Here is a 965600-nt window from a genome sequence, read left to right as displayed (position 1 = left end):
TGTGCACACCCCTCCACCGTAGAATCCGTGAGGTTGCCCCATTGTTCAAGGACGTGGCCTTTGCATTGAGCTCACAGGGTAGCACAGTGTCTCAGGCACCATGATTCGCCAGTGTTGTTATGCCACATTACCATACAATCTCACTCATAGTAATACCAAGCGCCTGTAGAGGACTTTTCACCAGTAGGTCTCAAAGCACTTTATAAAGAACGTCAGTATCTCTATTTTACAGATAAGGAAACTGAGCCTCAGGAAGCAACTTGCCTGGGCTAGTGGTGAAGCTGGGATTAGAACCTAGGTCTCCTGAATCCCAGTCCGCTGCTCGATCCACTAGGGGACATGATGAAAAGTAGCCATGCTATCTCGTGCAAGGGCTCCATTCTTCCCCTGTGAGCTCTGACTCCAATGGGAGGTACTCATATCCGACTGGGTAAAGGGTAATAATTGGAGATATACCAATCTCCTAGAACTGGAAGGGACCTCGAAAGGTCGAGTCCAGCCCCCTGCCTTCACTAGCAGGACCAGTTTTTGCCCCAGATCCCTAAGTGGCCTCCTCAAGGATTGAACTCACAACCCTGGGTTTAACAGGCCAAGTGCTAACTTCTCACCCTAGAGGAAGAGAGACATAGGGCTAGATTTTCAAGGGCTCAGCCCTCCAACCCTTGCAGCTGGGGCGAGGTTCTCACAAGAGCTCAGCCCCCATTGTGCGACACCTAAATTAGCAACCAGCCTGCACAGCTCTTCTGGGGTGGACGTTTCAAGAGCACTCAGCTTTGGCCCAAACTCCCACCCTTGGGGCCTAAATGGGAGCTGAGCTCTTGAGATACTCTGGCCCTCCATGCACCCACGTCCCCGCTGGCTCCTGCCTTGCGCCCGTCTCCACAAAGCGGGCATGTGAAGCAGGCTACCGGATCAGCATTCGCGCTGCGTTCATTGTGCACAGGTGCAAATGACTCCATGAGGGGCCAGGCAGGGGAGAACCAGAGCGGCCAGCTCCTGCGGCGCTTCCAGTGAATGCTGCAAATGTCACGAGCACATAAAATAGATTGGCCCGAGCCGGTGGCAGTTCCTGCCCAGCAGAGCAGCGCTGAGGCCAGCTGACTCCTACGCTGCAAAGCAAAAACCTTCCCAAGGGAACAGAGAGCACAGATCCCACAGGGGAATGTAACCTTATCCCCCTGCATTCATTGCATTCCACAAGCCAAATCGCTGTACATCCTGCCTGTGTGATCCTCCCAGGCAGCTAGGGCTGCGCTGCCCCATTTCCACATTAGATGGCAGCAGGAAACCACAGTCTGGCCGATGGACCCGTATGGCTCATCTTTCCTGGGTCTGATTAATTGTTTGTATTACAGTAGCAGCTACAGGTCCCAGCCAAGATCACTGTGTCCCATCGTGTTAGGAGCTGTATAGACACATAGTGAGAGTCAATCCCTGTCCCAAAATTGCTTACAGGCAAGACAACAAGTGGGAGGGGAAACAGACAGAAAGAGGGGATGTGCTTGCCCCAGGTCAAGCTAGGAACAGAACACAGGTCTTCTGAGTCCCAGTCCAGTGCTCCATCCACGGGACCACACTGCTTCTGTTTTTTAAAAAAAAGATTTAATTTTGCCTTTTTATGGAGTGTATTTCATCTGAGGCTCTCGTTAACAAGTTAAGCCTCACAGCCCCTCTGGGGGCAGCTCAGGGTCATTACCCCCATTTTTCAGATGTGGAAACTGAGGCCTGGAGAAGGGCAATAACTTTCTGAAGGTCTCATCACGCAGCAAGTCAGTGGCACAGCTGGATGCAGGTAAAATTAAAAACACAAAGCTCAGAAACCTTTGACTCCAAACTCAACCTGATTATTGTTGATGATTTGCTGCATGCTGGTAGCATGCACAGTGCCATACAGAGGATAGGAACATGGGCTGCCAGACTGGATCAACTCTTGCTGTCAGTGATCTCATGTGGCAATGAGTTCCACAGGCTAACTGTGCTGCATGTAAAAAGTAGAGAAAGTCATGGTCAGAGGAAGAATGAGCAACATAGAAAATTAGAATCAGCTCTTTAAAAGCCTGTGCATCCCTTAGGCTCTTTGCTTTTGTGTCAGTGCCTGCGTTGCCAGTGCTAGTAGGAGTTCAAGCTGCACATGAGTTAGGTCAATATTGGTATTCCCCTTTTGCTGGGCGTGGGGAGGGACAGACACAGGGGGATGAAGTGACTTGCCCCGGGAAACAGAGTGAGTCAGTCACAGATCCGGCATGGAACTTAAGGGCTCTTCTTCTGATTCACATTCCTGCAGACCACACCATCCTTAGTCCTCTGCTCGAAGGCTCTTGACAAATTTACACACACGCACGCACGCACACATGCTCACGCACACAATATCTGGGATATAGCAAGGATGGCAAGTCAAGCACTTGCTTAAATATATTGGGCCAGACCAGGGGCGGCTCCAGGCACCAGCACACCAAGCGCATGCCTGGGGCAGCAAGCTACAAGGGGCGGCCTGCCGGTCGCTGTGAGGGCGGCAGTCAGGCAGCCTTCGGCGGCGCACCTGCGGGAAGTCCCCTAGTCCCACAGGTTTGGCGGTGATTCGGCAGCAGTGACGCCGAATCTGGGTTACCAGCAGACCTCCTGCAGGCATGCTGCCGAAGGCCGCCTGACTGCCGTGCTTGGGGCAGCAAAATACATAGAGCCACCCCTGGGCCAGACACTCAGCTGGTGTAAATGAGCACATTTCCCTTGAAATCAATGGTGTTACACTGATTTACACAGCCTGAAAGCAGCCCTGATCTTGTCATGCACTTACCCACTGGGGCGTGCTGAATTGGCACAAAGCAATGCCATAATATCAGTAGAAATTAGAACAGGCTGAAATTTTTCCAATGGAATGTTTTTCTGTCAGAAAACGCCAATTCAAACTGGGAACATTCTACGGCAACATGTCAATTTCAAGGTAATTTCATTTAGAACAAAAATCCAAATGGAGCATTTCAATCAATCCAAAATGTTCCAAATTGACCTTCTCAGAATGGATTGTTTTGAATTTTCATTTCAAAATGCCTTTTTGTTTCCAGGGTTATTGTATATTTTTTAATTTTCTGTTTACATTATACCAATCACAATACCAATTACCAATTAGAGAACAAATTACAAATGACCAGTGACAATGAAAATTACTAAACTGATTAGAATACCAAATACCAAACCAATTGCCAAATTATACAATCAAATAAAAAATCAAATCAAATGGAAAACTAATAAAAATCATATATTAAAAGGTAAAAATTGAAACATTTCAACTGAATTTTATTGGAAATTTTATGTGGCAGAAACTTTTGAATGTTCAACTTTTCATTCTGATCCAGAACTTTATTTTCCCCCAAAATGCTGATATTTCCCCTGGCATGGAAATTCCAAGTTTCAAACAGCTCAAGTGGCAATGTTTGAATAATGCCACATGGAGTGGGAGTATTTTTTAAATTATCCCACATATCTATTTCTTTTTCTCCCTTCTGTCTCTGTTTTGGTCTTTATATTATTAATTAAAGGTCAAATCTCTATCACCAATGATCGGATGAAACCTGCTGAAAGCGACCCAAACTAATTCAAATGCATGGTGGAAGCTATGTTTTTTATCATATGATTCCTGAGTTTTCAATCATTTCAAATGGAGGTACTGCATGAAGGAGAAGTAACAGCACAGTAAATATGGGGGGGGGGGGTGATGAACATTTTAGACATATAGCGGCAGCTTAAGCCTTATTAATTATTTGCAGTGTGGTAGCACCTAGGGACCCCAGTCAAGGATCAGAACTCCAGTATGCTAAGCATGGGCCTGTCTTTCTTTTCTCTTTAAAATAAATGTCAGTGAATTTGAGTGTGGGTGAAAAGCACTAAAAGCTGTACGTACAGCACCTAGCACCATGGGGCCTTGATCTCACATGAGGCTTCTGGGTACCCCTGGAATACAAATAATAATACATCAGGTGTCAAGTTTACACCTCCTTAAGGGCAGAGCGATGTAAAGGGGCCTTGGTGTAAACCAAAATCAGGCCCTGGTGTCTTTTATTTGAAGTAAAGCAGCAGAGTTAGCAATTACAGGGGAGTTCAGTCTCTTCGGCCACTCTGCTGCAGCTGCTGAAAAAGAGACCACATAGCACTAGGGCGACCAGATGTCCCGATTTTATAGGGACAGTCCTGATACTCGGGACTCTTTCTTATATAGGCACCTATTGCCACCCACCCCCGTCCCAATTTTTCACATTTTCTACGTGGTCACCCTATATAGCACCAATTGCAGGTTTTTCTGATGTAGAAACTTGTCCCAGTAGCAAATTGGACTGAAATCTTCACTTCCCCCCACCCCAGCTTATTTCACACAGTGAGACTAGCCCCTCACTACTGTTGTGGGCTGGACTCAGGTCAGCAGCCTAGAAGCAAGTGGTTCTGCAAGCCATCACCCAGATGATGAGATGCTGGGTCCCTGCTCTTAGCCTTTTCTTTGCTCCCAGGGCAGAAATAATGATTAATCCTTTCAGAGGCCGGAGGAGCCTTGGAAGAGTTGTAACTCTGAGCAGTGTCTGCAGCAGGTTAGCTTATGCCATAGAGCATCAGTGATTCCCAGCTGATCGATGGCGCTTTGTACAATGTGCAAAAAGAGATGGACTCCTGGGTCAGACCATGGGCTTTGAAACGCTGGGCCCAACTTGACTTCCTTTGACTGCACTGTGGGCTTGTCCCAGGGCTGGCTCTGGCCAGCTGAGTCCGTGGTAGTTTGTATCTGAGCAGATGTGCAGCGCCTCAAGAGAGTGTGGCTTAGGTAAAGCCATAGAATCAGCTGGCATAGGGCCCCTATGCTGGGGGACCAAGAAGAGGGGGGTCGCACTGGTGCAGCAGATGTCTGCTAGTGTATTACCAGTGTAACGACATCACTATACATTTCTCCCGTCTAGACAAGCCATAGCAAACTAATTTAGTTGGGTGCTTGTTTTTACTTCCTGGTTCTCCATCCCTGCCTCTTCCTCGTCTTTTCGTCTGTCTCACTTTTCCCTTTGTTCCCACCTGTCTCTCGCTTCCATCTCTCCTCGCTCGCTCGCTGGTGTAAATCAGTGTCACCCTGTGGGATGGGCACGAGCTGAGGATCTGGCCCCGTCGTCCATCTCCTTTTCTTTGTTCGTTTTCCTTTTCCGTGCTGTAGTAGCCGGGGGGAGAGGCAAATTCTCTGCGGGTGTAAACAGGCACAGCAGCTCCACTGACATCAGTGGAGTTTATCCATTTACATCCTCAGAGAATTTGGCTCCTTTGGTCTCTTTTTAATCCCCCTTGCTCATTCTCTTACCCTGGCATTAGCTCCATCTCTCAGGCCACCCGCTTCTTGCCTATCGCCTGTAATTCCCACACACACACACACACATACACACACACACCCGCCACCTCCATTCCCGCCTCGCCTCCCCTTAGCATTTGTTCTCCAGTCGCCTTCCCTCCAGTTTCCTGCAGGAGTCCCATTCCAGTGGCTGGCCTCGTGTCCGAATGCTGAGTCACCCCTCATGACCAAGGGGTGACTCACAGAAGGGAAGTCCCTCCACCAGGGTACTTTTCAAACCGGAGCTGAGTAAAAGGGAAAGTGTCAAGGAATTTGGCCTGAAAGAATGTTTTCTTGGCGCTGGGACAAGCTCGCTGTTTGCCTGAGTTATTCCCCTTTGCCACAGTGAACTTGTGTGACTAGCAGAGACCAAAAGCCCCGGGGAGCGGGGGGGAGATGAGGGGGCACTGACCCAAAACAGAGCAGCTGCAGAAATCCAGCTAGAAGCTGAATATGCTTCACAGAAACACAAGCAGCTGCTCAAATATTCCACAAGCTTTTTTCTATTGCTATTGCCAGCGGGTCTGATTCTCCACTGCTTTGCACCCAGGTGTAATTTACAAGGGGTGCAAAACCATCCCACCACCATGACTGGAGAATGCGTTTTACACCTACTTTGCACAGGTAAGAATGACTTCCCATAACGCATGGCAGGGGAGAATCAGACCAGGAAGTGCCATCATTTGATCTTTTCATTGCAAGCTCCTTAAAGCAGGAGCCTTGTTTCTCTGTTTACCTCTTCAGCACTAACAAATGTTAGGTGCTGGATAAATAAAAATGTTGCACAGCTTGTTGGAAACTGTAAAATTTAATTGCATACTTGAATGTGATGACAGATAAGGAGCTGGCTAGCGTGTGCATGTGTGTGTCTCTTGCCCTCTACTGGATGGAGTCAGAACTGCTCAACTATGTATCATAGGCCTTATACTGGTAATAGCTAATGGAGATTCTCCATCAGCACAAAGGGTAGAGGCCAGTGCTCTCAGACCAGGACTATTTGTGCAGTATCCCTGCTGCTGCAAAGTTCCCTGTGGCTGTGGCAAGCAGCACTATGAGAGACATGATGTTGTAGGCACTCATGGAATTGCTACAATATTTTTCCTGCAGCTTAGTTTTGATGCTCCATTTGCAAGAGACCACCTCTGGGCCAAGCACTGAGTCCTCAATTAATTGTCCCTTTGCATTCCTCCATAGCAGCCATTTCCCAAGTTAATCATTTTCCTCTCTGGCCTTTTTACAACTCTTTGTTAGTATCCCTCCTGCCAGCTGGCTGGAGCTGGGGAGGATATGTTCAGTGGGAGGAGGCTGGCAGATACACTCTTGTGTACAGTCTCCAAGCTCTGTCCTCCCACCCCGCATCCTCTTGCTGGAGCACTTTGCTCCCCAGAGCAGATTCAGTCTCCCCCATGCTGCCTTTGTGACTCATGCTGCTGTTAACCCCACGAGGAACCAAGGGCTCAGGTTGACAGGCCAATCTCAGTATCAGGAGTAGGAGGCCATAATGCAACTTATCAGCTCACTAGCCTCCAAGCACATGGCAGCAGCCTCAGATACAGACTCCAGAGGGGGTGAACATCTTCACTGAGCCAAAGGTGAGACTCACTGTTCATGAGCCTCACCCCCCTACGTCCTTACTACCCCTGCTTTGTCAGACTGGTCTGCTCCAGAGCCACGTGTTGGGTAATGCACACGCAAGCACCAATATGCATGCGCGCACACACACCCCAAACATACATGTGCCCACACATCATGCCTCGACATACCTGCGGGCGCATCTCAAACTTTGGGAAAGTTCAGCTCCGCAATCCATCATCCGCATTTACAATGCTGAGCAGCAGGTTCATCGCGACCACCAGCCTGTGCTTTGTGGTCAAGAAGGCTGCTCAACAAAGGTTCCATGTGAGCGGGAGACAAGAGTGAATCTATCTCGGAGCAGGCCGAGAGATGGGAATATAAAGGTTGTTCCATTTTGGGGAGGAGCTTGATATTTCAAAATTTGGTTTCATTACGGTTTGGAACAAAACCCAAAATTCTCTGCAAATGGGAATGGAGCCCTGGTTCTTGGGGAGCACACCCAGCGGGCTACTGCAGAGCCCTGGATTTGAAAGCCTTGGTGCCCCTTGCCCCAGAGCACTCTGAATGCCAGGGCTGACCCACAGCTCTGCATCTGGAAGCCCTGGCATCCCTACAGCCCAGCAGGCAGGCTGCCCTGGAGATGCGCAGGCAAGCTGGCCGGTTTCTGTTGGAACGTCATAAAAATTGAACTGACTCTGCAAACTATTTCCATTTCAATGAATTGGAAAATTCCAATGAAAAATGGTTCATTAGAATGTTTCCGGTCAGCTCTACCGATAAAGCTAGAGCTCTGATACTTTCTCTGACTGGAAACCACATTTTAACAGAGGGATAATCTCACGGATGCCTCCCATCCCATTTCCAATTGTGTAACATCATTGTGAACAATACAACAATTGCTCTGGATGGAATAGTGAAGTACTGCCTGTCCCAGGCATTCAAAGATCATTAGTCAGGCCCCAAAAACCATGAGACTGAGTTAAAAAACTTGCTTCAAAAACTAATTAAATCTGGAGTTCTTTTGAGTTGTCTTCTAGTTTCTGACCCTTCCCAGGTCATGTTCTTCTCCACAACCGCACAATCTGGAAACTTTATGAAAGATAAAAGGAAAGAAAGAAAAAAGAAAAGAAAGAGAGAGAGAATTTTTCATGTAATCCAGTGACTAACAAAAACACCACCTGTTGCGAGCACAGGTAACACTGTAATATCAGAAGAGTAGCTGTTTTTAATGGAATTTTGCAGCTGGAAGAAAAGGGGAGGGTCCAGCCAGCACCTTGTGACCAATCAGCTCTCTGCAGACCACCACATGCACCCTGGACCAAGGTTTGAGAAACACTGGTGCAAAGGAACAAGGGGACAGCATCCAGAGGAAGCATTTCTGCAGCTCAGCTATACCTGTTTCTCTTATTAGTACTGCTAACAACAGAACGGATAGAAATTGATTTTAAAAAACAATAAATAAAAATCAGATTTTTTAAAATTTAAATAAAATACATTTTTCTTTTTTAAAAATGCACTTGCTTAAAATTAAGTTTGCCAACCTATGGGAAGGCCTAAATTTACTGTACTCTCTTAGAATGATCTAAATAAATAAATGCTGCATCAATGAGCATGCCTTAATATTTAACAAGTTAAAGCATGCTACTTTTTAAATTATATACAGAATCAGGGGAAAAACATCTTTAACTTTTGAGGTCAACTCGAGCTCTAAGAATATGTCACAATGTCATGTGCTGCATTAACTATCGCTGTGATTTTCAGTCTTCACAATGGAGCAAATGCTGGCATTTAGATTTATTCAAATGTAAGTACTTTCAGTTTCTGGTGGGCTGAAAAGCTTTTGCCTTAATTACTCAGGCTTTCAGTTTAACTAGCAGGTGGAGGGAGAAAACTTTCTTCCTTTGGACTAGTTGAATGGAAAAAGCAGGAAAGCTTGTTTTCCTCTTCCAGTCTATGAATAAAAACCAGGTGGGTGAGGATGAGATCTACTAATTCTAAAAACCTGAAGGACATGGAGCCAGGTTTTCAAAGGACTTTAGTCATCTAAAGCTATAGAGAGGTGCCATTTTCAGAAGCACATAAGCAAATTAGATTTCAGTGGAGTTAGGCACCTAACCTGGTAGCCACTTTTGAAAATTACACCAGGCATCTATCTGCATCTTTAAGCATCTAAATACTTTTGAAATTCTAACCCTTGGGGAACAGAAGCAATCCATCCATTCACCAGCTGCAATTAATATTTCCTTTGTTTAATAAATGAGTTTTAAATGTAAAACATGTTCTGATAAACTTACTTTTTTCTCCTCATGTATCCAGTATATAACAGGTAGTTTTATTTAACTAACAAATGATCAGGGAGGAGTATAAAAATATTGCTCAGGCATGCAGGAGTGAAATCAGGAAGGCCAAATCACACTTGGAGTTGCAGCCAGCAAGAGATGTTAAGAGTAACAAGAAGGGTTTCTTCAGGTATGTTAGCAACAAGAAGAAAGTCAAGGGAAGTGTGGGCCCCTTACTGAATGAGGGAGGCAACCTAGTGACAGAGGATGTGGAAAAAGCTAATGTACTCAATGATTTTTTTGCCTCTGTCTTCACAAACAAGGTCAGCTCCCACACTGCTGCACTGGGCAGCACAGTATGGGGAGAAGGTGACCAGCCCTCTGTGGAGAAAGAAGTAGTTCAGGACTATTTAGAAAAACTGGACGAGCACAAGTTCATGGGGCCAGATGCGCTGCATCCAAGGGTGCTAAAGGAGTTGGCAGATAATTTTGCAGAGCCATTGGCCATTATCTTTGAAAACTCATGGCAAACGGGGGAGGTCCCGGATGACTGGAAAAAGACTACTGTAGTGCCCATCTTTAAAAAAGGGAAGAAGGAGGATCTGGGGAACTACAGGCCAGTCAGCCTCACCTCAGTCCCTGGAAAAATCATGGAGCAGGTCCTCAAGGAATCAATTCTGAAGCACTTAGAGGAGAGGAAAGTGATCAGGAACAGTCAGCATGGATTCACCAAGGGCAAGTCATGCCTAACTAACCGAATTGCCTTCTGTGAGGAGATAACTGGGTCTGTGGATGAGGGGAAAGCAGTGGATGTGTTATTCCTTGACTTTAGCAAAGCTTTTGATATGGTCTCCCAAAGTATTCTTGCCAGCAAGTTAAAGAAGTATGGGCTGGATGATTGGACTATAAGGTGGATAGAAAGCTGGCTAGATCGTCGGGCTCAATGGGTAGTGATCAACAGCTCCATGTCTAGTTGGCAGCCGGTTTGAAGTGGAGTGCCCCAAGGGTCGGTCCCGGGGCCGGTTTTGTACAATATCTTCATTAATGATCTGGAGGATGGCATGGACTGCACTCTCAGCAAGTCTGCAGATAACACAAAACTTGGAGGAGTGGTAGATACGCTGGAGGGTAGGGATAGGATACAGAGGGACCTAGACAAATTAGAGGACTGGGCCAAAAGAAACCTGATGAGATTCAACAAGGATAAGTGCAGAGTCCTGCACTTAGGATGGAAGAATCCCATTCACTGTTACAAACTAGGGACCGAATGGCTAGGAAGCAGTTCTGCAGAAAAGGACCTAGAGGTTACAGTGGATGAGAAGCTGGATATGAGTCAACAGTGTGCCCTTGTTGCCAAGAAGGCTAATGGCATTTTGGGATGTATAAGTAAGGGCATTGCCAGCAGATTGAGGGATGTGATAATTTCCCTCTATTCAACATTGGTGAGACCTCATCTGGAGTACTGTGTCCAGTTTTGGGCCACACACTACAAGAAGGATGTGGAAAAATTGGAAAGAGTCCAGCAGAGGGCAACAAAAATGATTAGGGGGCTGGAGCACATGACTTATGAGGAGAGGCTGAGGGAACTGGGATTGTTTAGTCTTCAGAAGAGAAGAATGAGGGGGGATTTGATAGCTGCTTTCAACTACCTGAAAGGGGGTTCCAAAGAGGATGGATCTAGACTGTTCTCAGTGGTACCTGATGACAGAACAAGGAGTAATGGTCTCAAGTTGCAGTGGGGGAGGTTTAGGTTGGATATTAGGAAAAACTTTTTCACTCAGAGAGTGGTGAAGCACTGGAATGGGTTACCTAGGGAGGTGGTGGAATCTCCTTCCTTAGAGGTTTTTAAGGTCAGGCTTGACGAAGCCCTGGCTGGGATGATTTAGTTGGGAATTGGTCCTGCTTTGAGCAGGGGGTTGGACTAGATGCAGGGGCGGCTCTAGAAATTCCGCCACCCCAAGCAGGGCAGCGCGCCGCGCCGCTCGCACCACCCTTCCCCGGTCCCGCGGCCGGGGCAGAAGTGCCTGCGGACGGTCCCGTGGTCCCGCGGCTCCGGTGGAGTATCCGCAGGCATGCCTGCGGGAGCTCCGTCCGAGCCGCGGGACCAGCGCACCCGCCGCAGTGATGCCTGCGGGAGCTCAAGCGGAGCCGCGGGAAGAGGGGACCCTCCGCAGTCATGCCTGTGGCAGGTACGCTCGTCCCGGGGCTCCGGTGGACCTCCCGCAGGCATGACCTCCCGGAAGGTCCGCCAGAGCCAAATGCCGCCCTGCCAGGACAATGCCGCCCCACGCGCCTGCTTGGCGCACTGGGGTCTGGAGCCAGCCCTGACTAGATGACCTCCTGAGGTCCCTTCCAACCCTGATATTCTATGATTCTATAATTCTATGATTACCACTGAATTCTCATTTCCATCCATATACTGCTTGACACAAATCCCAAGTAAAAAAATCATCATACAAAATGCGTCATTCACTATTTTCTAACATCATAAAAATAAGAATTTGTCCACACACGTTAAACTATATAAATTCTTAAATAAATGTATACAGATATAGCGTTTGCTCCTGCTTAGCAAAAAGTAGTCCCAAATTTAGTCCAAAGTTAATTGCAAATCAGCATCTATCTAGATATACTTGGTCCTGCTTAAATGCAGGGGATTGGACTAAATGACCTCCCCAAAGTCCTTTTCAGCCCTACATGTCTATGATTCTATGTTTTAGTGATTATACCAACCAATCAGAATGAACATTTCCCTAGGAAAATAAAAAGTGCAATGTAAAATTAGATTAAAATCAACTATTTAAATCAAGGGTTTCTGCTTGCTGAGTTAAATCATAATTTAAATGGCTAATTTAAATCAATCCACCCTGACTAACAATGAGATTTATGGAGCATTTTCATCTGAAGGTTTCATAACGCTTCATAGATTAGACATGCAGAACTCACTTAATATCTGAAATGCAGACACCTCTTGGATGGAAAAAAATGCACAGGAGCAATTGAGTGGGAGAAAAGAGAAGTTGTGTTGTGGGCAGAAGGGTGAGGACAGATTTGGGGAAACAAAGGCTCAGGAGTAGGCAAGGTCCAGAGACAAAGAGTGGGAGGGGCAAAAGAGATGGTGTGGGCGGGACCCATGGTACAGAGTGGGCGGGGCATAGGGATTTTTAAAACGAACTATCACTTAGTTGCTCCGAGAAATATCAAGTGATACCTTCAGCATGAACAGATTTCTTTTTTTTATTTAAAGAGATGGACCCCAGCTACACAATTTGGATCAGAACCTGGATTCAAACTTCCCCTGCATCCTAGCCTGCTGCATTTAGTATTTTGGTTCAGCCTATTATGGGGATTCGAGCTCTGGGATGTTTGGATACAAAATTTCAGATCAAACCAGACTCATCTCTAAATCTTTTACTTTTAAATCCTGGGCACATCGATGCTGAGATTTCAGGGAGAGGAAGACAGTGGCAGCTAAACTGTACAAGCTGGGCTGGGCCTTTTCCTAGCATCCCCTGCCCCTTCCCCCACCCCCACCCCCACATGCTTCAGAAATGTTTCTTTCCTCCTCCTCCTCCAGGAAAACCGCAGCTCAGCGAACTGGCAGGTGTTAAGTGGCAAAGTGCAGCTCTTGGGTAAACAAGCATGGAGGCCAGCCGCAGCTCCCAGCAGAATAGACACCCCAGAGCCTGGGGGTGGAGGGCGGGGATTTTTATGGGTTAGTACCTAGCGTGTTTGAGCACGCATGGGAGGAGGAAGAGATAGACAAACACTCATAGGTGCGGCAAGGTAAATAGATTGTCTCTGGATTCCTACTGCCAACTCCCTTTTAGGCCTGGCTGTACAATTCAGGCCCATCTTATGCATCAGAAATTATTTCCAGCACCCCTGTCTCTTCCCACTGACCCTGTGCCCCATTGGTACAATTAGGGTCGGATTTGCAGGGCACTTCTTGCCCCCATTCAAGTCAACTGGAGTTGCAATTGTTCAACACTCCTGGAAGCCCAGGTCCTTCGAGCCCTGGTGATTTAATCATGTGCATTACGGCACTGCCTAAGGGCCAACCAAGAATGGGGCCCCATTGTGCCAGGCGCTGTGCATACACAGAGTAGTAGACAGTCTCTGCCCCGAAGAGGGGTGAAGCTGGGATGCTACATCTTCTGGGCCTGAACGCAATTCTATTTCCCAAGGAGGCAAATCCATTGGACAGCCTCCGTGAGCCAAATTCCCCCACAGTGTAATGCAGCGTTGCCACCTCTTGGGATTCTACGGTAACTCTTGTGCTATTTGGTGAGTCTCTTAAAGACCCCAGCTCCTGGAGTCATGGGATTAAGTAATTTTTTTTTAAAAAGTACATTCCTCACCCTTGTATTTTGGTGGCAAAGTCTGAAAATGTGAATGCTAAAGGTTCAGAAACCAGCAGGCACATAAAAAGAACCAACTTTTAAAATAAATAAAAAATACTCTTGATTTTGAAGCCAATCGGATGATTTTTAGGGGGGCCTGACTAGCTATTTTTGAATGCTTAGTGTTGGCAATATTGTAACTGACACTGATGGAGTCATGCCAGCAGAGAACTTGGCCCAGCGATACCAAGCCAGAGTTCCAACAGAGCTCAGGAAAGGATTTTCAAATGCTGAGTAGCACCCAGAGTTGGGGTCAGAATTTCTGAAGTCCCACATGCTGAGCTCTTTTTCACAATCGTGTCTCCCATGTGGGAAAATTCTGGCCAACCTGGCTCAGACAATATAAATGCTTCCTGAGCAAGGCAGACTATGGGGTATAAAGCAGAAACGGGGTATCAGTCCCACCAGGCTCAGCTTCTCCCAAAGCTTGGGCCCAACGCATCCCTGCTGCAGAACAGCTGAGGGCCAGGAGATGGCTGGGGAAGTGACACAGAAGTATTCTGTAAGCAGACAGTACATTTGTAAGTATAAAATTCCCACATTCCTCTTGAATCAAATTCCCACCTGCAATGCCACCGCATGGGGCTTAGTTGCAACCATAGCTTATCCAAGAAACAAGCAACCGGGGATAGCTGTGTCATCATCAGGGCTCATCAGCAGGACCCAGGAGCAGATTTAGCTGGTGGAAAGAGAATAGATACAAAACAGGACTCATAATTCCTCACCAGAGCAGCTCCACCTCTGGGAGTGCTAGTGTAGACAGGGCACAGGGGAGTCACCTAACTTAGTGGTTAAAAGACGGAGCCCTGTCTACACTACAGCCTCCACCACCGATAGAGTTGCACCGCTGAGGGACTGTGGGTCCCATTTCTACCTGTGTAGAAGCAACCTCAATGCATGCAGAGGGAGGGATGGCCCAATTGACTGTCAGCCCCTCAGACATGTCTATCTGTCTCTCCTGAGTCCCCCAGTGACACAGCTATTTCCGGTAAAAACCCCAGCAGTGCCAACAGAAGAGTCATTCAGGGAAGGGGCTGGTGGGCTCTGCCAGCGTAGCTCTATGGGCAAAGCATTTATAGTGTAGACGAGGCCTCTGACTGTTCCAAAGTCCTGGCCACAGATTTTGCAGAGATGTTCCCCAGGACACCACAGAAAACCCAGGCTAGTCATACTGGGGCGAGCTTAAGGGAAGAGCTGATGAGCCAGTCACAACTATTATAGGTACCACTGGGTGTAGGAGGTGAGCTAGTGGGCGCTATAGGGCCGGGGTGGGTACAGTGTAGCAGGGAGGTGCATGCGCTGACGCTCTTTCATTCAAATACACCTTAGATTGTAGTGCTGAAGAACCCTTCCTCCCACCTCTATCTTAACAACAGTCCAAGGTGAGACTCCCACATGCTCCTCTGATACATCCCCCGTAGTCAGCACACAAAAGCTCACAGAGAAACACATGACTCACCTGCCTGTCGGGATATCTAGGCTCCATCAGCAAGGCTGCGTTAGAGAGCTGCACTCTAGCTCAGTGGCTCTCAACCTTTCCAGACTACTGTACCCCTTTCAGGAGTTTGATTTGTCTTGCACACACCCCAAGTTACACCTCACTTAAAAACCACTGGCTTACAAAGTCAGACATCAACATACAAAAGTGTCACACAGTCACAGGACACTGTTACTGAAAAATGGCTGATTTTCTCATTTTTACCATATAATTATAAAACAAATAATTTGGATTATAAATCTTGTACTTACATCTTGTACTATGTACTTACAGGATATAGGGCAGTATAAACTCATTGTCTGTATGAAAGTTTCATTTGTACTGACTTCGCTAGTGCTTTTTATGTAGCCTGTTGTAAAACTAGGCAAATATCTAGATGAGTTCCCCCCTGGAAGACCTTGGCATACCCCCAGGGGTATGTGTACCCAGTGGTGAGCTGGAGCCGGTTCCCACAGGTTCCCAAGAACCGATTGCTAAAATTAGACCTCTGTGGAACATAAGAACATAAGAACGGCCGTACCGGGTCAGACCAAAGGTCCATCTAGCCCAGTATCTGTCTACCGACAGTGGCCAATGCCAGGTGCCCCAGAGGGAGTGAATCTAACAGGCAATGATCAAGTGATCTCTCTCCTGCCATCCATCTCCATCCTCTGACGAACAGAGCCTAGGGACACCATTCTTACCCATCCTGGCTAATAGCCATTTATGGACTTAGCCACCATGAATTTATCCAGTCCCCTTTTAAACATTGTTATAGTCCTAGCCTTCACAACCTCCTCAGGTAAGGAGTTCCACAAGTTGACTGTGCGCTGCGTGAAGAAGAATTTCCTTTTATTTGTTTTAAACCTGCTGCCTAATAATTTCATTTGGTGACCCCTAGTTCTTGTATTATGGGAGAACCGGTTGTTAAAGGGCCAGGGGTGGGCAAAGAACTGTTGTTCCCAGGAGTCCCAGCTGGGGAGGCTGAGGCTCCCCCGGCCCTTCCCCCGCTTCCCCCCAGGCTGCAGCGTGGCCAGCCACCGTCACCAGCTGGGCAGCTGAGCTCGGGAGTCGTCCTGCTGCCGCTTTTTGAGCGGCCCGGCAAGGTGTGTGGGGGGGGGGTCCTGCTGCAAGCTCCAGGGCTGGCCAGAGGGGAAAGGGCAAGTGGGGCAATTGGCCCAGGCCCTGCAGGGGCCCCTGGCCCCACGAGGATGTCTCCCCCGGGCCCTCCTCCACTTCCCCCACCCCAAAGAGCTGCAGCATGGCCAGCAGCTGGGCAGCTCAGCTGAGTTCTGGGCTGCCGGCAAGGTAAGGGGGCTGCAAGCTCCAGGGCTGTGAGAGGGGGGTAAGTGGGACAATTTGCCCCAGGCCCCTGGCCCCATGAGGATGTCTCCTCCCAGCCCCGCCCCCGCAGAGCTGCAGCATGGCCAGCAGCTGGGCAGCTCAGCTGAGCTCCTGAGTCGTCCTGCTGCTTTGAGCTGCCGTCAAGGTAAGGGGGAAGGGGGCTGGAAGCTCTAGGGTTGCCGGGGAGGCAAGTGGGGCAATTTGCCCCAGGCCCTGCAGGGGCTCCTGGCCCCATGGGTATGTCTCCCCCTGCCCTGGCCCCTCCCCCGTTCCCCTCTCTTAAATCAGAACTTTTTATAGAGAACCGGTTGTTAAGATTTTGGCAGCTCATCACTGTGTGTACCACTGCTCGAGAACCACTGCAAGCTAGCTGGCTCAGCACGGGAATCACAGAGAGAGGTTCTCTGCCCTATGTTGTGCAGCAGGTCAGATCCCAGTGGTCCCTTCTGTCCTTAAGATCTATATAAGCGGGACAAAACAACGATTCAAGCGACGCAACATAGGGCAGCAAATTGCCTAACAACAATGCAGGGAGTACGGCATTACTGTTATTTACCTGAGTAGTCCTGACAAAGCACTTGGAGCTGTACAAGACACAAAGATAAAAGCAATCCTTGCCCCAATGAACTTACATTCTGAGAGAGGCGGTGAGCCCGATCCTGCCCCTATGTTAAGGGCACAATGCCAGCTCACTCCCTCCCTGGGGAAGGGCACATCAGCAGGCATCCCTGCACCCCCGAAATCCCTAGCGGCTTGAAGAGCTCCTTTCTACAGTGCTTTGAGATCCTTAGATGAAAGGTTCCATTTATTATATTACTATCATTTATATTGCAGCAGCGCACAGAGACCTCGGCCAAGATCAGGGCCGCATCATGCAGGTATTTAACAGTTAAGCACGTGCCAGGGCTGGCTCCAGGCACCAGCTTATCAAGCAGGTGCTTGGGGCGGCAACTCGGGAGTGGGGCGGCACTTTCAGGGATTCGGCAGTAATTCGGTGGAGGGTCCATCACTCCCGCTCGGAGCGAAGGACCTCCCGCTGAATTGCCGCAGATCACGATCGCGGCTTTTTTTTTTTTTTGGCTGCTTGGGGCGGCAAAACCCCTGGAGCCAGCCCTGGCACGTGCTGATGCGTTTTGCTGGATTGAAGTTGTAGTGTCCATGAAGCCCGGACGAGGTGGTCATTTCCCGGAAGCGGCATGGGAGAGGTTGATTCAGGTACCTGTAATAGTTCTGACTGTGCCTCTGCGGTTTTCACACGGTGGGACTTGTCCAGCCTCCAAAATGATATTGACAAGTGACTATGTTTTTCCACCGGTGCTAGCTTTCTGAATCAGCCTGGCAGCAGCTGGTTCAATCAATGACACTGTTACAGCAAGCGTGCCTTGTACATGGTAGCATGGCTGAGATCCGGTCTAATTCAAGGTGCAGAATAAGGTTGTTCTAGGTAAACAAAGAACAACATTATATGTGTCTCCATCATAAACACCAGATTCACTGTGGTTGGCTGGACCCGCCACATAAACATTAACAAACGTTGAACACATCCTGTGTGACCAATATTGGTCAGCCAAGCTTTTCCATGAATACTGGGACGCCAAACCAGCACGTACATTTCAATCATGTTTTCTCTTCCAGAGATGGACATTCTGAAAACACATCAAAGGCCTTAAGCAAGACCTGGATAAAGTGATTCATTAGTTCACATCTGCTTTGTAACTATGCTGACTGACACCAGCTGAGCATCTGGCCTGGAGAACATTACCACCCGAGGAGCTAATTATTTATTATAGCTGAGAAAGCACATACCTGAACTGCAACAGCAGAGGAGGTAATGAATGTCATTTCTCAGTTAGTTAGTGACCTTGTGGAATGATTGCTACCCTGGGAAATCAGGAAGGCTGGGTTCTAATCATGACACTGACCTGGAAAATTGCTCTCTGTGCCTCAGTTTCCCCATGCCTCTAAAATGGAGACAATGATGCTGCCCCACCTTTGTGATTTATGGCTAAAAGCCACTATGCCATGAAGGATTATTAATCCTGATTGTAAATGCAACTTATTATTAAGAACATAGACACATTGGGGATAATGCTACTACTGACCTCCCTTGTAAAGCATTGGGAGATCTAGGGATGAAAATAAGGGCATGAGAACTAGGTAGCATTAATTATTATTGTTGTTATTATTGCATTCCTTTAAGGAAGGCTGGCCTTGGGGTTAAGTCACTGGCCTAGCACTCAGGAAACCTGCGTCCAATTCCCATCTCTACTGAATACTCCCTGTACGACCTGGGGAGAATCATTTCATCTCTCTGGCTCAGTACAGTCCTTCTGGGCTCGGCCATCCTCTCTAAGGCCTGGTCTACACTAGGACTTTAAATCGAATTTAGCAGCGTTAATTCGAACTAACCGCTCAACCGTCCACACCAGGAAGCCATTTAATTCGAACTAGAGGGCTCTTTAGTTCGAATTTGGTACTCCACCCCGACAGGTGGAGTAACGCTAAATTCGACATGGCTAGTTCGAATTAGGCTAGGTGTGGATGGAAATCGAACTTAGTAGCTCCGGGAGCTATCCCACAGTGCACCACTCTGTTGATGCTCTGGACAGCAGTCCGAGCTTCGATGCTCTGACCAGCCACACAGGAAACGACCCGGGAAAATTTGAATTCCTTTTCCTTTCTGGACAGTTAGAATCTCATTTTGTGGTTGGACATCGGGGCGAGCTCAGCAGCACCGGCAGCAATGCAGAGCTCTCCAGCAGAGGAGTTCATGTAATCTCTGAATAGAAAGAGGGACCCGGCATAGACTGACCGGGAACTCTTCGATCTGATCGGTGTGTGGGGCGAGGAGTCTGTGCTTTCGGAGCTGCGCTCCAACAAACGGAATGCAAAGACCTACGAGAAGGTCTCCAAAGCCATGATACAGACAGAGGATACAGCCGTCATGCAACGCAGTGCCGCGTGAAAATCAAGGACCCCAGACAAGCCTACCAAAAAATCAAAGCGGCCAACGGGTGCTACGGAGCCTGCCACCACTGCCCCACCAGTGACCATGGACTCTGATGATGGGACAGTGTCGACGGACAGTTCCTCGACAATGTTCACGGACGGGGAAGATGAGGAAGGGTTTGTGGCGGACGAGGCAGGCAACAGCGCTTACAACGCTGGTGTCCCTGACAGCCAGGATCTCTTCATCACCGTCACGGAGATCCCCTACCAACCCTCCCCGGTCATGAACCCGGATCCTGAATCAGGGGTAAGAGCAGTCGGTAAGTGCTTTAACCATGTTAACTTTTATTCTTAATATAACAGCAATCTGAAGTGTGTGAAAAGGAGGGCTCTGTATATATGGTGATAGAACAGAAATCCTCCTGGGAGATCTCCATGAAGCTCTCCTGCCGTTAATTGATAAGCATCAGCAGGAGGTTCCTGGGGAGAGCTGCCTTATTGGGTGCTCCGTGATAGCACACTTTTCCGCGCGAGGCTTTCATGCGGTATTCAGGGAGCACTGCCTCCCAGAGCACGGCTGCATAGGTCCGTGGTTCGTGCTAGATTTCACGCAGCATGCGCTCTCTTTCTCCTTCAGTGCCCGTCCTCACGGTTATCTCGCTCAGAGACTCCTGCATCTAAGTAGGGGAATTACTGTAATGTTACGCCTGGTCCAAAGTATTTTTAAAAAATCTCCGGACAGACGGCATAGCACAGACTCAGCACGCAGCTGCGTGACGAGCGTAACGGAAAGCCAAAGAATCAAATGGACGCTCATGGAGGGAGGGGGGAATGAGGACGCAAGGTATCCCACAGTTCCTGCTGTCTCCGAAAAGCATTTGCATTCTTGGCTGATCTCCAAATGCTTCTAGGGTCAAACACAGTGTCCGCGGTGGGTCAGGGCATAGCTCGGCAATTTACGCACCCCGACCCCCAGAAGTTAAAGGGAAAACAATCCTCTGTTGACTCTTTTACATGTCACCGTATCTGTACTGAATACTGCAGATAGACGCGCTGCTGCAGCACTCAACAACAACATCCTTCCTCCCATCCCGCCATGGGTGGCTGATGGTACAATAGGACTGCTACCCGTCCTCATCATCAGCCTATTGGCACATGGGGCAGTGCAAAAGGACTGGTAACCATACCAACTTGCTTGGGACAGGTCGATCAAGGTCGCCTGGTCCTAATTTTTCATGGTAGATGGTACAGTATGGCTGGTAACCGTCCTCATCATTGCAACAGGGGGCTGAGCTCCATCAGCCCCCACCCTTCATTGTAAAGAAAAGATTCAATTGCCCCTGGACTAGCAGAGGGATGATTGGCTCCCTCCTCCACACCCCTTAATGTCATCTCTGGACTATCATTGCAGCTGGAGGCTTCCTTCCACTCATTTCTCACAAACGACTACCTGTGTCTTATTCATGCATTCTATATTACTTCATCACACAAGTGGGGGGACAATGGTATTGGAACCCAGGAAGGCTGGGGGAAGAACGGAATGAACAGCTGGGGTTGTTTCAGGAGCACACCCTGTGAATAGCATTCAGCTCAAAATTTATGCATGATTGGCCAGAGAGCAGCTGTGCTCTCTGGTTCTATGATACAGTGGTTCTCTAGTACAGTTGCCCATATTCTAGGCAGGACTGATTCTATTTTTAGATACCCAAAAAGGAGGGATTGACTCGGGGAGTCATTCCCAAATTTTGCTTTTGCGCCCCTGGCTGATCGGCCAGGGGCACTTATGACAGCACCAAATGGCGCAGTGCAAAAGGACAGGTAACCATGACCATCTTATTACCGTCTTCTTACCAGTTCATGGTATGGTAGACGGTACAGTATGCCTGGTAACCATCGCTGCTGTCATGCAAAAGCAAAAGCATGCTGCTGTGTAGCGCTGCTGGTCCGCCTCTGTCAGCGGCATCTAGTACACATACGGTGACATACACAAAAGGCAAAATAGGGTCCATTGTTGCCACGCTATGGCGTGTGCCAGGGCATTTCATGGAAAACGTGCTCGAAATGATTGTCTGCCGTTGCTTTCCCGGAGGAAGGAATGACTGGCGACATTTACCCAGAATCCACCGCGCAAATGATTTGTGCAACAGCAGGCACAGGGGTCTCAACAAAAAATTCACAGAGACAGCCTAGACTCAGTTAATTGTTCGCAAAAAAGTATCTTTGCAAGGAATTCACTAACTGTTTCCCATCTCACAGCTTCCACTGTCTCCAGACCTTCCACAGCATCCCCCTCGCAGAGGCTGGCGAAGATTAGGCGGCGAAAGAAAAAGACAAGGGACACGATTTTCGATGAATGTGTGGGCTGCTACCTAGCCGAGGCGGACCAGCAGAGGCAGTGGAGGGAGAAAGTCTCTCTGTACCAGCACTCACACAGCGAATGGGAGGAGAGGTGGCGTGAGGAACACAAGCAGGCGACTCAAGCAATGCTTGTACTAGTGAGGGAGCAAACGGACACGCTCCGGCGACTTGTGTATGTTCTGCAGGACCGCTGCAGGACAGAGCCCCCGGCAGTATCTCTGCAACCGCCCTCCCCCGCCACAAAGTCACATACCCCCCTCACCCTAAATAACCAGGAGGATGCCCGCCCTGGGCCGTGAATACTGTCACTGCACCCCAGCAGAGTGCTCAAGTAACCAAAAGCTCTCATACCCTACGTTTGCATAAGTCCTTCCCTTCTGGACTCAAACAAGTCCCAATCCCAGTCCCATCCCATAACTGTGTTCTTAAGTAATAAAAATACTTTGCTGTTAAGTACTGTTTCCGTCATGTTTTTTCACTGAAGACTGTGTTTGAATGGGGTGCGTGGGGAAGTGCGTTGCTAATTGCATAGGACAGGCACCTTTCCCAGGGTACAGACACGGGGGCCGGATCAGCAGCGGGTCACACACACAGTGCAGTCAGTAGGCACCGTGGTCGGTATGGGAGGTGGTTTCCAGGATCTGTGTGGGCGGGGGAGATGTGACTTTGCAGCGGGGGAGGGCGGTTACAGATCTTATACAGCGGTCCTTGTCCTGGACCGCTGAGTCACGCAGCAGAGGAATCTGTATCCGTCCTCCTCCGCCACAAGGCCACATAGCCCCCCGCACACAGAATCCCAAAAAGGAGGGATGGCAGGCTCCGTTGAAACAAGCAGTCCGGCAATGCGGACCGCTGTAGGAGCAGGAGCCTGTCATTCCTTGAGTTTAGAGGCGGTCTTTACATCAGCGCACACCCTACCCACCACAGTCTGCGTTCCAGTTTCAACCCTTTAACGAAAAGTCATGAATAAAGAAACCTCTCCTCAGTAACAGTGTGACATGTATTTTATTTTTACACGTGTCTTGGAAGTGGGGGAAACGGGGAGAACGGGGTATTTAACCGAAGAGGAGAGTCAACAATAACTGGGTAAAGAAACAGGGGCAGGTTCAGCTTCTCTGTAAAGAAACTGAACAGTCACAGGTCACGCTGCTCGCTGCTCGCTGGTATTTGAAGAGTTCCTTGTCGCTGTCCCAGGCGCCTGTATAGGGCTTCATGAGCAAGTGCATTAGCGGGCAGGCTGGGTCACCAAGGATCACTATAGGCAAATGCACATCCACAACAGTTATTTCGTGGTACGGGAAGAAACTACCTTCCAGCAGGCGTCTGAGCAGCCCACAGTTCCTGAGAACACACGCATCAGGAACCTTGCCCGGCCATCCGACGTTCATGTTGGTAAAACGTCCCCTATGGTCCCCCAGTGCTTGCAGAACCATTGAAAAGTAGCCCAATTTCTCAGCAGCTGAATGTGGAAGAGGTGGACGATAAAGTGCGAGGAGGAGAAAACGGCGAGGATCGCAGCGGGCTCCATGCTTGCAATGCTGTGGCGTCCACGCTGTCACTGACTAGAAAAGTGCACGAACAGATTGCCCGCAGGCGCTTTCAGGGAGGGAGGGAAGGAGGGAGGGCGTGATTGACGGTTCAATGACGACAGTTACCCAAAACCACCCTCGACACATTTTTTTCCCCCAGCAGGCATTGGGGGCTCTACCCAGCATTCCAATGGGCAGCGGGGACTGCGGGAACTGTGGGATAGCTTCCCACAGTGCACCGCTTCCAAAGTCGATGCTGGCCCCGTGAATGTGGACTCAGAAATTTGAATTAGTGTATTTAGTATGGATACACAAATTCGACTTCATAAGGTCGAATCCACAAATTCGAACTAAGTTGATTCGAAATAGTCTTGTAGTGTAGACAAGGCCTAAGTCTCTTGGCCCGGGTCCCCTCCATTGCCTGCATTCCTGGACAAGCTCACTGTTCCCTTCAGGAGCTGAGCTCACTCCTGGGATCCTTTCTGAGTCTAATTACATCCAGTCCCCGGCACTGCTCCTCAGACTAACAGACAGCCGACATCCAGAGCCCCTCTCAGAGCTACAGGGACTGTCTGCCCTAAAACGGAGCGGTGGAGAGGAGGCTAGTCACTGCCTTGATCTGGCTAGAAGGTTCCTTACCAGCCAGGGCCAGTGCTACCATTGAGGCAAACTAGGCGGTTGCCTAGGGCGCCAAGATTTGGGAGCACCAAAAAGCGGTGCCCCCAATTTTTTTTTTTACAGCGGTTCCTCCCTGAGCGCACGGTTGCTGCTCCACTTCTCCCGCCTCCCAGGCTTGCAGCACCAATCAGCTGTTTGGCGCCTCAGGGCAGGGGGAGGAGCTGCCATGGGGGGGGGTGCCTCAGGGCAGAGAGCGGGGCGGGGAACTGCCACAGGGCTGGGGAGGAGGTGCAAGGTGGAAGTTTCGCCTAGGGCACGAAACTTCCTTGCACAGGCCCTGCTACCAGCCTCTCTTCTTGGGCAAATTTCCCCCTAATAATCTGTGGCCTGCGTCACCCTTTTAAGCTTGTCTTCTCCTGCTGCAGCATGCTCCACAGGTGCACCTAAATGGGATGCTTGCTTGGCTTGGTGTAGAATATTTGGTCAGTCATTCTGTTGTGACATTAAGATTATATATATATATATATATAAACAGTAAACAATGAATTCACACAACTGTGGCCCTTCTGGGTAATTTTGGCTGCTAATTTGGCTCTGAAGCACTGAGGTCTGAGGAGCACTGCTGTAGGTGTTACTGTAATATACATAATAACAGCACCTTGCTCCTCAAAGAATTTAAAACCAAGATTCTTCAAAATCCCAAATTGTCAAACTCGGGGGCCTAAAGTTAGGCACCTATTTAAGCACCGAATAACAGATTTAGATGCATAACTTAAGGCGCCCACATTCAACGGTTTTGGCCATTGTATATATAGATCACCTCATAGACTCATAGACTTTAAGGTCAGAAGGGACCATTATGATCATCTAGTCTGACCTCTGCACAATGCAGGCCACAGAATCTCACCCACCCACACAGCTTCACACAACAAAACTATAGGAATAACGTATGAATTCATAGCACCACACTGCTAAAATCTGTAAACTATGCAGGTAAAAATTCTGATGTACAGAAGAGATTATTTTGCTAGAGGAAAAAAATTAATCTTTAATACAAGAAATCGTGTTATGGCTTCCTGGTATTTACAATACAGTTTTAAATCCACATATTTAAATGTTCAGTACTAACTCAATTTTTTACCTAGGATCTTAATTCTAAAGCATTTATCATCCTCTCTTAAAACAGCATTAGCTCACTCACTATCTAAACTCAACGTCCCCTGGAGTGAAACACAGCAGCTCTCTAACAGCACAAAGCTACAACAGCTTAGTGGGGAGAGAGAGCAAAGGAGAATACCGTATCCAGAAACTGCAGGGAAGATTTAACCAGGTTATCACGCCTAACTCCTGCAGAAAGTGCTAAGGACTCTGTATTGGCTAGAGCTGGACTGAAAATTTCACTCAAATTTGGATGAAAAACAAAGGGAATTTGGTGAAAATGCTTTGGAATGTTTGTTTCCCAGCCAATTCTGCGTTTTAACAGCTACAGCCAAGCAGCAGCGTAACAGCTCCTAGCTCCCTCGCGAGGCACTGACTCAGAGGGAATATCCAAGAAGGGATCTAGCCAAACCCTGCTGAGATTGGAAGCCCTACCAGGTCTGAAGTCTATGTTAGCGTGGCTCTCTGTCTGCCACAGTCAGCTTGACTCTCTTCTTATTGCTTCACTGGCTTGGCATCCTTCCAGATGGCATCTCCAAATCAAGCAGAAATGGAATTCGACGGATTTTGCCATTTCTGAAAGAACGTGGTGGTGGGTTCCATGCAGTGTTCCCACCCCTTGGGCATGACATCTCTCCAACTCACAAGCACACGTGTTAGCTCTTTGCTGAACGCATTCAGTCTGGGTAGCTGCATCCTCCACCTCACACTTTCCCAGCAGCAGGTGGTGTGACAGCACGCAGGAGGCAAGGGTCCCAGCTGTTCACTTTCAAACAAAGCATCCACTTTTGTTGGCCGTTTCCTTCATTTTTATCAATAATGAATTCCTCCTGATAGCAAAACCCTAAGCATTTCCGTAGCTGCATTTAGCACAGGTTGACGTGCCCAGAAGCTGGGTAGTTACGGTGCATTAAGTGTCACTCTTCAAGAGCTTCCCTTTTGATCCATCCCGTCATTTTATGTAATTCCCAAGAGAGTACCTCATGACCATCCCCTCTCACATACCCTGCTGTAAATACGCAGCACATCTGCTAAAGCCAGCGAAATTGTCCTGCTGTAAAATCAGTGTGAGTGAGAGCAGAATCAGGCCTGCTGAACCAAATTCTAAGCAGTTGCACCAAGGTAAATCCAGAGCAGCTTCATCAAAGTCAACGGCAGGATTTTCTGAAAGAAACCCACAAATACCACGTCTTCCATCATGAATATTCAGGAATTATCCCTTAGGGGAACAAGTCTGTCTAATGGTTAGCGCAGTGAAAAATGAGTCCAGAGACCTGGGTTCTTTTCCTGGCTCTGTGGTTAAGGCAGTGGATCAGGAGTCAAGAAATTTGGCTTCAACCCCGCCGCACCCCCCTACACACACAATTCTGAGTGACACTGGGCAAGTCACTGAGGGACAGATTCTGATACCTTTATTCTAGTAGTAAGGGCACTGGGCTGGAACTCAGGACACTTGGGTTCTATTCCTGACTCAGCTACTGGATGGCCTTGGGCAAGTCACTCGACTGCCTGATGCCTCCGTTTTCCCTTCTATACAATGGGGATAATGATAGTGACCTCCTTTGTAAAGCACTTTGAGATCTACTGATGGAAAGTGCTAGATAAGAGCTAGGTGTGATTGTGGCTCTGCCGCTGGCCTGCTGGGTGACCTTGAGCAAGTCATTTCCCCCTCCCACCATTTTTCAGTCTTGTCTATGTAGACAGTAAGCTCTCCGGAGTAGGGACTGTCTCTCACTGTGTCTATGTACAGCACCTAGCGTAAAGCGGCCCTGAGCTCTGTTAGGGCCTGCCAGCACTATTCGTAAAATGGGGATAACAATGCTTCGTCAGCCTTGTCTATTTACATTGTAAGCTCTAGGGGGGCGGGACTATCTCTAATTATGTGTTTGTAAAGCTCCTAGCACAACTGGGCCCTGAGCTCTGTTAGGGCCTGCCAGTGTGACCAAAAATCCATAATAATGACCCCAGGCATGTCCCTTCCCTGTGCCTCAGTTTGCCCATCATCAAATGGAGAGATCATCAGTAATATTTACCTGCCTCACCAGAGGGCCGAGAGGCTGAATTAATGTTTGCACCTTGAGTTTGTCAGCTGAGCAGCTCTGGAGAAAAGCAAATTATTATTGTGTCAAGCTATAGCTTTCTGCTGCACCCATTAACGATCGTTATGTGCCGTAAGCACAACAGTGTTGCCTTGCCTCTGATAACTGGCCGGCTGTGCCTTCGCCCATCACGTCAGCACGCCGTGGAGGAGGCGTCTCGTCACAAGAGTTTTTTTCTCCCAGCTTGGACATTTAATTGTTTTAACCACTCGGACAAGCCTCCTCCGCATGGGATGTATAAGAGCCAATCGGGTCTCAGTGCTGGTGCAATAGGCAACAGCCAAACAGCGGCTGAGTTTTAGCATGGACGAGGAGTTTAGTCTCTGAACTACAGCAGATCTTGCCTTAGAAGAGCAATACAGTGCAAAGCTGATGTGGCACCTGGCCTTTTAAACTGTGTTAGAATGAAAGACACATGTAATTAATTATTCTGAATAATCAAGTCCCCGGTGAGGGAAGAGGGACCTTTTGCTCGGCTTCCAGAGAAAGGATGGGCTTGTGGTTACGGCCATAGGCGGCAGGTTTGTATAATTTTTGGTGGGGCCCAAAATGGTGGTGCCCCCCCCCACTCCCGCCCTGTAAGCCGATATAAAATGAAGCTACAACGCCTCAGTGCCACAAGATTACAAGGTTGGAGAAGGGGTAGGGGGTTCCAGGGGCCAGTCAAGGGACAAGGAGCAGGGGGGGTTGGATGGGGCAGAGGTTCGGAGGGGCAGTCAGGGGACAGGCAGCAATTGGATAGGCATGGGAGTCCAGGGGGTTTATCAGGGGACAGGTAGGTGGTGGGGTCCTGGGGGGAAGTTGGGTGGGGTCTCAGGAGGGTGCAGTTGGGGACAAGGAGAAGGGAGGCTTAGATAGGGGCTGGGATCCCAAGGGGCAGTTAGGGGCAGTGGTCTCGGGAGTGGGTAACGGGGGACAAGGACCAGTGGTGCTTAGATAGGGGGTGGGGGTCCTGGGGGGCAGTTGGGGCAGAGGTCTGGGGAGGGAGCAATCAGCAGCCAGGGGCTGGGATTCAAAGGGCTCTGAGCTGCTGGCAGCCGCGGGGAGCCCTGAGCCCTTTAAATCCCAGCCGCCGCGGCTGAGATATAAAGGGCTCTGGGCTCCCCGCGGTTGCAGGCAGCCCGGAGCCCTCCGATTCCCAGCCGCGGCTAAGATTTAAAGGGCTCTGGGCTCCCCGCGGTTGCAGGCAGCCCAGAGCCCTCTGATTCCCGGCTGCGGCTGGGATTTAAAAGGCTCTGGGCTCCCCGCTGCTGCCGGCAGCCCAGAGCCCTCTGATTCCCAGCCGTGGCTGAGATTTAAAGGGCTCTGGGCTCCCCACTGCTGCCGGCAGCCCAGAGCCCTCTGATTCCCAGCCACGGCTGAGATTTAAAGGGCTCTGGGCTCCCTGCCGCAGCGGGCAGCCCAGAGCCCTCTGATTCCCGGCCGCGGCTGAGATTTAAAGGGCTCTGGGCTCCCCGCTGCTGCCGGCAGCCCAGAACCCTCTGATTCCCAGCCGAGGCTGGGATTTAAAGGGCTCTGGGCTCCCTGCCGCAGCGGGCAGCCCAGAGCCCTCTGATTCCCGGCCACGGCTGGGATTTAAAGGGCTCTGGGCTCCCCGCGGTTGCAGGCAGCCCAGAGCCCTCTGATTCCCAGCTGCGGCTGGGATTTAAAAGGCTCTGGGCTCCCCGCCGCAGCGGGCAGCCCAGAGCCCTCTGATTCCCAGCCGCGGCTGAGATTTAAAGGGCTCTGGGCTCCCCGCGGTTGCAGGCAGCCCAGAGCCCTCTGATTCCCGGCCGCGGCTGGGATTTAAAGGGCTCTGGGCTCCCCACGGTTGCAGGCAGCCCAGAGCCCTCTGATTCCCAGCCGCGGCTGAGATTTAAAGGGCTCTGGGCTCCCCGCAGCAGCGGGCAGCCCAGAGCCCTCTGATTCCCGGCCGCGGCTGGGATTTAAAGGGGCGAAACCTAGCTCCAAATATTGGTGGAGCAGAGCCCCTGATTTTTTATATTCCTGGGGCTTTAGCTCCACGAGCCCATATAAGTTGGCGCCCATGGTTACGGCGTTGGACTGGTGCTCAAGAGAGATAGGTTTGAATCATGGCTCTGTCAGAGATTTCCTGCACAACCTCTGGCTCATCTGTCCTTGTTCTAGTACCAGAGATCGGGGCCCCATTGTGCTCGGCTCTATACGCACATATAATGAAAAGAGGAGCTCTGCGTCAAAGAGCTGGGTAGCCTCTCAATCTCTCTATATCCCAGTTGTACATTGAGGCTAACACCCCCTGCCACTGATTTCCTGGGTGACCGTGGGCAAGTCACTTAATTGTTCCATGCCTCAGTTTGCCCATCTGTTAAATAGAGATGCAAATCTTAGAAATGCGGGGCTGGCAGGGACCTCAAGAGGTCACCTAGTCCATCCCCTCCACACTAGGGCAGGATTAAGTATACTTACACCATCCTGGACAGGTGTTTGTTCTTAAAAACCTCCAATGACAGGAATTCCACAACTGCCCTAGGTAACCGGCTCCCATCCTTAACTGTCCTTGTTAGCAGTAACACTTCCCTACCACACAGAGGTGTTGTGAGCATACGATCATTAACATTTCTGAGGTTCTCAGATAGTACAGGGATGGGGGGCCGCATAAGAACCTAGCTAGACAGACTCACCACAGGAAGCATAATCTCAATAAATGCTGCCTTCACTTGGATGCAAACAACAACAGACTCCCAGCACCCCACTGCAATTGACAAGCAGGCTCACCCTCAGAATAACCACCGTCTTTACTGGGTGGGAGCTTGAGCTTTTCATTCTGCAAACCACTTCACAGGAGAAAAACGTTCTCATGGACCGTCACCAATCAACCACTGCTTGGTTCTCAAGACTACTCATTCTATGGAGCCCCACGAAGGGTTGGCCAGGTCACTGGTGACCCATTGGCTACTGCTTCAGAAGCACGGCCTTATAAAACCCATCTGCAAGGTTGGTTATGACAGTTATAGCCTGAACCGGCACATCTGGGAAGGGTTTTTTCTGAGCTACTGCAGACCCAGGGAGAACGACTATCAAAATCCAGAGCCAAAAAAATGTCACCAGTTTCACACAACTGAAAAACTAATAGATCAACTCTTTGGAGTAAAGTACACAGGCTCTGAAAAGCACTTCCAAAGCAGTCAGAGAAACAGATCCAGATGCGTCACACCATCCATCCAGAGAGCCTGGATGGCTTGAGTGCCTTCCATTAATCCAGCTTTGAAAAAACAAGACAACCACCAGCCTGGAATGAGTCTCAAACTCAAGAATCGGTATCTAGGACCAACATGTTTCTTCTTCAGGCCAACCGTCCCACCTCTCCATCTAAATCAGGGGTAGACAACCTACGGCACATGTGCCGAAGGCGGCACGCGAGCTTATTTTCAGTGGCATTCACATTGCCCGGGTCCAGGCCACCGGTCCGGGGGGCTCTGAATTTTAATTTAATTTTAAATGGAGCTTCTTAAACATTTTAAAAACCTTATTTACTTTACATACAATAGTTTAGTTATATATGATAGACTTAGAGAAATAGACCTTCTAAAAATGTTAAAATGGCATGCAAAACCTGAAATTAGACTGAACAAATTAAGTCTTGGCACACCACTTCAGACAGGTTGATCTAAATCAATATGAGGTTTGGTCCTTCTTAGGCTTTTGAAAGCCTCAGCAATAATTGTAGTGGTTGAATAATTACGTTCATAGATTCATAGGGTGAAATCCTGGCCCCAGTGAACTCAACTAGAATTTTGCCATTGACATCAGTAGAGCCAGGACCTCCTCCATTGCAGGGAGGTAGTCATCTAGTCCGGACTCTTGTATAGCACAAGTGTTGAGATTTCTCCCAACAGAAAGAAATGTTCCTGGGCATTTTGGAAAGAGCTTTGGCCTAAATGTTCCAAAAATGACCAGTGATTCTGAGTGCCTACCCTGAGATAGCAGATTTTCCAGTGGGGTTGGGCGCTCAGCACTTTCTGAAAATCAGGCCCTTTTCAAGGTCTCTCAAGTTGGGTCTCCAAAATCACTAGTCACTTCTGACAATTTAGGCCTTGCAAATTTTTTTCCCCCGGAGCCACAGCCAGGATGGGAGCTGATCTACTGAGAGGGTTCCGAATGGCAGTCTCACTTTTCAGTCCCCAAGAGCATCTCTATCTAGCGGCTAGACAATTGCAGGCTCTCTCAGACTATGGGGCCAGCCCCACTGGTGAAATCCAGACGGGGTCTGCATGGGACCTGAAACTCTCATCTTATTTTTTTGTTATTACTTACAGTCTTGTGTGTATTTTTGATTGGCACGGTCTCTCACCACGGCACGCGCACGTGCAGCACCAAGCACAGTGGGACCCGGACCTCACTCAGTACACATAATATCACTACGACTAACTGGGTCTTTGTCCCAGCTCCGGCTGAAGGTTCTGACATACATCCAGCAGGGCTGCAGGCACTGCCCAGCTGCTGTACAGGGTTGCCCTGGCCACTCCCCACCACTGCAGCACTGAGGAGCAGGGAGCCTGTCTCGTCTCTGTTCTCAGTTCTCCCCCTGGGGGTGCCCAGACAGTGGGCAGCACCTGGGGCTGAAGAATGCCCCAGCAGCTGGTGTCTGCTTCTGGGCCCTGTCAGCAGGGGGCTGGGTAAGGAGAGTGGCTCAGGTGTCCAAGGGGCTCAGTGGAGGGGAGAGACAAAGTCTCCATGGAGCGTGAACAGAATCAGGGGGATGGGCTCATTGGGGGCAAGAGGCTTAGAGGGGGTGCACAATGGGGGGGATGGTCTTGATGGGTGGCAAGAGGCTTATAGTGGGATGTACAATGGGGGAAAGGGGCTCATCATGGCAGAGGGTGGGATAGGTGGCTCCAGGGGGGTAATGGGAGGCAGGGATACAATAGGTAAATTTCACCAGAATCTCCCACACACACACACAATCTCCAAGTTTTCAGGCTCCCACTCCCCACAAACCAGCCCTCACCATCAGGCTGGCTCCCTCCTCCAGTTCCTACTCCCCCGTACTCCCCAGGCTGCTCTAAGTTTCTATAGTTAATTAAGACAGATCACCGTAAGGCTTTTCTCACGCTATGTCTCATAGTTGATCTATGTGAATATGGTCTCCAGCATGAGCCAAGGTGGGGTCTGAACTCCTTTGCAATGATTAAAAGTAGGGGCCTGCCAGTAAAAAACAAGAGAAAAAGGAGGATGACGGGACTCTGAGTTAGAACTCCTGGGTTCTACCCCTGGGGGCTTGTCTCATCACCGCTGTGTGCCTCAGTTTGTCTATCTATAACATGGGAACATCATTGCTCACCTAATTCCAACCCAGAGGCGGCTGCGTTTTAATGATGGATGAATGATCCACTGTATATCTACACAGTATATCCACTGGAACATACATGGCTAATTCCCAGGGCTGTTTGGTTTCATTAGTGTTTGGAAACTCCTCCAATAAAAGGCACCAAAGCAGAACCAAGTGTTATTAACCTGGTTTATTGGCCTTGAGAATGAACCATCCACCGGATAACCAGTTCAGCCAGGAGCACCATGCCCAAATTGTTTCTGAAATGCTTGAGCACCTATTTCAAAGGGCAGACGACAGTATTTTCACCCATGTGAACACATGAAGGAAGAGGATGGAGGCAGTGTTCCCAGAGGGTCTGGCTGAACAGAGAGTCAAAGCCTCCTACTGGAAATAGGTGTGGGCTGAGCACCAGACTGGGAGCCAGGAACTGTGATTCACACTCTGCTACTGATTTATTATGTGACCTTGAACAAGTCACTTCACTTGTGTGCCCCAGGTTATCCACCTGTAAAATGGGCATAATCAGAGTCTATTTCACAATGCAGTTGTGGGGATTAACTATTGTCCCATAAGACTTTGAAGATGACAAACACTATACTTATGTTCATGTCCTGTATTATTACATCCTCACTCCAGTGTCAGTGCACAGGGCAGAAACCAGTCTCTTCCATCCCTCTCAATCACTAGCTGCTGCTTCGACCTGCTCTCTGTGCTGAGATCGACTGTTCTGCCCTTCCTGCTAAGGGTACTTCGTAAGGTTTCTCTTGGGCACCCTTGTTTCCTCACACCAGTTGGTTTCCACTTGACAGCTTCATGTGGGAATTTGTGTGCTGGCCTCAGGAGTATATGTCCCAACTGTGTCCTTCTAATTGTGATGGAGATGAGCTGCCGGTTGGTGATTCCTCAGATCTCTTCGGTGGTGGCAAAGTATCTCCAGCCAATGCCCAGAATCACGGGCACTTATTTTCCACACACGTCTAACTTTCTATCTAATATTTTAATAGCTCTCCAGTGGTCACAACCATGGGTTGGCACTGAAGTTACAGCTACACCGAAAATTCTCCATTTTATCTCTTGGTATTATAGATCTGTGGTTTCATGCATTGTAGAGTTTAGTGAATACTGGGACTGTCTTTCCTAGCCTTGGCATCACTTCTTTTTTGAGATCTCTGCTGGCTAGTATGGTGCTGCCCAGGTAAACGCTGTTCTACTTTATTGATGCTTTCGCCTTCTAATATGATGTTACGGCTTGATGTGTGAATTTCAAGGATGTGTGTTTTGGCTTAACTACATTTGAGCCCTGCGTGGCCTGCAGTTGTTGCCAAGTCATCTATGTAGCTTTTGGGGGGTGTAATATTAATAGCTATCAATCGATATCAATCATAATGTATCAATAGCCCCTCAACAGTGCAAAATCCCCTATGCATCTTTGCAAATATCTGCCTTAATCACCAAGAAGGGGAGAGTGGAGCTGTAGTCTTCCAAGTGATGCTCAACAGGATTGCAACAATTCTGCCTCCCTAAATTCTCTCCGTCATCTGAACTGAATATGGTACATTCTTCATTTTTGTTTCGTGTTGCAAACCCAGAGCAGCTGCCACATTCCAACCCAGAGGCGGCTGCGTTTTAATGATGGATGAATGATCCACTGTATATCGACACAGTATATCCACTGGAATATACACAGCTAAGATTTTTAAAACCAACTAGTTTTTTAGAAACTGCAGAGCACCCGTCCCTCTGAAAACTAGGCTCCTTTAATGTCTCAGGCTGGGCACTCCAAACCACTAGTTAGTTTGGAAAATCTTTCATAAATGATAGCCAACTAGCTAACCTGGGTCTATAAATACACACACACAGATCCCCATTAGTGCTATATAAAAATACAATATTACTAGTAATAAATGAACAATAGCTTTGTCAGTTGCAATGGAAGAGGAGCTGCTCCATAAAAGTTCAGGAATACTGGGAGTTGGCCAGGTTATTGGGAATTTTACTGTAGAAAGAAAAACGATTCAAGGGAAGCCATCTCCACTCCCAGTAAACACTTTGGTGTTAAGAGACAATACCCAAGATATTAGCTGTGAAGATTCTATCTCCTGCCTCTAGCCAAGTTGCAAAACTTGTTTTGCCGTGTGGAGCCAGGGGTGATAACCAGAAGATGGGACTGTCACTGGAGAAGAAAGAACTCTCTTTTCCAGGAGAGGCAGTTGTTGGGAAGCTGTTCAGACTCACAGACACCTGGTGGGTGTCCGAAGAAGCTAGGCTTGCTTAGGTCAGCATCACAGGATGGCAGGGCTTTAAGTGAGATAGACGTGTGTGTAGATGGTGTGTTGTTTTAAAATCTTGTTTCTCTAAATGCTGCGTTCCTACTGTTGAAATTCAACAATACGTTGGTCACCACTGGTCACAGACTCCCGAAGGGAAGAACCACAGGTGCCAAACGCAGTTGGACCTGCTGGGTAAGCCCGGTTGATACACTGGGTGTTGTAGCCCAAGGCTCGGTCTACGAGTGGGAGAACTGTGATGTTCCACCCCAGGAGAGAGAATGGCACAAGGCCCGATACCCGAAGGTATGCACTCAGAGAGACCAGGAAGGGGACACAAGGGCAGACAGCCCTGTCATCTTGACAGCAGCATACCCCACAAACCCTCCTATGTTGCATCTACCCAACAATTTTAGAGCAATCTCTCACTGTTGCACTAGTGTTGGTGCCGTTCCACCAGCGGGATCTACAGTGTGGGGTGCTAGTATGCACAGGGCTAAGTCATTTTTACCACCATGCCCTGCCTGCTCAGAGTAGATCTTCTAGACAATACAGTCATATAAAACTGCCAGCATTCGGTCTAACGCTTCCACTGGCATTAGAACCAGTTGAGTTACACTGTTAGTGCAGCGGTGAAAGACCTCCTTAAAACTGTCCATTTAAACAGGGCCCCTGAAGGGTCCTCTGCCTCCCAGGTCTAACTCTCACTTTCGCCTGTCTTGGAGCACCAGCCTTTTCCCCCTCTTCTGTTGGGGATAAATGGAATAGGAAAATGATCAGGATTGCTCTGTGTCTGTGCCCACATTCACTCATTAGCTACAGTGTTTGATACGAAAGCTGGATCAAAGTATGGAACACTCACATAAAATGCATCGCCTCCAGTTTCCGTTCCATTATGTAAGGCTACACAACATTGCCAGCTTTAAAGAGCGACTCAAAACTTCACCTACTTTAATAAACCAACGGGGGGGGGGGGGGGGGGAATCTGCTAGATTCTTAAAGCCAAGTTCTGCTCATTCACATCCAAGTAGTTCCATCAGAATGACTCCAGACTGGCACCAGTTTATCCAAGAATAGAATTTCCCCTTGAATATTCTTTTTTTTTTTAATCGCCAGTTTCAAAACATAGCTACTATTTTGTAGGACCCACTGAAAAACAAAATTCTGTGCTTCCCTCTGTTGGCTGTGCAGTAGAAATTCCTTTCCATACGACCCTGAGCCAATCTCCAACTGCCTCTGTTCCGCATCTGTAAAATGAGGGTACTAATCCTTCCTTTGTCAGTCTTGCCTATTTAGGCTGTAAAGTCTGTAGAGCAGCGACCGTCTTCTCCCATGGCAGCAGACAGTGCTCAGCACAATGGGGCCCTGATCTCTGCCTCTGGGGCCTCTGGATGCTGCAATACAAATAATTAATAAATCATACTCTCTGACAAAAACTCCTCCCACAGTCATGGTGAATGATGAGGCACATGAACCAGAGTGCTTTGGCATGATGAGTCACAGTGTCATCTGAAGCTATTTATGAAAGAATCCCCTTACAATTTCACCTCTGCTACATAGTCAGGGACACAATCAGGTTAAAAATATTGCCTAACAAACAGTTCCTTACCTGCATTAGCAGGAGTGCCTAGAAATTATTAAAACGAAGTTTTTTTACAAAATACCTTTAATACTGTATGCTGCTCAGTTACTTTCTGCCTTTCACTCAGCTGGGACTATGGAAAAGTGGGTCACTTTTAGCTTTGTTTCTAGGCAGCTTCACTTTCTGGTTTTGCAATAGCCCAGGGCTGCAATTTAAGGACTGGAAACTCTCGAGGTAAATGTTTTACATCCATATTTGTAAATGTTGCTTTATGGAGCCAGGTTCTCCAAAGAGCTCATTTTTGTTATAATCAGGTTTGTAAGCTCTTCTATTTTTCCCTTATAAATCTTACACCTACAGCCTATCAATGCAGTGTCTTTTTGGTTTTAGCTCAGGAAAGAGGAAAACCAGATGGCAAAAATAATAGTGAAAAATATATTTTGGACTATACAATGCTTTGGCTTTTAAGCATTGGTTCTAGCAGGGAGTTCTGCTTAAAACCAGACAGCAAGATATGGCTTTTTTATTTTCAATCTTCCATATGGATGTTGTCAATATAGAGAATTTTTTAACATTGTGTTAAGTAGTTGACATTGTCACGTATAATCTACAGGTCTCTTAACGAGCACCCTATGAATTCCTCCATGATCCTGTATTTTCCACAGGACATCACTATAATTAAAAACATATATAGAAAAACACTGCATGATGCATTACAGAGCAGTCTCCATTTGATGAATTCATTGAGGGACTATAGAGGTGAGTAAAAAATCATCACACACACCCCCCATAATCACATTCCTGGATCTAAAAAGAGTGCCTGAAAGGACACATTTTAAAAAAAAAAATCTCCAGTCAGAATGGCAGCATTTTAAACTCACTTTGCACAGGTGTAAATGATAACACAAATTGCAAAGCAACAGAGAATCAGAGCTGGTACTTCTATTGTGATTTTATTATTTACTGTTGCATAGCACCAGGTGTATTTTTTTAAGTTCCTTACCTGTGTTACTAAAGCTTTATATTATTAAAAAGTAGATTTAAAACAAAAAGCACATCAGAGTGGGCTTGCTTCTCGTCTCATCTGCATTGGTGTAAATTGAGATAAACCCCATTATATGCGCTTGATTCTTCTCTCAAATCAGTGTAAATCAGGAGTAACCCCACTGAACTCAGTGGAGTTACCTAGTGTAAAACTGGTCTGAGAGGAGAAACACCCCAATATTTACTTTTTTCCATTTGTCCCATTTGTTTAATTTTTTTCCCTGCATTTTTCTAAACATTAAAAATAGACTAATCAGTTTCCCTTTCATTTTTAGTCTGTTTCACTTTCCAGCAGCCAGGAACAATATTGTGTGTTTAAATTGGGAACATACAGGGGAATTTGCAAGGGATTTTTTAAATCAAGCCAGGATATGCTTGTTTACATTACATATATGTATTTGTTTCTTAAGGTCATGAAAAATATCCTATTCAGAAGATAAGAGCAACTTACAATTTGGTATAACATGTTAAAATGCTTTTATTAAAAACATACTACTCAAATTAAAAAATGTCAGACGTCCGTGCCTAAAGTTAGGCGCCTAAATCTACATTCAGGGCTGTAAGGGTGACGAACTGAGAAACAAGGTTACTGACGTCCAGTATGACTTGTGATTGGAATTTTCAAAGGAGTCAGAGAGTTAAGCACCCAACTCCCATTTAATTGCAATGGGAGCTCAGTACCTAACTCCTTTAGGTTTAAAAAAAAAAACCCTGCTCTGTGTCCCTAAAGGGTTTATGTGCTTTTGAAAAGTACTACTACTAGTAGTAGTTGTATTGCATTAGTTCCTAGGAGCCCTAGTCAGGGACCAGGACTCCACTGTGCTAGGCGCTGGCCAAAAATCCTATCCCTCCTATAAGAGTGGCCTGATTTCCAGAGATACTGAGAATCTCAGCTCCCATCCAGATCCATAGCCCCAATCCTGCACTGAATTCTGCATAGGTGAACCTCTGTAGCCACACTGAGCTCATTGCAGGCTCAGACCTGGTGAGAGCTGCAGCTACTCAGCACGTCTGAAAATCCAGCTACTTCGATTTAGGTTCCTAAATCTTTATTTAGGAACTTAACCGTAGGCATGCAGATTTGAAAACTTTGGCTCTCAGAAATAGCTCAGCCGTTTCAAAATAACAGGACAACGAAATAACTTTAAACTAACTGCAGAGTTTGAAACACAAAGACGGAGTAAGAGCCTGGATGGGAAAATGACCCTCAGAAAAAGAGAAACCGATTCAATTCATTTTCATTATCCAAGCTGGGAGAAATGCAAAACAAACAGACCATAAAGAGGGACAAGTGAATTGGATTGTAAAAATTCTTTCACTTTTAATAGACTGATGCTATAATATTCTAGGTAAAGAAATGGGTGTTTTTTACAACAATGGTTCTGGAAAAAAATGTGGGGGGCTGGTGGTCGGGGCTGGTCATATGGTGCTGGCTTTTCATTATTTCCAGCCATTAAATCACATTAAAATAAGCTAAAAATACATTAAATACACTCTTACTGTACCATAAAAGCAATTGCCATAGCTACTATAAGCATGTCATGAAGTGGCAAACATGGGTCAGAGGTGGGCCTGAACAATCACAAATAGAAGGGAAGATGGCCACAAGACCATCTATTGATATGCAGTCCATACTGTGAACGAGTTCCCTACATTACAGTATATTGCCCTGATTCTTCGTTCATGTACACTGGTGCAAATCAGGAGTAACTGCAGTAAGGGATCCCTAGCAGGTCAAAGTTGACTGTATCCCTTTCATAATTATTTCTATTACAGCAGAGCCTAGGAACACCAATCAAGGATCAGTCCCAACTGTGCGGCACAAGCAGGTAACAAAACCAGGTCCTGCCCCAGCTCACGATCAAAGTGATTTTGTATATTTGAAAAAAACAGGAAATGTGTTTTTAAAACTGAGGGCTCAAAGCTACCTGCGAGCATCTCTCTAAAAAATAATAAACAGCACCAGGGTCTCAGAACGACAAGGTTCCCACGCTACCTTTCCCCCCAGCAGGATGCCCAACTACACAGGAATTGTTTCTCCTTTAAACAAAAGAACAATGGGGGGGGTTCTACCCTCTTTTAATATTTATATGTATAAATGACAGCTCTGAAAAATAGTTCTCTTCTTGTCTCCTCCATCTGACCAGGTTTGTTTTGTTAAGGGCGGGGGGGGGGGGAGAGGAGGAGGCGGTTCTTGCTGCTTTTTTGCTACCGCTGTTTTTTTTCCTCTTACCCACTTTGGCTTTAACCACAGCAGCCCTTTTAAATCACCCTTCCCATCCCCTTCTTTGCATCTTCCCCACCCACTGGTGATGGCGTAGCGTAGCCTCTGCTGGGCTCCACCCCTCAACTGGAAGGGTTTAAAGCTCCCTTTAGCTTAGCCTGCCTGCCCTTATTTAATTTGGAGTGTGATTTTGCTATTTTTAGCAACTGGATTCCCTCCAGTAAGGCTTGGAGGGTGGGTTTTTTGGGTTTCTTTTTTTTGGTCCCTTTCCTATTTCCCCCTCCCCACCCCCCCTCCCCGTGCAAATGATTTTGACCCAGCTTCCTTCCTCTTGGAACAATTTTTTTTTATTTATATAAATAAGAGAGCCCTGGCTGGTCTGTATATGTATGTGAGTGAGTCTCTCTTTGCCTGCCTTCTTGTTTCAGATCCGCATTTGCAATCAGCAGCAACCAGAAGGGGGGTTTTGGTTTAATTTGATCACAACACAGACACACAAGGAAAAAAAAAACACACACCACACAGATCCGAGATCGGGAGCAATTGTGAGTGTCTGGCCTTTTTTTTTTTTTTAGTTTTATTTTGGGTGGAGGTGGGGGGGGCGGGTTAGTAAGTTGGTGTTTTGTTTATTTTGATGGTTATTTTGTAGTCGAATGGGCACCTTTGGGGGGGCAAAAAAACATTTTCAAATTGCAAATACTAATAATGAAGCCTGGTTTTTCGAATGTGCAGAGAGAAGCAAGCAAGGCATGCGGAATAGATATGCCCTTTGCTTTCCTTCTCACCATGCATTGCAGAATGGAAGTGGGGAGGGCTTTTGCTGGGCTTGGGGTGGGCACAATCTGCAGTGCTACCTTCCCCCCTCCTCCTCCTTTATTTTTTTTATTATCATTATTAAGGCACCTGATTGGGGAGGGGGAGGGGACTGCTATTTCTTCAGCAGGTCTCCGAGCTGATGGATGGAAGCCCCTCCGGAGACAACAGCTGAGCTCTGGGGAGGAGGAGGAGGAGCAGCGACGGGGGGTGCCCTGCTAGAGAGCTCAGAGCTTGCAATCGGCTCCGGGTTGCTAGCGGAGTTCGCTCCTGCAGGGCTCGGGTGATGGTGGCTGGCTTGGGTGATGGTGCTGCTCCTGGTTGCCCTGTCCCCCCGCCGCCCCCTTGCGATCTTTGCAAATACGCACACTCCGAGCCGGTTTCATTTTCAAATCGCGCGACAGCACTTTCCTCCACTTATTCATTTTTTTTGCATTGCATTTCTGCCAATAGCCAGGCAGAGCTGGGGTGGGTTCCCCCCCTTCATTTATTTTGCAAAGAGCAGGTAGTGCATTGGGCTCGCAAGAAACCCCGCCTCCTCCCGGCCCTTTAAAGGGGCAGATCCCAGAGCCATGTCTCCCCCTCTCCAACCAAGAAGAGACTGTGGTAAATCCACTGCTGTGTTTTGGGGGTGCCTGGGGCGGGGGCGGACGCTTTCCTGTGGCTCTGTGCTGTTCGTTATGTAAAGGGGTTGCTTGGTCTGCTTGTGTGCTTGGCCGGTGTGCAACGTTCCCGGCATGCTGTGGTGGGCTGATCATACGGCAAGGGGGGGCTTTTTATTTCTGCAGGGCTGGGGCTCTTTGATTTGCCCATCGGGGGGGGGGGTGGCTTGTTAAGGGGGAAATAGAGAGCCGGCAGGGAGAAGCTAAGGTGTGTCTCTCTCTATAGAGGTGCTTTGGGGGGGGGGAGGGGGGAGAGTCTCTACCAGGAACAATTTGTATAGTGGGGGTGCTGAGAGCTATTGAACCAAACTGTAAACCCTGTATGTGATGGAAACCACTTCAAGCCAGGGGGTGCAGCAGCACCCCCAGTTCCAGCAGCTCTGGGCTCTCCCTGGCTCCCAAACTTCCCTTCCAGCTGCGGGCCAGGGCTTGGTTTCATTATGGGTCCAGAGAGGAAGAGATCTGTTGGTCTTTCCTTCTGTCCCGTTTAGGCTCAGGCTAGACTCAATTGCAATCCAAAGGTGTGATGATGGGGTGGGGGAGATACACCATGGCCTTCCCCACCGTAAACCTTACAAGGTTTCTTTCCACTCCCACTCCCTCCTGAGGAGGGGTCTAGACCCTACTCCTGAAGTCAAGCCATTCTCGCTGTGGGTGGTTTTAATTATAACCTCGACACACAGATTTTCAAAGGGTTTATGGTGTTGTCCCTTCCGGGGGTCCCCCGCTTTTTATCATGCTTGTTTTAAGGGATGGCTGCTCTAATAGAGCGGAGGTCTTAAAAGCAGCCCCTTGGAATGTTAGTAAAGTTAATAGGGAGGGAATTGCATGCGCCTCTTGTCCTGAGCCCCTCCTGTGCTCGTCAATAAAACCGGTTTTTATTTATTTTATCCCCTTGCTGTTGGGACTGCCCTGCTCTGTCTTCTGGGTGGTGTCCCTGCGACACTGCTCTGACAGGACTTCTTGGGCACGTGGCATCTGAGATCTAAGCAAGCGATTGTCCCCTGTGGATATTGCTTTTCTCTCCTTGTTAATCTGCGAGCTGATGACTGGGCTTGGATTGGTGGGGCTAGTGCCTGGTGCAAAGGAACTGTGAAATCAGTCCTAAGTGTGGAGATTGGGGAGAGAAGCAAACATTAAGGGTATGGAACAGCTTCCAAAGGAGGAGATATTAATAAAACTGGGACTTTTCAGCTTGGAAAAGAGAGGACTAAAAGGAGATATGATAGAGGTCTAAAAAATCATGACTGGTGTGGAGAAAGTAAATAAGGACGTGTTATTTACTCCTTTTCATAACACGAGAACTAGGGGCCACCAAATGAAATTAATAGGCAGCAGGTTTAAAACAAACAAGGAAGTTTTTTTTTTTCCCCACACAGCGCACAGTCAACCTGTGTCACTCCTTGCCAGAGGATGCTGTGAAGGCCAAGACTATAACAGGGTTCAAAAAAGAACTAGATAAGTTCATGGAGGACAGGTCCATCAATACCCATTAGCCAGGATGGGCAGGGATGGTGTCCCTAGCCTTTGTTTGCCAGAAACTAGGAATGAGCGACAGGGGATGGATCACTTGATGATTACCTGTTCTGTTCATTCCCTTTGGGACACCTGGCACTGGCCACTGTCAGATGACAGGATACTAGGCTGGATGGACCTTTGGTCTGACCCAGTATGGCCGTTCTTACGAATGCCATGTCCCTTCCTCAGGTGCCAGCCAGTTATGTGTGTCTGCTGTGCTTTAACTTCCTGCTCTCCTGGCTGCTGAGGTTTAGGCCAGAGGACAGAGACACAACCAGGTGATCTGACTAGATCCTCCCACACCCCTGAAGTCTTCTCTTCATAAGCTTGAGGCCTGGTCTGCACCTAAAACTTAGGTTGACCTATTTCACTCGGGGCTGTGAAAAACTCTGTGCCCAGAGCACTGTGTGTAGTTAGGTTAACCTAACCCCTGGTGGGGATATGGATGTAGACAGGATTCATCCCTCAACCTAGCTACTGCCTCTTGGGGAGGTGGATGAACTATGCTGATGGGAAAAACTCTTCCGTCGACACAGGCAACATCTACTCTACATCACTACAGTGACGTGGCTGTAGTGTAGACTCTGCCTGAGACAAGGAAGAGACTAATCACATCCCTGCACAGATATAGGGCCATTTCCCAATGCAGCATAATCTTGCAATGAGGTTGCCTGTTAGGGCCCCTGCAAAAACTGGCAGGGGGTTCAGCCCAGAGAACCTGCAAATCTCTTCCGCACAGGTCCATGCAGCTCTTGAAGTGGTCCTCTGGAGGGTAGGGCCATCTACTGAGAGGTTTGTGTCTCTAGGATACTTCCTGGCTCTTTTCCCTCCATGCAGGGGCAGCTCCAGGCCCCAGCACGTGCTTGGGGCGGCTTGCTGCGGGGGGCGCTCTGCCGGTCGCCGGGAGGGCGGCAGGCAGGCAGCCTTCGGAGGCATGCCTGCGGAGGGTCCGCTGGTCCCACGGTTTCGGTGGCGCCACGGGACCGGTGGACCCTCTGCAGGCACGCCTGCGGGAGGTCCACAGGAGCCGCGGGACCGGCGACCGCCCCCCACGGCATGCCGCCGTGCTTGGGGCGGCGAAATGTCTAGAGCCGCCCCTGCCTCCATGGTAACACAGCTCTGCCAAAAACCTCTCTACAGGGTCAGAATGGGGACCAGGAACCCTGAGTTAGCACAGTGGGCTGTTTGCTACAGGGCTGAGCCCTGCCCCATGCAGCCCCAGATGAGGGGCTTTTCCAGAGGGTGGAGGGAACTAGGTTGTGGGTCCAGCGCTCCCCACGCCTGCATGCCCAGGTTGTTAGAGATGGAAGGGAGTGCTCGGAGGATGTATCACATTTGACAAGCGTCCTGACTTCTTAACTGGATACCCAAGTGGCCAAGAATTTTACTTAAAAACAAACCCAACCCAAAACATTGGGACCATGTTTCTGAGGGAGAGAATCCTTGAAGGGCTTTTGGCTGTAGTGAGTAATACATAGGGGTGTTTACATGAGGCTGTGGCTTCTGAGGTTTACTTACTTGTGAGTCACTTCCACAGCTGAACATGAGCCCATATGTACTGTTTTAAAAACCTAGAAGGTCTGTGCATTCAGGATGTGTGTGTGGTTTCCTTGGGCTTTCATCACACTATGCAACTTGTTTAGAAATCTGAACTTCCCAGCTTGGCCATTTCAGGCCATAGCAGTGAAGCCCTGCTGAGGATGGCTACATGCCCATCACCGTGGGACAAAAACTGTTGGTGTGAATTTGAGCAAACCGGCCGTTGCTGAGGGCAATTGTCTGCAAAAGGGACCTTGTTCGGTTGCTACAGCTGGGAGGGTAGATGAGACTGACCATTGCTTGTCTTAGGCATGCAACGGTGTTGGATAGAGATTTGTCCTCTCCTAACACAACTTTCAACATCATTTGAATGGGACCCAGTTGCTGACAACTAATATCATTAAGCACCTGTTTTCCTGGGTTCTCCCTTGGGGGATTGTGAACAGGTTTCAGGGGGTTGCAAACACCCCTTCTTTATAGATGGGAGGAGGGTCCTTGAAACTTTTTTTACTACTCTAAAGTATCCGGATTAACCTTTACCAAGGTGTTAGCTTCCTCGAGCTGGATGGGAGTCCATTAACTCTAGATGGTCTCGCATGGACTACGTTAAGGCTTCCCTTGTGATCAGTTGGGGATGAGTTTGCCGACTGCTCTGCCACAGATTTATTCAGACAAAGTAATTTAGACACTGGTGTCACTTGTTTTAGTGAACCCGAAGGCATTTTGCTGGGCGTGGGTTTTGTTTCCTGAATGTTGCTGATCCTTTTGGAATTGGACCCATTCTAGTCACTGCTGACTTGGAGGAGACGTTATTCTGAGCACTGGTGGTTAGTGGCTTAACTGCTAGAAAAATGGACTTCTTTTGTTGCGTGTGGTTGGGGGCACACAGAGAATTTAGAGTTGCAGGGAGTCTCTGGTGCGTGCAATGTGTGTGAAGGGCACTGCACGGCGGGGGGGAGGGAATTCAGGGGAGCAGCGGCTGTGGAGGGCAGGGGAATCCCAGCTCCACCCCCAGTGCTAGGAGTCACAGCTGGAGACAAGGAGCATGAGAACTCAACAAGGGAGCCAGCTGGGGGTGCCCAGGGGCACTTCCTTCTGACTGGCTTTAACAGCTGCCCCAAGGTGACCTTTGCACCACTTCTCCCACCCACGGCTCCTCCACAGAAGGTACAGTTTGGCTCCAGTGCTGCAGGGAATTAATTCAGACTAAATATTTTGGGGCAGGGACGGTCTCTGTACAGCACCTAGCAACATGACAGGTTGGAACGTACTCCCCCTTCCATCCATGTCTCAACCTGGCAGGATGCGACAACGGCTAGTGCAGGATGCATTTTGCTCTGTATGCCTAAGATCTGCCTGTGACTTTGAGAGGGACAGTACAGAGCTGCGGGATAGCATCAAAAGAGCCAGGCACTCTGACTGGGTCAAGGTGTGGATCCTGTTGGGGTATTCTTGGGATCAGCATGAGATACACTGGAGCTAAAGGCAGGTCTTATAGCAAAGGCACTGGGCTGGGATTTAGAAAATTTGATCCCTGACTACTCAGTGAGCAATCCAGGGCAAGTTTCTTCATCTTTCTACACCTCAGTTGCCCATCTGCCAAGCAGGGGTAAATAATCGTCCTTTTCTCCGTCTTATCTTAGGCTGTAAGACAAGGCAGGGCGGGGACTCCCTCTTACTATTGCACATGTACAACACCTAGGACAGTGGGGACCCTGAACTCAGCAATACAAACAACAGAAGCATAAATGCCAACTGGAGTATCTTCTCCAGCAGCCTTAGGGAAGACAAGAAAGGGGAGCATTGTACAGACCATGGGTTAAAAACCCGATAGGAAGAGGATCAGCCTGGAAGACAGAATTGGTAGCTAGAAAAGCCCTTTGAGGTCCTACCTTGACCATCTCCTACCAAAGCAGGATTATTCCCTGGTGGAGTACTCTGTGCAGCTGCTTTTAAGTTCCCTAAGCAATGGGGCTCCTGCCACTTTCCATGGGGAGACTGTTCCATAGCCCTCATGCATCTTGCTCTTTTCCTGGTAGCTCTGTCCAAGTGTGCCTTTACACTCCTCTGCCTGTGTAAATAACCAGAGGGTGCATGCAGTGAAGGGTTGCTGGTTAGCACCAGGCATAGCAGGAAGCGACTGTATATAATTCACTCCCTCCTTCACTGAGCACTCCTAACACCCCTGCCGTTCCACCCCACCCTGACCTAAGCAGTGGGGTGTGTGGACAACTACATGCAACAGCGGGGCCCAGGCTTTCAAAAGGGGCCTCTGATTTTGGGTACTTGCAGACAGGTGGGCAAAGGGTGAGGCACAAAAACCTTCATGTTCTGAAGGAAACACCAAGACTCCTTGCACTGTTGCGCCCCAAGAAACTTATTGCTGACAGATCCAACACAGGTCATTGTGGGGAAAGAAGGGTGAGAACTGGGGGAGGGGAGTGCAAGATTCTGATTGGACATGGCAGATGCACTGACCAGTGACCTCCCCCAGTTTGTAATTCTGACTGCCAGGACCTGGGTGGCTTTCCCTAGGACACCATAGAATCTCAGGGTTGGAAGGGACCTCAGGAGGTCATCTAGTCCCACCCCCTGCTCAAAGCAGGGCCAACACCAACTAAATCAACCACGCACATGACCCTTCCCTTCTTTGTGCCCCCATTTCCCCATCAGTATCATGGGGCTGATCGTGACCTATATAACAGGGGTCATCTAGACAAGTGTTCTGTACTTACCCTTTCTTCTTCTTCTTTTGTCCTCTGGAAGAAAGACGATGAGTGAATCTAGTGCAAAATCCAGCCAGCCCTTGGCTTCCAAACAGGAGGAGGACGTGTCTGAGAAGAGAGGACGGGGACGACCCAGGAAGAAGCCTCAGGTATGGAGAATTGCTTTCTTCCATGTTCCATGCAAACAGGAGGTCTATGGGGAGGAAAGGAAAAATGAGGCATCTCCATGACTGACTTGCCACCTGGGAGGCATCACCCATCTAGCACCCTCTGGTGGTTACAGCAAAGGACTGGGAGTCAGGGCTCCTGGGTTCTCTCCCAGCTCCACCACTGCCTTACAATGTGTGGCAGCCTTGGGCAAGTTTCTTAACTTGTGATCTGCAAAATGAGGCTACTCCCAACATCAGAGAGGGCTGAATCTATTCTTATTGAGATTTCATCCCAAGATCTAGCATGGGGCAAAGCAATAGGTAAGATTAAATTCTGGCTTCCAAGCTGGGGCCAGAAGGACTTAGGAGGCAAGGTGAAAAGGCAGCAGGAAAGCACAAACAGAAGGAACTTTCAGTGAAGAGTAACATTTACCCTAGGGATGAACAGAACAAAACAAATGGGGTTCCACATAAGGTACTTACTGGCATTAGGAATCATGCCATATGTCCAATTTCTAGACATGGGGCTCACCACCATGGAAGCAAACACATGCATAGCTTGTCTCCTGATACAAACTTATAAACCCCAACACTTTGCTACTTGTGGACAGCAGATATACTCTATAAGAAGTTCCAGGGGGTGAGTTTGGCAGGATATGTTCTCTGCCAAAATATCCTCCTCTCAGCTGCTCTCCTCTGCCCCAGTGGTGGCCGCATTTCTGTAGGTGTCGTTTTTGAGTCACTTAGTTATATAAACATCATGGTCTTCTCCTTGCTATGCCCAAAGGTCCTCAGGAAACTCCAGCTAAGTAAAGGCTATGGTAACAAGATGACCTTAGAGGCTTTAGCTATAGCAGGGAAACTTACCAAAAAAAAAATTCCACCAGTTCTACCTCTAGTTCAGTTGAACTGAGGGGAGTCATAATACATACAAGACTTCTGCAGCTGAACCAAGTTTTATGATCATGGTAGTTAAACCTGCTGTAAAGCAGGTTTCATTGACTAACACTGATTAAAAAACACCAGAGCTGCCTTGTCTGTACTGGTCAGTCCTGCTGAACCAGTGGGAATTTTGTTTGTATAAATTTCTGTCATGTAAGGCCCAGGCACTAACTCTGATTTCTCTGCTCGCTGTCATGCAGCCAATACAATTAGTTGCCAACTATTTATAACTCATAGCAGAACCTGAAACATGACAGGCTACACCTGCGGGGAAGGGAGAATTCCCCTGCCCATCACCTGGAACTCCAGCAGTTAACTAGCAATCTATGATCCCCTCAAACTTTAGGACCAATTGGGTTCAGCTGAGGATGGTCTGGTGCCTATGCAGATGAGGCTCTCAAAGCATTTTGCTAAGCAGGCATGTTACATGACAACCACAGGGCATACAGCATGTCAGTGGCAAAGCTAGAAAGGGAATCCAGGTGTCCCAATTCCCACTTAGTGTTCTAACCACTGGAGAGTGTCATTCCTCTGTTCCCTTTATTGTTGCATTATTACCTTAAGCATAAACCCAGGGAGCTGGGGAAGCACAGGAAATTGTGAGCACATCTCATTTGGGAGCTTAACTCTGCTCTCAGCCATTGCAGTTTCTCTACATTAACACCAGCCTAACCAAGATCAGCAACTGGCCCTTGGTATCAATCTTTTAACTGCCATGAGCCAGCTGATCCCACCTCCTTCCTCTTCCGGCTGGTGGAATATCTGCCTAGCAGGGCTCGGATTGGTGGGGGAGGCAGTCACTCAGTGGAGGTGGGGGCAGGGCTGCGGGTGTTGGATTACTGGTTTGCTAATAGCTGCAGCTATAAACGGAAAGTGCCTGGGTATTAGAAACTGTAGCGGTGACACCGGAATAATGCATAATTCACGAGATTGTTTTTTGTAGGAGTCTCCAGGTGTTGAAATTTCAGGGTGCTCTTTCCTGGGCTTTGGGCTATTGGGTTAACTGTTTTATTGTTAAAGGGAGACATCCCAGGGCCCACTCCAGAAATGAGTCCCATGGCGTTCTCTCTTACGTCTCCAAATCTGGGAGGAAAAGCAGCCTCTTCTCGGAAGGTTCATGCCTTTCCTCCCCCCCTCACCAATGGCCTGTTCCATCAGAAGTCCAGGTAGCCCCCGTCTGCTTTGTCCCACATCCCTCCCGGGCGCAGCAGGACAGGTGCATTCTGTCCACAGCAGAGTGCGTCACCTGAAAGCAGAGCTAGTCTAAGTGCAGGCCCTCTGTGGCCATCAGTTCTCTTCGAATTCCCACAGCCCTTGGAAACTACAGGTCCCAGCATGCATTGTTCGCTCTTGAGCTGCCTCTGCAGCAATGCAAACACTAGCCAGGTGTTTTGGTTGGCATCTGTGTATTAAGATTGAGGGGGGCGGGTGCAGTGCCGTGCTGTGGGCATTTCCATAACAGAGGCCCTGTGGTATGCATGCTTCTCCAGTGCCGGGACTCTGATTTATTTTGTTTTGCTGGGATTCCTTCCTGCTCTTGGGTGCAGTGGGATCCCACTTGGATGGGCAGGTGGGCTGTGAACGGACTGTGCTTGCCCCAGCCCTGCCTCTCGGCGCTGATCACTGCAGATCTGGGTGTCTGCTGACGAGTCCTGTCCCCTGTCTCCAGCAGGAACCCAGCGAGGCACCAACCCCCAAGAGACCACGTGGCAGACCAAAGGGGAGCAAAAACAAGGCCACTTCTAAAGGCAGGGTAGGTACGGGGTAGGAGAGGGAAACCCACATGACCTTCCCCATCCACTGCTTCTTAATGGCCATTTAAGATTGAAGTGACTCCTTGGCATTTGGGCACTGGGAGCCTGGGGGTGTCGGGTCACAAGATGTCCCTCTCCCTTGGATTTCTTGGCATCCACAGGATTTCTGTTCTGGGAAGCTGGAGGTGACAGAACTTCCTGCACGCACACAGTGGGCTCAGTGGTGAGATTTCTAGCCCAGCTGTGCAGACAGACGGGGTTTGGACCAGACAAATGGGCATCCCGATTTTTGCAGGGAGGAACCTAGGTGGCCTCTCCCCCGCCCCTGCCATCACCAATACAGACCCCATGAACTCCTCATTAAAGGAAGTCAATGCTCACTGATGCTTGTGTGGAGAGGTGGCGGGTGGAGGAACATGAGGGACCCTTGGACTCGTCACGTGAAGCCGTTTGCATCCAAGTGGGACAGCTGGTGACATTTTGTTTCTCGGTGTCGGCGTGAGCAGCATCGAGGCAGCTGGGGTTTGGATGGCCGAGGATGGGCAGGGAAAGATCAGGACCTTTTGCAGGGAGGAAAGTGGGGGCAGAGCAGGGAAATCTCTTACCATAGACTCTGGGCTGCGATCAGCTGGACGAGAGGAGGGCTCACACCCCATCTTCTGTTTAACGGCAGCCTTGAGCATCCCACCATTATTCTAGCCAGCTGCAAACGGCGGATGGGCCCCAAAGGAATTGTGTGGGGCAGAGGATAGAAGGAGGCTCCTTTCTGAGCACATCCATCCAGACCCAGACTCTGTAGCCTCTGCCAGTCACGTGCTTGCTCCCAGCCGTTGCTGTGCACGTGCTCCCTGGCTCTCAGCCCCTGACAGTGAAGGAGTTCAAGAGGGGAGTGGTTCCAGAGGGATATTTTTCCCCCAGTAAATGGGAAGGTTACATTGGAAGGGGGAGGCGAGAGTTGGGACACCTGGGTTCTATTCCTGCTGTGTGGGACCTTGGACAAGTCACGTTCTCCTGTGCCTCAGTTTGCCCACCTGTAAGATGGGAATAAGGATACTCATCACATAGGACTGGCGGGAGGTGAGTGGATGGTTTTGAGATCCTTGCTTCATAGAAAGACAAAGTCTTATAGGTAAGGTGATACTTGGGGAGGAATCTGTGGCAGCAGTGACCTAGCAGCAGCGTGCTGGTTCTCCCAGGGTCATGTGTGTATTAGGGAGGTGGATGAGGTTTCCAGCTCCCTTCAGCCCCCCCAGGAAGTCTTTGAGGACAGACTGTATAAATGACAGAGTATGAGACATCGCTGGGAAGGGAGGGGTAGAGATATACAGAGGGTTCGTGTGATATGTGTGTGTTTGTGTTTTAAAGCTGTTTTGAAAACATGCGACTCATATCCTGCAAATTTCTCTGAGTCATGGGGCTGGGGCCTGGTCATTGAATGCTGGAAAATAACCCTGGGGGGGGGAGGGTGCGGGGGGGAGGGATCTAGCCCCGTGGGGCCATCTTTGTGTCCAGCAGCCAAAGGGCAGCCTGGGAACTGCCACTCGTGTGATGAGTTTGACAAGGTGAGCTAGAAGACACCTGAGCTAGAAGACAATAGAAGTCAAAGATTTCCAGGGAAGGAGGTGACGAGGGGGTGTTTCTTCAGTCCTCTCTGTGGATTTAAAAGTTCTCTCTGTGTTTAGAAAGCTGCAGTAACACCTGGGAGGAAACCTCGAGGCCGGCCCAAAAAATCGGTAAGTGGAACCTTCCTATCCTAATTGTTCTCCGGGGCCCGATTCTGCCAGGTGCTGAGCCCCCTCTGCTCCCAGTGAATGGAGAGCATGCAGCGCCCCACAGGATCAGGCCCTTGCACAAATGCAAGGTGAGGAAAGAGGCCTGCTTCTTGCAGGGAGGAAGCCAGTCTCAAGAGGGGTGGGATCAAGAGTAGCAGCATGAAACTCAGCTGAGCCTCTTGTGTCCTGGAGGAATCACAGTGACTGCAGTCTGGGTATACCACACTGCAGATGGATGGCTTGGCCTCTGCGCTGTAATAAGAGCTGGTTTCTGTTCTTGGGGCTTTCCAGGTGGTGGTGGGCTAATGAACGTACTGACCCTGGCTAGTTTGCATGGATATCAGTGCTCACAAACTGCTGCACTCCATGCCATAGCCCTTGTACTGCTGATGGGAATTCTCCCTTTGCACCGAAAGCTGGGCCTGAGATCTGTCTCTTCTGTCGTTGTGAATTTGCATGAGAACCATGTGGTTCGACGTGATCCCAGGCTCGTTTGACTACTTTGCAACCACAGCAGCATCACAGAGAGTGGAAGGGGCTGAGGTGCAAGGAGCTGCATCTCTGTGCTGGACATTGGCAGCACACGCCGTGCTCTGATCGAGCAGAGGGCATGCGGTTGTGTCTTGGTACTGGAAGCTCCTCAGGATCTGTGCTAAAATAGAGCATGGGGGATGCAACCAAATCTAGGGGCTGGAAGTTCCTAGGGCTGCGGCATCGAAGTAGCAGGGTTGCAGTCCTACGTCAATGCCAGATGTCCTTGGAAACCGCACTGTGATACACCTTAGGGGTGTGATGCAATGTACTGTGGTCGAGGGGACACAGTCACATCCTGGTGCTGGATGACGCCCGGGGGACTACAGCAAGGGGACGGGTGTCTCAGTGTCAGAGGGGATCCTGGTGGGTAAACTGTAATACAGTAGGTGGCAATCCACCTCTCTGTGGTCCATGACAATTCTAAATGGCTGTAATTAGCTCCGTGTTCTTTCCCTGCTCCCCGGAGTGACTAACAGGAAGTGGCTTGTTCTCTTCAGTTAGCTGGCACAGGCCTGCCCAAGGCTTTGTGGTGCGTTACCAGGGTGGCATTCCTGCAGAGTGAGTGTGCAGCAAATTCCCTCTGCCCCCATACATTGCTCCTCTTTCTTCCCTTTCCCAGCCACTGAGGTTCTCTGGCTGTCACAGACCCTCCTGCAGTGCCTGGCAGTCTGAGCTTCCCCCAGCAGCACCTCTCCCCACCCCCGCAGCGATAAGCTACTGCAGCCGCCCCACCCTTCCCCTGCTGCAAGCTGCTATCTGCTGCCCTAGGGAGCTCTCTGCTGGCTCCCCGAGCTCTGCAGAACCGTGGTTTTCTTGCTTCTCTCCAAGTTAAGGCGGCACTGCCTGCCTCTTCCGCTGGATCCCCTTGTACAGCCAGCTTGGATAGCCTGGCAACTTGGGGCATCCTGTAAACAGTACTTGGATTCCTCCCATCTTCCCCTAACTGCATCCCACCAGCCCCCTGAGGATTTCAGTCTTTGCTGTCTCCAGCCACCACCTTCAGTTTTCCCTTTCTTTGTACACTCCCTAAATTCCTCCCTGGTGTAATTCCATTCAAGCTAAGCATTATGTTGCTGTCAGGGTCACATTGCATAGCAGACCCCCCACCCACTTGCAACTTCAGCCCTTGGCAAAAGCATCCTTGCTAAACGTGCCCTGCTCACCCGCTGCTGGTTGGCTGTAGTCACCCCACATCCAGAGAAGGGGAGGGAGCCTGGATAGTTGGTTTCCAATATCCTGCACCAATGCTGCAAGATGTCACCGCTTGCCACCAGATTTGGAGGGGTCTCCTAAATGCAGCTTTGAAGGGAGTTTGTCTGGAAACTCAGACAAGGGATAACAACATACATGGTGCGCAGTGCACTTGGCCGCTCGCTCTTCAAGACGTAGGTTCCAATCCCAGCTTGGATAGCAAGAGGGGAAGACTTGCTCTAGGCCTGACTGGTAGAAAAATGCCTGTCTTGCCACATTCTAGAACCATCCCTGGCTGAATGAGGCCAGAGATGGGAACAGCAAAGATCTAGAGTGAGGTGCATTCATAAAAACCACAAGGGACTGTTATGATCTAGTCTGGGCTCCTGCACAACGCAGAACACAAGCGTCCCCAGCATTCCTGTGTGGTGAAGGGAGGGGATTGGGGTGCTTTGCCCTAGCACGTGCAGACCCCTGTCACTGCAGGAGTCTAGTGCAAAGCTGCATTGCTGAAACGTGCACAATCCCTGATTCACTACTGTTCTAGAACAAACATAAGAATGGCCACACTGGGTCAGACCAAAGGTCCATCTAGTCCAGGATCCTGTTTTCCAGTGCCAGGTGCTTCAGAGGGAAGGAACAGAACAGGTAATCGTCACGTGATCCACCAAGCTCACCTCAAATTATTTTTACAGTGTCTTTGGCTTTGAAATCTGGAAATTCCTTTGCAGGCTCCCCTGGGGAGCTGTTACCTAAACACCTGAAATTCTCCAAGCGAAACCAATGTCTAAACTGAAAACGACTTGGCCTGCAAGCAGGGCCTTGGGTTCGTACAGCTTCAGGATTTTCTAGCCAGCTTCTTCACTCCCCAGGTGGGGCTGCCAAACCCCTTTTTCTATTCTGGGTTATCCTGGCATGCTGGTTAACCACAATCCGCTTCCCAGGAGCGGAGAAGGGTTAACCAGGGCCCATCCCTCACTTCCTTCCTTCGCTAAGTGAGAAGGTCTGTGTCACTGGAACACTTTGTATGGAATTGGCAGCTGCTTTCTGTGCCGGCTTCAATGGTTTATTTTTTTATGAATGAAACGCGAGGAAGTGGAGGTTGCTGACTCACAGCTGAGTGTGAGGGTGACTCAGACTGTTTTGAGAGCGTGCGTGTCTCTTTAAAGAGAGCCAGGCGGAAGCGTGCGTTTCAAGGAATGCCTTCGCTCCGGTTCATGCCATCGCTGTGGCACTCAGCCCAGGGGTTCCTGCCAGCAGTGCTGACGCCTGCCCCCTGCCTTGCAAGGTTGGGAGGTGGGGTGAGCAAGGGAGGGTGCTGCACTCCCGAGTGGGCGAACAGAGGTCCATTGCAAAAGTGGGAGGAAGAGCACAGTTGGTCTTACCAGGCATGTTGAGATTCCAGCTGCTGCTGTGGTCCCCTCTTGTGGGCTCTGGGAAGCACTGCATCTAGCCACTGGATATGGTTTTTGTTGGGCTATTCATGTCCATGAAAGTTACTAGTGTTGAGTATTTCTGCTATGGCCGAGGCTAAAGACCAACTCAGGACCAGGGCCCCAGGGTGCACACTGCCACATTAATACCTGAGACTGGCCCTGCCACCATCAGCCAGTGCAGGTGCTTCTCCCTGAGGACAGGAACTAGAACCCATTACAGGGGCCCGTTGGAGGCACAGAAGTTGGAGTGTCTCCTTGGCAGAGGCGCTACGGTCCAATGCTAAGAGCAGGGCGCCAAGCGTCAGGATTCTTCCATGTTCACCTTGGTTACGTGCCTCTGTCGCTAACTCACTTTTTAATCTGTGGCTCTCAAAGCACTTTCCAAAGTCGGGCAAGTGCCCTTATCCCCGTTTCCCAGGTACGGCAACCCGGGCGAAGAGGCGGCATGACTTCCCCAAAGTCACCGTGGCAATGCTGGGATTAGTTTGGATCTGTGCCTTGGAGTGGATCGAGTTCCAAGCACCGGCCGGGCCTGGCGGTGCTTGGGAGCTTGATGTGAAGTTAAATCTGGTTAGGGCTCCACTCAAAGACTGTTGGGTGTGAGTATTTTAAACATACAGAGTCGTCAAGGGGCATGTCTAAAGAGGGCTGTGTCTTTAACGGTGCACTAGACACGGCGTAGGTTCCTACGCTGACCTGGAGCTACCTCACTCCTCCCTTCTCTTACAGCAGAAGGACGAAGAGGAGGTGAATGTTTCGCAGGAGTCATCCGAAGAGGAGCAGTGAAAACGCTTGAACCCGGCACTACCTCATCATTCAACTTACCAATTTCTCGTCAAGTTCTTGGACTGAGGAAGGAACGAAACAAAAACAAAACAAAAATCCTCGGTGGGTTTTTTTTTCTCCTCCGCCCCCCCTGCACAACTTTCTCACACTCACACAGCAGCAGCACTGGAGTACAGATCAAACTGACGGAGCGGCCGTCGCACTCGCTGACGGACGCTGTTAACTCGAAGGGGGAGAACGGGCTCTGTTGTTTCTCTCTTAGCGGACAGGGTTAAAATTTAGCCTACTGGTTTGTGTAGTTTCTTTTGTTCCTAGTGAAATTTACTGAGGGAAGGCTCCTGTAGAACAGTTGCTTTAATGTTTTGTGATTTTTTTTCCAACACATTTCTTGGTAGGGAAAGGAGGGGAGGGGGCTGCTTATGGCTGTCTATATTTTAGTTTTCTTTTTTAAACTACAGTAGTTGGGGACAGATCTGTCAAAGCCCCCCAGCCCCCACACACACCCATTTTCCCTGCTGCACCCCTCATCTCCACTTTGCACAGAAGCTGCCACCAGCATGTAATTGAGAGGGGCTTCTCCCTGCAGCTCTGAGAGGGGAGCCAAAGTCCATGGAGAGGTTAATCTGACAGGTGGCTGAGCACCGCTCCTCCCATCATCTCAAACTCCCTTGTCACGCACAGCCGCAGAACTGCCTGCCTGATGCTTCCCCAGCTTCCTCCCATTTCCCTTGGCTCTGATGTTCTGGCCCACCCTCCTCAGCTGCTGGCCTTGTGGGGAAGATTTGAAAGTGGAGGCCTCGAGGCTGCCCTTCCGGCTCCTAGATCCCCTAATTGAGAGAGCTTGAAGGGAGCTCCCTCTCCTGTTCTGATCCAGCTCCGGCTGAGCTCCCTAAAGCCCCATGCTGGCCTAGGGGAACCATCACCCTTGTCGTTTTCCCCTTTGGGCCCAGCAGCAGAGAAGAACTATGCATTAAAATCATTTTGGGGGTAGGCCAACAGTAGCGCTTCCATGGCTGGCTGCACGAGGGATTGTGAGCCACAGCTACATGTTAACAGTTTGTTTCAGTTCAGCCAAGGCATGTTCTGTTAGGACTGACGTGTGATCACACCCAGCAGGTAGAGCCCCGCTGTGGGAATATGCCACGAGATAGGGCTCTAGAGCAATGGCCAGGGATTCAGGAGACCTGAGTTTTATTCTTGACTCTGCCACTGGCCTGCTGGCTGACCCACGGCAAGTCACATCACCTGTGTGCCTCAGTTTTCCCCATCTGTAAAAGGGGGATAATGATACCAACTGCCTTTGTAAAGTGCTGGGAGAGCTACAGATGAAAAGTGCTAGGCAAGAGCTAGGTGTTACCATCACATGCATTTTGAAGGACTCCTAGACATGCCTACAGCGCATCCTACTGGTGATAGAGCAGTCCCCTCCTTGCAGTCAGAACGGTGGCACAGCTGGGGCTTGATGCTGGAGCACAGAGCAGACACGCGGTACAGGGACCACCTGACAATCAGATCCACCCCTGCCCCCACAGGTGACCAGTGCACAATCACAAGCCTGGAAGCAGGGCACAGCCAGATTTGTCTGCATTACTCTGGGGCAGAGATTAAAACTGACCTGCTGCCATCTTGAGAGAACCTTTAAGACTCAGTGCTCAAGAACAATTGCCCTTTTGTTTTAAGTTACAAAGTCCAGCCATCCCTTGCTCTCTTATCACGGAAGCACTAATGCTTTTTGCATCCCTCCTTCCAGCTTACAACAGCAGACTTCCCTCTCGCACAATAGACGTAACACTGCACCGTTAGCTGCCTTTTCACTTCAGATCCCCCCCACCCCGTGTAAGGCTCCCAAGGCCACTCCAGCCCTCTGATTGCAGGAGGACGGTGGGATCCGCCCCAGAGGGGTGTCTGCCATTTAAAGGGGAATTTGCCTTTCACAGGCAGCGTTGCTGATTCTCTCTTTCCCACCAGCTCTGCAGAGTTCTCCATCAGGAATAGCATAGTGGGCTTTTTAGTGACACACATACTTCCAGGCCAGATTTTAGTGGATTTTTTTTTTTTAAGGTTTGTTTTTGTTGGTTTGTTTTTTCCTCCTCCATTCACAACTACCTCTGGATAATTTAAGTTCCATTCTCTTAACCATAGATATGCTGCTGCTGTTACTGCTGCTGTACTGGTTACAACATTTATTATTCCAACGTGGTCTTTCTGGTTTTTATTCCCCCCTCCCCCAGGAACGATTCATTTACGGTAGAGAGCCAAAGTCGGGTGGATTGGAGGGGGGGGGTATTTTAGAGCATTAGGCTGTTCTACTATAGAAAGGGACAGAGCCTTTCAAAGGGGTGTGGTGAAGGCATCCCATCAACCCTCTCCCCCGGGCTTTCCAGCCAGTTAGTAAAACGAGAGAAAATGGTACAGCAGCAACCCATGGCCTATTCCCCACCAGCCCTTAGCGCTCGCAGGTGGGGACAACACCCCTCCCTGTCCCTCTGCCCCCTTGGGATTAGCGCTCTACTGCCGTGGCCTGGAAACATTCCCCGGCTGCGCGACATCACTGAACTGGAGATGTTGCTCTCTAGAGAGAGAAGCAGCCCAGGTCGGGCGCTGGACTGGGCCTGAATAACGGCACTGGCAGCCCCGGCGTCTGTTTCCCCACCTGCCTCCGGAGGGGACGATGTTTGTGAGGTGACTCAGCAAGCTCGCGGGAAGGCACCTCAGCACAACAGCGCTGCGTGCGGCAGCCAAAGGAGGGGCAGGGGCGAGATAGCGGTTGCTCATGAATCCACACCAGGTACTCTTCCCATACTCCATGCCTCAGGCTGGGGGATGAGACTCAGCAGGAAAGTACACAGCATGAGCGTCTGCCTCCAATGAGCTATGGGCCAGAGATCCCTTCGCCACACCACACTCCATCCCTTAGCTACGACCAACTGCAGCGGAGCTGGAGGTTATTACTATGGGGAAGGCCAAGGGGGTGAAAGCAGTTTGGGGTTTTACGTTGAGAGTTTTTACTGGGTGTTCAAGTCACCTGTCCAGCAGGGCTGGGGGGACCACGTGAGCGTAAGCCGCGGCTGGAGAAAGCAGGCAGGTGGCTGACCGTTAGCAGGAAGTGGAGGTTTTTTGGCCCATTGTTAAAGACCTTTTGGTTTCCTAATTGCAGTTACTTGAATAAAACATTTTACGGATGTTTCCAGCCTCCCTGTCTCTCCCACCTGGTGGGTTGGTTTTAGAGCAGCACCCAGCCCCTGCCATGGAACAACCAACTCTCTCCCTAGCAGGCAGACCTCTGCCTTTCAATCTACATACAGACAGCACACAACAGAGGCTGCTGGTGGCCACTCACCTTCCACCGAAACCTCAGAGAACTCAGGTGAGAACAGCACCGGACACAAGGTCCCTCTTCTAGCCTGGAGCCACAAGGGGGACAGGAGCGTAAGCATATATGACAGGTGAGAGCAGCAGCTCCTATTCTCTGCAATAATGGTTCACTCCTGAGCTAAATAGCACCTCTGGCTATATCCCCAGCACCTAGGGATATTCCTTACAGACCTCTCCTCAGGGCAGGGAGAACATCTGGCACTTCCCCCTCGTCTGTTGGCTCAGGCAACAATGGCGTAAGCATAATAGGATTTCTGGCAGCAAACAGATCCTCGGTATAGTTTTTGGCTAAGGTTGCAGGGCACATACAACTCCACACAGGGCACGTTCTGTGCACTGACCTTGGGATTCCAGAAATACACCCGATGGAAGCAGTGGGACCTTCAAGTCAAAGTCGATTTGGAGGCAGTTTGTCCCAAGGTAAAAGAAAAGACAAGTCAACCCAGCCCAGGCAACTGAATTCCCAGGCTAGAAACCCAGACACTGCCGAGTAAAGGCTGCCCTTCTCCAACAAGGCACCCAAAACCACACCCATCATGTAGATTTTCACTCATGCCCAGCGCAAGCACCTCAGTGAGTAAAGAACTGCAAGTCTGCACACACAGAGCTGCATAGAAGGTTAGAAACTTACCGCCCTTACAAGTTTCATTTGGTCAATGGCCACAAATGCTTCATGCTCATCTCAACTGCTTAGCTCATAGGCTGCTGTCCACATTTCGTTATGGTCACCCAAAGCGCGCGCACTCCTGTTACACATTCCCTATTAAACTGATTTTGCTACATTATCATTCCCCACTCCTCCATGAGAGCCCGATCCTGCCAGGGGCTGAAGGCTCTTCCCAGGTGCTCAGCACTTTCACAGGATTGAGCACTACAATTCCATATGGCACCCCTGTTGCTATCATGTCTCCAGACAGGCCTCACAGGCACTAATCACGACAGAGAACCGCTGTGAAAACAGCAAAGGCTACTGTAGGAATGAGGCAGCATATTCAGAGACACCTATCTAACGGAACAAACTGCAAGGCCAGTTTTCAAACAAAAGAAGATGGTGAGGAGGCATCGAAAGGGTCAGAATTAAGGTGATATAGGCACCTTAGTTGAGCATGCAGCCCTAACTCTGCATTTTCTGGGTTTCTAACGTTTGAGGGATTTTTTTAAATTAATGTTTGGAATGGTTACCAATTTGAATGACTAATGTATGCCTGTAACTTCAGCATCATTATAACCACGAATGGTTTTAGCAGTCAAGAGCTATGCCATGTAGATTTTTTTCCCCCCTAAGCTCCCTGTCACCCAGTTTGAAGGAGGCAAACAAAAACAGCTTTTTTACTCTAGGAGCTCCTGGTGCAGAAGATGATTTCTCACTGGGTCACAGCCACATGCAACCTGCTTGCATGAAGCACTCAGCATCAGCACCCGTCTCTACTGCATTCAGTGCAGGGATAGTGGAGTGTGAGGAGAGTCCTGGACATAAGGGATTCTCTAAAGAGCGAGCAGACAGGACTGAGCCAAGGCCCCACCTTCCCCCCTACACACACTCCGTGCCATAGTCCGGAGAGATCAGTGGACCTGACTACAAGGCAGGTGGTGGTGAGGTTTCTGTTCTGCTCAGAGGACACATTACCTTTTCAGTCAGGACGTCCCCGGCCCAGCTCTGCAGTTGACAAAGGGTTAACACAACACAAGCTGCACTTCACTGCTCTAAGCAGAAAGATAGGAACTGCAGATTACCAAAAAAAAAAAAAAAAAAAAAATGAGATCTTGCCAGAGACACTCACATTCACGGTGCCTTTTTATTTACAAAATATAGAGATGAGCTACTATTGAATACAAAAATCATCCACGTAGAAAGATCCACCTTGCTGAACTATTACAGAGTGCGGTTGTTTTACTATCCAGTAGCTTTTGTGCCAGGAAGACTTTTCTCCTCCTTGGCAAATACATAAGGCCTCTTGGCTGAATGCAAAGACAGACAGTTTTGCTCTGCTAAGCTCACCCGGTTTTTACTGCATAGCCAAACTGGACCCATCCCTGCCCTGGGGTGACTGGAATCAAAGGACTGTTTCAAATGCACCCATCTGAATGGCCTTTTGCAGGGCTGACGGAAACATGCTTGCTGTCAGCTATTTCAAGATCGCAGCAAAGGCTCCATTAAACTAGGTCCCCATACAGGTGAGCAAGAGATACAATAATCAGATTTGTGCATGGGACTGCCCCATGCAAAGGAACACGCTCAGCATGTGCGTCGATAGATAGGCAGCATGGCAGGAGGTTTGTTCTCTGTGCAGTCAGCAGATGCACCTGCAATACCACAACTGCGTTGGTTTTAAATGGCTTATACCGAAGGGGAGGCTGTGATAAACCAGGTTTCTTGGGGCTGAGTCTCTGAGCCACCCAGCGATGGAGTTTCACCAACACACTCTCAGGATCGACAGCCTCTCTTCTGGGCCCAAGTGAAAAGGCTCAGAGGGTTTTATATCCGCAACCAAGAGGAGGAAAGAGCTGTTCCTGGTCAAAACGTGCAAACCCAAGACTCAGCCCATGCCTTCAGTGCTTCACCGGCGGGAACGTTCCGGGGCAGCACGGGCTGACAGCGCTCGGGAGCTAAAGCCAGCAGGGACTACGCCCACCCGCCGTACCTTGTAAAGGGCAGAATGGGAAGGGGGGGCAGAAGTCAAGCAAAACGGAGGGTGGAGCTTTAAACAATTAACTCCATGTGGGAGAACTTGACGTTAGCACAGAAATCAACAAGAAGGGAGAGGGGTGGAGGTGGTTAGTACATCGCCTGGACACTGGTTGCCGAGCTGCGTTACGCTTTCATGTCCATGAGCGGAGTCCGATGGGGCTGGTATCCACCCCAGCCTCGCATCACCTGCAACAAACAATACATGCTTATTTGCCTTCAAAGTGCCAGGCACACACACCCCCTTCAACCTCCTGTGGGCACAAAAGCAACGTCAGGGTTAACCTCTCGGTCAGATAAGGAAACCAAGGCACAGAGATTAAGAACATAAGAACGGCCGTACTGGGTCAGACCAAAGGTCCATCTAGCCCAGCATCCTGTCTACCGACAGTGGCCAATGCCAGGTGCCCCAGAGGGAGTGAACCTAACAGGCAATGATCAAGTGATCTCTCTCCTGCCATCCATCTCCATCCTCTAACAAACAGAGGCTAGGGACACCATTCTTTACCCATCCTGGCTAATAGCCATTTATGGACTTAACCACCATGAATTTATCCAGTTCTCTTTTAAACACTGTTATAGTCCTAGCCTTCACAACCTCCTCAGGTAAGGAGTTCCACAAGTTGACTGTGCGCTGCGTGAAGAAGAACTTCCTTTTATTTGTTTTAAACCTGCTGCCTATTAATTTCATTTGGTGACCCCTAGTTCTTGTATTATGGGAATAAGTAAATAACTTTTCCTTATCCACTTTCTCAACATCACTCATGATTTTATATACCTCTATCATATCCCCCCTTAGATTAAGCAACTTTCCAGAGGCATGGAAGGCATCAGCATTAGAACTCGGGAATTCCCAGTGTCCATTGAGGCGGTGAAAAGAAACAAACGCAGTCTGGATCATGAGGGGCTGGTTTTCCTTCCCCCTCTCCACGCGTCATGACCTGAAAATGAGCTGATGCACTGGAAATCCTATGCATCAGTCCAAGCCACAGAGGAGAAACTCTGGATGCTGTCTGGCTAGCAAGGAGATAGCAGCAAACAGCATTCCTCAACTGCATGTAATAAGAGGCAGCTCTTGAGATGCTGGAGAAGCCAGATCAGCTGGAGTGGTCAGTTTCTCTCGTGGAACGTGCGTTCAAGTTCAGTTGAAGCCCAATATCACAGGCCCCATTGCCTGCCCAAACCAGTTATTTTCATGAATTCGTTTCCACCACCCTGTAAAACCTACACAACCCTGCAGACCCAAGCCTTCGGTTTGTGCCCAGAACAGGCAGAACATGGGCAAGCACAGGGGAAATGTCCCCAGCACCTTCCCCTGGCCAAAGGATTGTCTCTCTGAGCCAGTCAAATCATGGCCTCTGCGGAGTCTGCTTGCCCCAAATTAGCACCACTTGCAGCACAAGTTTGTGCAGCGTGTGCACTAGCCCACTTGGAATGGAACTGAGTCTAAACCACTTCATTTCACCAGGGGGCACCACAGTGCTGCCGGAGAGTAAATGCACAGCTTGCTGCTGAGCCAGGCGGGATTTGAATCAGCAATCTAGCTCAGAAAAGTGCTATAGGCTGGTTTACATTATGAAGTTAGGTCAATCTAGTTACGTCACTCAGAGGTGTGAGCATAGTTAAGCCGAACTAAACCCCAGTGTAGAATTCTTCCGTCAACTTAGTGCCGTGTACACCGGGAGATAGATCGGCTTAACCGTGTCACCCAGCGCGTGGATTTGCCACACCCCTTAGCGACATAGCTGGCTTGACAATGTTTTAGTGTAGACTTACTTACTAAGAAGGCGAGTAGAAACAGGCAAGGATTAAACCCTTTTGATCTAAATTTCCCTCTAGTTCTGATCTAGTGCATTAGGCTCATGCCTAGGACAGTTGGCCTGAACAAGATCACGCAGCTTTGTTGGTGATCATCTCAGCGCTAACACGGCCCCAGCAATCAGCCACACCACACTCAGGCTGAGTCACTGACCTAATTTCCACACGGCCGATGTTGTTTATCTACAGCGCTTGGCCTCTTCTCAACTCCCCGTCCATCACACCCTTTAAATTAGAGCTTGAGGCCCCACATTTAGGTTTTGTGAAAGCCAGGGTTTTTTAAAAAAAAAAATTCAATATAATTAAAGTTAAAAATTCCCCTGCTGTATTTGCAACCCAAACACTGCAGCCTTGGGCTAACACATGAGAACTACAATGGGAAACTGACCTGTTTTCATCATCCAAGTGGAATGAAATGCAAAGCAGTACAAATAATGGAAAGTCAGATCTGAACTTTTGTACAGTTTTTGTAATCTACAGTATTATTCATTCATTTAATTTAAGATGTGATTTTTAAACGGTATATGCCCACTTTATTCTGGAGAGTTTACATTAAATAGTTATGGATTCAGAATGTTCTACATATTTAAAGTGCATCATCATCATAATAAATGCTTAATTCTTATATAGGGTTTTTAAACCAGAGATCTCAAAGCACATTACAAAGCCTGATATTATCCCCATTTCACAGATGGGGAAACAGAGCGAAGCGAAGGACACCCAAGCAGGTCAGTTACAGAGCTGAGAACAGAACTCAGCTTTCCTGACCCACAATTCAATGCCTTATTCCCTCAGCTGTGCAGCCTCCTTTCACCCAGGGGTCATGTCACTACAGGCATATTCTAAAAGGACAGGATGATCAATATGAGGAAGGGGGAAAATCTTGTACAGATTTTTATTGATCCTGGTAATTGACGTATTACGGGTTAAAGCTCTAGTTACAGCAGAGGAAGTTTTCAAAACCACATTTTTGAGAGGCAAGTGGGTATTTCTTAGTATTTTTTTCTGATGCCAGATTTTTTTTAAATATCCCTCCATTTCCATTCAATGGTTCCTGTTGAGTAACAGCAGTGATATTTAAAGGAACACAGTCAATGTGAATTTTTTTTTTTTAAATGGACCAAGTGCAAAAAAAAATCCTATTTCTGACAGAGCCCCTTTAAAAAGAACATCTGGTTAAAACCCTTTCAAAAGCAAATGACACAGTTTTTCTGCTCTCTCGTTAAACTTTACGGCTCTTTTCAGCAGAGGAAATACCAGTGCTGCAAACACAAAGGTAACTCTACCTGGGAATAGACCCAGTGAGTTACATGGTAAAACGTTTGCAAGGTTGGAGCCTGACAATACCAAGGAAATCCTTTGAAGTGACTACACGGAATGAGCTGCCAGAGAAAGGACTGTTCATTTCATATATTCATAGGTTCCAACGCAAAAAGAAGCCATTGTGATTATCGCCTCCTGTGTAACCCAGGCCAGAGAACTTCCCCAGAATAATTCCTAGAGCAGATCTTGTAGAAAAACATCCCGGCTTCACTGAAAAATGATCAGTGCTGGAGAATCCCCCATGACCCTTGGGAAACTGTTCCAATGGTTAATTACTCTCACGGTTAAAAATGTACACCTTATTTCCAATCTGAATGCGTCTAGCTTCAACTTCCAGCCCTTGGATCGTGTTAAACCTTTATCTGCTAGAGTGAAGAGCTCATTGTTAACTATTTGTTCCTCCTGTAGGTACTTATAGACTGTAATCAAGTCAGTGATTCCTTGACCTTCTCTTTGTTGAGCTAAATAGACTGCGCTTCTTGAGTCTGACTATAACGCAGGTTTTCTGTTCCTTTGATCATTCTCATGGCCCGTCTGAAGCCTCTCCAACTGATCAACATCCTTCTTGAATTGTGGGCACTGGAGCTGGACACAGGATTCCAGCAGCAGTCGCACCAGTGCCAAATCCAGAGGTAAAACAACCTCTCTGCTCCTACTTAAAATTCCCATTTCTGCATCCCAAGATCGCATTAACCCTTTTGGCCACAGCGTCACTCATGTCGAGCTGATTCTCCACCACAACCCCCAACTTGTGCTGCTAAAACGCTGGTGACAGTGATCTCCACTGTTACCATTAACAATACTAGATACAAAGTTTCCAGACCAAAAATGTGGTTTGCCAAGTTGACGGTGGCCCTTTGAAACGTAGCATTTACAACAGCCCTTAGGACTTCACCTGCAGGAGCAAACTCCCTGGGAGACTACACAGAAACCTGAATCACCCTGTGATTACAGGCCAACAGTGGCACCAAAAGGTTGTTACTTGCCCACATAACTAGCCACTCAAGCACTGATTCTGGTCCTGTGCTCAGACCCCATCCCCCGTGTCTCTTGTACAACACTGCTGAATGCACAGTGCTCTCCTGGGCAGATCTTCTACAGCAGATGATTTAGGATGAGGAACATTGGCCGGAGCAGCCTGGATGCTCGGTAAAGTGCCTCCCCACGTTCCTCTCCGGCAAGCACGTTACCCCAAAACCAAACGTGACCTGCGCTGGGGACGACCGGCTCCAAGTGGCATCACGCCCACTCATGCCGCCCGCCCACAGCCGCCCTCACGCGTGGCCTCTGGACCTGAGCAGCTCACCTTGGTGTCGTCTGGATCCCCCAGCAGCTCCTGTTCAGCCTCGTGCAAGTCCTCTGCGGGGTCGTAGCTGTACATCGGTAACAGGTGGTGACGTAACCTGTCAAACCTGACACACGCAGAGACAGGGGACTGTGAGGCTGCTCTGGGAACCCGCAGCCCCGCCAATGACCCAAGGGTGACGCTGACGATAGGATCACATGGCCAGTGGGGGGAGGGGGGGAGATAGTCACGGGGGCTGAGATTTCCAGAGCCGCCTAGGGGATGTAGACACGTTCCTTGCCTTAATTTGAATGCCTAAACAGCTTTGAAAATCTCACCCCAGGTCTAGAGCCCATGGGCCAAAGCCAGCACTCCTTCCTCATTCAAAGCTACCATCTCGCTGTTACCCCGCTCTCCTCCTCCGTCTCTTTGTTCAATCCACCTGCTGGCTCCTCTTACACTCAGGTCTAAGCTCCTCGGGGCAGCGGAGTGCCTAGCACACTGGGACCGAGCACAATGATGAGTCAATGGGAGTTTGGCCTGTGCAAGGACTGCAGCATTTGAGCCCACAGCTATTGCCACCACAGGTCACAGCCGCACACAAAGGATCTGGCGTCACAGAGCCGAGGATCCAAGTCAGCTGGAAGGTGTTCACTGCCACAGAAGGTGGACGTGGACAGACCCAGGGGACAGAGGTTAATTCTCACTGCACACCCTCCCTTCCCTTAGCACCATTCCTGATCTAAGGGGAAGGCCCTAAATCTAAAGGGACCGAGTGAGGACAGCCAGTGAGTTCTCTCCCAGACACACAAAGGCCCCCGTGGCTCCCCCAAGTGAGTCTGGATCTACTCCAGCTAGGCCAGTGCTGCAGATGCCATATGACCACCCCTCTTCTCCAGCCAAAGCAAAAACAGACATCCTCTCCCCAACATACCAGCAGCCCCCAAACTTAGCACTTACCTCCTCTTCTTCTGAATGTACATCATCTGCAATGGGGGGGGGAAAAGCATGTAGTGAGCAACCACACAGCCCATGGGTTGGCGTTATCATATTTAAAGTGAGTTTGGCGCTAATGAAAGGGGCTGGCCAGACCTGGAGACTTCCATTTGGATGGCGGCAGGACTATCTTTCCCCCCATAGCATCCCCTGTCAATGGGCCTGGCCGGAGATCTCCAGACACCTGACGCCGGATTTTCAGGACAGCTCCACATGCTGGAGGCTGAGCTCTTTGGAGACACTGGCCCTAGGTGTTGGCGAGGAGTTGGCCACCTGGGAAGAGCCTGTTCCAAAGAAGCTCAGTCCATACCACTGCCATCAAGCTGCCAGCGCTGGCATCTGATTTGTGACCCGGACACACATTCAGCAGGAAGCGGATAAATCCGCTCATTTCACAGACAGCTGCTGGGTGGCCTGCAAGCAGTACCCATCCAGCTGGCAGAGACGAAAGGCTCTGGACCCCATCACCATCGGCCAGGAAGGACCATTAGAACCATCTGCTCTCTAGGACCTCCTGCACAGGACAGGCCAGAGAACCTCACCCAATGATTCCTGCATTGAGTCCATGCCTTGTGATCAAGCTAGAGCACACGTCCTTTAAAAATTTTTAAAAGGCCATCCGATCCCCTCACCCCATTTATAGTCTACAAGACACTACCCCAGGGATGGTGCCCACTTACAATGAATCCTCCCTTCACATGCAACCCCACCGCAGGTCTCCCCGCCTCGATTCGAACAAAACTGTTTGGGGCGCGAGGGTCTCTCGGGTTTTGGTTTTAGATCTGAGCTCTTTGACTGAGCAAGCTGCCTGGGCCAGCCCGGCTCTCAGGAGCCAGATGTAGCCAGGTGTTTGTGGAGGCCTCTAACAACTGAGAAAGAGTCGAGGCACTTCTGTGGTTGTATTTGAATGCCCAGTGCCCTCCCAGCGGGAGTGCAATCAGCCAAAGGTCAGAGACAAGAAGCCACCAGGCACTGTACCAACAGTGCAGATTCTGCCAGGCCAGCAGAGAACCGCACCCTCCCGGATCGCACTCTCCCCAACTCTTTGGGGACGTCAGTGCTGGGGAAAGGCCTCACATGGCCACCCCTCGGGTGGTCTGACATCCTCTAGCCACAGAGCAGGGACAGCCCAGGCAGCAGCAACTCCAGCTCAACACACACCGGCATAGGTCAGCCCCAACCTGGAGAGACCACGTCTAGGGGCGAGAGAAGAGTGTGGTCTCCATGGGGCCCATTCAGCCCTTGGTCTCTGCCAGAGCTCCCAACGTGATCTGCATTGGGACCAGCAGCCACCGAGGCGGTTACAACTTTTGGTCAATGCCTGGATTTGAACCAGCGACCTAGAGGATCGCACCATGGGGGCTCCCAAACAAAAACAAGTCTCTTACCACCACCACAACGATGCCGATGACGGTGATGAGGAAGAAGGGCACCAGGACGTACCCTACTAAGGAGTCACTGGAGGTCCCGGCGGAGGTGGGAGTGGTCGTGTTACTCATTGCGTCGGAAGCAGCTGCTTGAGGGGAGACAGAGGGGTGGCTCCGATCTTCATCAGGAAGACAACGTCTTGGCTAACCCTCTCGGCCGTAAACAAACAATCAGAACAAGATCGTAGATTTTAGATTTAAGTTTAAGATTCAAATCAATTTCTCCCATTCAGCTGCCAAATTCCAGCCGGGGGGGAAGGATGTGAAGCCCCCAAATTGGTACCACGGCGTATAACATGAGTCATGAGACTGACCGTGACATCCAATTCAAGCCGAGGAAACATATTCAAGCCATTGGTATGTAGCCTAGCAGGCTGCTTCAGGCCCCACCCAATGCCCATTAGGGTCAAGGGAAGGCGTAACAGGTAAGGGATCGGATCCTTAGCGTTTAAACCGATGAGCATGAATAATGGGTAATGCACTCAGGAGGGGGATACTTTAAAAAGCTACCCATGCTGCATAGGGAAACTGCGCATTTAAAAACAAGCCTGGGTGCATCTATTAGGCACTCGCTGAGCATCTGCTTTCCAACGCATCGCTGCGCTCAGAGAGCGCGGCCCAGCCACAGAGCCCAAAGCGCCCTGCAGCAATAACTTCACCCCCATTTTTGACAGATGGGGAAAAACGGAAGCACAAAAAAGGGGGAAGCGATTTGCCCAAGACAGAGTCATGGCCCCAGTGCAAATGTGGGCCAGTCCCCTCTCTCAGTTTCCCCATCTGTTAAAACAGGGATGATGCGCCTCCCTTCACCCTCCTAAGTCCCCGGGCGTGAGGCAGACATCTTGGTAATGTTTGTGAGGCGCTGAGACAAAAGGTGCCAGAGAAGGACACAGCCCCCTGCAGTGCTAGGTAATACCTGCCTGCAACCTGGGCAGGGATTAAAGCCCACACACCTCGCCACTGCCCTGTCGTGTTGTTGCATCTACTAGAGAGAGAGAGAGAGAGAGAGAGAGAGAGAGACGGGCCTGTGGTTTAGGCACTGGCCTTCGGGACCTGGATTCAGTTCCCTGTCTTGCCACTGACTCCTGTATGACCTTAGGCAAGTCACCCTCTTTGTGCCTCCATCCCCCACCTACAAGATGGGGATGGTAATGCTTTGTTTCTCCTCCCCTTTGTCTGTCTCACCGATTTAGATAGTAAGCATCGTTCCTCACTACATGCACGTACAGCTCCTAGCACACTGGGGCCCTGATCTCACCTGGAACCCTAGGCATTAGCCTGACACCAATAAGAGTACTAGGCTCAAGGAAATGCCAACACATCTTCACGGCCACGCTGCTGCCACAGAAACGCCCAGATGAGGACGTCGCTTCAGAGACGGCTCACGGCCCCTAGCACAATGAGCCCTGGGTGCAGCGGTAACACGAATAATAATTAACATTGCGCCATTTGGGGATGTGAGAAAAAACAGCCCAGCTCTGTCTCAAATCTCTCCTCTGTGACGCTGGCACAGAGACCTCCCCCAGCAGCTTAATCCATGAAAGAATCTCTGCCGTAGACAAGTATCTCAGAGCACGAGTTTGCAATACGCAGCACATACAAAAACTCTCTTGAGATGGATAAAGACACACATTGAAATCAACAGCAAAGGCCAGATCTTGGCTCGGGAGCAGACCCCCGAGCTTTCTGGAGTCAGGAAACGCCCTGGAAGCCCTTAGCCAGGAGGATGCATCTCAGATGAGCACAATGGGCCTTTATCGGCTACAGGGAATTACCCAAAGACCCATAGCCACAGGGAGCAGCTTGACAGAGTCCTGTGCAGGACTCATCCCAGGCCCCACCACTGTTTACTGTTTGTATTACCGTCGCACCTCGTGATGGCCCACGAGCCCATTGCGTTAGGTGTTACACATCAACAAAAATGGTCCGCGCCCCAAAGAGCTACCAATCCACTATCAGGTCTCTCCTCCTTTGAAGGGATGTTGGCAGCCAGTCGAGAGCCAGGTTTGGGGGAAAGGAGGCAGAATGGTCCTAGGAAATACTGTCGTGCTTGGATGCAAACATTCCCCACCGGCAGCCCAAACCCCACAGTATTAGTCTAGGCCATGGCATCATTAATCCTGGTATCCATGATTTATTTATCCCTGCCCCAGCGTGGGGGGATGGAACAGGAAGCCTCTTGAGGGCCTTTCCATCCCTACATTTCTGTGGTTCTGTCTGTATCCTCCAGACAGAGCACAGATGGCTTACAAACCTTGAAGGCTTATTTCGGATTCGGGGTGGGAAAGCCCAACAAAGAAAGAACAAATGTAAAGTCTGCATGAGGGACAGCACTCAGACTCGTCCTTAAAGCCCATCTGGAACGGACACCGTAGCAGACAGGCATGGAGTCTCCTTGCGCTCAAAGGCCAAAAAAAAAAAATTAGAATTGTAACATCTATCTTATGTACGCACTAGACTCATAGAAGTCAGCCTGCATTGTCCAAGCAGAAAAGAAATGCAATGAATAAGGCTCTAAAATCCTGCAACAGGCTCAGCACAGGTATCGGCCTATTGACCCCCTATAGCAGGGATCTGCCTGCAGGGAGCCCATTGCAGGATCAGGGCCTGCACGCATAGTGAGAAATTAGCACTTCGTTGTCTATAGGGTTATTGCTAGAGGCACTTATTGTTTTTAACCTGGTGCCAGCGTCCCCCTTTACCCGCAGAGTTCTCCATCCGCGTACACATAACACCCCCTCCCAGGTCCCCCATTGTTAGTGCATGGCCCTGCTCACCACCAAAAACTCCACAGCGCTTGGGCAGTGTGTGCAATGGCTGCTGCTGGTGAGGCGTCACTCCCGAGACGTGTTCATCACCCTCTCAGGAGGCTTTGCGAAGCCCTACAGCTAGGTCCTGAGGAAGGACAAGCACAGGCTCAAACTCAAGCCCTGCAAGAAAACCCTGCGGGCTAGCGTACAATCCCTGCAGCTTGCTGGGCTTTGCTTGCTACGCTTTCCCCTAACCCACCCCCCTGCAGTCCTGCTGCAGGCCCCAGAGAGACTCCTGACTTCCCCTAGTCTGGCCACCCTTCCCTTTCCAGTACCTCCCCTGCCAGCTTCCACTTCTTCTTTACCCTGCTGCACCCCACCCCACCCCTTTACCCCGCTGCACCCCCTTACCCCACTGCACCCCCCGCCCTCTCTCCCTTTACCCCACTGCATCCCCCGCCCCCTCTCCCCTTACCCCACTGCACCCCCCGCCCTCTCTCCCTTTACCCCACTGCATCCCCCCGCCCCCTCTCCCCTTACCCCACTGCACCCCCCTTACCTCGCTGCGCCCCCTCTCCCTTTGCCGCCACCCCAGACCCTCCCTTTGCCCTGCTGCATCCCCCCTCCCCAAACCTGCCGGCTCTCCCTTTGCCCTGCTGCATCTCCCCGGCCTGTCCCCTCCCGCCCCCACCTTTGCATGCCACGAGCTCCGGGCAGCGCCAGCCCCCTTACCTGCCGCCCGGCCCAGCGCACCCCCTCCTCGCCCCACCCATCCGGAAGGGCCCAGAGGCGCGTGACTGACAGCCGGCTGCGGCGGGGCGGGGCCTCAGCCGGTGCCGGGCAGGGGGCGGAGCCGGTGCCGGCCCGTCCAGGCGGGGGCTGCTGGTGCAGCGGAGAGCCGGCAGGGGGCAGCAGCTTCTCGCATCCGTGGCCAGGGCCAGCCGGGGCGGAGGGAGCAGGGGCAGAGGCAGGGGCAAGGAGGAGGAGGAGGGAAGGGATGAAGGTCCGGGTGGGGGGCTGTTACCCCAGTAGCCCTGCAGGGGATGGGAAGGGTTTGCAGTGGGGCAGCCCACCCAGGAGGTGCTGTCAGGGTCACACCAGCTGGGAGCGCCCCATCCGCAGGGGTGCTGCCCTCCCCCAAGCCGGCTGCATCTTTGGGGGTGCTGGGGGGTCTTGCCATGGGGAGAAGGGGCAGCATGTAGCTATGGCAGTGGGACAGGCACTGTCTGCCCAGGGCCCTGGCAGCAGCCAGCTGGCCCTGTCGCCATGGCAGGGGGCATTGAGGGTGCCGTTTGGCTCACCGTGCCATTCAGGCTTCTCCAGGGCAGGGCCCCTCATTCCACCAGGGCTGCCGCTGCCTAGCCCGGGCCAAAGGTCCCATCCACCACCTCATGAACCCAGGGCCACGGGAGTGCTGTAGGCACCGGCACTGATGGTTGCAGCGCAGACGTCAATAGGTCTTGCTCCCACATCCTTGCTTCTGCACTCAGGCTCAGACACTGCTGCGGGTCCACTGGCGCGCCACTGACACCCAGCTCGGGTCAGCATCCTGAGACTGCTCCACAGGAGGTATGAGGGGAGATAACTCACCCCGCAATAGCTGGAAGACATCTGAGATACCTCTATGGCCACAAGGAGGAGAAAACCAGGGATCTTCTGGGAGGAGCTGAACTTTCCTATTTGTGGGAAGGATGGGTAGAATCCAACAAAGACTTCAGGGCAGACATAATGGAGATGCTTTAAACATCCCTCAACTGCAGGTCTTCCACCCCATCCTCAGCCAACTGGCAAAGGCCATAGGGCAGTAGGGTACCCCCAGCAGGCTCAGAGGTCCCATCCTGTGTCCTAACAAATGGTCTCTAAGGTCCCATGCCACATATGGCCCAATAGTCCATGAGGCTCCATGTATCATGTCTCCAAAGCCCCGTAGCACATATCACCTCGGTGCTCTGTGCCCACCTCCAAGCCTCCTCGCTACAGAAATATGAAGAGCAATTGTGGAATGGGAATAAGCCTAGTCTCAAGGTTAATGCACAGGAGAAGTGGGTTAAAGTCAGGGCACCTGGGTTCCACCTCCCCAGCTCTGCCAGTGACTGCCTGTGTGACACGGCGTCGCTGTGCCTCGGTTTCCCTATGTGTTAAATAGGGATGATACCTCCCTTGCTTTGGGGTGTCCACGGTGGTGGCATGGTCTGAGAGTCTGTCTCAGTCCTACCTACTTTGCAAAGCAAACCAAGTTTATCCATGTGGGAGGACTACCGTGTTATAGAGTCTAGACAGAGATTACAGTGTAGACAGGACCGTGTCAGTGGATTACTCTGACCTGAACGTGCATGTCAAGAAGGCAAACACAGCACTAACAGGTCTGAATGGAAATGCCACGCGTCTTCTCAAGCAGGTTCAAATGGAGGAGCATGCACCCACCATAGACTATCAGGGTTGGAAGAGACCACAGAAGGTCATCTAGTCCAACCTCCTGCTCAAAGCAGAACCAATCCCCACAGGCACACACGAGCAGGGCTTATGAGCTCAGACACCCACACAGGGCTGCGTGCAACCTATGGGGAACTCAGCCTGAGGCCCAGGCTCCTTGAAAAGTCTGCATGCTCCACAACCTATGCACCCGTGGCTTAAACCTGTCCAGACCAGCATGGGTCTCTGTTCTTCTGAGCTCTGTTGATCCTCTCTCATTCGCCAGGCCAGACCCTCAGCGGGCATAAATCCAGTCCCATGGAACGCCACAGATTAATGAGGCGCATGCTTTGTCAGGCCTGATGTGCTTAAAGTACTGTGTGGATGGGATGATAACTGACATTTAAATACATGCATGGACCCAAATTCAGTGTCAAACTTAAGATGCGGAAGTGGAAAATGCTGACACACTGTTATGGAGGAGGAGGGTTTAAGAGTAAGAAGAGAATTATCATTATACATGAAAACAGCAACAGCTAGGAAAGGATTCTAAAAGGACCATATACCTAGGCTTGGCAGAATTAGATTTTTATTTTCTTATAATTTTGACAGATACAATGGATGTTTATTTTTAAGCATTTTCTTATCAAATTTACATTTTCACAGTTACATGAAATTATGGGGGGAGAGGCAATATTTATTTAATGACAATAGGCACTGCAAGTCAAAGTTAAAGCTTTATAACCATTAAAAGCACAAATTATCAACATCACAGGTCAAAATATACCAAGTAAATATCCTGACATCAATCCCTACTAAGTTCCAGAGCAGCATTTTCCTTACTTTGCCTCGCTGTACATTGTGATTATGGTGGATGGAAATATTGTTTCATGGGTTTGTGTGTGTAGGGTGAAATCAACCTTTACCAACACTGATCAATAAAATCTAATCCTTCCAAGCTTACATATAGCTATTTCAGACACCGCATCGTTAGCCTGGGGAACTCACTGCTGCAGGGTATGAGAGAGGCAAATGCAGGAGAATACAAAAAAAATGAGGCAGAAGGAGCCTGACTCTCCATTGCCCTGCTACCATTCAGATTGGCTAGTGCCTTTCAGTCACTTCCCACTAGCCTGAATTAACAGCACTAGAATAACAACAGCATCTGCAGGCACCATAGCCAAGATGACCAGACCTTCCGTTCTCATGCTTCAAGGCATGAGCTGTTCTCCAGCTGGGGTCAGGGTTCCCTTTGGGATACAGTATATTGGACCACTGGTCTGGTGCCTTGTGTTTATTTCCCCCCCCCACACACACACCTTCCTTTGAAATATCTGGGAGATGCTGCTGCTAGGGACAGGAGAGCAGACTGGAGGAGCTGTTGAGCTGCTCTGAACGTTACTGGAAACTGTCCCTGCAACACATATCGCACCCTGCATCAGCCCTCACGCCCTCCCTCCAGCTGTCTTCAGGGCATGTTGCAGAGACTGGCTGCTTCTACCAGCAGCTGCCGAGTTTGCATGGTTCTTGCAAACTGTTGCGTTCCTTAACACGCACCCAACCTTGCAATCTTTCCCCGGCTCCTGCAGCGTCACAGGTAACCAAGGGGGAAATGGACAAGACTAGCTGGAGAGATCTCAGCTAGTTCCATCGCAGGCTCCAGTCCTGTTTGATTTCACAAGGGTGGGCCAAGGCTGCAGTCAGATGCCCTCCAGGGAAAGCTCAGGTGCTGCCAGAGGTGGTGTTGGCAATTACGGCAAATAAGTCAGAATGAATCATTTAATCAGAAACTTTGGCTAAATGCCCTGGCCCGTTGTCCATGAGAGTCTCAAATTCATTAGCTAACCGCCGTGATTTGCAAATTTCTTCAGGGACTCGGAGTTGGACTGCCTGTTGCTCACAAATGCCTTGCTGCAGAGAGTCCCACCTGGCACTGCATTGGTTAGTGATCGGAATGACACGGGGTACGGTTTCCATTCCTGGAGCGGATGATTTATGTAACTGACCAACAGCACATAAGCGGCAAATGTTACCAGTGAATCTACAATGCGCCTCTGGCAAATATTCAAGCTGTATATCCATCTTTTGTGAGCATCTTATTCTTATTCATTGTGTTACCACCCTAGAGCTTAGATCAGGGCTCTACTGTGCTAGGTGTTGTACAAACAGATACTAAGAGAGAATCTCTGCCCCCAAAGCGAAGGGAGGGAGAAAGGAAGCATTACCCCTATTTTAGACACAGAGAGAAAGTGACGTGCCCAAGGTCACCCAGAAAGTCGGTGGCAGTATCAGAATCATGAGTCTCCTGAGTGCAGTGCCTTAAACACAGGTCCAGACGGGTCATCTCCTTGCACACGCGCGAGTAAAGCTTAAGCACTGAAGGACACGAATAAAAAATCACAAAGGCGGACAAACGCCAGAGTGCATTGGCATCCAAGCAGAACCGCGCGGAGAGTATCTCCGGCCAATTCACGCAGCTCTAGCGCGTCTCCCAGTGCGTGTCATTAGGGAGGGCCACCCTGTTACCAGGTGCCACCTTTCAAAGGAGACAGAAACCCAAGCTCCTGCTCGCCTGGGACTGGGAGCATTCATAATGCAACCGCACTGTTTGCAAGAGCCGAAGCGTCCTGACAGTGCATCTCTTCTGCCTTCTTAAAATCCCGAGGCCGTTTCACTGGCTCTGGCATTCTCCACTTCCTGTCCTGTTCTGCACGGTTGCTATGCTCTGTCAAACAGCTGCTGCCTTCCACACTAGTGGCTGTGCTGAAGTAGTGAATCAAGCTCTCTGTAGGGAGGAATTGTTGACTAGTGGACTCAGTGGCTCACTCCGTGATCTGGGGCAGGACGCTTAAAACAAACCAACCTCTCCGTGCCTCAGTTTCCCCTGTAAAACCGAGCTAGCGGAACTGATACTCCCCCAGCTCCCAGGGTGGGGGTCGAGCTTGGGTAATGAACGCCGGGTGGGAAGGGCACAGGGTTTCTCTACAGCTGGCCTGGCAGAGCTTGGGTAGCCCTCTGCGCTGCGGAGATGCACAAAACGGGCCAGCTGATTATCTTCGCCTTCTCGCACGTGGCTAGGGGAGCCCAAGCCTGGACCCTCCCCGCTGCACCCAACCCCCACCTCGGCTTAGCCAGGGGAGGAGGGCGAGTCTCTTTGCGCCAGTTCCCTTCCCTCCTGCCGGCTGCTGCGTAATCCTCTTTGCGTGCGCGGAGGCACCAGATGGCACCGCTAACTGGGTCAAATGAGAAATGGATCCATAAAGCAAAAGGCGAGGGGGCGGCGGCTGCTGTTGCAGCCGGCGTGGGTGGGGCCGGGGGAGCTGACAGCATCCTAGTCTCAGAAAGCCAGCGGGCCTGCTGGGAGCCCCGCAGGCTGCTTTCGAGGGAAGGACGAGGGAGGAGAGCATGAGGCGCAGAGAACCCAGCCCTCCCCAGAGCATGCAGGCATTTCAAAGCAGGGGGGTCTTTGCAAAGAAATAGCTGGGCACTGGGGAAACCAGACAAGCGCCCCTCCCGTGCCCAGTGAGGAATAACCGAGCTGGCCTGGAGGAGAATCGCTACCACCCTGCGATGAGAATGGGAGCCAGGCAGCAACCCTGCTACAGCAAGCCCACTGCTGCAGTGGGAGAAGGCGGGTGGTTGGGCTTGGGGGAGCGGGTTGAAAAGGGTTGAAAGGCCCAGGTTGCAGGACGGTCCTGGGAGGAGCCAGGCAGTGCGCTGGAGGGGGCTGCAGATATCAGCGCACCCAGCGCGACAACCCGGTCTCCGTTCAACTGACACTGTAAGAAATTCGCTCCTCCGCTACCCCCGCCTGCCTAGGCGATTTCTAGGGCACAGGGCCACTGAGCAAACGTTAGCACGCTGGGCTTGCCCACACCCTGGCAGGGAGGCCAGTATCACCCCCATTTTACAGATGGGGAAACTGAGGCACGGAGGGTCAGGCTAACCCTTTCAGAACGGGCCCCTGAGTTCGGGTGCCCTGCGTAGGCGGCCCCTCGGGCCCGCTCTTCCAGAGGCTTTGAGCAGCTGCAGTTCCCATCGACTCCCACTGACCTCGTGGCAGTTCAGCTCAGGGCGGGCTCCCGAGGCACCCAGAATCAGCCGCCATCTCCGAAAACTTCGCCCTTAGTGACTTAGGCAAGGCCGCAGGGCAAGGCCCTGGCAGAGGTGGGACTAGAACTCAGCTTCCCAACTCTCTTCAGCCACTAGCCTTCTGACGCCCTCCCCCCACAGCCATCCGGCGTGAGCCAAGGTGACCTGAAGAGCTCCTCCCCCTTTGCAGAATGTCTGTGGTGGAGCTGGGAAGGGCACCCAGATGTCCTGTCTCAGAGTCCCTTTCAGTGGAGCTGTATGGGGGTAGCAGGGCAGAATTTCCCCTCCTCTTGTGCCTAGGGGGCTGTATTCTGTGTTAGAAGCATCTCACTTGCTGTGCAAGTAGTGCATGCATAACCGGTAGCCTTAGGTATGAGCTCTACCCTGTGAGGGCCCCAGCCCACACCCCCAGGCAGCCTGAACTCCTGGCTCCAAGATGGGGGCAGGGGGGTGTTTGCATTTTATTTGAAATCCTCCACAGCTTGGAGATCACACGGTTAAAAACAGACAAACTGGCGGCAAACCAAATAAACCCCAGCGCTGGCCCTACTCCCCCAGCTGCCAAGTCACTCCCACTTGGATTTCCAAATGGAAACCCTTGGGGTGAGCCAGGGGACCATGCCAGGTTCATCGCCTGGCTCTCTCTCCCTGCGTCACCCAGGGAACCAGTCACTTATAGAGCCCTGGCTGAGGGGCTTCTATGCAGTCCCAGGGAGCAGGACACTGGACCCAGCCTCTCCCCCCATTCTCTACTCTTCCCAGAAGAGACTCCCTGGAACTCAGTCCCCTCATGAAAGCAGAGGGGTGCACCTGGGTTTAAGTGATTTGCCCAAGGTCACACAGGGAGTCTGTGGCAGAGCTGGGAACAGAGCCCAGCTCTCCTGGCTCCAGCCTCTGCCTTTCCCCATGGTACTAAGTGCACAGGCTTGAGGGACAAGGTTTCCTCCTAAGTACCATTATTATTTATGACAGGTTTGCACCCAGAAGTTCCAGTCATAGAATATCAGGGTTGGAAGGGACCACAGGAGGTCATCTAGTCCAACCCCCTACTCAAAACAGGACCAATCCCCAGACAGATTTTTGCCCCAGATCCCTAAATGGTCCCCTCAAGGATTGAACTGGCAACCCTGGGTTTAGCAGGCCAATGCTCAAACCACTGAGCTATCTCTTCCCCCAGAGCAGAGCCTGATTGTGCTTGGTGCTGTACAAATCACAAAACAAAACAACCGTCCCCTGCCCTGAAGAATGTAGCGCTGCTGGGGCGCCGACATAAGATGAGGAATAAACCAACCTGCCTCCCTCAGAGAGGGAGAGCGCGATGGCCACGGGCGGCCCCTCATTCAAGTGTTTCAGCAGCTCCGCGGGAAGCAAATCCAGAATCTGAGCTCCGAAAGAGGAAACAATAAACCAGGCACCAAGCTGCTCCTGACATGCAGCGACTACAAACCCGCGGCAGGCAATTCCAAAGGGCGGCTCATCCTCCCTGCACAGATTCAACCGAAACGCATCAGCTTCCAAGAACTGCGCTGGGCTAACATATTTGCTCTCCCCCTCTCTCGCTGGCAGAACGATAAGCAGATGTGCCTGTTATCACGCTTTCCTAGAAAAGCCGGCGAGAGGCTCTAAGCCTCCTGCAGAGGCTCAGGGTTTGCACGGGGAAAGGCTGTTAAAACCCCACACGGTCTAGGCTTGGACAGACACACACGCACACCACCCACCCAAGCCCCACGAGGTTGTGAATCCACGTTCGCACCGTTGGCTTGTTTAAAAGGAAACAGGAGAATGTTTGGTGCTTTACAGACACTGTCCCTAGCCCCAGTTGAGAAAGGCAGCAGGGTTGGGGTAGGGACCATCTAAGCTACTGCTCCCAAATTGTTTTTTTAAATAGAACTACCCAGCTGCAAAAACGCACCGACGCTTACCCCAAATGCAGTGGTTACGCCCACACATCTGGACCTAGAGGTTACTGACCTGGAAGTTCAGCCCTTTGCAGGATACATGAGCACTTAGCCTGTGTGCTGGCCCTCTGCACGGGGGTGAATTTCATCCTGCCTTGGGAACATGGTAGATTCCACACACAGCATGAGTAATACATCCCACCGCCCCACCCTCCCACATGAATAGGAATCACGGCTCAGTCGTGTTTCAAAGCAGGGCTTCAAAACTGTCAGGGTTGTAACATAGGACTTGTGGAGAAGGAGCTGATGGGGTCTGTGAAACAGGGTGAGCAAGTCCTCCTACCTCCCAAGGACATTGCACCATGTGGGGGAGAAGCCACCCACCAGCCTCCTTGTGGTAGGAACAGCTAAGGCCTTATGGGAGTGGGGAAAGTTTTCCCCGGATGCACCAGTATACATCTGGCTGTGCACTGTGGACAGACCAAGAACTGCTTCTGGGAAGGGGAGCCTGTGTTAGCTGCAGCAGCAGCAATTGAGCTTGGTTTTACTTGGGCCTCATGCAACCAGGAAAACACTGGAACAAAGAACCACATGCTGCTAGAGAAAGGAGTCTGCCTGTTTCACTTGGGCACGTCCAGAGAAGCCAGCCAAACAATCCTGTCCTAGGTGAGCTTTTAAAACTCCCAGTGGAGCAATTGCTGGGGTGCAAAGAGCATCATAGGGTGAGCTTCACTGCGTTGTAGCCCGAGCTGCTTCCACCGTAGAGATGCCTGGAGATCTAGTCCCGCCCTAGGGAAACCCAGGTCAAGATTTTCCCATAGTGACCAGTGATTCTGGGTGCACAGCTGGAGACGCCTTAAAAGAGGCCTGATTTCCAGGCAGCGCCAAGCACCCACCCTCTATCAGGCCCCTTTACGGTGTCTCAAGTTGGGCCCTAAAAAATCATCAGTCGCTTCTGGAAAAAAAAAATCACAGCCCCAGATGTGTATCAGGACTTGGTTATATTAAAGAAACCCCAACAAATCCTACTCAAACCAACCCACCCTCTCCCCTTAACAGCCAGAATGGAAGCCCTGCCCAAGTGAAGCAAGCAGTGAAGCAAGCCGAAGTCAGTGCAAAGATGTAGCCATGGGAGAACAAAAATAGTACAATTAATTTTTATTAGCGTCCCTAGCTAGGGACGACAGAGCCTGAAAAAACCCCAAAACACGCTTTCTGCCCCCGGCCTGCTTCGATCTGAGCTCCGGAGACCCCTGCCTTTCGCTCAGCCCCTCACACTTGTACCTGACCCCGAGGCCACGCACTGCAGCACTCCAGCTGAGCAACGCCAGGGACCCTTTGGAGTCCATCAGCGCTGGTGCCGGAGCGGAGTGGGTTGTGGGGAAAGCACCATGTTTTGCCAGAGTAGGATGGAAAGGTGAGCAAGGTGTCGGGGGGGGGTCTCTCAGAGCACATATGGGTACTTCAGCAGGTAGTCCTTGAGCCTCACAGGCAAAGGCAGGGCCGAGACCTGCCGGGTGCTCCTGTTGATAATGAGCCTGCACAGGTGCTGCAAAGCCGGCACAGAGACGTACAGGGGCTTGATCAGTTTCAGGTGGATGGCCGGATCCTTGGACACGGACGTGGTCTCCTGCTCCGGCGGCCCCAGCCGCTCGGCTTGCTTCAGCGAGGCCAGGGAGTAGAACTGGACCAAGGCCATGGCGTCCTTGAAGCTCTGGAGCTTGGGCTTGGCCAGGACGGACGAGTCGAAGCCGAAGCGGCCGGCGCTGTAGCAGATCCGGATGTGGGTGGGCCCAACAGAGGTTTTGACCGACAGGGTGAGCAGGTTGTCTGGGCTGGAACTGTCACGCATCAAGAAGGAGCCTTCCAGGGCAGGGCAGAGAACGCGTCTGGCCTCTGCTGCTGTGAGGGGACCCCAGTACCAACCTGCCCAAGAGAGAAAGCACCATCACATGCAAGTCAGCCCTAGCGCTTCACCCAACAAAGCTGGCCCTGGGGGACCCAGAGAGGGGAAGAGCCAAGGTGGCAGGAGCATGCTGGCTGTCCCATGCAAGAGATTTCCAGGGGAGCTGGGGGACAAGGGAATGGAAGGGGCAGAGGCAGAAGGCCAATGGGTAGGCAGCTGGTGTGCTGTGACTGATGTTTTCATGCTGACCAGTATCACCTCATTGCTTCCTCACGTTCCCCCCAGCTGTTTGCTTTCTCCACCTGTTGTCTATAGTCTGAGAGCTCTTCAGGGCTCTGAGTGCAGTGGGGCCCTGACCCCTAGGGCCGGGGCCATCACAAGATTCAAATAACAGAGGCCCATTTCCCCATCCCCTGGTGCAGATTTCTCCAGAAGCAAAGACGGCTCTAGGGGTCTATCCCCGCCAGTGTGAGCTGACACATCGGGATTTAATTAGAGTAATGAGTTGCCAGACTGACATCCCCGGAGGCTGATGGCTCCTGTTTAACCCAGGGTGAGGCCATGCTGCCCAGCCTGTGTTTTCTGACCCAGAGGAAAGCTTCTAAGGAGGAGAAGGGAATTCAGGTCTCTGTGACCCAGCCAGTCAGTGATCTGTCTGCTGAGGCTACTGGCAAGCTGTGTGTGTGCAGGTCTCAGAGCATGACTGAGGTTGCATTAGAAGCCCTAGAGAAGTGCTCAGCACTTGTCCTCTGGAAATCAGACACATTTAAGGCGTCTCAAGCCGGACACCCAAAAATCACTAGCTGCTTTTGGCTTGAGATCTGGTTGGCTGGAAACCAAATGACCAGAACCAAGGGAAGCTGTTTCTAGGGATATCTACGACCTGGCCTGGACGGAGCTCTGGAGAATAGTCTCTAGCGAACAGCCTTGGGCTGGAGAGGGCTGAGGCTAGAGGATCTAACAGCTTTGCCCATGTCTAGTGTCTACAGTAATAGGTTTCAGCTTCTTGGACCAACATCCATTCTCCCTTACCAGCTTGCTCCAGGTGGCTTATGGTGCAGTTGATCTGGGCCGAGTTCACGTCCTGATCCCTGGCCTCTTCCCAGCCACCCTGCCCAGAGCCATAAGGGTAAACGCTCAGAGCCGGCTTCTCCCTGCAGATCACAGCATTGGGGGACTTCATGGTCCAGCGTTGTTCCGTTGGCCACGGGGGCTCAGGGAGGGCATCTCAAGGTGCGATCAAGGGGAGGTCGCTCAGGGAAGGGAGTGCTGCCGGCATCACTGGGGGCATCTCATTTGGCATCGCAACACCTAAAAAGTAACGCAGAAGAGTAAAGAAAGGAGAAACCAGCGCGAGGAGGTCCAACCTGTACAAAGCCATTCACCCAGGAGCTTAGCTTCACCAGAGACTATCGCTACCGACACTGCCAACTGCCGCAGGGCGTTCCTTACAAGACTGCTACGCTGAAGGCACCAAATCCAACGACGGTGATGAAAAGCAAAAGACAACAGGAAGGGACAAGAGCAGACAAGGTGGCTGCTGCAGCTTCATAAGAGAATGGGGTAGAGCTGGTCAAAACGATCCAACTTTCAACCAAGGGCTTTGGGGGTCAAAATTTCAATATTCGACCCAAACAAATTTTGGATTCAATCTGTAAATTTGACCAGTTCTAGATCGCGGGGCAGCATTTTGATGTTTCAATGAAATTTCAGGATTTAGGGGAAGAAAAAAGTAAACAAAAAAAAACCGACCCAAAAAACCATGAATGTTTATTTCTGTTCAATTCTATACGTGTGAGGAAATACAGAAGCCGCTTCTGAGTTATATTGGGAAGAGTTCGTAACATGGAACCATCTCTGGAGAGGAAGTGGTAGAAACGTCCAGGAGTGGACAGAGCCCTGGAAACCATACCTAGGCTGATGGAACCTGACAGGTTCTTATGTCTGTCTCCTAACATTTCAGATAGACAAGACCACCTTAAGAATGGGATGGACAGGATGAAACCCACCAAGCCCTCCGTCACCATGTTATTTGCTCTGTTTAAATGAAAGGCGATGAAGGGATAGACTCTATCCTGCCACCCTCACTGAGGTATCAGGTAACAAACCAGATTTCCCTGGGGGCTAGGAGGTGTGGTGACCCATGCCATTAATATGAATCAATAGCCAGCTCTAACTTTTGGTGCTCAAGGCGGAAGTGGGTTAAGCAACGGCCATGCTGGTTCACACCCTTGCTTCGTTAAGCATGTTCTGAGATCCCTTGAGCCTGGGAGGAGTGAAGCCCTGATGAGGGGATCCTTGAATGAGAGGGAGCCCCGGGTTTTATCCCATCTAATCGTTAGGGGAGCAAGGTATCATGATACCTCCCCACCCTTTTCCGGGCAGATTAAGTGAGTTGCCCAAGGTCATGCAGCAAGTCACTGTTGAAGCCAGGATTAGAACTCAAGAGTCCTGCCACCCAGTCCCTGCTCTAACCACTAGGCCACAATATCTCAAATACCAGCCAAAGCCACTTGGGCAAACACCAGACGCTGAGAGATGGCACCATGATGCCTAGCACCAAGCCGAACGGAGAGGAGCTTGGTTTAAAGAGACAGCTAACTCCTGAGTTTATCTGCTCTGAACATGCGAAACGCTCCGTCAGCCCCGCCAGCACGCAAACTGATGAGTCTTAGTGTTTCAAACCTGATGACCTTTCAGGGCCCTGAATTTAAGCCCTAGAAGTGCCCCTGCAACAGCCCTCTCCTGGTGGAGGTGACAGCACCCAAAGCTTGGTAGGAGTGGGACTGAGCCCACCCCACGCAGCTCACGGGCTCTCGAGTGGAGATGTTTTCAGGAGGCCCAAAGGGCAGTTCAGAGTCCGCCAGCTGGTGGGGCACTCTCATCGGCCAGGACAGGGAAGAAAGCTCCCACCAGCGGCAGAATCTCAGTCCCTGCCTTCAGGGGGGAGTTTATTTCTCCAAACTAAAACAATCCCATATAAGTTATTAGACAGACAAACCAGGTCCTGCCGCCTGTTCCCTTTCCAGATGATCTGCAGGCTCTCACCTGATCCCCAGCCCCTGACCCATCACCAGGGAGGCAGATAATTAGCCACAAAGGGCTAAGCTCATCTCCCTTAACAGACAATCGCCCTCCCCTCATAACAGAACCCAACTCCCATGGGAAACCAATGGGAATTTGGTGCCTAACTCCCAGCTGTGCCTATGAAAGTCCTCCCCCCGCCACAGCAAATTGGGAAGCACAGACAAGGAGGAAGGATATGGTGCAAGGGGACACGGGTGCAGGGAAAGGACCTGCATACAAGGGAAGGCGAACAAGACTAATGATGGTGGATTTGTGCAGTCCGGCACCAGAGCCACCTGCAGCAGGTACCTGCCTGCAAACCCCCCGCCCCTCCCCCCACCCAGGCTCTCTCCCCACCTCGAGCTGCTGCAGCGACTCCACCACGCATAGGTTACACAGTGCAGCCGGTGCCCCCAGTGCTGGAGCATAAAACAAACACAGAGTTTGGCTAATTAAATCCACCAACCCCCTGCACCTTGGCTCCAGCCTCTGTCCAACTGCTGCATTCAACTCATCTGACAGCAGCTGTCACCCTGGATAACCCTCTAACGAGAGCAGGTCTCTGGGACGCTGGCTGCCACCCTCGCCAAGGTAATTAAAGTAGGGTGACCGGATAGCAAGGGTGAAAAATCAGGACAGGGAGTTGGGAGTAATAGACATCTCTATAAGAAAAAGCCCCAAATATCGGGACTGTCCCTATAAAATTGGGACATCCGGTCACCCTATGATTAAAGCCTTCGCTTCCCCTCTGCCTGCCAGAGCTCCCCACAGGCCAAGTGAATTAATTCCCATCTAACCAGGGACAGGTAGGGGTCAAGCGAGCTCGTTTGTCCAGGCAAGAGCATTTCAGGGGCAGACGGCTGCCAGGAGAGGGCTGCTCTAGAATCCTAATGAGGGTGGATTTATATCGAGCTATACAGAGAGGGATTTGCTGTCTGAGGAATGAACTGACGCTTGGTAAAAGAGACAAATGTGCCAGAGATCTGACACTTGGGGGGAAGGGGAGAAATCAGGGGGGTGCAGAGCTGAGGCTCAACTCAGGCAGACTCCCCGGCTTCCCCATGCCGAGATCAAGGGCCAATTCCAAACCCCTTTGCCATGGTGGGTTTGTGAGATTTGACTGAAGTTTTCAAACCTAGGGTGTCGAAAATTAGCTCCCTAAATTCACCTAGCCCCACTCGGTCAGATTTGCTGAGCCCCCCAAAATTCCACTGAAGTCAACAGGAGCTGCAGGGGCTTGGCACCTCTGCCACCCAGTGCACTTCCCCTCTCCCACACTGCGTGGCCTATTCAGATATCAAGCTCTCTGGAGCAGGAACTGTCTCTTACTGTGTTACTGTGTTGTACAGCACCCTGCACAGCAGGGCCCTTAGGTGCTACTAGAATCCAAATAGCGAGTGTTTCTATTTAGGAGCCTAATGATGAGTTAAAAAGCTTTGCTTTCGGTACCCAGGACCGAAAACTTCAGCCTCTATTCTGATCAGGATTATTTCCACCATCTGAATGTGAGGGTCTCTTCAGAGAGCTAACACCTACATGGATCGCATGAATAAAAATGTAGCACAGTTCTAACATTTCTTCCACGCGCACACGCGCGCACCATCTTCAAGGAGCTGTACTGACATCCACTCTTTAATCTACACAACGTCCCTGAAGGATTTCAGATGGGGAAACTTAGGCAAAGGGAGGGTCACGGATTTGCCCAAGGTCTCACAGAGGTAGTCAGTAAGCTGGAAGGAAGAGAAGATTCAAGGCTATGAGGTTTCTATCCCCCACTCCGCCAGCAGAACATCAGATAACAAGGTTAGAAGGTTTTATCTAGCAGCATGCTCCCTCTCTGGTGGGCATTTTAGAGCACCTCAGTTCCAGGCTCTGGGTAAAGGGTGGAACAGTGTTGCCTGTAATTGACCAGGAGAAATTGTCAGAGCTTTGTACAAAACACAATGGTGCAGGTGCCGATCAAGTGTATTCTCCCCAGACTCTGCTAAAATAACCCCCCACTGCACTAAGGCTCTGACCCTGCTGGTAAAACATTTCACCCTCCATGGTTTGTCATTTACCTCACTCCTTATTGTCTGTAAAACCCACCTTAGCTGGAAAAATAATCGGAACACTGAGTGCTGGATCCAGAACCCTCTCCCCAGTGAGTGCTGGATCCAGAACCCTCTCCCCACTGACTGCTGGATCCATTGGCTGGAGCACCTCTCTCTAATGGGCCCTATTCAAACACCATCCAAATTTGGGACAGCCAAGATCTAAACTCCATGCCTTGAGTTCATTGCTGGTTTCTAGCCCCAGTATGATATCTGACCTTCAAACTGATACGGGTTCTGCCGCACTGGAGTTCTGATCCCTACCCGCGTCTTTGTTCTCTCTTATGCAGGGTCCATTTTTGGCTTAAGCTACTCCTTAAAACATCAGCCTTTCAGTCCCTGACTGTAGTTTAATGGTTTATGCAGCCACAAGAGCACTTTAAAAATAAAATGAGACAATTGCTAAATAGAATTGGCAGTGTACACACCACTGCCTTCTAACTATTCAGTTGCATGTCATAGACTCTATAGTGTTAACAGCCAGTTAAGATTCTCCTGCAGCTCATGTAACAGGGGTCTGTGTCTCTGAGCACAAGGATCCGAGGTCTGTCCTTGTTGTTCCCATGAACTTGTGTCACAGTGGGCATAGCGACAGCTGTGAAGTCCTTGGGGGCCCAGAGTCTCAGTTACACTCTTTTCAAATACATAAGGCAATCAGGATGCAAGGCAACAAACATGGTATTGTTCTGCAGCCTTTACTAGCTGGAGTGGAAAATAACATCTGCTTGGAGGAGGGCAGCCCATCCCACATGCTGGGGCTTGAGGAATGGAATGTAAATACTGAAAACTCACCTTCTCTGGATCATCTCCAAAGACTGTAAGAAAAGAAAAAAAAAAAAAGAAGTGATCTTGGGGAAAAAGAAAGAAATAATAGAAGGAAGGAAGAAGGATGCCTTGGAAAGTCAGATTCCTCCCTCTCCAGCTGGAAAGTAATCTCCCCAGGACAATAAAACAATAACAGAGCTTGCTGCTTCGTGACACTGACATGCTTGCATCCTAAAGGAGTGCTGAAAAACTGCCAGGACATACATTGCAACATACTTGACAATCATCATCAAACATTAACGGAGAGCTACCAAGCCATGTCCCCAGCCAAATCCCTCCCCTCTCCCTGCATTTTCAAGTGGATACGATCTCTTTCGTTAGCCCGGCTCAAGGAAATGAACTTCCTGCAGGTGGAAGATGCCTCCAGCTGCAATGTCTTCTAGGCTTTTTTATTTATTTATTTGAAATCACATCCACCCATTTCCATCACCTGCACGGCAGAGAAGTCGCTGCATTCGGGCATTTGGTCTACACTGGAAATAACATGGGATAGCCCTCAGGAGGTCACACACAGCTTAGCACTCAGCACAGGCCAAAGGACTGTCCTGCTTGACAGAGTCAGTGGGCCCTGGTGAACCAGGGCAACACGTCCTCCTTCACACATTTACAATCACGTGACTCAACATGTGTCCTGACACCACCTCGTTTCGCAGCCAAGAAGAGGCTGCGGGGCCCAGCTCATAAGCGGGTGAAAGCATGACTGACTTCAGCAGAGTTTCACGGGCTGGCACCAAGTCTGAATATGTCCCTGTGACTCCTCTCCCTGCCTCATGGGCCAGCCTAGCCATGTGGGCACAGAATGGGCAACGGCCCATGACCGGGAAAGAGAGGTTTTAGAAAGGAGACTCCTCTAGGTTGCTCTTTTGATTAAACCATTGGGAGCAGGCTTGCTACATTTCCTCCAAATATTTGTCTCCCTCCTTTAGTATAGTCTGTTTTAAGGAGCTTCTGGTCATTTCTCCCTGTGAATCATCACTCTATCCTATGGTTTAACGCTCTCCCCAGCGCTAAGCCTGCTGCCCCCCTGTCTGTTCACAGGTTCTCTGTTACCATCTCTCCATGGCTCCCCAAACCCAAGCCTTTCCGATAGGCAGTTTTATGAAGACGCGTGTGACTATTCCCACTAGGATAAAGGTGATGGATGCTCCTGGCACAGGGCTTCAGCCAATTGCTTGAGGGAGGTCAAGAACTCCACTTATGAATATACCGCCTGGGACAACGGGTTACGCACATCATTTGCCTTCATGTGGAGCATCAAATATGGGCTTACCAGTCCTGATGCACCAATGGTCTGTGCAGCATGAAAGCTGGCCAAGGAGCGTGGGAGAGGGTGAGAGCAAGATGCCTGTCAATCAGACCATGAGGCTGCGGCCCCCCTAGGCAGCTAGGCTGGGGAAATCTGCAGTCAGATGAGTCCCGCTTTCCTCTCTATCAGTGAGTGAGTGACACTAGAGCCCCGGCCCAGGGTTATTAAAAACAGCTTGGGCCACACTGCACCTCAGTGGGTTTCTTCTGTCACGCTGGAGAAAAGAACTTGCAAGGGGAGGGGAGAACCTGCAGGCAACCGACCCACACTGGAATCACGACCCAGACCCTATCTTCTGGGCTCTTCCTGGGGCAAGAGAACTTACACTGACCAGCCAGCGAGCCAGGACTCAGCAGAAAGCCAAGGAACCAACACCTCCCTCCCCCATTCCACCTCTCCCAGGGCCGCCTCCCTGTTGTCCAACAGGCTAATGCTTTAAGCCAGGTTTGGGCTCCTGCCACCTCAAATGCCCAGAAACAAAGAGAGGGGCATGCACCCCTCTGCACCTCGGCAGAAACAGCTTGGTATTGAGGATTGACTTACAAAGGCTCCCCAGTCCCCTTAGTTTGCCCAGAACCCCCCAGACGGGGGTGCTGGAACCATGGGGGGGGGAGAGGGGGCTGAGAGCCATTGAACCAAACTGTAAACCCTGCATATGATGGAAATCACTTCAAGCCTGGGGGTGCAGCAGCGCCCCTACTTCCAGCCCCTCTGGCCACAGAACCCACTGCCCACCCTCCCAGGGCTGTGCTTAGCTGGAATCATTGCTGCAGACTTTGCAATGCGCTGCAGCCAGGCAGGATCAGCAGCCTCGGAAAGAATCTCTCTCTCTGCTGCTGTCACCACCCCCCGCCCCATCTCGCCAACCCCCCTGCCCCTCCTTCCCACACACGGTGTTGTTGTGCGGTTGTTTTAGGGGAAGGGGCAGCTAAGGGGGGGGGGGCGCGAAGGGGAAGGAGAGTTTGGTAATAAGTGATCAATAATTCACTCCCCCTTCTCTGGGAAAGAAACGACCGGGCGGCATTACAGACCCTGGAACTGGGGGGGTGGGGGCTCTGCTCACCGAACAAAAGGAGACGCTTTCCCCAAAAGGGGGTGGGGGGACGGATCGCGGAATGCCCAGCTGCTGCTCTTTGTTTGCTGATCACAGACACAACCCACCCCCCACCCCACCAGCCTTTGTGCAAAAATCAGCCCAAGGGAGGCACGAGCCACCCTGCGAGGGGACCTCCCTGCAAGACCCCCGTGTCCTTTATCCAAACCACCACCCGTCACCGCCCCCCTCCCAGGTGCAGCCCGGGCACACACCTGGGCATCGCCTCCCCGCCCGGGGCGCTCGCCTGCAGCAGCGGTCGGTACCTGTCTCAAGGTCGCCGGGCCGGGGATGAGTGAGCGCAGGAGGCGCCCTCCGGCCGGGAGCTCAGCGCGCCCAGGTGTGACAATCCCGGCCGAGCAGCCCCGGGGAGCTCCGCTGCAGGGCTGGGGGGGTCACCGGCTGCTGGGGGAGACAAGGCGGGTCCCTCCCCTGCTTGCTCAGCTGGGGGAAGGAATCTGCAGGTAACGCCCCCCGGCCCGTGCCAAATGCACCAGGGGCCACTGGCTGGCGCCCCCCTGCCCCAAGCACCGTGCAGGTATCCGGGCAAGTGGCACCGCATGGGGGGGACTCGCTGCAGCCTCCTCCCTGGGGGTGGGACTCCAGGCCCCGCCCCGCCAGCTCCGGACAGTGCCTGGCAGAGGGGGGGGGGCTCCTCCCCGGGGAGCTGGGGGAGGAGTTTCGTGCAGCCACCCCCCTGCAGGCTGTAGCGGGGGGCGCCCGGGAGCGGAGGGGGATCCAGGCAGTGTCTTAGGGGAGCGGGGGGAGATACACCACGAGACACGTGTATGGTCCCTGGGGGAGCGACCAGGATCAACCGACAGGCAGCCAGATCGCTGCGGCTTCCTGCCCGGAGCAAGGAGCGGGGCTGAAGCCCCCCCCCCCCCCGCCTTCCCCCAAGCAGCCCCAGGGAGCCACCCGCTGGGCAGAGCCTTTATGGGGCTGCATGGCATGGGTGGCCCAGCCACACGCTGTATTGCAGAGGGAGCCCCACCTTTCCTATACTTATAGTGTAAAGAAAGGCAGAGGGGACAGCTCCTGCTTTCTTGCACCTCTAGCTCAGCCCTGGATTTGATATCACTTCTGTCTCCCCAGTCCCCTCCCACGACCAGGCCCAGTTGTGAGCACGTTCCCAGCTAACATCGCACTGAGGAGCCCGCTAGAAATAGGTCCGTGCAGCCTCGCCGGGGATCGGGCTACCTGGGTATCTTTGCAGGACATTTTGGAGGAAAACCTCCCCTCCCCGACCCTGGCTCCCCAGCCAATGGGCTACAGCAGAGATGATCTCACTCCTTCCCCGCCCACCCCACACCCTCTTACCTAGCTCTTCCCAGCATTGGGGTTGCTGCTAGACCTGCCCAGCAAACCCTAAGGCGCAGTCACAGCTTGTGCCTGGGATCTGGGCAAACCCAAAGTTCCCGTGACTGTAGGCCTGGGCCCAGAGCAAGGTTGAACTTCACCCCAGAATAAGAACCTGGATGGATGGATGGAGAGCTCAGCCTAAGTTAGAGTTTCCTGGTGCTGGTTAGAGCCAAAAGCCAGCCAGAGTCTCCTGCTGCAGCTATCGGTGTATCCCTGGAGCAAAGCCTATTTTAAGGGCACCTGAAAGCCATCTTTAGTTCATTCTCTAAAGCAGAGACCCTGCACACACCTCCTCCCTCTCTCCCCATCTCCTTTGTTTCATCCCAGGGAATGAAGAGTTAATACGGCACAAAAACCAGCAAAAAAAGGGGCAGGGGGTGGGATCAGCTTTGAGCCCCGGGGAAAGTGAACCATGTAGCACTGTGAGGTTAGCCATGCCGGGCAGGGCCGGCTTTAGGCCAATTCAACCAATTCCCCCGAATTGGGCCCCGCGCCTAAGAGGGCCCCGCACACAAGCCCTGACAGTGCGCTGTACCGGGGTGGCCCAGCTTCCCCAGGGGGCAATTTAAAGGGCCTGGGGCTCCCAGCAGGGACTGGAGCCTCAGGCCCTTTAAATTGCCACCAGAGCCCCACTGCTAGAGCTCTGGGGGCTATTTAAAAAGTCTGGGGCTCCCCTTGCTTCTACTGCCCCAGCCCTTTAAATAGCCCCTGGAACCCCACTGCTTTGCCAAGGCTCCCGTGGCTATTTAAAGGGCCGGGGCTGTAGAAGCAGGGGAGCCCCAGGCCCTTTAAATAGCCCCCGAACCCCGGGCTGCTGCTGCTGCTACCCTGGTGGGGGAGGGAGGAGGAGGCACTTACCGTACAGGGTGGGCGGTACCCCCTGTACCCGCACCCCCTGCCTGCACCCAGCGCCGCACTCCCTGCCCTGCCTGCAGCCAGCCCCTGCCAGCACCAGCCCCGCACCTCCTGCCCTGTCTCCAGACAACCCCTGCCGCACGCCCCTGCCTGAAGCCAGCCAGTCCCGCACTCCTCTGTGTCCAGCGCTGCCAACCCTTGCCACACCCCCCTGCAGCCCTACCTGAAGCCAGTCAGCCCACCCCACACACCCCTGCCTCCAGCCAGCCCCACACCCCTTGCCCTGCTTGCAGCCAGACCCTACCTCCAGTCAGCCCCTGCCCTGCCTCCAGCCAGCCCCATGTCCACTGCTGCCCTGCAGTTCCCAGGGCAGTAACCCTGCTTCAATGAGGGGGGGCAGGGAGCAGCTGGGACCCACACATGGGCACACCCTAGGGTGTCCAGAGAGCAAATGTGAAAAATTGGAACAGGGGTGGGGGGTAACAGGAGCCTATATAAGAAAAAGAACCCCAAATCGGGACTGTCCCTATAAAATCTGGACATCTGGACACCCTAGCACACCCCCAGGGAGTGGCGGGGATCCACACACATGAAACGGAGCTCAGTTCTAGTTCAGGCTCATCTTTTTAAAAAAGAACTTTAGGTCTGGTTAACGTACATCTGTATTTTCCCAGACATGTCCAGCTTTTTGGTTCTTAAATCGCCATCCGGGAGGAATTTTTTAAAATACGGACGTATGGTAACCCTATTGGTACAAAAAATACATACTGTGGCACATCCCTTAAAGCAGAACTTTTTACAGGGAACCGGTTGCTAAGAAATGAAAGGCTTTTTTTTACATGTTTTTTTTTTTTAGTCATCCCTGCCGGGGCCCCGCCAAAAATGTTCGAATTGGGCCCCGCACTTCCTAAAGCCGGCCCTGATGCCGGGAGCCGAACACAAGTTCTGCACCGATGCCTTGCTTCTTCCTACAGTCTGCCTTCCCCAGCAGCCCTGCCAGAGGAGCTATGGCCTTTGCGGAGGTGCTTTGGCCTTCTCTAGCCCCTTGCATTGGAGGATCTCACAGCACGTTACACACATTCATTTAACTAAACACAACGCCCTGGTGAGACTGAGTGCTAAGGCCCATTTGCCAGACTGGGGGAAACTGAGGCACAGAGGCATAAAAGCAACTTGCCTACAGCTAGTTGGCAAGTCATTGGCACAACCAGGAAGAGAGCCCCAGGCTCTATCTACTGTCTCTATTCGTTTTTTGTAAGTCACAATTTCATAGCCCATCTCTGCCCCCATCCATTGGTTACCTCAGAGGTGACCTGGATTTGAAGGCAGCTGCCTCCCAGAGGATGATCCACTTGTCCTCCGGCAAGTTCTCCACCCATAGCACTGACTCCCCTGCTCAGAAAGATCAAAGCCACCCTGCTGAGATACAGCACAGATTTCACACACTTGGTCACCATTTGTAGCACAGAACACTCAGAGTCTCCACTCAGAACCAGGGTCACGTTGTGCTGAAGAGACATAGGAAGACTCAGCCCCTGTTCTGAGGTGCTTAAAACTGACGGGATTATGGGCACCCAGCAGCTCCAAAAAAGATCCAACCCTACATCTCTACCATTGTGCACCCAGAAATGGTAACACCCAAAATTACCAGCTCCTCTAGAGAATTTTGGGTGTAACGTGTGTGTGTCCCACATTCCTGTCCACTCAGAGAAAAAAAGGAGAGGGGTTGATGGGACTGTGAGGCTTGGCTAATGTGCATTAGAGGTTGAAAGGCTTTGTAGCAATGCAGCCCTTTAAATCCCTTGATTTGCGATTTGCTCCTCACTAACAACCTAACGCATTCAAATCAGGAGAACAGTCGCAAGAAATGCCGAGGTGGGCGTGTGTTGCAATTTTCCACTTACAGACTATTTGTCATAGGGAGGACCCTGCCCCCTGACCCTATGGGATATAAGGCAAAGAAGCCAGATGCTCACATCCCCCTGAAAGTCAGTGGAAGTTTGGCACTTCACTCCATTAGGCAGCTTGGAAAATCTCAGGTTAAATCCACTCCAGCCTGTCTAAGGCATTAGCCGAAAGCTACAGAGATGGAATATTTGCATGGTGTAACCTTTGACCACGCACTTCACTAGTCTCTGCTTCCTGCATGAGAAATGCTGGGCAGAATAGAATAGAGAGGTGATGGGTAGTTCCCCCTCCCCTTCCATGGCGCAGTTAAAAATAAACCAAGAATTTCTAGGAAATTTCCTTAGAGAGAGAGAGATACATGCAGAGTGGGCGCCCTCTGGAGGTGAAGAGGGGTCTTGTTGCTGCATAAAAGAAACTGGGTCATTCTGGCATATTATCGCCCCATGAAAGAGGCCTTTGAGCTTTTCCGGGAATCTGTTATTATATAGGAGCAGCCTTCAGGGTAGCTTGGAACGGTGGTTGAAATAAGTTTCAGGCTGGGTGTTGTCTGACCTAGGAAAATTAGGATCTGTATTTCACCACAAGTACAAGCAATGCCATAGAAAGGGCTTTGCTGTTTTTACTACCTCACTGCAGAACCCTCTGCCTTAGGCTCTAGAGCACGTTCTCATCAGCATAATAGAACTAACTCATCTTTGCCTGGCATGAAAGTAGAAAGATCCCAAGTCACTTTGCAAGCCCCACATGCCACATGGTAACCAGCTCTGGGGTGGAGGGCAGCACCCAGCCCTGTACAATAGGTCGGTGCTGAGGGCTGAAACCACTTACTCTGAAAGTGCTCACAGAAGCCTTAATATCGGCCTCAAACCCTTATAATTTAAGGGCTCATTCCCATAGGTGTCAACTCCCTGCAACTCACTTTATCGATCAGAGAATGATGACAGGCTGAGGCAGCCCTACTGGGATTTGAACATGGGGTAATAGGATGACTAGGCATTGCCAACCCAGTGTTGCTGTACCGTTGCGATGAATGCATCTTGCAATTCTGCGTAGGAAGGTTTGCTCTTCCGCCGCCCCAGCGCTTGGGAACGAAAACAGATCTCTGACCCCCGGCGCAGTCACTCTCATCTACCGCTGAAGGGCCATTTAGCACTCTGCAGCCAATCACACTGGACCAAACCCCACGGGTAGCTAACAATTGAGAGCTGCAGGCACTCAGCCCCTCTTGGGAGTTGGCATTTCCCATACAAGAATCACTTACCTTCATCACCTCCCTCATTCATCAAACCCACGGCTGCAGCTTGCGGGAGTGAATAGCTGCCACAGTGTCAGAGAGGGTAGTCAGCTCCCAGGAAACAAACGGGGTTTGCACATGCCCTGAAACACACTAGACCCTGACTGTAATGACCCACAGAGGGGAGTGTTACAGGGTCAGTCTCCTAGGGAACCCCCTAGGGGCAGGACACAGCTCTAGCCTGACCCAGACTTTGGTTTTCAATGTCTAGGAAGGCAGCAGCCCAAGTGAGGTGGTGGGAGACTCAGCCCTCCCTCCAACTTAGCCTCTGGGCACACCCCCTTTCTGGGGCTACCAGTGCAAATGGACCCAAGAACATGGCAGACTGGAGCTCCCCCAGCTGAGTCTCTAGCAATAGCCCCAAAGTAATGGTTCAGCACTGGGCCCTCCTTGTCCCTTCAAGGGAGCCCAGACCAGCAGTAGTTGCTGGAGCATGTCCTGTCTTCCACAAAGCCCTCCCCCGGAGTTGAAATCTCTCTCTTCCCAGGTCTGCCAGCATCTGAGCTGGGCTTCTCCCTTTCACGCCCGCCCTCCTCACCGGACTTAGATGGTGGTGGGGGCAAGGCCACTTGAGCCTAGAGTGGTTCATTGGCCCTCGCCTGGTTAGCATGGGGTTCGAACACCCCATCACAGTGTGCAACTTCCACAATGCAGGAGGATGGGCCTCACCCAAGAAAGCCCTGCCTCTGGCCACTCACTCCCAGCCAGCTGCACAACGGGAGGGGGAGAAGAATCCAAAAAAAAAAAAAGAATCAGGTAAGTTTCCGGAGGGCAGGTCTATCAACGGCTATTAGCTAAGGTGGTCAGGGACACAACCCCATACTTGGGTGTCCCTAAACCTCCCACGGCCAGAAGCTAGGACTGGACGACTGGGGATGGATCACTTGAAATTGCTACATTCTGTTCATTCCCTCTGACACATCTGTCATTAGCCACTCTCAGAGACAAGATACTGGGCAACATGGACTATTGGTCTGACCCAGTATGGACGTTCTTATCTTATGAGAGGCTGTCTCAGGGCTTGTCTACAGGGGGGACACTCTGGAAAGATAAGACAAATCAGCTAAAGATGTGAAGTTCTTGTGTGTAAGTTAACCGAACTCTCGTTCAGGAGTAAAGTGGCCTTAGTTACCAGCTAGTGGGCTTAGCTACAGTAAACTGAGGCCACTTTATCCCTGAATGAGAGCACTTTAACTTCACTCCTTTAACTGATTTGTCTGAACTTTTCTGAGTGTCACCTGTAGCTGAGTCCTCAGATAACCAGCTTCTAGGCCATTCAGGTACTGAAATATTACAGGGAGTGGGGCCATACAAGAGCCTAGATACTCAGGAATTTTGAGACTACAGGTGGTGGTAGTGATGAGGCAGAGGAAGATAAGGACTGTCACCCCAGGGTCCACCACCAGCAGTTGTGCATGGTGCCAGTCAGAGCACTCAATACTTTGCGCTATCTGGTACCGTATCTGTGTTTGTGGGATTGTTTGTGTGCTTAGTGGGTGTGTTAAATAAAGGGACGTGATGATTTGACATTGTTTCTCATGGGTATCAAGAGTCTCTTATTCTAATGATACTGATAATATTCCTGGTGCTGTGGCCCACAGCAGCCTAAGACATTAATTAGTGTGAATTAATTCAAACACCAATTCATCAGTAAGGACACAAGATCCCAGTTTACATGGGAGGCATAGAGCCCTCCCCTCCAAAAAAAAACAAAAACAAAACATTAGAGCCCTTTCTACAGTAGTTGTACTACTCAGGGCACATTTCCCAAAAGTCTAAAACCCCCTTGACAGAAGTGGATAGTGCAACATGCCTACAGATGATACTCCAATTCCTGCCAAGGAAAGGGTTTGAACTTACATTGCGGAGATCAGTTCAATAGCCACAGCCTGCCTCTTGAGCCAACGGACTGCCTGCGACCCCTTGTTTCAACAGAGCTCAAATCTCACTGCACATGCACGTTTCATTCCGTTTGATGCTAGCTACTTTCCTAACCTAACTTTAAATAATTTATCTGGTATAATTCCTCCCTCTCCAAGCGACAATCAGTGCCAGGCGCTGGCTGAGACAAATCCCAAGCAACTCAAGAGTTTGGGGAGGATCCGAACCATAGTTTGAGCCCCAAGTGCGGGCAAAGAATATTAGAAGAATTTTAGATTTTGTAAGATATAAGGGGGCTAGATCTAGAGAAGACCTTGCTTGAATGACCCAAATTATGGACCACTATCTAGCGCCCTATCAAGGCACAGCAAATGTCAAGACCACCTGAGTTAACAGGCAGATTTTAGAGTGCTCAGAAGAGTCCATCCTTAAACAAAGCGATGATCAAGCTTCATTATATACATTATGCATAACACACATACACACACACTATAAGTGCTACACACAAGCGTGAATAATCCTGGTCTTACTGATAGTTGATATTTGGAAAGCATGACGACAGATACTGCAACCGCATGCAATATCTTTGGGGACCATGTGGCAGTCTACGAATGGTTTCCGTATCACTGTGGGCCCAAGACTGCATGTAGCACCAGGGGCAGAGATAGCACAGCTCGGCCAGGAACTAAGACCAGTGGAAGGTGATTAAGGGGACTCAGTCAGCTTGTAAACCCCTCCAGAGAGGCACCACGCCCCTGAGAGGGCTTCCAGATACTGGTTCAAACTAGCTTTTTCAGAAATAGATAGACAAAAGAAAGGGCTTTGGATAGAAAAAGACTGGGTTTAAATTGGTTCAGGGCCTTGCTTCTGATCCAGCAGACAGGGCCTTCTGTTCACGGGTGACCCCCTACCCTTGTGGAAGGGTTGCAAAGACGTTAGCCTACCAGGGCATTAAGACTAAGGGGTGACTCCTGGTATGTTGAGTGCATGTTTAAATCTATTGTTTTGATGTTTTCTCTGTAATTATTTTACCTTAAGAATAAATGTGCTTGCTTAGAAGGAACCAGTGGTAACTATACTGTGCATAGCCCCTGGAGAGAAAGCAACCACCCATGCTGGGCTTTAGGCAGCCTGGTTTGCTGGGGATATCACAGCACAAGGCAGGGAGCTTGGCAGCTTTAAAGCCCTCAGGCAGAAGGGGGTAGGATGAGGGTCCCTGCCCAGAGACATATAATGGCTTAAGACCTGAGGGCAGATACAGGTGCACTTACCCTGAAACTGTGACAAGTGCTTGCGGAGATCCTCTGCTAAAAGGCAATATGTAAGTGCAATGTTAAATTACAATCTGGTTACTGATGTGCCATCATGCTGTGACATTAGGCAGGCAGGCACTGTGGGGTTTTTCTTCTATCAGCTCCCCAGGTATAGCTACAATCCGAGATAGGGAACCTGACATTAAGTGTAATGCCTGAACTCTAGGAAAGCAGGGCCACCTGAGAGGAGGCTGCCATACCCCTCCCTTCTTCCCATGCCTAACATTAGAGGGATACAGTTACACATGGGGCATGCAGTCACATTGACACTCGTGCTCTTGTCTCGAAGCCAATTCTCCTTCAAGCCTTGCCTTTCATGTTTGCTCTCTTTCCCTTCAGGATCTAAATGACCATCTCCATAAAGCTTTTTGCCATCCTCTTGCTGGTTGCAGCACCATCAAATGGCACAAAGATGGAAACCATTAATTAATGCAGCAGCACAGGATAAAAGGTAACCAACTTTGCCAGGCATGAAGTACTACTACAAGTGGTGCAATGGTTATTTCTATCCAGCCACATACAGTGCTTGGCACAAGTCAGTGAAATAGATCTCTCTGCTGTAACATCTCTAACCCCCCCTCTCTTAAGGCTGTTTTGGCGCCAGAAAATTTACATTATTCAGACAGGGTTCTCTTTTCCCCCCGATAGATTGCTTTGAAATCATCTCTAAACCTACAGTGTGAGTTTTAAGTTCTATTAATTCTCAGCTTTGGTAAAGTCTGTGGATAAGAAGCTTTAACATCACTGGTTAGAGAACGTAGAGGATTACCCACACACCCAAACACTGCATTAGTGTGAGGGAAGGAAAACGACTGGTAACACTGATACCTCTATATAGAGTATCTGAGCCAGCTTTCTATTTTAGAGGAAGATGGCACTTGGGATTTGGATCAGCATGCAACTTCTTTTCTGGAAAAGGTGATTCGTTTCTTTACAGTGGGGCACGAAGCCAGGTAGTCTCAGGCTGTGGGATCTTGTAAGTTAAGCAGGCTCAGGTATAGTCAGTATTCAGAGAGAAACTCCAGCGATAGCGCAATGGAGTGCAAAGATTTGTACTAATAATTCAGTAGATGGCACTCTTCCTTCTGGGTCAATAAGGACCCAATGGCACGGCGTGATTTTGTGGAGTTCCTATATTTCAGATGAGACCTAAATAAAATTGAGGTTTTAACCATTTCTGATTAGAGATTATTCTAGACTGAAGTTTGTCCCAAAGAAGATATTACCTCACGTACCTTGTCGCTATTATAGATTGTGGCATTTTTTAAAAATAACATGGGGTGGGGAGTTTGGCCCCACAGTCCTAAGTCAGTTCCAATTTGAGTAACGCATTCTGTGCAGCTAAATTTCCCCAGCAGTTTGGACTGCTTAAGGTATTCTTTGCTGCCTGCCACACTGTAGGGTTGCTTTTTATTATTAAATTGCCAAATGCAGAATGAGGAGAAGACTGCAGTTCTGCAGTAGGTGAAGTCAAACCGCGATTGGAGAACTCTTCATTGCTCCTTTACCTCAGCCCGGTTCGCTGATGCTTAGGGTGCAGTTCCAGGTAGTGGAAAAGGTGCAAGTGTAAAGAGTCTTACGGGTGTTACAATGTACCAGTGACACGTCTGGTTTTTTAAAATGGAGCTTGCAAGCATGTGATTTGTCACAGTGAAAAGAGATTGCCATCCACTTGAACTATCGCACTTCTCCTCTGGCCATTTCGTTACTTGACAAAAATCACTGCAGCAGAAAAAATAGACGAAACAGCTTTCAAGTGTTTACTTTGTGGATTTATTGGCAAGCTACTTCACTATTCTGCTGTTTGGGGGCACTTCGTGCCACTCTAGAAAGAGCTCATTTCCATGCTCTTCCCACTCACCAAAACATTTGCTAAAGGATGTTTTGCAGCATACTTAGTGGTGAGGTCCTGGTCCGGTGCTATTACAATACAAACACAAACCACCACCAGCAAATCTGAAACCAAAGAGGCAAGAGCACAAATATCTGCATAGAGAGAAGAGGGAGGAGGGTGGAGCTGGGCATGTGGTGGTGTTGCTCTTGGGTGCATCCAGATGATCCTAAACACAAGCAAAGGAGCAGAGGGACACTTCAATTTTAGGATATACCATTCAGAAAAGGGCTTTAGTTAGGGCTTGTCTACATGGGGAAGTTGACTGGAACAGCTTTTGCAGAATAGCTTCCCATGTAGACACTTTTCTTCCATTATAAAAGTGCCTTTTTCTAGTTTAGCATAATCCACTTCCAAAGTTTGATGAAGCTACATCATAAAAAAAAAACACTCCTACTAGAAAAAGTGTGTCTACACAGGGAGTCATTCTGCAATAGCTATCGCGCTTTAAATTCACACCCTACCTTATTCTGGAATAGCTTCCCCACATAGACAAGTCCTTAGTCAAGATGAAGGCCTTCGAGATAGCAGTGCCCCTTAAATTTAGCATCCTTCTCCTGACTGCCAACTTACCTGGCAAATTCACAGAGGCAACTTGCTCCTTCAAGCAGGTTTTTCTTTTTCATCCTTCCACAATGTGTTTAAAGTTCACAGTGTCTGGGAACAACATTAGGAAGAAGAAACACCACACAGTAAGCACAGTTTGTGTGAAATACTGGTGCGTTTATTGGTTGGCACTAGATTACAACCTACACTCTCGTCAAAACTTGTGTTCACCGTTTTTTAAAAGACAGTGGTGCCCTCCCCCTCACACACCACTCAAATTGAGAGACATCTTTTAAAAAGGGAAAGGAACAGCACTCAGATGCCAGGGGCCAGATCATCAACTGATGTAAGCCAATCTACCTCCCTGGGCTTCAGTGAAGCGGTGCTGCTTTACATCAGCTCAGGATCTGGCTCAACCCGTACATGGATTTCTTTAAAAAGTGAATTTAGTAATGGTACCACTGATGAACCTAGAGCAAACTCCTCCGTGCCTTGTCTCTGGAAACAGTGAAGGATGAAAGTCCAAAATTATCCAGCTATCTACTGAACCTGCCCAGCCTGGAGCGAACAAGAACGAAAAGGTGTGTGTCTGAATTATTCACTGGCTTAAGCTAAGATCTGGCCCTTGAAGAAAAACATGTTTTCCATTCAACAAATTATAATTTGTTTATAATTATAATTTCCATTGAACAAAACAAGAGAAGTCACAAATGAGAGAATCCAAGACAAGGGATGAATAAAACAGGGACCTCTGCTGAAATACTAGATTTCGGAAGTGTCCCCACAATCCTCTTATTTTTAAGAACCATTTTGATTTCAGAGACGATTACAGAAAGAAGTGTCAAGTTTACCCAAAGATCAAAGAAACACACAAAGTAATGGGTTAGGAGCACATCGTGTGGGGGGAAAAAAAGCTTAAGGGAGTTAGATGCCCAAATCCCATTGAAATTCACTGAACTGGGTACTTAACTCCCTTCAGCTCCTTTGAAAATACCAGCCTTAGTTTCACTTCTGACAAACTGGCTTGCTTGGAGGAGGGAAAACTGATTAAACTAATCCAACAATTTCCTTTGAAAACTGAATTACTCATCAGCAGTAACATAACAGCCAACATTGATTTTTCAAGTCAAGAACATCCATTTCTAGCATTAGCAGGAAGACTTGGGGGCTTACAACATAGCAGGCATTACCAATCACACAAACCATTACTGTTCTTGTTTGCTGTCCTCCCAGTACATTTCAAGTGACTTAATGTGTTTACTACTTGCAGCTCCCAGAAAGACAGCTTCTCTTGGTAGTTTCAGTTTGTTTTGCCAATTGCAGAAGTACTCAGCAGAAGAGGTAAAGTGTCAGTCAGAACCTGGACTGACCTCACAAAGTCCTGTCCTTGGTCATAAGGATAAGTTCAAATGTCCCATCTCAGGCAAGGCCACACAGAAACACAAGTGAATAAATGTAACTAATGTTTGTAGCGTTAGTGTGACCCCATTTGGTCTTGAGGTATCGAGATTAGGTAAGGAATAATAGCAAGTTGTGCTCAGACTTACTGAAGTCAAATTTTGCTGTTTTACTATAAATACCTATTCAGAGAGAATTTTGATCAGAACTGGGATTCTGTACTCCGTGCTGGGGTACAGATTTTAGGATTTTGCTGATGTGTTTTTGTGACAAGACCAGGCAGAGAATGCAAGGTGGAGTGCCTGTAGATTTTTGGCTTTTTACAAAAGCTAATACAGTATATACTATGACACACAGGAAGCTTAGTAAATGCCTCTGGAATCTGGGTAGCAGAAGAAATACCATCATGTCCAAAGTACAGTTCCAAAGCTCTCTTTTCAGCTAAAAAGTCACAAAAAGAAGGTCTTTTCACACCGGGGAGGGATAATATGGGGGAGGGAGCACTGGCCTGCTAAACCCAGGGTTGTGAGTTCAATCCTTGAGGGGGCCACTTAGGGATCTGGGGCAAAAATCAGTAGTTGGTCCTGCTAGCTAGTGAAGGCAGGGGGCTGGACTTGATGACCTTTCAAGGTCCCTTCCAGTTCTAGGAGATAAGTAATAATTGGAGATATACCTAAGTGAAAAAATATGCTAATAAATGTACTTCATCTAGTTAAAGTGTTCCCTCCCAGCCCATCTACTCCTCTTCCTTGATTAGGTAAAGGTATAATGACACTATAGCTAACACATCAGTGTACATTTATATACCACCTTCCATGAGAGGATCTGAAAGCACTCTACAAAGGTGGATGAGTTTTTAAACCTATTTTACAGAGGGCAAATGGGGACGCAGGGAGGTGAAATGAGTTGTGTCAAGTAAAAGTGAGTCCTTGGCAAACAGAGTAGAAGCAAGGTCTCCTGAATCCCAAATCCTGTTGTAATCACTAGATGATGCTGTCTAGTTAGCAGGAGGGGCCAGCTGAGTTGTGAGGGGAAAATAACACATTATCTGCAAGAGAATTGTAGAAAATTGTTAATGTAAATAGCTTTATGCAGAAGTGTTTTTTAAACACAGCCAGCCTCAAAGTTTACTGCAGCGTGAAAGTCCTTCTAAAGGTGTCTCTGCACTGCAACAACAGACCTGTGGCACCAAGTCTCAGCCCGGGTCAATTGACTCAGGCTGTGGGGCTAAAAATTGCAAAATTCCAGCTCAGGCTGGAGCTCGGGCTCTGACATGCAGTGAGCGGGAAGGATCTCACAGCCCGGGCTCGACCCCAACCTAGCACATCGACACTGCTATTTTTAGCCCCACAGGTGCTCAGACTCTGTGCTGTGGGGTTTTCTTTGTAGAGCAGACATCAGATGACAGAAGACAATACACATGAACTAAAGAACTAGATTGGCCTTTCTCGGTCATGCTATTGTCACTCATCTGTTCTAACTGCCTCTCTTTAATTGACACAAGTTGTGTGCAAGGGGCTGTGACTTGCTCAGCACTTTAGTTCTAAAACAGCTCTCCAGCTCCTGAAATGTAACATTTACTTCCTCTTCTAATCCAAAGGAGCTCTGCAGAAATGAGCATTTCCATCTCTTTCAAAGTACGTGCTAGATATGAACATTTGCTTTAGGATTTTAAAGTTACTGATGACAGCAATCACTGAGGCTCACATCCCCTGTATGGAGAGTGAACCTAAAGAGATCCATCTCATGAAAATAACGACTTCCTTAAGCCCTATTTGTACTAGGATTTGCGGATGTCATTAAATCCATGCTGAAAATATTTACCTGCTATTGCACTTTTCAGCACAGTTACAGACAGCCTGACTGAGATTAGGGGAAAGAGAGGCTTAGCACGCTTTCTGTAATGGCAATGGAAACAGTTTAACCTTGTATACATTAGCCTACATATGCTGTTTTCAGCAGCAGTTCAGGACCACAAGCTGCTATCAGTTTTCAGCAATAGGTCAGTTTCATGGTATAGATGGGGCCAGAGAGACCAAAAGATCCCAAGCAATCATCTCTCCTCAGTCACCTGCCACAGTATTGTTTTTAATCACCAGCCATGACTTCCACTCAAGGAAAAGTGAAACAAACAAACATAGCACTTGCAAAACAACAGATCATCCACTTCCTTCTCAGCAAGAGATAGTTGTTGCAGACATAATGCATTTAGAATTGCTGCTTTAAAAGAAGGAACTAATGAGACGTGTATGTTAGAGCAAGAGATGAGATACGGTCATGTTCTTAATAATTAAGGACACTAAACGCTCTTCTGTTTAAGCTCTGTCCAGCATGTATCAAAACATACCTGACTTCGCACTTTTATAGCAATCTCAAAGCACTTCACAAAAGGTGAGCAAATATCCTTGTATTTTTTGCAAAAGGGGAAACTTAGGCAGAGAGCGGTTGAGTGACTTGCCCAAAGTCAACTTAGAGAGTCAGTGGTGCAGTTGGGACTAGAACCCAGACTGCGTGGCAATCCGGACCCAAGCTTTAATGACTAAACACTACCCCATACATTGCATGATTTAAAAGATGACATTGTGATAAACGGGAATTCCAAGAGCTTTGGCGTGATCTCTCTCAGGTGAAGTTTGGTTTACAGTTTGTTCAAGTGTTTGCCTGATCAGAAGAGAACTAGTAAAAGTAATGTAACATTCCTCCATACAGCAACTGAAGCGGACAAGCTCTCACTATATTTCAGTTGAGTTCCCTCTCTTCCCCTAGTCCAATGATACCATTTCTTACCTCCCATGACAACAGTCCTCCTCACTGAGGACTGGTCACAATGCTCTCTAGGCAGGACATTTTGGAGCAGATTCCCACACTAGTCTTTGCTGATCTAGAAGCGAAAGATCTTGAATGTCAATCCCCACCATAGCAGCACATTGTGCTACTCCAGCATTGGCCCCAGCGTAGCTGTTTCATCTTGCAGCACAGCTGCTGCAGGGGGTACACCCAAACTCAGTATCTGCCTTTCCAGCACTCGTGTTACAATTACAGTCAAAACCCACTTAAGACAGAGGAACCAATTCCTCCTCCTAAAAAGGAAAGCAAATCCCAAAGGGCCCATTTTGACAGAAGCAAAAGAAAGCAGTGGATGCAAATGCAAGCTTCCATCTGGCTATAAAATAAACCACCTTCAAGCTGCAAAGAGAACTACATGGACCTCATTAAGGACTTTCCTCAAATAAAACCCCCAGAGCCATATATCCAATAGTTTCACATAATGTAAGAGTATACATGGACCAACCTCTCTAGGCAAGAAGTGGCATATTAGCAATGCTTTCAGTCAAGAACTTAAGCATGATCTCCCAATGTTTTATTTCTCAGATGCGCATCTAATATAGTTAGAGACGCAAAACACAGCATCAACTCCCATGATTGAGGTTTTACTTTTCCATCCCCTCCAAACAGTAGTGTTAAAAGACCTTATTGAGTCACCAATATCCCTTCGCTAGATTCAACATATTTATCCCCGCTCATTAGGTTTAAACTAAATTGGTCAACGCAATTCATCACTAATATTAACCCATTACTTCAACACTGTCTAGCAGGCTAGATCTTCAGCAGCTCCAGATATACCTTCCTTTCACAGGAGATGATCACAGACTTATGCCAACCATGTCGTCTAATTTCAAGAGAAACGTCTTCTATAGCTTCACCTTGGGATTTTACAGTTGTGAAGCTGTGCTGAGGTTGAGTATTTTAGCTAAATTAAGACTCCAATCTTAATTATGAGAGCGTAGTCCCATCACTGCAACTCATGAATAAAGACTTCGCAGGGGCGGGAGGGAGGAAGGAGATCAGGCCCTCAGCATCCACATCTTTCAGGATCCCAATCCCTATACTCACATGAGTTGTCATACTATCAGCCCCATTCAGTCTTATTAATTTAATCCAATTAAGGTGTTTTGAATTCTTTAAAGTTTTACACTCCAGTTTTTACTTTACAAAGTAGATTTTAATCAAGTCAAGGTTTTGCCACACAATACACTTAGAGATGCACACGCCAAACTCATATTTCGTAAGATCTTCCAACACGGAAGAAAGCAGCAAGGATACTGTGGTCTCAGAGGCAGTATTTTGGGCTTCAGTTGCTAGATGGTATGTAAATGTGACAACAGGAATAAAATAGTTTTTCCAGTGATGATAGGAAGTAGTTCCTCTATACAAAGCTGCCATAAAGCAAGATGAAAAAAGCATGAATTCCCCCCTCATCCCCCTGCTGTGTAAAATAGTGGATTTTGCACATCTCCAGTAAGCCATGGGTCTAAAACAAAACAACAAAAACAAGCAAAAATTCATCTTTGTGGGGAGTTCAGAAGATACTTAGCTTTATTCTTGGCAACACCACCTGCCAGTTTGCAGGATCATCAGCCCCCACAAAAATCCATTAATTCTCCTCTTCCTGTCTCCAAGGAAAACGTACCACTTGCTGGGGCTTGAGACTGCGAAGATCTTCAGTTTCATCATAACACGTGTCTTCCAAAAGGTACTTATAAGTACGTACAATAATTTATGTAGGACACTTCTAATCCAAATGCAGATAATTTGAACAAATTTAAAATCCCCCACAAAAGATAAAACCATTAAATCTACACCAGAAGCTCCAATAAGAACACTTTTAAATCTGGCAGGTAGATTCCCCTTCCCCTCCACATTTTAATCTTTAGAAGAACTAATGTGTTGGGTAACTGATTTTCCAGCAGCTCAACCATTTTTATTCTATTATCCTGATGCACAAATACCTGCTGGTTTCAAGTAGACAATCACAGCAGCCAAATCAAACTAAAGCTCGCACCTGGGAAAATACTGCCTGAAGGAAAGCATCGATATTCTGGCATTGCTAGGGGTAAACTGTTCTAATGTCTGAGTTCTAAGTCTAATTATTCACAAGAATATCTTCCTTCAAAGACACTTTCCCCACCCCACACTCACAAAGGAGACCCAAATATGAACATGCTTGCTCCTCAAGCTAGCAACAGCCCAGTGCCCCAAACTATGAAGCTCGAACAGTCGATCTGAAACCTCTCACGGGCATGGGGACTTCAGCATCCTCATCAAGCAAAGAGGGTCATGCTGTACTCAGGCAATACTCAGAACTAAAGTCTCAGCTGAAAACCCTTTATGTTCAGATTCCAGAAGGCAAGACATCCTAATAAAGTCTGCCATGATGAGATAAGGGAAACCATTCACACAGAAAGGCCTGAGCAGAGTATTACCACTCCAGTGGAAAGCTGGTATATAGCTCACCACATGTTTTCCCCCCATGACTGATAAACAATGTGACTTGGGGACATTTATGTTTGACAGATGGCCAAAACCAAGCGAGCAGAGAGAGCATGGCTGCATTTTATTTTTTAAAATCAGTTACTGAATGTTTTACTGGGAGGTGTTTTTACCATCAGCAGTAACTCCCCAGTCACTGCCACCCATGATTTCCTTGAATTTTGACTAGTATGGGAGTGCTAACTTCCCGTGTGCTTCAATGGTTGATTTTCAGGCGGCTTTTAAAACAGGCTCAGTGGCAGATGTGGGAAACCATTTACACTTTTACCCTGATTAAAAAATACCAAAAAAATCCCAAACACATAGGTAACTGTTTTCTCTAGGGATCACATTCTAAATCTGCCCCGTGTCAGGTTTGAAATAACCAGAAAGCTACTGAGATGACATATTGCTGTGGCACTCACCATTGTGGTTGGCAAATTTATTTCAGAAGTAAAAATGGCCAAGGACAATACATTTTTGGGAATGGAGATGGGGAGGGGGATAAGATGAGAAATTGCTAGCCATAGTGGCATACAGATTAATAGGGAAAAAATAAAATTATGGCTAAGTGTGTAAGAAACTTAGATATATAGAGAGTATGTGGGGAGAATAATGACAGACTGTCCTGTATTTAAAAAAAAACAACATGGGGGGGAGAGAGAGAGAAATCAAGCGAATTACTTTATACAAGGATTATGCAGTTTTGTTTACTGCTAAGATGGACTTGTTTCTTTTTAAAAAGTCCTAATATGAGTGAGTTAACTCAAGGTTAAAGCCAAAAAAGATTTACAATAACTAATTCCAAAGACTCCAAGATACCGTATTTCACTCACACAGACTTTCTAAATGGTGATACTAAAGCACAAAAATGCCACAGCAGTCACTGTTCCACTGTACCAAAACAGGGTTTGAGAAATAACTCCAAGAGCCTGAAGCATACTTCCTCCTTCTAAGAGATGGGCTATTCTCTGTTCAAGCCTCTTCTACACTGGTGCTAACACTACTTCAGCTCCGCCAGGGTTAGTTACGTTTAGCACCATAATGCAGAGGACCCTCTCGCTGCCACTAGCATTTTAAGCCTGGTGTCAGTTAAAACTGCTCTGAGCAAGGTTAAGCAACATGGAGCCAGATTTTTAGGTGTCTAAAGATGGAGACAGGCTCCCAGGGAGATTTTTGACAATCTAGCCCATGTGCTTAAAATGCAGGTGGGCAGCTTGCGGCCCATCCAGACTAGGGCTCCCAACTTGGCTAATTTTGCTGGAGCTGAATCAGCCTGTGTGACAGTGGGAAATGTTTGCCAAGTTTCCTAATGTAGACAAGCCCTATGTCTCCATGCCCATGTGCACTGGGTCACTGTCACCCTCTAACCCTGAGCCCTACTGTAGGATGCAAAAGGAAAACCATTATTTCAAGATCTCAATATCCACAAATTTCTCCTCTCTCCTCCCTTGTAAGAGTCTTGCCTCCCAGTACCCCAGTATCTTCTCCTTATATATGTACAGAATAAAGGTGCAGCTGGCAAAACACTGGGAAAAATTATCAGGTGAGTGAATTTACTATACTGCACTGAATTCCAGGCCTCTGATTCTCATTAGAATCCTGGGTTCAGGGGTGCTGAAGAAAACCTAATACTTACACACAATAATGAACCCCTGGTGTCTGTGAGAGGTGGAAAATTTTGACCCAAAACAAACACATCAAAACCTTCCTAGTTGTGGCTAGAGCTTTGTAGTGCCAGACTTCCCAGACTGCTACAACCTCAAAAGATTTCTTAAACCAAATCTAGAAATTTCTCCCTTATTCTGTTTTGAGAGCACCCAAGATCATATTGGCTAATATCCAATGCCAATGAAGAAGGAACTACACTGCAGGACATGTCTGCACCAGACGGTTAAACCAGCATCTGCCCTGGCTAAGTCTGAAGGTCTGAGACACATCCTAGCTCTAGATTTAGGGTCAATACACAACACTGTTTTGGGAAGTAACAATTTCCACCCTTGCTAGCATGGTCAGAAGCACCAGTCTTAGCAATGCTGGAAGTCCTAGTCTAGTTCAGAAGCCATTTTGTGCACTGGGTCAGTCAGACTTGCTCTGGAGAGGTTTAACTGACATCATGCTGACAACAGCTACCAGAACCCCCCATCTTAAAATCCTGATGTGTTTGCATATGAAAGGTAGCTCAATTATGAGTCCCAAATCAATCTCGTGTCATTATGGACAAGATTACTTACGCTGATATTCCACATGGCTATACGAATTGTTACAGAAGAACCTCAGACATTGGGAAGATGCAAACTCTAGGTGGTGGTAAGGGGGAAAGATTTATGTAAGTCAGGAACAAGGCTTGTTTTAAGTACACAGCTTTTGAATAAAGACTACTTCCACCCCAGAGCTCAATCTTCTATTTCCAGTTAATAAGGCATAACACCAGCCACTCAATGTAATTGCATTAACAGCATCAATTCATGCCACATTAAAATACTTTCTTGGCACAATTTATTTTTCTGACCCAAACAAAGAAGCCACTAACAAGTCATTAACAATATACTACCCTAAAGTGTCAGTTTAACAGCCCTATAAAAACATTTTTAGAATTAAGGAAACAAAAATGTGCATGCTATTGATATTAAAACTGCAGTTACTCTTTCAGGAGTACCAGCTGCTTTTTTGCAAAGCATTTGTAATGTATTAATCTATACAGTGAAGGACAAAAACTCAACTGAAGGCAGTAGATGGCTGTGTTGTTAGGCGCCGCTAACGGCTCAGAAAGAGCAGATTCTTTTACTTTCTTGTCCATTTCTTGATATATTATTCAAGCCCTTTTTAAAGTTATGTTCAGGCTGATCAACAAAGACTAAGAAGGGACTGTACATTTGTTTCTAAGTTGAAGTGAACAGAACTGGTGTAATTTAGGCTGAATTCCAGATGCTCAGTTTCAAACTACTTCTTGAATAATGCCCCTCAGCCTTTTCATGTTGGCGATCACTGGCACCGCTTTTGGCCTTGCTATCCCATACTGATGAAAGTAGGGAGAACAAGTAAAGGAACGGAATGGGATCTCAAATTGAACAGCCTCTTGCCAAAGTAGTGAAAATATCAATTCCCATTACCCCAGCTCCATTGATATGTCTATCAGAATTTTATATTGTAAGTGCTTAATGGGAAGAAAGAATGCTCTTGAAAAGTATGAGTATTTATTAGAATAATTTCTGTTAAATATAAGGAAGAGTACTGCAGATTTAATTTCACATCTTGGCTATGCTCTGACAAAGGAGAAGTTACCAAATGCAGCAACTAGCTCCTGTCCCAAGCCAGGGATTAACTAATGCCCCTCCCAAACCTTTCCCTACCCCTCCCACCCTCCAGCCCCAACCCTTTCCATTTTATTTCCCAACTAGACAACACTGTTGGCAAATCAAGACAGCATGAAACTTACATCAGTAAAAAACAAACAAACAAAAAAAAAAAACCATGAACTGTGCCAATGCATCAGGGCAACTATCCTATTAAATGATGTACTTCTCCACACTAGCATTTCTGCTTGGGAGCCAGCTGTACCTTTGTCACAGAGGATGATAGTTTTAACATTCTGAGTATGCTCTGTGGTACAATTATAAGTGCTGCAACGCCACATACAAGAGAGATTCAACACCTGATTTTTCCCCCCTCCCCCCAAGACTTCTTTTCAGGGACACGACAGGGACATCCCCCAAGGGTTTGTGCAATGACACTCAATAAGTACAATCCAATACTTTAGCACAAATTACAATACCCAGTTGAGCACAGTATAAGGCATGTGGACAGGAACATCAGCAATATGCAGCAAGACGGGAAAGAATTCCAAAAACAGCAGGGCAGCATTGGTGCTTGAAGCTCCCGTTGGTTAGATTTTAACCACACTTTGAATCCCTGATTCCTACCATTGAGGCCAAAAATCAGTTTCTATCATAGTGTTTCTGAGGCTGTTTGCTTTTGACTGGGCGGTAAAGACCAATTCCTTGTGTTTCATTCTAATACAAAAGCAGAAATGTTGGCTAAATCTGTAGAAGGAACTGAGCACCAGGGATGCCTGAAGGTGATCAAAACTTTGCTCTGACCATAAAATGTCACTGCACTAAGTTTCGGGGGTTTATGGGGGAGTAAACTGGCCCAGCCATTAGCATGGTCACAAAAAGTTTTGTATTTAAAAAAACAAGGCAAACTGATTAATTATGAAACCCTCTTTTCACAAGTAGCCCAGGTTTAAAAAAATTCCCATAAAATTAAAAGTTAGATTCCTCCATCTAAAAAAAATAGTTTATACATATGCGCTGAAAGTGACCACCACAGGTCTGAACAGCACCTTACAGTACAGACTAAGACTTAAAGAATTGATCTCACATTTGCAGTCTTTAATTAAAAAAAAAAAAGAAAAATGTCTGGCTATGGCTGGGTTGACACATATGGGAACACTTCAGAACACAAGGCAGAGGCGAAACGAGCAGCGTCGCTCTCCAGGCCAGGGTAGCGGTGTAAAGGGAAAGGGGCACTTCATGCACAAAATGTATTTTACAAAATACATATCCAAAAAAGCAAAAAACCCCACCTTGCACTAAACTGCACCACTCTTAACACTTGCTTTACCATAGGCTGCTGCCCATGCCTTGTTCAACAGAGGAGGCATGTGAAAGGGGGTGGGAGAGGGAGGAGGAGGGAAATCCATGTTTCAGTCTATTTTCCAAAACTTTCTTTTATAGGGACATCTTCAGTCATCTGATGTCAGAGACAGAGCTCTCATTAGAGTCAGTGTATGAAGTGGTCATGACAGGAGTGCCGTTGTTTGCCAAACAGCCTTGTCTCAAGGTTTCAAAGTATGAGGCCTGCACTGGTTTGTGAGACTTCAGAACTTCTTTAGCATCTTCTATCTTAAACCATTCCCTTTTCCTTCCTGTGGGTAGAGGAATAAATTAGTAAACGCAGTAAGAGGACTAAAGATAGACATTTATCCCTTCTGTGAAGTTTTTGCTGTTGACTAGCATTCTGTCCATGTCAACTGTGATTAAAGTGGAACAATGAAGTGGGCTTGCAGCCCAATGCCAATTCAAAAATCCCACGAGACTTCTCTCATTAGTCTTTTGATCTCATAGCGACTGAAGGGTCCCCCTAGCCAAGTGTAACACAGATGCCTCCAACCTTCCACAAAAGATGTTCATTAGGGTAGTAAGTCCAGCATCCAATTGATAGTGGTTTGGGATTCTGAGATTTATTTTTTTAGATGTTATTTCCATGATTTCTGCGTGGGATAGAAAAATATAAAAACACCACTGATTTTAAGGGAATTCATAACAAATTTTGAACTCCATCTATCATTTAACAATTTTCTCTTTTTAAATGACATGCTCCTGAAAAGGAGGAAATGATGGCACTCTCTGAAACCTGGCATGGCATGAGGAAGTGCTTTTTCCCCAAGGCATCTCAATCCTCTTGTACAGCATGTGTCTCTTTGTACTAAGACCTCTCCTGAGGAGAGCCTGCAAGATGAGCCCAATTATATGCGGGTTTTTAAGAGTGTTGACAAGCATCCTGCAGGAATTAAACTGACAAACTCATTTTCGTTTGGGGATCTGATAAGGATTTAAATGCACAGCTTTCAGGAGTGAGTGGTGAAACAGAAGTGCAAGAATTACACAAAACACGAGTCTCTATATAAACCCACTGAGACTACACTTGAAGGACCAGGGAAGGAAGAAAGAATCAACATGATATTTTTGCTTTCAAAGGACAAGTCAATAGAATTCAACTATTCTAACAATCACTTACAGTAAAGGGCGGGGAGTTGGCATGCTTCTGTATGAGAGGGACAATGTACACCAGTAATGCTAACAAGCAAGAAAGTCTTACCAATATTGACAGAGTCCTCCCAGTCTTCCAACACGTCTGTGACAATAAGTACATAAACATATGTTCTGTGTTTCCTGTCCCGATTCTGAAAGGCAAAATGGACAGGATTATGGCAGAGCAGGCAAAAAGACAATACCTAAATAAAATCCTAAACCTTTTATTTTATTTGGGGGGGGGGGGTGAGGGAGACGGGACTACTTAAAGCACCCTCAAGCCTTCCTTTAAGTAGTGACCTTATTTAGTCTACAAAACTACAATCAGTGGTCTCTCATTTCAAGATCAAGGAAGTTGTTCAGAAAGGGTTAGTGTGTATAAAATCAAGGGACTACAATAAGTGGCATTAGGATGAAGTAGCGTACAATAGTCCACACACAATAAAGAGGCCCCACACTATTCCATGAAGTCTTGCTCTGTACTGCCGGTGAATGGCATTATTTAATATGAGATATGATTTTGATTGCGGCTGATCACCAGCTATCCCACCTGAAGTGGAAACTGAGCACTCAGTACCTCTGAGGGAAAAAAATAAAAATAAAAGTGCTTTTCCTCCAAATCTGGTTGTCTAGTTTGGTCAACATGCATACTGCTGCAAGCTTAGAAAGAAGTTTCACTAAAATGACATTTTTGCAGCAAGACTTTACAACCTGAACAGATATTTCAATAAACTTACCTCAAAAATTCCTACTAATCTTCCTAATGTCCCTTTCACTCCAGCCTACAGAAAGCACAAGCAGAAGAAGGTTTAATGTTTTTAACTACAGCTCAGCTCATTTCCTTATTTCCAGTGTGACAGCAAGGTTTGTAAAAACAGGAAGCAAATGTTGCAAGCAGTCAATTCACATGAAAACAGTGTAATCACCAGAGGGATGATGTAACTGTAGCATGAGCCCCAAAAGCCTGGGATCCATCTTAGAGAGAAAAATCAGTTTGACACCTGCATATCAAGATACCCTCAATGATCCAACAGCTCTTATACGGCAAATTGAACAGAATTAATTTAATTTGGGGGGGGGGGATAAAACTTGCTTAAAATAAAGGGGAAACGGTTGAAGATCTCTAAGATCAGCAGGCTTGGGTTTCAAAGCTGAAAATAAGTTTGTGTCAGATGCAAAAAGCAGTCTGCAGCAACACCACTTGTTCGACAGAAAGCTTTTATTTCGTTGCAGCTGAGCTGAAGAAAATGTAGGTTGGAATTTCAGTTGTTTTACTTTGTTCTACTTGGGTTCAAAGGCTGAGTCCACACTAGAAAATTTTAGGGTGAGAAACCTCAGGTAAAAATCAATTGAATCCTATCTACAATACAGCTTCCATCACAAATACTGGTGGTGAATTACAAGATATGAAGTTTGCTATTTTAGACAGGGGCCAAATACATCCTTAAGGGCTTTTTGGGCAAAATGTTTGTTTTACCCTTTCCTTTACTCACATTGTTGGGTATGTAAGTCTGTGGACTTAATTCTCTGCTATCTTATAACTACCACCGTACTGTGGATAATCAAATTTATAGATTTAAAAAAATCAGACATGTATATAAATTGGATTTTTTATTTAAATTCAGTAAAATTTTAAATATATATATTTAAATTAAATTTAAAATATCAACGTATTATATGGCCTAACCTTACAATATCTATTACAATAATTTTAATTCAATTAGCACAAACAATTAAAAATAATCGCAATTAATCACAAGACTAAAATAGTTGCGATTAATCAGTTTTATTTTTACTGTTAAACAATAATAGAATACCCATTCAAATTATGTCTGACGAAGTGGGTATTCAGCAACAAAAACTTATGCTCCAATACATTTGTTAGTCTATAAGGTGCCATAGGACTCTGTTGCTTTTTACAGATCCAGACTAACATGGCTACCCCTCTGATACTTGACATTCAAATTACAAATATTTTGCATGTTTTTCTACATTTTCAAATATATAAAAGTACTGTAGTGCAATCCCTGGCATGAAAGTGCAACTTACAAATGTAGAATTATTTTTGTTTTGTTTGAGTGCAGTTATGTTTTAAAAAAAAAAAAGGTAAAACTTTAGAGCCCACAAATCAAAGCATGAAGGGGCATATGAATGTTGATGTGACAGATGTGCTAAATACCTTGTAATCCCAGCTTTAAAGTACACAGGATTAGTTAGGGTAGTTAAAATTTAGGGTTCCCCATTACTATTTAACCTTCCTACCCTACCCTTCATTAGCAATTAATTTTGCTAGCAATGAAGGTTACAGCAGATGAAAAGTACCTGCAGGTTCAAATCAGTTCTTATAAACACATGGGATCCTTACAGCTTCAGTTCAACAGCCTGGGAATCTTTCTAGTCACACGCAATATTTAAAGTCTGAGTACTTGTATTTTTGTATATCCGGCGCATAAGGCATTTACATACCACGATGTTGACTGTGATAAGCTAATTATAATTCAAGGTTAATTGTACTACAATGGAACTGGAGACATGTGAAATTCAAATGCATCTGTGCAGACAGCAAATTATTTTCTAATTCTTCATATGCTCTATTCTTATATGTAGAACCAGTGTTGGAATTCACATCAAATATTTAATTAGCTGATGCAACATAAAACAACCTCTCACAAACCAATACATTCAAATAGTGAGAGAAAAAAGTGAAAATGGCTGCACAACACTATTATATTTAAATGTAGAACTGTGTAGAAACCAGAGAGTTTCTTTCCTGTAGGAAATTTCACATTTCATTCTGGATCTGAACAAAAAGTCAGAAATACACTTTCCTATGGAATGGAAACAATTGAAAAAGTTCATTTCACTGAAATATTTCCAACATTTCCAGCCAGTTCCCTTGCACCCTACGACGCCTGCCCATCAGGTTGGCAGCCCAGAAAGCTGGGTAGCCAGCCACCTGGGAAGACTCACTACCAGGTGGGAAGCCCAGGGAACTAGGTGGGGAGATAGCCAGCCAAGGTCCTGAAATCCTGGGGAACCTGTCAGGCGGGCTGCCAAAGTTCCTGCAGGCCCAGGGAGCCAGAAATCCACAGCAGCCCATGAGGTGGGCTGCAAAGGAGCCAGCTGGGTCTACCTGCTCAGCCAATCTACCACCTCCCTATATGTAGGAGGTGGATGCAGTTGTCCCAAGAATGTCTGGGGATCAATTCTCATCAGAAAGGAGCTCCTACTAGTGCCCCCATAACACAACAATCCAATTACTGCCCTTCAAAAACTTCTGAAATCAAGCGATGGGATGAATTATTTTAAGGCTTACACAATAGTCCTGAGTTCCAGGAAAAACTGATACCCTGATAAGACATCACTTTGGACCACTGCCTCTGCCAAATTAGCATTCCAAACTGGGCACCTCAGCTTCTCAAGTCCAGTAACAGATTATGCCCATCATATGACAGGTCCCCAGGCTAGCATTTTAGCACATACAAAGATCGTAAGACTGAGATTTCATATTTTCTGTAATTCTGTGCAAGTGTTATACATTGCACAATTATAACTGGTATACTGAAATTTGATTTGCAGACTATCTAAACAAATACAGCTAAGTAGCATTTAATGGTTACATTCACTGGATTAAGAAGTTATGATCACTGCAGCAGCTGATTATATGGTCCTCTACCAGGTAACTACACGCAATACATCGCTCTTCCGAAGTTCATTCGAGAGGAGTCTTCATGATGTCAACATCTGATAGCTTGAGGGCAGAGGTGGAATCTGAAATCACTAGAAATACGACTGGGTGTTGCAGTGGTCAGCTGTTCCTGTAACCCTGCTCTTTTTGGCACTTTTGATATTTATTGTTTGTTGAGCAGCATTTGAGCAGGCAGGTACTTCACTCAGAGCAACTCAACCCTGCTAGGCTGCCACAGTTTGAATTACAGTCTCATTCGGCAGCAATATATGTGAGCAAGCAAACACCAGCTGAGCAAGAGGGGATTATCTCAGCCAGCCCAAACCAGTTTCTTCACTGCAAATGGAGTCCATGCCAAGGCTTCCTTTCAACCACTAAGCTGTCATGGAAAGAGAGCAGCTTCTCCAAGGCTCTCAGCTGCCAGAGAAAGGGAGGGTCAATGCAGATTTATTTTAGGATTTGAAAGGTGAAGCCATGGATTTGCTCAATGAACCTTTGACTTCAATATCAAATAGCTTAATTATTAATAGTGATTTGTTCATAAAGCAGGGCTGTGTCTCCAAGTAGAACATTTTTCACTAGCCCGGTTAAACTAATCATTTGTCTTTTGCCAGCATTATATTTTGCTATAGTCTTGATTATTAGTAGCTCAAGTTCAGTGTGCCATGTTACAGCTTGGGAACAAGAAAACTGAGTAGTTTCTCCTCAATTTCAAAGATATGAGCGGATGGAAAATGCTATCTTCATAGGAAAAAACCAAAACCAAAAACACACTCCAACAAAAACAGACCTCAGAAGAACTAGTGGGCTCTGGGAAGACAGGTTCTTTTAAAAACATAACCATTTTATTCTTTCCATGGTATGCAAGCAAATAATTGCTATGAGACACAGCTGGGTGCTGCCAACGATTTTCACAAGCACAATTAACCCCACCTGCATTTGAAACCGAATGCCATGGGCCTAGTTATACAATGGAGGTGAACAAAGTACAAAGTTCAATACCCAGCCCCACAATCCTCCTCACTACACAACTCGGGGAGGAAGACAATGTCAGCTCTAACCTTATCTGACTTTCAGCACAAAGCATAATATGAGGGGAAGCAAGAGTGGAAATTTTTGAAAAAACCCTCAAGCATTCTTCAAATACTTGCAATATTTTAGTTGAGTTTTAAATACTTCAGAGGTACATGAACCCGCTTCTTTTACAGGAATAAAGTAGGGTGCCAATGTGCGGTTAGTTAATTTAAAAATGGCAGTTACTTCCTAATACAAATTTTTATGGAAGAGTTAAAAAGGAAAGACATTTTGATATTAAGAGGCTTAGAGTGTATACAGCAGGTGGTATACATAAGGATTTTTAATTCTGATATGTAGATTTTGAGGACCTCTGAATAGATACACAGAACACAGGAACTGCTGTATTAGACCAGACCACGGGACCACTTAGTCCAGCATCTTGTCTGACAGCAGTCATTTCCAGATGCTTCAGCGGACAATGCAAGAAATTCCATAGTTGACAAATATGAAATAATTTGCCTGTGGGGGAAGTTTCCTCCAAACTCTTATCAGTTAGCTGTTGACTTATGCCCTGTAGCCTGATGGTTTAAAATCCTCATAAAAACATTTTAAGTGTTATTTTATGCAACTGTGGACCTCCTTGTTATCTATATGAACATCTACTCCTTCCCAAATCCCTGAACAGCTCATGTCTTCAGTTAATCTGTGGAACTCACTGTTAGATATGCATGTTATGTAAAATAATATTATTTTATCAGTTTTCAATGTGTTGCCTTTTAAATTAATTGAAGTACCTCATTCTTCTAACTGAAGAAGCGTCTACTGGAGTGCTCAATTTACTTTCTCTATATAATTCTGTATACCTGTCACTTCTCCTTCCAGAACAGTCCCGTAGGAGGAGAGAGCTAAATGATAAGAAGTCTTTCCATGCCTCCAATTATTTTCATGGCCAGTCTCTGGATAGCCACACAGGATTTAAAAAACCAAAACAAGACCTGGGGGGAGGGATAGGTCAGTGGTTTGAGAATTGGCCTGCTAAACCCAGGGTTGTGAGTTCAATCCTTGAGGGGGCCACTTGGGGATCTGGGGCAAAAATCAGTACTTGGTCCTGCTAGTGAAGGCAGTGGGCTGGACTCAATGACCTTTCAAGGTCCCTTCCAGTTCTAGGAGATAGGATATCTCCATTAATTTTTTATTTATTACTGGGCCAAAACTCTATTTTAATTTGTTCCCCAATAAATGGACCTCAAATGATTTGAAAGGTACCATTAAAATCTTCTATACCAACTCATGGACAATTCTGTAAGGACATGTCTTTTCTGAAGCTCTGATTTTTTAAGAAACTGCCTTTTATTAACTATACAGTGTAAAATTCAACTTAACACAATACAGCTTCATTTTAACTTCTTTCAATTAACGGTCTCGGACAAAAGGCAGCCTTTTTAAAACAACTGTACTACTTTTCTTCTCATTTCCTATTTTCTTCCACTGTCTGTAACTTTGGCATCATGCATGACCCTTCCCCTTCCTTCTCCTCCCACAACTATCTTGTCTTCAAACCTATTGTTTCGTTGTCTTCACATCACACCTTCATTTCCTCCCACCTAACACTAACAAAACATTTTCTTATTTTAAAAAAAACAGGATACCTGCATTATATTTGGGGTGTTTGAAAAGACATTTTAAAGTCTAGTAACAGTAGCCAGGAATTGTATCACTCTATTAGATACAAAACAAACAGGACACAAAAGACTACTGAAAGTGCAGGCTGTACGGGGAATGGAAGATTTTCTCTTCACAGCAAGAAATGAGATGGGACAGTCAAACGTAAATCATTGTTTAGCTTTTTTGGGACCTATGAGACATACCATGCACATATTACTGAAGAGAATTTATGTATTTTTCACAGTTAGATGAAGGAAAAAGATCATTAGACATATATTTGTAAGTTTCTTAAATAGATACCAAGACCCCCATTCAATCTTAATTCCATTTGTGATGAGAATATTCTGTTCTGCGCCCAACATATATCCTGTAGTGTTCAATTTAGAAGTTATACACTTATAGAACTGTAATCAGTTCTCTATTATACATGAACTTTGCACTTGACTTTAAATGATTTTTACCCTTAAGGGTATGAAGATAGAAAAGTACAGTAACAGACACTGTCACTAACAATGCAAGCACTCTAATAAATTGCAGGTATACTGAAAAATGAACCAACAGGCTGAAAATATTTTTCACAACATGCAGATTATTTTGGCAGCAGGGGAAGGGAAGGAAAAACAAGAATGGAAAAGAATAAGAAAACAGAGCCAACTATCGACCATAGAGTGATTCCAGGTGTTCTGTTCTTGTTGACTACATACCTCTTCACAGACTTCCCGCACAGCAGCCACGTTGGGCTCCTCCTCAGGCTCCATGCCACCTCCTGGGACAATCCATCTGTCTGGATGGCGACTACTGCTCACCAAGAGCACCTGCCAATGAAAAGGGTTATATTTCAAAGCAAAACAGAGTGCAACTGATATGTGTACTCTCATGGTAGTATGCTTTTGTGGGACCTGGCTTAAAAAAAATATAAGTTCTCATATAGGACCCCTAAGACAGGTCAAATTGGGGTTCTGAAAAATATTCTGCTTCTTCCTTCTGAGGCCCAGCCTTCCTTAACCCTGTCCTATTTAGACTGTTGCACATACTCTATTTAGTAAGCTACTCCAAGTTCTCCAAACTACTCCAACTACTACTACTCTGGAACAGGGATACTCAATCTTGAAAAGACAAAATAAACGGAGGCTGAGCACCACAAAATTAAGGTTAGCAATTTGACATGGAATCACAAAGCACATCATTGCAAGTCAATGTCATATACTGTTTAAACTTCAAGACACATCACAATACAGTATCCAATAGTCAAGACACTTTACCACTACTTTGCACCTGTCCACACCTACATTACATGAAATGAGACTTTTTTTTTTGTAAATTGGTTGGGCACAGAATTAAGGTAACTTGCCCTTGTAAAATATTAATTTTGATAGTTTAATGGAAAGATTTTCAAGTTGGTTGCCCAACTTCCCTTTTGCCTTTGAAAAGTTTCCCGCTGAATGTACATTCTCTGCAGTACTGCACTAAGAGAATAAACACATAAGGCAAGTAATTGCACACCTTTTATTTAAAATTACATGCATGTCCCAACTCTTATACCCCTTTCTGGCTGCTGAAAAGAAGAGATGTTTCTCATCCATCACACTTCTTCTGACCCTTGGGACTGACAGGAAGGGATCCTAGCTAATCCTGTCCATTCTCTCCCCGCTGCCTTGTGTATAAGGCACCATAAGAAGCAGTCATGTGATCAGCACTCAGTTTCCTCTGCCTCAGATAAGGTAGAATACAAAAAATAAATAAATCACCAATTAGATCTGTGAAAAGCAATATCTGAAATGTCTGAGTTTCATCAGCCTAGAAAGAGTTAAAAAAAAACCCCACACATTCCCATTTCAACAGAGTTGAGTTTGTGAACCAGCAAAATAGGTTTGAATATATCTAAGTAGGAGCAATTCAAGTTTTCCCCTAAATATGTATTTTTGAGGTGATTCTTTGGAGCACCTTTAATGTTCTGCTATGAAATATAATGTGGTTTTATTTGTTTGCTTATCCTCTCCCATAAACAAATGCTCACTGTTAATCCCAGCTGGCTGAAAGTTCCCCCAAGGAATACCTGGACATTGTGTTTACTGAATCTGGCTGTGATTCATCCACAAGGAGAAAGACAAGCAAAAACAAAACCTGTGATGTTTTCCCAAGTTTTTAAGTGATGTTTATTCACTCAATCCACTCAGAGCTGTCATGTTATATATCTCTATTTCACTGGCACAATTACCAAAGTAGCTCTGAACTAATGCAACCGTTCCACAAACTTTCCAACATAACAGTCCAATTAGGTTACAGGCCAACTGTAATAGTTTCACTCAAACATTTCAGAGCTAACCTGCAGAAAAGACTACGCCTATGCCTTACTGTGTAAATACTGATTTATATATATTTAGTATTGAAAGATTAGAACAAATTAGCATGAGAAATTCTACATGCACATGACTGTACATTCAAAAGTCACATTTGTGTGGAAAGCAAACTTAAGACTTAGAGTTCCCTCCACTTTTGACACTTTATATAGTCTTGTCTAACAATAGATCAATTTGCAAAATAATGTTCTTTTTCTGTTAGCTAGAAAACTTACTCACAAGTTACACTATGTTAAAAGAACATTAAGATTGCAAAATCAAGCACTCAAAAGTTCAGGAATGCCAGAATTATGGTTGCCTGTGAGATCTTAATTCAGCCCTCTTGTGTGTTTGCACTATTATACAATCTTTAAATGTGTGATCATATACCATTTTTTCCAGAGGACTCTTGCCTCGTTTCAGTGCACACTTATTAAGCAGTCAGTCAATATTTTCAAAAGCTCCCTGATCTCAGTTCCAGTAACCTGACCCAGAACCAGCACCACCCACAGCAACCCAGCGCGGCAATTACAGGTAAAGTCCTGGTCAGCCCCAAGCTGGAATGTGCCCAGTGCAGATAGAATCTTTCTGGAATTTAGCTGCTAAAATCTAAAGTCTATACTGAGCATAAGCAAACTCCAGTTTGTAAAAAGCTTATAACCTAGCCAAATTCAGGCAGACTTTCACAAGGGTGGCAAAAAGAACACTCCTGACACACAAACCACCAGCCCCCCGTGAAATTTCTAGTCCCTACTGCAAAGCATGGGGCAACAGAGTGTCTAAGAAATGGTCACCACAATTTAACAAGGGCAAAACATTGTCCCCTAGCCTTGTTCCCAGAAACAGTGAAACTATTCTGGCTGAATTTTCTAAAATACTTCAGCATGAGGCAGACACCCAGAAGGGAAAATTTCAGCCCAAACAGTTAAGACAAAGTTACAAACAACTGAAAACAGGGTCATGATGGGAAGCATCAGGCAATCTTAATAATAGTTGGTGAAACAGATATAGTAAACCCATTTTTTAAATTTGTTCAAATAGTGAATACAAAGACTGTGTATTCTCTTAGTATTGAAACCTCCTCGTCAATTATTGGGAGTGGACCACATCCATCCTGACTGAATTGTTAACACTGGTTCTCCACTTGTAAGGTAACTCCCTTCTCTTCATATGTCAGTATATTTATGTCTCCTCCTCCATTTCAAAGAGAAAGTTGTCATGATCTACCCAAAATTAAAGAGGAGCAATGGGAAGAAAGAAGGGAATATCTATTTTCTAGTCAGGGTAAAGTATACTTGTCCTCAGTAGCTACTAATTTCAATTCGTAGTGCCATCTCCAAAACAAAACCGGAGGCAGACCCCTGGAAAATCAACAGAGCATACTCACTTGTAGTCAATTTGCAGTTGTAGCTTTTTATTTGAATTTCCTCACTTTATCTGCTAATAAATCACAGTACTAAAGCTTTTTTTAAAAACAAACAGTTTGATGGTGCAGAACAAGGCAGTGCCCTAATTAACACCCAACTCCTAATGCTGACCTTTTAGATGTGAACAATTTTACAGCACTTAGTTAGCCTCGCTCTTTAATGCAACTCAGAATATCATTAGTAATGGAACAACTGGACAACTCTCAGTGAGAAGCAAAGTCCTGTCATTCTCATAATCTAGCACAGTTTGAATGCATACTTGAAAGAAAGAGGAAATACCCTCACAGGAGGAGGAAACATGCTCTACAGGGGCAACATTTTTGACTGCTTTAAACAGGATATTGCCACTAATCAGCTCTTACCAGACAAAAACCTAGATCAAAGTGAAGTTGTGACATTGTTGTGTTCTTCGAAAGCAAACAGGATGTACACAGGGAAATTCATACATCTAAAAAGCTGTACTCCCCAGTATAAGCATGGAGCTCAAAGGTCTCAAGTAAACTGGATAGTATGATCCAAGACTGCATATAAACAGAGAAATAAAGACAACTTTAAAGTTTTACAGTCTGCTTAGTAACCAGTAAAAATAAGTAAATAAATCACACCTACTGTAAAGTAACATTTTTCTGTAAATCATTAAGAAATACTTGGGAGGAAGGATAGGAATGCCACATACAAGATTGAAACTTGAAAAATCCACCTCTGAGTGGAAAGCTTTGCCAGGCAAGTGCAGAAGACGAAGCCATCAATTTCTACAGAATTCAGTTTTTAAACAATTACGTTTCTAGTCATTATAGTAGGAGGATAAGCTTCAAACCATGTACTACATTAATTTAATTATTTGGTAGTGTAAATGGGACCCAAATGTGCAGGTGAAAAGTGGTTTTTTTTGTGAAAGATGCAGGTGCCTCAATGGAGATTCTGTCCTCTCTTGCCCCACCTTCACATGGTTTTAAAATGTACAAACTTGTGCAAAGCTCTGAAGGGAATATTTATACTTCAACACTGGTGTCCCTGAACAAAGGATTCAGAAATGAATTAGTACATGTCTCTTCCCCATCCTAAACAGCAGCACTGAAAAGCCTCTGATATCTTCCCAGAACCGAGTATTTTTGTGTTAACTCTCCTGGTCTGTAGAGAAAGCAATGGTAAAAAAAGTCTCAACATTATTTCTGTGCTATATTAGTTACTGGCCCACTCAGCTGAAGTGCAATCTTTCATCTACAGTCCTATACTCATTTTTGGCTTGCTGTGGCCTTCATTCTGTACTTCTAAGATCAAGACTAAGAAAATTTAACTCCTGGTCCTTCTGCCACTGGTCAAAATGTCAACTGAAGTCCAATATATATTTCAAGTAACATGATGTAGTTTTTACAGCATTTTTTCTTTCCTCAAAAATAAAAAATTAAATGCTCCTGATAGTGCAATGCACAGCCAAGAGGCCAACAGTTATTATCCACCTTATCTTTCAGAACACCCTGCTTTTGTGTTTGAGATAGTAAAATCTATAGCCTCAGTTTTATAGTGAAGTTTACAAGGGAGTACGGAGGCTTGTAGATTAGACCCACTGAGCAGCCAACTAGCACTTCTCCTTTTCTATTGCCCAGACAGCCCTGCAGGGAAGGGGGCCTCACGTGGCTTTAGGAGAAAGCCTGGCTGTCTTTCCATTCACTGTCAAAAAGCAGCTATAATTAAAACAAAATCCCTCCTCTGTTCCCCTCTCCCCATTCTCTAACACAGTTCTTTAAAAAGCATAAGCATTTCAAGTAGTTACTAAAATATGGAGGTTTGCTAACAAACATCTGTATTACAAGAAATAAATATATAATTCTATAAAGAACTAAGGCTTCTCCCAGCTTGATTTATCAAAACCAATAGGGATTACAAAGAAAATGCCTGGCATTAATATTCCTATAACTCTTCCTTCCCCCACCCGCACCCTCACTTCCTGGCAGTATTCCTTTTCTGCAGTGAGATCATGGGGGTGGGGAACAGTACTTCTTGCATGCAATCTGGCTAAACAGTAGGGTTGCTGTAGAAAGGTCTCTCCTCTATGCAGCAGACCCAACCGTAGCACATGATTGACACACCAAAATGAAGATCTTTGCCCTTTATAGAACCATAGAAAATAAAACTTTAGCAGAAGAATGAACCTGGTACCAATGACAGCCTGGTATTTAAGATGTAGCTTTGCTGGTAAGAAAGGAGTGAAAGAAGACTCATCAAGCTTAACCGATCTCATGACAAATCAAAGGACTCCATTAGCAGCTATGTATGTCCTTGCACTACTTAAACACTGCTTAAAATTCTGAAGTTTGTATTTCTTAAGAAAATAGCACAAGTGTTTTTAAATTTTTCCCCTCCTCTAAGAAATCTGAAAGTAAGAGCTCTATCCCTACAATTTGTCATTTTCTATTTTTACCACAGTTTCTAATGCAATTAAAATTAACAATTTTGAAACAAACTCTGACATTAGCACAGTTCTGGGAATAAGACTGGTTAATGAACTGCTGTTGCAGAGGCAGGAGAGAGAAAGCAGGAACACAAATATAATACAGTATCACTTCGCTCTCCCTCTCAAAAAAAACCCACCACCCCAATGGCTACAGTTTTTTTCCTCTAATTTGTTATTAATCAAAACAGGCAGATATGAGGATTATTACAAGAATCAAAAGGTGAGTAAGGAAGAGTTAAAATGGGAGGCTACAACAGGTCATACTGAAAGATCAACTGTCAGGCTGAAAGGAAGTTACTACTGGAGTTCTACAAGGATCAGTCTAGGGACCAATCTTATTCAACATCTTTCATTAATTACCTTGGCACAAAAAGTGGGAGTGTGCTAACAAAATCTGCAGATGACACAAAGTTGAGAGGTATTGCCAATATGGAAGAGGACTGGAATATCACAAAAAGATTTGGATGACCTTGAAAACTAGAGTAATAGAAATGGGATGAAATTTAATAGTTCCAAATGCAAGATCATGCACTTAGGGACTGACAACAAGAATTCTTGCTATAAACCAGGGACGTATCAGTTGGAACCAACCGAGGAGAAGAAAGTTCAGGACATATTAGCCGATCACAGGATGACTATGAGCCGCTAATGTGAAACGGCCGTGAAAAAATCCTATGCAATCCTAAGATGCATCAAGCAAAATATTTCCAGTAGAGATAGGGAGATGGTATTACCATTAGACAAGGCACTGATGAGATCTTATCTGGAATACTGTGTGCAATTCTGGTCTCCCATGTTTAAGAAAAATGAACTCAAACTGGAACAGGTTCAGATAAGGGCTACCAGGATGATCAGACGAATGGAGAACCCACCTTAGGAGAAGAGCCTGGCTTGTTTAGATAACAAAATGAAGGCTGAGGGGAGATATGATTGCTCTCTATAAATATATCAGAGGGATTAAACACCAGGGAGGGAGAAGAGTTATTTAAGTTAAGGGTCAAGGTTGGCATAAAAACAAATGGATACAAATTGGCCATCTACAAGTCTCTAACCATCAGAGTGAAGTTCTGAATCAGCCTTCCAAGGGGAGTAATGGGGGTAAAAATCCTAATTGGCTGCAAGACTGAGCTTGATACATCTATGGAGGGGATGGTATGATGAGATTACCTACAATGGCATATGGCCCATCTGTGACTGCTATAAACAAGTATCTCAAAGGGCCAGAGATGGGACACTAGAGGGGGAGGGATCTGAGTTACTACAGATAGTGCTTTCCCAGGTGGTTGGCAGGTGGGTCTTGCCACATGCTCAGGGTCTAAATGATTGCCATATTTGGGGCTGAGAAGGAATCTTCCCCCAGGTCAGACTGGCAGAGCCCTACGCAGTTTTCACCTTCCTCAGCAGCATGGAGCACAAGTCACTTTCTGGTCTGAACTAGAGTAAATGGTGAACTCTCTAACTTGAAGACTTTAAATCAAGAATTGAGGACATCAATATCTTAACCAGAGGTTATGTGCCTAGTACAGGAGTGGGTAGGTGAGGTTCCATGGCCTGCAATATGTAGGAGATTAGACTACATGACCATGATGGTCCCATCTGGCCTTAAAGTCTATGAGATATTTTCTAAACAAAACAAACCCTCTCACCCATCAGCCAGGAAAGGCAGGCCAAATGTTTGATCTAAACTACTTGACAACATCCTAATAGATTTAATCATTACCTTCCTCAGAAATACATTAATGAATGGCAAAAACATCCTGGTACCACCATGCCATGGTGTCCTAAATAATGTGGGAATCTCAGTGCATAAGTGGAATTAAGAGGGAAATTCTAGCCTTCTATCATCTGTGGTTAACTCCCTATTATAGTCAGTGCAATTTAAAGATGTAATCTAGATTAATCTAATCTATATCAACTACAGAAATGCTATCCACCCATACAAGTATTTATATGGCCCAATATCTAAGCTGTGTTACTAATTTTATGGATGTTCTAAACCTAAATGAAAAAAAGAGACAAAAAACTTTGTTGGGCTTAAGTTGACATGCGTCTTATTTCACTGTCTTTACATGTCTTTGTAATATCAAAAGGAATGACCAATAAACTGTCACAGTCAGAAGCAGTTTTATTACATAATACAACAAACTGACTTTCATACTGCATACCTTTTGAAATGTGCACCATTTTAGAAGATAGGCCAGTTCTAGAACAAACAAAATATTACATATGCACACAGAGAAACAGTACTTGATCAGTCTAGCACAGTGGTCCCCAAACAGTGGAGCGGAACCCCTTAGGGGGCCATGGAGGAACATTCGGGGGGGAGCGCAGCAGGGCCTGGGCCAGTCCCCACCCAGCCCCACCCTGCTCTCAGCTTTGTTCCAGCCCAGTTCCTGGCCGCAGCTCCGCTCCCGGCCCCACCCCCAGCTGCAGCCCTGGCTCCCTGCTTCCAACAGTGGCATGGGGAGTGGAGGTGCAGGAGGTAAAAAGTCTGAGGACCACTAATCTAGCAAGTGGATTTTGTAGCATTATTTTCCAACTATCATTTTCCACTATCAACTCTTAATCTGGCCTTAATGTTGAATTTGTTTAAAAATATATCATTCTAAGTCCTTTTTGTTATAAATATTTTCAGTCTCCCTTAAAAAAAAAATCAGACTTTCACAAGAACTGTTCTATTCTGCTCATGAAAATTATCTTATGTCTATAACTATTATGCATCCAGAATGTTCCTTAAGTGCTTTACAAATTTTACTAAGTGGATATAAGGATCATAACACACACACGCCTGGTCTTTGCGCCCATCACACAAGTATGGCCACCTCTGGTCAAATGGTTAACCCAGTGCACAATAATTTAGTGCAAGAAGTCAACACAACATCCATTTGCAATTATAATATAATACACTGAAATAGGAAAAATATAATCATCAAAGTTTGCATTTGGTCAGGCTGGTGCAGCTAATGCCTTCGCCTGCCAAGCTTGTAATCCAGTAATATACTATCACTAAATGTCTTACTCCACTGTGTCTCGTTACACTGGTGGTTTCTGTTATTCAGATTTTTTTTTCAAATTAATCTTATGAGAAAGTATTATACTTACTTCACAAAAAAAAATAATAATACAGAGGCAGAGAAGTGAAGTGAGCTCCATAGCACACAGCAAGCCAGTGGCAAAGGTGGAAACAGAACCCAGGAGTCCTGACTCCCCAGATTCCTACTCTAACCACAGCATGTTTTAGAAGCAATAGTCATGAAGTACTAGCATCAGTCAAAAGTACCTTTTGGAAACATCCTAAAATTCACCAAGCATTTTAGTATACCTCTAACAGTGTCATGAAAATTATTCCCATTGTTGCATTATATTTAAAAACACTGAAATATATTTGAAATCTACAAAAAGAAGAGAATGTTTATTTCAAAAAAGTTTATAATAGCTATGCAGCCATTACACATGCTAATTTTACTAGCAAAGTTCATTAGTGTTTCTGCCACAGAGACTAGGTGAGATTTTCACCAAGTTCAGCTAAAAATAGAATAGAATGTTTAAAAAAAAAAATACACCGAGCCTCTGAAATCCGCCTGAAAGCAGTGACAAAGACAGGGCACTGTTTCTCAGAAATACAGCAAAAACTGAAGAGAAGATGAATAGTTCAGTTATTTCAATCGCAGCACTGTCTCTGTGTTTGTATAGGGACTCATACAATGTGCCTTATATCTTGCTTGGAGCCTCTGGGACTACCGCAAGAACAATCCAAAATAATTTCTTTCCTTGTACCCCAGCGTTTCTTCCTGCTCCTCTACGTCCCTTACCTACTGCAATGAACCTTGGCTCCATCACTGGTGAAACATATTTCAATGGTTCCTTATAGGGTACCTTTAAAAGAGAGCAACCACCTTCTCAGCCAAGCATTTTGTATTAGGCTTAAGCACTGTGGATGTTAATCTTTCCTCACTATTCTTGCCAATAAGACATCTGTAAGGAAATGATCACTTACTAGAACCTCTTGCCAGGGGCACATCCTGGAGACGGTCCTTATGGTTCCTTTTGGAGAAGACCTTGCAGGCATCACAGCTCATAATAAAGTGTCCTTCTCTGAAGCATAAAAAGGTACTTATGCAAATCCAAAGAAGGGAAAATAGCAAGACAAACATCTTAGGCAAGGTCCAAGGCAATTCAAAACCAGCAAAAATTCAAACAAGTGAAATCTACTAAATTAAACTAAAATTAAAGCATGCACAATACTCAAATTACAATTACTTAACGTACTACTTACAACTTCCCTATGCAAAACTAACATGACTGAAAAGGAGAGGCTGGTTTCCATGACTACTTTGGCAGGCAAAAACAGAGGAATTGAGAGATTTAGAGAGGTGAAGGATCAATCCTCAGTTTATACATTGCAGCTATCAAGGAAGTTCCAGGCCCCTCTCAACTATAGCTCAAAACAAAAAACCCACTGTTTACTGCTTAGTCACAGCTAAGCATGTGACTTCTACAGTGTGGCTTCATGGAGGCAACTTTATGAAGGATAACTGGGAGTTATCAGCATGGAGATTTAGTTAAAGCTATGTGAGTAGATAGTAACCCAAAGATATTTTAGTGATGCACTTTCCAGGCATTCAAGAAAAGCTAGTCCCCCTGTGGAGCTCACAGTCTAAGGACAGACAGGCAAGTAGACATACTTGATGAGACATGACAGAGGGAGAGCAGACAGGATATCAAGCAGCAGGATTTATTACCAAATTGATGAAATGCACTCAAAATCTAATTCAGTTCCCCTCCACATTGGCTACCTCCACTATTTCTATTAGAACTTGCCATGAAATGTAAAGTCTTGAGATCAGTTTGGTGTTTCTCAATGACTGGTCCATGGACCAGCACCAGTCCCCAAGAGCTTGTCTATACTACCCGCCTGATCATGATACTATACTACCCGCTGGATCAGATTAGACACAATAAATCATCTGCCGAGCACTCTCCCGTCAACTCCGGAGCAAGAAGTGCAGGCAGAGACAACGGGGTGGAAAGCTCTAGTCGGGTGGAAATTCAAATTCAATTAAAATACTACATTTCAAAGAATTTTAAAATTAGTTAAATAAAGCTATCTTACATGTGTTGGATAAAGAAGAAGAAAGTTTATCAAAACATGTTCTCCGTTTAAAACTAACTGTTGTATGCAGAAAAGAAAGTATCATCTGTAGTCAGTGAATTGAACTCTTTCTGGTCATGATGTCCTTCAAGATTTTAGAACTAGTAGATCTCATCCTCTCAAACCTAGTTATTATTTATAGATTGGAAGAAAGCTCTTCTGTTTTTTTCAATGCCCACTGGTTTCTCAACTCTTTACTAACTTTTTTTTCCCCAAACAGAAATTGTAAAGTCTACACTGGACATAGATATTTGCCTATATGTGCAAGAAGAAACATGAGCCAACTTATTAGGAATTAGAAAATACACCAAAGGCCTGTAATTTGTTTTTTTAACTATGCCCACATAGGAGTCTCTTATCCCACTGAATTCTGCAACTTCACATAATATTCTCAAAACAGGTTCAGAGTGCTTATTCTCTGTAACTCAAAGACAATTACAAAGGGCCAAACGATATTATAAATACATACAGAATTTTAAAAGTTTACAAGACACCTACTAGCCTGAGGATTAAACCTACCAACCAGTGTGAGAAAGACCTGCAATTTAAATAAATACAATTGTTTTGTCTATTTACTATATACTGTATTTAGTTGCAACATTACAATTTTCTGTTCAATAAAGTTTAAAATATTGCTGTTTTTCTTGGGGTTTTCATACCCTTCTTTCCCTTCCTGGCTTCACTTCCACTTTCTTCCCTGTATTCAATTAAAGTTCATCCTTCCCTACATTGCTTTCAGTGTCTATTTCGTCTTTACTTCCTCTCCATGCACTCTGCAACCTCCCTTATATTTTCTGTCTTCCACAAGTTTTCTGCCAATCTCTTACTTTACACATATCCCACTAATCTTACCCTTCCTCTTTTTCTCCCACACAAACTTCCCATATTCACACCCACCAGCATTTCCGCAATTTCAAGAAGACAATGTTGCATCAGTTCACACACAGTTCAATTTAAGAAGGTAATCTTACAATCTAGAAACCATTTTTTGTTTTTTTCAAGATGAAAGCTTATATTTTCTTGGAAACTTGCTACATGACATGGGGAAGTGGATTAAGGATGGATGGATGGATGCAATACTGTATTTGCAAAATATGGTGGGTATTTTTATTTTGCTTTCACAGAAACCTTTTATGTAGCCGAAGGAAATATAAACAATAGTCAAGTTAAGCCTTTAGAGCAATGATTCTCAGACTGCGGTCTGTGGAAAGCTGGCTGATCACATGATGCTGGCTTTCCTTATTTCCAGCTATTGAATCACATTAAAGATAGCTGAACATACATTAAATACATGGAAAAGTAATATTAGAAAGTAAGCAATTGCTATAAGGATACCACAGGGATGTTATGTGATCATCAGTAAGCAGGGAGATGTTCATATATATCTCTTACAACATAGTTCACCTTGTTAAGTTTGAGAACCTCTGTGTTAAGAGTGCTTACCTGGCACTCTCATTAGAAATGTTCTCTATAGACCGGGTATACTTCCATAGTTTTCCTCATCCAGTTTTATTCCTCATTCAATAGTAAACTGGAGAGCAGTAATGCCCTGCTCTTTAAAAAACAAGTATTTCCTCCAAAATTCCCTCAAACCATTAACTTGTTAATGAGCAACCTGTCAGCCATTAGATATGTCTCGCTATAGCCACTCTAAGCCAAGGCTTTAAAAAAAACCCACTAAAACTAAACATTTATAATTGGTATATTTATTAAAATATAGCACATAAAGTTCCAGTAAGTGGTTTTCCATTCTACCTAAGTGAACTTGTGAAATTTTCTGGACCTCTGCCTCAAATCCTTACTGAAAAAACAGTCTATAAAAAATGTTTTGTTTTGTTTTTTTAAATACAACCAGCAGCAAAATTTAAAAAACCCTTAAGAGATCACAGGTGCTAAAATGCAGTACTTCAAAGTTCTAAAATTTGGTTATAAACTAAATTCAGGATTATAGTGCTTCCTTTAAACAGTTACTTAAATTTCTAAACTAGTCTGTTCTTCTCTCACACACAGGCACCAATTATCACAAGAATTTACTCCCCCTAGTTTTTTTATCCTTTTCAGAGTACTTTTATGCTAACTATTGCTAGAAGGCTCTCTGAAACTGTTCAAAATCTCTTTGAAATAGCCACGTTGCCTTTTTTTTGGGGGGGGGGGGGGAATGGGAGGGAAGCATGCCAGACTTTCTTTTAAGGGGGATCGATTGTTTCACAAACAATAAGAATACAATAAAAGGTTTTCTGTGCACTGAGCCAATTTAGAAGTTTATTCTTTTTTGTGTGTACTTCAGGTTTTCTTTTAAAATTAATTATTCCTTTACTAATTCTAGAGTAATTTTTGTAGCAGAAATGTGTTATCTAAAATTTGGGTATGGAAAACATAATATATGGAGAAAGAATGTCTTCGATTTCTAGCACAACCTCATTTAAGTATTCTGTCCTAACACTGTCTTTTCAATAATAGATCTTTTAAAAAAAGAAGATACCCAGTGTGTAGACAATTTATTGAAAAATGGTTTGTTTCAAAATAGGCCACTTAAAGTAATATACTAGGGATGTGAGATTCTGTTTCATCTATCCATTAGACCAGGGGTTCTCAACTTTATGAAAACACCTTAGAGGGGTGTTTTTCCACCCTCATGCCCTCCCCACAACATACACACTTGGAGCCACTCATCACCCCTTACAATAGTGAGAAGGATACTGCCTGGTACACCACTCAAATTTGGTCCAGCTGTACCTCCATTATGACAGACAGGCACAGGTGTGCATAGAGATACCCTCAAAGCAGAGGTATGGTGAGGTTGCAAAGTAGGACAGAACAGGTGTGGGGGGAGCAGGACCTAAACTCTTCCTCTGTAACTGACTAGATGTCAAGTTGGAAGCAAACCAGTGGCATCCCATTCAATAATGGCTGGATACCCAACCCCACTCCTCCAATCCCCAGGGTGGGGTGGGAAGGGCCAGTCCCCTGGGCCTTAGAACTGGTCCCAACTCAGAGACCTCTGTAAGCCCTATGGAGGGCTGGCATCGCCAGCCCCCAATCATGCAGCAAGGCAGCCAAGGAAAGCAAAGTCCTCAAGGCTGTGCAAGAGCTACTGCTGTGCAGCAGGCCTGGCCTGCACCACCTGCCAGAGGTGCAACTGCACCTGCGTAAAGAGTGAGGCCAGCAGGACCAAGTGCAAGCAGCAGCAATTGGCATGAAGCTGGTGCAGTGAGTGGGGTGAGACCACCAGGGAGCCCTGCCGTGACCCACATAGGTTCTCAGCCCTGTTGTCCTCCTCATCCATTTTCACAACTCCCTCCCACCCCCCTAGGCCTGACAGGGGGCCAACCAGGTCAAATCTGAGTGGTGTTACGACCTCACGTGCCAGGTTGCAATGCCATTCGCTCAAATTTGCCCTGGCTACCCCACTATTGGTGATGGGGTGGGAAGGCCAGGCCAAATGTCAGTGAATGGCATTATTGAAACCTTGTTGTGCCCCCCCACAGCTGAGAACTTCCATGCTAACTGATTTTCCTGTTGTGATCACACACACTTCCTATATATTAATAGTGGTTGGAATGAAATCCATAAAAGAAAGGACATTGAGAATACAGGTTCTCATTTCTCCAGAGACCCACACACTGCCTTCTGTAACACAACTATTACAAGAGACAATCAGGCATGGGTTCAGTAGCCAGTCCTGAACTCTAAATTTGTTTTATTTTTGAAAGCTGGACCTTATCTACAGGGAGAAGTTGCATCAGTTTAACTTAAATGGGGTTTTCAACCTCTTATTTTGGTGTAAGAGTAGCTTATTTCAGTTTAGCCTAAGTTGATTCCTCATCAACTTAAACTACACTGAAAAAAGCCTGGTTTTAAACAAAACAGTGAGTGTCCACACAACCATTAGCATCAGTATACTAAACCAGTTTTAAAAATAAATAATCAAACCTTAAATCAAGTCAGTTCAACTTTCTCAGGCTGTCAAACCCATACTTTAAAGTATAGTCATTTGTGTAACCAAGACCAAAACAGCTGTGAACAGATCAGTAACAGGAAAGAAGTTCCATCTATGGTGGTATTGCAAATTCAACTGTAGTAATGTACACACTGACAACCTGTCAAAAGCTGACAGATCATATGCTTGCCATAGACAAATATGTGTGCATATTTAGTCATATTACAATCCAGACACTACAATGAAAATGTACCTAAACACACCTGTCTAGAAATGCTTATGAAAATGTCACCAAATATGCCTAATCAATTGTGTAGAACTGCTCCAGGAAGTGTTATTTTCTTAATTAGGCCCAGCATCACTGCACCACAAAGCAACCTCTGAAACCACAAGGCTACATTTTTCCTTATACAGTTGAACCCTGTTATGTCGCCGGCCTAGGGGTTTGCCAAAAAGCGTCGAGATAACCGATGATCGAGATAAACCCCTATCCACCCCCCCACCCCTGAACTCCCCTGCCCTCTCTCCAACACCCCCTCCCTGCCCCCTTACCGCGGTGCCTGCACGTGGCTGGATCCGGCGAAGCGGGACGGGGAAGCGGGGCCGGGCGGCCATGGACGGGGACCCGGAGCCGGGCAGCCAAAGAAGCGGGACCCGGTAAGCGGGCCGGGCGGCAGGCGAAGCCGGATCAGGTAAGCGGGGCCGGGCGGGCGGCGAAGCGGGGGCTGGGTAAGCGGGGCCGGGCGGGCGGGCGGCAGGCGAAGCCGGGACCGGGTAAGCGGGGCCGGGCGGGCGGCAGGCGAAGCGGGGACCGGGTAAGCGGGGCCGGGCGGGCGGGCGGCGGGCGGCAGGCGAAGCGGGGACCGGGTAAGCGGGGCGGGGCGGGCGGCAGGCGAAGCGGGGACCGGCGAAGCGGGGCCGGGCGGGCACGCTGGGAACCGCGGGGCTGGGGAGCCGGGGAGCGGGCGGCCGGGGACGTGGGGAGCCGGGCGGCCAGGGACGCGGGGAGCCGGGCGTCTGGGGAACAGCGCGGCTGGGGAGCCGGGGAGCGGGCGGCTGGGGACACGGTGGGTCGGGGACGCGGGGAGCCGGGCGGCTGGGGAACCGCGCGGCTGGGGAGCCGGGGCCAGGGCAGGAGTCGCGTGGCCGGGGAGGGATGCGGCAGGAGCCGGGCAGGGCCGCCGCCGGAGTTACAGTCGAACCCATTTATCTCGACCTCGGTTAGTGGCAAATTCGGCGCTCTTCTGTGCTCGAGATATTAGGGTTCGGTGAGATTAAAGAATCGACATAACCGATGAGAAACCGATAAGACAAAGAGGGAGTTTGGCGGTTCCACTTCTAAAACGTCGACTTAATAGGATTGGCAAGTTAACCGAGGTCGAGATAAATGGGTTCGACTGTACTTATTTAAAAATTGCAAAATAGTTTCATAGAAATTGGTAAGAAAGGCCTTTTTTTTTTTTGTCTAGACAAGTTTTTACAAGGAAGTTTTAGATCAGTGGTTCTCAAACTTTTGTACTGGTGACCCCTTTCACAAAGCAAGCCTCTGAGTGCGACCTCCCTTATAAATATATAAAAAAGTGTTTTTAATTTAACATTATATATGCTGGAGGCAAAGCAGGGTTTGGGGTGGAGGCTAACAGCTCACGCCCCCCCACCCCGTAATAACCTCGCGACCCCCTGAGGGGTCCCAACCCCAGTTTGAGAACCTGTTTTAAATCCTTCAGACCATTTATAACTGAAATGCTGACACTGCACAATGACAACACAGCTATAATAAAGGCTCCTTCGCCACATTAAATAATAACCAAATGGCATGCTAATTAACTTTCCAGTGAACTGTCTGCATTCCCTTCAGATTTCCTCTGGCTACAACTATGATAATCAGGAGAACAAAGACTTTGGTACAGCCACCAAGGAACCAGTAAATCAGATCTAGTCAATATGATTCTATTACACTCACATAGGGGTATCTCTTGGTTTGTTTTAAATATTGTACCCCAAATAGGAAGGTTTTTTTTTTTGTAAATTCACTCCCTTTAGTCTTACAGACACAAATATCCTCTACAATATAATTGTTTTTAGGCAAACCAGTTTACCTTTAATTCCCACTTCCTCCCAAGCCTCTCTGGACAGTGGTTTCTGGCAATGCATCAGTCCCTTTTATCCCAGTTTCTTTTTATAATCCAGGGTCATGTTTCCTTTCCCATCTCATGTGATGTGCTGGACTGAAGCTCTGCCACTGTGGTTAGTGCAGCCCACTGCCAAATCCTATCCCATACCATGCCATGCCAAGCCATAAGAGATCATTGCACCCTTCAGTGTTTTAAACCTTTCATTCTGCACCTTTCTTTGATTTGCAGAGAAATCATACCATCACTCAAGAAAATGCAAGATACAATTTTAAATATGCTCTGCAAAATTTTTCTGCTACATTATGAAATGCAATATAAACACTTTCAGAAGGCTAAATTTTGCACAAGGAGAAAAAGAAAATGATTTGTGATGGCTTTATCTTTTCAGTTGTCCTTACTCTCAGAATCCTACATCTCTCTCAGCCAAAATCTATTGTACCTTCCCACACCTCCAGTTTGCAAGACTGCAGAGTAGAGAGCTAGCTATTTGACTGGCAAAATTAAAACCCCATACACATCTCAAGCTATAGGAATAAAATAGTGTTTACTCTTTCCAACCATGTCAAGGACCTTAAATATCTTGGCTTCTTTGAGCCCGACTCTCTGGGAACCCCCAATTCTTACTTTCCAAAACTGCAAGCACTACTCCCCCTAGATGTCTCACTCACAACTCCATGTATCTTACCCTCCTGAGTTTCTGACGCTTCTTAAGGTCTTTCAGCCTCTGCTCCTGGGGAACCCAATATGTTTCCACTGGCTTAACATTCAGCCTCCCCCGATCACACTGGTAACAGCACGCCACCCTTCACCCTTTTCTTCCCATAATGAGCCACCCAGACGATACCTCCCCTCTGGCTCCCTAATTCTCTCACCAGACCTCTTACCACTCTGCTCCCAAGCACACACCTCGCCCCAATGCACTACTGCCTCTGTCTCCCAGTGCCCCCACTTCCCGCCCGCAACCCACCACTCACTCTTAACCCAGGCCAGCCCCTCCCCCCTTCTACTTTCTCCCCATCCCCCGCCTACTTCCGACCGCCCCCATTTAGCCCCTCTCACCCGCCCCCCCCTTTTAGCGCCCCCCCAACACCGCTCACCTCCTCCTCGCTCTCGTTGCGGAAGCACAGGCAGGCCGCCCGCTTCTTGTACCCGTCCCCGTCGTAGGTGCGAGTCTGGTTGGACTTGAGCTTCATCATCCTCCGTTCTGGGGAAGGGGGGGCAGCGAGGGGGCTGAGTGGGGGGCTCGGCGCGGAGGGGCTCGGCGCTAAAGGGGGTAGGCCCAGGCGCGGGGAGGACACCGAGGATGGGGCGTTGTGGGGGGAGCAAGGCCTGGGCTCCAAGAGGCCCAGTGGGGAATAAGGCGGGGGGGGGGGAGGCGGCCCTGAGGGGGGTGGGACCCGCCGGTCTCCGGCAGCGGGGACTGAGGGGACCCGCCTCCCAGGAGAGTCTCTCACACGCCGGGAGCCTCCGCTACACGCTGCTGCCGCTGCCGCCTTTCGCCCGCCTCATCTCCCCCGTCAGCTCCACCAGCGCTGCCGCCGCCGCCAGCTCTCCAGCCGCCGCCAACGACGACCGCAACGCCATCTTGGGGCACGCTACGCAAACGGCGTAAAGGCAGCGGGCGGGGGCGGCTGATCCGGCTGCAACGGCCGCTGCGTAACCGGCGTGAAGAATCAGCCCCCGTTAGTACGCAGCACGAGCTCTACTATAAGCACGCGGGGTAGACCAACGCCAGGAATAGGGACGGCCCTACGCACTTTCCGGCTGCGGTAGGGGGGCGGAAGCTGACACTTACGCAAGTTGTGCAGGTACGAGGGGCAGACAAACGCTAGGTGCTCGGCGTAACTTTTTGCCCATGGGTGGCGGCTTGACGCAAAACACCTGGTTTACCCAGAAAGAATACCTGTCTTGTAGAGAGAGCGCTACGCTAGTAGCGTAGCAGTGGAGAGCTGCGATAGTTCCATTGTAGTAGCCCTGAGCACTGGGAGAGGGAGGGACAAAGGTGGCTTCAGCCAGCTGGGCTGGGGGAAGGGAACAGGCCCTGGGGCTGATTCCTCGGGGGGGGACGGGGGACTGCCTCCTGCAGTGCTAGTCCATTGGGGCTCTTAACCAGAAATATCCCCCCCCTCAAAAAAAAGCAAAAGGGGACCCCCTTGAGCTGCTCAGGAGCCCCTGCCCACTTGTTTAGTCTGTTTATGCCAAGCACTGGTTCTGCTGTTCGGTATCTCCTGTTTGCCTGGGAAATTACCAGGAGGGAGTCAGCTGCTGGCCCGCCCCCTATACCTCGTGTGGGTGGGTGGGTGTAGGGATATGAGGATGAAACAACCTGCTTTCAAGGGGAGAGGAAGAAGAACTGGTGCTGGGTGGTATGTGAAGAAAGGTGCCCAAAGCCAGTAACTCAAGAGCCAGCTGAATTCCTAGCCCATACATTGCTGCTTTCCACCCTAGAAGCTCAAAGTACTGCACCCAGACCTTAATGAATTACAGGTGGAGCACAGGCAAGCCACCATACAATGGGGCTGGTTGCATATGTAGTTAGATATTTATAGCACACCAATCACCACTGAAACACGTGTCTCCTACCTGCAGCTCCAACAGAGGCTTCCCTAGCAACATCCATATTAGATGCCCTGTGCAACTGCAACTTAAAGGGGGTTGTTTAGACCTATTGCGGGTTAAGTCAATGTACTAGGCCTAATTTATGGTAGAAAAATATTTGTGGGCCCCCTGACCAAATGCCAATTTTGGAACTACCACACCAGCTGCCCTTAGAGATCACAAAACCCAGCATGAAGCACATGACAGCTGGGTAGGGGCAAAGTATTCTTAATGGAAGGGATCCAGCAACACAACAAGCTTCCTGATCTTAAGGAGAATCTAGAGTCCAACCACTTTGGAAAGCTGAAATCCCTCCCTCTGGAAAAACCTTTCTGTCATGAGAATAACACTCAGAAGACTAGGTGGGTGAGATAATATCTTCGGACCCATAGCCTACAACTACACTGCATAACTCAGAGCACTGACACACCCATCTAGCAAATTAACCCTCTACTTACAAAACAAATACAGAGAAAAGGAGGAATTAAAGAAATCTGAAAAGTTCCCAAGACTCCACAAAGTCCACTAAGGATTTTGATATTGATTTTACATGGAAAACAGCTAGCTAGTGTGTGGATGGGTGGCAGCATAAATCCCTAAAATAGATCATGGGCAGTAGAGGCAGCTAAATGTATGCTGAACATGGTGTGAGTACAAGGACAAAACACATTTCAATAACATTGGTTAAAACTCAAATCGAGGCAATTTTCCTCCTGTAGAGAACATTTCTCTCACTGCTTCAGTAAAAATTGAACTACACTTAACTGGAAGTAAAGGGGCTTAAGCTAGCAGGGCCCCTGCTTTAAATAAGTGGGTCCTGCTAGCAACACACTTTCAGCAAAAAGTCCTTCTCTCTGGTCTGGCTGAAGCTTTTGCTCAACTCCCATAACAGAGCAGGAGTTTGACCACTTTCAGGGCAGACTACAAGGCTCATCTGTTTATGGAGAGTGCTGGAGGAGGGGTGGGGGGAAAAGCTAGTTATACTATTGCTGTTTAAGGAATAATTATTAGTGTTACTAAAATATTTTGGTATGTATTTTTGTAATTTGTTTGTCCATGGGCTAAAAGCACAGGCTAGGTTAAACACAAGAGCGCTTATTTTTGAATAGTTTGTCATCTATCGTCTAATTCACTTGTATATCCTTTGACTATAAAGCTAACTTGGTGCAGTTCACTGTTTTGGCTGGTATGTTTCTCACAATTCTGTAAATTGTTTTACAAACAAAACACTCAGTTAAAAAGGTGTTTTCATAACAAGTTAACACACCTTGTGATTTTACTGGAATAGGGCTTAGGACCCCATTGTGGTAGGTATTAACTATAAAGACAGTTCTTGTCCCACACTATTTACAATCTTAGAAAAAGAAGAAACATTTACACTTTCCTGAGGGTGGGATCCATTCATTTGAAAGCTTCCCTGGCTAACTATCAGCATGACTTGATAGTGTACAGGAAGCTAGCACAGACAACAGAAGACAGGGGTGATGTGTTCTCATGAGCTGATTTACTGAGACAACAGAACGCTGGAGCACAAGTTAGAATTTCCTATTGTCTTTACAATCCCCGTGCATTTCTGTAGCCTAGACAGAGTGACAAAGGTGTGTATGAGTGGGGGCAGGTCATGGTCTGCTAGGATAGGATGGAGTCTCCCAGCCAACTGGAGATAATAGAAAGTGTTACTTGTGTCACTTGAGAGTTTAGGGTCCCCGAGAAATCTAGAAGCCTTCTACTAACCTCCAATTGACTGACTGTGGGTATTTGCCTGTAACTGCAACAGGAGGTTTGTCATAGTACAGAACTATTTCACAGTACAGAAAAGTTCCAGATGGATTGGTGGCTCAGGGCAGAAGAGGTCCACCAAGAATAGTTTGGTTTTTTTGGGGGGGTGGGGGGGGGGAGGTATTGAACAAACCACCTGCACAGCAACAGCTCCTATACCCCTACTCTTTCACGTTTAACTATGCCCCTCCTCCATGACAACTTGTACGTTTTGTGACAGTGCAGTGAGTTTTAAAATGTCATGACAAATCAATGCCCCCACTAGAGCTGGAGGAGGCTGAAGTATTACAGCCCCCTTGCAAAGAGCTTTCCTATGCCCACCCCACTCTTACTGAGATGCAGCTCTAACCAGCTTGTAGCTCTCCAGTAAACCTCTCATATCTGAACACTAAATGAAAATCTCAATTACAAGTCTGCTGAGCCCCTCCAATGTCCCAAGGTGGACTTTTTATGACTATCACTATCAGGAGAAAGACTGACGGGAAGATTGCTAGCTAGAAGAGGTGACAGCACAGTACCAGGAAGTTCAATTTTAATTGTCAGAGTGTTGAATCACTTCTAGTACCGTACTTCAAGGTCAGCCTTCACTAGTGCATTCTGCTTTTTATCAGTATTGGTTTCGTACTGAGACATTCACAAGCATTGGGATTTTGTACACCGGGAAATCTCACAAAGTGACGCCGATGAGGGTTTAGATTATAAACAGTGGTTCTCAAACCGTCAGTCACACCCTGTTATAACAGGGTTGCTAGGACCAGTGTTAGACTTTCTGGGGGTCTGGGGCTGAAGCCCTCAGGCTACTGCTTCAGTCTCACTTAAGGTCATGTAGCAATTTTTGTTGTCAGGAGGAGGTCCCGGTGCAATGAAGTTTGAGAACCACTGGATTAGGAGAATCCCTTGAAATGGATTCAAGTGCAATTAAGTCTGTCACATGCAGCTAATGAAACAAGACAAAAGCTAGCTCTGGAAAAGACAAAAGGTGCATCTCTGATTAAGTGCAGCCCAGACTAATGCTCAAGTTACCATTTGTGAAGTTACATTCCAGCCATCAGCATCTCACAAGTTAGTGGTACGTTTAGATGAAGCAGAGAACACATGATGTGAACAGGCAAAAAAAAGTGCATCAGTTAAATAAGCATATGCATCTATCTAGTCAGTCTACAATTACAGAGAATGAGGTATCACAAACTAAGATGGGCATAGCTTAGAGAGTTGATAAGATTCATTTTACATCTGCTGCCATGTACCACGATTTTAATATACACTAAAAAAGGCAGACAATAACTATGTCCGCTACTGACTCAGAAGAGAAAACAAGCAGGACAATCATGTTAAACTACAGTAGTTACATAGGATCAGTAATCAATCCAGAAATATTAACCCACACAGTTATTCATTATGCAACACCACGACTGGCTAAAAAACAAACAAGGAAAGATCAAATGCAACTATAATGACTGGAAATGTTTGTTTGCTAGGCAGGTATCTAGGCTATAAAGTGTATCATTAGACCCGGGGTTAGGGAATCCATACGTTAGTTGTAATTCAATAGCAGTAACTTGGCTACATTGTGATCTACAGGCTTCAGTTAATGCAGCTGGAACTCTGATCTTTTTTAAATCAAATGAAAATTAGAGATGGCTGCATTTGAATTAACCTTCCACAAGTGAAAATGACCACCTGCTATGACACCAATATACTCGAGTTTTATAAAACACACTGCTCCATCTCATTTCACCCCCCATCTCTAAAAATACCTTCTTCACTGGGGTGTTTGTGGGGATTAATTTCTTAGTGTCTAACTTCTGCAGTGTTAAGACCACTTTATAATACACACACACACACAATCAAAGCCATTCAGGTAAGCATTCTATTACAGTATGTGACTATCATATAAATTTGCATTAGAATGACATCTACTGGTGTGACTCTGTATTGCATACAGGCCTAACTCCAACTATCAATTGATCCAAACCATCAGAATCAATCTAGAAAGTAGTAGATGCAAGTCTTTCAAGGAAACTCTTGAAGTGTTCTCGGGCTAAGACAGGTAAACTCTGCTAAAATACAGGAACTTGGGTTTCCTCCCCACTGTTCAACTTTGTATGAGCATAACACAGCTACACTTCTTTACAAATTGTTTGATTTACCTGCAAGTAGCAGCTCATGAATTTGTTGATGGCTCCAGTCGGTTAATCAGACCCTCGATTTGCTCTGCACCTGAAAAACTTGCCCTTAACTGTGGTATTTGCAACACAAAATTATGCAGCACATCATATTGGGGAATACTGGGGAAGTAAATTAACTTCCAAACACAAGAAATACTGTAGTGATTGTGGGGTCATTCATATCTATTTTAATAAAAGCTGCTACCTGAGAAAGATTTTTCAGTTTGCAGCACAAGACTGTCACAGAATCCAGACCTCTTGCTACAGAATCTAGTTTATACTTGCCAGAGTAGACATCTATAGCCAGGCAGCCAATTCAGATCACAAACTAAAAACAGACATGAAATAATTAAGGGAACAGATCCTGGGTGCATAAGCAAAATTGCCTTGGAGAAATGGCTGCTTGTCCCCCATATCTGGCACAAAACTAGGACAACTCAATTTTTCTATTTTTTGCTAAGCAACATCAGAGGCCAGAGACCATCCTGTTTTACTGTAAATGATTACCTACCTACACACTAGGATCTGAAACAAGAAAGAGTACATTGACCTTATGAGAACTTTGTACTTTAGGGAGCAGCTATGGATATCCCATATTTTATTGTCCTGCTGGAGAATTCCCCATGAGTATTGCAAACCATGCCAAGCTGGTGCAGAGTGCTTGCCACTGGGGTTAAAAAAAAAAAAAAAAAAGAGCATCAATAATCATGAAGGGCTGGGTCCTCCAACCTTTTTAATATAGTTATTTCAGTCTCACACCACATGATTCTTCCTAGACTAGGTGCATTTTAGCTGCTTCAACTTCATATTACCCATAATGCAAGATCAAGTTCTATAGGTGAGTCAAACCAAGTTGTCTTAATGAAAGGGAGGCCCCATATTACCAGAAACCTACTATGGGTGCGCCCTTACTGAAAGCATAAAGGGTACCAGTGGTACTTCCAAGCTGCCATGGAACCCAAAAGGCCATGTTCTCCTCCGGAAAGAACCATCAGCCTCGCTACCAAATCCTGCAGCAGCAATCACCTCTCCCATCACTTCTGTGAAGTCAGACTGATTTCTTAGGACCTAGTCTACTTCCCATAACCCATTTTCTAATCAGGATTATCTTCAAATCTGTCATAGCAGGAGCCAGAAGGCTTAGTGGTATAAGTTGTTGCTTTGCGTCTCTCTGATATTAGCTTCCACACATTCAAATGATACAAGGAAGCAAACACAATGAGATTTTCACCTATTTTATTATACACAAAAACATGACCAGAGAATTCTACTGAGGAGGCTGACCACGTCCACGACCGAATCCACCTCTCTGCAAAACAAACAAAAAACCAAACACACAGCATTAGAAGTTTGGCCACATCAGCAATTGAAAGTAGCACACAGCTACCAAACCAAATATTAAGTACATTCCAAGTGCACTGAATCATTGTTTCCCCGATGTGGAATTCTGTACTTGAATCACAAGAACCATTCATTTTGCCTGCCTTTCCTATCAAGTTCATTGAATGAAGACTAAAGGACTTGTTTTTGAAGTTAGTTACCATGTGTACTGAGAGAAAGATGGAACTCTCGCTTGTCAAAACACAGCTCCTGGCTTTATAATCTATGGTGTGGCCCAAGCCCCGCTGACCCAAAGTCTGACAGACTAGGAATTCAACCCACTTCTCTACTGTGAGTTTAGTGCAGTGGTTCTTAACCTGCGGCCCATGTAACACCCTCAGGGCTGTACAGGTTGTCTATATATTGTGTGGATGTGGCCCACAACACAGAGAACTGTGCATGCAGCCCACAGTGGTAAATAGGCTAAGAAACACTCATGTATTACCTCCAAGCTAGTCTGCCTAAACTAATGCTCTATCAAAGTGCAAAGCAACCCCTTCATCAGGAGCTCCCACAGTGCTTCACAAATACTAAGCCTCCATCTCACTTCTGAGATGAGGTAAGGGATATAGAGGTTGACATATTAATACAATTTAGCAGCACCTCAAATGAGAGGCATTAAGTGAATTACCGTACACCTTCAAATTTAAGATAGATGGGGAGGATAACAGATCAAGTTGAAAACCGAAGGAAAATTTAGCATGACAAATTCCAATTGCAACTTGAGTATTGTGGCAGATCAACAAAGCTACTACTTTTCCAAAAAGGGTGCCATAGAAGAATCAATCACAGATGATCATGGCCTCTGTAGTTTTCTTTCACCTGAAAGATCAGACAGATACTGGGGGCTCTCTACCCAGTACTGATCAAATGATCAATATCACATCAGAAGACCTTCAAGGAACACTCATGTGTTGCCTAGCCAAGTAATTACCTCAACCAATGCTGTTTAGCATGTGAAGTCTGATATGATTGTTGTTTAAGTGGTGTGACTCCAGGCTCAAAAGGAGCTCCATCGATAGGTAGTGCCGTATGCCGTTGGAACGGCAACTGCCAGCCATTTAAGGTAGTGAATAAGTGATGAATGCATTGTGAAAATATACCATCTCTTCCAGGTACAGCTTTAGTTAAAGCATTTCTAAAGCTTTAACGTAGGGAACCAAAAAAAACAAAACCAAAAACCCACCACCCTCTCTCAAATGCAGATACTTACAAATTGGAATTCAGTAGCTGCTCCTGCACCAGCCTCAGCCTTTTTGTCAGCACCAACTGGGAAGAGAGAGAAAGAGCTATTCTAGAAAACTACAAAACAGAGAATCTACTGCCTGGGCTTTGAGTACAAACTCTTATTTAGGATAAACTGTCTTTAGCACTATCAAATGTTTAAAACCTTGGAATGTGCACACCATAGGCTACAGATAACTTCCACAATGCCATCTTTTTACTGCAGTTTCAAGTTATGGCAATAGGAAACATTATGCACACAGGAAAAAAATGCACCAACCCAGCTTACCATGTAAGCATAACTGCAGTGCAGTGAGAGCATATTGATAAAGAGACCCTAGAATCACCAGGGAAGTGGAGGCTTGAGACCTCAGACATTCATCACAGAAATTAGCATGTTGCACATCTAAACACTGAAGACATTTCTATAGAAGAAATGTAAACTGCACAAATGACAAGCTCTGTCTGATTAACTCATACTTGAGCTCGACAGGATACTTACGTGGAGCAGTACTGCGTCTGTAGGTATCTCTGTCAGCCTCTCCCCGAGTAAGACGAGCAGGGCGTTCACCTTCCAGACCTGAGAGTCACAACAGCATTGTCAATCCAAGGAATCCAATCTAAAGAGGCCTCAATTATGCTACAAGTGAGATGGTGTGGGGAGCAGGGCCAGCTCCAGACCCCAGCGCGCCAAGCGCGCGCTTGGGGCGGCGTGCCACGGGAGGGCGGCAGGCGGCTCCGGCAGACCTCCCGCAGACCTGCCTGCGGAGGGGCCGCTGGTCCCGCGGCTCCGGTGGAGCATCCGCAGACATGCCTGCGGGAGGTCCCCCGGAGCCGCGGGACCAGCGGACCCTCCACAGGCACGTCTGCAGGCGGTCCACCGGAGCCGCGGGACTGGCGACCACCAGAGCGCCCCCCGCGGCGTGCTGCCCTGCTTGGGGCGGCGCAAATCCTAGAGCCGCCCCTGGTGGGGAGGCTTTGATACAGGATCAAAGGGACATATTATATGCTCAGGCCTTATCAGGCCACAAATGCAGGCAACTAAATTTTAAATGCAGTTCTCCATCATGGCCACGCTAATAGACAGTCTTATAGATCAGTATCTCTCAAAATTTCAGGAGTCTGATTTGTCTTGCATACCCCAAGTTTCACCTCCCTTAAAAATGACTTGCTTACAAAAAACAGACAAAAATATTTCCTCATTTTTACCATATAATTATAAAACAAAACAACTGAAATATAAATATTGTACTTACATTTCAGTGTATAGTATATAGAGCAGTATAAACAAGTAATTGTATGAAATTTTAGTTTATACTGACTTTGCTAGTGCTTTTTATGTAGCCTGTTGTAAAACTAGGCAAATATCTAGATGAGTTAATGTACCTCCTAGAAGATCACTGGGGGATACGTGTACCCCTGGTTGAGAACCACTGTCCTACACCATCAAGCACCAATGCTTTATTGTTGTGCCAGTAAAACTCTGAGTAAAGGCTGGTGGGTGGATGGCTCACCACAAACTGACATACAGTTTCAAGCATATTGAGAAATGCACAGCTCCCTTATTGCTCCTTTCTGGAGGAAGAAAATTGCCTATTAGAATTCATGAAAAAACTAATCATCATGTTTAGGTGAAGGGAAAACAAACGATTCTACCATAGCGAGGTATCCTAGTGACACTTCTATAGGGCACAACCTCTGAACCGGCCTTCTGCTACCATCCACTTCTTCTCACTCCTCTGAGCAAAAAGGGCTACGATTTGGGTAGTTATGTTCTCTAGGAAGCCATGGGCACTATGGCACTGAATCCTGGCCCCTCTCTACCCTGAAACTTGCAATCAAACACTATTATACACATAACATGGTTACAAACACTTGAGACTGTGGTATCAAATACACAGCAGTACTCTAGAGCACAATTAGCACACTTTAAAATACCATTTTCCTTGAACAGAGAAAGCATATTATAACCACACTAGCTATTACACCTGGACAATGGGTATAGCTCTATCAGTGTTGTAGTTACCATTTACGTTGTAGAGTGTATAGGGATTAAGACTTCTGCGCTATACACACACACTGAGGTAAATATGGCAATAGCCAATTTACCTTCACTAGAGGAACTCAAAAGCAAATTTTAGCCTGCAAGTTTCACACACACTTCTGTAAATCACAGTATCTCACAGGAAAGATGAAAGACAAACCTGGGATCTTACGCTATGTCTACACTACACAGCTTTTAATGCCACAGCCATGCGGCTAAAAGTCACACAGTGTAGCTGCTGGTTGTCAGCTCTCCTGCCAACAATGCGCTGTTCACACTGGCACTTGTTGCAGCAAAACTTATGTCTTTGAGGGGGTAGGAGGAGGAGGTGCTAAACACCTCTGAAAGACAAACATTTTGTTGTTCAATTGCAAGTGTAGACATAGCCTTAGAGACCCAGTAACAAGTGGCATTAAAAACACATTTAAATCCTGTCAACACTGGTCAAGGCATCTTCCTGGCAAGAATTTAAACAGTTTGCTCAAAAGGCACTACAGTTTCTCTGGCTAACATAGAAAGGTCTTAAAGAGTTACATAGCTCAGTGGTTTGAGCATTGGCCTGCTAAATCCAGAGTTGTGAGTTCAATCTTTGAGGGGGCCATTTAGGGATCGGGGCAAAATCAGTACTTGGTCCTGCTAGTGAAGGCAGGGGGCTGGACTCAATGACCTTTCAGGGTCCCTTCCAGCTCTAGGAGACAGGTATATCTCACACACATTTGGGGCTGAGCATGTAGTTCAGCAGTAGTCAAATGAGCTACAATGCAACTTAAAATCAGTGAGGCACTTCCCATCTCAAGAATAAAACTGTAGTACAGGCACTTCTAAGTGGTAGGGATGAGGGTATTCTTGTTTGAGGGCAGATTACTCTTACTGTGGACAAGTGGCAGCCCCCCCATGCAGAAGTCCCACTTTCTCCCACCTCAAGGGAGAGCCAAAATTGAGAGTCGCTGCAGGCCTTGCAATATCAACTTTTGCAGCAGTTTCTCTCCTCCATCCAGGAGCTATTCTCAAATTTATTGCCACACCCAGATACCAAGTTGGGCCTTCAGAAGTTTAGCTGAGTTTGCAGCAACAAGTCAAGGTACATCACACTGAAATATAGTCAACTTAAAATAAAATGGTATTTCAGGAAATACACCTGCCCCCTGTTCCCTGGGTAACTTGTGATTGTAAAAGCACATTTTTTTATGTTTTAATGTTTCTTCCCCCTGTTACTGTGTTACATAAATGAACAGGGGAAACTGACTAGACAGAGACAATAGCAAGGAAGTCAGAGTGCTTCCAAATGCACAAAGCAAACAAGTCAAAGAAAGAGAATTATTCACTTTCAGTTTTTGTAATCTTCAGTGTTACAAACACCTAAAGGCATGTTCAGCAGTATAAACTGAGGGAGGGTGTCAGAGTTTAAGGCCAGTAAAGGCTACTAGATCTGGTCAAACCTCCTGTTGATGGCCTGTGATATACACTACCCAGCACCCACAAACTAACCCAACAACCAAAATCAGACTCAAGTGTCCTTTAATCTTCCGCACAGTGGCAGAAAAGAGTGTGGCGGTGATGTGTGGGGTTTGGCCATAGCTGTCTAACATTATGCTTTATTTTTACTATAGCACCTTTTCACCACAGAGAATCCCAAAAAGTTTTGCAAGCCATTCATACAGCTCCAATGAAACACTGCTACCTAAGAAGATGAAGTGGCAGGCCACCAGCTAGTGTGCAGCACACTGCATAACAGGGGTGAAATTTTAATCAACCCCAATTTTGTTCTTTGCATGTCATATTAGCCATCCTAAAATAAGCCTCTTGGAAGTACATGAATGGACTAGATTTCAGGGGTCTGTAGGAACCATTAATATATTTTGTATTTATGTACTGCCTTTGAATATTTCAGATAGACAAGAGCAATCAATGTGTATAGCGTAAATGTGTATTTTCATTTTGCAAGTACATCCCTATCTAGAAGGATACTTTTAGCTTCGAAAAAAAGAAGCTAAGTGGTTTGCAACGATTTAATAGACAAGGCCAGAAGGGACTTTGGTGATCATCTAGTCTAACTTTCTGTGTAACACAGGCCACAAGACTTCCTTGAGTTAATTCCTGGTTGAACTAGAGCGTCTCCCCTCCCCCCTTGATTTAAAAGTTACTACAGATGGAGAGTCCACCACAACTCTTGGTAAGTTGTTCCAATGCAAGTTACTGTCAAAAAGTTGCAACTTACTTTAGTATGACTTGGCCTAGTTTCAACTTCCAACCATTATATCTTGTTTCACCTTGACCTCTGTCTGCCAAACTCAAGTCAAATTTCTGTTCCCCATCTAAGTGCTTCTAAACTAATCAAGTCACTCTGTAACCCTTGTTAAGATAAACAGATATAGTGAAAGATTCAATGAACTCAAAGACATGTTTTCTAATCTTTTTATCATTCTTGTGGCTCCTCTCTGAACCCTCTCAAAACTTCCTTTTTGATCTGTGGCCACCAGAACTGGACACAATATCAAGTACCTGTCACACCAGTGTCAAACGCAGAGGTAACAGAACCGCCCTACTCGATATTTTCCTTTATATAGCAAAAGATCGCATTTGCCCTTTTGGCCACTGCACGGCACTGGGAGCTCACATTCAGCTGATTATCCACTATGCCCATACAGTCCAGCAACCTCAACTTTAATTTACACTGTTATTCGCCCCCACCCTGTATCACCCATCCAAGAATCCCACAGTAGCTTACCTTTGGGCCGCGGTCTGCCAGTCTCGGGGCGGCTACGGCGCAGGGTGGCAGGCACAATTTCAGGGGGTAGATGAAGATAATCACGCAAATACTGGATACCCTCATTGGTCAGATACCAGTAAAAGTGCCTCCAAGCAAACTGCTCCTTCACATAGCCACGTGATTTCAGTGACTAAGGAGAGAAATTATGGTTAACCTTAGTTGCAGTTGCAAGTGGATTATTACATGAGCATTTGATTGTGACCACCTAACATCTTTAAATACTACCAGCCAGACCACTGCAGTAGTTTATTGGGGGTGGGTGGAGAACGGACAACTAGACATAGCTCAGAAATACATGTGAATGCACAGGAAGACGCAGTATCTTCAACATATTAACTATTCACATTCCATGAGACTAATAATTCAAGGGTCATTATGCAAATCTGAACTAAAATGATGCTAAAATCATAGGTTCAGAGAGAGGATTATGAATTTTATGCTTCACAATACAAAAGCTTTCTATGCAGTTTGTGTATGACCGATGAAGTTAGCATGAAAAAACTAGCAGTCTGGAAAAAAGGCAAATTCCATTGGAGCTTCTGTTTCTCTCTTTAAACAAAATTAAGTAATGTCAGGATTACTCAGGTGGTGCTCAATGCACCAGCTTCATGAGGTCCCAAAACATTAATTAAAGTTGTTTTTACAGCCCAGTCCATAAATTAATTCTTCATACCTGCATGGCTTTCATGACATGGAGGTTGGGCACATTCTTGTCTGCCAGCTCTGGGTGTTTAGGCATGTGAACATCTTTCTTGGCCACCATCACTCCCTCCTTAAAAAGGAGTTCGTAGATGGCAATCCGGTTCTTCTTGGGCATCAACATCTGGACAGAGAAATCAATAGTTAGTAGACTAGCAGTAATATATTAGTGTGTTGCTAGATCTAATAACTAGGTCTGTGTTTTATTTTAAGCCATCTGATTCCATGCTGGACCTGCAGTAACTCACTGAACTAAGCACTACCACCTTTAACCATATTAGAAATTATGGGAATCCTTACTGCACCTTAACTGGCAAGATACATATAAGTTTGCTACAAGATCACATAGTTAAGCTGCTCAGAAGCCCATATTATGATCCACAAGGAAGAGCAAGCAGAGTAAACTTTTTGATGACAGTTATCTTTGTAGTGTAGATGGACCCTAAAACAGCATCTCTGCAAGTACACCTTTAGCTGTCTCCACAGACTATTTCTATTGCATTTAATTCAGTTTTCCCAATAATAAATGCTACAGACAATTCCTTCACACACTGAAGCCAGTCAAGGGACACAGGGAGAATAGTCTTTATTTTAATTCTTAACAGGAGCAATTTTGAACTGTGCTCTGCAACCACACTTAGGCAAACATCTGCTATAGTCTTTGTCAGCTAGTGCAGAAGGCAACAGCAAGACCAAGAGACAGTAACACGTGTAGTGGAATGACTTAGTAATATTTGTACAATATGCATCCTACATGTTGGACACCTAACAGAACTCCCACATAACTACATAGTGTGGATTATAGGCACTGCAATTGGAATAACTTTCAAAGATTAGGAACCCCTGGATGCTTCACTTCTAAACTGATAGATGGGGGAAGAAAATCCAATAAAGTGGGTATGCTATCAGGATAGCACCTAACATGTATTTTCTTATGGTAATCCCACAGTTAAGGTGGCCCAGAAAACAGTAACTGCCCACCACTGGACACAGTGACCCAAAAAACCCCCAAACAAACCATTTTGGCTTGGGCTACTTCTTTCTGATTAAGATTTGCACAGCTACAAAACCAAAGCTTGTAAGTGTTAACTTTTTAAGACCGGAAGCACTCAACAGCAAAAATCATCATACATTCACAGAACATCTATATAAAGAGGAAACAGGTCCCACATGCATGGGAGCCATGAAGAACCCATCACTAAGCAACAGGAAAATAGCTCTTCAGCACTTTGGTACAGAGCAGCATGTGGAGGTGCTCAACTTGCTACCCAGTCTCAATCGAAGACTAAAGTCAAACTAGACCTTTCCATCCCCTCCCTGCAGTCCAAAGAAAGCAGGACCTTCTTCCATACCAGCAGGATTAAAGGTGCTCAGTTTAGAAGGGGGTAGAAAATGGAAATCGGATTTCCCAGTTTAGCCTTTACTAATCCCCCTCCCTCCAGTTTAGCCCATACTAACCCACCCCATCCCCTCTATCCCCACACCTGGGCCCTACCAAGGGCACAGCATAGCTTCTCCCACCCTCCCCAACAGCAGCCCAGGCCCTCCTTCCCCCCCCCCCATATACAACCAGCCTTCCAGGCCCCGATCTCCCCCCTCCCCCTTTCTGAGGGCCAACGGCCGCCCCTAGGCCGCAAGCTCCCCCGCCCAATTTGCGGCCTAGCTCCCGTCACCGCCCAGGGGCCCTCCCGCGAAATACCCCCGTGGGCGTGTGGCGCAGGGGGCCCGCCCGCCGCCGAGAGCCAAGCCGGGGCCCCCGGCCGCAGGATGGCGGCGATGCGAGGGAGATGAAGCGGCCGGAGCCCGGACTTACCGTGGCGGTAACAGTAAGCCCGAGAGCTGGAAAGGAAAGAGCATGCGCGGGGCGCCCTCTTCCGGCTTGCCACGAAGGACCCCACGCAGCTGCGGCATAAGCGACTAATCGAGTGCCGGAGGGAAATCGCCTTAGGACCCCTCTCCCCGAGCAAAGCACGTGGATGACCTGCAAGCGCCTGAGTGGAAATGCCACTTATGTTCTTGTAGAGGCCGGGGAGGGAAGAGGTTTAAGTGGCTTTTGATGTTGGGTGCTTCACTTTTTTTTAATATACCTAGTTTAAAAGAACAGGGTCCTGATTTCCAGAGCTGCTGCTCTATTGAATCCAAGGAGAATTCAGCCCCTCTGACAGTCTAGCCAAGTCTGTACCTCACGCTGGGCACTCAAATCCAGAGACCCGTTAGGCCATATTGAATTAATAACGACATCGGTCCCCCCAGCAAAATGACCTGCCCTGCTACTCTCAGATCCCATCCATGTGTAAGGAGACTGTTGCCCCCTTACTAACATTCAGTGGGGGTGTTTGGTTGCTAGCTCCCAGCACTAAAAAGGGAGCGGTCGATGGGAAATCAGGAGCCTGAGACTGACAGTCTCCAGGAACAATGTGGAGAGGCCAGTGCTTCAGGTCAGCCTGATTGACAGGGCGGGCAGGCTAATCAAGGAGTCAGGAGGGGTCCCGTCCTCCGTTGGAATTGTCTGAGTCAGATGGAGTGGGGCCGAGCTAAGGAGAGAGCAGGGGCCCAAGCTAAGCTGATGGGAGAGGAGCTGCAGCCCAAAAAAAAGCCAGAGCACAGCCCAGAGAGAGCAGCCGTGCCCTGGGAGGAGAGCTGCAGCAACCAGAGCCAGAGGGGCCAGACAAGCAGCCCAGGAAGCAGATGAGAGCTCAGAGCAGAGTCACAGAAGCAGCCTGCAGAGCAGCCCTGCCCTGGGAGCAGAGCGGTAGCAACTGGAGCCAGAGAGGCCAGAGAAGCAGCCCAGGGAGCTGAAGTCAGAGCAGCAGCAGCAGCCATGCTGAGGCGGAGTGGAGCTGGAGCTGGGGCAGTCCAGAGCCAGGTGCGGTGAGCAGCTAGGGAGAGCGAGGGGGACCCCGGGCAGTGGGCCCAGCGCAGGGAGATACCTCAGCCAAGAGGCCCTGCAGGCCAGACTGGGAGGGGGATCGTAACCCTGACAGGGCGGGGGTGATGCTGGAGAGAAGGGTCTTGCCACCCAGAGCCTGAGAGTGTGTGGCCACCGCCAGAGCAAGTGTCCGACCCGCAGCATCTCTGCAGCACAGCCAGGACCTGAGAAGGAGGCCTGGGACCTACAAGGAACAGACTGTGAACTGCCCTGACGTTTCAGAGACACTGTTTGTGATGTTCCCTGCCACAGAGCAGGGTGATGTGTTTTCCTGTAACCTTTCCCATTTTTCCTTATTCTTTTTTTAAATTAAGTGTTAATTAAATAACTTGTATTTGCTTTAAATTGTATGATGTGATCAGTGGGTCAGGGATGTGCGCAGTGCAGAGGGAGTACCCCGGAGTGGGGACACCCTAGCCCCTGTCCTAGGTGACCACAGCAGGGTTGGGAGTCGAGCCCCCTAGGAATCCTGGGCCCAGCCTTGTTGGGGTTACGAGGACTCTGCCAGACAGGAGAGTGGAAGGGGAGTCCTCAAGGGCAGGGAGGCCTCTGGGTAAAGGAAGTGGGAGCGAGGACTCAGATCCTTTCACTAGCCCACTTCACCAGGGTAGTGCAGAAGCCAGGAAAGTTCCCCACAATAGCGGGACCATTCCCCCGCTTACACATGGTAACAAAGCACTGTCATCTGCGGCATGGAGCCAGACAAGTCATCTCCTGCCCCCAATCCTGCAACTGGACCCCTGCACCCACGAAGCCCCATTTAAAATCAGTGGAGCTCCATGCAGACACAGAATAGCCCACCCTTGCTTATCCAGTTACAGGATCGGGGCCAGTGTTAACACAGATGTCACCTGTCTTCTTTGTAACCGGCCTAAATCAGACCCCTCTCTGATCCTCTGGTCTAGTCAACAGAAATTCCTGAGATTTCGGGTATGTCAAAGGCGATATGGGGGCTATAGCAGCATAACTATGTTGCTGTAGCTCTGCTGGCATAATACCGTAGTGTAGACGTAGCCTATGCCAATCATAGAATCATAGAATATCAGGGTTGGAAGGGACCTCAGGAGGTCATCTAGTCCAACCCCTGCTCAAAGCAGGACCAATCCCCAACTAAAAGGTTTTTCTATCAGTGTATGAATGCCATCTCACCGAGCAGCAGTAGCTAGGTCAATGGAAGCAGTCTTCTATTGATCTAGCTGCATCTACACTGGGGGTTAGGTTGACACAGCTATGTTAGACAGAGGTATGGATTGACCGATATAGCTATGTTGACCTAAATTTTAAGTGTAGACGAGGCCTTAGGAGGCAAGTTTGAGGCCCTGAGAAATCTGAGTGAAGGGTACGTCCATTATAGCAGCACAGCTACGCCACTGCAGTTGTGCTGCTGTAGCACCATAGTGTAGGTGCATCCTACGTCGACAGAAGGGATTTTTCCACCTCTCTAGGAGACAGTAGCTAGATTGTTGGCAGAATTCTTCCATTGGGCTAGCTGCATCTACACCAGGAACTAGTTAAACTTAGCTACAGTGCTCAGGACGCAAAACTTTTCAGAGCCTAGAGCAATGTAGCTAAGTTGATCTATTTTTTTAAGTATCAGAGGGGTAGCCATGTTAGTCTGGATCTGTAAAAGCAGCAAAGAGTCCTGTGGCACTTTATAGATGTATTGCAGCATGAGCTTTCCTGAGTGAATACCCACTTCGTCGGATTCCACGAAAGCTCATGCTCCAATACGTCTGTTAGTCTATAAGGTGCCACAGGACTCTTTGCTATTTTTTAAGCGTAGACCAGGCCTGAATTGCAAGCCAACAGCCTGAGGTTAGGCAGATATGGTATGTCATTAAGATAATGGGGGCGGGGGGAATTGGATCAGTGTTCACGTTGCATCCCCCATCAGTACCTGGCTAACTCCTGGGAAGCTAATGATCCAACCTAGCAGACCAAATTCAATTAAGTCACCGAATCCCAGTCACTTGCCAGCCATCATCCCATCGCGGTGCCGTCCCTGGCTTTCTAGTCATCAGTCTGGCTTTTCATTCTCCAACTAAATGTTGAGGGTTTGTTGGCATCCAAGCACAACGTAATCAGCAACATTAAGATAACTAATTTCTCCATATAAACCTTGTAAAGGAGCCCAGAGCCAATGATGACTGGTGCTCTATAAATGCTCAGAATAATAAACAAGAATAAGTTTTGCAATTACACAGATTAAAATCATGGTGACCATGTACCATATTTTAAAGGAGATGCCTTAGCTGAGAAGGGCTGAGTGTCTCTTCAGAGGTACTGAGCAGATGACAATCAGAACCTCAACAGATCTAGCTTTTGGCACCCAAAACATACCACATCCTCTAACATACTTTGCCTGGTATTTCACTGAAGCATCGTACCCTGTGCACAAACGTACGACTTTGTACCGTGAATAAAACAGTCAAGATACTGACCCTTAAAAAGAAATGCTGATGCTGTCCTGTATTCTTCATACAGATGTTCTTTCCTTCCTTGAAACATAGACGGATGCCCTAATTTAAATTCAAATTAGAGGGGGCATTTGCAAAAATCTAAGAGAAATCAACAACCAATCAAACATTAAACAAAATATATGGGTCTTACATCATGGCCTCAACTGGCTGCTAGACTCTGGATTTTATGAGTTGCTAAGGGAAATGAATTCTCATCAACTTACAAAAAACTACTGAAGCATTCCACAGTAAAAGCATTAAACAACATCACTAATGGAGTGATTACTGGAAACCAAATCACAATTGTACATTGGAGCCTTTGGACCTTTGCTATACAATATTGCAGCTTGTATACATTTATATATGAGAAGAGCAGGGAACCCACCACTGAGAAAGCAGGGAAATTGATATACCTATGGGATAAATAGAGGCAAGAAGTCTTTATTATATTCTTTTTGGCATTGTTATTTCATAACACAGATAAATAAAATAAATCATTCTGCTCCCACAAGAGGGCAGAAGGTTCCTCATCCCAGTTTGCATTATCACTCAGAAATCTTAAAAAGCTTGCATCAAAGAACATATTTATTTAGCTATCCACAGGTCTGCATGAAGAGGGTTTTGTCTTTTATTATGGTAACAAACAATATAAGAACCACATACAAATACTTTGGTGATTGAATCTGTGTCTTAGGGCTGGTCCACACTAGCTCTTTAAATCGAGTTTAGCAGCGTTAAATCGAATTAAGCGTGCACCTGTCCACACCAGGAAGCCATTTAATTCGACATAGAGGGCTCCTTAGTTCGACTTCGGTACTCCACCTCGACAAGGGGAGTAGCGCTAAATTCAACATGGCTATGTCGAATTAGGCTAGGTGTGGATGCTAATCGATCTTAGTAGCTCCGGGAGCTATCCCACAGTGCAACACTCTGTTGACGCTCTGGACGCCAGTCGGAGCTTGGATGCTCTGACCAGCCACACAGGAAATGCCCCGGGAAAATTTGAATTCCTTTTCCTGTCTGGACAGTTTGAATCCCATTTCCTGGTTGCTCATCGGGGCGAGCTCAGCAGCACCGGCAACGATGCAGAGCTCTCCAGCAGAGGAGTCCAGGCAATCTCAGACTAGAAAGAGGTCCCCAGCATGGACTGACCGGGAAGTCTCAGATCTGATTGTTGTGTGGGACGATGTGTCTGTGCTTTCGGAGCTGCGCTCCAGCAAACGGAATGCAAAGACCTTCGAGAAGGTCTCCAAAGCCATGAGAGACAGAGGATACAGCCGGGATGCAATGCAGTGCCACGTGAAAGTCAAAGAGCTGAGACAAGGCTACCAGAAACTCAGAGTGGCAAACGGACGCTCCGGAGCCCAGCCCCAGACATGCCGCTTCTACGAGGCACTGCATGCCATTCTCGGTGGGTCTGCCACCACTGCCCCACCAGTGTGCGTGGACTCTGAGGATGGGATAGTGTCGACGGACTGTTCCTCGGAGATGTTCGCGGACGGGGAAGATGAGGAGGACGAGGCAGTCGACGGCGCTTTCCCCGACAGCCAGGATCTCTTCCTCACCCTCTCTGAGATCCCCTACCAACCCTCCCCAGCCGTTACCACGGACCCTGAATCGGGAGAAGGATCAGTCCGTAAGTGCTTTAAACAAGTTAACATTTATTTATTAAAAGCAGCTAAGACCAACGAGTTAACATTTTTTAAGTAATTAAAACAGGGAGAGACATTAGGAGAACAGAAGGTCTACATACAGGGGGATGGAACTTTTATCTTCATAAGATATCTCCAGGAAACTCTCCTGGAGGTAATCTAAAAGTCTATGCAGGAGGTTCCTTGGCAGAGCTAGCTTATCGTGTGCCCCGAGGTAGCACACTTTGCCTTTCCATGCTACAAGCTGGAACTCCGGGACCATTGCCCTCACGAGCATGGCAGAGTAGGCCCCTGGGTGGTGGTGGCTTTCTTCCAGCATGCGCGCTCTCTCTGCCCGTGAGACTCTCCTCAGGGTGATCTCTCTCGCACACTCCTGCATGAAATTAGAGTAATTGGGGTACTATTAGTAATGGGAGCGCTTAACTGTTCCTTTGCATAACAAGAAGCCTCACTTAACAGCCATGTGCTGCAGTCTACAGAGTGGCAGCATACAGGGATCTTTCCCAGTGAACAGCCGCGAGGGGGTGCAACAGGGGCCGAGTTTATGCTTTCAGGATTGCCTGCATCAAGAGGACAGAGCTGTACATTCACTTCTATGAATCCAAAAGTGTTTGGCTTACCATGCCTTGCTGCTACACGAATTCTTCTTTCCTGCAAAGGTTCTCTGATCTGCAGCCCAATACCCCAGGCAATGAAAGCGCATTCAGAGAAATCGAACTTTCCATTAGTGAGTGCGCATGAGACAGGTGCTGTGCATACTCTTGTTCACAGACACCGAGTAGACTATGTTTCTTTGTTTAAAAAATGTATCATTGTAAGAAATTCACTACCTTTTTGACATCACACAGGTGCAACTGTATCACGACCTGATGCACCATGCCCCTCACAGATGATGGCGTAAACTAGAAGGCGTAAGAAAAAGACAAGGGACGAGATGTTTGCTGAACTTATGGGCTGCTCCAGAGCCGAGGCGGACCAGCAGAGCCAGTGGAGGGAGAACCTCAGTCAGCAGCACCGCTCACTCTGCAAACAGGAGGACAGGTGGCGTCAGGAGGACCAGCAGGCGACTCAAACGCTGCTTGGACTAATGAGGGAGCAAACGGACATGCTCAGGCGCCTTGTCGATGTTCTGCAGGACCGCAGGCAGGAAGACAGAGCCCCCCTGCACTGTATCTGCAACCGCCCACCCCCGCCTCAAACTCCAATCCCCCCCTCATCAAAAACAACAAGAAGGAGGGTCACCAGGGGCCGTGAAAACTGTCACTGCACCACAGGACAGTGTTAAATTACCCAAAAGCTATCAGTTACTACATTTTGAAAAGTCCTTCCCTTACTGTGTTCTTGATTATTAAAAGTAGTTTTCTGTTACTTACTTTTTCCGTCATGGTTTTTTACACAACGCTGTGTTAGATGTCTTGAGTGAGTCGTTGGGTGGTTGAGGGGGTAGTGTAATGCATAGGACAGTCACCTTTAGCAGGGTACAGACGGGGGCTGGATCAGCAGCATGTCACACACACAGTGCAGTCAGTAGGCGGTTAGCTGGTATGGGAGGTGGTTTGCAGGTTTTCTGTCGTTGGGGGTGGTACGTGCATTTGTAGCGGGGGAGGGGGGTTACAGATGTCATGCAACGGTCCCTGTAATGGACCGCAGAGCCACGCAGCAGAGGAATCTGTATCCGTCCTCCCCCGCAACAAGGCCACATAGCCCCCGCACACAGAGTCCAAAAAAGGAGGGATGGCAGGATCCGTTGAAACAACCAGTCCGGCACTGCTGACCGGTCTGGGAGCGGGAGCATGTCAAACCTCGACTTTAGAGGCGGTCTTTACATGACCACACACCCTACCCAGCACAGTGTGCATCCCAGTTTCAACCCTTTAACGCAAAGTCATCAATAAAGACACAGTTGTAAAGCTACAGTGGAGCACGTACTTTAATTTTTAAATGTGTGTTAGAAGTTGGGGAAGCGGGGTGGACGGGGTATGTAACTGCAGAGGCTAGTCAACAGTAACTTGGTAAAGAAACGGGCAGGTTCAGCTTCTCTGTGAAGAAACTGAACAGTCACAGTTCACGCTGCTCGCTGGTACTTGAAGAGTTCCTTGTCGCTGTGCAAGGTGCTTGCATAGGGCGTGACGAGCCAGGGCATTAGCGGGTACGCTGGGTCCCCTAAGATCAGTATGGGCATCTGCACTTCCCAAGCGTTATTTTGTGGTCCGGGAAGAAACTACCTTCCTGCAGGCGTCTAAGCAGACCAGAGTTCCTGAAAACACGCGCGTCATGAACTTTGCCTGGCCACCCGACGTTGATGTTGGTAAAACGTCCCCCATGGTCCACCACTGCTCGCAGCACCATTGAAAATTAGCCAAATTTCTCAGCAGCTGACTGCGGAAGAGGTGGACGATAAGTTGCGAGGAGCTGACAGCGGCCACAACTGCAGCGGGATCCGTGCTCGCAGTGCTGTGGCGCCCGCGCTGTCACTGAGAAGAAAAGTGCATGAACAGATTGCCAGCTGGCGCTTTCAGGGAGGGATGCTGGGCGTGATTGACGGTTCAATGATGACAGTTACCCAAAACCACCCTCCGCACAATTTCCCCCCCCCCCAGCATGCATTGGTGGGAAATCCCAGCATTCCAATGGGCGGCGGGGAGTGCGGGAACTGTGGGATAGCTTCCCACAGTGCACCGCTTCCAAAGTCGACGCTTCGCCCGTTACTGTGGACTCACACAGTCGAATTAGTGTATTTATTGTGGATACACAACTTCGACTTCATTAGGTCGATTCCAGAAATTCGAATTAAGATGAATCTAAATAGTCTTGTAGTGTAGACGTACCCTTAGAGTGAAAAACCAGAGGATTAATCCAATAAGCCATTCCCTCCCATTTGCAGAGAGTCATTCCTATGCATTATTGTCACTCATTAAAGTCTCTTCACAGCGTACAGTCTCTGGCCTTGATCCTGCAGCAAGCTCTTTGTGGGCTGCCTGCATGGAGCTCCTGGTAAGATCAGGGCCTGTGTGGTGAACAGCTAATAAACCAAAGTCCAAACCAATAATTTGTGGAAAAATAAATAAATACACAGCCCACTACTATTAAATTAATTTTGAGGTTTCACAGGTCCACTGGTTTCAAGATGGAGCCTTGCACAGTGAGGCTTGTAGTCTCCATAGGCTGCATCACTGCGTGGAAGATGAGGACAGATGCAACCAGATTCTTTTTTGGCTACTTATGTCTGTCAGATTGTCTCTCATGTGCTCCTGGCCTGTTACTTCTCTGCGGTCCCTCACTTGGGAAAAATTGGGCGCCACCACTGAAATGGAATCATGAGCTGAACAGAAAAAAAAAAAATAAAGCCATCAAGCTGACCCTGCATTTCCTCAGCACATCAAAGCAGCTGCTGCCTCCCAAGGAGGCTGCCCTTTCCAGCTGGCTGAACATGCTGAGAGAGAGTTTGCTCTCTGCAACACAATAAAGGTCACGTAGTCTTTAATACAGAAAGGCTGGGGTGAATGTAGCTCATGTTCCCATGTGGAAGAGAATACAGCACATTATCTGAGACATGCAGCCCCAGGGAACTCATCCTTCTCTTTAGAGCCTCAAAATAATACCAGACATGCCACTGCGAGAATCGCAGTTTTGGTGGTAGAAGGTGTACACAGCTGTCAGACAGGAGCAGTGTAAGAGCCAGTTGCAACCATAATATGGATTGATTGATTCCATCAGCAATCCCAAAGTGACTGTGTATATTATACCAGACCCATTTTCTCCCTAAAATCCTTTCCTAATATGTGGGTCAAGTATTTATTTAACTGCTAATATTGGGCCAAAATCACATTTCAGCAGTCATAGATCTTCCCTGCAGACTTTGAAATAGCAACAGAGTTGGCTTGGCCTGCCAGTCCCACTTAAATAATCAACCTTTGCGATAATAAAACAACAATACTTTTGTTTATATACAATCTACTGCTCCAAAACACTCAGGATTTTACACCGGAAATACAGCCATTACAATTATGCATAATTAGTCCATGCCCAGAGTGTTTTCCAGCCAGACAAATTCAACACAGTCCCTGCCCTGAAGAGCTTCCAGTCCAAGGCACCTGTCTTGAATGGTGTTCGGCATGAGCAGATTCTTAGCCCAGTGGGGAGCCCCTGCTAAAGTCAATGGGGCTCCATAGGGATGCAGGAACCTGAACACATGGAGCACCTTCCAGGATAGTAGCTAATTCTAAAAATAAGGTAACACATGGGAGACAAAGGGAGAAAGGTTACACACACACACACACACACACAATTTTTTGCACTCATAACAATGATATTGCTTTAAACCCACTATTACTTCTTTGGGTTCATTGCATTAAACCCCCACTTCCTACCTCTAATTGGAGTAGGGTGACCAGATAGCAACTGTGAAAAAACGGGACAGGAGGTGGTGGGGTAATAGGCACCTATATAAGAAAAAGTCCCCAAAAATGGGACTGTCACTTTAAAAATGGGACATCTGGTCACCCTAAATGGGAGCCCCCCCCCCAGCCTCTCTTCCTGCATCCTCTCTTCAGCTCCCTTCCCTCTGCACACATGCAATAAGCTAATGGCTAACAATCTCTGCAGAAGTGCGGTGTCCCCCTTCTGAAAGCTTTCTCGAGCAATGGTTCTGTTCAGCCAATTGCACTAGAGGGCACTGCAGTTATCGGAATGAAGGGCTGCTGCATTCACTGCAGTGCATAGGGAGGATTCTTCACAAAGTGTCCATTCCTTTCCCCACAATTTGCCCTACTCTTGTTTCATCCAGCAAAAACAGTTGCTTTCAGTAGGCTCAGCCCAGCAGTTTCCCTCTCTAACCAGCTGATTCCTCCTGGTTTTTGCATCTCTGCTATTTAACAGTCCCTCCAGGATGAGCAAGAGGAAGCAGGAGCATGTTGTTTACCAGCGAGGATCAGGATCAGCCTCTCCCTTTATGCATGCACCTCCTCACTTCAAGCACAAGCATGACAAATGAAAACTTGCATGTTTCTAGGACCACCTCCACTCTAGCCTCAGTAATTCAAAGACAGGAGCCCTTTTGTGGGTCCCTGCAGATCCCAAGGCTATTCTTAGATGCTGAATTTCTGCTTCATAGAATCATGGAATATCAGGGTTGGAAGGGATCTCAGAAGGTCATCTAGTCCAACCCCCTGCTCAAAGCAGGACCAATCCCCAGACAGATTTTTGCCCCAGATCCCTAAATGGCCCCCTCAAGGATTAAACTCACAACCCTGGGCTTAGCAGATCAATACTCAAATCACTGAGCTATCCCCCCCTTCCTTCCCCTCTTGGTGCACCTTCATGAGGGCTGAGGCCTATCTCTCAGCTAGATTGGCCAGGAGGACTAGCTCCCATTGGGTAGCTGGTTGCTCCTTGCGCTAGCAGAGATGCTACAGAGAGTAGATGCTCATTTGCTTGTAATGAGTTTTTCCCTGGGAACCAGGACCTCAGATTCCACTCTCAGCATTCACTGACATACACATTCAAGCCATGCTTAACTAAGTTACAGCACAACTTGGATCAGCCTTAGCATTTCTCAATTATTAACTGCTATTGTCGTCATCATCTCTTCTGGACTGCCATCCAGCTCTGATGCGTCTGTTCATTTACCCTGCAGCCTCATGATTTCTGCTCTGTACTTCCCCATGGGACGGCAGCTGGGTTCAATTCTGCATCCTAGTCACCTGCTCACCAGGGTGGAAGCAGGGCATGTTCCATCCTGTCACAGAGCAGGAGGGCCTGGTCTGGTTCAACAACATCCTCAGTAAGACACACTAAGCAGAGATTGCTGGAGCATTAAGGGCTGGCTCCAAAGTCCACTGAAGTCAGGGAATCTTTCTGTTGACTTCAGGGGGGTTGGATCAGGCCATACGTGGGCTTTTAATCTATCCGTAGTTGGAAGGATTGTATCTATGCCTCAGGGCTTCAAGTCCACAAGCATGGCCAATGGTATTTTTTTTTTAAAATGACTTACATTTTTGTGTGCTTCATCAAAAGACAACACTGTGTCCGCCGCCCTCCGTGCTGGTATTGCAAGAGTAGTGTTAGCTAACTCCCAGCTGTGCTGGCATCAGGCAACATAACAGTGTACAAAGGAAAGTCATATATAGAAGGCAGCTATTCCAGACACTGAGGTTTTGGAGAATTGTGGTTCGTTAATCCAATTAAATGTGTAATGAACTGTGCATACGACTGCCCTCTACAAGTTGGAGTCAGAACTGCTCAACTGTGTGCCATAGGACTAATACTGTTTACTAGTGGAGATTCTCCTTTAGCATAAGTGGCATCAGCTGAGCTATTTTGTTGGTTTTTGAGCAGGAGGATCAGATTTGTGTCTCTGTGACGTTCTGAGTGGCCACGGTGCATATCCTAGTGATGAATGACATTCCCACTGTAGATAGCTGTGTAGCATACACAATAGGATTGATCATGTATACCTTATCCTTCATATTACTTTGCCATTGTGTCTGCTTCCATCCTGTTAATTGAAACTGATGGAGCCAGTATAGTTCTATACATTATTATAACATCATGGGCCCAGTTTACAAGGGTGCGGGTACAATCCAGTCCAACAGATTCAGTGTGCTAATTCTGGGTGGGAGGATGGCATGTAGTTACGGAAGAGCTGGGTTCTGTTCCCAACTGTGTAACAGAACTCCTACGAACAGGGCCGGCTCCAGACCCCAGCGCCCCAAGCACGCGCGTGGGGCGGCCCTTTCCCGGGGGGGCGGCATTTGGCTCCGGCGGACCTTCCGCAGTCATGCCTGCGGGAGGTCCACCGGAGCCCAGGACGAGCGGACCTGCCGCAGGCATGACTGCGGCGGGTCCCCTCTTCCCGCGGCTCCGGTTGAGCTCCCGCAGGCATGCCTGCGGCGGGTGCGCTGGTCCCGCGGCTCGGACGGAGCTCCCGCAGGCATGCCTGCGGAAGCTCCACCGGAGCCGCGGGACCACCGCACCCGCTGCAGACACTTCTGCCCCGGCCTGCTTGGGGCGCTCTAATTTATAGAGCCGCCCCTGCCTACGAAGCCTCAGAAAGCCACTACACCTCTCTGTACTCCAGTGGGGATAATGAACTGAGTACCATCACAAGGAGTCCGCTTACTCAATGTGTGCAGAGAGCTGAGCTTCCTCCAAATGTGGAAGTGTCCAGCCCTGGGATTTTGGTTTGAGCCCATCGCTATTATAATGATTAAGACTATTATTCTACATTTCTTTATGCATTTGTCAAAACAAAAATGCAAATTGAAAATAAAGGAAACAATTTCTGCTGGACAGGTTTTGCCCATCTGTCTGCATTCTATTTGCCGATCTGCCCAACACTCTGTTACAAGCACTCAGTGTAGACCTAACTCCGCTGGCATGGGAGCAGTCTTAGGCCAGGGCTGAGCCCCTTCGAAAAGCCTTTGCTCAGCCTGATTTTCCAGATGGCCATCTTGGTTGTCAGGCCACAGTCCTGACTCTTTTGAGCAAATATTTGCCACCTTTCCCTCATTTTGTAGGAGTCTTTCTTTTCACAGCAGGATGGGCTAGTGGCTAGAGCCCTAGACTCGCAGTCTAGAATCCACAGTTCTACTCCCTGCTCTGCTACTAACCTGTTGGGCAAGTCACTTCCCTGCTTCGTGACTCACCTTTTCCATCTGTTAAATGGGTTTTAATGATATTTACCTCCTTTGTAAAACGCTTTGAGCTCTACCAATTATCCTGCCAGGTCATGCACACAAGTGAAAGAGGAACGAGGATTTAGCCCACATTATTCCTCACAGCCCTAGTGCCCAAAATGAAACAAATCAGAAATAGACCAATTCAGGGACAAAAGCTGTGCTGGATGCAGAAAAGGTGAAATGTTAAGTTCCCTCTCCACACAGTATCACAGGGTCAGCGCTCAAAGCAGAAAGAACCACCCTCCCTGTTGGTCCTCCCCCCCCCCAGCAAAATGAAATGGGACTTCATTTGATGGAGCTTTTAAATATTTTATAAAGAGAGTAAGAAAATACAGGCAGTCTCATGGGGCTTCTTCAAGGTCTTAGTGCCAACCACCTGTTTTTTTTAACAGATAGTTAATGTGATCATGGCTAGCTGACTGACATACATTTAGATAGATAGCATTTGCAATCCAGAGAGACTGAGGGACTAGATAAATTATGAGCCAAACCCTGCTGCCTTTTCTCACGTGGGCAGTCTATCTACAACAACGGATAGTGTTACAACACAGAGGCTGCATCCGGCAAATGGTGAGCCCTCTGGTCCTGATCCAGCAAAGTGCTTAACATGAAGCACGTGAATAGCCCCACTCACAAGGCCCCTGCAGGACTGAAATCTAAAACTCTCACAGATGGAGGCCCTCAAGCTAGAACCTTCCTCCCTTACCTCTGTCAGGTGCTAAGTTTGCCTAATTTAGGCCTTGATCCTGCAACCACACGGTTCTCCGAGTACACATGAAGCTGCATTGACTTCATGTGGGTAGGCCCTTAAGATCACACAGAATCCTATTTGAGTCAGAGGGGCTCCACATAGGCACAGGGTGTCTATTTGCATGGATAAAATTACAGGATTGGGGGGCTTAAATTGTAAATCCTTCTGAGCAGGGGCTGGGTTTATTTTAATCTCTATAGACAGCCATGCATAGTTATGGCACTACAATGAGGAGCTACTACCATTAATAAACAATATATTAAATACTATAAAAATCAATAGCTGTATTCACACACTGGGAATTTGAACCTGTTGCTCCAGGGAGGTGCTGGCCCTTCAAACCCAGTACAAATCTAACCGCTGGAAGTGAGAAGAGTGGGGTTGTTTCATGTCCAAGCGCAACAGATTCAGTGAAGAGAAGACACAGATTTCAGTGCTATGATGAAAACGGAATCCAGTGTAGACTCTGCGGGGGATTTTTAGATTAAAATGGTTTGTCAAAATCCTCAGACTCTTTTAATCAGGTCAATGCAAAATGATGTGCTTCAAAGGGTTTATTGTTTGGAGCCTCATTTCTATGCAGTTTTCTGGGCGGGAGATATCTCTGGATCCCCTTCTGTCAGCTCAGAGTCTGCAGCACTCCCCAGAGCCAGCCATTCAAACAGCTCGAGATGGGACAATGGCCATTGTAGCTGTGCAGGATACGTCCACATTTATGCCTGCAGTCCTGCCTGCCTCGGCTGCAGTAGCACACACGACACAGTCACATAAACCCTCCTCGTGTTCTGTGGGAAGGACACCCCGTCTTTCACACTCTGTCTCGGCAGGTGTTTACAACCCAGACACTTTTCTCACTGTGGGGGCAGATTTCCTTGGCACCCTCATAGGCTCACAGTCCTTGTGGCAGAGCAGTACTGTGATCCATGCCCACCCACCCACAGGCCCCCTGCAGACAAAAAGAAGGCATCTGGTACTGTAGGAAATGTGGATCAAATTCTAAAGGCCAATTAATACTGAGGAGGCGATGGATGCTGCCCACAAAACCGTTTACAGGCCAGCCTGACTTACAAAGCCAAGCAACACAGGGTGAGATTTTCCAAAGCTCTCGGTGCTGGCCTAACTCCTCCACTCCTTTTGCAGTCAAGGATGAACTCTCTCATTGATGCCAGTGGGAACTGAGTTAGGCTAGTGCGAGACACTTGAAACCCCACCACCACCTGGCCCTGGGTATCCAGAGGTGAGACAGAGAGCCCAATATCATCACCAGTTCAGCACTGCCTATGTGAGGGTCTCAAAGCACTTTACTAGTGTTAATAAGCTCAGCCTCACAACCTCCATGAGAGATGGGAAAGTACTATCCCTATTTCACAGATAAGAGAAACTGAGGCAGAAAGAAGGGAAGTGACTTGACCCAGTGTCACCCAAGATGTCTATGGCAGAGCTGGGCATAGAACTTCAGATTCATAGACTGGACTGCAGACACCACCGACAGTCTCAACTCAGAGCCGACCCTGCGTTCTCTTCATTTATCTCCTCTCCCTCCTGCTCTTTCCCTGTATTTGCATCCTCAGCAAAACATAATTAGGGTGTATGTAGATGTGCTCAGGTTTTTTTTATTGGGCATGATTGAATCTTCTTTTTCCTCCTGCATTTTAATACAGCTAAATGCAAAGTTAAATGTCAAGGAACAAGGAATGCAGGTCACACTTTACAGAACGGGTGACTACTGGATCTTGGAAAGCAGTGCCTCTGGAAAGGATGTAGGGGTCACAGTGGACAAGCAATTGAACATGCACTCCCAGTGCAACGCTGGGGCAGAAAGAGCTAATATGAACTTTGAGTGTATAAACAGGGGAGTAAGCGAGTCGGAGAAGAGCGATGATTTTACCTCTCTATACAGCATTGGTGAGACCGATACTGGATACTGTGTCCAGTCCTGGTGCCCATATTTCTTAAAGCATGTTGAACAGTTGGAGAGGGTGTAGAACAAAAGCCGGAAAAACGACGTAAAGGCTGGAGAAAATGCCTGACAGCATGTGATTTAAACAGCTCGGTCTGTTTAGCTTGTCAAAAAGAAGATTGAGAGGTGACTTGATTACAGTGTATAAGTACCTTCCTGCGGAGAAAATAGTAGGCACTAAAGGGCCCTCTAATCTAGCCGAGGAAGGCAGAACAAGAACCGATGGCTGGAAGCTGAAGCCAGACACATTCAGACTGGGAATAAAGCACGCATTTTTAACAGTGTGGGCGATGAACCATGGGACCAAACAACCAAGGGAAGGGGTGGATTCTCCATCTCTTGATGCCTTTGTATCAGGACTGGAGGCCTTTCTGGAAGAGCCTCTGTAGCCAAGCACAAGTTACTGGTCTCAATACAGGGGTAAATGGGTGGAATTCAGTGGCCTGCACTGTGCAGGAGGTCAGACTAGAATAGATGATCTAACTGTTCCCTCTGGCCTTAAACGCTCTGAATCCTCCTCTTCTGCTAAACATCCCCTCTCCTTTCCCAGTTCTGCTGGTGAATGAGTGTCCCTCTGACTCCCTGCCAAGCAAAGGGAGAATGCTCCGGGCTGGAAACAACCAACTGAAGCACCATTCACTCCAAGACTCCTTCCTCAGCAGACTCTCTACTCCTGCCTTTCTGCTCCTCCTCCTTCATCAGAGGAAGGCCTGCAGGCCACCACAGTGGGGAGAGCTGCTGCGGTGGGTGAGTCGATAACACTGCTGCAAATTCTCAGGTTGCACTTGCACTGCAGTCCTGCTCAGGAGCAGATTTACATGGCATGAGACCCCCAACGACAGGGGGGCCCCCCAAAATGCAGGACAAATATCTGACAACCTGCCCCCGAGTCCCAGCCGGCAGCACAGCAGGGCTCAGGCAGGCAGGCTGCCTGCATGCTGTGGCCTGTGGCCCCGTGCCACTCTTGGAAGCAGCCAGCTGCTGGCACATCTCTGCGCATCCCTGGAGGGGAGGGGGTGTCTCCACGTGCTGCCCCCGCCCCAAGCACCGACTCCGCAGCTCCCATTGGCTGGGAATTGTGGCCAATGGGAGCTGTGGGGGTGGCGCCTGCAGACAGTGGCGCACAGAGACCTCCTGGTCCTCCCGCCTAGGAGCCGCTGCCAGAGGGGTATGTGTGCTGGTCGCTTTGGGAGCCATGCTGCTCCCCCAACCCCCTCCCTCACCCCAAACCCCTGCCCCAGCCCAGAGCCTACACCCCACACACTAACTTCCTCCCAGACCCCGCACCCCTCACCCCCTCCCACAGGGGAGATAAGAAAGAATGTTTTTCTTGGCTGGGTCCCAAGCGGGGGCCCCCACAAAAAATGAAGCTGCACCCAGGGCCCCACTATCTATAAATCCACCACTGGTCCTGCTGCATCCTGGGGACTTTCCCCTGCCATTCACAGGTGAGACAGCCGATCCTCCCAGACTCCTGGGGGAAACAGGGCAGCGGGTGAGAAGGGGAAGGAACTGGGACTGACTAACAGCGAGGTTGACCAGTACAGTTCCCTGGCTATGGTTTAATATGCGATCCCCTTACAGTGCTGAGAGTTTCTGCCCTGAGAGTTGCTTATTTTGGTTCATGCTTGTGCCACAAGACAGACAGAACCTTGTTGCTTTCAGCATAGACAGAGATTGATCAAACTCCAAGGCTCAGCATGAGGTAGGTGAGAAAAAACATAAGCATGCATTACACACTGCAACTGCAGCAGGATGGGCGTCTGCTGTCAGGCATGCAGGTTATAAATGCGTGCAATGGGAAGGCCTTCCCCTGCAGTGTAGCCATGCCTTCCCTGTCAGCAATTTGGGGCACATTTCATGCACTAAGCAAGGCTGGGCCCTCTTGGTGCTCAGAGGGGAGACCTAGAAGGAGAACACAGGTGCTGCAGGAAGCTGCACTGCCAATTCAGTTCTGTCATTCAGGTCAGAACCTGTCCCTGCCCCTGCCCCAGCGTAGCATTAAGGGGGACCAGCGTTTCTAGAACCGCAGCCTTGAAGACGAGATGCAAAACTAGGGCCCTGACTGCTTGCCAGGCCCACGGGCCTTATCCCAGGGGCTAGCTCATATGTCCCAACATTTCAAGGGGCTAAGGCAAGACACAGTTGGTCACCACCAATTCCTGCGGAGCCAAGCCTGCTGCAGCCGCTGGTCCCCATGCCTCGCCCACTGAGTCTGTGCCATGATCAGCTCCCACCCCTCCAGCCAGGCCCACCCAGGTTCAGCATCACTCCCCATCTGGAGCTCCCCTGCAGCCACTGAGCATGCCTGGTGGTGGGACTGAACATGCGCAGGAACGGGTGAAGCGGCTGCTCTCCCTGGCTCTGCCCCTGCCAATGGTCCGCACTGGGCGTAACATGCGTCTGGCTGCAAGCAGCACCAAATGCAGGAAATGTTCTACTTCAAGCAGGACAGGAGGCCAAAGCGGAACAGGCCTGTGAAACCAGGGACTGCAGAGTTGCCAACACTGTATTTCAAAAATAAGGGACTGTTTTCTTAGCACCCCCACCCCACCCCTCCTCCTGATTTAATTATTATTATTATTATTATTATCATCATAATCATTTTGGAATCTCCTGGAGGGACAGAGTCACCAGCACTGAGGTGCTCAAATGGGCCAATATACCCAGCATGCAAACACTCCTCAAACAGAGACGCCTCCGCTGGCTTGGGCACGTGTGCTGAATGAACGATGGGCGCATCCCAAAGGATATTCTCTACGGTGATATGGCATCTGGAAAAAGACCCAAACATTGCGTTTCAAGGATGTGTGCAAGCGAGACCTCAGAGAAATGGACATGGATGTAGACAAATGGGAAGATCACACTCAAGACTGCAGCCTTTGGAAACAAGAGCTAAACAAAGGTCTCTGGAGTTACGAGAGGAAACCGTCCAGCTTCTCAGAGGAGAAGGCAGAGGCAAAAGGCAGAGCCCAAAGGGTCGAAACATCACCTTTAAATGTGACAGATGCAGCAGAGATTGTCTCTCTCAAGTGGGTCTCTTCAGCCACGTTCGCAGATGTCATAAAACCAACTGAGTAAATTCTTTACCACTCGGGGCGCATACCTATGGTCTCTTGAGACTGAAGGATGTCTACTAGTGCATCATTTATAATAATGCTAAGCAGTACTCACCTACATTCGCCAGGGGTATTTCTGCTGCTTTCTGCAACTCCCGTTCTTGTTGTACAGAGATGAAAAAGCAAGGGACATCCCTTGTAATAAGGGCCTATTGGCAACCCAAGGCGAGAGGTGTGGGAGCTCATCACATAGCAAACTTCATCGCCCCTTCGTCTGCTGGTTACACTACAGAACTTCATGGATGTTGTTTTATATTGGCCATGCATGGGATTTGCGGGGGTTTTGAGTACAGACGCTGGGTCAGCTTCTGCTCTTGGCTACTGCGGTGTATTGAAAACTATGTCCAAATTACAAGCTGTCACTTTATGTTTCAGGGTTTTTCCTGCTCCTGCTTCCTGGATAGGGGGCTCTGTGGGGAAGTGTGCAATCTAGGCCAAACAGCAGTCTGTTTGCAGGCAGACAGCTTTGAATAAGGTGGGATGAGTTGTTCCTCTCTGGCTGTCTCTCTAGGTTTTATCCTTCCGAATGGTAAGAAATAAAGTTGCATTATGTTGCAAACTTCCAGCAAGAGTATTTATATTTTTCTCTAACTTATCTGTTTGTGTGATGTGAACATAGCAGTTACCTCGGCATAAAACCGTAGCAATGCCACTGACTTCACTGGATTTATATTGGGGAGAGAACAGAATTCTCCCTACAGACTTTAAGAGGTTCTGCTAACCATTTTGTAGGCTTTACTTTCTATTCTCCAAATGCAGCTACACCCATCTTCCTGTTAAGTATTCAGAGTAATGCAGGCCAACAGGTCTCTCCCGTACTAGGGAGAATTATAATCAAAACTACCACTAGAGGGCATTAAAATACTATTGTCCAGATCAGGGGTCAGCAACCTTTCAGAAGTGGTGTGCTGAGTCTTCATTTATTCACTCTAATTTAAGGTTTTGTGTGCCAGTAATACATTTTAACGTTTTTAGAAGGTCTCTTTCTATAAGTCTATATTATATAACTAAACTATCATTGTATGTAAAGTAAATAAGGTTTTAAAAATGTTTAAGAATCTTCATTTAAAATTAAATTAAAACGCAGAGTCCCCCAGACTGGTGGCCAGGACACGGGCAGTGTGAGTGCCACTGAAAATCAGCTCGAGTGCCACCTTCGGCACGCGTGCCATAGGTTGCCTACCCCTGGTCCAGATTCTCCTCTCACAGTGGGTTTACAGCTGTGGAGCTGTTGCTTGCAATCAACACCAGCAGAATGATTTCCTCATGTTTAGTGTAGTTGTAGCCATGCCAATCCCAGGATATTAGAGAGACAAGATGGGTGAGGTAATATCTTTTATTGGACCAACTTCTGTTGGTGAGAGAGAGAAGCCTTCGAGCACACAGAGCTCTGAAGAAGAAGAGCTCCGTGTGGCTCAAAAGCTCGTCTCTCTCTCTCACCAACAGAAGTTGGCCCAATAAAAGATATTACCTCACCCACCTTGTCTTCCTGATATTTAGTCATCTACAGGAAATGCCCATTTGCATAGTCAGTCACCCAGTTTGCGCACATATCATGGGTGGCTGAAGCCTGGCTGTTCACTGCCCTGCATCGAGCACAGTTATTTATACATATGCAAAGACAGAGTAAAACGCTGCTCTGGCACTTTGGTAGCTTTTCACACCCTCTTTGAACAGGTGTAGGGGGCTCCACAAGACGCAAGTCCACAGAGCCAGGCCCTGCACACGCAGGTGTAGGCGTGTATGCATTTTTGCACGTTGACCTTGGAGCTATGCGTGTAAATACCTGGCCCCCAGAATGTAACACTGCACCTAGTTGCATAGTAGTTGATTTCACAGGGTGAACAGCAAGATTGATTTTCCTTCCTGGTCAATACTGAGCTCACCTAAGTCATTATTTACTGCTCAGGCCAATAAATATTGCAGTTCCCCTCACCCGAAGACAAAAGGACCCATTGTGCACTCTGTCGGCTAGCACAACCCTATTGATTTCCCTGGGCTGCATCGGAGTAAGAGCAGAATTTGGCCTAGCCCCTGCTTATTGTCCATTACATTTGACTCATGGTCCAGAATTCCTGACCCAAACAACTGACAATGATGCAAGGGAGATAACACCAGGTCCAGGTGTGACAGAGCGAGGTCTGACCCCAGGGGATGAAGGGAGGATGAGAGCTGCTCTCTGGCTCTGTATCCACCACCCCTACAAGGCAGAATAGCACTAGGAGGGAACAGGGTCTATTTACACTGTATATGTTACAGTAGCCCCAGGAACAGAGAAATGTATCTAAGCAAGGGAGAGAACTGTGCATGGCTCGGAAAGCAGGATAGTGGGGATAAGAGGGCCAGCCTTAAGGATGAGAAATGACAGCAAATGTTTGGGGTCCCAAGTTTTAGCCCCAAGCTGGGCCCCCCAGCAGAATGAGTGGAACTAGAAGGAGTGGCCACATCCCACCCATTCTCCCTCTGCCTGCACAGAGGGGACTGGAGGGAGGCTAGTGAAAGCTGGTCTGGGAGCTGAGACCCTGACCATGAGGGGGAGGGAGCGAGAGGTGTGGGAGAGGGAGCAGGGTGGGGTGATGGGGAATAAGGAAATGGGAGGGGAAAGGAGAGACAGTGATGGGGAAGGAGAGGGAAAGAGTGTGAGCGAGACAATGAGGGGAGGGCAATGGGAAAAGAAGGAAAGTAAAAGTACGTGAGGACGAGGAGAGCGAGGGAAAAGGGAGCAGCAGGACGGAGAGAGCGGGAGAGATAGCGAAAGGGAACTGTATGTGAGAGGGAGAAAAGGAGGGAGGGGGGACCGTCCCTCCCAGGAAAGGCAGAGCGCGGCTCTAAGCATATTCACTGCCATTTCTGCAGTACTGTTTTCACCTTGTGCTGCCGGGCGAGTCATCATGCAGGGCCCAGGCGGGGATTGGCTGGCTAAAAATGCCTCTCTAATCTCCGTGCTGATCTTTACCCCCCTCCTCCCCATCTGCTGTGACCTTCCTGCCAATGTGCAGAGCGAGAGAAGGACCCAGTAGGCGTCCCTGGCAGCTGGATCCTATACAGTAGGGGAGGCAGCCAGCCTGCAGGGGCTTCTGCCTGACAGGTGCTGGGACCTCGCCTTTCCACCAGCCTCCCATGGTCTCCGCTGTCACTCCTCAAAGGTACGTCATGGGCATAGGCGCCGACTTATATGGGGCTCTGGGGCTTTAGCCCCATGAATAAATCCCAAGCAGGGGCTCTGCCCCACCAATGTTTTTTCTCCCCTGCTTGGAGCGCCCCCCCGCCGCTGCCGCCGCCGCCAGGGCTGCCCAGAGCCCTTTAAATCCCAGCCGCGGCTGGGAATCAGAGGGCTCTGGGCTGCCTGCTGCAGCGGGAAGCCCAGAGCCCTCTGATTCCCGGCTGCGGCTGGGATTTAAAAGGCTCTGGGCTCCCCGCGGTTGCAGGCAGCCCAGAGCCCTTTAAATCCCAGCAGCGGCTGAGATTTAAAAGGCTCTGGGCTCCCCGCGGTTGCAGGCAGCCCAGAGCCCTCTGATTCCCGGCGGCGGCTGGGATTTAAAAGGCTCTGGGCTGCCCGCCGCAGCAGACAGCCCAGAGCCCTCTGATTCCCGGCCGCGGCTGGGATTTAAAGGGCTCTGGGCTGCCTGCAAACGCGGGGAGCGCAGAGCCTTTTAAATCCCAGCCGCGGCTGGGATTTAAAGGGCTCTGGGCTGCCTGCAAACGCGGGGAGCGCAGAGCCTTTTAAATCCCAGCCGCGGCTGGGATTTAAAGGGCTCTGGGCTGCCTGCAAACGCGGGGAGCCCAGAGCCCTTTAAATCCCAGCCGCGGCCGGGAATCAGAGGGCTCTGGGCTGTCTGCTGCGGCGGGCAGCCCAGAGCCTTTTAAATCCCAGCCGCGGCCGGGAATCAGAGGGCTCTGGGCTGTCTGCTGCGGCGGGCAGCCCAGAGCCTTTTAAATCCCAGCCGCGGCCGGGAATCAGAGGGCGCTGGGCTTCCCGCTGCAGCAGGCAGCCCAGAGCCCTCTGATTCCCGGCCGCGGCTGGGATTTAAAGGGCTCTGGGCTGCCTGCAAACGCGGGGAGCGCAGAGCCTTTTAAATCTCAGCCGCGGCGGGGATTTAAAGGGCTCTGGGCTGCCTGCAAACGCGGGGAGCCCAGAGCCCTTTAAATCCCAGCCGCGCCCGGGAAGCAGCGGGCTCTGGGCTGTCTGCTGCGGCGGGCAGCCCAGAGCCTTTTAAATCCCAGCCGCGGCCGGTATTCAGAGGGCTCTGGGCTTCCCGCTGCAGCAGGCAGCCCAGAGCCCTCTGATTCCCGGCCGCGGCTGGGATTTAAAGGGCTCTGGGCTGCCTGCAAACGCGGGGAGCGCAGAGCCTTTTAAATCCCAGCCGCGGCTGGGATTTAAAGGGCTCTGGGCTGCCTGCAAACGCGGGGAGCGCAGAGCCTTTTAAATCTCAGCCGCGGCTGGGATTTAAAGGGCTCTGGGCTGCCTGCAAACGCGGGGAGCCCAGAGCCCTTTAAATCCCAGCCGCGGCCGGGAATCAGAGGGCTCTGGGCTGTCTGCTGCAGCAGGCAGCCCAGAGCCCTCTGATTCCCGGCCGCGGCTGGGATTTAAAGGGCTCTGGGCTGCCTGCAAACGCGGGGAGCGCAGAGCCTTTTAAATCCCAGCCGCGGCTGGGATTTAAAGGGCTCTGGGCTGCCTGCAAACGCGGGGAGCGCAGAGCCTTTTAAATCCCAGCCGCGGCTGGGAGTTAAAGGGCTCTGGGCTGCCTGCAAACGCGGGGAGCGCAGAGCCTTTTAAATCTCAGCCGCGGCTGGGATTTAAAGGGCTCTGGGCTGCCTGCAAACGCGGGGAGCCCAGAGCCCTTTAAATCCCAGCCGCGGCGGGGAATCAGAGGGCGCGGGGCTGTCTGCTGCGGCGGGCAGCCCAGAGCCTTTTAAAACCCAGCCGCGGCCGGGAATCAGAGGGCTCTGGGCTTCCCGCTGCAGCAGGCAGCCCAGAGCCCTCTGATTCCCGGCCGCGGCTGGGATTTAAAGGGCTCTGGGCTGCCTGCCAACGCGGGGAGCGCAGAGCCTTTTAAATCCCAGCCGCGGCTGGGATTTAAAGGGCTATGGGCTGCCTGCAAACGCGGGGAGCGCAGAGCCTTTTAAATCCCAGCCGCGGCTGGGATTTAACGGGCTCTGGGCTGCCTGCAAACGCGGGGAGCGCAGAGCCCTTTAAATCCCAGCCGCGGCCGGGAATCAGAGGGCTCTGGGCTGTCTGCTGCGGCGGGCAGCCCAGAGCCTTTTAAATCCCAGCCGCGGCCGGGACTCAGTGGGCTCTGGGCTGTCTGCTGCGGCGGGCAGCCCAGAGCCTTTTAAATCCCAGCCGCGGCCGGGAATCAGAGGGCTCTGGGCTTCCCGCTGCAGCAGGCAGCCCAGAGCCCGCTGCTTCCCCGCCGCGGCGGGGATTTAAAGGGCTCTGGGCTGCCTGCAACCGCGGGGAGCCCAGAGCCTTTTAAATCCGAGCCGCGGCCGGGAATCAGAGGGCTCTGGGCTCCCCGCCGCGGCTGGCAGCCCAGAGCCTTTTAAATCCCAGCCGCGGCCGGGAATCAGAGGGCTCTGGGCTGCCTGCGGCGGCGGGGAGCCCAGAGCCCTCTGATTCCCGGCCGCGGCTGGGATTTTAAAAGCTCTGTGCTCCCCGCGGGTGCAGGCAGCCCAGAGCCCTTTAAATCCCAGCAGCGGCTGAGATTTAAAGGGTTCTGGGCTCCCCGCCGCAGCGGGCAGCCCAGAGCCCTCTGATTCCCGCCGCTGGGATTTAAAAGGCTCTGGGCTCCCTGCGGTTGCAGGCAGCCCAGAGTCCTCTGACTCCCAGCCGGGGCTGGGATTCAAAGGGCTCTGGGATCCCCGCGGCTGCCAGCAGCCCAGAGCCCTTTGAATCCCAGCCTCTGTCCGCTGATTGCCCCCTCCCCAGACCCCTGCCCCAACTGCCCCCCAGAACCTCCACCCCCTATCTAAGCCCCACTGGTCCTTGTTCCCCAATTACCCCCTCCCGAGACCCCTGCCCCTAACTGCCCCTTGGGACCTCAGCCCCTATCTAAGCCTCCCTTCTCCTTGTCCCCAACTGCCCCCTCCTGAGACCCCACCCAACTTCCCCCCCGCAGGACCGCACCCCCTACCTGTCCCCTGATAAACCTCTTAGACTCCCATGCCTATCCAATTGCTGCCTGTCCCCTGACTGCCCCTTCGAACCTCTGCCCCATCCAACTCCCCCTGCTCCTTGTCCCTTGACTGCCCCCCGGAACTCCCTACCTCTTCTCCAACCCCCAAACCGCTTACTGTGCCACTCAGACCAGCGTATCTGGCTCCATGCAGCTCCAGACAGTTGCTGCCATGCTCCCCCATGGAGCCCACAGCCCTCTCCCACCCCCAGCACCTGCCTTCCAGATTTGAACACCTCAAAATTCAGGAGTGCTCAAGCTCGGTTTGGGCAGCTTTTACTTCATTTCTCCCAAATCAGTTTCCCCTGCAAGGTGCCAACTGAAGGTGTTGGAGAACAGAGAGATCAGGTGGCCTCCTAATGCCTGGAAAAGAGACAAAGGCCGGAGGAGGGAGTGTCAGTGCCTGTGCGGACTTCTGGGAAGTGCACGGTGTGGAAGGGGATGCTGTGATGCTTTGGAACATCTCCATACAAAGCCAGTCAGGACTCTGGGGGAGCCTCCTCTCTCGGAGCATACTGTCTCCAGGGCAAGAAGCTTACACCTTCCTGGGTCTGACCTCGGAGCATTCAGCATGCCCTTCCACGTCATGCACTTTCCAAAGTGAGTCTGCCCAGGCTGGTCCTGGGGCAACCAGAGGTCGCTGCACCCCAACTCTGCAGTCAGATGTGACTCTCAGCCAGACAGTAAAACAGAAGGTTTATTAGATGACGGGAACACAGTTTAAACAGAGCTTGTTGGTACAGAAAACAGAACCCCTCTGTCAGGTCCATCTTGGGGGGTGGGGAGCCCAGAACCAAGTTCTGGGTCTCTCCCAATTTCCCCAGCCAGCTCCAAACTGACACTCCCTCCTCTGGCCTCTGTGTCTCTTCTGGACAAGGAGGCCACCTGATCTCTTTGTCCCCAACACCTTCAGTTGGCATCTTGCAGGGGAAACTGAGGCACCCACACAGTATTCAGAGAAAATATTAAGAACATTCCCACTTCATCACAACAGATGCAACAAAATATAATACCGTATATTGAAGTAGGCAAGTGCTGCTTCTGACTTTCCACTTTTAATTGACCCTTGTAATCTTGTGGCGCTGACGCGTTGTAGCTTCATTTTATATCGGCTTACAGGGCGGGAGCGGGGGGGCACCACCATTTTGGGCCCCACCAAAAATTATACAAACCTGCCGCCTATGGTCATGGGCTGCGCTCTGATCCCTTGTGGGCAGCGGGACCATGGTTTGGGGCTGGCATGTCGGGCTTTTTAACCGGTGACTACACCGGCATGCCACGCTAACCGTGACTGGGATGAGGGGCCAGGACTGGCGGGGGGGCGTGTGGCTCGCACATTCCTCCAGTCGACCTGCTCTGCGACTCATCCTAGAAAACGCCTGGGAAGGGAGAGAGGAGGCTAAGGGAGGCCTGTAACTTTCCACTAGGATGGGCTGGTGTCAGGTGGCTGTGGAGAGCCGTTAAACAGGGTGAGGTCCTGCTCCTAATTAAGGGGCAGCTGGCATTTCATTCCTGTCCACACAGATGAGTACAGGAGTAAGACACACCGGGGCAGCTCCACTTGTGTTTCCACTACACACGCCTGTGCAGCAGGGAATTTCCTGCTCTGTTATCTGAAATTGCTTGGGGCTGCTCAGCTCAGAGGCCATTTACCTTACCCCCTTTGTGGCCTCCCAGAGTCTTTGCTGGCCTCAAAATGATCTAAGGCCCCAAGGCTCAGATATATGTGGAGCATTGTAACACTTCAATAAAGGGGCCAAAGACAGAAAATGACAATGAGGGATGTGTTGTCATAGGGGCTACATCTATAAGTCACTTACAGGACTCCAGTAGGAGCTGTGTGCACTCAGCATCTGGCAGCATCAGGCCTATAATGATTGTAGAAGGAGTAGAGAGCTTATAACGTATGTAGTATGTAATATCTACCATGGACAGTATTCTATAGTACAGGGGTAGGCAACCTATGGCACAGGTGCCGAAGGCGGCACGCGAGGTGATTTTCCGTGGCGCACACACTGCCTGGGTCCTGGCCACTGGTCCGGGGGGCTCTGCATTTTAATTTAATTTTAAATGAAGCTTCTTAAACATTTTTAAAACCTTATTTACTTTACATACAACAATAGTTTGGTTATATATTATAGACTTATAGAAAGAGACCTTGTAAAAACGTTAAAATGTATTACTGGCACACGAAACCTTAAATTAGAGTGAATAAATGAAGACTCGGCACAGCACTTCTGAAAGGTTGCCAACCCCTGATATAGTGTGTACTAAGAACACTGGGCTGTATATTATGCACCAAGAATCACACATTGAGCCTGTAAGATGTTACCTAAAGTCAAATCCTGGAAGATGCTGGTTAGAAAACCCCACACACCAACCTCGGGGACTCAAGGATGGGATGGGAGTGTCCCTATTACGGCTTCCCCTGCAGAGACCCCTCTGCACACCCCCACCATGACAAGAGCAGAAGGGCAGGACCTTGGGATCACAGGGAAGGATCTGCATATTTATGGGACTATGCCCCGGATCCATCAACAGCCCATGCAAACAGATTATTCCAGGGGAAAGAAGCTGTTGCTGGCTGGGATACACGCACCCCCAAATGTTGATCTTGCAGCAGACACATGCACTTGTTATGGGGCCATTTTCCATAGAACCAGAATTTGGTCCATAGAGCTACACAGGTGGCAGCCAAACCCCCACCTTTTTGGATGGCTGTGATTATGGTTTGCTCTCTCCCTTCTCCTGGGTGCCATCTCAGAGGTGAAAACCTGGCCCCGTTTTGAGATCAGCTGTTCTACAGTTAGGAAGTAGGCACCTGTGAGCATTCCAGCATCTGGCGCTCTCAGGTTGCTGCCTCTTTACATTCCCAGCCATTTCTGATGGGGTCACACAGAACATAGGAAACAGACTAGAAACAAAAATGTAAAACTGACCAGGCCGGGTTCCTGTCCCAGCTGAGTGAAGCACACAGGAAACAAACAGCACCAGTGGTGATGAGTATCTAGATTTTTAAAGTTCCTTCAGTTTGCATTAGGCCTTGCTGGCATCTGGTCTGCACTTGATTTGCGTGCCTGCTTCATGCCAGATCAGTTCAAGCTACATGACTTTGCCACTTACACCCTGGTGTAAATTATACAGCCAGGGCTTAGTCCTCAATCGCACCAACTTTCTGCCTCCCAGGATTCTGGGGCTGCCCAGAGGCTAAACCAGCCCCTAATATACATTAGTGTAGCCCCAGGGCTGCACTAAATTCTGCACAACATTGCCGCAATCCAGCCCTGCTTGCATCCGTTTGATGCTCTGTCCCTTCCCTGGCCTGCCCCCTAGGTGGATTGGAGGAAGTGGACTTCATGAAGCTGGAGCCACACAGAGGGGATTCAACCTGAATGGAGGCTCTGGCACTAGGTGTAAGAGACCATTGAATTGGGCCCCTGATTTCTGAACCAGACAGAAAGTCCCATATTAAGGCTTTTGGGAGCCTAAAATTAGCCCTTCCCAAAATCTGGATTCGGACTGGTATTCTAAATGTAGAATTTAGGCACCTTTCTCTGTAGCCTGAGTTTGAGGCCTGGACCCAGTGGGTTGAACTGTGCTCTCTCTTTCACTAGTGCAAACCAACAGTAACTCCACTGGAGTCACTGGGGTTACACTGGAGGAAGAATAGGCATGAGATGGGAATCAGGCTCAGTGCCTCTGATCAGCTACGGATGGTGCAGCAGAGCTTATTTTGTGCCAGGGCTTGGCAGGGCTGAGCCCCGCCACCTCTAGGCTTGGCAGGTCAGAGCCCCGGCACCTTTGGGCTTGCTGCATGTGTTATGAATTGCTTGAGCCCTGGCACCTCTTTCATCACAGATTAAGCACTGCGGTTAAGTGAGCAGAATTGAAAGATCCAGGGCAGAACAGTTCGCTGAGGCAAACAACTGGAAGACATTAAACAACCCAATAGACTAGGAAATTCCCCAGCTATGCCGGCAGTGGAGGGAGATGACACAAAAGAGATCAGCAGAAAATCCCCATCACTCCTTACCCTAGGCAGCTGTAGCAGGTATGATCATCCCAGGTCAGGCTGCCTTTGGCTGGCTGGTCTCCCTAGGCTGGCTTTGGTATTCGATCTGCGTTTCCAGTGTCAGAAAACCCCATCCCCTGACAATTGTTGTCTAGAGACTCTATGGCCTAGACATGTCAGCTGAATGCAGGTGCAGGCTCTGGCTGTAATCTGAACTGGCTTCTCCAGTGACACATTAGGCTCCGTCTTCAGGCTGCAGCCTGTATCAGAGACTCCAGGGTGCATTACTGCCTGCTGCTTAGTATCCATGGGCTCTCACTGGGCCTGTATCACATATCCCAGCTCAGTGCTGCTGACTCATGCTTAACATACACAGGCTGCAAGTGCAGGTAGTATTAGCAGCTGTCCTCTGTGGCAGGTGTAACCAAGGGGAGCCATTATCACTCTCCTTTCACACCAATACCGCTGCAGCATTGATCTGGGATATTTGTGTGGAGCAGGAGCTGGTAGGGGAGTCATCAGGGTCTCTCCGTGCACACACAGCAGGTGCATGGAGTGAGGAGAGCTCTCTGTGCCACTGCACTGGGAGCTCTGCTTCCTCGCTGGCCAATGGCAGTGCTGCTTGGCCTTTACGTTCTCCAGTCACTGGCCACACACAGTGCTACCCATTCACTTTCTCTGCCCTGTCTGTAAGAGGCTGGGCAGTGATTGCCTGCAATACCCTCCCCAGGTAACATGCCTATTGGGAAAGGGCTAAGCAGGTTCTACTGACTCACTATTGCAGGTAGTTACCTCCTTAGATACAAGGGAGGTGGGTGTGGCTCTCTGAGGAGAGAACAGGATCTAGGGTGCGGGCTGAGCCATCCAAATGGAGGAGCCCTGGGAGCAGGCAGGCCTGGGGAGAAGGTCTGAGCTGATCTTGATATTCTATTACTGTTACTTCCTTCATGAATAAAGCCAAAAGCCCAGGCAGGGGGTGCGTGGGCTGTGTTTATAGAGCAGGTCGGGAAAGGCACCTGCACGCACTCTTCTTAATGGTACAGACTCCTTTAGCTACTTTGCTTCACGAATGCAGGTCACTTCCACCTATTCATGGCACTTGCTCTGTTATTGATGCTATCACTGCGGCTATAGAAATGTGATAGCTCTCAAATAGAGAGATGCTAGTGGAGTCTGAGGACACTACCTGGACTGGCCTTTGTGGTTAAGACTTTACCAAGTCATCCTGGTTAAAATTCACCGCCTCTCTACCTCTGGTACTGACCTGGCCCCCATTGTTGGAGTATCTGAGCACCTTCCAGCCTCTAGGATAATTATGATCCTTACTCCTGCAAGCAGAGCAGGGCTATTGTCTGCATAGTACAGATGGGGAACTGAGGCACAGAGACTGAATGACTTGCCCAAGGTCACACAGGGGGCCTATAAACTGGGTCTTCCCAAATCTAAGCAATTACCCGAACACCCCCCCCCCCCCGCCCACACACACACTTGCACGCAGACTCCAAGCAAATGGGCTTTGTACAGGGAAATTCGATGGAGCTGGGCAGAGACAGGCAGGATTCAGTGCAGCCATAGACAGTTGTCTGAAATAGTAGCCACGCCCCATTTACATTGCCTTCATCTGAGTTTCCAGGCACTGGATCCATCTTGAGTGTAGCTTGAGTGAACACTGGGTCAGCCGATTCAGGCCCCACCTCCCTGCTGCCCAAGGAGATGGCTTGCTCAGGCAGTCCCATGGCTGGGAACTGGAAAAGGGAGCAAGAAGAGGTCTCTGAGGAAGATTAAAGCAACAAGATCATCAGCTCAGCCATATCAGCTGCCTGGTGAAATGGTGCTGACCACCCTGCTGGGCTGGGACCTTCCTGTCCCTTATCTGAGCTGTCTCCTCCAGTTGACAAGTGACTGTCACAACCGGTCAGGCCAGCCGACCTGATCTTTTTCAACCACGTTTGCTTTGGCCTTGTTTCCTGGAGGACTGGTGATTAATAGGTAGCTAGTGCTGATAAAGCTGCCCAGGGAGGCAGGAGAGACTTAATAGTGAAAGCATTGTGAAATGCAGGCTAGGTGGTTGCTGTGCATTGTGGGAAACTATCAATTAGCTACGGGTGAGAGAGAGAAAGAATGAGTGAGTAACAGAAGAAGAGAGAAAGGCAGGGGGAGAGCAGCAGAGAAATAAAGAGAATGAGAAAGACACAGAGAAAATGTGTCTACAATAAGACCCTGGAATTGCACCAGGTCTGAATTTAGCCCTAGGTGGAAACCGTTGCTGAAATGTTAATGGCCCTAAGTGGCTGGTTCCTGAACCTCTCCAGCTCGTCCCTCACAGAATCATTTTGGCACATCCATGCACCATGCACCCGCCAGCCATAGCTGTTCCCAGTGCATTTTCAGACTCCCGAAGCACCTCTCCCACAGCACCTAGTGTTGCTTCGGAGCGGTGTTTCTCAAGGGCCAGTCTGGGGACTGGCACCGGTCCCTGAGATCTCCCTGACTCCGATTAGGAAGGCCGCAGGCTGGTTCCTTGTATCAAAAAGCTTGAGAAACACTGGCGTAGAGCAAGGGATTGGATGTAGTTTCCAGGTGGAAGACAAGACGTTGTAGGATGGAGCTGGGAGAACTGGCTGATCCAGGGCAACTGGAATGCGCCTAGCTCCTTGTGCACACTAGGAAGAAAATTTTGCAGACAGCACTGTCTGTGCCAGATCTAATCTAAAGACTTTGTCCCAGGTGTTGCAACCAGCAAATACAATTGACGTTTGTGAAATGCCTAGGACAGCTGTTGAGTGCCGATACAAGGGTCAGGCACAGAGATCAAGGTGCTCCAGTGGTTTGCTGCTGTGCCTTTTTAAATAACACAGACAGGCCCAGAAGAAGAAAGAAAGGCTCAATTTTCACTCCAAGCAGCACGACCCTTGCATGCTTAGCATCTTGGAGCAGAGTTTTCTGCTCAGCAGTGCTCTCTGAAAGCCCTAAGGGCATCTGGGTATGAGAAGAATCACTAACCAACTCTCCGCAGTATAGGCTACCTTTGGGTTTCTCCTGTGTGTGGAAAGGTGGCTAGTGAACCATGCTAGCTGGGAAAGGCATGACGTCTGCAGCACAGTGCCCGGCTATGCCATGGACACAGATCTGGGAGCAACCAAGCGAGGTTCTCTGCTCCTCAGGAGGGTGGGCGGTGCAGCACCCCCTGTATGTCTCAGTGAACAGCAGGGGCGGCTCTAGGCATTTTGCTGCCCCAAGCACAGCAGGCAGGCTGCCTTCGGCGGCTTGCCTGCGGAGGGTCCGTGGGACCAGTGGACCCTCCGCAGGCACGCCTGCGGGAGGTCCGCCGATGCCGCGGGACCAGCGGACCCGCCGCAGGCAAGCTGCCAAGGGCAGCCTGCCTGCCGCCCTCACGGCGCCGGCAGAGCACCCACGCGGCTTGCCGCCCCAAGCACGCGCTTGGCGTGCTGGGGCCTGGAGCCGCCCCTGGTGAACAGAGCAATATTTCAGCAGCTTCGCAGGATGCTAAGTGCTCCTTTGCCTGCATGGAAGGGGCACACTGTAAGGTCAGGTGCAAGCAATGCAGGCAGAGCTGGGATTTGTTTGATCCCAGAATTGGCTTGTCCCAGCCTGGAAGGAAACACTTTCCAGACCAACCTGGCGACCTGCAGGCCACACAGCAGACAGCCAGGGCTCAGAGTGTGCGAATTTTAAGGCCTTCTTCCTGCCCCATTCAAGCCAATGGGAGCTTTGCTGAGAGCAGGATGAAGCACTTAGTGCTGGTGAAATGGGCCAGATTAGCAGCCCTGAAGATCAGAGTCCTCTGCCCACAGAGCTGATACAGCACAGCCCACAGAGCTGATACAGAATCTGTCCAGGTTAGTGGCTGGACAGATTCCTCTATGCTGACTCCACTACTTAGCTGTTATCCCTGTGCTGTCCGCGCTGGGTATTGACTGCACCTCACGCTTCACTTGCAATAGACACACAGCTTAGAGCAGCCAAGCATCTTGGTGGCCAGCACGCTGCCGGCGCTGCATAAATCATGCATCATAAATAGCAACCTGCCCCATGTGCCAGGGGAGCGGTGGGACATGGAGAGGTCTCATGGTTACAGTTGCCGAGGAACCACCTCCTCCGCTTGCTTGATAGCCAGAGACCAGCAGGGACCTACGCGGGAGAGAGGGTGGAGAAGAAGGAGCTGAAAACCAGCCCTGTGATTCCCATGATAATCTGGGGATTTCTTCAAACTGGAATGTACTGCCCCTGTGCGTGTCCCTCTGTCCACCGCCACTTTTCTTTCCTTCGTGAAAATAAATCACAGCTCTGGATCAGCTGTGGCAGTCAAGCGCAGCATGCAATTGCGTGGGGTGGCCTGAGGGAAATAGGTCTGGGGAGTCTCTGTCCAGCTCTGAGTGGGACAAAAGTTCCCGTGGCTAAAAACGTCTCTGCCTTCGGGACTGACTGACCTCTTTGTTGGCAGTCCCAGCAGACAGGTCAAGGAAGGGGGCTGACCTGCCCTCTAGCATTGGTCCTTCCAGATCAGGGTTGAGGCCCATTGCCCTGAAATAAGCTCACCAAGCCTGACCTGCAAGCATAGGCATAGTTTGACTTCTCTTTGGGGAGGGGGGGCAGCTCCAGCCAAGCCAGTGGGGCATGCGTGGGGGGGGCAAGTTCCACGCCTGCCCGAGCCTTCCATTCCCCCACACACACCCCAACTATGCCCAGGCCTGCAAGCATCCCCAGCTCGGCATTCCCAGCTCTGGGCCTTTGCACCTGACTTTCAGAAGTACCAAGCACTTAACTCCACTGGGCATCAAGGGGAGCTGTGGGCGCTCCGTGCCGCCACTGAGAACTATGCCCAAAGTGCCTCCCATTGGGCACTCAAAAACTCAGCACCCAAATTCAGAGGCCACTTTCAGCCACGCTTAGCCTTAGTCCTCTGGGAAAACACAAGAGGAGCTGGAAGAAATCTTGCTTCCTAACATCACTAACATGAGGGGCCCTGGATTTTGGCCCAGGCATTTGACCAAGAGTCCCTTCGGAACAAAGGAGAAGCTGTACCCAGCTGTAAGGCCTTCTATATGCAGGGCCCATTGTCTCACTGACGGGCGCTGCGAGGATCTGCATTGCACTGGCATGCTGCGCTTTGCATGTATAAACACTGCTGGAGCGTGATGGAGTTCATTTTATTCCTGTCAGCAGTGTGACACACAGGCCGTGGGATGCCAGGGCAGGATGGTTTGTGGTACTGGGGAGATAACGTTTACAATCTCGCTCCAGACTGAGACCTCCAAACTCATTGCACGTGTGATCTAACCCAGGCTTTGACGGCTGAAAAGTTAGCACTGTGCCTCAGCACCCCTCTGCGTCCCACCACTTTACCCCGCAGGGATATTTGCCTTCCTTGAGTTTTCTCTCCCCTCGCTTCTGCCAGTAGCAGCGGGGCCTTAGTTCACAGGAAACTTCAAGCTGGGAAATCCAACTGCAGCCATGTTGGCAGCATTTTTTGCAAAGCGAGGCTGGAACCTGTCGGTTTGTGGGAGGGCAACACTGTGGCGCTGTAAGACAGGCATTGGCGAATCTGCCAGCCCCTTTCCTCTTTGGATCGGGACTGAACTAGGTCAGCCTCGTGCTAGGAGCTGCTTTTGGACAACACATAAAACAGTGTCATGACTACTCATGATCATTACTGATCCCGTGGCACTTTCTGCAGGAGTAGGAGTGCTAATCCCAGCATGCCACTCAAATTCCAGTTCAGGCCATCCCGCTCTGCTTTTCTTAATGATCTCCCTGTATGTCCCTGTATGCAATCGAGGGAGGTCCCGGATGACTGGAAAAAAGCTAATGTAGTGCCCATCTTTAAAAAAGGGAAGAAGGAAGATCCAGGGAACTACAGGCCAGTCAGTCTCACCTCAGTCCCTGGAAAAATCATGGAACAGGTCCTCAAGGAATCAATTCTGAACCACTTAAAGGAGGGGAAAGTGATCAGGAACAGTCAGCATGGATTCACCAAGGGCAAGTCATGCCTGACTAACCTAATTGCCTTCTATGATGAGATAACCGGCTCTGTGGATGAGGGGAAAGCAGTGGATGTGCTATTTCTGGACTTTAGCAAAGCTTTTGATACAGTCTCCCACAGTATTCTTGCCAGCAAGTTAAAGAAGTATGGGCTGGATGAATGGACGGTAAAGTGGATAGAAAACTGGCTAGATGGTCGGGCTCAACGGGTAGTGATCAATGGTTCCATGTTTAGTTGGCAGCCGGTATCAAGTGGAGTGCCCCAAGGGTTGGTGCTGGGGCCGGTTTTGTTCAATATCTTCATTAACGATCTGGAGGATGGTGTGGACTGCACCCTTAGCAAGTTTGCAGATGACACTAAACTGGGAGGAGTGGTTGATACGCTGGAGGGTAGGGATAGGATACAGAGGGACCTAGACAAATTAGAGGATTGGGCCAAAAGAAATATGATGAGGTTCAACAAGGACAAGTGCAGAGTCCTGCATTTAGGACGGAAAAATCCCATGCACTGCTATAGACTAGGGACCGAATGGCTGGGCAGCAGTTCTGCAGAAAGGGACCTAGGGGTTACAGTGGACGAAAAGCTGAATATGAGTCAACAGTGTGCCCTTGTTGCCAAGAAGGCTAATGGCATTTTGGATTGTATAAGTAGGGGCATTTCCAGCAGATCGAGGGATGTGATCATTCCCCTCTATTCGGCACTGGTGAGGCCTCATTTGGAGTACTGTGTCCAGTTTTGGGCCCCACACTACAAGAAGGATGTGGATAAATTGGAGAGAGTCCAGCGGAGGGCAACAAAAATGATTAGGGGGCTGGAGCACGTGACTTATGAGGAGAGGCTGAGGGAACTGAGATTGTTTAGCCTGCAGAAGAGAAGAATGAGGGGGGATTTGATAGCTGCTTTCAACTACCTGAAAGGGGGTTCCAAAGAGGATGGATCTAGACTGTTCTCAGTGGTAGAAGATGACAGAACAAGGAGTAATGGTCTCAAGTTGCAGAGGGAGAGGTTTAGGCTGGACATTAGGAAAAACTTTTTCACTAGTAGGGTGGTGAAGCACTGGAATGGGTTACCTAGGGAGATGGTGGATTCTCCTTCCTTAGAGGTTTTTAAGGTCAGGTTTGACAAAGCCCTGGCTGGGATGATTTAGTTGGGGTTGGTCCTGCTTTGAGCAGGGGGTTGGACTAGATGACCTCCTGAGGTCCCTTCCAACCCTGAGATTCTATGATTCTATGATATGTCCTAAACTGGTGAGCTGCATTGCTATATGTTGTTAAAAAGCCTCTGCATCCCACCTGGGAGGTGGCTGCATTTCGGTGGGGAATGAAGTACCTCCTATATCCCTTACCTGTTTCACAAGGGAGTTATGAGACTAAACTGCTAAGTGCTTTGAGATCCTTGGAAGAGAGATGTTATAAAATGTGCTAAAAACTTTCATTATAATCACAGCTCAGCAGCAAGCTATCCTGCTCATCCTCATACATAGGACAGACACCCCTACCTTCCCCCACCCTATGTGCCTGCTGCTCAATTGCCATATATGGGCCAGGAGGGGAGGTGGAAGTTATTACTTATGATTTATTTGTATTGTGGTACTGCCTAGGAGTCCCAGTGTTGGACCAGGACCCCATTGCGGTAGGCGCTGTACAAAAAGACAGTCTCTGGCCCCAAGAGCGTCCGATCTGAGTATTGTACAGTATGGGTAAAGGGACAGAGTTTATCTTGGTGTGGAAATGGGAGTGGGCAGACTGGGGCAGCAGTCTAGTGAATAGTGCATAAACCCAGAAGTCAGGAAACCCAGATCTGGCCCTGCTACACTGTGTGGTGCTGGGTGAGTTCTTTTACCTCAGTGCCTATATTTCTCCTTCTGTGCTTTCTGATCTACAGCTAGAAAGCACCCATAGAAGTGCTACGTATTATTACTGAGGGCACAATTAAGTTTGACAGGGCAAGAATGGCAGCCTGTTATAGAACACAGATAGGAGATGGGGGTAAGGGGCAGAGTTAAGGTTAACTGAGAATGCCCTGCTGCTTCTGTGATTAATTTCGCTGTGCTAATTTTGCATTGAAAAGATTTAAAAAAAATACTTTTGCTGGAAATAAACACATGCAAGCTTCAAATGGGAGTCAGGCCCCTAACCTGCTTTGGCACTTTTGGGAATCCCATGAGACACCAACTTGCATCTTTAGGTGCCTAAATACCTTTGTCAACCCGACCCCTTAAGAAGCAAGCAGTTTGCAAATCAAGGGCTTGGTTTACCATTTCCCTGCACCTTAGGCCATCATTTTCACCACTGCAAAGTGCAGGGCCGGCTCCAGGTTTTTTGCCACCCCAAGCAAAAAAAAAAAAAAGCCAGAATGGCGCCGCCGAAGCAAAAAAAAAAAAGAATGCCACCCCTTGAGAAGTGCCGCCCCAAGCACATGCTTGGGACACTGGTGCCTAGAGCTGGCGCTGGCAAAGTGCGTGCAAAACGCAGCCGTTCCAGTGGACATCACTGCACAAGTCCCAGGCCAACAGAACCCGAGCCTAGCTACCCCCAGCGGGAATCGGTAGCAGAGCTGAGATCTTGGGCAATAAGCGAGTTTCCTTTCCAGCCCTCACAAACACAGAGCATTCCACAGAGCATTGTGCAGCCAGCCGGTTTGCAGAAAAATCGAGTCCTTTATGTCCAGGCCGTGCCCCGGAAGGAGCTCTGGAGGATGCCTTTAGGGCTGGTTATTAGCAAACAAAAGGCAGATTGTTTTGGTGGGAGCCAGGCTTCTGGCAGCACCTGCACAGCGCCGGAGCCCTTCACAATGTCTCGCTTTCTGAGTAATCACTGCAGAGGGCCCAATTATCCACTGTTCCTAATTAGAGATGCAAATAGCCCTGCGTTTGCATTTTTGCTGCAAGAGGGAGAGGGCTCTTGGGATCAGCAGCTGGCTGTGCACATCCTTGGCTGGAAGATGGAGGCAGCTCAGGGAGAAGGGCAGCAATGTCCCAGAATAACCCCAGGGGCCCTAGAGTCACCCACAGTGTGATCTGCCCCTGACCTGGGTGCAGTACGGAGCATGCGCAGCCTTTGCCCTGGATTTATGGCAAGCCCTGGGCTGTGTTCTCTTGTCTCCTGCTTGCAGGATCAAATGCGAGCCAGACCTGAGGGTAGCAGAGATGGGAAAAGAGTCAGCCCAGATCATCTGTCGCTGATGTCCATATCATGCATCTTTTAAACGTTCTAGGATGGCACGTTTGAAGAATAAATCAGACGGGTGTTAGAGGAGACCATGCAAAGTTCATTATTTAGGGTGGAGCCTGCCTCCTCATCACGCCTTCCCTTCCTCTTTGACCCATGCACCCAGACAGCAGCAGAGCCTGAACACCCATGTTAAACTGGGGACTGCCTTACAGATCAGGGCCTGCCACTGGGCTGGCATTCCCTGTGGGCCACGGGTCTCAGAATCCGGAGTATGACCCTCCCCCTCCCCCTCTCCTATCCTGCCCTCTTGGGAAGCTGACCCAGTGACTGGGCTAAGGAGGAAGTTGTGCGTGAGTCACTGTTGGCAAACAAAGCAAACCTGTCCCCACTCCTCTGGTGTCTGAATTCCACCTTCATTAAGTAGGTTCCATTATGTGGCAGCTCCTGACCCAGCCAGTCATATGGTGGTAACCTGAGCACCCCAAGAGGAGCTAGTTTTGCCTGAGCTTTGGCAAGGTGTGGAGTCAGTTGCTGAAGCTCTGACAATACAGCAGGGCTGGACCCGTGCCTGTGTGGACACCAGGATTTACTCATACAATTCAACGGGTGCAGTGAAGGCTTCCCATACAGTTCTGTGCTGTCTGTCTTGAGCTGAGGTGCCCCTGCAATGCCAGTTCCAGTATCCCCTCCCCAACAGATCTACCAACGCACCTCCTGCTCTGCAGCTCCCCCTCCTAAGCCAGTCTTGGGCCCTACCACAAGCATGTGCCGAAGGTTGTAGACTGGGAAGGCATCCTCCGGGAGAAGGGAACCAGGCCACAGCAATAGCCAGGAGAGGAAAGCCTGCTCTGAGAAGACTCATCACCCATTCCTAAGTTCTCCTCCTGCTTCCTGGTGACGTGACACACTTCTGCTGCAAGCCCTCGGTCCTCCTCATCACAGAAAGTTAAATCCATGAAGCCAGAGTCACCTAACAGCAAGGTGCAGTCTCCCAAGCCAGAGGCTGTGGAACGAAGCGGTGGCTGTATGGCCAAATGGCACTGTGGTGCGCAGCCCCTACAGGGCCGGCTCTAGACCCCAGCACGGCAAGCACGCGCATGGGGCGGCCCTTTCTCAGGGGGGCGGCAGGCTGGGCCGGCGGACCTGCCGCAGTCATGACTGCGGAGGGGGCACTCGTCCTGCGGCTCCAGTGGACCTCCCGCAGGCATGACTGCGGACGGTTCGCTGGTCCCGCGGCTCAGCTGGACCTCCCGCAGGCATGCCTGCGGCAGCTCCAGCAAAGCCGCCGGACCTGCGAACCGTCCGCAGCTGCGGGAGGTCCAGCCGAGCCGCGCGACCAGCGGACCCTCCGCAGTCATGCCCGCAGGAGGTCCGCTGCTCCCGCGGCTCCGGGGCGCCTCCCCGGCATGACTGCTTGGGGCGGCCAAAAACGTAGAGCCGCCCCTGAGCCCCTAGCCCTGACAGTTCCAAGTGGAGACATTGAGAGTGAATACAAAGAGAATAGCGCAGGGAGATGGACTGAGGAGCCAATCAGTGAGGAGAAAGCTCAGAGCAAACCCTGCGTGGCCTGAGCAGTGACATTCCCCAGGAAAGTGATGGTGTACAAGTAGCCTCTTCTGCTCAGCACTGCTCTTTGTCGTGTATCTTCATCTCAGATCTTCTGGCACTACTGATCAAATGGGGCCTTTGCTGGCCATAGCAACCCACCTACGGGAAAGGGAACTCCATTCTACTCTGCCTCCTGTGTCGAACTGGCCGATAACTTCTCATTTCAGAATCTCCGTGGCTGGCGATGGCGGGAGTGGCAAATAGAACCCAGTGGAGTTTGTTAAAGAATTTGTTAACTCTCGCTAATCCTGAGACTCTAACCCAGATCTATAATTAACCAACAAAGCTACACGCTGTCAGGTTTTCAACCAGGGCCAGCTTTAAGCCGATTCACCTGATTCCCCAGAATCAGGCCCCACGCCGAAGAGGGCCCCGCACCCGTGCCTAAGAGGGCCCCACTCTGGGGGTCTTCGGCAGCATTTTGGCAGCAGGGGGGTCCTTCAGTGCCGCGGAAAACCCAGAGCAGACGCCCCGCCGCCGAGTATTCTAATGGGGCCCGGCAGGTCATAAAGCTGGCCCTGTTTGCAACATCACCTCATGCTCACTAGGGACTTCACTATTGCTGTAGACCAGGAGTAGGCAACCTATGGCACGCGTAGGCACACGAGCAACCTATGGCACACAAGCTGATTTTCAGTGGCACTCACACTGCCCGGGTCCTGGCCACCAGTCCAGGGGTCTGCATTTTAATTTAATTTTAAATGAAGCGTCTTAAACATTTAAAAAACCTTATTTACGTTACATACAACAATAGTTTAGTTATATATTATAGACGTATAGAAAGAGACCTTCTAAAATGTTAAAATGTACACGAAACCTTAAATTAAAGTGAATAAATGAAGACTCGGCACACCACTTCTGAAAGGTTGCTGACCCCTGCTGTACACTTTACGTGGAAGGTGCCCAGATACTACAATGATGGGCAGCAGTATAAAACCCTAAGCTAAATAGATTCTTTGGGATAATGGTATTTTACATTTCTAAAACCTTTCATCCTGAAAGATCCTCAAGCACTTGATATACGCTATATGCCTAGTGCTGCTGAAATGCAACCACCTCTGAGGAGGAGAGTAGCCACCCAAGGAAAGAGGGAAGTGCAAGTCAAGGACACTGGCTTATATGCATTTAGTGTTGTGTGTGTGTGTTGAGTGAATGACAACCTGAAATGAGGAGGCTGGGAAACAGGAGGCCAGCTGAAGGGTGCTGACGACAGGGAGGCCCACTCATTAGGAAGTCAAATGTGCTCTTCGGAAGAAAGATGAGACTGCGACTGAGAAAGGAGCCACACAGGACCGGGTTTATGTTCTCAGAACAACTTGATCTTCAAGCTCCTGAACAACACAACAACCCTGGCCATCTGAACAGCTTCCCTATTGCAGCTGCTTCCTGGGGCAGGTTCTAGTACTTAGCCTAAAACACCAGCCTCATATTAGCTTTAATGTCCTGTGTGCCTCCCGTTAGCCAGGCTGGAACATGAGAGAGAGGCATTAAAGCAGCTTTAGAGCAGAGGGGACATTGTCCCAGCTCCTGTCTCCAGCTCCAGCAGAACATCTTCCCTCCATGGGTCTCAGCCCCTCTCACCAGGATTCACCCTGCCACTAGGGCTAGCCCCTATGGCCCAATCCCAGCCTGGTGTATTGTCTCCTTGTTTGGAAGGTGGATTCCGTAGGCTTCCGGTGGAGTCTCCTTGCTTTGTTCTCTTTTGTGCCTCTCGGTCCCCGCTCCTTTGGCTGGTGAAGTGAGCTGACTTGACATCCCTGGATGCCTCTGCACATCCACAGAGCAGGTTCAGCATGGGCAGCAGCAGGGCAAGCTTCCCCAGTGGCACCCCCTGCTCGAGTGCTGGCCTGAAGGAACCATCTCTAGAGCTCATCACCATCATCTCAGAGACTGGCTAGAGGACCGGATGTGATGATGGGGGCACCCGTGCATTGGGATCAGGACTCAGACCCACCAAGCTCACTTCACACAGGCTACCAAGCAGTGATCAGATGGTCATAAAATTTCCTCAATACCAGCTTGATCTGGATTCACACTTGCGATTTAAAGAGACAAAATTCTCTCTAGCCTATTGCCAATCCCCTGAGCTACGCACAGGGGCGGCTCTAGGTTTTTGGCCGCCCCAAGCAGTCATGCCCGGGAGGCGCCCCCGAGCCGCGGGAGCAGCGGACCTCCCGCGGGCATGACTGCAGAGGGTCCACTGGTTGCGCGGCTCGGCTGGACCTCCCGCAGCTGCGGGCGGTTCGCAGGTCCGGCGGCTCCGGTTGAGCTGCCGCAGGCATGCCTGCGGGAGGTCCAGCCGAGCCGCGGGACCAGCGAACCGTCCACAGTCATGCCTGCGGGAGGTCCACTGGAGCTGCCGGCCGAGCGTCCCCTCCGCAGTCATGCCTGCGGCAGGTCCGCTGCTCCCGGGGCTCTGGTGGACCTCCCGCAGGCATGACTGCGGCAGGTCCGCCGGCCCAGCCTGCCGCCCCCCCGGGAAAGGGCCGCCCCAGGCAGGTGCTTGCCCCGCTGGGCTCTGGAGCCGGCCCTGGCTACGCAGGCCCCTTTTCACTGTGCCCTTGCCTGGGGGAAGAGGAACCAGCGTCACTTTCTCTGGCACATGTACCAGGTTATTCACAGGAGGGGCTGTTGTTTCCTGCATACATTTGCATGTCTTAAGACAGATAAGTGACATCAGTGATGAGGCTGCATATCAGATTATCCCAACAGATGGCTCTGGTTTGGGTCTCCCTCAGTAGCGTTTAAAGGCATCTGATGGGTCTTTCTATCTGCAGCAGACACAGGGCTGCCCGCTGAATAAGGCTCCTCCTGCAGCCTGGCTGCCGATTCCCATGCAGTATGTGATATGATCCCTATTTACACTGTAACAGGAACCATGCTGGATCTGCTTGGAGAAAACAAGAGAGAGAGAACGCATGCACTATAGGGAGTGGAGGGTGCTAAGGGAGCACCAGGAATGCTGCTTCTGGGACATTGGCTCTCCTGGGAACAGAATACATGCTAGCTGGCCCATGCTGCTGTTCTGATGGGATGTAATGCTGGGATCTAATAGGTCTGCTAGATGCAAACCTCAGTGGCCCAGAACCCATTCCTGTCTTTCCTAGGTGCTTTGGAGGGAGGGCACAATGGGGATTGAAGGTAAAGAAGAGAGAAACAAGCAAGGTGAGGATCCTCAGTCACTCAGACATAGGGCCCTGGGGTTCCACCGTGACTCTATATTAAGCTTCTCTAGGCTGGGGAGGGAAAACTCCCTGCAGCACAGTTCAGGGAAGAAAGGAACATGGTTTTCTCTGGTTCCCGTTCCAGTAATATAAAGAAATGCAGCCCCAATGCACTCAGCAACCAGTCTCCAGACAGGATTGGAGACGGGCCCCCAACTCAGACACCCGTGCACTTTGGGGAAGCTTGAATCCAGGCCCAGCTCTGTTTAGAGCTGATTTTATTTACTGAGGGAGGGCTCCCTCTCCAAATATTGCCACTGGCCCTTTCGCTCCAATCTGGGTAGCCGCAGAGGAACGAACAGGCAGAGAGGATGTCACCTGCTGATAATGAGACTACACGGCTTGATGCTCCATTTCCACTCGTCTGGCTTCCTACATGGAAGACTTTAAGATGAAATCCCTACCCCCGGAGAGAGTTTATCCCTCTCTGCTCCCTTCCCGGCAAGATCTGATTAGAACTGCAAGTCAGACATGGAAGCAGGGCAGATTGTCACTGAGCGAGCTCTCTGGAGAGAAGAGAGTTCTGGCCTACCAGCATTAAACAAGGAGCCCTGATGCCTGTTCAGACCTATAGCTTGGTGCCTAGCACATGTGCGCTTGGGATTCCTGGCACCCATTGTAAATAGGGCACGAGCAATGCTTGCACTCTCCCTGGAGAACGTGCGTCTGGGACAAAACTAATCTGATGTTGCAGTGCGTTCAAACAGCAGAGGCCGTACACTAGGTCGTACCGTGAACAGCCACGGTCAGGCAGAGATGGGGAGCTAGGAGTCCCAGACCTCCCAAAATGCTGAGGAACACACAAGGGTTTCTAAATCATCTCACTGGTGTGAGGTCCAAGCTCCCCCCTTTTTAAGGCCGATCGCTAGGTATATTTAGCAATGCTGATGCACCATGAGGATCATGAAATAAAGTGATGACCAGGGGTCAGACGGGGCACTGGATCAGTTCACTGTGATTTCTCCATGGAGACATGTGTTAAAATGCCTTAGGTCAGAGGTGAAAGGCGTTTGGTGGGTCTCAGCCTAGCCCTTCATGAGCCTTTGGCTAGATCACAAGAACTACGATGCCCGCTGGGATAACTGGGCAAAGCCGTCAGTCTCTGGGCAGGATAGGCCCAGGGCTGGAATAGCAGAGGATGCTGAGAGTCAACATTAAGGTGCATTTGTAGAGCTGTGTGGGCACAAGACTGGTACAGCAGATCAGGACTGAAGTTGAGTTGGGAGGCCAGGACTAGACTGTCAGGGGGTAGCACAGGTCATGAATAATGTGCATAGGCAGAGCTCCATGTCTGTGCAGATGTTCAAGGCGGTGAATTGATAGAGCTGCATAAAGGGAACTGTTCCGCGTGCATAATCTGTCTATGCCTAGCAGTACCCGGTGATCGAGTCATCCCTTCCTTATCAGGGCTTGAAAATTCATCTGATTAGTGCAACCCAATAAACCCAAACAGGTCAGAACCTATCATTCCATTCCCCTCCATTTGCAGCTGTGGATTGCCTGAGTGCGTTTTTCATTTTTAACTACTGTGTTTGCACACATACAAGTCAACGGGAGTGTGAAGGTGGCTCATGGGTGCACGGCAGGGTGAGCATGGTCACACGGACAGACACACACACCAGTGCAAGCATGAAGGCTGTGCATTTACATGTGCTCATGTGAGCATAAACTTCACACATGCATGAGCAGGAGGGTCACACACGCCCGTGTGAGGGTCACGCGTGTGCACACACGCCCATGTGAGGGTCTCAGCAGCACTGATGCGGGGGCGCACGGCGGATGGCACCTGTGCTCGCGGGGGGGCTGGAGGGGCGAGAGCCCGCGCGTGGCCGGGGCTCGCTGGAGGTACTGAGCATTACCCAGTTGCCATGGAAACCAGCAGAAGGAGGTGGGCGGCTGCGGGAGGAGGCAGGCGGGGAGGGAGCGCGCGCCTCGCCTGCAGTCCTGGCGCGGCTGCTTCATTGCGAGCTCGGCCGGCCGGCGGACGCAGGAGCCTGGCGCCCCGCACCCTCCCTCTGCTCAGCTCCCCCCGGCCTTGCTCCCGCCTTGCACCCTCCAGCAGGGGGCGGCTGCTCTACGCACGGACGGGGACGCCCCAGGTAAGCGTCTCGCCTCCGGCAGGGAAATGCACCGGGGGGGGGGGCCCCTCTCCGCGCACCGGGCTGCTGGCCAAGGGAGCAAAGGTCCCTGTGGTGCTCGCTGCAGCCGGAAAGGGGGGGGGGGCTGTTCAGCTGTCCCAGCAGCGAGCAGGCAGGACCCGCTGTGCTGCAGCTGGGCACCTTTCTCCCCCCACCCCCATCTGGAGGAGGGGCAAGGATTGGGCTTTCTCCTGTAGCGACCTCGCTGCTTGGCCGGTAATTTTGCAAAAGGGATGCTGCATCCCCGTCCCCCACTCCCCCCCTACAGCTGGAGACACACGGGTCTGGTTCCCACCTGCCAGTTTCTACCTGCAGCACCGGAGCGGTGGCCAGGCTGCGGTTCATGCATCGCGGGGGGAAGGGCGGGGGAGGAAATCTGCTAAAGCCAGGCCCCGCCCTCCCCCTCTCAGCTTCCCAAAAGCGGGTTGCCGGGGAAGGGATGGGGAAGAGCGGGTCCTAAGAGGCGATGGAGCAGCTTGCAGCCCTGGGGAGGGGGATGTGGTCTGGCACTTGGCAGGCAGGTTGCAGAAAGGGCTCCTGGTTTCTTTCCCTGGGGGTGGGTGGTGCAGTGGCTTGTATTCCTAATTATAATGATAAATATTTCGCTCTGATACTGATCTTTCTACTCAGGCTCTCTCTGCACTATCTTCTGTAGAAGACACCTCCCTTCATCATTTCCACCCCCCTCCCCACACACACCGGTTACCCCCATCCCTTACAGCTCCCCCTGCACCCTGCTCTCCTTTTAACCAGGCCCCTCAATCCTCTCTGAACCAATCCCAGCCAGCAGCCTCTGGCCAAGGTGGTGGGAGCCTTTCTGAGCTGGTCATCACCCCTCAAGCAGCCAGCAGGGGTTGCCAGTGAGTAGTGAGGTCTCCTGCCAGGGCAGAACGGGCTGTCTCTGCAAACAGCAGTTCCCAGCCCTTGCCAGTCTGGCCCAGGAAGCAAGAGGCCACATTTGGGAAGGGGAAGTGGTTTGGAGCCCAGAGGGCAGGACACAATGTTACCCAGAAAGCCCTGGGTGTTCAGCATGCTGCACTGAAGCTGAACAGATGGAAGATCCCAGTGTCAGTGACCACGTTCGTTCCTATGCCGCACAGAGAAGGGAAAGCCATGGTATGGACTAGTCAGAACAGGGGCCTGTCCCGACTGCTGTGTCCTACAGAGGAGGGAATAGGCCAGGTGCTTACAGAGGGGGTGTCCAGGCTCCAATTCACAGGTCTGAGAGCAAGTTGGGATCCTCAAAATCTGCTTATCGCTCTGTCATTGACTCGTTGTGTGACCACGGGCCCATCATGTCACTGCTCAGTGCCTCAGTTTCCCCATCTATAAAACAGAGATACTCCCCCCTCTGTCACAGGGTTTGTGAGGATTAACCGAACCCTGGGCCCCTAAACCTGCCCCTCCTTCCCCATCTCTACTAGCAAAGCTACCATCATCCCTGCTCCTGCAGACTCTCAGCACCCTTCACCCCTCCCCCTCCTTCCCCTCCCACATTAACACCATCAGCACCAGATTCCTACACAAAATCCCTTCCTGCCCAGGCTTTGTCCAACAAAACCCTAGTCCAAGCCCTGATCTGTCTTTCACCTCCACTACTGCAGCCTTCTCCCTGCCCCGGCTTTCCCAACCCCAGCCCATCTGGAAGACAGTTCTGACAACTTCCAACTCCATCTCAAATCCTTACACTGCTTTCCCCTCACTGTGGTCCTTGTCCTCACCTGCAAAGCCCAACAGAATGCATCCCCTTCTCTCTCCCCAGCCTTGTCTCCTTTGACTCCCCATTCAATCCTTTCACTCCACAGAAAAGCAGCTAAATTAACCACCGCTCTGTATTCTCCTCCCACCACCTCAGCACCATCTTCCACCTGTCCTCCTGCTCCTGGGCACACCCCCGCCCTTCCTGACCTGATCTGCTGTGCCTCCAATCTCTCTTTGGAACAGTGAGCCTGATTCCCCTCACCCTTACGGTGGTGTAAATGAGGAGTGAGTCCACAGAGCTCCACTGGGGGCACTGAGAGCAGAGTCAGGCACACTTTTCCTGTGAGGACACCAAACCCTCTGAGTCTGTGTGCATGAAGGAAGGTAAAAAGAGACTCTCCATGCTGTGATAATGTGGCCTGGGGGTAGAGCATTGGACTGGGCCTCAGACGACCTGTACTCTATTCCTTGGTCTGCCACTGACCTGCTGGGTGACCTTGAGCAAGTTCCATCCTTGTGCCTCAGTTTCCCTCTCTGTAAAAGGGGAAACTGATCATTTGTATAGTGCTTTGAGATTTACTAATAAAAACACAGTGTAAGAGCTAGGTATTATTATTATACATCCAGAACCACCACAGTGCTGCCAACTCTCAATTTTATCACAAGACTCACGGTATTTGGTGATTGATTTAAAAACCCCAGCTCCTGGAGTCATATGATTTATTGAAACCCTTAGCTTATTTTAGAATGAAAAGTAAGTTTTTAGACCTCCTGGTTGCCGAGAAAAGCTTGAAGTCTCAGAAACCAGAAGACAAATAACCAGAACCCACATATTTGTTTTTCTAAATCTTGTGATTTTTAAGTCAATCTCATTTTGTGGGGGCCTGACTCATGTTTGGATTTAGCAATACTACTTCATTTCTCTACAGCCTTCATCCCTGGTAGTGTCTATGCACATCCCTGGTGCATCTCATCATCACTTAGACTGTAAATTCCTCTGGACAGAGACCTTGTCTTTCTTTGATCTGTGAAGTGCCATGCACATTTATGGAAAGATTGCAAAGAGCTCTGAGATCCCTGGAAGAAAGTGTTGGTGGGTCTCCTGTATTCAGAACAATAATGCTTAACCCTGGGGAGAGCAAGGAGAAGATGGATCTTCTTTTAGAGTGTGCAAAAAGTAAAAACGTTTTGTGGCCAGGAGTTGAAGAAAATGCTTGTTGTTACCATGCTGAGTTTGTGGCATTGCTTCCAGAGATGCAGAGTGTGGGGTGGGTGTATGTGAACGCACACACACTAGATCTAATGTCACAATAATCCCACCTGGAACTAGGGTACATGGATCTCTGAAGGAATCTCTTTAGAGGGTGCTCTAGCTTAGGGAATTCTCTGTGCCTCACAAACCCTGCCATCATGAAAGTGATCACCTAGGATAGGGACACAATGAAGTTCCCATGGTGAAGACGTGGTCCTTGGTGCAATACTAGTGGGTCCTATCAGACTGCCGTGGGTCCATTTAAGAGACACACCTGGATTGGGCTTGTTTGTTTGCTTTAAAGAGGTAGCGGATGTAGTTGTCCCAGCACCACTGGTATTAATTAGCCTCTCTGTCAGCAGATTGCCCCGGTGATCTTAGGGGAGATCCCTTTCAAGTCAAAGGGCATTGGCAAGGCCGCACTGGGGAAGCTTGCCCTGATGCCACCCATGCTGTACCTGGTTCTGTGATGGGAGAACTCCACCTGACAGGCTTTCACCAGCATAAAAAGGAAAAACACACCTGGTCTGGCCATTGAAATTAATTTAGGGTGACAGGGAAGCAGGGATGCTCTGGGGATGCTGGTGAATTAATCCCATTAACAGAAAAGCTGCACCTAAAGTGGGGGCCCCTTCCCTGCCGGTCCATGTTGATCACTCCGGTGGTTATAAATCTGCCCTTCTCCCTGTAGGTTTTTTATTTAGCTAATCAAACTGAGAGCCCTGGCCTGGAGAACAAAGCCCAACCCTGCCTTTGCCAAGTCTCCCACATGCAGTGCCATGTAAATCAGGCATATTTTCACTGGACTTTGCTGATATCTGCATAGCTTCCTTGGGACACATTCCCAGCTGGTGTAAGTCAGCCTAGCTCCATTGACTTCTGTGGAATGATGGTGATTTGCACCACCCCAGAATCTGGCCCTATGTATTTTCACTCTCTTCAGAGAAATGCATGGCACATAAGTGGATTTCCACACCGTTCTTCTCCCCTGCCCCGTCCCTAACATTGGGACAGTTTTCACCAGTGTGCACATATAGTAATAATGGGGCCAAATCCTGCCTTTAGTGAAGGTAGGGGAAGTTTTGCCATTAACTCCAAAAGGAGCGGTTTGGGTCCCAGAGATACAACTGTGAGCAGGCCCTTTTCTCAACCTGCTCAGAAGCAAAGCCTCCATGGTGCGTAGCGTCCAAACTCACCTCCTTCCCAGGCTTTGGCTTAATTAGCAGTAATTAGCTCTGATCAAACCTTCACCCAGGCTTGGTTGCTTCTCTCTTGAGGTTACTCAGCCCACATCCTAGGTCCCCTTTCTCTCAGAGATCCTCTTCTACCTGCCTTATATACAAGTGGCATATAGAGCCACCTGCCTCTGTGTCAGCCAAACCCACTAAATCTTTCCCCAACACGATCAATGCCTGCTAAAAGGATGAGATGTCTCAGCCAGCCTGTTATAAACCCCTCTATATTTTATACAGCACCCTTCACCAGAAGGATCCCCAGGACCTGGGCAACCACAATCCCAATCCTGAAATTGTACACACAGAATTCCTATAGGCTCAGAGAAGATCAGCTGCAGGAATGACGATATGCATAGGAATCTGTCACCCACCTCTGGGTTGGGGTACAGCAGCTGTTTAACAGCACACAGCAACACCACACAACAGTGCATAGGGAGGTGCCAAGAATGATCTGCCCATTTGAAACTGGAGGGAGAATGTAGATCATCGAACACACTGGAAGGTGACCAGGGCGCCAGGTTAACCCTGCTCTTGAAAATGGCGCAGAGACAAGGGGCAAGGACTTGTTTTTGGGATGCCTCCAGCAGCTCTGTATCCCCAAGGACGTTGCGGAGCCCTGGGATCAGAATGAACTCCGGGCAGCACAGCACCGTGCTGGGGCAGCGGGCTCACTACTGACTCTGTGCACAGAGTGCTGGGTGTTGTTTCTAGTCCACATTGAAGCCAATGGCTCTCTGCTCAGCCTGGCAGTTTCAGAGCAGGCTCTGAGCAGTAGAAGCAGAAGCAGATGGCCAGAGGTGGGGGAGGGAGAATGGGACAGTGGGGTTGACTTATCCTTTAACTCCCAGCCTCCATCTTCCTCTCTCTGTATTTTATTCTCCTCTGCCCCCTTGGGATCTCTCCTATTCCTTTCCTATGTTCTCTCTCCCCCACTCCCATTGCTCGTACCATTTCGCTGCTCAGATTTATGTTTCGTCTTGCGGAAGTCACCACACATAGGGCCATTTAGCTCATTTGCCAGCTGTCTGCCAGCATGACGGAACCACTGACACACAGCTCTTCCCTGGCTTCGTGAGCCTGGGCGGGGCGTTCTGAGAAAGGCAGAGATGCTGGTGTGGGAAGTCTCCCCCACAAGAGTCTTTGGAGGGGATGAGAACGGGCAGTGCATCTCCTTGCTCCTAAAGGACCCGCATCACAGCCATTGATTTCGTTAGGCTGTGGCTCATGCCTTAAGACTGAAGAGTCCCACCCTAAAATATGAAAATAGAGGGCCAAAGCCAGTGCTGAGCAAACCTCCTGTGGGTTTAGATGAGCTCCTAACTGTTCCTGATCCAGAGTCCACGGGCTTGGGCTCCAGGCCACCGGATACACAGCGCCAGTGGGGAGCTGAACAGACAGGGTGGCCATGGTAAGTGGGGAAGGGAACACGACTGTAATTCCAACCTACCTGGTTTACCAGGCAGGTCATTCAGAGCAGGATACAGAAAAGCAGCTGTGAACCACAGTGATACTCCTCAAGGGAAGGGTGCTCTGAGGGGAGAGCCCAGCAGGAATCCCAGAACCCAGAGGAGTCCTGGACAGCAAACTAAGAGATAGGTTGTGCCCCTGGCCCTGCTGTACACCCAATGTCTAGGAATGCTGGATGATGGACTCTGGCATGACTCCATACTCCCTAGGGCATGAGCCCAGGGCTGATGGCTTCAAGCCCTGCTGCCAGCAGATGCCTCTGCACTGGCTGCCAGTGTCTCCCCTTCTCAGGGCTGGCATTGCCTCTCTGTGCCACAGTCACAGCAGATTCTAGCCCAGGCCTCTGCATTTATGCCTTTTCTCCTCTCCTGACCTGACTGGGTGATAGGACCCAGGTGTTTAATGGGAATCTCCAGGGTCTGCAACACTGGGTCAAGAAGTCCCATGAGAACCAGGAAGGGAGCAGCAGCAGGGGAAATAGCAAGGACTGACCCAACCTTTCCCACCATCAAGTGAGTCATTTTTAATTTTAGGTGGAGAATGGAGCTGCTGCTACTTCAGTCTGAATCGGCCCATCCCTAGTCAAAATCCTTCACTGTTGAGCACCTTCTGTGTGCCTACAAACCCTGCCACCACCATCGTTAGTGTCATTATCTCGCCCACCGATGCCTTTCCATCTGTTGACACAGAGCAACAAGAAACGCAGGAGTGTGCACCCACACAGTTGGGGTTAATCCATGTTGTATGTTTGCACATGTACAACATGAGTTGGAAGTGGGTTCTATTCATGAATACGCCCGCTGGTTTCTTTCTGAGACAGCCTTTATTTAAACAGGATAAAAATCATGCTTAGAGCTACAGGGTACAGTTTTCCAGAGTGCCATAGCAACTTTCACCCTGCCCTGTGTTACCAAAAATCCCTGAGTGTTCAAGGAGGCCAGTGGACTTTTTAACCAGTTCTGCTGTTCACTTGTTTTCTGCACCTCTCTGTTTGAATCATTAAACTCAGCTGATCAGTTTCTCCTTTGTTCCTAGTCAATTTCATTTTCTTTCAGTATTGTTTGTATTACAGTAGTATCTAGAGGCCACACAACTGAGATCAGGACCTCGTGGCGCTAGGTTCTGAACATACACATAGTGAAACAGTCCCTGACTGAAGAGTTTCCAGTCTAAGTGGACAAAACAGACAGCGGGTGGGAGAAAGGAAATATTATCCCAATTTTAAAGATGGGGAACTGGCACAAAGAGATTTAGGCACAGATTTCCACTTGCTTAGCACCCAGCATGCTGCACTCTTTTGAAAATCCAGCCCCAAATAATTTGCCCAGGGAGGCTGTGGCAGAGCTAGGAATTAAACCTAGAACTCCTGAGTCCCAATCCAGTGCTTTAACCACAAAGCTCAGCCTTCCTCTCTGCTGCTTGGAGGCTAGCCCAATGCCGGAGTGTATGTATGTATATGTGTACACAGGTTTCAGTGAAAGTAATTCAAATATGTCTATTTAATATTAAAGCCCAACAAAATGATATCATTTTACAAAGCTGAAATCCAAGACAAACTATCTGGAAAGGACCATTTTTCACTTGTTCTTTAAGACAATTGTTTGTTTCTAATTTCTAAAGCTCTTAATGATGATCCTGCTGGGAACCACCAAGTAACTAAAAGGCAACAGCATGGAGCAAATTAGCATTTCTTCTTGAGTTCATATATTTAACTAACAAATGAAGTATTTGGAGCCCATGTAGCCAAGTCGCAGGCACTGGGGTCATCACCACATTTTGTCTAAGTGATGTTTTGAGTTTAACCAGTGGGTAAAACTAAAGGGTTTATTTAAGTTTTCAACAAGGAAGCCTCATTAGTAGAGGTTCTCTGTGGTCTCTATTGTGTGTTTATGTGCAATTATATATGGAAGCCACTAGATGTCACCATGTGCTGGCTAGAGCACCACATGGAGTGCAGATTCTAGTAAACAACACAGACTAAGCAGGAGCTCAAGCTGTGTGGAAGCCTGTTCACTTCCATGGAAGTTTTCTCTAATAAACACCTCCTACTTAAGAAGATCTGCTACTCCAGATATCATGAGTCTGTGGAGGCTTTGCTAGTGATACACAGGATTAAATATTGTGAGGACCAAGCAACGGGGGCCTGGGGTGATGGGAAGGGAAACTAGGGTACTGACACAGGGGACTGTAATGCACTAATTTCATATATAAATGTATGATGATGGTTTCTAGTGACTGGGTGGACCATGTGGTACCATCTAAGATCTCAGATGGCACAGGCTTGTGTTATTGGAGCAGAAGGACCGGGTTCTACACCCATGTCCACATGTAGTTGTGGCTTATGTAGCAGTTTGTTACAGTGGGTGTCGGTGACTGAGACATAGGCAGCCATGCCTAAGGTTTACAGTCAGAAGTCCAGTATTACAGTCAAGGGTCTAATACAGAGTCAGATGCCAGAGCCAAAGTCAGGAATCAGAGCCAAGGGTCAAGACTACGTTACCTGGAGTGAAGCAAGGCTGAACATGCACCTACAGGCACTATCGCAGATAGATGCTTTAAACAACCAGGGCACTACTGCTGGGCTAGGGCTTAAGAGATGGGCTGCTGACTCTTCCAACCAATCAGGCGGGTTAGCCAATCAGGCAGCCTACTACTGGCCAGCTGTGTTCAGTAGCAATTGGCTGTGCTGCAGGTGCTGATTCCTGACAGTGGCCCTTACCCATACTTATCTGGGGAACCGCCATCATGCTCACTCTCCATTGCTTGCCCTGCCTCCCCCGCCAGTTACAAGGGTCAGACGTTCCTCCATGTCCCTACTTTTGGTTCACAAGTTACTACTTCCCATTCTGCCCTTCCCAATGTAATAGTCACATAGTCAGGTAGAACTAGAGATGGGCCTGAGCTAAATCCCATGTCTATTTGCCGTCTCTTGTTTTATACTTAGATCGTAAGCTCTGTGGTGCAGGGGGACATCTTTTTGTTCTGCGTTTGGACAGTGCCTAGCACAGTGGGGTCCTGGGCCAAGACTGGGGCTCCTAGGCGCTACAGGACATAATAAATAATAGTAATAATCCCAACACTGAACGTTGGGGTGCTTATAGCTACTTGTGATTTGATGGAGTCAGTGCCCTGCTGCTGGGCTGCTGCTGCCCATCTCACCCTGCAGCACGGACTGTGGTCCATGCACATCTATCTTCCCTTGCTCAGTGATACCTGCCAATTCTGTGGGCTGAGCCCATCTCTAGCGGGAACTCAAAACCTATCCATCTGTTCTTACCTCCCAGACAGAGCCAGAGAAAAGCATAAGCTCCCCAGAGTGCCTGGAGAGGGTGGGAGTTTCTTCCTGACCCTTGTCAGTGATCATCTTGGGCCCTGAAGCATGAGGACTGGTGTGGGGAAGAGCTCAGATCCAGATTGCATTGCATTAGAACCCTCATACACAGGTTGAAGGGTGTCTGGGCCTGTGGTGGCTTCTCCCCAGGCAGAAAGCTTGGCCCCATGCTTCTGCCCCACTCCATCCAGGCTCATGGCTCCTCCCTGCACAGCAGTGGCAAAGTACTTTCCTTGCAGTAGGCTGGGTTGAGACTTTTTCCTAGGAGCCAGTCGGAGGCTGGTGCTACCCCATTCCACTCAGGCGAGTGCCTCCTGTGTTTCCTCTCTTCCAGCTGGGAAGCTGGGCCCAGTAGCATAGGCTTGATCTGCACTCTTCCCCCTGTCTGCATGCGTTCCCCTCCATTGGGGCCGGGGGAGGGGAGGGGCAAGCCCCATGGCACAATCTCTTATGCACTGTTCTGGCTGGCAGAGCGCTTTGCAGGAGGAGGGTCTTCACTTTGCCCTTGGAAGGCTCTGCAGCCCCTTCAGCCCAGCGTGTGCCAGAAGGTTAATAGCGGTTGAATTTCACTGATTTGGGAGTGGAAGTCTCAGCAGAATTGCCCGGGGGTTTCTGCTAATCTCAGCTGAGGCTGCAGTTAGAGCATCAGAAGCAAGATCTGATTGTTCCGTCAGACATCAGAGACAGGCAGAGAGGTGGCATCTCTGAACTGAGGGAAATGCCCCACCATTTGCCTCCCGGGGGTTTATTTATCCCTGGTTCTGGCCCATCCCACCCACCCTGTTACATAGGAAATGGAGCTGGAAGAGCTGTCACTGCTGGGATAGGAGCCAGTGCATTTGAGAGAGGGGGAGCATGACCTAGTGTTCTAATCACAGCTCCGATAGTGATTCAGGGCTAAACCATGGCCTCTGGGCATGTCACAGCCTCTCCATGCCTCAGTTTCCCTAGCTGTAAGACAGCGATAACAGATGGGGAAACTGAGGCACCAAGCAGCCCTAAATCAGCTCAGTGGTAAAGCAGCTGCTTGGGTTCCCATGATTATGGCCATTCCCTACCATCTTGGCAATTCACAGGGCAGCTTTACTGTCCCCCTCGGGCCAGAGGCTAAAAATCCCTCCCCCACCCTCGGACCCTGCATTTCCCCTCACTGATAGGGAGACCTAGAGGAAACATACACTTGCTTCCCTGAGAGGGGAAGAAATCTCTTCCCAGGGCTGACTGTCTCCCTTCAGCACCTGGGTATAGATGGGAAGGGGACTCTCTGGCCAGGCCTGATCTCCCATTCAACAGCAGGCCCTAGAGGGAGGGAGAACTCGATGCCCTATTGCCCTCCTCCCCTATGGCAGCTTGGGGCCTTGCCGGTGATAAGCCCAGCCCTGCCCTATCCCTGGTGCCTAGGTGTGTCTGGGTCAGGGTCTCAGACTCTGCCACACAACAGGAAGAGTACGCTCCCTCCCTGCCCCTCAAAGGGGGTCAGTAGCCTTCACCCAGGGATCTGTGTGGGGGCTGTTAATACCTTAAACACCTCCTCCTGCCAGTCCCTTTCCCCACTAGCTCTGGGTACCTCCCTCCCTGGCCTGCCAACCCCCTGACCTGGGAGGAAACCCCATTTTCCAGTGTGGATCCCGCCCCCATAATATGAACTCCATCCCACCCCAGCAGGATCGCCCATAGACCGCTGGGGACCAGTCACTCCAAGCGCTTCTTCCGCCAGAAATGAGAGGATCCAGAATTCCCACACCCTCTGCAACAGCAGCCATGGGGACCTCAAGCAGGCACCTCCCCAGGCATCCCCAAGGCTGGTTCTTTGCTAACCGAGGTGGGTGTCTCCACTCCCCGGTTCAACTAGCACAACCCGCCCCTGGGAGTGCCTGGCTCATCCACAGGGACAAGTCCTTCCATGTGTGATACAGACAACACAAGGGCTCTGCAGGAAGGGCACATCTTCACCTGGGTGGTGCCAGGCCAGCCTTGCAAACATCCCCCCCTGAAGCACAGCTGTGCCCGCAGGCAGGAGAGAGGTGTAGGCTTAGGGGAGGGTATAAGGGTGATGGGGAAGTGTGGGTGGAAGGGATTTACTCCTTCTTTGCCATTTCCCAGCAGCACCCACTGCCTCTTCCATTCAGTCCTCTACCACATTCATTTGCTTGTAAAGCCTCTCGCTGAAGCTGCTGACTGTGCTCCATCCCTGAGACTCAGCCACACAGTCACATGCAGAAGATGCAGCACCAGGATCCTTCCAGCTAAACCGCACTCACTCTTCAGTGATAGCACTGGCAAGCTGACATTTGCGCACGCACACACACACACACACACACACACAAACACACACACACCCTGTAGCGCTGCTATGTCTCAATAGCAACACATTATAACCACAGTGCTGATGATAACCCTTTAATGAAGACAGGGTAAATCACAGGCTCAGTAACGACCCAGCAGTGAATGCTAAATCACAGACCCAATGGTGAATGCATGGTCCTCACAGACCCTGATGGCAAACCAGTAACGTACGTGCTATGATCACAAACCCACTAGCAAACGCATTTCAGTCACAGACCCACTAGCAAACGAGCTGGCCCCAGACCTGGTAGCGAACATGCTATGATCTCAAATCCAGTGGGTGCATTTAACTAGTGATCAAGCAGGGGATTAAAAGGCTTGAAGAGCTTAAAAACCTGCCAGTCCCTATAAGCAACATCTCTGCCCTGCCCCCCTCCTCAAGGCATTAAAATGGTGCACCCGCCTGTGCACTGTGTCTACGTGTCTGCTTCCAACCCAGGGGCCCAAGCAATAACCATCCTCCATCCATGCAGCCCTCTTCTCCGTTCTTTCCTCATTCCCCTACAGGGTACACGGCCCATGGGTGAGACAGACTCATTCTTCCAGAGCTTGGTTCCTCCTTGGTGCCTCACCACTGCAGGGGTTTTTGTAATGAGCTTCTCTCCCATTGTGCCCTAAGACAAGGTGGTGGAGTCACCCCTGTCCTGCTGCCTCCCTGCAACAGCATAGAGAGGAGGCCCAGGCATTCCTGTGCCGCAGCTTCTGGAGCCAGGCAGGAAAACCCAACTTCCCACCTGCGATCCCATTCAGATTACCCTGCTTGGCACATCAAGGCTGAGCTCCCTCTCCTGGCTTCCCAGTCCATCTGGAGGCTGGGGGAACCCGTGTTATGGAGTTGGAGAGGGTGGCAGGCAGGACTCGGGGGCAGGGCACAAGGTGTGCAGAGGAGGCTGGCGCTGGATAGGCAGGGAAGGACTGGATGGGCCTCTGCACTGGTTATTCCTTGTAGGGCCCCATGAATCTTGGAGGCAGCCTGGCCCTCAAGGTTTGGAGAAGACTCGGGAGAGCAGCCTGGCTGAATCTCTGCCCCATGGAGTATCACAACCGCCCACAGGCCCAATGCACTAACACCCGCTTTCCCCCAGAGCCAGGTGAGAGTGGATCTGTAGGCCCAGAGGGGGCTGGGTTTGGGGGGCACCATGGCACTGAGCTCTGTGCAGCCCCCCATCCCAATCCCCTCAGCCCCTAGGGAACTTTTTTCTTTCCAACACAAAGTCCCCCTCCAAACCTGGTGTGAGCTTTGCCTCTCTAATACGTGGCCCTGAGGTGTCTATCTTGGAGGCCGTACCCCCTCCTCCTAGCCCAGCTGAGTGGGGTGAAAAAGGGGCTGAATGCAGAGTGGCTGGAGTGCAGGCTGGACTCTGGTCCTGTGAGCTGCGGGGACGCTAATCTCACACAGAGATTCTGCCCCAGTTCCCTAAACGGATGATTCGATTAAAGAATTGGCAGCGCGGGAAGAGCCAAGAGGGAGAGAAATTGCAGCTCCCCCATGAGAGCTGGGAGCAGATCCTGCTCCCACATACACCAATGTGAACCCCCAGTAACCCCATTGCCATCCATGCAATCCCTCCAGGGGTGTGCTGGTGTCGCTGACAGCTGGATATGGCCACTGGTCACCACCCCTTTGGTGTTTATGAATTTTGATATATTCTGGTTGAGACTTGTGCCTAGAGCAGGGGCCGGCCACCTTTCAGAAGTGGTGTGCCAAGTGCACTGTAATTTAAGGCTTCGCGTGCCAGTAATACATTTTAACATTTGTAGAAGGTCTCTCTCTCTGTCTGTATTATATAAATAAATTATTGTTGTATTTAAAGTAAACAAGGTTTTAAAAATATTTAAGAAGCTTCATTTAAAATAAAATTAAAATGCAGATCTTATCAATTTAGTGTGATCCTTGCTTGGGATCCTTGTCTGGGGTTCCAGCCACCAGCCCTGCTCAGCCTGCTGCTGGTCTGGGGTGCCAGTAGCACTCGGCCTGCTGCCGGTCTGGGGTTCCGGCTGCCGGCCCCTTACCAGTCGAGGTCCCAGCTGCCGGCCCCGCTCAGTCTCCTGGCGGCCTGGGTAAGCAGAACCCCAGGCTGGTAGCGGGCTGAGGGGGGCTGGCGGCCGGGATCCCAGCTGGCAGACAGAACCCCAGATCTGCAGTGTGCTGAGTGGCTCAGCCCGCTGTCGGTCTGGGGTCCTGGCCACCGGCCCCGCTCAGCCCACTGCCAGCTGAGTGAATGGAACCCCAGACCAGCAGCGGGCAGAGCAGGGCCAACGGCTGGACCCCAGACCGGCAGCGGGCTGAGTGGGGCTGGTGACTGGAACCCCAGACCCTGCTCAGCCCGCTCCCAGTCTGGACTGAGTGGGCTGAGCGGGGCCAGTGGCCGGGACCCCAGACCGGCAGCAGGCTGAGCCGCTCAGCCCACTGCCAGTCTGGGGTTCCGTCCGCCAGCTCCTGCCAGCTGGGATCCCGGCCGCCGGCCCCCCTCATGGTGAGAGGGAGTCAGGACAGCTAGGTGAAACCACTTTGCAGAAGGGGCAGTTTCTTTAGATTTGATGACCCCATCCCAGGCGTTGCAGCCAGCACTTGTAAAATGCTGGCAGCAGCTGTGGTGCGTGGATGCAAAGCACTGAACGGGTGATGCAAGTTCAGAGGGGGACGAGCAATAGCTGTCACATCCCCTTGGGGCCATGGTTGTGCTTCTGGCCATGGGACACCGGGATAGAGCAGCCACACAACCTGTCTGCAGGGAAACACCCCCAGCAAAGAGCCTCCAGTTGCAGGGGGCATTCCAGGCTGTGTGTGGGGTGGAGGGAGCTACCCAGGTGGGAAGGGATATGGTCAGCGGATCCTGAGCCCCTGCTATAACCTGGTTGCTGCAGGATCCTGGGGCAGTTGAATGCAATTGCACAAGGAGAGGAAGCTGGTGTGCCCACACATTCGTGTACACACCAGGTCAGGGCTCAGGCAGGCCCTGGCAGCTGCAGGATCCGGGGTGGGGGTGGGGGGGAGGAATCCATCTTTCCCCTCCCTCCATCCCCACACCAGGCTTTGCGCCAGCGAAGGGATGCAAAGTGAAGTGTCTGCGTGGAGCTGCTCTCTTGTGAGTGGAGTGTGCCAGGCCCACTCACACACACACCCCGCCTTCCTTATGCTGGGGAGCTACCCCTTGAGGGCTCTGAGGGGGAGGGAGAGGCTGTATCCAAGCATGGGAGCTGTGGTACCCATGCATCTCCCATGGCAAGCTGGGTGCTGCACAGCCTGGGTAAGCACGGGGCTCATTAGAGTGTATGTGCCAACACCCCCCCGCACACACACAAAAACACATACACACAGGAGCCCCACAGACCAGCTTGGGCAGAGCCCCTTCCACAAACCTCTCCCCTCCCCCCACCGGCAGCGAGCACTGCTGCAGCAGGAATGCTAGCGCCCCTCGAGTGATGTCTGCCACGCCGCGACCTGACAGCGCTCGGCCCGTGTTCCCCTCAAGGCTGCCCTGGCGGAGAACGCAGCCTGCAAAGCCGCATCCGCCGCAGCAACACAGGCCGTCGGTTTGAATAAAGGGAGCTCTGCTTGATCCTCCGCGTCGTCTGCGGATGAATAATTCATAGAGATCGGAAACGGAGACGCCTTACAGAGCTGCCAGCTCTCACGGCCACCCTGAGACAAGTGCATAGAGATCCCTCTCCTATAAGGCCAGGTTCCTCATAGACTCCCTCTTTCTAACACCAAACCTTCACCCAGATCCCCGGTCTGCTACAGCCTCCCATTGCGGCCTTGGGCTCTCTGAGCCTCAGCTCCCCATCTGTAAAGTGGGGGTGGCTACTCTTCTTGTCTCTTTAGCCTGTAAATTCTTCAGTCTCTCACTGCACACAGCACCTAACATAATGGGGCCCTGATCTGGGCTGGGACCTCTGGATGCTACCGTAATATGCATAATAGCAATAGCAACTGCAGCCTCGGGCCCTGGGGTGCAGCTCTGGGAGAAGATACATGCACCAATGACAGCAGGAGATAGAATAGAGAAATAAAGGCAGGAAATATGGTGAGGTTCAACTTGGAAAATGTGGGGTGATAAACGGAGGCAGTAGTGGGATCGGGATCGGGGTCCCATTGTGCCAGGCACTGTACAAATACAGAAAGGAGACGAAGGAGGAGGGAGAAGCAGAGAGGCTGAAGGAGACATAGGGGTGATAGTGGACAGTGTATTAGACATGATCTTGTAATGAAACATGGCAACAGGGACTCCAGAGCTCCTGTGGGCTGCATATGCAGAGAGGTCATACCAGGGGACAGAAGGTACCAAAGTAGCTCCTTGGTATATGTCTCTGATGAGGCTGCCCCTGTAATGTTGTGTTCAGTTACCAAGTTGCAATACCAGCCAAGATGAAAGTGAGTTCAGAGAAGAGCAACCAACTGGGGGGGGGGAGGGAATCGTGATGAGCAGAGATTAAGGGCCAGGTCCTCAGCTGATGTAAATCGGTGTAGTAGCTCTGTTAAAGTCAGTGGAGTTTTGCTGATTCACACCAGCCAAGGATCTGTCCCTCTGAAGCTAAATGGGCCAAATTCATCCCTGGTGCAGCTCTAATGGGCTTACACCAGGCATGGATTTGACTCAGTATGTACAGCTTGGCTAATGGGGAAACATAACCATCTATAGGAAACGGGTCAACGGTGGGGAGGGGAGACGTTTAGGATTAAAGGGCGAGTCACTAGATCTTAGAAGAGAAAGATCTGGCGCCCTAGGCAGAATTCAGGGGGCGGCATTTTGTGCGCTCCCCACGGGCGCGCGGGAGCTTCCGGTTCCACTCCCATCGCGCCGCCGAAGAAGGACCCTCCGCCGAAATGCCGCAGGCAACAGCGGCAGTCATTGAGCTGCTCAATTGCCTGCCGCTGTTTTCCGCGGCACGTCGGCGGAGGGTCCTTCTTTGGCGGTGTGATGGGAGCGGAACCGGAAGCTCCCGCGCGCCCCGTGGGGAGCGCACAAAATGCCGCCCCCCGCGAATCCTGGCGCCCTAGGCGACCGCCTAGGGTCGCCTAATGGAAGCGCTGGCCCTGCCCCCAGCCTGGGTATAAATAGCAGTGTTGGTGGTGAGGCTTAGGTGAGTAAAGACATGCCTGAAGCCAGTGGGTATGTACCCAGGTATATACCCTACATGGCTTTCTACTCACCCGAGCCGAGCCTTCCCAGCCTTGTAGGGTCCTGCTGCCTCCCCACTGCTGGAGCCTTTCCCCGCTGCCTCTCCCCACCAGAGCCTTTCACTGACACATGTCGCTACACACCGCACAGTGGACACAGCCTGCTTTTCCCTGCAGCGTGTAGCTATACCTGCCCTGCAGTGTAGGCGTAGCCGGTCTGTCTCCTGGTTCCTTCCCATCTCTCCTGGTACATTTCCCTTCTCCCTCTCTGTGTTTCCTCGCCCTTTTGTTTCTTCACTCCTTCCTGCTGGCAAAGGGGCTAATGTTGAGTGTAGCAGGCAGGGATGTAGTCACACGATTCCCCTGGCCTCCCTCACTTCCTCCTCTTCCTCTCCTGCCCTGCTGCTTCTCTCTCTCCCTCCCTCCTCCTTCATCTCACTTGCAGATGAATCACATTGCCATAAAGATTGCACCCGGCAGCCAGCACACAGCAAATTGGTGCTGACTGGGGCATCGTTCCACAGGGGAGAAACTTGTGCACCGAATGTGCAGACGCTAAGGAGGATAACACATCAAATTAACAGCTCCTCCTGCGTTCCTTCCCAAAGAAAATAACGCAGAGGAGAACAGAGGGAGGAGGGAGAGAATGAACCATGAATGCACTCAGCCTTCATTGCAATGGCAAAACCCCCATTAACTTCAGGCGGGGGCTGGCCAGAGATCCATTGTGGGGCAAAGTTTATGGCAGCTCAGGCCAGCTCAGGCCTTAGTCAGCTTGTGCCACAGAAGCAAAAAGGATGGTAGCAAGACCCAGTGGTTAGTGCACTAGCCGGGGGCTAAGGCTTCCTTGCTCTGGCACAGATTCCCTGTGTGCCCTTGGCCAGGTCTACAGAGGGAAGTAGGTGCCTAATGATGCAGACTGGTGCCTCGTGGGGTTTTAAAAGTGCCGATGCAGGTTAGGCATCTAACTCCTGCTGATTTCAAAGCCCCTTTGAAATTCCTGCTTGGGCCCAACATGCATCTTTAGGTGCCTAAATATCTTAAGAACTCTGGCCCTTAGTTTCTCTGGACCTGAGTTCCCCACCTGTAAAATGGGGGGAAGAATTCTGCTGTGTCTGTCTAGGCTGTAAGCTCATAGGAGCAGGGGCTGTCTCTTCCCAGGTGTTTGTACAGCACCTAGCACAATGGGGCCTGGGCTCAGTTGGGGCCTCTAGGTGCTACTGTAAAATAACTATGATGTACCAGATAGCCCCCATAACTCATGTCTGCTTGGAAGCAGGGGGGCTGTTGCTCAGCTGCCTGTGGTGTTTCTGTAATGACCTGGTGCTGGGGAAAGGCACTGCATTGGCAGCTCCAGTGCCCGACACTCTCCCTCTGCAGAGCAGGTACTGCTTGGGCAGTGGTAGGATAAGCTTCACCTCCAACATGCTTCCCCCTGCACTGGGGAGACCACGGCTAGGTACGACGGGAGCTCAGGCGCTGTCTGTGGCTTCTCTGCTGCAAAGGGGCCAGATTCTCCAGTGCCCTGTGCTGGCAGCACCAGTGCAAAGGGAGTGGTACCGCCTCAGACTGGCAGCACTGAATCACCCCTTTGCACTGGTGTAAATGACTGCACCTGGGGCAGGGCGATGGAAGGTCAGGCCCCTGGGATGCAATCAATGTCAACCGTGCTAGGGTTTTTTTTGGGGGGGGGGGGCAAGTGCGCCAGTTGACTCTGAAATAGGCTGACACCCAACAAGCAGAGCTGCATGAATGGGGCATTGCTCAGGACTTCCTCCAGTATCTCAATGGCACCTCAGCTGGCACAGCTGGGGCTGCCACAGCCTCCCAGGGACCACTGATTTGGGCAGAGGGCAAGAGGGAATGGGGAGCGAGAAAGCAGGCTGCAGAGAAGCAGCAGCAGCAGGTACTCACCAGTCAACTCACCACTGGAGAAACTCAGCACTGAATGCACAAGGAAGCAAGCTGCTCTGTAACCAGGGCTGAGGACTCCTGGTGGAGGAAGGCTGGAGAAGCCTGAGACTGAACAGACACACGGCCAGCGTTGCCTTTCCTTCTCACCTCGGAAGAGGGACAGTCGCTGTAACTCAGGGAGAGCCCAGACTCAGGACTAGAGAAAGAAGGAAGACACTGTGATGACAGCTCGGCACTGAAATGCATTTCCAGGGAAGACAAGGCTGGTTTATAGCATGCACGTGTGTGCGCATTCACAGACCGGGGAATAGATGGCCATGTTAACAGCAATAGAATTCAGAGACAAAAACCCCGGACTCGCCGTGCTACACAAGACAAGAGAGAGAGGTGCAGCCGGGAGCTAGTTATTACATCAGGCCCCTCTGTGCCTGATTCTCCGAGCCTTTTGCCTGGTCTGGGTCTCCTTGCAGAGATCAATTGCTAACAAAGCCAATCCACGCAGAGGGTTTCTAAAATGACACCCTCCCGCTGCCTGCTGTTCGCTGGCTCAGCAACATGGCATGGGGCAGTCAGAGGGAGCTAACCGGTTCATTGATCACCAGCTCCTGTGGATAACGCTTGGCCACAAACATGGCATTTCTTCCCACGCTGCCTCCTTGCTGGGCAGGGCTGGAATAGCAAGGGGGGGCTGCAGGTCAGGCTGGAGGTGCATTGGCAGAGCTGTGGGGAGCCCAAGGATATCTCTCCAGTACAAAGGTTTGATGGGCAGAAGCTTTTCTGACAGCCCTCCTGGTACCTGTTCTGGGGCTGCTCCAAGCCATGGTTCAGAGCTAGGCATCCCAGGGAAGGCTAAATCTCCCCATGGCAGCACTGGCCAGTTTGCAAGCAGCGGTGGCACTGCAGATACCTGGCAGCTAAAGGAAGTGCACCACGGGCAGTCATTAAAATGCAGGCTGCAGATTAACCCTGGGCCTGCCAATGAGTCAGCGCAGTCCTCTCTGGCAGCTTGCACTGTGTGCTGTAATGAGGCGTGACTGGCAGCCGCTAAGGAGAGGCCCTGGACTGGACTGGTGAGGGGCACAATTGCCAACTTCCACGTGGTCAATAAGCACAATAAGCCAAAAATCAAGCTAATCCCATTTCAAAACAAGGCCAAAGCAAGATAATCCCTAAGAACCCCAACACTCTATGTGGCCAGATCCCCGCAGCGTGCACTCTGGGACGGTGGTGGGCCTGCTGTGCACCCGACTCTCTCCCCTCTTCCTGCTTGCCAGGAGCCAATCAAAAAAAAAAAAGAAGCAACAAGCTACAAGCCAAAAACTAGCCAAAAAAACAACTCACAAACCAATTAAGCCAAAACCAAGCCCAATTTCTGCATTTTTTTCACAGGTTTGGCATGTCTGGTGAGGGGTTGCTGAAAGTCAGGACTGAGGTGCATTGGCAGAGGTTTAAAAGGGTCCAGGACTGGAGTAGCAAGCAGGGCCGGCTCTAGGTTTTTTGCCACCCCAAGCAAAAATAAATAAATAAACAAACAAAGAGTGCAACTGCCAAAGCAAAACAACAAAACTAAAAATACCACCGAGAGCGCAAGTGCCGCCCCTGGAATTGTGCCACCCCAAGCACGTGCTTGGTTTGCTGGTGCCTAGAGCCGGTCCTGGTAGCAAGGGGTGCTGCTCAGGTGTTTAGCAGACTTGTATGTGCAAAGGCTCAAGACTGGGATAGCAGCGGCCATTACAGGTCAGGGACAAGCATCTGCAGAGCAATTAGTGGCCCCAAGAGTGAGAGCAGTGGATGCTACAGGTCAGGATTGTGATGCAGTAGCAGCAGCAGGGTCTAAAGGCCAAGGATCAAAACAGCAGAGGGTGCAGCATGGCACGATCGTGGTGCACAGGCAGAGCTGCCAGAACTGGAACAGCAGAGGGACTGCAGAGCAGGATGGGATTGGAGGGGACTCAGAGCTGTGTGTGCAGAGCCCAGGACTGGAATGGGGGTGGGGGAGGGCTGCAGGTCAGAACTGGTTCCAATCACATAACTGAGGCAATAAAGAGTTACCCGCCTTCCCCACACCTGCCATTTTCACTACCATAGTGGAAAGAGAAGACAGCCCATTGCAAGATCATCACACAGAACATGGGCTGCTGGACCCTGCTGGATTCCCACGTTCTCCTCCTCTCTCCATCCATCCAACACAGTGCAGCAAGCCGCAGTGGTGGTGTCAGGGCTTGGCTACACTTGAAAGTTGCAGCGCTGGGAGTTACAGCGCTGGTCGTGCAGCTGTGCAGGGCCAGCGCTGGTGTGTGGCCACACTCACAGCTACCAGCGCTGGTGTGTGGCCACATTTGCAGCATTTACAGCGCTGTTGGGAGTGCTGCATTATGGGCAGCTATCCCAGCATTCAAGTGGCAACAACGTGCTTTTCAAAAGAGGGGGGTGGAGGGTGGTGTACTGTGACAGGGAGCGGGGAAGATAAAGAGAGTGGATTTTTGGAGCCAACACTGTGTGTTAGCTTCCCTGGATTGAAAAATCACAAAATGTTCACGAACCCTTAGTCTTAATTGCAAACAGCCTGCGTCCAACGCTGTTTCTCTGTCAAGCAAACTGCTTGCCTCTCATTTGATCGTTCACAGCCAGGTACAGATAGCTCCTGTTTGCTGTGATCAGTGTTTGTTTTTTAGATAAGCAGTTCAACGGAGCTCCGATCGGAGTTCACAACAAAACAAAGAGAGGCTGCATAACAAAACAAAGAGAGTAATTTAGTTAAAAGCTTTCTGGGATATCTCCTTATTCCCTGGAGGCCAATAAAAGCGCTGGTGTGTGTCCACACTTGATGAGCAGCGCTGGATCACCAGCGCTGCAATCGCTACACCCCAACCTGGCCAGGTGTACAGCCAGCGCTGCAGCCAGGGAGTTGCAGCGCTGGATGTGCCTTGCAGGTGTGGACGGTTACTAATTCCAGCGCTGGAAAGCCTCTACCAGCGCTGCAACTTGCAAGTGTAGCCAAGCCCACAGGCTCTGAAAGCAGCTGTTCTGCCCGGGCCTGTCTTTATAACAGGACACGTTCAAACAGCATCGGTGGTGACACAAAACCAGGCGGCAACACCTCTGAAAATAAATTAACATGGATTAAAAAAACCCTGCATGCCATGGAAACCTGTTTAACAAATATCCTCATTACATGCGACACGTGTCTGCACGCAACAGGTCAGGCACTGCCTTCACAGGACTCCTGGCTGTTGTTCTACAAACTACGGCTGTCACCCCAGGACTGCAAAGTACTGTATGCCCTGGGCTTCCCTTAGGCAAGTCACATCCCCTCTCCATGCCTCAGTTTCCCCAGGTGTAAAATGCGGGTAATGATACTGACCTTCCTGTGTAAAACGCATGGATAAGTGCCTGCATAAGAGCTAAGTACAGTATCATTAGCACAGCTTTCCATCATAGCCTCTCATCAACAGCAGCCCTCCCTGTTCATCCCAGGAAGGAATTTGGCCTAGGTGGGTCTGAGCAGCTAAAGTTGGGTAGGATCTGGATCTGGCCATTCCCAAAGCTCAGGGGTGTTTCAAGTCAGGCTCATCTGTAATACAAGAATCACTTCATTCACTCTTACTAAAAACAGGGGAGGGATGGTCTTCCAGCTAAAGCCCAGCTCTAGGAGTGAAGAGGCCTTGTATTGCTGGCTGTGCTGCTGACCCTCTGCCTGACGCTTCCCCTGTCTGTGTCTCAGTTTCCCCTTCTGTAAAATGGGGATAAGGACACCTCCCTCATAGGGTATGGAGGGGAACTAAGAGGCTGAATTTGGAAGTGCTTGGATGGAAAGTGCTATAGAGGTACAAACAGTTCATCTTCACAACCCTGCGGGACTCTATGTAATAGTTCACCTTGCTCTGGACACTGTAACCACACTATTGCTATGACCTAAAATCCTGCAGTGACACAAAACTAATTGCTAGTGTTTTGGACAGTAGGTGCAGAGTGATGCAGCATTTTGTAGCCACTTCTGGGGGGAAGCACAGCAGCACACAGCAACACTCAAGTGTTTCGGACAGGACGTGAAGAGTGGGGGGACATGTGGACAGCACTTGGCACATTGTGGGTGTTACTGGAATGCAGACAATAATAATTGTCCATGTGGCAGGGTGGCCAGTACACCAGAGTTAACCCACCCCTATATTTCTTGAACAGGTTCTCTTTTAAAAAGAAGCTCAGTAGGGATCTATGTGGAGTGCGGAGGATTGCATGTCTCTTGCATTCATTTCACTTCATTAACCGATAGGTGAGCCTAAACACAACTGCGGTGAAGTTGTAACCACACCCGCACTAGAAGCCAGGGGGTTTACTTGTCGGCCCCTGCCCAGAGAACAGTCTCCACCCACAGGATTCCAGTCCCTTTCCTTCAAGGCTTTGGTTTTAGTTCTTCAAAAGAAAACTACTTAACACCAGTCCAACAGATCAATCGTATCCTTTCCTTCTCCCGGACCTCAGGTCTTCTGGCATGACTGCAGGAATACTCCCGGGCTGGGTTTGCACTGGTACCGTGCTCTCACTCCCCATGCCCTAGCACTGGGCTACAGTGTGCCTGGGTCTAAGCCACGGGGACACCACCATTCTCCCCTCCATGGCACTGCTAACCACTGCAGTGTGGCAAAGGCAGAGTTTCACGAGGGTCTCAGCGTTCCTCCATTCACCCCTTTGACACAGCGCCTCCTCCTGCCCATCCTCTGTGGCTGGTGGAGAGAAACTTGACTCACAGGCAGAGGTGTCACTAAAGCTGTTTCGTTTCCTCCCCTTGATGTTTTTTTAACCCCAGCACAATAGGGTGTAAAATTGGCTTGATAACACACAAACTTTTCCCCTTTCAGCCCCTCATCTTATTGCCTTGCTGATCTCTTAGGAGCTGGGGGAACTTGATAAGGGAGCGAGTGTTCTGCATGAAGCTGGGAGTGCAGGCCGCATGGGGGGCGAGGGAGAGAGTGTGTGTGTGTGGGGGGGAAGGTTTAGCACAAAAACCAACAGACAGCAACAAGCACAACAAACAGCAGGGAATGTGTGTGGGTGCATAGCCCCACAACAAAACAACTGACAGCAATATACACAACCAAGTGTGTGTGTGTGTCTGTCTGTCTGTCTGTGTCTATAAAGCTCTACAACAAAGCAGCTGACAGCAGTGGACAGTAACACACATGGCAACATATGTCAGGGAGTATTTGTGTGTGTGTAGACAACGCTGTTGGTCTGAGTGCATACACTTGTGGGTAGAATATACATTTGTGTGAATGTGTATTTCAATGTATATTTGGGAATGTGAGCATGCAGTGTGTGTTTGTGTGTATGCATATATGTGCACACATTGTGGTGACATGATGTTTGGTTTTGTGGGTGTGTGTTTGCACAGCTATGTGCGTTACTGTGAGTGTGGTGCTCTGGTGTTATGCAGATTCTGCATGTTGTCTGTATGCATGTGTCTCTCTGTGTTGTTGTATGTGTTGTGCATGTGTGTGTTGCTCTGTGCGTGTGTTGTGTATGTGTGCATTACTCTGTGTATTGCTGTCCACTGCTATGCATGTGGCTGTTTGTTACAGTGTATATCTGTGTGTTGTGTGTGATTTGTGTATATGCTGTATGCTTTGTGTTACATTGTGTATGTGCATACATACATACATCCCTTGGACTGCATGTGAGGGACAGAGTCATGCATTTATTTATAGCCAGCCCTAAAACACGGGGCAGGATTGGTGGGTTCCTTGGTTATATCACTAAATCCCTTCTAGGCTCTGTTAGTTCCACTGCACTGAGCCCTAGAACTCCGCCTCTTAATGATGAGCTTAGGCATCGCTCCAGTAACCCTTTCAGCACAGAGGGCTGCGGCTAGCGATGGTCCCCACCGCTGCACCTTCCAGTGGAAAAGCCCCCTCAGCTCCTGTTCCTAAGCTGCCGTCTCTCTCACAGGACAACCAGGCTATAGCACTGAATCATATTCAGCCTTGGTACAGAGCGAGTCCTTACCAGCCTCTCTGCTGGCTACCTCCCCTCCCAGCTGCTGGGACCCTGCACAGCGAGATAGGCCCTGGTCACCGCTCGGCTGGATTGCTGTAGTGCGCACGTGAGGTTGCACTTTGCAAACACTTGGGCCTCCCCTAATGCCCAGTGCAGCAGCCTGTGCGTTAAGGCGCCAGAAGCCACAGTAGCTGCCTGTTCCCTTCCAGCTGCTCGTTTACACTCATAAATCCCTAAAAGGTGCGGCTCATGGGTTCCTCAGGGCATTCTCTGCCGGGCATTCAGGGCAATGCCCCAAAGGTTTACTCGCAAGGGGCCAGAGGAGAGGGCATATTTGGAGAGGGCTCCTTGGCTGGAGAATTTACTTTAGGCTTCAGTTTGGCAGAATCTGAGTTTGTGGGACTGCAGGTCAAGTTACAAGGCCTGTTGGTTCCCCCGGCTTTCCTGAAGGAGGGATGAGTAGCTGGAGGTGGGGAGGCTGGGGAAGAGCCAGGAGTCGTTGGGGGAAATTTGTTATTGGATTCACACACTTGGTCCAAAATGTTGCTTTAATTTTTTTTTTTTACACTTTCATCCATGTGGCTAGAGGACTGGATGGACGCACATAAAATAGCACAGAATGTAGCCCCTTCCCATCCATCGATCTCAAAGCGCTGCACAGTGGAGAATCCAGATCACGATCCTCGTTTTACAGACAGGGAACAACACAAAGCACAGAGAAGGGAAGCAATTTGCAAAGGTCAGCCAGTGAGAAGTGATGAAACTAGAATGCAGTTCACCCCACTAGGACCGAGAGTCCCACTAGATCACACTCCCTCTAAGGCCTGGTCTACATTGGGGGGGGGGGGTCGAACTAAGGTACGCAAGTTCAGCTACGCAAACAGCGTAGCTGAACTCGAACTACCTTAGTTCGAACTACTCACCCATCCAGACGCCGCGGGATCGAAGTCCGCGGCTCCCCCGTCGACTCCACCACCGCCGTTCGCAGTGGTGGAGTTCCGGAGTCGACGGGAGCGCGTTCGGAGTTCGACATATCGCGTCTAGATGAGACGCAATATGTCGAACTCCGAGAAGTCGAACGCTACCCGCCGACCCGGGCAGGTAGTATAGACGTACCCTTAGAGACCTGGGAGATGAACCCTGGAATCTTGAGTAACAACCCTATTCTGGTTCCGGCTCAGCCTTTGCCAGAGTCAAGCTAAGGGCCAGAGACATTCATCTGATGAATTCTGTTGCATATCCTGTTACCTGCGGTGGAGTTTCCAGCCTTTGCAGAGAGCTTCCCATGCCCAAGTGCTGCAGACAATCCAGGAGCAAGATCACTCCCTGTTAATAATTAACTCCGCTGAGATACTTCGCCTGCCCCTGAGGCTGGCTCCGGGAGGTGAGGGGTTACCGTCACCTGGAGGAGATAATCCATCAGCTAATTGGGAAGGTCAGCATGCTAAGAACAAACTAACAAGAGTTGGTGCTGCCTCCACAAACAGCAGGGCTTTCCGGTCACTGCTGCCAGGCGGAAGCTTTGCTGAGACGAGACCATGAGCAACCTGACTAGTTTGGAGAGAGTGCAGGCAAAACAACTGCTTACTGTCAAGCAGCAGAATTTGGGTCCAGATCTGTCCCTTCAGTACCCAGAGTTCTAGGGCTTTGCTTTGGCCCTTTAGAAAACTGGGATCTGGGTCCAGATTTCAAACCACAGATGTCTCAGACCCAGGGGTTGGGGTCAGCCCCAGCTCCGATGCTTTAGTTATAGCTGATGAGATTTTTCAGGGATTTGATGGAAAAGTTTCCTAAAAACAGTTTGCCTGAGAAGCAAAAGATCCTGGAATCTTCTCTAAGGCTGCATCTCTGGCCAGGGAGAGCCCCGAAGGCACTGCATGCCTCACCTTTTTCCCCTCTAGTTCAGACCTGTAAAGGCTAGTTGTCCTCCTCTGTGCTGTGTAAGCTGTATCAATACTATTTTAGAGGGAGCTCACTGCCACTCCACTCCCAGTTTCTCCCAGCAGGAGGCACCATAGAGAACAGGTACAAGAGAGCTGACCATGGGCAAGTTCACAGCCTCTCCAGTTCCATCTTCCATTTGGAAGCACCTGGTGCAGATGAGTGTTCTGCTGGGCACCAGCTGGGCATTCCCTGGCCAGGGCTGCCTCTCAGCCTTGTTCTAATGCCAGCTCTTCCCTCCTTTAGCAAAGCGGCAAAGGGTTAAGTGGCTTGGCCAGCTCACGTGATTCTCCGGGGATGCCGTTTTTCAGAAGATCAGAAGGGATTAGGTTGAAATATCAGGATGAGAATTTCCTGTTGCTCGGCTCCCCCTGTCCCCCATCCTCCCCAACAACACCTGCAATCCAGCCTCCTATCCTCCTCCAGCCTCCCCTCGTGTGCCACTCAGTCCAGCAGGGATGTGCAGCAGGGCATGAAGAAATCTGGGTAAGGGTACAATTCTTCTGCTAAGCAGTCCATGGGTTATTTCCTCCTTGTTGCCCGGCGCTTTGTGTGGGCTATTCATAGAGCATTTGGGATCTGCAACGGGGATGTCTTTCCAGATCGCAAACCCTTGGAATGGAGCAGAGCTCCTCTTGGGAGTACAGATTTAAGTACGGTGCAGAGGGTGGCATGGAGTGGTTATAATGGATGGAGGGGATGCACATAACCTAGTGCTATTGGTATCTGAATGTACTGGAGGACAGAGGGAGCCATTAGGCGGTGGGCATTATCCCCCCCTCCCCCCCCGCTGAGATATGAAGAAGCCTCCAACCACTTCCGAAATCTCTCTCAACGGATTTTATTCTCCCTCTGTTTAAATGCAGCCAGGATCTGAATGCAGAAGGGAAGGGTAGCGTAGCTGGGACCAGGGGAGGCCAGGCTCCCGAGGCGCCTCATCCCATCCCATCCCTCTGCAGTGGTTTCTAGTACAGACACCTCTCATTTTAGAATATATTGACTTTAATAACATTGCTTAACCGCTCATGTGACCTGAGACTGTGACAGCAGCAGCGAGACACCAAGCTGGCCAGCTCTTGCTCTCTGCATGTGCGAGATTTACACACAGGGCTGCAAGGGGGCTGAGCTGGCCCTGAACTCGTCCCAAGGTCAAGGCAGGATCTTGCTTCTGGACCAGTGTCAGAGAGGCCAAAGAATGGATAGACATATAAATTCCTCTCTCATTGCAGGAGAGGAGCCCTTTAATACAGGAGTGTGATCTAAAAGGTTCTGTCTCTATGGCTGTATAATGAAGCTAGTGCACACCCCTAGTGTACGTGGGCTGCACCAGTGTAATATGGAACTTGTACTAGTCCGACTTACTTATGGTTTATTTTAGTCCAGTATGTAAAGGGTTATTTACTTCACAATATACACAAACAAGGACTACACTAGACTCTCTGGAAGCTACTGCATTCCCATGGCTTTCAAAGACCTGGGAACTTGCAAAATAAGTAACATTGTTTCAACCAGTGTTCTTGCCTTCACCTGCTAGTCTAATTAAATTTGAGTATGGCTGAGTCTGAAGCTGGAGCTGTGGAAAGAAATGGCTTTTCTGACCTGTTCAGAGGAGAGAGCTGGCTGCTGAGCCGGTCAAGCAGCTGTTTTGATCTGTCAGTCCATGCACGTCTTGTCTTTGCTTTAATACATGCTGAGGGGTTTTGGTGTACAAAAGCCAAGTGAGCGCTTTGTGATTCTTCAGTACATGGCTGCCAGGTTCAGGGCTATCCTAGGAAAAGATGGTGTAGTAAAGATGAGTATTTTTAGGCTCATGAATTCAGCATTCCAAAGCTCACCGTTGGCCCTGGCTGAATTGGGGACTTAGACCCTACCTGGCAAAACTCCCTTTTCCATTTCAACTGGATGCATTTTCATTCCCCTCTCCCCCACCCAAAACCCCAACTTTTCTGCAGTGTTGCTGTAGTCTGTTAAGTGGCTGTTACATTCCCCCTGCCCCGCCCCTGAAATGGCCACCTTTTATATATGGAACAGCCTCCCTGACTGACCTGTAGGGGCACTATTCTCTCCTCTTTCAAATCCCTCTAGGTCTTGATACCTGTGAGAAACCAGCCAATTAATGATGGCTGGCAGGGCAGGCAGGATTAACTGGCACCGTCTTTCTTCATAATTATTTCTAAAAATGACAAATGTATTCTTAAAAATTGGTCTCTGTTCGATTGGGTCCTTCTCCCCATCCTTCATACGTCACTTGGCTTCTCAAATTGTAAACTCTTTGGGGCAGGGACCATCACTTTGTTTTGTGTACGGTATCTAGTACATCTAGGCAGTGTGGCCTAGTTGGATAGCATTGGACTAAGACTTTCCTGGCTGTCTGGGTGACCTTAGGCAAGTGACTTTCCCACTCTGTGCCTCAGTTTACCATCTGTAAAATGGAGTAATGATAGTGACCTCCTCCTCCTCTCTCCTCTGAGATCTACTGACAAAAAGTGCCATATAGGAGCTGAGTATTATTACAACGGGAACACGACCTCAGTGGGGTTTCTGTGGGTTACTGTAATCTAATTATTGCATAATGATCATTTCACTTGTGGGAAAAATGATTCCTGTGGGGTGTGGTTTGGAAAAGCGGAATTGGGCTTTTCCCGCTAAACATGTTTTTTATGGAAAAATGGACTTTTAATCCAATTTGTTGTGTGTGTGGAAAAGTTGAGTTTCACTATAAATTTTCAGGAAAAAAACCTGAATATTTTTACCCAAGACCAAATATTTTACAGGGTTGATTTATTTATATATTTTTAAAAAGGTGGAGATCAGTTTTCTATTGGCTTTTGTAACTGGAAAATTTTCAGCGGGGGCTATAACGGGCTTTGGCAAAGTCTGACAGCAGCTGGCAGGGCTGGGCTCTGAATGATGCATTCTCCCCTGCTGAACCTTGTCATTCTTCCGACCAGTGCATGAGGTCTGGTGCTTCCCGGAGAGCAGCTGAGCGTGTGCATTAAACCCTGAGGAACGGGAACCATGTCAGGCTCCTACGATGAGTCTGCGGCGGCTGCAGAGGAAATAACCGACAGCTTCTGGGAGGTGAGTTCCCCCCTAGACCCTCTGAGAGACATTGAGCAAGCAGGGAGGAGCAACAGATTGTACCTGATGCCTCCCCTGGTGCCTAGGTGGGCTCTGCTGGTGGATAGTCAGGTGCTCCCACAGCCCTGGAGGTGGCATCTCTGCTCTCTAGGGTTTGCTCTGCACTTTTTTTCTGAGCAAACTCTTACCAACCTAGAGGGCGCCATCGGCCTCCTCAAGCAGCCACATTTGCAAACCGAGGTGGCAAAACTATACAAATAGGAAGCTCCCCCTGCTGGCTGGGCCAAGCAGAGACCCTCATCCGCAACGCCTGACCACCCCTGCAAGAGGCTGAACTCCCCATGATCATCAGAGCCAGGGACAACCCTGTCGGCTTGACATCTCGCTGGAACCCGGTCTCCTGCCCAAGGCGGCGCAAACCGTCAAGGAGCATCGAATGCCGGCTGCGTTCAAATTGCAGATGCAGGCGCTGCGCTCTCAGGGCCTGAGCAGCAGAAGCACTGTGTGTTCCCAGCTCAGCCGTCGTCAGTGCTCAGCCGTTCAGCATCCAGCTCAGGGCTCGGCACACGCTATAGGGTGCTTAGAGAGCTCCGTGACCTTGCACGGGGGAATGAGTTATGGAGAGAATGCGGTGTTCTTTCTGTCTTTTGAATGTGACCCTCTGAAATGCAGCCTTGCAGCGCACGGGCCTCTTCTCTCGGGATAGCAGCGTTTCAGTCCTGTCGCAAGTCACGCGTGAAAAGAAACTACCTGGTTTTGTCCTAGTCCCATCCAGCCACAGTGTGAGACAACGGCAGAGAGGGCTCCTGGGTTGAATTAAAATAGACCCGCTTCAGCCTCCAACCTCTCACACAGCCTCCCCTCCTCTACTCTCCTGAGCCAGTCTAGCACCACTCACTCCAGAAATGGCTGATTTCACCCCCAGCCCTCTCCTCCCACCCGGTTCGATTTGGCCTGGTGCCAGCACTCACCATTCCCTCCTGTCTCCAGAGTGGGCATTGTTCCTGCTGTTGTTCCCAGCCAGCTGTCCATCTCTCCGGCAGGTGGGGAACTACAAACGGACGGTGAAACGGATCGACGACGGGCACCGGCTCTGCAATGACCTGATGAACTGCGTCCACGAGCGGGCCAAGATCGAGAAGGCCTATGCCCAGCAGCTGACCGACTGGTCCAAGAGGTGGAGGCAGCTGATCGAGAAAGGTATCGCGGCCCTGCCTCTGTCCGCAGCCCTTCATGGTTTGAGGGCACTGCAGCATTCATCCCCCAGAATGGGCCCTTGGGGATGGCGCTCGTACATTTCCCCCTGCAAATTCTTTAGATCTATACTTTGATGTCCTCTAATAACTAGATCGAGTTGGCTGGTAGTGCATGCGCCACTGCTCTCTTCTGGATGGAATCAGAACTGCTCGATTGTGTGGCATAGGTCCCGCACTGCTAATGGAGAGTCTCCTCTCACTCGTGTGGCAGGGGCCTGGTTTCTTGGAGCTGGAGGATCTCAATTCTCTCCCCACCCCCTGTTGCTGTGAAGTCCCATCAGGTAACAACTGTGGGCTTCCTGCCTGGCCCCGAATTATCCAATTCAGCAGGCCGTCCAGATTCAAAGAATTGACTTGTTTGATTTTAACCCCACCAGTCTCCCAGTGAGCAATATGTCAGACAGGGGCATTGGCAGCAGCATGGCTTTTGGGCTAGAACCAGGGACAAGGAAACAGGACTCCTGGGTTCCATTCCTGACTTGACCCCTGATTTGCTGTGCTTCCTTGAACAAATCACCCCCCTCCACACTTTCTGTGCCTCAGTTTTCCCAGCCATGAAATGGGCACTTTGCGGGTCTCACAGACAGGAGCCACTAGAGAAGGGCTGGGCATTGCCATGATGTTGATTGCTTACCTGAGCCCTGTCCTGCAGGCCCGCAGTATGGCAGCTTGGAGAAGGCGTGGGGAGCCATGATGACAGAGGCAGACAAGGTGAGCGAGTTGCATCAGGATGTGAAGAACAGCCTGCTGAATGAGGACTTTGAGAAGGTGAAGAACTGGCAGAAGGACGCCTACCACAAGCAGATCATGGGAGGCTTCAAGGAGGCCAAGGAGGCAGACGACGGCTTCCGGAAAGCGCAGAAACCCTGGGCCAAGAAAATGAAGGAGGTAGGAGGCAGGGCAGGGTGGAGCGGGCCTGCTGACCGAGAGGTGAACCACTGAGAGCCTCACGAGGTCAGGTAGGAAAGAGCCCATCTACTGTACCCACAGGGCACTGGGATGGGGGCCAGGTGCCCAAGCCACTCACACAGGCACCAGAACATGTGGCAAGGTGGAGGAGAAGGTGCGGCTTTATGGCCTGAGGTATTGGTTGTACCTTGGGAGCAGTTAGGAGGAAGATGCCTGTTGTAACCACAAAGGCACCAGTCACAGCTTGCAGGGGGTCTGGGGGGCATAGTGTCCAAAGAATCCCCGTCTCTGGTGAGGCACCAGGGCTGGTACCTGCTGTGCCACTGGAAGAACCAGTCATTCCTCAAGGGGCCGCAGACAGGTGCCTGTTTTGCCCATGGAGTTCCCCATTCAACACCTCTTGTGCTGTGCCTGAGAGAAGCCAGCCAAGTCCCCAAGGGCTGAATGTAGGAGGCAGGAACAGGATCAGGGGACCATCTTTTTGTTCGATGTCTGTACAGTGCCTAGCACAAGGGGGTCCTGGCCCAGGACTGGGGCTCCTAGGTGCTACTGCAGTACACACCATAATAACGAGTACTTGCCCATTCTTCTGCCGCCAACCCCAGAGGAACTCGGTTCCAAGCACACCATTGCCCTTGGGCGAAGGTGGAATGAGACAAAACCATGCCCAAGTCTCCATTCGCAGGGACGGGGAGACACAGCACAAAGGCAGGGTGGAAGTCCAATTGCAGTGCAGAGGTGTTTAGGGGAAGGGATAAGGGTTACAGGTAGAACATCTGCAAACATCTGTCCTGGGTTCCTTCCCTCCCTCATCCCACCTCCCGGCAACAGGTGGAGACGGCCAAGAAAGCATATCACCTGGCGTGCAAAGAGGAGAAGCTGGCAATGACCCGGGAAGCCAACAGCAAGGCAGAGCAGTCCATCACTGCAGACCAGCAGAAGAAGCTCCAGGACAAGGTGGAAAAGTGCAAGCAAGATGTGCAAAAGGTGCGAGCTGCTGCCCTTGAGGGAAGGGGAAGGGTGCCCAGACATACACCCAGCTCCCTACGGGTCCGTGGTGAGTCATGCTGGTGAAGCAGCCTGCGGGAAGCTTGCCATGATGCCAGGGCTCTGTGGATACATAGCTCCAGTCTCCAGGGAAGCCAGGACACAATGCACTGGCCCTTAGAACCAGGCGAGATGGGAGAACCCGCCTGGAACCCCACTCTCTGTCTCCTTCAGGAAGGGGCCTTACTAGGTTACCAGAGGCTACTGGCCTTTTTTGTCCTTGAAAGAGGGGCTCTGGTGATATAGTGGCTTCTCCCACTCCCCTTCCACAAAGGATCTCAGCCCCTGAGCCAACCCCAAACAACTACAGTCTGGGTGCAGCAGGTCCAGCTGGTGGGATTGCAAGTGCAGCAGAAGCAACAGTTAGGGGAGAGAAGGTCCACTCCCCTGCTGGCATAAAGCAGCATCACTCCAATGGCATCATACCCCCACCCGGTGTAAATCATTGTCTCTCCAAGGGAGTCAGGTCCCCGGCTGGTATAAATCACAGCTCCATTGACTTCAGGGCTTGCTGATTTGTCCCAGCTGAAGGTCCAGGTTCTCTGCCCTCACAAAAATGAAGATGGGTTCATCACAAGCTGGATGTGGGGTGGGGAGAGACTCTGTCAGGGCCCAGGCAAGGAGCTCTGGGGGCCTGGGCTTTAACCTTGGCCCCGGGTTGTGCCCGCAGACCCAAGAGAAGTACGAGAAGGTGCTGGAGGAGCTGAACAAGTGCACCCCGCAGTACATGGAGAGCATGGAGCAGGTGTTCGAGCAGTGCCAGCAGTTCGAGGAGAAGAGGCTCATCTTCCTGAAGGAGGTGCTGTTGGACATCAAGCGGCACCTGAACCTGGCTGAGAGTAGCAGGTAACCACGCCCACGGGGGTGCTGGGGAGGGACGGGAGAGCGAGAGCAGCAGCCTGTAGGAACTACAGGGGTCTCCAGGGACTTGACTGGCCGGGCTGCCATGAACCAGGCCCCAGAGGATGCTAGATGAGCTCAGGTCCCCAGCAGAGGCTCCCAAAGCCCAGTCAGACCCAATCACTCTAAGGGCAGATGGAGAGCACAGGGCTGGAAGCAGTGGCTCCAGCCGCATCTAGGGATATCCCATGATCAATGGCCACGCCAGGTGGATTTGTGCAGCGGCCTGGCTCCCTCCTGTGGCCAGCAGGAGGAATGCCAGTTCTGAGTTCTCTTGGGAGTTCCGCTTGCCCCATAGTTCCAATCCATCCTCCCATAACCGCCCCCGACCGCCACCTTCTCTGCCAGTAAGTGTCCGCAGACCTTCCCCGGCTCGTCTCGAAGGAGCTTCAGTTGTCCGTGAACGCAGGGGGGCACCCGGGCTTCCTCACTTCTGCTTTGCTTGTGACCTCCCTCAGCTACACCAATGTCTATCGCGAGCTGGAGCAAACCATCCGTGTGGCGGACGCGCAGGAGGACCTCAGGTGGTTCCGCAGCACCAGCGGCCCGGGAATGCCTATGAACTGGCCCCAGTTTGAGGTGAGGCTCCCGCCCGCCCCGCTCCAGAGGTGGCTGCCGTAAATGGGGAGGGGGCAGGGTGGGGAACGTGGCGGGCAGGCAGGTGAAGAGAGCCCGGCAGGCGCACAGGGGCACGTGTTGCTTTGTGTCTCCAGGAGTGGAACCCGGACCTCACACACACGATAACGAGGCGAGAGAAGATTAAGAAGAACGAAGGGGTGACCCTGACCAATGCCACTACCCCGGGCGAGTCAGCAGCAGTGGCCGGAGACCGCGGCAGGTGACAACGCCCAAGCTGCGAGAGGGGCCCCTCCAATTTCCAGTCCACAGGGAGGGATAGGGAAGGCTGCAGAGGCACAGTGGAGGTGGGAGGCAGGGAGCAGGAATGTACATGTTATCCTTTGTTTAGAAGCCCTCTCGTGCAATTTCGTTTCACTGCGGGCAGTTCCTGGGGGATACGCTGTGATACAGCAGAGGGGACGTGGTCGTGTCTCAGGGCAGGAGGTTTCTGGGGGATACGCTGTGATACAGCAGAGGGGACGTGGTCGTGTCTCAGGGCAGGAGGTTTCTGGGGGATACGCTGTGATACAGCAAAGGGTCTTTGCTGCCAGTCCTGTAACTTCCGGCTCTGGGGCAGCGATCTGAGTGCCCGTGTGACTCCACCCCTTGTCAGGTGAATCTAGCTGGTGAGGCCCCAGCTCTTTCTGTGTCTGGGGAAGGCCCTGGCAGCTGCCCTTCTTACATTCCCTCTTCTGCCGGGACCCACACTCTCCTGCCCCCCGGGTCCGTGCCTCCCTCCCGCCCTCCCTCTCTTCACGGCACTGTCTACCCGCTTTGCGTTCCCAGCGTGAGCAGCTACGACCGCAGCCAGCCCTACACCACTGAGTGGTCGGACGATGAGGGTGGCAACTCCTTCAGTGCCAGCGAGGCCAACGGCGGCGCCAACCCCTTTGAGGAGGAGCCGGCGGGGAAGGGAATGCGCGTGCGGGCTCTGTATGACTACGATGGGCAGGAGCAGGATGAGCTGAGTTTCAAAGCAGGTATGGCACAGGGCACGTCCGGCAGCTGGCACTAGCCCCCTGGCACAGCAGAGGTTGTGGCAGGGGAACTGTGGAGGAGGTGGGGGGAGGAAGGGGAGAGCTGATCCTTTTAAGAGGCGTCTACCCAGCCAGGAGTCTACATGAGAGGTTTTTTGTTGTTTTGTGAAAGTTTGAGTTAACTCAGCGGCACCATGTCTGACTTATCCAAGCCCCCACAGTGTTTACCCTGAACATACGGGGAAGAGGGGAGGTTTCTGGCTCCTCATACACTTATACAACACAAACAAGGCATGGCCGATTTTGCACCAACTTTGCAGAAACCCCTCACCCATGGCCTGAGCCTGGAACATGTCCATCCAGTGTAGGGGTGGCTCCAGGCACCAGCACACCAAGCGCGTGCCTGGGACAGCAAGCCACGGGGGGGCGCTCTGCCGGTCGCCGCGAGGGCGGCAGGCAGGTTGCCTTCAGCGGCATGCCTGCGGAGGGCGTCCTGGTCCCGCGGCTTCGGTGGACCTCCCGCAGGCTGCCGCCGAATTCGCGGGACCGGGGACCTCCTGCAGGCAAGCCACCGAAGGCAGCCTGCCTGCCGTGCTTGGGGCGGCAAAATCCCTAGAGCCACCCCTGATCCAGTGGGAGTCACTTTGGGAACATTATGAGTTAACTCAGGTGGTACAGAACGGAAGTTGGGACACACCACACACATCCATAGAATCCACTTTTTCAATCTCTATTACATGTCCCCTTCCAGTAGCTGGATAAGTACCTTCCACTGCTGTCAGCCAATGGAGTTACTCCTTCAGCTCGAGTGGCAGAATGCCAGACTGGAAATTCAAGGCTCAGGCCGCTCTACCCACCCATGGCGTGTGCATTCAGGGTAAGAGAGCCACAGGCGACTGGCAATGAATTCTTTATTTCTGCTTTTTGCCTCAGGCGATGAATTAACCAAATTAGGTGAAGAAGATGAACAAGGATGGTGCAAAGGGCGTCTAGACAATGGGCAACTCGGCCTTTACCCAGCCAACTATGTGGAGTCTATCTAACCTCGTGGTGTTCTCGTCATTGCCGTCAGAAAATAAACAAACCCTCCGTCGTCTTCATTTCTCTACACCAGCCAACCAGCCATCTTGCTGTCTGGTCACTCACGCTGCACCATTAGAGATTCAAACATATTTTCCAACCAAGCTTTTATTTTTTTAAGAGCCGTCTCAGAAGAGTATTTTGCATACTGGCTTTTCTTCCTCTTCTTCTTCTAAGATAATGTGAAGTGAAAGGTCGACGTTGTCTGTCATTTTTTTTTTTCAAAGCAAAAAGCCAATACCTCAAGATTTTAAAGCCCAACCAATGAGGGCATTTCCAGGGCTTCTGATTGGTTGGTTTTTAAGGTTATTGTAATCATAAGCCCACCTTCCCATTGGCTGGAACTGTTCCGAAACACACAGCATGTCAACTGCTGGGACCGGTCAAATTTGCCCTATTTGAACATAACCAAATTAAAATGGGAGGAAATGGAATTTATCCCCTTTTATTTATGTATAGATTTTTATACTCACCCTCCCTAATCATTGTCTTTCCAGTTTCTCCATCTTTGCAGGAGGGTGGGGGGGGGGAAATCTCCCTACCTATCCGTGCCCTCTCCCATTCATCTCAAACCACATCCATGCACCATACATCTCCCATCCAGCTGAACACACCGAGTCTTCAAGTTGGGCAAGGATTAGGGCTCATTGATGTCTTGCAAGCAGGATTGATTTCCTGTAAATTAAAGGAAGATTCCTCATCCCAGTGAAAGCTTTGGGGACCTTCCCTTTTTAGAGTATGGTCTTCCCCTCTTCCTCCTCTAATCAGACATCACCATGGTGTGGTCGCTGGTATCATATTGTCATCCTGGACTCAGCAAAGGCTTCCTTCCAATGCTCTTCAGTGACATTTCATCACTTCCTCAGTCCAGCTTCCTAGCAAGGCTGTACAAGTTCTCCAGTCCGAGACAGGAATGCCTCTGGCAGCACCTGGGCACACTGGAGCAAAGGCACCTGTGGACCCTGAACCACAATGTGGACTCCTGCTCCCTTTTCAGGGGATGCTTGGTACACCGCTGTGGTGTGGAGAGCAGTGTAGGCCTGTGAAAGCTAATGGAGGCCTGCACTCTGGGAGGGAGCGAACTGGGCCTTGAAATGCATCACCTCTTGTTTGGAGATTTGCAATGCTACTTCACCACTGTTGGAAACCTCTTTGTAACAGTGACAGGTGCTGGGGTGATTCAGGGTGCCAGGCTGGGATGAATCTTAGGCCTGGATCAAGACCTCCTTCCTGGGAAAGGAATCTCACCAGGGACCATCAGAGGGACTATTTTTCTGCCACTGAACTAAGGTGGGACCAGACTTCACTGTCCCGTTCTTTGCACTGGAATGTGGTGGAGATTTATGTTGATTCCAACCGGATGTGGATGGGTCCAGGATATTCCCTTTACACGTGCAGGCTTTCTCCCCCAGCCACCTGATGGAGGAGGCAGGGGGCATGGAGAGGAGTCGCCTGGCATTCTGACTGGGTGCGTAGCATGGGAGATGCTTCAGGCCACCACCCTGCCTAGGACGCATGTGGAAGAGTCACAGGTGAGAAGCAGTTAGTAAATGAAGCCTGCACTTCAGACAGGAGAGGGTCCCTCCTTTAGGTTAGGCTAAGGAACAACTCATCTGCATAGCTTTGTGCACCTGGTGTGGGCTCTGGACACAGCTTCCAAGAGGAGAGAACATGGGACTGGATTGGTGTGTATGGAATGGATTCCGAGCCTGGATCCCAACCGGTGTAAGAGTGGGGATAGGTGCTGATGCTGCAACACAGAGGAAAGACAGCTATAAAGCAAGCTGCTGTGTCCCTTCCCCAATGAGAATGGGTGTCCTCCAGCCCCATTCATGGCCCCAAGTCCTGTCATGAGCTCCCTGGAGGGACTGTGAATAGGATTCCCCAGCAGCTGCTCTGCACCTTCCTCATGAAAGGCATTTTCACCACATAGGCCCTGCTGATCACACATGACCTGTCCCCTGACTTCCAAGCCAAGCCTGCACTTCTGCTTGCCAGCAGTATAGCTGTGGGTGCTCCATTGTAGCCAGCAACCAATTCACCCCTGTGCAACTCCATTGACCTCAGTGAGCTTAAGCGGGGGTGGATTGGACCCTGAGACTTTCCTAAGCCATGATAATACCAGAGGGGCGTTCTGCATCAGCTGGAAATGTGGCAGAACCAGGCCCTCGGCCCCGAGAGAAGGAAGTAAAGCATGTGGGGCCCAATTCCAATCTCAGTTTCACTGGTGTAAATCTGGAGTAACTCTGCCCAAGTACCAGAGGTTTTACTCTGGATTTAGATCAGCATCAGACCTAAAGGCAGTGGTGTGGGAACCAAAGAGTAAATGCCAAATGGAAGAGAACGTCAAAGCAAAATCTGTCTGGCCTGATACACCAGGGTCTCCTCGCGGAGAATAAAAGAGGATGGGGATTGGTGTTTACTCTGATCCATGGAGGAAAGGGGCCATTACATCGCTTGCCAAGCCCAGCCTTTCTAGCGCTAATCATGCCTGGGGAATGCCTGTGGCTTCTCCCATCAGTGGCAGGTGGAAAGTCCCCACGAGGGCACAAAGGTGGCATCCCAGGGCTATAAAAAAAACAATCCTTTTGTCAAACGCTACATGGAGCTGCAGCATCTCAGCCTTTTAACCCCCTACAAGCCAGGATAGCAAAGTGAGGACTGTGGGAGAAAGGGACACTTGCTTTTACTTCTGCTTCAGTCAGGTAGGGGATGTGAATACTGGCTGGCATCCCATGGCAAATAGAACCTCTGTTAGAACGTCTTCCTTGGAAGGTTTTGCCAGAGACAAGCAGGCAGGAGCTGTTCAAAGGGTCAAGCGTCCCCTGGAAAACAGGGATGGCTGTTCCCCTGTGGTTTTAGCCTGAAGACTGAGATAACGCCAACAACCCGTTGCCCGTGGGAGAGGTCACCAGAAGACTAAACCACCACACAGCTACTTATGTTGTCATCACTCTCTGTTGCACTAGAGACACGCCTGAGCCCATAACCCTACGTCCAAACAATGCAGGTCTGAGTTCCATCTGTATTTGTTATTTCATAGCCCTGGGATGCTTTGTAAGTGGGGCCTACCAGCAAGCCCATGCGGGAAGGAGCAGTGAGAGGGTGTTGCTCAGTAGGTTCACAACATAACCCAACCCAAAACCTTCCCAGGAGAGAAGCTGGCAAAAGCAAACCTAGTTATCCAAGCTGTTTCCTCCTACTGGCAGTGAAGTTGGGTCACTTGTCATCCAACCACATTTCCTTTCCTAATCTCTGGGTGAGCCTCAGGCTGGTTCCATCGATGCTGAATGCAAAGACGAGCCATTCAGGAGATTCCTAGCCAGAATTTAGCAAGACATCATCTCCCCGGCCTCCCCCCTATTCAGGACAAAAAGATATTGACTGGTAGAGATACATATGACAACTCCCATGGGGCAGGTCTTGAGAAGCCTCTTCCTGCCCTGAGTGTAAGTGAATGGGGCTAAATACTCCATTGCCCCTGCGCAGCAAGAGCAGCCCTTCATGAGTCACAGCTGAGTCATGGCTCACCCTGCCCGCCCCTTTTCCAGCAGGCTCCGCCTCCTCTCAGCATCTGGCTACCATGCTCCTTAAGCAGCCTCCACCGGGGCAGCTTGTGTCTTGGAGGTGCAGAAAAACAACAAAGAACATTTATATAGCGGATTCAAATTTCATATGGCCCACGGGTGCATATGGGTAACAGGTTATCTGCCATTCCTTGAGCAGTTCAGGAGAAAAGGTCCCCCTGATTTTTCCACAGGAAGCCACAGATGATTGCTTATTTATCCCCCATCATCTTCAAATTCATCAGCTGCCTCCCCTCCACCTCCTCCTCCTCCTCAGTCTGTTTAGTTCATGAATTATTGACTCCAGCGACCAAGTGTTCTTCCCGCCCGAATAAATGTGCTGCATCCTGGATAACATAGACAAGACCTCTCCAACCTTCAGCTCTATTTCTTCCATTAGTTAACAACAACAACAACAAGTCAAGGAAATGCTGTTGTCTCAGCACTGCACCTGTTTTTTGTACATTGATTGTGTAATTTAAAAAAGATCTATCTATCTACATATATATATATATAGTGATTGTATTACTGTGGATATGACAAAAACAACAAAAAGAGTAACTGAGCTATGTAATTGTTATATGGATTTTAACCCTCCTTTGAGTCTTGTGCTCGAATATCACCTGGTGTAGATGTAACTGTCACCTTTACCAGATGAGCATTACTTTGGGGTTTGGTTTGTAGCAGGCAATGGGTATAGGGAGTAAGAGCAGGGATATTTCTCAAGTGCCAGTGTGGCGGGGTTGGGGGGGGCACTTCCTGCACAGGAAGTATGATGCCTCCCACCTCCACCCATTGCACGCTGAATTATCGCTGCGCCTGAACCAGGTGTAAAAGGACCTGTTGTGTTCATCCAGAGAAGCTCGAGAACCCGGGGGCCTGGTTTTCAGAAGCCTTGGGTGCTTGCAGACTTCATCATCTAGAGTTGGGGAGGTTCAGTCCCTCTGACCACCAGGACTTGAGTGTTCTGAAAACACGTCCCTCCAAGATGCTGAGAAGCTGAGCCTGTTGCAGGAGCAGGCCAGAGCTGGGGTGGGAAACAGGTGGAAAAGGCCCTTTGCAGCAAAGACCAGCTCTCTTATCACTCCTCATAGGAGATGAGCCAGGACCTCTGCCATGAAGCCTTTGTTGATGGGGAGGAGGGATTGGCTCAAATCCCTGATGCTGCCATGAGGGCTTTGCTTCCAAGTCAGATCCAAAGCCAGATCGGGGGGAGTGGTCTAAAGTTTTGCTGTCAGGATGAAGCCAAGATCCTTGCAAGATTTTGAGTCTCCCCAGATCAAGTTGGGGGTGCGTGTTTGCCTCCCACTTAGCCTGTGGTCGTGCAGCACTGGATTTTAGCATTGTCCAACCTAAAGCCCAAGCCTAGTTCCAATTCAGCTCCAAGCCTGAAAGGACGAGGGAAACCCAATCCTCATAACCACCCCCTTGGCCCATCTCGCTTCCTGATGTTTGGTTCCAGGAACGTTTGGCAGACGCTTTTCCACGCTGCAGCTCCAGGTCAGAGGAGCTTTGAGTTTGGAATGGCAGGAGAGGGACACTTAGGCTTTATTTTGTTTTTGCCAAGCTCAGAACAGCAATAATGAAGTGACTGCAGGGCCTTGATCCAGCTGGGACAGAAGAAATAGCCCTTACGTCAAGTGGGTGAAAGTTTTCACTGTGGGTAAAGTGATGGGAGTTGGCCATGTCCTGCATGGAAGGCACTGAAACTTCCGCTCTGCTTTAGGGCAATGGGGATGGGAAACATGGAACTGAGTGGACGGTGCACAGGGGAAATCTTTTATGTTGCTCCAGTGAAGTCAGCAGAGCCACGTCCATGAGGAATTTGGCCCATTCTCTTTAGAAAAAGACGCGTGACCTGTCTCCCAAGCCGGCCAGCACAGCCAGCAATAACCAGAGGCGGACACTTCTTCTCTCAGTAAAGGTCCTTTGCAGGAGACTTTCCCCTGATGCCAAGACTCCCTAAGGAGCAAGCAAGGCCCAAACCAAATGCTAGGGTGAATCACAACATAAGAGCGCAGTCCTGGGAGGTCCTGAGCTCTCTGAATTCAGACCAGGCTCAGACGGGGTTTGGAGGCTCCTCTGCGGGAGTGGTCCCTACATTATCCAATAGCTTCCTGGAGTGGGTTGTAACCCAATAGGACTGAGCTGAGACACTTTTAGGACAGGCTCTCAGGCACAGTTTAAGAATATTTAATCCGCCACATGGAGCAGGTCCTCTGCTTCCTCCCCTTGACTGCTCCACTGAATGTGTTAGCTCCTAAATCCATTGAACTCGCCGTTGGTCACCCTATCCATCACTGAGGCTCAGAAAGAGTTTCGTAGTGGGCGAGCAAACAGCTCCCAGGAGAATAATTCTGTATTTAGATGGAGGGTCATGGGACAGGCAGAGCACGAAGGGCCAAGCCTTTACCCTGGCAAAAGAATGTCGCAAGCACTCCACCCTCCCCCTTTCCCCAAAGGACCCAACCGCGCCGGAAAATAGCGGGGTTAAGAGAAGGCAAATCTGACCTATGAGGCTTTAAAATGGGAGGCTGCCCGTTTATGGCCTGGGGGGAACTTCAAGGGCTCAAATAGAAGGGAACAGAGTTTCCAGTGGTTGAGGTAATGCCATTAACTGTCTGTCTAGCTCTATACTCATCTCTCGAGGGAGAGGACAGAAATGGGGGCATGGCCGTTGCTTAACATTTCCCATTAGAGCCCTGGAGGCTTGGGGGGCAATCTTGAGGCTGTAATTAACAGTGTTACTGCGAGCAAAGCTACACTAGGAGAAGGAGCGTGTGTATCTGGCACGCAAGGCTGCCTCTTCTTCTATAAAGGGAAAAAAATAGGTAATACTTAAAAAATACAGTAATAAAGAAAAAGGATTATTTTATTCATGCATGGTGTGTTTTGCCTGGTTATTGGGGGTATTGAGCACCACTGGGTCACCTCTTTAGGCAGTGTCCTTACCTGCTCCCTTAAAGGCACAGTAGTCCAGGGGGACAGGAGGTCTGATTGTGCAAAAGCAGCACCTAGACGTGAGTGCACATTTTCACACACAGCCTCATGCAAGAACGTGCCACTGTGCCCTAGCAATAAGGGAAAGGGGTGGGGGGAAGCATAGGAGGATCTAGGGACCACATTGGCGCGTGATTATGGGTTCCCAACCTGAGACACCACCAAAGGCTGCAGGGCTGGGGTCACAGAGATGGCAGAAAGGCAGCTTTGTTTGCCTTTGATGTGTTGCTATAGCAAAAATCGAGGTGGACAGCAGCAGCTGCTCCCTCCACGTAGCGTTTATTACCACTGCCCCGCAGCGTTCACACACACGCGCTCTTGGACCGTGCACACGTGAACACAAACACACGTGCATGTTCCCTGCACACACATAGGGACGCACACACGTTCTCATACACAGAGGCAAGGAAACACTTACTTTGCACATCTCCGCATACACCCTTTCCACCGCAAACTGAAAAAAACCAGCCCCAAAACAGACTAGACCATTGTTCATTGTAATAGAGAGGAGGTTACTGGACCGATCCTCGGCTAGGGGAGGGGTCTGTTAGCCACGTGGTTCACATCAATTTTTCCCCTTTTCATTATACACACAAATAATCACATGGCACAACTTTCATGGTTTTTCAGAAGATACAAAGCTGTCTCCCCGCCCCCCGCAAGGCATCAGAACTTCAAGGCAATGAGATACAACATATGCTGGGAATCTAAGAAGCACTTGAGCTCCTGCTCTGACATGTAAACAATACAAAATTATCAGAAGGAAATACAAAGGCAGCAGCCAACACAGGCAGCTCTTTTAAGTTAAAAAACAAAAACCAAAATAAAACACGTATGTATATTTTTCTTTAAACTCTTCCAAAGGCTTTTACACATATCCTTGTCTCCCTTCTAAACTCTTCATTTGAACTTGAACCACAACGTCTCATCAGCCAAAACCAAAAGAAAACAAATAAAAAACTATAATATAAAAGATCAACATTACTAGGTAACTTGGCCTGTTATGAAATGTACAGTTTAAACAACTCTCTACCCTAGTTCTATTGTACTATAATCTTGTCAGCTTCTGTTGATTTGTTTCCCTGTGGGAGTAAACTGCAGAGGTGTAAAAAAACAAATAATAATCCCTTTAAAAACAGGTACAAGAATAAGGCAGTCAAGAAAGTCCTGTGCGCTGGTAGGAAATGAGTTTAGTGGGTCTCTGTCTAGTTCTTAGTAAACAGGTGTCCATACACCACATGAACAGCCATCACAACTGGTTCATAGTTGGCAATCTGAGCAGAAAGACTGACTGGGGCAGAGAGAGCACATACAGGAGAACCAAAGTGCTGGCTATTTTGCAGGTGGAAGTTGGAATCCAAACCTTCATCTGAATTTTGCAAATGGCTCCATTCTTTATAATGCGCTGAATCAAAAAGCCCAGATTCAAACACCTTGGGGACTTTGAAATCTGGATCCAAAGTCTGCAGCTTGAGCCCATATCAGATGGAGAATGACTTCCTTAGTCAACGCTAGTAGTGGGACTGCCAGATCAGGACTGAAGCTGGAAGTATGGGGGTAAGAAAGTTACTAATTTTCTTGTTAGTACCCAGGCTATAATATTAGTCTTCAGGCTTTCTGCCCCAGCCCCTTTCAACACCAGCGAATCCCCTTAATCACCAGTCGAATTAAGGAGGCAGCCTTACTAGAAAACAAGCTCAACCTCTGGTCACCAAAAGCCAACCCAGTTGTCGTGCTGCACCCTACCCACCTTTGATCACTCTGTGCTCCAAGAGCAGGTTGGCTCTTTCTCCAGTCTTGGTTTGCCCAGGATAGGCAGCAGATTTCTCACAAACAGGATGGTGGTGTCACTAGGAAACTAACTAACACAACTGGGGCATAAACGCCACACGTTGTGGTGAAGAAGGGAAACCTGCCCAGTGGCCTTCATTTTGTCCCCAGTGGGGCAGCACTGAAGGGATGCAAGATATACTGCTCCCACTCTGTTTGCAATCTACTCTTGCTTAGGAGATTGGCCAATGAGCAGAAAGATAGTACAGCAACCTGTCCAGCAGGCAAAGCAACATACTACACAGCCTGCTGGCTCCATGCTTCCCAGAAGAGCTTTTTGGTGTTACCCTGCTGCTCAGCCAGATGGCCTTCTCATGCCTCTAAGTGCCAGAGTGTCCCAGCTTTGGGTCAGCGTGAGCCCTGGCAGAAGGCTGCTGTGTATGATCCTATTGTCTTTCCTTTCAAATGAGCCTCTCTCACATCCTGCGCATGGGTGACTTTGTCCTTTCACACACAATGCCCGAAAATGGTCACCGCACCCATTCAAGTGTGCACCAGAAACTGGCTAGTTCAGTCGCTTCAGAGCCGAGTCGAGTGCCCGAGGTTTGGCCCAGTTAGGCAATCCCCGAGTTAGAGCCCACCCCACGATCAGCCAGGCTTGTCTGGTTTACAGCTGGTGCTGCTCTTGCCAAAGGCAACGGGAGACGAACTGGGATAGGTAGTAGCAGAACTTGACTCCAAAACAACATTTGGGCCAGATTCTGATCTCATTTACACCAGTGTGAATCCAGAGTAACCCGCTGAAGCTCAGAGAGTTAGGCTGGTATAAACCGGCTGGTATAAGTTCAGAATCTAGTCCTGACGTATTAAAATGATGCTAAGGAATAATGGCACCCAGAAAAAGGGAAGCTGCCCACTGCACGTCTCAGAGGGCCAGTCGGACACGATGAACGTGTTGAAGTGATTTTCCAGATACAGCAAGGCACGTGCTTCAGAACTGCTTCTCCGTAAGGAAGAGAAGCAGGACACTTGAGAGGTTCTTGGACACACCAGCCAGTTATGCAGCTGCTAACCCAGCATCACACGCTACTGGACAATTCCACTGCTTCCTACTGCCTACCCACCTCCAAACAAGCCAACAAGGGAGGCAAACGCTTCAGCTGCAGCATCTCCAGCCGATAACCCTCAGTCCTTCTGGCAGTCGTCTACACCAGAGCATTGCTGCTCTCTGCCGGCTCGCAGAGCCCTTCCACACTGGGGCATCCCTACACTGCCACACAAGGCTGGGGGCATTGCCTAGTTGATCGCATGCGTATAGCAAGTGTTGGGGGAGGGGAGACTGCCTTAGTGGCAAGCACTTTCTGGCTATCATTCTATCCTTGCCCCCACCAAGAAGAGGCACCGCCAGTTAATGATTGGACTGATCAGCTACTTTTCTAGCTCAGGGAAGGATAGAAGATCGCCCCTTTAAGGAACAGATTTCAGTTAGGGTATTGGTGAGGGAGTTGTCCCATTAAAGAAAGGTTCTGGACTGGCTGGGGCGCGGGGGGAAATTACCTCTTCTCCATGCCCAGAGAATGGCTTCAGACCAGGAAAAAGCAAGACTGGTAGAATTGCCATGACAATCTCCTTGGGATATTTCAGGACAACTCAAGCTCCCCACCTGGAAGGGGAAAGCATTGACGAAGAGAGGCCGAATCTGATTATCACTAGATGTTGTGGGGTATGTGGGTGGGTGGAGCTCTTATCAATCTTCAGGGCACACGACCATCTCTAACTGATGGGGATCAGGAAGAAACTTCCCCTGGGGGCAAGTTACCATCACTGCAGGGGTACCAGCACCTTTCACTAAAGCAGGGGTGGCTGGCCAGGGTCAGAAACAAGGCCCAATGGTCTGATGCAGTATGATAATTCCTATGTTCCCACGTGTGGGCAGGACTCCTGGGTTCTACACCCAGCTGCTTTGCTGCATGACCTCCAACGTGCCATAAATCTCTGCTAAGTGGCATCTGGTCTAGTGGTGCCTCTCGCACAGCCAAAGACTTGAAAAGCTGGGTGGGGGGGGGTAGAAATGAACCTCATCCACAACAGTCATATGTAACTTCTATTGGTTCAACATTGCTTCCAGGCAGCATCCCCTCGGCCCCACCTCACCCAATTGTTGTGCCCCCCTCACTTGGTTCCCTCACACCGCAGCTTTAGAGGGAGAAGGGGGCTTTCTACACAAACTCATTGGCCCCAGAATTAAATGTATACACTCTATTTCACAGGCAGTCCATTGCTAGGTGGGGGTTCTTCCCCCAACACACATGCTTTGTAGCCTGGGGGAGGTTGGAAGCTCTGAAGTTCATCCGGCAAGTTTGATGAATTTCCAGCCTCTTGCACAACCCTAGACTTCATCTTTATTATCAAAGGTGGATCTCTTTTTGGAAGGGGGTGGGAGGTGCTGTGGTTACAGGGATCCCACCGGGAGGTCAGTCCGTTCCCCTGCTCCTGCCCCCTTCTCAGACAGGGTGTACAAACTGGTAGACCAGGCGCTGGGAGATGTCAGGTTTCCGGATGATCCCTTTCTTGTAATACTGCCGGATGGAGCGGCTCAGCTTGTCATAGTTCATGGCAGGCCGGTTCTTCCGGATTCCCCATAAACGAGCCACCTGGGCAGAGTCCTCGATCTTGAATATGCCTGAGAGGGGAACATGCAGAGAAAAAGGAGGCAATAATATAGGATGGGGTTTGAATCATAGAATCTCAGGGTTGGAAGGGACCTCAGGAGGTCATCCAGTCCAACCCCCTGCCCAAAGCAGGACCAATCCCAGGGCCACTGAGAGGCAGCATAGTCTAGTGGCCAGAGCGCAGGACTCGGGGAAACTTGGGTTCTAGTCCCAGTTCTGACACGGCTCTGCTGGGTGGACACTGACAAGTGACTCCCACTTTCCATGTGGCCATTTCCCCTCTCACCCTTCATCTGCCTCATAAAGTCTTTGGGGCAGGGACTCTGTGGACGTGTCTAACACAGGCAGTGGCAGTGAACCTCCAAGCCCAGCTTGGCAAACTCAGGATCACCTGGTTTACGCTAAGAACAGCTGTGAAGACGTTCAGCATAGAATCATGGAAGATCAGGGTTGGAAGGGACCTCAGGAGGTCATCTAGTCCCACCCCCTGCTCAAAGCAGGACCAATCCCCAACTGAATCAAAAGCATTGGGCTCGGAAGCCTAGGGCAGGGGGCATGGGACTCACAGCCTAGGCTGCAACATCTACATATCTACATGTCTACAGTAGGGTGAGCCCCAGGAGCCTACGCCTGTCGACCTGAGCTCAGGAGGCTTGCTGCCATGCGCTGGGTAGACACACCCGCAACATGCAGAGCCTAGCGCACTCGGGCTTTGATCTAGGCACTACAGGAATCCAGGATCAGGAGCCCAGTTTCACCAGGAAGGAAGTTTAGGGAATGGAAAATAGAGCTTTGGGTCCCACAAACGCACTGAGGGATGGAGTTTGGGGAAAGATAATGAGAGACTCAGATTTGTGTCCATGGCAATGAGTACCTTAGTCATACAGACAGGGAGACACCCAGGCATAGCGCCTCATTCTGATCTCACTCACACCAGTGTAAACTGGGAGTCACTGGGCTTCATTTTCTAGGTGCAAAGAGAAGAGCAGGGCAGAAAATCTGGCCCTGTGGATTGACGGAATGACAGCAGCAGAATCTGGCCCAGAGAGCTTTGGGTTCGAGCACCTGCCTGGGTGAATACTCGTGCTATGAGACTCAATACTGTGGGGTCTAGGGGGGTTATGGCGTAGATACAAAAAGTGGCTTTGAGTTCCCCAGAAGGAGTCAACGGCCCCCACCTTTCTCCTTATTGAGCCAGCGAATGAACCGTCCATAGTGATGAGGCTTCAGCAAAAGCTCTTTGAGGAACTGCCATAGGTGGATGGGCTGGCCTGAGCAGGAGGAGTCCACCTCGCTATCCGTCCAGCTCTCGTCACCTGCTGCGGCAGAAAGGAAGCACACGCCAGCTGTTAGTCAGTCGCTACCAGCAGAGGAGCGAGTGGTTCTGGGGACTAGGAACAGAGGGAGTCTTTCCTCTTCAGCTTGCCCAGGTCATCATGACTCATCAGTGGCCAAAAATGGCTGCCATCTGATGAGAGGAAGGCTGGTTCAGTGGGCAGGGCAATAGCCTGCGACTTGGGAATCCCAGGCTGAGTTTCCTACTCTGCCACAGTCTCCCAGTGTGACCCTGGGCAAGTCACTTAGCCTTTCTGTGCCTCAGTTCCCCAGCTGTAATGTGGGGATAATAGCCCTGCCCTGCCTCCCAGAAGTGTTGTAAAGACTGAGATTGTCAGCTCTTTGGGACTGGGACCATCTTTTTGTTCTGTCTTTGCTAGTCTGTGGCTGGGACTCCTGAGTGCTATAGTAATAATACATTAATAATAAATACACACCAGATTGTGAGGCACTCCGATATCAGGGTAATGAGGGCTATATAAGTATCTGGGATAGATCTGATAGCCATTTCCCCTTTGGGCTTGTTATTAACCAGAGGCATTATTGACTAATTAACCAGGCTATTATTGACTAATAAATAGTGTATTATAATTACCACTCTGAGAATTAATGATGATTAACATATTGGTCCTGATTAAGAGAGAAGCAACCCCTGAAATAACTGGGGGCCCAGTCACTGAATTGTAAGAGGGAAACAGGTTCATTGACCCTCCTGCTGCACTCCCAGCTTCCCTCCTACCCCTCTTTGCTTCCTGTCCTTGGCAAAGCTGGGAACTCACCACAGTACCGCATTTCTCCAGGTGCCGCCTTCTCCTTCATCCAGGCAGCTGGAAGGGAAGCGCGGTCAGTGTCAGAGAGGGCACGAGCGTCAGGCAAGGGGAGCAGAATCCACCCGCTACAAAGCACACCGTTCCCACAGGCAACACGGTTAAGGAAACTTTGCTGTGCTCACCCCACCTCCTCCAACTCTGCCGGCGTGTACCTGATTTCCAGATGTCCAGGTGGGCGTGCAGCACGTCCCCGCACACCAAGGAGCGCTGACGGAACTGCTCCTCTGACATGGCACACAGATCCTTCCCAGACAGGTCCTGGAAAGATTTCCCGATCTGGGGCAGTCGGTACTGGTGCTCGGTCCATAGGATCCACTTCTGGACATTTCCTGGACTCCAGTCTGCTGGATCTGTAGAAGAGAAACAGAACGCCCCGCCCGGTCCTGGTGAGCAGGGTCGGGGGACACTTCCCCTCCAGAGAACACTCTGCAAGGATTACAGTAACAGAGAACACTGCACCCCTCCCATGCTAAAAGGACAAGGGAGCTGCTTCGGCTTGGAGGAGCAGTACTTCCTGCCTGTTCCCCCCTCCTGCATGGCTGGGTTCAATCTACTTCAACTACTGGAAACATGGATCTTTGATCCTCTCCTGGGTTCCCTGCCTCCTTCTTTGTCCCATCCCCCTGGGAACCAGCTCCCTTTCCTGCCAGGGGAACGCCCCACCCGCAGAATGTCCCTGCCTCTACTGGGAGAGAATTCAACGCCAATCAACGGATCTCAAAACCCACAGATCATGGGGGCGTGGGGGCAGGGGAAGGGAGCACCCTTCACCTACAGCACAGGGGAGCCTCCCCGGTGCAGGCCTGGCCTTGCTGTAAGGAGCGAGTCTCTTTGCACCAAGCCCAGCAAGCGCACTTTCAAATGAACAATCCACTCAGGAGAAGAAGACGGACCGCGTGCCCATGGTGGAAGCAACAGCAGCATGACCTGTCCGAAGGGCTGGTTCTCCTAAAGGGGCACATTTATCCCCCGCGTGCCAAATCACTTTGTTCCCCATCGCCACTGTTTGTGAAATAGCAACTCCCTCTGGAAGAGCACCTGGCTTGGGGCGCCCAGCAGGGCTATGCACCCAGCAAGTGGCTACTGCATGCACCCACATAATAGGGCAAATCACCTTCCCACATGCTGCAAGATTCAAGACTTCAGTGGACGGAAATCAGCATAGCCACGCTGACTGCCAATTGGACCAGTGTAAGAACCAGTCCAATGTTCTTAATGTCTCAGTGCAATGGCTTTATAGATGCTTAAGAAACTCCACAGGATACAAAATATTTCAAATGCAGCGAGAGACCGGCCAGAGTTCTGTGGTGGTTCTGAGCTTCTAAGCCCCGAGAGTTTGGATCTGGGATTCTGGTTCAGGCCCTGCTCCAGCATTAGAGGTAGAAACCCTGTGAGCTATTTTAGACACTGCTCCCCCCAAATATATGGGGAGATCCTCAAAGTGTGTAAATTCACACAGCGCCATTGATTTACACCAGCTAAGGAGCTGGCCCGAAGTTCGTCCTGCCAGAGGAACTCAGCCTAGTAAACCAAACATACCTGCCCCCAGGGGCTGTGCATTACTACTGGCGACTTTGCCACCTTTGCTCTCTGTCCCAGTGCACCTTGCAGAGTCCTTTACAATCAGCGCAAAGCAGGGGTTAAAATGCTCAGCATGGTTTTCATGATCTAGCTGGGACTCTGTTTCTGGCTCCAGCCATTTCTCCTACAGACCCCGGCTCCCAAACCCCATCACTGACAGCGCTGTCGGCTCTGGAGCTGGGACAACGAGGTGCTGTTTGCAGGGTCCGAGCTCGCTGCTGGGTTTGGATCTTCAGAGAGGACGTGCACGGTGCACTTTTGCACCATTGCAGCGAGAAGGCCCTGCTCCTGCTCCCACTGAATTCAGTGAGAAAATGCCCATTGATTCAGACAGGAGCCAGCTCAGGCTCCTCTGAAGATCAGATTGCTCATTCTGGTTCATTCTAAATCCCGTCAGGACTGGGGCCAGATGGCCGCAACCCTGCTGTAGGCTGCTTGTAACTCAAGGCACTTCCCCAGCTATCCTATGCCATTGCATAAACACGTGTGCCAGATGATTTTAGAGGCAGGTAAGAACCACAATGCAACATTTGGGTCCAAATTCTCAGCCCCCACACCATGAATCAAGGGTATTCGCATCAGGGGGGGTTGGTCCCTTCCCACCAAGCCACGATTCCTTGGCATGACTTTTTTTTCCCTCTGTGGTGCATGTGGTACTTTAAGGTTTCACTTTCACACCCCTGCAGCCCAACCCTGCTCCCTGTTGGCGTCACTAGCAGTTTTACCATTGATGTCAACAAAAAGCAGGCTCCATCCCCCTCCCCACCACCAGTCCAGAAGAATCACCTGAGAGGACAGTTCTGTTAGACACTCAACATTCCACCACCAGCTCTCAAAAGAAAGAAAGAAAGAAAGAAAGAAAGAAAGAAAGACAGACAGACAGACAGACAGACCCATCCGGCTGCTCTCTTCATCACCCACCATCCACTTGCTTAACACACGTGACTTCAAAGACACTTTTCACCCCTGGGGAAGAGATTCCCCCTGTAACCTAGTCAAAATATATTTCACATTGTCATAGACATGGGAGATGGGGAAAACCTGCTAGTCCCTATAAATCCAGCTGCCCTGGCCTCTGGGGAGACCAGAATATTCTGCTAGTGGGAAGCATCTAGAAGACTGATTTATGAACTATGAGGCCACATTTACACTATTGCTACTACAGCAGCAGAGTTACGGCGCTGCCACACTGCAGTGTAGATGCTTCCTACATCGACAGAAGGGGATGTTCTGTTGATGTAGGTCATCCGCCTTTCCAGTGGTCATCAGAAGAATCCTACACTGGGGGTTAAGTCGACGCAACTACAGTGCTCAGGGTGTGACATTTTTCACAGCCTTGGGCAATGCAGCTAGACCGACGTAAGTTTTAGGTTGAGGTCTGAGGCCTGATCTCAACCTAAAACTTCCACCCCCAGCCCCTACCTGTTTGAAAACTTTTGGCGCTGCTGGAATCCAAATGTGCCAGATGCTGCCCCCTCGGGGCCTCACTCACACCCCACTCACTCTGTCACAACCCAGCAGAATGGTTTGATTAGTTAAATTTCTGTCAAATAAAAGCGTTTGAACAGAATAAAAGGAATCTGCGTGGCTGGTTTTGGTTGAGGAGTGTTGTGCCCGGAAAGTCCACAGAGGCCAGCGGGGGTGTCTTTCCTTCGACATCCCCGGCCCCTGGAAACGTGACTCGGCCTGCCTTGGAGGAATCCCAGTGAGGGGTGAGGAAGGAGCCCAGCCTCCATGGCCCAGTCAGTCTTTGGCCTCTCTGCTGAGAGTGCCCACAAGGGGGACAATGAGGACCTGACCCAAAGCTCACTGAGGACAACAGAAACACTCCCATTGCCTTCCAAGGGCTTTGGGTCCAGCCGTTAATGCCAGCTGCCCTGTGGATACTAACGTACACAGCACATCCTGGTGCTCTCCGGTAACTGTGGAGGGCCCGGAACTCTCGAGCTATTCCACGGACATCCTGGACCAAGAGCCAACAATGCTTTTTGCCTGCTGCCGAACCTAATCCGAGCCAGCAAGCAAGAGGTGACAAGCTCCACTGGAGCCCCCTGAGCCTCCGGTCTCCCCACAACAAGGCGCTGAGTTCTCCTTGGCCCCCTAAATCGCCTCCCTCCCCCCCCCACACACACACAGAGCAAAAGTGGAGAGACAGAAGGGGCACTCACCTGCTGCAATGTTGAGGAGCTTGCAAGCCGTCTCGATGTCCTTTAGCACTTCGCCCACCACCATGCTCTGCACCTGCTCCAGCGAGTGCTCCTCCAAGTGGAGGCTCTCCTGGTAGTCCATGTCGGGGCTCAGCCCCAAGCCCTGGCTGTCGATGATGGGGCACTGCTCTGGCTCCTTCTGCCCTTCGCCCCTGCCCCCTTGGCCGCTGCCCTGAGGAGTCTCCCCCAGGCCCTTGGGCACCCAGCTGGTGTCCTCTGAGTAGAGCATATCGAAGTAGTGGAGGTAGAAAGTGGGCAGGGTCTGCTCGGGTGTGGCAGGGGGGCTGGGGCTGTCCAGGGAGCTCCAGCTCCGGGTATCAGGGTCTTGTGCAGCAGGGGGCTTCTCCAGGCTGGTCAGCAGCAGGGCGTCCTGCGGGGCGATCCGGCCGTGAGGCAGAGCGGTCAGCCCCTGGCCTGCGCTGCCCATCACTCTGCCCGGGTGCGTCTCCAAGTCTGTCAGCCACCAAGGGGTGGAGAGAGAAACAAACCAACACGCACCAGTCAGAAAAGGCTGGGGCTTGATAAAAATTCCTGCCTTTCTGCCCAGTGGTCAGGCACAAAGGGGAAAAGCTAAGCCTGTTAGTGGGAAAGAAGCCTCCAAAGAGCCACTCGACGCCCGAAGAGACCCCCGGATGAAAACAGGTTAAATAGCTCTTCACAGGCCTGGGTGACTCCTTCGCTTCTGGGTCATTTGGCAATCAGGGGGCAGGAGGGGAGCGGGGAAAAGCCGATCCGCCTGGGACAATCAGATACCAAACATGAGGGAGAGTCATTCCTGATCAGGGTGGTAACTTTCTGGAGGGGGTAGGAAGGAAAATGGTGTGGGGTAAATAAGCCCCTTCCCGCAGTCGGCTGGGGTGGGCGGGTGAGCTGAAGCCTGTTTGGGACAATGAAGCCATCAGCCTTGGGTGGGGAACTGCGCATTCCTCGGGCAGAAATGGACACACAACCAGAGACGGGTGTGTGCCTGGGAAATCTGGTTTCTGAGCACCCTGACTTGGACAGGGAGAGCATCTCTGCCAAGAACCTGAACATTAGCGGGCACAGCCGTTCCCCATCACTGGGTAATGCAGGGCAGGAGAGATGCTGCTTGTGGCAGGGTTAGACAGAGCCCTGCATCTCAGGCAGAGGTTGGAATCTAGAACTTTCCCCCTCATTACATCTGCTCCAAGCTGGGCCTCCGAGCGCCTATCAGTTAAAATAACAGAGACAAGGCCCATCCAAGTGGGGCAGGGACCATCGTTTTGTTCTGTGTGTGTACAGCACCTAGCACGGTGGGCTCCTGGTCTGGGACTAGGAGTCAAAGGCACTGCAATAATACAAATCAACCACAATCATAATAAATAATAAAAAAATGATCCAAGTGTAACCAACGGAGCAGCCCTTTACATGGGCTTCACGTCACCAGCAGGCCCAGGGCACATCTACACCAAGCGAGGAAACTGTTGCAGGGCCGCTGGACTCCACGAAACGGTTGGTTCTCTCTTGACTTTGCTATGGCTCAGAGCCTCGTAAAGCCCCTAGCATGGCTGCTGGGTGGATTCGAGGCATTGCAAGGGATTCCAAATCCTGGCTTGCTGCAATATCTTTTCACCTAGGGCCAGGTTTACAAAGGGATTTAGGCATGTAATGATGGCACCTAGCGAGATTTATATAAAAGCACCCAAGCAGGTTCGGCACAGAAATCCCATTTGATGTCACTGGGAGTTAGCCATGTAACCTGCTTAGGTGTTTTTCACTAGGTGCCTAAACCCCTTTGTAAGCCCGGTCCCTATCGTAGGTAGGGGCTGAGAATGTTCTCCTGAAGGACACTGCTCTCCCCATGGGGATTCTCTAACAAGATCTAGGCCTCAGTGTATCCACTACTATTGCACCGGAGGGCAGCCCACACGATTACTATGCCATCGTCATGCGATCGCCAATCATTAGGGGCTTGATCTGAAACCCAGGGACACCAACAGTAGTTCAGACCCTAAATGGGTGAGGCACTGGCATTTCTGGCAGCACAGATCCCACAGGGATGAGCATGGTATAAAAACCCTGCACAGAGTGGCTGGAGATTAGACTGAGCACCAGTTATAAGGCAGGCATCCCATTGCTCATGTCACTTCCATGAGGAGACCCTCTGATTTCAGAATCCCTGGCACTGTCTCCATCAGACTGGAAATGCGGCATAAACATTTTTAATGTGAGAGTAATTTAGCCCTGGAACAATTTCCTAAGGGTCATGGTGGATTCTCCATTGCCAACAATTTTTAAATCAAGATTGGCTGTTTTTCTAACAGATCTGCCCTGGGAATTATTATGGGGGCAGTTCTTTGGTCTGTTATATGGGCGATCAGCTAGATGATCGCATTGGTCCCTTCTGGCCTTGGAAATCTATGAATCAGATGACAGGGCACATGGCAGCTGATATCTCCTGGCCATGAACCCCTTCAACCTCCGTTGGCATGAACTTTTTGCACTTGTTCTTTTCTTTCCAGAGCACATGTTTAAAAGCCCAGTTCCATCTGTCTCCTGCATGCAGGGAGCCCTGGACTCTGCAGAGAAGAGGAGGAGCCTGCTGAATTTCCATGGCAACCGCGGGAAATGTTTCCATCAAAAGAGAAAGCCTGATAGTTCCCTGAGAGGAGTCCTGAGGCTTTAAAGAAAAGAGCCCTCTGAAATGAGTGTGCCATTAAAAGGGCACCGTCAGGGTCAATTGTATAGCTGTTTGCACAGCCCGTGCCTTTCTTTGTATGGGGATTTTCCACCTTTCCCCCTCCCCCCCCCAACAAATGATTCCCTGCTCTTTTTCTCAAAATACAGCAACTCAGTGCTCGTAAGGGACCCTACAATAACAAAGCAGCGTACACAGCCGGGTATCGCCAATCAATCCTACCATAATAAACCAGACCATCCAGCTCAACACACAAGTGATCCCACAAAAACAAACCAGTGCACACAGATCACAGACTGTAAGCGCTTTGGGGGCAGGGACCGTCTTTTTGTTCTGTGTTTGTACAGCACCTAGCACACTGGTGCCATGGCGGTCACTCCTGTAATACAAATAATGAACAGTAATAACGGCACACCCAAGTGACCCTACAATAACAAAGCAGCGTGTGTACTTGTGGGCCATTGCTCCAAAGAGACCCTACAGAAACAAATCAGTCCACGCAGCAGGCCAGCACACAAGCGACCCTGCAATAAACAAACCAATGTACAATGGAGAACGGGAAAATGTCGGTGGGTAAGCAGATTTCAGTGCGATGTTTCCCAGTGGGTATTATATAAAAAAAAAAAGCAGCAAGAAAAAAATAGCAATGAAGATACTTCATTGGGTTCCTTTAACACGAAGGATGAAACGGTGAATCCCCTGAGTTTATTCAAGCCCTTCTAGCCAAATAAACGTATCCTTTGTGTAGGAGAGATGTTATTTACCAAAGTGTTCTGTACTGCATGTTACTATCTCTGTACATTTTTCAACGTGCCAAGAAAATTTCATTTCCATTCTGCTGCTTCTAGAAAATGGGCTGGTCCCATGTCTGCTCCCTGCAGTCAGTGATGGTTGGTAAATAAGAGATAATTAAATGTCATTAATAGCCGCAAGCTAGACTCCCATTAACCACAGATCTGCCAGTGGAAGGGGTGGGGGTGGGAGGAAGGATTAGACATCTGGAAGATTTACATTGTTACAGTTAAACTCATCCTTCAGACAAAGCCAGGAACAAAGTCTGCAAGGATTTTAACAGCAGCAATGCTTAACACTTCCCCAGGGCCTTGCATCGCCAGTGTGCTTCACAAAGGTTCCCCAGTTATCCCCGGGAGGGAAGTTTTATTATCCTTGGGCCAGGGCCTCCACTACTGTAAGTCACCGTTTCTCCATTGAAGTCAAGTCCTGGCCCCCTGCAGTGAATATAGGGAAACTGAGGCACAAGGAGATTAAATGTCTTGCCCAAGGCCATGCAAAATAAGTGGCAGAGTTGGGGTTAGACCACAGGAGGTCTTGGTGCCAAATCCTGTGCACTGACCACTGTGTCATCTCGCTGCTCCTTTCTGGCCTCAGAATCCCAAAAGGCCAACATTTCCCAAGGGCTTTTTGCGGCACATAACTGAAAGCCCCATTTTTTAAAACAAACCTCTTCCTACACCATGTGCAAGGGAGGCATTCCACAGCAATGGCTGGATTTTCCAAAGACTCAGTGTTCAAGGGGCCCCCCAGCCTGCTGGGCTTTTCTGAAAAACCTGGCTCCAAATGCTTCAGTGCTTGTATTGGAAAAAAGAAAAAACATATACAGCCTGGTCCGCTCGCAAGCAACCCTACGATAACAAGCCAGTGTGTGGATCCCACTGCTCACAAGAAACCCTGTCTACAGTACGAAACCCAGTGCATGCAACCCTAGCCTTCACACGCAATGCTGCAACCATCATTCAAGGACAGCCCTACTAAACAGCTACCATCAAACCCTTGAAGGCAGTAACTACTTTTGTGCACAGGTCTCAGATGCTGCATTGTAACAGTGCTGAACCAACGAACAAGCAGGAAGAGGCTGACTATACAAAGAGCTTCTGCTCCTGTGCATACCATATACACACATTCAGGTTTGTGAGGTGCTTGCGTATTATGGTCATAGGGGCCCAGGTAAGTCCCTAGCACATATAGATAAGAACATAAGAAAGGCCGTCCCGGGTCAGACCAAAGGTCCATCTAGCCCAGTATCTGTCTACCGACAGCGGCCAATGCCAGGTGCCCCAGAGGGAGTGAATCTAACAGGCAATGATCAAGTGATCTCTCTCCTGCCATCCATCTCCATCCTCTGACGAACAGAGGCTAGGGACACCATTCTTACCCATTCTGGCTAATAGCCATTTATGGACTTAGCCACCATGAATTTATGCAGTCCCCTTTTAAACATTGTTATAGTCCTAGCCTTCACAACCTCTTCAGGTAAGGAGTTCCACAAGTTGACTGTGCGCTGCGTGAAGAAGAACTTCCTTTTATTTGTTTTAAACCTGCTGCCTATTAATTTCATTTGGTGACCCCTAGTTCTTGTATTATGGGAATAAGTAAATAACTTTTCCTTATCCACTTTCTCAACATCACTCATGATTTTATATACCTCTATCATGTCCCCCCTTAGTCTTCTCTTTTCCAAGCTGAAGAGTCCTAGCCTCTTTAATCTTTCCTCATATGGGACCCTCTCTAAACCCCTAATCATTTTAGTTGCCCTTTTCTGAACCTTTTCTAGTGCTAGAATATCTTTTTTGAGGTGAGGAGACCACATCTGTACACAGTATTCGAGATGTGGGCGTACCATGGATTTATATAAGGGCAATAATATATTCTCAGTCTTATTCTCTATCCCCTTTTTAAACACACACACACACACACACCATGCAAATATCCCCACACACATATTTACACAGTGCAATCACATACCAACACAGAATTAGATCCCCAGCTGGCATCAATTGCCCTGGCTCATGGACGGGCAATGGAGCTATGCTGATTTGTTTCAGGTGGGGATCTGGACCTATAGACTTTAATAATCAATAGCCCTGAGGAATACAGAAATACTAGGCTGTCCTTAAGTGTCGAATTTTGCTCAGAAAGGAGACTTTTAGAAACATGACGGAATGTCACAGCGGCCCCGGAAACAGGCTTGGCCTTTCCGATCAGGCACCCAGTAAGGTGATCCTCCGCAGAGCAGCGGCTAACCCCCCTGCTGCCCAGCAAATACTGCATTTTTTCTGATGCTCCGGAGGCCAGAACTGGGGAGTCCCTAGCTAGGGGGCCCCATGCCTCCCAAGAGGCAGCAGGTTTCCCTGAGAGATGCTGCTCAGTTCCAAACCTCTGGTTTATTTGCTCTGGATTAGATTAAGACTTTAAGAGATCAGCCTTAAATCCACCCCCATGCTGCTCCCTGCACAAAAGGGAAGCTGGTAACAGCTTGCGAAGCCCTAGCCCTGAGAAAGCCCTTTGCAAACCTGAGATGGTGTGGTGCTCCTTGGAAGTGGGATTAGATCCCGGCACCACCTTCCCCACAAGCAGAGGGCTAAAGAAAGAAAGAAAGTGCAGTTATGTCCCTGGGCTCTGGAACAATGGCAGACCAGACTCCTTTGGCCTGTGTGTCTCTTGGGACCTTCCCCTGGATCTCTATCTTCCCCTTCCTAATTCCAAGCTTCTCTGCCCAAGTTCTCTCCAGGCCCTCAGCAAAACAGCGTTTGGTGCACTCGGCGCCTGCAACAACTTGCATTCACGCACAGCAGCTGTCCCAGACATCTTGCAAGCCTGGGTTGCCACAACCAGGGCAAAGTCTATCCCTCAGGTCTGGCTAAACTGGTTGCAGTCTGCAGCAGTTCTCACTCCTTCATGTACACAAAGCATGTGCAGCTGCAGCAGCTCAGCCATACCCGCCCCCATTCTATCCCATAATGCAGTTTTACTTACTACCCCAAAGTCACTGGGGCCAGATCTCCAGCTGGTGTATCTCCATTGAAGTCAATGGCATGATGCTGATTGACACCAGCAGAGGATCTGGCCAACTGATCCCAGTAACAGTGCTGGGTGCTACAAGAACGGAGATCAGGAGTGCTAGGAGGGACATGTACCTACATCTGTGTATGTAAGGGAGGTGCGGGGAGCCCTGTTCTCTGCACCATTATGAAGTCTCTGATGCAAGAGCCACTGCAGAAACGCACACCTAATTACTGCCCAGTAGTCACGATATTCACGCTAGCAGCCGCACATCAAACAGACAGACAGATTGAGGCAAAACCAGCACAGCTGGTGCCAAATGGAGGCTCTAGGGCCCAAGGGGCATTGCCAAGTTTGGGGACAGAGGACAAAGAAAGAAGGTGAAACTTCTAACTAATCAGCCCTGCCCTTTCCTTCCACCCCACCCCACCACCCCTGGCTGGGAAATTGTAGGCCAGAGCCCCTGGGAAACAGAACCTAGCCAGGAGCAGAACCTCTGGGCTGTGGGAGAGAAAAGCCTGAGTAATCATCTGACAAAATGTGCTGTACTCTAAGGGTGGGGACCTTTGTTTGATTTTCTCTGGCTTTGGCACCCAGGAGGCTGCTGCTGAGGCCTTTATGGGCTAGGTGGGGATGTATTTACTCTGAGAAGCCGCTTTAAGCAAGAGAGAAACAACAGGAGAAGGAGGGACCGACTGCGGGGAAAGCTCAACTTTCCTCTCGCACGTCCACTCCTAAACAGCATCTACCCAAGAGGTCAAACCGCAGCCCTGCTTCCAAGGCCCGGGTGTCACACGGAGCTGGGTTTGCAGATCAGGGCTCCTCGGTCAGCTTGTATATACTGATACAAGGGTGAAGAACGCCCCCCCCCAACTGGACTACATCAGCGAAGCTCCTTCGGGGGTCAATGACAGGCGCCCAGCTGGTGTACAATGGAGTCAATGCTAATGTAGTCTATAAAGCTATGTCCAGTTATGCCCCGTGTCTGAAAATTGGGCCCAGGATTTGTAATTTAAGGCCATGCTCTCTCTTTCCTTGGCTTGTCTGCTTCCCTTTCCTCTCATCTCACATCCCCTCTGTCCCTTACTGCCTTTTCCCCCTTGCATTTATTCACTCTTTGCTCCTCCCTCATTTGCATTATCCCTTTCCCCTTCCTCCAGCCTCACACATCTCTTTAGCCTTGGAGACCTCCACCCCTATTTAATGCTAGCAGTTAGCTCTGCAGCTAATGTGGGGTGGTTGTTTTTTTCTCCACCCCTCTAATTTCTCCCAGCCAAGCAGCTGCAGAGACAGCACTCAAGCACAGGGCATGAGCAAACAGTTGTTAATCGCAAAAAGGGTGTGGTTCTTTCTGCTTCCTTGTCCTCTGCCCCAGCACCTTGGAGAGATCTTTAGATCAGTGCCAAGTCTGTCCCCCACCCACCCAGCCACTGGTGTCAAAGGCAATTCTGGGGTTTGGCCCAGAGTTCATGGAGCAAAAGACTATGGTAGGGAACCCAAAGGCCACTGCACTCCCTAGATAAAATCCAGTGTAAATTCTAACAAACTTGGAGAGAGCAGAATCCGCCCAGGACCACCCCCCTCAGCTACGTCTGGTAATTATCTGTCTCCTGTCACCGTAGTATCTGAGTGCCTCACAGCGCAGTTAGCTCGCTGAGCTAAAAGAGGTGTATGGTTGTCATTGCAAGGCACAGATTAGCTGTCAGAGTCCAACCCTCCTGAAACCAGCAGCATATAGCCATGACTCTGCTGCCATGACCCATGCTACCACAGCTACTTATGCTCGCAGTAGCTCCATGAGAACCAGTGCTAGTATGCGGGGGTTTGCCTCCTGAGCCGGGCGTGCACACAGGATGGCTCAGCCAAAACTGGGGAGCTGGTAGATATGTTTGGGGAAGGGAAGCTGAGCCCCCCTCTAGCCTAGCCACCTGCCCCCTATGTGTAGCAGTGTCCACAGGGGATCTGATGACAGATTCACACCCTGGCTTGCTGGGCAAGTCATTGTCCAAGTAGACAAACCCTGTGACAACAAATGGACATCAGGGCTCGGTGCATAGGGCAGCTGTAGTAACAGTTTAAAGAGAGTCTCAGCTGGGACCATTCCTTTGACCAAATGGTTCCAGCACGTTAATTACAGAGGTCACCATGACCCCATCGGGGAGCACTGGTATGTGGCACTCAAATATGTCTCTGTTTTAACTCTCTCTTTTCTATTTCCTTTTCCTCTTCTTCTGCTCCTCTTTCCCTTACGGTTATACTCTCTAGTCTCTAGGAGAAGAACTTTGCCACGGCTGATTCAAGTATCCAGGCAAGAAAGGAAACAATTAAGGCATTAACTCTTACAACCTTTAAAAACAAACAACTGTCACCAAGTTATAAAAACCCTTCAAGGCCTGAGGGTTTCTGAGCTCGAGCTGCTGCCCTGACAACAATTTTTGGTTTCTTTCCCTAGCGCAGAAAGCTTGAAGCAAGCGGAAAGCCCTAACGTACCACCGTAGCGTTTTAAGGGTAGGCATAGCCTCAGTTGCATCTAATGATCCCTTTTACTACCCTAAACAATTCCCCTGACTCTTTAGTATTTCCTTCCTTTATTACCTGCAGACAGTTAGGTTCCACCTCAGCTGTTTGCCAAACTCCACAAGAGCTGGGGGGAGATCAGAACCACAACTTAAAGTGTCACTGTAAAAAAACCAGTCAGTGTAAAAATTGCATCACAGGGCTTCTGACTTGCTTCTCAGTATCTCCAGACCAACTGGACTCCATTTACAAGTAGAAAGTCCTGGGCCAGATCTCCAGCTGGTATAAACCAGCATAGTTCTCTTGGCTACAGGAACCTACACTGATCTGCATCTGTCCCATTGTTTGCAACTGCCAGCCCTTGGATCTGAGAGTCAAGCTGGGGTATTTCCTTCTCATGCATCACAAGCAGGCATGAAGGGTCTGCAGATTAAATTCTGCTTTCTCTCACATCAGTGCAAACCTCTTTGCCATCATTGGGTGTGCACAGGTGCGCCAATTAACTCTAATACAGGAATTTTGCAAACGGGAGATGAAGGTGCATGAGGAGTTGACTCCAGCTTGCTCACTCTTAGCTGTGCCAGTGTGGCAGGGCTAACAGGTGTTTAATATGGTAAAGTAGGTTCATCATCTCTGGCTCTACATATATACCAAGAGCTGATCTGTGGGAAAGGAGGGGCCATTTTTCCACAGTCATTTGACAAACAGAATCTCACCTTAACGTGTGAAATAGATTTTAAATGGTGTTAAAAGAAAAACCTGCAAGCTGTTTATCATGTTGATGACATCAGCCTACCCATGTGCAGGTGAGTTCCAGCTGTACTCTCATTCTCCTCTGATATGCCCATGTAATTCCCATTAACTGTAATGTGATGTGTGCCTTTGATAGGAAGAAAGATGCCACATGACAACTGCATACAGCTTAAAACACAGGCCTCCATTTTTTCCAAACCATTGCAGAAAAAATTCAGTAGAAAGCTCTTGCAACAAAAAGTGTCTCTCTCTCTCACACACACACACACACCCTCAGTCACTCACCCCCCATCACCTTCAATCCACCCTCCATCAGTATGGAGGGAGTGGAAGGTCTCTGCCAGCAGAGAAAAGCTGTAGCAAGACTGAGAATAAGAGATTCCCCCTTCTCCTTGACTTCATTGGGAGTTTTGCCTGCGTAAGGACTTTGGGATGGGGTGGGACCCTTTTACCCTTCTATAGCACCTTCCAACTAAGGAGCTCACTATATAAAAGCATTAAATGAATAACTAACTAAAGAAAGAATGAGGCAACGGTGGGATATTCCAGTTGATGCGATACCACTGGAAATGTCAGCGCGCTAAGATTCTAGATGCAAAGTTTAGCTCTGCTAGCCCAGGAGCAGGGATGGTTCCTAAACCAAATCCTACAGCAGGGACTAATGCTGTGCAAAATGTTTGCAAAGACAAAGCTCCAAAGCAGGGGAAACTAATCTGGTTTGGAGGCTACAAACACCAAACTCACTCACAAGGCTCAGAGAGCTTTGCTGAGACTCTTGAGCATGCAGAGAGAACCCAGGTGCAGCCCCCTACTAAGCAAAACCCAGCTAGATGAGAATGTACAACAGCTGGCATGTCATACATCCATGGGGCTACTAATCAAGGCCACGCAAGCATGGCTGCTTCGACGAAGGGCACCAGCCAATTGCAGTGTGGGAGGCAACAAAGCCAAAGAAAAATCATGTGATTTTTGCATGTAATGCTCAGCCTGACTTTGCTGGGACACCAGCAACACTCTGCTTCTCGTTCAGCTGGCTGGAAACCCACAAGGAATGAACACTTCACTCTCGCTCACTCAGCTCTCCCGCTCAAATAGGGAATGGCTCCTCCAGGAGGCAGGGGGACTTGCATTGTGACACAGCTAGTGCCAAATCGTTCCCAAACATTTTGCCTGATCGCTTTTGGAAGCGTCTGCTGAATGAGCCAATGGGAGTTTTAGCATTCACTTTAACAAAAGCTGGACTGTGGCTCTTAGAGATACACCCGAACCTCAGCTCTAATAATCTTTTGAGGGAAATTTGGATCTGAACAGTGCGCTGCAGGTCCAACTCCATGCAGAACATTAATACACATAAGGCCTAGGGGAGGTAATGTGACCTAGTGGACAGAGCACTAGACTGGGACTCAGTAGACCTGGGTTCTGTTCACAGCACAGCCACTTGGGCAAGTCACTTCACCCCGGGGGCTTCTGTTTCTCCCTCTGTGAAGTGGGGAGAATGGTACAGACCGTCTTTGTAAAGTGCTTTGAGATCTCTGTATGACTAAGAGGTAGGTATTATTTGTATTATGATGATCCTCCTCCGATGAGTCAATGGGATCTTTGATATTGACTTCAACAGACTTGGGATCAAGCCCTTTGAAAGCAAAGAACAAACCTACTTTAAACAATGAGCTCATTAATTAAAATTAAATCCGCAGCAGAACAGGTTGGGTTAGGGCAAGCTCAGATAGCACTCCCAACGGTTGTCGACTGCATGCAAACAGGCAGAAGCGTTAAGCAGGGGAGCGGGAGGCCTGGGAAGATGTGGGATTGTAGGAAACCTCGACAATCCTTGGGGTTTCACAAAACACTCGTTGGTTTCCCTAGGCTCTCTCTCACCTTCATTGAAGCTGGCCCCAAACTAACAACAGCCCAGAAATCGGAGAATGTTCCAAAGCCAGGTTCCAGTTCTGTGTCTCCGACCCTCCTGTAGCAGGAAGTTTTAGAGCCCTCGACAATGAAAGAGAAGAGAAGAGACCGCACACTGGAGAAGAACCTGGAGTATTTTAGCAGCCCATGTGGGACTAAGGGAGCCAAAGTGGTCTTTAACGCCGCTGCCTCTTTCCAGCATCCATAAATGCTTTTGGAAGGAGCAGGTTTATGCCACTGTCAGGCAAACCAAAGTGAATAAAATCAGATTGAACCTGAACCTTTGACCAAACTACATTTCTTCCTCCCCCGCCCACCTCCCAGTTCTTTCATCCCTATGCTGGCTCTGTATTTTGGGTTCCAGTCAGGAACATAAGCTGACCCCCTGGAAAATCATGAGGAAGAAAGCAAGAAAGAGTCCTGCGGCACCTTATAGACTAAAGGCTGTTTCCTCTGCATTTTGAGCCCCAGCAAGAGGGAAGATCCCCAGAAATTTCACAAGGGAGCCCATTCTTCCTAGTTTTCCAGCCCAATCCTGCAGACCCGGTGGGTACAGAGAAGCTTTGGATTAAACCATCCAAATTTATGGATGTTGTTGGACCATGTCTGAAGCCCCCATAGGATAGGAGAGTGTTAATAGGCTGCTCCTATGGAGGGTTTTTTTGTTTTTTTAAAACTATGAGGAGACTTTGGAAAGGAACTCAGCAAACACATCACAAAGGCTAAAAATAATATTTAACAATTGGTGGCACCTTTCATCTATGGATCTCAAAGCACTTGGCAAAGGTTGTTATGTCCATTTTGCAGAAGGGGAAACTGAGGCACAGAACATTTAAGTGACTCGCCCAAAGTCACACACGGAGTGAATGCCAAAGTCAGGAACCCAGGAGTCCGGCTTTTCGGTCTGATGGTTTAAGCAGAAGACAACACTGCCTCCCACTAAAAAAAAAACAAAACAATTATATATGAAAAAAATATTACTAGCTCCTTCTTTCTCTCTGTGCCCAAAGGGAGCAGGACAAAATTACCAGCCCCCCTAATGTGGCCCTTTGGAGATCCAGCCTACCTTCCTGCGTCCTCAGTGCTGGCCCGAGGGCTCAGCTCTGGAGAGCACCCAACACTTCATCCTCAGAGGGATAAAGGGAGACGGAGGAACAACTGCCTGCGGGAGGCAGGCCAGTGAGAGCACGAGGTAGGTAACTGTATCAATGGGGAGGATGCCTCAAGGCATCAGGCTCCAAAGAACATCAGCTGAACTGCTTTGCATAGTAAGAATATGGGTGATGGGGCAGCTGGAGCTTTCTCTCCTTGTGCCAAGTTTCTGGTGCTGCCTGGAAAAGGCCACATGACAAAGGCAGGTTCCGGGCATGTTTTCTCCTGTACCCAGAGGCTAATGGTCCAATTTATGACCTAGTTGCAGCAGGGAGCGAGGAAGCAGCCCTGCCAGCAGGGGGATTCCAAGCCCCATTCTCCAGCTGATCCCCTCCATGAGCTGTTCCCACAGGGCAGGAGAGAGGCAGGGCTGGGACCCCATAGCCCCATTAAGGCACAGCCCTTCATTGGCGCCAGTGCAGGGCTGCAGCAGGGGGAGCGCCGGGTGGCACCGAGGCTCTCTGGGTGAGCACACGTACTGCACCGTGCACTTCCCAAAGCAGCCAGCTTACTCTGCAGAGCCATGCAGAAGAGGCAGTGCAGCTCTCTGCCACCTCTAGGAGGCACTAGGAGGGAGTGGTCCCTGCACTCTAGAGAGCCCACCATGCCCACCCCCCTGCACAGGGAGGAGGACTCTTCACCTTCTCCATCTGGTGCACCCTCTCTCTGGCAAGGCACCCATCTCCCTTAGCCCTGGAGCCAACTAATGCATCTTGCAGTGCCTACATACTGCCCAAGCTTCAGCCAGCTTGGGGGGCATTGGCGGAGAGATTAGGAGGCCTAGCAGGTGCCAGCTGTAACAACCTGGCCCTATGGGTGCGTAATGTCACCCTCTAGTGTCTGGGCTGATCGAGGGCCTGTCACTAACCCCCAGCTCAGACGAGACCTGCTGCAGCTCAAGAGGCTGAGGGCTGTGCTGAAGGACCAGGGTTTTAGCCCCAGCACCCCAAGAATTAGTGCGCCCCAGTGGAGATGTCAGGGTTCATGAGGGCCTGACAGTTCTCCTCTTGTCCGCCCCCCACCCCCGGGGGAGACATTTGAGGCCATGCCCATGGAGTGGAGCATTTGGCTGGGGGGCTGGCGGAGGGCAGAGGGAGCCTAGGGTTGCCACCAGACCTGAATTATAAGGGACATCCCTTCTTTAAATAAAAGATTGCCTGTCCCTTACTAAATCAGGCCGGGACACCTTTTATCCCAGGCCACTCCAGTGGCTCTTACCCCCAGCTGCAATATGGGATCAAAGGCATCCCAGACCAATTTAGAATGTGACAAGGAGGCTGCTGGTGGTGTGACCTGGCATGCAAGGTTGTGACGCCACTCAAAGTTGGCCCAGAGCCCCTGCCCCCAGCAGGCACATCCCGGATTTTTGAAAGACAACATTGGCAACGCTGGAGGACCCAATTTCAAGACTCTCTGCATATCACATAGGCCAGTGCCCCAGCTCTCTGAGCCTGCACCGTGCCATGAGCCCAAGGGATCTGGCGGGCCGCAGAGATCTCAACGATTCCCAATTGCAGGGATGGATTTGCAGGTGTCACCATTGGTAACTGGTTCAGCAGCCCCCAAGGCTGGCCTTACACCCAGTCGTAAGAGTCCCAGGGGGAGAGAGCTGAGGGCTGAGCTGCTTGGCTCTGCCTGCTTCTCCCACACATTCCCTCCCCAGTTGGGACCAGCTGGTCAGAGAAGCAAAAGCATCTAACCTGGGAGCAATGACACAAGGCCTCTGAAGCCCAGAGACTCAGGTCAGCTAAGGACCAAGAGAGGCAGAAGCTTTTGCAAAACTCGCCTGCAACTCTTGAGCCTGCAAACCTTGGCCTGGAAAGATTTGCAAATGAGCATCCCAGGGAAGACTCAAATTTCCACCCATTGTGCAAGTTCTCCCCATGTCCACGTTCACCTCCCAAAGCTCACCTGTTAAATTATCCCTCCCCACTCCTGACCCTCCCTCCCCCGACCTCTCAGCAGGAGTTCTCCGAAGACCCAGTGGCTGGCTCAACTGTCCTCTCTACAGCAGCCTTTGCTCTTCAAAACTGCTGCAAAGACAGCCAGCCTTAGCTCTCCCCAACCTCAGGCCTTGGCTCTGGTCCTGTGGTGGCTATGCCACCTCCACAGGAGGCTGCACTACAGCGCCCCTAGTGGGCAAGGTCCTCGGGTGCATCAGCAATCACACCCCTGCTGTCTGTGAAACGTCCTGCTTGGATCCAGGGTTTTGGTTCAGCTGCTCAGTATGGATTCAATGTGCCCTCCGAGTCTGGATTTGTTTGGAACTTAAGTCTTTGTTTGGATCCATCCCGGCTCTTCAGCTTCCCCTTTCTACACAGCTCCCTCCAGCCACCCAGAAAGAGGACCCCACCTCTTCCACAGCCTCCATCCTCATCCCAGATAAACCCTCTCTCCCAAATAAGGGTGACAAGTCGCCAAAGCGCCCGTGTGGGAGAATCAGCTGGAGACCCCTCCACATTTTACCTGACACTGGCTCCCACGAATCCAAGGGCCAGGAAAGCTCAGTCAGGCCAGATCACCATTCCCAATGGAGTACAATAATCTCTGCTTTATCCTGCCGCTCCTCAACAACTGACTTTGAGGTTATGTCTCAGTCCCTTTCTTCTCACCTTGTGCTGGACACATGTGCTCCAGACCCCTGTCTGACTAGAGCGTGGGGTTACCAGAAGGATGGGGGGAGCTCACTGGTTTGAGCATTGGCCTGCTAAACCCAGGGTTGTGAGTTCAATCCTTGAGGGGACCTTTTAGGGATCCCAGCAGGGGGAATCTGCCAGGGACAGTACTTGGTCCTGCTAGTGAAGGCAGAAGACTGGACTGGACTCAATGACCTTTCAAAGTCCCTTCCAGCTCTGTGAGATAGGTATATCTCCATCTTATCTTACCACTGGCCCTGACGTCCCAAGGAGACAGGCACTCTAGAAATACTACGGGTTATCTCAGATTCACTGGAATCAGCCTGTGGACAGAGTCAGCTTCATCTGATTGTGAATGGGGAGCACCTGGAAATGAAGGCTGTCAAAGTCCAGCAGGTTGGGTACGAAATGATTACCAGCCTGTTTGCTCTGCCAGCCAGACATCTGGTGGCAACAAGGAAATGAGATGGTTTTATTGGGGACCATCAGATTAACTATGAAAGTGGATTCTAGGTGTTCCTGTAACCAAACAGGGCTAAGGGAGAAGAGGCCACAGTAAACCAACACAGGACAACCTCACAGAAGGCAGCTCAGAGCCAAGGTTTTCACAAGTGATTAGTGATTCCAGGTGCCTCCATTTTGGGGTGCTTATCTTGAAATACCTTCAAGGGACCTGGGTGTCAGAGGGTTCAGCACAGTCTGTAAAAATCCATCCGTATCTCTCACACACATGGACAAACTCCCTCTCTTTGAGGCTGCTTGAGGGGGGGACCCAGGGCAGAATTTGGCCCGTGATGTTCAGAGCAAGGACTCAGAAGCTCTTCATTTGAGAGCTGTCCCTGGTTCTGGATCCAGGGAGGTTCTGAGCATGCTGAATTGAGAACAGGGGTGCGAGGCATGCTAGGCCTGGCTTTTTGCTCTGGGGTGGAATGAGCTGCATACACGATCAAACAGCATCCTATACCCTCAGGGCTGTGGGGTCATCACCTCCCAGAGAGCAGAAAACTGACATGGCCCAGTACCACACCAACAATGTACTGTGAGGTTTGGGGGTCCCTCAAACACTGTAGCCTCACAGACTTAAGTGATCCAGACCTGTCCTATTCATTCAGTGCATCTCCTGGACATGGGAAGAGCCTGGACGACAGACATGCCGATGGGACTGATTTCAGCAGTGGAGTACTGTCACTGTATGTCTTGTCTAGGTTTCCTCCACTTCAGGGGGGTGGGGAGGATGGGAATCTCAGGATATAGAATCCAGTCTAGTTCCCTCCCATTCTCTCTTTTTCCTAAGAAACGGTCACAGCTGCATCCCCCCTTTGTGCCCTGAAAGCTTTGGTGTCAATGTGCCATATTGATCTCTGATGCAAACTCCACTGACTGACAGGGAGGTACATGGCCTGTTAAGGATGGTAGGGAACTATGTCTGGGTGCTGTTGCATTTCGGACTTTGAGGAAAGATTTTTCTTTTCTCTTCTGTCCTATCTTTCACTGAACCTTGCTGACAACCTTCCTCCTGGGCAATTCTCTTCCTAGCTGACTTTTCTACAAGTTATCGTTGGGATATTAAAAAGAGAGCACAGATCAGTGTTCCTGCCCCGCCCCCTCCAACGACAGCAAATACACAGATCCCCGCTCATTTACCTGCACCTGATGCAGAGATTCTTGGGTGACGGAGCCCCTGTTCGGTGCCGTCTTTGATGTTCACACAGATCTCTGCGGCCCAGGTCAAGCTGCCCTCCCCGCCAGCCGTCTCTCCATTCCCACTGGGAGATGAACAGCAGAGAGGGGAGGGAAGTGGCGAGCTGACCGTCTTAATTAAGCACCGACCTGTGTGTGTGTGTGTGTGTGTGTGTGTCCCAGGGGAGCGGTGGAGCTTGGTGATCCCCATCAAAATCCGGAGACCCCCTATTTATATCAGCACACGCCTCCCCCTGCAAGTCGCTTGCCCCGCAGAGACGCCTGCCCATGAGAAAGCCGGCATTGTAAGGGATTTGGCATCAGAGGTGTCATTTGTGTTTCACTAACCGAGCATAACCATAAAAATCAGACACCGAGCCAATTTGCCTTTGGCACTGAAAAACATGAAGGGCAGGCCTGAAACACAGGCGGTCTCAATAAAAGGGTTAACAGCACCCACTGTCCTTTTACAAATACACCCCCAGCCCTTTGCATGCCCAGCTTAGCTAAGCCAGTCACTGAAACCTGGCGATCTGTATACCAACAATTGTCATTATTTATATAGCCGGGTATCTAACAATATTTAACGGTTCTATAGACCATCTACCCAAGGTTCTCCAAGGGCACTTATTTAATCAGTGCACATAATTATATCAATTAAGCCCTCGCATACTCCCAGACGCAATCGTTATTGTCTAAATTTCATAGCTGGGTAAACTGAGTCACGGTTGTTTTTTTAAGTCAGTGGTCATATAGCAATGCAGCTAGATACAGAACCCAGGAGTCCTGACCCCCACCCCCCAGTCCCTCATTCTAAGTTCTAGGGGGCGGATTTCCAATGGCACCAACTGAGAGTTAGGTGCCGACTCCCATCGACTTTCAGTACCCAACTCCTTCTAATTCCCATTTGTGGTTTTGGATATTTCCCCCCTAGGATTATAGGAGTCATCTACTGGCTCAATCTCTTTTCCCGAGGAGTGGCTGATCCCAGCTGCTTCAGAGGAAGGTGCAAGAAATCCTGAAGTAGGAAGTTTTGGGATAACCTGGAAATATCTCAACCACCCCAGATATTTCACCAGGTCATTCAAAACAAGGGGGAGAAAAAGCCAGGTGACCACATCACAGAATCAGCCAGCTGACCTCAGATGACACAGGACAGGAGACGAGAGAGCAATGGCTGGATCAGAGCAGAGATGAAACAGACCTAGGAGACCTTAGGGTCCAGGGTGTACCCCCCAACACCATGGAGGGTAAGTCAGACATAACACGGAAGAGAGACTATCTTAGCCGGACTTACTCGTTAGGTGTGCAGAGCTGTGCTGGTTCTCAGCTGTAGCATCGATCCAGAAAGGTTAGAAAAGTTCTTCCCCTTCCCTTCAGCGTCTCAGGCAGGCATGGGGAGGGGACAGAGAGGCGGATTGGGGGTGCAGGATTTGGCTCGTGGGGAGTGCTGGGCAGGGAGGTGGGATGAGAGCCCTGTCCCTGCGTCACTCACCCGGACACTGTTTGCAGGAGGCCAAGTGTGCCGAGAAGCATCAGCCCTCTGAGAAGTGCCACCAGGAGAGACCTCCACGGGATGGAGGAGGCGTGGGAAAGAAGCGGTGGGCTATGGAGAAATGCACTCAGCTAAAGGCTCCTGCCTCTAGGTACGTACCCTGACGCTGAGCGCTAGAATGCAAAGTGTTCAGCAAATGCCTCCTTTGCCCATTATATCTAATTCCTTCCTTATTTACCTGAACAAACAAGCAGTGTGCTTACCTCAGCTGGAGGTGTTTGAATATCCTAGCCCAGGGTTAACCCTTTAGAGGGATGAGCCTTCATGCACGTGCCCTTGTTGGGACTCAGAGCCGGGAATCTTTCCCCGTCTCCCCTTGCCCACAACACCACTGCCTTGCCCATCTAACCTTTAACCCCTTCAGAACCGCTGCCGGTACGATGGACCCTGGCTGCCGGCACTGTTCAAGAGAGGAGACCCAGGGTCCTGGTAGGCTGGCATGGAAGGGGGATAAGAAGGTTCCTTGCTACTTACCCCCAGATTACGTGGGCAGCTTGGAAGGGAGGCCATGCACTGTTGTGAGGGCACCAACACCCCACTGGTGCCATGGGGTCAGTGCTGCCCAGCTGGGTGAGATACAGATCCCCTTCTCCTGACTCGACTGGAGCCTCTAACCCTAAAAGTCTCCTCTAGCTCTGTTGCACTCTTTGGTGCAGAACCATCTCCTCCGATTCTGTTGGCTCCTCTCCACATAGATCCACTCCCTTTCTGGTCTCACGGGACCAGTTCTTTCTCTGGAACATGAGCTACAAATGGCGATAAATCTATCCCCACGCAACAGATGCTGAGGGGCCCAAGCTGAATGGCAGGAAATTCAGAATTAAGGCTGCTCCAGCCACCTCTTAATCAACTCAAGTGTCCCCAGCACTACAGAGCCCTGCTCCGGTGTGTGACATGACCGGGCCCGCCGCTAAGGGGTAAATGGTAATCAGCAATCATACACTGCATGTCTATAGTATCATCCCTCCTTAGCTCTTCACCCACTTAAATGCTGCTGCATATGGGACAGAGTTTGGCAGCTGATTGAAAGGATAGGGCCGGGGAGCGAAGACGAATACTGGGTCTGAGTCTCCCACACCAGGGCGAGTCAAAAGTAACTCTGTGAAAGCCAGAGGAATCAAGCCAAGTGGCGAGAGGTAGCTCAGGCCCACTGCATCCAGCTGAAACCACAAGGAAAAATTAGCTTGGCAGGACGTACGTAGCTATATCGCAATTCAGCCCAGACACCAGGGGGCAGAGATGTCTGGATTGGCATCGGCCCTTCTATTGCACTTACCGGCAGCATCCCACATCCTTCTAACCAGTTCTCAGGATCATGAGTGCAGAAGTCTTAGCCCCCTGCTCCCGCTCACCCAAGCTTTTATCGGAGCCCTGTTTTCCAAGCATGGCTCCATCTTTGCTTCTTCAGGCTGATGCAAGTCCCATCCCTAGTAACTGTCCAGCCAGCCAGCCAGCGCGGAGGCTCTGCGAATGATAAGCACTGCAGGGCACACACAGTTGATAGGCTCACAGATGTTTGTTTACATCCTTGAACACACACCTCCCCTCGTCCTAGTCACAAGAAGCGCTCGCCTCGTGGGCTGTCACATCAAACAAAGGTATGCATGGCACACGCCAGGTGAGCACAAATTATTTGCACATGCACGGACACCCAGTGTACCCAGACACAGAGGCTATGCACGCAGACCTACAAGAGCCGTACAGACACTTAGAGCTGCTACACACAGACCCAAGTACAACTGCATGTGTAAACAGGTCCACGTGTGCAAAAGCTCAGGCCACATATCAAGGGCCAGATACAGACAAATCCTTACATACTCTTACAAGCAAGTGTAGACCTATACTTGGATTCACACAAGCAAGCAAGTCCATCTATAACCAACCCCAGGGTTCCATATACACAGACAGGCCCACATATTCATGCACATGCAAAGGTTATACACAGCACATTCATATGCACATGGAGAGATGCATAAGGACACAAACAGAGACGTCCATAGAATATATAAATATGCAGATCCATATAAACTACAGATCGGTGCGTATGTGAGAACAATGAGACACAGATCCAAATCTATGTAAGAACAGGCCCATATGTGCAAACACCAAGGTTTATATACAAAGTGCAAGTACATACACACGTGTACACACACACACACACACACACGTGTAGAGACAGACCAACATCCAGGAAAATAAAAGCAAGCCCAGATGTAGGCACCAACACATGTGGTTAGGGTGACCAGATGTCCCAATTTTATAAGGACAGTCCCAATTTTTGGGTCTTTTTCTTATATAGGCTCCTATTACCTCCCACCCCGTCCTGATTTTTCACATTTGCTGTCTGGTCACCCTACGTGTGGTCCATATACACAGCGGTGAATCCTTCTGTACACACCTGTACACACGTCTAGCCATGCTGAGCACAGTTCCCAGCATCCCTCCACCCACCCGCTCCCCACAACCACCACCATGGTTATGTAGGAAGCAAATATTCCCAAGACCTTAACAAGGCAATTGCTCTAGGCCCTTCATCAACAGATAACGCTTCTCAAAAGAACAGGGCTGTCCCCTTGGATCCCCTCCCCTTTCAAGCTCTCAGAAGAGTTTAGCTGCCTGATGGTTAAACCAGCCTGAACAGCCAGGGCTGGCATAGCAGGGGCTGAGGCGTGGCTGCCCTGTGGTGCTGGGGCCAACACTTCCAACAGTAGCAGCTAGCAGGCGCTCCCACTCAGCCAGCCGCATTCCAAGGAGCTCTCGTCCCTTTAGTCAATCTTTTCCTTCCCAGCAGCAATGCCAGCCTGCCCCATTCTTCCCTTCTGAGCTCTATTTTTCTTTCCTCTGCCTTTTCCTTTGCTTCTTGTCTCCTTTCCCGTTATGCACCCACTTTGCACGGGGATAAAAGGCTGCAAGGTGGGAGGCAGCGGAGGGAGAATCAGGCCCACTGTGCCTTTAAGAACACGCTGCCCAAGCTCTCAATCCACACCTAACTAAACTTCCTATAGACTAGAGAGATGCGTAGATGCTCTTTAGCCCCTGCCTAGAGCAAATCTCTGATCTCCACTGAAAACAGCCAGCATCGAACAAATGTTCCTTTGTTATCCCAGAAGGAACTGTGCAAACTTGTCACTGCTTTTCGGAATACGTTAAAGTGCCACTTAGCAGCCTGGGACGCACGCACCAGACTCGCTCCCCCAGCAACAGCTCAGGCTGCGGTTGACCCATGGGTCCCGGAGGGGAAAGGGCATCAATTTTCTCCATCAGGCCTGTGCCAACAGAAATGGGTTTTAAAACCCACAGCCCAGATAAGCGCACAATCAAAAAGCTATTTTGCTAGTAAAAATAAAGGAAGGCTGTGCATTAAAGTGCCACAAGCAAGCGGCGGCAACGTTGGCACACAGACCCCTTGCACATTCCCACACTATCGCCAACTCAGGGGGCTCAGCCTCCCTTTTGAAATGCATCAATGTTATCTTATCAGGGGGAGACCATTTCCCCTAGATTACAGCATTGGCTGCTGCAGGCGAGCGTTCTTTGTTCATTTCGATGAACGCTTTGTAATTAGAGTCCAGCCCATAACACGTGGCAGGCAGCATGGGCAGCTGGGTGTGTACCCACACTGGGGACAAGCTCCCTGGGACAGTTGCAGCTATACTGCTAGCGATTCCCCCTTGGGCAGAAATATCCTGCATGCCCTTGGCTCACCCCAGCCTGCCCACATGGGCACCCTCGTGATCGGCAGCAGATGTTTGTTAAGTAGATTTTATGAGTGAGATATGCACATATTCCACTTCTCCCTAGGGTTTCAGTCTAGCCTCCAGCTGATCCAATGACAGCATCTAAGGTAGGTAGTAGGCCCCAGTTACGGTAGTACCAGAGCATCTCACCATATGTCGTGTCCTCAACATGCTGGAGGTTGTAGGAAATGGTCTCATTTTACGGATAGGGGACCGAAGCCGAGAGAGAAAACGACGTGCCCAAGATCACACAGGAAGTCTGGGAGAGCAGGGAATTGAACCTAGGTTTCCCAAGTCCAGGCTAGCACTGTGACTCTGGGCCATCCTCCTATATGGTGATACGGACACCTGCCCACTAAGGAGGTAGGCTGAGAACCATCAGCTCACTTCACACAGGCCACCAAGCAACCTTTAGATGTCAACAAGCAGAGACAGGCCAAGATGCATGCTGGCCTAATATCCAGGGATGTAGGCTCAAGCTGTCAGAGAGAGAGACATGCCACCTGCAAAATTTGGGTTCAGAGTCCATGTGTCTCCCTAAAAGTATCAGGGATGTTTGGTTCTGGGGGTTGGGAATGGATCCCTCTCTAGTAGAAACTTTCATTCAGTACTCATTACCACGCTGAAATGGTCTATCGCCCATTAGCCATCCTGTTCCCAGGATATTTCTATTTGGATATGAACCTTTTCCCCACCTGGCCCTGTTTCTCCTTTCTGACACCCCCCTCCACCCAGGAATTCCCATAATCTGGTGGTTAGGATGCCATGAAATTAACTATGCTGGGACCAACCCAGCATTCATTTACAACTTCACTGCAGGACGCATTGGGGCTTTGAACCAGGAAGCAACCACTGTTGAAACACAAGCGCCATCTTTGATCACTAGCGAACGTAGAGTAACTAGGTCAATCGAGGAGTCCCAGGTGCACACATGGATTTCATCAGTATGGCTTGCAAAGGGTATGACCGTAAGAGATGCTCAGCAGTTGCAGCTCCAGTGGGATCTGAGCACCTCAATGTCAGAGCCAAATTTCTCTTGGTTGCTCATGGACTTTCTCGCCTTCCAGGATAGTAAGGAATTATGGGCCTTCTAGTGTCAATGGCAAGACCCTCACTGACCTAAAGGAGCTTTGGATCAGAACCCAGTTCTGAGCGCCTCCTTTCTCCCCATCTCCTAAGCCAATGGCATGGCTTTGTCCACCCAGCCATACAAAACAGGAGGATTATGCAGTCCTTCCTGGGGGACTATCCTATTCCATAGGAAGTGGAACAGCTTCAGTGGAGAGACAGAGAGCCCCATCCTAAAGTAGCCTAGCTGTCAGGGCACTCACATGGCGGGGTTGGGAAGGGGAGAACTTGAGTTACAGTCCCTGCTCCAGAGTTGGAATTCCAACCTGGCTCTCCCAGCTGAGTGCCCTAATCCCCAGGCTAACGCAAGGGATGGTACTAGCAGTTCTGGGGAGAGTGTCTAGCAGGAGAAAGCAAATGAGATGTTTCTGAAGACTCTAACTGGTCTCTTGAGGCACTTCCAACACAATCCTAGCTCTTTGCTTGTTTCAACCACCCCAGTTTATCAAAATAGACACGAATTTGCAAATTGTTTCAGTCGACCCAAAGCTGCCTTTTTTGGAGGCAACAAATTCATGCGAAAAACATGGCCCAGCTGGACTCACGGCTACTTCAGTCCTTGCTTGCTTTCAGCTCACAGCTAGTCCCGCTGCACCCTCTCCAAGCAGTGATAACTTTATCATAGTTTATGAATAGAAACACAGGTATGTCTCAAATGTGGAAACTTAAGATAGGGCATAAAATAGCCACACAAACACACCAGCCGACATAAACTGCTACTGACATTCTCCACTTCTCTGTTTCTTGATTATTTAGTTATTGTTGTAAAGCCAATTCACAGCGAGTGGAGAGGTTCAGAGAGCTGTTTGCCTGAGCAGGGCAGCCTGTTTACCTTCTTTACTATGAGAGTGCATGTGATATAGAGCAGTGCAAAAAACAATTCCCCTGATTTGCCTAAACCATTATTCAGAGTTTTCTCAGGAACTGTGATGTTGATGACCAGGACTTTGACACACACACCCCAGAGACAGCAAGAAAGAGACAAACATCCACAGATAAACAATTTACTGCTCTTTTCCTACCCAAATGGCATCTTGTTTCTGTGAATCCCAAAAAGATGAGGGCTCAGAGGGGAAGAAATTCAGGACCATCAAACATGGGTAACTTCCATTAGCCTCCACAACAGCCTTGGATGTCTGGAATTTAGCCTCTGCAGGGATATAGTGGATCCCAGTCCTTGCGAAAGACATGGTGGCTTCTTTGTACGTACGAGAGAGTCATATGAGTCAACATGGCCATCTCATTGCGGATATAGCACTTCTAATATTCTCAGCAGATGGTAGCCCTTGGCCCAGGAGGAATGAGTAATACTGGGAGAGCAACGTGATCCACCGGACACCACTGGCTCAGATCTGAGGGATAATAAAGCCAAAATGAAAGTCTAACCCACTGGTGAGTGTGTTATGTGTCTCCCCTGCCCCCAAGGATATATATCTGTTACAACTTCAACTATAGTGCCTTCACTCTTGAGTTCAAGCCCTAGCAGTTCAAGCTTGTAGCTCTGGAAGTCCCGGGTTCACTCCCCAGGCCAAGATGGTGGCTGTCACAACCCAGACAGGAAAGGACTGCTGTGCTCCAATCAGCCAGTCCTCCCACTGAGGAGACTGGTTGGGCCCGAGTGGGACAAGGGGGTCCTGGCTGAGATGACTGTCGAGATCAGCAGAGGCAAATTCTAGCCTCATTCCGACGTGCCCCATTTCCCTGAGGGAACCGTCCCTTCTGCAGACCTTGCTGACCTAGGAGAGGAACAGGGAACACTTGCCCTGTTTCTGCGTGTGAAAGTACACAGCACAAACGCTCACTGCACTAAATGTGCAGGGTCAGGCTATGGTTCCAGGCTTTAAAATGATTCAGTTCTGTGGCAGTTTAATTAATCCCAGGGGGCTGTTTACCTCCCCTTCGTGCCTGAAGGGGAACGGTAGCAGAAACATTTAGGGAGTATCAAGACAGGAACTCCTTTGGGAACCAGCCAACCTGCTGCAGCTTCACCGTGAGGCAGGGCAATACTGAAGCAACACTAGCGATAGACCTGGGCCACAAGGATCCAGATCTGAATCTCCCCCGCCCTCAACTTGGACCCCAGAGCTTTGGTTTGGGCTCATCTCCAATTTGCGCTCCACAAACTGGAACCAGTCCAGCCTCTGAAAAGCAGCAGCCAGGGATGGGGGGAGGATCCCAGCCCCTGACCCCCCCCCCACCCCACCCCCGCGAGGAACGGCTGGTTTTTTGGAGCTAACTCAATTTGTTTAAGAGGTTTCCCTTATTTTCACAAAACTGACTGAATTTCCGTGCTCATGACAGGGAAGGGAAATTGCAATCCACAGCGCAAGCCAGGCATAGTGGAGGCAGGGCCGGACGTGCTCCTTCGGTGCTATGCCAACCCCCTCCGCTATTGCTGAGCCAGGCGCTCCGACAGCTCTGCAGGTAGCACCATTGGACAGACATAGGATCTATGGTCCTCAAAGTCCAGCATCCTGCCAGGGTCCAGCCTGCTCTCAGCACAGCTTCACAGCAGAGTCTATTCTTTATTCCCTAACCTGTCACTAATGCTCTTACTTTGCTCGTTTGCATTGACTATTACAGATCTATATAGCCGTTCCAAGCGCACTGCTCATTCTAGCATAAGTTGCAGCTCCCAAGAGCTATTTTTTTTAACATTGTGCCCCAGGTGCATTCTCACTGTTTGGCTGTACCACAGAAAGAGCACATGATCCACACTCAGCACAAGTCAGCTCATGTGCTACACACTAAAGTCACTCCAGCCTCACACATACCTTAAGGTCATGTCAGCTTCACATGGCCCACCCATGCTACGCACTAAGGTCACATCAGCCACACACACTAATTACATGCCTGCTCTCCACTTGATATAGTCTAAGGTTATGGAATGAAAGCCTCAGACTCACCGTACGATCTCCAGACACTGCAGATACAATGCACACGGAAAGGTCTATGAACCACAAAAGCGTCATGCGAGCAACATGCTGCCGTGCCTGAGCAGTAACCAGCCTTTCAGCAGGAGGGAGGAGGCTAATAGAAAGTTTTGTGAGGAGGGGGCTCTTGCTTGTGCTAGCTGAATTGGCTACTCTTTACTGTCGCCATTGATGGGACTCCCTGTCTTCCTCAGTTTCATTACCGCCTTTGTACCAGGACCAACACCAGAGCAGCCAACCCTGCCTCAGCCACCAGCCAACCAGAGAAGAGAAGGGTCTGGTCATGCCAAGCAAGCAGCCAGTTTGGGGCTACAGGGCAAATGGGATGGAGCTGGAAGCAGCCCGTGCGGGACCATGGCGGGGTTGGGAAGGGGAGAACTTGAGTTACGGTCCCTGCTCCAGAGTTGGAGCTGCATCCCAACCCCCATTCATCCTGGCCTTTCAGGGACTCTCTCAATGTAAAGATCGCGCTTTGGTCTGAAAATGTTTTCCCTGCTCTTGCTATCACTAACACCGGAGATTTCGATAAGCAAGAGATTAGAAAAAACACCATGGTCTGCTTTGCAGGCTGTTGGCTTTGTGAACTTAGCAGCGCTATGGCGTTGCCTTCTTTGCTTCCCCTGTTTGTTTGGGGCAGCAACACAGAGCAAGAAAAATATATAAAAGCCCCAAAACAGGCAAAAGGATGCAGGAGCTGGGTCTGAAACTGCCATTAACTCGGTTTGGAAATTAGCTACAAGCTGACTGGGTCCCTTTCCTGAAGCCATCTGAGACACAAAGGGAGCAATGAAGAGCAGCGGTAGGCAGAGCCGTCTTCCTGTGACAGGCTTGGTTTAATTCAGCCACCACATCTGGCCTCTGGCAGCTCAGGGACCCTCTTTTTGTTCTGTGTTTGTAGGGCACTTAGCACCATGGGGTCCCAGGTCACGACTCAGGCTGCTACGTGCTATGGAAACACAACTGATAAATAACAAACATACTAGTAGCTCAGAGCAATCTTTATTGGTGTGGCCTGACCCCATTTCCAAGCACTGTGCTCTCCAGGGAGTATTGCGCTTGCTCTAAGCACAGCATCCAACTGGGGCTCTGTTCTTAACTCCCCGCTGGCCCAACTCTGCTCCCATCGGAGTCAACGGGAGTTGAGCTAGGCCAGTGCTTTTGACAAGCTCACCCAACAGGTTTATAGTGAGACAAGGTGACTCCCCTCCCACCCATCCCTAGGAAGGAGTTCATGAAGCTTACACCATGAGAGGCCCAGACCTGCCAGACGCCAAGCCACATGGGCGATTGCAGGATGGGCTAATGATTCGGCCACTCCTTGAGGACTTGGGAGCCCCAGCTTCAATTCTCTTCTCTGCCATAGACTCCTTGGGCAAGTCATGCAGTCCCGTCCATAAAACAGGGAGAAGACCATGGGTATGGTGAGGATAAATACATTAAAAAAGTGTGAGCTGCTTGGATGCTATGGCAATGTGGTGGTGGTGGGGGAGATAGAGACCCACAGATTGGCTAAGGGTCTTCAGCCAAGCCCACGTATACATGTCATGGTGGCCAAACTTACCAGCCCTGCAAGCTGCATACAGCAATCTTCAGACATTTGAGAGCCGGGCCACATCTGCCAGGGTCTGGAGCTTCTGCCTTGCAGGATGCGTCTGACAGGGCTCAGAGCTTCAGCCCCACTCCTGCTGAAGACCTGAGACCCAGCAGGTGAGACTCCCCTCCCTGCTGGGCAGAAGACCCTACCCCACCATCCCTCTGCAATAGAGAGGTCCTGAGCTCCCCCACCCCAGTCTGGTAGCTGGAGAATAGGGGGGGTTGGGGGGCTCCACGACCCACACTTGAACGGTAAAAGAGGCACATGTGGCTCACAAGCCAGTTTGGCCACCCTGATAGATATTTTATATATATATATATATATATATATTCTCTCTCTCTCTCTCATATATATATATATGCTGGTTTGCCTACACTTTGGCCTGTCCAGGCCTCTCAGAAGTTCCCTCCCATGATCAGGTTTAGCTGATCCAGGGCCCCGCTATAACCGGCTCCCCGGCCTGCAAATCTGGCTGAATGAGAAAGCCCTGCCTTTCGCAACCCCAGTGCGGTCACAACTGCTATTCAAAACAGCTCTGGTTACACATGCAAAACAGCAAAATTAAAAGAGTAGCTTGCAACACCAGAGCCACAAAGGCTGATTTTTAAACTTTTCCTGGTCCCTTTTGTGAAGGCAGCAACTCCGATTCAGGTGCGCTTGTCACACCTTAACTCTTAGGAATGTGAGAATTAGGAAAGCGACATGAATCAGTCTGGAGGAATCTCTCTGGGCTTATCTTTGGTTTCATCACAAGACTAAGAGATAAGCAACCAAATAACATATGGATATAATAAAAAACACTTAGGAGTACTGATGTCATCGCATAAACCACAGACATCAACCTTCAGGGATTTGGCACCAGAACCCAATGGAACTTCCCAGTGCTCCAATGCTGCGAGATTTCTTCATTTTATCTGTTGTGTAGACCAGGGTGCGAAGTAAGATGGCCCCTAAGTGACAGGAGTCTGGGTGAAGGTCAGAGCAGGTCCCTCCTGACACAGCATCCCATCATATCACCCACCACTGCAACTGGCACTAATGGGTCCCATCATTAACAGCCTCAACAGAAAAGGCCAATGGCTGAAAGGGTCACCCAATGGGAAATTAGCTCTGCTTTTCCCCTGAACAATGTCCCTCCAGATCCCATGGGAGGCACATGTAGCCAGGTAGTGCATGACAATGCTAAGCAGGCACAGGCAGCACTGGTCAATCTGGGAGAACCACAGGGTCAGTCCGTGTCCAGCAGCCTCCATAGAGAATCCCCTTTACATTCACTACAGCCACAGCAAGTCTTTTCCTACCATGCGTGACCCACTGGCATGTCTCTTTATGCCCTAAAAAATCCAGTAGCAAAGCAGCCGGGGAAGCAAGGAAATGCTTCCAGACTGAGTGCACCTCGGCTAGGAGGGGCAGCCCAGCGCTTCTGCAAGGAGACCAACTCTGTCACCTTAGAAACAAGGTAATTACATGAGTGAGCTGCTGGTGTTTGTCCTGGAAGCTGCTCACCTCCCCACCCCCTTCACTGCTCGTAATCTTAATTGCTCTGCAGTCTACGTTTGCTTATACTAGTCCACTTCCTCCCAGCACGCTGATGGGGGTTATTGCTGGCTCTGTTACATTATTGCAGGCTAATGCATACTTAGAAGGTCAGAACCTTTAGCGCGCTCTGGCATCCTGAGAAAGGAGGTTCTTGAAATCACTGCAGAAATACTTTGGGATAAAACACAGGAATTGCCAGACCAACCAGATCTAACCCATAGTCCAATTAGCCCAGAATCCTGGCTTCAGAAGAAGGTTCAAGAAAGGCTGCATGAGACAGCTCTGGGCTATTCTGACCCAAACCATTTCTTCCTAACCCCGCTCCATTACAGACTGGTTTATGCCCTGGAGCATGCCCGCCCTTGCCCCTCTGTCAATCCTCAGTAACTGACATATCCAGCTAGCAGGCAGCTCCAAAGCATTAAGCCCCTTGAAGTAGATTAACCATTGCTAAGCAATCACCAGCAGCAAGATGGGGGAGGCAGTGCCCAATGTGGAGTTTTAAGCAGGTTCACTTACCCAAGTTGGCAAACTGCTGGTGGGTCGATTACGTCCCCATGTGCACAGGGTGCAGAAAGCTCGTACCAGTCTCTAGCACTACCTCCCGCTCCCCTTACATCCTATTACCATGGCAGAGCTGTGCCAGTAAGTGCACTGACCAGCGACCACCCTGATATTTCGTGACTGGGTGTCCGCACAGCTCTGCTGATCCAGGCTTGATTCACGGTGCAGCCCTGACATACAGTCACACCTATGCGCATGCTTCACCAGTGCATCCCAGTCCTTACTGGGAGCGCCCCTTATCATTCCAGGGCAGGAGTCTCAGACAGCTGTGCCAAGGCACCTCAATCTTGCCTTGATGTGCCCGAGTCCTCTCTTAAGCAGCCTGCCAGTCATATCCAATTGGGTCAGACCATGGAGTGATTAAGGACAGGAATAAACCACCCCACAAACACATTTCCATCTATAGCCCAAGCCAAGATTCAAACCGAGGCTGGTCATGGTGAAAGGCCAGTGAGTGACCTAACTGCATCTGCTCATTGAGGACCATAGCAGGGGGGCTTTTCTCCTGCCTTTTTGCACCCCAGAAACGTGCTCAGACTCCACCGGCTGGGTATCCAGACCACACCGTTCATTTATGTTCCCACCTCCAACACCTTGACAGTCCCATGCAGCAACGCCGTTTGCAGCGTCCCCTGTGCTTCCAGCCTCTTCTCTAGGGCAGGAGGGGAGCAGAAGTCTCCCTTATTTGAGCTCTCTGAGACGGGGCTTAACTAGACCTGTTCCTCTCACTTTCACTTCCTGGAGCTGATGGATTCTTTAGCTCACTCAGCCCCCTTTCCCCCATCAGCTGATTAAATAATTAACTTCAGCTACCCCAATCAGCCTCCTCCAGGGGACCCAACTGATGTCCGAGTGATCAGAGTGCAGGCGCCCTGTGAATGCCCTGCACTCTGCCACAGGAACCTTCCTGCATGGTTCTGCTTTGTGCGGGGCACTGCATTTGTTACCTCTCAGACCCTACCATCATTTGTAAAAATAAAATAATAAAAAGGTTTTCTCATTACCAGCCCTGCAATCTCAGCCTGGCATCCGACAGGGGCCCTTTCCGATACATCAGTCATCAGTAGTAAGAGAGATTCTGCAGGCAAGGCTTGCCCTCAGTGCAACCCCCCCGGTGATCACATTAGATCCTCTGCTATTCCCGTCGCCTTCAGGGAGGGATGCAGAGAGAGTGGAGGTCCTGGGAGCAGGGGCTGCACTGCTAGCCCTACAATGAGAACCTGACCAGCCAGCTAGAACTCAGCTCCCTCTCCCAGAGCTGGACTGACGCCGCAGGCTTAGAAGTGAAGTGAAGCCTGAGCCTTTCACACTCTCAAGCGAGCAGCCTTGGCTACAAACACACACCGTGACCTGACTTCACAGGTTCTTCTCCAAGGAGCCCCACTCTTAAAGGAAGGGGACGGGTGGCACACTCACTCCACAGCTCCCCTGAGTTGCAAGGTGTTTACGTTTCTCAGCGCCTGACGCGCTCTGCACTGAGGCCAGCTACACTGCACAGCGCTACCCATGGGTATTTGAGGCTGGGAAGAGACTGCCGGCTGTATACATAACCACCTTGATCCCATGGCAGCTTCTTAACGCCTGCCAACCACATGCAAACAGAAGAAACAACAGCACAGGGGCCCTTCATTCAACTCGCTGCCCAGGGGGGGTTGCTTTTAAGAGGGCTGAGCTGTTTATTTTAAGCAGTTTAAGCTGTTTTTTCCCATGGGTGAATGAAGCAGATAAGAGTCCGTAGCTTTGTACAAGCTGGCACTGAGAGTCCCCGTTCCCCCATGGGCCCCACCACCGGGGCTCACATTGAAGAACAAAACACCCATCCCCCTATGCTGGAGGGGTGGGGTGCTTGAAATTGGCATCAGGCGGCTGCCTACAGCTGTTTGCTAAGGGGGGTACCTGTCCCCATTGTCAGAGGGAAATAGCAATCACTCCCCATCCCCCCCTAACTCACTCGGAAGCACTGTCCATGGGAGAGGCAGCTCAAAGATTCTCTCATTGGCAGATATTTTCCTGGAGCTTCTTGCCCAACCCCCCACACCCCTTCTCGGGGAGGGTTAGGGCCTCGCCTGTGCTGGGGATTTGCCTCCATTACTTCCATGGGTGGGGCTGCACAGCTGCTATTCCCCATGTTTCACTCCAGTGCAGCATCCAGGAGCGAGCTCCACCAGCTCAAGTCACCACTTCGCCTGACTGCACTGGGGCTCTGCACAACCACGCAGAGAACTGGAACAGGCCTGAAGTGGTCTAAGCAGCCCCCTTAGCAATAGGACTCAGGGGAAGCCAGGGGAGGGCTGTTGTCCCTTCTCCAGAAGTCCTCTCACAAATATTGAGGGGTGTAGTCTAAACTACATAGGAATGGGCGCATACATGCTGGAACTAGGGGTGGTGCCGCACCCCCCAGCTTGAAGTGGTTTCCATTATTTATAGGGTTTACAGTTTGTTTCAGGCCCGCTGACAAGGGGGGCAAAGGGGGCAATGGCCCAGGGCCCTGGTTGATTTAAAATGGCCCAGGGGCCCCCAGCTGGGAGCCCCAGGCCCTTTTAAATTGCCCGGGTGGGCCACAGGGCTCCTAGGCACACGTGACTGCTCTGGGCCCCATGCTTTGAGGGGCCCCACGGGCCAGTGCGAATGGCCAGCATGATCGGTCCCGGAAGTGGTGGATTTATCACTTCCGTCCCTGGCCCTGTTCCGCCCCTCAGAGACAGCCCTGCGGCCCTGAATTGTCGTCGGTGGGCCTGGTTTGGTTCAATGGCTCTCAGCACCCCTGAATGGGAGTGTTGACTACTGATCAGAGCTAAGGAACGGAAGTCAGGACACCTGCATATTGATCTGTCACTGACTCACTGTGTGACCCTGGACAGGTCACTTCCCTTCTCTAATCCCATGTTTTACAGATAAGGTACAGACCACCCACATTGTGTGTGTGCGCGTGTGCGCATGCATCAGTTAATGAACATAAAGCGCCATGAGCTTCTCAGATCAGAAGTGTTATGGCAGGACAAAGTCTTCTAAGAGAGCTACATGTGTCCAGGACCCCATGAGTATCCAAGATTGCACATCAGTCAACATCACCTCTGCTCTGTTGCAATATTGTAAATGTCATGTATGTGATCACCGGTTCCTTTGCAGGCTGGGAAGTCACTGCGCACTAGGCTCCGTAACCTGAGGAGAGCTGGCACGGTTGCTGCAATGATCGAAACACGCTTCCAAACTGGCACAGCCAGCAGGATGCAGAAGCCAGGCCTGTGTGTTTTTCTGAGCTGCTTCTTGTACCATCCTCACCTCCCTCCAAGTTAGCCAAGCCTTCCCAGTGTCTGATGGACTCTGCCATCCCCGGAAGCAAGAAGAGGCATCTTTAATAGCAACAGCAAAGTTAGGTGCGGACTGAGATGTGCTGAGCTGATGGGTCGCTGCCAGCTGCACGTTCAGGAGACGTCTGAGCACCATTATCCCAGGTCATTAACCACCAACTGAGCAGCAGCTAAGGAGAAACACAGCATCTGAATTGCCCTTAGTCATAACTGAGAAGATCTGGAAAGGGAACTGTAGCCAGAGAGGAAACAGGCCATGGATCAGCTGTTTGGGAATCTCTGTTTAATTACAAGGAGGGGATTGGTCACAAGGCTCTTTTGGAGAAGAGAAAGTTTTAGCAATTATGTGGCTCTCAGGCAAGGAATAGCCAGATCCTGATTTTCAACAGGGATATTTGCAAAAGAAAAAAGTGCTGCAAAAATCATTAAAAAAATCTGTCCCAGCAGCAGCTGGTATGAAATAGACCAGTGGCTCTCAAACTTTTGTACTGATGACCCCTTTCACATAGCAAGTCTGTGTGTGTGACACCCCCCCCATAGATTAAAAACATTTTTTTATATTTAACACTATTATAAATGCTGGAAACAAAGCAGGTCTTAGGGGTGGAAGCTAATTCAGCAGAGCTAGAAGTTACATACCCCTCTATACTTCAGAGGAAGCAGGAATGCAAAGGGAAGATTACTCAGGATGACTAAATGCTAAGGTGCAAGAGGTTACCTCAACAAGACAGGAATCCTTCATCTTGTGGAAATCCAGCCTACACACTAAAGGTTAAACATCAGAGGAAAATGAGGAGGGTTAAGACAGAATTTGACAGACAGAAACACAAAAAAGAAATTCAAAACTCCACCTCCAATGGCTGGCCTAGGTGTATGTTTCTGCCAATGTAACTGGTATTTAAACAATCTTCATTAGGCTTCAGAATACACTCAGGGCATTCCCAGCACTTCAATGGCATCCAAACTGGACTTGGGGAATAGGTATCTTGGATCCAACCCACCACCAAACAAAATGTTAGAGTACATCGAGAGTGGAAGAGAAAATAACAGAAGGGCAGCACATTTAAAACCAATACAACACTTACTTAACCCATGGAAGTCTCTGCCACTAGATATATCAACAAGCCAGAAGCATGGTGCGATTAGTTGGAAAATGATTTACGTGACTATGATCCACAGCAGGGACCAATTGAGTCACAATAAATTTGCCTCCGTCAACACTACCAGCTTTTAGCCAGTCACAGCTCCTGAATCGGGATGACTTGACTGAGATAGGGGTCACTCCCTTTTATTACTTCCATTTGGCCTTCTGCCCCATCTCCCAGATGCTGCCATAAAGGGGTTTATGGGGGTGCCAGAGGCAAACAGAGCAGTCATAGCTGGCAGCCGCATGCTGGGCCCACCCTGTGGGGTTGGCACAAGCTCACAGACATAGCCTGCTGCATAGGAAAACAGGTGCACAGGACTTCCCTCACCTTCCTACTCCTTTTTATTTTCAGTATTGAAGTGAGTTGTTGGTGCTCCTGAGTGAATAGGATCAGCAGCACCTGCTAGTGCCAAGCACGGCACGGGTAAAGCTGCCTTACCCATCTGCTGCTGCCCAGGAGTGCAAGTGTGGGGCTGGAGATAATGTAAGCGGTTCTCAGGCTCCATCCACAATTCCCAGCTCCACCCCACCAAGGGCTGGAGTTGCTGTATGGTCAGGGCCGGCTTTAGAAATTGCGGGGCCCAATTTGAATACCCGGCAGGGGTCCGAGTCTTCGGCAGCACTTCGGCGGTGGGGGGTCCTTCCCTCGCTCCAGGTCTTCTGTGGATCCCCCGCCGTCGAAATGCTGCCAAAGACCCAGAGCGAGGGAAGGACCCCCCGTCCGCCCCGCCACCGAAGTGCCGCCAAAGACCCAGACCACCGCCAGGTGAGTAAAAAAGATTTAAAAATCAAAAAGGTGCTTAAGGCACGGGGCCCTCTTAGGCGCGGGGCCCAATTCTGGGGAATCGGGGGAATCGGCCTAAAGCCAGCCTTGTGTATGGTTCTGCTCAAACGATCAGCAGTGAAAGACTAAACGTAATACCAATATCGGATTTGTCATCATGTTTCAGAGTGACTGCTAGAAATTCCCAAGAATTTGGTTGCAGCCAAACTAGAACTGGAAAATAGGCCCTTCCTGGCTCCTTGAATCCTAAAACAAACCCAGAAGGGGACAGTTTAGCGACAACAAATCCTGCATCTTGGCAGGGGTTAGACTAGATGGTCCTTAGGGTCCCTTCTAACCCTGCTTGTCCAGGAATTCACTCTAAAATTTTAGTGAGAGTCAGGGGAGCATTAAGGTTCCATTTCTAATACAGGGTCTGAAGTTCCAGTCACTCCACTAATACACACGTATGCCACCTTGTTAATGCACCTTCAGTGCTTGCTTTGGAAATGTGCACATTCTCTCTGGGTTTGAATGCACCCCAAACCAGAGTGCCAGTGCCAGAATTCCCAAGTTTAGTTTGAAGACCTTGAACTTTGCAGGCTTTCCAGCCAGCCGCAGCAGTCAGGAGTGATTAGAACTCGACTGGAGAGGAGATGTTAGATTAAACCAGATGGGATCAGTAGATTAGACGAAAACAACTGGGACCGCATGGAGTGGGTTGGATGATATTACTGTTTATTGTGTGTATTGCAGTTGTAGTATTTGTATTGGACCTAAAATGTCCCCAGTCATGGATCAGGGCCCCACAGTGCTAGTTGTTGTACAAACACAAAACAGAAACAGAGAACTATGGATTAGATTGTACTGGCCTGGAACTATGGATTAGATTGTACTGGCCTGGAACAATAGATGTAGTTTGGACTAGACTGAGATGAGAGTTTAAATTGGATTTGATGCAGATAGTAGATTAAGTTATACAGGACTGGGATAATGGATTAGGTTGGACTGCTTGAGGATAGCAGATTAGATTATACCTGACGTAGGCCATGTCTACACTACAGACCTATATCAGTATAATTACTTCACTCGGGTGTGAAAAATCCCCACTCCTCAGTGACATAGTTATACCGACATAACCCCTGGTGTAGACAGCGCTACATTGACAGAAGAGCTTCTCCCATTGACATACCTACCGCCTCTTGGGCAGGTGGATTAACTACGCTGACAGGAGAAGCTCTCTTAGGAGCATCTTCACTTAAGTGCTGCAGCTGCGCCAATGCAGTGTTTTAAGTGTAAACCTACCTCTAGACACAAAAACTACCAGCAATTTTTTTTTAAAAGTACATCAGAAGCAGGAAGCCTGCCCAGTGGGGGTGCTGAAAGCCAGCGCCCTTACCCCTGTCTGCCCCCACCCCGGTGAGGCTGGAAGCAGGGCGTGTCTTTAGGAGGGGGGGACCTGGACAGGGGTAAGTGGGGGGCGAGACAGCAGCTGGGACCCTGGGTGCAGGGCTGGCAGCAGAGCCCCACGTAAAACCAGAAGGGGCTGCAGCACACACACACACCCCCTGCACCCCTAGTTCCAGTGCCTATGAGCCTGACCAACTGGACCACAGAGGTGCTAACACAGCACTCAGTGAAGACAAAGTCATTGCAAAGAAGCGAAATGAATTCTTTGCATCGGTCTTCACTGAAGAGGATGTGAGGGAGATTCCCATACCTCAGCCATTTTTTTTTTAGGGGACAAATCTGAGGAACTGTCACAGGTTGAGGTGTCAAAGGCAGTTATGGAACAAACTGATAAATTAAATAGTAATAAGTCACTAAGACCACATGGTATTCACCCAAGATTTCTGAAGTAAATCAAATATAAAATAGCAGAACTACTAACTGTGGTATGTGACCTATAGCTTAAATCAACCTTCACACCAGATGACTGGAGGATAGATAATGCACACCGATTTTTCAGAAAAAGGCTCCAGAATTGATCCTGGCAATTACAGGCCAGGAAGCCTAACTTCAGTGCCAGGCAAATTAGTTGAAACTATAGTAAAGAACAGAATTATCAGACACATAAATGAACATGATATATTGAGGAAGAATCAACACTGCTTTTGTAAAGGGAAATCATGCCTCACTAATCTATTAGAATTCTCTGAGGGCATCAACAAGCATGCAGACCTTGTACTTGGACTTTCAGGAAACCTTTGACAAGGTCCCTCACCAAAGGATCTGTACTGGGACCAGTGCTGTTCAACATATTCATAAATGGTCTGGAAAAGGGGGTAAACGGTGAGGTTGCAAAGTTTACCAATGATACAAAATTACTCATGATAGTTAAGTCCAAAGCTGACTGTGAGGAGCTCCAGAGGGATCTCACTGAACTGGGTGACTGAGCAACAAAATGGCAAATGAGATTCAATGTTGATAAATGCAGAGTTATGCACATTGGAAAATATAATCCAGCAGCAGTCAAAAAAGCTAACAGTTTTTGGAAATAATTAGGAAAGGGATAGATAAGAACACAGAAAATATCATAATTCTACTATATAGGATCCATTGTTGATCCACACCTTGAATACTGTGTGCAGTTCTGATGGCCCCATCTCAAAAAAGATAGATTAGAATTGGAAAAAAATACAGAGAAGGGCAACAGAAATTATTAGGGGTATGGAACAGCTTCCATATGAAAAGAGATTAAAAGACGGACTGTTCAATCATAGAATCATAGAATCTCAGGGTTGGAAGGGACCTCAGGAGGTCATCTAGTCCAACCCCCTGCTCAAAGCAGGACCAAACCCAACTAAATCATCCCAGCCAGGGCTTTGTCAAGCCTGACCTTAAAAACCTCTAAGGAAGGAGATTCCACTACCTCCCTAGGTAACCCATTCCAGTTCTTCACCACCCTACTAGTGAAAAAGTTTTTCCTAATATCCAGCCTAAACCTCCCCCTCTGCAACTTGAGACCATTACTCCTTGTTCTGTCATCTTCTACCACTGAGAACAGTCTAGATCCATCCTCTTTGGAACCCCCTTTCAGGTAGTTGAAAGCAGCTATCAAATCCCCCCTCATTCTTCTCTTCTGCAGACTAAACAATCCCAGTTCCCTCAGCCTCTCCTCATAAGTCATGTGCTCCAGCCCCCTAATCATTTTTGTTGCCCTCCGCAGGACTCTCTCCAATTTATCCACATCCTTCTTGTAGTGTGGGGCCCAAAACTGGACACAGTACTTCCAACTGAGGCCTCACCAGTGCTGAGTAGAGGGGAATGATCACATCCCTCGATCTGCTGGAAATGCCCCTACTTATACAACCCAAAATGCCATTAGCCTTCTTGGCAACAAGGGCACACTGTTGACTCATATTCAGCTTTTCGTCCACCGTAACCCCTAGGTCCTTTTCTGCAGAACTGCTGCCCAGCCATTCGGTCCCTAGTCTATAGCAGTGCATGGGATTCTTCCGTCCTAAGTGCAGGACTCTGCACTTGTCCTTGTTGAACCTCATCATATTTCTTTTGGCCCAATCCTCTAATTTGTCTAGGTCCCTCTGTATCCTAGCCCTACCCTCCAGCGTATCAACCACTCCTCCCAGTTTAGTGTCATCTGCAAACTTGCTAAGGGTGCAGTCCACACCATCCTCCAGATCGTTAATGAAGATATTGAACAAAACCGGCCCCAGCACCGACCCTTGGGGCACTCCACTTGATACCGGCTGCCAACTAGACATGGAACCATTGATCACTACCCGTTGAGCCCGACCATCTAGCCAGTTTTCTATCCACCTTACCATCCATTCATCCAGCCCATACTTCTTTAACTTGCTGGCAAGAATACTGTGGGAGACTGTATCAAAAGCTTTGCTAAAGTCCAGAAATAGCACATCCACTGCTTTCCCCTCATCCACAGAGCCGGTTATCTCATCATAGAAGGCAATTAGGTTAGTCAGGCATGACTTGCCCTTGGTGAATCCATGCTGACTGTTCCTGATCACTTTCTCTTCCTTTAAGTGGTTCAGGATTGATTCCTTGAGGACCTGTTCCATGATTTTTCCAGGGACTGAGGTGAGACTGACTGGCCTGTAGTTCCCTGGATCTTCCTTCTTCCCTTTTTTAAAGATGGGCACTACATTAGCTTTTTTCCAGTCATCCGGGACCTCCCCCGATCGCCATGATTTTTCAACTTGGAAAAGAGATGACATGGGGGATATGATAGAGAGAAAATAAGGAATGGTGTGGGGAAGTATTATTTACCCCTTCAGATAACAAGAACTAGGGGCCACCTGATTAAATTAATAGGCAGCAGCAGGTTTAAAACAAACGTAAGTGCTACTTCTTCACACAATACACAGTCAACCTGTGAAACTCTGCAACAAGGGATGTTATGAAGGCAAAAAAGGATAAAGAAGAATTAGGTAAATTCCTGAAAGATAGGTCCATCAATGGCTACTAGCCAAGATGGTCAGGGACACAAATCCATACTCCGGGTGCTCCTAAAGCTCTGACTGCCAGAAGCTGGAACTGAACGACAGGGGATGGATTACTCCATGAATGTCCTGTTCTGTTCATTCCTTCTGAAACACCTGGCACTGGCCACTGTCGGAAGACAGGATACTGGGCTAGATGGACCATTGGTCTGAACCAGTCTGGCCATTCTTATGATCTAGGGTTGCCAACTCTCCAGGAAGTAAAGCTTAATCTTTAATTAAAGATGGTCATGCGGTGAAACCTCCAGGAATACATACAACCCAAATTGGCAACCCTATTATTAACTGGGATGAGGTCTTAGATCAGATTGGGATGATAAAGTAGACAGACACATCCCATGACATCATTGCCTCTCCTCACCGTACCAGAGCCTGCTGTGCACTCAAGGCGCTCCAGGTAGGTCCACACTGCAATCAAACCCCCGCAGCAGGGCCATGTTAGCTGACTCAGGCTGCAGGGCTATTAAATTTCAGTGGAGACAGTTGGGCTCGGGCTGGAGCCTGGGCTCAGAGATCCTCCACCCTTTGCGGGGTCCCAGAGCCTGGGCTGCTGCTCGAGCTGGAATGCCTACACTGTGATTTAAGCACATAGGAGCAGCTATACTGGCTTAGACCAAAGGTCCATCTAGCCCCATATCCTGTCTTCCGACAGTGGCCAATGCCAGGTGCCCCAAAGGGAACGAACAGAACAGGGAATCATCAAGTGATCCATCCCGTGTCGCCCATTCCCAGCTTCTGGCAAACAGAGGCTAGGGACACCCTCCCTGCCCATCCTGGCTAATAGCCGCTATTGGACCCATCCTCCAGGAACTTATCTAGTTCTTTTTTGGACTCTTCAGTCCCATAGCCCAAGCCCCGAAGTCAACTAACATGGGCCAGCCACAGGTATTACATTGCAGTGTAGACATTCCCTCCCTGCCTGCAGCAGGAGGCAATCCTGTCAGAGATCAGTGAAGCAGGGAGGAACATAAATACCATTACATGCTAGTCCCTCCCTTCCAAGGTAACCACAGCGCTGACATACATGCTTTTTTCAGTGGGGCGAGACACTGGGTGGGGCTCCCTGCAGGTGACAGGTCCCGATGAGAGACGAATGGATGCATGGCTGGGAGGAAGGAGCCAGGCAATGGAGGTGCTGGGATGGCCCTGCCTCGCACGGTCAGGCACTCCCAGCATGCCAGCTGTTTTTTTATGTCCTTGAAGGAAATGATGCTGCTTCTGCCATTGATCAGTAGCCACTGGCTGAAGGAAGAGAGTGGCCTGAAACGTCACTTGGTGGCTGGCGTCTGACAGGGGTGCCCAGAGAGAAGAGTCCAATGCCAGCAGATCCTACAGGAGAGCGGGCCCCCCCCCCATCTCAGCCTTCACTCCCAGCACCCTGTCGTCTTCCATGCAGCCACCTGTGTGTATGGACCAGAGGAGGAGGCAGTTCTAGGGAGAAGGGGGATCTCTGCCCCCAAGTTAAAGAGGAAGAGCCCAGTAAGTGGGTCCTCCCAATCCACAGCGATGACTGAGAAGATGTCATGGGGAGAAGGGGACATGTGATGAGAGCGAGAGCACACTACCTGGGTAGGCTAGGCACATGCCCCATAGGATATAAGGTGTGCTTCCCCGTGGGCAGCACAAGCTCTTCATTGGTATTAATTAGGGGTATTGTGGGAACACCTTGGAGCCCGTCACGGTCCAGGACACCACCATGCTAAGCATTGTGCAGATGCAGACCAAGAAGATGGTTCCTTCCCCAAAGAGCTGACAATCTGAGGCCTCAGCCTCTCACCCTCCTCCCAGGGGGACACTGCCAGTGTTTTAACAAGAGCTCCCGCAACACACACTTATGCCCATTTTAGCCTGGGATAAGCCCTGTCCGCAGGGGCGCGTGACCAAGGAGAGCAGGAGGGGAGTGGGGACACAGGCACTAGGGCAAGGCAACAGTGGTGGCAGGTCCCCCTGGGGTGGCCGCCAAGCACTGCTGAGGTTAGGGATACAGGCCTCAAGGTGCGGAACAGACTCCAGCTGGGCTGGAGCAACAGAGCCCCTGGGGTTACAGATGAGGCCGGTCGCAATGGATTCGTACATAACAGGTGATCTGTTGACGTTACTGACTGCGCACACACATTGCAGCCTTTCCACTGCTTGTTACAGCTTGCCATGCACTTCCAATCCTGCAGCCCCAGGACAGGCAGGATAAAGCCAGGCAGCCCCCAATGCAAGACCTTCCTTCCTCCGGCCCCAACCTGCCCTGCCTTAGCCAGTCTCTCCTTGGTGCATTTCAGGTGTGTCCTCGCTCCCCTCCAGGCTCTCTCAGGCCACCGGCCTGCCCTGTCCTTGCTCTCCCCTTCTTTGGCTGCCGTTGCCTCGTTCAGGCTGTTTTGTCTCTGTCACTCTCAGCACTGCCAGTTCAAATCCTTAATGACGCAGAACAAAGTGGAAAGATCTCAGCCTGTACCAACCCAAACGGCACAGCTGGCAAGCACAGTCCAGGGCACAGAATCCACCTGCATGTTTGTTGTTCTGTGGTTAATGCCCTGAGCCTGTTCTTCCTCTGGGTTCTGTAAATTACGGCTTTTGTTTCTTGGGATTAAGCCTTGGAAGTCACTGTGTGCAGCCCATCCATGCTGGGGCTGGCATCGCTGCCAGCAATGGGCATCTCAGTGCAGAGCGGGTGTGACCCACCTGAAGTGGTGAGGTGAGGACAAACAGTGCTTGTTGCCTTTGTTTTGGAGAATTGCTGAAGTTCAGTGCTCAGAAGAGACAGACCGACCCCGAGTGTCAGAAATGAAGCTTTTGCCGAAGTTTCCCAGCACAGCTCTGCCCCGGCCCCTCAAACCCACCCTGCAGCACCCGCTGCAGTTCCAGTCGTGGGCCCCCCTCCCCACAGCTCTATTAATCCCCTGTGATCGTGACCTCCTCCCCCCCCCGATATTCCAGTCCTGAACCCCATCTTCCCAACCTTTCCCAATTGCACTCAGTGATGACTCTAGTGCCTCCTGCTGTTCCAGGCCCGAGTTCCCATGTAGTTCTGCCAGTGCATCCTCCATCAGGTGCTACCCCACCTCCTTGCTATTCTCTCTGAAGCAGAAGCTGCTAGTGGTGTGCTGAACATCATGCTAATGTGCCCCCAGCGGCTATGCTCAGCCAGATTAGACCTAGTGCAGTGCATTGAAATGAGCATGTCCCCGGTCATAAAAATCAGCACCACATACCCCGTTGGCTCGATTAACCCCTTCCTTCCTGCTCCCCTAGCAAACCGACCCATCAGGGATCACCTTTGCACACCCATGTCCTCATAGTGGGTGCAATCTTCCCCCAGTCACCATGCCCACGTCTTACTGTGGCAGAGAGTCCAGCATTCAGTAGAAGAGGAAGCCCCAGGGCTGAGAACCGCACAAGGAAATTCAACAGCGTCATCCTGAGACAGGATGTGCAGTGCCTTAAATGGCTACCGGCTGGAGGATGCCAACCCTGCCTGCCACTTGACTGGCTGGAGAAAGGCCTCAGCTGTCCAGGGCCGTCACCTGAACATCTTGGAGGGGTGCTACACCCTCTTTGCAAATGGATGGTTGGATCAGCCTCAAGGATAGCATGAGCCAATGGCACCCCAACCCGCAAGCCCCTTCCCAGTTAGCAATCTGGGAAAGGCAGGGTGGTCCCAACCCCACCACACCCGGAGAAGCCCTGTGGTATCGATACAATTAGCCCACGTTCATGGTAATGTCAATCAATTTTCAGCTTGTTGCACCCAACCTGCCTACAGGGAAAATGTCAGCGTGGGGCTGTAATCCCCTTTGCTCTCCCTCCTCGGCACATTAGCTACCATTGGGAGGGTCATTTCTGGGACAGGTAACCCATACTCAAGCCCTCCCCGCCCCTCACTCTCCGCCAGCCACAATAGATCAAGCCATTCTCTGCCAGTTGTTCCCAGGCATACACAGCCAGCCAGGTGAAACCAGCAGTGACAAAGTGCCAAAAGAAGGGATGTTGTCTTTTCACACAGTGCCCAGCGTGTATCTAGGCTGCAGCACAGCCTGACTCATTGGCTGCTTCGGTTCCCACACTAGCTGCCACGAAGAAATGCAAATTCTTTCTTTTGTGCATGCAAATGATCCTTGGGCATAACGGCCTCAAGGAGCAAAGCTCCCTGGCCAGCATCGTGGGAGGTGGGTGGTGAGCCCTCTTCCTGAGAACGCCTCACAGGCTTGAGAGCAAGCAGTACCCACGGCTGCAAGGACCTGAAGTCCAGAAGAGCTACCAGGACAAGGAAGTGCCACAAGAGAATGGGATGGATCTTGATTTGGGTTCTCGGGAGCGATGCCTGTCTGGGTTCTACAGTATCCCTGACCACCATTGTCTAGATAAAAGATTTCTGCAGTTTTGTCCCATGGCAAAACTGGGGTGATTTGTATTTTGCCAGTTTCAGGTTCGCAAAGGCAAACCCAGAGCGGGTTGGGTCAGTTCAGATCCCAGTCCCATCTCACCCCAAAAGATGGAGCCTGAGAGGCTGGAATGAGGGAGGGAGAGTTAGATAATGAGCCCTGGCTTGGGTTCATCTCTCATTGTCCCCTTTGGGGAGATCTGGATGGTCGTTAAGTTCAGAAGTTAGAAAGAACACAATGTCCAGCGTGCCTATCCAAACCAGGGCTCCATTAAATCTGGTCTTCTGCTTCTGGCGGTGAGTAGCCCCTGGTACGTCAGGGAAGGTGAAGATATCCATGACACACCTGGGTAATTGTTTAATGCTACACATAGGAGTTAGAAACCCTGCCTGATCCATGGCAATCAGCTCATGCCCTGAAGCATGAGAATTGACTAGCCTTATCTTGAAGTCCTGGAGCTTGAAACTCCCTTTTACTGGGTGACTGCCACTGCATAATACTGAAATCATGTTGGGGCGGGGGGGGAAGGATACCCCATTCCTTCAGAACTAATGGATACAAAGAGTTAAAGGGTTGTTACTAGCCATAAGTTGATCCAGTCCCTTTTACACTCAGCCACAGCATTTGACTCTGACTTATGAGGCAAAGAGTTCCAAAGGTCAGTCTCATGCTGCGGGAGGAAGCATTTAAGATTTTACTTGCCCTTGGACAGAGTAAAGGTGTTCAGTTAGGATAAGCAACCACCTATAACCTCACTTCAGTGAGCAACATTAGTCTGTCAGAAGAGACAGAGCCGGGGAGGTCACTGAAGATGCCATGGCATTTTAAGGCAACGTTTGAAGCGTTCATGCCCCTGTCCTCAATTCCAGCTGGATAGGTTCTCCCTCCTCCAATTACTCTTCGTGGTTTAGCCTGGTTATAAATCCACCTCTACTTCTCCCTGATCTTAAAAAAAAATTGCTGTGCTGTTGTAACCCACCCACCTTCTGGGTGTGGTGTTCTGTCCCATCTAGTGGCGGGAGGGGGGGAAGGGGGTGTGTACGTACGCACACGCGCACGCACGCACACACACACACCTCTGCAGCCTTAGCCAACAGCCAGTTGGCTTTTAGCTCATGCGGTAGAGGCACATGCACTAAGTTCCAGAGGATCCCTGATTCAATCCCGCCCACCGACGACCGCGGGTCTGTCGGCGTTACATAATCATGCTCTGTGATGATCAATAGCTGTCATGTCCACTACCAAGGTGGCTGCACTTCAGTGATGGGTGAAATGATCCCTGCCTATAAAGTTAATAATAAAACTGGGCTCCTATAGCTCACCTTTCATCTGTAGATCTCACAGTGCTTCCTAAAGTGGGGGCAATATCATTATCCTCATTTTGCAGATGGGGACACTGAGGCACAGAGCGTGGACGTGTTACACAGTGGGCCATTGGCAAGGCCCGGAACAAGACCCAGATCTCCTGAGGGTGAAGCAGCAGCAGAATAGGGTTAATATCAGGGTTTTAACCCTGACTCCGGGGAGAGGCAACAGGAAAATATAGCGCAAAGGACTGAAGTCTCTCTAGCAGGCCTGAAACAAATACCCTCTGCCTCAGAGAACAGCTCTGCAGCATCCTTCCCCCCCCACACACACCCCCTACCACCTCAGAGCTCATCCCTGCATGCTAATTTGTACCATCATCCCTGCCTAAGGGCTAGTCTACACTTACCTGCCGGGTCGACGTGGTGAGTTCGACTTCTCGGAGTTCGAACTATCGCGTCTAATCTGGACGCGATAGTTCGAACTCCGGAAGCGCCGCGGTCGACTCCGGTACTCCACCACTGCAAACGGCGGTGGCGGAGTCGACCTTGGAGCCGCGGACTTCGATTCCGCAGCGTCTGGACAGGTGAGTAGTTCGAACTAGGGTACTTCGAATTCAGCTACGCTATTCATGTAGCTGAATTTGCGTACCCTAGTTCGACCCCGCTTCTTAGTGTGGACCAGCCCTAAGAGATTAACTGTCCCTGAGTCCTCTCAGATGCTGCTCAAGGGGGACTGAGCCCAGGGCAGATTGGCTCCTTTAATGGGGGGGGGGGCAGGACACACCCTGTCAGAAATAAAGTGCAGCCAGTTCTCATGCTGCAACAACCTGCAGCAAGATTCCCCTCTGCACACCTACCGGCGCTGACAACAGGTGCTGAGGAAGTTGGGCAAGAGCCTTCTAGCCTCTATAATCCAAGGCCAGCAGACAAACAAGGAAAGACCAAGGCAGAGGTGATGCAGGCTGAGCGCTGACTCAGATGTGAGTCATGGAGCTGCTAAGGAAACGTGTCATTCCAGACTAACGAAGAACTGGGCTCAGAGACACCCTCCTCCCCCCCTCCGCCCCGGATAACTCACTGCTGAGCCCAAGACACAGGTAACTTTGTCTTCTGAGCGCAGAGCCAGACTCAGCAGCACCTGTTACCCTGCAGGTATAACGTTCTCCCTAGGTGCAGCAGGTGCTGGGAGAGGAATTAACGCATGCTGAAGCCAGAGGGCCCTCTGACACCCCAGAGAATGCCCCAGACATACACTGCACTACCCAGTACAGAAGCCCATAGAGGGCAGTGGGTGGGCTGGCCCTACATGTCCAGTGTCTGCAATGCCCCATGGGGCCACTGCAGCCAGGGGGCAAATTAGGGCTGTCCCCAGCATCAGGGTCCCAATCAAACCCCAGAGGCCCTAGGGTGACCAGACAGCAAGTGTGAAAAATCGGGATGGGGGTGGGGGGATAATACGTGCATATATAAGAAAAAGCCCCAAAAATCGGGACATCTGGTCACCCTAGCTGGGGCCATGTATTGCTCCGCCTCCAACCCATCTCTGCACAGCGTACCAGAATAACTAGGGTCCTGAGGGCCCACTTTAGAGAGCTAGGTGCCCGAGCCCCCTGCAGGTCACCCTGACTGCCATGCTCTGAAGTTGCATTCTCCCTCCTGCAGCTCAAGAGCTGGCTCTGGGTTTGACGCATTGATTTTTAAATGGAAGAATAACCATTTCCCCCACAACCCAAGCTGCTGTAGAGCAAACTAGTGGGAACGCAAGCTGCCGGCTCCAGCCGAACAGGTGCAAACAACACCTGCCCTCCCTGAGCCAGGCCAGCCTCCCTGCAGACACTTAAAGCAAAGGGTTTATAAAAGGAAATACAGGCAGGCTTGGACAGCCAGAACTGGGGCTTAGAGCTACAGTTTCTAAGCACCTGCACCAGGAAGGAGTTTTAATTTTGAGCCAGCAACTTAACGATTAAATACTTTGCATTATTGATTATTGAAACCTCACCAAGCCCTGGGGAGGATGGGCTCATTCAGTCTATTTTGAGGATGGAAAAACGAAGGCATAGAGAGGTTAACTACCCGGACAACGTGAATCAGTGACACAGTTGGGAACAGAACTCAGGAGCCGAGGTGCCCACTCCCCTGCTCAAAGCATATCCCTTCCCTGGGCTGGAAGCAGAACCCAGAAGTCCTGCCTCTCAGAGGACCCTGCCTTCCCTTTGGAAAGATGGCCTCATCTTCCAGGCTGGGACTCCTTGTATTCGTCAGTCAGTGCGCGAAAGCCAAGGCGCAGTGAAGTTTCTGCTTTCAGTGGCAGAATGAGGGCAGAAAAATGTTTGCTCTGTCAACACATAACTAATCCCCAACCAAGAGACTATTAAACTAGCATGAGGGATGGGAATACGCTGCCCTTTAAAGCAAGACTAACAGATTATTATATAGTAGCTCTTCAGGGCGAGGACCACATCTTCCCGTGTGTTTGTGCAGCGCACAATGGGGCCCCAATTCTGGCTGCTGCTATTGGAATATAAATATTAAATCAATACGCCACAGACATGCTTGGGTGGGCAGAGTGCCACGGTGACTGAACCAGTGACCACTGGATCTAAAAGCATAAATCTCTCCTGCCTGAGCTGCAAGAGCTCGTGCAGTTTACACCGACTGTAGTGGCCTCAAACGAGGTGCCACTAGAAGGAGACAGTCACACTGTGTCAGCGTGAGTTACAAATACATACATTTAATAAATAGGGTTTTTTAGTCCTCTGAATACCAGAAGCTCAAGACATTTGCATGGAGGGAAAGGGGCAAATGAAGGAGTCTCTGAGGAGGCCAGGAGCTGGTATTCGAAGTGGGAATTCTGGTAGCTCTGGAGGTACATTTACAGGCGCAAGCTCAAATGATACAACCAATTCTAAAACAATATAAAGGGAGGCCCATAGACAAAAGCGGTACCAGCTTAATTGAAGCTATTTCTTTGTAGACACGCCCCAAGTCTGCTCAGGCCTCTGGAGGTCCAGTGATGCCACTGATTTTATCCCAAGTTTCATGATATTTGATGCATGTCTTGAAGCCCAAGCTCCACAAGCCATATGATTAGGTAAGAACTTTCATTTTAAGAAGAATTTCTAGTCCTCATGGCAGCAGAGAAAACATTGCAAATGTGACCCAATCGCACCCTCAAGGCACAAAGCAGAAAGCAAGAACCCCTAATTTTTTTTTTAATCTCATGATTTTGGGGGGCCCATCTGATTATTTTTAACCCTGACTCTACAACATCCATACTCAGAAGTATTAGCATAGTCACTTCCATACTGATATGTCTCAAAGCCACACCTCAGCTAGTAACCCAAGGCCTGATTTTCAACTCTGAGCACCTACAGCTCCTTTTTATTTCATTTGTAGGATGGCTGCTCAGTTTTTCTGAAAAAACAAAACAAAAAAAACAGGTCCATAACACCTAGATACAGAGGATCAGAACTGGGATTCTAATGGAAACTCCTACAGAGCCCTAGGGGATGGACTTATTCCATTCTGGAATGGACATCCCTGCGCCCCAGCACAAAGGGATAGTGCCAGGGTGTTGCAGGATTCACCGGGAGCTCTCCTAACTGGAGAGTCAACAAAAAAATGTTCATCTCAGTCAGGGAGTGTCAGCGCAGCGATGGAGAGCAAAAACACAGAGCATATGCTGCTTAGTTATTGGAACAGCAAACCCATCATGCAAAGAACAGTATAGGAAAAGACGGTTACTCACCGTTGTAACTGTTGTTCTTCGAGATGTGTTGCTCCTATCCATTCCATGTAGGTGTGTGCGCGCCGCGCGTGCACGGCTCTTCGGAACATTTTTAGCCTAGCAACACCGGCGGGCCGGCTGGGCGCCCCCTGGAGTGGCGCCGCTATAGCGCTAGTTATATACCCCAGCCGGCCCGTCCGCTCCTCAGTTCCTTCTTGCCGGCTACTCCGACAGTGGGGAAGGAGGGCGGGTCTGGAATGGATAGGAGCAACACATCTCGAAGAACAACAGTTACAACGGTGAGTAACCGTCTTTTCTTCTTCGAGTGATTGCTCCTATGCATTCCATGTAGGTGACTCCCAAGCCTTACCTAGGCGGTGGGGTCGGAGTGAGACGTGGCAGAGTGCAAGACTGCGAAGCCGAAGGCTGCATCGTCTCTGGATTGCTGCACCAACGCGTAGTGGGAAGCGAAGGTGTGGACAGAAGACCAGGTGGCCGCTCTACAGATGTCCTGAATGGGGATATGGGCCAGGAAGGCTGCAGATGAGGCATGCGCTCTCGTAGAGTGAGCGGTAAGACGGTCAGCTGGCACCCCAGCCAGCTCATAGCAAGTTTTGATGCATGCGGTGATCCATGAGGATATCCTCTGAGAGGAGACCGGCTTGCCTTTCATACGTTCCGCCACCGCTATGAACAGTTGTGGCGATTGCCGGAAGGATTTTGTCCGATGTATGTAGAACGCAAGGGCCCGTCGGACATCTAGGGTGTGCAGCTGTTGATCCCGACCCGAGACATGAGGTTTCGGGAAAAAAACGGGAAGGAAAATGTCCTGATTTACATGGAAGGCTGACACCACCTTAGGGAGGAAGGCCGGGTGAGGCCGAAGCTGGACCTTGTCCGCATGAAAGACGGTGTACGGAGGACCGGCCGTTAGGGCCTGGAGCTCGGAAACTCGCCTTGCTGAGGTTATTGCGACGAGAAATGCCGTTTTCCACGACAGGTGGAGCAGGGAACACGTAGCCATGGGCTCGAAGGGGGGCGCCATGAGCCTGCCCAAGACCAGATTCAGGTCCCAGGGCGGAGTCGGGGCCCGCACTGGTGGGAACAAACGCTCAAGACCCTTGAGGAAGCGAGAGACCGTAGGATCAGAGAAGATGGATCGGTGACTGACGGGTGGCCTGAAGGCCGATATCACTGCCAGGTGCACCCTTAACGATGAGAGCACAAGACCCTGCTCTTTAAGCGACCAGAGGTAGTCCAGTATCGTTGGGATAGGGACGACGAATGGATTTAGATCTCTCTGATCGCACCATATGGCGAATCGCTTCCATTTGGAGAGGTAGGTCGAGCGAGTGGAGGGCTTTCTGCTCTCCAGCAGGACCCGCTGAACCGCCGCCGAACAGGTCCGCTCCGCGTGGGTTAACCACTCAGGTACCAGGCTGTCAGATGGAGGGACTGCAGGTCCGGATGGCGGAGCCTGCCGAAGTCCTGCGTTATCAGGTCCGGCCGTAAGGGCAGAGGGATGGGATCTCGTACCGATAGCTCGAGCAGCAGAGTGTACCAGTGCTGTCTCGGCCAGGCCGGAGCGACGAGTATGAGGCGGGCTCTGTCCCTCCGAAGCTTGAGAAGCACCCGATGTACGAGCGGGAACGGAGGGAAGGCATACATTAGGTGATCCGTCCAGGGATAGAGGAAGGCGTCCGACAGGGAGCCCGTGGCGCGACCCTGGAACGAGCAGAATTGGTGGCATTTCCTGTTCTCCCTGGAGGCGAACAGGTCTATCCGGGGAAACCCCCACCTCCGGAAAAGCGTGTAAACCACATCTGGGCGGAGGGACCACTCGTGGGACAGGAACGACCTGCTCAGGCGGTCGGCCAGCGTGTTCTGCACCCCTGGAAGATAGGACGCCACCAGGTGAATGGAGTGGGCTATACAGAAGTCCCACAGTAGCATCGCCTCCGTGCACAGCGGGGAAGATCGGGCTCCACCCTGCTTGTTGACATAAAACATCGCCGTTGTGTTGTCCGTCAACACCGCGATGCAACGCCCCTGGAGAGTGGGGCAAAATGCTTGACAGGCAAGTCGAATGGCTCGGAGCTCTCTGACATTGATATGGAGGGCGAGCTCCCAGGGCGACCAGAGGCCTTGGGTGTGCAGGTCGGCTAGGTGCGCTCCCCACCCCAGCTCTGACGCATCTGTGGTCAGAGTGGCGGATGGTTGAAGGGGGCGGAACGAGATCCCGGCACACACGACTGCTGGGTCCAACCACCAAGTGAGGGAAGCGAGCGCTGGCTTCGTGGGCGTGACCACCATATCGATGGAGTCGCGGTGGGGCCGGTACACTGACGCGAGCCAAGTTTGAAATGGGCGAAGGTGCAACCTCGCGTACTGGGTGACGAACGTACACGACGCCATGTGGCCTAGAAGGCGGAGCCAGGAACGTACTGTTGTCCTTGGGAAAGCTTGTAGGTCTCGAACTAGAGAGACCAGAGACTGATGCCGAGGTTGGGGCAGGCAGGCCCTGGCCAAATTGGAATCCAGGACCGCTCCGATGAATTCCACTCTTTGCGAGGGGGTCAACATCGACTTCTCGGCATTGATCATAAGCCCTAGACGCTGAAACAGGGCTAGGACTGTGGCCATGTGGGACGCCACCAGTTGGCGGGATGGTCCTCGGATTAGCCAGTCGTCGAGATAGGGGTAGACATGTATCCGACGACGGCGGATGGCCGCGGCCACCACTGCCATGCACTTGGTGAATACCCTCGGCGCTGTAGAGAGGCCGAAGGGCAGCACTGCGAACTGGTAGTGTACATTGTTGACAACGAAGCGCAGGTAGCGCCGATGAGGAGGGTAAATGGAGACATGAAAATACGCGTCCTTCATGTCGAGGGCGGCAAACCAGTCTCCCGGATCCAGGGAGGGAATGATAGTCCCCAGGGTCACCATGCGAAACTTGAGCTTGACCAGGTATTTGTTGAGCTCTCGGAGGTCTAGTATGGGTCGTAGGCCTCCCTTCGCCTTGGGGATTAAGAAATATCGGGAGTAAAATCCCCTGCCTCGCATGTCGCTCGGCACCTCCTCTATAGCACCCAATCTCAGTAGAGACTCGACCTCTTGCAGGAGGACTTGCTCGTGAGAGGGGTCCCTGAAGAGGGACGGGGTGGGAGGGTGGGAGGGAGGGGGCGAAACAAACTGGAGATGGTAACCAGACTCTACCATGCGTAGCACCCAGCTGTCTGATGTAATCTGGGACCACGCCGGGAGGAAGTGGGAAAGACGATTGAAAAAGAACGGGGAAGGATCCGGAGGAGAGACTGATGGGCCGTCCTCGGGCGTCCCATCAAAACGCCTGCTTCGGGCCTTGGGGGCCCTTGGAAGGCGCCTGGGATTGGTTACGGTGATTGCCCGATGGGCGACGACGATTCAGTCTGCCCTTGCGTGTATTGTCCTGCCGAGACCTGGCCTGGTTGAACGGCCGAAAGGGCTGCTGCCTGAAAGGCCTCCGTTGTGTCGCAGGCGTATGCATGCCCAGCGTACGGATGGCAATGCGCCCATCCTTAAGGGTCTGTATCCTGGAGTCCGTTTTCTCCGAGAATAAGCCCTTCGTATCAAAAGGCAAGTCTTGCAGAGTATACTGGACCTCTGGCGGCAAGGTGGACGATTGCAGCCAGGAGATCCTTCTCATTGTCACCCCTGATGCTAAGGTCCTGGCTCCGGAGTCAGCAGAGTCCAGTGAGCCCTGAATAGAGGACCTGGTAGCTTTCTTGCCCTCTTCCAGCAAAGCTGAGAATTCCTGCCTGGAGGATGTTGGAACCAACTCCGTAAATTTAGAGAGGGCTACAAAGTTATCGTAAGCATAGCGGGCCAGAAGAACCAACTGGTTCGCTATGCGTAATTGGAGGCCGCCAGCCGAATATATCTTCCGGCCCAACAGGTCCATCCTGCGTGCGTCTTTAGATTTAGGAGCAGGCGCAGGTTGTCCATTCCGCTCCCTGTCATTCACAGACTGCACCACTAGGGAGTCCGGGGCCGGGTGGGTGTATAGGTACTCGTACTCAGTCGGGGGTACCGAGTACTTCCGCTCCACCCCACGGGCAGTGGGAGGGATGGACGCTGGGGACTGCCATAGCGTGGTGGCATTTCTCTGGATGGTCCTAACAAATGGTAGGGCCACTCGCATGGGGGCCTCCGTTCCGACCACATTCGTGATCGGGTCCTCGTCCTCAATGACCTCCGCTACCGGGAGGTTAACAGCTTGTGCCACCCTGCGCAGGAGGTCCTGATGGGCACACAAGTCAATGGGTGGTGGATCGGATGACGAGGATCCTGCCACCGCCTCGTCTGGCGAGGAGGACGAGGAATGGGCCTGACCAAGGGGAAGTGACTGAGGCTCGTCCATGGGGTGCGCAGCCGTCGCCTCCCCGGGATGCTCCGTCTGCACCGGCGGCGGTGGAACCTCAACTGGAGGCGATGGAGGGGGCCTGCTGACAGTGGCTTCTGGCACCCCTTGGACCGAAGTCCCCTGTCGCGGGAGGAAGGGGGCACCCTGAGTCTCGTGGGCGGCCCAGGGGGTCCAGAAACCCCATTGCTGGGGACCCGGGTCTTGACCTTGCGGGTCCGCGCGGTAGTCTGCGCCGGCGTCGTCGTGAGAAGCGACCGACGGCTGCCGGGAAGGCCACGGGGGGGCAGAGGCGCTCAAAGACTGCGCCGTCGATGCCACTAGTCTGTCCGTGGACGGTGCCGGGTACCGGTGCCGATCGTCGCGGTGCCGGGAGCGGGAGCGGGACCTGCGACCGCGAGAGTAGCGGGAGGTCGACCGCGATCTCGATCGTCTTCGATGGGAGCGGCTTCGAGACCGGCGTCGGGAGTGGTGCCGGGAGCCGGACCTCCCTCGGTGCCGACGGTCCGGAGAGCGGGACCGGGACCTGGAACGCCTCCGGGAGTACGACCGGTACCGCGATGGCGAGCGGTACCGGGACTGCGACCGGCGCCGAGAAGGAGAGCGGTACCGGGATGGTGACCGGTGCCGTGACCTAGAACAGCGGGAAGGTGACCGTCTCCGGGATCGGGACCGGGAGCGGGACCTGGATCGCCTTCTATCCCGTGAGTCAGGGGTGGCCGGTCGTACCATGGCCGGTTTGCCCACTGACAGAACGGCCCGCACCGGCGGTGCCGGGGGCCGGAGGCTCGGTGCCTCTGTGAGCTCTATGAGCTCCCTCGCCGTCGAGAACGTCTCGGGCGTGGACGGGAGAGGCAGCTCTACCACGGCTTGCACCGGGGAGCGCGGAGGTACCGGACTCGACGGCCCAGCCGGTGCCGGAGTCGACGGTACCGCGCACGGTCCGTGCGCTGTCTTGGACGGTGCCGAAGGCGCCGCTGCTGGCTGCTGGACCGCTGGTCTCGCTGGAGCAGTCTCTACAGCCTTGGGCTTAGGCTTCCGTTTCCCCGATGGTGAATGGGAACGGTGCCGGGGCTTCGGTGCCTGCTGCTTCTTAACAGTCTCGGTACCGGACCGGCCGGGGACCGCTGGAGCACTCCGCACCGAGGACGACGCCGGAGCCGGAGGAGTCGGCACCGCAGGGGTAAGCGCCGACTCCATAAGGAGCTGCCGCAACCTAATGTCCCGCTCCTTTTTAGTCCGCGGCTTGAAGGACCTGCAAATGAGGCACTTGTCAGGTCGATGTCCCTCGCCGAGACACCGAAGGCAGGCGTCGTGGGGGTCCCCAACGGGCATAGGCCGCTGGCAAGCCGCACAGGGCTTGAATCCCGGTGTCTTGGGCATACGCCCGCACCGGACGGGAAAAGAGGGGCTAAGCCCCCCTAATTCCCCTTAATCTAACTACTAACTACTGAATTAACTCAATTTAACAACTAACTATATACACTAAATACAAACTAGAACCAAGGTGAGCTAGGTACGTGGAGGACTACAAGCACTCCACAGTTCCAACTGCCGTCACGGGCGGGAAGAAGGAACTGAGGAGCGGACGGGCCGGCTGGGGTATATAACTAGCGCTATAGCGGCGCCACTCCAGGGGGCGCCCAGCCGGCCCGCCGGTGTTGCTAGGCTAAAAATGTTCCGAAGAGCCGTGCACGCGCGGCGCGCACACACCTACATGGAATGCATAGGAGCAATCACTCGAAGAAGAACCCTAAAAATCAGGGCAATTCTGGGCAATTTCTGACCGCTATGAAAATCACCACCAAGCCAGTTCCAACGGGAACAGTCATTTTCAAAGTACCTTTGTAACCCACACACCTCCTGAGTGTGATGTTCTGTCCCATCTAGTGGCACCGAGACCACTTAGAGAAAGAGATTAATGAGTCTCTTAGCTGAGGGGCATATGGCTTTTAGCTCATGTAGTAGAGGCTCATGCATTTAGCTCCCCAGATCCCAGGTTCAATCCCGCCCGTCGACAACTGGCCTCTGTCTGCATTACACCTTCTCTGCAGATTGGCATCTATTCAGAGGAGATGGAAGACTGCAGCTCCTGACCACATTAATCTATTTACAGTTCAGTATTATCAACTGAAAAAGAACCCCCTAGGCCCGGTTCTGGGTACCCTTGACAAAAAAAAGTCAAACACACAATTACTGGAAACCAAACCAGTAGCCATTAAAGGCCATGACCATTTGAGCAGAAGTACACGAGCACTAGTGTTCCTGGGGTTCTGATCAATTCCAACTCACCTGCCTACTTAAAATTCTCCATGGTGGTTCCAGGGCAGACTTCATTTCTTATCCTACTAAACTGTCGTGTGGGGTGTTCTGTTAAACGGCTTCTACCTCAGTGATAACAGTATCCCTGTGCTACGTGAAATGGTGCATATATAGGCACTCTTTACACCTGTGCAGATCCTTTGCTCAGGGGAACCCAACTTTTGTTTTTTTTTTAAACAAACATTTAAGCCTCAAATGCCCCTCCCCCTTCACCCCATCCTGGGAGTTTTTATTATCACCTCAGTTTTACCCAAGGGGAAGAAGAGAAGATACAGGGAGGTTAGGGTTTAGTATAGGAAATTGCCTGTTGGACTTTTAATACCTAGCATCCTTAACAGAAAGTTTGATGCCTTTGTTTCCAGTGCATGAAAACTCAATTATGGTAGATGAGTCAATCGTGTCTCAAGGGCTGTATCTCTTCCTTACAGAAACAAATTCCCAGGTGTGTACAACACGGTGCATTAGGGTATAGAGGAAGCTTACATTTTCCATTGCATCAGACATTGGTCAGTTTCTCTATATCTACTACTGGTGACCCAGTACTGGTGAGTAACTTGCATGAAACGTTTTAAACCTGCCAAGACACTGGCTCTTGGGCTTATGTTCAGATTGGCATTTTCAGATGAGGCATCAACATTTCCTGGTGAGTCAGGAAACTGGTCAATCAGACCTTTTGTGTAGCTGCTTTTAGCCAATCTGGCAACTATTCCAGGCCAACAATCCGACACAGTCTTGGCAGATAGATAACTTCCCCCTGGCCCACATCCTTGAGATTGGCCCATCTCCCACTGTGATCCTTCCACCACTGGGACATCCAGAAGAAACTGGTACCAGCCCAAAAATACATTAACTTTCCTGATTTTAAGGACGTACCTTCCTAGGTACTGAGATACCATAGTAACGTGTGTGATATAAAAACGAAGACAGTACTTAAAGTAGGGGTGTGGTGGGAATTCCTTCCTTCAGATGCCAGCACCCAAACAAAACCTACCCTTCCCACCCCCCAACCACCAAAAACAAACACCTAGAATTGCAGGCACCCATTTATTTGCTCTTGAAATAATTGCTTCCTTATAGTTATTTATTTAGATCCCTTTAAAAGTTCTGAGAAACCTGCTTCTCAGGCACCTCAACCTGTTTACTTCCAACCCTTCTTTGTCAGTCATCCCTAAGCAGAAGCCAGATCAGATATCCCAAGGCAGACAGCTCATTGATTGTCCAAGTGCTAAGATTTGGGAGGCAGAGTGGCTAGGAATTTGTCAGTTTCTAGCTCTCTTCCTCCACCTCCCCAGCACCTATAATTCTTCCCACCCTGCCAGTGGGTAATTCTGTACCAGATGCCCACAAATCTAATTGCTTGAAACAAAGGCGAGACTCCCCCAACTTTAGCATATTTGCGAAGCCATGATACAAGTGGATTTATCAGCAGGGCTACTGCAGATACCTTTCCCCTTCTCGCCGCACCAGAAAGATTAAACTGGGTCTTGTTCCTTCCTTTCTCTGAGCACTGTCGATTTTTGCTGCCCCTCTGGCTGGATAAACAGGATTCTCTAACCTGGGCTTTTGGGAGAAAACACAGTTACTTCCTGGACAATGTTATCAAACAGCCATCGCCAGTTTCTTGCAGCCTGTCAGACAAGTTCAGCTCTGTGCACGGATTCTCTGGGGGTGGAGGGGGAACGGCAATCTTGCCAGGCTTGGCATTTCTGCTGCGGAAAATAAAGCTTACGTCTATTTATTTAGCTTTGGGAGCCAATTTAGTGCTGATGAAAGGTGCTGGACTGACAATCTGGGCAAGGAAGTTCCCTCCATCCACAGACCAGGAACAGTGCAAGCAACAGCAGAGAAAACTACCCTGCGTTGCCACACCAGTATGACTCAATGCAGACCTGCAAAGACCATCTCTAAGGTTGAGAGGAAAGTACAGCTTCTACGGCCCATTCAGGCCTGGGCCTTTCTGCTGAGGCACCAAGCGAGCACTCAGGGTAGGATGACCAGACGTCCTGATAAAATCAGGACTGTCCCGATTTTGAGGCGTTTGTCCCGCGTCCCGACCAGAGTACGGTCGGGCTGCCATTTGCCCTGATATTTTGTTTCTTGGTCTTCAGCAGCGAGTCCTTCAGTTGCGGACGATCTTCGGCGGCAGGTGCTTCTGTCTTTGGCGGCAAGGTTTATTACCCACCACCGAAATACCGCCAAAGACCATCCGCAACTGAAGGGCTCTCTGCCGAATTGCCGCCGAACTCCTGGATGGGTGAGTTTAAAAAAAAACAAAAAACAACGATCCCCCTGCGACAGTCCCGATATTTTCCCCTTAACGTCTGGTCACCCTAACTCAAGGCCAGTGGTGAGGGGGTTAATGATCACCTGTTAGAGACACCTGTTTGCTTTTAACTGATAGCTGCCAGATCCTTTCACACAGAGGCCCCAAAAACAGTCAAAAAGATGGTAACTGTTTCTGGACACTGACCTGGGCTGGATTTCATCCCATGAGCTAGAGCTGAAAGGGTCCTTTATCTAGACACCTACATTTCATTGGAGAAAAATAACGTTGACATTTAAAGCCATTTACTTACCCTACTGACTCCATCAGTGGCCTCAGATGTGACCCGGAAGGATCACCACCAGAAGCACAAGGAGAATTCAATATTCAGCCCCAACCAAGGTGACTGTCCATAGCTTGCAGTACAAGCCTTTGACGGACAGAAGCTGGGAGTGGATGATAGGGGATGGATCACTCCATGATTGCCTGTTCTGTTCACTCCCTCTGAAGCACCTGGCATTGGCTACTGCCAGGAGACAGGATACTGGGCTAGATGGACCATTGGTCTGACCCAGTCTGGCCATTCTTATGGGAGACTCTGAGGCTGGAGCTTCATCATGCCAGACACAGGGTTTCTTGCATGCACCAGGGAAGCAGAAAAGGAGCGGAAGGGGATGGGAAGAAAGCATATAGTGTCTTAACTGACTCATGTGGTGAAGTGTTGGAATTAGATTGCCTTGGAGGACCATCATTGCTCCCCGAGACCCTGACATGTGACTGATCCCAGACAGGACCACCTTGGAAAGAGGCCGTTACAATTGAACATGGTAGCATTCACTTTTTGCTGCATGCCTTTAAACTGCTGCTGTGTTCCACCCCAGAGCTGGATGAAGCAATGTACTCTGGGATCTATTAGCCCGACAGACATGAAATTAACCTAAAATATCACGACCATCTACCACCACTGAGCTGAGCCAGCCAAGTTCTACTTCAACCCTCCCCCAGCCTAGCCACCCAGGCTGCAACTTTATAATAAATAGTATTAACTGTTCTCATTTAAACATCTTTTTTACTTCAATATTGCAGCTTGACGTCACAGCCCAGCCTGCAGCTGTCAGAATTATTGAGGAAACTTGGCCACGGTAAACAGAGGGGAAGGAAAATGGGGCAGATTAGATAACAAGGAAATGTTTTTATTGTGGCCAGACTTACACTTGGAGCCATATCACACATGCACAGCCTCCAGCCTGGCTATGCAGGAAAGGCACAGAGCCACTCACTCCAAGCTTTTCACAATCAGGGCTCCTACTTTCCAGAGGCAGATGGCATCCTGCCTCTCCAGCAGCCTCTTCAAAACGAGAGTGATCAGGATTCTTCCTTCCAGCTCACACACTGGTGTATTGGTGAAGTTCGCCAGAGCAAGCGCTTCCCTGCCAGCTGGATTCCAGGTGAACAGAGATCTGCCATTATTCATTTCTGTGCAATGCCCTCATCCACTCAGAGGCTTTCCAGAGAAGCCACCACCATCGGCTCTGCTAGTGTCAGATTTATGGGGAGCGCAGATGGACACGCTTGCTTTAGCTCATGTGCTTTAAGAAGACGACACCCACTAGAACCAGTTTAACAGCCTGTTGGCCCCCAGCTTTGGGGCTTCCATTCCCTGCTAACAGATAATGCACTGATGGAAATGGAATTACTGGTAGCTGCTGCTCACTGGCTGTTGGGAGGAATAGCACTGGCCTTCCCTTTACTGACGGAGCAGCAGGAGATAGTTTTGGCAGGCAGATATAGAGCAGTTTATAGCATGCATGGTTTACGGCAGTAGTTCTCAACCAGAGGCCCCCCCGGGGGGTTGCAAGCAGGTCCCAGGGGATCCACCAAGCATGGCTCGTGTTAGATTCACTGGGGCCCCGGGCAGAAAGCCAACCTTTCGTGTTAGATTCACTGGGGCTGAAGCCTGGGTCACTGAGCCCTGGCACCCAGGACTGAAGCCAAAGCAACTTAGCATCGCTGGGGCCCTTGTGGCATGGGGCCCCAGGCAACTGCCCTACTTGCTACCCGCTAACACCAGCCCTGGCTTTTATATGCAAAAAACCAGTTGTTATGGCACAGCTGGGCCATGGAGGTTTTATAGCGTGTTGGGGGGGAGGAGGGGGCTCAGAAAGAAAAAGGTTGAGAACCCCTGGTTTATGGCTCCACCATTTATATCCCCCTGGCAGTCAGGGTAACAGCAGACATGTGGGAGATAGGAAGAGACCAAAGTCAACTGGAAGGAAGACGAGAAGAGGCCCTAGCAATGGAATCAACTTTCACAATTTTATTGGGAGTCCCCGATATCTGGGCCTGGAGTCACCCAATTAGGAGAAGGTCTCAGCTTTCACACAGAGAAACTCGAAAACGTGACCCCCTAAAAGCTCAAAACCCGAGAGCAGAGAAAGAACCCAACACAAGTTTAAATCTATGATTTTTAAACTAATTTTAAGAGGGGCATGATCCATGATTTTCAACGTTTTCATTTTACTTTGAGTATAGCCAACCTCAGCAGACCAGCCACGCCTGGAAAGCCAGGGAAGGGAATGTTACCTACCTAACAGAGTGGGTGTTAAAAACACATTGCACTCGAGGAAGGCTCCTCTCCTAAAGAACACTGGCGTTCCCATCTCCCCACGCTAGAGCTTTTGGAACCCCACACCCCTACAGCACCTGCCCTCGCTGTAGAAAGAGAGAGTTAAGGGCTCAAGGTTGGCCAGATCCAGAGACAGAAGGGGGTAACCCCAAATCCCTTCCTGCAGCATACCCATAAAACTTCTACAACGCAGGAGGTTTGAAACACAAGCTGGACCATTTCCCTGCTCTCCCAATGTGATGGTGATAAATCATTGAGTGATGCAGCTGTTTGCAGACTCCTCTAACACTTCATAAAATTTACAACGCCGGGGCCAAAGTAGCAGAATCTCGTTTCCAAGGGAGCACGAGCCCCCTCCTGGAATAGTCACATGAGATCAACCCAGGCCCTGCTCACCATGTTCTCTTGCCCTACCCTAAAATACTTGTAGGCAACAGATTCCACTGCTGTTAGACCAAGTGATACAAAATCTCTCCCCCATTTCCAACTTGGAGAAGTAGGGATCAGGACACAGGACCGAAGTTCATACACAATCCCGCCCATTTCAGGAGTGGCAGGCTGAGCATCAGAGACTTCAGTGCACATGGATGGCAACAGCAGCTGGAATATACAAGCCAGGATTTAGAAACTGCTGGAAATTCTGCTAATCTGTCCGGGGCCAGCTTGCAACCGGTCACTTATTTAAAAGTATAAAGGTGGGGGGCCTTTGTCCATCCATCCCCACCCTGCCTTGGGCAAGCAGGATTCTGCAGCAATATGGAGCATAGGTTTGTCACCTCTGTGTAACGCTTCTGCCAGTTGTTGTTGGCAGCAAAAGGGGGCTGGTTCAAAGATCTAGGGGGTCTTCTAACAATGAACACCAGGGCTCTAGTCCCACCCAGAAATTTGGAAAAAACTAAATTATTTCCCCTGGGTGCCCTTGACAGGCAATACTTCGCCCCCGGGGCTCCAGGCCACAGAGCTTGTTCCATCTGTAAGAAAATGACGTCGCCATCCCACCTCAAGGGAAAAATAAATCCTCAAATGTAGCAGAGCCAGTTTCGCAATGCAATGTAGGGTCTAGATGTTTTCCCAGACTGACAAATGCATTCAGCTCCCTCTACTGGCTGCTCTGACACACTGCTGATGGTTCAATTCTTAATTCCTGCTACAAGAAAACTGGTTACAATAAATATTCCACTCTCACTTCCCTAGCCAACCACCCCCTCCAGGTTCCGCGCCCCAAATCGCTAAAAGGTCTTGATTTCCTAGATTGCAAGCTCTTCAGGGCAAGGATTTTGTCTTCCTTTGTCTGAGGACAGAGCCCTGCATACTGTAGGTGGTATCAGAATACAAATAATGCTTTTTGTATTAACAAAGCACTATCACAACTGAGCTTTAAGGTTAAGAATTATCCCCATTTTAAGAGATGGGGCAAGCGACCTTCCAAGGGTCATACAGAACAGCAACAGCAGAGCCAGGAAAAGGAGAACAGAGGTCTCCTGCAGCCCAGTCTTACGTTTTAAGCACTACACCATGCCCCCAGTGTAGGCCCAGCAATCAGCAATTGAGCCTACAAAGAGTGTTGGGGGCGACAGGGGGGCATGCGAACACCACTCCTTAGTCTCAGAAGTCCTAGGAAAATGTCTTTAGAGACAGAAATTCAGTTAAATGAGCCTGTGAGAAGGATGTCAGAGGAATAAAAAAGAAACCCACAAGCCCAGTTGTGGATATGCTAAAAGCCGTTTGAAGATACATTTGTGCGAGGGAAGATTTCCCCTTACTGATTTGAGATGCCTTTTAAAATTTACATTACAGCTCTAGACAGAAAAAAACTAACTTAAGAGGCAGCCCTGGACAGGGACATAGGAGAACTCAATGCTATTCCCAGGCAGTTCTTTGCCATTCCCCCCATACAAGCTACCTTGTGTTGTAAGTAAATCCCAACTCCCTCTCTTCACAGCTCAGCCCTTCCTTAACTTTAGCCGTCAGTTCAGAAGTGATCATTGACATCTTGAGCCTGAGCACCCCAAAATTTCACCAAGCATCAACGGGAGCTACAAGTGCTCAACACCTGCTTCCTGTTAGCTTGTCTCCCTGCTATGCCTGGCATCACCCTCCCACTGCCAGGGGCCCCAGCTCCATTTAGAAGGTAACTGAACGCACCCTCCCACCTTCTTTCACTTTACCTTAATATGGAAATAAGTCACATCAAATATTGGGCCACGGGCCTCCAGCTTCAGATCAGTCTTGACTCCTACCCCATGCCCCTCTCTTGAGGTTTGGAACAATTACCCCCCAAAACCAAACGCAAGGGGCAGTGGGGAGACCCGTGCTAAATATTTTCTCTGAGAGCAAGCGACCAGAGCTTAACACTTAAGTCATTTCATGTTGCTGTGCTGCACTTTCCCCATCTATAGAGTGGGGAATAACAAGAGTGTCCTTTTTAAACGGCTTTGAGATTTATGAGGAGTGATAGAAGAATATAAAGTATTGTGGTAACAGGACGACATGTACTTCCATCTGCATTACATTATTTTAATTACAGCTTTTAAACCAGCCTCACTTAACTTTGCCTTTTGCCGACAAGTTACCCAGGGATGAAACAGATCACACCACTCTTCAGTGTTAAGAACTGATGCCATAATAGATGCACTATGAATAATGATGCTACTTCCTTACCCTTGGGTGCCATATGGTTCCCCTGTTGTGTCAGGATTCTTTCCATTACTAAGCCCAGCAGTTGTATGAGCACAATATGGAACATTTAACATTAGATTTCCACAAATCACTTCTATTTAACTGAGGGGTTTTTTTCCCCAGCTGATCCCCTTCGTTCAAGAAACAAATGGATCACACAAGTAGTAAGGCGCTATAGACAACTATATACATACATACACTCTCACACGCACAGCATCTAAAATACAAAAGTTAAAAGAAAGTTACGGTCAGAGAATCAAGCATTAAAAAGTTAGATACCAACATTAAGGTGGTCTGTGTAATCTTAATGTTGCCCCCTTGTGCATATCCATTACGATCAAGTGATTAGGAACCATCACATACTCTATTTCCCACAGGATCCCTGACTCAGGAAATGACATGAGATTGACAAAATGGGAACTTAACCAAAGAAACCCCAGTGGGCATGAAACTGAAGGAACAATAGCACTTGCTGGACACATGTACACAACAAGTGTATCCACAGGCGGTCAGTCGCTTCACTCCTGACCTGGCAAAGCCCATAGATCTTCCACTTGTGGACCTCTCTTGAATATGCATCAAGGAGTAGATCCTCAGCTGGAGCAAGTTGTCATAGGCTGTTGATCATTTACACTAGCTCAGAATCTGCCCCCAAAATGTGACCTAGCTTTGTGATGAGAACAAACAATAGGGACCTAGGATGACAACCCCATCAACTTTAGTTTTCACTTGTGACCCCAGGCAGCCTTTCAGTCCACTAAGCCATTGCCGCTTCTAGCCTCAGGGAGGGATTTTGGTAGAGTTTACCTTGGCTGAGCAGATCCCACGGCTGCTGTGTAACAAAGCACTGCGACAAAACTTGTGTGTTCACTCTGCAATCATTCCATAATGGCAATGACCCTTCCCTGCCAAAGTTTTTTTTGCAAAGAGTAACGTTTCGAGTGATTGAAGCCAGAGACACACAAGAATTTGCCATGCTGGAATAACAATTTGATCCTTCAATTCCCATACTTTACCCCCTAGCAATAACTAATGCTTCCTCAAGCTAACAGTCCCCTTTCCCCCACAGTAACGCAGCAGGAAGTACCATACCTAGAGATGGGGGATTTCCCTCCTGACCACTACAGCTATCAATTCATTCCCTGAATCACAGAGGTTGGATTAACCCTATTTTAAAAAGTGCATAAAGTGAATGTTAGTTTTGATGATAAAATAATATCTGGGTCCCTTTTTAAAAATTCAATTTATACTTGATTCTATTGCAACTGTTTGCCTTGGCCACTAGCCTTGCCCACACACGCAGCACAGATCCACCATGCATGCGTCATGGCATACTGCTTCATTAAAATGACCTGTGTTAGAGTAATCACCAAAGTTACTTGTCCTGCTCCAAAGACAGTGCGTTAATGAAGGTGTGATCTGATTGCCTTGCCCTGATGAACTCCTGACAGGTTGCAGCCCTAAAGACAAACAGATTATTTCAAGCAAATAACTAGTAAAGAAAAGTAAGGGGGGGGGGGGATCTCAAACTATCCAAACACAGAGTGAGTTTAAAAACACCTGGGAGCACCAAGGAGTCAAGGGGTGCGTTCATTTCCAGGCACAGAACAAACAGCAATGGGCATACGCAGCAGGATGTCTGTTCCCAGCAAAATTTTCAAACAAGGTTAAACGGCATATAAAAGCTCCAGGCACTTATTCAAATGTAAAAATCACACTGACACTTCTCACAGGGATTAATAATGAAACCACACGTAAGCAAGTGAATAGCTCCAACTAAACTGCTCCATATAGGCAGAGCATTAGACTCAACTGGGTGAGATTCTCTGGCCTGCCTGATGCAGGTCAGCTTAGACAGTCATATCTGTCCATATTCCCAGACCAGAAGTGCTGTGAATGGCTCAAAAGCTTGTTTCTTTCATGAACAGAAGTTGGCCCAATGAAAGATATTACCTCATCCACCTTGTCTCTCTAATTGTCCATAGGCCTTAACAATACATGAATTTCACACACACTTCCCTCTCCCAGTGACAAGCCAAAATACCGACTGATGGGTCAGATCCTCAGGTGCTATAAATCAGTGCATCTCCTTTGGAGTCAATGCATCAGCCGAGGTAACTGGGGTCATTGGGAGAAGATGGAGGAATGCTAGTTGGAAGGGGAAGAACGCAACTAGAACTGGTTGAGTTTGTGACTGCTCTATCTGCTGGTGGAGTATATCCCACCTCTTACGAAAGAGGCTCATCAACTTGGGACTTCTGCACCTCTTCCAGGGCCGACTCCAGGCACCAGCTAAAGAAGCAGGTGCTTGGGGCGGCCGATACAAAGGGCCGGCATGCCGTCCGCTATTGGGGCAGCCCATCCGGATCTTCAGCAGGAATTTGGCAGCGGGTCCCTCAATCCCTCTCTCTCTCTTTGGGATGCCACCGAAGAGGAAGCGAGGGAGTGAAGGACCCGCTGCCAAAGTGCCGCCAAAAAATGGAGTGGTGTGATTGGGCTGCCGCTGAAGTGCCACCGATCGCTTTTTTTTTTTTTTTTTTTTGATGCTTGGGGCGGCAGAAAACCTGGAGCCAACCCTGACCTCTTCCATGACTACTTTCGGATTGCCAGCTAGTGGCTCATGCTGCTTCCCTTCCCTCCCCACTTCACCTCCCTCTGCAATGACCCAAGAGGCTGGATGTATTTGCTGTAAGAGTACTTACCACTGTCAGCTGTGCTGGGCCATCAAAGCATGATTTGCTTGGGGCTAACCCTTGACGATCACTCAAAGACTTCAGCTTAAGACTGGTGTAACCAAAAGACATCACCTTTGCCAGGAAAAGGCCACCAACCCTTTGTAACATGGAGCCCCCCCTCGTGGGCTTGTTTGTGGCAACATCTAGCCACAAACCACTTCATTACACTAGCAGATCGATTGTGAGGACCCCAACTATGGGGGTGTGGGGTGTATGTGTGTGTCTATTGTAGCTCTGTCACACCATGCCTGGTGACCCTGTGCCAGTACTCGGAGAGGTTAAGAACATGCCTTCAGCAATCCATCCTTCAGCAGGCTTTGCATTAAATATTACCATAGGCTTTTGGAAATACGTATCTCCATGCACTTCAAGACAAGTTGCTCACCATAATTTTGCCACCATCTTAGCCATGTCTTGACATCTGTTGCAGTCTCCATTTACCCAACAATGAAAACCTGATCTATGGTAAGAATTTGGGAAGGATCTCTACTTCCTAAAGCCACAGGCAGAGACTAGTGATGGCCCAAGTCCAACCTTGCCTCTGAAGGCACTGTTTGCCGGAGCTTTTACTCTCTCGGCCCCTAAGACAAGGTACTTTCCCCTGAACATCTGTCTCAGCACTCAAAAAAAAAAAAGAGTGGCCCAAATGCTGTAAACTGTCCCATATAGGCACCCTGTATCCATGTGGAGCCCTAATGGGGATTTACCTGCATGAAAAAGATTGCAGTATCAGGGCTCCTTTCTAGCAGGTCATTTTTCATGTCAACTCCTATGTGAAGCCATCTGTTTTTCAAATGATCCCTCCTCCAGTGTTTAGTCTTGTTGGCATTTATATCTGGACTGGAAAAGTGCTTTGTTTTATTTCATGCAGCCAATGCACCCTGAATTTATTTCCTTTAAAATTTTCTCCTTACATTTATTCATGGGGAAAGAAGAGGTAATGTTGAGTTTTACGGCACACTTGTGATGTCTGCCCGGCAATCTCAATGATCTGGGGATGGAAGCAAAGGAGGTGCATTTAACAAACACTGCACAGGTCACAGGAGACTAGAAACCATTCGCGCCTTCAATAAAAAAAACTCTATAGACAGCTGAAGGTAATTTTTTCTGTGTTAATTTAATCATACAAATATTCATTTATACATTAAAGGAAAAAGCTTCCTTTTTTTGTATTATACCCAATGTGCTATCATCAGACTTCTCCCAGACTCAATGAGGCAACACGCCATCCTGTTCTACACATGCACTCCCCCCAGAGGGAATAACAACAGGCTGCAGAACCAACCACTCACTCACACAAGAAAAAAAAACAGAAACAGGGGACAGTGTGTATTTCCTAGCCCTGCAGATTCCGATTATGCTCACACCCATGAGGTCTGGGATTGCACTTGCATCCCCAGTTGTGGGATCCCAGACATCTCCCAAACCCTGGAGGTTTCAGGATGCACTCTTTCTCCCCACCCCACACGCACACACACCCCTCAAGACATAGGGCAGCAGATACTCCCTACCATGCCAAAGCAGGCTAGACACCCCTTCCCAGGTACAGAGCGCATTTCCAGCCAGAGGGGCGCAAAGCTTACCCAGGCTTTCCCAGCCATGGGACAGGATATATATGCAACCCAGACGTGAGTCACATAGTGAGACACAGGGGTTACCAGGCATTTCCAGACTCAACAGCTCACACCACGCTCGAGGTTCCATTTAAAAAACAAATATGTATTGGAAGTTTAAATTTCCTTTTTTGAAGAGATCTCCATTTGCTGTGCCCTCTCAGGACTCCAAGACCCTCCTCCCCACAACAGCAGCAGCCAAAGAAAAGCAGGGACCAGAGCCAACTGCAGCCCCTCCATAGCTACAGCCTGTCTCAGACCAGTGGGTACCAGTCCCTTTGTTCCCAAAGTCAGGGACACCAGTCTGGCTTGGGTAACACAGCATAGGGCAAGCTTTGTTGGGCCTCTTCCCTTGCCCAGCAGTCTCAAACAGGTAACCATTTGCTGAGGCTCTGATTCCTAGATCACATTTTAAAATGTGAGTGCCTGAAATTAGGTATGTGTTTCAGTCTGGTTTTCAGAGGTTCTCCCTGCTGAGATCAATGAGAAACTTGGGTGCTCAGCACGTCTGAAAAATATCTGGCTATTTTTGGTTTAGGTGCCTAACGTTAGCCCCCCTCCCGCCTTGAAAATGTTGCCCCAGGAAAGCAGTGCAATTTCAGCCCCAACGATGACTAGCTGAGACCTTTGCTGAGCACCCCTGAAATCCTCTTTTGAAAATGTTGCAGACTTAAGAGTAGCTTAAATTTGGGACTGGGTGCGTCGCTGATTACCAGGGGACTCAGTTTTCACTGGAGAGAAGAAACAAGAAGCAGATTAATTACCAGTTTAAACATCTTCCCTTCGTTATCACACGAGTATTATCACACTAACCGACACCTTGAAACAGTTATGAGCCTTTTGCCGTTATTTATAGAGAGATCATGCCCACTGATAAGGGTTGTGTTTATGCTCCTGACCGATTTCCTAGGAAACAGCTGTAATATGCTAGCGTTGACAGGCTGACTTATTGCAACTGCAGCTCAAATCAGGCCTTGCCTTTCTTCACTCTGTGAACGACCCAATCGCAAGGGCACGGTAGACTTAGACACGCTCAGGAGAGGAGACAACATTGAGATCTGTGCAGAATGGACTGAGAAGGCACAGGAACAACTGGGGGTGTATGATAGCTTTCTTTAGAGAAAGGAACAAAACTCAATCTTTGTATTGGTGACAGGTGGATGTGAACATGGCCATCAGTTTGCTCAGGTGAACCCTACCTGCCTGGGAACAGCAGAAGAGAAAACCAGAGTCAGGCAAGCTGGCTTTGAGGGTCGCCCAGTGGCCCCTGCCAGTACAAGGTTTGCAGAGTTCTGGGCCCAGTGATGGCAGCAGTCAGAAACCCAGAACTCCTTGTTCCTCCTCCTCTACACAACAGACGGATGAAGCTGCTGTGAAGAGACCAATGAGCAGCCTTGTCACCTCAACTAACAGCAACACTTCCAGAAGGGACGCCCGGGAGTGGGGGATGCAACATGCTGGGTACTGGATGTGCATGTGGTCGTGCCTTGCATGCTTGTCATGACAGTTCAAACCTTGCCCACACTTCACCATGACGGTTTACACACTTGCTTCCTTGTGACTTGTGAATAACATATCTCGCCCACAGCAAGAGGGATTTTACAAGACATATACAGGGTCTTACAACTACAGCTAACCAAATGCAGCCTCCACCTCCTAAACTGCATTCAAAGCATAAACGTGGATCTGCACCCCCTTCTCCAAGTCTAGCAGGCAGCCATCCCACCACAAGCCTTCAGGTTAACTCCCCAACCAGAGCTGTGTAAGCCAGGCAGGATCTTCCTCCAAACACCCTGACCTTCTTCATCCAAGGAGCGATCCATTACAACCCTGTCCCCAGCCCCATCTGTGTGTTTAGAGGGAGACGAAAGGGAAACTTCCAATCTTAAAAGGGAACATGGCCTTCGAAATCCAGTGTCCAACAGAAACTAAAATATCAAACACCCATTAATGGAGTAACACCAGGGTAGCTGTTCACTGGGTTCTAGAGACTACAAGTATCCAAATGCCTCACCAACGGTCTAATTCTTCCTTGGCAGGATACCAACAATTCCCACTAGCCTCAACAGGAGCTACCCATATGCCTGGGAGAATAAGGCCCATGGAAACTGCACTGAAAATGAAACTCTGCTTAAGTCAACCAAGCAAACACTGGTGCTTAGGTGCAGACTAGGCCAGCCCAAAGCCTTGCATCGCTCTCGCCAGCAGGCATACCATGCACTCAGCTCCCAACATGAATGGGTAGTTTGGGATGGGGGGAGGGGAGTTGGAGGAGGAGGAGGATGGGGGACGTTGCATATTATTGTATCTTTGGCAGATGGCTGTTACGGCCTGGTTCAAGTTTCTGAATTAGTGCCTCCTCTCCAAAAAACCCATTCTCTTCCCAAGTACCTGGGCTGCTTGTCTCTCAGTGACCCGCAGAGTCTGAAACATAACTCCGCCACTCTCTGCAATTGCTCTGCACGGTCTCATTTGCACATGGCTATCATTCCTCCAAGGACGCTCACAGGTAAGTGACCCTCATGTCCAGAAAAGCTCTTCCTCTTCTGAACAGGAGGCTTGATGAGACCCATCTAGAAAGCTAGAGCCTCAAAGAAGCTACAGGCCAGTAAAAAGGCGAAAGAATACAAGGCGCTACTGTGGAATCCAGCTGATGATTCAACTTCTTGCTCTACATTCAAAAACAATTGGCCTATACCTCCTAAGCTAGTACTTTAATCACAGGAGAGCGGAATTAAAATTATACTTATATAAAAAGGGTAGGGATGCGAGGTTTAAACCTAAAGGGGCATGACTTTTGTATAACTTTATAATTACTGTTTGGTGAACTACAGCTACAGAAAGTTAATTTCCTCTTGGCACAAGACAGATACACTTGCCTGGCTGTCCTAGGCACAGCTACTGGACATCAATATTTGACAAACAAAACCGCATTTTAAAATACCCATCATTTAGGACCAGCTTTGGAACTCTAGTAAATCTGTTTCTTACTGAAATATGTGTATGTATATTTCAAGTTCCAAGAGAAAAATGAACCTCCCAGGTTAACTCAATGCTGGAGTCCTCCCATCCTAATGCAACAGTTTGGTCTTCACTGAGGTTTCCAATAACACTAAGGTCAAAAGGGAAACATACACAAACTGAAGATTAAAAGTTTGATAACTAAAAATGGCTGATACCACTGAAATTCACAGAGCTGGGTGCTAGCCCAATCACACATTAAAAACATCCAATACACAAAGAGAAGTCACTGCATGAACCCCAGAAGATGCTAAGCAAGCTCCCGTTCTGTAGCAAGCAAACACGACAGTTCCATAAAAATGCACTCTGTCCCTTATTAAAAAAATTATGAACAGGAAACAAACAAAAAAATTAAACATTTGCTCAAACTACAACCGCTCTGTAGGCAAAATAATTATTTTTTTTTCTTTTAAAAAGATGGCTTTCATTTTAATTTTTTTAAACTTTTTCAGCTACCTAATTAATTGTGATAATGACTTCTAAAAAAAAAAAAAAAAAAACATGGTGTTGGTGTATTTTCTCTCTCTCGTAGCACTGAACAGCACTCCTAAAATTCAGCATTCACACATGCATACTTTAGTTTTGTTTTCCTCTGGAAACCACTAGTCTTAAGTTATTGGTTTTTGTTTGTTTTCTTCTTTATCCAGGTTGCGGAGGCAGAGAAGGGGATCCATGCCGTGTCTTCTAGAAGCCATAAGAACCCCTCTCTGTCCCCCATGAGTCAGTTCTTTGTTAAATTCTCCTCGACGGTACCCGTTTTTTTGTTTGTTTTTAAGACTGTCCAAAGGGATAAGGACCGTGGAAACCCTGAAAGAAAGTTGGAGACAAAATCAGTTTCAATAGACAAGAGACTAAACCAGCTGATCATCATCAGCTTGCAAAAAGCATACCTACCCTCTCCACCCTATCCCACTGCTTGCATTTACCTCCTGCATTCTTCACCCCACATCAACTGACCACCTACTCCACATCCATGTGTAATCCATGCTAAAACTCCACCTCTGCCTCCCTCTAGCACAGGGGTCGGCAACCTACAGTACGCGTGCCAGAGCCGATTTTTAATGGCACACTGCTGCCAGCCGAGGTCCCGGCCGCCGGCCCCGCTCAGCCCGCTGCCAGCCTCGGTGAAAGAAACCCCAGGCCGGCAGTGGGCTGAGTGGGGCCGCCCACTGCTGCTCTGGGGTCCCGGCTGCCGGCCCCACTCAGCCCGCTGCTTTCCGACAGGGAGTTCCTCCAAGAAGGGCAGGCAGCCACCAGCCAGGGATTCTTCCCCAAGGGGCAGCGGAAAGGCACCTCGGTTATCTTGGATGCGAGTTCCGAAGCCCCTGCCCACAGGGCTCAGGAAGCACTGGGAAGCAGCCGCGTTAAGGCTCTCAGATGCTGCATGAGCGGCTTGTGTGATTCTCTCCTGGCCCCAGGACTTTAAAGGGGGAGCCTGGACTGGTGCAAGGTGCCGCGAGTCGCAACTGGCAGCCCTCTTTGTATGGCCCCACTGCCACCTCATGCTCCTACTCTCCTCTCCCCTTCTCTGGCACTGCATCTGCCCAGGAGGGGGCCGCAACCCCAGCGCCCCTGAGCCGGCCAGGCAGTGCTGGGGTTGGAGGGGTTTTTTAGCCTCTGGAAAGAGCAGATGGAGACAGGGTGGCTCTTGCCATGTCTATGCATCCTAACACAGTGACACTTCAGCTCGGGCGAGAGTGACCCCCCATCTGGGCAGCTTTCAGCCCCCAAGAGAGCTCAGGTTTAAAATGCGCAAACTGCGGAGTGATCTGGGTAGGTCTTGCATCGCAGGGGATCTGCATCTCAAAGGGGAAGGCAGTGGGGAGCACAGTGGTCCCTAGAAGCAGCCATATGAGTTTTTTGGGCAGCAGGGACCCGGGACTTAAGGGCCGCTTCTGAAAGCTCCAGTCCCTGCTGTGTCAGTTTCATGTCAAGAGTTGCAGCTGAGCTGCTTCTCAGCCATTGGCATCACCGAAAGGGAGAAGCTGAAACTCCCGTAGGCACTGTCAATAAGAGTAATCAGAGCAAAGGTTCATTTGAAAGAACCTCCTAATGCTTCTTTATGTGGTAGCAGTGTCCCCCCACCCGCTGCTGGTACTGTCGTTGCATTACCTCTTAAATGCACATGCTACTGTCTTCTGAACTTGAAAAGTATGTGAGGTGTTCGTGAGACTCCATATTGCAGGGAGAGATGGGAGCCAGAAAGGGCAAAACCTATATGGATCGTCCATTTAGACCAGGGGTAGGCAACCTATGGCACATGTGCCAAAGGCAGCACGCGAGCTGATTTTCAGTGGCACTTGCCCTGCCTGGGTCCTGGCCACTGGTCTGGGGGGCTCTTCATTTAAAATTAAATTAAAATGCAGTTTCTTAAACACTTTTAAAACCTTATTTACTTTACATACAACGATAGTTTAGTTATATATTATAGACTTATGGAAAGAGACCTTCTAAAAGGTTAAAATGTATTACTGGCACGCGAAACCTTAAACTAGAGTGAATAAATGAAGACTCAGCACACTGACCCCTGCTCTAGCACCTAGATCAGATATAGATGCCTTTAAGCTAATGGGTCTGGTCCTGCTTTTAAGATCCACAGATGAACCCAGGGGGCATCATTACACATGCTTCCAGCAACTCACCTCTGCCCCGTCATTTAGCCCTGACAATAGTCAGTTAACATGACTGTATGTTCTTCTGCTGAAGGCCACTTTTTGACCTTCTCTATACTGGGGATTTCAGTTACTGGTGAAAAAGACCCTGTAAACCCCATTTGTGCCCAAGCAGCTTCCCTCTGCTTGAAACCAGGGTAAAGCTGCACCAGTAAAATTCATCGTTTCTCTAGTCTATACTAGGGTATCACAGGGCAAATTCTCAATATACATATGGCCTTTGTCTCCTTCTATAAACACTGCCACTGCTTCCCACCTGCTATGAGGAAGCTTTTCCTCTCTGACAATTTTAATTCCCACAAGACTATGAGACTTGACATTTCTAGAATACACATTTTTCTTCAACGGAAACCAGCTGCCTCCAAAAATGGGAAAACGTTTAATAGCTTGTTTTCCTCCTGAACCATGAAGTGAAGTTATTTAACGTATCAGATCTAGCAGCAGGAGGTCTGAAACTAACAAGGACACTAGTTCTGAATCTCCCATGCTCTAATCAAGCCAACTTTCATGCATTTTATCATACACCAAAATGAAAGAGACTCAACAGTGTTGAGACTTCTCTATAAATCAGAGGTGCAGAGTTTACTGAAATAGCTGCACCAATTAAATTCAATTTTTTTTTAAAGGAACATGAAACAATGCCAAGGAAAAATAAGAAAAAATGCATTATCCTCGGTTACCCAGAGACAGAAGGTAGGTCTTCTGGCATTCTTTATACAGCCCTGCTGTTACCCATTGTGTGGATGATGTAAAAAGATGGCCAATGACCTAATTAAACATCAACTCCATTGCCTGCCTTTTCAAGCAAGGTGTAAGACTGCTTTACCACTTCATTTCATGCAGGACAACGGGCCAGAGCAGCAAAAGAAACATTGTCTCCAACGTATTTTGCTGTAACTCCATAACCAGCTTGCTCTGCGACCCATAAGTACTGGAGTTGGCTGTGAAGCACTGAGATGTTTTTGTATGACACATATCAAAAAGCCCTGATCATATTGGTCCAAGTCTGGTAGGATGGGCTGGGTCAACCCGCAAATACACCTGAAGTCAAAAACCCTATTGTATCTTAAAAACTAACATCATCTTAGAATGTAATGATCAAGTGCTGATCGGAGTTTAACCACAGTTAACCAGGCAAGAGTAATTCCCTGGGCTATGCAGTGTCAGGGAACATGTGACATGCATAAAGCAAAGTAAAGTATCTTTCAGTGACTCAAAATTATTGCTGAGTCCAGCATCTACCAGGGGAGAATGGCTAGTTAGTGGAACATTAGGCAAGAGCAGCATCTCGTAACTTCAGATTAGTCTGTAAGGGCCAGATTTTCAAATGAGCCTTGCAACCAACATCTTTTCTTCATGTGTTGGCAAACAAGGCCACTTGTGATATAACGTAGGAGCGGACTGCTGCAGCTCATTTGATAAAGATGCATTGAAAAACTGAACTGAAAAGCTTTCAGCTGCCAAGATCTCAACGTTGTCCACACCAAATGGCAATATTAACACCTAAAGTAGTGTAAGTAAAGCACAGCACCCTCTGCTACCTCGAGATAATAGTAGTCAGAAATGGATACAGCCTAATAGCACATCCTCCTGTAAGCACAGAAACAGTCCCTGAAGAGATTAGTATATATATATAAACAGTTGCAAGACAAAGAATTCTGTCCTTAGATCTTTTCAAGTATGTTGAAAAAAAAAAGTCAAATCTTGCTTTCAGCAGTGTCTAATTTAAATATAAACAATTCTGTTAATGATTTGGGGTCTCAAACAAAACTAGATTTCAGTTCACTTTAGAGTGTGAGAAAACCACCCTACTTTTGCAGTACTTTAACCCTATGATTGACTCATTTCACCGATGTGAATAGAGCGGGTCATTAACAGTTCCAGAATGGTTTCCAAATGTGTTTCTCTTGCAACTGCAAATTTGATCAGAATTGAAAGATTAATTCTTCTAGTCAAATTAATCTTTGCTCTTATGATTACCATAACAGAACCCTGAGCATACACACGACACTTCACTATAGCTCATACTTACGCGTGAAGGGTATGTTTTATACATGAACTCACTTGCACCTATTAATGATCCAAAGAGAAAACTCTCCCCTCTCCCACAGCAGTTTATTCACTACTTCCCACTGTTGCATCTTGTCCTTTTGGCTAAGGTCAAGCAAAGTACTGGTTTAACATCGGATATAAACCCTGATAAGGAATGTATCCCACATCTGCAGGGAATGACCCAAGTTAATAGGTCTATTTAATCTTTTATATTATTTCATGTCAATGTTTCCAGCGAAAGCAACTAAGTTTGATGCAGACAATGTAATTTAAAAGTCAAAACTGTGGACGCACAGAAAGGCTTTGATTTTTTCATTAAGTCAACCAGTGTTTGAGTACGGAGAAAGGATAATACTCCAGGACTCAGATCTGAATCATATCCCTGGCTCTGCACACACCCTTGCCATGATCTCTAGACCACTCAAACATTCTGTGCCTCAATTCTCCATCTGTCATCTTTCTTCTAACTTTTAGCTAATCTGTTCAGATGGTAAGTGCTTTGGGGCAGGGACTGTGTGTGTTTTCACAGGAATATAATGTAATGGTGCCTTGATCTCTACTGGGAACTCTAGAAATTAGTATAATACAAATAATAGCAGTGATCCAAAAAAGTCACAGCATCAAAAAATGTTGAAAGTGATTGGTTTAAACTAAAAGGTAACAGAGCTGTGTGAAAGCCATGATGTTTGAGAAACATGGTGCGAACATTTTCAGTTAGTGAGCATTCATTTTGCAACTCATTTTGTTTTCCATCACACTTCCATGAATAGACAATTTTCCCACCAGAAACACACAACAAGAAATGTCATATTTCCTGTACATTTGTAAAAATTTTTGAAACATTTCAACTGAAGAAACTTCTATTTGAATCTTGTTTGCAAAATGAGACCCATCTACAAAACAAAATGTGACAAGCTCGTGTTCTGCTTTGCAAATTTAGTTTTCAGTTCTTTTTCTTGTCTCCCCCCAGAGGTAAAAGTTAGTAACTCTGCGCTGAAATACCTTTGTCCAGATATTTACACAAATGAAGTGAATAATGAAATCTAAGGGCCAGATTTAAAAAAAAAAAAAAAAAGCTGCTCCCATACTGAATATCTGGCCACTTTATTTAGGTGCCTAAATTGGAGGTCAGCACTTTTGGAAATCTAGCCCTACTGAGAAGTGCTCAGCACCCACAAGAGTCTGCATTTTGATCCATGCACCTAAACTAGCACAGCCACTTTTGCAACATATGAGATCAAATGAGCCCAGCTGGGACCCTAAATACATTCCACCTGTGAAACTAAAATAGGGGTTGTGAAGAAGGAAAGGGTACATGCTCTAGTGATTACTCAGAGCAGCATGATCATTGTAAAAGCAGCATTCCTAAAGTTAAATCAAAATCCCACTTTCATCTCGGAGAGTTAATCTTTTATAAACCATCACAACACAGAAACTTTCCACACAACTATCTTTATTTCACCTTTGTTTCTGGTTGAATTTAGATCAATAAAAGGTACACTTGAGTTTAAAAAAAAAAGACGAGCTTTTTGATGCACGGCAGCAACGCAACACAGAAGTCTCCCAGTGTACACTGATGGCAGCATCAGATAACACTACAAGTCCCTCTCTCTTCCTCATCACTTCCTGGGCCGTTCCTGATCAGTGCTTCTCCAAACTATCCTGAGTTCTTTTGACTCATTTACGTAAACTGAATACAAACAGAAGAACAGAGTGTTGAGTTTTATTTTTGTTCCACGCATGCTATGCAAATATGATGAGACAGCTACTACCACTGGGAAAGATAATCTTCCTACAATGCAGCTGCCCTCCAAGTTGATTTAACTAAACCAGTTAATTGCATCTATATTAGTCTTTCAACAGCCACGTAAGACAACTCCTGGGTCCACAGAGGAGAGGGTTAAAACAGTTTAACCTGCTGACACTAATAAGCAGCAGTGTGATTGTCCCAGGAAGGTGGCTAATAGCAATGCTGAGCTTGTGGCTTCTCCACACTTGATCTAAGTCAGTTCAACTATAATGGCTGTCAACTAACCCAGTTTGGAGAATAAATATCTAATCCAGGCTCAAAGTTTGTGAACAATGGGAACAAACCCTCTCTCCAAAGGGGAGGGCTCAAGAATTTAGGACAGCGGTTCTCAAACTCTGGGTCGGGACCCCAAAATGGGGGGCTTAGACTTGCTGGGGTCCAGGGCTGAAGCAGAAGCCTCACCACCCAGGGCCAAAGCCCAAACCTCAGCGTTTTAGCCCTAGCAACGGGGCTCAGGTTACAGGCCCCGTGCCTGAGGCTGAAGCCCTTGGTCTTTGGTACCCCCAGGGTGACAGAGCTTGAAGGGGCTCAGACTTCGGTCCCCCCTCCTGGGGTCATGTGGTAATTTTTGTTGTCAGAAGGGTGTTGCAGTGCTATGAAGTTTGAGAACCTCTGATATAGGAGATACGAGAGAGAAACAAGGTGCTATTCCTTCCCCACCATAACGCTGGGACCAAGTAAGCTGCCTACATAATTTCAGTCTTTGACAGTCCAAGAACCAAGGTACCCATCTGGAACTCATAGGGATGGCCCTGTTACCACCAAACTGGAGCATAAAGGTTAGGCAGGAGCTGATCAAATCATTGGGGGTAGAGGGAGGGAGACATACTACAGAAGTAGTACAGAGTGCTTCTATTTAGTGTTTTAATAAATCATATTGGCATTTTATTAAATTCTACTGACGTTTTTAGAGAAAGTGAGTCTCCTTACACATGATTTTGGTACTCCAAAGATCATTATACATCCACACTCCATGGCCTGCACTGCCACACAACAGTGTTCCAAATGCTGTGTGCGTGAAATGCTTGCCTGCCTCAGTGGCAGATGGTATGTCAAGTTGGCACTAGGGCCTTATCTACACTAGGGAATTTTAGAAGAATTTACACCTGTTCAGTTGCACTACAGGGAGTTTTAGCACAGACAAGACTCTGGCAGCTTCTGACACTTTTTACACCAGCAGGTTTAATCACAATCTCAGTTATAATCTGGAACCTGCCAGAGCTTTGGCTAAAGAGATACTTCCACTGGTACTGCTGAACTGGTTGGAATTATCCACAACATTTTCTAGTGTAGAGAATGCCTCAGTGACAATCTGACATTGACTTTCAATTAAACTTCGGTTCTTAAGTGACTGCATCAATTTTAAAAAGTGGACGTAGGTGCTTTTGAAAATTTTATCCAAACCCTAACTATCTCACCCATCCCTTCCTCCACTGATCTCAAAGAACTTAATTAAACATGGCAATGAATTCACTCCATTTTATGAGTTGAGAAAAACTGAGGCACAAGCTCATTAAGGGACTCAACAGGTGACATGGCAAGTTTGTGGCAGACCAGGAAATAAAACCCAGGTCTCCTGCCCTCTAACCTCATGCTCAAACCATTAGAACACAGCTCTCCCATTTTGTTCTACAGTGTTATGTCACTGCCACCTGGGATAAAGCCTTCTCTGTTAAGAACATGAGAGCACAAGAACCTAGCAATTTTAAAGTATCCATGTACACCTCTACCCCGATATAACATGACCCAATATAATACAAATTCAGATATAACGCAGTAAAGCAGCACTCGGGGGGGAGGGGGAGAAGAGCTGGGCACTCCAGCAGATCAAAGCAAGTTCGATATAATGCGGTAAGATTTTTTTGGCTCCCGAGGACAGTATTATATCAGGGTACAGGTGTAGTTTCCCCTTTTCCCCAAAAAACTACTCAGACACGCAGAACAGAGTCCAACCCCACCAGAGGAAAAGAACAGACAGATGGTGAGGCAGAGTGACTGCCATCAAGTACATGCACACCCTGTGCTGGTGAGGTGGTTTAATACTTCTGAAGTTTCCCTAAGGAGCCCTCCACCTCCCTTTAAACAGGAACCCAAGTGCAGGACGAATCTTTTACATGTTATTCCTCCCTAGGGAAAAACCCTTTTTAAAGAAAGACTTCCAGCTTGCAAGAAGAGGGTGATAGCACTGGATCTAAGGCAATTTTAAATGTAGGTCCAGAAACTCGTGGTGTCAAAGCTTCTGCTTTACTTGACACTCTGTCTACAGAAACCATTCACCGAGAGGAACTGTGATCATGTGAATCCAGGGACACTGGATGAATGGAGAAGTTTCCTGATGATTTCTGGGAATGGAAACCCAGTTCTGAACTCCTTTCTCCCTAGGGCAGAAGTAGTAAGGCAGCTTTTCAAGGCAAAGTGCTTAGTCTAGCAGCCTTGGGCATTGGCTGGTCTTCAGAACACTCCAGGCTCTGGAGGAAACTAGTTGCCTATTTTACTGAGCCCTAGATAAAAGTGCAGGGCATAAGGCACCTCAGTAAGTGAATGAATCCACACACACCAAACCTTCCACCCCCATTCCAAAAGCACCAGCAAGATCTCTTCTTAACCAACAGACAATGGGGCTGTAATAACAAAACTTCTGCCACAGATTTGGGGTGCTTTGCTTCAAAATCAGTCACGAAATTTTTTTTGTTTTTTTTTTTTTATTTCCACAATTACCCTATTTAGGACCACAAAATGGTATGGCAGTTGCTCCCCAGTTGGAGCTTTCAGATCTTCAACCGGATCTTACACCAGTTTAGTCCAAACCTGAACAGCAGAATGGAAAAGGAAACAGAGGAAGAGTTCAGTAGATGTGATTTTTGAAGACCGCTTTTGGAAAACTGGAATCCTTCTGGCAATGAGAACTGGAGCTAGGACATTTGTCTGGGTAGGAAAAGATCAGCCTTGCAACAACAGGAGTGAGTATTTGGCACTAACATGCTTGCAGGAATTCTGAAGCCAAGAGGTTAAAACTAGTTTGTACCTTTCACTAATATTTGATCAGAGCATTCACTTGGGATAGGCAGGTTACTATTGAGCTGACAATCAGCCCAGTGTATTCCAAACAAAAGTAACAAGCCAGATTTATGACTTCAAGCAAAGCAGGTCAGCATATACCTGCTTGGCTACTACGGGAAGTTCTCAAACAGAGGTGGGAACTTCAAGGATATGAGATGCAAAAGGATTGGCCATTCTCTCCTACTGCTTCTTACTTGGCACATCCCAGAGTCTCACAGAGCTTTTGATTGTGAACGTAGTGTGCCTCCCCAGCAAAAACCACCATGCAGTGTAGGTGTTCAATTCCTGATGGTGATAGATCACATATCCATCCAGCTTTCACAAGGTAGTGTGTGTGAAGCAGTCTTAGATTGTTCTGCCAACCCAATAATAAATTCTGGATGTGACAAAAAATACTCCACCTGCATTCCCAAAATGCTGTCAACACGCAACAGACTCTGCCAGGAGCTTCCCACCAGCTTTGTCAGCCATTTCAACACACAACAAGCTGTCATTTTTGCTTCCTTTAGAAAAGGTACCAAATACATTGACACAGGCATAGATCGGTTCCTGCTATTGACAGTCTCCTGTTGGAAAGTCACCTTTTAAAGTGTCGAGGTAGTGTTTAGATACCAATTTACCATGGAAAGAACAGCACATGATCAATAGCACAGAAACTCTTCAAGGGCCCTGTATTCTAAGCAGGAGGTAATCAAATTAAATAATATTAAGGCCCAGTCCACTTCAGCTTCTGTCAAAAGACAGTGGAAATCTCTTGGCAGCCTGAAACAAAACTCTGAGCTTTGTGCACAAGCACTACAAGACAAGACCAGATTAGTGGGGCTGTGATCTTTTTCCATGTCGGGAAAAGAAACCACGATTGTTGGCTAGCCCACTGAACTATTATTAGTTACCTTTTGGCTGAAAGCAGATGAGGGATCTTTTGTGATGGGTATCACAACAAGTTAGAAGCAATGGATAAGCTAAACTCCAGTCAGTCAGAAGAAGGAATCACTAGAAGACAGGTTGACCACCCTACACCTGCCTCCTGGGTCTAGACTGACTCATGTCAAAACAGATCATGATCCAAATGGATAGCAATGACAAACTAGCCCAGATTGTTAAAATGAATGTAACTCTTGCCCATGGAATTAGCCCCTTCTTCCTTTAGCTTTGCTCATCCAAGGTGTAGCTCCTGTCTGTTTCTATCTCTGTACCACCATGCTAGCTGTCACTGCCTTCCAGACAGTTAGGCAATATGGGAAAGAGATTATCCTTAAATAGCTACACCACATTTATCCCAGCATACCTAGTATTTCAGTTGGGTTTCCAACACAGCTCATCAATACACTAATTTAAATCTTAAAACATCTACACTGTTCTAGTCTGGGCTTCTTAATGAGTAGCAACTCAGTTGTGCTATACTGTATCAAAAGATATGGTTGTTTTGACTTGTGGGAAGATGCATAGCAGAGACTAAAGAATACATTTTAATAGCCCTGCCTCTCTTTTCACAGCACAATTTGTTTCCACCAAAAACCCCACACCCAGATTTTTTGCACCTGTACTTTATGGCAGGTGCAAATCTTAGTAGTTACATGCCTACTCAACTGAAGGTGCCAATCAAGTAGACATATGTAATAACCAAATTCTGCAACCAAAATGTGCAGGCACAAAATACTCAAAGCTCATCTGAAAATTTATTCCCAAGGGTCTGTCTATACTGCAAGTGAAAGCATGACTGGTCACAGGTATACCTACCTAGCTTTAATCTAGCTAGCATAGGTAACAACAACATACATGTGGTAGCATGGACAAGCACCTGGAATACATACCCAGGGACTCTGCAGGACTTGAACTCGGCTGCTGACCCATGCCTAAGCCCACGACACCACATATACTCTTCTACTGTTACCCATGCTAGCTAGATTAAAGCTAGCATAGCTCTGCCTACCTTCACTTGGAAATGTGGACATATTCTAAGACTAGGACGACAAAGTTGTCATGTGTTACGTAAACTAGACTTGATTCCATCTGTAGCTGTGAAAAACTGGTAGATGAGTCCAGTATCTCAGCTGAATTATGAGTTTTTATTTCAGTTCTTTGCATGTACTTAAAACACTTCTGAAAGGTGTCCATTTATCAATCCTGGAAATGCAGCCCTCCAGATACAGAACATATACATCACACAAATAACGACAGGTCAACTTCCCCCACATTATCCCACCGATGTGCCTCAGCCTTTTACAGAGGGACCACTTATGGGGATAAGCAGAGTTCAGTCGACAGGTACATTAGTTCTTGGCATCTCCATAGGGACTGAGCAGTGATTTGTGATAAGGCCACTGTCCACCAGGGCCTGGACCAAAGCACAGTAAGCAATCATCAGACGGTAAGAGCTTTCAGTCACTACTGATCGAGGCTGGATTTGACTTGGAATCTAGAGATGAAAAGCTTTATATCATTCCCAATTCCCTGAGCAATCGAGCTCCAACTTTAAAAGGTTGTTGAGTCCCATCTTGAAGCAGGAACCAATAAGTCTCATACAACTGTTGGTCTGAGGTGTATAATATGAAGAGGGCAATTGATAGTTTGCTATACAGTTGCATCTCTCCTATTTTGGTACCTGCTGTAAGTAAAAGTTAAACAAAGATGTAACCTCAGTACAAAGTGGGGTACTATAGAATGGATCCATTTGTACATTACAAGCAATTTAACCAGTTCTTCTACAGCACTGTAGTTCCTAACATTAGGACTTTATTAAAGCAAACAGCAACTGAGTGTTCTTGTCCTACATAGCCTGTGTAAAGTACAGTTAAGCATGTTTAAAGGATTTTAAAATCAACTATTCTGGACATAGGACAATACACACCTAGACATGCCTCTTGCAATAATAGGATTCTGAAGTGTAAATAATCCTGCAATTCATTTTTCACGTATTTGTACACACAAGCATCTAAAAAAAAGTTAAAATATCACTCAAACTTATTTGTATAGCATCCATCAAGCAAGCTTCTTAAGGAGATTTTAAAACATGATTATAGAGACAAGAAAAGATGACAAACAGAAATGGTCCTAGGACTGACTATTCCTGAACAGTGGCTCCTGAGACCAAAAGGTTGAACTAGGCATCCCCCTGCCCATTTGTTAGAGCAAAAAAATTCTTTGGATGAATCCCAAGATGTGTAGGGTATATTTTTTTTAAATCACCTATATTTGAGTCTGAAGATATTGTGACTTTTTTCTTAACCATACTGGAGTTTGGAGAGGGCTCCAACCACTATCAGTTACAGCACCCAGCCAAGATTAGGTTAACATCAAGAAGCATTTTTAAAATGTGGACCTAGTAGAATCTATTGGATGAAAAGGGTGTTTTATTTTGTTTAATATAAAGGTGAGGAGCTGGCAGAGTTAGACGGTTTTATATTCAAACCCTTCCTTAGCAGGTCAGGCAGAGACGGAAGGGAGGGCTTCACAGTTTGTAACGAAGAAGGACTATCACGATACACACCATGGTCTTGTCACCTACCCATTTTCCTGTTCTCCCAGGGCACCTACCTTACTGTACGTCACTACCGACAAGTTGTTCGAGTGACTGCTGGGGGAGAGATTTACAGAGTTTTGTGACAGTCCGTTCTGATCTTGTTCAATTTGGTCAGGAGCAGGCCCCCACGTGTTTTTGCTGATTGTGCCTAGCTCAGAACCCCCAGGGTCTTTTAGGTTGTTTTCATCTGGTTGCCTGTTCTTCTGCGGAGAGGCGAAGGGGTTAAAGTTTCCTTCTACCTTGCGATGTGGTTGTGTGTTGAATTCCGTTTCGAAGGATGACAACTGCTGCGTTACTCCTAAAAGTCCTCCAACCTCCACGCTGAGGATCACCCAGATGACATCTGTGAAAAGGGAAGGTCATTTAAGTCACTATTAGATGTAGCTTACAGGGGAACAGGGAGACCACTCCTGCCCCGTAATACAATAATAGTATTTTTAACTTACTTAGCATTTTTCAACCATACATTTTTACTGTGTTTTACAAGCATCAGGTAAGTCTACCACCTCTGAGAAGAAGGCAAGTGTTCTGCCAAGTAAGCAACAGTATATGCTACTCAGGACAGTAGCCAAATACTAAACAAAAAAAGTAATTATTGGCCTCACAACATAAAGGTCCACATGCAGTCTAGTTTCCTATAGACTGAAATCACCAAGAAAGTAAGACTTGCCCGAAGCCAGACCAAGAGTGAGTGGCAGACTGAAAGAACCCAGAAGACTACTCCCAGTCCTTCACTTTTCTGCTGCAGAATATGCTCATTTACACCAGCTTCGCTTACATCTTTATGTGAGCAATGTGGCTGAGTTATGTAAATGAATTTCCTGATTTTTACATTAGTGGGTTACAGATTGTTGTAATAAGCCATAAATCTAGTGTGTCTGTTCAGTTCATGATTTTTAGTGTCTAGTAGAGTTATGAATTTAAACTCCAAGGGTCAACATTTGGAAGTGTTGTGAAGGTTTTCTTTAATGAGGAGGACTGAGAGGTCAGATACAGAGTGATCACTTTGCAAAAAGCATTCACCCAGAGGTGATAGAGAGTTTTTCGTTTCATTTTCCTGTGTCAGTTTGAGTGTGTAGTGATTGTCCGATTTCACCCACATAGTTGCTATTGGGGCATTTAGTGCACTGCATGAGGTATACCGCAGGTTGTGATAGGCAACCCAACAAGGACCAAAATGGTGGAGCATCCTTGTTTGGTGAAGGTGATTTTAAGCGTTCAGGGGTACATACAGGGATTGAACAAAGACACTGAATTTATGGTTTATTACAAACATCTGTAACCCACCAACGACCCCTTTTTGTCCTATAACTGCAGAGGTGTTAACCAGCCACTCTATCTTGAATGGTCCCTTAGAAGAGTGGTGCCAAACTTATTACACAGGACAGCCAGAGAAACCTAAGCACAACATTGTGTGGGCTAAACAAATTCTACCTATTTTACTAAGATTAAAAGTCACCTGTCTTGATTTATATTTTAAGTTCAGCTTGTTTCATATGTATTTAGATAGGTGGCTTCTGTGTACAGTATTGTTTATTTACACACTGGTGTAAACTAAAATGATGTAAGCATGATGACAAAACACTAATGAATCAGCCTTTAGTATATTGCGTTGAAGCAGGCTGCAGCGTTATGAAATGCTCTGGTGGATAAGACGTACGGCCCACGAGCTGTCTGTTGGGCACCTCCTGCCTTAGAATATGGGCTAACCACTTATGCTGAACAATCTGTTCCACCTTGCATTTAGCTGTGAAGCTCAGAGTACCTTTCCCAGATCTGAAGAAGAGCTGTGTGGATTGAAAGCTTGTCTCTCTAACCAACAGAAGTTGGTCCAATAGAAGATATTACCTCAGCCACCTTGTCTCTCTAATCACCTGCTGGTTTCCCCCCCAGATAAAGTTAATCTGCAAGCAGCCCAGCTGCTTGCAACATGGTGCCAGTGGCAGGCTGGGAAAAAGAGGACAGCAGGTTCCTTTACAGGTTAGTGAGGCTACCAGTGCTTCTCAAACATCCTAACTCATAGCATGTCTCTTCTCAACTGGCCACCATGCTTAGTTTGACAGGGTTTAGCTGCCTCTACTTTACTAAGCGAGACTAAGGTGATTCACTAGCGCCTTTTCTGCTCCCAATATTCTTTTTCGTAGCCATCTTAATTCATCTATGAATGTATCAGTGACCAACACCCCCATATCCTACCTATGTTTAAATCTTTTATGAAAGATCAATTAGGATACTGAAAAGCACAAGAAAGTATACTAAATCCAATTACTTCCACTGAGGAGTCTTCTCTCGGTTATACCAAATGGTCGGCAGCTTTCCGCAAAAAGGTCTGGCAAGTAGTGAAGTGGTGCCATCTGCTGTTAATCTCTGGCAACTCCTCAAGTCTTATCCCAGCATTAGAGGACATGTCAATTCAGGAAAGGCCAGAATGATTAACATGTAATGTTTTTTTAAGGCTTTTTTCCCCTTCCCTATTTGAAAAGGAACTGCAAAGTTTGGATCTGAAACTTTCTCACATGCCCCCATCATTAGTGGACATCTGTAGACTGAAAATTATACGCAAAGTAGCCCAAAAATTATTTCCTTTACCCACCTGCCAAGCTCACAATTTAGCCGTTTGACCTGAAACAGCTAATGAAATAAATGCTCCCTAACACAACAGTTCCTCGCCGGAGTCTGAGCCTGGCATGTTGTGCCACATAGCTACAAGAGGCCACGTGTCCTAGAAGTTTCAGGCAATTCCTTGCTGTTGTGGTTGAAAATGCCCAAGACTTCAAATAATGTTGCCCAGCGCCAAAATCTCGCTTGCAGAAGGTATGCCCTGGCATGTGTCGAGTCCAGCACTGCCTCTATGAACTCTATCCACTGAACAAGGGAGAGCGCTGATTTCCCCACGTTCAGGATAAGGCCCAGTTCATCGAATGTCTTTCTTATGAAGTCGACTTGTGGCTCCACTTGAGCCCTGGAATGGCCCTTGATCAGCCAGCCATCGAGGAACGAAAACACCTGTATCTGCCGCCTGCACAAGAGCACAGCCACGACTGCCATGCATTTGGTAAAGACACGAGGCACCGCTGACAGGCCAAAGGGGAGGACTGTGAACTGGTAGTGTTTGCTTCTCACCACAAACCTGAGGTACCTTCTGTGGGACGGTGTAATTGCTATATGAAAATACGCATCCTTCAAGTCGAGGGTGGAATACCAGTCCCCTGGATCCAAGGAAGGGATGATGGAAGCCAAAGAGGCCATGCAGAACTTCAGTTTCCTCATAAACTTGTTGAGCTCTTGCAGGTCTAGGATGGGCCTTAGCCCACCTTTGGCTTTTGTTATGAGGAAATACCGGGAACAGAAACCTTTGCCCTTCAGTCCTGAGGAACCTCTTCCACTGCTCCTAGCGATAGGAGTGCACCTCCTGTATGAGGAGCTGCTCGTGAGAAGGGTCCCTGAAGAGGGACAGGGAAGGGTGATGGAAGGGCAGAGAATTGGAGGGAGTATCTCCTCTCTACTATGCAGAGCACCCAGCGGTCCGATATGATATGGGCCCACACAGGGTAGAAAGGGGATAGTCGGGATGAGAAGGTAAGGTGGGTTGGATCCAGTCCAACCAAGTTCTGGTGAGTCTTCCTTGTTCACACCTTCAAAAGGCCTGCTTCTGACCTGCTGCAGATCCTAGAGCAATCCTTTTGATCAGTGGTACCCAATCTTTTCGTCTGGCGGGTGCCAGACGAAGAATCATGGTGGCGGTGGAGCACCCACCGAAATGCCGCCGAATTTCGGCGGCATTTCGGCGGCGACGCCTCTCGCTGACGTCACTTGTCGGCGACAAGCGGCATCATCGAGAGGCGGCGACGCCAAAATGCTGCAGGAATTCAGTGGCATTTCGGCGGGTGCTCCACAGCCGGCCAGGACGCAGGTGCATTTAGATGGCGCCTGTGGGCACCACACTGGGGACCCCTGCTTTTGATGGCTCTCCTCCAAACACTTCAAACACAAAGTGCGAGGATTACTTCTGGGCATACACTTGCTGCAGACCTTTGAAGCCAGGAGACCACAGGATGCCCTAGCGCTGGGATAGCACAGGAGGGGAAAACCCTCCAAAGGAAACTTAAGAACTAAGTAAAGTACCTACTAACTACTTAACACTAACTACCATACAGACTGCCAAATGCACTTATCACGACAAGAGCAAGGGGAAGTTCCAGCTAATCCTCGCTGGCAGTAAGAAGGAACTGAGGGGGTGGTGGGTCGGAAGGGCCCTGTATTGAGCGTCATGATGGCACCACTCCAGGGGGTGCCCGGACCAACCCGATGGATACTGCTAGGGGAAGAATCTTCTGGCTGCCGTGCACCTGACTGGAACTGACATGCACAAGCACTTGAAGAACTAATCATTATTTCCATTACTCCAGCTTTCATTGCCTTTCCCAACCCAACTGGCATCATTTATTTGCAATTATTATGGCTTTGTATTAGCATTAATACAGTTTCATTCATGGATTAAGAGTCTCCGGCATGTGACTTGCAAGTTAGATAGCCAAAAAATTCAGAAACTCAATGCCAGCCCAGTGGTTTAGGATCATCTGAATTCAAATTTGGAGCTCCCTAGATCCTGAGGGGCTGGGAGAGCTGTGGAAGTAGCATATTTAGTCCCAGGAGAAGCACTTTGTGTTATTTTCAAAACACACCTCTGATTAATGCTCTTAAGTAGCACTGCACTCCAGAGGAAGCCACTTCCAGTCCTCTTGGGGGAGGAATGATTGTTTTAATAACTTGGGGGTGGGTTGAGGGAGGGAGGGAAACTAAGGGATGGCAAAATTATCCTCCCAATGGACACACATTCAGAGCTAGTCAAAATTAGGTATGCTGCACATATCTGGAAGGACACCTACCGGTAACAGCCAGTTCCATTACCACCATTTAAGAAAGGGAATTAAAGCACCATATCATTTCAAAATTCGAACAGGGAAGAAACTAATACATGAGTAGGGAGCTAAAAAATATGGTATATGCAGAAGATCACAGGAAAGCAAATTTCCTCTCTAGATGCCCCACAGTTGGAAAAACAAAGACAAAAGAATGCTTCTACAAATAAAATTACTCCCACATTCCAAGCATTAGTAATTTTATGACCAACATCATCTGTAGTTATCCCAGCTAAAATAGAGGTAATCAAACCATGCTTCAGAGCACCATCCCATCCTGCACAGGGATCAGGAAAGAATTCCACACACTGTGTACAACATTGAACTGGCTATAAATTATGGGGAGGGATCTTCCTTGGAATCAAGCTATCACTCTTTATGGATCTGATTTGATATGACACCACTTGTGTTTCTGAGGAATGTAAATATCAGAAAGAGCTATGTTTCTGAGGAATGTAAATATCAGAAAGAGCTATAGATGAAAAAAGCAAATAAAGAAGATTTATAACCTTTACCCTACACTATACTTCTAATGACCTTTAAAAATAAAAATCACATGCTCTTACATAGCTCTGCAACAACAAAGACAACTGCAGTTATGCAGACATCCTGAACTGAAATAAAAGCAGAAGAGAAAGCTGTCCTCTCATTTCAGGTATAAATTACATCCCCCTCAAAGAAAGCTCAGATCTGCTGACAGTTCTCAATAAGCATGTACTTTTTGAAGAGGATAATTATTTTGTCCCATGGTGCTAATATTTCTCATTTGACCCCATGCATTTAGGGAACTCTAACTGTCAAAAAAAACTTTAAAAAAAAATCATGAAAATCTTGTTAGCAATGTTCTTGCTAGCCGTTAGTATCAGTGAATGTTCGGTGCAAATCTCAAAAGAGTGAAGTGCCCTGCAGAAGAGGACAGTGGGTTATTTATTATTTAGGTGGGGCCCAAACTATTTTAGGTACTTTCCAAATACAGGCCATGTTTTCCAAAACTAGGTGCATGAGGTTAGGGCTGGTTTACATTTAGGTTTTACTGGGCTAACTATTTTGGTTAAGGATATGATTTTTTCCCTCCATTTATTTATTTTTTACCAACTTAAGTTTTGCCAGTATATCTGCAATGTAGCCCAGCCTTAAATCACAGAATCATAGAACTGGAATGGACCTTGAGAGATCATCTAGTCCAGTCCCCTGCACTCATGGCAGGACTAAGTATTATCTAGACCATTCCTGACAGGCATTTGTCTAACCTGCTCTTAAAAAATCTCCAGTGATGGAGATTCCACAACCTCCTTAGGCAATTTATTCCAGTGCTTAACCACCCTGACAGTTAAGAAGTTTTTCCTAATGTCCAACCTAAACCGCCCTTACTGCAATTTAAGCCCTTACTTGTCCTATCCTCAGAAGTTAGGAAAAACAATTTTTCTCCCTCCTCCTAACAACCTTTTACATATTTGAAACCTGTTATGTTCCCCCTCAATCTTCTCTTTTCCAGATTAAACAAATCCCATTTTTTTAAATCTTCCCTCCTAGGTCATGTTTTCTAGACCTTTAATAATTTTTGTTGCTCTTCTCTGGACTCTCTCCAATTTGTCCACATCCTTCCTGAAATATGGTGCTCAGAACTGGACACAATACTCCTTAATCAGCACAGAGTATAGCAGAAGAATTACTTTTCGTGTCTTGCTTAAACACTTCGGCTAATACATCCCAGAATGATGTTTGCTTTTTTTGCAACAGGGTTACACTGTTGACTCACTAGGACCCCCAGATCCCTTTCCACAATACTCCTTCCTAGGCAGTCATTTCCCATTTTGTATGTGTGCACCTGATTGTTCCTTCCTAAACGGAATACTTCGCATTTGTCCTTATTGAATTTCACCCTATTTACTTCAGATCATTTCTCCAGCTTGTCCAGATCATTTTGAATCAGTATAGTTGGGAATAGCCATGCAGTGTAAAATATTTCTATGCTATTATAACTGCACCCAAACTAGGGGAAGGAGGGCAGGATTTGAGCAACTTTAATTATACCAGTATAGTAAAATCAGCACAACTTCCTAGTCTAGATAAACCCTTAGACTTCAAAGTCCATAATTAGGTGCCTAGCTAAGCTGCATGATTTTCAAAAGTGCTGAGCACTGAACAGCTCTCACTTGAGCAAAAAAATTCCTGATATGGCCAATTAGACTGTAAAATAGTCTTCCATGAAAACTGGTGAAAACTCTTTTGTTCCACTCTTAAAACTGAACTGGAAAAAACCTGAAGGATCCAGTATAGAGAACAGTCCAGCATTGGCCCCAAGGGAATAATCTAGATCAACTCATAGGTCTTAACCATTTCATTTTCTATGTTTAGTTTCCTGGATCTGATAGATCTCCATCTTCCTACTCCTAGTACAAACATGGGGAATGCAATCTGAATATACTTCAGGGTTAACATACTGGACACACTGGCCTTCTGGGATGCTGAAGACAGCACTTATCACAGGACATATACCAAGAACTATCACAATAAAATGCCCAGTACTCCTCACACCTTGCCAGAGGGAGGTGCTGTATTGGCAGCTATTCCATTAACACACACAGGAATAAAAGTTACGTACCTCTAGATTATCATTTGGATATTAGGAGGGTGATTGGGATACCAGCAAGTATTTGGCCAACAGCAATACAAGGATGAAGGCTCCTACCTTGTATGCTTTGGGAGCATTACAAATAAGAGAGAACTGCAAAGAGAGGAATAACTTACCTCCATAATAGAGTCCTGTAGCAGTGCACATGCGCCACTGTCCCTGATACATTCCCGCTGTGCTGGGGCTACACATCTGAACGCTGACATCTGCAATCTCCTGGGGCTCTAGCGACCTGACCATCACCATGTTTACATGGCCAAACTGGTCTCCCCCGACGTACTTAAGACAAACCCCTGGGGGCCATGCTTCTGTCCCTAATTGAGCAGAAAAAGGTATTAAAGTATCAGTGACAATGCAACTGTAGCGACTTTGCATCCGCTTCTTTTCTGGCAAGTGCCTGATCAAGTAGATAAACATTTTATTAAATTAGTTACACTGCTCTGTTGAACAGTCAAGGAGATTTCAAGGTGGCTAACAGATACCAACCTAGTCAAATTTTCTACTTCTCATAGAACAGCAAGGGGAGAGAAAGATTTTCATATAAAACATAACTGTTCCAGCACATGATCAAATGAAAGGAAAGATCTGTAGAATATGCACAAGTCCTTTAAAAATTGAGAAACCCAGAGCCGTGGTTTAACAAAGTCCAACAATAATTAACATATCTGAGCGAGACTTTGTGATGACACATTCAGTTGCACTTTAGCCATGCTGGGGACACATGTAGCACTCAATGAAGATAACCAGCTAGTTTTTCCATCTTAATTTTACTGTTCTGGTTTCTTCCCCCTCTCCCCCCAATCTCATAACTGAAAATATTTTAACAAGACATTTTCCTCCAGGGTGTCATGTTCCTTTTTCAGTTTGTTGGCAGTCTTGGGGAAGAGCAAATGCTCTTGTGCTCTCCGTTTGTAAACTTGTCAACTAGAAATAACATCTTCTATATTGTTTTATTTCTCCTTCCTGCAGTGAGCCCCTCCCAGCTCCATGATGGTGTGGCTGAACTCTGACAGCGTATTCTGAGATCTAAGTTTAGATTGACATTCTAGGGGCTGATGTTGTATACCATGAAGGAATGGCACAAAGTAGTATTTGGTGCACATGCAACAGCTCATTTGAGGGCAGACGCAGCAGTTTCATGCAACAGCAAAAGAGGAGAGGATGGTGAGATGGAAAAACTGGAGAATGGCTTTGAAAGAGTTGTAGAGCATGGCTCTAGTGGGTGTGTGAAGATCAGTGTCAACATGACATTTGGATACTCTCTTGCTCTGAGAATGTGATATGAGCTGGAATGAGAAATTTGGACTTTGAGCTGTAGGGATTGCATTCTGCCTGCTCTAAGTTAATGGGAGCAGTTTAGCGAAGTCCATGGGCTGCAGAGAAATTTGGACAGATATATATGATTACTGCAAGACTGTGCTGAGATGGCAACTCTGGATAGGTATTAGTGACCAAGGGACACCTTGTAGGAGCATTCCTTGAGATAGACTCTTCCATAAAGTCGGCTATTCTCTGGAGGTACTGCAGCGAGGCATGGCAGTGAATCATGATTTGTGGGGATTGGATCTAGAGAGAAAACCATCAACTGAGGAAGTATCAGTGCGGGATAGTTGGAATGGGATCAGAGCAGCTATCTTTGGACCAAGATACAGTTAGAAACAGCACGAAGGTTGGGGACCCTTGGAAAAGGAAGATCTGAGTGGTTAGCAGGCCTTATGCTGTGATGTGTGGGAGTTATGGAGTGTGACAACTTTTGTGTGAAAGGGTGTGCAGCCTGGCAACATGGTTTTGGTTTAAATAAATACATGTGATTTTTATCAGTTTTAATAGCTTTAAGTTTGCCATGTGCTTCGAGTGCTATAGCTGATATGCGCCATTAAAACAAAATGATGCTTGTGTCATTCTATTTCAGTACATGCATTTCTCAGGAGATGACAGATTGCAGTAACTGTCCAAAGGAGCTTGCAGCAGTTAGAGGTAGACTGGGAGATGAAAGTAAGTCTGTTGAATTGGGGTGATTCTTTAGTGCTATTATACAAGATTGGCTAGCCTGCAAAAAGACTATCACACTGCAAGAGGACTGGACCTTGGTTTTTGATAACAGGCAAAAAGCCCCTGCCTGAAACCAGTTTATCCATAAACAGAACTACATGCTTACAGAACTCTAACTGACCTGTTCAACCAATTGAGTACACAACAACTCCGCTCTCTGCATCAGACAGAATGCAGCTCTGCCACACCAAATCCCTCAAAGCGATGCCTCGGTTTGTTTTTTTCATGTTTTAGAACTGAAGTCATTTAATCAAGGGTTGCTGCAGGATCATTAAGAATCTTGGCTTCACTTCAGCATCTACCTAGCAAGATCTAATCTTGAACATTCCAGTCCTTGGATATTAAATATTAATTAAAATATTTTTAAAATGTAAGACACTGGCCTAATCTGCACAGTAACACCACCACCACAAAAACGGTAGTTAACCCAGACTGAAGCTAAACCAAGTTGTAACAGTGTAGTCTGGCCTTTGTGGATAAGGCAAAGTATTGTTATAGCCAAAATTTACAAAAGAAGGTAATGCTTTAGCCCTGGTGGAAGCCAAAACAAAGTTTGGTTTTGACAGGAAGCCACAAAAACCAAGGAATTCTAAGTTGAAACTGTTTCCTTCAACTCCCTACCCACATCCTACAAGACCCAAGGACTTTAGGAAGGGAAACAAATTTTAAAGACAAGATAAAATTCACTGCATCTAACAATTAATCTAGAATTTTTTTTAAAAAACTGAAAATCCACATTTTCATGAAGGCACATCTGTCATTTATGGAGCTAATATTTTCCATTAAAGGTTCTGAAGCTTAGACAGGACCTGGACTTTTAGGAAACTGCACCTCAACTGCTGAGAAGATTATAGTGCCTTTGCCGTGGGGGCTGCTAAGGTGAAAAACTTGTTCCCCCTGGATCTATCCCACATCGCTTGTCAAGAATGTCTCATATTTGACACTAAGGGCTGGTCTACACTACAGGGGGAAATCGATCTAAGATACGCAACTTCAGCTACGTGAATAACGTAGCTGAAGTCCAAGTATCTTGGATCAAATTACCTACCGTCCTCACGGTGCGGGATCGATGTCCGCGGCTCCCCATGTCAACTCCACTACCGCCGTTCGGGTTGGTGGAGTTCCGGAGTCGACAGGAGCTCATTCGGGGATCGATATATCGTGTATAGATGAGACGCAATATATCGATCCCCGAGAAATCGATTGCTACCCGCCGATACGGCGGGTAGTGAAGACGTAGCCTAACCGTCCATATATTATATACATAGTAAACGTACAGATTTGCCAAATAGTTTTGCACCTTAGAAATAAAGTGCTCAACAGTCACCTTTACATTTTATCCAAACAGCCACCAAATACACACCGGAAAGTCCAATATGACACCTAAACCCTCTCTCTGCAATAGGTGTTTTTCCATAGGATCGCCAGCTTACAAAGTGTTGAGTCTATCTTTACCTCACTTCTTGTCCTTATGTCCTGTATCCAAATCTAAGTTTTTAGGATGATGGGTTTTTAAAACGTTTGTTTTATAATGCTTAGCTTATTACTATACAGTGCTCCAAGTTCTGTGGCAAGAAGAGTCATTTATGATTTTTAACACAGCTGTAATTTGCTCACACACAATCAAGAACTTTAGTCCTTGTTATGCTATCATTCTGCACAGAAGCAGCAAAAGCATGACAATTAAATTCAGATACATAGGTTAACTACTCATACGACAGCCGGTCATTGCAGCACTCGAGGACAAAGTATTATCTCCCTTTGAATCCACGGATCTCATTTTCCTCCCGTAATTACATCTCAGTAGATAAGCGCTGAGAGTTTATTTTGCCTGGCCTCACTTCAGACTCACACGGAGATGACTGTTTTGGCTCACCTCACGCTGGAATGTTGTCTCCACAAACTTGCATCACATCCTCTCCTCTAGGAACTAGCACAAGATTACTCTGTTCCTAATTTCACACAATTCACACAGTTTTAATAGAATTGCAACTGTCACAGCCTTGCAATGAGAGTAATTTAGTCTGAGCTTACACCATCTCTTCTCAGAGTTGCATCACCTGCACTGATTTCTTGACACTTTCATGGGTTCTATAAAGTGTCCCACATTTAATTGAAGGGACAGTGTACAGACCACACAAAAAAACCGAATGAAATGCAGTTCTAACATACTGGCTGCTCGTGAGTTTCAAGGAGTTCAGAATTGTTTTATTTAATTTTAAATGAGCTGAGTTAATTTGCTGAAAAATATCCCTTTTTAAAGGTAAACTGTTTCCATCTGGAAGAGATTCTGATTAGAAGACCCTTTAAGTGAGAGAAAAGATTGAAAATAAGAAATCCCGTACTGAATGCATACCTAAGAAAAGAACTTCCTTTGGATTTCATCTTTACTTGGCAAATTCTGTAGTAAGAGATGGGAACTCAAAAGACCACTGAACACCGTAGCTGGTCACGTGCATCTGTCTGAATCAGAATTTTGGATAACACTGTCCCCAGGGCTAATCGTGCTCCAATTGGAGTCTGTGGCAAAGCTACTGATTTCAGTGGTGTACGATCTGGCTCCAAAGCACCACTCATTCTATTCAGTATAGTAAGGCTAAATCTGTTCCTAGAGAGTTGTTCCAATACAACTATCATCCCAATTAAATATCCCTTCCTAAGTGAAGTATACAGCACAGGGATAGAAGAACTAGAAGAATAAAGAATTCCATCAACAGAAACAACTGAACAATTTTAGGACCACTTCTAGGTCACACGGTTTTACTTTCAGACTGAGAATTTGCATCACAAATTCCTTGTCTTCCGAGTTTGAAATGTTCAGGATACCCAACAGTCAAAACAGAAGGTCTGAACAGGAAAACGAACATCCCCATAAATACAATGGTACTACCAGGCTACTGATAGTACACAGAGCTCAAAGTAAATACACCCAATAAACTACTGTATTAATGAAGGGAACAGAAAACATCAACCCAGTTCAGAGGGATAGAAACTGCTGAAGTGATTGAGCCTGGGACTGAAAAAAAAGAGGTTGTAAGGTCCTTGTAAACCCATATAGACCCCATCTGGCTCTATCCCATCATGTTACCTCCAACACAAAAGAACCCTCCTGGGAAAGGCGAAGAGGAAGGGGCTGGGAAGCAGATATCACATCACATTTGTTTTCTTTTCTTTCTAACCTATATAAAGGCCTTGGCATTACAACGTCTCCAGACTAATCTACCTTAACTCCTCAAGGAAGCTAAGACAAATTACAGCTCCCCACTTGTCAACGTAACATGCTTCCCTTTTGCCCAAACGTCAGTGTCCAAAAAGGTGAACATTTTCAAAGGCACCAAAAAGGTAGGCACCTAACTACCACTGACTTTCAATGGTATTTGGGCACTTAGCTGCCCCTTGTGTCTTTGAAAGCCTCCCCCTTCATTAACACCTCGATATGAAATAACTTTATTACTGCGGAACAAAAGATCATTTTAAACAAGTGGGTCTTTGTTTCAATGAAGTTTCCAGCTCAGTTCAATGAAAAAGGAAAGATTTACCCCCATTTACCTGTGTTTTGTATCCTCCATGTTTTTGTAAATTGTGTATCAGGAGGGATTGACTCCCCTTCTCCTATGGTAACATCTTCAACAAAGGACATGGAGGGCACATTGATGTTCGGACTCTCAAAGTCATAATAGGCTCCAATGGCTGCTTGTAGGTTCCTGGAAAGCAAAACAGAATGCAGTCTTAAGTACAGACCAGTTAAATCAGGTCACTCTCAAAGGCTTATATACTCCCATCTCTTAAAGGTAAACAAAAAAATTAAAGAGCATTAGTTCCGTTGGTTAATTTTGGAGTACAGGCGAGTCTCCTCTTACGCTGGGGTTATGCTCCGCTGTCAGCACATAAAGCGAAAATCGCGTATAGTCAAAATGACATTGAGTGTAATGGCAGGCAGAATCGCCCGCACTACAGGTACAGTATTTAAATTGTTATTTTTCTCTTTGTTTTTGCCGACCACGCAAAGCTGAATTCGCGCATGTTAAATGCGCATAAGATGAGACTCGTCTGTACAAGGTCTTCTGATCCTCTTGCTGTGTGGGATGGATGAAGCACAAAAAACACATGCGTGATTACTTAATTGCTGGATCGCTATGATTCAGGCCCTGCTGCCTTCAAGATACATGGTTATACATAGAATGGCAGGAATTCCAATCAAGGAGCCTATTTATTTACTGCTGAGAGCATACTCAGTCCTGAACGCAGTCCCAGCTCCACGCTGCTTATAATCTATTTCAGACAGAGTGTACTTAAGATGCAACAGATCAGATGACGGTAGAAGCCTGCAGCAGTACACACATCTTGGAGCACCATTCAATGTTATGGCCTCTAGAGCCATAGTGAATACTTTAGAAATTAAGTCATTTGATCAGCAATTTCAAAAGAAAGGACATAGGATGGGATGAGGATTCAGAACTCCTAGCTTCAATTCCAGGCTACACTATTAACTCACTATGTGAGCTTCAGGCAAGTCACTTAACCTCTCAGTTTACACATCTAAAACAGAGATAATACCTCGTGGGCACACTGAGTTTTCAGTGGGTAAAAGGTACTGTTGCAATGGAGGCTGGGTGAAGCTTTATTGAAAATACTGGGTGTAACAGCTGCCCCTCGTTCAGGATACAGGTAAGAAGCAGTTAAGCTTCTCTTTAGATTAAAATAAACGAGTCCATAGGAGCAACCACTCAAAAAAAACAGGCCATATACAAGGCCTGTCAGAAGCTGACCTATGCAAGTAGAGAGGTTTCACTGGGAGCAGAATGCAAACGCATGGGGGCTGGATATTGTTTGGTGTAGAATGTGTGGGTCTGTAAGCAGAACCACCCAGAGAACAGGTAAACAGAAGCTTGTCAGAAAGCCAAAGAAACAGAAAGAAAACCACTTGCAGCATGACCCTGACAGAAAGCAAAGAGGGCTTTTTGGGTAGGGTGACTGAAGAGAGGCTAGGAGCAGCAAGCAAAGAAACTGCCTCCTGTTTGATTTCTGATGTTTTCAGGAAAGCAGGAGTTTGTGTACATTCATCACCAAAAAAAAAAAAAGTATATTAGAATTGGCAAAGATGCAAAAAAGGCCAACAGAAATGATCAGGAGTATGGAACGGCTTCCATATGAAGAGAGATTGAGGCTATGACTACATCAGAGAGCTTACAGTGGCACAGCTGCACCTGCTCTAAGCTGACAGAGAGCTGTTCTATCAACTTAATTAATTCACTTCCAATGAGCGCCAACATAGCACTGTCCACATCAGTGCTTAGGTCACTCAGGGGGGTGGCTTATTCACATCCCTGAGTGACACAGTTAGTTATACCAAACTAAGTGGTAGTGTAGACAGAGCTTAAAAAGGCTGGAACCATTCACCTTAGAAAAGAGATGACTAAGAGATTGATAGATGTCTGTAAAATCATGAATGGTGTAGAGAAAGTGAATGATAAATTGTTATTTACCCCTTTGCACAACACAAGAACTAGGGGTCACACAATGACGTTAATAGACAGCAGGTTTAAAACAAACAAATGGAAGTACTTCTTCACATAATGCACAACCAATCTGTGGAACTCTTTGTCATGGAACATTTGAAGGCCTAAAGGATAGCTGGGTTCAAAGAAGAATTACCGAAGTTCATGGACGATAACTTCATCAATGGCTATTAGCCAAAATGGTCAGGGACACAACCCCATGCTCTGGGTGTCCCTAAACCTCCAACTGCCAGAAGCACCTGATACTGGCCACTGATGGAAAATAGGACAATTGAGCTAGATGGACTATTGGTCTGACTCAGTATGGCTGTTTTGATGCTCTTTTTAAATAAACAGGGTTGCAAAGAGTTACCTATCATCAATCTCCCCTCATAATGGAAACAGCCCACTAGACACAGCCCCCCCCCCCCCCAAATACTAGCTAACTGCTTAAGGCAAAAGGAGTAACTATCTTACAAGAAAATGAAGTATGTCTATAGAAGCTATCAGGACTGGGGGAAGAGGGGATAGAGAGCTTAGGTTTAAATACATGTTAGCCACAATCATGGTTGCATTAACTTGCATCATGTTTAAGTCATGGAGAACGTACCCAATGCATCAGGTGACACTGGAGGAATGTCCCGCAGGACATAATGGGTAGTTTTAGGCAGTCAAACAGGTTAAGGATTTTTTTTTTTAAATTACTGTTAGGCTTTACCTAGCACAAAGCAGACTCTGATCATAATAGCCACCATGCAAGATTTTCATTGACACACAATCAATGCATTTTACACTATAAGCCATTATTCCACTCTAGGCATTTTCTACTTAGGAAAGATAGGACTATATTTAAAACAGTCAGCTCAGTCAAATGCTACAGGAAGGGTACATGTCACATTAGCTAATAAATGAAGACAAATGCTTAGTTTTACATCATCAGATGCCTGTTGCTTATACACCGAACAAGATCTACATAACTCATGCTGGAGCTATGCCAAAAGGTTACTGTTCACTCAACCGGTTAACACCATGATCCAGATGTCAGTCTTCACTGAAATTTCTTCCCCACATTACCCTGACATAAGGTTAAAGATATTACTGTAGCCAGACATGGTACTACTGCACACAGCTCTTCCTCCTCTCCATCCATAAACAGAGATAAATCTCCAGACATCCTAAAATGTCTGATCCTAAGTGTGCAGCACACAAGCAATAAAACCATTGCACCAAGGTGAAAAAAACAAGGAAACAAAAGACAGATTTTGAAGGAAAATTCTGCAGCAATTCTGAAAGCAGTCTGTAGTATTTTGTTTTCTGTTTGCTTGGCTCTAAGCATACTTCAGAGGGTAGTGGGCTATTTGTGCATCAAGGCCCTCTGCCAAGTCTTTTCCCATCCCTGTGTCATATTTCATCAGCTTGCTTTGCCACTGGGAAACAATTCAGAGTCTGCTGCAGCATTTAATAAAAAACCTACTGAACAAGATGCAAGCTGAAAAGCAGACTAGCTGTCCCAGTGTGTCCAGGTATCACACCCCCTCCCTCCCTGCCTGTAGGGTGACCAGATGTCCCGATTTTATAGGGACAGTCCCAATTTTTGCGTCGTTTTCTTATATAGGCTCCTATTACCCCCCACCCCATCCTGATTTTTCACACTTGTTGTCTGGTCACCCTACCTGCCTGCCAGCCCCCACTCCACACAGAGTTGGGTTTTGCTTTGTCTTTTTTAATGCTTGGGCCCTCACAATGGAGGAGTCAAGGAAATTTCTAGAGACTAAACAGAAAATGAAAGTAACAACATAGAACAGTAGCAAGAGAATGACAAAGCAAATCTCCAAAGTTCAAGCAAGAGAACACTTCGACACTGAACTGCTTTAAGAGATTCTACTGTGAGGCAGTATGGCATAAGTCATGCACTGCCTGGTTATACAACCAACAGACACATTAGACATCAACATTTCCTTGTTATCTTTGCCTTCTGGCAGACATCAAATGGAGTATGGGCTTAAACATGATACCTCTTCTTTTGGGAAATCACACCTTGCACCAGCAGATGGACACACTAGTAAACCATCTGAACCTTGAACTACAAAACCACAGGCAACCCTGATTCAGTTCCCCACCAATAATTCCATACCTCCAATTCAGTACCAGAGACATGTACAAGTGCAAAGTTTGAAAATTAGAAAAATACTTAAAAGCAGAGATCTGCAGATATCCGCGGACCATGTCTGCAGATCGGATGTGGATAAAAAAAATTTGTATCCACATAGGGCTCTACTTAAAAGTTGATTTTCATCTCTTCTCAAAAATCCCTTCATTGGTTTCAAGTCCAAACAAGCACATTTGAGGCCCTGCATGGTGCCACCTCTTGTCTAAGTTTCTGTCCTCCCTCCCTATTGCTATTTACGTGTATCACACCAGTGTGTGAAGCACTTTAGAGACGGGTACAAAAACAAGGCCCCCTCTCTGAAGGATTCATGATCTTACAAACTCCTGATTTATGCATGAGATCCTGTTATCCCCTCCCACTTCCACAAACCCTTTGACTTCATTCCTTCAGCTATGCTGCCCTATATCTGGAGCAGCAGCCCTCTTCCAGTATGACAGCCCACCTCACTCTTCACTAAACCTCTCCTCAAAACTCACTATTCACCCAGGCCTTCTCCTCCCTACATGACAAAGCTATAATAAAAAATCTGGAGCTATTAGGACAAGTGCCAAACTTAACTAACATAATAAAATAATAAATAATAATAATAATAATTGGAGATATGCCAATCTCCTAGAACTGGAAGGGACCTTGAAAGGTCATTGAGTCCAGCCCCCTGCCTTCACTAGCAGGACCAGTTTTTGCCCCAGATCCCTAAGTGGCCCCCTCAAGGATTGAACTCACAACGCTGGGTTTAGCAGGCCAATGCTCAAACCACTGAGCTATCCCTCCCCACATGAGTAATCTGTCACAGTTCCAGGGTTAATTGCTCCTTTGTCTGCTTTCTGGTCTCACTGAGTGCAGTCCCTGGGCCTTGTGCCTTTACATGTCTCAGGTGGAATCACACCATTCACCCACTCTTAGATGGGGCCCAAGGCTACAGTACCCCATGTGCTGACTGTGCTTACTTTGCCAATCCAATTGGGTTCAGCACCTGCAATTCTTTCCTTCAGGAGCCTGTAACCCATGGTGAAAAGAATGACCAGACAGCCTTCTTAAATTCCAAGTATTGTTGAACAATAGAAACAAAGCATTTTGAGAAAAAGAATTTTAAAATAGAACACTCTACACAAATCTATCTTGCACAAAAGTTTACCATCCCCTGATGGTAACTTAGGCTGGACTAACTTCTTCAGAAACCCCCAGGCAGTGTCTGTGTCATAGTTCCCCGAACAACTATACGCTCTCAAGAGAATATTTTTTTTAAACCTGCCAGGAATTCTTTTCATCTGTCCTGGTTCATACCAGTTTTGTGGGCTAGCTAGAGAGGAGGCAAAAGCTAATAGACCTGGCATTGTCCCTTAACTTCCAAATGTTGCAAAGAAGTGGCTTATCTTGAACCATTCTTTCCCTTCCTGCCCGTTTTTTCAAACAATCTTCTGTTTAGCTCAGGGGTAGGCAACCTATGGCACACGTGACAAAGGCAGCATGTGAGCTGATTTTCACGACACCTGTCCAGGGGGCTCTGCATTTTAATTCAATTTTAAATGAAACTTCTTAAACATTTTAAAAACCTTATTTACTTTACATACAACAATAGTTTAGTTATATATTATAGACTTATAGAAAGAGGCCTTGTAAAAATGTTAAAATGTATTAGTGGCATGCGAAACCTTAAATTAAAGTGAATAAAAGAAGACTCGGCACAGCATTTCTGAAAGGTTGCCGACCCCTGGTTTAGTTAAATCTATTCATACAGAAAACAAACCAGTCAACATACAGTACTCATAAATTATTTCAGAGCAGCTCCAAATTAGTCACGAAAGCTAAATGCCTTCCTTCTCACACCCACCTCTTTTGTCCAGACTTTGGTTTAGACTGTAAGCAGCTCTTATCTTCTGTCATTTCAGGCAAATCTATATGAAGTATGCATTTATAGGGTACTTTTCAAAGCACATTTACAGATGTTAATTGAGCCTCATTCTCCCTTACAAGGTAGGCTACTATGATCCCTCTTTTCCACATGGAGAAAAAAAGAGGCAGAAGAGGTAACTTGCTTAAGGCCACACAGAATGGGTAGCAAAGCAGGGAACGTAAATGTCATGATAACCAGTCCCCTGTTGTAAACACTATGCTATTTTCTCACTTGAGTCTCTGTCTTCACTACCAGGCTCATTTCTAACATAGCGAGTGCCCTCCAGAGAAGAAAAGAAAGGAACGTTACAACTGTAGTGTAAGAGAGAACATAGATAATCTGGATATCAGTGTCAACCTTCGCAGCTTCAAACTAGTCACGGGCAAGTGGAATGGGAATGAACTGTGTAATCTGTAAATTGTGGGCTTCCAATAATACACCTCTCCAGTCACCAAGCGAGGTCAATATGCGGAAAGGCACTTTGTTTGCCATAAACTCAGCTTCTGAACTAGGGGTATGAACTGAACTGCAGGACAGTACACACCCTATGGGTGAGTTTTACTCAAATGCATTCTGTCATGTTTTAAGACTTCATAAGGCAAACGTTCACAATGGGGAATAAAATATATTACTGCTTAAGTGACTTGTGAGATTAAATCTGGTCTGTAAAGTGCTCTGAAATCCTTTGATGAAAGATACTATGTAAGTACAGATCAGAGCACAAAGATACTGTTCAAAGTTAGTGATTCATCTCCATAATAGTTCGGTAATTACAGAAATTTACATACTGATCTTTTATTGGCTTCTCCCCATCCCTATAGCCACACCACCATCTAGTTACATCTACCTAACAAGAGTATGAAAAACAAGTAAATCACAACCCTTGCGCCTCCCACAGAAAAGCAGAACAGAAGAGTGATGCAAGAAAAAATCAAGAGCTACAGCATGGAATATTAGATGCAAAACAATGTTATACAGAGGCATTTTTGCAGCCTTTTCGAATTCTTCAATAATATAGCTGCTATGAATTTTCTTTTCTTTTATTCTTTGCAGATCCTTGCACAAAACAACCCTGGGAACTGCAATGCTCAGCTAGGTGCTTTATGTGAAAACAGTTAAGAGAAAACATGCAAAAGAAAGAAACAGCATAGAATCATACAACAAGGGACCTCAAGAGGTCATCTAGTTCAATCCTCTGCACTCATGGCAGGACTAAGTAGCATCTAAACTATTCCTGACCAGTCCTTTCTGCAGAAAAGGACCTAGGGGTTACAGTGGATGAGAAGCTGGATATGAGTCAACAGCGTGCCCTTGTTGCCAAGAAGGCTAACGGCATTTTGGGCTCTATAAATTGGGGCACTGCTAGCATATCGAGGGATATGATCATTCCCCTCTATTCGACATTGGTGAGGCCTCATCTGGAGTACTGTGTCCAGTTTTGGGCCCCACACTACAAGAAGGATGTGGAAAAATTGGAAAGAGTCCAGCGGAGGGCAACAAAAATGATTAGGGGGCTGGAACACATGACTTATGAGGAGAGGCTGAGTGAACTGGGATTGTTTAGTCTGCAGAAGAGAAGAATGAGGGGGGATTTGATAGCTGCTTTCAACTACTTGAAAGGGGGTTCCAAAGAGGATAGATCTAGACTGTTCTCAGTGGTACCAGATGACAGAACAAGGAGTCATGGTCTCAAGTTGCAGTGGGGGAGGTTTAGGTTGGATATTAGGGAAAACTTTTTCACTAGGAGGGTGGTGAAGCACTGGAATGGGTTACCTAGGGAGGTGGTGGAATCTCCTTCCTTAGAGGTTTTTAAGGGGAGGCTTGACAAAGCCCTGGCTGGTATGATTTAGTTGGGAATTGGTCCTGAGCAGGGTGTTGGATTAGATGACCTCCTGAGGTCCCTTCCAACCCTGATATTCTATGACAGGTATTTTTCTAACCTGCTCTTAAAAATCTCCAATGATGGATATTCTACAACTTCCCTAGGCAATTTATTCCAATGCTTAACCACCTTGACAGTTGGGAAGTTTTTCCTAATGTCCAACCTAAACCTCCCTTGCTGAAATTTAAGCCCATTGCTTCTTGTGCTATCCTCAGAGGTTAAGAAAAACAATGTTTCTCCCTCCTCCTAACAACCTTTTACATACTTGAAAACTGTTATGTCCCCTCTCAGTCTTCTTTTTTCCAGACTAAACAAACCCAGTTTTTTCAATCTTCCCTCATAGATGATGTTTTCTAGACCTTTAATCATTTTTGTTGCTCTTCTCTGGACTTTCTCAAATTTGTCCACATTTTTCCTGAAATGTGGCGCCCAGAACTGGACACAGTAAGTTGAGGCCTAATTATCACAGAGTAGAGTGGAATTACTTCTTGTGTTTTGTTTACAACACTCCTGCTACATCCCAGAATGATGTTTGCTTTTTTTGCAACAGTGTTACACTGCTGACTCATATTTAGCTTGTGGTCCACTATGACACCCAGATCCCATTCTGCAGTACTCCTTCCTGGGCAGTCATTTCCCATTTTCTATGTGTACAACTGATTGTTCCTTCCTAAGTGAAGTACTTTGCATTTGTCCTTATTGAATTTCATCATATTTACTTCAGACCATTTCTCCAGTTTGTCCAGATCATTTTGAATTTTAATCCTATCCACCAAAGCACTTGCAACACCTCCCTGTTTGGTATCATCTGCAAACTTTATAAACAGAACTGATCCCTGCTCATTATACCCTTCTAGCAAGGCTGTGAACAACTGATGATTACTCTCTGGGAATGGTTTTCCAACCAGTTATGCACCCACCTTATAGTAGGGTGCGCCATCTAGGTTGCATTTCCCTAGTTTGTTTATGAGAAGGTCATGTGAGACAGTATCAAAAGTAGATGAACTATTTCTCCCTCCTTGGTAATGGAACTTTATAACAAGTTACCTGAGGTTGTTCTGCTCCTTCCCACTAACCTGCTGATATGCAACACCTGCTGTTTACTTTATTTGCTCCAGCTGCTGGAAAACTGGAGTGGTACTACTGAGACTATGGTCCAAATAAGAAAACTCACACAACTATCGTGCTGGTTCTCAAACAGCAGACTCCTCAATGGGATATCCTTGAGAGAGGGCCAAGGAATTGGAAAGAAAGCATTAGAAAATCCCAAGTGAGATAAAGCTAACACTAAATGTTTTTAGCAGGCATGAGACGTAGTGGCTAAGTGAAAAGACAAAAGATGTTTTACAACACTAGATGTGTTAATCCATCACCAACTGGCTTGTGATAGACATTCTCTAAACCCACATTTTGACATGAGTTACAGAAATTTTCACTCTTGACTCCTCTTTCAAAAAAATCTATAGGAATTTGTGATTTATGGGAATTTGGATGATCCACGACACACACACACACACTCACTCTGAGGGAAGCCGCAGTTTTTAGTTCAACTATTTCACATTCCCTGATTAACAGTCTCCCAAGAATTCTTATCAGAAAAGCAAAATCTTTCAAGGTCTCTGCTGCAAATAGCTGTTTCCAAATACCAAACTGGGTTTTCCAAGAAGGGCAGAGAAATCTACACTGATTCTCTGCAGAATGAATGGCCCAGCTAATAGGCAATATACACATCTACCCCGATAACGCTGTCCTCAGGAGTCAAAAAATCTTACCGCATTATAGGTGAAACTGCATTTTATCGAACTTGCTTTGATCCGCCGGAGTGTGCAACCCTGCCCCCCCAGAGCGCTGCTTTACCGTGTTATATCCGAATTCGTGTTATATCGTGTCACGTTATATCAGGGTAGAGATATATATGCTGTACCCTACGCAGAGACAGTGCAAGGGAGGGAAACAGACTCTGTGTAAGATTTTATATAATTGTCACTGCTTTCCACATATGAAAAGTGACAATCACTTTTCTTCAAGGTAGATAAAAATGGATTTTTAAAATCTAAATTACATACATTTTTTCTTTTTAAAAATAAACCTATTTAAAATGATGACAACCCTATATGAAGACCTACACGTACTATACTAAAATCATTTAAATCAATTTTTTAAAAAAATCAATATTAAGCAAAAAGGTTTGCTGCCAAAGCTGTAAATAAAGTCTAACCACTGATCTGGTGGAAGTCACTGGCTAAGCAGCTGAAACTAGAGTTTTTTAAAGTGCCAAACCAGCTTTTGACAGCAGCCAGACTCTTTTGCAGATGCAGAGAAAGTATTTTCTTCATTTCAGTTCATTCAACTAGTTCAGTTCAATGAATACTTCATTCAAAGTTGAGAAACCGATTAGAAATTGAAGGGAAGAGTAAAGCAATCTACGAATAGACTCATAGACTTTAAGGTCAGAAGGGACCATTATGATCATCTAGTCTGACCTCCTGCACAATGCAGGCCATACAATCTCACCCATCCACTTCTATAACAAACCCCTAACCTATGTCTGAGTTACTGAAGTCCTCAAATTGTGGTTTGAAGACCTCAAGCTGCAGAGAATCCTCCAGCAAGTGACCCATGCCCCATGCTGCAGAGGAAGGTGAAAAACCTCCAGGGCCTCTGCCAATCTGCCCTGGAGGAAAATTCCTTCCCAACCCCAAATATGGCCATCAGTTACCGTAAACCCTGAGCATGTGGGCAAGACTCACCAGCCAGCACCCAGGAAAGAATTCTCTGTAGTAACTCAGATTCCATCCCATCTAACATCCCATCACAGACCACTGGGCATACTTACCTGCTGATAATTTGGCAACTGATCTTTCATTAATTGCCAAAATTAGGCTATCCCATCATACCATCCCCTCCATAAACTTATCAAGCTTAGTCTTAAAGCCAGATATGTCTTTTGCCCCCACTACTCCCCTTGGAAGGCTGGGTGAGACAGGATGTGATCTACTAGTTATAAAATCATTGAAGCATATGGTGACAAGAAATAACACTACGGTTTTGACAGGGAAATCCGTGACTTCCAAAGACCTCCGTGACTTCAGCCCCGGCCACTGGGAGCTGAAGGGTCCCGCCACCTCCCGCAGCAGCAGGGAGTTATGAGGTACGCCCACCACCTGAGGCAGCAGGCCCTCAAGCTCAAAGCCACCATGGGCCGCAGGGGTACCCCAGCAGCTCCCCGGCTGCCATGGCGGGGCAGGGGAGGGATCCAGGAGGGGGTGCAGAGCTCCCAGCCACCTCGCAGACGCCCAGGCCCTTCCCATTTTCTAAGGGATATTTCAGGTCGAGGGCTTCCGTGAATTTTTTCTTTATTGCCCGTGACCTGTCCCTAACTTTTACTAAAAATATCCATGGCAAAATCTTAGCCTTAACCAGAAACAATCCATTCAATATATTAACTACAAGAACTAATGCCTTTGTTTAATATATGTTTTTAAATGCAAAACATGTCTTGATATACTCATTTTTTCCCTAAATATCAGCATATTGTGGTAGTTTTAAGTGAAAAAACAATTTCAAAATGATATTTGTCAATTTTTAACTGAATTCCAATTTCCATCCAAATGCAGTTTGATATAAGTCACAAGTTAAAAATTAAGCCAGTAAATAAGAACCGAATCATCCACCACTTTCTACCACTAAAAAAAAATGTAAAAGTCAAGAATGTGAATAAATGCATATTAAACTATATAATGGCTTAAATGTGTAAACATATAATATATCCTGGTTAACAAACAGTAATACCAAGTTTAGTGTAAAGGCTATATTAAGTTGCAAATTAACATGTTTTAATGGTTACCAACAAATGAGAATCAACCTTTTTAAGAAAATAACTGAAGTACAAATGAAAAACAAGAATAAAATTGATTATCTGAATCAAGGTTTTCTGCTTGCTGATTTAAATCATGATTAACATGAGTGATTTAAATCAATCCATGCTGCTTTCCTTTAAGTCTGTCTAAAAGTACTAATGAACACATGCATAGTTTAAACATTATCTACCACCCTACCTGCACCAGGTTGAGCATTTTATCTTGCCAAACAACAGAAAGCAGGCTCAGTGACAGAATCAATACCATGACATTATGAAAAAAGACACAAAAACCCACACAGCCATCCCTAGCAGCTGAACCGTCCTAAGCAGGTGCTCAGAAGCTTTAAGTGTGGGGGGAAAGTATTTTGAGAATGTCACAGTGGGAGTCATTAGCTACTTGCGGCCATTAGAAATAGGCAATAGCATCAGAAGAGCAATACACTTCACAGCATGACAAAGATATATCAAAGCCCACAAGTGTGCAAAAGATTCTAGTAACACTAGCAACTCCTCAGTTATGCCTCCCATCTATAATTGTCTGCATTAAAATGAAGTAGTATAAGCTGCAGAAACAGAACAAGTTCAGGCATGTATTGCATCTCAGATGGACTAAAAGGATTATATCCTCAATTCCTTCCACTACAGTTGTCTGCCTCCACTTCCATTTGACACCCACCCGATTTTTGAGAGGTCCACAGCTCAACAAGTAAAATTATATGGTATGTCAATCACCAGCTGGAAGTTTATTTTTTTTTAAATGGCAAATTATTAGGTCAACTCCCTGAGCTATGAGGGAGGAAAGTAAGTTTGATGGTTTGGGATCTTTTGTACTCTACAAGTAAAAATTGCTTACGATGGCATTTTGAGTAATCTAACCTATAGTCTCATGATTTTTACTAATTTCAGGGTGTGTGGGTGTAGAGCAGAGGTGGGCAAACTACGGCCCACGGGACCCTCCTGCCCGGCCCCTGAGCTCCTGGCCCAGGAGGCTAGCTTCCGGCCCCTCCCCCGCTGTTCCCCCTCCTCCACAGCCTCAGCTCACTGCGCTGCTGGCGCAATGCTCTGGGCAGCGGGGGGGCAGCGCAGCTGCAGAGCCCAGCCTGACCCAGTGCTCTGTGCTGCACAGCGGCTGCAACGCAGCCAGCCACTAGTGCTCCACACAGCGCGGTAAGGAGGCAGGGGGGTTTGGATAGGGTTCGGGGTGGTGGTGGTCATGGTCGGGGACGGGGCTGTGGATAGGGGTTGAGGTGGTCAGATGGCATGGAACAGGGGGGTTGAATGGGGGTAGGGGTCACAGGGGGGCAGTCAGGAAGGCAAGGGGTTGGATGGGGTGGCAGGGGGCAGTCAGGGGCAGGGGTTCCGGGGGCGGTCAGGGGACAGGGAGAAGGGGTGGTTGGATGGGGGCAGGGGTCCCGGGGAGGGGGCTGTCAGGGGGTGAGAAGCAGGGGGGTGGATTGGATAGGAGGCAGGGGATGGGCCACACCTGGCTGTTTGGGGATGCACAGCCTCCCCTAACCGGCCCACCATACAATTTCAGAAACCCAATGCAGCCCTCAGGCCAAAAAGTCTGCCCACCCCTGGTGAAGGGTTGTGTGGAACCATTGATACAGAGATATTAAACTAGAAAACGGGCTATGCAGTAAATATGAAACAGTCTAACTCAAAATAAAGGACTCAATAGTTGAAATATTTTCTATTCCATATATTGACAATAGAACTGACATTATACTTACACACTGACATCCTGTTATCTATAGCTGAAAACTGCTGTGACGTTTTGGTGATAACACTTCAAGAGCTATCAGGCCGATTACAGGCAGAAAAGTGACTGTGTAGAAATAACTGTAGCTTATCAACAGCTTCCAAATAACTATACTGAGGTTAAGTCACACAACAAGAGTTTTCTGACAGCATCTGCAAGCTCAGCCAGCATTCTGGAAAAAATAAATACTAATCTTGTGGCTTCATGAACCAATCGACAATAAATGTTCTTAAATAAAAATGTGTTCAGCAGCTTATCGACCTGGCCAGAGTCAAGAGAAAATAAAGTTTGCTCAAACAGGTACCATATATTGATTCTGCGTGTCAGACAGTAATAAGAATATGGCTTTGGTCACTATATTACTCAGAGGAATCTGAAGACACAGGGAGCAGAGGTGGTGCGCACAGTAAGAAAGTGATTGTTTTTATCCTATCACTTCTTTAACAAAACTCTGAAGAATGGCTGACTTGTGGGAAATTTTTCAGAGGGTGGAGAGAAAGGGAAGCATTTGGAAAGTTATTCTGCCTCATATTTCTTGCCTCTTGCTCTTTATTGCAAACAATACTAGCATGGAAATTAGGTCTGAGCATCCTGAAAGACAAGAAGGGAGAAGAGTCAGTAAAGGTGCTACACAAGGACAATAACTAGGAGTGATAGGATGAAATTATTAGAAATTTACATTGAATATTGGGGAAAAAGTTCCTAACAGAAGTATTAGGTCGTGGAATATTTCAACAGTTGGTGGGATTCCCACTGAGAGAGAGAGTCTGGACAAAGAATTGAGAGCAGGGGTCTTCAAACTTTTTCACAGCTTGAAAAATAAACTACCACAACTGACCATGTGAACGTGACATACGGTAACTGAGTGATGTGAGTGAGGTAATATTTTTTATTGGACCAACTTCTGTCAACCACAAGCTGCAAGTTTATTTGTTTTAAATGATCAGGGGATCAATATGGCTACAACAACATTTCAAGCAACAATTAGGCAGGTGTATATTTGTAACTGCCTTGATTTCAATTTGCATTTATCTTTTTGGAAAAGGGGAAATCACAGTCAACTTCATTTCATCCCTTCCTTTCACCTGATCTCTCTCAGGTGGGACAGGAGAGCTACCAGATTGTAATCAGCTAGCTCTCCACAGACCTGCTAGCAAGTATTCCAAATCAATTTTGGAACCTCTACATTATACTATTTACTCTAGTGAACAACCTTGATTGGTTCAACAGCCAGTGGGGAGAACAGTGGGAATGGACTAGATGACCCAATAGGTCTTTTCAATCTCTAATTTCTAGTGTCCTATGAGAAGAACTCATTTGCTCCCAATGCTTATTTCTCATGTAATGTCATTGACTCTTGTATAAACGATCATGATCATCATACACCAAGGTCTCTCACCTCGTATGGTGCAGGAAGCATCCAAAACCAAGTACTTGGATCATGTTTCATGCAAATAACCTGATTAAAAAAACTAGACAAGAGATATAACATGATACCTTAAGAAGTGTCTGCAAGTCATTTTTCCATAAGCATTTAGAACACTTACTAATTAAATATCTTACACAATAGATACAAGCTCTCAAAGTAGATTGTATCACATCTTGCACACTTGCATCTGAAGATTATTTTATCATTTTTAAAGACTACCACAGAAAAGGATAAAGGAAATTTAACAATCTCCTTTGACAAAAGAGTGATTTCAGTTGTTATCAAAAACAAGAACACAAAACTTAAAATGAAAACTCAGGTATTTATATAGCACCAGTCGTAAGAGGCCACGATCTTCCACTAACCCAAAGCTGTGTCGAGCTGACTGCAGTCAAGAAAACTGTAGGCTTGACTAAGTATCTGAGCACAAAGACTGCTATAATGCAGAGGCACAAACAGAGGTAAAGCCATATATTCAATCTCACTTTTCACATTTTCTGACAGAGTTTTGTATATGGAATTTCCGTGTTTTTTCTCTTGGGGGGGAAACATTTTCCCTCTAAATGTATTCTTTCCACTTACACACACATTCAAGTAACAGGATATAAAGTTCCATCACTGAGGCAAAAAACCAGCTATACACCACGGACATGGGCGGCAGGTTATATATTTGTGTGGGGCCCGGGCCCCAGCAATATTCAGGCTGGGCGCCCTGCTCCAGCAATAGTTGGAGCTGGGTCTCTTCCCGCCTCCCCCCCCCGGTCCTGCCTGGATCGGCCCCGGCCACCGCAGGTCTCCCCCCGCCACCGCGACCCTGCCTGGAGCAGGTCCCAGCCCCCGCCTGCCACCCCCCCTCCGCGTGTTCCCCCCCCTCCGCCGCGTTGTGTTGCATCCATGCCTGACAGAACGCAGCGCGCCTCTCCCCTGCCTGCTGCCAGGAGGGCTCCCAGCAGATTTGCTGTCTGCTGCCGCAGGGTCCTAGTGCCTGCCCTCCGCCAGTACTGGCAAGGCAGGCTGCCCTTACCCTGAGCCTCTCCAACCCCAAACCCTCAGCCCCAGCCAGAGCCCTCATTCCCCCCGCACCCTAATCCTCAGCCCCAGCCCTGAGTGCCCCCACATCATGAACCCCTCATCCACAGCCCTCACCCCACACTCCAAACCTCTGCCTAGCCCTGAGCCCCCTCCTGCATCATAAACCCCTCATCCACAGCCCTCACCCACAGCCCAACCCTCTTCCCTAGCCCTGAGCCCCCTCCTGCATCATGTACCCCTCATCCTCAGCCCCACAGTCCTCACCCTGCACTCCCTCCTATCCCCAAACTCCCTCCCCCTTCCCACACACCCCTTCCCAACCCCAAACTCCATCCCAAAGCCTGCACCCTTCACCTCCTCCTGCACACCCACCCCCTGCCCCAGCCCAGAGCTTGCACCCAGCACCCTTCCGGCACCCTAATCCCCAGCCCAGGATCTGCACCCCAGACCTCCCCCGCCGAGCCCCCTCCCAGAGCCTTAGGCAGGTGGGGGCGGAGTTGGGGGGGCGGAGTTGGGGGCGGGTTCTGGGCCCCACCAAAATTTTTACAAACTTGCCACCCATGACCACGGACACATCCTAACCAATTTCCTAGAGTGGGCACTTCCTCTCAGAGTGCCATTTTTGTCAAGCATGCATCTGTCCTAGGAATGCAGCCTAAGGACCTATGTTAAGAGGCAGCATTGGACTCTCATCTTAATGTATCCTGACAAGTAGTTTTAGTGTCTAAGATAACAGCCGCAGTAGGATAAAACTAGATTCTCACTCTGAATGTACTAAAACTTTGGGGTGTGATGCAGTATGTGAAGACAGAGCACTTGGGCTGCGCCTGACCAATGCCATCTAACCATTTTCCAACGGAGAGTACCTCTGATACTCTGAACACAAGGGCATAGCAACATATCTACAGCCCACAGTAGGGGGTGACTGAGTTGGTTTGGAGATTCATCTGCTTTTCTTTCCAGAAGGCTGTACTAGGCAATTGCTTATCTGTGTTGAGGTCTCTCTTGTATAGGATATTGTGGGCTTCTACCATGCTACCCCTCCTTTTCAATAAACACACGAGTTAGTGAGTTGGAAAGTACAGCAACTTCTTTAGTAAATTCATCACATTTACCTCCCTCTTTTTCACTCTCTCACTTGACTGGGCTGGAGCAGCTAGGAGCAACTGACCCCAATACCTGGATAGGTGCTAGATGACTATGGTGCAATGTACATAAGGGAAACAACCTCAAATAGTGATGGACACATCCCTTTCACTGACACAATGTCTGCCTTTTATTGCTCAGGTTCACAACAGGGGAGCCTTGTTAGATCCCAAGCTGCCCTGGAATGCCCAGGTATTAATAAGAACCTACAGTAGGAGCAGTCATCAGGACCATGGTGTCATCTACACCTGGCAAAAAAGAACACGACTTTCTTTCCACTACAGACCTTGCTACAATCAACTATAGCTTTGTCACAGTGAGCAGATATTACCACAATGTGCTACATCTTACAGTCATTTGAAGGCTTAATCGGGCGCATAAACCCGCTGACCTTCACGCAGGGAACCCATCTCATTAGTGCTCAGAGGTCCGCACTGGCTTTCAGTCAGCTTCCAGGTGGAATTTAAGTTGTTGATTTTTAACCCATAAAGCTCTGAAAAGTATGGGTCCAGATGATTAATCATTGCCACTCTCTCTGAACATACCATGGTAGATGTAATTTTTGGAAGTGCTTGAGATGACATACACCCACCCACCCCAGTTTAACAGAGGAATGCTAGCAGAGCATTCTCTGTGAAAGAGTCTTCTCCTCAGCCCAGATTAGTAAACTTTCAGGACACAATGCAAAGCACATTGTCTGTGTATTTTCTGAGAAGGGCTGAGGGATTTGGAAGTGCTTGGTGGGAATCTTCTTTCCTATAATGGGCTTTATTTCACATGGGCACACTATGTGCGACTTATGTGCTGAGTAGGGGCAAATTATGTTACATTCTTTTATTGTGTTGTTAGAGACACTAACTGTGTAAGGTAATATCTTTACTGGACCAATTTCTAACTTTATTTTGTGGTGGTATTTCTTCTATTGTGACCTGGCTAAGTGACCTTGTTTTTGCATTTTAACTTTACAAAGCATGTTTATCTTTGTGTTTTTAATTCTGCAGACAGGGAACAGATACCAATATTAGCATTTATAACGGTACTTTTCATCCAAAGATCTCAAAGCGCTTTACCAAGCTGGATATCACTATCCTTATTTTACAGAGGACAAAACAGGCATGCAGTCACTTGCCCAAGCTCATACAGCAAATGAATGGCAAAGCTAAAGCTAGCATCTGGGTATCCTGACTCCCAGTCCAGAGCCCTATCTGCACTTCCTCCCTGGATAGGTGGTGTATTAAATGGACAAAATAAAAATTTGCTAGGACTGTTTGGAAGAGAACCCTTGTGAGTTAAAATATTCACCTACACATTCTCGTTAGACAATTTCAAAATGCTGACTTTTTACAACCAATATTTTTCCACCAGACAATGACTCTGCCACAGATTTACCCTCCCTGCATCTCAATTCCCCACTTGTAAAACAAGAATATTTATCGCACATTAAAGGGGAGAGGTTTGAGAAGCAAAAATAGATTACAAATCTTTGGAGAGGAGATACTATAAACAAAAGCGAAGTTATTCAAAACTACTTTGTTCCATGCCAAATTTGAGCATCACAATGTTGATCCAAACACCCTCAAAACAGATTTTTTTTAAGTATTTCTGTTCATATACATATTTCAATTCCTTCAAAGCAGATTTCATTCTACCTTTAAAAAAAAATCAATCTCAGGAAAAAGACATACATAGAAAGTCTTAACACAAAAAAGATTTTTCTTACAGAAAGCTAAGAACAAAACAAATTAAGGTTTACTACAATAACACTGGTATTTATAATGGACACCATCTGGCAACCAGTTTTCACAACTGCCAAACCTAAATTAATTGCTACATTTATTAGGCTAATATAAAAAAAATACTTCAACGGAAGTAAAAAGCAAATATGTCAATAAATACTGCAGGTATAAGTTATTGTATTATTTAAATGCTAAATTAAAAGGACTCACCATGAAATCCCAACATCTAGTTGTATTAAGGATTTAAAATTAAAGAACACCATCTATTTGAAATCTAGTCCATTTTAAAAGTAAATTAAGAGTAGTTTCAGGTCCTACAACTGCCACTTTAATCCCTCCCCTAGCTAATTTTTGTGGTTTTACAAATCACATTTTTCGATTTAAACAAGTATTTCTCTTTCCCCTATTGCAATCTGATATCCACATAAACAAAAGGGGAAACTAACTACACAAGGGGAACAGTGCAACTGACTCCACACAAAGAGATAAAGAAAAAAAATGCCATTTTCCTAGTCTCTCAGGTTATCTAAAAGTAAATTACCTGTAACAAAAGTGAAATCTTCTGATAGACTGATGATTTTTTTTTAAAAATCAGCAGTGCTCATGACCAACAACTGTACTTCACCCAAAAAATATTTTACTGTATTAACTTTATTCTGCAAGAATTTTCCTGTGGCCAAATAACATGGCTTTACCTGTCCTGAGCACTGATCAATACACCTCTACCCTGATATAACGCGGTCCTTGGGATACAAAAAAATCTCACCGCATATTGGTGAGACCACATTATATCAAACTTGCTTCCCCTCCCCGTTTCTTGTTCCCTGACCGCCCCTCCAGAGACCCCCCATCCCTAATCACTCCCAGGACCCCATCCCCTGCCCAGCCCCCGTCCCCTCACTGCTCCAACCCCTATCCACCCCCACCCTTACCCCGCCCCCTGACCGGCACTCACCGGCAGCAGCGGGAAGCCGAGCAGCCCGGCCCCAGTCCGCTCCACTCCGCCAGCTCCCAGCCGCGGCGCTCCGCTTCCCGCCATCGGTGAGTGCGGAGAGGTTGGGGAAAGGATGCCCCCCCCCTGCACTCACCTGCGGCGGGAAGTGGAGCGACGCAGCCCCAGCCTGCTCCACTTTCCTTTCCCCAGCCCCAGCCAAGTCGCTGGGGGGTGGCTGGGGAAAGATCCTGCACTCACCTGCGGCAGGAAGTGGAGCACCACGGCTGGGAGCTGGCACAGTGGAGCTGGCTGGGGATGGGCTGCTCCGCTTCCCGCCGCCAGTGAGTGCGGGGAGGTTGGGGAAAGGACACCCTCCCGTACTCACCTGCGGCGGGAAGTGGAGCACTGTGGCTGGGAGCTGGCGGAGTGGAGCGGGCTGGGGCTGGGCTGCTCCTTTTCCGTCACTGATGGGGAGTGCGGGGGGAGGGGGGGATTCCTTCCCCCAAGCCCTCTCCCCTGAGCGACACGGCTGGGGCCGGGGCAAGGGAAGCAGAGCAGGCTGCTCCCGGCCCCCCGCTAATCCCCCAGGCCACTCTGGGACTGCGAGGCCACCAAAAGTGCCCTCCCACAGCTCCTGCTCCTCAGACCCTGGGGGGGAGCCCCTGACCACCCCCGAGACCCTCTGCCCCTTATCGAACCCCTCGGCCCCAGCCTAGCCCAGCACCCTTAACACGCTGCTCAGAGCAGCACGTCAGAGCTTTACCACATTGTATGCGAACCCACATTATATTGGGGCCATTATATCAGGGTAGAGGTGTAGTTGTCCTAATGCAAGAATAGCAATAAAAGTTCCAATGTATGCACACTACACAGAAGGGATTTTCATACAAATTTCTAATGTAGATACAATTATACATTACTAGGGATTTTGAGGGAAAGATGGGAACAAGCTCAGACATGTTACCAGTCATACCATACAACACTTAAAGTTCCTCTGGACACCTGAAACTTAACTTTACCACAAAAATCATTTGACCTGAACACTTTTCCCAGTGCTTAAACTCAAGATGCCAGATGCATTTCAGTGTCAGTTAGCCAGTTTTCTGGATTACGTAACATCTGGAGGGGAGATGGGAACACGCAGCGTGATCGTTAAATAGCCTATTTAATGAAGGGCAGATTTTATCCCAGATGTGTTGGCCATAAAATGCACACTGACTACACTACCCGTGTAATTTCCAACATTAAGTGATAATTTAGTACCAAAGTGACATTGATAGAACTCAACTTTCAGTACATGGCAAGAGTATCAAGTATGACAAGAAGCTAACCCCATCACACACCTTTTCCTCCCTCAATCACAAAAAACTGCTCACCAAAACACATGTTGCAGTGGTGTCGTTTTCAGAGAACACACACCGAGCTCCGAAAATAAAGCCCAAAAAAAGGAACAATTTGGATTTTGTGGTCCAAGGGGCAATACTGAGAATACTGAGAAATTGGAACAATCCAAAAAGAACGGAATGGCAAAGCTCTAAAGAACTGATTTAGAAAAATGGAAAGAAAGTAGATACAGTTCAATTAAATATTGAATTTATAGCTTTTGATCATTAAGGGAAAAAAATCTCTGCAATCTCAAGATGTACTCTACCTGCAGTGTTTTCACTATATTCCTAATAAGGCAGGAGGCTGTTTCTTAAAGCAGTGATTCTCAACCCGGGGTATATATATCCCTGGGAGTACTCAGAGGTCTTCCAGTGGGTACATGAACACATCTAGATATTTGTCTAGTTTTTCAACAGGCTACAAGAAAAAAAAAAAACTGTAGCCCAGTCATTACAAACTAAAATTTCAGACAATTATTTGCTTATATAGCTCTGTATACTATACATTGAAATGTAAGTACAATATTTATATTCCACGTTGATTTATTTTATATTATATTGATATGGTAAAAATGAGAAAGTAAGCAATTTTTCAGTAATAGTGTGGTGCGACACTTGTATTTTTATGTCTGATTTTGTAAGTTTTTAAGTGACATGAAACTTGGGGGTAACAAGACAAATCAGACTCTTGAAAGGGATACAGTATTCTGTAAAGGTTGAGAGCCACTGTCTTAAAGTACCTTTAATTTTAAGTTTACAACAAGCTACAATGTGCCCTCTCTGCTGCTTGGTATATTGAACTGGAAAAATCAGAAGTTTAAAGGTTACATAAAGTTATTCACTAGTTGTCCAGATTTTTCTGACAACTGCCAAAATATTTTCAAAATATCTTCCCATCTCCACCCCCGGCTTGCAAATTTATAATAAATTCATTTATCAGCATGTCCAGTAAGTTTACAAATGAAATACCATTGGACGTGCCCTCCCAAAACACTTCATAGCTCCGATTTGTTACAGCATAGTACTTTATCCAAATGCAGGCAAGCAACTTCAGGTCTGGTCATAGCGTAAATGCAAATTATCCTTAAAGAGCGGCTTTCACTACTATTGTGAAGGAAACAGTTTTCACTACAATATAGCTAGTTGGTTTCTTTGTTTTTTAAATTTGTGCATGTGTGCAAGAAGAGGGGAGGTGAAGTCCTTGGTCTTCCACATGAGTGCACTTCCCCTACAATCTGCTGTAGATGTACATTAATCATAAGCTGGTAAGAATGGGAAATTGAAGAACCATCTCTAAGGCTGAGGTGAGTTTTTTGTCTTCCTAAGAGAAGAACAAGCAACTTGGTTGTGAAACCAACCAACTGTTTTCAGGACAGATTGAACACACTCTTCCCACACACCACCCAGATCTAGAGGGCCACTGTCTTACGTTCCCTTGGGACTGCTTGTATGTATTATACAGCTATAAGTTCCACGTTGCCTCAACATATTAAAGAGCAAGGATTTCCTTTAAGGAAATCTGGTTCAAATTATGGCCTAGATCACAAGCAAAAAGGTTCCACGCTAGTACCCCAGATACCTACATTAGGCTGTATTTGCCCATTATAGGTTCATGACCAATAGTCAGGGTGCTGCAGATTTGGACTGAGGTGCACTGGCAGAGCTGTGTGGTGTCCTGGGTTTGGCATAGCTAACGATGCTGCAGGATTGTAGCACACTGGTAAGCCTACACAAGGGAAGTTTTCACAGCACCTATCAGCACACTTGGCTCAAGGCAATGCTGTTAAAATCCCTCACTTTCATGGCCACTAAATTCACTTAAAGGGAGATACACAAGAAACTGGAGCCATATTCCATGGATCGGTTGTACTACGTTCAAATTAATGGACATTTTCCACCTTACATTTTCCAATCGATAAGACCCCACCAGCATCAGTTCCAATCCCTTTTTACTAAATTCACATATTAGAAACAACATTAAAGATGTGAATTTAGGCACACAAATTTGAAAATGTCAGCCTAAATGTTGACCAATTTAAAATTTCTTTCAGTACTCTCAAAACCATTTGACTACATGCAGAATGTGTTACTTATATTATTTATATTTACATAACTTCTTTCTTACAAAGATGAAACAGTCTGAGCTGAGTACAAGCCAGCATCCAAAAAAACATTTATAACTCAAACTCATGGCAAAAATGCTTGACTAAATGTGTTGAAAATTCATTGATAAAAACAGGTGCCCGAACTGCAGACATAACATGTTTCACCCAAGAGCTAGTTTTATGACTGATTTATTCATGCCTGAAAACAGGATTTTATAAAGGAAGCAGTGACAAGTATTAAGTGGCCATGTAATATTTCTGAAGACAAAAGAGTGTTTTCCTAACAGAAAATCAAAATTATTACAGGAGCACAAAAAAATCCCTTTATGTCATCCCTGGTAATTTCTGAATTCACACTGTTGCCCTATGAAGTTATTCTTCCATAAGAAATACAATGTACAGGGAAAAGCCAATATTACTCTGAAACAAACCCCACACATACTGCAGACAGTTTGTATTTATGTTACTGTCCCAAAAAATTTGGATAGGAAATATTTTGTCATGAACACACTTGTCCCAAAGAAACTCACCACTTCCTTGCATGATACCTTCCCTGGATTCAGGAGACTAGCTTAAGATGGATCCAGCATTTGCTGATCATTCACCCTTTCTTCACTTCCCAAAAAGGCAATCTCCAGTGTCATGTGAAACAGGGCTCTAGACAAATGTGTGACTAAATAATAACACTGTTTTCAGGTTTATCCTTTCAACGATTCCAAAAAAAGTGTGCTCACTTTGTAAGAGGGATTTTTTTTTCTAACTGCCACCTGGATCTGTAAGTCAAACTTGATCTTTCCGCCACTGATATTTTAACTGTGACCAGGAGTCTAACAACTGAAATTCAGCCAATCACTTGGTTGTGATAGTTCAGACAGGACTCCAGCTCACTTTCCCTTAGCCTTGTGAGCTCTGCAAGGCACATAGGAGTAATTTCTCTTACCAAAGTCAGTAAACATGCTGGGAAAGATGCAGGGGAAACAAGAGGGTGCCGCATTTTTTTATTATAATTGCCTACCCTAGGAAAGCCTGCAGGACTGTGAGAGATGATGTCGGCAGGACCGGGTGCTAATGCCTCGTTGGTCCTTCCATACTAGTGCTGCATCCAGTCTCAGATGGAAGGGGAAAACCGAGCTCCCCAAGGTCCTATCCCATCCAAATGTAGACACGCTCCCCAGAGAGAAGAGGGACCCACATACACCAAATATTGTATATCCTCAAGAGACAGGAGAAACAACCTGGGGGGGGAGGAGGCGACACCAGAGGACCACTCCCCCTGCAGACTGCCTGGTGGTGCGAGAGAGACTTTCCTCCTGATCTCAAGGAAACTAAGAGCCATGGCCAAGTTAGAAGCTTCTGTGTCTCTCTCTGTGTTTACTGGCTGGGAAAAGGCTGCCCAGGTGCTTCTCCCACACTGGAACTTGTCTTCCAGGCTTATCATGGCCAGGAAAAAGGTGCAGACAGACTACACAACCACAGCTGGCCTGCCCTCTCCTTTCCCTCCCCACAGCGCCCTGTTTACCCCCTCCCCATCCCTCCCTACAGGGCCCTGCTTACCCCCTCCCCCGGCCTGCTCTCCCCACAAGGCCCTGCTTACCCCCTCCCCACAGGGCCCTGCTCTCCCCACAAGGCCCTGTTTACCCCCTCCCCACAGGGCCCTGCTTACCCCCTCCCCACAGGGCCCTGCTCTCCCCACAAGGCCCTGCTTACCCCCTCCCCACAGGGCCCTGCTCTCCCCACAGGGCCCTGCTTACCCTCCCTCCCCCGACCTACCCTCCCCACAGGGCCCTCTCACCGCCCGCTCTCCCGCGCAGCCGTCAGTCCCCCCAGGGCTTGGCTGCCACCCCCCCGGCCCGGCCCCTCACCAGTTGGTCATGTCCAGGAAGAAGGCGCAGCCGGCCGGGCTCAGCTGGAAGCCCAGCAGCCGCTGGAACTCGCCGATCAGCACGTCCTTGTCGGTGGTGCCCAGGCAGCTGAACTTCTGCATCAGCTCGGCGTCCAGGTCCACGTCCATCCCCTCCATGGCGCCGGGGACGCCGCTCCAGCCCGCTCCGCTAGGCCCCGGGCCTCCCCTGCTCCGCTCCGCCGCCCGTCTCCTCAGCGCTGCATGGAGGGGGAGGGGACGAGGGGAGCGAGTCCCGAAACTCTGCGCACGCTCCGTCCCGCCCACACGCGGGGCACGCCACCTGTAACGTCATCGCGTTGCGTGACCGCACAGACGTGGTGACGTCACCCAAAGGAAAAATACAAACAGAGCCCCACCCGGGAACCCTCTCCACGGCGGCAGAAGGAGATCCGCAAGGGCACGTTATTTACGTATGCAAATGAATTATGTCATATGCCAATAATTAATTTGCATATTTTATGTATGCAGGTTAATATGGAAATCAGCTTTCACATATGCAAAGTATTCACATTATTAAAATAGGCATGTGATCAATAAATGATTCTCCTTTACATATGTACATGCAACAGATGAACATGGCATAGAGAAATATTTTTACATTTGCATAGGGAAATTAAGCACGTTTATTCAAATAATGAGATCACAGCAAATGATATGAATGAATATGGTTTACATAGACAAATGACACCCGATCAAGCACAGACGCATATTGATATAATATCTACTTCATTTACATATGCAAATTAATCCTATTGCTAAGCACAGATGACATTTTATTTGTTTATATATGTAAATCACTCACATGGCTGTTCCACTGTACAAGGGTATATGCTTCTCATCTGTTAACATGCAAATCAATCTAATGATGGTGAAAGAAAATCCCATAATATAAAAGAGTCACCTCCATGTAATGTACATTGTAGATGCAGGTTAACCACAAATTTGATTTAAAATAGAGGCATATATAACTGATCTGTATATGAATATGGAAAATACCCTAATAAATAAAGTATAATAATAATAAGAGTAATAGTGTCACAATCCAACAGGGTAGGTCAGTATTATTATCCACATTTTCTAGATAGTGAAAAATGTTAATGGGCTGATTTTAGAAGTGCTAGGTAACTATCTCATGAGATCTGTGCCTGCTCAGCCCCTTCCACAATCAGGTCCTAAATGATCCATTAAATCACACAAAAACCAGAAAGTGAAAATGACTAACCAGACTAATTTAGTTTCACAGTCCAAACTGAGTGAATGGGAAACTGTCAACTTGACTATTTTTAAACTATCTAATGATAGTTTAGAGTGCCCTTTTAAACAGTATAACTTGGCTATTAAAAAAAAATCCTGTAAAAATTGTAAGGACTTTTCTGTTCCTCTGTTGATGTTTTTAAGCATCTGTTCAGCAAGGAATCAATTTCATAAGGCTTCAGTCCTAACAGATGATATATTCAAGCAGGCCCCTGAGTTTGCTGGAAGCCCCACTGAAATCAAAGGCTACAATCCTGTAAGCCAGGCCTGCAGAACTCGTAAAGCTGCGAGGGCCATATTACTCCAAAGAAAATAGCTGAGGGCCAAAACCTCCTGGCTGCACTGAAACACCCCCCACCCCCAGCACACCCCAGCCCCGCTGAACCCCCCGCCAGCCCTGACCCCTAGCTCCGAGCCCAGCCCCTCTGAGCTGGACACCCCCCTGACCCCAGCCCCCCCCAGCCCTGACCCACAGCTCCGAGCCCAGCCCCTCTGAGCTGGACACCCCCCTGACCCCAGCCCCCGCGAGCTGCGGCTCGAGCCCAGGCTGGGTGCCCTCCCTTCACTCGCACTTACTGGCTCTGCCTCGTGCCCAGCGCTTCCCGCCTCAGCAGCCCCGGAAGTGATGTACCCGCTATATGCCAGGCGGGGGGAGCGGGAGACTGTCGGGGCAGTCAGAGCGCAGTACGCGCACGAAGGGATATGAGGTTGCCCCCGACCTCACAGCCCCACGCTCCGACTGCCTGGACGGTCAGAACCGCAGAGCTGTGAGGTTGTTCCCCTCCCCCCGGGCAGGGGGCGAACCCGGCAGCTGCGCTTCTGACCGTCAGGGCGGTCGGAGTGCAGTGCGTGGGGCTGTGAAGTTGGGCCCCCCCCCGGGCAGGGAGTGAACCCAGCAGCTCCCCCTGCCGCTTGCCCGCGGGCCGCACAGTGGGCCCACGCGGGCCGCGTGTTGTGCAGGCCTGCTGTAAGCACTTTAATATACATAAGTTATTCACATGCTGAAATGTTTGCAGAATTGGGGCATGAATGATACTTTACAAGAAATAGTGATTATGTGGGATAGTAGCGAGTCGCTCAGGGATTATTTTAAGAAGTTAGTTAAAAAAAAAGTTTCCCTAGTTTTTTTCAGCTTGCCCTGTTCTATTCACTCCCTCTGAAGCACCTGGCATTGGCCACTGTCAGAAGACAGGATACTGGGCTAGATGATGGGCCACTGATATGACCCAATATGGCTGTTCTTATGTTCTTAACTTACTATACACCAAGTGCTGTCAGGTGTACTAAGGGCTTGATCCAGTACTCATTTATATAAATTAAAAACTCCCATTGTCTTAAATTAACATTGGATCTGACTCTAAGCAAGCAAACTGAAAAAATAAAAAACAAGGGAAACAATTTTTTGTACTAACTTCTTACAGTAATCCCTGGGCAACTCATTACTATCCTACAAAGCACGGAGAAAATGTCCCAAAAGGTATTGCACCAGAAAGCACTGCAGGTCACACTAGGATACTGTTGAGTCTGAACTTTTGATGAGCTTAAACTTAACCCAGACTTGATGTCTCTATCTGAAACTTTTAATCAAAGCTCTGACCTGCGAACTACTCATGACACCCCCCTCCCCTTAAGTAGCCATCTCCCCCTTTGTCTTTTTAAATTTACATTTTAACCTGTTTTATCCTGTAGAATCTTGTTTGATTATGCATGACCATTATAATCTGTTAATCACTTTGTTTGCTTCTGTGTATAAATATTGATGCTCACCCCTAATAAACTTGCCACACTTACTCCAAAGCCTTTTAAGCTAAGGATAGTGTGAGCCCGTTGATCAACGAAATGTTGTCTGGTCTCTGACAGATTGTGAGCCCCATACCAACTCCGCACGAACTCGGGTGCTGGGGAGGTGAGTAAGGACTTGCTTTTTACCTAACAATTTGGGGGCTCGTCCGGGATATCCTTCTGGTGCGGTGCCTCTGTCCACTGGTCAGACCACGCATATACGAATTGGCAGGCGCCACGGGAGATTTCTCCCAGCCAATTCAATATTGAGGGGTCGTGTACTGGACAGCAGGATAAACGCCAGTTGGAGGGCTCCTGTCAGACACCATGGGTCAAGGGACTAGCGTGCCTCTTGAGAGTCCGCTGGGGATTGTAAATAAGTTATGGAACGAAGGGAAACTCCCAGTACAGACAGGAATGTCTAGGAGGAAGTTGTACACACTGTGTGTAAGGAATTGGACTGGGTATACCGCAGTATTGGCCGACCCGGAGATGAGGTGGCCTTCGTATGGCTCTTTCGAACAGGCTGCCTTAAGAGGAGTAAGGAGCCAGATCGAAAAAGACCATCCGGGACAGTTATGTTACTGGTTTTGTTGGGACACAGCAGCAGAGCTGTGGAAATCTTTAAAAATTATGGCAGTCAAGTATTCTCCCGAGAGTGAATCCCCTCCATGTTATTTCAATAAAGGGTGTAAACCACGGCGTGTTTTAACTCGTCAGTTGGTCCCCACTGCACCTGCCCCTATTCCTCCACAGGGGGACTCTCTCCAGAGCGCAGAGGGGAATCTGCAGGACTCCAGATTGGAATCTCTGCAGAGGGATAAGGAGGAAATGGAGGGGCACACCTCGGGAGGAGTTTTGCATGGGAGAAAGAAAGGGAAAGTAGTCAAAAGAAAGAGAAAAAGGAAAAATATAAGTTGATGGCTTTAGCTTTTCGCGGTGGTATTCGAGGCAGAAGCCGTGGCCGTGGCAGGGGATTTCAGGGTGCTCGGGGAAGAGGGTCTTGGCAACCCCAGCCACCAGGAAATTGTTTTCAGTGCGGACAGCCCGGTCACTTTAAACGTGAATGCCCCTGGGGACGCCCAGAGGGTCCGGTCGCATCCGCAGATACTTACACCAGGGACAAATACACCCCTGCACCACCAGCCCAGCCCGTTCCTCAGGCCTGGATCAACTACGGGCAACAGCAGCAGCTGCAGCAAACTCAGCCTTCTCAATTACGGTACCCCGGGGGCGAAGGCAAACAATGTGATGGTCTTATTTCCTTAATGTCTTTAGCCGGCTCCTTCCTCACTTTCTCCCCTCCCAGCAAAGAGCCTCGTCTAACCCTTTCAGTCCAAGGACTGCCTGTCTCTTTCCTCATTGATACTGGAGCTACTGTCTCTCTTTTAAATCATGCCCCCTCTCCCTGGCTATCCTCTGAGGTTAAAACTGCAACTGGGGTGGAGGGCAACCCACAGTCTCTGGGACTCACTTTGCCTCTAAATGTTATTTATGCTGATAAATGTTTTTCTCACCGTTTACTTTTTTCCCCAGCTTGTCCGATCCCTTTGATGGGCCGGGATTTACTCTGTAAGCTTAAGGCTACTTTAACCTGCACTCCTGAAGGGGTAGGATTATTGATGACAGTGTTAGGAGATTCAGCCCCAACTCAGGGTAATTGGGAACCCCCCCCCCTCTCTCCCCTGACCTCACTGACTTGCCTTTAACCCTCTGGGGAATTTCTGACACTGATGTTGGCCTGCTCCTTTCGGCAGAGACAGTAAGGATTCAAGTAAAGCCCTCCTTAGCCCCCCCCCCCATCAGTCCCCCAATACCCCCTGTCGCTGGAAGCCCGGGAGGGCATCCGCCCCATTATCAAGGGATTCATTGCACAAAAGTTAGTCCGCCCTCAGCGCACTCCCTGTAACACCCCTATACTGCCTGTCAAAAAGCATCCTAAAAAGGACGAAAACGCTATTCGTTGGCACTTTGTACAGGATCTACGGGTTGTTAATCAGTATGTGGTCCCTCTTCATGCAGTAGTTCCTGATCCAGCTACTATCATCAGCCAAATCCCCTGGGATGCTGAGTGGTTCACTGTTATTGACTTAAAATCAGCCTTTTTCAGCATTCCTGTGCACCCAGACTCTCAGTATCTCTTTGGTTTCACCTGGGAGGGACAAAGTTATGTCTGGCAACGACTTCCTCAAGGCTACAGAGACAGCCCCACGATTTTCAGCCAATGCCTCCGCCACGACTTGAAAGGCTTCACCAGTCCGCAGTAATCCACATTAGTCCTATACGTAGATAACATCCTACTAGGTAACCGCAAAGAAGCCGCCCTCCGCATCAATGGTAAGGCACTTTTATTATACCTACACACCAGAGGCCACAAGGTAGACCCTAACAAGATTCAGTGGGTCTCACAAAAGGTCCGATATCTGGGCTTCCTGTTAACCCCAGAGGGGAAACAAATGGACCCAGTCCACATAAAAACTATCCAAAACTGCCCTCTGCCAAACACCAACAAGCATCTTCGAGGTTTCTTAGGATTAATTGGCTTCTGTCGCCCCTGGTTGCCGTCCTGCGGGGAGTTCAGCAAACCGCTCCACCGACTCACTGCTAACCTTGCTCCTGACCCTTTGCAGTGGTCCCCAGACACGATCCAAGCCTTTCAGTTACTCAAGCACAGTGTGGCCTCCTCCATGTCTCTCCGCCCCCCCAATTACAACAAACCCTTTCACCTTTTTGTCCACGAGAGGGGCGGAATTGCTAGTGGTGTCCTTACCCAACTGAGCGGGCCCCACCATTTCCCGCTTGCTTTTTACTCCCAGCAAATCGACCCTGTCGCTCAGGGAACCCCATCCTGCACCCGGACTCTGGCAGCAGCTGCCCTGCTGATCACAAAGGCAAAGAGCCTGACCCTGGGTCATTTTACCACGGTTTGGACCTCTCATGCCTTGTCAGCCCTTCTGCATAGGGGCACAACCCAGGTCTTTTCGGCCCATCGTCAGCAACAGCTAGAGGCCGAACTCTTAGAAGACACTAACCTAATTTTTGAAAGGTGTGGGCCTCTTAATCCAGCTACCTTGCTTCCTGACCTGCCAGTCCTCCAGGATCAGCACGACTGTGTGAAAGTAGTTTATAGCGTCTTACAGATAAGGAACAACCTGTTTGACGTGCCACTGGACAACCCTCATTGCATCCTCTTCTCGGACGCAAGCTCCTTCTATGTTCATGGCAAGCGTTTCACCGGTTATGCAGTCACCTCTGAATGGGACATTCAAGAGGCTGCCTCACTGCCAGGCAACTGGGGAGCCCAGGCCGCCGAACTCTATGCCCTGGCCCGAGCTTGCCAGTTGGCCGCTGGTAAGACCGTTACCATTTTTACTGATAGCAAGTATGCTTTTACCCCATACCAGTACCCGCTGCTGAACTACAGTCGTGGGAGAGCCTCGGAGCCACTCTGGTCAAAGGGACCTGGCTTATGCCGGATGGCCGAGCCTGCCTCCCTCGCTCCACATACCCCGTGGCAGTTCGCTGGCACCATGATAAGGGGGGTCACTACGGCACACACGCCCTTGTGGACACCATCGCTCGCTTTTGGTATGCTCCAGGCATTCAACCCTACTGCCTGTCAATAGTAAAAGCATGCAGCACATGTCAGCGTAATGGACCTGCTCCGCCTCTTAACAAAATTAAGGGTGAAAGACCTCCGCCCGCTGTTCCATTTCAACATCTTCAAATTGACTTTGCAGATATGCCAAAGGCTTTTGGGAAAAAGCACCTCCTTGTTTTGGTTTGCCCTCTGACTTCATGGGTCGAAGCTTTTCCTACTGCTAATTGTACTGCTGCCACAGTGGCAAAGATTCTCCTTAGAGACATTGTACCCCGTTTTGGCATCCCTCTCATGCTTGACTCAGATCGCGGACCCCACTTTACTGGTCATGTCCTTGGCCGTTTAGAACAAGGACTGGGCATTTCACACTCCTTTCATACACCCTACCAGCCCCAGTCTAGCGGTAAAGTTGAGCGTATGAATAGGCAGCTTAAGCTTACATTGGCTAAATACTGTCAGGAAACAGGGTTAAAGTGGCCTCAGGTACTTCCCTTGGTCCTGTTTCACCTTCGTACTCGCCCAACCCGCGTATTGGGATTATCCCCCTTTGAACTGCTCTATGGACACCCCCCTTTCAAAGGCGGGGCGCTACCATGTGCTGATGTTTCACTATTGGGAGGGGATCATATGACCGCGTGCCAGTTTCTCTCCCTACAGGCTCGCCTCCGTACCCTTTGGAAAGCCTCGCAGTTTTCCCAGACCGTGCCACTAGAAGAACAGATCCACCCGTTCCAACCAGGGGACTTCGTCTGGGCCAAAAAGTTCGTTCGTGGCGACACCCTCCAGCCGAGGTTTACTGAACCCCACCAGGTTCTTTTAACAACCCAGACTGCAGTGTTCCTGGAAGGACGCAAATCCTGGATCCACCACTCCCATGTCAAGCCAGCCGTAGTGGACCACAGTGACGGACCAGCAGCTCTTGCCACCACTGAGGACACTGCCTCTGACCAGTGGACCAGCTTACCTCTTTCAGACATCAGACTTAAATTGACTCGAAAAAAATGAGAGGACCTTTTATTCTGACAACTGTATGTTTTTTATTATGCCTTTTTAGTTTATTTTCTGCTTATGAAGATAATGCTTTTATTAAATATTCCCACGAGGTTAAAACTCGTATTTTAGGAAATAGAAGTAATTGCTGGGTATGTACTCAATTTCCAGTAAATGCAGAACAGGGACTCCCCTTCACACCCATTCCCCTGACTACTGCTAATATGACTTGGATGCCACCGGCTAGAGTAAAAGATCCAGTCCAACACAATCTTACATGGGACAAAACAGGAGTGCCAATTAACAAATATCTCAGGGTAACCAATCAGACAGGATCACTGTGTTTTGTTAAAGAAAAGGGGTCAACTTTTGTGGGAACAAGTAAATGCAACATGTATTTTAATGGCACCGCCTTTAGTAAAAATCTTGGCTTCAAGCCTTGCGCATCCCACTTATCCCATATGTGGATCCCTCACCCCGATACAACTTTTTCATGGGTGGGCAAGCCTTCAGAGTCAGCTTTTAAGAAGCCCTGCTCAGATCACGAGGGTGTCCAACTAATTGTTAAGGAATATACGATTGCCTTCTACAACTGCTCAAGCAGTACTACACTGCACTTTGAAAACACCACTACCAAATTGTGCCTCTGCAGTTCGCACAACGACCCCTCTGCGTTACCAGGGAAACAGTGGTCCAACGGGTGGTGGGTTACCTCCTACTTTGAGAAATGGAATACCCGAAACGCACTGTATGGAACATACTGGGTGTGTGGGCCCAAAGCTTATTACTTCCTCTTCCCTGATTGGGCAGGGTCATGTTATTTAGCGTGGCTAACACCGCCTTCTCGCATCTCCCTCACTCCCCCTCATTTTCCCCACGTTCGTAACATCCGTGAAACTTTCAGAGATATTAATATCCGTGATGGTTTGTCGTGGCAGCAGTGGGCTGGTCTCATTAGCTTGAGGGGTGGTGTCATCCGTCTACAGGGACTACTAGAATCTTTAACCAATGAAACTGTGACTCTGTTTGAGAATCAGGCCGGGGAAATGTCCCAGCTGCGCCAGTTAGCTTTGCAAAACCGAATGGCTTTAGACATAATGTTAGCAGCCCAAGGAGAAACTTGCGCCCTCATAAATGAAAAATGCTGTAAATGACACCTACCCTGACACTTTTCAACGTACCAAACATCTAAGGGAAATGGCTAAGAACTACTCCTCTGGCCAGCCACCTTATAATTGGTGGGGAGCCTTATGGAATTGGCTGCCTGAATTTGGGTGGGTTAAAAAACTCTTGGTGGGTATTGTTGGGGCCATAGTAATCCTTATAATACTGTGTTGCTGTATTCAGTGTGTCCCCTCCCTCATAGACTCATGTGGGTCAGTTTATTCTTTTCCTACTTCAGCCAAAGGCCTTACTCTCTTCGAGTTGGCCCAGGCTGAAATTGCCAAGCGGCCCTTGGCTCCTTAAAATGGGGTGTAGCTTTTGGTAAATAGTTATCCCAAAGCTACAAATGGAGGAATGTTGAGTCTGAACTTTTGATGAGCTTAAACTTAACCCAGACTTGATGTCTCTATCTGAAACTTTTAATCAAAGCTCTGACCTGCGAACTACTCATGACACCCCCCTCCCCTTAAGTAGCCATCTCCCCCTTTGTCTTTTTAAATTTACATTTTAACCTGTTTTATCCTGTAGAATCTTGTTTGATTATGCATGACCATTATAATCTGTTAATCACTTTGTTTGCTTCTGTGTATAAATATTGATGCTCACCCCTAATAAACTTGCCACACTTACTCCGAAGCCTTTTAAGCTAAGGATAGTGTGAGCCCGTTGATCAACGAAATGTTGTCTGGTCTCTGACAGATTGTGAGCCCCATACCAACTCCGCACGAACTCGGGTGCTGGGGAGGTGAGTAAGGACTTGCTTTTTACCTAACAATACCTACGTACAGGGCCGGCTCCAGACCCCAGCGCGCCAAGCACGCGCTTGGGGCAGCATTTTGCCGGGAGGGCGGCAGGCGGCTCCGGCAGACCTCCCGCAGGCATGCCTGCGGAGGGTCCGCTGGTCCCGGAGCTCTGGTGGACCTCCTGCAGAAATGCCTGCGGAGGGTCCGCTGGTCCCGTGGCTCCGGTGGAGCATCCGCAGGCATGCCTGCAGGAGGTCCACCGGAGCCACGGGACCAGCGGACCCTCCGCAGGCACGTCTGCAAGAGGTCCCCCGGAACTGCGGGACCGGCGACCGCCAGAGCGCGCCCTGCGGCGCGCCGTCCTGCTTGGGGCGGCGGAATTCCTAGAGACACCCCTGCCTACATAAGGTGCACTGCACTTTTCATTGACACAAGCACTCCTTGTGATTATGCACAGTACTGATGCAAGTAGCCAAGCATGCACGCGTCTGACAGATACACAAATTGCAGCCGCTGTACACCGATGTAACTTGTGTTGACTGAACTTTGTTGTGTAAACATGGCCACAGTAATCATGTTACTTGAAACTACAGTAGGTACACCATTTTTGGACAGAAATATCATTTTTAACTGACATCGTCTCTTGAAGTATTTGTTTATCTGTCATTAATATTTAACTATTTGTTTACCTAAGGATCTAAGGTAATCTGTCAAACCATTGGAGTCTGTCTTTAAATTATCATTTTACAATGGAGTACTCTTAGGTTTTGAGTACTTGTCCTCCTTCATAATCCTAAACCACCACTTCTCTCTCCCACACATACACACGCATGTTTTTAAACAAAGCAGAACATAACTTGCCTCTTTTGAGATGGCATTACTTGTTTCCTTTGACAGAAAGAAACCTGAAACAAATGTCAGACCATACCCAGACACCAGCAGTGAGAATACAAAGAAACCTAATAGGTTGTTGTTTTTCTGCATATTAAAGGTAATAGTTCTAAGGATCACTGAGAGGAAGTTTCCTGTTGCAATATTTATATAGTAAACATTACAACACAACTTCATGAGAAAATCAGCACAAATGAAAAGCAAAACAAACTACAAAGTACAAGCAATATGGGGAGAGAAGTGACTTTCCACAAACACCAGATTTAGGATATTTAATTCTGAGAATTCAGAGGATTCTCTTTGTGGTTTGTGGCTGGGAAAAACTGCTGTTTCTTGCTGATGTGTCAGAAAAGGTGACTAACCGAGAACACAGGACTTGACTTTATTGCTAAAAAAATTAGCAATTAAAAGGTAACTGTTGTTGAAAAATATCATAGGAGAAATAAACAAGCATATCCAACCCTCAGGTTAAACACATCATAGGAAGATACTTTAATGCATGTTATAAATAGACTAATCATATAATTAGTAGTTGTGTCAATACATTAATCAATGATGCCCAACCTAGCAATCTTGGCATTTCCACTGGTTTTGTTTTCCTTTGCTATATTGTCAGCTCTTAATATTATTCAACATGCTACTGTCACGCCGTCCGAGATACTATATACTATTATGTCTTTTGGATTAGTCAAAATTGACATCCTGATTGCTCACAGTCATTCATTATTAATTAGTATTATCCTTCCGTATTACATCATGGAGATTTTTTTAAACAAATGTCCTTCACAACATACAAGATCTTTATGCATAACAAAAGAAAAACTACTGTTTAAAATGTATCTCCATGAGTCACCAATAAATCCTGACAATGAACGACTCTGTGGGTTTGGATACTCAGGAGTTTTGTTAAACCCTCTGCAGAATTCCTGGATACTTAAATGCACTCATTCTCCTTTGACTTTCCTTTAAATGCTTGCAGTGCCTAAGAGTGCTGTCTTCTGGAGCACACTGTGTTTTTGAGCTGCTCATTCATACCCTTAAGGATCATCCACTCCAAGTTCTCCAATAATCACTTTTGTTCTAGTTTTCCATAATCTTTTCACTTTGGGCCAGAGTTCTTCATACTTCTTATCTTGTCTTCTTGTTTCTTTTTTATGTTTCTGTCTGCTGGTATGACAGTATCAATGAACACATGTGACTCAAGAACTCTTTAATGCTTACTGGCAAGGGGTTTACAGCAATATCCTGATCCTGGTCCATACATTCGGGTTCACCAAAGAATGTCACATGAGGTCTCAAATGAAAGAGGGTCACATGGTCATTAATATTGTTGTGAAAGCTATGCACAGATGCTATGTAAGGAGTTATGTATATATAATGAAAATATGTTCTTAGAGTTTGTGTCAAGGTCTGAGGGCTTGGCTACACTTGCAAGTTGCAGCGCTGGTAGAGGCTTTCCAGCGCTGCAATTAGTAACTGTCCACACCTGCAAGGCACATCCAGCGCTGCAACTCCCTGGCTGCAGCGCTGGCTGTACACCTGGCCAGGTTGGGGTGTAGCGATTGCAGCGCTGGTGATCCAGCGCTGCTCATCAAGTGTGGACACACACCAGCGCTTTTATTGGCCTCCAGGGAATAAGGAGATATCCCAGAATGCTTTAAACTAAATTACTCCCTTTGTTTTGTTATGCAGCCTCTCTTTGTTTTGTTGTGAACCTCCGGAGCTCCCCGTTTCTACCGGAGCTGCTTATCAGCTCCTGTTTGCTGTGATCAATCTGTGAACAATCAAATGAGATCCTCCTCCCTGTTGTGAATGAGCTCTGTGGAGCTCCTCCGTTGCTGCTGCTATCTAAAAAACAAACACAGCTCCTGTTTGCTGTGATCATCTGTACCTGGCTGTAAACAATCAAATGAGAGGCAGGCAGGGAAACAGCGGGGAGTCGTGTTGCCTGCAGGCTGTTTGCAATTAAGAGTTAAGACTAAGGGGTCGGAAAAATGTTCTGATTTTTCAAGTCAGGAAGCTAAACACACAGTGTTGGCTCCAAAAATCCACTCTCTCTTTCCCCCCGCTCCCTGTCACACTAGACCCCACTCCACCCCCCTCTTTTGAAAAGCACGTTGCGGCCACTTGAATGCTGGGATAGCTGCCCATAATGCATCACTCCCAACAGTGCTGGAAATGCTGCAAATGTGGCCACACACCAGCGCTGGTAGCTGTGAGTGTGGCCACACACCAGCGCTGCTCCTACACAGCTGGATGACCAGCGCTGCAAACTGTAAGTGTAGCCAAGCCCTGAGTCACCAGCAGAGGAGACAAAGCAGGTTTTTTGTCACATAAGAGATGTGTATTCACCTGTCTCTCTGTGGGGATGTAAATTGAGCAGTGTATACTACAACAATGGCTACACATTTACATAAAAAGTCAACAAAGAGATGTGAAGTCAACAGGAAAGGAACACACAGAAAAAATAAGCCTCAGGTGATTATCTTATCTCTGAGTACAGACAATGAACTTTAGGAGTACAAGTAGAAGGCAAAGACAACACCCCCTTATCCTATAATGAGGAAGTAAACAGACAGTGCATTTACATTTCTGAAAGCGGGATCTCAGCCAGCAGTAGCTGAAACACTGTAGAGGACTTTGGGGATAAACTTCTTTAGACAGGAAGTTAACTTGCTAGTTAAGTTTAGTCTGTGATTTTGTTTCCAGTATTCTTACTCACTATCACATTAATATTGAATTTTGGATAATAAACGTATTCTTGTTTCCGCTATAAATATATCTAAGTGCTGTGATATTAAGCAAGATGCTGATTCTGAGCTGAATCATACAAGGCTGTATGTATCCTGTTCCTTTGGGGATAGCAGACCTGGTATTTCTGTGAGCATACAGTAGATAAGGGGCAGAACAGAAGAGGGAATGCTTCAAATGCACTCAGGAACTGGGGTGCACCGAATGTTAGCCTTCAAGGAAAAGTAAGGGCTGGCACAGCCCAGAGGAGAGTACTTGAGTGGCTAACAGGCTGGTTGTGTCAGGGAGCTGACACCCAATTAATCACAAGCAGGACTCCCTCATGCTGGAGGAAGTGGGGTAACAAGGTGACTCAGAGTCCTACTCCTGGGTATCCCGAGAACGATCACAACATAGTCTTGTTTTGTCTTCTTTCCTACAGCAATTATGTCTGACCTGTTTGCCTACACCAATTGGTCTGGGACAATTGTGGCCGCTGTGTATCCTGTATCATTGCTTCTACCAATATATTTGCATGTGGATCAACACCACTAATCTCCCTTTTCAGGCTTTCAATCTGCATTAGTATAAATTCTCCTCTTTGGAATAAAGCTATCTGGCAAGTCTATGCTCGGTAATTTCTTTCTCCGTGTGTTATGTCCCTCCTTCCAATGCTGAAGCATTCATTTCCTCCAGCCTCTCCAGGTTTTGCCAAAATCCAATACTGGATCACTTGTGGATTTCCACTGCGAGTCCATTTCACTCTTTTATTAACAATGATCTCTGATTTTCTTGGATTGTTTGGAGAGTTGCATGATATCATCCCGGGGTTGTCCGCCCCAGGGCTGGCTCCAGGCACCAGCGAAGGAAGCAGGTGCTTGGGGCGGCCAATGGAAAGAGGCGGCACGTCCGGGTCTTCGGCTGCAATCCGGTGGCGGGTCCCTCAGTCCCTCTCTTCCTCTTAGAGACGCTGCTTTTTTTTTTTTGCTTCGCTGCTTGGGGTGGCAAAAAAGCTGGAACCGGCCCTAGTCCGCCCTCCCACAATACACCCTCACAGGTGAGGAGCGTCCAGTCCAGCTAAGCTCTTCTGTGGCCCCATTTACTACCCCCCTTACACCATTCATAATAATATATCAATTTGCCTGTATCCTCCATATTCGGTTGAGTTGGCAGGTTATACCCCGCTGGATGCCAAACCAGTATTTCTAGGCCTTGGAGGTTTATTATTCATTACTATTATTATGACTGGAGCAGCAAAGGAGGGGGGCGGGAAACCAACCTGCCAGCCAGCTGGAGCAGCAAAGGGGGGGGAACCAACCTGCTGCCCGGCTGGAGCAGCAATGGAGGGCGGGGGAACCAACCTGCCACCTGGCTGGAGCAGTAAAGGTGTGGGGGGGAATTCCAGGAAACCTGCTGGCCAGTCGGAGCGACGAAGTGGGGGTGCGTGAAACAAACCTGCCGGACGGAGCAGTGAAGGGGAGGAGGCACAAAACAAACCTGCCTGCTGGCCAGCCGGAACAATGAAGGGAAGAAAAAACAAATAAACCAAAAAGAAATATACCTGCGGGGCAGCGGGAGCGCGGGTGCAGGGGGACTCCCAGACCTGCAGACCCCGGGCAGCGGTGTGCACATCCCAGCTAGCGGGGGGGGGGGCGGGGGAGAGAAGAGGGCGGCCAGGGCTTCCTTAAGCAGGGCGCTCGCCATGCTGCCCCTCCCGCCGCACTGCCAGCTGGGAGGGCTCCGCCCCACTCCGGTGGGCAGGCAGGGAAGGACACGGCTGCTGTGCCGGGCTTGCTGCAGACCTGGCACCGCTACCAGCAGCTCCCTTCCTCCGCACCGCCGCCCCCTACAGGGTGGCAGGAGCAGCAAACCAAAAGAAAAAAACCTGCAGGGGCGGCAGAAGCAGCGAAGCGCAAAAAAAAAAGAAAAAAAAGGTTTGGACGGAATGCCGCCCCTTGGAATCTACCGCCCCAAGCACCAGCTTGCTCGGCTGGTGCCCGGAGCCGGCCCTGTTCACAGGTCAATCTACAATCCATGCTCTGCTGAATGTTATTGAAAAACAACTAGTGAGATAAAAGGAAGTTAGTGTTTACAGACTTTGCAGCTACTTTTGACTCAGTACATCAGTCAGCACTGTAGATAATGCTACATCAGTATGGGGTGCCTGAGGATTTAGTGTGTCAAACTGCACCACAGTGCATTTATCTGTGTGAGGGTCAACGGTTGTGTTACAGACTGGTTTTCAGTTGAATCAGGAGGATACCAGGGATGCATTCTTTCAACTGTATTATTTAATGTTCTAATAGTCTATCTGATGACAAAGCTGACTGAGGCCAAATTAGGAGTTTTGAAATGTAAAGATTAATCTTTAAAGCATTGTTTCTCCCTGGGGCTACGCAGAGGTCTTCCAGAGGGTACATCAACTCATCTAGTTGCCTAGTTTTACAACAGGCTACATACAAAGCACTAGTGAAGGCAACACAAACTAAAATTTCATACAAACAATGGCTTGTTTATACTGCTCTAGATACTAAACACTGAAATGTAAGTATAATATTTATATTCCAATTGATTTATTTTATGATTATATAGTAAAAATGAAAAAGTCAGCAATTTTTCAGTACTAGTGGCTATGACACTTGTATTTTTATGTCTGAGTTTGTAAGCAAGTAGTTTTTAAGTGAGGTGAAACTGGGGCTACACAAGACAAATCCTGAATGTCTGGAAAGGTTGACAGCCACTGATCTAGAAGGAGCAGCATGGAGGAGCTTAAGAGAAGGGGAATTTTGAAGGAACAGTATGGGGGCAGTATAGACAGGGTAGCAGAGGGGCAATGTGGGGATGTTTATCCCAGAGACACGCTGTCCCTCCTCTCCACGCACTCTGAGAGTCACTTTCCGCAGGGAAAAGCGAATCGCGGAGAGAGGATTGCGTTTGACCCTCGCGAGGCACCATCGGCGGCTGGGACGGGAGAAAAACTACAAGTCCCGGCCTGCAATGCGTCCGTGATGGTTGAGATAGTAGTAGAGCGTTGCAGGCTCTACTACGGGTGCCGAGGGAGGGTCAAGCCAAAGCGCTCAGAAGGCGGGAAGCAGTCGCGTAGCGATTGTCTCACTTCCTGCTAACGGCGCCTGGGCCCCGGAGCAACATGCCCAAGTGAGTGAGCCTGGGCCCGGGCCCCCGCGGGATGGTGGGGAGGTGCCTGGGGACTCCCGCCCCCGCTCAGTCACCCCCCCCCCCGGCCTTCAGAGTCTGCTGCTGCCCCGACTCCGGGAGCTGCGGGGGCCCCCGGGGGAGCAGGGAGGTGAGGGCTGGGCCCGGAGCGGCGAGAGACGGGGAGGGGCTGTGGCCGTTGAGGGGGGCATTGGCTTAGTGATGGGGGACGGGTGGGGGGGGGGTCTCTGGGGTAGGGGGCAGTGAGGGAGGGGGGAGGAGGGTAGAACTGTACAAAGCAAACTAGTTACAGCCCCAGTCCTGAAAAAGGAGGCCCGCGACGCCCGTGGAATTCTGCGTGCTGGAAGGGCACCACGAGTGGGGTCACGCAGGGGTCAGGTCTGGGTCCAGTTCTGTTCAATATCTTCATCAGTGATGTAGACAATGGTATAGAGAGTACACTTCTTAAGTTTGTGGATGATACCAAGCTGGGAGGGGTTGCAAGTGCTTTGGAGAGTAGGATTAAAATTCAAAATGATCTGGACAAACTGGAGAAATAGTCTGATGTAAATAGGATGAAATTCAGTAAGAACAAATGCGAAGTACTCCACTTAGGAAGGAACAATCAGTTGGACACGTACAAAATGGGAAATGACTGCATAGGAAGAAGTACTGTGGAAAGGGATCTGGGGGTCATAGTGGACCATAAGCTAAATATGAGTCAACAGAGTAACCCTGTTGCAAAAAAAGCGAACGTAATTTTGGGAAGCATTAGCACGAGTGGTGTCAGCAAGACACGAGAAGTAATGCTTTCTCTCTACTCTGTGCTGATTAGGCCTCAACTGGAGCGTTGTGTCCAGTTCTGGGCGCCACATTTCAGGAAATATGTGGACAAATTGGAGACAGTCCAGAGAAGAGCGAAAAAAAAAAAAAGATTAAAGGTCTAGAAAACATGACCTGTGAGGGAAGATTGAAAAAATTGGGTTTGCTTATTCTGGAAAAGAGAAGACTGAGAGGGGACATGATAACCATTTTCAAGTACATAAAAGGTTGTTACAAGGAGGAGGGAGAAGAATTGTTAACCTCTGAGGATAAGACAAGAAGCAATGGGCTTAAATTGTAGCAAGGGAGGTTTAGGTTGGACATAAGGAAAAACTTCCTAACTGTCAGGTTGGTTAAGCACTGAAACAAATTGCCTAGGGAGGTTGTGGAATCTCCATCATTGGAGATTTTTCAGGGCAGTTTAGACAAACACCTGTCAGGAATAGTCTAGATAATATTTAGTCCTGCCATGAGTGCAGGGGTCTGGACTAGATGACCTCTCGAGGTACCTTCAAGTCCTATGATTCTATGAGCAGAAGGGTCTGCCCATACAGGTCTCCTTGTCGGATTGGGGCCCCAATGAATTTTTTAGATTTGAGACAAAGAAATATTGGGGTTAAGTGAAGATAAAACTAACAGGTTCAGGTTTTTTCCTGTCAAAGTAAATGACTATTGATTGACTTCTAGAAATAACAGGTTCTAACTGAAAATGTATATTTTTAATCTTGTACAGATCTTAAATATTGGACATAAGTAATAATTCCCCCAGCTTCTAAAACAGTTTGTTTTCTTTTCTCCAGGTTTTATTGTGACTATTGTGACACATACCTCACCCATGACTCCGTAAGTACCAAACTCTGTGTATTCATACTTTTCGAGTATCCAGTTAGAGGTCAATTTTTGCTTTGAAAAGATAGTACTGGGTACATTGTTACATAAATATATATTTACTTTAGGGATAATATATCTGAGAGATTTTCTTAAACATAACATTGTAGCTTGGAGAGGAGAGACACCATTATCCTTGAGACTGAATGGTACAGTTTTAGCAGGTTTGATTATTTAAAAGGAAGAATACCTGTGAAAAGAAGAGGGGGCTGGCCCAACGTGAAGTGGTGTGACAGTATTGATTTGGGGAAAGCTATTACCCTGTCAAATGTCTGTCAGCATTCATCCAACAGTAACATAAAAAAGTTGGAACATTTATCGTTCCCTCTCAGAAACAATAGATTTAATCTAAATTCTATTTTGGAACTGGATGATAAGTCAAACATCTTTCCTTCTATTAAAATGAAGATACCAGGCTTGAAAAGAACATTTCCTTACCAAAATGAAACCTCCTCAAAATATTAAATTGTAAATTTTATGTGAGATCTGTTTCTTCATATAAGCTGTACCTCTCATATGATGTTTCATGGGTCCTTATAGATTTGCTAGTGTCATGCAAGTTAATATATCCAGTTGGTGTCACAATGAGCATATTGGGGACAACTACATTTGTTCACATCATGGGAAACAAACTTATAAAAAATTAAACTAGATGTAGAGATCTGTAGCTTCCAAACACAGATATTGGACTGTATCGGTCATTTGACTGTATATGCCAATGGTTCTCAACCAGGGGTACACAGAGGTCTTCCATGGGTATATCAACTCTTCTAGATATTTCTCACATTTAACAATAATAAAAGCACTAGTGAAGTCAGTACAAACTAAAATTAAATGCAGACAATGACTTGTTTATGCTGCTTTATATACTATACCGAGGTGGCCAAACTTACTGACCCTCCGAGCCACATATGACAATCTTCAGAAGTTTGAGAGCTGGGGCGCACTTGCTGGGGCTTCGGGCTTCAGTCATACTTCTGCTGAAGCTTCAGGCCCAGATAGTGTGCTGTGACACCTTTTTGTATTTTTATGTCTGATTTTTGTAAGCAAGTGACTTTTAAGTTAGGTGAAATTTGTGGGTACACAAGACAAATCAGACTCCTGAAAGGGGTACAGTAGTCCGGAAAGGTTGAGAACCACTGGTGTATGCCACTCAACCTGTGTGTGTGTTTCTTGACTGCAAGTTGTGGTGGTTTTATATAAACTTGAAATAAATCTTTGGCTCATGTGTGCTTAGTGCATGGACAACAGCATCTCTTCATTTTGCAGCCATCTGTGAGAAAGACTCACTGCAGTGGTCGGAAACACAAAGAGAATGTGAAAGATTACTATCAGAAATGGATGGAAGAACAAGCTCAGAGCCTGATTGATAAAACAAGTAAGAAAAATCACCCCATGATCTAGATCATTTCACTTAAAAGGTTCCCTCCTACCTCTTTCCTGTTGCATTGGATAGATATAAATTATAATATTGAAGGTCCTGACTTGTGGGTCTGAACAGGAAAGTAATATAGAACCTTGTTGTTGATGGGGTTTCACATGAGGGGTGGCCGCATTAGTAGGCCCTTAGTTTAAGGGTCATCTTCAGCTCAGGTTTTTACGCATGACTCTCCACCTATGTCATTGGAGATCCCTTTTGAAAGCTAATGGCCTATTATCCTAAATTACCAAGTCCCAACCCCTTATTGTGAAACAGCTTCCTATATCAGCGACTTCTAATAGTCCTTTTGCCGCAGATCTGAAGGACATCTTTTGAGCTCCGTATTGTGGGAGAGCCAAGACACTGTTCCCTTTCTCTAGGGCTTGGTCTATGCTACCAACTTAAGTCAGTATAACTACATAGCTCAGCGGTGTGGAAAATCCACACCCCTGAGCGACATAGTTGCATTGACCTGACACTGGTGTAGACAGTGCTATGTTGATGGGAGGGCTTCTTCCATCAGCATAGCTACTGCTTCTCAAGGAGATGGAGTACCTATGCTGACCGAAGAAGCTCTCCCATACGTAGCATTTTCACTAATCACTACCGCGGTGCAGCTGTGCCACTGCAGAACTGTAAGCCCTGGTCTACACTACGAGTTTAGGTCAAATTTAGCAGCGTTAGATCAATTTAACCCTGCACCCATCCACACAACGAAGCCATTTTTGTCAACTCAAAGGGCTCTTAAAATCGATTTCTGTACTCCTCCCTGACGAGGGGATTAGTGCTGAAATCGAAATTGCCGGGTCAAATTTGGGGTAGTGTGGACGCAATTCGATGGTATTGGTCTCCAGGAGCTATCCCAGAGTGCTCCATTGTGACCACTCTGGACAGCACTTTGAACTCAGATGCACTAGCCAGGTACACAGGAAAAGCCCTGGGAACTTTTGAGTTTCATTTCCTGTTTGGCCAGCGTGGCGAACTCAGCAGCACAGGTGACCATGCAGTCCCCCAAGAATGTTTCTACGCTCTCCCTATCATCTTCGTCCCTGAGGTTATCGCAGATTAGAAGGCGAAAAAAACGCACTCGCGATGACGTATTTTCCGAGCTCATGCAGTCCTTCTGCACTGATAGGGCACAGCGTAATGCATGGAGGCATTCAGTGGCAGAGGCCAGGAAAGAATTGCTGTGTTTGCTTAATGGCAAAAGTACCATGCCTGGCTAGCGATCCTGCCTAAGCTAAGTCGCTGTGTCACATGCACTCCGTGCTGTGTCAGCCTTGGGCGGGGTTATGACCGCTTTGTGAGCAGGAAGGCCATAGATATAGACATTGCATTAGGTAGCTTCTGTAGCTAGAGAAAACATTCCTGTGCATTCAGCAAAGTCTGTGGCAAAAAGAGAGATGCCCCTAGTGTAGTGGTTATCGTGTTCACCTAACACACAAAAGCCCCTTAGTGTAGTGGTGATCACATTCACCTAACACACGAAACATCTCCGGTTCGAAACTGGGCGGAAACAGGTCACTGTTCCTTTTTCTGACTAACCTCCTGCATTTTTAGTCTTAGAATAGACCACTCTGTGAAATTTTACTTGGAATTATATCAATTATGAGTTAAATAATATGGAAGCTCTCTCTAAGTTATAGTCCCGGGTTCCTTACCCTTTCAGCTGCTCTGATAAATTAACGTTTTTGTTAGGGGCGGGGGAAAGTTTTCATGAAGCCTTTTATAGAGACTAAATGCTATCTAGGACTCTGAAATAATCTTAATGTGGCCCATAGAGTGCAAACCTTTGTTCTGGATTTGTCATTCCACAAGTTGAACTGCTCCTTACTACTGTCCAGGCTTCATGAGCCATGGAAGCAAGGGGCAGGCTGGGGTAGGTGCTACCGCGTGGTAATACCAGCTGGGAGAGCAGCCTGAGGCAGAAGCCTCCAGCTCGCATGATATTCCAGGCAGGACTCAATCTCCATGAGATGAAACTTAAAGAAGAGAATGACCTGGAGTCACTCCCATTTGGTGCTCTAAGAGGAGGATAGCCATGTCTGTCCAGGCACCCTTGATCGACCTCACTAAGGTCTGCCAGCTGAGCGGGGCTGAGCGGGACCCCAGCTGGCAGGAGCCGGCAGACGGAGCCCCAGACTGGCAGCGGGTTGAGCCGCTCAGCCTGCTGCTGGTCTGGGGCTCCGTCCATCGGCCCCGCTCAGCCCACTGCCTGCCTGGAGTTCCGATCATCCAGGCAGGCAGCGGGCTGAGTGGGTCTGGCGGATGGGACCCCAGAAAAAAGATGTGAAACGATTGTCTGCTGTTGCTTTCATGGAAGGAGGGAGGGAGTGGGGCCTGATGATATGTACTCAAAACCACCTGCGATAAAGTTTTTGCCCCATCAGGCATGGGGAGCTTAACCCAGAATTCCAATGGGCAGCGGAGACTGCGGGAACTGTGGGATAGCTACCCACAGTGCACCGCTCTGTAAGTCGATGCTAGCCGGGGTATTGAGGACGCACTTCGCCAATTTAATGCACTTAGTGTGGACATACGCAATAGCCTGTATAAAATGGAATTCTAAAAAATTCGATTATATAAAATCGACCTAATTTCGTAGTGTAGACATATCCTAAGTGTGCACAAGCCCTAGGATAGAAGGGATTTATTTGGTTCATCTTTCATATGGATTTGATTGTTCCCCATGATTGTTGCCTTTCTAAGGACTTAATCCTGCAAGTTGCCTAGCACCCTCTACTCCCATTAATTGCAACAGGAGTTAATGGTTTTGAGCATTTTATGCAGTTAGTGGTTAGCTTGTGCTCTTAAATATGAGGGTTTATATTCCTGTGTTTTGTCCGATCTAATGTAACTGTAAAAGTTTACTTATGTAACTGTCGAATCTGGCTTTTGAAACATACTGGTCTCTTGGCCTCATTTATATATTAAATGGCAATGAATTCCACGGGCTAATTGTGTATTGAGATTAAAAAAAAAAAGTGTTTCCTTTTATTACTTTTAAATATGTTGCCATTGATGGTCCCTTTTGTTTTTGTATTTTGGGAGTAAATAAAAGTGCTAAATTTCACTTCTCAATGCCATTAATAATTTTGCTACTTCTGTTATGTTCCTCTCGTTTGTCTCCGCTCTAAACAATCTGTCTCTTCAGTCTTCTCTCATATGGAAGTGTATCTATGCCTTTCATTGCCTGTTTCTGAACAATCTCTTTCAGCTATATCCATTTTGAGATAAGGTCACTAGAACTGAACACAGTATTCCAAATGGGTGTGTTTAATTGATTTTAAGAGGCATAATACTGTCAGTATTTTCTGTTCCATTCTTTATATCCTTTGTAGCCCTTTGTCTGATATTTTTGACCATCGCTGCACATTGGCCAGAGGTGTTCATGTAGTTATCTGCAGTGATGCCCGTGTCTTTTCCCTGACCATTTGAAGTTAATTTAGAAGCCAGCTGTGTGTATGAGTAGTGGATGTTTTCTTTCCTGTTAATTACTTTACATTTGTCAGCATGGAATTTCACGTGCTATCCCACTTCTCATTCAATTAACTATGTGAAGTTCCTCAAAGTCTGCTCTAGTTTTCGTTAACTTAGATAATTGGTATTTATAAATCTTTTTAGGAAAGCAGAAGACATACAGTGTGTACTTCCACCTCAGTAGAAGCAGTATTCAGGTTGGGACATGTTGAAGAGTCCAGCCAGTACTGCAGCTTTCAGGAGGCTCTGGCCATGTGTGATTTCAGCATGATGTAAATAATTATATTTTGGGAAAGAGTCGAGGTGGGGGAGAAACTCGTATTGTCAAATGCTATAGTAGATCTGTTGACAAATTAATCACTGTCTCCCCTTATTTCCTAATGTAGCGGCTGCATTTCAACAAGGCAAAATTCCACCTACTCCTTTTTCTGCTCCACCTCCTGCGGGAGCCATGATCCCCCCTCCTCCCAATATGCGTAAGTTTGAATATTGAGTTCTTGCGTTGGGAGTAGCATGCCAGCAGTATACCTATTTGTTGGCTACTGCTCGCTTTCTCCAATAGGACTTTGCTGGAACTGTCCTCTGATTTAAAATATTACGAAGTAATTTGTGAACTCAGAATGTTCCCTGAGCTTGATAATGAAAATGTAAAGCAGTTCTTTGTGAGTCCTCAAATAGCTTTGAATAATCTTGAGGTTTTTTAGCAATTTCATTCTAACATTTTGCATAGTGGTGTTAAATGAAATAGGCTGTAAAATAACTGTTCCTTCATGTGCTTGCTAGCTTTTTTTACTGTATCTCTAATGAAGCCACTCACACCACTCATATTCTTGAAGTAGAAGAGAAACTATTTAAAATGCTCTGCATTCCATTTGGGAAATGGCTCCTTGTTAGCTAAAGATCTTATCTCTGTTGCAGGACAGATTGGTCATTTTTATTAGATGTGCAGCAGCAGGTGATTGACTAATTTCTTGGCTGCTGAAAAGTGAACTAAAATTGAAAAGGGATGTTCGTATATTATCATAAGAGAACGTATAAGACACAAACTGAAGATCTTTAGAAGTTTACAAGTGTTTATAAACTAGGATTCCACATCACTTTTGCATCTGCTAGCAAGACACACATTCATTTAGATGTGTGTGTGATCAGTTTTTATACATGTTCTTTCAGCTGGTCCTCCACGACCAGGTATGATGCCAGCTCCCCATATGGGTGGACCTCCAATGATGCCAATGATGGGCCCACCTCCTCCAGGAATGATGCCAGTTGGTCCTGGTAAGTCCCAGCCTACAGAAACATGTAGTTTCTAGTTCATTTTATTTTTTTATAATTGAGTACTGCACGTTTAGATTAGCAGGGTGATTGAGATGTTTCCAGTTGTTTGTTAATATCTTGATTCACAGCCAAGTGAAGGTCTGTAAATGATAGTCAATGGAAAATATTCTCTCTAAGCAGTTGGAGTACCTGAGTGTTAAATTTATTGATACACACAAGCTTGTGGCCACTTAACTTCAGGATGAAATCTAATCAGCTCTTGTATGCTAAGCAGTTGAGCTAGGTCAGTAGTTGAATGGGGAAACGGCCAAAGTCTTCAGGTTGTGGTAGTGTTTCAGTAGGTGATCCTTTGCACTCAGAGTCTGTACTGATCCACTGGCCTCTGCGTGGTGTTAGAGAATGCTGTCTTTCAGATGAGTGGTAAAACTGATGTCCTTAGCTTTTGGTTATTAAAGTGGCATTAGTGACAAGAATACACCTCTACCCCGATATAACGCTGTCCTCGGGAGCCAAAAAATCTTACCGTGTTATAGATGAAACTGCGTTATATCGAACTTGCTTTGATCCGCCAGAGCGCGCAGCCCCACTCCCCCGGAGCACTGCTTTACCACGTTATATCCAAATTCGTGTTATATCGGGTTGCTCTATTTCGGGGTAGAGGTGTATCTGATAATCCTTGTGTTGAGGTCAAATTTTGGCTGATAATTTCATTATCTCCATAATTTTCCCTGCAGTAAAATTTGGATACAGTTTGCCTGGTACCCCATATCCTATTTGTTCCAGATCTTTAAACTATTTTAAACAGTATTGTTAATAGGATTGTCAAAACAATTAAAAAAATTAATCACCAGATTAAAAAAAATTAATCGAGATTAATCGCAGTTTCAATCACACTGTTAAACAATAATAGAACACCAATTTAAATTTATAATATATTTAAATATTATTCTCTGTTTTCAAATTTATTGAATTCAGTTACAACACATACAGAGTGTAGAGTTCTCACTTTATATTATTATTTTTATTACAGATATTTGCACTGTAAAAATTAAACAAAGCAGTGCAATTTACAAGTCAAAGCATGAAGGTGCATACAAATGTTTAGCATATCTGGCACCTAAATACTTTGCAATGCTGGCTACAACAGTGTCATGTGAATGCCTGTTCTCACTTTCAGGTGACATTGTAAATCAGTAGCTGCAGCATTATCTCCCGTAAATGTAAACAAACTTGTTTTTCCTTAGCATTTGTCTGAAGAAGAATTAGGACTGAGTGGACTTGTAGGCTCTAAAGTTTTACATGGTTTTATCTTTGAATGCAATTAATGTAAAAAAATTCTACATTTGTAAGTTGCACTTTCATGATAAAGAGATTGCACTACAATACTTGTATTTTTTTAATGCACCTCATACTATTTTTTCTTTAGTGCAAATATTTGTAATAAAAATAACAATATAAAGTGAGCACTGTACACTTTGTTGTGTTTGAAATCAGTGTATTTGAAAATGTAGAAAAACATCCCAAAATATTTATAACTAATTTAAATTTGTTTTCTATTACTGCTTGCCAGTGTGATTAAAACTGCAATTAATCATGATTAATTTTTTTACTTGAGTTACTTTGTTTTGGGTTAATCACTTGATTTAACTGCAATTAATTGACAGTCCTAATTGTTAACTTAATATACTAAATTTGTGTAGTGTTAAATTGCATGCACTGTTAAGTAGTGTCTGTACCAGGGGTAGATATATTTTAGTGATAAGTAGAGATTGCAGTGTATGTGAAGTTTTGTAGAATTTGAAATCTTTTGGGGTGTTGCCAAGGAATGTAATTCCAGAAATATTAAGTGTTTTACAAGAGTTATTAAAGAAATTGGTAAAGGAAAAATCAAAAGGATATTATGTTCCATCCCTGTACTGATGATATTGGCACAGGAAGGCTTGTTGTCATACAGCATGTCTGGGGTTCAGTGAGTATTTCTACAGTAGGATCCAAGGAATAAAGCTACACATCAGCAGTGGTGCAGTGTCCTTTATGATGCTCTTCTCAGTAGTAGAGAAGCAGCTCTCAATAAGGGGCATAAAGAGTGGACTTTACATCTCAGACTAACTGGCATTGCCATGCTTGTCCTTGTGAGAGGTGTAAATGGCCAGTCTTCTGAGAACACTTGAATAATTGATTCAACATGATCTAGTGCAGGGGTGGGCAAACTTTTTGGGCCGAGGACCACATCTGGTTGGGGAAATTGTATGCAGGGCAGTGGGTTGGGGTACAGGGTGTGGGAGGGGGTGCAGTGTGCAGGAAGGGACTAAGGGCAAGGGATTGGGGCAGAGGAAGGGTGCGGGGTGCATGAGGGGGCTGAGGGCAGGGGGTTGGGGTGCAGGAGGGGTGCGTGGTGCAGGCAGGGGGCTTAGGGCAGGGAGTTGGGGGTCAGGGTGCAGGAGGGGTTCAGGCTCCGGGGTGGCAGCGGCATACACCAGGGCCAGGGCAGGCTCCCTGCATGCCTGCCCTATCCCCGGCCCCGCGTCGCTCCAGGAAGCGATGCGGCCTGGGGTGGAGGAGGGGGGATGTCGGAGGGCTCCACATGTGCTGCCCTTGCCCCACCTCCAGGTACCTCCCCCGAAGCTCCATTGGCCGTGGTTCCCTGTTCCCAGCCAATGGGAGCTGGAGGCAAGGAGCCGGGGTTTGCAGGGACGTTGGGCCGGACGCTGCTAAGAGCAGCGTGGGGCCCACGGTGCCATGGGGGCAATCCTGCAGGCCGGATCCAAAGCCCTGAGGGGTTGAATCCAGCCCATGGGCCGTAGTTTGCCCACCCCTGATCTAGTGTTTGTAATGATTCAAGCTTTCCTTTTTGATAATGCTGTCAGGCAAAGAGACAAGAAGTATGTTATTTGGCCATTCTATAGCACATTCCATCAGAGGATCTCAAAACACTTTCTAAACATTAATTTCCTGACCTTTCTGTGATGTAATTATGTTATAGTTTAGCCACCTATAAGATAATGATTATGTCAAAATTAGAAACATAACCCTGGCTCCTAGTCCTATAATCACTCAACTCTCTCTCAGGAAGACTTATTCCCTGTATCCAGAAGACTTGCAGATCAATCATTTTATTCTTTCTAAACTTAGTCACTCCGCTGAGAAATATCTATATTCTAAATTCAAGCTCTTTCAAACTGTTTTGTACTGATGCCTAATCGGCCTATTCTGATGCTTTCTATTTTTCTGCCGTGTTGTAGCTCCAGGGATGAGGCCGCCCATGGGAGGACACATGCCAATGATGCCAGGGCCTCCAATGATGAGACCTCCCTCCAGGCCAATGATGGTGCCAGCGAGGCCAGGGATGACCCGTCCAGAAAGATAGAAATAGAAGTGGAGCTACACTTTCCTTTGTTTCTGTTTTATGTTCTTCTTCACCAGAACATCATGGTGCTGCATCTCCAGGATTTTATATCAAAACGGTGTGATGACAAGACCTGCTGCCCCTTCAAACTGCAGAAGGTCTGATCTAGGGAGCACTGGGCTGATGCATTGTAACTGTTTTTTGCACCATTTGCTTTTGAAATGTAACAATAAAATGTTGATGCTCGTTTAGATACAGAGAATTGGATGTGCTTTCCTATGTGTGTGTGTTGCGGTCTCCAGTAGAATGAGAAACCTGATATGTAGATCCCCCCACTAACCCCATTTCATCTATAGCCTTGTGATACATTTGTCTTTTGTGCTTTCTTCTCTGAGATTTCCATTGCAACATCCCTCCATCCCTTTTTGATAATTTTTCCCCCCTCTTCTGATACACTGTGATGTGTTCCCTGCAGTATGAAACACTTTTATAAAACTATAAATGCAGGCTTATTTTTAATAAAAATACAATGTCTGAAAGGACTGCAGTGGTATCCCTGCAACATTCAATAAAACCCTGTGCTGCTGCCAAATATGATGTATTTCATAATGTGCTGGCCCTTCCTCAGAGAAACTGTAGCAATTCTCTGCTATAGCCCCAGGGACACATTGCTCTAGTGTTATTTATTGCAGTAAAGTAACTCTCGTGTGTAGGGGAATACTTGCCTTTGCTTGTGCTGTACCTATAATGTAAATAGACAGTATTTAAGTCATCAGTGCTGTCAGACTAGCAACTGTTATCAACTTTAGTTTCACTTTTCAAATTTAAAAAAAAGTTGCACCAGGCCCAGGGCCACTTAGCTGTAATAATGGGGTCTTGTTTTTGGAAGTGCCATGCTTTATTGGAGATCCACATCTGCATTGCACTAAGATAATTTCACACCACATACAAGCAGAGTAGCTCTGTATATTTTGGCTCTAATATTGGGTAGAAAATTATTTCTATGTTCAGAGTCTCCTGGATTGTACTTGCTGTGTCTAATCAGGTGGTGGTGGGAGTTATTTACATTCTGCAAAAAGTATTTGGTCAGCCAAGTTACTTATTTGAAATGCTGTGGTGGTGGTTTGTTACTTAAGGGGCAAGGCAGTATAAGGGCTTGTGGGATGCTATAGTCATAGCCATAGTCCTTTGCTCAAACAGGTACAAGCGTAGTGGCTATCACTGCTGGGTGTGTTGTGTAGCTGAGAAAAGGAGTCAGTTTTTAAACACTGAGCTTCTTGTTCCAAGAGTAGGGTTGAAATGTTGAAATTTTGAGAATCAAAGCTATCTAAAAATCACTCTTGGGATGTTTTGAGAAACACAAGGTCCTTAGCACTGAATTTGCTCATGAAGTATCCGCAGGGCTTTGTGGGGTGTTAAGTATTATTGGTGTTCAATTGTTAATCATTCTATAGCACTTCTTATCCTGAAGGATCTATCTTAGGCAAAGTATGTAGCTGTTTCTCAAGTTTAAGGCCAGAAGGCACCATTAGTTCATAGTCTGACCTGTATGTCACAGGCCATTACTTTGCACCCAGTTTTGAACCCAATAACTTGTGTTCTTTATTTGGCTAAAGCGGATTTTCATAAAGCTATCCAGTCTTGATTTGATGACACCAAGAAATGGAGAATCCACCACTTGCCTCGGTAGGTTGTTCAATGCTTAATCACGATTACTGTTTAAAAAAAATTGTGTCTAATTTGAATTTGTCTGGCTTCAGCTTCCAGATAGTGGTTCTTGTTATGTCTTTCTCCGTTAGATTAAAGAGCCTTTTAGTATCTGCTATTTTCTCCCTGTGAAAGTACTTGCATGCTCTAATCAAGTCACCTTTCAATCTTTTTGATAAGTTAAATGGACTGAGCTGTTTAAGTCTCTCACTGTAAGACATTTTCTTTAGCCCCCAAATAATGTTTGTAGCTCTCTTCTTCACCGTCTCCAGTTTTTCAGCATCTGTTTTAAAAAATGTGGACGCCAGAACCGGAGGCATTATTCCAGTATTGGTCTTTCAGTGGTGTGTACAGAGGTAAAATCACCTCCTTACTCATATTTGATATTCCCCAGTTGATACATCTGAGGAAGGCTTTAGCCCTTGGCACAGCATTACACTGAGAGCTTGTGCTGAGTTACTTCTGCACTATGACCTGATGATCCTTTTCAGAGTCACTGCTTTCCAGGATCTGCTCCCCCATTCTGTAGTGTGGCCTGCATTTGTTGTTCCTAGATGTTACTTTACATCTGGCTGTAATAAACATTCTGTTGAATAGCCCAGCTTACTAAATGATACAGATTGCTCTGTAGGGCTGTCCTGTCCTCATTATTATTTACCACTGGGCCAGTCTTTGTGTTATCAGCACTGATTTTATATTGACTTCCAGATGGTTGATGAAAATGTTAAATGGTGTCAGGCCTAGTACTGATCCCTGAGGAACCCCACTAGAAACAACTCTGTGGTGATTCCTCACTGACTACATATTGAGATCAGTTAGTTAGCCAGTTCTGATTCAATTTAACATATGCTTTATTGACATGGTATAGTGCTAACTATTGAATTGGAATGTCATGTGGTACTAAGTCCAATGCTTTATAAAAGGGTTATCACACCTATGCAATTACCTTTTATCAACCAAATTTGTAATCTCTTCCAACAAACCTGATTTCATTCTTTGACAAGACCTATTTTCCATAAAGCCATGTTGACTGGTATTAATTATATTCCTGTTCTTTAATTCTTTATCAAATGAATCCTAGATCAGCTTTTCCATTACTTAGCCTGACCTAAATCCTGGGCAAACATCCACCTCAGGCAGTAGCATGACCATCTTTATTGCAGCACGGTGATAGGGGAAGACGAGACCTTAGTTAGGAACAAAAGGAAAACTCTCTTACCTATAATATCAGGAGATCTTGTCTTTTTACAGCAAAGCCTTGGTTTCTAAAGGTTTGAAGGAAGCACAGACACAAAGAGTAAACAGTGTCAAACTCTGTTGTATGTGTATCTACCTTGGAAAGATAAGGGGCTGGCTTGAAATCTGCCTAGTTTTGATCTGTGGTTGCAAAGGGTTGAATAAGTCCAACCATATGTTGAAGTCAGTCAATTATTTTCTCCAACACAAATCTGCCAACTCAAATGGATTTTTTTGTGGTTATATTGAGACTTTTTTTCTCCCCCTAAGATTACAACCATCTCCCAAAGTAGAGTATAGTCAGTAAAGAAGAAGAGTTTCTTGTCCAGGGTAGGACAATTGGGTGTTAAGAGACTGAAATATGGCATAAGACACAGGACTTGTAAACTGAAGGAGCAATAGAATCATTCCCATTACTTTGTTGTTGTTGCAACATTTCACTGAATAACTTAAAACAGAACACACACACACAACATCACATTGTCGTCTTGTATTTAGAATCCATCTGTTGTAGTTTTTGTATGGGTGTATGGAACTGCAAAATGAAACTGACTAATCTATTTTCACTGTCCAATTTGAGTGGAATCCAAAAGTAAAAAAGCATCAAGGGAGAAATTAAATAAAACATTTTTTTTTCCATTTCAGTCTTGCCTGACACAAGTAACAGGTGAAGTTATTTGTTAAACATTTATTTTTTTAACTTGACCCATGTCCCTTTTAGAGTTAAAATATTTGCTTGCCTGAAAATGTCTCTGGAAATGAGCTGGGTAGAGAGGAGGTGTGAGACTAAGTGGAAGATTTTCTGCCAATAAGAATCTGAGATTGGTCCAAAAACATGAGTGATAAATGCTGTAATCGAGACAAAGGCAGGGACTAGGAAGCAACTGAGGTAGGACATTTCTTTATAGCATAGAGCTCATGGAATCCTCTCTGCTTTTTTACAGAAGTAAATGTAGCTCCCCTAATGTTCATGCTCTAATCCTGTCAGAGTGGAGAATCCAAAACCATGCAAGCTGCTGTTCTGCTACTTCACCAGTGATGTTCCTGCTAGTCTAGTGCTAAGCTTCTGGCAACAAAAAACTGCTGCTTGCTCTCTGTGTAGCCAAACTTATGTCTGTGTGATGTATATAGATATGGGGTGGAGAGTAAATGAGATGGCAAACTCTTCAAGTGTAGATTCAGCTTATACCTGAAAAAGTGTGCTTTCTTGTTTCCCCAAATAAGTAAGCTGTGCTGCCAAAAAAGCGCGCACACACCCCCTTTTTTTGGTTTGTCCAGTATAACTATGTGTACGTTAGGGCTTTTGCTGATAAAGAAATGTTGCTAGGGAGGAATCACCGCCCAACTCACAATGCTATCTTAGCAAAACTTCTTAATATGGACTAGCCTAACCGTGACAGTACCTCACCATGTGGCCATGACAATATTATTGCAACATACACAGTTTCCCCCTAGGGAAAGCATAGGGGGAAATCATTCTTCATCTTCCATGCTTTGGAAAAGGCTCTGTTCAGATATCTGGACAAGACAGGGTAAGTGTGTAGATGCCTCAGATGGTGGGTCACAGTCTTAAGGGTGTAGGAGGGGCAGCATGCTTTTGTTGGGCGGTGTAATGGGTGGGCTGGAGCCGGGGGACAGTGCAGTTGATGAGACCCTGGCAGGGGTGAGGATGTGAGCTATGCCCCCCCCCCACACACACACACACCTGGGGGCAATGGGTAGTGGGCCACCTGTGGGGGGGATCAAGGTAGCTTGGTGGTGGGTGCTGCCACATAGGGTTGGTCCTGAGGTAGTCCTAGGTGCACGCTGCAGGGCGGGGGACGGTCCCTATGGGTGTCAGTGCGGAGTGGGGGGCGGTGGTCACTGGCTGGGAGAGGGGCAAACTCAGCTGGGCTCGCCCCCTCGGACCGGCAGAGGGCGCTGCTGCTTGGCTGTGCCCCCCCCTGCCCTCTCGCTGGTAGGCGGCGGCTAGAGACGGCGCTCAGCTGGGCGCCGCGGTGCTAGCCGGGATGCTGGCGGAGTCGGGGGAGGGCTGTCAGGGAGATGGCAGGAGCCGGCTCAGCGGGCGGCAACGGCTGAGGGGCTGAGCCCCCCCGCGGCGCCGAGCGTGAGGAGCCGCCCCCGTCCGGACCCGGTATGGCCGGCATCATCAAGAAGCAGATCCTGAAACACCTGTCCAGGTGAGACACCGACCTGCCTTCGCCCAGCGAGGGGATCCCGCCTGCCCCCCCCCGCGTTCCCGCCCCCAGCCCTGCTCCCCCTCACCTTGCCCACATTTAGGGGGTGCCTCCCAGCTCGCTCCCCCGAGGACCCTTCACACACCCCGAGACCCCGCCCCGCAGTGCTACTCTCCTCCCCCCCCCCCCCCGCCCCGAGGACTCTGCCCTCATTGAGGGGGACACCCCCCCCCCCGGTCTCTCCTGGGCCTCTTTGCCCAAAGCCCAAGGCTAGGCAACCTATGGCACGGGTGCCGAAGGTGGCAAGTGAGCTGATTTTCAGTGGCACTCACACTGCCTGGGTCCTGGTCACTGGTCTGAGGGGCTCTGCATTTTAATTTAATTTTAAATGAAGCTTCTTAAACATTTTAAAAAACGTATTTACTTTATATACAACAATAGTTTAGTTATATATTATAGACTCATAGAAAGAGACTTTCTAAAAATGTTAAAATGTATTACTGGCACGTAAAACCTTAAATTAGAGTGAATAAATGAAGACTCGGCACACCACTCCTGAAAGGTTGCCGACCCCTGCCATAGCCGATCTCCCACACCCTCTCCGGCACAGCCCCAGAGAAGTGCGGGGTCTGGCTGCCCTCCACTAGGAGTAATAGGAAAGGGGGGAAGGCTCCCCTCCTTGGGAGCAAGTGGAGTGGTGAGTGCTTCTCACCTGTCTCCCCTCCAATTTACCCCTAGCCCCTCCTTCACCCCCATCTCCAGCAGTCGCTGCCCTCAGGTAGGAGGGGAGCCTGTGACAGGAGCACGTTCTGAAGCACCTGACCAGGTAAAGGGAGAGTCGCCATCGTCTCCCAGCTATCTTGTTTTTCCTTGTCTTGTTCCTCTTCTCCTACATGCTTCCTACCCTGCCCCATTTCTCTCCTTTTCTCCCTGTTCATTCTTTGCGGCTTGGTATTGACACCCCTACATAGGTAAGAGGGCCTTCCAGCCTGCCTCCTGCTGTGATTGCCTCACCAAAGTGCTCCTGTCCCATAAGTGATTCTGCCACCGGCTCAGGAATAAATTCTGTTCAGATGAGAGGGGATGCTACCTCTGTCCTGCTCCCCTCCTTTTCCCATTCCCCTGCCTTTCCAGCACATTTTCTCCTCACCCTCCCATATATTGGCAAAAGGATAAATTCTGGGGCTGATATCACTGTTTCCTTTTCAGCATTTCCATTTCATCCTACCACCCCTCCTCTTTCTTGCACGTGCTCTCTCTCTCTCTCTCTCTCTCTCTCTCTCTCTCTCTCTGTATGTGTGTCTTCCTGTGGCATAGGGTTGGTTGGCAGGTTAGAAACGATTTAGTGGGAGTGAATGGAAAGTTAATGAGTTTCTCCGGGCATCACTGCTGCCCTCAGAGAAGGTGAAATGGAAGGAATGAAAGATCATTCATAGATGTCCCTCTGGTCTGCTTTCCAGTGCTTGCCTCCCTCAGTCTAGTTGGTTCAGTCCTATTATTTGTGTTAAAATAAAGCATAGAGGCCTAACCTCTGAGGAGATGTTAAATTAATTTGGGTTTTCCTTGTTATTTTTGGATTTGGTAATCCTCAAGTGTGAAAGGGGATGTGGGGAAGCTTTTTAAGTAAGAGGTTTGAGTAAGCGAAACTGATAGCCATTTTACTCACATATTCACTACCTAAGAAATGAATGGAAAGAAAGAGCAGGGATAAATGGTAATGAGGTGGTGGAGTTAGGGTCAGTGAATCCGGGGGAGAAAGGAGCAGAATATTGCATGCAACACACAGTCTTAATAGACTGACAAAACACTAAGTGACTGATGAGGTTTTATATTAATGTCTCTAGTAATACATCAAACTTATATTAAGAGGAAGTAATATCTAGTGGTTAATGCACAGGACCTCTATTCCTGGGTTTCCCATTGACCTGCTGGGTGACCTTGGGTAAGTCACGTCTCTGCTTTGTGCCTCAGTTTCCCTATCTCTAAAATGGGGGGAATATTGACTTCCTTTGAAAAGTGCTTTATGATCTAGGGCGAAAAGAGCTATCTGAGCACTAGGTATTATTACTAACTGTGTGACCTTGGGCAAACCACTTCACCTCTAAAATGAGGTCAACACATACTCACTTCAAAGGGGTTGGTATAAGGCTTGGGAACCTTGCATAAAGTAGATGAAGGCAAAATATCACAGGGCACCTTTCACCTAAAGCTCTTAAAGCATAAACATGGGCAAGTATTTATCCTCATTTTACAGATGGAGAAACAGAGGCAAAGTGACTTACCCAAGGCTACATAATGTCAGTGGCAGAGCTAGGAAGGGACCCCAGGAGTTCTGTCTCTCTATGCCCAGTTTTCTACCATGAACAGCTTAGGTACACTGAGGTTGGCAGACTTTGTATTTTTAGACTGAAGGTCATTTCTGGGACCTGCAAAAAACCTCTGCAAATGTTCAATGAGCATCTGTAAAGCATCTGTTTAAGGCTGTTCTGTGAGTCACTAGTTGCTCTCCACCACACCTTTTATACCAACAAGAATGTAACACAGCCTGCTAGTAGACTTCTTAAGTTCATTAATTTAAATGATTTTCTGCTAGTCCTGGCAGCACAGAACTTCCAAGCTTCCCACCTTCCCCTACCCCAAACCAGGGTGTTGTGTGCATTATGGTTTCAGCATTCTTGTCAGAAGGCGCTGACCCATTGATGATGGGGAAAAGTGTATGAGAGTACACTGGACTAGTTAGTAATGGAGACCTCAATAAAGCTCATGTGTTTTCTATGTCTCACTAGCTGCCAAAATTAAATGACATGTTTTCTGCCAGTACATAATGCTGTCATTTGCTTTATGTGCATAACTTTTTTTCCCTGGTATTTATGGGCCCCTTAATCTTTTGTCTCATTCTTGCCTCTTGGCCTCCTTACTGTACACTGCCAAAACCCCTTTTTAGTGACTTTTTTTGCTCATGGACACCCCTCCCCCCGTACTCTTCCTAATATAGTTATTTTACAGTCCTCAGCTTTGCCTTTTTCTAATCCTTTGTTGCAGTGCCTGGATTATGGGCTGATGATGTGAGCAGTGATCTTGGAGTCAGAAGGATTTCTGGGTTCTACTTCTGGTATTGTTACTGGCTTGGGTGTTGTTTTGGACTAGTCATTCAGGCTCCGATTCTTCATGCTGTTCACTTCATTGGGGCGCTGTCCAAGTGAACTGAATAGCTTGCAGGATTTCAGCCTGAGTCACTATCTGTAAAATGGGTTTTCCTAATTTACATAGGGATTGAGAAATTTAATGTGCTTTGAGCCTTCACAGTTTAAAGCTGCTGTAAAAAAAGCAGCATCACTATTATAATCTGCATTTTTAATATTGCTACCACAGTTTTCTTTCACATAAAATAACCCAACTCTTTATTCATGTGGGTCTCTCTTCTAACAATGTGTGTGTGCTCAAGAGACGCTTTGCTACTGAATCATTAAGCTCCCTTTATTTTCTGTTTTCAATTTTAATTTGAAATAATTCCTTGTTCCTTTTGCAGCCTCCTCAATTAAAGTTGTGTGTGTGTTTGTTCTCTCTGTCTGGGAATTCACAAGGAAGGGAAAACTGAGACTCCAAGGTCAGGGAAATCCAAGGGAGAGTTATACTGTATCAAATTATTCAGTAGCTGTTATTCAGAAGAAATGAAACGCATGCACTTGCAATGGAATAACAATTATCACTTTGCAGAGATCTTCTGCAAAGGTGAGTTTTGATGTGGATGACAGGGCACTGACCTCAGAATACATCTTAAAAAACTTTATTCATGTTGTGTTGTTTTTTTAACACATTACTTTCCATTCTTAAAATGGAAAGAGTCTAAAATCTTGAATGTGTTTTTCACCATTGGTGTTGTTTATCCTCTTGCACTATTTTTAGCTTGCAGAAGGAAAATAGTTTAGTTGGTTTCACGTGAGGCTGCTCTGGTTGGGTTGCAAACACAGTGGGAGAATGTTTACATTGGAATCAGAGATCAGAGATTGGGAGCTTTCTGGTGCAGGGATTGTCTGTGTATTTGTACAGTGCCTGGGATCTAATCCCTGTTTGGGCTCCTTAGGTGCATACACAATAAAATACTTTTTTTAATTCAGTAATTTATAATAATTATTAATGGAAACGCATCTCTTGATCTTAGCCTTTATAAAACCTTCATTTTGACACACCATGTGTTTTGAGTCTAAAGAATGATCCCTTTAATATTTTCCATTTCACTCAGCTTGGACAGTGAAACCAGACTAATCTCATTTGAATGCACTAGTAATACTTAGCATTCTTATAACTGAAGCAAGTGCTTGATCTTATTGCTTTACAAAGGTAGCTCAGTATTATCATCTCCATTTCACAAGTGGGGAAACTGAGGCACAGGGCAGTGAAGAGACTTGGTTAAGATTGCACTCTTGTTTGGGTTCACTACACTGCAGGGGTGAAGTCTTCAGAGAACTATTTTTGTTGAATTTCATGAGGAAAACTTCTGTCCACTCTTAGGGCAGGTCTGCACTAGAAGCGCTACATCAACACAGCTGCACTGATGCAGATGCACCACTGCAGCGTGTCAGGTGAAAAAGCTTTATGCCGATGGGAGAGCGTACTTGCATTGGCATAATTACTCCACCTCCATGAGAGGTGGAAGCTATGTTGGCGGGAGACACTCTCCCACCAACGTAGCGCCAGTGAGAACAGAACTTAGGTAAATTGCGTCGCTTGGGGGTTTCTTTTTCACACCCCTGTGTGACGTAAATTAGATCGACTTAAGCGGTAGTGTAGACCTGCCCTTAGGTTTAACAAAGGCTTCCTAAAGCTTCATTTTATTACACACTTAAAAACCATACATGAGTATATATGGGTAATCTCTGCCCAGTAGATGGTGGGTCCCTGTGCCAAAGAACTCTTACTGTAATGGCATGAGTGGGTGTGATGCAAAATGGGAAGCGTAGTCACTGTTTCACAGGTTAGGGTAGGTTTTATGTGGTTTCTTAGGAGGCAAAGAGGGAGGCTGGCAAGCTTTGCCTGTTTCAAGTCAGGAGGGCAGTGTGAAAGAAGGCATTGATTGAGTCAGGAGTGGGTGAAGGAAACAAAGGGAGCTGTCAGTAGAGAAGCTGGAGTGGTGTCTTGGGAACAGGGTGGAGTGTGTAGGAGGAGAGGAGCACTGGTGTAGGCTGGTCAGGAGTTATGGAGAAGCTTCAGTTGTCTGTGGAAAGTGGGAGAAGCCAGTGCTGAAATTGACTGTGGTGAGAATAATGGGAAAATCAGCACCATCGCAGAGACAGCAGAGAGAACCAACTGTGTAGAGAACTGAATTAGCTTCTCCTTACTGTGTATGTGATAATGGAACGGTGCTATTTATTGCATCACCAAGTGGCCTAGGCAGCTGGCCTTAGTCGTTACAGATGTGGGTGATATGAACACACATGATTACATTGTGCTGTCACTTTTCTTGTCTCTGCTGAACCCACCATACTTGTGAGCAGGCGAAGGACTGACTCTGACAAGGACCCTTCTTTCCAGATCTCATAGAAAGTGCCAAAGCACAGTTCTTTTGTGCTCATGGGCATTTCTAACCCCCCCCCCCCACACACACATCTCACATTTGGTTACTTGGCTCATACAGTTCCAACTGTTCAATTGGAACACTGGTATGGACCTTGGTTTGGAGGGTTTTAATGGACCGTGTCTTCTCCTGAAGAGCAAGTCTGTGATACAGAGTGAGACTGAGAACACCTGGAATCATGGGAATCCAGAGGTGAATGTGGCAATCTGATGACAAGGAGAAATGAATCTACTCTTAGAGTTCTGAGTGGTGTCTTCTAGTGGAATTCCTCACCCACAATTAGCTTGTGTTCAGTGTTATTCCTTTCCCTGGATTTGAAGGTTTCTGGATGAGAGAGACCTCTTTGGAGAATACAGTAGAATCTGAGTTACACACATCTCAGAAATGGAGGTTGTTTGTAACTCTGAAATGTTTGCAACTCTGAACAAAACATTATCATTGTTCTTTCAAAAGTTTACAACAGAACATTGACTTAATACAGCTTTGAAGCTTTTCTATCCAGAATAAAAATGCTGCTTTAACCATCTTAATTTAAATTAAACAAGCACAGAAAGTTTGCTTACCTTGTCAACTTTTTTTTTAAACTTTCCCTTTATTTTATTAGTAGTTTACGTTTAACACAGTACTGTATTGTATTGGCGCTTTTTTGGGGTCTCTTCTGCTGCCTGATTGCGTACTTCTGGTTCCAAATGAGATGTGTGGTTGATGATCAGTTTGTAACTCTGGTTTTCGTAACACTGAGGTTCTGTTGTACAACCAACATGACAGAGGTTGAAGCCTAATTGTTAGCACTGGTGACTGGTGCGGTGTAAGGCTGCACAGTTAGTTTCACTGATTGCTCTGCAAATTTTATCACATTGTTCATACAGTTGGTAGTAGGGATAGGAAAAGATAGTTTGACAGAATTGTGTCTTACATAGCCTAATTTTAAAGCTTCCTTTCTGCAATATGGGTCTGTTTCATGTAAATCTTTTAGAAGAAGAGGAATTTTTCAAAAATTTTGGCAAATGATTCTGAAAACCAATTATTATATGTATGGGAATTAATACCCGTTGCAGGTCAAATTTAAGTTGGTATTTCAAACTTTTGATACTTCACATTTGTCAAGCATAGGATTTCGAAATTCTTTGATGGGGTGGCCTACATCTGAATATTGTCTCATGGACACTCCCCTCCCATTCACAGTTGTGCAGACCAAGTTCCCTCCCTCCCTCCCATCCTCCTGTCAAAATTGTGTTGACTCACCTCCCGTTTTGTTTGCAATCACATAACATCTCTGTGGCATTTACAGCAATAGCCTATGTGGAAAAGCAATATCAGGAAAGCATTTAACATATCTTTATCTTTTAAGCAATTTATCAGCTGGAAATAAGGAGAAGTCAGCTTCATGGGACCAGTAAGCATTTCACAGACCCATCTGAAAGACTCTTATTTAGCACCTTCTACCTAGGGATCCCAAAGCACTTTACCAACATCGATGAATACATCCTCTTCATCCCAATAACACACATCAGGATCTTCAACTAGGCTCTGGGAGGAGTTAATGTCTGGCCATGCAGATGTCCAGAATCCATCTAGCCCTCATCCCCATGTTACATATATAATACTAGAAAGTAACTGAGCAAGGAGGCATTCCTTGCACTAGTTCAACATCTTGCTACATAGTGTTTCAAGTTTCATTCAGAGGCTAAGATGGCAATGGTGTCAGAAAGACCCCTTTGCCTAAGGAGACTTATGATTCTCTAGAAAGCACTGAGAGAGGGGATAGAGCAATGTGTAAGTCAGAAAAGTGGGATGTAGCCTCCATCAGGAATTAGTGGGGGAGGTTGTTTGGCTTGTATTAGGCAGGAGGTTAGAATAGATTATTATAATGGTCCCTGCTGGCCTGATGATCTCAGAATCATGTGTGGAATGGGGAAAATTCTATGGTTGTATGTGCTTCCTATTTTCATCAACACCCCCCGTTTCCTGTCTAAATGCATAATTCTGGAAATTACCATCTGCCCTCCTAAATTCCCCAGTAGGTTTACTTGCATATGTGATTTTTCACTTCTTGTCCTAATCTGTTATGCATTGTTGCTATGTGCTCGTAAGCAACTGCTGCATGCCACCCTCAGGTGGTTGCCTTTTGGTGGTGGTTGAAGTGACTACTGCATGTGTGGTTGGTAAAGTGCTTTGGGGTCCTTGAGGCTAAGAGATGCAATGTAATTGCAAGATGTTATTTATTCACCTTATAACTCTTTTAGTTTCTTTTAGTATCTTTTTTCCCCTCTGCTCATGCTTTAAGCTAACTGGAAACGCACTGCTTTAGTTTAATGGATCACAGTCCTTGGAATGGTCTGATACTGGTCATCTTATTTGGCCCCTTGAATTAATAGAAGGTGCTCACCAGAACAGCACCTCTGATTGGATTGAGCTAGATTTCAAACTGCACAGAGATGAAACTGCATTCTGCTCTTGGTTTAACCTGCAGATATTGAAATGCCTATTTCCTTGATTAGCTGTTTGTAGGAGAGTTATTTCCATATAGACTTTTGTTACCTGACACAATGCAGCTGGACAGCGACAGACTAAAAGCAAGCAGGACTTCTGCTGCAGAGAATTGGTAGTGGAACTTGTACAGCCTTTCACCTCTATAACCTGCTTGAAACCAATCCAGTTGAGTAGCGATTGAAAGTCCTTATCATTGTGTCATCATCATGCAATGCTCTCTGTGAAATGAACTCTGGAGACTTGGTCCACTTATATAAATGAATGGGTTCATACCTCAAAATTGATCACTATTGGTATTATGTCCCTCTTTTTGATAGTCCCAGCAGAGAGGCTAATGACTGAATTGCCCATGTGGACTGAACTCCTAGGCCACTTATGTGCACTGTGGAGAGACCTTCAGTCTCTAGGGCTCCCAATCTAGCACCTCTTCCCAGAGCTAATTACACTAATAAAAATATACAAAGTAAACTGTTTTCTGCTACCGTAGCTCAGAAAGGAGCCTTGTTCTGTGAGCCTGAAGTTGTCTCTTTGCCTTTTGTATGGTACAATAACAGCTTCTCACCGCAGGCTTCTGGAGAAGACTTTAACCATGATGCATTGGGCTTTAAATATCTCACTTTGCCTGTAGTGCAGATTCATCCTGCACTGTCATACCACTGGAATTAAAGATAATGCTGTAACCCACAAGAAAGGCAGTCTCAGCTTCAGCACCTTTTATACCCTCCTACAGTATCTGAGGAATTTACCTCTCCTCATTAAGATGGGAACCACAACTTGCCTAAAATAGCTGTTACAGCTATGGGGAAGTGTGTAAAACCACAAAGCTTCCAGCAGTTAAAAATTGATGATAAATCATTAGTGGAATGGAAGTTTCCCTTCTGCAAAAGCATCACGTTACTGCTTTTTCAACAAGCTGTGCTTCTGAACCAGCTGGTAAGGTGCCTTGTGCCCCAAATGAAACAGAACACATAAGTTACAATCAAAAGAAACGTGACCTGAGCAATAAATCTTGAAGCAGAAGCCAGTGGAAAACCAAAAATATGTTCTGCAGCCCACCCTGAAACACTCTGCGTCCACCCCACAACAGAGAATGGAAGCAGAGATGCAAATGTTTGGAGTTTTCTCTTTGAAGGATGCCGGTTTCTGTAAAGTAGCAGAGGACTCCAGAATCTGCAGCTTTTGTTGCAAAAGCCCCTGCTTCCTGTCCCCTTGAGACAATACCTCAAGATGGTTAGCAGTTCTGCACCTGCTGATTTTAATGCTGTGACAAGGATGCAGGGCAATGGATGATCTCCTAAGAAGGCTGGTCTTGTGTTGTTTATCCATCTGACAGATGGGAATAATGCCTCTCTTCTTTTCAAGGAGTTAAGGAGATGATGTCTGGTAAACCTGGCCCATAGTGATGTGCTGTGTGATTTTCGGGAAAGTCACTTCAGCTCTCTGCCTCAGTTTCCCCAGGTGTATAATAGGGATAATACTTACTTGCTTCATCCTAATGGTGAGAGAATTAACTCATTAACATTCATATATTGCTCTGAATATAGATTTAGAAACACTAGAGAATGGAAACATTTTCAGGTAGAGGGTGAAAACAGTTCAAAGCAAGGGTCTCTTCAGTCCCTTTCATAAGAGAGGGTCTCTTGTTGACCATATATTTCAACCCTCCACTCCCCAATACACTGTCACATTGATTCTAGCAATACGTCATTCTGAAGGAAGAGCTGTCAAGGTAACTGGTGAGCTGTGGACCTCAGTTTGAGAACCACTAGTTTATAGGCTTCAGTCTCTTAAATTTCTGCATACAGCAGAAATACATGCAGGACTGTGGATGCAGAGCTTTTAGGGATATCCTTTGGTAACTACTTCTGTTACAGTGTTGGTGGCTTTGAGTCCTGTTTTCCCCCCCCCATATATTGATTAATTCTTCATGCAAATATAGACCCCAGATCACATGCTGGGGAAAGTAACAGCTAGCTGCTACTTTCTTGTGGTCAGTGGGTGGGGGACGAGTGTACGCATGACAGGGCATGCTTTCTTCCGGATAAAGTTATCTTTAAAATCGGTCGTCCATCAAAAGAGCTAAACTGACAGTTCTGCAAAGCAGGTATCTACAGCTTGGCTCTTGATGGTCTCAAACCACTTCCACCTAAATCACAAAGCCTCGTAGAGGAACGTGCACTCTCTCTGGCAAGTTAGAAGGAGACTTATTGTGAGAGAGAATAATTTGGACTTCTACAATGCAGGAGGCAGGAACTCCTGGCTTCAGTTCCCAGCTCTGACACTGACTTATAGTGCAGCTTTGTACAAGTCACTAATGTTCCTTGTACCCCTGCTTATTTCCCCCCAAATGACTAATATTTACCAACTATTTGTATGATTGTATTAATAGTTGGCACTTACCACAAAATACTTCATACAGGACGAAGTGTATGGTATGTATATATGCATGCACAGTAGTGCTTTACTAATAGTGACTAATTATAAGCCTACCGGCCTCCTTGTGTGATAGGTACTGTCCCTATTTTACAGATGAGAACACAAAGTAACCATGAGGTGAGGGAAGTTGTTCAAAGTCACAGAGCTAGGATGGAATTCAGTAATCCTGATTCCCATTCCCTGCTCTTGTAGTATTTTGCCTGGACTTGTTCTTCTGCCCTCACTTCCCACACAACCGTTGTATTGACTCTAAATTACACAATAGCCTTTAATTTCCAGTGGGTGGAAATAAATTGCAAGGGGAATCAGACTGCAAAATAAAGAGTCGCTCAAAATCTTGGAGGCGGGGCTTCCAATTACCATAAAGGAGCAAAGGTGGTGTAAAATTCCCCAGCTTATGCCCTGCTTTCTAGTTGTCTTTGCTTGTGTGCTATTATTTGCTTGGGGTTTAGTCTTGGGAAAAACCCTGGCAGCTGGACAAGCTTCAGGACATGGAATGGTTGGCATTTAAAGACTATCGAGCTTCCAACTGATGGACTCAAAATAGCAAAACAGCTGCTCAACAAGTGCATGTGTCAACCCTGGCAAGACTCCCTCTTTTTTCAGATTAATTTGCGGCCTGGTGAGGAAGGGGTTTGCTGTGTGTTTTGTACAGCGTGTGCTTGAGCTGGAGCCTCCATAAAGTTCCAGCATACGCAGCCCTGTTCCTACCCAGGAGGAGAGATATTCTAAAAGGGACTAAGTGAGTGGATGTAAGCGTGGGGGAGACGCATTCTGTGGTAGGTGAACATACCAGGTTACACTGTACAATGGTTCTGTCTTTTCCCCAGTGTGTTTGGAAACCATGGTTTCTTTCATAGGTTGAACTTTGAACTGGATTTTCAATTTCTTTTGGTTTTAGTCGTCATCTTGCAGTCCAACAGTCACAGCAGTGAATAGCTCTAGTGATATTCCTGGAGTTCGGAGTACTAACTGCTGAATGGATTTTGGCAGGGTAGGCGAACATTCCACAATGCAGGTGAAGCTGAATAATTTGCCTTGGAGAGTTTGGTGTCTCAGCTTTTATTTAAGTTAGATGAATATGGTGCCCATGAAACAGAGACTGATAACTCTGATAACCAAGAGCCAGTTGTGGTGCAGCCAGGTCTGGTGTTAAAGCATCCTTCACACAGATTTGTCAGTGTACTGTAATCCTGCCCTGCTGCAATGCACCTGCTAATCCAGTGCTGAATGCTGAGCAGAGACCATCAGCTGTGGATAAACCAGGGTGAGTCACCAGGCTTGCTGCACTGTGACCTAAGGGCTTGTCTACATAGAAAGTTTTACCAGTTATACTGGTGAAGTTACACTAATGTAATTCTACCGTATAATTCCCTGGGTGGACACTCCTGTTGGAGTTTGAGGGTTTTTTGTTTTTTGTTTTTTTTCTGGTTTAGTTTAATCCCTTCCAAAGAGACATAAGCTAAACAAACAAACAGGCATTCTTAAACGAGAAAAAGTGTGCCCACCAAGGGAGTTTTATCAGTATTACTCTAGTGATTCAGATTCACACCGTACCTTAGGCTGGTATAACTTTTCTGTGTACACAAGGCACTAGTCAAATGTGTAGGCAGATGAAAAGGGAGCATGTTTGCTTACTGCATCACCTAGCTCCCTGCTGTGACCTAAGAGCCAGAACAATCTGTCTAGTGTAACCACAGAAATCATAAAAATATAGGACTTGAAGGGACCTTAATAGGTCATCTAGTCCAGTCCTCTGCACTGAGGCAGGACTAAGTATTATCTAGACCTGTATTTCCCAAACTTGGGACGCTGCTGTTTAGGGAAAGCCCCTGGAAGGCCGGGCTGGTTTGTTTACCTGCCGTGTCTGCAGGTCCGGCCGATCGCGGCTCCCACTGGCCGCGGTTCGCTGCCCCAGGCCAATGGGAGCTGCGGGATGCGGCAGCCTGGAGCAGCGAACCGCGGCCAGTGGAAGCCGCGATCAGCCGGACCTGTGGACGCGGCAGGTAAACAAACCGGCCCGGCTTGCCAGGGGCTTTCCCTAAACAAGTGGCATCCCAAGTTTGGGAAACATTGATCTAGACCATCCCTGCTATGTGTTTGTCTAACCTATTCTTAAAAACTTCCAATAAAGGAAATTCCAAAACTCTCTAGGTAATTTGTTCCAGTGCTCAACTATCTTACAATTAGGAAGTTTTTCCTAATGTCTAAGCTAAATCTCCCTGTGATGGGATCCCTGGGGTGCAGCCTGGGACCATGGGACCACTGTGCCCCCTTAACTCTCCAGCCTGGGCTCTCTCTCTCAATGCTTTGCTAGTGACAAGCAGCAAACCCCTCCAGGCGCTGTGATTGCTCAGCACAACAGCGTATGGAGCCCTACACCCAGCCAGATTGTGTGAATGCTCCCAGAGCCAAATCCCCGCAGCTCCCAGCCTTGTACCTCAGGGATATACTGTCTTGCACTGCTCAAGACCCTTTCTTGAGCAATGCAATTTTATTAATTGGTTCACCACTTCATCAATGGAAGTGGATATACACCAGCCTTTGTAAACCATTGATAACTACTCTCTGAGTATGTTTTTCCAACCAGTTGTGCACCCATCTTATAGTAGGCTTTTCTAGGCTATATTTCCCTATTTTGTTTATGAGAAGGTCATGTGAGCCAGTAGCAAGAGCCTTCCTTATAGTCAAGATATATCAGATCTACTGCTTTTCCCTCTATCCACGGGGCTTGTTACCTTGTCAAAGAAGGATATTAGGTTGGTTTGACGTGATTTGTTCTTGACAAATCCATGTGAACTGTTACTTGCTACCATATGATTTCTAGGTGCTTACAAATTAATTTGTTCGATTATTTGCTCCATTATCTTTCCAGGTACCTAAGTTAAGCGGACTGATCTATAATTGCCTGGGTTGTTCTTATTCCCCTTTTTATAGATAGGTACTATATTTGCCCTTTTCCGGTCCTCTGGGATCTCTCCTGTCCTCCATGAGTTGTCAGAGATAATCACTAATGGCTCAGAGAAGACATCTAACTTGTCTAAGTAATTCTTATCCTGTTCTTTTCCTATTTAGCTTCAGATCCAACCCCATTGATGTTCATTATGTTAGTTGTCTGATCACTGCTAACTGAAACAAAAAAAGGCATTTATCACTTTGGCCATTGCTGTGTTTTCTGTTCGTGTCTTTCCCTCCTCATTGACTAATGGGCTAACCTGGTCTTTTGTCTTTATCTTGCTTCTAATGTACTTGTAAAATGTTTTCTTGTTACTGTTTATGCCCCTAGCTAGTTTAACCTTGTTTTGTGCCTTGGCCTTTTTAATTTTGTCCCTACATGTTTGTGCTGTTTTTTTAATATTAATTTTTCATAATTTGACCTAGTTTCCACTTTCTGTATGACTCTCTTGCGTTTCAGGTCGTAAGATCTCCCGGTTAGCCCAACGTGGTCTCTTAGTACACTTCTTGTCTTTCCTACGCATTGGGATAGTTTGCTCTTGTGCCCTTAATAGTGGTTCTTTAAAAAACTACCAACTCTCCTGAACTCTTTTTTTCTCTTACACTTTCTTCTCATGGGATCTTACCTACCAATTCTCTTAGTTTGCTAAAAGTCTGCCTTCTTGAAGTCCATTGTCTTTATTCTGCGGTTTTCCCTCCAACCATTCCTTAGAATCATGAACTCTCTTATTTCATGATCACTTTCACCCATGCTGCCTTCCACCTTCAAATTCTTAACCAGTTCCTCCCTGTATGTCAAAGTCAAATCTAGAACAGCCTCTCCTCTAGTTGATTTCTCCACCTTCTGCAACAAAAAGTTGTCTCCTGGGCATTCCAAGAACTTGTTGGATAATCTGTGCCCTGCTGTATTATTTTTCCAGCAGATGTCTAGGTAGTTGAAGTCTCCCATCACCACCAAGTCTTGTGCTTTGCATAATTTTGTTAATTGTTTTTAAAAAACCTCACATCTCTGGGTACTCTCTAAAACCAAGGCTCTGAAACCCAAACTTTCTTGAATTTCTGTGAATAAAAGAGGGAGTGGAGTATCTCTCTAAGCGCAGTCACTTTGGAACTTATTACAGACACTAACAGTCCTAGAGCCCTATTTCCTCCACTGGAGTTAATCATAGCAGAATCCTCTGACTGGAGACTGCATCATGAATCAGGGTAGAGATTCCCCATGCTTCCAGAACTGTAGGTAAGAAACCCAACTCCTGTCACGCTATTGAATGGAGTATGGAGAAGAGGTGACACTTCCTGAAAGCATCTTAGGCCTGGTCTACACTACGAGTTTATCTCGAATTTAGCAGCGTTAAATCGAATTAACCCTGCACTCGTCCACACAACGAAGCCCTTTACTTCGCTATAAAGGGCTCTTAAAATCGATTTCTGTACTCCTCCCTGCCGAGGAGAGTAGTGCTGAAATCAACATTGCCATTTTGAATTAGGGTTAGCGTGGCCGCAATTCGACGGTATTGGCCTCCGGGAGCTATCCCACAGTGCACCATTGTGACCGCCGTGGACAGCATTCTGAACTCGGATGCACTGGCCAGGTAGACAGGAAAAGCCCCGCGAACTTCTGAATTTTATTTCCTGTTTGCCCAGCGTGGAGCTCCGATCAGCACAGGTGACCAGGCAGTCCCAGAATCAAAAAAGAGCTCCAGCATGGACCATACGGGAGATACTGAATCTGATCTCTGTATGGGGAGATGAATCTGTTCTATCAGAACTCGATTCCAAAAGACGAAATGCCAAAACATTTGAAAAAATCTCCAAGGCCATGATGGACAGAGGCCACAACAGGGACTCAACACAGTGCTGCGTGAAACTTAAGGAGCTGAGACAAGCGTACCAGAAAGCAAATGGACGCTCATGGAGGGAGGGGTGACTGACAATTGTAGCTATCCTACAGTTCCCGCACTCTCCGAAAAGCATTTGAATTCTGGGCTGAGCTCCCAAAGCCTGAAGGGTCAAAAACATTGTCGTGGGTGGTTCAGGGTATATGTCGTCAGCTCCACCTCTCCCTCATGAAAGCAAAGGGAAAAAAGTCATTTCTTGCCTTTTTTCAATGTCACCGTATGTCTACTGGATGCTGCTGGCAGATGCGGTGCTGCAGCACTACACAGCAGCATTCCCTTGCCTTGTGGACGGCAGACGGTACAGTAGGACTGATCTCCGTTGTTATCGTCCCGTGGATGCTCCTGGCTGGCCTTGGTGAGGTTGGCCGGGGGTGCCTGGGCAAAAATGGAAATGACTCCAGGTCATTCTCTTCTTTAAGTTTTGTGTAATGGAGATTCAGTCCTGCCTGGAATATCAATCCAGCTGGAGGCTTCTGCCTCAGGCTGCTCTCCCAGTCAGCAGCACCGCACGGTCGCGCCTACCCCAGCCTACCCCTTGCTACCAGGGCTTACAATCAGATACTTAGACCTCTACATTTTGCTGCAAATAAAAAAAATCAAGCTGCCGTTTAGAACTGTCCCCCAACATACATATCCTGGGACGTTTTGTATTTGACCAATGTCAACCAAAGGCCCACACACAAATGGAGATTCAGCCCTGCCTGTGCTTCTATCCTAGTGCTTATCACGGATTCCCATTTTCAGCTATAGGCTGAGCAAGTGCAGAATGGTGGTTCACTCTACTTCGCTGTAAGCCAACCGCCCTCCCCTCCCCCCTTTGATCTCTGCTTGCAGAGGCAATAAAGTCAGTGTTGTTTCTTATTCATGCATTCTTTATTACTTCATCACAGAAATGGGGGGGATAACTGCCATGGTAGCCCAGGAAGGGTGGGGGAGGAGGGAAGCAACAGGTTGGATTGTTGCAGGGGCACCCCCTAGAATGGCATGCAGCTCATCCTTTCTGTGAGATGTCTGGGACTCTGACCCAGAGCGTCCGTTTGCCTCTCTGGTTCTTTAGTAGGCTTGCCTGATATTCTAGGCAGGACTGACTCTCCATTAGACAAAACTTAAAGAAGAGAATGACCTGGGGAGTCATTCCCATTTTTGCCCAGACGCCCCCAACCGACCTCACTGAGGCCAGCCAGGAGCACCCATGACAGCAGCAGATGGTACAGTATGGCTGATAACTGTCTTTGCTAACTTGCAAAGGCAAGGGGATGCTGCTGTGTAGCACTGCAGTACAGCGTCTGTCAGCAGCATCCAGTAGACATACGGTGACAGTGAAAAAAGGCTGAATGGGCTCCATGGTTGCCATGCTATGGTGTCTGCCTGGGCAATCCAGGGAAAAAGGGCGCGAAATGATTGTCTGCTGTTGCTTTCACGGAGGGAGAATTGACTGATGACATTTATCCATAACCACCCGCGACAAATTTTTGGCCCCATCAGGCATTGGGATCTCAACCCAGAATTCCAATGGGCGGGGGAGACTGCGGGAACTATGGGATAGCTATGGGATAGCTACCCACAGTGCAACGCTCTGGAAGTCGACACTAGCCTCGATACATGGATGCACACCGGCGAATTAATGTGCTTAGTGTGGCTGCGTGCACTCGACTTTATACAATCTGTTTCCAAAAATCGATTTCTGTAAAATCGGAATAATCCCATAGTGTAAACATAGCCTTATACATGTCCAAATTAAATGTAAAAGTAACTTGCTTATCCTTGTGGAGTAGCATGCACTAAGCACAGGACTAGCAGCCAGGAGCTCCTGGGTCATTTACCTAGCACTGACACTCACTCCTTGTATGATCTTGTCACTTTACCTTTCTCTTTTTTTATTACTAGCCTGCCTGTCTGGGGTGCTGTGGATTAGTTAATGGTTTGTAAGTGAATATCACTGTGGAAGTGATAAGTATTATTAATAACTTGGTGCTTTCCATTTTTCAAAGAACTAATTGATCTAATACTAATTGGTTTCATTTAATTCTAAATAGATTGATTAATTAGGTTAATGTGATACTGACTACAGTAATGTAAGTATTATCATTAGATATCTAATACTAATTAGCCGAATCTAATACTAATTAAGCATATTTCTCTTCCTTGTGCTCAGCCTGAAATCTCTAACTCTTGCATTGAGTGATACCATGTGTTTTTAGTGGACAGATTGTTGCAATGTTGTGCTGAAAGCCTGAGTTAGTAAAATGGTTCTCTGCTCTGAATTGTGGTGTTAGTTCTTCCTCCTGTGTATTGTAGTGCCTTTCAAGTTACTGCTTTCCCCCTCTTCAAAGGAGTTTTGGCTTCTGGCCTAGTTTTATTCCTTCCGAAACTAAGGTTAGTTCCCCACTCAGACACTCTCCCAAATTCATTGTATTTATTATATCTGAAGCTTCTGCTTCTGTTTTCCCGGAAAGTTTGTCTGTGTTTTACAATTATTGATGTTTTCCTCTACCAGCAATGAACCTTCTTGCCAAGTGAGTGTGATTCTTGGCTCTAGAGATAATGAGACTTAATATGAGGGAAATGTCGTATGTGTGAGAGATGTGGTCGTGAAAGAGTCTCCCCAGAGAAGTGTGGAAATCCCATTGTGTGGCACAAAGCGTGACTACCGTAGACAAGACACTGGGGAATATGCTATGTAGGGTATAATCCCGCATTGTCCAGGGCATGACTGGATATGACTAAATTAATTTCTTCCATTTCTAACTTCTACTATTCTCTATTCTGTCTGCTTATATAAGTGTTTGTGTTCTGTCTGCTTATATACTGTGTTTGTGTTTCAAATTAAGGAAGGAACTCTCGGTCCCGTTTCATAAGCTCACCACTGTTAACAGAAGAGCCTTTTCTTCTGCATCTCCTAACATCAAAAGCAGCTTCCCTTCAGCTCTCAGTCTCTCCATCTCTTTTCAGATCTCAGCTGAAAATTTACCCTGTTCCTTCTGTTATTCACACTTCAATATCTTCTCCATCTGCTACTCTGTAACAGTAGTAAGTGTTGTGGGTAATAATTATATACATCTGCCAATATATTATCCTATTCTGTAGCTATCTAAATTAAAATCAGGGGCATCTGTCATACAATGTGTAACTAATCACTGCTCACATTTACCCATAGTTACAAAACTATTAATAGAAATAGAAATATTTAGATGTAGATGCTAGCTTCATATGATAGTTATAGAATAGCAGTGGGAGAAGAAATTGAGATGAGAGGAGACTAGAGAGATAGCAAGTGTATTTTCAGATGGAGAATGCTCTTGCACCAGCAGTGTCAAGATAATGGGAAGGGACCAAGAGCTGATGAGCAAAAGGAGATCAGAATTATGCTTTAAGACATCCCATCCCGATACTTTTTATCTAGTCCTTCCTACCTGCAGGGGAAATATTTGCTCAATTGTAGACAGTGCTACACCTGCAGGACAGTTACAAATGAGGATATTGATTTCTACATGTGTTAATGCTATAAGCTGGCTTCAGGCCAGCAATCAACTTTGGCTAAACTTTCTCTTGCAATAAGTAGGTTTGACATCTAGATGTACAAGGAGATTAATTGGATACTAGCTCTCTGAGTAATGAAATCCCCACCTTTGATATCCTTTTAAAGTTAATGATGGAAGAGCGAGGTTGATGCTCCTGTTTTTTTTCCCTGCCAAAAACCAGACAAAAGACTCTCTAAAGCAAATGAAAGCTAAAACATCAGGAGTTCAGAAACCACCAAAGATACATTTTTTCCCAAAGAACTGTGCTCTTACAGCCCACATCCAAGTAAACCACTGTAGCTTAAACAGGATTTTAAACCATATAGGCAGTGTTTTAACTGTTACCTTATCCTGCTAGTTTATCTTTAAAAACAGCTGCTCCAACAGGCCTCTTTCCTCCTCCACTTCAGGGCTTGGCATTGGGGTGTGGGAAAATCATACCTAGAATATGGCAACCAGTTCTGGCACATGACTACCAAAAACATGCTGCTGATTCAGAGACAATTCAGAAAACATGGAGGTGTAAATGCTAAGAAAGGAGGGAGATTATTTAGGGTGGTCTGTGGGAGTATAATTAGGAGCAATGGGATGAAAGAGAAAATTTGCTAACGGTGGCATCTGTTCATTCGCACAAAGCCTTGTTGGAAGCCCCAGTACTTGAATTGGTTAAAGCTGGATTAGACAAAGCACTAGAAAATAGATTGTAGGGAACAGTTCTACATAGGTCACTGGGGCACGGACAAGACTAGACATCTGTCTCTAGCTACTATGATCCTATGTCTCTGTTTCCTATTGCTATGGCTAAGAAGACAATCAGAGTCTTTAGCCATTTGAAAGTTTTCTGTGGATATTGTGGACTGTGGTAGTGAGTTTTAGCCAGTACCCCGTGTGACGTTGCACTCCATATGATTTTATGAAAATATGCTAATGAGTGTGAATATAATGTAATTGGAATATGCTTCATGCAAAATGTCTCTTGTAAGGTATTACAAAGCTTATAATCTACTGAGTATGGTCATCCTAATTTGTATAAATGTATCATTCTTGTATGTGAAACTAGAAATATGAAATACAACTCTGAGGTCCTATTGTAATTATGCAAAGTGTGGGCCATTAATGGTGGCTTGGAATTTTGATGGCTCTCATTAACCTGGACAATTGACTGTAGATGGCTCTGTTTACTTGCTAGGCTTCCTGTGAGTCAGGCGGGGAAGAATGAAGGCTTGGGGGTCTCACAGGACATGTAACCATGTCACCTGTTACTGTAATCTATCTTAAACCTGGGGCGTTTCCATTTAGAAGAAGGGGTGGGGACCCAAAAAGACAAAAGATTCCTGCCTTGTGCCAAAGCTATATAAGGGGGTAGAACAGAACAAAGGAGGCTGCAGTCATGAGAAAATCCCCTAGCTACCACCTGAGCTGGAACAAGGACTGTACCCGGGGAAAGGATTGGGCCCAGACTAGAAAGGAGTCTAGTCTGTGAAAGAAGCTTATTGGAACATCTCTGAGGGTGAGATTTTTATCTGTAACCAGTTTCTTAATGTATTAGGCTTAGACTTGCGTGTTTTATTTTATTTTGCTTGGTAACTTACTTTGTTCTGTCTGTTATTACTTGGAACCACTTAAATCCTACTTTTTATATTTAATAAAATAACTTTTTACTTATTAATTAACCCAGAGCAAGTAATTAATTCCTGAGGGGAGCAAACAGCTGTGCATATCTCTCTATCAGTGTTATAGAGGGCGGACAATTTGAGTTTACCCTGTATAAGCTTTATAAAGAGTAAAACGGATTTATTTGGGGTTTGGACCCCGTTGAGAACTGGGTATCTGGGTGCTGGAGACAGGTACACTTCTTAAGCTGTTTTCAGTTAAGCCTGCAGCTTTTGGGGGATGTGATTCAGACCTGGGTCTGTTTGCAGCAGGCTAGCTTGTCTGGCTCAACAAGACAAGGCACTGAAGTCACAAGCTGCCAGGGAAAACGGGCTCAGAGGTAGTCTCAGCACATCAGGTGGTAGTCCCAAGGGGGTTTCTGTGACCCAAACCGTCACACCCTGCAAATCAAATTTGGACTTGTCTTGACTAGGTGATGTTTGAGAGGATGTAATGGTATCGGTCACCGAGAGAGAGTGAGTATATGTGTGTATGAGTTGCTCTTGCTGATCCTGTTCCTGGCAGGCCCAAGAAGAGTGTTGTTCTTTGAATGTACTGGCTAATGCTGCATGTTCTCTATTAAAGAGCTTTGGAAACAGAGAAATGGAAATAGTCCATGTAGCCAATTTTCTTAACAGCCACAAACTATTTCCATTCACTTTTATCCAAGCCAGCAATGCATGCTGCCAAAAATCGTACTGCCATTCAGCATGAATGGAGAGAGTCTGCCAGCAAACTTTGTTTAAAATCCTATTCACAGTCATTGGACCTTTCTTCCGCTGAGATTGATCAAAGCATTTCCTTTGAAGCTGCTGGGAAGACTAGTCATCTTTCTGAATTCCCTGCGGCTGTACTGCCATGCACCACCCTGGTTATGACATTTTGAATTTGAAAATTATTTCATCTGAGGATCTCAAAGCCCTTTGCAAAGAATTACTTTATCCTTGAGTATCAGAAGGGTAGCCGTGTTAGTCTGGATCTGTATCCGATGAAGTAGGTATTCACCCATGAAAGCTCATGCTCCTATATGTCTGTTTACCCTTGAGACAGCCCTGTGAGGTAGGTATAGTAACTTCGTTTTACAGATGAGCAAACTGATGCATAGAGAAGTGATTTGCCCCGTGCTGGTGCTGGTAATAGAACCCAGGAGTTCTGACTGGAAATCCCCTGCTCCTCTAGACTGCACAGTTATATTTTGGTTTGTTACTGTGACATAATCTTATGCTATCTCTTAAGCAGTCTGAGATCTTTCCCTCCAAAGACAGGCACAATATTTGGAATAGTGTTTTTTTTTAATTGCTGCATGGGGAATCCTCAGGTGTTCTCAGCTGCAGCAATCTGAAGATTGACTTAGATCCCCCCCCCATCTGCCCCGCTCTGCCTTCCACCCACATTGATGTAATAGCTCTCACTTGCCGCTTGAACACTTGAAAGGTTTATTGTGCATTGTGAACTACGGAGCTGGCCACTGTGTATGGGGATATTGCAGGCTCTCCAGTCCTTCTGGTGCCAGGTAAAGCGCTATCTCCAGCTCATAAAGTTGTAGGGATCAGCTTGTTGGGGGATACTTGCTACATTCTCCGATTGGCCTGCTCCGAACCTTAGAAACCAGTGTGAGGGCACTTGGTCTCATTGGGTACATCTACATGGCAAACAGAAACCCATGGCAGTGAGTCTCAGAGCCCAGGCCTACAGATTTAGGCTCATGCTACTGCCCTTAAAATAGCTGTGTAGACTTTGGGGCTTGGTCTGTGAAACCCTCCCTAAGCTTCAGAGCCCAAGCTCCAGTCCAAACTCGAATATCTACACAACTATATTTAATGCCATAGCACGAGCCCCAAGAGCCCATGTCTGTCGCAGTGGACTTGGTGCCAGGGGTTTCTGCTTGCCATGTTAGACATACCCAGTGAGCTGAGGGTGCCTTAGATTTGCTTCAAAACTCCACTTTCTTTACATGGCAGTATGAGGTTTGGCTAAAGACATCATACTGACCTACCCTCTGTTCATGTAACTGTTTACGTTTCTCCCTTGTTCCTAAATCTTCCCCAAGCCCCCTTCCACAGGCACTGTAAATTAAAGTTTCATGTTCATTTTGGCTGCTAACAGGGACTGTTCAAATAGAATCTTGCAGCATTGGCTCTGATCATCTTCATATCAGTTCAGCAGGACTCCTTGTGGCCCCTACACTTGTATTAAAAACCTGCTTTGTATTCATCTGGCTTTATTTAATATCTCTCTACATCAGTGAGTCAGTTTGAAGATTTCAGCTCTGTCTCTGGCTGAGATGCTAATGATTGTCCAATAAATGTATTCTGTCTCTGCAATATTCTGATACAAACAACACTGCTGCATTAATGTACCAGTTGAGAGCAGCATGTCTCAACAGAGGAAGTATGCTAAGGACCTGAAGTCGGGAGAGCTGGTTTTCTGTTCCTTGCACCTTCCTGGGCCTCAGCCTCCCCATCTATGAGTCTATTTGATTTATTAGATGTACAATGTCAAGTTAATGTCTGCAAAGTGCTCTTGGCATCCTACTGGTATACATTGTTCTCTCTGACCACTCACAGAGGATATGACTCTGCTGCGGCTCTCAGTTAGAGGACTTGATCTGTTAGCTCAAGCCATAGAGACTCATGCTTTATCTCTGGAGATCCCAGGCTCAGTCCCCAATGAGGAACCAGACGATAGGCATCATGCTTTGAGATCTTTAGTTCTCTTTGTTTACAGATATGTAAGATATCATTGTTTATGCTCCTCCAATGAACCTGTCACCTGTAGAATATCACACACGCTGGAATATGTAATTTTACACACACCAGTTTTTGCCATATAGTAATTGAGAACTGTGTTGATTTTAGCTGCCTTCTCATGTGTGTTTTAGGGTTGCCTCTGGTTTAATGAGGAAATATTTGTCTAAAGTAAACAGGCTGTCCTCTCTGTGTGAGCCTGAGACAATGACAGGTGTGTTATGCTATCATGTGATGGGAGACAAACAGTTTGATATACTAGCTTGTTAGGTCTGAAAAGGAGAGAACTTACGTGGCAGGTTAAAGTCTATAGACGTGTCATACTGCAATCCTCCCCTGCAGAAATCATTACTGCAGAGAATGGTGTGGAAACACAAGCAGCAGGCAAGCTCACAGCTGCTCAAGTCCCAGCCTCTCCTATGAGGAGGAGTGTTTGGCTGCACTGAAATGCATAACTGCTTCTCTCCTCACTTCAGATTCTGCCCTGGCACAATGTTCACTCGGATAAATACATTGTTCTGGAGGAAATTCTGGACTGGCTGATAAGCAACTAATCCCAGCCAGTTTCCCAGTTCAACTCACGTTCTAGTGGTGAGATTGATGAAACAGCACCATAGCCCCTCTTCCCCCCACCTTCGCTATCCCCCCAGCTGCTGGCCCAGTTGCTCAGGACTGTCTTTGTGCCTTGTACAATGGGGCAGCACACGCGGCCAGGCCAGTGCAGGGAAAGGGGAGTGAGAGAACTGCAGCGTGTGACTAACCTGTGAATCTAATCCTGCTCTAGCTGACAATGGGGCCTTTCTTTTCCGCCACTTGCTGGGCTGCTGTGCAGAATTAGAATTAGCATAGAGGAATGTGTGAAATGGCTCTAGCTTGAGCAGTGAGTAGATCATCTGGCAGAAACACTCCATCCTTTCTGAATCCCTTGGTATTGTGGTGCTATGCAAGCTGCTGCCCTTCACTGTCTTCCCTTTAGTGCAGAGGGGGAACCATGTAGTCAGACATCCCAGTGAGATACTGGCAAGGCAAATACAACTTCTCTGGTCATGATCCAGTCTATGGTAGGCTGCTGGCCTGTCTCCCAAGCCCAGGAAGAACTGATGCCATGCCAAAAGTCTAGTTCAAGCCCAGGGGTCGGCAACCTATGGCACGCGTGCCAAAGGTGGCACGCGAGCCGACTTTTGATGGCACGCAGAGCAGGCTGAGCCACTCAGCCCGCCGCTGCTCTGGGGTTTCCACTGGCAGTTCCTGCCAGCCGGGGTCCCACTGGCAGTCCCACTCAGCACCCGCTGCTGGCCTGGGGGAAGGAACCCCAGGCTGGCAGCGGGCTGAGACCCCGGCTGGCAGGAGCTGGCGGCCGAAACCCCAGAGAGGGGCGGGCTGAGTGCCGCTCTGGGGTTCCCGCTGCTGGCCCCTTGCCAGCCCGGGTCCCACCGCCGGTCCCACTCAGCGCCCGCTGCTGGCCTGGGGGAAGGAACCCCAGGCTGGCAGTGGGCTGAGACCCCTGGCTGGCAGGAGCCGGTGGCTGAAACCCCAGAGCTGGGGGGAAGAGACGCTCAGCCCACCGCCGAAACCCTAGAGCTGGGCGGGCTGACCCACTCAGCCTGCCACCGCTCTGCTGTCCGGCTGCTGGCTCCTTGCCAGCCGGGGTCCCTGCTGCAGCCCCACTCACCTTGCTTCCAGCGCAGGTCCCCTGCAGACAGGGTCCAGGCCTCCGGCCCTGCTCAGCCCTACCAGCTGCCAACTCCACTCACCTCAGCTGCTGATCTGGGGTTCTAGTCAGTTAACAACTGATCACTCAGAAGCCTGTGTGCAGCTTAAAGTGTCCAAATGCGTGCCACCAGACATTGGAAAACTCAGCAAGGAAAAGCAAGGGCAAGGATCACACTAAACTAATAAGATCTGCGTTTTAATTTAATTTTAAATAAAGCTTCTGAAACATTTTGAAAACCTTGTTTACTTTACTTATAACAGTAGTTTGGTTATATATCATAGACTTATAGAGACACCTTCTAAAAAACGTTAAAATGTATTACCGGCACGCGAAGCCTTAAGTTAGAGTGTATACATGAAGACTCGGCATACCACTGCTGAAAGGTTGCCAATCCCTGTTCTAGCCCTTCTTTCAGGGCAGTTTATTATTCAAACCCAAAACCCATAAGTTAACACAAAACCAAGCTATTTCCTAGACCAACACAGGTTGTAGGGGCCCAGAGGCCTTTCCCCTTACATCTCTCTCACTGCCACAAGAGCTGCCCTACTTCCTCCAGCCTTCTCTTCAACTGGGCTCTTTCAGTCCTTCATAGGAGCCACTTAACCTCTCCCCAGCTGGGTCTGATAATCCCCTTTGCCAGGGCCAAAGACCTCTTCTTCAACAGGCTCTGCCTCCAGACAAGGCTGGCTGGCTGCATATTGAGGGACCTGGTTACAACATGGTCAAATCCTAACTTTCTCTTTTGGCATAGATGGGATTGTACCATATTCCTGAAACACACCACAGCTTTGGACTTTGCAGGGCTGACCTACGACTCAGTAACACAATTAAAACATGGTTCAGTCTCATCTATGCTGTGAGATTGAACTATGTGTTATTTGTGTCAAGGGATAGCCATGCCTTTCAATATAGTACTGTGGTTGTTGCAGCGTAGGTGGAACTTGGGGACTGGCTGGACCAAAGCCATGGGAAACTTTAAGCTGCTCTCTGTTGACTTTATTCACAAACTTACTATCTGAATGAGAAATCTTGCAACCTTGTGAAGGAGCAGAGTCACCTAAGTTCTCTCACTAACTCAGGAATTTATGTAAATTACCATTTCTGTTACCAAACTTCTGAATTACCCCCGCCCCCATCCCTGAACTACTCCTGGTGGGTCAGAGGAAGCAGATTAGTCCAAGCGCAAGTGCCTGGCGAATTGCTGCTGTTGGGAACAGAACTTTTCTGAACTCTTCCAGCGGGTGGCAGGAAAGGTGCATTTCATTCATGAGGAAGAACCGTTCCAAGATTTCTAACACAGCTGAATCCAGCGTGGCTGCTTTTTGTTTTCTTCCCTGTTTATGCACCAATATGTACCTGCCAAGTATCCCAGTTTTTGGCAGGGTCATCCCAGTTGGGAAGAAGAAAAATCCTGCGTCCTGCTGCAATTTGTGATCATTCTGCTGATGCAGGGCTCTTGGCAGCTCACCATTACCTTCCTCCTAGATTGCCCTCATCTTTGCTTGCCCTAACTCTTCTGAGTACTCTTTCAAAAGGATCCTTGGTATTTCCAGTTCAGCTGGGTGCTTTCAGATTTGCCCCAGAATCCTTTGCACCTCTCTTTTGTGGCCTTAATCAAATTGTTCTCATCCATCAAATGTGTGGCACATCTGGAATTTGAAGACACCAGGTGTCATGAATAGTTAGTAAAGGGTTAAAGCATAGTACCTGGTGGGCATCTGACCTGAGGACCAATCAGGGAAGAGAATTTGAAACTCCTAGGAGGGAACTTTTCCCTCTGTTTGGGGGGGTCTTTGTCTTTGGCCGTTTGGAGTTCAAGAGACCAGACGAGTTAATCAAGTCCCTACAAGTTCCACCTTTCTGAACTAATTTCTTCTAGTCAAGATAGTGAGTATTAGAAAGATACTTTGTGTCCTTATCTAATAATCCTATGTTTGCAATTCTGTGTGTTTGTTATTGATTATTCTTAATTCTGCTTGTACTGGTTGTACTGAGAAAGAGAGAGAGGATTCTCTCCAGAACTTAGCAAGGTTATACCCTATGAGTGCCCAGCTTGGATTCATAGAGATTCTGTATTTTCTTTTGTTCTCTTAATAAATTCTTTTCTTTTCTTTGGACTTGGTTAATTCCTTCCCTTGGGGAAATTCAGGGGAAGGGGAGGGGGAAGTGGGCTGCTTCCCTGTGTGTAGAGATTCAAGGCGTTTGAATCCAGGCACCTCTGTCTCCAGAGCAGGCTGGAGAGAGGGAGGAGGGGGGAGGTTCCTCCTCTGTGAATTGATCTGTGTTCCCAAGGGGGGAAACAGGGGTGTCCCGGCCCACGGAATTGACCGGGTGGTGGCAGCCGAAGGGGAGACCTACCCTAGGATTTTGGGGTGGGGGGAAGACATGCGGGTCCTCACTTTGAAACCGCCCAGTTTCAAGTGAGGGTAGACTCCTGACACCAGGGTACATACAGCAGATCTGGAAACGGCAAAGCCTCTTGGGAGGGGTAATTGAGACAGGAGAGATCAGCAGCTGATGGTAGCCAGAAGAAAAGCAGGGCGTGGCTGAGCTGGTCAGTGAGAAGCAGGGTGAAGGATTATGTTATGTGCAGGTACACTGATGTTTCGCTGATCACGTATAACCCTGTTTCTTAACTTGGGACACTGGTGAGCATGAATCAGCTTCACTAATGAGGGACAGGAATGGGTTTGGCTCTGAGACTAGTATTTAAAGAGATGGATAAAATAATTGATTTAAAATACTTTACTTCCCCGTGACAATAATATGAGCGATAGATTAGATCAGATTTATTGATCTCCACCATTGATGCTATAAGTTTCTTAATATTGTTTTTGCATGCTACTTATCGTGGGGAGTGAAACTATTGTCCAGTTGCATTTGTTTCTACTCATTTTCATTTTCTTTGTGCCCTAATGCAATTACATTAATTTCTGGGTTTCCAGTGCTCTCTTCTGATTTGATTTAAAACATTTAAAATGCCAAATTATATGGGCCTTAAAGACACCCACCAAGTTTCTTTGCTGACCTGCCACGGTACCCAGCGTTTAACTGTCAGCTAGCTATGATACCAAAATACTTGTCATAGCTTATATGGAGGATGCCTAGGGTGAAGACACTTTTAGGGCTGGCATTAACTCTGTCCTCTTCTGTATAATCAAAACATCTGAAAGACAAGCAATTCCAAGTTACACCTAACAACCTTGTCTTCCCACCTATATTTTAAACTTTAATTTTCTCTTTTTTCCTCCTTTAGTTTTGACTATGTTCTTGCAACCTCAGTTCGAGCTTAATGAAGATTTTTCTGTGGGGTGGGATGTCTGATCATTTTGTGACCTCCCTCCTCTTATGCTTTATTATAAAAAAAAAAAAAAAAGAAAAGAAAAGGAAATATTGGACCAAAACTGCTTCTCTCTCTCTCTCTCTCTCTCTCTCTCTCTCTCAGTATTTATAGTGGGCCAATCTCCGTGACGAATGCACTTACGGCTCTTTAGGGAACTGACCCAATTACCATTGAAGTCAATGGGAGTTGGTTCGGGAATCAGGGCCTAACTGCACACTGCAAAACTGGCACGGCAGCTCACACAATGCACTATAGAAATGCAATGGTCTGCCCAGTGTGTGGTGTTATGGTGTCCCTGTTATTCGCTCTCTCATCCCCTGAGTGTGTGAGGTTCTTTGCAAACAATAGGGAGGTGTTGACCCTCAAAATAACCCTCCTCTACGAAGACAGACACACTGGAAGTTGTTGTTATATTGCCTCTTAACTCTTCTTCTTCACAGGTTTACTAAGAATCTCTCTCCGGACAAAATCAACCTGAGCACACTGAAAGGTCAGGGGCAGCTGACCAACCTGGAGTTGGATGAAGAGGTGCTGCAGAATGTGTTGGAGCTGCCCACCTGGCTAGCGATCACCCGTGTCTTCTGCAACAAGGCTTCCATCCGGGTGAGTTGAGATACTGGGCTAATGGTGTCCTCCAAACACAATGCAGCCCACTTAATGTCAGTCTGCATTTGATGTTATCTGGGGCTTTTGATAAAGGATGTAAGCTTTCTCAACTGGAAATGAAATTGTGGTAGCCGAGGCATATCCTGCCCCTTCCTCCTGCCCCTGACTTATTCTTTAATGCTGAAAGAGTGAAACAGCCATCCCAGGTTGCCCTGGCTGTTCACACAAACCACCAAACTGGACTGAAACAGGAATGTAAAGTGTAAATAAACTCAGATTGAAATTCTTTGAAAACCTGCTTGTGCCATGAGTTTCTGTACAGTAACTTATTTAAAGGACATATTTACAGCAATGGATCACATCGGGGTCACCAATGTTGTCAGAGTACTACCGGTATAGTGCTCTGCTTTCTCCAATGTTGATATCACTCGGCTGCGTGCGTGTGTTCCCTCTGTGTGCTGTCCCAGCTCTGCGCAGATAGCTGACACAGCAGACCCGATGAGAACCCCCAATAACCACAGAGTCTAGTAAGATGCAAAGTCACGTTGACTAGGTTTATTGCGACCTTGGACACAATTGAAGTTCTCCGTAGATTACTTAGTCTACCGGGCATACTACTAATATGTGCCTCTTGGCAATGGACCAGGCTCAGTCAGTGGTGGGACTTTCCACTGCCCCCTCGGCCGGACAAAGACACCGCACCAGGGATGCATTCTTATACACAGATACAAACAAGTTACACATCACACCTGATGTATGAGGTGCAACCCCTCTACGTAGCAAGGTACAACCACTCTACCTAGTAAGGTGCCGCCTCTCACTTTGTACATGTTGGTTCGATCAAAACAACTCTATCCATCATATTACCCTTTTGCCCCTGTCATTGGGATGGGCCAGCCTGTTCTTTGTTATCTGTGTGGAATGTGCAAGTATGTGAATGTTCTGATATCTAGTGTTCAGTACCTTTTAGGTACGTATCTTCTTGCAGCATCAGCCCTTTCCTTGCCAGCTTCTGTGAGCAGGGCCTGCCTCTGGCTCACAGCTTAACTTTGCTTTATGTTAGCAAAGTCTTGACCATTACTTTAGTTTAGGCCTCAGGCCTCATACCAGGCCTCTGATACCAAGGTTTATATCTTAGGGCCTCCTCTTACTACACAGACGTCAGAAATAATGTGCAAATTGGGTAAAAGCATGTGAAAAACGACTTGCTAGGCACCCACAAGCCTCTGCGCCCACAATTACCCGGCTTGCTAGTATAATTGCAGTAATTGCACATGCAGTCACAGCTGCACTTGTGCACAGAGAATGGGCCTCTTCATCTTGAAAATCTTGTTCCAAGTGCTTTTTGTCTTAGGAATTTTTCAGCTGACATTAAATGAGAAGTTGTTAGTTTGTTTAACCGCAGCCGATGTTAGACACAGTTACACTAAATTAATGGAAAAGCATTTAGCATATGGAAAAGACTTTCTGTTAAAGTGTGGTTCTGCTCTGCCAAATGACTGTAAAAATGGCCTCCTTTTACTCATCTCAGCTGCTCCCTGTATGTATTCAGAGTTGGATCTGCTCAGTTTAGTAACAAGCATTAGTTCTTGCTCCTCCTAGAACTGCAGAGCAAACACAGGTCAGTGGGGGTAAAATGGACTGTATTTAGGTTTGAGCATAATCTACAGAACTGTAAAGTAAATTCCAGTTACAGCATGAATTAATTGATTGCAAACCTATTAAAGACAAGAGAGTTGCTCATGCATAAGTGAAATCTGAATTTTGGCTGCAGAGCATATATTACTGGTAATGATGCATGAGAAGGAAAAGACTCAGCCTGAAATACAAAAGCCAAACTGGGCTTACGCAGCAGGTCGTTTGAACACCTTTTCAGTTGTCTGTGGGAGCCCATTTGAGCTGGAGTCAGTGAGACACAGTGAACCTGTATGGTCACAGTGCTGTTTTTATGTGATCAACTCTGAGAGCACAGCAGGACTTTAAGTGAGTTGATCTCAGGAGGGCTCGACTGTGTCTCCCTGAAATCGTTCAAACCTATGCATACTGAGGGCACCTTCTGCAACTCGAGCTCTGTCTTTACAGATCCAGTGGACGAAACTGAAGACGCACCCGATTTGTCTGGTAATATTTTGTTTTAGTCTTCTTCCTTCTTTGTAATAAATCTTAGCTAAGGGATTGTTCCTGCAAAGGGACAATTGGTTCTTACTGCTAGAGGCTTTTGTGACATAACATCTCAGCTGCTGATCAAATCCAGCCCATTGCACAGAGGCTTCTCTAAGGTCACGTGAGATGTGAATGTTTTTCTTTACCACCCAGGTCTCATAGAAGTGTCTTAGTCAATAAGGGTATGCCTACACTGCAAAAAATCCCCACAGCAGCAAGTCTCAGAGCCCGGATCAATTAACTTGGGCTCATGCTGCTACGGGGCTAAAAATAGCAGTGTATAGACGTTTCTGCTTGGACTGGAGCCTGGCTTTGACACCTGGTGAGGGGGCTAGAGCCCACACTCTGAGATCTACCCCCTTTGTTGGATTTCATAGCCCAGCTCCAGGGAGGGAATGTCTACAGTGGTATTTTTAATGCTGTAGCATGAGCCCCATGAGCTTGACTCCATTGACCCAGGCTCTGAGACTGGCTGCCATGGGGTTTATGGTTGTTGGGTTTTTTTGCATTGTAGACGTACCCTAAGGCCTTTTCTGAGGTTGCTGTGCTGTCCTATGGTCAACTGTTGGATCGCCCTAGGGAAGAGTACAAATTCCTGGGATATGGTGAGAATTGCCCAGATGACATTCCCACTGGCCCCAGGGTGCTAAACTTGGTTTCAAGTGTATAATAAGAGTGTTCTCTACAAGTAGATGTGAAATCAGTGATAGATTTTTCTCAATGGATCTCAAAGTACTTTGGAGACTGTGTGTACATTAGCACTGAAATGCAGCAACCTCTGAGACCTGGTCTACACTACAAAGTTAAGTAGATTTGTGTCGACCTATTTGTGTGTGTGTCTATGCTCAAATGTGTCTCCAGCTGATATAAGCACCTGTTAGTCACACAGTCAAATCACCTCCCCGAACGGCATAGAGCCATGGTTCACCTACTGAGGTCAATGTGCGAGCATAGATATTGTATGACCTATATCAACCCTCACAGTCCTCCAGCAGCTGTCCCACAATGTTCCATTCTCTACAACAGTGACTGCTCTGGCCAGAACTTTAAACTCCACTCTCAGAGACTGGAAGCCACACCCCACTTTGAAACCCCCCCCCATGGGTTTTTTAAATGCTTTTTTCTGATCTCCCAACTTGAGGGTGAACTAACAGTTCACCCTCATTTTGTGCAGTTGCCCAGCCACCTGTGCCAAGCTCCACACACTAGACGTGCAGTGCTCCTGCCTGGAGTAGACAGGAAGTATTGGGACTCTGGGGCCTGTGGGAAGAAGAGGCTGCACAAACACAGCTACAGACCAGCTGTAGAAATGTGAACATCTGTGAGCAGATTGCACAGGGGCTGCAGGCAAAGGGGTATGACAGTGATCAGCAGTAGTGCTGCATGAGAGTGGAGAGCACCTGCCAGGTGCAGAGTTGAAATGGGGAGAAAGATAGATACTTTAGTCAAGGATGCTCAGCCAACCCCCTCACTTTTATGAAAAGCGCCCTGTGAGATTTTCAATGTCCATGCAGAGTAGATGGGACCTTGGTTTTTAAGGTCTCATTTGAAATACTCACCCACACACAGTGAATTCCCTGAGAATGATGTAAGGTGGAGTCCACCTTGTTGGTATTTGACCCAGCAGTTCCAGTGACCCCCTATGTATTTCAAACCTAGGGCCATAATGCTCATCCTGAGTCTTAATGTCATGCTTACTTCTTCCTTGCTGTGTTTGCAGTACCTGGATAAGGTGGAGGTGGAGATGCGAACCTGTGAAGAGCCTCGGCCACCCAATGGACAGTCTCCCATTGCTCTCGCTGCAGGTCAAAGGTCGGCATCCCCTAACTCTCCAGTTAGTTTTTTGACATTGTATTATCTGTGTTGGGCAGGCACCCCCGATTGTCCATTCTGAGCAGTGAAGGAGCCTTGCAATAAAAAAGAGGAATTGTTTTCTCCCAGCCTTTTTAACTGTGAGATGGGGACAGGGTTTGGCAGAAGTTTGTACAGCTGGCCAGGGTTGACCTAGACTAGATCCTTAAGAATGCCCAGCTCCTTTAAGCCATGCTCCCTAGAGGCTTTGCATTGCAGCTCCCACCTCCGGTTAGGAAGCAATGGATAAGATTCCTTCATTGCAGCCCATCTCCCCATCCTTTCCTGCTCCTCTAGCCAAGTCTCTCTTTCCCACTTCCTGAACATCTTCATTGATTTCCTTCATCTTTGGCAGAGACCTAAATCTTCTCCTTGCTTCCAAAGCTTCACTGAAATTCCTGCCTGGCCTGCACTTGTGTTCTTCTCCGCTGGCTGTGCTCCGTCACATTTCCCAGCACCCCACCCAAGCTTCTCTCCTCACCACTTTTTTATCCCCATCCTGACTCAGCTCCTGCTTTCATGTTGCCCCTCCAGGCCAGAAACAAGTAACATCCTCTCACAAAGCATTCCCCATGTTCACTCTGTACTGTATTGTGCCTGACTGGGCTGTTGAGCTTTCATCTTTTTGGGAAGTCCATTGACAGAGCTATGACACTTCAAACCCATTGAGGCTCTGCAGAAGCTCTAACAGTTTCAACACATTCTGCCCATTGTACTGTGCTACGTTAACAATTGTGTCTCTTTTGAATCGGCTAGCAGTGCTTGCTGGAGTGTTGTGTGGGACAGGAGTATTTCTGTCTCTGGCCTTGGGAGTGAGAGGCAGACTCCAGGAGTTGATCTTCAGCTTCCATGTGCACTGCATCCCCTTGCTCACCCCTTGCTCCATCATTTACTCTTCTTCCTCTGTCCCTGCCTACCATGGTGATGGCTTTGACCACTCAGTTGTAACCATGGCTAAGGTTAGTCTGTCAAATAGGGGGTGCCTTAGAGCACAGGTGACGGCACTTCTCCTGAAGGTAGCCCATCTCTGTGAAGCCAGGCTGCTTCTGAACCTTAGGTCTCCTTTGTGACAGTTGTTTGTTACCACTGGGTCAGCCTGAACTGGGGCCTCTTTTAATAGAATGATGATTTTGAGAGTTCTTCTCTTTACAGCGAGTATGGCTTTGCCGAAAAAGTTGTGGAGGGAATGTTCATTGTTGTCAATTCCATCACCATCAAGATTCACTCCAAGGCCTTCCACGCCTCTCTTGAACTGTGGCAGCTCCAAGGATACAGCGTGAATCCCAACTGGCAGCAGAGCGACCTACGTTTCACCCGCATCACTGATGCTCATAGAGGAGAGGTAAGACCCTCTCTGCATTGGCAGACGCAGCATACGGGGGCGTCACATTTAGGTCTCTTCCATGGTCCCTGAAGGGTCTGGCAGATTTGGGGCCGTCATTCATCTTCTCTGAATTCTTACCTCATGGTCTCAGTATGGATGGCTATAAAGAACCTCAGTGACCTCTGCTTCACAGTCTAAAGCATCCACTGGGAAGTGGAGTCGCTTTGAACTCTTCCATAGCCAGTGGTCCCTTATCACACTTCTTCATAGCATCTCCTTACTGGGAGAATGAAAAACTGGAGAAGCTGTGAGCTCCCTTGCAATCAATACGTTTTCACTAGTCTCTGCTGTGATTGCACTGTAGAGGGAGGACTATATGCTCCTCCATTTATTACTGGGATCCCAGAAGAAAGATAGTGTCTCTTCCTTCCCCACTTCTAAGTCTGTTTCTCTTCTTGCCTATGCACTGCTACTATGTAACGTATCTATCGTTAAAGTCTTGAAGTTGGTGAAATCCTCAGCATTTTCCTATTTGTCTCCTGGTCTCTGTCTCTCTCTCTGGGTAGGTTTTGACATTTAAAGAGCTCACCTGGCAGACACTTCGGATAGAGGCAGATGCCACTGACAATGGTGATCAGGATCCCACTACCACTCCTCTGAGGCTCATTACCAATCAAGGCAGGATCCAAATTTCTCTCAAGAGAAGGGTGAGTATCGTCTCTGATAACAGGAGTGATTTGCATGGTAAAGTCCTGATTGCATCTCCCCGATGAGGAATAACATCCTTACTAAATTGAATCTCAGAACCGAGAAGAGGCACTGAGAGGGTTAGTTATTCCTGTGTCTGGTGAAGGTACACATGCCCTCCCTTCTCAGTTTTTGTGCTTTTTCTCCACAAAAGCAGAGCCCTAGATACTGTATTGCTCTGTGGTTTCAGTGCGGTACACGCTGAGCTCTTATCTCGTGTACTCAGAACAGCTCATTTCTTAGTTCAGGAATGCATGCAGCAGGCTTTTGATACAGTCTCCCACAGTATTCTTGCCAGCAAGTTAAAGAAGTATGGGCTGGATGAATGGGACGGTAAGGTGGATAGAAAACTGGCTAGATGGTCGGGCTCAATGGGTAGTGATCAATGGTTCCATGTTTAGTTGGCAGCCGGTATCAAGTGGAGTGCCCCAAGGGTCGGTGCTGGGGCCGGTTTTGTTCAATATCTTCATTAACGATCTGGAGGATGGTGTGGACTGCACCCTTAGCAAGTTTGCAGATGACACTAAACTGGGAGGAGTGGTTGATACGCTGGAGGGTAGGGCTAGGATACAGAGGGACCTAGACAAATTAGAGGATTGGGCCAAAAGAAATATGATGAGGTTCAACAAGGACAAGTGCAGAGTCCTGCACTTAGGACGGAAGAATCCCATGCACTGCTACAGACTAGGGACCGAATGGCTGGGCAGCAGTTCTGCAGAAAAGGACCTAGGGGTTACGGTGGACGAAAAGCTGAATATGAGTCAACAGTGTGCCCTTGTTGCCAAGAAGGCTAATGGCATTTTGGGTTGTATAAGTAGGGGCATTTCCAGCAGATCGAGGGATGTGATCATTCCCCTCTACTCAGCACTGGTGAGGCCTCATTTGGAGTACTGTGTCCAGCTTTGGGCCCCACACTACAAGAAGGATGTGGATAAATTGGAGAGAGTCCAGCGGAGGGCAACAAAAATGATTAGGGGGCTGGAGCACATGACTTATGAGGAGAGGCTGAGGGAACTGGGATTGTTTAGTCTGCAAAAGAGAAGAATGAGGGGGGATTTGATAGCTGCTTTCAACTACCTGAAAGGGGGTTCCAAAGAGGATGGATCTAGACTGTTCTCAGTGGTAGAAGATGACAGAACAAGGAGTAATGGTCTCAAGTTGCAGAGGGGGCGGTTTAGGCTGGATATTAGGAAAAACTTTTTCACTAGTAGGGTGGTGAAGAACTGGAATGGGTTACCTAGGGAGGTAGTGGAATCTCCTTCCTTAGAGGTTTTTAAGGTCAGGCTTGACAAAGCCCTGGCTGGGATGATTTAGTTGGGTTTGGTCCTGCTTTGAGCAGGGGGTTGGACTAGATGACCTCCTGAGGTCCCTTCCAACCCTGAGATTCTATGATTCTATGATTCTAGGGCAAGTGGGTGAATAATCCTCTGTCACATTCATGTAAAAGTGTGCTGTGTCCTCTTTTATTGAGCACTTAAATCACTGCCAGGCTTAGTTGTACTATAAACAGGAGAAGGAGAAAGGTGATGAAGTGTCAATTAGAAAGAATAAACCTCCTGCATTTCCACTTCTTCCTTCAGTGCAGTTGGACACATGCCTCCTTAGGTGGAGACAGATTTGTCTAGCCTGGCACTCAGTTGAGACAACAGATCCCCCTGAATAATATTGGGGTACCCTGGACACCTGTCAGTCAGATGAATTGCCTCCCTCTACCCTATTTTCTCTCCTATGACTTCTAAAGTGGCACATTTTGCAGCTGCTACAGTCCACAATTACCCTGAAGAATAAATGTGTAAGGTTAAAATTGTTATGTTAAGCTCCCTGCTTTCTCTTTGGTTGGCTCAGACCAAAGATTGCAACGTGGTGGCATCTAAGCTGATGTTCCTCCTTGACGACTTGCTCTGGGTGCTGACAGACTCTCAGCTGAAAGCCATGATGAAATATGCAGAGTCCTTGAGTGAAGCCATGGAGAAATCTGCCCGGCAGAGGAAGAGTATGGCACCAGAACCTGTCTTGGTAAGCAGCCAACACCCAAGCATGAGCATTCTGGGAAAAGGGAAGAGACATGGAAAAGGCAGCGTGGATTCTCTGTATACACATACAAACAGGTGCCTGTTGCCAAGTGGTCTCTCTGATGATGGGAAGAGGTAGGAAAGCTGTAATCTGTGCAGCTTCCCAAAAGTCCTGTCAACACTCCTATGGGTGTGAGCACTGGGAGAAGTTCTAAAAGCTTAGCTGATGCAAGGTTAGGCACACATGGGTATGGAGTCACCACTGGGAGAAAAACATGACCTAAAGGCACTGCACCCAACACCAAAAAGCATCAGTGAATATTTTTAAATGGTCATGGGCGAGAATTGATCTGGGGAAAAAGGTGGAAAATTCTGTGATCCTCTAGGCCAGCAGTTCTCAAACTTCATTGCACTGCGACCTTCTTCTGACAATTAAAATTACTACACAACCCCAGGAGGGGGGACTGAAGCCTGAGCTTGCGGAGCCCCGCCACCCCAGGTGGGGGACTAAAGCCCAAGCCCAAGGGCTTCAGTCCCAGGCAGGGGGCCTGTAACCTGAGCCCCGCCACCCAGGGCTTTAGCTTCAACCCTGGGTGGCACTGGGACTTGGGCTTTGGCCCTGGGCAGTGGGGCTCGGGCTTCAGCCCCAGGCCCCAGCAAGTTTAACACCAGTCCTGGCAACCCCATTAAAATCGGGTCATGACCCACTTTTGGGTCACAACCCACAGTTGGAGAACCTCTGCTCTAGGCAGGACTATTACAAGGTGTCAAGGGACCCATAGATTTTGTTTTGGTAATAACAGATAATGAATATACCCTGGAAACAATCTCTTTAGCCTCTGCTAGGTAGTTCCCGTCTCCTACTTCCGTTCTCAAAATAAAAATCTACATGGGGGGGCACTCCAACCTTGTAAAAATTATCGTGATCCAGGGTGTTCAGGGGAGAACACGATCATGCCATTTCAGGATCATTATATTTTCTCCCAGTATCCTGCAAGGGGACTCCCAATGCTCAGAGATGTTTTTTATTGTTCGTTTGCAGCACACAAAGCTTATTTGTATTTCAGAACCTCTAACCAGCAGTTTCTCACACCCTCCTTCTATTGTTAGCCCTTGAACTTCCCCCCTTACCCTCGCAAATGGTTTTTTTTAAAAGAAGTTTTGCAAAATGCTCAGCGGAGTTAAATAACAGAGATGTTTAAATAACTGCTGTAGAGGGAAAGTGAAATTAAGCGGTACAAGGCAAAGGATGAAAGACGTTTTCAGCAGAGATTTGCAAAGAGCCAGAGAGCATGAGGTGAGAAAAGGGATGTTTCTCCAGATAGCAGGAACTGCAGGAGAGACGGTTTTGCAAACAGTGTGGTGAGATAAGGCTAAGAGGAGTTTAAATAATAATGCTAATATTGCCCTTTTCAGCCATAGATTTGAAAGCATTTTCCAAAGATAAGTGAGCATCATTAGTCTAATTTTAGAGATTGGGAAACTGAGGCATGGAGCCTTCCCAAGGTCACACAGCAGAGCTTAGAACAGAACACAGATCTCTTGACTCTCTGTTTCGTATCCTGTCCACTGGACCTTGCTGCCTCCACTGATTATAAATCAATTGATGTCACTGCAATAGAATTAAGCTTTACACAGTCTATGTCTGCAGAAATGGAAGCTCAAGATCAAATTGATAATCATAAGTTCTAGTTGTTCAGTTACGTTTGGCTCTTTCCTTATACATGCAATGTTACAACCACTGGTCAAAGGCCTTTCATTTGGGGAGTGCTGTTCAGGCTCTTCCACAGTGGGGTGTAAACATAGGCTGTTTTCAGTGCACTAGAATCTGCTTCCCTGTTTTCCTTTGATGATGTACTGGTACCTGCAGAACATGTTTCTGTGTATTCTAGACCCCACCACCTGCTCCTAGTGCCCACCAGTCCTGGTCCCAGACATTTGGAGGCAGTCTGAATGCAAACAGCATCAGCCAGTACTTTGAGAAGTATGACATGAAAGAGTCATCCTACCACCTATTCATCTCCCGTCTGGACCTGCACATCTGTGATGACAGCCACACCCAGGAGTCAGGTACCTGACCAAGAGCAGCACTAGGGAGAGCCTGGAGGAGAAAGAAATTAACCAGATCGTGGGGGGCACTTCTTTTTCACGTGTGCACATTCATGTAATTCTGCACTTCTTAGTTCAGTGTTAGCATATCTCAGTGAGGCAGGTGTTAGTGGCTCAGCCTTTGTGGGGTGACACTGTGCTGAGTACCAGGAGACTTGCATGTGTGGTGTAGCTTCTTAGGAGAAGGAGTGGAAGTCCTCTCACTGGCTTGGACAAAGCATTAGAGAATATGCAATAGGGAACAATCTGTCACCGACCAAAGAGGTAGATTAGATGGTCTAATAGCTCATTTCACTTGGTCAGTATGGGATTGTTCCTTACCATTTATTTTCTGGTAATTTAGCTAGCCTAGTTTTAAATGGGCTAGGCAATGGGGCTTCCCCACTTCCCTTGCAAGACCATTCCCCAGTCTCGTAGATCTTTCTGCCAGGAGTGCTTTCCCAGTAATTCAGTTTAAAGTTAGCCTTTCCTGATTTTAATCCCATTCCTCCTAGTTTATCCCAGTGGGAACATACTGCATGATTCCTCTCCCTCCCTGTTTGAAGTAGCATGTGCCCCTCTTCCAGTACCCTGCTCTCCTCACAATCTTGGTTGTTCCTTAGCCAAGCTCTAGATATTTATTTCTATAAATCTTTCCTCATAATTCAATGCCCTCTGATCATTACTGTTGCTTTTCTCTGAACTTGCTCCAGTTTGTCTCCTTTTCTTGTTGCTGAGTTGCCTGGAATTACAGTACACACAGTATTCCAGCTGGACTTTCATCAGAGCCAAATAGAGAGAACAGGCTGGTAATAAACCCTGTGATTTAAAGCCTCAGCATAGGCAGCCCAAAGCTGCGTTGTCCTCTTTATTTTGTTACCATATTGTTGGTTATAGTGGTGAGAACCATAACTGCCAGGGGTGCTCTTCAGTTTTGTGTGTGGTGCACTAGTTTTCTTGATGGCACTAATGGTTAGTCAGTTTCATTCCATTGTCTGTTTCCTGGCCTACCTGATCATGGGAGATGGTGCCAAACCTAAAAGGAGGTATAATGATTGCAGCATCTTACCTTAAAATGATATCCTTCTATATAGCCCCTTTCATGCCATGGGATCCCAAAATACTTTGCAGACTGTACCATATATATATACAGGGATTACTCACACATCACAGAAATGCAGTCACCTCTGGAATGGAATGTGGCAACCATTCAGCAGTGCTTATCAATTCTTTACCAGCCATTCAGGGCAGCGCATGGAGAACACCACTTTATATAGGCAACTGAAACCTCAGGGGAATTTTAAAGAGAGAGAGAGAGAACGTAGTGACTCTAATTAGAATTTAGCCGTGGCCCCAGGTTTGACATCTTCTGGTATAAAAAGGGCTGTGGGATCCTTTATTGAGCAGGATTTTATGTCTCATGTAAAAGAAGGTTCCAGTACCACTTGCAGTACAGTGCTCCCTAACACCGAAGGGAGATGCTGGTACAGTAGTGACTCAGGGAGTTATGCAAAGTTGCTGTGAATTCCCCTCAGTTAGGACTTGGCTTGCACAGCTGATATGCAGATGTTCTTTATTCTGTCTTCCCACAGGCTCCTCAAAACATGGGGTGATGGGAGGTGCAATGCAGCTCACCTTCAGGAGAATGGCTTTTGACTATTATCCCTTCCATTGGACAGGTAAGGGGAGTTTGTTCTTTCCTCATTCATGAAGAGGATAAAAAGAGAGATTATGAGGAAACATGTTGCTACAAGACTGTGGGTTGAAGCAGACTGTGAGGAAGGTTGTGCAGAGAGGTCTTGAGACTTGAATCCTCTTTACAGGGCTAATCCAATTCACTTTTTTGTTGGTGAATGGCACCCTTACCCCTCAGGAGAAAAGGAGCCAGGCTACGAGGAAGGGAACACTGTGCCTTCTGTCATAAAGTCATAAGGTTAAACCCTTGGATCCCCCACCTTTCCTGATGCCTAAGCTCTGGATCTGGTTCCTATATGAGCCTGGTCAGCTTGAAAGGGCTTCAGTGTAAGGGATGAGGCCCAGGAGGAACTCAGTAGTAGTTGTGTGTAACTCAGGACCCCTCACAGTGGGAAAAGGTGGTGGTCTTACAGGGGAGAAATGGCGCCTGCAAAGAAACTCTTGCATCTGGAACCCTCGCAGGCATGGGCAGCTGTGTTGTGAGGAAGCCTGCATTGTTTAACAGGGAGTCATCCAGCCATGCAGTCTTTTATGCGTCAGTGGTGGTCCCAGTTGGAGGAGAGCATTTAAAAGGTGCACCTGTGAGTAGGGGTGCTAAGGGATCGGGTGCTGATCCAAGCCACAAGAACCTCCTCTGAAAAGCCACCTTGTTTATTTGTTCTGCAGGAGACACCTGCAAGCATTGGGTGAAGTACTGTGAGACCATGGAGACTCGGGGACAGTGGGCAAAGAAGCTGGTGAATGAATTTCAAAGCAAGATGGAGAAGCACTGTGAAGAAATGGACACTGGATCCACCAAGACTCCAGGGTCTCCTTTCAAAAAACAACCAGGTAGCACTGTTGGATTAACTTGGGGGTTTTCTTTCAATTGCCTCCACTTTACAAAAGAGATTAACAGACTTACTTACTAGTGATTTGGGCAAAAGATAGTTATCCCTACCACAGGGGTTACTTCCTCTTATTAAAAAAAAAAAAAACTTGTACAATGCAGCAAGGAGTTATCAGTACAAAAATCTGTGGCACATGAAAAATTGCAAATACAGGGACAGAGTAAAATACAATGAACTTAATATCCAAATGAGTGACACATGGACTACTGGACAGATTGCGGTATTCATTTTCATAGCTAGTCCAGGAAACCCCTCTATGGGTACGTCTACACTACAAGACTATTTCGAATCAACTTAATTCGAATTTGTGGAATCGACCTTATGAAGTCGAAGTTGTGTATCCACACTAAATACACTAGTTCGACTGTGTGAGTCCACAGTAACGGGGCCAGTGTCGACTTTGGAAGCGGTGCACTGTGGGAAGCTATCCCACAGTTCCCGCACTCCCCGCTGCCCATTGGAATCCTGGGATTTCCCCCCAATGCATGCTGGGGGGAAAAATGTGTCGAGGGTGGTTTTGGGTAACTGTCATCATTGAACCGTCAATCACGCCCTCCCTCCCTGAAAGCGCGTGCGGGCAATCTGTTCGTGCACTTTTCTGCTCAGTGACAGCGCGGGCGCCACAGCACTTTGAGCACGGATCCCGCTGCAGTTATGGCCGTTGTCAACTCCTCGCACCTTATCGTCCACCTCTTCCACAGTCAGCTGCTGAGAAATAGGGCTACTTTTCAATGGTGCTGCGAGCACTGGTAGACCATGGGGGACGTTTTACCAACATCAACGTCGGGTGGCCAGGCAAAGTTCATGACGTGTGTGTTTTCAGGAACTCTGGTCTGTTTAGACGCCTGCAGGAAGGTAGTTTCTTCCAGGACCACAAAATAAGTCTTGGGGATGTGCAGATGCCTATAGTGATCGTCGGGGACCCAGCCTACCCGCTAATGCCCTGGCTCGTGAAGCCCTATGCAGGCGCCTTGCACAGCGACAAGGAACTCTTCAAGTACCAGCGAGCAGTGAGCAGCGTGACCTGTGACTGTTCAGTTTCTTTACAGAGAAGCTGAAGCTGCCCCTGTTTCTTTACCAAGTGACTGTTGACTAGCATCTGCAGTTACATACCCCGCCCACCCCGCTTCCCCAACTTCCAACACACGTTTAAAAATAAAATACATGTTCCACTGTAACTTTACAAAGATTTCTTTATTGATGACTTTGCGTTACAGGGTTGAAACTGGGACACGGACTGTGCTGGGTAGGGTGTGCTGTGATGTAAAGACCGCCTGTAAACTCGAGGAATGACAGGCTCCTGCTCCCAGAGCAGTCTGCAGTGCCGGACTGGATGTTTCAACGGAGCCTGCCATCCCTCCTTTTTGGGACTCTGTGTGCGTGGGCTATGTGGCCTTTTGGCGGGGGAGGACGGATACAGATTCCTCTGTTGCGTGGCTCTGTGGTCCAGGACAGGGACCGTTGCATGAGATCTGTAACCCCCCTCCCCCGCTACAAAGTCACGTACCCCCCCACCCACACAGAACCTGCAAACCACCTCCCATACTGACCAGGGTGCGTACTGACTGCAGTGTGTGTGTGACCTGCTGCTGATCCTGCCCCCATGTCTGTACCCTGGTAAAGGTGATTGTCCTGTCAAATTACCAACCCCCTTCCCCCCCTTCAAACACAGTCTCCTCTAAAAGAACATGACGGAAACAGTAATTAACAGAAAAGTATTTTTTATTATCAACTAGACAGTTAGGGGATGAAACTGGGATGGGGGCTTGGGTGAGGCGGGAAGGAAAGGACTTTTCAAAATTTAGGGTATGAGAGCTTTTGGGTACTTGAGCACTCTGCTGGGGTGCAGTGACAGTTTACACGGTCTCTGGCGCCCCTCCTTCTGGTTATTTTGGGTGAGTGGGGTATGGGACTTTGTGGCGGGGGAGGGCGGTTGCAGATACACTGCAGGGGGGCTCTGTCCTCCTGCCGGAGGTCCTGCAGAACATGCACAAGGCGCAGGAGCATGTCCTTTTGCTCTCTTATTAGTCCAAGCAGCGTTTGAGTCGCCTGCTTGTCTTCCTCACGCCACCTCTCCTCCCGTTCGCTGTGTGAGCGCTGGTACAGAGAGAGGGTCTCCCTCCACTGGCTCTGCTGGTCCGCGTCGTCTCGGGAGCACCCCATAAGTTCAGCGAACATCTCGTCCCGTGTCTTTTTATTTCGCCGCCTAATCTTTGCCAGCCTCTGTGAGGGGGATGCTGTGGCGGGTCTGGAGACAGTCCAAGCTGTGTGATGGGAAAAAGGGAGTGAATTCCTTGCCAAGATACATTTTTGCGAAGAATGAACACAGTGTAGTCTGTCTCTGTGAATTCTGGGTTGAGATCCCAGTGCCTGATGGGGCAAAAACCATTTTCGCGGGTGGTTCTGGGTAAATGTCGTCAGTCATCCCTTCCTCCGGGAAAGCTACAGCAGACAATCATTTCAAGCCCGTTTTCCCTGGATTGCCCTGGCAGACGCCACAGCGTGGAAACCATGGAGCCTGTTTTGCCTTTTGTGCCTGTCACCGTATGTGTACTAGATGCCGCTGACAGAGGCAGTCCAGCAGCGCTACACAGCAGCATGCTTTTGCTTTTGCATGACAGCAGAGATGGTTACCAGCCATATTGTACCATCTACCACACCATAAATTGGTAATAAGATGGGTATGGTTAGCAGTCCTTTTGCACTGCACCATTTGCTGCTGTCATAAGTGCCCCTGGCTGCTCTTAGCCAGGGGCGCAAAAGCCAAAATTGGGAATGACTCCCTGAGTCAATCCCTCCTTTTTGGTATCTAAAAATAGAATCAGTCCTGCCTAGAATATGGGCAAGTGTCCTAGAGAACCACTGTATCAGAGAACCAGAGAGCACAGCTGCTCTGTGTCAGATCCTGCATAGATTATGAGCTGTATGCTATTCACAGGGGGTGCTCCTGCAACAACCCCACCTGTTGATTCCATTCTTCCCCAGCCTTCCTGGGCTACCATAGCATTGTCCCCCCACTTGTGTGATGAAGTAATAAAGAATGCAGGAATAAGACACAGTGACTTGTTAGTGAGAAATGAGTGGAAGGCAGCCTCCAGTTACTATGATAGTTCAGATAGGACATTAAGGAGTGTGGAGGAGAGGAGCCCAGCATCCTGCTGCTAGTCCAGGGGCAACTGAATCTTTTCTTTACACATGAAGGGTGGGGGCTGATGAAGCTCAGCCCCCTGTTGCTATGATGACGATGGTTATCAGCCATATTGTACCATCTACCAGGAAAAATTAGGGCCAGGCGCCTTTGATCGACCTAACGGATGGTAGTCTGCATAGTTACCAGTCCTTTTGCACTGCCCCATGTGCCAATAGGCTCATGATGATGACGGATACCAGTCGTATTGTACCATCAGCCATCCATAGCGTGGGGGGAGCAAGGATGTTGGTGTTGAGTGCTGCACCATCGCGTCTATCTGCAGCATTCAGTAAAGATAGGGTGACATGTAAAAGAGTCAAGAGAGGATTGTTTTCCCTTTCACTTCTGGGGGTGGTTGGGGGGCTGCGTAAATTGCCGAGCTATGCCCTGACCCACCGCGGACACTGTTTTTGACCCTAGAAGCATTTGGAGCTCAGCCAAGAATGCAAATCCTTTTCGGAGACAGCAGGAACTGTGGGATACTTTGCGTCCTCGGTCCCCCCTCCTTCCATGAGCGTCCATTTGATTCTTTGGCTTTCCGTTACGCTCGTCACGCAGCTGCGTGCTGAGTCTCTGCTATGCCGTCTGTCCGGAGATTTTTTAAAAATACTTTGGACCAGGCGTAACATTACAGTAATTCCCCTAATTAGATGCAGGAGTCTCCGAGCGAGATCACCCTGAGGACGGCCACTGAAGGAGATAGAGAGCGCATGCTGCGTGAAAGCCAGCACAAACCAGGGCCCTACGCAACCGTGCTCGGGGAGGCAATGCTCCCTGAGTACCTCATGAAAGCCTCGCGCGGAAAAGTGTGCTACCACGGAGCACACAATAAGACAGCTCTCCCCAGGAACCTCCTGCGGAGGCTTTTCGATTACCTCCAGGAGAGCTTCGTGGAGATCTCCCAGGAGGATTTCTGTTCTATCCCCATATATAGAGAGACCTCCTTTTCACATACTTCAGATTCCTGTTATATTAAGAATAAAAGTTTACATGGTTAAAGCACTTACCGACTGCTCCTTCCCCTGATTCAGGATCCGGGTTAATGGCCAGGGAGGGTTGGTAGGGGATCTCCATGACGGTGATGAAGAGATCCTGGCTGTCGGGGAAACCAGCGTTGTAAGCGCTGTCGCCTGCCTCGTCCTCCAGAAACCCTTCCTCATCTTCCCCGTCCGCGAACATCGCCGAGGAACTGGCCGTCGACACTGTCCCATCGTCAGAGTCCATGGTCACTGGTGGGGCAGTGGTGGCAGGCTCCGTAGCGTCCGTTTGCCGCTTTGATTTTTTGGTAGCCTTGTCTGGGGTCCTTGATTTTCACGCGGCGCTGCCTTGCATCCCGGCTGTATCCTCTGTCTCTCATGGCTTTGGAGACCTTCTCGTAGGTCTTTGCATTCCGTTTTTTGGAGCGCAGCTCCGAAAGCACAGACTCCTCGCCCCTCTCTCCGATCAGATCCAAGAGTTCCCGGTCAGTCTATGCTGGGTCCCTCTTTCTATTCAGAGATTACATGAACTCCTCTGCTGGAGAGCTCTGCATCACTGCCGGTGCTGCTGAGCTCGCCCTGATGTCCACCCACGAAATGAGATTCTAACTGTCCAGACAGGAAAAGGAATTCAAATTTTCCCGGGACTTTTCCTGTGTGGCTGGTCAGAGCATCTGAGCTCGGACTGCTGTCCAGAGCGTCAACAGAGTGGTGCAGTGTGGGATAGCTCCCGGAGCTAGTAAGTTCGATTTGCATCCACACCTAGTCTAATTCGACATAGCCATGTCGAATTTAGCGCTACTCCCCTCGTCGGGGTGGAGTACCGAATTCGAACTAAAGAGCCCTTTAGGTCGAATTAAATGGCTTCCTGGTGTGGACGGGTGCACGGTTAATTCGAATTAACGCTGCTAAATTCGAATTAAAGTCCTAGTGTAGACCAGGCCTATGTTTGAATGTATATGAAGCTGTCTGAGTGCCACAGAATCCTTGAGTCCTTGCTGCAGAATTTAGGCTGATTTTGCCACAGAGTACACAGATCTTTGACTGTATTCTTTCCTCATAAACCCTAAGCTTTCATTATTTACTTTTGCCCATTTGTATCCAACTCTGGGTCCATTATTTCTAACCAATAAACACATGTGCCTACTAAAGACCACTTGTGGGTTTGATGTTTAACAGCTCCAACTGATTGCTAAGGAGATGAATTAAATTGTGGCTGATGTGATTTTTAAACTTTTTTCCCCCCAGACATTTTGTCCAGTCCTCACAAAAGCCCCCCAGAGAGAGGCTGCCTCCAAACACGTGCACCTCCTGCAAGCTTACCGCAGCTTCGGCACCCTTCGTGGAACCGTCTGCGATCCAGCTGCGTGGTAGTCCGAGTGGATGACTTGGACATTCATCAGGTGGGGAGGAGGCTCTCATACATTGTTGAAATTACAATCTTAGTTTTGGAACAAAGTATTTCATCTGATACCATGTTAAACCACAAAGCACAAAAAAACCTAGTGTGCAACCAGAACCAAACAAGGCTCTGTAGCTGCAGCATTCACTGGTCCTGGCAGGCCTCTCTTAGATACTGCTCATATCTTCTGAACCAAACAGGGGCTCAAAAGAACCCCAAAACTCAAAGCAAATTGCAGCCAAAACTGCTGTTTCTGTTGAAGCTCACACTACAAAGCTGGGGCGGCTTTCCCTGCACACCTTGATCAACCCCTAGCCCAGCTCTGAGCAAATGATGTTTTATGTATTTGAGAATTTAATGAGCATGGGAGAGGGTTTCTTAGTAAGTGTCTTCACTGACAGCAACATAAGAATTGCCAGGCTGGATCAGACCCAAGATCTGTCTAGTCCAGAATCCTGTTTCTGACAGTGTGACCAATACCAGATGCTTCAGAAAACTTTACGCACTATCTATCTTTCACACCCCTCTTGTAAACCCTGCAGAGTTTCGAGAGAGTGAGATGGATTCTATTCTGCCGTGTTGGTCTCAGGATCTGAGAGAGACAAGGTGGGTAAGGCAGTATCTTTTATTGGACCAACTTCTGTCCCTTCAACCAACAGAAGTTGCTCCACTAAAAGATATTACTTCACCCACCTGGTCTCTATCAATAGAATTGTCCATTAACTTCTGATTGCCACATCTTGTATTGGTGGTGATGCAGGAGGCACAAAGATTCAAAGCTCCCTGCTGGATTTTCAGATCCTGGTTTGAGTTGGCGGTGCTTGCATTTGATGCAGGAATGAATCTTTGAGAGAGGATGAATATGGGAAACAGTGATGCTATATGAACAGTCACTTTTCTAACTGCAGTGCAACTACTTGTCTTTGTTGTTCAGGTTTCTACAGCTGGTCAGCAGAGTAAGAAACCTTCCACCTTGCTTTCCTGCAGCAGGAAATCCCTTCCAGACCAGGTCTCTGCAATTCATATCGAGTTCACAGAGTATTACTTCCCAGACAATCAGGCATTTCCAGGTAATGCAATAAGGTTAGCACCTCACTTGGTGAACTTCCTAAGGAACCAACCCATCTTTAACGCTCCTGATGCATAATCACCTTACAGCTAGTAGGGAGTCAGTTTCTCTGCATCTCTGTTCTTGTTTAGTCTCCTGATGTTCCTCTCTCTCTCTCTCTGTATATGTTGATTTTTTGCACTCTTCTGGAATCCTGGGTAAATTCCCCCTAGGAGGGAGGATTAAATTTGTGTGACAATAATTTGCCCGCATGCTTACTGAAAATAAGTTTCTGTCCAAGTCTTGGGGTTCTGGTTCTTTCTTTTGCACTAGTGCAGGAATCAGGAGAATCTGAGTTCTGTTCCTGGATCTACCATTCACTCACTGTGTGAACTTGGCTGAGTCACTTTGCCTTTGTGCCTCAGTTTCTTCCTCTGATATAAGGATCTGTCTCACAGGGGTGTTGTGCAGCTTAATTCATGTCCTTAAAGCACTTTAAGATCCTTGAATATGAGACAACCTTACCAGTGCACAGTATTACAGTAGTGTATGGTCTCTTCCCCTGCCACCCTAATGTTCTCAGACTGTGGTGAATACTGAATGCTTTCTCCAAAGGCTTTAGCTAGCCATGCTCAAACCACTTCAGCTTCTTTGAGTCACCATTAATTGTCCCTTTCTCATCCTCTCCAGTTCCAGGCCCAAACCTGTACCTGCAGCTGAATGGCCTGATGTTTACTCTGGATGCAGCGAGCATGCTCTGGGCGAATCTCTTCTTCCTAGATCTCTATCGCAGCCTGGAGCAGTTCAAAGCCATTTACAAGCTGGAGGACTCGGGAAAGCGGGATGAGCACGTTGATGTCCGACTGGATGGCTTTAGGCTGAAGGTACCATTCACTTCCTTCTTGCCCTAGTCTGCAGTGATTTCCTGCTCCTTTTCTTGAAGATAAAATAGTGAGAGACCAAGGTACAATGGCAGCCCAGAATGAGAGGAGAATGAAAACTCCACCTTTCTAGACTGGCCCCTATGGCTGTTAATTTCTATTTGTGATCTGTGGATGGAAGAACACATGCTTAGAGCCAGCCTGGAGCGAGCAGGAAAGTTGATGCTTAAGAGGAGGGATGCATGGCTAAAGGGTGTAGTATATTGAGTCTTTCTCCTCTAGGTTGCCAATTCAAAGACAGCTAAAGCAGTAGTAATTGAAAGTTGTTGCTGTCTGATGGCTGTTTGGCCTATATAAATGAGTTGGCGAGTCTCACACCAGTGCCCAGTGGACAAATGTCCACAGCACTGAAATCCTACTGCTTTGGCGCTGGCTAGCCTTGTTGTTGGCAGTCTTGGCAGGCAGGCTAAGGCCCAAATGGGCCTTGGAGACAAAATGCCCTTCTCTCCCCTAGAGGTGGGTCCTTCCAGATGTGGGCACATGGGTGGAGGCAGGGTGGGATAAACTTCTAATGCTGGTGCCCAAGCTGTGGTTAGTAAATAAAGGACTTCAGTCACTGGTGCTATTGGGCTGGCACCTTTTCACCTTTCAGAACAAAATACACTTTAAAAAACCAGTTGTTCTGAATGTATGTCATTCTCAGAATATGTGCTAGGAGTGATAGCACAGATATCACTGTGCTAAGTGCAATATACTTTCCTGGAATGGGGTGCTAATCTCTCCCCTTCGTATTTATTCCCCCTCACTGAAGCTAAGCATCCCGGTGGAGAAGAAAGTAACTGATCATCGGGACCGTCCCAAGGCCCTCTCCATTCACACCTCAGAGATGACTGCCACCAACTCACGCTACGACCCTCACTGCAGCTGCTCAGCCCTCCAGAACATCTTTCGCAGATTTGCCAATTCAGAGTTCTTCCACTCCACCTACACCCAGTTCCCAAAGTCTCAGGACAACTTCAGCATCCTCCACACCCTCTTCCTACGCCACGCATATCAGGTGGAAACCAGAGCCCAGAAATGCACCGGCTTTGCCCATTCAACTTGGAGGACCTCTGCTTCTGAAGACCTGTGGTCTGTTTACTTCACCCAGGTCTCCCTGGACTTTGAGGGGGCTGAGAGTTCAAAGGGCAGAGCCCTTAACTTTATTGACCCTTTCCCCCTCTCCATTTGGGCTTGCCTTCCCAAGAGATGGGAGCAAGCTCAGGTGTCCAAGCTGCAGGCCTCTGCTGCCTCAGAATTGAAAATCAAGCCTTCTGCTAGCTTTAGTAATCATGCCAAATACCAGGACCGTACCAGAGAGCCTGGGCTCTGCCAAAGATCAAAGACTGAGCAGGACCTGAAAAGCATTAACAAGGTCCCGGAGGCAAAGGACATCTTGGGAGAATGTGACTGTGATGATGGCAGAGAGGATGCTCACGAGATGGAAGCCTCTGCCGATATTCATGTGCTTGCGTACTCGACCGCTCATGTGAAAATGCGTCTCAACCATTACCAATACCTGGTGCTGCTCAGGATGAAAGAAATTTTGCAGACACTGCAGGAGCAGTTGGCCCAAGATACACAGGAATTGACCGGCTCTCCCTTAGAACCCGTGACTGCATGCATGGGCATCATGTTCAACAGTGCCGAAATGGCCCTGCTCATGCATCCCATCCCAGGCTCTGGCTCAGAAGCTAGGTCCATGGACTCTGATACAACGAGCCTGATAGAATCTGAGCTCTCACCATCAGACAGCAGGGAGGGGCTGGCTACTGAAGAGAAGGAGCTGAAATCAGATGCCAGGTCAGAGAAGGAAGCGAGCAGTCCCTCAAAAGTCCTGGAAGACAGCGGGATTGAAAACACGGATGTGAGCATGACCGTGTTGCAAGAGAGACTGCCAGGATCCTTGAGTGATGGAGCTCTGGGATCAGCTGACACAGCAGATCCACAGAGCAAGAGCATGGCAGAGAAGGGACCAGTTGAGGAAGCACATGAAGCTGTAGAAACCCTGGATACAGGGAGACTGAGCGAGCCCAGAAGCCACTCTCAAACCCCTCTTGCCCTTTCTTCCAGCCAGTCCTCAGAGGCACCACCATTAGAGAGCAGAGACATCACTCTCAAGGAGCAGGCAGAACTCATCCCCTTGAAGAACCTAGATGTAGAATTATCAAGTGCGCTGCATATGACTAAGGATGCCACTAAGGAAGCCCTGCACGTGACCATGGACCTCACAAAGGAAGCCATGTCTATAACTAAAGACGCTTTCAGCCTGAGCCGGGAGAAGATGGCTTCTACCATGCAGAAAATGCTCTCTCTACCCCCAACCAAGTGAGTGATTTCTCCTCTCGCTGTTCCGAACAGCAACAGCAAAGCTGAGGTTGGGGTGGAGTTTAACAGTGACACATCCACATTTCCTCTCCCCTTTAGAAGTCCATCTTTCCCTCTGAGTCTGAATGATCGTTAAAACTGCAGGCCATTCACTTTCTGGGAAGGGGCAAAATTTTGGCTGACTGCTTCCTTTCTCTTGCTAGTGGTTTGGATCCAAGATCCTACACGTCCCATAGTCTCTAGCACCTTTCATTGCTGTAATGTAGCCACTTCTGGGATGGAGGGCAGCATACAATTTGCTGTGCAGTCGTAGGAGGGAATTTTGGCCAAGGATGCCTGGGCAAATCCGTATTCTTTTTTTAAAGGTTTCATGATTTTAATGTTTAAGAGAAGGCAGGACCTTGCTTCTTAATGTCTCATCTGAAACACTGGCACATAGTAAACTGTGTCGTATATTGTAGATGCTGCTGCAAAAATTCGAACCTATGCTTCCAGGTAGTGTAGATAAATCCATTATCTGTTCTGTTCAATGTAGGTTCTTTATACTGCACTTATCACGGTAGTATCTGAGCATCTTCTAGTAGTGCATTAAATGACATGGCTAAGTCTATCAGGTGTTGTATGGTTAGACCCCTAACCATCCCCTCCTGCCAGGGTAAGCCCACTTCTCCCTTCTCACTATTCCTGTGACTTTCTCTCTGTCCCCCGTATGAAGGGGGTGCAAGATGTTAAGACATATCACCAGATAAGAGTCTTTCCTGAGGACTGGATGGCTTAAGGGATATCGGAACCTTTCACTTCTTTGTTATCAGTGTAGTGCAACCCAGGTTGTCCATGACCTAAAATTCTGACCAACCGACAGGTTTTTAATTGCCTTTGGGATGGGTTGGTGATTCCCAGTTCAGTTCTTAGTGAGCTGGTGTCTACAGCTGGTTTTGTTCCAATCATTCTTCCCAAGGTTATACAGAGAGCTGGGGACTAGGGTGGCTGGGATAGTGCAGGGAGTTGGTAATGCGACTCGGAGCCTTTCATCTCCAGGTTGCTAGTTCAATCCTAGCTCAAGTTACCTGATGGCTGTTTAGTAGCCTTGGTGAAAGGTCTGGGTAGATCTCAGTCTGAGTCCCTGTAGACAGGTGTCCACACAAGCCACTATCAGCTTGAATATAACAGGTCCGCATGCTGGAAGATACAGAAGAGAAGACATGAACTGAAGTCCTAAATTTTCTTTCTCCTGCAGAGGTGGCCCCTCCGGGAGAGGACTGAGATGCCTGGATAGGACATTGCAGGAAGCTTGCACTGTCACTGTCTCTGTCTCTGCTGTGGATAAATAGGATTACATTTTCTGTTTCACTCTGCTTTGCCCACCATTCCATCCCTGACAATTCTAAATGAAGCCACAAGCTGTGCTGATAACATTGTATTGTTTAATATAGAAACAGTGTAACTGTGATAATGAATTTAGTGCCTGAAGGCTAAGCTGTCTGTTTCTGTGTGTTTTGGTAGGGAGCCTGTGTCTAAAGTTGAAGAGGGCGCAGCAACCCCTATGGGCGGCGGCAGCAGCCGAATGCATTTCTTCTCCTTGAAGAGGACTGCATCCCAGCATTCCTTTGATGCCACCTCCCTAGATGGGAACTGCCCTGAGGACAGGCTGTCTGTGGACAGTGATGGCAGTGATGGCTTCGTGATGCTCATGGACCCTGGTAACTAGAACTGCCTGTATGCTTTCTTCCATTATTAGTTCACACAGCCAAATTAATCTCTGATGTAGCTAATGGAGTGATGTATACGCACGGAGTGATGTATACTATACCACTGTGTCTGTCTCTAACTGATCCTGTCCATTACTTACTCCTGGGCCGTCCACCCAGTATGGATCTCTCCAATACTGCTTTTTGAGATGCCTTCTCTATGAAAGAAGCTGTAGGGCAAGTACAGTCTAAGAGAACCCTGCTTGTATCTGTATGGTATGGTCACTGGCACACTCAAAATGTGGAGTTAGCTCTAGAGAGGGGTTAAAACATGGAACTGGGACTTTGGAGATCTGGATTCTATTCCCAGCTCTGCCACAATCTTGTTCCATGACTGTGGGCTAGTCACGTCCTCTGTTTCCTCATCTGTAAAATGGGAGGGATAGTTACCTATCTCGCTGGGAAGTTAAGAGGCTTGATTCATTAATCATAGGGCTGGAAGGGACCTCGAGAGGTCATCTAGTCCAGTCCCCTGCACTCATGGCAGGACTAAGTATTATCTAAACCACCCCTGACAGGTATGTATCTAACCTGCTCTTAAAAATTTCCAGTGATGGAGATTCCACAACCTCCGTAGGCAATTTATTCCAGTGCTTAACCATCCTGACAGTTAGGAAGTTTTTCCTAATGTCCAACCTAGACCTCCCTTGCTGCAATTTAAGCCCATTGCTTCGTGTCCTGTCCTCAGAGGTTAAGAAGAACAGTTCTTCTCCCTCCTCCTTGTAACAGCCTTTTATGTACTTGAAAACTGTTATCATGTCCCGTCAGTTTTCTCTTCTCTAGACTAAACAAACCCAAATTTTTAAATCTTCCCTCATAGGTCATGTTTTCTAGACCTTTAATCATTTTTGTTGCTCTTCTCTGGACTTCCTCCAATTTGTCCACATCTTTCCTGAAATGTGGCACCCAGAACTGGACATAATACTCCAGTTGAGGCCTAATGAATGTAGAGTAGAGCTGAAGAATTACTTCTCCTGTCTTGCTTACAACACTTCTGCTAATACATCCCAAAACGATGTTTGCTTTTTTTGCAACAGTGTTACACTGTTGACTCATATTTAGCTTGTGGTCCACTATGACCCCCAGATCCCTTTCTGCCGCACTCCTTCCTAGGCTGTCATTTCCCATTTTGTATGTGTCCAACTGATTGTTCCTTCCCAAATGGAGTACTGTGCATTTGTCCTTATTGAATTTCATTCTGTTTACTTCAGACTATTTCTCCAGTTTGTCCAGATCATTTTGAATTTTAATCCTATCCACCAAAGCACTTGCAACCCTCCTAGTTTGGTATCATCCGCAAACTTTAGAAGTGTACTCTCTATACCATTATCTAAATCATTGATGAAGATATTGAACAGAATCGGACCCAGAACTGATCCCTGCGGGACCCCACTCGTTATGCCCTTCCAGCATGACTGTGAATCACTGATAACTACTTTCTGGGAACGGTTTTCCAGCCAGGTTTGCACCCACCTTATAGTAGCTCCATCTAAGTTGTATTTCTCTAGTTTATTTATGAGAAGGTCATGCAAGAGAATATGAAAAGTTTTACTAAATCAAGATATATATATATAATATATATATATATAACATCCTTCTCTTCAAAGCCCTCCATGGGTGGGCCCAGACTACCTGAGGGCTCACTCTGCATGGTCATAACCTCCCATAATGGGTATGCTCCTCTAGAACAGTGGGAGTGCTAACTTTGAGATTGACTGCAAGAGGCAGCCCCGGGGCAGCTGGTCTGTGACTGTACATATCACTATTGGGAAGAATCAGAATGACCATGAATCTCGGGACCTGCAGAACACAATATTCAGAACCCACTTCTTTAACCTACCATTCCCCCAAATAAATAAACTTAAATATAACAAAAATACACAGCCCTTCTGGGTTTCAGAAGAGGATGTGGTGGAGAGAAGGACAGAAGCATAATCCTTTTGTATTCATGTTAGAATTCTAAGGCACTTGGATATTACAGTGATTAGTGGTATAGAAGTACATTGGTAGGTGGAATATTTGTAAAGTTGCTGTAGAAGGGCAAAGTGTGGTGTTGAGGATTACAATAAATGTGTCATTTGAACTTTCTATCTTTTAAATTAAATCAGTCCAAGGTGCTTTTGATGGTTTTCAGGAAGGTGGCAAAGTGGAACTGTATCTGAGTATTCATAATCTGTTTTCAGAGCATAGCCTGGATTCCCTCACCCCAGGACAACTTCTTCAGGACCTTCATGATGCAGGCAGCAGAGCAAGCCCAATGGTAGAAGATGAGGATAGAGGGACGCCTGACATGAACAGCTCAGCTTCTCAGAGTGGAGAAGACCCTAGCCTTCAGCTGGTCAGATTTCTTTCCTCCCTCTCCCTAAAGTCTTTCTTTAAAGGAACCTCGCAAAGGAGGCAATGTAGCTATTTTGACAAGTGGTACTGTGACTTGCTGTTTCAGGTCTCTGTTCTGGTGCTGAAAATGAGTGAGGTGAACTGCGGGATAGAGGCAAAAGGCGATGATCTGTCACTTGCTGTACAAGTTATGGAGGTTACTCTAGAGCAATTGGGCAATATTGGAATGTGGCAGTATCTACAAAGCAGCTGTGTGGGTAAGATGCTGGCCTTTGGACCTGTGTGGGTAAGATGCTGGCTTTGAAACCAGAGCATCAGGCACTGGCTGTTATTAGGGAGCCATGAACTGTAAATATTGTTTTCAGTGTTCATGTGCAGTAACAATGTCTGTGAAATGTTAACAATATTGAGAGCCTCTGTCTCAGTGGTTCAAATCCAGTGTCCAAAAGTTGCTTCCATGGCTGTTTTGGTGGCTCTCAGTTCCCAGTGGACAGGTGGCCACATCACGCTCCCTCCACCACAATTGATTCACTTGTTATATCCAAACAGAATAAAGTCTAAATCAGTGATAGATACTTGTGCTTTAAAAGAGCCAATTCCACAATGTTGAGAACAATCATAAGACAAATCAGCTGGGAGAAAGAGTTTAAACAGAAATATATGAATAATAATTGGGAAGTCTTTAAGAACATTTCACTACATGCGGCAAAAGCCACAATTCCATTCTCAGGGGTGGCTGCACTGGTTGAAAAAACAACCTCGTTTAGAGGAGAAATGAAAGCAGCTATAAAATATTTTGTGAGGGGTGTATGTATAAATAGAAAGCAGAAGCTAGGAACTGAAGAAAAGTGATAAGGGAAGAAAAATGACACAAGAAGAAATCTATGGCCAGCAGAGCTAAGGACAATAAGGACTTTTTCAAGTATATTAGGAATAGAAAGAAATGTAATAATGCTATTGGTCCATTCCTATATGGAAAAATTGTCAATAATAATGCATAAAAGGAAAAAATATTAAATAAATGTATGTTTTATAGTTGGGGAAAAGACAGATGATATAGTTACACCATATGATGATGAAATACTGTCCTTTCCACCAGTAACTAAGGAGGATATTTAAACAGCAGCTATTTAAAGCTAGACATTTTAAAATCAGCAGGTTCAAATAACTTGCATCCAAGAGTTTTAAAAGAACTGGCAGTGGAACTCACCGGACTATAATGTTGATTTTTTTAAATAAGTCTTGAAACATTGGGGAAGTTTCAGAGAACTAAAAGAAAGCTAACGTTTTGCCAATATTTAAGAAGAGTAAACAGGTTGACCTAGGTAATTATAGGTCAGCCACTGATTCTGGGCAAAATAATGGAGTGGATGATAAAGAGCTTGATGAAGAAAGAATTAAAGTAGAGTAATGTAATTAATGCCAATCAATATGGCTTTATGGAAAATAGATCTTGTCAAACTAACCTGGTATCTTTTTTTAATGAGATTACAAGTTTGGTTGATAATGGTAATAGTGTTGTACTATCCTTGGACTTTTGTATGACATTTAACTTGGTACAAATTCAGACTAAAATAAGGTGCAAATTTTTAACAGTGAGTGTAATTAACCATTGGAACAATTTACCAAGGGTCGTGGTGGATTCTCCATCACTTGCAAGTTTAAAATCAAGATGAGGTGTTTTTCTAAAAGACATGCTCTAGTTCAAACAAGAATCGATGCAGGGTCCTGTTATGCAGGTCAGACTAGATGATCACAGTGGTCCCTTCCAGCTTTATAACACTAGTGGGGCCCCTTGTTGGTAGCCTCAGTCGAGAAATCAAGGATTGAATTGGCCTTGGAGACTGAACTTCTGCATCATGCCTAAAGGTGGCTCTGTCTAGGTCAGATAGTGACCTCCTGGGCTAAAAGCACTGTGGAGCAGGGACTTTGTCTCTACAGTGCCTACCGCAATGGGGACCCGGTTCCTAGATGCTATAGTAATGCGTATAATGAATAATGCTTACAGAAGCTATTGTGGGGAAGCTTGCCCTGCTGCTCCTGATGCTGTTATCTGTGCTGTGGATAAACAGATATCTTCAGAATACACTGCATTTAATCTGGGATGTTTCACCAGCACTGAGTTCAATCTTAGAAATCTTTAAAAGAAAGAAAGAGTAGCAATTACTGTGCTAGTGATACCCCCTGATAGCGATACACCCTTTTGTCACTAGGGGGCATAATAAAATTACATAGTATTCAATTGGAATGCAAAAGCCTCCTGTCTTGTACAAAAGGTCCCTAATTAGGGGGGTGGAGTTCTGCTCGCTACATGTAAGATTCTAGGTGCTGTGAAGTAAACCTAAGTCCTCAAGAACACTGAAACCGTCTGGAGCTGACATAGCAGAGGGGTGAGTTTGGGGGCTCATGTGACTGCCACTGAGGGGGCCAATTGTGTTGGTGGATTCTGTGATGTGGACACTTGTCTGTTTGAAAATTGGACTCAAACTCGTTTCACATAGGACAGAAGGGGCGGTTCTGACACCAGTCAGGACTCTTGATCACTACCGTCATGGACTGGATTTCATCCAGTGGCTGAGCAATGAAAGGCTTTATAGGCTGTATGTCTCCTAAAGGCCTATAGCCTACGGCCAATACCATCCAGCCCCCCCCCACCCCTATGATTTTCTTCTGTGCCTCTAGGGGATCCAAGCGTAGAGAAGCCCTTAAACACAGAAGCTAATCAGACCCAGCCAGAAGTGTGCTTACGTCTTGAAATAGGACCGAGCGCCACTGTGCACTCACCTCTGGCTGTCCAGAATGGGTTCCTTCACATCCTGATCCACAGCTATGGTGCAGAGCTCCTGATGTCCTCTCTCACCAACCTGGGACCCTTCCTTGAGGACGAAGTGGTACCCGAGGTGATTCCCATGAAGATAGAAATTGTGGATGCCAAGATTACACTGAAGGTGTGTTCGTGTGTGCATTGGCAGGGAAAAGTGGGTATCCAGGGCTCAGCTGTAGTAAGGTTCTACCAGGGAAAGAGAACTGTGGCTGTCTGGAGAGGTGCCATTTCCTTAATAAAGTGTGCAGAATGGTTCTCTACCCTTTCCTCTGCCTCTTAAAAACGACCTTAATGGTGAAGAGGTAGCTCCTTGGAATCGTAGTGTAATGGTTTGACCATGGGGAATGTGAATGGGAGTCTGAAACTCCTGGGTTCTCTTCCCAGTTTCGCCAGTGACGTGCTTTGCAGTGTCAGGAAACTCACTCAACCCCTTTGTGCCGCTCTTCTCATCCATAAAATGGGGGCAATGATTCTGACCCTTTTTTGTGAAGCCCTTAGAAATCTACAGGAGGAAAGAGTTGCATAAAAGCTGGGTGGTGGTAGTATTATTGCCACTTACTCAGTGAAAGAGGGCACCTGGTGCAGAGAGATGTCTGATAACCCACCTGTAACCAGCCATGTGTCTTTGTCATACTCCATACGACCATTACATGCCCCTTCCTTTGGTCTGTATCTCCTCACACAAGCATGGGCTAGGCTTACTGTGAAGCAGCAGGGCCATCTGCAGATTAAGTGCCAATATTGATGAATTTTGACGGAAGTTTGAATCTGAGACATGCAAGATAGTAACTATGAGATGTGGCCTTCAGGGGGTTTGTGGTGAGAGACTGACCCGGGTCATCTTCAGGGATGTGACTGAATTCCCTTTTGCTACCTGGGAAGGCTTTCTGCAAAGATAACTAAGGCTTACATGCAGCCCTTGTGCAAAGCCATTCTCTTCTGTTTAACGGTCAGCCCTGGATGGAATCGGAAAATGCCAGAAGCAGTAACATGGCTACTGTGAGGACTTGAGAGGAAATCTTTTGCTGCATTGAACATGGAGTTGTACATGGTAACTGATAATTTTTGTTTGTTTTGCAGGATGACAGCCCTCGGGTGTACCCTACCTCTCCTGGCACCATCCCCATAACCTTGGCGGTGGATCATATTGTTGTGAAGCGCAGCGATGATGGAGTATTCTCTGTAACAGGTCAGTAAAGTAGAGAAGCCTGGATCCCCCTTCTTTCACCACCGTTACTGGAGACTAGAACACCCTGCAGTGATTCCTGCTGGTAGAGACTGGAACTGAAATATGCCTCTGCTGTGGGAGGCTAGATCTGGAGTATCTGATCAGCGTCCATTGTTCCCTTATTCTCTGCAACCGCTTCTGCTGGAACAGGCTAAGAATATTATGTCCCCTATAAAAGCACCCCTCTCCTACAATACTCCGATATTCTCATAAGCATCCACTCCTACTGGTGTAGCTTCTTGCTTGTTCACAAACTTTTGTTTGAGATTATAAAATAGAAGCTCAAGGCAACATTGGTGTAATCGTTAAAATAGGACTGGAGGTTTCTTTGGTTCTGGTTGTCATTGTCACTGACTTGTGAAGCCCGAGCAAGTGACTTTTTGTGTTTCAGTATGGGCATTTTTAAAATGGGGATAATACTCATGTCTGTACAGCACTTTTGAGACCCTTTTATGAAAAGTACTTCATGGCATAAGTGCACATATTAGTATTTCTGTGTTCCTTTCCAGCTGCACAAAAGGAGGGACTATCTTTACAGAAGAAGCCTGAGCAAGGTCTGAAGGAAAAGAAGGTCCCATTAAAGAGACTCTTGGCAGTCCCAACAGGAGCAGTACATGAACTACAGGTAAGCCATTTCTGCATGTTTCCTTCCAGACAAATAGGCAATAGGCAATAGCTTGTGTCCCAGACAGCTGGCTGCAGACGAGAAAACACAGGGTTGGGAAATGTAAGGCCTATACATGCATGTCTCTTTCCTTATCTAGGGTGTTTATAGACAGGAAGCCCTAGTGTTCTCTTGTGAGAGCAGTCAGGATTCAGTTCCCATCCCACCTTTCACACTCAACCCGGAATCAAGAGCAATGCCTGCATCACCCTGCAGCAAACTCTCCTGATCACTTTCATGAACATTGTTTTCTGAGGGGATCCATCTTTCAGCCACCTATCCAATCCCTGAATGGAAGATGTTCTTTCCCATGCGGGAACTTTTAGAAAATAGCTCATAAGCAACCACAGAATGAGTCCTAGTCCTATAGACATGAGAATTTCCTGATAACATGGAGCCTTCTGCTTAATTCACTCACTGTTTAATTTAATCTTCCATTTAATTTGATCCAAACATCTGGAACCCAAATAATTTTATATCGCAAACAAGCAAAAACAACCTCCACTTTTTATTGCCCTTCCTTCACCCAGGCATTACTAGATGATCTTATCATTGGCTACTGAAAAATGTGCTGAGGGCAGCACTGTGGTCTAGTGGATGAAGTGCTGAATTAGGATTCAGGAGACCTGGCTCTGCCATTGGCCTGCTGGGTGACCTTGGGCAAGTCACTTCTCCACTCTGTGCCTCTATTTTCCCTCCCACTCTTTGCCTCATCTATTTAGATTGTAATCTGTTCGGGGCAGGGACTGTCTCTGATTGTGTGTGTGTGTGTGTGTGTGTGTGTGTGTGTGTGTAGCACCTTGCACAATGGATTAGTGATCACAACTAGAACCCCTAGATGGTACAGTAATACAATAATAGTGATTAATTTCCTGATCCTACTGAAGTCAGTGGGAGCAGGATCGAGGCCTAAATTCTGAATGAAAGAATAACACAGCTCAAGGGAGACCCATAAATAAACATGATTGTCCAAGACATTGTTGACATTAGCCTTGCCATATGCTGTGAAGCTGTGAGAGGGATTCTGAGGGCCATATGTATAATAAGACCAATAGGTAGCTTCAGTCAAGGAGGCAGAAACAGATGTGACTGAATTAAGGGGAGGTTCCTGGTGTCCTTACACAAGGAGTCCTGTTATCTTTAGTATGCCTGCTTATGAGGATAAGGATCATTCACATAAGTAAGGGTGCAGAATGGAGCCCAATATTTGTCCCTCTGCCTTGCCTGCAAGTATAGTTGTGTGACACCAGAGTTGTTGCGAAGGAAAATCCCCTCCTGCTGCAAGTCTGTTCACGTGTCTAGTAGTTGGGTAGGAATCCATGGAGACCTGTGGCCATTGGACTGCCACTGATGGCTGTGCAGGCTGAATATAATAGTGGCTATGAAAGGTATTCTAGGAAACAGTTGGAAGTGCATCTGTCAGCAGGTACTCATGCAAAAAAGCCAAATGGAATCAGTATGTCAGTCAGCTTTGTTTGCTCCCCGGCATGTAGCTGCAGGTCATCTCCAAGCTCCTGGTTTCATATTCCAATTTGACAGTACTGCGAGAAATCATCAGTCTGGTCTGGTTTGCATTTTACCTTTTGGAAAAATCTTCTCTCTCTCTCTCTCCTTGTCTTTTGTAGCTAAAGGAAGCCCCAGCATTGCAGAAGGAGCTGCACGCCATGAAAATAGCCCTAGCAGAAGCCAATCTGGACATAGCGCACCTTCTGCAGGAAATTAGGAAATACGATCCCCTCTTCCAGCTTTGACAGCAGAGGCCCAAGGCTGCAGCTGCTCAGGAGGAGCAGAGATCACCACCAGCACCAGGCGGCTAGTTTGTTACATTGCTGCTGAGAGGCCAACCTCAGCAGAGAGGAATTGCCTTGGGGAATGGAAACCTAATTGCAATTGCAGGATGAACTCTTAAGTGGGGTAGAAAGGGAGGAGGCCCTGGCTGGGTGAAGGGAAATGAGCAACAAGGAGCCATCTGGTTCTGGTTTTGCAGCCATGTCCCTCTGTCCTGGCAGTACGGTGCTACACTCTATCTCACTGAACCATTGCAGTGCTTAGTCTGCAAGCAGAAAATGCAGAACAGTAGTCAAGAGCCAGGCACCCCTTTCCAGTCATCTTACAATGGTGTTGCTGGCCTGCTTTCACACCACCATTGCATCTGCTTCCTTGTTAATGTTGGTTTACAGGGGTGGGTGGGATGGGTGTCTATACTTCCTTTACTATCTTCCTGGCTGTTCTTGCCCAAACACACTCACCAAAGAGTACAGGCAAAAGCAATAATGTCAATTTGCCCAGTTAAGGCATAGTCAAACATGGCAGAAGTTTGTTTTGCAGTGAGTGTGTACGATGTGGAGTACGATGTGATGGAAATGCTGGGGTGATGGGCTGTGAGAGATATGGAAATAACTTCTCCCCATAGGGGAGGGAACATGACTTGCAGATGTCCCCCCTGCAACCTGTCTAGTGTAGTACATAGTGGAAAAGGGGAATAGAAGAGACCTAACAATTTGCAGGCCCTGGACAAAACGAAGCCTTGAGGGGTACTAGATTTAGGAATGCACCCTGCTCACACCTGCTGTCCCTGAACCCCACCTCTCACACTGTGTCCATATACTCTGGCTATTGCCTTTAGCCTTGTGTGAAGGCTGCCACTTTGAAAAATGACCCTTGCTCATTAGCTGAAACCACAGAGGCTGAGTTCAGCTGTGTTCTCCATGCTGAAGTGGGAGAAATCCAGCCTCTCCTAACGAAAGATTATTTAACCTTTTCTTCAACTGACCACTGAGGTATCAGGCTGAGTGCAGAGTGTATAGGCCAAGGGGTAGGAGAGGGGGAAGGCCTGTAATCTCCCTTTGTGAAATGTACTGCACTCAGACATATCTGCCAGAGGTTCACAGACTGATGTGGGAGGAAAAGCACTGACAGCAACAACTACATGAATTCCAACCTAGCCATGTATTTTGAGCCAGAGATGAATCAAGTGATGTGGAAGTTCCACAAGGGGCTGATGGTGTATGTTTCATCAGGGTGCTGACACGCAGACCTTTCCTTAGTGACTTCTGGCTACCTTGGCTGCTCTCTGCTAGTTATCTGAAGGCAATGAAAACAGCAGCTGGGTAATGTTCACTCTTGGAAGATGCTGACTCAGTGCTCACCTTCTCCAAGGTGCTTCCATGATGAAGGTGAAGTGACCAAAGTCAGTGTGTGACTTTCTTCATTTAAAATTCAATAGCTTTTACAGGCAAGAAAACCTAGAAGGTGAAGTGGGAGTTCATGAAAAGAAGTCATAGATGAAAATGCCCTTCATAATGTTGCAGGAAGCAAATGCTCTTCTAAAGGCTGATAAGTTCGCTATTTCTTCATTTTACTTGGCTGAGCTAGTGCACAGTCTTGGCACGTGTGTGCTCCTTAACTAACGAGGGAATAAACGTGTGTGCTCCTTAACTAATGAGGGAATAAACAGAACATGCTAGAATCCAGCAGAGAGAGAGAGAGAAAGTCCATCCGTGATAGAAGATAGTGCTGGATGGAAGAGTAAGCTGCACAGTTTAATACAGAACCATACAAGTGTCAGGATGAAGACTGCCCACCCACTGCACTTCATTGCATTCTGAGTCTCTCTTGGATTTTAATGCATTTCAAACTTTTTATGGATTAGATTTCTCAGGATGTATTTTATATTTGTATTAACACACGATTTGTAATGCACACAATACTTTTTCTAGTGCCTCTAGAACAAACAGCTGATCCCCACCCATCTTGATGAATTAAGGTCAAGGGAGTGATCAGAAGGAAAAAATGACTTGTAATATAACCTTTTTTTCCCTGCATACTTGTTCCTTTGCCTAATCCTGGACCTATCAGGTGTTTCTCTTTAGTAGGGACGTGTTGTCTAAACCCTTCAGCTTTAGGAAGGAAGGGTGCATGTTTTTATGTGCTCATTTGATGGTACAGATTTGGAGAGGGTACTGAACAATGGCTTGGAAAGAGCCAACCATGAATTCCATGCAGATGTCACTCAAGTCAGGGTATGGAAGAAAGGAGAGGAGATGGACAGGATGCCAGAACCCAACACAAAGCGCTGTCATTGTTAGGATACTTTTAAATTCAAAATCTTTTGACTACATTAGGCAGAAGATGGAACTGAATGGCACGCTGTAGTCTTTGACCAGTACCATTGAAGAGACAGCAGCCTGGGGACAAAGACAGCACTGACTTACTGCTGTAAGATGGAGGACTGTATCTCTGCCATCTGCTTGTCTGTCAAGGTCCAACTGACCAATGCCTAGAAACAGGTATGGCGGCAACAGCAACAGGAGCCTGACCTTCACTGTGTGTACTGGGAGCTGGCAATTAGAAATTACTTTGCTTCTGAAGGGAAAATTCTGTTTTAAACAACCAACCTGATCTGAGCATTAGCCTGAGGCAAACATAGGGTGGTGGAACTCCAGAAGGCTTTGCAGTTGTGGTACAATCTCTATCCTCATATAATTCAGCTGTGGTGGCAACTGTGTATTATATCTTGTTTGGCTGCTGTAGTTTTCATATGTTCATTTCTGTCCCTGGAAGAGGGGGGATAGTCCACCATCTCTCTATAATAGAATATTCCTGCTTTTCCTCAAAAGCATCTTTCCTGTCCCATGCCTCCTCAGAACAGCTGTGATAGGAAGTAATGCACATATAATCTATGTTGAAAAATCCTCTAATGTAGCAGCCCTTGTTTGATCCTATGGGCAGAGAATCTGTTACCAAAAGAATGCACTTTAACTTTTAGCAGTAGTGTGGGGGTAGACCAACTGAGTATTTCCCCATCACCCTCACCTTGTGTATGCACAGAATAATTTTAAAATAAAGAAAAGGGGGTTGTAGAAATGCAAGAATTATCTCCTGTGGTGAGGATTGCTAAGCTAAACAGTTTTCTCCTAAGACAGGCACTAACGCTGCAGTGCATCCATTTATATATAACCAGACTTGCTGTGAAATTAATATACAACAGCTAATTATAGATGTAAAAGACATCTAATGTCGTGAAGTGTGTGTGTGTAAAGTCCAAGCTTTTGTTTCAAAGGTGAAGTTGTTGGTCACTTTCATATAAATGGAGGTTAACATTATTTAGTCCAATTTACGTGCTTATATGCACACTCCATCTCTTCCTGTTGAGATAAGGGTACTCCTGCAAGTGCTATTGGGAGGGAGGGGATACTGATCCCACTGCTTTATTCACATTGTGCTTGAAGAATCACTTTTTTCCTTTGTTTTAAAGATGTCCTGCTGCGTCTTTTAGCAGTTTGTGAAAGGAGTGATAGGGGAAGGCTTTGCACAGCACTGGTATCTAGTTGCAGTGGCGTTAAGCTACTTCCCTTTCTCTTCCATCACTGCTGCCCAAACAGAGCTGGAACTCAGTTTCCCATAGCATGACCACAGGAGCTTGGATTAGTCAGTATAGAGCTAGGTTCAGGAAAAAAATGGGTGCTTCTCTTTATCTGTATTCTGGTACAATACAGGGACCCTACTTATCAGAGCCTCATTGGGCTCCATATTGTTTGAAAGCTTCCTCACTGTTGAGGATTGAAGGGAGGAGCTAGAACCAGGGAAAATAGTGAGTTTGATAAAATATTACTTTAAGTGTTATGGGAAGGTTGATTTTTTGAAGACTTGGCTCTACTGTTGTATGTTCTATTAAATGAGTTAACTTAATCCTCTGTGTAACTGCAGTATTACATTAGGAATGAGTGTGGGCTGCAGTAGCTTGAGGGCACCACTCCTATCTGCTTACAAACAGGGATCCTGGGTACAGGCAGAGTACTGTGTACAAGTCTGACTTGAATTTAAGACCTAGTCAGTATTGGAATCTTATGTTGCAGTATTACATTTCCATGAGTGCATTTTTTTTTGGTTCTGTGAACCACCTTAAAAAGAAAAACTAAACTTAATCTCCACTGTGTCAAATGTCTACTTTCTCCAAGGCTGGTTTTCTTGAGTCCTGAGTAAGTGCAGAACGTGGCTGAACAGCACACAGGAAAAGCGACAAAGCCTAAAGGTTGTGGGAGGGTGGGCCCCTATCACCAAGAAGTATAAGAGACCACAAATAGGGCATTGTTTCAGCAGTCCCTTAACTGCTTATGGAATATAGTGCCTGCACCTATCCAGAGGCAGATGCTAGAGCCCCCTCAGTGTTAATTAAGGATTAACAGATAACTTGGGGGGCGGGGGAATGCTAAGTCCTACAATCAGCTACCTCAATACTCCATGACATTTCATCTGCCCTGTCAATGAGAAATCCAGGTCACAAACCATTTAACTGAACAGCAAGTTTAATGAGTGTTCATTGTATCAAATCTCCCTTTCTATACAGATATACCTGTTATAGCAGTAGCCTTCACCAGCACCACATCATCCTCTCTGTAGGTAAAAAGCCTATTGCACCAAAGACTTTTATCCTTTTTCTGTTTATTTAGCTCTGTTTCATATAGCCACAGCTGTAAGTCTGATGGCCCTGACAACCTTTCCAAGTCAGTTATTGCCCCCCTCCACCACCAGCACCTTTTATGGTAAGTTGCTTAGGAAGTGTTTAAAGAGAGAACCAAAACTTAAGCAGTCACTTGATGAGGTTTGTTAGCGCATGTTGAAATAAGGGCTCCTGTGCACATATGATACAATATAGAGGCCTTTCCTTCCAGGAGTTTAGTACTAACATACAAACTTAAGTGAACAAGGCTGCTGTCTGTACTGCTGTTTCAAAGTTATTCTAAACTTTAGCCACAACAGTCATTTTTCATATTTATCTACCACAAATCTTGCAGAAGTTGTATGCAGAAGCATTTCATAGTCTGAGAAACTGGCCACATGCACTCGGTTCAGCTTTGTTTTAAGAAACTTCTGTTTTGGTATTGGCTCAATAGTTAATACTGCAGACACCAGAAGTGCAGAAGGTTTGGAAGCTTTCTGTTTAAGCAGCTCTGAGGTGATGTGGTTTATAGCTGGTAGTCTATTCTCTTCCAGCTTCTCCAGGATCTCCTGCTTCTTAAACTGCTCTCTAGTTTTCACTTCAATGGAAGGTGATTTTTTTATACTTTGAATTGGGGATCTGCCCCCGTGACTTCAGCCGCCGGACTGCCTCACGCATGTGTTTGGGCTGAAGAGGTGGTAGTTCTCCCCACTTCTCACACACATCCAATGCTAAACAAACCAAAAACAGTGAATGTTATCTGTCAAGACAGTTCACACAGTTAAGCAAGCGTCTGAAAGAGGCTTTCAGATAGTGAAAGCTAACATTTTAGCTTTCACTAAGCAGGTTCTACTATTCATAAACGTCAACTTTAAATTCACAAAAAAAGCTAGAATTCCTTGCAGTGTCTGCAATGCACACTTAGGAGCATTTTACCATTATGTAAGAATGAGAGTGAAACTGACTAATCTGGATCTTATTGTCCAAGCTGAGTGAAGGAGAATATAAACACACTAACTGGTAAAATTACATGTTATTGAACAGCTGAGATTACTTAAATTAATTTCTTAAAACAAGTTATTGGATGACAATGCTCTTTTTTACTTTGACTTGTTAAAATATTCAGGGGTTGGTTAATTTGAGGAGCACATGTATTAGGGACTAATACACTAGAGACAGGAGATGAGCATATATGGTAGAGATGGAAAGGACCTATTGGAGCACAGCATCCATCCCAATCCAATTACCACATACAGGCTCATCTCAAATAGAGATACTAGATTACTTCTGTCATGTGAGGGAATCTGTAGAAACAGCCACAAGCAGGATTCATCATTCCAGCAAAATACCACCTATACAGGTAAAGGCCAAGTATTTTAATAACAAGTCTGTACAGACTGGGTGGCTTGAACCAACAGACTACAGTCTCCCTTTCAAATGTACTGTAAACACTTCCACACAGCTACTTTAGTAGCTCACCCTTCAATGTAGTGTTTCATATAGTGATTTCAGCTCATCAATTAATGGAGACCAAGTTTCAGAAGAATGGATTTGTGCTAGTTAAATGTCACTTCCCTTGTGCTGAATTCCTTGCTGATAGCAGAATCAGGGTTTGTGAGGCATCTATTTTTGCCCCTGAAGACACCCAGTTCATAATAGGGAGACTGCTGTAAACTGTCTTAATTTCTTTGAGTTGTATAGATGCTGTGACAAAGGTCTAAGTTGTTAGTTACCTTGAAATAACCATGTCATCTCACTTCAAAAGCTTTCCTCGTTGCTTTAATAATCTTTAAACAATATTTTCTTAGAATATTTCTCCCCTCCACTACACTCACACTTCTTAAAATATTCCTCTTGCACTCACCTTCTTCTACCACCTCCCCAGCGAAGACTTTGGAAATCCCAGACATGGCAATAACCACATTTTGAGACACAGAAGTCCCAGTAATGGACTGGACCAGCTTGAGAGAAAAGAAGATACAATTAAGTGAAAAATTTCCCTGCAGCTGAAGACTTGGGTTTTTTTTTTAATTATTTTTGAACACAAGAGTACGCATGAGAAATGCTGAGCAGCACCTATTGAAGTCAACATGAGTGGAGTTGCTCAATACCTCTTCTGTCGTTGGAAATCTGTGCACTCAAACTGATCTAAACTACAGTGATGCTCTATGCACTTATTTTTATACATACCAAGCTGTCTGTTTCACCTCATATGTTCCTCTGTGGACTGAGTATTTGCAGAATCTTACCCGTTTAATAGCAGCCTTGGGGAAAGCAGACCGGCGGTACATCTCATAGCGGTTCAGCTGCTCTTCAGAAAAGGAAGAAACCAATATTCTGGAGGAAAGAGGAAGCAGATCAGTTATGACAGAAGACAAACTTTTTTCACTTTAAAAAGCATTCCCCAAATCCATGTAGGGTCTGTTTCTACAGTGCACCACTTCAGAAGAAATATTTTATTAGGCATAAGGAAGAGCATTAAAAGGAGGGGGGTAGGTTATGCCCTACTTAGCTAATGCACAGGCTTGAGTGCAAAGTAGTATTAACTGTTCTGGTTTACAAACTGGGACTCAGATTTTCCTTTATGAAGGCAAAGATCAGAGAAAACAAGTTACAAAATAGTTTCCAGTATTAGGCTTAATAAGTAATGACAGTGCATATGACATGCTATAGTACTTCCCTTCCAGGAGCAAGATCTGTGCAATGAATTGGGTGAGCTAAACTCAGTCGGATGAGGAGCAAGTTGTCATAAAGTAATTAGACAGTCCAGTGACTAAACTTGGCGTCACATGGATTAGAAATTTAAGGTGTACTCACTGCATTTTCTGAATCTCATCTTCATCTACTTTCTGCTTCTTCTCTTTCTTCTCTTTTATCTCTATTTTTATCTTCTTAGCTGCAGAAGTCTGCAATGTAGAATCCTCAGTTTCTGTTGATGCTAATTCTAAGCCTTCTTGGCTGTTCACCTGCTGCAAGAGATTACCATCATTTTGGTGAGATCTCGTTATTCAGTTCCAAACTACAGCTTTCAGTACTCGGTGGTTAGTCTGTGTACAGTCCTATTAAGCATCCACAGAGCACTAAGATAAATATATAACCAATAGAATCCAGATTTTAATCTGCAAGCATATTTTGGCTGCTGTTGCTTTGTTACAACAGCATGTGAACATAAACAGAAATCAGAGGACTGTGTGGCTGACTTAGTTTTAGGATGGCTCTGAATTTCTAGGCTTTCCTAATGCTCAATTACTTTCTTTCACCCTTCCATTCTGGACAACCTCTGCTCGCCCATACTGGGTGTGAGAGCGCGAAAGAATGGGCTGCCTGCCCACATAATGCTAGCAGCATCATAGTAATGTCACCAGCTGTGCAAAAAAATCACAATTTGAAGGCACCCACAAATACAACACAGAGGCATGAGCCCACAGCAGCTGGCTGCACTTTGGAGCAGAGCCCCTGGGACACAGCAGTGGCTGGAGGAAAATTTCCAGGGGTGGTGGCGGAACTAACTACGGCCATACAAAATTCATAGGTTTTAAAAAAAAAATCAAATGTTATGATTTCAGCTATTTAAATAAATGTCAGGGTTGTAATTGTAGGGGTTGTGCCTCAAAAAGGGGTTGGGAGGGGGTCACAAGGTTATTGTAGGGGGGGCTGTGGTACTGCTCCTCTTAGTTCTGTGCTGCCTTCAGAACTGGGGGCGGGGAGCAGGAGCAGAGTTGCTGCCAGCAGCAGTGCAGAAGTAAGGATGGCATTGCCACCCTTACTTCTGTGCTGCTGCCTGCAGAGCTGGGCCCTCAGTCAGCAGCCACCCAGCTCTGAACGCAGCAGCGCGTAAGTAAGGGTGAAATGGTATGGTATTGCCACCCTTACTTCTGTGCTACTGCTGGTGCGGCACTGTTTTCAGAGCTGGGCGCCCAGCCAACAGCCACCACTCTGCAGCCGCCCAGCTCTGAAGACTGTGCAGAAGTAAGGGTGGCAATACTGCGAGACCCCCCCCTAAAATGGACTCCTTTTGGGGTCAGCAATATCCCCTCTAATGTTTTAAATCCCTGTGTGGAGTGAATTTTGTTATGTGCACTAATATGGAGCTGATGTGGGGCCTAGGGGCTCAGGGCTGGGTCAGAGTGTTGGGATGCAGTGGGGGGTGAGGGCTCTGGGGTGCAAGAGCGGGCTAGGCCAGAGGGGCACAGGGTTGGGATGGGGGAGGGTGAGGGCTCTTGCTGGGGATTCAGGTTCCAAGGTGGCGTCAGGGATGAGCAGTTTTGGGTGAAGGCTGCCCCAGGGCTATGGCGGGGAGAGAGGATGCCCTCCATCCCTTTCTCACTGCAGCAGCCCAGTGCCAGGGGAGAAGCACCTCTCCCCACGACCCAGCCCTTAATAGCCTGCTGCCCAGCCATGCAGCTTAGAGGGAACTTAGCTCAGGACCCCCCATTTGAGGAACACTGGTCTCCCCATGAAGTCTGTATAGTATAGGGTACAAGCACACACAAGCTCAGATTTCACCGTCTGGGACACGCTTTTCACGGCTGTGAATTTGGTAGCACCTCAGACATAACTGAAGTACCAGCACCGTAATCCCCTCGCCCCTCCCCTTCCTCCAGCCCTCACCTCCCCGGCCTGGCAGTCCGCTTTGGGCTCGCTGCCCCCGCCGGGCTCGGCCGCCTCCCCCTCGGTCTTCTCTGCCGCAGCCGGCGGCTCCTCGGAGACCGTGGGGGCAGCCCCAAGCCCTGGGGGCGATGAGGCAGCCGGAAAAGTCTCCTGGGTAGAGCCCGAGTCCCCGCTCTCTTCGCGACCGGGCTCCCCGGCTTCCTCCATCGCCGCCGGAGAGACGGCGCGCTCTGATGATGTCATCACTAGGCGGCTCCGCGGGGGGGCGCACTTACTCTGCCCCCTTCCGGGAGATTTCTGTCTCCATGGCAACACAATAGCCCTCGGGAGACGGGGTCTGTTGCCGGGGCGGGGGGGTTGGACTGGAGTATTGAGGGTAGGGAGATATTGGGATGGGGGTTGCGGGTAGGGAGGGCATAGGGGTTGGAGTAGGGGGTTGGGACAGGTGGGGGGAGTTTGGGGGGTAGGGAGGGCATAGGGGTTGGAGTAGGGGGTTGGGACAGGTGTGGGAGGGGAGGGAGTTTGGGGGGTAGGGAGGGCATGGGGCTTGGAGTAGGGGGTTGGGACAGGTGGGGGAGGGGGGAGTTTAGGGGGTAGGGAGGGCATGGGGCTTGGAATGAGGGGGTTGGGACAGGTGGGGGGGAGGTTGGTGTATAGGGAGAGCATGGGGGTTGGAGTAGGGGGGTTGGGACAGGTGGGGGAGGGGGGAATTTAGGGGGTAGGGAGAGCATGGGGCTTGGAGTGAGGGGGTTGGGACAGGTGGGGGGAGTTTGGGGGGTAGGAAGAGCATGGGGGTTGGAGTAGGGGGTTGGGACAGGTGGGGGAGGGGAGGGAGTTTGGGGGGTAGGGAGGACATGGGGGTTGGAGTGAGGGGGTTGGGACAGGTGGGGGGAGTTTGGGGGGTAAGGAGAGCATGGGGGTTGGAGAAGGGGGGTTGAGACAGGTGGGGGAGGGGGGAGTTTAGGGGGTAGGGAGAGCATGGGGGTTGGAGTAGAGGGTTGGGACAGGTGGGGGAGGGGAGGGAGTTTGGGGGGTAGGGAGGGCATGGGGGTTGGAGTGAGGGGGTTGGGACAGGTGGGGGGAGTTTGGGGGGTAGGGAGAGCATGGGGGTTGGAGTAGGGGGGTTGAGACAGGTGGGGGAGGGGGGAGTTTAGGGGGTAGGGAGAGCATGGAGGTTGGAGTAGAGGGTTGGGACAGGTGGGGGAGGGGAGGGAGTTTGGGGGGTAGGGAGGGCATGGGGGTTGGAGATGGGGGATTGGGACAGGTAGGATGAGGGGAGGAGTATTGGGGGTAGGGAGGGCATGGGGTGGAGTAGGGAGTATTGGTGTTAGAGAGAAGATGGGGAACATTGAGGTGAGTGACTCAAGCACCCTCTGTTTCTAGGCCCAATGGAGTAGAGGATTATCACAGGGCTTTGTAATCGTTAATACAAATTTACAAATAAAACATTTCTCATTAAGGTAATATAACGAGTTTCCTGCTGACTTTGTTTCTTTGATGAACGAAGCCAGGCGGGATGGCAAAAATCCCAGTCAGTAATTTTCTGCATTATTTCAGCCATCCCACTAAACTGCTGTGATCATTAGGATACTGATTAGGTCAGATGATGGGGGGGAATGAGGACTCCTGAGTTGTTTCCAGCTGTGAGTCTGGTCAGTATGTGACTTTTGAGGTCACTGAACTTCTTTGTGCCTCAGTTTGCCCCTCTGTAAAATGGTTAATATTTATATTCTTCACAGGGCTATTGTGAGGATTCATGTTTGTGCAGGGCTTTGAGAGCCTTGATTGAAAGGTGCTAAATGTGACATTTTATTATTTTTTGGACCACAGCTGCTTAGATATTACATCATTCTCCTATGGTACACCCATCCTCCCCCCCCCCACACACACTCTGTCTCTTTCTCTCTCCCTTTTCTGTATATCCCTCATTTCAGAGACCACTCGTCTCTTCTGTATGCCAGAAAGAGAACTAGGATGATGTAAACAATGAAATCCTGACTGAAACTTTTATTCTGGTATCTCTGTGCTAGAGGGATGGGGTGGGCTTGGCGCACAGATCCAGGAATGAGGCCTTTCGCACCCAAGAGTTCTGCAGCCACTGCTTCTCACCCCAAATCTGCATCACAATGCAATCCCACCACTCAGTGTTGATTCTCAGGCCCAGAAGTGGCACTCCACTGTCTGAAAACTGCTTCATGGATGCCACCAAGCGGTTTTAATTGTTTTTTGCTATGTCCCTCAGCAATCTGTCCTCAAAGAAATCCTCATGTCCCTGGTTGTTGTGGTACTTCCCGAGGGTCTGCAAATACAGGAGAATCATGCATCCTGTGTTTGCAACTTTCATGAGAATAGTGCAGAGCTTTATGGGCTCCCTGCTGCTGTCAGAGATGGCAAACACCAAAATTTTCCACACAGGTTTGTGGCATATTTAAAAAAATATGTGAAAATTATGGTCTATGGATGGCATTATGGGATGGAGAAAATTGCATGCTGGGAATCTGACCCCTGGATTCCAGAGGTAATTGTGTGGGGCTGATTGGAGTCATTGCAGCTTGTTAACCCCTCCTGGCCAGCGTGAGGTTCATACAACCCATCACGCCATCTTCCCCTAGTGTATGTTTAAACAGTGTTTTCTTTGTAATTATTAGTGAATATTAATCCATAACACAACTGAGAGACTCCCCTTTTGTAAAACAGGAAAGAGTTAACACTCTCAAGAAAGAAGCCTTGCTTTTTACTTGGTAAACAGATACCTGACATTTGTCAGCATAATGACACTCACATGGGAAAAGCTTCTGACTGAACCAGACGTTCAACTAGGTAGTGTGCTGCTATTATCATGAAATACAAATTATATCTCTCATTCATTGCTATTGTGAAAAAGACAGGACCAGAATGATTTAAGATAGATATTAGCCTCATTAGTTCAGTGGATCTTTTAAACTACCATGATGTATTAAAAAAGACTTAGAATTAACTTTTCCTTAGTGATTTGTATTTGTTACATGTAAGGATTCTTCTACAAGTCACATACAAAGGAGCATGAATAATGCAGAGGTAGGATTACAGCATGAATTACTGAAAGAGAAGGATTGCATTGAATCTAAACATAGCTATGCTGTATAGTTTCCGTAGTGCAGACATACCGTTAGAATTGTCTAAAGCCATGTCTCCACTACAGACTTTGATTGATGCAAATTATGTCAGCATACACCCGACAAAGTTTGTAGGGGTGTGTGTGTGTGTGTGTGAGAGAGAAGAGTGGTTGGTGTTAAGAATTAATTGAAGATTATGATCTGCTAGAGCCTTCCTATGGAAGGGTATGCCTAACACAAACTAAATTAGATTGGTCATCAGGAACCTGTTGATGTAGTTTGCCTTAGGTGGGGTTCATCTGAAAGAAAGGGGGCTGAAAAGTGAGCCTAGCAGGGCTAAAGATTATTTGGGTTTCTGTTGGACTTTGACTATGCTATCTCAGAAGGGGTTGAACTCTCTTGATGATTGTGCCAGAGGGCTAGACCACAGGCCTATTCCAGTGCTATTTTTTGCCGTGAGATCGGCTATGGATCTTGTAGCTAAAGCATAAGAGTGGGAGTCAAGAGAACTAGGCTTGGTCTTAATCTCTGTATGATCTTGGACAAGTCAGTTTGTTTCTGACTCAGTTTCCCCAAGTGTAAAATAGGAGTAAGAATATCTACCTTACAGGGAGATTGTGAGAATTAATTCATTTGTGGAAATTGCATTGAGAGCACCAGATTGAAGATGGTCAAGCAAAAATATGATAAATTGAGCAGTAGAAAAATGCCATGCTAGCGTCTGGGGAAGTCCAAAAGTAGGTAGACAAAACTTAAATGTTTTAATGGTGTTTACATACAGCCGTGAGCTAGATATGCTGAGATCACACAAAACAAGGTAATTAGAACATCTGCCTGCCTTGAGGATTCTCCACTGAAGCTGAAATATCAGGTTTCAAAAACATGAGGCAGCATGTTCCTTTAAAAAGGAAAGATGTGATTTTTTTTTAGTGCTAGTGAAAGGTGCTAGCTTGACTGCCCTGGAGGTTTCTGTTTATATGCAGAGCAGCTACAGTCTGAGCAGCATCAAGACTATTTTTCCCATGTTACCCTGCTGCTGTCCTTCTAATCTGAGTTGAAGGGATTGGTGCCCAGTGGGCTTGGAAGGATGCTTAGTCTCTGGTCTCTGCTGATAAGACTGATGATAAGGCACCAACCCTGGTGGTGGGTTTTTGCCCTCCCAAATCATATCACATATGCAAGATACTAATTTCATTTTTGGGTCATACTTGATATATGATGCTTCTTGTAGGCTAAGAGGCAGAGGTGTTAATTGTACCACTGGAGGATGTGCCTTACATTTGTCTTAGAAGACGGTTAAACAGTCTCATTCCTTCAGCTTCATTCCTTATGGGACATGGAACCAGATCATTATTCTTCCCTTTTTATTCATGTATACAAATGTCATCATGTGCTCCTTGTACCAGCTTTCAGTCATGAAGCAGTAGGTCTGGGGATCAGGCATTCCCTGGGACAGGAAAACAATGCATTGGACACTACCTCTGGCATGTGGGTTTGAGGACCAGGCAAGGTCACTACTGCAGAAGAACTGGGGTTTTGGATGCTATCCTTGGTTAGGATGGCAGATGCTTAGTAACTGCTACATTTCCTTTGTTAGACACTGAATTTCACAGGCGCTTATGCATTTATTATCATACCTACAAAGGCCCTTAGGATTTTGGAGGCTTCATCTGAAAGACTCCTCCATGGTAAACTGCTCCTTTTCCCTTCTGTAGAAGGAGGGCTAAGTAGACCTTGTGTATTTCACACAGCAGATTGCTCTTTGTGAGATTGTAAAACAGGCCCATATGATGCTGCAGAGCCATGGCAGTGGTATATCTGCAAGGTGCAGTCTCATGAGCTCTGCTGGCTTGGTCTCTAACACATGTGGCTCCCCTTTAACCTTGCAGAAGATAATCAGTGTGTGGTGCTGCATTATTATGGGCACTGTTGTGGGACCTCAGTATTAACTATTTTCCCCCTTCCTGGGAGGGTGGAATTATTCCTGCTTCTCCTGGAGGGAGGGGGCTGGGGTTATATCATCTAACTTCTCCTGTGTGTCCCCCACCCCCTGGCATTATTCCCTTCATCTCACCTCTGGGCTGGGCTTTATACCCTGGTACTCCCTCTGAACCTGGGGTTATTCCCGGCTTCTCCCTACAGGGGGAGCATCTCTCAACCCCGTATGGGGGTGGGGTTATGTTTTGCCCCGCCCATTTGGGGGGCGTGGTTACATTGATCCTGCCCTACGCCGAGTATTATTCACTGCCTCATTGTGTGGGCGGAGCCTCTCCTGGAGCCGCCCCTCTGGGGGAGGAGCCCCTCAAGGTCCCTCCCCCTGCAGGGCGGGAGCCCTTCTCGGTTCCCCTTGTGTGGGCGGAGCTTCCCGCTGGGGGGGGTGGGACCGGCGTGGCCCTGCCCCGGAAGGACGCGCCGGGGCGGGCGCTGGCGGCGCTAGGTGGGGGGTAGGTGGTGGTGCTGGCGGCGGCTCGCGGGTGCCGGCAGCCGGGGAGTGCGGGGCCCCGGCCGGCGGGGCCGGGCCATGGGGAAGGAGCAGGAGCTGCTGGAGGCCGCCCGCACCGGCAACCTGCCCGCCGTGGAGAAGCTGCTCTCGGGCAAGCGCCTCAGCTCGGGCTTCGGCTCGGGGGGCGGCAGCGGCGGCGGCTCCGGGGGGGGCGGCGGCGGCGGGGGGCACCCGCTCTCCAGCCTACTCAGGTGGGTCCCGCTCCGGAGGGCAGCGCCCGCCTCAGCCCCCTCCCCGGGCGTGGGGGAGATGGCTGCGGGCGGGGTCCCCCAGGGCGGGGGTCGGCGGCGGGCGGGGCGGGGGCTCGAGGGGCAGGCTGCTGGGCCGCTCCAGGCGGTTGAATGCCTGGTGGGGGGAGGGGTGCTGGAGCCGAGCCCGGGGGTCTGTGTGGGGTGGTTGCCAGGGAACCCGTGGGGGCCGGGAGTACCTCTGGGCGGGTAAGAGGAGTTCAGCGCTTGGAGCGGGTGAGGTTGGTTCGCAGGCTGCTGGGGGCAGAGTTGGGGCCATGGCAGGTGGGTTGGGAAGTCGGGGTCTAGGATGCTTAGGGAAACTCCCTCCCTGCCTCTGTCTCTGATTGTACCCTCGCTCCCCAGCCGGGCTCGGTATGCCTTCTCCCCGCTGTAATTTCTGTGGCTTTCAGTCATGTTGCTGTTTAAACACTTGTATTAAATGAGTTCCCAGTCAGAACTGGGGATCAGTTATGCTTGGGGCCATGGTCCTTTGCCCTGGCTCTGAGTGATCTGTGATGTGTAATTTATCTTGCTTTGCAGCTTTCAGCTCTTTGTGTAGCTGCTTTTCTTCTCCTTCCTTTAGTGTAAGCAACTCACAAATGGCCATTGAATTTCTCAAGGTGCAGCTCTTTGCAGTTTTCCTTCCATGCGGTTCCAGTCCCGCTGTTGGAAAATGCTGCGGATCCTGTTCCCTGCTATTCTTTCCCTCTGGCTGTTTGAGCTGGAGGAGGATGGTCTGAGAGTTCAGGGCTAGTTTGCTTGGGTGTTACTTGGTGGCATCTTTCTGAGGTAGGGAGGATCTTTCTTAGATATCTGCGGCTAAATCTGATGTGTCTTCCCCTCTACAGTGGCGAATAGACATGCAGGGCAGGGAAGGAACCTCAAGAGGTCAAGTCTAGCTTTGTGGGCTCAGGCAGGACCAAGTAAACTTAGACCACCTCTGACAGGTGTTTGTCCAGCTTGTTCTTAGAAACCTCCAATGATGGGGGTTCTGGAATCTCCCTTGGGAAACTATTCCAGAGTTTAACTATCCTAATAGTTTTTCCTAATATTGAACATAAATCTCTCTTGCTGCAGATTAAGCCCATTATGCCTTGTCCTACCTTCAGTGGACAGAGAGAACAACTGATGCCCATTCTTTGTATAACAGCCTTTAACGTATTTTGAAGGCTGTTATCAGGTCCTCCCCTTGGTCTTCTTTTCTCAAGACTAAACATGTCCATTTTTTAAACCTTTCCTCATAGGTCAGGTTGTCGAAGCCTTTTATCGCTTTTGTTGCTCTTTTCTGGGACACTCTAATTTGGCCACCTCTTTCCTAAATTGTGATGCCCAAAATTGGAACCAGTACTCCAGCTGGGGCCTCACCGATGCTGATAAGTGTATGACAATTTGCTCCTATCTTACTTACAATATTCCTGTTAATACACCTCAGGATTATATTAGCCTTTGCCACAGCTGCATCACATTGAGTTATATTCAATTTGTCATCCACTGTAACTCCCAGGTTGGTTTCAGCAGTATTACCACTTAGCCAGTCATTCCCCATTTTGTAGGTTTGCATTTGCGTTTTCCTTCCTAAGTGAAGTGCTTTGTTCTTGTCTTTAGAGAATTTCATTTTGTTGATTTCAGAGAAATTCTCTAATTTATCAAGCTCATTTTGAATTCTAATTCTGTCCTCCAAAGTGCTTGTAACCCCTCCCACTATCATGTCATCTGCAGATTTTATAAGCATACTCTTCACACTGTTATCCAAAAGCAGTCCTGTGGCACCTTATAGACTAACAGATGTATTGGAGCATGAGCTTTCGTGGGTGTACATGCATCCGGTGAAGTGGGTACTCACCCATGAAAGCTCATTTTCCAATACGTCTGTTAGTCTATAAGGTGCCACAGGACTCTTTGCTGCTTTTACAGATCCAGACTAACACGGCTACCCCTCTGATACTCTGTTATCCAAGTTATTAATGAAAATATTGACTAGTACTAGATCAAGGACTGACCTCTGTGGGACCTGGCATTGGTCACTGTTGGAAGACAGGATACTGGGCTAGATGGACCTTTGGTCTGACCCAATATGGCCATTCTTATGACTTCACTAGATATGTCCTCCCAGTTGGACAGCAAACCGCTGATAACTACTCTTTGAGTATGGTCTTTCAACCAGTTGTGCACTCACCTTATAGTAACTTCAACTAGGTTACATTTCCCTTTATGAGAATGTCATGTGGGACTGTCAAAAGCCTTGATAAAATCAAGGTATTTCACGTGAACTGTTCCCCTCCCCCCCCCAAATAAATAAATAAATAAAAACCGTAGGCCAGCAACCCCGTCCAAGAACAAAGTTAGTTTGGTTTGGCATGATTTGTTCTTGACAAATCCATGCTGTCTGTTCCTTGTAACCCTATTATCCTCAAAGTGCTTACAGATTGCTTGTTTAATAACTTGTTCCAATATCTTTACAAGTATTGAAGTTAGGATGACAGGTCTATAATTCCCTGGGTTCTCTTTGTTCCCCTTCTCAAAGATAGGTACTGTTTGCCGTTCTCCAGTCCTCTGGGACCTCATCTGTCCTCCATGAGTTCTCAAAGATAATTGCTTACGGTTCTGAGATTGCTTCAGCTAGTTCCTTAAGAACTTTAGGATGAATTTCATCAGGCCCTGCTGACTTGAATACCTCTAACGTGCCTAAATATTCTTTAACCTGTTCTTTCCCTGTTTTGCTTTATGGATAATTGTTAGGGGTAACGCCATATCAAGGTACCCATTGAGATGAACAGCAGGGAGTCAGTGAGATGAGTTGATAAAAAGCAAAGGAAGTTTGTTTGCCTGCTGTAAATATTTCTGATTTCTCCCCACAAAGTGTAAATGTTGTATGTTTGCTTGGGTCAAACTTTAATATAAAAAACATAGCGGGAAAATAATTGACATTTGCCGCTTCTGTTCTGGGTCAGAAAGCATTCAAATGCTTTGGACCTGTCTATGTTAGGAGATAGATGTGTTTGAAAATATGTGCACAGGGTCACTTCAGTTAAATGCATACCACAAAAGTATCATCAATCCCTTGTTCTAGCTGCAGCAGCTTGATCACACTTCTTTTTAACATGTGATGATTATGATGACCCTGTCTGTCGGTAGGATGATGGCTTGCATTATACAGGACGGGGAGGCAATGTTTGACATCTGATTTGCTAGCTTGCTGTGTATGTGCAACCTCAGATGCTCAGACATGTGCACGTTGGAGCATGAATGGTGACAACTAAAAAGTGTCAAACTGCTGTTGAGCAAACTGTTTGCTCCCATGTATTCAGGATCTCTCTAAAAAATGACCATGCTAACAGAAAAATTATTATAGACTTCCTTTTCCTCTTCACAACTTTCCCAAGTCCCCCAGAAAGCCGGCTTCTAGCCAGGCTTTTGAACATGTTTGTGACACAAGCCCCAATGCTGCAAACACTTAAACATGTGAGTGGTCCCATTGAATTTAGTGGAAGAACTCATGTGCATAATGCTACTTGCTTGCAGGAATGACTTGTGATGGAGCTTGTAGGCACTCATCCATGTTGGAAGTTTGTGGGGTACATGGTCCCAAACCGTAATGTGGATGAGGCTTTTATATCTGTTTGCACAGTACACCTGGAGGTAGTTCAGCGACTCAGGTTCTGCTCTTTGTCCTGTATGCTGGAAGTTGAATTTAATTTGAAATGTGAGATTGGGGATTGACAGTATCTTAGAAATGTCCTTGGTCACTTCTAGTATCCTGTTAATTTACCTTTTTGAATGTTTACTTTGGATTAGATGGATCCAAGCAGGAAACTTGTGTGCTAATTTTATGGTTACACAATGTCCTTATGAAGAGCAGTTACTAAATTTACCTGCAATAGGAGGCATGAGAATTGTTCAGGGTGGAGTTGGGATAAGTTGGGCCAATGTCCAAAATAGACTTGATTCTGCACAATGAATTTAGTTTGTGATTTGAGGGGCTCACTTGGTTTTGTGTGACACTTCCTTTTCATATCCTGGGACTGACATGACTACAGCAAAACTGCTTGAACGTCCTTTAGGTTTTCAAAAAATTGATGGTGATAGAGGAGCTCTGACCTGTGGAGTTTTGTCATCTTCATAGCAGTAGGCACACTCCATCTTTCATCACTGCTGCATGAAGGGGAATGAATGGGATCCCTAGCATTACAGGTGGGATTGATTTTTTCCAAATACCAAGACTGAGTGTCCAAGAGGCCTTAGAGCATCAGAGGGATTGGGTGCAGTCTTCCCTGTGTTTGTCTCTGTCTGTGTCATCCTCTTTCTGTTGTGGTCTCTTCACCTTAGCCTATGAAATTAACTTGTGTCCCTGCCACTAAGACCTGAATGACTGCTGACTTGTTCATTCCTCTCAGTGTTTATAATCCTTCAGGAGCATCCCCATGAAGTGCAGTCAGTGACTTCTCTCTGTTTCCTGGGAGCAGGGAAGTTGTTTAATAAGTGCTCTACACCAGCCATGTCCTCAATTACATTTCACTCTACTGTGGCTTGTGGTGCTCCCATTAAAACAACAAGAGTGTGGAAAAATAGCAACACAAAACAACATATAAGTGTCAGCCTTGCCCTTGGTATAAAACTGAAGGGGGCAGATGAAGAGGTGGCAGATGAGTGGGGGTGGCAGGAGATCGCTTGGGCAGTGAAAAATATTGTATTAATTCTAGGGAAGGCTATAGGGTAAATCACAAAGTAACAGGTGTCTGACAATCAGTTCAAGAGTAACCGTGTATACTTTTTTTACATTTACAGTTGAAGGAGCCGTTCTTTAATGTTTTCTCATGGTGCCCTGAGTTTGTTGTACTGAGATATATTTTCTGGATTAAAACAAATATGAGCTGGAGGTATGCCCAGAGGGGAATTTAACTTTAAAGATAACTTAAAAGCATGCCCAGGGAAGTGACTCAATGGGGGAGAGGTCTGAGTACCATAGTTGGGGGCTGGTAATCGTCTTTATCATGAGTGCAAAGAGCAGGGAGTGGTTAAAGAACAATAGACACTTCTAGCGCTAAATATTTTATGGCTCCTTAGTTCGTTTGAGTTTAGAATAGGGACTTAAAGTCATGTTTGAGTGGTTATGTACCTTACTGAGGAGAACTCAGACTAGAAAGAGGATCAGCTGAAGGCCACATTAGCAATGCTGAAGGAGTTGGTGGGGCAGACTAGCCCATGCTATTGAAGCACCCAAATGTGACTTCCTAGTAGTGGATAATCGGGGCAAAATCAGGCATTGGATAAGGTAGGACTTTCCAAGTCCTAAGTCACTCGTGTGCTTCTGAAAATTGTACCCATTGTGCTGGGTTGGAGAAAGCTGCTGTAAGATGGAATGGTGCAGGGGAGATACTGGGGTGTGTAGCATCTGGACCTTCTTCTCTAGTAAAAATAAGGGTTGCTGGGGGACCAAGTTAGGAGCATGCAGGCTGCATGTTGGGGGCTTTTGCCCTGCAGATCTCAGAGCATTACAAATGATAGGGGAACATCACAGCTGTTCTTTGATGCAGGGTGGGGCTCTGCGTTGTGGAAGGACAAGGATAAGTTCCCCCCACTGTGTTTTTGCCAAAGCACTCTTGAGGCAGGGAAGGCATGAAACAAGCTTTGTTTTTCTTGGGTAGCAGCCATCTTTTCCCTGTGTCTCAAATCAGCTGGGTTATCCTCAATCCTCTTTTGGAAGTTCTTTCTGGGTACAGGGTTGTAAGTGTTCTTTTTCATGCCCACAGATTTCCCATGGTTTTTCGCTGTAACTGAGTTCAGGCTCATCTCTTCAGGTCTGCATAACTTACCAGTTTCTGCTTTTTCCACCATCTTACTTTTTGGACTACTCTTTAGTGTGTTGTTTGAGGGAATGTCTGGCTGTTCTGGGCATTATGCCCAGTTTAACTCTTTTGAAAAGGATTGTCCAGCATTCAGATACTGGATCTAGCAATGGGCATTCTGTCTGTAAATAAGCAATCTGGGAATCTTCCTTCACACAAGATTCTTGGGGGAATTCCAGAAACCTAGTTTTCAGTCCTGCAACACCTTCTGAATAGTAGAAACAAGAAATAATAGGAGACTTCAAAGAACTGGGCATGAACTTGGGCACTCTAAGGAATAAATGGAGAAATACGCTTGTGGACATGGTGCAGGAGGCTGGGTTCCCTGCCTAGTGCTTAGGTGAGATGTCTAGAAAGGTGGAAGTTAGGAGCAGGGCTTTGGAGCTGTGCTCTGGCTCAGCTTCAGTTCCAGGCAAAAACCTGCTGCTCCGCGCTCCAGCTCTGCTCCAAAGCCCTGGTTAGGAGGGGCTTCTAAATTAATAACACTACCTAGCTCTTTCATGGCTTTGCTTCAGTAGTTCTCAGAGCGCTTTACATTGTCCCCATTTTACAGATGGGGCTGTGACTTGCCAAAGGTCCCCCAGCAGGCATTGGCAAAGCCAAGAATGGAACCCAGGTCTCCTGAGTGCTGGGGCAGGCTCTACTTCTATAATATCCACTATTTTAGATATTGATCTGGTGCCTCTGATCCCAGAGTGCTTTACGTAACACAGAAGACGTTCTTCATCTGCCTGCTGAGGCAAGCACATTTGGGTAGGTTAACTCTGCGCTAAAGGCATGCTGAAATCACAAGGAGAGCCATACAAGAGACATAAAGAACGCTGAAAATCCAAGTTACCTCTGTGTTCCCAATGGATGGTGGTAGGCACATGCCAGCTCTCAGTATGGAGGTGAGGAGAGAGGGGAAAAGCAGGATCACACCAAACCAGGTGATGTGAAGATTACCTGTGCAGTTGTCAGTTTTAGTGACTTTCTAGCCCTAAGCTCTGAAGTGGCAAGAAATAACAAAACACACAGCAGCTTTTCAGTTTTAAAATGTGATTTGTGCTTGTTTAAAGTGCCAGCTGGACAGACCTGCAGGCTGAATTCTCTGTTTAAAGGTAGAGCGTAGACAGTGACAGTACAATTCTGTTAAAAAAGAACTAGGGGACAGGAAAAGGGAGTTCAGTCTGCATGTCAAATGCAGCCATTGGCTGTTGCTAAGACTGCTAAAAAGAGGCCAGCTGTAGACAAAGTTTAGTCATGTTTTGTGTAGGTTTAGAGCCAAGTCCCATTTTCAGATCCTGATCGTGCAACATGAAGCCAGTGGGGTTCCTCACAGGCTCAGAAGTCTAAGCATGGATCAAATTGTAGGATTACTGGTCTGCATACATTGAGGTCTCGGCTCCTTGACTATATAGTTGCTGCGTCTTCCTCTCCAAAACATACCTCATGTCCTTCTTGTAACATGAACATAAACATTTCCTGCTGACCAGTTAGTGTCCAGAGATCATCTAATCTTAAACCAGCATAGTTTACTACTTATGTAAGTAAAAGGAAGTCCAAGGAATACAAATGCCTTACGAATCAAACAAGTCAGTGGCTGGCTTGAGCAGGATACTTCTGCTTACAACTTTCTTTTCATCTTCATTGGAAAATTCTGAAGCAGGAAGCAGTGAAATGATCTTGTGGTCTAAAATATCTTGAGTTGTATTCAAAAAGTTTTAGCAAGGCTTGTAACAGTAATGGGGTATTGCTTCTCAGCCAGAACCTTCAGAATAAGCCTTTCATTTTGGTCTGCTGGTGTCAAGTGGCTGTGAATGTTGGTTGGCAGAGGGGAAAACTGAGGCTGTTTTTGAGATGTGGACTGTAAACTGATATAAAGGAGAAACTTCTGTTGTAAATTAAGAGCTTTCTTGCATGTGTGTGTTGCGGGAAGGGACTCAGTTGCTGCTTCACATAAGCCGCAGCAAGTGTGTTTCACTCAATTTTCAGTAATATTACTAGCAAGTTTCCTTTGGTTTAGGAAATAACATACGAGACAGCGTAATGATTAAACACTCAAAACAACTTCAGACAGTCCACATGGAGTTACAGGCAGAAAAGTGTCTGGTATTTTTATTCTCATTCAATTTACCAGGCAAAACATGACTAACTCCTAGTGCTGCAATGGTTGCCTATGATCTGAAAATCTAGCTGAGATCTTTTTGCCCATTACACTGTCCCTAGAAATAAAGATCACATTAATCACACTTGGTTGATAATTCTGCTGCTAACACGAGTTAAACTAGACTCAGCTCACTCAGCTGAATTGTCTCTGTGTGACTAATGAGTGTTAGCACTTTTTGTCACTAAATGAGTAGGATTCAAAGGACCATAGAGAGCAAGGGTCATGTTCTGCATAAATATTTCTGCCAAAATTATATTTGCCTATTACAGCTACAAATGACGCCTAAAAGGAAGTGGAAGAAATTAGAGAAAAGTGCTTGTCCTTATTCTTTTCAGTTCCTTTTTAGCTTAGATAGCACTTTCTCCTGAATAGTCGGTCATTGTCAATCACACAAATAGAAGAGAAGAATATCTGAAATAAGAAAACGTGGTTATGAAAATGACAGATGCAGGTGAGAGTCGAGAGCATGTATAGGACCTTAATTGGGTTTTAATTCACTTTTTTTGAAGCTAACGATCTCTCAAGATGAGATCCCTTTAAGACAGGTCAAGGGAATGGATAAACCTGTTAGGGCAATTTGTTAGATGTTTAATATCCTCAGACTTCCTGAAAAAACCATGAGATGCTTATACTGTACAGTCAAAACAATATTGCTTAATATGTTCATGTAACTTCTTACAACAACCAAACAACGTAGGTCCTCTGGCTTCTGTCAAAAGGCAACGAAGTTTGGACCTGTCACTGTAAATTGTACCATGTTTGAAAAGCATTTGCGTTGTTTAAATGTGGCTCTCCTCTCAAACTGGTTTTGGACTATTAGTTGGCCAGTGTGAATGGGGCCGAACATGTTTTAAAATGTTCAGAGACCTCTAACTGAGCAAGACTCTACAGATTTCAGGCCATTTTCTGAAAACAGTTTGTAATCTGACCTGTGTCAAACTGATTAGGCAGTGGCCTTAAAACCTGTTTGTGGGCACAGGATCTGGATAAGATTCTGCTCCATCTGTAGTTAGGGCAGGATTTTAACTTTGAGATTGCCCCCCTATTCCTAGGTGCAGTGGTATCCAGTAGGGATTGCTAAGATTTATGGTGCAGTGTAAATATTGCAATATCTCCCCTGAGACTAGGCTGCTGCTCTCTTCTAGACTCCAAGGTCCAAGTTTTCAGAGCGCTGTGTGTGGGGAGGAGGGAACAATCAACAAAACTACTCCCCCTTCAAAAAAAGGAAGCTGCTCTGAGCACATAGTTAGCTCATAAAATAGCTTTATAATAGAAACATGACAGGGCTTTCCCTGAACAGTTCTTGCTTGGCATTGCTAGTTTAACAATAGCCTCTCACTCAGTTGAACTGTGGAGTATTCCACGCCCTGTCTAGCAAACAGTTGTTAAGTAGGACAGGCGTCTATTAGTAATAATACTCTGAGCAGTTCTGAGTACTAGTATTGCCACAGGTATTAGGTGTGCATTGATATGCAGTATCCCAGCTGACGCACTTTCCCTGTGAATTGTTTACTTGAAAGCACCTTTTTTACAGTTCAGGAAGGCTGCAAGGGAGTGGGTTTTTTTAAAAGAGGTTTGTATCTGGGTGATTTCTTAATTCCGCTTTGCAGCATTCTGCTTGCTCACTGATCCATGTAGTTTTATGTTAAGCATGAGCTTGTGGTTGCAGCTGGGACTTGAGGTCTGGGTTCAGTTTCTGGCCCTGTCACAGACTCGCCTTATGACTATAGAGAAGTCACTTAATCAGTGCTTCAGTCAGCGCGTCTAATCTGTAAATGGGATAGTTCTTTAACCTGGGGATAATTCTTCCTTTGTGTCTTTTCTGCTTAGATTGTCAACCCTCTGTGCTATTTGTACAGCATCGAACACACATTTTGAGCTCACGTGAGGATCATGTGACTACTAGTGTCTTCTCCCTGTATTATAAAACCTTGTTGAGAGAGGAAACTGACAAATCACCCTGTTTCTAGGTGTCTGTAGTCCAAGGTTTTCTGTAATGCGAAGGGCAGGACCCTGGCATCTTCAGGCTTACTGAAAGACCGTTTCTTAGCACAGGGTAATGGAAAGTGCTCTGATGCTACACTGAAGTAGTGAGAGTGATGTTGAAGCAATTTATGAATCAAGTTCAGCTGCTCTGCTTTCAATTGGCAATAACTATGGCACAGAATATTGAATGGTACTTGCCCTGTTTCTCATTACCTCTGAATACAAGTGCCTTAAATGTTTACATAGGCAGAAATTCAAAATGTCTGTGACTTATTAATCAAGTGCTGGCTCCACAAGGTACAAAAAAGTATTAGTTGGAAAATATTCTTTTGATATTGCTTTGTTGTCAATCTCTTGCCACTCTTGCAGTGCCAAGAAAAATCTCCCTGAAGTTTCAAATCTCAAAGGACTTGAGGTCTTCTGGAACAGAGTTCTAAAATGTTACGAGGTGGAACAAGCCACAATACAGTAGCTTGACATAAGTGCTTTGCACTCTGATAAAAACTTCTCATCAGAGGATTTCAAAGTGCTTTAGATGTACAGTATTTCCAAAACTTGTCCAGTTTGCCCTTAGCCTTTCAAGAAGGAACTTTACCCTGGACTAAGATGTCACATGAGAAATTTCAGGTGGGTCGGTTCAGTTTTAATAGAGGGATCAAAAATGGGCTTGCAATAGGAGGCTTAATTCTTCATTATAGAGAGAGATGCATCTCAAGTATCACAGCATCTCTGTGGTTATATGACTTGCATTACAGCTGGGGAAAGTGAGGCTGATGTCTGCCAAAGGTCAGTTAAGGCAGGAGGTAGGACTAAAAGTCCTCTGCTCTGTCCACTAAATCTCATTCCTTCCCAAGAGCTTCCTGTTGCTAAAGCTCTTGCTAGTAATACACCTTGTATAAGGCTGCCTGGTCTCATGCCACTGGCAGACCACAATGAAACACTTCTTTATAATGAGCAGATCACTTTGGTCCCAAGTGTCTTTCAGACACTGAGACTGGGTCTTGTTACTCTAGCCACAGGCTGCAAGAAGATCTTAAATAAATGGCGGTCATTGGCTAGGGATAACTGAGAAGACTGTTTCTGTGACCATGGAGATGGCAGTAGTTTTGCCTTTTGGTCCTGACAGTTTGGTTAAAATGCCAGACACATGCTGAAATTTGTATAATGAAGCGGTTAGGATTGAGTGCACTGGTGCTGAAATAACTGATCATTCTCTGCAAATGCTTGCATTGGCTTCTGGGTTTGTCCTTGCTGGTTACAAAAGGGGAACATTCCATCTGAACACATGCAAGATTCCCTGATGATTTTTTTCATTTGTATGCCATGACTTATTCTGCCACTGAGTTGTCTGGGGGAATTTCAGGACTGAAGCCACAGCTGTGTGTGTAAACAAATATTAGATACTTAAGCAATTAGATACTGACATTTCAGTAGACTTCTGTTTCCCTCTGCTTTCATCTCTGGGCCTGCAATCCTGAAAATGAACATATGATACTGCAGTTTCAAGTACAGCATGAACATCTGGCCAAGAGTGCTCTATGTAGGAGCTTCGTAGAATTCTTTGTTAGGCCTTAGAAAATACGTCTTTGGCAAACTGCCTTTGGTAAATGTGGGCTGCAGGAAGGGTTTGGTTATGGCAGACCAAGGTAGGGTTAGTAAACCTTGTTCTTGAGGCATGTTCCCCGATGATTGATCCAACTCTGAAGGGAATGTACCCAGTCTTTTCTGGAGGAGATGAAAGGGCAGTGTGGCTTGCTGCATAGCCACGAAGAAGAGTTAAGATGGAACGTGCTGTTCAGTAATACATGAAGGGAACCTTAGTCCTTCTCTTCCCACCATCTAGGGAAGACATTGAATTCCCAGCTGGGATGGTGACGTAGCAGACCCTTGTGGTGGAAATGTGGCTTTATGCTGGAGAGACAGCCAGAAATTTAAATCTTCCTGAACTTCTCAAACTTGATGAGCCCCTTTCTACTCTGGGAAGCTTGAGATGTGGAACAGTCTCCGCTTTTACTGTTGTTTAGTGAAGTGAACCTCTTGAGGCTCCTCCCCAGGAGACGAATGGCTTTCAAACCTGCCAAAGAGAAGGGCAATTGTTTGTCCTTGCCTGATTCTTGCAGGCACAGAAAGGAGAAATAACTTCACCTGGTGCAAAAGTCCCACCAGGTAAAACATACATATTCAAAAATAGGGCCGATTACTCTGTGTAGAGTAAGGTATGTTGGAATATGTTGCTGCTGTTTTCAGATGACAGCGCTGAGATTGACTGGTTGTGGTCATTTGGGCCTTTCAGATGTTAATTCTGGTATTTTAGGGTATGTCTACAATATGAAACTAGGTTGAATTTATAGAAGTCATTTTTTTAGAAATCGTTTTTATGCAGTTGATTGTGTGTGTCCCCACACAAAATGCTCTAAGTGCATTAAGTCGGTGGACTGTGTCCACAGTACCGAGGCTAACATCGACTTCCGGAGCATTGCGCTGTGGGTAGCTATCCCACAGTTCCCGCAGTCTCCGCTGCCCATTGGAATTCTGGGTTGAGATCCCAGTGCCTGATGGGGCAAAAACAGCATCGCAGGTGGTTCTGGGTACATGTCATCAGGCCCTCCTCTCCCTCCCTCCCTCTGTCTGCCATTTCTTTCACGATCGTTTCGTGCCTTTTTCCTGGGTTACCTGTGCAGATGCCATACCATGGCAAGCATGGAGCCTGCTCAGCTCACCATCATAGTATGTCTCCTGGGTGCTGGAAGATGCGGGACTGCATTGGTACACAGCAGCAGCTCATTGCCTTTTGGCAGCAGACGGTGCATTATGACTGGTAGCCATCATCGTCGTACTCCTGGGTGCTCTTTTAGCCGACGTTGGTGAGGTTGGTCAGGGGTGCCTCGGCAGACACGGGAGTGACTCAGCCAGGTCATTCCCTTTTCAAGTTTTGTCTCCTGGAGTCTCAGTCCTGCTGGCAGTCGTATTGCACCGTCTTCTGGTGAGCAGCCAGGAGATGACGATGGTTAGCAGTCGTACTGCCCCGTCTGCTGCCAGCCCAAGATGTATAAAATACATGGAGTGGATCAAAACAAGAAATAGACCAGATTTGTTTTGTATTCATTTCTGCCCCCGCTGCGAAATCAATGGCCTGCTAAACCCAGAGTTTTGATGGAATAAGGCTGCCCTCCCCAGAAACCTTTTGCAAAGACTTTGGGAGTACATCCAGGAGAGCTTTATGGAAATGTCCCTGGAGGATTTCTGCTCTGTTCCCAGACATGTTAACAGACCTTTCCTGTAGCTGTACTGGCTGCGAATGCCAGGGCAAATTAATCATTAAACGTGCTTGCTTTTAAACCATGTCTAATATTTACAAAGGTACACTCACCAGAGATCCCTTCTCCGCCTTCAGGGTCCGGGAGCCCACCTTGGGTGGGTTCGGGGATTAGTGGCTCTAGGTCCAGGGTGAGAAACAGATCCTGGCTGTTGGGGAAACCGGTTTCTCTGCTTCTTTGCTGTGAGCTGTCTTCAACCTCCGCCTCATCATCTTCCTTGTCCCCAAAACCTGCTTCCATGTTGCGTCCTACTCCATTGATGGAGTCAAAGCACAGGGTTCGGGTACTGGTGGCTGCACTCCCTAGAATGGCATGCAGCTCATCACAGAAGCGGTATGTTTGAGGCTGTGACCCAGAGCGGCTGTTTGCCTCTCTAGTTTTTTGGTAGGCTTGCCTGAGCACCTTAATTTTCACACGGCACTGCTGCGAGTCCCTGTTATAGCCTCTGTCCTTCATGCCCTTGGAGATTTTTTCAAATGTTTTGGCATTTTGTTTACTGGAACAGAGTTCAGCTAGCATGGATTTGTCTCCCCATACAGCAATCAGATCCCGTACCTCCTATTCGGTCCATGCTGGAGCTCTTCTGCAATTCTGGGACTCCATGGTCACCTCTGCTGATGAGCTCTGTATAGTCACCTGTGCTGATCAGCTCATCATGCTGGCCAAACAGGAAATGAAATTCAAAAGTTCGCAGGACTTTTCCTGTCTACCTGGCCAGTGCATCTGAGTTGAGAGTGCTGTCCAGAGCGGTCACAATGGAGCACTCTGGGATAGCTCCCGGAGGCCAATACTGTCGAATTGTGTCCACACTACCCCTAATTCGACCCGGCAAGGCTGATTTCAGCACTAATCCCCTTATCGGGGGTGGAATAAAGAAATCCATTTTAAGAGCCCTTTAAGTCGGAAAAAAAGGGCTTCCCCGTGTGGACGGGTGCAGGGTTAAATCGAGGTAATGCTGCTAAATTTGACCTAAAACCATAGCATAGACCAGGCCTTAGCCAAGTTTTAATTGGATACAGTCTTTCACTTCCTGTGTCTAACTCATGTAGAGCTGCTATCTGTTCATGAACAGTTCTCCTGCTTCATTTCAGTAGTGGATGAATCAAGTCCTATTCGAAAGCACTTTGTGGTGACTCTGGATAACTGGTGCACTAAATGTCTTTTTCCTCCATGAATCAAATTCTTTATCCCTATGTTTATAGATTGGGTTAACTGAGGTGCAGAGAGTTTGTGACTTACCCGAGGTAATACCGCCAATCTGCGACTGAGCCATGAGTAGAAATCAATAGTTTTGTTGTCCAGCTTCACGTTTTGTCCACTGGACTGGACTGCTTCCTTGTTGTTCTTTAATTCTGAGAAATGGCATTTCCAGAACAAAAATGTTATTTGCAGTCATGTGGGAAGTGGGTAGGTTGTCTGCTTGATGTTCCTTTCAAGTCTTCTGCAAAATGTAATTGTCTCTTTGCATGCTAGTGCATTATAGGGAAATGGGATCTTAAAAACACTTCTGTAGGCATTCATGCCTTTATTTATCTGTAAAGTGCTACCTATGTCTGTTGCACTGTCTAAACAGTGTATACCCATTCATTTATCACATGCAATCTGAACTGCATCAACAGTGTGGTGCAGGCCCTATGCAGCTAAAGATGAAGAAGTGGTAGGGCCTGTGCTTTCATGTAGAGGGCTACATTTTGAAAAGATGAATATTTGAAACAAAACATACAAGACTTGAAAGCAAATGAAGCAGGAAGTAGAATGTTATTCTGATGGACTTAATTTTGTGCTGTCAAGGGTTGTTGTTGGGGTAAGAGGGATAGAAAGAAAAGTTGTTAGGATACCAAAGAAGCTGGGTGAATGACATGGTGTGCAACAGAAGCTGCTGCATGTAGATCACACTTGCGTTCATTTGGGACAAAATGAATCAAGTAAGCAGCCCTTGGAAATCTCCATGCATGAATACAGAGGAAGAGGAAAGTCAGCTAAATGAAGATGAAGCAAGGGGTAAAGGAACACCAGAAGGTAAAAGTATGGAAACAAGGAGAAAGAAAGTACATATACTGACTGGAGTAGTAGTAAGGTGTGTGTTAGTGAAAAGACTATATCCAATCCAGCTGGAAAACTGGGTGAGGTCTGAGGAAAATAACTGAAATGCTCATACATGAATGTACAGAGTCTGGGCAATAAAACGGATCAACTAGAACTATTGGTGCAAGAGGCCAAACCAGATGATATGAGAATTACAGAAATATGGTGGAATAGCACTCATGGGTGGAATACAGGTATTGAAGGGTATCTGCTGTTAAAGAGAGAAATAAAGGCAAAGTTGGTGGGATAGTGTTGTATAACAATGGTGCAATAAACTGTGAAGAAATTAGAAGTGATAGTATGGACAAAGCGATCTGTTTGCATCAAAATCACTTTGGGGAAGGATTGTAAAAGAGGTTCTATGGGGATAGTGTTGGGGTCCACCATAGACCCTCTTGGTCAGACTCAGATATGGATAGCTTACTAATATTAGAGATAAGTACTGCAGGTTGAGTCATAATGGAAGACTTTAACTTCCCAGATATAGATTGGAGCATAAGTGCTACTAATATTGGTAGGACCCATTTGTATACCTGGATGTGATAGATGACAATTTCCTTCATCAGACTTTCACTGAGCTAACAAGGGGTGCTGGAATTTTAGACTTGGTTTTGGTAAGTAGTGAGGACATCACACAAGGGCTGGTGATAAGAAATAACCATGAATTGAGTGATTGCAAGTTGATTCAGTTTAAATTGAATGATACGATAATCAAAATCAGGTTGTCAGTTAGTTTTTGATTTTAAAGGGACAGACTTTGAGAGATAAAGGGAATTAGTTAAACAAGTCAGCTGGATTGAAGGGTTCGGGAACTTTCTTTAAATCAACAAATTGTCTGCAATTTGTATCCCAGCCAAAGAGAAACAACTTGTAGGGAAAGGCTCCAGACCTATCTGGATGAATAACTACCTCAGAAAGATTAGGAGTAAGCAGAGAGTTCTTAAGGAATGGAATAACGTGTTGATCAGCAAAAAAAAGCGACATCTTGGAGATTAGAAAATGTAGGAATAAAGTGAGAATTGGTAGAAGTCAAGCTGAAAGAATAAATAAGAGGGTTTTTTTAGTTTATAAATTAAAGTGAGAATAAGGAAGGATGAGGTTGGGCTGCTATGCAGTGTGGGTGGAGAGGAGATTAAAGATAATGTAGATATGGCCCAAAACCTGAATGAATACTTGGCCTTGGTTTTCAGTTAGGATGATAATATAGAACATGGGCATGAAGGCAGGACAGCTGATGGTAATTAGTGTATCAAAACAGAAATGACCATATCTGAGGCAGATGGACAACTCAGTGTAATGTGCTCAAAGTGGGAGAACCAGATTATTTCCAACCCAGAGTACTGAAAGATCTGACACGTGATTGATATTACAGTAGCAAAGATTTTTTTTAATACATTTATCTATTTGGGGGCAGTACTGTATGATTTGAGAATAGGTAAACGTTGTACCAGTGTTTAAGAAAGGGAGGAAGAAGTGATCTGGGCAATTACAGAGCTGTTAGTCTAACTTCAGTAGTATGCAAGACTTTGGAACAAATTGTGAAGCATAGAATAATTAAATGCAGGGAGGTAAACAGAAAAGGGGATGTAACGCCAGACTAATCTTATTTCCTTCTGTGAGAAAATAGCTTTTTTTTAGCTAAGGGAAGTGCCGTGTATATCTATTATGCATGGACTTCAGTAAAGCATTTCACGTAGTATCACATGGAAATTTATTAGTTAAATTAGAGGAGATGCGGATTAGTACAAGAATTCTAAGATGGATAAGGAACTGACTAAAGGGGAAAAAGGCAACAGGTTGTGGTGAATGGTGAAATTTCGAACTGGAGGGAGGTTACTAGTGGAGGTCCTCAAGGATCAGCTTTGGGATGACACTTATTCAATATTTTTATGAATTACTTTTGCACAAAAAGTAGAAGTGTGGTAATTTATGGGTGATACAAAATTGGGAGGAATTGTTAACAGAGAAGGAAGATCGGAATATTCTGCAGGAAGATTTGGATCACCAAGATTTGAAAACTGGAGTAATGGAACTGTCATATAATTCAATAATATGAAGTGCAAGCTTATGCACTTACGGTCTAATAATAAGCTCTCAGCTTGTAGCAGAAGTTATCAGTCAGAAACAATGGAGGAACAGAGACCTGGGCATGTGGGTTGATCACAAGATGACTGACTTGCCGATGTGGTGTAGTTGTGGAAAAAGGCAAACACAATCCTAGGGTATAGGTGAGGTGAGGCGTTTTCAGTGTAGTGAGAGAAGTATTAATATTATTGTACAAGACCCTTGTAAGGCCTCAGTTGGAGGACTGTGTATAATTCTGGTCACCCATGATCCAGAAAGATGAAATCAAACTGGGAGAAGTGTTGAGAAGAGATACTAGAGTGACTGGAAAAACACCAAGGAGTCCTTGTGATACCTTTGAGACTAACAGATTTATTTGGGCATAAGCTTTTGTGGGCTATAACCTACTTCATCAGATGCATCAGATCCGTTGTTTTTCTGATACAGACTAACCTGGCTACCCCTCTGTAACCTATCACCATGCAAGGCACTGAATTTAGAGTGACTGGGAAATGGAGGACCTAGCTTACGAGAGGTGACTGGAAGAGCTTGGCTTCTTTAGCGTAGCAGAAAGAAGACTGAGAGAGGTTATTACTTTATATAAATACATAAGTAGGGTAAACACCACAAAGTGAAGAGGTATTTAAGGTAAAGGACAATGTTGGGACATGAACAAATGGGTATAAACTGGCCATGAATAAATTTGGGCTAGAAATTGAGGTTTCTAACCATCAGGAGAGTGAGGTTCTGGAGCAGCCTCCTAGTTGGAGTTGAGGGACACGGGGACAACCTAATTAGTTTTGAGAGAGCTGGACAAATTTGAATGGGATTGTGTGATGGGTTTGCTTGTGGTGATAGCGGGCAGGACAGCCATGGAGTTCGCTTTTATGTTCCTAAAACTCATTCTTCAAGGCTTCAGCTGGCCACCTGGTCAGAAGGGATATTCCCCCCCACCTCCCCCCCCAAATATATTATGGATTTATTTTGTCTCCTTCCTCTGAAGCATCAGAGATGACCTTGGCTGGAGATGGGACACCGAATTGGAGTGGGCCAGTGCTCCGAAGTGGTATTGAGCATTCTTTCTGACGTGCTTGGCTGGCTGCTTCTTTCTAACAGATTGCCATATGTGGGGTTGGGAAGGAATTGCCCCAGGTTGGATTGTCGGTGATCTTGGGATTTTTTTTGCCTTCATCTGCAGTGTGGAGTGTGGGTTGTAATGCTTTGGTTGTTGGGTTTAATGTGAGGGTGCTGGGCGGTGGCCTGTGATGCACAGGAAGTCCAACAGGATGATCTGGTGGCCCCTTCTAGCCTTAAACTCGGAATCTCTGAGACAAAGATGAGGCAGGAGTTCCTAGGGGCTGAGCTCTCTCCCATTGTAATGCCTGGAGGCAGATTCTCTGGTTCATGGCAAGTAATATGTTTTAACACTTTAATGCCCTGCAACCACAAGTTTGAATCCTAGGAGGATTGTTTCAGCCCTTCATCTTACCTGAGGTAGATGAACCAAGTTTCATGCAACCTATGCATGGCTCACTTGAATAAAGACCTGTTTAAAAACTAAGCTTTCCTGCTTGCTTTGAGGGAACACTTGAGCTCCAATGGGGCACTCTTTTTGGAAGTTCTCATGAACTTTCCCGAAAACATCCTTCCCTTCTGGGTTCTGCTGTGTGTCTGCTACCCTCCACCCCAGAGCTGGCTGCATCTCAGTGGTACTACTATTTAGCTGCTGTAATGCTCGAGGCCCTTCTCAGGATGACGGGCCCTCTTTAAATATAGAATATGTAAGTCAGCACGATGACTTGCTGGTATTGCTACAATGTGCTAGTCACTGTCAGAACCCAGAAAGCACAGTGCCTGCACCAGAGAGCTTGCTCTTTAATCAAGCATACAGTCTTGAAAATCAACTACATTCTATTTTACAGAAACTAGTTAAAATAAGTGTTAAGGATTTATTTTTCTATCACAACTGTGACTAGAGAAGCTGATAGAGCTTCCTGAAGATGGGAGGAAAATATGGATTGAAATGTTAGTCTGCTTGAGACTGAGTGAAGGAAAGTCTTCTGTATTCTGGGACAAGGAGTGAAATGCTTGATTATAGCTAGGGAGGCCAGTGAGATGTGAGTCATGCTCACAATGAGATGGCATTAATGTATGTGGCCTCTTTTCTGTTTAATGGCAGAGGAGCCTACATTATGTCCTAGAACTATTTATACACTAGCTTCCCTCAGGGCTGCTTTCTGAGCCAGTATTCTTCCACCTTCTCATGGTGTGGGAAATGGCCTGCTTAAAGTAAGACAGCAGTGCTTTCTACTGCAATTCAGTACTGGATGTTGGTGGGAAGGGATCAGAAAATATTTAGCTGGAAGACTCACTTTAAGAGAAGGGAAGGGGTAGCGCTCTGTACAGTGCATCCACTTACAACAAACCATCAACCCTATCAACGTATCCAGGTATTTCCATAAAGGCTCACAAGGAAGAGTGAAAGAACTCAGCCTTCATTCAATATTTGGGAGGTGCTTGGCTACTAAATGCTGGGACCATATTGGTATCTACATGTTTGAAGGGGGATGGAAAAAGTAGTGCAAACAGAGGAAGCAACAGAGCCTGTGTGACATATGCCACCTCCCACGGACCTTGCTCATTTCTTTATCTGAAATACTCTGGGACTAGTGTGAATTGAGCATTGCTGCCAAAGTGGTTGGTTTTCTTTAAAACTCCAATTCTGGGTACAGTCTACCCTGTAAAAGGCTCTTTCCATTCTGAGCTCTGTCTGTGCAGTTTAAAGAAGGATGGAGCTTGAGGTCATATCATATTTTAGGTTTGGAAAACTAGTTGGATAACAGTAGTGAGACAGCACTTTTCCCCTGTACTTTTAAACCCATAGCTCCTTTTAAAGTGACCTACCATTTAAAAATAAACCATGTGGTTTTTCTAGATAAGGGAAAGCCTTTGCTATATATTATGGATAGAAGAACACAAGCCCCCTCCAAAAGCTAGTGGTACAAGTGGATGTCATCAGTATAATATAAATAGGTTCTCATTAGACTTGTCTCTGTTCCTTTTGCCTGCTTCTTTTCTCATACTAAAAGCCAAAAGTGTTAGTCTTTCACACTCAATATTTAAGTGACCTGAAAACTAGGTGAAATGCCTTATCCTAATCGTAAATGTGTTTCTAGATTTGTCAACAAGAGGTAAGGCTTTTAAAATGTAATCCCATCAAACAAACCTCGTCCTTGGTAAGGCTTAAAGCCTTGCACTGTAGAGACATGCATGGATTTTAAAAGCTCTTTTACCTGCTGTGCTTAACTTTAGAAGCCAATATGGGTTTTTTAGGAAGAGTGATTGTGGAATAAAGCCCTGAACTGGGACTCGGGAAATATGCAGTGTCTTCTGTGGCAAAACCAAGGGTACGTCTACACTACCCGGGTAGTGATCGATGTATCGGAGATCGATTTATCATGTGTAGTGTAGACGTGATAAATTGATCCTGATCGCTCTCCCGTCAACTGCTGAACTCCAGCTCAGCGAGAGGCGGAAGCAAAGATGACGGGGGAGCGGCGGCCGTTGATCCTGCGTCGCGAGGATGCGAACGAAGTGATTCTAAGTCGATCTAAGATACTTCGACTTCAGCTACAAGAGATCGATATTCTGTCCCTCCTTCCCCCCAGTGTAGACTAGGCCCAAGACAGTGTGAACTTGACCAGATGACTTAATCTTTCTGGCTCAAGACCTCTGGAAGATAGGGACAGTGCTTTCTTTGTTCCATCCTTTCTCTCTTGTTTAGTTACATTAGAAACTGTCCAGGCCAAGGGCTCTGCTTTGCATGTGTGTGCATGTACATATGGTGTCTAGCATTGTGAGTTCCTGGTCTTGGTTGAGGCTTCTAGGTGCGAATGCAAGTAGTGATTTATGTGATACTGTGAGACCAACAGCCTGTTGAAAAAATGTTGTGGAGCCTACCCGTAGGCACTACCCTATGAACACTTTTTCATGTTCCTATTGACATTTGAAACATCCAAAAATGGTTTTTTTTTTTCAAGCCCTGATCCAGCCTGCTAGAAGGCTAAAGGTACATATCTGAAAGTTTCTTAGGTTTATCTCCTGCCAGTTAAAAACAGATGAAAATACTATTGAGCTGGGAATATATGAAGCATTAGGGCCTGATCCTGCATGAAAAATGGGATTGGGCCCTGTCTTTATTGACACTATCCCTTTCACTTATGTTTAAGATGTAGAAAGTTGGGAATTGGCTCAAAAACCTGGTTCTAGTAATCTAACTTTGAAGTGCATGTTGGTGCGACACACCTGTCGCTGCCTTAATTGGAAAGGATCCCTCTGCGTGAGAGTTGCTGGAAGGCATTCTGTCCTGCCTTGCCTGCAAACCTAGAAACAAGATTCCTCAGCTTAGAATCCTAAGTATGTGAAGTGCTTTTTTTTAACCTAGTTCTGCAAATTACAGCAGTAGAGGTCGCAGCATAAAGAGGACAGTTAAGTGGCAGACTTATGAAACAGTAAGAAGATCAACCCCCCAATGCTGTATGTTAAGTACAGTGCTCCAGTTCCTCTTAAGACTCCTCAAGGAAGGTTGGGTAGCACTTGCTTACCCCCTTTTTGAGTTAGATCCACTACGATCTTTCTCTGCTACTGTGAATTGGCTCAGGTACACAAAATGGATCCAAAAGGGTGCAGTACTTTCAGATAACTGCTTTCTCTGGCCTTTGACTAGATGAATTCATGGAGGATAGGTCCATCAATGGTTATTAGCCAGGATGGGCAGGGATGGTGTCCCTAGCCTCTGTTTGCCGGAAGCTGGAAATGGGCGACGGGATGGGTCACTTGATGATTACCTATTCTGTTCATTCCCTCTGGGGCACTTGGCATTGGCCACTGTCGGAAGACAGGATACTGGGCTGGATAGACTTTTGGTCTGACCCAAGGTATGGCCATTCTTATGACTTCCATGTGTGGATTTGCAATGGAGGGGGTGGAAGTTATTTGGAAATGTCTGTTTCAAGACTAAGGATTAACAGAATTTAAAATGAGCAAGTAGGAAGATTGGAGTCAATGTTTTGTTCAGTCTCCCAGCTCCTTGTAATTTTTAGGATGCTCTCTACGGTCATTCTATTGCACAAAGCTTCTTCCTCCTATAAGTGCTGTTTCTGACTTGTGCTCTCTTGTTACACTATTTAAACGTGAATGGATTCTCATGTTCAAAGAAGCCACTTTATGCAGGATGTTCTCTGCTCTGAGAAGGAAATTGCCTGTTTGCTTGTTTTATCTGCAATCAGTCACGTTGGTTCAGATGAAAAATTAATTTGGTGAAAAGCAGTGTGGGTGTGGGAATTAGGGTTGTTTATATATTAAAAACCAAAAAACAACCCAATTTGATGTTTTAAACTTTAACCTGCAGAAACCTGTTTAAACAGGTGTTGCCTCTGATGTTGCTTTTTAAAATCATGCATGAAAAACTCATTGCATGCTTACCCAAGTCCTCTTCTCCCCCCCCCCCCACCCTGTGGAGTGAGCCTTAAATTCTGAACCTTACCTGTGTGCTCCTTAGGATGGTGTTTGAAGGCAATATTGACTAGATATTAGCTGTGTCTTTCAGATGAGACTTAACATGCGTGCTTGAGGTAACTAAACATCCTTAAGTGTTTTTCACAAGCGTACGGGTCAAACTTGTATTTGGGTTACTGCTTTCTGCCTCCCTAAATTCCCCCTGAAATTTCGGTTGGATTTGATCTTTAATTCCTTTCCCAGACTGTGTAGCAGGGCTGCCCGAAGGGGGGCAAGTGGGGCAATTTGCCTCAGGCCCTGGGCCCTGCAGGGGCCCCCATGAGAGGGTCTTCGGCGGGTCTTCGGTGGCAGGTCCTTCAGTGCCACTGAACACACCCGGATCTAATGAAGGACCCACTGCCGAAGACCCAGAGCTGCTTCTGCTCTGGGTCTTCGGCAATTCAGCCGTGAGGGCTCCTTCCGCTCCAGGTCTTCGGAGGCAGTTCGGTGGCGGGGGCTCCTTCCACTCCAGGTCTTCAGTGGCATTTTGGCGGCTGGTCCTTCACTCGCTCCGGGACCCACTGCCGAAGTGCCCTGAAGACCCGGAATGGAAGGACCCCCACCGCCGAAGGCCCCTGAGTCCGCTGGGCGGCCCTGGGCTGTGTAGCATTGCTGTCCGCTGATAACCAGCTGATGCTTTCTGCCTTAGAAGTGACTGCATTTTCAGGGATGGTGGAGGGCAAGTGATTCTTCAGTTAAGCTGTTGAAGTGCTTAGGGATCCAAGTAGCAATATAAAAGTAAGCTGTTACAACTTTGACATAACTACAGAATACAGGATTTAAGTGCAAAACTTCTAGGGTAACTTCTAGAATTCATTTGTGCCATGTATGTTGGACTGATGCATTAAAACTGTGTTGGGCTCAGAAATATCTTTTCATTAGGTCTTGCCTCCAGAGCTAACTTGTGGCTAGCAGTATTGCATTAACAAGTCCAGAAAAAGACCAAAAGGTTTGTATTGAGCTGTTCATGTGCCCTTTCAAATAGGCAGGCAGGTGTTTTAAGGGCTTTAAGGTATGCAGCTTTTCAATACTGTTAGTTTTTCTGATGTGTGTTCACTCAAGAAAATAGTCGTCCTTGTTCCTGAGGAGATGAAAAGGTGAAACAGCCCAAGATGAAAAGCCTGCCAATGCTGCCTTCTGAAAGCACACAAAGCAAGAAGTCTGGCAGGTGGGACTAAAGCAGAGCCTGATTTGAGCAACCTGGTCCAGAATCCATCCCCTAATCTGAACCTTATTGTCACAGGATAGGTATACAGTGAAATCTGCACTAAGGACCCCACCTCTATCTCACTACTTGCTCCATTATTTACTCCGCATACAAGTTTATAGGTACAGCACTGAAATGTGCCAGTTACAAAGATTGGTGTATACTTTTCCTCCAGTCTTGTAAGACCACCTTAGTTTTACACGACTCTTCCAAAATAGTGGGTTAGCTGATTCCCTCAACCTATAATATAATGCATGGCATCTGGACTGGCTGACTTTTGTGCAAATCACATGTTCCAAATCTGCCTGTTCTTTGTAATGGCAGTCTGTAAAGTTGTCATTACTTGTCTATGCTTCTCTTTATCTCAAGACAGATTGAGTACGTCAGCCACTTTGGTTATGCACTTTATTGCCCACTTTTTTTTCCACTGATATATTTTTGAATGTCATTATTAGGCCATAGTTAATGCTAGCCAAAGTGGTTAACACACTTCCTGCCTTTTTAGGACTTTGTCCTGCAAGCCTTAACTAAGTCAGTTTTGTTGCTTCTTCCCTTCTCTGTATATAGTCCCAGAAGTAGAAGGATTTGTTCTCCTCAGTGCTATGCTGGTATTCAAATTTTAATGCACAAGGTCAAGATACTGTATCACATGTAAATATCCCCTTCCAAGTTGTAGTTATGTAACTTCTCTATCCACTTTATTTTTTACTCTCTATCTGCTCTGTGTTTCTGCTACTCATTCTGTAGGTACCCACTTAAGCAACCCATCAAGTAGCTATTTCTAAAGGACACTGTGTGGTAAATGGTCACTTTGTCTAATATGACTATGTACCACACAGTTGCCAGTTACGTTTCTTGTGCCCTTGCTGTTCTTTGTCTACCGGGTTTGAGACAGTTATTGCCTATAGTTCATTGTTTACTGCGCCATTATTAACTTCTTAAAATAGACTGTTTGCGACACAGTGCTTAATCACTGTGTGGCCGTATTGTCATCGATTCCAGAGAGCGGGAAGATTACATGCTTGTCGGAGAATAGGGTCTACCAAAACATTTTAATATTAGTAGCCTCTCCATGCTTTTAATTCTTGAGCCTTCTGTGTTCCTTTAAGTTTAGTCTTGGATACTAAAGCAAACCCTTTTGCTGTAGCTTAAACTTTCATCCTAAAAATTCCTTCCTTTCACCTGATTTCCCACTCCTTTCCCCAAATGGAGACCTTTTTAGAGTCTCTTGCAAAGATAAGGGAGCAAGCCCCTATCAGTGAGTGCATAGACAGGACTGAGAGCACTACCCACGCGGTTCAGAGTTTTAGTAATCTAATGGGTTTCTGAAAGCCTGAACTTACTGATCTTGGCAATGCAATGAGGGCAATATGATGTTTTGGGTGATTGGGCAACCCTTTTCTGTGGCTTTGGTCTCTGTAGTCTGAATGTGATTAATGGCAGAAAATGATGGTTAATTTCAGTTGCTCTTTTGGGTAGGGGAGAAACTAATTTTGATCTTATTTTCTTTGTGTTTCTCAGTGTCTGTCTTTGCGCATCATCCTGTTTCCCTCTTTCTTTCCCTTTCCAGTTCAGAAATGACCTGGTGCTGACTCTGCTGTGTTACTTAGAGTTCCATGCATTAATTTTAGAGGACCCCAAGCAGTGATGTCAGACAAACAAAAGAAACCACTTTGTTACTAAAGCGAAGGGGCTTGTAATGTTACAAATCAAGGCATGGACTAGAGACTGTCTTACCTAAGCTGCAGGGCATGATAACCAAATGGAGCATTCAAGGTCAGCTGTCATTGAACAGACTGCTTTAGGGTTGGGGAAAAGGTTTTCTGGCTGGTAAATCATATGAGTAGAGCCCTGCGTGGATACAAAATTTGTAGCCACATCCGATCCGCAAATATGTCCAGGCATCTGCATCTGCCGATGTAAAGCCGTTATCTGCAGATTTGTAGGGCTCTACAGATGAGCAATCTGTACTGGTGCAAGGGAGATAGAGGAACTGGAGCCACATTTCTTTTTCTGCAGCTACATATCATTTAATCAGAGGCTCAACGAGGATGCCTTATGTTTCAGAGGTGGTGAAAATGTCACTTTTCTGATAAGCAGTGAGGATGCCAGGTTTCTTACCAAAAATGCCTTATGAGAATCCGATTAGGTCTCTGGTAGGATTTTTTTTTTTTAAACAAGTCAACAAGCTACTGTTTTTTCAGTATTGTTGACGTTATCTGACAAGTAACATGTCTCTGTTTCACAGACTAGGCAGCTAGTTGTGTGTGATGTGCTTTCTGCCATCCCAAGACATTTAATTGGCGTATCAGTTTCATTTGGTGGGGGCTGGCAGGAGTGGGAGGGGGCACGGGTTAGGGGCAGATGAATGGTGTAATGAGTTAGGTAGCATGCTTCTGTGCTGATCTGTAGGCTTCAGCGGTTTTTGCACAACTTCTGCTTGGCATTGTTGCTACCCTTGAACTTTCACCTTGGTGTGGCTGCTGATTGCCAAGGGGAATAGAACAAATGAGCTGTAGATAGCAACAGAAACAGCATGGGGCAGCTATGTAGCTGCTAGCCATAGTCTAGCTGAGCTTTTGAAGTTACGTAGTTCTGTATAGCAGAAGGAAGTAACCATCCATTCCCCCACCAAAAAGAGATTGGGAGGAACAGACAGTGCAGTGCAAGTTTGGTGGCTGTAGATAAAGTTAGGGCTTGTCTACACTGGCAACGTTAAAGTGCTTCCATGGCAGCGCTTTAATATGGCTTGTGTAGTCATGACACAGCTAAAAAAACCCACCTCCACGACGGGCATAGCTACCAGTGCTGGGAGCCCAGTTCACGTTACAGCACTGAAACTTGCAGCTCTCGGGGGGTGGGTGGGTGTTTTTTCACACTCCTGAGCGAGAAAGTTGCAGTGCTGTAAAGTGCCAATGTAGACAAGCCCTTAGAGCAGTAGGTCTCAAACTTTTTAACTGACGACCCCTTTCACATCGCAGTTTTCACATCTGAGTGCGACCCCCCCCAAATACATTAAACACCCTCTTTAATGTATTTAACACCATTATAAATGCTGGAGGCAAGCGGGGTTTGGGGTGGAGGTTGACAGCTCGCCACTCACCCATGTAATGACCTCGTGACCTCCTGAGGTGTCCCAACTCCCAGTTTGAGAACCCCTGCCTTAGAGTGTGACCAGTGCTGTTTTTGGTTAAGGCAGGGAGGAACTATAGTTGTATCTATGAAGCTGAATATCCTAGATAAGGAGAGTCCTTCCTTAGAAGGCTCTGCCCTTGTTAAAGATTTAGGTAGTGTTGAGCACACTTTCAAGGGTGTTGGGTTTGGTACTTGAGCAGCCTTTCACCAAAAGATTCCTGCTTCAGCAGAGCCTGGTAGAACATGCTGTCTTGACATATGTTTGTTGTTTCCTTTGATTGCATCATAGCGAAAAGGTTGAGCATCTCTGCTACTTACCTTGCCAGTGAGATACTTGGGTAGAGTATGCTGTTGGTTTTTTTTATATTGATGCAATTTGTTTCTTTAAATGCATCTTTCTCCCAGCAGAGCTGAAATAGGAAACTTGTTTGACTCAAATGATGAGCCAGGAGTATTGACTTAACTGATGGTGCCAATTCCAGTTATCAAGAGGGTCCTATGAATGTCACCTTTGGAGTATTGCATATGAACTCCTCAGTGCATCTGTTTATGTAGTGCCCACAGAAGAATTTCACTCTCTTCTCTCCACATACACTCCATTCCGATGCTAAGTGGAATATGGGAGAGTTCCTTGCAGTACTAATAAAACTTCACACCTCTGTGTCCCTTCTTTGAGGATCTCTAAGCACTTTGCAAATGTTGGCCAAACTCTGAGTAGGAAGGTGTGACCCTCTGTTTCCCTATCTTCCAAATCAAGGATAAAGCCAGCCTTCTCAAACTTGGGTGCATAAGTTTAGGGAACCTAAATGAATGGCTTGTGGTCCCGCACCCTCCCATAGGGGCTGAGTAGCCAAAGTTGGTATTGAAATTTTAGGCACTCAGGTTTGAAAGTATTGCTTGTCACACAGTGAGTCAGTAGGTGAGACTGTCCTGACTCCATTCCTGACTCCATTCCTGTGCATTAGATGAAGTTGTCTCCTTTTTAAAATACAGAAGCCAAGATTTCTTCCCTCTCCTTTTCCCCTCTCCTCAGCACTTTCTTGAGCAGTGTTCCTTCTACCTCCATCTTTTGGCTAAATCGTGAGACTTTAATTGGCAGTGTTCTAAGGGATGAAGTCTCCAGACATAAGTCTACTGGCGAGCTGAAGGAGTGTGGGATCCAAGGACCTGTGACTGGAACATCAACAAGCAACCCCATTTAAAAACTGCTAGCTTCCCTTTCTCTCACTACCCCTGCCCTGCCAGCATGCTGCTTTGTGGGGCAGCTTGCAGAGGGTGCTGCTTGGAGGAGGCAAATTCACATGGAAATCCTTAATAGGGTCTTTGGCTCCACAGACTTTTCCTCTGTGATTGCAGGGCTCCAGTAGGTTGCACGCCCCTGTACAGCACCAGTCGCTGAGTGCTGACCATTTGGCCTTATCTGCACTGAGATTTGAATCTATTGCACTTTCCTGGAGAAGCTCTGTTCAGATGTGGTGCTTGTGTCCTTCCACCCCCCCTGCAATCTACATCAGTGTGTAGAGCCCATGAAGTGTGTGAACTCAGCTGCTTCGTTGGGTCTAATCAGCTGGAAATGCTCCAATAATGTGAGCGGGTTGCTGAGCGAGTGGCTGTAATGGTTTTAGGAATAAAAAGCCACGTGTGCACTCAAAGCAGGCCTGATGTTTTCCTCTGGCTTTTTATTTTGCCTTCTGCTCAGAGCTGTTCTTTGATGTAGCGTAATGTGCACAAATGACCCCATCCTTTGCTGTCTCTTCTGTTACGTAATGCTCTAGGTAAAAGCAGACTCCTCCCCTCTCAGACCTCACCCCCCCACATATGAAGTTGAGAGAAATGCATTTCTACTGCCGGGGGGCCACTGATAAAAGCAGGGCTGTCCTTTCCATAATGGGGACTTAACTTGGGGCTAGTGGATCTAGAAGAAAAAAAGCCTATTTATTTTGTTCATTTGTAGCAGAAACCTGCAGTCTTGGTGGCTAAGCATGTGATTGTCAGATTTCTCAAGCCAGTGGCCCAGGCTGCATAATCCTCAGAAACTTTGTCTGAGATTGAGTAGGGGCGGGAGGCTGAGGAAAAGTAAATTTTATAATGGATCACTACCTTTTGTGGTCTTGTAGATTTTATTTGCTGATGCCTCAGTTAGATACAATTTTGCTGCCCTAACTTGTGCAGAGCTGCTGTAGGCTGTTGAAGAGCAGCTGCGCTCGAGTCCAGAGGTGGCTGTGTTTCAATAGTGGAGGACGTGATTCTGGTGTACTTTAAACTCCTCAGTGTTGTAAAGCAAGGAGCCAAAATTGTTCAACTACTGCAAGATTAGTTATGTAGTATAGCTGCATTTGTTAAAATGTTGGCTTTTCTAAAGCATGTTAGTTACTCTCTTGGTGTAGTTGCAGCCTGTATAGGTCAGTCAGCTTTCTTGGTCCAGAGCTAGTGCTCTGTAAGGGAAAATAGACCTGGAGATTGGAAGGTCTTTGGGGCAGGGATTGTCTTGCTATGTCTTTGCACAGTGGGACCGGTTGTGGTCACTGTAATACAAATAGCTGAATTGCCTGCCAGTGAACCAAAGATCAGTTGCCTGTCTAGTAGTGTATAAAGCTATTAATAATATGGGCCCTTGAGAAGATCCCTCTTGCCCCTGGTTACTGCTTGTTAGTTATGGTCCAGCTGGGTGAAACCACTCTCAGTACCAGGTTCATGCAGGGCTTTCTTGCGTAATCGTCTTTGATGGAATTTCTTCTTGAGGCTGCCACAATTGCTCATTGGTTTAGGACATGCTACAAATCTACACCTTTATTTCAGCTCTCTGGATCTTCTTTAGTCCCCTGCTTTCCCTATACTCTGTGCTATGGGGGGACTTCCTCTCTCTATCAGATACTTGGGTACTAGTGGTGTGGTATGCTCTTGTGCCAGACAACTTTGTCTGGTACTGCATCTGGTGTGTTGGCTTTTGTTCCCTTTGAATGTCTTGTATGATAGTTTCTGATGGACCAATCCTGGCTTTGCACCAGCATTTAAACAGGGAGGTGATATTGGGCATTACAACTCAGAGTGGTGGAGGGCGCACAGTTAAGCGTAGTTTGGTCCTGGTATATTGCAAAGCACTGTGGGATGGCGATTGGAGCACTGCCAAGTTAATGCGAAGCTAGAGATACGTCCTCATGAACATTAGTCTACACTAATTCAACCGCCAATTAACTAAATCCACTTTTGAAGTAGATTATTGATCAGTATTAAGTGGCCAGTTAATATGCTTTAAGAACTGCATTGTGTGGACTCAGGTCTCTTTTAAATTTGCACAAACTAAAGGTAGGGCAAAATAAATCTCCCAGGCAGGCAAGGCCTAAATACAGCATTGGCCTTGCAATTTATGGACCCTCAAATAAGAGTGGGCCCTTAGATTTCAGGATAGAGCAATGAGTTCCCTCCCCTTTCAGTCCTGATGCTGGAGCAGAGGGGTGAAGGAATCTGATAGTGGGGTTGTCCCTCTACTGCCAGTCCTACCTCTGGAAGTGAAGAGCTTGCCAGGGATGGAGGAGCCCCAGACAGCTGCTTGTCTTGCTTTTGCTTAAAACCAGCCCCATGTGCCTGCCTTGTAGGAGATTGCAAATGTTTCCTTTCCATTCTGTGTGTCTTGCGCGTAAAGTGCAATAGGATTAAGTTCTTTAAGCTGACTGAGAGTGATATATTGTGACACTGGAGTATTGTAAGTAAATTACTCTACAAGTGAGAATGATGGAGTAAATGTGTATCTTAAATGAGAAACGGAGGGTTGGTTAAAACTATAAGCCATATTTTTAGCCTTTTGACTGGCTTAAATGCTGAGGAAAGATAAAATGAAACTCTTGAAATTCCCCAGTGGAACAAGTCATAACACCTCTCTCCCTCCTCCTTATACTCTGGAAAAAAGTCACTGGATGGATTTCTTGCAGGGGGTCAGACATGTCTCAGGGCTTTGTATGTACTGGAATTTAACGTGAAGGTAGGAGGTTTAGGAGTTGACCACTTTTTGTCTCCAAGCAAAAAGGGCATGCACAGGAGGAAAATTCCAGGAGTAAATGCTTTCAATTCCATCTGCAAGGGTGTGAATCTCCTTAACTACAATGTGCACATTTAAAATATGCACAACGGTCGGGGGAGGGCGGTTTGTGATTAAACCGGAGCAGAATCGCTTTCTTGGTTGGGCTACAGATTGAAACAGTCTCTGAAGAAAGGAACCAAATCGCTCCCAGAATCCCTGAACTTTCTCAGTGTGATTGGTCATTGCCCAGGAGTGTTCAGAACTGAGCATTAACAGCCTGGCTTCTCCTTGAGTAATTCAGTAAGTGTCCAGCTGAATGCCTCTAATCTTAATTTTCAAACTCAGTGCTGATTTGCTTCTATGTGGTTTGTCAGACTCCATAGCCCCCGCCACTCCTAGAGGAGAGAATCGGTGCCTTTTAAAAGGGAAGTTTTGCCTCAGTGGTGGAAACTGGGCTGGGTGACAACTTGGCTCGGAAACAAACTTCACTTTCATTTATGCAAAACCTGTTTCTTTTGGCTTGATTTTTAAAAGGAAAGAAATAATTCTCCGTATTGACATCTTACAGGAAAAAAAAACTTTTTTTTAATCTATGAGCTCACCCCAAATTTTTCCTGGTTATACTAACAGCATAAAGCTACTCTCAGATTTTTCCTTTCATCCATTCTGGTTTCTTTTCTCAGAAGGAGTTGAGCTGGGTCACTTGCTCTAATGCTCTGAGGTGTTTTTCTTAAATAGCGCTGGGTTTTCCTGTTTAATATGCAAATAGAATTTTTGCCTTTTTTCCTCCTATATTTAACAGTTCTTCTCCCAAGTTTGGCTGCCAGGAAGTCTCAAATAGTTATTTGCTTTAAAAATAACTGATGTGGAATTAAGACTTGCTGATGTTAAACTTTACTGCTTGCTTCTCCCTCACTCCCCCGAGAGGCAGCTGCCGTCAGAATTCGGGCCTCTGTTTCCTAGAACCATAATTGTCTCTCCATTTTAAGTTAAAACTCTCTCTGGTCAGCCCAACATAAAGGACTTGCAGGAAAACACTAGGATTGTGTCTAAAGGAGTTACCTGAACCTGGAGGCCTGATGGTGGTGTTGAAGTCTTATCCCCAGAGGAATTAATGGCATCTCTTTGATTGCCTGGAGAGGGTCTGCTTGTCCTGTGAAGCATTCTGCTGATGGGTCTGATTGCTTTGCTCATTAGATCCTGCCTGCAACATTTTGTTTTGTTGGTGCAGCTTGTTCCGTCAGCCTTTTGTCAAATTCACTTACGGCATCCATTGTGATGGAGACTTTGTATTCTCTGTCCCAATGTCACATCCTCAGTAATGTCTGGGCAGGTCACCCATCTTTATGCAGCCTTTCATATATTGGTTGGCAGTAGTGGTTGCAGGTTACTGGGCCGTGATGGGCACATCTTCAGTAGAACCCTAATTCTAAACTATATCAAAACAAATAGGTCCATTGGAATCAGGGTTCTTAAATACTACTGGGTAGTTCAGGTATGGACTGTATGGAAACCTGCATTGAGTGAACTACCCATCAGAAGCTAACAAATCTACAAAACTGCCCACTTAAAGCCTTTTCTCAGTAGGTACGGCTTTTTAAGGCAGGGTTGGGGGAAACACTTCCTGAGTAGCAAAAACGGTAATGCAGTAGAAAGCTGCTTATTAAAAAGATGTATCTATTAAATGAATAAACTCTTCCCATCCTTGTTGTTCATAAATCAAGGATCCTCCTTTTGGTGAGGACAATACCTGTTCAAGGAAACTACTTGGCAATGTAAGAGGTTTGTTTGTTTTTTAACAGGTTACCATTGCTTAGTTTTCAAGATTTCTGTTTACCAAGGTGCTTTTGGAAAAGATTATGTGCACTAGTAAATCTTTCTCCTTTCCCTGAACTTGAAAGGAATTTCCTGAAAATAGCTGAATGCAATTAAAGTAGGGGAAAGCACTTCCAGCATGTCTTCACCTGCTTGCTTTAGCTGAGAATACCACAGTCAGATACTCGTTGCACTGTCTCTGTGAATGCCTGCCCGTACGGTACCCAGGCACTCCCAACAGGTTGGGTATGCCTTTCTCATTGGGGGAGAAAGAGTGCAATCTGATTGTTACAGCCTGCTCTTCGGGTCCATTTATTTCTTGTTGCTGTTCTGCAGTCTCCTGTGTGTGGATTAGTTTCTCCTCAGGTTAACTGGTCCTGCTTTGCCCAGACTGACACACACCATTTAATTTCGGAGCCATGAAGTTTAAACTTCATCTGATGAATACAGGAAGTGCTGACTGGACAGAAATCTAGACCCCACAGAAATCACTTGTATGTTCCCCATGGGCAAAGATTTAGCTGAATACCCCCCTCTCCTCTAGTATGTGGGACACACTTTGTTCTTCTTCGAGTGATTGCTCCTATGCATTCCAGTTAGGTGTGCACGCCGCGCGTGCACGGCTCTTCGGAAGATTTTTACCCTAGCAACTCCGGCGGGCCGGCTGGGCGCCCCCTGGAGTGGCGCCGCTATAGCGCAGGATATATACCCCAGCCAGCCCGTCCGCTCCTCAGTTCCTTCTTTCCGCCCGTGACGGCCAGTTGGAACAGTGGAGCACAGCTCAGCTGACCTCCACTTCCCTAGCTACTCGTAGTTTTCTCTCGTTCTGTTTATAGTTGTAGTTAACTCTGTTTGTTTGTAGAATAGTATAGTGTATTTATTTTACAGGGGTCAGGGTTTATCCCCTTCCCCTCACTCGGTGCCGGGTCCGATGCCCGGTCCACAGGGTTTTCTAATGCTCGGCCGGCCACAAGCCGCTGCCGACAAGAGATCTTCTCCTAAGTGCCTCGAGGGATCTTACCTCCCAGATAAGTGCCGCATTTGTGAGGCCCTTAATCAGTGAACAAAGGGGAGCGGGGCTTTTGTTTTAAACAGCTCCTGAGGGAGGCAGCTCTTGCTCCTCCGCTCTCGGCGCCAAGCGCTAGTTAGTTTTCACGGCGCGCTCCCTCGGCACCGGACCACTGGTGCCGCCAAGGCCTCCTGGCACCACCGTCGCTGACTCCGACGTACCCTCGGCATGGACCTCTCTCCTGGAGGATGAAGAGTTACTCCGGCCAGGCAAGAGCCGTCGAGTCTGGTGCTGGAAAGCTCCCCGGTACGCACCGTGGTCGAGCTCGCCCGGAAGCTGCGTCCGAGCCGCCTGCTCTGCAGCCGAGCGCTATGCTCCGTCGGATCGCCCGGCACCGATGTCTGCCGTGGCACCGACAATATCCGCACCTTTCACTCCGGCCAGGCAAGAGCCGTCGAGTCCGGTGCCGGAAAGCTCCCCGGTACGGACCGTGGTCGAGCTCGCCCTGAAGCTGCGTCCGAGCCGCCTGCTCCGCAGCTGAGCGCTATGCTCCGTCGGATCGCCCGGCACCGATGTCTACCGCGGCACCGACAATGCCCGCACCATTAACTCCGGCCAGGCAAAAGCCGTCGAGTCCGGTGCTCGAACACTCCCCGGTATGGACCGTGGTCGAGCTCACTATGAAGCTGCATCCGGGGTGCCAGCTATGGTCGAGCTCACTATTCCCTCCACGCCGGAGACAGTGTCCACGGCGAGGGGGCTGATTGCAACGACAGCATCTACGCTGCCTCAACCCCCGGCACCGCCGGTGGGGGTTACATCATCGATGGGCGAGCCTGCCTTGATCAGACCACCCTACCTCGGCACCGCACAGCGGCACCGTTCAGGGTCGCGGTTCTGCAGATGTTCTCGGTCCCGTCACCGATCTAGGTCTCGGCGCCGTTCTCCCTGTTGGTACCAGTAGTGCTCGCGGCACCGGTCAGCATCCCGTTCGCCGGTCCGGGACACTCAGCTCCGATCAAGCCTCAGGCACCGCCCTCGGTCGACCGCCCGGCACAGCTTCGGTGGCAGGTCCCGTTCTCGGTACTAGTCTGTCTACCGGTACCGATCCCCGGTGCCGCATCGAGCGACGTCAGTTACAGACGGAGACTCTACCAAGAGCTTTCAGCTCCTCCAGGGCCATCCAGCCACGCATCAGTGTCGTCCCGTGCGGACACTTCATATGCGTAGCACTCTGTTTTCCGATGTGCCCTCCAGAGTCTTCGAGGAGACCTATCAGTGGTCATTCTGGATGCCGTGGGTGTACTACCACGCCAGAGGCGTACCGGTGATCCCATCTCGCTCCGTTCCCTCCGAGCTCTGGGTGCCAGAGGTGACAATTAGTCGTCCCCGTCTGACCGGTACAGAGCAACCCCCGGTTCGGCACCGGGCTCCCAGATCCCACCGGATCAGGAGGTCGTCCAGGAGCTCGAGCCCACACAGGACCCGCTTGTCCCGGGCCTGCCTTCTTCCTCCTCCCCAGATGAGGCGGGGGCAGGAACATACCCCTCTGGCCCTTCTCTAATCGAAATGCGACCAGCCCCTAAATCCAAAGAGGCTGGGCGTGTGGTCTTACTGGGCCATAAGATGTACCCGGAGGGGGCCCTGCAACTTCGTGTAGCCCTGGTTATCCGCTACTGTGGGTGGCGGTGGGCAAATTTACAGAGTCGGTTCTTTGGAGCTCCCGTCAAGAGTTCGATGCCCTCCTGCAGCAAAGGACGGAGCTGGAGAGAGCTTCCCTCCAGGCCTCGTTGGACGCAGCTGACTCCGCTGCCATGACTCTGGCCTCGGGTGTTGCCACGCGGTGCGTTTCAGGACTCCAGTTATCGAGCCTTCCCTCGCAGCTGCGGCACGCTATACAGATCTTGCCCTCGATATGAAGGGCGCGTGTTTTTCACGTTGCCATTTCTCTTCCACACAGAAGGTACCCTCGGTTTGGGGCCTACCATCGTTATTCCCAGTATACGGCCCTCCCGGTTGGCCTCTATACAGCCCAGGGGTATTCAAGGTGCATGGCTGTAATCGCCGCCTTTCTTCGCCACCGTCTGATACACGTTCTCCGTGTCTAGACGAGTGGCTCATTCGAAGAACCCCCGGGCCCAAAGTACCAGTCATGTGGGCATCAACACGAACCTTTTCCTGTGTCTAGGCCGATGATCAATAGTAAAATCCACTCTGATTCCCATATAGGGAAGGGAATTCATTGGGGCCGTTCTGGACTCCAGACTCGCCAGAGCCTGCTTTCCTCAGCCTTGGTTTCAGGCGAGGGTAACAATTGTACAAGGTCTACAGACCTTCCCGCCAACTTGGGCTCGCTCTTGCCTCGTTTTCCTGAGTCACATGGCTGTCTACACGTTTGCAACTAAACATACCAGGCTTTGCCTCTGTTCACTTCAATCGTGGCTCACCTGGGGGTGCCACCCGGGCAGAGATGGCATACTCGTGGTTGTCTCGTTTCCACCGAGCAGCCTAGGCTCCCTCGACCGGGAGTCGGCGTCCTCCCCGGTGTATCCGGGGATGCTGTTTCACTCACCCCTCGGGGTCCCTCGTGACAGACAGCCCATCTCTCGGCTGGGTGCGCACCTGGTGTAGTTTCGCACTCACGGCCTTCGGTCAGCGCAAGAGCTGGCCTTACACATCAATGTCCGAGAGCTGAGAGCAGTCTGCCTTGTGTACCAGGCGATTCAGCTGGCGGATCGTCTCAGCAGATCCTTCCTGTCTCACAAGTGGTGGTTTCCTCCCGTCTTTATCTATTCTGTTTTCCAGAAGTTATATCCATGCTCATTGATATAACTGTCCTGCAAGGCAGTTTCCTGTAGTCTTTCCTGCGGCCACACGAGTCTCCGAGCTTCAGACTCTCACAATAGGCCCAAGGTATACTGTGTTCCTCAAGGACAAGGGCAGTTATTACCATGTCCGACCTGCCTCCCCAAGGAGGTGTCGGCCTTTTATATCCACCAGGATATCTTCCTTCCGGTCTTCTTTCCGAAGCCACTCTCTGTGCAAGGAGAGCAACGGTTGCCCTCCTTCGACATCTGCAGGGCGTCCGCAATCTATATCTAGCGGACTGAGCCCTCTCGTAACGCCCCCCAAACCCTTCATCGTACCGGCATACCGGACGAAGGGCTTACCTGTCTCCTCCTAGAGGATTTCATCTTCAATGACGTTGTGCATCTGCACCTCTTCTGTTTCGGCCCATGTGCCATAGAGCCACCTTGCTGCACATTCCGCCAGGGCTCACGCTTCTCAGCTGCCTTCCTGGCTCGCATTCCCTTTCGGGGGATGTGTTGTACACCTACCTGGTCCTCGGTCCACACCTTTGCCTCATTGGTCCGGGAGTCCAGAGCTGTTGCAGCCTCTGGCTTAGCGGTTGCGTTCTGCAACATCTAACTCCGACCCCACCGCTTACGTAAGGCTTGGGAATCACCTAACTGGAATGCATAGGAGCAATCACTCGAAGAAGAAAAGACGGTTACTCACCGTAGTAACTGTTGTTCTTCGAGATGTGTTGCTCCTATCCATTCCAGACCCGCCCTCCTTCCCCACTGTCGGAGTAGCCGGCAAGAAGGAACTGAGGAGCGGACGGGCCGGCTGGGGTATATATCCTGCGCTATAGCGGCGCCACTCCAGGGGGCGCCCAGCCGGCCCGTCGGAGTTGCTAGGGTAAAAATCTTCCCAAGAGCCGTGCACACGCGGCGCGCACACCTAACTGGAATGGATAGGAGCAACACATCTCGAAGAACAGCAGTTACTACGGTGAGTAACCGTCTTTTCATACATTTTGGAAAGTCCTCACTCAATATTATATATGTACTGTTCAATTATTGTAGTTAGTAAATACCTATACATTTAGTGTGTGCACTTATATTAATTTTGAATGTTTGTCTGGTGACCACTAATCACTGCTCAGTGAGTACCAACTGAAGGGGGTGGCTTAACTGTCATGTTGAAATATCCAGATTTCCTAGAACCAAGCGTTCAAATCCTAGGAGGGTCAGTTTGTTTTTTCTTGCAGTTAACTCTCTCTCTTTTACATAGCACTTTAACTATGTGCTCAGCACAGATGTTAAAGATCCCAATGTGGTTTTCATTATAGGTACTGCCAACTTTCCTCTCTCCCGTTCCTGTGCAATGTGCTGTGTGCTAGTTGAGCACCTGTCTGCTGCCCTCCAACCAGAAGTGGCTGCATTTCAGTAGTGCCTGTTTTCATAGCATATGAAGAGCTCTGAAGCCCTTGGGGTGGGGGGAAGCACTGTGTAAGTAATTGAGCACTGACAATTTAAAACTATTATTCTGCATGTTGATTGCAATAATCAGGGTGTTCTGCCACTTCCTCAAATCTGTGCAACTGCAAACTTGCATATATCACTGTGGGCATCTTGATTCCAGGAAAAACTGGTTTCGTATGGTTTAGACACAGCAATGTTAGATATCCAAGTCTAGGTTTAGTTAATTGCTTCCAGTGGCAAAGTGGATGACAGATACCACCTGGATATGATTGTTGGCAATGTTGATGAGGTATTCTGTGTTTGCGCAGTCACAAATAAGATTGTCTCTGTCCCATTTGTAGGTGCAGCTGCCATGAATTGCTATCTGCCAGGAACTCACCATGCAGCACATAGATTAAAGATGCTGCTTTTCTGTCTGCCAGATATATTGCTCCTTCCTGCATCCTAATAGGTCTTGTCACTGGATGGTTTTGTTTTTTTCCCCTTGGACTGATGCTGTGAATGCTGAATTTAGGGTATCAATTGGTGGATACTATTGAAGATCCATTCCTACATCCACCCCTTTTCAGGGAGCAACATATATTGTGTGGCCAACTTTGAGATGAAGTTCAATGTCCGAGCTTCAGAAAGTGATAGTGCTGTCATTGTGGGAGGACTAGGACAAGAAATTTGGGGTCTAGGGCCCCAAACAGCAACAATCAAGCAGTAGGTAGCATAGAGCACAGCTGATAGCTGCCTGGATCTGCAGCTGGCATCGCATTCTCATAGTCTCTTTTCAGGTCACATTGTGTGACTTGGGAGAATGGGTGGCTTGCAGGTAGTGACTCGGAGTCATTTAACTCTGACTTCACTAGTGCATACAGTGCATGTTTTCAGCCATGTGTGGGCCCCACAGTCTTGGTAGATCCAAGGCTGCTATAGTCCTTCTTCCGCCCCTTGTCATCTGACTGAACTCCAAAATCTGTCCTTTCTTGTTTGTTCTCATACAGGGGTAAATGCTGATGCTGAGGCAGAGAGCTTAGTGCCTGGAATACCTAAGGCTTCATAAAGCATTCCTGACAACTTTGGGAATGCTCTGTGATCTAGCTCCTGCTTCCTTTAACTGTGTACTTTTTAAATCAAAACAGGTGGCTGGGGATGGCCCCTCGGAGGTCCTTGGTAGCTTCCAGATCTGCTGCTAGTGTGTGGTGTTTTGTTTATTTTTAAAAAGTCCTGAGCTTCTGTTGTGGACATGTACAGCTTAAATGTAGATCACTTCACACATTCCTCCACTGCATCCTCTGTGGTCAACTTCCTGTATCACCTTTCCACACCCATTCAAACACAGCAAGTTGGCTTTATAGCCTCTTGCATCCCACAAGAAGGAAGAAGAGATGTTTTATCTAAACAGTAGTCCACCCTCAAAATAACATGACTTTTTGACAAAGGTCTCCCATATTGGGTCCCTGTTAGCTGCCAGCTACTCTACTTTGTAAAATGCTTGGCAATATTGTGATGTTTGAAATGCTAAATAAATGAGTTATTGGATGTTTCTCTTCTGGTAAAATTAAGGCACAAATGTTAGTGGGAGAACATTATACGTGCCAAATGCTTCCCGTACAAGATTGGAATGTTAAGTGACACTTAATGTGTGCATTTAAAATGCCTGTACTCTCTGCAATGCATTATATAATTATGCTTTGGATTAAATGGCCACACACGTCTTATATAGTGTGTTGGAATTTGTTTTCATAATTGATAAGGCACTTCAGTTGTAAAACGCTAAAGCCAAGCTTTATAATAATTTGTCTGTTTGAACTCTGTTAGGTTGCTGGAAAAATATTTTCCAATGAGCTTTTTCCACTCCAAAGGTACAGAAGGCAACATGGACTCTTTCTGTTTAAGATGTCTGTTGACAGCATTGTCTCTCAGTTAAAGCACAGGACTTGGAGTCAAAGGTGGTACTCCCAGTTTGCCATATGTTTATTTTCCAAGATTTCCTATCTGTAAAATAGGCATAATAATGACCTACCTCACAGCATTATTAAGACATGTTTATAGCATGCTTCGAAAATATAAATCACTGTAAAAGTGCCAGGCATTTGCTGAGATACTGTGTTCATTTTCTGTGCCTGCGTATGTGTGGCAAATACAAAAAGGGTGAGGATGGTCTTGCATTAGAATAGCTAAGATCTAGTGTCTTGAGGAAGTAATATTTAATTCTGTATATTAACTCTGTATTCTGCACTTTTGAGAACAATGGGTGGTGTGAGCTAGTAAGTCTCCAGCTCTAACAACTATTATCTCATGAGTTGAGCTTGTAGTTGAGGCACTGAATGAGCTTTCAGAACATATGGGTTTAATTGACAGCTGCTAGGCATCCTCTGTGACCTTGAGTGAGTCACTTACTCTCGCTATTCCTCAGTTCCCCACCTGTAAAGTAGGGATAATTCTACTTCTAGCACCTTTGTCTCAAATATTTATAACATAAATTCTTCAAGGCAGGAGAACTGCCTTTTATGCTGTCTGTACAGTACCTAGGACAATGGAACTCCAGTCTTGGTTGGGCTTTCCCGATGCTCCTTTAATATGAATAATAAATGAGATTCCAGGTTACCTATTGGTGATTCTTCTATTACTTGCTGTTGGAAAGTAGTGTTTAGGTATTTTTGTCTTGATCCGAGCACAGCACTCCTGGATGATTTTCTGATTAGCTACTCTGGGCAGAGAGAAGTAGATGGGGAGGCAAGGGGGCAAAATAGCATTTGTTTAAAAAAATAAATGGGGGGGATTATTGTGTCCTAAAGCAATGTACCTTATTCAGTTATTTTCCCCAACGGGAAGTTATAAAAGGCCAAGGGCCCACGGCACTGCAAGAATCCCATGCACTGCTACAGACTAGGGACTGAATGGCTGGGCAGCAGTTCTGCAGAAAAGGACCTAGGGGTTACGGTGGACGAAAAGCTGAATATGAGTTAAGTGTGCCCTTGTTGCCAAGAAGGCTAATGGCATTTTGGGTTGTATAAGTAGGGGCATTTCCAGCAGATCGAGGGATGTGATCATTCCCCTCTGTTCAGCACTTGTGAGGCCTCATTTGGAGTACTGTGTCCAGTTTTGGGCCCCACACTACAAGAAGGATGTGGATAAATTGGAGAGAGTCCAGCGGAGGGCAACAAAAATGATTAGGGAGCTGGAGCACATGACTTATGAGGAGAGGCTGAGGGAACTGGGATTGTTTAGTCTGCAGAAGAGAAGAATGAGGGGGGATTTGATAGCTGCTTTCAACTACCTGAAAGGGGGTTCCAAAGAGGGTGGATCTAGACTGTTCTCAGTGGTAGAAGATGACAGAACAAGGAGTAATGGTCTCAAGTTGCAGAGGGGGAGGTTTAGGTTGGACATTAGGAAAAACTTTCTCACTAGTAGGGTGGTGAAGAACTGGAATGGGTTACCTAGGGAGGTGGTGGAATCTCCTTCCTTAGAGGTTTTTAAAGTCAGGCTTGACAAAGCCCTGGCTGGGATGATTTAGTTGGGTTTGGTCCTGCTTTGAGCAGGGGGTTGGACTAAATGACCTCCTGAGGTCCCTTCCAACCCTGAGATTCTATGATTCTAAGCAAGAGAAGCAGAATAGAAAAATCTGTATGAAGAGTAGGTGGATGATGTAACTTTTAGGACTTGCCTTATTTCCATAGTGTTCTGCCTTTTAAAATACATTAAACATGACTATCAGAAACATGTAAAATTCTTCATTAGCTGACATGAAGAAATGGGAGATGAGACCAAGATTATTGTGGCTGGGAAGTTGGTGTCTTCAGAACAAAGACTAATATTATAAATCCAAAAAACTTTTTGAAATAAGGCTAGGAAAAAACCAAACCATTCACAGAAACCTAGTCAGATCTGCTTCAAACCTTCTGCACTCTTTTAGCTGTCTGAAAATTATTGGAAATTTGTATTGCATGATTCTCTCAACCCTGTGAGGCACAGATTATTCTACTTATACGAATGCTGTTTTGTTTTTCTTTAATCAGGGAAATAGCTTAATAAGAATGTTTGGAGTATAACTGTGTGCACTGTAGATCTCAAAGTATCTTAATATTTTGATCTCCAGTTTACAGATTGGGAAACTGAGCCATTGTGCTTTAACTAGCTTTCCCAGTGCTCCCCAGCAGAGCCAGGAATAAAACTCGGGTGTACCGACTTATACGCTGGTCAACTGTCTGCTGGCTTACTGAGGGCAGGGCATAGTATTATTAGAGGTAGGACTTCATGAATTATAGTCCCAGTTCTGACTTCCTTGGGCAACTAATTTTAATGCTACTCTTCCAGTTTTCCCCATCTAAAAATGGGGGTGATGCCCCGAAAGGTAGACAGTGCTTTGAAGGTGACCTGCTATGCACAGTCAGTTATTCCCCTTGTTTCATTCCTGTCCGTTGGCTGTTATGCTTTCTCTTTGGAGAAGCAGGCCCAAATCTTGCTGTATCTTATCATAGTCGGGGTCAGTGATTGAAGGCAGAAGTCACTGTACAGCTGAGTTTCCATGAAAGGAGGATGAGCCCCTCAGACAGGTATGCACTGTTCTGACTTCTCATAGGTTCTTCCTGTCTTCACCATGTAAAACCAACTTAACTAATGGGCTTTTAATGTCTGATTTTTTTTAATTGCCGTGGGTGTTCTAAAATGCCTCTTGAAATGGACTGTCACAAGGAGAAGTTATTCACTATCATTTCTTCATTCTCTTTCCCTAGTAAAACAGACCTGTTAAAAAGATGGTGTTGGCTGAACAGGATTTGACAATGAATGTCTCTTGGGTACTAATGAGTCCAAAGTCAGAGCTTAAAAATTTCAAAATGCTTATGGGAACAGTACCATCTCCAATATGATATAAGAATAATCCACCTTCTGACTCTGCACACAAGTACAGAGCAACGCAAAACTTTTCTATTCTGTTGTTCTGGGCTTCTCAGTGAGTGCACACTCCAAGTATTTATCTTTGTTAGTGCAATGGCTTTCGAACTGCTTGGCACCAAAGGTCTGCACTGGTTCCATTTCCATGATGCAGAAGTTGCATCCCCTTCCAGTCTTCTGAATGTGAGGGTTCAGGTAGTAGGGGACTTTACTTCAGGGCTGGTGTTTGGTGCTTTTGTAAAATGTCAACTTGCCGCAAAGGAGAATTCTTTGCCGGGAACGACTAGGGGAATATTTTCTGGCAATTAAAAAAAAAAAAAAAGCTACAATCCAGTCCTGCTACTCAGAACACTACCAGGTTGCATGAAAGGCTACTAAAAAGAAAATGACTCTTCAGAAGCATCTTTCAGATCGATGGATAAAAGCCAGCCCTGGCAAGAATTGTTTAGCAATGTTGGATGGGGATGAATTCTGTAACAGAGAAATCTTCATATAAGTGTTCTCTCTCTTTATCTCTCTCTGAAACCTTGAAGCCTCTTGGTAAGTTCTTTCAGACTCTGAGGGTGTCAAATCCCCATTTGAGAGATCTTGTTACTGGATGCATGCATTTGCGTGTTCTTTATATCAATGGACATGCCCAATAGGTTACTCTGTAGCTTGTAACTCTTTCCCAATATATAACAACTTTCTTCTGTCACTTGTAAAGGCCTCTGTTTTCTAACTACACCAAATTTCTAAGCACTCTAACAGTTGCCAGTTAATTAAAACTTTATCTGAACCTCCCATGACAACTGCATGCTTCCTTTCCCACTCTGGCTTTCTGTCACTCACTCTTAACTTTGTAATGCTTAACTTTAACCCTTTGGTATCAGCACCATAAGCTCCCCAGTTGTACGGTCAAAGGGTGTTGTTCCTTGAAACAGTTCTGTCAGTGGGTATGTCTATGCTGCAAAGAAAAACTTGTGGGGCTGAGATGGCTCAGAGTGGAGCTGCAGGGCTAAAAATATCACTGTAGACTTTCCTACTTGGGCTGGAACCCCAAGGCTCTGAATGCAGGTGAGGGGGTGGGTCTTGGAGGCCAGGCTCCAGCCTGAGTGCAAATGTCTACACTGCTATTTTAGCTCTGCAGCCCGAGCCTCCTGAATCAATTGACCTGGACTCTGAGACATGGCACCGCAGGTTTTAATTTGTAGTGTAGACATACCACTCTTTCAACAGATAAGGTGTGAGGTGTCACTGAGATTGTTCCTCTTCTGTAACTGTGCCAGATACTGCAAACAGCTCTCAGAGGAAAAGTTATGTCTTCCACAAAGAAATACTCCCATCCAATGTCCTCTCAAAGTCTGGTCTCTGCAGCCCATAGTATGTAGTCACTTTACTGTGTCTAGATCTGATACGAAACAACTCAGTTTCTTAGTTTGTGTCGAGTGCCATGCACTGTTCCTTTCTTAATACAGAAAGATTTGGTTTCTAGTAAGGCTTAAGAATTATATGGCAGTTTTAACTATGAAGAGGAGCTGAAGATGAAGGAGTAAAGGGAAGAGAAGACTGATTTACTTCCGGCACAATCCCAGCATCTAAAGATAAATGTTTCTCACTCTCTTTTTGATCCCTACTTCATTCTAGGCTTTGGGATGATTTGACCTTTTTTGACCAAGGTGGGCTAGTTTGGGTTTCTTATTTCTTTCCATTAGTAAGAATAAAAAGTCACTTGTTGCAGACTATAGGCACCTTTCATTGCTTTTTAAAAAGCAAAATCATACCATAAAGACTCCTGCAACAGCCAGACTTCCTCATAATGAGAACAAGCCAAGCCTTCCTGGTGGAAATACTCCATCTCCACATTGAGTCTTGCCCTCTTCCCTGCTTCCCTAGTAAGAAAAGCAGTCTCTGCATCTGTAAAAGATTTACACTCCGATATTGGAAGTGTGGCTGCTTCAGAGCTCTGAGATTTTTCTTCCGGGTTAAGTATGCTATTCCTATACTGCTGTGACCTTGGGCAAGTCGTTTGATTTACAGTTTCCATTTTCCCCTTCTGTAAGATGGGGATAATAATTATCCACTTCATAAAGTAATTTGAAATCTTCATATGAAAGATACCATAGGTGCCCAGTGTTGATGATGGTTAACTGCAGGCACTGGGCGCTGTGTGTGCGTGTACACAGCATGAATCTATACCCCTCTGATTTCCTTTCCTTATGTCAAATAGTTAAATTTGCTCTGATTTTGGTCAGGTTAACACAATCTATGAAAGGGGATATGCAGACACAACATTTATAACCTTGCCCAGACTAAAAACAAGTCGCTCTGCCGTAATTTTAACCATTAATTGCCACTGTAAATCCAGCAATAAATTGTCTGGGTAACCACACTCCATGAGCCCATTGCCAAATGGAAACCACAGAGCTCTAGAATTGACTAAATCCCACTCAGGCTTCATGGCAGCTGAAAGTGGGAGGGCACTTCCTGGATTCTGGCCTGTAGTTTATTCTGTCTCTGAGCTGACTCGAAGATGTTATAAAAGCGCACAGCCAGGGCTTTAACCCTGCTTCTCAAGTGATGCTAGCAGCATCTGAAGTACTGTATGCATTCAGCGACCACTTCATTTTCATTCATTCTGTGCTGCAGGAAACTGGGGGACTGGAAGAAGTAGTACTTGAGGGCTGGTGAAAATACTATCTGTGCACTGAAGGCAAGAAAGGCCAGAATTCTTCCTGTAGATCTCACCATGTCTTCTAGATTACATATGCCTTGATACTGGTCTTTGTATGATGCAAATTGCATTGCTTGTACTTGAGCAAAATTCAAGGTCGGTGAATTAACAGCAGATCTGGGATGAATCACCCATGCCTTCTTGACTCCCAGCTCCGGACTTCATCCACTAGAGCAGTGGTTCTCAACCTTTCCAGATTACTGAATCCCTTTCAGGAGTCTGATTTGTCTTGTGTACCCCAGGTTCACCTCCCTTAAAAACGTCTTGCTTACAAAATCAGACCTAGAAATACAGAAGTGTCACAGCACACTAGTACTGAAAAACTGCTGACTTTCTCATTTTTACCATATAATTATAAAATAAATTGGAATATAAATATTGTACTTTTCCATTTCAGTGATACTTGTGAGTCTTGTCTGAAGCTGGAGCCCCAGGCGTCAGGGCTGAAGCATCTAACTTAGCTTTGCAGGGCCCTGGGCAGTTGCCCTGCTTGCCACCTGCTAATTCCGGCTTGCACTTGCGATGCCACTAAACCTGTCCCGTGACCCCTCCCCCCTCTGGGGGGCTGCAATCCTCCTGGTGTATCCATGATTGAGAACCACTGCACTAGAGCACTCTACCTCGTCTCTGTATTTGGTCCCAAGAAGTCTGGACTTTCAGGCACCTAAGCCAGTCCCTCTAAGGGTGGAATGCATTGTACAGTTCTAGGAACAATTTTATTCTGGGGACCAGATCATCTTATGCACTGTCCCTAAGTGTACTCTGAGAGGGAAGACCTCATGGTCCACGAAAAGGGAAGACAATATTCTTGCCTTCCAGTCCTCAATGAGGTATACAGCCGACGGATTTATATTCTATCTCTATCAGCTCATCTTGTCTTTCTTCTGAGGTAGATATTGAGGATTATGCAGTTTATTGGGTAGGGATGTATTTGGATATGACCTTTAAGTAGAGGTCCCATCTTCTCTTTGTACAAGGTAGATTTCTTGCCCCCAGTGCCCTTGGCTGTTTTTTTTCTCTACACTGCTTATTGTCCTTTATCTATGTCTGGAAAGCTTTTTATAACAGTCCAACCACTAGATCATGTGGATTCTCTTGGTGGGAACAAACTTCAGTGACATATTTTGTGGTTGGGGAGGTCAACTTAAGTTTTTGAACATGTTTGTCAGAAAGAGGGAAGCAAATAGTTTGGTTTAAGTTTGAGTTCCTACTTGGTCTACATAGGATTCCTATTGGTTTGATGCCTTTCCTGTTTTACCCCAGTTTCTTTCTGCTGAGTTGGTACAGTGTGTGTGGTGTGGCATTTTTCTGGCGAGCGGCCCTGAAGTAATGACTGTTGTTTTAGAAAACCTAATGAATGCTTGGGTTGCCTGTGTATCGTACCATGAGCCATAGTGATTACATGCTGTGGAGGAAATGAAATTGTCAGCCCTAGTTCATAAAAAGCAACAGTTCACTCTTATTTTAAGACAGTGCAGTTGGGGAGTGGAGGAGGGGAAACTAAGCACCAGTCCTGCTTCTCTTTAAAAAGCAAAACAAAAATACCTGTGGGAGCTGGGACCTTTCTGAGCTCATTTAATTACTCATATTGTACTTTCGAATGCATCAGTTTCAAAACAGGCCAATGTGCAGCAAAAAGGGGCTTATAAAAGAAGGCATACTTAGAGATGGAAGTCTACAGCTTTCTTTGGAAGCATGTCTGAGTTCAAATGTATCCATCCCATCTTTTTAAAAGCAGGTTCCAAGTGCTGGTGAAAGCTGCCAGACCTGGCAGCCCTAGAGATTGCCCATGCTGTAGTAGTTTAAGGAACTCAAGGTTAGTGCCCACTTCCTGTCCACATGCTCTCCCCTGGCTGTGTCAGTATGTTTCAATCCTATTCTAGATGGGCCGCTTCTGAGGAGTAAGAGAAGATTAATTCTCCATGGCCCATTAAATTCTTGGTCTCAGTCTGCCAACAAGGCAGGCCAGTTGTGACAGGAGTTCTTGGAACTGCTCTGAGACCACCTACTTGTTTCACACAGAGCCACTAACAGCTGTCAGACGGAGATGATTTTTGGTCACCACTGACTCAGAGTGGACTTGCATAAGTGATCTAGAGATGAAAGGCTCTGTATCCCATTACTGATCTCACACTTACATATCCTTTAATGGTTTTTACCAATGAGAAAAGGGACCCCCAGCTGATGAAAATCCTTCAGAGAAGGGAGAGGATTAGTGGTGGGTTGATGGTGTGGGGCATTGAACCTGTTCTTGTGTTAATTTTTAGATAGACTTTTGCCACTGATGTTCCTTTAAAACTTCTTAATGAACTAAAGTACTGTTGAGAAGCCTTGCAGGATAGTCATTGGTGAGGGAATAGCAAACCTCTGGCTTAAGAACTCAGATCTTTGGGAGAAATGCTGAGTAGTGAGTCTGCTTAATGACTCTGTTGTGCCTTGTTGACATAGCATTGTGCAATATCTGTTCTCTGCCTTGCAGTTAATTGTAGCCACCAGTCCATTATTATGGCTTGATTTGAAATAACAGACTTAACATAAGAACTCTGCAGAAACCTTTCCTTGCCAGCTGGCTGCCTCTAAATTTGATACATGACTTACTGTTGGAGTTTTTTATTTTGCAGCATCTGGAGGGGACCAAATGTGAACTGTGTTGACAGTACTGGATATACTCCGCTGCACCATGCTGCTTTGAATGGCCACAAGTAAGCAATTTTACTATAGTGTCTCTTACCTTAAAGGATGCCCAGGTGCTTTACTATCAATAAAAAAATAAATATGGAGAGAGAGAATTCCCTTATTCACAAGTATAATGCGGCTGCCTCAGAGATAGAACAGGGTGTTGGTGCAATACAATACCACCTTCAGGACATGGAGAAGAACACCATATTGAAGTGAAATTGTAGGGGCATATTTTGCAGGATGCAATTAATCAGATTTAAAATTTGGCTAGGATGCTTGGGCTATCTCAAACACACTTTCATCTTTAATAACCACAAATGATGAACCACATCTTGTTGTGTAACTCATCCAAAAGATGACCTCTCCAGGAACAGATACACCAGTAGGATTCTACTGGGATGTGTATTAACGCTGCCCCGATGTGCATGTCTGTTACAATGCTGTCTCCAATTATTTGATCACATTTTCTTAAATACAATACAGTAACATGCAATTTTTCTACAGTCTTCAATACGTGTGTAGTATCTTGTCTAGTAGTGAACGGTGACAAGATGATGTACTGAAACTTAAATAGCCTTAAAAAACCTCGCTTTTTGCCTCAAAGCTTTTTTCCTGTTTTGCTTGGTTTGTCCCATGACCCTTGGAGCCTGCCTCCAATAGGTTTTTTGCACTGAGACAGACTCAGTCATACACACCACCAGTGCAGGTGTAAAGAAGTGACTTACACCAATGCAACAAATTGACACTGGTGCGACTCCAGTCGCATAGCTGTGCGGCATGTCTGAAGAACAGGTTTCCACCTGAGAGACCAAAATGATCAGAAGTTTAGAGAGTATGACCCATGTGGAAAGGTTCAAAGAATTAGCATGTTTCTTCTAGCGAAGAGCAGGCTGAAGGGAGATACAAATCTTCAGATAACAAGTTGTTATAAAGAGGATGGTGATCAGTTGTTTTCCATGTCCATGGACGATAGGACAAGAAACAATTGGCTTAATTTGCAGCAAGGGAGATTTAACCTAAATCCTAGGTATTAGGAAAACGTTCTAACTTGTAAGGATAGTTACGCACTGGAACAGGTTACCTGAGGATATTGTAGAATCTCCATTGTTGGAAGATTTTAAAAACAGGTTAGACAAACACCTGTCAGGGATGGTCTAGGTATATTTAATCAGCACAGGGGGATGGACTAATGACCTCTTGAGGTCCCTTCCAGCCCTACATGTCTATAATTCTTGGGCAACACTTTCTGGGAGTTTTTAAATCCACAAAACTTTCATTTTGACAAAAAGAAATGATGAATATTCAAATTTGGGGTGTGTGGTTTTTTTCGTGGTTTTGTGTGTTGTGTTTGCAAACCACTATTTTTGAGCAGCCTAAACTTTTTGGGTGCAACCTGCTAAACAGTATCCTTTTCAGTTCTGTTGCGACTGAGTATCTTGGAAACTCATAGCCATCTTTATTTTCCAGGGATGTGGTGGAAGTTCTGCTGAGGAACGATGCGCTAACCAATGTGGCAGACTGCAAAGGTTGTTACCCTCTTCACTTGGCAGCCTGGAAAGGAGACGCAGAGATAGTAAAACTTCTCATCCATCAGGGACCCTCCCACACTAAAGTGAATGAACAGGTCTGAATATCTTCCTCCTCCTATTGGTATCTAATGTACCAGCAGATTCCTACTCCTAGGGTGGAAAGGAATGTGTCAGCCGCATGACATAAGGTGCTGAACAATTTGGAAATGGATGGGTTTGATTGCTGGAAACACTGTTTCTTGGTGTGGTGCTCTAATTCTGATGTGTTAAATAATCACATCTCGGGTGGTTGGGGTGTGAAAGTGAGCAGTCTGTCAACCACAGTGTGTCTGGGAAGTGATCTGCTCTCCTACTGGGTTTTCAAAACAAACACTGGCTATTATTTATTTCCTCTCCAGTTGCTGGATGATTAAGTGAAGATGGCTAGTACTGTCAAAGGATATACTGGCTCTTTCTGTTGGGAACTAATCAAAGCAGCTTTAAGTCTTTTTGTTTGGCCCACACTCCTAGCTGCTCTGATTTTTTTAGCACTTGTGCCCACTTGACTAATTGTATGGGTTTTTTAAAGCATATGGCCTGCCTCTACCCCAAATAGAGAACTATAACTTGATCCTAAAGAGCAATCCTCTCAGTTGGATGAGAAGATCAAGTAATACAGCCTCCTTTCTTTCTGCACCCTGGTCTTTGAGTGGGATGCAGGTTGGCTGAGTTTGTATCAATCTGTTATTCTGTGCTGTCTTCTCATCTTGGAGTGCTAACTTCCCTGTGTAGCTTTCCCATGAAAGCCTGTCAGTGTCTTCTCCATGCATCTCCGACACAAATAAGAGCATGTGTGAAATGCATGTCCACTCATTCAGACACGTGGCTGCTGGATAAAAACACATAATACTTAGTCCTGCTTTGAGTGCAGGGGACTGGACCAGAAGACCTCACGAGGTCCCTTCCAGTCCTATGATTTTGCCCTGTATCTAAGCATTTGGATAAGGAAGCAGCCTGTTATTAAATGTCTTCCTATTTGCAGACTGGGAGGCAAATGTGTTCTTTAGTACCAGTCAGACTATCAATAAACCTCCCCTGTTATAGGGTGTTCCCTAGTGGTTGGGGAAAGGACTGGAACTCAGGAATTCTGGAGTTCTAAACTTGGCTCTGACACATACTCCCTGTGACATTTTGCACAAGATGCTTAAATTCTCTGTTCCTCCTATGTAAAATGGAGTTTCTTGCCTCACAAGGCCATTCTAAGGCTGAATTAGTAGTTCGTAAAGCACCATGAAGATGAAAACTGCTGTCAGTGCTAGTTATTACCAATCCTCAGTTAAGTAAGAATAGTTAAGTGTGCACATTGAAAATGTCTTTGATTATGTTTGTCAATCATGTTTCAGCTCCAGGCCTAGTAGTGACCCACAGCACAGCTGCAGGCAGCCAATCTGTTCTGTTTAAATAAATTGGTTGTAAACAGTTTAGTATGCTTCTTAAATCTGTTTACAATCAATCTGTGATGGAGTCAACCAGGTGATCATGTAAGTCTTAGTGGGACTGTTGTCTGAGGTTAGAGGAGGACAGGTATGGAAGAAACCTATGCAGAAGATGGAGTTGAGTGTAATTCTTGAAGGTAATGTTTCATTAATGTTTGGTCTTGAGTGGGAACCTTTATAAATGAATGAAGTCCATTAAGTAGCCTGCACATTTTATGTTTTAAAGGTTTGTAAATGATGTGCACAGTGGTTCAAATTATGCAATCTACCAGCTGGAATGACTGGTGTGGTTAACGGTTTACGACTGGAATGAGATGCTACGTTGTGTCATCCCCACCCTTTCAGAGTCACCCATTGTTTTGTTGCTGTATCTCACCCATTTCATTGTCACATTTTTCTTTTTTCCTCTCCTTTTTGTAGAATACTCTTGAGATCAAAGAACTCAAAAAGTACGGCCCTTTTGACCCCTATATCAATGCCAAGGTGTGTACTTCGCTGTCAGGATTTCACTGCATCATTACTCCAAGCTGCACTCTCATGCATCCAGGTGCATTGTCATCCAGTTGGCTGATGATGCCTGCTCGGTTTCCAGCCACTTGAGGAACAGTAAAATGCAACCATTTATTTGTGGGTTTCTTTTTAAGCCAGTTCTAGAGAGATTATCTAGGGAAATCTCTTCCCTACTTTCTTGGGGCTCCTTTAATACTTAAACATATAAGATTCATGGTGATGGTCAATTTGCTTAATTTGGTTGGATGACTTTCAAAAGGTAACAGTTTAATTAAAATGCTTCAGATTTTGTTTCACATGCTCAAATTATTATTACTGAGCAGAAATTGAAAGAATGGTTTGTTTTTTTTTCCTGCTTAAAGATGGCTGCATTTTCTTCATGGGGTTTTTAGAGTGAATGACAAATCTTTGTAGTGACATTATACTCATTTTCTAAATGGATAGCTAATGCTTTTGGTGGCAGGGGGGCAGTAATGTCTGTACTGCCTAAGACCTCCCGTTTTGCTTGTTGCATCAGTTTCTTGTTTTGGTGTTGAGTCCTTGTGTTTTGTGTCTGGCTCTTTATCCCTAGTCTTCTGTCCCTGTGTTTTTGCCTGTTGGTTTTTCTCTCCGCTTTCAGCAATTCTTGATCCAAAAAAGGGCACAAAAATAAGAACTTATCATGCACTGAAGCAGATGAAAAAGTTTCTAAGGTCATTTGTTCTGTCTGCCAGTGGATAGACAGTAGTGTTTTGCTCAGACACCTGCCATGTTTAATTGAGTTTTATTTATAGCCAGGCTTCAGGCAAGTGATGATATAATAGCCCACTGATTTATCATGAGATGCTTCTGTTTCCAGCTATCACACCGGGATGGTTTCCGGACTACTCTTCTGGAGCAAGCCAGCCATGGCAAAGTTGAGCTCTTCAAAGTTTACTTAAAAGTTTAGCTGTGCTTGATCTGCAGTACCCTACACAGGCAGAGTTCTTGGGCTTGCCAGCTGATGGGAAGTAGGGTGATTGTATTAGCACATATCTGTTACAGGAAATAAACTCCAGTGCATACCTCTTTTTGAATAAAAATGTTTAACTGAAGATCACATTTTTCTCCATTTTTTTTTAAAAGGTGGAATTTTACAGCAACAAGTCTCTTCTGTGGAAACGCATACTAAGAATAGGGGAATTTAATGTGTTAAAAGGAGCTTTGTAAAATAATATGGGAGTTTGTCAGTGTTTCTTGTGAATGAAGTACTGCAATACAGTGTACTGAGCTAAACTATCTCTAGAGATGTTAAATTAGTCATATCTTGTGGACTTTTGTTTTTATAAAGGGTATTTTTAAGACTTTCCTTGGGCTCCTGGTGCATTGACCATAAGTCAAAAAGAGAACTGCATTTTATTTAGGATAACATTTTCAAAAGCACCTACGCTCACTTTCAGAAGTGACTAAAGGACCTAGGGGCCTAAGTGTCATTGGAAGTCATTGTGACTTAGGAGCCTCTTTCCCTTTCAAAAATAAGACTTGGGTGCTTCTGACATGTTTAAAAAAGGATGCCTATGCTCAAGCTCTAGGCAACCTGACAATTAGCAAACTCATCATCTGTATAGGAATAACTACAAATGCCAGCTGCTTTTCCCCCATGCCAAAGCCAGAAATAACCAACCAAAGATTAAATCCAAACCAACTCATATCAGCCCTTACCATGCCTCTTCCTTCCCAGAAGCCTTGGTGAGCAGATGGTCCCTGCAACGTGTGCTGTAGGTGACCTGATTATAAGCTATTCCAGACCTGAGGAAGCTGTGTATAACAAGCGGCATAATTAAGTTAGGGAGATGATGAGGGAGTGCTATCTTTTTGTAATGTGTTGCTTCCTTTAATTTGGCTAACTCCTGTGGAGAAACTGACCAGTTAACCAAAACCAGAGTATAAAAGCTTGCAGTCCTGCAGTTAAAGGAAAAATAAGCTATGCCACACAGGTTATCTTTGTCTCTTTTTAATTGGTCTCTGGAAACAAATAATGGAGATTGGATTTAATGTGTGCTATAAAATCTTCATGGGCCGCTGATAAAAGTGGAAGCATGCCACCTGGAGTCTGAAAATAAAACTGGACAGTGAACCCACCCGATAGATGGTCAGACAACTGGAGATCCTTTTTCTGAAATGTTTGTGTTTGGCAGTGTTGGGCACCTACAGAAATGGGAGAATCCGTTCAGTCCTGTTCCCTGCATGGAGTTCCTATTAGCACTAATGGGAGTCCTATGTGGGAGTGCCAGGGGAGTATGGACTCTTATGTGGAATGGTGAATCTGTAACTGATACTGCAGCTTCTGGCTACTTCCCTACCCTGTTATGTCAGAATGTTATGGCACACTGCTTAGTGGAGAAGTAGCCTGGGTTTTGCTTAGCAAGTGTTTCTTCTTTCATCTTGGGATGCCAGGGACTGCAATCACAGCTAGAGGGACAGCTGTGTGTTTCAGATTTTATTTATTATAGTGAGTGTGTGAAGTAGTAGGAGCATAACTGGGCCCTTCACGGAGGGTTTTCACAGGGTTTTGTAGGCTGAGAGCTCTTTTCTTAGAAATGCACAAAGCAACAAAGCCCAACATACTGTGTTAGGAGAGGGAACTCAGAAAATCATTGGAAGGTGTGTTGAAATGCTAGCATTGAATGCTCCAGTGCAAAGTGTTTGTGTATGTGGAAGGCATAGGATTCAGGTCTGGTAAGTAGGTGCGTAGTTACCAGTGTTGAAAAAATTTACCAGACACCTACTAGCTCCAGAGGCTGATGTGTAAGCTGTGTCTTTTCCCCTCTTCTGCCTCCCAGCTCCCCATTCCCAACTGCTGTGAAGAGGGGCGGTGGTGGGATTGCTACAGGAGTGCTGTCCCAGATCCTACTTAAGGACTCCATTGTTCTTATCTGTCTTTGACTAGTAAGTCTGAAACATGAAGTCTCACTGTCTCTGGCTCCTGGGAAGGAGTTTTCTCTCCCACCACAGAGTAACCTGGGGGTTCTCCCTTCTGTCATTCCCCAGCCTCGTTTGGGGTGGTGATTTGGGGGATGGAGGTGAGTCTCCTTTGCCCGGAATAGCTCCAGTGCTTGCCTTGGCTGTTGGGTGTTCATAGCTTTCCCAGTTCTTGTCCATTTCTCGGCTGCTCACAGTGCATTTGTGGGTTTCTGATTTGTATGTTTGGTGTTGGTTGCTGTGTGTTTGTTTACCCTAGATAACCTTCTGTTATTAACATAAGGGAAGTGATTTCAGGGTAAATGCAATGCTAAGTAATATGTGTTCTACAATCTAGGCTCAAAAGTCCAAGTGAGTGCATGTACAATGGAAAACCTGGATAGTGACCCCCCATTTCTACTAGTAGGAGTGGAGACCCATGAAGATACCAGCTCTTACTGTCTGCTGCTGAGACGAGCATCTATCCAACTGAGTTCATAGGAGCTTCTGGCTCTCATTCAATGGTGGAGAAAGACTTGGTTTAGATACTGTTAGTACAGTCTGTTTCATCCTGTGACCCCATGTTAGAAAAGGAAAAAGCTTTGGGGTCCCATCCATAGTTTGAGCCTCCTCCCATCTCTCCATAAGGAAAGAGTTGTGACCCCTGCCTCTTTGGACCTGATTGCTGTCTGAAGGTAGAGAAACTATGGAATACTTATGAGAAAATTATTTAAAGCTATCTCTGAAACACTCCTTCAACAGGCATGCACTTCTGTATGCATGCTGTGCTGTGTGGATCTATTTGAGGGGTGTGAGTTTTGTGCTGGTGACAGGTTCTAGGCTGGCAGCCCTAATGGTGGAAATTTTCTGTGCTCGTGCTGTCTCTGGCAATGAGAGTTTTCCGCACATACTGTCCCACCATTGTGCCTGCTGGGAGAAATCCGCTCTAGGCGTGAGCATAATAGTCTCCGCACCATTCTGCAGAGATTGGGAAGATTACTTAATGTTTGTGTGATGTGGGCACTTGTCTTCTGAGACCCACTAAACTCATTTCACTGTCATGGAGAAGTTGTTCAGTTATTACTGAGATGGGTTGGATTCCAAATAGTAAACTAGAAGTGACAGGCCCTTTTATATGGTCCAGTGAATAGAACATGTAACTTGCCCCCAGGACTTCTGGGTTCGAGTCCTGGCTCCGACATGGAATTGATGTGTGACCTGGAGCATGTCACCTATGCACTGCTGTTTTCACCATCTGTAAAATGAGGCAAATGCTACTTGCCAACCATGGTAAATGCTTTGAGATGTACAGATAAGGAGTGCTAGGTGTTCACTGTTAGCAATTCAGTCTCTCCTCTTCCTTATGTGTATCTTATGTCCTCTTCACTTTGCATTCACTGATCTGTCTCCCCTGTGCTCATTTTTTCTTTATGGCTGCTTAGCCTGTGCTGTCAGACTCTGTTAAACTTGTACTCTAATAGTGAGACCCTGCATCTCCCACACATTTCTCTTCTAAATGTTGCTTATTTCTGCATGTGGCTGTTGAGGCTTCTCACTTCCTTGTTCTGTTTGTTTTTATAAGTGAGTCATGACTGTAGAGGCTGTCTCCACAGCTCCCTACTTTCCTTATGCATTTTATGTGGCTGAAAAATGATGCAGTCAAATACCAGATAAAAACCAGTGGGAGTTTGCATGCATGAGTTTTGTAATCTCTAGATTGTGATTTAACACATTAGTAGGATTAAAGCACGTGTAGATCCTGTCCAGTTCACAGCTTATTTCAATAGCAAATGGTGCAAAATATTGAGACATTCCTCTGCAAATCATAATCCGCAAAACACCATTCACAACAAAAGCAAAATGGAAACATTTTGTAATGAAATGCTTATGCAATGAAATTTAGCTAGACAGATAGCTATCCTTTTTTAAAAAGGGAAGTATAGTTAAAATTACCATTTGTGCCACAGTTAGAACTGCTCTGAAAGCAGCAGAGAAAGCACAAGTTGGTAATAAAAGTTTTTGCCTCAAAGCAGACATTAGTAAGTACTTGAATGTTCTTAAACAGAAATACCTCTGTGTATATCATACACAGTAGTAAAATTAGAAATTTTAAATGGAGCTTATAAGCTGGAAGCAGACTGGCTTAAATCCAGTGAAGGTGTTCACACATATTTTGCACCTGAAAATGAAAAATCTTTTGGATTGCTTGCCTATAGTTACTCTGCACTGCTGACTTTTTTTTTTTTTTTTAATTTGACAGATGCTGCATGTATTAATTGGATCAGGCTTTCACTGTAGAGGCATTCACTTGTGGCTTAGACACTTCCCCACTGCTGAATTGAGGGCCTTGCCTGGGAAGGTCTGATTGGCACCGTGATCTAGCTGTGCTGCTCACTAAATTCACATGTTTGCATGCGATAATTTAAACATACTGCACACTCTTTCTAAAATAGTCTGCTTACAAGTTTCAGAATTGTAAAAGCGGAATGACTGCTATAAAGAATCAAAACCTCAGTCATGGGAGAAATGACTGGATTCTAAAAACAATTGAAGTTTAAATTTTAAACAATGGCAATTAAGTTACTGTAGATGGAATCCATACTGTGGTTTGCTTGTTACATTTTGCATTTACTTATTGTTATGGTGCCCAAGAGTGTTGTATGCTTCATAGATAAGACAGGACCTTGCCTGCAAGAGCTTGCAAAGTAAATGACAACCCACAGAAACTTGGCAGTCCTCTAATTTTTAATTTGGCCTCTTGCTTTTGTGTTCAGTGCTTTGAAAGCAGTGTATATCTGTGTACAGCAACTGCTTCCCATAGCTCAGAACACAAAGGTCTGTTGATGAGTGTTTTGAGGCTTTCTACAGGCTTTTGTTAGGCGGGTTGGTCAGTTTATGAAGGTTACCTGTGCCTGATAAATCAGGAACGCGACCAAAACACTGCTCTGGGCTCTTCATGTTAAAAAGGATTTATTGCATCCCCACTACTGGCTGTTTGTCTTGTTTTTACATTTAAACTTCAATGGTTTTGTGAGCGAGTCACAGAAGGGCTCATTTCTTCCGTCTTCTGAAGTGCCGCTGTGTTTATGACCCTTCAGAATAACGACAATGAGACCGCGCTGCACTGTGCTGCTCAATATGGCCACACGGAAGTTGTGAAGGTTCTCCTGGAGGAGCTGACGGACCCCACGATGCGCAATAACAAGTTTGAGACGCCTCTGGATCTGGCTGCGCTCTATGGAAGGCTGGAGGTCGTGAAGATGCTGCTGAACGCTCACCCCAATCTTTTAAGCTGCAACACTAAGAAACACACCCCCCTGCACCTGGCAGCTAGGAACGGACATAAAGCTGTAGTCCATGTCCTCCTAGATGCTGGCATGGATAGCAACTACCAGGTATCTTGCTAATCCATGTGTGAATCTAGTGCAAGTGAAAGGGGATAGATAGCAGCTGGGGAGGCTGGAGTTGTCCCCATAGAAAAGGCACTGTAGTGGTAGGCCAAGCGTCTCTTGACCTCTGTCCTGGAGGACTCTGCTTTAAGGATAAGAATAGCTCAGTCTCCCATTCAGTCCTTGGCTGTGTTGGGGGGTCCGACTTGGGGCAGATATACAGCAGTGAAATGTGTCCCCAAAAGGAGTGGAGAGAACTTGTTCTCTTCCCACCAAACCACTTCTGACTTCACTGTTAACACAGCAATAAACTTGTATGTCTTATCTGTCTTTCCTTCTGTGGGAGAACACCCACTCTAAATAAACTTTGGAGAGATTTTACTTTGTTTATAATTCTGAGGCCCTCCCATGTTAAACTAACCCTTGCTCCCACCCCAAACTCTTAATGCCGCAGAATAGCTTCTCACACAGTGTGACCCCAGTAATGGATATTGGTTGCAGTGAGTTGCTTTTGTCCACATACTGTGCGTGCAACTACTTTTTTTTCCTGTTTATATAAACCCCTAAAATGTTTTAGAATTACGGTTCACAATCTGGGCTCATGGTATATTGTTTAATTTTTACAGACTGAGAAGGGCAGTGCTTTGCACGAGGCTGCTTTGTTTGGGAAGACAGACGTGGTACAAATATTGCTGGCTGCAGGTGAGAGAGCGACATTTTGACACAATAGCCTGGAGATGGCTTTACTGGGAGCATGTGATAAGGGAATGGTGTATGGTGGCAGCATTTTTCTCTAATCAGCCAGCGGTGGAAGAATCGTTGCTCTGAGTGACTCATGGAAGAGGTATTCTCTGGGTAGCTGGGTCTTAGGTCTCTTTGGAGGAAGAATTTCTTTAACTCAGCCCAGGAAATGACCAGAAGAGCATCTAAGTCATGACTCAGTTACAAGAAATTAGCTTTGTTGAAGATAGTCTGAAAATGCTGTCTCACCCTGCCTGCCTTTATCTCTTCTAGGTATTGATGTGAATATAAAAGATAACCGAGGCCTGACAGCTCTGGATATTGTGAGGGAACTTCCTTCTCAGAAAAGCCAACAAATAGCAGCTCTCATTGAAGGTAAATGAGTGTTTTCTAGTTATTTATATTTTTCTGTCTAAATGTACATGTGGTCTGCAGCCATATGATTGTTTTGTAATCCCAGCAAACGTCACAAGCTAAGCATCTTCAGGCCAGGCCAATCCTTGGAGGGAAGCATCTAGGAAGGCTCCAAGAAGTAGTGCTTTACCTCAACTGGTGGTACTTTTTTCTGAGTAATTGATCCTGTGCCCCACCAGTGTTTCCTCATGATGCTTTAGGAGGTGCTGTCTTGCAGATGATCCTTAAAACAGAAGTCTTGATTACTTGTGGGAATAAAAGGACCTCTTACTCTTTGCACAAGAGTGGGGCATCCTAGCTAGAGTCCCACTTGAGTAATATTTTCTTCTTTAAATTTCCTTTCAGTTGGATATGGTGTTTGTCACACCTTGCATGTAACTGTTAGTAATACTAAGCATTTGTGTAGAGTCTTATAGATTCAAAGCATTCTGCAAACATCAACTAATTAAACTTCATGCTACTCCTGTGAAGTTGCCAGATACTGTCCTCATTTTTACAAATGGGGAAACGAAGGCTGCTTGAAGGCTGAAAGTTTTCAAGCCTTAAGTGGCATGAGTGAGACGTGAGACACTTAAACTCAGGTGTCTAATTTCAGGCGTTTAAATTTGGTATTTCTACCCTAGCTGTCTTGCTTGTGATCATAGGTCCCTGACTAGAAACTGTCTCTTGACTGTCCTGTGTTGGTCCACACAACTACACCGCCTCTTCTCAATGTAGTATTCTCGGCTCCTTGGAGCTCAGATCAAGTGTTGTATTTCGCTAAACAGCTACATAGTAATCTGCTTGATAAGGTTGGGTGTGCATCTTAATTAGTTGATCTGTAAAGTGCTTTGTAGTTCTCTTATGAAAGGCATTCTGCAGAAGTTCAGTGTCTTTATTCCCTGGACATGTGATTAGAGGGGTAATCTGCTCCTATTGTGGGAGCTGAGCTCCCAGATTTAACCCTGCACTTTGATTTCTTTTGAGCCATCTTAGTATGTAGCTCAGCAGCTTTCAGAATAGCTACTTAATTCTGATCCACAAGGTGGGAACGTGGCACGCATGATATTGAACCAGGGAACAGGACTGTCTGCCTAACCTGGGTAAGTGGCAACCCCAGTGGTGAGCTTCTCACTATTTGAATATTGCTTTTTCCTCTTTCCTGCACAGATCACACAACTGGGAAGAAGAGTACAAAAGCAGCAGAGAAGGCTCTGCCAACACCTGTCATTCCTGCCACTGAACCTGCAGTCCGGATACCACAGGGTATGAAGTCTGCTGTCTGGGAGGCAGGGCTTGAGTTTGTTGGATGTGCAGATGACTATTGATGACTGCATTGCTCTGAGTAGAGAAGAGGCAGGGTTCAGTTATAATAAATCCAAAAGTCGTACTTTGTGCCCAGAAAGCCAAATAGTCTGAAACCAATTATTCCCTTTCCCTCCCACCCCCTAGTTGTTTAAATCTGACTTGCATAAAGTATCCCATCTGTTGCCCCTGTAATGGGGGTGGGTGGATGTCTCCATAAATCCAGAGGGAGCTGCCATTTGTTTGCTCTCATCTTTGCTACTGTTCTGCTGAACCAATTAAATGATCCGTAAAGTACCAAACATATTGGGTAAAATGCAAATACATGTACATTCCTATGTATGTGACCCATCCTCCCGTAGAGAGACTACCAAAGGATTGGCTGCATTCCAGAGGTGTGTGGTAGTGAGACACAACCCTGGTGGAGACTGTCTGGTCTATAGAACAGGTTTTTATAACCGAGGAAAAAATCCTTCTCCAACACTGATCAAGGAAGTCCAGGCTAAACATTGGTGAAGTTAAAAAAGGCTTATTGCTAGCATGGTTTGAGCAGTCTTGTGGTTAAGACACCAAACTGAACTGAAAGCAGCAGCAGCTGTTCTCTAACGGGGCAATCCCTAATGAGTTTGTATGGTCCTTGTGTGGGTGTGCTTCATGATATCTAAGCAGTGATGCATGCAGCCTAGATTCTTGTTCAATTGCTAGGCAACTTCTCTTGCTTGCTTGTAGGGTAAGTTGATTTAAATCAAAACAATTTAAATCAGCAATTTAAATAGAAATGTAGGAGTGAAAGGGACCTTAATAGGTCATCTAGTCCAGCCCCTGCACTCAGGTAGGACTAAGAATTATCTAAACTGTCCCTTACACGTGTTTAGACAAACATCTGTAGGTTAGACAACTTATCCTTAAAACCCTCCAGTGATGGAGATTCCAAAACCTCCCTAAGTAACTTTTTCCAGTGTTTAACTACTCTTACATTTATGTCTCTTAATGTCTAACTGTGAAGGAGTAGGAAGCACAGACTGTCTGTGCGGGGGAGGGGAGAGCCAGAGGTTTAGGTGAGTGTCAGGAATTCAACTGTGAGCTGAGCTTGGCCTGGGGGAGGGGAGGTGACACCTCTGGCCAGGGGAGACAAAGGAAAGGAGCTGAGGAAAGAGGAGGGGCCGGAGGGAATGGGCAGATGAGTGCTGGCTGGAGAACAGAGGGGAGGCAGGGAGACCGAGCTCTGATCCCCAAGGGGGGCTGTGGGGCCCCCCAAGATGGACCTATCCGGGGGATCCGGTTATCTGTGCCTGCAAGACCTGTGTTGGACTGTGTTCCTGTCGTCTAAATAAACCTTCTGCTTTACTGGCTGGCTGAGAGTCCTGATGAATCTGCAGGGAGTCCGGGGGTGCAGGACCTGACTCCCCCACACTCCGTGACAACTGGTGGCAGCGGTGGGATCGGCGGCACCCCGTGGACGGCGCTTCCTGCAGTAAGTGACTGGGGAGCAGTAAAACGAAGGGGCGAGTCACCCCTGGGCGAGTGTGGCCAGAGAGCAGGACTTTGCAGTAACAGGGTCCCCCGGGGGATCACAGCGAGCGATCCCAGGGGCGGAGGAGTCTGCAGCTCGACCCTGGCAGAGAGGTGGTGAGCTCAAGGACTGGCACACTAGGGGTCCCCCTGGAACCCGTGGGGAGCGGCGAGCACCCCAGCCTGCGAGTGGCCAGCAGGAAGATGTATTCCCAGAAGCGCAAGTGTGAGCTGGTGGAGCTGTGCAAGCAGGGGGGGCTGCGCCATGGGAAGCTCACCAAGGCCCAGCTGATTGCCCGGCTGGAGGAGAGAGATCGCAGGAATGAACCGGTCCCTGTCTCTGAGGGAAGCAGCCCGGCAGATGCAGCGCAGGCACCAGTGTCTGTCCCCGCTGGAGTGGTCAGCCGGCCGCTGAGGGCGTCCCGAGACCCCCCACCCCTAGGCCTAGGGGAGGGGGAGGAGGAGCCCAGCTACGGAGGGCACCGTGACCCCCCCGGCCAGCAGGGGATCGTCCCGGCGACGCTCGGCCTCCGTGGAACTCAGGCGGCTGGACTTGGAGAGAGAGATCAAACGGATGGAGATGGAGATGGAGGAGCGTAAGGAGCTGAGGGCATATGAGGAAAGACAAAGCCAGCGTGAGCTGGAGGAGAAGGAGAAGCAACGTGAATTCGAAGCGAGAGAGAAGGAGGAGCAGCGCAGACGTGAACTGGCCCTGGCCCAGCAGAACAACAGTAAGACCCCGGCTGCGGTGAGTGAGGGGGGGCCCAAGCCTACAAAGAGCTTCGGTAAGAGCTTCCTGGCCCCGCGTAAGGAGGGGAGGACATAGACACCTTCCTGACGGCCTTTGAGAATGCCTGCGAGCTGCACCAGGTTGACCCTGCAGACAGGATCCGGTGCCTCACCCCCTTACTGGACTCCACCGCCGTGGAGGTGTACAGCCGAATGAGAGGGGAGGAGGCGCGGGACTACAACCTGTTCAAAGAGGCCCTGCTCCGCGAGTTTGGGCTGACCCCGGAGATGTACCGGAAGAGGTTCCGGGGTCAACGTAAGACCCGGGAGGGCACCTACCTGCAACTGGTCAACCGGGCGCAGGGGTATGCCCGCAAGTGGACGTCTGGGGCCCAAACTAGAGAGGACCTGCTTGACCTAGTTGTACTGGAGCACCTGTATGCGCAGTGCCCATCTGACCTGAAGCAGTGGCTGATGGACCGGAAGCCGGAGAACCCGCAGCATGCAGGCCGGCTGGCCGACCAATACATGGACAGTCGGGCGGGGGATGGCAGGGAGGCGTCTCGAAGGAGCAGGTCTGCCTCAACGCAGAGAGAGAGTCACCATGGGACCTCCCAGAAGGAGCCGAGGGAGGGCCCCCACCAAAGGGAAGCATCTGGCGTCAGGTCCAGCCGTCCCACTCGAGGGGACCCACGAGACATGGGCTGCTATCAATGTGGCCAACCGGGCCACGTACGGGGCCAGTGCCCCAAGCTCCGGGACAAACTGAGCAGACCAACCCCACACCGGGTCAACTTGGTAGAGACCCAGCCGGATGAGGGGCAGCGTTCGCACGAAAGGGGGGTGGGCCGCGTACCCCCTGCGAAGGAGGGAGGGGGGCCCCGGGTTGACCCCTCCGAGGGGCTGGATGCTCCCAGCCCTGAGTTTGGGGTTTACAGGGTGGGCACGGGACTACCCCTCCGGAGCGAGTGCCTTGTTCCCCTGGAGGTAGACGGGAAGGAGGTCACTGGGTACTGGGATACGGGCGCAGAGGTGACGCTGGCCCGGCCGCAGGTGGTGGGCCCAGATCGGATGGTGCCCAACACCTACCTGAACCTGAGGGGTGTGATCGGGACCCCATTCAAGGTGCCTGTAGCGAGGGTGCACCTAAAGTGGGGGGACAAGGAGGGCCTCAAGGACGTGGGGGTGCATCCACATTTGCCCACGGAGGTGTTAATGGGGGGGACCTCGAGGACTGGCCAAGTAACACCCAGGGTACCCTGTCCGTGAACCGTAGTCAGGGTCGACGCAGGGCTCTGCACCCTGACCCCGGGGAAAGTACTTTGGCCGAGACACCGGACCCTGACCCGGTAGGGAGGGAACGCCCAGGGACGGGGCTCAGAGAGGCTGTGGCCCCATACCCAGCCGGTGAGAGAGAGCAGATCCCCGCCCCTGCCCCAGCGGCTGAGTACCAGGCCGCGGTGCGGGAAGACCCCTCCCTGCGGAGGATAAGGGACCTGGCCAACCTCGGGGGGGGACAGACCATGGGACGAGGTGGCCGGAAAAGGTTCCTGTGGGAGAAGGGGCTCCTGTACCGAGAATGGGCTCCCCCAGGGAAGATGGAGTCAGGAGGGATCAGGAGGCAGCTGGTGGTACCCCAGGAGTATCGCCACCAGCTGCTGTGCCAGGCCCATGACATGTCCCCCTCAGGGCACCAGGGAGCCTGGCGTACCCAGCAGAGGCTGCTGCAGAACTATTACTGGCCTGGGGTCTTTGCCCATGTCCGGCAGCACTGCCGCTCCTGTGACGTCTGCCAGAGGGGGAGGAGGGCCCGGGACAGGGGGGAGATGGCTGTAAGGCCCGGGCCCCACCCCGAGGAGCCTGTCTGGAGGGGGGCCAGGGTCAGGAGGGGGGCTCTGAACCGAGAGAGCCTGAATCACAGCCCCCCAGACTGGAACGTGGGGGGAAGGCCCCAGCCCCGTGTGCACCCCAGGGGTACTGGGGTGGGGAGAGGGCGCGGGCGGCATAAGGTTGTAGGTGGGTCCGAACTTCCCCGGGTCACTGGCTGGAGTGACCCCGCTCAGTTCAGTCTCGGAGGGGGGAGAGGTGTGAAGGAGTAGGAAGCACAGACTGTCTGTGCGGGGGAGGGGAGAGCCAGAGGTTTAGGTGAGTGTCAGGAATTCAACTGTGAGCTGAGCTTGGCCTGGGGGAGGGGAGGTGACACCTCTGGCCAGGGGAGACAAAGGAAAGGAGCTGAGGAAAGAGGAGGGGCCGGAGGGAATGGGCAGATGAGTGCTGGCTGGAGAACAGAGGGGAGGCAGGGAGACCGAGCTCTGATCCCCAAGGGGGGCTGTGGGGCCCCCCAAGATGGACCTATCCGGGGGATCCGGTTATCTGTGCCTGCAAGACCTGTGTTGGACTGTGTTCCTGTCGTCTAAATAAACCTTCTGCTTTACTGGCTGGCTGAGAGTCCTGATGAATCTGCAGGGAGTCCGGGGGTGCAGGACCTGACTCCCCCACACTCCGTGACACTAACCTCAGTCTCTTTTGCTGCAATTTAAACCCATTACTATTTGTCCTGTCCTAAGTGGTTAAGGAGAACCCTCCTCTTTATAACAACCTTTTACGTACTTGCTTCTTATCATGTTCCCCCTCAGTCTTCTCTTCTCTTTAGCCTAAACAAATTCAGTTTTTTCAACCTTTCTTCAGACGTCACATTTTCTAGACCTTTAATAATTTTTGCTGTTTTCCTCTGGACTTTAATTTATCCACATACCCAGAACTGAACACAGGATTCCAGTTGAGGCCTTTTCAGTGCCGAGTGGGATAACTACTTCTCATGTCTTGTTTACAACACTCCTGCTAATACATCCCAGAAGGATATTTGCTTTGTTTTTGTAACAGTATTATATTGTTGAATCATAGTTAGTTTGTGATCCACTATAACCCCCAGATCCTTTTTTGCAGTACCCCTTCCTAGGCAGTCATTTCCTATTTTTTATTTGTGCCATTGATTGTTCCTTCCTAAGTGTAGTAGTTTGTGTTTGTCCTTACTGAATTTCATCCTATTTATTTCAGACCATTTCTCCAGTTGGTCAAGATCATTGTGAATTCTAATCTTGTCCTTTAAAGTGCTTGCAACCCCTCCTTTCCCAACCCTATCTGTACACTCAAGAAGTGTACTCTCTATGCCATTATCCAAATCGTTCATGAAGATATTTAAGAGAACCAGACCCAGGACAGATCCCTTTGGGACTCCACTCGATATGCCTTTCCAGCTTGACTGTGAGCCATTGATAACTACTCTCTGAGTGTGGCTTTCTGATCATTTGTGCACCCACTATATATTTCCCTAGTTTGTTGACGAGACGGTCATGTGGGCCAATATCAAAAGCTGTACTGAAGTTGAGATGTATCACATCTGCTGCTTCCTCCCATCACAAGGCTTGTTACCCTGTCAGAGGAGGATATTAGGTTGGTTTGACATGACTTGTTCTTGACAAATCCATATTGACCGTTACTTATTGCCATATTATCTTCTAGGTGCTTACAAATGGATTGCTTGATTATTTGCTCCATTATCTTTTCAGGTACTGAAGTTAAATTGACTGGATTATAATTCCATGGGTTTTCCTTATTCCCCTTTTTATATATAGGTACTATAGTTGCCCTTAACGAGTCCTCTGGGATCTCTCCCGCCTACCATGAGTTCTCAAATATCATTGCTAAGGGCTCAGATTTCTTCAAGATTTAAATCACCAAGTGGGAAAGCTCAATTTAAATAATCAATTTTAATCAGATTTTCCTTTTGTGCTTCAGTTACATTTCTAAAGAACGGTGCCTTCTCATTGGTTGATATAACCATTAAAGCATGTTGATTTACAACTAAATAGTCTTTACAGTAAACTTGGTACATCTTTTTGCTATGGAGAGGGTTATACTACATATATACATTTGAGCAATTATATAGCTTAATTTCAGATAATTCTACACTTTTAGTATGTTAGAGAATGGTGAATGATCTATTGCTTATTTACTAGATAATTTTTTTACTTACAATTTGTGTCAAGCTGCATTAGAATTATAACTTGAATTTTATTAAATACAACAGCATACAAATTATTTTTATTAAACAAAATAGCCTTAAATATTTTAGATATATAAACTTCTCTTATTAAAGCATGGTTCACATTTCTAACAATTATAATAAGTTTAGGCCTTAACATATGTTGTGTTAAAATTAAATCTGAATTTAAACAGGTCTATTTTTAAATAGAAAAACATATTATTTAAATAACAAAATCCAAAATATCTGATTTAAATTAAAAAAAAAACCCCACTTCCTTCCTCTGCAAATCATCAGTTTTTATCCATGCGGCTTGCTTGTAGTTCTGATTTGTGAGGCTCTTGCAGTTCTCAACGTGTGATTGATGGAGCATTCTTCATTCCCTCCAGGTGATGTGGAGAAAGCAATGACTGAACTGATCATAGACTTAGAAATGAACCCAGAGGAGGAGTGTCCTTATGAAGCTTTATACAATGCGACATCCTGCCATTCGCTGGACAGCCTGGCCAGTGGGAGGTCTTCAGACAGAGACTCTGTGAATAAGGAAGCAGAGACAATGGGTCTTAAGGCAGCAGGAATCAGGCCTGTATGTAGCCATGTGTGTTTTTATCTGTCTCTTTAAGTAATATAGAAAGCATTTATCTCCATTTCCATACACTACCACACTCTTGCTACAGGCTGAGTACCCAGCAGCGCAGTTGGAAATAAGTTTTAGATCCACCGCTAAGCTTGATTAGAGCGATTGGGATTTCCTCCTTCTCCTGCCTGGGATGTGCGTGTTGCCTCCATAGTATTCCCCTCGTGTAACCACTTCTACATCATGTCTTTGCTTTTTGTCCAGGTCTGTAAGAAGATGAGTGTGGCCATGCTGGGCCAGACCAATGGTCCATTTAGCCCAGTATTCTGTCTTCTGATAGTTGCCAGTTGCAGATGGTTCAGAAGGAATGAACAGAACAGGGCAATTTATCAAGCCATCTATCCCCTGTTATCCAGTTCCAGCTTCTGGTGGTCAGAGGTTTAGGGATACCAAGAGTATGGGGTTGCATTCTGGACCATTTTGTTGAATAGCCATTGATGGACCTATCTTCCAGGGACTTATCTAGTTCGTTTTTTGTTTTTTTTTAAATAACCTAGTTATGCTGTAGGCCTTCATAACAGCCTGTGGAACTCCTTGCCAGGGGATGACTGTGGATTGAGAGAAGAATGTTTGTTTTAAATCTGCTGTTTATTAATTGCATTGGGTTACCTCTGGTTCTTGTGCTGTGTTGGGCTGCTGAAGCGGTTTTATACAGAGAGTGTCACTTACTTTGTCAGGACATATTTTTGTTTATGGTTTAACTCCTTGGCTATAAGGAAACTTTTGGAGTCTAGTATGATTCTCTGAATTGGGTGACATTTTTCTTCTCCCTTGTCGCCCTCTGCCCTCTCCAAAAGATGTGTAATCCAGTCACCTTTGAATGCCCAGTGGTAAAATAAAGTTGATTTCCCCAGATGCTTCAGTTGTTGTGATTAGTGTTGGCAGCAAATTTGTTCTGCATGTCATTTGTAGACAGAATCCTGCAGGGGGCACTGGAGGCTTTGCAAGTGAAGCATATAGTCATAGAATACCAGGGTTGGAAGGGACCTCAGGAGGTCATCTAGTCCAACCTCCTGCTCAAAGTAGGACCAATCGCCAGACAGATTTTTGCCCCAGATCCCTAAATGGCCCCCTCGGGGATTGAACTCACAACCCTGGGTTTAGCAGGCCAATGCTCAAACCACTAAGCCATCACTCACCCACCCAGCCACCCACCCAGCCTTCTGTTAATTGCATCTGCTGGGGCTTTAGTAACTGGTGGCCATCTTTTGCCATGGGGTGGGTGGGACCTTGGCTCATAGCATGTTGTCTCTTCCAGTGTTTTTTATTGGGAGGTTGAAGGGGGGGGGGAATTGAAGCATACAAGAAGGAAAGCAGCAACGATTAATTAACAAGCTAGATGGATGCTGAAACCAGCTTTGTGCTACTGTGAGACCAACCTAAAAAACAAGGTTTAGGAAAACTTCTGCCAGACCCTTTGTACAAGTATAAAACACCCAAAGCAGAATCCGGCCATGAACCACAGCTACAAGTAGACTCAGTCCATGTATGGGGTTTTTTTTTGTAATAGTGCCTGTTTTGAGGCTAAACTCATCCCATACAGCCTGCACAGAAGGTCAAGTATGCCAAACTGGAATGGAAGGGGAAGGAAGTGCTCTGAAAAGCAGAAACTTGTTGGAGATTCCCCAAAATCTGCTCAGGATTTGGAGCAAGTGACTGAGCATCCGGGCTTGCCAGTAGGTGCTGCTGCTGGAGAGAACATGAGAGTATCTAGATTAGTCAAGATACAGTGCAAATGCACTTAGCATATGGCAGGATTTTTAGAGCTATTTAACTGTCAAGTAGTAACCTTGTAGTGTTGTGAGGAATGTGGTCCAGTGAAGTCTCTTAATATCCTATGTGTGTTCTCATAACTCAGCACGCATCTCCAGTACATATTTACTGCTGCTAATGAGTAACCTAAACAAATTATCTCTGTACTTTCCCTTTCTCGAATCTTGTACCATAATCATGAACTAATCCTTTGTAACTCCAAGGAACAGAGTCAGAAAGGTGCTCTTGTGAAGGAGCATAGGCACCAGCCCAGCTGGGAATCTCCTGGCTGTTAGGGCAAACCCCTTTTGCTATCCTTCATTCTAAAAAGTCTTATCAGGGGATAGAATTTCCCTTTAAGCAAATAAGAGGGGGCTGAAAGGAAGGAGTTTAAAACAAAGCCATTGACGGTGGGCTTTTAACCTGCAGAGAGAGCGTCCACCCCCTCCTGCCAAGCCACCCCCTGACGAAGAGGAGGAGCACGTGGAGAAGAAGCTAGGTCGCAGTGCTTCATGTGAGGTATGCAGGCTTTATTGGGTGCTTTCTTTTTGCAGGGGTGGGTGAATGTGTGGTTTAAAGGTGAGTTTTAATGGCCTGGCAGGAGCCAAATATGATGATCTTAACTCCCTTGTGAATCTGAAAGTGAAGGATTCATTGTGTGGGGTGATATTATTGGCAGTTTGATATGGAAACTTCCCTTGTGCAACACTGGCAGTTTGATTGGGAATTCCCTTAGGAAGAGACTTTGTATCAGGCAATGGTTTTCTGATGTGAACAGTTGTCCACTATCATGAACCCACTAAATATATTTTCATTTTATGCTGAAGCCTGAATTTGAATCCAGGTCTGCAGAGGTGCAAGGCCATTAAATCATGTTGCATCTTAGCTCCCAATTACCAGTCAGATAATTGAGTGATGTAAATTGTTGTAACTTCATTGACTTCCATGGAGTTGAACTGATTAATACCAGCTGAGGATCTGGCCCATTGTGTGTGTGAAAGAAATCTGCTGCAGATGTCTAGTCTGTATATGGTGCTTCGTGATGCAAAACTTGAACGTTCACATTGGACTGTTGTTTACAATCTGTCTTGTTGCTCATTTTGCCAAATTCCCAGAGCTTCAGATGAACAAGCTCTGCAGAAGGCACTTAAATGGGAAAACACCCTAAATGTGTACTTGGAGACTTCTGCTGACAGGTAGTAAAGATCCTGAGAGAACCTCGCTAATTTCCTGCTGCACTAAAAATCTTAAACATTGCTCAAGTAAGATGTATGTAAAAATACAAGTTAAGTCTTTTTTGCCTCCCTCCTCTCGAACAGCCTCTCAGTTCACCAGACACTTGGATTTGAATTTTTATCATCTGGTTATCTTGATCTGCTACTGTTAGGAGTGCAGCATATATACGCAAGGTGTCAGTGAAAATGTTGGCTTTAAAAAAAACCCACGTAGAACTGTGCAGTACATGTCGGGGTATTGTGGAGTAAAATCAATTTATGAGGTTGTTTAACGATGGCCTATTGAACGGGTTTCACTGCCATTACAAATAGTCTTTCAGATTAATTTCATAATCCTTTCCACATGCCTGTCTTTTGGTGGGGGGTGGGGGAGCTGGAAAAAGGGGTCACCCGGTAATTTGGAAGCAGAAACTCTGCTTTTAAAGATAAGCATAGTGGAGGGAGGGAGATGTACATGATCTTGATCATAATCACAAAACACTTGCTCTTACTGCTCCTCCATTAAAAGTGATGTGGAAACGTGATCTGCTAGGGGAAATCTTACTGGCAAACAGATGTGTGCACAAAGTGATTCCTCAGGGGCATGTTGATTTGAAACCAACTGCAGTGATACCCATGAACTGATTGTAGCTGTCTGGTATTGATTACTGTAGATAAGATGATAAAAACATTTCATTTCAAGCGGTTATTCCCGCTTCTTATACTTATGCTTTCCCAGAAAGTCACCTTTCAGGATAAAATTTTCCATGCTTGATCTCTGGCCGAAGAGAATTTTTTGGGGGTGGGAGGGTGTTAAATTTGAGAGAATTCCTAGTTTTGAACTGAGGATAAAAATGGAATGTTTTCGTTCAGACTAGACTAAGTCATGGCTGACATTGAATCGTAGCATGTATGGCCCTCATGGTGGAGTGCTCTTGACCAAGTTAAAAATGAATATGGTCAATAACAAAGTGATACCATTAGGCAATTGAAAAGTCATCCTGGAGCGATTTCATATAATCATAGAATATCAGGGTTGGAACGGACCTCAGAAGATCATCTAGTCCAACCCCCTGCTCAAAGCAGGACCAATCCCCAACTAAATCATCCCAGCCAGGGCTTTGTCAAGATTGATCTTAAAAACCTCTAAGGAAGGAGATTCCACCACTTCCTTAGGTGTAACCCATTCCAGTGCTTCACCACCCTACTAGTGAGAGAGTTTTTCCTAATATCCAACCTAAACCTCCCCCACTGCAACTTGAGACTATTACTCCTTGTTCTGTCATCTGCCACCACTGAGAACAGCTGAGCTCCATCCTCTTTGGAACCCCCTTTCAGGTAGTTGAAAGCAGCTATCAAATCCCCCCTCACTCTTCTCTTCTGCAGACTAAACAGTCCCAGTTCCCTCAGCCTCTCCTCATAAGTCATGTGCTCCAGCCCCCTAATCATTTTTGTTGCCCTAATACAGTAATACAGGATTTTAATACAGTAGCTGTAGAAGATTTTTAGCAGGGCCCATTGAAACCCTACCCTATTGTAATATCACAACATATGTTCTCCCTGCCAGGTCTGTCCACCACAGGGGCAGCTGCTGGGACAATATGCCCGAGGAAGACTGTAAATGTCTCATTGAAACACATGGCACAGAATCCTCATCTACCTCCTCAAAACCTGCCATAACTTTAGGGACAGGAAAAAATCATGACTATGAGAGAATTACAGAATATAGTATTATTTTTTTTAACTGCCCTCTATAAATGCCAAGCTTTTATTTCAAAACAGCCTTTTATTCTGTTGCCATGAGACAATCTTCATAGTGTAAGCAGTTGTTCCTCACTTATGCACCTTGAGTTTCACCATTGAAAGATGTTTTGCAGTTGTATGCAGAATAGCTGATTGTTCATATCTGACGGGTGAATTCTTTCACCATCAATAGAACCTTTCTGTAGCCTGATAAGAGACTGAAATCTCAAACAAAACGTCAGTTCATCCTTTATTTACTACTCCCATTATCAAAATGGGAAGCTTAGATACAATTAGTTTCAAACAAAACGTGATTATTCCAGCACTATTCTGTAGTTCTCTGGCTGGGGGAGGGAGACAGAATTAGAGCCACCTGGTTTTTTTTAAGTTGAAACAATAAATCCTAAAGGTAGCCACAGGCCATTAAGAGGTGAATTACAGGAAATCATCCAGATCTGGGAGTGTTCAATGTTTATAGGGCTAAGTATGTTCGACAGGGTGTTTTCAAACACCGACTGGGCAGTGGCTCCTAATGAATCGGAATAAGGGGTTGATTACCTACTCAGTCTAATGTACTTTGGGAAATGAACCACGTGCATGAATGATGGATGAGATGTTAACTTGAATTTCATTCTACCCATCCCTGGTGCATGTCTAGATGGAAGTTAGATAGCATAGGATTTAGGCTCAGTCTTCTTTCAGTTAAACAGATTTAAATGTCAAATGCCTTGTGCAAGTCATTGCTGAGGATAGAATGTCCTAGATTTGTATGGTTTCCCCCCCCCCCCCCCCCAAAAAAAATCATCAGACACAGTGCAAGATCCACCTATTCCCAGTGGTTTGGGCATGGATATAAATACCTACCTCAGAGGAAAGGTGTAAGTCTTAATGTTCAGGGTTTCTGATACCCTTACTCAGACAGTGATGTGAACAGGCAAAGCCTAGTTAAAATAACAATCAGTGTGTGTTCTCTACCCAGCCTCTCCCATCGAGAGGAGGTATCCAGCTATACTTGAAGCAGTGTGGCTAGTCCAACCAGTAAGTTATGTAGAGTGCTTGCATGGTTTGAAACCCTCATTCAGTAATTGTGGCTTATTAGTCCAGGCCATTCTGTTAGTATCCTATCCTGGCAGTTTAACGTAACAGGCAGTTGCATCCTAGCTTAGACTGTAAGCTTTTAGAGTCAGGGTCTGCCTCTCTGTGTTTGTACAGCATCTAGCACAACAGAGTTCTCAGCTCAGTTGAGAATGCTGTGATACAAAGTATAAAAAAGCAAAAACACTTTTTTTTTTCCCCCTTGAGCTGCAACAGAGTGGGGAAAATAACAGTAAATTGGGTGTGCAGGCTTAAAAATAAAATATCTGGTCTACTGCCCCAAAACATGCAAGGTCTTAATAGCTGTTTCGAAAGGAAGGTGGCATACTGCACACTTACCATTCCAAAAGCTGCTACTTGTCGTGCTCCTGTTTTAAGGCTTCAGAGTGGTAGCCTTGTTAGTCTGTATCAGCAAAAAGACCAAGGAGTACTTGTGGCACCTTAGAGACTAACACGTTTATTTGAGCATAAGCTTTCGTGGGCTAAAGCTCACTTTATCAGATGCATGCAGTGGAAAATACAGTAGGAAGATGCATGTTCATACGTGTGTGTGTGTATCTATCTATCTTCCTACTGTATTTTCCACTGCATGCATCTGATGAAGTGGGCTTTAGCCCACGAAAGCTTATGCTCAAATTTGTTAGTCTCTAAGGTGCCACGACTACTCCTCGTTCTTTTTGTTTTAAAGCTTTCATTCTTTGGAGGCAAGTAGCAGTGAACATTCCAGCAGAGTTAGCCACATTCCGTGCTCATGGATTCACTGCATCTAAACCAGGCAGAAACAGTCACTTTCTTGTCATTAATTTAGCTACCAGACAGAACATTGCAAATGGGTGGGTGAGACTGGGTGCAGTGATGGGTGAGTTGTGGTGGGCTTATTCTCAACATGAAGTGAGAAGCCAGTCCTATGATCTAAGTGCTGACTGCCCAGGCTTGTGCATGCCTATTGCTGAAGGTCTTTCATTCCTTATTTAGGACTCGGGGGAATCAGGGTGTTTTGACTGCAGACACGCATGTAAATGCAAAACCTTGGGAAACTTACCTGATTTTCAGTATCAGAGGGGTAGCCGTGTTAGTCTGGATCTGTAAAAAGCAACAAAGAATCCTGTGGCACCTTATAGACTAACAGATGTATTGGAGCATAAGCTTTCATGGGTGAATACCCACTTCGTCAGACACATGCAAAAGCTTATGCTCCAATACATCTGTTAGTCTATAAGGTGCCACAGGACTCTTTGTTGCTTTTTACCTGGTTTTGTTACAAACCCAGAGCATGTTCCTCAAATAATTTGCTAAGGTTCACCACCATGCTAAGCAAACTCCTGACTCAGTTTCACAGTGAGGCTTTGAGTTAGTTTGAACCTGATACAGACTAAGGGCATGTCTACACAGCCCTGTAGTTTAGCCAGTGGGGGTGTGAATAGCAATGCGCACCAATGTGCTGTGCTGTATCTCCCTGATGTGGACACCGAGGGCGCAAACTAGTTCACATGAACGTAGTCGTCTTCAAACAGGACTATACTGATGCAAAGCAGGAACCTTGCAGTTTGTGCCTTCAGTGTCCAAATGGGGGCAGTTACAGCACAGCACTTTGGTGAATATTGCTATAGAGCTAACTGCTCTTAGTCCAGTGGTTCTCAACATATTATATGGGCTGCATCCAATACTACATGTATGGCTCTGAGGATGTCACAGGGCAGCTTGTGTGTTGGTTGGGCCGCAGGTTGAGAACCACTGCCTTAGTCTCTAATACATTAGCATTAGAGATGCAATGGATCAAGGAAGGTAACTTGACTGACTGGGAGGTTGGGTGTGTTCAAAGACCACCACTGGCAGGCTTCCTAAAGGCCTCCAGTGCAGTTGGCTGGGGATTCTACAGCTGTTCCAGATGGCATTTAATTACAAAAAGAGGTATCTCTTGAATATGGAAATAAGTAATAAAATCACGTCAGTACCCTTTCGTTTGCATTTGGCATGCGTTTGACGAAGTGCGTATTTACCCACGAAAGCTTATGCTCCAATACGTCTGTTAGTCTATAAGGTGCCACAGGACTCTTTGTCGCTTTTTACAGATTCAGACTAACACGGCTACCCCTCTGATACTTCAGTACCCTTTGTTACTTTGATGTTAAATTTATATTGCTCCCCATCTTTTCAGTTTGAAGCATGCTATGGAACTTGATATTGAAAATGCTAATTGTGACTTTTGGCACCCAGGAAAGTGTGAGAAGGAGGTATTTCAGGTTTGTGAGATTACTATGCTTGCTAACTGATGAAGTATTCAATCAATAGTGAAATAATTAATAAAGTTGTTAATGGAGTTTGCAACATGAAGTCTGAGTCAGCATCCCTTTAAAATGGATAGTGATGGACTTCTCATCTATTTTTTCAGGCTGCCTGCAGACTGAGCAAGTCGTCACTACATGAGTGACTTGGGCAGTCTGGAAGGCTTTTTTCTAACTAAGAGCTAGAAAGTAGTGTGGAGGGAGGTGTGTGCATTTTTAAAAAACAGTCTCAGCTTCTGAATTAGTTCTCTGGCAGAGGGGTGGATTCTGCAGCACATTCCATGGTCAGAACAATGGCATATAGGAGGGCTCCGTGCATACCAGAGGGGTAAATGACACTGACTTCGACAGACAACTACAACATGCTGTGTTTCATTAGGCCTCTGTGGTGCGGAGGAAGAGCAGGGGAAGTGCAGCCGAGGAAGAGGAGGAGCATCCTTATGAGCTGTTGCTTACCGCAGAAACTAAAAAGCCGCTTGCAGTGGATAGAAAAACAAAAGGTAAGAGATGATACAGAAAGACAGCAATGCCCAGACTGCCTGGGTTGGCAGATGTGACCAGCATGTAGGGGGCCGGAGGGGGAGAAATTTGATCCTAACTATTTCTCTGGTTCGGATGGCTGGATTCTGTGCTGCAGTTATGTTCCTGTGGTAATCTGCTTCCATTCTCAGGGGAGAGGATTAAAATATTTCTGCCTCAATATCTACATTAAGTAAGAGAAGTTTTTTTGCCCTTCAGGCAAATATGAGATCCTAGGGATTTGACCCATTGAACTTTAAAAATTAAAACACCAGAATCTCGCACATAAAGCAAGCAAAACAGGAACAAAAAAGATCAAAATGGAAGAATAACCAATCCATTACCACTAGGGAAAAATCCTGGTCAAGAGAGTCAAACAAATACAAGTGTGTAAATACTAATGGGCCAGATCCTCAGCAGGTTTAAATCTGTGTCAATACAATGGTGCCAATTCATGTTAACTGAGGATCTGGCCCTGGTATCACAATCCAAAATCAACAAATGCACCACTGGCTGTCAGAGCCAATTAGAAAAGTAAATTAACAAAAGAAGAAAATAAACACAGACAAAGTAAGCCGCTGTTAGGCGCCAGTTTAAAATCCGGTCATGCCATCAGGTTAAATACTGCGCTTGGCGCTCTTTCCCCCAGAGGGACCTTCATTTGGTGGTTTGTGGGATTTGGGAACCCGGAGCTCTGTACACCACCCTGTATTTTGTAGGCGGGTATTGTTGCATTTGGTTTTCTTTCAAGGAAAGCTTTTTAGGTGAAAGATCTGCTCAGTGTGTACAACAGAAAGGAGCAAGAGATCTGGAGATTTAGTTGTGATTTCCAGTCTAAAGCAGCAAATGTTTCATCCTGAGACTGAACGAACAGTTAAATATGACGTAGTGTTATGACTGTTGCTTGCTTGCCCTCCAAAATCACACTCCTACTAGTCTATTCACAGATGCTAATTTCCACTTCTTGAATACTACCCGTAATAATACACACATAGTAGCAAAGAGGAAGTCATTGATTTTTCCTACCAACCTTAGCCAGAGCTATTTGTTGTCTGATGCAAAACTGCAGTGGTTTTCAGGTTGATGCTTCACAGTCCCAAATGGGAGAAGTCCTTGGGTGATGATGGTTGAAAAGGTAGCTCATGTCTTCTAATGCTTGGCTTGAAAGGTTTGATTCATGTAGTTCAGGTGCTGCTGGACTTGTCTTTTCTGTAAGCTGTCAATGACTTGCTCTTGTCTTTTTGCTAAATATGCTCGTGCATAAATAAGCATTGGATATGAGGGTGGGTGTAATTACATATGCACAATATAATGTACTGCTTACACTGTGGTACATTAAATAGAATTCCTTGCACAAATGCATGGAGACTTAAGTTCCAATCTTGATCCAGGGTTCTCCCCCATCAGCCTGGCGCATGAGTATTGCAGAGTCTGTGGGACCAATCCCTTAAGAGGGAGGAGTTGATGGAAGCCCCTTGTCAGCCATTTAGCTGAATAAGGAGCCAAAGAGGAATCCTGATTCCTATCTAGTCTTCAGCCAGAAGGATAGGAGCCCTGAATCCAGGATGGAGCTTTGGGGATGTCTCATTGTGGTTCTAAAGAACCCCCCTTCTCCATTAGGAGGAGACCAATCCAAGAATCTAAGTTTTTGGTTCTGAGAGTCTGTATTGGTTCCTTTCATTTTCGATTGGAATAGTTTGTTTAGATCTAGCACCAAGAGGTGGCTGAGCTCAAGTGGTGGGTAGGGGCTGCTGTTAGAGGAAAAGGGGTCTACCAGTGCATTTCTCGGTACTGTATAAAAGAATCTGAATGCAAGAAGCAGCAGTAAGCTTGGGGTGGAAGGGAGAAAGGTGAGGACTTGATCAGCTCTGCTCCTGTTGCCTCTCGCAGCAGGTGGTGTTGGGTGCGGAGGAGTGTTAGCAGAGCAGTCACTATCTTTCCAGTATCAATATTACTGTCACTTCTCCTTTTTAAATGGTGCTTTTTGTTCACAGTTCTTACCTTGAAAGTTAATGGATCAGTTTCTAAAGCAGTGAGATAATGTGTGAGCTTGCAGTATGGCAAGGCTACAGGTGTTGCAGTTTTTCTCTGCCTAGCCAGCTCTCCTCATTCTGCGGGAACAGCGGTGCTCTTGCAGGGCCCAAATGGCACAGGGGTCAGTTACTCACTGCATCATTTAACTCCAGCTGCTTTACAGCTCTTGTTTTGTTTGTTTTTAGGCACAAAGGGCTGTTTTTAATGGTACTTTGCTTCATTTATAACTGCTGCCTCCCTTTTTGCACTGCTGCTTTCCATCTTGTGTCCAGTCATGACTGCACATGTGTTCTTAGCCCCTGGGCCCTGCTCTCCGTTTGTGAGTGGATTAAAGCTCTCTAGCACTGTCAAGGTTCACCTGATGCTTTGGGCAGAGTTTCAGATCTGGTTTGGTTCCCAGCTTCCCATCTCATATGGAGAGGAATTTTGACAAGGTCTAAAATGTGTAGAAAGTTAAGCCATGTGATGAGAATTAAGTCAAGTCCACTGGCATGGTTCTCCTTGTGGATTGGTCAAAGGGGCTTGGTAAAACCCAGTGCATCTTGTCAGATATGTTATAGAGGATTGGTGGGGGAAAAACATGCCCAGGTTTTGATGTTTTTTTGTTTTTTTTTTCCCCCTTAGGGGAATCGCCATCTTCAGGTGCTGTCAGCAGTAACCAGCTTCAGGTAGGAGTGACTTGGTTCTTTTCTGATGTTACAAGAGAAGCAACATTTTCTTCTTTGACATCACAATTCTGTCTTTCCTGGGAGGTGGCAAACCACAAACTGTGTATTTCACTCTTGGGGGAGTGACATGAGTCTGCATTTGTACTGCTCAAGATGGTTCAAAAGCCTCAGAGCAAAACAGCACTGCTATCTCCTAGTAACCAAAACATTCCTTAACTGCACCTTCTTTAAGGTGGAAAAGTAATTTCCTGAACTGAAGTATTTTTTTGAGGAGGGAGTGCGGAAATAAAATGCAAACAAGCTCACAAAGTAGGGCTGCATTCTCTCAGGGTGATGTGATATTAATTCTGTCCAGCATGATTCCTGAGTTACTAGATGTAAACATGTGCATGTGGCAAGCTTTTCCTGTTCTAGGCACAAATACTCACATTTAAAGTTTGTACAAGTGAGCTTTTCTGCTTCCAGTTTATTGCAAAAATAATCTTCAGCTAGAGCCACTGGTTGTGCTCTGTGAGGCTATCTGTCCCATCTCACCCAGCTGCTCTGGTCTCTTCTGTGCCACAGAAGATACAGACTTGCATGCAACTTTTGTAAGTGATTTTGTGGCATGATGCATTATAGTGGGTCCTTGCTGGGCAGGGGTAGGGAAGGGAAGATCCACCCTATAAACGCCGCCGTTAATCTTTGTATCAGGAAGCAGGGGCAAAAAGAGCGGAGAGAGCTTGATGCTTTTCATCCAGGGAGACTTAGACTTGTTTTGTGTGGGGAAGGCAACAGCGGTATATTTTTAGAACAGTTTAACAAGGAAAGTTTGGCTCGTTGAGTATTTCATGTTTGAAGATACCTGACTGCTGGCCAGAGAGCTTACTTAAATTCAGCTGTTCAGTTCTATACCAGAATTGAGTAACTTCATCTGCACCATGTCTGTATGTTGATTTAAATGGTTTTAATGTACATGGCACTGTACAAACGAGGTGGCCTCTGCTCAAAGGGGCTTACATGCTCCGTTAGGGGTTATAGTCGATTCCCTTTGTGTGAAACCTTCAATGAAGATTGACTACAAGGGCAAGTGCAGGTGTCTTTGTATGTGTGTATTTATAATAGTTACTAAATGAGTTAAGAACATAAGAATGACCATTCTGGCGCCGTATTCTGTCTTCTGATGCTGGCCAGTGCCAGATGCTTCAAAGGGAATGAACAGAAGAGGGCAGTGTTGAGTTATCCATTCCCTGTCATCCAGTCCCAGCTTCTTGCAGTTATAACTGAACGTCTCTATGGACGAAATGCATGTTACTAGGTTATTTTCAGAATTAAACCTTAAGTATAAACTACAGGGGATATTTTCAAAGGCAAAGATGAGTTAGGCACCCAGTTCCCACCACATTGTCCTCTGTGCCTCTGAAAATCTCCCTGTGTTCTAATTAGTTCCCCCAGATGAACTGCTTTTCTACCTATGGTAGAGAGCAATGGTTGGCGTGTTTTTACCATTGTGGTGAAGATGACCATACTGGCTGTAAGACTGGAATAATCTACGGTGTATTTGCAGGCCAAACCCCGCAAAGGCACGTCTTCCCAAGATGGTCAATGGCCATTGAATCGCCAAGGTTCTTCCGACCTCTCTTCTAGCCATTCCGAGCAACATCCAAACCCCGAAGCATGCATGATGGAGACCTCGACAGGTAAGGACCTTGTGCTTGTTGTGCATTTAGCCCCAACAGCAACCCTGCTTCTGTGCTTATCTGTGAGATTTTTAGTACAGGTTTGTGTTAAATGCCCTGAAATGTTTTCTCCCTCCAGACTTTCATCTCTGCTTATCTGCTCTTCTCTGCAAGTGTCACTACCCCACTTTGCCTTCTTCCTCCCTGGGGTATTTCTGTCCTGGTCTTGGGGTTGGTGCTTCATTTTGAGAGGCTGAATGCGTGGCTGTGTTTTCCCTTCTAACAGAGCCCCCTTTGTTAGTCTTTGTGAGTGGAGCTTGGCCAGTCTGTTCTGTGTGGGCCCAAGTGTTCTAGCACGCGGCACAACTATTGCCAGCCGCCTTTCTGCCTTCGGACAGAAATGCCATTAAATGTTAAACTGGGGTGTTGACAAAATGAGCAGTTAGAAATAGAAAAGGAATGAGAAAAAAGAGGCTGCTAAGGCCATCAAGACTCACTGTCCAGTCTATGCAGTAATTTCCTCTGTGGTGGAACTAGTTACCATAGAGTAAATGATTTGCCATGATTAAAACAGGGTTTGACCTTGCTGTGTGTATGGATGGAATTGTCTTAATGTATTCCTGGTTTATGTTACAGCCGTGTATCCTTGCTAGGTTGTCACGTGGCTCAGGAATATATTGAACACACGGTCTGGTCCTGCAGTACTCTAGCATGGTTAAGTGTTGGGACAGCCCTAGCAGAGTAAGATATAGTGTAGGCAGGACCTTAGAGAGAGAACTGGATAGATGTTTCATCTTCCCCTATTAGCAATTTCATTTGCGAACTTTACGTTGCATTTACATACATCGATGGTAATTTCCAGTTACCTCACTTCCTTAGAATTTTTAACCTACTTCATTTTCTGTTTTTGGGGTGCCGTACCTGAAATGGTCATAAGAGGGATTTGACATAGGCAAGAAGAACTGTGAGCTCCCTCAGTGAGCTGCCCTACTGGCCAACCTCAATTCTGACTTGTGCTGCTGTTCTGTTCCCAGGCAGAAGCTGCCAGTTCTATAAGTTGTCTCTTGTATTTCTGTGAAACAAAAAAATGTATAAGGGACTAAATAAAACTAATCAAACTCACGTTTGCAGCATTGCTGTGGCCATGTTGGTCCCGGGATGTTAGAGACTCAGGGTAAGTAAGGTAATACTTTCTATTGGACCATCTTCTGTTGGTGGAAGGGACAAGCTTTTGAGCATCACAGAGATCTTCTTCAGGTCTAGAGAAAGTAATCTGAGTGTCTGAGCTAAATACAAGGCGGGACAGATCCCTTATGCTTGTACTTAGCGGAGACAGTCTGGTTACTTTCTCCAGACCTGAAAAAAAGCTCTGGGAAACTCAAAAACGTGTCCCTTCCACCAACAGAAGTTCAACCAATAAAAGATATTACATCACCCACCTTCTCTCTAATCAAACTCATGTTACTTGTGCTCCAATGTCTAAAGTAGCTTCCACAGGTAAACTGCTAATCCCATGCCTGCTTTTAGTTTCCAGGAAAAGGACATGTTGCATTTATACAATCCAAGAACTAGTGTTTGAAAATGAGTAAATCAACCCTATTGCTAAAAAGGAAGCCTGTGTGAAAGGAGCCTATTTCACTCCAATCCATAGTTGACTGGCTTTTAGTCACAAAATTCACTAGCACATTTGACCCCATTGATTGAGAGTGGTCCTCCTTGCTGTGATCTCGGAGAGCTGGCTGTCTCAAACAAGTGGACAAGGACTGGATGGGCCTTGGAAATGGACCTTCCCTGTCCCCTCTGGACATTCTCCCTGCACTTCAGAGTTGGACAAGTCACATTATCAAGGCATTTTGCACTGGTGCTGCTCCAGCTGTAATTATCTGCTGGGTTGAAGACTTCGGTCTTCAGGGCAGCACATTTCTCCAGCACTAAATTCAAGTGGTTACAATGTGTTTGTACCAGCAGTCATTGACAGGAGTATAATCCCTGACAGTTGATGAGAAAGTGGCAGTTCCCTCCAGGCATTTTAAAATCCTGTACAATTAGAATACACGTGTGCTATATGAATAAGGTGAGTGCCGCTCTGCTTCGATGTGCCAGTTGGCAGTTGGGTTCAGTCAATTATTCATGATTTATCCAGGGCACTGGTATTTGATATTAAGGATGTTAGTATGTTAGTAGCAGAGGAATAGTGTCAGATTTCTGGGACAGTCAGTACTGCAAGCAGCTTGCTGCATTAATAGATCAGACCATCTTGTGTTTAGTGGTTAGTTAACAGGAGAGACTTTCTGGTGGAGTGAGATGTTACCAGTTTAAGCCCTCTCCCCTTGCTCCCTTGAGTAAGGAGAAGTTGAGCCCTGAAGCCACCAAAGAAGAAATCAGCTCTTTTTTGGGAAGGGATTTTGGAACTTTGCAGGTTAATTGCAGCCCAGCAGTTTTCCCACCCTGCATTCTGAGCCAAGAATAGGGAGGTGCTGCTCTAAATAACACTTTGGCCTTTATGGAACTGTATCAAATGTTCCAGGAGTGTGTCTGTCTCTCTCTCTCTTTCTCTCTCTGTGCAGGATAGGGTTAGCACTTCTGCTGGCCTTATATAGTAAGGCCTGATTGTTAGTGTTAACGGGAATAAAACAACAAGGAGAGTTGCCAGATTGCATAAATCAGGGCAGTATTTGGAATTTCATAAATGCCGTGACTTTGGGTACAAGTTGAGCACTCAAACAATACTGAACTGTTCTCTGTCGCTCCGTCTCTCGCCAGGGGAGGTGGAGTTTTGCTTCTCCTTCCGTGTTTTTTAATCTCTTTATTTCTGTCTCCATCCCCCTGAAGACCACAGGAGGAGCAGTGGTAGCCGGAGCCAAGATTCTGCAGACAGCCAGGACATCCAGGTCCCGGAGCAGTTTTCAGGGTTGCTCCATGGCTCTTCCCCGGTGTGTGAGATAAACGAGGACCCTTTCAGGCTCATTTCTGTGGCCAAAGGAGGCACAGAGGGCACAGGCCAGTCACCTGCTATGCAGTTGGAAGATGCTGATTTACCTCTCTCTGGGTCAGTACGGACCAGTTCTCCTGAGCAAAACCAGAAAGTGATCTACGCAACGGTCCAGCCCAAAAACGTCCAACAGGCAGAACCTGAAACTGCAGTGACTCCCCAAGCACTTCAGCACCCTGGTGGTGCAGAGGAAGAGGGAGACAGAGGCGGTGCTGGGGGCCGAGCCCACCTGGGAGGCAAGCCCAAAGCAGAGCTCAAACTCAGCCGTAGCTTATCCAAATCAGACTCCGACCTCCTGACCTGCTCACCAACTGAGGACGATGCCATGGGGAGCCGGAGCGAATCGCTCTCAAACTGCAGCACTGGGAAGAAAAGGCTGGAGAAATCTCCGTCTTTTGCTTCGGAGTGGGATGAGGTAAGACTGACTGTGGCTTACTAACGCCTTAATGCCGGGAATGAGCTTGTGTGCTGTATGAGTTGCATCGTACTCAGTCTGTTGCGGGGAGAGAGTAAGTTGTGGGGCTTGAAGTATTGTTCACTTTCTTTTGTGTTTACCCCAGTTTCTTTCATTATTTGCCTGCTTAATTACAACAAGCCTCTCAGTGGTTAAATGCCGGGAGATAGGCGTAATCAGAGCAGGCGTTCTTCTTAAACATTTGGAAATGTTCATATCCTGGGCTTTGCTTCTCTGGGCGTGTCCATCAGTGTGTTTTGGAACAGATTTTGTGTTTGCAAAAGAAGAGTTGTTGTGTTAGTGTCCCCTTCACTGGTCCTTTCCTCTGGAGTATCCCAGCCTAAAAGGAAGGAGGGTGGGTTCCCTTTGCCTGCGGCGTGTGCAGAAAGAGAAGTGGGTGAGGAGGGTGTGCTGGGTTTATGGGATGGGGGGGCAGGGAGGCTTTTGCACGTTTATTAGATCTAGCTTATGTCTTGAAGTGGTTAGTTCAGAGGTGAGTTGGAAGTCACTTTAGTGGAGTGCAAAAGGGAGGGGCCCTTATTTCATGTGTAGGAAGTTGGCCTTAATGAACCATTCAACTGGGATTGTGTCTCTCTGAAATTGAGCACTGCAGCATTACTGAAACATTCTTTGGAGATGATTCCATACTGGTAGAGCAACAGAGCTATGTCAAAGATGAGCCCAGATCAGCCACTCATTGTGTACTGAAAGGGAAACCCTCCCTGGGAGAGAATCAGATTCATGAAGGCTGCAGGCATGCCAGGCCTGTAAACGGCTGGTGAAAGGGAATCCTATACCCAGTGGGACATGTTCATGGTGTTCCAGTGAAAATGTCAGTGACCGTACCCCTTGCTCAGACTGTGTGTGTGTGTTGATTGGGGCTCAACCTCTGCACAGTCCAAATTAAGTGTTACCTTTTATCAGTTACATGGCTAATGGATGGGTGAAACTTACCCCAGGGAGAAGGGGTGTACTCAGAAAATACTGCTAAACAAAAATCCTCCAAGGTAACTGGGCAAGTGTCTGTGGGCCTCCTCCTTTTGTTGAAGCACACTCCCCATCTTGCTTCCAGGAGACATTCACACCCACTGAGTGTTCTTCCACAGCTGTCTTGCTTACAGTGTCTGTGCAGTTATTGATTACCTGTGTCAGTAATACCAAAGCTATAAGGGATTGATTCTTAAGGAGAAGGTTGATCTGTTGAGACTCAGTTATTTATTTTGCTGTGCTGCTGTCACATTTCATTTGAAATTCCTCCTCCCTGCCCCGGATGGCTATTTCCAGAGGAGTCCTAAACTACATAAGGGAAAGCCCAGCTCTCTGCCTTCTTTGGGTTTACATTGCTACAGTGGTTGGATCTGTAGCAAGAGTGTAATCACTGTTAGAGCTTCCCTGCTTTGTATAGTTAGGTGGGCAAGCTTGAAAATCAATCTCTCTGCTTGCTTGCAGATAGATTGCAGGACCAGTTGCCATGTTAACACTGGATGGAACAGAGACTCTTTAACCTAAGTCCAGTGTGTCATACAGACACATGCTGGTAATGGTTCCGACTAAGAAGAGGATTGGGGAGAGGAGGCTAGGGGGAGTGAATGTAAAGGATTCCTACCCTTAATTTAAAATCAAACCACTCTAACTTAAAACTTTGTTTTCAAAACCTTAGTGTTTGAATCTTTTTTAAGAGATATGTTGGGGTGGAGGGGTTGGATCCTGAGAAAAAGCTATTTTGATCTCTTGTATTGCCCTGCATCTAGAGGGCCCAGTGAAGTTCAGAGGCCCATTATGCTATCTTTTCTCCACAGCTGTTGTCCCCTGATCATCTGTAGGATTTAAGCCTTGTCTTGTCTCTTTTTTGATTTTCCTTTTAACCCTCATGAGACATCAGTGCTTCCCTTTATCATGATCTGGGTTGTTTCCCCATGACCTTGTTCAGAGACATGGCTGTGCAGGGCATTTTCAGGTGTTTGAAAGCATGCAGTGCTCATATTATGCATTGGAAGGGGGTTGAGTAGTTGGCTTAATAAACCTTATTAATCTCTGGATTCGTGGGACATCATGCCTGCCTCAGAATCATCATTTGTAATACGGCAATGTGACTTAGTGGCTAGACCACTGAACGAAGGTGCCAGAGACCTGGACTCTGTTCCTGGCTCTACTGCTGACTTTGGCCCAGTCACTTTGCTGTGTGTGTTTTTTCCAATCTGTAAAATGGAGATGATGATGCTGACCTCCTTTGGAAGATGCTTTGAGATCTACTGAGGAAAAGGACTACAGAAGAGCTAAATACTGGCAATTACTTCATCAGGGGGTGGGGGTCAGGCCACTGATGCTGGATCTGCTGAGTTTCTGCTCAGGAGAGGCACCAGTCAGTACAGCGTGTTATAGGGGCAGCTGCGCAGTGAAATGTGCTCATTGTATGCCCCACATTATGCTTGGGTTAAGGCCTATGCTCATTTGCAATTTTAAAATGTTTTGTATTCTATCTTCCCTGCAGGTAAGAAATGTCTAACCCCTCCCTTTTCACCAGCTCCAAAATTCACACCCGCAAGAGAAGGAAAAAACCGTGGGAACTTTTGTATTGTGACAACTTAAATGGGCAGGAGAGGGACTGGTCTGATGGCAGTTAGAACTGTAGTGATGAGGCTAAAGAACTCTTCAGTTTTCTCTCAAAGGTTGACTCATCCCCTGGATGGATTAATGCAGCTGCTTCTGAATTAGGATGTGACTTAGAGCCTCTGAATGGTGTCTGGTTAATGTAAAACCGCACTGAGCCTGGATCTCTTCTGCTTTTGATTGTTTGCAGTGAGAGTATTGGCAGTGGGATAATCTCCCATTGGCGCATGGCAGATTTACACATGTTACTTCATTAATGTTAATATTTATGCAGATAGCTACAGGGGAAGAGTGTCCTGGTCTGTGTTGCTCTATGCAGTACAAACATTAAAATCCATCTCACCCAGTGGCTTTACTAAAAGTGGGCATGCCTCCTCGTGGAGTCAAGTGTTTCAGGAGTGACCTTCGTGAACTCATGAGGCAGATGGGACACCAAAGCTGGGGCGGGGGGAGCTAAGCCCATGTTGCTTTGGGGCTATCTGTGATGGTGCCAAATAAGTCCATAGATGGGGAAGAAAGAAGGTGAATTTTGCCTTGAAAGGTCTGATCCCTTCACAGGCTCATCACTGTCTGTGAGCTCCTGCCCCAGATAGCTGAATCCCCTTTGTTTGGAAGGGGAAGGTGGTGCCTGTCTCAGCAAGTGGGATGGGGAAGCAGTGATTCCCTTGGCAAAGATCTCTCCTGTTGCTGACTTGCAGTAGAGAGCAGCTCCTCCACTCTGTAACCCTGGTTCAAATAATAGGACAATATTACTTTGTGCTCAGGGCTGCAAAAGAATCTGTTTAGTGTCTGTTTCCTTTCTGTCTCCTGACTCACTAGCCGTTTCATGTGAACATGAACACACGCTCTCCCCCTCTGCTGTCGTCATCTGATATAAACTCCTTACAAGCCAGACGTAGGCATCATCAAAGCAAACAGCAATGCAGCATTTTTGGGGGGTGAGGAGCGAATCCGGCTTGATCCCTCATGTGAATGGGAATGAAATTGGGTGAGAGAGGAACTGCATGAGGTAGAGCCTCTCGTTAGCATAAATATTTGAATCCTTCAAAACTTGGCTGAGGGCTAAAGTGATAAATTTGTTTTTCGTAATTGGTTCATGAATATTTAGCAGCCGTGAGATGAGCACACAGCAGTCACAGCACACTATGAATTTTATATGAGAGAATAAACTTATGTTCATGCTTTGGAAGGGGAGGGGGCCGTTTGGTGCCAGGCAGAGAGATGCTGCCAGCCCAGCTTCAGGAGCACATTAGCTGGTGCATCTGTTCTCCCTTCCTCCTCTCTCGGCTGTAGAACAGTTTCAGATCTCACTCTGCATCTGTCTGAGTTCATATGCTTGGAAGAGCCGCCCCCCCGGTTGCATGCAGGCAAACATTGCCAAATGATATTTAATAGTTTTATGTTTATGTAGTGCCTTTTATCCAAAAGAGACTTAAGACACTTTATAAACTGGACAGAAATCAGTTCATCCACCTTGGAAATACAGCCGCCTGGATTGAAACATATATCTAGTGTTTAACAGCACCCTGGGATAGTACACAACAGCTTAGGATAAAGTAAAGAATATCCAATTCAAACTGTAGAGTGTATTTAGGTAGAGAAAAAGTAACTGTGCAAACCAGAATTTGGCAGCACACTGGATATAGAGCTGCTTGTTTAATGATGTTCGACTTCGTGTAAATGTAACAGTTACTGCTGATTACCAAGATGTTTCTGTGTAAACAGGAACTGCCAAGCCTTTTTGGGTAGGCAGTGCGGTCCAGTGAATTGGACACAGGATTAGGAATCAGTAAGACCTAGGTTCTGTTCCTAGCGCTGCTATGGACCTTGTGTGAGCTTGAGCAAATATCACTTTCCTCCTTTGATTTATTTTCCCCCTCTGTCAAATGGGGGAAGGATGGTTCTCTTTTGTAGCATGCTTTGAGATGTATAGAAGAAAAGCACGGTGGTTACTGTCACATTACTGAAGCTGGTGATAACCATGTTGATGGGTGTGGATCCTACCCTGTAAGTGACTGGGATGTTTCATTTGTCAAAGAAATGGCCTCATCAGTTAGACAGAAAATGCCCTTTCTTTAGCAGACTTTGCAGCAAGGTGCTTATAACAGTTTCCTTTGTCGGAGCACGTGAGCATGAACTGTAGTGACTAGAGTGGATTGGTGATTCTGACCAATTAGCAGTCTTAAAGCATTTGAATCAGCTGTCTTTTTTTTGACCGGACGACCTTGTAAGCACAATTCCATCTCTAGAGTTCTAATAAAGCAAATAGTGCCAGGGCCCACAACCTGGAGGTCTGGCCATGCCCAGGCCCCGTCCTTCCAAGGCAGATACTATTTTTATAAGAAAATCCTGGGGTTTTAGACAGTGGCCTCCTTGCCTTAAACCAACTACAAATAATCTCTTGCGTCTGTGCCTGTTTTCTGCCTCATTAGTGAGCTTCATCTCTCAGCCTTCTTTTCTCCCTTTAAAATCTTGGGATAAGTCTCAGAATTTGAAAAGATCTGTTGGTTTAAGGATACCCAGCTTTCTTGGTAATGTTGCAGTGATGCAAAGCTTTCCACTCCCTTGAGCTGTTTCAATACTCATAGAACTGCTTGGAAGACTTGTAGCATGTAATGAGCAGTTGGGTGAAAACTATTCCTTTCCCTTCTTCCCAGGATGAATGCCCTGCTGAAATCCTGAACAAACAAAGGCAACTAGTTAATGTATGGTTCAGAAAACATAGTAATGTAATTGTTCTGGGAATAACTGCTTTCTGGATGGGATTCTGTTCTATATAGGATTGATTTTTGGATTGAGTTCATAGACACCAAAGTAATTACAAAGGTTCTTGAGCATCATCATCTCAGTTCTGTAGACTTAGGGAAGCTGAGATGCAGAGGTTATGACTTACCCAAGGCCTCTCAGTGAATTGATGGCATAGTTGGAAGTAGGATGTGGGTTTCTGGAGTCCCAATCTTGCGTCTTCCTTTCAGGATCTAGTGTTTCTAGAGCTATCCAGAAACCATTTTCTCATTCCTCACCCAGGCTATATCGCAGTTTGTCCTCTGTTGTCTTATCCATTTGGTAGATCTACTTGCTTACACTGAGAGAGATCCCAATTTTAAGTGGAACTTCACCACAAGAATTAACTGAACTGCCAGAGCACTAATGGGGGAAAAGCTTCCGGACTATGAGATCTATTAGTCTGAGGAATAGCCTCCCAAAGGAAGTGGTGGAAGCCTCATTGCTGGGCTTGAGTAAACGCTCTAAAATATACTGTAGAGAACCCAACCACTCCTGCATTGACTAGGGAAATGGAATAGATGACCTTTGGCAATAGATACTCTTAATCTCTAAGCTCTTGGTTCTATGAGCCTATAAACATTTAATATACAAGCATTTGAAGGGCTTATAAGCAGGGATAATTATGTAGAGTGTTAAACTAGGAGCAATGGGATGAAATTAAGAAATGAGACCCTCGGTGGACTATCAGGATAACAATCCCGACAGCGAGATCTTATGGGATGGTCTCCAAGAGAAATGGGTAAAATCCCCGTTGCTTCTAACATTTAAAATGAGACTAGGCAAAACATAGGAAATGTAGGGAGCAGGCCTGCACTGGCCCAGGGATTTGAGTCCTGGGCTTTCTATAATAGGTATCGTACTTTCCGGTACATTGAAGCATGAATTTTCATCTCCAACTTCCTCTTTGCACTCAGCCCTTCCACCAGTGTTACATGAGCTGCAGTGATGTAGCTTGGGATGATTTTGTCAGATCTCTCTCTGTTCTAGGAGCAGAGAATATCCAGCTGTGCTGATATGGCTCAATATGAGGCAGCCTGGGTTCCTGTACAATGACTAAGCTGCACATTGTAAAGCATATGCCTAAAATAAAACACAGTGCTTCCACTGCAATCTTGGGGCTCAGCGACTACTCGTTCATGATGTGGGACAGTTGATTGACTTGCTTAGACAGGCAGAAAATTGCCCACACGTGCACTCTCAGCTAGAATTTTGTATTGAGCTCAGGGTCATTTTTAAGTGGTTTCTGGGTCAATATTACTTAACAGCTAAAGTGCTATAAATGTAGTTCGTTATATGCATAACATTTGAGGCATCAGTTCTGAGTGGAATTGGGCAACCCAAGTGCTAACATAAGAATGGCCATACTGGGTTGGACCAATGGTCCATCTAGACCAGTATCCTCTCTTCCAACAGTGGCTGATGCCAGATGCTTCAGAGGGAGTGACTAGAACAGGGCAATTAGCGAGTGATCCATCCCATCATCCAGTCCCAGCTTCTGGTCAGAGGCTTAAGGACACCCAGAGCATAGGCTTGTGTCCCTGACCATCTTCGCTAATAGCATTGATGGACCTATCCTCCATGAACTTATCTAATTCTTTTTTGAAACCAGTTGTACTTGCAGCCTTCAGAACATCCCCTAGCAATGAGTTCCACAGGTTGACTGTGTTGTGTGATGTACTCCCTTATGTTTGTTTTAAATCTTCTGCCTGTTAATTTCATTAGGTGGACCCCTGTGTCGTGTATTACATGAAGGGTAAATAATACTTCCTGACAGTGAGATCTACCATATCTTCCCCTTGTTTAAGGAGCACAAGTTCCTGGCAAAATTGGCTTCTCATACAATCAATTCTCTTGTCTGGTTGACCCCACAGAGGCAGTTCATTGCTCAGAATTATTTTTGCCTAAATAGCTGCCTTTATTATTTAAGGGACCTATGTTCTTGGTACAGTGAGGGTTGGTCGGATATTTATAGTAGTCAGTGCCCTGAGTTTCCCTGATTAGTGTGTGAATTGTGACCTTTTTACTCCTTCATCCGGTCCCTTAGCATAAAGAGTTTCAGCTTTTACACTCTTGTGTTGTCATAATACACTTTTACACTCTTGTGTTGCACTGCAATATTTGAGTCGTGAACTAGTTGGTTTTCTAGGGCTATATCTGTCAATGAAAAAAACGTGGCCCCTACCATACATGCAGTAGCAAGGAACTGGCCAGGCCATTGAGAATTAGCTTCAGACCCTGCTCCCGATATTTCTTAATCCACCATATTTACAGTTGTCGAGCATCAAATGAGCAGCTCCTATACTGAATTTCTAATGCAGTTCTGTGGTCCGTGCTAAGTCCCTGCACCAGCTCTATAAAGTGATGTGGCTGCTTTGTGTTCTAGTTTTAGCCCTTTCGACAAGAGCGTTTCTTATGAAGGAGGAGAAGAGAACTGTAAATAAAACATGCATGTTATTTTAGATTTGTTAGACAAAGGAAATGCACAATCCAGCAGAGATTCATCAGTCAGAAACCCCTTGGATACATGTGTTCCCCAGAGTGTGGATTATTTAGCTGATCAATTAATACTTCATGTCTAATGATGGCACTGGACAACACTGCCCTGCCCCTCTTTCATATAAATAATTGGAGTGGAGCGTAATGTTCTACTATAAAGTCAAATTGCTTTTCTCAATTCTCCACTCCCAGGAATTGTAGAGATGCTGTTGAATTGGCTCATCTTTTTTGATGGTTCATTACTATCAACATTGAGAGTAAACTGTTGCACATCTGTAGTGTCCTTTCAGCCATAGATCACAGCTCTCTTAGGTCCCAATACAGCTGGTACCAAGCACGGTGGTAATTTTAAGCATGTGAGCCCCATTAACTGGTCATGTGCATACATAACTAGCTGAATGAGAGCCTTAGTGAATTAACAATACCTATTTCTTAGGTAGGCCTTTTTGTCAGTACATCTCAAAGTGCTTTGCAGTCTTTCACTTGTGTATCCTTGCAACACCCTTGTGAGGAAGGGAAGTGCTGCTATTCCTATTTTCCAGATGGGAAACTGAGGCACAGAGGGACTGTGACTTGCTCAAGGTCACCAGGAAGTCTGTGGAAGAGAAGGGAATTGTACCTCGGTCTCCCAAGTCCTGGGCTAGTGCCCTAACCACTGGGCCAATCTTCCTCTCTAAGACTATAACCTTTGGGTTTTTGAGGGTTTTAGGTTTAGTTTGTTTTGCCACAGCTAGCAAAAATCATGTAATTGTACGGTAGTAATTTATTTATTTTAAAAATTTTAATTTTGAAAATTGAGATTTTTGTTTCGATAAAAATTAAAAACAGTTGCATTGAAATACAAAACTTTTATTTTGTGTTTGGTGCAAAAAGCCACCATTTTGTAAAAATATCACCAAAAAGTGCAAAATGAGAGAGGGCCAGAATAGTTACTTTTGTGCTTATGTAAACTCATGTAACTTGTGAGTTTAACATGGTACTTGTTCTGACAAGCCGGTATGACTTATCTGCTGGGTAACAGCTCCCTTACGGCTTTGTGTGTGTAGGTCACTTAAAATACTTACAATTCAAGTTGAAATCTGATTGTGAGAAACCAGTACACCACAGTTGTTTTTGGTTTTTGTGTTTTTGGTTTTTTGTTTTGGACACTGGGAGACTGACAGCTTTAAGGTCACGTCTGTGACTGAATTCCATATTTTGTTTCTGCAGTTCTTCTAAACTTTCTAATAATGAAGTGCCAAGGCCAGTGTGTGTTGTTCCTTCCTGATGTATCCTTCCCCCCCCGTCCCCTTTCTGTAGTCTTCTCTTGTCTGGTCCCACCTCTTTGGTGACCTAGCCTTAGTAAACATCATCCTTTTTTGATGAACAAGAAAATCTCCTTTGTCACTTCCCAGCAGCTTTTACTTCTTAGTTTTTAATTCTTTTTTTGTGTGTGTGTGTGTTTATATTTTCATGTTTAATTTGCCCTCTGAATTGCAGGACCAGGCAGGGTCTGTTTTGTTTGCAAACTAAAATATTCTTTGCACATTTTCTGGCCTCTGTCATTTGTTTTGTGCGGGCTTTAATTTCTGAGGATTAATTCCAATGTTCCTCTCTTTAGCCATTTAAAATGCTGAAATATTTTATTGTTCTATGTAAATGTGGCCAATGTTTTTTATCTGATTCCTACTAGTTTCTAAACAAGCCTGTCTACACCAAGCTTTGAATGTCCTTGATGGTCTCTTAAAATAGACTTAATAAAGTAATCTAGAGAGAATTGCTGGAGTCTGATAAGAGGCAACATAGGTTTACTCTTTTTTCATTTCCCCTGATTTAGAGCACAACATTTTTTACCGTACTCTCTAACTCAAATCTCCCCTCACCTCCAATGATGAGGCTTTCCATCCGGAGACCTTGAAAGATTATCCATCCTCTCAGCTAAGGGTGTCTGTTTTTAGCAAATGGATGCCACGGAAAATATTTATTCATTGTATATAGATAGCATGCCTGCTAAAATCACAAACCATAATAAACTGTCTAGATCAACAACACTAAAACTGCTTCCAGCCTAACTCCAGCTTTCGGAAAAGCCTGGATAAATACATGTGTTTGCAGACCTCCTGAGCACACTGCAAAATAGTGTTCTGTTGAATAAAGGGAAGTGCAAGTTCCAGGTTTGAGGGGCCTCTCCTGCACAGTCTTCCATACTTACAGCTCCAGGCCAGTTCAAGTTCCCTGGCTGATCTCAGCTGTCAGAGTGTGAGGAGAGAGACTACAGTGCAACTGATTTAAACCATGAAGAATTTTATAGGTCAAAACCAACATCTTGACTTTTTTACTCAGAAACCAATTTGAGATTATTGGAGGCTGCAGAGCACAGGTGGAAAATCATGCTGAAAGGAATGGCTGCAGCCTTCTCTCAAACGCACGGAAGTCTCACTTTTTTTTAGTAAAGGTCTCCTGGGGTTTTGATCTGAGAAGCACATTTCTCAAGTAATGCCAATACATGATCTTACAGCAGGGTTTGTACATGGGAATAAGCAAACACAGTTTATTATTTGAATCCTATCACTATACTAGCATAGCAATGTTGCAGGTTAAATATCAGCTACTGTATGTGGAGGAATTTTTACTCCGTTGCAGAGTTTTATGTTTATGCCCTAAATACAGATCTAAATGCACAATGACTTCTGTTCTTTCTCTCTCAGATTTGTAGGTCACCAGTCACAGGTGCTAGGCTGGGTATGTAGCGAAATTAGTTTTCCAATATACTGGAATAATATAACCATTTCAGTTCATTGGATAGCTGCTTGAGTTGCGGTATCAGTTTTTCTTGAACTGCTAAGTAGCATGTTACTTCAACATTCTGGAATTGAAGCTTTTGATGCAGTTAATGTAAATTATGCATGCTGTGTAACAAATATTTAAAAAAATGTGACCAATTTGATCATTTTTGATCCCATGGCAATTTTTTCAAAAACAGGGATATTCAACACGAATGCCCTTGCCAAATTCTCAGTCTAATTGCCTTCTGCCTACCTTAATTTTCGCTTGCAGCTTCAATTAACTGTTTACTTCCTGTCTTAAACAGTTCTGTAGTGTTGCTGTGTGCTGATAAATAGCTGCAACATTGTACCCCAGAGAGAGCTGCATTTCAGTAACTCGTGAAGTAATCCCTGTATAGTATAATATTACTGTAGAATCCAAAGGCTCCAAAGACACATTGTTAGATGCTGTACAAATGCATAAATGGATATGATCTTTTTGCTGAGCAGCTTGCAATTCATGGTATGTATCTTAAGTCAGTGCATTCGGCTGAAAGGTGTTATGAAAATACAGGAGCACAGATTATAAAGTGCTTTGGGATTTTTCGGTGTATACAATGTAAAATGACTGCTGGCAAGAAACTTCTAAACTGAAGTTAACAATATGTTTTCATGTTAACAGTTTCCTCTTGCAGTTGTTTGTGTTTAATATTGAATTCTACTGTTTTTGTTAGGTCTGACCCCATCTGCATAAATATAGAGGGGATGGTGGTCTTGTGAGCAAATCTGCACAGTGCAGTCTGAAATTGTGAATCCACCATAGTGACTTTGAAATTTAAAGTGTTACAAATTCTGTTTTTAAAAAATGTTTGAGCTCTGTCTTGTGATTCATACTGAAAAGTAAACTATAGGGTAATATAAACCAATAGTCCCTTGACCCTGATGCAAATGAGTTTCTCTGAGACCACATTAAACCAGAAAGAGAGAGAATGTGTTTCCATATCACTAATGAACAGTTGGAGAATGTGCTGAAAGAAGTAATTGACAAATCTACTGAGTCCATGTGTAGCCGTGTTCGGAATATGTATATGGCTAGAGAAGGACATAATATGCTAACTATTAAGTTTGTTGTTATATACTTAATTTGCTCTTGGGCAACTGATTTGTTTTCATAACTTTTCTTTCTATTAACAAAAACAGCATTAAATTTTCAGGCCTTCGATATTAATCCTGCCAAGAAGTCCATAATAGTGGAGTCTACTATATTATGTATACGTAGAATAAACAGAACTGATTTATGGGGCTGTAATTTTATGGAATGGTTCTGCTGATGACAGAAGCCAAGCATCATCAACATAGATAAAAGTCCCGAGTGGTTTATGTAGTCACTTAGCCTCAGAGATGGAATTATTGTCCCAGCTCCGATCTCACAGTTTTGGATTATAGAGAAGGTGGTGAAAAATGAATAGCGGGTGGCTTAGGTCTCTTGATCCCCCTCAGGTTTGTTTTAAGGACTAAATATACAGTACAGAGACTGCATGTATGGTGCTACTTCCTTCTAGTGAAGATAGAAAATCAGCTGTCAATCCTGATCTATCAACTTTCTTTGATACCATTGACCTTGTGGGGATGTGTCAGCAGCTGTTGATAGTCACTCTTGAGTGGCTTCATTCCTTTCCGTCTAAGAGATCCCAGAGGCTACTATGGGACAATTGCTCATCTGCTCCAAGGGCATGCTCAAGCAAGGTTGAGCCAGATTTGGTCTTGCCACCCTTCATGTTCAGTGAAGAAATACATATTATGGACTCTGTTATAATGCCCAGCTCTAGATTCTGATTTTTTTCTAGTGGATGCAGCTTAGCCCATCTGTGCCCAATTTAACTGGGTGAACTGTCAGGGAGTTGAATGAGACAAACTAAACTCTAATGCTAACCCTAACATCAAAAATTCTATCTGCACCCTGATGAATGGAGCATATCAGCACAGAGGCTTTTTTGGATTGCCAGCTGCTTCTGCATACCCTGGGAATGGTGTTTGTCAAGTGTGCTTCCTGTTGGCTCTTGGAAAGCCCTTTCTTTTGGATTTGGACCTTATTATGGTTATCCATGCCATTGTCACTTTGAGGTTAGATTACTGCAGAGGGGCTGCAAAGAACTTAGAAACTGCAGCTAGTGCTGGTTCCAGCCATCGGTGTGGCACCCTGACTTGATATGCTTTATTAAACTCTATGTTTAAAAGAATATTATAATACACCAAGTGCTTGCTTGGGAGGGGGAAAACTAATACATGTGAATACGTAAACCAGATTTCCCATGGTTTTTTTGTTTAGTTGTCGGGGGAGGGGGGTTTCCATATTAAGGGATCATTAAGGATGAGTATTGTAAATGTACTGAAATCAGGAAACTCATAAGCCACAGCAACTTGGCTAGCTTGCCTGTTTGGAATATTTTTGATTACTGTAAGTTATGGCTGTAACGTATTCATTTTGTGCGTGTGCGCGTATAGCAATCTGCAGTTGTTAGAGAATTCAAGCCTTTGTACAAATCTAGCGTAAGTATTTGTAACAAACTATTCACTATTGTACTTAAGTGTCAAAACTAAAATCTCATTTCCTGACTTGAGTACATTTCAGTTTTTCAGGCTAAATGTAATTTTGTCATTTTTGCAATGAATTTGTGGTTCTTTTTTTTTCTTCTCTTTCATATATGGATGTCAGACCTAGATCTGTGCCCTGTACAGAGAACTTGTCCACTGCTCACATCTCTCTTTTTTTCTTGTTCACCAGTAAAATAACTTTTTTTCCCCTCCTTGCTGTGATGTCCTCAGGGTTGCTGTCAGGGCAACACTGATTGGTTCAATCTCCATACTCTGATAGTTACACCAGGGCTGTCATTGTGGTCCATGTTCAATTGCAAAGTTAAGGTTCCCTCTTGAAATCAACAAAAGCCTGAGTAGTCACAGCAGTCACTGCCATCCTTCTTTACCTCACATTGGAGGATCACCCTGGCCTTGAGAAGCCTGTAAAAAAGTATCAGGATGTCAACTAAGTGTGGCAGAATTCCCCATCACTGATTCCTAGCTTTTAGGGTGTGTTAGATGACAAAGAGAAGTTGCCCAAGTCTTGAGGTAATGTTTCTAATTTAACATTTACAAAAAGTCAAACATTTCATGGCTCTTGTCTGGTCCCAGTCACAAGGTTCCTGTATTCAGCGCCCTTGTATAATAGTAACCCCCCCCCCCCCCCAGATAGCCATTGCAACTCAGTTTGCAGCAACCTGATGAATGACTTGCTATACATTGAGTATCTGCCTCCTGCTGTGCTAGGTCAAATATATCAGTCTTGCCACATTCTCTGCTCAGCTGAGTACACTTCACCTGCAAGCAAAAAAGGCATCCCTGCTCCTAAAGCATGCTTCAGTGGGCTTGTTTCTCTTCCTTCTTGTCAACCCCAAAATAATGCTGGCTTGATAAATCACTGCCAGAAAATCCATAGAGTTGAAAATAACCGATTCTCCAATCATGCATACTTTACAGATGCTCCATTGCTGTCTGAAATATAAACCTCAAAATGAAATTAGTAAAGATCAGGACTTGAGTGCTTCTGTGCAGTAGAGAGACTTCATTTTAAAAATACACTACTCTGTTTGTCAGTTGCACGAGTTTAAAAATAATGAAATTCAAACCCCTGTCACTTACTTATTTTGCAGCTATGTCCATTTAAAATGACACCGCCCTTTTAAACCAAACTTTGCATGTGGCTTTCAAGAATAAAATAAGATTCCAGCCCTGGCAGCATGTCTGTTTCAGCTAGTGGCAAATTTATACATGAAAGTTTATGAACCCCTGATAATAAGGATTTATAATGGAAATCCCAACAGATCCTTAATTATGCTAGCGCGGAGGGTGTCACAGTAATTCACTAACACTGTACATACAGCAGAGGCAGTATGGGTGATTTATTTCTGCATGTTTGTTGCTAAACTTTAGTGTCTAATAATAGTCAGGATAAAGGTAACTGTGCTGCCATTTTTTAACCCCTTTGCAATCAGCTAGTGTACATGGGCTGATAAGCAGTGGCCTTGTCTTAACTTCACTGTGACCCGTCAAGCTTCTGGGGTGATGATGCGATACTGGCCTGGAAAGGGCAGGGGGAAACCTAAAGGAGGGTTAGAAGTAGAGGAAGTTAATCACAGGATTTATTTTTTTCCACTGAGATCCCCAAGGCTCCTCAGATCCTGGAGCGTGCACGAGGTGGTATCAGATGCTATCCACAAAGGGGCAAATAAGCTAAGGAAGCACTAGGTACTAAAGAGACTTGAGGAAGAAGCCTGTAGTGTAGGTACCTTAGGGAGGTAGCTGTTACACAGTCAGTGTTCTCCTTTGGGATCTTACAGACCTACTTTAGCAAAACCTTCACAATTCACCTTTAAACCTGTCTAGTCGCTGCTGGTAGGGAGGAAAAAGCTTGCACAAGGGCTGATCTGTTTATATGGCTCTTCTTTGCTGTTACCTAGTACATGATGCCAAAATGAGTTGAGGTTTTTTTAGGAGTCTACTCGCTGTTGAAAGTGGTGATGTTGGGGTCTGCTATTGAGCTTTAAAAAACAGGGGTATTTTTCTAAGCAACCAGGTGCTCCCCTCCCCAAACCATAAGTGCCACACCCACATTGTTCTGTCCAATGAGGTCTCCATCCTGTTTAGTTTCAGGAACTGATGCACAGGTCCAGAGGAATAAGGAGTGACCATGTGACCAACTTGCAGTTTCCATTTGGACAAATGGCTTAGTCTGCTTTTAAAATTGGGGCAGTTCCCTGTAGGGGTGGTGATAGAGCTAACCACTTACATAGTGTAAACTGCTATGTAAATGTGACTAATATACCTGGGGCACTACAGGCAGTGTCCAGTAACATCTGGGTCAGGAGGAACTTTTAGAGGACTTCTGGACAGCATAAAGGATTTAAATGAAATCCATCTGGCAGAGAGAGGTTGAGGTTTTAAATCCTGATTAAGTAAAAGGACTTGACTGGATCTCATCCTAGTACCTGGTGGATGATGCACTCAAGCCAAAGTGCCCGTGGATTGGGATGACGTGAAATCCCTATTCAAGATGCCTAGGACCTGAACGATTGGGATACTTCACGATTGCAGTATCTTGGTAGAGCTGGGTGGGAACAGAGCTGCCTGTGTAATGTCTGACGCCATCCTTCCCTTTTTGCAGCATGCTTTGCCTGGCTTTACAAATGCTGAAATTAATTAAACATTTTAAAGCTAAAATCCCCAACTGTTCTGTCTTGTTAGTGCCCTGAACTATCCCTGTAGAAGCAATCTTTCCACGGCCCAGAATTAACTTAGGGACCGCTTGCAAAGCACCCCTGGGTCAGTACCCTGAACAGTCCCCGTCGGTATTGACTTCCTAGTAGTAGTCTCCCTGGAAAAGGCTGGGGCAGGGTTGGAGAGGGAGGAGAGTGCCTTCTAGAAATCTTAGCTGACATGGCAGCTCCGTTTCTTCTCTGTTAGTGCTTAAAGCCTTCCTAGTTAGCATACGCAAAATGTCCCCTTCCAGCAGGCTGCCCTCTGGCTAAAGGAAATGTATATTTACTCTAAACAGAGCGATTTTGTAAGGCTTATATCCTGCAGGGAAGATGATTTTATGTTTTGGTTGTGATTGTAAGAGGTGGAGTTGCAGAACAGCAGGGCTGATTATTGCCGAAAGCAGCTATGTATTTTGACTGTCCATTTTCTTGGGAGTGGGGATGCTTTGAAAACCGTTTTGGATAACACAGCCTCGGCTCCAATAGATCTTGGCCACTGAAACAGCTGTGGCTATCCAGATCACAGGCGTATGTTGTTTCTGTAGGGATAACCTTGGGGTATCCTTGGGAATCGCTGGTGCTGCAAGTGGGGGATGAGCACAAAATTCTGTGTAGATGACAAGTCTGAGAGCTTTTTAACCATAGGTCACGTTTTACTTAGACTGCACCAGAAAAAACTATAATAGCTGCCGATGAGCCTTGGAGGCAGAGGTCAGTGTCAAATTAGCATGTCCCTGTGTGCCTTGGTGCTCTTTGAATGAAGTTTCCTTTTCCTGCCTCCTGCATGCAAATGAATCCGTGCTGACAGCCTGACTTGTGAGAGTCTGTCTCGTGGTTGAGATGATAAAAGAGCCAGTGACTTGTTAACGCACCTCCCTGTTTGCCTCTCTCCATGGACTCTGAATAAATGGGCTGGCTGGCTCTGGATTAAGGTATTAGCCCTGTAGTGGAGTATCAGACCTAGTGTTAAAATGGGCTCTGCAGCTTCATGTCTCCCAAGATAGGGGAGAGCAAACAAAATACTTCCCAGCTAGCTGTGCTGGGCTGTGGAATAGTGCCACCAAGGATGCCCTCTTTCATTTGTAGCCTTCAAGGCAGAGAGGAGAATCCCTGAAGACCTGCATTGCCCCTGACTTGATACTGGTGTTTTCATGGAAGATTAGTGATCTGTGCCCACTCGGAGAGAGCTTCTCTTTCCCTGAGGCCACCTTAGTGGCAGCTGCCTGAGGACACCAGGCATGAATGGTCACATCTAGGACTGTATTATAGCCAGACAGTATTTTGTGCTCAGCTCATGTTGCTGTTCATGCTGAAAGATGATGCCTTTACCCCCAACACTGTGAGGTGAGGGCTCTTCTTGAGGAAGTTCACTGTCAGAATCCACCCATTGTGTACTGCGGGGGGAGCAAGCAGTATCTTCAGCATCAAGCATGTCCTCCGCTAGCTATTTAGCTTAGTTTTTACTATGCTGCTTCGAGTAAATATTTTTCCTGATTTTTTTTAACCTTTTTAAAAATGACCTTCTGTTCTTGAAGTAAGTTGATGGCTCCTGTAGATGTAAAATTACCCATGCAGGAACAGTGTCTAACAGTACTTGGAACATGGTGGGTTAAGCCAAAAATAACCAGGGGTCTGAGAGTTCAAACTAGAGCCAACTCAGTCTGAGTAGAAGCGCTATGTTTAAACATGGTTGTATTTAATAATTCACTAGTGGGAACAAACAGCCTAAGAACTCTCATGCATTGCCACATACTTGTTCCAAAATATCTCCATTTTATTCCTTGTCCTGGTGCTTTGGCATACGGTTGAGAATCAGCATGCTCTGTCCATGCAGCAGCGGACAGGAAATGGACTAGATGACCTCTCAAGGTTCCTTTCAGCCCTCCATTTCTGGATTCTAGGAAATGGGTGCTCTTATATTGATTCATTTTGTTTTGGGATGGTTTCATCTAGTGTTGCTAAACCTTTTCAACTTGGCAACGCCTTACTTGAAATAAAAAATTTTGCAACCCCCTTACAACTGCTGTGAAAAAGCAAAAAATTACTGGTGATAAGCCCATGTTACTTCCTGGTGATTAAGGTTGTCTTCTATCAATCTCTTGAAACACAAAGAGCGAGAGCATGTGGGGTGTGGGGAAGAGAGATGGTTTCTTTAGACTGTACTACATTTTTCAGTGCCTAATGACCCCTCGATGGAGTCAGTGACCTGTGGATTAAACCAGTCTTTCACAATTGGTGGGTCTCAACTCCTATGAGGTTACAAAAGGTAAAGTATTGCCATGGGACTGTATGTGAAGACCTACTGTTAATGAAAATTACAAATGGTAGACAGCTTCTGTTTAGTGAAAGTTAACAAGTATTGTAGATGGTTTTTAAAGGATTAACAATTGTTAGTTGCTCTCTTCTACTGCAGAACTGTTTGTAACTGTAAGGACAAAAAAGGAGTTGATTTTATCTCCACTCCAAACATGTTCAGTTTCCACTGTTGCTGATGCTAGATAGTGCCGTCTAACTGCCTGACTACCAGCTAAACTGAGCTCGGAGTTGCTTTAGGCTGTGAACCCAGCTGCAGAAGAACGTTGACCTCCAGTGAGCAGCAGGAGGCCATGGTCATCACAGTAATAACTGTTATGTTCCAGTGTTTGTACATTACTGTCCCCTGTGGACAGTTGACATTCAACTGTGCAAGTCTGGGGAATTCATCTAGCCCACCTAATTACTCAGATGATCATGTGGCCTTTCCAGGCAGTCTAACAAATACCAAGAACACTTGTAGTAGTGCAGAGGTCAAAGACTTTAACCTTGGTCTTTACCTCACTGGATTATGGGTTGGGAAAACCCTGTATGCACCACTGGAAAGCTTGTTCTGCTGAGTTGGCAACCCCTACTCCCTTCTCCCTCCCCCCGGTCTGGTTTTTTCTGTTGTGCTTCCTCACTGTAGCATCTGAGGACTGTCCCATGCTCACACTGGAAAGAAGTGAGTTTCTAAGGAAGCTTTGCTGACATTGGGGGGGAAAGTGAATGGACTGGGGAGAGTCCTTCTTTATTATCTAAGGATGCTCCTTCTGCAGGGCCAAAATGGCATCAGCGGCCCTTGGGGAGAAGCATAGGGAGGAGAAAAAAACGGGTGGTTTTTCTGAGGGAAAAGCCTTCCTGCCCTTTCATCATTGTCCATCCCTGGGGGAGAACTTGCTATGGCAGAGCAGGTTTGCAAGTGGTCTAGGGTGGGAGTAGGGATTCAGCTTGTACCAAGGGAGCCCCAAATCACCCTCCTAGAAACAAGCACTGGGAGTTAGAGGGGGTTTGCTGTGCTAGGCAGCTGATGGGAGGGGGTTTCCCGAAGGCACATGTGAATGGTATTCAGCTGGGTGTCAGTTCTCCTGAGCACAGAGGGGGTGTAAATGTGGGGTTTGAATTGGCTTCAAACGTGCTGTTGTGATCTTTGTTTCCCCAGCAGTGCCAGCAGGAGTCACTTCACATCCTCAGAGCTCGATCATTCCACAGTGTAAGAGACTGGCAAAGCGCTTTGCCTCCTGCTGGGAAGCGGTCTGAGGGAGCTGGGATTGCTTGAACAAACATGTTTTCCTCCTTTTTTTCCCCCCTCCAAAGTTTTCCTTGGTGTTGGTGGTTGTAGTAGAAACTTGGTTTGGGCCAAGTGAGTGTCTTGCTCCAAAAGGTCATCTGAGAGTTCCTCAAACTTTCAGACTTTTTGTAACTGAACTGAATGTCTTTAAGATAAAGATAGTGGCACCTGCTTAAAATCTTGTAACAAGCTTAATTAATCACCCCAAATGTGCAGGACTTAATGCCCTTAAGCTTCTGGAACTTTTTTTTTTTAAAAAGTACCATTCTAAACACCTACTATTCATGTATTCCATGGCAAACTGGACCCAAATTCTACAGCACGGTCTCTGGATTCTGTGGCAGCAGCCTAGAAACCTTGCAGCAGTTCCTGTTTTCAAATAAAAAAATTGAAGTTTTAATGATTAAATATGAAAGGTGAATAAGGCAATCAATACAATAGCCCCAGTGTTTATTTGAATAGTAAACTTATCTTACAGTGTCCCCACGTTTACCTTCTACAGTATTCTATGGATTTTAGTAGCAACAATACATAAGCGCACCATGGAAGGCTGTAGTTTTGTCAGCCGTGGACTTAATGCTGGGAAGGCGTAGGAGGCAGTTCAAGATTGGCGACTTTAAGGGATGTTCCTGCTGAAATTATCAGCAGTGAAAATGTTAACTTTTACGCTAAAATCCCCCCGCCCCTTTTTTCCCCAGTCAATATCTCACTGAGAAGTGTGGAGCAATTCACATTTGTTGTTTGTTCCAGGCTGTCTGCAGACTCAGGCAGACATCACTTCACTTTCATATTTTCATCACAACCTTGAGGGCTGGAAATGGTGTTTTTAAGTGAAAGTTGAGATTCAGGAGCATTGTGGGGACGAGAGGAGGTTGCTTTTCCCCCTTTTCCGTCCCCAGCTGAAGAATGTTAGAAGCTGCAAACTGTAATAAGCATCCATTTGGTATTGCCTTTGATGCTCTCAGTGGGAGGCAGGTTGGCTTTTAAATTCAGTTTTTTCCCCCTCTTAATAGGCGCCAGTTTAGCTGAGCCCACATTTCTACTGTGTCAGTGCTGCAGATTTAAAACGGAGGCTGTCAATTAGCTGAAGAAATGAGATCTTTCCTCTGTCCCTTAAAGTTGTGTTTCCAGGGCTTCCTATTGAACTAGAACACGTCTGAGTCTTAATAGCAAGATCAAATGACACACTGAGCAGCCCAGTAACTTTTATCTGAATAGAAGACTCCAGAGATCACAGTGCTGCAAGATAAATTGCACTGTTTGCTACATCCTTGTTTTTGTGCTGGGCTTTTGAAAGGGCTGCTATAATTTGCCCACTAAAATCAGTATGGATATTCATGCCGCCCACATCCCCTCTTACTGTTGGTCGGATCTTTTTAGAGGGGCCCTTGAGCCTACAGTAATGAGGGGGAAATTCAGTCACTTGGAACAAATAGTCTGTATTTTTGACTAAAGCTATAAATGCACTTGTCTTCTATGAATCAAAACCTTCGTATACCAGACTGCCACGTTCAGACTGGCTAGTTCCTTCACCTGTCTGTCGTTGTCAGGCTTCTGTAGAGCAAAGGTGGGCTGTTACACCTTGGCGTACATAGCTGGTGTTACACTGACCTGACTTGTCTCTTTAGTATCAGACCCACTAAGATCTGTGATCCATTCACAGCTTGGGCAGAGTAGTTCTCATCAGCTGAATGTTAGGCAGTCCTGTTTAAGGTACCATGGGAAGAAAGGCAATAAATATTCTTTCCCTGGATGTCGCAGGAGGAGATCTATAGGTAGAGCATCTGAATTGTCCCATTAAGTCTGTCTGTGTCCGTCGAAGGGTGTTTTTAAAGCTCAGCATTAGACCTCAAGGCCTCCATAGAAAAAGGCATGTCTATGTGGGCCATTGGGAGTGAAGGGGAGAGAATAATTCAATTCCTTCCTCTCTGGTTTTTACCAGCTGATATTTCAAACTGGTTTTCAAAGCCCCCAATAAAATAGTTCTGACTGTGTTGGGCACATTAGAAATACCCATGACCATGGCTTCTAGGTGCAGTGAATCCTCCTCACACCTTAGTAAAATCCTTGTCTTCTACATATGGTTGCATAATGCCTCTTCCCTGATACAGAGATGTGAGGTGACAAGTGAATTGCCCCATCCACTGTGTATACATGGGAAGGATTGTATTAGAGATCTAACTTGGCAGAAGTCCTTCATGATGAGGGTTTTCAGAGAAGCCTAGGGAATTAAGCTCCCAGCTCCCACTGAATTTCATCGAAGTTGGACATCGAACTCCCTTAGAGCATTTTAGGGCTGGTATCTTCAAAAAAGCCTTTCTCTCTGGGGGTGAGTGCCATCGGGGTAGCAAGCTAAGCAGCTTTCCCAAATGATGACAGTTTCAGATAGGTTGTTTTTGTAAAGCCAGTGAGCAGGTCCAGAGCAATTCAGAACCTTCCCTACCCCTACACTTTTGCTCAAACCTTTCCTTAAGATCCAAATAAGTTCTGTGAATTTTTTTTCCTGTTCTAGTTGCATATCCCTGATCATCTGCATCCCATCCAGCAGCAAGTGCACCAAAATCTTGCAAGAGGGCATTCTCGAGATGTGACCAGAAATCTCATGGGGAGGTGGGGGTTTACTTTTGAGACTTCCTGCATAGCCGTTGTAGGGTTCAACACCCAGATTTCAAACTGAATCTGAGCCTCCTGAGGGTCTCCTACTGCTATTCATGAGGCAATAGCAGGTTGTAATTAAGAGCAGAAAATCTCATTTTAATTACAGTTTCTTCCCTGTGTTACTAATGCCTTAAATTATGGAAGCTGTAAGAATTCTAAGTTTCACTATCCATGCACAAGTTCTTGAGTTTCTCAACCTGGACAGTGAAATTAGCCTGGTAATTTCACAGGGATTTTTTTTGTCTTAAAAAGGTTTCTGTTGGCATTTAAGAAAATGTACAGTAAAACTTCTGTTTGGTCTTTTAGATTCTGTAAAAATCTTAACTTACAAAACTTGAATTTTGGGGCAAATTTGATGAAATAGTCCAGGTCCAAGAAAGAAGGTGGTGAGGGGAGACAGATCCCTGGCAATAAGTTTCCTTCGGTTTTCCTTTGACTTTGATTGAAAATTGAATGGGGTTTGCCTGGAGCTGTAGGCTCTGAGCTGCTTGCTTCTGGGTATAAGGTGGTTTTCTCTTCCCTCTTCCAGGCTGTTAAAGCGTTTATCCCAGAATGCTGCTGCTTTTGCAAACTGCATCTGTTTCAGAGTTTACATTGGCTGTTCAGCCCTGCCTTGTTAGGGTGCCTGAGGCAGGGGAGGGTGGTCAAGAAACAGAGAGGCCAAGTGAAGTGCACCTGCTGCATGCCACGAAAGTATTCGTGTGAACTGCGTTTCTCAGGCTTTCTTCGCTTGGTGAAGGAGGGGTTGCATGTTTGTCAAGGATGGCTTTGGAGGCCTTTTCTCCCCCTCACCCTCCTCTAATAAATCTTGGTGCTCCACAGAGGAGTCTTGTGAGATCCTTCTGTTGATGCAGAAAAATAGGTGGCTTTTCACAGGACAGTAACGGCAGTTGGGAAGGATGGGGGTCTGTGGAGTCCCAAGCCCACCCCCTCTTTCCTTCTTTGATCCATTCATTCTTAAGAAAATCTCCTTTCCAGGCCAAGTTTTAAGGACAGACCCTTATGGGTTGGTGGGGTTCTTAACTTCCCTTCCTTCCCTGTCACCTGGGAACCTTTAGCAGCTGCATGGGGAAAAGCTCCCAAGGCTGCCTCTATCACTTTCTGCTGAGGCTTTAAAAATACTGTGGCAATATACTGTTTTTATATTTTCAGATTGAGAAAATCATGAGCTCCATCGGTGAAGGCATTGACTTTTCTCAGGAACAGCAAAGGATCTCAGGTACTGTGCTCAACTACTGTGTTGTTTTCAAAGCCTGACGTAATGGCAAATCTCTTCTTGTGAGCAGCTTTCTCAATCTGCCTTTGCATTCAGAAGGGAAAACGAATGAGAGGACCAGGATCATAAGTCCAATCTCATAGCTTCTGTGTGTGGCGCTACCACAGCTGTCAGTGTCCTGATTTTGGTGGCCTATCTACCTTTCATGTAGGACCCCCACCTATGTCATATAATGTGAGTAATCTCTTTCTCACAGGCATTGGATGGTGAGAGGGAGGGTTGCAGAGGTTGTAACTGCATACCTAGCAGGAAGGTGAGCTTTGGCTTATTGCCTAATTTAAGACCAAAGTTGACAGACATCATAGAAAGCCCTGTCTTGTGTGTCAAGTGGAAGTTGGCTGCTTTAGATTTGTTGCCTCCTGAGAAATGATAGGCCGTGAGTTGGTTTTTTATGTGGATCGCTGGATGATGTCGTCAGCTCTTGCAGTTTCCTTGAGTCTCCCAGTATTTGGCAGTGTGTTTTTCAAGGCTTGGCTCCTGCAGTCAGGTGATGCCGTCAGAATCTGAGCTGTGAATTTACAAGAAAGGTTTCTAGTCTTTGTGGTGTGAGAGAGGTTCAAAATCTAATTGCAGATAAAAATAACCCCAAACTGATTTTAAAAAGAACTCGTATGTAAGCTTGGCTCAGGACTTGGTGAACTCTTGGGGCAATAGTGTCCAGGGCATGACACCAGCTTGGGCGCTGAGAGGTTGTCTCTAAAGAGCCCCAATGAGAGACTGAAACCTTTTTATGATTTCCAGTTCTTCAGTTGTTACTGATCTCCGTATACCCTCAGAGGAAATCAAACTAGGTTTACTGCTCTGTCCAAAATGTTTGTCTCCAGCTTTTTGTTCTCCTGTGATGGTTGGTGTGACCAGGAGGCATTTTCCTTCATGTGCTCCCAGCCTGCCTGCTTCTTCTGAGGTGTTAATTTGCCAGACCTTCTTCCTTGTAGTATATAGACGTAACATGATCCCTTCTAGACAGAAGAAAAATCCATCTCTTAAATAAGATTAAGATGAAGAAAAACATGAGTGTCTGGGTTCCCAAGACAGCTAAACGAGGTAAGCCCTACAGCAGAGTTCTTGAGAGCAAAAGTTGGATTTAATTTCCTGGGAATTACTCAGTCCATTCTCTCCCCTCCCCTCTCCTCCTAAGCCCAAGAATGGAAAGCCAGAGTGAATTTTTCAGTGCCCATTCGGAGTTGAGTAAGAGAACGCATTTTGTTCTGTAGAGGTTCAATTTAGGCTTTGGTCTCAAACATTTTCTCTCTCGATCTTGTAATCTCACTTAACAAAAATACCCAGATTTAATACAGAGATGAAGGTATCAAGGGTTGCCTCTAAATTCATATCTCCAGCTCTGTCAGCCAGTTGTCTTGTATACTGTGGCAGCCAGCTATGTAAGGAAGTATAAAGAAGTCTCATTTTCCAATCCTGTGTGGCTTGTTTCAGCACCCAGACTCCCTAGAATGAACTTCCTTATTGTCTTCGCGTTGGAGTCTCTTGTAGGCTCCCGCAAATATTCCACAGATTAAATCTATAAATAACATTTCTAGATGCCTTGGAGCAGAAGCCCTTGAACAAAGCTTATATAGGACTCTGCCTTGGAAGGATGGAGGATCCTTTTCAGGCTCTCCAGATGCCAGTCCTGCTCCCTCCCCAGGGAAGACAATGAAAGGCATTGATGCTCGAACATAAAAGATCTTCTCTGCCTCAGGGATGCACTAAAATTCACTGTTACGAAGCCTATGATGGAAAATGATTTTATGGGACGCTCATGATATCTCTGCAGATGGGATAATAAAAAAACTCTCCACTCTTATGTCACTGCCTCTAAATATGAATGGAAGATGGCTAAGGGCATGATAGAATTAGGTAATGAAGCATGCCTTAGTGGTTAAGGCACTGGGCTGGGATTCAGGAGATTTGGTCTCAAGAATTCTCAACTCAGATACAGGCTCCCTGTGTCCTTAGGCCAATAGTTTAATCTTTCTGTAGCTCTGTTCCCCATGTGTAAAGCGGCAGATAATACTTCCTTTCTCTCACCCTCTGCCCTCTCTGAAAGTGTGAGTGTAGTAAGTACTCTATGGGCAGAATTTAGGATGATGCCCATTGCTGGTCAACACTTGTAATGCAGTGGCCATGGCCTTGTTTTGTTGTACGCTTGGCGCTTGGCAGGCTGTTCCTGGCAGACGCTCCAATTTGTCCAAAGATCAGCCTCAAGGATACTCTTTTTCCTTTGGTGTTAGTCAGATGCAGAAGCAGCAAGGGAAGGAAAGTAGTACTGCATGTCTCCAACATAATCTAAGCTGACTTCCTTATGGCAGAGACTTTTCTGTTCCCCTGGATTGCTCCCTAAACACTTATTCTCCCCTCCCACCCCCTGCCTTTAACCAGCAGCAGCCAAAGGGAGGGCTAGTGAAAGCTTCTGTTTGCCTCTGCTCCGGTGTTTTGGAGGAGCAACACATGAGAAAGCGAAGGGGGGCTTCACAGTGAGAAATCCTGCCTTTTGACATTTTCCAAACCCAAAGTGCTGCATTTAAGTGCTTCAGTGGAACAGCATCTCAGCTCCGATAAGGTGCTAATATGTATCTCTGCACATAGTGCACGTCTGCCATAGTAAGCCTTAGCTTACTGCAGTTTGCTGCTTGGGTTTTGCATTGGCCAGGAGGTACCCGTCATTTGTTCCCAGTGGGAGTCTATCCTGTGACTGCTGTAGATCCTTTGCTTACTGATTAGGATTTGCCTCTCAAGTCAAATAGCACTACAGCATGTGTGCGTTGAAATAGGATATAGTTTGGGTCCAATCCAATGGTGACCAGTTAGCATCTTCCTTTGTGACAGCCCCCCTTCGCAGGACTGTTTGTAGCCATAGCCGGGAGTTTGATTGATTGACGTCATTAATGAAGAGGCCTGAGGAGAAGGGATTCCATTTTTGCTTCAGCTATTGTGCAAGGAGATCTTGGTAAAATGGACACTTGTTTTTCAGAAATGGGCTGACACGTGCAGCTGCTTTGTTCTTAACCCATACGTTTTTCTATAGGCTGTGCTGTATTACAGATTTCCTTTAGATCCTCCGTGCAGGAGCTGCTCTAGACACGCAGGGTGGAGAATTGCAGCATTTTTCCAGTAGAAAAGTTTTCCATTTTCTTCTTTTTCCCCTTTCCTTCTCCTTTCCCTCCCACCCCCCAAAATGATTGTTAGTGGCTGGGACCGGGCAAATGCATTGCCAGCCTCTTCCTGCCAGGTGGCATGAGTGCGGCTGTCTTGGAAGTGGTTAGGCCAGACCTAAACCTTTGCATCTCTTTTGTAATTTAACCTGTGTTGTGCAGTATGTCTGCTGAGATGTACTCATGATGCAAGTTGTCTCACGCAGTCAGAGACCGTGACAAGGAGCTCCCCAGGTTTATTTTTACCTCTCCCAGAGCAGATGGTGTTTGGGGAGGGTATCTGTAGTCAAATCCCTGAGTTTCACACCCTGTGGTGCTAGTTTGCCCTGCTCAGTGTGTTATGGAACTAATCTGTTCTGAGCCCCCGCTTTTTTCAGCTGCATTACTGTACTTATCTGATCCTTGTTTTGAAGGGAAGAGACGGCCCAACAGGAAGGGAAGATGGTCCAGTGGTTAGGGCACTAGCCTAGGACTTGGGGGACTGGGGTTCAAATCTCTGCTATACCACAGACTCTCCCTGCGTGATCTTGGGCAAGTCACTTAGCCTCTCTGCCTCAGTTCCCCAGCTGTAAAATGGGGATAATAGCCCTGCCTTGCCTCATGGAGGGGGAGGGGATGCTGTGAGGAATACATTTGAGACAAATGCAGATAGTAAGGTATAGGGGGAGGGATAGCTCAGTGCTTTGAACATTGGCCTGCTAAACCCAGGGTTGTGAGTTCAATCCTTGAGGGGGCCATTTAGGGATCGGCGGCAAAAATCTGTCTGGGGATTGGTCCTGCTGTGAGCAGTGGGTTGGACTAGATGACCTCCTGAGGTCCCTTCCAACCTTGATATTCTATGGTCTAACTATATGGCCCCTGTTACCAAAGAGAGATGGCTTTCTTTTTTTTACAGTGTTTGGGCTAGAACTTATTGCTTAATCAACAGGAGTCAGATTTCTGATTTCCCAGTGGAGTTTGCGGAAGATGACCTATTCTATCCAACCTACTTTTTGGCTGGATCCCAAGGGTGGGGTATCTTAGACCAGGGAAAAAACCTTTCTGTCCAGTTGAAGCATATTCATTGATCTGTGTCTGTAAGTGCTTTTCAATGGCTTGGATGATCAAGAAGTCCCGACTCCTAAAGAGCAATATAGTCTTCACGTCAGTTCCATCTTAAAGCAGTTTTTTGGCCTGGGAACAAAAAGCTTTGTATTGCTTCGACGATTCAGCCTGTGGTCTGTATCCCTGCAGAAGTTGGTGTGTTTTGTGCAGTCTCGCATTTCTTATTTCGACGGCCTGCTCTTGATCATTTCTTATGCAGAGACTTTGCCTTCCAATGTGTTGAAAAGGCAAAAAATATCAGGGATGGGGTAGGGGGGAATGACTTCCTTGATGGAAACTCAACCCCACCACACTGCAGCCCCCTAGCCCACTGCAGCTTTGGCTGCTGGCACTGGGAGGTGAGACTTGTCTGATGCTCGCTGGTTTACAGTGATTTGTCAGGCAGGGTTTTTCTCTCCAAGTCGGAGGAGACGAGTGGTCTCCGCACAATCAATCATCCTGATGTAGGTGGGGGGCTTGGTGTACTGGACAGGGAGTATATCTGGGACTCTAAGAGTTAACTGTGCAGTTAGCTGGAGACACAATCTTGAAATGTGGATGGCATTTTACTGGACAAAGAGGGAGGCTCATTAGCATTCTGCATTTGACTAATCAGTTTTAATCCCAGCAGTGCTCAGCACTGGCTATATTTCCTGCATCTGAGAGAACTAATGGCTAATTGATTTAGATCTCTTTGCCTATATATCCTGATAATGGGCTTGATTTGGTTTATAGCCCACCTTGAGGGACTGGAGGACATTTGGCTAATGGTCTGGCCCATCAGACCCTGTTCCATCCTCCTTTCAGTGCCAATAATTGCTCTGCTTGAAGTTTGGCCCTCCTACCTGTGCCTCTTGCGTCTGAACTGTACTATCAGACTGCAGTGAAGACCAAGAATACAGCCTGTGATTTTCCTGTAGACTTATTATAACATAAATTGGTCATGTCCTCCATTCCAGACAAGCCATGTTAAAACACCCCTTAGACCCCATGCATAAGTACAGTCTACTCTAAGGAAATTTCTTAGGGTTTGGATCATATCCTCCCCAGTGTGGCATCAAGCACACTGTCAGCACTTAACTAACCATTGCCAGGTGCTATTACTTGGGAACGTTTTTTTCCATAACTGGACCCTTCTGGGGGCTCACTCAGCCCTAATACCTTCATGCTTTTAAAGCTTGTTGCATTACCTGGGAAAATGACTACACTATAGGCAGAATTTAATACCTTGGTCCTGTTTTCTTAAGATTGCTAAAGAGCAAGTGTCATCAGAAATACAATTAGTCTATCTCAGGATCGGCAACCTTTCAGAAGTGGTGTGCTGAGTCTTCATTTATTCACTCGGATTTAAGGTTTCGCGTGCCGGTAATACATTTTAACGTTTTTAGAAGGTCTCTTTCTATAAGTCTATAATATATAACTAAACTATTGTTGTATGTAAAGTAAATAAGGTTTTTTAAATGCTTAAGAAGCTTCATTTAAAATTAAATTAAAATGCAGATCCCCCCCAGAGCAGTGGCCAGGACCCGGGCAGTGTGAGTGCCACTGAAAATCAGCTTGCGTGCCGCCTTTGGCACACGTGCCATAGGTTGCCTACCCCTGGTCTATCTACTCTTGTGTTTTTTATATCTGAAACCAAGGCCAGACTCTTAGCAGAATTCATAGCTCTGCATATAATTGTATCAGGGTTGGGGGGAGCTGGTTAGATTTAGGACCTGGAGTCTCTCCACTTTCTCTGTTAACTGGAGTTGTGATCAGACTTCTGTTACAGCTTGTGACCCAAGGAAGCAGTGTAGGGGGCTAATTCACTCTTCTCCCGCTTATAATATGCAGACATAAATTATTCAAGGGCATCTTATGCTTCTCTAAATAATGCTGGCAGACTTCAGATGTTTGATCTCTGGCAACCCAACCCCCCCACTGGTGTTAAATATCCAAAATCCAGCCTCTCCCCCAGACCAGTTTTGCTGGCATCTCAGCGAGTTTAAAGATTTGACTGTCACTCCACTGTTTAAAGGCAGAGAGGTTTGCAAATATACCAAAAGCTGAGTAAATATTTTTAAAAAATCCAAGGAAGGAGCTGACATAGCCTCAGTCTCCCTCACTGATGCCCGGCTGCCTCCAGACACACTTGTATTAGGGCAGCAGGAATTTCTGCACCTTGTACTGGATAAATTCTAAGCAAATTGCAAATCACTTCAAACTGTCAAAGCAAACCGGTAACATTGTGTTTTGAAAACCAAGCCATGTAGCTCATCATTGAGTAAATATTGAAAAGTCGGCAATTTCAGCTTGACAGTTACAAAGCTGCTGTCTCCCTCCCCCCTCTTCTCCTCTCCCTCGGCAGCTTCTATACTGAAGTCTGATCACTGCTGGTACATTAGATGGAAACGCTGGGAGGAGAGGGAGGGGGAGGGAGAGGCAGCGTGAGAGCAAGAGACAGGACTGAGAGTGGAACAGTAAGCGTGGAGCTCACTGCCTTCAGACAAAGCTCTCTGCAAGGGCGCACCATCGATTGCTTGGTACAGACCACAGCTGTCTGGCTGCTTACAGACCAGAAATGACAGTGGGGAAGGATGGAGTCCCTGGGCAAACAGGAGCCTGCTGCTTGAATTCCAGGGTTAGATGCTGTCCCTCTGAACGGACTGTGTTAGGCAAGGGAGACGGAAAGCTTTCTTGAGCTCTGCATCTCGGGTGTGGCAGCGTGCGTTAGAAAGGCTGGCCGGCTCTCTAGAACGTATTGATCACGGCTTGCTTAGCAGAGGAGCTCTCCTGTGGACCAGCGCAGCAATGGGATCCCTGACTCCAAGATCTTTCTGATAACACAGTGAGCTCTGTGTTGTGCAGGCATTGCTGTGGGCTGGGGGTGGGAAGGATGTCTTAGAATGTGCAGAGCGACTTCAGTTGATGAGAAGGTTCAAAGCAAGAAACCCCCGGGTTCCTGGTCCTCTTTATTTTGCACATGCCCTTGAAAGAAGGTTGTGCTAGGAAGCTGGAGAAATTCTGCGTGTCTTGCATACCAAATCCTCTGAGTGGGATGCAAAGGTCGTCTCTGAACTTTTCTTTCCCTGGCATATCTAATGTCTTGAGAATTTCTAGAGGAAAGCAACGAGTTACTGGACTCTTTTCTCAGGGTTGGGGAAGGGAGAGTTTGCCCATATGGTTTCTGTAGGGCATTTGAAGAACGAGTTTCTCATTTATCGAATGGCTGAAAGAAGGTGCCGGGGCATGTCATGGACATGAGCTACTGCAGGAAGAGGGGAGCGTGTGTGTATGTTCGTTTTCCTTTTTATTTTGGCTTAGTTATGGAGCAAAGAACTAAAATGCCTCCTTCCTCAGAGCTGCATTCCATGTGATTGAGTGGCTCGGACTGCAGCGTCTGCATTTAGATGAGAAAAATGAAAGAAGGTCAAATCCAAGCTTGTGCGGAACACCTGGCAGGACAGAATGCATTGGGTGGAAAATGTGCTGATTCCTCTCTCTCTCTCTCTCTCTCACTCTTACCCAATGCTGCAGTGTAGTTAGTCGCTCTGGTCTAGGATGTTGAATCTGGTACCCAGCCCAGCCCAGTCAAAGCAGCCTGCAGGGATGTGGTGCCTCTGGATGGGTGGTAAAATGACAATGCCAGGATTCCTAAACTCAGTCTTGCTGTCACTCGTACCTCTGCTCCTCGTAACAAAATAGCAGAGAGGACCCGTTACCATGGTTTGCCTATTTCGGGACTGTTTAGGGAAAAAAAGTATAAACTCTTCCTATCTTCTGCTGCAGTTTGTGTGCTTTATTTCTGTCTTGCATGTCTTCCTGTGGACAGCTGTTCTCTAGTCTGGCTGCTGCTACCGCTTTTCTGAAAGTCCGTCGTGTCTGTTTGTCTCTCTCTCAGCTGCATGAAGATGTATTTTCTCTCTAGCTGCTTTGTGCCTCCAGTACTAATGGCCCTTCTCACTGGCCTGGCGTACAGAATATTGCACCTGAAGTTGCATGGACGAAAGGACTCGCGCGGCTGTATGTATTTGTGAGCGCTTTCTCGCCATGGTCTTGCACCTGCACTTCTGACGTGGGATGCCTTGGGTGAAAGTTTGCTGCCTGCTGAGATGAGACAAGGATTTGATCAGCATCCCTCTGGGGGCTGGGCTTCGCTCGTATGCTTGGCAAGAAACATGCGGAAGCCCAGAAAGCCATGGTCCCCTGCGTGTAATGCCATGGTCCCCGAAAGGGTTCTAAACAGCTTACTCTTGCAGGATGTTTTTGAGTATACCTGGGATACAAATTAAAGCCTCAGTCTGTGGGCAGCACCAGGAGCTTATTGTCCATGGTCTGTGTGTGCAAGAAGAGTTGTCTACTCTCTCACTTGTACTGTGGTCATAGTTTGGCTTCTTTACAATAGTGACTATGATGTGGCAATGCCATCTGTCTTCCTCAGAGTGCCGCTGCTACCGACTTAACGGTTTTTCCCTTTTCAAGCGTCTGCCGATTCCTCTCTCGTCAGGTTCGCGGATGCTGGAGCAGAGCGTCGGGGAGTGGCTGGAGTCCATCGGCCTGCAGCAGTATGAGAGTAAGCTGCTTTTGAACGGCTTTGACGATGTCCGCTTCCTGGTAAGTAGCTATGTGGGTTTTTTTCCCAGCATCCATTAACTTGTTACAAGGCCCTATGTAATCTGCAGCAAACTGGACCTATGTTCTGTACCAAGGACTCTTGGATTCTGTGGCACTCCAATGAAGCAGCTGCTGGAGGTTCAGGAGATAAATTAAGGAAACATGGAGGCGTATCTTGGATTATTCATTTTCATATTTAATTGCAGCTAAATCGTATTTATCTGCACTCATCAGCAGTGGGGGAGCTATTCCATGCATAAGGGGGTGGCATATAAGATCGTTTTGGATAAGCGGATTTACAGAAAAAACAGAAACCGACAGCACTGGCACCAGATATCTCCCAACTTCCCTGTAGACAGGATATCTATACCCTTCTTCCCACATCCTGGGGACCCCTAAGACTGACTGTCTGGTATATTGTGTTCAGTTGAACCAGAGCTTCTAGCTTTTTCCAGACAGATGCTAAGACTTCTGGCTAGGAGGGAATGCTTAAAGAAAATCTGTTGTTTGCTTCCCCAGTTGTCAAGTTCTCGCAGAAGTCAGGAGTCTAATCTCTGGGCCTCATGCAACTCTGAGTTGGATTGGGGTCTCTCACCTGTGCATGTAGCATTCCCCTCACCATTAAGTGTAATTAAAACAAATCTAAATGAAATTCTTTTGAAATGAAGGCAACAGGATATGTCTGGATTTCCCAGTCGTACAGGGAAGCTTGAACTAAGGGCACACTTACAACAGGCATCCCCCACTCCCAAGTGGCCTCTTGAGAGTATCCTCAAGGTTTACATTGGCTTAGGTTAGCCTTTAAAGATGAACCTCTAGCAGGCAACCAGTCTTTGCTGGTCTTTTAGGTGGACTCTTAAAGGTCAACTGCAGCTGACATGTGGCCTAGAGAGGTGCCCTCAAAGTGGAGTCCAGAAAGTGTTTTTTGCTTGTGAGTTAGCCCTCAGGGATAGCCAGGCTTGGCTTCTCTGCCTTTGCTGGAGAACTGGAAAATGAGGGTCAAATATTATTTATATGTATTGCCTTTGTGCCTAGGAACCCTAGTCACGGGTCAGGAGCCCTTTGTAAAAACAGTCCCTGCCCCAGAGAGCTTAAAATCTAAGTAGTGTCCTCCCAAGCTGCTGCTTTCCTCAGGGCATGTCAGGAGAGGATGTTGTCACTCCATCCTCTTGGCTTTGCTAAACCTTGTTAGTGTAATTTAAACCCATTTTAATAGTTGAAGATGGAAGCGAAGCCAAGTTAAAGTCTATTCTGAGTGTGGAGAGAACTGCAGCTCGGGCTTCAGTCCACTTTAATGTCATTATCCCGCTCCAGTCCACCTGCAAAATCAGCCAAGTTGAGACATGATGGCTCTACTGCTAAGAAAGGGGGAGGAAATAACTGGTTTTTTAAAAAGAAAAATAAAGGGCATAATACAACTTTACTTGCTTTGCAGTTCACCTTTAAATCACTTGTATATCTAAGGTCAGTATTGCCACATCCAGAGTATGGTGCTATAGCATGAAATGTGTGGCTAATGCCAAGGTAACATAAGTGTCAATGTCTCCACTCTGTGCTAACCGGGAGCATTCTCCTGGAGGTGGAGCTCATTCCTTATAACCGCAGGGTTCTGGTCTGCTCTTGATTTGATGAAGAGAAACACAGCGGCTTTGCTGGAAGAAAGGGTGTTCCAAGGGGAACTGTGGACCATGCAAGACAAGTACAATAATGCATTTGCAAATGGAGGACTTCTAATATGGTGCACACTGTTCAGAAAGTCAGTAGGGCTAGTTCAGTCTTCTGTCGCTGAGAGGAAGTTGCTGGTGCTCTCAGAACTGCTTTCGTGCAGATGACAGTGGTGTACAATACTGGGGTGCTAGATTACTGCAGTGAGTTTGACAAAGGCGGATTCCAAAGCGCCATGCGTGCGAGGGAATTAATCGTGTTTGTGGTCTGAGTGGAGCCTTTCACCCACTTGTGAGCCTGGAACACAGCAGCCGTTCAGTGCTGCACGAGGTACTTTGGGAGGTGAGAGGGAGAGGTGGGAAGACTCGCCTTCCCTGTGGTTTCAACTGGAGAATTTTGTGAGGCAGAAGATAATTACCTGGTTGGGCGGTAGCCTGGACTACAGGATAAACATTCCCATGAATGACATGGGGCTTTGAAGGTGCACTTGTATACTATAAATATAGCGCTCTTACCCAGCAGATTTGCTTCCTGTGAGTATTCAGTCAGGTCTCTTTGCTTCTGTGGCAAATGACTTTTTCATTCCCTTTGCTTCCGGCTAGCTCTGCAGAGCCAATGCAGCTCTAAGACGGTGTCAGATTTTACTGTAGCTCATGCATCTTCAACGGAGCGTCTGTATTGGCCACAGCGCATTGTCCATCTATCCATCTCCAGGTGGACATTTTATCTCAGCCCCTCATATGTAGGTCTCTTCCTATGACCACAGATCACTCTTGTCTTTAGCGTCTTTCTTTGTTTCCCCCGTGTAAGATTTTTCCCCTCTGTTTGCCTTTCTATGAAGATTATAATTAGAGTGAGTTTGTTTAATTTTACTCTGACCTTTTTGTGCCGCTTGGCTATCCTGTGTAAATGAAACGGTCCCATTGTAGGCTGTCTGCAGTACCTTGGACAGCTCCGCCAGGCAACAGTGCGTAGATAGAAGAATTATCAGCCTTTGCCAATTTCACCCGGACTGTGTAGTTTGAAGAAGCTGTGTGTCCATTAACCCTTCAGCTTCCTGAAGCATTGGGCGCTCTCGTGTTTCTGGTAGTGTTCACATTAGCAGTGTGCCTAGTGGTGAGAACCGGGCTGGGGCTCATTAGGCTCCTTCCAAAGATTTGACATGGATGTGAGATGGGGCAATTTGATTGACCTCTGTGCTGCTTTACTCATGTGTAAAATACATACCTCTTGTGGGCCGTAAGACTTACTGTTCTTGCAGGCTTGTGGTGCTAGCATCTCTGCCCTTCTTTCTTTTATTGTTGCTAGTGCCACATTGTGTGGTTGCTCTGGAGATGGTAATGGGTCCCCTGTTCAGATAATTTGATGGTGGTTTGGCTTTTGTGAAATGGGTGGCTGAGCCTCAGTCTAGGCCCTAGTGCATAGGTGCCTCTGTCCCCACACCACGGCTACCAGGCGTGGCACTAGTTGACACTGTGGTGCTAGTCTTTGTATAAAGGGCAAATGTTGAGTGGGCATGGAAGTGAACTATCCTCTTGTCCCCCAGAGAGGATCCCTTGAGGTCAAGGTTGGGCACATAAGGGGAAACTCTTACTTCCGCTGTGCCTGTCTTGAATGACTAGAGCCCTTCGCTCTCTAGAACTCAGCCCAGCATAAGGTAGCAAAGAATCTAATTTAAACCCTAGCTACTGGTGTTGCTTCTTTGTTACTTGTCCCTCGTTACCAGTGAGCAATTAGTGGGATCCATGTTAGGGCTGGGTTGCCTTTCCTTTGACTGATTGGAGCTTGAAGCTGGTACAGTAAGCACAGTAGGAATGTACAGGTCTTAAAATTCTTCTCCACTTCTTGTTCCAATTTGTTTTCTTGATGCTCATTCATAGCGCAAAGCCATCAGGCGCTGTACATATGAGGGACAGATTATTTAGGAGTATTTTTTCAGTGATGGATTTGCACTACATCAGATTGAATTATTAAAGAGGTGGTAGATGTTAGCGTTTGGAAGTCTAACGCAATGGAGTTCTCAAAGGTTTCTGATATGTTTGTTAGCCCCCACAGAATCAGCCTGTACATGACTCTTCTCCATGACTGAAGGTTTCCTTTATTAACCAGCCTAATTTTTCAGCTCTAATGAAGAATGTTTCAAACTGAAGAGGGATTTTTTTTTCTTGAGTTCTTAAGTAGTTTTTATGTGAGGATTAATCCTGATTAGAGCCTCAGAAGTGAGCCTCGAAATATTCAGTGTAAAGAGTAGGAAAGAATGCTGGGTAATGGCTTACAAATTGCCAGATGGGCTATAAGGCTAATTAAGTTTTAGTAACAAAAATTAAAAAGTTGGCATCTTTTGATATTGAAATGTTCTTGTTGCTTATATTAGATGCTGCATCACATTATCCAAAGTAGATCATGTTGCAGTTTTGTTTTAAGTATGCAGAGAATGTTTCCCTGGATGCCTTAATCCCCAGGTGGCCCATTTGTGAGCAAATAACAGCTTCTTAAACGTTGGGTAAGCAAGAAAACATCAGAAGAACAAACAGTTACATGTGTAACTGCTGCCAATCTGTCATATGGTTATAGCGTCCCAGAGCATCTATTTAGTCTAATTTCCCTTTGAAAGGTGTTCAGTTTACAGCCCTGGTTTAAAGGAGACTTTAAAAAAATATTCTAACAAAACTACAGCCTGTCCTGGGGTGACAGGAAGTAAATCCAATCTGTGCTTGTACAATTTCATTTGGCAGTATTACTTCGTTTGAGCAAAATTAAACATTACAATATGGAAGAGAACACAAAGCTGTTTCAGTGTATTCTGGAGCAGAGAAAACCATTTGTAGTAAGTTTCAGTGAATGTTGTGTGGAGTTGAGGGAGGTTATTTAGGGGTTGAGGAAGAAGGGTTATTTATACAACAGAGTTCATTGCCCATGACGGTAAGATGACCTGATCACTGCAAATGGCTTCCCATGGGAAGAATAAGTAGAAGTAAAAACTCAGTAAGATCACTTAAGGAAACAAAGGGCTCCCAAATGTCACCAATGTGCAGTTAAGAAAGAGGGTCTCTGGATATCTCAGGGTGCGATCTCATATGCGAGGCAGTGTTGGCTGGGTCAGTACTTCAGTGGGAGTCCTTCAGGGAAAATCCAGGTAGTGCAGGAGCTGGCATCTCAGTAGGTGATGCCTTTCCCATTAAATCAATACTGAACCAGCACCCCCTGTGGTGGCAGCAGAGACTGTGCTGTGACAGGGATGATTTTTTGAATAAAATGCAAAACCAGGGTCCTGAAAACCTTGGGCTGCCAAAACTCCTGTGATGCTTTTCAGAAAAGCAGTATTAGCCCCCAGGTGTCCTAGTTGCATACCAGCTTGGGTAATTACTGTTCACCTACAATTCAGTTGGATCAAGTATTCTTAAATTGCCATTCTAAACCACCGTGCAGCATTGTTCGATATTTGCTTTGATCCAAGGATGGGTGTGAAATGATTTCTGAATATGTAGCATGTTAATCATTTTGGGAAGAAAGGTGTTCCATGAATGTAATAGATTTTTAGATTAGATGTTACTGATCTAATCTGGGAAGGCAGGAGGGCTCAGGGGGTTGGGATTGAGTTTATTTCTGGAGTTTCCAAGAATAGCAATCACGTTGCTTTCACAAGACCAGAGATCAGTAGGTGACCCACAGCCAGCCTCCCTCGCTGGTCTGCAGATGTACAATCAGCCGTATTGCTGCAGTCTAGTAACAGCTCTGTGAAAATCATATCTCCAGCAGTGTAGTGGGGAATCAATGCGAGCTGAAAGGAGGTGGTCAGTTAATCTGGGAATCAGCACGTTTTCCCCTCTCGAGGTGCACTTATGCCTTTTAATGAGTGTTGCTGAACACAAAAAGAGTCTTTGGAGAGCTCTCTTTCCCCAGATTTATCATGAGGAGACAACAGTGTGAAACATAAACTGTAATGTGAGCCATGAACCTTTTATAGGTTTTCCAATAAAAAGAAAAGATGGAGTCCATTTTAGTGAAAAGCTGTGATGTACTGCAACTGAGGAGCAGAGATTTCTCCCAGTGGCTCTGCTTTTAAGGCTCTGGTTTAGGAATGGAAAACTTCTGCTTATAGCTATGTGTAGAACCTGGGCTTTCTATGTCAGGAGGCTGCTTGGCTTCTGCCATTGCTCAGTCCCACTTTGATGAGAGCTGGTGAAATATAACATTTACTGCATAGGATTATAGTCAATCTCTCACCTGAACACAGGGTGGATTTGATTTAAATCATTAGTCAGGATTTAATCATGGATTTCTACATAAAAGTGCATTCTTGTTGGTTGTTATAACCTTAATACATATTCCTCACAACTCAGATAGATGTAGGTTTCGTTTTTAGAAGGTATACACTACATTTTTAAGTGATTTATTTTGAAAACTTTTCTGATTAGTTTTACAGCTATATCAGAAAATGAGTGATTGGTTATTTTATTTACCAAAGGTAATTGAAGCAGATATTTATGAAGGCATTGAGAGTTGAATTATCTCCAATTCAGCAGGTTAATCATTAATATTTGGAGGATTTTCTTGCCATGCTGTATTAGGAGGAGAACATCACCAGACGGACGTTTTAAATTGTTTTATTTAACTAAAACAACAATGTTATGTGTTCTGGATTTTTTTCTTCAACAGCAAACACATAATAATCTAACAAAACAAGCATAGAATTTTTTAATTTAAACATTCATGTTTTTTAAAATCAGGTTTGTTTTTGTTAAAATTGTTTAACTAAAATAGTTAAATGAAATATTTAAAAACAAAAAACAAATTAAATTGACTGTCAGTCAGGTCAATGTGAGAAACTTAAAATATTGGCTTCTTTAGCTAACTCGGTCATCTTCACCTTCATTTTCCTGTTTGTTCATAATCTGGAAAAGAAAAACCAAGCTTTCCTGCTTTTTCAGGTCCCAAATGATTTCTCAATTTGGAACAAATTAGTCCAAAGGAAGAAAATATTCTTTCTACGCCAATAGAAGAAGCTATTGCTGTTAAAAGTGAGATTATCACTTCAACAGTCTCTGAATCCAAGTGCTTAAGTGACTTCCACCAGTTCACTGGTGTGACTTTAAAACATCATCAGCAAACATATTTCTTGAATGAACATAAGAACGGCCATACCGGGTCAGACCAAAGGTCCATCTAGCCCAGTATCTGTCTACCGACAGTGGCCAATGCCAGGTGCCCCAGAGGGAGTGAACCTAACAGGCAATGATCAAGTGATCTCTCTCCTGCCATCCATCTCCATCCTCTGACGAACAGAGGCTAGGGACACCATTCTTACCCATTCTGGCTAATAGCCATTTATGGACTTAACCACCATGAATTTATCCAGTCCCCTTTTAAACATTGTTATAGTCCTCGCCTTCACAACCTCCTCAGGTAAGGAGAAGAACTTCCTTTTATTTGTTTTAAACTTGCTGCCTATTAATTTCATTTGGTGACCCCTAGTTCTTGTATTATGGGAATAAGTAAATAACTTTTCCTTATCCACTTTCTCAACATCACTCATGATTTTATATACCTCTATCATATCCCCCCTTAGTCTTCTCTTTTCCAAGCTGAAAAGTCCTAGCCTCTTTAATCTTTCCTCGTATGGGACCCTCTCTAACCCCCTAATCATTTTAGTTGCCCTTTTCTGAACCTTTTCTAGTGCTAGAATATCTCTTTTGAGGTGAGGAGACCACATCTGTACACAGTATTCGAGATGTGGGCGTACCATGGATTTATATAAGGGCAATAATATATTCTCAGTCTTGTTTTCTATCCCCTTTTTAATGATTCCTAACATCCTGTTTGCTTTTTTGACCGCCTCTGCACACTGCGTGGACATCTTCAGAGAACTATCCACGATGACTCCAAGATCTTTTTCCTGACTCGTTGTAGCTAAATTAGCCCCCATCATGTTGTATGTATAGTTGGGGTTATTTTATCCAATGTGCATTACTTTACATTTATCCACATTACATTTCATTTGCCATTTGGTTGCCCAATCACTTAGTTTTGTGAGATCTTTTTCTTATTCTTATTCCCAAACTGGGTCTCCTTTACGGCCTGCTGCCATTATAGGTTTTCCCTTCTAGTGAGAAAATCGTATGGTAGATCTCAAATCAATGAAAGTTACACTCAGAAAGACCTCAAGACTTCTGGAATGTGCCGCTCAAACAATTTCACTTTTGTTTCTAGTCCCTTCTCACATTTATCTCCAGACTTCTTCTCCTTGTCCAGATCTATTCCACCCCCAATAATCTTCTATTCATTGAACTTTTTGAAACTTTGCACTTTTAGAGAGAGGTAAGGGATTGACTCTGTGTACACAAATTTGCAGAGGGACAATAGGGTTGAGGTCTGTTATTTCTCACCTCTATGTATTATTTACTTAAAAGCATTTTTGCTGTTAACAAGCATGTTATCTCTGGAGACACAGTTATCTCTGGATAACTGCAAAACTAAGCATCTCTGATGGTATCTTCTAGACTAAGCACTGAATTCCATTGGGTAGATAGAAAGATTAACCTAAATAATCTATACAGAAGCCCCTGGAACCCCATAAGATTGGGTCTCCTAATCCATGAACTATTGGAACTCATTTACAAAACTTTTTTTAAACATTACATGAATATATTGTCTCATACTATAGAATTAGAATTTATAATCAGTATTCCATGATGAGAGATCTTTGAGCTTAGCTTAGTGTATCTTAATTAAAACTATCTTTAGATAGGTTTTTTCCTCAAAGCATTTTATAAAAAAAAATCTGATTTAAATAAAAAAAAATCCAATTTTTGAATATATATTTTTTAAAATAATTGATTTTTATTCACCCTGCCTGAACACTATTTGGAATCCAGAAAGAAATGGGCTTTCGTGGAGGAACACAGATTTCTTTGGGGATTAATTATTTGTTGATTTTCATAAACCAGCAACGACATATACAAAAGAATAAATAACTTACAGCTTGTATATGTTTCCAAATATTGCATGCTTCATGGGCTTTCCAATAGAATTGTGCAATTTTGTAACTTGTCAAATCTGCAAGATCAGACAATACTCGACCTAACATGTTAAGATGGGGGTAACAGTAATAAAATAGAAGACAGACATGAATAGCGAGATGTATGCAATGTTGTTGTAGCTGTGTCAGTCCCAGGATATTAGAGAGACAAGGTACCCTTAAATTCCTAGGAGAATTGTGGTCTGGGTTCGTCTTAGAGTTCTTTATAGTAGGTGGTGTCGAGAGTTGTCGGTTGGCCTCGCTAACATAGTCATCGTGGTTGAGAACTATGATGGCGTTCCCTTGGTCTGCTGGTTTGGTCACTACCAGGAGTTTAAGGATATCATCAAATCTTTACACAAACAACTCCAAGAGAAATGCTACAAACTCATTCCCCACGAACTCACCTCAGAGATCTTCTACATGCTTCCCAAGATACACAAAGAAGTGAACGCTGGCAAAACTATCATATGCTGGCCACAGCCCTCTTACTGAAGGTATATCAAGACTCATGGAAGCCATCCTCAAACCACTCAGTGCACAAAGGACCGACTTCCTCACAAACCCCGCAACATTAACAACTACACTCAGAACACCATTCTTGTCACCGTGGATGTCACTTCCTTACCCACAAACATCCCTCATAATGACGGCATAACTGCATTATCTTGTAAATATTTGAGACAGGGACAACGCTCAGATATCCACCCAACACACATCACCCAACTCATCCATTTCTTCCTCACCCATAACAATTTTACGTTCAACAAAAAACACTGTCTAAACGATGGGGTCAGCCATGGGTTCTAGGCTGGCTCCTTAATACGCTAACCTCTTCATGGGCACCTTGAAGAATTTCTGGACAAATGCACCCTGAAACCAATGAGATACCTGAGATATATCAGTTATGATTTCATCCTCTAGACAGTCAACTGAAACTCCCTCATAGATTTCCATCACAATTTCAACAACCACCACCCGTCCATTAAACTCTTTGGAACACTCCCACACTAGTATAAGCTTCTTGGTATAAGCTATACCATGATCAGTGTCAGCAGTGGAACCCTACAGACAACTATATACAAAAAACCCACAGATCACCCCACCTACCTTCATAGATCCAGTAACCACCCCCAACACACCAAGAAATCTGTTATCTACAGCTATGCACTCAGATACCACAGAGTGTGCTCCAAGGAGGAAGTCAGGGATATGCATCTTAACATACTCAAAATCGTCTTCACCAAACAAAGACATCACACCAGAGAAGATCACATAATGGATCAGGCCACCCAAATGTCCTCAGAACCAGCTTAAATACAGAAATAAAACCTCCTTTGACTGTATACCTCTATTGTCACCTACCACTTCACACTGGAACACATATGGGGTATTGTCAAATAATTATAACCCAAACTCAATGGGGACCCCATCCTGAAAGAATCTTTCCTGAGCCCCCTCTTCTGGCCTTCAAACAACCCCCTCTCCCCCAGCCTCTCCAAGCTCATTATCAGAAGCAAGCTCCCCACAGACCAAGACACATCAACTCAAAGCAACATTAGATCCTGTCAGAAGAAAAGAAGCATAACCTGCAGACCTATCTCAAATGCTACACTGATCAATGCACCCCACAACGTACTTTTCAAGATTCATGCATCTTAGACATGCCTGCCACATCGTGTAGTGTATCTCATCCAGTACACTAAATGCCCCAATAACAACTATGCGGGTAAAACCAGACAATCACTATGTTCTCGAATGAACTCACACAGGAAAATGGTAGACACAAACTCCCTATTACCTGTGAAAGAACACTTTCCACAAAGCCATCACTCTGTATCTGACCTCTCAGTCCTCATCCACAAAGGAAACCTGCACAACACTTTCAAAAGATGAGCTTAAATTAATAATTCTGCTAGTCACTAAAAATCATGGTCTTAATAAAGACATTGGATTTCTGGCTTATTACAGCAATCTGTAACCCACTAACTCCGCTTTTTGTCATATGACTAAAGGGGAGTGAATGGGCCATTCACCTTTAATGGTCCCTTAGCACATAGTTTAGCATAAGTAGTTAGAATATCTGTTCAGCCTCTTAGTTAGCTGTGACCCTTTTAGTACCTTTCCCAAATCTGAGAAAGGGCTCTGTGTATCTCTCTCACAAACAGAAGTTGGTCCAATAAAAGATATTACCTCACCCACCTTGTCTCATGAATAGGGAGAGAAAGGGAGGAGGAGCCTGGGAGTGTGGGCAGAAGATAGATTAGCTGGAATGGAAATCTGGCATTCTTTGAGCCATCCCAACATTTTTATCCTTAAGTATCTAGAAATGGGCTCCAAATTTCTTTGAAATCATATGATTGCTCTCCTCACCTGTAAGATTTTTTTTTCCTATGGCTGCAAACACAGAACTGCTCTGTTCTGGGCATAAGCCTACTCTTCCACTGCTGTAAAGCGATCACTGCAACTCCAACTCTCTGTGGCAGTTAAACCCAGTTTAGTAGGTAAATAAACCTAGGATATAATAATCAGCTGAAGCTGAGCACTATTTAAACTCCTGCATAGAACTTCACAAATTTGATCTGTGTTGAACAATGTGCTGATAGCCTGAAAGCTTCCTCAAAGTTTCTCGTCACACTAGTGCCTCAGTTGCTGTTTTTCTTATTAGGAAACAATGCATAGCCTCCTATCATCATTTATAATCCCAAGTGTGTTCCTTCTTGAAATAGGAGGAAGACTCTGTATGTTCATGCCTATCACAGGAATACTGTTGCTTTAAGTTTAGGGACTAGATAGAGTTTGTCAACTTGTTCTCTGCTGGTAGCCAGAAAAACTGAGGAGGGAGAGGGACTGAAAGCATTGATGATGTGATGAGTGGAGTTAAACATAACCTTGGCACAGCCATGGATAGTATTTTAAGGAACACTATCCCTAACGGGATGTTGCCTCTGCATATGAAGATTTGTAGGGTTGAGCCCATTGTCACGTCTGTCCCAAAATGGTCTCAATACTTTAATTCCCATGTATATCTTGTTTTGTTAAATATTTCCCTGCTGCTTGCAACCTAAACACTGGGGCATTTTAAAAACCTTCAAGTGAAACTGACTAGTTTTATAGTGAAATGCACAAAGGAAACTTCCTGAATAGGTACACTAGACTTCGATAGCTATTTGGGGTTTAATCCAACAGGGCATTTGTAACACAAATGGCATGTTAAAAAAAAATAAAAATAAAAATAGATCAGTTTAGCAACGTAGTCCTTTTTGTTCGGGATTGCAACCATCAATATTTTTCCTGGGCTGCTTTCTACTAGGGGTGGACCTGAAAAGAGCAAACTCATGCCACTCATTTCAGGCTGCACTTAATCTGTGGTCTGAAGAGGAGCGGGGGAAAGGTTCAGAAATGGCTTTTGGCCTAGTTTTCCAGAATGAGGCCTGAGTTCTTCCTTAAATGCTATGATACAGCCGCTAAACTGAAGCACAGTTATGTCTCTGGAGAAGATCCCTTATTCCTCTTCCTAGGGAGTGTTCTTACAATAGCTCCATTTCAATAGTTCTGTGAACAATGCTGTAAAAGATGTTCACTGATCCATTCGTCTTATTATTCTTCAGCATGAGTCATTTAGTCCAAGGGGAAGGCCTTCCCTCCGTCACCCCTTCCCTAACCACTGTGCTTGCCTTCATGGCTGCATTTCTGGCTGGGGGGCAGTTGAATTGTGACATTTCCTTTTAGTAAAGGGCTTTAATTTGGTGAGCAGCTTGCTTTACTGGGGAAGGATTTTAAAAAATAAAACGTAGTTTGCTGTTTTAAATTCTGCTTCCTTGATTTCTAGCCCACTGGAATGTTTTCCTTAGAGAGAAAATAATGTTTTGTTTTTTTGGTTTTGGTTTTTAATTTGTGTGATGGATAAATCCAACTAGCAACTGCAATTAGGTTATCATAACTCAGTTGTATCATGCCCTAGCAAATGTAGCTTTGCAAATAGCATAGAATGTCAGGCAGACTTGCATGCCAAGCAGCATTCTTATTATAGTACTAATGAACCAGACCCATGGGCACATCCAACAAATCACCAGCCCCACTGATTTCCAAATGGAAGAACTTAACAGCTGCCTAAACTCAGAGATTCCAGGCAAGCTATTGCCTCATCCCAAATTTGGGGAGCCAGGTAGTGGGCCATATGAATAACACCCATAGAAATTAAAAATAAGAGAGCCCCCGGTGGTTCATTCACGGTTAAATAGTGTGGCTAGATTTAAAGAGCCAAACAGTTGTTTTTGACCAGTAATTGTAGCTATGTTAGGGAATAATCAAATCTCATGCTTCAGGGCAGAAGCTAATCACAGGGGTCAGGAAGGAATCTCCACCTCCTTAACCTCCATGTCTAGCACTGCATGAGTGAACAGGTCCCTTATTTCTCAGGTATTTTTAAAGGCTTTTTCCTTCCCCTGAAGAACTGAGTATTTGCAACTAGACAGTTTGACAGGTTAACAGTCTGAGCCAGTGGGGTACATTTCCCGTTTCCTGGTCTTTGCACATTTGTACTGTGGCTGAATGTTTTTCAGTGAAACTATATTAGGATCTTGTGAATAAAGTTAGCTTAATGGAATGAAGATCCTTTTTGTCTTTTTGCTCAGGCCTGGATTCCTGGAGAAAGTGTAGAAAGCACCTAACCATGATTCAATGAGACAGCGTCAGAAGCAGAAATCTGTTCTCCTCATGTAGTGCCTTGGGCTCCTCGGACTTCATTTTTTAATTGGAGGGCATTAAAGAACAGGGTGCTCACAAATAATTCAGAGTTCTGACATTAATTTGACTAAATGTAATTTAGTGTCAAATGAGATTAGCCTGCAGTGATCTTCATTACAGAAGCGCCTTCGTCTTTTCCTGTCCTCCTCTTTCGTGTATGTGTGAGCAGAATGCAGAGCTGAGGCACTGGCTTGATGGAGCGGAGCTGAAATGCAGGTTTATTGAATATATCTGCCAGGCTCTGTTCACTTTGGAATACACATTCCAGGTTTCCAGGCAGCACTGTTTGGAGAGGGCACGCGCTGCTGTTGAGAAAGGGTAGGATAGACCTAGAGCTGGCTTGTACGGAGCCACCGCTCCTTCGCTTTGAGAATCTGTTTACTTGGGTACTAGAAGACAGCGCTACTATCCTCCCCTATGCCTGAGATCAGCATGCATCACTGGAGCATGGCCAACCCCTGACATCCTGAATCTGGGAATTCTAGGTCTGTTTTGCACGCTCAGCTCATGTAACTCCCCAGCTCAGCATGCACCCCATTGGGCAACTGCCAGCCTTTTAACATGATCTGAGAGGCTCTCTGTCCTAAAGTTTTTTCTGTATTTGTTATGAAGCTTGTCATTCTATGGGAGCAATCTGGGAAAGACTTGTTACTTGTTCATTCCAAGAAAGTCCTACACTGAGTGATCTGCTGGCGAGTCCATATGTGTGATAGGTTTTGTTGCTTTGACATGCAGTAAACATTGCCCATATTGGGGATTTGAGCTAGTTACAGCCATTGGGATAGCTGCATCAGTGGAAATGCCATGTACAACAGTCGATCTGCATTCGTGCTGCTTGTCCTGGTTTCAGTCAGGAGTGAGCTTCACTAATGCAAATCAGTTTTTGGCCAATCTACTCTGTGGGTTTGTACTGGGGCAGTTATGCTGCAGACTTGCCATTTGGGGCTGTAATAGGGGAAAATCCCTATTGTAGATAAGGACTCAGTACTGTATAATGAGGTGTCTGTCTTTGATTCAGTCTCTCCAAGATCCCATCTGCGTGGGGAAATTTGCTGTCCTGAAGCCGTTTTTGATATGTGGTCTTGTAAACCGTTTCAAGTAACTGTTTGCTGGTTGCTGTGGATGGAGCAAAAACAATTCCAATTTAAAGATGGAGGCCAGTGGGACTCTGCCTGTTGCCTGAGATCTCAGGTAGGGTCTGTCAGAGCTGTTCTCTAGATTAGGCAGTAATCTGGAGCTGAGCAAGGTTTTTTTTTCCATTTACAACTGGATGGCAGCGTTGTCACCTGAAATGGTTTTCATTTATTTTACAGCGTAGCTGGTGCCCAAGCCAGCATTAGCCAGGTTATATGGCATTATCTATCATTCCCCACCAATGCTAATGTGTCAGGAACACACTTTTGCTGAACGGCAATACAGGGTGCTTCCTACCAGATGTTAGTGGAGGGCTTTGAAATAAAGGGAGAGGAACTTGGTCATTAGACTGATTGTGGTGGCCTGGATGAGTCTCCTTGGAGATGTGTGGAATTGAATCCTCCTGTCACGCTGCATGACTGCTCTTCGGAAAGGTGTCTGAGCGAGCCTCGATTCATGCTGTGAAATGCTATCTTTTTGACAACTCCAGTGAGCTCTGAGAGTGCAGCTTGGATAGTCAAGAGTTTTTCTTTTCTCCTAGATGGTGTGTGTAGTTTGTCCCCTGGAGGGAGCGGCATGACTCATTCAGCCACTGAGTGATCAGTGAAATGGCACTGGGGCATTGGGCCGGAAGAACCTTTGTGCAAGCTACTGGATAAGGTGGATCAAGCAACGCCACAGCAAGCATCTTGAGTGAGGGTTTTATAAACCTTATCCAGGAAATTGAGTGGTGTTGCAGGGAAGCAAGTTGTGTAATGGGAGCTCATGTGCTGGAAACAGGGAGAGTCGGAGAAGGATCTTAGTGAGGGAAACACTCTTTTTAGCAACAACCCACACATCAGTGAAGACATGACCTCTTATTTATATTATGGTAGCATTTCCAAGCCCGCAGTCTTGGGCCGTGACCCCACTGTGCTTGGTGCTTCACAAACACAGATCAGACTATACCGGCCCCAAAGAGCTCATGACGTACGTTGCATCCCTATATAAAGATCGCTTATGAAGTGACTGTGGGCTGTTCACCAGGACATTTATTGTAGGCCATGCTCTGTCCCAAGGCATTAGATTGAGCAGTGAATTGAGGATGTAGAGTGCTCTGTATTACCTTACTGAAGCACAGGGTACCCTATATCACTGGGTGTGCTGTCCGGGGCCCCAATCCTGCCTCGTGCTGAGCGCCCATCAACTCCTGCTGAAAATGGTGATTGTCGAGGATACTGTACCTGTGGCGGAATCAAGACAGTTGGAGAAGCATTTCTCTGTCCATCATCTTGCCACAAGTTATCAACCTTCGGTTCTGTATTTTATTTCCCTCTGCTTCTTCCCCTATTGATGTCTGTAGTTGTAGTTCAGGATGCACACGGGAAAGGAAACACATTTAGTTGAGGGCACAACAATAGAGCCCTGGTTATTCACAGAGCGTTGATTGCAGAATAGCTAATACACAGAACCCCGTAAGAAATCTGAAATTAGCATGCAGCCATTTCATTTTTGCTTCATTTTTTTCCCCATACACATTGGAATTGTTAAAGTGGTGATGGAGGGAATTAGTCATGGTTGTCAACTTCAGGCAATTTCATTGAGGGGAGGAAAAAATTAACTGCTTTAATGGCATTTTTAATGCTTATTGGCCCCCGAGCCACTAATTAATTGAATGTAAGTATTCTCTGAACTGCCAGTTTTGGTCCACCCACTTTGCTTGGGAAAATCCACTCTGTGCGATGGGTGGCACTAACTTCAGATTGTTGGTGGCAAACTTTTAATACCTTCAGATTCTCTGTACCAGCACTTCTAGATATGCACTGGGAAAGCAAGTGGTTGAGGGGAAAGCAGGATCTAGAAAATATGGAGAAGGAGTGTGTCCTAGTGGTTAGAGCAGGGATGTAGGCACCAGAGCTTTTGGGTTCTAGTCATGACACTGCCACTGGTTTGCTGCAGTAAATCATTCAAGGCCTGATTTTCAGAGGTGCCGAGCCTCTAGCTGCCTTCAGTTGGAGACATGAGCGTTCAGCACTTGTAAAAATCAAGTCCTTAGCCTCTCCGTTTCTTTTCCTCCATCTGTCAAATGGTGGATAGTGCTGCTCTCTGTGTTTTAAGCAGTGAAGGTCTTCGGTGAAAAGCCATGAAGTGCTTAACTGTTGTATTAAATTTTAACTTGATCAAAATGTGTACTTGTTTCTAGGACAAGCTGCCAGTTAGCCCATTAACAAGGGTGAGGCTGATTTTATTCTGTCAAGCAAGGTGTAGTAATACTTAGTGCTTCTATTCTCCAAGTGCAAAACCTCCCCACTCTCCTAAGAAGCAGGCATATACCACTATTCCCATTTGAAGATGGGGAACAGAGGCCAAGGGGACGCTGTGACTTCCCTGAGAGCACAGAGAGTGTCCGTATCAGAGCGAGACTTAAGGACTCCGAGTTCTTGGCCTCCAGTTCCGTGTTCGGATGGGTTTGCACACCCGTGCTGCACAGGTGAAGCGTGATTGCATGAGGCTAAATGTGAAGCTTCCATAGCCTGCTGGAAAGTATAGCTTTCATGGCACTAACCTCAGACGGATGCTGGGGCAAGCTATTTCCTTCTGAACTGAATTGCAGTATTGTCATGCTCCCTGAAATAGCTTCTCTTTATCCAATCTTTCCAAATTCAGCTACTTCCGTTACATTCAGAATGCTGTCCTTTAAGATGCTGTTGGACCCTGCAATTGAACAGTTTTTACGAGCCTGGCAGCAGCAGCAAATAGCAGCTCAGACGGCAGAGCTCAGAGCTTCAGATATTCTTGTGGGGCTTGTAATTGATGCTGCTGCACTAGAAACTGGTGGGTTATGCAAAGTACTTGGGTTTGTTACTGAAGTGTGGCTGGCCTGGAGATCTAGAGTCGGGTTGTGATGCCATGTGGGGAGTCTATGTAGAACCCCCTTTGCTGTCCAGAAGGGACATGGCAGATGTGCTCAGTTCTGAGTGTGCAGCAGGGAAGTGAAAGTGCTTCTATCCACTCCGTGATGAGAGTGGGAGGCAGTGCAGTTTCAGCTGAAACAGAGATCCCCAATGTCCGGGCCTTCGGAGGTGGCAGGGTTGGGATTTCAGATGACATCACACACCGCCTTCCTCCACAACAGAATTTGCACTTTCCAAACACCTTGAGGTGCTCTTCGTTGGGTACTCACCAGCTTTCCTGGAGTTGCAGAGCTATCCAACAGTAGGCATGCAAAAAGCAGCTATAGACTTCAGATACAGCAATCTGTGTAGCACTGTGGTCTATGTGGGATGAATTTGCTATCCTCAGTTCAATTCCCAGCAAACAGATCACTAAAAAACCCACAACAGATCACAAACGCCTCTGCGGCCAGCAATAATTTTCCCCTTTGGTAGTCTTAGCAAGGCCCATGGAGTCTGAACTCCCCTGTCATCCCTAAGGGAGCTCCTTCCAGGTCCGAATTGCTGGCGGAATGGTGTGGAGGAAGCTTGCTTTGGCTGTCACCTGTTGCGTATTTGTGCTAAGGATAAATGGAGGTCTCAGGCCAGTCATCTGACATCTTTTCCCAGTGCTAAGTTCATAAAGTCTGTTAAAGTCTGTCAAGTTTCCATCTTCAAATTTAATGGAAATGATTTCACCAGCAGGGTTTATCATGTCTCTCAAAGAAAAGTGACATAAGGTGGTAAGTCTAACGGCTGTGCAGCGACCTCGGATCGAGGGTGAGCATTGCTCTGTTACTATTCATGCTGGTCGGTAAGTTAGCAAGTGTGTAGCATCTTGGGTAGAGAACTGGTCAAGCAGCCAAGTAACACTCTGCAGAAAGTGAATCGGTAACAGCAGTAGTAGAGATTCTGGACAATGCAGATTCACCTGTGCCCTCTCAAATGAAGATTAAAGGCAAGGGGGTTGCTTTGACTCCTGTAATGACTGGACCAGGCTGTCTCTTCCGTTTGCTGGATCCTGTCCAATCTGGCAAAATTACGATGAGGTTCCTCATTTGCTATTTTAATAGTTAGCATTCCCTATACCAAGTCTGTCCTGCCATCCAGGGCCTGTCTTTGGAGTGCAGGCTTGCTAACAGAAGCAGAGGTTGTATTAGTGTGAATGTAGCTGAGCAGCTGGGACTCATTAAACTGTTCTGCTGTCTGGATGAGGCTACACGACCGACGCCGAACTCCTTTTGCCTTAGGCTTTTCCTTGGCTGGAGAGGGAGGATGGAATGAGGCCAGATTGTGCGTAAGGCGCAGCATGTGAAAACTGGGTAGCTAACTGCTTGCAGAGTTCCCTGTTGGAGGAGAAATTCTGGCAGATTTCAGCAGCTTCGCTTTTGCCATTTCACTTTGAGGTCACTAAGCAGCAAGGGGAGGCTATCTTGGCACAACGTGGTCTTTGACTTTGTGTTCTTCCTTTTAATGAGACACCTGAAGATTTACAGGCTGTCTAATTACACTGCAATACATCAAGCGTGACTGAAGCAGACCCTCTCTCCAAAAGCTTGTACTTCCATAGGCAGGTCAGGTGCACAGTTAGTGACTCATTGCTAAGGGATCACAGATTAGCATCTTCTTGGACCCTGCCCTGTAGCATACTGTCTATCTTCCTCTGTTTAGAAAGTACCTAGCAATCTGGGAGCACTACCACAGTCTAAATAATAATGCTTAGTCCCCCGTGGCTGGGGGAAAGACAAAAGAGCATTTCAGTTGTCAAGATGATGAAACAGTAAAGCTGCTGTTTAGAAGGTGCTGTTTTCAATGGCTTGTATTCCCATAGTCACCACTGGTGTGTGTATGCACCCCCCCTCCCCCACACATACACCTATCTGTGCCAGTGTTCTCCATCAGGAAATGTTTGTATTGCATTGTTGGCTTTGATGTGAAGGGGATGCTGCTCAGGTGTTCCAGTGCTCACCCTTTGGACTTGCCTTTCGCTTCCTTTGGAGGAGCTCAAAGCACTTCAGACATTGAGTTTAGGCTGAGCCTTGCCCGCACTGAATCAGATGGTTATACCTACTGTACAGACGAGGAAAGTGAATCAAGGACTAGGGAAGTGATCTCCTGGCTCTCGGTCCTGTATCTGAACACTAGGAAAATCCTGCCTCTCCCCCGTCCACTCAGTTCATGCTCTTTATGTCAGTCACAGAAGTGGTACGTTTCATGTTTATCAATAAAACCTGCAGTTGAGAAGTAGGCCTGTTCAGTGACATTCCGGTTCTGCCTGGCAAGAGAGGATTTCCAGAGGTTCTGTAATAAAAGCAGGCCGGGGGGAGATTTCCTTATACATATCGTGGTCCTGTATCGGAATTCTGCACTCATGCAAGCATGCTAAACAAGCCATCTGTACTACAGGGGAAAAAATGATTTGTGACTTCTATTCCCTGATGGAACAGAACAACTCTATTCCTCCATTTGTGAAAAGGGGGTGAGGTGAGGGGCTGGGCTCCTGCCATAGAATTCAGGTTTTTGTGCAGGTTAGGGTCCACGTGTAGCATTGAACAGTTTGCCTCACGCAGCCCAGAGAAGTTCATGAGGTAAGAAGCACGTGTTACCAGGAATCAAGTCTGAAGTGTGGGTTTTCCGGAAGTTTTTTTATTATAATTGGCATTTCTGGGCCTGCTGCTGGAGGGAGTTCACTCAGTGGGCAGTGGGAACAGTAGGAGCAATGCAAGAGCCCTGTGAAAGTGACTATTCCCAAACTTGTCCAGTAATGGTCTAGAACAGTCATTGAAAGAACTAGCTGTAGTGGGTTGGGATCAAGGGGAGACTCGTACTCCTGGCTCCGATGCACATCTGCTCTGTGGTCTTTGGCAAGTCACTTGCACAACTTCTTCCACTGAAAGGGAGTCAGGCCTGTGACCACAGTGCAAGAACCTCTTCTTCTGTAACACAGGTGTGATGCTAACCTACTGGGCAGGATCATGGTGAATATTATCAGGTGCTTTGGAAATGGAAAGCTGTGGATAAGGTGTCTCATATTGCTAAAAAGTAACGTTAATCCTCAGGGATTTTTTTCTGATAAAGAATTTCCCAACCCACTTTAATAGTGATTGTAAATAGAGTTTCTGTATAGTTAGTGTAAGAAATGGCATCACTTTTTAATAAGATGGTTGTGTTCAGCATTAGGCTTAGAAATGCCCCTTGTAAATAAACTGTTTCAGTGTTTTTAGGGTAAATAGTGCTTTTTTTGCCTTGCGAACTACTGGGTCCGGTTTTGCTTCTGTACAAGCCTTCCTCTGGGCAAAATATCCTGATTGGTTTAGTCATGAAATTTACTGGATTCCTCTTAAACTGAATTGAGCTGGAGAAGGAGAAACAGCACAGAGAAAGGAAGGGACTGAGGGAAAGGGATTCACTTTGGGGGTGACCTGGAAGGAGGTGATGAGGATACCAGAGGGGGAAGAGGGAAGTCACAGCTGAGCTTGTTGAATGTCTCTGGTGTCCTTGGGTAAATCTCACTCAGGGAGGGCTTTAGTGGGGATCAAGTTGTCGGGCTTATGGGAAACAGTGAAGACAGAAACACAGTAAGGAATATGGCAGAACTTAAGGAGAACAAATTTGTAGTGGAGGAGGTGTGGTAACAGGACTTTCTCCAGAGGTTCTCGGAGGACTTGTATGTAGAGTGTGAGCCTGGGTTGGTGAGATGGACTTTTCACAGGAGAGTGAAACAGAAGGATTGTACAGATCATCACAGGGAAGGCAGGGCACAGGCTGGGACAGAGCCATACAGGAGACATGAGCACGGATGGTTTAGAAACTATGGAAAGGAATTGGGGGAAGGTCAAGGAGGTGAACCTGAAGGCATCAGCTGTGTATCTTGACAGAATGTTCCTGGTTTCCCTGTGGATAACGCATTACTATGGACAGTTGGGAGACTGAAGAGGAGCAGCTCATTCATTTGGTTGGCAAAAGGATAAAATATTGTTAGCCTTTGTGTTTAATTATTTCCTTTAATGGCAGATTATTTTTTATTAGAGATGGAATCTGGATGGGTTTAAAGGACACTCCTGTAAACTGCGGATCACTTACAGGAAAGACCATAAAGATTGATTGGGAGCTGTTACGCTCTCTATTTGTTAAGTCCCCTTAATATGCAGATTGGCCCTGAGGGATTTTAATGCAACGCATAAAAATGAGTGATGGTGAGGAGAAACCAGCTCGGTTCATAAAATATTAGGTTTTGTGCTCATGCTTGGCTCAAGAGCCAACCCAACATTCCTAAGCCTGCTGCAGCAAGAGGAAGCAAGTCCATTGCCTCTCAGGCTTGGCCCTCGCTTGGGAATCTTCTGCGTAAGGCACGTGTTCACAGCAGAACTATTTGCTACCAGCCCTGTGCTTAGACAGCTGTTGAGAGACTGGAAATGCTCATTTCAAAAGACAGAGACTATGATTCAAAATGTAAATAAGGTCTGCATCTACATTAAAACAAAACAAGTGCAGCCATCGCACTTGTTTCATTCATTCGGGCCCAAATAGCTCTTCCTGCTGCTTGAGTTAATGTCACTTGGAAAAGGTTTGGTGTCCTGTAAACCATGTCCTGGAGAGTGTGTATGTGCACACATGCAGCTTGCAACAGTGGCACTGAATTCTAGATGGCCGAAGTAAAGGGTCTTGCCCCAGTGTTGGGCTAGAGAAGACTGAGCATGGTACTGGGAGCCAGGAACTCCTGAGTTTGAATCCTGGCTCTGACACCAGCTTGCTGTGTGAACTCAGGCAAGCCAACTGACCACCTCTGTACCTCCATGAGCTTTGATAAACCCCAAGAGCGAGATCCTCCTCCTTGCACCTAAAGGCCCCATTTCTGCTGGGCTGTGGAGATTCCAGACAGCACCAGGAGGCTGCTCCAGCCCAGCTCAGACAGGTGCAAAGGTGGCTTAAAGATCCCTCAGCTTCCTACTTCCCCCCTCTGAGACATGGCACAGAACCTCACCCCACATGTGAGTGGGAACAGCGTTGGGTGCGTTCTACTTGTAGGCCGGAGCTGTTCACAAACCTGGGTGTAACTGCTGCCCATGAGAGCAAAACCTGACTGCCTGAAGAGTTCTCTAACCCTGCTAATGCTTAGCCTTGTTTCCCTCTTAATTCCCCGAGCTGGCGCAAATTACATGGCTCCCTGGCCTGCTAGTCTCATAGAGCTTTTGTTGTTTCCCACCCCTGCTGCTGCTCTTGTATCCCAGTGGAGGCTGTAGGAGCTTAAACTCATGAAGGGCCTTTCTGTCCTTTTGACAGGGTTGTGTGTGTTTTACAAGACAACTGTTTGCTATACAGAAGCCAGCATAAAAAACGAGGACTTGTGGCACCTTAGAGACTAACAAATTTATTTGGGCATAAGCTTTTGTGGGCTAGAACCCACTTCATCAGATGCATGGAGTGGAAGATAATTCTAACAAGACAATTCAATTAAAGTGGGCTATTATTAACAGAGGAAGAATCACTTTTGTAGTGGTAATCAGGGTGGCCCATTTCAAACAGTTGACAAGAAGGTGCAAGTAACGGGGGAAAATTAGCATGGGGAAATCAGTTTTTAGTTCTTGTAATGACCCATCCATTCCTGGTCTTTGTTCAGGGCTAATTTGATGGTGTCCAGTTAGCAAATTAATTCCAGTTCTGCAGTTTCTCATTGGAGTCTGTTTTTGAAGTTTTTTTGTTGAAGAATTGCTACTTTTAGGTCTGTTATTGAGTGTCCAGGGAGGTTGAAGTGTTCTCTGACTGGTTTTTGCATGTTATGATTCTTGACGTCTGATTTGTCCATTTATTCTTTTGTGTAGAAGCCAGCATGTTTGTAACCTTTTGAAGGGTTTCCTGTAGTGCTTCCTATTGTGTTTTCCATTACCAAACAATCAGACTAAAGTTCTCAATTGAGCCCTTGTTGCAGAGTCTTTGGTGTCTGTTAGATTTGTGAAGGGTAGCTAGCTTTAAAAAGAAAGTTTGCCTACGCTGACTGCTCACTACCCCTTCGCGTGCCTGCTGTACCATTGCGCTCTCTTTCTGAGGCGAAACCCCACAAAGGCAGGCATGAGAACTCCTCCAGATTGGGAACAGCAGCTGGTACCAGAGAGCTGAATTCCTCAGTGCCTTTAAAAACTGACCTTTTGAAAAGCATGGAAGGAATGGCCCTGGTAAGCTAGAGGCTCTCTGTGCCAAGCTCTTTCCACTGTTTTAAACAGTGCTCACACACGAGTGCTCTGGTACTGTGGCTATCAACTTCAGACACTCTTCTACAGAGACCTGCTGCGCCTGCATTTCCTGAAGCTTTAGTGTTTTCTCTCTGCTGTAGATGGAGTGGGGAAGGTGTTCATTTGCCTTCCTGACTCCTGTACAGCAAGTGCTGAACCCCGTGGGGAGCCCTGTTTTCTAGTCACTCGGTGACTTAATCTGCCACCAGGGGCGGCTCTAGCCATTTCGCCGCCCCAAGCACGGCGGCACGCTGCGGGGGGGGGCGCTCTGCCAGTCGCCGGTCCCACGGCTCCGGTGGACCTCCCACAGGCACCTGTGGATGCTCCACCGAAGCTGTGGGACCAGCGGACCCTCCGCAGGCACGTCTGCAGGAGGTCCACCGGAGCCGCCTGCCGGCGACCGGCAGAGCGCCCCCCGCAGCATGCTGCCCCAAGCACGCGCTTGGCGTGCTGGGGCCTGGAGCCACCCCTGTCTGCCACCATTGTTTTTAGTTAAATAATTCTCTGCAGCATGACCTGAGGGCACTGCTCCCAAATACATTGTACTGCACATGCTCTTCAAAGCATTCTCTCTGTTCCTTTAAGTGCTGATCTCCCTATTAAAAGGAACAGCTCTTCTTTTAAGGGTAGGGCCTGCTGCACTTTGTGCTGGGCAAAGCGAAGGCTGTAGCTGTCACTACTCTCTGCTGTCATGAGCAGGGTACATGGGGAGGGGCCTGGTAGTCTTGGTCATGCAGCACCAATGACAGTCAGCCCAGCCCGGAAGAAGTCTGCCTGTGTGTGTGCACGCACTGATACCCTACAAGCCCCTAAAATATGCTGTAGACTAATGAGGCGGGAGATGGCCCCTTTGATAAACACCCCATCCCGGAGCATACACTTGTGGGGTATTGCCGTATGCTGCGGATGCGTTGAAGGGTTGAGTACCATCAGCACCTGTAAGCTGCTAACACACCCTCACACTGAGTGACTCGCTACATTTACATTTTGTGTTTAATTTTTTAAAATTATGGTGCTATGTCACGTATCCTTCCACTGTGAAAATAGTTCCCCTAAAGGATGAGAGAAGGAAGAGGCTCTGAATTACCTTTTTTTTTTTTAATTCCACTGCTTTGACTAGACTTTTCAGTCCCCCTTTCCCTTACGGTTCCATGCACTATGTGGACCCCTCTTGTCACAGGACACTTTCAGTGACACTGCAGCCAACTTGAGCTAGATTTCTTTTATAAAAATGAACTCCGAAATAGCCAAGACCTGGCAGTTCATCTTTAATCTGTGGCCAGCTCAGGAATGGAGAGGGCATGTCTGCAGCTGAAGTTGGGCTCTCCAGGTATACGGTGATGTACAGCACCTAGCGTAATGGGGGACCTACTTTGATTGGGGCACTATTGCAATACGGGTCAGTGGTGTTAACTGGATATGGATCTTCAAGTAGCTGTTACAGTATGGCTATATCACTGATGGGGGAGACACATCTGGTCTTACATATGCCCGCTGCGGGTCTAACTGGAAACTGACAGGCATGTAGTTTCTGATCAGTGAAGGAAGCGCAGTCTGCATGTGCTCACTCTCGCATTCATTCCCGCTTCACACCGAGATAATGAGTTTTGTAAAGCAGTATCTAATGATGAAAGCCTCTGCACTGGAGAGGGCTGGATTGCCTCTGTCCCCATGGAGATGGATGATAGATTACAGAGATACTGACCTTCCCTGGATCTCCAGCTCTCACTAAAATAAATTCAATTTATTCTCTTTGGTTCTCAAGGGAGCCTAGGCAGAGATGAGCTTCTCCTGCCTGTCAGTGTGCAGTGGTTCTGTTTATACGCAAAAGGGGATTGTTTATGCAGTAGGGAGATTTGAATTGCTAAACCATGATCAAAGAAATGGCTGAGTAAAACATCTACATAGGAAAGAGGAAAGTCCCTTATATCAGTGTCCTGAAATCTATTGGCTGCAAAGAGATACTGTGGAACAAACTGAATGAGAGAAGGGAGAGGGTAGCTGCATTCATCCCTTAATTGCTTCAGCAAGCACACTGCACACTCCAGAATTAACCCATCAATACACCTGGTGACTTGTTTCACTTCTGCCTAGGCTGTCTGCTTATGGCAGGTGGTGGGCCCTATGGTAGGTATGTGAAGCTGAGAAACCCACTGGAGGGGAAGCTGTCTGTGGAATTCCCCGTTCCTCGTGGGGGCATCCTGGGAGGGCACTGAAGAGCTACAGCATGGCTTTTGAGTGCCAGCTGCTACAAGATCTCATGGGTATCAGCTTGGTAGAGAGTCCATTATGGAAATCCAACTGAAACCTGCAGATGTTGTTGTCAAGTGGCTCCATGGAGTGAAGGGGCTAGAGATGAAGCATGCTTAGTCAGTGCATTTTATTGCTCTGCCCCCTGGTGGAGTCATTCCTGTGAAGCTTCATGCATATTCCCCTGCTGCAGAGTGGCCTCCCTTTTCTCACCTGGGAGCAGAGTAGGAAGGGTGGGGGAAGGTAGCTATAACATACATAGTTCCTGCTGCCGCTGCACTCTGCTGCCACATCTCTCTCTCATTCTGTTTCTACAGGGCTGTAACGTAATGGAAGATCAGGACCTTCGGGAGATCGGGATTAGCGACCCGCAGCACCGCAGAAAACTTCTCCAGGCCGCACGTCCCCTTCCCAAGGTGACAGTTATATTAATCGCTGTGTGTAGCTGAGTTGCTGCAGCACAGGTGGGGAGCGGGGTGATGGAGCTAGCAACTCTCAAACTGCATGGCTGTGGTGTGGAGGGCCACGATACAGAAAACAAAGCATGTAACCCCAGCCATCCCTCTGTAGATACAGTCCCTGGCTATTTGGAGAGCTACTCTCTGGGAGAGGGCCATCGAGAAGAGGGCTTACTACCGCATCAATAGAGCATCCCACACCAGAGATGGGAATGGCCAGTAGGGGGACAGTACTTGGGTTTTAAGCTTGTGGAGAAGCAGAGGCTTCTTTTTCTGCTGAGCTGACTGGGCACGAACTGGTGCGTCTGGACTGTAGGGAGCCACCAGAAGGATGTGGCTTACAGGGCTGAGTGACAGCTCCGGAACACCAGGCTCCTTGGAACCACAGCTGAGAATCCTGCGGGCTATGCAGGCAGGTCGGGGAGGACCACGCTTCACTGTGGGGAACTCTGCCTCTCTCTCTGGTCGCTGAAAGCTTTGCTCTGTGTGTTCATACGGTGCAAGAACAACAAGGCTTGTGGAGAGCTTGCATTAAGGACTCAAGAGTAGAGTCCCCTAATGCTAGGGATGTATAAGGCATCGCCCCTGGCAGGAAGTACTAGCGTGGTCGCTGGTATTCCAGCGATGGCTTTCTGAACATCCTATTTTTGGGGTACTGCCACTTGCAGCCAGGGCCCCAAATGGCAAACGTAGTCAGGAGCATGATGAACTTCACTCAGCTTTCGGCTCTTCCAAAGCTGTCTCCAGCTGCATTGAAGTCTAATTGCTCTGGTATTTGTTATGGCCAGTGAAATCTAAGAAGGGTAACAGCTGCCCTCAGTTTGCCTGCCACCCTTCTCTCACACACTCAGCAAGTGTCTGATATAACCTCATGCCAGTACTTCCAGTTACAGCCAACGGTCCTGTGACCCAGCTTGAATTAGCGCTAATACACTAACCTGGCTCAAGTGCTGAAACAAGGCAGTCTTCCTCTTGCACCTGATTTCTCAGGCCTTTGCCAGGGGCTGTGTTGCGAAATTGGACGCTACCTTATCTGTGCCAGTGGCATGTAATGAGGCTATTTCAGGCACTTGGAACAGAGCGTCATCCAGGCTGCGGGCAGCAGGGTGCCTCCCGCTAGTGCATAAATGAAATAAATGGCATGTGTTCAGTGGAGCGACTCTCCAGCTCCATTTGTCAGAGGAAAATATGCCCAAGAGTTGAAGGGAGAACTTAGCAGTCTCCTCTGACATGCTTTTTGGGGCGTGGTCACAGAGGGCAGATGGACCTGGTCAGCTGCGAGATGGGTGGGATGTGAATAGCCATTGTAAATAGATGAGAACGTTCCCGCCTCTTCCACCAGCCAGTTTCCATCTCCAGTTACTTTGGAGCGGGGCTTGGAATTGGCGCTGAAGCTAGCCAGTGCGCTGCTGGATCACCACACTAGTCCCTTGTCATTGCTGTGAAGTGACTTCGGGAGTGGAGCTCAGAGGAGGTTTCAGTCTAGTTGCTAGTGGGCAGTTGCCACATCATAAAACCACCAGCACTTTTGGCACTTACTACTGCCTTTATGATGCTTTCAATAGCGATGCTAAGGGCTGAACAGGCTGTGGAGATGGCACTCAGTTCTGCAGTGCACGTCCCAGTCAGGACTAAGGTTGTTTGATGGGGAAGCCAGAGAGAGGGCCTGTCCTTCTGCTGTCTGTCACCTGATAATCGAGGGACTCCATCCTCCAGGGCTATTTAATGCAGCAACTTTTCTGAGCATTAAATTGACCAACGAGAGATTTTCCTCCCAGCCTCTGGTACTGGGAACATTCCCCTGGGTCTCCTTTTTCTGGCAGCCTTCTCCAAGTGCGCACATGTGTTGGATTGTGCCTCTCCCTCCCCCCGGCTGGACCCAGCTGCCCAATTACTCCTGAAGTGCACAGACCTTAAGGTCATCTTTGGCAAGAATAATCGGCTTCTCAGGCTAGAGCCAGGGGTGGGACAGGAAAACTGTGCTCTCGCGACTGACCTGCTTCAGGAAAAGCACCTCCACCCAAAGTACCCAGCCAAATAGACAGCTGACTGGCGTTCGAGCTTCGCTACATTCTAAAGACACTTACAACTTGAATATGAATGTATTCCCCCCGGTCCGCTGTGCGGTTCTGTGCTTTAAAGGGTAAATGCGGAAGGGAGGGAATGCTATCCAGTGAGCACAGCGCGGGACTCGGAGTTGGGATTCCTGGATTCTTTCTCGATTTTTCTCACTGTGCACCCTTGGGCGTGTTGGTGAACCTCGGTGCCTTGCTTGTCTGCCTGTTAATGGGAGAAATGCTTACCTGGCCCCAGGGTTCTTACAAAATGTTTTGAGATCTTCATGTGGAAGTCACTGTACAAATCCCCATTATAATTCTTTAGTTACATTCGGTTTTAATTGCAGCTATTGTGGGTTTTGGAATCTGAGCTGTTTGGGATCTCCAGAGGCTTTTTAACCCTTTCTTGTCTTGCCCATTTTTAGGTGAAATCTCTGGGTTGCGATGGGAACAGCCAGCCTTCGGTTCCCGCTTGGCTTGACTCTTTGGGGCTGCAGGATTACATTCAGTCCTTCCTGTCGAGTGGCTACAGCTCCATTGACACTGTGAAAAACCTCTGGGAGCTTGAAATAGTAAATGTAGGTATTGGCTTTGCTATTAATCCTGCACAGGTTCCCTCCAGACGGGTACGACTTGCAGAGAGGTTTGTTAGACCCAATGCAGCAATGTCATAGCACTCTTCAAATACAAAGGTGCAAGGAGAATCAGCGCCAGTGTAGGATGATTCTGTGCCCCAGCACCTTCATTCCAAATACTCGGGGACTAGAAAAATGCTTGAGACTGTCTTAACTCAGGGAGAGCCTGTGAATACGTAGAACCGTTCTTTGGTGTGAATGAGAGGGTTCCAATTGTAATGGGTCTATTCTGATTCCTTTCCTTTCTCTGTTGCCGTTTCATGTGATTGATGCTTGCATAGCCCTGAGTTTAAAACAGCCCTTTGTCTTTTGTCTAATTAAAATGTAACCTGTCAACTGCAGTGATAGTTCTTTAGGGTTTGCACCCTGAAAAAGTAAACAGTAGTTTTTTGTATGCGGTTGGGGTACCAGGCAGCATTATCTAGTGGCTTAAGTTTGGGTTGAAAACAAGCAACAGCTATGCTCTAATCTCAACTGTGATGCTAACTTGTGTGTGACTTCGGATGCGTCACTTATCCCATCTGTGCCTTGGTTTCCCCAGCTGTTACCTGGGGTTAATGCTGACCGATTTCACAAGGCGGTGCGGGAGGGGGGGGAGGTGCTGATGGATTAGGTCCTATTTACGCAGCATCTTGCCAGTGTGGAGCTGTATATATGCGCTGAATTAGGAGGAGGAGTATATTTCATGCTGTACCAAATTCCTCTGCTTTGGGATGAAACTGACAAGAAATGACACTAAGTTGTACAGCAGAGATGCTGAACAGGATCAGCAAACATGGTGATGAGGGAAGGCCCGGCAGTGGGGCAATTCCCATTCTCGGCCGAAAACTGGCAGCTATTAGTTTGACTAGAAGAAGATAAAAAATTGCACGACATGCTCAGGGGTACCGAAATCCTTGCCCACCCTCCTTGAACTGAGCTAACCTTCCCCTTTGACTCCAGGTGCTGAAGGTGAATCTGCTTGGCCATCGGAAGCGAATCATTGCCTCCTTGGCGGACAGACCGTACGAGGAGCCACCTCAGAAACCACCCCGGTTCTCACAGCTGAGGGTGAGTCATTGTTTGTGTTGCTGGCTGCCTGATTGATACGTCTGCATGGAGCACTATCAGCCACTGCCAGGATGTTTTCTTCTGTGCTGGCTCATCTCTCTTTCCTTTTAAGAAACTAAAATCAAGTCTGCCTTAGAAATAATCTCCTTTTTGATGAACAGCTAAGACCTCTGGGGATCTGAGACTGGGGGAATGTGCTCACTGAGAGCTCAGGTGTTACAAAAGATTTCCAGATGGGAATCCGGGCACAGATGGGAAAGCGAGAACATGCTCGCCCTTTCTCTCTGAGCCTCATTCTCTCTTGAAAGCACTAGAATTTCTCCTAGGAGAGTCAGTTAAAAGGTGCCACAAAAATAACCTTCCTCTGTGTCAATATTTTATAAGTTAACTTGTTTGAAATATTTACTGTGGGTAGTAAATTTCCAGAGTGGTTTCAGAGACGTGCATCAATTTTTTTAAAGAAGTAGGTTTCCAACCTAGACACTTTAACCTTTGTTATAAAAAGCAAAATGCCTTGATGTGAACTGTGACCCACTGGAGATGCTCAGACAAGGGCTGGATGTTCCTTCTGGGTCTCAAATGCCAATTGAATTGCCCTTCTGAATTTTTTTCCACTGGTTAGTTTGGGGAAAAAAATTGGACCTTGCGGTTGGGGGTTGAGACAGCAGCATCTCTGGCTTTGTGTATGGGGAGAGAGTGCATTTAAGCTAAGTGCTATTCCTCCAAATGGGTACATGTAGCAATACCTGGAATACTTCACACGCTATGCGTTCATGCAGATTCCATGCCTAAGTCTGGCTGTAAGCAGGGTTGTAGCCATTTGCATCTGGTTGAATTTGATTGCTTTTTAAGGTCTGGAGAAAGAAGTACAAGCTTGGAAGAGCTGATGGAGTTCAAACAGGAGCTCTGGTTAGGGCAAACATCACAACCAGTGCATTTTTAATCAGAAGCACCAGTACATCTGCAGCGTCGGCTCTGTCACTGGGACACACTTGGGGCAATGAGAACTTCCCCTCCATCACACTTCCATGCAGTGTTTGTAGCAGTTAATTCTAACAGCACTTCCAGATGAATGGCCCGTGCAAAGCTTGCTGCTCTGGTGTCCAAGACAGCGAGGCAGCTGGGCTGCACTGCCTCTCTAAATGGCCTGACAACCGCAGCAGAGGCCTGAGGTGGGCTTGTAGCAGGAGTGTTCCTAATACATGTGTGTGGCTGAGGAGGGGGGTGAGGAGCTAGAGGCACCCTGTCTGAGGGGCACAGCCAAGAAAGGGCAGCAGTTCTGCCATCTGACTGGGGTTTGGTGCCAGTTTTGCTTTCTGGACACACGTGAGTTTTGGCCTTGGGGGTAGAGGGCTTGGCATGTTGGGTAGACTCGCAGCCTCTGCCTTCCCAAGGTGTCCGTGGCAATACATGGCAGTGGTCACAAGCTCAGGACCTCAATACTTTCTTGGAACACTCTAAACACCAAATAGGGAGGACTCCTGTCACCTGGATCCTTTCCGCTCCGGGTCACTGGTTCTATTCCAGCCCAGGTTGGTGCCCTCTGATGGCTGTTTGGCCTGGATGAAATTTGCTTGGGTCTCAGTCCAGTTTCTCCTGGACAGTGTCCATAGCACAAAACCCTCCATCACACTTGGCACTAGAGGGCCTTCAGTGCTCCTAGGTCAAGAACTAAGCATGAGGTTGACTTCCCTCTCCTCAGACCCCTTCCCTCCCCCAGAGCTGGTTCCTTCAGCCTGGGGATGTAATACGTTGTGGGGAGGAGGAGTATAGCTCTGTTTTGTCATTTCAACCTGTACTTGCTTGGATACAGAGAGGACTCTGGTCCCCGTGGCGCTGAATCCTGCACCTTCCACTAGCATTGAATCACAGGGTTTGTAGATAGCAAATGCCCAGATGGGAAGCAGCCAGCTGAGAATCCAAGATTCGCTGAAACATCCTCTTGAGACAGACAGGATTGAAGGAAGAGAAGGAACTGCCTTGGCACAGTGTCAGCTGATTGAAATGCCGGGTAGGGAGGAGGTAGAAGAGAATGGGGCCATTTGTAACATTTCCTGATGCTACAGCTGCCGAGTTCCTAAAGCCCAATTCTGGCATTGTGGAACGGAAGGATGTCAATGGAAAATTAAGCGAGGGTGTTGAATGGAACTAATGCACGTTGCAGCTGTGAGCTCCCACAAGCACCAGCTTGAGTTCCCTGCATTGTCTTCTGGGCCCTGGATCGGCACGTACCGGGGCGACACTCTCTCTTCCCCGCAATTATAGCCAGCTGTTGTAAGGCATTTGGATTGATCTCTTATCACTGTGCTATCTAGGCCCTCAGTCTTTGGGTTGGTAAATTCTATAATGCCACTTAAAATGCATCATTTTTTTAGGGCTTTGACCCAAGGCTGATCCTGGCCAAAAGTCAGTCCACAGATGTCTGCCCTCTAGTGAGAATAAACGCACAGTAAAGGTAGCAAAGTGTCCAGTGCTGCAGCAGTGAGGCCATGTCAGAACTTAAGATAGTCCTGGAGTGATTGTGGGGTGAGGCTGAGGAGAGAACCTGTCAGGTGACCTGCCTTTCACAGGAGACAGCAAAGGAAATTCTTAGGGAAGAGCAGACCAGGCCAGAAGTGTCAGGTCCCATTAACTCTAGGGTCTTGCACACCCTTTGTGCAGGCATTGGCAAGGTGGGGTTTGCAGTGCCAGACTTCTGCCCTGGAAAGGAGGGGCTGCCCACATCCCAGCTGAATATCCCTTGTGGCTTTGGTGTGGAATTCAAGGCTGGTTTGCACTCGCCTTTGAGCAAGCCACCTCTAGTCTCTGCACAGCACCCTGGACAGCTGCCAGAAGTCGGCCACCTTTTAGGCCATCCTTGACTTTAAATCAGCAGTCTTAGTGGTGGCTGGGGAAGTGCCCTGCGTACATAGGGGAGTTAATGAACTGTCTAGTGGTTTGGTTTCAAAAACAATTAACTGCCCATTCCCACAATATGTCCCTGGTGTACCCTGGAGATGGCTGGACTCTGGCTTACAGCACCTGTGAGATTTCCCATGTTCCTTAGGGCAGAGCCAGGCCAATGCGTGACAAAGGAGACTTCTGCAGAGAAGACCTTGTGGTTAGCTGGCTCCGTTGTACTGCTTTTCCTCTTCCAAACCACCGGTGGCTTTAGAAGGGGGTTAGTCAAACCAGCAACACTCCCAGCTCTGGCCTCCATGCTCTTCATTGGCAAAGTTGGTCCCAGAAGGAGACGTGCTGTTTAAAAACACAAAGCGACTGCCGTAGCTGGCAGGCAGGGATTGTGGAATGTGCCCACTCAGGCCAGTTGTCTTTAGATCTGTGTCTGTCTCTGCCTCCAGTGCCAGGATCTGATGTCCCAGACTTCCTCACCGCTGAGCCAGACTGACTCCTACACGGGGAGGTCAGCAGAGCTCTTGCTGCCTTCGGGGGATATTGGGAAGAGGCGACATGACAGTGGCCATGATGCTGCTTCTCACCCCAGAGCCGACCGATACAAAGCACAGGTCAGAGCGAGCTTGTTTCCTGTGGGTTCCTCTGCACGGGAGCCTGCGTAGCTCCCCAGCGGTGTGGCTGGGAGACACAACTGTGTGCCCCAGATGGGGGTAGTGAAGCACTCTCAGACTGCTAGATGAAGGATGCTCAGAATGCAAAGGGGACGCAGCGTGGCCTGGTTGTTAGAGTGGAACACCTGGGTTCTGTTCCTGGCTCTGCACTGACCTGCTCTGACCTTGGGCAAATCCCTTCCCCTCTCTGGGTGTCATCTCCCATCTGTAAAGTGGGGATGTGACCACCCCGTGAAGCCCCGTGCACGTAGGGCTTGCTTTTCCTGGGGTGCATTTTCCCTTGTGCTCTGATGTCTGGGGGACCCTGGGAGCTATTATGAGACAGCAGCTGGCTGGGGTTGCGGGGATGAGATCAGTGATGCGCACGCTGGCTGTCCTATGCCCTCTGAAGAATTCCCCTAGTTTGGTTGGTTGATGCTCTTGCTGGTCTGTTAGCACTGAGAATTGAACCTGAGCTGAGTGGGGAATGGTCACTGGGCTCTTCCACCTTCGTAAGTTGCCATATCACTGTGCCTGTTTGAAGCACTTTGTTGTTGGTTTGATGCTCTCCCCTGGGGCTTCCTATCTCGCATGCTGCGTGCATCCGAGCTAGATGTCTGGTTGGGTCCTTTGAGGCTTTTACGCTTGTGCTTGTCCCCTCAGGAGGAGCATCGTGAGTCCAGACTGACTCTCAGGCCCCCAAGTCTCGCTGCGCCGTATGCGCCTGTCCAGAATTGGCAACACCAGCCTGAGAAGCTCATCTTCGAGTCCTGCGGGTACGAGGCTAACGTAAGTGGATTTCAGCTCCTTGCATCCAGGAGGCCTCCAGAGTTTGTGCTCAGTTCTCAACATGCAGGAAGGTTACGCTCACCCTCACAGGGGTTCTGCAGCCCCTTTTCCCCCATGGCACTTGTAGTGAGGATCCTTTCTGCCAACTCAGTGGAGTGTGCACTCTGCTCCTGGGGGAGCCTGGCTCAGTCGCTGGTTTCCATCCCTGGGCTTAGCTAGGACTGCTGTGCAGAGCCCTGGGCTCAGTCCCTTGGAGGGAGCGGGCGCTAGCCATTGGTCTACAGCCGTGACTGGCTCTGGGAGAAGTCCAGACGAGCCAGTCTGGATATGGCTTTGGTGGGAGGATGGGGACTACAACCAGAATACTGTTGGAGGGTGTAAAGAAGGGGAGTGAGAGGATCCCCCAGGCCTGCATGTGACCCTTTCTCCCTTGAGGGTGATGGGGAAAGTGATTTTTCAGCAGTTTGCTCTACATTGCTTTGGGGGCAGGAGTGGCTTTTGAGGCTTCCAAGCTCAGTGGAGCCAGTTAACAGCAGCATCCCTTCCTCTCCTTGTTTCCAATAGTATCTGGGCTCCATGTTAATCAAAGACCTGCGAGGGACGGAGTCGACGCAGGATGCCTGTGCAAAGATGAGGGTAGGTGGGTGGCGGACAGGAGAAGCATGGATGGTGTGGAGCATGAAGCTTGTGGTGACTGAGGGTGCACATGGAGTGTCCCTCTGTGCAGGGCTGAAGCCACAGCTCAGGAGGAAGGCCAGCCTGGTGTGTGGAAATGGTGCCATTGGCACGGTTGGTGAAAGCCTTGGAGTGAAATTTTTGTTCCTCTCAGGCTGCGCGTCACCAAATTGTGTGTCCCCCCCCTCCCCCCTTCAGATTTCAAACACTGGGAAAGAGGGACTTTTGCTGCACAAGGTGCACGGATCCCTCTTCCAGTCTGGAGCACCATGGAAAAATTCATGCCGAGAGCTCTACACGCTCCTGTGACTGTCGCTCTGCTGGCTACACAGATCCCTCCCAGTAATACCCCCAATGAGAGCTGTGGAGTCCCACTGAAAGAGGAAGTGTTTAATTTGGACCTGCTCATCTCTGTGTTCTTCTTTCTGCAGAAATCCACGGAGCATATGAAGAAGATCCCAACCATAATATTATCCATTACTTACAAAGGGGTGAAGTTCATAGATGCTTCTAACAAGGTACGCTTAGAATGCCCTCAGTGTAGCGTTCAGATGGGACAGCCCGTGCACCCTTCTCCTCACTCATCTGCTGTATGTGGCTTCAAGTCCTATCAGCTGACAGCCTCAAACATGAGTACGCTCTGGCTAGCTCTGTGGAGCCAGCCTGGCCACGGGAGAATCCGCCTCTTGCATCAGCAGTCAGCAGCTCTGTTCTGTGTGTGGAATCCTTATTGCTAGTGGAGAAGGGGGAGGCAGAGAGAACCCAGATGGATTTCCTTTTCCCAGGCAACGTTCATGGCACCACATGTCAAAGACAGTGTTAGCTGGTGATTGGAGGAGGGGATGGAGTCTCACTGGGTTCTAGTCTCAGGCCTGTCCCTGACATGCTCCATTGACCTTGGACCAATTATTTAATCTCTCTGCCTTGGTTTCCTTCTCTGTAAACTGAGATTAAGTCCAGCCTATCGCATGGGGATGTTTTGAGGCACTAACAGTTGGTGCTGGACTCTGAAACACTTTCACGGAAGGTGCTCCAGAAGAGCACAGCGTTACTGGCGCGGGAGGATCTAACAGTTTTCGCTAGCACTCCCTGCTGGCTGACCACTTGTATGGCTGCACAACCTGGGAATACTGCTTTCTCCCTCTGAGTGGTTCTCTTACATAGCTCCTTAGACTAGGAATCGGTTTCTAGGACACAGGCATTACAATATACCATATCCCTTTTTTCTGTGCCTTCTGGGGCTAGCTGTGAGCTACTCCCCGAGAAACCAAACCACCGCTCTAATTCCTCCCTTTGACTCCAACAAGATGTGGGGCTAGGACTGGGGCAGCTTGGGCCTCCCTCACTCCCAGCATCTCCCATCTGTCTGTTTGCCCTTTGTCTGCAATATGCTGCTCTGTTTGTCAAGTGTCTTAAAATCACTGTAGTAGTAACACATGGTGAAAACCCTGAGTTGATTTAAAAATGGCCCTGGGCGATGTGGTCCTGCTGTGATGGGAAGCATGAACTGTTCCTGTGTCAACCTGTCTGTTAGAATGGAGAGAAGTAGAATAACCTTCCTACAAGCGCTAAGATCACTTGGAAAGGACAGCCAGGACCTCCCCTCAATTTGTACCTGAATTCCCTCATCACACTCCCTTACGTGCATACAGCTAGGTGCTTTGCTGAGCTTGGATAGGGTGGCCGTTATTTCCTAGGAGGAGATAGTGTGGGACAATCCAACTATCTATATATCCCACAAAATTGGCTGCCTGTGTTTAACTCTGGTAGAATGTTATCGCTGAGCACGAAATCCGGAACATCTCCTGTGCGGCCCAGGACCCCGAAGATCTCTGCACTTTCGCCTATATCACCAAGGACCTGCAGACCAGCCACCACTACTGCCATGTCTTCAGCACTGTCGATGTGGTGAGTGGCACATGTGCACAAAAGGATTTTTGCCCTGCCTTGCATCCCAAAGTATTGCACAAGCCATCCGTACGCAGCTGACGCCTCTGGGAAAAGAGGGCATTGACCGGCTCACTACAAAACAGGGGCGCAGGGGGAATTTCCCCAAGAAACTAGGGCAAACCCCTGTCATGGAACTGGGTCTGTTTCTTACTAGGAGTAAGGGCTAAACATGCCCAGAGCACTGAGCTGTCTCCTCCAGCTCTTGCCATATCGTTGTGCACTGGTAGATAATCCATGTATGATGCGTGTTCTGCTGCCAGAGATGACAGTGGAGGGTGTCGTACTAAAGCTCTTCACAGAGAAATTGGAGAAAGAAAAAAATCTCATTAGCTCCTACCCCATCCTTTGGGGCAAGATTGTTCCCTTCAGTGATTCTCCAGGGACTCGGGCCTTGTCCACACACACATATCCCTTTAACTATACCAGTACAGCCCCTAGCACGGCCACAGCTACATGGGCGTAAGGGTGCCTAATGCTGGTATTGCTTATTCCCCTTCCCATACGGATATCAGCTGTCTCGTATAAGAGTCTTTATGCCAGTATAACAGCATCCTCGCTAGGGGGATTGTACCATAACTATTTCAGTAGAAAAGTCACCCCCTTTCCCCACCACAATAGGTGTAGGGACACTGTGTGTAGGCCATGCCTGGGTCTGTCCAGTTTAAATGACCCGGACAACTGTTTTTTTTGCCACATACCTTGGGAGGCTTCCCGAGTCTGACAGGGGCCTTAAATATGTTCTTTTCACCACTTCTCTACTGAGCATCTTACCAGTCACCTCCAGCAAATTCACTCTGCCAGTACAGGCTGTGGTGTCAGATCCTATTAATGCTGCTGACCCTTCAGTAAGCAATTGCAGTGGTGGAATACATGGGCGTACGGACAACAGCAAAAGGATTGTTACTTTCCAGTTCACTGCATACTGCCGTTGCTGTCTCCTACTGTCTTGCTTGCCCTGTACATAGTAGTAATGTCCCATAACCCATATCAACCCCACTAACTCTCCCATCATGTGTAAGTGGGACTGGTCGTTTACCAGTTGACTGCTGTGTGTAGCTTGTAATCTGCATTTCAGTCTGAGAGAGGTCAGCGTCTGCAGCATAATTTACTTCACGCTGGCCCCACCCAGGAGTGAAATGTATCGCGCTAGCCCAGTAATAGAAAAATGTCTTTAAACATTTATTTGGCCTGCCTAATAAGGAAGTCACCAGTTGGCGTATTTTAATTTGGAATAACCGTGGTGCATTTCAGGTTCGTTATATCTGTGTTCAGTGTTCTATTGCCCAGGCTTAGATGGAAACCATAAAAAAAAAAAAGTCAATCTCATTTTAGTGCTTCTCTGCCTGTTTCTGCACCGAAATAACCCTCTCTTCCTTTCACAGCTCTATTGACAATAAAAACATTTGTCTGGCTTCATTACTGAAGTCTCCAGTGCAGACTAAAATGGAGAAGGGGTTTTTGCTACCAGGGAATGTGCTGTGAACAAAACCCTGATAAGTTCTCAATTACGTACGGTGTAATTGGCTGACTTAAGAGCCTTTTAACATGTGGTGCAGGGCGGAGCATGTTATCACATAGCTCATTTGTATTCTCAAGCATGTTCCCTGTGCGAAATGTGTGAGGCTTTCTCCTTTCAATGTGAAATACTATTGAAGGGAAAATAATGGTCTTGGAGATAGTTCTGTATGCCAGTGGGGGCAAACCTGTGGTGTGCAGGCTCCGAGTTCTGCTCAGCGTCAGCCTACAGGCATGCGAGGAGGCAAAGCCAGCTGATGCAGAATAGCTATTGCAACAGAGAATACAGGGTTTGCAACTGAGGACCAAAGATGAATGGGGCCATCTGTGGAGTCCAAAGGCCCAGCTCAGCCTCCACTCAGCAGCTGGCCTTCCTATGGGTGGTGCTTGTTCTAGGCCCCGCTTGGAAGCTCTGTCACCAAGGGAAGCTTCTCTATTTGCCACTACTGCATGGATTGTCGTAGCGAGCACCGTGTGGTGCTCTGAAATTGTTCTGTGTGGTTTCTCCAAAGAACCTGACGTATGAAATCATCCTGACGTTGGGACAAGCGTTTGAAGTCGCCTATCAGCTGGCCCTCCAAGCCCAAAAATCAAAACCCACCGGCGCTTCGGCAGCGGAAACGATAGAAACGAAATCTTCCAAACCGGTGCCTAAACCCAGAGTCGGCGTGAGGAAATCCGCAGTACGTATGCTTGGGGCAGGTGGCTTCTTGATTGTATTTTGTATGGTGTGAGCGCAGTAGATGGTGGAGTGACACCCCCCACCCGCTCCCATGCAATACGCTTTAGATTTCCCTGTCTGCGTTTCTGCCCAATAAGATTATTATGCAGTGGCGGGAACCCTAGTGTACACAAGGCTGCAGGAGCTTTATTCTGTAGTTCTGTGCTGAGTACACAGCACGGCATTTGATGTTGTTTTATGACTGTTGGCTCCTTGCTTTCTCTCTCTGTCCCACTCATGGAACTGTAGCCACACTAGCAATGGTGGGAGATCTGTTTGGGGCAGAGGGGACGAATTAATGTGGGCAATACCCCCGCTGTGCACAACCCAGAGAAGAACTGACAATAGGGCTGGGCACCTAACTTGTATCCTGCAGCAGCGAGAGCCGTTAATGCAACCAGGAGATGAGGCTGGTCTGGAGCGTACTTGACAGGGTATTGGGGATGGTTGTTGCCTTCCTTTAATGTCACCTTTTTGTCTGTTTTGCTTGCTCCCGTTGCCCAGGTGCCGCTTCCTCCCGATAGTCGCTGTTGTTACTGTCACACCTGTACTACACACCGTCCCTCCTATCTGCCGCTGCAGTCTGTTAGTCAAGGAGCTAAGGTCTCTACCCTTCTTGCTGTCTTGTTTGGTGATGAACAATCCTGAGCTTCCTTAGCTATGAGCAGGCAACCCAGCTCTCTTGAAAGCCTCCTTCCTGTTTTCCCATGTCTTTGCTGTGGCCCTATCTCTTGCTTTGTTGCTTTTTGTGTTTGTTCTCTCGTTCCTCAGGTGTGGGCACAGATGAGCTCCAATGATGAGCTGATCACATTTATCCCGAGTGCTGAGAACTCTCGCTGCCCTTTAGTGCCCCACTAACACAGAACATGCTGCTTCTGAGCCCGTTACCATCACTATCACATTTGAAGATCAGGAGGCTGAGGGAAGGAAGAGCTGTCCTTTGGCCAGGAGAGCAAATCAGATAAAAGGAGAAATCTACCTGCAGGGAGCTGGGTCCCCACCCTGGAGGATCATCCGTGTAGCTCTGATGCTTTCCTGTTACTTGTGAAACTAGGCAGGCTGGCCCAGTCAATAATAGACTTAGATGGGCCCAAGCCACAGACAACTCTGGGTGGATTGGCTCAGGGCCTGGGGTAGTATAGTACAGATGTTTCTGATTTTAGCCTGAAGACCTGGACAAATCCCATCAGGGTTCCTCACCAGTCTCCGCGTAGGAGCTGCTTCCCTCCGTGTTTTGTTTGTATGATTGTATGTTGGTAGCTTGGAGGTGTCCCTCATTATTGCTGAATGCTTTTTGATGTCCCCAGCTCTGGCCTGACTCTCCAGGTGAGCAAGTTGCCTAACGTACTATCTTTTCCTCCACTGTTTTCCAGCTGGAGCCATCTGAAGTGGACCAAGACTCCCAGTCTCATGCCAGTGTCTCCTGGGTTGTTGAACCCAAACAGGATTCTAAGAGGACCCTCAGCACTAAGTATGAGACCACTATCTTCTAAAAAAGCAACCCTGTGTCCACCTAGTCTAACCGTGCCTTTGCGATCTGATCTGTCTGCTGTTCTAAACTCCCTCTCCCTCCAGCTGCTGGCCCTGAGCTCCACCTCTAGGAGCTACGCCACCAGAGACAGCAGCACTAGAATACTGTAGACTAAACAGCTTTTGTATCTGATCACTACTGAACACTGTGAATTCTCCTTACTCGGAAACAAGGGTAACATGCGGAGAGAATGACCTGTTAGATACCTGTGAGGTGGGAGATGCAGAGGGTTGGAAGCTGTGAGAGTCTGAGATGTGGATCCACGTTTTTCCCCTTGCTGCGGCACTGTGAATCTCTGGGGGCGACGTGACACTCCCCAGGCCTTTTTATATTTAACGTTCTTATCCTTGGACTGCTGTAGACCTCTTGTCTCCGAGGTGCGCACACTCACTCGTTCTAGATTCTGTACTGAGCCACGGCTGTCTACTGTTTCAGCGAACTGTTACTCCTTTTTACCTGTCATCTGAACCAACACTAACCAATGTGATGCTGTCTGCAAATAACCCATTCACTAGATTTCCTCGCATGGATCCTTCACGCAATATCCCCCCGCCCCCCCAAGTTCAGTGTTGCAAACCTGATTGTACAGTTAATGTGAGAGCTGGTCTGGGCCGCTTGCACGGCCGTGGCTCTCACTGTGCACACTGACCCCTCTTAGAAATCAGGGTTGGTATATATAGGAAACGCCCGGCAGCAGCTTCTCAGCTGCCCCACTGAAGCCAATTGTGTGTGTTTCATTCTGTGTTGTTGGATTTGATGCAGGGCCCCTCTGTTCAAACCGACCAAACTGCTTGTGAGCTACCAGCTTGGTTCTCCCTTTTAGAACTATAAATGGGTTAAGCTTTTAAAGGCACATGAAATTAATCCTGAACTGGGTGCAGGGCGGGGACTGGACTATTTGATGTCTGACCAAAGCAGACTGAGGAGTTGGGAACTTTGTTCTGTTCAGCAGGTTTCCTGCATGTTAACTTTGATCCCATTTCAAGTACAAGTCTTCTGCAGATCACAAGGCTATTAAATGCTGTGCAATGAGGGCTATGGAGATCTTGAAACATCTGCCACTTCCCCATTCCTTGGCAATGGGATTACCCTTAGGGATGGCCCTAGGTACCTGGGAACCTTAAGTGCAGACACCTCCCTGTTTCCCTTCACCTCATTTCCTTGTCTGCAAAGTTTCTGACCCCATGGTTGGCTAGATAGATCTGTCTGCAGCTGCTACTTCAGTTCCTAAATGTGACTCAGACCTCTTACAACTGAAACACAGAGCACGAGCTGCTGTGCAGGCCAGAGCAGAGCTCGGACCTTGTTTGGAGGATGGACTCTGTGCCATAAAGCAGTTTGTTAGCCAGTGAACATGGGTGATACAAATACAGTAGAACTTCAGAGTTATGAGCACCAGGATTATGAACTGACCGGTCAACCACACACCTCATTTGGAACCGGAAATATGTAATCAGGCAGCAGCAGACACACAAAAAAGTAAGTGCAGCTCAGTGTTGTGTTAAACGTAAACTACTAAAAAAAAATGAAGGGAAAGTTTAAAAACAATTGTCAAGGTAAGGAAACTGTTTCTGTGCTTGTTTCATTTAAATTACGATGATTAAAAGCAGCATTTTTCTTCTGCACAGTAAAGTTTCAAAGCTGTGTTAAGTCAGTGTTCAGTTGTTAACTTTTGAAAGAACAACCAGAATGTCTTGTTCAGAGTTAAATATTTCAGAGTTGCAAACAGCCTCCTTTCCTGAGGTGTGCATAACCCTGAGGTTCTACACTATTCTCCTGAGGTGCCCTGGTGAATTCCTGACAGGGCTGTGCTTATGGCCAGCCCGGATTAAAGTGGGCAAAATGTATAAGGCTCATTGATAGCATGAAACTGAGGAGGAAGGATGGTCCAGTGATTAAACAGACTGGGGAGTTAGAACTGCTGGTTCTGTCACTGACAGACTTGCTGTGTTACCATGTCACTTAACCTCAGTTTCCCCATTTATCAAATGGGGATGATCTCTCTGTCCCTCACAGAGGTGATGTGAGCCTTAATCAGTTTGCAAAGCAATTTGAGAGCCTCTAAGGAAAGGCATTGTGTGACTAGCACGTCGTAGTAGTCCTGTGACGACAACCCACTATGCGCAGCTTCACTCACTCTCCTGCCACGTGAAGTACAAGTCTCACAAGGTGGGAGGTTGCACCTTGGATTCTGACCAGCATTTTAAAGTCAGACTGAAAACAGCCTGTTCCTTTCTATGGCTGTGTGGGACAGTAGGGTTAGTACACAGCCATTCAGCTATCTCACTGGACAAAGATCACAAATGTGTTTGATCCTAGTCTAGTTCCAAGCATACCAACATCATTATTTTGCACCATTAGCAGAATCTGCTCATAGGAGAATCAGCAGTGGGAGAGCTGCAGGTGACAATCATGGTGTGGTAGGAAGAGAGCTGGGAAGGAAGCTGGACAGCTACTACCCACACTGTCCTTGCCTCTGCCTAGTGATGGTCTGTCATGAAGTTTAAAACCCCCATCTTCTACTCCTTCCCAAATGTCCATCTCTGGAAACACCCAGTGTGTCCACACTGGCTCTTGAATCTTAAGCAAACCCCATTTACTGATGCAACCTGGATTGTCCAGAGCAGGAACTATGGGTATAAGAGTTTTTTCTTCAAATGTCATAATCTCTGCAGCAACCAACCACCCCAAATGTAGTAATTCAGCCTGGGTCCTCACTCATTGTGTATTAAAACTAATAAGGATTACTTTTTAGTGGGCTATTGATTTTGCATCAGTCTTTTCTTTCCCATTCTCCCCTCCAGCCCAGTAATTGTACTAGAATCTTGTGTTTCAAAATCTTTATCTAGCTCCTTCCTAGGAGTGAGTCTGACCCTCCCAGTCCTCAGGGCCATGGCCTAACAGGGCAAACAGAGTTCAAAAATAACAACCTGGTTAGTAAGTATCCAAGTAAGGAGGGTAGGAGGATATTTCGTAAAGTACAAAGTAGAGAAACCCAGTCTTGTACGTGGATTTAACGCCTGGCAAGGGATTACAGATGCATAGACAAAAGATTCTTTAACTAGAGAAATACTATAGCGAATGCCCAGAACACTGCAGTGTTACTGTTAACTATGGTGGTTTGGGCACTTGCAGTAGAATACAGTGGCATTTTTACAAGCAGCTGCAGTCGCAGATGAGTATTGTTTGGCAAGCTGTGAACGGTGCTCTGAAACCTCTTTTCACACAGTTCAGAAGAGAAGTTCAGTCAGGAATGCAAGTGGTGGCGTGCTTTTATTTCCAAGAGTTTACCATCAGTTACATCTACCCACATACAGACCCAATTTTCAGAGGGGCTGAGCCCTTGCAACTGCCAGTGTCGCCAGTGGGTTCTCAGCGCCTCTAAAAAGGGGTCAGTTGTGCATGTGCCTTTTTAATGCTGACCTCTGAACCTAGGTGGGATCACAGCAGACCTGTCTGAACAGAGGGCTTGTGCTGTGCATCTGTAACTCTATTATTTCTCACTGCTTGGTCACATACCCTTCTCCCCCCCAAGCATTGGTATGAATGTGACTCATGAAATTATTCATTGCATTTTTTCCTTTCTGGTAACGTTGTCCCCTGTTCTGTTTGCCTCTGGGAAGCTGATATGCAGGCAGCTGTGTGCTACCATGGAAATGTAGTAACGGGGCAGAGACCTAAGAAGCAGTGGTACCCCAACAGGATGAAGATCTCCACCCAGCACTGGTGTCTGCCTCTTTGAATATATTCATGACTGCTGAGTAAGGGCTTCCAGAGCTGAGGGGGGCAAAGGGATCCCAGCAACCAGCTGACAAAAGCAGCTACGCATTTCTAGCAAAGGAGATTTGAGACTTCTGAGCTCAAGGGAGTGATACCATATTTTCTAGTCTGTTGCAACAAATGTTTTTTAGAGTTTTTTTTCCTTTTACTTGCAACGATACGAAGCAAAACAAATCCACAACTTAAATGTAGCATGTTGCAATTTTTTTGGGTGGAACAAACGTTAGTAAATTATAAGATTCTACAGTACTGTCCTGTCCTACGAAGAGTATGGTAAAAAGTCTTAGCAATGGCGCTAGTATGTGTATGTCTAATGGTACTTTAATTCGCCTCAGTTCCTGGTGAGCAGTAGAAAACAATTCCAAGATTTTGGCAATGGTTGTTTATTCCAAGTTATGAAACTCAGCTGCATGGGTTTTCATACACTTTTCTTTAAAGCCACTCCAAGCCTAAGTGGGAGATGGATATAACTTAAGGAAAACTGTGTCTGCAAAGGAGTTATAATCCTAGTGATTATTGCTGGATATCACCCATGGTACGACGCCTGCTTTCACTACAGAGAACTATTGCATTGCAATACTTGATGTTTTTATGGTAAGGAGGACACAATTAGATCTCTTTCCATTAGTTTATCACACTGAATAACTGGAGAGTTTGCTCCTTTCTATACCCTCTCTAAATGCAGTTATGTGCTAGCAGGTTGGGTTTTTAAAGTCTGATTGTGATTTAGCACTTTTGATACTAGCTCATTAGTGAATTACCATTAGTGTAACAGTATTTCAGAATATGAACAAACAAGGAGTTATATTCTGGGCATTACACTGAAACAGTCCATACCTGATGATAAATTCTAATCAATCTAAGAATGGCTGGTCCCAAGCAGTCTCGCATTCTTAAACAGAACACAATCTTGAAGGTGCTTTGTAATTATGCTTCATTTAAACTACCAGAGTATTTAATGGTGGCTTTGGCTGTGACAGTTGTGTGAACTGATGTTTTCCAGTGCCCTGATCATCAGGACCTTGTTGGAAGGGAGAGATGGTAAAATGGGCATGACTTGGTTCTTGAAATGTAAAAACAGGGCATGCCATGCCAGGGCTGTGATCTCAGGCAGGTGTGATGGTTGGTAGTGCCCTGCTGCTTATTAGAATATTGTGTCCTATTTGTTTTTAACTCCAGTTGCTGCTGTATCTGTCAAGATTTAATTTAGTTTCATTCCAGTTGATGGTGAGTGCTGAGAGAAACAAACAATCCCCAAGGCCTAGACCTGTCAATGATTCATGGGCAGAAAACAAGCTGTTTTTAAAAATTAATGAATTTAGGAAACTTAACATTCCTTCTTATACCCATGTTGCAGTTCATACTGATGTAAGTGTAACTATTCGGCATGTTGGCAGAGACTGAACCCCTGCTTTGGAGAGGGATAGCTCTGTTGGATGCATGAGCTTTTGAGGTTGGCTGGCCGTAAAAGTGGTACCGAAGACTCCAGTCTTGCTGTTGTCTCCAGTGACCCAGCAACCCCCTTTGCAGTTCTCTTGCTAGGTGTTTGTTTTCTCCTAGACATAGAAAATGTATTGCAGAGGAGCTGAGCTTTGGCAGCGTATGTTTTAGTGTGGTATGTTTTCAAGGTACTTGCCTGGTAGGGCTCTCCTCCTGGACCCCAGCCTATATTTTCAGGAGTTCAAGAGGCTCCCAGTCTCTCAGTACTTTGCCATTTGTACACTGTTCAGACTCTTGTGTTCCTACAGGAGTGTCCTAGATTTCTATTGCTGAATGTGATTAATTTTTCAAAGTGCTGAGCTAGTTCTGGTACCAGCCTGTGATCCACTTCCTTCCCTTTTTCAAAGGTCAGACTGTATTCTAGAGCACCCTCCATTTGTATCTGGTATGGGTCCAAGCTGAGAACTCTAGACAGACACTAAGTTTAATAGCTGAATTGTCTCCTTAAAATGAGGGTGCAATCATTTTATTCTGTGCCTATTAAAAAAATGGTAATCTCGGCTGTTCAGTTTTGTCTTTAAATTCTAGAAAAAAAGTTGAATTGGATTTGAGGTACTACACCCCTGTTCCCCTTGCAGAAAAAGGGTCTTTGGATGTGTTTCGAGGGAAAGCTGAGCTGGCCTGCTGCCCTTTGTGAGGCTGCTGCATTGTACAGAGCAGACACCAAACAGTATCCCTGAGCAAATCCATTTCTTGATCTGTGAAACTTATGTGGGCTCAGCTACATTAACACTCCCTCATTCCAGAGTTCAGATATGTCAGCAGCAATTTCAGTGGGTTTCTCTTATGCTTATAGCAGTTGAGTGCAGTAGGATTTTTCATTTGATAACAAGCTCTGTTTGCCATTCCAAGCTCCCTTTTAGATCCTACATTGACATATTTAGAGGTACCTGTCCAACCAGAAGCAAATTTGATGCTCTTGAAATGGGAGAGCGAACTCAATTTTTTTGTGTTTTGAAAAATAACCTGAGATTTCCCCAACAGGGCAGAGAACAGTCAACTTCAGTTTGCAATGTAGACCTTTTTGCTAATTGTGATGTATGGCAGTGGGACTGATTTGTAATAAAAATGTTATTTAATCTGTCTCTGTATTTTGATACTTGAATTTTCTTTTTTCCTGTATATACAATTGTTAATCTGTTTGAATTTTTGTCTGAATTTTAAACATTTTGTGGTACCAAACATAACCAATCTGTGCAACAACATAGACTGACCTCACTACAACAAGGCGAGATTGTAAATATTTCTGGGCTTCCAGCGGTCGTTTTGTTGTTTTTTTCATAACTGTACAACTTAGAACAGACTGAATTAATAAATAAACTCAGACACACACCTTTGCTTTGTTTACTGTGATGTAGATGGCTTTAATTTTCATTTTTTAAATTTGAATTTGGTCGGGGAATAAGCAAAATGGCTGTTTTTGTTTTGGTTAAACAAGGGAAATATTTTATCCATGAGCAAGTTCAGTGGAGAAAATGACTTGTCAGGGCAACCATGAAATATCTCTTTGGTCTATTACCTTTTACTTGCAATTATCATTCAGTAGCCAACTTCTGCAAACTTTTACAACAGAATATAAAACTGAGCTGATAAATGGTAAGAACTTTCCCTCCTGAACACTGTGGGATCTGAATTTATCTGTTCAACATTTTTATTCTCCTGCAGAAGATGAGGCCTGTGCAACTAAGGTTTGTAGAACAAGTATAGGAAGCACACATTCTGCTCCCCTTTGACTGCAAGTTAGTAACACAAATTAATCACATGGAAAAACTGTAACATGGTTTGGCTCAAGACCTGCATGACAATTTTAGATTAAATCTATTTTTTTCTAAGATCAGTTAATGTCAGTTTAATAGTGTGGACCCACTTCCTTCATGTGGGAGGCAGCTGCCTCTTTGACCTCATTTTTCCTGAACCATCTAATGCTAATCACTGCTGTTGCCCCATCTTACTGCTGACATGTCAAAGGATAGTGGTTGTCTTGCAGTTATGATTACGAAGCCTGAGACACTAATGATGAGGCTATTCTATGCCCTTTGTCCAATTTATGCCAAAAAATTAAATCCTTTAATTCATGGTCCCATGAATGTAGAGATTTTTGAATGTCTTCTGAATAATCCTGATTTTATTTTATTTTGGGGGGGGTCCGCTAAAGCTCTTTCTCCATGAAAAGTATTAAATATTCAGCATTAATTTTTGAAATGTCAAGCTTATTTATTCATTAAAAACATAACTATAAATGCACATGGCTGTATGTGCCTGAACCAGAGAATGGCTGAAGCCCATACTAGCAGCACCTCTCATCCTCTCCCACCAAGGATGAAGAAAACTAGTTCTCTTCACCCCATCCCACATTTACAGATGGGTAACTTGTGCTATGGAGGGTGAGTGGATTGGCAGGACCATAACCTATACATCCTTAAGGTAATAATTGGAGATGTACCAATCTCCTAGAACTGGAAGGGACCTTGAAAGGTCATCGAGTACAGCCCCCTGCCTTCACTAGCAGGACCAATTTTTGCCCCAGATCCCTAAGTGGCCTCCTCAAGGATTGAACTCACAACCCTGGGTTTAGCAGGCCAATGCTCAAACCACTGAGCTATCCCTCCCTCCCATCCTTACACAGTTCAACTGCCAACTCCCTGCAACAAAGCTGCCAAAGCAATTCTTGCTGTACTACATCAATAGTTTGATGTTCTGTTACAATTGTAACAGAACATCAAAGACCCTGGCAGCTCTGATAGCACAGTATTGCTCCAGTAGAAAGAAAGTTTTACTAATGCAGCTTCAACATATTAAATTCACTAGTATAAAGGAGATGGAGGAAAAGACTCCCATTTAACAATGCATGTTAAAGTTTAGGAACTGGTTACAGTAGATTTGAATGCAAAAATACTAAATCCATGGGGGATTAAACTGAGCTAGTGTAGATGGCACATATGAAGTAAACCAGATTTTAAAGTTAACACTGAAGAGTATATCAGTTACATTAGAAAGTAAGCTCTGTCATTAACACAACACATCTTAATCGAATCCCCTCTCCCTGGATGAGACTAAGAGGGGTCTGGAAAGCAGGCTAAAACCCACAGTTAATGCCAAGGCAGGAAAAAAATCAGGGTTCAAATTCACAGGATGCATTGCAACATGAAATCCATCTAGGCTATCTTGCCATATTTATTCAACGTTTCACCGCCTCCCCAAGTAATGAGACCAACTAACGGCAGGTATGAAAAAAAAGGGCAATTTTTTTTTTAGTTTAAAGGTTTATTCAGACAAACTGGGAAGTGGCAGTTGGTATTATGTAACTGTCCCCAGCAGCTATGGTGGCCCAGCTGCAGAAGTGCATTGGATGCTGCTGCACAGAACAGGACAGCTGTTTAGTTGGCTGCAACAGACTTTACAAGCCCAAGCATGATTCTGAAAACTAGCTGAGTCCTGCTCCCCTCCGGCCCCAGTGCATGTGGTGCTTTCTGTGAGAGTTTTAGAAAGAATCTATTCCTGCTTCTGGCTCTGCCCCTGGGAGAACAACCTTTTTTAGAATTGCCAGGTAGTAGGGTCCATACACCTGCCTGTTGTGATGAATCACACTGCCCAACCTGTGACCAACTTCCAGCAGTTCTTCCTGAATTGGAGCAAGGCCTTTTGGGAGACTGCAAGAGTTCTGGGCACTAGGAGACAGATGAAGGCTGAGAAATGAATGGATCCGCTGCTCTGTAGGTATGAAAAGAAAGGGAATGATAGGAGCAGTCAGGCAAAGGGAACACCTGACAATTTGAGACTATCAGCTCAGCTGCATGGATATAGCTCTGGAGAGAACAGAAGGGGACATCATCCTGGTATAAAAAAAATCAAGTGCATAGCAGATGTCAGAATGCAACATGGAATTTAAGATTGTGCTTAAATGCAATAACTGCAACAGCACAGATCAGTGGGGAAAGACTTCAGACCATTTGAAATAGCTTGGTAATTTACATATTACTATGGTGGGCTAGTGGATAGAGCACTGAACTGAGACTCAGGAGACCTGCATTCCATTGCTGGCTCTGTAACCAAGTCACTGTGCCTCAGTTTCTCTATCTGTAAAATAGGGATGACACCACCTTTGTAAAGTGCTTTGAGATAGGTGGTATTGTCATATAGAGCTTTTCACTGCTTGATCATTATCATTTGATGACTTCCGGAGAAGGAGTGAAGATCTCAATCTAGGGGGACTAGGTACCCACCCTTGTGGCAGTCTGAGCAAAGACTGACCTTCCCTCTCACATCTAGTATCGGGTCCACCTTACATGGGGGAAGCTTGCATGGTGGTTGCCTATGCTAGACCAGTCCTGGGAAAGGACTTCACTTTAGGGCTCTAAGGCCCAGCATAGACTGTAGATAAAGAGGCAGGGTGGCCTCATTTTTAAAGTAAAAAGCCAGCACATTAGACATTTACTCAGAGACTCACCAATTACGCTCCGCACCGCATTGTCGTCCTCTGCGATGCTCCTTATCTGGCCTTTGAGGGAAGCAGATTTGTCGCTGGTGAAAGCAGGGTAACCCAGTTGCAAGAGAGATTCACTAACTTCCTGGTGCACATGATTGCTGATGTCCAGCAAAGCTTCTCGAAACCTAAAATCAGAGGCATGTTCTATATTCTTGGGCTACTCCTCACCTTTGCTTCACAGCAGTGGAACAGCTAGGAAATTCCCTCCAGAAACCTGTAGCCAGGAACATAATGATGGCAATATGAGGCACAGACAACCAGCTGTACTCGTTTGGTGTCCCATGAACTAAGCTGCCCTAGTGCTTGTTACTGTAATCAGAATGATCAGCAGCACTGGTTCCCCATTAACCAGTGAGTCACCACTTCTAGGGGATTAGTTCCCAGCTGGAAACTCCTCCCCCAGCCAGAAGCCCTGGCCCCTATTTGGATTTTAACTATCCTCTGAGTTCCTGCAGCTCTTCTCATTCCCACCCAGAACCTGTCTACTCACTTGTCTCACTCTGGAAAAGATAATGGTAAAGCAACCAACCTGGTGTGAGGAAGCCCTTCCAAGAGAGCCTTTGTTACCCGTTTCAGCCTATCTACAAACCCAGGCGAGCTGAACAAGGCGCTTCCACACACGCTGCTGGACACTAGCAGGACTGCAGCTATGATTGTTAGCTGATTCACTTGCAACTGTACCTCCTGCAGCCGGGCTTGGTCCATCAACAGAGTCTGCAAAGAAAGATCAAATCCCGCTGTGGGCATGGGGAGAGTTGTGCTCACCAAGCAGGGAGATTCCCAAGCTGGTGAATCACAACTGCCCTTCCTTTTCTGTATAGATAATGGGAGAGAGCTCCCCTATGGAGAAGGGTGTGAACCACTGATCAAACAAACTCCCAGAAGCAGGAAAGGCCTTATGTTTTGCAGGTGACCCGAGCATTGGCCTGCTAAACCCAGGGTTGTGAGTTCAATCCTTGAGGGGGCCACTTAGGGATCTGGGGCAAAATCAGTACTTGGTCCTGCTAGTGAAGGCAGGGGACTGGACTCTATGACCTTTTAAGGTCCCTTCCAGTTCTAGGAGATTGGTATATCTCCTATTGTTGTTGTTGTTGTTGTTATTAAGAGGGGAAATAAGCCACAGGCTAGGAGCTTCCACTGCCAACAAGGGATAGGGGATCCAGCAGAGAGCTATTTTCTCCCCTTGCGGTCCTGTTGCCTGGCCCTGAGACAAAGCCAGCTCATGCTGTAGAGGCTGCATAGGATTCAGGGCCCAAGCACTTGTTTATTTTGCTTGTACTTAAGGCCAGTTCTAACTGCCACATCAAAGTGGCAGAGCCATCCTCCCTGGCTGACGAGAAGATTCCTCCTACCTCAGGGTATTTCTCTAGGCTTGGCTCCCAGCGGAGTAGATTCATGTATCCTTGGTTTAACACAGACATGGGACTTGGTGTAGATGAGCTCCTGCTGACAGCCCCCAATGAGAGTGGAGCAGGTGATCCATGGACCTCAGGATGGGATGGGGACGACAAAGAAGATGCAGAGACTTCTGCTGCTGCTTTGTGTAACCACTCAGTTGTGTGATCCAGGCTGTCTGGAAGGGGATTATGGAGAGATGTGTGCAGGAAGAATCAGACTCAGCCAGTTGAATGGTGAAGGAAGTGTTTTCACTCACTGTACTACACTACATTCTGAAGAGACAGTATGTCTTAGACTAGCCAGACAGCAGTGCTGGCCCCTGGGACTTTAGGAAGTGACTGACACCTTTTGAAAAGCTTCAGAGTCAGGCTCATTCTCATAGGACACAGCCATGTCATTGTCAGGATAGTGATACTGGAGAGGCGCATGTTCAGGGCTGGTCTCAGGTAAGCTTTGTAATGAGCAGAGGGCTAGGAACTATTACTCTACATATGGTGAAAAACCTCTAACAAAACCAGACCAGCTCTGCTGCAAGCCAGCAAAGCTGGTACAGGGAGCAGCGAAAGGTTGCTCTCTATCTGGGATAACTTGCCTTTGACTTATTCAGCAACTTAAGCATCCACCAAAAGCTTCTAGAAATGCTCTGCTAAGGGTGACTCCAGGGCTGTTTAACATTTTGCCCTTTCCTCTGAGGATCTCAAAGCTTGAATTAATGAAATCTCCCACCACCCTCTGCCATGGCTATTTTCTCCATATTATGCAGGAAGAAACTGAAGCAGATTAAATAACTTGCTCTCTTTTACAAGGCAAGGCTGTGAGAAAGTTGGGACTAGAACCCCAGTGTCCTGACTGCTCTAACAATCCATCCCCTGGTTAGAAGCACTTCTCAAATTTACATGTGACAGTTTTGCCTTTCCATCTTGTTACTAATACAAATTTGCATGAAAGATCCTTAACAGCTCTGTTTCTATCTGCTGCTCCTGTTTACCCTGCACCTGCAGCTCTTATCTGCCATCAGCAGAACATCTGCACCATTGCCTGATGTCAAACAGAAGACCAGTCTGAGGTGGGAAAGGAAGTAACTGGAGATGAACTAAGCAGCAGATAATCCTATTTGTGTACATTATTCCACAGTAGTAAAGAGAGGAAAATAACCAATGTCCCATTAACAGAAATACTTGTTTCAAAATGAATGCTTAAAATTGTATGTGCACACTTTAAATGCTTGAGTAAGCTGTTAGGAAGACTGGTTTCTCCATAGGGCTGCTACAGCACAGCCATCTGACACAAGCCTCCCCCACACCACCCACTCAATGTGCCAAGAGACCCGTGCCAAGCGTAAGCTCATGCTCCAAACCCACCAACCCTTGACTCCTCTGCTGAATCTGTCCCCTTGTGGGTGAGGGCTGTCTATCATGGAAAATGATATCCCGCAGCCCCAGGATGAGATTCCTTCCCCACCTGCTGCACTTTGGAAATATTAATGCACTTTGGACCTACGTCGCCCTGCGTTAGTGCTCAGTATTATTAATCCTTGTAAAGGTATTCTTGATGATGACCCAGCACACCCCTGCACCTTCTCTCTTCTTCCCCACACACTCACGGGGCAGCTTGGCAAGGAGCTCCTGGAATTTCTTCTGCTCATATTGGACGGAGTGATCCTGCAGGTGGGGCCGGAGGCTCTGGATGGTAAAATTCACCATGTCCATTTTCATCAGGTCTAGCACCCGGAAAATCTCCCTGGGGTGAATAAGAGGACAAAAAGAAAAAAGGATCACTCCAAGTGTATCACTGCAGTCAGGTTGCCCCAGCTACCTTGAGGCATGTTTCACCAATGTCAAGTTGGCCCCAGAGACCCAGTCTTCAGTGTTGGGCATTTTAAGTGCAGGGGGAGTCCGTACTCACGTCCTGATCCAGGCCCACACACTACGCAGTGGCTTCCTTTTCATGCAGCAAGGACTTTTTTAAACTCTAGTTTTTGTGCTGGGGAATGGTACCAAATTGCATGCCCCAGAGACCATCCTACTTACTCTCAGAACTAGTACAACAGGGGCAGTGCAAGCTACTTCAGGGTTCCTCCAGGCTCTCTCTACCCTGATCTAGAGAGACCATCAGAAGAGACCATGACCTCCCACAACAGTTATGTTTCACTGAAACAATGAAATTATCCAGAAGTGGGATAGGTTTATGAGTACAGAAGACCAGACATGGACCCAACCTACCGACTCATTACCGCAACAAGAGATCATTGGGCTCACTGCACTCAGAACTAAATGCAAAGTTTATTGCTGTGACTTAGGTTCTTCAGTCTCTCACACACAGAGATAATTAGTCATTTCTCCTTCACAGCATAAAGGGAAAGAAACTACTACTACTTTTAAACACTCAGATGACATAGTGATAAAGCCATGTAAGAACAGAAGAGAAATCAGGCACTATAGCTCATTCCCTTCTGGTATGACTGTCATGGAGGGGTTGGGGTGGTGGTGTTATTTAGAGCCAATTAGGATGGAAATTTTTGTGAAAGGGACATATGTTCCCTACAAACCGGACTGAGCCTCAAGTTAATTTTGCACTGGACTTTCCATTCCCAAGAACAATAATTTAATCCAATTTTCAATATTCAGAAGCTCAAAATATCAGTGAGACAAGCTGAGGCTCAGTGTATCAGGAGTCCGGATGTGATAATGATTATTGGGCAGGAGGCAGTAGATTTCCCTGCCACAACAATCACTGATTGAGGATATGCAGGTTTATGAGAGGCCCACCCGTGTCCCAAACAGTGTTACCCACCTGAGCAGCTGAACTGGGTCTGTCACACCCCGTAGTCTCTGCACTTCCTCGTCTCGGATAGGTGCACACAGCATCGCCATTGTACCTAAGATGTACATGGTGAGATTGGGGATGTCAAGAGCCCCATGCTCAGCCTCCTGTGTAATCAGCTCCATATCCAGGGCTTCTTCGATCTGGCCCCGCAGACGGCTGTGCCGTGGCAGCAACAGTGACAGTATGGTCTGCCCCAAGGAGAAAGTAAAAAAGAGAAAAGTCTGGTTTTGTTCAAACCTAGGAACCCTACAGCTCGCCAGGAGCTGCACAACAAGAATTAAAGGCTGGCCTTATAGGAATGAGGACTCACTCAGGTGACTACTGAGCACATTGAAACTTAGAAGCCACCATAGCAGCTATAAGGGAATGTTTGTTCCCAACTGTTCCCTTAAGGGCATACGCAGAAGATGCTATATGACCATATGTCAGCCCCTAACTAATGTGTGGTCCCTATCCTTTCCTTAATAGCAGGGATACCTTTTAGTGCCCTGTGCGATAGCTTTCTGGGAAAGGAGCTGCCTCCTAGGACTAGAAAAGGGGAGAGGTATGGGCCAGGTCAGGCAAGTATGTTAGATGCTGCTAAAGGGGAGAGGTATGGGCCAGGTCAGGCAAGTATGTTAGATGCTGCTAAAGGGGAGAGGTATGGGCCAGGTCAGGCAAGTATGTTAGATGCTGCTATGGGCTCTGCAGATAGGTATGGCTGTTTGTTAGTTTTAAACATTTAGCTCCTGTTCTAATATGTTGTGCATTAAAGACAGATGCTTATGTATGACTAGCCTTGGAGAGGGGTTTCTTTATATATAAACTTTGAGTTTACAGATAGAAGAGACTGTATGCACAGTCATTGTTGGCCTAGTGAGGATTTTCAGGCCAAGGCATTTTCTCACTTTACTTCATGCTTGTGTCTCAGGCTTCTTTATTTAAGAAGCCTTGTAACAACAAGTAAGGTTTTATAAAATCAAACCCATCTAATTCATTTTTAATTCAGGAAGTATATTGTTCAGTCTACAATCCTATTAACAGACATCTTCTACCTTTCTTAGAACCCAAATCTGCTGTACTGAAGAGAGGGTTTGGGTCCACTGAGAATGAATGATGGGGTTCAGTTGCAAGTTAAGGGAGAAGAGGTTGCCAAGTATTAATGAATGCAGCTATCCTTGGGGCAGGAAAGAGGGAATGTAAAAAGAGGAATATGTGGTAGTTGTCCTACCACCTGCGAGCTGGCCTTCTGCTGTCTGGTGAAAACCAGTGGGTCCAATCCTAATGAGACCTAAGCGGACCAGGACATTAGCCATACTTAAGCAGAGTGTGTGTAGGCTCCTGGTCAAGAAACCACTGCATCAGTGTAGCACAGAGATTTAAGCAATATCTATGATCAGTTATGTCCATACGGATTGTTACACGGCTCCACTGGTTTTCATACCTTTCAGGAGTAGCTGATTTGTGTGTGGAACCCTGGGTCAAGGGGACAGTCTTACAGACAGGATCTAGAAGGTTGGGCCTAGTATTTACTCTTCCTCGCTGTGAATTCCATTCTCTCATGCTTCCGGTATCATGTGTGGCCACAAGGCAAGGCTTAGATGTACATCACTAACAGAGGCCTAGCTCTAAGGTGGCTGTCCTATCATGAACTGCTCACCTCTTTAATTTCCTGCAGCAGTTGGATCACGTGTGTGTAGTCTGGTGGACTAGCAGAGAGCTGTTCTTTCAGACTGTCCCAGAAAGCTTTGTGCAATGTCTCCTTCACTCGGCTTTCCAGGCTGGGTGGGGAGGGGGAACAAGTAACTATTATGAACGTTCAGCCATCTCACACCTATCATTATGGAGGGGCTATGTCCCCACTTGGACCTCTCTGCATTTTCTTTGAACTTTTATTCTCATGTTGGACGCAACATGCCTCACCACTCTCCCGCCTATGGGAACCTTTATCAGCCTAAATTCCACAGTTCTCCCACATATGGTTCCTACCCAGCCATCTCTTTTCACCATAGCCAAACATACTTCGGCCTTGCCTACGCTGGCGTTGGTGTGTAAGGTACGTGTAGCTACACACCACAGTGAAAAGCAGGCTATGTCCATACTGCTCCATAGCTGCATGTGCAAATGAAAGGCTGGGGTAGCGGGGAAAAGGTCTGGCAAGGAGGAGTTGCCGGAGTCTTTCCCTGCAGTGGGGAAAGGCTCCAGCAATGGGACACTGGGCAGCACTGTCTCACTGTGCAGAGCGCCTTGTAGCTAGGGCACAATTTCACAGCTGTGAGAAACACGGCACGGACCGTGAAATAAGCCCTACCCCCTGAAATTGATCCCCCGCTCCTGCTAGGAGTGCCCCAGCCAGAGAGCTCCTGCTGGGCTGGGGAGGGGAAAGACTTATCCATCACCTGCGCTGGCATTCTTGGGTGGAGCTCAGACCCACCCCTGGGAACCTCCTGCAGCTGCAGAAAGTTCCATGGTTGCTGCCTTCAGAGTCCAGCTCTGACAGCAGCACAGAAGTGAGGGTTGCAATCCCCCCCCCCCCCCCAAAAAAACACACTCTTTTGGGTTGGAGAGACACACACCCCAGTTACAACAATATGAAATTTCAGATTTAAACATTTGAAAAGGTGACATTTACCAATTTTCAAATCCTATGGCCGTGAAATTAACCATAATGAAACATGAATTTGGTTTCATTAAGTGTTCAGGCATGTATTTACTCATCTAAGCAGCACTTCACCCCCTACACTGCTATTTATATCCATACTAGCTGGGCATACACTGTGTTTACTCTACACATATATCTACATGTAGACAAACCTTAGTCTTACTTTTCTACCACATAGCAATAGTTCAGCGACAGGCCCCCACCCCTCAGAAGAATGGGATGTTTAGCCAACCTGCAATAGATGCAGATAACTCCCTTCAAATCCCCCAACCGCTACTCTTATCCTCAGAGAAGATCGACAGAACCATACAATATTTGCAGGATACCTTTCTACAGAGCCTCTTTTTGTTCAGCACCAGGAAGGATACTCCAGTGGTTAAGGCATTCAGATAGGACTCAGGAAGTTTGCAGCTACAAGGCAGATTGCTGATGGGAGATCTTTGCATCTCTTCTCCTTTGATTAATACTTAAGAAAAGGTCACTGTCTACACCTCTGAAACCTCTGAGTGCTCCATTAAACTCAAGGAAGACAGATGTGGCATTCATCATAGTTCCAAGGGAAAAATAAACTTGAAAAAAAACATAGCACCAAACCCCACTTTCTTTTCCTTTGTAGTTTCTACATACTTTCAACAGCCATAGCCCTCCAAATCCTCTCCTCCCCTATTTCCCATTCTAGCCATATCATCTGCAACCTCAGATAAGAGAAAAAACAAAGAGGAGAATAACGAACCTGCTTGGTGAGAAGTTGACCTCTTGCAACTTGAAGTCACGGTTCACCACAATCTCGTGTGCAATGGTCATTTTGGAAACTTCTTGTGCTGTTTCTAGTAATTCTGCCATGGAGAGAACTCGTGGAGGGCTGGCTGCAGAAAGGAAATTAACGAGACCTAGTTCTTTATCATGATCAACTAGTCTTAGATCCAACATTCAATAAATCTAAAAGGTTTTACAAAATGTATACGGAAATGCAAACTGAATGAAAACCTGTGTATGTAGGGTGGGGTTAAACCATCCCCCTCAGACTATAAGAAACAACATTATGCTCCTAGCTGATGAAGAAATGCTGACACTTACAAAAGTAAAACTAATCAGTTTGGTTTCTATGTCTAAACAGTGGAAAATTAAATTTCATTAATGGTCAAAAGCAAAGACCCAATTCTCTCCCAGTGAAGTCATTAGCTAAACTTCCATTAACCTAAATGGAAGCAAGTTTGGATCTCAAAATTTAAAATATCACTCTGTGGTTATTGGTAACACCAATATAGGAAATAATTGTTCAAATTAAAAAGCAGTACAAGACAGCTCATTGAGTGAGCTGAATAAAAATGGATTGTATAAAAGCCTTATCAGTTCAGGCTTGGTCCTATTACTTTTGACATGTTCTCATACCTAGGCTTTAACCTCTTAATGACCTCCAGAATAATTATGCAACTACTTAATGTCTCTATCTTGTTCTGTGCTTAAAATGAACAGTGAAACAAGTATAAGTCTTATAAATTCTTTTAACAGCATCCCTTCCAGTGTAAAGATACCAGGAAGACACGTATTCTGAAGAAGAATTTCACATTTTTACCATTTTAAGAATAAATAAGTTGGATAAAAAGGAATTAGCACTCTTCCTCTCAAGTATTTTCAATATAGATCTCCCAATGCACAATAGATTCATTTTTCAGATGGGCTAACAAACTCAAAGAAGCTAAGTGCCTGAAAGCAAACACAGAGTCAGTGGCAGAGCTGGAAGTAAAACTCGTATCTCCTGACTCCCTTGGTAGGGGATTAAACACTCTAGACATATTTTGGAAATATTAGCTGATGAACTACTGATTTCATACTGCAACAAGCATTTCAGAATCTCATGAAAATCATCAGTTGTGGGACTGTTATCTAGGGTTTCTACATTCTAGAGCAACAGGAAAAATTACAGGTGAAATTCACTGATTAAATTATGGGAGAGATGTGGGGTGAAAATATGATGCCATGTGGCCTAGTTTAACAGCCATAAATGGGAGAACAATTTACAAGTTGCAGGACACCAAAGACAGTACAGAATAGGAATGAGACAGCAAAGAGTCACATGTTGGAATTATAGATTCTAACAGTGCTATAGGCTTGCCTTCATATCCTCCCATTGGGTGACTCACCCTCTTGTTATATTTTAAACCTTGGCCCCTCATTCTGCAATCTGGTCTGTGTACATAGCCTGAAATCAATGGGGCTCTGCAAAGACACAAGGGTCTGCCTGTGTGGAACAGATCGCAAGAGAGTGGTTTAGGATTGTAAGCACTTTGGGATAGGAAGCCTTTATTATATGTTTATACAGGGTGCTTAGCTCCACACCCTCCCCTCAATCTGGTTGGGATCTCTAGGCCTACTATAATACAAATAAGGATTAATTAGCAGAGTTGATTAATCTTGTAACTATTTTAAGTGCCAAGGAGACCAAGGGTTTGAAAAGGATGCTCATTTATGCTATAGTTTAAAATAATGAGAGAACTTAGAGCTAACTATCAGAGGGGTAGCCGTGTTAGTCTGGATCTGTAAAAGCAGCAAAGAATCCTGTGGCACCTTATAGACTAACAGACGTTTTGCAGCATGAGCTTTCGTGGGTGAATACTCACTTCGTCGGATGCAAGTCTCTCTTTAAAAAAAAAAAAAAAAGAGAGACTTGCATCCGACGAAGTGGGTATTCACCCACGAAAGCTCATGCTGCAAAACGTCTGTTAGTCTATAAGGTGCCACAGGATTCTTTGCTGCTTTTATAGAGCTAACTAGATAACCCATGCCAATGGAGCCTGCATCTGACAGATGTTTCCATAATGAAAGTATATCATCCATATACTGGATAACATTAGTAGTATGTATGAGGGGAAATAATTTAACCTAGAAAGTTCTTGACAAGCAAGTGAAAAAGTGGATCAGGACACTAGCAGCTATATGAAAGATTAATACAGGATAATTTAGAAAGCTGGGTGTAGAGAACCTTCCTCAGCTAGGCAGAGAAACAGAACAATTGCTAAATGAGTTTAAATTGATTAGCCCACACCAAAGCAAGGTGAAGTAGTATATACCATGACTGGTCTAGAAGGGGGTATGGTAAAATAACAGGTCCCCTTTCTGAACAGATTACAATCTAAATTAGACAAGAGGGTTGTGTGAAGAAAAGCTAGTAGCAGGTTGTATGCTATGAAATGATGTCAGTCATATAAAGCCCAGTCCTGCAAAGAATCATATACATTTGCATTCTTACTGGCCTGAGTAAGTCAGCGGGACTATACCTGTGTACGAAGTCCCTAGCTAGCTTAAATCTTTGTTGGATAAGAACTACTGAAGACACCTAGGCTGCAGGAAGTGAACATTTGAATTTTTTTCTGATTTTAGTTCCACTGAACCGTGTAATGGAATTTACTGATCTTTTAGACGGGGAATTCTTAAGATGCACCACCGTTTGTCTAAATTGATGCATATACGGAAAATGATGTATAAGCTCTCCAAAAGTTACAATTCAACTCATCTGAGAAAGAATTCAAGCTGTGAATTGACAAACCCAGTTTCATAGTTTTGATGCAAGCCCCTCTGTCCTTTCATACCAGATAAATCCTCTTCTTTTTGTATCGTGAAATAAGAGCGACATCTAGTGACCATTAAAAAACAGCACCTGTCATTTATTGAAAGCTGTACAAGGCAGAGGAGTTCAGTTTAGACACACTACAGTTAAAAGTCACAATGAGGTACAAGATTCTACTGCTGAATTCTGACTAATTTAAAAAAAAATCACTTAATGGTGGAACATGAAAAAGGTTTAGTGGAAACATGCTCTAAAGAAGCCTTTGAAGAAACAGATAAAGGCACTTTGGGGCACAAAGTGAAAGAGGTATATTTGGTACAGCTGATGGGAAGTGTAAGACTGATCTGGGGTGATCTTTGCAAAAAATTGTGACATCTGTTTCCCCTCCTCCTCCTCCAAGGTTAGCAGTGGGATGGGATGTGGAGCCTAGGATTCCATGTCACCAGGTTAAGAAGGTTAGCAGAACAGTTAAAGATTTGTATGCTTTCTGCCCCATAGCACCATTTCAGCACACTATGCACGAGGCCCAGTCATAACATTATTAAATGTAAAAAAAAAGAGCCATTACAGGACTTAGTCTAAAAACAGGTCAGCAATGGTTCAAGCTGCCAAGAGCAGTTGTATAGTCTCCACATTTGAGGCAGAGACTGGACATCTCTCAGCGCTAGTTTAGTAAAAATCAACCCTGCCTGGAAGCAGCGGGATGGCATGACCCCACTACAGGTCCCTTCCAAACCCAAGGGCTCTCTTCCAAACCTCTCCCCGAAGCCCTGTCATCCCTGGTTACACCACTGTTTGCCCTGAACCGTGTGAGGCCGGTAGAGACTGGACTTTTCTAGCATAATTGGAGGCGGACGTACACGTTGGCAGCTGTGGTGGGCAGAGGCTGGGCACGTCCCCATCATGGCTCTCCTGGGCCTGCCTCGCTTTCCCGGGCCTACAGGGCACGCTCTGTGGGTCACTGCCGTCACTGGGGGGTGTCTCCTCTCCGGGGTTAGGCATCTTGTTCCTCCTGCAGGCCGAGAGGAGACAGAGGGTTACAAAGGGCGGGAGCAGAGACGGCATCAACTCAGGCACCACGGGCCCAAGCCGGCCACGCCTCTAGTCAAGGGAGGGGGCCGTGAACTGAGTCAGGCCGGGCCTGTGGGGGCAGTGGGGAGCCTGGGCACGGGGCAAGGTGGGGGAGAGGCAAAGGAGGGGGGGGGTTTGGAGAAAGACACCGAGGCAGGTGGGGGGCGGGGCGGAGGAAGACCCCAGGGCGGGGGAGGGGGCGTCCAACGGCTCCTTGCCTCCGCGAGGGGTGGAGAAGCGGCCCCTCACCTTCCCCAGAGGGTCCGCGCGGTGGTGGAGGGGCGGACCGGGCGGTGGTGAAGGGGAGGGGTTAGGGGCCGGACCGGGCGGTGGGGGAGGGGCAGGGGCCGGGCCGGGCCGGATCGGGCGGTGGTGATGGGACAGGGAGCTGCCCGGCCGCTCTCGAGGCCCCTCACGGAACTCTTGCTGCCGTTGGTTCAGTGAGCGTCCGCTCCCAGGTTCAAACAGGGCCGAACCAACTGCCAGCGCGTGGGGGGGGGGGGCTCGACCTCTTTACACCCGTGGGGGTTGTAGATGGTTCCCAGGGAGATTCCTCCCCCTCGTGGCGCCGACGAGACCAAAGCCACCGTGTTTTACTTCTTTGGGATCCTGTTCTGAATGAGGTTTTATAATCCGCCCACCCCCGCTTCTCTGTTAGAAATGGGCTGCTCCGCATCTTGAGCCATAACAAGCTCTTTGCCGGACTGAACCAACCCCAGAGAAATGGGGATGGGCCTAGCACACAAACTCGCCTCCATTTAAAAGCCGCCTAAGGGAGCCAGCTCCCATGCTAAGAGATAAAGCATGATTTACCCTTGGATTGTGGCGCGATAGTTAATCCAACACTACGCTCCCATTGGAGCTATATTTTTCTTATAACATCCCCCCTCTAGCCAAATGGAATGCTCCAAAGAGTGGCTCGGTCCACAGACCTACTTGGACTCTACTGTCTACCTGTAGGAGGAGGTAGACAGGTGAAGGGAAGAGTCAACTAGAGCAAAGGCGGGGGGACCTCCCTAGGACTTTAGATGTAGAGTTGCATGATCCATGGAGGATTTATTTATTGTAGGGCCTGCTCTGTTTATAGGCACCTTCATGGTAATTTATTTTAAAAAGTGCCTGGTAGGCTCCTTTCCCCTTCTGACTGGATGGACCATGTAAATTAATAGCTGTAGGTTGGTAGCATGTGTAGGGTTGTTCACACTCCAGAGGGTGCTATGATTCTAGGGGAGGCATAGGGCTGATTGCAAAGTAAGTCAGGCACATGGGAGATAGTAATCTAGTAATTTAGTGATCAGAGCAGGGGTTGACTGAACTAGGCCTCCTAGCTGGCAAAGAGGGGGCTTTAGGGGAGTTAGGACACTTGGGTTCTGTTCCCACCATTGGAGGTTTCTAGGAGAGTGGAGGTGGGATGAATTGTACGTGAAGTGGTACAGAACTATAGTAATAAGCATGTTGGAAACCTATAGGAGGATAAAGATTTTTAAATTATTATTTACAGTGTAGTGGTGCCTGGGAGCCCCAGTCATGAATCAGGATGCCAGGTATTGTACAAGCAGAGTGAAAAAGATGGTCCTTGCCCTGAAGAGCCTGCAATCAAAGTAAATCCTTTTTCTTTTCTTTTGCAGAAGAGGGGTGGGGGAGGAAGGAAGGTGCACAGATTCATCCATTGTTCACTTGATGGCTTACTGGAGAGGAATAATTTTGTTAATTTCATAGAATCATAGAATCATAGAATTCAAGATCAGAAGGGACCATTATGATCATCTAGTCTGACCTCCTGCAAGATGCAGGCCACATTAGCCGATCTACCCACTCTTTTAGCAAGCGACCCCTGCCCCATGCTTCGGAGGAAGGCGAAAAACCTCCAGGGACACTGCCAATCTGCCCTGGAGGAAAATTCCTTCCCGACCCCAAATATGGCGGTCAGCTGAACCCCGAGCATGCGGGCAAGACTCTCCAGCCATACCCTCTGAAAGAGGTTAAGAATATCATATTATTGACCCAATTTGACCCAATTAAGTACCAGTTTGGCACTTAATTGACCTATTGACTAAGCCCGTTATCCTATTATACCATCTCCTCCATAAACTTATCTAGCTTAATCTTAAAGTCATGGAGGTCCTTCGCCCCTACTGTTTCCCTCGGTAGGCTGTTCCAGTATTGCACTCCCCTGATGGTTAGAAACCTTCGTCTAATTTCAAGCCTAAATTTCCTGACTGACAATTTATATCCGTTTGTCCTCGTGTCTACATTAGCACTGAGCTGAAATAATTCCTCTCCTTCCCTGGTATTTATCCCTCTGATATATTTAAAGAGTGCAATCATATCTCCCCTTATCCTTCTTTTGGTTAAGGAAAACAAACCGAGCTCCTCAAGTCTCCTGTCATACGACAGGCCTTCCATTCCTCGGATCATTCTAGTGGCCCTTCTTTGTACCCGTTCCAGTTTTAACTCATCCTTCTTAAACATGGGAGACCAAAACTGCACACAATACTCCAAATGAGGTCTCACCAACGCCTTATATAACGGGACTAGCACTTCCTTATCCCTACTAGAAATACCCCGCCTAATGCAACCCAAGACCGCATTAGCTTTTTTAACGGCCACATCACATTGCCTACTCATAGTCATCCTACGATCAACCAGGACTCCCAGGTCCTTCTCCTCCTCCGTTACTTCCAACTGGTGCGTCCCTAGCTTATAACTAAAATTCTTGTTAGTCATCCCTAAATGCATAACCTTACACTTCTCACTATTGAATTTCATCCTGTTACTAATACTCCAGTTTACAAGGTCATCCAAATCTTCCTGGAGGATATCCCGATCCTTCTCCGAATTGGCAATACCTCCCAACTTGGTGTCGTCCGCAAACTTTATCAGCCCACTCCTACTCTTGGTTCCCAGGTCAGCAATAAATAGATTGAATAAAATAGGACCCAAAACCGAACCTTGAGGAACTCCACTGGTAACCCCCCTCCAACCCGACAGTTCCCCTTTCAGTACTACCCTCTGCAGTCTCCCCTTTAACCAACTCCTTATCCACCTCTGGATTTTCATTTCGATCCCCATCTTTTCCAATTTAACCAATAATTCCTCATGCGGTACCGTATCAAACGCCTTACTGAAATCCAGATATATTAGATCCACCGCATTTCCCTTGTCTAAAAAATCTGTTACTTTCTCAAAGAAGGAGATCAGATTGGTTTGGCACGATCTACCTTTCGTAAATCCATGCTGTAATCTATCCCAGTTGTCATCGGCCTCCTGCTCCTTAACCACTCTCTCTTTCAAAATTTTTTCCATTACTTTGCATACTACAGATGTTAAACTAACAGGCCTGTAGTTACCCGGGTCACTTTTTTTCCCCTTCTTGAATATAGGAACTACATTAGCTAATCTCCAGTCCAACGGTACAATCCCCGAATTTAGAGATTTATTAAAAATCATCGCTAACGGGCTAGCAATATCACTCGCCAATTCCCTTAATATTCTAGGATGAAGATTATCCGGGCCCCCCGATTTACTTCCGTTAAGCTGTTCAAGTTTGGCCTCCACCTCAGATACCGTAATGTCTACCCCCATATTTTCATTCCCATCGGTCCCTCTATCACTATTCCTTAGCCCTTCATTAGCCTCATTAAAGACCGTGGCAAAATATTCATTCAGATATTGTGCCATTCCAAGATTATCCCTAATCTCCACTCCGTTTAAAGTTTTAAGCGGTCCCACTTCTTCCTTCTTGGTTTTCTTCCTATTTATATGGCTAAAAAACCTTTTGCTATTGGTTTTAATCCCCTTCGCTAGGTCCATCTCCACCCGTCGCTTTGCCTTTCTCACTGCATCCCTACACCCTCTGACCTCAATAAGGTAGGTTTCTTTGCTGATCCCTCCCATTTTCCACTCCTGGTACGCTTTCTGTTTTTTCTTAATGACCCCTCTAAGACGCTTGGTCATCCAGCTCGGTCTAAAACTGCTACCTACGAGCCGTTTTCCCTTTCTCGGGATACATGCCTCTGACAACTCCTGCAATTTCAACCTGAAGTAACCCCAGGCGTCATCTACCTTTAGATTCCTAAATATGTTGGTCCAGTCCACTTCCCTAACTAGTCGTCTTAATTTAGTAAAGTTAGCCCTTTTGAAATCGTAAACCCTAGTCTCAGATGCAATATTGATTATCCTCTCATTAATTTTGAAACGAATTAGCTCGTGATCACTCGAGCCAAGGTTGTCCCCTACAACTATTTCCTCAACAAGGTCCTCATTACTCACCAAAATCAGATCTAAAATGGCATCCCCCCTCGTCGGTTCAGCAACCACTTGATGGAGGAATTCATCAGCTATCACGTCTAGGAAAAGCTGAGCCCTATTGTTATTACTAGCATTTGTTTCCCAATCTATATCTGGGAAGTTAAAGTCTCCCATGATCAAGCAGTTCCTATTAGTGTTTACCTCCTTAAAAACATTAAAGAGCTCTCTATCCGTCTCCAAGCTAGATCCTGGCGGTCTATAGCACACCCCAATCACTATCCCGGGTGAGGCTCTGGTAGTTTTCTTCCCTAATGTGACCATTGCCCACACAGACTCCGTATTAACCATTGCATTGCTAGTTATTTCATTACATTTCACCTCATTATTGATATACAATGCTACTCCCCCACCTTTACCTTTGCATCGGTCTTTTCTAAACAGCACATACCCTTCCATACCTGTACTCCAGTCATGGCTATCGTTCCACCATGTTTCGGTTATTCCTACGATATCCGGTTTCAATTCTCGGACCAGGAGCTCCAGTTCCTCCATTTTATTACCTAAGCTTCTCGCATTGGTGAACAAACATCCTACCTTTTGCTGTTGGGCTCCTCTCACTCTTCTCACCCCGCTCGGTAGGGACACAGTACTACCAGTATGACCTGTCGATCTAGTATCTGTCCCCCTCCTCTTCCTTACACCTAACCGTCCCCCTCTGGCTATATCTGTTGTTATCTTCTTGTTCTCACTCCCAATGTATAAATTTGGCGTGGAGTGCACCAGGGCCTTTCCCAACCGTCTCCCCCCAGTCTCTAGTTTAAAGCTCTTTTAATCAGATGAGCCAGCCTCCCTCCTAGAAGTCTACTTCCTTCCCTACTTAGGTGGAGCCCATCCCGTGAGAACAGTTGTCTGTCCCCAAAAGCCTCCCAGTGCCCATACATCCCAAAGCCCTCCTTGTAACACCACTCTCTCAGCCAACTATTAATTGTCAGGATTCTCTCACCCCTTTGGCGCCCTTCCCTAGGGACAGGTAGGATCCCACTGAAGATCACCTGAGCCTCAATTTCCTTAAGCGTCTTACCCAACCTGGCATAGTCTCCCTTGATCCTGTCTAGCGAGAATCTAGCAGTATCATTCGTTCCCACATGAAGGATGACCAAAGGGTTCTTACCTGCTCCTCTTAGGATCCTTTTCAACCTCAGGTCCACATCCCGTATTTTAGCGCCCGGTAGACAGCGCTTTCTTGCCTTTTCCTTCCAAACTATATTTATTGTGATTGTTTAAGCACTATCCTGATCTCTGAGCAGTTTAGAAAACTCAGTACAAACTATTCCATCCAAAAATTAAAACTGTACTGTCTTCCCTGTGTACTGCATGGGTAAGCAATGTGAAAACTAACCTCCATAACAACTATACAGGGGGAGGGATAGCTCAGTGGTTTGAGCATTGGCCTGCTAAACCCAGGGTTGTGAGTTCAATCCTTGAGGGGGACATTTAGGGAACGGGGGTAAAAATCTGTCTGGGGATTGGCTCTGCTTTGAGCAGGGGGTTGGACTAGATGACCTCCTGAGGTCCCTTCCAACCCTTATATTCTATGATACGCAACTTTGTCCTTGTCCCATCAATCTGCTCACTTCCCATACCCTCAGGAAAATGAGTGGGTTTTGCCACAGGCCTAAAGGTTAACAAATCTGCATCCTGCTGGACCAAGGGGAGAGCCGGTATCTAGTATCTTTATTGTTCCAAGAGACATTGATGCTAGAAGACTGGGCTGTATCACTCACTTCTGCTGTGAGATGTATGCTGTTGGCTCACATATTCTCTGGATATTCAGAGTGTTGATTCTGTAGTACCAGAGACCTCAGCAGCTCCTTTCCTGGATCCTTTGCCTCTGACATCTCTCTGATGAATCTCCCCTCAAGGGCTGTGCAAGTCTTTCCTTTAGGATAGAGCCCTCTGGTTAAACACTTCAGGGTGCCAGGCTGAGTGTGAGGTGGAAATCAGGTGGCTAGAGCTCTGACCCTCATTCTCTAGGGCAGGGGTCCCCAACGTGGTGGTGCCCACAGGCACCATGGCACCCGCCGTGGTGTCTTAAGTGCACCCACCTACTGGCCAGCGGATGAGCATCTGCCAAAATTCAGCGGCATTTCGGCGGCGATGCCTCTGGATGACGCCGCTTGTCGGCGGCATTTTGGTGGATGCTTGTCCGCCGCCACAGTCTTCCGTGGCGCGCCAGACGAAAAAGGTTGGGGACCACTGCTCTAGGGCAGTGGTTCTCAAACTTCATGGCACTGAGACCCCTTTCTGACAACAAAAATTAATACATGACCGCAGAGGGGAACCTAAGCCTGAGCTCACATGGGGCGGGGGGAGCCAAAGCCTGAGCTCCACCACTCCATGCAGGGGGGGCCAAAGCTTCAGCCTGTAACCTGAGTCCTACCGCCCAGGGCTGAAGCCAAAGCCTGAGTCCCACCGCCCAGGGCTGAAGACCTCAGGCTTCGGCCCTGGGTGGTAGGGCTCCGGCTTCGACCCCAGACCCCAGCAACTCTAATGCCAACCCTGGTGACCCCATTAAAAGGGGGGTCCTGACCCACAGTTTGAGAACTGCTGCTCTAGGGGCTGCTTCCCATTCTACTCTTCTTCCCTTAGGAGTGAAAGTAGCCAGAGATTTTGCAGGACTCTCGAGGAAGTAACACAGGCATGAGCCCCGTCTGCCTACAGGAACCCCTGTATAGCAGGATCCCCCAACTTCCATAGCACCCTTGATCATCTCCAGCCTGTCTGTGATCCCCCTGCCTCAGGCTCTGCTAAAAAAACCCTCTCTCCCACCACCTCCTTGTTAATCTTCATAACCTCAGGTGCTTTCCACCTGGATTGTGTAGCCATAAACTGGGGCCAAAGTGTAGTTGTTCCAGTGAGAAAAGCCTGGGTTTGAAGACTTTCAGGCCAGGCTGAATGGTGGGGTCATGGGAGGCTAGGGTGGGTGACATTTGGGGTAGGGATAACGATGCAGGAGCTGTTTTTGTTTCTCATGGGGACCCTGTTGCCTTTATGCACATATCCTGCTGTAGCAGTTATTTAAATATAAATGTTATAAAAATGCTCTCACGTGGCTAAATGAAATTAATGAGATGCAACATGGTCTAGTGGCCTGGGCATCAGGAGACCCACGTTCCAACTGCCGTTCTGCTGAAGACTTGCTGCGTGGCTCTGGGAGGGTCATTTTACTTCTCCGTGCTTCTGTTTCTGCTCCCGTCTGTCTAGGTCGTAAGCTCTTTGGGACAGAGACTGGTTTTTACTTTGGGTGGATAGCACCCAAAATGGTGGGGCTCTGATCTGGGTTGGGGCCTCGAGGCCAATACTAAATATGGCTGCTACTGTTTCAGAGGTCTGAGGAGAGTAAATGGGCACAAAGGTTAAACCTTCCATTTGCTCTGGATGTACTTTTCTTGTGCAGAGGGTTCACACAGGGTCTGTGCATCTCTGTACCCCTATATTGAGGACTTAGGTGGTGCACAGGCATTGTGCTGGCTCTCTGCACAGGGATACAATTCCCTTGTTTGAGAAGCCCTTTCCTAGGCAGATAACGGCTGCATTGAGCCATTGCCTACCAGAAATACAGTACCGTTGACACTTGTACATCTTGCCAGGAGTATTTGATTATTTGGGAGGCTGCAGGACTCTGTCATGTTCACCAGCAGATGGCAGTAGCCTTTCATGACGGGTGACATGGGGAGAGAACAAGGGCACATTGGGAAAAGCTTAGAAGACAAAAGCTCACTCCTAGCCGCCCTTCTCATAAAGACAAGGTTTAACTGGGTTGCCCTGGCCCCAGCAATCTGGGTCAGATTTTAAGCGGAGCTCAGCCCCCCCATTTAGGAACCTCAGTGAATGGCCACCTTTTTGAAAGCGCATTCAGCAGTTCCCCTTGAGAACAATTGGGAGCTGCGCGGGGGGGAAGGGCTGAGCATTTTGTGAAAATCTGGTCCTGAATGTAGCAGTGCTTTGGCCTGAAGCAATTGCAGATATGTAGCTGGACTGAGAGGCAGGTGTACATAATTTAGTTGGGGACTGGTCCTGCTTTGAGCAGGGGGTTGGACTAGATGACCTCCTGAGGTCCCTACTAACCCTGATAGTCTATGGTAGAGGGAGCATGGGGGTGAAGAAAGGGAGTGGGTGAAGGGGACAAATCCGTGTAACCCAAAATCACATTTTAACCAACCTATGTTCAAAGCAGCTGAGCACCCAGAGCTCCCACTGACTTCATTTAGAGCTGTGAATGCTCAATAATGCTGAAAATCTGGTCACAAGGTCTGAGGTTGAGAACCCAAGTTCAGAGGCCACTTTTTGGAAAATGTGATCTGTAGGCTCAGTGCCTCACTTTCCCCATCTGTAAAATGGGAATAGTGAAACTTCCCCTTTGTAAAATGGTTTGAGGCTTGTGGATGAAAAGTGCTATATAAAGTATTTTCCCCTCTACTGATCAATTGAGAAGGAGTCATGTGGCCCGATTTTCAGGGAATGCTGAGCACCTGCAACTTGTATTGTGGTCGGCGGAACCTGCCTGCACTCAGCAGCTCTGAAAAACAGGCCCGTGGTCCATAAGGGCCGTTCTTTATACACAGCGATTATAGAAACCAAATTCAGGATCTGTCTGTCTACAGTAGATCTCTATCTATATAGAGTCTTGTGTAGTGTCCATCGTATAAGCACTGTTAACAAAACAGCAACCAAAGAAACACTAAGGACAGATGAAAACTCAGTTTCACTTCTCTAATGTCTCTCTCTCCTCTAGATATGGTATATAATGTTCCTTAACAAAGACATTCCTCCACATTTTATTGACCCTCCCAATCTTCCTTTGCTCCCCTTTACAATGTGTTTCATCGATGGAAGTCACAAATAATTGGGAAGGTTTTCCCTGGCCAAGTGAGGGTGGAGCTGAACAAAAGGAGGTCACCCCGTCCGGGTCCCTTTGCCCTCTGTGGAATGGCAGGAATTTCTCCATGCTCTCTAGTCTGGGGCAATAATGGCATCAGCAGCAGGCTGATTGTTTTCATATCTAAAGCCTATGCAAGTCTCTGGCTTAGTGCCTGTCAGCTGCAGGAGTATTAACCTTAGAACTGTCAGAGCTAATAAAAATCCTACGCTGCCAGTGCGGCTGTGGAGAGTGGTAGGAGGTACTACAAGCAGCTGCGGGATATAGTGTCTACAACAGTTGCCTCTCCATTTATTTTATCCGTTTGCTCCCTATGGGTCCAAAACACTCGCCTTGACATCCTGGCCCTATTGAAGCCAAGGGCAAAACTCTCATTAACTTCAGTGGGTCTGGGATTTCACCATGTGGATTTTGCTTTAATCTTGCTCGTCTGATAGGAGTTTATGCTGCCATTGAAATCACTGGTGAGCTCTGGGGGATCTTCTTGTTCCTATGAAATATCTCCCTCCCCCCGTTCCAAGTTTATTTTATAACCTCCCAGTAACCTGCATGCGCTGATGCTCAGCCTGCTAATTGAGTGTGATCAGCCAATGGTTTAGCAAGTGCAGCTGTCAGCAGGAGCCATGAGGCTATAAAGCAGAGTGGGGCACATGCGGGGGGTGAGAATGGTGACAAAACACGGGTTGCATATCTTTGCCAGCCCCTACACACATGTATGCATGCATAGACCTACACTCTGCTGTCCCAGTGACACACATGTGCATGCACTCTGCACCCAGTGCGGGTATCCTGTGCACACTGCTTCAGAAAGGGCAGGCATGGGCCTAATTTGCCTCAAGGAGAAATGCATGCATGTGCATGCCTGCCCATGGGTGTACCTACACACACACACACATTGTTGCACCAACCAGACACACATTGTAGTTGGGAGTGCAGCTGCTATATGTGGGCACCCTAAGGGTACATCTACACTTAGACCTGGGGAGAGGGGAGTGATTCCCAGCTTGAGCAGAGATATCTGTGCTAGCTCAGATTGAGCTAGCGTGCTAAAATAGAGTGTAGCTGCGGCAATGGGAGGAGCTAATCACCCCAAGTATGTGCCTCTCTGAGATGCCAGCCCATTAGCATGCCTCAGTTTCCCCATCTGTAAAATGGTGATAACGCTATAGAGGAAATGGGAGGATTAATCCCTTGATGCTCATAAAATGCTTTGAGAGTCTTATGCCACAGGCACTCCAGAAGTGCGCAGTATTACAAACAAACTATTGGCACTAAGGACTTGGCTTCCTAGCCACGTAATAACAGAGAGCGGAAGGGGTCACTTTCTGCTCCAGTGTCTGAAATACAAGGAAATGTGAGAGATTTCCTCAGACTAGCAGGGAACGATAAAAGATGTCTCCTCAAAAGGCGATAAGGGAAACCCTGTGCCTGGCCTTGGGAGACGGAGGGAGAAGCCAGAGATGGCAATCTCACCACATAGCAACGTGCCACCAGCTCAGGAACAGCCTCTGCTGGAAAATGGACGTGGGCTCAACATCCAAAAAATGCTTAGTTCTATCATAGGCAGGTATCTGGCAGCATTTGTATAGCTTGTCACGCCAATAAAGCTCATGGAATCAAGAGCCACTGACCTGAGGTATTAGGAGTTGAAGGTCTTACCTGGTATCATTGGAAAGGTAATTTCCCTGGATTTGCCATAAGGTCTCGGAGCTGTCCTATGATCTCTGTATCACAAGGTAATAATCGTCATATGAATTGGGAGTGGTATGGTCTAAAGGTAGAGGTGTTAGCAATGATCTTCATATGCTTAATATTCAGGCAAACATATCATTTTGGTCAGCAGGGTTGAGTTTTATTAATTTTCCAAGGGTGAATTCAATTCATAGAACTGTTCCTAAACGGCAGCAGACTAACCTCAAGCGGAATTAATTTACAGACAAGGCTCCCCGCTAGTGATGCATAATCTGATAATTATTCTGTTAAACTTTCCAAAAATATAACAGGCAATGCCTTGGAGACGTAACTGGAGCAGTTCTCAGTGTTTCCAGGACTGAGAATCTGACACCAACAGGACGTCAGGAAAACGAAGACAAGCCGGTCCTCCCAGCAAAAAGTGCAAGGACCATGCATGCCTGGGGGAAGGACTGTATGTGACCTTGAATAGCTGACCTCTGCAGTATCTATATCAGATCTACTGATGGAAAGTGCTGTCTAAGAGCTAGATATTATAATGTGTGATGAGGAAGAATTGTCCTGTGGTTCAGAGATTCGGAAGGCCTGGGTTTGATTCTTGGCTCTGCTACAGACTTCCTGTGTGACCTAGGGCAAGTCCCTTAATCTCTCTCTATTCATTGTGTTGAGGATAAATTGATTAATGTTTGTGAGGTGCTCCGATACCAGGGTGATGGGGGATCCTATAGGTAGATTTGGGGAGAGCTCTCCCTATCCCTTTCATTACTGATAATGATAACAGATGCCATGTCATAAGCGCACATGGCATTTCACAAACAAATTGGAAACCCATCACCTCTGAATTTGGGCATGTGTAATTTGGACTGAGTTCTCATAAACCTGCTTACACCCACCTTTCAATGTGCAAGGAGGCCTAGGTTGATGTCTCTTACTTGTCAAGGATCCTGGAGCCATAAGGATGTGGAAGGAGATTGGCTGAGCAAGAAGGAAGAGTTTTGTTCCAGACATAGGGAGAGACATGAAGCCAATTTGGGGAGGGTAATGAAAGGAATCCCCTCTTTACAGGCTCATTGTTTTTTCGATGCTGCCAAGACACCAGTGTTTGAAAATCTGGCCTATGAGGTATGAAAGCAGTTTGGCTCTGTTTTCAAGAAAAGCTTGTAATGGGGTGAATTTGTCCCCAGAGCCCTTTTGACTGGTGCCCTCCCTCAGTGAATCCAGACCTATTGTGTGTGATTCCAGAGCCCCTTTGGATCTGTGGCTTTATAGCTTTTTGTTGGAAGGCTGGGGAGAGGGAGAGACAACATTTATGTTTTAAAATAAATTGAAAACAGCACTTTGAATAAATCTCACCCTGTTGTCGTCTCTTTCAGTTTCATGACAGAGCTCAGGTCCTGCTACTTCCAGACCCCCAGATCTCTCAGCCTATAAATCCTCCATGCCCTTGCCCCAGAGAAGGCGATGGTGTGTGTGTGGGGGGGGGGGGATTTGCCCTGCATTAATTCCCTTCCCTGCATTAATTCTCTCCCCTGTGGCTGCTGACATGAAGATTTGTAATTGGCAGAATGTATTTTTAATGCATTTCCTGCAGGTCGCTGTAAGGGAATGTAATTCCTATGTGGGCTGAGATGGGTTTAATTTGCAGTAAAGGAAGAGGAACTAGGAGCGCTGTTAATGTGGGGGTTTTCTTTACCGTTTCAATGAACTCAGTCCGTCCAACTGGTTTAGATTCATTTATTTTACCTAATCCATCAGGCTGTGATCCCAGCAGAGTGAATCAGATCTTAAGTGATCTCTCTCGAATGACTGAAGTTCCATGCAGTTTGCTGTTTGGAGATTTGTCAGAAGGAAGCTTTATCTACCCAGAATTTTGTAACCCCCAGATCTTCACCTTGGTTCCTGAGTCTAAATCCTGACCTCCTGTCTGGGCTACGCTAGCGCTAAGACCTCGCGGCACTCTTACTGGGTGGAATTCACTGCTAGCAGAAAATGTAGCCACCGTCCGAGGCCCTAGTTTGAGGCACATATATGGTGCGTGAGTGCGGCACAAGCGCTCTCCATAAGGGTGAATTACATCCGAGAGAGCAGGGTTTGCCCTTGGGAACAGATTAAGTGCTCGCCTTTGCCCTCCATTGGGACTCGGCTGTCAAATGAGCTCAGCACCCAACGCTCTGAGCTCTGTTGAAAATCTGGCCCGTACAAACATAGGCTGGGAATGTCAAAGGCGCTAAGTACCCACACCCTATCTTTTTTCAATGGGATTGGAGTACCCAACTCTCTTAGGTTCCTTCAGAAATCCCAGCTATAAAGGACTGATCCTAAGCTGTCGGTGAGGAGCATTCAGCGTAGCAGAGTAGTGGTGACGACAAAGGTCCCCCTTGCAACTGGGCATCTGACCAAGTCAGTTCCTGCCAATGGCCACCAGCGACCATTACAACAGCTGGGGATCACCAGGGGGCAGGCACAACTGGGACGCACCTTTATGCTGCAGTGGGTGGCATAGGAGCTGCTTTTGTGGCTCCAGGATTCCCCTCTGTTAGAAGATTCCCCCCAGCAGCCAGCTAAACTAGCTTTGCATCAGTGTAGTGACACAAAGCTGCCGCCATGCAGGGGAGAGTCATTCCCCCCACCCAATGTTTTATGTGCAGAGAAAATTGTATGCTGTCGGCATCCTCCTTCATGTGGGATCTACAGTGCCTTTGTCCTGACAAACCCTTGTCGCTGTTGTAAATCCAGCCTTATGACTTCACCAGCCAGCCTATTGCATGGGAGGAGGTAATGGGTGGGAGGGACCCACTTGTTCAAACAAAAATATCTTCGGTGGCTGCTGCAGCTGATGGAAAGGGAAATGGATTTTTTGTTTAAATACGATGTGGTTTTTAAAGTCTGACTAACGTGAAAGTCCCCATTTAAAGGCGTCGAACCTTCACTGAAATTGGTCAGTGTTTACACACCCACTCGTTGACTGAGGCAGCGAAAAGCAAACTTCCTGGTATATCCTGATCCAAATCACCTGGGAGCAAATGCTTAGAGGGTACAGTCCACAGAGCTGTGAGCGGTAGCAGTGGCCAAGAAAAATTCCGTGTCTCTGTTTACAAAAAAGCAAACATATCCGAACAGGGAATGTTAAAGCTTAATTGGCATCACATCGTCGGCCCCCGTTCACAGAAAAGAGTGGATTCAAAATCTGCACTGCTGCTGCTTCAGCTGAATTAGAAATTCCACTCCTTCTCTTTTGAGGACTAAAGTCCTCTCTCTCGGAGAGAAAAATCTTTGGAAGGTTTTATCTGAGGGCTGGTGCATAGAACTGAGAGCTGGGAGATACGGGTTTTGTGCCCAGGTCTGCTCTTGACTAATCAAGACTCGTTGTGCTAGGCATTGTACAAACACATATCTGCAGCTGCTGCCCTAAAGAGCTTACAGTTTAAACAGATAGGGTAGGACAAATGCAGTATGATTAGCCCCATTTTACAGATGGGGAACCAAGTGCCTAATATGGCCATCCAGCTAGATTCAGTGATTTTAACGTGCAACTGATGAAGAGGACCTGAAAGTTGGATGATAGGAAACAGCACATGTGAAAATCTTTGAGATATTAAAAACTTTTCCTACCTCAAAATAGGGCAAAAAGTTGAAATTGAGAATTTTCACAAACCAGAAATCCCCCCCAAAATCGGTTCGGGTCAATCAAAACTTTTTTTCGATAATTTTGAAACGTTTCATTTTGATTTAACCTTTTTAAACCTTTTGTTTAGTCTAAATTGACTAAAATTTCAAAACAAAAAGTTGTTTCCACTAAAAACAAATGCTGGAACTTTTAATTTAGAAAATGTCAAAATGGTGGGTTGTTTTTTTTTTAACCATTTCAGAATTCCCCTCCACCCCCCAATAATGTTTTGAGTTGGGAGATTTGTTGAAATTGTCCCTGTTTCACAAACAATTTTGGTTTTGGCTAATTGGCAGTTTTGGGTGAGGAAAACGCAGTTTGTCAAAAAATCCCCAACCAGCTCTGCTGTTAATTGGTGGGTTCATCTACTCTTTTAATGGTCTGCCTTGGTTGGCTCTAAACAAGGCTTGTATGCTCCCCCCACACACACATGCTTAATACTTGGTCAGTAACCATAGCAGCTTGCAGGGTTTCAGCCCTGCCAGGGGCCTAAGCTAGCACATGGTTGTCGTCTTTGGGGTGAGGAAAATGGAAGAGAACCTTCCAGGGTGCTCTGAGGGTTAGTTCATTCATAGTTGTAAATTCCTGCAGATCCTTGGACGGAATGAGCTATAGCAGTGCAGGTTGTTATAGGCTTTGTTTGGCAGTGAATACATCTCCCTGCATAAATGAAGCAGACTTTGCAGTCAGAGTGGGACTGCTGCACATATAGATACACCTGAGCAGGGCTGGCTCCAGGCCCCAGCACGCCAAGCGCGTGCTTGGGGCGACATGCCACGGGGGGCGCTCTGCCGGTCGCCGGGAGGGCAGCAGGCGGCTCCGGTGGACCTCCCGCAGGCGTGCCTGCGGATGCTCCACCGGAGCCACAGGACCAGCGGACCCTCCGCAGGCACGTCTGCAGGAGGTCCACCGGAGCCACGGGACCGGCGACTGCCAGAGCGCCCCCCGCGGCATGCCGCCCTGCTTGGGGCTGCGAAATTGCTAGAGCCGCCCCTGCACCTGAGCTAGCTTTGATCGAGCTAGCTCCACTCACAATAGCAGTGAAGTCATGGTAGCACGGGTTAGCTCCCAGGCAAGATCGCACAAGTTGTGCTGCTTGGATGAAAGTCCCTTGAGGGCTGTGTCCGTATCTCAAGTTGGATTGGCAGAGTTGTCCCACGGCATTGCTTAGAGCTTTCCGTACATTGATTTCAAAAGACAAACATACATTACTTTAAAAGATGTTTTGAAGAGTTGCAGTGGCATCATTTTCCTATGGATTATCAGGGCCAAATCCTTAGGCTTAAGATTCTAGTTGGTCCTGACTCAAGCAAAACACTCTTTGGTGTTGCGGGGAGTTTACGGCATAACGGCCTCAACATTTGGGTCACAGTTATTGGATCTATTTGCAGTTTCTTTAATACACCTTTCTTAAAACAGTTTCTTTCAGTTCCTTTCTGGACTATTCTGCATCTGTTCTGTGCCACCTGGGAAAATCACGGTTAGCTTGTTTTCAAATTCAGAAGATGACCATGTGATGAGAGTAAGAATGGCTGAGCTATAGGAGCTCTCACTCTTTTCTTTCTTGTGCCTTCCAGCGTTCTTAGGGCAGAAGACATACAGGGCCATGGAGCTGACAAATTAGGTGTGTTGTTCCAATTTGATGCCCCATGGGCAGTTGTCTGTGAAATAAGCCCTTGCAGAGCCTTTGGGGAGCGGTGGAGTGAAGTGTAATCCAAGTGAAGTGTGACCGAAGCTTTGAAGTGCAATTTCAATGGCTGGAGCGGGGGTGGAACTGAAAGATGGGCCCGTGCTGGTTTTTATTGTGGGGGCCCCCCTCCCTCAAATTTTAATGAGTACAACTCTTATTTCCATCAAACATGCCAATTCAACTGCTCTGTCATGCACGAGAGAATCTCCAAAATCCAACCCCTCTCTGTCCCCCTCATCTAATCCTGCTTCCTCCCCCCACTCCAGGGCCCCTGGGGTGGAGTTGCCAGCTCAGCCCTGAGCACATGGACCGGGTACCCTGGCTCCAACCATGGCACGGGCTCCTTTTCTCTGCATCCCTCCTCCTGCTGTAGCTCCCTGCTGGACCAGGCAGCCAGGAGCTTGCTTCAGCACCACCAGCCCCTGGATGCTGTTACCAGTGGCAGGGAACAGCCTCTCTGCAGCCATCTCCGTGCACCCTGGGATGGGACCATAAACAGGTGCCCTGTCCCACTCCCACCCTACCTAAATTGTGCCCTGACCCCTACCTCCCCCATCCTGCTCTTTATCCTCCCTGCTGGCTCGATGCATCCTGCCTGTCTCCAGCACCAAGAGCAGCTGCCACAGGTTCCAGCAGGTGGAGCGAGACCCAGCTGCACTGCCTCCCTTTTCCCCAGCCCGGCTCCATTCCTTACCCCTCGGCTCCAGGCTTCCTGCAGCACCGAGAGAGGCCAGGGCAATCCGGTAGGAGGGCCTGGCTGGTGGAGTGGAATGCAGGTGCCAGCCACGCTTCTTACGCGTGAAGTAGCTACTGCTGTGCAGCCGTGCGTGTACATGGCAGAAAGGGAGTGTTGGGAGGCCGGCCGGATTTGACTGGTGTTGTGACCTGGTGCACAGGGTTGCAACACGACTGAAATTTAGTCCGGCTGCCCTTCCATCTGGTATTACAGAGGGGTGATGGGGCTAAATTTGATTGGCGTTGTAACTCCATGTGCCAAGTGCTGGAACGGATTTCAGGTGCCAGAGCAGCACTCCAGACCACTCCAGCACCACTATCCCCCTGCCCTCAAGATTGCGTGGGCCCCTACGCATCTCCCCCATGAGCTCTGTGAGCATTAGGGAAGATGCTGAGTCTCTGCACTGGCTGAGTCAGGATTGCTGCGTCTCCTTTCATTTGATTGTTTGTTTATTATAATGTACTGAATTATTTTCACGTCTGTCTCTAGCCCTCTCCCATTACTGAAGTAGCGTGTCCATCTTTTTAAATGTATTTATCTTCACAGCCCCCCAGTGTGGTAGGGCAGTGCTATTACCGCTGTTTTTACAGATTGGGCACAGAGGCTACATGACTTGCCCAAGGTGATACAGGAAGTCTGTGGCAGAGCAGACACTTGCAACCGGATTTCCTGAGGCCCGGGCTAGAATCTTAGGATCCTTCCTGCAGCTTTAAAAAAATCTGTGTGAGAAAGAGCTGGTGTTGAGTGTGAGATCAGCAGAATGATGGAAGAATAGACAAGGAATCAAGGAATGCAGAAATGAACGGTTTGCCTTTCAAGACTCCAATCCCTATTTCTTAGACTGTATGCTCTTCGGGACCGAGAAAGCCTCTTTCTTCTGTGTTAGCACAGCACCTAGCACAGCAGAGTTCTGGTCTCTGACTGGGTCTCCTAGCGCTATCACAATTTAAATAATAACGGGCTAACTTCTCCAGAATTCACTGGAGTTATACCCCCGTATGCCTGCACCAAATGTGGCCTGTTAATACTCTATGAGCCTGGTTCCCCTCTCACCCCTCTTTAATACCATGGACTTCTCTGGACTTACTCCTGTCTTTTGTTGGCGTGTGAGCGGACAATCTGGTGCTGAACTGAATCACCCTGTGTTTGTGAAGGGCTTAGTTTCAGGGGACATCATGCTGTGGGGTGGGAATTAAGGGAAGCTCCGACAGAACACTGAAGGAGTGCCAGAGAACTCCAGGCTATCCCCCAGCACGACAGCAGCTCCAGGAGCATCATGACGAGACATTGCAGATGGTGCCCTGTGGTGACATGTGGATGGAATCCAAAATGCTAGCGTTCCCATGGGTAGCTGGGCAAAAAGAGTGGACTTCATTCAGTGAACTCTGCTGTTGCAGCATATTATTCCCAGAGGAGATTCAAGGAGGAGCAAAGATCCGGGAGAGAAAAAGGTGACACTTCTGGAGGGGCCAATCCTCGCCTGATTTGCACTATGCGCAGCCCTGTGAAAATCAGTGGGGTGTATGTCCGGGCAGAAACTAGAACCTACTGTGGGATAATGCTAGATTGGAACTTCCCTGGGGCAGAGACCTCGTCTTCATATGTATCTGACCAGCGCCTTGCCCACTGTTCAGACTTTGGAAATAATAGTGTAAAATAAGTTTATGATGTTTGAGAAACTAAAACATTAGAGGACTTAGCCTATTAATGCCGGGATTTGCCATTTTCCAGCAGGTGGACAATAACGTGATGGACCCAGAGGCTTAAGAAGTCGTTGACTGACTGGCTGTGGTCGTTACCAGTGTCAAAGCCTTTGCTTTACTGCTACTGGAGTGTGGGTCTTATGTGCATGACCCTGTTTGTGAAGAGGGCCATGTGTCTGTCTCTCTTGAGCTCCCATGGTTGATCGTGATCACTCCTTGTTCTAAGCGGTCAGCTGATTGAAATGACGCTATGTCAGGAAGGGGTTGGGGCACTGCAGAAGGAAGTAGGAGAGGCTGCATTTCTTTAACCCGAAAAGCTGCAAATGCTCTCTGCATTGGGAGATTTATTAGATTATGAGAGGGATGGGCTCTTCTGAAGCTGAGGAGTGAATTTGCTTGGGCCAAAACTCTTCCACTCCATCTTTCTGTGAACCCCTTTCTGCATGTAGCTGTTACAAAGCTCTTCGCATTACTAGCTGGTAAACGTCAAGGTAACGCTGAGGTCAAGCTCAGATTTGAATTTGGTGAGCTGAGCAGATATGACTGACTGGGCCATGTGATGTGAAAATAAGCATGGGAGGGTCATGTGATATCCCCTTCCTCTTGTTTCTTGAGTCTGCTGGGATTATGGGGAGGAGATTTCACAGCTGAGAGGCCAGCCTTGTGCTAAGATTTAGATAGTGACATGTAAACCAAGTCAGTCCCCTTGGGATGCTAAGTGCCTCCTGGGTCTGTTCAGAGCATTTTGAAGTCAATGGAGCTGTCTCGGTTTACACCAGTTGAGGATCTGGCCCAGTGATTATTATGCCCATTCAGATCTTTAGTGAACTTCTCAAATCAGGCATGTGCATAGAAACCAAATCTTCATCCAACGAGAACAGAGTGAGTTGACGTTAGGCATTTCAATACGGAGCCAAGTCAGCCAGCTCTACACGGCACTCCAAAGCTACATCTACACTGCGTTTCAGAACCCGTGGCAGTGAGTTTCAGAGCCTGGGTCGACAGACTTGTGCTCGTGCTGTGTAGATGTTCTGGTTTTGAAGCATGGGGAGGGGTTTGGGCTTGCGGGGGTCGTGGTGGTGGTGGATTTACCAGAATCTGGCTGTGGTCCCATGACCTAGTAGCAGCATACTTGGCAAAAAACTTCTTGTCGGTGGCCTTTGCTAATGCAGGAGACAGTTCACTCTGTTTGCAGGACAGCAGTCAGAACAAAATGGAAGAGTTAAATGCTGAGCAGCTGTACTCAAACGCGGGGGGAGTTGGGGGGGGGGGGTTCTGTTTCCTAGGAGTCGATTGGCTAGTCTTGGGTTAGAAAAGCCAAAGGACACTGGCCCAGGGGATTGTGGGATAACGTTGGTGGACTCTCAGGGCACAAGTCTGGGAACTGGGCCGGCACTGCATCCACACTGCAAAATGATTGAGTTGGGACTCGAGTCCCACTGGGAGTTGAGCTCCAACCCTCCCCTCCTGCTGAGTTCTGTGGCCTCCATCCTGAGGGCTTACTGGCCCGAGTAAGACGCATTTGTGTATAGATGGAAGGGGGGTTGGGTTGAAACCCAAGTCTGAGCCTGGGCATACACTGCAGTGTAGACATACCTTTAGCCTCTGTACCGCAGTTCCCCATCATAATAGCACATCCCCACTTCACAGGAATGCTGGGAAGGTAAAACCTTTAACGATCATTAGGCACTCAGTGATAGGGGCCAGAACATAAGAATGGCCATACTGGGTGAGACCAAAGGTCCATCCAGCCCAGTATCCTGTCTTCTGACAGTGGCTAATGCCAGGTGCCCCAGAGGGAATGAACAGAACAGGTAAATCATCATGTGATCCATCCCCTGTTGCCCATCCCCAGCTTCTAGCAAACAGAAAAAATCCATCCCTGCCCATCCTGGCTACCTGATACATCAGTCAGCACCCACAGAAGGTGGCTATGGGAACACAGTGTCTAACAATGAATGCAAACTGGGATCAATAAAACCGAAGTCCACTGCTGTGATTGAATGGAAGTTATAACTCACCACAGTAACGGAGACTCGGCTTTGGATGATACAGGACCTGTATTTTGCCCAGAAACTTGGGACTCCCTCTTCACCTCGCCACCCAACACAGGCATCAAATTAACCACTTATTTGATGTGCTGTGGTCTGTTAGTTTCTTCTCCTGCTTCCCCAGTCACAGGGAATAAACGCTGCAGTGTGCAATAGTGTTCATTTCATGTGAGGGTAAATATAGAAAAGAAAACCTGCTGAGAGCAAGCCATTTTTTCCCCTGCCCTACGAGTTCTCCAGCTATAAACAGTCAGTCATACCCATTTGGAAAGTCCTAGCATGGTTTTCTTGGCAATCCTATAAGAACTTTTGCTTTCCTGCAGGTTAAGGATTCCATTTAATAATAATTAATGGTATCTCACTCCCATCTGCTCTCAGATGTTTAGGACTTGTTGACATTCTTCTGCTGAACTAAAGCTGCTCTGTTCTAATGAAAAACTGGTCTGCTGGAGAATTTACTGGGAAGCTTGGGTTCACCTGTGGAAGTTGTTCCTGATTCTCATTGTGCTGCTTAAGTTAGGTAGGGTGGAGAACCCCACTCAGGACTTTTGTCAGATCTCTCACGAGCCTTCCTGTCCCGTGTATGGAAGGAGGCCCACCAGGCAGGGAGGCTGGAATCGTATGACTGAGGAGGTATTGGGTTACATCAGTGTCGATATATGGGAGATGGCGCTTAGGAGGTGTTTGAAAATATCTCAGCAGCCCGTTTGGGGTTTGTGTGGTCCAGAGCAGATGCTGTGCTTAGGGATAGCACCTGCAGGCAGACAAGAAACCAGCTAAGGCTGGGGGTGGGAGGCGAGGGAAGGCGCTGGGTTGAGGGTGGTTTTAGCTGAACAAAAGGAACTGAGCTCATAACGCTGGTTGCATGGCAGCTCAGAAAACTGCTGTGAGCATCTGCAGTTGAGAAGCCCCCAAGAACAGAAGCAAGGCCCAAGGACTGTACCTCTCATGCACAGACTTGGAGGCCTACCATGAAAGGTCTGGATGGCCAACTGGTCAGGACAAGCCCATGACATCTTAGCATTGGAGGCAACCATGCAGGGAAGAAAGTCGGCTTCTGGGAGGATGGGAGGCATCATAGAACGCTCAGGGTGGGAGGCAGGGAGACTTTGGAGTTTGAGTGGGCCCTGGCATAGGTGGAAGCATGGAGACCTTACACAACCTCCGCTTCAGGGTTAGGAGGACTGCAGCATCAGCCCTTGGGGACTGAATGCCACTTTCAAAACAAAGCATGGTCTCCTCAGGCTGAACACACACATTCCCTGTCCATAAGACAGTGGGAAGCCAGATTTGAATTAGGTCATCCCCTTCTCTTGACTCTTGAGTGGCTAGCACCTGAGAATGGTGGAGATAAGTTTCAAACCCCACTGAAGTCTATAGGAGAAGGGGACTAAGACCCTGATGCAAAGCCCACTGAAGTCACCATGGCCTTCAATGGGCTTCGGAGTAGGTGCCAAATCTGTGTTGACTTCCCCCAGCAAGTGCTTTTCTCCCTCTTTGCCAGTTAAGTCCCTTGGAAGAATAAATGAGCACATGCTATTAAATGTCCTTGAGTAGGGTTCTTCACCCTTTAAAGCAATGCCTCTGCACCGAGGTGAGCCTAGTTAAAAAGGCCTGTATTCCTGTTATTATTTTAAGAGCTATCCATACATCATCCTGGAGAAACCATGTTTAAAAAACCCAGCCCCAAAAAAACTCCATCCTAAATGTTGACTCTAGTGGTGACATTTGTGAAAGTGACAAAATATTTATGCAGTTGGCGTTGGTTCTGGTCAGGGCTTTTGGAAATAAACCAATGCCTTGTTAAATTGTGTATGGAGTTGAGGGGTGGAAATGCAAGGAGGAAAATGCCTAACATCTTACGCAACTTGTGCAAATAAAATCATGGCTTTACTACTGCATGAAAAAACTCTGGAATTAATAGATCTCCTTTGGCTTGGGTGTGTGGGATACAAACCCAGCTAGGATTCATAAACTATTTAAAGCAAAGAAGTGCTACTTTTAAACTCACACATCTGGATTCTAGAGTTAAAGCTGTGTCATCGGTGCCCGTGTTAACCCCTGGCTTTCCCGTGGTTTGTGTATCCGAGCATCTTAAAAGTAATTCTAATCTGAGCATTTAGCAGACAGGAATAGTTCTGTCCTCAGTATAAACATTAAGCAAATAGTGATTGTTTTTGGTCCATATTTAGATTTATGGACCAGAAGTAAATATTGTTAGTTTATAATTTATTTGTGAAGGTCATCATTGATGATATTGACTGAAAACTTAAGCCAGAACATGCTTTTAGCCCTGATCTCAGAAAAGCACTTAAGTATATTCATAATATGACTTAACTGGAATTTAAGTACATGCTTAAAGTTAAGCACCAGCTTAAATGTTGTGCTGAACAGGGATAGATTTCAGCTAAGCATAAACTTCAGTGCAGTACTGAATCAGGACCTTAGTAATATACAGATTGATCCAAAGCCCATTGTTGGACTACTTTGGGGAAGTTCACTGGCCTGTGTTATACAGCAGGTCAGATCAGATGACCACAGTGATCCCTTCTGGCCTTGGATCTATGAAGTGAATGGAAAGACACCCTTTGACTTCAGTATTCAAATGGCTTGTTAGAGACACCTTTTAACGTTGTTTTCTAGATGTAATCTATCTGTTTCCATAATATCCAAAGCACTTTCTTTCCCCTCATATCACTGTGCTCCATAAATTGAACGTATAGGTGCCTGCTGAGCACGGGAGATAAAGGGCTCCAGGGCTTGTTACACTGTGATCCAGAGGTTTTTGTGGTTTGGGGCTTGCATGTGAGTACTCGTCATCCAAAATAAAAATGGCCTTTTTCTGGCTTACTTTATGTTGTTTTGAAAGCGGTATGAGCTAACCAGGAGAAAGGGACTCATATTCCAGGATAAGAGCATGATTAGCTGGTAATCAGGATGCCTGGATTTTATTCTGGCTCTGCCATCAACTCACTGTGTACCATGGGCAATGGTCTCGCTGTGTCACTTTCGCCATCTGTAAAATGGGAATAACCACACTGACCTCCCTCCCAGGTGGTTAGCCGGGAGGCTTCATGAACATTGGTAAAGTGCTTTGAGACCAAAGGTGTCCTAGAAGGGCAAATTATATAATGTGGATTTATTTTCTCCTCCTCCCCAAAAGTGTCAAAAAAAATTAAAGGTTTTGGCAAATTCAAGATCTACTAGAGAATTCCCAATCGGGTGTGTCAGTTGTTCGAGCCTGTGCCATTTGCGTGTTATTGTGAATACAGAACTTTCTTTTATAGTTTGCAGTGTTGTTGTAGCCGTGTTGGTCCCAGGGTATTAGCTATAAAAGGTTTTACCTCACCCACCTTGTCTGCCTTTTGTATACGTTTTAAACACTGAACTCTGTTCTGTTTTTATACCACACCCAGCACTGTGGTATCTAGGAAACTCTTCTCCACTCTTTTCTTAAATGAATACCCTTCAGTTCAGGGTCTCAAAGCACTTTACAAATATTAATAAATTGAGACTCTCAACCTTCAGGGAGGCCAGGAAATCTTATTATCCTCATTCTACAGATGGGCAAACGAGGTGTGGAGAGGTGCAGTGGCTTGTTCAAAGTTACCCAGCAAGTTGTAATGGGAACCCAGAATAGAACCCAGGTGTCCTGACTCCCAGTGTTGTAGTTTAACTATTAGATCACCCTTCCTCTGTCTCTCTCAGATCTCATGGGTAGGTCCGGAGAGCCATTATATAAATGCCGTTATTTCACAAACCATTGTATAGGGATGTGTTTGTACAGCATCTAGCGTAGTGGAGTCCTGTTCATCTGGAAAAGGGGGGTGAACATTAGGGTGGCAAAATTTGCAGACTGTACAAAGTTATTAAGATAGTTAAGACCAAAGCTGGTGGCAAAAAGGTACAAAGTGATCTAACAAAACTAGGTGACTGGGCAGCAAAATGGCAGATGAAATTCAGTGTTGATAAATGCAAAGTAATGCACACTGGAAAACATAATCCCTACAATACATACAAAGTGGAGGGGTTTGAATTAGCTGTTACCACTTAAGAAAGAGATCTTGGAGTCATCGTGGATAGTTCTCTGAAAATAACTTCTCAATGTGTAGCGGCAGTAAAAAAGCTAACGATGTTAAGAACTATTAGGAAAGGGATAGATAATATGACAGAAAATTTCATAATGCCACTGTATAAATTCATGGTACACCCACACCTTGTATACCTGGTCGCCCCAGCTCAAAGAAGATACATTAGAATGGGAAAAAGTACAGAGAAAGGCAGCAAAAATGATTAGGAGTATGGAACAGCTCCCAAATGAGAGTAGATTAAAAAGACTGGAACTGCTCAGTTTAGAAATGAGACAACTGAGAAGGAATATGATAGAAGTCTATAAAATCAGGAATGGTGTGAAGAAAGTGAATAGGGAAGTGTTATTTACCCCTTCATATAACACACACACACAATGAAATTAATAGGCGGAAGTTTAAAACAAACAGAGAAGTACTTCTTCACACAACGCGCAGTCAACCTATGGAACTCATTGCCAGGGGATGTTGTGATGGCCAAAATTATAACTGGGTTCAAAAAATAATTAGATAAGTTCATGGAGGTTATGGTCATCAATGGCTATTAGCTAAGATGGTCAAGGACACAACCCGATGCTCCGGGTGTCCCTAAACCTCCATCTGCCAGAAGCTGGGACTGGATGACAGGGGATGGAGCACTTGAAACTGTCCTGTTCTCTTCATTCCCTTTGAATTATCTGGCACTGCCCACAGTTATAGACAGGATACCGGTCTCAATGGACCATTGATCTGACCCAATATGGTCTTTCTTATGGAACATATATGGATCCAGAATTCATATCTTGTCCGAAATGCCCAACTGTCTGAGAACTCATGATCAGAAGCAGACTCTGCCTGTGGAGTTGATGGACCAGCCTCCTGGTGCAGAGGCAAATAGAGAATGTGTTGTATCCTGTTTATGCTATACCCATCACAGTAGTATCCAACTGCCTTAATTTTTTGGCACTGTCCATGCAGCCCTAGTCCAGTGAAATATATAGCCCCTTAACAATCCCTACAGCTAGTCCATCTGCCTTATATAAATTGTGGAGGGCAGAAAATTATTGTCACCTGAAGATGCGAGTCTGCAGTTTGTGGTTTCCTGACTCCCAGCCCCATGCACCTTCCCCTTGGCTTTGCTGCAGCCGATGGCCCTTGTCTGAACCCCCAGAGTTGGGCATCTTTTCAGGAGCTCCATAACCACCTGGCTATCGCTGATCCTTATCCCCCACCATTCTTTGTGCTCTGAGTTCTCCAGTTAAAATCTGCATGGGAAGGTTCCAAGTGAAAATGTGTGTCTGCTAATGGGAAATGAATTCTCTCTTCCTCTGAGGGATTGTTGCATGAGGAAAACAACACTAGGTCTTAAAAAAAAAAATGACCTCACGCCATCTCCTAGGGAATGTTCAGCCAGATGAAGTAGATGAAGGAGTGGGAGACAGCACTGGGGCAGCACAATGCATGTGTCGCTATCCCTGTGTAAACACCCTGTAGCTGCAGAAACCTCTTAAAACCCAGAATGAGAGGGAAGTGAACGCTTTGATCTGTGGATGTGTCTGTTGTTTTCTAAATGCAGATTCTTCCTTTTTTTAAAAATTGTGCTTCAAATTAAAAAAAAAAAGGCCTATTGTTATCTTTGCCTGTTTTTCCTGATGACAGACTCTGGCAGGGTGCCCTAAACTTCCATTATTCCCCATGTAACCGTTTCAGCATGGCTGACAATTTGTTACTGGCTCTTCTTCGTTGGAGCACAATGGACCAAATCTTCTGCCCCTATGTGAAACTGTAGTGAATGAAATGTGCCATGGCGGCTAGGGAGACTGAATGCTCCTCAGACTGCAAATATTGTGATCTCCTACTCAGGCTGGTGGGAGTTTTCTTACCCTCTGCAATGTCTTTGATCAACCATCATGAAGTCTCCTTATATGGTACTGTGGATGGAGCTCCTACAGAGGATAGGCCCTATCTGGGATCACTGTCGCTTGCCGCTATTTCCTGGTCCAGTGGAACTGCCCTGGGTGGAAAGGATGGTCTTGTGGCTAAGGCAGTAGATTGCTACTCAGGAGATTTGTGTTCAGTTCTTGGCTCCGTCATGGACACCCCGTGTCTCCTTCTCTGTGAGATGCTCCAATACTGCAGTGATTTGCCGGGATGACACGTGAGCACCCATAGGGATGGGTTTGCTGCCTTTTCAGGCCATACGTACGTGCAGAGAGGGAAGCTAGGCCCACTACCCAGGCATCCTACTCAATAGCTTTTTGGGTGAAAAGAGGCTTCAGAGAGACTCGTGCTATGGGGCAGTCATAAGCAGCAATGGACAATTGGACCACATCGAGACAAGTTTGCAAAGTAGCCAAGTTTGCAAAGTAGCCTCCACTCAGCCCCTCATTATGTATCCCCAAAGTAATGCCACCCTGGTTTTTGGCCATGCACTTTTGCACGGCCATGTTCTCAGTCACCCACAAAGGCCAATCCTTACGTGCACTTCGGGCAGCTTGTGCGCACAGGGCTTGTTCTGGGAGTGCAAGGAAAACAAACTCACTCTTGTTGAAAATGGCGCCGTCGGCATCATGGGAGCACAGGTCAGGGATGGCACTGGCTGCAGCCATGCGACCTTTCCCCTTTCCTCCTCCCAGTGCTGCCTGGCCAAGGCTCATCCCTGAGGCAAGAAGAGTTCAGTCTCCATGGCCCATTGGGTTGGTGTCGTCTGTGCTGAGTGCACCAAAAAGGGTGGGGCTAATTGTGGTGTGAATTTTGTGGTGTGGCCACCCACCAGTCAAGAACTGGACTGAGACCAGCTCATTTCACACAGGCCTCCAAACACAGTGCCCGATTTTACACCTCCATAGTTAGAGGCTCCTTTGGGAATTGTGTATGACTCATCCGTCCCATTCCCACTGAGAACTCTGCCCTGGGACATAGACCCCTCCACGGGGGGAAATCAGCGAAGCTCCAACAATCTATGTCAGCTGAAGATCTGGATCAGAGGTTCAAATTCATCTCCAGTGGAATTCCATTAGCTTCATTGGGAATGAGGAATTATTTTGGGGCAGTTTTCTGGCCTGTGTTTTATGCAGGAGGTCAAAGGAGATGATCATGGTGGTCCTTTGTGGCTTTCGAATCTAGAAAACTATGAGCTTGGCCCAGCAGCTGGCCATGCCAATAGCACTGTCAAACCTAAATTCAGTCCTGAACATGTTGCTAATACTTAGCTTTTCATCCAGTGTTGTGCACGAGGCCCTATGGTGTTTTGGCATTTTGATTACATGTGATGCTGTGTATTTAAGGCTGGTTTATGGGTGTTTACACTAGTGCGTAAACCTGTAATTTATAACCTCAGTGTATAAATCAACATAGTTAAAGGTCTTGTCTCTAGTGCCTTGAAGTCTGTCTCCAGATTTAGAAGACAGGTTTTTTTTTGTTTTTGTTTTTTGTTTTTAAATAGTGTTTAGTTTTCCTCTAGTTATGGCGCTAAAAAGATCATCTGGTTGGAGAAGGACAGGTTCTGCTCTGGGTTACAGTGTCAGCCGGGGCTTGCTGACGTCAGTGAAGAAGCACTGGTATGAGTGAGAAGAATTTCCATTTGGACTCAGGAGTGTGGGGACAGCGACTTGTAAGAAAGTCTGATGTTTACACGACAAACCCACGTCTGTAGGGAAAGTTTATGCCATTGCATCCTTGCAGGGGGTGTGATGTCAGTAGCTGAATGCAGGTTTAGGAGTGTACTGGGCAGAGCATTTGTACGGGCAGTGCAGTGACCCAAAAGGAGATTAGAGTCCCATTGCGCTAGTCCCTGCTCAAAGACAGCCCCAGTCCCAAGAACTTACAGTCTAACCACACAAGACAGGTGTTGGAGCTTGTTAAACACTCGAGATGTGTTAGCAGAAAAATAAAATTAGAACAAAAGCAACTAGTTTAAAATGATACCGAGAAGAGTAACTCTTAAAGGCTTGGGAAGGGGCTGACAAAAAAGCCAGAGGATGTTCCCAGCAAAGTTGTTCTTATCCAGATCAATAATACTCAGTAGTGTGTATGTGCACTGCTCCTCTGTGTGTCATGGGTCCGATACGGATAGGTTGGTATTCAAGGTGCTTTGCTTTCAGCTCATACTGTGGGGGCCTAGGTTTTTGGAGCAGAGTTCTGTCCCCGCTGTTGCTGTGAAATTCCAAGTGGCCATGGTGGGCGGCACAGTGACAACTGTGAAGTTGCTCAGTAACCACAGATTTGTTACAGCTGTTGTAAACATGGCCTCTGCTAGGGTGGATTGGGAATGATGCAACTCGACCCTTCTTCTGCCTTGCCTGGAGCCATTTTTGTGTTGTTTCTGCATTAGGGTAGCTACCCTTGGCCCTGGTGCAGAAGCACTGTGCCCATGCAACATAGTCCCGTAAATTACCGGGGTAAATCACATGGGTGCAACTCCTGTTTTGCACTGTCTATATTAGTGGTTTGCACTAGTGCAAACTGCCCTATTTATACAAGTCCTTAGTCTAAATACAAAGGCTGTTGGCTGCCCCACTGGTGCTCGCTGACCAGTAAGGGATGACAGAGGGGTACTGGAAAGGCAAATGTCTTGGGTTCATTTGCAGCCATCGAGCCAGTGAGAACTTGTACCTTTGAACTGTGTGTTGAGCACAGCTGAACTAAATGTTGGTATTAGGCTGGGAAGGGTGAGTGTAGTAACCAGGATGTCAGTGCTGCTAATGGAAAGGAGCTTTATTCATCCATCTTCCCTCATTTTCTTTCTCGTTCCTGTGAGTGTCTTTCAGCTCTTGCTCCCCTCTCTCTCATTGGAAGGGGTTGATTTCTGGATTTATTGAAGGGACATCTCCACTTCGTATGCGTATGTCCCTGTTTCCATGTCAGTGGTGCTGAGAATCTGGGGATAGAGAGGAGAGGTTACAGTTACTCATGAGCACAGTGATTCTCCAGAGAGGGTCTTGATTGTGGTTAGGGAGGGGAAAGGAGGGGGTCCCAGTGGCAGGTGGCTTTTCAAAGATCCATTGTGCAGTCAAGGATATTGCTAGCAATTTATACACGTGCTGCCATCTTGCCCCATCCACAATATCCAAAACAACCTTTCTGCTACAAACACTCTGATCATTAGTGCCCTGATTCGGCAGCCAGGGCCCCTGCTCTTGCATGGGGGTTGAGGTTGTTCTGTACCTACCTTGCAGGACAGGTCCAGAATCCCCATATAGGGTATAGTGGTTCCTCTGTCACTCCCTGCCCTAGGTTAAATCCCTGATCGCCAGTGCCAGGGAACAGAGAATTGCCATACTGGATCATACAAGGAGTCCATCTAGTCAAGATCCTGGTTCCAACAGCGGCCACCACCAGCTGCTTCCAAGGAAGGAGTAAGAAACCCTAAAGGAAGCAGTGATAGGATAACCTGCTTTTGGGGTAAATTTCTTCCTGACCCTCAATAGATACCGGTTGGCTTATGCCCTGAAGCATGAGGGCTTAGATCCCTCCCAAACCCCTTTATTTATTTTTAGAATTTATTGTTTTAACTTTGGTTAGCTTTGTTAGCCATCTCAGTGGATAACATTCAGTTTTGATTCCGAATGGATAGGGGACTAGACAGATTCCCGGATCTTCCACGGGTTTGCTGGGTGATCTTGGGCAAGTCACTTCCTCTCTCTGCGCCTCATTAGCTGTAAAATGTGGATGATGATGCTGAGCTCCTTTGTAAAGTGTTTTGAGATCTCCAGATGAAAAGCACTAAGAACTAGCTATTATTACTAAGCTTTTGGCCGCGGTGGTATCTTGAGGCGAATCGTGCTTGTGTGAAAGATGTCTTTCCTTTTATTGGTCTGGAATGCTGGGATATTTGTTTAGCCAGCCAGCACTGTTTTGCACAACTGATCTAATTTCAAAAGAGTTTTGCTCATAAAACGTGCCACAAAGCTTCTCCACCCTCACACACTGACTGAGCTGTCCCCCAAAACTGATGCTGTCCATTTCCCGCTAGGTTCAGGCAAGCTGCCCCTCCTTTCACTGCGTCTCACACTCCATCTCTCCCTCCTGCCAGACGGCTACACGCCTGGCTGGTCCCATCCAATTCCTCAGGATCACACGAGTGCGTTGCTGAGTCTCTTTCATTTCTTCGTCAAGGATGGCAAAAACAATTGCAAGTTTGCTCATGTCCTGCATCACTGTTCCCTGAGTGGGGAGAAAGGGTAGCTGCTTCTAGCAGTGTGGTCTAGCAGCAAGAGCACTATACTGGGATTTAGGACCTGATCTAGGTGTTAGGCTTGACAGCTGCAAGCATTCAAAAATCGTTAGACTGGCTTAAAAATCTGTGGTTTCACAAAATAATGAAGTGGGGCTCTTTGTATTTAGCTACTGGTTTGAGAGCTTTGGGGTGATGTCTCAGGGTTTTCTCTGCAACCAAGAGGGCTAGAAACTTACTTCAAAGACAAGAAAAATGAAATTCTCCCCACATCATTTGTCTCCAGGAACTGAGGTTTAAGAAAGACACTAAATATCACGGGACTTGGACTAGAACTGCCGGAGTTGGCAGCACTGGGGTTCTATCCCTTGCTCTGCTACCAATTTGCTGAGCGACCCTGGGGAAGTTTCTTCCTCTCAGTTTCTTGCCTCTTTTCCCCCCCGTCCCACCCTTTGTGTGTCATGTCTATTTATACTTTGGGGTAGGGACGGTCTCTTACCACATGTGTACAGTGCCCAAGTCGCTGGGGCCCTGATCTCATATGGAGTCTGTAGACCTGACTGTCATGCAAACAGCCGTTACTAAATGGGTGGCAGTGGGAGTGCTTGAGATGAGTGATTTGCAGAGATGTGTGTCGGGATAAAGCCCTTAAAGGAAAGTCCTCCCCGCTGACTGTCATTGAAAACACATTGCCTTGGGTGCAGAATGTCAGTGCTAAGAGCTTCAAAAGCACCTTTCATCTGGGGAGCTACAAACAGGAATTATCATTCCACGACCATTTCTGTGCGGGATTTACGATAACCCCTATTTTACTGATGGAGAAACTGAGGCAAAGAGCGGTTGAGCTGATTTGCCTACATTCACGCAGTGGAGTCTGTGCCTGACAGAGAGAGGGACTAGGACCCTGGATTCCTGCCTCCCTGCTCTAAGCACTAGGTAACACTGCCTCCCAAAACTGGGAACAGAACCCAGGGTTTTTCTTGCTCTAACCACGCTTTCCTGGAGATCAGACTAGTCCTGGCTCCTACTCCCCGGTGCTAATCGTTAGCCCACACTTCCTCCCAGAAAATTGGCTCTTCAGAGGTATCTTGAATGATTCAGGGAGAAAGAGACCCTTGGGCTAAGATGGTCACGCAGTATCCAGCGAAGGGGATGGATCTCACCAGGGTAAGGCAGAGTCCCCGCCACCCATCGTATATTCGTACACGAAGTGGCGGGGACTGGAACTGAGGAGAAGGGGGAAGCTGCTGAAATGCAGCAAAGATTCTAGATCATTTACCGACCGATTCTTTTGCTATTTCCAATTCTCCCTCTCCCTGCCTGCCCCTCCCTTACACCCACACAGCAGAAAGAAGAGAGCATATTCTTTGATCGGGAGTTTCCATTGATCCACAGAGTGAGGGTGCATAACATGCTCTCTTGTCTTGAGACCAGGCACCAAAGAGGTGTGCTGCGAATCATGGGATCTGTAAACTGGTTTCTTTAATTCCCTTTTCTGAACATTCTATCCCTCCCCCCCCCAACCCCATACACCTGCCCAACCCCCCCCCCATTCCTTCTGAACATGGCAAAAAGGGATATGTGTGTGTGGGGGGGGGGGGGATTGCACAGTGCTTGTTGGGTCTGGAGGTTGCATGGGAGTCTTGCATTGATCCATTGATTGCACATGGTCTCTTGCCTGACCTCCTTGCTCCCAGGGAAGCTGTCTCCATGGCTACTGGCCCTGCTCCCCCAGTGGCAGACTGTAAATTCCTGCAGGCAGAGCAGAGCCTGGGGATGGGGGGGTGGAATCAAAGAAGGAGTAGCCAAAGCCAAATAGAAAGAAAGGAAGAAAGGGCGTTGCTTGGATGGATCTCTCCTTTCCACTCCCCTTTCTCAGGTCCCCAGCTCTAGACCAAGGCTCCTTGTTTCCCCCTTTCATTTCTGCTGCTGCTGCTGCTGCTCTCTTGCAAAACTGGAATTGGCTGGGATTATTTAAAAAAAAAAAAAATCAGAGGCAGCAGCCGGGAGAGCGATCAAGTCCACTTTCTTCAAACTGCCCTGGGTCTCCTTCTCTCACTCGCTTCTCTTTAGAATCAAAAGCCTCAAGCTGAACCCAGAGCAGCGTTTTCCATCAGTTCAGTTCCCTTCCCTCCCCCAGTCTCTCTCACAGCCAGAAGAGAGCTCCTTATCCTCCCCCCCCTTTTTTTTTCTTTCTTGCATGTTTAGGCTGTTGTTGAAAAGCATCAGAAAATTCCCCCCCACCCACCATCCTTCACACACACACAGACTGCAATGGGGGCTTTGCAGATTGCTGGATTTTGCATTCTCTTCTTTCTCCTCCACTCTGGAAACACGTTGGCAAATAAAGCTAGCCAAGGTAAGAAGAATCTTCCCTGCTCTAAGGTTTACTGTTCTGTCTGCATGCAGGCGACTTGTACCTTTCCTTTGGTTTTTTATTCCGTCTGCCGTCTGAGAATTGAGCACCATCAACAATAAATTGTGGAGTTGTTTGCAAGGTTGATCACAGAATTATCCTGCTCTCCCTTTAGTTTTTAGCCCTTTAATGAATGCGGTGTTCATATCTTAGAGCTTGGTTTAGACTTTCTTTTGAGAGGCGAAAGGGGGAATATTGGGTGGGAAAAGTTTTTGTTGTTGGTTTGTGGCTTTGTTTTGTTTTTTAGCCCTAGAATCAGAAAGAGGAAGAAGGGAGCAGTTTTCTTCAGTGTCTCTATCTGTAAAATGGGAAGAAGAATTCCTACTCCCATGTGAGTTGGGAAGACTAATTAGCTAATGATTTTAGAGTTAATAAGTGATGCTGAGAGAGACAAAAAAGAGTTGATGCTGGTAATGATGGAAGGTGTAAAGTGCATATTAATATTTATTTTTGTGTATATTCAAGTTTATTTAACCTTGGAAACATTTAGCTACTCCTTTGGTGATGGATGCCAGAGACAAACTTAAGATAGATGATGTATAGTGCTTTGGATGATGTATAGTGCATATATATATGCAGGTGACTTGTACCTTTTCTTTGGGTTTTTAATTCCAAAACCAAAGCTCTCTGTGTGTGTAGATATATAGCCAAAGCACTGTATGTGTGTAAATACACTCTGCCTTTATCTGCTACAGGTTTTTCTATATCACCACTTCTATATTTACCTTGACTTTTTCTATATACACGCATTTAGCTTTATGCGTGGTCTATCTGTATTTTAAGTTTTTTTTATAGCACCTCTATATTTTGCTTAGACTTTTACACAAACATACACACGCGTGCGCGCATACACACACACACAGATATGTGTCGTCTGGCTAGCTATATCTTCTTTTTTTCTATAGCACCGCTATCGGTATCAATCTCTGTTTTTTCTATACACTCAAACACACACACTTTTCTCTCTTTCTGTACGTATAGATCATCTGTATAAATCTGTCATGGCTTTTTTTTTTATACTAGTATCTAAGCACCTATGGATATGCTGAGATTAAATAGTGAGTAGGAGAAATACGGGGGTCAGTAGGGGACGTTTCTAAAGAACATTAATGATAATCATATTTCAGCCATGGGTATTCTCCCCCTCATCCTCATCCCCATCCCCTGCAAGGTTAGAAGGAATTTCAAGGCTATTGTCTTATCTCTTTTAAAGTGTTTTTAAAACAATAAAAGACTTTATGGGAGGACTGTCTGGGCAAACGCAAGCAGATATTTTCCAGGGTTTGGAAAGAGAAAGTCCAGCTTAATGTAAAGCTTTATGATTTAGGCTCAGAAAGGAATGTTTCGGTTTTTATCCCGCCTCAAATTATCTTTGGTGTATACATTGCTTTCATTTCTTATCATAATATTTATTTATTAAGGCCTTTTGGTTTCCAGTTCCATTTAAGCCTGGCCCAGAATTGCATTAAAATAGCAAAGTAAAATTCCATCCTGCAGAGACTTGACAGATCCCTTCAGGGGAAGAAGGAGGAGGGGTGGGGAGAGACAAACCATTGGGCTAGATTCTCCACTGAGGTAAATCCGGAGATTTACCTCAGTTGATGATCTACCCTCTCCCCATTTTAATTAAAAGAACCTTTCTGATCCAATGAGCTGATAAATTGAATTATTCTTGCAACTGTAGATTAGCAGGCAACTCTTCTAATCAATTCATTCTGTAGTGTACAATAGTGGCTGTTCTCAGTGAGGGTGTTTCCAGTGAATTGTGAGTGAAGAGTAGCTGTGAAAAAGTTTGAACTTGAGGATTAGATCCTTCTATATCGCTGGAAAGACCCGAGGTCTTGAACTAAATGGTATGGAGAGAGGGAGAGACAGGAAAAAAGTTGAACTTGGAAAGCATGGAGTATAAATTGCATATCACAGAGAAAAATGTATCCTCATTGGGAATCCAGTATCCATTGGCTTTCAGAATGAACAAGTCACTGTAGGTCTCTGGGAAACTGACATGTAAAAATTAGGGTGGTCAAGGCACATTTTACTGGGAGGTTTTGAAAAACGATGGGCCAGATCCGTGGCTGGTGTAAATCTATGAAGCTATGTTGTTTTACACCAGCTGAGGATGTGGCCTTGTATAAAATATTTCCCCCTTTTTTTTTTTAAAGGGCTCTTTAAAAATCTACTAACTTTGAAGCTTTTATCTTTCTACCACCCAGGCAACTGTCTTGAAAGCTGGAGGCAGTTCATCTCCATATTATGGGTTTGCCTTCATTTTAATAAACAATCTCAGCATTTGTAGGGCTTGCTGACTTATTCATAACTTTGAATTATCCGTTGGAAGTTTAGTCTGAAAGAAAGGAACAAATTTAGTACAATCATCCTCCAGACCTCACTTAAGTGGAGCCAGTGTCTGGAAGAGCTTTGGCCCTCTGGGGAACTTGTCAGGTCTGTTTAGGCAGGGAAAGGCAGAGGAATTAATAGAAAACCAAATAATCTGGGTTTAATTAACAGATAGACAAAAGAAGATGCTGGCAAGTCAAGAATTATATGTACCAAGTTGCTAGTGAGGTCTGCATTCTTCCCATAAACCCCTGGATAAACTGGTCAAAGAGTATATTTCAGGATACTTTGGAAGCCAGAGCTATATGTCAAGTCTCCTTTTGTACGGAAGAGTTGATAAATTCACCCATTCTTGTTTATTCCTTTGTCTACCTGTTATAGCATTTTACGATCCATAAGAGCGTGACATGGAAGCCACCTGCTCTACTGCAGGGCTTCACTCTTGTAAATAAGCCACAAGTGCAAGCCAACCTCTAACTACTGGGGGTCAAGAGAACATAAGAATGGCCCTACTGGGTCAGACCAAAGGTCCATCTAGCCCAGTATCCTGTCTTCTGACAGTGGCCAGTGCCAGGTGCCCCAGAGGGAATGAACAGAACAGGTAATCAAGTGTCATCCCATCACTGCCTCCTGCAGGGTGTCTTGCACCTTCCTCTGAAGCAGCTGGTGCCAGCCTCTCTGAGACGGAATTCTGAGCCAGATGTGGACCCATTGTCTGATCCAGTCTGGCAGTTCCTATGGTCCTAGGTAATCATGCTTCTCCTTGAGATCCTCCCTTAAGTCATTGAGCTGCAGCCTCCCCATTTTCAGAAGCAATGCAAAATTGCATTTGCCCTTTGATGGGAAAAATTCAGAAAGAAAATAAGGCGGGCGAGGGGTGAATATAGCATCTCTCAAAGGATTCTGCTACTTCGTTCTTAATACCAGGGTTGCAAACACTAGATAGTGCAAAGTCTAATACAGACCCTGTGCAAATGCAGTAAAGCAAAATGAGATTTAAAATCTCGTGTGTGTGCGTACGTGGACGCGTGCATGCACATGTGTATTAAATAGAGACAGAATGCATAGCCTAAATAATTATTATTCTACAAGTAAAAGCATTAATTAGCCTGCTTTCTTAAATATCTATAAAGACATAATACTTTCCTGGCTCCAGTTTGCACTAGAAGGAAAAGATCTTTCAGCCTCCCATCAAGAATCTTCGCTATCTACCCAGAGGCATTAATCTCCAGTGTTATTACGAAGATGCTGATTGCAGATGGGTTTCTGGAGTAATGGGTTGGGTTCTCTTTTAATGGGAGTGCACCTGCAGGGCCCACAGCATGGGGAATTTTCAAGAATATAATTTATATGATTGCAGAGAAAAGACGCTCCCCTCCCATCTCAGTGTAACCTTTTCCCCCCACTCCTCCTCTTTCCTCCTCCCCCTGCTTATGCCCTGGAAAAGTCAGAGTATTATAATCACGCTCCCCCTGCCGCCACACTAAAATATGAAATATAAAACTGTAAACATTTCAACATGCAGCAGTTCAAAGGAGATCTTTGATTGAGGGCATCTAACATGCCTGTACTTAGATTTAATAAAAAGGCGGGGTAAGAGGGAGGGAAGACGACTTTTTTTTAATTTTTTTTAACTGACGACTGGAGTATAAATATCCAGACACCTTGAATCTTCCTGTGCTGAGGTGCATTGCTGTCTCCAAACGGTAGAGGATTTTTATTTATTTATTTTTCTGAGCAGAAAGTCACACTGGAGTAATCTATTTAGGAAAAAATATGCATGAATAACTTTACCCTTCACTTTCGAAATTATAAGTCTCTAGAGGGGTGTTCGGAAAAGCTTGTGATGGTAAAGAAGGTTTGCTCTGTCTCACAATGTGAAACTAGCCCCAGTGCGCCATCCAGACTGACTTTTAGTTAAGGCCCTTTTCCCTTCTGGAGATCATGTGATCATCAGTTTCTAAACATAAAATTTTTTAAAAGGAAGTTTGATTAGTTTAAAAAATCCACTATCCAAACTGGGGGGGAACAAAAACCAAAACAAAAAACCCATAGTAACAAACACTCCTATTTTCTTAAAGAATTAAGGGCTGGTGCACTTTAGAATAGTTGCATCTAAATGGATTTAAAATCGGTCTGTTAAACTGGTGCAAAACCCTCCTGGTATAGACTGAATTGGAAGTAGAAGTGGGTTTAAATCGGCACAGCTTTTCCAATGCAGATCAGCCCACAGGGACTGAGTCTGATCTCCTGCGTGCTGGTGTGAAATTGGTATGAAGGAGAGGACCCAAACAATGATTAACGTTTGCCATCCTCTCCAGAGCAGAGCAAATTATTTAAAAAATAGCTTGGGGGTGTTGTAACATCTTAAAGAAACAAACCTTAGGGGGGAGACAAGCACGAAAACCGCAAAGAAATTTACAAAAGAAAGACCAGCTTGTAGTGAGGCGTTCGAGATTGCACAGCACGAACTGTGGGACCGGGATGGCACGGGGAACCACGGAGCCACAGGCTGATTATAAAAAGCCATGAGAGCTCGTCAGCAATAATACAGAAGAGTCAGCAAGGTGTAATGGTGGAAAAACCTGATGAAAGGCCCAGCACTGACTCTTACCCCAACCATTGAGTAAGGGAGCCCAGGATTGGCCCTCACATGGGTATTACGGGTGTCAACTGATGGCCCACTTGAGATCAGTCTGTAAAATTGTTGCCTTGTGGCCAAATTCAGCTCTGTTACGTGGAATTATCAAGCCATAATGCTGTCAAAACCACTCCGTAACTGAGAGCGGAATTTGCCCATTCATTGTCACAGTTCCCCTCATAGGAACCTGCACACAAAAGAAGTAGCCATGTACCATAAACATGGCATACAGGAGCTTTGCTGCCCCAACGTCATCGTTGAATAGTCTCTCTTCTTTACATAAGGGAGGGTGTTATTGAGTAGGAAACATGGCTAGTGGATAGGACCCTGGACGAGGCTGCAGGAGACCTGGGTTCAAATCCTGCTGGTGCGTCCTTGAGCAAGTCACTTGATCTCCCTTTGCTGACTGTAAAATGGGGGATAACCCCTCCTGGGGCTCCGTGAGAAGACAATCCCTTATTGATTGTGAGGTGCTAAGATGTGGGGATGAGAGTCACATGCTGTGGAATGGCTCCTTTGGAGCCTTAGGTGTGATGAGAAAGCTGCTGCTGCTGCCCTGAGATTGGCTGACCACGGTGAATTCATCCTTCCTTCTGTGGCAGAGGCCAGGTGGTGGTGGAGAGCAGCCAGGGAGGAGAGGAGCACATGGCAGCATACATGCTAGTCAGCAAAAGGCCTGGTTTTGCCCAAGTGCAGGTGTTAGGAATTCTGCCCTCCTACTGCATAAAATAGTGCTCACAACAAGACTGTTACTCCTGTTCTCCGCTGGTGACTTCAGTGGGTACATCTACACAGTAGCTTGGCGGGTGTGTCCCAGTGTGGGTAGAAAGACAATCAATATGGTCGCAGTGGCATGGGTGGGCAGGCCCACCTGATCCCCAGGGTCCATCTCTGGGTGTCTAGCCCGTGCTGCCATGGCTGCTCTCCTCTTTTTAATGCACTAGCTTGTGCAGAGCTAGCGTGTCTGTCTGCCCACACTAGGAAGCACTCGGCCAGCTGCTGTGTAGACATACCCTATGGAGTGACTCCTGATTTATGCCAGGGAAAGGGAAAGGGCGGTCAGGCCCAGAGCATCTCTGCGCTCTCACTCCCTTCCCCCAGTAGCACAACCAAGGATTTTGCCCTTAGAGATTGTGTCTGAGATTTTCATGGCCCTTTAATTTTAATGGGAACTGGGTGTCCAAACTGGATGGCTTTGGGAATCTCAGCCTAGCAACAAGGGTACTTTCAAAGCGGTTCAGCCCCTTCTGATTGGTGTGGCAGGACAGTCTTGTGGGTAGAGCACAGGACTAGGAGTCAGGACACCTGGGTTCTGCCCTGACTTGCTGTTCAGCTGTAGGCAAATCACTCTTTGCCTCCACATGCTTCGAGTTCCCCTATCTGTGAAATGGGGATAATATCCCATCAGGGTGGGAAGGGAGAGGGGGCATGAAAGCCTGAGTAGTGCTTTGAGCCACGGGCAAGGAAGGCCGTCGCGAAGGCCACTGGCTTGTTGTCATCTGTTGGAAGTGCACATAAATCCCTGCTCCATCCACCAGATTTTCAGAAGAGTTCAGAATGTTGGGTGCTGGTCACGTGACAGTCTGGCCCCCCCGGGTCTACTTGAGTCGCCTGGCTAACACTGGAAAGCCCTGGGGGTAGTGCTTGAGATTTGAACTCTGAATCTTTGACTGCACATGTCCATTGCCTGTGGGTGTCTCTTCCCTTCTCTCTTAACTTTGTAACCCACTGTGGCCTCTAAGGTTGCCAGTTTTGTTTGGACACATTCCTGGAGGTTTCATCATGTGACATAATCTTTGATTCCTGGAGACTCCAGGACAATCCTGGAGGGATGACAACCCTATTGCCCTCTCCCAAAAAACAAGGCTCTGTAGAGAGTTGTCTGGGGAAGCGGTGAATTCTGAGGCCTCCTGATAAACCATTCCAGTACAAAGAGACTCAGCCAGACAGCTTCTTTAGAGATGCCTCCAGAGTACATTCTGAGCTCGTGAGGCCTGTTTCTGGAGGAAGGGGCCATGTGTTCAGGCCGTTTCATCGTCTTCCAGATGAAGCAGCGCGTTGTCCTGTGACCAGACCTTTTAAGTGCAATACAAATTGCCCTCCCGAGTCCCTCTGCTCTCTGGCTGTGCTGTGCGCCAAACAAATGATTAATAAACTGCACCGCAGTGTCTGAGGTGGTTCTTAATACCCTGGTGAAAAGGGCTCCTGAAGTTATAAAGCTTAAATTTGGCATTAAGGCTGAGTGGAAACTTAATGAGCCTGCCAACAACTACACACACAAGTGTGCATGCACACACACACACGGAAAGGCTGTTAACTGTATTTTTATATAGTATATATATTTAATTTAAAAGAAAAATCTGAAGCTCTTATAGAGAGACGAAAATTACAGCATTTTTGTTTGTATTGGAGTTGTTTTTGCCACCACCCTGGCTTTGCAAATTGATTTGGGCTTTTAGCCTAGAGATAAAAACTTATTGGTGCTTTTTTTTTTTTTGGTCTTAACACAAAAAAGGAGGAGGAGAAAGGACCCATAGCCAGGTTTTTTTTTAAAAATTAAAAAAAAATAAAGCTGGTAGCACGGATAATGTGGCCTAGTGGATGAAGCACTGGACTGGGATTCAGGAGACCTGTGCTCTGTTCTTGGCTCTGCTACTAGCCTGCTGGGTGACCTTGGGCAAGTAACATCTCTTTGTGACTCGGTTTTCCCATCTGTAAAATAGGGATAATAATAGTGACCTCTTTTGAAAAGCGCTTTGAGATGTGACAATGAAAAGTGGCCACATAAGAGCTAGGTATTATGATGTGTATGTACAGTGGAACCTTGGAATGTCTAGCACCACTGCAGTACAAATAGGGCGGAAGCGAGAGACCACTGGTTAGGGTATTAGCCTGGGGCGCTGGAGATCTGGATTCAGTTCTTGCTGTTCCACAGACTTTCTGCATCCCCTTGGACAAGTCACTTAGGGTCCATCTACACAGGGATAAAAGTCCCATGGTGGGCCTGGGTCAGCTGAGTCGGTCTCATGGGGCTCGGGCTGCGGGGCTAAAAATTGCTGTGTAGACGTTTGGCCTCGGGCTGCAGCCTGAGCTCTGGGACCTTCCCCCATCGCCAGTTATTTAGGTGCCCAGATGGAAGCTGGGCTTTCTTGAAAATCCAGCACTAAGTGGGGACGCTGAGCCCTTCTGAAAATTCTGGCCTCGGTGTTTACACTTTTCCTATCTTTGCAGTCGTAAGAGAGGGCAATGCTGGTTTTGATTTTGCCTACAGTAGTCTGCATTTCCTTTGCTAACCAGGTCACTGATCCTTGCGCTCCTGTTTCTTAGGAATGCCACACATCCTTGGATCTGCCAGTGTGGTCCTATGGCACAGCATCCTGTCTTACCTTCCTGCTCCTGTATGAAGAGCCAGCAGACACTCTAGCTTGCTAGGTAGCTTAGGTATTTACAGGGCTCCCATTAATGGAGTATCTGAGTGCCTGGCAATTTCTAATGTAGTTTTCCTTGTGACAGACCTAGAAGCTATTGTCCTTACTGTGCAGGTAAGGAATTGAGGCACAGAGACGTAAGGCTAGATTTTAAAATGTATTTAGGTGCCTAAAGGTGAAGATAAATGCCTAGGTGCCTAACTCCCTTTGGAAAGCCCACTTGGCACCTATCTGTACCTTTGGGTGCCTAAAGACCTCTAGAAATTTGGCCCTAAGTGACATGTCCAAAGTCTGTGATGAAGGAGGGAATTGAGCCCAGATCTCCCAAGTTAGCACCCAAATCACTAGATGATCATTTCTCAGTCGGCAGTGCAGAGGGGGATGGGTCCAGACAACAACCCCTAGTCATGAGCTCACTCTGTAGACTCCCTGCTGGGGAGTCGGTGGGGCTGGGAGGGAGAGGGGAATTCCCACAGGATAAAAAACAAGATGGGGTAGGAGAGGACAGTCAGAGTGAAAGTGATGGGGGGGAGAGTAGAAATGGTCAGGGGAACGGAGAGAGAGTGGCAGCTGTGCCAGGGAGCTGGGGGAACACCCAGGTGCCAGCTCATTGCAGTGAGGGAGCTCACAGCTGACAGAGGTTGGAGCTGTCAGCATGATTAGGAGTTGGAAGAGACAAGTTGTGGGCTGTGGCTCAAGAGGTGTGTGAGCACAGGAGGCCTTCCCCACCCCCACCCCAAATTTCTCACTGTATTTATTTTTGCCTTAGTGCTTTGAGGCTGTTTGCTCCAGGAACCCCCTGTCCTTGGTGTTTGTTTTTGTTTCTGACCAGCGGCCACTCCTGACCTTTGGTGGGTGCAGAAGCCCCGAGGGTGCTCGAAAATGGGGGCTGTCCCCATGGCTAGGGAGTAACCCAAATAACTTCCTCTCAGCTTTTCCTTCTGCTTCTCCACTGCCCCGTTCTCCTCCTGAGTGACGCACAAAATTCCATTTGGGGCAGACTGTGCCCTAGGCATGTGCTGTGGTTGCCACTTCCCAGAACCCTTTGCTGCTGTTGCTGGCTGTCCACTAGCACCTGGCCACATGAAAGAAGAGAGAGAGACAGTGAAGAAGAAATTGTATCCTCACTCTCAGGTACCCAAATGCTTCTTCCCCCCCGCACCTCCTTAGTGTGGCACCAGTCTTGGACCCATCCCACTGTGGGCCTGGTAGTGACAAGTGTTTATAATTTAGTCCTTGGTCAAGATCAACGTAGGCACTAGCGCTACCCAGAGGGCCCATGGGATTCACTCTGCACATGTGGGTCCAAAATAGCCTGTGTGTCTCAACCTGTTGGTAAGCTGCAAAGTCTGCCCGTGTTCAGCAGGCGTTTGAGGAGGGCTGCGGGTGGGGGTCTGTCTCTCAGGAATTTGCAGGGTGGTTGGGGGTTTTGATCTGGTCTCAGATGTTCCAGTGACAGTGGATGGGAGGAGAATGTGCTGGTGTGGTTTTTTTGCATTGGATTTTTAACTTCTGTGCCCAGAGAGTGGTATAGGCGGTGCCCGTGTTTTCTTTGCAATCAAAATAAGGCCTGATCTACACTTAAAAGTTAAGTATCAGAGGGGTAGCCGTGTTAGTCGGGATCTGTAAAAAGTAACAAAGAGTCCTGTGGCACCTTATAGACGAACACATGTAGTGGAGCATAAGCTTTCGTGGGTGAATACTCATGCATCTGACGAAGTGGGTATTCACCCACGAAAGCTCATGCTCCAATACATCTGTTAGTCTATAAAGTGCCACTGGACTCTTTGTTGCTTAAAAGTTAGGTCAACATCGCTCTGGCACTCCCTGTGTGTTGTGGCTGTGCCAGTCTAACCCCCGGTGTAGATGTGTCTCGGTGCACCTAACTACCACTGCTTGGAGAGGTGGATTACCTATGGCAACGGAAGAACCCTTTCTGTCGCTAGAGGAAGCATCTACACGATGGTGGCTGCAGCGGCACAGCTACAGCAGCCATAGTGTAGACGTGGCCTAAGTGAAGAGTGAATTGTCTTCCAGCATGGGCTGAGCCGGCGTTCAGATGAGTCGCTGTGTTCTAATTGTCTAGACCCGGCTGGGAACGGTCACATAGTGAAAGTTTGTGTCAGCTGGTTTACCCAGCACCTGAATTCATCCTCATGAGGCTGATAAGTCTGGCTGTGCCTGATGATGGAGCTGCGCAGACGAGTGTGGGGCTGCTAGGCAGAGCTCCTCTGGGAACGGCGCTGTGCAGTCTCTCTCCTCATGTGCAGTCACTAATTCTTGGTGCCTCCATTTTTGGATGGATTTTTGAATTCATCGGGAGGTCTAATGGCTCAGCCCCATTGTAAATCAGACCCATAGGGTCTCCAGCTGGGTTCCCAATTAGTGCCCACTTCTAATCATTTAGGTTGAAGTAGCTAGCAGTGACTCCACACAAGAACAAATGACTCCAGCCATTTCAACCCCAACATGTTGAAATCCTTCCTCATGCTCCTAATTATGAGCCCTACTCATGGTCCAGGACCCCCTTGTGCTGTATAAACAGAACAAATGTCAAATGTCAAGTGCTAGCTGTGTCAGGAAAGGATATGTCACACAGGAACTTCCTTCACCCAGAATGCTAGAAAAAAACCTAAGTCTGAGCCTGGATTTGAGAGCTGAGACTAAAAGGACTTTCTTTCATCAAGGGGAAGCATCACATAGGTTATGTCCTACATTTGAGAGAGGGGATTTTACAAAAGCAAATATGAACAGAAACATCAATGGGATGTTGAAAACATTCTGCTCAGATGGTCTAATAATTGAAACCCTCCTGCCTTTCAAAGTGCTGGAAACGCAAACAGCAGTGTCATGCCTAGAGCTTGTCAAAATTTTTCAACTGACATTTTTTTCCCTGCAGAAAAACAGGGTTGCATCTTCATGGGAAAACGTTATTTTTTTTTTGTGAGAAATTTTTGAAAGGAAGCAGCAGAGTCCAGTTCGATATTTTGTGGGAAATTTTCAGTGTGGTTTTCAAAAAGTGAAGATGTTCAAAATACCACATTTTTGGTTCCCCCCCCTTTCTTGTCATTTTTTTCTTTTTTTGCCAGTGAATCCAACATTTTGTACCCCACCCGCAGGGGTACTCCCGGGGGGGTCTGCGGGCCCTGATGACCAACTCTTCCCCCTCCCTCCTAGCGCTTCCTGCACGGGACGGGGCGCACTCAGGGGGGGTGGGGGTGGAAAGAGGCAGGGGTTGAGCGGGGGTGGGAAGAGGTGGGGCCTTGGGGGAACGGATGGAGTGGGGGCAGGGCCTAGGGCTGTGTATGGGGTTTTGGGGTCTGTGAAAATTTTTAAATCAAAATGGGGGTCCCTGGGTTGCTGAAGTTTGAGAACTAGAAGATCTCATTGTCTCCATTGAGTGAAAATGAAGCAGAGTAAATTAAATTAAATATTTAGAAATTTCAAAGCTAATGTGATTTTATTATCAGCACGGGTAAAGAAGCGTCTTACCTCGAGAGCTGTTAAGTAGAGCATCTGAGGATTGCTCCCGGATGCCTGTCTGTGTTCTAATTCCCGTTCTGACTCCGATTCCCTCAGTGACTGTCCACAAGTCACTTATACCAAAACTTTCCAGCCCTGGTACCTAAAATTAGGCTCCTAAATCCAGATGTAGGTTCCTATGCATAAGTGGCCTCCTTTCCGGAAGTGATGAGTACCCACAAATCTGACTGAAGTCAGTGGAAACTGGTGTTGCTCAGCGCCTCTGAAAATCAGGCTGCTTTTACTTAGGTGTTTAAATGTGGATCGGGGAGCCTCAGTTTAGCCTCCTGGGTTTGTAAATTTTGGCCAAAGGTCTTTTGTTCTCTGAATAGCGCCCACGGTCCGTGACTTGCGCTCAGAAGGAGGAGGAAGGTGATCTTGTGCTTTGAAGCATCAGACTTGGAGTAAAGAGATCTGAGTGCCTGTGACGTGAACACCCTGTGCACCTTTTGGGCCAGTCATTTCCAGCACTTTCAAGCACACATGGGGGCTGCTGAAGGCCAATGGAACCCCAAGTGCTCAGCACTTCTGAAAAGCCAGACCTTTGTGTCCATGCCTCAGTTTCCTCATCTGTAAATTGATGCTTCCCTACTTCTGCAAGGCACAATCGGTTAGTGTCTGAAAAGTGCTGTGAAGATGGCAGCCATGCCTAAGTGCTGAGTCTTGCTATTCTTAGCATCCCTTTCAATGCGATGAAAAAGGTTACATAGAGTTGAATATTCCTTTGAAAGTCTAATTGCAGCTGGACGTGATGCCAAATGGTGAGTTATGGTAATTCCAGCGCTTCCTCCTGCACTGAATGGCTCTTTGAGTGAAAAGTGTTTTAGCTGCAGCCTTGTGAATCCTCCCCTTCTCCCTCGTAGCAGGCACCACGCAGGTCCCCAACTCTGTGGTACCGGCTGAGAGAGTGTTTGAAACCCGTGCCAGTGGCGGTTTGCAGGGGCACAAGACGCCCTTGTCTGTACTAAGGGGCATCTCTGGCCTTTGCATAAGACTCCGGCGTCCTGTGTCTCCCCAGGGGCAGCCTGTCAGGTCTGCGGATCAGTGTGGGCAGCAGCAAGAGCGTTGAAGCGGAAGGAAAAGGTTAGGGGGACTCTGCGTGTCCTGCAGCGACCATTAGCCTTTAACTTGGGATCCCTTCACCGCAGCCTGAGCCACGGGTTCCTGGCTCTGTATACCTGAGGGGTTGGAGCCGCTCCCGTTCCATGGCGAGCTCTCTGAGCCCCTAGTCTCCTTTAGGAAATGTGGTCGTGGAGTTCTCTGTGTGATCCTGTGTGGAAGTCTCGGCTCTGTTCCTGAGAGCTGGGAAATATGACTCGGGGAGGGATGAACTTTACGCTTTTGTGGGCTTTTGCAGGTTTTTCCATCTTGTTTTTATTTGCAGACGTTTTTAATTTTAAAAGTGGTGCCCGTGTATTGTTGGGTGCATGCGCCCTTGGGGGCAGAGTGAGGCGAGGAGGGGGGTATATTTCCACAATAAAATGCCTGGCTCTACTTGGGAGGAAATGACCTTCCCCCTTTCTCCCGTAGAACTGTAAGGAACTTTGGGCCAGATCCCAAACTCAGCTACGTTCGTGTAAATCAGGAGTAACTACATTTAAATCAGGGGAATTACCCTGGAGTTACACCAGTATGACTGAAAACAGAATCTGACCCTCCTTCCCTTCCATTTGTGTCTAAGACCCCTGTGTCCTAAGGGTTCCCTGTGGTGGAGTAGATGCTAGTTCTAAGCTACAGCGTTGTCTTTGGCTCTGTGGAAGCCTTTTCATCTTCACCTATTGTTGGAGGGCCTGCGGCGGTGGCTGCCCTGTTGGAAATACAGTCTCATAGGAATAAGGGGGTGCGGAATCCCAGGAAGGTGGAAGGTTTGGACTAGCGAGGGCTTCCCTTCCCAGAAGAGTAAGCGATAGGGATGGGCAGCAGGGCAGAGACCAGGGTGGAAAGGCAATGAGAGGAAGGATGCAGGGAGATGGGGCCGGTGACAGCCTTGATCCCAGCTTCAGAAAGGAAGGGAGGTAACCAGAAAGCATCCCTGGGGAAGCTGGGCAGCTTTCATTGCACACAGGCTCTTTATTGCAGCAGATCGGTGAAGTGCGCGTGGCAGTGGTTGGTGGGGGGACGGACAACGGGGAGCAGAGGGTAAGTCTGCAGCTGGAGAAGTCTCACTGCCAACAGCTTTAACAGTGGGGACCGGCCCCTTCCTTGTGCCCAGCCAGTGTGAGCTGTCAGTGAGGCCAAATGCGCTCAGATGAGTTACGCCTCAGAATGTGGCTGTCTCCATGTGGCTGAGTTATGAGGTAACCGCTCAGGCCTGACAGGGGTCGCTACTAGCTGGAAAAGCTTTGGCACAAAGGATCTGATTTCTCTCCTCGTGAGCACTCTGTGCACTGAGTGGCTGTATTAACCTCGAGCCCTAGAGGGGTTTGAGCAGAGGGCTCCCTGGTGAATTTGATCAGGGCAAGTAGAGCCTGAGGGCAGGTCTACACTTGAAGCGCTCCAGCACCGATGCAGCTGCACCGCGACTGGTGAACACGCTCTGTGCTGACGGGAGAGCGCTCGCCCGTCGGTGTGATTACTCCGCCTCCATGAGACAGCATCTCCCGGCAATATAGCACCGGTGTGGACAGCACTTAGATCACTGTAACTTACGTCGCTTGGGGGAGGTGTGTCTTTTTCACACCCCTGAGCAATGTAAGTTAGATCGACTCAAGCGGTAGCGTAGACCTGCCCTGAGTCTAAGAAGGCAATCAGGTCCCACGATGGCGACATGGAACCATTGCATCGTGCTCTCTTCCACCCTGTCTGGAGGTGCCTCTTCTGGCAGAAAGTTGGATCCGATTTCCCCACCCCAGACTGCAAATCATCTGTTGTCTCCAGTGTGTTGGGTGAGGTTCTAATGGGTGATTAATGACTCGGGGGTTGCAGTGGTGGCTCCCGGCCATGATTAATGTAGGATAACAAATCTGAATGCATTGTGTAAATATTTATACAGTATACATGCATGTGCCCCCTCTGCGTTGCAAGTGAAAACCTCCCAATAGCAGCTCCTGTGATTTCCCTGCAAGTGTGAGAATAAGAGGCAAGGTGAGAGAGAGTAACTGGGGTTTTCTCCTGCTGGACGTGGGACTCCCTCCTTAGGATAACTCCCATTGGTCACGTTCAACCTTCGAATGGCGTCTTCCCCCACTTGGGAGTCTGCTCAGCTGCCCTTTAGATCTCCTGAGAGCAAAGATTTCCTAGGCCAGCAGAATATTCTCCCAAGAGAAGATTGTGGCATCCCGGCCACTCTGGGCTTTCCAAGCGAGACTGCAGGATCTGTGGGTTTCAATCTCTTTCCACTGAGATTAGCCATTTGGGAAGGACCGAATAGTCACGACCCCCAGGCTGAGAGCCTGTGAGCTAGATGGTGTATTGCAGGGAACAGTCCTGCTGTGGGTCAAGACCTATTTTATTATCCGCCTCTCCTATGTCTTATACAGCCCCCATCACTGTAGTGTCTGAGCCTCACAAGTATAAATGGATCTACCCAGACAACACCCTTCCTATGATCCCCATGGTACAGATGGGACACTGAGGCACAGAGAGGTCAAGTGACTTGCCCAGGGTCATAAAGGGAGTCTATAGCAGAGACAGGAATCGAACAGAGCTCTCCTGAGCCTCAGTCCCATGCCTCAACCCAACCAGCCCACCATTCCTCTAGCTCTGCGAAACCATCTGTACAATACCTGGTGGTAGAGAGAGATGCAGCTACTGACTCTCTCTCCTTTTAGGGTCTGTGTCGTCATTACAACCCTTTTAAATGCCTGCATTATTCTGCTCATCAGCACAGCTTCTGTGCCCTTCACTCTTGTGAGAACCGGGGGTGAAAGCCAGCCTGGGAAAGAAGCAAAAGCAGAATAAGATGCCACAATAGCTCATCAGCCAGCTTGCAGCACTGGGGGTGGGGCCTGTACCTGTCAGTCCCTGGCTGGGGCTGAAAAGTCAACCAGTCGAGCTAATTGCCCCCTCGGGAGTGGCAGTGGTGGCCCTCTAGCTGAACGAATGAGACGTGAGCTGTAGTCGGGTTCGTGCCTGCTGCGGCACATGAGGACTCTGTTATTCACTTAGGGTATGTCTACAGTGCCATAAAACACCCTCCCACCTCGCAGGGTCCAGAGCCTGGGCACCAGCCTGAGCCCGAATGTCTACACTGCAGTTTTACAGCCCTGCAGCCTGAGGCCGCTGACATGGGCCAGCCGTGGGTGTTTAATTGCAGTGTAGACATACCGTTAGGGAACCACATAGTGAAAAGCCAGAAGGGAACCAGGTGAATAGCCTATTACTCATAAACCCCAGTCAGGGGCTGTCTGTTTATAAATGGCCACTGTCATTAAAACCCCCAATAACTCTGCCTCCTGCTGTGTTAAACCTTTGCAGCCAGCAGACTGCATCCTCCTGGAGCCAGGGTGGTAGGGAAGCCAGGCCTTTCCTCCACCTCCTACCTGGTGCTTATCCCCTGCCATCGGTACATCGCCTGCCAGCGGAGCTGCTGCTGCTGCTGAATTGCAACAGGGCTGGTGGGCACCTTCTAAACAGTGAGCGAAAAGGGGGTGAGGCAGGGAGAGGAGGGCCGTGTGAAGCAGACAGATGGAGAGAAAGGGAGGGAAGAAGAGAGTGAGGTTAAGCAGGGGGAGCTGGGAAGGGAGACCAGGTTGGTGGGCGAAGAAGGTAGAAAGAGTGGGAGGGGGGGGCAGAAGAAAGGGGAGACTGGCAAGAGGAGACCTGAGGGGAGAGAGGAGGAGAAGGAGCACTCCACTCTGGAGCAAGGAGTCAGGAGGATGGGCTACAGGTTAAGTCACAGACTGGGATACAGGAGCAGGGGCGGCTCTAGGTATTTTGCCGCCTCAAGCACGGCAGGCAGGCTGCCTTCAGCGACTTGCCTGTGGGAGGTCCCCGGTCCTGCGAATTCGGCGGCAGTCTGCGGAAGGTCCACCGAAGCCGCGGAACCAGCGGACCCTCCGCAGGCATGCTGCCGAAGGCAACCTGCCTGCCGCCCTTGCGGCGACCGGCAGAGCGCCCCCCGTGGCTTGCCGCCCCAAGCACGCGCTTGGCGTGCTGGGGCCTGGAGCCGCCCCTGTACAGGAGACCTAGGTTCTGTTCTCGGTTCAGCCACTGTCTGACCTTGGGCCAGTCACCGAGTCGCTCTGTGCCTCATCTGTCATCAGTGGGGATCATAGCCCGGCTCTGCCTCACGCAGGGGTTGTGAGGATAAACTCCATTGCTGAAAGGGGGCCGGCTGGAGACCCAGGCAGAGTGGAATGTCTCCAGCAGGGCTGAGAACCCGCTTCCGGAGACTAGGGGAGTTTAGTCACTAGTCACTGGTGGGGGGCTTGGTGCTCTCTGGCTGTGTCGGGGAGAAGGCTGGCTGGGGAGGGAACGGCGCTCTCTGACTGTGTGGGGGTTCCCGCACCAAGCCCAGCAGCTCATGGTTGAACTTGTTTGTACTGATCCTGATCCAGCTCCTGGTGAAGTCACCGGGAGTCTTTCCACTGATGTGAGTGCCGGCTGTGTCAGGCCCGTCGTTGACAGTCTCAGCAGAGGCCAAGGGCTGGAGGAGGCCTGGAGACTGAGGGCTCGCCCCTAGCGGGGCTCCCTCTATGGCTCGGCTGAGGCCCATTGATTGGGTGCAGTCAGTGCACCTGGCAAGCCTGCCTTGCGGCTGCCCGTGCTTCACCCGATCTGTGGCTACACCAAGAATTTCAGTCTCTCAGGCTGATCTTTCACCCGTAGAGCAGCAGCAGCAGGCGCAGTATTGACAGGTGGGGTGTTTTTAGCGCATCCCAAGGCAGTGCAGCAGTGCAGAGATTCGTGACGTTGCTTTCTCTCTTCCTCCTCCCACAGATGTTGACGAATGTGTCGAGGGGACCGACAGCTGCCACATTGATGCCCTCTGCCAGAACACCCCCAAATCCTACAAGTGCATCTGCAAGTCTGGATACTCTGGGGACGGGAAGCATTGCAAAGGTAAGGAGCGCGGATCAGTCCAGCTGGGCAAAAAACCAACCCAAGCTGTGAGTGCGTTCTTAAAGAGTTAGCAGTTGGAAGTTTTGTGAGTGCTGTGCTGGCTGGAGTGAAGGTCGATAGGTGTCTCTTTAAAGCCAGAGAGCTTTCTGCTACAGCTGCAGTCAGTTGTGCACCTTTATAGTCCTTTCCTGCCCAAATCCAGAGTTCGTTTTGGTAAATCCGTGGCACGTTATCCGTAAATCCATGGCTGCTGCTATGGAGGGGCGACAGTGAATCCAAAGTGCTCTGTTTATACTACTGTCGCCTTGACTACTCAAACCAAAATGAGAAGCTCCAATTCTTAACCAATGAAGTTCTACTGCAGGATTGGATGACAGTCCTAAAAACAGTCCTGTCTACACTATTGCAGCTTCCACTGTTGCTACCAGCTGTGCCATTGGGGAATTACAGGTCCCGTTTTGGCCAGCACAGGGTCAGCCTGTGCAATGGGAACTTCTGGGCCAGGAGAAGGCTGGGTCTTATTTTTAATTGAAGGGTGGAATTTGGCTCTGAATCTAGAATTTGTAAAAACAAAGCTGTGGTGGCCATCACCCCCAACACTTTTAGGAAAAGACAGATTCCCGCGATTGTATCTATTTAAATTCTAGTAGGATGCCCTGGATTTTGTTTTAAAGAAATCAAACTTTTCCTGCCGTGTTTGCAACCCAAACACTGCAGCCTTGTGCTAGGGCATGAAACCTTGAAAACATGAAAAGGACTAGAACACAGGAGCGAAATTGACTACCCATTTGGCGCTCTGCCCAGTTCCCTCAATCCTGTACCCTCTCTTCTGTGACCTCTGCGTAAGGTCCAGTCCAAAATTATTTCACTGAAATGAAGAGCAACAATAAAATGGTTGGGCTGGAATTTTAATAGTCCTAGCTTTTTGTATGATTTGAAATCATGCTCTGGGATCAGAATAGACTGGACACAAATAGCTGATGGATTCTTAGAATCATAGGACTGGAAGGGACTCAAGATGTCATCTATTCCAGTCCCCTGCACTCATAGCAGAACTAAGTATTAGACCATCCCTGACAGGTGTTTATCTACATACAGTCTAAGCTCAGAGATGCCTAACTGTGGAAACAGAGCGCATTAAAAATCATCTTCAGCCATTTCAGGAAATCCATTTATGACTGCTTCTTGTGCCAGAGACTCCATGAAGTCCACTAGAGACTTCACTATTGCTGTTGATTCTACATGGCGCAGATGCTAAGATACTGTGATGGTGGGCAGCAGGGGAAAAGCTAGAGGTAGATATTCTCTGCTCTGAGCAATTCTTGCCTTGGGACTCTATAACTGATTACAGCATAGAAGAGATTCAAGTTTGATCTCTGTCCCTTCCCTTCCCATCTTTTTCATCTCTCTATGTTGTTGGCACCATCTATCTTCTATGCCCCAAGCCAGGGACGCCTGGTGGAAAGCTAATGTAAAGATCTCGAGAAACTTTCTGCAGTCATTTCTAGGGGTCTCTAGGGTAGATACTTGGTCACTAGCCAAAGGCTGCTCCATAAAAGATGCTGTGTAAAGTGTTATGTCTGAGCATTACTGTGGCTCCTTGGGCCCCATTGTGCTAGGGGCTGTACCTATACACCACAAGAGACAATTCTTGCCCCCAACAACTTACGATCTAAATGTAGAAGAATGGAAGTATTGTTATTCCCATTTTTCAGTTGGGTAGTGGAGGACCAGAAAAATTAAGAGACTTGCCCAAGATCACACATGGGGAGTCTCTGGCAGAATCAGGCACTGAACCCAGATCTCTGTAGTCTGAATTCAGAGTTTTCGCCACAAACCCATCTCTTCTCCAAAGATGAGGGTTCCCACCCAATCGCACCTCACTTTTAGCTGTTGTAATCGCATTTGCAGTGCAAAGCAGCCACCATCTGCAGAGATATTAGCCCCAGTGCAGTCCATTGCTGGAAACGAGATGGCATGGACTGGTAGTGGGGAACCATTGTACAAGGTTCGTTTCCTGCACTCTGATTACATTGCCTTCCGTAATGCTTTCCTCTTGAGCATGACACCCATTCCTTTAAGCACCAGAACCAACTCTCACCCGTCTCTGGAGTATCTCAGCTTCCACTGACATGATGAATGGTGGAGAAACAAACAAAGAGATTAAAGAGACGACAGCCAGTCAACTGAGGTCCAAAATCTAGCTTGTGTTGTGAGGGGAGGAAGGCGTTTCTACACAGCTTAATAGGAAGAGAAACATTGTGAAGTTCAACAAAAGAAAAGAAAATGAGAACCAATTTTAAAAATGCAAATGATGCCCTATATTTCCACTACCCCACACACAGCAGCCTCAGACTGAGGCCAAGAATTTAGCAAGAGCCAGGAAAGGACTGGATATTTACACGGATACCAAGCATATCCAGACTTATCGTAATTAATGACGACAAAATTTGGAAGGGATATTAAGCCTCATGCTTCAGGGCTTAAGCTGACTTCTAATTATTAGAGACCAGGATGAGATCTGTGAGGTTCTTACATCTTTCTTTGAAGCAGTTGGTTCTGGCCACTATCAGAGATGGGATACTGGGCTGATTGGACCTTGGATCTGATCCAGTATGGCAGTTCCTATTGTTCCAGCCTTAGTACAGAGACACAAACCAAGAGAGTGAAAAACGGGCTGTAAACAGAAAGTGGAAGTGACCAGGCTAGACTTTGCTGTTGCAACCGAGAGAGATGCAGAAAACACAAACTGCATCAGCAGCGGAAGGTTAAACTGGATTTAAGAATCCAAGATGATTTCAGTGACCCAAGTAATGCCTTGTGTTTTTTTAATTATATGGGGGTGTATCCGGAGTTGTTTTATGTACTGTGCAACCCCATGGAAGTCATGGCCATAAGTTGGCAAAGAGGTCAGCCCAGCAGTTTTGTCTGCACCGTGTTGCTTTAAACACATCCAGTTCTTTACCAGACTAGCTTACTCAGTGACGCATCCTGCCCTCTGTCCTATGGGCCCTACTGTCCCACAGCAAGAGTCCTGCTAAGGAGGTGGCGGGAAGAGAGCTCCCCATGCAGGATGTTTGCATCCCGGGCCCACCATGGAGCTGAACTCCATGGGAGCATCCTCTTTCCCCATGCACGTGGGTTGCTGGGGCAGATCAGGGCTACACATTCAGAGTAATGGTGCATTAGCAGCAGGGGCAGCTGCAGGATTGGCTACTACTCTGTGGACACCCCCTGTGTCAAGCCCAGCTATCCTGACTTGGGCGGATTTTGCTTTTGGAGCCCACAGCAAAGGTCACGCTGTCTTTGCATGGCTTGTTCCGATGGTCATGAGCCGATGGCTTCCTTAGGACTGCGACTGTATCTGACGTTTGAATGCGTGATCTCTGTTTTGCATCCCGTGCCTGCTGACTCTTGGCAGAGGCTGATAACAGGCCCGTGGTTTGGTGCTTTGCTCCTGCGGAGCTGCTTTTGGCTGGTCTCAGTGGCGATGGCATGCCCATCCTTCCCGCTTTACTGTTGCCATGGTGATGCGATGGGGAAGCCTCAGAGTAACTAATGCAAGCAGCACCAAAATGCAAGCGAGTGGCACTAACCCACACTGGGATGTGTGATGTTAGGGGGCATGCATGTCACCCTGACCATAGCCAGTGTGGAGACCAAGAGCATCACATGTGTAATGAGTTAGCAAGTCTCAGTGAACCCTCTCCTGCCTTGGAGGCGTGTAGCTGATCTGAGGTACAGCGATGGGCCTGGGGAGGGGATTCAGGTCTCTCACCGCTCTCCGGGCTTCTCTCCCCTCTCTGCAGACGTCGATGAGTGTGAGCGGGACGACAATGCTGGCTGCGTCCACGACTGTGTCAACATCCCAGGGAATTACCGCTGCACCTGCTACGATGGCTTCCGCCTGGCACACGATGGCCACAACTGCCTGGGTAAGGGTTTGGCAAGCTGCTCGAGGGTGGGGGGTGGGGGCAGGCAGGCAGGTGTTCCCCACGAGTCTAAAGCCAGGGAATCTGCTCCTGGCTGCAGAACTGTGCTCCGGAATCTCAGTGTGCATGTTAACCATAGGATCCATAGAAATGCAGGGCTGGAAGGGCCCTTGAGAGTTCGTCTAGTCCACCCCCACCCCTGTGCTGAGGCAGGACCAAGTACCCCTAGCGTGCCACTGGCTGAGTCATCAGCAGGGATTGACCCCACAGCTTCTGGATCTAAAATTATGAGCCTGAGCTGAAGGACCAGTTCTAGTGGCTTGAAGGCAGTAGCAGGCTTATCAAACCCTTATACATGGTCTAACCACTGTGGGATGCACATAAAGCTGGGCTGTGTTAATAGGGGTTACATTTCAAAACAGGGTGTTTCTGGCTTTCATGGTTGCAGAGAAAACATGACTCCAGTGTAGTTGATAGATGGGTGTTTTCCTGAGTCTGCAGGCAGCCTGAAAAAAGGCTGCAAGAGGAATGGCTTGTTCCATTCATCTTATTGGGGTGTTAACCCTGAATCCTGATTCTGGGCATGAACCTGGGACATGCTCAGTGCTTCCTATGAGTTGTTGAGAACCTTTTGCTCCCATTGATATCAGTGAGGTAGGAGGGTGGTCAGACCCTCACAGGGTCAGGCCCAGGCCCATAAGCAGCGCAGGCTCACAGTTCTCCAGGCTTGCATTGTGAGGCTGGGCACAGCAAATCAGCTCTCGTGGCTGAGAAGTCTCTGGTGGAGCAGCCAGTCTCTGAGCCATCGTGATGGATCACCTCCCCCCTCAATGTCCTGCCTCACGCGGGTCCAAGGAGGAGTGGCTCGGAGCTGCAGGGTGATCCATGTTCCCTCCTATGCCTCCAGACACGCAGTATGGCATTGCACAAATCCTCCAGCTGTGAGATTTTACTGCAGTGTTTATTGCTGCTGTGTCCCAGAGAGGAATGCAAGCTGCTCTAAGTGGCCAGTCCAGCTAGCAGAGTTAAAGGGCCCCCCACCCTTTCTCTAGGTCAGGCACACACTGCTGGGTTTCTTCACTAGAGGATTTATCATGGGAAGGATTTGTTGTTGTCCTACGTCTGTTTTTAAACAGACCCTTGCAAATCTCCATTCTCTGACCCCTTTATCCTGGTGGGAAACAAGCTTTGACTCTGGGCTGGGGAAGGATGAAGCAAGAGCTGATGTCTGGCTCAGAGCCTCTGTGCGCGTCTTATTGATGAGACAGCCACAGCAATTTTGTGCATGGACCTATCATTTATCGTATGCCTGTACAGCACCTAGCACAAAGGGGCCCAACCTGGAAATATTGCAATATTAATGGAGAAATAATAATACATGATTATTCTTTTCCTTGGATTGAGGATGATGTACCTTCAAGGAGGCGGAGCTCTGTGTCTCCAGCTGGTGGGAGGAGCTAAGCCCTGCCAGTGGGGCAGGAGCAGCTGTTGCACATGGCGCTGGTTATACTGTCCGAAGCTGAGTTTCCTTCCTACAATCACCCCATCAGGCCAGTGATTGCCAGGGGATGTCCAGGACCCATAGGCCTGATAAGTGGGGAAGCTGAACACCTGCAGAATACAAGAGTCGTGTCCCCCTCCCCCCCCATCCTAGTCTAAAGGGATGAGTGTGAATCCCAGTAAGTGAACCTGGACAGCTCCTCCCCCTCTGAGTCTACAATCTATACTGAGCCCCCCACGCTGGGGGTCAGTGGAACAATGTACTCCATGGCCTGCGGTGTGAATCCTGGCTGGCGGAGAACCTGCAGCATGTCTAAGTCCCTGCTGTAGTTTTTGCCTCCCAAGAAGCATAATCAGGATGGTTTCAAGCTGGGTAATGACCATCTGAGACCTTCCCACACCCCCTGTTTCCATCTGGAGCTCCCAGGTGTCTGGACCAGTGCTTTACAAATGATCAGGACACTGGGGGCTCGCATGGGGAAGAGGGGCAGCCTGGTGTCCTCAGTCGATGTCAGGTATGGGTATCTTGGAGGAAGCCCGTGTCACTCGGCTCTTCCTAGCCGAGCCAAGGTTCCTGCCTCCTGCAGAGCTGGGATCCTCAGTGGGCCTTTGTGCACCAGCAGGGGAGATGACTCTGGCTCAAGAGCTTGGTGTAAGCTTGAAAGCAGTTGGTCCGGTAAAAGATATTACCTCGCCTCACTAATATCCTGCAGCCAACACGGCCACAATACTGCAAACAAAAAAGAGAAAGTGTCGCTTTTCTGCAGTATGGATGGAATCCATCTGAGATGAAACAGGGCCCCGAGGATCAGGTCCGGGCAATCCCTTGATGTCTCATTTTGTGCCTTCTGAAGAATCTTTTGAGCCCAGAAAACTGGCTTTGGAAGTGTCAAGAGTCCTGTTCCACTGTACAAGCTTCCCAGTTGGTGTGACGCCAGCAAGGCCATGCACAAGGTCTCATGGAATGAAACAGGGGAGGAGACTCATTCGGTACAACAGCAACAGTGTGGCCCATCCCCAGCCCTTGGCGATTTCAGAACCAAAATACTGGTTCGCTTTTCCGGTGCTATCCTAAGATCCCCCTTCCAAGGCTCGGGTGTCCCTTGGTACCACCAACATGCCGTGCGATCTGCCATGTAACTGTGCAAAGGGCTCCGTGCAGACAATCTTCAGGCCAGCTCCAGTGGGCGAGCAGGACAAGTATCGCAGGTTCTCCCCACTGAACTGGGAAACAGCATTCCTAGAAATTTTGCTTGTCGTCAGCAAGTCCTGGCAGGTCCGCGGACACAAGCAGCCAAGAACTGGGACTCCCAGCTGCTGGGGAGTCTCGCTGAGCCACTCGTACGGGGAGCGAATCCTGGAGCGACGGAGAGAGAAGTTTTAAGAGGCATCAAAATTGGGAAAGACACAGAAAATGGAGAAGCAGGAGCCAGCAGAATGGATGCGGAGGGTGTGATGAGCTGCGATCCCCGCTCTCCATCCCCACTCTGCCATGCCCCTTTCCCTTCCCAGCCTCACGCTTCTCTTGCTCACCCATTCAGCCTTGTCATGCAGCATTACAAGAGCTCCCTGATGATCTGCTGCCCGGTTGTCCCCATCTTCTCTGCTCAGATCTATCCTGGAACATTCCAGGAGCTGCTTTGGCTTTCCCATCTCCCCGCTGTGTCCTCTCCCTGGCTCAGCCTGGCCTTGCATTATTGCATTCAGCTACCCAGCTCGCTCGTGCCTTCACATCTCCCTCCATCGCCATGCCCTGATCCCTGGCCAAGCCCTGCCCTGCCGCATTCTAGCACTACCCCTGATTTCTCGAGTCCTGCCTATCCTCAGCTCTGCGGCATAGAATCCAGTGTGTTAGAAACCAACACAAAAATGTATGTTGGGGGCAGATCTTTTCTTTAAAAAACCAGTTGTTGTTGTGTCTGGATGTAGCAGTAAGAACAGCAGCAACAGCTGGGAACCTTCAGAGACTCATCCGAGTTCTTTAAACACTGACATATCATCAGTGAAATGCTGACTCCCACCCACCGCCCCTGCCCCGGGACCTTGTGTTGAAAGATCGTAATCTCCCAGTTACGTATTTCAGACATGTTATTCGGGAAAATTGCTGACAGGAGAGACTGCCGGCCCCGGATCTCATCCCTGTGGTGGTATCTGTGAGCACGGAGCTGCTCAGGAGCTCTGAACTGGCAGCACCTAGCGATCAGTCCCTGCTTGGGCCTAGGGTTATTATTCCCCACGTAGGCGGCAGTGGTGTCCTAAGGCTGTTCCTCATTCCGCGGCGGCACCCCAGGAGTGCTGGGAAGTCAGCGGATCTCCTCATGCCAGGAGAGAAGATCTGTGCTTCCCAGCTGCCCCGCCCCAGCCTGGAATCCTCGGAGGGGCCACGGGTACCAGCACTAAGGGTTCTGAGATGCAGGGACAGAGTGCGAGCCGCCGCGCCGCATCACACAAGCAGAGGCTCCCTGCCAGGGGTACTTTCTGGGAGTGGCGGGCAGTGGGTGGAGAGCAGGGCAGGTATTGCCCTGCACCAGGCTATGCAGCTTGCCATGCAAGCGCTAGCTGGGTTTGTCCTCGACAACCCTCTCTACAAGGTTGGTTGCCTTTACAGATGGAGAAACTGAGGCATGGGGCGGGGGGAGAAGTGACGTGCACGGTCACACAGGCAGCCAGTGGCAGAGCTGGGTAGAATCCAGGAGATCAGCCAGCCAGCTCAGCCTTGGGGGGAGAGGGGAGCCCATCCCACTGGGTCACCGGGTGAGACGGTCTCTGGGAATAGCCTTCTAAATCCTGCTTCGGAGACTGAGGAAGCTTGGTTGTTGCGTGGCGAGTGCTCAGTTGAGGGAGAGTAGCATGAGGACGGAGTCAGGAGGGTGGCAAAGGGGCAGAAGTCCCCCACGTCAGAGCACACACACACCTGCACACACCTGGGTTTTGAGAGCTGCAGACCCCAGCTGCCAGGAGTGCGTCTGTGTCTGTGGGGGAAACCAATATGAGCTGCCTCCCCCATCGGCCCTGCTGGCGTGTGGGTGTGCGTCTGGCAGGGACGTTCTGCTCTTCCCCAGCTACCCGAGAAGGGACCAGCCTCCCTCAGATGCAGGCGCCTCAGCTGCCCGTTCCCTTCGCTTGTGCTTGAGGGTCAGCCCTGCACCTGCCAAAATAGATGAGTTAATAGCAAATATGGCAGGGATGTCAACCAGCAACCAGGGTGAGTAAATAATCCCCAGGCCAAGACAAACCCTGCATCTGCCTACAAAGGGGTCGCACATCCTGTCCCCTATTGTCACAGCACTGCCTCTGCGGAACTAGCAGGCCACCTGCCCTCCTGTAGCATCACCACCCCTTCCTCCATTGGGCACCCTCTGTGGGAGGGGGTGGGAATAGCACTGCTGCTATTAGCACCCAGGGGTGGGGTAGAGAAGCCAAGGAGATGGAGCAATTTACAGTCCCTCTCGCATCAGATCTCCGCGGAAGAGGCGGAAGCGGCCCCGTGCTGATTTCACTCTCATTAGCACTTCAGCGGGATTGGTAGTGAGCTCATCGCTGGGGGGTTATGCACACATACATTGTGCATTAAGCCTCATCACCGGGATCTTGCCGTCCTCCCTGTTAATAGCGAGCCCGAGATTTACACAGCTGGAACCAGAGGCGGGAGGGGTGGCCCTGCCTTCCTTTCCCAGGAGATGATGAGCCCAAGGAAAGAAAGCAAAGCCGGGATGAAGAGCAGAGGACGTCATGTGTTTACAAAGGTCCTGGCTCCAGCGGGAGGGCCAGAATTCCACAGGCAGTGCAAAGGGTGGGTGAGAAGAGGCTGCCTGCAGGAACTGAGGGCCACCGGTGGTGGAGGGTAGCTGGCTTTAGTAGGCCTTGGCCTGGGGAAGGGAGATTATTTCACTGTTTCTTCCCCCTGCTCGTGAGCATCCAGCTTTATCTTGTTTCCTCCCAGTCAGGTGCCTCAGCCCAGCAGCTGGGTGCTAGGTAATGGGGACAGGATGAGGTGGGAAGCTGAGATCCTGCCTTCTCGTGCTGCTTGGGGCCTACGGGGCAGCGACCAATGCCGTAAATGTGCCCCCTACGCGAGCATCACCCGTCCTCTCTCATGTGCACTTGGATGGTTGTTTTTTTGGAAGGGAGTTGTGGGAAGCAATATAGCCCAGGGGATGGGGAGGAGTTTATTGGGCAGAAAAAGTCCACTTCCTCCCCGCACGGATCTCTCTGCCTTGTCCCTGCTGCTCACCCAGGGACCATTGCTCTTTGCTTGCCCAGTGACATTCCTTTCCCACTCACCAGGGTCTGTCGCTCTGATCAGCTTCCCAGCTGCTTACATTTCAGGCCGTGTTTCCTTGGTTGGGAGCCCCCTGCCAGCCAGGACAAATTCTCCTTCTCCTTGTATCAAACAAGCTCCCCACAAAGTTTTTTTGGGCACCATCTCTGGTGGCTCTACGCTCTAGAGCAACAGCGGCCTTCTTTGTGGCATGGACAATCTGCTTCCAACCAGTCTCCACCTCCTGTGTAATTGCAGCCAGGGTCAGGGCTAGCCCAGTGATTGGCAATACTCACTGCTCTTGGTTTACAGATGCTAGCTGTCCTCCCAGGAGGAAGGCTAAGGATTGTTGTCCACATTTCACAGAGAGGGTGTGGGTGAGCCCACACCCTCTCTGTGAAATGCAGACCTGAGACTCCTGACCTATCTGATTATTCTTCTCTTAGACCAGTGGGCAGTTCCAGGCAACCAGCTGTCGTTGGCTTCAGGAACACAACTGCTGGAAAATAATCCTAGGTTGCATGTATAAAGGCATCTTTTGAGCCAGGTCATCAGTGGGTGCAAGTGCTGTAGCTACGCCAGTTTACACCAGCTGAGGGTCTGGCCTTTTATCCGTGGGGCTCAAAGGAGGGTAGGTCTCCATTATCCCCATTTCACAGGCAAGGAAACTGAGGCTGTGTCTTCACTGCAAAAAATAAAAAGTGGTGTTCTTTCCCCCTAGAGAGTTATCCTGATGTAAAATCCTAGTGGAGACAAGGCGCAGATAGTTATTACCTAGAGCTGGTGAGTTAAGGTCAAACCTATACCCCGCACCTGGGGTTTACCTTGTCTAGCTGCATCCAGGTAAAAACTCCAGTGCCTTTTTTGGCAGTGAGAACCTAACCTAAGGCACAGAGAGGCCCAGTGACTTGCTTAGGGTGTTGCAGTGAGTCAGCGGCAGAATTGGAAATAGAACCCAGGCATCCTGACTCCGAGCCCTATGCCCTGTATGCTGGACCATGCTGCTGCTGCCAGCTCATACCCGCAGCATGGTGCACAAGCCTCCATGCCAGAGCTCTCTTCACCAGGCCACTGGCTTCAGCACGTCCTCTTCAGTGCCATGGGGAGGATGTGTGCGACAGCGAGGGTGGGATCTGAGTAGCAGGCAGAGCCTGGGGTTGCTCCTTCTGGGACTTGTAGAGGATTGTCTGCAACTTAGACGTTATTAAAAGAAATTCCACGTGCAACCCCCCCGCCCCCAAAAAATCCTGAGTGACCTTTTGAACCAGGATAGGAATTCAAGCCCTCCTCCCGCCACAGCGGCCTTTTGGCTTCTGGCTGTCTCCGTTGCGTTTAATAAAACAGGCATTAGGGGCTGCGGAGCCTCATTTCAGTCCTTGGGTTTGAGCCGGTGCCTTGTCGTTCTTGTGCCGAGTTTGAAGGAGAAGTCGCAGGACGTTAAGCTCTTGTTATAAGTGAGGGATTTGAAGGGAGTTATTGGCCTGTGCGGAACGCGGCCCAGCTGGGAGAAAAACCCAAGCTAAGGAAACAAACCTCCTGCCACTGAACAGGGCGTCCCTTTTCTGTCTTGCTCCTGGCTTTCCAAGCTGGCTACTGCCGAAAAACTGGCTGGAGCTAGCTTGGTCCATGGAACAGCAAGAGCAAAGAACATTTCCATGAGGAAAATTATGATGTGTGGGGACAAATCCAAGTGCCTTTTCTGAGGTGATGTGGTCTTTTATTTTTCTCTCTGGCTTTTATCTTTGCTCAGTCCCCGGGTCAAGCCACCTTGAGCTGTGATCTTGGTTACGTCTCCTAAGCTAAGCAAGGTTAAGCTGGACGTGCACGGCTGGGAGACGACCCTGGAACACCTGGGTGGGAGTGTTGCCCCAGACCGTGAGGCTGCTCCTTGGGTGTCAGAGCTGAGTCCTAGTGGCGGGAGGCGCTGGGCTGGACTCTGAGCTGAATCTGAGTGGTGCGAAGGGGCCAGAAGGCAGCTGTATCCGCCCATCAGAGAATTCCCCTGGTGTAGGGGGGCTCCTCGCTGGCCCTGACCTGTGCCACTCCATGCCCAGGTCTGGTGTGGGAGACTGGGGGGAGCATGCCAGGAGTGGGTGATGCTCAGCTGGTGCATACTCCTTCAGGGACGGCTGGCCTAGGTTGGAACAGGGACTCAGGAGAATGCAAGTGTGCCTTGAGACGTGTAACTGGTTCTCTTTGCTCAGCAAAGAAACTGGGTTGCTGCCTTTTGGATTAAGTGTACAACTGAGGTACAGGTCCCTGTGTTCAGGGCAGATCCCTTGGCCCTTTTTCTATAGGTAGGGATGCTAGCCACAATATCCTGGGTAAATCCCAACTTGGGAATTTATCTTCTGCTGAGTTAAATTTCCCCTGTAGTTTCAATTGGCTCTGATTAGAAGCTGTTGGGTTCCATCCCAGAGGTGGCTGCACTGCAGTGGTGGGTGAAGGGCCTGCATCTCCTTTATAGGGGCACTGGAAGGATGAGCAGAGAAGTGCTTTGGGACCCTTGGATGAAAGCCAAGCATTTGTGTATTCTCTCTTCACATCTCTTTCTCAAAATCAGTTTTGCACCTGTGCCCTTTCCGTGAGAGACACCATACCGATAGGCCAAATGAAGAGCAAACTCCTGAAGATGGGGAAGAAAGTTACTGGCCATGGCTTTGGACTGCGGGCTGTTTTCAGGAGATAGCGAGTCCTGCAAATGCCATGGGATGCTCCCCTGTAGGAAGCCCTTCCAGGGGGCAGCCTTTCCCTCCGGCTTCTCTTGGCCATTCATGACCTTCCCATGGGGGTTCCCCCCCCCCCTTTGTTCCATTCGGAGAAGCAAGTGATTGTGCCAGCAAGGATTGCACAAAGGGAGCTGTTTGAGCTGTCCTGCCGGGAGAGCCTTGCTTGTCCAGGTATGGGAGGGATGTCACACCGTGTGGCTGTGTACATGGTGACTCTCTCAGCAGGGCTAGCTCCCGGTGTTTTGCCAGCTGGAGCGTAAAACATTTTCGGCACTGCACCAGCCCAGAGTGGCTGCCAGCCAATGAGGGGAGGAAAAGGGGTGTGGGGGAGCGGCACAGCGCTGTGACGTGCCCCCTGGCAGTTGTCACTCGGGCTGACCAGTTGCCCTGCTCACCTGCTCTGCGTCTCAGCATGAGTGTGTGCTTATGTGTGTCTCTGTGTAAGAGTGTGTGTGTGTCCTCAAATATCTGTGTGTGTGTCCAGCTGTCTCTGTAGGAGTGCGTGTGTGAATGTATGTTTGTCTTGGCATGAGAGGGTACATGTGTGCACATATGTGTCTGTCTGTAAGAGGCCGTGTGTGGACTTTGTGCATCCTTGTGTATGGGGGAGCGTGTGTGTATTTTAATTAGTTGCTCAGACGTTTGCTCAGGTTTTCGGGCCTGATCTGGAATTCCTTCACTCTGCAGGCTGTCATCAACCTGCTAGGCCAGCTTTTCCGGAGTCCAATCCACAGCCCCTCTGCTGATGTCCAAGGGGCTCAGCTTTCCTCTTAGCTGCTGGATTTGAAACGCTCGAGTTCACAGGAGGTTTTCTTTGGCACTGGGCCTCTCGCCTCTCATCCTGATGCTTTCCCTGCATGTTTGGACGGGAGGGGTCTGGTCGCATTTCTCCTCTGTTCTTCATGGCTTTCTAGAAGAGGGTCCAGGGCAGGAAAAATCCCTGGATGGAGAAGCTGCATCGCCCCACAGATCTAAGTGTTTCAGGCCAAGGTGGTAAAAGGGGATCTTCAGCTCTGTGATCTCACTGCAGACCAGGCCAGCCCCAGCGCAAGCCCCTGCCATAAGCTGGCCTGGTGTCTCAGAGACAAGATAGGCTGAGAATTCTGTCCCCAGAACTTTGTATTTATAGGAGCCGGGAGATACTGGAATCACTCATCCATGGGCACAGCTACTGGCCTGTTAGGTAAGGTTCAGAATGACAGGGTGAGTGCTCAGACATCCCAGGATTCCCCTCTGACAAAGCAACCGTGTGTTGATTTTGGATAGGCAGGGGGCCAACTGAGACCTCTCTCTTTCTGCCAAGCCTGGTCTATTTTGCTACCTTCTCTTGCTCACCCCACTCGTCTGTTTTGTCGCCCTGTCGCATCCTATGTGACGCCTAGATTGGAGTGATCTTGGGCAAGTCCCTGTATCCCTCTGTGCCTGGGTTTCCCATCAGTACAATGAGCATAACAGCCCTGCCTTACCCTACAGGGCGTGGGAGGAGAAATAGATCCAAGATTGTGAAGCACTCAGATATTAAGGTAAGAGAGGCCAGATAACACCTAAGGTAGACAGTGAGTTCTCTGCGACAGGGACTGTCCTCTTTGTGACTCTTCTGTACAGAGCCCACCACAATGGGGCCCTCGTCTTTGGCTGATGTTCCTAGGTACTACTGCAGTGCAGACAAATAATGATGGGAATCCTCTCTACCTGCAGCTGGTCCCATTGCCATCCTTCCTCTAAAGGACTGCGTTTCTTGCAGCTAGGAAGTGGATGAGCGAGTGCAGGTCCAAGGCAAAGCTTGCAGGCTCCTATCAAGCCAGCCTTCATTTTTGACCCCAGGCTAGATTTTTGGTCCTTGCCGTCAGGCCATGTGGCCTGAAGAACATCTGTGTGGATTGTTCAGAAGTGCAGTTCTTCACGTGCCCATTGTGTTTGTGCACTTGTGCCCGTATCAGAGGCAGCTGGGTTCATGTGCCGTCCCCAGCGGCTGCCGTTCCTGTCTGGGTAATAATTCGTGGGCTGTCACAAGGACAGGCTGAGACGCTGAATGCTGACTCGGGGGGTCAGTGGGAACCGCGGGGCTAGCTGCCCTCGTTCAGCTTGAACAACCTCACCCATGGTTTGCAATGAGTTGGAGTTGGGGGAGGGATCTCAGTCGAGGTCATGGTGGTCAGATGTCCGGTTCCCAAGCTCAGCATCACCGGAGGTGCTCACCAGACCTCTGTTAGCCATTGCAGAGAGAGAGAGTGTGTGTGTAATTTCCACAGTCTCTGCTCATGCTGTACTTGTGCTGGGGGCACTAGGGGACTCCATTCTCCAGAGGGCAATTTGGAAAGCAATTTGCCTCCTGGCCAGGGTATGGAGCAAGGGAGGCTGGAGCTCCCCTTGCAGCCAGGCTGATGCTAAGCCAGATGCACTTGACGAGCAAACAGTCTTTGAGCTTCGTTTTATGAAACCTAAATAGGCAAGAGGGCAGCGGCGAGATGAGGCTGCTGGGGATTTGAGTCTCCTCAGAATTAATTCTCCGAGCGAGCACCGAGCTGAGGTTTCCCTGCTCCGAGTAACAAACGCCTGGCGTTTTCAGGCTTGTAAAAGGGCCAGAGAAGTTGGCTGGGCAGCATTTCAGCCCAGATGTTCAAACCCAGTACCTAAAGTGAGGCTCCATAGTGTGTATTCAGGCACTGGCTGTGAATAAATGGTATGGCTCTTCAGAAGTGCTGAGCACCCAGCAGACGTGTCAGGTACAGGGAGAGGCTTCCCAGGGATCTAGCAGACAAAAACCTGGCCACTTACGTATTCGTAGAGGAGGGGAATTGAGCTTCAGAGCCAGTGTAATGTCTTGCAGCTAGAACAGGAACCTGAGAGCCAGGACTCCTGGGTTCTTTTTCTACATCTGCCACAGACTTCCTATGTGACCTTGGATAAATCATGTCACCTCTCTGTGCCTCAGTTTCCCCATGTATAGAGCAGGGATTATACCTGCTAGAGGAGTTGTAAGGCTTAATTAACCCTACTATTAACATACTTAGTGCCTGTTCCGCAGTGTTTTACACAAGAGGGTAAGTACCCCATCCCCATTTGTACAGAGGGGTCAGTCAAGGCACAGAGAGAGGAAGTGACATATTCAAGGCTCCACAGTGTGTCAGTGGCAGAGTCAGGAATGGAACCCAGGTGTCCTGTTTCCCAGCCCAGTGCCCTAGCCATTGAGAAATGCTGCCCCACATGTAACTGCTGTGTGCCTCAGTTTCCCCATTGATAATACTGAGATGACTTTCAGCCATTTATCTAAAGCACTGGCAGGTCCCGCTGCAAGCTCCTATGGGAGTCCCTAGGGACTAGAGCACGGTGTGGTACTCTGGTGTACTAGTGCCATGCTGCAGGGGGGTTGTCCTTAGACGGAGGGTGAATGCACGGTGGTGATGGTGGTGAACGTTGCACTTATTCCCTCTCTTGCTTGCCCTGGCAGATCTGGATGAGTGCTCGGAGGGGAATGGTGGCTGCCAACAGACCTGCGTCAACATGATGGGGAGCTACGAATGCCACTGCCGGGATGGCTTCTTCCTGAGTGACAACCAGCACACCTGTATCCAGCGCCCGGAAGGTTGGTCTTTAACGGCTCTCGCTCCCAGCCCAGTCACTGAGCACTTCCCGCTGCCTCTAGCATCTCCTTTATGGACTGGAGTGTGCAAGGAAGATGGGCAATCGCTTGGACACTGATGGTGTCTCAGGCTAGAGAGGGGCCATGATCTATAGGCCTTGTCTACGCTTGGGAGTACAGCCTCCGGCATAGCTGCACCAGCGCAAAGCCCTGCTGTAGATGGGCAAAGCCACCCTTTGCCCCCTCTGGAGCTACCTCGGTGGCTGGCCATTGATTGGGAATTGGCCCTGATTCCAACGATGTAAACAAAGTCTTAGCCACGACGACTCTCGCTCATGTGCAAAGAGTTGAACCGCTCCCTAGTGCAGGGCTGGGACTGACCCCTTTGCACATCAGCTGGGACGATGGGGTCCAGTTACCGCCTTCTGAGGCCCACAATGGGAATCGGCTATTGGGACCGGGTGAGCATCTATCGCTTGTAATGGCAGAGGCTGGATATTGGCGAGTCTTGGTCTTCCCATCCTGCTGGGTGTACCCTAGCGCTGGCAGAGAGTTCGTTACCCACACTGTGGCAAAAGGCATGTTGTGAGCAGCTCATGTCATTTTGCATTAGCGTACCAGGTTGGGGAGACCCATCTTTCAGCATCACAGGGTTAAAGCACCATCAGCTATCCCTAAACACAGGACTTCTTGGCTATTTCCTCTGTCTAATCAGTGGTGCCAGAACAATTTTAATAGTAGGGGTGCTGTAGGCAGAAACCATGTACTTGAGTTGTTATTACTACTTCAAGCCAGGGAGTGTGGCAGCACCGCTAGTTCCAGCACCTGTGTCTAATTTACTTTATCTGGGGATTTATACCATGCCCATCACCATGGTATCTGGCATCGCACCAAGGCATCCGCCTCCTTTATGGCTTGCATTCTTCCACCACTGGGAATGGTTGTCATGCCAGGTTGTCATGTCAAGTCAGCGGGTGGAACAGCTGTTGCGACCTAGCATTCTAGACACTTACTAGAGCAAGACACCTGTCGTGCTGTGCCACAGCAGATGTTGAGCATGACCAGTTCGGTTTTACACCAGTGGGGCAGTTGTTCCCAGCAGCTGCTTTGGTGGGCACATGGGCTGCTGTGTTTGGATGCTGGCTGTTGGGAAAGTTTTTGTGGAAGGTCTGGAGTCATTTGCAAACAAAACTAGACCAGCTCTTTGATCCATGTATCAAAGCCCTTGCAGGCCCTTTAATAAGACATCCGAAACAATAATACCAAACGGAGGACATTAATCCATATCCAGGATGTTTTATTAAAGGAAAAGGTACCAAAAAACTCTGCATGCCAATCCACAGGACTCGTCTTCGCTTGCCAGTACTTGTATTGATCCTGCTGTCTCCTTGTCGGTTCTAATTCCCTCTTGTTTGAAGTAGCCTCTTAGGTATGCTGGAGAATCAGGGGGTTTTGTTTCACTAGGTTTTGTCTTTTCTGCTTAGCAAGCATCCATTTGGGTTTGCTCTTTCTCTCCCAGCTTCCCTGGCTGCAAAAGCCCACGTAGCAGCTTTTATCCTTCAAGTTTCCACGTGAATTTCACCCGCCTGGTGCCAGATTCCAAAAGAGTAATGTGGTTTAGTGGGTTGAGCCGGGACCTCCTGAGTTCTGATCCTGGTTCTGACTCAATGCGTGTCTGGGGGTTAGAGCGGAGCATTAGGAGTTGGGAGCTGCTTTTCTTTCTCCCACTGTGACTCATGGTGTGAACGTGGGTGAGTCCCTTACCTGCTGCTCCTGTTTAAAATGGGGATGATGCTGGTGAACTTCTCAGGGGAGCCATGAGGATTATTTAAGGCTGGGAACGTGCTATTATAACCGGCTGTTCAATGTTAGGCGTCCCCCTCTGTGCCCGGTCCACAGAAGAAATGAGTCCTTCGAAGCACCCAGCTGTTGGGCTGGCCCTTTAACTCAAACTCTAGAGGCTCATGCTCTCTCTCTTGTGATTTCCCCTTGTGACCAGGCGGCTGAGACGCTATCTACTGTGCTAGGCGTTTCCCTTCTTCAACCCAGCAAGCCCTTCCGGGCAGAGGCAACCTATGTGGGGAGGAAGTTTAGCGTCTGTGCGCTGGAGCTGGCCACAGTGCCAGCCTCCTATTGAAAGTCTCTGAGCCTGGCCAACTTCCTGCAGACCAAAGGCCTCCTTGTGCTTTGAGAGCTGGTGCGGAGATTAAGACTGGTCGGGGGGCTTCACGCCCTGGCGATACACATCACTGCTGAGTATCAGGGGGTTGCCATGTTAGTCTGTATCCACAAAAACGAGGAGTCCGGTGGCACCTTAAAGACTAACAGATTTATTTGGGCATCAGCTTTCGTGGATAAAAAACCCACTTCTTCAGATGCAGGGAGTGAAAATCACAGACACAAGCATAAATATACTGGCACATGAAGAGAAGGGAGTTACCTTACAAGTGGAGAACCAGTGTTGACAAGGCCAATTCAGTCAGGGTGGATTTGGTCCACTCCCAATAATTGATGAGGAGGTGTCAATACCAAGAGAGGGAAAATTGCTTTTGTAGTGAGCCAGCCACTCCCAGTCCCTATTCAGGCCCAAATTAATGGTGTTAAGTTTGCAAATGAATTGTAGTTCTGCAGCTTCTCTTTGAAGTCTGTTTTTGAAGGCTTTTTGTTGAAGGATGGCTACTTTTAAATCTGTTATTGAATGTTTCAGGGAGATTGAAGTGCTCTCCTACTGGCTTTTGTATGTTACCATTCCTGATATCCGATTTGTGTCCATTTATCCTTTTACATAGAGACTGTCCGGTTTGGCCAGTGTACATGGCAGAGGGGCATTGCTGGCCCATGATGGCATATATCACATTAGTAGATGTGCAGGTGAATGAGCCCCTGATGGTGTGGCTGGGTCCTATGATGGTGTCCCTAGAGTAGATATGGGGACAGAGTAGGCAACGGGGCTTGTTACAGGGATTGGTTCCTGGGTTAGTGTTTTTGTGGTGTGGTGTGTAGTTGCTGGTGAGTATTTGCTTCAGGTTGGTGGGTTGTCTGTAAGAGAGGACTGGCTTGCCTCCCAAGGTCTGTGAGAGTGAAGGATTGTTTTCCAGGATAGGCTGTAGATCGTTGATGATGTGCTGGAGAGGTTTTAGCTGGGGGCTGTACATGATGGCCAGTGGTGTTCTGTTATTTTCCTTGTTGGGCCTGTCCTATAGTAGGTGACTTCTAGGTACCCATCTCGCTCTCTCAATCTGTTTCCTCACTTCCGCAGGTGGGTATTGTAGTTTTAAGAATGCTTGATAAAGATCTTGTAGGTGTTTGTCTCTGTCTGAGGGATTGGAGCAAATGCGGTTTTATCTTAGGGCTTGGCTGTGGACAATGGATCGTGTGATGTGTCCTGGATGGAAGCTGGAGGCATGTAGGTAAGAATAGCGATCAGTAGGTTTCCGGTATAGGGTGGTGTTTATGTGACCATCACTTATTTGCACTGTAGTGTCCAAGAAGTGGATCTCTTGTTGTCATGAATAGTTAGTAAAGGGTTAAAGCATAGTACCTGGTGGGCACCTGACCTGAGGACCAATCAGGGAAGAGAATTTGAAATTCCTAGGAGGGAACTTTTTCCCTCTGTGTGTGTGTGTATTGTTCTTAGCCGTCTGGAGTTACAAGAGTCCAGATGTTTTAATCAAGTCTACAAGTTTCTACCTTTCTGAACTAATTTCTTCTAGTCAAGATAGTGAGTATTAGAAAGATACTTGGTGTCCTCACCTAATAATCCTATGCTTGCAATTCTGTGTGTTTGTTATTGATTATTCTTAATTCTGCTTGTACTGGTTGTACTGAGAAGGAGAGGGGATTCTCTCCAGAACTTAGCAAGGTTATACCCTATGAGTGTCCAGCTTGGACTCATAGAGATTCTGTATTTTCTTGTTTTTCTTTTAATAAATTCTTTCTATAAAAATTTGATTAAATCCCTTCCACTGTGGATATAGGGGGAGGGGCTAAGGCATTCTCTCTCGGTGATTCACAGAGTGGCTAGCAGAGAGGGAGGGGGGAAGTGGGCTGCTTCCCTGTGTGTGGGAGATTCAATGAGTTTGAATCAAGATCTCTCTCTCTCCGGAGCAGGCTGGAGAGAGGGAAGAGAGGGGAGGGGGAAGGTTCCTCCTCTGTGAGTTGATCTGTGTTCCCAGGGAGTGTCTTTGAAGGGAGACGGGGGAAACAGGGGTGTCCCGGCCCACGTATTGACCGCGGTGGTGGCAGCAAAGGGGATTTTGGGGTGGGGGAAGAAACCCCCCAGTTTCAAGTGAGGGTGCAGACTCTGACACTTGTGTGGACTGGTACAGGCTGAGGTTGATGGTGGGGTGGAAATTGTTGAAATCCAGGTGGAATTCTTCAAGGGCCTCCTTCCTGTGGGTCCATATGATGAAGATGTCATCAATGTAGCGCACGTAGAGGAAGGGCATGGGGAGGAGGGTGAAGTGAACCTGCCCAGAGTCCTCCGGCCCTGGAGGAACCTTTCCACTGGACTCGTTCCCTTCCCTCTGTTGTCTTCTCCATCTCTTCCTCTTTCTTCCTTCTCTGCTTCTCCCTTCCACTCCAGTATACTGCTGTCCCCCCTCCTCTTGCTTGGGCTCACCTATCCTCCCTGTTCCCGCTGCTCTTCTTTCTGCCAGTCTCTCTCCCTCCTCGCTTGACAGCTGGACTCCCCGTGGCCGGGCTGGGTCCAGCATAGGAACCTGTTCGCGGGAGTATCTTGTGTTGGGCTCAGCCAGCACTGATTCGAAGAGGCCAGCTTGAGACGCCTGGGGCCTGGTTTATTTTTTTAGCGGAGGTGCTGCATGCTTGCCGCTCCTGTTGGCTTCAGTTAGAGCTGTGGGCGGTCAGGGCTTCTGAAAGCCAGGTCCGCAGTCTGCTTAACGCTGGGCAGCCCGTAAACGGAGGTGCCTCAAATCATTGACCCCTTGGTGACAGTGCTGCGGGCTGCTGCACAAGAGCCTCTGAGTATGTCGTTGGCGGAGCTTGGGTCGGTGGCGCTGTTGACTCATTTGAGGAGACTGCAGCCTCCTGTCACAGCATTGGTGTCCAGCGTTGAAGACAGCTGGGGGCTCCCACCCACAGGCGGAGGGAGATCACTGCAGTCAATCCCAGCCACCAGCATAGGGGAAGATAAGGAAATGCCAAATTCTGGGGCTCCTGTGTGTCTCAGCTGGACTGAACCCCAGTGTGATAACCCAGAGGAGTAATGCAAGCTCCTGCCTTCTGCCTCAAACAAATCAACCCTCAGACTGGGCCCCAAACCCCCTGCCCCCTGACTTATGTTGGTCTCTGGTTTTCTTGGCATCTCTACACTTGCTCAGCTTCTTTTGAATGGGTGGAAAATACCCAGCAACAGCTCACAGTCTGAGTTAAATCATCATTAAAGCTGCCTTCCCCCCTTCCTTCTCCTATCTGCCTCTTTCAGCAGTTGGATTTACCTTTATTATCAGCCGGAGTTGCGTGTCTATAGATAAATGGTTTAAGAGGCAGAAAACATTGGCTAAAAGAGTGGGGGATTACTCGGCTGGCAGGAAGCAGAAGGCAAGTGGGAAGTGCAGGAACAGGCAGGTGGGAGCTTTCTGTGGCTGATCCAGAAGGAATCCTGCCTTCCTGGCAAAGCTGCGCTCCTCAGAACCCTAATCCCGCTCTGGCAACGGAGGTGCGGAAGGAATGATTAAGAAACCCTGGAAGGCGGTCTGTGCAGTACAGGATCAGAACTGGCCATTAAGTCCGCTCTCCTGCCTCCAAGTATGGGCAATACCAGGCAATTCAGTGAACAGAGAGGAAAAGCCCATAATGCACCTGGCCAGTTGGACAATGCAGATGGTGGGGAGGCGCAGGAAGAGACCGTCTTGACCTTCTATGGGTGATCAACCAGTGTCCCTGCAGCATGAGGTTTAATCGTCCTCTTTTTATGAGTTGCTATTGCCTAGGCACCTAGAGGCTGGTAGCGAGGGAAGCCATAAAGCTGCGGATTTAGGAGAACCAGAACCTAGACACAATAAATGCATCTTCTGCAGCGAGTGAGTTCTAGAGGTGGGGGGCCCTTCGCTGAGAGGGGAAAGTGCTTAGGGGAGGGAGAAGGACGGTGAGGTGTGAGCTTCAAAGAAGGGATAGAAGTCAGTAAATTGACAGCCTGCACAGGGCCCTGCTGGTTTACGTGAGGGCGGAGCTGGGCCTGCTGCATTTCAGTGCTGGTGTGACGGTGCCTTGCCTGCGTTCCCCATGGGCGCGTCTTGCACAGCTGTGGACAAGGGGCCTGGTTCCAGCATGGCATGAAGGAGGGGTGCAAGCGGAGAAGGCGCAAGCCAAGTGGGGCTCAACTGGGAGAGACTTGAGCAGAGAGAGTCTCTGGGAGAATCTCTCCATGGGAGACTCTTGCGCAGCGGGGTGAGATTATGCTGTTCAAGAACGTGGCGCCTGCTGTGAGACCCAAGGCATTGATGGGCCAAAGGTGATGGATCGGGAGGTGAAGCAGGGCAGCTCACACTTGCTCTTCTAGTGTGAATGTGCAGCGTGGCTCCCAGGAGGCACCTGTTGCCGAAGGAGATGCCAGTTGCCTGTCCTGACTTCTATTGTGGCTGCCGGAGTCTTCTGTTAATAACTCTCCACAGTAGCATGTATATAGTAACTTATATTCTCTATAGTGCCAAGCATTTTACAGGCCAGATGCAGGGGAATTGTCGCCTCCCCCCTGGATGCGCAGGCATCCCCGGGATGGAAGGCAGCTGCTACCTAACAGCTCAGCATGACGCTTTAGGGGAGCGAGTGGAGAAGAATCCTACGCCCAGGTGAAATTGCCAGCTGCCGCTCTCCTAACCTGGAGCTGGGCCAGCATGCCAGAACAAAAATCCTCCTGCTCTTACATGAAATCCTAGGGCATATTTAATGACGGCACATGTCCTGAAGATGCACCATCCTTGGGCATTGCATCAGTACTGACTTGGAGGAGAGAGTCAGCAACGGGCCCTCTTGGCAGCCCTGGGGTTATTTTTGGAGGTTTTCCAACTATGTATTAACCCAGCTTAGCTGGTGAGAGCTGCCAGGATCAGAACCCAAGGTGGTGTGGCTGCAGGTTGCATAAACTATGGCTGGTAGTAAATTGAAGCAATAAAAAGCAAGACAAGCCACCGTTTGGATGAGAGGCAAAGGGCTGTGGCTGCTTTTCCCACCAACAAACAGCTCAGAAGTACTGCGTGTGCAGAGCAGATCTCAGAGGGCAGGGGCTGGCCAGGCAGGCCTGGTACTTGGTATTAAAGGAGAGATTGAGCAGTAAGACCGAAGAGAGGAATCTCACTCCAGGGACGGAATTAGGGTCACTGAAAAGGAGCTCGGTTCTGAGCACAGTGGGGGTTTTCAGAGCCAGCGCGGAGGCCAGGACTGGTGTGGTTTGAACACAGGATGGTTGTAATTACGGACAGCTTGCCTGCCACTGCAATTAGAGATGATCACCGTTATCTAGAGCAGAGCTGCGCTGGATATGCCATGTAGGTGATGCAAGGACAGCATGTGTAAGGCAGACAGGGTCCAGGCCTAGCTGCTTTAACCCCTTCTGCACAGACAGCCAGTGCAGCCTCAGGGGGATCCGAAAAAGTGAGACGAGAGCGCAGGGTCAAAAAACCCAAGCGACTGTACTGCAGCCAGAGCCCTGGCACTGCAGAACCTGCCTCCCTTAAGGCTGGCGACAGGCAGCCCATCCTTCCAAAAAACAGTATCAGTTCCCATGTCCCCCAGCCTCTCACTCAGCACCCACCTGTAACCCCAGCTAGGCTTGGAGGGGGAAGTCCCTGAGAGTGGAAGAGCATGGAACAGCAAGCCCTGGAGCCCTCGGTTCATTGCCATTAATACACTGTGGGTACACTCCCGCCAGCCCCACCCGTGTGCCTGTCCCCAGCCACAGCCAGAACACTGCCCCGTGCTGTGCTCCTCCCACACGGTCCTTGGTGATCTGGGACACAACCCGGGTGTGAAGCGACTGGAGTCCAGGCCCCATGGGTGTTGGCACTAATACGGAAGAGACCGCACAAGCCCTTGTCAGCTATGGATTTGTAATGGGGAAATCCCAGGGGCTTCCCTGCTTGTTCTGTGACAGTGGAGAGGCAGGGGCGCGATGGCGGATGTGAACTGTCCCCGCTGCTGTGCAGCCAGACCCCTGGGAGGCAGTCGCTCCATCCAGCACTGCAGCTTGTCCCATGCATGCTGGGCAGAATGCTCCTTCGGGTCTGCCCCTGCATACTCACCTCTTCTTGATACCGGTTCTCCCACAGCCCTGCTCTGATCTACCTGGGAAAGAATCGCCCCGCCCCTCCCGTTGCCCTGCTCCAGTGCATTGTACCTGCCTCCGAGTGCCTCCCGGTGGGAAAGGCATGGGCTCAGGGCAAGAAGACGGGCCTCCGACCGTGTTACAGACCTACCCTGGCTCCCCGGAGTGACCCTGTGTTGTGCATGGAGCCCTGTTTGCCTCTGGGTGCTGGATCTGATGGGACCTGGAAAGGAAACTGTGGAGCCTAAGTTCCTAAAGAGAGAGAATTAAAATGTAGCAGTAAAAGGCGAGAGACGCAGGATGGGAGCAGGCACAGTGGCAGGGGACTTTGGCCTTTCCCTTTGAGGAGGGACGGTCAGAGCTGGCTTCGGAAAGGCCAGGACACATCCCCCTATGCTAGCAAAGTCCTGGGGGTCGGAGAGGAATGCTGAGCCATTTCATAAAGGGCACAGCCTCCTGCAGCCCTGCTCTTACTGTGTGCTGCCAAGTATGTCACAGCCTCGGCACCTCCATGTGGGGAAGAGAAGCACCGAGCTGTTCTCGTTTGAAAAATAGGTTTAACAGAGGCACCCAGAGGGCTGACACACTGGGTGAGTGGCAGAAGTAGGAATTTAGCCCAGGAGCCCTGAATCCCAACCCCCCCCCGCCCACACACACACACACACCTGCTCTGATCACTAGGCATCACTCCACTCCTCAAATCAGGACTAGAACCCTGGAGTCCTGACTCCCAGCTCCCCCTGCTCTAACCACTGGACATCACTCCCTTCCTCAGGCTGAGAACAGAACCCCGAGGCCTGACTCTGCCCCACCTCCCCTCTGTGTTTTTCAGCAGGGTGCCTCTTAGCATGTGGGACATTTCACTGACCCTATTCAAGGTACTCCAACCCCCTGAGGTGCCTTCTCCCAACACCTTGCCCTTGGGATCCCCCACTTTCTTAGCTGCTGGCTCATTTTCCAGCGAGTTCCCTTTGGAAAGGCTGCCGTTGCTGACACCTCTAAGCCGAGCCAGTCACCTGCCCTGCGGCGCCCATAAAATGTTCACACAGTTAGTTCCCCTTTCCCCACCATAAAGCACCCCCCAAAGGCCCTGGGTTTGCAACTCTGTGTTCCCCAGAGGGAGCCAGAGCCCTCCCCTTGAACTGGCCACATCTGTGCGTCACACGGCAGGCAGACTCGTGGGGTCTGAGCGCTCAGCATGGAATCTCTTCCTGGAACCGGGCTGTGAGTGTACCCACCCCAAGTCCCTGCACTCCCCCGGCTGGCTGTGGGTTTTGTTAAATGTTATATAAACTCCTGTCAATGCTCCATTCAGCACCCGCTGGACCCAGCTTTTTGCGGCTGAGGTTACAGGTGACCTTTCCTTGTCTCCCGTCTGGCTCTAGCCGTCAGCTTGGGGCCAGGACCGAGTCAGGGGGAGGGGGCAGAGAGGAAAAGGAGACCGTCCTGGGGGAAGTGTGTGTGGGGGCAGGGGAGGGGGGCACATGGCTAACATAACAAGAGCCATAAGCCCAGCAGCTCCCCAAACCCTCCCCTCCCCCCCGCCCTTTCCCCTGCTGCTCCTCAGGGCAGCCAGGATGTAAATCCTGCCTCGGTTGTCAACACTTCATGCAGCTTATGGGCACAGACAGAAGCTACGTTGCCGCCCGCACCACGCTGCTGCCTTAGGAATCCCCTGGGGCACACGTTGAAATGGGAATGCGAGCTGCCTCTGCCTGGTCCCCGGCTCCTTTCCCCTCTCTCCGGGCGCTTTATTACCCAGCATAAACAATGCTCTGATTATATGTGTGTGTGGGGATAGGCCTCTAATCACAACCATACCCGCCGTGTTCCCATCTCCTCGCCTGCGCATGGGGCACGGCTCTGGGAAGCTTCCCTTGCAGGCAGCCCTTGCAGGGCATTCCCGCAACACTAGGGTGTCAGCCCCGGTAGGCCCAGGCCCCGTATGGCCCACCCTGAGATGACGCGTTACAGTTCTGTTGTTCCTTGGCCCGAGCGCTTAGCCAATATTCAAGGCCCTTGGCAGGTTGTTTCCAGTAGGAGGAGATATGGATCATCTGAGTCAGGTATTTGTTCGGTGCAATCCTATTGCTTTACTGAGAAGGCATGCAAAGTCCTGGTTCCCTGAACCCAGCACGGACCAGCAACAGCAAGCGGTTTCCTTGCTTGCAATTCTCAAGCCTGCCTCACTGGCTAGTCCTGTGCTCCAAGGAGTTCTGTGTCCGCTCCCTCTCAGGGCCATGCTCATGACTGCTTCTCGGGCTTTCTGCCTCACACACCCACACAAACAGCTGCAGCCAATCAATGCCCTCACCTCCTGCATCTGTAATTGGTCCCCAGGGAACCCCCTCTTATGTTCTCCAAGTTAGTGCATGTTCTGACTTGCCCATGCAGCCCAGCGCCTTGGGCAATGGCTTCTAATATTTGTTACCTTCCTCCATAAAGGAGCTTAGTTGCTTCTTCCATTGAGCTGGAATGAAAGATAGGGGGCAGCCCCATCAGCATCAGTGAGGTCTGCGATGTGGATGAAAGACACACTTGCTGGCAGCCGTGAGCAACTTCCAGCATAGCAGTCCAACACGTGTTGATCACATTGGGCCAGGCCTAGTTGAGTCTGAGATGCTCCGTCTTGGCTCTGAACTGGCTGGATCTCTGCTCTCCTCAGGGGCCCAGCCTTGATGGGATTGGAGCTGCATCTTGGTCAACCCCACCCTGAGTGGGGGTGGGATGGGATGAGCTGAGCTGGAGGTTGGAGCCACCTGGGGGAGAGGCACCGGGAGGTTAATGAGACCTGGTTGGTTGCTCTCGGCTTTCAGCACTGGGAGAAGCCAATGTGCTCGCTCTCCGGCCGAATATAGGGTGTGTTGGGGTAAAATGTTCCTCCGGATGTTGCTTTCCCCTAGCGTGTGTCCCTCTCATGGCCAGTAAGAATCTTGCTTTGGGCTAATTCACACCAGTCACTTTACAAAGGGGACGGGGCCCAGCGTCCCTCTCCGCAGTTTTACAAATGGGGAAACTGAGGCATAGCAAAGGGAAAGGACTCCCTGTAGCCAATTCAATGAGCCATTGGCAGAGCTGGGAATAGAACCCAGAAGTCCTGGCGCCAACGCGTGTGGTTTGACAGCAGCCTTCCTCCATGAGCTGCGGAATAAGCTGGGCTTCTGCCCCCAAGTTGCAGCCTTCCTAAGGCTCCACTGGCAAAGTCTCCAGGTGGCATTTGTGCCTGGTCATTACAGAATGCCCTTTTGTGCCTTTGGAGTCTCACGTGCGGCTCAAGGCTGATCTTGTACAGCCCCTCCAGGAGCCGAGGCACCACGAGGGGAAACCAGGCCAGGCCGTGCACCGGCGCACCAGGACCGTGGGTCAGCGGTGGCAGCCTGTGTGGAAGAGGCTGTCACGAGCCGCTGTCTGGTGGGGACGGCTCGGCAGGTGCAGAGTTGAGCCCTCTCCCGCTCCCAACTGCAGCGGCCTGTCAAGAAGAACAGCGACAGCAAAGAGCGGAAGGGACCCGCGCTGCTGCTGGCAGCAGAAATCTGAACCATGGGCCTGCAGAGGGTGCTTCGTGGCTTGGCCTGCGGGGACCCGTTCCCCTGTGGTGTTCCGTGGCAGAGGAGGCTCCATGACTGGGGCGGAGTGCTCTGTAGGTTGTGAGGAGGGGCTGTGGGCAGACAGGGTGCCATGCACACCCCACCCCTGGCCTGGCTGGGAAGTGCTGCCACCCCACATAACCTCCACCAGGGCTGAATGCTGCCCTGGGGCTGGCTGCTGTTGTCAGGCTGAGGCCAGGCTGTTGGGTCAGCACTGTGACCCCAGGTGCCTGCAGCTCCTCCCACTCCCTGGGGCGGCTGGAGCTGGGCTGGAGCCAACATCAAGGCCCCATAGTAACCCCAACAGCTGCCCCATACAATGTGACAGGTCCGCCCAGCCCTGGCAGCCCCGAGGCCGCTCCAAGTCCTCCCAGCGCTGTGTCCCCAGGGGGAAGCCTGGCTCCAGCTCCTGTTGATGGCAGGTGGCCGATACAGGGTGATGGATGCTGTCAGGCTGGGGACAGAGCTCTGGACTCAGCCTCCATGCACCAGAGCAAAAGTCAAAACAATCCAGGGTTGTGAGTCAGCAGCGCCCTGTTTAGTTTGCAGCCTGGATAGCCCAGACAGCAACGTCAGCAGCTAATGCTGCCTCTGGCACGTTGACAGACCAGCCTTCCTAGAGCTGTCCAGCCCCTCCCAGGGAAACAGCCCTGGGCACCTTGGCATGGCTCCTTGCTGCTGAAGCCACTGGGGAGCAGAGCAGGCAGACAGGCCAGATTCGGGGAGGATGATTGGAGGGGGGCTATGGATGGTGGCGAGCAGGCAGAGTGGTGGGAGGGAAGGGGAAGAGAGGAAGGACCCTGGATGCAGAGGGGCGCAGTGGGGCTGTACGGTGGGGGTTGAGCATGGGGAGGAGGTTGAGGGTGGGCAAAGCGGGAATGGAGGGGAAATGGGTACTGAGGGCGGAGGGAGAGTGGGCAATGGGGCAGGAGGAAGAAGTGATGGTGCTGTGGTGGATGGAGATGGGGAATGGGCATGCCAAGGTGATGGATGGCATGTGTGGGAGGGGGAAGGTGGGGCTGGGTTTCAAACGTGGGGGAGGCATGTCCTGGCTGGATCTGTCCCAGGCTGGCAAGAGGGGTTTGAAGGGAGTCAAAGGCATTTTGGGTTGGGGGTGAGGTGCATGTGGGGCGAGGAGAGGGTTATAGGGGGCTTGTGTTAGTTGGCCATGTGGACAACTGTCCTCGGAGAGCCCTAGGCAGGGCTGTGGGATGCTTCCCCCAGGCACTCACAGGCAACAGAGGTTTCAGTGCAGGCTGGGCTTGGCTCTAGGCTGTGCCCAAGTAATCTGGCCCCTCTGAGATAGTGACCATCTTGTATTCAATCCCAGCCAGCGTGAGAGAAACTCACCCTTCATCCCAGACCCTCCCTGGCCCTATGGCCCAAGCCCTGCAGGGGAGCAGTGGAGCTTTTATGTGTTTTCTTCTCTCTTTTAGAAGGAATGAACTGCATGAACAAGAACCACGGCTGTGCCCACATCTGCCGGGAGACCCCCAAGGGGGGCATCGCCTGCGAGTGCCGGCCGGGCTTCGAGCTCACCAAGAACCAGCGGGACTGCAAACGTAAGAGCCCGGTGCCTGGCTGCTCCTCTCCCCGCCTTTGCTTATGGCTTCAGCCTGGGGGATACCAGCCCAGCCTTGTGTCATGAGACCCACCTTTCTCGGGGGGCTTCGGGCCTTGACGCAGCTCCATGACAACCACCGTTCCTTTGAAAAGCTAATACGTGGCTCTCCAGACTCCCACCCCCTGCTCTAGGCCGCCCTCTCCACCTACCCAAGGAAATGAACCTCAGACCCCTAGTGCCCAAACTTCCTGCATTAAGCACTAGACTCAGGAGTCCTGACTCCATCTCCTCCTTCTCTGAGCGCTAGACCACACTGCTCTCCCAAGTCCGGGGGCAAAACCCCAAATCCTTGACTCCCAGTCACCCTGCGTTAAGCTCTAGGCTTCCCAGATCCAGGTAAAGAACCCAGGAGCCCTGACGCCCATTCCTTGCCCCCACCCCCACCCCCGGCTCTAACCACTTAGACCACATCACCTTGCACTGCTCTGCACTTTCCTCCCACCGTCTGGAAATCAAACCCGGGAGTCCTGACTCCTAATAAAAGCCAAATGGGTTGATTCTCTGAGGTTTAAGGGCCAGCCAGCCTCCTTCACTGCTCTTGCAGCAACTGTTGCAGACGCCTGTCTGCCTGCCCAGCTTTCCAGTGGTTTGCCTATGCCGTTGTGTCCGTGGGCGCAGGCCGCTCCCTGCACAGGTTGAGGTGACCCCAGATAATGCAGAAGTAATTAAAATGGGGTCCCGACGTCTCAACATCCCCCAGTGAGATCTTTACAGAATCCCGTTGCTCCCTCTTCACAGAGCTTCAGAGCTCGTTCTTTTGCAGAGACAATGGGCCAGAGTCACCTCTGGTATAACGCTGCATGGACTTCACCGCTCTTCCTGGGCTGAGCCTGCTGTCTGATCAGCTTTAGTCTTAAAGTAGAAGATTATCTCACTCTAGTGATTGGCACCAGAGAACCACAAGAATCATCTGCCCGGGGACTCGCTGTTGTCAGCCCCTCTGATCTTAGGCCAAGAATTTGCTGCTGCTGCCAAGATTTTAATTTTTAAAAAAAAATCTTTTATTTATTTGATTGTTATTTTATTTGTTCTCAGCCGCGAGGATGAAATGGATTCAAAACAATTCTCACTCTGGGCTAAGTTAAAAGAGCAACTTGCCTGCTTAAGAACATTGGGTCAGATTTTCAAAGCACCTAAGTGACATAAGAGTTTTTGAAAATCCCACGCATCCCCAATAACAAATTTTTTATTACTGAATAAACATTACCATGCTGGACCAGATCAGTGGTCCTTCTAGCCCACTCTCTGACATTGGCAAGTAGTAGATGCCTATGAGAAAGAAGCAAGAAACCCCATGGTAGTGTCATTCTGCTAAGATTTTTGCAGGGAAAGTCAGAGACTTAGAAATGGCTGAGGAGGATTTCTTTTTAACCATTGTGGCTGAGACTTTCCCAGCTGCCTAGGGGATTGGGAATTGGGAAGCTAAATCTACTAGGTAGAATTATATCTCAGCTTAAAAATTTCTGCAAACCCTGGATTTTAAATCCTTTCATAAATTTTAAATTTAAACCATCCAAGGTCTCCCAGAGCAGTCTTGGAGCTAAACCCTGTTGTTCTGTATATTTGGGACTGTCCTGTCAGTTCCTGTTCCTATAGAGTTGAAGGCCAAATGAGACCATTGTGATTATCTAGTCTGACCTCTTGCATAACACAGGCCAGAGAATCCCACCTGCTCCAAGCTAATAATTATTATTTTCATTTCTGCTATTCGGGTTTTCCTTGGGGTTTGCACTTGGTACCTCCAGCACCATAGGCAGGAAGCCCACCACTAGGTCATGATGCCAGCTCCCTACTTCCCCTTTGAATTGTGTAAGGTATTGTCCTCCAAGTAGCGATGAAATGGCGACAATTTTCAATCACTACCAATCGGGACCAAGATTTCCAAAACTAACTAGCAAGTTTGAGGGCCCAACTAGGGGCACCTTAAGGGGCCCTGATTTTCATGGGTGGGTGTTCAGCACTTTCTGACTTTCAAGCACCTTTAAAGTGTCTGAAGTCGAGCACCCAGAATCACTCATCACTTCTGAAAATCTTGACCCTAGGCTGGATTTGAACTCGCAACCTAGGGTGACAGGATCTAGATCTGACTCACTCTAGAGACGCTCGTTCCTCTCACCTTACCTTGGCTGGTTTTCTCACGCGGCTCTCAGCCTTCCACCTCTAGGACACCAGTTTAAACGTGGCCCAGCTGGATATTAACTGAAAGTCGCTACCATGGGATGGTGAGTTGGCCAGTGTGAATCAAGCTGGGAAGATGAGTTCCCAGTAGGCAAGTGTCCCCATGACAAAAATTGGGAAGAAAGGCCAGAGACAGAAAGGGCCATAGGGATAAAACGTCTCTCTCACATCCCTAGAGATGATCTAAATGGCTTGAACATCAGGTACTGAGTCAGATGGACCAATGCCCTGCTCAGGATGCCTGACTAAATGGATCGTTTAACCTAATTCATTGTGGCAGGAGATGAGATGCTGGCATAAAGGGACTGTTTGGGGTGGCAATTCCAATCTCCAGACAGCCTGCATTCCCCTGCTCATGTGCATTCCAGATCAGGAGCGTAGGATGATGATGTTTGGAACCTGCTCCCTGCTCTAGGCTGCTGCTGACTTCTTGACTGTGGGTTCTTTGCCCCCTGCAGTGACCTGCAACTATGGAAACGGAGGATGCCAACACACGTGTGACGATACAGACCAAGGGCCCAAGTGTGGCTGCCATGTGAAGTTTGTGCTGCACGCTGATGGGAAAACGTGCATAGGTAGGTGAAAGCTGTAGCTTTGATCACACCTGTGTATGTCTGTGTGTGCGCTCTGGCTGGCCTATGGATCTCAGCACTCTTGCACTAAGATTACTTGCTTACAAGGCTGCTGCCCCAGACTCCACTGAAGTTCACTGAATGCTCCCTCTCCTACCTGTAACACTCACCGGCCTGGGATCCAGAGCTGTACAGAGAGGGTCAACACTGCTGTGAAAGGTTTATTCTCTGATCTGTCTCTGTACAGCCAAACAGTTGGCTCTGGATCCCACTGAAAGTACCAGCTCTTCAGGCTTCCAGACATTGTGGAGTTTTCCCCCACAAGAAATCTAGGTATTCTAAAGAGCAGCACAGGTTTTTGTGTGTGTGTGTGTGTGAGAGAGAGAGAGAGATCTAGGTATTCTAAAGAGCAGCACAGGTTTTTGTGTGTGTGTGTGAGAGAGAGAGAGATCTAGCTGCACATCATAAGCCCTGTACTGCTGTCCAGTAATTGGAGAGTCTCCTTTAGTTCAAATGGACCAACAATAATTGGTTGATTAATAGAGCTGGACCAGAATTGGACTCAGTATGTTTGAGTATGTTTCTAAGTAATTTAGCAAGGGTGGGGGAGCCTTTTGTACAGGCTTAATTAATGCACAGATCTATATATATTACATGACAGCATGTATTGTAATTGCAGACAGCTGTATGGGGTTATATGTGCATTCATTCATGTGCTCTTGTGAACATGGTCACGTGGATAGTTGCACGTGCATGCCCAGTCCTGTTCTCACACTCTCACACTTTCGAGCAGACAGATGGCAAAGTTCTCTAGGAAAAGAATTAGAATGCCTTGAATGAGGAATCTGAAGCTTTGTTCTGGGCTAGCTGTTATCTTCCCTTGTGTTGTTATCCTCTAGTCTTTGGGGAAGGATGAGGGGGGAGTTAAGATTTGGACGTGAGTCTGTTCCCAGCAGGAACTTGGCATCATGAGGTCTCAGCCCACCAACAATTGTCTTGCAAAAATGAAAAAACAGAACCCAACAACCCCCAAAATCAGCTTTTTTTTCTCTCTGTGTTTTCAAATTGTAAAACATCAAACAGAGATAGAAGTTTTACTAGTTTCAGATGCTTGCGCAGCTTAACAGCTGATTTGATTTAAAAAAATGTTACATTTGGGAAGTGATTAAGTCCACAAATTGCTGTAAACATGTTAGCTCTTACTGAAAAATATAAAAGGAATTAAAAGCAACTGAGAGATTTAGCTCTTCAAGCTCCTGCTGCGCAAGCACAGAAAATGCCCTGCACACGAGGCAGCTTTGTTCTACAAGCTAGCACCGGGAAAGCCCATCTCGTCCCTCTCCTTGGCCTGTGACTGTCCCCTGTTTCACACACGTGATCTATCCAGTCTAACTTTACCCCTCCCAAGGAACAGGGCTCCCACCTCTGCCTCCTGGGAGATAATTCCCCACCCTCAGAGATCTCGCTGCCAGGAAAACTTTCCTGACATTCAGACCCCAAGTTTTCCCTTCCTTAATTTCATCACATTATGCCTAATTCTACCCCCTTTTGCCCCCCTAAATAATCTCACTCCTTCCTTGGTGTTTACAGATATGTGTGTCCTGTTATCCTGTTCCCCCTTAGACTTCAGTGAGCCAATCTCTGTGTATTTACTTCTATTCATCTCTCCCTCTTACCCCCCCCCCACAAACATCTGTGTTACTCTCCTGTGCACACCCTGCAGTTTGTCAATATCTTTCTGGTACCAGGGTATTTACTCCCTGGTGCTCTTGCACCAGAGCCGTATAGATCCTGTTCTCACACCTGTTGAAATCAATGGCAAAGCTCCCATAAACTTCAGCAGGAGCAGGGTCGACCCCATAGAGAGGAACTAGTGCCTCCCTGCTCCAGGATGTGATGCCTCTACGTAGGCAGCCCCAAGCTGCTTCTGTCTTTTTGGGGGGCAATATTGCACTGCAAATGCCTGTCTAAATTATTGGCCACCATCACCCCTAGACATCTCCCAGCCCTGCTGCTTCTCCAGTCTCCCCTTCCCATTGCATAGCTCTGCTTGGGAAGTTAGTGCCCCTGGGTGTGTTCGCGCTTGCATTTCCTCTGAGTTGAACCTCATTGTGTTCGGGTTGTTTTCTGATCACGTTTCCAGTCACTCTGGCTCCCTTGGAATTTCTCTGTCCTCCCTGGTGTTTTCAGCTCCTCAGATACAGAATTATCTGTAAATGTAATGAATGGGCAGCGTCAGCCTTGGTTCTGCGTCATTAACGAAGAGATTCAACTAGACTGGCCCTAAGCTCTCTGAAACAGGGACTGGCTTTTCATTCTGTGTCTGTACAGGGGCCAGCATTACGGGCTCCTGGCCCAGCACTAGGGCTCTTAGGCGCTACCACAGTACAAGTGATAAATAATCATTAAGCACGCTAGTCTCTGTGGTACCTCTCCTTGCTTTGATGCTCTTTATTGCCCTTTTTCCATGGCCCTTCAGCCTCTTTTCAATCCTCCTACCTTCCACTTTCCAATCACAGTTGTGTTACTGTAACAAAAAGAACGTGCAACTGAGTGGCCAGATCTAGTCTTTATAAACCATTGCTCATGTTTTCATTATCTTCCAGAAGTTGAGTGATTTTCCCCCACCCTCCCTTATTCATTGAATATGAATAATAATTAAATGAACGGCAGTCATGGCCAGGACCGGCCTCCTCGCCTTTCTTTGAAGTTCAGTACCGTATTTACATTTCTCCACTCATGGCAGCATCTGTTTTCTACCAAACAAAAATTTAAAAAATGCAGTGGTATGGTAAATTGGGTTGCAGATTCCCTTGAGAGAATCTTTCTTCTACAGCCAGCAGGTTTTTTCTATGGTCTTAACAGGGAAAGAGACGAGGGGCCAGATTTTTCAAGGTATTCAGGTGCCTAAAGATGCAGATTGTCTAGCAGAATTAGGTGTGTAACGGCCACTGACTTCAATTGCACTTAGTCGCCTGACCTGCTTAGAGCTTTGTAATTCCCACTCGGCCCCTATTTGCATCTTTAGGTGCTTCAATTTCTTTGTAAATATATTCGATTTCTCCAAATATTCCCTTACATTCTCTGTGCACAAGTTGGGCAGGGCTCCTTCCATCCTCTGGCCTAACCATTCCTTCTGTGCCTGGGAAGTCTAGTGGTTAGAGTTGAGAACTGGGTGCTCTGGACACCTGGGTTCCACTCCTAGCTCTGCCACTGACTTACTCTGTAACCTTAGGCAAGTCATTTCAGTGGTAGGTGCTTCTGTTTACCAACCAGTAAAATAGGGATAATACCTACCTTCCAGGGCGCCGGAGCTTTAATGTCTAGCTAGTGTTTTGAGGTCCCCATCTGAGGCTGTACAAGGCTTCAGGATAATGTTCTGATGGGGGTCAGCAGTGTCTAGGGATTTAGGACACACAGCTCGTGGGGCCTGATTTTTAGAGGGTCTCAGTGCTCAGACATTTAAGGTATCTCATCAAGTTGAGCCCCAAAATCACCAATCTCTTCCAAAAACCTTGGCCAAAGAATCTCCTTTCATGTTTTCCCAGCCCCTTAGAAAACATTTTCCTGTGCGATTCAGTACATGTAGTTTATCTTCCCACTAACTCACCTCCATGCATGAAATTAAATACAGCCACGAAGTATTTTAGTAGTAATATTGGCCAATCCTGACTAGCCGCTGATGCTCCACTCTGGACTCATCCCAGGGGGTCTGTTCACTGCATCCACTCTGCCGCTCCTTCCTCCTGCAGCCATGTGAGTTACAGACATAGCATCCCTTTCAAACTGGGCCAGCTTCCAGCATTGCCCGGCCCTTTGTCTGGTGAGCCACGCTCTGCCCTTGGCTACACGTGGCTGTGCTGATCAGTGTGAGTGAAGCCAGGATCCAGCCCGGCAAGGTTGGTAGCATCGGAGTGCAGCTGAGTCCCCTAACTGTGCCCGCCTCGAACAGTGCAGGATTGTGCTGCCGTCTGTGACTAACAGGCAGCCAATCCCGCCTTCCCTGCAGGGATGCCCGGCTGACAGATTTATAGTCAGGCAGGAGGCTTAGGTACCTGCTTGGATATTTATAACTGCTCTTTTTTGTTTTATGGCCGAGTCTCAGCAAACAGCTTCCCTTGCTCGCCCCAGTCCTCCCCCTCCCTTCTCCATTTCCTCTGAAATACTTCATCATTTCAAGGGGAATAAAGTTTCCAGGGAGGGGAGTGCAAACCTGCTCCCCAGGCCGAGAGCTTTGAAATTGAATGCGGTGTGTTTGAAGGGCCGCTGGGAGCAGGCTCCTCATGCAGGTCTCCTTCAGCTCACACCAGCCGGCAGGAAGCGGGGTGGCTTCATTTGAATGACAGTTTCATTAGGCCGCGGCCGGTGTTTTTCATTTTTCTGCTTTTTATTGCTGCTTTTAAAAATGCAGATAATGAATAACATGCCTCTGAGCAGAGCAGGGGCCAGCCCTCATGACTCCCACCCTGGCTCCAGGATCGGAGGAGGGGAGGCCGATGACCTTATGTATTTATGTTTATTCTCTAAAGCAGCCTTTTCAACAGCCCAAAAACCCGCCCCGCCCTGTTGATTAAAGTGCTTTGCAGCGCGTTGGGTCAGGTCAGCCTCACACGATGGGAGGGGCTCGTTCCGTCCCCTGTTAGAGACGCAAGAGGAAAGCAGCAGGCCGCAGTTGTGTGCTCAGCCCTGGACTTGAGGCTTTGTGGTTCCATATGGAGAAAACATGTCTGTGAGATGCACTGTCACTGGTGGAGGTGTCAGTCACCCAGCTAAAGTGCTCCCGAAACGGGTGGTTTGTGCTCCCCAGAAATGGCAACACTGCTTTATAGCACGCTCCCCAGACGCGCCAGCGCTACCCCTGCATTGTGATATAGCACGCTCCCCAGACGCGCCAGCGCTGCCCCCGCATTGCGATGTAGCACGCTCCCCAGACGCGCCAGCGCTGCCCCCGCATTGCGATGTAGCACGCTCCCCAGACGCGCCAGCGCTGCCCCCGCATTGCGATGTAGCACGCTCCCCAGACGCGCCAGCGCTGCCCCCGCATTGCGATGTAGCACGCTCCCCAGACGCGCCAGCGCTGCCCCCGCATTGCGATGTAGCACGCTCCCCAGACGCGCCAGCGCTGCCCCCGCATTGCGATGTAGCACGCTCCCCAGACGCGCCAGCGCTGCCCCCGCATTGCGATGTAGCACGCTCCCCAGACGCGCCAGCGCTGCCCCCGCATTGCGATGTAGCACGCTCCCCAGACGCGCCAGCGCTGCCCCCGCATTGCGATGTAGCACGCTCCCCAGACGCGCCAGCGCTGCCCCCGCATTGCGATGTAGCACGCTCCCCAGACGCGCCAGCGCTGCCCCCGCATTGCGATGTAGCACGCTCCCCAGACGCGCCAGCGCTGCCCCCGCATTGCGATATAGCACGCTCCCCAGACGCGCCAGCGCTGCCCTCGCATTGCCATATAGCACGCTCCCCAGACGCGCCAGCGCTGCCCCCGCATTGCGATGTAGCACGCTCCCCAGACGCGCCAGCGTTACCCCCGCATTGCGATGTAGCACGCTTCCCAGACGCGCCAGTGCTGCCTCCCCATTGCAATATAGCACGCTCCTCAGACGCGCCAGCGCTGCCCCCGCATTGCGATGTAGCACGCTCCCCAGACGCGCCAGCGTTGCCCCCGCATTGCGATGTAGCACGCTCCTCAGACGCGCCAGTGCTGCCCCCGCATTGCAATATAGCATGCTCCCTGGACGCACGAGTGCTGCCCCTGCATTGCGATATAGCATGCTCTCCTCGTGCCAGCGCTGCTTTCCCATTGCATCCCCTCTGTATTAGGCTGTTAGTGGATGCAGGGAAAGCACATGTGTGTCTGGGGTGGAGCATAACGCAGCTGGCAGCTTGGAAGCCGGAGCCATGAATCAGTAGGAAACATGATTGGAGCAGGGGAACGAAATGTAGTTTGGCCTTTAGGGCAGCGGTTCTTGAGTTTTGTCACACAGTGACCCACACTCAGCCACTTGCAACGGGTCCTCCTCAGATGCTCTCAGAATCCTTTGCCCTTGGTCCTGTGGGCTTATGGGGCGCTCCTGGCATCAGAGGTGGACCCAGATGGGCAGGAGGCCAGGAACTAGGAAAGAGGAACATCCCCCACCCACTTCCCAGGCACCTTGAAGAGATGCTGCAAGATCCAGAGCTACTGAGCACGTGCGTTGTCGAGGGCAATTGGTGGTCTGCAGAATGAGCCATGCATGGGGGATTTGGAGGTTGGGAGAAGAGATGGTCTGTGAAGAGATCTTGCTCTTGCAAAACATCTACAGAATGGAAGAGCCACTGATGTGGGGTGGATTTTTGCTTTCCTCTGAAGCACGGAGCAGAGATCCGATCAGGAGTGGCACACCCGGTGTTCTCGTGTCCCCAGCTTTGTGGCTTGTGGGTCACCGGGAATCCCAATGAGCGTGAGTTCCAGTATGTATCAGTTTAGTACCTGGCTCCCCCTCTCTGGGGGAATGCCGATGGATTGCATGCTCTGGGGTCATCGGGTGAGTTGGCCCTTTAAGGCAGCTGGGGCTCAGTGGTTTGACTCCCGATGTGGAGAAGAGGAGGGACACAGAGTCAGGTGGCTAAGAGCAGGCCTGCTGGGAACTAAGAGCAGCCTGTGGGGCTGCTGACCCAGGGACTCCTGGGAGAGGAGACTGAGAAGTCAGGGCTCTTTAACCACCAGGAGGGCCAGCACTGTAGGAAGAAGACGGGGCAGCTTTGGAGCGTGAGGGTTAGATAGTCTGGCTGTATCGGGTCACCAAGCCAGAGAACCCATAGTGGAGGGTGGGCCTGGGCTCCCACTGTGCTGCCGTCTAGAGACCTCTGCTGCTACCAAGGGGCTGATTAGATCCCAGGTGGGCTGGAAGATTGGTGGAGGAGGACAGACCTTCAGAGGGAGGAATGATGCCCGGGCGAAAGATCTGGGTTTGTGTTGGTTTGGATTATTTGGGGTGAACTTTGGGACTTAGCCAGCGGGGTAAGTCGCTTCAGCAACTAACAGAGCCATCGGACACGAGGAGAAACTGAGGCAGGGTCTGACATTGGGTATAGAGGGACCTTGTGTTTGGTTAGGTCTTTTTCCATCTTCAGTAGCGCGGATCCTGTGAGCCCCTCTACCAGGCTGCTCTACCCCTTCTCCTTCTCAGTGTGAATAGAGGGGTGCACATCGTCACACAGCTTTCCGCCTCCTGTATTATCCAGGGTGTGTGGGGTCGTGCCATGCAGGGCAGCATTAATAGGGAACTAATTCAGTCACTGCGTAGTCTGCCAGCCAGCAGGCCAATTGGTGCCAACTGTGACAGTGCGTTCTATGGCATGGACCTATGTCCATGGGCTGAGACCCACCCAACTTATTTTGCATGGGCTGGGGGCACCGACCAAACTTTGGATAGCAATGGCTTTTGGGCGCTGCTGGGTTCAAGTCTGGGTTCAAGGCTCCTTATCCCATTACTGATTTCCCTGAGCCACTCCCAGAACTCACTGGGCAGCCCTGAACCAGGTTGCCTAATCCCCTGCAGCTGGACTCCCCCATCGTGCCTCACATCCCGCTCAATCTGTTGGCCATAATGGGGCGAGCATATTACAGGTAGGTCTGCCTCCCTTAGAGGGCCCGTTCTTTCCCCAAGGCTCCAGTCTGTCCCCCCCTTTACCCCAACATGGGGAGTGCAGACCTATGCCCAAGGTAGATATATGACGTTTGCATCAGTGCAGTTGGCTTGAGCAGCTGTAAGATGTTACATGGTGTTCTAAGGTGGGAAGGGGCATGATGGGGTTGGGGCAGCGTTTCCTGGTGCATCTACAAGATGTCTTCTCCTGCTGAGTGCCCCCACAATCACAAGAGACTGACCGTACAGGAGATACTCCCTCTTTGTTGCTGCAGAGGAAGGGAGTGAAACCCCCTGCCCATGTGCCCTGGGGGCATCCACCCCCCACCCACTGGTTTGTCCAGCATGGACATTTGGGGCAAATCCTGGTGGCAGAGTAAGGTCCTGAGCGCCAGTTAGGATTTGCCCCGTACTGAGCGCTGCAGAGAGCCGAGGACCTGATGTGTCTGGGAGCAGATCGCACTCCTCTCTCTTTTCCTTTTCACCTTCCTCCTCTCTTCGGCTCCGTCCTGGCCCCTCCGCGCAGTCTCACCTGCCTCTGGAGTTTATTTCTCATTAAGCCCTTTTCTCAGATGCTCTGATTGTCTCTCGTCGCCTTGCCATCGCTGGGGGATAATCAGTTCCACATGGGCCGTGCACGTATGGGGAAAGCACTGCCCAAACGCTCACCTTCTCTGTGCTGCCAGGTTGGCTTGGCTGTTCCTCTGTGGAGGGTTGAGGAATTGGCTCGGGCGCCCCTAGGAGGCCCAGCGCATGGAGAAATGACTCCCCCAGTTCCTTCGCCTGCTGCTGTGGATCCGTCTTACTAGGCAGGGATCCACACAGTCATATAGCAAAGCCCAAGCCTGGCTCAGGCTCGATCCTGACCCTAGTGAAGGCCCTGGGACCTCTGCCATCGATTTTAATGGGAGCAGCAGTTGGCGTTTTGTTCCTCAGCCCCCTGTCTCCCCTGAGTGCAGATGGCTCCAGATGGCTCATTATCGGTGCTGCCTAGACCTGGTCCGATACGGCCTGGCTGTGACTCCTCCCTTCACCTCCTTCATGCTGGCTCAGGCACCATGGGCCTTGCGACCACAGTGACCCCTCCGTGAGGGCAGGGCTGAAAGTGGAGGCAGGTTCTACACAAGGGTCCTTGTTTCAACACTCCTTCCTCAGGCACGAGCTCCCCCTCACTCCAGCTCTCAGGCTCCAGCCTCCTCATCAGGTCCCCCCACCCCCTGGCCAGGCCTCGGCCTTCCCAGAGCAACCCCTCCAGCATGTGTGTCACATGCATGTACCCCAGAGCCCTCTGCATTGAGCCCTGGCCTCTCTGGAACTCCCTGTACCAGGCCTCAAGCTCCCTGGAGCTGCCTGTCTCACGCCTCCTCTCCCTTCCCCAGGTAGCAGCATACTGCCTGCTCCTGAAGCCTCTCCTCTAGGACCTCTCTTCCTCATACTTACCTTCGCCTTCTGTGACATGTCTGTCCCCCCTGAGCCCCCTGCAGCCTGGCACTGTGTGCCCCTTCCCTTTGTCTGCCAGGAACTGCTCCAGCCCCTGCCAGGCTGGTTGGGTTCATTCCACGGGTGCTTTCCATGGGATTGTCCCGGGGGGATATTTGCCATGCAGCTCATGGCAGAATACAGCTCCTGGCCCTGCTACTGACTTGAAGCTGGTGATACAAGGGCCAGATTCCCAGGTGATGGGCAGTTACACATCAGTAGGTGGGCCCTAGGGGTCTAAATTGCTATATGGTGAAGGAGCAGAAGAGGGTGTATGTTAAAGTGTGCTGGGAGTTACTTGGGCTTACTCCTCCTTACACCTCCCTCCTGCTTGTGTTTCCTGCCACGCTCTTCTTTTGCACCCACGGGGCCTGATTCTTCTCTCACGCCACTTTTACACCAGCATCGCGTCTCATTTACATCAGGGTGAGTGAGGGTGGAATTGGGTCCTTAGTGTGTCCATGATACTGACTGCCTTAGCCCTTGCCTTTAGCCAGAAACCTGCAGTTAAATGGATTGGAAACTGATCTAGTTAACGAAGACGTACTTAAGCCCATTTAACCCTTGCTTAAATTGGTTTAGTTTGGTACATCACTGGATTAAGCTAAACTGATTTAAGTGCCTCTCCATTAGGAGGTCTGCACCAGTTTAACTATGTGGATTTTTAAATCAGACCAGTGCATCTTTTCTCATACAGACAAGACCGTATGGTCCCAGACCCTCTTTGTTGCCCTTACGCTCAGACTCCCTTGCACCCATCACACACGCCTGCTGTAGCTCACAACCCCTTACATGTCCCCCGCTAAATTTGTGTGGGCGACACACTGCTGCCCAGATAGTGAAGAGCTAGTTTGCAATAGCATCAAACCGAACGAGGGGAGACGTTCCATACTAACCTACTAACACTACTTCTCTTTGCACCTCTTGGTCTTTCATCCCCTCACCCCCAGCCTGTAGCATGAGAATTCTGCCACTTTGTGTCAGAGGACGTGGGAGGGGATTGCCCCAGCAGTCTGCTATGGGTTGTGATGGACCGGGTGATGGAGTGGTTTGATGATAAAAGCTCAGGCCTCTGTGCCAGGCTCATTGGGGTGGGGGAAAGGGAGGAAATCTTTGCAAATCTGAGAGGCAGAGAATAAGAAATAATTGAAATTTTAAAAAGCTAGTCTTCTTGCTGGACACTGTTTCTAAATCACTTTTTTATAATGTTAAACAGGGGAGAGGCACCTCCAGCAACACGTTACCCCCCAGACGTTTTCTAATGGTAAATATTTTTGTTCTCTCTCTATCTCTTCGAGGAGTTCTAACCGTAGATGCATCTTGTCTTGGGATAAAAACCGGGCATGGGGCCTGAGCCGTCCACCTAACTGCATGCCACACTTCCCGCCCTAGCGCATGTGGCTCAGGGGTCATTAATGATGCACTTTCCACCTCCGATGCTTACTAACCTCCCCCGCCATTCCTACTTCTAAACCCGCTGCAGCAAGGCCAGCCTGGGATCCGGCCGTGAGTTGTCTCTGCTACTGGAGAAAGAGAGAGAGAGAGACAGGGCCACCCGACAAGAAGCAGACCTTGTGCGGGATGTGGGGCTCTGAATAGTTGCCTGCTTTGCTTGTGCATATGGCCAGTGCTGCTGTCAGAAGACGTAACCGGCTTTCAAACTGAGGATTAGTGTCTGTAGGAGGGGCACTGAAACTTTGCCCATCTCAGCAACCTAAGGTCCTCTCTTCAATTTCTATGTAATGGAGCAGATCATGGTTTCTCTTGTCTCTTAGTGCAGAGCTGCAGCTACCAGTTCCAGCATGCAATGTGCCTAGCTGCCCTGGTCAAAATGGAGCATTGTATTGTGGGAATTGTGGTCTCCAAAGGCTGTACCACTGTGTCAAAGATTGAAGTGGCTGCAGGCAGCATTTTTACATTTTTGAGGCCCCCTGTTCAAAATAGATGTGGGCAAAATTTTTCACTCTAATAGTTTGTTTGCCCAAAAATGCAGTTTCAGGGCAACTGAAACTATTTGCCAATTCAGGTCAAATTCAGCAAATAGATTTGGCTGAATAAGAAGTAAATGAAAAACAAAAAGTTTGAAAAATTCAAAATGACATTTGAGACTTTCAGAATGAAACCTTTTGACTTTTCGTTTTGAAATGATGTTGTGTTTAGAAATGTAGCTAGATTTTGGTTTTGGTTTTTAATCTAAAGGGTAATAAACATAATGCAAAAAGCAAAACAAAAAAAAATGGTTTTGTTTGATACCAAACAATTTATTTTTTATATTGGTATTTTGTTTTGGTGAGAACAACTGAAAAATGTCAGTTTCGACCCAAAATGAAATTATTTTCTGATTTATTTATTTTTTGGCCCCCAATCTGGAAAACCAGTGATTCCCTCCGCTCTAGTTCTGATCCCCACTGTAGGCCTGGCCCAGCCAGTGGGCAAGTGGTGGACTCCAGGGTGGCTTTGATTTAAGTGTGGAAGGGTGATAGAGTGATCCTGTAGTTAACTGAGATGCCACGTACCTCCTTTATGAGGAGACTGTCCCAGCCCAGAGAAGAAAGGAGTTTGCTGCATGTGGAAGGTCAGTGCCAGGCCTAAAATCCAAGTCTCCGGCTTTCTAGGCAATGATGTAACTTGAGCTGAAGGGTCAGCGGTAGCTAGGTCAAGCCCCCAGAGTCTCTCTTACTTTTGCCCATGATGCTGTTTTGCTGAACTGGCTGTGAGCTTGGATGTCAGTCAGGGAGAGTGGTGCTGAGAGTCTGTCTGGAAAGAGCTTTCTCTGAAGCTGCCTTCCCCTCCACAGTGGGAATTGGGGGAGTGGCTGGTGTCAGTTTGGGGCAGCCAATTTACAAATAGGACTTTGCAGGAAGGAAGGAAGGAAACACAAAGTCCCTGGGGTCTCTCCCGGAGCCAGCATACTGGGCAGCTTCTGCATTGGGTGAGGGTCCCCTCTGCATTCTAACTGGTCATGGATTCCAAAGGGTTTAGCTGTTTGGAGGACAGGGCCAGATGTCTTGGTTTGCTGAAAGGGGATAGTGCATCAGTGATGGCCAGCACCCTCTCCTCTTACAAACAGGGAGTTCCTCTAGCCAGGCGCAGCTTTGATCCCTGTCCAGATGTTAACTGGGAGCCTGGGGCGCCTGTTCTGTCCTATATTTCATCCTCCACTTGGTAAATGTTAATGCTCTTCTCTGCGTTGATTGGCCTTTGCTTCTGGTTTCTGGGGAACATTCTAGCTATGTGCACTCCCCGTGGACCACTCTTCTTCCCCCATGCTCTGCTTCCTGGGCCAGTGACACCGAGCTGCAGAGTGTCCTCTTCCCACCATCCCTTTCCCATTTTCTCTCTCCCCCGCTCTCCCCTTACAACCAGGAAGATGCGTTTATTGCAGTGAATTGTTGAGTTGTCAATGTCCAAACCTCCCAGTGTCTGTAAAATGAGTTTGCTTCCAATCACAAAAGATCCGCTTGGCCCAGGATCGAGCGGATAAAAGTTTTCCTAACAGTTTGCCTACACTCAGTGTTTGCTGTGACACAAGCATCACAAATGTGACTAACAGTCACCAGGAATCAGTGCATTAACCATCATTGCACTCGTCTCCTCTGACCCACCACAGGCTCTGTGAAATAAAGCAAAAGCTCAGATTTTTTTCCAGCCAGTCCCCTGAATTTCCCACACACAACCATTGTTTTGCTTGTGCAAACTGGTGTTCATACACACACTGTTTTCACATGTGCAGACTCCCTGTCTGCTTGTGCACCAAAACACAGGTTTGAAGCGTGCAAACCTAGGCACATGTGCAAATACTGTGAGTACAGTAGAGGTGGCTGTTTGAAAATTTGGCTGTGTGTGTTAGACAAGCCCTTGAAACTAAGGAAACAGCTCCCCAGACATAGGCACAAGGGGAAACACAATGTTATGGCAGCTTCTCGTTGGGTTTGGCAGCTTTAATTGGCCCCTCCGAAGTTTTGCATAGGATATTTTGCACTTAGCACCTTTCATCTGAAGATCTCAAAACACATTACAAAGGTATATAATAGCCCCACTTTACAGGTGGAGAAACCAAGGCACATTACCAGTGAACTGACTCGCCCAAGGCTAGAACCCAGCAATCCCCAAGCCTTATTTTCCGAGGCTCTGAGCACCAGTAGAGTTGTGGGTGCTCAGCCCCTCTGAAAATCATGTCCTTCCCTCAGGGCCGGCTTTAGGCCTATTCCACCAATTCCCACGAATCGGGCCCCGCGCCTACGAGGGCCCCGTGCCCAGTGAAAATCCCTTCCCTGGGTAGAGGCGCCTTTTTAATTTTTTCTCACCTGGTGGTGCTCCAGGTCTTTGGCAGCACTTCGGCGGCGGGTCCTTCGCTCGCTCTGGGTCTTCAGCTGCACTTTGGCGGTGGGTCCTTCAGTGCCGCCAAAGACCTGGAGCGAGTGAAGGACCCACCACCGAAGACTCGGAGCACCGCCCTGTGAGTACAAGCCCCATGTGGTTTTTTTCATGGTTTTTTTTAGTCATCCCTGCCGGGGGCCCGTCGAAACTGTTCTAATTGTGCCCCGCACTTCCTAAAGCCAGCCCTGCCTTCCCTTGTTCTGAGCGCTAGAGAACACTGCCTGCTGGCCTTTCAAAGCATGTCCTAGGGCCTTGATGGTTTTCTCATGGAGATTTGTTGTTCATTTTGTGGGTTGTCATTTTGGCGTAATAGTTGCAGTAACACAAACTGCTGTCATGAAGGTTTGTCCTCGGAGGGACGTGATTAGAACAGCAAATGCTGCTTTTGAGGGGAGGCTCTGCAGAGCATTACCCCAATTTTTTGACCACCCTGCATTGCATCACATATTCCCTTGCATCCCAGTGATCTGCCTTTACTCCCAGGCAGGCTTAAATAGGTCTGCCTGTAAAACCCATCAGCTCAGCGCTACCCTTAGATCACCCAGAAAGATCCTTGTGATGTGAGGCAAAGGACTTTCTCTTGCTGTGGAACTTGCTGCCTCCATGGCACCTCCTGGCTTTGGAGCCAGGGCAGCACCCTACCCTGATCCGGCATTAAGTTTTCAGTAACGTGGTTCTCGCCTTAGACAGGCTGGATTAAACGCTCTGCGGTTACTGTATCTCAGCAGTACAGCGATAACAATTGGTTCGGATTTATCCAACGGCTCATTGGATGAAAGTTGCAGGATTAAATCCTTCAGCATCTGGTTTCAAGGCAGGTAACAGTCAGTTCATCTTGACTGGCCAAGGGCTTATCTACACTGGTACAGACTCGTAGTATGGACAAGGGAAGGCAGCCATAATAATAATAACAACACCTAGCTCTTATTTAGCCCTTTCCACCCACAGATCTTATAGTGCTTTAGAAAGGAGGTCAGTACCATTATTCCCATTTTACTGATAGGTAAACTGAGGCACAGGGAGGGTAAATGACTTGTCCAATGTTGCACAGCAGAGGAACTGGAAATAGAACCCAGGTCCCCGTAAGTCTAGTCCAGTGCACTCTCCAATAGGCTACACTGCCTCTCTGTAAGATGCACTTGTACAAAGTGTGGCTTATTCCAATTTCAAGCAGGGCTAACCTCCATCAGTGCCAATAACAACTTTGCCTATCTGCAAAGAGGGTTTGCACCAGTGCATCTAGTCTCTTCTGGCTGGAATCATCATGGATCTGCATAGATATGGCCAGGCCTAACCTCCTTTCTTGCCCACTCTTCCTTTTAAGGTTTTTCAAGAATTGTTTTGTTCCTCCTTGGATGTTTTCATTTGGCAGAGCACAGCTATTTCTCTCTTAGCCGCTGGGCCCAGCTCTGCGGTATTTTAGTTGTGGTTGGTTTCACTTTTGTACAGTGCCCAGATACATTGTGTTGGGCTCAGTAGGCATTAATTAAAACAGTCCCTGCTAACGAGGGTATAAACACAAAACCCCTCGACCTCCATTTATTTAAGGCAGATGAGAAATCAAGGACGGCAGCGTGGCTTCTAAGATGGTGGCCCGATTCTGTTCTCACTCTCCCTGGCGCAAATCTACAAGTATAGTTCCATTGAATTCAACGGAAACACCCCAATGTAAGTCTCAGAATCGGTCCCTTTTTTTTTTTCCTGATCCTCGGCGTGTGCTGCAGGGAATTAACCTTTCAGTTCCGTACGAGCCAAATTTATATGGCAGCATTATTAGGCGTGTGCAGTAAAAACGCAGGCAGACACAAGATGCACGGAAAGCTTGATACTGTGTTAAAAGGCTATAAACCAAGGACTTTAAAGGGACCAGCTGAGGTTAAAGACCATGGGCCCGATTTTCCACTGCTGTGAACCTTGTGTTGTTATTTACATCTTTGCAGAGTAGGTGTGAAATGCTACCAGATCAGACTAGCAACACTTTATCCCACCTTGCACTCACGTTGCATGAGGGTAAATGACTGTAAGATGCAAAGTATAGAAAATCAAGCCCCACCTACTAAAAAATAATAATACCCAACAAGTTCCTAACCTCTTTTACAGAAAACACTGCAGATGTTTAAAAGTGACAGAATTTTGAAAATCTCATGTACTCTGCGCCCCTCTTGTTGCTCACTTTAAGCATTTTCTTCAGCTCAGATGATGAAAACTAAGTACTTAGTTTAATTTGTGTTCACAACTGCTGGTCAATTTCACATGCACCAGGGCAGATTCTGTTTTTCCTTACACGGGTGTAAATCAGGAGTCAGTGGAATTACACCAGTATGAAAGGAGGATTGTGAGCAAACATTAGCACAAGGCTGCAAGGTATTGGTTGCGAACACAGCAGAGGAGAGTTTGTGTTTGTTTTGTTTTTTGTTTTGTTTAAAAGCAACATATTTTCCATTGCAAGGCACAGCGTATCATGACATGCTGGAGAATTTTCTCTTGGTCTTTGTTCTTGTCAAAGCTTATTTTTACAAAACTTAACTTTGAAGACAAATTTGACTTGATGAGGTCTCTTTAATATTGGTAGTCTGGTTTTCTTTCAAAGAGTCTTTGATTTCGAACTGAAATCTCAACATAGTCCACTCAGAGGTCGAAAAGTAACGTCTGCTGGGGTATGAGTTTCTTGAAACCTTCCCTTCTGAAACAGACATATGCCCTGGAAGCAGGTTTGGAAACTGATTTCAGATGAGACATAAAAGCACTTGCAGTTATTAAAGGTTTCATGGCACTTGAAGAGTATGGATGTTAACCCCATCGTCCTCCCTAAACATCCACACTGCCTCAAAGTTTCATTTGGATACAACAGTCTTCTTCACTTCCCATCCTAAACTGTTGTGCAGTGTTGCTTTGCACTGTTAACCAGATGCCATGTTCCACCCCAGAGATGGCCACGTTGCAGTAGGGGGTAAATGATCCATATATGCTGATCACCGTGGTCCCGTCTAGCCTTCAAATCTATGCATTTTTATAATCTAGATGTTTGTTTGTTGTTAGTTATCATTGAAAAAACACCCTTCTTAAAAAAAGATTCTTGGGATCCTTTGGGGGAAGCATGTCAAATGCACATGGTGGCCCAGGGAATGCAGGAAAAGAGCCCAGGGTTGTCGTGGTTTCCTTGCCCCGATAGTTCCAAAGGTCAGTGCAGAGGGGAGCAGGGGTGCAGCCAGGCGTAAGAAGAGAGGGTAAGGAGCAGTTGTTGGCTGCCTGGATCCCATGGAACAGAGGGGAAAGGTACTGTCGGGGCTGGTATCCGAGTTGTTGTTTTAACGCATAAGGCTCTTTTTGTTTGTTGGTGAGCTGTGCGGATTGCAGCCTGCTCCAGCTGCTGTGTCATGGTCAGGAAGTGAGACAGCGGCTTTCTGGGGGGAGACCGCTCTTGTGTCTTTCCTCCCCCAGTGATTCAGCCGGCACTTGCCAAAACCCTGTGTGGTTCGAGTGAGTCATGTTAACACACTCCAGGCCTGGAGAGCCACATTCCCTCAGCCACCCAGGGCTGATATCACCGCAGAACAGTGGATCCCACCCCACACTGCAAGCAAATTACTGTCTCCAGAGCCTGAGACAGGCAGGGGTGAACCCAGAGCTATAATTAGGCTTTGGGTGTTTTAGGAGCTGGAGTCTCGATTTCCAAGGCCATTTGAAAGTCAATGGGACTTAGGTTCCTAAATCACTTAAGCACCTTTGAAAATGTTGCTCTTTGTCTACCCAGGAGATTTGCTCTGATTACCACCAGCTGCACTGGTGCCAAACCACAGATAGGCAAAGCTGCTCTTTGCACAGGTGGAGCTTGACACCGGGGAAGTGGCACCAGTGCCAGTCCTGGTGTGTAGCAGCTTTGCCTGTCTCTGCAAGGGTCCAGGCCCAGATCCTCAAAGGTATCTAGGCTCCTAACTTCCAGTGATGGGCCCAGGTTCTTATCTGGTGTAAATGGGTGTAACTCCATTGAAATCAGTGGAGCTAGGCCAGTTTACTCCAGCTGAAGGATCTATCTTCTTGGATGCACCACTGCAACTATCCCAATAGCTGAGTCTGGCTGACTAGGTCCTTGCCTTCCTCCGTGTAAACACAGAGCATCAAGGGTCAGATATGGATTCCGTTAAGGGAGCACATGGAGCGTAATTGTCCATCTAGCCACTCGTTCTAGGGATGGGGACTTGGAATTATTCTGCGCAGGTCCCCTTGCTGCCAGTGTTTGTGCTGCCTCATAATAAGAGATGCTCTGGGTCTGGAGGCAGCGTGCCCTAGTAGATTGGGTACTAGGCTGGAAATCAGGAGAGGTATGTTCTAGTCCTCGTTTGACCACAGATTTGCTAGGTGAGCTTGGATTAATCTGTGCCTCAGTTTCCCTTCCAGCCCATTTGTCTGTTTACGGCGTACGCTCTTTGGGGCTGTGATGGTGTCTGACTGTTTGCATATACGGCACCTAGTACAATGCGGCCCTGACCTTGGTCGAGTCCTCTAGCTTCTACTGTAATACAACCTGATGCTCTCGGTTCTGCACAGAAAGGTCCTAGGGAGGTTGACTGATCACTTTGATGAGGGGGGCGCACCAAGAGCCCTGAGGCAGCCACTAGAGAGAGAAATGTCCTCCACCTCTATCAAATGTTGGCATGCAGTGTGTTCTCTCTGCTCCTCTCAAGGATGGTCACCCTGATGTCTCAGTCCTTTACGGTCGCACTGTTCCTCCGCTGAGCAAAAAGGCTTTTGTGGGTCTAGAACAGGGGTCGGCAACCTTTCAGAAGTGCTGTGCCGAGTCTTCATTCATTCACTCTAATTTAAGGTTTTGCGTGCCGGTAATACATTTTAACGTTCTTAGAAGGTCTCTTTCTATAAGTCTATAATATATAACTAAACTATTGTTGTATGTAAAGTAAATAAGGTTTTTAAAATGTTTAAGAAGCTTCATTTAAAATTAAACAAAATGCAGAGCCCCCCGGACCGGTGGCCAGGACCCGGGCACTGTGAGTGCCACTGAAAATCAGCTCGCGTGCCGCCTTTGGCACCTGTGCCATAGGTTGCCTATCCCTGGCCTAGAACCCAATAACCCCTACCTCCCCGCTCAGAAAACCGACTCAAAGCCAGCTCTGACCCCTGTGACAATGATGGCATGAGACATGCCATTTGCTCACCTCCAGCTCTCGCATAGCTGCAGTTGTCTGTAATGGTCATAAAGTTATCCAGCCCTAGTATTAGGCTATCTGTTTTCCTGCAGAGGGGAGTTCCGGTGGTTGGCTGCATGCTATGTAAGCATCTGGGTACATAGATAGGTGAATAAATATGTCCTTAGTATTACATTTTGTAATTCTACTGGCCATTAATTTCATAGAATGGTCCTTTTGTTCTTTTGTGATGAGACAGCATAAAAATAGCAGCAGCAGGACATTCACAGAATAATAATCCCAAATCCCCAGCACAGCAGACAGGGGTTAGGCGTTTCAGTCAATTACACTTCATGTGGTTCCCGCAAAGAGAGACAACCTGGAATTTGCTCTTTTCCAAAAAATTTCTTCGGCGGGTTAGCACATTAGGTTCCTTGAGCCCAAATGTCTCGGTCATCCAAGTAGCTGATGTTCTGGAAGGGAAACTATTGGTCTTCATTAATGAATTTCAAAGCATAGTTCTAGTGGTTACTACAAAAAACAAAGATTTGGTTTCACAGGGACATTGTGCAAGATTAAAATGTTGCATTTAAAATAATGCCTCTTCCTGTTGTAACAGCAACGGCTGAGTTTGATGACAGGAAGTAATTAACATTGTAAAAAATCGAATGTGCCCTTTGCCATTACTGCAGTGTGGTTTTATTTTGCAAAGCTTCATTCAGCTTGGACAGTGCAAATAGATTTGCCATTTTCATTTCATGTAGCCAATCCCACTGTCCATACCTCTGTTTACTCTGCCAGGGAACTATTCATGAAGCAAGGTGCTGCTGAGCATGAGTAAGGGTGGCCGAATCTGTTCCAAATTTCAGAAGAGCCCGGCACACAGGTGATGGGCTCTTTTGAAAATCTGTCCAGCAGTGCCACTGAGGGCTTTTGAAAATCTGATGGTGAATGCCAGGTAACATTTTCAAGTATGTCTACCTAATTGAGGAAGCTAAATCCCATTGATTTCAATGGGAGTTAGCATCTAAATACCTTTGAGGATCTGACTTCAAAGTCACGTTTGAAAATGGGGCTTAGGCATTTTTGATAATAATTCTCTGCTGAGCACTTGTAAATCTGGCCCCATGTTTCTAGTTAGATTCACTTCTTGTTCCCGCCTCTAGCCCAGCGCTGCGGAGTGTGGATTGCAAACACTGCCTTGGCATCATTAAATCATCCCCAGAACTCTATTCCCCTTAAATTATAATTTTCTTTAAAGGGAAAAACCATTTCTACTAGTGTTAGGGTTTGTAAAACTTTTTATTTCACCACTCCCTGTGCCTAGCTTTAAGCATGTGAGGCGCCCTGTGGAACTTGTCACATGCTTAAAGACAGGCACATGCGTAAGTTCCTTGCTGGATGGGGACCAGAACAGCCTGCTCCAGAACCTTTTCCAGTCACAAAGAAACTCCACTTTCCCAGTGCCTGGGAGTGATAGGTGGCCTCCTACAGAGATTTAACTAGCTCACATGTGCTCCCCTGAAACCTGCCAGCAAACTGCTGTGCCTCAATCTCATCTCAAGCCCCATCTCCAAACATTCCTGAGCAGCTGCTCTGGCTTTTACCTGTGTTACTGCCTGACATGTTGTTTTAATAGAGAAAGCGTCTCCTGATAGAACAGACCAGTTCCCCTTTCCTGTCTGCCACACTTCAACCAAGATATTCTGATGTTATTAATGAGCAGATTCTTTGAAGGAGAGAGGGTTATCTAGGGGGTAGAGTGGGGGACTGGGAACCTGGACTCCTGGTTCTTTTTCCTGCTCTGCCATCGACACACCAGAAGACCTGGGATTAGTTACTGTAACCAGGATGATAATGCCAGTGCACCCCTCAGGATGTGGGGAAGGCTCGCGAATGCTGTCAAATGATTTGAAATCCTCTGAAGAAAGGCACGATAGAAATGCAGATCATTAGGAAGGCTGTGCTCAAGTGGGATGCTGCCAAGTAGATTTACGCCCCACATTTGACCTGCCTTAAAATTTCTACAAGAGTGTTTTAATTTAAGCTAATAGCAGTTGTCCTCCAGAACCTGAGCATCTATTAAACGATTCTGTTGCTGAGACATTAAAGACAACCAGTGGCAACAGCTGTTCAGTGTTTATGTAGGACCTACTCTAAAGTTTTGCAGTCTCCTGGTCCCTTTGTCGGCCGCTCAGCAGTAGGTCACTTAGCGGGCCCTGTGTGGTCGACCTGTGTGATGTTGGTGCACAAACAGATGTGTGTGTCTCTCCCACCATTCCCCGGCTTTCTTGGGAAACCCTCAGGCAAAGAATCAGTGCTTTCCAGATGGAAAAAGCCAAACTCCATGTTTCCCTCCAAAGGGAGGTTAAAACTAATACAGGGAGAAAAGATCCTGCAAGTTCTGAATGAGTGTGTGCATGTGTGTGTGTGTGTCGCTATTAATGACTGGTTGCTCTACTGGTGAGTCAGAAGATTTGCTCTCTCCTCCCTAAGCACAGGTAGGCATCCTCTTCGCTTGCAGAAAGCCCTGCCCTGGGTTTTGTTGCTCTGTCGTTGCATTCAGAACACCGCTGAGCCATGTGACTAGACTTTCAAAAAGGGATGCGCAAAAAAGGGGCTGGATTTGCAGAGGGCATTCAGCACTTTCTGGAAATCTGGCCTGTTTGGGTATGTCTAACTGCAGCTGGGGGACCAAGCTGCCCAGCCCGAGTAATGAGACTCATACTAGCCTGCTAAAGATAGCAGTGTAGATATTTCCACTGGGGATCTCGATCATACCCAGCACGAAGTCACCTCAGCAGCATGTTTGCACCTCACTTCTAGATTGGGCATCCTTTAAAACATTGATTGCTAATCTCTCTCTTCCCCCCCCCCCCATGCAGAGACCTGCGCCGTGAACAACGGGGGCTGTGACAGCAAGTGCCACGACGCAGCCACGGGTGTGCACTGCAGCTGCCCAATGGGCTTCATGCTGCAGCCAGACAGGAAAACTTGCAAAGGTAAGGGACCAGCGAGTGAGGGCCTGGCAGCTTTGAGCCCAGCTTACATGGGGGAGTGTGGAACCAGCAGCTCTCCTGTTAAGGGATTATTCTCTGCTGGGAGCAACTTTTACTCCTGGGGGAATTCTGCGCCACTGCACATGTGCAGAATTTATGTCTCCCACAGATTTCGTTGCTTCCCTGCAGAAAAATGACTTTCTGATGGGGAAGCAAAGGGAAGTCACAAAAGCGGTCATGTGACCCTCCCCAGCAGTATGTTTTGGGTGCCCAGGGCATAGGGTGACCAGAAACAAGTGTGAAAAATCAGGATGGGGGTGGGGGGTAATAGGAGCTTATATAAGAAAAAGACCTAAAAATTGGGACTGTCCCTATAAAATCAGGACATCTGGTCACCCTACCAGGGCAGCCGGCAGAGAGGTAAATCACTGTGGGGCAGGGGGCGGAACTGGGGAAGACCCGGCTGGTGGCTCCTACCCTGCACCGGGCTCAGCTGCTAGTTCCCTCCCCCACACACTTCCTGCACCCATCACTCCTCAGCTGCAACCCCCTTGCATCCAGATCCCCTCATACACAGAGCCTCCTGCCGTGCATGGAGAAACGTTTCAGTGGCCGTGGAACGGATGAGACAGCTGCATGTGTCTCCCTGGAGAGCTCCAGTTCCTGCTTTTAGCGATAAGAGGCCGTCTTCCTCTCTGCCCCCCCAGTCCCTCTCTCTCCCCCATCAGCCCCACCGCAGTCTGCTCTGCAATGGTTCAGTAAGGATTAAACCCCATGCGGAAGAGCATTGCTGTGCCATAAGAGAGCTTGGGTCTGTCCTCACTGCCATCTCGCCGGTGTCTCTGGAGGGTTCGTGGGCCAAGCAGGGCACCGGTTTTTAAGAGCAGAATTCTTGGTGGAGGTGGACCCCTGTACTAAGTCTTCCTCGTACGTGGGGATGGTGACCTGTGGGTGCTGCATGCTAGACCCCGTGTTTGAGGTAGATCTATACTGAGGTCCTATGGTGGTGGATGTTACACCGGAGAGCTGTGCCTAGATACTATGGTGATGAGCACTGTGGTGTGCACATAGGTTGACAGGCTGGGGCTTGAGTATCTCAGGAGACTCCAAAGAGTTTGGGCAAGATGTACAAAGGGATTTAGGTGCCTAACAATGCAGATGGGCGTTGAGTGGGATTTAGAGAAGTGCCTAAGTGCATTAGACACTGAAGTCCCATCGACTTTCCTGGGAGTTAAGCACCTAACCTGCTTAGGTACCTTGTGGACAAAAGCTCTTACCTGCATCATCCGGCGCCTAAGCACCTGCCCCCCTCGGCACCATGAGGTACTCTCCTCTCCTCCCCCGCCCTCCGACAGGCCAGTGTGGTTAGGCCTGAGGATGAAGGCTGACTCCCAGCCAGCACAGAGGCCTCTACCCAGACTGTACATCGGACTGTGGGAGATGAAACGCTCTTTTTTAGTCTCTAAGGTGCCACAAGTACTCCTCTTCTTTTTGCGGATACAGACTAACACGCCTGCTACTCTGAACCCTGTCACTGGGAAACCAGTTCACCTACAAAGGGAGGGAGCTGTGTTTCCCAGCCGAACTGTCCCCGCTCCCCGAGCTTATCTGGGATTGCTGGCGAGGCGCACTGCACCCTGTCCCCTGGGGCGCCTTTTGGAACTTCTGTCATTCAGAGGCGTTAAAATCCCACTTCCCAGCCCCCAGCCCCCCACCCCAGCTCTGCCTGGGAACAGCAGCCCTGTTGTTCCGATTCCTTTTGAGCCGGGGCTTGTAGCTGCCCTGTGTCAGCCCCATTCCCTGTGAAATCCAGAGGCAGGGGAAGGTTCGATCTGGTGGCAGTCATGCAGCCTGGCAGCACAAACACTGTGGTGGGCTAGCAGTTAGAGCAGGGTTCTCAGTGCCAGGACTTCTGCATGCTAACCCCAGTGACTCACTCCTTCACCTTCAGCAACTCCTGAACCTCTCTGCCTTGGCTCCCTCCCCTGTGAAATGGGGTTGAAACATCCGAGGGGGGACTGTGGGGAAGGCTGATCTTGTGGTGAAACCAGAAGACTGGGAGCTGGGAATCTGGATTCTGCTCCTAGCTCTGCTATGGACTTCCTGGGCAAGTCACACACTGTCTCCCCGTTTGATGGCTCATCTTTAAAACGGGATAACACGGCCCTATGTCAGGGTGTTGAGAGGCTAACTTCACTCTTTGCAACGATGAATCATATTCTTGCCGGTGATCATGCTTGATTCATAATGTGTGGGTGCCAAGGAAATTGACCCATTATCCCAAAGTCAGAGTGGACCTAATGTTTGTGCATTGTTTTGAGGTTCCTGGATGGCAGATCTAGAGGTATGTATGCTATTCGTGTGGTATTACTGAGTATTAACCCATGCACACCCTTAGTACAGCAGAGTTAACCTGCAGATGGCTGCCTTGCATGGGCTGTCTGGGTCTGTTTTCAGCTGTGTTCCTTGTTTCCTGACACAACTTTCACCCGTGAAATTTGCACCTGCAAAATGAATTGTAGGAACAAATAGAAGTCTCCGTGCTTGCTGGGGCTGTACTTGAACAGAAATGCTGGCCGAACGGCTATCAATCCATCATGTTTTAAATTAGCAGCAAATTCACTACATTATTTTAAAGAAAAGGAGGAACATTTGGAGGAATTAGGGGTAACACCAACCCATGTGCATAGTGTATGTGAGTGAAAGAGACAGATCCGGTCACACACACACACATGCACATACGAGCTTGGGGTTCCAGACACAACCGCACTACATGCCGTCCCTTCAGCGGGAGACCCTTGACTCGGCCAGCCCCCAGGAGAGAAAGTGAAGCTCCAGAAATGGAAGGCGCCTGCATTCTGTCTTTTGGCAGCTTGGGGTCCTTGACCGTAGTTGAAAGGAAAGCACCATCCTGCTGAAAGCCATCTACCTGCCTGACCGATTCCAGACCCCTCTGGGCTTCATTATTCTTGTTCAGAGCACACCACCTTTCCCATTCTGCAGTTCCAGGAAAGCATCATAACCCAGAGTCCTATCCCCTGGGTCTGGGATTTTATTACGGTTGTGAGCTGTTTTATGGCTAGTTCACTCACCATAATAAAAGAAAAGCCACAACCCCAGAGAGCCGCAGCTGTCGTCCTAGAGCTAAAGGCAACACAGAAGTGGGGGAGGGATGCAAATGGAGCTTTGGGCAAGGTCTGCCCTGAGCTCTTACCTGGGATTTGTCAGCCCAGCCTCGTTCTGTTTTACAGGTCATTTCCTAGCAGTAAATTATCTGGCGAATACCAAACCCAACCCAACCGCTCAGCAGGTTATAGAAGCTCTTTGGAAGTGTGTGTGTGTGTGTGTGTGTGTGTGTGTGTGTTTATTTTTTAGTGTCGCTTGTTGCCTAAAAGTCGGGAGGTTTTAGAAACCTGCGTGCTTATTTTGTCTAACTCCTGTTCTTCTGAGGGTTATTTTTCCCCTTCTTGTTTTCTGCCAGTCTCTCTATTTCTAACGCATGCGTTCCCCAAGAGCCCTCAGCCCCTCTTGCCAGTGGTGACTGCGCAGAATCTTTTTATCTGTGTCAGAACGGATGCTTTCCACCAAGGACATCCAAGCATTTTGCAGATATTCATTCATCCTCCTTCCACCCCTGTGAGCTGGGTGCATAGTCTAATCCCCACTGGACAGCTGGGGAAACTGAGGTGCAGCAATTCACTCAAGGACACAGAGCTGGGAATAGAGCCCAGGAGTCTTGAGTCCCTCCTGGCCTCTGACTGTAGTGTATCATCCTGTCCCATCACTGGTAGCTGTGCTCATCAAAGGCCCCAGTCCTTCTCCCATTAAAATCAATAGCAAAACTCCCCTTGACTTTAATATCCATCTAGCTGAGGCACTTAGATGGACGCTCTCGTAACTATAATATCAGAGCATCTCTCAGTCTGTGCCACATTGAGCCTGCCAACACCCTGCACGAGAAGTCAGCGCTGTTCTCCCTAGTGTTCTGTTGGGGAACCGAGGCACCAGGGATATCACACAGGGCGTCTGTTACAGAGCAGAGACTTGAACTCGGGTATCCTGATTGTAGGGCCGTCCTTTCTTTTCTTGGGCAGCTGGTTCCTTCGCCTCTAACCACACACCCCTTGCTTGTGTCGCCGGATCCAGTCGGTCTGTGTAATGGGACGTTTTGTGTCTCCCTGCCACAGATATCGACGAGTGCCGGCTGAACAATGGCGGCTGCGACCACATCTGCAGGAACACGGTGGGCAGCTTCGAGTGCAGCTGTAAGAAAGGCTACAAGCTGCTGATCAACGAAAGGACCTGCCAAGGTGAGCGCCGTGTGGGGCCTGCAGCGCAGCTGGGTTTCACGTCCCGTGGAGGGCCTCCGGGGCTGATAGCTGGTCCCAGTCCCCTGGGAGCGACGCAGTGTTGAATGGAGTCGTGGAGGGGTGCTGTGTGCCTTCCAGTGAGGAGTTAGCCACGGGGGCACTTCTGATGGCTAATGCATGCTGTGCTGACAGCATCACCCCCGAGCACTCTTGGCTTTTCAGGTACAAAGGACTTTGTCTTAGCATCAAAAACATCCCACGTCTCCAAAGCAGAGGTGGCCATGGTTGTTCAGCCGCTCAGCATTGTTCTCAGTGGGAGCGCGTGGGGGAGGGGGGTCCCCATTGTTCTCAGTGCGTGTGTGCATGTGGGGGAAGGGGGTTCCCCATTGTTCTCAATGGGTGTGTGGGCATGGGGGGAGGGGTTTCTCCATTGTTCTCAGTGTATGTGTGTGCATGGGGGAGGGGGTTTTCCATTGTTCTCAGTGCGTGTGTGCACGTGGGGGAGGGGATTGTCCATTGTTCTCACCCGGTGTGCGGGCATGGGGGAGAGGGGGTTCTCCATTGTTCTCAAAGCGTTTGTGTGCGTGGGGGAGGGGGTTCTCTATTGTACTCAGTGTGGGTGTGAGCATGTGGGAGAGGGGGTTCTCCATTGTACTCGGTTTGGGTGTGAGTGCGTGGGGGAGGGGGTTCTCCATTGCACTCAGTGTGGGTGTGAGCGCGTGGGGGAGGGGGTTCTCCATTGTACTCAGTGTGGGTGTGAGCATGTGGGAGAGGGGGTTCTCCATTGCACTCAGTGTGAGTGTGAGCGCGTGGGGGAGGGGGTTCTCCATTGTACTCAGTGTGGGTGTGCATGGGGGGCGTGTCCTCCATTATTCTCAGTGGGAGCAGTCAGAGGTCACTTTTGAAAATCTGGCCCCAATTGTGGGTTCTGAGTACTTAAAAATCTGGCCCCAGGGGACTCCCTGAGTCTCAGAGTTCAGCTCCTAGACTTCTCCAAGGCCTGAGGCCATGAGGGAGACTCAGGGGCCCAGCAGTGAAAGCAGGTTCCTGATCCAAACCTCTTCACGCTTCAAAGGTGTTTGGATTTTGGGCTCTGGTCTGGGCCCGTCTCTTGAGTCTGCGAAACTGGGCTGAAATTCCAGGCATGGCTCTGTCCACAGTCAGCGGGGTTACTCGGATCGTCAAGCCACCGAAGGGATGGCTGCAGGAATCGCTGGGTGAGGTTTTTTGGCTGGTGCTACGTGGGGAGTCAGACAAGATGATCGTAATGATCTCTTCTGGCCTATGAATCAACTAACAACCTCACCAGGCGTGCCAGATAACATCTTAGAGATCACAGCTTACAACCAACACACGAAAGCCTGCGGGTGTTCAGTGTTATCACACCTTGGCATGTCTTTCTGCAGAATGTGTGTATCTATGTAACAGCGAGATGCCTGGCCACACGCACATGCGTGCTAAACCCAGGGGATCTGACGACATGAGGCACGGGATGCCCTCTGAACCCAGGGGAATGCGTGCAGCCTCATTCGCGCGTTAACACACTCAGACACGTCACTGTTTTTACAGACCATAGCAGTTGTTTATTGCACAAGACTTTTGCAGGGAATCCAGGGGATGAGTTGACATCTCATTGGCTACGGCACATACATGTGCACATTCACACATGCGCGCACACACGTACACACATGGGCACACACATGCCAGCCATTTTCTTTTTCCGAGATCTTTTCTCTTCAGAGGCAGCCAGGACTCTCAGGAACCTTAATGAGAATAAACAGCCTGGCCCATCCCCTCCTGCCCTCTTCCCTGGGAATTGCCCTTCGCCAAGTGGCCCAGCTGGTTGGAATGAACAGGGGTGGGGTTATGGCATGTGCAGTCTGGGATTGTGCTGTGGTTTGTAATCAACCACATTTGTGTTCACCGTGGACCATAGAGATAAAGCAGGGACTGGCTGGGTGGGCACGAAGGGGTCAAACCCTTAGTCCCTAACAGAACACTTCTATCCTATCGCTGCTTTCAGCTTCCTACATGCTCATGCGACTTGATCTGCCTGGAGCAGAGAAGGGAGGCAGTGTGTTGACTACTGGTTAGAGCAGGGGACGGGGAGCCAGGACTCCTGGGTTCTCTGTTCCCAGCTCTGCCATGGGCTCACCTCTCTCTGCCTCAGTAGATCCATCTGTAAAATGGAATAACCTTTACCTCTCTCGCTGGGTGGGAGAGAGTCGTGCTTTGCGATCTTCTTATGAAAGGCCCCATGGGCATGCAAAGTATTATCTGTCTGAGGCCACCCAACTCATCTCACTTGTGAACAAGACCAGCCTTGAGCTGAAGTATGCAGGGGGGCCGGTATCTGCGCCTCCCCTCCCCCCAATGCCAAGGTTCCCAGGCCTTCCCTGAATCAGCACTTGGGCCCTTCATCGCTGGGTGAGTGTCTGAAGCCGCGAGTCAGTGGGGTGTGACAGAGCTCGGGTGTTACCTGCTGAGTGCATGGGGCCAGGCCCTGGGGAGGTCGGCAGGGGGAGTTGGTGTGCCTTTGGCTGGCACCTCTTTCATCTCCATCCAGGTTCTACATTCTTGGAAGTTTGAGCTGATCGTGGCAATTAAGTTAACAAAGCCAATGAAATACAAATAAAGCTGGCGGGCCAGGTTCGCCCCCGCAGCCTGTGCCGCCCTCCCACAGCAAGGCCCCCCACAGGGCAGTGGGGGTGATGTTGGCACCTTCCTTGGAGGAGGCTCTGCCAGGAGATTGCAGCTTTGGTTTCCATTTGGGGCGGAGGAGTGGGGAGGATGTGCTGGATCAGAACATGTCCCTGGACCCATGGCATTGGGGAGCTTGCAGCTGCTTTCCACCCCACAGGGGACTTTCCATTCCAGGCTGGCACCTTGGGATTTAACCCTTTGTCTTGCAAAGCATCACTGCGGCAGGGTAAAGGCTGGGCTTGGGGGTGGGGGCGCTGGCGCTGAGAGGCATAATCCACCCACTGTGGAGCTCTGTCGCCCTCTAGTGGTGGCTGGGCCGCAGGTGGAGGTTAATGAGCCTGGTACATCCTTTGCTAACACAGACAGGTCATTTAGCTCCAGCCATAGAGGCTCCTGCTGAGAGGTCCCAGGTTCATTGCAGATAACCTGCCCAGGGGCACAGCGTTGCATAGGCCTAGGGAGGCTCAGCGTGGCAGTGGGGCTGGGAAGGGGGTGTGTTCTGGGGTGTCCCCACCCCCCGTCCTATGCAGGGTAAAGGAGCAGATGTTGGCATAGACCCCGTTCCTGGCTGGCTGCCTCTCTGCAGGGCTTTGGTCTTGGACCACCCCTCTGGCACAGTGGGAGAGAGCTGTGCATGGACCTCACACGGTGGGAGTATTCATTTCAGTCTTTCTGGGTGACGCTGGAGGTGGGTAGGGAAGGAATCGAACCCTCGAGAAGCCAGCCAAGCCCCGGGGCTCAAGACCCCTGTGGAGCCCACCCCCTGGCTGGGCCGGGCCTCACGCTCTCTGCCTTTCCCTCTTCCTCCCAGATATTGACGAGTGCTCCTTCGACAGGACCTGTGACCATGTCTGCATCAACACCCCGGGGAGCTTCCAGTGCCTGTGTCACAAGGGCTACACGCTGTACGGGCTCACCCACTGTGGAGGTATGAGAGTTCCTGTCCCATTTGCCAGCTTCCTGGCGGTGGGATCTCTCTGGCAGGGGACTTGTCTCCCCTGGGAAGGGCTGGGAGGCCCATCACTTGGGCTACCTAAGACTAGACTCGACCAGGCCCTGGAGAAGGATTGTATGGAACAGTCTTGCCTTGTTTCCTGGGGTGAGGAGAGGGGCTGGGCTAGATGGAGCCCAGTAGGGTTTTTCCAGCTTTAACATGTACGATTCAGTGGAATGCATGGCTAGGCTGTGGAACTCATTGCCACAAGTTATCACTGCGGCCAAGAGCTGAGGATTCAGAGAAGGATATAGATAAGGGTTAAAACGAACAAGTGCTCTAAAGCTTTCTGCGTCAGCGAGAAGCCAGTCTCAGACTATTGGGAGACAGGAAGAAACTATCCCAGGCAGGTTTTCCTGGAACTGCTCACATCAGTGTTTCTTGCACTTTCTCTGGAGCATCTCATACTTACTGCCGTCAGAGACGAGATCCTATACTAGATGGATTGACGCAGTCTGGCCATCTCTGTGCTCCTACCACGGATACATTTCCTGCTACCCAGCAGGAGACAGGAACCATGTGCATGTGTTGGGGGGTTATGCGGGTAGCATACAGGTGTTCCGAAAGGGCTGGATGAGCCATGAAAGGGTCTGCCACCCGGGTGTCCCTTGAGGAGGAGTGGATGGCAGAGAGATCTTTGGGACACAGACGCTGGGATCACGGTTGTGGGGAAGTCCCGTACTGCGCTCCTCTCGGAGCAGCTGAGTCCCTAGTTTCCCAATCCGCTCTGGGACTTTGATTGCTTCTTTCCTGACTATTCCAATGGCTTCACCTCTTTGTATAGGAAAACAGGGCCCCCGCTGCCACGTTTGCCTTCCCCTGTAAGCAGCTAGGGAGATGCCAAGGGGGGAGGGGATTTCTCTCTTTCTGACAATTCCTCAGTAGTTGGAAATGGAGCTCCATAAGCCGAGTGGGTGCAGGGAGCCAGACAGTTGTGTCTGCAACTTCAAACAAAGCGACCAGAGCGATTTGCGACTTGTCCGCTCAGGGAGAGAGAGAAAAAAATCCCCAGAGTTCTTGGCACAAAGTTGGTGGGGAGGGGACTTCAAAAAGGTTTTGAGTTGAGTTTCCCGAATCAGATAACTCCCGAGCACGAGGGAAGGGGAAGCCTGTGCCCGAGGGAATAGCAGGGAAGATGAAAAGCGCAGAGAGGTTTGTTCAGGCGTGTTATGACAGTAGTGTGGTTTGCAGCGGTAGTTTTCAGTGCGAGTTACATATGTTGAGATACCCTGGATTACCTAGATTAAGGCTGGTGCACCAACACAAAGAAGCCCTCACGCACACAATGTACGCACCCTACTGCACGACACCCCCACCCTCCCATGCACACACAACATACACTTGCACAGACCAGTGCAAATGCTTCTAACTGGAAACCCGTTTGATTCTGTGATGGCCTGTGATAGCAGGGGACTGCACTCGATGACTCAGGAAGTCCCTTCCCGTCCTGTGTAAACACAATCCAGACTGAAAACTCACCTCCCACATCCAGAAAACAGTAGCACCCATGATGGGGCATATTCTCTGCCGATGTAAAGTGCTGCAGCTCCATTGACTTCAGTGGAGTCAATGTAAATGCAGTTCATAGAATCATAGAATCAGGGTTGGAAGGGACCTCAAGAGGTCATCTAGTCCAACCTCCTGCTCAAGCAGGACCAATCCCCAACTAAATCATCCCAGCCAGGGTTTTGTCAAGCCAGGCCTTAAAAACCTCTAAGGAAGGAGATTCCACCATCTCCCTAGGTAACCCATTCCAGTGCTTCACCACCCTCCTAGTGAAATAGTTTTTCCTAATATCCAACCTAAAACATCCCCACTGCAACTTGAGACCATTGCTCCTTGTTCTGTCATCTGGTACCACTGAGAACAGTCTAGATCCATCCTCTTTGGAACCCCCTTTCAGGTAGTTGAAAGCAGCTATCAAATCCCCCCTCATTCTTCTCTTCTGCAGACTAAATAATCCCAGTTCAGTTCAGTTCAGTTAGATGTCATTGGCATGGCAGGCTGGACTAGTGTTGTCAAACTCACATACCTAAATGTTCATGAACCCTGTACTCAGGAGCCCCCCTATTAGACATATGGTCCCTGCCTGCCCCAAATAAAATCCTGGCCCTGCTGAAGTCAATGGGAGTTTTGCTATTCACTTCAATGAAGTCAGGATTTCACCCACTGAATGCAGCTCTATTCCATCTTTCTTGCCAGGCTGCCTCTGTTTATACAGCCAGTGAGTCCTTGCTGTGATTTCATGCCCACTTGCATGGAGACACAAACACACAAGCGGGTGAACACAGACAGGCAGCCACACTTGTCCATGAGCGCTCACTGTGCTAATCGCGCCAGACAGGGAAGTGCTGTCCCTCCCATTGGGAGCAGAAGAGTTCCTTGAGGGAGGAGGTTTATAAAAGCTCTCGTAAAGCCAGAGGCCAGCTTAAACCGCCTGCTGGCTGCGGTTTGCAGAGAGAGTGAGGCAGGATGTCAGGAAGGGCTCTTGGTTTGTGTCACACCACTCAGGAGTACACACATTATTGGGGCTCAGTGCAGGGCTCCTGGGGTGAATTTCTCTGTCCTGGTATATAGGAGGGTCGCCAGCCCAGATAGGGTCGCCAGCCCTCCAGGATTGTCCTGGAGTCTCCAGAATTAAAGATGAATCTTTAGCCGAAGATTATGTCATGTGATGAAATCTCCAGGAATTCATCCAAACAAAGTTGGCAACGCTAGAGTCAGACTAGGTGAGCTAATGGTCCCTTCTGGCCTGAGGCTTGATGAATCAATGAACGTGGGGTGGCTGAAATAGACGACAAACTGGGAAGCAGAATCCATTGGGGATGCAAATTGAGCGTTGAGAGCAAAGCTGCTAAATGGAATCTAGTTTCTAAGTCCTCTGTCTGTCTGTCTTTCTACGGCTGGCTGGTCCCCCATCTAGCAGAGTGATTGGTTTGCCCACCGACGGAGAGATTTCACATTGAAAACAAAAAGAAGATTCTGTCGAGCACTTCAGCTGCCCCTGCGAGGCAATCTAGACAGAGGATCTAGTCCCTATGAGCCAAATGTTTGTCACCACCTGGCTGGGCTACTTTATTTCCCTGTGTCTGGGGGTAAAGGTGGAGCCACACGGAAATTCCAGCTGGTGGAGAAAGCAGCCACTCCTTAGTGAGAAAAACCACCAAGGACACAGCCTGGGACAAGGGTGGTGCTGGTGATTCTGAGTCAGTCCTGCATCCAGCACCCCAGCAAAGTTGGTGCAAAGGCTGCTGTCACAGAGGAGCTGCCATGGTTTGGGATAAGAAATAAAACCAAGGCCCCGTCCTTTGGCTCATGACAAACCGCTCCACCAGTAGCGCTTGTGTCAGGAGTCGACGCGTTAGCCCTCGCATCCTGACCAAGTTCAGTTGAGAAATTCCTTCCCCGCCCCCCGTGGGTAAGTCGGCTACAGTATTTGTCTTCACTTTTTGAGATGCAGCGTTGCTGTGCATTGTAACACAGCTGTCACTTTCCACCCCAGAGACGGATGCATTTCAGTGGTGGGTGACGTGAGCCCTAATAAGATCGGCCCATTTGGGTGATCGAAAGAGCTGTGAAGAAGGGAAGGCAGAGCAGCTCCCCTGCCAGTGCCATCCACTACAGAGCTTGTGAAGCAATTGACATGGCAGGATTAGGTCAAAAAGGCCAGGTTCACATTGGCAGTGCCTTCGGCCAGAACAGAATCCTCTCACTGGCCTTGAGCCCAAGAGGGTGGGGTGGGAGGTGGGAGCAGAGTCCCTTATCCCCATCTCTGGTCTGCCTCTCCCATCTAGCTGTTCAGTCTTAGATTGCTTCATAGCACCCATCGTCATGGGCTATTCACCCTTGAGGTTGCTCCTGGTCACTCACCATTCCCCTACTCTCTGCTCACCTTGCATCTCTGCCCAGCCCTGCATTCCCCTTCCCCTTCCCCTTCCCCTTCCCTCTTGCCCAGGTGGGAGGAGCTGGATCTGGCTCTGCTTGCAGACCTCCAAGGCCATGGTTGGAGTCCCAGCGAGGTGCGGGGATTGCTCAGCTCTGAATGGAGACTCATTCCTCTGGTTGCTTTCCCCAGCCAGTGGGCGCTCTATTGGCTTGTGGGAGGAGTGATCAGAGGACGGCTCCTGATTAATGGAAATAGCCATTTAAATTGCTGGTTGCAGGGAGCTCTCAGGGTGGGGATGAGGATGATTACGGGGCTGTGCTCATGCCCGGCCTGGCTGTCAGCAAGGGGACAAAGGTGAGAAGAAGCTTCAGGGAGCTGAGGAGACTTAGGGTCATAAGGAGTTTGAGCAGGGAACATCTCCTACATCCTACCAGAGAAGCCGCTGGCAGTTTTTCTCCTCTGACCCTGGCTCTAGGGGGAGGCTCTGAGAAGAGGGGTCTGGCTAGTGGTTAAAGCAGTTGCCTGGGTGCCAGAACACCTGGGTTCTCTCTCTGGCTCTGCCCTGACTTATCATGAGACTTTGAAAAAGTCCTTTTGCCCCTCTGTAGGGTGGGGTTGGGAGACGTAATGGGTTCCTGCTCACACAGGGCTTTGAGACCTTCACAGACAGTGCTGCTGGGTACGTGCTGGGTCTTGCTCCTGTTTGTTACCCTGGGGCAGCTTCATTTTCTGCCGTCCTCTGAGCCTTTCTCCAGAGTGTCCCTCCCTAGCTGCTATCCGGAAGTGGGTGCCCTTACTTTCTCCCTACGGAGAGTGCCTGGGGCAGTGCTGTCCCGAGTCACAGCTGATATGCAGCAGAGTGCTGCGAAGAGGGGACTCACGTCTGTTGCCGGCACAGAGGCCCGAGGCGACAGCAACAATGGTTCGTTGCCCGGTGTGCTTCGCTTCCAATAAACACACCAAGGTGGAGAAGCAAAAAAAAGTTTATTTGAGCCCAAATAAGGTGCAAGGGAGACATAGCAATCTCAAATCCTGCACACACATACAAGCGGTTTTCCTCTCTTTATACATAACTTCAGCTAAGCATTCCCATCACCCCCACACTCCTCCTCTCCCCCCACCTTTAATTCCCATGCAGCAAATACACTTTGCAATAGCAATTACGTTAAGCAGTTAAGTCATACTTGGCAAAAACCACTTTAGCTCGTTAGTAACTCTTCTGTGAACAGTTATCTTGTTTTACTTTCCTGGATCCGTTATTCTGCCCCCCCCTTAGCCAGGTGTAAGTAGGCCTCATCATTATCTCCTGGCAGTACCACAGTTGAGCTAGCTGTTGTACATTCCATTCTCGGTTACTGGCCTGCTAGGTTGATTAAAGTTCAAACATAAACATGGAAGCGCTTTGGTCAGACATGGAGTGACTTTAGTTCATTCAGGCCTACTACAGAAGGCTTTATTGACACTTATGGCTTTCCACCCTCCTGAGTTACCTAGGGTTATGCCTAGTGACACCAACACGTCCCTGCACGTGTTGGACTAAATTCTCCTCTTGTTTCATGTGACCTTCCCCACTGGTGCTAATTGAAGCTGTGGAAGCCCAGCTCCTCCAAAAACCCAGCCCGAGATATCTCAGGTTGGACACCCAGAGTTACAGGCCACTTTGAAAATGGGGCCTTAAGTGATTTGGTCAGGACTACGCAGTGAGTCAGTGGCAGAGCCAGGATTAGAACCCATGAGTCCTGGCTGCCAACCTCTGCCCCACCAGCTCTAACCACTTTAACACTCCACGAGCTAGAAGAATCCAGGAGTCCTGCCCCCACTCAGCCTGCTGTAACCTCTAACAGAGCTTGCTTTATGCAGCATGGCAATTCCAGTTCTCAGTAAACGTCTCGCTTTGCTCCCTGCAGACATTGATGAATGCAGCATCAACCGAGGAGGCTGCAAATTTGGCTGCATAAACACCCCTGGCAGCTATGAGTGTACCTGTCCGGCCAGCTGCAAACTTCACTGGAACAAAAAGGACTGCATAGGTGGGTAAAGAAAACCCATGCTGCCATCTAGTGGGTGAGCATAGGTCAGCCGGCAAAGCCGGAACAGAGATCTGCATTTTTCTATTTGGTCCTTGCCGGGACGTGGTGGATAGATTTGATCCAGGTGGATTTTGCTGTGAAGATGCTTTGTAGTATGGGGAGACGGTGCAGCAGAAAGGGTGCTGCTTACGGGTTGGATTTGGCCACTGGGTGTGTGTTGACCACGCACCCCGGCATATAGCGTCCTCTCTTGGTTTGGGCGTCATGCCGGGTGGAAACCTTTTCAATCTCGGCCTAGAGCTAGAGCGTGTTTATTTTTGTGCGGATTCCCATGATCCCCATGCTGCCCCAGTGCTGTGCCTTCTGGCAGAGACAGGGAGTTCAGGCTCCATGCCCCAGTCTGCCTTTCGCCACTCTGCTGAGACTGCTAGCACAGGAGACCAGATCATGCTACCTGTGGAGCTAGTTTTCATGCTGTGGTCTCCTGATCTAAATGCCCCTTTCCTCCCCCAAACCCATCTCGCCTGGGCTGCTGGACTCAAGAAAAGAGAGAGTTTGGGAAGCGGTAGAGGAAATTCTGGCACCTCACCTAGAAAAGGGTGCATCAGAAAGTGTAGTCCTTCACCTGCCGAACTTCCCTTGGCTATTTCTGACCTGGGTCAAATTCTGTTTGTTCTTTACATAGTGCTCTTCTCCCCAAGGGATCCCAAAGCACTTTGCTGATAGATATACCTATACAAATCTCTTTTCCTGCCCCGGACATGCAGCAACCTCTGGGGAAGGGCACAGCAGCAGTTTTAAACAGCCCGCAGCAACACTGTGGTGCCCAGTTGATTCCCTTCCATTACCATCCAAGAGAAGGGACAGGGGATAGACTGAGCAAAGCCTCCTCAGAATGAAGGAGTGAATGAAACCCCAGCAAGTGCCTCTTACTCCTCAAGATGATCTGCTGACTCATGGCCCCAGGTTGAGCGTGTGAGTGTAAAGTTGTGCAGGAGAACCCAGAAGACCACACGCACCCCTGTCTTGCCAGGATGGCCCATGGCAGAAGCAGGTGGCTGAGGGAGGAGGATGGATGCTGTGGCAGGAATGGAGTTAGGAGCAAGGTTAGAGTCCCACTGTTGTATTAATTTGGATAGAATAAATGGGCTTTTAGCTGCCTCTTTTCTGGTCACTGGCTTCCAGCAGTGTTGCAAAATAGGCAGTCTTGGCCAGCTAAGCCAGACTCTTCTTAGCCAGAAGGAAAAAGGAGAGAGAGAGAGAGAAAGACAGTGGGGAAGGAGAAGAACACACCTGGGGGGAGAGAAAAAGTCTCACATCCCAGGTGGTGGTCAGGATCCAGCCAGTGGAGGTGGTGATGTCATGTGACTCCCTCTCTCTCTGGCCTGGTGTGCTCAGGACATTTCTCAGGATCAGAATGATGAAGGCCCAGGGACACAGGAGATGGTGGGGGTGGCAGCCATGATGGTGAAGCTCACTTCAGTCACTAATTTGTCTCCCAAAGTCTCTTTCTGTAAGGACCCCAGAAGGAGTGATGGGCTGAGTAGCCCATCCCCTCACTGTTTTGCCCAACAATGAGGCCTCATTTCCGACCCACCAATTTCGATTCATTGATGTTTCAGTCTCACGGTGCCTGGTTTATCAGGGACGACCGTAACGCCGTCCTTGAGCGATATCAGGAGGTCTTTTTGTTTCTACTAATTCAGTCTCTCTGTCTCCCCGTTGCAACTTTTCCGATCACTGTTGATCCCGATAGATTATCGTGAATGAAGTTTCACTCACTTTTTTCAGTTGCACCCACAATTGCGCTAAATTTGTAAGCCCAATTATGATAACTCCCCACCCCCAGTGCCTGGAGCAGCGCCTGCTTGTCTGGTCGGCCCTGAGTCGCCCCCTGCTTGTTGTCACCACTCAGTGCTTGTTGTCCTTCAGAGCTGGTGAAATGCCTGACGGGCCCCATCTCTCACCGGGCCATGATCACCTGCAACAAGAACGGCAAGAAGGACAGCTGCTCCCTCACCTGCATCTCCAAGGCCCGCTTCCTGCCAGGTACCAACCCGTGGCTGCCACATCTCCCTGAAACCTACCCGGGGCACTGGCCTTCTCTAACGCCTTCCGTCCCAAAAGGCTTTACAAATATGGATCTCTCCCTACCCGTTACTTAGGTGGATGCTTAACGGTGCCCCGCATCGCCGTGCAGAACACCATATGTCGTTGAAAGCACAGAGGGGGCTTAGGGAAGCAGGATGTCTCTGTGCAGGCTAGATTTAGGTCTGGATGAGGCTGAAGTCACCACACCGTAGGGTGCACCCCCCTCAGGGGGTGAAGAGGACCTTTCAGGGGGCCATGGCTGGGACCCAGGCCAGCTCCCACCAGGGCCAGGGAGAGAGCGCCACACAGCTCTGCTCCTGGCCCCGCGCCTGAGGCTCCACTCCTGGCCCCACACCCAGGGCCCCGGCTGCCAGCGTTGGCCCCCGGCTGGGCCTCCACTCCGCTCCTGGCCCCAACCCCAGCTGTGGTCCCAGCCTTGGCCCCCTTACCCCTGTCTGCAGCCCTCCCCACAGAGCCACAGCTCTGCTTCCGGCTGGGCAGAAAGGGGGCGTGGACAGAGATAAGGGGGGCACAACCCTGAAAAGTTTGTTGACCACTGGGATAATGACTAGATCTGCCCTTGGAATCATCTTCATACTTCAGAGCCACAGCTGGGACACTTAGCAGTCCCCATTCTCCTCCTAACGGGGCCCCCATCCATTATACTCCCTGCTTCCTCTCGGACCCCTAGCTCTGGATGCTGTCCCCATTGCAGGACTGGACTCCCTTTACTGGAGCTGGCCTGGTGGGGATATCATGGGGTGGGAGTGGGGAGGAGGCTGTACACAGGATCCCAGGCTTTGCAGCTCAATGGCTGAGCAGGGCCCTGGCTTTGCCTGAACTGACCCTCGGGTTGTGCTAGCAATGAACCAGTCTCTAGAGCTTCAAAGGTTGGGGTCATATCAGCACATGTGGGCTTCTTAGTGCCTGATTTCTTAGGGTGCTGAGCCCCCACTGACCTCCCTGGGCGACGCAGAGGAGCAGCACTTCGGAAGCTAGCCGGGAGTGAGCCCCAGGCTCTGTCTGAATCCCTCCTTTCTCCTTCTTCACAGAGTCCGACAGCAGCTACACGGTGAGCTGTGGGACACCCATCCTGCGCCAGGGGGCCCAGCAGAGGCCTGGCAACAGCAGCCATCACTGCGTGGGTAAGATTGCTCTCCTGGGCCTCCCCTGCCCCCAGTTGCCATGGTGGGAGGCTCAGCTGGTGCCTCTGGTGTTTAGCACCTGCCTTTTCTTTTAGAGACTGTCACTGCTCCAATCAAACAGAAGGCTTCTTTCAAGATCAAGGATGCCAAGTGCCACCTGCACCCACGTGTGAAGGGGAAGCAGGACGAGTCGGGGAAGCACGGGGCGCCAGGTGAGGCATACACCCCCCAGCCAGCTGTGTAAACTCCTCTATGGCTGTGTGGAGGGAAGTGGCCCCATTGACTACCTGGGCTTGGGTTTCCCAAGGGAGCTGTGGGGAAGATCCTGACTCTCTATCCCTCACTCTTCCAGGCGGGGCGGCCCCCTGCTCGGATTGCCAGGTGACCTTTGTGAACCTCAAGTGCGACTCATCAAGGAAGGGCAAAGGCCGCCGGGCCCGCAACTCCCCCAACAAGGAGGTGACGCGCATCACCCTGGAGTTTGAGGCAGAAATCAAACCGGAAGAGGTCACAGGTGAGGGACAGGGCTGGGAGGACCGGCTTTCCCAGAGTGCACTGGGCCTGAGGCGATCCCAAGTTGGGGGATATGGGACTGGGAGGACTGTTTTTCCCAGAGTGCATTGGGCCTGAGGAGAGAGGCCTGGCTGTCCCAGAATGCACTGGAACTGAGGTGAGCCCACGTAGCAGTAGAAGCTCTGGCTTTCCCAGTGTGCACTGGGCTGAACTCTCCAATAACGTCTGCCTTGTGCTCTTAATTACCTTCACACCTTGCTAGGCAGCATGTTCCATGGCCTGTGTGAAATGAGCTTGGCAGTTCTCAGACCAGCTCCTTCTGGGCAGGCGTCCATGTCATAAAAAACACCGTCCCGGCTTGCACTAACTAGCCCCCTCACCGGCGGTCTGGCCAGAGGCCAAGGACTGAGTAAGACCCATGGAAACTGAACCCCTTCTGCACCTCTAGAAGGGGCTTCCCCAAGATGTAGATGAAGCAGGCTGATGGGGTAGGGTGAGGGAAATTTGCCCTGCCACTCCTTGCTGTGGTTCTAGTTCTCTGGCCAGTGATAATGTTGCACAGAGCCTCCTGCTGTCCACAGTACCGCTTTAACAGTTACATCCAGAGCCATCCCAGGTGCGGTGATGGGCACTAAAAGAGGAGGGGGGTAGAATAGGCAGAGATGTATAGTCACCCCCAGCGTGTGGAAATGCAGAGGTGGGCAGCAGTCCAGGCTCGGGTGTGGGGAGATGGAATGAGTAGCAGGAGGAACCCCCTAATCCAGCTGAAGATACCCCTTCGCTGCTTGAGTTCCCCCCCAGTCCCTGCCACCCCACTCACACCTGATAGAAGATTGGTGAGGAATCACACCACTAGCCCCTGCAGGGATGGGGAGGGGCAGTCTAGGAGGTCATCTGCTTTTCCTTTGCTCACCCTGATAGTCTACCCCCCCCCCCCGTCTCTGACCTCTAGCCAGCTGCAATATTAACTGCCTGCGGCAGAGGGTGGAGAAGAAGCTGAAGTCTGCAATCAAGGCCCTGAAGAAGTCCATAAACCAGGAGCGGTTCCTGATCCGCTTTGCGGGCATGGATTACGAGGTGGCGCGGAAGCTGAGCATGTCCCTGGAGAGGCAGGAGAGCTGCGGGCCAGGGCAGCAAAGGCTAGGATCCAAGTGTGGTAAGGGAACAACCGGGGGGCTAGGGCTGTAGGCCCCTAGTGCTGAACTACAACTCCCAAGCACCAGCGCTGCCAGCTCCATGTGCTGCCCGGGCAGTAGGTGAAGTTACCATGTGTTCTCCCTTTAGAGGCACTGACTTGTCAATATTAGGAGCTGGGGACCCCGAGGGCCTCTCACCTGCAGCCAGAATAAGGCTTGTTAGGGGATAGATTGGTGGGGGTTCCCGCTACATGCGTCCCTAATGGCTCTGCCTCTCTCTTAGTTAGCTGCCTGCAGGGAACGTATTACCACGGTCAAATGGAGCAGTGTGTCCCTTGCCCCCCTGGGACCTACCAGGACAAAGAAGGCCAGCTCTCTTGTGACCTTTGCCCTGGAAGTGATGCGTACGGCCCGGCCGGAGCAACAAACATAACCACCTGTGCAGGTACGGTGCGGGGTCAATCGGTTGCTGTGTGTGACCTTGGAGAGGCTGGCTGAGGAACCAAGAGGCACCTTACAACTACGGCGTTACGGCGCTCTTGATCATCTCTCCCATAGGGCCCGGCAAGGGCCTTTGGGTGGGCTCGGCATTGTGGGATGGGGCTAGGAGCACCCGCAGAACCAGTGCAGCGTGCAGCTTCCATTCTGCGCTGCAGAGAAACCATTGTAGACCTCATCCCCGGTTTGTTCAAGGCCCGGGCATCAGGCATGAAACAGCTCCAGGGGTTCCACACCAGCACTCCTTGCATTGCCTGGCCGCAGACAGGCCCTTGGAGCTGTCCCCTGACTCTCCATTCAGAACAGGACGGGAGAGAAACACGAGAGGGAAGCACAAGCGCCCAGTTAGGATGCAGGTGTGGTGGCGTGACTGCAGGGGGCTGCCGCTTTTGGCTGTTCTTCCTGCAGGGTAAACTTGGATGCATCCCAGTCATGAGCCAAAAGGGGTGGGAGGTTGTAAGAGCAGAACCATGGGGCAATCGGAACCAGTCCATTTTATCAGAGCCCCCCGAGTTCAGAGGAGAAGGGGGCAGAGACCATCTCTTTGTCCTTTTTTGTACAGCTCCTAGCAAAATGGGGTCCATTGTGGGGCTCCTCAGGGCTGCTGCAGTAAGTAATAAAGATCTGGCTGAATGGTTCTGATCCACCTGCAGCTGTCACCAGGAGGTCACACAGCAACAAGGTGGTGATTTCCAGGCTGCTGCAAGGTCCCTGCAACCAGTGGGGCTGCCCCACGGATCTGATGAGGAGCCAGAGCTGCCTGTGGCTCCCCCTGTCTGGGGTTCAGCGCCAGTGACACGCAGTGGAGCTCAGGGCATGAGGAGGCTGCGTTATTGCACGACTGACCCGCATCTCTCTTTGATTTCCGAATGGGCCTTAGGTCAGTGTCCCCCCGGCCATCACTCAGTGGATGGCTTCATACCCTGCCAGCCGTGTCCCCGGGGTGCCTACCAGCCCGAAGCTGGGCGAGCTCTGTGCTTCCCTTGCGGTGGGGGGCTGACCACCAAACACGAGGGAGCCTTCTCCTTCCAGGACTGCGATACCAAAGGTACGTCCAAGCCAGCAGCTCCGTCGGCATCTGGGAGGGGAACAGCCAGGGGAGATCAGAGCGGCGGGACAGCTCCAGGGAGGGTTGGGGGCTGAGTTCCCAGGACTGAGCTTGCTTCATTATCGTTACATCCCCCAAACCCACCTCTGCCTCTTCGGCTCCCCAGGCCCCGTCACAACAGCGATATGGGAAGCTTTCATTTTGCCAAGTGGGGGGCCAGTCCCACCCTTGCGTCGCTGCTCCCTTTTGCCCTGCACATCCTTCACCAAGACTCTTGGCTTCGATCTACGCCCCCACCTTCCCCGCCCTGTCCCATTTGCCCCGCTCTCCTGTTAGACTACAATCTCCTTGAGAAGCTACGTGCTTGTTGAGCCGCTTTGCACCATGGCTGTACGAATCCACCAGCCCAGGCACAAAATCCACCTGCCCACCCTTTAAATAATGCTGCCAAAGCGAACGAGAATTGGTGGCATGTTTGCAGGGCTGTTCTAATGCTGCACAGATGCATTTAGTACCCCAGAAATACTCTTACAAAAGGAGCACTCCAGCGTTGTCCAGTAATGGACTCCGACTCCGCAGTGTTGCTGTTACGAAGCTGTGTGGGGTCTTGGTATTTGTTAGGGTTAATAATAACAGTGTAATAATTGGGTGCTTATTTTTAGGCTAAGCTTTACAAGGAAATCTGGTCTGCCGAGTTTTGCAGTTAGCAGTGCAGTGATGATGTGGATGCAATTTCTCCTCTTATTAAAGGGCTGTAAAGTGTGGGGATCGTTGAAGTTAATGCAAAATCCAGAGTTCAGCATGTTGCTGCCCTGGGGAGGGCGGTGGGGAGAGAGAATAACCATTCTAAACAGGAAGGTGGTGCGGCCTAAATTAACACCTTAAAGGAGCCTTGAATGTGCTTTCCCCAAAGTTCACATGGGAATACCTGTGTCACTTAAAAAAAAAAAAAGTCTCTTTGCACATAGCTTCCAGGGAGTGTGAGTGGGAGCTGGGAATCAGAACTCCTGGGTTCTATTCCCAGCTCTGCCACTGACTTGCTGCTTGATCCTGGGCAGGTCACCTAACTTCTCTGTGGCCATGTTTCCCAGCTGTAAAGCAGGGAAAATACTCGCCTCTCCCCAAGGAGTAGCAGAGCTGGGAATGGGAACCAGGAGCCGGCTGCTCTGATCACTCATGTCTGCTTAATAAAACGTCTGATCGGCTGAGCTAGGAGAGCTGTGGCTCCTAGACAGCTGGGATGACTCAGTGAGCTGATGCCTCCTTGCCTGCTCACTGACCGTATGTTTTCCTCTCCCCTCTCACCATAGTTCAGTGCTCCCCGGGTCATTACTACAATACCAGTGTCCACCGCTGCATCCGCTGTGCCGTGGGCACCTACCAGCCAGACTTCCGCCAGAATTACTGCATCACCTGCCCCGGCAACACCACCACGGACTTCGACGGCTCCACGTCCGTGTCCCAGTGTAAAAGTACGCGCTTCAGGCAGCCCGGGTGCTGTGTCCATATGTCGCATGTGCAACACAATCTCTGCCAGTCGCTGTGTTTTCCTGTTAGCTTGATGTCCAGCCAGAGGGCCCTGGCAGAAGGCCACCTCCTCTTGCTGTTTCCCTTTATGCACCCCCAATCATGTGCACAGACAGCTGCATCTAACCATGCACGCAGTCACATGCACACATGAATAGATGTGACCATAGGTGCGTCTGTAGGCACAGATAGCCCGGTGCATAGAGGATTGGAACATCCAGGATCGCCTGATCCAATTCTTCTGCCCGCTGATCATTGCCTAGTGCCCCCATGTCAGAGAAGCGTCTTCTCTAGGGGAACTAATTTCCAGTGACCACTGGTCCTTGTTGCCTTGCAGACCGCCAGTGCGGAGGGGAGCTGGGTGAATACACTGGCTACATCGAGTCTCCCAACTACCCCGGCAACTACCCCGCCAACATTGAGTGCACCTGGAACATCAACCCCCCCCCAAAGCGCAAGATCCTCATCGTGGTCCCGGAGATCTTCCTGCCGTCCGAGGATGAGTGCGGGGACGTCTTGGTCATGCGGAAAAACTGTAGGTAACCGATTGCTGTGGTGTGGCCATGCTGGGCAATGGGGGTGCTGGGTAATCCCGTGAGAGCCCCCATCCCCCACCTCCCAGGCTGTCTGGTCTGTGGACACCTCTGGGAGGAGCGGAGCCCAGTACGTGATGGAGCAGGCGTGTGTGGAGGAGAGGGTGACAGCGCTGCAGGTGAACTCGATGCATCCCTAAAGAGCTGCCTTCGCCTCTGGCTTGGTCCCAAGTAGGCCAAGTTTGATGCACTCAGCCTAATGGGGAAGTCTGCATCCTTGGGCTGTGCGTGGGTAACTACTACGGGGAGTGGGGTTTGCAGGGAGTGGATCCACCCCACATACCTCACTACCTGGGGCTGGCTTCCCTGCTGCAGAGCTGGGTGAATGCCCATCAGTAAAGGCTCCTGGTGGCACATCACTTATGGCACCTGGCCCCAGGCAAGGAGATGAAACCACTCTGCCCAGCTGCAGATTTGTCTCCATCCAGATGTCTTCCCAAGTGTTGCCCTGGTTATAGTGAAGCCATCCTGTGCCCTGCGGGAACGGTCCCTGGGGTGCTATGAGGCCTGGAAGCAGTTCCTGAGGCTTTGCCAACCTAGTCCCCAGGCGCAGTGTTTCCATATGACACTGTTGTGCTGACGCCACATCAGAATCTCATCACTCAGTCCCTTCGGGTGAAGGGGCCCCGGCTCCATGTTTGCGAAGGTGGCCATAGAATTAATTGAACTCCGTGGTGCTCAGCACCTCTGAACATCGGGCCCCCGGGTGACTGATGCTGGGCATCCACAATCTGTGCCCACCGCTGAAATTTTGCACTCAGGTGCCTCAGTACCCCTACTGAATGGTGGAGGAGGAAGGTGGCCCCTGGAGTAAGGAGTAGAACCGGAGCTCTACAGTCAGCTCCTGTGTTCTCATAACACGGCCCTTCGGCAAGGAGACCCCCGCCCGCAATATTGAAACAAAAAGATGTCTGGACCTGGGTGTTTGTGTGGCTGAATGATTCCACGCAACACCTGGTCCTGTGGTGTCCCCCTCCGCAGCTTCCCCCTCCTCCATCACAACCTATGAGACGTGCCAGACGTACGAGAGGCCCATAGCCTTCACCGCCAGGTCCCGCAAGCTGTGGATCAACTTCAAAACCAGCGAGGCTAACAGCGCCAGGGGCTTCCAGATCCCCTACGTCACCTACGACGGTAAGTGGGGGCGTGCAGGACAGATGGGCATAGCAAGAGCAAGTGAGGGCATAGCAAGAGCAGGGGTAGGACTGCAGTGTACATGCTCGGCCTGAAGGACTCAGACACCTGGGTTAACGTGGTCTCGGAAATCTCCAACTGAGCATTGTAAAGAGATTGGAATTCCGTAGATGATATTACACACACAAAAGGCCAGTGTTAAGGTTGCATAGTCAAGCACTCACAAGTTAGGAAATGCCAGAATTAAGTTTGTGTGTGCAACCTTAACCCAGCCCCTTGTGCCTATGCATTATGATACAGTCTGTAAAAACAATGAGGAGTCCGGTGGCACTTAAAGACTAACAGATTTATTTGGGCATAAGCTTTCGTGGGTGCTTATGCCCAAATAAATCTGTTAGTCTTTAAGGTGCCCCCAGATTCCACATTGTTTTTGTGGATACAGACTAACACGGCTACCCCCGGATATTTGATAGTCTTTAATTACATGATCATCTGCTATTTTTTCCACAAGTACCTGGGCCCAGCAGGGGGTCATTGAAAACTCAGAAGCGACAGTCTCCCTGCACTCTGTTCAAGTGCCTGGCCCCAGACTCAGGAGAGTCTGCAGCAGTCCAGAGCGGCGTTGCAGGGCAAGTCCTGCTCAGCCCCAGGGTGGAGCATGCTCAGTGTGCCCGGGATCTTTGGGAAATTTAGCTACTAAAAACAAAGAAGTCTGTACGAAGCATGTGCAAGCTGCCAGGTGTAATTTGGCCAAATTTGGGATGACGAAAGGTGACAGTGCCACCCTCCTGCCGAATTTCAAGTCCCTGCTCCAAAGCACCAGGGCACTAGAGCTTTTCAAATAAAAGGTTGCCAGATTTTTTTTAAATGGGCAAAACAATATATTTTCCCTAATTTTCTTCTCATGCGGTGGCTGAACTCTTTGGGCTAAAAATTTTCCCCAAACAATTCAGCCTGAGACAGACACCTGGCATGGGAAATTTCAGTCCAGACGCTTAGCATGGCAAAGTTATCAGCAGTTGAAAACAGGGTCTTACAATGGGAAGTCTCAGGCAATCTTAATGGGCAGGGCTACCAACCCAGTTTAGAAGGGAATACGGTACACACGTCAGGAAGTTTGCTGCCAGTGTACAGTACTGTTGAGATGCAGTGAAAGGAACTAAGGGGTTAGAAATAAGACTTAAGAAGTGACCAGTGAGTAGATGATCATTAATACCGTAAATATTTGTCAAGTGCCAAGTAAATCTGCCCCTTTTCTCCCAATCTGGGTGGGCTTTCCCTCTTCTCTCCCAGATGGTTTTGTACCTTGCTGGATGATTAATTGCCTCACCCTGGCCCCACCTGCACTCCACCCTCCTGCATCTGCCCTGTGCTCAGTTCTGCAGCTAGTCCCTGGGTCTCAGGCTGAACTCATGACCTAATGTCCTGCCTCGTAAGGCTTTCCTGGCCTCAGAGTTTCCTCAACACTGCCATGCACCTGTCTGGGGCATTCTAAACTAACCCAAGTGTAAAGTGTCTTGCCTTGAAACACCTGAGTACACGTGATTGGAAACATCTGTGTTCTGCGGGGCGGGAACCACCCCAGCTTTTGGGGCTCCGGCTCCAGATATGTGGGAGACAAACAATAAGTTATGGAGTGAAGCTTTTCGGCTCATGGCGGAGTACAATTTAGCTGCTTTCTGAAGCCCAGAATTCCACCCTTACAATAGCATCCTGTCGCTGAATTAGCTGAGCACTCGTGCCACCTGCTTCCCCCCTGACTGCCTTTCTCGCTTGGCATTGCAGAGGATTATGAACAGCTGGTGGAGGATATTGTCCGGGATGGCAGACTGTACGCCTCTGAAAACCATCAGGAAATATTAAAGGTGAGACCATCCGTGAGCGGGACTGGGAATCGGGACTCCTGGGTTCTGTTCCCAGTTCTACAACTAACTTTCCAGGCGAGTCACTTCCCCTTTGTGTTACCTGTACAATGGGTACTCCTCCTAGTACTGCCCCGTCCTGACGTCCTTAATGCACTCCCAGTATTCATAGGTGTGTCCTGGGAGCCACAATAAGGAGCTCAGGATTAGAATTCACCTACTGAAATACAATGGCTTGTCTCATGGTCCTGTAACTCATCGCGTGCCCAGCATTCTGTCTAGTTCTCCCACATACACTCCTTGGAGTTTCTCTGTTGCTTGTTGTTTTAAAATTGACTGAGGCAGCCTTTTCTAGTAGCTACAGCAGGGGTCGGCAACCTTTCAGAAGTGGTGTGCCGAGTCTTCATTTATTCACTCTGATTTAAGGTTTTGCGTGCCAGTAATACATTTTAACATTTTTAGACGGACTCTTTCTATAAGTCTATAATATATAACTAAACTATCGTTGTATGTAAAGTAAATAAGGTTTTTAAAATGTTTAACAAGCTTCATTTAAAATTAAATTAAAATGCAGAGCCCTCTGGACTGGTGGCCAGGACCCGGGCAGTGCGAGTGCCACTGAAAATCAGCTCATGTGCCACCTTTGGCACGAGTCCCATAGGTTGCCTACCCCTGAGCTAGAGCAAGGGACTCTGAGTCAGGAGATCTGGGTTCCATTTTCAACCCTGCCACTGATACCCTCTGTGCCCTTGAGGCAAGGCGTTTAGATGCTTTGTTCCTCAGTTTCCCCATCTGTAAATTAAAGCATTTGAGCTCGTTGGATCCATGCAATAAGAACACAAAGTATGATCTTTTAGACCACCCATCAGTCAGACACCTCCATTGTGCTTTCTTTAATTGCGAGTACTAGCTTTTACCTGGAGGTGATGTGACTTTGCTTTGTTCCCCTTGAAGGACAAGAAGCTGATGAAGGCTTTCTTTGACGTGCTGGCTCATCCACAGAACTACTTCAAGTACACAGAGAAACACAAGGAGATGTTACCGCGCTCTTTCATCAAACTCCTCCGCTCCAAAGTCTCCAGCTTCCTCAGGCCTTACAAATAGCCCCCAGGCATTTCCACCCGCCCCATGGGCCGCCCTCCAGCCAAGGAAACTTTCTTTTGCTCTTATTTGATGGTTTTGGGTTTTTTTTCCTAAACAGCTTTTTAAACAAACAGAATCCCCATCTCTCACTATGCAGACGACTCTAAACAATTTCTCCTTGGCTTTCTTCAAACTCATCTCAGCGCTGACTTTGTCTCCAGCAGGGGCGGTCTGTAATCTCAAGGCATCCCGTGCTCTGTTCTTTTACTACGGAAGTGCAGCCCATAACGATTACCAGTCCCAGCCGGGGATGCTCCTTCTCAGCCCAAGTGGCCTCTACTTGCCGAGGCAGCTGCGACCTGCTCTGTTTTATGCAACTTAAGTGTAGCCACTCTGGTTGCCTTTGTGGCCCTTTGGATAGCCCTCGATTACTACACATCTGCGTACAAATCTGTCTCTGTTCCTAGGCGCCATAAACACACCTACAGTCGCCTGCACTCCTGGGATATAGTTTGGTATTTTTGTTCCTGCTGTGGGGCTTTCTCCAGCTGCCAAAGCAAAGGAAAGTTGCTGCAGCCAGAAGGGGCTGTTTCTCAAAGAACTGAGCGCAAAGGAAGCCCTGAATGTGGAAGGTAATGCCTTATTTATCGCAGTGTTGTGGTTTAAAAATATATATATATCAACACAGCTTTGCAGGGGGGATCGGGAAAAAAATATACTTTTTTGTTAAAAAATAATACTTAAAAGAAAAAAAAAAAGACAACGCTGAAAAGCATCACAGCAAATGGCAGTTCCAGTGGGCAGAAGGGAGATCTGCATCTCTCCAGGGAGCTGGGTTGGTCTCTCTGCACTTGAAGAAAGCATGGCCAAGCCACATTCTTATAGAACAATGGATGAATGGGAGAAAAAAGGTAATGAACAAGAAGCCTTTCAGATGGATTCATTTTTTTCCCCCATGGACACTTGTGCCAAGAGACCAGACTCTCTTACAAGCTCTGCCAAAGAGTAACTTGTTGACAGAAAAGCAAGCGATGTGAAGAGCAGGAGTAAATGTTTGTGCACTAGGATATTGTCCTTTCTACCTTTTTCATATGTATTAAGTGCAATCATTTGAGTCTTCTTTATATTATTTAGAGGGAAGTTTTTTCTACTAGAAACTACAATATTTATACCTGCCTGAGAAATGAGAATGTGTGTTTGTAACAAAAAACAAACCAAGGCTTCAATTAACAGTGACCCAAACGTGATGACGTTTTCAGACTTTGGAATCTTTTCTTCTGATATTGGTCCCTAATAAGGCAAATCCACTTGATGTTCCTTTTATCATTGATGCTTTTATTCCCTCCTCCCCCTTAAATCTGTTGAATCTTTCCCTGATGACTGGAAAGCACAAGATCTTTTCCCATCCACAAGTGTCTCCAGTGTGGTCAGTTTGTGCTAGATCTCCGCTATTGGATGCAGAGTTACCAGTTTACACTCGGTTGCTGGTTACACTCCTTCGCTCTGCAGCATGAATTCTAGAACCTGGAATGCTACTCAAAAGACTCTCAAACGTCTGTCATTTGGGCTAACAGATCCTCTCTGTTAGCTGCAGTAGTACGGAGGCTTATCTTGTCGTCGGGAGGTCTCCAGGCATTAACAGCCTGATTCTCCTCTCGTTCACTGTAGTGTAAATCAGGAGTAACTCCACTGAAGTTAATGGAGTTACATCAACATAAAAACAGCATGAGGGGAAGAATGAGGCTCCAGACATAGATCACAACACTGGAATAGAGCAGATTCTGTCCAGTAGAGAACAGTGACGAAATATAAGACATGGAAGCTAGTTTGTTCCGGTGGAGATTCCCTTCACACTCATCTCCTGTGTCTCAGTGAACTTCAGTTTGGTTTGTAAGCAGCCCTTGGGGCTGATCTCACCAGCTTTAGCTGTTGCCTGCTTTATACAAGTGCTTATTTATATTTTCATGAAGAAATCAGCTAATCTGTTTCCATTTCTCGAAGAGTTGGAAGAAGCAGGGCTGGATATTGAGCCTGATCCTGGAGGCATAATTCCCATTGACTTTTGTGGGAGTTCTGTGTGAATTAGGAATCGACGAATGAGGTGCAGAGAAATTCAGTGTCCCCCCCCAAACACGTTCTCATGACTGCCCATTTTGCTGGGACATTGTTGTATTAAACCACTTGGGGAACCTAATGGCCAAAGCTGCATCAGACCCTTAGTTAATTCAACCTTGAAAAGTCACCATGTCTTTGGGGGAGATGCACAAGTGCCATTGGCGTCCAATGAAATGTGCTTCTAAATCCCTTAGGTGCTTTCGAAAATCTGCTGCCTCCTGCAGGGGTTCTCAAACTTAGTCACAGTGCAGGCCACATCTCACTAGGGAGATTGTCTCGTGGCCAGCTCCCCTTCCATGTGCAATCACAGAGCTTCCCGCCAACTCCAGCAGTTGCCGCCATGAAAAATACTAATATTTAAGCCAGCATTTTCAAAAGTGGCCACTGATCTTGGGAGCCTCCCTTTGGAAGCTCAACGTGAGACACCTTAGGCCAGCTGCACTCCTGCTGCTCCCTTTGATCTCGATTGGGCTTTAATGGCTGCAAGTATCACCTGTCTGTTGATGTCTTGCCAATCTCCATCTCTGCCATAGCCCCACATCTCATCTGATGTCTCATCAGCCAAAACTGAATGTAGCCAAAACTTCTCTCCCATTAGCACTTCTCCTTTCCCCGTCACTCAGACTTGCAACCTTGAGATGCTATCTGGCTCCTCACTCTCCCTTGCCCCAGGCACCCGGACCATTTCCAAATCCTGCCACTCCTTCCTTGTGAACCTCAGAGCTGTTCTTTACTTGCCATCTCCGCAGCCAGATCTGTCAGGCCCTTATTAGACTCTTCCTCTCGCCTCCCGTGTCCATGCGCACCACCGTGCAAAATGCAGCCACTTAACTCTTCCATGCAGATCATACCACTTTGCTGGATCTCCATCCACAATCATATCACCTCTTTGTCTGAGGTGCTACCTAACTCTGCCTCTTCCTTCTTATCCTCCCTTGTCTGGCTTCATGTCGCCCCCCCAACCTCCACTATTCCTGCCCAGTTGTCAGCCTCTAGCACAGTCACCTTTGTGCCTCCTTCTGGGCAGCCTCCTATGCCTGGTGCAATCTCAGTGACCACATCCTGTCCACATTTAAGTCTCTCTTTACAGACCCACTTCTACCGTGTGGTGAATTTAGTTGACTTGTGTACAGGTTTCCTATTTGTTGCTCCACTTCCCGCAGTCTCTGTCTCCTTGTGTCCTTTGACTGTGAGCAACTTGGGGCAGGGACAGTTCCTTTTTGAACATCCGGAAAACACATAGCCCACTGGAGGCACCACCACCAGCTGATTGATTATTATGCAATACACTCTCATGTCTATTAGCAGATAGAAGGGACAGGGAGCTGGGTTCTGTCTTGAGCAGATAGCAGCTGATATCCCATATTTTCTTTTCTCCCAACGTCTGGCTATACAGCTTTGTTCTACTGCTGCCCCTCGGAGTTCATTTGCTGTATTGTATCATCCCACCACTCTGCTGAGGGATGCTCAATTCTATCCCCTTCATCCTGACTGCATCTCTCATGAGGGGTTGTGTTTTTTCATGCCATCTGTATATTTGCTCCAAGTCCTCAGATAAGATGGACACCTGTGCACTGAGATGCCTGTCACATCACTGGGTCTGCAGCAGGCTCCCTAGGGGAAAAGGCACAAGATTTATTTTTGGGGTTCAGAATGCACGCAGCAGTGCCTAGAGTATGTAGATGTTTAAAGGGACATGATCAAGTCTAAAGGCCAAATTTCAGGTATGGTTTAAATAAATCAATCCCCAAACCTGATGTACACAGAAGTGTTTCTAGGGCTATTTAAAATCACAGAGCCTGTTACATTTCAAAATGAGACCGCAGCATTCTGACCCCAAACACCACAGCTTGTAAGCACTGTGAAACCAATTGCTCTGGCTTCACTGGCCCCTAGGGGACACATTATTTAGGTTCATCGGACAAGATTTTGATAAGTGATGTGTGATCTTGGGTGATTCCTGGGACACCTTAAAAGTGCCCCGCTTTTCATACAGGGCTGTGCACCCTCCCTCTGAAAATCAGACCTCAAGGTGATGGAAGATGAGCCCTCATGGGAAGTTCTTGGCCTTTTAAAATTTTTGTTTGCATAATCTGAGGGCCTGATCTTGCAGCCTTAGTGCCATGAACAGTCCTTTGACAGCAGACTCGTTGAGGTCTACAGCCCTGATCCTGTAAAAATCATACGTGCTTTGGTAACTAGCCCTTAGTGGCTTCATTGGGTCTGTTCACTAATGAGCATTTGTAGGCATGGCACTACTCCCTTGAAGGGATTGCAGGTTCAGACCATCTAGCTGTTACTTACTCCACAGGTAAATAATTATGTCTTCCATAATCTAGAGAGTGCTATGTTAACTAGTCACTTAAACACATTTATTGCAATGGGAAATCTTGATTGTATTATGCAGCTAGCTGTTAGGATGGACAAACAGTTTTGGAGGCCTGATTCCTAGAACATGCCACTGTCTGGTGTTCCCTTCAGACAATCCTTTTGGGGACTATGAGGATGATCTTACCAGATGTACTGTACACCATCAAACCCTGCTTCAGTTCCTGCCCCTAGGCAAGAAAATAGAAAAGGTTTGAAAGGCTGAAAACTGTCACCCACTTTCTGATGTACTGAATGTTTCAACGTAGTAAACAAAGGGTTGGTTTTAAAAAAAAAAAAGGCAAAAAAAAGTTGGAATATTTATATCTGTCTTTTGCCGTGGGCCACGATTTAGCATCTCCCACAAAATGATGATTAAGTGATGAAAAAAAGATGTAGTTCATAAAGTTATTTGCACTTGATTAAAAAAATTGTATCTGAACTTTGTAAAAAGAAATGTTTGCATTTTGTATTGTCTTTTTAATTATTAAATTGAATTTCTTGGTGTTGTGTTGATCTTTTAGAAATTGGTTCTGCTACTTATTTTGAAGATTTCTAACAGTGGGGCATGAGTGTTTTCTTTCAGAGATTAGAGAAGTTTCAAAAGCACCTAAACCCCCTTGACTTTCAGTCAGACTAAAGCACCAATATGGCAAACACACCTAAAGTAACTTTACCACAATGAGGAGCCCCATTGAAATCTAGTCCTATCCCCAATGCTAGCACAGGATTCTTCAAGGCTTAGATTTTGTCCATCTCTGCTTCCATAGCAGCTGGGAGTTCTCTGCTGCCCATGAGGTGTTAGTGACTGGTATGTACATAGGGCAGCTCAGGTTGGTGCTCCAACCTCCTCCACTCCAATTCTTAGTCCTCTCTAGCACTGCACTATCCCATCCTGCTGCTGTTTAATGTGTCTAGCTCCCCTCACCCTCCATTTCCTATCACTCATTCCTCAGCCCCCCATCTCATTTCCCATTGCTGACCCACCCTCACTATCCTCAAAGCCCTAGTGTTAGCCATGACCCAGTGAGACAGTATAAACCATCACAAAGTAGGAAAAAAAGTCAGTTCTCCAAGCAACAGCTGTAAATAGCGGTCACACCCAGCATGTTAGAACAAGAGGGTGGTCCAGCTGGCTCTAATTAAACATTAATGCTTGCAGAGGCTGCTGGGAGAAATCAGGGGCTATATAAATCAGGCCCAGCTCAGTGCAAGGGTAGAGTTCATTTCAGGAAGGAAGGGGATGCTCTTGTAGAAGCTGGGTGAAAAAGCTGGAACTGCCAAGCCCAGCAGCAGGGCAGAACTGACTACTGAAAAAACAGACCAGACCAGACCCGACCCTCAGAAAGGAAGGTACTGATTAGGGAGTCTGGGTACAAGCAGGCTGGCTTCCCCTTTATTTGAATTTTTCCCCCCCCAAAGGGGAAGATTTTAATTGCACTTGTGCACTGAACATGCTTAGATTTAAAAGCTTCCCCCACCATGCACCACATTTAGCTGTTCTGTGGACAGACCTAGATATCCATTTAAGGGCTGTTTGAAATCTAGTGACATTTTTAAAATGGTTTAAATAGTTTAATGTTACCTGAACCCCTGTCATCAGTTGTAGAGAAAATAAGCCAATTCTCCCTTCTTTGTGGGTCTCTCAGTAAAAGACAAACTAATTGAATTTTCCACCCAACTCAGCAGATAAGACAGACAACAACTGGGTACTCAAACCATTTATTACGGCCAGTTTAGTAGAGGCGCTGTGGCTTGCCCATGGTGCTTTTAATGTACAACGCACGCACGTTCTGCCAGTTCTTCTTCAGCAAGGACACCAGGAAGTTGATGGCCAGGTGAATGTTGTAGACTAGCTCATCCTCCGTCATTTTCACATGGCCAACAGCCACAGCCAGACAGAGCACCTGGGGACATAGAAAGCAATGTCACTAGACTCTAATGGTGTAGACTTTGCAGGGAACTGCCTTGACTGGAAAGGAATGTGTATTAAACAAGGACAGCAGGATCAAAACTTAGCCAGCAGGGTTAAAGTCTAACTATAGGTCACTTTACAGACCACCCTGCACTAGCTGAAACCTGCAGGCAATTAACATTAAGGCCTGCCTTCTCTTGGGAATTTCTCAGTTGGGCTGGGTTTAAGTTATAACTATTTTTTTTTAAGGGATAAATCAAATGTATGTGGTTTAATATTCCCGTTTTTCTGTGACCTGTAAATGCTGCTGTATACATTCCAAGCATTTTAAAAAGCAACGAACCCAGTAAATACAAGATCTGTAAATTCAGACATTCTAGAGCTGAATAATGATGTTTAACAGCTCAAAACCTACTCTTCCAGTTTGCATAGCAGTAGCTAGAAGGCTTAAGAGCGCATGTTAAGTTTGCCAACTGGCTTCCACACACATGAACATGTATGCATAACATCTAACTGCAAACTTTGTTGAAAATCTCAAAACGTACATAGATGTTTCATCTTCTGTTCAAAGTGCTCTACAAAGACAGTAAATGTCATTCCCTATCTATAAAATGAGACTAATCTAAGGCATACAGAACCAATGGCACACCAAGGAACAGAACCCAAGTCTAAGGCCTAATTTATTACTATATTGTCTCATACACCCTTGCCTCCACAAATACTGCCCAGCATTAACCCATGCTGCACAGATTAGTCATATTAGATTTTTCATATTGTAAAATACAGCTGACTTGCATTTTGCCCCTAACCAACAAGTCTTTCTAGTGACCGAATAAAGAACATGCACCCAGACCAAGTCTTTGATGCCAAATTTGCTGAGCTGAAGCATACAGCTAAACTACAGACCGAAGAAAAAAAGGGCTTATAAAAAACATGACTTAGTTTCCTTTCAAACTGTTTTAAAGCAGGTGCCCTGTTAAGGTAGATCAGGAATAGTTCTCTTCAGATGGGCTGGAGCTGATTTAGCAGAGTACTTACATGCGTGCTTAAGCCTTAGAAACGGACTTGTTAACTGAACTGAGTCAGGTTTACACCACCATAGTGCCCAACAGATAATGAATATGCATTTGAATTAGGGCTGCTTTGATTTAAAATATTATTCTGCTCCCTATAGTGACCTTTCTTCTAAGTCAAGACAGGACAAGAGTCTAGAAAATCAAAATTCTGCACTGCAGCTGCTGTGAAATTCCCTTACACAGCCTCATGCCCAAAGCATACACTACTACCAAGCACTGACCTACAAGCCTGCTCTAATTCCTGGCTAACTGAAACTGAACCACATCCTCAGAGTGTCAGGAGCTTATCACACAGGGTGTGCATCTCTTCCTGCAAGATGCCAAATGCCCTCAACTCCCACCCACTTCAGTGAGCATTTAAGGTCCCCAGCATTCTGCAATATCAGGCTCTCCTCCAGTTTCTCTTTTCAAAAAAAAAAAAGTCAACTACTGACAAGTTACATTCTCCCCTCAAGTCAGCAGCTGAATGCTCTAGTTGTGTTCCCTAAATGCACAGAAGGGGACTGACCAGATATTCATCACTGGCTTTATCATTATCTTAAGAAAGAAGCTGAAGGATACCTGCAGTTCAGCCCTGAGAGTAGAAATCCACATCCCAGGGCAGGCAGCTAGTTGCTTCATTAAATCCCACCCCTCACACAACTGACTTCAGAGGTTGGAGTTTACTTATTTTTCTTTTTTTACCTTCTTCATTTGAAATTTGATAGTAGACTTGACCTCGTCAATCTTGGCCACCATGTTCTCATTGTGGGTGAGGAGGGAGGGGAACTTGCCAGCTTTATTCAGCCCTGGACCCAGGATACGAGGAATCTGTTTGATCAGAGACTCAGAAGCCAGGAAGGCATCGTACTTCTTAGCTATGGGAGAAAAAATGTGATATTGCACTTTTTGCTCATTTTAATTCTGGGCTTGATTTCCTCCTCAACTAGCAGCACTTTGCAAGTTTCTCTAAGAGCAACTAATTAAAGCAGGGGTAGGCAACCCATGGCTCACGTGCCAAAGGTGGCACGTGAGCTGATTTTCAGTGGCACTCTCAGTGCCCAGGTCCTGGCCACCCATCCAGGGGGGCTCTGCATTTTAATTTAATTTTAAATGAAGCTTCTTAAACATTTTAAAAACCTTATTTACTTTACATACAATAGTTTAGTTATGTTACAGACTTATAGAAAGAGACCTTCTAAAAACGCTAAATTGTATTACTGGCATGCGAAACCTTAGAGTGAATAAATGAAGACTCGGCACACCACTTCTGAAAGGTTGCTGACCCCTGAATCAAAGCGTTCACACCAAAGACTCGTTGTGTATTTACAGACTCTTCAGAGACTCTAGAACTAAGTCACAAGGTAGGCCAAGCCTACCCTAGGGCTTTTGCCAGTATCTGTTAGGAATGTGATTTTATAATTTGATAGAAAATGACCTAGTGTAGATGCAGTTATACCAGAAAAGATAAGACCAGACAGTATGAGTAGATGGCTCAAGCCAGCAACCATACTTCAAATCCAGTAGCCAACTTCTCAACTTCTCCCTAACAAGGTAGTGAGCAGGAGTCTGGCTGCTGGGGGACTCCACACTGGTCACATTTGGCACTGCAGGAGTGTTAACTATCTGTGACACCCTTCCCCCCCCACAGATGTGTTACAGGTATACTAGCCCTTCAGAATTCTACTCACCCAGCTTTTTCACTAGCTTCTTGTTCTTGTTGAGTTTCTTCAGAGCCTCGATGTCCATGTGAGGGATATCAACTGCTTTGGCCTCATCACAGTGTTGCTGGTCCCCCAGCACGCAGACTGAGAATTTAGGGCGTGGGGTGGACTTGAGCCTGTCAGGAAGGGAAGATGACACCACATACTGTCACTATGCACTGTCAGCACCACACACCTTGAGGGGAGCACACAGAGCCACAGCAGAAAAACCTTACCACAGTCACCTGCAATTCTTCATCCACCAGCCTCTAATCTGGCTTCTCCAATTGGTCGGTGGGATCAGCACAGAAGCCTCACCACACCTCCCCTCATGTTTTAAGACCCAGGGTAGGGGTCCGTCCAGCCACACCCATGTAGAGATCTGGGGGGTCTGAACTACCCGGGCAATTCAGCACTGCACCCTCCTGCCATTGTATCAAGCAGTCAATGTGCTGCTCACCACATGTACATTCAAAGTGCCTGGAGGGAGTGGGGTGCAGGCTGAAGGCTGGGTGGGATCAGAAAATGCCGAACCTGACTGTGCCAGAGAAACGCTTGTCCTTCTGTGGATCATAGTTTTTCAGACTGATCTGCAACTCCACAGTTTCCGTAAACCTAACAAACAGAAAAAGAAACAGGCCAGGTCAGAATTTAAGAATCCAGTAAAACAAGATGAATAGCAATAAACATGGGGGGGAAAAACTGTAGTAACATCTAGACGAGCATAGAGACACTGCCACAAACCCTTCCGCCTCCCTCTCTCTTCACCAGAGATTTCCAGTCATGGAGTTGGCATTTGGGGAAAGGTGCTACCCACAGCAGAGCAGAGTTCTTACTTGCGTGGTTTCACTTGAGTCCCTTGCAGGACCTCCTTCACCGCTTCGTACAAGGTGTCACGGGAAACTTTGCTGCTGTAGATGTGAAAGGCACAAAGAGCAGGTCAGGCACTTGAAAGGATCAACTGAATCACTCTGGACAGGTTGAAAATGTAGGTATATTAGCATCTAAAACCACCTTTAATCCTGACAACCAGGGGAGCTGTTGAGCCCACAGCATTCAATTCCCCTGTAATGATGTGCACTCAAAAACAACAGTCTGGGGCCAGTGCAGCACAGATAAAAATGAAACTGACATGCCCAGGTTCACTGTGAAGGCCCAGGAAAGTGCAAAAATAACTGAACAGCAACAATGGTGAATTGGAAGTTAGATCCAGTGTTCTTTCAACTTCACTCTCAGCGGGGTGACTCCATTTTTAAATACAATAACAATTTCTCTTTTCAGACCATTTCACTCCACAGCCCCAGAGACGCTGAAGCCAGAAAAGCAGCCACACTGACGGCTTCTTCCTTAGTGAGCCTTAACCCCACCATGGAAGGGCCCATTCTAGGAACAAGAGTATAAAGAGTTTATAAAATATAGCTGGGTTCAAAGAATTAGCTAAGTTCATGGAGAGCAAGTCCCTCAACAGCTATTAGCCAAGATGGTCAGGGACTCACGCCCATGCTCCGCGTGTCCCTAAACCTCTAACGGCCAGGAGCCGGGACTGGACAACGGGACACCCCGCTGTGTTCGCTCCCTCCGCAGCAGCCGGCCCAGCTTGATCCGACCAGCCCAGCCCTGCTCAGGGCCGGGTGGCTGCGCGCGGGGACGCGGCGGCGGCTCTCCGCCCCGGGGGACCTACCCGGCATCCACCTGCAGAGAGGCCCCCAAGCCGCCCCCGGCCAGGCCGGTGCAGACGGTACCCGGTGGCGCTACCCATCCCCCGTGTCTTGGCCCAGCCCGCCTGGCCGAGGGGCCCCACAGGAGGCGACCCCCACAGGGAAGGGCCCAGGCAGGTTCCCGCCCCTCTGACCCCCCCGCCGGCCGCAGCGCGGAGGGGCCCTGCGCCGGCCGCGGAGGGAGCAGAGACCCTCCGGGCCCACCCCGGCTCAGCCCCCCAGCGGAGTCAGTTCCCGCGGGAGAGCCGCACCGGGCCCCCCTCTGCCTAACGCGGGAGCCGGGCCCGCCGCCGGGGTCAACGGGGGGCGGATGGCACCGGATTGAGCCCCCCGGACACGCACCTCATCTTGGGACCGGCCCTCGCCGACTCCGGGTACCGCGGGTGCCGCCGGGCGGAAAGGGGTGGGGGCGCTCAAATCGCGCTATAAATAGTGCAGGGTCTCGCGAGACGTGGGGGCGCCATCTTGAGAGAGGCAGGCTGTAGGGTAGGGGACAGCCCAGCCCCAGGACGGAGCTAGGTGCTGCCGTGCTGTGGTAGCGGGATATCCGTGTGAGCAGAGTGGGCTGTGAATCTTAAGAGCGCCCTTTATTTCCTTTAAGTGCAAACCATAGCTTGGCGATTTATTGCACCCTTTTCTGCATCTTTCCTAGGAGCCAGTGCCTGATTACTGAGCAAATGGGAATGAGCTCCAGTTTAGAGCCGCGGGTTGGCTTGGTGGTGGAGGGATTCAATCCATGAATGTGTTGTTCTGAGCCTGTAGAGTCTTTGCTCAACTCTGGAGTGGGCTAGGTGCAGATGCTTTTGCACTAGAAGGTGGTTCTGGAGGTGAGTTAGGCGCTCTGGGCAGTCTCCCATGCTAGCTGTTTCACACTAGTTTGTGCCTGGGGTAAGATTCTTTCCTTGTTATGTATCAGAGAGGTGGCTGTGTTAGTCTAGATCTGTAAAAGCAGCAGAGTCCTGTGGTACCTTATCCTAACAGACATTATTGGAGCGTGAGCTTTCGTGGGTGAATATCCACTTCATCGGTGCTCCAATATGTCTGTTAGTCTATAAGGTGCCATAGGACTCTTTGCTGCTTTTCCTTATTACATTGGTAACATAAGTGTGAACATGAAAAGAGCTCAGTCCTACCATGTCCCAGTGGGGAGTGGCTGTAATCAGTCTCAATGGCATCTCATGGCTTTTAAGCTCTTATTTTGGTTTCAGGTGGAGTTGAGGGTGTTTGGCTCTTTGCAGAATCAGGATAGGGGCATGTGACCTGCTGTGAGTCTTTTGTGGAGCGGAGCCCTGGGGGTTTAGTACAATTTGCCACAGGTTTGCCTTTTAAACAAATAATTCCCAAGATTACAATTGGCACCTCTCTGATCCACAACTAAAGATTCCCATCAAACAAAATCTAACACAGTTGCAATTTAGGGCATGCCTACACTGCAATAAAAGACATGTAGCTGGCCCAGGCTTGTGGACTTAGGCTCTAAGATCCTGTGAGGAGGGTGGGTCCTAGATCCTGGGTTCTAGCCCAAGCTCTAACATCTACACTGCAATTTTATAGCCCTACAGCGAGAGCCCTGCATGTCAACTCACCCTGTTGCCAGTCTCTTAGTTCAGTGTGGACATACCCCTAGAGTCTGTGGCATCAGATGTTGGGGTGAGAAGTACACATTTCAGGTATTCTCCTTCATACCAGTCAGTGGGAGAAGCAATAAAATGTATGTTCTCTTTCCCGCCCCCAATCCCACTGTTAGCTGTATTTTGTCAAATAGTGAGTGCTACTGGGTTTAATGTTTGCCAATCTGATGGCACATCACGCTGCAACAGCGTTCTGCAGCAATGTCTTCAGCAAGTTTGCTTCCTCCCCTCTGGATCTTGAGGGTCATTGACAGTCCTGGGCCCCCTCACTGGAATCAGAGGCCTGCAGCCGTCCCCACCCCTGCTTCACACTGAGTGGCACCCCCAAGACACTATTAGCTTCCCTGGCAAAGACTGAGGGCAGAGGCCTCACGGCTGTTAGCGCGCATGCTCTTGATTTTCGTACATGCGCATTGGTGGCACAGTTGCGTGCGTTCCGAAGGCGCTCTCGCCGTTCCTGTTCCGGGGGAGGAGTTAGCGGGCCCCGGAACCTGGATGGGCGGCGGCGAGTGGTTGGAGCCCGAGGGCAGAGGCTGGGCCATGCAGGTTGCGGGGCGGGGCTCTAGGAGCTGGGCCCGGTGCATGGCGGTCAGGCGGCGGACTCGGCCCGCTCGGGCATCCTCAGGTGGGTGCCTATAGTGGGGGCGGCCCGACGGGGTGGGGGAGCCGGGACTAGGCGGCTGCGCCCCCCGCCTGGGCTCGGTCCTGTGGTATGGAGACCCCATTTCCCGGCACCTTACCCGCCTCCCCCGGTACATCCCCGGGCCCTGTCCTCCCAGCGGCCCCACCCCCCACTGTCCTGTCACCCCCACGGCCCCCCGCTAACCACCCACGGCCCTGTCACCCCCCACGGCCCTATCGCCCCCCCGCTAGTCCCCCCCGGGCCCTGTAACACCCCCCCGGCCATATCACCCCCCACAGCCCCCCGCTAACCCCCTCCTGGCCATGTCACCCCCACTGCCCCCCGCTAACCCCCCCCGGCCCTATCGCCCCCCCGCTAGATCCCCCTGGCCCTGTATTACCTCCCGGCCCCACGCTATCCCTTGGCCCCCCACTACCTCCCCCCGGGCCCTGCCACCCCCCGCTAACACCCCCCCCCGGGCCCTGTCCTATCCTCCCCAGGCCCTGTCCTCCCAACGGCCCCCGCTAACCCCCTCCCGGCCCTGTCACCCCCACTGCCCCCCGCTAACCCCCTCGGCCCTATTGCCCCCCCGCTAGACCCCCCGGGCCCTGTAACACTCCCCCGGCCCCCCGCTAACCCCCCACGGCCCTGTCACCCCCACGGTCCCACGCTAACCCCCCACGGCCCTATCGTCCCCCCGCTAGACCCCCCCGGGCCCTGTAACACCCCCCCGGCCATGTCACCCCCCACGGCCCCCCGCTAGCCCCCACGGCCCCCCGCTAGCCCCCTCCTGGCCATGTCACCCCCACTGCCCCCCGCTAGTCCCCCCCGGGCCCTGTAACACCCCCCGACCATGTCACCCCCACGGCCCCCCGCTAGCCCCCACGGCCCCCCGCTAACCCCCTCCCAGCCATGTCACCCCCACTGCCCCCCGCTACCTCCCCCTGGCCCGATCGCCCCCCGCTAGACCCCCCTGGCCCTGTATCACCCCCTGGCCCCATGCTATCCTCCCGGCCCCACGCTATCCCCTGGCCCCCCACTACCTCCCCCCGGGCCCTGCCACCCCCCGCTAACACCCCCCCCGGGCCCTGTCCTATCCTCCCCAGGCCCTGTCGTCCCAACGGCCCTCCGCTAACCCCCCTGGGCCCTGTCCTCCCAATGGTCCCCTGCCGGCCCCCCAGTGGCTCCCCGCTACCCTCCCAGGCCCTGCGTCCCCCGGGCCCTGTCACTCCCACGGCCCCCCGCTAACCCTCCCGGGCCCTGCCACCCCCACAACCCCCTGCTAAACCCCACAGCCATGTCACACCCATGGCCCCCTACTAACACCCCCAGGCCCTGTCCTTCCAGCGGCCCCACCCCCGCTGAGCCCCCTGGGCCCTGTCACCCCCCGGCCCACCGCTAACCCCTGCCCCAGGCGCTGTCCTCCCCACGGCCCCCTGCCAACACCCCCCCACACACACACAGTCCCCTGCTACCCCGGCCCTGGTCCTCCTTTTTTTCCCTTAGCCCACCCTAATCCTTTCAGTAACCAGACCCCAACATTTCCTTCTGGAAGTCTCAGCCCCTGTACCCAATTCCTCTGTCATCCCAAATTCCTAGCTCCCTCAACATCCCATTACTGCCAATTCTTAACACCCTCTTGTGCCCCAAATTCTGTCATTTCCATTTCCGATCCTCTCTAGTATCCCATTTCCTTGCACCCTGATTCTTAATTCCCTTAATATCCCTAAATCCCAGAATCCTGTTGCCTTATCCTTAATCCCCTCAACACCATCCCTATCTTTAATAACACCCAAACTCCCTGTCTCACCAGTCCATCTTTCTAACATTCCCAGACATCCTCAACACTCCCACACCTTACCCCTGCCATGATCCAATTCCTAGTCCATTCACACACTGTTTGCCCTTCTGATCCCCTTCAACATCCTCTAACTCCCTATAACCTTGTTGCTAATCCCCTTAACTCCAACTCCGCCACATAATAGCCCATTCTGAATCCTCAATTTGAATTCCCCCAACTATTGAATTAAACTTCTTCTTAACTGACTTTAGACCCCTTAAATGTTGTTTTTGTCCTTGTTCATCAAGGGCTTGTTTTTACTAGAACACATGTTAACAAACACATCGTCAAACACAAGTTGACACAGTGACAAGGATGGTCACGTTAACCACAACCAGCTGCTAAAATAGTCAACCATAGGATTACCCATGAATGGTTGGCACACTGTTAAATGCATCATGGCCTTCCTGTGCTTGAAAGGTCTGTCTAGATGATAAACTAACTCAAATTTAAAGGCCATCTTCTTTCAACATAGTTGGAAATCCCCATTAACGGCTCTCTCCCGGTATCCCTTTTCACTCTGTCATGCACACGTAGATGCCGGAGAGAGAGGACATGAAGTGGGGTGGTTGGGGGTTGGATGACACATAAAACTGAGATCCTGACTGCTTTTGATCATTAAAAGTCTAATGGCACTTGACTCAGTTCGGGGGTGTTCAAGCAATTACATTCTGCCTTCTGAGATTTCCTCGTATCAGCTGTGTGTAGTATTCTTCACTGTCTTTCTGAACAGTCATGTAGTGTTCTGCACTATCAAACAGTTGCTCTGCTCCAGCACAGAGGTTGTTGCACTTTGGGGGTGGATGAAATAATGTTGGGGGTGTCTGTACATTATTAATGTGCTTTATAGTGGTAAGAAAGGATTATTTAATTTGATAGCACCCACAGGTTCCAATCCTGTTCAGGGGTCCACTGCAGTTAGGGCTGTACAAGCATAAGCAGAGACAATCCCTGCCCCTAAAAGCTTACGGAAGTGATAGAAAAGATGTTGTATAAACATAAGTTTCTATTAGAGAGAGACTGTGGCCTACTGGATATAGCACTGAATTGTGAATCAGGAGACCTGGGTTCTATTCCTGACCTGCTGGGAAACTCTGGGCAAATCATTTTCAGTTTCCCTTGGGGATAATGATATTGACCTCATTTGTAAACCTTTGAGATCTATGTATTATAAAAAGCTACAGATAAGAGGAAAGTGGTGGTATTATTGTAGTATTAGTATTAATTATTATTATTGTATTATTCTTTCAACAAAAGTTACATTCTCAAGTAGAGTTAGTGTTTTGCCCCCAGAGATCTGATAATTCACAGGTAAAATGCCAAAGTTTTAAACCTATGTGCTAAATTTTAAGTCATTTCTAATTGGACTTCCCGCAAGTTTCCTCTGCCACCCATTATCACAGCTGCTATCTTGGCTAATGCCACATTTGGCTTTTGGAAACTGCAACACAGTGATGCACAGTGCCAATACAGAGCATGCTGCCCCTCCCATTGTTGCTGATCTGGACATCAAGGTTTGATTTACATAGGACATACTTAGATCCTACAGTGAGATGCCATAGAAAACCCTAAGACATATGATCAGTCCCTCTCATGGTAATAAAGAGCATAAACTGCCAGGCTGCCCCAGAAATAACTTTTAAAAAAAAAATCCCATAAATCTATGATTTTAAATAATTTATTGATGGAATGTAGAATGTCTCCTAAAAATGTCATTGCAGGGGACTGGACAGCTTAGGGAACTGATCCTGGGATATGGAAGACTTTCTCCTCTAGGTCACTGGTTCATATCCAGGCCAAGTTGTTAGTGACCCAAAATTGTTAGCATTTGAAGGCTATTTGATGGCCTTCGTATGGGATTAGGTGGGTTTCAGACCATTTCCTAGTTGGTATTTTGCCCATATCGCAAAAACTACCACATCACTTGATGTTATTTGGCCCTTTTGAAGATGATCTCAGAAGATAAGTCAGCAACTGCACAGACTTTTTGCTTCTATAAGGGCTTGTCTATGCAAGAAAGTTCTTCTGGAATAAGGTAGGCTATGAATTGAAAGCACATTTCTGCAGTAGTTCCTTCCTCATGTGGGTGCACTAGTTCTAGATTTTAAAATGAACTGTTTACAGTGTACCTGTAGAGAGAAAATAATCTGCCAACTCACTTGACAGCTGAGCTTTATTCTCCCCATTTTTGTCGACAGAACTGGACTTTGACCCACATGTTAGCAATTCACATGACAGACACAGGAAGGATTATGCACATTATCCAATAATAACTTTTCCCCAAACCGTAGTTTGACATCCAGCCATTTTTATGTGCAAGTGCGAGTGTGTTTTGGGGGAAAATATAGTTTGAAATGTTCTTTTTATCTAAGATTTATAACAAAGAAGAAAACTACTTGCCTGTTCCAAAAAGCTCCTGCTTCCAACACTCTCCAAGTGTGTGCTGATTAAAGTGAAATTCATGTCTGAGGAGCAGTCATCAGGACACTATGGAGAGTTTGGGCCTGCAGGCAGTGACCCTTACTGATGGGACAACGGCATACATTCAGCAGGCCATCAAAGGTAAGAGACCCTTTGGACTACTGAGCCTGACCTCTCTGATATGTTGAGTGACACTACAGAAAATCACACCTGTTGACATCATACACATAATACTTGCTATTTCCCTCATTGACTTGGGCAAGGAGCTTGTGGTCGTCTGTTAGGTTCACTGACTCGTATCAAAGAGGAAACATACTGCTGATCTGGAAAATAACACATAGGAGCTAAGAGAGCTACTGAAACATAAACAGAGGATAGGTTCAGAATACAGTGATTGGCTTTATCTCTGCAGGTTAGTTATAGGCTGCAACTCCTGACTCCTGTTGGAGCCAAGCTAGGTGTTTTGTCTGACTAAGGAGCATAGAATTTGGTTTATGCTAACACTTTTCTCACTGAAATGAGTAATGCGTTAAGTGTTGGTTAGTGAAGTAAAGCTGACACGAAATGCAACATCTATTATTTTAGTTTGGGAGTTATAAAATGCTGCCCTCATGCATTCTCTAGGAACTTACACAAAATACACACTCCATGCAGTATTGGATCATAGAATATCAGGGTTGGAAGGGACCTCAGGAGGTCATCTAGTCCAACCCCATAGTCAAATTCATAGTCAAACCCATCCATTAAATGCTTTGTGTGTCCCACAATCTCTCCATCTTGGGCAAAAGCCTGAGGGAATAGATAGGCCTTGTGCTGGACCCTGAACATCAGCAGGTGTGAACTGTATCCGACCCAGGGGTAGGTAGTGGGAACCAGAGCACAGAGTTCTCCACCTGGGACACCCAGCCCCAGGCATTCATTGCTAGACTGTTAGCAGGAGCACCCAGGCGCTGCTCAACTGTAGCAAGAGAGTGCAGGGAGGTAAGTGGTGTGTTCATTCAGTTTGATTTGCAGCATTAGAACCTATTTTATTAATGTACCTTGTTGGCCAGGACATTAGGATTATCCACACTTTTTTCAGAAATAGCTGCAGGATGTGTGTCTTTTCCCAAAGAGCCACAAAAGATGGGTACAAGAGACCTCCGCTTAACTCTCTGATGAGACATGGCATCTCTTTATAATATACATCATACCTGCTGCTCTGCAATGTCAGCATTGGGTTTGAATCAGACCTTTGGCCCAGAGGTAAAGGTGCTGCCCCAGATGTACACCCAGGCACCGCAATGATTATTGCAGAAAACCTTATCTTCTCTAAAGCTATGAATAACTGTGTTTTTTAGTTAGATCAGGCACTCTGTCTCAGGACTCCTGGATTCTAGTCCACTGATCTGCTGTGTGACCCCAAGCAAGTTTCCTATCTTTCTGTCCCTCAGTTCTCCCATCTGTAAAATGGGGATGATAATACCTCACCCACTGGCATGTTCTGAAGCTTAACTAATTGAAATCCTCACATGAGAAGAGCTGAATGAATCCAAAGTACGATTATTTTCAATATTGCTCACGTCCTCTGACAGGCTTCCAAGGGAGGTAGTGGAATCCCCGTCACTATGTTTTAAAGAACAGATTGGACAAAGTCTGTCAGGGGTGGTTTAGGTTTACTTGGTCCTGCCTCAGCGCAGGGGGCTGGACTAGATGACTTCCGGGGTCACTTCCAGCCCTACATTTCTATGATTGCATAATTTCCCTACTCATTTGAATGAGAGCAGTTTATTTGAAAGAATTAATATACCACCCAGCATTTCTACATTCCTGGGGAATGACTTCTGGCAGAGCATAACATTTCCTTATAGAGAAAAATTTCCTTAGTGATCCTTTGATCAGTAGGAGAAGGCAGCCCCAGTTCACATAGTCCTCCATTTCTGATTTTCCTTCATTATTTCCAGTTTTAATATGCTGCCTGGAAAACCTCATTCTGTATTTTAACATGTCCTACCTACACACTTGTTGACCAAATTGATGTCTGTTTTGATCAAATCTATAATCTAAAAACCCTATTAATAAAGAAGTAAACAAATAAGAAGTATTACTTAACGGCAGGCATATATTTCTTGGTCTGAATATATAATGGACTCCTACTGGGTATGTCATACTTTTATAGTTCTGTTTACAATGAACCTTCTTAAATGCAGATAGGATTAGTTCTTGTGGCATTTTCTCTCCCTGGTCATATACTGGAGCCTGGCAATAGTCAGAAATTATTGATTGATTTAAGGTTCAAACCAGATACAATCCCCACCTCCCTGGGTTTTTTTTAAATGCTAGAGTAATAGTTCCAAACACTATCTCTTACTATTGTGGTACTGCAGTGTTCTGAGTGATTTTCATAGGGACTGTGTCTACATCTGTGTTTGGAGTGCCCATGTGCTAGGAGCTGTACAATCCTGACTGGGCCCTGCTTTTGGGCCCTACCTACTTTCCCCTACTAATGCCAACTAATACTAATAGCAACTTTTCTAAGGAGTTGCCCCAGCTCTGATGGAAGATTAAGAGCATTTAATAGCTCCATGTTATCTGTATAAATACCCCAGGCATCCAGGTGTGCATCTGGGGGCCCTGAGCTACATTTTAGAAAGTCAAGGGGGCCCTGACCATTCTGCTGTCTGGTAGCTTTGCGCTGAGTCAAGGTCATTGATGTAGTTTCATTTCTCCTATCTGAAAACATAGAAATGAGTTGTAGGAGTATTGAAGCAGGGATTGAAAATTACATTGATCAGAGATCTGGCATTTGCTCTTTAGACTTGCTATACAGAGGGAGTAAGGAAAGCTTTAAGGTCAGAAATCTCACAATTCACAAACCAAAATTGTGAGAGAGGAATGTTCCATCGCATGGATGTGTCTCATCCTATGGCATACAATACATGCTTATAGTTCTGGTAAACCTGGCAAGTCATGTTCTTCTGATTACCATCTTGCTTTCTTTTCCACTTGGATTCACCAAGTTTCTTTCTTTCTTAGATTTATATAAATGCTAAAAAGGGGGTGTTTATCCATATACTCTAGACACCTGTGACATAACTTAGAAATACACAGGTTAGCAGTCCGTAGCTTGAGATCCCCTAGGGCTCTAGACCCAAATGCTTTACACCCTCTGAAAGTAGCATGGGCTTCCATAGGTTACTAAAATGTCACAACTGGAAATGTATTTCAGAAGCAAGATGGTAATCCTAATTATACGATTGTAAGATTCCATTTCTCACAACCTGCCAAAGGTAGACGCAATTAGTGCTTCAGGACCTGTAAAGGTTTACAAGAATTGGTCCTTGACCAAGTGAAGAAAAATAAGCATTCAGTCCCTCATTTACGCCATTAAGAGGCCCTATCGGTTGCTGGTTTAAGCCCTAGTTGTATTTGCTAGAGCATTTTTGTTCCCTTTACTTCTCTTTGTTGACATGGCAAAGAGAGCTGGCAAAAGAATCCTGTACCCTGTAAGTAAGTGATGGTTGAGATTGCCTTAGACTGTTTCCTCCATTCAGACAACATAGGAAAGGGAGGTTTAAACTTCTCTATGGTATTCATAAGTGTACCCATTACTATGGTTCTGAATGCAAAGAGGGGTTGATAAAATAATGGCCTCATTTGGTGACTGTGATCCCATGAGATTCTTTCCCTTTAGGGGAAATAGCAAAGGGTTAGGAACAAAGGGGAACAGTCCTGTGTGCTGGCAGGTTTATCAGTCCTGCAGTCAGCTGTGATGTTTTTCTTTTCACACTGTTGCAGGAGAGAAGTTGCTTGAAGGGCAAGTGATTGAGCTTGAGGATGGGACAACAGCTTACATCCATCAAGTGACAGTCCAGAAAGGTGAGGATGAGTTGAACTCAGGTGACATTTGGAATGTATCCCTACTTTGGGATGTTACTGGTGTGACTCAAGGCTGACCTCCTTGACAATTAGATCCCACCTCTAAATTTCTAGCCTCAAGGAGTCTATCTGTTTGTGATTTATTCCCCCTACCTATTGTTTTAGTGCTGAATGAAAATACAGTATAGATGTTTTTTCAGTAATATGTGACTTCCTGTGAAATGTGCAGTAAACTCATCTGAGGCCAAATTTGCAGTTAATGTAAACAGATGCAGGTTAAAATAGTGTTGGCCTGTGCTCTCTATCACAGTGTGTATCTGTCTGATCACAAATCTGATAAGTTCAGTTCACTGTGTGTCTTTATACATAGCCTCTGTCACAGACTGTGGGGGAGTCAGGGCCCTGCAACCCTCCACTTCCTGCAATTCACCGTGACTCTCAGCCAGCCAGTAAAACAGAAGGTTTATTAGACAAAAGGAACACAGTCTAAAACAGAGCTTGTAGGTACAGAAAACAGGACCCCTCAGTCAGGTCCATCTTGGGGGATGGAGAGCCCAGACCCAGGTTCTGGGCCTTCCCCCATCTCCCTAGCCAGCTCCAAACTGAGACTCCCTCCAGCCCCTCCTCTGCCCTTTGGTCTCTTTGTTCTCCAACACCTTCAGTAGGCACCTTGCAGGGGAGGGGGCCCAAGCCATTAGTTGCCAGGAGACAAGGTGTCAGTCATTCTCTGTGCAGACGGCCCTCTAGGGCTCTGGAACAATCACACACCCTTATCCCACCACCTAGATACTTAAGAAATGCATAGGGGAAACTGAGGCACACACACAGTATTCAGAGAAAGCATTAAGAACATTGCTACTTTGTCACAGCCTCTGTGTCCATGTGGTTTAAAAACAACATTAGGGCACTATACGTTTATCTGTGAAGTCAGACATGAACTCTTTGTAAACTATTAGCTATATTAGACTCTGAAATAGTCTCCCAAGAAAAGTGATAGAAACCCCATAGCTTGGGTCATCAATAGATATGTTTTCCTCTCGGATTTGAAATGGGATGGTGTTAACACAGCTGAGAGGGGAAGGGAATTTGTTTCACATGATAGGAGCTACAGAGCATAAGAACCTTGCACCAACCGTGATAAGGTGTTGTAAAGTAACAGAGAGAAGTTAGCTGCTAAATAAATAAACCCATCCTCTGTCTCTAATTCCCTTTATGACTGGAGTGGGACTCAGGATACTGGGGCTCTATTATCTGACCTAAAACTTGTTGTATGACCTTAGGCAAGTCAGTTAATCGTTGTGTGCCTCAGTTCCCCATCCGTAAAATGGGGATAGTTTCATTTCCCCATCTCACAGGGATTTTGGGAGAATAAATTAACTAATGATTGAGAAGCTCATTTCCTGCAGTGATGAGTGCTGTAGAAAAGCCAGTAAAGTAGTGGGCAGCTCAGGCAAGTCCATGGCAGGTTATAAAAATAAGCAGGACATTTTTTAACTGAGCCTTATATGGGCTCTGCTATATGGGGAATTGAGCAAATTGACTCTGAGATCCAGACATGAAATTCCTCACTCTGTTATCTATGGGTTGCGTTGATTTACAGAGTCTATAGCTTTTGAAGATGGGCAGCAAGTGGTGTTGGAAGATGGCAGCATGGCTTATATACACAACACACCTAAAGGTAATTATTAATTTTTCCATCCTTTCCCAGGGTCAAGCATCTAATGGATTAAACAAAATGTTGCAGGTTTCTAAGGGTATGTCTACACTAAGAAATTAGGTCGATTTTATAGAAGTCGATTTTTTAGAAATCGATTTTATACATTCGATTGTGTGTGTCCCCACTAGGCACATTAAGTCGGCGGAGTGCGTCCACAGTACAGAGGCTAGTGTCAACTTTTGGAGCGTTGTACTGTGGGTAGTTATCCCAGTTCCCACAGTCTCTGCCGCCCATTGGAATTCTGGGTTTAGCTCCCAATGCCTGATAAGGCAAAAACATTGTCGCGGCTCGTTTGGGGTACATGTCATCAGGCCGCCCTCCCTCCGTGAAAGCAACGGCAAACAATCGTTTCTCGCCTTTTTTCCTGGGTTACCTGTGCTGATGACATACCACGGCAAACATGGAACCTGCTCAGCTCACCATTACCATACGTCTCCTGGGTGCTGCTGGCAGACGCGGTATTGCACTGCTACACAGCAGCAGCTCCTTGCCTTCGTGGCAGCAGACAGTGCAGTACGACTGCTAGCCATCGTCGTCGTCTCCTGGGTGCTCCTGGCCGACCTCGGTAGACATGGGTGCTCCTGGCAGACCTCAGTGAGGTCGGTCAGGAGCGCCTGGACATAAATGGGAGTGACTCCAGGTCATTCTCTTCTATAAGTTTCGTCTCATGGAGATTCAGTCCTGCCTGGAATATCATGCAAGCTGGAGGCTTCTGCCTCAGGCTGCTCTCCCAGCTGGCAGCACCACACGGTCGCACCTACCCCAGCCTACCCCTTGCTCCCATGGCTCATGAAGCCTGGACAGTAGTAAGGAGCAGTTCAACTGTAGACTGAGAGAGTGCAGAATGGTGGTAGAATGTGCATTTGGATGTTTAAAAGCTCGCTGGCGCAGTTTACTGACTTGATTAGACCTGTGCGAAACCAATATTCCCATCGTTATTACTGCTTGCTGTGTGCTCCACTATATCTGTGAGAGTAAGGGGGAGACGTTTATGGTGGGGTGAGAGGTTGAGGCAAATAGCTTGGCCGCTGATTACACACAGCCAGACACCAGGGCGGTTAGAAGAGTGCAGCAGGGCACGCTGCGCATCAGAGAAGCTTTGAAAACCAGTTTCATGACTGTGTGAAAGTTCTGTTTGTTTCTCCTTGATGAAAACCCACCCCCTTGGTTCACTCTATTTCCCTGTAAGCCAACCGCCCTCCTCTCCCCCCTTTGATCACCGCTTGCAGAGGCAATAAAGTCGTTGTTGTTTCAAATTCATGCATTCTTTATTAATTTGTCACACAAATGGGGGGATAACTGCCAAGGTAGCCTGGGAGGGATGGGGGAGGAGGGAAGCACCAGGTGGAATGTGGTGATAGAGGAGGGAAGGACAAGGCCACACTGCACTTCAAAACTTATTGAATACCAGCTTTCTGTTGCTTGGGCAGTCCTCTGGGGTGGAGTGGTTGGATGCCCGGAGGCCTCCCCCACTGCTTTCTTGGGCATCTGGGTGAGGAGGCTATGGCACTTGGGGAGGCGGGCGGTTGGTTACATGGGCTGCAGTGGTGGTCTGGAGATTTTTTCAAATATTTGGGCATTTCGTCTTTTGGAACGGAGTTCTGATAGCACGGATTCCTCTCCCCATACAGCAGTCAAATCCAGTACCTCCCGTTTGGTCCATGCTGGAGCTCTTTTGCAATTCTGGGACTTCATGGTCACCTCTGCTGATGAGATCTGCACAGTTACCTCTGAGCTCGCCATGCTGGCCAAACAGGAAATTCAAAAGTTTGCAGGACTTTTCCTGTCTACCTGGCCAGTGCATCTGAGTTGAGAGCGCTGTCCAGCGCCGTCACAGTGGAGCACTCTGGGATAGCTCCTAGAGGCCAATACCGTCGAATCGCATCCACACTACCTCAAATTCAACCCAGCCAGGTCGATTTCAGTGCTAATCCTCTCATTGGGGAGGAGTACAGAAATCGATTTTAAGAGCTCTTTAAGTTGACAAAAATGGCTTTGTTGTGTGGATGAGTGCCGATCTAATGCCGCTAAATTCGACCTAAATTCGTAGTGTAGACCAGGGCTAAGAATATAGCTCGGGTGATGTAAAGTGTAGGAAATCCAGATGTGACCGTACTAGGGTGACCAGATAGCAAGTGTGAAAAATCGGGATGGGCGTGGGGGGTAATTGGCAACTATATAAGAAAAGGCCCCAAATATCAGGACGGTCCCTGTAAAATCAGGACATCTGGTCACCCTAGACCATACCATCAACAGAAACACAACGTGAAAGCCACATTCTGGCCCATGTTGCTACTAATAAAAATCTATCAGGTTCATTTGGATTAACCTTCAACCAAGGATTCTTAAAACTTTCCCTGCTAACTCTGCATCTTTTTTATAAATTGAGGTTGTTGGCTCCTGTCATCATCTCTAGCTCTGATGTGGGTTATGGCCCAACAGAAAGAGAAGAGCGAAGAACTGGCTCAAGACGCTTACCTTCTAGCAGAGCTTACAACACAGGGAATCATTGGTACATGAAATAAAAAAGATCATTCTTACTATTGTGAATGACTAAATATTCATAGCAGCAGACTGATAATGGGTACTGATAGGGTAATAATGTGCCTTTTTAAGAGTGCTTGCTTCTCCTGTACAGAATAATTACACACACAAACATTAAGTTAAAAGAGCATTAAATTTGGAAAGTCAAGCTCTCAAAGGTTAGAGAATGTCAGGATTACGTTTTCCTGTGCCAATAGGTGCATAGCAATTGCTAATAAGTACTCATAGGCTTGACTACAGCGTTTGATTTTTGTGGTCCCCTCCAGAGGGTTATGATGGCAATGCCCTGGAAGAGGTCCAACTGGAGGATGGCTCCACTGCCTACATACATCGTCCTGTTGTCATGCCAGCTGGCAGCACCATCCTGGCCGTGCAGGCAGAAACAGGGCTGGAGGAATTGGCTGGGGAAGAGGAAGATGATGCCTTTGATGCTGATACCATTAATGCTCTCAAGCAGTATGCCAGCAAGGTAAGGATGCAGCACTCCTTTTATAGTCTGGCATCATGGCTGATTGGCGGGCGGGGAGGAGCTGATTCCCAGACCAGATCAGGACAGGAGGTTAAATAGCCACAACTGCCCGTCACTTCTGTATACCAGCTTCTCAGTGAAAGTGTGGACTTTTAGAAGAGAAATTGCACAGTACTCTTGTGGGAATGTAGCTACTGATATTAAGATGGGTGTTTAATGGTCCCATAATACTGTTAATGAACATTTAAAGGCTCCCATTAGTATTGTGGAATACCGTTCCCCACCCTCTCTGTTAGGTGACACATGCAGGGAGGTACCTAGCTATAGGTGTGATGCTGCTCCTGGGTTTCCATTGTGTGTTGAGCTATTTACATACAATTGGGGCTGCAAATGCAGCACCGACCAATGAAAAGCCAGATTAGGAAAAAGCTGCTTTTTATGATCTGTTACAGGATGTGTTAACCAAGGTCCCAAAACATAAAATCATAGCAACTGGGTGATTTTGATGCAAAGGGTGGAAGTAGCAATGAGGGTCAGACAATGATGGGATAGCTCAGTGGTTTGAGCATTGGCCTGCTAAACCCAAGGTTGTGAGTTCAATCCTTGAGGGGGCCGTTTAGGGAACTGGGGTAAAGATCTGACTGGGGATTGGTCCTGCTTTGAGCAGGGGGTTGGACTAGATGACCTCCTGAGGTCCCTTCCCACCCTGATATTCTATGAAAGTTATAGGCAAGTGTGGCGGGGATTTGGACATGATCCAAAATGGTGAATGATTAGTAGAAATTTGCAGTGTGAACAACCTGGTGGTAGGTGGAACAATATTTCCTCATAAAGAAATTCATAAAGTGGCCTGAAACTCCCCAGATGGTACTACAGAAACCAGATAGATCACCTCTGCATGACAAGAATGTTTTGCAGCTTATTGACAGATGGACATGTGTGCAGGGGAGCAGATGTGAGCAGTGATCATAACCTTTGTATCGCTAAATTGAAGATCAAGGTAAAGAGGATGGTGCGAGTTAAAAGAAGACCCAAACACAAAAAATGCCTTTTAGCTTGAACTGAAGAGCAGGTTCAGTGTTCTGATGGCGTGAACTGAAGAAAACTCAGACTGATACTCTGTGAAAACATCAGTGTGTGCTATCTAGAAAGTGCAAAGAGCTCTAATAAGGAAAGATGAAGAGGAAGGATGTATTCATAATGCTACTTGGGCAGCAGTGGAAAAGAGAAGTACAAAGCGTGAGATGCAGGGCCAGCTCTAGGTTTTTTGCTGCCTCAAGCAAAAAAAAATTTTGGCTGCCCCCCACCCCAGCCCTGGGCTCCCCCCCGCACTCCCCTGCTGGTCCAGTGCTGGGCTCCCCTCTTTCCCCCCCCAACCAGTGCCCTCCCCGCACCCTCCTGCTGCCCCAGCCCTGGGTCACTGGTAACTCGCTCCCAGGGCGGGTCATTCAGCAGGAATTTTGGATGTGCACAGAACACAGACAGGATTGGTTCCCATACGGTTACAGAACTGCAGTAAAGTGGAACAATTTTCAGCTTGTGTGATTGGATGATATCTGGATGCATATTATAAGACTGTCCTACATAAATGAGGAAAAGTTGAGGTGCCTTTATTATTCTTTTGTTCCACTCTTTCTTTCTATGGGGAATTTGCCAATGCAATATCACTGTCTTCCTTTTAAACAAATAAAACTTTAAATAAATAAATAAATATAAAGGGTGGCCCATGTAAATCTCCTACCCCAAGCACCTGCTTGTTTTGCTGGTGCCTAAAGCCAGCCCTGATGAGATGTGAATAGACAAGCAAGTGGCAAGAAGACTACAGAGCACTAGACGGAGGGTAAAAAGGAGTGCTAAGAAGAAATAAAAGGGCAAATTGATAGAAAATGTCGAGAGTCTGAAGATTTCAGCCTCATATAAGACAATAAATCAAACAACTAACCAGGAACTTGAGCAGTATTGGAAACCCCATTAAAAATGCAGACGGAAAGACTCTTTAACACCGAATAACAAAGAAAAAGTTAGGCAGAACAATTTCTGGCTGTTTTAAATAGACTGAAGACCTACCACTAAAGCTTGTTATTGATGTAGTGTCTATACAATGGAAAAGGTTAGAAAAGCCATCGGTAAACTCAAAAATGGGAAAGCAGCTGGAGAAGATGACATTACTGGAAAGATGCTTAAAGCAAATGATGAAACAGTCCTCCAGGATCTCCTTGTGTTTTTTAATAGAAGATGGAATGAAAAAAAGGACCCAACCTACGGAAGAGAGAGAGGCTCATTGTAATATTGCCAAAGAAGGATGACCTTACATACTGCCATAACTGGAGAGGGATCACATTGCTTTCAGTGGCTGGGAAAATCATGTGCAAGATTGTCCTGGAACTTGCCAAGAACAAATGGACCTTCAATTCAGAGAGGAACAAGCAGGTTTTAGTCCGTTGTTGTTATGTGCAGACCGTATTGTTCTCAGATAGAATGGCAAGCACCTCTTGTGATTAACAAATGTTGATTTCAAGAAGATTTTTGACAACGGACACAGAAACCGTCTTTAATATATTATGGAGTATCACCAACAAGAATTAGAATAATCAAAGCTCTATGTGATAAAGCCAAATGTGCAGTCAGAGATGGTGACACCATCAGCCAACAGTTTGCAGTGACAACTGGAGTAAGGCAAGGGTGTGTTATGTCCTCACTATTGTTTGCACTGGTCATGGTATCATGAAGAAAGTGACTGCAGAAGGCAACTGAGGAATTTTATGGACAAATGATAAAGCACAATTAGATGATCTCATTTTTGCTTTTGACACTGTCTTGCTTAGCTCAACACATTGTTAAATGGAAAAAAAGACCCAGCTTTTGGCAGACAGTGAAACAAGTTGGTTTGTTCATCAACAAGGGGGGGGGGAAATATATTGCTATCAATTTCCTAAAAATAACCTTTAGAGTAGACGAAGAAACACTGGAAAAAGTCAGTCATTTTATCTGTCTAGGGCGTGAGTTGTGCAGTGATGGTGACATGCTAGATTTCAAGCAACAAATATCAAAAGCAGCAAACAACTTTCAGAAACTTTGGATAAAGATTTGGAAAAGTATCATGATAGGCACTGACATAGTATGAATTTTTAACACTGGCATCATATCTGTCGTTCTTTATGGAGTTGGGTCATGGAAATCTACAACAGAAAGTGATATGAAATTGATTCCAAAATCAGATTCCATTGGGAAGAGTTTCTTAGAACATCAGAAATTCTAAGTAGAGCAAACCCCAACCTAAAGCATCGCATCTGGTAAGAAAAAGATGGACTTAGAGAAACATTACACAGAACAATAGAGAGAGAAGCCAAATCGATCAATATGACGCTTAGAAGCCTTAACGGACTAGCACAAGACCAAGAGAGAGAGTCCACCAGTTTTCTATTTATGGACCTGAGGATGCGGAAGCATAAAGATAAAGAAAAGAAATGCAGCTGCGGAAGGAGCAATGAAATGCAGTGATCTCTATACAACTTGGATTTTGTTTCATTGCTTTTGTTCTTTTCCCCTGGCCACTTGTATGTAATTTCATTCTGTCTTATCTAAATTCCCTTTATAGTTTCAATTGGATACAATATCCTTCTTCACTTCTTGGCTGAAAATGTTGTGAAGTGTTGCTGTGTGCTGTTAAACAAATGCCATCCTCCACACTAGAAATGGCTGCATTATAGTGGCAGATGAAATGTATAGTTATAAAGCATATGTGATTCTTCTGGATGGAAAGTGTTATAGAAGTATAAGATACTGCAAGAATATGTTTCTAGGACCTATGAACCTGCTTTATATTCCTGATGAGCTGCAAATTTCACCAGCAACTTAAAGCAGCTCACAGGCTCTCCAAGTCCCAGCCTTTGTTTCGGTGGTAGAATCCCGCACTCATAAGCGGGCATTTAAGTTCACTGTTAATTTTTCTCTTTCCCTTCCACAAACTATAGACTTTCCTGCTTTAATTACATCAGGTGATTGAGCAATACACACTCTTAATGTTTGCCAATAGAAGTAATCAATGATGCATGTTTCTCTTCATAAAGGGATTGTTGGTTGATATGACCAACGTAGCACACCAAGATCTTTAATATGGCCATGAGACCCGTAACATTGCTAAGTCCCAAATGTGTCTGCTTGATCCAAGTGGTTGTGGAGATTACCAGTCCCAGCATGCAGTGCTCCATCTTAATTTGTGTGGCCTTAATATGGAGCATTGAGTGAAGGGACCGGTAGTCTTCATACAGTCCACCTTTATATTAAAGATGTGAACAGCTGCAGTCAACTCCATTTTATTTTTGGGAATGGTCTTCAGGCTCCCAGCAATTTACCAAGGAAGCCTTCAGGTAGGCAAAGATTGGCTCCCCTACTGCAGACTGTGCCAAGATATTCCATCACCAGTAACGGCAGCTGTGGTGTCTAAAAAATAGCAGCCTGGGTGCACTCTGCTGGTGTGACTGTCTCATTGCTTTGTTATGGCTCACCCGTTCTGTGCTCTGCAAACGGGCATGAGCAAATGCTACGGTCTCTCTGCTTGCAGGTCTCTGAGGAGGAAGAGAGAGTGAATAGCAGCAGCCACTTGAAGAATGAGGTTTCTAACAATGCCCCTTCCCAGGTTTGTACTTGTCAGTGAGATGTTCCTTTGAATCAGCTCAGGCTAACTTGTCAGCCCACCACTTCTCAGGTGTGGGTTGGAGAGGGAGCCATAAGTGTGCCTTGTTGACTTCACCAGTTACATGACTAATCTTTTTTCTAGTATGGCTATTTTTGTTGATATCATCTACTTATAGAGCTGTTTTCTTCTGGACTTTTTCAACATATGAATGTTGTGGATCATACATCTTGCCGACTTGCAGTTTCATCCTAAAAATGCAGTTTCATCCTAGCCCAGGCACAAAATCTACTTGTCCACCCTGGGCAATGAGGGCGCTGGGAGAGCTAAAGATATTAATTCCCCTTGTCAGTGAATGGCTTACGATGGGCAAAGAGGCCAGTAGAATTTTTCAAGGCTTAAAATTAGGATTATAAACCTGACATTCTTTTTCAGTTTGAGATATGGTAGATAATCATCTGAGTAATCCTTAGCTCTCCTGTAGCACCTTTCATCAGAGATTTTCAAAGTGCTTTGCAAACTCCGGTGTAAGGCTGGTAAATATTGTGAGCCATATTTTACATAGGAGTAAACTGAGGCACAGAGCAGTGAAGTGACCTGCTGAAGATCATCCAGTGAGCTGGGAAATGGAGCCCAGAAATCGTGACTCCTGCTCCCCTTGACGGCCCTCTGTATGTGCCACTGTACATCTGTATGCACCTGAGACGTATTTTCCAGTGGGATCACTGTACAGGGTGCAGGGATAGATTTGAGTTGGCCTTGCAAGGTCTCTTGTGGTGGTTCTTTAGGTTTAGCCTCGCTGTGTTTCTTGGCAGGATCTGCGAGAAGAGGAGATGCGTAGCAGCGGGAAGGGGCAGCAGGTTGGTGACAGAGCCTTCCGTTGTGGTTACAAAGGTTGCGGCCGCCTCTACACCACCGCCCACCATTTAAAGGTAAGCCAGCTGATGCACTGACACCAAAAGCTCCAGCCAGAGGACCACCCCTTGCTATAATAGCAGCTCATTGTGCTCCCATGCAGGGGATTGAGAGACTCAGACTTGGCTCCATGAGGGAAAAGGCCAGGATCCCTGGAGCATGGCACTCTGCAGTGACTTTCTATGGCTATTTTGTGAGGTGCATCCAACTGTGAAGAGCCAGAGGGATGGGGCTTGTCACCTGGAGGAAGGCTGGTGTCTTGAGAATATGCACGTGAGAAGAGATAAGGAACCTTGAGGGGTTTAGAGGAAGGGGGACTTCATCCTGACAGTTGACTCTTGTATCTTTGGCTGCTGAACTGCAGTGTTTTCAAGGCAGAGCTGATGGCAGTCAGTGTGTCCTCTGCAGCAATGAGAGAGATCTAGATCTATCTAAGTATTAGAAACACTTGTCCCACTATCCAGCGTGTAGCTTGAAGTAGAACACAGCAACTGTATAAGGTCTTATCTGGACTAGGATAAAATATCTTTTATTGGACCAACTTCTCTTGGTGGGATGTACAAGCTTTTGAGCAACACAGAGCTCTTCAGGCCTGGGCAAGGAAGCAGAGTGTTTGAGCTAAATACAAGCTTGGTCTGATTGTTAAGAAGGGGTAATGCATGTTGGAGGCAGTCACTTGAAATGAAATTACCTCACCTACCTTGTCTCTCTCATATGCTGGGACCAACATGGCTACAACAATACTGCAAACAACGTAGGGTCAAAAGTGTATTGTAAAAACGTGTTAGCTTGCGAGTTGTATTTTTACCACGAATTAGTTGGTTGAAGTGAACCCTAGCAGGAAGCCTAGGATTCACCCCAGTTGGCTAATGTATCTTAAAACCCAATTTATTCTGTTACCTAGGGGTTTAAAATGTCTTCGCTAATCCTAGCCTAGACCAGGCCTAACAGCACACAGCTGCTACATGGCAGCTTAGCACAGGAGGTGAACAAGAACCCCATGTCTAACTGATGTGAGGATGGGTGGGTTGGAATGTAGGTGGCAAAGCAGCTGGAGAGTCCCAAGTGTGCTCCTTCCCCCAGATCTCCACATGCTGCTACCTCATCTAGTCTTGGCTTCACGTTCTGTCCCTTCTCCTTCTCCAGGTGCACGAGCGAGCTCACACGGGTGATCGGCCGTACAGGTGTGACTTCCCGAGCTGTGGGAAAGCATTTGCTACAGGTAATGGTTGTAGATCATGTGCCAAAAAACTCTGTCCTCTGCACATGAATCTCACTCCTGAGGCTACCAGTTCTGTTGTTCCGAGGAAGCTCAGTTTTTAAGGCCTCATTCCTAAGAAACTCTTTCTCTCCCCTTCCTCCCCATTGTAAACTGCTTGGAACTCAGTTTATCTAACTTGGAAGGGTGAAGGACTAAATGACCCCTGCTGGGATTTGAACCTGTGTTTCCAGGCAGTCCAGGTGTTCCATCCCTTGACCTTCCAGGACACAGGACAGAGTTTGGACGATCCATGGAGTGAGACGTTGTCCATATATTCCCATTCTACGTGCAGCAGATGGCAACACAAATTTCCTGTGACCTCTTCCCTTGCAGGGTATGGGCTGAAGAGCCACGTGAGAACGCACACTGGTGAGAAGCCATACAAGTGCCCCGAGGACATGTGCAGCAAAGCCTTCAAAACCTCAGGGGACCTGCAGAAACACATCCGCACACACACAGGTGGGCTGCACTGCCACATAGTAAGTGGTCTGAGCTCAGTCCTCCCAGATCTGAAGGTCTTGATGACAAGGAAGCACGTGTCCATCTTGATTATTGTTCATTAGGTGTGTTATGATAGTCTCCAGAAGCTCCCGTCCTGGACCAAGACCCCATTGTGCTAGGTGCTGTACAAACAGAAAGACGGTCCCTGCCCCGGAGAGCTTACAATCTAAGTACAAGACGAGAGACAGCAAGTGGATATAGACAGATGGGCATAAAAGGAAACAATGAGACAATACTGTCTAAGCTAGTGGTTTTCAACCTTTTTTCATTTGCATTTGCAAAAAATTTTAAATGGAGGCCAGGACCCCTTTGGAAATTTTAGACATAGGCTGCAGACCTCAGGTTGAAAACCACTGTCTAAACAGACGGGACAGACACAGGTCATGGAAAGAAGACACAAGCAGTGTGAACCATGTGACACTACCAAACAGCGAGTCAGTTCTGATTTGCGTTGCTGTATGCTTTCATGTGGATGAAACTTCTGTATCCTTAGATCCTTCCCTGTACTGCTGCATTGGTGCCAAACTGAGAGAGACAAAAGCACCATGAACCTCAGCTTTGCGGTCTGATGTATGATAACAAAAAACAGTGGAAGGCACTTGGAGTATTAGCTTGTTTCCTATAGAACATGTCTGCAATTGGCAGCCTTGTCAGGGAGAACTGAATTGGCCATGGAGACTTTGCTTCCCTTCTGTGCTAAGAAGGAGTCCCCAACTGTGCTGTCTTCTTAGCACTAAACTCACCTAGTAGAAAGAGCTTTTTGGGGCATAGACATTGTCAAGCATCGGGTTGGGGGGAATATGAAGAAGACATGTCAAAAGCATGAAGCAATTGTGTATGCCTTGCATGCAGCCCATCCTTTCTTCTTATTCTTGTGCACAGTGCAGCCTAGATTCTCTGAATGCCCTAAGGCCTTGGAATTGAGGGACTCTTTTGTGTAACAGACATGGTGGCGGGGATGTGATTGATCTCTGTTTCAAACTTTGGGGCGTTATGGGAAGCGAAGGTCAGTCTGACACCATACCCTGCCTTTCTTCTTTTTGTTGATGAAGGTGAGCGTCCCTTCAAATGCCCATTTGAAGGCTGTGGCCGCTCGTTCACCACCTCCAACATCCGTAAGGTCCACATCCGGACACACACAGGGGAGCGGCCGTACATGTGCCCCGAGCCCAGCTGCGGGAGAGGCTTCACGAGCGCCACCAACTACAAGAACCACATGAGAATTCACACAGGTAAACTGGGGGAGAGGGTATAATTCCCCCTGTAGGAAAGACAACTGAATCCATAGCCAAGTGACAACATTGCCTGTACCTGGCTGTCCAGTTCCATAGATTTCTATCACCTGGCCAAATTTTCCCTTTCCAGATTTTGAAGGTAGGTAAGGCAGTGAAGGTCATAGGACTCGCCTTATTGGGCCAGTTTATCGTTCCATCAACTCCAGTATCCTGCTTCCCGCTGTGGTGATCAGATGAAGGCAAAACAACCCTCTGTGATGGACCTGCATGGTTGTACTGCAGGCGAAATGCTCCCTTCCTGACACTGACCTTCTGTCAGTTTATGCCCGGAAGCATGGTAGCTGATCACCCTTACCTTTTTAAACTCTAGTTGTTAACTGCAGCGGGGCTGAGGTTCTATAGCCCACTGCTCCCCTGTAAAATAGACAAATAAAATGCTCCATAAAGGTAGCAAAGGCTCTACAGATCGGTGTGTCTATGAGAGAGACACACCAGGCTGTGCAGAGTGGAGGGAGATCTGCCTGGAAAATGCTTCACAGAGCCTAGGACTGGGAGGCAGAACTAATGGAGTCTGTTCTTGGCTCTGCCATTGACTCACGGGGTGACCTTGGCCAAATCCTCTGGCTTCTCTGTGCCTTGGTTTCCCATATGAAAGGGGGTGAATCCCTACGCCACCCCTTGGCAGGGTGAGGCTGAATGTAATGCTTGTGTCAGCTCCAACGTTGACAGCTTGCCTAGTGCTGTTGGGGCCCCACCCTGTTGCGTGACCGCCTCTCTCCCTGTCCTAGGCGAGAAGCCATACATGTGCACTGTGCCGGGCTGCGGGAAACGCTTCACTGAGTACTCCAGTCTGTACAAACACCACGTGGTCCACACCCACTGCAAACCCTACACCTGCAACAACTGCGGGAAGACCTACCGCCAGACCTCCACGCTGGCCATGCACAAGCGCAGCGCCCACGGAGAGCTGGAGGCCACGGAGGAGAGTGAGCAGGCTCTCTACGAGCAGCAGCAGCTGGAAGGTGCGTGCCACGTCCTCCTGCAGCCCAGGCAGGGCTCGGATTAGACAATGCAGCAAAGGGAGAGACTGAGCCCCCCCAGCCTGGGCCTCCAGCCCCTCCCCTCCAGCTCTGCGGGAAGGAGCCCCCATCCTAGGCCCGCAGCCACTCAGACTGAGCCCCACCTTCCAGACCCACCTTGTGCCATTGTCATTACGATCCCATGCTCTTATCTGTTGTGCTGTCCTGTCCGGTCAGAGAGCAGGCAGATCCCAGGGTCATAGAGAGAGTGCCACATCCAGATGCTGCCCTTCTCACTGGCGCTTCCTTTCTCTTTTGCCCAGCTGCCGCAGCTGCAGAACAGGGCCCCCCGCTGAAGCGCCAGCAGATTGCTTTCCTTTCGGAGGAGGAGGAGGAGGATGGCATACCTACCCAGGTTTCACTTATATCTCAGGATGGAACACAGCAGGTACAGAGACCAGGGAGAATTCGGGGTGCAGCTAACAGAGCTGGTCACTGCCTCTAACAGCCACATATTCTCCATCCTCCTGGACAGCTGTCGGGTCCTTTCCTTTACTGTTAGGTAGACACGGTCGGTCACTCGCGTTGGGGTGTGCAATGTGGGCTGGGCTTCATCTTAGCTTTGACTTTGGGCTCATTTTTGTCTGAGTGCCATGCTGCTGAAAGATGCTGGAGAGCAGCGGGCTGTAACCATCAGTCTGGTGCAGCCTGGGCAGAACCAGTTGAAGCTTCCTCCACGCGTCCCTGTCCTTATGCATCAGTTTTGGCATGGAGGGCAAAGGAGGTTTTAGTTTCCTTGACCTCTGCTGAGAGTGCCGCTAAGAAGGTGCTTTATTTGTCCTGTGGGAGCTGCCTGAGGCTCACCAAACACATTTGCCATTGTCCACTGAGCGTTCATCTGGTGGTAGCAGCTTTCAGTCTCTGTTGGCGTTAGTTGGATTTGGATTGTATTTTGCTTGCTATTTAAATTACATCCCTGTAACCCAGGGGTCGGCAACCTACGGCACGTGCCAAAGGTGGCCTGCAAGCCGATTTTTGATGGCATGTGGGGTGGGCTGAGCCGCTCAGCGCGCTGCCGCTCTGGGGTTCCCACTGCGGGCCCCTTGCCAGCCAGGTTCCTGCCGCCGGTCCCACTCAGCACCCGCTGCTGGCCTGGGTGAAGGAACCCCAGGCTGGCAGTGGGCTGAGACCCCGGCTGGCAGGAGCCGGCGGCTGAAACCCCAGAGGGAGGCTGGCAGAGACGCTCAGCCCACTCCTGAAACCCCAGAGCTGGGCGGGCTGACTTGCTCAGCCCTCTGCCACTCTGGGGTTCCGGCTGCTGGCCCCTTACCAGCCGGGGTCCCCACTGCAGCCCCACTCACCTTGCTTCCAGCGCAGGCGCCCTGCCAGACAGGGTCTAGGCTTTCGGCCCTGCTCAACCCTACCCGCCACTAGCTCCACTCACCTCAGCTGCTGATCTGGGGTTCCAGCCACTGATCTCCTGCCAGCCGGTTATCAACTTATAACTCAGAAGCCTGTGTGCAGCTTAAAGTATCCAAATGCGTGCCACCAGACATGGGAAAACTCAGCAAGGAAAAGCAAGGGCAAGGATCACACTAAGCTAATAAGATCTGCATTTTAATTTAATTTTAAATAAAGCTTCTGAATCATTTTGAAAACCTTGTTTACTTTACATATAACAGTAGTTTGGTTATATATTATAGACTTATAGAGAGACCTTCCAAAAAACGTTAAAATGTATTACCGGCACACGAAACCTTAAATTAGAGTGTATACATGAAGACCCGGCATACCACTGCTGAAAGGTTGCCGATCCCTGCTGTAACCACTGGCCATGTCCCCCTCACTGATCATACACAGCCTTCTGCAGCAGGGCTTGGGGGCTAAATGTGGAAGTCTGTTTCTGCAGCACAGGGCTCAGGAAGTAGCTGCTGAGAATAGCTCCTCAATTTGCTTACGAGGCTGCCACAGAAAATTAACTAACTGCCCCTCATAAGCACGGCAGAAGATGCTTAAAATGGGAAGGAGATGAGGTCAGATGATGAGAGCTCGGGACTGGGAGAAGGACTCTTGGGTTCTAGTTCCGATTCTGCCACTGACTATATGTCACCTTGGGCAAGTCACTTCACCTTTCTATGCATTGGGTCATGCTTCTGTAACATGGAGTCATGGTCCTTCCCTTCTTCATGGGAGTTGTGCTGCCAAGCTCAGGAATTGCTTAAGGTCTTGCATGCGAAGCACTGGAGAAAAGCAAAGTGGAATACAGAAGAGGGGCAGGCAGAAAGGCAGCTGGTACCCCCACAGTGTCTCTTTGTCCAGAAGGACAGCCCCCTTGGAAGCCCACCTGGGTGCAAGCTGTGCTCTGTTAACCCTTCAATGGCTGACCATTTGTTTTCTCATCACAGGTCAGTCTGTCCCACGAGGACTTACAGGCACTGGGCAGTGCCATCAGCATGGTAACGCAGAGTGGCACCATCACAATGCCACAGGAAGACCTTGCGGCTTCTGGCACGCACACCGTCACCATGGTCAGTGCGGATGGGACTGAGACGCAGCCGGTACGGGCTTCTTTCTGCTTACTCACTCAGGACTGTTCTGGGCGTGAAGAGGCCTTTTGGGCATGTACTTTATTTGGTTGTCTGTTTTCCAGGTTACGATAGTCACCACTGGGGCAGTGATGTCTGAAGGGTCAGCCATCGCATCCCTCCATCACCAGCAAGTGGCATTGCTCGCAACTGCCTGCGGCACTCATATTGCAGTGCAGGTACCATGTGACACCCTGTCCAGGGCTGAGCTTTGCTCCTGTGCAGTCACTCTGCTCAGATTCCCTTCCCCACTTACATCTATTTCAGACCTGCTCAAGGTGCTTGCTTCAGCACCTGGATTTCATGACAGCCTCTGTGTCCCTCTCCCCAGTGTTCTTTCCTTTTAACTCCTAGCTGTTTTCTGTGTCCACCTGTGTACTCAGCTCCCACCTGCCTTGTCCTGGTAACTTTCCTTGTAATGGTTCAGTAACATCTATTGTTATTTGTTATCTGCCTTTCCCCATCACCCATGATCTTCCCCCTTTCGAGGTATTGATAGTGCCTGCCTCACTCTCAGCAGTCTCCTGAGCACACAGCGCTCCATTACGCCCCACTGCACCCCCTTTTTCTGTGTTCCTCCTACTCTGCACCCATTGCCCACCGATTGTATTCCTCTCACCTATATATGTCTGTCCTTTCCCAGCACCCGTATTCCTTCCCCTCGGCTTTGCCTCAACACTTGGTATTCCTCTGTCCTCTGCACCCATGTTCCTCACTCCTTCTCTTCTACCTCACCCAGCCCTTTTGCATCTCTGCCCCTGGGCTGTCCTGGTAAAATACAGATTAACTCAGTCTGTGCGTTTGGGAGACTGATACTATTCGTTCATGTGTCTCCTCTTGTAGCTGGAAGAGCAGCAGAGCCTGGAGGAAGCCATCAGCATAGCAACAGCAGCAATTCAGCAGGAGTCTGTAACGCTCAATGCGGCCGTGTCTGAGAACGGGTGCTGAGGCACTGTGCAACCCGTGGACAGGGAGGCTTGAGTGGAGCAGGGATGGCAATCAAATGGCCCCTCGTGTTCGGTTGGGGGTTTCAGGATCTGAAACAGCCCCCCCCCGGCTGCTGCACAGAAGACAAGCTGTAATGCGTGGTACAACCCGTGAATGCAGAAGGGGGTCCCTGATAACTGTTACGTGCATCCAGCTTGTGTGTTAGGCAGGCAGCGAGAGCAGATACAGGAGCTCTCTGGGCTGCCAGAGTGACCCTGTTTAAAGGGCTCTCCTATCGCTTACTGCGATATCTTTCAGAAACTTGGCTGGAGGCTTCAGAGCTTTCCTGGATCCCGGGCAGTCGCTCTGCTGCCATCCAGGACTATCCTGCTCGTTTTCCAGGGACACTGACGTCCCCTGGGTCTGGAGCAGGGCGGAAGCTCTTGTGTTCCTTTATGGCCAAGAGTTGGAATTCCAAGGCAAGATGATCCGCTACACCCCGCATGGAACTGCAGAGACCGTAGCATCATGGCACCACCGGGAGTCAGCGATCATTTTGGAGAGGCAGTTCCTGCTCTCTCACACACTAGGTGCTCCAGGGATGAACACAGATGGTCTGACATCCACACACACCCTGGAAACACATACACAAGTGGCACGGAAGCAGCATATGCACAGAAGCAATAAAGCCCCATCAAAGCAACCCCAGGCTGTCCTGGTCTCGGTGTTTTGGACGATGATCACTTCTTGATGCTGGAAATCAGAGATTATCACCAGTACAAGCTGAGGGCGGCAGGATCCATGTTAGCCTGGATGTGACAGCACTTCTCCCTTTCTCCTTACCCCCCTCCCTTTTGACTCAACAGCCAAGTTCATTTCCAGACTCAGCTGCTGTGGGGAGGGTAGAGTACTCCACGTGGGCAGGCCAGCACTTCTTGGGGCACAAGCTAGAGTTAGATGTAAATAGTGAGTTTAAATAAAACTAATTAAAGTTTTTTTTTTTAATATCCTTTTCTCTTTCTCTTTCAATCCCTGCAGCCTGGGAGAGGGGAGGGGAGCGGGAGAAAGAGGGGGGTTGACATGTACTTAATAAAGCTTCTAAGTTTACATTCTTTTTCTCTTCCCTGCCCCGTCTTAGGGGCTTGGTCGCCAAACCAGTAAGGACCCTAAGCAGCATCCCCTGTGCCTCAGCAATAGGCGATTGTGCCAATCAGCTGAACAGCGTCTCCCAGACGTCCCAGGAACTTATTTCTCTTACAGGCTAATGTTAGCATTTGAATCCAGTCAGAACCTCTAGTAGACGGTAAAGAATGTCTCCCTAGGGGGCTGTCTCCCCTTTTCTGGGCCTGGGCTCAGCCTGAAGGTGTTACAATTTCTCTGTGTGCTCACTGGTCAGTTACTAGGCACCTTCCCCACTCCCATTCATTTTCTGTCTATCTAGAAACTTACATGGACCTTGTTGGTAGTGTCTGAGCACCTCGTTGGTCAATTTCTCCTCCCCACGCCCCTGTGAGGTAGGTCTGGATAATTATTATTTTACAGCTGGGTGGAGTTGAGGTTTAAGGAGATAAATTGACTTGTCCAGGATCACACAGGAAGCCACCCAAAAGTAAGGAGTAGTGAATGGACAAAGGGACATGTGCTGCTGGCTTCGAAATCTTCACCATGGGTATTCCCAGGAGCAGAACCCAGATCTCCTCAGTTCCTGTCCAGTGCCTTGCCATTACACCATTCTTCTTCCCCCTAGGACTTGCGTAGTCCTGTTTGTCAGTAGGTCGTCTCCATCTCTGCGGAGGCTGTAAAAGGATGAAGATCTTGCGGGGGGCAGGGCCAGTCACACAGCCTCCTCTGAGACATGCCAATAACTCCACTCATCAGACGGCAGATGCCTCTGCCCTTCTCCGTCACCTCCCTTGAGAGAGAGAGAGAGTGAGAGCGCGCGCCTGACGGGAGTTAACAGAAGTTCCTATTGGGTTGAGTTCTCCTGGACTGCACCGGGCTGTGCTGGTGCTGGGGTGACCTGTCCCCTGTATTTAAACCTGCAAATGGGGAGCTACTTGAACTAGCCGGGGAGGGATTTCTTTCTCTGCTGCGGATAAAAGGTTTTGGGGTAACCCTTAGGTCTCATGGCTGAGTTGCTGCAGAGCTGGGACACCTCGCCAACCCCTCGGCAATTCCCACTAACTGGGATTCTTGGGCCTGTTTTCAAACTGAGCCAAAGGCAAAATTTCTCTGCCCTTCGAATGACATTCATTCCCCCTCTGTGGGTGCATTGAAGCACCATGCCTAGCAGAGGTTGTTGGCAGAATACATGCAGCAGCCGTGTGGGGGCTGGGAATCTGAGGAACACATGCTGAGGCTAATGGTCTGAGTCCCACTGTGAGATCATTACAATGTGACTTACCAACCAGGGTGGCTTTAGGGAGCCAGCTAACAGATCAATGTGTTTTACAGTGCTTTGAGTATGGGCAGGCTAAGTGCTAAGTATTATCCAGTCCCAAGTCCTGTGTTGTGCCTAAAATCTGGGGGCATGGGGCTTACAAGGGAAGAGAATGCAGAGGTGAGCAAGGTGGACTAATGCCCCCTGTCGAGGGCAGAAAGGTGAGTGTTGTCATCTAGGCAGGAAGATGGCAGGGGAGCATCGTGGGGCCTAACTGAGGTGTAGTCAAGTAGGTGGCGCTGCTGCTCCTTCATTCTAATTGCAGGTTTCTGAGGACTGTTGGAGTGAGAGAGTCAGTTTCCTGAAACCGGATCCTCCTCGCTGACAGAGCAGGCTCTGTCATCTACGCCTCTAGCCATGGACCTGCGAGCAGAGCTTTTAAAATCCATCTGGTACGCCTTCACCGCCCTGGATGTGGAGAAAAGTGGCAAAGTGTCCAAATCCCAGCTGAAAGTGAGTACAAAATGAGACCCCCGAGCAACAGGGGAGGGGCTTTGGGGTTTCTGAGTCCGGATCTGCTCTCTGTTTTGCCCTTGGGGGTCACAGACATGTTGAGAGGCACGAGGCAGGGCTGGATGCTGCTTTGCAGCTCAATGGACTGCAACAGGAATAAAAAACACCCACTGCGCACTTCGGTATAGCCAGTCCCGTGGCTTATCAACAGGCTCAGGCTTTGATTCGTATTCGTCTAAGCAAGGGCCAAGCAATGGGGTCTTCACAAAAAGATTAGTTTGAAAGTAACCCTTTTTTGGGGGTGGTAATCTTCGAATTCTAGCTGCTCCACAATGTTTCTCACCCACCTTATCCCCAGGTAAGAAACCAAACTCTTTTTTTTTTTTTTTCTTTCTCGTTTTGATACGCACTTGTCTCCTTCCTGTTGCATTTCACCCCCTCTCTTGAAAGGAAGAGCATTTTTTAAAAAAACATTTCTTTAGGGTTTTGCCAAAAAACGTTTTTGTTTTTTGTTTTGTTTTTATCCTGATCACCCATAAGCTTCACAAAAGGCTCCTGAGTTATAGAGAATCCAAAACCCAGCATGCCTCATTTTAAAAAATGTGTTTTCTACCTATTCAGCTCAGTAGAAACAATTGTCTCATACTCTGATGAGAATTGCGGGATTTCTTCCCCAAGCGGGCACCCTGTTTTGTTTTTAAAGTTACAGCTAATTTAGACTGGCCCTGGAATTTGGGTTGGAAGAACTTGTTTGTTCAGAGGTTTTGTAACCTGGAACACAACCTGCAATGTAAGCACCCAAAGGAATGTGAAATATTGCACCTGAAGGAGAAGCCCTGCTTGGCAGTTGGCTGCATGTATGTGTGATGAATTTTGAAATTGCCACAGACTCATGCATGGAAAGTAACAAACCTTGAGACTCCCTCCTTTCACTTTTTCTCCTCCATGTTAGGGCCGATTCACCCAACAACTGAATAGCAGGGAAATTACCTCGTTCCTTTGGGGTCAGATTCTGCCAAACTCAATGGGAATTCTCCCAGGGGACAGGCTGAGAAACGAATGAGGGTTTTGGCTCTTTATGCTGTGATGCTGCCTTTGCGGAGGAATAGTCCAGGCCCAGAATAGCCCTATTCCACATGCTTCTAAGAAACGGATCTGACACTTGGTTAGGTGTGAATTTCGCTGATGTGTGTCCACCTTTGGTCTTTGTGAAATCAGGTAAAAGAATATCCAAAAGGAGTGTCTGTCTAAGGAAATTGTGGGCCAAGTGATGTTTACCTGGGACTGCTAGCTCTGTTGGGTATTGCAATAGGGTGAAGAGTAAAACGTACAGTGACGTGCCATGATGGCCGCTGCATTGTGATTTCCTTGCATTATTGTGTTGAGAGCTGTCAGTGTGCCCAGACCCTGTATAGAAAGAGAGATCCAGTCCTCGCCTGACAGAGCAAATGACACAGTAGGGGCAGATCTCTGAAAGTGACTGTTACAACAGCACCTTGTTACCCCACAGATCTGCTCCCTGCATGTCCAGAGATTTCTCTCTTTGCTTTAGTGTCAACAATACACTGGTGTTCCTTTGTTACTCCAGTTAGCAGGGCCCAGCTGACATAAGTCAGAAAGTAGGAGCTGAGTTCTCTTCAGCCTGATGCATCGTCTAGAGAATTAACCAAGGCCTGAGTCTTTGTGGCAAGCACAAGGCAGAAAAAGCCCAGCTTGACTCTCGGAGCCCCGAATGAGTATGCAGGGCTGGGCATTGGAAGGGGAGGAAGAGGCAAAATACCATCTTGTAAACTGGGCAGAGTTGATCTTTGAGAGACAATCATGGAACCCCCATGGTGCAATTTTTCCAGATTTCCTTGTCAGAGCAGAATCCAGGCTTCCCTCCCCCCAGCCTTTCATCTCAAGCCATTAGTCCCGCAAGCTTCAGTAACAGGGGAGAACATTTGCTGGCCAGCGAAAGCAACAGCCTCTTTGCGCTTGCCATAGTGTGCGTGTGTTGCCATGTGCTGTAAAAGGATGTTTTCATTTTGTCCCGTGCTAGATCTCGCCACTCAGAGTTTCAACCTGACCGTAGATGGGGAAGATCAAGTCTCCCTTGGTACAAGGTATCCAGCCACTCCTTTAGGCCTAGATTTGTTTCCATCCCACACAAGCCTGCTGCTGTCTTGCTGCTGGTTCCTATATGCTAATGACATCAGAGATGCAAAGCCATTAAAGCTGAGATTAGAGGAGACTGCATCAGAGCAGAGATTCCCCATTATCTTGAACTTCCCCGGTTGTTCTGGTGTTGTCTTAAAAGCGAAGCGCCATGGGGAGGTGTATGCCGTTCCTTCAGCCTCGTATGCTGCTGAAAGAAGGCTCTCGTTCCAGGGAAGAAAAGCACCCAACAGCCTTTAAAACGTCTGAAGTGACTAACGGCCCTGATTCAGCCCAGGGGCACTCTCTATGGTATGGGTGGATTAGATGAAAGCCAGTGGGAGCCAGGCACCTAACTCCTTTGCCACTCCCAGCCATTGTTTTTAAAGCAATTGGACAGTGAAATGTAGTAGTCTCTTACGCTGCTCTCCTCCGCCCCAAGGCCTGGCAGCTGGGGATGTGGTAAACTGTTTGGTTGAGCGTAGCTCTCTTAACACAGGGGCATGTTCACGTATCTGTGCAGGAAGGAAGGGTAGTCTTGCGGTTAAGAACTGAAAGTCAAGAGATCTGGGTTCTGTTCCCAGCGCTGCCATGGAGCAGGCATGATCTTTGGACAAGGCAGTGAAACTCCCTGAGCCTCAATCTCCAGATCTGTACAAGTGGGGGGTATAATTTCCTATCTCTTTGGGTGGAGACTAAGTGAATGTTTGCAAAATGCTCTGAGATCCTCAGCCAGACTGGTGGTGTGGGTGTGGGGTAAGAACCTAGACAAGATGGATGGCACCCTGGAGGTGCAACGTGTTGTACGTTCCTGTTGCCCTCATGCATGTGATTCTGCTAAACTTTTCTTGCCTCCTAAACCCAATGGCCCAGGGAGAGGAGAAAAGAAAAGAAATGTGTTGCCTGGGAATTTAAATAGTTCAGGTTTATAAAGGGGCTTCCAGCTATTATGAAACCCTTGTAGACCACAGGAAAGGAGCTGAGAGATTGCAAAGGTAGCCCGGGTTTATAAGATGGGAAGGCAGAGAGACCATGGGGATTAAAGGCTAGTTCATAATACCTGCCTCTTACAACAGTGGATCGCAAAGCGCTTTACAATGATGGGTCGGTGGGGAAACTGAGGCACGGAGCAGGGAAGTGACTTGCCCAAGGTCACCCAGCACAGGCCAATGGCAGAGCCAGGAATAGCGTCGGGGTCTCTCAAGTCCCAGTCCAGTGCTCTGTCCACTCGGCTGCAGTGGGATGATAGGGGCCTTGTTTTCAGAAGTGCTGAGCACGTTAGCTTTGGTTGGAGTTCTGGGGGTGCAGCGCTTCTGAAAATCAGGCCCCAAGTCAGTGGCTCCATGAGGCATTTGAAGAAAATTCTCTACTATGCATTAAGCCAGGTCAGGTCCATAAGTTGGCTTGGTGTGATTTTGTATTAAAAGACTCACTGACACCTCCTGGAAAAGGAGACGAATGCAGGACAATTCTGCTTTGATTCAGTCGGCTTCCTCTATTGCACTCCTCCAAAGCACTGCCTTGGAAATGGGGTCTTCCTGGCTTTGGGGTTCATTTCCTCCGTATGGCCAGGTTTCTGTGTCCAACCCTAGGACTCTGGTCATATCCTTTTGGGCCTGCTCCTAAGAGATGCTGGACACCTTCAACCCGCATCAACTTCAGCTGTGCCACGAATTGGTAGTTTAGAGTTGGGGAAACTGAGCCACAGGGGCTGGGATTTTCAAAGCAGCCTTAGGAGGTTGTGTGACAATTCCTTTCAGCTCCTTGGATAAGCCCAGCCAGAGAGATTAAAGCCTGACCCACAACCACACGGTCTGGCTTCACTGCACAGGTGAAGCGGTGGCTCTTTAATTGGGGGTTGCCTCTAATCCCCCACTCACAAAAATCTCTCACCTGAGTTAAGTGGTGCTTTTAACCTGGGCTAGCTAGCCCAGCGTGGGATGAGTGTTAGACCCCACATTCCACTTAGACTCAGATGGGCAGCCTGCCCACTTTGCAGTGAGGACCCAGGCTAAATCACTGGAATGTTGATATCCCTCCAGTGCCTTCCCGCAATTCCTCCCATGTGCCCAGAGTGACGGATGAATTCTCCCACAACCCACTGTACAGGAATCACAGAGCGGCTCCGCTTACTGCAGAGGGACGCAGGGGAGGGTAGCGCCAGTGAGGATGTGGTAACTCAGGTGTGGTTTGCAGTTGGTAGTTCACACCCAGGTGAGGCTAGCTGAGGTGCTCAGACCCCGGCACAGATCAGCTGCACTAACTCTGCAGTGAAGACAGAGTTGCACCAGTTTAGCTAAAGGTGTGTGGGGGGGGGGGGTGTTTTGTTTTTTAAATTGATTTAGTTAAACCAGTACAAAAATCTGTGTGGGGGGGACTCGATTCAAAACACCTGGCTTTTTTCAGCTGAGTGTGCATTGGTCAACTTACAGGTACAAGCTAAATGTACACGAGGGAAGTTTAGCCCTTTATGGCTCCATGGGGGGCAGAAAAAGGGGAAGGTTGCTCCAGTTTAACTCAGACCTGATCTCTACCCCATTTTTATACCAGCTGTGTCAGTTAGGGGCATGCAGTTTTACTGATATGCCTCTATAACCTTTGTGTGGGTGTAGTTATATGGGTATAAAGGTGCCTAATCCCAGTATACTCCATTCCCCTTCCAAACAGGTATCAGCTATACACATTTATACCAATATACCTGCATCTGTCCCACTTTAACTGTACCAGTAGAGCTAAAGCAGTACAATTTTTGTACGTAGACAAGACCTCAGTTGGATTATCCACTCTTTGGAGCAGAGACTCTTTGTTCTGTTTGTACAGCGCCTAGCGTGATGGGGTCCTCGTCTATAACTGGGGTTCTTTGGCATTCCCGTAATACAAATAAGAAATAATTTTAGCTTAACTGGTCTAACTTGTGTGTGTAGCCAAGAGTTTAAAAAAAAAAAAAAGATCCTGTAGTGAATTGGTGACAGAACCAGGAAGAGAAATCATTTTCCCTGACTTTCTAAGCTTTGGCCAGCACTCTATAAGGGCTAGGGAGGAGGGAAAGCCAAGAATAGGGGATACAGCCCGAGCTTTGTTTCTCAACAGGCTGCTCTTCAGAGTTTTTCAAGAGGCTCATTAATATCGCTCTTTGTCAAGATGATAAGCTTGGGGGAGGACAATAGACGATTCTTGATGTCGGCAAAGGCGTTCAGTACAGCTCCCCATTCTGGGGTGGTAGAGAAATGTGGTCTAGCTGCAACTCCTACAAGAAGGATGGAAAAAATGTTGCCTAAGGCCCGTGTGTCATTGCTAATCATGTGGTGTTGAGGTGGCAAAAGGTTAGACAGCAGATTTCCACGAAAATCTGCGCCAAGAGCTTGAAATGGGAAGTGCAACAGTTGGCTTGGCTGGCAGTACGGAACTGGGAAAGGGCAGCAGAGAGATGGAATGAACACATCTCGGAAAAGCACAGAAGTAGACTGACATGTAAATGACTGAAGGGCAGATTGGCCCATGGAGGGAAGAAGGAATGTGATGCAGAAGTGCGGAGTGGGCTGTGGCGGGCGGGCGGGGGGGGGGTGAATTACTAGTGTAGGTTTCTCTGTTGCTTTTCAGCCTGAGAGATCAAAGCACTTGACAAATTGGCAACGCAGGGATCACAGATGCAGCCATCTCTGGGGCGAGATCCGCGGGTCTTCTGGGACAAAGCCCAAGTCAGTTTCATGGGGTGGGGGATCAGTCTGCCCACAGCAGAATGAGCGAGAGGAAACTCTAAGGGGAACTTTGACATGTTTCCTGCCTTCTGTGTGGTGTTTTCCTGTATAGGGAACAATCTGGCATGTAGTTCCTTTTACATTTGCTTCTCTGCTGGGGACTTAGATTGCACTGTGGGCAGATATGGTGCCTGGCTGCTTTGTGAAGGGGGCACCGTTATAATAGATGGTGAAGCAGCAGCAGGAGGAAGCTGTGTATTGTAGGTAGGTGCTGGTTTGGCAGTGTATGGTCTTGGCCTGCTTTTGAGAAGGATGGAGACAGGTCAGTAAATGTGATTCTCAGAAAGACGGTGGGAAAGGCCCAGCCCTAGGAAGAGGGGGGGCTCATTCCGCGCTGGGGAGAAAATAGAAATGGACAGGGCTTGAGAGAGCATCTGGGCAACTCTCCGGAGAGCTGCTGGCCCATCTGACCACACTGCAACAGTTAGCCCCTTCCCAGAGTTTTGTTCCTACGGCAGGCAGAATGCGTCCATTGCGGGCTTGCTGCTGGCGTTGCCTGGGGAGGCATCTTCAGCCTGTGGCGCAGGAGATACAGGAGTCCCAACCAGCCACATGGAAGAGGAGGATGATCGCATAGTTCCTTTCCCTTGATGATCTCAAGATGCTTTGCAAACATGCACTCACTGAGCCTGACCTCATTTTGCTGGTGGGAAACCCAGGCACAGAGCAGTGAAGTGATTTATCCCAGGATCACACACCAAGTCAGTGGCAAAGTCAGGAATAAAACTCAGAACCCCTGGCTCGGGCTTTATAACCACTAGGCAACACTCCCTCCCTCTGGGCTACACTGCTTGAATCTCCCAGTCCCAGTCCTGCCAGTTTGGCAACATTGTCACCTTTTAACATGCAAGACCTGTCTCCGGCTTGGAGGATCCATTCCAAAACCCAGGATTGCCCCAGGCACAGCCAACAAGGGAGAGGAAAAGGAGCTGCCATTCTCCGTTGGCATTAACTATTCCACCCCCGGCTCACACTGGCGCCTGTTGCAGCGTGTGCATTTCAAGCCACCCACAGACGCTGATTGTAATTCCACGTTCGGCTTGGTGAAAGGAGGCCAACCTGCTGCAGATAAGGGATGTGGTTACGCTGGCACGTAGTCTGCATTTCTATTGCCTGTGCATCAGAACGCCCATACTGAGTCAGGTCAATGGTCCTTCTAGCCCAGTATCCCGTCTTCCGACAGGGGCCAATGTCAAGTGCTTCAGAGGGAATGAACAGAACAGGTAATCATCAAGTGATCCATCCCCTGTCGTCCACTCCCAGCTTCTGGCAAACAGAGGCTAGGGACACCTGGAGCATGGGGTTGCATCCCTGCCCATCTTAGCTAATCTTGGCTAGTAGCCGTTGATGGACCGATCCTCCAGGAACTTACCTAGTTCTTTTTTGAACCCTGTTATAGTTTTGGCCTTCACAACATCCCCTGGCAAGGAGTTCCACAGGTTGATGGTGCATTGTGTGAGGAAGAACTGTGCAGAGGCGGGTGAGCAGGGCAGTGGTGTTAGAGGATCCTCTTTCCATAACCAGGGCCTGAATAAAGGGCTGTGCAAAGGCGGGGGCAGAGGATGGGGAAATCTTGGACAGGGACCTTGGGAGGCTGGACTGGATGTAGCGCCCATCCTATGAAAATGGCTGTAGGGGGAGAGATGACGGAGAGTGCCGGTTATTGCGTCTCATGCAAAGGCTGCGAGCGCCGGTATGGCAGTAGGTGGTGTCAAGGTTATAAAGAGGGAGGCTAGCTCTGATACTGCTGTGCCGCTGCTCTGAATCCCACCTGGCTGGGTGGCAGCCCGTCCGATGACTGTTGAGGGGTCGAGGTCAAATGGGGTTAACGAGTCTTGGTCCGTTTTGCTGTGTCTACATCACACAAAGCGTCACACGATTCTGGCCTGCGTGGGCTGCCTCTGTGCAAGTATTGACTGACCTCCAGGTGCCAAAGGTGGTCCTGCGGTATTAGTGCCAGGCCTGTATGGTCGAGGAGGCACCTGTGGAACAGGAAGGGGAGCTGGCTCGTTCCCCTGGGGGGGGAGATTTTTCAGAGCATTGTAGAATATTGATGGATTTAGGGCCTGATCCTCCACTGGCCACTTTGCTTTACACTGCCAGAGCAGCTTTAAGGTGAGGATAAGTGTGATTTGTGCCAGAGTGGTGTCAAGTGGCCTTGGTGTGAATGACTATCAGGCCTTTATCTCTCTGTGATAACAAGAGGGGGGATTTGTTTGTTAAAACAATCCTAAACTAGCACCTGTATGTCAGTGGGAACGCAGAGCAGGGGTCTGGGGTAGCGGTTAGAGCAGCGAGCTGGGAATCAGGAGGGATTTTTATCCCCAGCTTTGCCACTGAATCACCCTGGGACCTTGGGCAAGTCCCTTTGCTTCTCTGTTGCGACTTACCCCTGTGTGTAAGTGGGGTTAGTGATACTGACCCACTTGGCAGGAGTATGAGAGGTGTCATGAATTAATGATTGTGAAGCATTTTTGAGATCCACCCAGATAAACAGGCGGGCATTAAAGTCAGTCTTAACCAGTTGGGAATTAGCACGTGTCTTAAGGATGGAGGTGGGCACCGCCATGTTCCAGGATAGAGCGAGCTCCGTGAATGAAGGCACTGAGATTTGATAGCCAGGTCTCTGATTACAATCTTTATCGATCCTATCTGCGCTACAGATGTAGCCACATGTCACTCCCAAACTCTTGTACATGCCTGTCCTGAGCTGGATTCGGTGGAGGCTAGTCAGGCATTTGGAGTGGCTGTTCCCAGAACAGTAACACATGTGTTTGGACTGGAAACAAAGGAGGAATGAACCCTGGGATGTCTGTAGTTGCTAAGCTAGTCCAGTAAGCAGCATGTCTTCTAGGGGACTGGGTGAGCAGACCTGCTGCCATGTGCAGGACTAAATGATTTTGTTTGTCCCAGCTCATCACGTAGTGCCATAGGGGGCAGATGTCCTGACAGCCCTATTCCCAAAGGGAGGTGTGCTTTCAGGAACGCCACGGCCTGATGAAAGCTTCAGATGCTGAGCTGCTGACCTGTGTAAACATCCAGGAGGGAGAGGGTGTGACTGACTGGGATGAAATGGAGCGATGGAAGATTATAGGCTGAATACGGATGACAGGAGGAGGGTCTGACTCCCTAACTGCGAGCAGGGCTGGCTCCAGGCACCAGCTAAGGAAGCAGGTGCTTGGGGCGGCCAATACAAAGGGGCGGCACTCCATCTGCTATTGGAGCAGCCCGTCTTCGGTGGGAATTCGGTGGCGAGTCCCTCTCTTCCTCTTTGAACTGCCGCCGAAGTGCCGCTGAAGAGGAAGGAAGGGAGTGAAGGACCCGCCGCCGAACTTCCGCCGAAGAATAGAGTGGCGCGATTGAACTGCCGCTGAAGAGCCGCCGATTGGCTTTTTTTTTTTTTTTTTGCTGCTTGTGGAGGGCCTGGAGCCGGCCCTGACTGCGAGACCCTTGAGTCGGTGGAATTTCCCAAGGGAAATGATAGAAGCTCCATTGCTTGAGTCATTTAAAATTCCCTAGTGGGATCCTGCACTGGCCCCTAGACGATGGCTTAAATGCATGCTAACATCTACAGTTCCTAAACGTCTCTCGTTAGGTGAGATGTCCCTAATACCGGACCCACCTTTACCTTTGCCCCACACAGACCTGTTGTCGCTTTTCTGGCTATCGCAAGCTATTGATGTTGAAAATACTGAGTCATGAAACCACCACTCCAGCCAAGGTGGCTGGCGTGTACCAAACTGGTCCTGTGTTGTTCTGGTGGTGCTGGTTTTCTTGTATCCATTTTCGGGGCTGGGAAGTTTCTCCTTTCAGTAGCTGCCGTTGCATGCTGTGCCTGGGTACCACAGTACGGAGTGTTGTCCAGTGATGAGAGCTCAGGCCTGGGATCTAGGACATTCTGGGTCTTATTTCTCATAGGCAAGTAATTTTTTCATAGCAAGTATCTTGCTGTGGCAGCCATTCCAGTAGTGAGGACACTGATCTAATGCGTAGAGCAGGGGAACAGGGAGCGAGGACTCCTGGGTTCTCTTTCTGGCTCGACCACTGAGTGTCACATGACCTGGGACAAGTCACTTGCCCCTTCTGGAAATCAGGCTGGCCAGTCGTACCAGGGGATGATGACAGCTCGCAGTGGGGTGGAGTGGATGAGACTTTAATGTTTTTGAATGTGCTTTGAGATCTGCAGATGAAAGGTGTTGTTAACATTCCTCTTGTTCCCTCCTGCCCTCGGAGCTAGGGTTGCCAGTTTTGGTTGGACATATTCCTGGAGGTTTCATCACGTGATGTAATCTTTAATTATAGACTAATTCCTGGAGGGTTGGCAATCCTACTAGGAGCACAGGTCACTATCACTCCACTCCCCGCTGCCTCTCGCTCCTGTTCAGCACTAGACCTGCTTTGTCCCCCCTTTTTAGTGAACTGTGACTGGTTAGAACAGTTCCGCTCTCTGATTGACACCTGTCCTGGCCAGTGGTGTGCTAGTATGGCATCCCCAGAGGATGTATTATGCACTTAGACAAGTCCTAAGAGTTTGGAAAAGCAACTAAGCTTTGGAGGGCTAGTTCTCCCCTTTCACACTGTGCCGAGGTCTCTGTCACCCCATTTTCTATATCCTGAAAGGGGCAGAGACCACACATTGCTACAGTAGTGAATGTGGTTACTCACCTCTTCACCTATACCGAAAACCTACCGACTGCTATGCCTACCTTCATGCCTTCAGCTTCCATCCCGGGCACACCACACGATCCAAGCACTGAGGTACAACCGCATTTGCTCTAACCCCTCAGACAGAGACCAACACCTACAAAATCTCCACCAAGCATTCTCAAAACTACAATACCCGCACAAGGAAATAAAGAAACAGATCAACAGAGCCAGACGTGTACCCAGAAGCCTCCTACTGCAAGACAAACCCAAGAAAGAAACCAACAGGACTCCACTGGCCATCACATACAGTCCCCAGCTAAAACCCCTCCAACGCATCATCAGGGATCTACAACCCATCCTGGACAATGATCCCACACTTTCACAGGCCTTGGGTGGCAAGCCAGTCCTCGCCCACAGACAACCTGCCAACCTGAAGCATATTCTCACCAGTAACTGCACACCGCACCATAGTAACTCTAACTCAGGAACCAATCCATGCAACAAACCTCGATGCCAACTCTGCCCACATATCTACACCAGCGAAACCATCACAGGACCTAACCAGATCTGCCACACCATCACCGGTTCATTCACCTGCACGTCCACCAATGTAATATACACTATCATATGCCAGCAATGCCCCTCTGCTATGTACATCGGCCAAACTGGACAGTCTCTACGGAAAAGGATAAATGGACACAAATATACAAAAACCTGTAGGAGAACACTTCAACCTCCCTGGCCACACAATAGCAGATCTTAAGGTGGCCATCCTGCAGCAAAAAAACTTCAGGACCAGACTTCAGAGAGAAACTGCTGAGCTTCAGTTCATCTGCAAATTTGACATCATCAGTTCAGGATTAAACAAAGACTGTGAATGGCTTGCCAGCTACAAAACCAGTTTCTCCTCCCTTGGTTTTCACACCTCAGCTGCTAGAACAGGGCTTCATCCTCCCTGATTGAACTAACCTCGTTATCTCTAGCTTGCTTCTTGCTTGCATATATATACCTGCCCCTGGAAATTTCCACTACTTGCATCCGACAAAGTGGGTATTCACCCACAAAAGCTCATGCTCCAAAACGTCTGTTAGTCTATAAGGTGCCACAGGATTCTTTGCTGCTTTCACCTCTTCTTATCCCCATTCTCTCTAGCATTACCCACCTTCCTGATGGATGCTGCGGATTGATGGAGAAGGAGCCAGGTTTGCTTCAAGGGATGATGTCTCAGCAGCTGACTAGTGCTTTTGCCATTGCTGTGTTGCTGTTCCAGGAGGCAGCGTCTCTAGGAGTCAGCGACAAAGAGTCCTGTGGCACCTTATAGACTAACAGACGTATTGGAGCATGAGCTTTTGTGGGTAAATACCCATTTAGTCGGATGCATGTCTAGGAGTCAGTGTTTCAGGGCTGGCGGAAAGCTGAGTGGCTCGGATTGTATTAACATTCCAGGAAGTCAAAGCATCGACGAGGTTTTGTGAAGTAAGAAGATGAGAAGGCGGATAAAATGTGGAGAGAGGGTATATGAGGGTCTATGGGATAGGTGATATAAAGAGAATTGGTTGGAAAATTGTCTTTGTTCTCCTGCGGAAAATTTGGATGAAAACAAAAAATCATTGTCAACATTTTCTGTGGATTACGGGCACTTTTCATGAAGAATTTTTATAATACGTTTTCAGGGACTATAATACTGTTATGGCAGGTGTCAGCAGATGGTGCTGTTACACGTAACCTTGCAAGTTTTTCTTAGTGTGCAAGCGGTGTTCAGTCTTGGAAGAAAAGCTGTATTGTTGTTTTATGTTACAGTTCTTTGGAGATGCTGTTGCAAACAGTTGGAGAGTTTTCTGGCTGCCTTGATCTACTAAATTCTTAGGGCAGAGTAGCTTCCTGGGAATCAGGCTTTGGTATTTGGGCTGAGATGTCAGAAAGAGGGGATTGCCTGTATGCTGTTTGTGACCACTTCTGTTCCAGGACTGGTGTATAGAGTGTAAATAAAACCATTCAAGCTAAGCAACTACCCAGACTAAGCATGAATAATTTTCTTTTCCAAGGGGAAACTGACCTTCATGGCCTTGACATCTACTATAGCAGAGGGGCTATAGGGAAATGTAATTGGTGATTGATAGGTCTATTTATAGGTTCTGTGATTCTATAACTTGAACAAATTGTCTTGCGCATTAACCAGTCCTGGGTTAGATAGAGAGCAGGGAGGGGAACGATCTATATCCAAAGGATTTATGCCCCACCTACAGGGCCTAGTTTCCTGTCCCTGCTAGTGTTTTCCTGCCCCCCTGCCAGGGGAGGGGTGTTCATGGAGCAATTCCTTGGGCATGCTGATGCTGAACTGCAGAAGACTTGAGTAACTGGTGACTGCACAGGACTCTCCTCTGGGCGGGAGTCCAGCTACAAACATCCGTGACTGTCACAGAGGCTCTTGGCTCTTTGAGTTGGACACGACTTTTTGCATCACCATAGAGACGGGGACAAGGCTTGGTTAGAAACGTAGAAGCCTTGCTCAGGGAGGGGGAAGGAAGCTCCCAGGGCTTGTCACGTGCAGCTTGTGGTTTGATGTAGGGTTCTGATAAACAACTTAAACGCAGCTGGGGGGAAAGAAACATGGGGAACCGAGTGAGCTGCTCTTGGGGGTGGGTTTGAACCTTCGGATACTGCAGCTTGCACATCCCAGTGAAGGACAACAGAGACCAGGGTCCGTGGAGCTGTGACACCCCAGACTCTGCCCTTGGTTCTGTGCTGCCATTGCAACCTCCATCTTGTTAGTTATCAAATCGCCCTTCCCACAAACACCCAGAGATACTATACAGGCCTAGGTGCACAGACACCATACGGGGCACATGCAAGCAGAGGTATCCATGCCCAGTAACCCAGGTGCATGTGCACTCTACCACACTCTTGTCCTATCTCTTCAGATTCTTATCTGTTAGGCTTGGCACCCATCATGGCAGTTTCCCAGCTCTAATACTGACAATCAGTGAGGATTCCTTGCCTTCCTCCAGCTCCTTTCATCTGCAGGCTTCACAGTACTTTCTGGGCATTAGTGAATTTAGCCCCCTAACACACCTAGGGTAAGTAATAGGTTTTGCTTCCACCAACAACAACAAAATGCAGCTAGCTCTAGGGTGGAGGTGGCAGCCATGTAACAGCACACAGCAACACAACCAGGTAGTTTAGAACAGGCGGGAAAAGGGTGGATCTTTAGGAAGCCAGGATCTCATTATCCAAACTGGGAATTAGTTAGGACACTGAGGCTAATGAAGTTTTTTTTCCACTCCTGATCTGAGCCAAGTGCTGTGGCAGGTACTTGTAATATATAATCCTAGGCATCAACATAATACTTGTAGCTGTCACACATATACTGTGCTTAAAAGCTGGGTGGAGTCAATATGTTACTGAGAATTTGATTGGTCAAGAAAGGCTCCAAATGCTGAGCTCCCCGTATAACCTCAGACTGATATTTTATTAAACAAAGCCAATTTGAAAGTGAAACTCCATCCACTGTGCCCAGCCAGCTGCGCTTTCACAGAGTGAGCAGTGCTCCTGTGAGTAGAAAGGGGGACTGTATGGCTCAGGGGACCGGTAAATGGGAAAGCATGTTCGAATCTAGTGGACAGGGCACCAGGCTGGGAGTCTGGAGACTTGGATCTCTGCCACTGACCCTGCTCTGTGACCTTGGGAAAGTCACTTCCCCACTCTGTGCCTCAGTTTCCCTTCACCCTTTGTCTTGTCTGTTTTCATTGTAAACTCTTTGGAATGGTCTCTTGCTAGGTGTGTGTACAGGACCTAGCGCAATGGGGCCCTGCTCTCAGTCAGGGTCTCTGGGGGCGACTGTACTGTGAAACGACTGCTTCTCCCTCCGTGTTGCCTATGGTGTATCCACCAGCCCTGGTGCTCTTTAACCTCCCCAGTGGCCATCTCAGCAGACAGGCCAGGGATGTCCGGGATCACAGAAGTGAATGCCCACGTTTGCAGATAGGCAAGCAGCCACCCCGTCCTTGCCAAAAGGGCCAGGTGCCATGTCGGTGGGACGCCCTTCCACAGCATTCTCACCCAGCTGTCTCAGACAGCCGGGAGGTCTCAGACCAGTCTGCATTAAGCATGTGCTTTGCTCTCTCCTGGCTGCTTTCTCTAACTCTTTTCCCCTGCCTGCTCAGCCTTTAAAGGCATATTTGAATATTAGTAATGGCTTATAAATATTACTATTGCGTGTATTCCTACCCACCCCCAGTGTCTATCTGTATTCCCCTCCCCTAGCGCCTTCCACATGAGGAACTCAAAGCACTTCAGACACAGCCATTAATTTAGCCTCAAGAGCTTCCTAGGAGGCAGGCAAATAAATACAACCCCCGTTGCATGGATGGGGAAACTGAGGCAGAATGGTGAAGGGATTTTCCCAAGATCCCACAATGTGAGTCACTGGTAGACCTAGGAATCAGTTCTCCTCACTCCAGGGTCTTCAGTTTCCTTCCTTTGGTGGAATGATGGGCAGAGTTGTTCTGCCAGCATTTCAACCTGCAGCTCCAGGGACTAAGGGCCTGATTTGTAAAGGTATTTAGGCACCCAGTGGGATTTCCAAAAGTATTCAAACGAATGGGGATTAGGTGCCCAGGCCCTTCGGAAACCCCCCGAGTCACCTAAATACCTTTTAAAATCTGGCCTTAAGTAACTAAGCCAGCCCCTCTGAGTACGTCAATATCTGACACCACCCCAAGGGCCGGAAATGTCCCCTCCTACCCCAGCAATGCTCTGCAGACTGAGTCACCTTAGGGTCTGGGCTCTTGTGCAGCACTTTAATCTCAGCTCTTCTGCCTTCTAGGCAGGGCTGCCGGCACCTGAGCAGCCCTGACCAATGCTTCTGTGCATCCACTTTGCAAACCGTTTGGCAAACAAACCCACCCATCCTCTGTTCACTGACTGCAGGAGCACTGGGGAGCACAGGAAACTGAGCACCATGGAGTTAATTTACTCTCCAAGGGTGGGGCATTCACTGAGGCCCCAGTGGGGAACTGTGCATCAGTGGTCTGTGTTAGGAGATCATCTGTCCCTTTTTCTTATTCTCTGCCCCATCCCTGTTGCCAGGCTGGCTAACAACCTTGGTTAATATCCAAAGCCCTTAGCCCTTCCATGCAGCCTGCCACATACTGCACACCCTGTGCATGTCCCAGAACGTCAGGCAAAGATATCTGGGAGTTGTCTGTAGGCGGCATGTGATTATCTAAAATGCCTCTGTTCCCCACAAAAGAGCCTGTGACTGATGCTCATCCTATAGCTCAGTTGAGTATGGTTCTTTCTGAAGGTTTGAAATTCGGAATCTGAGCTGCTTTGGTTAGTTTTGATTGGAGGCCTAAGTCACCTGGTATGTTTCTCTACCCTGATTGGTTGAGTACAATTTTTTTTGCATCAGAATATGATTTGTGGTGCAAATAGTGTCGGTTGTGAATTGGAAATTCTCCAGTTCACCGTTTCTGCACGTATTCCTGCCAGTAAATGTGATTGTTGGAACACTCACAGAAAACAAACAGATGCAAACAGACCCAAAGTGTTTTATGTCAGTTAACATCCACAGAATATATTTTGAGGCATTCACCTACGTTTGCTGCAGAGTCTGTCTACCTAGGCGTTGCTAACATGCCCATCACCATAGTATCTAGGCAGCATATACCAAATTAAGAGTAGCAGCATTATGATCCAGCCTTTCCCATCCCTCTGATATTATTATTATTTTATTATAGCACCAAGAGAGTCTTAGTGATAGACCAGGATCTCACTGTGCTAGGCGCAAGCGCATAACCTCATCAGAGTATCGCTGAAGAGCATATTCCCCCCCGTCCTTCGGAATGGCCAAAACCAAATTTCAAAATAAAAACTCTCAAGGGAGGAACTCCGGGTCCCCCATTTCAAATGACACCCATAAAACATCACTATCATTATGCTCAGTGTATCTTCAGGGACAAGTTCTAAGCCACTCCAGCCAAGTGCAGCTCAATGTCAGTTTATTTGCTCTATGGTTCTGCGCCTCCATCCTTTGCTATAGTGATGAAAATGTGATTCGCTTTAAATGGGGAAATAAACGATGAGATGCCCCGGATCTTTCCTCTGCTCCTTGCAGCCTATACCTATCTTTGGAATGTGAGAGTTTATCCCAGGCTAAACTGGGATACTTTTGGGGAATCTGTTGTTAAACAATTAGCATATCACAGACTTATTGTTAGGACATGAGGATGCTTAGATGAAACAGTGACACTTGTGTTCACAGCAGATAAACAGAGAAGTTAGATAAAATTATCAATACTCGTGTTGGAAAGTTGCAATGTAACACGACTTTATCTCTTACCATTCAGAACAAAAACACACAAGGACTAAAAACAGAGAGAGAGAAAGCAGGCTGCTCCCTATAGCAGCGATGTCCAATACTACTTTGTTCTAGGCTGGTTCTTACCAGGCTGTTTGTGCTTGCACACATCTCTAGAGCCCCTTAGCCTGCAAACCAGGAAACGCCCTACTCTTAAAGTGATAACTTGCAGTTTCAACACATTCCCCAATACACCACAGCGCTCAGTCACACCTGGATAGCTAGGTCGGTGTCTGCATGTCACTGTTTATATGTGCCTATGGAGTGCTGTAGGCTCGTTGTTAACGAGTGCTGTGCCGGGAAGCTGTAGAGTGCCTCTGTTTTTTCTTCCTCTGCCAGGTGCTCTCTCACAACCTGTACACAGTGCTTCATATCCCCCATGACCCAGTGGCGCTGGAGGAGCATTTCCGGGATGATGACGACGGGCCGGTATCGAGCCAGGGCTACATGCCTTACCTCAACAAATACATCCTGGATAAGGTAAGCTCCTTCACTTTCTCCTTGCCCCCTTCTGTTTGGTTGCTGGTGGAATTTCATTCTTCTCCTTTCCCTACGCCAAGGCCGGTCATCCCTTTAGAGCACCCCCATCTGTGGACTTAGATGTATTTTTCTTAGGAAAGGACCATTTGGCTGGGATTTAGGAGTCAGTGTGTCTGACGGCCACCATCTTGGCCAACACACTGAAACAGGCACCTCCAGAGCTAAAAGCATGAGCTGTTACAGCTTGAGTTAAAGAGGCTGTAACGGATTCATATCCTCAGAGGAGCGGACGCAGAGGGGGACCTGTAACACACGCTCGCCGGTGGGTTGCACTGAGAGAGGACAACCAGAGGCCTTAATTCACCCTGCGTTGCATCTTGTCATCACTGACACCTGGGTAAGATAAAATGCTACCCAGTCAGAACTCCCCGCTCGCCCTGCCGGTGGCATTCTGTAGCCGCTTTGCACAGGCATGAGTGCCCACCCTGTGCTAGGCCTTTATGCCCGATTGCCTGGGGGATGGAGAGTTCAAAAGGCAGATAAACGCTGAACGTTAGTAGTTGCATTGGCAGCTCTTTGCAAAAAAAGTCACCCCTTCCACTCTGCCAGCCCTCCCTGCATACCGTGACTCAGTGTTTCCAGAAGGGGCAGCGTAGCTCTGACAGACAAGACACCCAGTGGTGGAAAACCCGACAGGAAAGCTCAGGCCTTTCTCTTTTAGTAGGAATTTTTTTTGCCCCATTTGGCGGTTTATCAGGGAGGACGAAAATAGAAGTTGGCACCGCAAGGGACAGGTATTTGGGGTTTTCTTGTATCTCAAAGGCATCTTTGTTTCTTAAACTGAAACGTTGTGGCTTGTTGCTCTCTGGGCTGCTTCCTCTGGGCATGTGGGGAAAGGAAAAGTTACTAGCAACTTTCTTCCACTGTGCCCTTTAAAGAAGGGGGCCCCATGTCTAGTGCTGGAACACGTCACCTTCTTGTCCCCCAATTTCCGAATAGCTAGACTGCCCTGCCCTAGATTGCACCACCAGCTGGTGGAATAGGTTACTGCTCACGGTGGGTCAGAGCAGAATGGGGGCCGCAGGGGTTCCGTGTGCCAAGATGAGGTGGTTGGACCGCATGCCCCCTGTGACCGCGTGCACCCTGTCTCGCCTTTCATAGGAGGTGCCTCCCTATTGCCCTAGGTTGTGCCTTGGCCCGTTCAGAGCTGCAGCTAGTAAAAGAAGCCACGGTGCTCGTTTGTGCAGTGCATAGCCCCATGTGTCAGCATCTCACCCTAGGTCTGGGGCAGCTCTAGGTATTTTGCCGCCCCAAGCATGGCAGGCAGGCTGCCTTTTGCAGCTTGCCTGCGGGAGGTCCCCAGTCCTGCAGATACGGCGGCAGCCTGCGGGAGGTCCGCCAAAGCCGCGGGACCAGCGGACCCTCCGCAGGCATGCTGCCGAAGGCACCCTGCCTGCCGCCCTCGCGGCGACCGGCAGAGCGCCCCCCGTGGCTTGCTGCCCCAGGCACGCGCTTGGTGTGCTGGTGCCTGGAGCCGCCCCTGCGCTAGGTAATCAATGCAGAGAAGCGTGTTGCTGGAGCTGGGGGGGTGGCGTAGCGGTCAAAGCCTCTGGTATTAAACGCCCCTCCTCTGCAATGTAGTCAGCTGTCCATCTGGAGAGTTCTTAGCCCAAGACTTGGGGATCTCCTGGGTAGTAACTCTAAGCAGCACAGGCTGTTAGTCCGTCAGGGAGCCGAGAGAGCCGCAGGCTCTGGCTATGTCCAGCAGCCCCAGTGAAGGATCTTGTTTATATTCATTACAGCTAACCTTGTTCCTTGCCTCTGCCCTGCTATAGACTCCAGGGAATCACAGGTTGGAATCCTGACTAGGCCAGCCCAGCCCATCAGAAGTAGATAAATTGAGTTTCTTGTGGGTGGGTCTTTCAGAGGAGACATTTCAAAACCCAGCTCTTGTCTGCATGGCCATGAAAGATCCGAGAGGGCGTTTTGATAAGAGTAAGTGGTTTACCCTGGTATTTACAGCCAAAATGTTTCCCTCCCACCCTGCCCCTGGGCAGTGTCCTGTTTGGATGCTGCCCCACACCCCAGCAGTGGCTGCATTTCACTGGGGGTGGCTGCGTGCAGTTTGTAAAGTACCTTCTGGATGAACAGTACTGTAGAGCTGTGAGATCTGACCGAGCCGCTATAGTCACTGTCGTGGTATCCCCTGTGTGTCACGGAGTTCTGAAATAATCACTGACACACTAAACCGACCAGCTGGGAAAGCTCCCGGACACGGTCATGTCCAGGTCCATGTGCTCGAGGGCTAGGCCAGGGGTTGTAGTGCCTGGCAGCTGTTGAAACATCACGCATCTTGGCTGGGGTTCGGGACTGGGACATAGGAGAGCTGGGCTCTATTCGTGGCTCAGCTACCGCCTGGCTGGGTGACCTGGGATGAATCACTTCCCCGCTCTGTGCCTCAGTTTCCCCATCTGTCAAAGGGGGATGCTGATACCAACCCTACTTCATAAAAAGCTTTGAGACTCAGGGATGGAAATGACTCTGTAAATGCCAGGTATTGTTTATTATCTATCTTATGCTGCCTTCTGTTACTTGGATGCAAGGGCAGAATTGCCAGGTCTGTCTGAGAGGGGGAGGATCATGCCTGGCTGCCTTACGAGGTAGGTGTCATAACATGATGCCCTAGGTACTCCAGTGCTGGGTGCGTTAGTAAGAGACCGACAGGCAGCAATTCTGTATCAGAGTCCCTACAGCTCTGGGTTCATGTTAGAGTGCTCTGGGAGTAGAGCAGGGGCCTGGGAACTGGGATTCCTGGCTTCTAGCCCCAGCTCTGCTGGTGATATACTGGGTGATCTTGGGCACATCACGTGCCCTCTCTGTGCCTCAGTTTCCCCAGGTGTAAAATGGGGGTGACAATGCTCCCCTACCTCACGGGGATGACAAGCAATTTGGGTTTGTGGAGCTCTTTGCACTCCTGAGATGACAGGCGCTGTAGCAGGCTGTTGTGTTATTCCCAGTGCTTTGTAATGTCATGGCATCACCTTCACTGGGGTGTGTTTGCAGGTGGAGGAAGGGGCTTTTGTCAAGGAGGATTTTGATGAGCTCTGCTGGACGTTGACGGCAAAGAAGAATTACAAGCCCGACCGGAATGGGAACAGTGTCGTGTCCCATAAGGACGCCTTCAAGCTCTGGTGTCTCTTTAACTTCCTCTCTGAAGACAGATACCCTCTTGTCATGGTCCCAGATGAGGTAGGAGCTCCTTGTCTTGTCATTTGCAGTCAGTTCCCCAGCTTCCCCCTCTCTGAGGAAAACTCTGGCCAAGTGCAAGAGACTTTTATTGGACTGACAAATAACACAGTGATCCAATAAGATCTAGTGACGCATCTACCTTGCAACGTTACAGCAAGGGATAGTGCTACAGGTTGGTATGGGAAAGCGTGAGCTTTTCCCCACAGAGTCACCAGTTCAATTCCAGCCTAGATCAGTGCTAACAAAGTTGTTTGCCGGCCTGTGTGGTATTAGTTTATTTCACCTCAGACCAGTCTCAGTGGGGCCAGAGATCACATCTCAAACTCCTGCCCCCACACTATAATTGAGACTAAGTGCCAGCTTTGTTGGCAGTCCCAGTGGTGAGGCCAAGGGCCGAATGGGTCATGGAGACTGAATTCCCTTCTTGGGCTTAGAGGAGGGTCCTCCAGGACGGGGCTTCTGCACCTGGGCAGGCTGGGGTGAAGGACTGTGCTCTGCTTGTCCTGTGGATGAACAGAGGGCTTTGGTGCAGGTTTAACTAAGCCCATGCAACCGCTCTAGTCAGGAGGGGTGATGAGGTGATGGCCGAAGGGAAGGAAGAGGGGTAAAGCTGTTATGAGCAGCGGTATGGGAAACGCTCTCTAGGCTGGGCTGTTTCCTTGCGTGGCCACCATCCCCCTCACATCTGGGAACTGGCTGTAACTGCTTGCAGAGCCAGAAGATACGTGGGTCAGAACTGTGTCCAAGAGGAAGGAAAATAGCTGAGGCAGGAGAGCAGACCGTTCTGCCGGTACAGCCGCGGAACCAGCTCGCGGGAGCCAGCCGTCGTTCCCCAGGGGACTGCTCCGTAGCGAAGGTCCTTGCCCGTGGCACGGATAGCCTGATGGTGTGGAAAGAGTGCGAGGAGACAATGTGTTCCGTCGGCTGGCTCGGTTTGCTGCCCTGGGTGTTCAGCTCAGCTGGTCCTGCCTCCATCACGGGGGCCATGCATTTTCAATCCCTTTGCCGAGCCATGTCTGATGCTTGCTCTCCACTCCAGCTGGCTTTCGTGGTGCGGATGCAGCTGTAGCAGAGAGGGTGGGGGTACTGGGCCGGCATGTTCGCATTGCACCTGCCTGATCAGCCAGCACCATGTGCCGGAGCTGCGTGAGCAGCAAAAGCTGTCAGTTGAAAACACGGAAGCCCAAAGGCTGCGATCGCAGGTAGCTTCAAGCCCCCAGGTTTGTAACGGGGATGGAAACGGAGCTGAGACCTTGACTGTGCCAGGGACTCCCAACTGCTATTGCCATTGTACCTGCTCAGGGGCTGGCTGAGTGGGAGCCAGCTGCCTGTGTGGACATGCACTCTCACCCTGCAAGGCCTTCTCTAAGGCTGCCCCCCTTTTCCAAAACGAATGTGGAACAATAAGCCTCTCATAACATATTTAAAGCCACACAACCCCATAAGGTCAGGGTGCTGTCGGGGGAACGTTGCTGATCATTTCGCTTCCCTAATGAGTAACTTTATGGGGGTGGTTTTGTCAATAGATTCTCCTGCACCGCATGAAATAGTTGGATCCAGATGGATCACGGCGTGCTGGGATGTGGTCCCCATGGGCGGCTGCGGAGTGGCGGAGTCCGTGTTTTAGCCTGCAGGAAAGGCTCTGACCACCCCGGATATGTGTGTGCATGCCGCAGAGTTAATTAAAAGAGAGGAATCCCAGCCGCTCAGCCAAAGCGGCTAATCATAATCTCTAAATTCCACGAGGCATGTGGGAAGAAAGGGAGGTTTCTATGGTCTCCCAATGCAGAACTAAAGTCCCCATCAGGTGGGTTGCAAATCCACAGACTCAGGCGGGGAAAACAAACCCATTGCCGCTGGCTCCAAAGCTAACAGCGGCCTGGCCGGCAATAAGGGGATGGTCTGGGCCTGGCCTTGCCCCTCTGACTGATGGGCTGGTGAGGATGGCCTCTGTCATGCCGCCACTCTCTGCTCCCACCAGGCAGCTGCTGCTCTTGCTCCATCTCCCCTTTAGATCAGCAAAAACCAGAGCTGTGCGGTTGCTGCATATGCACGCGCACTTCCTGTTCCCCAAGAGAGGTATTTCCTGTTCCACAGACCTTGACACACTGAATCATCTTTCTGTTTGAGTGGCGCTGCCTGGGGGCTGGGCGTTCGCTTGCTTTTTATAAAGGGGGCAGGGTATTGGGGCTTTTTCCTTCTCCTCTGCACTAGGCTGTTTGGAGCGGGGGAAGGACATCCAATCCACGGGACAGAGTCGGTACTATCCCTTGCCCTGGGTTACACCACAATTGAACCACAATGACTTCAGCAGGGTTGCATGGATGTCAAACTCGACCCTTCATGTCTGGGCTCTGGCTCAGCTCTTGGGAGATGAGAGGTGGCCAAAACCCTCAGTTAAAATAACCAAACAAAAACCAAAACTTTCTGATGGGGGTTTTTTTCACTTTTTTTTTTTTTTTTTTTTTAATTTCAAGGTGATTTCCTGACATTTTGACCCACTTTCTGGGAGACCGTCTCTCTCCCTTCTTACAGTAACTTGCTCTGATCTCAACAGCAGCCAGAAAGGGCCCCAGAAATCCACAGCTAACACTGCGATTATGGCACTGGTATGCGACACCTGCCTCGTGCCCTAGCTCTAGCACATTTGAGGTGGTTATCCAGCCCCTGTGACAGATTCTGCAAAAATCTAAACTTTTCTTAAAAGAAGTTTCTAGTCTTTACTGTTACAAAAAAACCCTTCCCAAATGCAAACTGACTGTAGACAATGCAACTCTATCTTCCTGAGGCCTGGTCTACACTACGAGTTTGTCGAATTTAGCAGCGTTAAATCGAATTAACCCTGCACCCATCCACACAATGAAGCCATTTTTGTCGACATAAAGGGCTCTTAAAATCGATTTCTGTACTCCTCCCCGACGAGGGGAGTAGCGCTGAAATCGACATTGCCATTTCGAATTAGGATTAGTGTGGCCGCAGTTCGACAGTATTGGCCTCTGGGAGCTATCCCACAGTGCACCATTGTGACCGCTCTGAACAGCAATCTGAACTCGGATGCACTGGCCAGGTAGACAGGAAAAGCCCCATGAACTTTTGAATTTTATTTCCTGTTTGCCCAGCATGGAGCACTGATCAGCACAGGTGACCATGCAGTCCCAGAATCAAAAAAGAGCTCCAGCATGGGCCGTATGGGAGATACTGAATCTGATCTCTGTATGGGGATATGAATCTGTTCTATCAGAACTCTTTTCCAAAAGACGAAATGCCAAAACATTTGAAAAAATCTCCAAGGCCATGATGGACAGAGACCACAACACGGACTCAACACAGTGCTGCTTGAAACTTAAGGAGCTGAGACAAGCGTACCAGAAAGCAAAAGAATGAAATGGACGCTCACGGAGGGAGGGGCGACTGACGACTGTAGCTATCCCACAGTTCCCACACTCTCAGAACACCATTTGAATTCTGGGCTGAGCTCCCAGAGCCTGAAGGGTCAAAAACATTGTCGCGGGTGGTTCAGGGTATATGTCGTCAGCCCCCTCCAGCCCCCCGTGAAAGCAAAGGGAAAAATATTGTTTCTTGCCTTTTTTCAATGTCACCGTATGTCTACTGGATGCTGCTGGCAGATGCGGTGCTGCAGCACTACACAGCAGCATCCCCTTGCCTTGCCTTGCCTTGCCTTGCCTTGCCTTGTGGACGGCAGATGGTACAGTAGGACTGGTCTCCGTCGTCATTATCCCGTGGGTGCTCCTGGCTGGCCTCGGTGAGATTGGTAGGGGGCACCTGGGCAAAAATGGGAATGACTCCAGGTCATTCTCTTCTTTAAGTTTTGTGTAATGGAGATTCAGTCCTGCCTGGAATATCAATCCAGCTGGAGGCTTCTGCCTCAGGCTGCTCTCCCAGTCAACAGCACCATGTGGTCGCGCCTACCCCAGCCTACCCCTTGCTACCAGGGCTCTCAATCAGATACTTAGACCTCTACATTTTGCTGCAAATAAAAAAATTAAGCTGCCGTTTAGAACTGTTCCCCAACATACATATCATGGGACATTTTGTATTTTACCAGTGTCAACCAAAGGCCCACACACAAATGGAGATTCAGTCCTGCCTGTGCTTCTATCCTAGTGCTTATCACAGATTCCCATTTTCAGCTATAGGCGGAGCAAGTTCAGAATGGTGGTTCACTCTACTTTGCTGTAAGCCAACCACCCTCCCCTCCCCCATTTGATCTCTGCTTGCAGAGGCAATAAAGTCAGTGTTGTTTCTTATTCATGCATTCTTTTATTACTTCATCACAGAAATGGGGGGATAACTGCCACGGTAGCCCAGGAGGGGTTGGAGAGGAGGGAAGCAACGGGTGGGGTTGTTGCAGGGGCACCCCCTAGAATGGTATGCAGCTCATCATTTCTGCAGGATGTCTGGGGCTCTGACCCGGAGCGGCCGTTTGCCTCTCCGGTTCTTTAGTAGGCTTGTCTGATATTCTAGGCAGGACTGACTCTCCATTAGACAAAACTTAAAGAAGAGAATGACCTGGGAGTCATTCACATTTTTGTCCAGGTGCTCCTGACCGACCTCACCGAGGCCAGCCAGGAGCACCCATGACAGCAGCAGACGGTACAGTATAACTGGTAACCGTCTTTGTCAACTTGCAAAGCAGCAGACGGTACAGTATGGCTGGTAACTGTCTTTGCTAACTTGCAAAGGCAAGGGGATGCTGCTGTGTAGCACTGCAGTACCGCATCTGTTAGCAACATCCAGTAGACATATGGTAACAGTGAAAAAAGGCTGAACATGCTCCATGGTTGCTGTGCTATGGCATCTGCCCGGGGAATCCAGGGAAAAGGGTGTGAAATGATTGTCTGCTGTTGCTTTCACGGAGGGAGGATTGACTGACGATATTTACCCATAACCATCCGCGACAAATTTTTGGCCCCATCAGGCTTTGGGATCTCAACCCAGAATTTCAATGGGTAGGGGAGACTGCGGGAACTATGAGATAGCTACCCACAGTGCAATGCTCCGGAAGTCAACGCTAGCCTCAGTACATGGACGCACACCGCCGAATTAATGTGCTTAGTGTGGCCGCGTGCACTCGACTTTATACAATCTGTTTCCAAAAATCGATTTCTGTAAAATCGGAATAATCCTGTAGTGTAGACATACCCTGAGTCTGAATGCAGCCTGAAACAGCCAGATCTGAGCAGCGTGAGCTTCACCCAGTCATCTGAAATTGGGTGTTTACGCTAAAACCTAATGATGGTGCTTCACAAGACAGAATTTAAAATACTTTAAGTGTATCACTGTGATTGTCAGCAGTTGTGGGCGCGTGTTGGGTCATTGCTATGTGAGTGAGGGGCCGAAATAGCAACTTCATTCTTTCCCACTAAGCAAAACTGAGTGCAACAGTAACTGTGTTAAGTAAAATCATAGGCCAACGCTTTCAAAACTGCTCACTGATTTTTGGTTGCTTTGAGTTTTGGGGTGGGCTACTAATGTCTGGGGGGAGTCTCGGGTGGAAATGAGGGTTCCCCTACTTCTTTTCAGTGAACACGGGGATTCCCCCAGGTCTCTGGGGTGGAGGTGGGGGTGCCCCCAGCTCTCTGGAAGTTTGGGGGTGAAAGTAGTGTCTATGGGGTGAAATAGGGTTGATTTTAAGTCTCTGGGTGTTCTGGGGTGGAAAGGGGGCTCCATTGGGTGCAGTGGCAGTGGCCTGAAGTCTCTGGGGTGGGAATGGCGGGTGGCCCCAGATCTCCGGGGATCCCCAGGTTAAAAATGGGGGGTAGCGTAGGTCTCTGGGGGTCCCCAGGTGGAAATGGCTCTTGCTTTGCCTCCCACCCCCGCCTGCAGGTGGAGTACCTGCTGAAGAAGGTCTGCACCGCCATGAATGTGGAGCTGAACTGCTGCGAGCTGGACGACTACCTCTCGCAGGATCCCCAGCACCAGAGCGGCATGACGGTCTGGCAGTTCCTGGACCTGGTGAACTCGGGGAAGCTCCTGCGGGGGATCGAGCGGGAGGCCGTCAGTATGGCCATTGAAGAGGTGTACCAGGAGGTCATTGAGGACATGCTCAAACAGGCAAGGAGCTAGCAGGGACCCTGGGAGACAAGCTACTGGGAGAGGGGCTCAGGCTGGGTTTTGATCCCCACCAGAAATGGGCTGTACCACATAACCTTGTCACTAAGCCCAGTGCTGTGGGGGCCTACCCATCTCGGGGCAAAGCCGGGCCCTTCCCTCTCACCCCAGGGACAGTGTGCCACCTCTCCCCAGTTCCATATGGACGAAGTCATAGGGCTATTACGAGAGAACCCTACCTGCTGAGTTCATGGGGAGGGGTGAGGTTAGAGCTCTGGACAGGGGGGCTGCCCCAGTCCTTCCTGGAAAGCTCGTGGGAACTGCATGTGCAAAGGAATTTCCAGCAGCCACCCCTAGGCAACCAGGTGATGAGTCTGCCAGGCGTGTCTGGCCACCAGGCAGGCTCTCAGCCCTTCTTATTAGCTACCAGGCCAGTTTTTGGACCTAAAATACTTTGCTTAAGAGAACACAGACCCTCGCTGGCAGACAGCATCTCTGATTGTTTGTCTGTAGTGACAGCGGCTCTAGCCGTGGCTTGTGGCCATGCCCGCCATGGCTGATGTGCAGTTGGTAACATGGCAGTGCTGTTGGCTGACACCGTGTTTCTATTACCGGTTCGGCACGCTGTGGATAGGGCCCCTGGCCTGTGCTTGTCGAACTGGTTTGGCGGGTCCTTCTTGCTCCCAGCAAGCTGTGTGCAGTATGACACCTTGGGGCACATTGCTCCATGCATGTCTGCTGGGCACTCCGTCCTTTCTGAGGCAATATGGGACAGGGGCCCAGCAGCTTTCCCAGCATGCACCAATACGCGCACAAGTAGGAAGCACGGTAGGTGCGGATGCACTGAGATGGTTCTGGTGGCTGGGCGCAAACTGAGACAACCCGGGTGGGAGCCAGGTGCAAAACCCGCCTTGGACTCATAGCGCAGGGGCTCTCTGGCACGGCCCGTGGATTGAGACCCCCTCTGTCTGTCTGGGCGCAGGGCTACCTCTGGAAGAAGGGCCAGCTGAGGCGGAACTGGTCCGAGCGATGGTTCACACTAAAGCCCAGCGCCCTGTCCTACTACATGAGCGAGGAGCGGAAGGAGAAGAAAGGCAGCATTGCCTTGGACAAACACTGCTGCGTGGAGGTAACTGCGCTGGGCTCCGGCGGAGAGGGGCTGTGCTGGGCCATCGGTGTAATAACAGCTCCTCCCTGTCTCCCCAGGGGGTGTGCGCACCCCAAGTGCTACTGTTCCAGTGGGTGACAGACCCCAGGCAGTGCCTGTGGAAAGAGAGATGGGGACATACAGTCAGACCGATTTCACCTCCATTAACACAGGCGCCCCATGGCAACTCGAGGCTAGAAAAGCTCCCCAGATGCCATGGTGACGGACGCTGTTCGAGAACCAGAACCAACCGGATTTTCACAGGCTAGGGCACAAGGGTGGCTGCTGGGTTGTCTCCACTCAGCATGCTGCAAAAAACCGATGTGTTCTTAGCTCGGGTTAAACCGTCAGGACAGACGCAGCATTTGGCTTTTAACTCGGGTCAGCAGCGCGAGCTGCAGCCCATAGGGCAGCCTTGAACTGCTAACCCGAGTTCAAGGCCTCGTTGCCGTGTCTTAGCTGCTATTTTAACCCGAGTTCGCTAACACGTGCTAAGAACACCCCTTTTGCAGTGCACTTACCCTATGTGACATGAGCTTGCTCGTTCTCAGCCCAGCTCCCAGCCAGCCGGCCTCCCCGACCGAAAAATCACTGCTACAGTTGGCACTAATTGGCAGTCTGCAGAAGGGCCAGGGACTGAATGGGCCCCGGAGACTGAGCTCTCTTGATCAGATCAGATGCCTATTGGGCAGGGGCGTGTTTGGGGGAAGTTTGTCCTGTCAAGCCCTGTACGTGGGATAGATGGAGGACTTGGCTCTCCCGGGCTGTCAGTCCAGCACCTTTCACCAGCACTAAATCCACACCAGGTTTCAATCACTTTTACTGCTGGCTTCTCCACTCCAGCATTGCTGGCTGCTGCAGGGTCCCCCGGGGGGGGTGGGGGGGTGCAGTGACATCACTGACCCACAGGGCTAGGCTCGAGGGTCATCTGATGTGACAGCCCTGGCGTATGAAGCAGCAGCAGACCCGTTAACCAGCTGTGTGCTGCCTGACATCCCACTTGCCTCATGCCTGTGTCGGTGGGGGTGGGGACTCACATCCATTGCTGGTACCTGGCCTAGCAATATCAGCTGGGTGCCAGGCTGCCCTTTATCAGCACGCTGCCCCAAAGGCTTCCATCCAGCAAAGGAGGGGTTAATACTGGCCCCGGTTTGTACAGGGACTGGGGGACGCTGAACGTAGGCGGGGAAGGAAAGAAACGTTTATTTTCCTTGTAATTCCTGCCCCTTTACGTCCAGAAGGAAAGGCCCTAGGGGAAGGGCACAGTGGGGTTTGGTGGGGAGCTGCCTGGGCCAAAGGGGGGGGGGGGCTGGCAGGCTGGGAGTTGTGCTGTGGGGGGCTGTCCCAGACTGTAGGGTAAGGGGTAGGGGCGATTTGCGCCGTTCCAGGAATGGGTTTGTGGGCGCAGGGGGGATTTGCACTATTCCAGGTACAGGAGCGGTAACTCCTTCCCCTCTCCCCATAGGTCCTGCCTGACCGGGACGGGAAAAGATGCATGTTCTGCGTGAAAACCTCTTCCCGCACGTATGAGATGAGTGCCTCGGACACCAAGCAGCGGCAGGAGTGGACGCTAGGTTTGTGCCGCAGCACCCACGCCGGGCTCTCAGCCCGCCCACCCTCCCTGTCCGTCCTGCCTTCCTCTTGCTCCTGGGTCGCTTCAGTGGAAGGAAAAGATGAAACCCTGGGGTGGCAAAGGCAGCTTCTGCCCTTGAGCTCTCTGTGCACCTCTACATGCTCTTCCTCTGCACACTCAGCACCCCTGGCAGGGCTGCCCCAGGCCCATAAAACAGAGACCCAGTTTCTTCCCACAGGGTAATAGCAACTCCCATTAACTTCAGTGGAGCTGGCTGCTTGTGCCCAGTGCTGGGAGGAGGGGAATGCCGAGTCTGCTTCTTGGCATTCTCTGTCTCTCTTACATGTGGGTGGGTAGGACATTCCCTTGGTGTCCTTCGGAGTTCCCCTTTCCCTTGCTTGTGAGCTATGTGCCAATCAGCAGCCTCACTCCACCCCAGAGGTGGCCACATTTTGTGTTAGGTGCCGTGTGTATCTCATTGGTGAAGCACTTTGGGATGAAACTGTGAGAGATTCTTATTAACTAACCACTTAGAGCAAACTAAGTGAGGCACTGCAGCCTAGTGGCTAGAGCATTGAACAGGGACTCAGGAGACCTGGGCTCCTGGCTTGGTCACTGGCTGCTGGTTGACCTGGGCAAGTCACTTCCCCTCGCTGGGCCTCAGTTTCCCCATCTGTAAAATGGGGATAATGTAAAGAGCTGGGCGATCTACTGATGGAAAGAGCTAGGGTTTTAGAATTAACCAGCTTTTCTTGTAAACCTCTCCCAAGATTCTGCTAGTGCCTGATCAGCTGGTACAGGTGCCCATTTCACAGAATTCAGGCCCAAACACTTTTTCCAAAATGTTTCAAGTTGTTTGGAGTTAGCAGCTGGACTTTCCAAACATCGTGTTGCTGCAAACCAGGTCACTTTAATCAGACTGACTCAGAATCCATGGCAAACAGCTGCTCCCTCAAGAGGGCTGTGTGTATAGCTGCCATGCTTAGCACTGTACAACCGTGAAGTAATTAGCACCCTTGCAACACAGGTGAGAATTGTTGCACAGATTGAGAAACTGAGGCACAGGTTGGTCAAAGGCCTGATCCTGTTAAGTGCTAAGTGGCCACAGCTCCCATTGAAGTCAAATGGGTCTCAGCACCCTGCAGGACTGGGTCCGGAGGTCACAGTCAGTGGCATCGCCATATTAACCTTTCGGATGCTGTGGATGTATTTGACATACACATGCATCAAGAGAGGTCAAAATGCAGGACGTAGAACCCAGGAGTCCTGTCTGCCGGGCCCCCAGTCTCATTCTCGTAGGAGGCCATGCTCTGGCCATGTGGCTTGTGGCACGCTGCAGCAGCTGGATCTATGGCCCAGCCGGGTGTGGCCCTGCTGAGTTTCCTTTCCTTCCTTCCCTCCCAGCCATTCAGACAGCGATCCGGTTGCAAGCGGAGGGGAAGAAGTCCCTGCACAAGGACCTGAAGCAGAAGCGCCGGGAGCAGAGGGAGCAGCGGGAGAGGCGGAAGGCCGCCAAGGAGGAGGAGATGCAGCGCCTCAAGCAGCTGCAGGAGGAGAAGGAGCGGAAGCTGCAGGAGTTGGAGCTGCTCAAGGAGGCCCAGCGGCAGGCAGAGCTGCTGCTGCAGGAGGAAGAGCAGCGGCGCCGGCTGCAGCACGAGGAGATGCAGAGGACCTTGGAGATCCAGCTGAAGGAGGCTGAGCAGGTTGGCGGGGAGGGAGGGGAGGTGGCGTCCATGCTAGGAGGCTTCCATTAGAGCAGGACACAGTATCTCTCTTGGTCTCCCTTGTAAGTCACCGGAGACCCCGAAGTTAGTAGCAATCTGGGTCGCTACTGTTGCAGCCTCCTGGGTCTTTTAACTGGCAAACTCCAGACCCCTGTGCGCAGCAGCTCCTGGTTTCTGACACAGACCGTCCCAGGCAAAGGCCCCTCAGCAGCACTGCATCCCGTTGAGGCTGCACTGGGGCTCTCCCTGCTTTTCAAGTCCAGCACAGTACTTCCTCCCTTGCTTGGCTAGTGTTTTCCTAGCCCCAGACTGCTGAGCAGTTCTCAGACCCAGGGCTACAGGGCACCCCTCCATTTTCCCCATCGGAAGGGGCTCAGTTTGCAGTTTCACCGTGCGTCTTCACAATGGCTGATAGAAATTCAAGCGCCTCGAAGGCCAGCTGGCTGGGGAAATGCAGGGCTTCAATTTCACAGTCCCGTGCAGTCCGGGGTGCTATCGTGGCATAGCTGGCAGGGGCGGCTCCAGGCCCCAGCAAGCCAAGCGCGTACTCGGGGCGGCATGCCGCAGGGGGCACTCTGCCGGTCGCCGGGAGGGCGGCAGGCGGCTCCGGTGGACCTCCTGCAGCATCCGCAGGCACGCCTGCGGGAGGTCCACTGGAGCCGCGGGACCAGCGGACCTTCCGCAGGCACATCTGCAGGAGGTCCACCAGAGCCGCAGGACTGGCGACTGGCAGAGCGCTCCCCGCGGCCTGCCGCCGTGCTTGGGGCGGCGAAATTGCGAGAGCCGCCCCTGCTAGCTGGGACATCCAAGTGGCAACGGGGATAGTCTCCTGCAGCCCAGTTTATTCCCAATTCAGCAGGAAGGCCTGCTCAGCGGCAGTGTCACATCTTTGGGGAGTAGGCTGAGGTCCCTGTTGCCTATCCCTACATTTGCTGGTTAGCTACTGCAGAGGGTTCAGGTGTATATAGGCACCACCCCCCTAAGCAGCTAGGGTCAGGGCCAGTGAATGCGTCTCTCAGCGCCCTGTAGAACTGCAAGCCGGCTGCAAAGGGACGTCCATGGCGGGGAATACGTTCAGCTCCATCTTCCTGGCAGTACAGAGAGGAGAGGCTGGATTCGGGTGGGGGCTGGGGACCCTGCACTTGGCTGTGTGCTGCCCACGCTGATCACCGTCTCCTCCCCACCCCGCGGCTCCAGGCTCGCGCCTCCATGCAGGCTGAGATGGTGCTGAAGGAGGCGGAGGCCGAGCAGCAGCGGAAGCGGATCGTGGAGCTGGAGGCGATGCAGGAGCGGCTCCAGGAGGCCCTGCACCAGGAGGTGAAGGCACGGCAGGACGAGGAGTCTGTGAGATACGCCCAGGCCAGGTATAACCAGGAAATACCTTTCTTCCTACTGACTCCTCAGTGGGCAATGCTCTAAAAGCTGGCTACAGCTCAGCTGGGACTACAAGAGCTGGGAGCTCCCTCACAGCCACTCGCTGGGATGCTTTTCCTTGCCTAGGGGTGGCTGGGTCACATAGAGCCTTGTCTAACAGAGCTGGGTCTCTTAGGTCCGACAGTCGAGGCTCCTGCTTTTAGATCCAGAGGTCGCAGGTTTAATTCCCACTGCTGCTGACCCACTGGGGTGTGGTGTTACTCCAGCACTCCTCCCCTATTCCCCACCGCGCCCCTCGCTGGGAGAGACGGCGACAGGGGAAACTGAGACCTTCTTTCGGGGCCAGTGCTCCTACACCGTTCCTTACAGTGCCCAGCCTTCCCAGCAGGGACCCCTTCCCAGCCAGTGCCTCTACGCCATTCCGTACAGCAGTTCCCACTGGAGGAGATCAGGAGTGGAGCCCATCCCCCGGCATTCTTGCTGGGCCTGGAATAGCTCCGAGCCCCGCCACGGCAAGGTCGGGCGTGTTGGTCACTTGGAGGGTGGGGTGTAGCCGCCTCTCGCTCTTTCTCGGCAGGTTGCTGGCTGAGGAGGAGGAGAAGCTGAAGGAGCTGATGAAGCTGAAGGAGGAGCAGGAGGAATACATCATCCAGACCCAGCGGGAGAAGCAGGTCCTTAAGCAGGAGATGGAAAACAAGAGCAAATATTTGGAAGAGGCCCAAAAGCAGCTGGAAGAAGTGAGAGAGAACAGGCAGAGGGTAGACCAGGATGTCATGGTGAGCATCATACCAGCCCTACTTCCCCGTCTCCTCCCCCCCCCCCCCCCGAGAGATTTACCAAGCCCACCTCCTGGAAAGAAATAGGATGGCTTTACTATTCTGGAGATCGGGGTTTCCTCTCAGGGAAGATCACGTAATTTACTTTTAGCATGTGATTCTCCTTAATACTAGAAAAATGGGGCCCGATCCTGTTCTCACATGCCCTGCTGTAAATGTGGCGTAGCTGCATTGAAGTAGACGGCATTACACCCGTGTAAACACTGGTAGATCAAGGACATCGGGCCGATGGATTTCAGTGGAAAAGAACTGCCCTGTCTAAGCACGTATAAATATATCCATCACCATAGCATCTAGGTGCTCGCGTTTTTGTTAAAGGCGCTGTTGGTGAGTGACTGGCAGCTGCTCTGATGGGCAGAGTTGCATACTCTTCCGCAGGAGCGGTATGTTCTCCTCTGTATACGAGGGAGCAGTTTACTTTAGCTTTACGGTAGCTTTGTTTGCAGCAGCAGTAGTAGCCTCTGGGTGGCAGACCAGCCAGTAGAGTGAGAGATCACCAGGGTGGGCTCTCTGTGCTAACAGCTATTAGCAAAAAAAACAGGAGTACTTGTGGCACCTTAAAGACTAACAAATTTATTGTAGCATGAGCTTTCGTGAGCTAAAGCTCACTTCTTCGGATGCATAGAATGGAACACACAGACAGGAGATATTTATACATACAGAGAACATGAAAAGGTGGAAGTATGCATACCAACAGGCAGAGTCTAATCAATTGAGATGAGCTATCGTTAGCAGGAGGAAAAAAAACTTTTTGAAGTGATAATTAAGATGGCCCATAGAAGGTGTGAGGAGAACTTAACATAGGGAAATAGATTCAATTGGTGTAATGACCCAACTTGCTATTAGCAAGTCTTTCTTCTCCCTGCCAGCCAGGTAATTTGCATCAACACAAACACTAGCTTTTAACTTCTTAGCTGCTACCCATTCCAATGCTGGACTCTGTTTTAAAGAGATACCACACAAATCCAAAGGGTCTGAGGGTGAGAGTTTGCTTGCTTTCCCCTCCATCCTCAAGCATTCGGCCATAAAACTGTTTTGCTCTCTAGTAACCAAATCTGTCCTTAGACCCTGAAGCACAGACTGCTCACTCACAGAATCAGCATGGAGACATCCCTGTCCCAACTCTATTGTCTTTCCAACAAGCTGGCCACACACAGCCATTTGGTTATAGGGCTGCTCAACTTTCTTAACAGCTTTTACTTCATCTGAGACCTTCACTGAATGTTTTCTTCCATATGTTAAGAACAAGTTCCCAGAGAATATTGGCGGGAGGGGAGGAAGTGGTGGTTTGAGTGATGAGCGGTGGTTGTAAGTTTCAAGTCCACCGGGCTCGGCTGGCAAACTCTATTGTGGGAAATCTGCTGGAATGGCATCCCTAAGGGTGGGTCGCCAAACCACTGAGATGGGATTCCCTCGCTACCATGTTGCATATTGATTCATTTATTATCTGTCCGGCAGCATCTGCATAGGTGGGGCACTTTGTGGTCGTCAGTCGAGGCCAGACTCCTGCCTTGAGGGTGACAATGGAACGTTTGCGGGTAGCAAAGGCATCAAGGCGTGGGGTTGGAGGGATTAGAGCCGTGAGAAAGCAGAGCCGGGGTGGCAAAGAGCAGCCTGATTAGGAAGGTGTCGGTAGCTGAGCACTGTTCTGGCCGTAGCAGACCCCATGCAAAATTCAGGACCGTCACACAAATCAAAGTGCCCCTCTGGCCCATGGGGCTTGGAGTCCCCAAAGCTGGCTCTGGTTTCCGGGCTGGTGTTGGTTCAAAGCCCTACCAGAGCAGAGCCCAGGATAGGTCCGATCAATCTCCATTCTTCAAGGCAACGTAAGGGCGAGGCCCAGTTTCTGTGCCGAGGAGATGGGAACTTTCTGCAGCAGGTCCAGGGCATGTGGCTCTGCACTAGGTGGATTTGCCGGCTGTGTGCATGTTACCTGCCTGTTCCTGTTCATTTCAGGCGGCCCAGAGGAAACTCCGACAGGCCAGCACCAATGTCAAGCACTGGAACGTCCAGATGAATCGACTGATGCACCCCATTGGGCCAGGAGGTGAGAGGTGGGGCTAGGACTTTGGGGCAAAAATATTCCTTAATGTGAGAGCTCATTATTTTGCAGCCATTCTGCCTTGGGATCCTTTCATATCTCACAAGCTAAACAGAGTTGGGCGTGGTCTTTACTTGGATGGAAGACCTCCAAGGAATATACATGGTGCTTGGGAACACTGGGCAGTTGGAGGCGCGCTCTTCCACACCGAATGTAAATACAAGATCCTAACCACTTGTGGTTATTAAATATTCCATTGTGTCCCTTTTCACTGGGTTAGGGGTGTTAAACTGAGTCTCCTAGCCAAACGATAGGGAGAGCAATTGCATTCTGACTCTTCTTTCACTTCCTGTCTTCAGTTGCCTAGTGTTGCTCTGTGCTGTTTAACAGCTGCCAGGCTGCACTCCAGAAGTAGCTGCATTTCAGGAGCAGGTGAAGTGAGAATATACAGCCAAGTTGGTGAAGTGCTTTGGGATGAATGGCCATTACATGACACTGAGAGGCTTATGGCTGTGCTGCTTCTGTCTGAAACTGCACGTGCCATGGGAAATAATCCTCTGTTTACGTCTGTTCCCAGAGAAGCGTATGACAGCGTGTGGAGGATTCCCCAGCATCCCGCCTGTGGTCCTCACCAGGAGGGAGTCGTCCCTCAAGCTCAGGCAGAGATTAGAAGATAAGAACTATGATCTTGAGAGGGAAGACAGCAAGAAGAACGTGAACAACGGCGAGACCAGGAGGCTGTCGCTATCTCCTGATATGGACACCACGGCCACAGAACCCTCCAACTAGCCTCAGCAGCATGGCAGAGCCCAGTGCAGAACTGTGGGCACCTCGGGGTGTTCAGACTAGCAAGAGTAGTCAATGTGGTGATCTCTGTAGGGAGACAAGCTGTATGTAGACACATGCCAGAGAGAAGGACAGATTCTATAGGAGATGTATATAATGCATCTAGGGCAGCGGTGCTTCCACTTTATGCAACTAAAGTTTGGTTGCCCCAAGAGTTACACCTGCCTTGCGGAGATACTGCAGCTTCTACCATCTGGGTTGCATAGGTGCAGCCCTTGGAGACTACAACTCCCAGCATGCTGTGCTCCGTTTTGACCTGAGCACCCTGCCGCCTTCCATAGTAAAGCCGAGAGTGGCTGTGGATTGCCTTGTAGAATCCTGCAGACTGTTTGGCCCATGGACCCTGCTCTGGCCACCCCCCCATTAGGATTTCCCAGTTGCTATTGCAACCACAGCTGTCTAGCACGCCGAGATGTAAAGTGTATGGCTCATGTCACGGTGACGTCCAAAAGAGACTTCAAAAATTGTGCTGTGCCCTATTTTGCTTATTTTATAAAGATGGCCAAGAAGGTGTTTGGGATTTTTTTACCTTAAATATCGGCAATGTCAAATCTTCCCTACTTTTCCAGGAGGAGCCCTGGGTATGGTGTGCCTTCGCACCTTTATAGAGGGAGTGGGGAGGGGCTCGTTAACAAAGATGTGCTTTCTCTAAGGCAGGGGTTCTCAAACTGGGGATTGGGACCCCTCGGGGTTGCGAGGTTATTACATGGGGGGATCGCAAGCTGTCGGCCTCCACCCCAAACCCCGCTTTGCCTCCAGCATTTATAATGGTGTTAAATATATTAAAAGGTGTTTTTAATGCGTAAGGGGGTTCGCACTCAGAGGCTTGCTGTGTGAAAGGGGTCACCACTAAAAAAAGTCTAAGAACCCCTGCTCTTAAGGTCTTCATTAGTCAGTGGAGTCAAATAGATGCTAACAAAAAGGAACCAGAAATAAAGCTTTTTAAAACAATGCGACTGTAAATCTCCTTCCCCTCGGAACTGCTCCACTTCCTCTCTCCTCTTGACCCGTGCGATGTCCTACTTTCACTAGTTCTCCTTTCTCTGTAGAGTCTTCCTGAGCAGGAAAGGTCTGAACTTCTAATGCAGGGAACAATCCATTTTAAAATAAATCCTCAGGCTTCTTTATCCATCGTCAAGACCTGAGAAATGACACGAGCTGGTCATCTGTTCCTTTTGCACGGGCCCTGTATCGAGGGCAAGAGTTCATAGAAAATCAGGGTTGGAAGGGACCTCAGGAAGTCATCTAATCCAACCCCCTACTCAAAACAGGCCCAATCCTCATCTAAATCAACCAATCCCCAACTAAATCAGTTGAGTGGGGATGCCATGAAGGGTTCAGAGGTGAAGTCACTAGTGGAAGCTTTGCTCTTGGCCCTGATGGGAGATGAATTAAGTACATTTCAGGATGTTCTTCTGGCTGGAGCTGCATGTGAAAGACACATTCTAGTGTGGATCTTGCTGCTGCTGCATTGAATTGCTTCAGCAGGCGAATGGTTCCAGGTCTTCACAGGCAGATGCATGGAAACACCAGCCTGTCATCACAACAGGTGCCTAGGCCAGAAAGAACGTGCAAGCCCATGATAGTGTTGGCCAAGACCTCTTGATTACTAGTGTGTAATTCAGAAGCTGCTGTCTGTCCTTTATGCAAACAGCATCAGGGCATCCAGAGTTGTCTGGTTTTATTTGGGAGCTGGGCAGAGGGAGCTAATGCTAGGACGTGCTGGCAAAGATGTAAAGATGATCAAAGGAAGATGCTGGGGCATGATTTCCCTGGAGAGAACATGTAATTACCTTTAGTGTTGAACAGGATTCCACATTCCACTCTGCTCTGCTGCGTCTTGAGCTGAATAAAGTGGGGGAGTGATAAGAGATTGTCTGTCTGGGAGGAGGCTGGCACATGCACCAGGGAGCAGATGAACAAGCTGCAGCAAGGCGCTCGATGTTCGGCAGCCATCCCCCGCCGCCTCCGTAGAATCCCGCTTGCCATTCCCAGACTATGTGGGTCAGCCCAGGGACTCCTGCTCTGGAAGTGCTGCCTGCAGTGACAAGAGAGTGGCTGATTTCATCCTCTGACTGCTGTGGGGAAGATTTGGGTTTGCCCCTTGAGTCCCCCAGTGATTTTTGTCCCTCTGGGTTTCATTCTGAGATGTGGTTCATAGCCAGGGTAGCTAAGCTGGACCTCCTAAAACGCATCTGCTTCAGGGCAGCTTTTAGAAATAAACCCCCTTTAAAATGAATATTAAATAGAAAAGTTCTGCCCATTTAAGAAAAGTCTTGTTATTGGGAATTCCTGGGCATCTGCAGTGTATTGGTCCGCCTTCTGCCTCTTGCATACAGCCCTGGCTTCTCCTGGTGTGATCCTTTCTGGGGTGTCTTCCTTCCACAAGGGCCTTAGCTGTGCTCAGAACAGAGTCCAGAAACTGTAACCAGCCCACATCGCCTCTGGCATTCCCAGCCATCAGCTACTTGGCATACGATGGCTTGTGATACTGACCTCCTTTTGTAAAGCGCTTGGAGATGTAAAGCTATATAAGAGCTGGGTATCATTATTCGACAACCACTGTGCTTTGAAAATACCGACCCCTCTCTTTCGAGCTCAAGGAGAACCCCCATTCACTGCAGCAGGAGGGCTTATGGCCTCTCCAGGCGAGAAGCCCTTAGAGCGTGCAGAGAGAGACGCGCAAGTCTAACAGTCCATCTGGAGCAGGGTAGCAGCCATGTGTACTGAATGGGTCATGGGGGCTGAATTCCCCTCTCTGCCCTGTGGGGGAATTCCCCTCTGGGTTTGGATGGCGGGCATGGTGGTGGGCCCCGCTCAGGGAAGCCTGCCCTGCCACTGCCTGTGGTGTACCTGATTTAAAGATAGAGGCGGGAAGGATGGCCCAGTGGTTAGGATGTTAGCCAGAGACCTGGCTTCAAGCCCCTATCGTGCCCCACACTGTGTGACCATGGTGGGTAAGTCTCTTAGTTCCAATTAGGCTCTTGACTGAAAACAATGGAAGTTAGGAGCCGAAATACCTTTGTGGATCTGGGCCTTAGCTTCTCTGTGCTTTAGTGCCCTACCTGTACCATGGGGCTAACGGCCCTGCCTGCCTCTCAGGAGTGCCGCGCGAATAAACACATTAATGATTGAGGTGCTCAGATACTACAGTAATGGAGGCATCTACATAGCTTCGATATCTGCCTAGCTTTATAGGCCCTCAGTCTCCAGGACTGTCCAGCCATCCTCATTTCAGGGCCGGGCTCTGTCGACTTAGGGGGCAATGCTCACTGAAGGTAAGGAAAAGCCTCCCATTGACTTCAGTGGGTGTCTGTGTTGCAAGCTCAGGAGCAGGTGCACCTGCTGACTCTTTGAAAGCTTTTGCCCGCATGTTGTCTAGATCATCTCATTTCCTCCCTGGAGAAGATTAAAAACATGAGCCAAAGTCATGAAAGTGCCAACGCCAGCATCACTTTTTCCAAGCACCTCTGTTTAAATATAGTTCTACTAGCCTGTGGCTTGGGGCGCTTTATTGCATTGGGCACAGGGCGTCCGCTCCAATAAAGAACATTTTGAAAGCTGGTGCGGATAGAAAATCTTGCTGTAAAAGGCTAGGTCAGAGTCAGCCCAGTGAGCGCCGAGGAGCTCTGCATAGCTTGGCAATAAAACTCCAATCTCTTTCTTACCTTGAGCTGCTCTGGGCAGCTCCCCACAGAACTATGTATTTTAACGCTGTTCCTTTACTATGATGTTTTAATTAAACCGAGCGCGAGGGAAGCCATTGGCTGTGGCAGGTTTGTTTATGCTGGTTTGGGGCCGCACAGCTGTTCTTGAATAAAGAGACTGTGTGTGTCAGCGTCAGTGCTGATTTTTGCTGAGTGGCCCCTCTGTAAAAACACCACAGACCCACACTCGATACAAAAGCACCGCAGATGGGAGAGGATTTGTCTGCCCTGCATTTCTCCTGACCGCACAAAATAACCATGCTCATGTGATGTCAAGGGGCTGTCCACCTTTTCCAAACCTGGAGTCCTCTCCCATTCAGCAGCCCAGAGCCCACCTGCTCCTGTTTAGAAAGGACAGGGTGGTCATGACCCACCCCCTGGCTCATGACTACCAGCTTGAGAACCCCAAGGAGGATGAGAACTGCCCACCAAGGGGCTCTGGAGTAGTGGATGTACATCAGCTGGTAAGCCAGAGACACTGAAGCAGGGCATGCTGAATCCCTTGAGTCTTTCACACAGAAGGTGCGGGGGAGAGAAGAATGTTCTGATTAGTGGGTAAAGAAACATCCCTGTCACAGAGGAGCACTGGGGCCTGGTGATTGGACTCGGCTCGCTGACAGGAGACTGGATTTTGTTCGAATGCCTTCTGGAGACAAGGGGCAGACGCTCTTTGTGGTGGCTGGTCTCTTGCAAAGGGAAATGCCCAGCAGTGCCGTAATGGGAGGTTACTTTTTCTGACCTGGCCGATGAGGTGATGGCCTCAATTAGGAGGCAGTGGGAGTGAATGGTTCTCAAGCAGGGACTTATCTTTGCACCCAGGGAGGATCTCCTCTGTTGGAGGATGGGTTTCTTAACCCTGGAAAGTGACGGGCCATTGACTCTGGGAAATCTTTACACAAGGGGCTTTCCTGGATAAGCCGCACTCTGCCTGAAAACAACAGGGAAGGACACAGGCTTCAACCTCCACTGGAAATTCAGGGACTGGAGCCACAAGTCGTCTTCATCAGCCGCATTACGTGCTATCTATGCACTGATCTGCATTTTCCAGGCCTCCGTCATCGGGGTAAGTAGGGGCCGTACCCCACCACACCCATGCTCTAAATTCCTGGGAGTCCTCCCCAGTGCAGGAGGAAAAGGTAGCTGTCAGCCCACATAGGGATTCACCTCCCCATTGGTTGGGAGCAGTAGCCATGATGCAACTGACTAGCTCATGATTTACACCCTCCAAAAGCGAGCCCTAAAAACCCGGGTGGAATATCTGCCTCAAACCCCTTTTATTTCCCCAGCAGAGGGGCTGCCCCCTGGATTATTTTTTTAAAATAAGTGTCGTTTTTCACTTAATTCCTCTCCCATGCAGCACAAGAGGTTGGCATGTTAATTACTTCAAGTGAGAACAGGCACTGAGTAAATAGACAGCTCTTGTGTCAGCACTTTCCTTTGATCAGTGGCTGACTTCAGATGTGTCTTGGTTGTGCTGCCTCCAACACAGAGCGGAAAGAACTTTGACTGCAGGCCGAGTCAGCAGTTTTGGGGCCGTAATCTGCTACTGCAGAGATTTGAACTAAGAATAGTGTAGAATGCAAGGATCACAAGTGAGAAATCAGGTGAAACACCGTGGGTCTTCTGCATTTAAACATCCCCTGCTGTTTCAACACACACACAGATCAGTTATTTTGCTGGGTCTCATCCTGTCTCAGAGAGCTGGCGGCCAGCCACATGGGTGCTGGCCCCACTCCTTGCTTCTACCTGCTTGGATTGCATCACTGACAGCATTGTCCTAATGTTACTTTGCCAGGTCAGCAGTTACTGTCGCTGCTATGAGGCGGAGCATCCTGCTGTCCCCACTGGGAGAGGCAGTGTTCAGAGGCTCATCACTGTATGGGGACATGGGCCACGCTATGGGAAAATACAAGAGCTGCTGAAGTCGGCCCTGATCCTGGAAGCTCTTAGGCATCTGAGTAACTTTATGCCCATGTGGGCTCCTGTGTGAAACACCCTTTGTGTTCAAAGGGGGGGGAAGTTGCTCCTGTGCATAAGGCTTTGCAGACTCAGAGCCTTGGCATGGAAACTCCTTAGGACAGTGGTTGTGGTCCTGATTCTGCCTCAGTTTTACTGGTGTAAATCAGAAAGACTGAAGCCAGTGGAGTTAGAACTGAGCCCTTTGTGTTTAGCATCATGCTCCCTGCATTGCTGCCTGGAATGCACTCTCTTCTGTTCTAGTTCCCCCCACACACACCTTTTGGGCCAGTTTCTGAACTTGGTTACACCAGTGTAAATCACGAGTGACTCCTTCATTTACATTGGGGTAGCTGACAGCAGGATCAGGCCCGACGTTTGTCATTTTTCCATCTGCAACCTCACATCTCTGATCAGCAATCGTTAGTACGTCCAGGAGGCCACAGAGGTAGGTAACGTGGCACTGTACAGCTGTTAATCTAGACCAGTCCAAGAGCAGAAATCAAAGCCTGAAGGAGGTCGGAATTTAGTTCAGCGCAAGGATGGGGCAGCTTGTGGCCATTCAGGGAATGGAAATGTGGGTTAGGAGACAGCTGGAGGCTGAGAATGGTAGCTGGGAATCAGTCCTAGAGCCTCCATGGTGGCCCTGCAGCTCCTGTTGAATTTAAATCTGTGGGAGGGGTGAGCGCACACCTGAGTAGCTCCTGGGATCCAGCCCAGAGTCAGGAATGGGCCTAGGAGTCAAAGGGGCGTGCTCGGGAGAGGAGGAGTGTCAGGAGAGAGAGGGAGGCATAGGGGTGACAGAGGTAGAGGCAGGAGCAATGCAGAGGCTCTGGAGTGGAGGCAGAGAAGCTGGAATTGCAGAAGCAGGGAAATGAATGCAGTGATCCGAGACCACACCGCGGTGAGGACAGAAGAGGCATCTGCATTGCATGCTAAGGCTCCATCTTTCGTTGTCTTGGGCAGGTAATTGTCTCACTATTAAGTATCTTCCAAGTGCCAGTACAGAGGGGCCTGGAGCATGTATCTGATTGGTCAGAGCAGGGACCTGGTAACCAGGACTCCCAGGTTCTATTTCTCCTTCTGGTGGGAATGTGGTCCAGGGATTAGAGCAGGAGATGGGATGCCAGGACCCCCAGCTTCAATTCCTGGTTCTGCCACTGATGCACTGCATGACCTTCGACAAGTCACTTTCCTTTCTCCCTCGTCAGAGGGGGAAAATACCTGTCTTATGGGGCTTATATAGACACTGGTTGAAAAGTGGTTTGAGATCCTCCACTGTAAGCTGCTGGCCAGGCACAAAGTAGTAGTTTTAAGAATACAATCAGCACAGCCCAAAAGCAAATTCACAAAGCAGGAGTCCTGCTGCAGATCCTATAAAGATAGATAAGAAGCAGTACACAGCAGGGTCAGTTCAGAAGCAAGGGCTACCCTTAGGACTAAGCAGTTCAGGAGCCTTTGTAACACTTATCGGGGTGGGTTCTGATTGTTGAGCCTGTAAATTTCTTGAGACAAGGTCTGTTTATCCTCTTTGTTCTACCTAATCTACAGCGTATTTACAGGGCTCCCAGCGCCACAGTCCATCAGCACTAAACCTTCCAGTGCCCAGAATGCTGCTACCGCTCAGTAAATAATTTGTTGCCATTAATAATTTCATGGCCTAAGATCAGCAGCAGCCTGTATCATTTGGTCATATTCTTATCCTCATTCTCATACCAGCGCTGGTTGCGGGTGTGACCAACTGGCCCAGTAACCCCACTGGCCAGTCGCCAGTCTGTTGTGAGTGGACCCAGTGGCGCCGGAATTTCTTAACCACAGTGACTTTACTGGTCAAATGCTCACCCGTTACAGATCTCGGAACAAACAACAAAAGTCCAGAGCTGCCCTGTGCCCTCATCTGAGCTCGCCTTGTCTGGAGGCTGCGGTTTGTCAGTGTTTCAGGCTGGGCCGAGTCCCTCCTGCCCCTTCTGCCTTGCACATCCTCCTTATACCGGTATGTCCGAGGGCTGGCTCCCCTCCACGCAGCGATCCTTGACTCTGAGGAGCTCTAGCCCTTACCGGTCTTGTGGGTCCCCCCCTGTGTAGAGACTAGGTTCTGGTGGCTGGGCCAGCAGCTGAAAGACAATCAAAGTGGCTGGCCCCAGATCACTCTGTGAGGGCGTAAGGACCATCCGTTGCTGAACTGCCTGCAACGCTCTTGGGCAGGTCCAGGCTTGTGCATCACAGCACCCTGCATTTCCCCATCTAGTATAAGAACAAGACAGCGTTCGGAGCTTGACATAGCCCCATCCCATGCTGTCACCGTGGGCTCAGGCCCTGATCCTGCATTGCTCACTGTCCCACAAACCCCTCTGCCTGCTCAGTCAGCACTCCCTGCAGGAGCAGAGGCATAGACTTCCCTCAGAGGACCCACAGTGCACACGCTCTCTTTAGTCACCCACACTAGCCCTTTTAAAGAGCCAGTCTGCCCATGTGCGGCTGGTTCAAGCAAGAAATTCACAGGTTAGCACACAATGGACTAGATCCCTCACTTGAGCCACTGCTGCAGACTCAGGTTTGCCAGACATCCGGGGGGTGGCGCTGCCATCTGCTTAAAAGCATCTGACAAAGTGGCTATTCCCCCATGAAAGCTCATGCTCCAATATGTTTGTTAGTCTATAAGGTGCCATGGGACTCTTTGCCACTTTGACTTTCTCTTGTTTCCCATATAATTATAAAATAAATCGATTGGAATGTAAGTATTGTACTTACATATCAGTGTGTGGTGTACAGAGCAGTATAAACAAGTCATTGTCTGTATGACGTTCGTCTGTACTGACTTTGTTACTGCTTTTTCTGTAGCCTGTTGTAAAACTAGGTAACGATCTCGATGAGCTGAGGTCCCCCCTGGAAGACCTCTGCGCACCCCTGGGGTACACGTACCCTGGCTGAGAGTGAGAACTGCTGCTCTAACAGGCGCATTGCACACCCACCCCAGCAGGCCTTCCCTACCCAGCATGCTTTGCTAACAGCCTACAAGTCCCATGATCCTCCTGGCAGAGTTTCCCCGCCCCCTCCCTCCCGCCGACTTTCTGGCTTCGCATTGTCCTGAGCGCCCGCCAGGGGGCGCCGGGCCCTGCTGAGGGCCGAGCCTTCTCCTGCGAGGGGAGGGAGGGAATGGGCTTGGGCCGTTGCTGTGGCGATATGCTAATATAGCCCAGGCGCTGCTGATTGGCGAGTTGGGGATGGGCACGCGGTGGCGTCAGGGCGGATGCGTGTGACGTATTGATGGGGGTGTGGTTAGGGGGAAAAGTTCTGGGCTGAGCTGGAGCTTGACGGGGGGGTCGGAGCCTCCGCGTCCGGCAGCAGGTGAGGGGGGGAAGGGCTCCCAGTCCCCCCGGGACCCCTCTGTCCTGAGCCCCACTGCGGGGAGGGAGATCTCTCTGCCCGGCACCCCAAACCCCCCTCCGCGTCCCCCAGCCCCTTCCGGGGGGACCCCTCTGCCCAAACCCCCAGCCCTCTCTGCGGGGGGACCCTTCCCGGGGGGACCCCTCTGCCTGACACCCCCAAACCCCCCTCCGCGTCCCCCAGCCCCTTCCGGGGGGACCCCTCTGCCCAAACCCCCAGCCCTCTCTGCGGGGGGACCCTTCCCGGGGGGACCCCTCTGCCTGACAACCCCAAATCCCCCTCCGCAACCCCCAGCCCCTTCCGGGGGGACCCCTCTGCCCAAACCCCCAAACCCCCCTCCGTGTCCCCCAGCCCCTCTGCCCAAACCCCCAGCCCTCTCTGCGGGGGGACCCTTCCCGGGGGGGCCCCTCTGCCTGACACCCCCAAACCCCCCTCCGCGTCCCCCAGCCCCTTCCGGGGGGACCCCTCTGCCCAAACCTCCAGCCCTCTCTGCGGGGGGACCCTTCCCGGGGGGGCCCCTCTGCCTGACACCCCCAAACCCCCCTCCGCATCCCCCAGCCCCTTCCGGGGGGACCCTTCCCGGGGGGACCCCTCTGCCCAAACCCCCAGCCCTCTCTGCGGGGGGACCCTTCCCGGGGGGGCCCCTCTGCCCGGCACCCCAAACCCCCCTCCGCGTCCCCCAGCCCCTTCCGGGGGGACCCCTCTGCCCAAACCCCCAGCCCTCTCTGCGGGGGGACCCTTCCCGGGGGGGCCCCTCTGCCTGACACCCCCAAACCCCCCTCCGCATCCCCCAGCCCCTTCCGGGGGGACCCCTCTGCCCAAACCCCCAGCCCTCTCTGCGGGGGGACCCTTCCCGGGGGGACCCCTCTGCCTGACACCCCCAAAACCCCCGCCGCAACCCCCAGCCCCTTCCGGGGGGACCCCTCTGCCCAAACCCCCAGCCCTCTCTGCGGGGGGCCCCTTCCCGGGGGGGCCCCTCTGCCTGACACCCCCAAACCCCCCTCCGCGTCCCCCAGCCCCTTCCGGGGGGACCCCTCTGCCCAAACCCCCAAACCCCCCTCCGTGTCCCCCAGCCCCTCTGCCCAAACCCCCAGCCCTCTCTGCGGGGGGACCCTTCCCGGGGGGACCCCTCTGCCTGACACCCCCAAATCCCCCTCCGTGTCCCCCAGCCCCTCTGCCCAAACCCCCAGCCCTCTCTGCGGGGGGACCCTTCCCGGGGGGACCCCTCTGCCTGACACCCCCAAACCCCCCTCCGCATCCCCCAGCCCCTTCCGGGGGGACCCCTCTGCCCAAACCCCCAAACCCCCCTCCGTGTCCCCCAGCCCCTCTGCCCAAACCCCCAGCCCTCTCTGCGGGGGGACCCTTCCCGGGGGGACCCCTCTGCCTGACAACCCCAAACCCCCCTCCGCATCCCCCAGCCCCTTCCGGGGGGACCCCTCTGCCCAAACCCCCAGCCCTCTCTGTGGGGGGACCCTTCCCGGGGGGACCCCTCTGCCTGACACCCCCAAACCTCCCTCCGCATCCCCCAGCCCCTTCCGGGGGGACCCCTCTGCCCAAACCCCCAGCCCTCTCTGCGGGGGGACCCTTCCCGGGGGGGACCCCTCTGCCTGACACCCCCAAACCTCCCTCCACATCCCCCAGCCCCTTCTGGGGGGACCCCTCTGCCCAAACCCCCAGCCCTCTCTGTGGGGGGGCTCTTCCTCGGGGGACCCCTCTGTCTGACACCCCCAAACTCCCCTCCGCATCCCCTAGCCCCTCTGCCCAAACCCCCAGCCCTCTCTGGGGGGGACCCCTCTGCCCCCAAGCCCTCTCTCTGCATTCCCTAGCTCTCTTTCCAGGGGGGATCCCTCTGCCTGACACCCCCAGCCCTCTCTGCGGGGGGACCCTTCCCGGCAGGGGACCCCTGTGCCTGACACCCTTAGTCCTCTCTGCGGTGGAACCCAGCTGCCCCCAGTCCTCTCTCCCGGGGGGACCCTTCTGCCCCTAGCCCTCTCTCTGGGGGATCTCTAAGCCCAAGCCCCTCTTCCCCCAGCTCTCTCTGTGGGGGGACCCCTCTGCCCCCAGTCCCTTCCTGGGGGATCCCTCTATCCCCAGCCCTCTCTCTGGGGGGTACCCCTGTGCCAGCTGCCCCAAGCCCTCTCTGGGAAGAGACCCCTGTGCCAGCTGCCCCCAGTTCCCTCTGGGGGGAACCCCTGCGCCTGCAGCCACCCCTCCTGGAGTAGTGGGAGAGGGGGAACCCCTCTGCCTGCAGCTGCCCACCCCAGAGTAGGGGGGAGGGAGAACCTCTCTGCCCACAGCTCCCAGCATTCTCCTCCTGCTCTGTCTGAAGGAGGAGTGTGAGTGAAGTGGGACTGGCTCCGGTAATGGGGTGTTGAAAGGCAGGTGGAGGGTCTGAAGCGAGTGTCATCAGGTACAAGATTCTAGGGGGAGAGGTGTAACCATGGAGGGATTAGTGGTCGGAGCAGGGCATGGGAGAGAGAGGATGCCTGGGTTCTATCCCAGCTCTGGGGCAAGGGCTTGATGGCTTGAGCAGTCCACTGTGGACATAGGGCTGGTAGATTCCACTGTCTGTCTCAGTGACCTACCACAAATCTCATTTCCTCTCTGTGCCTTGGTTTTCCTGTCTATAATATGACGGTGACACTTCCTTGTCTCTCTATTGTAGTCTCAACACCCTTTAGAACTATATATAGAGATCACACCGCCCACCTAGGAAATACAGCCATGTCTGGGGTGGGATCCAGCAGAAATATAACTGTGCATCAATGCTACACAGATGTTTAGGACAGCAAGTAAAGAAACTGGTATCTAGACAAAACTGCTTGTAGGTGAGGGCAGAAAAAACAGCCCTTGCTTACTTCCCAGTTAGGCTGCAAGTTTTAATTAATTGATTAATTATATGTTAAGTGCCTGGAGATTCTTGGATGGAAGGCAAAGGAATGTAAAGACACAAGACAGCCAGCCAGCGTCCTAGGTTAGAGACGAGTTTCTTTCACCCCTCACCTCCTTACTCATGTATTGACTTAGTCTTGTTGCATCTTTTTTATTCCACACTGATCAGGTCCCAACTCCTTGCTGCAACAGCTGACTCCTTTGTATTACAGTGTTCGGCTCTGCCTCAGAACTAGAGAGCTTTCCCCATCCAAGTGTACTGTCATAGCCGCTTTCCCTAGCAGGATTCCTCCTGCCTGTCTGCAGTGGAAAGGGATGGTCAATCTGCCTTCCTGACCTTGCTGCTCTTTCGACTGCTGGTGCTGAGTGAGTGCCCCTCAGATCATACAAAACTGCCCTCCGCACTTTCAATGTGAGGCTCTCAAAGCACTTCAGACAGTAGAGAATTAAGCCTTGTAACCTTGATGTAGGTGTGTAGTACTATCTATTTTATAGATGGAGAAACTGGGACATAGAGAGGTGAAACGGCCGGCGTCACCGTTAGTAGTAGAGCAGGGGCTAGAACCTGCATCTCTTGATTCCAATCCTGTGCTTTAAGTGCACAATTGTTTTTCCTCATTCTTATTAATAAAGCCTGCCTTATTATTTTGTACGACTGTAGTTTAGTAGCTGAATTGCCTGCATTGACTTCGTCTACCATGGCAGACTAAAACAACGTAGAGTGACCCTTTAACAGCCCATCTTGTCTGATCAGACAGGCACATATCTTCCCTTCCAACTGCCGTGTCATGGGCAGAGCCCTTGTGAAAGGGGCTAGCTAGATAACCATGGATGCCGAAGAGCTCTACTGTACGGTAGAGCAGGTACAGGAGGTGCAGTGGCACAGCAGACTCTCCCCCCACTCCCGGGTTACCGTCAACATACATCAGCGCTGACCTGGAGGGATCGTCTTAGCATGGAAAGGGAATTCAAGTATCTCTTAGTCCCTTGTTGGTAGGGAGGCCAGTGGTGATGGTTCTTGTCACCAGACCCCTGTCCTTTAGAGGCTGGTTTGAGACCAACCAGTTTCATTTCCCATTGGCCTCTGGACGGCTGTCAGATAGTAACGATTTCTGGCCATTCCCCACCTGGATTTTGAACAGGTGACCCTGATGCGACCCTCCATATCCTGTTTCCAATTGCTGGAACCGACTCATACTCATCCTCCTCTCGACACCGGGTTGAAGGCCTCCAGATGCAAATGTACTGAAAGCTAGGTGAGTTTCTTCCTTAACAGAGCCTGTCAACCTGGAAGAATAGAGGAAGCTTTGGGGAGGAGCTGGGATGTTTGTTGGGCTTTCTTTCATGCTCTGTTGAGTTGGTGCAAGTATCGCCTTGCACCCAGTGCCGACGGGGCATGTCCTGACATTTGGCTGAGAGCAGAGCAAGGTGAACTAATGACTTAATATTGATTTTCAATTTTGTCTGTCTCTGTTGGCAGTTGGAGCTCGGACGGTGTCATAAGGTGTGTGCAGTCAGGGTGTGACTTGCATTCTGATTGGCAGTGTCTGTGCTGGGTCTCCTGTAGAGCTTTGTGTTACAGGGTCGGGGAAGGTTTTTACTGGTAGCAGAGATGAAGGAAGTATGCTTGGGTTCAAGGCACCTGGGTGTGTTGTTTATCTTACTACCCAGGAATAATAAAATGTGCAGACTTGGACTTACGGTACAATTGTTTTCCCTTTTAGGAGGAAGCGGGAGGAATATTCTGCAACCCTAATGTCCTGTTTACAAAGGCAATTCATTTTACTTAATTTTTAGAATAGTTGCTACAGCAGAGGATTGGGAATCAAGAATCCTGGATTCTCTTCATTGTTCTGCCACTGACTCACTCAGCGACCAAAGGGCAAATTATAAGACTACAGAAATGTAGATCTGGCAGGGACCTTGAGGTCACCTTGAAAAGTGAAATGATTCACAGAGAGAACGTTCATTTCACCTCTCTGTGCCTCAGTTTCCCCACCTTTAAGATGGGGATAATACTTGCAGGGAGACTTTGAGTCTTAATTACTAAGTGCGAAGTACATTGAGATCCTTGCCTGGAGTCAGAACTACTGAACTGCCTATTTAATGCCCTGTGCTGCTAATAGTTAATGGCGATTCTCCTTTAGGGGTCTATACTTTAGGAAGACCTGAGGATTGTCCCTGCTGTTGTTATGCAGTTGCAAGTGGTCACAAACAGCAGCATAGTGACAGCCATGAAGCTGTAGGTGGCTACAGATTTGTGACCGTATTAGGTATCATTCAAAGGTCTTTCAGGCCTGACAAAGACGAAAACTAGCAATTGCTTGAAGCCAGCTCTCTCTAGGCTTAGTCTAATGCTTAGTCTACCCTGGCGATAAATCGATCCCCGATAGATCGATCGCTACCCACCGATCCGACGGGTAGTGTGGACGTACCTTTGATAACTGAACTGGTTTATTTGCAGATACTCAACTAGCTTGCGGTTCTTCTAATACTGAAAGATGTATTACTCTGAAATGGGGGCTTTCTTATTGGCGCGGAGGAGCAGCTGAGCCCATATAATACTGGGAAGGGAACAAAGGTTCAAGACGCATCTGTGTACTCAGCATCTTTGTTTAATCTCAGTGTTGGTTATGAAACCCAGTTATTCTGGTGTGTTTAAAAATATGCCCTATTTTCTCTAAGTCCCCTAGTTCTGAATTGTTTATTAGCTGTTTTCTCCAGAACCTGGTAGCTCGTTGCTCCACTCTTCTATGCTTGGAGCGGTTTCCCTGTGTTATGATGCTATTTTCCTGGTCATCAGAGAAGCCCCTAGGTGCTGTTTCTCTATTGAATCTGTGAGTTTTAGCAACTTGGTTGCTCCAAATAGTCACTGGTAAGTGTAAATAGTCACCTGAAGAGTAAGATTAAGTATCGTTCTAATGCATACATCTTCTCACATCCAGTACTGACAGGACACTCCTCAGCACCTGGGCTAAGGGGGGCCCACACCTACACCCCCCCCCCACCTCTTCATGCCTAACATTTCTAAGAAGCATCAGTATCTTTAATACCAACTCTCTATGTTATCGTCAAGGTCCAATGTATTCAGCCGGTAGTTTCTTATGGTGTAAGTCAGTGATGAGGATCTTCTAACATTACACCTGATCTCGGACCAATGACTTGTTGATATTTCAGCTAAGAGCTATGACTTCCGTTGATGGCAGCTATAGTACAGTCCATGAAAGAGTCTTTAATAAACATCTGCAACTGCTGAACAATTCTGTTCTTCTCAGGCTTTTGCCTTCCACAAGACTGGGGGCATTACCCTAGAGTACAGTCTGAGCATGCAATAAGGGTCTATATAAACTTCAGAGTTGTAGTTCAATCTGCTCCTGTTCTTCCTGTAGCACAGAAATAGCTGGACTTCATGCACATCGATGGTGATTTGTGTTGTGTTCTCTTGCAGTTTTCTTCAATTTGCAGCTCTTTGTGCTGGTATGGTAACTACATGGTAGCTTTCACCAACAGGCAAACAGGGACAGCTGTTCCAAAGAGGTAACCCTTCCCTTTGTGTGCATGTGGTTTACAAAAACTTTTGCCCTATCGCGTTTTTAAAAAAACTCAGTGTGGGATAAGTGTGTGAATTATCTTTAAGATCTGTTCCATGCTTTTTGGAGGTTGTCTTAGTGTCTGCAGAATTTAAGCTTTCCCCCTTTAAGTCAGTTTCTATTCTTATGTTTATATCATTTTGACTGTTAGCTTTATGGAGCTGCATAGACAGAATGACGTGCTCTGAGTGACATAGCCTGTCCCCACTCATCTCTGACGTATAATGAAGACAGGCTAAAAATCATTGTTAGCTGTTTCCAGTGACTGGAAGTTGAAACTAGACAAATTCAGACTGGAAATTAGATGTACATTTTAAACATGTGAGTAATTAACCATTGGAACAGTTTGCCTAGGCTTGTGGTAAATTCTCCATCACTTGCCATTTTTAAATCAAGGTTGGATGCTTTTCTAAAAGACACGCTCTAGTTAAGCAGTAATTATTTAGAGGAAGTTCTCTGGCCTGTATTATGCAGAAGGGTAGACTAGCTAATCACAGTGGGCCTGTCTGTCCTTAGAATCTATGAATTTCACTGCATTTTAACAGAAACATCAGCTGTTTTGAGATTGTGGGTGGGGCCTGGGGTTATAGAAAGAGTTTAGATAAACTGCTGTGACTATTTTTCCACCACTCTGACTACTGCGTCTACGGCATGTATTCTTATGTAACTGCCTCCTTTACATGGGACAAAAGCAAGTGAGTTCACTGCAGAGATGAAATGGGGTTTGTTAGGACATCATGGGACATGTGCTCTGAGAACTCTTGTTTTTTTTCCCCCTAGGCTTTTGAGTTAGCTCACAAAGTACAATGCAGTCACATGGCAACCAAAACATTGTGTGTAGGCTTGATTTCTTTCTGCCACAGCACACATCATGGTAACTTAGCTGAACGGGCTGCAGTTCGCTCATGTAAAACAAAATGTGAGTTTTCCTAAAGTGTGTGCATCTGTTTCTGCTGGAGGGGTTTAAGTATTCAAAACATGAGCCTCTAAAAATGTTTATAGCACGCGGAAAGGACTTTGTAATGATCCCGTATGAGGCTTTGATCATAAAGCCATTGTTATACAAAATAGCTTACTGCTGTTCACTGGTATCCTTTTTCTAGGATGCTGCTTGAGATTTCTTGTTGACAAAACTGTTTATACAGTACATCTGTTGTGCTATGGGAAGTGTATATTCTGTGGCTTTTGAATTATGGATTGGAAATCTGCATTCTTAGAAACCAAGTGACTAGCAGTAAAGGAGATAAGTGGAGGCCTTTACTCAGTAGATCCAACTGCAGTTAGCTTCTCTATGAAATCCTTTTAAATTAGGAAGGAGGAGGTCCCCACATTCAGGACTGAGAGATCATTCTGCTGCCAGTGAAACTCTGCCTTGCTCTGAATGCAGAGCTGTGAGGGGCTTGGTTTGATTTATGATTTGGATTGTTGTCTACCCAGGTCACAGCACAGACAAGCTTGCTAAAGTTCAAGCCACAGGTTGGAGAGATTCTTGACTAGGTATATAGCCAATTCATTGTAAGGTACTTAGCAGCAGTGTGCTTTTCTACAAATTAAATGTTCAAAAATTACTTGCCCTTCTTGCAATAAGCTCTTAAAATCTTTAAAGTCATGGAAGAGCAGTAACGACTTCCAGAGTTAAGGATTAGCAAAGATGTCTAAGAGCTAATTTCCCCCCCACCACCCCCCAAAAAAAGCTCTAAAATGCACTGGTAGATTACTTTGAAAATCCCTGTGCCACATCAGGGTTCTGGGTAGAGTTAGTGGTGCAAATTTGGGGCCTTTGGGTCAAGGGACTATGAAATACACCTCCCTCAATTACTTGATTGTAATGTGGGTCTGTGCGGCACTGCTGAGAGCGCGAAACAGATTGCAAGGCAGAGATGGGGGGCGGGGGAGGCTGGAAGAGCATGTCAGTTTCAAGACCACTTTTCAAAATGCTGTAAAACTTACAGGTGCACGAAAAGTGGCTGGGAATGTGGTATGCCACTTGAGGGCCTGTAGAACAGTTTGTAGGATGAACTTGAGGCCGTTTGGTCAGGCCTGTTCCTGAGGTACAGCATCTCCCAACCCCTTCCAAATCGTTTTGTCAGTGAGATACTGAACCACATGCTGTACCAGTAACACATGTCTGGAAGTTAATTGCTGGTGGCACAGTAAGGGAAGGGCAAGAGGCCTGCCGTGTATCATAATGTGTCTCTAGATACCGCGTTGTGCCCGTGTGTCATGTTTCCTGGGTAGCGATAACTGAGTGGGGTGGTTGTATTATGTGGAAAGTATCACCTTAGTTCTGCATGTTCTGGCTTGCCAATGTTTGTGTTTTGGAAACTCTCACGTTCTTGAGGAGACCAGGGCAGTGCTGGAACTCCATGTTAACAAAGCTTTTCTAGGTGTGATGGGGATGGTTTGTAGAGATTTTCGCCTCTTGTCTGTTGTGTGCATTTGTCTCAGGTTGTGAGAGCATGAAAGTTGTTACCACTTGGTGACTGACATGTGTTGCAAGTCAGGTGAGTGTATGGATTTACTGTCCTTCTAGCAGATGCCGACAGAACAGTTGGCATTAATTGATATCCTTGTTGGCATTAGCGTCTTTAAGGGAGATTTATTGTCTGATGGTTTGAACTCTGAGCCATGCCACTGAATCGCTGTATGACCTTGGACAAGGCACTTAACAGCTCTGTGCCGCCGTTTCCCCATCTCCAGAATGGGGATAATACCTAAGTTGCAGGGATGTTGTGTGAGGTTTTACCAAGTGCTCTGTGCTTCTGGAAGGTGTCGTAGAAATGCAAACTGTCAGGAATGTACACAGCAGTGAGAATGATGTTATGCGACTGTTCTGATTGCCAAAGCTGCTTTCGCAGGAACAAGTTCACAGAAGAGTCTGAAACTGGTCAAACGAAACCTCCTTCCCTGTTTAAAAACAGGGGAAGATCCCACTCCCCCAGACAGTGTTTGGAGAGAGACAGCAAGAAAACTGCCTTACCTTCAAGCTCCCTGAGAGGGATTTTACACTAGTGCATATAACAAAGTAGTTAAAAACCCTCTCAGGATGTTTTGTAATTGACTATGTCCATATCCTTATGGCAAACATTAATGTGCTTTTTCTCTCCTGTGGTTTGAATGGAGACTAAGTGAACACTGTGGTTTTGTTCTAACAATTTCAGTCTGTACATTCCCTGGCCCTGCTAAATCATCTTTCTTTGGGTACAGACCTAATCAATCCCTGTCAGCAGAGCCCTGAGAATGGGGTTTAACTGCTGCTGCACAGAATATTTTGGTAGGGTCTACAAAATCAGCTGCCTTTTTTTGGTGAGATGAGTGTAATCTCAATAAAATCTACAGTCTGATTTCCTCATTTGCTAATGAGTGCCTAGGACCTAAATTGGGGACTGTTAGATTAGCTGCTGCAGCAGAGGCCATGAGGGAGGGGCATATATGGAGGAAGAGAAAAGAAGTCGCCTTACCTTACAGGATTTTGTTGGGCCACACAACAATGGTGACTGTTAGGGCAAATGTCTTTGGGACTTGCTGGTGAGTGGATAAAATTGCCTGGTTTGCTCATGTAACTGATGGAACCAGTTCAGCAAGGTCAAAAACATACAGTCTCAAAGCTCTTTAAAATGGTGACTGTCTTGGGCTTGTGAACTAGTTTTTATTGGGCTGTTATGGGGCCTGATCCTGAGAGTCACTGTCCATCTACAGTCCTAGGGAAATGCCGGTACTCAACCCTCTCAGGATGAAGCATGTGTTTAGAGAGGAAGAATGGGAGTCAGGACTCCTCCTGTGTTCTATTCCCAGCTCTGCTGCTTTGGCCTAGTCTCTTGTCTGCAGCTCAGTTTCCCCCATCTGCAAAATGGGGATAATGTGGAGCTAAGACTTGAGAGGCTCTTTGAGATGCTTGGATGAGAGGGTCCGGAAATGCAGTGTGTGATGGCTATTGCCCAGCACTTGCTGAGGATGAGTTAGCGAGGGCAGTGCTCTAAGTCCGACCTTAACTGTGGTACCTCGCATGGCAGTTTTTCACTCGCCACTCCCCAGCTTTTCCATTCAACTTGCTGTGCTCGTCATGCTCTGAATCCCCTGTTTGCCTCAAGAAATGTTGCGGCTTTGCTTACTAACGCCTCTCTGTCTTGTTCTATAATTACTGATCTTGAAACCAGATCCTTCCGCGGGGTCCGTTCAGATCTGTGAGGACAAGAGGATTGTAAGCAAGCCAGTGCCTCGGAATAACACATGAGGGGCCTGCAGGAACTTCAGAAAGTGTGTTTGGTTCAAAATACCAGTTTTGTTGTATTCCTGGAGCCCCTTAGCACCCCCTCTTCCTTTCACCTCTCCCAAGACTTTAGGGAGAGGCAGGCATATGGTCCTCAACAGGTCTCATTGTTGCCCCCTCAAAGAGGACTATAGCTTAAAGTATGGCTGCTAAAATTTGTAAAGCACTTTAAATATGTGAAACACACCATACGTGTGAAATATCATTATAATTGGGGCTGGGGGGTTATGTGGATAGGTGAGGGAGAGGCAGAGGCTTGCCTTTGTCTAGTGGTCTAAGCAGAGGGCTGGGAACCAGGAACCCATGAATTCTAATCCCATTTCTCACACTAACACCTTCTGTAGCCTCCGCAGGCAAATCACTGAAGGTTCCTGTATCATGATCCCCCCCCCCTTCTTAGGAGTGAGGGGAAGGCTCATTTACGTTTGCAAAGTGCTACATATAAAGTTGTGAATGACTTATTCTTGAGGGTGTTGTAAAACTGCTGTCACTGGGAGCTCTGTGGGATGCTAGCCCTGTGACAGTGAGCTCAGTTCCGTATTGCCTAAGTCGTCATCGAGTCCAGCGGGGAGGGCATGTTGCTTTTTTTGACTCGCTGACTAACACTGTTGGTCATACGCGGTGTGGGGTGTACGTCAGTTTGTCAACAGAGGCTGTAGAGAAGTTCTCTGCCTCGCTGCTAGCGCTGTAGTTGGTCGAACGAATAGGAAGCACTGGAGAGACTGTGCAACTGGCTGGATCACTTGGCTGCCTGTGCATTCCGGCACCTCTGACTAGACAGGCGCTGCCTGACCATGCCATGGAATTACTAGGGGACTGTTCCATCAGCACAGTTAATTAAGATCTTCTACAACATTGATATTTCTCTTTATTTTCAAACACTGTTAAGAACCCTGGTGCCGCTAGTCCAGGGGTTCTCAACCCTTTTCTCTCTGAGGCCCCGTCCACATGCTGTAAAAACTCCAGGGCCCAGCGGGGCCTCGGGGCAGGGGCCTTGGGCATAGGCATAGTTTGACTTCTGTTGGGGTGGGGGGGTGAGGACAGGGGCCAGCGGGGCTTGAGCCACCTCCGGGTGGCGGGGTCCAGGGAGCGAGTGCCACCTCCACCCCGGCTCACCTCCGCAGGCCACCCAGTCTGTCTGTGTTTGGGCGGGGAGGAGAGGAGACGCGCAACCAAAAACTATAACTCCAAAGTTGCTTAGCTCAGAGAGTTTGAAAACAGCTTAGGGTGCAGGGAGGGGGTAGTTGGGGCTGTGTGCAGTCACGGGGGTAGCTCAGGGTGTAGGGAGAGGGTTGTTATTAAGGGCTGAGGGCTGGGAGGATTCCCCTGCGGTCCTTGTTCCCAGAGGGGCCTGCCAGCCACAGAGCTGGATCTCCCAACTCAAAGGGATTCTTACCGGTTGCCTCTGCGGGAGCAAAGGGGGCCGGGAGCTGAGGAGCAGCTTTAACCTTGGGCCCCAGCAGGAGAGGAGGGCACACTGCTGCTGTCTGCTCCATGGCACCAGCCAGAGCAACAGCTTCCCCGTGCTGCCCAGCTCCTGCTTCAACCTCCGACCTGGCCAGGGGACGGGGAGAGGAGATGGCGGGGTGGAGCTGTCCCTGGGACAGCCGTGATCTTGCACTGGCGTTTTGGTGGTGGGGCAGGAGGGGAGGGATGCCCTTCATGTCCCCGACACTGCCCATGGGCTCAGGGCTTCTGCCCCACAGGGTGTACCAGGTCTTGGGGCTTCAGTGCTGCGGGGGGCGCCGGAGATCAAGACTTCAGTCGGGGGGCCCTGTGGCCCCCTTGAAAGGGCCGTGGATCCCCAGTTGAGAACCGCTGCTCTAGTCAAACGCCTCTTCTTGGCAATGCCTCTCTTATTCTGGATATTCAGTCTCTGTTCCACCGAGACAGACCTGCCCAAACTTTCCCTCCCGCCCCTTTCGCGCTGACTGCTCATGTGGTTGCGCTCCTCATTGTGAGCAATGTTGTCGAGCACAAATACAAGAAGCAGCGAGGCTACTATTGAAACTGTATAACTGCTAACAGTGGCCCAAGAAACACTCTACTCTGTGTTTATAAAGAGGGAGGAGACCGTGTTGCTGGCGTTGCTGTCTAGTGGATCAAGGGACAGGGAGCTGAGTTCTATTCTTGTGACCTCACTAGCTTTCTTCTTGCCTTTGCGCAGGTCCCATAGCTACCCTGTGTGTAATATGGGAATAAACAGTAACATTTGGAAATGATTTACCCCCTTGCACTTTCAGAACTATGCCACTATTAACTAACCCTCCCCTCTCCGCAGTGGAGCAGCATTATCCTCACTCTTCACACACACCAGTGAAGTGACTTGCTTTTGAGCCCATGCGGCAGGAGGTTGGATAAGAATTTGGAAGTGCTGGATTTCTCACTCTTTGCTTGCTCCATTCACCCACAATGCCCCTCTGATACCACTCTTTGTAACAGTGGTGTTGTGAAGCTCAGTTTGTTATTGGCTGGAAAGTGTTTAGAGACGGACAAGGGGAAATACTAGACTTTTCTAGTAACCGCCGTCTCAGGCTCTCACAGTACTTTATACTCCTACATTACCCCTCCCTAGGGTTAATTTATTATGATTTCACAATTGCAACGGGGACTTCTAGCCTTGGCTGTACCGAGGGAATGCTTGGACTGCCAAGGCTCTTTTAACCACAAGGCAAAAAAGTAATTTCTGGCAAGCAGTGCAGTGGAATGTGTTTCTTGTGTCTGGGCTCGTGGGTCCGAGAAGTCTTCTCTCGCCTCCTGCCAGCCCAGGAAACTCATTCAAGAGCAGAGAGCAAAGAGCCCTTTCAGGAACCTGTCCACTAGCTTCTCTCCGCCTGGAGGGAAATGCGGTGTCAGGGCCTTGGTGCCCACGTCAGTACCCCTGTGAAGGAGGAGAGGGTCCAGTGTGTTTCACAACTTTTCAAAGAAGTCTTTCAGGAAGTGGGTGAATTGAAATAAAATAAAGCAAAACGTACATCAGATCTGTGACTCATTCTGGGTAGTATCTGCTCTGAATGAGTGAGGAAAGCTGCCCATGCCCCATCGTCAAATGTGTCTGAATAATTGGCAGTAACATGATCATTGCAGTGTAGGCAGCTCCCTGCTTCTTCCTGTCTGGGCTCGTGCTTCACGATATAAACGTATCATAAAGCTGTACTGGGGAGAAGGTCAAAGAACTCGAGTGCCCTTGTGGATGGAGAAGTGACTTTGCAGTTTCTTTGACCCCTCCCCAGTCCGTATGCGCTCGTGGCAGATTGCACTGGTGGTCGCCCTCTGCAGAGGAACAGGTTTGAACACAAACTCTCATGCTCTTCTGAAACTGCTTCAACATCTGGGCGTAAGTGTAGCGAGTTAAGGGCAGAGTGAGAGCTCTGCTGCTGAGTCTCCTCATTAGCTGAGCATGTGACAAATGCTGCATGTTTTTGGGGTTTGTTTGGGTTTTTTTTCCTTTTTACAGTAACATTAAAGGGAGACGGGTGTGGAGATTTCTGGCACGAATCTCTCTTGTACACATAGTTGGATTTCTGCAGAGGCGGTGTTGTCTAGTGATTGGGACAGGTGACTGAGCGTTGGGGGCTGGGGCTCAAATATCAGCTGTTAGCGCATGGTGTAAACTCCAGAAAAAGCTTGGAGCAGGGAGTTGGGAATTTCCTGAGTTCTAGCTCTGCCAACTTACTCAGACTTGCGCAAGTCACGTGCGGTGATTTCTTTGGAAAGGCACCGAGCACCCGTGGCGCTCATTGAAATCAGTGAGAGTTATCGATGCTTGGGGCCTCTGAACAACAGACCATTAACCTTTCCGTGCACCGATCTGCCCATCTATCAGATGGGGATAATGCTGACCTACTTCCCAGAGGTCTGGTGAAACTCACTTCCATAATGTTTGTAAATTGCTTTGAGATTCCCTCAAGAAAAAACACCATATGAATGTAAAGAATTATTTTTCTTGATGGGCTACGTTTGGATGGGGGGAGACGCCAGCAGCCTCCTAGTATGTTATGCTGCCATTGGTAGGGTGGAGATGTCAGCAGTTTACAATGTTTGTGCTTGATGTACAACAAAGTTCATTGCAGATTTTCAGCCGCTTGTCATGTCCGGTCTGTTCTTTTTAAATATCAGTGGTGTTATGAGCAAGAGAAAGCACCCAAAACTAGAATAACTTGGCGCTTACAACTTAAAATGTCCCAACAGATTCTTTTAAGGACTGAAAACTTGACATGCCAAGTAAGCTTCGTCTCTAGAGAGGGCTGTATAATGGAAATGCTGATGGAAGGAACAGTTCTAGTGACTGCTACTCAAGTGCCCTCTGTTGCAATGTGCAGCTTGCATGCCAGTGACTTCCAAGTAGGTGAAAGGGGTGACACATGCTAGACTCTGCTGAGAATTCATTAGATAACGAAGGCGGTGTTCTGGACTTTCAGGACTGAAAGCCAACATACAGCAGTTTTGTGTTTGCACCTTAGTTACCTCTCCTGAGTCACTCTGTTAGCTTAAGGGAGTTTATTTGGCTTTTACAACTCTGTGTGCAGAGAGGCAGGACATGTTAGCATGGTGTAAAGGTTTTATCAGCCTGGTATAGGCACCTTATTCAGTGGACTTCAAATCATCATTAACAAGTGCCAGCCAAACCGTTTTTATTCCACCACACGCCCTTATGGACTCAGTACGTGCCATGTGTTGCAGAAACAGCTGTCTTATAGACGTTTCAGAAAAACCAAATGACACACACTACGTGTGTCGTTATTGTCTTATCCTAGCACCTCGGAGCCCCAGTCCTGGACCAAGTCCCCACTGTGCTTGGTTGTGTGCAGACAGAGGTGGCCTCTGCCCCCAGAGAGCTTACAATCTAAGTACACATGAGCTCCTTATGACCCTGTGTGGGATCTTGCTAACGGGTTTTGTTTGATTCAAATGAACAAAAGTGCCCAGCACTGGTTGGCTTCCATTTTAAACACGGATTCATCATGCAACTCCTGGGTTGCTCCTTAGTGTCACGGAAGGAAATCTCTGCTGGAGAAGGGGAGTTTTTCTGCTGGCTCTGCTACCCTGCAGGAGGAGGTTTGGGTCTGACGTTGTCACCGGGCTGTGACTGGAGTCCCACATCTGTGGGGAATGGGGATAAGGAGGGACCTGGCTCTGACATGGAAAGCAGTAACAGGGTGACTTGCCAGGCATTGCATCTAACTTAGGTATGCATTCTGTAAATGTCTGAATTTAAAATAAATGCACACACTGTTAGGCTTGCCCTCCTGGATGGAAACTTGTTTGTGTTGGGGTCTGCCTCAGTGGGTGCAGAGAAATTGCCTGTTGGTCGAGTTCATCAGCAACAAAACGGTATTGGGAAGACATGAGTCATTAATTGTCTTTTAAATTTTCAGATGACGTTGTCATTATTAGTAGCCCTTCCTTGCCCCCGTCGCTATGTCTGCCGACCCTCTGGCTTCCAACACTTTGTATGTACGTGCCTGTATGCATGTACCTTTCTCATGATGACTTGCAGCTGATGTATTGGTTTAATGTTGGAGAGAAACTTGGACGTCACTCCATTCTTCCTCCTACGCTAGGACACAAGTGACATGGGCACTTCCTCATTGAACTTCCAGCTACTGCGAGCCTAGCCACAAGATCTGGATGCTAATGAACTGGGACCAGTCTTAAGCCCACGTTTGTGAGCTGCAGTTACTAACTCCCGGGGTGAGAGCTTAGTCCAGTTTCAAGTCAATGGCAGTTTTGCCGTTCACTTCAGCGGGGTCAGGATTTCACCCTGGGTGTTGGAAACTGCTTCCTCTATGTTGGAGCCCCCTCAGACCTTTCTGAATAGCTTATTACTCTTAGGGGGTGGAGCCCCCCTTTGATGGGTGGCCAGCTGTGCGTCAGCGTCTGTTCCCTGTGTTCCATGCCGTGGGCACAGCTGCATCAGGCTGTCTTTCTGCACATTGATTCTCTCGTTACCTGACTCTGTTCCCTGTTCTTATGTTTGTTTCTTTCCTCGGTTTGCCCTCTGATTTACCCTTTTGTCTTGTGCCTCCCTCTCCTTGCCCTGTACTGTTTGCAGTGGCATAGGGGGGTCCATGGGTGAGTTTGCATGCGCTATTGCAGCTTAGCTGAGAGCTGCAAGAGCACAGGAGAGACAGGTAGGTCAGCAGGCTTGTACTTGAGCCCGCAGCCTTGTACAAATAGGAGGTGCTCCTGTCGCTGACTGCTTCAGGGGATGCTATGAAAACAGGGAGAGAGGGTGGGTGGCTTTTGAGGATCCACCTGCTGCTTTAACTACAGCTACAGGAGCATATTTGAATTTGTGGGGTGGGGGGGAGAGGCGTGGCAGATCAGGAGTCGTGACTTTCTCACCCTTTGCTATTTTAACTGTGGGTTTGTGAGGCCCCCCCCCCCACCTCATCCCACAGGCTAAGAAACAGCTTTAAGAGGCGTCTGATTCCCCAGAGAGGCTCAGGGAAGATTTAGGAAGGAGTCTGTGTGACCTCCTCATAACCCCCGCTCCCCATTTTAGTACCGTGCCTTTGTGTAGTTGTTTATGTAAAATGGGTTTGTTCTCATGGAGGGGAATCTTCCCCCGACTATGCCATACCCACCTCCCAGGCCTAGAATCCCCATCTGCTGGTCGTGATACTGCAATGGGAGCATATTAGGGCCCTGCCCTTGTCACCTCCCACCCCCGAGTTCTTTCCAGTTGTGCTCTGCGTGCTCAGAAGCTAGACAGACACTAGCTTGACTGGGTGTCCGTTGTATGTAACTTTCTCCCTGGCTTTAATCCTTCCCCCTGGGAATAAACAAACCAGGGGATCTGGTCAGGGGATGACCGGGCTGTTACAGGTTCCCTACTTAGCCTGGGCAGTGAAAAGCCTGATAAAGTATCAGTGTTGCAGAAGTGAGCTGTTGATGCGGCACTCATCTCTATCCAGGCAGGGAAGTGGAAGAGAGGACCGGTTTCTGCGTTGCACTGAGCCAGGTAAAACTTCCTCAAAGCCTGAACCTAAACTGCAGTTCTTGGAGAGAGTAACTTGTGCTGGAAAGAATCTGGAAGATGTGGGGGAGTAACTAGATTTTATTTGCTTATAATCTTTGTAATCCTAAACCAACAGTCCTATCAGCCAACACCACCCTTTGTGCTTTGAAGGGATTTGTGGGTTAGGATTTCATTCTGATTGTCCTACTGCCTTGGGACCGTTTACATAAAGCATCTTTGGAGATGGAGACAATTGTCATCAGCTTGCTGGGTATTAAGGCTGTAAATTAACTTGCGGTGTGCGGTGGAAGATTCCAGTGCTCTGAGAAATCGAGAAGCTTGCTACTTTTCTCGATTAATTTAAGCAGACTTTGGCATCTTTTGCATGGCACTTCAAACCTTGTGTCTGAACCTTTCAAACTTGAGTGCCTGAAGTTAGGCATCTAAATCTGTATGTAGGTACCTAAATAAAAGTGACCTGAGTCTTCAGAGATGCCAAGCACCTGCACTGGGACTCATGGCTGCTCAGCACCTCTGAAAATCAGGTATCGGAGGGGTAGCCGTGTTAGTCTGGATCTGTAAAAGCAGCAAAGAGTCCTGTGGCACCTTATAGACTAACAGACGTTTTGGAGCATGAGCTTTCGTGGGTGAATACCCACTTTGTCGGATGCAAAATCGGGTGACTCATTTGGGTGTTCTACGTAAGATACCTGCATCTGGGAAAAAATTGGGCTGTGATTCTGTAAAGCTGGCTGGAGAGGCAATTGAAAGGGGATTGGTGGTTTGTGTAGTAGTGCTTAGGGACCTTGATTGGGATTGGGGTCCCGTTGTGTTAGGGGCTGTACAAACATAGAAAATGACTGTCCCTGCTCCAAAGAATTTACCTCAAGTTTTCTGTTGCTCAAATAAGTGAGAACTCTGTGGATTTTACCCCCTCCCTTGGGAGGTTATTCTGTGGAAGGAGTAAAAGATTAGGCCCTGTGTAATCAACACCACGTACCGAATGTGAATCGACTGAGCAGGGCAAGCGCTGGGCACCGGTGCAGTGTGGAGGCAGCTTTTGAAGCATCATCATGTTTGTTTCTTAAGCCACTTGTGACGAACACGCTTAAATATTTTAATGACGCAACCTCTTCGTTAACGGATCGGATGCTGTGGCTTCTCCTTAGTGTTGGGGAACGTGTCCCACTGATGGCACTCTGACCATGGGACAGGTACAGGATAGGCAGCGGCACAGCAAGCGGCCCACGCTAACACGTGACCTCTGCTTTTTGTGGCGCCATCTCTAGAGACGAAAGGGGACTTCAGCATCTTGGTGGTTAGTTAGCCACCTAAGCTGTGTGATGTGGACACAGTCCCCCGGGAACTATGTAATCCAAGTCTTTCTTTATCCTCATCACCCCCCTGTGAGGCAGGGCAGTGCTATTATCCCTCTTGTACAGATGGGGAACTGAGGCACAAAGACACTAAGGGTATGTCTACACTGCAGCAAAACACCCAGGGCTGGCCCATGTCAGCTGACTTGGGCTCAGGCTGCAGAGGTATAAAATTGCAGCGTAGATGTTTGGGTTGGAGCCTGAGCCCTGGGACCCCACCATGGAGGAGAGTCAGCCTGAGTCAGCTGACAGGGGCCAGCCACAGGTGTTTTGTTGCAGTGTAGATGTGTACCCTAAGAGGGACTTGCCCAAGGTCACAAAGGGAGTCTGTGGTGGAGCAGGGAATTAAACCAGGGTCCTCAGAGTCCCAGGGTAGCATCCCAACCAGTAGGCCAACCTTCTCTATCACTAGCCTGAGCCTCGCCAGCTCATTTCATAGAGGCCACCAAGCAGCCAGTCCCCCACTAACCGCACAGCCACGTAGAAGTCGGTTTTTCCACGTTGTTGTGCTCTGCGCGCCGATCATTCAAAACGGTTCACAGCTCTCACTCTATCTTTGTGCCCCTGCTCCCCTCCACTTCCGTCACTTTGTATCGATTGCTTCTCTGTTTACAGCTGCTTTCCTACTTACCGCGTTAGCTTTCCTTTGGATGCTGTTTGGCTTTACTTTCAGCCAGTGAAATTGCTGAGGTTCTTAAGTGCGTCCTCCTTCCAGTAAGAAATTAATCCCTATTTTTATCTCCCTCGGTAATTGTTTAGAATGCAGGGAAAGGACGACGAGAAAATACAGGAGTATAAATAATTCTGTGGCACTTCCACTGATCAGGTTAAAGAGCTCCTGGCTTTTGCTGATGGGCTATAATAATACCATAATATTATTACATAACACTCATATAGGCATTCTCTGTCTATATGGATGTCAAAGCACTCTTCAGGGGTGGGGGGGCAGGAACATTGGACCCATTTTACAGATTGGGGACATGAGGCATAGAGAAGGGAAGTGACTTCCCAAGGTCACATAGCAGGTTATTGGCAGAGCGGGGCCTAGAAACCAGGTTGTCTTAGATCACTAAGCACATTACTGGGAATAATTTACAACTTCCCCATACGTTTCACCTCTAGGCTGTGCGTTCATATCCAGCCCTGACTGATAATGACCAAAAATTGTTCTCAGCTCATCAGTGGCCTTTATGAAAATGGTTTCATGGGTCTCAGGGGCCGAGTCCATATTACAAAAGCTGCCATTGCAACTGGCATTAATTGGCGGCAGAGAGACCAAGAACAGCATGGGCTGGGGAGACTGATCTATCTTCAAACCTAAAGAGATGGTGTCCCTCCCAGTTGCAAAGTCCTGTAGAGAAGCAATGTGGGGTGAAGCTTGTAATATCGTTCTCTCTGCGTTTCCTGTGCTGTGGTTAAATAGTAGACTGCAGGCTTGTCAGTTCAACCCCTTTCACTATCCTAACATTCACCCCCCAAAACCTCCAGGAATTGAGCCTGGCCTGTGTTGCTCTAGGCAAAACTGGCCCACTTAAAGCAATGGGTGAAGACGATGCTGTCCCTGATTCAGAGTCTGGGTAATGCCTACCCAGAGCAGCCAGCTGTCAGTCATGTACAATATTATTTTACAGGCTGCCAAAAGGTGTGAATTACTGCATGCCTAAAACCCATCTGGAGGAATGTGGCAGTGTTATTCCAATGGCAACGTACTGTGAAAATGATGAAGCTAATGGGAACTGCGTAGACACTCGGTTTAAAATAAGTCCTCTATGCTTGCCCTCCCATATGGATCCCAGAGACAAAAGGTAGCTAATCAGAGGCTGAACAATGTGCTTGGGTGTGGGTTCCACTGTAGACTATTTGCTTCTCCTACACAGACTTTTCCTCCCAGCCCCCCACCAGATGTTCCAGGCAACAGGATTTTCCTGAAGCTTGTGCATTCATTTAGAGATGGATAGATTTTTGGGGGAGGTGTGTGTGTGTGTGTGTGTGTATATACATATATAATGTGTGTGGAGAGAGAGAGAGAGGTATTAAAAATTCAGCTCCTTACACACAAACTACGGTGAATAGTTTTCCCTCCGCGTGTACCACATCCTACCAGGCGGGTGTGCCAACAATAACACCGCATGTGAATGGTCCCTCAGTATTCTTGAGGAGGCACTGAAAGGGAGCTCTCTGCACTTGTTTAAGACTGTACAGTATTCTGCCTCTCTGCCTGGCTCCACTGGAAACGAAAACGGGGTAGTTATGCTTACCAGGAGCCTGGAATGTACCTTCCCCAGACGCTTGAAATGTATCAGTGAATAGTACTAAATCCCTGGGGGGAGAGAGTTGAGACTTTGCGATCAAAGCACTCCTGCCTTCAGCCTCTTGCAATTCGTAGATATGGGGAACTCTCACTGAACAGGCACTGTAGGGTCTGGGACTTGTGCTCCAAGTGCTGGCTCTCTACGTGGTTCGGACATAGAGCTTGATGTGCATTTGCCTTCATGCTCTAGTTTGACTTGTGATCTTTCAACACCATCTTGGGCTTTCTCTGTCTCGCAGAACTTTCTCCTTGCACGTGAGCTGTGACCTGCCCTGTGCTGCGAGCTCCCATGTAAATAAAAGGACCTGGATGCAATCTAAGTGCTCCAGCAGTGGAAGAAAGGTAGTGTGCATGGACATAGGCACATCTCCCAGGAATGTGGGATGCGGTGAGCTAAGAGGACTAGCAGAAGGGGGCTGAGGACAGGACTGTCTTGTTTCCTTACTCCAAATGAATAATATGCCCAAGGCAATGACAGCATGGACCATATACAGCATGGGCAGCGTCAGGGCAAGTTTTGCTTCTACTGCCCTGCCAGTGTGTCTAATTCTGCTCTGGGAGGGTCACCGCTGCAGGGAAGGGTAGGTTCAGGCTCAGTGGTCTGTCTAGTGAAGTCCTTGGCTTCTCTGCCAAAGCTCTCGGCAAGGGAGGCTGATTAGTGTCAATTCCAGTGATGGGCCTTTCTGGTATGGCCATCTAGGATCTGGGCTGAGATCCACCAGCTCACTTCCCGCAGGCCACCCTGCTGCCAGCAGATGACATCCCACTTTCAGGGCTTGTCTGTGCACAGGAGTAGCACTGGTTTAACTTGAATGGGTTTAAAAACCAATGTAGTTCAAGTGATGCGAAGCCTCCTTGGGGACACTTTAATCATGGTTCTGTGGTTTAACTTATGCATGTAAAGTTACCCACTCAGGCCAACCTGAGGTAAGGTTTCGATTGACTTGGGAGAGCCTACATCCTGAGTCGCACCCGTGTAACACAGTCGGTTTGAAAAGGACACCTTAGTTGAACGGTGCAACTTTGCAGGTAGACCAGGCCTCTGTGGGTGCGCCTACACTGCAATAAGAAACCGGTGACACTGAGTCTCCGAATGTGGGTCAATTGACTTGCTGTGTAGCCACTCGGGCTAGAGCCCGGGCTCTGGGACCCTGCCCCCTCATTGGGTCTCCGAGCCCAAGCTCCAGCCCCGCAGCCCAAGTCAGTTGACCCAGGCTAGCCATGGCCCTTGCATGGGGCTTTGATTGCAATGTAGACGTACCCTGTCAATGCTGACCTGGGCTGGAGGATGAATGCGTTTGGGATCCGGAGCCTATGTCCTGAACCGTCAGGGCTCCAGTCGGTTTTGACTTTGAGATCTAGCACTTGACAAGAGGTGGGGAGTGGTGTTTGTGCACAGCTGTTAAAACCTGCCTAGCCAAGGGAGCAGAGTATCCACACCTTAGCTACTGGGCTGGCGATGAAAGAGGTACCTGACTTTGAGGCATCTCTGCACGGAAGATGCACAACTTACTCTTTGTATAACTTTTGTGACTATGAGATTCGTGTGGCTAAAGGAAATCTTAGCCCTTGCCCCAGTGTGTCTTGGGGAGGAGATGGGGGCGTCAGAGGGAAGGGGAGGCGAGGGGCTAGTTTGCTAATCCTCCCAAAGGAAGACCGCGATTAAGACACTAGCTGGACTGTATAGCAGATTTTGTCGCTATTAGACTTTGTGGTGGAGTGCGGCTCGGCAGCTGCATGGAGCAATAGGAAACTATTTAAATGACTGATTTTTGGCAGAGCAAGGGGAGCTAGTTACAACATAAATGAATAAAAAGAAACATGCAGCCATAGCAATGCTGTAACTTCTCGCAGCATGGTTGAAACCAGTGTGATCCCAGAGGCCCACAGGAGGCTGTCACCCTAGCAAGTAGCCAGCAGAGAGACCTGCGGCGTCTAGCCAGCCTCTGGGTTTAGTGCTATTGCATTCAGTCTTTGTCTGGCAGTGTCTGCTGCATGGGGCGCTACACTTGTTTCCCTGTTCCTCTCCTAGTAACATCATTAAAGCTGTCAGCTTAGTGGGTGTGGAAGGATCAGACCTAATGAGTGGAATATAATATGTTCAGACAGACCTTGTGGTTCAGTGGACGGGGCATGGGATTCCCAGCCCTGCCACTAGCTCCCTGCGTGACCATGGGCAAGTCGCTGCATTTCTCCATGCCTCAGTTTCACTCTCTGTTAAATGGGATTCATGAGCCTGGCATTCCCCTGTGAAGTGCTTTGAGAGCCTTGGAAGGAATGTGCAATATAATCCAGAGTAGTGGTGACCTCTTGTATGCCTTCCCATTCTCCTCTGGCCTCATCTGTGTTTGCGCCTGCCTGTAAATATAAACAAACTAGGCAGTAGCTCCGGTGTAATTCCTCCATCTTGGCTGCTGTCTGTCCCCGGCTTCCACAGTGTTGTTCTGGAAGGACCCAACGTGATGATATGTCCAGCTTCTGCCCTGCAGCTTTGGATAGGATTCTGCAGAAACGTGGATTGCTCTGGCCTACTCTCGTGCCTGATTTGGGCAGATGTACCAACCAACAAATGTATAATTACGCTGAAGGATTCTGGTTTACTTTCCCCTTTCTTCTCTCACCCTCATCACTAATCGTTTTTCCAACGGAAGGTGATTAGCTACAGCTCCTGAGGCACCAACAGTGGTAGCTTCCTTGTGACATCAGACCCTCTGACTCTGAATTATAGTGGGACATTCCTAGTACTTGCAGCTCTGCAAATGGAGGGATGGGGCCAGCATCTTGGGCTCCGGTCCCCTCTGCTGTATTGCAGTGTGAGTTACCTCTGGGATGGCATGCAGTCTGGATCCATGCATCTATTGGGCTCTAAATGGGGACTGACCTAGATGACTTTGTGTGGATTTTAGAGTGGAAAAAATCAGCGCTTTCTGAATGAACTACATGAAAATGGACCGTTTGTACTGGAAGCTGGTAAAAATCAGGGTATGGAGAGAGAGAAGCATCTCTCTAAGGAGGAAGTAGGTGTCTTGGCCACAGCAATAACCTGCCAAAGGCCCTGCTTCCTTTTCTGGATAGACATGGAAGCCAGAGTGGGACTAGCAGGGTTGTAGTTCCTCTCTCTCCTTCTCGGCTGCTGTCTGATAAAGTGCCAGTGGTGTAGAAGCTCAGCACAAAAGCTGTTCTACTGCTGATAACCTCTGATATTTCCCCATCTTTCCCATAGGCTAGCAGGAACAGCCCGGTAGGGGTCCATCTCCGGACAGACGCGGATGATGCCAGAGCTATGACAGGGGCTGCAGTCTTGGCACTGAGGGGTGATCAGTTATGGAACAGCTACAGAAGGAAGTACTTGAGGTCAAGAAGGAGGAAAAGGAAGAGGCAGTGATAGCAGCAGGTGAAACCTCAGATCCAAGCGGAGGACCAGATTGTTCGCTGCCTTCTAGCAGCTATACAGGTAAGTGGGAAGGGCGCAGCTGGGCAGGTGTATCCAATGAACAATGGATGCTGGCTTAACAGGATGGAAACCATTTTTCCAAAGGAAAATGCCTGCATAAAGAAACCAATCTTGCAGCGTGCAGGGGAGCCAGAGTGGTACAGCCCTGTCAGGAGTAAGTTCCATAGCTCCAGGCTTTCAGCCCAGAGTGCTCAAAGAGGCTGAAAGTGACCAGATGTTTGTATAACTAAGAATAGAATTTCCAGCTTAAAGTGAGAGGAATTTTGCCCTGTGCCACAGCTTGTCTCGAGTAAGGAAGGAATTTTCTGCCCCATGGACAGTGATGTGAATGAAGTGCTGCAGGAAGCTTGCCTCCCTCTGAAACAGCAGCTGTTAGCTCCTGCCAGATGTTCCAGGCACTGGTTTGTTCCTATGTGCTGAGCTGCACAGGGACTTGCGTGTGAATGGAGTCTGGCTTGTTTTAATCTTTTCTTCTGAACTGATTCATTGGCAGCCAAGCTCCTGAAAGGCTTAATCATTTCACTAAAAGGAAGGTGATTCGCTCTGCTCAGCCATTCGCTGAGAGTCAGAAGACAAAAATTAAAGGGACGCTCGAGTAATTTTAGGCCCAGAATTTAGTGTGTGGGTTTTAGTGGGGGGAGAGAAAGCTTGCTGTGAAGCAAATATTTTGTTATTGCTTAAATCTTTCCCCTGCAGTCCTGAGGAGCCCAGCACAACAGCATCGGGCTAGTGCTTAAGAACTGGGAATATGGAATTTACCCATTGGGGTTCATTTTCCAGCCTGAATCCAAATGCTAAAAGGAAGAAAACGATGTAAATAAATGAAATTGTTACAATATGAAAACTCTTGTTTCCCATCAATAATGTGCAGAAGCCAATAGCTTGACCCATAGAGTGCTTCTGTCCTGGCTTCTGATGACCTGGAGAAGAGGTGCGATCTTCTCTGTTCGGTCACTCTTCTGTAGGACTGTTAAATGTCCACGTGCATGCTGCATCAGCCTAGAAACACCTTTTTCCGTTTCCTCTTTGTATCCCTTTAGACCTCTCCCAGAGCTCTTCTCCATCCCTGTCGGACCAACTCCAGATGGGCTGCGAGGAGACATCCGCTGCAAGTCTAAATGTGGAATGCAGGGTCTGTGGGGATATAGCATCAGGATTTCATTACGGAGTGCATGCATGCGAGGGCTGCAAGGTATGGAGTGCATGCAATAGACACTGTCCATTGCAAAGGCATCAGAGCCAGACTTTGGGCCCTTCTCTGATACCTTGGAGAACTAAAACTGAAACCCACTGAGTTCCTAATAGCCTGGGCATCTGATCTTGCTGTTAACTCTGTGGGGCTGTGGTGTTAATGGATCGTGATTGTGGGCAAGTGGAACGACAGACAGTAACAGAAAGGGCAGAGGCTCTGTCTTGGGAGAGGCAGGAGCTGCCTGGGGGGGGTCCTACGTGGTGCAGGAGTTGAGCTCTGCAGGGCAAGTGCCTTCCCCAGCTGCGCAGCAACATAGCTCTGATCTTCTCCCCTCATTGCATTTCACATAGCAAAACTCCAAGACCACCGGGCGTGCTTTTAAAGAGGCTCCTTGGCTGATCCCTGCCGCAGGCCAGCAGTGGACCTGTGTTCTTATCGTCCTGTGAGCATGTGGCCCTTGCTTGAACGTGGCTATAAAATTCCTTCCCCCACAGCAGATGCTGGAGGGGCTGCGTTAGCCAGCGCCTGGGTCCTGCCAAACATTCCTCAGGGCTAGCAAATGCTGGAGTCAACAGCGAGGGAGTTGGGAAGTTAGAACTTTGTTTGTTCGTCTCTCCCTGCTGGCCCCGTGTGGTATTGCAACCGCCTGGTTTCTTGACTTGTGTACATAACAGCAAGGCCTTCCCTGGCCCTCGGCAATGCCTTCTGCATCGTCCCCCTTTTGATAGAGGCTCTGTTCGTTCCAAGAGGAACGAGTGGAAAGTGGTCTGTTTGTTTGGCAGCTTCTCTGCTTGCTGCCGGTACCTCCTCTCCACCCAGAGTGAACCTTTAAGAAGGTCAGAGCAGCACGAAGCCTGGAGCACTGCAGGCAGTTTTTTGCAGGCATCAGCTGATGCTGTTCTGAGGCACTGTTAGTAATGCTGTTTTTTTTTCCTCCTGGCTCCCTCTGCCACACACTCCCTCCCCCCACCGGCCGCAGGGTTTCTTCCGTCGGACGATCCGCATGAAGCTGGAATATGAGAAGTGTGACCGGAACTGTAAAATCCAGAGGAAGAACCGGAACAAGTGCCAGTATTGTCGCTTCCAGAAATGCCTCTCGCTGGGCATGTCGCACAATGGTGAGGGACGTGGGTGGCACTTGGCGATTGTGCATGCGGTACCCCATGTTATCAGAAGTGATTGGGGGCACCCAACTGAGACACCGCAGGGGGGCCTGGTTTCAAGGGGCCAGGTGCCTGGCACATTCTGACAATTGGTGCCCCTTTAAAACGTCTCAAGCTGAGCGCTCAAAATCACTAGACCCTTGTGCAAATAGAAATTGTCCTGCCTGGCCAGACCTCAGCCAGGTCTGCACAGCGGTGCAGACAGAGGCAGTCTCATTCCTGAATGAAACCACGCAGCTACGATGGTGCCTTCAAGTGACAACAGAGCAAAAGGGCATCCAGAGGAAAAAGAGCAAACAGTATTTTACCTTCCTGAAGCGCCTTTCACCACAAAGGCTGTGTATGCACAGTGCTGCAGTGCAGCCTCTTCTGGGAGGGAGCAGCAGCTGGGTGCACAGAATGCTGCACGGGGCGGGGGGGGGGGGTAGAGGGAGTCAGGGAAACTTTGAAGGGGGAAAAAAACCACCAGAGCAAATCCTCTGCTCTCTCAAAGTTCCCTGGGACACAAAGGGCTAGATCCTTGTTTGCCTCAGCGATGCTGGATGTACTGGGAAGGGGCGTGGGTGGGTGTAAGTGCTTTTCTGCCATATTTCTATCCTGAGAGGGGCTGGAGGCCAGTTGAGGCCCGGAAGCAAATCAGAGCAGCTTCAAGGTTGCCCCAACCACACCCCTAGCATGCCCACCATGTCAGAGGGGACCAGCAGTGGTGGGCAAAGAGCTGTCTCTGCCCCCTTTACACCACTCAGGGTTCTCCTGTGCATAGGGACTCTTCACGTCTCTGGAGCAGCACAAAGGGAATGGTGCGGAGGCCAGCATGTGGTTCAGAGTTGACTCACAGCAGAGAGGACCCACACAGTACGCTGTACACGACTCACTTTATCCTAAGGGCTGAATTGTCTCTGGATTCAGGCCTGTAGCTCTGGGCGTCTAGTTTGTTCCAAACCCAGTGCTTGGCCTCAACTTTCCCCTTGGTCTCATTCGTCCATAGCAGCACGGGCTGTGGGCCGAGTGCCAAGCAACTACCTCTTATTGCTGCGTGTTCCTGAATGTGTAGTGTGCGTAGGAACGGACAGCGCAGACAGCTCTTGTGCTTTTATCCAAAACACAGTAGTTTAAAGCCTAACAGTCCTCTTATTGAACCAAGAGCGGTGCCTGTCTGAGGAGTGGGTCTCTTTCTCTTGAAGGCCCAAATTACCACAGTGGAGAGCTCGCACTGGAGATCTAAACGGAGTCTTCATTGGAACATGAGGTTATAATGACCTCACACTGATGCACTAGGGCAGTGCTTAGCCTGGAGGAGCTCTGCACAATGCTGCCTTGGTGATTCTGTCGCACTGAAGGCTTTAAACCAGAGGTTCCCATGGGAGCCAGGGTCCTGTACGCGCAGAGTGCTTACTGTCAGGAGCTGGTCATTGATGCCAGTGCAGATGTGTGTCCCCTCTCAGGAGCGTCCCTAGCCCCGTGTGGTTTCTCCCAGGACTTGTTGATCATTCCCGCTTTGTTATGTAACAGCAATTCGTTTTGGCCGCATGCCAGAAGCAGAGAAGAGGAAGCTGGTAGCGGGTCTGACGGCGAGCGAGATCAGCTGCCAGAACCCGCAGGTGGCTGACCTGAAAGCTTTCTCCAAGCACATCTACGACGCCTACCTGAAAAACTTCAACATGACCAAAAAGAAGGCAAGAGGCATCCTCACTGGGAAGACCGGCAGCACCCCGGTGAGTGCTCCTCGCAGGTGGGCAGACCAGAGGGCTAACAACAGTGCTAAGCACTGGCTTTTATTTCCAGGGCAGGGCATGTTGCTAGGGAAAGAACAGGTTAAAGAATATTTAGATAAGTTACATGTATTCACGTCAGCAGGATCTGAACTTCACGCTACGGTACTTGAAGCAATCTCAGAACCATTAGCAATTGTCTTTTTGAACTCATGAAGGATGGGTGAGGACTGGAGGTGGGCAAACATAGTATCTATCGTTAAAAAGGGGAACAAAGAGGACCCTGGAAACTATAGAGCAGTCAGCCTAACTTTGATATTTGGAACAAATTATGAAAAAATCAGTTTGTAAGCACCTAGTGGTTATAGGGTTATAAGTAATAGCCAGCAGAGATTTGTCAAGAACGAATCCTGTGAAACCAGCTCATTTTCTTCTTTGACAGGGTTTTTGGTCTAGTAGATGGGGGAAATCTGTAAACATGTGATATCTTGATTTTTAGTAAGGCTTTTGATGCAGTCCCTTGTCACGTTCTCCTAAGGAAACAAGAGAAACCTGGTCTAGATCAGTGGTTCTCAACCAGGGGTATGAAGAGGTTTTCCAGAGGGTATGTGTAGCCCAGTGAGCCAGCTTACCTGTATTATATTCATTGCTTTATCCTCCTGCTTTATTATATTGAGTAGTAATGCAAGGAACATACAGGCTTTTATCCTGTAAGATTTGGCTTTAGTAGATAGTATGAGGCTTGAGGCGTATAAACTTTGGCATAGATGAACTTAAGTAACTCATACGTTATAGGGAACTGAAAGTGGCATGCCAGAGGGGGGATTTTGTCCAGAATACTGACATCAGCCACCCACAGAACATTGCTGACACCAGCATCCGGAAGGTTCCACACAGAGCCTCCAATCACAAAGGTGCCATGATAGCAAATACATATACTAACCTATAGAAAACAGACACCTTAAGAGGAGGATATACAAATAAGGACCTCTATTGAATATGCATTGGTCCTGGCAGCATCAGCGTAACCGACTATAAAAGTAACATCCCGGGGCAGCAGATAGATTGGAGAGATGTAGACCTTGGAAGGGGCCAGAATGATGGCCACTGGGATGATGAGGATGATGACGGTGATGAGAAAGATAATGGTTAAGTATGAAAGATAAGGGTGTAAGTATGGACATCCAAATGTACTTTCTGTATTATCTCTATTTGCCTTGTTGCGTTTGTGTATGTATTTGCTAAATTATTTATATGTGTATATATATATGTATATACATATATATATGTGTGTGGCGAGAGAGAGTGTTCCTGTGGGGTGAGTGTTGCACCTGTGCACATCGGGGTTCCCAAATTATATGATGATTTTACAATAATCTTACTGGGCTAGATCTTGGGACAAGAACCTGTTAACCCTCAAGTTACAATTATATATACCCAACTTCGGGACAGGCTGCATATGTCAACTCATCTAGATATTTGCCTAGTCTTACAACAGGCTACATGAAAAGCACTAGCGAAGTCAGTACAGACTAAAATTTCATACAGGCAATGACTTGTTTATACTGCTTTATATACCATCTAAGTGTTTCTCAACCGGGGGTTGCGATTTGTTTTATAATTATATGGTAAAAATGAGAAAGTCAGCAATTTTTCAGTACTAGTGGCTGTGACACTTGTGGTTTTTTTTGGTCTGAATTTGTAAGCTGGTAGTTTTTAAGTGAGGTGAAACTTGAGGGTCCACAAGACAAATCAGCCTCCTGAAAGGGGGACAGGAGTCTGGAAAGGTTGAGAACCACTGGTCTAGATGAAATTGCTAAAAGGGGTCCACACCTGGTTGAAAGACTACTCAGAGTAGTTATCAGTGGTTTGTTGACAAAGTTGGGTGACATGCGTAGACTGATAAGTCTTCAGATATGTTAAGGGCTGTTATAAAGAGGATGGGGATCAGTTGTTCCCTGTCCACTGAAGGTAGGACAAGCAGTAATCTGCAGCAGTGGAATTTCAGGTTATGTAGTAGGAAAAACTCACTAACAATATGGGTAGTTAAGCTCTGGGACAGGCTTCCAAGGGAGGTTGTGGAATCCCCGTCACTGGAGGTTTTTAAGAACAGGTTAACCAGTGGTAAATTAATAACACCGACTATATCAAGTGCATTCACACTAGTGATTTCTAGCACATCCATTGCTGGCAATTGATGTCTTTCGGAGAATCTGAATCCTGGTGCCAAGGAGTTAATGGTTTGCATATGCCCAAAAGGAATGTCTTTCTGAAATAGATGGTAACTATCAAGAATGGTCTCACTATACTTCTTCCTGCCTCAGTGCAGGGGGCTGGACTAGGTGACCTCTCCAGGTCCCTCCCAGCACCACATTTCTACGATCCTATCAAGTATTTGACATTGTTGATGGATTTCTTCATTACCTTTTCTTTTTTGGGGGGCTGGGGGAGGGTAGGGGGGTTGTATTGGGGAAACGTCTTTCTAGATAGATCCCCCAGCCTTGTTCATTGGGATGCAGTGGGGTTCCCTGTGGCGAAGCCCCCAGTTTAGAAGTGCTTTGCCATTCAGAGATGTAGTTATATCCCTGTACCAACACTCTCCACCTTCTGTTGCGAAGAACTGCAGCAGTTCCATTTGAAACCAGCTGGGGAATTCACTCTCTTCTCCTCCTTTCCCTGCTGACTTGACTCATGTACAGCACCACGCTCCCACCATTCAAGGTTCCTGACACGCTGCAAAGGTTTCTCCAACAGCCAGGGCTAAAAGTAACTTAGACAGAGGAGTGATAGTTGCACTCAGCTTCCTGACGTGCTGCAGACCTCCTCTCGCTGTTGCAGTTCAACAGGCTTCTGGTAGCAGCAGCCCAGTGCAGCATAAAATGCAAACGTGACAGGTGGAAGCTTGCCACAGCAGTCAACTGATGTGCTGTTAATGTCTCTGATCTGGTGACTGTCTGGTGAGCTTTACTGCGCTCAGCCTTGCTGCTGATGAAATAGGAGCTGAGGTGGCTTCAGGATCAGAAATGGAAGCCTTGATGCTTCCCGTGACCTGCTAGTAAGCAGACAACCTTGGTTGCTCTGCAGTGCTTGCTGCTGGATTTCCGGGGCATAGTTACAGACTCCTTGCAGTTGGGAGGCCCAGAGCTGCATCCGCCACAAAATGGAAGGGAAGGTTGCGGGCACGTGGAGGGTTTTGAATAATCTTCTTCTACACCAGGGATAGGTAAAAGCGCAGTCGCTCAGTACAGCCAGCAGCTCGAGCCCCCATTGCAGAGATCCTGACTGTTCACTTCTCTTCTCTGCAGCCGTTCGTGATCCATGACATGGACACCCTGTGGCAGGCAGAAAAGGGGCTGGTCTGGAAGCAGCTTGTGAACGGGATCCCTCCATACAAGGAGATTGGGGTCCACGTCTTCTACCGCTGTCAGTGCACCACGGTGGAGACAGTGCGGGAGCTCACCGAGTTCGCCAAGAGCATTCCCAGCTTCCTCGGCCTCTACCTGAATGACCAGGTGACTCTGCTGAAGTACGGGGTCCATGAAGCTATCTTCGCCATGCTGGCCTCCATCATGAACAAGGACGGGCTTCTGGTGGCCAACGGGAACGGGTTTGTCACACGGGAGTTTCTGCGCAGCCTGCGCAAGCCCTTCAGCGAGATCATGGAGCCCAAGTTTGAGTTTGCCGTGAAGTTCAATGCCCTGGAGCTGGACGACAGCGACCTCTCTCTCTTCGTGGCTGCCATTATCCTGTGCGGGGGTGAGTTGGGGCCCACCAACCATGCGCACGTTAAGAAGGCCGGGCGTGGGTTGGGGGGAGCTGGTCTGAGGTCATTCCTGCTGGGGAACAGGGGCAGTGCACTCCAGAGTGGGTGCCCTGCTTCCTGGGGCTAGCAACCAGTGAATTAATAGGGGGAAGAATAACATACAGCTGAAACCGAAGCCTTCCAGTGACTCCCAAGATCTGTGTGTTCCCTGGCATCGCTGTGTGGTTGGGCCATAACAAACACAGACAACAGACAGGGAAGGTGGAGGTGGAAACCCCCCTCCCCCCCAAAAAAAATGTCCAGTGAAGGGAGTTACCTGAACACAGGGCTAGGGACCATGAACTTCTGATTCACTGCATGGCCTGGGGCAAGTTGCTCAGAAGCAGCGGTCTGTTTCCCTCCGAGTAGCACGCAACAGGGGAGTGGTGTAGATAGCGCTCTGACTCGCGTTAACCCTCTCCCTGCAGACCGCCCTGGCCTGATGGACGTGAAGCAGGTGGAAGGGATACAGGACAACATCCTCCAGGCCCTGGAGTTCCACCTGCAGGCCAACCACCCGGACGCTCAGTACCTCTTCCCCAAGCTGCTCCAGAAGATGGCTGACCTACGGCAACTGGTGACCGAGCACGCGCAGCTGGTGCAGAAGATTAAAAAGACAGAGACCGAGACCTCATTGCACCCGCTCCTGCAGGAAATCTACAAGGACATGTACTGAGGACCTTTAAAGCCATGGATCCTGAGCAAAACACTTTGTATGGTGACCAAGAAGCCTCCCCCGCCCTCCCCCCACAACGTCTTCCATTTCTTCTACTTGGAACGATTTTCTAGATGATCTCTACCTATGGTACATAGGCCTACCTGCCATGAGATTTCGTGGCTACTGCGTGCTAAGCCCGGGCTTCCGTTAACACACACTTATGAACCTCAAAGGCAAAACAAGTGAGGTTTTTGTTGCCACAGCCCAGCTGTCACACCGCTCCCTTCTGCCTTCCGAACGACCCACGTGTTTACGTGCATTGCAGAGAAGGTGGGATTATGGCACCAGCAGAGTCACAAGGGTATGGTCTGATGTAATGAGACCATTCAGTACCTTGATTATCCGGCAGGTCCAGGAACAGCACTTAAATCACTTGTTCATTGTGCATTGGTTTTGTATTGCACTTGGAAGACTCTTAGGGCCTGAGCTGTAAAGCCTAGGACATTGGAACAAAAGGAAGTGCATCTCTCTCTCGATGGATGGATGTGTCTCCCAAAGAAAGGCCTGACTGTGTGATGAAGGGTACTGATGCTTCATTGAGGGAGAGACCATTGGTTAGTCCCCTGGATTCACAAGACAGGCATGCCTTCCTTGAGAGATGTGCATTCTCCTCTGCCTTGCGAAACACTCCTGTGGGTTGTAACATGGAATCCTGTGTCTGACCCCCTCCCGGGGCGGAGCTGGTCCTTCTTAGCCCCTAGATTTCAAAGGGGAGGGCTGTTTTTCCTCTCGCTCCTATATTAGCTTAGAAAATGGAGTGGGGAGATGGGTGGCAGCGGGCGGTAACTCTTTAAGAACCAACTTAGTCTTCAGAGCAGATGCTAAAACCGCAGTTGCTTGCAGTCTTTGATCCAGGGTGTCCAGAGGAGACTTGAAGTGTCAGAATGACTCAAGTTTCTGCTGATCTAGGAGGATGAAGGGTCGGCTGTGCTGTGAAGGAGACAGTAATGAGCAAAGCAGGGTGAGGCAAGGGTGTCACAGAAAACAGTAATAGTAATTTATCTGTCTTGCTGTTTCCTTTCCCACCCCGTTGGTCAACCCGCTGCAGCCTGTGGCATGGCCAGAGGAGGCCTCTCAATGTGAGGCCAACAATGGTGCCTTCCCCATCAACACAGACACTATAAATACGCTGGTGTCCTCCGATCACTGGGGTCCCTCCTCTTTCTGCTGTGGCTGGTCGCATCTGCACAGTTGGCGTCAGCAATGGCCGGAGCCATCACTAAGCTACATTGCAACATCTCTCCATTGAACTATCTCGGCATGGGCTGCTGGGGTGACCCGGAGCCAGGTGTGACCTGTGACTTACTCATTTCGGGGGCTTAATTCATCAGACTGAAGCCATCCAGATCGGCCCAGCTGAGGGGCTGCTTTGGTAATTTGCCAAGAGCCTAAGGCCCACAGCTGCAGATCCCACTATGCCACACTCCAGCTTGGTCAGAGCAGCTGTTGAAGGATGGGTAAGTGGCCTTTGGCCCCCAGGTCAGCTGCTCAGATCCAGCCCCGGTCTGTAGCGAGCAGGAAATCCGAAGGCTCTTGAGTGGCCTGTGTGCAATGAGTTGGTGGTTCTCAATCCAGTTCCTAGTGGACAAGTGTCCACCCCACTACCCCCCTGGCACTAATTGGCACTTTCGTCGGCATTCTCAGCAGGGATGCTACGGCTTGACTGGGCTGTGGAGACAGAACTCCCCTAGTGGGACGAAGGGCGTGACCCCTCCCTGCTCAGAGCTGGGGCATGTTCGTGGAGCAGTACAGGGGAAGCTTGCCCAGCCCCTACCTGGGCTGTCCCTGCTCTGTGGACACGACTTCAGTCTCTGGTGCAGCCTAGACTCTAGCCAGCACTAAATTCACTTTGACTCTAGGTTCAGGTGCTGGTGTCATGTGTAAAGCTCTCCACTTGCACCAGTCTGCTGAGATGGGATGGGTGTGCGCAGGGGCGGATCTCTCTTGGCAGGTGAGACCTTTGGAGGGATTAGGGAAGGTGGGTCATGAGAAGATCCTTTGCTTGCCAAGTGGTCTGCAGAATGAAACTGCTGGGGAGCCACTGGCATAGGGCCAAATGTAGCACCCTGCAGCTGTGCCATTCACTGAGCTCCGGTGGGGGCTGCGAGGCCTGTTCCCTTTGCAAAGTAAAGGGCTGATGGGGAATGGGAAAGGCCTTCGTGAATGCACAGCTTGAAGCATGACTCCTGCTCTGCAGATCATAGAGTGCCCCCAGCCTGTGGGAAGGGACTAGGGTAGCATGGGGAGCAGTCCCGTGGCAGCCAGGCCGATGCACAAGATGTGTGACTTGTTAGGTCTCTTCTGTCGCATTTCTAGGAGAGCGGCAGGCGCTGATGCTGCAGCGTTAGGGAAACCTGCTGCTGGAGAGTGACTAGTGCTGTTCTGAGATGCCTGAACCCTTGGATCCTAATCCTGGCTCTGCCACGGTCTTTCTGTGGCCTTAGGCAAGTCAAACTGCTCTGCCTCAATTTCCCCATCTGTAAAATGGGACTAATAGTTGACTCTCCCTTGCAGGGGGGCTGTGAAGGTAACTAGTTAGCGTTTGTAAAAAGCATTGAAGCTGTAAAGTGTGATATAAATACCAAGTATTATTTATTTTGGGAGATGGGGAGCAAAAACGCTGCATTTATCATGGTGACAAACGGGGGTTTATGATGGGGTGGAGAGAGAAGCCTGTTCGAAGAGCCCAGGCAAGGCACAAAGCAGCTGGACCCAACCTAATGCTACCAAGCAGTTCTCTGTTCATTGATGCCATGGTGGCAGCCGCAAGTACCAGTTTAGCTTTCAGGCTTTGTGGTCTGACAGAAAGGCCAGGCACCCTAATGAACCTAGAACAATCTCACATCATGACTTCCTCGCAGCTTGGGGGTCAGTCTGCCTCTCCGAAATGGGAGTCTCATGTTCCCTCACTTTGTATCCCCAGCGAGTCGGGGCTGAGTCAGGTTTTCTGGCTGGGACAGTAGCAGCTGACCCAAGGTCCCGTCTGCATGCAGCACTTACACTCCATCTGTGGCTTTTGGAGTCTGTCTAGTCTTAACATGAGACAGTTGGACCGAAGCCACTGAGCTCCAACTCAGGAACAGTAAAGGGAAGACTGAAAGGAGGAACACTGCCTGCCCAGGAGTGGGGGAGGAGATTGTGCTGGTGTTTGTAGAGCTCCCATGTGACCATGGCACTGAGGCTGCCTTGTGGCAGTACTATTAGCACAGCACTGCAGCGCATTGACCCATGATCACTCTGAGATGAACAGGTGGCTGTCCGGGTAGCACAGTATAAGCAATGCGAGAGCCACTGGCTGGCACAGTTCTTAATCTTTGGTGCTGAGAGTTTACCTCAATGCTCCTCTCCAGCTTTCTTTGTGTATCGGGGGCAGAGGGAGGCCTGGAAGCCCAGATGGTAGCCTGGAGCTCTATCTTTGTCTCTCACGGATCCCAGAAAAAAATGGGCTCAGCTTGACAAGTGAAAAAAAGTTTTTTCCCTGCAGCCTCCGCCTGGGATCTGACAGCTAAGCTGGGCTCTTTTTCTGCTCCTGCATCCTGTTTGGTAATAAAGGTTCTGTAACAAATCTGCTGATGCACAAGGCAGAACAGACTCTAGCTCCGTGCAGGTAAGCTAAGGGCCCTCTAGAGACACACATGGAGCCGGCCCCTGGAATAAGGCAGTGCTGTATTTGCACACTTTTCAGAGTAGACCAGGTGGCTGTGAAAGGACTGGGCAGGGCACATCTGGTGTCCTGAGCAGGCTCGCTAACGGCCCTGGATTACACTCCTTCCCTGCCCCTTTGGGGTAATGGGTTACCCTGGTGCAATAATGTCTTACAAATCTGAGGCAGAGGAATAATCTGCTTCCCTTCCATAGCTGCTTGGCAATCCCACTGCTTCTGTCCTCCCTAGTAAGCACCCGTATCAGATGTTGGAACTGGTTCAGACCCCCACCTGTCATCTGCACCAAAACTGCAGCCTATCCCACCCTTATGTTCGTTGTCTTCCCCCACACACACTCCCCGCAGGGGCGATACCCCTCCTAGGTATGGTTCATGGCTGCACACACTAGTACTATTCAATGTACATTTAATTGAAGGAGGATTGTGTAGTGCAGCGGTTCCCAAACTTAACTGGTTCCCTTAGCACCACCTGTAAAAATCACGGTCAAGTGAACAAATAGTCCATCAAGCTCACAATCTGCTGTTTGGAAACCCCTGGTCTAGTGGCTAGTGCATAAAGAGGCTCCAAGTTGAGACCTTTGTGGCCTGTTCCCAGCTCTTTGCCAGCTTGCTGCGCTCCTTTAGCAAGTCACGCCCCCCCTCTTGCCTCAGTTTCCCCATCTGTCTCATCCGCCTAGTCCTTTTCCTTCCCTACGTCACAGGGGTGTTGAGGCCCATTTGTAAAGCACTTTGAAGTCCTCTTGTGAAAGGGGCCAGAGAAGTGTGAATGACGGACTGATGGGTTTGTGATTGGTACCTTTCCAAAGTGTCTGTACTGACCCTGCGGCCCCCTGCCCTGGAGTGCCCCGAGGCTGCTGTGACTCCCGGCCGGCCCTGGCCCCCAGGAGATGCTGGGCTCATGTTCTCTTCATCGCTTGAGGAACTTTTGCTCGTTGTCAATGTTGTAACAAGCCTCAAACTGAAATGTATATTTTTGCTAGAAGTACAAACCTCCAAGTGTTTTTAATATAAACAGTGTCGCAGACTGACTTACCTTGGAAATAAATCTGAACTAAATATTTAAGAGACTTTTAGCGCATTGCCATGCTTTCTTCAACGCTTTGTAGTGTCTCCCAGCCCTGCCTGGGGGCAAAGTGTAAACAGCTCTTTCATTAGATGAGTCACAGGGACTTGCCGTTTTTGGGGGAGCTTTGTGGTGGGTCTCTCAGAGCTGGATCCTTCCATTTGCAATGCATGGAGGGGTCCTTGCACCCACATCAGTAGGACTCTGTGCAGGGGCAGGAGTCCATCCACGCAAAGCTTGTCGCAGGATTGGGGCTGTGGGTGCCTATCATGCGAACACTTACTCACTCAAGTAACTTTACTCCCATGGCTAGTCCCATTTCAATAGGACTGTTTGCATGTATAAAGTTCAGCAGCTGGCTTGAGTGTGTGTTTCATAGAATCATAGAGTATCAGGGTTGGAAGGGACCTCAGGAGGTCATCTAGTCCAACCCCCTGCTCAAAGCAGGACCAACACCAACTAAATCATCCCAGCCAGGGCTTTGTCAAGCCAGGCCTTAAAAACCTCTAAGGAAGGAGATTCCACCACCTCCCTAGGTAACCCATTCCAGTGCTTCACCACCCTATTAGTGAAATAGTTTTCCCTAATATCCAACCTAGACCTTCCCCACTGCAACTTGAGACCATTACTCCTTGTTCTATCATCTGCCACCACTGAGAACAGCCGAGATCCATCCTCTTTGGAACCCCGCATCAGGTAGTTGAAGGCTGCTATCAAAACCCCCCTCACTCTTCTCTTCTGCAGACTAAATAAGCCCAGTTCCCTCAGCCTCTCCTCTGGAGGAGCAGGGATTTGATTTATTTTACCGTAGCATGTAGGAGCCCAAGTCATGGACCAGGACCCCGTTGTGCTAGGAGCTGTAGGGAATTACTTCATCAATTTTTTTCAAGCCTGTCCCTTGGGTAATTACGGGACCCCAGTTGTGCTGAGGGCAGTGCTCAGGAAAACCGGCCACCTGTCAAGAGGGATACAGAATATGTGCCAAAGAACTGTGTGCAAATAATCTCTATCTCCACCCTGGGGAAGTTGGGTGGGAGCAAATTTGCTGTGTTGGTGTAAATTGTGCCAACATGAGAGGCTTCCTGCGCTACTCTCCTTCCAACCGTGCACAAATACAGGGTTGTGATGTTCCATTTTGTGTTGGGTTTTGATGGTTTAGTGACCAGCTATTTTGTGGAATTTTTTTAAAACCCTCTTTTTGAGAGAGAACTGGGAGCATCACCACACACTCCCCCCTAGGCGTTCCCTGAAAGAGCTGTGCCAATCTAAAATAACCTTAACTCGTCTTGCCAGTGTAGCGCCTCCGTCTGTTCGGTTCACAGGCTCCTTGAAGAAGAGAGTTCCTGAGCAAAAGGAAAATCCTCTGCTGTTTTTTCTCCTCACAGGCAGAAACCTCACGTGAGCAACGTTCCTCCGCTTTCAAAAATATTTTTTATGGCAAGAATTCTTTCCATTCTGCTTGTACAAGAGGCCCTTAAACTAACTCTGCTGGAGTCCCAAATACTCCCCTTTGCACAAGCCTAGTCCTATTCACTGAAGCTAATAACAAAGCTCCTGTTGACTTAAGAGCCCGATCCTGAGTCTGTTGTGAGTGCTCCAGTCTCCCATTGAGGTAATGGGAATGAAGGGTGCACAGCAGCTTGCAGAACTGGGCCCTTAACTACGCAGCTGGAAGAGCCCATGGGGAAATGCCCATTCAAACAAAGGGTGCTAACGGACAGAGCTGTTGTAATAAACCAACAAGAGTGTGTCTGTCTCTGTCTGTCTGTCTCTCTTCAGAAGGGAATTAGAGCTGGCTGCTCTGCTTGCCCCTGTGCTGCTGCCATCAGAGATTCTTTGTTACAGTGGTTACGGAGGCCTCTCTTTTGGAGCAAGAAGACCTGCGTTCCGTGTGCGTCCCTGATACGTACGTACATTGATGGCTAGGAGGCCAAGGGCACCATGGGTTTGTTACTGTGCTGTGTAAACTTCTTACTTTAAGCAAGAGCATGGCAAAAACCCTCCCACTTTCCACGTTTGCTCTTCCACTCAGCACAACCAGACCCATTGCTAGTCGTGAGCTGTGCAAGTGCCCTGCTCCTTACAGCACAAGGCTTTTAGCCAAAGGGGGGGGGGAGTGGGTGTAGGCAACCCCATAAATATTCAGCCAGGGCCCAATCCTGCTCCTGTCAGTAATTCCTCTCTCTGGGCTCAGCTATGCCCAATGGAAGTTTTGCTGTTGATTAAACTAGGAACGGGCAGGTTCGTGTTTGGAGCAGATCATCTGATTTCACCAAATAGTTTTGTCATTGAAACCAAGGAGGAAGAGAACGAGGAGTCCTTGTGGCACCTTAGAGACTAACAAATTTATCTGAGCATAAGCGTCTGTGGGCTAGAACCCACTTAATCAGAGAACATGAAAAAAGGGGTGTTGCCATACCAACTCTAACAAGACTAATCAATTAAGGTGGGCTATTAGCAGCAGGAGAAAAAAAAACTTTTGCAGTGATAATCAGGATGGCCCATTTCCAACAGTTGACAAGAAGGTGTGAGTAACAGGAGGGGGAAAATTAGCAGGGGGAAATAGTTTTTTGTGCCGCAGACTTGAGCATGACCTGTGCAGATATCTGCCTGAGGCTGCAAAGAGCCTGAAACAATAGCTCTGTGTGAACTGCCCCATTCATTCCAGAGGGTGCTAATGCCAGTGTCAACCAGGAGTCTGAATGGCAACCTTGTTTCACTGCTCATCAGGGCACGTGGGAAAGGGGCGGAATTGTCAGACTGTACTTTGATGATTTGAAAATACAGGTAAGCCTCTAGGGGCTAAAGGGGGCACAATTGGCTTCATTTTCCTGCAGTTGAATTTTACGTAGCACAGTAACAATCCTGTGGTGCCCTTGGCCTAACTGAAAGTCAGGGCTTGTCTACGGTGTGAGTTACTGCAGGGTGAGCCAAGGGCTGAAAACTACAGCATGCTGGCGTGCCACGCAGTAACGTCCCGCGTGGTCGCTGCTACAGCTAGTGCAAGTCCAACAGGTGAAAATCCACACAGCCGGGTACTGTGCACCATGAAGAGGAGCCCTCGGCTTTGAAAAGTTTGGGAAGTGCTAACTGAAGGGATCTGTCTGTGTCTCTTCCATGGTGTTCCAGGGGAAGGGGCGCTCTATGTCTGTAGTAGTGGGGTACATGAGCTGATGGCAACAGCCTTGTTCCAGCACCACCCCATCTGCAAAAAAAAAAAAAAAAGGCCTGGGCTGTATTTTATGTTGCTAAAGGTAACTTTCAATCATTATGTAGCACTTGGCATTCATATAGGTTTTTGCAAATGCAAACTAATGAATCCTCCTGACAACCCTGTGCACTGGGGAACTTCTTAGACCCATTATAGAGGGTGGGGAAACTCAGGTAAAAGAGGTGAAATGACTTGCCCAAAGTCACCCAGGAAGAGTCAGTGGCAGGGGTGTTGCACCTCTAGGCTCATTTCACTAGCTCGTGTGCTGCCTCACTGACGTTTTAGAAACCTGCACAACACTGTCAAAAGACAAGCCTGGGAGCTTAAATTCATAACTTTGCTAGGCACTAAAAATCATGGATTGAATAAAGACACTGGATTTATGGCCTAGTGTAACAAGCTGTAATCCACTAAAAACACACATCACTCTTTTTTCTTTTCTTCTTCTATTTCTCCCCCTCTCCCCCCATGACTAGAGAGGTGTTAACAGGCCACTCCACTTCCCCCTGCACCGTTCCTTGAAAGGTGCTAACTACGTATGTTAATCTATTCCACCTTGTATTTGGCTTAGATCTGAAGAAGAGCTCTCTGTAAGCTCAAAAGCTTGCCTCATCCCTGCAGAAGTTGGTCCAACAAACAGTATTTATTCCCTTGTCTCCCTAAAGTTTTTAGAATTCAGGCCCAGATCCTCAAAGTTATTTCTATTAATTTTAATGGGCATTCGGTACCTAAATCCCTTTCAGGATCTAGGGCGCTGTGAATGGTTTAATGTATGTCCCCACTGGAGGTTGAGTGCCATTAACTTGAATTAAAGCGAGCGTGTTTGTAGGTGCTAGTGATGCTCCACACAGCTTTCTGTTCTGAAATGCTAAGCAAATGAATACAGTACCGTGCCTGGGCAAAAAAATAACACTTAGCATTTAGCTAGGGTGCGGTGCGTTCAAAGTGCTCACAATCATTAAGGCCCTGATTTTGCAAATACTTCTGGGGCATGCTTCAGTGTAAGCAGATGACTAGTACCATCAAAGTCAGTGGCGGGGACTTGTACCTATTGGGTTTCTGGGAACTGGGCGGGCGGCAGCTAACTCCCTTAGTCCCTTTGGCACTAGTTATGTGCTAAGGTTAAGCAAACGCCTAAGGCCCAGATCTTCAAGGTATTTAAGGGCCTAACACCCACTGAAATCAATGGGCGTTAGGCACCTAACTGCCTTGGAAGATCTGGGCCTAGGTTTGCAGAACCAGGGCCTGGCTAATTATCAGTAGTAGCAAACAGGCAGGAATAAAGTGCATGGGTCCCACCAGGCTGCAGCTGCAGGGATGCACGTACAATGTGCCCAGCTTTGTTCTAATGCACACAGACGTGCCTGTGATACGATGCAAGAATCTGAGGGCATTTCTGAGCATGCACGGGTTGTAATGCAAGGTGTTGTGTCATGTTTTGCTTTGTGCCAGACCTGAGCTACTCCCTTCACAGGCTAGTAGCCACCCCCCGCCCCTCAAGGCACAGGGTTTTACACCTACATGAATAAATGGGGACAAACAGCAAGTCTGATCTGAAAGGGTTTGGGGAGATAGAACTATAATGGTCAGGACAGCTGGGGCCCAAGGGCAGCTGCTAACAGATTACAGAGTGGAGCCAGAGATAAGGACAGAGCCCAGTGGTCTGTCCCTGGAAGCCATTATCCCATTTCCTTGCATTTACTCTGCTTTGTGTGCAGAAAAGGTGTGAAGCAGGAAGTGGCAAGGGCTAGAATTCTGCTCCATGTAGCCCCTTCCTTTGTGCTGTTGAAAATTCCAGGTTTCAGAGTGGTAACCGTGTTAGTCGGTATCAGCAAAAAGATCGAGGAGGACTTGTGGCACCTTAGAGACTAACACATTTATTTGGGCATAAGCTTTCGTGGGCTAAAACCCACTTCATCGGATGCATGCAGTGGAAAATACTCCAACAAAAAAACTTCAGAAACAGACTCCAATGAGAAACTGCTGAAAATTGGAATTAATTTGCAAACTGGACACCATTAAATTAGGCTTGAATAAAGACTGGGAGTGGATGGGTCATTACACAAAGTAAAACTATTTCCCCATGCTAATTTTTCCCCTACTCTTACTAGGGTGACCAGACAGCAAATCTGAAAAATCAGTACCGGGGTGAGGGGTGGGGATGTAATAGGAGCCTATATAAGAAAACAACCAAAAATCAGGACATCTGGTCACCCTAACTGTTATTCACACCTTCTTGTCAACTGTTGGAAATGGGCCATCCTGATTATCACTCCAAAGTTTTTTTTTCTCCTGCTGATAATAGCCCACCTTAATTGATTCGGCTCATTATAGCTGGTATTGCAACAACCATTTTTTTCATGTTCTCTGTGTATATATATTTTCCTACTGTATTTTCCATTGCATGCATCCGATGAAGTGGGTTTTAGACCACAAAAGCTTATGCCCAAATAAATGTGTTAGTCTTTAAGGTGCCACAAATACTCCTCGGTCTTTTTGAAAATTCCAGGGCATCACATCAGTGAAACTGAAACTCAGGCTCTGTCTACATGTGAAAAAGCCACCCTGAGTGATGCAAGTTACACTGACCTAAGCGAAGCGCCGGAGGGGACAGTGCTGTAAGATCCAAGGCAGGACAGCTTCTGGGGCTGGAAGCCAACAGGAGAGCTCTTTCCCGGTTTAGAGTGGTTACGTTAGAGAGCGTACAGTGGTGCAGCTGCAGCTCCTCCGCTGTAAACTCTCTCGTGTAGCTGTAGCCCCACTGGGGAAACGCTTTTAGTTTATTTCAATCCAACCTGCCTCTCTCCCCACCCAATAGACACCCTCACGGAGGCCCTGCCCAGATTAGGCAGCAAAGAATTGCAACAAGCCATTGTAAGACACTGGGTGTATGCACCACCTCACTCCTACCCAGCCCTGGGGTTTTATTACTGTATAGAGGCCCAGAGTGCTAGGTGCTGTACATACAGGGAGTTCCTGCCCCAAAGAGCTTACTGCCTAAACAGACAAAGGAAATGTGAGAGATTAAGACCCAGCTCCACAAATGTATTTAGGCTCCCACTGATGTATTTCACTGGACGTTAGGAACCTAAATTCCTTTGAGGAGCTGGGCCCAAGTGATTTGCCCTCAGTCAGAGTAAGGTATCTGTGGTCAAGGCAGAAATGGAACTCAGAGCTCCTGACTCCCAGCCCAGTGCTTTAACCACAAGACCACCCTGTGATGATGCTTCAGGATCAGCGTCCCCTCCCCTGCCAGGATGGGGACACCCATGGTTGCTCAGCAGAAGATTCTGTCTTCGTTCCATTCTGTCCAGCTTTTTGGCTGGATGCTGTTCTCCGACTGGCCTGGACTCCTCGCTCTGTTTATGTCTATTTCACACACGCCCCCCTGGGACATGAGTTATTTTTTCAGTCCTTTCTTGTCTCCCTTTAATGCGGGTGTCAAGAGGGCCAAACATCCATGGCCCTGGTCTTGGTCTCTGTTGCAGTTTGAGGTATCACTACACTCTGCAGACTTTGGTTTTACAACGCTGTATTTTTACAGGGACATCAATAACATGTTGGACGGGAGGAGGAGACCATCCTGCTTTCTGCAAGCATTGATTGTACCCGTTCCAGTTGTCTGCCATGCCTGAGATGAGGGGGTCTTTCCCTCTGGTCTGGCTCTGGCTGCACTAGTCTGAATCAACATAAACTAAGTTCCAACCTCTCCAAGCACAGCAACGAAGGGGTTAAGCCTTGCGCGCTCGCCCATTGGCTCCCTCCTGTGCACCTACCGCAGGTAGCTGATCAATGGAGGGGTGGGTGGGGACTATTCCTTACTCCAAACTAATGGGCAGCTGGGTGTGTCCTAACCTCTCTGTCTTGCCAGTGGGCTAGGCCTTGGGGAAGGCTGGTTTAAACCCCTCCCCTCCCCTCCCATAAAGAGTCCCGGAGGGGGGCGTGGGGGGGGAAGAGGCACTTTGATTCTGTGTTTGGGCGAGGATGGAGCCTGGCTCGCTGGTTGCAGCTGGAGGGGGTCAGCCCCACAGGGCCCCCTGCTCCAGGGTCCTGTGCAGGTAGGGTCTGGGGAGGGGGGTGGCTGCAGATCAGCTCTGCAGGGGCAGGGAGCGATCCCTGAGCTGGGTCCCTGGGGTGGGTTTAGGGCCCAGGAAGGTTTGCGATACTGCCCCTGCAGCCCCACCCAGACAAAAGCCAGGGTGTGGAGGGAGGGAGGGCTGCAAACTGCTCTCCCCGATCCCTGTTTTGTGCTAGGGGGCGGGAGTGGGCAGCAGGCGATTCTCCTGGATGGCGGCCCTGAAATGGCCCCGATACAGGCTCTGAAGGTAACGCCTCGTGGGGGGAGATGAAAGGGGCCTGTGGGCAGAGCCACCATTGTCTGCCTGGGGCAGGCTCTTTGCAGCGCTGGAGGATCCTCGGGTTGCCTGGAGTGGCAAAGGCCAGGACCTTGGATCTTACAAGCTGATTCTGCAGAGGCAGCAAAACCTACAGCAACTGCTGCATCTGCTTTTTCTCCCCTCTGGATTTCCCCACTGACCTGACTTCCCTTTGTAGTGAAACTTCTTGTGCTAATTTCAGGCACAGCCTAGCTTTGCATCAGGCTCTCTGGATGGTTTGGTAAATAGCTCCATCTTTAAGCCAACCAGGGGTAAAAAAAAAACAAAAACAAAAAAACCCACAACCACCACCTTGTTTCCTGAACCTATTTAACAGCCAAACTTCCTGGAGTGCTTCTCTGAAACTTCAGGCGTTCCTGAGAGGGAATCGGGCCTGGGGGAGGTCTGACTGGCTGCTGATTTTTTGAAATGATGAGAGCTCCATGTTAAGCGTTTGGGGAAGCTGTATCATGTGCATTCCCAGCTCTCCTGATTCTTAATGCTCTTGTTACTGGAGTAAGCATGTGTGAGACTGGGACTCTCCATGGGGAAAATGCTCCTGCCTCACCCAGCCTTAGGGTGACCAGATGTACCGATTTCATAGGGACAGTTCTGATTTTGGGGTCTTTTTCTTGTATCGGATCCGATTACTCCCCACCCCCAACCTGATTTTTCACACTTGCTGTCTGGTCGCCCTACCCAGCATGGCCATGCTTCTGCTCCCTGAATCAGATCTGCTAGACCGGAGGCAGTGGCCTTTCTTTCTCCAGCGCCCCTGCAGGTTTCCACCTGTCCCCTGCTCTTCCTCTGGGGGCTCTCTGACTCCCTAGCTGGCTTCCTCTACCCCAGTTCGGTTGGCAGTGGGGTCTCAGCACACACACTGCTCTCTGTGTGTGCTGAGATGGGCTGTAGGCTGGGGAATGCCCCTGCTTGCTGTCAGCCATGGCATGTAGCTGCACACCCAGATCAGTCAGGCTGCTGTACCGAAGCTCTTTTCCCCAGGCTATGTGATGTGCACTGTGCCCTCCCTATGAGTGTCCACCCCTGGGTTTCCAGCGCTCCTGAGCTGAGCTGTTGTCCAAACCTTCTGGATCTCACTAGTGGCTGCTGGCCCTGTTCTCTCACCCCTGCTGGGCCCTCACCCATGGGCTTCTCCTCAGTGCACCCTGGACTGTGCAGCAGGCCCCGAAGCTGGGCGTCTCGTGGGAGCCCAGGGGAGTTAAGTGCTCAAATCCTACTGAATTTCAATGGGAATTGGGTGTCCAGTCCCTGTTGGCTCCCTTACAAATCCCAGCCCCGTGTTCCAACTTCGCTGATGTGTGCAGAATGCAAGGGAGCCGCTCTACTCTTCTCCCCCCCGCCCCTGCCCCCGGCATGAGAGCCTGGCATTTGCTGCCCATCACTAGGGCATCTGGGCATCTCACAAGGCTGAAATGAAGACCTACAGAGTGAATCTTGCTGCCAGTGTGGCCCCCGCTGAACAATCATTTACCTCCCCAGTAGGAAACGCCCTATAGTTTCTGCAGCCTCCCTGGTTAGTGGGAAGGCGCTGAACTCCTGGGAAGTAAGGGAGTGTCAGGATGAGCGGATGGACTAGTGGGAACTGTATCCATTGAGGTCCATAGGAAGCTGGTGTGCAGCTGGAGAGATGGTGGAGGGGCGGCAGCCTGTGAGTCAATATGGATTCTGTTCTTCCTGCAGGAACTTTGCCCGTGGAGCCTGCAGATGGGGTCAGAATTGCCGGTTCTCACACGACCGGAAGTCAGCCCAGATCTGCAGGTATTTCCAGAATGGGTTCTGCGGCTACGGAGACCGTTGCAGGTAAGGACGTTGCCTGGGATGCTGCAGATCTGGGCTAGAGACCAAGGTGATGGGCCCCTTAGAAATACCCTAGACCAGGGGCAGTCAATTAATATTTATTTTTTTGTCATGGTACAGACCCTACGGCCCGTGGGCTGCATCAGGCCCTAGTTTGCCCAGCCCTGGTCTAAAGCAGTGGGGCGGGAGGTAGGGATGGAATCTCTAGAGCCTAGTCTACAATGGAAACCATAATTCTCCAATAGGCTGGAGATTTGGTTAGGTAAGATGGGGGGGTGGGAAAACGCCTAAGCCCTGTTTCCCCAGGGGAGCTGCATGGGCAGAGGAATACAGGGTCCACTCCTGCAGCCGTAGACATAGAAACATTCGCAGCCAAGAGGTGCAAGACGGCTGTAGTGAGCCAGAGCTTGGAGACTGTAGCTTGTTCAACTGCTGGAAGGCCTAGGTTGAGGCGCTTAGCCGTGCCAGTCTAGGTATTTGTCGAGTGGGGACATGGGGGGAAACAAACACTTCCTGGTGCTGAAGCTATGCTGATAAAACCCCCGGAAAAGTGCTAATGTGGTTCGAGGAGGTGGTGTGACTACACAGGCAAAAAAACCTCCTGCTGGCATATGTGGCGTCTACACTAAGGCTGTGCAAGCATAGGCTTTGTAGGGTAGATGTAGCTGGAGACTTCCAAAGCAGTGGAGGGGCTTTAAACACTGCTGCCATGAACTTTAATGGAAGAGGTGTCTAAATCCTTTAGACTTGTTCTGAAAATCTCCATCATCATGGCTACAGTTGAGGAGATGAGCTGTTCCCTGGTGTGTCTCTGTCCCAGCGAAGCTTCGGACACTGCGGTGGCATGAGATTCTGAGCGGAAAGGGGCGATCCAGCGACCTAACCGTTAGGAATGTTTCTCACCCCTGGGCCTCCCTGTGTAGCCTGTAACCTTTGACTCCTCCAGCTACCAGCACATCCAAGACCCTCCAGCCCCTGCTTGGAGCAGATGCGGCTCACAGCCTGCCTTATCGCTGAGCCGTCGGGGCTCGGAGCCAGCTGTCCGGCCAGAAGCAGCAGCTGGGAGCTGGGGAGGAGCCAGGCGTGGGTCGGAGCCCTCTGTCCCTAGTGTGACACAGCTGCAACTGAACTTCAGGCAGCTGAGCACAGAGTTTGAGGAGGAAGAGGAAGATAAAGAGACGGTCACGTATCCCCGAAACGGGGCTGTCGGCAGAGAGTTTGTCCCCAGGCAGGTCCAGCGTGGTAAGTGCTGTTGACATATTAACAGTGTTGGGAGGGAGGCTGGGACTGGCTGGGTGGGCGTGCCGTGCGGGGCTCTAGCATGGATGTGGAGTGCTTCTGTCCAATGCACCTTACGTTTCTTCCAGCTGACTATTCTTCCGGCCTGGAGAAGGTTGCATTTGCTCAGGCAGCTCTTGATGGGTCCCACTGGGGAGGTGATATATGGAGCCGGGATCCAGCCCCAAGGGGCAGACCGGCTGTGCTTTTGTGGACTGGCTTTTGAAGGCCCTTTGTCCTGTGAAAATGCATCTCATACTAACTGTTGTGTTGCTGATCAGGGTCCAGACCATGGGATCTGGGATTGCAGAGAACTTCCCTGGCACCAGAGGCTGCATCTAACAAGGCGATTGTCCCAGCACCTCGAACCCTAGAGGTGGGTGAGACTCTTGGGGGGTGGGGTGGGGGGGAGAAGATATTGCCACTCAGACATTCTCAATGGGATGCTCTTATGGTGTCTGTCTATGGTACTTACCTGGCTCCCCGTCACCAAGGCATCTGAGCACCTCTCCATCCTTAATGCATTTATCCTCCCAACCCCTGTCAGGCCGGGCACTGCTATTGTCCCCATTTCACAGATGGAGAACTGAGGCACCGAGAGGCTAAGTGCCTTGCCCCAAGGTCACCCAGGGAGTCTGTGGCAGAGCAGGGAATTGATCCCAGGTCTCTTGAATAGGCTAATGCCCTAGGACCATCCTTCCCCTGAGTCCTCCCCCAGACGCCCTACCATAGATGGCTGCGAGCAATCGTTTCTGTAAAGGGAAGCCGGTGCGATCCTCCCCCTCCTCAGTCTATGGGCTTGTTTGTTGCCTGGCAGGGGTCTGCAGAATGCCGGCTCTTCCCATGCCCAGAGCTGAGACGCTGGCCTTCTGCAAAGCGAGGTGGCTATTCAGCCAGCCCAGAGCTGAGCCCTGGGTTTTATTGAGGGGCCCAGCCTGGGGAAGATGAGGCAGCACAGCTCTGTGGAAGGAAGAGGGCTCGGTCTCTGAGTGGTAGCTGACTGTATTGCTCCATGCAGGCAGCTGGTGGGCTGGGAGCAGCTGCTGCTTCGGTGGGGGAGCTGCGGAGCGAGGACGTGGTGTGCGGCATCTGTATGGACAAGGTCTATGAGAAGGCCTTGCCTGAGGAGCGCGTGTTCGGCATCCTCCCCAACTGCAGCCACGCCTACTGCGTCGGCTGCATCCGCAAGTGGCGCAAGAGCCGGGAGTTCCAGAACGCGGTGATCAAGTACGATTACAGTATTTTTATTACATTATGAAAATGGCAACACTCTTCCAAGATCTTCATAGCTTGTATCACTTAGAATAAGCCTGTTCTAAGACAAGGCTCCTATGTTTCATCAAGGAGTATCAGATGTGAACCAGCATGAAGGTATTTAAGAAGCCAACTCAAAGAGTTCCTCCTACACAAGCATTCAGGTCTTGAGCAGCCCAAGCAAACAACGCTCGTTACAACAAAGCTTGAACTTGTTCTTCATAATTTTAAAAACAGCAAAAAAATATCCACCTCCCTTTCCATTTCTTATAAGGAGTCTTGACATTTCAATCTCCTCAGTGTGATAGAGATGCTTGCTTTGATCTGCTTAGCTCTTGGAAGTCCAGGGGCTTCTGGCCCCGTGCTGCCCGGGGTCCCTAGGGACAGTTCTGTCCACCATTAGGGACTTTTTTCCCAAGAACCCCCTGTAACATTTCACGAACCCCAGTTTGGGAACCACTGGTCTAGAAGGAGGTAGCAGTGTTAGCTGCTGAAGGGTTGGCCTGGAGTCGCTGATCCCTGGAGCCGGTGCTCTGGCGGAACCCCCTCCTCTGCCCCACCCTCTTTCACTCCTGTTGGCTGCAAATGGCCCATGCGCACCGTGTCTCTGCCCACAGGGCCTGCCCCGAGTGCCGGGTCACGTCCAGCTACTTCATCCCCCACAAATACTGGGTCTCCGACACGGACGAAAAGGAGAAGCTGATAGAAACCTTCAAGGCGCGGACAGGGTAGGTGGCTGGCTCCTCTGTTGCTGGGATGGGGTTTGTGTGATGGGCTTTGCTGTTCAAAGTGCTCCCTTACAGAGATGGCCCTTGCTAGAAGGGTGAGAGGCTGGCTCTCTGGGTCTAGCGTTGGCAGGTACCTGCAGGAAGAATTCACCCCTGAATTTCCATCTGAGTTTAACACAACTCTTCTAACTCTCCTAGGAGAATAAGATGCAAGTTCTTTGCCCGCGGCCGTGGCCGCTGTCCCTTTAAATCAGAGTGCATCTACCTTCATGAGCTCCCGGCCAGGGTGCAGCCCATGTGGGACAGGCCCGGTGGTAAGCAAAAGCAGCTTGAATCTCTCCTAAGTTGACAGCTGTTGGCACTAGCCAGCGTGGGGTCGGGGGGAGACTCTGAATCCCGCCAGTCTAGCAATGTGTCCTAGTTAAAACATAAACCAATGGTGCTACTGAGGTTTTGCTCTGGGGCCCTGATTCAGCAAGATACTTAGGCATGTGCCCAACTTCCAGCACCCGATCACTTCCACTGAAGTCAGTGCGACTCAGTACTCGGCCGGATCGGGGGATCCAGCCGTGACTGTCCAGCCACTGAGCGCTTGGAGGCCAGTCCTGCATGCAGCAAAGCAACTGCTGCACGTCCCCTGAGGAAGCTGCAGCCTCCTTACCAGGGGGATGGGTTGGTGAGGAGCTCTTGGCTGTTGCTCCTTACACTTAATCTTTCCTGGCTGGTCCTCCCTCAACACCACGATGTCTGTCTCCTGCTAGTGGCTGTCAGGACACCCTAGTTCCCCAGGCAGATCTGTGGGAGATAAAACCTCCATCCAAGTCCTGGCTGGTGAATAGGAAATACCACACGTGTGGCCACACCGTGCAGGGGGTGGGGTTGGTTCTCATCCTCCCCAGCTGGGGTAAGGGATAAGCATGTTGTTGTCCTGTTGCAGGCATTCAATCCCTCTCCCTCTGAGAGCTCTGAGGAGGAGGAGGATGACGTGTGCTTGTTTCAATGGGCTCTCACCTTTGCGCTGCTGCGGGGGGACGTCGACGATCCAGACTACTGGCATGAGATTTTCCTCTTGGATTCCAGTGACTCGGACTAGAAATTCCACTGGTCTGGGCTTGACTCGATGGAATCGGGGTCACTACATGGCTTGTGAACCTATATCTTTTGGGGGTGGGGGGGAAAGACAATTGACTTTTTTTAATCTGTCTAGTTGTGTGTCTGGCAGGACTCCTAGTGATCCGAAACCACTCTGCACAAGCTGGGGGAATGAAGCGCCGACAGTGGGAAGCTCTCCTGTTCCACAGGGCGGTGGGATGCGATTACCATTGCCACGCTGCTCTTTCATCCATCGTGGGGCTGATGGGACTGACATCTGACACATCGCACGTCACGTTTCCACTTCCCTCCCTCCCCTCTGAAACGGCACCTCTCCCTCTCTCCACGGGTTCCTCACCACCATGGCTTCCCAGCCTGGGATCTGGTGGTGTCCCCAGTCCTATGGTCTCCCAGCTGCCTTGCTGTAGGAGTAGGCTGTACGCCAGGTTTCGCGGGGGTCCTGCAGTCTCGGTGTTGTGGTCGGAGGCAGAGCGTGCTTGCTGCTGAGGCTACTTTGTCGTGAAGGAGAGTCGGTTGAGCAGTGCTATTGGCCACAGCAGCAGGCAGTGTCTGCATCTTGGCAGGTTGCTCTAGTATTGATTGCAGTGCTGCCAGGCATCCATAGCAGGCTTAAAAGGGGGAGCAGTCTGGGATTAGTGGGTGGGGGTGTTTGGCTTTTTTTATTGATACAGGCATCTGTCTCGGAGGTTTCATAGTGTAAGCAGGGAGCCCCAGCTCTGTGGGAGCTGGAAGGGTTGCTGCCTGGTCGTGAAGCTGCCTGTGCACATACTTAGCAAACCTTTTTAACTCTTTCAGAAGATGGAGACCATGAAATAAAAATCAGCTTTAAAAACTAATAGGCCAAGTCTCTTCTTCCCAAGGGGTATTTCACAAACGGACAATGCTGGCTCTTCATTCACTTCTCCATCTCCCTCCTACCAAAAACCAGGCCGTTGCTAGCACCCGGGGCAAGTAATGAGCTAGGATAAGTGGCCCCTATCTACCCTGGAGCACTTGAGCAGAGTGGCAGAGCTGCAGTCAAAGGGGGATGTAAGGGGGGGGCGGGCAGGGAGGAGTCTCTGCTGTCCCTTCTGCTTTATCCACCTTCCAAAGTAATACACACTGGAAAACATAATCCCAGGGATACACATAAAACAAGGGGGTCTAAATTAGTTATTACCACTCAAGAAAGATCTTGGAGGTGTTCTCTGCTCAATGTGCAGCGGCAGTCAAAAAAGAATGTTGGGAATCATTAGGAATGGGATAGATTGTGTGTGTATGCACACACGTGTGTATATATACACAAAATCCATAGTACGCTCACATCTTGAACACTGTGTACAGAGGTGGATGGCCCATCTCAAAAAAGATATATTGGAAAAGGTTCAGAGAAGGCAACAAAAATTCTGAGGAGTATAGAATAGCTTCCATATACGGAGAGATTAATAAAAGGGGGATTTGTCAGCTTGGAAACGAGATGACTAAGGGAGGATATGATGGTCTATACAATCATGACTGTTATGGAGAAAGTAAATAAGGAAGTGTTATTTATTCCTCAGACCACAAGAACCAGGAGTCACCAAAGGAAATTAATAGGCCGGGGCTTTAAAACAAACAAAAAGAAGTGTTTCTTCACACAATGAGCCGTCAACCTGTCAAACTCTTTGCCATGGATGTTGTGAAGACCAAGACACTTAAAGGTTCAATAAAGAACTAGATACGTTCCTGGGGGATAGGTCTATCAATGGCTATTAGCCAGGATGAGAGGGAGGGTGGCCCTAGCCTCTGGCAAACAGAAGCTAGGAGTGGATGACAGGATGGATCACTTGATATTTACCCGTTTTGTTCATTCCCTCTGGGGCACCTGGCATTGGCCACTGTCGGAAGACAGGACACTGGGCTAGATGGACCTTTGGTCTGACCCAGCATAGCTGTCCTTATGTATGTTCACACTTCACTTGGGAGTGTGCTTCCCAGTCTGAGGAGACGTGGGCTAGTTCTGCTTGTGCAAGTGCACTAAGCACCTGCCTGAATGTACACAGTGGGCCTGGCTGGGTTTGTGCTTGGGGGACTAGGCCAAGCTGCCAGCCGTGTGAGTGCTGGTTACACCGCTAGTTTTAACATGCCAGCTTGAGCAGAACTAGCACTTGTCTTTCCAAGCTGGGAAGCCCTCTCCCCTCAGCCTCCACCTGGAAGGCCTGTGTGTGTCCAGACGGTTCAGGCATCACTCCACTCACATACACCTAAGGAGCCCAGCCTGGCCTGAATTTCTGATGGTGGGACATCTAAGGCTGGTGTCTCACCACTGAAAATTACTGGGACCCAGGACAGACTCTCCTGTCCCTCTCTTGCTGTGAAAAAAAGGTTATAAAAACAACCCCTGCTCTTGCCAGGGGGTCTGATGAGAAGTCTGTGCACAGGGCAATTCATTGTGAGCATGAACTGAGTTTGCTTGTCCCGTGCAGTCCATTTCATCCCCTAGGGGGCAGGATCAACAGGGGTTGTGTCCCAGCCTTCAATAAAGTATGAAATGATCTGTCTTGCCCATCTTTGCTGGAGCAGTTGGCAGAGCCATAAACACGTATCTATATGGCACAGAGTCCAGGTCCAGAGCCTCCGTTAAGGCAAAGGGAGTGGAAAGATAATGCTGCAAATCGCAAGTTGCATCCAGCCCTTCAGCAAGGGAGCCTATGCCAGCGTGGCAGGGAAAACGGGCAGGCCAGGCTGCCTCTCCTTTCTGGGAGGCTGCACCTTTGCTCAATTCCTTTCACACTGTTTTGTGGGGCAGGAAACGGGACTGAGTACGCTGGGGTCTTGCTGGGGGCGGGGTGTGTATGTGTGTGAAGAGGAGAGAAGTGGTAAACTACCTCCCATCCCCTTAAAACTGAGTGTGCTGAAGTAAGGCATGTTTCACTATGGTGTCTCATGGGTTGGGCCATTGTATCCTACCAGGGCTGCTGTACCTATAAATACTAACTGCAGGGGTGAGCTACTTGCTCATGACTAGAAAATGCACACGCTTCATCCACAGCCGGCTTTGAAATGCCACAGGGGAGCCATTCTTCCTTCAGGGCGTGGGCCTGGGCTCTGCTCTCCTGTTTGAACTGCAAACATGCCTCTCCCAGCACGGCTTGCAGGGAGCACTGCGCCAAGCTTACAGCTGCTACCAAGATGTAGCAGATGCTGCCCTAGCAGCTCTGAACCCAGCGGGGGCAGGCAGGGTAAAAACCATCCGCCCCCTAAGCGCTACACAGCCCAGGCCCTTCAGAGTTAAGGTTAAATTTAAAAGCTGGCACCAAATCATTGTAACTTCCTCGTGGTGCTGTTATACGGGTGTTTTGGGCCCTGCTTACATAAAACCAATTTCCGAGGTGTGTCACTACAGGCCGGTGTTACAGTATTTCGCTGGGGAGGCCCACGTAGCCTTCGGAGGGAGACATTCAGGGGATGGATCTTTCCTCCCTGCTGTGGGGGAACCACAGTCTTTGGTATGTTTGGAGGTTACACGGATGGGCTGGATCCCACTGATTTGTGTGTGGGTTGAGGGGAGGCTGCTGAGGCTGATGTTTGTGGCACTTCAGTGGAGAGAGAGAGAGAGAGTGTGTGTAATAGAGAAATTATAATAAAAATGGGCTTTTAAATAAGGTCTCCCCTGTGCCAAGCAGAACCAGATGTCAGGTCAACTTCCTACTGGAGGACGAATTGGTGAGGTGGAACCTGGGTATATTTTGAGTGCAATTTATTTACCCTCTATACCCCAGCCTTAGCCCAGAGGTGTCCACAAACAGCACCCCAGCAATCCTCTCTGCCAGAACTCTCAGCCAACCTCCCATGGCTTGTTTGCAGGCCCCAACTCCATTCTGAGAGATGACGTCAGAGCGCAAACGTTCTTGTTGCTTGCCACAGCTCCTGCTGAAAAAAAAGTCCAACTCTACACCCCCAAACAAACTACACCACTGCGTTATCTTCCAAACCGAAATCCTTCTCATGCAAAGAAAAAGAACTGAGCGCATGTAACAGTGCCACCTGGTGACTGCTGTTCTATCAGCAATCACGTTCAGCGCATCTGTTAAGTAACACAGCAGAGAAATCAAGCCTGTCATTCAGATCAGTGGGTCTCAAACTTTTTTACTGGTGACCCCTTTCACATCGCAAGCCTCTGAGTGCGACCCACCCCCAATAAGTTAAACTTACTGTTTAATATATTTAACACCATTATAAATGCTGGAGGCAAGCGGGGTTTGGGGTGGAAGTTGACAGCTCATGACCCCCCTGTAATGACCTTGTGACCCCCTGAGGGGTCCCGACCCCCAGTTTGAGAACCCCTGATTTAGATGGTAAGCTCTTGGTGGGTAAGGATTGTCTTTTTGTTCCGTTTGTACAGTGCCCAGCGCAACGGGGTAGAGTCCATGGCTGTGGCTGTGACGTGCAGTGGTGATACAAGTGCTGAATTTGTAACTGCTGGAATAAGGGCGATTTCAGACAATTGTGAGTGAGCTTGGAAATGTTTCATTGAAGTGCCGGGGGCCAAATCCTTCCCCCCAGAGAGCCTTAAAGTCAAAGGGACTTAAACTCACGCACTGTGCAGATTACTAGCAGGGCCCGCGATTGCTGGAAGGGAAAGAATTCTAAACATCACCTTTCCTGTTTGGCGCCTTTGCTGCCTCGCAGTCAGCTTGGCCAATTCATGGTTATTCATTTTGCAGCAATGCCCCGAACCGCCAGTCGAGATCCGTGCTCCAATGGGCTGGGCGCTGTACACATATTAAAACAAGGCTCTGGCCCTAGATAGAGCGTCTCACAGCGACTCCCCTCTTTTCCTGCAACACCACACCCGGGGAGTGGGAGAAGAGGACCTGGCTGCTCCCCCCCAAGCCCTGGGAACGGGGAGGCGAAGAACCTCTGGAGCGGGAAAAAGGAGCAGGGGTGGATCTGGGGCAGTGGGAATCGATGCAGGAGCTGGGATATAAAAAAAATTGGACATCCAGGAAGAGCCTGAGCCCAGAACGCTAGGCAGCTGGGCATGTGCACAGTGCACTGAGCATCCTTACGGATTTCCCAGGCCAGCGGCCTCAACAAAGGGACGATTCTTAGAAAACCTGAACAGGCGGCAATGGGGAAGGGAGGGGATAAATAATTGCTGCCTGGGGAGAGGGACTGATGTGGAGTTAGGGGGGCCATGGACTGAACGAATTATAATATGGGGGTTGGGGAGAGGCTGGAAGCGCCGTCCCATCAGGAGGCAGCTGGGGCCAGACTGGCCTCACTATAAATTTGGGTGAATTCAAGCTGGCAAAGTCCGTGTGTGTTGCAGACGCGACGTTCAGAAATCAAGCGACCCTCCAACAAACACAATAGCAGTGCCAAAAAGGTCTCAAGATTTGGGGGGAGGGAAGGAAAGATGAGATTGTGGGCTCTGATTCTGGGTGGGCCGTACGGCCCCCTTCCTGCCTGCCCCTGAAATCCCTTGATCTTAAAAGCACTGGTCTAATGATGTAACGCCGGCAAGCAAAGGTTTCGTGTCCTCCCCTGGCATTTCAGCAAATGACGGTGAGTGATTGTGGGCGGGCAGGGGAGCAGGGACAGGGGTCTGCGTGTTGGGGGCATGGGATGTTTTGGGGTGTGTGGCAGAGGGACGCTGCTCCTTTAAGGGTGGAAGGAAAAGACAGGGCCTGTGAACCAGGAAGTGGAACATGCTGCCCCAGTGGGAGCTGGGCCCTAACAGAGATGGATGCTGTGCAGAGCGGATGCTGAAGCTGACTTCGCTTCCGAGGCCCCGGTAGGGGGGAAATCAACCCCCTGGCAGCTACCCTCAGCTGGCTGCAGCTTCTCTTTGGGGCCTCCCTGGTGTGCTGAGCGGGGAAGCTGAAGGATTCACACAGCAGGCTGCTAAATCCAGAGTCAGTGGCCTGATGGTCAGTGCTATAATGGAGGCTAATAGGAGCCGCAGGTACTCAGCGCCTTAGAGCAGCGGTGGGGCTTAACCTTTCCAGGCTCCTGTCCCCCTTCCAGGAGGCTGATTTGTCTTGTGCACCCCCAGTTTCACCTCACCTAAAAACGACTTGCTTACAAAATCAGACATAAAAATACAAGAGTGGCACAGCCGCTAGTTCTGAGAAATGGCTGATTTCTGCATGTTTACCATATAATTATAAAATAAATTGATCAGAATATAAATCTTGTACTTACATTTCAGTGTGTAGTATACAGAGGAGTATAAACAAGTCATTGTCTGTATGAAATGTTAGTCTGTACTGACTTTGCTGGGCTTTTCATGTAGCCTGTTGTAAAACTAGGCAAATATCTAGATGTGTTGATGTACCCCCTGGAAGAACTGTGTGTACCCCAGGGGTACACGTACCCCTGGTTGAGAACCGCTGCCTTACAGAATCAGGCCTCTTCTGTGGTGGAGCCTAGCTATGGATTTAGACCTGCAGACTCTCCGGATTGAATGTTTTGGCCTGAGATTTCCCTCTTGGGCACAGTCCGGGCTAGGATTTGGAAGGTGCTGGTGAATAGGTGTACAAGGGACGCATAATCCAGGTTGAGATGGCAATTCTTAGCTGCTAACACATTAGCCCACACCTTTGAAATCCTAGTCTAGACAAAGCCTGGGGTCCCCTGTGTCTCCCCCCAGTTCCATGTTGCAGTCGTGGGGGTGGGGATAAAAATGGACATTATATGATCTTAAATCGTGACTGATCTCTCTCAGGCATACTGGGCCGTGCCACATCCCGCTGATCTCTTTGGAGTTATGCTGGGTGAATTTTGATGGCCGTGCGGCTGGAGAGCTGACGTCTCGTTCGTGGGCTGTCAGGACAGCACCCATCGCCCTGTTTCATTTGTGGGTTTAGCCTCTGGGGTTAGGGGCTCTGTGGTATCCACAGCTATGGCACCTGCACTGCCCAAGAGTCCTGAGATTTTAGAGGCTTCCTTGGGGACCTGGGAGCTCCCCCAGAAGCCATTCCCAGCACAAAACCTGCTTAGGGCCACATTTTCCCTCCTGTCCCCTGTGCGCACCACAGCAGCGTGGTCTAGTGGGTGGAACAGAGCGGACTTGGATTTCAGTGACCTGGTTTCTATGTATTATTAAAACCCTGCAAACAAGGCCTCTGCAGATTCTGTGGGTGCATTTCTGGGTTCTTATTTGTAAAGCAAATAAACCACTTGGCCCCAAATGTGGCCCCCAGGTGGAATATTTTTGTTATGCATTAGATCAGGGGTTCTCAAATTGGGGATCGGGACCTCTCAGGGGGTCGTGAGGTTATTACATGGGGGGTCGCGAGTTGTCAGCCTCCACCCCAAACCCTGCTTTGCCTCCAGCATTTATAATGGTGTTAAATATATAAAGAAGGGTTTTTAATGTATAAGGGGGATCGCGCTCAGAGGCTTGCTGTGTGAAAGGGGTCACCAGTACAAAAGTCTGAGAACCCCTGCATTAGACGTTCCTTGTGCCGTGTTTGCAATGTGAAGGTTGCCTCTAGGCTCCAGTAACTGCCCTGCTTGACCGTGGGTGCCATGCCCAGCAGCTCCCTGCTCCTACCTCCAAGCCAGTGTGGAAAACAGCCGTCCAGGGCTCTATGGAGTTCACTGTCTGCTGAAGCGTTGTGTGCCAGGCACCTGGCAGGGCATATCTCTTCAGCCCTGTCTTGGGGGTAGCTGAGGGGTAGGGGGGGTGCTGTGCGTGACAAGAGCTGTCTACACAAAATGAATTTGCTTTTCATCTTTTGTGTTAGCTCGTGAGCTGCTGCCGCTCCTCTCCCTTGTGTCACGGCTACAGGAAGTCACTGAGGCAAACGCCGTGGCTGGATTTTAAAAGGGGCTGCGTGATTTTATGACCAGTGATAGTTAGGGGACCTAGGAGAAGGCTAATCCAATCAGTGCTCCAGGCCAGAAGCCAACTGCAGCAGGTCAGGACGGAATTCCTGCCCTTCCCCAGGCAGCGTTCTGCAATAGGCTAAGTCCGTCGTGGGATGTTTTCACCCTGCTCTGAAGCTTTTCTCGGAGATGGGAGATCTTACTAGGCAGACCGGTGGCCTCATCTGTCTCCTGGGGTATCTTACTATCTCAGCTGGTACATGGAAGGAGACAAGATGATTGGATCCACTATGGCAGGAGATGGGGTACTGGGCTAGACAACCCAGTGGTCTGATCTGGATGCTGGGTACCATACTAGATGCACATGCACCCCGTTTATGGCCTGAGCCAATATATGGCAAATCCTATTTTCCCCTCACCTCTCCTGGCTGCTCTTGGGGTTTTATTGCATCGCCGGGGGGCCTTGGAATGTGCCCCATCAACATTGGATGTGTCCTTTGCAGGGCCGATGAGATGGAAGCTCCCCCAGCTCCCTGGCTGCAGAGGTTTGACAAGCCTTCCCGTCTCCTCCTCCACACGCTGACGTCCGGGCCGTGCGGGGCGCTGGCTGCCTTCCGAGCCCTCCAGCGCATCCGGGCCTGCGACGCGCCGGGGCAGGCGTTCCATTGGCAGATCTTCACCGAGACCTTGTGTGCTGAAGAGCCCGTGCTGCGGGGGCCCGAGAGGACCCTCACCCTGTGAGTTGCTTACGTTGTCTATTTAGAAAACCCGCAATAACTTCTCCGTCCGGCAGTTGCTTTGGCCCTTTAAGGACCCGATCCTTCATGGTGCTGATTGCCCTTAATTCCCATTCAAGCCCGTGGGAGATGAGGCAGCTCAGCGTCGTTCAGGACCAGCCCTGGAGTGCCAAACCTCTTGCTCATGTACTGCACTGGGAGTGTGGGTTGAGTAAAGAGGGCAAGCTTGGCCCTGAGTGCGGAGTAGAAGCAACGTGCTGGTCTGTGTATTAATAATGCTTTGCACACACGTGTCTGCATAACTAACTGCTGCAGTGCCCGCGGGAGGCAGGGGGGTTCCCTGTGTCACGCGGGGAAGGTGAGGCAGACAGACAGAAAGTGCCCAGTTCCAGAGCGGGGCCGTCGTGTGGTCACAACGTTGGGGATCCTTCAGGTCAAGAGGGGGCCGAGACCAGATCCTTTTTTCTATAAACGCTCTATCTGACCCTGTCAGACTCCCGGGCAGCCCATCTCTGCTTCTCTGCCTGCTCCTTTTCCCCCCAGCGGACGGTGAGTTAGGACTTCTGGAGGCAGCACCCAGCACCTGACCCTTTCCCTGGAGCAGGTCTACGAGCGAATTTCTTTCATTCCTCCTTCTCCCGCCCCCCACTTCTGCCCCCTGCTCAGGAGACCGATACTGCTGCTACTTCCCGTGCTGTGCCAGAGAAATCTCTTCTCCCTGCTACACATGGTGCAGGGCAGCGTGCCGAAGGACTGCCTCAGCCAGCTGCTTCAGGCTACCAGGAAAGATCCCAGCCCAGACCTTTGGGTGCAGGCCCTGCGGGATCTACTTCAGAGGGGGCTGAGAGAAGAGAGGAGCTGTTGGACTCCGGTTCCACTGACAGACACGTGCCGGCAGCAGCTTAAAACTCTGTGCCAGAAGATTGTGGGTGGCACTCAGAGCAAACTGGACTTGGAAAGGAAACGGAGCTGGTTCATCCAGGAGGATCCAGGCCCTGAACTCCGGCCAGCTGGGGATGCGACCGACTCTGCATCTCAGCTTAGGAAACGCAAGCAAGTAGCTGAGGAAAGTCTGGACCCCGAGGGGGAGAGGCAGAGGAAAAGGTCCCGGTTGGAAGAGGAGGAGTTAGACCTGGAACCTCTGGCAGGAGGCGCCTTGGTGAAAGGAGCTGGTGTTAGGGAGGATGAGATTGGTATAGAGGCATCTGGACATGGGTCCATTCAGAGTCAAACCAGGGGGGCCAATGAAAATGCCCAGCCGGACGCCGTCATGGAGACAAGAGAGGCCAGTCAGGGTTCCCAGCGGGACGCAGCAGCAAAAGTCCCTGATTTTATGCAGGTACCAGCTAGTGTTTGAATTCCTTCTAAGTGAGTTATCTCAGTGCAAGTGCAGAATGCAGAACCCAGCCTTGCCAATATCCAAAGCAGTATGGCCAATAGAGCTCCCCATTCTCTCCTCTCCGCGCCTCGCCTGGTGACGCTGTATCCCCTGCCCAATGAACAGCAGCACTGAACAGTTGATACTTGTCCTGTACCGTAAAGTCTACCAAAATTGGGCTTTGTGGAGCAACACTGGCAGGAGTGGGGCCTAGAGCCGAGGGCCTGCTCTTTGGGAATAAACAGTGTAGGTGTGAAAGGGATTATCTTGTAACTCCAGTTTCTCAGCCATTTTTCAGCAGCTGTCTCTCTTTCCAGAGGCGGCTGCTACTAATGGCTGCCTTTAAGTGGAATAATGGCTACCATTGATATACCTCCTCCCACCCATAGATCCCAAAGGGCTCTGCTGACTGATTGCAAACTACTTGTGGCATTTTTAGGGGTCCTGCTGCCCGCTACCGAAATGCAGCTGCTTCTGGGGTGAAGCACAGCAGCCCTTTAACAGCATGCAGCAACTTAACACCACAGTTCAGAACAGGAGAATGAAGGAAATGGCCCAGAGCACTGAGATTTGATTCTCTGCCTTCCCTTGTCCCATCCCAGAAATCAAAAGGGAAGTAAAATGGGCTGGGGAATTATCTGGCTGGCTTTGGGAATTTTGCCTCCCTCCTGGGGTTTTTGTTCTTTCTAGGCTTTAACTGTTTTTAAAATGTTTTTCCCAGATGCACGTGCCTAGACTGAAGATGCTGCTAGAGAGGGAGTCAAATGTAAGTATTTGCATCTGCCTTGCCACTAGGAGCACTTGGTCTAAACCAGCTTGAACCAGGGGCTCCAGAAAGGGAATGCATTTGATCCAAGAAGACAGGCTTTGCAGGAAGAGGTGGAGGGGGTGACCTGTACTGGGAAAAGGGCAGTCCTGCTGCTACATCGGGGGTGGGCAAACGTTTTGGCCCAAGGGCCACATTGGGGTTGCAAAACTGTATGGAGGGCTGGGTAGGGAAGGCTGTGCCTCCCCAAACAGCCTGACCCCTGCCCCCTATCTGCTCCCTCCCACTTCCCGCCCCCTGACTGCCCCCTTAAGAACCACGAACCCATCCAACCCCCCCTGCTCCTCCAGCAGTTACTTGATTAACCCCTGACACCTGAGAATTGATTCCCTTTCTAAGTGTTCATCTGGGCTGATGTCACTGCGGATGCTGCTCTTCTTGGACATCTTGTGGCTTTGCTGTGCTCTGAACCTGGGTCTGTCCAAACTTCTGTGTTAAGCGGCAGAGAACGGTTTCCTTTGAAACCAGCTGGGGGAACGGGGATAGAACCTGTTATTTGAATGGCCCATTTGATCTCCTGTTTCTCTTTAGCAAACAGATGGGACCGTCCCTCCTGAACTGCAGATCCTGAATGAATGCACCCCTGGCCAGGTGAGCTGGCAATGGTAACACGGGGAGGGGGCCGATTGCAGCCCGTATAAAAATCATCTTGAGGGAACCAGCCTCTAATCCCTCTCCTCGTTCTTGGGTGCTTGGGAAATGTCCTGCTGCCATCAGTAATGCTTGTATGGCCTCTCTTCCAGCTGGAGGGACTGTGCTCATTACTCCAGCTCTCAGAGCGTCCGGAACATGTCCTCGTACATTTCTGCACCTGGCTGCTGGCTCTCACGCCCAAGCTCAGCTACACTAACGCCGCGGTGCTGACGGAGCAGCTCTTCCTCCAGCGGGTAGGTACCGATGGCCCCCAGAGATAGTATCCTCCAGGATCCATTCTCCTGATTGATAGACACACCTTCTGGGGAGAGAAGGGGTTGTATGTTGTGTTTCATGCTGGTGAATCCCTGGAGACTGGAGTCCTGCCTGTACGGAACAGGTGCAGCACTGTGACAGGGTAAACTTTCCCCGACTGGTTCTGTCAATACGGGTGGGGGAGGAGCTCAGGCTCCGTAACCTGGCCAGTCCTTGACCTCTCTAAGCCTTGAGCCAGCTCGCAAGGCCAGTGCTGATGGGTTTTGTACCATTGTCACTGCTTACTAGGAACTGCGCTAAAAGACACCAGTTCACTGCTTGTGGGGTTACAGATAACCCCTTTTTGCGACTGCTGCCTTGGGCTGGAACCAACAACTTTCTGGTGAGCGGTGCTAGCGCTCATCCCCAATCCCCTGAGCCACCGAGGCCCACAGTTACAAAGGTGTTGATGGCTGTAACTTGGGGGTCTGTGCTGAGTTGTGTTCCTGCTGTTGACAGAACCATCCCGTAGGAACCATTCTTATAAACCAATTATTGAATGCTGCAAATGTACACAGCCCTTTGCTAAATCTTTTAAAACCTTATGGGCCCTGCCCCAGGGGCTTATAGCCTGAGATAGAGCCAAGAGCTGGAACCGGTGCTGAGCCCAGGGCAAGCGTGGGCACAGGAAGGATTCGCAGCAGAGGTGGATTTGAAGGAGGAGGCAGTGAGACCGTCCTTGGTGGATAAGAAGAGGGTAAAGATTTGCAGACATGGGCTCCCCTCTTGCAAAGAAGCATGTACGTGCTTATAGCTAAGCGCATGCGTCAGACTTTGCCGACTCAGCACCATCGGGAGCAACCTGATAGGCTCTGGGTGAAGAATGGGAAGGAGAGAGAAAGGGACAGAGAGAGCTGAAGAAGTCAAGAAGCCGGGACGATGGGTTGGAGCGTAAGGAGTAAGAGGAAGTGAGTGGAGATGGGGACGAGGTCACATGCGGCCTTGGACATGAACCAAAGAGCATGAATATGTTCCAGGAAGAGCCAGAAAGCCAGTGAAAGGAATCACAAAAAACCCAGCCATACTGGGTCAGACCAATGGTCCATCTAGCCCAGTATCATGTCTTCCAACAGTGGCTGATGCCAGATGCTGGAGTGAATGGAAAGAACAGGGCAATTAGCGAGTGATCCATCCCCTGTCATCCAGTCCCAGCTTCTGGCACTCAGAGGCTTAGGGACACCCAGAGCATGGGGTTGCATCCCTGACCACCTTAGCTAATAGCCATCGAAGGATCTATCCTCCATGAACTTACCTAGTTCTGTTTTGAACCCAGTTGTACTTTTGGCCATTACAATGTCCCCTGGCAACGAGTTCCACAGGTTGACTCTGCGCTGTGTGAAGAAATACTTCCTTTTGTTTGTTTTAAACCTGCTGCCTATTCATTTCATTGGGTGACCCCTAGTTCTTGTGTTCTGTGAAGGGGTAAATAACACTTCCCTAGTCACCTTCTCCACACCAGTCATGATTTTATAGCCCTGTATCATATTGTCTGCCTCAGTTGTCTCTTTTCCAAGCTGAACGGTCCGTCTTTTTAATATCTCCTTATACAGAAGTTATTCCATTCCCCTAATAATTTTTGTTTCCCTTCTCTGTACTTTTTCCAATTCTAATATACACTTCTACCCCGATATAATGTGACCCGATGTAACATGAATTCAGATATAATGCAGTAAATCAGTGCTCCGGGGGGCGAGGGGGGCTGCGTGCTCCAGCAGATCACAGCAAGTTCGATATAACGCAGTTTCACCTATAACGCAGTAAGATTTTTGGGCTCTCGAGGACAGCGTTCTATCAGGGTAGAGGTGTATCTTTTTTGAGAAGCAGCCACCAGAACAGCACACGGGTATTCAAAGTGTGGGCGAACCATGGATCTATATAGTGGCATTATGCTATTTACTGTCTCCTTATCTATCCCTTTCCTAATGATTCCCAACATTTGGCTAGTTTTTTTTTTTTTCCCTGCTGCTGCATATTGAGTGGATGTTTTCAGAGGACTATCTACAATGACTCCAAGATCTCTTTTCTGAGTGGTAACAGCTAATTTAGACCCCATCACTTTTTCTGTATAGTTGGGATTATGTTTTCCAATGTGCATTACTTTGCACTTATCAACACTCAACTTCTTTTGCCATATTGTTGCCCAGTCACCCAGTTTTGTGAGATCCTTTTGTAACTCTTTGCAGTCGCTGGTGCAGATGATGTGGTGGGAGGAAGGCATGGGGTCTCCAGTAGGGGTGTCAAGCTTGGATCTGAGATCACTGCCCATGGCACTGGCTGGGTGTTGCTCTGTGAGCTCACTGGTTGCCAACAGTGCCAAAGGGCCCGAGCAGCAGAGAAAGGGACCTCGGCCTGGCTGGAGCAGAGTCTGTGCCCTGTGCCCAAGACATCCCCTGACTTTAGAGAATAGAGCAAAACACCACGGAACGGGTGCTGGTTCCTTCTGATCTCCCTTCCCCTTCAGCAGGGGAGACTGTGCCCTTTCTAAATGGTATGCGCTAGACTTGGTAACATTCCCCCTGTAGGCCCCTTAAACACCCGGGCTTCACTGACCGGCCCAGGGATGGAAAGGGTCCAGGCGACAGGGCCTGCATTTCCATGCTAAGCTGTATTTGTTCTGCATCTTCTTCCATGTCCTAGGTTCTCTCGCTGGCCCAGCCGGCCTCCCGTCATCTCATGGCTGCGCTGACCTCGTTCTGTTCCAAGTATGCTCGCCCAGTCTGCTGTGCCTTGCTCACTCCAGTCCTGCAGGCCTCGGGGGCAGGTGAGTTCACAGCTCGTCCTACAGGGAGAAGGGCCCCTCTGCGGCTGGATGTATGTGGCATGCAGCCAACTTGCTCTCACTACACCGGAGAGCTGCGTTACCTGATCTGTGGGTCACCAGTCATTGTCTCTTACAGTCAGAGACCACAGATCTGCTCCTGTTCGCCATCTCTGATGCAACCAGCCTGCTAAGTCACCTAAGAGTTAGGGCTCCTCAGTGCCCGGGAAAGCCCTGTCAAGCATTGACTGGCACCTCCTTTCACATCGCCCATGCAACAGGCACTGTGTATTCCGGAGTGAACGAAGCAGTCTGGTTGTGAGTGGTTGTTGCCGGCCCAGGGCGTGCGAATGCCTGAGAACTCCTGATCCAGACTGAGTGGGAGAAGGAGCCCCTGCCCCAGAACACTGGTTCAAGGGATGAGCTCTGCCCTGGTGTAAGGTGGCACTACTCCAACCTGAGAGGAGCGGTGCCCTCTGACACCAGGCCCTGAGTGGCATGTCTGGAGTGAGACACAACAGCCCCTAGCTGGACTCTGGATGTGAGACTCTCTCTGACCAGGACTGGTATCAGTTATTCTATCCATGTGGCCAGGGGGAAGCCAGACTCTCTCCAGCATGGCAGACAAGGCCTTTGCCCTGCAGCAGGTCAAGGAGCCAGGGCTGTGAGGACATGCCCAGTGTGCGGTGGTGGAGCTGACTGTGGGGGCGGGCGGAAGGGGATGGGATGTGACTGCTTGTGGCCAATGCTGCCATCTTGTCGTTGCAGGCCCCGAGCGGACAAAGCTAGTGTGCGAGCTGATAGAGGACAGCCTGGAGCCAGAGTATGTGAGGCTGGTACTCAGGTAAATGCTTATAGAAGGGGAGGAATTTCTACCCACTCTGTGTCCCCTCGCACAGGAATGACTAGGGTATGATCCCGCCCACTGGTTCAGGCAGGCAGTCCTCGCTCACTCCAGACTGAGGGCCAGGTACTGTCCTGGATGCACACAATCCACTCCATTGCACACATGGGAACTGTGGGGCCAGCATGAGGGCCGTATACCCTGGAGAATTCTGTGCGAGCAGGGGCGGGCAGTTAGCACTGATCTGTTCCAAACAGTGCTCGCAGTTCAGCCATGTCGCTTTCTCAGGCATAGACGACACTAGAAAGGGTTTGCTGGTCTAGCTAGTTCCGCAAACTGCCCCTAGTGCAGACACAGCTTCTACTGGCAAAAGAATTCCCTTATCGGCATAGCTTATACCAGGTCCTCTAACAAAGTAAGAGGTAAAACTCCGTCTGCGCTGGTATAAACGTGTCACCATTATTCACACCCCTACCCAACGTTATTATACCAGCCAGAGTTTCTAGTGTAGCCCTGGCTTTATTCTCCTCTCCAGCCAGGTCCTTGAGATGCCATGGTCAGAGGAGCTCATCACTGTTGTGCAGACATTGCTGGGAAGGCAGGTGAGCAAACACATTCTCTCCTGATTTATTTAAATGACCCTTTTGAAAAACCTGTGTGTGAATTTAGTAGTGACGAAAGGTGCCGGCTTGATGCCCTGGAGTCCTCTCTCCCCCCAGAGCAGGACTCCACCTTGACCCAAGCCACCACAGTTATTATCCACTGCCCATGCTACCATGTCTAGGCTGTGTAGCTTGAGATGGAGCATTGCATGCTGGGACCAATAGTCTTCATTGGCAGTTCCTCCATATTACAGATGAGGGCAGCTGCAGTCTGTGTCCCTCCCATGCCGCCTTCAGGCACCTGGCAATTTCCCAGGGTATTTGGGTGCCCTTGCTGTTGGTGGGTGCTGACTGCTCTTTGGTTCAATTCATCCAGAACCTGCAGTGAGCCAGTCTAGGACACTTGGTGTCTGAGATGGCCCTTGTTCCTTGTATTCTCCTTGCTCCATGTCCACGTCTCTCTTTCAGGTGGAGCTGGCCCCTGAGCTCTTTAACCTCCTGGTCCTGAAACTGTGCCGGCTGGCCCAGGAGTTTGCTAGGTCAATGAGTTACACCAAGCTGATGATGGCTGTGCTGACCATATACAGCAGCAATGTGAGTCCAGACTGAGAGCTGTGAGTCCAGGAGGTGGGGAAGGGGGTGTCTTGCTTTTATGTGCACAGGGCCAAGAGGAAATTGCACAAACATGAGCTCCGCTTAGGGTGTCCATTGCGCCATCTCGTTGGTGAAAGGGATCTCAGTGTAAATACCTTTCAGTTGGATGGGATTTTCTTCTTCACTTCCTGCCTTAACTGACTGTACACGGCGCATCTGGAATTCCTCAGTTCTGATCCACCTGGAACTTGGGAAGAGTCACTTAAATCCTGATTTTTTCAAAGGAGCTGAGCACCCACAATTCAGCACCTCTGGAAAACCAGGCCCAAGGCCCAAAATCAGTCACCCCTTCTGAACAATGGACTCAGTGGTTTAAGCACCAGGTTTAGAACTGTTAGAATGCCTGGAACCCCAGCAAGCAGATGCATTGAGTTCTATGCAGTGTATTCAGGCTGGGCCTTTTGGCTGAGACCTTTCTGAGCTCCTGCCTGCTGGAGGGGCATGGAAAGGACATTTTGAAAAGTGGCCCCTGCTTTTGGGTGTTGCCGTTTTGGGGAGCTCTGCGTCAGACACCAAGGGCCTCATTTTTCAGAGGCATTGAGTATTTCTTGGACGGAAGGTGCTGCAGAACAACACCTCCCACAGCTCCAATGGAAATCAGTGGGTGCTGCAGTTGCTCAGCACCTCTGAAAGTCAGGCCCAGTGCGTCTCCAGTTGGGCTCCCAATTCAGGCTATTAACACAGGGTAACACGTAGCTCAGTGGAACTCGGTTGTTGAAGAGAAAGAAACTAACTCTTACCAGCCACCGTTCCTTTGAATCAAAGCCAGAGAGGCCTAAACAGCTTCTTTTCCCTCTTCCTTCACAGATTACTCCAGCCCATCGGAGACATTTGTCTGGTGCTCTGGATCTCAACCACACAGCTCTCCGGAAATCTCTGCAGGCTGCCCTGGAACAAATGGCTCCCAGGTGAAATAGCAAGTCCGTCCCCTACGTTCCACGGGAATGGGAGAGCTTCATGGTCGTCTGACCCAGCCGGGAACACCACAGGCTGCCCGGGAGGGCGTGTGAGAAGACAGTTCTGAGCTCTTGCATTCCTAGTGTTGGTGTGATGGAAATGGGTGGAGATACTCTGAGATGCTGACATACGCGGGAGTGGAAACTGCACTGACGTCTTGCTTTAGCTATTACTCCATGTGTAAGTTTCCCTGTCCCTCAGCGTTTTCTGAGTCCTTCTTTCTCTCTTTCTTCTTCCCAGGTGAAGTAGCCCATCCTAATGGAACGGAATGGTATAAATGTCTGCCTTCTCAGACTCCAGCCACCAAGGGTCTGTGTATGGCCCTTCATGCCACCAGTGACTGTGACGAGCACAGGACAAGGACAGCTTCCAGAGCTAGAGTTAGAGCCAGCGTAACGGAGGCTTGGAGAACAGGTTGTGCCAAGTAACGTCAGACTGGTGCCTGCAGAATACGCCTGAAACAGAGACATCTGTTGAGTGACTGTAACGGGCAAACCTGGATGCCCCTTCAACTAAAGATTCTGTGTATGGAAAATCCCACAGCTGAGGAAGATCTACTATTCTAGGAGAACTCCCAGCGTAACTCTCCTTATTAATACTCCACCTGCCCCAGGTACCCCTGTGTGTTCCCACTTGGGCTGTTTTCTTGCATAAAAACCCTTCAGACATGGGGGCTCACTCTGTATTTTTGGATCTCCCAACGTGGAGGGTTTTCCTGGCTAAGCTAGCTCAGAGTTGAGCGAACCTCCTCTCTTTAGACCTAGTGAAACCAGTTTGGATTAAATAACTTCCTCTCCCTCAGAACGTGAACTGGACCTTCCTTGAGGTTCAAAGATGACTCGGCCTTTTCACTTTCCTTCCTGCCTCCACATTCTCCTTGGAAGTGCCAAAATATCTGATGAGGCCAGACTACAAGCAAGTGGCACTAAAAGTCTCTTGTCATTAAACTTGCAGCTCTGTTTTGAAGGCAGATGGTTTTGGTAAGCTTGTGATCTCCGGGGTGTTTAATAACATCTCCAGGTCGCAGTTATCCCATAAGTACAGTTTATAAAGTGAGGAATTAAATGCTCGGGGCCGGTGTTCTGAAGTGTCCGTTCCCCCACCGCCCTCCGAAAAGGGCTTTATCCTGTGTTATCTCAGTAAAGGAGACACCTTGCCTCTGCGTGTCTTCAGGATTCCATCTTGTCCCATGTGCTCACTCCCTTTGGGTTCATTAAACATCCCAAATGCTATTAATTGCTCACAAAAGCATTTGTACCTATTGTCTGTCTAAAACCTGAAGGAAAATACATTTGTATTCTTTCTACTTGGGTGTATTGTCTTTTTTCCTTTGTCAAGCAGTACAATAAAACAGATAATTTCATAACCCACCCATATTCCTGATGCTGTTCTCTCTGTGTTGTACCTCTGGGCCTGAGCCTACCTGAGCCTGATGAGTCCTCCCTGAGCCGGCCTGCAGAGACAATTACCATTCAACCAGGGTTCAGCCATTCCGCAGGTGGGGACCCACCCAGGTGATCCCAAGGCAGGTATCTAGGCTCCTAAGGGAAGCAGTCTCTGCTCGGTGTCACTACCTGGCTCGGAGCATTCCCCTTCCAAGTAGTTTTAACAAGCTGCCCTTGTTCCTGCTCTAGCCAGTGTCTCTTTCCACGCTAGCCGGCCTCAGCTGGCTGCCCAGTGACTGATAGGGAAAAGACCTGAAGAAATCTTGTGCGTAGCTCAAAAGCTTGTCTCACTCGCCAGATAGGTTGGTCCAATAAAAGCTATTACCTCACCTGTCTTGTCTCTAATATCCTGGGCCCAACATGGCTACACCAACACTGCCCGACTCTGTCACTTTGTCCATCCCCTGACTCTCTATTCTGCCAGAGGCCGGGGCAGGGTTGAGTTAATAAATGTAGTCTTGAGACCCTGGTCACAGTTCAGTGTGGTATGATCTCAATGGTCTGATGCACATCACATAGCAATAGCGATGGGAGTGCAAAATCATGGAGCAGCTCAGTCCCTCTCTACAGAGGACGGGACAGGAAACGGGCCTGTGGGTCTTAGGTGTCGTTAAGCCTTTTCTCCCAAAGCACAGACTTCAGATCCATTTTGACTTGATGCTGTCCCTTTAATGCTGCAATTAATGTAGGCAGAGACAGTGTGTTTAAATCAGAGGTCCCCAAACTGGGGTGGGGGGCAGCAGGGTCTGAGGTAGCCCACGTTGGGAGTGGCACCCAGCCCTGCTCTGCCCCCCCCCCCCAAGCTCTGCTCTGACCCTGGCTCTCACCCCAGCCCCAGCCTTGGCCATGGCTTCTACTCCTGGTTCCACTCCCAGCTCCTGCCCCTCCAGCCTTGGCCCCCAGCCGCAGCTCTGTTCCCGGCCCAGATCTGGCCCCCTTACTAGGGTTGCCAACCCTCCAGTATTGGCCTGGATTCTCAAGGAATTAAAGATTAATCTTTAATTAAAGATTGTCATGTGATTAAATCTCCAGGAATACATCCAACCAAAATTGGCAATGCTACCTCTTAGCTCCCCTGTCCATGTTTCCTCCCCACCAAGGATCCAGGGCCCTGCTCCCAGGGGATGGGCATGGACAGAGTTAGGCAAGGGGCCATGACTGAAAAGTTTGGGGACCACTGGTTTAAACGCTAGCAGCAGTTCACACACGGCTCACTGTACAGCTGGCCTCTTCCCAGAATTTGGCATTGCTGCTGTTAATACATTTGCTCCAAACCCATTTCATCCTTAGCTGTTTTTAGTTTTATGTAGCCGCTACCAATGCTGAGGAGAGTTCACACACACACACATGCTGCATAGCTCGCCGTGCTGGGCAGGAAAGGAGGCGCTGCAACATCAGGTGGCAGAAGCAGGGTGGATTTATTTTCAACGCTAAGAATCCTGGGGGCTCTTTGGGTCAGGGTGTCCCTCTTTCTCCTTGTCCCAGCTGCAGATATCTGTATAGTGGGTGAAGTTCTAGGGCATCATCTCCTGAAGTGGATCATCAAGGCAAATATACTTGTGTCACGGGTCCACAAAATCGGTTCTATGCCCCCAGCTTTGGAACAGTCTCCAGGAGGCCTTCACTGTGCTCGACCCTCCTAGGATCCCATTCTTCCTCCAGGGTAACCCATCTCTCTTCACCACCCCCTTAGACTGGGCCTCTAGGCCTTCAGCACGCCTGCTTCACACCACAAGCTCTGTTCGGCGAGTCCACCAGAGAGAGAGAGAGAGAGAGAGACTCCTGATGGAGATTTGTACACTCTTCAGAGATTAATGCACCTCAGCAAGCGTTTGCAGTGATGCTCGGACAGCATTGTCAAAAGTCGGGTTTATTAGTCAACTGGGACACAGCACAGGAAGGCCTTAGGTTAGCATAGAGACATGACGGTCAAAGCATCGCCCATTCTGCTTAGCCCAGCGCCCAGCCCTGCTGCAGTGAGCCCCGTGTTCAAGCTCTATGTGTCTCTCAGTCCGACCTCCTTGGTCAGACTCCAGGTGAGAGCCCCAATCCATTCAGCAGCCAATTCTTTTGTTCTGGTGCTGGGGAATGTTGCCCAGCTTCCCTGCTGAGAGGTGGGTGTGACATTCCCCACTGGTGTTATCTGGCCCCGTGATCTGCTAGGCCACACTAATCCTTGACTCTGGGAGCCAGCCTTACCCTGCTCTGCTGTGAGAGCCCCCCACCCCTGGGCCATTCATGCACAGCCTCTGGCATGTCAGCTGCTCCCAGCTACTTGCAAGCGAATGACACTAGCCAATATCTCTGGTCCCAGACACAACCCTAGGAACCTCCGTCTTGCACTGTCCAGTTATGCCCACTGGATGCTGCAGCTTATATAAATTAATCGATTTAACAAAGACATTGAGATGTACCAGGCTTATTATCCCAAGGGGAGCCTCTGACACTCTGCATACCAAACACACTGCTTCAGGTAGAATAAACAAACAGATTTATTAACTATAAAGATCGATTTTAAATTATTATGCATCAAAGCACAAGTCAGATTTGGTCAAATGAAATAAAAGCAAAATGCATTCTAAGCTGATCTTAACACTTTCAATAGCCTTAAAAACATAGATGCTTCTCACCACAGACTGGCTGGTTACTTTTCAGCCAGGCTCTCCCCTCTGATCAGCGTTTCAGTCGCTTGGTGGTGGTGGTGGTGTCTGTAGATGTAGGTGGAAGAGAGCGAGCATGGCAAAATGCCTTTCCCTTTTATCATGGCTTTTCTTTCCTCTTGGCTTTGTCCCCACCTTCAGAGTCAGGTGAGCATTACCTCATCGCAGTCCCAAGGTGTGTGTGTGTGGGGGTGAGTCCCTCTAGGATCTAACAGATTATTTTGTTGCTGCCTAAGCCAGTGTCCATTGTTCCTGTGAGACTGGGCTAGGTTTGTCCCATCCATGCCCTGAGGAGGTGTGAACTGCCCCTCTGTTCTTGGAGAGTTTTCGCATGGGCTTGCTTTAAGCCATGAGGATACATTTTCATCCTCATAACTATGTACATTAAATTATAACCTATAACCTCACTATAACATCACTGTAACAATTACTATAACAGCCATGCTCAGTGCCTCATGAGCCTGCCAAAGACACCGGACAAGACAAATTTTGCATTGGATACATGGGGGTCTAGGGTGTTCCCTAGCGTCACAGTGGGGAACTCCATCTCTCTCTGTGTCCTTGGGTGTTAGGTGTGAATGTCCCCAGGACTGGATTTGCCTTTGTCTTTATGGCTTCTCCATTGATACGGGGTCTGCCTCAGCCAGTCTTTTTCCAATGACCCATTTAGTCTCAGGGCTCGTCTACACTTAAAACGCAACAGTGCCGACACTACCTATGCCAAAGGGAGGGCGTCCCCCATCAGTGTAGGTCCTCTGCCTCCCCAACAGGCGGTAGCTGGCTTGACAGAAGAATTCTTCTGTAAACCTAGCGCTGCCTATGTGGGGGCTGAGATTGGCTGAACTATGCCGCTCGGGGTATGAGTGGATTTTTCACACCCTGAGAGACGTAGTTATGTCGATCTAATTTTCTAGTGTAGACCTGGCCTCAGAAAGCCAGGTGCCATTCATACCTGTATCTCTTAGCCAGCCTCGAGCGCAAATGGGCCTTTTCCACCCGCTGAATAACAATGCAGCATATAATGGAAACTGAGGCTCACATAGGATTCATACAAATATTACAGAAAATTGCCACTTCATCACAACTGGATCTTATTAGTTAAGCTTGTACAAGTCACATAATCATGTGTCCTTCTGATGGCCCTGTGGAGTTGGTGGTTAGCAATTAGCTTTCAGGGAAGAGAGTTCTGATCATGAACAAATATTCCTTCTATGCTTTAAAACCAAGCCCGTTGGGTTGGGGTAGGGGGGGGGGTTCCCCACTGACTGGAGTTGAGGGGCAAGGCTGAGGAAGGCGCAAAACATTTACCGCTCACATGCAGTGTCATGGATGAGAATTTGATCCTTTTACTAAGTTTTTAGGCAGTCCTGATGTTCCTCTAGTCTAACGTGCCTTGTTGCAGCTAGTTTTGCATCTGAGTAACTTGTCAAATCATACATGCGTAAGGAACCACTTTGCTTGTGACTCCTGAGCACATAAGATAGTTTTGGCCTTTAAATTATACTGCAGTGCTTCTAAGTCCGACCGTTTGAAACCTCAAGCATGAAAAGAGTGTGGCTATTTAAAAAACAAAACACATTTGAAACTCTGTCTATATTCCCTTGAAAAGTCCCAGCTTCAGGATTCCCTGCTGGCAATATCCTAGAACAGTTTTCCTGCTCTGTTTCAGGTAGGTGTGCCATCACAACCGCTGGTAGGGCAAATGTAGAATCCTATATTAATGTAGGCTAGTAACCCATAGTTAAAACTTGTTTACAACTTGTTGCCATTCACCTTAACTCACTATTATCGGGATTTAGGAATATATGAACACGTAATCCTCTAGCATTAGCACACAAAGTGATAGCTTGGAAATACATCCCATTATTGAACACGGCACCTAATGTTTAGGCTGCATGTCTTCAGACTTGACAGAAGCTGTCGGTGTCTGACAGATGGGAACCAGGTTACCTGTCACAAGTCACTCGGTAACACTCATCACACTATTGTGGTTCAACTTTAAAACTACCAATCTCCCCCCACTGCTGCTACTGTTTGTCTTTATGAGAGTTGTTAGGCTGTTTTGTCTAAGGCAACGTGCCTCTAGTTAGAGCATTTTAATCATTTGTTGAAATAAGGAAGTGCTTAAGAGTGAGATGTAAAGTCTTGCTTGTCATGTCTCATCTGGGAGACGTCTCTCTATGTACTTAGCACCGCTCTGGCTTTATAGTCTATGGGATCTCTTCCATCAAAGATCTCAGGCAGTTAATAAGCATCCCTGTCCTCCTCTAGCACCATGACTTCAGCGAGGACGTTGCCACAAGGCAATGCTATGCCAGGCTCTGGGTATGCACAGTGCAGGGTGAGTTTGGGCAGGCAGGGTGGACCCCACACCCCAAGCATTCTGGGAAATCCCAGCAGGCTGTGTACCCTGGCCCACAGATGTTTTTTTTGCTGGCTCTGACAAAGCAGCCTGGGCTTCAAAGCCAAGCATCCAGCCAGCTTCCCAACTTGCTAAATCCTCAGCCGGTATGAAAGCGCCCCGCAGGGCTGCACACGCACTGCTCTGCTTCTGCTGAGCTTGGCCTGGCGCTGGAACCAGGGGGTGCTAGTTTGGTCCAATGGCTCTCAGCACCCCGGTCTAGCCCGCTCCAGCACTTGGCACGTGGACTCCCGGGTCTCCCGCTATCAGAACATCCAGCAGCGTGTAGGGAAGGAAATCACTGCGCGCGGCTGCCCTGCGCATCAATCTGCCCTGGGGTGGGGGCGGTGCATGCTCTGCCTCGCTCAAGATGGCGCCCATACAAAGCCATTTTCTATTTCCCTCCGCCTCTACCAAAATGGCGTCCCATGGGCGCCAACGCCCAAAACTCGCGAGAGCACAACGCCCAACTCTCGTGAGAGCAGGCCCCTATTTATTAGGAGCGTGTAGTAAAACTCACCCCCGCAGCTACCTCAGGCGGGCGGCCCGACGGGGGGGGCTGAAGGTTGGATTCGGTGCCGCCTGGCGGCGGGCCGGCCCCCGCATTAAGCGCGGCCCCCCTGGGGAATTGGCTCCGCAGGGGGCTGAGCCGGCCACGCGCAGGGCCGGGCCTCCCCTGGGAGCTGTTCTGGGGCCGCTTGGCTTCAGCACCTTCCTCAGTGATGTAGAGACTGGTGTGTAGCCAGCACGTATAACGTTTGCGGACGATACTGTTGGTGCCATTAGGCATATCCCTAGATAACTCATGAGGGTAGAAAAACCACAGTATTAATGAAGCTTTTCTGTACCAGGCCTGAATGGACCAAAGTTATTTTTTGCTTGTCCAGAGTCCCTCCATATTAAACTCTAGTTGAATTCCCAAGTTAGAAGTGAGAATGGAATGTGTAACTGCTCCTTATCAGTACAACACGGACAGCAGGAGATAGTAAAAAGAGGCCCTACTTGTGTTTAGTTTAGAAAGAGGGGAGACAAGGTAATAAATCCAGGAGTAAACCAACCTAACAGCCTTGAAAAGTTACGAGATGAATTGTCTGCCGTCAAGGATGATTTAATTGTTAACAATACACTGTATGTACTATATAGGAGGGGGGAGGAGACTAGTGGGGGGTAATGAGGATGCCTAGTTGAAGTCATGTATAAGAAGAGACACACAGCTTGTATCTGTGTGCAGGATTTGAGATTGTAATATCTCCCTGGCACCTTACTTGGGCTCAAATAAACTTTTTCTGCATTCTCCACCCTGGTGTGATAATTAGTGCGACGCACACCGGGCAACGAACCACTGTTTGCTGCCTCAGGCCTTTTGGGCAGGCAACAGTCTTGGCGTCCCTGGGTGGGCTCGAGGCAAAATTGTGCCTTGCCCGGACTCCTCCAATGGCCGGTGGACGACAATCACAGCCGATGCCTAGCCCGCACTGGTGCTTTTACCGGGGGCCTCGGCAGGGACGTGTCAGACCGACCTTGGAAGGTACAACGGTGCAACGCACTCAGATAGTGGAGAAGCAGCTGCGGGCGACGGTGAGGAACCGGTCCTGTGGAAAAGGTAGGAACAGTTCAGTGCTGTTAACCTTTTGTTTGCCTGTTAAGACCTGGGGACGCCCAGTGTCTTCCCATAGGTATGGGACAGGGATGGAGTACAGGCAGGGCACGGTGTATGCCCCCAGAATGCATTCTAGCAAATTGGAAAGTGTTTGGTTTGGATCCAATGACTAAGGGTAAACTAAAAAGGTTCTGTACATTTGACTGGCCTCAATATCAACTAGAGAGCCAGGAAAGGTGGCCACCAGAAGGATCACTTAATTACAACATGATCCTTCAATTACTTCTGTTTTGTTAGCGAATGGGTAGCTTTTGAAACTGTTTGTATAAAGAGCTCTTGTAAAAATCCCCCATCATATGCCCCAGAGCTGCACTGGGAGGAGGATTGTCCGTGGGAATAATGGTCTTGGTGTGTGTGTGTGTGTGTATACCAGTGTGAGTGTCTGTTACTGGAAGACGCCCAGATTACCCTGTGAAGCAAATGCTAATGATCAGGAGTAGTCTAACGCAAGCCCAGTAACTAGTGGATCTTTAGGAGATCCGACCCATGGTGGGCTGACTCAGCCTGGCATCGTCCGGCGAGGAAGCTGCCTGGGTCTAGGAATGTGTGAACCTATCTTCCCTCCCCCCCCTTCCTTTCCGTGTGGGCTACTGACAGTCTGATCATCTCACTGTATGCAATCAGAGTAAGCGGCTCCTCTCCCAGAGACTAGCCGACGCTCTTTGCTGAAAGGAGGTGTAGAAGAGTCAGTCATCCTCGTTAATCTCTCCTGTGTGAGTGTCCTGTAGGGAGAGATTCTTAGTTTATGAGCCGCTAGCGCGGACAGGGCCCCCTCTCTGTGTGTGTAAGTGGAAAATGGGGGCGGGACAGTCTAAACATTCTACCTCACCCCCTAAGGGTACCCCAGCATAGTACATGTACGTACATTATGGTCCTGAAACCTGCAGGTATTTAGAGAATTGGAATCTTTACACGCGTGAAAATCCATCTAAACAATGTCCATTAGAAGGTACCTTCAATCTAGATAAGATCATATATCTCAGAGGAGCTTTTAATTACCAAAGGAAAAGCCTCTGACACAGTGTGAGCAATTCGTCTAGGAATGGGTTAATTTGAAACTCAGCTAAGCCCAGAGATAAAGAGAGCTGCTCTGCGTATTAGGTCAGACTATGTTAAGTACAAAGAAAAACTGCTTTTAGCCCCAGCTGGCTGTGGGAAAATATAGACAGAGGTAAATTAAAGGTAATCTAAGTTACAGAACTGAGATTGCATTTGCAAAGCTTAACTGTTCAGTGAGATTTAACAGTCTTTGCAATCCCAGAGCTGGTATGGCTTGGTGACCTGAACTGGAATCTCTGAAAGAGACACTGCAGGAGATTCCAGGGTGTAAAAGAACAGCTCTCCCAAGAGTGGAAGCATGTTGGAAATACTGGACAAGCTGTATACAGAATAATCTCCCGTTCACCTATTCCCCTTCTCTGAATGTTATATACAGACGTGGTCAGTCTGGATATGTGTGAGTATTAAAGTGGCTTAAGGCTTGGGGAAGCTTTGGGGTTTGGTTATATGGTGTGTTTTATCCTCCCCCAACGTCCTGCAGTAGATAAATTGGTAACAGATTTGTCACAGTTTGGTGAGTAATTGAGAATGGGGGAGCCCTATAGAATTTACACCATCTATCTGTTTTACCTTTGTTATTTTGTATTTCTTTTGTTTGGTACTGTTGGTGTTATATGTTGAGGATTGCATGATTAAAGGTGAGCCTACTCTCAGCTGCAGTAAGTCTGAGAACTAGAAAGGGGTTCTACCCCCAGTTGCAGCAGGACTGGGCAATAGAGTAGTTGGAGAAAAGGAACAAATATGTACTTGATAACTAGAATTGAGCAATTAAGAGCATAGATCATGACCCAGACAGCAACTCAAACCTGCACCCAGGGCAAGTTGCAGGCTTTGAGACAGGATTTCCAGTTAGAAAAGGAAGCCCTGGCTAAGCAAGTACCAGTCCTTCAGGGACTTGCCAAAATTTAACTATTTGTGCTCAGTCATAACAGCAGTGTGTTTGCTACAAGAGGAAATTAAATAATTAAACACCAGTGGGCCATGTGTTTTGCCCAGGTGGCAAGCCTCACAAGGGAAGACTCGGGTAGTCTTGTGAGTTAAAATGTTTTAGGAAAAAAGGACCAGAAGGGTGGGGGCTAATTGAGAAGCCAACCCTCCTAGTTAAAACTGGTAGTGGAGCAAATTGGTGTCTAGGGAAAGAACGGTTCAGCTAGAAAAGAAGGATCGGGCCCAGGCAGGCAGGCAACAGACGGAGAGATTGGAAAACGGGTTGGAAACTTTTGAGGGTCTAGTGGAAGAAAGGAGTAAATAGGTATAAACATGGGGATTTCAAATACCCAGGAGGATACTTGGAATAGTGATTTAAGTTGAGAAAAGTGGTTGTTGGAGAAAACAAGTGAGTGATTTAAGGCAGAGTGAAAAGTTAACTCCATAGTTGCTGGAGGGAACAGCAGTTGAACTTTGTAAAAATGCTAAAGAGAAAAATTCTTGGTGTTTTTGAAATGTTTTTAAATAAATTCAGGCAAAGAAATTATTAGATTGCAATCATTTGGTTATGACCCATTTAGTTGAATTATCTAAAAAATGTATATAGTGCTATGTAATTGAAATCTTATTAGGGTCTAAAGGCACTATAAGTGGTGATGTTTTCTTTCAGTGTTTAAAAGCAGGAGTTAAAAGTAAAGAGCAAGTCAGGAAGCATCTGTATTGATGCAAGTTATCTAACTGATAAAGTAGAAGTCACTGAGACCTAAGCTGCCTATGAAACATATATATGAAAATATGGGGTAATTCCCCTGTTTTGCCTGAAATCAACGAAGGTATTTGTATATTTTCAGTGATGATTGATTGCCCAGAAAGGGTAGACTTCTGTTTTTGTCTTTCAGATAATCAGAGAAAACTGATGCTAGCTGAACAGCATTCAACATACCATGCCTTTGATGGCACAGTAAAAATTATGTTTTGTGTTTTATGTTCTGTCTTGTGGTGTTTGTCTCGTGGCCAAAATTATTTTGTTTATGGGATGGTCTGGATTGGAATATAGATACTTGTTTTGTTCAACTTGGAATACAAAGTGCTTGGATAAATTGGGAAAAATGTGATATACTAAAGTCTAATACATCTCCTTAAGTAAGAGAAAGAGAAACTTTATTGGCCAAATCTTTTAATTGAAAATTGTTAGTAAAACTTGCATACCAATAGTTTTTGGAAGGAAGGACATGGAAAATTAACCCACTCCCCATATTGTATTTGGATCCTTCTGGCTATCTCAGATTTCTAGCCAGAGGGCTGGGGATGGTGGGAAACTATTGGACTAGAGGTTGTATGAAATAAACTCGTCAAAGTGGGTGTGCTTGTCCTAACTTGTTGTCCCAAAGCTCTGGAAAAAGTTATTTTAGTGAAAGGATAGATGTGACAAACTTTAAATAATAAGACTAATGTACTGTATAAAGGCAATGTATATGTGTTCATTGTTAGAAAAAGATGTATAAGTGAAGGCTAAGTTTCCTTTGTAGGTTAAAAGAAGCCAAACAGGACAAAGGAAGAAGAACGAGTTAACTGACGAAAAATAGCTAACATGCTGAGTTTAAAGATAGGGCATTAGCCCCATTTCAGGACACTGCTCTCAGCTAAGACTTAGCTAACAACCAAGACAAGGGGGGCTTAAATGTGCCCACACAGCTGTAAAGTCTGCAAATCGCTGACAGGCACTAATGTATTGTGTTAGGTTTCTTTTTTTCACAGGTAAAGACGCACTACACAAAGACCCTAGGAGTCCTGCCATCCTTGGAACCAGGAAACTGGATCGATGTAAAGCTCCACCAGCGAAAGACTGCTTTGGCTCTATGCTGGAAAGACCCTTATTGAGTCCTGCTGACCACCAACAGCGTTGTGCAGTGTCAGAATCCAGGATTTCCTGACCAAAAAGGACATTAAGGACTGACCCTGGTGTAGAAACCAAGAATTATACACTGGCAGGAAGAAATTTGTGGGACCCCTGTTTGAGACTGTGGTATTGATTAGATTTTGGGGTTTATTCTACAGGCTGCGCCCTGTGTTTTGGATAAATCCTTCAGCATGTATTGCTCACAAGGGGCTGCCATTAGATTAGTACAATAGAAAGCCTGGGTTATTTCCTCTGCAAGACGAGGGAATTGACCAGATCTCTGTGGACTCAGGCCAATAATACAGCAGCCATTTGAAATATTCTTATAAGCTGGGAACATGATAAGAAATTGGGCCAACTAGAAAAGGCCACTAGCCTTATTTTTAGAGCTCAGCTATCCCGAGTACAGGCTGGAGTTGGTGAGTTACATGTCATTTCCACCCTTAGTTCTATGACCCAGAAGTTGCTGACAGAGATGGTATTGAAAATCACTGAGACTGGGAAGGTATTGCAGTGGGATCTGGTATATTTAGATGGATCTTGAGCACCAGACTTGGCCCACTGCCCTTACAGACTATCAGGAACCATCTGATCTGTGGTCAGGGGGATGACATACTTGGACACTTTCTGGATGGAAGTATGGACATTCACAGTGCTCCTTCCAAGCATGTGGACCGGTTCGAGTGAGTGTGGGCTTCCACATACCGAATCCTACCGGGTCCATGGGGAGGATGAATGTGGAACTGAATACCCCAGCTCCCTAGAGTTTAATTGGTTTTTGTCTTCAAAGTATGAGAAAACTCAGCCAAATGTTTGTTGAGTATTCTCAAAGGGGGGGATTGTTGGTGCCATTAGGCATATCCCTAGATAACTCATGAGGGTAGAAAAACCACAGTATTAATGAAGCTTTTCTGTACCAGGCCTGAATGGACCAAAGTTATTTTTTGCTTGTCCAGAGTCCCTCCATATTAAACTCTAGTTGAATTCCCAAGTTAGAAGTGAGAATGGAATGTGTAACTGCTCCTTATCAGTACAACACGGACAGCAGGAGATAGTAAAAAGAGGCCCTACTTGTGTTTAGTTTAGAAAGAGGGGAGACAAGGTAATAAATCCAGGAGTAAACCAACCTAACAGCCTTGAAAAGTTACGAGATGAATTGTCTGCTGTCAAGGATGATTTAATTGTTAACTATACACTGTATGTACTATATAGGAGGGGGGGAGGAGACTAGTGGGGGGTAATGAGGATGCCTAGTTGAAGTCATGTATAAGAAGAGACACACAGCTTGTATCTGTGTGCAGGATTTGAGATTGTAATATCTCCCTGGCACCTTACTTGGGCTCAAATAAACTTTTTCTGCATTCTCCACCCTGGTGTGATAATTAGTGCGACGCACACCGGGCAACGAACCACTGTTTGCTGCCTCAGGCCTTTTGGGCCGGCAACAATACCAAGCTGGGAGGGGGGTGCAAGTGCTTTGGTAGATGGGATTAAAAATTCAAAATGATCTGGACAAACTGGAGACATGGTCTGATGTCAATAGGCTGAAATTCAATAAGGGCAAATGCAAAGTTCTCCACTTAGGAAGGAACAGTCACTTGCGCGCGCACACAAAATGGGCACTGACTGCCTAGGAAGGAGTGCTGCAGAAAGGGATCTGGGGGTCATAGTGGACCACAAGCTAAATGAGTCAACAGTGTAGTACTGTTGCAAGAAAAGCAAACATCCTTCTGGGATGTATTAGCAGGAGTGTTGTAAGCAAGACACAAGAAGTGATTATTCCCCACTACTCTGCATTGATTAGGCCTCAAGTGGAGTATTGTGTCCAGTTCTGGGTGCTACATTTCAGAAAAGATGTGGACCAATTGGAGACAGTCCATAGAAGTGTAATAAAAACGATTAAAGGTCTAGAAAAAATGACCTGTGAGGGAAGATTGAAAAAATTGGGTTTGTTTAGTCTGGAAAAGAGATGACTGAGAGGGGTCATAAGTTTTCAAGTATATAAAAGGTTGTTAGGAGGAGGAAGAAAAATTGTTCTTAACCTCTGAGGATAGGACAAGAAGCAATGGGCTTAAATTGCAGGAAGGATGCTTTAGGTTTGATATTAGGAGAAACTTCTTAACTGTCAGGGTGGTTAAGCACTGGAATAAATTGCCTCGGGAGGTTGCGGAATCTCCATCATTGGAGATTTTTAAGAGCAGGTTAGACAAACACCTCT

At 48.1% G+C, this 965600-nt stretch overlaps 20 protein-coding genes and 2 long non-coding RNA genes across 70 annotated transcripts; 12 read left to right on the top strand and 10 right to left on the bottom strand.

Annotated features, from left to right (window-relative positions):
- Positions 1-33139: 33139 nt before the first annotated feature.
- Positions 33140-48181, bottom strand: LOC123370150. Of its 3 annotated transcripts, XR_006579296.1 has the most exons (4): positions 47443-48181; positions 46820-47003; positions 45977-46155; positions 33140-36096 (listed from the first exon to the last, which is right to left on the bottom strand). It is a non-coding gene; the product is annotated as an uncharacterized LOC123370150 (long non-coding RNA). The 3 variants fall into 3 exon arrangements; XR_006579294.1 differs by lacking the exon at positions 45977-46155; XR_006579295.1 differs by lacking the exon at positions 45977-46155 and having other exon boundaries at positions 47827-48181.
- On the top strand, positions 39645-58556 carry HMGA1 (high mobility group AT-hook 1). 8 transcript variants are annotated; one of them, XM_045016418.1, is made up of 6 exons: positions 39645-39772; positions 39981-40097; positions 46851-46959; positions 49571-49654; positions 51338-51388; positions 55318-58556. In XM_045016418.1, the coding sequence occupies exons 3-6, from the start codon at positions 46858-46860 to the stop codon at positions 55372-55374; spliced, it is 294 nt and encodes a 97-aa protein (XP_044872353.1). In that variant the 5' UTR covers positions 39645-39772; positions 39981-40097; positions 46851-46857; the 3' UTR covers positions 55375-58556. The 8 variants fall into 8 exon arrangements, with proteins under 8 accessions (XP_044872353.1, XP_044872352.1, XP_044872356.1 ...); XM_045016417.1 differs by having other exon boundaries at positions 39668-39786; XM_045016421.1 differs by lacking the exon at positions 39645-39772 and having other exon boundaries at positions 39858-40097; positions 49574-49654.
- A 1955-nt stretch (positions 58557-60511) lies between these two features.
- Positions 60512-71859, bottom strand: SMIM29 (small integral membrane protein 29). Of its 3 annotated transcripts, none has more exons than XM_045016398.1 (6): positions 71767-71859; positions 71062-71179; positions 68246-68434; positions 66822-66847; positions 65883-65988; positions 60512-61624 (listed from the first exon to the last, which is right to left on the bottom strand). In XM_045016398.1, exons 3-6 carry the CDS (start codon positions 68354-68356, stop codon positions 61562-61564), a joined length of 306 nt encoding a protein of 101 aa, XP_044872333.1. In that variant the 5' UTR covers positions 68357-68434; positions 71062-71179; positions 71767-71859; the 3' UTR covers positions 60512-61561. The 3 variants fall into 3 exon arrangements, with proteins under 3 accessions (XP_044872333.1, XP_044872335.1, XP_044872334.1); XM_045016400.1 differs by having other exon boundaries at positions 68246-68443; positions 71063-71179; XM_045016399.1 differs by lacking the exon at positions 71767-71859 and adding an exon at positions 71726-71744.
- Positions 71860-80579: 8720 nt separating this feature from the next.
- On the bottom strand, positions 80580-90267 carry LOC123369676 (suppressor of cytokine signaling 2-like). 6 transcript variants are annotated; one of them, XM_045015545.1, is made up of 4 exons: positions 89941-90267; positions 87294-87316; positions 82375-82653; positions 80580-81362 (listed from the first exon to the last, which is right to left on the bottom strand). In XM_045015545.1, exons 3-4 carry the CDS (start codon positions 82523-82525, stop codon positions 80881-80883), a joined length of 633 nt encoding a protein of 210 aa, XP_044871480.1. In that variant the 5' UTR covers positions 82526-82653; positions 87294-87316; positions 89941-90267; the 3' UTR covers positions 80580-80880. The 6 variants fall into 6 exon arrangements, with proteins under 6 accessions (XP_044871480.1, XP_044871479.1, XP_044871482.1 ...); XM_045015544.1 differs by having other exon boundaries at positions 89992-90267; XM_045015547.1 differs by lacking the exon at positions 87294-87316.
- Positions 90268-109871: 19604 nt separating this feature from the next.
- On the bottom strand, positions 109872-138738 carry NUDT3 (nudix hydrolase 3). The gene is made up of 5 exons (XM_045013430.1): positions 138215-138738; positions 120374-120484; positions 114037-114081; positions 113367-113451; positions 109872-112413 (listed from the first exon to the last, which is right to left on the bottom strand). The coding sequence occupies exons 1-5, from the start codon at positions 138311-138313 to the stop codon at positions 112235-112237; spliced, it is 519 nt and encodes a 172-aa protein (XP_044869365.1). The 5' UTR covers positions 138314-138738; the 3' UTR covers positions 109872-112234.
- A 6143-nt stretch (positions 138739-144881) lies between these two features.
- Positions 144882-153749, bottom strand: RPS10 (ribosomal protein S10). Its single transcript, XM_045013431.1, has 6 exons — positions 153593-153749; positions 151754-151903; positions 151039-151210; positions 146769-146846; positions 146256-146311; positions 144882-144971 (listed from the first exon to the last, which is right to left on the bottom strand). Exons 2-6 carry the CDS (start codon positions 151901-151903, stop codon positions 144930-144932), a joined length of 498 nt encoding a protein of 165 aa, XP_044869366.1. The 5' UTR covers positions 153593-153749; the 3' UTR covers positions 144882-144929.
- A 21549-nt stretch (positions 153750-175298) lies between these two features.
- Positions 175299-241283, top strand: PACSIN1 (protein kinase C and casein kinase substrate in neurons 1). 2 transcript variants are annotated; one of them, XM_045013934.1, is made up of 10 exons: positions 175299-175474; positions 227921-228050; positions 229094-229250; positions 229959-230194; positions 231047-231202; positions 231933-232108; positions 232621-232741; positions 232876-233000; positions 233567-233760; positions 234691-241283. In XM_045013934.1, exons 2-10 carry the CDS (start codon positions 227988-227990, stop codon positions 234798-234800), a joined length of 1338 nt encoding a protein of 445 aa, XP_044869869.1. In that variant the 5' UTR covers positions 175299-175474; positions 227921-227987; the 3' UTR covers positions 234801-241283. The 2 variants fall into 2 exon arrangements, with proteins under 2 accessions (XP_044869869.1, XP_044869870.1); XM_045013935.1 differs by lacking the exon at positions 175299-175474 and adding an exon at positions 198496-198624.
- Positions 241284-245417: 4134 nt separating this feature from the next.
- On the bottom strand, positions 245418-270315 carry SPDEF (SAM pointed domain containing ETS transcription factor). 3 transcript variants are annotated; one of them, XM_045016500.1, is made up of 6 exons: positions 270202-270315; positions 251760-252251; positions 248163-248360; positions 247960-248007; positions 247024-247164; positions 245418-245856 (listed from the first exon to the last, which is right to left on the bottom strand). In XM_045016500.1, exons 2-6 carry the CDS (start codon positions 252223-252225, stop codon positions 245678-245680), a joined length of 1032 nt encoding a protein of 343 aa, XP_044872435.1. In that variant the 5' UTR covers positions 252226-252251; positions 270202-270315; the 3' UTR covers positions 245418-245677. The 3 variants fall into 3 exon arrangements, with proteins under 3 accessions (XP_044872435.1, XP_044872436.1, XP_044872434.1); XM_045016501.1 differs by lacking the exon at positions 270202-270315 and adding an exon at positions 268869-268978; XM_045016499.1 differs by lacking the exon at positions 270202-270315 and adding an exon at positions 260854-260892.
- A 48873-nt stretch (positions 270316-319188) lies between these two features.
- On the bottom strand, positions 319189-374450 carry ILRUN (inflammation and lipid regulator with UBA-like and NBR1-like domains). 3 transcript variants are annotated; one of them, XM_045014646.1, is made up of 5 exons: positions 374148-374449; positions 349000-349154; positions 343515-343712; positions 335856-336184; positions 319189-323531 (listed from the first exon to the last, which is right to left on the bottom strand). In XM_045014646.1, exons 1-5 carry the CDS (start codon positions 374303-374305, stop codon positions 323496-323498), a joined length of 876 nt encoding a protein of 291 aa, XP_044870581.1. In that variant the 5' UTR covers positions 374306-374449; the 3' UTR covers positions 319189-323495. The 3 variants fall into 3 exon arrangements, with proteins under 3 accessions (XP_044870581.1, XP_044870584.1, XP_044870583.1); XM_045014649.1 differs by lacking the exon at positions 319189-323531 and adding an exon at positions 328982-329138 and having other exon boundaries at positions 374148-374450; XM_045014648.1 differs by lacking the exon at positions 319189-323531 and adding an exon at positions 334369-334926 and having other exon boundaries at positions 374148-374450.
- A 15900-nt stretch (positions 374451-390350) lies between these two features.
- Positions 390351-401980, top strand: SNRPC (small nuclear ribonucleoprotein polypeptide C). The gene is made up of 6 exons (XM_045012480.1): positions 390351-390499; positions 392119-392161; positions 393476-393584; positions 397493-397582; positions 398277-398381; positions 401624-401980. Exons 1-6 carry the CDS (start codon positions 390492-390494, stop codon positions 401746-401748), a joined length of 480 nt encoding a protein of 159 aa, XP_044868415.1. The 5' UTR covers positions 390351-390491; the 3' UTR covers positions 401749-401980.
- Positions 401981-406706: 4726 nt separating this feature from the next.
- On the top strand, positions 406707-473151 carry UHRF1BP1 (UHRF1 binding protein 1). Of its 2 annotated transcripts, XM_045014654.1 has the most exons (21): positions 406707-406850; positions 435623-435785; positions 437871-437909; positions 439672-439763; positions 440955-441144; positions 441693-441833; positions 443719-443889; positions 445778-445955; positions 447566-447652; positions 448335-448499; positions 453974-454128; positions 455062-455197; positions 455866-456059; positions 456868-458423; positions 459927-460123; positions 462355-462509; positions 462615-462765; positions 465191-465456; positions 466413-466521; positions 467070-467185; positions 468850-473151. In XM_045014654.1, the coding sequence occupies exons 1-21, from the start codon at positions 406807-406809 to the stop codon at positions 468973-468975; spliced, it is 4431 nt and encodes a 1476-aa protein (XP_044870589.1). In that variant the 5' UTR covers positions 406707-406806; the 3' UTR covers positions 468976-473151. The 2 variants fall into 2 exon arrangements, with proteins under 2 accessions (XP_044870589.1, XP_044870590.1); XM_045014655.1 differs by lacking the exons at positions 406707-406850; positions 435623-435785; positions 437871-437909; positions 439672-439763; positions 440955-441144 and having other exon boundaries at positions 441699-441833; positions 443789-443889.
- A 363-nt stretch (positions 473152-473514) lies between these two features.
- On the bottom strand, positions 473515-478529 carry TAF11 (TATA-box binding protein associated factor 11). 2 transcript variants are annotated; one of them, XM_045014658.1, is made up of 5 exons: positions 478278-478529; positions 476484-476632; positions 475916-476003; positions 475531-475627; positions 473515-474397 (listed from the first exon to the last, which is right to left on the bottom strand). In XM_045014658.1, exons 1-5 carry the CDS (start codon positions 478518-478520, stop codon positions 474267-474269), a joined length of 708 nt encoding a protein of 235 aa, XP_044870593.1. In that variant the 5' UTR covers positions 478521-478529; the 3' UTR covers positions 473515-474266. The 2 variants fall into 2 exon arrangements, with proteins under 2 accessions (XP_044870593.1, XP_044870592.1); XM_045014657.1 differs by having other exon boundaries at positions 476484-476635; positions 478278-478527.
- Positions 478530-483893: 5364 nt separating this feature from the next.
- ANKS1A (ankyrin repeat and sterile alpha motif domain containing 1A) lies at positions 483894-648238 on the top strand. Of its 6 annotated transcripts, XM_045016184.1 has the most exons (28): positions 483894-484066; positions 532779-532859; positions 534304-534460; positions 536261-536323; positions 542368-542664; positions 543285-543360; positions 543673-543774; positions 544963-545058; positions 551773-551969; positions 554202-554291; positions 560489-560609; positions 563287-563330; positions 564877-565009; positions 567821-568395; positions 591777-591843; positions 600622-600728; positions 627004-627102; positions 629627-629779; positions 630779-630886; positions 634228-634392; positions 635095-635220; positions 635785-635856; positions 636327-636413; positions 637666-637803; positions 639873-640043; positions 640586-640684; positions 641455-641552; positions 645236-648238. In XM_045016184.1, the coding sequence occupies exons 1-28, from the start codon at positions 483894-483896 to the stop codon at positions 645237-645239; spliced, it is 3699 nt and encodes a 1232-aa protein (XP_044872119.1). In that variant the 3' UTR covers positions 645240-648238. The 6 variants fall into 6 exon arrangements, with proteins under 6 accessions (XP_044872119.1, XP_044872122.1, XP_044872118.1 ...); XM_045016187.1 differs by lacking the exon at positions 640586-640684; XM_045016183.1 differs by having other exon boundaries at positions 641455-648238.
- Positions 648239-648924: 686 nt separating this feature from the next.
- TCP11 (t-complex 11) lies at positions 648925-663571 on the bottom strand. Of its 9 annotated transcripts, none has more exons than XM_045016190.1 (10): positions 663392-663511; positions 662672-662823; positions 658977-659109; positions 657242-657362; positions 655570-655790; positions 654380-654516; positions 652731-652951; positions 651908-652092; positions 651340-651503; positions 648925-650603 (listed from the first exon to the last, which is right to left on the bottom strand). In XM_045016190.1, the coding sequence occupies exons 2-10, from the start codon at positions 662811-662813 to the stop codon at positions 650374-650376; spliced, it is 1554 nt and encodes a 517-aa protein (XP_044872125.1). In that variant the 5' UTR covers positions 662814-662823; positions 663392-663511; the 3' UTR covers positions 648925-650373. The 9 variants fall into 9 exon arrangements, 8 of the variants coding, with proteins under 8 accessions (XP_044872125.1, XP_044872127.1, XP_044872129.1 ...); XM_045016192.1 differs by having other exon boundaries at positions 651968-652092; positions 663392-663510; XM_045016194.1 differs by lacking the exon at positions 663392-663511 and adding an exon at positions 663304-663322 and having other exon boundaries at positions 649229-650603.
- Positions 663572-663701: 130 nt separating this feature from the next.
- Positions 663702-675000, top strand: LOC123370032. The gene is made up of 3 exons (XR_006579250.1): positions 663702-663980; positions 664384-664483; positions 674076-675000. It is a non-coding gene; the product is annotated as an uncharacterized LOC123370032 (long non-coding RNA).
- Positions 675001-696113: 21113 nt separating this feature from the next.
- SCUBE3 (signal peptide, CUB domain and EGF like domain containing 3) lies at positions 696114-799408 on the top strand. The gene is made up of 23 exons (XM_045016189.1): positions 696114-696212; positions 714078-714200; positions 718010-718135; positions 730074-730208; positions 743513-743638; positions 746337-746453; positions 756780-756827; positions 767973-768089; positions 772274-772396; positions 775911-776027; positions 781887-782009; positions 783942-784058; positions 785153-785245; positions 785341-785457; positions 785598-785759; positions 786711-786914; positions 787178-787339; positions 788273-788440; positions 789751-789912; positions 790305-790502; positions 791542-791694; positions 793480-793559; positions 794511-799408. Exons 1-23 carry the CDS (start codon positions 696128-696130, stop codon positions 794658-794660), a joined length of 3006 nt encoding a protein of 1001 aa, XP_044872124.1. The 5' UTR covers positions 696114-696127; the 3' UTR covers positions 794661-799408.
- A 1419-nt stretch (positions 799409-800827) lies between these two features.
- On the bottom strand, positions 800828-805940 carry LOC123368495 (60S ribosomal protein L10a). The gene is made up of 6 exons (XM_045013337.1): positions 805855-805940; positions 804631-804705; positions 804329-804409; positions 803783-803931; positions 802797-802969; positions 800828-801028 (listed from the first exon to the last, which is right to left on the bottom strand). The coding sequence occupies exons 1-6, from the start codon at positions 805857-805859 to the stop codon at positions 800858-800860; spliced, it is 654 nt and encodes a 217-aa protein (XP_044869272.1). The 5' UTR covers positions 805860-805940; the 3' UTR covers positions 800828-800857.
- Positions 805941-807611: 1671 nt separating this feature from the next.
- ZNF76 (zinc finger protein 76) lies at positions 807612-834700 on the top strand. Of its 3 annotated transcripts, none has more exons than XM_045013335.1 (15): positions 807613-807768; positions 811978-812167; positions 815804-815884; positions 817485-817562; positions 820412-820614; positions 825179-825253; positions 826066-826182; positions 827312-827387; positions 827760-827885; positions 828980-829159; positions 829951-830184; positions 830514-830629; positions 832587-832739; positions 832832-832945; positions 833610-834700. In XM_045013335.1, the coding sequence occupies exons 2-15, from the start codon at positions 812095-812097 to the stop codon at positions 833712-833714; spliced, it is 1731 nt and encodes a 576-aa protein (XP_044869270.1). In that variant the 5' UTR covers positions 807613-807768; positions 811978-812094; the 3' UTR covers positions 833715-834700. The 3 variants fall into 3 exon arrangements, with proteins under 3 accessions (XP_044869271.1, XP_044869270.1, XP_044869269.1); XM_045013334.1 differs by having other exon boundaries at positions 830505-830629; XM_045013336.1 differs by lacking the exon at positions 827760-827885 and having other exon boundaries at positions 807612-807768; positions 830505-830629.
- A 70-nt stretch (positions 834701-834770) lies between these two features.
- On the top strand, positions 834771-873786 carry DEF6 (DEF6 guanine nucleotide exchange factor). The gene is made up of 11 exons (XM_045013333.1): positions 834771-836586; positions 853828-853968; positions 857032-857217; positions 863065-863292; positions 864272-864418; positions 865902-866010; positions 867414-867712; positions 868931-869097; positions 869685-869883; positions 871900-871990; positions 872562-873786. The coding sequence occupies exons 1-11, from the start codon at positions 836491-836493 to the stop codon at positions 872771-872773; spliced, it is 1875 nt and encodes a 624-aa protein (XP_044869268.1). The 5' UTR covers positions 834771-836490; the 3' UTR covers positions 872774-873786.
- Positions 873787-877581: 3795 nt separating this feature from the next.
- On the top strand, positions 877582-920051 carry PPARD (peroxisome proliferator activated receptor delta). Of its 8 annotated transcripts, none has more exons than XM_045014074.1 (9): positions 881818-881841; positions 885915-886028; positions 888221-888309; positions 906507-906737; positions 907778-907929; positions 908909-909047; positions 910605-910807; positions 914110-914560; positions 915035-920051. In XM_045014074.1, the coding sequence occupies exons 4-9, from the start codon at positions 906608-906610 to the stop codon at positions 915280-915282; spliced, it is 1323 nt and encodes a 440-aa protein (XP_044870009.1). In that variant the 5' UTR covers positions 881818-881841; positions 885915-886028; positions 888221-888309; positions 906507-906607; the 3' UTR covers positions 915283-920051. The 8 variants fall into 8 exon arrangements, with proteins under 8 accessions (XP_044870011.1, XP_044870007.1, XP_044870009.1 ...); XM_045014070.1 differs by lacking the exon at positions 881818-881841 and adding an exon at positions 884788-884854; XM_045014073.1 differs by lacking the exons at positions 881818-881841; positions 888221-888309 and adding an exon at positions 884788-884854.
- Positions 920052-927092: 7041 nt separating this feature from the next.
- Positions 927093-934791, top strand: LOC123368877 (probable E3 ubiquitin-protein ligase makorin-1). The gene is given in 9 exon segments (XM_045014079.1): positions 927093-927320; positions 929340-929459; positions 930403-930698; positions 931016-931110; positions 931753-931961; positions 932606-932716; positions 932915-933010; positions 933012-933030; positions 933654-934791. Coding segments are annotated over 9 exon segments (1176 nt in total). The 5' UTR covers positions 927093-927246; the 3' UTR covers positions 933810-934791.
- Positions 934792-939339: 4548 nt separating this feature from the next.
- On the top strand, positions 939340-952695 carry LOC123370185 (Fanconi anemia group E protein-like). 4 transcript variants are annotated; one of them, XM_045016482.1, is made up of 12 exons: positions 939340-939358; positions 942130-942363; positions 943030-943702; positions 944463-944507; positions 945099-945158; positions 945311-945454; positions 948153-948276; positions 949042-949117; positions 949653-949719; positions 950188-950313; positions 951181-951281; positions 951571-952695. In XM_045016482.1, exons 2-12 carry the CDS (start codon positions 942140-942142, stop codon positions 951572-951574), a joined length of 1644 nt encoding a protein of 547 aa, XP_044872417.1. In that variant the 5' UTR covers positions 939340-939358; positions 942130-942139; the 3' UTR covers positions 951575-952695. The 4 variants fall into 4 exon arrangements, with proteins under 4 accessions (XP_044872417.1, XP_044872416.1, XP_044872414.1 ...); XM_045016481.1 differs by lacking the exon at positions 939340-939358 and adding an exon at positions 939479-939723; XM_045016479.1 differs by lacking the exon at positions 939340-939358 and adding an exon at positions 939479-939758.
- The last annotated feature ends 12905 nt before the right edge of the window (positions 952696-965600 follow it).

This window comes from Mauremys mutica, chromosome 4, assembly GCF_020497125.1.
Source record: "Mauremys mutica isolate MM-2020 ecotype Southern chromosome 4, ASM2049712v1, whole genome shotgun sequence".
Classification (NCBI taxonomy): Eukaryota; Metazoa; Chordata; order Testudines; family Geoemydidae; genus Mauremys; species Mauremys mutica.
Note: the sequence above shows the minus strand (reverse complement) of the source record. Positions and strands in the feature narration are given on the sequence as shown.

Coding starts and splice junctions, on each gene's coding strand:
- HMGA1 (XM_045016418.1), top strand. CDS start 46,858: ATGAGTGAATCTAGTGCAAAATCCAGCCAGCCCTTGGCTTCCAAACAG. Junction 46,960..49,570: donor GACCCAGGAAGAAGCCTCAG/GTATGGAGAATT, acceptor CCCTGTCTCCAG/CAGGAACCCAGCGAGGCACC. Junction 51,389..55,317: donor GAGGCCGGCCCAAAAAATCG/GTAAGTGGAACC, acceptor CTTCTCTTACAG/CAGAAGGACGAAGAGGAGGT.
- SMIM29 (XM_045016398.1), bottom strand. CDS start 68,356: ATGAGTAACACGACCACTCCCACCTCCGCCGGGACCTCCAGTGACTCC. Junction 66,848..68,245: donor TCGGCATCGTTGTGGTGGTG/GTAAGAGACTTG, acceptor CCCCCATTGCAG/ATGATGTACATTCAGAAGAA. Junction 61,625..65,882: donor GGGATCCAGACGACACCAAG/GTGAGCTGCTCA, acceptor TGTTTGTTGCAG/GTGATGCGAGGCTGGGGTGG.
- LOC123369676 (XM_045015545.1), bottom strand. CDS start 82,525: ATGAAGTCCCCCAATGCTGTGATCTGCAGGGAGAAGCCGGCTCTGAGC. Junction 81,363..82,374: donor AAGCCACCTGGAGCAAGCTG/GTAAGGGAGAAT, acceptor TCTCTTGGGCAG/GTTGGTACTGGGGTCCCCTC.
- NUDT3 (XM_045013430.1), bottom strand. CDS start 138,313: ATGATGAAGCTCAAGTCCAACCAGACTCGCACCTACGACGGGGACGGG. Junction 120,485..138,214: donor GCAACGAGAGCGAGGAGGAG/GTGAGCGGTGTT, acceptor TTTCATTGGCAG/GTGCTCTTGGTGAGCAGTAG. Junction 112,414..113,366: donor GGAGGACTCTGTCAATATTG/GTAAGACTTTCT, acceptor CTCTACCCACAG/GAAGGAAAAGGGAATGGTTT.
- RPS10 (XM_045013431.1), bottom strand. CDS start 151,903: ATGTTGATGCCCAAGAAGAACCGGATTGCCATCTACGAACTCCTTTTT. Junction 146,847..151,038: donor TGGCAGACCGCGGCCCAAAG/GTAAGCTACTGT, acceptor TGTGACTCTCAG/GTCTGGAAGGTGAACGCCCT. Junction 144,972..146,255: donor CAGCTACTGAATTCCAATTT/GTAAGTATCTGC, acceptor TTTGTTTTGCAG/AGAGGTGGATTCGGTCGTGG.
- PACSIN1 (XM_045013934.1), top strand. CDS start 227,988: ATGTCAGGCTCCTACGATGAGTCTGCGGCGGCTGCAGAGGAAATAACC. Junction 232,742..232,875: donor TGAACTGGCCCCAGTTTGAG/GTGAGGCTCCCG, acceptor TTGTGTCTCCAG/GAGTGGAACCCGGACCTCAC. Junction 233,761..234,690: donor TGAGCTGAGTTTCAAAGCAG/GTATGGCACAGG, acceptor TTTTTGCCTCAG/GCGATGAATTAACCAAATTA.
- SPDEF (XM_045016500.1), bottom strand. CDS start 252,225: ATGGGCAGCGCAGGCCAGGGGCTGACCGCTCTGCCTCACGGCCGGATC. Junction 248,008..248,162: donor CCTGGACATCTGGAAATCAG/GTACACGCCGGC, acceptor CTTCCCTTCCAG/CTGCCTGGATGAAGGAGAAG. Junction 245,857..247,023: donor CTGGCTCAATAAGGAGAAAG/GTGGGGGCCGTT, acceptor TTCCCCTCTCAG/GCATATTCAAGATCGAGGAC.
- ILRUN (XM_045014646.1), bottom strand. CDS start 374,305: ATGGAGGGGATGGACGTGGACCTGGACGCCGAGCTGATGCAGAAGTTC. Junction 349,155..374,147: donor TTCCTGGACATGACCAACTG/GTGAGGGGCCGG, acceptor TTTGCTTTCCAG/GAACCTACAAGCAGCCATTG. Junction 336,185..343,514: donor TACAGGACTCTATTATGGAG/GTAAGTTATTCC, acceptor CCCTTTTCACAG/ATGTCATCTGGGTGATCCTC.
- SNRPC (XM_045012480.1), top strand. Junction 393,585..397,492: donor GAGCCTGATTGATAAAACAA/GTAAGAAAAATC, acceptor TTCCTAATGTAG/CGGCTGCATTTCAACAAGGC. Junction 398,382..401,623: donor AATGATGCCAGTTGGTCCTG/GTAAGTCCCAGC, acceptor GCCGTGTTGTAG/CTCCAGGGATGAGGCCGCCC.
- UHRF1BP1 (XM_045014654.1), top strand. CDS start 406,807: ATGGCCGGCATCATCAAGAAGCAGATCCTGAAACACCTGTCCAG. Junction 406,851..435,622: donor ATCCTGAAACACCTGTCCAG/GTGAGACACCGA, acceptor TCTTCTTCACAG/GTTTACTAAGAATCTCTCTC. Junction 460,124..462,354: donor CGTGATGCTCATGGACCCTG/GTAACTAGAACT, acceptor ATCTGTTTTCAG/AGCATAGCCTGGATTCCCTC.
- TAF11 (XM_045014657.1), bottom strand. CDS start 478,520: ATGACATCATCAGAGCGCGCCGTCTCTCCGGCGGCGATGGAGGAAGCC. Junction 475,628..475,915: donor CCAAGGCTGCTATTAAACGG/GTAAGATTCTGC, acceptor TTTTCTCTCAAG/CTGGTCCAGTCCATTACTGG. Junction 474,398..475,530: donor TGGGGAGGTGGTAGAAGAAG/GTGAGTGCAAGA, acceptor TGGTTTGTTTAG/CATTGGATGTGTGTGAGAAG.
- ANKS1A (XM_045016183.1), top strand. CDS start 483,894: ATGGGGAAGGAGCAGGAGCTGCTGGAGGCCGCCCGCACCGGCAACCTG. Junction 532,860..534,303: donor GCTGCTTTGAATGGCCACAA/GTAAGCAATTTT, acceptor TTTATTTTCCAG/GGATGTGGTGGAAGTTCTGC. Junction 635,221..635,784: donor CCTGCGGGTACGAGGCTAAC/GTAAGTGGATTT, acceptor TGTTTCCAATAG/TATCTGGGCTCCATGTTAAT.
- TCP11 (XM_045016190.1), bottom strand. CDS start 662,813: ATGCCTAACCCCGGAGAGGAGACACCCCCCAGTGACGGCAGTGACCCA. Junction 657,363..658,976: donor GTCAACTTCTCACCAAGCAG/GTTCGTTATTCT, acceptor CTCCCCACCCAG/CCTGGAAAGCCGAGTGAAGG. Junction 650,604..651,339: donor TGCGGTGCGGAGCGTAATTG/GTGAGTCTCTGA, acceptor TCATACCTACAG/AGCAGCGGATCCATTCATTT.
- SCUBE3 (XM_045016189.1), top strand. CDS start 696,128: ATGGGGGCTTTGCAGATTGCTGGATTTTGCATTCTCTTCTTTCTCCTC. Junction 756,828..767,972: donor CCCCCAGACGTTTTCTAATG/GTAAATATTTTT, acceptor CCCCCCATGCAG/AGACCTGCGCCGTGAACAAC. Junction 768,090..772,273: donor AGACAGGAAAACTTGCAAAG/GTAAGGGACCAG, acceptor TCCCTGCCACAG/ATATCGACGAGTGCCGGCTG.
- LOC123368495 (XM_045013337.1), bottom strand. Junction 804,410..804,630: donor ACTCAAGTGAAACCACGCAA/GTAAGAACTCTG, acceptor TCTGTTTGTTAG/GTTTACGGAAACTGTGGAGT. Junction 803,932..804,328: donor CGTTTCTCTGGCACAGTCAG/GTTCGGCATTTT, acceptor CCTTCCTGACAG/GCTCAAGTCCACCCCACGCC.
- ZNF76 (XM_045013334.1), top strand. CDS start 812,095: ATGGAGAGTTTGGGCCTGCAGGCAGTGACCCTTACTGATGGGACAACG. Junction 825,254..826,065: donor CTAACAATGCCCCTTCCCAG/GTTTGTACTTGT, acceptor GTTTCTTGGCAG/GATCTGCGAGAAGAGGAGAT. Junction 826,183..827,311: donor CCACCGCCCACCATTTAAAG/GTAAGCCAGCTG, acceptor CTCCTTCTCCAG/GTGCACGAGCGAGCTCACAC.
- DEF6 (XM_045013333.1), top strand. CDS start 836,491: ATGGACCTGCGAGCAGAGCTTTTAAAATCCATCTGGTACGCCTTCACC. Junction 857,218..863,064: donor TTGTCATGGTCCCAGATGAG/GTAGGAGCTCCT, acceptor CCCCGCCTGCAG/GTGGAGTACCTGCTGAAGAA. Junction 863,293..864,271: donor TTGAGGACATGCTCAAACAG/GCAAGGAGCTAG, acceptor GTCTGGGCGCAG/GGCTACCTCTGGAAGAAGGG.
- PPARD (XM_045014076.1), top strand. CDS start 906,608: ATGGAACAGCTACAGAAGGAAGTACTTGAGGTCAAGAAGGAGGAAAAG. Junction 906,738..907,777: donor GCCTTCTAGCAGCTATACAG/GTAAGTGGGAAG, acceptor GTATCCCTTTAG/ACCTCTCCCAGAGCTCTTCT. Junction 910,808..914,109: donor GGAAGACCGGCAGCACCCCG/GTGAGTGCTCCT, acceptor TCTTCTCTGCAG/CCGTTCGTGATCCATGACAT.
- LOC123370185 (XM_045016479.1), top strand. CDS start 939,721: ATGGTCAGTGCTATAATGGAGGCTAATAGGAGCCGCAG. Junction 945,455..948,152: donor AGCAGCTCTTCCTCCAGCGG/GTAGGTACCGAT, acceptor TCCATGTCCTAG/GTTCTCTCGCTGGCCCAGCC. Junction 949,118..949,652: donor TATGTGAGGCTGGTACTCAG/GTAAATGCTTAT, acceptor TCTCCTCTCCAG/CCAGGTCCTTGAGATGCCAT.